Source organism: Pongo pygmaeus, chromosome 1, assembly GCF_028885625.2.
Source record: "Pongo pygmaeus isolate AG05252 chromosome 1, NHGRI_mPonPyg2-v2.0_pri, whole genome shotgun sequence".
Lineage (NCBI taxonomy): Eukaryota > Metazoa > Chordata > Mammalia > Primates > Hominidae > Pongo > Pongo pygmaeus.
The window spans coordinates 159,760,963-160,914,395 of NC_072373.2; the positions used below are offsets into that span (position 1 = coordinate 159,760,963).

General features: G+C 36.4%; 5 protein-coding genes and 2 pseudogenes across 21 annotated transcripts; 2 read left to right on the forward strand and 5 right to left on the reverse strand.

Moving 5' to 3' along the window:
- Positions 1 to 75,451: 75,451 nt before the first annotated feature.
- On the reverse strand, positions 75,452 to 104,594 carry CTH (cystathionine gamma-lyase). Its single transcript, XM_054482920.2, has 12 exons — positions 104,112 to 104,594; positions 99,646 to 99,727; positions 97,638 to 97,733; positions 94,012 to 94,121; positions 91,276 to 91,407; positions 85,763 to 85,820; positions 85,222 to 85,299; positions 83,396 to 83,548; positions 81,642 to 81,763; positions 80,420 to 80,472; positions 76,736 to 76,874; positions 75,452 to 76,462 (listed from the first exon to the last, which is right to left on the reverse strand). The coding sequence occupies exons 1-12, from the start codon at positions 104,277 to 104,279 to the stop codon at positions 76,436 to 76,438; spliced, it is 1,218 nt and encodes a 405-aa protein (XP_054338895.2). The 5' UTR covers positions 104,280 to 104,594; the 3' UTR covers positions 75,452 to 76,435.
- A 45,059-nt stretch (positions 104,595 to 149,653) lies between these two features.
- LOC134738528 (putative uncharacterized protein ANKRD13C-DT) lies at positions 149,654 to 162,563 on the reverse strand (annotated as a pseudogene).
- ANKRD13C (ankyrin repeat domain 13C) lies at positions 162,530 to 256,587 on the forward strand. Of its 2 annotated transcripts, XM_054482928.2 has the most exons (13): positions 162,532 to 163,419; positions 181,266 to 181,307; positions 192,422 to 192,526; positions 202,230 to 202,315; positions 204,014 to 204,059; positions 211,419 to 211,485; positions 216,518 to 216,662; positions 221,157 to 221,288; positions 224,845 to 225,006; positions 240,570 to 240,649; positions 242,590 to 242,688; positions 246,446 to 246,546; positions 254,338 to 256,587. In XM_054482928.2, the coding sequence occupies exons 1-13, from the start codon at positions 162,990 to 162,992 to the stop codon at positions 254,466 to 254,468; spliced, it is 1,626 nt and encodes a 541-aa protein (XP_054338903.1). In that variant the 5' UTR covers positions 162,532 to 162,989; the 3' UTR covers positions 254,469 to 256,587. The 2 variants fall into 2 exon arrangements, with proteins under 2 accessions (XP_054338911.1, XP_054338903.1); XM_054482936.2 differs by lacking the exon at positions 246,446 to 246,546 and having other exon boundaries at positions 162,530 to 163,419.
- Positions 256,588 to 265,141: 8,554 nt separating this feature from the next.
- Positions 265,142 to 311,534, reverse strand: SRSF11 (serine and arginine rich splicing factor 11). Of its 14 annotated transcripts, none has more exons than XM_054483081.2 (13): positions 311,403 to 311,534; positions 295,323 to 295,547; positions 288,604 to 288,737; positions 284,774 to 284,883; positions 282,380 to 282,472; positions 281,647 to 281,696; positions 279,672 to 279,799; positions 277,708 to 277,789; positions 272,386 to 272,517; positions 270,285 to 270,374; positions 267,142 to 267,237; positions 266,673 to 266,811; positions 265,142 to 266,565 (listed from the first exon to the last, which is right to left on the reverse strand). In XM_054483081.2, exons 2-13 carry the CDS (start codon positions 295,520 to 295,522, stop codon positions 266,371 to 266,373), a joined length of 1,449 nt encoding a protein of 482 aa, XP_054339056.1. In that variant the 5' UTR covers positions 295,523 to 295,547; positions 311,403 to 311,534; the 3' UTR covers positions 265,142 to 266,370. The 14 variants fall into 14 exon arrangements, with proteins under 14 accessions (XP_054339056.1, XP_054339027.1, XP_054338994.1 ...); XM_054483052.2 differs by having other exon boundaries at positions 265,142 to 266,568; XM_054483019.2 differs by having other exon boundaries at positions 265,142 to 266,568; positions 267,142 to 267,258.
- Positions 311,500 to 372,044, forward strand: LRRC40 (leucine rich repeat containing 40). Of its 2 annotated transcripts, XM_054482985.2 has the most exons (15): positions 311,500 to 311,793; positions 327,731 to 327,912; positions 329,637 to 329,710; positions 332,065 to 332,194; positions 335,780 to 335,903; positions 337,978 to 338,120; positions 340,979 to 341,151; positions 343,250 to 343,337; positions 343,449 to 343,494; positions 357,455 to 357,563; positions 361,037 to 361,144; positions 364,299 to 364,409; positions 365,634 to 365,711; positions 368,168 to 368,353; positions 370,953 to 372,044. In XM_054482985.2, exons 1-15 carry the CDS (start codon positions 311,643 to 311,645, stop codon positions 371,056 to 371,058), a joined length of 1,809 nt encoding a protein of 602 aa, XP_054338960.1. In that variant the 5' UTR covers positions 311,500 to 311,642; the 3' UTR covers positions 371,059 to 372,044. The 2 variants fall into 2 exon arrangements, with proteins under 2 accessions (XP_054338960.1, XP_054338969.1); XM_054482994.2 differs by lacking the exon at positions 364,299 to 364,409 and having other exon boundaries at positions 311,522 to 311,793.
- Positions 364,716 to 937,712, reverse strand: LRRC7 (leucine rich repeat containing 7). Of its 2 annotated transcripts, XM_054482958.2 has the most exons (28): positions 936,601 to 937,712; positions 827,211 to 827,308; positions 750,843 to 751,045; positions 721,682 to 721,799; positions 681,701 to 681,779; positions 669,366 to 669,455; positions 665,899 to 665,955; positions 584,076 to 584,139; positions 535,835 to 535,909; positions 529,894 to 530,038; positions 523,739 to 523,811; positions 508,808 to 508,937; positions 507,647 to 507,762; positions 504,197 to 504,266; positions 501,897 to 501,996; positions 499,495 to 499,619; positions 497,240 to 497,488; positions 492,241 to 492,441; positions 484,402 to 484,513; positions 484,010 to 484,190; positions 480,837 to 482,517; positions 476,535 to 476,675; positions 467,491 to 467,610; positions 440,258 to 440,479; positions 424,779 to 424,871; positions 408,679 to 408,753; positions 394,679 to 394,769; positions 364,716 to 365,093 (listed from the first exon to the last, which is right to left on the reverse strand). In XM_054482958.2, coding segments are annotated over exons 1-28 (4,803 nt in total). In that variant the 5' UTR covers positions 936,603 to 937,712; the 3' UTR covers positions 364,716 to 365,001. The 2 variants fall into 2 exon arrangements, with proteins under 2 accessions (XP_054338933.1, XP_054338951.1); XM_054482976.2 differs by lacking the exons at positions 364,716 to 365,093; positions 394,679 to 394,769; positions 408,679 to 408,753; ... (16 more) ...; positions 535,835 to 535,909; positions 584,076 to 584,139 and adding an exon at positions 628,497 to 630,422 and having other exon boundaries at positions 936,601 to 937,708.
- Positions 589,351 to 590,154, reverse strand: LOC129033906 (peptidyl-prolyl cis-trans isomerase NIMA-interacting 1-like; annotated as a pseudogene).
- Positions 937,713 to 1,153,433: the final 215,721 nt, after the last annotated feature.

A 1,153,433-nucleotide genomic window follows, 5' to 3' on the forward strand; every position in this document is an offset into this window, starting at 1 on the left:
CCTTACCGAGATTCTAGCTAGAGTATGGCTTACTGGCTTTTCTCTAAGTTTGGATTTTTATGCCTGACCCAAGAAAGGGTAATATGGATTAGCTCAGTCTGTAGTCTGTAGTCTGTACTCTGGGTTTTTAGAAATCTAAAGCTAATTAGATTTAATTTGAAAAGCAGTACAGGTCTTTAATTATTTCATCAGAATTCCTTAATGTTCTTTTTTTTTTTTTTTGAGACAGGGTCTTGCTCTGTCACCCAGGCTGGAGTATAGCAGCATGATCACAGCTCACTGCAGCCTCGACCTCCCAGGCTCAAACAATCATCCTCCAACCTCAGCTCCCAAGTAGGTAGGACCACAGCCACGTGCCACCATGCTCAGCTAATTTTTTGCATTTTTTTGTAGAGACAGAATTTCACCATGTTGCCCAGGCTGGTCTTGAACTCCTGGGCTCAAGCAATCTACCCACCTTGGCCTCCCAAAATACTGGGATCAGGCATGAGCCACCACATCCAGCCCATTCTTTTTCTTGAAAAGGCAGCAGTCCAGTTAATTTAAAAAGTATATTACAAAGCAATACTAGTTAATAGAGGGTGGAAGTGGGCAAGAACAGACAAGCTTACCAGAATGCTAGAGATGGCCAGAAACAGACTCGGATCTTGCATAAATGACAGGTTATTTGGTTGCCTTCTATCTCTAAAATGTGATGAGAGACTTTTTTTTAAGACAAATATAAGTCCCAGTCTCTTTGGACATTGTTCTTAAAATCCTCACTTTATGTCATTCATTTGTAACTTACTTAAATGACATAACATGAAGTATTGTAACACACTCATAAAATTGCCAAAGTTTTCTAAAAATTCAATGGCATTGAAAGGTCAGATATACAAATTATCATGCACTGGCTGCTTCATAAAGTAAAATGTAAATGCACTTCTTGTGAACTTCAGCTAGCTATCTATTATTGGATTGGAGGATCCTAGCTATTTTTAGGGAAATGTATACAGACATTCAAAGCAGAGATAGTGAGACCTGGTCTCAATATAAAAGAAAATTTTTACAATGAATTGTGTTTTAACATCTCAGAGGATTTACTGCTAAAAAAAAAAAAAAAAAAAAAACAACAACAAACCTGATCAAATGACTAAGTAAAAGGAGAAAATATTATTAATTACTCCATCTCTGTCTTGTCCAATGAAAAATGCTGAGCCTGTCTGAAGAGATGCTAAAGGAAGACGAGACAGTAACCAGTCTTCTTTTCTGGCCAGAAAAATTCCTGATTTCAGTTTACAAAAATGTGTGAAAGTGACCCAGAAAAGATCCTTGCACTGGAAGGTCGCCCAGCTTTCCACCTCTTATGCCTGCTTCCAGGCAGCCTGACAGCAACACTCGATGAGAACCAGAACTGAGCTGGGGAGAAGAAAGAATGAAGAATGTGAGTGATCAGAACTTTACTTCTGTTTATATAAAATGTCCCTTTCTCAAGTTCTTCTCAACAATATATCTAGTATGAACCTACACGGAGTAAAACTAAGTAAAAATAAATAAACTCCTTATCTGGTATCAATCACATATTCTCTAAGAGGCTTAAATAGACAGATTTAAATATCATTCAATTTCATTTCCCTGAATTGTGCCATTTGGAGGGGAGCCAAGGATCTGTATAATCCCCATTCTGCAATGGACTTTGATCTCCTGAGTGACAGCAAAAGCCATCTCTTTTAGTGATATGAGTCACCCAGCCCACATATCGTGGGTTGCAGTCCGGGTGTTGACATGACTTTAGACTTGAGCAAGTCATTCTGTAAGTTAAGATATCTCTAAAATGGGGATGATGAAAATAACCACTTCACAGAACTACTGTAGGTGTCAGAAAAAATAACAAAAACAGCCAAAATTTATAGTCTAAATAAATCTCTAAAGAGTCAGGTGGTCAAGGTAGCTCACGCCTGTAGCCCCAGCACTTTGAGAGGCCAATAGGGAGAGTTGCTTGAGGTCAGGAGTTCAAGGCCAGCCTGGGCAACATGGCAACACCCCGTCTCTCCAAAAAAAAAAAAAAAAAAAAAAGGCGTGGCACGGTGGCTTATGCCTGTAATCCCAGCACTTTGGGAGGCCGAGGCGGGCAGATCACCTGAAGTTAGAAGTTCAAGACCAGCCTGGCCAACATGGTGAAACCCCATCTCCTACTAAAAATACAAAAATTAGCTAGGTGTGGTGGCATGTGCCTGTAATCTCAGCTACTTGGGAGGCTGAGGCAGGAGAATCACTTGAACTCAGAAGTCAGAGGTTGCAGGGAGCTGAGATCGTGCCATTGCACTCCAGCCTGGGTGACAGAGTGAGACTTTGCCTCAAAAAAAGGAGAGGGGGTAATTATTCATTGAGATTTGGCATTATAGACTGCTCTAATTGATTTAGTCAAGAGTTCCCTTTGACAACAACTTTTCTTTTTTGTAGAACAGTGGAAAAGATGAAGGACGAAAAAAGGTTGATGGGATTTGTTTATACATATAACTAATGTACCCAAAACAGGGGTGGGCATAGCCTGGAAACAAAAGTCATAGAAAGTCAGTGTTTTAATAGGGAAGAATAAGATAAACTACAGATTTGGGCTTTCTATTCAAAATGTATGCCACTGGATGTGCATTGCTGAAACCTGATCTATAAATTTATTCAAAAAGTCTTAAGCCCCACCCTCTACTCACATTGACCGCTCAGAGAAATTAGTCCCTTGTGTCAAAGGACTAAGGAGTCAAAACTAGATCATCCAGCTCGCCAGAGGCTTTAACCATACAGAGATGACTAAGATTTCCAAAAGAAAACTGAGACCTTACTTAAGAGCACTGGTATCCTATGGTGTATGAATGTTTACCTGAAGAGATGGACAGCAGAAGATGCTGGTTTTTGAGATCCGTTACTTGAGTGGCTTATACCTGAGTGAACCTGGATGAACTAGCCTGTTCTATTTCACTTCTTAACTTATTCCTCCCATTTCCAACAATTTAAGCAGACAAGAAAAACTTGGAGCCTTCTTAATCCTTAATCCTTCTTGTTTTCCAAGGTAAAATAAACTGGAGTAAATATCAAACTTAACCAAGCATCCCCTACCAGCCCAACATACATTCTCTCTCTTTCTGGGTCATCTGTACTATTTCAGAGACAGGTTGAGCTGGAAATCAGAATCAGTCACAAGAGAGGACATTTTTTGTCTAAATAGTAAGTTCCATTTGGGAGCTCTTAAATGACAGCTGTTGCTAATCTCTTCATGTAAATTATCACATTTTAATTTTTACAACCCTGCACGGCAAATGCTATGATAATCCCGTATTATAGATTTTAAAGATCTGAAGCACAGATTTTTAAATGTTAGATGTTACTTGCCTAAAACCTCACAGCTCTTAAGTGGGAAGGCTAAGATTTGTGCTAGGTCTGTCTCTTTGCAAAACTTATACCTTCAAATAGCAACGTGCTAATAACTGTTTTGTAAGAATGTTGAAAGCCATTTTGTTATTTGTAATATTTTTATTTGCTAACTGTAATAATATTTTATTTTGGAAATATTTGTATATAGAATTTCTTATGTACTCTCATTTTGATGATAGCAAAAACCATCCCAGCTGTGCCCCCTCTGTTTTGGAACTGAGCCAACGAAGCAGAGAGATTGGCAAATTCATTTTCCCTCTCAAAACCATCTCATATTCTGATCTAAATGGCCAGATGACACTTCAACAGCCAGCTTTCATGCAACCAATACCATCAATTCAAACAATGTGTTTTATTGATTTGAAAATCTGAGAATTAAAGGGTTAAACTCTGAAAACTTCCTCCTGCCATTCAGTTTACTTAATCTCTTGCAATCAGTAGAAGTGATTCTAATCCTAGCATCACCTACATAAGGACTGGATTCAGAGTAGGGCAAAGGACCTCTGGGGCTTGGGCAGTTTCTCTCCTCGGTGTGACCTGAGGATGCAACACTGTCTATCTGAAATATATCAGTAATAACCCCGATCAATTTCAAATCTTCCAGGTTTGTACCTGCATCCAAAGAGAAATTTAAAAGTAAAATGACAGTCATCTCTTTGTAGAAGGCTTTCTGTAGACATAATTCAATTTATTCCTGATAGACTTGAAGGAAATAGAATTGTCACCAGGAGCCTCTTTTTTATCACTTAGTTTCATTATTGATGAAAGGTGAGGCATAAAGTGAACACTGTTGATTAAAAAACAGCCTGAGTCACACAGAACAGTACATCACATATTCAGTAAAAATATATTCTCTAATAGGCTGTATTGATGCAGCGGTTCAAGTTACCAACTGCAATCCTGACAAGGCTTCAGCATATAGAACTTACTACAATGGAGTGGTATCATAGAAAGCTATTTGGTCTCTGTCTCTGGTTCCTAGCACAGACTCTCTAAAACCCTTGGAGCTTCATAAGTAATAAGGGTAATAGGAGCATCTTTTGTGCTAATGAGGCAACTCTTGGTGAGCCCCTAGATGGCTTCAAAATGGTGGCTGATTACCAGGAAAACCAAGCCTTGTTTAGAAGCTTGGAAATTTCAGTCCCACCTCCCAGCCTTCAGGGTTGTCAATGGAAGAGGGACTGGAGATTTAGTTAATTACCAGAAGCCAATGATTTGATCAATCACTCCTACATAACAAAACCTCCATAAAAACTCCCAAATGGGGTTCAGAGAACTTCCAGATTGGTGAAAACATCAAGGTTCTGGGAGACTGGCACATCTGGAGAGAATATGGAAGCTAAGTTCTACACCCCTAATTTCCCTAGCCCCTCTTCCCCACATACCTTGCCCTCTGCATGTCTTCCATTTGGCTGTTCCTGAGTTATATCCTTTCTTTATTTTTTTTTTGAGACAGGGTCTTGCTATGTTGCCCAGGCTGGAGTGCAGTGGTGCTATCTCAGCTCACTACAACTTCCACCTTTTGGGCTCAAGCAATCCTCCCACCTCAGCCTCCTGAGTAGCTGGGACTGCACGCCACCATGCCTGGCTAATTTCTGTATTTTTTGGTAGAGATGATGCTTCGCCATGTTGTCCAGGCTGGTCTCAATCTCCTGAGCTCAAGTGAGCCACCTGCCTCAGACTCCTGAGCTCTAGCAATCCACCTAGCACTTTGGGACGCTGTAGGACTGAGGACTACAGCGTCCCAAAGTGCTAAGATTACAGGCATGAGCACTGGCACCCGGCCCTGAGTTATGTCCTTTCTAATAAACCAGTAATGGTAAGCAAAATGCCTTCTTGAATTCTGTGAGCCATTCTGGCAGATTATCAAACCTAAAGAGAGGGCTGTGGGAAGCCCCAGTTAATAGCTGGTCAGTCAGATGTACAGTGGCCTGGAACTTGTGATTGGCATCTGAAATAGAAGCAGTCTTGTGAGACTGACCCCTTAAACTTGTAGAGTCTGAGGCTAATTTCACATGGTGTCCGAACTGAATTGAGTTGTTCAACACCCAGTTGGTATCTGGAGAGTTGGAGAATGGTTAGAGTGAGGGAAAAAAACATACACATATTTGGTGTAGTAAGTGTTGTAAGTAAAAACAGCTAGCTTGGTCAGAAAATTTTTAAGGAAAATAACGTTTAATATTTTGGAGCTTAAAAATAAGGTTTGAGTGGAAACTTTATGTGCACATAGAAACCTGTACATGAATGTTCATAACAGCTTTATTTGTAAGAGCAAATACTGGAAATCCAAATGTCTTTCAATGGGTGAATAATTGAACAATGGAATATTACTCAACAATAAAAAAGAATAAACTGTTACATGTAACAACCCAGAAGGTTTTAGAGGGTAGTATGCTGAGTGAAAACAAAAAATGTCAATTTCAAAAGGTTGCATTCTGTACAACTCCATTTCTAAACATTCTCAAAATGACAATGGAGAACAAATTAGCGGTTGCCAGGGATCAGAGAGTGCAAATATAAAAAAATAGCATGATGGAGTTCTTAGGCTGATGGGACAGTTCTGTCTTTGATTGTGGTGATAATTACATGAATCTATACATGGGATTAAGTTGCACCAAACTAGATACACACACACACACGCACAAGCAAAGGCACACACACAGACAAGCACAGTCATATGTCATTTAACAACAGGGAAACATTCTGAGAAATGTGAACATCATAGAGTGCACTTATACAAACCTAGATAGTATAGTCTACTACACACCTAGGATACATGGGACAGCCTATTGCTCCTAGGCTACAAATCTCTGTAGCATCTTACCGTACTGAATCCTATAGGCAATTATAGCACAATGGTAAATATGTATCTAAACCTATCTAAACAGAAAGGTACAGTAAAAATATGGTGTAAAAAATTTAAATGGTATTCCTGTATAAGGCACTTACCATGAATGGAGCTAGCACGACTGGAAGTTACCCTGGGTGACTCAGTGAGTGAGTGGTGGGCGAATGTGAAAGCTTAGGGCATTGCCATACACTACTGCAAACTTTACAAACGTTGTACACTTAGGCTACACTGCATTTATTTAAATTTTTCTTTCTTCAATAATAAATTAACCTTGGCTTACTGCAACTTTTTAACTTTACAAACTTTTTAATTTTTTGAGTTTTCGACTCTTCTGTAATAACACTTAGTATAGTATAATAAATATAGTAAAAATATATTTAAATCCTTATTCTATACTCTTTTATTTTAAAAATTTTTTATTTTTTACTTTTTCAACTTTTTTATTAAAAACTAAGACACAAATGCACACATTAGCCTAGGCCTACAAGGATCAGAATCATCAATATCGCTTTCTTCCCCCGCCACAGTTTATCTCACTGGAGGGTTTTCAGGGGCAAAAATATGCATGAAGCTATCATTTCCTATGGTAAAAAGGCCTTATTCTGGAATAATTCCTGAAGATCTGCTTGAGTCTGTCTCACAGTTAACTTTGTTTTCATAAGTATGAGGAGTACACTCTAAAATAATGATAAAAAATAGAGTAAATTAAATACTAGGGAATAGGAATCTTTCTACTCCATTGTAGTCTTACAGGACCAACATCATATATGTAGTCTGTTGTTGACCAAAACATCGTTATACAGCACATGAGTATAAATGCAGGTTAAACACTGGTGATAGCTCAATAAGGTCATGGTCTAGTTAGCAGTAATGTATCAGTGCCAGTTTCCTGGTTTTGCTATTTTATTGCAGCAATACAGGATGTCACCATGTATCTTCCTCTGTTTGTGCTGCTATAACAAAATGCCACAAACTGGGTAATTTATAAATTATAGAAATTTATTTTTCACAGTTCTAGGCTGAGAGATCTAGGATCTAGGCTGAGAGATCACAGTAGTCTGAGAGATCTAGGATCAAGGCACCAGCAGGTTTGGTATCTGCCTAGGGCTGCTCTCTTTGTTTCCAAAATGGCATCTACTGCCACGTCCTATGTCCTCACATGGTGAAAAGCAGAAGGGCAAGAGAGCACTCTCTTCAACCTCAAGCCCTTTTATAAAGGCACCTAATCCCAATCATGAGGGTTCCAGCCTCATGACTCTATCACCTCCTAAAGGCCATAATTCTTAATACTATTGCATTGGGTATTAAGTTTCAACATGAATTTTGGAGAAGACAAAAATACTAAAACCATAGCACTACAGCAGCTGAGTGAAGTGTACAGGAGATGACTATTTTGCAACTTCTCATGAATCTATGATTATTTCCAAATACAAAATTAGTGTTTAAACAATAGTTAAAATAATATTTATATCAACAGAAATTTTCATTTTTATCTTTAGTTTGTTAACATTTGCTTTCAATTTAATTCCTAAGAAAATAAGGACTTTTTTATATGTTACACAAATATGGCTATCTTTCTATAAACTCTCTGATTTCACTCCATTCTGAGCTAAAAGTAGGATATAGCATTTCATTGACTTTCTCATTTTTTTTAAAACTTCGATTTCATGAAGCATTGGTGAATAATACAAATTTTACTAACATATTCATATGGGAAACATTGCATAGCAGGAGTTTTACTAATCTCACACACACAAACACACACACACACACACACACACACACACACACCGCTTCTCAAGTCAGCATTCCCTGTGGTCCTTACCTGCTCATAACCCAGCTTGTACTCAGACACCATGCATCAATGACTGTGGCCCATGTATGGCCCAGTATAAGTCAGCAGATTTAGTTTTTTTCCCCCACAAGTAGTCCAATCACACTTGTAAACTGTGTAATTTTTGTACTGTTTGAAAGTTTCTAATTTTATTAAAAATTGAGTTGTTAGATGGATAATTTTATATGCCATGTAGTCTTTAGCCAACTCACTAGTTCTGCCCCTCATACTTCACTTGCCTTTCCAAAGCCGAGTTTCCCACACACGTCTTTTCCTGTAGCCTGTAACAAACAGCCTGAGAAACGTCATCTCTCTTGAACTCGTTCTGATATTTTTCTCTTGGGAAACAGCTCTGCCATGTTATGTGCCACTCCAATCACTCCTGGAATTAAAAAAAAAACACACACACACACATTTTTCTCCATCTTTTTTCACATATAATTCAGGTCTCACGAGTTAATTTATCAATTTAATTCAACAGGAAATATGGAACTCCACAATTTTCACATGTGGCATTAAATCTCAAAGTAACTTTAGAGTTAACATGTCTATTCAGTAAGCTAAAACAAAATTGTGTCATATATTATGCTATTACCTTAAGTTTTAAAAATGAGTAAAAACACATGATATGAAGGGGAAATTATAGTATTTATTATACCATGTAGGCTGTGCTAGACACATTGATTTCTTTGCCCAAAGTATCCTGCTGTCATAAGAAATGATCTCTCATCCACACGGTTACTACGGGAGCAGCCATTATCAGAGCTGCCTCATATTATCTCACAAAAGTTGATTGTTAGCACCTCTTCCAACTCCACATTCAGTGATATCATACTGGTCTCTTGAAATCAGCCATCGTGAGAACATTTACACCTCAAATTAGCAAATTGGTGCACCTCTCCTCTCCTCACCCCAAGAGCCAACTGTTACACATTGTCACCACATCACTGCATTAACATGCTATGACTGTCCGTTAGGTTATAATTACTTACACAGAGATAGACACCGGACTCCTGCTGAACCAATCAGACCTTTTCATGTAATTTGTGAAACTGGAGCTGGGAATAAAAGCCAATTTCTCTCCAGTAGCAGACACAGTAATGAGTAAATTTTAGGAGATGTTGGAGAGGAAAAGGGGGATTTTCTTTTGTCTTTAGATCAGAGAACTAAAAACAAAAAGAGAACAAAATAAATGTACAGAGGTGAGCAGAGATGAGAGATGATGATCTAACTTTGGGATATTTAAGTCCCTTCTTCTATTTATTCCAGAGTAGCACCTGCATTTCTATCCATGGGTTCCACTAGACACTTCATTTTCATTAGGACAAATTCCTCTGTGCTAATCAAATTTAATTACAATTTCAGAACTGTTATCTGAAAGATTCCTAACTAATAGTTGAGTCCTCAAATATATACTACTTTAATCTGAATATCACTCAAAGCCTTTCATATAGAGGTAGCTGAAAAAGGTTTCTCTGTGCTTTGGCAGCAGTGGTGGCTATGGAATGGCAATTTGATTGCTCTGTTGTTTCTGTGAATCAGATGGAACTAATCCTACCTCTTTGCAATTTGATCTCTTATCATCTTTTTACAAAATAACACATTAATTTTCTTACTTAAAAATGTTATTAAAAGTATTTTTAATTTTCTAAAATGTAAATAATGTCTTTTCTATGCTTGATGTATTACTCTTTCATATCATAAACACACCATCTGGATTACTAAAAGGAGGAATAATTTTTATAACCCTTTTGCTCAGCTCAAAACTGCGTTTACATAAAGTCATACTTACCCAAAGCCAAGACTATAGGGTACAGTTGTGCAGGTTGTGCCCTGTACAAAGGCATCTAGCCCATGGAGTGAGTAAAGGCCAGCCATGGGGAAAAGTGCTCAAGCTCTCCAACTGTGGCATGGGCCTAGCCACCTGCCTGATACTACCCAACAGTGAAATTGCTCTCCTATGAATTCTTGTGACTCATTTACCATCCTTTATAGCACATTCATTTTGCTAACTTTCTTATCTCCTTTATTACACAAAAAAATATTTTGAGGTGGGAAACTGCATTATACTATCCTTTCAAGTGCCCCAAACGAAAACATTTGATTTGGCCAATGAACACCTGATAAATGACATAATGTGTTTATAAGTGAGACTTTACATGCCAAAGTAGCACAAATCTTAAAGTTTCTTATTTTATTTAATGTGTAAACTTCACTTTCACTACAACTGAAGAGCTCTATATTCCAGCAATATCTATGAGCCAAAACTCTGAGCTAAATAGGCCATAAAAAATGGTATAAGGAAATATCCAACTTACAAAAGAGTAACGCAGACACAAGTTAACCCCAAACTGAGACCAAAATATAATTAGTTACTTATTGAAACATAAAGTAATTTACCTCTTGCATATATAAGTGAGCCAGATAAGGGAAATGAGCATTCTAATCAAACAGCAATGCAAGATTAGAGCAAATCAAAAGAAAGAGCAATCATTTGTGAATGGAGGTAAATTAATTCCATTAAGTATGCCACAGAAATCTAGCATTAAAAAATTCAAAAATTCTAGCTTTGTGAACTTGAAAGATATTTAAAATCATTGTTCTAAGTATCATGAAGCAGAAGCGGGCTCCAATTCATGGCCTACATTAAAACCAGGATGTGTTGATTTAACTCCAAAGATTAGACTACTGGGAGCCATAAAATCAATAACCTCCAGGGATCATATTTCAATCTCTCTGCCAATTTAATTATCGTACTCAGGTGCCAGCTTTCTTGTTTTATATATATATATATATATATTTCTGTAACACAGCCCTCGGGAGATCCTGAGAACATGTGCTCCTATATTGCACAGTTTAGAGCCAAGAATTAGCTTGAATGCAGGTGCACAGAGTTAAATTACCTAGTTTGTATCATTAGAGTAGTTGAGAATCAAAGTCCCTAAAGTTATACCATATCAATTTCATTATACAGTTGACTCTTGAACAACACAGATTTAGACTGTGTATGTCCACTTATACTGAGATTTTTCAACCAAACTGAGATGGAAAATCCAGTATTAAAGAAATGCAAAAGCTACCTATATGGAGGGCCAACTTTTTGTGTATACTCAGGTTCTGCAGGACCCACTGTGGGGCTTGAGTATGCAAGGATTTTGGTATGGATGGGGGCCTGGAACCAATCCCCTCTATATCAAGGGACAACTGTACTTAAAAGCAAATAAACATATAAAACAAATAATTTTCTAAATACAAATAAAAATTTTCCTGCAGGGGTCACAGCTGGGCCCTCAACTCAATTCCTTGATATGTGCCAGTCTGACACAAGAAGTAATCAATGGCCCATGGAGTCCTGTCCTACTTATCAAAGAAGTGGGTGAAGTTTCTCTATTATTCCTTCCTTCTTTCTACAGTCTTCTGTCACTGCTCACCCCTTTTTAGAGATCCTTCTTTTTCTAAATGCCTGGATTTTGATGCCCAGGACATGGAGCAAATCAATACATAAACGAATTCACATTAAGAGGGTAATGACTAGCTCATTTTACCAAAGTTGCTAGTCTTGCGTCAGCTTGGCTCCTATAGAAGGAGCTCCCAGCCCTCTGAAGGCACCTGTACGTAGTCTGGAGTCTCTGGAGGTATCTTACAACTGACTCATCCATAAGTGGCTGGTTCTGCCCTGCTCCAGTGGAGTCTCAGCAGTGTGAGAACTGTCAGGTACAGAATTAGAGGCAAACTGAGTGAGAGGAGATTCCCAGGACCCAGAAACTCCCATCTCAGCATGAATAACACTCTGTAGTTTTTCTCTCTGTAACATTTGTCATCTTATAGGCTCAATTCCTGTGAACTAATTTTTTTTGAAACCCTACCCCTAACCTTCCTGCCCCTACCCCTACTCTCATAAAGGCAAAGTGTCTGTCCTTGCAATATACTAAGAATACTTTTTTTTTTTTTTTTTTTGAGACTTAGTCTCACACTGTCACCCAGGCTGGAGTGCAGTGGTGCAATCTCGGCTCACTGCAGCCTGTGCCTCCTGGGTTCAAGCAATTCTCCTGCCTCAGCCTCCCGAGTAGCTGGGACTACAAATGCATGCTGCCACACCTGGATAATTTTTGTATTTTTGTAGTAGAGACAGGGTTTCACCATGTTGGGCAGGATGGTCTTGATCTCCTGACCTCGTGATCCACCTGTCTTGGCCTCCCAAAGTGCTGGGATTACAGGCGTGAGCCACTGTGCCCAGCCTAAGAATACATAGTTTAGAAACCTCTTTCCTCCTAGGAAACTATGATCCTCAAGGAAAAGAACCAAGTCTTATTTTTTTCTTAATGCCCCATTTTCTGACATAGTACTTTTGATAATTATGTGCACAATAAATGTTTTCTGGCTGGGCACAGTGGCTCATGCCTATAATCTCAGCATTGGGAGAGGTCAAGGCAGGAGGACCACTTGAGCCCAGGAGTTTGGGACCAGTCTGGTCAACATAACAAGACTCTGTCTCTACTAAAAAATAATAATAATAATAATAATGTTTTCTGAAATTTTGAAATCTCAGAAGTATTTGCATGTTTAGAGGGCAATATTTAATGTCTTTTTAACCCTTAATGCTTAATTATTAATCAAGATTTAGTTCAAATAGTCTCCTTTCTATGAAACTTTCTCTGGCTCCCTACAATACTTTATTCACACCTTCATTATAGCAATGCAGTCTTTCTTACAAGTTGTTAGACATCTTTTTGCCTGACTAGGCAATGGGCTCCTTAGGAAAGAGAACTATGTGTACTTTATTAAAATACAAAGAGCTACCCAACTCTTATGTTGCTGGATTATAAAAGGCATTCAGTAAATATTTATAAAAGAAAAAGTGGAATACAGGGAAAGAGTTAGAGACAGCGGGAGGAAAAAGAAAGGGGAAGGAAGGAAGGAAGGGGAGGGGAAGTGAAGGAGGAAGGAATTAAGAGGTTGTAATACTGGTTCTTTCAGGTAGCATTTGACTTGGGAGGTGTTTAGGAAAAGGCAGCTTTTTCAAGGCTTTAGAAATCAAGTCATATTGCTAACTACTTATTATGTATAAAAATAACTTCAGTCTGAAAGTTGATTGCTCATTTAACTTAATAGAAAAATATACGTATTTCAAATGCAGAATTTTCATGATAAGCATTTTGAAATAAAATTTCTATCCAGTTAACTAAAACGAGATCACTTTTTAACACCACACAAACACAACTTGAGCAGAAGACAAATGGATTAAATGTTTGGCAGAATTAAGTTGGTGTGCCTGCTTTATACCAAGGTACCAAAAAATATTTGTTAATTTAATATGAGAAACTCTTTGATAAAGCTTATGTATAGTATTAACTGAAAATTGTGCTAGTGACATGCCATGGTAAAATGTAGCATTTCTGTTTCATTTATAGGTTAGAAAATAATTTTCTCCCTTTTTGCAGTTCTCACATCTCAAATTTTAAATTGACAATTTATCCTACTATTTGTTAAATGGTGTCACATGAACCAATCTCTTCATTTAGAAAACAAGAAATAAAAGAAAAAAGAAATAGGAATTTGGCTACCTGGTTTTGTCATTTTGCATACATTTGCATAAATATTATACTAACTCACCAAACATGTACCTTGATTAAAGAAACTCAGTAAATAAAAGAAAAATGCACATTTTGTCCAAGGGTCACCACTCTTATTTGGGTCCTGAAAATAAAGGGTAAGAGCCAGGGCTCTGAGAGACATTACATTCTGGTCCCAGCACTACCACTTACCAACTGTATTCAGCAATCGGGACAAATTGCCTAACCTTCCTAAGCTTCTATTTCTTCATCTATAAAGATAACAGGCCAGGCACCGTGGCTCACACCTGTAATTCCAGCACTTTGGCAGGCCGAGGCGGGTGGATCACCAGGTCAGGAGATCGAGACCATCCTGGCCAACTTAGTGAAACTCTGTCTCTACTTAAAATACAAAAATTAGCTGGGCATGGTGGTGCATGCCTGTAATCCCAGCTACTCGGAGGCTGAGGCAGGAGAATCGCTTGAACCAGGGAGTCAGAGATTGCAGTGAGCTGAGATTGCTCCAGTGCACTCCAGCCTGGGCGACACAGTGAGACTCCATCTCAAAAATAAAAATAAAAATAAAAATAAAAATTATATTTATTTCATAAAACAGCAAAGAGAAGTCAGTAAGACAATCCATGAAAAGTTCTCAGCACAAAGTGTAGGTAATCAACAAATGATAGCTATTACAATAATGGTATTATTATTTATTATCATGATTCTTGTAACAATCTCTTAATTAGGCTCCTTAGGGCTGGCCTCACCCACCTCCACTACTCAAATTATCTTAAATTCCACTTCCAGGTTAATATTCTTAAATTTATCCTTTAAACTTATCACTCTCCAACTCTAAAATCTTGAATGAGTCTAAGTGATTCATTGAATAAATTGTAACCCTTCAGCCTAACATTCAAAATCTTCACTATGTGGCCTGAAACTGCCCTTCCAGGATGGCTACTTATACTCTGCGTACTAGACACGGGTCCTCCCTCTTTGCCCTTAGTGTCTATCTGCCTCCATTTCTTTGTCTTGTTTTATTGATGCATAGTACTTCTACATATTTTAGGAGGAGCTGATATTTTGATACAATGTGTAATGATAAAGTCAGAGTAATTGGGATATCAACCACCTCAAATATTGATCTTTTCTTTGTGTGGGGAACGTTACGATTTTTTTCTAGCTACTTTAAAACATACAATAAATTATTTTAACTAAAATTTTTCTGTTGTCAAAAACTAGAACTTATTCTTTCTATCTAACTATATTTTGTACCCATTAACCAACTTCTCTTCATCCCTCCTTTCTCCCTTCTCTTCTCAGTCTCTGCTAACCATCATTCTACTATCTACCTCCATGAAATCCACTTTTTGACCTCCCACATATGAGTGAGAACATATGAAGTTTGTCTCTCTGTGCCTGACCTCCATTCTATCCAAGTTGCCACAAATGATAGAATTTCAGGGTTTTTGGATGGCTAAATAGTATTCCATTGTGTATATATACCACATTTTCTTTATCCATTTATCCACTGATGAACACTAGGTTGATTCTAATTCTTGGTAGTTGTGAATAGTGCTGCAATACACACAGAAGCACAGATATCTCTTTGGTATACTGATCCCTATCTTTTGGGTATATACGCAGCATCAGGATTGCTGGATTATATGGTAGTTCTATTTTTAGTTTTCTGAGAAACTTTCATACTGTTTTCCATAAGGGGTCTACTACTTTTTTTTGTTTTTTTTGTTTTTGAGATGGAGTTTCGCTCTTGTCTCCCAGGCTGGTGTGCAATGGCACAATCTTGGTTCACTGCAACCTCCGCCTCCCAGATTCAAATGATTCTCCTGCCTCTGCCTCCCAAGTAGCTGGGATTACAGGTGTGTGCCACCGTGCGTGGCTAAATTTTTTCTTTTCTTTTCTTTTCTTTTTTTGTATTTCTAGTAGAGACGAGGATTCACCATGTTGGTCAGGCTGGTCTCGAACTCCTGACCTCATGTGATCCACCTGCCTCGGCCTCCCAAAGTGCTGGGATTACCGACATGAGCAACTGCACCCGGCCAACTTTGTTTTTGTTTTGTTTGTTTTGTTTTGCATTTTAGCAGTCGTAGTATAATATATTCAATAATGTATTTCTGTTAATACATCATTCTCTTTCACATATGCACTGAGTTATCCTAAAGATGAAGCTGCTAGGGAAAAAGTTACCTTTCCCACATAACTGGGGAAAAATTCACATCTTTTCTGGTTTTTTGGTTAATTTAAAAATAGAAAACATTAACCTTTATTTTTGTTTTATAGTCTACTTCTCAAAATTGTTATTTGTTTGATTAGTGACAACACAGGAATCTACAATGCTCATATCACAGAAAAGACTACTGACTTACTAGGATCTTAATAGTCTTACAATCCCAAACAAAAAACATACTCATTTCACTGATGCAGTACCAGCACTTTTTGAGAAGGTTATGGTTCTCTTGTGAGGTAAATCACACAAATATAGTGACAATTTTTTTTTTTTAAACGGAGTCTCACTCTGTTGCCCAGGCTGGAGTGCAGTGGCACAATCTCACCTCACTGCAACCTCCACCTCCCAGGTTCAAGCAATTCTCCTGCCTCAGCCTCCCAAGTAGCTGGGATTACAGGCACCTGTCACCACACCCGGGTAATTTTTGTATTTTTAGTAGAGACAGGGTTTTACCATGTTGGCTAGGGCTGATTTCAAACTCTTGACCTCAAGTGATCTGCCCACCTCGGCCTGCCAAAGTGCTGAGATTACAGGCGTGAGCCACCACGCCTGGTCTCATAGTGACAAATTTTTTTAAAATGTTTTCTAGAAATAGAAACTTGACTTCATCCTTTTCAAAAGCAACTGGAGGAGATTGGGGAGGCTTTGTGCTGGTCTCTTTCCTAATTACGCTCACCCTGACAGGGGCAGCTCCTTGATGTGATGATTGAAAAATCTACTGTCTGCTCAGGTCCTAGGGGTGCCATATGAGAAGTTGTCGCCTTTATAAGCCACTAACTCTTGTTTTTCTGATAAACTAGCCCATTTCCCCTTACATTGATCAGGTAAATGTTTTTTAATAATTTGTTTCGACCATCCCCAAATGCATTTAGTGCTAATGTCAAAATGGAAAAAAAAAATAAAATAAAAAGCCTCTGAACTACAATAGAAGCATCACATCAGGGTGGTGCCCAATGCAGGACGGCATTGGAGAGCATCGTAAGGCAAATAAACACACAGGGACAAGACAAGGGCTGTACTACTTTGCATTCCCACCAACAGTGTGTGCGTGATCCCCTTTCTCTGCATCCTCTCCACCATTTGTTATTTTTTATCTTTCTGATAACAGCAATTATAACTAGGGTGAGATGATAGTTCACTGTGGTTTTGATTTGCATTTTCCTGATGATTAGAAATATTGAGTATTTTTTCATATACCTGTTGGCCATTTGTATGTCTTTTTTTGAGAAATATCTATTCGGGTCTTTTGTCCATTTTCTAATCAGATTATTTGTTGTTTTCCTATTGAGTTGTTGAATTCTTCAAATTTTCTGACTATTAGCCCCTGGTCAGATAGATAATTTGCAAATATTTTTTCCCATTCAGTAGGCTGTCTCTTCATTTTGTTGTTTCCTTTGCTGTGCAGAAAATTTTTAGCTTGATAGACTCTTAGTTGTCTATTTTGGTTTTGTTGCTTGTGCTTTTGAGGTCTATCCAAAAAAAATCTTTGCCAAGACTAATGTCCTGAATTGTTTCCCAATGTTTTGTTCTAGCAATTTCATAGTTTCAGGTCTTACATTTAAGTCTTTAATCTATTTTGAATTGATTTTTGTATACGATGAAAGATGGGAATTTAGCTTAGTTCTTCTATATATGGACATCTAGTTTCCCCAGCACCATTTATTAAAGCAACTGCCCATTTCCTGCTATATGTTCCCGAAACGTTGGTCAAAAATGAGTTGACTGTAAATGCATGGATATATTTCTGGCTTCTCTATTCTGTTCCATTGATCTGTGAGTCTATTTTTATGCCAGTCCCATGCTGTCCTGCTTACTATACCCTTGTAGTATAATTTGAAATCAGGTAGTATGATGCAACCAGCTTTGTTCTTTTTGTTCAGGATTGCTTTGGCTAGTTGGGGTTTCTCGTGGTTCCACAGAAATTTTAGGATTTTTTTTTCTATTTTTGTGAGAATGTCATTGGTACTTTGATAGGGATTGTCTTGAATCTGTAGATCGCTTTGGATAGTAAAGACATTCTAACAATATTAATTCTTCCAATCCATGAACATGGAGTATCTTTCCATTTTTTGGTATCCTCGATGTTTTTCATTACTGTTGTATGCTTTCTCTTTTACGGAGATCCTTCACTTCTTTGGTTAATTGATTCATAGGGATTTTTAATAGCTATTGTAAATAGGATTGCTTTCTTGATTTTTTAATATTGATTCCTGTTAGCCTATAAAAATGCTACTGATTTTTGTACATTTCTTTGTATTCTGCAACTTTACTTAATTCGTTTGTCAATTCTGAGGGTTTTTTGGTAGAGTATTTTGTTTTTTCTAAATATAAGATTATGTCATCTGCAAATAAGGATAATTTGGCTTCTTTCTTTCCAATCTGGATGCCCTTTATTTCTTTCTCTTGCCTGATTGCTCTGGCTAGGACTTTCAGTCCTATGTTGAAAAAAAGGGGTGAAAGTGGGCATCCTTGTCTTATTCCAGATCTTAGTGAAAAGGCTTTAAATTTTTCCCCATTCAGTATAGTAGACGTAGGTTTTTAATAGATGGCCTTTAACTTGTTGACGTATGTTCCTTCTATACCCAATTTGTTGAGAGTTTTTATCATGAAAGGATGTCAAACTTTATTCAATGCTTTTTCAGTATCTATTGAATGCTCACATAGCTTTTGTACTTACTCTGTTAATAGAATGTATCACATTTATTGATTTGCATATGTTGAGCCCTCCTTGCACCACTTGGATGAATCTCACTTGATCATGGTGAATGAGCTTTTTAATATATTGTTGAATTTGGTTTGCTAGTTTTTTTTGATGATTTTTGCATCTATTTTCATCAGGGGTATTGGCCTATAGTTTCCCTTTTTGTTGTGTTTTTGTCTGGTTTTGGTATTAATATTGGCCCTGTAGAATGAGTTTGGAAGTATTCCTTCTTCTTCTTCAATTTTTTGAAACAGTTTGAAAAGTATTGGTATTAGTTCTTTTTAAAATGTTTCGTAGAATTCTACAGTGAATTTGTCAGGTCCTTGGCTTTGCTTAGATGGGAGAGCTTTTGTTACTGCTTCCATCTCATTATTCATTTTGGTCTTTTCAAGTTTTCTGTTTCTTCATGGTTCAATCTGGATAGGTTGTATGTGTGCAGAAATTTATCAGTTTCTTCTAAGTGTTACAATTTCTTGGTGTATGTTCATAATACTCTCCAATTATCCTTTGTATTTGTATGTGTGCAGAAATTTATCAGTTTCTTCTAAGTGTTACAATTTCTTGGTGTATGTTCATAATACTCTCCAATTATCCTTTGTATTTCTACGCTATTAGTTGCAATGTTTTCTCTTTCATCTGATTTTATTAATTTTGGTCTTCTTTCTTTTTTCTTAGGTTTGTCAATTTCGTTTATCTTTTCCACAGGCAATTTTTTGTTTTTGTGATTTTATGTATTTTTTTAGTCTCAATTTCATTTATTTCTGCTCTAATTGTTATTATTTCTTTTCTTCTACTGATTTGGGGTTAGGTTTGTTCTTGCTTTCCTAGTTGTTTGAGGTGTGTGTTAGGTTGTTTATTTGAAGCCTTACTACTTTTTTGATGTTGAAGTTTATTGCTATAAACTTCCCTCTTTGTACCACTTTTTCTGTATCCCATAGCTTCCTGTATGTTGTGTTTGCATTTTTATTTGTCTCAATAAATTTTTAAATTTTCTTCTTAATTTCTTCATTAACTCGTTATTCTTCAGAAACATGTTTAATTTCCACATATTTGTCCAGTTTCCAACATTCCTCTTGTTATTGAGTTCTAGTCTTATTCCATTGTGTTCAGAAAAGTTACTTAACATGATTTTGACATTTTTGAATTTATTGAGTCTTGTTTCATGACCTAACATACCTTCAAGAATGTTCCATATGCTGATGAAAAAAATCTGTATTCTGCACCAGTTGGATGAAATGTTCTGTAAATATCTGTTAGGCCCTTTTGGTCTAAAGTATAGTTTAACTCCAATGTTTCTTTAATGATTGGTAATCTGTTTATTGCCAAAAGAGGGGTGCTGAAGTTTCCTACTGTTATTGTATTGCATCCTATATCTCCTTTTAGATTTTTTAATATTTGCTTTATATATTTGAGTGTTCTGATGTTGAATGCATACATGTTTACTATTTTTATATCATTTTGCTGAATTGACCCCTTTATCGTTATATAATAACCTTCTTTGTCTCTTACAGATTTTGATTTAAAGTCTATTTTATGTAATATAAGTAAAACTACTCCTGCTCTTTTATGATTTCTATTTGCATAGAGTATCTTTTATCATCTTTTCTCTTTCAGTCTATATGTGTTTAGAGGTGAAATGAGTTTCATGTAGGAAGCATATAGTTGGATCTAGCTTTTTAATATATTCAGCCATTCTATGTCTTTAATTGGAGAATTTAGTTCATTTACATTTAATGTTATATTGATAGATAAGAATTTACTACTGCCATTTTGTTACTTGTTTTCTAGTTGTTTTGTAACTCCTGTCTGTCTTCCTTTTCTTACTGTCTTCTTTTGTGGTTAATTGACTTTCTCTAGTACTACGTTTCAATTTGTTGCTTTTTATTTTTAGTGTACCTATTATAGATTTTTGCTTTGTTATTACCATGAGACTTGCAAAAAAAAAGTTATAACAATCCTATAGGCCAGGCACAATGGCTTACATGTGTAATTCCATCACTTTGGGAAGCTGAGGCAAGAGGATCACTTGAGCCCAAGAGTTCAAGACAAGCCTGGGTAACATAGTGAAACTTCATCTCTACAAAAAAAAAAAAAGCAAAAAATGAGGCAGGAGGACTGCTTGAGCCCAGAAGTCGAGGCTGCAGTGAGCCATGATCTCACTGCACTCCCGCCTGGGCTACAGGAGTCGGACCTTGTCTCAAAAAAACAAAACAAAACAAAACTTATCATTATAACAAGTTATTTAAAACTGATATCAACTTAATTTTCATTGCAAATAATAATAATAATAAAGACAAACAATCCTCCCCCAAGAAAAACCTGTATGCATTAACTCCCTTCTCCCACAACATTAAAAATCTTTGATGTTACAATTTACATTTTTTATATTGCATATCTCTTAACTGATTGTTTTAGTTTTTTTGTTTTTGTTTTTGTTTTTTGAGATGGGGTCTCGCTCTGTCACTCAGGATGGAGTGCAGTGGCGTGATCTCAGCTCACTACAACCTTTACCTCCTGGTTTCAAATGATTTTCATGCCTCAGCTTCCCAAATAGCTGGGATTACAGGCACACACCACCACGCCTGGCTAATTTTTGTATTTTTAGTAGAGATGGGTTTCACTATGTTGGCCAGGTTGGTCTCAAACTCCAGACCTCAAGTGATTTGGCCACCTCGGCCTCCCAAAGTGCTGGGATTACAGGTGTGGGCCACCGCACCTGGCTGTTATTATTTTTAATAGTTGTCTTATTCTTTTAGTCTTTTTACTAAAGATATCCATAGTTGAAACACTATGATTTCAACATTAGTACAACAATCACATTAGCATCCTTACCGCTCAGATTGAAGAACTCCCTTTAGTGGTTCTTTTGGGACAATTCTGATAGCAATAAATTCCCTCAGGTTTTGTTTCATTTGTTCCTCTTCATTTCTGAAGGATAGTTTTGCTAGGTACAGTGCGCTTGGTTGACAGGGTTTTTTTTTTTTCTTTTAGCACTCTGAATATATTTCGCTTCATCCCAGCCTATAAGATTTCTGCTGGGAAGCCTGAGGCCAAGTGTCTTGGATCTTCCTTATATGTTATTTGCTTCTTTTCTCTTACTGCTTTCAGAATCATCTTTTTGTCTTTGACCCTTGAGAGTTTGATTATAATATGTCTTAGGGTAATCTTATTTGAGTTCAATCTGATTGGTGACTTTTGACCTTCCTGTACCTGGATATTTATATCTTTCTCCAGATTTGAAAACTTTTAATTATTATTATTTCAAGCTTCCTATTAAATATCTCTGATAAATTTCTGAATTATCTCTATTTTCTTGAAATTTGTTGATCTTCCTATAAACAGCTTTTTTTAATTATTTGTCTGAGAGATCACACATCTCTATCACTCTAGAGTCAGTCTCTGGCACCTTATTGTCTGGGGAGGTCATATCTTCCTGAATGTTCCCAATACTTGTGGATCTGTGACAATGTCTGTGCATTCAGGGATTGGATGTTTATTTTAGTCATTGCAGTCTGGCTTTGTTTGTGCCTGTCCTCCTTCAAAAGGCCTTCCAGGGATTCTAAGTATACTGACTGTATTAGTTCATTCTCATACTGCTATGAAGAACTGCCCAAGACTGGGTAACTTATAAAGGAAAGAAGTTTAATTGACTCATAGTTCCACATGGCTGGAGAGGCCTCAGGAAACCTACAATCATGGCAGAAGGCACCTCTTTACAGGGCAGCCGGAAGGAGAAGAGCAAGCGGGGAAAATGCCAGGCACTTATAAAACCATCAGATCTCATGAGACTCACTAATTATCATGAGAACAGCATGGAGGAAACTGCCTCCGTGAACTAATTACCTCCACGTGGTCCCGCCCTTGACACGTGGGGATTATAGGGATAATGGGGATTGTGGGGATTACAATTCAAAATGAGATTTTGGGTGGGGGCACAGGGAAACCTTATCACTGACTGTTGTGTTTTTTGAGACTGCGGCCATTGCAACCATCTCAACACTAGAGGATGCTCTAAGCCCAGGTTTGCTATGAGTCTCATGAGAAGTTGGCATGGCTTTCTGGCCCAGATAGACCCAGGGAAGACCCAAGGAGGGTACTGGGGCTGTATGGGAATTCTGGCCAAGGTCTTGAGTCCAGAAGACTGCCCTGGTGGCCCAGACAGGTATGCCTCCCAGCATGCCTCTGCACAGTCAGTATGTGTCCTGACTGCAGCGTGAGGGACTGGTGTTGAAACTGGGCCTCTTTGAGATCTGCTGGCAGGCCCAGTTCATTGACTCTAATGTGCATGCATTACCCAGAAGTTCCCTACGTGACTGGGGTCATTCGTCAAATACAACAGTAGTGGCTGGAGATAAGACTGGGCCCCAACATGGAAGGGATAGCACACCTTCCACATTGACTCAGACAGGCATGCATCTCTCAGCATGTCCCTGCATAAACAAGATAGTTCCCGGCTGCAGCAGGAGGGGCTAGAGTTGAGACCGGGCCCCCTTGGGATTTGCTATAGGGCAGAGGCTACAGAGCTCCATCTTAACTCAGAGGGGTGGGTTTTGCCCAGCAAGTTACTTTGCAGATGCAGTATTTCCCTGACTGCAGCTGGAGGGGCCAGAGCTGAAACTTGGCCTCCTCAGGTTCTGCTGTGGGATAGAGGCTGGAAAGCCCTGACTCACTGGCTTAGAATGTGCACGTGTCTCAGAAAAACCCTGAACAGATGGAATAGTTCCCTGATTACAGCAGGAGGGGTCAGAGCTGAGACTGTTTTGGCAGGAGCTCCTGCCGGACAGAGGCGGGAGAGCTCATCTCACTGGGCCAGAAAGGTGCTTGTCTCCCAGCAGGTCTCAGTGCAGGCAGGATAGCTTCCAAACTCCAGCAGGAGAGGCTAGAACTAAAACTGGGCTCCCTCACGATCTGCTGTGATGCAGAAGCTGGACAGCCCAGTCTCAGTGACTCAGAGGCAGGTGTGTGTGTCTCCCAGGAATTCCCTGCACAGATGAGATAGTTCCCTGATCGCAGAAGGAGGGCCCTGAGCTGGGACTGGCTCAGGATCTGCTGTGGGATCAAGGTTGGCAAGCACATCAGGGAGGCTCAGACTACCAGCCTGCAAGAGAAGGGTGAGTATCCCTCTGGGCCCTTTTATAAGCAGCTCTGAGCTGGGACCTCAGCTGAAGAAGGCTGGGCCAGAGCCATACAGCAACTTTCAGGTTCCATGCCCAGACTGATATCAGCAGGCAGACTAACCATTCTGCCAAGGAACTAGTGTGCTCAATTCCTTCTGGACCCCTTGGCAGATGGTTTTGATTGCAGGCTCAAAGCCAAATGAAGCTAGAGCCAAGCCCCTTGGAGGACTAGGCCACTTCTGGGCTTGAACCCAGGTGCAAACTTGTGAATCAACCACTTGACAGTACTGTCAGTCTGGACTCTCAAAACGATCCTTCTAGGTCTTGGCCTCCATCAGGGTTTCACAAGCATCTACCTGAATACTAAGGTTCTTATAGAGTCACTTTTAACTGTGTCTTGGTGTAGATTTCTTGTTGTTGGGAGGATATGAGAGGGTTACCTTCTATTCCACTATCTTGGTGATGTAATCTGCCTCCATTTTTGCTCATTTTTGTTTGTTTGTTTGTTTGTTGACACATGGTCTCATTCTGTTGTCCAGACTGCAGTTCAGTGGAGTGATCTTAGCTCACTGCAACCTCTGCCACCTGGGCTCAAGCAATCCTCCCACCTCAGTCTCCCAAGTAGCTGGAACTACAGACATGTGTGACCACACCCAGCTAATTTTGATATTTTTTGTAGAAATGGGGCTTCACCATGTCACCCAGGCTGGTCTCAAATTCCTAGACTCAAGTGATTCGTTCGTCTTGGCCTCCCAAAGCGCTGGGATTACAGGTATCAGCCACCACACCCGGCCCATTTTTGCTCATACTTATCTTTTTGTCAGACATACCACCATCCCCACAAACACCTGCTGGTTGAAATGTTGTTCATATTAGTTTTTTGTTACTGCTGAAATAAATTACTGCAAGTTTAATGGCTTCAAAAACACAGATATATTATCATAAGGTTCTTTAAGTTCACAGTCTTACATGGTCTCACCGGGTTAAAATCAAGGTGCTGCACACCTGTCTGAAGCTCTGGAGAAGAATCCACTTTCTTGCCTCTTCTGGTTTCTAGAGCCTCCTGCATTCCTCAGCTTATGTCCACTTTTACTTTTACTCTCTTCTAAGCCAGCAATGTCATATCTCTGTGATCCTACTTCTGTCTTCTGCTGTCACATCACTCTCTGACCACAGCCTCTCCCCGTCTCAAGGTTCTTAACCTTAACCACAAAGTCAAAGTCCCTTTCACCATGTAAGATAACATATTCACAATTTCCAGGCATTAGGATATGGACATCTTTGGGGGTCCACTATTCTGCCTACCATACTGCCCATTCATTTGCAGCCATAACATTCTAACACATAGCTAGTGGAATTATAATTGGGAAATTGGATGGTAGTTCTGAACATACTGAAATTAAATGTATACATTCATTTTAACTCCATGTAACTTCCCACCTAGAAGTTATGCCACAGAAATACTTAGACATTTATTCATTTAACATACTTAAAATATGTTACACTCCAGGTATTTTTCCAGTTGCTAGGAAAAAAGAGAAAGCCCTTGACCTCAAACCACTAGTGAAAGAAGGCAAAGAATAAGCAAATAAATATGAATTATGTTACACGGTTATAATAGATACTTTTTTCAGTTGATGAGACCAAGATATTTAGTTTTGCTTGACTCCTCTTTTTTCTTCACACCCCATAACTAATTCATCAGCAAATTCTAATGGTTCTATTTTCAAAATACTTCAGAATCCTACCATCTTATGTGTGCCAATATACATTTACAAAAATGTTTTCCTAAGTAAATCAAGGCACTATTACCAGAGGAAGGAGGATGAATGATCAGAAGGAAAAAACAAACCAACAAACGAGGTCTCTACTATAACATCTTCTGTACCTAACATGTATCAAACACAAAGTCTAGCCAAATAGTTAGCAGTTATAACAATACACTGGCATATTGTAAATTCTTCACAGCTATCTAACAAATTTGTATTGTAGTGTAATTTTGTGTGTGTGTATGACAGAGTTTTTGCTCTGTTGCCCAGGCTGGAGTGCAATGGTGCAATTTTGGTTCACTGCAGCCTCCACCTCCTGTGTTCAGGCAATTCTCCTGTCTCAGCCTCCCAAGTAGCTAGGATTACAGGCGACTGCCACCACGCCCAGTTAATTTTTGTATTTTTAGTAGAGATGGGGTTTTACCACATTGGCCAGGCTGGTCTCCTGACCTCAGGTGATCCTCTCGCCTCAGCCTCCCAAAGTGCTAGGATTACAGGAGTGAGCCACTGCATCCGGCCTAAATGCTTTTATAATCTACCTGAAAATACATTCCAGTCTGATGTTATCTGTTGAGCAGGTCATTAAGCCGAGTAGAAGTTGGAGAGCAGTATCCATGTCTCCATCAATGGCAGTGTATAAATTGCTGTATGTAAAACTAGACTGAAAATGTGACTTTAGGCTTTCCAGGTATGGGTTATATGGAATCTGACAAAATGCCTCAGTCCTGCCATGATAGCATAAAAGTTTCTATGGACAATACATACACAACTGAGTAGGATATATTCTGATAAAATCCCAGATATCATATCATTTTATCTAGAAAAAATTTTACATTGCTTTCTAAAAGACTCACTTTTAAAAACATAGTTGCGTTTTTGGTAGATGGCAGGCCAGGCCTAGAGTGTGCTGATTGTTGTTTTATTCAAATGACATAATATTGAAAAGCATGAAAGTACATAGTCCAACATGGGTTAAATGCAATTTAATTACATCATGTGCCTTAAATCTTCCGGTATTTAAAAGTATGCTGTGAATGCAGTTCAGAACCACTCCAGCCCACATGTGGCCTCTGTTAATGTAACCTTCTTTTTTTTTTTCTTTCTTTTTTTTTTTTTTTTGCTGTTTATTTTTTTTTAATTAATTTATTTATTTATTTATTATTATTATACTTTAGATTTTAGGGTACATGTGCGCAATGTGCAGGTTAGTTACATATGTATAAATGTGCCATGCTGGTGCGCTGCACCCACTAACTCATCATCTAGCATTAGGTATATCTCCCAAAGCCATCCCTCCCCCCTCCCCCCACCCCACAACAGTCCCCAGAGTGTGATGTTCCCCTTCCTGTGTCCATGTGTTCTCATTGTTCAGTTCCCACCTATGAGTGAGAATATGCAGTGTTTGGTTTTTTGTTCTTGCAATAGTTTACTGAGAATGATGATTTCCAATTGCATCCATGTCCCTACAAAGGACATGAACTCATCATTTTTTATGGCTGCATAGTATTCCGTGGTGTATATGTGCCACATTTTCTTAATCCAGTCTATCATTGTTGGACATTTGGGTTGGTTCCAAGTCTTTGCTATTGTGAATAATGCTGCAATAAACATACATGTGCATGTGTCTTTATAGCAGCATGATCTATAGTCCTTTGGGTATATACCCAGTAATGGGATGGCTGGGTCAAATGGAATTTCTAGTTCTAGATCCCTGAGGAATCGCCACACTGACTTCCACAATGGTTGAACTAGTTTACAGTCCCACCAACAGTGTAAAAATGTTCCTATTTCTCCCCTCCTCTCCAGCACCTGTTGTTTCCTGACTTTTTAATGATCGCCATTCTAACTGGTGTGAGATGGTATCTCATTGTGGTTTTGATTTGCATTTCTCTGATGGCCAGTGATGGTGAGCATTTTTTCATGTGTTTTTTGGCTGCATAAATGTCTTCTTTTGAGAAGTGTCTGTTCCTGTCCTTCACCCACTTTTTGATGGGGTTGTTTGTTTTTTTCTTGTAAATTTGTTTGAGTTCATTGTAGATTCTGGATATTAGCCCTTTGTCAGATGAGTAGGTTGCGAAAATTTTCTCCCATTTTGTAAGTTGCCTGTTCACTCTGATGGTAGTTTCTTTTGCTGTGCAGAAGCTCTTTAGTTTAATGAGATCCCATTTGTCAATTTTGGCTTTTGTTGCCATTGCTTTTGGTGTTTTAGACATGAAGTCCTTGCCCATGCCTATGTCCTGAATGGTAATGCCTAGGTTTTCTTCTAGGGTTTTTATGGTTTTAGGTCTAACATTTAAGTCTTTAATCCATCTTGAATTGATTTTTGTATAAGGTGTAAGGAAGGGATCCAGTTTCAGCTTTCTACATACGGCTAGCCAGTTTTCCCAGCACCATTTATTAAATAGGGAATCCTTTCCCCATTTCTTGTTTTTCTCAGGTTTGTCAAAGATCAGATAGTTGTAGATATGCGGCATTATTTCTGACGGCTCTGTTCTGTTCCATTGATCTATATCTCTGTTTTGGTACCAGTACCATGCTGTTTTGGTTACTGTAGCCTTGTAGTATAGTTTGAAGTCAGGTAGTGTGATGCCTCCAGCTTTGTTCTTTTGGCTTAGGATTGACTTGGCAATGCGGGCTCTTTTTTGGTTCCATATGAACTTTAAAGTAGTTTTTTCCAATTCTGTGAGGAAAGTCATTGGTAGCTTGATGGGGATGGCACTGAATCTGAAAATTACCTTGGGCAGTATGGCCATTTTCACGATATTGATTCTTCCTACCCATGAGCATGGAATGTTCTTCCATTTGTTTGTATTGTCTTTTATTTCCTTGAGCAGTGGTTTGTAGTTCTCCTTGAAGAGGTCCTTCATGTCCCTTGTAAGTTGGATTCCTAGGTATTTTATTCTCTTTGAAGCAATTGTGAATGGGAGTTCACTCATGATTTGGCTCTCTGTTTGTCTGTTGTTGGTGTATAAGAATGCTTGTGATTTTTGTACATCGATTTTGTATCCTCAGACTTTGCTGAAGTTGCTTATCAGCTTAAGGAGATTTTGGGCTGAGACAATGGGGTTTTCTAGATATACAATCATGTCGTCTGCAAACAGGGACAATTTGACTTCCTCTTTTCCTAATTGAATACCCTTTATTTCCTTCTCCTGCCTAATTGCCCTGGCCAGAACTTCCAACACTATGTTGAATAGGAGTGGTGAGAGAGGGCATCCCTGTCTTGTGCCAGTTTTCAAAGGGAATGCTTCCAGTTTTTGCCCATTCAGTATGATATTGGCTGTGGGTTTGTCATAGATAGCTCTTATTATTTTGAGATACGTCCCATCAATACCTAATTTATTGAGAGTCTTTAGCATGAAGGATTGTTGAATTTTGTCAAAGGCCTTTTCTGCATCTATTGAGACAATCATGTGGTTTTTGTCTTTGGTTCTGTTTATATGCTGGATTACATTTATTGATTTGCGTATATTGAACCAGCCTTGCATCCCAGGGATGAAGCCCACTTGATCATGGTGGATAAGCTTTTCGATGTGCTGCTGGATTCAGTTTGCCAGTATTTTATTGAGGATTTTTGCATCAACGTTCATCAAGGATATTGGTCTAAAATTCTCTTTTTTGGTTGTGTCTCTGCCTGGCTTTGGTATCAGGATGATGCTGGCCTCATAAAATGAGTTAGGGAGGATTCCCTCTTTTTCTATTGATTGGAATAGTTTCAGAAGGAATGGTACCAGTTCCTCCTTGTACCTCTGGTAGAATTAGGCTGTGAATCCATCTGGTCCCGGACACTTTTTGGTTGGTAAGCTATTGATTATTGCCACAATTTCAGCTCCTGTTATTGGTCTATTCAGAGATTCAACTTCTTCCTGGTTTAGTCTTGGGAGAGTGTATGTGTCGAGGAATTTATCCATTTCTTCTAGATTTTCTAGTTTATTTGCATAGAGGTGTTTGTAGTATTCTCTGATGGTAGTTTGTATTTCTGTGGGATTGGTGGTGATATCCCCTTTATCATTTTTTATTGCATCTATTTGATTCTTCTCTCTTTTTCTTTATTAATCTTACTAGCGATCTATCAATTTTGTGGATCCTTTCAAAAAACCAGCTCCTGGATTTATTAATTTTTTGAAGGGTTTTTTTGTGTCTCTATTTCCTTCAGTTCTGCTCTGATTTTAGTTATTTCTTGCCTTCTGCTAGCTTTTGAATGTGTTTGCTCTTGCTTTTCTAGTTCTTTTAATTGTGATGTTAGGGTGTCAATTTTGGATCTTTCCTGCTTTCTCTTGTGGGCATTTAGTGCTATAAATTTCCCTCTACACACTGCTTTGAATGCATCCCAGAGATTCTGGTATGTTGTGTCTTGGTTATCATTGGTTTCAAAGAACATCTTTATTTCTGCCTTCATTTCGTTGTGTACCCAGTAGTCATTCAGGAGCAGGTTGTTCAGTTTCCATGTAGTTGAGCGGTTTTGAGTGAGATTCTTAATCCTGAGTTCTAGCTTGATTGCACTGTGATCTGAGAGATAGTTTGTTATAATTTCTGTTCTTTTACATTTACTGAGGAGAGCTTTACTTCCAAGTATGTGGTCAATTTTGGAATAGGTGTGGTGTGGTGCTGAAAAAAATGTATATTCTGTTGATTTGGGGTGGAGAGTTCTGTAGATGTCTATTAGGTCTGCTTGGTGCAGAGCTGAGTTCAATTCCTGGGTATCCTTGTTGACTTTCTGTCTTGTTGATCTGTCTAAGGTTGACAGTGGGGTGTTAAAGTCTCCCATTATTAATGTGTGGGAGTCTAAGTCTCTTTGTAGGTAACTCAGGACTTGCTTTATGAATCTGGGTGCTCCTGTATTGGGTGCATATATATTTAGGATAGTTAGCTCTTCTTGTTGAATTGATCCCTTTACCATTATGTAATGGCCTTCTTTGTCTCTTTTGATCTTTGTTGGTTTAAAGTCTGTTTTATCAGAGACTAGGATTGCAACCCCTGCCTTTTTTTGTTTTCCATTTTCTTGGTAGATCTTCCTCCATCCTTTTATTTTGAGCCTATGTGTGTCTCTGCACGTGAGATGGGTTTCCTGAATACAGCACACTGATGGGTCTTGAGTCTTTATCCAATTTGCCAGTCTGTGTCTTTTAATTGGAGCATTTAGTCCATTTACATTTAAAGTTAATATTGTTATGTGTGAATTTGATCCTGTCATTATGATGTTAGCTGGTTATTTTGCTCATTAGTTGATGCAGTCTCTTCCTAGTCTCGATGGTCTTTATATTTTGGCATGATTTTGCAGTGGCTGGTACCGATTGTGCCTTTCCATGTTTAGTGCTTCCTTCAGGAGCTCTTTTAGGGCAGGCCTGGTGGTGACAAAATCTCTCAGCATTTGCTTATCTGTAAAGTATTATATTTCTCCTTCACTTATGAAGCTTAGTTTGGCTGGATATGAAATTCTGGGTTGAAAATTCTTTTCTTGAAGAATGTTGAATATTGGCCCCCACTCTCTTCTGGCTTGTAGAGTTTCTGCTGAGAGATCCGCTGTTAGTCTGATGGACCTCCCTTTGTGGGTAACCCGACCTTTCTCTCTGGCTGCCCTTAACATTTTTTCCTTCATTTCAACTTTGGTGAATCTGACAATTATGTGTCTTGGAGTTGCTCTTCTCAAGGAGTATCTTTGTGGCATTCTCTGTATTTCCTGAATGTGAATGTTGGCCTGGCTTGCTAGATTGGGGAAGTTCTCCTGGAAAATATCCTGCAGAGTGTTTTCCAACTTGGTTCCATTCTCCCCGTCACTTTCAGGTACACCAATCAGATGTAGATTTGGTCTTTTCACATAGTCCCATATTTCTTGGAGGCTTTGCTCATTTCTTTTTATTCTTTTTTCTCTAAACTTCCCTTCTCACTTCATTTCATTCATTTCATCTTCCAGGGCTGATACCCTTTCTTCCATTTGATTGCATTGGCTCCTGAGGCTTCTGCATTCTTCACGTAGTTCTCGAGCCTTGGTTTTCAGCTCCATCAACTCCTTTAAGCACTTCTCTGTATTGGTTATTCTAGTTATACATTCTTCTAAATTTTTTTCAAAGTTTTCAACTTCTTTGCCTTTGGTTTGAATATCCTACCGTAGCTCAGAGTAATTTGATCGTCTGAAGCCTTCTTCTCTCAGCTCGTCAAAGTCATTCTCCGTCCAGCTTTGTTCCATTGCTGGTGAGGAACTGCGTTCCTTTGGAGGAGGAGAGGCGCTCTGCTTTTTAGAGTTTCCGGTTTTTCTGCTCTGTTTTTTCCCCATCTTTGTGGTTTTATCTACTTTTGGTCTTTGATGATGATGACGTACAGATGGGTTTTTGGTGTGGATGTCCTTTCTCTTTGTTAGTTTTCCTTCTAACAGACAGGACCCTCGGCTGCAGGTCTGTTGGAATACCCAGCCGTGTGAGGTGTCAGTCTGCCCCTGCTGCGGGGTGCCTCCCAGTTAGGCTGCTCCGGGGTCAGGGGTCAGGGACCCACTTGAGGAGGCAGTCTGCCCATTCTCAGATCTCCAGCTGCGTGCTGGGAGAACCACTGCTCTCTTCAAAGCTGTCAGACAGGGACATTTAAGTCTGCAGATGTTACTGCTGTCTTTTTGTTTGTCTGCGTCCTGCCCCCAGAGGTGGAGCCTACAGAGGCAGGCAGGCCTCCTTGACCTGTGGTGGGCTCCACCCAGTTCGAACTTCCCAGCTGCTTTGTTTACCTAAGCAAACCCGGGCAATGGCGGGCGCCCCTCCCCCAGCCTCGCTGCCGCTTTGCAGTTTGATCTCAGACTGTTGTGCTAGCAATCAGTGAGACTCTGTGGGCGTAGGACCCTCTGAGCCAGGTGCAGGATATAATCTCGTGGTGTGCCGTTTTTTAAGCCCATCGGAAAAACGCAGTATTCGGGTGGGAGTGACCCGATTTTCCAGGTGCCGTCTGTCACCCCTTTCTTTGACTAGGAAAGGGAACTCCCTGACCCCTTGTGCTTCCCGAGTGAGGCAATGCCTCGCCCTTCTTCTGCTCACACACGGTGCGCGCACCCACTGACCTGTGCCCACTGTCTGGCACTCCCTAGTGAGATGAACCCGGTTCCTCAGATGGAAATGCAGAAATCACCCGTCTTCTGTGTCGCTCATGCTGGGAGCTGTAGACCGGAGCTGTTCCTATTCGGCCATCTTGGCTCCTCCCTTTTCTTTTTTTTTTTTTTTTTTTTTTTGAGACGGAGTCTCTCTCTGTTGTCCAGGCTGGAGGGCAGGGGCGTGGTCTCAGCTCACTGCAACCTCCACCTCCCCGGTTCAAGTGATTCTCCTGCCTCAGCCTCACAAGTAGCTGGGATTACAGGGACCTGCCACCACGCCCAGCGAATTTTTGTATTTTTAGTAGAGATGGGGTTTCACCATGTTGACCAGGCTGGTCTCAAACTCCTGACCTCGTGATCCGCCCACCTCAGCCTCCCAAAGTGCTGGGATTACAGGTGTGAGCCACCGCGCCCAGCTAATGTGACCATCTTTCTAAGGACTTGCTGCTAGAAACCAGAACAGTAAGTGTCACCAAGTAAGAGCAGCCTCTAATCTTCCGTCTAAATGCAAAACAAAAATACATTGGCTCTCATCAAAAGAACGTCCTTTTTGAAGCTCAGTAATTATCTGCAAAGTACTTTATTTTAATGTAATTTCCCAGTTGATGAATAGCCTTAGTTGACAATAAGGAAATGTGTTTGAGGTTATGTGTACTAATTATTCTGGAATCTGGATTCTTAACTGACTTTTCAGAATAATAGGATTTAATTCCCGGATATGATGAGGATCATGTGGTAGCTATAGGGCACACAAGAGCCTATAAATAAAAATTGGATAAAAGCTGAATTTTCACTACTCAATAGCTCAGACTTATTTACTGTGATATACTAATTTAATTCAAACCATAATTTGCCTACCAAATATGGGGCAGTAAAATTATTTTTATTTAATGACAAGACTGCCAAGTGAAAGGATTAAGATATTTAATTGACTTCCACAATTTTGGCCTAACAGCTAGTTCAAACACAGATGCACCAAGATAAATTACACAATTTAAGTCATTAAAGTAATTAGATCAGGATCAAAGTATCTGGAAAGATTCCATATTAATTTTATTTTACTTAAAGCACATTTCAAAGCAAACAGGCATTGAAAGTAAATATCTCTACAGAATGGCAATTGAAATTTTCCACAGAAGTCATTGCTAAGGCCCTCAGAGTCAATTGTTTGTCTTCCTTTAGTATGGTATGAGATAAAATGAAGGCCAAGTGCCCAGGGAGTATCACATTTGAAAGAAGGTCTCTTTTTTTTTAATCACCCACCTTGAAGCCTTTTTTTTTATTTTTTTTATTTTTTGATACAGTCTTGCTCTGTTGCCCAGGCTGGAGTGCAGTGGCACAATCTCGGCTCACTGCAACCTCCACCTCCTGGGTTCAAGCGATTCTCCTGCCTCAGCCTCCTGAGTAGCTGGGATTACAGGTGTGCACCACCACGCCCAGCTAATTTTGTGTTTTTGGTAGAGACGGGGTTTCACCATGTTGGTCAGGCTGGTCTCCAACTCCTGATGTCGTGATCTGCCCGCCTCAGCCTCCCAGAGTGCTGGGATTACAGGACTGAGCCACAGCTCCTGGCCCACCTTCAAACATTTTCTATCCTCTCTTCAGAAGCACCTTTTTGGGGCTTCTCTTCCTCATGGCATCTCAGGCTTTGATGTTGCCCAGGACCCTGACTCCTTGCTTTACATAATACAGCAACTGATAACCCACTTCCAGCAAAATATTGGTGACTTAAATACATTAGCTTCATCCTCCTTGTTGACACAGGTAATTCCAATTTAACCTACATGTCAGCATCCCCAACCTGGATCCTTCCTTCTAGAACTTCTGTGCAGTCTTAAAGTTAACATTCTCATGGCACTAATGCATGGGAGTTCTTACTCCCAAGAGTCTCTCAACATCACCTCTCATGACTAACATGTTCCATCATGTGGAACTCAGGTTTATTTTCTTGTTTTCTGCAAAAGGAAAAAGAGAAAATGAAAAAAAATGACAAATTATATGTGTGGCAGCCTTTTGTGAAGGTCTAGGGGCAATGGATGAGGTTATATAACAACAACACAAACAGCTCCACGTTATGTCCACCAACTTGACAGAAGCATCGCATAATATCACTCAGCTCATTCTCACACCCTCTCCCCCGCTCCATCCTCTTTACAAATACCAACGTTTCAAAAATATGCCTCTGGTCTTCCCTTTATATATCCAAAGACTCATCCTTATGCTCTGATAAATGCAGTTCACCTTGTCTGAATCTCATTTTTCTCCCCACAAGTCTTTAAAGAGAAGGAAGCTTTGTAGAGATTTTTTACTCACTGATATGAATTATGTACACTCCCTACTTAGTAGAAGCAGTTAAGTTAGTTCTTTATTTTAAAGAACTATTATTTTATTCTGCAACATTATGTATCCTTTCATATTGGGTTTAATGTATTAAAACTATCTCTTAAGAGACCTCTCTTCTCAAGAGACTATGAGCTCTTCAAAGTTAGGAAGCGAGTCTTTTTTTTTATGTTAATTATGGAAAATATTCTATTCATAAGTGAAACCTCTTTTTTACAAAAAGGAAGTAAAGAAAATATTCTAATGAGCCCCTGGTACTTATCACCCAGCTTTGCCAATTATCCATATATGGCCAATCTAGCCATCTATACCTACCCCCATGTTCCCTCCGACGCATAGATAATTTTATTATTTTTTATCCTGTTTAGTGTAATAATTTTTACTATTACACCACTTAATCCACAAATGAACAAAAGAGGAGTCCAAAGTTTATTCTGTTTAGTGTAATAATTTTTACATTAAGTATATAGCAATTCGCTTCTCTCAAAGTGGCACTGGTAACTTTTAGAAGAAAGAAGTTTCCATTATGCATTGACTAAAAAATCTCAAAAACAACTAAGCAGCTATGCTATAGCTCAGTAAGTACCATTAAACTGTTCTGGGCTAGTGTACATTTCAGGTTAATAGAGAACTACATTTTGGGTTTTAGAAAGGCATCAATAATTATATTTTGGCTTTTAGTCTAGATGCTTAGCATAGTTAAGGCGACAGTTCAAGCATATTAAGTGAAGGTAGGTAAAATGTAAGAACAACCATCACAATCTCTTGCAACCTAAATACACTGTTTAATGCTTACATGGAACGAAACCAGTGTTTTTAACTGACATTTTACACACACACACACACACACACACACACAGAATTTTTTAAAAAATCAAAGGCAATCATTCTAAACGTACTATGGTAGCATGTTAAAAATGTAAATACCAATGCATAATTTTAAAGAACACCTCAAATGTTCTATAATTTTATCTTTAAAAATTTAAAGGTAGTATAGATCTCTAAATGATAAAGGCTCACTTAAGAAAACATAACCATAATACCACTATCACAAAAAAATATTAAAAACAATGTCTTTATTCAATCATGATTTTTTTTTAAGTCTCCACTCTCTTATACAGCCACTAGCTCATGGAAGTGCCCAATCACTGTGTCCCAAACTACTGGACTTTCAGAAGTTTTCATGTTGAGGAGGTAACTGTTAGTCTCTCCTCTTCTCTGACAAGTTCTCCAATCTGTTCAAACCTCGTTCAGTATTACCTGCTCTATAAAGACTTCCTTAATTCTCCCAAACACAGTTAGTCATCTCTTCTTGAGGGCCTTCATGATACATCATTCATATCTCTAGCATGTATCTAAATATTTGATATTATAATTATTCATTTTTATTGTCTGTGTCCCCAAATTTAGGCATGCCTTTAATAAACATTGTAATCAATGTTTATTACAGTAATCTCAATTCCCAGAGACCCTGCTGATAAGACAGATCATGTATATGTATTTGAATAAAAGAAGGAGGAAGGGAGGGAGAACACAGACAAGAAGCTAGCAATCAATTATGGTCTCTGTAGTAGGAAGTCTGTGGGAACATTCTCATGGTTCCCACATTCCCCTATTCCACTTCTAGGTTATGTTTATTTGAACTGGAAATTTTCTCTGTTTTACTTATTGTTTTATCTCCAGCACTTGAAACATTACTGGGCACATAGTAAAAGTTTAATACATATTTATGGAAGGAAAGAAGGAAGGGAGGAATGGAGGAAGGGAGGGAAGGGCGGGCCTTGGCCCCAGACAAAAGATTGATGACTTGAAGTGTTCATAAGTTAAAATGTTTACTATATTATCACTCATTTATGATTACCTGCTTTCAGAAACCTTTATGATAAATAAACATTTATATAAGCAGCCATCATTTGTGTCCAAACCAGGATATATTTCTCTCAGAATAAATATATGCTATTTACTGCCTTAAAGAACTGCCTGACAACCAGTGACCTACTAGGAGCTTTATTTCAGTGCCATCAATGTAATCAATGCTTTTGATTGCCAGATCCAAAAGCACAGGATATTTCTTGGAATACTGGTCTTTATGCAATTGTTGACTTGGCCAACAGAATTCTTGCTCCTTATTTCAGGGTAACTGGACTGGTTACCCAGACCTGGCTAGGAGAGCACGTAGCAGGTGGGCAAATCAGGATAATTCAGTTTACTGAAATGGAGACTACGCTCTGCTTATCCTTGGCTCAATAGCTCAGTCTGATTTACTCTGACCTGGAGATGTTATTTGTGTACTTTGGTTGTCAATGAGCTTTGGATAGTGTAGTCAGAAGCCTCTAATGAATTATATTGATCCCATTCTGAACTGTTAGTCATTTTCTCAAACAGGTACTCAGAGGCAAATCGCCTGATCTACCAGGTGACAAATATTCAGAACTTCCTATCCGAAACAAGAAAGATACAGAATAGTGAGGGAGAAAAAGGTAAGAATGAAGTATGTGAGGTTTCTGTCAAATCCCCCCACTTGTTTTTTTAACTCTTCCCAAACAGCCCATCCTCCTTCAGTAGCGCTTCTTTCCCAGAGTGCTTCAAGTTTTGATGTGGCTTAGATTCTGTTCTAATCTAATAAAACAATCTGATAAATACATTCACATCAAAATTTTAATGACAGCCTACTTTATTCTGTGCAGACATAAGCACATACAAACACATACTTTTTGTTTGACCATGCAACTTCTAATCCATTCTTCAATTCTCAGTTCAGTATTAATATCTCTGAGGTCTTCACTATGAATTGAATATTTCTGTCCCCCCAAAATCCATATGTTGAAGCCCTAATTGCCAGTGTAGTGGTATTTGAAAGTGAAACTTCTGGGAGGTAATTAGGTTTGGATAAGGTCATGAGTGTAGAGCCCTCCTGATGGAATTCGTCCCCTTGTAAGAAGAAGAGACCAGAGTTCTCTTTGCCATGTGAGGACACAGCAAGAAGGCAGCCATCTGCATATCAGAAAGAGCCCTCATCAAGAACCCAACCCTGCTGGTACCCTCATCTCAGACTTCTAGCCTCCCAAACTCTAATAAATGAATGTTTGCAGTTTAAGCCACCCTGTCTATGTTATTCTCTTAATAGCAGCCCAAACTGACTAATACATTCTCCATGACTTAGTCACTAGAATTAAAATTAGAAAGATAGCAAATTCGCACATGAAAAGATGTTCATCATGATTAGTTATTAGGAAATGCAAATTAATACCATAATGGGATACCACTATGTAACTATTTGATTGTCTAAAATTAAATCATGCTGCTATAAAGACACATGCACACGTATGTTTATTGTGGCACTATTCACAATAGCAAAGACTTGGAACCAACCTCAATGTCCAACAATGATAGACTGGATTAAGAAAATGTGGCACATATACACCATGGAATACTATGCAGCCATAAAAAAGGATGAGTTCATGTCCTTTGTAGGTACATGGATGAAGCTGGAAACCATCATTCTCAGCAAACTATCACAAGGACAAAAAACCAAACACCGCATGTTCTCACTCATAGGTGGGAATTGAACAATGAGAATACGTGGACACAGGAAGGGGAAAATCACACACCAGGGCCTGTTGTGGAGTGGAGGGGAGGGATAGCATTAGGAAATATACCTAATGTAAATGACGAGTTAATGGGTGCAGCACACCAACATGGTACATGTATATGTATGTAACAAACCTGCACGTTGTGCACATGTACCCTAGAACTTAAAGTATAATAAAAAATAAAAAATTTAAAAATTTTAAAAAAGACTGACCATGCCAAATGTTGACAAGGGAGTGGGACTCTCAGACATTGGTGGCAGAAAAATGAAATTTATTTGGAAAACAGTTTGGAAGCTTCTTTAAAAAGTTAAACATACACTTACTATAGGACTAAGCTACTCTGCACCTTGGAATTTACCCAAGGGAAATGAAAGCATATGTCCAATCAAAGATGTAAATGAGTGATCATAGCTGATTTATTTGTAATAGCCCAAAATGGGAAACCGCCCAAATGTTCAACAAATAGATGGATTTGCCGGGTGTGGTGGCTCACGCCTGTAATCCCAGCACATTGGGAGGCCAAGGCAGGAGGATCACGTGAGGTCAGGAGTTTGAGACCAGGCTAGTCAACATGGTGAAACCCCATCTCTACTAAAAATACAAAAATTAGCCAGGCATGGTGGCGCGCCCCTCTCGCCCCAGCTACTCAGGAGGCTGAGGCGGGAGAATCGCATGCAGGAGGCGGGGTTTGCAGCAAGCCGAGATCATGCCATTGCACTCCAGCCTGAGCAACAAAGTGAAACTACATCTCAAAAAAAATAAACTAAAATGGATTAATAAGTTAAGGTTTATTTATACTACTGGATTATTCTCAGCAAAAAAAAAAAAATGTAACAACTATTGATGCACACAAAAACATGAGTGAATCTCAAAATAATGACGCCAAATGAAAGAAGTCAGACAAAAAGTACATTACGGATGTCAATGTTAAGGTCTAAAAAATACAAAATAAATTACAGTGACAGAAAGCAGACCACTAGTTGTTTGAAGAAGGGAAAGAGAGAAGGAAAAAGAGACAGATTACAAAGAAGCACAAGGACACTTTTGGGAGTGATAGCTATGTTCATTATGTTGATTTCAGCAATGACTTCATGGATATGTATATATGTCAACACTTAGCAGATTGTACACTTTAAATTTATGCAATTTGTTGTAAGTCGATTATACCTCAATAGAGCGGTTAAATTAACATATCTCTTCAGAGATAGGGACCAAATATGAATTGTCTTTGTACACCTGAGTGCTGGATAGTATACAGTAAGCATAACGCATAGCAGTAGCTGGTAACTTGGAGAAGAAGATGGTGTTCGAGTCATATGGAGAAGCATTATAATACCGTGGTCATGTCGATTGACTTTGAACAAGTAAACTTATCTCAGTTTACCCACTTGCATGATGTTTATGCTGAAGCCTATGTCATGGGAATACTTTCAGTGCATAATAAATGTTTTTAAAGCACTTAATGTCATAAATACCACTGTAATTATTTGGGTGAAATCTCTATGTATTTTTCTTTTATCCAACTATTTTATCTAGTTAAACTAGATTGTGTGTGCCACTGCACGCCAACCCGATGACAGAAAAAAGAAAGAAAGAAAGTAAAATCACAAGATATTTAAACCTCACTAAAACATTTGGCTGTAGGTACAATACCAAACAATTCTGCTATTTTACAGCACAAAAATAACTGTGAGATACATGTTCATTTAACCTGGGTTGAAAATTTTATAATAAAAATTTAAATCATTCAAATGATGAAATTCACTCTTCGGCAATTTCACCTTTAAAAATTACCTAACCCAATAAATCTATATTTAGTGTTACTGTTGGATATGAACATAGAAGAAGAATAATGTCTTCGGTTGAATAGAAAAATCTTTGCCAAGGCACTTCTCACCCAATAGGAAAATGAAGAAGACAGAAGGTTTGTAGGAAAGGAAATATAAATGAATCTTTCATATTTTTTTGAGACAGAGTCTCACTCTGACACCCAGGCTGGAGTGCAGTGACGCACTCTTGGCTCACTGCAACCTCTACCTCCTGGGTTCAAGTGATTCTCCTGCCTCAGCCTCCCAAGTAGCTGAGATAACAGACATGCACCAACATGCCCGGCTGATTTTTGTATTTTTAGTAGAGATGTGGTTTCACCATGTTGGCCAGACTGATCTCAAACTCCTGACCTTATGTGATCCTCCCACCTCAGCCTCCCAAAAGTGCTAGGATTACAGGTGTTAGCCACCACACCTGGCCTAAATGACTCTTTTTTTTTTTTTTGAGACAAAGTCTCACTCTGTCACCCAGCCTGGAGTGCAGTGGTGTGATCTCAGCTCACTGCAACTTCCACCTCCTGGGTTAAAGCAATTCTCATACCTCAGCCTCCAAAGTAGCTGGGATAACAGATATGTACCACCATACCTGGCTAATTTTTGTATTTTTAGTACAGATAGGGTTCCGCCATGTTGCCCAGGCTGGTCTCCAACTCCTGACCTCATGTGATCCTCCCGCCTCAGCCTCCCAAAGTGCTAAGATTACACACGTGAGCCACCGCACTAGGCCCTGAATGACTCTTAAATATAGAAAAGATCTTCACAAAATGAAAATTAAGACTATAGTGAAATATTGTTTTTCATCCATCAGACTGGCAAAGATCAAAAATTTTGGTAACTCACTGTGTTGGCAAGGGTTGGGGAAAGAGGCACTTTTATTCCTTGCTACAGGGAATGCAGACTGACAATAACATTCATGAAAGACAATTGAGCAATAGCTCTTAAAATTAAAAGCACATGTCCTTGGCCTTGTAATTCTACTGCTAGAAATTTCTGCTACAAATATTCTCACACTTGTGAGAGACAAGTGTGAGAATCTATCTAATATAAAATTTAAACTAAGATATGGATTTTTGAGATTCAAACTTCTGCCATATATTTTCTCACTTGGTTTATAAATTTTCATCAAATGTGTCCATTCAAAAAAATTTTTTTAACTCTTCTTTTACGTTCAAGGGTACATGTGCAGGTTTGTTTTATTGGTAAACATGTGTCATGGGGATTTGTTGTACAGATTATCTTATCACCCAGGTATTCCACCTAGTACCCACTAGTTACTTTCCTGATTATCTCCCTCCTCCCAATCTCCACCTTCTGATAGGCCCCAGTGTGTGTTGTTTCCCCCATGTGTCCATTTGTTCTCATCATTTAGCTGCCACTTATAAGTGAGAACATGTGGTATTTGGTTTTATGTTCCTGCATTAGTTTGCTAAGGATAATAGCCTCCATCCAGCTCCATTCATGTCCCTGCAAAGGACATGCTCTCATTCTTTTTTTATGACTATATAGTATTCCATGGTGTATATGTATCACATTTTCTTTATTCAGTCTACCATTGATGGGCATTTAGGTTGATTTTATGTCTTTGTATTGTGACTAGTGCTACAATGAACATACATGTGCATGTGTCTTTATGATAGAATGATTTTTATTTCTTACATTCAAAGACAAAAAGAAATACTATTCAACCCATCAATCCCATTACTGAGTATATACCAGTGGAATTGATGGGTCAAATAGTATTTCTGTCTTTAGGTCTTTGAGGAATCACCACAGTGTTTTCCACAATGGTTGAACTAATTTACCCTCTCACCAACAGTGTATGAGCATTCTTTTTTCTCCACAACCTCACCAGCATCTGTTATCTTTTGACTTTTTAATAGTAGCCATTCTGACAGGTATGAGATGGTATCTCACTGTGGTTTTGGTTTGCATTTCTCTAATGATCAGTAATGTTGAGCTTTTTTTCATATGCTTTTTGGCCACATGTATGTCTTCTTTTGAAAATTGTCTATGTCGTTTGCCCACATTTTAATGTTTTTTTTCTTGTAAATTTGTTTAAGTTCATTATAGATGCTGGATATTAGACCTTTGACAGATGCATAGTTTGCAAATATTTTCTCCCATTCTGTAGTTTGTCTGTTTACTCTATTGATAGTTTCTTTTGCTGTGCAGAAGTACCTTAGTTTAATTAGATCCATTTTTCAATGTTCACTTTTGTTGCAATTGCTTTTGATGTCTTCATCATGGGATTGTTCCCCATTCCTATGTCCAGAATGGTATTGCCTAGGTTGTCTTCCTGCGTTTTTATACCTTTGAGTTTTACATTGAAGTCTTTAAGCCATGCTGAGTTAATTTTTGTATATGGTATAAGGAAGGGGTCCAGTTTCAATCTTCTGCATATAGCTAGCCAATTATCCAAGCACCATTTATTGAATAGGGAGTCCTTTTCCCATTGCTTATTTTTGTCAGCTTTGTTGATGATTACATAGTTGTAGGTGTGTGGCTTTCTTTTTTGGCCCTCTATTATGTTTCATTGGTCTATGTGTCTGTTTTTCTACCAATAGCATGCATTTTGATTACTGTAGTACTCTAGTATACTTTAAAGGCAGGTAGCATGATTCCTCCAGCTTTGTTCTTTTTGCATAGGATTGCCTTGGTTATTTAGGCTCTTTTTTGTTTCCATATGAATTTTAAATTAGTTTTTTCTCTTTCTGTGAAGAATGTCATTGGTAGTTTAATAGGAATAGCATTGAATCTATAAATTGCTTGGGCAGTATGGAAATTTTGATGATATTGTTTCTTCCTATCCATGGGCATGAAATGTTTTTCCATTTGTTTGTGTCATCTTTGATTTTTTTTTTTTTTTTTTTTTTTTTGAGCAGCGTTTTGTAGTTCTCCTTGTAGAGATCTTTCGCCTCCCTGATTAGCTGTGTCACTAGGTATTTTATCATCTTCATGGCAGTTGTAAGTAGGATTGTGTTTCTGATTTGGTTCTTGGCTTGATTGTTCTTGGTGTATATGAATGCTAGTGATTTTTGCACACTGATTTTATATCCTGACATTTTGCTGAAGTTGTTTATCAGATTGAAGAGCTCTTGGGCAGAGACTATGACACAGGATATTCTAGATACAGGATCGTGTCATCAGCAAACAGATAGTTTGAATTCCTTTCTTCCTCTTTGGATGTCCTTTATTTCTTTCTCTTGCCTGATTGCTCTGGCCAGGACTTCCAATACTATTTGAATTGTGCCAGTTTTCAAGGGGAATGTTTCCAACTTGTGTCCATTTAGTATGTTGTTGGCTGTGCGTTTGTCATAGATGGCTCTTCTTATTTTGAGGTATGTTCCTTCAATACCTAGTTTATTGAGAATTTTTAACCTGAAAAGATGTTGAATTTTATTGAAAGACTTTTATGCACCTATTGAGATAATCATGTGGTTTTTGTCTTTAGCTCTGTTTATGTGATGAAACACATGTATTGATTTGTGTATGGTGAACCAACGTTGCATCCCAGGGATAAAGCCGACTTGATCATGGTGGATTAGCTTTTTGATGTGCTGCAGGATTCCATTTGCCAATATTTTGGTAAGGATTTTTGCATTAATGTTCACCAAGTATATTGGCCTAAAGTTTTCTTTTTCTGTTCTGTCTCTGTCAAGTTATGGTATCAGGATAATGCTGGCCTCATAGAATGAGTTAGGGAAGAATCCTTCCTTTTCAATTTTTTGGAATACTTTCAGTAGGAATGGTACCGGCTCCTCTTTGTACATCTGGTAGAATTTAGCTGTGAACCCATCTCGTCCTGGGATTTTTTTTTTTTTTTGGTTGGTAGGCTATTTATTACTGCCTCGATTTCAGAGCTCAATATCGGTCTGTTCAGGGATTCAGCTTCTTCCTGGTTCAGTCTTGGGAGGGTGTATGTGTCCAGGAATTTAGTCATCTCTTCTAGATTTTCTAGTTTATGTGCATAGAGGTGTTTATAGTATTCTGTGGGGTCAGCGGTAATATCCCCTTTGTCTTTTCTAATTGGGTTTGTTTGGATCGTCTCTCTTTTTTCTTTATTAGTCTAGTCAACATTTTATGTATTTTGTTAATTTTTTTCAAAAAACCAGCTACTGGATTTACTGATCTTTTGAATATTTGGGGGGGGATCTCAATCTCCTTCAGTTCAGCTCTGTTTTTGGTTATTCCTTGTCTTCTGCTAACTTTCAGGTTGGTTTTCTCTTGGTTCTCTAGTTCTTTTAGTTGTGATGTTAGGTTGTTAAGTTGAGATATATCTAACTTTTTGATGTGGACATTTAGTGCTATAAACTTTCCTCGTAACACTGTCTGAGCTGTGTCCCAGAGATTCTGGTATGTTGTATCTTTGTTCTCATTAGTTTCAAAGAACTTCTTGATTTCTGCCTTAATTTCATTATTTATCTAAAAGTTATTCAGAGCAGGTTATTCAATTTCCATGTAATTGTATAGTTTTGAGTAAATTTCTTAGTCTACATTTCTAATTTGATTATACTATGATCCAAGAGATTGGTTGTTATCATTTCAGTTATTTTGCATTTGCTGAGAAGTGATTTATGTCCAATTATGTGATCAATTACAGAGTATGTGCCATGTGGCAATGAGAAGAATGTGTATTCTGTTGTTTTGGAGTGGAGAGTTATACAGATGTTGTATTAGTCCATTTTCACACTGCTATAAAGAAATACATGAAACTGGGTAATTTATTTTTTTTTAAAGAGGCTTAATTGGCTCCCAGTTCTGCAGGTTGTAAAGAAAGCATGACTTGGAAAACTTCAGGAAACTTACAATCATCACAGAAGATGAAGGAGAAGCAAGCATATCTTACATGGCAGGAGCAGAAGGAAGAGAGGGTAGGTGGAAGTGCCACACACATTTTAAAAAAAACAGTTTTTTGTGAGAACTCACTCGCTATCATGAAAACATCAGGCTGGAAATCTGACCCCATGATTCAGTCACCTCCCACCAGGCCCAACCTCCAACATTGGGGATTATAATTCGACATGAGATTTGGATGGGGACACAGACCCAAACTGTATCAGATGTCTATCAGGTCCATTTGATCCAGTGCTGAGTTCAGGTCCTGAATATCTTTGTTAATTTTTACTCAATGATCTAATACTGTCAGAGGGGATGTTAAAGTCTCCCACTATTATTGCAATGGAGTCTAAGTCTCTTTGAAGGTCTCTGAAAACCTGCTTTTTGAATATGGGTGCTCTTGTATAGGGTGCATATATATTTACGATAGTTAGGTCTTCTTGTTTAATTGAACACTTTACTTCTTTTTTTTTTTTTTCGAGTTGGAGTTTCACTCTTGTCACTCAGGATGGAGTACAGTGGCATGATCTCAGCTCAATGCAACCTCTGCCTCCTGGGTTCAAGCAATTCTCCTGCCTCAGCCTCCCAAGTAGCTAGGATTACAGGCACGTGCCACCACATCGGTTAATTTTTGTATTTTTTAGTAGAGATGGGGTTTCACCATGTTGGCCAGGCTGGTCTAGAACTCCTGACCTCAGGTGATCCACCTGCCTTGGCCTCTCAAAGTACTGGGATTACAGGTGTGAGCCACCACACCCAGCCGAACCCTTTACTATTATGTCATGCTCTTCTTTGTCTTTTCTTTAATCATTGTGGGTTTGAGGTCTCTTTTATCTGAAATTAGAACTGCAACCTTTGCTTTTCTCTGTTTTTCCATTTGTTTGGTAGATTTTTCTCCATCCCTTCATTTTGAGCCTATGGGTATCATTGCATGTGAGTTGGGTCTGTTGAAGACAGCATACGACTGGGTCCTGGTTGTTTATTCAGCTTAACATTCTGTGCCTTTTAAGTGGGTCATTTAGCCAATTTACATTTAAGGTTAATACTGATATGTATGGATTTGATTCTGTCATCATGATGTTGGGTGGTTGTTATGCAGACTTGTTAATGTGGTTGCTTTACAGTGTTACTGGTATGTGTACTTCAGTGTGATTTTGCAGTGGCTGGTAACGATCTTTCCTTTCCATATTTAGTGCTTACCTGAGGAGCTGTTGTAAGGCAGGTCAGGGGTAACAAATTCCCTCAGTATCTGCATGCCTGAAAAGGGTCTTATTTCTTTTTCACTTATGAAGCTTAGTTTGACTGGATACACAATTCTGGGTTGAAATTTTTTTCTTTTTTTTTTTTCTTCTTGACAGAGTCTTGCTCTGTTGCCCAGGCTGGAGTGCAGTGGCACAATCTTGGCTCACTATAACTTCCACCTCCCGGGTTCAAGCAATTCTCCTGCCTCAGCCTCCCGAGTAGCTGGGACTACAGGCACACACTGCCACTCCCGGCTAATTTTTGTATTTTAGTAGAGACGGGGTTTTACCGTGTTGCCCAGGCTGTTCTCAAACTCCTGAGCTCAAGCAATCCACCCACCTTGGCCTTCCAAAGTGCTAGGATTACAGGCATGAGCCACCATGCCTGGCCTGAAATTTCTTTCTTTAAGAATGTTAAATATTGGCCCTCAATCTCTTCTGACTTGTAGGATTTCTGTTGAAAGGTCCACTGTTAGTCTGATGGGCTTCCCTTTTTACCTGACCTTTCTCCCTAGCTGCCTTTATCATTTTTTCTTTCATTTTGACCTTGGAGAATCTGATGATTATGTGTCTTGGGGATGATCTTCCTGGGGAGTATTGTACTGGGGTTATCTGCATTTCCTTAATTTGAATGTTGGCCTCCCTAGCTAGGTTGCGGAAGTTCTTGTGGATGATATCCTGATACGTGTTTTCCAAGTTGCTTATACTCTCCTCATCTCTTTCAGGGATAACAATGAGTCATAGATTTCGTCAGTTTACATAATCTCACATTTTTCAGAGGTTTTGCTTGTTCCTTTACATTCTTTATTCTCTATTTTTGTCTGACTGTCTTATTTCAGAAAGCCAGTTTTCAAGCTCTGAGATTCTTTCCTCTGCTTGGTCTGTTCTGCTATTAATACTTGTGATTGCATTATGAAATTCTTGTAGTGTGTTTTTTCAGCTCCATCAGTTTGGTTATATTCTTTTAAATGCTGGCTATTTTGTCTGTCACCTCCTGCATCGTTTTATTGTGATTCCTAGCTTCCTTGTATTGGGTTTCAACATACTCCTGCATCTCAATGATCTTTGTTCCTATCCGTATTCTGAATTCGATTTCTGTCATTTTAGCCATCTTAGCCCAGTTCAGAACCCTTGCTGGAGAGATGGTGTGGTCATTTGGAGGAAAGAAGGCATTCTGGCTTTTTGTGTTGTCAGAGTCCTTGAGCTGGTTGTTTCTCATCTTTATGGGCTTATCTACCTTCAATCTTTGAGGTTGCTGACCATCAAGTTTCCATTTGATGACCTTTAGAGTTTGATTGTGGTATAAGGTGGATTCAGCCAACTGCCTTCATATCTGGAAGATTTTAGAGGACCAATGCTCAGCTCCCAACTCCTGTTCTACCTCTGGGGAACTTGTATTGGACCAGACTTTGTTCTCTGGCTCCTCCAGGTTAGAAATCCACTGTGTTGTGGGGGGACCCTAGGTGCTCCTGGGTCTCTGGTCACTACACACTGATGGGTGGTGTCAGCCAAAGCGTTTGTAGTATAATGACAGTGGGATCCCTCTTCATTTGCACTGCTCATTGGGAGAGGAAGGCCCTGCTGGCAACTGTGTGTGCAGTCACACTGCTGGTGGTGTTAGCACAGGGGCGGGGTGCTGGTGTATGCTTTTTCTGTGCATCGCATGCAGGGGCGGTTGTTCCGTGTTGGAGAGGGTCCGCTGTTCTCCATGCCTGGTTTTGCTCCCTTGGCAGTGTTGATGCGTGGGTGGGGTGCTGGTGGGGCTGGGGCTGGCAGTGTTGATGCATGGGCAGGGTGTTGGTGGTGTTGGGGTGGGCCCTCAGTGCCCACCAAGGCTCTGACTGCAATGACAGTCAATAGGGGGTTGGCGAGAGGACTGCACTTCTGCTGCAGCGGTGGCAGGGCAGGGTGCATGCACACAGGTGCACTGGCAGGGCAAGGAAAGCAAAACCCACCTATGCACATACTGCCAGCAAAGATGTGGGGCATTGCCATGGGCTGGGGGGAAGCTGCAATGCGGGGAGAGAGCAGGCAGGTTGGCTTGTGGCTGTGAGGGCCACCCCGCTGGAGCTCTCTGCCAGTCAGGCACAGTCCGCCAGCACAGAGGTTGAGATGCAGGCCCCCAGGGTGCTCTGGATCACCTGCAAGCAGGTGTAACCAGGTTGGAGCTGCAGGAGAGGCCAGCAGATCAAGGGCTGTTCAGGTCCGACCAACCCCATCTGATGGGCAAGACTGCTCTGCAGAGTTCAGGTCCAACAGTTCTCCTAGGGCTGAAGTCTCCTACGGGAGCAAGTCAAGCCTAGGGCGATGGGTGTCCCTGGCCATGCTCCACTACTGAAGCTCCCGCACCAAACCCTCTGGTCTTATTAGCTGGCCTGCTGCCCCATCAGTTCTCTAAGCAGCTCTCCCTGCCAACTCAAGTGTCCATGGTGGTCAAGGGGTCACCTCCTGCCAGGATTCCAGAGGCTCGAGGGGATAGCAGGTTGCTTCTTGCCAGTTCAACTCATCTGTTGCCCTAGAGTTGCTGGAGGCCAGGAACAAGTCCTGGTGTGTGGTAGCCTCATGCAAGATTCCTGGTTTCCTTCCCCTTCAATTCAGCTTCTGTGTTTTCCCTCCATCCACTCTCAGTGCCTTCCCTCTGAAGATTTGCTCTTTTTGTTCCCTAAATGATCTAATGACCCTATCTGAAAAACAGAGACAATATACACCCATAACTACACAGAATTGGGCCCAAAATGTCTTTATTTGTCTTTGTTTCTTCTACTCCTAGCCCAGGCACAGCACATCTGAAAATTTTATTACAAGTCTGTTATATTAATCTAGAGACTGAAGAGATTTAACCATAATACTAAGGAACTACAGCTAGCAAAGGATTTTTAATCTCATGACATCTGTGATTTTTACATGGAGACAGGATTGTCTATTTTCAATTCAGAATCCAAGCAGAATTTTCCAAAGAAAATTTAAAATAAGCCCCTCACTAACACAACATGTAGAACAGAACTGTTACATCAGGAAGTCGTTTCTATATGTTAATGCAAATAAAAAGGCAGACAGTGGTTTGCTGAATATATTAGGATAAAGAATATCTTTTTATAAAATACTTTTTTTTGATACTTTTCTTTACGATACGTCATTGCTATGACTGATCCTGTAGTCCAAGTACTCATCTTTAAATTCCATGAACTGCCTGGATCCCTACACACTTTTCTTTTTAGCTACCCAGGGAGTGTAGTATGGATTTGTTAATTAATATTTACAATATACTTCAATATTCCACCAGAAACTAAATTCTGGGTACAAACTACAGAAAATAAGGGTGTTTACATAAGAAATTTATAAGACTGTTTCATTTCAAGTGGTTTCCTTATTTTTTTCTTTGTGGTTTTTTTTTTTTTTCATTTGTTTGTTTTGTTTCTTGGATTTTTGTTTTTTTGGAGTTTTTTTTGGCTTTAGCTGTGGACAAGTTTCCTTTGTACAGGCATTTTAGAACTATCACTACCACTTTTATAATGTTACTCAACTAACATTTATTTTGTGTGGCTTGTAGTTGGACCTTACGCTGTTATGGAAATAAGTTCAACATTAATCTTCTGATTCTGCGTACATGCAGGTCAATTGAATGATGAGACACGTGGAAAGAGGAGCTTTTTATCTGGATCATGAAAACTTAAGAAAACAGATGCTGTTTTTAAAAAATGAAAAAAGATAAATAAAATAAATAATTGAGTGATGTCCTTCGTAGAAAAGTATTCTATCTTAAAATAAGATTTGTGATCTCAATGTATTAATTATCAAGGTCTGAAATAAATATGGGAATACTTGCATTTAAAAATAAATAAATAAAATAAAAGACTTTTTTCCTTTAAGCTCTGTTGGACTTGAAAAATAGACTGTTAATAAGAAGTTGATACTTAAAGACTGCACTTTGAGTAAGTGAGTAATCAAAGACTGGCTTTGTAATAAAAGCCCTAGAGGAGAAAACTGACAGATCATATTATGTGGGATGAGACTCACATGGGACATACAGTACAGAACAGAATAAAGATAACACTAGAGTGAAAATCGTTTCTCTGCTACAATAGGTACTGGGTTCTCAGCAAGAAGAATTAGGGATTATTTCTAAAATCACTGAAAATCCTTTAAAATCTGTTAGAGTAGTCTTTCCTTATCCATGAGGGGTACATTACAAAACCCTCCATAGATGCCTGAAACCACAGATAGCACCACACCCTAAAAATAATATGTTTCTTCCTATGCATACATACCTATGATAAAGTTTAATTTATAAATCAGGCACAGTAAGAGATTTACAACAATAACTGGTAATAAAATAGAGCAGTTTTAACAATGTGCCAGCATCACCACTCTTGTGCTTTGGGGATATTATTAAGTAGTATAAGGCTTACTTGAACGTAAGCACTGTGATACATTGACAGTCGATCTAAAAACTAAGAGGGATAACAGAGTGGGCTACTAAGTGACTAAGGGGAGGATTATAGACAGCATGAAGATGGTGGACAAGGAAAAATGCACATCCTAAGCAGGACAGAGTTGGGCAAAGTGGGATACTGTGAGATTTCATCACACTATTCAATACGATGTGCAATTTAAAATTTACAAATTATCTAATCCTGAAATTTTTTATTTAATATTTTTAGACAGTCGTTGGCCACTAGTAATTGAAACTGGAAAGCAAAACCACATAAGGAAGGACTATAGTATATGTAAGTACATGAGATAAGCATTTCTTGTTACTTAATCTGGGTTTATTTTTTTGCAACAAACCATTTTATTATCTTTATGTTCCCTATTGGAGTTAGCAAAATAATGAAAGTCATCTTGCTATGTGGTTGCAATCAGGAAACAGCCTATTTTGCAGAATGGTCTTGTAATATAGTTTATTTCCACCTTGAAACGAAACATGTAATGCTAATTTACATTTTTTCATAGTGTATTCTTTAGAAAATGTGTCATTTGGTTTCAGGATAAAGGAGACAGGGTCTATGGAGAAGATGGGAAGTTAGATCCATGGTCCAGTAAATGCTTATTATAGCCCTCTCATAGAAATTGATAATGCACAGTCACTTATTAAAGATGGAGAATTGCTGGAGTAAAGAAACGTCTTTAACTTTAGCCTAGCATTTCTCAAATGTAATTGCTCAAGGAAAGGTTTTTTCACATAATGTTATATAATACAACCAAAGACCTAATATGCATATTTCAAAAAATAAACTTTGAAAAGAGTGTGCTACATTGTGATAATTATATATGGAGTAAGATGCGTGGAGTAAGACCTCAATAAATGGGAACTATTTTCTCCCACCCCAAATTATAAACCTATTGAAGATGGAGACTGATGGTTTAATAACCAATATCTAGGATCAGGAGTATAATTTGAAATATCTTGATAGGATGACTTCTTGGGGGAGTCTATTTTCTTTTTCTTTCTTTCTTTCTTTCTTTCTTTCTTTCTTTCTTTCTGTTTTTTTTTTCAGAGTCTAACTCTGTCACCCAGGCTGGAATGCAATGGCATGATCTAGGATCACTGCAACCTCCACCTCCTGGGTTCAAGATATTCTCCTGACTCAGCCTCCCAAGTAGCTGGGATTACAGGCGCCCTCCACCACACCTGGCTAATTTTTGTATTTTTAGTAAAGATGGGGTTTCACCATGTTAGCCAGGCTGGCCTCAAATTCCTGACCTCAGGTGATCTACCCACCTCAGCCTCCCAAAGTGCTGGGATTACAGGTGTGAGCCACCGCACCTGGCCTGGACTTAGATTTTTGAGTTAATGTTGGAATAATTTAAAACTTTGGGGGACTGCTGGTTCTGAAATGTGAAAAGGACATGAGATTTGGGAGGGGCCAGGGGTGGAATGATGTGGTTTGGCTCTGTATCCCCACCCAAATCTCGTCTTAAATTGTAATCCCCACTTGTCAATGGAGGGACCTGGTAGGAAGTCAATGGATCATGGAGGTAGTTTCTCCCATGCTATTCTCATGATGGTGAGTGAGTTCTAATGAGAGCTGATAGTTTTAAAGTGTGGCACTTCCGGCCAGGTGCGGTGGCTCACACCTGTAATCCCAACACTTTGGGAGGCCAAGGTGGGTGGATCATGGGTCAGGAGTTCAAGACCAGCTTGGCCAACATGGTGAAACCCGGTCTGTACTAAAAATACAAAAATTAGCCAGGGGTGGTGGTGGACACCTGTAATCCCAGCTACTCGGGCAGCTGAGACAGGAGAATTGCTTGAACCCAGGAGGCAGAGGTTGCAGTGAGCTGAGATCATGCCACTGCACTCCAGCCTGGGTGACAGAGCAAGACTCTGTTTCAAAAAAAAAAAAAAAAAAGTGTGGCTCTTCTTCACTCTCTCTCTCTCCTGCTGCCATGTAAGATACACCTTGCTTCTCCTTCACCTTCTGCCATGATTGTACATTTCCTGAGGCCTCCTCAGCCATGTGGAACTGTGAGTCAATTAAACCTCTTTTCTTTATAAATTACCTAGTCTCAGGTAGTATCTTTACAGAGGCCCATAAAATCAAAAGCAAGTTAATTACTTCCAAGATACAATGGGGGTACAGGCGTTGGGTAAGTGTTCCCATTTCAAATGGGAGAAATTGGTCAAAACAAAGGGTCCACAGGCCTCATACAAGTTCAAAACCCAGCTGGGAAGTCATTAAGTCTTAAAGCTCCAAAATCTGCTTTGACTTCATGTCTCACATCCAGGGCACACTGATGCAAGTGTAGGGCTCCCATGGCCTTTGGCAGCTCCACCTCTGTGCCTCGGCAAGGTACAGGCCCTGCAGCTGCTTTCACAAACTGGCATTGAGTGCCTGCAGCTTTTCCAGGTCCATGGTACAAGCTATCAGTGGATCTACAGTGCTGGGGTCTGGAGGATGGTGGCCCTCTTCTCACAGCTCCAGCAGTGCCCCAGGGAGGACTGTCTGTGAGGGCTCAAACCACACATTTCCCTTCCACTGAGGTTCTTCATGAGGGCTCCACTCCTGCAACAGACTTCTGCCTGGCCATCCAGGCATTTTCACATATCTTCTGAAATCTAGGTAGAGGCTTCCAAAGATCAACTCTTGTCTTCTGCACACTGCAGGCCAAACACAACATTAAAGTTGCCAAGGGTTTGGACTTGCACCCTCTGAAGCAACAGCCTGAACTGTACCTTGGTCCCTTTTAGTCACAGCTAGAGCTGGAGCAGCTGGGATTCAGGGCACCAAGTCCCAAAGTTGCACAGAGCCATGTGGGCCCAGCCCACAAAGCTATTTTTTTTTTCCTCCTAGGCCTCCAAGCCTATGATGGGAGGGGCTGCCATGAAGATCTTTGACATGCCCTGAAGGCGTTTTCCTTATTGTCTTGGCTATTAACATTCAGCTCCTCAGTTACTTATGCCAATTTCTGCAGCCAGCTTAAATTCTTCCCCAGAAAATGGGTTTTCCTTTTCTACCGCATGGTCAGCCTGCAAATATTCCAAGGCTTTATGCTCTGTTTCTCTTTTAAACATAAGTTCCAATTTCATACCATCTCTTTGTAAATGCATATAATTGAATGCTTTCAGAATAAGCCAGGCCACTTCTTGAATGCTTTGCTGCTTAGAAATTTCTTCTGCCAGGCTGAGCGCAATGGCTCATACCTGTGATCCTAGTACTTTGGGATGCCAAGGTGGGTGGATTGCCTGTGCTCAGGAGTTCAAGACCAGCATGGGCAACATGGTGAAACCCCATCTCTACTAAAAATACAAAAAATTAGCCAGGCATGGTGGCTCACACCTGTAGTCCCAACTACTGGAGAGGCTGAGGCACAAGAATTGCTTGAACCTGGGAGGTGGAGGTTGCAGTGAGCCAAGATTACATCATTGCACGCCAGGCTGGGTGACAGAATAAGACCCTGTCTCCACAAAAAGAAAAGAAAAGCAAAGAAAAGAACAGAACAGAAAATTTCTTCTGTCACATACCCTAAATCATCTTTCTCAAGTTCAAAGTTCCACAGATCTCCACAGATCTCCAGGACAGGGGCAAAATGCTGCCACTCTCTTTGCTAAAGCATAGCAAGAGTGACCTTTGCTCCAGTTCCCAATAAGTTCCTCACATGTATCTGAGATCACCTCAGCCAGTACTTCATTGTGCATATTGCTATCAGCATTTTGGTCAAAATCATTCAACAAGTCTTTAGTAAGTTCCAAACTTTCCCACATCTTTCTATCTTCTTCTAAGCCCTCCAAACTCTTCCAACCTCTGCTCAATACCCAGTTCCAAAGTCACGTCCACATTTCCAGGTTATCTGTGTAGAAGTACTCCACTCCTGGTACCAATTTTCTGTATTAGTCTGTTTTCACACTGCTATAAAGATACTACCTGAGACTGGGTAATTTACAAAGAAAGGAGGAGGTTTAATTGACTCACAGTTCAAATGGCTGGGGAGGCCTCAGGAAACATACAATCATGGTAGAAGGCAAAGGGGGAGCTGGACTTTTATGTAAAAAAAATTATATAAAAAACATTTAATGACTGCCCTGCAGTCATTAAAAATTAAAGCTCCAAAATAATCTCCTCTGACTCCAATCTGGGACACAGTGATGCAGTGTGGGCTCCCAAGGCCTTGGCAGCTCCAGCCCTGTGGCTTTGCAGGGTTCAGCCCCAGCAGCTGCTCTCAAAGTCTAGCTTTGAGTGCCTGCAGCTTTTCCAGGCACGTGGTGCAAGCTGCCAGTGGTTCTACCATTCCGGGGTCTGGAGGATGGTGGCCCTCTGTGGGGAAAAGAAAGAGAGATCAGACTGTTACTGTGTCTATGTAGAAAGAAGTAGACATAAGAGACTCCATTTTGTTCTGCACTAAGAAAAATTCTTCTGCCTTGAGATACTATTAATCTGTAACCCTACCCCCAACCCTGTGCTCCCTGAAACATGTGCTGTGTTAACTCAGGGTTAAATGGATTAAGGGCTGTGCAGGATGTGCTTTGTTAAACAAATGCTTGAAGGCAGCATGCTTGTTAAGAGTCATCACCACTCCCTAATCTCAAGTACCCAGAGACACAATACACTGCGGAAGGCCGCAAGGACCCCTGCCTAGGAAAGCCAGGTATTGTCCAAGGTTTCTCCCCATGTGATAGTCTGAAATATGACCTCGTGGGAAGGGAAAGACCTGACTGCCACCAGCCCGACACCCGTAAAGGGTCTGTGCTGAGGAGGATTAGTAAAAGAGGAAGGAAGGCCTCTTTGCAATTGAGATAAGAGGAAGGCATCTGTCTCCTGCTCATCCCTGGGCAATGGAATGTCTCGGTGTAAAGCCCGATTGTATATTCCATCTACTGAGATAGGGGAAAACCGCCTTAGGGCTGGAGGTGGGACATGCTGGCAGCAATACTGCTCTTTAAGGCATTGAGGTGTTTGTGTATATGCACATCAAAAGCACAGCACTTTTTCTTTACCTTGTTTATGATGCAGAGACATTTGTTCACGTTTTCCTGCTGACCTTCTCTCCACTATTACCCTATTGTCCTGCCACATCCCCCTCTCCGAGAAACACCCGATAATGATCAATAAATACTAAGGGAACTCAGAGACTGGTGCTGGCGTGGGTCCTCCGTATGCTGAGCACTGGTTCCCCGGGCCCACTTTTCTTTCTCTATACTTTGTCTATGTGTCTCTTTCTTTTCTTAAGTCTCTCGTTCCACCCGACGAGAAACTCCCACAAGTGTGGAGGGGCAAGCCACCCCTTCAGCCCTCTTCTCACAGCTCCAATAGGCAGTGCCCCAGTGAGAACTCTGTGGGGCCACCAACCTCACATTTTCCCTCTGCACTTCCCTAGTAGAGGTTCTCCATGAGGGCTCCACCCCTGCAGCAGTCTTCTGCCTAAACATCCAGGCTTTTCCATACATTTCAGATACATCCTCTGAAATCTAGGCAGAGGCTCCCAAGCCTCAACTCTTGTACTCTGTGCATCAGCCAGCTTAATACCATGAGGAAACCAGCAAGGCTAATCACTTGCACTCTCTGAAGCAGCAGCCAAGCTGTATCTGGGCCTCTTGGAGCCATGGCTGAAGCTGGAGAGGCCAGGATGCAGGGAGCTGTGTCCCAGGGCTGCACAGAGGAGCAGGGCCCTGAATCTGGCTCATAAAACCATTCTTCTCTCCTAGGCCTCCAGGCCTGTGATAAGTCATGAGTCATCTAATGTGGTTTTAGAAAGTACAATCTTGGTCAGGCATGGTGGCTCACTCCTGTAATCCCAACACTTTGGGAGACCAAGGCAAAAGGATCACTTGAGCTCAGGAGTTCAAGACCAGCCTGGGCAACATAGCAAATCCTCATACCTACTAAAAAAAAAAAGAAAAATAATAGCCGAGCGTGATGGCACACACCAGTAGTCCCGGCTACTCAGGAGTCTGAGGTGCGAGGATCCCTTGAACCTGGAAGATCAAGGCTGCAATGAGCTATGATTACACCACTGTACATCAACCTGGTTACAGAGTGACAGCCTGTCTCGACAAAGAGTAAAAATCTCAGGAAAAAAAACAAAAACTCTCTAAAAAGGAAAGAAGTTATTCAAGCAGCCATAAGAAGATTCCTGAGATTAGAAAGGTAAAAGTTAATTATAATGGGCAGGATATCACCAAAGAAATAAATTATATTTCACAAATGTTTATTGATAAACTGAACTTATATTTCAATTTGCACCTGGTGTCTTAGTATAACTACTAACTGCATACCCTTTTGTTCCCAGAAGTGTCTTACTTTGGATAATGAATTATGTGGGGACACCCTACCATGTGCCAGGTGTACTAAGCAGTAAAAGAAAATGAATATAAAAATTATTTATATTAATGATTTAATATTGGGGTATTGAGCCAAAAAAAAAAGGCATGTGTCTTGCCATCAGAAAAGTGCTTCATTTCATTACAGAGGCAAGAAGAATATGTCTGAAAGAATCTGAAAGCAATAAAACGTTTTTTCTAGTTTAAAGTCAGTGTTAGGTAGAGCAAATAAACAGCAGAAAAAAAAAACAGGAAAGGAGAGAGGGCGGAATGAACTAGAGGAATTAGGAAAAGCAGATGGACACATTTGCAAATTGATACCCAGAATCTGAGCTTGAATCCCTTTGTCATTGAGTGGAAAATGGGTGCATACAAACATGACTGATTATAAGCTAGTGACTTTAGCCTGCCGCTTGGGCAGCAAGGTAACGAAGACTACATTCCTCAAAGGAGTCTTAATTTTTTAACCAGTTTCTTCAGAAGATATTTCTTAGAAGATCCGATATTGCCTTCATATAAAATATTCCCCAAGACTTTTTTCCCATCTCTTTCAGACCATCAATGTAACAAATTTGGAATTTTATTTATTTATTTCTCTAAGAACATTTTAACTTCCAGAGAAGGGCAAGTTTTGGTGTCTGCAAAACTAAACTGTAGGACCACTTTGCTCTCAAAACCCTTTCCATGTTGAGAGGAGCTTCTGGCCCTTGCTCTCTGCTTTATTTTTCAGCATTTTTCAGCAATCGCCTGCTGCACAACAGCATACTAAGTTCAGTTTGTCCCAAGTGCTCTAAGGGTTTTAAACTGTGCTAGTTTTCTAAAAAGTAATTCATTTTTAACAGGTCTTATTTCTGAGTAAACCCACAGAAGAGCAGTTATGGGCAAATAAAAGCAGATTTTATTTTAACATTCTGTGAAATCTGGCAGCCTGGGAAGAAGATGCATGCTGGGTCTGGCACAGAACTCCACAGTCAGTTTCCATAGGGAAAGAAGATGAATAACCCAATGCAGTCAACCCCTCTGTGAGCACAGAAGTAATGAACAAAAGACCCATTTCATGTGGGTGCTTCATAACACTTTACACTGACTTCATGCAGCAACTTCAAAGTACTTCTCTGTTCAGAGTAATTATCTGCAATTTGCAGAGTAGCACACACAGTCTTCTCACAGATTGTACACTCCCCTTCAGACCCCAAGCTGGCTGGATGTGAACATGACAACACTTCATTTCTAGACCAAAAACAGCTTCCTGATCCAGCCTACAAAAAAGGAAGGAAAATATTTTAAATTAAAGGCTTTCCAAAGAGGTACGTCCTTGGTGCTGGCATGCTACTCACCGTGATCCAAGAGCCCAGGTAAGTACAACTTGAAATTAAAAGAAAGCCCTAATGATCAGATCACTAAAATAGGATCCTTTTATAAGAGCAGCTCATATATTAACAAATCAATCCTAATGTTTTATAATATAGAATAAACTGAAAACTGGTGGTATGAATTGAGTTATTTTTGTCATACCCAAGTGAATCAGAATCGAGGAACCAGGGGAAAAAGCACTCAGGGTACATAGCACCTGCTTCAAGAATTCTCCTGCAAGCTCAGCTGCTGAAATGGCCTGTGCAATGTAAGACCGTTTTTACCTAGCAGCTACCTAAATGACCTGCCATGACTCATTTCAGCTGCTGAAATGGCCTGTGCAATGTAAGACCGTTTTTACCTAGCAGCTACCTAAATGACCTGCCATGACTCATTTCAGCTGCTGAAATGGCCTGTGCAATGTAAGACCATTTTTACCTAGCAGCTACCTAAATGACCTGCCATGACTCTAAGCTTAGTTTTTCCTACTGCCATCATTCACCAATCAGAGCTTGCCAGCTCCCAGAAACTTCACTACTGCCAGTGAGCTTCCTTACAAAACAATATGTAACATTTATCTTTCTAATAAAACACTCAACCTTCTCTTTGTTCTTCAGATATACTAAAAACCACACCAGTCTGTTTGTATACCACAAATTGCAATTCTATTTTCTCAAATTAAACCTTTTGTTTATAGATTTGTCTCTACATTTTTATTTGACTTTGACAAAACTAACTGATGAAATAGTAACTTTCTATCACATAAGTTTTTTTAAAACAGCAATATTTTTAACAAACCACTTGATTCTTCTTATAATCAATTTCTGTTTATAAAACAAAATATGATTCACATTTTTTTCAAGGCAATAGGATGTTTCTTCAATATAAAATGTCTTTTTTTTTTTTTTTTTTTACGCGATGATGTCTCACTGTGTTACTCAGGCTTGTCTCGAACTCCTGGGCTCAAGTGATCCTCCCGCCTCATCCTCCCAAAGTGCTGGGATTACAGGTATAAGCCACCAAGCCAAGCTGGAAAATGTCTCAAAAAAACAAATGATAAAATATATAAGGACTTCTAGGATCCTCTCTAGTTATAATATGCTATCTGTTATATAGGAATTTTGATCATTTTAGTATATCTTGTTGATATGGTTTGGTTGTATCCCCACCCAAATCTCATCTTGCATTGCAGCTCCCATAATTCTCATAGGTCATGGGAAGGGCCTGGTGGGAGATAAATGAATCACGGGGGCAGGTCTTTCCCAAGCTGTTCTTGTGATAGTGAATAAGTCTCATGAGATCTGATGGTTTATAAATGGGAGTTCCCCTACACAAGCTCTCTTGCCTGCCACCATGTAAGACGTGACTTTACTTCTCCTTTGCCATCTGCCATGATTTGTGAAGCCTCCCCAGCCATATGGAACTGTGAGTCCATTAAACCTCTTTCCTTTATAAATTACCCAGTCTTGAGTATGTCTTTATTAGTATAAGAACAGACTAATACACCTGTTAAATGGTATGAAAAGTGTATGGTGGCTCTTAACCACTGTGAATTGACTTTCCTAGGATTTTTAGTTTTTACTTTGAATTATCCAATGTATCTTTATATCTAAATTCTAAGGATAATTGTTAAATTTCTACCACCATCTATTTTACGTAGAACTGACTTGAAACTAAGCAAAACAAAAAATTACACACAGAACTTTTCCTCCATAGATTGTTTTAATTAACACCAATTTTTGTTTGTTTGTTTGAGATGCAGTCTCACTGTGTCGCCCAGGCTGGAGTGTGGTGGCGCGATCTCAGCTCACTGCTAGCATGATCTTGGCTCACTGCAACCTCCGCCTCCCAGGTTTAAGTGATTCTTCTGCTTCAGCCTCCCAAGTAGCTGGGACTACAGGCATGCACCACCATGCCTGGCTAATTTTTGAATTAATACCGATTTTTAATCAGAGTATTATGTTTACAAAATTTTTTTAGGTTTATGCAGAGCTGAAAGGCTTACCACAATAACAAAATAATAGCTCCAAGTTCTCCTTGCCTGCCAACCTTGTTGTCCTACTTGCAGTTTTAACATTTCTTTAATATTACTTTTAAAACTCTAAATAGTATGTATGTATCACTGTCTCTCAATTCATCACATTTTAGTTATTTACTAACTTTCCAATATGGTAAATTATTTCACTCACCGACTTCCCCTTCTTCTATTCCTCCCAATATAATTCTCTCTCTCCTTCTCTTTCTGTCTCATTTAAACCCAAACACAGAGGTTTCATTCTTATAATTATGTAAATATTCATCACTGTTGAGGCAAGTGGAGTGTCATGACTACATTTACTTTCTTGTACAAATTGTTTTTCATTTACTTTATTTCCCACACACTCCAACACTTCTATTAAATTCCTTGCATGGCCAGGTGCAGTGGCTCACACCTGTAATCCCAGCATTTTGGGAGACTGAGGCAGGAGGATTATGTGAGCCCAGGAGTTTGACATCAGCCTGGGCAATGAAGTGAGACCCTGTCTCATTTACATATATATAGAGAGAGAACTACAGTCTTGAGGAAACCAACTCAAGACCAATATGTTCTGTGATGTAGATTTCCTAGAGACGTAATTGTTGTTAACTACAGAAAGAACCCCATAAAGATAAATAGTGGTAGAGATATAAAAATTGGAAGGTAACCAGAATAAAGCCATCTGGTAGTGATATTGCCAAACATCATCTAGACAATAATTGGCCATTTGTTTAACGACCTTTGAGAGCTCCAGGGAATGTTTTTTTCTGCCACTAAAGAAGGATGTCACTAATCACATTGCAAGTAGCCCTGAGTATGTCCAGAGGAAGGATTTTCTAGTTAAGCAGAGAGTTTTTTGAGCTTTCACATTAAATTAGGCTTATATTAGAGGGGCTACAAGAATTAAAATCTTTGCAAATGTATAGAATACCTAATCCAATCCTGCAAAAACTGTTTTATGCATACAAGAGAGACAGAGAAAATAATAGAAACAGAGACAGAGAAAAAATAATAGAGATAGAGACAGAGAAAGAAACAGAGAGACAGAGAAAATAATAAAATCTAATTTAAACATCCCTCTCCAGAAATGGAGTTATCATAGTCCTCCATTCAAAAAAGAATTTTTTTAAGTTTCTAAGTGACATCTAACACATGAGAGAATAAGACAAGGCCCTTGTGCACATGCAGCCTACAGACTAGTATAAAGACTAGACCCAGCCTGATCAGGCCAGGTGTGGTGGTTCATACCTATAATCCCAGCACTTTTGGGAGGCTAAGGTGGGCAGATCACTTGAGCTCAGGAGTTCAAGACCAGCCTGGCCAACATGGCAAAACCCCATCTCTACAAAAAATACAAAAATTAGCTGGGTGTGGTGGCATGCACCTGTGGTCCCCGCTATTCCGGAGGCTGAGAGAGGAGGATCACTTGAGCCCAGGAGGCGGAGGTTGCAGTGAGCTGAGATTGCACCACTGCACTCCAGCCTGGATAATAGAGCAAGCCTTTGTCTCAAAAAAAAAATTATATATATATATATATAGATACACACACACACACATATCTTTTATTACCTTGTCTCAAAATCAAATCCATCCTTTATAAGCCATAAGAAGACTTTAAAAAAATACATATATATACATACATCTATATAGATAGATACATATATGTATCGATACATGTATATGTATCTGACCTTCTTACCTCTTTTCGCCTGCCCCAAGGCAGAATTCTTATCTGCACCCCCAACTTAAGACTGTCTGCAGAGAGGGTCCCACCCTATACACTGAGGGAAGGAATGCTTGTCTTGAAGATTCAGGGGACGGGGACGGGGTTCAGAAAGTTTCCAGAGAGCTGAACACATGGAGGCTCCTGAAGGCTGGTGTGCCCCTTCCCACATACCTTACCTTATGAAGGTATACATGTCCTCATTGTATCATTTGTAATATTCTTTACAATAAACCAGCAAACATAAGTGTTTTCCCTGAGTTCTGTGAGCCACTCTAGCAAATTAATCAAACTCAAAGAAATTGATTAATTCCAAAGAGGTGGGAGCCCCACCTTGAAGTTCCAAAGAGGTGGGAACCCCAACTTGAAGCCAGTCAGTCAGAAGTTCCAGAGGCCTGGAGTTGTGACTGGGTGTAAGCAGGAGGTGGTCTTGTGGGACTGAGCCCTCAACCTGTAGGCTCTGATGCTATCTCCAGGGAAATGATGTCAGAATGAAATTGGAGGACACCCAACTGGTATCTGCTGCTTAGGTGTGGGGAAAAAAACTCACTCCTACTTTGGGAGGCTGAGGCAGGCGGATCAGCTGAGGTCAGGAGTTTGAGACCAGCCTGGCCAACATGGGGAAACCCCAACTCTACTAAAAATACAAAAATAAGCCAGGCGTGGCGACACATGCCTGTAATCCCAGCTACTCGGGAGGCTGAGGAAGGAGAATTGCTCAAACCTGGAAGGCAGAGGTTGCAGTGATCCAAGATCGCACCACTGCACTCCAGCCTGGGTGACAGAGCAAGACTCAAAAAAAAAAACAAACTCCACTCTTTTGGTCATGGAAATCTTGTGTTGAGGATTGCTGTGGTGCTGTAAGAGCAGAGGGAAAACAGGGTTTGGCTGTGTTCCCACCCAAATCTCATCTTGAATTGTAGTTTCCATAATCCCCATGTGTCATGGAGGGACCCAGTGGGAGGTAATGGAATCATGGGGGTGGCTAACCCCGTGTTGTTGTCATGACAGTGACTGGGTTCTCACAAGATCTGATGTTTTTATAAGGGGCTTTTCCCCCTTTGCTCGGCCTTTCTTCCTGCCGCCCTGTGAAGAAGGTGCCTTTCTTCCCCTTCCGCCATGACTGTAAGTTTCCTGAGGCCTCCCCATTTGTGCATAACTGTGAGTCAATTAAACCTCTTTTCTTTGTAAATTACCCAGTCTCAGGTATTTCTTCAAAGCCTCGTGAAAACGAAGTAATACACACTGTGTGGGAGAATTTTTCTCTACATACAAACTGTTTTACAGATTTTCTCTCAAATCAAGTTTTATTCTTCAGCAAAAGTAAATAATATTAAAGCACAGCATGACTTTTCTGGGAATGTTAGCAGACCCTGATGTCCCAAACACCAGCTGGTCTCTTCACTAAAAGTCTGACCGCCAGAGAAGAAATTGTGCTCTGAAGGAAGAAAGTTCATCTTCAACAACAAAAATATTAAATAAAAGTTAACATAAGCCTGGGCAACATAGTGAGATCCCATCTTTACAAAAAATAAAAAAGAAATTATTCAGACATGGTGGCACATGCCTGTGGTCCCAGCTACTCAGGAGGCTGAGGTGGGAGGATTGCTTGAGCCAGGGAGGTCAAGGCTACAGTGAGCCAGCCATGACTGCACCACTGCACTCCAGCCTCAGCCTCAGCAACAGAGCAAGACACTGTCTCAAAAAAACAAAAAGAAAAAAAAGAAAAGAAGAAAAATTAGCATATATGCTGATTCACCAGCTCATAAAAATCACTATTTCATATCTTATAAATCCTTTCTGTTTTACCCACTGTATTTCACACAAAATTCACCCCCTCAGCTTTTTCTCTGTGAATGTAGTCTCAGAAATAATCATAGCATTTTAGATAATGTTGGTGAAAAAATCAAAGTTTATCAGTCAGAGAAATTAGCAAATCTGTATTTCTCTAGACGTTAGAAGGGGATGGGTTGAAAAACATTAAGCAAGAAATGTCAAGTAAACTGGAAGTGAGAGAGGGCCAGCAAAGTCACAGTAAAAAAGCTCTGAAATATATTACATGAAGGTTTTCCTACATATCAACAAATAAAAAATGAGAGCTGTGAATTCTATCTAAAAGCAATCAGAGCACCATCTGAAAGTGAAAGTGATGAAGATTCAAATAGTCTATATTTTTGTTTGCTTCAATATCTAAGTAATATCTTTTTATGTAATGCAGAATTAATTTGCCACTTCTTTGAAGGTTATAGAGAATGCATACTTAGTGGTCATTTTTTCATTATTTTTCTCCATTGCTGAAGTGAATGTAGAGAAACTCATATGTCAGACATGGTGCTAAGCACTTTACAAATATTATATCAGTTATTTGTCAAAGTAATCCAGAGAAGTAGGTATTATCCCTACTTTAGAGATGAGGGAAAAGAGGAGATTACATAGTCTAAAGTTATGTAACAAGTAAAACCAGGATTCAGGCTGGGCGCAGTGGCTCATGCCTATAATCCCAGCACTTTGGGAGGCTGAGGCAGGCAGGTCACCTGAAGTCAGGAGTTTGAGACCAGCCTGACCAACATAGAGAAACCCCGTCTCTACTAAAAATACAAAATTAGCCGGGCGTGGTGGCGCACGCCTGTAATCCCAGTTACTCGGGAGGCTGAGGCAAGAGAATCGCTTGAACCTGGGTTGTGGAAGTCGTGGTGAGCCGAGATCACGCCACTACACTCAAGCCTGATGGGCAACAAGAGCGAAACTCTGTCTCAAAAAAAAAAAAGAAGTAAAACCAGGATTCAAATTCAAGCAGCCTGGCTCCAGAATCCATACTTGTAAACTTAATTTGGTTTTTTTAAATGTGTATTTTAGAAATAAACATAGCATGTGAGGTATGCTACGAGGTATACTTCACAGTATTACAAAATATGTAGTTTTACAAGTTAAAATCAGTATATTTTACAATAATTATATTAAAATGGTATTTGGATCAATTTTTCCCTTCTATACAATATATTTTTCAGCAGCTTGGTGAATGAAGCAAGGAAAGGATTTCCAGATCTGAAAATTATAATATTCCCACCACAGTTATATGATTTTCTCCTTGAATTTAGGAAATCTGGCCTTTGGCATCCAGGTTAAAGAATTAAGCTGATGGTTTCAGGCTGGTTATCCCCCACCAAAATGGGGGTTATAGTCTGAACAGCATAGCTCTTCCCTATCCCCAGGTGCCTTACTTCAATATGGAGGGTAGGTCTTGGCTGTTGCAGATCTGATGTGTAAGAAGAATCCACCAAGTTCTCAGGCATATCTTTAGACTCAGTTGACCTTGGAGATGACCTGGGCATAGGAAGGAAGTAGTATTGCCGGCCATTACCCCAACTTTGGTGAGGGATAACCAATCGAAAACAGAACCAGCTTGATTCTATAACTTAGAGACCAGAGGCCAGACTAGAGAATACACGGCACTTTGTAAATCTTTCCAGAAGAACCTAAAGATTTAATACTGAGCCCACCTCTCATTAGCCAGAACCCCATCCCTACCTTCTCCCAGCTATTTATAGACTCCTAGAATACTCTTAGAAAAAGAAAGACCTTCAGGTTTGTAGAAGCATTGAGGGCTCCTTCAGATTATGACCTTCTGCTAGGGAAAGAAGTTTTACTTATAGGTGTAGACTACTTTAACAATTGTTTCTAAGCATTTGTAAGCAAGGTGCTGTCTCTCCAAATTACCACTGCCTTACTTTTGTTCAAATTAGTTCCCATAAAATAAGAAAATACTAAAATTGGAAAGTGTGGTAAAGCAAAATAATGACTGTCCCCACCCCCTGCAAAGATGTTCACACCCTAACCCTCAGAGCCCATTGCTATGTGACCTTAGGTGACAAAAGGAATTTTGCAGATGTGATTATGGTTAAGGATCTTGAGATGAAGATCATCTTGGATTATCTAAGCAGGCGCAACCTAACCACATGAATTTTTAAAAGTGGAGAATCTTTCCAGCTGGATCAGAGAGAAGGCTAAAGGAGGAAAGATTCAAAGCATGAGAGGAAGTCGACTCGTTGCTGGCTTTAAACATGGGGGAAGGAGCCAGAAGATAAGGAATGTGATGGCCTTTAGAAGCTGGGAGCAGCCCTCTGATAACAGCCATCAAGGTCTTGGAGATCTCAGTCCCACAATCACAAGGCACTCAATTCTCCTATCGATCTAAATAAGCAAGGCAACCGGGTGTGGTGGTTCATGCCTGTAATCCCAACACTTCGGGAGGCCAAGGCAGGAGGATCGCCTGAGGTCAGGAGTTCGAGACCAGCCTGGCCAACATGGTGAAACCCCATCTCTACTAAAAATACAAAAATTAGCCGGGCATGGTGGCAGGCGCCTGTAGTCTCAGCTACTCGGGAGGCTGAGACAGGAGAATCGCTTGAACCCGGGAGGCAGAGGTTACAGTGAGCCGAGATCGCGTCACTGCACTCCAGCATGGGGGACAAGAGTGAGACTTCATCTCAAAAACACAAAAATAAATAAATAAATAAATAAATAAATAAATAAGCAAGGAAATAGACTCTCCCTTAGAGACTCCAGAGAGAAACACAGCCTTGCTGAGTTTAGTGCAGTGGAACCTGTGTGAGACTTTCAATCTACAGAACTACAAGACAATAAATTTGTGTTATTCAAGATAAGTTTGTGGTAATTTGTTACAGTAACAACAGAAAACAAATACAGAAGAGATTTTCAAGACATTTTTTCAGTTCTAACACTCATTTTACCAGTGAGAAAATTGGGTCCTAGTTATGCTGTAAAAAGTTCTTCTAACCCTATTCATTTGGCTAGCATCTAGTCTGCCCTCAAAATTCAACTTGGGTGTCTTTTCCTCCTGTAAGTTTTCCCTGGCCCTCCAGGACTAGGTGTTCGTATTATGTGGTCGCAAAACATTTCATGCAAGCTTTAGCACACTGCCTATTTCTCTGAACTCCCTACTGGATTTTGAGGACAAGGACTTTGTCTCACTCAACATGATATTTTTTTAGCTTAACACATCCCAGTAGTTATTATAGCTTGATAAACATTGAATGAAAAAATAATTAGCAGTTATAGCTCGACAAACATTCATTCATTCAATTCAACAAACATTGAATGTTTGTTGAGCTGTAACTCAATAAAATGATATATTTTTTGAGCTATAACTTGCTATAACTAAAAATATAAAAACACTCTGTCTCCTGAGTACATTTCCTCTATGCTGTTAGAGTATTCTCTCAAAAGTGACCAAAGCATGGCAAACAGATTTGCAGCCCTGGAGTGGCAGTATAGCTTGTTTGCTAAGGACGTGGATTTTGGAATCATACAAACCAGATTCATGCCGTGCTTCTACCAATTATTAAGTATATGGCCTTAAACAAGTTTCTTTCTTTATGTCAGTGTTAGTTCCTCAGTTGTAATAATAGCACCTGCCCCAAAGGATTGCATGAGAATTCACTGAAATGATGCTTATAAAATGTTTATCTGAGGCCAGTTGTGGTGGCTCATCCCTGTAATCCCAGCACTTTGGGAGGCCGAGGTGGGTGGATCATCTGAGGTCAGGAGATCAAGACTAGCCTGGCCAAGATGGTGAAACCCCATCTCTACTAAAAATACAAAAATCAGCCGGGCATGGTGGTGGGCGCCTGTAATCCCAGCTACTCAGGAGGCTGAGGCAGGAGAATCGTTTGAACCTAGGAAACGGAGGTTACAGTGACCTAAGATTGTGCCACTGCACTCCAGCCTGGGCAACAGAGCAAGACTCCATCTCGGGGAAAAAATAAAAATAAAAATAAAAAATAAAATATTTATCCAGGTACTTACCAAATAGTAAGAGCTAAAACAGAAAAATTGGCCATTATTATTACTAGATATCTGCAATGCCTAATTTTATGTATCAATTTCTCTAAGCCATGATGCACAGATATTTGGTCAAACAATTATTCTAGATGTTTCTGTGAGCGTGTTTTTGGATGAGTTTAACATTTGGTGGACTTTGAGTGAAGTAGTTTGCCCTCCATAATCTAGTGGGCCTCATCCAATCAGCTGAAGGTCTAAATAGGACAAAAATCAGCTTCTCTGAGCAACAAGGAATTCTCCAGCAAATGGCCTTCTACTTGAACTATAACATTAGCAGTTATCTGGGTCTCTAGCCTGCTTGCAGATTTTGGACTTGCCAGCCTCCATAATTGTGTGAGCCAATTCTATACACACGTGTGCACACACATACATCCCAGTGATTCTGTTTCTCTGAAGAATCCTGACTAATACACAATACCTGTAAATATGATGATATTATTAGGTACAACTTGTAAAAATGAAAATTGGAAGATATGTAGATTCCTATTATCCATTATAAGTAAATGTTCCTTTAATTTCAATATCATATGAGACTCAGTTATTAAGAGCAGCAACAACAAAAACAACAAAAGAAAAACGGGCTTAATGTAAGAACTAAAAAAGGAGAAAGAAGAAGAAGAGAGAAGGAGAAGAAATGCATTGGCTCATGTGACTGACATGTGCTGGCATATATCTAGCTTCTCAAATTAGATGCACATCTCAAAAAATATCACCAGGCTCCAGTTTCTGTCCACCTCTCAGAGATGCCCTCTCCATGGGGTTTCATTCTCAGATAGAAGTTCTTCTCGTGGTGGTGAGATAGATGTAGCAGCTCCACATCACACATTTTCAGGTTCAAGTCACAAGTGAATAAGAATGTATCTTTTCTGATAATTCCCTTAAAAGTTATGAGACTCACTCTTCTTTTTTTTTTTTTTTTTTTTTTGAGACGGCGTCTCACTCTGCCGCCCAGGCTGGAGTGCAGTGGTGCCATCTCGGCTCACTGCAAGCTCTGCCTCCCGGGTTCACGCCATTCTTCTGCCTCAGCCTCCCAAGTAGCCGGGACTACAGGCACCCGCCACCACGCCCGGCTAATTTTTTGTATTTTTAGTGGAGATGGGGTTTCACCATGTTAGCTACGATGGTCTCGATCTCCTGATCTCCTGATCTGCCCGTCTTGGCCTCCCAAAGTGCTGGGATTACAGGCATGAGAGACTCACTCTTAATGGACTGACCTAGAACAAGTGTTCATTCAAAACCATCACTGTGAACAGACTAGATATGTGGACTGGACTTGGTTAATCTGTGCTCAATGCTGGGACTCCCCACTAAACTAGTGATTGAAAATGAGGGCAGAGTAGCTTTCCACTGGATATATGTTGCCTGAAGAAGGTTAAATGGATGCTAGTCAGACAAGAACAAGAGATAACCACTCTAATTGCTTAACAAAATCACTCTTTGCAATTTGTGTTATTTTGCCTTCTACAAAGGGTATTTGATTTTTGAGAACCAAAAGCACAAGAGGATACCTGGCATTAAATATTTTTAAGTGTTCCATGATAAAAACTCACACAATATGAAAAATGTATAACAGGAAATTTCCTTTCTTAGCCCTTTTATGACAGGAACAATTTCAAACCTTTCCATAATATTACAATTATCATTGTTGCTATTTGTTGATGATTAAGCTTTAAGCTTGCTTTATATTTTCAAAGTGATCTACTATCATTTGTATTAGCTACACATATGTATGTATATGTAATTTTATGTATCAATGTCTCTAGGTCATGGCATCTAGAAATGCCAGTCAGGTCTTCTGGCATTTCTTTCTCCACTATTCAATTTTTTACAAAAAGCCAAAAACTTATCACACCAGTTGGTTAAAACAGCTTGTAGCTAGGCTAAAATGAGAACCACCCTCCAACCCAGGATAACCAGTCTGTTACTTAGTAACAACAACAGAATATTCTAAATCTAAACCGCAACAAGATTTAGATGGACAGTTTTATTTGCCATGATTCCAATGTTCAAAATACTGTCTATATAATTGAGAGAAAACTTAAAGTCATATACACAAAAACTTTGACAATGGTTTTTACTAAGCCAAAGGAATAGATAACAATTATTGAGCACCTAATGCATCCATGCTTTAAATGCATTATGTCAGGATACATTATTAGCCCCATTTTTCCTATGAGGAAGAACATTAATGTTTAGATAGTTTAAGTTGCTGAAAATAAGGTCAGCTAGCTGGTAAGCACCAGAGCCAGGTTTTGAACTTAGAAAATCTGATGTCTACTCTTCTGTTATGAAAGCCTATTAAAGGCCAGGTGCCATGGCTTGTGCCTGTAATCCCAGCACTTTGGGAGGCCGAGGCGTGTGGATCACCTGAGATCAGGAGTTCGAGACCAGCCTGGCCAACATGGCAAAACCCCATCTTTACTAAAAATATAAAAGTTAGCCAGGCATGGTGGCAGGCGCCTGTAATCCTAGCTACTCGTGAGGCTAAGGCAGAATAGCTTGAACCTGGGAGGCAGAGGTTGCAGTGACTGGAGATCGCACCACTGCACTCCAACCTGGGTGACAGAGGAAGAATCTGCACCCCCCGCCCAAAAAAAAAAGAAAGCCTATTAAAGACCACATTTTCCTTCTAAATCTCTAAACTTTCTAGAAAAAAAAAATTACTTTTAGTTTGGGCAACATAGTAGGACTTCATCTCTACAAAAAATTAGCCAGGCATTGTGGCACATGCCTGTAGTAAGCTACTCAGGAGGCTGAGGCAGGATTGCTGGAACCCGGGAGGTTGAGGCTGCAGCAAACCATGATTGCACCACTGTGGTCCAGCCTGGGTGACAAAGCAAGACCATATCTCAAAAAAAAAAAAAAAATACTTCTGCAAAATAGAAAAACATTATTACAGAAGGAGGGAAAGAAGAAAAGAAGGAAAGAAGGGGTGAACAATTTTATTATAGACCAATAACCACAACATTATAGCCACGGTTACTTTTTTTAGGCTAGTTTATAAACTATAGAGGTTGTTAGATAAAATGGGTGAGACATAAGTTACTACCTATAGTGGATGCTATAACATACCATTAAGGTTCCCTTTACCAGGCCACAGCACCTGTCTACCCTCCACCAGAGAACTGCCATCCGCTGACTGGAGCCACTTCACCAGTAAGGTTTCTCATGCCTCCCCCTTCAACTTCCCTGTCCCTCCCCATCTCCAGCTCGTAACTAATGGTTGAATAATACAGGGCTATAAAAGGCCAGCCCCCATGTCCCCAACTCTGCAGCACATTTATTTCAGAGATCACCTCCTCAGGAACAGGCCAAGGCTAGAGTTTGCTTGGCTCTTTCCTTCAAAATAAAATAAGCTATGTGAATAAAATATATGTCCATCTTTTACTACAAAGTCTCCATCTTAATCTCTTTCCCAACTAGAAACTAGGGTTTGCATTAATTATGATGCCTTGATCACATGGTAACAATTCTTGCAATTTCAAGAGGGTGGTTTGCTAATCTGGTTGAGAATTGTCTGTGCTGGACTAAGAATGGTGCACTAGCACACAGAAGTAAGAGGTCTGAAGTCCAACATTCTAGCCCCGCCTCTGCCACTTATTTTTGCTAGCCAAATAATGTGGAATGGTCACATAATCATTCTGAACCTTCCTTTCCTTCTCCGTAAGAAGATGGATTATACTTGTCCCTTCTAATTCAGCAGGTAGGTGTGAGAGCAGCTGAGCTAATAAATGAAAGAAAAGAAAATCAGGCCCGATTTTTTTTTCTAATTGAAGAAACCAAGATATAAATTACTGTAAAAATAGTAATGAAGTCAGAAGACTCTAATCCCTAGAACTATGCTATATGTGTTCTATTAAAGGCACACTATTCAAAAGACAAGGTTTGCAATATCTGACAGTTCTCGCTGTAATAAATGTAAATTTATTTTGTGAGCAATAAGTCAAAATTAAATCAAATGTGTTTATTTAAACGAAGACATAGCAATCCTTTCTTCAATTTAAAAGCAATTTCATTTTTTATTGCACTCATTTTTTTCTAAGTAAATGTGTATTGTATTGTGAAGTAAATGAAATCAGTGTTTCTTTTGTTGTATAGAAGTGGAAATTCTTTTTTAAACAATTACTTGTCTTTGGGTAATTCCTAGGAGAAGTTTTATTTTGAGTAATACTTTTGTTACTCCTTGATGACATTTTGTTTAATCATGTTTACCATCTTTTGTTATTTCTTTCACTATTGGCCTCCTAAGAGATTTGTTATGAAGCATTTGTGTTCCCTTTTGTATTTTTCTAAAGTGCATTCCAAGCTTTATTTTTTTTCTCTGAAATTTTCTTCAGATCCACTTGAGTAATTAAGTGATCATATTGTTTCCACTTTATAAAAATACTATTAAGATTTGTATCTTAATAGAATTAACATTTCCATATTTCTACAAAATAAATTTGTAGTTTCATACAAATTTCCTGGCTCCTCTGTGGAATCAGGTCATATAAGGCTACTCTGCTGTTAAAAATGATGTCTTAATTTTTAAAAGATATTACAGATTTTACTGTTACTTTCTTATTTACTCCTCACATCTCAGAGCTGGTCATCTTCAGCAAAATAATCCAAAATAATGAACAATCTTATCCATTTTACTTACAACAGAATTCACTGAAAAACTAAAGGAAAATGCACTACCAGGACACTGAGAAGAATATGATGCATTTCTTTTACGATGTAAATTGAAAGCAGCTGGAAGTTAGCTATGTAATGAACTCCCAGGTACAAATATACGAGCAAATTGAGTCACAAACAACTGTCACACTTTACAGAGGCCACAATAAAGTTTTCTCTTACATGTCATCTAACTGGATCAAATACAAACATGATGATGTGTGCCTACTGAAGATAGTACCCACTGGCTTTGGTCTGAGACAGCAATCTCACTCTTAGAATTTCAACAGTGAATGTAGTGAACAGAAGAGCTGATGGAATTTTGCATAATGTGCCTTATAAAGCAACTCAGTGAAAATAGCGTCCTAAAGGCCTGACCTCACCTAACCTGACCAGAATGTCCAGTTACGTTCGCTCTACAAAACCAGATGGACTGTGAAGAAGGTGGGCCCAAGTGTTAAACACAGAATCCTCATCTCAGTGTGAACCGTGTTAATGGTGGGACACATGGTTGCAGATAACCAAAAGCTGTGGATAAACCTCAAAAACCCTAATAAACATAATGGTGTCTTCTCAGGCAGTGAGGAACAGTGTCTAGAACATGGTTGTGATGGTTAATTTTATGCGTCAACTATGATGCCCAGTTGTTTGGTCAAACGCCAGTCTAGATGTTGCTGTAAAGGTATGTTTTAGATGTGACTAATATTTAAATAGACTTCGAGCAAAGGAGATTAATCTCTATAATGTGGATGAGTTTCATGCAATCAGTTGAAGGCCTTAAGAGCAAAGACTAAGGTTTCCCTAAAGAAAGCAATTCTGCCTCAAAACTGCATCACAGAATCTCTGCCTGTATTTTCAGCTGAATGGTCCGCCCTGCAAATTTCAAACTCAAGACTACAATAGATTTTGGACTTGCCAGCCTCATAATCACATGAGCCATTTCTTAAAATAAATCTGTCTATCTCTCTATTTTTCTCTATACACACATACACACACGCACAGGCCCTACTGGCTCTGTTAGTCTGGAGAACCTTGACTAACACGATGGTAGTTACTTACTGCTCACCAGAAGCCCTAAGAGACTGAATATAGAAATGGACAGTGGCCATGCCATATGTAAAATTAGAAATTCGACCCACAACCTGCAGCAAGTTGCCCAAGAAACCAACACCCTCATCAACAATAAACAACCCAGGAGATCAGCCTGCTGTAAGTCAGAGTTGCAGGAAGCCAGATTGCTTTCTTTAGTGACAATCCAGCAAGCTAAACAATAACTTGTGTAACAATTGGCCCAGAATCATCGGGAAATGAAAGACTGTTTCTCTAATTTTGCCCCTGCTCCCAACTTAGGACCAGAGAAAGCCAAATATGCACCTTAGCAAATCACACAGGATGCCCCATCTAGAGGCCAAAGCAACTCCATCTTGGATGTTAATCTGCCCTGTTGGCTTCTGATTAACCCTCATTCCAATTTATCTATTGTACCTTGTTTAAGAGCAGGTACTTATTGTAAATCCTGCCCTTAGAGTAAGTCACCTTGATAAATTCATACATACAGTAAATCCTGCCCTTAGGTCAAACAGCTTTGATGTTGTCATAATTGTCTTACAAATTCCTTTTCAACCACTCCTCTCCCTATGGCATAAAGTCCCCAGTCTTGGGGGTAATTATGCTGGGATCCACCAACTTGCCTCATCACTGCCCAAGATATAGTCATGGCTTCTGTTCCTAAGTCCCTATTAAATGTTTCTAAGAAACTGGGTGCCTCTTTGGCCTCTCAACTTCCTTAGACTTTGATGTAGGATTACACAGACCTGCCCACTGTGAAACACTGACTCCAGTCAACCTGCTTCTGGCTTCCCCATGCCAACAGTCTTCAACCAGGGCATACCTGAAGGCTTCCCTTTCTTCTGCTATAAAACTTTTCCACCCATCTGCCCGCCTTTGACTTTCTGCCAAAACCCAGGTGATGGTGGCTAATTCCCTTGCTATAGTAAGCTAAGAATAGCCTTTCCTTTTCACATTTGGTTAATCATTTATTTCCACAGCCCTAAGGCCTTGAGATGGCAAGAAATCAGTTCTGGCAGAAACCACAGTGAGATAGGACCTGCCTCAAAATGCTACTGCCTCTAGAGACAGAATTTCCAGACTCAATAGATATAACTCAAGAGTGTGGACAATACAGAAGAATGTATATTTTTATGTATTCTCCTCCTAAACAGCACTGTTATTCATCAGGCTGTATGATATTATTTTAACCAAAACAAATGGCAATATCAAGATTTATTATAAGATGAAAAACCTTTAGTATAAAAACAATTTTTAAGATTTAATTTTTGACTTATGGCTTACTGATGATAACTTGCTAACTATACACTCAACTATAAAATAGTCTATTTTATTATTTTTTTTAGAGACAGGGTCTCATTCTGTCGCCCAGGCTGGAGTGCAGTGACGCCACTGCAGTCTGGAACTCCTAGGCTCAAGGAGATCCTCTGCCTCAGCTGCCCAAGTAGCTAGGACTACAAGCACGTACCACCAGGCCCAAAAGATTCTATTTTTAAACATATCTTCTTTTATTCTCAACAAATGCACTATTTCAGATAAAAATATAAAAAGGACTATTTCTCTGTAAAACGGTGGCCTTTAACCTGCCTTGTATAGGATTTATAACTAATCTGCAAACACTAAGATTTGGGAATAATAGTTATTTAATTGAACTTATAAAAATTAACATAAATGGCTAAGACCTCTAAGAGCAGTAGTTGGGAATTAAAAGGACCCAGGAATATAGGTTAATATCATATAATGTAGGAATATCACAATGGGATGCATTTGATAATTAGATTTTTTTTTTTTTTTTTGAGACAGAGTCTCGCTCTGTCGCCCAGGCTGGAGTGCGGTGGCACGATCTCGGCTCACTGCAAGCTCTGCCTCCCGGTTTCACGCCATTCTCCTGCCTCAGCCTCCCAAGTAGCTGGGAGTACAGGCGCCCGCCACCACAGCCGGCTTTTTTTTGCATTTTTAGTAGAGATGGGGTTTCACCGTGCTAGCCAGGATGGTCTCAATCTCCTGACCTCGTGATCCGCCCGCCTTATCCTCCCAAAGTGCTAGGATTACAGGCGTGAGCCACCGCGCCCAGCTGATTTATTTCTTTAAAAATATTAAGTATAGTCTTAAATCAGTAGAATTTCACAGTAAACTTTTCAAGTATTTGATTTTCGGCTTATGGTAACTAAGTGTAAACCATTGCTTTTAATGTTCTTTTCAATGATATGCAAAAAAATCATACGATTTAAGAACATTCATTTAAATTTAAATTCTTCACAAAACATCAAAAATGAATTACCATTATATTATAAACATGATCAAAATAAATCTTAGACATGAAAAAAGAACATAATCTCCCAAAGTAGCACAAAACTCACCTCCTTCAGAGGCAAACATAGAGCAAAATTAACAAAAAGATATTAACAGAATTGACCTGTAATTATAACATGACATACAGAAAACTTTTTAACAGAGATGATCCCTAAGAAGATTACAGTTATGAAAGATAATGAGGTGCCTTAAAATTTCCACTTGAAAATTTTGCAAAGGCTCATTGTTGATCCATTTAATTACTCAGGAAGGTTTGATCTTCACAGGAAGCAGCTTCTAATAGCAGCTCTGGAATACTAGCTGTGACTTCCACTTGGAGGGTGCTATAAAAACAGTGCACAAGAAAAATATGTTATTAAACATATAGGCCATAGCTTCAACTCCTCAAGAAGTCCTTTTTCTGAATACTACCATCCTTTAAATATGCACTTTGACTGAGCTCCCTATACATTTATTTATATACCTGGTCTATTACAGGAACAGAAAAGCTTTAGAGTTCACAGTGAGACCACTCTTTGTAAATATAGTGACCCCCATGCCCAAGATAAAGCAAACACACACACACACACACACACACACACAATAATAAGACTTACTGCTGCCTTCAAAGCTTGATCTAGATCTTCCAGTAGGTCTTCCTCATCCTCTAAGCCCACAGAGAGTCGAATCAGTGTGTCACTAATTCCAAGGACATCTCTGTCTTTCTTAAGAACTGATGCATGAGTCATGACTGCCCTGAAAGAAGACATGAGCAAATTTTTGATCACTATATTGTGTCAGTGAAGGCATGTTTCTGTCTCATAAACTGCAATTACCCTCAACATTTTTCTGCTCCAAATATCAAATTTTGCATACACCTATAATTCACAGGCAAAAAAAGAGAAAATTATGAAACTTATCTCTTCTAGCTATGATTTTAAATGAAAAGCAAGATTTTTTTTATCCTGTTTATACCATTGGTAAGATATGCCCAATCCAAATACTGAAAGTGTGTGTCAAGTACCCCCATGCAGTAGGGTAAGGCATAGCCTCCCCAATGTGTATATTTCAATACCCGCCTAAATGAGGCTTTGGCCAGAAATCATGTACTCCATGACCAACCTACTGGATTGCTACTTATAAGAGGTCTCTTGGACCAAAAGCCTGTCATAATTAGTTTCCTCTGGATCAATCCAGAGCTAGACTTTCTGAGGCACATCGGAGAAAGACCACCAAGAATCACTAGTAGCAACCAGTAAGCATTCAGAATTCCACAATATAACTCCTGGCATAGAGGCCTGGAAGGATTTTTCAAACGATCTAGCAGCCCATTACCATCATCAACACATGTAAAGGAAAACCACCCATAATATGTCAAGCATTGCAGTAAAAATTGGGAAACCAAGAAGAATGAGATATTTTCTTTACCCTAAATAACAAAGCACGAGCTAAAAGCAATGACAATTCACAAAACAAAATAGTCTATGTAAACAATGCCAAACAAGTATAGACAAAAAGACTGCCAAGTTCCAGGGAAGGAGAAATTTCTGTGAAGAATAATGGAGGAGAGGCTTAGAGTCTTAATTAGCCCCAGTATGTATATTACAACCAACACTCTTCCTTTCCCTGCACACCACCAGCAAAATCAATACCTAAGCTGCTTTCTCCTCTCTTACATGAGAGCCATGGGGAAAAAAAATCTCAGTTGTGGTCTGAGTGATGGATATCTTCCTTTATCACGCTACTAAAGTGTTTAGACACAAACATCCATCTTAAAATGTTCTGCCCTGGGAGACTCGTAATTCCTTAAAAGAGTGTATACATGTAGAAATAAGAACTCAGGTCTCAGAGACCAACAAACTTGGGTATGAATCTTAGCCCTTCCACATACTGGCTATGTGGCCTTATAAAAGTTACTCATCCTCAGTGCCTATTTCCTTACCTGAAATAATAATAGATGCATCTACTGTGTGCTTACCATGAGGCAGATACTCTACTAGGTGGTTTGTGTGCATTAATTCATTTTTTTAATGAATAAAAATTGGATATAACACCTGTCTTAAAGGTTTGTCACAGGCATTAATTTAAAGGAACATGTATAAAGCACTTCTAAGCACTTGGAATGTAGTAGAGATGCCTAATAAAAGATAATAGTTCATAGTAGGTGCTAACATTTATTGGGTACTTAGTATGAATAAAGGCATTAGCTTAGGGATTTTTTTTTCCCATGTTCTCACAACAAACCTAACAGCTATGTAGAGTGTTGTCCACATTTTAAAATTGAGGAAATTGAGATTTAGGGAGGATGAGTAACTTTTCTAAGGTCACAGAGTTGTATGTGTTGTGAGGCTGGGAGACTAAGCTAATACATATTAGCTTCACTTCCTTCCTCCCATATAGCAATGCTACACTAGTAGCAGCAGACACACAATGAAGGGTGTGTCTTCATTGTGTGTCTAGTAGCAGTTGGGAGACACACAATGAAGGGTGATAGAACAGACAAGGCCTGACCTAAATCCACTCATCCTCTGGCATCGGGGTTATAGCCTAAACCAGAGTGTCTGGGGGCCAAGCAACTTTAAACAAAAATCCCTAAATAAATCAGGAGAGATTTATTTTAAGACAATTTTTTAAACAAGAGAGTCTTAAGGTAATACACATTTCATTACCATGAAAAACAAACCCATTTCACATGCTGAGTGTGCCCTCTTGTGCATCCAAACTTACTAGCAGGCATCTTCCGGAAAGACTAACAAAAATCTGTGTTACATGAATTATTTCAAGTCATTATTTAGACATCTTTTTTTTTTTTTAACTTGGTTAAACTGCCTGACTTTTGGTCTAACTGTAAACTCCTATACAAAGACAGAAAATAGGCCTAAACTTCGGTGGGCCCTAACATTTCTCCACACAATGCTTGCAAAACAAGTTATTCCACAAATGTGTATAAAAATGAAGACACAGAAATACACCGTATATTTAGTACAGTTAAAAATAGTTAGGTTATGATGTTGACTTAACCCTGCAATAATTACAACATATGGTCATAGTAGCATACAATAAAGGTAATATATATATATATATATCAGGAATGCTTGGGGGGACAGGTAATCAATAAATGATAATCATTAATTTTTTTTGTTGTTTTGGTTCTTTTTTGAGACACAGTCTCGCTGCATCACCCAGGCTGGAGTACAGTGGTGCGATCTCGGCTTGCTGCAACCTCGGGTCACTGTAACCTCCATCACTTGGGTTCAAGCCTTAGCCACCCAAGTAACTGGGATTATAGGTGTGCACCACCACACCCAGGCAATTTTTTTTTTTTTTAGTAGAGACAGGGTTTCACAATGTTGGCCAGGCTGGTCTCGAACTCCTGACCTCAAGTGGCCCACCTTGGCCTCCCAAAGTACTGGAATTGCAGGCGTCAACCATTGCAGCACCAGGTCGAAAATCATTAATTATTAATCTCATTTTATGTGTTAAAAAATGGAAGTTTAAAGGTTAACTAATTGGTGGAAGCAGATCTCAAATCTAGATCCAAGCACCTTTTACCTCCCCTCACTGTTTCTGATGCAAATCCAAGAGTGAAGCTGCTAACATGTTCCTGTATGACACTTGAGTCAATCAGCTCAACCTTCTGGATCTTTGTTTCCTTGCCTGTAAAATAAGCTGTTGGACTGTATGATCTTAGGCTGCTTCTTGTACCAATATCCTCTGATGCTTTGATAAAATTAGATGTATTGATTGGGTTAGATACCGAAGGGCCTGGTACCAAGTTAGGGTTTGGATTTATCTTGTACACAACATGAAGATATTAAAGGTTTATCCTACAGAGAACAGAAAACAAAAGATTTGACAGTATCTAGTAGGGCTCTTCTCCAATAATCAAGGGCATGGAGGAGTTTCATCAGAGACACATTTTCTGTTTCCCAAAGAGCCTTGAAAACAGCTTTTCTAGTACAAAGTCTCCAATCCCCTCTAAGGCTGAATAGGGTAGAACATGTGGCCCTAGGTTAGAGATCAGATGTCAGAAATCCTAGAATACAGTTACTGCTGGAATCTCTTTTTGACAGAGCAGGGAAGGAAGCAACATTTGGGAGGACACCGCTCACTAACAAGAAGCCCTCCATGAGATTTTATCAAGGTCTCCATCTTGACAGGGTTAGAGTCCATTCTGAGTAATGTCATGCTATTCTTATTGTTAAATATCTTGAATTATCCCTGACCTTATCATATTTCTTTCCCAATCATTAAAGCTGACATCAAATTTAAAATACTGAGAAAAGCAGAACTATACTTACGGAAGCTCAACAAGGCTTTCGAATCCTCCCAAGCTCTCGGCCAGAGTAAATAGCTATAGCAAAGAAAACATGAATTCAGATTTTCTAGTAAAATAAAAATACTAAAATCTAAAATAAATGTTTTTAGACCAGGCACAGTGGCTCATGCCTGTAATCCCAGCACTTTGGGAGGCCAAGGCAGGCGGATCACCAAGGTCAGGAGTTCGAGACCAGCCTGGCCAACATAGTGAAACCCCGTCTCTACTAAAAATACAAAAATTAGCTGGGCATGGTGGCACGCACCTGTAATCCCAGCTACTTGGAAGCCTGAGGCAGGAGTATCACTTGAACCCAGGAGGTGGAGGTTGCAGTGAGCCGAGATCATGCCACTGAACTCCAGCCTGGGGAAAAGAGTGAAACTCTGCCTTTAAAAAAATAAAAAAAAAAATTGCATTTGAGACTTTGCTCTGTGGTTACCACTTAAATAAAAAAATCTCTAAATGCTTCCCAAGTTATACATACTTCCTTGTTAATATATATCACTTATGAAATACATCCTTTAACTCCCTACTGGAATAGGGGGAAAAAAAAAAAAACACTGTTTTTATGTTGAGTGTGATAGTGTCATAAAACTTTACAAATGTTTTAAAAGTTACTTTGGTAAATGTATTAAACTAAGGTGACACCAGGAACACTTTGACTAATCTGGCAGCTTTCTGTTAATCTATTCTGTAGTATTTAAACTGCATGAGCTCAAGGTTAAGCCCAGTGTATGGAGTTGGATAGGCCTCTTGCTCAAGGCCCCTGAGAGCCTCCTCCTGGCTTTTTGAAAATTAGACAAAGGCCTCACCCCAGTCAGATGCAGCTTAGGAGGCACAGGGTTTGGAAAGCCACTCATAGGATGGATTTTAGAACAGCCTTTGTGCAGTGCACTAACTGCACGTTACTTCAAGGTTTTACCTATTTCATCTGATAAAAGGGGTTCACTTTTAAATAAATGCATTAGAATACTCTGTGTCTCCAAATTGATTGTAGTATGTGGAGAGTTAAGTAAGTGAACATATTTAGATGTCTGCTACATTGTTGTTTAAGTCATTTTCAACCCAATGCATTTCATCATAAAGAGGTTTATGAGTGTAACCTGCAGATACAAAAATATTATCTGGCTTGAGTAGAAGTGAGAGATAGTGAACTGCTGTAAGGCCTTACCTCCTACAATTTTAAACCTATTTTGTATGTTTACCTTTAGGTTCTTGAGGAAAATCTCAGCATGCTGAAGAGTGCCCTTAATATAAAAGGTGACCATCCCTGTACAACCTGTACACTGACGCTTCACCAACTCATGCTGTGGATGAGAGGGCAGCCCTGTAATCATAAGGTATCATAAGTCTTATTTTAGAATTAAACACGTAATTTTTTTTGCGGGGGGGGCTGGTATTTTTCACTGTCTGCTTAAGTAAACTGCAAATAAGCCTAAGATGAGGATTATGCCATGCTCACATCTAACTACTCGCTCAGGCCCCTATCTCTCCAGCTTCGTGTTGCCTCATCTTTTTTACCCTCTTCAGCTTTCTTTATGCCAGCACCACTGCACTCCCTTTCATCTCAGGACATGCTGTCCCTTCAACCTGGATTTCCCTTGTTAATTATATCCTGTAATTTCTCGATTAGTATCTGTCTTAGCCACCAGAGTTGTTCCATGAGGGCAAATCCATTTGTTTTGTTACTAATTGGATCCCAGTTCCTAGTGCAAAGCCTGGCTCATAGCTGGCATTTAATAAACATTTCTTGAATAAACCTCCAATACCTTGTCTATGCCCTTTTAACCAATGCTGCCCATTCTTCATGGCATAGCTCAAAACTCTTCTCTCTCCCTCCATCCAAAATATGTATCAATCAACAGCTCTTTACCTAAAGTACATTTAGGGCATTTAGTTTCATATGTGTTTTGCTTTGGTTTCTCTAAATTCCTTGTGAATTTCCTAGTGAAATTCCAGTCTTAATTTTTCTATATATTCTAGATGCTAGAATCCTCAAAAGGATCTAAAAAGAAAAAAACTACTTAGGACCACCACAGCTTAAAAGACTGGTAAAAATAAATTCAAAAAGTAAGATGTAAGTCAGCTAACTCCACATAAGCCTTTCTAGATGCTGGAAGAGGTGAAGGAATAGAAATACAGAAGAGAACCTCAGGGGGCCGGGTGTAGTGGCTCACGCCTGTAATCCCAGCACTTTGAGAGGCCAAGGCAGGCAGATCACCTGAGGTCAGGAGTTCGAGACCAGACTGGCCAACATGGTGAAACCCCGTCTTTACTAAAAATACAAAAAATAGTCGGGCGTGGTGGCGGGCACCTGTAATCCCAGCTACTCGGGAGGCTGAGGCAAGAGAATCACTTGAACCTGGGAGGCAGAGGTTGCAGCGAGCTGAAATTGCATCATTGCATTCCAGCCTGGGCAAGAGTGAAACTCCGTCTCAAAAAAACGAAAAAAAAAAGAGAGAGAGAACCTCAGGGGAATTTTGGCACCTAATATCAAGTCTCAACTGGGACAAACCTCTATCAGATTAAAGTGACAGCTAATGCTGAATAGCAGACTGACAAGATTATAAGCAAATCAACTGAAAAGTCTAATGTTAAAATCTTTGAATAGGTATACACAAGCCTTCAAATCACAGACCACCACAGGAACATCTAATGCGTAAAACTGATTTTCTAATATCCAAGCATCCACTAGACACCACTACAGGAACATCTAATGTATCACACTAATTTTCTACTATGCAAGCATCCACTAAACTAGAGGCAATACAACGGTAGAGACCAGGTCTATCTTCTTTCCACCTGATCCACCACAGAGCCTGACACATGGCAGTGCTCAATAATAAATGAACAAAAACAATACGTGAAAGCACCTAACTTACAAATAAATGTTACATAAACACGATGCTCAGGATAACTGCTGAAATCCTAGATCTGCTTAGAAATCAAATTAACATACCAGGATAAATAACCTTTTCTACCCAAGGATTAGATTCCAGGAACTGAGCTACTGCCATTCCATTTTTGAAATGCTTTTCCATTCGGACTTGTAGAGTCTTCAGACCTCGATTGCAGAGGTAACAATCAATAGGAGATGGAACTGCTCCAAGAGCTGCAAAATGAACACATCCTGGATAAGTTTGAAGGCAGGGTATGGCCAAGAAATTATCTGGCTTCTCTTTTCCATTATAGTGACTCTCAGAAGCTAGGTATAAACCTCAATGTTTGAGTTCTAGGAGGAAAATAATATATCAAATCAGAAGCAGGAGAACAAAGCATAGAATATGCTTAGAGAAATTTACTTTAAAATGAGGGGAAGCAAATATGCTGAAAACTAAGTAAAAGCACAATGATATAAACTTCTCAAATATGAAGATAAATAGTCCTTTCTATGATTTTAATAAAATCATAAATTGTGCATAGCCTAACTTTGTATTTCTTTGAAAAATTATTTTAACATACAGAGAAAAACAGCAGTTCAAGTCCTATTATTACTGAATATTCTACTAATATTCTATTTAGCCTTTGTGCAAAGCAGCCAATGATTTCACATGTCTCCAGGATATATACTTCATTTCTACTTTTTATAAACCAAAGGACACTTATCAAGCAATAAGTTTCAGTTTCCCTCCTGGAGGACACTTTTATTCCTCATCATGTTTATATTTTACCTGTCAAGTTACAATGGCTTAATCCTTAACTATACTGGAGATAAACTAAGCAATGTAAATAGGAAATGGTGTTTAGACATCTATTGAAAAATGTACTGTAAGTGCTATTTAAAATTAACCATCATTCCTGATATAAAAGGTATAGTATATGAAAGCCCTCATTTCAAATGAAATTTTAAAAAAGAAAAAAAAACCATTAAGTCTTGAAACTAAAAATTCACTAGGGCTCTATCAAATTATGATTATAATTAAGATGGACATGAAAATAAAAAAATTCATTTCTTATATCATATCATAAAGCCTTGCTATGCTATAACCGTTTTTGTTTTTTGTTTTTTGCTTTTTGAGACAGGATCTCACTCTGTTGCTCAGGCTGGATCACAGTGGCACGATGTCAGCTCACTGCAACCTTCGCTTCCCAGGCTCAGCCTCCAAGTATCTGGGACCACAGGCACGTGCCACTGCACCTGGCTAATTGTTTTGTGTTTTTGGTAAAGACAGGGTTTCGCCATGTTGCTCAGGCTGGTCTCAAACTCCTAAGCTCAAGTGATCCGCCTGCCTCAGCCTCCCAACGGGCTGGGATTACAGGCATGAGCCACCGTGCCCAGCCTGCAAAAACTATTTTTATAACACTTTCCTCTAAAATCAGAAAAAAATTTTTTGGCTGGGCACGGTGGCTCACGCCTGTAATCCCAACACTTTGGGAGGCCAAGGCAGGTGGATCACCTGAGGTCAGGAGTTTGAGACCAGCCTGGCCAACACGGTGAAACCCCATCTCTACTAAAAATATAAAAAATTAGCTGGGCATGGTCGTGGGCACCTGTAATCCCAGCTACTCAGAAGGCTGAGGCAGGAGAATCACTTGAACCCAGGAGGTGGAGGTTGCAGTGAGCTGAGATCACGCCACTTCACTCCAGCCTGGGCAACAGAGTGAAACTCCATCTCAAAAAAAAAAAATTAATAAATAAAAAATAAAATCAGAATTTTTCTCCTCTATTTTTCATTTCTTCATAAATTATTAGAATGCCATCACTTCACAACACTTAGTGGAAATACAAATATTAAATGTAGTCACTGAGAGTGTCATAGGGAATCTGGACTTTTTAATACTTACAATTTTGCAAGAAACGAAGTCTATTATAAAGGCTTTCACAATTAACAGACACCAGGCCCATTACAACGTCACTGTGGCCTAAAAACAAAAAACAAACAAACAAACAAAAATTTCAGTTAGAAACAATTTATGTTTACTCTTTATTTTATAACTTCCAAAATGTGATTTTCACTTGAAAAAATTCTCAGGGAAAAAGCTCTATAAAATAAGTTTAAGTAAACTGTATTCAACTGGACAGTAGCAAAAGTTATGTCTAAAACAATAAAATAAAAATTATATAAAAACAAAATGTTTCTTTAAGGTGTCAGCAAGATAAAAGCATAACTTTTTATGGCCAACTTTAATCCTCTTCTCATAAATCATGAGCATAGTTTTGTGTACTATTAATGAAATCCTACATTTAATCAAAGGATTTTTTTTTACTTTCTACATGAGTCACAGAAAATAATCTACAAAATAATCAAAGAAAAGGGATCAAAAGCCAAGCCCTATGCTATTTTCACCTATCCATGAAAAAGAACATTCAAAGTATGCATCTTACCATTCATGTATTTTGTTGCAGAACACATACAAATATCAGCTCCCAGAGCCAAAGGGCGCTGAAAGAACAAGTTTTTTACTCTAAATGAGAAACCATTAGAAAATATGCTTCATTACCTGCCTATTTGCAATTGTAAATTCCATTCTTATTCTAATCAATACTAACTTTGCAAAAGTATGTGCATCTTAAAATTTTCCAGGATCTCTGATATTATTTCTCCTTTGCCTCCCTCCCACCAAAGAAAAATGTAAAGTATTGAATCCAGTATTGAATCTGAAAGCAAAAGTTTCTTGGAAAGAGCAGATAAGCCCAGGTCAACTGGTCTCTTGAACCTGTTTTTTTATAGCAATTGCTGACAGGACTCTAAATTTATTACCTACAGTAGAGACTCTAGTATTTTATGACTCATTGAACACATAAAATAGTTGACATGAATATTCAGCAATTTTTATGTAGAGTAAGTATAAACTCATCTGCTTAGATTTTTAATCATTAAAACCTCATGACATATGCTGTGATTATTTACATTTGGGGTTTGTCATGATCTTGATTCCTAATTACTCAGCCCTTCCTATGTGTGGGTTTCACACCCATGGATTCAACCAACCATGGATAAAAAAATACTTGGAAAAATAGATGAATGGTCGTGTCTGTATTGAACATGTACAGACTTTTTTCTTGTCATTAGTTCCTAAACAATATAGTGTAACAACTATTTACAAAAGATGTACATTGTATTAGGTATTATAAGAAATCTAGACAGCTGGGAGTTGGAGAATGGCTCACACCTGTAATCCCAGCAATTTAGGGGGCTGAGGCAGAAGGATCACTTAAGATCAGGAGTTTCAGGCTGCAGTGGACCATGATCAAGCCGTTGCACTTCAGCCTGAGTGACAGAGCAAGACTTTATCTTAAAAAACAACAACAAAGAAAGAAATTTGCTGGGTGCAGGGACTCACACCTGTAATCCCAATACTTTGGGAGGCTGAGGTGGGTGGATCACTTGAGGCCATGAGTTTGAGCCCAGCCTGGCCAACATGGTGAAACCCTGTCTCTACTAAAAATACAAAAAAAATTAGCCAAGCATGGTGGCACGCGCCTATAATCCCAGCTACTCAGGAGGCTGAGGCAGGAGAATCACTTGAACCCAGGAGGCAGAGGTTGCAGTGAGCTGAGATGACACCACTGCACTCCAGCCTGGGTGACAGAGCAAGATTCCGTCTCAAATAAATAAATAAATAAATAAATAAATAAATAAATAAATAAATTTGTCTGAAACTGGGAGAATTAAGAAAAATAAAAATGAAAAGGAATTTTTTAAAGTGTTTTCTTTCACCTAATTTTCCTGTAAATTAATCCTTTAAGTCATGGAGTATAATGTGATGTTCAATACATGTGTAATTGTGTAATGATCAAAAGCAGGGATTAGCATGCCCATCATCTCAAATATTTATCATTTATTTGTAGCAGAAACATTTAAAATCCTCTCTCCTATTTTGATATATACAGTATCTTATTGTAATTATGATCATCCTTTTGTGCAGTAGAACACCAAAACTTATTCCTTCATTCCTCCTTCTAATTGTAACTTTGTACCCATTGACCATCCTCTGTCCTCCCCACCTCCACCCTCCCCTCCCCAGACTCTAGTAACCACTGTTCTATTCATTACTTCTATGAGATCAACATTTTTTACATTCCACACATGAATGAGATCATGCCATATGTCTGTCTGTGCCTGGCTTATTTCACTTAACATAATGTCCTCTAGGTTAATCCTGTAGTCTTAAAATGTATTTGTTTACAACGAGAGTGAAAGGTGTAGACTTTCCACTTAAAAATACACTGTCAAGCCGGGAGTGGTGGTTCACGCCTGTAATCCCAGCACTTTGGGAGGCCTAGGCGGGTGGATCACCTGAGGTCAGGAGTTCGAGACCAGCCTGGCCAACATGGTGAAACCCCATCTCTACTAAAAATACAAAAATTAGCCAGGGGTGGTGGTGGAAACCTGTAATCCCAGCTACTCGGGAGGCTGAGACAGGAGAATTGCTTGAACCAGGGAGGCGGCAGTTGCAGTGGGCTGAGATCGCGCCACTGCACTCCAGCCTGGGTGACAGAGCAAGACTCCATTTCAAAACAAACAAACAAAAAAATACATTATCAACATCTTTCCCTTTACATTTTCCTAAACATAGAACTGTGTGTGTTTATCTCACCCTCACTAGAGCTGTTTAGTCTTTGGAAGATATTAGTATAGGTGGCTATGGGAACTTTTCATTTAGGGTATTTCAAAAATAGGATGCTTTAGGTAAAATATTGCCCAAAGCACTCTCTGCATATGTGTTTGCACATCTCTAAAGGGATGGGGTCAAAGTAGGTGAGGCCTAAGGTCTTTTCTAGTGCTAACATTCTGTAAACTCTACAGCCAAAAGAGAAGGAAAAATAAAAACCAAATCACTAACACCTCTGATCTCATTATCTTCTGAGAACCATGCTACGTACTTTATATAACCCAGGGAAGCGCTGTACAAAATACCTAACTCAATAAAATCAGTACCTTTATGGCTCTCATCATACAGGTGAGGAAAAGAGACTAAGAAAAATGAGATAGATCCCTCAGATTAAAAAGCTGGTAGAGCCAGGACTCACACCCAGACTGCCTGACTCCAGAGGTTCTACTCTGAAACCTCATGCTGGTAAGTCTATTTTGCCTTTCATGAGACTTACAGAAGATCCAGAGGACAAAAGACTGGGAAGAAAGAGAATATATTCCATTTTCATGAAGGTAAGACAATGAGAAGATTTTTTTCAGGAAGATTTGCTTCATGGAAACAACACATGTGGCTACTTAGGGATGATGTGATTCTGAGTATTTCAACTGGAATAAATCCAATTGAAATGAAGCAAATTCCAATCATTGGCATGAGGAATGTGATGTGGGCTTCAAAAAGGTAGAAAAACTAGACCTATGTTAGTGACGGTAGTAGGAGAAAGAGGGCCAGGTTTGATGAGCAACCCGGGCAGGTCCAGGCTACAAAACGTATGCAATCTTTCTGGGAATATACAGGACCCACTGTGTCTCAGCTAAAGCTATCCTATGCTGTATTAACTGGCCTAGTGTAAGTGGCATATGGGCTAAGGAGTTGCGATAAGGAATCTTACACTGAAAACCACCTGGGACAAATAGGCGATGCCAAATAGACAATGCCAGAAGATTTTTCACTTGGAAACAGACTGCTTTACCTGACAAAATCAGCAATCAAAGATACATTATGAGCCAAAGGCAGATGGCCCGTGAAGCTGTCTGAATGCAATGTAGCCAGGAAGTGTGCTTCAGGAAAGGAAAATAAACCATGACAATGCCTTCGAATAAAATGGAGGAAGGTGAAGAGCAGGTTTATACAAACTGCCCAGGGAGTCGGCCAGTCACATGGAGGCAGCAACCTGGATCAACTTCAGGGACTCAGAACAGAAGGGGGGAAATGTAAACAATAAAACCTGTAAACATCTGCCCAGTTGAAGAGCCAGAGAAAATGAGCTGGGTTTCAGGAACTCTGCAGAATAAAGATGAACTACAGGAAGTGTACTAAGTATGACAAGGTACAGGCAGGAAGAAAAGAGCAGAAAGAAGGTAACTCCTAACAAGGAAAGGAAAGAGTTGGGTTACTCAGAGGAAAGAGAGGGAGAACCTGTGTGGAAAAGGCAGGAAACAAGTTAATTATAAAGAGATCCCAAAGTGATCTACAAAAGAAAGTGAAACAGAAAAGAGGATGAAACTAGACACAAGATAGAGAAAAAAGGAAAGGATAGAGGATGTATGGGAGAGGTGGTCTGGGGAGGAAACAAATGCAGAGGGCTAGGTAGGGAAAGAAATCTTTAAAGAGAGCTGCTATGGTCTGAACATTTGTGTCCTCCAAAATTCATAGATTGAAACCTAATCACTAGTGTGATTAGGAGATGGGCATTTGGGAGGTGATTAGGGTGATTTTTGCCTGATATAGTTGGCATCTGTGTCCCCACAAAATCTCATGTTGAATTGTAATCCCCAAATGTTGGAGGTGGGGCCTAGAGGGAGGTGATTAGTTCATGAGGGTGGATATATCATGAATGGTTTAGCACCATCTCCCCTTGGGACTGTCCTCACAATTGTGAGTGAGTTGTTGTGAGATTTGGTTGTTTAAAAGTGGGTAGCACCTTCCCCCTCGTTCTCTCTCTTGCTCCTACTCTAGTCATGTGATGTGCCTGCTCCCCTTTGCCTTCTGCCATTATAGTAAGTTTTCTGAGGTCTCCCCAGAAGCCCAGCAGATGCCAGCATCATGCTTTCTGTACAGCCTGCAGAACTGTGAGCCAATTAAACCCCTTTCTTTATAAATTACGCAGTCTCGGATTATTTCTTTATAGCAGTGTGAGAATGGACTAATACAGTGCCCTGATAAAAGAAGCCCCAGAGATCTGCCTTGTCTCCTCTACCATGTGAGGACACAGCGAGAAGGCTCCATCTATGGACCAGAAAGTGGGCCCTCACCGGTACTGAATCTGCTGGCACTTTGACTGAGGACTTCCCAGCCTTCAGAACTGTGAGAAATAAATTGCTGTTTATAAGCCACCCAGTTTATGGTATTCTGTTATGGCCACCCAAAGAGACTAACATAAGAAAGAGCTCTATAAATACTTACACCTATAATGTAAAATAAATAAAGTAAAAGTTCAAAATAATAGTAAGTTAAAGAGATCTAGGCATAGTATATGGAGTGCTGAAGGAATAAAAACTAGAAGAAGAGAAATAATATGTATAATATATACTGAAATCATTGAGCATCACTTTTCTTTTATAATATATATGAAAATATTCAAGGTGACTGAAAATATGACTGATTTGTAATCAATGCATAAACATTCAAGTCCTTACTATGTATAAGGTATTAGCAGATACAATGACATAATAAGGCCATTTCTTCAGAGTTTACACATCCTAAGAGAACTCGTAAGCTTTTTTTTTTTGAGACAGAGTCTCACCCTGTCACCCAGGCTGGAGTGCACTGGCGCGATCTCAGCTCACTGCAAGCTCCGCCTCCCGGTTCATGCCATTCTTCTGCCTCAGCCTCCCGAGTAGCTGGGACTACAGGCACCCGCCACTGCGCCCAGCTAACTTTTTGTATTTTTAGTAGAGACGGGATTTCACCGTAGTCTTGATCTCCTGATCTCCTGATCCGCCCACCTCGGCCTCCCAAAGTGCTGGGATTACAGGCGTGAGCCACCGTGCCCAGCCTTGAGAACTGGTAAGATTTAATAAATGAAAAACACAAAGTAACATAGAGGATATTAACATAGGTTTGAAAAGATATTAACTAATGGTAGAAGAGGTCCAAATTTAATTCTCGGTCCAGTAAATAATTAATTATGATTAGATTCCTGAATTTGATCATGATTTTAATTTAAGCAAGTCCTTTCTTTCCTAATTACAGATATGTGTGATCTACTAATTGTGCCAAAAAAAAATTATTTTCATTTACCTGGAAATATGGCGACATGAAAGTGTTATCCACGACCAAAATAATGTCTCCATGCTTATGGACAATATGTGCACAGGCTTCAATGTCAGTCATCTTCTGGGTGGGGTTTGTGGGGGTTTCGATCCAAACAAGCTAAAATAATTCAGCAAATAACAGTAGTTTGTAAAAATATACTTTACAAACATACATCTCATATATTATAACAATCTGGGAAGCTACGTTATATAATGGAAACACATGGATGATGATGTTGGGAGGTTCAAATCTGAATCCTAGCCTTACCTGCAAATTTCTGAAGCAGTAGGTATGTAATGTATCCTATTGATCTGTATAATTGGGTTGGTAAAACCTATCATACAGAATTTTTTGTAAAGATCAAGTGAGATAACGTACATGTAAACAGAGAAGTACTAAAGTTAATTATTGTACTTTTCTTAAAAAAGAAAGTGTATTCCAAAGACACAGCTCAGTGTCTGGAAATTTTGTCTCAAAGATGAATAACATAGATTGTGTAAGAGTACATCCTAGAATTTTAATGAAAGATAATTGTCCCTATGATGCCAAAAATATACTTAATATGAACTTAATGCCAGAAACTCTAGAAACTATAGAATAAGTACCTAAGACTTGAAGAGCATGGGCTTTAGACTAAAGAAGAAAAGTGACACCCACAACAGAAAACCTGGTTACCGCCTACTTAAAAAGTAACAATGATCTTTATATCTCAAAACCTACCACAATTCAGACACATAGTAGATGCTTGATAGTTATCAAAAAGACCAAAGAAAAGAATTATATTTGTTGAACGAAATGCCATTGTACTGAATTACTTTCTTTTTTTTTTTTTTTAAGCGGCAGGGTCTCACTTTGTTGCCCAGGCTAGAGTGCAGTGGCATGATCACAGCTAACTGCAGCTTCAACCTCTGAGGCCCGGGTGATCCTCCTACCTCAGCCTCCCCAGTAGTTGGAACTACAGGCATGTGCCACCATGCTCAGCCAATTTTTTTTTTTTTTTTTGGCAGAGAAAGGGTCTCGCTATATATCTCGAACTCCTGGTTCAAGTGATCCTCCTGCCTCAGCCTCCCAAAGTGCTGGTATTACAGGCATGAGCCACCGTGCCCAGCTGATTCTTTTTTTATTACCTATTATTTAAATGGGCAAGAGATCTGGTTTAATACTCTTCTGACTTTAGAGTTTTACTCTGGAAAAGATAAGGTGGTTAAATAATACATATTCTACAAAAAACTTGAATTATTTAAAGAATCTATAAAAATTATTCCTGGTAAGAATTGATTATTCCTACTGATAATTAAAAAAAATAAAAATTACAAAATAAATAAAAAGTAGGTTTTACATGGACTTAAACATTCTACTTCAAGTGAAAAACCTGATATTTTAGGAAGGAAAATGTATTAATTCAAGTTGGTAGAGTCACTATACAAAATTCTGTTGACAAGACTTACTATACTCATAATTTGCTTTCCACCCCTTAGAAAGATTCAGACCAGGGCCGGGCACGGTGGCTTATGCCTATAATCACAGCACTTTGGGAGGCTGAGGCAGGCGGATCACAAAGTCGGGAGTTCAAGATCAGCCTGGCCAACATGGTGAAACCCCTTCTCTACTAAAAATACAAAAATTAGCTGAGCATGGTGGTGGGCGCCTGTAATCCCAGCTACTCAGTAGGCTGAGGCAGGAGAATCGTTTGAACCCAAGAGGCAGAGCTTGCAGTGAGCTGGGATCGTGCCATTGCACTCCAGCCTGGGTGACAGGGTGAGACTCCGTCTCAAAAAAAAAAAGAAAGACTCAGACCAGCTATTTTAATGTGTCTTTTCTCCCAAGCAAGATAAAAAACAAGTTCTTCTGGAAACAAACCTTAATTACCAAAAGCTCAACCATGTTAATGTGCAAAGTAATTATTTGTACATGAAAAGATATTTATTTTTTAGCATTCATTGCAACATAATCTTGAGTACAATTCTAACCTTTTAATCATTAGCAAAAAGTTGTAAACAGCTGACTTATAAAAGACACTGGTCCTTCTTTTATCCACACAGAATTTAAATGAGGTCCCAGGAAAGAATATCACATATGCCATTCACTCAGACACAAAACACCTTCCGGTGGCATACAAATTTCCCAGGATGGAAGCTAAAGATTACTTGTGGCCCATTCTCTACATCTAACTAGTATCTGGGCAGCATCCCTTACAGCCCGGCAAAGCCACTGTGCTTCAAGTTTGGGGGTTTGGCAGGCTTCTTTTTCTATAACCCAATCTCTGTGATGACTTCTGTTACCAATACTCTTTTGGCTACGTAGTTAAAAATTAGGTGCTCCTGCATAGAAATTTTTTTAACAATTACCATGTATCCAGGAACTATACTAAGCATTTCATATTCATTATCTCATTTGATTCTCACACTCCCCTTTCTATAAAACCGGTATAATTATCTCCATTTTGCAAATGAAGAAATTGAGACTTTGGTTAAATAATTTGCCCAAGATAGTACACTAACTAAGATGCAGAATTAAAATTTGAATTCTACTCCAAAAATCATGTACTACCATTATGCTATAATACCCCAGAGATGACAGTCTATCTTAATTTTGTTGATGTTTCCAATGGCATATAATAAAATTTGTTATTCACATTAAATTATGTCCTCTAGTAAACAGAAATGATGAAAACAAAACATCGAAGGAAAAACAGGCAAAACTGAAAACGAGCTGAGTTACCTTGGTTTCTGGTGTAATTGCTGCCTCTAGTAATTTGATTTTGGAACAATCAACAAAAGAAATCTTTAATCCAAATTCAGATGCCACTTGCCTGAAGTACCTGTTTGTACCTGAGACAGAAGGGAATCAGATAAAATGAAAAGAACACTGCATTAAGAGACATTCATTCCTTCTACATATAAACACTTACAAAATATATGGAACTCTCAGTCACCAAGAAAAATGCAACTAAAAGCAATTCTAGTTTGGTTAAATAGTTTGGCTATCTGATATAGTAAAGAATAATAAGGTTTGTTGTTTAAAGGCTCAAGAGTCAAATAAAACACACTTGAGATCCAAAAGTAGCATGAAGCAAATAATGTTTCTCAAAACATCCAATCTCCACTAAGTGACATGCTTCCTGAAACATTGTATCTTTTCAAACAATTTCTACCCAGTTCTCAACTCTAAACTAAAGGAATCAATGTCAATGAAAGGTTCAAAATAAATTTCAATATACTTTGTAATGGTAAAGAATTGGTTACTATTCTTTGTACTTTTTCGATCTTTCTGTTATGTCGTTCTGAAAGTTTTAATCGATAAAATGAGACAATATAAATCAAACTACCAGATTTTTACAGTGAAAGAAGGTAAATCATTTGACTTAAAATAATTTTTTATAAATACACCTGGATTTGATTTTTACACATAAAAACTTAAAGAAAAAATTGATATTGATACTCAATAACAACAACAACAAAAGAATATTCTGTCATTAACAAGAAACTAGACTTTTGATGGTATGTAGACTGACCCTAGGTAATATAAAATTGAAAAATAATGTAAAAAGTTCTTTAAAATCAACAATTTTCAGGATTTTGTACCTATGTTTGCCATGAGACTTTTATAATGCACTATAAAAGTATCTAAAGGTTTGAGATTTCTATAATTTCAACTCAACAAGCTAATATAAGAAACTAAGATAAAATACAAAACATTGTGCAAATTTCTGAGGGATAAAATGATTACTAAGAGTAAGTCCCTTCCTTTAAAGCAGGGGTCCCCAACCCACAGGCCACAGACAGGTACAGGTTTGTGGCCTGTTAGGAATCCAGCTACACAGCAGGAGGTGAGCAGCGGGTAAGCATTATAACTCCCTGAGCTCAGTCTCCTGTCAGATCAGCGGCAGCATCAGATTCTCACAGGAGGAAACCTACTGTGAATTGCTCATGGGAAGGATCTAGGTTGGGCACTCCTTATGAAAATCTAACTTGCGAGGGATCTAGATTGCATACTCCTTATGAGAATCTAAATAGCGCCTGATGATCTGAGGTGGAACAGTTTCATCCTGAAACCATCCCCCTGTCCCTGGAAAAATTGTATTCCACAAAACCGGTCTCTGAGGCTGGGCACGGGTGACTCACACCTGTAATCCTAGCACTTTGGGAGGCCGAGGCAGGTGGATTACCTAAGGTCGGAAGTTTGAGACCAGCCTGACCAACAAGGAGAAACCCTGGCTCTACTAAAAACACAAAGTTAGCCAGGCCTGGTGGCGCATGCTTGTAATCCCAGCTACTCGGGAGGCTGAGACAGGAGAATCATTTGAACCCGAGAAGCAGAGGTTGCAGTGAGCCGAGATCGTGCCATTGCACTCCAGCCTGGCAAGAGAGCAAGACTCCACCTAAAAAAAAAAAAAACAAAACCGGTCCCTGGTGCCAAAAAGGTTGGGAACTGCTGTTTTAAAGGACTTAGTGATTTAACTTTTTGTTCGGAAATAGATAAAATGATAATATTCTAGAAATCACATTTTAATTATTTGGAAGCATCCGGAATATATGTGTATGTATATTCATAAAATTCCTTGCTTTTGTTTTAAATACGAAAATCAGTGGGCTTAAAGGCAAGGGCAAGCCTGTCTTCTCCACATTCACCACTTTAAATAGCTAACATTTCATTTCTTTGGAATGGAAGTTAATTTTTTTTTATTATACTTTAAGTTTTAGGGTACATGTGCACAACGTGCAGGTTTGTTACATATGTATACATGTGCCATGTTGGTGTGCTGCACCCATTAACTTGTCATTTAGCATTAGGTATATGTTTACCATCACTGGCCATCAGAGAAATGCAAATCAAAACCACAGTGAGATACCATCTCACGCCAGTTAGAATGGTGATCATTAAAAAGTCAGGAAACAACAGGTGCTGGAAAGGATGTGGAGAAATAGGAACACTTTTACACTGTTGGTGGGAGTGTAAACTAGTTCAACCATTGTGGAAGACAGTGTGGTGATTCCTCGGGGATCTAGAACTAGAAATTCCATTTGACCGAGCCATCCCATTACTGGGTATATACCCAAAGGATTATAAATCATGCTGCCATAAAGACACACGCACACGTATGTTTATTGCAGCACTATCCACAATAGCAAAGACTTGGAACCAACCCAAATGTCCAACAATGATAGACTGGATTAAGAAAATGTGGCACATATACACCATGGAATACTATGCAGCCATAAAAAAGGATGAGTTCATGTCGTTTGTAGGGACAGGGATGAAGCTGGAAACTATCATTCTCAGCAAACTATCACAAGGAAAAAACCAAACACCACATGTTCTTACTCACAGGTGGGAATTGAACAATGAGAACACATGGACACAGGAAGGGGAACATCACACACTGGGGACTGCTGTGGGGTGGGTGGAGGGCGGAGGGGTAGCATTAGGAGATATACCTAATGCTAAATGACGAGTTAATGGGAAGTTCTTACATTTAGAGCCATAGATGGGCTTCAGGGGTTCAATCCATGAGACCCCTAAAATTAAAATGCTAATCACTGAGTGTAGTCTTAAGAACATTTTTTGGGAAAAAAGGCCCATATCTCTCAACAAATTTTTGAAAGTTTCCGTGGTGACAAACAAAAAATAAACAGGAAAAGGGGATGTGTGGGGTTGAGCTCTTGAGAGTAACCTGAGTTGTATTTCACCTTTATTACAGGTAAAAATTAAGTTACAGGAGAACACTGTCTCTCTAAACCTTATCTTCTCTAGAGCAGAATATGTCTGCAAGTTGATCAAGTGCTACGTATTCATTCTAGCACCTTAAATACTATTCTTATTAAATAATCTCTGGCCAGGTGAGGCGGCTCACTCCTGTAATTCCAAAACTTTGGGAGGCTGGAGAGGGAGGATCACTTGAGCTCAGGAGTTCCAGACCAGCCTGACCAACACGACGAAACCCCGTCTCTACAAAAAATACAAAAATTAGTCAGGTGTGGTGGCACGCGCCTGGGGTCCCAGCTATTCAGGAGGCTAGGGCACGAGAACCATTTGAATCCAGGAGGCGGAGACTGCAGTGAGCCGAGATCGTACCACTCCACTCCAGCCTGGGTGACAGAGCGAGATCCTATCTCAAAATAAACAAATAAATAAATAATCTCTCTTATAAGCAGTTCCAGAACATGGACCCTAAGTGTTTATGCTCCTCTTTTGCCAAGTCTGAGAGAGCATAGAGGTACCCGTCACACCTGTAAACTATAATAAATAATCAAAAATATTGGCAACATTGTTAATATTAATTCAGGGCTCACTTTATTATCTGTAAAATACAAGTTTACACAATATAAATGAGAGGGGTCACCTACCTGCATACACATCATCCATACAAATAATTTGGTCTCCTGCTTTTAAAAGATGGGTAATAGTTACAGTGGCTGCTAAACCTGAAGCAAAGGCCAAACCTAAAATAAAAATCAAGTTAGAGTAAGCTGAAAAGTCAGGCCTCTAGGTTACAACACACCTCCAAGTATTTACCTGACTTACTTCAATGAAGATAGGAAGCCATCACCGCTGAGTTGCTAGAGGCCCCTGATTAATACCATTACAAAATCTCCTTTTCTATTTCAAGAATAAGATATCTTTGAAATAAAAAATGTACAATGTGGACAGATACTTTTGTGTTAAGTCAGTTTTGCCTTGGTAATAATATTTCTCTGAAACACTTCAAGAAAATAATTCTTTACAAATATCTGAGATAAAAGGTCTATTGCCAGTTAAATTACAGTTTAAAAATAGCAAACTAAAGGAATTTCAGGCGGGCGTGGTGGCTCCTGCCTATAATCCCAGCACTTTGGGAGGCCAAGGCAGGTGGATCATTTGAGGTCAAGATTTCGTGACCAGCCTGGCCAACAGGGTGAAACTCTGTGTTTACTAAAAATACAAAAATTAGCCAGACATGGTGGCACATGCCTGTAATCCCGACCACGAGGGAGAATGAGGCAGGAGAATCGCTTGAACCCAGGAGGTGGAGGTTGCAGTGAGCTGAGATTGCACCACTGCACTCCAGCTTGGGTGACAGAGGGAGACTCCATATGAAAAAAAAAAAAAAAAGAAAGAAAGAAAAAAAATTTCAAACATAAAGAATACAGCAAAGATATGATTCATACATTCATTATATGAATATGCAATTCAGTAAATATTTTAACAAAACTTGCAATCAGACCTGAGATTTGTCTGATAAGTGTAATCACAATGAATACACAAGACTCTCTTCATGAAAAAAAAAAAGTTTAGGGAGTTAATCTCTAATCTCTGACAGCACATTATCAGGAGTTATTGACCACTGAAAATAACTTTAGTGCTATTCTTAGGCACAAATTATTAGGTGAAAAAACCAGAGGATAAGAAAGTTTAGGCCAAGTGCGGTGGCTCACATCTGTAATCGCAGCACTTTGGGAGGCCGAGGTGGGCAGATCACTTGAGCCCAAGAGTTCAAGACCAGCCTGGCCAAAATAGCCCCATCTCTACTAAAAAATACAAAAAAAAAGCCTGGGCACAGTGGCCCACTCCTGTAATCCCAGCACTTTGGGAGTCCAAGGCAGGAGATCACAAGGTCAGGAGATCGAGACTAGCCTGGCCAACATGGCGAAACCCCATCTCTATTAAAAATACAAAAAATTAGCTGGGCGTGGTGGCAGGCCCCTGTAATCCCAGCTACTTGGGAGGCTGAAGGAGAAGAATTCTTGAATCCAGGAGGCGGAGGTTGCAGTGAGCCAAGATCCTGCCATTGCACTCCAGCCTGGGCGACAAGAGCAAGACTCTGTCTCAAAAACAAAAACAAAAACAAAAATATTAGCTGGGTGTGGTGGTGCACACCTGCAATCGCAGCCACTCAGGAGGCTGAGGCAGGAGAATCGCTTGAACCCTGGAGGAGGAGGTTGCAGTGAGCAGAGATTGTGCTACTGCACTCCAGCCTGGGCAACAGAGTGAGAGACCCTGTCTCAAAAAAAGATTTTATATTCTAATAGGTGGTATTATTAAATTTAATTTCCATTTATTTATTTATACTGACAGTTTCAGATGAAGATTGTTTTCACATGAATACTACATGATAAATGTAGTATTAATAAATGTAGTATTCATGTGAATTTTTTCCTTTATTCATTTGTCCTCTATTCATATGTATTTTTACCTGATGATTACACATATGCATATTATACCAACTGAGGGACCTTGGGCAAATAATTCAAAGTCAGTAGAACAGGAATTTTGAACTAGCAAACCTGTTTCTTTTCAGTTCCACATTCTGTTCCTCTATGGTTTTCTCTATACATTTAAAAATAGATTCTAGACTGTGAAATGGAAATTACTTACAGTACTTAGCCCCATCCAGTGCTGCCACTGCTTTTTCAAGGCAATTCCTAGTGGGATTTCCAGAACGGCTATATACAAAACCCTGAAAAAAACAAGTTTGAGTTCATCCTAAGAGATTTAAGTTTATTATCAGAGTACTAACATAGACAACTATAGTTTCACCCTACCATAATGAGTTTCTATTCTTTAGTCATGATATGTCTTGCTTTAATACAGAAGCAGAACAGTGCTGTGGCTATAGTCAAGATACTCAAGTCAAACAAACTCTATGTGAATTCTGATCTGCCACTTATGAGCTGCATGATACTAGGTAAGTTACTTCACATTTCCAAGAGTCAATCTCAATATCTGTAAAATGGGAATAAAATACAGATATCTAGTTCATAAAATTGTTGTGAAGATAAAATGAGATAATGCACAAATTCACTACATGTTTCCTGGCACATGCTAATCACTAAATAAATGGCAGTTTTTATTATTAGTATATTTATTATGTTAGACTCACCTTTTTTCATTAATCTGGAAACATTAGGAAAAGGGACTTGCATGAGCCAACAGAATAAACCTAATTCTAACCTGTATTTCATTTCCTAAGAAATAAGTGATTAAGTGATACAAGTTTCTTTTTTTTTTTTTTTTTAAGGATAGGACCTCACTCTATTGCCCAGGCTAGAGTACAGTGGGGCAATCATAGCTCACTGCAGCCTCAAACTCCTGGGCTTAAGCAATCCTCCCATCTCAGCCTCCTGAGTAGCTAAGACTACAGGTGCACGTCACCATGCCTAACTAATATTTTAATTTTATTTTTTGCAGAGGCAGTCTAGCTATGTTGCCCAGGCTGGAGTTGAACTCCTGACCTCAAGCAATCTTCCCACATTGGTCTCCCAAAGTGCTGAGATTACAGGAGTGAGCCACCTCATCAGGCTGATTCAAGTTCTATTTAGCATACAACAGGAAGTTATGATCATATCCTACCAATGCTCAACGTTCATTCACATCTTAGCTCTACAAAAGTGGCTCAAAGCATAGGGAGCAATTCCTGGCAAAACAGCTCCACACAATACTTTTTAAAAATTTGCATTCCTGTAATCCCAGCTACTGGGGAAGCTGAGGAAGGAGAATTGCTTGAGCCCAGGAGGAGGAGGTTGCAGTGAGCCGAGATCATGCCACTGCACTCCAGCCTGGCCGACAGAGCGAAGACTCTGCCTCGAAAAAAAAAAATTGCATTATTCTCCTTTTACATATATGGCACCCTGCTAGCTATATTCATCCAGTCATTCTCCTAATCCTTATGACTGGCTTTGAGGAAAGTGAAGCCAAATGTAATAGTACCTAGGGAGTGTCAAAAACGGATTGCGAACCAAGGATTTGAACATTAATTAGAAGTCCTATAATTTTCTCCCTCTGCTTCACATAACACATAACAAAACACAACCACTCTTTCACCTTTGTTTCTGATTCAGAAGCTCCCAGTATTAACAATAATAACTTTTAAAAGTTTTGTTGCTATGTGCCCTTGTTTATGACAAGTTGAGCAGACTTTTTTTTTTGAAAGGGAGTCTCGCTCTGTTGCCAGGCTTGAGTGCAGTGGCGCAACCTCCACCTCCCGGGTTCAAGCGATTCTCCTGCCTCAGCCTCCAGAGTAGCTGGGACTATAGGCACGCCACCACACACAGCTAATTTTTGTACATTTTTAGTAGAGACGGGGTTTCACCACGTTGGCGAGGTTGGTCTTGATCTCCTGACCTCATGACCCACCCGCCTAAGCCTCCGAAAGTGCTGGGATTACAGGCACGAGACACCGCGCCCAGCCTGAGAGACATGTTTTATAGGGCTCCAGGATATCCTTACCACTCCCCACCATCACCTTCTTACCATGACCTGCTGCTGTACCCAGCAGTTTAAAAAAAAAAAGTTTGGATTCATGTGGCTTCTGCCACAGAAAGGTACCTCATGTTTCTCATTCAGCTCTTCGAATTCCCTTTAGTGGTCTTAACTAATTTTTAAAAAGGGCTGGGCGTGGTGGCTCATGCCTGTAATCCCAGCACTTTCGGAGGTGGATCACCTGAGGTCAGGATTTCAAGACCAGCCTGGCCAACATGGTGAAACCCTGTCTCTACTAAAAATAAATAAATTAGCTGGGCATGGTGGCTGGTAGCTGTAATCTCAGCTACTCGGGAAGTTGAGGTAGGAGAATTACTTGAACCCAGGAGGTGGAGGATGCAGTGAGCCAAGATTGCACCACTGCACTCCAGCCTGGGCGACAGAGGAAGAGTCTGTCTCAAAAAAAAAAAAAAAAAAAAAAATACATTCAGCAGAGTTTTTGTGGATTTAACCATCCCTGCTGGCTTCCTGGAAACATTTAATTATTTACATCACACCTGAGTGGTTAACTTTTGCACTAAGTTCCAAAGCTTGGGCAACTACACATTCATTAAACCCTACACAAGAAACAAACTTCATGTTTCAAAGAGAGGTTGTGAGCCGGGCGTGGTGGCTCACACCTGTAATCACAGCACTTTGGGAGGCCGAGGCGGATGGATCACGAGGTCAGGAGTTCAAGAGCAGCCTGGCCAACATGGTGAAACCCTGTCTCTACCAAAAAAAATACAAAAATGAGTTGGGCGCAGTGGCAGGTGCCTGTAATCCCAGCTACTTGGGAGGCTGAGGCAGGAGAATCGCTTGAACCCGGGAGGCAGAGGTTGCAGTGAGCCGAGATCGCACCACTGCACTCCAGCCTGGGTGACAGATTAAGACTCTCTCTGAAAAATAAAAAAAAGAAAGAAAGAAAGAGATGCTGTGTACATATTTTGATTCTAAAATACAGTAAAGAGTATTCTAAACCAGTTGTAGAAATGGCCTTAGAACTCTATCTCACAAAACAAAGGACTGTCTATAAGGATTTTCCTCAACTTATATAACACACCAAATTGGTTTCCAAAGCATAATCAAGACTTTGGACTTACAGACTTTAACTAATTCTTACAAATCTCAGCAACTTTTAAATTCTCCAAGATCCATCAAGTATGCTACCAAAAGGGGGAAAAAAGCTACGTGATTAACAAAGACGTCTCCTTCACAGGTTTTACAGATCATTCATGTATGAGTCTGTATCAGTTCCTTTTCTATAAAAAGTACACAATGCCTGTCCTGCCCTGTGACCTGGTTGTTGTGAGGATCAAATGGAAACTGTAAATGTGAACATCATGAAAAAACGAATTACCATCGAGTAATTATTATGTACCATACAGCCTTAAATACATCTCAACAACTTATGTGGTAAATACTATTATTATCCCCATTTATACAGGATCAATCAGAGGCTTTGACAGGTTAACTAACTTGCCCAAGGTCCCCCAGCTCAGAAGAAGTGGTGTCAGAATGCAAACCTAGCCTTTGACTATAAGACTTGTGTTCTCTTTTTCTGTTGTTTGAGTTGGAGTTTCGCTCTTGTTGCCCAGGCTGGAATACAATGGTGAGATCTTGGCTCACTGCAACCTCCGCCTCCTGGATTCAAGCAGTTCTCCTGCCTCAGCTTCCTGCCTTAGCTTCCCGAGTAGCTGAGATTACAGCTACCCGCCACCATGCCTGGCTAATTTATTTATTTTTAGTAGAGATGGGGTTTCACCATGTTGGCCGGGCTGGTCTCGAACTCCTGTCCTCAGGTGATCCACCCGCCTCAGCCTCCCAAAGTGCTGGGATTACAGGCGTAAGCCACTGCACCGGGTCATGACTTGTGTTCTTAATCACTAAGCCACAGTGCTTAAATGATGCAATAGGCTAAATTGTTACTAGCATTATTAGAGATAGCATAGTGTAGCTGAGTGCCTAGGAGTTGGTTCCTAAAGCAACCTCAAGTTTCTAAAGTTTGAATTCCAGCTCCAATACTTACTAGTCTAAGGCTAGTTACTTAACTCCGTAAATCTCAGCTGTTTTATTGGGAAAAAATGAGAATTTCATTCAGACTAGGGTTGTTAGAATTAGATGAGACAATATATGTAATACACATGATACATACAAGCATGTATTTGGCACATAGCAGATACTCAGTAACTATTAATACAGCTACTGGGAACAATCTTAATTCTAGTCAAGTTATCAGACCCTTAATATTCTTTAAGCTGACTCCGTACTACATCTTTAAAATTTATTCTGCTAAAGGTAACTCAAAAAAGTTATGACCTTCGATTTTTAATTGCGAATTTGTCAAAATCACGTGAATTTCAGGCCAAATCTATATGGCAAGTTGGACAAACGGCTCCTTTCAGTCCTGCTTACCAAAAGAAATACGATCACTGGACTATCTGATACAAAGCTGTACTGCAAGAATTACAGTGTAGAAACATCTTTCGGTTGCCTTCCTAATTTATAAGTCATATTATAAATTACTTACATGCCTTTCAAATTCATAAGCCATCTCTCTTTTCCCGCCCAACTGTGGACAGCCCCAGACAGACCCAGCTCACCGAGTGCTGGCCAGGCGCCCCTTGCTTGAACGTGACGGACGGTGAGATGGGGGGCACTACAGCCCTGGAGGTCCATTGCTCTGGTTCCTGGCCCACATGGATGGCCTGCGTGGCGAAATGTTGGAAGTGAGGCAGAAAACCTTGTGAGGAGGCCTCTTTTTCCTGCATGCTGAACTGCGAAAGAAGGAGAGAGGAAAAGAACACCGAAGATATAACCAGGAAGCCGGGTGTCCGGGGTTGGGAGAGACAGAAGGATCAGGTAAGAAGGAGCTAAAGCACGCAGCCAGAGACGACTGCGAGCGAACTAAAGCGGGACACGGCGATTGTGGGGTGGATTTTATCAGCGAGACGATCACAGGGGGGCGGGACCAGCGCGGCCCATTGAGCGAAGGCCCGACGCGTCTCCCACTCCTTATTGGCTGACAGCAGAGGCGTTGCCTGAAACGTCACCGCGACCGCCCCTCCAAGTGCACAAAGTGGAGTGAAGCTGGAGTCCCTGGGTCCAAGTGGTGTTAGTCCTTGCGGGCGAAATTCCTGAGTACCTGTCCTGAGAAGTCTGCCATGCTGGTTCCTGAGAGCCACCCGGGCGTCTGTGTGACCTCAGGCCGGAGGTTCGCCCGAGACCTGGCCGAAAGCTGGGTTAGTGTCGAAACCGGGTAACTGTAAACAGACCACATAAATAGCCTTCTCTTACTGTGGTGCTTACCTCTGACCACCACCCTTTGCCCTGAGTGCGGTGCTGAAAGACGTAAGCCACAACGTGGAGATTGGTTAAGCAAACAGTTGCCGAAGCCGCCCAGTTTGCAGCTTGAATTCTCATCAGTCACAGCTTGCGTTTTAGGTACACTGAACTTTGTAATGACACAGTGCTTACGATGATGAAACGATGACTAGAAGTGAAGGTTAAATTATTGGTAAGACATAACGAAGCTACTATAGTGAGGACGTCTATGCACAACTCTGGCAGCTTCCTAAAAGTTAGTCAATCGTGAGCTTTTTCAAGCATCATTTTCTTCTTTTAAAGTACAGAGAGAAACTCCCCCTAATGAGAAAGATAATGTGGCTTTGAAAAACTTACTGGAGCCTAACATCCTTATGCAAAATGCTTTTGCTTTTACACAACTAACAGCAACATCCCTGCAGGAAAAAGGATTGTTTACCACTCACCTGTGCCCAGAGCCCTACTCTCAGAAGAATCACTGCTTTAAAACAAACAAAAATCTCCCTGTTCCCTAAGCAATCAATACAGACTTGACCTGCTTACTATCGTGGCTGTTTTCTAGCACCAGGAAATTTGGGGATATTTCTGTTCTTGCAAAATATTCGCTAAAGATCTAAAACTTTATTAAACAAATTAAGAACAAGGAGAATAAGGAATAAGCAGCTCTTAAAATTTACAGTTCGAAAGAAAGATATGAAGAGAAAGAATGAGGCAATTTGCTTTTCAAATTAGCTTTAGGGACACTTAACCCATTAAGCACTAGAGGAGTGGTGCTTGAGGGCCTACAAGCTTTTAGAAGCCTACCAAACTTTGTATGGCTGGGGGAAAAAATGGATAGACTTCAAAACACTAATGTATATTAATACATATTTAATTAATATTTTTCTTTTAAAAATATAACATCAACTGCAACTCACCTCAATATTTATGTATAACTATAGGTGGGTATTTTTGTGTAACATGATATGGCATTTAGGGGCCAAAAGGGTCTAAAACAGTTCCAATTAGTTTTACCTCCTAATATTTGCTGACAAACCCTGAGTTGCATAAATACAGACATTTTATTTAGTGTACTGTAATAAAGAATCATTCAGAAGACAGCACCAGGCCGGGTGCATTGGCTAACGCCTATTAATCCTAGCATTTTGGGAGGCCGAGGTGGGCGAATCACCTGAAGTCAAGAGTTCGAGACCAGCCTGGCCAGCAGGGTGAAACCCCGTCTCTACAAAAAACACAAAAATTAGCTGGGCATAGTGGTGCACACCTGTAATCCCAGCTGCTTGGGAGCCTGAGACAGGAGAATCGCTTGAACCCAGGAGGCAGAGGTTGCAGTGAGCCGAGCACTGCACTCCAGCCTGGGCCACAGAGTGAGACTCCATCTCAAAAAAACAAAAAAAAAAGATAGCACCCAATAAAAATGCTATAAATCAGGCCTTTTTTACTCTCTTAAACTGAGAAAACTTTATTGGATGGCAGCTTAATATGTATCAAGGATTTAAAATATCCCCTTTCTATGACTCAGCAATTTCTTTTGTAGAAAATTTTATTTGCAAGAATTTATCCTTTAGATATATTCTTAATATGTGTACAGAGATGAGCAAGGATGCTTTTTAAACCTACCTTACTATTTTTAATAGCAAAAGAGTGAAAAATGGCTTAATTATTCATTCTTAAAAGACTGGTTAACTGATTATGATACTACTCAATGATGGCTACAGTATGGCCAAGAAGTAGGAAGAGATTGAGATGTGCTGGTATGTCAGAGTCTCGCTCTGTTACCCAGGCTGGAGTGCAGTGGTGCCATTTCGGATCACTGCAACCTCCGCCTCCAGGTTTCAAGAGATTCTTCTGCCTCAGCCTCCCGAGTAGCTGGGACTACAGACACGGCCACCACGCCTGGCTAATTTTTGTATTTTTAGTAGAGATGGGGTTTCACCATGTTGGCCAGGCTGGTCTCGAACTCCTTGCCTCAAATGATCCACCAGCCTTGGCTTCCCAAAATGCTGGTATTACAGGCATGAGCCACCACGCCTGGCCTATTGATCTCTAATATCTAAGACAGCAAAGCAAAGTAACGTATACATCATGCTTCCACTTTTTCAAAAGAATATATACTATGTTGCATTATTTTTAGACAGATATTTATGATTTAATATGTATACAAATCCTTCTGGTCATAGAGACTATGGATCTGCAGTGGAAAGGTGATTTTCTTTACATTTTATTCTCTTTTGTGTTCAAGTTTTATATCATGGGCACATATTACCTTTTCAACAATAATAATACTACCAAAAACCCTAATTTAAACATTTTAGAAAGACAACTTTATTTAGAAAAAAAGCTTTTTAAATGATTAAGTGATAGCCACTTTAAATCCAATAAATGGTATATAGTTTGAGGTGTGTGCTAATTTTTCATATAAATTAGGTTGCATACAACAAAATAACATTATCATAACACTTACTGAAGAATTATTAATTCTTCTTGGGAAGGAGATTCAGCAAAAGCAGGTATTTTAGAGGAAATGGGAGACTTCTCATTTTTTATATTTCTTTACTGTTTGATCCTTTTATAAAACACAGAGTGCATTATTTTATAATAAGTACTTCTTAAACACTGTGAAAATAGCACTGTACTTCTTGTGTATACGCACAAAGACCTCTACTATTCTCATTAAAGGCAGGCTATGAATAAAGATACCGTGACTGAATATCAAAACAGTGCAATCGGGACTTGGGAGGGATGTTCATAAAATATATTATTATTATTATCAAGCATAAACATATGCAATTCTTAGATCTGTTTTGTTTTACCTCAAAGGAAAACAATTTGTTCATCCTTGGGCTTTTGTCAATGAAATAATGAGAATTATGAAGGGAATTTGGGGATCAGGGGAAAGAAGATATTACAATATAAGATCTAAATTTGGTAGACTTGTAGATTACTACAATGGGCCAAAGCCTGTCAGATAGCACTTTTTTTTTTTTTTTTTGAAACAAGGTCTCAGTCTCCCCCAGGCTGGAGTGCAGTGGTGCCATCTTGGCTCTCACTGAAACCTTTGCCTGCCAGGTTCAAGTGATCCTCCCACCTCAGCCCCGCAAGTAGCTGAGACTACAGGCATGCGCCACCACGCCAGGCTAATTTCTGTGGGGTTTTTTTGTAGAGATGAAGTTTTGCCATGTTGCCCAGGCTGGTCTCGAACTCCTGAGCTCAAGTGATCTACCTGCCTTGACCTCCTAAAGTGCTAGGATTACAGGCATGAGCCACTGCACCAAGCCAGATAGCACTTATGACACCTACCTTCACTTCCTGGTGTAAACAATTTTTTAAAATAGTAACAAAAAGATATTATGCAATCATATCAATTATGTTTTGATATGGCATAATTGAAAATTTTATGTCTTGAGAATAAAAAGGTCTAGATATTGTTGGTGGAATTATTAAAGTTAATATCAAGAGACACTGGAGAGCAAATTTCTAGCACAATTGCTTTCTTTTAGCGATAGATACAAAGAAGATAAGCGACATACTTATACTAATATAGCAAGTGTCTAGGCTGAGAATTGAGTACAGTTTCAGACATTTAAGATGAAGAAGTAATCCAAAAATCATTTGGATGCATTCCACAATGATGTAAAAGGAGTCAAATATGACTGAAAAACATAATATAAATAACAACTCAGACACAGCAGTTAAGCACCTGAAGTTTGGAGTCAGAATGCTTGGGTTTGAAGCTCACTCTGGAACCTGCTGTCTCTGTGACCTTGAGGGAGCAATTGACTTAATCTCTGTAAGTCTCACTTTCTTCTGTAAAATGGGTAAAATAATACTTGGCAGTTCTCAAAAATAGGTTCTTAAAAGCTTCTGGCAGGCCAGGAAAAGGGTATAAGGCAGGTAGAATAAATGGGAAGCACTTAGGTCAGAGAGCTACTTTTGATATTTTTCTATCAAAACTGATATTTGCAGTACCTTTGAAGAGGAATACTATGCAGAGGTCATGTGGTCCAATACAGAAAGTAAGCAATATCTTTTGCAATGTTCATAACTGGCACAGAGATTTTAAAAAAAAAAAAAAGATAGGTAATTTGCACTATCCAGACATGCAGATGTCTTGTTCAACTAGTAATGCAGCAATTGAAATGCTCTTGACTTTTCTTGCTTATAACTTTATATCAGAGAGAAAACATTTTAGGGGGAGCAATTCTCTATGTTGTGGGACTGTTTGGCTAATTGCAGGGCATCTAACTTCCCTGGTGGCTAGTTGCACAACCCCACATATTTCCAATCACAAAACAACAACTCCAGTTAAGAACAATGATAAAGGAATTAACGGGGTGGCTCTGAATTTAAGCTTACCAACAAAAAGAATGGATTGACAATGAAGACATATAGAGAAATCTGGGAGAAAATGAACTTACACTGAAGATTGTGGTATCTAGGAAAAAAAGCCAGCCATATAAGACATATTTAATAGACCAAACCACCCCAAATTGTGTCCCTAGAAACGTTTGTAATGAACAAACGGCTCTGTGGCCAGAAATGTTAGTGAAACACTACATACAGGCATACCTTGGCGGTATTGCTATTCAGTTCTAGTAGAGATCTTTGTTACCAATGCCTGTTCGCTTTGAAATGTGCTTTAAGTAAAATGAAGTCAATATGGAATCCCTCCGGAAGTTTTGACACTTATCCAACTACTTTAATGATTTAGATTGTGTAATTTAGCTTAGTGCAGCTGTGTTTGAACAGGCTCTTACGACAAAATTGGGAAGGTTAATAAAATTTCTAAATTCATTCATTTGACAACCTCATCATTACAGAAAAATAATTTTGGCCAGGTGCGGTGGCTCACACCTGTAATCCCAACACTGGGAGGCCGAGGCTGGTCGATCACTTGAGGTCAGGAGTTTGAGACCAGCCTGGCCAGAATGGTAAAACCCGTCTCTACTAAAAATCCAAAAACTATCTGGACATGATGGCAGGCGCCTGTAATCCCAGCTACTCCAGAGGCTGAGGCAGGAGAATTGCTTGAACCAGGGAGGCAGAGGATGCAGTTAGCAGAGACTGCACCATTGTACTCCAGCCTGGGCAACAAGAGCAAAACTCTGTCCCCGCCATGCCCAGAAAACAGAAAAGAAAAGATTGTATTGTTATAACAAAGGTGGGAATAAAGTATTATAGCGACTCAGAGAAAATTTCATGAAAGACAGAAAATTAACCTAAATCTTGATGAATAATTAGGAGTTCCAAGGGTTAAAAAGACATTAAAGATTGCCCTCTCGACATGCAAATTTTTCTAAGGTATGAAAATTTTAAAACACATTTATTACGCACATAATTATCAAAGGGATGTTGTCAGGAAACGAGGCATTAAATAAATAAAATTTGGTTTCTTTATTTGAGAATTATGTAGTCTTCTAGGAGAGAAGAGGTTTCTAAAACATGTATTCTTAGTATCTTGCCAAAAGAGAGACACTTTACCTTGATGAGAATAGGGTGGAGATAGGAAGGTTAGGGGTAGTGGGTCAGGAAAATTAGTTCAGGGGAGCCAAATCTGTACTAAGTCTTAACAATGACCCAAGTTACAAAGGAAAAAAAATGTGACATGAAACTGAAATTAACTCCAGGAGAGGGGTGGCATACTTCATATCAGCAGAGAAATAATCTCCACATTGGTCCCTTTTCTTTGCAGAGGTGGGTGGAGGAGAGATCATGCCCATTGGGAAGCAGAGCATATGGAAGGATGAGCCTTGGGATGTGAAAAGCGAGATTTCAGGTAGGGTAGGGGCTACAGGGAGAGACTTGGAGGCCATGAGAGGGAGGAATTGCCAATGACAATCAAGCAGGAATGACAGAGGGAAAAGCACACCAGCTGAGCAACACAGCTAGAGACTGCACCCAAGTCAGCAGACACGTTGAGTGTACATTTTTAAAAACAAGTAAGCCTAGTAGCAATTTTAGATTATTCATGCAGCATTGACATAAACCTTATGCATTTCCCGAGAACCTCCACTAAAGTCTGCAATATAGAAATGTTTTTTAATAAAAATCAAGGAAAAGTAGCTGAATTCCATACTTGGGTTCCTGTGGAGCTAAGAGGAAAAACTGTAGGGAGTGATTTGAGATTTGCTTGGTACTAGAGATTGGAGAGTAAAGTGACCGTAAGAGGGTAAATCTTGGGAAACAGATATCCTGGGAAGGATGTGGCATTGGAGGGGGGAGCACAGTTAAATTATCATCTGTGTTGCCAGGCACAGTGGCTCACGCCTGTAATCCCAGCACTTTGGGAGGCTGAGGCGGGAGGTCACTTGAGGTCAGGAGTTTGAGATCAGCCTGGCCAACGTGGTGAAACCCTGTCCATACTAAAAATACAAAAATTAGCCAGGTGTGGTGGCATGTGCCTGTAATCCCAGCTACTTGGGAAGCTGAGGCAGGAGAATCTCTTGAACCCAGGAGGTGGAGTTGCAGTGAGCCGAGATCTCACCATTGTACTCCAACTTGGGCAACTGAGCCAGACTCCCTCTCAAAAAAAATAAAATAAAAAAAGAATTAGGGATGTGAGAGGGAGATAATACGTTTTAGTTATTGATGTCTTTTTTTCTTTAAAAATCACATCTTTATTTTGTTATTAGATATTCAAATTGAATTCGTAATTCAAATCAACTCCACAAAAATTTAGGAAAGATAGATAAACAAAGAGAAGAAAATACCCCTCCCTTCAAACAGTCCCCACTGTTTTCTAGGTTTCTTTGTGATGTTATGTGCATGTGTGAGTTTGTACCTGTGCCTGTGTGTTTGTGTGTATATTTTTCTTAAGTGTCAGGTTGAGTTTAAGAGGAAGCCAGATATGTTTGGCTGAGCTAGGGAGAGAGGGCTTGCCAGAGGTCTGTTTGTAGGGGGAACAAAAGAGGTGTAGGCTTGGAAAGTCATCCTGAGAGAGACAGACCCAGGTGTGCATTTGGCTCACTAAGGGAGTGTTATTCATGCTAAGGTGCGTGCTTCTAGGTCCTGGGGTCCCCCTCTCATTCACTTCAGAGGTCTTGGAGCTCCTTGCATAATAGTAAAGCGGACACAAGATCAGAAACTTTAATAAATATAATTAGTCATTACCATCTTAGTGAATTAGTTTGTTGATTTACTCCATGTTCTTCATAGTATCAAGTATCAAAATGCAGGCAATTGGGAAATGGAGGATCCCTAAAGAGGAATGGGCAGTGAGAGAAGATTATAGTCAGAAGGAAGGAATAATAGAGAAATTTCACCTATTTCTTTCCTAGGTAGGACAGGATTCCAAGGGCCATTGATTACTCCTTGTGTCAGACTGGCATGTACCAAGGAATTGAGCCTAGGGCCCAGCTGTGGTTCCTGCAGGAAATTTGACATTTTTGCTTAGAAACTGGTTTATTTGATGTGCTTATTTGCCTTTACATATAATGAAATTGATATTGTTCACCTTCAGAGACTTTGATTCTCAATGAATTACTTCAGTGACACAAACTAGGTAATTTAGCTCTGTGCACTTGGGTTCAAGCTAATTCTTGGGCCTAAACTGTGGAATTAAAATAAAATTATCTGAAAATTCAGAGCCCATTTTCTAGGCAATCTTCCCATCAGAAATAAAGTTCACTGGCACTCAAGTAAGATTCTAACCATCAATAGATTGCAATTAGTCAACATGAAAATTTTGGCCAAGGGAGAGCGGGAGAAGCAGCTTCTATCCAAATAATTTTTATCCCAGTGACTCTCTATTGCCCATGATATCCTGGTATTATCTCCCAGGAATCTAAAATCAAGATCAAGCATTCAGGTCTATCTAGAGTGATTGATGCTCCAATATGCACATATTGTACACAGAAGTCCGTGCCCAAGGACATTAATTAGGTTGGCAGAGATACTGAAATATGATCACTGGAGATTATTGATTATGTGGCTCCCAGTAGTCCAATCTTTGGAGTTAAATAAACAGATCCTGCTTTGAATGTAACCACAGATTGGAGTTGTTCCTGCTTCTTGATACTTACTGATCAGAATCTTAGCATAAGAACTCAGGGAGAATGGCCTGTCAGTAGAGCCCACGTAGAGAACTGAGTAAAATATGTCTATTTAGAACAATGGTTCTGGATATCTTTCAAGTTCACAGAGCTAAAATTTTTGAATTTTTCAATCCCAGAATTTTTGTGGCATACTTAATGGAATTAATTTCCTCTGTTTGCAAATGATTGGTCTTCCCTTTGACTTGCTCCAATCCTGCATTGCAATTTGATTAGAATGCTTATTTCCCTTACCTGGCATGTATATATTCAATGAGGCAAAGTACTTTATGTTTCAGTAAATAACTAGTTATATTTTGGTCTCAGCTTGAGATTAAGTTGTGCCTGCATTACTCTTTTGTAAGTTGGATATTTTCTTATACCATTTTTCATGGCCTATTTAGCTCAGAGTTTTGGCCCATAGATATTGCTGTAATATAGAGCTCTTCAGTTGTAGTGAAAGTGATGTTTACATAATAAACAAAATATAACACACCTAAAGGTTTGTGCTACTTTGATGTACAATGGCTCACTTATAAGCACATTATTTCATTTATCAGGTATTCATTGGCCAAATCAAATATCTCAGTTCAAGGCACCTGGAGGAATAATAAAATGCAGTTTCCCATCCTCAAGATATTTCACTATATAATAAAGGGGAAATGAAACTTAGCAAATAAATGTGCTATAAAGGATGGTAACTAATTTATAAGAATTTATAGAAGAGCAAATTCACTATTGGGTAGTGTCAGGTAGGTTGGTAGGCCCATGCCAAAGTTGGAGAGCTTGAGCCCCTAACCCCATGATGGGCCTCTACTCACTCACAGCCTGAACAACTGTACCAAGACTGCAGGGTAGTCCTGTACAGGACACAAAGTCTTCTCTTTGCACAGAACACAACCTGCACAACTGTACCCTGCAGTCTTGACTTGGGGTAAGTACAGCAGTTTTGAGGTGAGCAAAAAGGTTATAAATATTATCCCTTTTTTTCATAATCCAGATGGTATATTTATGATACAGAAGATTAAAACTTCAGGCATAGGAAGAAGCTTATTTTAAAATTAAAAATTACAGAAACATTAATTTGTTATTTTGTAAAAGGAATGATAAGAGACCAAATTGCAAAGAGGTAGGATTGGTTCCATCTGATTCATAGAAACAGCACAGAAATGAAATTCTCAGTTGATAGCCACCAGTCCTGCCACAGCAAAGAGGAACTTTTTCAGCACCTCTACATGAGGGACTTTGAGAGACTTTCAGATTAAAAGAGCAGATATTTGAGGACCCACATATGAATTAAGACTCTTTTAGTTTGTAAAGTTCAGAAATCTTATTTGAATTAAATTAGCACAAAGAAGAATTTGTTATAATGATAATGAAGTGTCTAGTGGAACCCATGGATAGAAATGGAGGTGCTTTCTAGGAATAGAAGAGGAGCTTAAATATTCCTAAATTATCTCACCATCTCTCATCCCTGCTTACCTTTTTTTTTTTTTTTTTTAATATGGAGTCTCGCTCTGTCACCCAGGCTGGAGTGCAGTGGTGCCATCTTGGCTCACTGCAACCTCCACCTCCTGGGTTCAAGCAATTCTCCTGCCTCACCCTCCCAGGTAGCTGAGATTACAGGCACCTGCCACCACACCCAGCTAATCTTTGTATTTTTAGTAGAAACAAGGTTTCACCATGTTGGTCAGGCTGGTCTTGAACTCCTGACCTCAGGTGATCCACCCACCTCAGCCTCTCAAAGTGCTGGAATTACAGGCGTGAGCCACCGCTCCCAGCCTACCTTTGTACTTCTATTTCATTTTTATTCTCTCTTTGTAGGTCTGTTGTTAACTCTCCGATTTAATTGACATATACATTCCCCCTTTTCTCTCCAACATCTCCTAAGATTTACTTATTACTGTGGCTGCCACTGGAGAGTATTTGGCTTTTATTCTCAGTTCTAGTTTCATGAATTGCAGGAAAAGGTCTGGTTGGTTCAGCCGGAGTCAGGTGCCCATCTCTGTGTAAGTGTTTATAGCCAAAGGGACAGTTATCGAATACTAAATGCAGTGATGTGCTGACAATGTGTAACAGTTGGCTGTTGGAGTGGGGAGGGAGGAGGTGTCAATTTGCCTCTTGCCCCTTGCCAATATGAAGTGTAAATATCCTCACTATGGTTAGTTTCAAGCTACCAATGTGATATCACTGAATGTGGATTTGAAAGAGATACTAACAATCAGCTTCATAAGATATAATAATATGAGGCAGCTCTAATAATGGTTGCTCCCATAGTAACCATGGGGATGAGAGAACATTTGTTGTGAAAATAGGAGACTCTAGGAAAAGAAATCAATGTGTCTAACACAGCCAAATTGTACAATAAATACTATTGTTTTCCCCACCATATCATGTCTTTTGACTCAATTTTTCTATGTAAAGGTATACATTTAATCAGCCATCTTTAGATTCATAATGCCTATCATTAGGATGATAAAAGGTCACAGAAGCCTTAGAATAAGAAACCAAGTATGTATAGGGTCTCAAAAATGATACCTGAAAATGAAGACCTCAGAAGTAGCTCTCTCTGGCCTTCTGCCCTTCTGTCTCTGGCCTTTCATTCTCCCCTGAGGATAGCCATAGAAACTAGAATCCCTCTTCCTTAATGCCAGTCATAGAAACCTGCTCCCCTTTTTCCCAAAGCCAGCCATAAAACCTGAAAATATTACTGTAACTTTCTTCCTGTCTTTCTGTGTAAAAACTAGCCATAACAAAATTATCTAACTTTTTTTTTTACTACAGGTCATAAGACCCCCATTCCAGAGGGGGTCCTGCCCCATACTCAGAAGGAAGAAATGCATGCTCAGAGAGGTTAAGAAGAATCTAGATAAACAGATCTTGCTGGGTTTTACAACTCAGTCCCTTAACATTAGATCATGGACTAGGCACAGTGGCTAATGCCTATAATCCCAGTACTCTGGGAAGCTGAGGTGGGTGGATCACTTGAGGTCAGAAGTTTGAGACTAGCCTGGCCAACATGATGAAATCCCGTCTCTACTAAAAATACAAAAATTAGCCAGGCATGGTGGTGCACGCCTGTAAACCCAGCTATTCAGGAGGCTGAGGCACAAGAATCACTTGAACTTGGGAGGTGGAGTTTGCAGTAAGCGAAGATTGCCCCACCGCACACTGCACTCCAGCCTGGACAGAGCAAGACTCTGTCTCAAAAAAAAAAAAAAAAAAATAGATCACAAACTTTTTGTCCAATCATATTTTAAAACAGCTGTCCATACTTTCTTGAACCTAAGCATACAATTGAACTGTTACCCCTGCATCTTTGGATCTTCATTCTGAAGGCTCCCATGTCACGACGTAAAACTATGATCAAATAAATTTGTTTGCCTTTTCTCCCATTAATCTGCCTCTTGTCAGTGATTTTCAGTAAACTTTCAGAGGGTGAAGAGGAAGTTTTCCTTTGTTCCCTATATGTGAAATAATTCAAAAGAGAAGACTCTTTTCTTCATACACCTATTGACTTCCTCCTGTCCTATCACCTGTCTCCCATTTCTATTGTAATAGATTTCTTGTAACAACAATGTATCTATTTATTTATTATTTTTATTTTTTTGAGACAGGGTGTCACTCTGTCACCCAAGTTAGAGTGTAGTGGCAAGGTCATAGCTCACTGCAGCTTCAAACTCTGGGGCTAAAGCTATCCTCCCGTCTCAGATTCCTGAGTATCTGGGACTACAGGTGTGGGCCACCACATCCAGTTAATTGTTATTATTTTATAAAAACAGGGTCTCTCTATGTTGCTCAGGCTGTTCTCAAACTCCTAGCCTCAAGCGATCCTCCCACCTGGGCCTTCCAAGGTGTTGGGATTACAGGTGTGAGCTTCCAAATCTGGCCAACAGCAATTTTAAAAGAACTTCTCTGGACAGGTTTTAAAATACGCCACCTGTAATCCCAGTTACTCTGGAAGCTGAGGCGCAAGAATCACTTGAACCCGGGAGGCAGAGGTTGCAGTGAGCCAAGATTGTGCCACTGCACTCTAGCCTGTGTGACAGACCAAGACTCTGTCTCAAAAAAAAAAAAAAAAAAAAAAGTATAAAATAATCCTGGTATAGGAAAAGATATCTTGAGAACATGATAAATAGTAATTCCAAACTCCTCCACTAGCTATTTTTTATGAGAAAGAAATGGGCAGTACTTTGATTCTCTCCTCTGATCTTTTAAAACCAATTAAAAATTTCTTTAGATGTCCACAGTTAGTCAGTTTATTCTCTGAATGACCACTACAGCTATTATATGCTTTTCCCAATCTCTCTCTTAAAAAAAAAAAAAAAAAAAAAAAATTAGAGACAGGGTCTCCCTATGTTGCCCAGGCTAGTCTTAAACTCCTGGACTCAAGCGATCTTCCTGCCTCGGCTCCCCAAAATGCTGGGATTACAGGCCTTAGCCACCATGCCTGGCCCATCACTCCCTTTTAAACCCCTTCTCTAGGACTCTCTTCTGTATTCTCTTCTTGACATATTTATAGAAAATAGGTGTGAACTCTGTTCATTTTCCTTTCTGCCCCCCTAAACTTCCTCCACCCACTTAGTGTCTTTTCGCCTACCTGAAATTTATGCCCTTACATTAATAGTAATAGCTAAGCAGCTACTTTTTGTTGAGTGCCTATTTATTCTAGTGTTCTACATCATTCCAGAAAACAGAAATTATCTCAGTTTTACAAGTGAACACATTGAAGTTCAAAGAATTGACGTTACTTGCTCCAGCCACACAACCAGTGAATGGAGAATCTAAACTCCAGATTCCATCCTCTCCCATACCTTCTCCAACATTTTTTTATCACGTCTTCTTCTCCAACTCCTTCCCCACGGTATGTAATCATGCTCAAGCCACTCCTTTAAAAAGAAAAATCTTCTTAATATTTCATCCCTCTCCAGCAAATGCTCCAATTCTCTCTTAATCTCTTCATGATCATTGTATCTTTTTTTTGTTTTTTTGAGACAGAGTTTTCACTCTTGTCACCCAGGCTGGAGTGCAGTGGCATGATCTCGGCTCACTGCAACCTCCGCCTCCTGGGTTCAAATGATTCTCCAGCCTCAGCCTCTAGAGTAGCTGGGATTACAGGCATGTGCCACCACACCCAGCTAATTTTTTGTATTTTTAGTAGAGATGGGGTTTTGCCATGTTGGCCAGGCTGGTCTCGAACTCCTGACCTCAAGTGATCCACCCGTCTCGGCCTCCCAAAGTGCTGGGATTACAGGCATGAGCCACCGCACCCACCCGATCACAGTATCTTTTAAGTGTGTTCTCTCTTCCTCATCCCCCTTGCAGCATTCTTCCTTTTTTTTTTTTTGGCGGTGGGGGTGCGGGTGGCAGGGTCTCACTCTGTCACCCAGGCTGGAGTACAGTGGCAAGATCATGGTTCACTGCAGCCTCAACCTCCCAGGCTTAAGCGATCATGCCTCAGCCTCCCAAGTAGCTGAGACTACAGGCACATACCACCACACCCTGATAATTTTTTGTATTTTTTTTTTAAGAGATGGTCTCTCATCATGTCGCCCAGGCTAGTCTCAAACGCCGAGGCTCAAGCAGTCTGCCCGCCTCAGCCTCCCAGAGTGCTGGGATTACAGGCATGAGCCACCACGCCCAGACTTCATTGCAGCTTCCTTGATCAGGTGCTACTGTGTGCTCCAGCCTGCACCCTTGTTAGTTCACCTTGCACATTACAGCCAGAATAGTTTGTTTAAAGTGCAGCTTTGATCATGTCAATACTCTCAAGTCCCTCCTCTCAAGAAAGGACTTCTATTTGTACTGTGTCTCTATAGCTGTATATATGTGTGTGATATGTCAAGAATACAAATATTGAACTCTATTCATTCTTCGTTCCTGTATTCATTCAACAGTTATTCAGTGCCAATTATGTGCAAGCATAATCGTTTGTCTTGGCTGAAGTCTTTTATTATGTGTCCTAGACTATCTATATTGCTTCCATTCTGCTATCAGAAAGAATTTTGAAAACAAAAATGCAAAACTGATCATAGTATGCCCTGGTTTACTGTGGCATACTATGTGATTTGCATAATACAAAGTTTGCACTCCTTCACCTACCATCCAAAACCCATCATGATCTTGCCTTCCCTACCCTTCTCCAACCATACCACGCTACATTCAGTTCCTTGAATATGCCAATATCCTTTCATGATTATGAGTCTTTATACATATTGTTATCCTCGAATTTTCCTTCCCCTTTCCAGATGAACTAACTAGCACTCATCTGATTCTCTACATCTCAGCTCAAGCTTTTCCTTTTCTAGTTAAAATGTATCTGAAGCTACTATCCCCAGCATTAGTTTCCCTACCACAGATGTGGGCTCTATAAGAATTCTTACTGTGTTTCATCATAATTGCCTGTTTAAATGTCTTTTGCTAAGTTATGCATTTCTGAAAGGAACGGAGCAATATTTTATCTTGGTGTCGCCAGCACCAAGTTCTCTATCTGTCATATAGAAAATGCCCCATAAATATTTGTTAAATGACTGAATAAATGCTAGGCAATCAAGGTGATGCCAAGACTTAATCTTTGCCCTTAAGAAGTCTAAAAAATAAATAATCAGAATACATCAGTATCACCAAGTTATTTACTGTGTTATTGGCTTTAAATGAAGCCAACTTTTTAATAAAGGAACTTTGTTCCAAAATGAATTATGAACTCGAGTATGTAGGAAATCTACAAATAGATAGGCTGCTGCTGCTTAAAGCCCACTGGAGTGATTTTTCTGAAGTATAAATCTGTCTGAAGAAAAAAATGAATATGAAAATATAAGAATAGTCGTTAAGATGGGAGGAAAAATGGAAGAGTAGAAAAAGTAAGCTAGGCCAGGTGCTGTGGCTCATGCCTGTAATCCCAGCACTTTAGGAGACCAAGGCAGGCAGATTACTTGAGGTAAGGAGTTCGAGACCAGCCTGGCCAACATGGTGAAACCCTTCTCTACTAAAAATACAAAAGTTAGCTGGCATGGTGGCAAGCACCTTTAATCCCAGCTACTCGGGAGGCTGAGGTGGGAGAATTGCTTGAACTCGGGAGGCAGAGGTTGCAGTGAGGTGGAGATCGTGCTACTGCACTCCAGTTTGGGTGACAGAAAGAGACCCCATCTCAAAAAAAAAAAAAAAAAAAAAGAGAGAGAGAGAGAAAGTAAGCTAGACTAATTTGGTCCTCCTCTAGTTGCAGTTCAAGAAAAAAATGGAGAAAAAATAAGCATATCTGCTACTGCTTCTAAGTCTTCTATCTTCAGATTGACACTCATAAACCAAAAAGAGTTTGCCTACTACACAACCACCTTATTTAAATAGCAACAAAACAAATTATCAGATTTGGACTCAATGGCTCACACCTATAATCTCAGCTACTTGAGAGACTGAGGCAGGAGGCTGGCTTGAGGCCAGGAGTTTGAGGCCAGCCTGAGCAACATGTTGAGACATCATCTCTAAAAGACCTTTTTTAAAAATTAGCTGCTCATGGTGGCATTGTCTGTAGTCCCAGCTACTTGGGAGGCTGAGGTGGGAAGATCCCTTGAGCCCAGGAGTTTGAGGATGCAGTAAGCTATGATTGAAGCACTGCACTCAAGCCTGGCTGGCAGAGAGAGACCTTGTCACTAAAAAAAATTTTTTTTTATTATTTAACCGTAAAGACTACTGGGTAATTTTATCCAATTATATTGGAGCATTGTTGAGTTTCTAGTAGAATAGTTTTTATTATAAATACTTCTGAAGTCATGTTCTCTCATTTATAACTTCATATTTACTTATTAAAAACATCTTTAATCTTTACAGGACATTTTTTTGTGACTAGATACAGCCCCTGAGGCATTTTTTCCATAAGCAGAAATTCTAAGTCCATTTCCCTGTTTCTTGCTAAATGTTCGCTTATTAAAACAGAGCCTTAATCAAAAGTTTTGGGTCACAAGCATTAGGGTGGATAATATCACCATCCAGTCATTTGCTCAAAAATTTTATTTTATTTATTGTATTCACTGCAACCTACCCCCACCCCCCACCTGGATCGCTTGAGCCTGGAAGGTGGAAGCTGCGTAAACTGAGTTTGAGCCACTGCACTCCAGCCTGGGTGACAGAGTAAGACCATATCACACATACACAAAGACAAACTTAGTTCCTAGTGTTGAAGAGTTTACAGGAGAGTGAGAGAGTTAGACCAAACAACTATAACACATAGAGTCTTTTTTTAATGGGGGGACGGAGTCTTGCTATGTCGCCCACGCTGGAGTGCAAAGCCACGATCTCAGCTGACTGCAACCCCCGCCTCCCAGGTTCAAGCGATTCTCTTGCCTCAGCCTCCCCAGTAGCTGGGACTACAAGCACTCACCACCATGCCCAGCTAATTTTTGTATTTGTAGTAGAGACGGGGTTTCACCATGTTGGCCAGGCTGGTTTTGAATTCCTGACCTCGTGATTCACCCACCTTGGCCTCCCAAAGTGCTGGGATTACAGGTGTGAGCCAAGGCGCCCGGCCTATAGAGTCATTTTTATAAAGTATCATTATGACATTACCCAACTGATACTATGCTTGATTCCTTCATTTAAACCCTCAGAGACACAAGCACCTCCACTGCCTTGACTTTCTCTTTCTTAGATTACTACCACAGCGGCCAAAGTGACCTCATTTCTTCCTTCTCACAGTCCACCCTCAACACAGCAACCCCAGTGATCCTTTTAATACATGTCCAGTTATGTCCCTCCTCCTTAAACCCTAATGTCTTTACATCTCACTCAGAGTAAAAGCCAAAGTTTTTATTTTTATTTTTATTTATTTTTTATTTTTGAGACGGAGTCTCACTCTGTCGCCCAGGCTGGAGTGCAGTGGCGCGATCTCTGCTCACTGCAAGCTCTGCCTCCCAGGTTCACGCCATTCTCCTGCCTCAGCTTCCCCAGTAGCTGGGACCACAGGCGCCCGCCACCACACCTGGCTATTTTTTTTTTTTTTTTGTATTTTTAGTAGAAACGGGGTTTCAGCGTGTTAGCCAGGATGGTCTGGATCTCTGGACCTTGTGATCTGCCCGCCTGGGCCTCCCAAAGTGCTGGGATTACAGGCGTGAGCCAACGCGCCCGGCCAAAGCCAAAGTTTTTAAATTGCCCTACAATATTCTCTCTGCTGTTATCTCCTACTCTTCTGTCCTCTGTTTAAAGTGGGTTCCTTGCCTATTCCCTGAACAAGTCAGGTATGCTCCTGCACAGGGCCTTTGCACAAACTACTCCCTCATTCCTGCTACTGTGGGAACACCTTTCCCCCAAATGGCCCACAGCTGATTCCCCCATCACCTCTAGGTCTTTGCTCAAATGACACCTCCTTCTCAGTGAGACTACCCTGACTATACTATTTCAAATTTCAACCCATTTTCTTGTAAATTTCCTTTCTTGAGACAGGATCTCACTCTGTTGCCCAGGCTACAGTGCACTAGTGTGACCTCGGCTCAGCTCACTGCAGCCTCAACTTCCTGGGCTCAAGTGATCCTCTACCTTAGCCACCTGAGTAGATGGGACTACACATACGCGCCACCATGCTTAGCTATTTTTTAAAAAAATGTTTATAGAGATCAGGTCTCACTGTGTTGCCCATGCTTATCTTAAACTCCTGGCCTCCAGCAATCCTCCCATCTTGGCCTCCCAAAGTGCTGGGATTATAGACATGAGTTACCACATCCAGCCTCCTCCCCAAATCTTGATGTCCCTTATTTTGCTCTAATTTCCTCATAGCACTTATTACTTCCTAGAAGACTATAGATTTATAAACTACTTATTTATTTTGTTTATTAGGTGTTATCTGTCTCCTCGCTAGAATTAATGTCTATAGGGAAAATACCTTTTTTGTTTTGTTTCCTTATATATATCAGCACCTAGAACAAGGTCTAGTACATAGTAGGTGTGTAATAAATATTTCTTAGTAAATAAATATTTTTTAAAAACGCTACCTCCTGCTTGGACAAAAGGAAGGCTAGTGTTTATTCATTTATTGACCCAGCCAAATTCATTGAACATAAGCTATGATTCAGATACTGTAAGTAGAAGATGAATAGAACCATGTCCTTGTCCTGGAGGTACTCATATACTAGTGGGGGAGACACATAAACACATAATTCCATTTTGTTGGATTAACTATCACAATAGAGGAATGTACAAGATACCATAGGAGCACAAAGTCAAAGTAGCTAAGCTTTGGAGATGCTCAGAAAATGCAGAGAGTTTTCTATCTCCTAATAATTATATTCACTGTGTGGCTGTTTGTGGTGAGGTGGTATGTGTGTTGCTCTAGGGAGGCTGAATAGAATAGTGATTGAGCACCTGTAATCCCAGCACTTTGGGAGGCCAAGGTGGGTGGATCATCTGAGGTCAGGAGTTCAAGACAAACCAGGCCAACATAATGAAACCCCATCTCTACTAAAAATACAAAAAAATTAGCCAGGTGTGGTGGTGTGGGCCTGTAATCCTAGCTACTCCAGAGGCTGAGGCAGGAGAATTGCTTGAACCCAGGAGGCAGAGGTTGCAGTGAGCCGAGATCACACCACTGCACTGTGACCTGGGCAACAAGAGTGAAACTCCATCTAAAAAAAAACAAAAACAAAAACAAAAACAAAAACAGAAAGTAGTGATTGAGCTACTGATGTCTGGAATTAACACACCTGGATTCAAATTTTAGTTCTACTCCTTACTAGTTCTGTGACGTTGGGCAAATTACTGATCCTTTCCAATTACAAAACACAAGAACAATTATTACTGATCTGTACACCACAGGTGTTACAACAGACTATCACACATCGATTTAAAATAATGACTCTGGCTGGGGAGGGTGGCTCATGCCTGTAATCCCAACAATTTGGGATGCCAAGACAGGAGAATTGCTTGACCCCAGGAGATTAAGATCAGCCTGGACAACACAGTGAGACCCTGTCTACACAAAAAATTGAAAATTAGCTGGGCATGGTAGCTTATACCTGTAGCTCTACCTCATTTACTTGGGAGGCTGAGGCAGGAGAATAGCTTGAACCTAGGAGTTTGACTTTGCAGTGAGCTATGATTGTGTCATTGCCCTCCAGCTTGGGTGACAGAGAGGGACCCTGTATCAAAAAAAGAATTTTTAATAGGTAAATAAAATAAAATGAAATGAGGAATCTATTAAACCATAAATTTACTTTTATACATAAAAAGAAAAGGATACATTCCAAGATTTTTCTGTCTAAAAAAGCAATCTTCCCAGGCTCAGTGGCTCACACCTGTAATCTTTGGGAGGCCACACCAGCATTTTGGGAGGCCGAGGCAGGTGGGTCACTTAAGGTCAGGAGTTTGAGGCCAGCCTGGCCAACGTGGCAAAACCCCGTCTCTACTAAAAATAGAAAAATTAGCCAGGCATGGTGGCGCACACCTGTAGTCCCAGCTACTCAGGAGGCTGAAACAGGAGGATCGCTTGAGCCTGGGAGCCAGAGGTTGCAGTGAGCTGAGATGGCACCACTGCACTCCAGCGTGGCTGACAGAGAGATTCCATCTCCACAAACAAACAAACAAAAAAGCAACCTGACTAGTATTTATTTCTTAAGAAATCACAGATGTTCATTTGATTATTATTACTCAAGATGACCAATTAACAAGTGGAACAGGAATTCAACAAGAAAAATGCTTCAGAGAATAAAGGATACAATTGCCTAATAAAGCCATAATCTTTGAAGCTCAAGCATCTTGAATAACTTATTTTTCTGTCAATACTAAAAGGATATTTTTAAAGTAAAAGAAAAGTGAACAGGATGGTTGAAGGTATAAATTTTCCTTCATGTCTCTATACTACAAAAGAGAAAACTGATATTTTTGAAAATGTTCTCAACTTACTGCCTTTTTAGAATCAGTAACTTAAGCTAGTTTTATCTTTCAGAGCTCTGTCTGCCCTCTGCAGCTTCAAAATAAAAATTACCTCTTCTTTATCTCTATAAATACCTTTCATTTACAGTTGTTCACCAGGATGTCTTACAATCTTAAAAGCCAAGTATAGGAATTCTTTTTTTTTTTTTTTTGACAGAGTCTTGCTCTATCGCCCAGGCTGGAGTACAGTGGTATGATCTTGACTCACTACAACCTCTGTCTCCTGGGTTAAAGCAATTCTCCTGTCTCAGCCTCCCAAGTAGCTGGGACTACAGGCACGCACCACCACATTCGGCTAATTTTTGTATTTTTGTAGAGACAGGGTTTCACCATGTTGACCAGGCTGGTCTTGAACTGCTGACCTCAGGTGACCTGCCGGCCTCGGCCTCCCAAAGTGCTGGGATTACAGGCATGAGCCACAGCTCCCAGCCTTGGAATTCCTTTTGTTAACATTGAATGGTAAGTATAGAATAAAATGAAAACCTTAAATAAACTTCAAAATGTATTCATTTGAATACATTTGAGATATGTCACATTTGATAAACAATTGATGAAAAATTGAGATATGTCACATTTAATCCTCTGATTCTACATTTGGTTGTTGTATTAAATGAATTAACACAAGTAAAGTTTTTAGAACAGTGCTTGGCACATAGTAAATGCAAAATAAATGTTACCTATTATAATAATGCAAATTTGTTTCCCCAAAAATACACTCTCAAAGAGGTAGAATATTGCTTACAAGCCCATTCAAAATGCTACCAAGAAGTCTCAATTGTTTGCTCATCCTGATTTTAAAAATCAAGTCAAGTCAAAAATATTTACTTAGTACATATTATATACAGGGCACTATGCTTGGCATTGTATATAATGTATCTAGTATATACATAGCACTATGCTTCACTTTGTATATAATGAAGTAGAGATATAATCTTATCTGCCTTCAGTCCAGACATGTCTTTTAAAGTCTGGAGCTATATAGCCAAGTGATTATTGAGTATGTCCAAAATAGGGTTCATTATCCTTTACCTCAAAACTGCAATTCTTTCTAATCTTGGTTGGAATGATCACCACCAATCTAATAATCAAAGTCATAAATCTAAGTCACTCAGGGCTTTTCCCACTTCTTCATCCCACACCCAATCAGCCAACTAAGCCCTGCCAATTTGACATCCTCTCATTAATCTTCTCTCCCATTTGTATCTCTTCCAGTAGTCTTGTCCTTTTCATTCATACTGCCACTATGTTGATTAGAACCCTTACTATTTGTTATCAAAGCTATTGCAACAGCTTTCTATCTAGCTTCCCTCTCACTCCTGTGATTAAAAGTCTTCAATATTCTCTTTCACTGACACAATATAGTCAAGGATCCTTGATAATATCAAAGAAGTAGTAAATCCTGCTTACTTCTTAAATTTCATAATCTAGCACTTTCCAAAAACTCCTCTCCATCCTCCTCATATTCAAACTTACTTTGCTCTCTAGTAATATTAAACTGCTAGTAGTCTAATAGAGATGTTTCATAATTCACACCTTCAACCTGGAATGTTCTACCTCATTTTTCCACCTGGCAACCTCCAATTTTTGTTTCAAACTTCAGAGTCAACATCAAATTATCCTACTGCAAGCCTTCTCCCTCCATGCCCAATTCCATCCTCCTTACAAGCACCCCCTGCAACAAACACGCACAGATGTTATTTGTTAATCTTTTATTTTTTTCTATTGTTGCACTTACTAAACTGTATTATAAACTTGTCTGTATATTTGCCTTTCTTATTGGACTCATATATCCTGGAGGTCATAGATGACATATTATTTATCTGTTCATCTTCATAGTCTGGCAGGGCCTGGCACAAAGTAAGTTCTCAACAACTGCTTGTTAATGGGGAGATGGAAATAAGAAAGGAAGGCCGGAAGAGAGGGAAGGAGAGAGGAATTAAAGCAGAGAGGGAGGAAGGAAAGAAGGAAGGAAGGGAGGAAGGGAGGGAGGGAGGGAGGAAGGAAGGAAGGAAGGAAAGGAAGGGAGGGAAGGAAGGAGGAGAGAAGAGAAAAAGAAGGAAAGAAGGAATTCACAAATCCTAATCTCAGGGATAGGTAGAATTTTAATAGATATGGAGGAGCAGGGACAGTATTCTAACTAAAGAGATTGGGGGAAAGTTCAGAACTAGAAAATTAGAAGGTGTATTCAGCTGCAGCTGGTAACAAAAGGGCCTTAGGGTGACAACTGGGTTCTAAAACACAGAAATAATTTTCTAGATCTGTGCTGTCCATACAGCAGCCACTAGCTATGTGCAGTTATTCAAATTTAAATTAATTGATATGAAAAAAAGTCAAAATTCAGTTCCTTCATTGCATTAACTACATTTCAAAGCTCAACAGCCACATGTGAGCAGTGGCTACTGTAGTGAACAGCCCAGAGAGAGAACATTCCCATCATCACAGAAAGTTCCATTGAACAGCCCTGGTCGAGAGAAAGGGTGACTCTGCTCTTAATGAGGAAACACACAGTGGAGACCCGGAAGATACCCTAAGGACTGACCTCATTTTTTCTAACAGCATGCTCCCACAAACTTTCAAAAAGGACTTGAAAATAGTTTATGGTATTCAAATGAAAATGCATTTCCGAAGAAGAGAATTGGCTTTTGCTTCAAACAATGACAGAGTAACTGGTATCTGACTTCCTGTCCTGCCGTAAACAACTAAAAAACTGGACAAAATAAGGTTTTTAAAAACTATTTTCAGACAACAGACCATGTGAAACTATGATATCTTAGCAAAGGGAAACAAACAGGATGAACCCTACTGTCATCCTAGCTTTCTGCCTGGAGAAACCTTCCAGACCACAGCGCAGGAAAGGGATCCCAAGCAGAGCACGATGGTCTCCTTTAGTTGAGGAGGCAGAGATCAGAATCCACGGGCCTGGCAGAGTACCCGAGGGGAAGAAATTATTCAGAGGAAGAGCTCTATAAATCTGTAGAAGGCATTTCCTTGTGTCTTTGGTTGAAAACTAAGCTGTACATGCATTGCCGATATTCCATAAGGCTAGGTAAAGAACAATTGCTAGGTAGCTGAAAGCTGAGCAATTCCCAGAGCTCATAATCCTGGGAGACATTTGAGTTCATACCAGGGTGTAAAGACCTCAAACATCTGGGGCATTCAGCAATGACCCTATATCTTAGTCTGCTTGCGCTCCATGTCTGCTCAGGCTACTGTAACAAAATACCATAGACTGAGTAGCTTATGAACCACAGAAATTTATTTCTCACAGTACAGGAAGCTGGGAGAGCCAAGATCAAGGTGCCTGCAGATTCTGTGTCTGCTGAGGACCTGTTTCCTGGTTCATATAAAATTTTAAATGTTCGGCCAGGCGCGATGGCTCATGCCTGTAATCCCAGCACTTTGGAAGGCAGAGGCGGGCGGATCACAAGGTCAGGAGTTCAAGACCAGCCTGGCCAGCCTGGTGAAACCCTGTCTCTACTAAAAATACAAAAAATTAGCCAGGCATGGTGGTGCATGCCTGTAATCCCAGCTACTCGGGAGGCTGAGTCAGGAGAATCACTTGAACCCAGGAGGCGGAGGTTGTAATGAGCCTAGATTGCGCCACTGCACTCCAGCCTGGGCAATAGAGCGAGACGCTGTCTCAAAAAAAAAAAAAAAAATTCAAATGTTTATCAATTTTCTAGTCTAAAGAAAAAGTTACCATAGAGTGAGCTGCAGTTAGAAGGCAAGTTCATTTAAAACCATTCACTTGTTCTACCTGGCTGTCTCAGGCCCATTCACCTCAAAAGAACACTAGTGTAGGCCAATGACAAAACAGATAAACTTATTTTTTTCTCTATACTTACCAATTGAGAATACAATAGTGCATCAGATATCAAGGGTGTAGACTTTTAAAAATTATTTTTTAAAAAAGAAAATACAGTAGTACATTTCATATTTTTCAAGGGAGGAATAATTTGGTTCATTGCGGAACTCAATTATTCTTGTCAAATGAAACAGTAGAGATGAGGTGTTAATTTAGTTGAAAAAAAATTGTGTCATCAACATGGAAAAACTGGTGCTGATATTTTAGATTGATATATATAGCTTTTTAAGTGCAGATGACAGCCATAATAATTTTTAAAACCTAGCCATTTGTGTACTACTTTTAATTTTCAAATAATTCTCATGCACATTATGTTATATAATATTTACACCAATCTTTTGAGATTAGTATTATCATGATCTCCTGATACAGATGGATACCTGAGGCTCAAAGCAGTTAAGTAGCTTGCTTGAATTTATACAACCAATAAGTAAATGAATGTGTCCAAACTCAAACCCAGGTCTTGTGATTCCAAATGTTAATGCTTATCCATAATACTTGATCTACCTATAAAAATTACAGAAAAATTAAAGAATTGAGTAAGAAAAACAGGTAGATAGAAATGTCTACTCCCCATCTGTATTTCAGGTTAGATACACAGGTGGGAAGTAGATATTTGTTTAGGAGTCAGTAAAGAGTTATACATACATATTGAATATCACATGTGAGTCAATTTTATTGGTTACAGAAAAATTAAAGAATTTAGTAAGAAAAACAAGTAGACAGAAATGTCTACTTCCCATCTGTATTTCAGGTTAGATACACAAGTGGGAAGTAGATATTTGTTTAGGAGTCAGTAAAGCGTTATACATACATATTGAATATCACATGTGAGTCAATTTTATTGGTCATCAGGATAGCTGTTCACCAGATTCCTTTCTGGTTACATGTTGAGTCCTTAAGAATTGACCTTAGGCTGAAAACAGAGCTACCAGACCATTCTCCCTATTTGCTCTGCTCAATCGCCTTCAGCACTTTAGCCATTGACCGGTGGCTGATATAAGATCTTTGCCTTGTTTCCATCCATTCTGTACATATCTATCCAAACCACGCTAGAAAGAAAAGAGCACATTTCAAAATGTGGCAGGTCCTTAGACTAAGCTGAGGAAATGGTGAGACATTCAGGGGTTTTTCCAGGTTATATAGAATTATTCATAAAGGGTTTGGGGGTAACATGGCTTGGCTCTGTGTCCTCACCCAAATTTCATCTCCAATTGTAATCCTCATGTGTCTAGGGAGAGGCTGGTAGGAGGTGATTGGCTCATGCGGGTGGTTTCCCCCAAACTGTCCTTGTGATAATAAGAGAGTTTTCTCATGAGATCTGATGGTTTAAAAGTGGCAGTTTTCTCTGTGCTCTCTCTCTTCTCCTGCCACCATGTAAGAAGTGCCTTGCTTCCCCCTCACCTTCCACCATGATTGTACGTTCGCTGAGTCCTCTCCAGCCATGCAGAACTGTGAGTCAATTAAACCTCTTTTGCTTGTAAATTACCCAGTTTCAGGTAGTTTTTTATAGATGTGTGAAATTGGACTAATACAGGGGGCAAATGGTGAGTGGTTGCTGATGCATACAGTATTTACTTTTGTGGTGATAAAAATGTTCTGGGACCAGGCGCAGTGGCTCACGCCTGTAATCCCAGCACTTTGGGAGGCTGAGGCAGGCAGATCATCTAAGATCAGGAGTTCGAGACCAGCCTGGCCAACATGGCGAAACCCCGTCTCTACTAAAAATACAAAAATTAACCGGATATGGTGGCAAGTACCTGCAATCCCAGCTACTCAGGAGGCTGAAACAGGAGGATCACTTGAACTCAGGAGGTGGAGGTTTCAGTGAGTCAAGATCACACCACTGCACTCCAGCCTGGGCAACAAGAGCAAAACTCCATCTCAAAAAAAAAAAAAAAAAGTTCTAAAGTTAATTGTGGTGATGATTCTCAATTATTTGAATATAAGAAAAAACATTGAATATATAGTTTAAATGAGTAAATTATATGGTATATAAACTATATCTCAATAAAGCTGTAATTAAAAACAAAGAACAAAAACCAAGAAGAATGGGACAGAGTCAGGAGGACACAACTTTGACTTCCCAGTGATCAAAAACCTGATTGACTTTGTAGTGACTTCATTGTTGAGCATTGAAGGCACAGATCTATAACATACTCTTAATTACTACAAAATAATGACCCAGCTGTATTTATGTACAGCCCTTAGAAACATACGCTGAGACACCTGAATGATGTTTGTGCACTGTTTGAGAGAAAGAAAGAAAATTAACATTTATTCAGTGCCTGCATTGAAAGTGTCAGGCACTTTGACATATATTTTTCATTTAATTCTTGCAAAATTCTGTAAAACAGGTATTATTATTCCTGTTTTTAACTTTTAATTATTATTTGTATTATTATTCCTGTTTTATTTATTTTTATTTTATTATTATTGTTATTATCTTGAAACAGTCTCACTCTGTCACCCAGGCTGGAGTGCAGTGGCATGATCTGGGTTTACTGCAACCTCCAGCTCCCGGGTTCAAGCAATTCCCATGCCTCAGCCTCTCAAGTAGCTGGGACCAAAGGCTTGCACCACCACACCTGGCTAATTTCATTTTGTATTTTTTCTAGAGATGGGGTTTCGCCATGTTGGTCAAACTGGTCTTGAACTCCTGGCCTCAAGCAATCTGCCTACCTCAGCCTCCCAAAATGCTGGGATTACAGGCGTGAGCCACCATGCCTAGACTTATTCCTGTTTTAAAGCTAAGAAAACTAGTGCCTATAAAGTTTACGTGTTTTTCCAGGGTCACAAGGCAAGTGATAGAGTCTAGATTCAAATCCAACTTGTCTGATTATAAGTTTAGTGTCTCTCCTACAATATCATAAAGGTACCATACATTTTGCTTAGCTGTCATGTTTGTCTATCACTAACAGCCTTACTATTTGTCTTTTTAATGTACATATTTTCTCTTCATTAGTAGATTTTAAGCATCTTACTGGCAGAAACCATTTTTTAAATAAATTTGTATCACTTTTGTAGGCAAACGGAGATGTATAACAATAATAGAATTATAACCTATTGCAGGAGTGATAAAATACCCTCATAATATTGTTCGTAATAAAACAAACAATAAGTCTAGTGCCTTGACCCTATAAAAATTTGTTTATTATGATGAAAATGCTAAGCTTGGGATGATAATTACAAGTTTAGAATGATGATTAATTGGGGATGTTTGAGTTGATGCTATAACTTATGTATGACGTATATACCACTGACGAGCCTCACAATCTGCTGTGCAATAAAAATAACAAAATGGGATTGGGGAAGACCACTCAAAACCTATGCAAATCTATGGCCAAACTACTATAAAAAAAACAAAAAACAATTGGTCCCCCCTCACCCTCGTCCCCTGAGAAACTCTGGACTGACAAGTAGGCAGCTTGTTGTATCTGCAAACTGCTTCAGGGGATACTAAAAATGCAAAACAGCAATAGAGTACAAATGCTGGCATGCTGGCATGCAGTTGTGAAGACAGTGTAGATGGAAGACCACTGAGCTATAGAGGGGCAGCTGTAAAGGTACACAGAGGAGAAAGTACAACCTCTACAAGCTGATAGCTCAGCAAGGCTAGAGGTGCACCTCTCTGGGGAGGAGCTATGAAACCAAGTACTCATTTTTCTATTTCTTAAAATAGAGCTGAAAGGATTCCTGCCTGTGCAGCATCCAAGCTGAGGGTATTTTATCACTCCTGCAGTAGGTTATAATTCTATTATTGTTATACAGCTCCCTTTGCCTACAAAAAATTGCTCTGAATTTATTCAACTTTCAAATTATACTGATATGATGTCCTATATGCCAATTGTGTATTAGCTAATTGTTGTTACATACATATGCTATAGCAGAATAGACTGTATCTTGCTGGGGTGAAGACAATAATAAGCACATCCCTCTGAACCCAGACTGCCCAACCCAAACCTGGTTCTACCATGTATACCTTTTTTTTTAATCTTGAAGCCTAATTTACTTAACTTTAAATGAGGGTAATCATGGTATCTAACTCATAGGAATAAATGAGTTAATATAGGCAAAGCCTATGTAGTAATACCTCAATAAATGTTGCCATAAACTTGGAATAACTAACAAGACCAGTGAAAGACACAGGAACTAGTGCAAAGCAGCCCTTAGTTGCAAGGTCCTGGGTGACAGCAGGCTGCAAAAATCAAGGAGGAAGTGAGAATTTGATCTAAAGTTAAAGATTCACCACAAAAAAACCTAGTAGAAAGAGAAAGTATTTAAGGAAACAGATCATGAATACATTCCCAGAGGCAACTGTAAGTGGAAGGCAGGGTTCATTGGCAGGCAGTGAACAATTACAGGAGATTGACTTAATTAAAACTTAAATGTATTTTTAGTACAGAATCCACAGTCCAGATCCAGTATGTAAAGATTGGTCAATAACTGAATGAGAGTAATACTTTTATTTCTACAAAGAACAATGAAGATTCCCAAGTTAAGGAAAAGTTACCTACTTTTAGGGTCCTGTGATAGTGTGCTAAGGGTTGCTATTGTCCAATCTTTTTACTTTATTTCTTTGGTTGTCATTGTCATTTTGTTTCCTTTAAGTCCCTGAAATTATGTTATTGTAAGATTTCAGGTAAGATCAACCAAACACATTTTGCCCAGTTAAAGAATTACTGTAAAAGATCAACTCAACCCACTACCTAAGTACTCTGAAGTTCCTGAGAGTGCCTTCTTTGGAAAGCAGAGAAGATGGAAGACAGATAGAGGGTTGGAGGGTGGGGGAGCTAAATCCTGAGAAAGTTATCCGAGATGGGGAAAGATCTCTGAAGGAGAAACCTATGAAGGGCATGCCAACAGCTGAAAAAATTACACTTATCCTCTCAGTTAGCCACTAGTATTGGAATTAGGGGTGGTGGTTTGTTATTCACTGTGTGAGTCCTGACACCAGTTCAATAAGGTGTTGCATTTGTTTGCCAAATAGTATTTTCACACTCTCTAAGGTTGCAATAAACTTACTGTATTCTTCTGACCTCCCTGCACTCCCAAAAGCTTCATCCTTCAACAATCTCATATCAGTTGCAGTTCACTGGTTCTTAGTCAGGATAGAGCCTTGTATAGTCCAAGGGAACTCATATCCAAGCCATGGTCATTAGACAGACATTAGACAGAAGCTTTTTTTTTTTTTTGAGAAGAGTCTTGCTCTGTCGCCCAGGCTGGAGTGCAGTGGCGCGATCTTGGCTCTTTGCAACCTCCGCCTCCCAGGCTCAAACAATTCTCCTACCTCAGCCTCCTGAGTAGCTGGGGATTACAGGTGCCTGCAACCACACCTGGCTAATTTTGTATTTTCAGTAGAGACGGGATTTCGCCATGTTGATCAGGCTGGTCTGGAACTCCTGACCTCAAGTGATCTGCCCACCTCAGCCTCCCAAAGTGCTGGGATTACAGGCTTGAGCCACCTGCACCCGGCCATTTGCTTAGTTTTTTTGAGCTGTGAGTAATTTAAATAGTGCACTTTTTAAAATAAAGCTTCAAGAGTCTTCTCAATGAAGCTGAAAATGCACACGGTTATACAGATTTCAGTGTTTTCAGTAAAACATCTGGGTCTTTCCCAGAAATCACAATAGTTAACACATACTATGTACAAAGCATTATTGTAAGTGCTTCATATGTATTCACTTGTTTAATCCTCATAATAACCATATGAAATGGAAACTACTATAATTCTTTTATAGATAAGGAAACTGAGATACAGAAAAGTCAAATAACTTGCCTAAAGAAGTTAGTCTGAGCACAACCCAACTGGTTGTGAAAGACAATTCCCTATTCATACAATCACTGACCCACTCTGCTCTGTAAGATGATGTCATTGTAATATACTGGATCTGGTTTGAAACAAATACTGGAAACTTTATAGGCCATATCAGAATCTCACTTATAAGTCAGTAAATAGGGCCATCTAAAGGTCTTTTAAAGGTTTTTATCTACCAGAAGATCGTTCAGTTAATTCTTATATTTGGGACAGCTGGTTATATAATATTTTGGAATATTATATGAATCCCCTTCAAAGTAGTTATTATGACCACTAGTACTAGTCACTTGCTAAATCTACTTTCTGCTTGGTTATCATATATTACCAATGGGGCTGATCAGTCTATTTGATTCCAACATAGTATCTACTTTTTCAGGAAGCATTTGGGTCAGTTAGAGTTCTCTGTGTAGTTATATCTTGTTTATACAGCTAGAAAAAAGTAAACACCTATATTTTATAAAAAGATGCATACTTAAAATACGTGTTTTCATCTTTTCCACATGTTCTAGAACACTTATAGATTAATGTTTCCTTTTTAAATTAATATCAGTAAAAATTGGCCCGGTGCGGTGGCTCATGCCTGTAATCCCAACACTTTGGGAGGCCGAGGTGGGCACATCACTAGGTCAGGAGTTCGAGACCAGCCTGACCAACATGGCAAAACCCCCGTCTCTACTAAAAATACAAAAATTAGCTGGGTGTGGTGGTGCATGCCTGTAATCCCAGCTACTCAGGAGGCTGAGGCAGGAGAATCACTTGAACCTGAAATCGTGCCACTGCACTCCAGCCTGGATGACAGAATAAGACTCCGTCTCAAAAAAGAATCAGTAAAAATTGAATATCTCCTATTATATTCACACTTTTATATTAAAACTAACTTTTGCACATATTATACTAATCTTTATTTTTCCAGTATAATTATTAATTTATGAGCTTTATATATGCAATTTGTTCCAATTAACAATAATAATAATAATTTTGATACTCAAATGTGGTGGGTGGGAACTGCTTTAAGATGTCTCCTTTGTCCTTTAAACATTGTCACTAAAATTTTGGAAATTATCCTTGCTTTTTAGTAATACTATTAATAGACAGATGAATAGATAGATAAATGAATTTCAAATTTTTTTTCTACCCTAAGACTTAGAATCAGTCACCCTCTATAGAATCTTTTTTTTTTTTTTTTTTTTGAGACAGTCTCGCTCTATCACCAGGCTGGAGTACAGAGGTGCAATCTTGGCTCACTGCAACATTCAACTCCCTGGTTCAAGCAATTCTCCTGCCTCAGCCTCCTGAGTAGCTGGGATTACAGGCACACGCCACCACATCTGGCTAATTTTTGTATTTTTACTAGAGACGGGGTTTCACCAGGTGGGCCAGGATGGTCTTAATCTCCTAACCTTGTGATCCACTTGCCTTGGCCTCCCAAAGTGCTGGGATTACAGGCATGAGCCAGCACGCCCAGCCAGGAATCTTATTTTTTTCCCTAAAATAACATGGGGGACAAAAGTCTGGGCTGTTAGGAGTGCACATGAGTTTTGATATTAGGCAAAAGTGCTACTACTGCTATAGCTGCTTTTAGTACAGAAATGGAAAATGGCACTTCTTTGTAAGGTTATGAATTCACACTGATTTTTCCCATTCAATAGTTTATGGTGTTGTACACTACTTTTCTTGTATTGAGGTAGAAATTTAAAAATAAATATGCACTCACTCACTCCAAGAAAAGTAAAAAGCAAGACAAGGGTTAAAAAGAAAAGAATATGTTTTCCTCTGCCTAGCAAGCTCACTTCAAGGACAGTTATAAGATAACGCTGTTTGAGAAGCCAAGGTCAAAGGAATGGGCTCCAGACACCCCGCCCCTCCAGAGCAAGGTTACAAGAAAAAAAAAGAGAAAGACAAATTCCTTTACTGTTACTCCTGTCCCTGGCTTCTTAAGCATGACTATGTTTTACAAATGTCTGTATTTAGCCAGTTCTTGTATTTCTTTCAATGCAGCTACAAGGCCACCAGCTATGCAAGGCCACAAGTTACACTATGCTACAGATTATGTGACCTATCATATAATTAACTGTCTCTGTTTTGCTTTTGTAAGCCTGCTCATTAAAAACCCCGCTCGGTCTTTGTTCAATGCTCAGCTCTTTAGATGTGAATCCACTGAGCCGATACGTACCTTAAATAAACAATCCTCCTGTTCTCCATATAGGTCTCTCAGGTCCTCAATTTCCCACAACAGTAGTATGAAGTTTCAGCAACAACCAAGGCTTTTAACTATGCCTTATAACATTCTGTAAGTCTCAGTTGCTTCATTTCCTTCATTTGTAAACTTGGGATTGTTTGGATCTTTGGATGAAATAACAAATGTAAAATTTAAAAATGTTTCGTAGGTAGGCCAGGTGCTGTGGCTCACATCCGTAATCCCAGCACTTTGGGAGGCCGAGACCAGTGGATCACTTGAGGTCAGGAGTTGGAGACCAACCTGACCAACATGGTGAAACCCCGTCTCTACTAAAAGTACAGAAATTAGCCAAGTGTGGTGCCTCACGCCTGTACTCCCAGCTACTGGGGAGGCTGAGGCATGAGAATCACTTGAACCCAGGAGGTGGAGGTTACAGTGAGCTGAGATTGTGCCACTGCACTCCAGTCTGGGCAACAGAGTGAGGCTATGTCTCAAAAAAAGAAAAAAAAAGTTTAGTAGGTAGTAAGTACACACTCATTGTGCTATAAGTACACGTACAAAGCTCATGACTAGTTCCTCTTCCTTGGTAACTACCCCTCCTTCATCTCATCCACAGAGTGTTACATGCCCCCATGTTATTACAATGCAGCCTCATCTTTTGACTATAGTTGTTTCACTTGAGACTGAGTATTCTTTGAGACCCTAGGTCCAATTTCCCTTTGTAGGCCTTTATTATTTTTTTTCCTCTTAAGACATAATTGGGGCCGGGTATAGTGACTCACACCTGTAATCCCAGCACTTCTGGAGGCTGAGGTGGGTGGAGCCCTTGAGGTCTGCAATTTGAGACCAGCCTGGCCAACACAGCAAGACCACGCCTCTACCAAAAATACAAAAAATTACCCAGGCATGATGATGTGCACCTGCAATCCCGGCTACTGGGGAGGCTGAGGCATGAGAATTGCTTGAATCCAGGAGACAGAGGTTGCAGTGAGCCAAGATCTGCCACTGCACTCCAGCCTGGGCGACAGAGTGAAACTGTGTCTCAAAAAACAAACAAAACAAAACAAAACAAACAAACAAAAGAAACCCAACATAATTGGGATTAGCTAATTAGCAAATTACTAAATTATTATTACTTTTTCACCAAAGTAAATTACTTAAAAATCTCTATACATTTTCTCCTAAAGATAAAAGACACATGTATCTGGCTTGGCTTTAGCTGGTTCAATCAGCCATGACTGATGAGATGGGTCAGAGAGTCATGGAAGATAAAATCTGCCTTGTTTTATTGTTTAGGGATGAAAGGGAAATTTCATGAAGAGGGAGGGAGTGTTGTTGTGTGCCAACCATGCAACCCAAAAGTACCTAATACAAACTTATAAGTTAAACAAATGATCTCTAAGATAAATTATTGATATTCTAGAGCAGGACAGTCCTATAGAACGTTCTGTGAGGATGCAAATGCTCTCTCTCTGTACTATCCAATATGGTAGCCACTAGACATCCATGCTTTTCAGTAATTGAAATGTCACTAGTGCAACTGAAGAAATAAAATTAGTTTTATATGATTTAAATCAATTTAAATTTACAAAGCCATGTGTGGCTAGCAGTTGCTGGGCAGCACAAATTTAGAATTCTTATCGAAACATTATAGAACAGAATTATTATATCATGCTTATTTAAAACTTCAGAACCTGGAATCAATCCTGGGTACAAATTTGGTCTTTGCCATTAATTATCTGAATAAATGCAAGTAAGCTGGGCTAGGTGCGGTGGCTCATGCCTGTAAACCCAGCACTTTGGGAGGCCGAAGTGGGTGGATCACCAGGTCAGGAGTTCGAGACCAACCTGGCCAATATATAGTGAAACACTATTTCTACTAAAAATACAAAAATTAGTTGGGCATGGTGGCACACGCCTGTAATCCCAGCTACTTGGGAGGCTGAGGCAAGAGAATCACTTGAACCGAGGAGGCAGAGGTTGCAGTGAGCCAATATCACGCCATTGCACTCCAACCTGTGCAACAAGAGCTAAACTCTGTCTCAAAAACAAACAAACAAACAAACAAAAAAGAAAAACAACAAATGCAAGTAAGCTACTTTACTTATCCAAGCCTCTGTTGTTGTTGTTGTTGTTTTTAACAAAAAATAGAAATCATAATTCCGATTTTACAGGATAGTGCTACTCAAAATGTAGTTTGGACATCAGTACCCGTCAAAGAACTATTTGTTACTGATCAGAAGTTAAGAATAAGTATTGAGAAACTTTTATAGAAATTTAACAGAGTAATTTTATGTCTTTTCAATCTAATACAGTTTTGTGGGCTGGGTGCAGTGGCTCATGCCTGTAATCTCAGCACTTTGGGAGGCCAAGGTGGGCGGATCACCTGAGGTCAAGGAGTTCAAGACCAACCTGGACAACATATAGTGAAACCCCGTCTCTACTAAAAATACAAAAATTAGCTGGGTGTGGTGGGGTACACCTGTAGTCCCAGCTACTTGGGAGGCTGAGGCAAGAGAATCACTTGAACCCAGGAGGTGGAGGTTGTAGGTAGCTGAGATTGTGCCACTGCACTCCAGCCTAGGCGACAGTGCAAGACTCCATCTCAAAAAAAAAAAAAAGCAAATCAATCTAATACAATGTTGTATGACATTTAAATTTTTCATTTTCCTAGCAAAAAAAAAAAAAAAAAAGGCTTCAGTGAAGATAAAAGTAAAGAGATGCTGAAGTAACATAAGCTGGATGTTAAAAAAAAAAAAATAGGTACAGGCCGGGCGTGGTGGCTCACGTCTGTAGTCCCAGCACTTTGGGAGGCCGAGGTGGGTGGATCACCTGAGATCAGAAGTTCAAGACCAGCCTGGCCAACATGGCGAAACTCCGTCTCTACTAAAAATACAAAAAAAATTTAGCTGGGCATGGTGGCGAGCACCTGTAATCCCAGCTACTCCTGAGGCTGAGGCTGGAGAATTGCTTGATCCCAGGAGGCAGAGGTTGCAGTGAGCCAAGATCAAGCTGTTGCACTCCAGCCTGGGTGACAACAGTGAAACTCTCTCTCTCAAAAAAAAAAAAAAAAAGGAGGTACAGCAAAGCAACACATATGATAAATAGCCATAGCATCAAACTGAAATTATGTTCAAAATGAAATAATCCTTGTACAGCATACAATGGAGCATCAAAAGAAACAACAGCACATATCTAGGACTTGTTGAAAATTCAGAAATAAAGAACAATAGAAAATGCTGGTTAGGCCAGGCCTGGTAGCTCACGCTTGTAATCCCAGCACTTTGGGAGGCCAAGGCAGGTGGATCATCTGAGGTCAGGAGTTCGAGACCAGCCTGGCCAACATGGTGAAAACCCATCTCTACTAAAAATACAAAAATTAGCCAGGCGTGGTGGTGGGCACCTGTAGTCCCAGCTACTCAGGAGGCTCAGGCACAAGAATTGCCTGAACCCAGGAGGCAAGGCTGCAGTGAGCCAAGATCATGCCACTGCACTCCAGCCTGGACGACAGAGCCAGACTTGTCTGGAAAAAAAAGAAAAGGCCAGGGCAGTGGCTCACGCCTGTAATCCCAGCACTTTGGGAAGCCAAGGCAGGTGGAACACCTGAGGTCATGAGTTTGAGACCAGCCTGGCCAACATGATGAAACCCTGTCTCTGCTAAAATTAGCCAGGCATGGTGGCGCGCACCCGTAGTCCCAGCTACTTGGGAGGCTGAGGCAGAAGAATCGCTTGAACATGGGAGGTGGGGGTTGCAGTGAGCCAAGATCGCACCATTGCACTCTAGACTGGGTGACAGAGTGAGACTCCGTCTCAAAAACAAACAAAAAAACAGCTGGATGGGGCTTAAATATTAGAGACTGATTTCGTCAAACTGAAGCTATACACACGTTGCAATATATTTTGTTTAATATAAATCTGGATGATTAAGTTCCTTCTTCTTTTCCTTCCCCTTTTCTTTCTGCTCTCCTTCCCCCTCCTCTTGTGTTATCTGTGGTTAAGAGCTAATTAGAAAAGCTTTAAGAACTAAGAATAATTGCCCTATATTGTGTGCATATATGTGTGTGTGTATGTATGCCCATGCAGAAGAATAGTTTAAAATGTCTAATAAATATTCGAATGAGTAGATCCCATCATTAGTAATATTCCTAATTCCTATTCCCTAAGATGAAACATTAAAAATATTCTGCTTTTAATTTTGTGTTTTCAGTGTACAGACACTGAAGTGAAATGCTTCCTCAAAATATAAGAATCATAGAAATAAGCAAAGTTATTTGAAAGTTAAAAATTTAAAATGATCACACAGTGAATTGGAATAGAGATCTGCAAAAATCATCTAAAGAGACATAATGGCTTGCTGGGACCAACTTAGCAATAACCACACTGAATGTTCTAATATAACAAAAAGAAAAAACTGACAAGCAGATGCATATGATTGGGGGATGGGATGTTATTCATCCAGGAATGCAAAGAAAAAGGGGTCACAGAGGCCCAAGTTGTCACTGGCCATCTGGCAAGGTATGGTTGGTGAAGAGGGGGATGGTGCTTCTCAGGTTTTGTGAGTCTTCATCTGAGTCACAGAAATTTCATTCCCATGGAACAGGACACATCAGGCTTTCAAAATGCAATGCCATTAAACATTGTAATGAAACAACTGACTCCCCTTATTCTGTATCCCATGTTCACCAAGCAGCCTTCTGCTTATTTGGCTTTGTATGCAGTTTATCTACAGGGATGTGCTGATGAGTGATTCTAGTCCACTCAACCATTAATTTTAGATTGGAATTTTGATGTATTAGTCTTTTATTCTTGCCTATCTCTAGCCCATCCCTGGAAAATAGACCCATTGTTAATGTGCTGACAAAATTAGATTTCTTTACTTGTTACACTAAGGACCAGCTTACGGAAAATCGTAAGTCCATTGTAGTAAGGGCCACCATATAAGTCTCTTGACTGTCAATCACTATTCTCCAAACAATAGCCCTTTGCATTCCCTGAGCCAAATGTTCATAACAAGTCAAGGATCCACATTAGGTTTTGATTTTAACAACAAGATGCCCTCATTAACTGTATGATCGCTTGACTTATTTTTCTACTCTTGATCATGCCTCAAAATGACCCAGATAATACCATTTTGGAAGCTGCAAAAGTAGAGTGTGATGAATTTCATGTGTGTCCGTGTGAAGAGACCACCAAACAGGCTTTGTGTGAGCAACATGGCTGTTTATTTCACCTGGGTGCAGGTGGGCTGAGTCCAAAAAGAGAGTCAGCCAAGGGAGATAGGGGTGGGGCCGTTTTATGGGATTTGGGAAGGAATGGAAAATTAAAGTCAAAGGGGGTTGTTCTCTGGTGGGCAGGGGCGGGGGTCACAAAGTGCTCAGTGGGGGAGCTTCTGAGCCAGGAGAAGGAAATTCACAGGGTTAATCACTCAGTTAAGGTGGGGCAGGAACAAATCACAATGGTGGAATGTCATCAGTTAAGGTGGGGCAGGGCCTTTTCACTTCTTTTGTGATTCTTCGGTTACTTCAGGCCATCTGGGAGTATACGTGCAAGTAACAGGGGATGTGATGGCTTGGCTTGGGCTCAGAGGCCTGACAATGAACACTTAAATGATGCGCTAATCCTAATAACTAAATCAAGATGTAGTTTAGGTGACAGATGATGTTGAAACCAAACTTTGCAATATGAATGAAAGGCAAGAACTTTATTCCAAGTAGTGATTTCAAATCTACACACTATGGGATGATAGGACTTTATGATTTCATCTAAATACTGATTATAAAATGGCTTCACATTAAAAGTAAAATTATAGCTGCCTCAAGAATGTGAAATAAACCATCCCATTATTAATTCCTAGAGCAAATATTTATTGAGGGTCCATTAGTCCAAGACGCTAAGCAGGGGCCAGGGATATTAGGGTGAATAAGACACAGTCTGCATGCTTTTGACACTTATATTATAATGGGAGATACAGAGAAGAAAGTCAGCAATTACAATTTATGAATAAGTGATAAGTGACGGTGAACGTAATGAATATTCTGGGCTGGGCGCAGTGGCTCACACCTGTAATCCCACCACTTTGGGAGGCTGAGGCGGATGGATCACCTGAGGTCAGGAGTTTGAGACCAGCCTGGCCAACATGGTGAAACCCCATCTCTACTAAAAATACAAAAAATTAGCCGGGCATGGAGGCGGGTGCCTATAATCCCAGCTACTCGGGAGGCTGAGGCAAGAGAATCACTTGAACCAGGAGGCGGAGGTTGCACTGAGCTGAGGTTGCACCACTGCACTCCAGCCTGGGCAACAAGAGCAAGACTCCGTCTCAAAAAAAAAAAAAAGAAAAAGAAAACAATGAATATGCTGGGAGTACATAGAAGTACTTAACCTAGACACAAACAAGGTGCCAGAGAAGATATTGACAGTTAAGGTGAGACTCAATGAGAAGAGGAAGGGAAACAGAGCAGAGTACAGGCACAGGCTTGGAGATCTTCTGAGGAATAAATATGAATGACCAAACTATAGTGTACAAACTGAAAGTGGCAAGATTAGAGACATAAACAAGGTCAGCAAAACTGTGAAGGCATTTGTAATCCATGTTAGATTCTTTAGAGTTTGTCTAGTGCTCTATTGAAGACTTAAAAAATTTATTATAAATATTTCACAGACACAAAATGCATAGTAATATTAAAAATCTGCATATACATTGTCATGCGCATCCAGTGAAGAGACCACTAAACAGGCTTTGTTTGAGCAATAAAGCTGTTTATTTCACCTGGCTGCAGGTGGGCTGAGTCCAAAAGGAGAGTCAGCAAAGGGAGATGGGGTGGGGCCGTTTTATAGGATTTGGGTAGGTAATGGAAAATTACAGTCAAAGGGGGTTGTTCTCTGGTGTGCAGGGGCGGGGGTCACAAGTTGCTCAGTGGGGGAACTTCTGAGCCAGGAGAAGGAAATTCACAAGGTTAATCACTCAGTTAAGGTGGGGCAGGAACAAACCACAATGGTGGAATGTCATCAGTTAAGCCAGGAATTGGCCATTTTCACTCCTTTTGTGATTTTCACTTGCTTCAGGCCATCTGGATGTATACATGCAGGTCACAGGGGATATGATGGCTTAGCTTGGGCTCAGAGGCCTGACATTCCTGTCTTCTTATATTATTAAGAAAAATAACATAAAATAGTATTGAAGTGTTGGGAAAGCAAAAATTTTTGGGGGGTGGTATGGAGAGATAATGGGCGATGTTTCTCAGGGCTGCTTCGAACAGGATTAGGGGTGGCGTGGGAACCTACAGTGGGAGAGATTAAGCTGAGGGAAGATTTTGTGGTAAGGGGTGATATTGTGGGGTTGTTAGAAGGAGCATTTGTTGTATAGAATGATTGGTGATGGCCTGGATATGGTTTTGGATGAGTTGAGAAACTAAACAGAAGACACAAGGCCTGAATAAGAATAGGAGAAAAACAGGTATTAAAGGACTAAGAATTGGGAGGACCCAGGACATCTAATTAGAGAGTACCCAAGGGGGTTCAGCATACTTACTTGCTTGGTTGGCAAGTTTTTTGGCTCTATTCTTGAGTTTTTTTATGCTGTCATATACCAGGCCAGATTGATTTAGGTAAAAACAACACTTTCGATTTAAAAATATACAAAGTCCCCTTTTTTTTTTTAGCAGTGAGTAAGTCAAGGCCTCAGTGATTTTGGAGGAAAGAGAAATGCAAAGCCAGCAATTGTTTGTTAAAGGAGGATTAGAAATGGCTAGGAGAGAGTGAGTGAGATTGATAACATTGTGGAGATAGTTGGGGAGAGGTAGAGGGTGGCATAAGAACTGAAACGAGAATAAGAGTGAGTATAAAAGTAAAGAACAGGACTTCATCAGGGTGAAAGTATTGGAGTGTACCTTGTGAGCAAAGATTATCTATCCACTTTAGAGAGACTTAAGGGTGGCGGTTTGAGTTAAAACCGGGAGATATCAGTTATGATGGTTTGAAGAAAAAGTGTAAACCGGCAGTGTAAACAAGGGCAGGGTATTTACAAGTAGTTGAGAATGGTGAATAGGAGTATGACTAGACAGAAGATAGTAGGGATGACAAGTTTTTGGGGCACAGTCCAAGTTGGGCTGGTATCTGGAATGAGACTGGGGCCTAATAAAAAGGAGCATCCATACAGGAGCTCAAATGAGCTGTACCCTGTAGCATCCTGAGGACAAGCCCAAATTCTGAGAAGGGCAAGTGGTAAAAGTATTGTCCAGTCCTTTTTAAGTTGGTGGCTGAGCTTGGTAAGGTATGTTTTTAAAAGACCATTAGTCTGTTCTACCTTTCCTGAAGATTGAGGATGGTAAGGGGTATGAAGTTTCCACGGAATACCAAGAGTCTGAGAAACTGTTTGGGTGATTTGACTAGTAAGGGCCAGTCCGTTATCAGACTGTATAGAGGTGGGAAGGCCAAACTGAGGAATTATGTCTGACAGAAGGAAAGAAATGACCATGGTGGCCTTCTCAGACCCTGTGGGAAAGGCCTCTACCCAATAAGTGAAAGTGTCTACCCAGACCAAGAGGTATTGTAGTTTCCTGACTTGAGGCATGTGAGTAAAGTCAATTTACCAGTCCTGGGTGGGGGCAAATCCCCGAGCTTGTTATGTAGGGAAGGGAGGGGACCTGAGAAAATCCTGAGGAGTAGTAGAATAGCAGATGGAACACGGAGAAGTGATTTTTTGAGGATAGGTTTTTACGATGGAAAGGAAATGAGAGGTTTTAAGAGACGGGCTAGAACCTTGTAACCTAAATGGAAGAGGTTATGAAATGACGACAGAATAGAATGGGCCTGTGAGGCTGGAGGGAGATATTTTCCTTGGTTCAAGAACCATTTGCCTTGTGTAGGAAGAGATTGATAGGTGGAAGTTTCAGTGGGAGAGTTGGTGGGAGTGACCACTGAGGAGAAAAACTGGCCATGAGGGACAGAAGTTGGAATGCTAGCTGCTTCTTTAGTTACCTTATCAGTACAAGTGTTGCCCTGAGTGATGGGATCTGACGTCTTTTGATAGCCCTTGCTATGAAAGACTCCAGCTTCCTTTGGAAGTAAAGCAGCCTTGAGAAGAGTTTTTATTAAAGAGGCATTAATGATGGAGGACCCTTGTGTAGTGAGGAAACCTCTTTTTGCCCGTATAACAGCATGGTGGTGCAGGATATGGAAGGCATATTTAGAGTCAGTATAAATATTGATGCGTAGTCTCTTTGCAAGAGTGAGGGCCCCAGTTAAGGCAATGAGTTCAGCTTGCTGAGAGGTAGTGGAGGGCGGCAGAGTAGTAGCCTCAATGATAGATGTGGAAGATACTATAGCATAGCCTGCCTTTGCTGATGAGTGGCTATTAGGCCTGGTGAAACCACCATCGATAAACCAAGTGTTATCAGGGTGAGGAACAGGAAAGAAGGAAATACGGAGAAATGGAGTGAATGTCAGGTGGATTAGAGAGAGACAGTCATGGGGGTCAGGTGCGGTATCCAGAATAATGTGGGGGCCAGCCTAAAGCAGTAAGGTCAAGTTGTTCGGATAGAAAGGCTACAGGGTGCGGTCCTGGCTCTTGTATAAGAATTCCGACAGCACAGCCCTGCACTTCAGCTGTGTGTAATGAAAAAAGGGTTGGGATGAGTTAGGGAGAGCTAGTGTGGGAGCAGCTTTTAGGGCTGTTTTTTAAGGAATGGAAAGGGGAGTGGGGAAAGGATTTACGATTTATGGAGTCATCTAGGTTTTTTGTGTGTGTGAGTTTATATAATGGCTTTGTTAGGATGGTAAAACCAGGTATCCAAAGGCAAAAGTATCCAACCATGCCCAGGAAGGAAAGGAGTTGTTGTTTTGTAGAAGGGGTTGGGGCTTGAGAGATCAGCTGGACACGATCGGCAGGGAGAGCATGTGTGTTTTCATGAAGAATTATGCCAAGATAGGTAATGGATGAGGAAGAAATTTGGACTCAACTGAAGTAATGAGGGCTGTCCGTGAAGCCCTGCGGCAGTACAGCCCAGGTAAGTTGCTGAGGCTGATGGGTGTCAGGGTCAGTCCAAGTGAAAGTGAAGAGAGGCTGGGATGAAGGGTGCAAAGGAATAGTAAAGAAAGCATGTTTGAGATCTAGAAGAGAATAATGGGTTGTGGAGGGAGGTATTGAGGATAGGAGAGTATATGGGTTTGGCACCACGGGGTGGATAGGCAAAACAATTTGGTTGGTAAGGCACAGATCCTGAACTAACTTGTAAGACTTGTCCAGTTTTTGGACAGGTAAAATGGGGGAATTGTAAGGAGAGTTTATAGGCTTTAAAAGGCCATGCTGTAACAGGCAAGTGATAACAGGCTTTAATCCTTTTAAAGTGTGCTGTGGGATGGGATACTGGTGTTGAGCAGGCTAAGGGTGATTAGGTTTTAATGGGATGGTAAGGGGTGCATGATCAGTCACCAAGGAGGGAGTAGAGTTTTCCCATACATGTGGATTAAGGTGGAGGGATACAAGGGAAGGATGTGAAGGCGGTTTTGAACTGGGAAAAAGGGTGCCAATGAGGTGTGGCTGTAGCCCAGGAATAGTCAGGGAAGCAGATAATTTAATCAAAATGTCTCGACCTAATAAGGGAGCTGGGCAGGTGGGGATAACTAAAAAGGAGTGCATGAAAGAATGTTGTCCAAGTTGGCATCAGAGTTGGGGAGTTTTAAGAGGTTTAGAAGCCTGGCCATCAATACCCACACTTATGGAGGCAAGGGAAACAGGCTCTTGAAGAGAAGGTGATGTGGAGTGGGTAGCCTCCGTACTGATTAAGAAGGGAATGGACTTACCCTCCACTGTAAGTTACCAAAAGCATCTGTGATGGTCCAGGAGGCTTCTGAGGTGATTGGACAGCATCAGTTTCAGCTGCTAAGCCAAAAAGATCTGGGAAGGAGTCAGTCAGAGAGCCTTGGGACAGGGTTCCAGGGGCTCTGGGAGTGGCTGCCAGGGGAGTTGGACAGTCCAATTTCCAGTGGGGTCCCACACAGATGGGACATGGCTTAGGAGGAAACCCGGGCTGCGGGCATTCCTTGGCCCAGTGGCCAGATTACTAGCACTTGAAGCAAGATTCTGATGGAGGAGAGCCTGTAGGAATGCTTGACCACTGCGGCTTAGGCATTTTGAAGTTCTTGTGTGCTGGAGATGTGGCTGGGGTTTCTCTCACAGTGGAGGCAAGGAATTGTTCAGAAATATGTTGCTACTTGGCTCCCTCTACTCTATTATTGTACACCATCTAGGTGAGGTTAATTAAGTCCTGTTGTGGGGTTTGAGGGCCAGAATCTAATTTTTGGAGCTTTATTTAATGTTGGGAGCAGATTGAGTAATAAAATGCATATTGAGAATAAGACGGCCTTCTGACCTTTCAGGGTCTGGAGTTGTAAAGCTTCTCAGGGTTGCTGCAAAATGAGCCATGGACCAGGCTGGGTTTTTATATTTGATGAAAAAGAGCCTAAATGCTAATTGATTTGGGAGAGGTCGGATAAAGAAAAAGGAGCATTAACCTTGACTATGCCTTTAGCTCCAGCCACCTCTTTAAGAGGAAATTATTGGGCAGGTGGCGGAGAGCTAGTCACAGAATGAAACTGTAAGCTGGACCTGGTGTGAGGAGGGGAGGTGATAGAAGGATTATAGGGTCGGGGAGCAGAGGCTGAGGAAGAATCAGAGCCTGATTCAGCCTGGCGGGGAGTGACCTGAGGAAGAGCAGTCTGGGGAGGAGGGGAGAGGTCAGATGGGTCGGTAGAAAAGGAAGATTGAAAAGACTCAGTGACACTTGGGGTTGAGACTGAGGGGACAGGCAGGAGGGAAAGAAGGAGGACTTCGGATGAGTCACATTGGGAAAAGAGACTAGGGAGGGACTGATGCGTAAAAGAATGCCTGGACATCAGACACCTCAGACCATTTGCCCATTTTACGACAAGAATTATCTAGATCTTGTAGATGGAAAAATCGGAAGTGCTGTTTTCTGGCTGTTTGGAACCATTGTCGAGTTTGTATTGGGGTCAAGTGGTATTGCAGAAGAAAATAAACATTTAGGTTTTAGATCAGGTGTGAGTTGAAGAAGTTTTAAGTTCTTGAGAACACAGGCTAAGGGAGAAGAAGGAAGACTGGAGGGTGGAAGGTTGCCCATAGTGAAGGAAGCAAGCCCAGAGAAAAGAGAGGGTAGAGACACGGAGAGAAGGGGTGGGGGGTGCTTGCCCCCCAAGAAAGTTGTGCTTGCCACTAAGGGTGAAGGATCAAGGCAGGCGTCCCCACGGTAATCAGACAACTCTGAAACGTGGGTGAATAATCAAGCAGGCATCCCCGCAGTAATTAAACACCAAGGGAAGACTGTCTTCCTGAGTCCGTGACCTGCACTGGAGTTTTGGGTTCATGGATAAAACGCGTCTCCTCTGTCTCTACCAGAAAAGGAAAGGAACTGAAATTAAGAGAAGGGAGAGATTGAAGGATGGTGCCAAGATTTAAAGGAGAAAGAGGTTGAGAGAGTGAGAGAGGGTGGAGAAGAAAGTAAAAAGAGGCCACTTACCCAATTTAAAATTAGTGAGATGTTCTTTGGGCTGGTTGGTCTGAGGACCAGAGGTCGTAGGTGGATCTTTCTCATAGAGCAAAGAGCAGGAGGACAGGGGATTGATCTCCCAAGGGAGGTCCCCCGATCTGAGTCACGGCACCAAATGTCATGCACGTTGGTCTGAAGAGACCACCAAACAGGCTTTGCATGAGCAATAAAGCTTTTTAATCACCTAGGAGCAGGTGGGCTGAGTCCGAAAAGAGCGTCAGTGAAGGGAGATAGGGGTGGGGCCATTTTATAGGATTTGGGTAGGTAAAGGAAAATTACAATCAAAGGGGGTTGTTCTCTGGCGTGCAGGGGCGGGGGTCACAAGGTGCTCAGTGGGGGAACTTCTGAGCCAGGAGAAGGAATTTCACAAGGTTAATCGCTCAGTTAAGGTGGGGCAGGAACAAATCACAGTGGTGGAATGTCATCAGTTAAGGCAGGAACCGGCCATTTTCACTTCTTTTGTGATTCTTCACTTGCTTCAGGCCATCTGGATGTATACATGCAGGTCACAGGGGATATGATGGCTTAGCTTGGGCTCAGAGGCCTGACACACATCACTAAGCTTAAGAAATAAAACATAAGTACTCGTGTTCCAGTGAACCAACAACACTCCAGCCTGGGTGACAGAGCAAGACTGTCAGAGGTGTTTGAAACAGGGTGACTCCATCTTGAATAGGGGCTGGGTAAACTAAGGCTGAGATCTACTAGGCTGCATTCCCAGGAAGTTAAGGAGGTCGGCACAATACAAGTCACAAAGACCTTGCTGATAAAACAGCATGCGGCAAAGAAGCCATCCAAAACCCACCAAAAGTAAGATGGTATTAGATATGAGTTCTAAATTTCTTTTCAAAGAATTAATATGTCAGTATGTTCAATTCTTTGCCTTCTACTTTTAAACTTCCTCATAGAGCAATCTTTTTCAATTACCTACTCCACCCTGACTCATTCTGATCACCTGCTCCACCCTACATTCCAATCACTGGCTCCACCCTAACTCATTCCAATTACCTGCTACCTGCTCTGCCCTGACTCCCACCAACGCACTCACCTCATCATTCTCTTTAAATTAGCCAATCGGAATTAGTTTAGGCTGTGCAGTCTAACCCTAGCCAATAGGGGAATGACACAGCAACAGGGGACATGTGCTTCAGGGATAAGAACCCCTTCCCTTCCCTTGTCCAAATGAGTGCTTACCATTGTTTCATCTGTAAGGGTGCGCCCTTCTATATAGAAGTAACTTGCCTTGCTGAGAATTAAAAAGAAAATTTTATATTCAAGTGCTACTTCTTTTGCGGCACCAAAACTTTATATATAACAAAAGTGACCTCTTGGTCATCTTCACTGCTCATTATATGCTAATTATAATACATTATAATACATGCTAATTATAATACATGCTAAGAGACACTCCCACCAGCCCCATGACAGTTTACAAATGCCATGGCAATGTCAGGAAGTTACCCTATATGGTCTAAAAAGGAGAAGAACCCTCAGTTTCAGGAATTGCCTACCCCTTTCCTGGAAAACTCATGAATAATCCACCCCCTGTTTAGGGTATACAGAAATAACTGAGTATTCTTAGTTGAGCAGCCTGTGCCGCTGCTCTGTCTACGGAGTAGCCATTCTTTATTCCTTTACTTTCTTAATAAACTTGCTTTTACCTTACTCTATGGATTCGCCTCGAATTCTTTCTTGCAAGAGATCCAAGAACGCTCTCTTGGGGTCTGGATAGGGACCCCTTTCCGTTGACAAGACCTATCACAGAAAAAAAAAGTCACATAAGTACTCTTTAAAAAGAGGAAAAACCTAAAAAGCAAAAATTAAAAATACATATACAATACAAACACACACAGTAGAATTTTCTTATATACCCCTGATGGTGTTTTTCTCCTTCGTGCTCCATTGAAACCACTATCTTGAATTTGGCATTATTATTCCCACACATTTGGCTTTGTACTTTAACCAAATCCATAACTCTAAACAACTCAAACAAATGGTTGAGGGGTGAGTAAGGTTGCCAGATGAAATACAAGGTGTCGGCGAAAAGAGTCAATCTGTAAAATATTAGAAGAGATTTATTCTCAGCCAAATATGAGTGATCATGTTCTGTGACACAGACCTCAGGAGGCCCTGAGAACATGTGCCCCAGGTGGTCCTGGAGCAGCTTGGTTTTACTCATTTTAGGGAGACATGGGACATTAATCAAATACATTTAAGCAATACATTGTTTGGTTCAGAAAAGCAGGACAACTCAAAGTGGTGGGTGGGGAGGGCTTCCAGTGTGATTTAAACATTTTCTGGTTGACAGTTGGTTGAGTTTATCTAAATACCTGGGATCAATAGAAAGGAAATGTCTGGCTTGCAGAGACCAAAGTTTTATCATACAGATGAAGTCTCCAGGTAGCAGGCTTCAGAGAGAATAGATTGTAAATGCTTCTTGTCAGATTTAAGGTCTGTGTTGATGTTAATGCCTGAGAGGTATCATGAAGCAGGTCCGACCCCCACTTCTCATCATGGCCTCAAGCAGTCTTAGGTTAATTTTTTTCTTCTTTTTTTGAGACGGAATTTCACTCTTGTTACCCAGGCTGGAGAGCAATGACACAATCTGAACTCACTGCAACCTCCACCTCCTGGGTTCAAGCGATTCTCCTGCCTCAGCCTTCTAAGTGGCTGGGGTTACAGGCGCCTGCCACCATGCTCAGCTAATTTTTGTGTTTTTAGTAGAGATGGGGTTTCACCATGTTGTCCAGGCTGGTCTCAAACTCCTGACCTCAGGTGATCCGCCTGCCTCGGCCTCCCAAAGCGCTGGGATTACAGACGTGAGCCACTGCACCCAGCCTCTCAGGTTAAATTTTAAGAGCTCCCTGGCCATGGAGGAAGTCCATTCAGATGACTGGGGGGCTTTACAATTTTATTTTTGGTTTACAGAAGTGCCCAGGTAAATGTGAATTTCAGATAAACAATAATTTTTTTTTTTTTTTTTTGAGATGCAGTCTTGCTCTGTCGCCCAGGCTGGAGTGCAGTGGCGCCATCTCAGCTCACTGCAAGCTCCGCCTCCCGGGTTCATGCCATTCTCTTGCCTCAGCCTCCCAAGTAGCTGGGACTACAGGCACCCGCCACTACGCCTGGCTAATTTTTTGTATTTTTTAGTAGAGACGAGGTTTCACTGTGTTAGCCAGGATGGTCTCAATCTCCCGAACTCATGATCCACCCACCTCGGCCTCCCAAAGTGCTGGTATTACAGGCATGAGCCACTGCGCCTGGCCAACAACAATTTTTTTTTTTTAGTGTAAGTACATCCCAAATACTGCACGGGACAATATCTCAAGTATTACAAATATCCCTGTCCTATTTGGGATACACTTATACTAAAAAGTTGTTGTATATTTGAACTTTAAATTTAACTGGGTGTCCTGTAATTTTATTTGATACATCTGGCAATCCAAGGGGTGAGTGATGTGAGGTTTTGTGTGTGCAAGCACAGGTGGGAAATGGGAGTCACAGATCAGTTAGGAGACAGTTTCAAGTGATAGTAGCCTGAACCCAAATATGGCTAGTGGTATAAATCAAAAATAAAATTCTAAGATCCCCCTTCCAACCATCTATCTGAATGGACTTCCTCCTCATTCACGGCTCTTAAAATTTAACCGCAGAGACTGTTTCAGGTGCTGATGGGAAGTGGTGGTCTAACATGCCTCATTATACCTCTTCATCATTAACATCAGCACAGACTTTAAGTCTGATAAGAAACATTTTACAATCTCTTCTCTCTGAAGCCTAGTACTTGAAGGCTTCCTCTGCAAATAAGAACTTGGGTCTCCACAATCCTTTATCTTAAGCCAGACAATCCTTTCTGTTAATTCTAGGTCTTTAGAGAAACTCAACCAATTGTCAACCAGAAAATGTTTAAATATACCTATAAGCCGGGCACAGTGACTCAGGCCTGTAATCCCAGCACTTTGGGAGGCCAAGGCAGGCAGATCACTCGAGGTCAGGAGTTCAAGAACAGCCTGGCCAATATGGTGAAACCCCGTCTCTACTGAAAATACAAAAATTAGCAAGGCATGGTGGCACACGCCTGTAGTCCCAGCTATTCACGAGGCTGAGGCAGGAGAATTGCTTAAACCCAAGAAGCTGAGGTTGCAGTGAGCTGAGATACCATTGTACTCCAGCCTGGGTGTCCCAAGGAGACTTGTCTCAAACAAAACAAAACAAAACAAAAACAAATAAATTTACCAATAGCCTGAAGTCTCCCTCACCACCTCAAGTTGTTCTGCCTTTCTGGACCAAACCAATGTATTTCTTAAAGGTGTTTGGTTAATGTCTCGTGCCTCCCTAAAATGTATAAAACTAAGCTGCACCCGACTACCTGGGGCACATGTTCTCAGGACCTCCTGAGGGCTGTGTCACAGGCCATGGTCACTCATATTTGATTCAGAATAAATCTCTTCAAATATTTCACAGAGTTTGACTCTTCATCAGCAGTGGAAAAATCAAGAGAAATAGTTCCATTTTACAGTTCTGCAGTAGGTAGAAAGGTCAAGATTTTGTGACTGGTTGAATGTGGGGTTTATAGCTGTTAACGGTGGAGGGGGTCCAGGTTCTTGGCATCTTGAACAAAGAATTGGACAAAACGCACAAACAAAGCAAGGAAGGAATGAAGGGTTTTATCGAAAATGAAAGTACACTCCACAGCGTGGGAGCAGCACAGGGGCTCAAAGGACCTGTTACAGATTTTTTTGGGAGCGTAAATACCCCCTAGAGGATTCCATTGGTTACTTGTGTTACACTCTATGTAAATGGACAGGATGAAGTAAAATTACAAAGTTATTTACAGCATACACCTGATGGAGAGGATATTTCCTGTCATAGCTGAAGTGTGAATTGGCCTTATGTTCCCTGCCTCCAGATCCTATTTTCCTGCCTCATGGCAAGGGAGGAGTCAAAGGTAATGAGAAGTGAAATATGGATTTGGTCAGTGAGATTGCTGATGGAGATGAGTTTCATTTTGGAAGTTTTGAGTTAGTTGTTCTTGAGGAATTTTTATTTTATTTTATTTTTGAGATGGAGTCTTGCTCTGTCACCCAGGCTGGAGTGCAGTGGCATGATCTCGGCTCACTGCAACCTCTGCCCCCAGGTAAAAGTGATTCTCTTGCCTCAGCCTTCTGAGTAGCTGGGGTTACAAGCGCCTGCCACCACGCCCAGCTAATTTTTGTATTTTTAGGAGAAACTAAAAATACAATATGCGGTTTGGCCATATTGGCCAGGCTGGTCTCAAACTCCTGACCTCAGGTGATCCACCCGCCTCAGCCTCCCCAACTGCTAGGATTGTAGAAGTGAGCCACTGTGCCCGGCCCGGAGTATTTAGACTACAGATACAGAATGTAGTTACATATATTCTGAGCAATAAAGTAATTTAAAATAAAACATATCTAGGAAGCTATGGACACATGTACTGACCCTTGTCTATCTATACCATTTAATCTCTTACACACTACCCATTGTGCCTTTTTTTTTTCTGAGACAGTCTTGCCCTGTCACCCAGGCTGGATCTTGGCTCACTGCAACCTCCGCTTCCCAGGTTCAAGCATTTCTCCTGCTCGGCCTCTATAGTAACTGGGATTATAGGCATGCACCACCACACCTGACTAATTTTTGTGTTTTTAGTAGAGATGGGTTTTCATCATGTTGGCCAGTCTGGTCTCGAACTCCTGGCCTTAAGTGATCCACCTGCCTCAGTCTTCCAAAGTGTTGGACCTACCCATTGTGTCTTAACCTCTTCTTTCACTAAAAAACCTATTCCTCTCTCTGTTCTAATTCTCTTGTTTCTAGCCTTTGTCGATCTAAAAATAATTTTAATTATGAATGTTTTACTTTATCTGATCCTTTTCATCTCATTGACTCAGCTTTCACTGTGCTCCTGGCATTTTTTCTCCCTCTTCCTCCAAATCAATCTGTAGGTTTTTTCTGTCTCAAAGGAATTTCTTCCTTCAGGAACTTCCAGCTGTTATTGGCTCTGGTTTCCTTGGCAACCCCTGCTTCTCAGATTTTTTTCTGATTACTTAAGAGAAATTTTACAAAATCACTGATAACCACTGATCAGAAACTGTAGAAGAAAGGGAAAGTGCTCTGCATTGCCTCTGAGAAAGGAAGGGGGCAGATTTAGAGGAAAGAGAAAAATGCTGAGTCCCAGGGAGATGGAAGTAAAATGTGTGAAGAAAGTATTGATTTACATGGTTTGTTATTTTCATCTGTCAGTGTACTGTTGTGTCATCAGATTTCAGAGACAATTACCTCATTAGTTAGATAGCTCTGTCATCTATCAAACAAAAGACTCCTAGATCTTGTTCAACCATTGTGGAGTGTAGGAAATCATATTCCAGATTATTGTGAGAATATAAAACACAAATCTTCAGAGAAGATGAAAGAAAAAAGATGTAGACTAAACTTGCACTAATGTTTACATTAGAAACATTATTAGTATGCAATGCAATGAGAATTGAGTAAGGTTAGTAACTACAGATCCTAATTGGAAGTCTGTTGATACATTTAAAAAATATAACGAGTGAGATTTTATTTTGTACAGTACTGTTGTTCTGTATTTCATGTTACCATACTACTGCTTTTGTTAAATGAAGACACGAGGACAGGGATTAGGTCCTTTGTGTAGGGCTAATACAGATACATAAATTTCTGGCAAAATTCAGAATGTTCTTTCTTAGAGCCAGATTCAACTGTCTAGTCAGTGTTTTGTGTTGGTGAGCAGATAAACTACTTAACAAAACTCTCATTAGAAAAAGTTGAAAAACATTCATTTTTCAGAAGCTTTCTGCTATTCAAGGCAAATTGAGCATTATTTGGGTTAACTACACCAGGAGAGAAATTAATTTGCTAATTTGTAGAACTACAGAGTATTACCTAGCAAATTCAGTAGTTTAGTTTCCAGTTTTTTTTTTTTTTTCCTTGTGGCATGGAGTCTAGCTCTGTCGCCCAGGCAGGAGTGCAACGGCACAATCTCGGCTCACTGCAACCTCCACCTCCCAGGTTCAAGCGATTCTCCTGCCTCAGCCTCCCGGATAGCTCGGATTATAGGGGTGCACCATCACATCCGGCTAATTTTTGTATTTTTAGTAGAGACAGGGTTTCGCCATGTTGGCCAGGCTGGTCGCGAACTCCTGGCCTCAGGTGATCTACCCGCCTCAGCCTCCCAAAGTGCTGGGATTACAGGCGTGAGCCACTGCGCCTGGCCAGTAGTTTAGTTCTATACTTGAATTGTTGGATTGCATTCTATCTTGGTAAAATTTGAATAAAAAGTAAATACAGTGTTTACCAGTGATTTACTCATTACATATCGATATAATTAATAATCACTACATATTTTATCATATTGAATTCAAGACACTGTGATAACAGATTTTTTTGAAGTAAAATCCTGTTTTAAGTCTTTGGATATAGTACTTTTGCTGACCACTCTTGCATTTGTCTCTCCAACATTATTCCCCACCTCATTCCCATTATGAAACAGTTAACTGTTTGGAGAGCTGGGCCCCACCTCCGGCTCTAAGATCAATCCTGATTGGGTGAAACTAATCTGAGTAACCCTCCTTCACAGGGATTTGTCAGATAACCAAGGCTTGAGCCAATCACCATTCTCTGGGACACAGATTGGACTGAGTTATCTTGTGACTGTCATACTCCAGATTTATGTGGGAGCAGTAACTCCTTTGGACCTTAAGAAGGAAGCACGTGGCTGCTTTTACCTGCTGGCAGCTATCTTGTGTTCTTGAAGGAAGCTGGCCTGGGGAGGCCTCCTCATACAGAGAGAAACACTGAGAGATTCACTGAAAAACTGACATGGGATCCTGAGGGGCCACTCTTGAAGACTTATCTCTGCACCTTTCTGGTATGTAAGTCAATACATTCCTTTAATTTAACCCTATTTCAATTGAATTTATTGTTACTTGTATATGAAAAACAAAAAGTCCTAAATGATGTATCTACTCTTTGGCTTCATGTAAGAATTCAAGAGTGTAGCAGCTAATTTCAGTGTAGTTATATTGGGATTATTTAAGAAGTTTATTTAGCATCTCATTACTGAGTCTGCAGTTGCCTTAGTACCTTGTAGATACTTGGGGTTTTGTGTTCTAATAGACTGATTAATTCAACAACTGCTTATTATTAATATTAAGCATTCACTCCCTATAGGGCACTGTGCATACAGCAATGATCAGCATGATTCCAGTGCTCAGAGAGCTCCAAGGATTAATTGAGACCAGACAAGAATATCAAGGAGGCATGCAGAAGTTACAATGGGAAATCAGAAAGAAGACAAAGGAGGGACACCTAATTCAGAACGATGGGTTTGTTGGATAGGAGAGAAAAGGAGACGAATGGGCAGGTATCATCAAAGATTCCTAAGAAGAAGTTCCTAACTTCTGTTTTTGTGCCATTGACTCTTTGGCAGTGTGGAGAAACCTAGGGACCCATTTTCAGAACAGTGTTTTTAAATGCATAAAATATTTTGGATTAAAAGGAAATTCTGAGTATTGAAATAGCTAACAAAATATTTTAAAAGCAAATTTGTAATACAGTAATGTATATGCTTCTTTACTAACTAATTAAAGAACAAGATATAGCAATGAGCATACCTATTAAGATAATTTTAGAGGTACTAATGACTATAAATGAAATTTTGAGTTGTCTACAGCAACTGTTACGTGAAATGAAAATACCTGTGGTTTTTTTGGTTGTGAAGTCACAGGTACTACTAATGCTAATACTATTGTGGTTTGTGGCATACGTTCATAATAGAATGACATGCTAAATTTAATTTGGAAGGTTAGTTCAACAAAATTTCCTGGCTCTGAATTCTATGCCAAGTTAAAAAAAAATACTTGTGCTAAGAAGAGATAAAATTTGATGTAATTCTTTTTTTTTTTTTTTTTTTTTTTAAGACAGAGTCTCGCTCTATCGCCCAGGCTGGTGTGCGCAGTGGTGCAATCTCACTGCAACCTTTGCCTCCTGGGTTCAAGCCATTCTCCTGCCTCAGCCTCCCGAGCAGCTGGGACTATAAGCAGATGTCACCATGCCTGGCTGATTCTTTTTGTATTTTTCTGTAGAAATGGGGTTTCACCATGTTGGTCAGGCTGATCTTGAACTCCTGACCTCAAGTGACCTGCCCACCTCGGCCTTCCAAAGTGCTGGGATTACAGGCATGAGCCACCATGCCCAGCCCCAGAAAGCTTTTCTGATCATCCAATTTCTATTTTTCCCAAATAGAATTAATGACTTCCTTTTCTATATTGTATTGGGAGCTTATATAATTTCAATCCTTGTATTTTTCATAATGTATTACAATCATATTTCTATCATTTTTTATAATATATTGTAATCTTACATTTCTGTCATTTTTACAAGCTCTTAAAAATAATGGATGGGACCAAGTGCAGTGGCTCACACCTGTAATCTCAGCACTTTGGGAGGCCGAGGTGGAAGGATCACCTGGGCCTAGGAGTTCAAGACTAGCCTGACCAACATAGTGAGACACAGTCTCTATAAAAAATAAAAATAATAATGAATGGGCTGGGGGCAGTAGCTCACACATGTAATCCCATCACTTCAGGAAGCCAAGGTGGGTTGATGGCTTGAGTCCAGGAGTTTGAGACTAGCCTGGGTGACATGGCCAAACCCAGTCCCTACAAAAAAATACAAAAATTAGCCCGGCCCTGTAGTCCCAGTACTTGGGAGGCTGAGGTGGGAGGATCCACTTGAGCATGGGAGGTAGAAGTTGCAGTGAGCTGAGATCACGCCACTGTGCTCCAGCCTAGCTGACAAAATGAGACTCCATCTCAAAAAAACAACAAAAAATAAGTCTTGGTGTGGTGGCTCATGCCTATAATCCCAGCACTTTGGGAGGCCGAGGTGGGCGGATCACCTGAGGTCAGAAGTTTGAGACTCAGCCTGGCCAACATGGTGAAACCCCATCTCTATTAAAAATACAAAAATTAGCTTGGCATGGTGGTGGAGACCTATAATCCCAACTACTTGGGAGGCTGAGGCAGGAGAATTGCTTGAACCCAGGAGGCGGAGGTTGCATTGAGCTGAGACCACAGCATTGCATTCCAGCATGGGCAACAGGAGCAAAACTCTGTCTCAAAGATAAAATAAAATAAATAAAATAAATAAATAAATAAAAGATGATATATATATATATTTATTTATGTATTTTTAAAGACAGGATACCTGTCACTCAGGCTGGTGTGCAGTGGTGCAATCCTAGTTCACTGCAGCCTTGGACTCCCAGGCTCAAGTGGGTCTCCCACCCTAGCCTCCTGAGTAGCTGGGACTACAGGTGTTTAGCACCACAGGTAGCTAATATTTTATATTTTTTGATAGAGATGGGGTTTCACTATGTTGCCCAGGCTGTTTTCAAACTCCTGACCTCAAGTGATCCTCCTGCTCTGGCCTTTCAAAGTGTTGGGATTACAGGTATGAGCTACCACACCTGGCCTGAATATTATTTTTGATATGTATGGTGTTTGATTTTACTGGAGGGATACTTATGAGTTTCCACATTCCATGGGTGACATCCATGGGTGACAGCCACTAATAAAAAAATTTCAAATTCAGACTCTAGTGATAGAATACTTCACAAGTATAATGGTATATTATTTGGTGTAGGTTTTTAGTAATAGGATGCTGGCCACTTTCCCTATACACACGCTTTGAATATTGGTGTTTTCAAGATTTTGTTCTATATGGACCTTCTTAATTTCTTATTCTATAAACTTTTCTTTGGGGAACTCACCCACTTCTGGAGCATTAATTACTGTGTAATGATAACTTCTGAATCCAGCCTAAGGATCACTTGCAAATATCTAAAATGTAGACCATCTAAGTCCCTACAGATAAGCAACTTTCAACTCAATATGCTAAGATTGAACTCATTTTTAAAAAACTCAAACCTTTTTCTGCCTTACTCTTACTAACTTGGTTCATGCTCTCATCATCTGATTTACTGCATACTTCTTAAAAGTTCTGTTCTTGATGCATACTTTTCTAAAGTATGAGTGACTGAATTTTCTTTTTTTTAATTTTTTTTTTTTTTTTTGAGACCGAGTTTTGCTCTTGTCACCCAGGCTGGAGTGCAATGGCACAATCTTGGCTCACTGCAACCTCCATCTCCCAGGTTCAACCGATTCTCCTGCCTCAGCCTCCCGAGTAGTTGGGACTACAGGCACCCGCCATCACGCCCGGCTAATTTTTGTATTTTTAGTAGAGACAGGGTTTCACCATGTTGGCCAGGCTGGTTTTGAACTCCTGACCTCAAGTGATCCACCCGCCTCGGCCTTCCAAAGTGCTGGGATTGCAGGCATGAGCCACTGCATCCAGCCTGAGTGACTGAATTTTCTAAAAAGGTAATTGCATTATGCTATTCCCTGTTTAAAGATCTCTAAAAAGACTGTTCTTTTTTTTTTTTTGGACGGAGTCTCACTCTGTCCCCAGGCTGGAGTGCAGGGGCACGATATCAGCTCACTGCAGCCCTGCCTCCTGGGTTCAAGCGATTCTTCTGCCTCAGCCTCTCGAGTAGCTGCGATACAGGCACAAGCCACCAAGCCCAGCTAATTTTTGTATTTTTAGTAAAGACAGGGTTTCACCATATTGGCCAGGGTGGTCTGGAACTCCTGACCTCGTGATCCGCCCTCCTCGGCCTCCCAAAGTGCTGGGATTACAGGCGTGAGCCACCGCGCCCGGCCAAGTGTAAACTTTTAAGATGACATACAAAGCCCGGCATGACCTGGCCCTTCCTCTCTCTCTAGCCTTACTGTCAGATTTGACTGTACCACATTCTAGCATTGAAGTATCGGGCAAGTTTTTTTAACTGTCAAGTGAGGCTATTAATGCTAATCAGGGTGAGATAACAGCATATAAAGTGCCAAGCATACTGCCTGGCTTAGCGTTAACAATAAATATTGGCTATTGTGGAAGAAGCAAATATTATTGCATGTATCTGTTCAGTCTCTACTGCTGTCTCAAGAGGATGCTTTGAACTGCTGATTGGGTAATGTTTTAACATAAACGGAACTCTCCACTCCACCGAAAAAGAAAGAAGAGGAAGAAAGAGATTTATCTGAACAGACTGGGAAGAAAATTGCAGGTGAAAAGTTGAGTGACCGGAGAGGATTAAGAGAGGCCCATAGAGTTGTTTGTTTGCGGAGATGAGTTAGCGGTAGTATAAACTTTAAGAAATAAGAGATCTGGCCGGGCGCAGTGGCTCACGCCTGTAATCCCACCACTTTGGGAGCCTGAGGCTGGCGGATCACTGAGGTCAGGGGTTCAAGACCAGCCTGGCCAACATGGTGAAACCCCGTCTCTACTAAAAATACAAAAATTAGCTTGGTGTAGTGGCGCGGGCCTATAATCCCAGCTACTCTGGAGGCTGAGGCAGGAGAATCGCTTGGACCTGGGAGGTGGAGGTCGCAGTGAGCCGAGATTGCATCACTGCACTCTAGCCTGGACTACAAAGACTCTGTCAAAAAAAAAAAAAAAAAAAAAAGAGAGATCTGAAGTATTTGCTCTCAGAATATAGGGGGACTTTGGAGAGTTAAATGGACGAAGATCTTTAGGATGTTTTGCTAATCCCCATCCTTAACGTCCTCAGTGGCCAGCTTTAGTTACTTTGTTAAAGTTTTATGGTTGGCAGATTTACATTTCTTCAGAGTTTGGCACTAGGTTGAAGTTGGCCATGAACTAATACAATTGTATTTCAGCTACACGATCCTTTGCCCTCCTTGAGTGTCCCCACCCTCATATATGTTAACTCTGACATCTGCCCGAAATTCATTCATCTAATAAATATTTGAGTGGCCTCCCCTCTTTCCGTTTGCTGGACAGCCCATCATTTTCCAAAGTCAGCACCTAAACTTTTCTATGACTTTCCTGACAACTCAACACTAAAATTCGTCCCTCCCTTTTTTGTGTGCAACCCACCTCCCCGCCTCCGCTTTTAATTGTTTGGCTGTCACTCTTCTTCTACAGTGCTCCTTGCAATCAGTACTGGTGCTGTACATATTTGCTAGCTTCGTACATATGGCACGAAGTAGATGCTCAGTAAATGTTGATTGAGTATCCTGTGCATCTCAGTGACATCACATCCTGCGTGCCGTGGCGTCATTCTGCATTCCTCTGCGGGAGGCTCAGATCCGGAGGGTTTAAGTGGTTGTTTACAACATGCACCGAACATATCCAACGCAGACTGTGGTTTCCGACCGCCCACAAAAAGAGCGGTTGGCGGGAGTGCGGGTTCGGGGTCGGCTGGCAGTTGGGAGACTCCAGCTCTGGGCGGAAACACGCTGCCTCGGAGGCGCCGGCGCCTAGTGATTCCGGGAATAGAAGGTGCGAGGGAGGGAGCGGGTGGCTCACTTATCGCGGTGTTTCCTCTGTCTTCACTCCCGGGGGAGCTCTCGCGAGAGGAGCAAGAGGAAGATGGCCGTGCCCTGTTTTTCGGTGTGAGGCAGCGACGGCGGCTGCGACGGCGAGACTGAGATCCTGGTGTCGTGGGCACCTGAGCTCTAGCTCCCCCCAGCGAGCGCGCGTCCCTTCGTGCCTAGGCGAGAGCCGGCTCTTCCCCGGGAGATGCGTTTGTCCCAGGCTCGGGGGCTCAGTGGGAGTTCATGCTGCGCTGGAGGCTCTTGGCCACCGCTCTAATCGCCTTGTGCCGCCGCAGCGCCAGCTCCGTCGCCAGCGGTGAGCCTCCCGATTCCCCCCCTTGCCCCTGGCGGCGGCGATGACTGGGGAGAAGATCCGCTCACTGCGGAGGGACCACAAGCCCAGCAAAGAAGAAGGAGACCTGCTGGAGCCCGGGGATGAGGAAGCGGCGGCTGCCCTCGGCGGCACCTTTACCAGAAGCAGGATTGGCAAAGGCGGCAAAGCTTGTCATAAGATCTTCAGTAACCATCACCACCGGCTACAGCTGAAGGCAGCTCCGGCCTCATCCAATCCCCCCGGCGCCCCGGCTCTGCCGCTGCACAATTCCTCCGTGACTGCCACCTCCCAGTCCCCGGCCCTTCTGGCCGGCACCAACCCCGTTGCTGTCGTCGCGGATGGAGGCAGTTGCCCCGCACACTACCCGGTGCACGAGTGCGTCTTCAAGGGGGATGTGAGGAGACTCTCCTCTCTCATCCGCACGCACAATATCGGGCAGAAAGATAATCACGGTGAGGAGTGCTAGCCCCTCTCCACCTCTCTCCTTCCCCGAGCCTAGGGTGTGCCTCCCCAAGCTTCTGGAATCCTAGGCCCCCTCCAGCAGACTCTTCTTTTTGCCCATCATCCGGGCCATTCGGTAAATCATGATCGACTCAGTACTAGCGTGCCAGTGGTCAGGGGGTTGGTTCTTGTGGGTGCAAAGGAATGTATCCTCCTTGCCCACTTCAGAGTTTGTGGTGAGAAGCTGTTTTGTTTGAGACAGGCCTTCGATTTGCTGATTCTGGACTGTCAGAAATTTTAGGTTGCCTCTCACCCAACCTGGTTTTCTCCCTTTGTTTATGGAGCTATATATGTTTATTTCTCTCCCTTCCCCCCACCTTGGCATTTTAAATTTTGAACACATAAATTGCCCTCCTCCCTTCATTGCTCACGTAGAGATCCCATCTTGACTGCAACTGGTTGTGATTCTGCCTGCCACCAGGTTTTCTTTTTTGTCTGCTTTCAGTAAACTTAGAATGTTTGATTTCTGAAAGCCACACAGTAGAAATTTGTTGGTATTTGATACCTAGAACAGTTAAAGTGACTTCTCAACAGCCGATTTTTGTTGGAGTAGATATTCGATTTTTTGCTTGTTTTAAGTAGATAATTGCTAATAGTAATGTCTCATCTTGATGACTGTGACTAAAAATAGTATTATGATTTTTATAGTAATTTTATCTTAGTCTATATTGACCATTTCTTTTTGCCTTGTCAGCTGAATTTTTTGTTTAATTCTAAAAAGTAATGTGACTGAGTTGACTTTTAAGCAACAGTAAATTTATTATTGAAGACTAATGTGAACACTGACATTTTAACATTTAATAGGCCGTTTTAAACTGGGTAGTTGGCAAATATTGTTGATCGCTCTGCTATTAATATGAAAATTGTATACATTCAGTTAGAACACACTCAACCAACTTTGTGCTCAAAATGATATACGTATCAATGAAATATTTGCCTGTGAAATAAGCTCCCTTAATTCCATTGGATCGTAGGCTTTTTAGGACAAAAATTCAGATTAAAAAAACGAGTAAGATTTCTCTTGGCTGTATAATTCTCCAACAACTGCATTTGTTTTCAGAATTTACAATGTTGTAATTGTAATAAAATCGCCACCTATCATTTATTGTAAATCCCCAAAAAAGGATGTTAAAGTTGCAGCCAGTTTTTCATTCCTACATTTAAATTACTTAATCATTTTACTATTATAGTAGAAGGATAATGTTGTTTGTTGATGATGGTAATTCTTTACTAACGCTTTAGAAAACAGTTGTTAGTGGGAGATGGGTTGTAGCTTCAGTTTATTAGTCAATTATTAGGAAGTTTTTCAAATTTCGTCTACATAGTAGCCATAGTTACATTACATTGAAATATCCCTGAAACAGATAAAAGGTTTGAGAGTTAACTCCCTTTGAAAGAAGAGATGGATGAATATCCCTGAAGGTATTGAATTACAGGATTGTTGGGCTTCCATGTCTTCTTCAACTCAACATTTAGGAGTACATTTGTTTAAGTTCAAATTCTGTTCAAAGTAATTAGAATCCTGTATACTCTTAAACGCTTGTCCTTAGCCTACTGAAATTCACTTTTTTTTTTTTTTTTTTTTTTTTGAGACGGAGTCTTGCTCTGTCGCCCAGGCTGGAGTGCAGTGGTGCAATCTCCGCTCACTGCAAGCTCCGCCTCCCGGGTTCACGCCATTCTCCTGCCTTAGCCTCCCGAGCAGCTGGGACTACAGGCGCCCGCCACCACGCCAGGCTATTTTTTTTTTGTAATTTTAGTAGAGACGGGGTTTCACTGTGTGAGCCGGGATGGTCTCCATCTCCTGACCTTGTGATCCGCCCGCCTCGGCCTCCCAGAGTGCTGGGATTACAGGCCTGAGCCACAGCACCCGGCCCTGAAATTCACTTTTTTAAAGGAAGGTTTTTATTATGTTTAGCTGACCTTATATCGTTGATGTTTCTGATTAATGTAACCAGTGGTTCACATACCTGGGGTAAATATAATTGCTTTCCCCCCTGCAATGTGTACATGCTCATCTCCTACAGTGAGGTGTCCTAGGAACTGTGGCTTCGATTTAGTGTGCTTCTTATTAAGTCTTTTTTTCTCCCATAGCCTAGTAGATTTTTCTGATACATTATTACTTTTAGTCTTGACATTTTACTAACCTGGATGCTTTTAGATTTTTAGGATATTTTTCCTTTAAAATTATAGAAGATAAATACTTATAAAATCACTTAAACAAAAGCAAGCTTGGCCAGGTGCGGTGGCTCACACCTGTAATCCCAGCAGTTTGGGAGGCCGAGGTGGGTGGATTACCTGAGGTCAGGAGTTCAAGACCAGCTTGACCAACATAGCGAAACACCGTCTCTACTGAAAATACGAAAATTAGCCTGGCATGGTGGTGCATGCCTGTAATCCCAGCTATTTGGGAAGCTGAGGCAGGAGGATCACTTGAACCTTGGAGGCTGAGGTTGCAGTGAGCCCAGATCGCTCCGTTGCACTCCAGCCTGGGTAACAGAGTGAGACTCCGTCTCAATAAATAAATAAAATAAAATAATAAATGCTGTATATTCTCTTTGGATTGTTTTAACATAAGTGCATAGCAGAATAAGACACTCATACAGGTACATAATAGAGCCAGACAATTATACCATGTATTACATAGTTTTATGTTCACCATAAGGATTCCTTTCACAACATGATGATGATGACAGTGATGATTATTGTCCTTATTATAGATACAATTTATCTAGTGGGTCAGCAGGGTGCTAAGTGTTTACATACATTGTAACATTTAATCCTCACAGCAGCCCTGCAAAGGAGTGCAGTGGAATGATCTGCTCTTGCTGTAGTCTCTGCCTCCTGGGTTCAAGCGATTCTTCTGCCTCAGCCTCCTGAGTAGCTAGGACCACAGGCATGTGCCACCATGCCTGGCTAATTTTTGTATTTTGAGTAGAGACTAGGTTTCACTGTGTTGTCCAGGCCTATCTCAAACTCCTGGCCTCAGGTAATCCACCCACCTCAGCCTTCCAAAGTGCTGGGATTACAGGCGTGAGCCACCGTGCCAAGCCCAAAGCAGATAGTTTTATACTCATTTTAAAAATAAGAAAAGTAAAGCCTAGAGAGGCAAGGAAACGTCACTAAAGTTATATAGTATAAATCTCAAAGCTATGAATCATAGCAAGGACTCCAAAGCATATCATGAACCTCTTTGTAAGTATTTCTATTGATTAGGACCCACTATATTGCACGGAAGTCAGTTCTCATAATGTGCGTTGGTGTTTTATAGCAAAGTTCTTTAATGTATTTTTTTTAATATATTTGTTTCTCATTTGTTCCTTACAAGAGCCTTGTAAAGAGATTCTACCATTGGACAGCTCCGGTTTTTCTGTGGAGCCCAGATCTCTTAGCCCTGTTTGTTATTTCTTTTTTATATAACGGCCCAAATAAATGGGCTACTTTGTCCACATGATAGCCCTTTAGATATTTGGCAAGATTACCTTCAGGTTAAATATTCCTAACTTTTGTATCCATTCCTCATCACATTGTTTGTGAAGTATTTAGAATAGTCCCTGAAACATAGTGAATACTATATGTGTGTTAAATAAGTAAATGAAAATCTTCATCATCATCGTTTAGTAGAACTTGTTTGTTAATTCTTCCCTTAGAAGATGGTGCCCAGAACTAACCTTGTTGCTGGAGATATATTAGCCTTGTGAGCAAAGACAACAGGGAGACTATATTGCTGTAAATCAGCACATACTTAGTTATGCAGTGCAAGAGTATGTTAATTTAGTTATTATTTTTTGTGATGGAATCTCACTCTGTCACCCAGGCTGGAGTGCAGTGGTGCAATCTTGGCTCACTGCAACCTCCATCTCCTGGGTTCAAGCAATTCTCCTGTCTCAGCCTCCTGAGTAGCTAGGACTACAGGCATGCACCACCACACCAGCTAATTTTTGTATTTTTGTATTTTTAGTAGAGACAGGGTTTCACCATGTTGGCCAGGCTGGTCTGGAACGCCTGACCTCAAGTGATCTGCCCACCTCAGCCTACCAAAGTGCTGGGATTACAGGCATGAGCCACCATGCCTGGCCAAGAGTATGTTAATTTTTTAATTATGTTTTTTTCTCAAGTGATCTGCTGTCTTTCCATTTTGTCCTTTCTTGTATTTATTTTTTTAACCTCAACGCAGGACTTTAGATCTATTACATTTTATTTTGTTAGTTTTGGTCCTTTATTGTACCTGGAGAACTTGTTGAATCCTAATTTGGTCACTATTTAGTTCAGTTCATAAGCTATTTCAGTTTAAACTATCTCTGATTTGGTAAAATTTTTTGGTGTGTGTGTGCATTTGCAAGTTACTGACTTGAATAAAAGAAAGGATAGAGCTTTTACTTTTGTGGTAAAATATTGGTTGAGTAGGAATTTTTTTTTTGAGTCATCAATTATTTTGTGAAGTATTGTATTCTGGGTCCAAACATATTTCTTGAGGTACGTTTAAGTACAGTAACAGCTATAAAATCATGTATACGTTGTATTCAAATATGCTAAATGATTGTGACTCATCACTTAATAACAGCTGTTTTTTGGGTGGGGAAGAAATATTAAAAGTACACAAAATTATGGAACTCTGTGTCTGGTTATATACCACTTTTTTCTTTAGTGTAGAATTGAAAGATTGAATCTAAGCCTTTTTCCACAGTCAGAGGGTAAGGATTTTTCTGAATCAATTTTTGCCATTGATAGTTTGGCAAAGGATCATGATGACAAGACATTTTTTATAATTGATAATAATTTTACTTATTGAGAACTGAGATTATGAAACATATAGAAGATTTTCTTGGTTTGACTGTACTTCCAATTGGTTAGACTTGTAATTTTGTTTTTTCCCTTGAGTTAAATGTCCTTAAGCTAAGCAGCTTCTCTTGGATGCTAGTCAGAAGCTTTTAGGTGCCAAAGTGATGAAAGTCCTGAACATATGAATTGCTCAAGCCAGCCTTTCCTAGATGTGAAAAATTTCTGATTTATTCTGAGAAATTTGGCAGTTTCTCCTGCCTTTAATTACATTGCCTGGCAGGTGACAAGCCATCTTCTCTATATATGGTTAATTTTCATTTTTCCTTGTTAATTTTCATATTTACTTGTAATATTTTCATTGTAATATGTTCTTGAAGCTATTTCACACAATGTTAGAGATTTCGAATTTAAGTTAAAATTCAGTTGAGAATATTCCTGCTGATGCAGGTACCTCAGGGAAGTGACAGTGAAATGATTAATGTGTAAAATCTCTGCCTCATGGCTGGCAGATTTCTTTAGCCAGCGATTGGAAAAAATCTCAATTTCAGAAAGATTAAGAAGGTGCAGGCTGGGCGTGGTGGCTCACCACGCCTGTAATCTCAGCACTTTGGGAGGCCAAGGCAGGTGGATCACCTGAGGTCGGGAGTTCAAGACCAGCCTGGCTAACATGGTGAAACCCCGTCTCTACTAAAAATACAAAACATTAGCCGGGCATGGTGGCGCGCACCTGTAATCCTAGCTACTCGGGAGGCTGAGGCAGGAGAATCGCTTGAACCCGGGAGGTGGAGGTTTGGATGAGCTGAGGTTGCACCATTGCATTCCAGCTTGGCCAACAAGAGCTAAACTCCGTCTCAAAAAAAAAAAAAAAATGTGCATTTGAGGATTGAGAAGATAGAATAATCTATTTGATGGCCATACAGTATGTTTATTTTGGTTTATTCTGTATAAATCTCATATCTTCCTTTTGATTTTTTTTCTCTACTTTTAGTCACTAAAACCTTCATGATGGGTGATACAAAAGAATAATACGTAATAGATCTCTTTTAGAAGAGGTGACTATAAAGCTAATCTCTGCATGGAAAAAAAAATTTTAGCTACTGGTGAACAATTTTAACCAGGAGAGGGTTAAAATGATGGCTTGTGTTTAAAAGAACATTAGTAGTTTTATGTTTGTTTGTTTGCTTTATGTTTTGTAGGACAGACCTCAGTTTCCCCTAGGAAGAAAGTGGTGTCTAGAGGCTCAAGTTTATAACACATTAAAGTGTGTTATACACCTTACCTGGGTGTGGGGGTGATTTGGTGGTGAAATGTTACTCCATTGATCAGGGTTGATTTAGTTGATCTTCATTATTAGATGAATGTCATCTTCCTTCTTTCTTGTCTTTCTTCCCCATGTGCATCTCCAACAGAGTAGGACTGTCCTTGGGTTAAGTGGCTGTGTTTCCTGATGGTGTCACCATTAGTACTATAGAACTTCACCCACTGCTTACAAATGTTGTGATAAGAACACATCTGCAGAGCTGTGTCTTAAAAGGGAGGGAGGATCCTCTTCTCCCCTTTTCTACACTGGGCTGCAATAGGAATAGAAATTCTTAGCTTTCGCAAAAAAGGTAGCAGAAATGGGTGATGATTTGTGATGTTGGGTCCTGGGCATCCTGAATTCTAGAGGACTCATTGGAAAATTGAGTTTTCGGTAGGATAGCTGCCCCAAGTTAATGCCATTCTTAAGTCATAGAAATCTACTTTAACTCAGAGTGCAATGTAATTATCAGAATGCTTGGGTTCCAGAAAATGAGTGCAGTTCCTAGAGATTTGGATGGGGGCCAGGCAGACAAACAATATGGTTCTGTTCCTATACCATTTATTTTCTTGAGGGAGAGCTGGGTGATCAGTTTTAGAGCAACACTGAAGTATGTAAAATAGGGATAGGAAAAAGGGAAAAAGTCTTTTGCCTTTTCTGTACTGATCAGATCAGAGTCAGATCTGAGTTTGAGACCGTGCTTCTCTATGAACTGCCTTTTTTTTTTTGAGACGGAGCCTCGCTCTGTTGCCAAGCCTGGAGTGCAGTGGCGCGATCTTGGCTTACTGCCAGCTCCAACTCCCGGTGTCACGCCATTCTCCTGCCTCAGCCTCCGGGGCAGCTGGGACTACAGGTGCCCGCCACCACGCCCAGCTAATTTTTTTGTATTTTTAGTACAGAAGGGGTTTCACCATGTTAGCCAGGATGGTCTCGATCTCTTGACCTCATGATCTGCCCGCCTCGGCCTCCCAAAGTGCTGGGATTACAGGCGTCAGCCACCGCGCCCGGCTGACACAATTTGATTTTAAAAGGCTTACTCGGGCTGTTGTGTGAGGCAAGGGTCAGTATAAAAAGCTACTATAGTTGGGGGGAAACTGTGAGGGTGATAAGAAGATAGAGCCGGTAGAAGTTGATGCTGGATTTGATGTCAGATGATACGGTGTGTATATTTTAGTAGTATATTAGCATTTTTGAAAGAAAATGCAGAAATTATCCCCTTTTACTGCTTGCTTGGATGAGACTTGAAGGAGTCTGTAGAATCTGGAGCTCTGTACTAGTACTTGTAATTTCCTGCTTTGTTCTATAGTTAGGGGGTGCACAAAGTCAAAACTATTTTTATAATATCTAGTCATTGCTTGCCTTTTTCACTGCAGACATTTTCATTGGTGGTTCAAAAGCATTGGTGAGTAAAATTGTTGACATCTTAGTGCAAGTCAAAGTACCAAACTGGGCTGGTAGTCATTGTATTGTTCACTGCCATGCAAATTAATTTTTAATTTTTAAAAATTAAAACAAGCCAATTTGACTTAATGTTTTTGATGAAACTGTAAAAATTATGAATTTTATTACATCCTAATCTTGAGTACATGCTTTTTTGGTATTTGTGACATAATTGGGATTGTGCCTTTTGCTCCTCTGCTGCATACTGACTGGGTAAATAAGGGAAAACATTGCAAAACTGAGTGGGGAAGCCAGGCACAGTGGCTCACACCTGTAATCCCAGCACTTTGGGAGGACGAGATGGGAGGATCACTTGAGGTCAGAAGTTCGAGACCAGCCTGGTCAACATAGTGAGATCCCCGTCTCTATTAAAAAGAAAGAAAAGAAAAATAGAAAAAAAAGTATTAGAAAAAAGTTTGAGGGGTATTTGAGTGTAAGCTGAGCTAGCCACCTTTTTCATGGAACACCATTTTTACTTTAAAGAACAGTTTACAGACAAACGACAGTTAATCACAGTTTGAATATATGGCAAATATTTTTTGGAAAATAATGAAGTAAACCTATGACTGCAGGGAAAACAAGTGACAGTTATTTGTTGTGAATGAAAATTTGAAGCTTTCAAATGAAAAGTAGAAATTTGAAGAACTTATCTCTACCATGGTAAGCTTGATGGATTCCCAGTACATAAAAGACTGTTCTAGTCAGATTGGAGGTGATATTGCCAAATACGGTTTTTTTGCTATTGTACAGTGAAATATGTCAACCTTTGAAGATTTCCATAACCTGGTCAACCGGTGTTTTTCAGATGATCAATGCATGGTGTTACAGAATCATGCATCGGTACAAGATCCATTCAAAGCACAAGACAGACCAATATATTTCAGTGTAACACAGTACAAAAAACTTACTTATATAATTTTAGATTTCACATTGCAATCTTTTTTTTTTGAGACAGAGTATCGCTCTTCTTGCTCAGGTTGGAGTGCAATGGCACGATTTCGGCTCACCGTAACCTCTGCCTCCTGGGTTCAAGCGATTCTCCTGCCTCAGCCTCCCGATTAGCTGGGATTTCAGGCATGCACCACCACGCCCGGCTAATTTCGTATTTTTAGTAGAGACAGAGTTTCTCCATATTGGTCAGGCTGGTCTCAAACTCCCTACCTCAGGTGATCCGCTTGCCTTGTCCTCCCAAAGTATTGGGATTACAGGCATGAGCCACCGCGCCCAGCTGTGCAACCAACTTTTAAGAAGTGAATTTTGGTGTAGTAGCAAAGAAAAATATCAGAAAAGGGTATTAAAATACTGCTACTCTTATCAACTGTGAATTTGTGTGAAGCATATATAAAAACCTAGCTGCTGTCTTCTGTTAAGCCAGACATTAAAGAAACGTAATTTATTTTTATTTTTAATTAAATAATTTAATTATAAATAGACTGCTCATGTCACTTATTTGTTTTGGAAAATGTAGTTAATTTTTTCATAAGAAATTTTATATTAACAGGTAATGAGTATTATAGTTCTAAAATTAATACATTTAAAATTTTAAAAATCTTAATTTCTAATATGGTAAATATCAATAGATATATCTATACAAAACGTTTTGGGATCCTTAATAATTTTTAGAAGTATAAAGGAGTCCTGAGATTCAAAAGCTTGAAAACTGTTAATACAGTAAAAAGAATATAAATTTTTGTGTCATGAACTGTCCCAGTTTCTAGGTATGTAATTTTGGAAAATAACTATTATTAGGTCTATTTTTCTTCTTGAGAAATAGGAATAATATTTGTTTCATAGGATTATTGAGCAAATTAAATGAATAAGGTATCAGAAGTATCCAGCATAGTGCCCAACACATTTAATAGATACCCATTAAATGCCAGCCATTCTATTGATTATTTGCATTTATTCATTTTTTTTTGAGATAAGGTCTCGCTTTGTCATCCTGGCTGGAGTGCAATAGTGTGACCACGACTCTGCAGCCTTGACCTCCCACACTCAGGCAATCCTCCCACCTCACCCTCTTGAGTAGGTGGGACCACAGGCATACCACACTACCATGCCCAGCTAATTTTTTTTTTTTTTTTTGAGATGGACTCTTGCTCTGTCACCCAGGCTGGAGTGCAGTGGCACGATCTCGGCTCACTGCAACCCCCGCCTCCTGGGTTCAAGCAATTCTTGTGTCTCAGCCTCCCAAGTAACTGGGACTACAGGCGCCTGCCACCACACCTAGCTAATTTTTGTATTTTTAGTAGAGACGGGGTTTCACCTTGTTTGTCAGGCTGGTCTTGAACTCCTGACCTCAGGTGATCTACCCGCCTCGGCCTCTGAAAGTGCTGGAATTACAGGCGTGAGCCACCATGCCCAGCCCCCAGCTAATTTTTAAAAATTATTGTTTGTAGAGACAAGATCTCCCTATGGTGCATGGACTGGTGTTGAATTCCTTGGGCTCAAGCAATCCTCCCGCCTCAGTGTTCCAAACTGTTGGGAATACAGGCTCCAGCCACTGTACCGGCCAGTGTTTTTTACATATTTTAAAACTAAAGTTAGCCTGGTGCGGTGGCTCATGCCTGTAATCCCAGCACTTTGGGAGGCTGAGGTGGGCGGATCACTTGAGGCTAGGAATTTTGAGACCTGCCTGGCCAACATAGTTTTGCTAAACTCCATCCTTACTAAAAATACAAAAATTAGTCGGGCATGGTGGTGCACGCCTATAATCCCAGCTATTCAGGAGGCTGAGGCACAGGAGGTGGAGGCTGCAGTTAGCCGAGATGGCATCACTGCACTCCACCCTGGGCAATAGAGAGACTTTGTCACAAACAAACAAACATACCTAAAAGCTAAAGTGGTCTTAATATTACTGGATGTTTTTCACTTGTTCGACAAAACAATTCGATTTAGTTTACCAAGTTAGAATGAAGGTGTTCAAGTTCAGATTTAAAAAGTACATTATGAAAAGTGGATAGCAAAATTTATTTTATGTTTTTATTATCCTTTGTGTAATAAATTAGCTTAAGCAGCAGGTTGAGGACATAGAAAACTGAGGAGATAGTAGATGGAAGTAACTAGAATGTTGGAGCACTTAGTTTTAGTTTTATGATATACTTGGTGAATCCAGTAAATTCACTGTTAGCCAGGTGATCATGATGATGATTTTGCCATTTAAAATATTGAATTAGCACAGCATAATATTTGGCATCATAGTAGAAGGTATTTCTGTTTATATTCTTATCTGTAAAAAGAGGGATTGAATTGTTGAACTGACTTCTAGTTCATAAATCTTGTGATAATATGATTAAAATTTGGACTTGTAATGGAAGGTTTCATTTGTAACTTCAGTAGGTACTGATGCTTTTACCCCCGCTTTTCTCTATGTTCTTGAGTGGTTAAGAAAACAAAGGATAATTATCCAGGAGCATGGACACCTTGACTTCTTCACCTAGGTTATCTGTCTAGACTCTGGTGGACTCTCCTTAACCTAAATTTAAAATTTTTTTGAATAGATATAACATTCACATGCTTTAGAATTCTTAAAAATAAAAGGATACATTGTTAAAAGTTTCCCTTTCACCCATGTCTACCTATCGAGTTCCCCTCCTGGGCAGCAGCAAGTGTTATCAGTTCCGTGTGTGTGTGTGTGTGTGTGTGTGTGTGTGTGTGTGTGTGTGTTTGTGTTTCTTTTTCTTTCTTTACCATTTGGAGCATGGTACTTCTTTTTCTCTCTGAAAGATAGAGAAGTGAAGAAAGGGAACTATTGCTACCTCTTCCACTATTGAGAGGCAAAAAGGGATATTCAGGAATTTATACATTTGATTATAAACGTCTCTTCTTTTTTTTATTCCCCCCTCCACCGAGTTGGAGTCTCGCTCTGTCACCTAGGCTGGAGTGCAATGGGTGATCTCGGCTCACTACAACCTCTGCCTCCCGGGTTCAAGTGATTCTCCTGCCTCATCCTCCTGAGTAGCTGGGATTACAGGCATGCGCCACCACGCCCAGCTAATTTTTGTATTTTTAGTAGAGATGGGGTTTCAACATGTTGGTCAGGCTGATCTCGAACTCCTGACCTCATGATCTGCCCACTTCTGCCTCCGAAAGTGCTGGGATTACATGCATGAGCCACTGCTCCAGGCCTGTCTCTTCTTTTTTACTGCCAAATGTGTTATCTCCAGCCTATACTTCTTCTTTGAGTTCTAGATTTTGTATTTGTCTTCACTTGGAATCTCAGAGTTATTTTAAAATTAACTTGTCCAAAATGGAGTTATCATTTTCTGCCTCCTCCCCTTTCACCTGGCCACCCATTCTTTTAAATTACATCGTTAACTATCTAGTTGCTGAAGCCAGTCACTGAGATCATTCTTTGTTTCACCACTTCTTACTCCCCATACACATATAATTAGCAAGTTATTTTGAACCAGTCTACTTCTGTCTCTGCCACCACATTGAAACTGACCAATTTTAATTATATTTTTTTCCTGGGAATATTGCACCAGACTCATAACTGGTCTCCCTATGTCCCCCTCCAATCCATTCTTTATATGAGAACAAGAATGATTTTAAAATGTAATTTGTATCATGCCACTTTCCTGCTATAGTAAAATAAAATATGTATACCTTCCAGATAGATTAAAAAACAAAATGGAATAATAAAAATAGTCAATCTAGAAGAAGGTAAGAAAGACAAGCAAAAGGGATATAGAACAGGCAGAACAAATAGAAAACACAAAAAGGGGCTGGGCTGGCGGTGGCTCACGCCTGTAATCCCAGCACTTTGGGAGGCTGAGGCAGGCAGATCACTTGAGGTCAGGAGTTCAAGACCAGCCTTGCCAACATGGTGAAACCCTGTCTCTACTAAAATACAAAAATTAGCTGGTGTGGTGGTGCACGCCTGTAATCGCAGCTACTCAGGAGGCTGAGGCAGGAGAATCGCTTGAACCTGGGAGGCGGAGGGTGCAGTGAGCCGAGATTGTACCACTCCACTCCAGCCTGGGTGACAGAATGAAAACTTCTCAAAAAAAAATAAAAAAGAGAAAACACAAAAGGATGGTAGATTTAGACCCTGATATATCAGTAAGTATATGTGAAACTGGATTAAATGCTTCAGTTAAAAAGACAAATATTGTATTACTGTAGGATAAAAACACCCAACTGCATGCAGTTGGAGGCATATCTAAAACATCAGGATGTTAGAAAGTTGTAAGTAAGAGGATTGAAAAATATATTCCATGCAAATACCAATTCAAAAAAGTTGGTTTAATGGTGTTAATATCCTGATAGTTGTTTTTTGAGATGGAGTCTCGCTCTGTCGCCCAGGCTGGAGTGAAGTGGCGTGATCTTGGCTGACTGCATCCTCCGCCTCCTGGGTTCAAGTGATTCTCCTGCCTCAGCCTCCTGAGTAGCTGGGACTACAGGCGTGCGCCACCACACCTGGCTAATTTTTGTATTTTTAGTAGAGACGGGGTTTCACCATATTGGCTAGGCTTGTCTTGAGCTCCTGACCTCGTGATCCACCTGCCTCGGCCTCCGAAAGTGCTGGGATTACAGGCATGAGCGACCGTGGCCGCCTCCAATAGGTTTTAAAACAGAAAACATTATCTGAGAAAAAGGTGCATGTCTCACAATGAAAAGTGGTTCAATTAACCAAAAATCTATGAAGATTTTAAGTTTGATTGCACTTGATAACATGGCTTCAAAATATATCGAGCAAAACTTGCTAGAATTACAAGAAGACATAGAAACCCCCAATTATAGTGGGAGATTTTTAACATTCCTCTCTTTGTAACCAAACAAGCCAACAACAACAACCACAAATCAATAAGGATATAAAAAATATGAACAACACCATTAAAATGGATCTTTATGAAATGCTGAACCCAACAACTGCAGATTAAAAAGTTTTTTTTTTTTCAGGATATAGACAGCATTTACAAAACTTGGTCAGACTCAACCATAAAGCAAATTTCAACATATTTCAGATGATTGAAATTACACTGCCCATTCTCTGATCGCAGTGCAGATAAGCTAGACATTTTTCAGAAGGTAGATATGTTAGGAAAAAGGCTGAAATATCAATCATCAAATCTGTTTTAAGAAATTAGAAGAACAATTTTAAGTTGCTTAGTTTCCCAATTTGAGTTTATTTTACCCAAATAAAATAGAAGTAATAAAAGAGCAGGAATGATTAAATTAGAAAAATAGAGCAACAAAGCCAACACTTTGTTCTTTGAAAAGATGAATAAAATTAATAGGCCAGGCACAGTGAGTGACTCATGCCTGTAATCCCAATATTTTGGAAGGGCAAGGTGGGAGGATTGCTTGAGTCCAGGAGTTTGAGACCAGCTTGGGCAGCATAGTGAGACATCTCTACTGAAAATTAAAAAAAAAATTAGTTGGGTGTGGTGGTGTGTGCCTGTAATCCCAGCTACTTGGGAGGCTGAGATGGGGGGATCACTTGAGCCTGGAAGGTTGAGGCTGCAGTGAGCCATGATTTTGCCACTGTACTCCACCCTGGGTGACAGAGCAAGACCCTGTTTCAAAATAATAATAATAATAATAATAGACTGATCAAGAGAAAAAGAAGGCACAAATAACAGATATTAGGAATCAGAAGTGTTACATCAGTATAAATTCAAATGTCATAGTATATCATTAATGGATATTTTGAACAAATTTTATGCCAATAAATGAAAAGTGATAAACAATGCTAGAAAAATTTGGTTTGTCAAAATGCACATAAAAAGGAATTAGAAGGCCTAGTGCGGTGGCTCACTCCTGTAATCCTAGCATTTTGGGAGGCCAAGGTGGGCGGATCACTTGAGGCCAGGAATTCGAGACCAGCCTGGGCAACATGGTGAAACCCCGTCCCTACTAAAAATCCAAAAATTAGCCAGGTATGTTGGTGGGCACCTGTAATCCCAGCTACTTGGGAGGCTGAGGCAGGAGAATTGCTTGAAACCCGGGAGGCGGAGGTTCCAGTGAGCCGAGATCGTGCCACTGCACTCTAGCCTGGGTGACAAGAGGGAGACTCCGTCTCAAAAAAAAAAAAAAAAAAAGAATGATAGCTCAAAGTAAAGCTTTGGTTTTGGCATAGTTGGTGTTGACCTTTTGTTTCTAGCACCAAATTGTCAACAAGTTTGTTTGCTTTTTTTTTTTTTTTTTGAGACAGGGTCTCATTTTGTTTCCTAGGCTGGAGTGCAATGCCGCCATCTCGGCTCACTGCAACCTCTGCCACCCGGACTCAAGCAATTCTTCTACTTCGGCTTCCCAAGCAGCTGGATTACAGGTGTGCGCTACCACGCCCGGCTATTTTTAGTAGAGACGGGGTTTTGCCATGTTGGCCAGGCTGTTCTGAACTCCTGGCCTCAAGTGAGATGTTCACTTCAGCTTTCCAAAGTACAGTGACTGTAGGCGTGAGCCACCGCGCCCGGGCAAGTTAGTTTGCTTTTTAGGACTACTTTTAGGTCTTGGTAAATTATCATCGAATGTAAATGCAAACTTAGGAAATTTAGTTCAATATTTTGAAAAGAAGGAAGAGGACCTTATTCTAGACTAATCAAATTGGAAATTGTTACTTGCTCATGTTGATTTTTTTAACCTTGTGTTACGCTGAAGACTGAAGGCACTGAATAGTTTATGAATCTGACCCACAGACGGCTCCTAATCTATCAGTGTATAACTGTGTTTAAAATTGTTCTTAAGGGCCGGGCGTGGTGGCTCATGCCTGTAATCCCAGCACTTTGGGAGGCCGAGGCGGGTGGGTCACCTGAGGTCAGGTGTTTGAGATCAGCCTGGCCAACATGATGAAACCTCATCTCTACTAAAAACATAAAAAGTAGCCGGGCGTAGTGGCACTCGCCTGTAATCCCAGCTACTTGGGAGGCTGAAGCAGGAGAACCACCTGAACCCGGGAGCAGAGGTTGCAGTGAGCCCAGATCGGCCTCTGCACTCCAGCCTGGACAACAGAAGGAGACTCTGTCTCACAAAAAAAAAAAAAATTGTTCTTAAACATTTTCATTTTATTTGAACTGAACATATTCGTTAGTAGTAGGAGGAAAACTGTGCTTTACTGGGAGTTCCTAATGCGGAAAATTCACTTGAGTGTCTCTAACTTTATACGTCCTGTGGATAAAATTGAAAACTTGCAGACATAGAGTTGTTTGTGAGGGGAGGGGTGGTTTCTTTAATGTCTTCATGAGATAGGTATGCAATTTCTTCGTGGGAGGAGAGAGAAATCAATTTTACTAAATTCATATATAAAACTGCCTATAATGAAAGATGCTTTTCTTTTTTTTGTGAGACGGAGTTTCGCTCTTCTTGCCCTGGCTGGAGTGCAATGGCGCAATCTCGGTTCACCGCAACCTTCGCCTCCCAGGTTCAAGCGATTCTCCTGCCTCAGCCTCCTGAGTAGCTGGGATTACAGGCATGCGCCACCACCCCTGGCTAATTTGTATTTTTAGTAGAGATGGGGTTTCTCCATGTTGGTCAGGCTGGTCTTGAACTCCCGAACTTGGGTGATCTGCCCCCTTTGGCCTCCCAAAGTGTTGGGATTACAGGCGTGAGCCACCGCGCCTGGCTGAAAGATGCTTTCTTCATTGCATATTTTCATATTAAAGTACCAAGTACCAACGGAAATTTGTACCTCCAGTTCTTGTTTCTGAAAAACATAATGTCACTTATATCTCCAAATCTGTCTTGTTTTTTTGTCCCTAGTTAAGATCAAGAGATTTTCTGTAATCCAGGGTTTTGTTTTGTTTTTGGTAAAATTACTTACAGAGATGACTTTATTTTATTTTATTTTATTTATTTATTTTGAGACAGAGTTTCACTCTTGTCGCCCAGGCTGCAGTGCAATGGAGTGACCTTGGCTCACGGCAACCTCTGTCTCCCATGGTTCAAGCAATTCTCCTGCCTCAGCCTCCCAAGTAGCTGGGATCACAGGCGGGTGCCACCACGCCTGGTTAATTTTTGCATTTTTAGTAGAGATGGGGTTTCACCATGTTGGCCAGGCTGGTCTTGAACTCCTGACCTCAGGTGATCTGCCTGCCACATCCCCAAAGTGCTGGGATTACAGGCGTGAGCCACTGTGCCCGGCCATGGAGATGACTTTAGTGTAGTGAATTTATTTGTGCTGTTTTCTAAATTTTGCTCAAAATAGTATTTTGCTGACTTTGCCAACAATTCCCATTCCATTCTGCCTTTATTGAGCAAAAGTAAGTGTGTGTGTGTGTGTGTGTGTGTGTTTGAATCATGGCTGATCTCTTGTCAAGCTGAGACTGAAATTTATCACATGCACATCTCTTATGTCCTGCATGTGATCCCTTGGTAATGTTTCACTTATCATTTTGGTCATAATTATTAATGTGATGACTTTTGTAAAATTGCTAATATGTGAAATTTAGCAAATTTTATTTACTGACTTTTTAATTTCAAATATTACTGTTGGTTTAATATTTAGATCATAAGTATGGCTTAGGGTATCATTTTGAAATTAAATTTGTCATTCTATAACATCAACTATAGGATGTAGTCCAAACTTCATAGCACAGCTTTCAAGTCTTTGTCTTTTGCTCATCATTCCAATATCATTCTTTACTGTTTTCTGTAACTTCTTCACCCCCACTAATAATAACTTTTTGTTTGTTTGTTTCCCAAATATAAATTGTTTCTGCACTTGAGTGGTGATTTGGATAACTTAAAAAAAAAAATCTGGAATGTTAGGCAGTGTTGCTTTTGTTTGCCTACAGATTTCTAACAAATTCTTTAAGGCTCATTTCAGTGTAGTCCCTTCTTCAATATTTAACTCTCTGCAAAGTTATGAGCTCTGCCCTGTGTTCCACGGTCAGGCTATACTCCTATTTAATAAATAATAATTATTATTTATTTTCATATTTGTCTCTAACAGAAGACTTTCTGAACAACTTGAAGACTGGGATTCTGTCTTACTGATTTTTGTCCCCAAGGATGACTAGATATTTAAATTGTTTGCTAAATGAACAAAGAATAATGTGAAAGAGAAATTAGCAACAAAAGGAATCTGTGAAATCTGTTTGAAAAATAAATCTCAAAATGGATATCCTTTTTTTGGAGGGGTTGGAGAGTACATTGTACTCAGAAATCATGGTATCTTCTGACTTTAAATTTGCTTTATAAGCAATATTATTTTGCAGTCACAGTATTTTTGCTTAAAATCTGCCAGTGAAATTTCTGAAGGAGCTGAAACCACTTTTAAGTAAATGTTGTTATGTTTTTACACCTTCTAATTTATTTATTTTATTTTTTTTTTAGGAAATACTCCTTTACACCTTGCTGTGATGTTAGGAAATAAAGGTTAGTAAATATTTTCTTTTTTATGTTTAACTTCATTTATATATAGTCAGTTTAAAATTTTTAAGATCAATTTTGTCTTTTGAGTTTTTAAAAACTCATTTTATTTGTTAATTGAACTTAGAATTTAGTATATTGAAATTAGTAAATATTTTCTTGTTTTCCATAGCCCTTTTTAAAAAGTATTGGTGGAAATCCTGTACTAACTTTTATGTCTTTTGAAACTATGTTATTTTCCCCTCACTTGGTTGTTTTATCAAGCAGGAATTTGTAATTTTAGAAGACTTATTTCTAAATATTAAGATTTATTATTATACTTTTCATATTAGAGTTTTATATGATTTTTAATATATAATATTTTATATATATAAAGTCATAAGTTGAGCCTTTTGTGTGGTAGATAATTGCAAAAACTTAATACTTGTTTATTATTTATTAAAGTATTCATTATTTAATTAAAAAACCTTATAGGCAGGTGATTTAAAAGATACCTACTTTTGTAGGTTATTCCTAAGTGCAGTAAAACTTTAGTTATTTAGATCCCCGGTTATTCTGGAAAGTGAGAATTTTAGATAGCTGAATAGCAATCCTTTGAGTACTAGATTTTTATATTTTAAATGTGTTAGGTAAAAAAAATTTTTTTTTTTTTTTTTTTTTTTGAGACGGAGTCTCGCTCTATTGCCCAGGCTGGAGTACAGTGGTGCAGTCTCAGCTCACTGCAACCTCTGCCTCCCAGGTTTAAGCAATTCTCCTGCCTCAGCCTCCTGAGTAGCTGGGACTACAGGCGCGTGCCACCACGCCTGGCTAATTTTTTGAGTTTTTAGTAGAGACAGGGCTTCACCATGTTGGCCAGGCTGGTCTCGATCTCCTGACCTCATGATCCGCCTGCCTCGGCCTCCCAAAGTGCTGGGATTACAGGTGTGAGCCACCGCGCCCAGCTGATACAATTTTTTAAAGAAATATAATTGTATATTTTTAGACAGGCTAATGAACTTCTGTTAAGATTTTTTTTTCAATGATCTAGAAGTATCATTATGAACATCTGTTGTTGTTATATGGTATAATGTATCTGTCAGTGTAAACATTTGATCTGAATGTATGGGCCTAGGGATATTGCTAGAACTTGTTTTGATTTTATTTTATTTATTTATTTATTTTGAGACAGAATTTCACTCTTATTGCCTAGGCTGGAGTGCAATGGTGCAATCTTGGCTCACCACAATCTCTGCCACCAGAGTTCAAGCGATTCTCCTGCCTCAGCCTCCGGAGTAGCTGGGATTATAGGGCTAATTTTGTATTTTTAGTAGAGATGGGATTTTTCCATGTTGGTCAGGCTAGTCTCGAACTCCCAACCTCAGGTGATCCGCCCGCCTTGACCTCACAAAGTGCTGGGATTACAGGCATGAGCCACCGTGCCTGGCCTTTATTTTATTTTTGAAACATGGTCTCGTTCTGTTCCCCAGGCTGGAGTGCAATGATGCAATCATGGGTCACTGCAGTCTTGAGAACTCCTGAGCTCAAGTGATCCTCCTGTCTCAGCCTTCAGGGTGGCTGGGACTGTAGGCACATGCCACCATGCCCGGCTAATTTTTTCATTTTATGTAAAGACAGGTTCTCACTGTGTTGCCCTGGCTTGAACTTGTTTTGTTGAAAAACAAAGTTCTTTTGCTAGTTTGACTTTTAAGTTCAAATGTTTAAATGAAGCATATGATCCACAGGATAATATAATTTTTATTTTAGAGACAGGGTCTTGCTCTGTTGCCCAGACTGGGATATAGTGGTGCGATCCTAGCTCACTGCGGCTTCAAACTCCTGGGCTCAAGTGATCCTCTCGTCTCCAGCCTCCCAAGTAGCAAGGACTAGAGGCACATGCCACCATACCTAACTAACTTTTAAATTTATTTTTAGAAATGAGGTCTCGCTATGTTGCCCAGGCTATTCTCAAACTCCTGGCCTCAAGCAATCCTCCCTCCTGGGCCTCCCAGAACACTGGGATTACAGATGTGAGTCACTGTACCTGACCTTAATTTTTATTTTAATTCTATATAATTGGTGATTCAAATCTGTATCTTCAATGTTATAGTTATGGCTTTTTTTTTTCTTCTTAACAAGGAAGATTAACTAGAGTAACTTCTAAGTAAAGAAGTATTCATTAAAAGGCTACACATTAGAGAAACTCAAGAAGTAGGGACCAGCCAGGTCTCAGGAAGAGTGGGAACCAAGATGTTTGGAGGAATCAGTCATTCTCCTGTCTATGTCCTTATCATCTTTCAATCTCTTATGGTGTGTCTGCTGTTCTTTATATCTGCGGTATTCTCCTTTTTCGTGATTGACTTTTTCTGTTTACTGAAATTGAACAGACCTAAAATAATTCTTTTAGGATCCTAAGTTTTAATGACTTTCTGGTGTTCACTGCTAACTAGATGGGTTTCTTAGGTTCCCAAATTTCTGAGCAAAAAGTTTGATTGGTCCAGTTTATCTCAAGCCAAGCCACAAGTGATGGGTGATGGCAGACTTATGAATTATCTGTCTTTAAGATAGGTATTTGCTTCTGTGAAATTAGCTTTAGCTAGACTGACTTGGGTGAGATTTGGGGGTAGGAGAGGGAATCAGGAATACAGAGGAAGTATGTTTACTTTAGCAGGAATGTGGATAGGGCAGGCCATGATTGACATCTCTGGCAACCTTGGTGAAAATATGTCAGATATAGTCAGCTGAATTTGATCAATAAAAACTTACGCTTTTTTTTTTCAAAGAACATTGGATTGGAACTTTAAAAAATAACTAGAATTTATTATTTTCAATATACCAGATGCTTTTCCTAGTACTTTACACGTATTTACTCATTTAACTCTTACAACAACCATGTGAGTGAAGTACTATTATTATCTCCATTTTATGGAAGAAAAACATTAGCCCCAAAACTTGCCCAGAGTAAAGTAGCCAAGTTTTAATTTCGATTTGGGAGTGCCTGGCTCTAAAATCTGTTTTAATGGTGTATTGTTTTGCCCTCTTTTTCACTAAGAACCATTCAGAAAGGTTATGGTCTCTATCAAAGTTGGCCAACATGCAACTTGCCAAATCTGATTGCTATTCTGGAATCCTTCCTAATTTAGCACTTTAGTAGTTAATATGGATTTACCAGGATTTGAATGTGAAATGAAGCCTATCTGCCATCTCTGTTTTAGGGTTCTAATTTTATTTTATTTTTCCACTCAAATATATTCTCACAGAGGGTATTCTAATTTTAGATAGATGTACTATTATGCTTCATCATAGGTTTATATCAGCCTGTTTTAAAGTGTATTTCAGCCAGGCGTGGTGGCTCACGTCTGTTAATCCTCGCACTTTGGGGGGCCGAGGCGGGCAGATCACTTAGGGCCAGGAGTTTGAGACCAGCCTGGGCACCATGGCAAGAACCCATCTCTACTAAAAATACAAAAATTAGCCAGGCATGGTGGCATATGCCTGTAATCCCAGATATTTGGGAGGCTGAGAAAGGAGAATCACTTGAACCTGGGAGGCAGAGGTTGCAGTGAGCCGAGATCATACCACAGCACTGCAGCCTGGATAACAGAGTGAAACTCTGTTTCAACAACAACAACAAATTAAAATATATTTTATAAAACATTAGTTTCTTTGCATCCATTGAAGTACAGGAGAAAAACCACATTAGTTTTATGGGATATCGAAAGGTATTTAGAAGAAAATAGAGTTTCCAGAGCAAATCAATTTGAAAAATATTAGGTAAATAAAAGTTAAAAAGTTTTCTTCGTTGTGGAACTTGTTAGAAATTTGATATGCTAATATGCATTGTAATGTTTCAAGTTGGGGCACGTGTTGGACATAGTGGTCAGAGTTCCCCACAGTTATTTGATGTTTGCTCTTTTTTACAAGTATCTTGACAGATTAGAGTTCTGTGGGATGTATTTTGGGAAACACTTGGTTAGATGATTCAGGATCTGCAAATAATGTTGGTATTTGTTGTTTCTGAATCCTTTTCAAATAGAGTAGACACAACTGATTACATACTGATCCATTAACATTTTTCCAGTTGTGCACCCTTTTTTTGCTTTTTTTCTTATGATCTTTATGTATGTGTTTGTATAATTCTCTTTTTAAAATAACTCAAACAAACTTGAAAGTCTGTTGATATTTTTTATATTTGGTTGCACAAGAGTGAGATTGGAATATGTAGTGGAAAATAAAACATCTACTTTATACTTTGTGTGTGTTTTTTTTTTTTTTTGAGTCAGAGTCTCGCTCCGTTGCCCAGGCTGGAGTGCAGTGGGATGATCTCGGCTGCAACCTCCGCCTCCTGAGTTCAAGCGATTCTCCCACCTCAGCCTCCCTAGTAGTAGCTGGGATTACAGGCTATTTTTTGTATTGTTAGTAGAGACAGGGTTTCACCATGTTGGCCAGGCTGGTCTCGAACTCCTGACCTCGGATGATTTACCCACCTCAGCCTCCCAAAGTGCTGAGATTACAGATCCACTGTGCTTGGCCTACTTAGTGTTCTATACATTGCTTTTATATTATATCATTGTTCAGCCTAGATAGTCTATTCCCTTTTATCTTCTTTTAAGATACACTGTACCTTTAGTGATTTCATTTAGTAGTAGCTGGGATTACAGGTGTGTGTTACCATGCCCGGCTAATTTTTGTATTGTTAGTAGAGATGGGGTTTCACCATATTGGCCAGGCTGGTCTCAAACTCCTGACCTCAGATGATTTACCCACCTCGGCCTCCCAAAGTGCTGAGATTACAGGTGTGAGTCACTGTGCCTGGCCTACTTAGTGTTCTATACATTGCTTTTACATTATATCATTGTTCAGCCTAGATAGTCTATTCCCTTTTATCTTCTTTTAAGATACACTGTACCTTTAGTGATTTCATTGTTGAAGGGCACATTCTGTTTCTGCACTTGTCTGTAAACACAACAAAATTTCCCAGGGCGTTCACATAATATTTTGACTGAGGTAAAGAGAATCTTTTATACTTCTACATGCTTTCCTTCTCTCACTCATCTTAACCTACTGAATAACGTTAGTTTTTCACCACAGAAGACTGATTTTTTTCTGAATTTCTGAGTCCATTGACTGATATTAGTGATGTCACGTGGGAGGTTATTGAACTGTGGATTTGGATGGAAATGAAGAATATTATACTTAATTAAGGAAGGTTTCAGGAAGTTTTATGAGATGATATAGAAAAACTAATCTTTAATTCTTATCCTTTTGGTTGAAAATATGAGAGAAAGGTTTTTCAAACCAGTTGCTGCAACTTTTAATTCATTTTCAGTCTTTTTTGGATCTGCATTTTTTTATTTTTTCTTAAAGTAACTTTAGAATTAATATGGTTTCTAACTTTAATAACTGTAGATATTCTGTTGTTTCCAACTGTCCTATTTTTCTCACTGGTTCTATCTATATTTGATCATCTTTATAGTTCTTACTTATTAATGTGTGATTTCTTTTTCTTTTTTTTTTTTTTTTTTTGGTTTGTTTGTTTTTTTGAGACGGAGGCTCACTCTGTCACCCAGCCTGGAGTGCAGTGGCATGATCTCCACTCACTGAACTCCGCCTCCCAGGTTCAAGCAATTCTCCTGCCTCAGCCTCCTGAGCAGTCGGGATTACAGGCGCATGCCACCATGTCCAGCTAAGTTTTTTATTTTTAGTAGAGACAGGGTTTTGCCATGTTGGCCAGACAGGTCTCAAACCCCGTACCTCAGGTGATCCGCCCACCTTGGCCTCCCAAAGTGCTGGGATTGTAGGCATGAGCCACTGTTCCCGGTCTAAATGTGTGATTTCTATTCCTCATAATTTGCATTTTTCATAGTCCTTGTCTTGAGTTCTTCCTGGCGGATTTATGCATTCTTTAAGCCTTAGTGCCTAGTTGTTAACTACCTTCTTTTCTTATTATGCATTGTTAACATTACTGAGAGAAGACATTCGATTGATCTGGTTGTTTTTTATTTTTTGAGACAGAATATCACCCTGCCACCCAGGCTGGAGTGCAGTGGTGCGATCTCAGCTGATTGCAACCTCTGCTCCCTGGTTTCAAGCGATTCTCCTGCCTCAGCCTCCTGAGTAGCTGGGATTGCAGGTGTGCACCACCACCCCTGGCTAATTTTTGTATGTTTAGTAGAGCTGGGGTTTCACCATGTTGGTTAGGCTGGTCTCAAACTCCTGACCTCCTGATCCGCCTGCCTCAGCCTCCCAAAGTGCTGGGATTACAGGTGTGAGCCACCGCGCCTGGCCACCAGTTCTTTTTTTTTAAATTATAAGACTGTGTCATAGGTTATTAGCATATCTATGATTATCTGATTTTTTGTTAGTTGCTAATCTCTACTTCAGTTGAGTTGTGACTAGTGAGTGAAGGGCATCTTTTCTGCTGGGTCTGTGGCATATCAGAAACAATGTTGATATGTGTCTAGCACAATGTATAAATCTTACATGAATTCTGAGGTATTCCTTTAGATATTGTTGTGCAACCTGCTTTTTAATATTTTTATATTATCTTTTTTTCTTTTTCTTTTTTTTTTTTTTTTTTTTGAGACAGAGTCTCCCTTTGTTGCCCAGGCTGGAGTGCAGTGATGCAATCTTGGCTCATCACAACCTCCGCCTCCTGGGTTCAAGCAATTCTCCTGCCTCAGCCTCATGAGTAGCTGGGACTACAGGCGTGGGCCACCATGCCCAGCTAATTTTTGTATTTTTAGTAAAGACAGGGTTTCACTATGTTGGCCAGGCTGGTCTCGAACTCGTGATCCACCTGCCTCAGCCTCCCAAAGTGCTGGGATTACAAGTGTGAGCCACTGCTCCTGGCCTATTTTTTTCTTTAATGATTTTTTTGGTTGCTGATACATGCATGTTGAAACAGTTGAAATCATACAATACATAGATACATAAAAGCATCATCTCTCTACTTTTTTTTTTCTTGAAGTAGTTAACATTTACAGCCTCATGGATATCCTTTCATATCGTACTCTTACAACACAGAGACTTTGTTTTCATGGAAGTAGAATCCCTACAGATAGTAATTTGCCATATTTTTCTTTTCTTTCAAAAGTCTACCATGAAATAGCTATAGAAATTTGTAGATATCTTACATGTTTACATTCCCCTATGCATGTATACATACAAACATATTTACAAAACCCAATGGTTTTTTGGGAGATGGGTCCATTCGTTTTTATTCTTTTAAAAAAAAATTTCTTTTTATCTTGGCTATCATCCCCTCTTCTTACTAATCCCCTTCCCAATAAATATGGTAACACATGTTAAAACCTGCTGGATATTCTTACATACATTTCTCTATGCTTATTATTATATAGAAATACTTGTGCATGTGTCTGAACATACACACTCATGTATGTAGTTTTTTACTCATTCCTTTTATTTATTTATTTATTTATTGAGTCAGAGTCTCTCTCTGTTGTGCAGGCCGGAGTATAATGGCGCTATCTCGGCTCACTGCAGCCTCTGCCTCCGGGGTTCAAACGATTCTCCTGACTCAGCCTCCAAGTAGCTGGGATTACAGGCGTGTGCCACCACACCTGGCTACTTTGTGTATTTTTAGTAGAGATGGGGTTTCACCATGTTGGCCAGGCTGATCTTGAACTCCCGACTTCAGGTGATCTGCCCACTTTGGCCTCCCAAAGTGCTGGGATTATAGGTGTGAGCCACTGCACCTAGGCTTACTCATTCCTTTTTAAACAATGCAATCATTGTATACTTCTGTGTTGAGCAGATGAATTGTATCACTTAGCAGTACACCGTGAAAATTCCTTTAAGCCTGTTGGGATGGCTCTAATTGATTCCTTTTCTTGATTTATTTAATTCCTTTATCCTTCTCAATATTTTATTATAAAAAATTTTAAATATAGCCCCCAAATTGAAAGATTATCACAACAAACACTCAAATGCTTTCCACATAGACTCAATAATTAACATTGTTTCATATTTTATCTTTGTATGTTTTATATATATAAATTTTTTTGTTGTTATTTGTTTGTTTTATTTGTTTGTGTTTTTGAGTTGGAGTCTTGCTCAGTGGCACAATCTCGGCTCACTGCAACCTCCGCCTTCTGGGTTCAAGCAGCTCCCCTGCCTCAGCCTCCGTAGTAGCTGGGATTACAGGCTAGTTCCAACATGCCTGGCTAATTTTTTTGTATTTTCGTAGAGACAGGTTTCACCATGTTGGCCACGTTGGTCTCAAACTCCTGACCTCAGATGATCCGCCCCCCTTGGCCTCCCAAAGTGTTGGGATTACAGTCATGAGCCACTGCACCTGGCCTTTATTTATATATATTGTTTTTGTTATACCATTTGAATACTAAATGTAGATATCATGACATTTTACCCGCAAATACTTCAGCATGCACCTCTAAGAATACAGATATTCTCCTTCATAACCACATTATCATGATCACACCAAGGAAAATTAATGATATTGTTAAAATATCATCTCATACCCAATGCATATTGAGATTTCTCCAATTGTTCCCAGAATGTCATTTATAGGTTTTTTATACTGAAACATGACCCAGTTGAGGGTCACTCACTGCATTTGGTTGTTATGTCTCATAATCTAGAGCAATTTGCTCACCTTTTCCCCACCTTCGTGTCCAACTTTTTGAAAAGTCTTGACCAGTTAACTTGTAGAATGTCCTTTCTCTCAGATTTGCCTAATCATTTTCTCTCCATGTTTCTTAACCTGTTCTTTATCTTTTGTTTTTTCTGTGAATTGAAAATCAGCTATAGAGGCTTTATTAGATTCAGGTTAAACATTTCTGGATAGAATATTTCATAGGTGATATTAGGAACTTTACATATAGCACATTGGAAACACACAGTATCAGATTATTTCATTATTAATTGCCACTAAGTTAGATCGTTTAAGTCATAATCTTCAAATATATCCATTGTAAAGGAACATTTTTCTGTTTGTTATTAGTAAATATTCTTGGGACAATACTTTGGTTCCATGTGAATATCCTATTCCCAGCATAAAGCTTTTTACCTAGTGGCTTTAGCATTCAATAAAGACCTTTGCCTAAACCAGTTATTACATGGGGTATTATGTTAAATTTTCTAATTTTATCATTTCTTCTACATTTATTAGGTAGTGTTGCATTATTCTGTAAGTAAGAACTTATTGCCCACCCTTTTATTTCTTGATGTTGTTATGGGCTTATCAGTTTTTTTTTTTCAATGTGTTATAACTAGTTAGCCATTATTCTTTTTGATGCTAAATTTCCCAAATTTGGCTAACCATTCAAGCTGGCTTCTCTGTACTTTTGATATGACTCTAGTCTTAAAAAATGACTGTATATTATTACTGTAATGTAGATACAACATGTCTATTATTACCCTACTGCGGACATTCACTTTGTTTCCAGTATAATTGCCATACAAACAACACTAAAATAAACATTCGCGTACATATATTCTTATATACTGTTACCGGATTGAAAACTGCTATGAAATTTCTGTATTTATTTTACATTATTGTAATAAAGTTCCCTGCTAGTATATTTATTTCTTCTATCACTAGTAATAGTGCTAAAGTAGTGCCATTTGTTCTCCACCTTAGCCAACCCACATTACACTGTCTTAACACTCATTTCTTTAAAGCACTTATCATGATCTTGCATTATTTTTCTTTTCTAGTTATTAATTTACATGTTATATTCCAACATAGGAATTATGCTCTTCGATAGCAATACCTTATCTAGTATCTGGTATTTAGAAATTGCATATAATGGACATTTGGTAAATATTTGCTGAATTATTGATTGAATGAATGGATGGATGGCTGTCTTTTTTTTTTTTTTTTTTTTGAGACAGAGTTTGGCTCTTGTTGCCCAGGCTGGAGTGCAATGGTGCAATCTCGGCTCACTGCAACCTCCACCTCCCGGGTTCAAGCAATTCTCCTGCCTCAGCTTACCAAGTAGCTGGGATTACAGTCATGTGCCACCATGCTCGGCTAATTTTGTATTTTTAGTAGAGATGGGGTTTCTCCATGTTGGTTAGGCTGGTCTGGAACTCCCGACCTCAGGTGATCGGCCCACTTCAGCCTCCCAAAGAGTTGGGATTACAGGCATGAGCCACTGTGCCCGGCGTGGGCCTCAGTTTTAACTTTTTTCCTGTTAAATAAACTTTTTATTTTTTAATTTTTATTTTATTTTATTTCAAGATGTAATCTCGCTGTGTCATCCAGGCTGGAATGCAGTGACTCAATCTTGGCTCACTGCAGCCTCTGCCTCCCGGGTTCAAGTGATTCTCCTGCCTCAGCCTTCCATTTAGCTGGGACTACAGGCACATACCACCATGCCTGGCTAATTTTTTGTATTTTTTAGTAGAGATGGGGTTTCACTGTGTTAGCCAGGAGGGTCTCGATCTCCTGACCTTGTGATCTGCCTGCCTCGGCCTCCCAAAGTGCTGGGATTACAGGCGTGAACCACCGCGCCTGGCCAACTTTTTTTTTTTAATTAAAGAAAAAGTTTTCTTAACCTATAGAAAGGTCTATACCTGAGACTTCTTTTGATTATTTGAAAAACTATCTAGATTTGTCGTTGTATCATAAGCCAAGTTCTGCCCTTTTTCTGAACATTTTTCCAAACCATAACAATTATAAAATTTGAAAAATAAATGTTTATTGGAAACATTACTGACTCTTTTTGAAAGCACTTTTGTTTCTGAAATAAAAAATGAACTTTCTATTTGACATTATGGACATACAAATCCTCTTTTGGGTCTTACTAGCTGATAGGTATTTGCATGTAAATCACTCGTGAAGTTCTTGGGTTATCTTTTAGAGTATGAAAACATTAAAAAAATACTCTTGGGAATAATTATTAGGGAACATGATACCTTCTTTGCAGAGAGATCCAATTTATTTTTAGGCAGTAGAATGGATACTTTTTAAATCTAGGGATCTGAAATTACCTGGTTTAGTTAGATACATAGAAATTTTTCAAATTACATAATTCTACATGGTACAGTGTTTATTTCATCTATTTATGTTAATTTGGTATATTAAACTTTTATGTATTTATATTTAGAGATTCTAAAAATTGCATGATGTTTGATATTATTACTGCTTTATATTGCAGAATGTGCCCATTTACTTTTGGCTCACAATGCTCCAGTCAAGGTGAAAAATGCTCAGGGATGGAGCCCTCTGGCGGAAGCCATCAGCTATGGAGATAGACAGATGAGTAAGCAATATGAATTATTGTTGTTGATATATCTTCTAAGAATATGAAGTGATGCATTTGAAATATTCTTCATTCATTGTAACTTTCCATAATATGAACTTTTGCAATTATGTGTAAGCTTACATGTGAATTATTCATGACTTAGGAACTTGAACATTGAGTGGAACACAGAAAGAATTGAAGAATCACATTTAAAATTAGGAATTTTTTTTCTTTTGCAGCATTCTACCTTACTGATGTTCTCTGTTTTTTTTAATTTATCCATAATACAGGACTTTAAAAAAAAATTGATACCTGACTGTCCTTTTTGGCAACTGCTTAATTATATAGGCCATTATTGGAACTAAAAGTAACCATAGTGTTACAATAGTTATCTGCTTTAGTTGGTAGGTATAGATTTTGCTGGAAGCAAGGAAGAAGACTGGCTCTATTTTGTTTTAGTCATTAAAAGAGTATTTCTAAAACATGTCATATTCTTTTTGATAATATGCTGAATTTTGAGTTATTCCACTCTCCCTCCTCCTACCCATAATTTTTTTCAACTTCACATACAGATCTTATTTTTGTCAAGTATATCTCAATAGTGGAAAATTTTACAAAACTTAATCTGGATGAATAGGAATATTATCTTGCTGATAATATTATCTTTATAGTTTTAGGCTGAAAATGATCAATTAAATCTAACTTTGTGGAAGGAAATAAAAAACGTTGGCAGTTTTATTAAAGAAATGCATAATGTGGAACTCTCTTAGGATGTTACATAGATTCAGTCTTAATTTGATGCTACGTTTTGGGCTCTTCTGGGCGCTTAAGATTTGGCAGGCTGGGCACGGTGGCTCACGCCTGTAATCCCAGCACTTTGGGAAGCCGAGGTGGGCAGATCACCTGAGGTCAGGAGTTCACCACCAGCCTGGCCAACGTGGTAAAACCCCGTCTCTACTAAAAATACAAAAATATTGCCAGGCATGGTGGTGGGCGCCTATAATCTCAGCTACTCGGGAGGCTGAGGCAGGAGAATCGCCTGAGCCTGGGAGGCGGAGGTTGCAGTGAGCCGAGATCGCACCCTTGCACTCCAGCCCGGGCAACAAGAGCAAGACTTTGTCTCAAAAAAAAAAAAAAAAAAAAATTATTTAGCTATATATTGTACCACACATACATTTTTGTGGACCTTCCTGAACTTTATAAACAAAAATTTTTTTTTTTTGAGACAGAGTCTCGCCCCGTCACCCAGGCTGGATGGAATGCAATGACACAATCTTGGCTCACTGCAACCTCCGCCTCCTGCGTTCAAGGGGTTCTCCTGCCTCAGTCTCTCAAGTAGCTGGGATCACAGGCGCCTGCCACCTTGCCTGGCTAATTTTTGTATTTTTAGCAGAGACGGGGTTTCACCATGTTGGTCAGGCTGGTCTTAAAACTCCTGACCTCGTGATCCACCCGCCTCGGCCTCCCAAAGTGCTAGGATTACAGGCATGAGCCACCGTGCTCAGCCTATAAACAACTTTTAATGGTGAAGTTATATTTGGGTCTAAGATTTACTGAGATAAAATTGTAATATTTTAACAACTAAAATGAGTGTTTTTTTTTTATTTGTTATACATTGACAGTTGTCCTTTCTGGACAAATATCAGGAGACCCTCATGAGAGCAAGAAACAATACCAATCCTAGAATTATTTCAAGGAAAAGATAAAAAATGTGCAAATCCAAAAGAAACTGATAATAGGACATGGGTGAAATTGGAAATCATCATTCTCAGTAAACTATCGCAAGAACAAAAAACCAAACACCGCATATTCTCATTCATAGGTGGGAATTGAACAATGAGAACACATGGACACAGGAAGGGGAACATCACACTTCGGGGACTGTTGTGGGGTGGGGGGAGGGGGGAGGGATAGCATTGGGAGATATACCTAATGCTAGATGACGAGTTGGTGGGTGCAGCGCACCAGCATGGCACATGTATACATATGTAACTTACCTGCACATTGCGCACATGTACCATAAAACCTAAAGTATAATAATAATAATAATAAAAGAAAAAAAAAAAAAGAATAAATAAATAAAAAAATAAAACCATTCAAAAAAAAAAAAAAAAGAAAGAAACTGATAATAAGAGTTGCAACAACTGGTCTGAAGAAACTTCCTCTGATTTTTCTAACTAATTAACAGAATGGAGAGGAAACGAGATTGGCTTCTAGGTTTCTGTCTAGTGTGACTTTTGTGACTTTCAATTATTCTTTTATTTATTTATTTTTTTGAGACGGAATTCCACCCTTGTTGCCCAGGCTGGAGTGCAATGGCACAATCTAGGCTCACCTGCAACCTCTGCCTCCCGGGTTGAGGCGATTCTCCTGCCCCAGCCTCCCAAGTAGCTGGGATTACAGGCACACATCACCACGCCCGGCTAATCTTGTAGTTTTAGTGTAGATGGGGTTTCTCCATGTTGGTCAGGCTGGTGGGGTTTCTCCACATTGGTCAGGCTGGTTTTGGACTCCTGACCTCAGGTGATCCACCAGCCTCCGCCTCCCAAAATGCTGGGGTTACAGGTGTGAGCCACTGCGCCCGGCCTCAAGGATTCTTTTACTCAGAATCAGTATTTACTGAGTCCTTACTATAAAGCATGTGCGTGTATTAAGATGTGGAAAATAAAAGACCTGGTCTCTTCTGTTTAAGAATTCATAATTATTGGGAAGGCCAATAAACAAAATTTTCATGGAAAATTAGTTAAAGGATATTTAACAGTCAATTTAAAGGTAAAAGATTGAGGCTTAGATAGTTGAGGTCTGTTCTTAAAGTGATTTTCTTATGTAGAGTGATATCTTAGCCATTCTAAATAATATCCTATTGTTCATTATTATGTAATTATATAACCATAATTGCTCAGTGCTTATATTTTCATTACTTTCCATCACATGAAACAAATACTTAACTGCTAACTTAAAGGATAATTAATTGAATATCTCTTACAGTTTATTAGAAATATTAATATAAATATATAATGGTGTTAAACATATGTCTGTACTTATTTTTATTTATTTATTTTTTTTGAGACTGAGTTCAAGTGATTCTCCTGAGTAGCTGGGACTACAGGCGCCTGCCACAGTGCCCAGCTAATTATTGTATTTTTAGTAGAGATGGGGTTTCACCATGTTGGCCAGGCTGGTCTCGAACTTCTGACCTCAGGTAATCTACTTGCCTCGGCCTCCCAAAGTGCTGGGATTACAGGCGCGAGCCACCATGCCCGGCTGTGTCTGTACTTTGAAATTATCTTAAGCACTGTGATTTAAGTTTTTGATTTTTTGGCTTGTGTTACATTAACATTTTATGTTTTTTGAAAAATCAGAGATAATCTAATATTATTAATTATTGGCAAAAACTTTGTGACCTATTCGTCCATTTTTTCTGATTTCTGATAATTTTGCTAACATTCTTGTACCACAAAACAGACAATGCAAACTACTTGTCAGAGACTGTTTAGAATCATTTCACTAATTAATAATAAAATTTCAAGATAATGTTGCTTTTCTGCCTTACAGTGGTTACCTGGTAAACAGTGATCAGCCCAGACCGGTATGAGATAGAGATATGGATACAACTAAAAAGCCTTTTTTTCCCACAATTTATCCCTCACCCATGGTTCCTAGCTTTCTCTGATCTAGACAGCTCTGTTTTCTTTATGCACTCTGGGATCTAGTTGTCTTTTGTCTCTCCAGAAGTTGCTCACAGTTTGTGCAGACTTATGTCATGGTATACTTACGTTATGGTAGTTTTGGGAATTCTATCGGCCTGTGTCTTGTTTTGTGGCACATCAAAGGTGTTAATGTGGAGGGAGAGACAGCAGTTCCTATTGGTTTGCCATCTTACATTGAACTAGAAGTCTTCATTTAGCCTTCAATTTTATATTTCTTTTTGAGAGAAGGCGTTCCTCAACTTCTAGAGTAGGTTAAGTTCTTGTACATTTTCAAAGTGGTTTGGTCTTTTCCTTTACAATATGTTGCATACTTCTAATTAATTTTTCAGTATGTGTTCCCTACTCTGTGTATCTTGATAATATAAGCTTTGTGAGACTTCAAGTCATGCATATGTTGTCTTATTCACCCCTTTATCTCTGGTACAATATTTGTTTAATGAATTAATGAAGAGATGAATAAAAACTGCAAAGAAAATTCGAGACTGTGTATCAAGAATCAAAATTTTTCTTAAAAGTATTATATTAGATGCCAGTAATCCCAGCACTTTGGGAGGCTGAAGCAGGCAGATTGCTTGAGCCTGGGAAACATAGGGGGACCCCAACACTACAAAAAATACAAAAATTAGCTGGTGTGGTAGTGTGTGCTTGTAGTCCCGGCTATGTGGGAGCCTGAGGTGGGAGGATTGCTTGACCCTGGGAGGTGGAGGTAGCAGTGAGCTGAGATCACGCCACTGCACTCCAACCTGGGTGACAGAGTGAAACCCTGTCTAAAAAAAAAAGGAAAAAGTAAAGTATTATAGTAGGACTTTTATTTATCACAACTCTGAGTTTTCAAAACTTTGTAATGTTTTTTCTTATAAGAAAATGATGACATTCATCGTAGAAAATTAGGAATTATAGGGGAAAAAAAGAAAATAATATCACTCAAAGATAACCATTGTTGGGTCAGGTGTGGTGGGGCATGCCTATAATCCCAGCACTTTGGGAGGCCGAGACAGGTGGGTTGCTTGAGCCCGGGAGTTCCAGACCAGCCTAAGCAGCATGGCAAAAACCTGTGTCTACAAAAAAATACAAAAATTAGCCAGGCATGGCGATGTGCGCGTGTGGCCCCAGCTACTTGGGAGCTGAGATGGGAGGATCCACTTGAGCCTGGGAGGCTGTGGTGAGCCGACATTGTGCCACTGCACTCCAGACTGGAGCCTGGGACAAAGCGAGACCCTGTCTCAAGAAAAAAAAAAAAAGACAACCACTGTTAATATTTTGTTATATTTTAGTTTCGTCTTCTGGTCATATTATTCTCTACGTAAAATTCTTTAAAACCTCCTGTTCCGAGGATAAAGACCAAAATTGCTAACTTTGTTTATAAGGTCCAGTATGATAGTATCACTTCCTTGTCTCCTTCCTCATCTTGTTCTTTCCATCTGGCTTTCTGTGTGTCAGCTCTGCCGGCTTTTTGGTTTCTCATACTCCTCATACTTATATATCCCCCTCTTTTTGTCACAGCTCCTTAAGATTGTTCAGATCTCAGCTCAAGTACAAGGAAGTTTTCTCTGCTCATATACTGTGTCAGAACTCTGCCCATTCCCTTTAGGCAGAGTGTATGAGGCCAGGAATTGTCTGTTTGTGTTCTGAATACCTACTACATGGGTCAGAAACATAGTCAGGAAGTGCCATTAACTTTGGTATTGAGGAAGTCATCCTACTTTAGGGAGAGAGACCAGTGAATATTCTGTGGCATTCTGAAGTATTTATTTACAAAGTCCTGGGGGAAACAGATGAGTGGAAAAGTTATTCAGGTTCTTAGCAAGGTGTTTGGTTATTAAAGCTGTCTCAAAGGATTTTAGAAGTTAAAAAGGTGGGTAAAGGCATTCTACTGTGCGAGAGTGGAATGTGTATAAAGCATGGAAATATAAAAAAACAAGGCATATGCTAGGGAACAATATGTATTTGCTTTCTTTTTTTTTTTTTGAGATGGAGTTTCGCTCTTGTTGCTCAGGCTGGAGTGCAATGGCGCGATCTTGGCTCTCTGCAGCCTCTGCCTCTCAGGTTCAAGCAATTCTCCTGCCCCAGTCTCCCGAGTAGCTGAGATTACAGGCACCCGCCACCACACCCAGCTAATTTTTTGTATTTTTAGTAGAGACGGGGTTTCACTATGTTCGCCAGGCTGGTCTCGAACTCCTGACCTCAGGCGATCCATCCGGCTCGGCCTCCCAAAGTGCTGAGATTACAGTTGTGAGCCACCGTGCCCCTGTATTTGGCTTCTTAATGATACATGGCAAAGATGGATGAAGGGGCAAAGACCAGTGTTGGGAAATGAAGTTGTAATGATAAAAGGACCACACTGATATCAGCTTTATGTGCTATTCAAGATTTTAATCCCAATTTCCAGTCTCTGCAAAACCCCAGAAGACTTCAAAGCAGGGATTGATATTATTAGATAAGTGAGAAGACTTTCTAATTAACACAGTGGAGTCAGGGAGGCAAGAGATATTTAGAAAAAAACATTTTTGGAACAAATGAGATAAGCTTGACTTAAAGACATAGTGTTTTTAGAGAAGGAAGGGATAGATCAGAAAGTAATTAAAAGAAAGATTTAGCTGGCGTGGTGGCTCATGCCTGTAATCCCAGAACTTTGGGAGGCTGAGGCAGGTGGATCATGGTTTCAAGAGATCGAGACCATCCTGGCCAACATGGTGAAACCCCGTTTCTACTAAAAATACAAAAATTAGCTGGGCATGGTGGCGCGCACCTGTGGTCCCAGCTACTCTGGAGACTGAGGCAGGAGAATAGCTTGAACCCAAGAGGCAGAGGTTGCAGTGAGCCGAGATTTGCACCATTGCATTCCAGCCTGGCGACACAGCGAGACTCCGTCTCAAAAAAAAAAAAAAAAAAGATTGATTTAACAGAATGGATTATCTCTTGGATATGGGTAATGATAGAATGATTCAGAGTAACTCTAAGGTCTCTATTATGGATTGATGGTGATTTCATTACTTAATTGATATATAGACTATAGGAGCAAGAGCAGTATGGTCTTTAATTTGTGTTAGATTTGTTGGGTTTGAATCAACTGTAGTACATCATGTAGAATTGTCCAAGTGGGAAGCAGGAAATAGATTGGAGCTTAGAAGGAAGAGAAGCGCAAAAGGTAACAGATTTAAGTAATACTTGGAGCAGTAGGGCATAGTTCCAAAAGCTTTAGGTCAAACCGTAAACTTCAGTCGGAGAAGGAGGAAGGAGAAAGTAAAATTAGTTGTGGTTTATGGACTTTTGCATTTGAGTCTTTGTATGAATTCTCTTATCACCTAAATCCCCTAAAGCTAATTTTAATCTTCATTATTAATCAGTATTAGTAAAATTCTTACAATATGGGAATACAAATACTGATCCCTAAAAAGGATACTGGTAATTTTGTGTAATTGCTTTCTGAATGTGCATCCATAAGAAGTTTGAGTTTATGGTATTTTTCAATATGAAGTCTTATATAGAAAAGGGAATCTCTTTGCGTATGTTATTATACTATGTATATACAGTGGTTGCCATTACCTTTTTAATGATGTTTGGTCATTATTTATTGAATGCCTTCAGCTTTTTTAATGATGTTTGGTCATTATTTACTGAATGCCTTCAGTCAGTTAGAATTATATTTAGTTAATAAAATCAGGCTGATAAAAAAATATGTAGCCTCTGCTTTTTATTGAAAGACCCTTTCTATCTAGGAATTGAATTCTTCTCATTCTCTGCATTCAACTGAGGTCCATTTCAATCTGAAGGCAAGGTAGATTGAATAAGATTTATTAAGGTACTTGAGCTTATAGTGGAAAACAATGACCATTAAAAAGAATTGTACTACATTTGGGTAATATAACTTTGACATTAAAGTTAAATTATAATGAACAGGAAAGTTTGTCAGATTCATACTTGAATCTTTAAATGATTATCTAAGTCATTGAGTCTCAGACTTTTTGGATCTCACAGACCAGAAAAAATTTTTTTACTGGTGATTGATATAGGGAATCTAACTTTTTCATTTTAGACTATCAGAACTTTATAAAATAGACGATAACTACTGTCTTTTGTGATCCACATTTTATTTTTTAAAAAAGATATTTGAAACCAAAAGTAGGAAGAATAGTCTTTAAAAAAATTTATTAAGAAAAAACTCATTCTAGTACACATTTTTTCTCATTTTCTGTATATCATTGGAAACTGAAACAATTGAGCACAGAAATGTAGGTTCATATTTGGGAATTATTGATTTAGGTCACCGAGCTAGTAAATGGTAGAACTGAAACTAGGTCCTGCGTTCCTGATTTCTGTGTCTTAGTTTTGATTATTTTGAGACACCTTCAGTAATATAAACATTGTTCTTTGATTTTTGGCTTTTTAAAATATATTGGAATTTAGTTAGACCTGTGGTTAAAAATAAGAATAGCTCCTACTATTTTTACATGCTTGCCTAGATTTTTCCTAATTTTGGGCCTATGTGGAAAAAAAAAATCTAGTCCAGGCTTTCACTACCTTCTTTTTTTATTCGCCTTCTGCTTCTGCATTCCACATGGGACTTGAAGTGGTTTATAAGAATGCACGCTGTGAAATAGTAAAAATAATTTACTGATTTTTAAAAAGCCCTCAACGCATATGTATATGTATGTATATGAAAAACATGTTAGAATCAGGAGGAAACTAGCATATATAGATGTATATATTTCCCCTGATGCACATTTTTCCATGTTCTTATTTTTTCCTGTGCTTATTTCATTCAAGTCTAATATTTTTTCTTATTTTGATAAATATTAAGGATTAATTGATTGATTTTGCCAGTGAATTTTAGACCTTCATTCTAATAGATAAAAATTGTATTTAGTTAATTATAGGCACAGGGTCTTGCTCTGTCACCCAGGCTGGAGTGCAGTGGTCATAGCTCACTGCAGCCTTAAACTCTTGGGCACAACCAGTCCTCCTGTCCTCAGCCTCCCAAGTAGCTAGGACCACAGGTACACACCATCAAGCCCTGGCTAATTTTTTTTTTTTTTTTTAAATAAAGATGGGGGGGTCTCACTATATTTCCCAGGCTGGTCTCGAACTCCTGAGCTCAAGTGATCCTCTCACCTTAACCTCCTGAGTAGCTGGGACTACAGGTGCAGACCACTGTGCCCTTACTTCTATTCTTACTTGACAAAGGAGAGGAAAAAAAAGGAAGTTTAGAGAAATTAAGTAGTAACTTGTCCAAGTTTACACACAACCACTAAGTGGTAAAGCTGGGGTTTGAACTTCAGCAATGTGCTTAAATCTCAGTAATTGAAAATACACTATGGAGTACTTTAGGTTTTCTTAGATTCAGAAGTTCTTTTTCCAGGTACAATAATATTCATTTTTGTATTTTTTATACTGTGCTGGTAGTATGTGAAGGTATATCCTCCAGTGATAAAAGAACAGATACACCTGGTAACAATTGCAGGTAATTATATGTTTTTAGAAAAGTGGCTTCCAGTGGGATTTTTGAGATCTGTTGTTTTTGAGATCTTCCTTGAGGTCAGTGTTCTATTAGGACATTGCATCATTTGAATGAGTTTGCTTATCTTGGCACAGTTAGGTAAATCGTTACTGATAATTAAAAAACTAGTAAAAGCTAGTGTGAATATGGTGTAGGTTGATGTTGAAATATCTCTTCTCATTCTTTGGGGATCATACCAGTTTTATTAAACTTGCTTACTAACTTATTCTATCTATATAGGTCCCATGTTCTCTGACTTCTATGTCTCAGCTTCTTTTACTGTTCCAAGAGGCCTTCAGTAATTTAAACATTGCTCTTTGATTTTTGGCCTTTCAAAATATATTGTAGATGTAGATACACACACACACACACACACACATGCACGCACATACACACACACATGCACGTGCACATATGTGTACATGTATTATCTGTCTATCTGTATAATAAGCCAGTGGTGTTTTTACTGCATGATGAAAATTTAAATTAGTTATTTTTAAAATTTAAACTTTAGTTACAGCTCTTTTGAGGAAGCTTAAGCAGCAATCCAGGGAAAGTGTTGAAGAAAAACGACCTCGATTATTAAAAGCCCTGAAAGAGGTAAGCTATATTTCTTTGTTAATTTTGCACCTTGGGAGTAATTATAAGTGTAGTTTTAAGCATTTTTTTCTTAATACAATTTAAATTCTCACTTATTAAGGGCCAAAAAATGGTAAAAATCATGCTTAAATTAAGCAATAATTACAGTGTATGAATGTGATCTTAGTAGAAACACCTCACTTTGAACTAGGAAGATAAAGATTTATTACTTTCAATAAATTAGATAAGAGCTCTAAAGAAAAAAAAAGGAGGGAAGTCAGTTAATGGCAATAATTTTCCTTTGCCTTTGAATTAGAAGATTCTCTACAGCTAAAGCCATTGCTACTAGAAGTGGCAGTTTTGTTTGTTTGTTTGTTTTGGAGACAGCGCCTCACTCTGTCGCCCAGCTAATTTTTTGTATTTTTAGTAGAGATGGGGTTTCACCATATTGCCCAGGCTGGTCTCAAACTCCTGAGGCTCAAGCAATCCGCCTGCCTCAGCCTCCTAGAGTGCTGGGATTATAGGCGTAAGCCACCGTGCCCGGCCTGTATATTCTTTATGTAACAAAAACTCTTTTTATCTGTCCTACCTCCTCGTGGTAAGGTTGGGTATGCTGGCACACAAAAGAGAGTGGTTTGTTTTCTATTGTTACTCTCGTCTCTGTATTTCTGCTGCCTGAAAGAACTGTGGGAAAAAGATAGACCTGTCATGATGATATGATGACAGCTTGTCTCTGTTAATGGTGCTTTTTTTTTTTTTTTAAGATCTGAAGAAATATAGAAAAAGCCAGAAAAATGTTTTACTCATATTGCAATGATATCTACTATTAACATTCACTTTTATCACTTTTTGAAAAAGAAAGACTAACTTGTTGATGTTGCTGTATTTGTAATGCTCTACTTATATTTAGAATATATACTCTTAACAGTTATAATCTTTGGTGTCTAGCTTCTAATTTGCAAAATAAAATTTTTTTTCGGCCAGGCATGGTGACTCACGCCTGTAATCCCAGCACTTTGGGAGGCCGAAGTGTGCGGATCACCTGAGGTCAGGAGTTCGAGACTAGCCTGACCAAAAAGGTGAAACTCCGTCTCTACTAAAAATTAAAAAGAAAAAATTAGCCAGGCATGGTGGCAGGTGCCTGTAGTCGCAGCTACTTGGGAGGCTGGGACAGGAGAATTGCTTGAACCTAGGAGGCAGAGGTTGCAGTGAGCTGAGATCATGCCACTGCATTCCAACTTGGGCGATGGAGTGAGACTGCATCTCAAAAAAAAAAAAAAAATTTTTTTTTCATACATATTGTATGATGACATGTTTCAGGTTTAATAAACTTGTATTATCCCTTTACAGAAAAATATTTTCTATTACAAAGGGCCATGTTTTAAATGCCATTATGAGGTTATACAAATAATCATTTTGGTAGTAATTTTTAATAACACTTCTAAAGTCAACTATTTAAAAAATAATATTTATTATTATTGTTATTTTGTTTATACTGGGAAGTGTAATATTTATTGATACAAATTTAAATGCTTACCAGTTTCAGATATGTTACTATGTAATTAAAATATTCTTATAAAATATACAGGTGCATATTTTCCTTTGTAATTAAGTATAGTAATGTATGTATTATAATGTTTTAAGGAATAGCCATATTTTTAAAGCATAAGAACTTTTAACTAAGGTGCATTTAGTAATTATTCATATTTCATTTTTCAGCTAGGTGACTTTTATCTAGAACTTCACTGGGATTTTCAAAGCTGGGGTAAGAGTATGCTATGTTTTACTATAAAATATGTACTCATGCAGAAATGCAAGCACAAAAATACCTATCATATAGAAATGTTAGGATAACAAATTTAATACTTGCTGTGAGGAAAAGTATTTTTCATGACATTGACTGTAATCGTTATAAAGCCCTATAATATTTAGTTATTCCAACTTGATTAGTAACTTTAATAAATCTTTTTTTTTTTTTGAGACAAGTTCTCACTGTTGCCTAGGCTGGAGTGCAGTGTTACGATCATAGCTTACTACAGCCTCGAACTCCTGGGCTCAGGCAATCCTCCCCGCTCAGCCTCCTGAGTAGCTAGGACCACAGGCACATGCCATCACACCTGGCTAATTATTTTTATGTTTTGTAGAGATGGAATCTCACTGTGTTTCCCAGGCTGGTCTAGAACACCTGGGCTCAAGCGATCCTCTTACCTCGGCCTCTCAAAGTGCTGGGATTACAGAAGTGAGCCACCACATCTGGCCAATAGTTTATATTTTTAAGGTTGAAAATGGTACTTTTAGTTTTAAGAATTTTGTTTTACAAACAGCATTTAAAATTTAATAATAGAATGCAAGGAGTTTTCAGAAAAGAAAATTAATTATGGGATTATGGGACTACTGAATTTAAGGACATTTGAAATCTAGTACTTAGATCTCTGAATGTAGAGAATTTAGTTAACATTTTTTGTTTATGTATATTTTGTTGTCTTTCCATTATTTTGCTTTTTGCATACTTTATAGGCACTTTCTTTACATACTATTTGGTTGAACGTTGATTCCAGTGACTTATGAAAGACGCTAATTTTGCCCTAGATTTTTTTGCAGTCATTTGTTGACTTACCTTAACAAGGTTTTTCTCCTCCTCATTTTAAACATGAGTCCACTGGAGAGAAAATTTTCATATCCAAATATGAAGTTTGAGTCTAGTGACCTTTATTTTACTAACTAAACAACTAAATTTTGTTGTTTTTAAAGATTTAAAAAAAATGTAATCTCTAAAGGTTTAGACATAATGAGCTTATGTGAGTTTTTGTTAAAGCATCTAAATTAATTTTTTTTTTTTTTGGAGACAGAGTCTCACTCTGTCGCTCAGGCACGTATGCATATTATACCAAATGAGGAACTTTGGGCAAAGAATTCAAAGTCAGTAGAATAGGAATTTTGAACTAGCAAATCTGTTTCTTTTTAGTTCTACATTCTGTGGCTCTATAGTTTTCTCTATACATTTAAAAACAAATTCTAGACTGTGAAATGAAAATTACTTACAGTACTTAGCCCCAGCCAGTGCTGCTACTGCTCTTCCCAGGCAATTTGTAGTGGGATTTCCAGAGCAAGGCTCTGTCTCAAAAAAAAAAAAAAAGTAATAGAAATTTCACAGTTTTAGGCCTGATCTATGGGAGGTCAATAAATGCAACTTAATTTAAAACATTACATTCTGACATTTGTTAACCTTGAGGAAGTTATGATATTCTCACAATACACTTGGGTTTGCAAATTCAGCTTCAACTCGTCAGTAAGAAAATAGGTTATACAATATACCATATAGCAGTAAAATGCCTAGGAAGTTACCAGATTTAAACTTTAATTAACAATTATACTTGTTATTTCTTCTAATTCCTTTACATCTTCTGATTTCTTCTGAAAAAGTAAAAACAGCCATAAATCTGAAGTCCATTAACGCTTATTTCTCTCTACTGTATGAAAAAATAGTAGTTTTTTACTGTCTTAAGAATCTGGCCTCTTTTCAACAAGTAATAATTTTCTACCAATTATATTTTTGATAAACTGCCTTCTTTATTTGGAGCTTTTAGATACAAATCAGACTTCCTCCCCAGCTTATGTAAATTACAGCTTATGTAAATTTTATACATTGATTTTATAACATCTGTATACATTTCTAAAAATTGTATTATGCTTTTTAGTTAGCTTTGACTAATACACATTATCATTTAATACTAAAATTATCCTGAGTTTACTAAGATTTTAATCTTTTTAATAGAATATTCACTGTAAAAGTTTTGAACATTATAGAAAATTAATCAGGTATTTTTAAGTTTCCCTGTTACCACTTCCCAGAGGTGACCATTGTTAACATTTCGTATGACTATTTTCAAATGCTTTTCAGTGCTTACTAAAGTGTTTGTGTATATATCTATGCACACACAACCCCTCAGAATTATGTTTTTTTTCTGCCGTGGAATCATATTGTTATATCATTATGCAAATTGACATATTTATTTATTTATTTATTTATTGAGAGGGAGTCTCACTCTGTCACCCAGGCTGGAGTGCAGTCACGCGATCTCAGCTCACTGCAACCTCCACCTCCTGGGTTCAAGTGATCCTAATACCTCAGCCTCCCGAGTAGCTGGGATTACATGCGTGCGCCTTATGTTTTTAGTAGAAACAGGGTTTCACCGTGTTGGCCGGGCTGGTGTCGAACTCCTGACCTCTGATGATCCACCCGCCTCGGCCTCCCAAAGTATAGGGATTACAGGCGTGAGCTACTACACCCAGCCATCATTTTTATTCAACCCATAGTAAGCATCTTACCATATTTCAGGTGGAAATACTTCACTAATTTTAACAGCTGCATAATACTTTATGGCATGGATGATTAAGGTTTTTCTAGTGTGTTTAATCCTTGTATAGAGAATTTTAAATTCTAAATTTAATCAGTTTTTTCTCACATTTTTATAACTCTAGCTCATCAGGCTAGTTTGTCTCTATTAAAGATTATGGAGTCTTGTTACTCTAATAGTCCTATCTTGCTTTTATGCCTTATATATCATTCAGGAGTCCTGGTGTCCTAGAACACATAGAAAAACAGGTTTATAGTAGACTTGTGTAGTAAAGGAGCTCCAAGTTAGATTGGTCTAAAACCTGAACACTATCTTTTTTACCCCATTTTTTTCCCATCTGGGGAGACCCCAATGCTGCTTTGTGTTCCTAAACTGGGTTGTCCCTTGAGTATTTTGGCTCTTTAACTGATTCTCTTAGTAATCATTAGTGGTTTGAATTCTAAAATAGTCAATGTATATTGCTGAACAAAATGTTATAAAATATTTTAAAAGTGATATTTTAATTATGCTAAAATATAAATACATGCAATCACTTCTAAAATTGTGTATATATCTACAGTTATAAACAATACATTATAAATGTTGCATAATTGAGTTCCTCAAGTAACCACTGAGACAGTTGTCCAAAGTATTTCTTCTTTGAGAACTTGACTTTGATGCAAAAAGTCAGCACATCTGTTTCATTGCTAATAAAGGATTATACTGATTTAAAGTCACAGCTATTAATACGTGATGATTAGATGTCACGTATAATTCTAAAACAAAACCCATTGGCTTATAGATAGCCTAGATCTTTTATTAGATTTTATGATCAAACTTTAATTAGAGTTTTGGCATATTTCTTTCCCTTGTCAAAACACAGAATATTTTTTAAAAAGGCAAGCGAAAAATAAGGGGAAGCCAAGAAATACTGAAATCAGGGTGAGTTTACTTTTGAGATAGTAGAGCACACTCTTTTTTATGCTGTTACTTATATTCAGACTTCGGAGAAAATAGCCACAGACTTAGTAACAAGTTTGAAGGTAACTGAAATATTCCAGCCTGGGTTTTTAGGTATAGAAAAGCTTTGAATTAGAATCAGAAATACCGGCCCCTAAGTATTTGACATTGCAAATCACATATTTTATATGTTTTCTGAGCTTGATTCTTCATTTTTAAAATGAGGATAATACTAACTACCCCACCTGTTGCAAACTTTCTTTTGGTGTATATGAAATAAAATCATTTTTTTGAAGAAAGGCCTTTGTATACTATAAAGTGTCAAATAATTTATAATATGATCACTACTTTAAATTTTGCATTATGCATATATCACATTTTAACTAAAAAACTAATTTTCTATTTTTATTTGTTGTCTACAGAATCAATCTATCCTGCATTTGAGACTATTTGTATATTATTATATTATTATTATTATTTTATTTTATTTTTTTTTAGACGGAGTCTGGCTCTGTCGCCCAGGCTGGAGTGCAGTGGCGGGATCTCCGCTCACTGCAAGCTCCACCTCCTGGGTTCACCCCATTCTCCTGCCTCAGCCTTCCGAGTAGCTGGGACTACAGGCGCCCGCCACCACGCCCGGCTAATTTTTTGTATTTTTTTTTTTTTTAGTAGAGATGGGGTTTCACCGTGTTAGCCAGGATGGTCTCGATCTCCTGACCTCGCGATCCGCCCGGCCTATTATTTGTATATTATAGATAGAAAACATTAAGCTTAGAAACTCTTATGAAAATTGTGGAGTAGTTTGGGCGCAGTGGCTCACGCCTGTAATCCCGGCACTTTGGGAGGCCGAGGAGGGTGGATCACCTTAGGTCAGGAGTTTGAGACCAACCTGGCCAACATGGTGAAACCCCGTCTCTGCTAAAAATACAAAAATTAGCTGGGCGTGGTGGCGGGCGCCTGTAATCCCAGCTACTCAGGAGGCTGAGGCATGAGAATCACTTGAACCTGGGAGGCGGAGTTTGCAGTAAGCTGAGATTGCGCCACTGCACTCCAGCCTGGGTGACAGAGCGAGACTCTGTCTCAAAAAAAAAAAAAAAAAAAATTGGGGAGTAAGTGGTAGCCAAATGAAAATTTAAATTTAAAAACTCTCTTTTTATTTTCTGTTTAGTGAATTATGCTACTCTTGGAATACTGTGCTTAAACTTATACTGAGGTAACTTAGGAAATAGGTTGGTTGTTTAACTTAACGTGGGGAAGAAAAAGAGTTGTTTCAGACTTGGGAAAATATAAATCGCTATGTTTTGGAATGCATTAAAATCTATCAGAAATCTTTTTTTTTTTCTCAATAATTTAACTTCTTTAATTTTTTTTTTTCTTTTTTTTGAGACGGAGTCTCGCTCTGTCGCCCATGCTGGAGCACAGTGGCGCAATCTCGGCTCACTGCAAGCTCCGCCTCCTGGGTTCACGCCATTCTCCTGCCTCAGCCTCCCGAGTAGCTGGGACTACAGGCGCCCGCCACCACGCCCGGCTAATTTTTTCTATTTTTAGTAGAGACGGGGTTTCACCGTGTTAGCCAGGACGGTCTTCATCTCCTGACCTCGTGATCTGCCCGCCTCGGCCTCCCAAAGTGCTGGGATTACAGGCCTCTGAGCCACCGCGCCTGGCCCTTTTCTTTTTTTTTCTTAGCTTTTGCTCTCAGTCCTCAACTTGTTTTCTCTCTGCCTTACCGTTTTCCTCCTTTCCTGATTTTTAATAAAAGTATTAGTGTATGATATTAAATTCTGTTTTTGTAGGGTGTTACAATTACTTCAAAAGATATAATAAAGTTGGCTGGGTATGGTGGCTTGTGCATGTAATCCTAGCACTTTGGGAGGCTGAGGTGGGATCGCTTGAGGCTAGGAGTTCAAGACCAACGTGGCCAATATAGGGAGACCCCGTCTTTAAAAAAAAAAATAAATAATGAGATCTAATGAAGTTAAATTAACTTAAGTTGGAGTGCTATCTACTTTTAATCATCTTTGGTTCATGCTACACCAAATACTTAATTCAGGATGGATCTCAATTAATGAGCATGAAAGAACTTTGATCATTTATAGAATTACACTATTATTGCTCTTCTCAATTTTTGTTTCAAAAAAGTTTTTTCTTTCTTTCTTTTTTTTTTCAAAGAGATAGGGTTTTGCTGTGTCACCTGGGCTGGAGTGCAGTGGCACGATCATAGCCCACTTCAGCCTTCAACTCCTGGCCTCAGGTGATCCTCCTGCTTCAGTCTCCCAGGTAGCTAGGACTACAGGTACCTGCCACCACACCTGGCTAATTTTTCTATTTTTATTTTTGTAGAGACAGGGTCTTGCTATGTTGCCCAGGCTAGCCTCAAGCTCCTGGGCTCAAGCAGTCCTCCTGCCTTGGCCTCCCATATGGCTGCAGTTATAGCCAAACCGTGCCCAGCTGAGAAAGGAAAATCTTTGTCAGAAGAAGATTTCTTATATTCTTTCACTAGGGCAACAACTCGTTGATATTCTCTCTGGACAATAAACTTTTCTTATTTTTGCACTAAAATTCAGAAAACAGTTTTCAGTGCTGGAAGTCATTTTGGATTAAATGGTTTCTAAGGATCTAAAGGAGTCATGAAGCATTAGGTACTTTTTTCTTTTACAGCATTTAAATTTTTTTTTTATTTAAAAATTTTATTTATTTATTTATTTTTTTGAGACTGGTTTATGAGACTGGCTAATTTTTGTATGTTTGATAGAGATGGGGTTTCGCCATGTTGCCCAGGCCGGTCTTGAACTCCTGGGCTCAAGCAATTTATCCGCTTTGGCCTCTGAAAGTGCTGGGATTACAGGTGTGAGCTACCATACCGGGCCTGCATTAGATATTTATCTTTAATGTTAATTAGAAAATGTTGATGCTTTTGAAAGAATTAACTAAGAAATTAGCCTTTAATTTTCTCTACAATCTTTGTTTCTAACTCAGGTTAATTTATCGCCCATTTTAAAAACACTAAATTTTGTAAGATATATCTGCTATATCTTACACACAGACAGATACACACACACTTATGTACACATGTACCTCTGATATGGTCTTAATTTCAAGAATTTTGAGCTTCACATTTTTTTAATTTCTTTGTACATGGTAGTTTATTATAGCCTGTTATGCAGCTTTATTTATCCATAGAATAACTCCTATCTCCCCAAAATAGCAGATAATAAATAATAAAAAACTATCAGAATATGGCTTGTGGCATGTATATGAGCTATAGATAGCAACGTAGGAATGTAGAAATCTATAGATAAATAGTATGATTCCCATTTTACAGATTTTGAAACTCAGGTACATTGAGTCTAAATAACCTAGGCACATATTTGGGATTCAAACTCAAATTTAACTGTCTCACTTCAAAGATGTCTCTTTCTATTATACACATTACTTTACTGCAATTTTTGCAAATTATATTTACAAAATTAGATAAGGTTCAGGTCTATCTGGTTACCCATTCAGGAGGGTTTAGTTACTATAGGGTATTGTTTACTCATCTATAATATGCAATCTGTACCTGAGTGGCACCATATTGACTCTGCTACCCTTGTTTGTGGGTGGGATGGGAGTATAGTAAACTATACAGAAATTACAAGTAAATAGTAGATATTTGAAGTTGCTCAAAATTGCCTTTTGTATTTTATTTATTTTTAAATGAAAAAATACTATTTGAAAGGAAATTATTATAATTTGATAACAATGTCACATTACTCTTTTAATTTAAAAGTTTGTAAATATCTCAAAATTTAGTAGTTATTTTTTACCTTTTGTTTTTAAAAATACAGTGCCTTTACTTTCCCGAATTCTGCCTTCTGATGCATGTAAAATATACAAACAAGGTATCAATATCAGGTAAGGTGATTTGATTTTTTTCTCAGTAAAAGAAAGTTGAGATTTAGAGGAAGATTTTTTCCCCTTTAATCATAATTTACATGTGTTTTATGACGTTAAAATGCTGTAACAGAGTCATAATATTTTATCTCGTTTGAGACATAATAGATAAAAAACCAAATACATAGAACCTTTTTTTATTTTTTTATTACTTAGAGAACAAACTCAAAGTGGAAAATACATAAAATCTTGAATAAAGCATAGATACTATTCTTATTTAACTACAGACTATCTAGAAGGCAAACAGTGAGGATCTTGATGTAATATTAAGAAGATTTACAGTGGTTACCTTCCTGATCCTGGATTTATTAAGGAATAAGGGACACATAAGGGAGACCCAATTCTTGCCTTTTTCTCCATCTCTTTCATATCTTTCCTTCCCCTGTTTACTCATCCGTGCATCCGTTCATCTGTTCATTCATTGATCTATCCATTCCAGTGAATACTTTGAGGCTAATTTTAATTTCCTTCTATTCTGTTCCTTTTATAACTAAGATTAATGTTTGAATCTGATGGAACATACATCTATTTAACTTACATGAGAATTTTACATTTATCATTCTTTATTTTGCTTTATAATAATATAGCCATATTTATAAATTATCTATTTGTAGAGTATATATAATGCTAGTTAATATGCCAACTTTTATATATATGTGCATATATTGGTATATTTATAAATAGTATACATGTATATATATATAATTTTGTGTATGTGTGTGTCTGTATATCTCCAGAATATTAATTTGAATGTTTAAGGGTCTAGAACTAGAAATAACTTGAAGGATTATCTCATATAAAGTCTTCATTTAGAGATGAGAAAGCTCAGAGAAGTTAAGTGATTTTTTTTTTGCAAGAGCATTTTACAAATTAATGGCTGAACCAGGACTTCTGACTTCTTGTTCGTTGTTCTTCTCACCATGACACAAAGCAGAAGTTTTAAAAAATCAGCTATTTCTGAGAAATTCATTGTTTAGTATTTTGAATTAGTGAAGCAATAACTTTTAGTTGGAAGTAAGTTCTAGGGTAATTATCCTTAAGCAATAGAATTTGGTTAAGGTAGATGTTTCGGTTTTTTTTTTTTTTTTTTTTTTTTTCTTTTTTTAGATAATAAAGATAGGGTCTCACTATATTGCCCAGGCTGGTCTTGAACATACAGGCTCAAGTGATTCTTCCACTTTGGCCTCACAAAGTGCTGAGATTACAGTGTGAGCCATCACACCCAGTGTGTTTTTTAAAAAAAACCTCCTCAGGTGTTTTAATTATAAAAGTGCTCATGTACCTTAAATGCATTGTCATTACAGAAAACTTGGAAAATACAGAAAAATAGAAGAAAAATTAAGTAGGAAAGGATTTTTGATGTGGATTTAATTCAGCAGCCTTTTGTTAGCAATTATTATGGTTTCATTAACTTAGACATTTTTAATATAGGTGCTTGCCAAAGATGGTAGGCAATTTTGGAGGATACTATTATCTTCCATGTGATAGTTTAAAAAGTTAGTTTTAGGCCGGGTGTGGTAACTCATGCCTGTAATCCCAGCACTTTGGGAGGTTGAGGCAGGTAGATCATTTGAGTCCTGGAGTTCGAGACCAGCCTGGGCAACATGGCAAAACCCCGTCTTTACAAAAAAATATTAAAAATTAGCTGGGCATGGTGACACGTGCCTATAGTCCCAGCTACCTGGGAGGCTGAGGTGGGAGAATCACCTGACCCCAGGAAGTTGAGGCTGCAGTGAGCCGTAATCACGACACTGCACTTTAGCCTGGGCAACAGAGTAAGATCTTGTCTCAGAAAAAATAAAGTTTTTATTCTGTTTGAGTCCTAGGTTAAGGCAAGAAGGAATCTCTTTGAAAAAAATTGTTTCACATTTATATATGACTTTTTAAAGTAAATGTTTTAGTACACATTATATAATAACTATAGGTAATAAAACCAAAAAGGTTAAAACACAACCTGGGCAATATGATGAAATCTTGTCGATACAAAAAATACAAAATATTAGCTGGGCATGGTGGCACGCACTTGTAGTCCCTGCTCCTCAGGAGGCTGAGGTGGGAGGATCACCTGAGCCCGGCAGGTTGAGGCTACAGTGAGCCGAGATTGTGCCACTGTATTCCAACCTGGGTGACAGAGTGAGTCCCTGTCACACACACACAAAAGTTAAAACAGGAACATGAGGGAAAAGCCTGGTTGAGAAAAATTGTGAGAAAGATTGTAGGTTAAGGAGAAGTTAGTAACTTAGCAAGATACTAGACATGGGGCTTACTAGTAACTAAGGATGAAGGACAAATGTGATAGGTTCTAAAGCTCTCGTCAAACAAGGCTTACCAGATTAATGGAGAGGATAGCTTTTAGGATGTATGACAAAAGGTTTTTTGCCTAGGTGATAAAAATCTAAAGGAAAAAATCTGTTAACATTAAATAAAAACTTGCTATTTTAAATGTCATAAGACAATTTTTTAACACCATTTTAATAAAGCTAAATTTTAAAATATATTCAAAGAGAAATCTTTAAGTTGACTTTTATTTCATGGCAGCCATGTAATCATTTGAAATGTCTTCTCTGGTATCAAAGAGAAACTAATACTTTAGTAGAAATAGGAAAGTGTGAGCAACATTATTCTTGAGAGTACTAACAAAGATTTTGACCATAAATACAAATAATTAAGAGGTAATCTGTAATCACCGATTGAAAGTATATTTGCACACTTTGTCTTACTTCAGGATTTTCTTGTTTGAAGTGAAGCCTTTAGTTCCTTTTTTCAGTGTTATTTGGCATTTTTTCAGGCTTTCTTCTTAAAAATAATACTTTCTATTCAAATCTTTGCATTTGTATGAAGAACTTATTGTTCTTCATGGCTAATTACATGGGAAAAATTAAAAATATTTAGGTTCATAGGCTTAAAGCCAAGGACTAGTGAGGACTTTAAAATGTCATTGTGATAATTAACATTATTTATTGAGGCATATGTGATGCAGCTTACCAGGTCATCTAATATATCAGGGATATACAGAAAATGTATTACCGTTTTTATTGCAAAATTGTAGAAACACAGATGAAATAAAAATAGGCTGTATCAATTTATATAACTGGGAAGTTTCTATAACTAATTTTACATATCGCTAGACCTAAAATCTCAAAGGTCACCATGTCAGTCTGTCTTTGTCTTTCTTTGTCTGTCTTTCTGTGCATCTCTTTACTCACCTTTTCATCCCCACTCTTGGCAACCCACTACCACTTTCACCTACGATGGGCAAGCAGGGAATGGAGGCAGAAGACTATTTTAGCCCATTTCTTCTTTTATGTAGAGCATAACATTCCCTGATAGCTGAAGCTTGGAGCCAAAATAGTGCACTTACATATAAAATGATCTGTTCCTTTTTGGTATTATCAGGAGCCCACATCTTATAGAGATAGGGGAAGAGTCCCTTTTAATACTGTTTTCTTTTAGGACACATGCTCAAGCAATGATAGGTGTTATTTAATAGTAAAGCTGAATTCTAGCTTCTGGGAGTGGACTAAAATCTAAAATTCAGCTATAAAGCAACAGGCAGGCCCCCCCCCGTGCCACCCCCATGTGAGTTGATGAGTTACTTTTTTAGGGCTTCTTGATACATAAGGCAACCATACTTCCCTCTTTGCTCTGGCTCACCCCTGTTTTCCTGGCAGAATTATCAATAGAGTCACTTTCATTCTTAGATTTATTTATTTTGATGATAAATTCTATGTAACCCTAGTTATTTTCATGCAGCATGTGAGGCATGTTTTATTTCTGTTTTTCCTGTCTAGGGAAACCAAGAGTACCAACTCACTTTGCCTTGTCTGTGATGAGAACTGAAAAACCTACAGAGTAATGAATTCTTACAGTTGCATTAGAAATTCAGTAGCCAGGGTGGATTTTTCACGGAGCCTTAAAGGATCTTCCTGGGGATGTGATCAGCATCTCTTGACTGCAGGGCCAACCAGTTTCTTGGCTTTAGGACTGTGTGTTTTGAGCAGCCATTAGCTGGGGTGATCCTGATCTGGTGATTTATAAAGCCATGTGCAAGATTGAAGCACGTCAGTGTATTGTAAACTTTTTATTTTCAGTATTTTTCCTAATTTCGGCAAGTAGTGCTTTGTGGAATACTGTTTGAGACCAGCGCATTAGGCTAGACCATGACAGGTCCAGGTTACTAAAGAGCACAGTAAACACACAAATGTGTGAATCCATGAGTATTAGATACAGAATGATCTGTAAGGTTTCCAGGGTGTGGAGATATTGGCTGGGAAAGAGAGTATTAGTCCAAATCTGAGAAGTCAAATACAGAGGCCAAGAATTTAAATGGTTTATCAAGTTGAAGGATAAAGCAAGGTTTGGTATCAGATGGTTAGGCATAACGTATGGGTGTATATCAAAAGAGGAGTTCTCAATTCCAAGAATGTGGTCCATCCATTGCTGTCTGGTCTTAAATACTCTGCTGAGCTAGCAACCTGGTCTTAAAGGGATCGAATAGTGTCAGACAGGTCTGCATTCCTTTTCTTCCTTCCCTGTTCACTTTTATTGAGTAGCTACAGTAAGGGAAATGGTAGGAAACAAGGGAGCAGAAAGGGAAATACCCCAAATATGGGGAAACATCTTTTTTTCTGGGTCAGTGAAATATGTGTGTGTATGTGTGTGTGTATATATATATATATAGATAGATAGATATATGTGTGTATATATATATAGATATATAGATATATGTGTGTATATATATATGTTCAGAAAATATATATATTCAGAAAAGTGAAATATAGCTAAAATGGATTATATCTTTAAGTAGTTTTGTTTTTTAATAGAATATTTTGTTTAGTTTTTATCTATAAATTTGTTTTTATCTATAAATTTGACTTTGCAATATGGTATTAGCATCTTGGTTTGAGTTTAAAAGGAACAGCTTATTTAATTATTAGTGAAGTTTTATCAAAATTATATTTGTCAGAGTTTCTCATCTACCCACGTTTCACAGGCTTGACACAACTCTCATAGACTTTACTGACATGAAGTGCCAACGAGGGGATCTAAGCTTCATTTTCAATGGGGATGCGGCGCCCTCTGAGTCTTTTGTAGTATTAGACAATGAACAAAAAGTTTATCAGCGAATACATCATGAGGTGAGCATGTTGTCTTATCAATATTCCTTTAAATCGTTAAAAAAAAAGTATAGGTTTTTAGCCAAACCTCAGTATAATTTGCTTAAAAGCTTAAGGTGTAATTGAGATGGTTTGTTCCTAAAGCTATAGTTTCCTGACCACTAGCTTTCTTTTCTTTCTTCTTTTTCTTTCTTTCTTTTTTTTTTTTTTTTTTTGAGACTGGAGTCTTGCTCTGTCACCCAGGCTGAAATGCAGTGGCGTGATCTAGGCTCACTGCAACCTCTGCCTCCCAGGTTCAAGCAATTCTTCAGCCTCAGCCTCCAGGATAGCTGAGACTACCAGCGCCCGCCACCAAGCCCGGCTAATTTTTGTATTTGTATTTTTAGTAGAGGCTTGGTTTCACCATGTTGGCTAGGTTGGTCTCAAACTCCTGACCTCAAACGATCCACCCACCTCGGTCTCCCAAAGAGCTGGGATTACAGGCGTGAGCCACTGTGCCTGGCCTGTTTTCATTTTTTATATTTCTATCCTCTGGTCTCCATCTTGACCAGTCCATTGAGGCTGCTGAGAATTCAACTGATTATCTCCTAGATCAATGAACTCCAGCTTCTTTTCATTTGTTGAACCTGTGCTGGACCTTTACCATGTATTATCTTTTTATCTTACCTTCTTTTAATGTTGTTGACCATCTTCATTTTATCTCCTTAATATGAATACTTCTTTTGGCTCTGTCTGCAGTCTTACTTTTCCTAACTCTTTGGCTGCCTTTCCTTTCTCTGTCCTTTCCCTCTTCGAGTATGACATGATTTTCCTTCTCTCATGCCATATCTTTGTGTTAAAAAAACCATTGATATGCCCTTGATGTGGTTCTCATTTTTACAAACTGCCAGAATAATCCCTTCCATTCCCACAGTCCTATAGGTTGATGATTTACAAATACATGTTTGTGTCCGTACAGTTCTGAGTAGAGGCTTATCTGTTTAAATGCCTAATGGATATCATGTGTGTCTCCCAGGTACCTCAAAATTCACCTTATTTAAAACTAACCTTACTACTTTTCCTCCAAACCTGCTCTTTTTCCTGTTTTTCCTCTTTTGAAGAATGATGTCATTCTCTATTCAGTCAGAAACCTAGGAGTTATTTTTGATATCTTTTCTTGTACTCTATGTTTTCTCATCAGAGCACATATCTGGTCATTTTTTTCTCCTTAATGTCTCATTATTATTCCTCTTTTATTCACACTGTCACTACTGTAATTTAAATATTCATTATTTCTCAACTGGACCATTGGAAAGTCTTATAAATGATCTTCCTGGCTCCCTTCTCATCTGCTTCTAAATTATCCTACATGTTGGAGATACATTAAACTTTAGAAACACATTTATGAAACCTTACTTACTTAGAGATACTTAAAAAGTTCCCCATTACCTAAAGAGTGAAATCTAATCTCCTTAGCATGGCATGGTTCCTTTTGTCACCTGAGTTTTGCTCACCTTTCTAGCCTTTTTCTTACCTTGCTATTTTAGATACCCTCATACTGCACTCTTGGCAGTTTGTCAGATGTGCCAGGCTATTTGGGGCTTTATTCCTTTGTTCATGTTCTTTCCACTTCCTGGAATGCTTTTCTTTTTGCACCCTCACACCTGTAGGGCATGCACTTGGTGTTACTTTCTCTCCCACCAAATGACTTTTGTTGTCCTTATGCTCCTATTAAATCTGGAACCGTAAAGCTTCTAATGTTACATTTACTGACATGGCTTTTTTCCCTTCTATTGGTCTAAGCTCCTCAAGGGCATGGGGTTCTTTTTGTTGTATTCCCTGGTATCTAATACAGCATCAGTACATTCTACGCTATAGGTTGCTAAACTCTTTCTGTGAAGGAAGAGATAATAAATATTTTTAGATATTAAAATATATTTGTGGGCCATATGGCCTCTGTCACAACTACTCAACTCTGCTGTTGTTAAAAGCAGCCACAGACAATATGTAAATAAATGAGTATATTCCATTATGATTTTATTCATAAAAATAGGCAGCTGATTATAGTTTGCTTACTCATATGTGAGACTCTCAAATATTTATTAAATAATTTGACCTCTTACTTATGAAATGACAACAGGTTAGCCAACTAGGCAATAAGTGAATTGGAAATAGGGTCTTGAAAGAGAAGCTAGAAGTTAAGGCTAGTAGTCCATAAGTATTTGTGAATGTCATAGTATTACCAAAGAACTGGTATTAAGGGTACCAGTTTTAAGGTATTAAGGTATGTATGTACTGGTATTAAGGTATGTATGTATACATACATATATGTATTATGTATTTTATAATGCCTACAATACAGGAAAGATAGATTTTGAGCAGTATTCCTTAGGGCAGAGAATACTTGTTGTTTATCCTAATATGTATGTATGTATAAGTAATAACTTCATTAAATGTTGAAGCAATGTAATTAATTAAAACAGCAGATCTTTTTCAGTGATGTGGTTAAGAGATAGTCTATGATTTATATAAGAATTCTGTTCCAAAAGTTTATTGAAAATAGGATGTTTGAAATGTAAGGCAAATTTGCTCATAGACAATGGGTTATACAGTGTTCAGTTTCCAAGCTAATATATAAAATTCTAGTTGATTCATAATATATTTGAAGTATAGTGTTTAACAGTTCTGTTTAACTACTGCAACCTAACTTTTTTTTAAAGAAAATTGTGTTCAGAATTAATTTGGGTTACCAGGAATACATTTTCACCTATTACGGCTTTAGCAGTAACACCAAGATTTTGCATTCTTTACTTGTAGGGGTAGAGGAAATGGTACTGTCCCAGGCCCAAGCCATTGCTATTTTTTTGTTTGTTTGTTTTTTGTTTTTTTGAGACGGAGTCTCTCTCTGTCTCCAGGCTAGAGTGCAGTGGCGTGATTGATCTCGGCTCACTGCAACCTCCACCTCCCGGGTTCAAGTGATTCTCCTGCCTCAGCCTCCCGAGTAGCTGGGACTACAGGCGTGTGCCACCATGCCCGGCTATTTTTTTGTATTTTTAGCAGAGACAGGGTTTCACCATGTTAGCCAGAATGGTTTCTATCTTCTGACCTCATGATCTGCCTGCCTCTGCCTCCCAAAGTGCTGGGATTACAGGCATGAGCCACTTAGCCCGGTCGCCAATGGTATTGTTTTTGGAAATTCAGAAAGGGCCGGGCGCGGTGGCTCATGCCTGTAATCCCAGCACTTTGGAAGGCCGAGGTGGGTGGATCATGAGGTCAGGAGATTGAGACCATCCTGGCTAACACGGTGAAACCCCGTCTCTGCTAAAAATAAAAAAATTAGCCGGGCATGGTGGTGGGCACCTGTAGTCCCAGCTACTCGGGAGGCTGAGGCAGGAGAATGGTGTGAACCCGGAAGGAGGAGCTTGCAGTGAGCCGAGATTGTGCCACTGCACTCCAGCCTGGGCGACAAAGCAGGACTCCGTCTCAAAAAACAACAACCACAACAAAAAAACAGAAAGGGACTCTATGTAGGTTAAAGTTAGATGGTGAAGAATAGAAAATGGGCCTCTTGGGAACCTAGAAATAAGGAGGTTTGGAGAATGGAGCCTCTAACTATTGTAAACCCTAGGGACAGTTATTATTCTCCAGACAACTCCCTAGGTTTTGCCTTTTTTCTTCCTTATAACGTCTTAAATATTAGTTAGGGTATCTCTCTTGGAGTATTATGGAATAGAATCTCATCTTATACCTGCTCACTTACTCTTCTATACTTGATCGTTTAGTCTTCTGTCCCTGAAGCAAGCACAAAACTTTCCTTTTTTCTCATATAAAAAATAATTATTGCTCAATTATTATATACCAGCACTAGGGAATGTGTACAGGATAAAACCTGAAGCATGACTACTCATTAAGTTTAGAAATCACGGTTGATATTTATGGATTCCTTTCCATTTTATAAGGAATACAGAAAAGATCCCTTCTTACTTCTTTTCCTTCCTTCTCTCTCTGCTGCTTCCCTTCTTCTATCCCTCCCTTCTGTTCTCTCCTTCCCTTCTTCCACTTACAATTTATTGGGAAAGAAAGGCTCAAATGACAGTGATGGATCTTTGCATTAAAAAGAACTAAAGTAAGATTAATCTATGTTGAAAGAAAAATATCCTTTATCTGGGCTTTTTTCTCAGATCTGTCAACTTAATTCTTAAAGTTGTTTTTAAAAATTGCTCTATGGACTATACAGTTTTATAATGGGTGATCTAGTACTGCTTCCGTTACATATCTGTAACAGGGTAATAGTACTGTATTTCATGTGTCCTGCTTTTATAGATTCATAATTAGTCATAATACTTAGAGAAGATATTAATATGTACAATTTAAACATTAATTCTTTTTAGAGTAAGTAACACTTCACATTATTTAGAAACTATCCTTTTTGTCTTTAAAAATTGGTAACATTATAATTGTTGATATTTTAATATGTAGCACTACGAACTTTTGAAAAACCTAGATTTTTATATTTAACTTTTGCTCCCATCCCAGGAATCAGAGATGGAAACAGAAGAAGAGGTGGATATTTTAATGAGCAGTGATATTTACTCTGCAACTTTATCAACAAAATCAATTTCTTTCACGCGTGCCCAGACAGGATGGCTTTTTCGGGAAGATAAAACAGTATGTGTAAATCTAGATTTTTAAACTTTAAGCATTGTTCGGTATTTAATATTTCCAAAATAATGTGATGGAAATGCAAGAAGTAGCTTAACAGAATTGTCTCCAAGTAGTTTTTTTCTCCCTTCCTTGAATCCCGATAAGGAATTATAATGGATGGTTAGAGTCAGAATGTGTCCTTGGAGAATTCAGGAAAGAAAGCTGAGCTCATTTGAATTCTGTGTCAGGAAGGACTCTTATTGCTAGCTGTCTTGTTACTATACAGGGAACAATGTTTTCACATGATTCCATTCTATTTCTAGTGCTTTATTCGATAAGAAGACTACAAAAAGGGATAAACTTGACTCTATTTCCCTGAACCTGTTTTTCTCCCTACTTTAGACTTCTCATTGACTTAATATTTGTTTCTTGTATTCTATACATATGACTAAGATTAAATAACCTTACATTTCTGCAACACTGTAGAAATGTTAAATCAAATCTCAGTGGAAGTTCCCCCATTAGTGTAAATTATTTCCATAATTCCCATTGTATCTGTCAGCAAGAGGTTATATAAGACTATTCAAATATATATTCGAAAAATTTTGAGGCTAGGCGTGGTGGCTCATGCATGTAATCCCGGCACTTTGGGAGGCCAAGGCCGGCAGATCACGAGGTCAGGAGTTCGAGACCAGCCTGGCCAACACGGTGAAAACCTGTCTCTACTAAAAATACAAAAATTACCCGGGCGTGGTGGTGCATACCTGTAATCCCAGCTACTCGGAAGGCTGAGGCAGGAGAATCGCTTGAACCCAGGAGATGGAGGTTGCAGTGAGCTGAGATGGCACCACTGCTCTCCAGCCTGAGACAGAGTGAGACTCCGTCTCAAAAAAAAAAATGAAAAAATTAAAAAAAATTGAATGAGCTGTATGAAGAAGCATGTTCATAAAATTTTAAATTTAGCAGTAAGTGACCACATCAAGTCAGGTTCAAGATTGACTTCTGTTAAAAATTATATTTATTTTTATTATACACAGTGAAATGAATATATTCTCGCTGGAGAAATAAGAAAAATAGCATTATTAGGGTTCTCTGAGAAACAAAACCAATAGATAGAGAGAAGGGGAGTGGAGAGAGGAAGAAAAAAAGAGTAAGGGGGAGAGGAGAAGGAGGGAGAAATTGATTTATTTTGAGGAGTGGTTCATGAAATTGTAGGAGTTGGCAAATCTGAAATGTAGAGCAATCTAGCAGGCTGGAAATTTAGTGAAGAGTGGATATTGTGCTCTTGAGTTAGAAATGTTCAGGCTTGGCCTCCTGGGCAACATAGCAAGACCCTGACTCTACAAAAAATTTAAAAAGTAGATGGCTGAGGTGGCACAAGGCTATAGTCGCAGGTACTTGGAAGGATGAGGTGAGACGATTACTTGAGCCCAGAAGGTTGAGGCCACAGTGAGTGATCACACTACTGCACTCTAGCCCGGGTGACAGAGTGAACCTCTGTCCAAAAAAAAAAAAAAGAGAGAAAAAGAAATCTGCAGGCTGGAAACTCAAGCAGGGTTTCTGTGTTGCAGTTTTGAGGGAGAATTGCTTTTTTTTTCCTGGAAACCTCAGTTTTTGTTCTTAAGGCCTTCAAACTGATTAGATTAGGCCCACCCACATTATGCAGAGTAATTAGCTCTACTTAAAGTCCATTGATTGTTAATCACATCTAAAACATACCTTCACAGCAACATCTAGACTGGTGTTTGACCAAACACCTGGCATCATAGCATAGCCACGCTGACACGTAAAATTATCATGTAACTTTATACATAAAGCTAAAAAGCCCTCCTTGACCACTGCCCACATCCCACATCCCCTTGCAGAATGTCACCAGTTATTATATCCTCCAGACCTTTTTTATGGTCTCCATACATAAATATGAGCTCATAATAATAGTCTTTTGTTGTTGATGCTTACTTGTTCATAAAGTGTCATGTCATATCGCATCTACTGTTTTGCAGCTAGCTTTTTTTCCTCATTCTTTAGTATGTTGTAGAAGTCTTCTCTTATCAGTACATGTAGTGCTAGTTCACTCTTTTTAGCAATTGCATAGTATTCTATATGATGGATATACTGTAACTTATTCAGTCTTGTTTTTGGACATTTAAATGAATAGACACATATTTGTGTCCAGTTTTCTGCTATTATAAATGACGTGTTTATCATCCTTTTACATGCCTTTGCCTATTATAAGTAGCAAGAAATTAAGTGGCTGGATAATGGGGAATACACACTTAACATTTTGTTGATATGATAATTTACATTTACTAAGTGGTTTTTCATTATAAGGTTTCAAAAACTGATAATTACCACCTGGTTATTTCCCAGCCACAGAAATCTGTTAGGAAATCTAAGCTCACTGATTTTCCTCTCTAAGCCTAATGGCATTATAGCATTCTCAGTTGTGAGGTCCTACATTGCAGTCCATTTGTTGGCTTTAAAGTCTTATTTGTTTGTACTTTGTTCTTCTGGGCAGCATTAGATGGATCACTTCAAGAGAAGATAAAAATTGAAACTGCTAATCATCTAGTACTACTGCTAAGCAGCTCAAAGCTCTTGAAGCATCTAGGTGATCTTCTTAAATCTTTGACAGGTAAGGAGGGAGTCAGTTAATACTTATGGTTCCCATTTTGTAGGTAGAAACAGGTGCAGAATGCTTTGCTTTTTTTGCAAGGTGGACTGGAACACAACTCTGAACATGTAGTTTTGGAATGTCAGTAAACAGCAGCAGGGTGGAGACATGTGATTTACATGCAGATAGAAATGGGAAGCTTGTTTTCAGTAAGTTATTTATCTTTTTTTTGTTTTTTTTAAGGAAGGTATGTCAAACTCTGAATACCTGTGGGTCTGAAAAAGGTAAAAGTTAATGTTGAAGGTTTAAGAGGACTTTATTGAAAGAAAGTAATGACTTTTCTTGATGTCCTTTATACCACTTGAGTTTCCCTAAAACACTTTAATTGTATTGGTGAGCAAGGGTACTCTTTTCTTTGTTGAAAACAAGCAGCTGTAACTTGAAGTTTGGTGCCTGTTAGAGAATAGAGAATTTGAATAGGTCATTAATTCTGGTTGTACTAGAGATTCTTATGTGACGTGGACTATTTATTTCTTTTTATTCCACTTTTTTTCTATCTATAAAATGGGAACAGTGTTATCCCTGACCCCTCCTTGTTACTCGTGATATTTGACTGCCAGCTCAATAGTTTTGAGATAGCTTTGTGCTACTTGGGAGTAGGATCTAAAGAAATGCTATATGGCAATTTTATTTAAAATCATTTGCAAATTAACTACCATACATTTTTGTGTATTTTAAATTTCTCTTTACTGATTTGAAGTGTATGCTTTTGTGTATTTTTTAACTTATTGAATAACTTAGATGTATATATTGTATAAACCTAGAAAATGTAAAATAATTTGATAATTTCAAGTACCAAAGGAATATTGATTTTCACCTACATGTTACATATTTATGGAAAATATATTACCTTGACACTTTTTTTAACCTAAAAATTTTACTTTTAAATATTTGCTTTTGTTTTAGGAAAGAGTAGGAAACTTTTTGGCAGACTTTTATCTGGTGAATGGACTTGTTTTAGAATCAAGGAAAAGAAGAGAACATCTCAGTGAAGAGGATATTCTTCGAAATAAGGCCATCATGGAGAGTTTGAGTAAAGGTGGAAACATAATGGAACAGAATTTTGAGGTATAATTTTTAATTCTCCTAATTTGTAGTTTTTCTAAGAAGAGAGGGGATAGATTTCATTCTTGGTGGCATTCACTCTTGGTGAGTATATAAATATACTCACAGCTTTTATTTACTATGTGTTTCCTTTTTCTGTGAATCTTCATTTCGTTGATGTCATTATTATGAAGACGACGAAAAAGAAAAAAATGTCTTTTGGGATTTTTTTGTGAATCTGTACTTTATCTTTGAGTCTTCATTAATAAATAGATTAAAAGCGTGAAACCTAATGTTATTATTATTGTTTTGAGACAGATTCTTGCTGTGTTGCCCAGGCTGGAGTGCAGTGGCTCGATCTCGGCTCACTGCAACCTCTGCCTCCTGGGTTCAAGTGATTCTCCTGCCTCATCCCCCCCAGGTAGCTGGGATTACAGGCGCTGCCACCAGGCCTGGCTAATTTTTGTATTTTTGGTAGAGACAGGGTTTTACCATGTTGGCCAGGCTGGTCTCAAACTCCTGACCTCAAGTGATCTTCCTGCCTCAGCCTCCCAAAGTGCTAGGATTACAGATGTGAGCCACTGTGCCTGGCCCCTAGTGTTATTTATTTATTTATTTATTTAGAGACGGAGTCTCCCTCTGTCGCCCTGGCTGGAGTGCAGTGGCAAGATCTTGGCTCACTGCAACTTCCGCCTCCTGGGTTCAAGCGATTCTCCTGCCTCAGACTCGCAAGTAGCTGGGATTACAGGTGCTTAATTCTTTCTGCTTTGCTAATCAAAATCCGCTGCTTTGAAGGCCCAGCTAAAGATCCACCTACTTCATGGTGTCATCTCTGACTTATACCTTCCCATATATTTGTTGTTTAGCATATGTTTACTGAAAGCATGCTATATGCAAAGAATTGTGTGACAGTAAGGAAAGGGGAGGAGAAATTAGGAAATAAAAGATGTATGAGACATGGTAATTGCTTCTTAAATCTTATTCCTCTGTGAAGTGAATTAGATGCATTCTTAAATTTATTTTTTATTTGTATAATTTTATAATTCCAAAAAAATACTAGAGTCATACAAAGAATTCTTGGACACCTTCATCAAGATTTCCCAGATGGGCCTGGGTGCGGTGGCTCACACCTGTAATCCCAGCACTTTGGGAGGCCAAGGTGGGCAGATCACCTGAGGTCAGGAGTTCAAGACCAGCTTGGCCAACATGGTGAAATCCCGCCTCTACAAAATTAGCTAGGCATGGTGACACATGCTTGTAATCCCAGCTACTCAGGAGGCTGAGGCAGGAGAATCACTTGAAACTGGGAGGTGGAGGTTGTGGAGCCGAGATTGCGCCATTGCGCTCCATCCTGGGCAACAAGAGCGAAACTCCATCTCAAAAAAAAGAAAAAATTTCCCAGATGTTAACATTTTACTGCCATTTGTATAGCACTGTTTTTCAAACTGCAATATAGGGATCCTTTAGTAGGTTATAAGAAATTAATTTAGTGGTCCATGACTACTTTTTTTTCCTTTTCTCCCCTCAGTTGTTGGCAATACTTAAAAAAATTAGTATCTAAATAAAAATGGTAGGCCAGGCACAGTGGCTCACACCTGGAATCCCAGCACTTTGGGAGGCCAAAGTGGGAGGATTGCTTGAGTCCAGGAGGTGGAAACCAGCCTGGGCAACAGAGCAAGACCCTGCCTCTACCAAAAAAATAAAAATTAAAAAAATTAAAAATCAGCTGTGCACAGTGGCATGAGTCTGTAGTTCCAACTACTTGGGAGGCTGAGGCAGGACGATCACTTGAGCCCAGAAGACTGAGGCTACAATGAGCTATAATCATGCCACTGCCACTGCATTCCAGCTTGGATGACACAGTGAGATCCTGTCACAAAAAAAAAAAAAAAGAAAGAAAAATCAGAGCACATTACACATAATGAGAGTCATTACTACTTCATGAAACAATAGTTTCAAGAGTGTGTGTGTTGTATAAACATGCACATGTGTGAGTGCCGGATTGTAATATAAATTGTGAGTCACAGTTATAAAAAGGTTAAAAGGCTACTACATACTACAAAGAGGCTTGAGTTGCTGGAATGTTTAGTCCTTTCCCTATAGTATTGTCCTGGATTCTATGTTTTAGTGGTGATCAGAGTTTCCAGAATAGTATGGCAGATTTCAACTAATTCATGGTAATACTATGTTTGTCAGTAAAACATTTTAATATTTAGAAAGATCATATATTGAGTGAATCAGCCATAGTTTAGTTGAGTACATTATGTAAAATGTTTAAAATTGTGATCATGCCACTTTAGTGTGATCTTATCCCCTTCCTGCCACATCTCATTTGTGCTCCTCATTTTTCTTCTGACTTTGGGATAAAGCTTCACCAGACTTCATTTTTCCAGGACCTGCTAGTATTTACTGATCTCTTGGTCAGTAGGAAATACTGGATAAAATGCAGTCGGGAAATAGAAGTGGAGATGAATTAATAGCGGGAATGCTGAGCTCAGTCTTTGACAGGGCTGCTATCTTCTCCCATTGTTGACCAGACAAAAGCCCATCTCTTTGGACTTATATTGTGATTTAAATTTTATTAAAGTTCTTTTGAAAAAAGTGATTTTGTTGTGTTGGTGGTTATTGCTACTTTTTTAAAAATTTGGGCAACACAGGCTGGGCGAGGTGGCTCAGGCCTATAATCCCAGCACTTTGGGAAGCTGAGGTGGGTGGATCATGAGGTCAGGAGATCGAGACCATCCTGGCTAACATGGTGAAACCCCATCTCTACTAAAAATACAAAAAAAAAAAAAGCTGGGCGTGGTGGCGGGCGCCTGTAGTCCCAGCTACTCAGGAGGCTGAGGCAGAAGAATGGCATGAACCCCCGGGAGGCAGAGCTTGCAGTGAGCCGAGATCGTGCCACTGCACTCCAGCCTGGGTGACAGAGTAAGACTGTCTCAAAAAAATAATAATAATAATTTGGGCAACAAACTAATCTGGGATAAGATATGGAAATAAGACTTTATAGAATGCTGTTTCATGGACTGTTTGCCAGTTGCCTCTTCTGGTCTGATTTATGTACATTTAAACTTACGATAGACAACTTGATTTTCTTAAGGGCAGAGGTTGTAACCGGATGTATTTGGATAGTTAAAGAGGTCTTTAAGTAACATTTTAAGCAGCTGTACTTTGGAAGTTGAAATTAAAACATAGTTTAATGCCAGATAGCTACATAATGGAAACAAATTAATATTAAATTAAATAATTAAGCTTTCAACTTCTAATCAGAAATTAAAGGAAACACTTCCCATATGAACCATAGGATTTTGAACTTTATAGTTGATGAATATTTAAATTCAATTTGTCAGTTTCTACAGAAGATAAAAAACGTGGTGGGATTTTGATTGGGATAATGTTGAATCTGTAGATAAATCAATTTCAACATAAAAGCCTGTTTGAATTTTTTTAAATTAAGCTTTTTATTTTGAAATATTGTAAATTCACATACAGTTGTATGAAATCATACAGGGATTCCATGTATGCCTCACCCAGTTTCCCCCAATGATAATGTCTTACCAAAGTGTAGAACAGTATCATGGCGAGGATATTGGCATTTGTATTCAAGACACAGAAGATGTCTGCCACCATACAGTCCCTCATGTTCCTCTTTTATAGGCACATTTGCTGCCCCTTAGCCTCTCTCTGTCCTTTATGCCTGGCAATCACTAATCTGTTCTTCCATTTCTTTAGTGTTGCTGTTTCAAGGATGTTCTATAAATGGAATCATATAGTACTTAGCCTTTTGAAATTGGCTTTTTTTTTTCACTTAGCATAATTCCCTGGTGATTTATCTAAGTTGTATGTATCAATAGTTTGTTCTTTTTTTTGTTGAGTAGTATTTCATGGTATTAGTCACAGTTTGTTTAACCATTCACATGTTGAAGAACATCTGGGTTGTTTTGGGCCATAATGAATTAAGCTGCAAAAAACATTCACATATAGGTTTTTGTATGAATGTAATATAAGTCTTCATTTCTCTAGGATAAATGCCCAAGAGTGTTGTTTCTATGTCATGTGGTAGTTAGTTGAATGTTTAGTTTTGTAAGAGACTGCCAAAGTGTTTTTCATTTTACATTCCTATCAGCAGTGTATGAATGATCCAGTTTTTCTACATCCTGGCCAGCTTTTGGTATTGTCATTATTTTCTATGTTACTCATTCTGTAGTGTTCAATGCAATCCCATTTTGATTTAATTGCATTTTCCTAATGGCTAATGATATTGAATGGCCATCTCTTCATGGCTTATTTGCTATCTGTATATCCTCTTCTGTAGCATGTCTCTTCATGCCTTTTGCTCTTTTCCTAATTGGATTTTCTTTTTTTCATTACTGTTGAGTTTTCAAAGTTGTTGTTTCCGAGACAGGGTCTCACTGTTTTGGTCAGACCGGGGGTGCAGTGGCACGATCTTGGTTCACTGCAGCCTTGACCGCCTCAACTCAAATAATCCTCCCACTCAGTCTCCTAAGTAGCTGAGATTACATGCATGCATCACCAAGCCCAGTTAACTTTTTATTTTTATTTTTTATTTTTTTGTAGAGACAAGGTCTCACCGTGTTGCCCAGACTGGTCTCAAACTCCTGGGCTCAAGGGATCCTCCTACCTCAGCTTCCCAAAGTGCTGGGATTATAGGCATGAGCCATTATGCCTGGCCCAAAGTTCTTTATATTTTCCAGATGTTAATTCTTCATCAGATAGGTGTTTTGCAAATATTTCCTCTCACTCCGTAGCTTGTCTTTTCATCTTCTCAAAGTGGGCTTTCATTGAAAAAAAGTTTATCATTTTGATGACATCCAATATATCATTTTTTATCTTATGTCACATGCCAAATCTGAGAACTTTTTGCCTAGCACCAGGTTCCTAGAATTTTCTCCTGTGTTTTTTTTCTAAAAGTTTTATATCTTTATATTTTACATTTAAGGAAATGACCATTTTGAATTAATTTTGTGGAAAGTATGAGGTTTAGGTCAAAGGTTTATTTATTTTTTTTGCCTTGGATGCCCAGTTGCTCCAGCATCATTTTTTGAGAAGTCTGTTCCTCCTCCATTGTATTGTCTGCTGAGATTTGTATAGGGATGGTGTTGAATCTATAGATCAATGTGGGGAGACTTGATATCTTAACAATATTGAATCTTCTGTTTGATGAACATGGTGTATCTCTTCATTTATTTAGATTCTCTGTAATTTCTCTCAGAAGTGTTCAGTGTATAAATCTTACATATATTTTATTAAATTTATCTGGTAAATTTTTAATATTTTTGAGGCTATCATAAAAGATTGTCTTTAAATTTCATTTCCCAGTTTGTTTTTATACATAGAAATAAATGTAATTTTTATATTTCTGCATTTATATATTCTATAGTCTTTATTTTATTTTTATTTTTTGTTTTCTTGGAGACAGAGTCTTGTTCTGTCCCCCAGGCTGGAGTGCAGTGGCACAATCTCAGCTCACTGCAACTCTGCCTGCCATGTTCAAGCGATTCTCCCGCCTCAGCCTCCGGAGTAGCTGAGATTACAGGTACCCACCAGCACGCTCGGCTAGTTTTTGTATTTTTAGTAGAGACGGGGTTTCGCCATGTTGGCCAGGCTGGTCTAGAACTCCTGACCTCAGGTGATCTGCCTGCCTCGACCTCCTAAAGTGCTGGGATTATAGGCATGAGCCACCGTGCCTGGCCTATTCTGTAGTCTTTTGTATATTACTTAAGATTTTCTACAAATGCTTATGTCATCAGATAATTAAGATAGTTTTACTTTTCCCTTGCCTGTTCGTATTTCTTTTATTTGTTTTTCTTACCTCACTGTACTGGGAAGTAAGACCAGTATAATAGTGAATAAAAATGGTATGAGCAGGTGCACATGGCTTTTTCTTGATCTTAGAAGGGACTTTTTATACTAACATTAATTTTTTTAAAAAAATTAATTTTAAAAATAATTTTAAAAAAATTAAAAAAATAATTTTAAAAAAATTACTCTTATTTTTCAACCTGACTTAAGTCATTTAATAATTACTAGGAACCAAGATTTTGTTGTTATTTGTCAGCATAGTAATCCTTTTAAGATTATATTTTAATTTTTTTTAGAATAAAGAAAATGTGCCTTGTTATATGTTATTTGGACTTTTGATAAGGAGGAATCGAAGAATTGCATTTGAGAATCTTCTCAGAGTTCAATTATAAATCTTTTTAGAAGAAATTTAAAGAAAATATTAATAGTAATTCTATCAGATATTCATCAATACATATAATTTGATTTGGTTTAATTAGGTAAGGTATAGGATGCAAGAACAACAAAATAGAATTGATAGGTCTAATTATAGAAAGATACCGGTAGCTGTGTGTTGTTTTTTCTCTTAGACAGAGACACAGAATTTAACACCTGGAAAGCAGCATGGAACTGTTAGCAGTTTATATATATGTAACAGTGGGCATTAAAGAAGAAAATAAATGTTTGTATGCATTTTGCTTATAATTTTAGGAGTACAGTTCTTTTAAGCCTACATAATAAGCTTTTTAAGAAAGGTATATATAAGTTTAACTTGGCCGGCACGGCCGTGGCAGGCAGATCACTTGAGGTCAGGAGTTCGAGACCAGCTTAGCCAACATGCTGAAACCCTGTCTCTACTGAAAATACAAAAATTACCTGGGCGTGGTGGCACGCTGTAATTCCAGCTACTCTGGAGGCTGAGGCAGAATTGCTTGAGCCTGGGAGGCGGAGGTTGCAGTGAGCTGAGATCACTCCACCCCACTCCAGCCTGGGCGACAGAGCGAGACTGTGTCTCAAAAAAAAAAAAGTGTTTAACTCTATTATTTAATGTGAGGTTAAACAATAGGGGGTGAAAGAGGAGAGACCTATCAAATAAATTCAAGAGACATTCCCATTTTAATGGTGAACTAGATTTAAAAATTTAAAGTTTTAAAAGACCTTATAGCTGGGTGCAGTGGCTTACACCTGTAATCCCAGCACTTTGTGAGGCTGAGGCGACCAGCTCATTTAAGGTCAGGAATTGGAGACCAGCCTGGCCAACATGGTGAAACCCCATGTCAATTAAATATACAAATAAAATTCGTGGGCATGGTGGTGCGTGCCTGTAATCCCAGCTACTCGGGAGGCTGAGGCAGGAGAATTGCTTGAACCCAGGGGCAGAGGTTGCAGTGAGCCGAGATCATGCTACTGCACTCCAGCCTGGGCAACAGAGTGAGACTCCATGTCAAAAGAAAAAAGACATTATAAATCAGTGTTGAAAATTGACACTTTCAAGGTCACAGCTGACAATATAAGAACAAATCAAGTGTAGAAATAGACATATGCTGTATTAATTGTCAAGTCATGGTGAATTGTATGTTAGTAACTCGGATGTATTTAATTAATGACAGTTGTGTGGAAAGCATTATATTTTATCAGAGAGTAATGAAGGATTCTCCAGTGGCCTATTCTGAGTTGAGTGCCATAAGCTCAATTTCAGCTTCTGCAGGTTAAAAATGACATTTATTGGATGTCTTTCATAGCTGGCTAAAAAAAGAAAACAACAGCAACAAAAACTGAATTCATATACACCTCAACAAAGTTTTCTTTCTTATTGATATTGGCTTAAAACATTGAAGTTGTTAGCATGGGCCTTGTACTAAGTACTTTCCATATATTATCTGGTTTAGTTATTGTAATGACCTAAAGAAGTGAGTGCCATTGCCCATTTTATAAAAAAGAAATTGAGGTTTAAGTAAGTTAATTTGTCTGAGTTACGAAGATAGAGAAGCAGAGATGGGCTTTTATGTTAGGAACCTGACTGCAAGCCTGTTCTTGCTGTAAGTTCTTCGCTTCTTAGTCTGTCTTTGTTATAGTTTCTTCTTTCTGTATATCCAGGTATTAACACGTCTTAGCAATTCTTTCAAAATACTGGGAAGTTGAAGTCGGGAAAGAGTGGGGAAAACCTTAAGAAATGATCCTGGGAATATGTTATTGGTAAATGTAGTAAAAACTAGTAGAGCACATAATAGTAAAAAATATATTTTTGATTTTGGAGAATTATTAAAAGTTTCAAAAATCTAGAAAATATATGATTTATTATTTTTTCAAAATACATTAAAATTATATATTTTAAAGCCATGTTTTAGTAGAATTTCCATTCTTAAAAATAAATGTCTACTCCTTTTTGGAATGAATTTATATGCTTTATTATAAATAAATAGCTTTTGGGTTTCTTCTTGTCCCCCATCCCCAGCCAAAATTTTATTTCGATTTCTGCAAGAAATGGCTTATAGGTAGTATTTAGAAGGAATTATTTGCCATTTGACTACTTTTACTGTGCCTCTTCTGCTTTTTTTTCTCTTCCTTCCCAGATGTGGTTCTAGTGTTTAGTATATATTTTTGACAAAATTTTTGATAGCAAAATTTAAGTGCTCAGAAATTCTTAAATCATGGGTACTTGCTCTCGTATTTTTAGCTCCTTGTTGTAACCAGTTATCATTGGAGTAGGGAACAATGCTCCGTTTATACCTTAGTCGGAGTCATTGATAAAAGCACTTATACTGTGCCAACTATATGTTCAGAATATTGAGTTAAGCCCTATTCATGATTATGGATTTTTTTTTTTCTTTTTTGAGACGGAGTCTCGCTCTTGTTCTGTTGCCCAGGCTGGAGTGCAATGGCGTGATCTCACCTCACTGCAACCTCCGTCTCCCGGCTCCAAGCAATTCTCCTGCCTCAGCCTCCTGAGTAGCTGGGATTACGGGCACCACACCCGGCTAATTTTTGTATTTTTAGTAGAGACGGGGTTTCATTATATTGGTCAGGCTGGTCTCAAACTCCTGACCTCAGTATCCACCCGCCTTGACCTCCTAAAGTGCTGGGATTACAGGCATGAGTCACCGCACCTGGCATGGATTTTTTTTCTTTATTTAAAAATCTAAATAGGAATACATAATAAAATACATGAATATCTTAAACTTTCAGAAAGCTTTGCCATATAAAATATTAGAATAATAACAAACCTAGAAATAAAGTATTTCCTATATGCTTCAAGGAAAATAGTCATCAGAAGTTTTACATTTAATTATGAGGGAAAGGCTTGAAGGCATTTCAATTACAGAGCCGATTGATTTGGCAAAATAACATTAAAGGGTTATCTGGTATCGCACCAACCTTTATGTCTTCCTGTTTCATTAGATAGCCATGGCATCAGTATAGAGGAGGCACTGAAGGATTCAGCTAGAAGTGTCAGTATATAATAAAGGACTTTGAATCTACTTGGGATTCCTTGAAAAAAAAATAAAGGACTAATTAGAATAAACTTAAACTAGAAAGACATTTTTAGAATATGATAATTGATATTTATAATGATGAGATAAAGTGCTCAATAAAAGGTTAAATTACATTGATTACAGTTTTTACTAAGATGGGGAATGTATAATGTACTGTTTAGAAAGAATTTATTTGGAAATGGTAGAAACTTATTTGGAAAAGTTATTACCTGAAAAAATATAATGATGTGACATGCCATGTTATCTAATCATGTGACAAATATGTCTTTACCATGAAAATGTTATATATATAATATTAAAAATATTAATATAGAGAGATTTCATTGGGTATGGGATTAGTCTTTGCTGTGGTTATAGGTTGGAGCAGCAATCTTAAACGTTTCCAACGGTTTCCCCTAAAATTAAAGGTTCTATTAACGCATGTCTCTCTGCTTTCTAGCATATCACTAGATACTATTTTACCTAATGTTTTGCCACAGCATTTGTGAGGGTCATTAACTAGCTTTTAAGCCTCTTCGTCATTCTACTGATAAGCCATTGCTACATGTCATAGTATTATGTATAATCTCCCCCTGTAAATTTGGAATTTAGTATTGGTTGTGATATAAATTTGGCGCTTATAAGAAATCTCAAAAGAACAGTGACTTAAACAAGATAAAAGATTATTTTTCTCTTATGTAAAAATCTGAGTTTGTGTGGTTTTTCTCTGCTCTGCTCAGACAGCTTTTTTTCTTTTGTTTTCTCTGCCATTCCTAGGATGTGGCCTTCCATCCACATGGTATAAGATGATTTATATTGCCGGGTACAGTGGCTCATGCCTGTAATCCCAGCACTTTGGGAGGCTGAGGCGGGCAAATCACGAGGTCAGGAGATTGAGACCAGCCTGGCTAACATGGTGAAACCCCGTCCCTACTAAAAAATAAAAAAAATTAGCTGGGCGTAGTGGCAGACACCTGTAGTCCCAGCTAGTCAGGAGGCTGAGGCAGGAGAATGGCATGAACCTGGGAGGCAGAGCTTGCAGTGAGCCGAGATTGCGCCACCGCACTCCAACCTGGGTGACAGAGCAAGACTCCATCTCAAAAAAAACGATACGTACCAGTTTCATATTCCAGCCAGCAGGAATAGTAATTCTTTTTTTTTTTTTTTTTTTTTTTTTTTGAGATGGAGTCTCCCTCTGTTGCCCAATACTGGAGTGCAGCAGCATGACCTCAGCTCACTGCAACCTCTGCCTCCTGGGTTCAAGCGATTCTCCTGCCTCAGCCTCTTGAGTAGTTAGTAGAGACAGGGTTTCACCATGTTGGCCAGGCTGGTGTCGAACTCCTGACCTCAGGTGATCTGCCCGCCTTGGCCTCCCAAAGTGCTAATTAGAAAGGAGAAGGCATTCCTATTCTGTTTGAGAACCCATTCTGAAGTTGTACACATCACTCTGCTCACATCCCACTGGTTAAAATTTAGCCCGGGCATGGTGACTCATGCCTGTAATCCCAGCACTTTGGGAGGCCAAGGTGGGAGGATTGCTTGAGCTCAGGAGTTCAAGACCAGCCTGGGCAACATAGTGAGACTCTGTCTCTACAAAAAAAAAGTAAAAACAAGCTGAACATGGTGGCATGCATCTGTAGTCCCAGCTCCTCAGGAGGCTGGGGTGGGAGGATCACTTGAGTCCAGGAGGTCATGGCTGCAGTTTGGTGTGACTGAGTTACTGCACTCCAGTGTAGGTGACAGAGCAAGACCCTGTCTCAAAAAAAAAGAAAAAGAATTTAGTCACATGATAACACCTAGCTGCAAGGATTTCTAGAAAAGAAGTCTATTCTAGGAAGTCATGTGCTCATCCAAAAATTTGGAAGACAGGTTCTTTTACAAAGACTAATGGGACAACAGATACTGGGGAGACAACTAGCAATCTCTGACATCTCATCAGTGAGTACATAAACACTCGTAACTGTCAACCAGATATATACCTTTAACTCTAGTCTTCCTTCATATCACCACATCTATAGTGCTTTTGCCTACCTCTACTTGGATAAACATAGATGTCTAAAATTTAGTGTGTCTAAATCAGATAATGCTTTCTTTCCTCCTTCCTCTTTTCTGTGTCTTAGGTAGTAACACCATTATCTCCTTATTTACCCCAGCCGGCAACCTGAAATTTCTTAGACTTCTTAGCTTTCCTGTTATTTCTATATCTGATCAATCACAAAATCCTAAGGATCTCTTGGGTCTATTTAGTCTATTTTCTGTCCTTCCATTTTTAAACAACATGCCCTTATCATTTCTCATTTGGATTACTGAAATAGCTTCCTAAATACACTGCTACCAGAGTAATCACCCTGAAAATAGATTGAATCATGTAATGGCTATGCTCAGTGACTAAAATGTATACAGTACTTGCTATGCGTGAGGCACTGTTTTAAGCACTTTGCATTTAACAGCCCATTTTTATCATCACAGTAAACCCTCTGAGGTTATATAGTTGACTGAACTGAGGCAAAAGAGGTTGAATAATTTGTTCGAAGTCAGCTAGTCATTGTCGAAGCCAGAATTGGATCACTCTGGCTCCACAATTGGTGTTTTAGCTACTATATTGTATTGCTCAAAATATTTGTCCATTGCTTCCTGAGTAAAATGTGATCTACTTCATACGTAAAACCCTTTCAGGCTACTTTTTCTCTTCTGTGTCTGGCCACTTCTGTCTCTTACTACTAATCTTCATGTATACTACTCGTACAACTAGACACACTACACTTGCAGTTTCCCAGTATGTCATGCTTTCTCACCATTCTGCTTTCCCCAGTTCCTTCAACCAGTTCTTTTGTTCTCTTTTAGACTCCTCAACTCAGGAGTCAACCAGTCCACGTCTTTTGGCTACCCTAGTCTGTCATAAACCTCTTCTGTGCATGTTTATATCATTCTGTGGCTCCTGTCACCCTCAGTTATATCATAGCCCCTGTCATCCTCAATTATATCATAGCCCCTGTCACCCTCAATTGTAAGTATTTACTTTTTGTGTCTCTTGATAAGCTTCTCAAGGAAAGAACATTGTCTTTCATCTTGTCTGATACTAAAAAACTCTGTTTCCTTTCTTTCCACATCCCTCGGCTGCTACTCAGAGATCATCAATGACTTCTAACCATCAAAATTTATGGCTTTTTCAGGCTTCTTTCTCCTCAAAGTCTCTGTAGTGTGATATTGAAGCAGTCTTTTCTTTTGGCCTCCATTATACTGTAAGGGAAACTAAACTTTACCTCTTCCAAACTTAGTTCTTAGCTGAGATGGACTCTCATACCAAAAGACAGATTTATAAGAGAAAAGCAAACAAGTTTATTAATGCGTGCTGTACACCACACAAGAAACCCAATGAAAAGTAACTCAAGGGCTGGGCACAGTGGCTCATGCCTGTAATCCCAGCACTTTGGAAGGCTGAGTTGGGTAGATCACTTGAGGCCAGGAGTTTGAGACCAGCCTGGCCAACATTATGAAACCTCATCTCTATTAAAAATACAAAAATTAGCTGGGCTTGATGATGCACACCTGTAATCCCAACGCAGGAGGCTGAGGCAGAAGTATTGCTTGAACCTGGGAGGTGGAGGTTGCAGTGAACCAAGATTGTGCCACTGCACTCCAGCCTGGGTAACAGAGCGAGACTATGTCTCAAAAAAAAAAAAAAAGTAGCTCAAAATAGTGGCTTAGAACTCTACTTATATAGCATCTTCAACAAAGAACAATAAATTTGTAGAGAAATGACAGGACAAATGAAAGTGATTTTAGGTTTCCAAGAACAGGAAAGGAGTAAGGTTTGTTTGCAAATTCCTCTGGTGCTGTCACTGGGCTAGTAAGAGTATAGAGTTATCTCCAGTGAAGCAAAATTTATACTCTGGAGTTAGGCAGAAAACGGAGGGTAGAGAAAAAGCTTTTCCTCCATTTACTGCTTCTCTCTCTCTCTTTTTTTATTTTTCTTGAGACAGAGTCATGTTCTGTCCTACAGGCTGGAGTGCAGTGGCATGATCTCAGCTCACTGCAGCCTCCATGTCCTGGGCTCAAGCAATCCTCCCACCTCGGCCCTTCAAGTAGCTGGGACCACAGGTGTGCGCCACCATGCCTGGCTACTTTTTTTTTTTGTATTTTTTGTAGAGATGGGGTTTTGCCATGCTGCCCAGGCTTGTCTTGAACTCCTGAACTCAAGGGATCAACCTGCCTTGGCCTCCCAAAGTGCCAGGATTATAGGCATGAGCAACCACACCTGACCTGCACTAAGATTTTTACATACGTTATCTCCATTAATTTTTAACTATGAGTTAGTGGCCCAATTCCCATTTTGCAAGTGAGTTAAGTTGACATAATAGAAAGTAACTTGCCCAAATTCACACAACTACCAGGTATTGGAGCTGGGATTCTAACTCAATTTTATGTTTTAACAATCCTTGATTTTAACAACTCTAATATACAGCTCATTAACATCTTACACTAATTATATGTAAAACCACGTTTCTTGAATGAGACCCTCTCAATGTTATTAACATCTCATTATTTGTATTAGTCTTTCACTTATTGTCTTTTTGCTCCATAGTCCTGTTAGGTTTTCATTAGCAATTGAAAAAAAAATTTTTTTTTTATTTACGAGGTTTATTTTTGTTTTGTTTTCTTGAGACAGAGAGTTGCTCTGTTTCCCAGGCTGGAGTGCAGTGGCGTGATCTCAGGTCACTGCAATCTCTGCCTCCTGGGTTCAAGTGATTCTCCTGCCTCAGCTTCCTGAGTGGCTAGGTTTACAGGTGCGAGCCACTACACCTGGCTAATTTTTGTATTTTTAGTAGAGATGGGGTTTCACCATATAGGCCAGGCTGGTCTTGAACCCCTCACCTCAAGTGATCCACCTGCCTTGACCTCCCGAAGTGCTAGGATTATAGGCATGAGCCACCATACCTGGCCAGTTCTTTTTTTTTTTTTTTTTTTCCTGTGAGGCAGGGTCTTACTCTGTTACCCAGGCTGGAGTGCAGTGGCATAATCATGGCTTACTGCAGCATCAACTTCCTGGGCTCAAGTGATCCTCCCGCCTCAGCTTTTCAAGTAGCTGAGACCACAGGCACGCACCACAACACTCAGCTAATTTTTTTTTTTTTTTTTTTTTTTTAAGAAACAGAGCCTCATTATGTTGCTTAGGCTGATCTCAAACTCGTGGGCTCAAGTGATTCTCCTGTCTTTGTCTCCCAAAGTGTTGGGATTACAGGCATGAGCCACTGCACCTGGCCCAGGAATTTCCAATTTCCTTTTCTGCTCCAGAGTTTAGTTCCTTATTGCCAGTTCATCTTACAGTGATTGAAATTCATATTTAGCAAAGATAGGGTGAAAGTTTTAAAATATGACCTTTGCAGTTTTTACCATCTACTGTTGATCTCCATTTTGAACTTCCCATCTGAGTTTAAATCAGTCTTCTTGTGTGTTTTACCTTTAATTTTCTCTGTTTCATCTTCATTTAAATCTGAAGTCCAATTGCATAGTCTTGATCATTACCCACAGAAGAGTGCTATCTTTTCTGATATATTTTCTATTTTCTATCATCTCATTTGGCCTTTAATAATATGCTCTTTTATATTTCTGGTTAACTGTTCATGTCTGTATTTTTTTTTTTCTTTCCAACTGAATTGTAAATTCCTTGAATCAGAGTTTTTGTTTTTTTTTTTTTTTTGAGGCAGAGCTCCCTCTGTCGCCCAGGCTGGAGTACAGTGGCACAATCTCGGCTCACTGCAACCTCCACCTCCTAATTTCAAGCAATTCTCTGCCTCAGCCTCCTGAGTAGCTGGGATACAGGCACTCACCATCACGCCCGGCTAATTCTTTTGCATTTTTAGTAAAGACAGGGTTTCACCATCTTGGCCAAGCTGATCTTGAACTCCTGACTTCCTGATCCACCCGCCTTGGCCTCCCAAAGTGCTGGGATTACCAGCATGAGCCACTATGCCTGGCCCAGAGTTAGTTTTTACACTTCTTTTTAGTTCCATGTTCAGCAGCTAGTATAATGCCAGGAACATTTTAGATGATTGAAACATTGAATGAATGGGTGTTATTATTTTGATATTTGTCTTTTTGGGATTTAAAAAAAATTGATAATAAATATTACCAATAGAGCTTAAATCACCATGGAATGATCTTGGAAGGAACCTTTTCAAGTATTATATTGAAGAGATTAAGTAGATTGTTAGTTTTAATAGTTTACGATGTATTTTAATCTTATATTTAAAAAATAACATTTTTCTTTCTCCCCCACCCCTCTTTCTTTCTTTTTTTTTTTTTTGGCAGCCGATTCGAAGACAGTCTCTTACACCTCCTCCTCAGAACACTATTACATGGGAAGAATATATATCTGCTGAAAATGGAAAGTAAGTTTTTTTCTTGTTTATGTATTATTTGGTTTTTAGAAAGAATAATTTGTAAAAACTGAGTATGTGAATATTTTGGTGTAAATTATTTTGGAGAGAATTATTGGTATATCTTTGACTGAAGCAATTCTTCTACCTTTTAAAAATATGGATTAAATATGATAAGGGCAAAGTGTCCCAAATTATGTACCCTCTTTGCAAATGATTGTAGATCTTTCTGTATCCCTCCTGTCAATTTATACACACCTAAAAAACTAAAGGACACTGTTCTAAGGAAATATGATGTAGGAAATTGCACAGGACAGTTGCTTACTTGAGATTTCCCATTGTATGATGAGCTTTTCTATTTTGTGATTATCCTGATTTTTTAGCATAGTGTGCAAGGCCATTCATTATTTATCTTCTTTTTGCCTTTCCAAGTTCCTCACCTGTCATTATCCTTTAGTTTCAACCTATGCTAGACTACTTCTCACTGTCCTTCCATAGGACTTTTGCTGATGTAATATTACTAACAGTAGAGTGCCTACCACATAGCTCATACTCAGTTTATATTTATTGACTAAAAGAATGATGAATGAATACAGAGTTTATTTTTAATAAATAGATAAGTAAAAAGCGTATCCTGGCCAACCATTATTTCCTTTTGGTGGAGAATAAAATATAAAATATTACTTTCCTGCTCCTGTTTAGGAAGAAGTTGTCATTTTTTTTTCTTATTGAAAGTTTTGTTGTATTTTTCTAAATTCTCCAAGATGTTTCCATCTTAATATTTTTATAGTTTTTTTTTTTTTTTTTTTTTGAGACGGAGTCTTGCTCTGTCGCCCAGGCTGGAGTGCAGTGGGCGTGATTTCAGCTCACGGCAACCTCCGCCTCCCAGGTTCAAGCCATTTTCTCACCTCAGCCTCCTGAGTGGCTGGGAATACAGGTGCGCTCCACCATGCCCAGCTAATTTTTGTATTTTTAGTAGAGACAGGGTTTCACCATATTGGCCAGGCTGGTCTCAAACTTATGGGCTCAAATGATCCACCTGCCTCGGCCTCCCAAATGCTGGGATTACAGCTATGAGCCACTGCGCCTGACCTTAACATTTTATGGTGTTAAACACAATTTATGAGGGTATTATTGTATTAGATTAGCCTCCTGCATGCACTAGGCACCAGCAGACCATACCAAACCAGAATGTAGTTACTTCTGCTAAGTACTACATAATTAAACTGAACTTTGAAATAGGCCAGTTTAAAATGAAAAGAAAAGAACGTTCCAGGCAACCTGAGTCAACATAGTAACTAAGTCTTCTGTTTTTTTAACTGTATAAGGAAAGCAACTTTGAAATAACCAGATCACCTTTTTTCCCCACTGTTTCCACTTCAGCCTTTTCAGTCTATAAAGCTAACCTCCTCTTTTCAGCTTATTGGAACGCGCATTCTATTTTACAGAATTAGGTATTGTCCTGTGCTAGAATTGCAAATAAAAGCCAATTAGATCTTTATGCTAAATTGATAATTTTCTTTTGATAATAGTTAATATAGAATTCCTTATTCTTCACAATATTTCTTATTGATCAATGCAGAGGCTGTAATAGACAGTAAGGAAGATTGAATTGAATAAGTGACTTTAAAGATATACAGTGATACCTTAAAAATTTTTTTACTAATGATTTTCTTTATTCCTAAAAATAGTGGTTATTAAAATTCTATGCAATGTGAAATTAGTTGAGATCTGATAATTTCTGAACTTTTACTCTTTGCTATTCTTTTTTATTGCCCTTGTCTTAATTTCTTATACATATCTTATTCCCTTTTAGCATAATTTTATTTCTGTAGACAGAGTAAGAAAAATTGAAATATTAATGAATGTCATTGAAAGATGACAGATGCTTCTTAGGAAGGTGATAGACTATGGAAAACGTTTCCTAACATTTTGTTTTCCTCCCATTTTAGAGCTCCTCATCTGGGTAGAGAATTGGTGTGCAAAGAGAGTAAGAAAACGTTTAAAGCTACGATAGCCATGAGCCAGGAATTTCCCTTAGGGATAGAGTTGTAAGTTTGTTACTAACTACAAATGTTTATGAATGAAACTATTAAACCCTAAAGGCTGTAATAATATTTGCACCCCAGTGGTGCATTTGAGACCTTTGAAATGAAAAGCAAATAGCCATTGCCTTGATAGTGTGTGTACTGTTCTAGAAATTTTCTGGTTCGCAAAGGTATTGATTTTTACTACTTTCACCAGATAAATTTTTGAGTAGAATTTTTTTTTTTTTTTTGAGATGGAGTCTTGCTCTGTCGCCCAGGCTGGAGTGCAGTGGCGCGATCTCGGCTCACCACAACCTCCACCTCCCAGGTTCAAGCGATTCTCCTGCCTCAGCCTCCCGAATAGCTGGGATTATAGGTGCTTGCCACCATGCCTGGCTAATTTTTGTATTTTTAGTAGAGATGAGGTTTTGCCATGTTGGCCAGGCTGGCCTCAAACTCCTGACCTCAGGTGATCCACCCACCTCAGCCTCCCAAAGTGCTGGGATTACAGGCGTGAGCCACCACGCCCAGCCGAGTAGGTTTTTAAATTATAAAAAGTAATACGTGAATACATGCTTGTTTTAAAAAAATCCAAAAGTATGGAAATGTACAGAATAAAATGTGATATTTTAACACATCAATAGTTAATGACTATTTGTTGTATTTTTGTCTAGAGTTATCCATGTTTTTGCATTTTTTAAAATAAAAATGGGGGAATGGTTCACGTTTTCTTCTGTGTGTTCCTTGTTTTCATTTAAAAGTGAGTGTATCTTGGCTGGGCGTGGTGGCTCATGCCTGTAATCCCAGTACTTTGGGAGGCCAAGGTGGGCGGATCACCTGAGGTCAGGAGTTTGAGATCTGCCTGCCCAACATGGTGAAACCCTATCTCTACTAAAAATACAAAAACTAGCTGGGCATATGGCGCATGCCTGAAATCCCAGCAACTAGGGAGGCTGAGGCAGGAGAATCGCTTGAACCAAGGAGGCAGAGGTTGCAGTGAGTCAAGATTGTGCCACTGCACTCCAGCCTGGGGATTCCATCTCAAAAAAAAAAAGAAAAGAAAAGAAAAAATGAGTGTGTCTTGAAGTTTTACAGTGATTATATTTTCGTCTATTCTTTTTCCTTGTTATTTTGTAGTGTTGATATACTGTTGTTTATTTTATCATTCATCTACTGATAAACATTTTGGTTATTTGTAGTTTGTCACCATTTTCAACAATATTATGGTAAACATATTGAATATATCCTCTCAAACATGTACTCATTGGATGCTCCTTTTTAAAAATACTCAATTTGGAGAGATGGCTGGAATGAGAGATGGGTAGCAAGAGCTGACTGATACAACTGTGGTTTTAGGCTCCTCACTAAAGTGGGAGGGAGGAGATGAAGCACTGGGCGATTTTCTCTTACTAGTTCCTTCCCTTTCAAATCTGGCCTAATGCATTAATTTTTTTTAACGGACTAATACATTTTTTAAAAATGATCAGAGAAGAGAGCAGGGTGCATATTTTTTAAAAAAGTACATACATACCTGAGCTTTACCCATATCTAGGCTTTAGATAAGTAGATAGATTGTTCTATACAGCCCTCAAGTTATGTCAGAGAGAGAGAAGTCTCAGAAAATGTGGAGAGTTAGCCACACATACACATCTGCCAAAATTTGTCATATCTAGGACCCAGTTGACTCAATGATGCACCAATTTTATTTTATTATTTTATTTATTTATTTATTTTTTGAGACAGAGTCTCACTCTGTTGCCAAGGCTGGAGTGCAGTGGCACAATCTCGGCTCACTGCAACCTCTGCCTCCCAGGTTCAAGTGATCCTCCCACCTCAGCCTCCCAACTAGCTGGGACTACAGGCATGTGCTACCACTCCTGGATAATTTCTGTATTTTTAGTAGAGATGGGGTTCACCATGTTGGCCAGGCTGGTCTCAAACTCCTGACCTCAGGTGATTTGTCCACCTGGGCCTCTTAAAGTGCTGGGATTACAGATGTGAGCCACCACACCTGGCCAAAGATTCACCAATTTTATATTCTACTTGCTAATAAAGAAGAAAACTGCAGCTAATATTAAGATGTCATCAATTTTAGGAGTTATCCTAATTTCATATATGTTACATGAAAAAAAAAGAATATCTTAGAATTTATAAAATGTGGCAGTTATAACCACTACTCTTGAAAGAGAAAATGAAATAAGGAGCCGGGCACGGTGGCACACGCCTGTAATCCCGGCACTTTGGGAGGCTGAGGTGGGTGGATCACCTGAGGTCGGGAGTTTGAGACCAGCCTGACCAACATGAAGAAACCCCGTCTCTATTAAAAATACAAAATTGGCCGGGTGTGGTGGTGCATACCTGTAATCCCAGCTGCTCAGGAGGCTGAGACAATCGCTTGAACCCAGGAGGCAGAGTTTGCGTTGAGCCAACATCACGCCATTGCACTCCAGCCTGGGCAATAAGAGCGAAACTCCATCTCAAAAAAAAAAAAAGAAATACAGAACACAGCATACAAATGCCAGACAAATAATTTGTTCTAAAAGGTCAAAAAAAAAAAAAAAAAGAAAAGAAAATTACCTATAAATGCCATAGAAAACAAGAAAGAACACGAAATCAGTAAAGTAGATCTTTCTGAGATGAGAATATAAGACAGTAAAATGAAATGAAAAGGAGATTGTAAAGCTGAGGAAATAAATTGAGCACTAAATGGCACTATTACAAAACAAATACAATAGAAACAATAATGAACAGAATAGATGTAACTGAAAATTAAATTTTGACAACTCTTGGTGAATTCAGTAGAAGAGATTAAAGAAATTACACAAGCAGTAGATATGGAGGACAAAAATGGTTCAATATGAGTCATTCATGTTTTACTTAAAAGGCCTCCAAGTATAACCAAAATAATATTCAAAATATGATAGAAGAAAATTTCTCTGTAATGAAGAACTAAATCTATAGGACGACATTAGGTTCCACGAAAAATTGATACAGAATGATTAGTAACAAAAATTATCCTGATCAAACTATTGGGCTTCAGTTGTTGATAAAGAAATCCAAAGGCATCCGGGCAGAAAAGGGGTAAAATCAGCCTGGCCTTACATTTTTTCATATATCTTTACTTTTCTGAAGTAACAAAAGTGTGATCTGTCAGTATTTCTAACTTTCATTTATGTATGGAGGCAACTGAAGATATTCTCAAGCACAAAAGAATTCAAGAAACATAGCAGTAGTAGGATTTTTTTCAAAGAAAAATACTACTACTTAAAAAAGAAATCCATCCAACCAAAAGATGAAAGAAATTATAGCATAATGACTAATATGATATAGAATGCTAAGAGATATTATGAAATTATAGTTCAGAGGGAAAGATAGTACAACCTGAAATTTTATGTGAGTCAAGTTTCCCTTTAAATATAAAGATAAGAAGCAATCATTTATCAAATATTCAGGAAATCAAGGAATATTAAGCACATAAGAGCCTTTTACACACACAATAAATTGGCAGTGGAAATCAGCCACCCAAACAGTGAATCTAGTTATTAGTTTTGAGTCTATCTAAATATGGACCTAAAATCAAACAATTGTGAAAATTATGGCTGCACAATCAAAAGTTATAAACCATTATAGAGTAAAAAGGAGGAATAAAGTCTGTAATTTACTCATCCTTAGTATCTGGAAGTCAATACTACTGTCCAAGTTTGAAGCATGTAGTTAAAAAGCGTAAGGACACAAGGCAATTTGAACAATGAAAACATTTTTTTCTTCTTCCATTTTTCAGATTATTGAATGTTTTAGAAGTAGTAGCTCCCTTCAAGCACTTTAACAAGCTTAGAGAATTTGTTCAGATGAAGCTTCCTCCAGGCTTTCCTGTAAAATTAGGTAAGAGAAAAAATTAGATGTAATTTTAGTGTCCATTAGGAATATGGAGCTGTTTATTAACATTTAATAAGCAATTTCTTTTAAAGCAGGGGTCCCCAACACCTCTGCTGGTTCGTGACCTTTTAGGAGTGGGATGCACAGCAGGAGATGAGCTGAGCGGCAGGCTAGTGAGCATTGCCACCTGAGCTCTGCCTCCTGTCAGATCAGTCGTGGCATTAGATTCTTGTAGGAACATGAACCCTATTGTGAACTGCACATGTGAGGGATCTAGGCTGCATGCTCCTTATGAAATCTAATGCCTGATCTGAGATGGAACAGTTTCATTCCAAAGCCTTCCCCGACCCCCACCAGTCTGTGGAAAAATTATCTTTCACGAAACAGATCCCTCGTGCCAAAAAGGTTGGGGGCTGCTGTTTTAAAGGAAAATAGATGTCCTAGTTGCTTACATTTTTGTAAAGTTTTTCAGTAATTATATGCATTTATTTATGTTTTGTCAAATATTTAAAGTGCCTGATGAGAATTCTTACTCTATTTGATTTAAATTAAATGTAAGGGATCTATTTCACACAAGATAAGTGTGGGTAAACTAATGATGTACTGTAATATTGTTTTTCATGTGAAATAGGGAGACTAGATATTAGCCCAGATTTTTAGCTATGCTTCGAGTTTCTGTGTAGTGGGAATGTTTCTGGAGTAAGCAGTTACTGTTGATGGATAAAGTAATACTCATACGTTTTATTTTTCAGCCCTAAATGTTTAATTTCATCTTAAGCAATGATCTTTAGAAATAGTACACTCATTTTTGCATATAGTTTTCTAACGTATGAGAAACCAAGGAAGAAGACACTATTAAAAGGTGTTTTGGGTGTTTAGATTTAGATTTAGCATTAATTCAAGCTTCAGGAGATCCTTTAACACTATCCATCAATTCAGCCACTCAGTATTTAATGAGTGCTATAATTCTTCAGATGTATCTTGTTTTATTCAATATTTTTAAAACCACATCTCAGAATACTTAGGCCAAAATGTTTTCATTGCTAAAAATTAAACCTGATCTTCACAATTTTGCACACCTGGAAATAAACATTTTCTAGATGAAAAATGACTTTTAAATAAATGATTTTCAAAATGTCACTCTAGTTGCCCTTTGCAATTCAAAAGCACTAGGAATCCAGTGTCTACTTGGAGAAATCAGTGATAAGATCTTAGGCAGAAATGGTTAGAAAACTAATGCAATTCAGAGCTGTGTGCCATAGCCATAAGGGATCTTTGTGTTAGCATTTCTGCAGAAGTTTAAAACTCCATTGCCATTTTCTATGGTGAGGTAAATATTTCAAGTTTTAGACTCCCTTCTAGGTACTGTTAAGAGACCCATGACAAACCAGAATAGAGAACAGGAGTTAAACAGATGAGAATTTCAAACTATCTCTGTATTCACATCTATTTTTAAGTTCTAAACCCAAATCAAACCCCACAATACATTTATTTTTATGCAAAGGAAATATTTTCATTATATGAGAAGAAAAAAATCTGCAATCCTTTTTTTGCAGGCATTTCTTTGATGTAGAACCACATTTTTAACAAGGAATAATCTTTTGCTTGTATACTTAAAGTTATGGCGTATTTGTTTAACTATTTCTCTTTTGTTTCTCTGTCCTTCTTTTGAACCAACCCTGTAAAACTTCCTCCTGTGTATGTTTAATCTTTCACCATTTCTTTTTCTACGTTTAGGATAAAAAACACAACTAGGATAAATTATAAAAATTTGGAAATTATTGTTAACACAATTACATGTTTTCAGAATCAGCCAGAGCTTTAAGTGCTGATTATGAATGGTCTTTTCTCTGATTGGCTTCTTCTGTCATTTTGCTCAAAGACTAAATTTGACCCTCTTTCATCATCAAATCTTCATCCTCCCCCACCACTTCCTTCTACAACCTAAGCGCAGATGATTTTTACTTCCTTGGATACAAAAAGAGAATATCAGAAATGGGACCTCCCTCACTACTTCCAACACCCCATAAAGATTTTTCTGCCCCGAGCCCAACCTTTTCTTTCATCTTCCTATCTCACTGGAAGTGGCGCCCCTCTTCTTAGCTTGAGTAATGTCTTCATTTGTATTATGGATCTATTCTCCTCCCAGCTCTTTTAAAAAGCTAGCTGTATCGCCAGGCACGGTGGCTGACGCCTGTAATCTCGCACTTTGGGAGGCCAAGGCAGGTGGATCACTTGAGGTCAGGAGTTCGAGACCAGCCTGGCCAACTTGGTGAAACTCTGTCTTTACTAAAAATTAGCCAGGTGTGGTGGCGGGTGCTTGTAATCCCAGCTATTCAGGAGGCTGAGGCAGGAGAATCACTTGAACCCAGGAGGCAGAGGTTACAGTGAGCCAAGATCATGCCATTGCACTCCAGCCTGGGCAACCAGAGCAAGACTCTGTCTCAAGGGGAAAAACAAAAAAAGCTAGCTGCATGAGTCACTTCATATTTCTCGTTTTCCTTCTACCTGTCTCTACTGCATTTTTCCTCTCAGTTGTTAGGGTTGCTCAGGTCTCTCCCCTTTTAAAATCAAACAAAAAAACTAAAAAACAAAAACAAACAAAAAAAACACCTGTAATTCCACCAGCACTTGCTTTAATCTTTGCTTTTCACAGCCAAGCTATTTGAAAGCCTACTTTTATCTCTCTATTCTTACTTTCTATTTACAATTATATTTTAAATGGGGGGAAGGTATAGGGACATAAAGGGAGATAAGTTTACTTCACTTGAGTTGGTAAAATTATGACACCGGGAAATTGTGATACAGACACACACACACATACACACAATAATGTATACCTAGAGCAGCCACTATAGAAGCTGTAAGAAGAGATAACTCAAAAACACCATAGATAAATTAAAATGAAATTCTAAAAAATAGGTAACCTAAGAATGGCAGGAAAAAGAAAACAGAGAAATGAAGAACAGAGAGAATGAACAGAAAACAAAAAATAAAATAGCAGACCTAAGCCCTAACATATTAATAATGCCATTAAATGTAAATGGTCTAAATATACCAATTAAAAGATAGTGATTGGTAAAGTGGATTAAAAAACATGATCCAGGCTGGATGCAGTGGCTCATCCCTGTAATCCCAGCTACTTGGGAGGCTGAGGTGGGAGAATTGCTTAAACCTAGGAGGCTGACGGAAGTTGCAGTGAGCCAAGATCACGCCACTGCACTCACTCCAGCCTGGGTGACAGAGCAGGATTGTTTCAATAAAAAAAAAAAAAAAAAAACAAAAACCATGATCCAATTGTCTGCTATTTTCAATAAACTCACTTGAAATATAATGATATAGGCAGATTAGAAGTGAAAGAGTGGAAAAAGATATATCATGCAAACACTAATCAAAGGAAAACAGGATTGGCCATATTAAAATCAAGGCAGATATCAGAGCAAAGAAAATTATTAGAGACAGAGAGGGATATTATTTAGCGATAAAAGGGTCAATCTATGAAGAAGATGTAACCATTCTAAATGTATATATACCAAGTAACAGTTGCAAGATAGATGAAACAAAAATTGAAAGAATGGAAAGGAAAAATAGATCCACAATTATAACTGGAGACTCAACACCCTTCTCTCCACAGTTGATATAACAACAGACAGAAAATTTGCAAGGATGTAGAACAATCAACAACATCATAAGCCAAAGGATTTAATTGGCATTTATAGAATACTCCACCCAATAACAGCAGAATACACATACATTTCAAGTGCCCATGGAACATATACCAAGGTAGACCATGTTGGCTATAAACAAACCTGAATATATATAAAAGAACCGAAAATCATACCAAGTATGTTCTCTGATTACAATGGAATTAAACTAGGAATTAATATTAGAAAAATAACAAGAGAATGTCCAAACACTTGGAAACTTAAAGAGCACTCTTCTAAATAATCTATATGTCAAAGGGAAGTCTCAAAGGAAATAAAACAATAAATTAAACTGAATGAAAATGAAATTGCAACATATCAAAATTTGTGGAACATAGATAAAGCAGTACTGAGAGACAAATCCCAACAAGATATTTTTATAGACATAGGCAAGATTATTTTAAAATTTGGATGGAAAGGCAAAAAAGCTAGAATAGCTGTGTTAGTTTGCTAGGCATTTAGATCAGACAAATGAAGAGTATGTTCACACACACAAAAAAAGTACACAAATGTTTATTCTATATCAGCTTTATTTGTAATAGCCCAAAACTACAATTTTCAACAGGTAAATGAACAATGATACACCTATACCATGGGATATACTATTCACCAATAAAAAGAATGAACTGTTAATACATGAAACAACCTAGATGAATTGCTTGAGAATTATACTGAGTAGAAAAAAGCCAATCCCAAAAATTATATACTGTATGATTCCATTTATGTAAAGTATTCGAAGTGAAAACAACTGTGGCAGTGAACAGTTGAGTGGATGCCGGGGACTACAGAAGGGGTGAGGCATAAGAGAAGCAATTGTGGCTATAAAAGGACAACACTGTGGGATCCAACATGAGGACAACATGTGGTTATGGAAATATTCATCATGTTTTACTATACTGTCAATATCCTGATTTTTATATTATATTATTTGTAAGATGTTACCATTGGGGGAAATTGGATAAAATTGAATAAAGGCTACAGGAAATCTCCCTTGCTTGCTCCTTCCTTCCTTCCTTCTTCCCTGCCTCCCTCTCTCCTTCCTTCCATCCTCTTTCCCCTCCCTCCCTTCCTTCCTTCCTTCCTTTCTTTTTCTTTTCTTTTCTTTTTTTTTTTTTTTTTTGAGGCAGGGTCTGACGCTGTTGCCCAGGCTAGAATGCAGTGGCATGATCTCGGCTCACTGCAACTTCCGCTTCCCAGTCTCAAGCCATCCTCCCACCTCAGCCTCCCAAGTAGCTGAGACCACAGATATGAGCCACCATACCCAGTTAATTTTTGTATTTGTTGTACAGATGGGGTCTCATCACTTTGTTGCCCAGGCTGGTCTCAAACTCCTGAGTTCAAGTGATTTGTCCACCTTGGCCTCCCAAAGTACTGGGATTACAGGTGTCAGCCACTGTGCCTGGCCTGTATTGTTTCTTAAAATTGCTTGTGAATCTGTAATTGTCTCAAAATAAGAAGCATACTCACTTCCTTAGTTCATTACAGATTCTCTCTTCCTGTTTATTTATTATTGATCCTTATTGTTAGATGTAGCAGAAACTTTTCTGTTTTTATATTAATCTCTTCAAGATTTGACTTTTCTTATTTTGAAGTCCTTGGCTCAGTGAGTAACTGAGACAAGTCATTGCATTTTCCTCTGACTTCTTTGATAGGCTCTCTCTTGGTTTTCTTCCTCCCTCTCTGGCTGCTCCTTCTGGAGCACATCTCCCTCTTCGCTCTTGTCACCTTGTATTATATTCTCATTACATCTGCCAAAACTCCAGTTATAGTACTACCCCGGTCACACCCTTCCATTGGCTTTCCACCTGATCCAGAGTAAAAGCTGAAGTCTTTTTTTTGGCCTAAACCCCACCTGATCTGGCAGCCTATTTCCCCTCTGACCTCATCGCCTGCTAATCTTCCTCTCATTCATTTGGCTGCAGCCACATTGGCCTCCTGGCTGTTCTGAGATTAAACCAGATACCTCCTTTTAGGGCTTTTGTACTTTGTGTTCTTCTATTTGGAATTTTCGTCCTCCAGGCAACTGCATGGTTTGTTCTTATCTCAGGTCTTTACTGAAAAGTCCCTTCATTGAGGTTTTCCTTTGGCCACCCTATTCAACAGCTCGTACCCCCAACACTGAGACTCCCTATTCTGCTGTCATGCTTTATTTTTTTCTAGATACTCATCATCATTTATTTGTTGTCTGCCCCTCCCAACCAGTGTAATCTCTATAATTGCATGAATTTTGTTTCTTATTTAGTGATGTGTATCCAAAACCTAGAATGGGGTCAGCAAACTTTGTCTGAAAGATAAAAAATCTTAGGCTTTGTGGGCTCCATAGTTTCTGTCACAACTACTCTTTTTGGAGAATGAGAGCAGCCATAGATAGTAAGTAAATGAGTGGGCGTGTTGTGTTCCAAAAAAGCTATTTACAGACACTGAAGTTTGACTTTCATGTAATTTTTTTTTTTTTTTTTTTTTTTTTTTTTTGAGATAGTCTTGCTCTGTTCCCTAGGCTCTAGTGTAGTGGCACAATCTTGGCTCACTGCAACCTCCGCCTTCTGGGTTCAAGCGATTCTCCTGCCTCAGCCTTCTGAGTAGCTGGGATTATAGGCACCCGCCACCACACCCAGCTAATTTTTGTATTTTTGTTAGAGATGGGGTTTCACCATGTTGGCCAGGCTGGTCTCGAACTCCTGACCTCAAGTGATCCACCTGTCTCAGCCTCCCAAAGTGCTGGGATTACAGGTGTGAGCCACCACGCCCAGCCTAATTTTCACTTCATGAAATACTATTCTTTTTTTTCCCTAAACATTTAAAAATGTAAAATACTTTCTTAGCTTATGGGCCCTACCAAAACAGGCCTGGCAATAGGACTTAGTGTACAGACCCCTGGATTAGGATAGCATCTGCATATAGTAGGTACAAAGGAATAATTTCTTCCCCCAGAAATAACTAGAAACTCTATAATTGTTATGTTGATTATTGTGTTTAAATCTAATTAAGGTATTTTGTTTTCCTTTTTACATAAGAACATAACTTTCTGCAATAGAATACTAGCTTATATCAGTTAGACTTAATTTACTTTGTGTCCTTACCCTAGGTAGACACTTGAATTAGCTTTCATATACTCATTTCAGAGTTTTTTTAAAAATGATTTATTATTATTATTTTAAATAGAGACAGGGTCTCCCTATGTTGCCCATGCTGGTTTTGAACTCCTGGACTCAAGTGATCCTCCTGCCTTGGCCTCCCAAAGTATTGGGATTATAGGTGTGAGCCACCACACCCAACCTCATTTCAGAGTTTTAAGGGAATTTCAGAGTTTCTTTATTTTACATATGAAATCCCTGAGGCTCATGAGTAAAATGATTTATAGGAATCTGAATCCAGGCTTTATGATTTGTACTCATGTCAGTAACTCATATGAGGAATAAAACTAAACATTTAATTTAATGTATTTGTTCATTTTATTTATTTTACTCTGATTTTTATGTAATCATTAACTTGCTCATTTTAATTGCTAGATTTTACTTACAATTTCAGCTAGAAATATATTTCATTTGGAAGATTAGGCTGTAGTGGTATGATATTTTTCCATTTCTGATGAGACTGTTTTTATTCCACATATTTAAGTGATGCGTTGTTTTTAATGTTTTAAAACAAAAAAGGATTAGAGTATTTTACTTGGGCTAGTAAGAATGAAAATAAATCAGCTCAAAGAGTGAGAATAGTAAATATACTATAATCTGAAGAGAAAAAAGTCAGAATGCAAAAAGTACAAAAGTAGCTGTCCCTCTGCCCCAAGAAAAAGAAAAAAAGACCGGTAGAATCTGGCATTATATTCTCAAGACTAGGAAGGCATGGGATCTTGAGTTTTCAATATAATGCTGGATGCCTGAATGTCTTTTTCTCCTCACTAATCAATACCCAGAACTCTCCCTGAAACACACACTCAGTACTACATATATTTGAATTCTTCTGGTTCTTGAGTATTTTTTTTTTTTTTTTTTTTACATTTTAAGGAATATGGACATCTCCAATAGTATTTTGTAGTCTATGAATATTAACATTTGATTTTACAATGTTATCATTGATGTTCTCTCTGTAGATATACCTGTGTTTCCCACAATCACAGCCACTGTGACTTTTCAGGAGTTTCGATACGATGAATTTGATGGCTCCATCTTTACTATACCTGATGACTACAAGGAAGACCCAAGCCGTTTTCCTGATCTTTAACTGATGTGGAAAAGGATGCCGTCTAACCAAGGAAAGAAAATACAGAGACTCTAGAAGTGGATCCAAATAGAAGGGACAAATGCTTTCAGTGAAGAAAAGGGAATTACACATTGAATCGACACATCAGTAATACGATACAGTAAAATGGGCCTCTAATAAGAATTTCAGCGAGTTTTCTGATGTGCCATTTTTGGTCTTTTTAAAAATATACATATTATAAATGTAATAGTTTGACACATTAATGACCCTAAGACCTTCGTATGTAAAGCAGCTATGAGTGCTGTGATTTGTTTTTAAAAATTTTTACACTTCTTGTTGAAATATATATGCATATAAATATATCTATATCTATATCTATATCTAAAACACTCCTGGACCATTAACGTAAATTAAATGTCTTAAGAGATATGGAGCCCTTTTAAACTTGTCATCTTTATGCAAGGTGACATTTATAAATATTCCTTCGAGCTTTGTTTTCATAAAATGTAAACTATGTAACATTATGTATAGTTCAGTAATTTGAATGTTTGTTCAATATAATGAACTAGAAGGAATGCAATTTTCTGTAGATGAATGAACCAAATGGTAACCATTAAACAATTGCATTTATACGTTGCAATACATTTCAGAAGGAGCGTTCACTCTGCAGGGAATAAGGTACCTCCTTTAGCACCTTAGTGCAATTCGTTGTGGTGCTATTTGTTTTTACCTGAATGTTTGTTACTAATCTTCCTTTCATAGAACCTCTATTTTTTTTTTCTAAACTTGAGTTTGAGTCCTTGTTATGTTCATCATAAGGTAATGGTTAGCATGTTTAAAGATATTCCTCTTCCAAATCTCAGCACTTTAAAAAAAATTCCAAATTTTTAAACTTGCTTCCTAATAAGTGCACATCAGTCTGATTATTTTGTTTTTAGTAGAATATGGATGCATTGGTGTCAGTTTTAAAAAACAATACACATATTTTGGACAACCCTACATATTTAATCTTTTCAAAATAAGATAAAAACATTTTATATGCTAACAGAATATATTTGTTACAAGTTAAAGTCCAGAAGTATACACAAGATTGATTACTCCTATTATTTTTTTTAAATCACAGGAAAATATTGATTTCATTGTCCCCAAAGTGATAAAATCATGTATTACTCATTTTTGCACTTAAAATTTTTCTTATTTATTCCAAGATAGTTTGAAGGTCCAAGTATGAAAATAAATTAGGGGGATTAATATATAACAGTTATAAAGTATCATGTTGTATTAAAGAGCTTACTTAGATTGATGTTTTTAAAATGTATCCTGATGAATGTCTCAAGAATGCATCTGTCAAGTTTTTTAGACTGACCAGTAGCTTAAACTTTTTCCAGGATTTTAGGTAATTTGAAAGGAGTTTAGAGACCCTTATTGAAAATAAGATTTAAAAATCCAAAGCATAAACCGTAAGAAAAATTTTAAATAAACATCTTTAAAGCTGCATCTTCCATACTGATACATGCATTGCATATGTTGACATTAAATACATTTTATAATGAAGAAAAATAATCATAGTTAAAAATTGAAAGACCTAATTACTACCTTACATGGACCTATTGAATTTTGGGGGAGCATGTTAGTAAACCCAGACTAGCTTTCTTGAATAGAAGTTGATCCCTGTTATTCAGGAAATGGGTAGATCAAATGACTTAGAGACTGAATTATCCTATCAGTGGTTACGTGGGGTTGGAGACACTGAAAGGCAGTGATCACTGTTGCTTCTAGGCTCCCTTTGTAGGAATATGGTATACTTTCAGGAATGTGCTATATATGTTTTCATAAGTATAGACACCTTAGGGAGGAAAAAAACGTGGGTAATCGAAGCTTGTGGTTGATTAATTTCCTAACAGCACAGCTATGAATATTTTGCTGGGGTACACTGGAGGTAGGAAGACTACTGGAAATTTTTGCACTTGAATTTTGTTTTTAAAGCTTTTTTCTTTAAAGAATGGTAGAAACAGATTATCCATTCCAAAATGTCTTTTCTCTGATCACAAAGAGCAAACAAATGTCAATATCTCTTATGATGGTGAAAAAAGGAATTAATCGATGCAAATAAACTTTTCACAGTATTACTTTTAATGAAGATTTTTCGAAATGTGCCTTTTAATCCAGTTAATGAATGAAGCTATATGCAGTGTTTCCAATGAATAAGTCAAAACACCATATGTTTTCAAAATACCACATGAAAAATCAAGATTTTGCAATATAGGTACACAAAATTCTTTATGTTCTTCTCCATTTGTGATTTTGAAACTGTTTAAATTGGGTAGGGGGACCATCATATAGTCAGCTTCAATGGCCGTTTAGAAATGGTTAATATTCTTGTCCACTGGTATGGTATCCAGAGAAGATATGGTTTCCATCTTTGAGAAAATAATTTCTCTGATGAGACAATTTGCCCTCTGTAGACATTCACATACAGAGAATTGCCAAACTTCATAAAAGGGTAGTACGAAGTAGATGCCCTGATTTTTGTGAGTATAAGTACATATGATGGTTTGGAAACTGTCACATCTGTCTGCTGATACATGTTAGTAGATGAAAAACTGTTTCCTTCTGCTCAGAACTGGAATTAAGCCCCACTCATGCTAATAAAAATGGGTTTTTATAGTAGTATTCACATACAGTTTATTATTCACACCCTGGGGGAGGGCGATGAATAATGATTATTTAATGAGCCCTCTTCCTAGTTTTCCCTAAGTCTGCAGAAGACAAAGATCTTGTTTCCAGGCCATGAAAGGACTGAAGTAAATATTGTAAATAAGTACAGTTGACCCTTGAACAACATGGAGGTTAGGGGTTCGGTTGAAAATCTGCATGTAAGTGGACCCGTGCAGTCCAAACCTGTGTTGTTTAACTGCTGAATTAAAGGTGCTTTCTTCTGCTCATTGATATTACCCATATTTACAAACATGCTAGAGAAAAACAACTGGTGTAAAACTTGCCCCCATTAGAGAAATGGACAGGAGGTATTAAGTCACTTGTAAAGATAGCAGAACTAAGCTTGGTAAAAGCCCATGATTGTTTGTATACTGTAAATTAGCCAAAACTACTCTTGCAAAGCATTTTATGTCAGAAATCTGAGGCAATAGTAACTCTGGTTGCCACCTAAAAATTTCATAACATGTTAAGTATCACATTTTTTACATCATACAAACCATCCTTACGGAGTGAACTTACCTTGTGATGAGCTTTTTAATTGTTATAGTTCATTTTAGAAGAGTAATACTTTCAGTCATAATGGTACCTATGGTACATAGAATTACAATTTTGCTTTTTCCACACACTGAAAAATATTGAAGCAAAATCTTAAGACCTTCTAAGAAAGGCGCTTGTTAATCATTCTTGGTTTTCATCATGTTTTGCAGTGAAAATGACTTTAATTAGGTTAGAGTAGAAACATTGTCTAACATAAAACCAAAAAGAAAACCCACCACTTATTTACCTGTACCTCCCATATATAGAGTTCTTGGTGACTAAAGAAGGATGACAGTAATTGGGATGTTCTAAATACAGTTGTGTGTCACTTAATGATAGGTACATGTTCTGTGGAATGCATCAGGTGATTTTGTCATTGTGAGAACCATGTTGGGTGTACTTACACAAACCTAGGTGTTAGAGCATACCACTCACCTAGACTATACGATAAAGCCTGTTGCTCCGAGGCCACAAGCCGGTTCAGCATATTACTGTTCAGCATATTATTGTACTGAGTACTGTGGGCAATTCTAACACAATTTGTGCATTACACAAATTATACTTATAATGTATTTGTGTATCTAGACATAGAAAAACTACAGTAAGAATATGATATAGAAAGATAAAAAATGGTATACTTGTATAGGGCACTTAGCATAAATGGAACTTGCAGGACTGGAAATTGCTCTAGGTGAGCCAATCAGAGAGTAGTGAGTGAATGTGAAGGCCTAGGACATTACTGTACACTCCTGTAGACTTCATAAACATACAGTTAAGCTACGCTAAATATATTTTTAAAATTTCTTTTAATAATAAATTAATCTTAGCTTACTATAACTTCTTAATTTATAAGTTTTTTAATTAATTTATTTATTTTATATACATTTTTTGAGACGGAGTCTTTCTTCATCACCCAGGCTGGAGTGCAGTGGCGCAATCTCGGCTCACTGCAACCTCCACCTCCCGGGTTTAAGCAATCCTCCTGTCTCAGCCTCCCAAGTAGCTGGGACTACAGGCACCTGTCACCACGCCTGGCTAATTTTTGTATTTTTAGGAGAGACGGGGGCTTCACCTTGTTGGTCAGGCTGGTCTTGAACTCCTGGACCTCAGGTGATCCACCTGCCTCAGCCTCCCAAAGTGCTTTAAATTTTTAAACTGACTCTTGTAATAACACTTCACTTAAAACACATTGTACAGCTATACACAAATATTCTTTCTTCATATCCTTATTCTGTGAGCTTTTTTCTATTTGATAAAATTTGTTTTTACTTTTTAACCTTTTTATTTGTTTGTTTTTTTGAGACAGTCTCTCGCTGTAGTGCAATGGTGTGATCTCGGCTCACTGCAACCTCTGCCTCCTGTGTTCAAGTGATTCTCCTGCCTCAGCCTCCCGAGTAGCTGGGACTATAGGTGCATGCCACCATGCCCAGCTAATTTTTGTATTTTTAGTAGAGACGGGGTTTCACCATGTTGGCCAGGATGGTGTCAATCATCTCTTGACCTCATGATCCGCTGGCCTCGGACTCCCAGTGCTCAGATTACAGGCATGAGCCACCGGGCCTGGCCTTACTTTTTAACCTTTTTTTAAAAAAAACTAAAACACACACACACATTATGCTAGACTTACACAGGGTAGGAATCATCAATGTCACTGTCTTCCACCTCCACATCTTGTCCCACCCGGAAGGTCTTAAGGGGCAATAACATGCATGGAGCTGTCATCTGCTGTGATGACAATACCTCCTGGAATGCCTCCTGCAGGACCTGCCTGGGGTTGTTTTTCAGATAACTTTTTTAATCAGCAGAACACACATACTGCAACAAATACTAAATACATAAACCAGTAATAATTTATTACCAAGTATTATGTATGGTACATAACTGTATGTACTATACTTTTTTTTTTTTTTGAGACGGAGTCTCGCTCTGTCGCCAAGGCTGGAGTGCAGTGGCGCGATCTTGGCTCACTGCAAGCTCTGCCTCCCGGGTTCATGCCATTCTCCTGCCTCAGCCTCCCAAGTAGCTGGGACTACAGGCACCGGCCACCACTCCTGGCTAATTTTTTCTATTTTTAGTAGAGACAGGGTTTCACCGTGCTAGCCAGGTTGGTCTCGATCTCCTGACCTCGTGATCTGCCCACCTCAGCCTCCCAAAGTGCTGGGACTACAGGCATGAGCCACCGCGCCCGACCGTATGTACTATACTTTTATACAACTGGCAGCAGAGTATGTTTGTATAACACCAGCATCACCACAAACACATAATGCACTGGGCTAGGATGTTACAATGGCTACGATGTCTCTAGGTAACAGGAATTTTTCAGCTCCATTATAATCTTATGAGACCGCAATCCAATATGCAGTCGATTGTCGACCAAAATGAGGCAACATTATGCAGTGCATGACTAATGAATATGGATAACGTAGGAGTTTTGGAGGGCTGAAGTGAAATAAATTTTGTAGCTCATACACATTGTGGCTTATCTGCTGCTCCTTTGGGATGAGGCTGCAGTTGGGCCTGCAGTTGTTCCACTGTCCCCAGATCCTCCTTCAGCTTCTCAGACTCATGGGCCAGCTATATTTTGCTCCATGATGAAGTGTCCTCGCTTTGGAAGGACATCCATGCCACCAAGGTCAGAAGCAGCGAGATCTGACCAGAGTGTCAGTCCGTGTTTGTGGTTCTAGCTTGTGCTTGTGGCTGGTTCCAGCTTATTCCTCCTAGTGCCACCATCCCTCCCTCAATCATTCACCTTTGCTTTCCAACTGCCTAAAATGAACTTCAACCTCCAGCATCAGATGCAAAGATGAAGCCTTACAAACTGCTTAACTAGGTCTCACTATTGTTGATGTCATATCTGTTAAAAAGTATATCTTCTAGTGGTTCTGCTTCTCTGAATCCTGACTGATATATTAATTTTGTGGAAAGATAAAAATGTTCTTAATCTACTTGATACTTGTCTTCCAAAATTTGGTATTTAAATGAACAATTTTTTTTTTTTGAGACGGAGTCTCGCTCTGTCCACCATGCTGGAGTGCAGTGGCGTGATCTCGGCTCACTGCAAGCTCCGCCTCCCGGGTTCACGCCATTCTCCTGCCTCAGCCTCCCTAGTAGCTGGGACTACAGGCGCCTGCCACCACCCTGGCTAATTTTTTTGTATTTTTAGTAGAGACCGGTTTCACCGTGTTAGTCAGGATGGTCTCGATCTCCTGACCTTGTGATCCACCCGCTTCAGCCTCCCAAAGTGCTGGGATTACAGGCGTGAGCCATCGTGCCCGGCCTAAATGAACACATTTTAACTTTGTCAACTTAGTAAATAAAAAAAGCAGTTTTTACATTTAATATAACGTCAAAATTACATTTAGTATATTTGCAGAAAGCTCAACCAATTTTTTTTTTTTTTTTTTTTTTTTTTTTTTTTTGAGACAGTCTGTCGCTTTGCCTGGAGTGCAGTGGTGCAATCTTGGGTCACTGCAACCTCCGCTTCCCGGGCTCAAGCAATCCTCCCACTGCAACCTCCCAGGTAGCTGGGAGTACAAGTCCGTAACACAATGCCTGGCTAATTTTCGTATTTTTTTAAGACACAGGGTTTTACTGTGTTGTCCAGGCTGGTCTTGAATTCCTGGGCTCAAGCAATCTGCCTGCCTGGGCCTTCCAAAATGCTGGGATTACAGGTGTGAGGTACCATGCCCATCATAAAATAATTTTTTTGAGATGGAGTTTCGCTCTGTCGTCCAGGCTGGAGTGCAGTGGCGCGATATTGGCTCACTGCAAGCTCTGCCTCCTGGGTTCACGCCATTCTCCTGCCTCAGCCTCCCAAGTGCTGGGACTACAGGCGCCCGAGACCATGCCTGGCTAATTTTTTGTCTTTTTAGTAGAGACGGGGTTTCACCGTGTTAGCCAGGATGGTCTCGATCTCCCAACCTCGTGATCTGCCGGCCTCGGCCTCCCAAAGTACTGGGATTACAGGCGTGAGCCACCGCGCCCTGCTAGAAAGTAATTTTTTAAATTACATTTTGGGATAACTGAATGTGAATGATATTAAACATCATTTGGAACATTCTATTCTTTGTGACCCTAGACCTTCAATTTCTCATGGGCAAACCATATTTTAGCAAACTAGCTTTTTATTTTTATTTACTTTTTGAGACAGAATCTCGCTCTGTCGCCCAGGCTGGAGTGCAGTGGAGTAGGGTGGCGTGATCTTGGCTCACTGCAACTTCCGCCTCCTGAGTGCAAGCGATTCTCCTGCCTCAGTCTCCCAAATAGCTGGGATTACAGGTATGCACCACCACACCCGGCTAATTTTGTATTTTTAGTAGAGATGGTTTCACCATGTTGGCCAGGATGGTCTTGAACTCCTTACCTCAAGAGATCCACCCACCTCAGCCTCCCAAAGTGCTGGGATTACAGGCGTGAGCCACCGCACACAGCCCTAACTAGCTCTTTTTAAAAGAAGACATCATGGTACTAATTTTAGTGACAGTGCATTGCAAAAATAACCTTTAATAAATTGAGAAATCTGAGAATGTGAATGTGTCACTTCCATTATTTTTTAAGAACATTTTATTGGTCACCTAAAAATATTAGTCATATCAGACTCTGTAAATTGTCTTAAGACTGCTAAACATCGGCCGGGCACGGTGGCTCATGCCTGTAATCCCAGCACTTTGGGAGGCGGATCACGAGGTCAGGAGACGGAGACCATCCTGGTCAACATAGTGAAACCCCGTCTCGAGTAAAATTACAAAAATTAGCTGGGCATGGTGGTGCATGCCTGTAGTCCCAGCTACTCGGGAGGCTGAGGCAGGAGAGTTGCTTGAACCCGGGAGGCGGAGGTTTCAGTGAGCCAAGATTGCACCACTGCACTCCAGCCTGGCAACGACCATGACGGAACGAAACTCCGTCTCACACACACACACACACACACACACACACACACACACAAAAGACTGCTAACCATCTTCTATGATAAACCTTAAGTATATTCTAAAGAATATTACCACTGATAAAAGAATTGTCATGGTACTCACCTAAGATATTTTGCTAAGAATGTCTAAATAAATTTCACATATACTTTGACATAAAATGAAAATGGGAATAGAAACTGAGTAAAACAGGTTGAAATTTGAAATATCTACCACTCCAAATATTGTCTCATTGAGAAATTTAGAAAGGTATAATTACTGCTTCTGCTAATAAAACCTTAATAGACATTCTGAATGCTTTTAAAAGTACGAGTAACAATTCCATTACACCCATATTTAATTAAAACACAACCACATGTACTTGATTAGAAAAAATAGTTTAAGCACAGGGATGAAATGCATTAGCTGGTTTTGAGACAGACTGAGGGAAAAGAAATCTCAATTCCATTTGAAAAGATGTGTATCAATCTACAAACAGCATGCATGGATCCAACCCTTCATCTAGTGCCCAATTGAAAGTGATCATTTTGCTAGAGATAAATTTGATGTATTAATACTGTAATCTGCATGACATAAGCTGTATAATGCACACTCCAGAACCTGACTCAGTTTTAAGATGTAGCTCCAAGGTTAACAATAATTTTTATCCTCTCCTTCCTTTTATTCCTTTTCCCAAGTGCCTATTTACATTTTTGTCTTCCATGTATAGAATTGCCACTAAGAAACTTACCTAAGATCCATCTTCATGAAAACAGTAAGGGCAACACGGCCTTTTCAATAAAAGGTATGCAATTTATTTCGTGCTTTTAACATTACCCCCTACACAAATTATTAGTTACATAACTTTTAAGGGCCCCATAATCAAATAGCAGCTATCATTTAATGTCCCAGGCACCAAAGGCTACATTTTAAAAATTACTGTTTTACAGATACAGATGGGGTCTTGCTGTTACCCAACCTGGAGTGCAGTGGCATGATCATAGTTCATTGCAGCCCCAACTCCTTGGGTTCAAAGTGATTCTCCTGCCTCAACCTCCACAGTAGCTAGAACTACAGGTGTGCACCACCACACCTGGCTATTTTTTTGTAAACAGGGTCTTGCTATGTTGCCTAGGCTGGTCCTGGGCTCAAGCACTCCTGCCTTGGCCTCCCAAAGTGTTGGGATTACTGGCATGAGCCATAGTGCCCAGCCAACAACTTTTATATGCACTGGGAAGCCAAAAAAATTCATGACCTGCTTTATTGCAGTAGTCTGGAACTAAACCCACAATACCTCCGAGGTATGTCTGTACTTTGCAAGGTAGCAATCACTTTCATTTTACCCGTAGGAAACTGAAGGTAAGCAACACAGTTATCTCCGGCTCTATGAAATAAAGACCAAATGCATGACTGGACTCTACCTTCCCATTTAAAAAAGCTCATTGTATAGCTACCACCTCTCGTTCACTCCTAAAGGATTTAAGCAAATAAATAAGGACAAACCATTTTTCTAACAAAAACCACTTTTATTTTTAAATCAATTTACTATCAAATACACAACAGAACTCAGTGTGGAGGCAGTGTTTGATTTCAACTGGTTATCTGTTAAAAGGCTGTGTCCCAGTGTAACACTACCTTTGTGCAGAAAATGTTCACTGAAAATAAATATCCTAAGAATGGATAATCTTCACTGCAGCATCTTGTCAGTGGCACTACTTTAAAAAAAATGATTCCCTTTAGAAAAGCTAGTATATTTGTATTCAGAGATTACAAGTGAGGGAACAGACTGTGAATGCTATTAGGTTTACCATATGTGAAATTTGTTTTTGACTTCCAAAAATGCCCATGTCACATGGTTCACCTTTTATCTACTAAAGTTTAAAACAAATGTCATTTGTGTTGAACTTTGTTTTTTAAAAATGCAGTGATTAGGACCATTATTAGAACTTTTTACTCACTATAGACAAAATTTTTTGATAAAATCTTTAAAAAGTTACTTACTACAAACTGTAAAAACAATGCTGTTTTTCTATATGGCATTTCAGTTTTTAGGTTAAAAAAACAAAACAAAACCCTATTTATACTCAAAACTTGGATAAAAGCTACAATTCCAAGTCTCATTTTCCCTTAACCCCAGCCACCCAAACACTACTCATTTCATAAATGAATACTATTTAGTACTGTACAGTAGATACATATCGACAGCTTCTCTACTACTCCAGAAAAGGCAAATATCTATATTTCACCGAAAATATAAATTTGCTAGATATAGATGGGATTTGTTTATACTAAAGTTCATTGCTTTATCCAACCCCATTCCCACAAAAAATAAGCAATAAAATGATACTAAGCTAAGAAAAGGACTATTTTGGATAGAAATTAAATCATTTTTGACAATTTTGATAGCAATTATCACTACAGTGATAGACTTCCTCTTTTAACTATACTGAAACATGTGGACAGAAAGGGAAATAATTTGTAAAATGAATGAGGTAAATGTCATACATTCAATAGCGTAAATAAATACAAATACGGTTTTACAGGAACATGAACATAAGTTTAAGGGTTTTATTATCAAAGTCTTGTAAAACAATTTCAGAAACTGTACATCAACATGGCACAGACTGTAGCCTACTTTTGTTTCTACTGCACAAAAGTGAAGCTTGAAACTTCTGTAACTAAAACAGTTGCCTAACTACTTTGCATATATAACATGAAATCACCGTGTGCATAAGATTACTACTGCAGTAACACAAATTTATTGGTTTTATACAACTTGAGATCAAATAAAGGTACATTATCAAGTAGATCTGTCTTATTTTAAAAGCGTATGAAGGTCAATTTAAAATGCACTACCCCTTTTTTCCAACACGGAGCTTAAAACAAATTAATGAAAGAGTGGAAAATTCAAAATAAGGGCAAGAGATAAGGTTTGTTTTTCTTTTTCTTTTTTTTTCCTTTAAGATAGACTCAGGATAGGTAGATAGCTTTCACTGATGTAGATGTGGAATAAATTATTACTTCAGGAAAAAAATTCCCAAACATCTTATGAGAAAGTATACAACTCTACTTCAAAATATGCTGCTATTTACTCACTGCCAAAGACAGTTTTATTTGAAATCTTGTTTCTGTATTTAAACCCTAATTAGCCACCAAAAAAGGTTAGTGCATAATAACCTTTCAAAGTTAAACAAAAGCCACAAAAATTTTGCCACAAGGCTTAAAGGATTATCTATTTCAAATGCTCATTTCCAGATGTAACTATAAGAATGTTAATTTGTCATGTCAACAAACAAGACCATAAGTAGATCCATCATGTTGGAGGATTTTAATGACATTTAGGATATTCTTGCCACAATAACATGCAATCAGTGCATTTCCTACATGGCTCTATTACGGCAATGAATCAAATTATAGAAATACTATAAGTGAACTTACTTAATAAAGGATATCATACGACATAAACAATCCATGCCTGCTGTAGATGCATGCAGCTTTTCATTTTTGTTATGAAGCAGCACCAGAATAGTATAACTGCTTGGTTACTCAATCAGATTTCACCATGACAAGAATTGGTTACCTCGTACCATTTTCTAAAAGCTTTTTGATGTAAATAACTAATATCAGTAACAGGAGCTTTATAACCATTTATAACTCAGAGCTGTATACATCTAGGTTTGAGATGAACAAATACAGCATTAAGAAATCACACAAAGGAATGACACTGATGCAGGTATACAGTTGGATTCCCTCAGAGGCAATATTCAGTCACTCATATCCATGTCTTCTTCATGATGATCATCCCCATTCACTTTGGATTCTCTTAGTGAATCACCAGTTCCCTTTTCCACAGAGCATTCCTTTGTTTTAGGGGAACCTGTTTCTACTGGTTTCTTCTCTTCTTTTTTCTCTTTCTCACTGTCATATCCCTGTTCCTCTTCATCATAATCCCGTGTAACCTGCTTTGCCAAGGAGAATAATAAAAGTAAACTTCTCCAAAGAAAAGTAACTTCTGAAAGTACCAACATCAACCCAAATATAAAAATAAATCAATTTGTAAACATACTTTTACATCTTTGTCACTCTCTGATTTTCTTTCCCGGTCCTTTTCCTTATCTTTACTCTTCTTCTTCTTGCTTGTTGATCGTTCTCTTTCATCCCTACTTCTTTCTTTGTCTTTATCTTTCTTCTTCTCCTTTTTATGTCTAGAATGACAGTAAAATGTACAGCAACAGGTTTAACTTGTTTAGATGATGAGCCTGACTCAACTTCACAGGATATAAGTAGTACAGCAAAGATCCAACTTCAAAACCTTGGACGATCAAAGTACACAAGTAACACAGGCTACAAAACTAACTTGTTTATAGGACTAAAATGTTCAATCCTTAATGGTGTTTAAGTCACAAGTCAGAAAGAGAATACATTAAAACATTCTTAAGAACTGTAACTGCTGAAAAGAAAAACTACAGGACAGTTCTAAAATGAAAAACCTCTGAAAAATATAAAAAATACATTTAAATGATTAACATTCTTACCTCCTAGGGGATGGTGAGCGAGACAATTTTCTTTTAGGAGACCGAGGCTTTTTAGGAGATCTTGTTCCACTCCTGCTTCTTCGTCGTCGTCTCTCTCTAGAATCACAAATGTGCAAACTAGGTTTTAAAATACAGTGTGATCTTAAAAATGCAGACACATCATAGATGATTCTAACAATGAAAGATGTGGCCGGATGTAGTGGCTCACGCCTGTAATCCCAGCACTTTGGCAGGCTGAAGTGAGGGGATTGCTTGAGCCCAGGAGTTCCAGACCAGCCTGGGCAACATAGTGAAACTCTGTCTCTACAAAAAATACAAAAAAATTAGCCAGGTGTGGTGATGCATGCCTGTAGTCCCAGCTACTCAGGAGGCAGAGGCAGGAAGATTACTTGAGCCTGGGGAGGCTGAAGCTGGAGTGAGTTGTGACAGGGCCACTGCACTCCAGCCTGGGCAACAGAGAGAGACCCTGTCTCAAAAAAACAGAAAAATCAAAGATTGTTTCACAATACTGGTATAAGCTAAACAATTAAGTGAGTAATATAATCATCTGCAAACCATGAATCTTTCCCTTTACTACCCTCAAGAAAACTCCTAATTTCTAGCAATTCTTTTAATTGCTGACAAAATGTTAGAAATATTAAGCTTGAGAAAAAACTGATTTAACAAAACTAATGCGAGAGGGGTGACGTGTGAAGTAAAACTATTACTGAAGTAGTTTGTTTTTGGTTCAAACATTCAGTGTTCACAGTAAGTACAGAATAATTCAGTAATGTGATATAGAAGGTAGTTACTAATAAAATATCCCCACATTCACCTTTAAATCATTAGATGAAATTCAGAGAACTAGTTAGTGGAAAGGTAGAAACCTTATACTCTAGCAAAATCACCGCCCACCCCCCGCAGTTCCCCAATAACCCTGCTTTCACCAATTACTTTGAAGATATACAGCTGATATACAGCCTTCCCCTCCTTTTTACTGTAACTTAAAAAAAAAAAATTCTGTTGCTGATTCTCAAAAGTTATCAGACTTAAAAAACCCTGTAATTAGTTGTCTAGTTTCCAAATGAAGCTTTTTTTCTACTTATATAGCCCTCTGTGACCCTTGTCCTGGAAACATTACACATAACTGAGCATTCACTTATCAAACATTGTCACGACTGTGCACCTTATACTTTTTGCTACTGTCTTATGTAACTGAAACTCCAAATTCTCTAGACGGCAGAAATATTTTATATTACATTTCCGTGTCCTTCAACAGACTGTAGCACAACTACAAACACAGTGGGTATTTAATAACTCACAGAAGATGCCTTAATTTAGAGTGATCCAACAATACAGCATGAGAAGGCACTTACAAGTGTATTATATAAAGCAACAGGTAAAAAAAAAAGCCTCAACAGTTTTTAAGGTAAGAAAATATATGTAGTACTTTCCATCTTTTCTATCTCTTTGCCACCTATCCCTCAGGCCTGATTCAGCATTTCCTTCTGTACTTATATTTGGTTTCATTTTCATCCTTAAAAATTTAGTTTTTAAGAAAATTTTCATCACCCCAAAAACTCCCTACCCTTTAGTTATCACTCCAATCCTCTCTATCTCCTCAGCAATCAGTAATCTACTTGGTATCTTTATGGATTTGCCTATTCTGGGCATTTCACATAAAAGGATTCACACAATACATGGCCTTTCATGGATGTTTGCAAGTTTCATCCATACTGTAGCATATGTCAACCTTATTTATTGCTGAAAAATATTCAATTGTATAGATATACCATTCTGTTTATCCATTTGTTAATGGATATTTGAGTTAACTTTTTGGCTATTAGGAAATAATGCCACAAACATTCACATAAAAGTTTCTCTGTGGACATGTTTTCATTTTTCCCCAGGAGTACAACTGGTGGGTCAAAAACCTCTATGTTTAACATTTTTAGGAAATGCCAGACTGTTTTCTAAAACACCTGTACCAGTTTATATCATACTAGCAATGCACAGGGTTCTAATTTCTCCACATCCTAATCAACACTTACTATCATTTGTCAGGCTCAGCTATCATCTGTCTTTTTTATTTATAACCATCCTAGTGACTGTGACATATCTCACTGTGGTCTGGTTTGTATTTCCTTGGTGACTAATGGTGTTGAACAGATTTTATGTACTTACTAGATATTTGCATATCTCCTTTGGAGTAATGGCTACAGATTCTTTGCCATTTTTAAATTGGGTTGCCTTTTTATTGCTGAGTTGTAAGAGTTCTTAATATAGAATATGTAAAGAATTTTCTATCTAGCACTCTAGGTTTTTACTTTCTTGATGGTATCCTTTGAAATACAAATGTTTTAAATTTTGGTGAATTCCAAAATTTTCTTTTCTTCTGTTGCTTATGCTTTTGAAGTCATATCTAGGAAACCACCAAGCTAATGGTCTTAAAGATTCACTTTTGTTTCCTTCTAAAGGTTTTATAGTTTTGGCTCTTACATTTAGGTCTTTTATACATTTCAGTTATTTTTTTTTTTTATATGGCATGAACCTCCTAGTGAATTTAAGTAATGTTGATGAATAAAACAAGCACTGCAGCAAAACATGTGAATGAGATCTGAAAAATGGAATGAAGTCCAGCCCTTACTAATATCATACAAATCCCAAATTAAGTATGAAAATGTGCTTTTTGTGCAGTAAAGTCTGCAACATTTCAATTTTCACTGACGGCTTAAAGATAGAATTAGTCTAAGAATGACACAAACCAGAACCTGCATTGCTTCCCGTTAATTCAACAATCATTAAAAGGGACAGAAAAATTCTCAAGTACTAACATGCAGATGATAAATATAGCTTACTATAATAAGCTTACTTAATGGAACAATTCAGTATGGTTTAGCCATTAAAACTTAAACTATAAAGAGAAAAACTCACCTCTCTTGAATTCCATGTTACTTCAAATATACTCTAGACCATAAAATATTAAGTAAAAAGAAAAATAAACTACATTATTCTTCACAAATTGCCTTTTAAAAACTTTCAATAACAGCAAAATGTAACTGAAATACTTATGTTCTGGAAAAGACTTCATACTGACAGCGTACTGATACTGTTAGAAGTAAAGTTAAAAAAATAATTGGCAAGAATTCACAATGCCAACTTACCTGCTTGCACTTCTAGAACGTCTGGCTGTGCTGTAACTTTTTGGTGGTGTTTTAGAACGTTTCTTTTCTTTGTCTTCTTTCTTTTTGTCTCTAATAAATGAACACAATTTATGAATGCATTAGAAGACTCAGCTGATGCCAATTTACATAGCACTACAAACACAAAAATATAATCAGATCTAATCCCATCCTTAAAAGCATAAATGTTATTCTGACAGAAACTGTTTTAAAAATAATACTTTATGTGGCATATTTGAAGTACAATAACTTCTTTTAAAATCCTATTTTCCTAGGTTTTCTCCTGAGTAGACTAAAGTAGACTATGGGTGAGAAAATAACTAGGATGTTGGCTTGAATATGCTTGGTAAACACCAATAAGTTAACTGTCTCTAGGCTCCTCAAGACTCCTTTTTCTCTCAGCTGATTACCACTTTCCCAACCCACCTCTCCTATCAGGCCAAAACCCATAGAGCACTACCAAAATCATCCATCAATATCATGAATATTCTTCCAAAACACACATCCCATGTCAACCTCTATCATGGATCAAGCAAGCTTCTATCTTTTTCTGCTGCTATACATTATGAACTATTCAGGGCTTATTAGAAAATATCAAGATTTTGACTACAGCCATAACTCATTTTTTTTTTTTACAGATTCCTATAAATTTTTACTCCTCACAGTATTTTTTCCCCAAGATCATCATTCTCCCCAAGACTCTAAGCAAAGAGTAGATAAACGATATATATTTGTTGAATGAGACGTCTCATAAACAACCCCCCTCTTTAACTATTCTCTAATTTTAGGAATCAAAGTATCCCTCTCTTACTGTTCTAAGCTAATCTTTCCATTCGTATTCTCTATTTCATTTTTTTCCCTTCTCTGGTCATCCTCGGTTCCCTCTTCATTCAATCTTTATCATCGGTTCCCTCTTCATTTGAATCTTTATCATCTAACTCCTAGATTACTAGAACAGTCCCCCAGTAGGTCCCATTCATACCTTCCATAAACTGATTCTGTACTCTGTCAGAAATCTTTTAAAGTACAAACCTGAAAATATTAATTTCCTGTTCACCATTTTCAACCCATTCCAGTTGCCTCCTGGATCAAGTGCATAGTGTGAACAACAAAGCCTTACACGAACTGTCTCATTCTATTTTTCTGACCTCATTTTCTAGTCCTACTACATCAAAATATTACTTCAAGAAACACCATTCTCCACCTGAAAGCATGCCCCCCATTGAGTCTAGTCAAATCTTTCAGAATTTAATACTCGAGTCATTCTCAAACCTCTTCCAATATCAGCAAGTAGCAATCATCATTTAACAGTTCCTCCCCTGTAATTAAATCTATCACTCCTCTCCTAGTAATCAGGAAGTCCTTAAAGAAATGCTTAATTCCTTTGTATAACTGTTCTATTAATCTACCTTGTTTGATTCACTCTGCAGCACGTAAGGACTAAAAGCCCCATTATTACAGGTTTAACAACGATAGTAAAGCTACCCCCACTCTTCTGTTCTCATCAGTTTAGTTTTATGCTTCCCAAGAAAGAGTAAGTTATGTTGTGTCCCCAGCTGTACTTACTTTAATGACATGATTTAACTAAATATATAAATGAACAAAATAATGCCAAATATACAGTTGCTTCTAGAAAATTAAGATAAATATTTTAGCAAGAGATAAAAAGCAGTTGCTAAAAAAATTAAGTGCTGTGAAATTGTATGCCTCACAACTATAAATGACTGGGGGCATACTAATTTAAAAGTGTTTGGCTTTACACGAAAAGACTGGTTTTTGAATGTATTTTTAGACGGAAATAAAACGTTAAGGTGTTTCTTATGAAAGAAGGTAGCAGGACAGCTAACAATTCCTACTACTAAGAAATTTTACTTAGGCCCTCAGCTGTAAGCTGAAGTTTCAGTTTACAAGGAAGCACCAGAAAACAAACGTCAGCCTCCTCAAACTCAAATATTGACAGTTTCTTCCCCTGTCTAGCCCTATTTCTCTGGCCCCCCCCTCCAACCACCTCTTTTGTTACTAAGTAGCACAGTACTAGGGGTATTGGGAACCCTAAAATTTGCTTTCTCACCCAATGCTATACCTTGTTTTTGATGTGCTCCTTGACCTTCTACCTCTTTCTCTGGAATGAGATCTTCTCCGTCTTGGGCTTTTGGATCGTCGCCGACTCCTAGACTTAGAATGTGACCGCCGTCTCGATCTGCTTCTTGACCGCCTAATAATGTAAAAGGAAGCCAATACATGTGTATAAATGTAAAAAGACTATAAATTTTGTGCTTATTATCAGACAAAAGATTCAGACATATAGACTAAACAATTAAATGGGGGATAATTCCCTTCCAGTTGCTATTATTTAGCCCATAGAACAAACACCTTCAACACCTTAGAAATTAGTAATACCTTTTAACACTTGGAATTCCTCATCTTTTAATGATTTGCTCAACCTGTCAGATAGGTCCTTCTATGCCCACTGTACTTACAACTCCAAGGTTAAAAATACTACTAGATCATGAAGGAGAATAAAAATATGACTTACTTGCATCATCTTATACAATTATACAGCATTTTAGCATATATTTCTTATTTGATTCCTCATTAGTGCAGCTTAAACCTTCCTCATCATAAATCAAATACTTATATCATGCTATATATAAACTACAAATTGGTCTCATAAGTCCATAAAGTAAACGCCACTATTATTCCTATTTTATAAAGAGAAACCACTTATTGTGTTGCCATCTCCGATTTCGAATTTTTCTCTGAAACAAATTCCACTCGTTTAATCCACAATTTAGGAAATTCCAGGCAATGCAGACCTTTTATAGATATATACAATTTGTATAAACTGCCTCTTTTACTCTCATTTTTCCCTGACATATCTGTTTCTCTACTCCCTGAACCGAGCCCCCATCCATTGTGTCCTGACCTGGCTCTTCCAGGACGTAAGAAGCACAATTAACCTTTAGATGCTGTCATCCTCCCTACTGCATTAAAACTCATTCTCCTTTACTTTTTAAGCGACGGGGTTTTGCCATGTTGCCCAGGATGGTCTTGAACTCCTGGGCTCATGCCACCAGCCCACCTTGACCTCCCAGAGTTGGGATTATAGGCATTAACCACCACACCCAGCCCATTCTCTTCTATTTTAAAAATTAAAAATAAGTTGCAATCCTTTGCTTAGTCTTGATCACTTAACTTTTAGTGACCATTCAACTTCTTTCTGTGCAACATTTCAAATCTAGTCTAAATTTTCTGCCTACTTTTCTTTTCAAGGTACAAGAGTATGGACATCTTAAAGACTTGTGTTAAACTCTCATTTATAAGCCAGGTAACTTAAGAGTATTATCTAACCTCTATGACCTTGTTACTTCAGCAGTCAAGGATAGTAACCCCTCCATCATCAACACCTCCATCACCAAATAATGACAAAGATTAAATGCAGTATATAGAGTCTAGCTCGGTGCCTTAGTGTAGGCACACTCAAGTGACCCTTGAATAACATGAGCTTTAACGGCATGGGTCCACTTACACACTGTTTTTTTTTTTTTTTTTTGCCACCAACCAAATGTGGATTAAAAACAGTATTTGAAGGATGAGGAACCCATGTATAGTCAGGACTGACTTTTCCTATATGTGGATTCCAGAGGACTTGAGCATGCATAGATTCTGGTATAGGTGGATCTGTAACCAATCCCCTGCATGTACGGAGGGACTGTACATTAAATATTGATGTCCTTCTTTCCTCTTACTGATGTACTAATATAGCTTCTGTTGCCATAACTCCCTAAAACTGCCTCAAAACCCATAGTAATGCCTTAATAAACTATTTGAGTTATTGAACTCAATTAACTTTAATTTTAATCTCTTATTTTCAGCCATATTTGAAAGTATTTACTAAACAATTCCTTGCAATAACATCTCCACATCCTAAGACGTTTTTATGTACTTAACTACCCTACCATAGACTCCACAAAGACACGGGAAGTAAGTCTTTTCATGACTGTATTCTTGAGCAATTACTACACTGCCTGATTTAAATAAAAGGCACCAATAATATACTTTGAATGAAATATAGGCATATAAAATATCAGAATCATAATTGTAAGAGATTAAACAGTTGTCTTTCAAAGGGAATGTACTACAGTCACTTTTCTATACTTACTAATTCATATGAGCTTTTAACAACCAGCAAAAGAGATTAGTGTAACATATTTTTAATAAAGTCAAAAAGCTTGTGAAAGTCATGGTCATTTAACACACTATGTGATGCTTGATACTACAACAGGGCTGGACTCAGTGGCTTGTATCTGTCACCCCAGCACTTTGGGAGGCCGAGGTGGGCGAACAGCTCGAGCTCGAGTTTGAGACCAGCCTGGGCAACATGGCAAAACCCTGTCTCTACATTAAAAAAGAGGTGCAAAAATTAGCCAGGTGTGGTGGTGCATGCCTGTAGTCCCAGCTACTCAGGAGGCTGAGGTGGGAGGATGGCTTGAGCCTGGGTGTGTGTGTGTGTGTGTGTGTGTGTGGTGTGTGTGTGTGTGTGGGGGTGTGTGTGTGTGTGTGGGGGGGTGTGTGTGTGTGTTACCACAACCCACAACAATGATCTCTGTTACAATGTATTACAAGTAACTGGATTCAGGGAAATATTTCACTTCTACTTTTCACTGGTCATAGTAAAGTAATTAATATTAAACTGAGAGAGTCCCACTAAGAGTTAATACAAAGAAAAAGACACAGGCTCTCCCTTTTTTTTTTTTTTTTTAAGACGGAGTCTCACTGTCACCAAGCTGGAGTGCAGTGGCGCGATCTTAGCTCACTGCAATCCCCGCCTCCCAGGTTCAAGCGATTCTCCTGCCTCAGCCTCCCAAGTAGCTGGGATTACAGGTGCGCGCGCCACCACACTCAGCTGATTTGTGTGTTTTTAGTAGAGACGGGGTTTCACTATGTTGGCCAGGCTGGTCTCAATCTCCTGACCTCGTGATCCACCCGCCTCGGCCTCCCCAAGTGCTGGGACTACAGGCATGAACCACCCCGCCAGGCCCAGGCTCTCCTTTTTAATAAGAGTTCGGTAAAGGGAAACACATATAAATTGTAGTAATCATATTATGAGGTATATCCTATTGCAGAGGTTAAACTATGAGAGCACTGTCATGGAAGATTAAGACTGCAAGCATTGTATCTTGAAGAAAGAAAAAGGAGCTCCTCAAGGCAGAAATGGAAGATGTGGGAAAGCATTAGGCAGAAAGGATCATGAGCAGAAACATGAAGACATAAAGAAAATGGTATGTTGAGGCAATTAGTCCTGTAACTTTTGGAGTGGCAAATGACATGTGTAAAAAGATAAACCAGACGAAATAGTAAAGAACCCTGAAAGCTATTCTAAGGTTTTATCTATCACCTTATCAAGGCAATAAGGAGCTTCTCAGTATCTGTGACATGATCTGTATTTGGGTTTCTGAAAGACAACTCTAAGAATGAGACAGAGTGGGATAAGGTGGGTGACAGGGAATAAACCGACATAGCATACAGGATAACCCCTGTAATACCCCAAGAAATGACTTAAAGTAAGAAAATGATATTAGAAGATAATAAAAAGAGTGAAAAGGTCATCTCTGAGACAGAAATGTGACTTTTTAGATATTTTATGATATAAATGCTTTTAATAGAGACGTGACAAAGTCTAGGATTCAAGTCACACTGCTCTTTCAAAAATCCTGACAATAGGAGAAATGGTTTTATCTAACCCTTGGTAAAAACTAAGGGGTAACAGACACTAAGAAAAGGCAGACAACTGACAGAACTGGGTTCCAGAAGAGATGAACCCAGGAGTGAAGGTTTAAGAGTCAAGGGGTGACTGGCCGCGCATGGTGGCTCACACCTGTAATCCCAGCACTTTGGGAGGCCAAGGTGGGTGGATTACCTGAGGTCGCGGGTTTGAGATGAGCCTGACCAACATGGAAAAACCCAGTCTCTACTAAAAATACAAAATTAGCCGGGCGTGGTGGCACACACCTGTAATCCCAGCTATTCAGGAGGCTGAAGCAGGAGAATCGCTTGAACTCAGGAGGCGGAAGTTGTGGTGAGCCAAGATCGTGCCATTGCACTCCAGGCTGGGCAACAAGAGTGAGACTCCGTCTCAAAAAAAAAAAAAAAAAAAAAAAAAAAAAGTCCAGTGATGGAGGGGTATATAAAGAGAAGCTGAAACTGGCTGAAGTAAATGACCACAACTGGAATATCCTACTTCTGAATGTCAACCCTAAAAGGTTCTGACTAGAACTAGGATGCAATCAGGCCAATTAGGATTGAGTTTGGAAATTAAGAAAATCGAAGAATGGCTAAAATAGTTGGTGAATAACCTAGAGCGATGGCTTTCATATTGTCGTTTGCACAACTGTGGATGCTCTAAGACCCTTTTATGGGGTCCATAAGGTCAAAATTTTTTTCAAAATAATAACAAATTATTGCCTTTTCCACTGTGTTGACGTTTGCACCAATGTCACAAAAGCCACAGTGGGTAAAAACACTGAACTCTTAAACACAAATCAAGGTAGGGGCTATTGAACTGCCCTAGGAGTCACTATCTTCTTCACTGGCATTTCTGTATGCACTTGCGGTAAAACAAAAAAAATAATGCCACTTTTATAAAGACGTCTTTTTTGAAGCAGTAAAGTTAATTTTATTAAATCCCCCTTCAGTACTATTAACATAGTAGCAGAATTAAATCTAGTCTCTTGAGTAATATTCTGTGTGATGAAATGGAAAGTATGCATAAATCACTTCTGATGCTTATGAATATAATGGCTATATTAAGGAAGACACCTGTCTGAGTTATGAGCTGAACTAACTGCTTTTTCATTATCACCTTTGAGAATCTACAAACTATGATTATCCAGACTTGGGTATTTGGCAGACAATTTTTTGAAAAATAAACGAAGTGTATTATATAAGGAAAACAGATGAATCTGTTGCCAATGATAAAAATCTGAGAAAATTAAATTTTGGAAAATGACTCCATTATTGTGAGCATGCCAGATTCCTACTACTTGCATTTTACTGATGAGATCTAAGGTGGTATTACCAGATGTCATTTTTTGACACTAGATAACAAATATAAGTCAGTATTTGGAAACTTGTATAATTCAATGAATCAATTATTTTTCATTTTGTTGCTCTAGTTCCAATGCTTTCCTACCACCTCTGAATTTTTGGGGGTTTTAAAGCATAAATCATCTATTTTGTCTGTACCTTTTCTTACTTTTTACATGTGTGAACAGTCATTCACACACTCTAACAGCAGAGGTTACTAAAACACTTTAACCAGAGGATAACAGATTAATAACAAATTAAAAAAGATGTGACATATATATCTTTGTCTAAGGTATAATTGACTAAAAAGCAATCTAACCTGTGTCTAGAAGATGAGGGAGTCCTCCTCCTCCTAGAACGTGATCTTGATCTTGAATGCCTTCTTTTTTCTTCTTTCTTATCTATATTTAAAAGAAAAGGAGCTCGCATTTAGAAGTCATTAAATAGGGGCCAGACGCAGTGGCTCATGCCTGTAATCACAGCACTCTGAGAGGCTGCAGTGGGAGGAACACTTCAGTCCAGGAGTTCAAGACCAGCCTGGGCAATATAGTGAGGCCTCATCTCTACAAAAAATACAAAAATTAGCTGGGCATGGCGGTGTGTGCCTGTGGTCCCAGGTACTTCGGGAGGCTGAGCTGGGAGGATTGCTTGAGCCTGGAGATGGAGGGTGCAGTGAGCTGTGATTGCACCACTGTACTCCAGCCTCGGCAACAGAGTGAGACCCCTCAAAAACAAAAACAAACATACAAAAAAACACATCAAATAGGAAGATTATTCCGTTTCAGAAGTTATTCTAATAATTTTTCACCTTAGTTTTCAGCTTTTACATACAACCCTTGAACGTCACAAGTAACCATTTTATAATCATGATTTTGAAGCTTACTGAAATACTATAAATTGCAAATCATCCAAGCTTTTGGTAGATCCAAATCAGACTTCTAATTCTCAGCTAGCTAAAGGTTCCTTTGACTATTTCACTTGCCAGACTTAAGAGGCTGTGAAGTGTTTTCTGTAAAGCAATCTACAAAGAGGGTAAATTTCTCATTCTTTGGCTCTGATTTACTCTTGACAAGGTTCTAAATGAGGGGTCCCCTTTCCTTTCCTTGGTTCTTCACAGACTCAATATTTGGCCCCCAAATGCAGAGTCATGATTCACTCACTGATTTTAGTCCACTTCTGTGACAGAATCAGATTTTAGTAAGCTAGCTCGCTTCCTGTTATCTGCTCATCACTCCTCTTCCCTACCAATTTTCAATTGTGTAAGTATAGAAAGGAGATCTAGAACTACACATAAGAAATTCCTTAACTGCGGACATAACAAGAGAAATAAAGTCATTGTATTCTACATTCATTAACTATCATCAAAGTGAGACTGAGTTTCTTTTACATTTAAGTCATTTCATTAATAGGGTTCAATTTATTGTGAATGTCATTATAATAAATTCGTAAAAATATTGGTAAAAACATCAGTTCATAAAAAAAACTACATTCAGTCATTTTAATCATGTATTTTCAATATAAACAGCAGTTAGAACATGGTGTGTCGTAAACTTTACATACACCTGGCTGTGCTATCTAAAAGTTCCTACTGCTTGCCATGTGACTGTGGCTAATTATTTGACATTTTCCTGGTTAAATAACATAACACATATAAAGCCTTTGTTATCAGTTTATCCACTATTATACTTTAAAATTATTTTCCTAATAATAGGCACATTAAAAAACATTCCCATTTATTAATGAATAAGATATTTATAAGAAAGAAAATCCAGGGCCATAGATCTAAATATATATGGGCAGATAATATATCTATTCATTTAATCTCAAACAGACAATCTGCAAAGAAGAAAACTAATTTTCTTTAAAGAAATATCATTTTAAACAGAAGCATTTTCACTAGGTTCTCTTGATCAATGAAAAAGTTTAAAATTAGGCTATCCCAACTTGGATAAACATAAATAATAAGAGAAACAAAATATTATATCAAGTATTAGATAATCCTACTGACATTTTGGACTAGATTAACCACTGCTGTGGAAGGCTGTGCTGTTTGTTGCAGGATATCTAGCAACATGTTGGTCCTTTGCCCTCTAGATGCAGTTGGTACTCCTGTGACCACCAGAATTGTCTCCAAATACATCTGAGTGGCACTCCACTATACAATCTTTTATCAGAATTTACAACATTTTAAACGACTAGGGTGTCACTCAACACAATTCCACATTTATGTCAAAATCATTTTTGCCAAGAATCACACAACAAAATTGCATAAACATTGTTTACCTGGTTCTATAGCAGCAGAAATTAGGGACTGTGCTTCTCGTACTCTTTTCATAGCTTCCTCTATTTCTTTACTAGAGGTGTCCGATTTCAGACTTGGTGAAACGAGACCAGCAGCTACATGATTCAACCTGAAACAGAACCAAGAAATGGGATCTGAAATATTTTAAAATGCACACCAGCATTTCAAATAAATACTGAAGTATATAACATCATTTTAGCAAAATATTCCTTCAAAAAAAGGGAGGGGAGGACTCCATGATAACTTTGGTAAACAATATATAGTACAGCACTGTTTTGAATATTTACAAGTATTTATTTTAATGACTAAGAGTCATCTGGAATTAAAAAAATACCTATTTTGCTGAACATCCATTAACTTTCCATAAACAAACACATTTTTAGAAATGCCAGTACAAGAAAATATGCTGATGCTAAGAACTTTTATTCATAAATTAAAAATTTTTGGCCAGGTGTGGTGGCTCACGCCTGTAATCCCAGCCTTTGGGAGGCCAAGGCGGGTGGATCACGAGGTCAGGAGATGAAGATCATACTGGCTAACATGGTGAAATCCCGTCTCTACTCAAAATACAAAAAACTAGCCAGGCATGGTGGCGGGCGCCTGTAGTCCCAGCTACTCAGGAGGCTGAGACAGCAGAATTGCTTGAACCCAGGAGGCAGAGATCGCGCCACTGCACTCCAGCCTGGGCGACAGAGCGAGATTCCGTCTCAAAAAAAAAAAAAAAAAAAAAATTATGACATAGTAACTTTTTGGGGAAAAGCATTACCTTTTACTTTGTAGGTGGGGAGGAACTGAGGCTAAGGCCAAAGGCCTACCAAAATTACACATGAAGTCTTGAGTGGAAAGGCTAAAGATACTCCTTACAGGTTTACACATGTAAAAAAAAATTGTAGGCCGGGTACGGTGGCTCATGCCTGTAAGCCCAGCACTTTGGGAGGCCTTGGCGGGTGTATCATGAGGTCAGGAGATCGAGGCCATCCTGGCTAACATGGTGAAACCCCGTCTCTACTAAAAGTACAAAAAATTAGCCGGACGTGGTGGCTTGTGCCTTTAGTCCCAGCTACTTGGGAGGCTGAGACAAAAGAATTGCTTGAATCTGGGAGGCAGAGGTTGCAGTGAGCTGAGTTTGCGCCACTGCACTCCAGCTTGGGCAACAGAGTGAGACTCGTCTCAAAAAAAAAAAAAGAAAGAAAGAAAAAAAATTATAGATACCAAATTTAGTAGTTATTTGTGGGCAGAATGGGAAATGTAATAAATAATGGGTATATAGGAAGCGTCAACTGTATTGGTATTATTTTATTTTATAAGCTGGGTGATGGGTACATGCTTGGTTTTATTTTTAGCTAATTTCTAAGAAAAAAGGCCACTAACTACTGAAGTCGAACGATTCTGTCCTTTTCATGCTCTCACTTACTGATAGTGACTTTCACCAAGTTAAGGGGAAAAGGTATAAAGTTCAAATTTATTATGCCAACAAGTAACCAGTGAAAAAAACTGATGAATTTGTCACATCATCAAGTCAGAAACAATTTCTGTGACAGCATGAAGAGCACTTATCAAAAGCACCTAAAATAAAATGTTGGCTAATAATTATATAATATGTAATACTACTTTGCTCTGGGATAGGGATTCCCTCAGCTTTGCCTCTAACTCCTACTATCCTCAGGACTCAGCCTCTGATCTTCAAACGAAGTTGTCCCCTTATTAGCTCTTTTGCTATCATCCAGGTATAAGTCATTTACAATTACTATTCAAGACTCAAATGACACTAAAACAAAATATTTTAGAGGACCTTACTTACTTCTGTATTTCTCTCCTTGTTTCTAGGTAACAATATATATTGCTTGTCTTGAGAAAAGATAACTTGATAACTTTCTTATAAGCTATCAAAAAAACTCTAATTCTGTAGACATTCAGATACCACATCACCAATGAACACAAAGAAAAAATGCTTACTTGGGATCAACAGTACTCATAAGCTTCAGCAACTGATCTGCAGCAAGAGACTGCAAAAAATAATACATAAGAACAATGAGAATACATAAAACAATAAATGACCAATATTTTCTAGGCAGAAAACTGAACAACAGAAATCCATGCAGGCTACATGCCATGAAACATAAATTTTTTAGTAGCCACATTAAAAACAAAAACAAAACAAAACAAAAACCGGTGACATCAGTAGCTACAGTATTGGATACAGCAGCTTCAGCAAGTTATCTAAAGATTATGAGGCTGAACAGTCTAGATATTATAGAATTATGTCTCCTTTAAGACTTTTTGACATAAAGAAACATGTAAAACTCAAAACAGCTTAGCCAATATAATACAAAAGATCTCTACGAAGAACTTCAGAAAAAAAGGTTAGCTAAATTAAAAGAAAAATTTCCATGATAGAAAAATTATAAACCACATTCCTATCTTTTCATGACTACTCTGACTCTATGACACACTGATAATGTACTGGCTTCCTGTGAACCTATTTTCTATTTTGAACTATATATAAGAAATCCATTAATGGATAAGGAGTTAGTCATTCAGTGACTGTTTAAAGCTCTGACAAGTTTAAACAAGAAAAAAAATTACTACAACATAGCCATTAGCTTCTGCTCTTGAAATGCAAACCAACAGTTAATGAAACAGATCTTCTGTAAAAATGGGTGAAAAACTTGAAGTTACTAAGTTATACCTGAGAGTTCAAGTTTGCTCCAGGAAGCCCAAGTGCAGCAAGGGCAGGGTCAAGAGTAGGAGCCCCCAAAGCAGCCAGTGGAACAGCGCCAATCTGTGAAATGTCAAATTTTATTTATTTAAAACTTCATTTCAGTTCCTTATACCAGGGGTTAATACTTTTTTAACGTAAAGGGTCAGATAACAACTTGAGTTTTCAGGCTACATGGTCTCCGTACAACTCCTCAGTTGTACACAAACCATAAGACTACTGCCATCATAGCTTGAAAGCAGCCAGAGACGATACCTAAACAAATGGCTGTGGTCCAATAACAATCTATTAACAGAAATAGGGGTCTTGCTCTATATGACACCCATGTTCTATCCATTACAACACATTTCCGCCCTAAATCCTAGATTAAGAAAAAAAGACAAAATATTTCAACATATTCTTGTGCTGATTTTAATTATTTATTGCTTCTCAGGATCCAAATCTACTATTCTTTGCCCTGCTGTTTTGTGATACTAGAGGCAGGACCTTTATAAAGCATTTCTCCTTTGACAGTTGCCATGATATAAGACTTCATTTGGAAAGAGTGCTGGAAGGACACTGACTAAGGAAGGGGCTCTTCCTGGTTCCTGTGTCCCCTTTCTGATTATTCCTGCAGCACCATGTCAAACACCCAGTAGCCCTCACCTCTCAGTGAGTTTCAGTACCAACTCCTTATGCAGCTCCCCAGGGCACCCGAGAGAACTTATTTACTAGTCACCCTTCCAAAACAAATCTAAGTTTCAGCATAGATGGGGAAAGAGGAGTCCCCTGAACTAAATGGGTGTTCCTTCTGCTTCAGCCTCAGAGGTAGTGGTTGTTTCTTATACTTGTGATTCCTGTATTCATTAGAGTTCCCCTAGTAATCTCTTATCACTAGTTAGTAATTCCTTAAATGTTCCCTGTTCAAATCACTGCAGGGTTCTGCCACCTGCTTGACACAATTCTGATTAATCCATAATGTAATAGACACAAACCATGAAAGTGAGGCTACTTTAAAACCATCTGTAGCTTTTGAAACAGCCTCACCTTCTCCACACTGTGCTACAAGTTCTCCTTGTTTCAATTTATTTAGTAAATACAAACTATCAAACTTCCTGTAATTTAACTGTTTATTCAGTACAGGCAAAATGCTGTGTTAATACTATTTTAACTTACTGTCCAACATAGCTATTGCATAGCTTTATACATTAAAGGAATTTAGAAAATTACCCAGATCTGGACTGGGCATGGTGGCTCACGCCTGTAATCCCAGCACTTTGGGAAGCCAAGGTGGGCAGATCACTTGAGGCCAAGAGTTCAAGACCAGCCTGGCCAACATGGTGAAATCCCATCCCTACTAAAAATACAAAAATTAGCCAGGCATGGTGGCGCGCCTGTAGTCCCTGCTATTCGGGAGGCTGGGACAGAATCACTTGAATCAGGGAGGTGGAGACTGCGGTGAGCCGAGATTGTGCCATTGCACTCTGGCTTGGGTGACAGGGCGAGACTCTGTCCATCTCAAAAAAACAAAAACAAACAAAACAAAAACAAAAACAAAACAAACAATGAAGAAAATTACTCAGACCCTCATTTTATAGGTTAAAAGAAAAAACCTAGGAGTTAAGTGATAAAAGTCACACTGAAAAAGCTTAGGAACTCCTAATCTTTCATTCTATAGTGCACTTCATAGTTAAGAGTCAATTAGTCAATTATTTACACAGGCAAAATGATACACTAGAAAGAATGCTTTTATAAATTTCCAGTTGAGGCTCATCATCCACTACAATCTTTGAAACTACTGACCAGTTACAATCTCAGTAATTAGAATACACAGTATTTAAAGTGCCTTTTAGTTCTAAAATGATAAGTTTCGTACAGCATTGTCAGTGTTAGAAACACTATTGCAACCAATTTTCTTTCACATTCCCATATCAAACATCTCCATCAAGAATTGCCTTTGTTTTCAAGCCACCTATGTAATTCAAAACCCCCCAAATAACAGGAAAAGATAAAAGGGAAGGAAAAAAAATGAAGGGCTCACTTGTGAAATTTTAACCTCAGTTTTCTTGCCTGGTCCAAATGAACATATTTTTAACAGTGTGTTCAGAGAAGTGTTCATGCCTCACGAGACTGTTCCAAAACTACTTATGGGTTATTTTGAGAGCCAATGGTAAAAGTGATATAGAACAGATATTTTATGATTTTTCAGAATGTTCTTAAAATACAAGTCTAAGAGATCTTCTACACTATTTGTGACTTTGATATAGACATGTGATAATGCTATCTGAACTAGAATCTTATGAGTACTTACAAAGCTCAAATATGTTTAGCTTTATCCACAATTGTTTTTTTCCCCACCCTTTAAGAATTCAATAGAACTAGTACCTGGGTAAGTGGGTTAGGAGTAGGCAGGAGTCCACCACCAGGCAGAAGACCTGCCACTGCATTAGCTGGTGCCAACAGAGACAAAGCCTTAGCTTCATCAGGAATAACTCCTGCAGAGAAACATCCTTGCATTAGAACACATTCTTTTCTAAGACAGAAAACACACAAAAACACCCAGAAAATGTCTCCCTGATACACCACCTGAGTTTGTTGAAAGTACTTATGTTCGCTAAAATACAAAGCTTGATTTCTATGATTATTTATCATTAATTTTATGTCAGAATGAACTTCAATGTGTGAAAATTTGTTTCCTTTTTCTCTACAAATGGTTAAGTTTCTAGAGTAAAAAAAAAATAGCACAATACACACTACTTTTTTGTTAACACTGCCAAGATTTCATCACCTGTACTCGATTTTTAAGTCATGAACCAAACGTAAGCAAGCACAGTCGGTTCTCCAGGGGTGTGCTCTCAACTTTCAAAAGCTGTTTTATGAACAACGACTCGTGTCGGCTGCTTCACTATAAAGCACACAGAAAAATCAAGATACACAAGACAAAAAAAGTTTGATTTAGGGGTTAATAATATGGTACAGTTACTATGATTTTCTTTTACACCTACCATACAAATTTTGTAAAAATTAAGAGAAGAAAGTATGTAAAGGAAATATTCTGTTGGAATCAAGCGTAGGGCTTTTGCTGACTCATGAAAATGAATATGAATGTTTCTGAAGGTCTCTGAATACACACAGGATGTGTGCATGGGAGTGAGAGAGAAAGAGAGATAGGTAAAACAACATGGCACATTCCTTACCTGTACAGTAAAATGCTTTATGTTTCACCATGTGCCATGCTAACCATACCAAAAAATGCTGCCATACAGTGCCAGTTGAAAAGCTAACTTAGCCAAACTCCTTAAGCCAAAAATGACATATATATCTGTTTTTAAAGCCTAATCTGTGTATTCAGATAAAATCTAAGGGTCCTAAAACAAATATTTATGTAGACAATTTAAATTCTATCCAACAGCAAAAGCCCTATACAGATGGATTAATCTGTTAATGTGCCCAAGCCCCCAAAATGAGAGTTCAATAATACAATTAAACTACATATTTGCAAATACCAGTAGTATTTCTGTAATACATATTAAGAAACTGCATCTCATCATAAAACATACAATATGTACAGGGCACTTAAGAGAAACTGGATAAGCTGCAGAAGAAAACTGTTGGGTGGTATTTTCAGCAGGGCCTGGTATATAGTTCAGGCTGAACCAGGGAAAAGAACTGTAAAACACAACAACAAAAAAGAAAAACCACTGTTAAATAAAGGTAATGGTTCCTTCCACCTATACTGAGAAGTGCCGATAATATAAACAAATGTATACTACACAGCACTGTTATCTTGCTTGTGTCAGAGCTGTCATCAATTTAGATACCAAGAGTTATGGAGGGGAAGGGGGAGAAGATCATTTAGATATAGGGCAGTAATGCATCAATATTAACAAACCTACAAAGATTATGGGATAATTTTGCATGCAAAATTATGTCTCAAGAGGATATATTCAGTATCAACATCTTACTCAAATTAGTGCATTTGCAACATTTCTGGCAAACTAAAATCCTCTTGAATTTATTGTGAGACACCTGATAGAAGATCTGCATCCATTAAAAAAAAAAAAAGTCATGCATCTGATCCTCTGATTAAAAAAAGACTATTTAAAAATAAAACTACAATTTAAAAATAGCAATGAGGCCCCTCACCAGTTAATTTTCATGCGTCAAGAGTATTTTTTTTACTGCTGCTTTGATAGAACCATGAAATACTGCATGAATGTGTAGAAATGAAAGAAAAAGAAACAGACAAAAGAAACAAACATTAACCAAGGAACCTAAAAAATCCCCAAATCCATTACTATTAAGAGTTCCTTCCAAATTCAGCTATCTTAGTTTTACCAATTAAGACTATTCCTTACCGTAGACTATGTCTACTGTTCTAAAACACTGACCAAGAGCTAACACCGAAGTGTAATAGCTAAATCTGGAGGGAATTGTATTTACTGGAGGTAACATTAATACAGCATATCATACCAGAATTAAATTCACCAACAATAGAATTCTGAATGAAATATTCCCCTAGTTCTATATACTGTATATTCCTAAATACTTCACTTCCAAAAATAGGTCTAGAAAAATTACTATGGCCTGAAAATATTTATGAAAGTCATTTATATGATATACTGTATTATGTTCAGGGATTGGGAACTATAATACTTAGCCAATAAAAAATTTAAATTTACAGGCTAACCAAAATGTTTTACATATTACTCACATGATTTGACCCTTGTTCCAAGACCTATACTCTATTTTATTCATCCTGAATTTGAATTCTGTAAATTTTCTGTTGATGGTCTTATCCTACAACAGGCACACTGACATAAAAGAAATTGCTTAACCAAAACACACTAACTCAAAAATTTATCTATCTATATATTACAAAACCTTATAACTGGGCTCATACACTTTAATATCACGGAGACAGAGGTACTATTACATAACATTCCTTAACCCATTTATAAATATAAGTTAATTTCTTTAGAAAACCAGAGGCAATTTCTCTAAGTGTTAAGGACTAGACATTTCACAACTTTTACAAGGTATGGTGTAAATGTTCACATTTGTATTCAAAGATTTCAGATAGCATCTAAAATCAACAATATTAAGATTCCACTTCCACTGACCAGTTTATTAAGGAAAGGGGAAAGCATTTAAATCCTGGTCAGCATATTAAATTCTTAACTTAAAATCCAGCAGTTTTATCATATTTCAGTGATTCGAGTAAAATTTATAGTTACCAAAAAGCAAATCAAGTAGCAGTACATTGGGAACAAACTAATTATAAAATACGCCTTAGAAAATTTTACAAAATGGTATTAAAATTTCTTGTCACAGTGGCTTTTTAGATCCAAAAAACCTGCTCATTTTTTTCTGTCAAATTACTTTAACAGCCTAAAATGTAAAAAGAGAGAAAATGTAGTTAACAAATGGTTACACCAGGAAAACACTTGGGGCACTTGAGTGCTTGCTGGCCTTTAGTTAATGTCTAGAATCCCCTGTAGCTGCAGAGGACCCACTGTTTTTCAGGCATCTGGAAGGGTTTTGCATTTGCCTTCTCCACTATAAAAATCACACACACAAATAACAGAGAGAAGAATTTATTATTTAGAGATATTCTAGAAATATAGCAAGAATGAACAAGAAAATTTGGCATAAAATAAAACACCCAGTGCCCATTTGGCACCTAAGCTACAGGAAATCTTGAACTTTCACGAAAACCAAAATCACTGCAACCCTTGGTATACTGAAATTCAATGTTTTTTTTTTTTTTTTTCCAGATTATCATGTGAGGAAGCTTTAAGAAAATAAAATCAACCTACTCATTTATTTAAAACAGAAATAACATCATGCATTTATTTGAAGGCTCTGTAAGCATACATGGAGTGAATCATTTACCTTCAGGGCTTTTTCACAAAACTTAACATTAAATTAACTAAGTAGATGTATCTCAGGGAGTTACAATAAGGGATATGGTTTTAAACAACTTAAAAATGTTTTAAAAGAAAACAAAAGGTAAATACCTTATAATAACAGACCTAATTTCTAATTTTTAGAATTAAAAAAAATCTGCAAGCAAAAATTACGGACTGCAGTATAACAAGGGTTTAAAAATGTTAATAGCTTAGATTTAACATGCTACTAATGCTCACTCTACATCTACTGAGGTAGATGGTCATCTTAGGATGCCCACATAGGTAGTTAAACAAAGCACAAACCTTCTGCATATGGTACGACTATCAAAGCTCTGTCAACGAATACAGTGTTTGTCAGATGCTGTGCCACAACTGCTGAGTCTGGATCATGGAACTTAACAAAGCAGACACGAGATGAGACTGGCAAAGGCGAATCACTAAAAAATAAACAAATAACATAAAAGAGAAACAGAATATCAGTTAAAACAAATGCTAATTCACAAACCAACATATTTCAAAAGTAAAACAGATAAAAAAAACCTAACTGTATACTAATGTAGTTAAATTCAAAATAAAACATTCTCAATAATATACTGTTCACTGAAATAGTGTAGTGAATTGCAGTTCAGATAAAAACTTATAATCACAACTTATATTTACAGTGTATCAGGTTAAAAACAGTTTGGTACTAAAGTCTCAGAGACTGAGGGGACCACAAAATTGTCAACAGTTTCTTTCATAATACTAATACCAGCTATTTTTAGATACAGGTAACAGTAGTTTGGGGCTTAGAAACTTCCTTATGGCTTTCTCAGAGTAAGAAAGATGAACAATTTTTACGTCAGGGACAAATGAATATCATGAGAAAGAACATGTACTCAATAATCAATGAGTTTTCTTGAACTGCATAAAATAAACAGGTTCCATGCCCTGCACTCTTTTACCCACAGCATATAAAGAACTCTTATGCACTGTAAATAATCAAGGATTTCTGGCTTGGAGCACTTTCAGATAAAAGAAAAAATGTAGGCACACATGGGAATAGTACTACGCTCCACTAGTGCTACCTTGCAAAGTTTCAATAAGCAAAAGGGCTAGTTCCTTCAACAAATTACTTCCTTAGGTAAAAGAAAGACAAGTGCTAAACTGCAAGCTATGGCAGTGTAGATAAGATAGATAACACAGGAAGCAGGGTTTTTTTCAACTGTTAAGTTATAGGGTAGTTCAAATTTCTGCCTTGAAACTCTGTGCATGAATAAAGGGATGGCTCAAGCCCATACCAAAAGTTATTTGGAAAGCTAGTGCCCTAAGGCAGAAATAAACACACCATCCCTAGTTAATACACTCTAATGTGTATTAGAGTCATGGGGTTGTAGGGTTGGGGGTAATCCACACTCTTCACATCAATTAAATCAAGATCTCTGATGAAGTTCGAGCTCTTTCGCCTTTAATTCTCTCTGACAATTTTATGCACCTAGGGTACAAAACTACTTCATTGTAACATCAATGTAACACTTACATCATAGGACTCATTAATGAAAAGGAAAATCCTAACACTATCTGAATGAGGCTTCACAGTTTCTAAAAAATGAAACACACTCATGTGTACATAAAATTGTAACTGCATCAGATTTGGTTATACTAAGAATTTCAGATTCATTGTTGAAAAGAAAAATAATTTCTTTTAATTTAGGTCTAACAAAAAACCCCACAATTTTTATCACAACTCAAACACTAACATGATGCTATATATGGCCTGAGAACTCAAACCCATTAGAACTTTTGATACAAGTTTCCCTACAAGGATCTCCCAGGCTAAACACAGACCCTAACCCAAGTTCAAAGCAAAATTAACAGGATATCCACAAGCAAGTTAAGCCACCTTGTTATACAGGCTCACTGTTGAATGTTTCTTAAAGAATACAGTGGTTTTTAGATGTGAAACACTGCTGGTATAAAATTTAGCAATGTTGCACCCGCAGTAGTAAAAAGAATGTTTAAGCAATTTCTCCTTAAAGAAATGGAAGGGGTCTTACTATGTTACCCAGCCTCCCACTCCAGCTTCCCCAATAGATGGGGCTGCAGGTGTGCCTCACTGTCAAGTACTTTAGCAGGTTTAGTAAGCTATGGCACTTCACATTTCTTTGCTGACATCCATGTTTCCATCACTAAATTACAAAGCTCTTTTAATGCTATCATCTTATATTCTTAACACCCAACACAATGCCCTGGGAAATAGCAGGCACTTAACACTTCTTAAAACTGACCTCTACCAATTCTTTAACACTTTTTATTGTTATCTTATTAAAAGAAATGACTCCCAAATATATTTTTAATAAATAGTTCTTTAGGAAAAAAACTACTGCCCCCGTGCTCTAATTGTATTCTTTATACTTGGTCAAGTATTCTTATACTTGAGTCACTTAAAGTGACTCATATTTTTTTTCCTACTCATTAATGGCATAGGAATGCTCCAATTATTTTGGCTATATCAAAACCTGTTAAGGTAGGGTACAGATTAAATATGAATTTGAATACTGTGAATAAGAAATATAATTTCATCTCTCTCCACTTCAAATGGCCTCCTTTAGATGGGTTTAAAACAAGTTTTTGTTGGTATCTGGGCCCACAATTACATTCTTACATTTCTTCGATTAAAATTTCTTTTTTTTTTTTTGAGATGGAGTTTCACTCGTTGCTCAGGCTGGAGCACAATGGCCCGATCTCAGCTCACCACAACCTCCACCTCCCAGGTTCAAGCGATTCTCCTGCCTCAGCCTCCCAAGTAGCTGGGATTACACGCACGCGCCACCACGTCCGGCTAATTTTTCTATTTTTAGCAGAGATGGGGTTTCACCATGTTAGTTAGGCTGGTCTTGAACTCCTGACCTCAGGTGATCCACCTGCCTCAGCCTCCTAATAAAATTTATCTTAATAAGATAATATGTTAATATAAGATAGAGGACTGATGCCTGAAATTAATTTTTGTGCTCTAAAATTCCATGGAAGTACTGCTTCCAAATATGACACGTATTTTACTCCGTATCTCTTTAGAATTAACATAAAGTAGGGAGAAATGAGGAACAAGATAGGGTAAAGTGAGTCCTGCATGCCACTTCTGTCCTCCAACTGCGGTGGTGTAGTTTTTAACAGTTCTTACGTGTCCTCTGAGGGATATTTCAGAATCTTCTAGGCTACACAGAGAAAACCTGAGATTTCCGTTGTTCACCTAAGGGTCTGTAGAGAATCTTTTTTATATGAAGGCCCAGATTCTTAACAAGGTATTCATGCCTACTAATGTACGAGAACTTCAGGTTTAGGCCACTGATATCAGCCTTCCAACTTCCACCTTCGTAGTGTGCTAAGTGGAGAATTTCGAGCTCATAAATAAAAGTATCTCCGAAACCCACAAAAGGAGGTGTGTGACAAAGACGACATTAACCTGAAAACTTGACTGCTGACCTCATGTGCCCCCTTCTCACTATGTAAAGAAATATACAATAAAATGGTGTATCGATTAAAACCAGTTTTTCTTTAAAGGTGCACTAAACTCTTTCCCTTACCTAATATACTAATTTATACTTATATAACCATTAAAGTATCCATTTTGGGTCACTGAAAAGTTACTAATGAACTTCAATGTATCTTCGTATTACAGCAGCCTTAAGTTACTGCATAACTGTGACATACTTCACTGGGATCATCACCTGATAAGCACTTTGCTGGGCAATTCCACTAAAAGAAAGCATGTGAAGATCTTACAAGTTACTTGGCTAAATCAGCAAACTCCTGATCAAGTGGTAAACGAGTCACAACTTGGGTTCAAGTTCTAGTTCTGACACCAGCAGTATGGCTTGGGCATACAAAAAATACCTATGTAAATTTCAGTTCACGAACTTGTAAAACAGGGTCAAAAACATTTTTTCCTCTGGGTTTGTAAGGATTGAGATACATTTAGAAAGCAACTTACACACAATAGATATTCAAACAATGCTGCATTTCCAACACGCATTTCAGAAACAACCAGAATCAAAATAACAGTTTAACAAACAGTATATGTGGGGTACACTGACAGATGCTTTCAAATAGCTGCAGAGCCATCATACTGTAGAGACGGTTAGAGTATCACCTATTGTAAAGATAGTATTTCTATTTCTCAGTGAAATTATAGGCCAGAAATTCTGGTTTAAAAGAAGGAATAAATAGATGGACTTAACAATGACAATGCAGGAAACCTCCTAGAGCAGGTTGTCATTGAAATGTCTGTCATAATCCCAGAAATGTTTCCCCAAAATAGGCATTCAGAACCGAAATGAAGAGTTTCAGTAGGTGTGGGTGAGGTTCAGTCATATATGTATTTTAAAGCACCTCATATTCTACAGGAGAGAAGTTGTTAAACTTAACCTGTCAACTGGTGACTGGTGCTATAGAAAAAAAGTAGCGTTAAGGAGAATAAAGCAGCAGCAGAGGTGCTTTATTTTACATAGGGTGGTCTGGGAAGGTTTCTCTGATTAAGGTGACATCGGAAAAACAAAAGTAGTTAAGCATGTCACAGATATGTCTAGGGGAAAAAGAGTTACAAGTGCATGTCACTGCCTTCTTGGGGGAAATCATATCGTTTTCCCTCAGTATCCATGGTTTCAGGACTCCCTGCAGATAACAAAATCCACAGATGCTCAAGTCTCTTATATAAAATGACGTAGCGAGGGGGAAGAGGTGGAGGAAAAATAAAATCATGGCATATTACCTGTGCACATCCTCTTGCATACTTCAAATCTCTTGATTACTTATAACACCTAATACAACGTAAATAGTTGCTATACTGTACTGTTTAGGGAATGACAACAAGAAAAAAGTCTGTACATGTTCAGTACAGACGCTCTCTCCTTATATTTTCAATTCACAGTGGGCTGAATCCATGGATGTGGAACCCAGAGATGAAGACGGCCAACTGTGTAGATAATAGTTACAATCACGTGACCTGTTCACAACAGATAGAATTTTATGTAATCTGAGCCATTCAATGTTATGAGTAAATGATTTTTGGAATGATGAACCCTGTGGATCACTGGGAAGTATATGCAACTTGTGCAAGTCAGATTAGTTTATTGAAACTTATAGTTAAAAAAACAAAATGCAACATCAAGTAAATAAAAGTAGCTATCTACATTACTGATCAAATGTAGAAGGCCACTAATAACATTTAACTTATTGTAACCTTGTACATTTTAGAAGACAAAATGATCTTGTATGTGGGAAGATAAACGAAGGAGTCAGAGTAAAAATGTGTCAATTTATCTCTCTTTCTCCCAATACGGGGAAAGGAGTCCTTTTAATGCAGAGTATCCCAGATCATATAGTTGAGGGAGACATTCTCAAGCACACACTAGCTGTCCTGGTTATGAAGGAACTGCTCATTTGATTACAAAACAAAAAGACTCTAGTCCATCACAACTTCCTCTAGTATACTGGTCATGCATTAGGTAAAAGATGAACCAGTATAATGCCTACATCTCTCTTACCTTTTTTCTAAATGCATTATAAAACTGCCTTCAGAGAACAGCACTTAAAAGTCAGCAACCATAACAACGTTTTTAACTTGTAGGATTGGAAAGAATTGCAGTAAATCGAATACCTCAAATATCCCACTAATAAAACTATTAAAATCACCCAATGTATCACTATTTTCTGCTATTTTACTGTTTATTAATTTTACAAGCTTAAAACAGTAAGTCTTGAGAAAACTGAACAACAGCAAAGCATCTATTTTTGTATGTTCATGTTATGAAAGCTGTTTGTCCTTCATTACTAAATCAAGTATCTGTCAAAATAACAGGAATAAAGATATACGTGTTTGTTCCCAGAACTCCTCATCATGCAAACTAAGTAAATCCTCTCTCCACACGTACATTTCCCTAAAAAATTAGAAACACACCAATTTGAAAACACCAATAATCTTGTGAAAGTATTTTAAGTGGAAAGTGATGAAATATGCTAATACTTAACAAATATCTCATTATGATAAACTTTTGTCAATTATTTTATTGAGCAGAAAGTTAATGGTTACATGTACCGTAACAGTAGATTCTTAGAGGATTCCAATTTCCTGTTTAGTATTTAAGTGACATCATAAAATTCTCAATATATGGTGTTTACTGATAATGACATTTGAATTGTCACTTCTCCACCAATAAGTCTTCCAAAAAGCACAAGACTATTATTATTCCAACTGTCTGTTTAAATAGTACACCTTATCTTACTTCATAGCTTCTTTTAACTATTTTTTACAATTAATCCACTTAATATTCTTGCGATAGAAATAATTTTCAAAATAAAAGTGAAACAAAAAGGATAAAGAGTCATACACTCTAATTCAAATTTCAACATTTATAAAAATCCTTCTCAAGAACAACTGTGAAATATCACAAATCTGTATATTATTCAAACAAAGGAAAATCTCTGGTTTATAACCCGTTTTTTGACATTATAAAAATTAAGTAATCAGGCTCACTAAACTAAGCGTCTGTCAAAAAGAATATGATCTTTGAATTATATTGCTGGGCCAGAACCACGTAACAGCAATAACAGTAAGTGAACAACCTACAAAGTTTAACACCAAATTAACACAGGCATGAATAATTTTGTTACCTTTCTTCCAAGAACGCAAAGAACAAATACTCAGTTTTTTAAAAAAGGGATTTAACCTATATACGACGTACAGAGTGCAGTTAGTCTTGCGTTAAGCCCCCAAAGCCAAACGACCACGTTGGCACAATTTAAGGCGGAAAAAAAAAAATTTCCCGAGAATAAGAGCCAGTGTTTCCTAATCCCAAAAAGCCCTGGCCCTGCCTCTCTGCATTTTTTTGTAGGCCTGGAACACAACCGTCTTAAGTAAATCCAACAGCCACCAGCCACTCAAGCAGCCTGGCCCGGGGAAGCAGCGACAGGGGCCTAAGGAAATTGTGCGTTAGGCCCAGGCTGAGGCGGCGTTAGCAGGAACAGTGATGGTGGACGATACTCACTCCGGCGGGAAGAGGCGCAGTTCGTCGATCTTGCCTAGGAAACCGAAGAGAGTCCGCATCTGCTCAGAGCTAGCGCTCGGGGAGACATTAGTCACCTGGATTACCTCGGTGCCGCCGCCTCCGCCGCCACCACCTCCGCCACCGGGCCCGCCGCTGGGGCCCGGACCTGCAGTGCTGGGGACGACGGTAGTGTTGCTCATGGCGCTGCTCGGGTTCTCGCTCCTGCTTTAACACATCAAACACACAACAAACAGTGAGAAGGAGGGGGAAGAGGAACCGGTTCGCGGGAGAGAGGAAGGTGTCCGATGCTACAGCCTCTGCTACTGCTGCCGCTGCCGCTGCCGCTGCCGCCGCCGCCGCCGCCGCTTCTCCGCCCCGCCGCACGCCGCGGGGGAGGGGATGAGAGCGCGCGAGCTCGAGACCACGAGAAAACAAACGGCCGCCCCACCTCGCCTCCAACCACGACACTAGCGGGCCCGAGCTCCCACAATGCCTTGCGGCGCAGGGCGCGTCAGCGTCGGCTCCACCCCGCGCAGGCCCAGCAGCCCTCGCGCGCAGGCCCAGCAGCCCTCGCCTGCAGCCCGAGAAATGCGAGGCACCGCGGTCTAGAGAAAGGTGTTATCCACCTTAGTCTCTCGTTTTTTTCTTCTTTTTCTTCTCTCGCTCTCTTTTTTTTTTTTGGAAGAGCGAAGAGGCACGTATAAACTTTTTTTTTAAAAAGCATTCATCCTCCTGCAAAAAGTCACTTCAGCAACTATTCTTACTAAATACTGCTCACGATATGTCTATATACTGATAATCATCTACAGAGCTATCCGATTACTAATGATATTTAAACCCAAGCTAAGATGCCACCCCACCACCACCAGTATAAAATGTCCCGAAATCTTCAATGTACATGAATTTTGGTAACATTAAATCTGTAACTAATTTGTTTTGTCACTTTCAGAAAAGATATATTTTAATATTACACTTATTAATAAGCGTTTTGTACATTCATTCACAATGGATGACTTTTTTTTTGAGACAGCGTCGCCCTCTCGCCCAGGCTGGAGTGCAGTGGCACCATCTTGGCTCACTGCAACCTCCGCTTCCCCTGTTCAAGCCATTCTCCTACCTAGGCCTCGCGAGTAGCTGGGATCACAGGCGCCTGCCACGACGCCAGGCTAAGTTTTGTATTTTTAGTAGACATGGGGTTTCACCATGTTGGCCAGGCTGGTCTGCAACTCCTGACCTCTGGTGATCCACCCGCCTTGGCCTCCCAAAGTTCTGGGATTACAGGCGCGTGAGCCACGGCACCCAGCCAATTTCACAATAGCTGACTTTGGAAACACAGTTTACAGTACTTAAATATATTCAAATATGTATTTCTAAAGAAAATACTGCAATTTCTCAAGAAAAACTTGTTTCACATACATATGCTTGCTTAAAATAATTTTGAAGCTTTTGACTATTAAAAAGATCCTTGCCTTAGTTTACAACCTCATCTGAACTATTCTCTCAACTGCATCCAGTGTGTAATCCAGTGACTTGTAGTGCCCCAAACATGACAAAAACCATAATATCTCTGTGCCTATATACAAGTTATTAATAACATCGCTCATCTTATCTGTCATCTTCTGTAGAGCATTCCTTCCCTCACTGCTATGACTTCTGCAAGCTGTTAGGGCTTCCTCTTTTCTGCTAAGGAACAGAAGATACATATATTTATTATTGACATGTATCACTCAAAGTTGTGAGCTTCCTGGGTCAGTCCAGAACCTGGCACAATGTCTGTCACACAGTCAGTCCCAATGAATGTGCTGGACACACGCACAAATATACCTTAATGACAATGTCATTTAAGACAGTTCACTAAATAACTTGACCTTGAATGTTTTTAGAGGTAAAAGTTTTAGATGTTTTGGAGGTAAAAACAAACAACTTGAAGCCTTACAGAATATCTACATTAGTGAATACCTCTTGGCACAATGCAGTCAAGATGCAATATGTGAGAGATTAGAGCACAAGGTTATTGAGATTTGGATGCAGAGCCAACTGGCTAAGTGACTTTCACTAGTGCTTATACAGAAAATGGATGGGTTGATTGAATGTGCGCCTCAGCAAAATTACAAATTATGGCCTTCATAGAAACCAACTAACATTAGCTAGAGCCTTTTCAGAATTTTAAAGAAAAGCATATAGCTGTCCCTCAGTATCTGTGGGGGATTGGTTCCAGGGCCCTCCCACAAATACCAGAACCACAGGATGCTCAGATCCCTTATATAAAATGGTGTTGTGTAATAGTGCATTTGATCTGTATCCATGGGTTCCATGTATGTGGATTCAACCAACCTGGGACTGAAAATATTTGGAAAAAAATTGATGGTCTAAACATGTACAGACTTTTTATTTCTTGTCTAACAACTATTTACACAGCATTTACATTGTATTATTATTAGTATAGAGATGATTTAAAATATTTGGGAGGATGTGCACAGATTATATACAAACACTATCCTATTTTACATAAAGAATTTGAGCATCTGTGTATTTTGATATCCTCTGGGGTCCTGGTATCAATTCCCCATGAATACTCACCTCAGGACTGGTACGACTGTATTTGCATATAATGTAAGCACATACCCTCATACTCTTGAATAACCCTTATCTAAAATGCTTGGGACCATAAGTGTTTTCGATTTTGAATTTTTAAAAAAGATTTTGGAATATCTGCATTATATTTACTGATTTAGCATCCCTAATCCTAACATTTAAAATCTGAAATGCTCCAATGAGCATTTACTTTGTGCCACGTCAGTGCTCAAAAAGTTTCAGATTTTGGAGGATTTTGGTTTTTTGGATTAGGGATACTCAACTTTAATACTGAATACAATGTAAATGCTACGTAAATAGCTGTTATACTGTATTTCTAAAACCTTTTATTTTTCATGTCATTATTTTTTATTTTTTGAATATTTTTGATAGGGGTTGGTTAAACCCAAGTATGTGGAACACATGGTTATGGAGGCTGATTGTACAACTAACTGCACGTCACTCATAAATGAGTATCTGTGAATACAAAGAATGGTAATTAATTTTCTCATTTTGAATCAGACATATGTAACTGCCAGTTACAGATACTTAATAGTTTAACATTTATTGTGAGTGCCTACTATATGCCACGCATGCTAAAATATTTGATAATAAAAGGACAAATAACAGAAGGTCAGGGTTCATGCCTTTTTCTTTTTTTCCTTAAATGTTAACACTTATTTATTCTCTGTGATGGGTACACATAAATCTTTCATATGACTCTACAAGTATGTTTGACATATTTCATAATTAAAACTACAAATTCAAACCAAAGAAAAAGGTAGTTGTAATAAAATCCTTTAAACCACCAGAAGCCAATTTATGTACAATAACTTACTGAACAAATAGATGATACTTTGCTATAGAGAAACTAAGTGGCAAAAAGTTTATTCAAATGAAGAGGATTTTAAAATATTTTATTTTCAAATCATTTAGCAGCTACCAAAAAAAAAAATTACTGAATTTAAAGTTAGAAGGCTGGCTTAAAATACCAGCCCTGTCGGCCAGGTGAGGTGGCTCACGCCTGTAATCCCAGCACTTTGGGAAGCCAAGGCGGGTGGATCACGAGGTCAGGAGATCAAGACCATCCTGGCTAACACGGTGAAACCCCATCTCTACTGAAAATACAAAAAGAGAATTAGTTGGGTGTGGTAGCAGATGCCTGTAGTCCCAGCTACTCTGGAGGCTGAGGCGGGAGAATGGCGTGGACTGAGATTGCGCCACTGCACTCCAGCCTGGGCGACAGAGCAAGACTCCGTCTCAAAAAACAAAAAACAAAAAACACACAAAAAAACAAAAAACAAACAAAAAAAACCCAGCCCTATCATTAAGCATGTGATTTGAGAAAATTTCACTTCATTTCTAAGAACCTGTGTCAGTTTGTCAGTCAAATGAAGAGCTGAATCATAATTTTGAAGATTCTTGTAGGTCTAATAGATTAAATAATTATGTTAATGTCTGTTTTGCATAGGAATAAGACATATACCTAAAGACAAATGACAGATATATTAAAGCAAATAAATATAACCAATCTATGACAGTTTTAAATCACTTCAGATTTATTTAGGCTCACAATTAAACAAGACTATAGAAAATATAGAATCTGGAGACAGGATTCATGCCTGCTGTTTCATTCACTGTATCTACAATATCATTAAGAGGCAGTCAAAAAACTCACAAATTTCTTCAAATATTATGTACCTAAATCTGTTCCAAGGATTTTCCTAGCTGCTGGAAATAGAGTAGGGAAAAGGAAGTGAATGTCCCTGATATCATAAAACTTCAAGTCTAGTATGCCAGACTTTCAATAAAAAAACAACACAGCCAGGCGCGGTGGCTCACGCCTGTAATCCAAATACTTCGGCAGGCCGAGGCAGGCGGATCACCTGAGGTCGGGAGTTGAGACCAACCTGACCAACATGGAGAAACCCTGTCTCTACTAAAAATACAAAATTAGCCGGGCATGGTGGCACATGCCTATAATCCCAGCTACTTGGGAGGCTGAGGCAGGAGAATTGCTTGAACCTGGGAGGCGGAGGTTGCAGTGAGCTGAGATTGCGCCACTGCACTCCAGCGTGGGCAACAAGAGCGAAACTTCATCTGAAAAAAAAAAAAAAAACAAAAAACCACAAAAAAACCCACAAAGATGAAAGGAGTAATGTGTTGTGATGAAATGAAATAAGACAGGGGATGGCGGAAAAAGTGTTATCTGCTGAGACCTTACTAAAAGGAAGAAGCAAGCCATTTGAATTTCTGGAGGAAGAGTATTCCAGACAGAGGAAATAACAAATTAGACCCTAAGGATAAGAACAAGTTTGAAGCTTTCAAGAAAAGAAGACCACTCTTTGTGAAGTGACTGCATTCCAGTTTATACTTCAGAGAGAGACTTAGAAATCTTGTCATGTGGAAAGCAAAGTGAAGGAAGTATGCACAGAGAAGGTTCAATTAGCTCATCTTTGGATGTAAGTAAGGGAAAGCTTCTAGTTATATATAAATGATCATTATTATCAATTTTATTATGAGTTAATGCAGCTGGGTATGGTGGCTCATCCCTGTAATCCCAGCAGTTTGGGAGGCAGAGGTGGGTGGATTGCTTGAGCCCAGTTGTTTGAGACCAGCCTGGCAACGCAGAGAAACCCCATCTCCACAAAAAATACAAAAAAGTTAGCTGGGTGTAGTGGTGTGCACCTGTGGTTCCAATTACTTGGGAGGCTGAAGCGGAAGATCACCTGAGCCTGGGAGGTCAAAGCTGCAGTGAGCTGAGATCATGACACTGTACTCTAGTCTGGGTGACAGAGTGAGACTTTATCTCGAAAAAAAAAAAAAAAAGTTAAATAACCTGTCATTTGGGCTATAAAGTCCCATTATGGAAAAGTGCATGATTTCTGATAGGCTTTTGAAACACAAGAAATAACTTACAGGTTCCCCATAATACTTTGAAGATTCACAGGTAGGACACGTAGGGAACCACTACTGTTACATTGAAGAAAAAAAAATTAACTGGTGTGTGATATTGGCAGGAAAGCATGTCAAATAATATTAGACAATGAGGCTTTATACACATCCGTAAAACAATACTAATCCTCTTAGTCCTAATGAACAAGCTTTAGTTCTTTTCCATCTCAAGCTTCTAAAAAGATCTTTGTATTTAGATGGAAGGTCTTTTAGATAAAAGAGAGCAGACAGGCCACACACGGTGGCTCACGCCTGTAATCCCATCACCTTGGGAGGCCGAGGTGGGTGGATCACCTGAGGTCGGGGGTTCGAGATGAGCCTGACCAACATGGAGGAACCCCGTCTCTACTAAAAATACAAAATCAGCCGGGCGTGGTGGCATGTGCCTGTAATCCCAGCTACTTGGGAGGCTCCTCGAGGAGGAAGAATTGCTTGAATCCGGGAGGTGGAGGTTGTGGTGACTCAAGATTGTTCCACTGCACTCCAGCCTGGGGTAACAAGAGCGAAATTCCGTCTCAAAAGAAAAAAAAAACAAAGAGCAGACACAGGTATGCATAATCGCACTACCCACTGGGAACCCTGTTTGCAGTTGGATAAATCAAGTCACTTTTTGTTAGCCACTTTTGTTCACAGTAATGGAAAAGACAGTGGAGTCCTCCCAATTAACACAATTTTGCAAATCGGCACAAGCAACAGGCCTTTTATGAAATTAGTTGTTAAACAGCTCTTCCCTCCACCCCCAAGCAAATACATTTTTCGAGGCTAGAAAAGGCAATTTATCAGTCTTTGGGTTTCTGATACCTAACAATATCATACTGGAACAAGTCCAGCATTAGACAAAAATCTACCATCACCTATGTGCTAGAAACTTTACAAATGCCTCATACAATCTGCTCAACTCTTGTAAGGCAGATGGCTTATCACTAAAGTATACTAAGGGAATGCATGCAGCAAAGGCTTTGTGAATGAAGATGGTATGTATTTGTTCCATTTAAGGGAAATTTGGTTGAGCAAACTCTCAAAGTATTTGGCTATAATTTCTTCCCCCTTTAGCTATAGAGAGCAATAAGAAGAACCTAGGAAATAAATTGCTGGTTACAAATCATTAAGTTTTAAAAAACTTATCTGCAGGCCAGGAGTGGTGGCTCATGCCTATAATCCCAGCACTTTGGGAGGCCAAGGTGAGTGGATCACTTCACACCAGGAGTTCAAGACTAGCGTGGCCAAAATGACGAAACCCCGCCTCTACTAAAAATACAAAAACTAGCTGGGCGTGGTGGCATGCAACTGTAGTCTCAGCTATTCGGAGGCTAAGGCAGGAGAATCACTTGAACCCAGGAGGCGGAGGCTGCAGTAAGCTGAGATTGTACCATTGCATTCCAGCCTAGGCGACAGGGCAAGACTCTGTCTCAAAAAAAAAAAAAAAAAAAAAAAACTTATCTGCAGATGTATTTTGATTTCTAGTTCTATAAATTAGATATTTCTACTGTATTTCTAATTCAATAAATTTACACAATTTTATAAATATTAATATCTATTTAAAAATCAAATTGTAAATCCCACGCTCCTATTGTTCATCTAAATGAAGGGGAGAGGAAAAAGATGAGTTAGCACTAGGGGACTGACTGACAGACAAAAGAACACATGGACACACATACCAGGACAGAAAAAAAGTCTACCTATGTTTATTTTCAAATACTTCTTTCATATCGTTTAATATATATTGTCTTCCAATAGCAAGGATTTTATACATATGTTTTTAAATTGACAGAGCAGGGTCTGTGAACACCCTAAAATTATAGGCAAAAATCTATCTGTGACCATTTTTTACAACTTTGTTTTATGACTAAATAGAGGAAAAAAGTAGTAGTCAGAGCATTAAGATTCTGGTTCTTGCATCGTATGCACAGTATTCTCAGCTACAGTGCAAATGTATTGCTTGGAAAATCAGAATCAATTTATTTGTACAGATTTGCTTGGCTTTTTTATTTAATCGGCTCAAAAGAAACATTTGGCTGGGGAAGCTCCAGACACTGATTTCTCAATACTATCTTCTATGTTATAAAAGATTCTTTTGGAGTCTTAACTGACAAAAAGCCATTGGAGGGAATGCTTCACAATCTTAAAAAATAAAAAAAAGTTCAATGCAAGAAAATATCCAGTAGAGTTATATGTATCTTTACCTCTAATAGTTTCATGCATTTTAATATGTTTTTCATAATCAAGGAATTAAACATATGCACCATTTGACCTTTTATGTTTTTTCCCCCATGCAGTAAAATTAACTTTCTCTTCATGAAGGAAAATTATTTTTAAAGACTTACTTAAAACTGGAAAAAAAGTGGAAGTGTACTCAAATCAGTACATTTCATTAATAAGACTGAATTACATTAATTGAATGCTTTTAAAACGACCTTCAATCCTCATAACACTTAAAAGGTGCTAGAGTGATTAATAATACAGGCCCTAGAGTCAAACTGCAGGGACTCTACCAATTAATTGTGTGAACTTCAGCTCATTACTTGGTGCTTCAATTTCCTTATTTAAACTAAGAGGGTAATAATAATGCCCACCTCACTGGGGTTGTTTTGAGGATAATAAGTGAGAATACTAATACAAATGCTTAGAATAAATTACTATTATAATGACTATTCTATAAATAAAGAAACTAAGGCTTAGAAAAGTTAAGCAGCTTGTCTAACATATAAAGCAGGTAATAGTAGAGCAGGGATTAAAAAAACCAAACCAGGTACTACATCACTCCAAAGCCTGTATTTCCACTATGCTGTACTGTCTCCTACTATGTCTTGTCATAATAAATCCAGAAAAATTTAAACTCACATGAAAGATATACCTCAGAAGAGTTAGTTTACACAGTGAGAACAGCTTCTTATTTAGATTTCACATTTTAACATAGGTTTGTTGTGGAATGTTAAAAATTATAAAGCAATAAGTTTAATGCTAAATATTCAAACTATATAAATGTAAAAAACATAAGCAGCTTCTATTCTATTCCCTGATTCTACTCCCCTATGTGTGTTCTCATCTACTGTAATAAATACTTCCTCTAATTAGCCACATGAGCTAATGTGTCCCTTATGTGAAAAATGGGGATAATGATGCCATTTGAAGTTTCTAAGATTAAAAATATGAATACAAAGCACTTAGCAGAGTGCCCAACACATAGGCACCCAACAAACGTTACGTGTCATTACAAGAAAGTCGGAAAAAACTCTCCAATTTCCTCATCTTTTCTTTTTAAATTTTTTTTTGAGGCGAGTCTTGTTCTGTCACCCAGGCTGAAGTGCAGAGTTCACAGCAACCTCAAACTCATGGGTTCAAGTGATCCTCCTGCCTCAGCCCCTTACCCCCACCCCTCCAGTAGCTGGGACTATAGGCTCACGCCACCACACCCAGCTAATATTTTAAACTTTTTGTACAGACAGCATCTCCCTATGTTGCCCAGGCTGGTCTTGAATTCCCACCAGGGCATCCCAAAGTGCTGGGATTACAGGCATCAGCCACCACACTTGGCTTTCCTCATCTTTTCAATTGATGACTAACAATAGTAATACTTGTCTTACTTTACAGCATTATTGTAAAAATTAAATTGATAAGAACCTACCCTATAAACAGTTAAGTTAAAGATATGAATTATACCATTATTAGATGCCCCTTCTCCTTTAAGAGGCTACTGCAATGCAAACATGACACCAACATGAAAAGACACAAACAACTGTACCTATCTTTGATTAATATTAAATTAAAATCAGGCATAATGGCTCACACCTGTAATCCCAGCACTTTGGGAGGCCAAGGTGGGTGGATCACCTGAGGTCAGGAATTCGAGATCAGCCTGGCCAACATGGCAAAACTCCATCTCTACTAAAAATACAAAAATTAGCCGGGTGTGGTGGTGCGTGCCTATAATCCCAGCTATTGGGGAGGCTGAGGGAGGAGAATCGCTTGAACCCAGGAGGTGGAGGTTGCAGCAAGCCAAGATCTCATCACTGCACTCCAGCCTGGGAGACAGAATGAGACTGCATCTCAAAAATAAAAAAATAAGTATTAATTAATTAATTAATTAAAAGTACCGTGACATGGGTCAGAACAAAAAAACTATCAAATAACCAAAGCATAAATTTTAAAAGTAAAATACTACTCACAACTTTACTAAAATTAAACAATTTTAGTTCCTAAAAATAAAGTACAGTAAGTAGTTTTTAAGGGCCATGTTTCTTTCCCCCAATTGCCACCCCAGTCACTTGAAACAATAAACTGTTGTTAGTTTCAAGCCACAATTAGCTCAGGCTGAAGTCTAAAGCACTTGGAGATATTGATCAAGTAATTATTTTAGGGGAATGATGAGATGGTAGAGATGTAGTATTTCTAGGAAATGAGTTAAAAAGAAAAGCAAAAATGTTAGCACCTCTAAGACGGCCATAAAGTTGTATTGATGGCTGATAAATTTAGTGTTGAGTGAAAAACATGTACCTCTAGAATGATGATGGCTGGGTTCACAGATTTGCATCATAGGTACCAAGTATTTAAATGTCCACTAGTATTTCAACACTCTGATGATGCATACCTTTAAAATATTTAAGTATATGTAACTGTGATATTGGAAAGGATGGAAAAAAACCAACCTCAAGTAGAAAAAAAAAACTGTGAGCAGTCTTGAAGGTATTCTGAAAGCTAAACTAGCACTTACCAAATTATGAGTATAAATATGTGGCCTAGAGATCTAAGTATCAAATTTTAAATTAACAATCTATTGATTGTGATTGTTAACAAACTACCAAATTATTCAGATTTTTCTCCTTAAGTTGACGTTAAGGATAAAGTCTCAGGGACCATGTCGTGTCTTATTAAAACTGTAGGCGAGCTTTGCTATACAAACAGTATTTGCCATTTATAAACATTTACTGTGTCTCCTTTTTTAAAGTAAATGAAATTGCAAGCAGAATCCAATTGAACAAAATTGTGGGTGGGAGGGGGTGGATATAAAGTCAAATTTTAAAATAGTGGATTTTGATTGAAATTGTTTTTAAAACAGACTTACTCAGTAGTGTATGTGTTAACATAAACATAGGGTTTGGTGCCCTAACTTTACTTCTGTATTACTTTACTAGTTTAAAGCCAAAAAAAAAAAAAAAATCATAAAATCCATACAATTAATACAAAATCTGAGACTTTAAGTCAGAGAACATATTAATCTTGGAAAAAAGAGCAAGAATACTGCACTAGCTTTTAAAGGTTAGGAGTAATAATCACTGTGAATAATAGGAAACACTTCCAGCTGATTTAAGAACCGATAAATAAATCTCAATATTATACTGCTTTTTTGAAAATGACATAAGCAGGATTGGTTTACCACCACCCTTGATTCAGTTTCTTTTTATAATATAATGAAATAAACCAGAAAACCCCCAAATTAAAAGCATTTTTGATAATTTTTTTTTTACTAGTTCTTCCACCTTCCAGCAAATAAAACTAACATTTAAAAAAAGCCCTCATATAAGAGGGAAAAAAATTTTTCCTAAATCTGGGGACTAAAATTTTTTTGTGTTGAAAGTGGAGAGAGCTGGGCATGGTGGCTCATCCCTGTAATTCCCTACAGGGTCTCGCTCTGTTGTCCAGGCTGGAGTACAGTGGCGCAATTTTAGCTCACTGCAACCTCTGCCTTCCGGAGTCAAGCCATCCTCCTACCTCAGCCTCCTGAGTCGCTGGGATCACAGGTGCATGCCACACCACACCCAGGTAATTTTTGTATTTTTGGTAGAGACAGAGTTTCAAGATATTGCCTAGGCTGGTCTCTTAACTCCTGAACTCATGGGATCTGCCTGCCTTGGCCTCCCAAACTGCTGGAATTACAGGCATGAGCCACCGTACCTGGCCAATCTCAACACTTTGGAAGGCTGACGTGGGAGGATTACTTGAGCCTGGGAGTTTGAGACCAGTCTGGGCAATATGGGGAGATCCTGTCTCTATAAAACATTAAAAAATTAGCTGGATGTGGTGGCATGAGCCTACAGTCGCAGCTACTGGGGGGCATGGGGCGGAAGTTGAGGCAGAAGGATCACTTGAACCCATGATTTTGAGGCTGCAGTGAGCTCTGCACTCCAGCCTGGGTGACAAAGCGAAACTCTGTCTTGGAAAAAAAAAAGTGGGGGGGGGGGGGCAGAAAATATTAGAATCAAATATTAAACCTCCTAGAGCAAGCTGTTTCACGATTCAAAAGTATATAAGAGAAGCAGAGAAAACAAAGAATATACAAATGCATTATTCCAAAGACAATGCACTCTCTCCATTAGAAAAAATTACCATATACAACTCCAGTAACAACATAATACAAATTTCAAAGCCACATTTGAAACTATCAGTAAAATGCAAAATATGTACTGCCTTCACTGAAAAGAAAAGAATGTCTTCTTGGCCAGGCATCGTGGCTCATGCCTGTAATTCCAACACTTTGGGAGGCCAAGGCAGGTGGGCTGCTTGAGCCCAGGAGTTTGAGAACAGCCTGGGCAATATGGCAAAACTTCATCTCTACCAAAAACAAAAAAAACAAAAAAAACAAAAAAAAAAGAAGCGAGGTGCCTTTAGTCCCAGCTAGTTGTGAGGCTGAGATGCGAGGATCTCTTGAGCAAGGAGGTCAAGGCTGCAGTGAGCCTGGGCAACTGAGTGAGACTCTGTCTCAGAAAAAAAGGAAAAACAAACAAACAAAAAAGAATGTCCTCTCCCAGCTACTCTTAAAGTTGGCAATGATAGCCCTGAAGGGAAAACAAATGTGAAATTGCACGTCTAAATTTTTAAAGAAAACTAAAATGTTCTCTCAATAAATAACTTTTACCATAAGATAGCAGCTCTCATACATAAGGCAATATTCTGAAAGATAAACACAATACAATTCAAAATAGACTAAATTTGTTACTTTACACAAAAAGAAACTTCCTGGAATGTCTGCAAAACAAATACACTTTGCTCTTACTTGACTCCATTTTATAAACAAATGTGCTTGCAAATCTGCACAAATTTACTCAATTTACCCTTACTACAATTTCAGACTTCGATAATCTATCCCATCAATTGTACCTTTCATCTATGTCTTAATAAATTTTAATGGTAGAGACAAGCTGCTCTATACTTTGATAACAGTCTTAATTTCTGTTATGGAACAAAACTGTACCCTTTGGCCAATGTGATTTTTAGGTTTAACATAAATTTGGTTTCTTCACTTTCTTTTCTCATTTAGCAAAGAAGCTTGAAGAGGGAAGCCTTTCATCACTTAAATAAAATGAATATAATAAATACTAGCTAGACAATTCCATTACAAAAGGTAGCTGTGCAGTAGTCTCCAGCCTTGACACAGGAGACATTCATTTCACATTATTTTAGTAATGTATAAAAAGTCAATTTTTCTAAAAAAGCAAATACTTTGACTTAAATGCCAGTGTTGAAAAAGAGTTAGAATCTTTGCTTTCAATGTATTCTCCTTAAAACAACTGAAATGGAGCTAATTCTCACATAAGTATATATAACTATTTTTTCATAAAGAAGCTCAATTGAAGTTGATTAGCTTTCAGTTTCCATCCATTTAAGACAAAACATGTTATTTTCTCTATTGCATTAGGTAATAATTTTTACTGTAACTTGCTCAATCTGCACTTACTACATAAATACAATACAGCAGGCTGGGTGCAGGGGCTCACACCTGTAATTCCAGCAATTTCGGGGGCCGAGGCAGGTGGATCACATGAGGCCAGTAGTTTGAGACCAATCTGGCCAACATGGCGAAACCCTGCCTCTACTAAAAAAATACAAAAAAATTAGCTGGGTGTGGTGGTGCGTACCTGTAATGCCAGCTTCTTGGGAGGCTGAGGCAGGAGAAATCACTTGAAGCTGGGAGGTGGAGTTTGCAGTGACCAAGGTTGAGCCATTGCACTCCAGTCTGGGTGACAGTGTGAGACTCCATCTCACACACACACACACACACCATACGCTGTATTACAGTAACTAGTACATTCTTACATGTGTCAGTTTATATCTATTGGAGTTTACCACAAGCATATGGCCACTGGGATTTTTTTTTCAGAATTACTCTTTGCCATTAAACAGAAGATACTTTCCTTATACAAGATGAAACAATGTTTTAATACAGTATCATTAAATGTCAACAATGAAATATTTAACTTCAAGAACAACAAATTTAAAAATTATACCTTGCTGTTATTTTTTAATAAATTGAACTAGGCAGGGTGTGGTGGCTCATGCCTATAATCCCAGTGCTTTGGAAGGCCCTAGATGGAAGGATTGCTTGAGGTGGCTCATGCCTGTAATCCCAGTGCTCGGGAAGGCCCTAGATGGAAGGATAGCTTGAGGCCAGGAGTTCAAGACCAGCCTTGGCAACACAGACTCGTTTCTACAAAAAATAAAAACAATTAGCTGGGCATGGTGGTGTGATGGCTACTCAGGAAGCTGAGGTGGGAGGACTGTTTGAGCCCAGAATTTGGATTTTGCAGTGAGCTGTGATCGCACCACTGTACTTCATCATGGGTGACAGAGTGAGACTTGGTCTCTCAAAAAAAAAAAAAAAAAAAGAACGAAAGAAGAATCTATTGTAGGGGGAGGGGTGGTTACTGTAAAATTTTGTACTCGAGCAATTCAGTTCTCCAAAGGTGGGTTGTTACTTCCCCAAAGGTAGGTTGTTACTACAAAAGAGAAAAAGGTGGTTCTTTAATAAAGAAATCTTCTTAAAAACAACTGAAGCGTCTCTTACAATGATTGCAGGATTAAAAAAAAAAAGCAAGTTGGGAATTATGAAAAGCCACTAGGGAAGTCATGGTGATTAAAAAGAAAGGTTTTGGAGACAGATCTAGGTTCAAATTCCCGGTCGTGCTATTCAGAGAAACTTGTGAAGTTGGGTACGTCTCTTTACCCCTTTTAGCCTCAATTTCCTCATCCGCAAAATTAGTCACTGTGTTAGAATAAGAAATAGCAAACAGAGGTATTATTAGCACTGAGCCTGGTATGCGCCCAATAAGGCAGCTATTACCATTCTGTGAAGAAAAGCTGACCAGGGACCTCATTAATAACCTTGCAAAAGCTGCTATGGTCGTTTTCCTTTAAAACTCGGGCTGGGCACGGTGGCTGACACCTGTAATCCCAGCACTTTGGGAGGCCGAACTGGGGCCTTCGCTTGAGGCCGGGAGTCGAGACCAGCCTGACCAACATGGCGAAACTCCGTCTCTACTAAAAAATAGAAAAATTAGCCAGGTGCGGTGGTGCGCGGCCATAATCCCAGCTACTGGAGAGGCTGAGGCAGGAGAATCACTTGAACCTGGGAGGCGGAGGTTGCAGTGAGCCGGGATCACGCCACTGCACTCCAGCCTAGGCGACAGACGAGACTTTGTCTCAAAAAAAAAAAAAAAAAAAAGACAAACAAAAATCCACTCTTTGCTTTTTTAGTAGGGTAACAACTATTGGTAACTTTCTCTTGTTCGATATTAGCGTAAACGGCTCCACAGAAATAAGAACAAAAAGGGTAGAGTTAAAAACCGAATTTTACAGGTAGCAATAACCTGGACTCAGGTAAAAGTGCGTGATGAAGAATCTGTCAAAGGGCCTTCATCCTAGCTTTCAACTATTCTACCAATCCTCAGTAGACCTGATGAGGGTTAGAATGGTATTCCCTGGCACATGCTTTTAAAACAAAATCATTTCAGGCCAAAGAAAAGTCTAGCACCCAGGATAGTACACACTAGGAAGGATTAATCTTAATAATTACTTGTTGAATGAATCAATAAGTTGTACATTTCAGATGAAAACTTTAATTTCCTAGGAAACACCGACTTATATTGAACAAAATTTTCATTTGCTATTATTCTGGACTCACCAAGAGCTCAAGATTCTAGTTTTTATCTTCAGTTATTTCAAAAACCTTATGCGGAAGGAATTATCCCCAAAGTAATGAAAAAAAGGAATGAGCTTTAAAAGCGGTTGAGTAAACTGCCTAAAGTTAACAGTTTCTAAAGTAAAGAAGCAGCTGAGATTTGAACTTGCTTTTTAGGGCTCAAAAACCAAAGCTGTCTGAGCTTCACTAAAGCTTGTACCACTACTTGTCTCCCTAAACTGTCTGATACGCAGAACATTTATTAAATTTTAAGGATTTTTGTTTTTGTCTTCTATGTTGCCAGTCCTTCCATCTCACATTACCTCCTTTGCTGGGTAAGCTATATACCCTCAATACAACGAGAATGGTGTCAGAATACAGGCCTTAAAAACAGAAAATTTGTTTTACTCCGTACGCCAGAGGTCTGGCGCCACCACCGCAAGCGACAAACACAGGCTGGGGTCCAGAAAGGCTGCCGACCGCGCCCAGATCTCAAGTTTCAGTCAAGGCCCAGGTTCAGACTAGGAGAGGGGAGAAGAGAGGGTTATCTTTCCCCACACCCTCGCCACGGTGGAAGCACAGAGGAGAAGGTTGGAGTCGCAGTAACAGTGCAAACAATAAACCCGAAAGCCCCTCTTAAGCCCGTTAAACGCACTTACTTGATTGAAGTAATTCCAGGACGCTAGGCCGGCACCGGCAACGGAAAAGGCTTCTCTGTCCTCCAGCCCAGGCGCTGGTAGTGACGACATCTGGACTGCGCCGCAGAGAGTGAAGGCCCAGCGCGAGGCCGCGAGCCCCGCGCCCAGAGCGCGCGCTCACAAAAGGAGCGGGCCATCCCAACGGCGCCACCTTTAAGCGTCACGGGTGGGGCTGCAGCTTCTGGACCTAGGACTTTCAACATGTCGCGCCTGAAGCGGATAGCGGGGCAGGATCCCCGCGCTGGTTTCAAAGAAGGTGGAAGAGACTGCGGTACCTCGGTACCCCAAGGGCTATTGAAGGCAGCGAGGAAGAGCGGCCAGTTAAACCTGTCGGGTAGAAACCTCAGCGAAGGTAAGACCCAGAGGTACGACCCTATTGTGTCTCCTGTCAGAAAGCCTTTGGCCCAGGCAACCTCACTTTTCTCTGGGCTGGCTTTGGGCCCCTTTCTCAGACTGCTAGCTAGAATTTCTGTGCTCTGATCTAATCCTTGTGCTCATTTCGACCGGTTTGGTTAGCCCAGTTCAGTTCCTTCCCAGGTTCCCGCAATCTCTGTTAAAGGGACCCTGCTAAAAATACGGTCTAAATTTAAACGGGGCGCTTTCTGGGATTCCCGCATTCTGTGGGATAAGCAACATAATATGTGACGAAACCAGCTATCAAATCACGGGCACATCTTTTGTTTCTTTGGCCCTTATTTTCCTCCTCTTATTGTAATCTTCAAGGGCAATTACCAAAGCTAAAATTATATGTTTTATCGGCCCCTTTGTGAACCTGCACTGTTCCCCGCCGAGACGCTCTTCTGTATGCAACTGTGCAGAGTCCTAATTACAAAGAATAATGAGTATATTTTCTAAGTTGAAGATCAGGATAGATGCCACACAGAGTGTTTGAATGTGGGGACATCCTGAGAAACCTGTTAAAGACCAAGAAGCACAAATCTGGCTACCATGAATGAATGGCCAGATGCTCTTCTGATTGTCGTGTGTGTGTGTATATGCGTGTGTGTGTGTAAGAGAGAGAGGGAGGGGAATGGAGAGATGGAGAAATAGAGCATTTTTCCTGTAATGTTTTTCTTCATTTATATTTAGGTTTTAAGACTGATTAAAACCTTCCATTTTCCTTCTAATGATTGCTTTCTTATTGTGACATGTATAAAGTAGATTTAGGCAAGCAAATGCTTGCTGAATGAATGAAAGGACATATGACATAAAATCCCTACTCCACCTAAAAGAATTTTTGATCAATGGGAACATACGCATTTTCAAACTACAGTTGTGCATATATACATACTTGGTTTCCCCAAAACCTGAAACATTTTTCTCTAAACTTGCATACCTAAGTATCATGCTAACATTCTGTTCTCTTAACTGTTTAATTTTTTAACAGCATTTATCACTATCAGAATTTATATCATTTATGTTTTTTGTTTTCTCTGCCCTCCAACCAAAAGGTTAATACCATGAAGTCAGTGAGCTTTGTTTTGTGCTTTGTTGTATTTCTATCACTGAAAATAGTGCTTGGTACATAGTAGAGTCTTATTAAATTTTGCGGAAGCAATAAGTAAGTGAATGAGTATTCTCAAATCATAAGTGGTGTGCTAGAATGTACTTATTGACTAGACTCAGGTGGTTTCGTCTGTTAAACTTTAAGAGACCACATGGATTCTGACTCTTAGGTCTGTGATGATATGGGTTAGAACTGCTTAGGTTATTGTTGTATAACCAGAACCTAACACTTTACCTGGTACATAAAATGATTTTAAATGGGTGAATAAACAGTATTTCATAGGAGGGAAAGATATAAATGGCAGAAACTGATGGTATTTGTAGCTTATATATAAAAAAGGAATCCCTGTTACTATAATATAGAAGGTCTTTGTCTGGCTGTATGTAGCCTTCAGTTTCATCACTTGTCAGTGAAACTTTGATAGGGAAACCACTATAATTCTGAACTATTTGTAGTTCATTACGGGGTCATGCTTCCTATCTTCCTATCTTTGCTCACATAACATTGAGATGGTTAATCACTCTGTGCCCTAATTTCTCATTTATTATGCAGGAGTCATAACAGGACCTATTAAGGTCTAAATGAGATAAAATGAAGTAAAGTGCCTGGTACATAAAAAGTACACAGTAAAAATTCACCATTGCTGTTACCATGGCAGCACCTTCTAGTTGGTTTCCTGGAGTTTTTACTTTACATCTCACTCTTGCTACTCCGGAGGCTGAGGCAGCAGGATCACTTGAGTCCAGGAGTTTAAGGCTGTAGTGCCTTATGATCGCACCTGTGAATAGCCACTGCACTCTAGCCTGGACCATATTGTGAGACCCTGTCCATAAACAACAACAACTACCCTCACACTCTAAATCCTAGTGTCATTACCAAGAGTCATTTTTCCAAAACCAATCTTATATCACTCAAAACGTTTAATGACTTCCCATAGCCCAGAAGATACAGTATAGGTAAAGTTTTTAGCACAGCATACAAAAGCCTTTCTAAACCTTTCCCTGAACTATTTACTTTGTGGCCTCTTTTCAGCATCCTATACTTTAATAATGATAGTAGCTCATGCCTGTAATCCCAGCACTCTGGCAAACTGAGAGGCAGGAGGATTGCTTTGAGGCCAGGAATTCAAGACCAGCCTGGGGCAACATAGTGAGACCCCATCTCTACAAAAAATACAAGAATTAGATGAGCATGGTGGTGTGTGCCTGTAGTCCTAGCTACTTGGAAGGCTGAGGTAGGAGGATTGCTTGAGCCTGAGTTGGAGGCTGCAGTGGGTGCTATAATTGTGCCATTGCACTCCAGCTTAGGCAAGAGAGTGAGATACTGTCTCTAAAATAATAATAATAATGACACTAACAAAAATTACCTTTCCCCCAAACAACCATACTTTAAAATTTTTTAAAGAACTGTTTTAATGAAAGTTGAGCAGATGGTACATTATATTCTCATATACCCTCTGTCTCCAGCTTACAGTTTCCTCTGTTATTAACATCTTGCATTAATGTAGTACATTTATTATAATTGATGAACCAATATTGATACATTATTATTAATGTATCAATTTGTTAGGGCTCATTCTTACTGTTGTACAGGTCTATGAAATTGACAAATGCATGTCATATATCCACCATTAGAGTATCATGCAGCATAATTTCACTTCCCTAAAAATCCCCTGTGCTTTACCCATTCATTCCTTACCCATCTTCCCCTGAACTATGGGCAACCAGTGATCTTTTTCCTGTTTCTATAGTTTTACCTTTTCCAGAATGTCTCTTAATTCGAATCATACCAGTACATAACGTTTTCAAACTGATTTTTTAACTAATCAGTATGCATTTAAGGTTCATCCATGTATTTTTGATGACTTAATCATTTATTTTTTTTTTATTGCTGAGTAATATTCCATTGTATGGATGTACCATTTTGTTCATTCACCTTTTGAAGGACATCTTGGATACTTCCAGTTTTTGGCAGTTATGAATAAAGCAGCTATAAACATTTATGTTTAGGTTTTTGTCTGGATATATGTTCAGCTCATTTGGATAAGAGCCTAGGAGCATGATCACTGGATCATATAAGAGACTATGTTGAGCCCTGTAAGAAACTGTCAGACTACTAATGTGTACCATTTCACATTTCCACAAGTAATAAATGAAAGTTCTCTGCTCCACATTCTCATCAGCATTTGGTATGATCAGGTTTTTGGATTTTAGCCATTTTAGCGGGTGTATTTTGTTATTTTATTTCATTTTTGAGACGGAGTTTTGCTCTTGTTGCCCAGGCTGGAGTGCAATGGCGCGATCTCGGCTCACCGCAACCTCTGCCTCCCACGTTCAAGCAATTCTCCCGTCTCAGCCTCCCAAGTAGCTGGGATTACAGGGATGCGCCATCACGCCTGGCTAATTTTTTTTTGTATTTTTAGTAGAGACGGGGTTTCTCCATGTTGGTCAGGCTGGTCTCGAACTGCTGACCTCAGGTGATCCACCCACCTCAGCCTCCCAAAGTGTTGGGATTACAGGCGTGAGCCACCACACCTGGCCTGTATTGTATCATCTTATTGTTTTCACTTAGTATTTCCTAGTGACATATGATGTTGAGTGTTTTTTCATATGCTCATTTGCCATCTGTATATCTCTTTGGTGAGGTATCTATTAAGAACTTTTGGCCGTTTTTTAATCGGGCTCGTTTCCTTGTTGTTGATCATAGTTGTCTTTTTATGCCACTTGTTTCTGCTCAGCAACTGATTGTTCAATGAATAAGTGACATATGTAAATAGGCTGGTGGCTTGTTGGTTACGATTCTTAAATTTTGTGTCATATGAAGTCCAGATAAATGCGGCAGAGGTGTTTTTTGACCCGGTCAAAAGTAATTGCAGAAAGTGATTATTATTTTCTTTTCTGATAAACTTACTAACTTGTCCCTTATACTGATAACTTGCATGTTGTATTTTTAATATATGTTAATCTAAAAAAAGTCTTATTATCTTTGTTTTTACCCCAAAATATTAGTACCTCAAATTATGAATTACATTCAAAATATATTTAGTTGTTTTTTTTTTTTTTAGAGACAGGGTTTTGCTGTGTCACCCAGGCTGGAGTGCAGTGGCTCAGTCGTGGCTCAATGCAGCCTCAAACTCCTGGGCTCAAGCCATCTTCCCTCCTCAGCCTGTCAAGTAGCTAGAACTACAGGTGTGTGCCACCAAACCCAGCTACTTCTTTTATTTTTTGTAGAGACTGGATCTCACTGTATTGTCTAAGCTGGTCTCGAACCCCTGGCCTCAAGCGATCCTCCCACCTCAGCCTCCCAAAGTGCTTGGATTACAGGCGTGAGCCACCATGCCCAGGCCAAAAGATACTTTAAAACATGGCTTCTTTCAGATTGCACTTTCTCCCTTGCTCTCTCTCTTGCATGCTCTCTCTTTTTCTCTCTCTCTATACACATATATATAAGATATTTTATGTGAAATGTATGAGATAAATATGAAACTGTTTTGTATGCTATAGGGAGTTACACAGATACTTATTCAAATAGCATTTATTATCTACTATGTTTCTTCCAGATATAGTTCTAGAGATTAATGACACCTTCAAACAATTCATAGTCTCGTAAGTGTTTTAACGTAAGCTTTATTATTAAGAATTGTACTTGTTAAACAAATAATAATTTAAAATTTCATGTTATACTTTAATTCTTTCTCTCTCTCTTCACATTTACATAGTCATATTTGTAAAGTAGAGTCATTTCTGTTCCTTCTTTTTTTTAGAGGTAGGGTCTCATTCTGTTGACCAGGCTAGAGTACAGTGGCATGATAGTTTATTAGACCTTGAACCCCTGGGCTCGAGTGATCTCCTGCCTCAGCCTCCTGAATAGCTAGGACCACAGGCATGCACCACTGTGCCTGGCTAATGTTTAAATTTTTCGCAGAGATGGGGTCTTGCTATATTGCCCAGCTTGGTCTCAAACTCCTGGTGTCCACAATCCTCCTGCCTTGGCCTCCCGAAGTACTGGGATTATGGGTGTGAACCACTGTACCTGACCCCATTCCTGATATTTCTACATTGGGAAAACAAAACTTAGTCTTTAATTTTTACATATATAATGAAAAACAGTTGAAATTTTGTTGATTCTTGCTCTTAGATGGTAGCCTCCTTAAATAGAAATTTTCTTAATGGAAGCCGTACAAGGGCAGTGAGAGATTTTATTAACCTGATAGGATTGTTAACCCAGTCCGGTACAGTGATAAAGAGGTTTACTCTACCTAAACTTATTTGGGTAGAGTAAGTCTTGAGGGTATTAACTTTTACCCATAACTGAAACCTGGTTACTCTTTGGGGTGTTTAGGTATACAGTTGACCCTTAAATAATTCAGGGGTTGTGGGGCTGACTCCCTTGTGCGGTCAAAAATCCATGTATAACTTTTGACTCCCCTGAAACTTAACTACTAATAGCTTACTGTTGACTAGAAGCCTTACTGATAACATAGTCAATTAACATATATATTATATGTATTATATACTATATTCTTACAATAGTAAGCTAGAGAAAAGAAAATGTTATTAAGAAAATCATAAGGAAGAGGAAATATATTTACTATTCATCAAGTGGAGTGGATCATCATAAAGGTCTTCATTCTCATCTTTACATTGAGTAGGCTGAGGAGGAGGAGGAAAAGGAGGGGATGGTCTTGCTTTCTCATGGGTGGCAGAGGCAGTGGAAAATCCATATATAAGTGAACCTGTGCAATTCAAACCCATATTGTGCAAGGATAAACTGTACTTTCTTTTGGTAGGCTCTAGTTCTTTTTTGAAAAATACCATTTATTATTTTCCTATTCATAAAAGCAGGTCTGCTGTAGAAAGATTAGAATCTATAGAGAAAAGCATAAAAAGTGAAGAAGCCAACCAGGGTTAGTCACTGTTAATGTTGTGGAGGTTTTTCTTCTAATACAGTGTGTGTGTGTGTGTGTGTGTGTGTGTGTATGTGTATGTGCGAGAGACTATGTATAATTTGACTGCTATTTTTTATTTTTTTAATCTAATTTAGTTTATTTATTGATTGAGACAGGATCTGACTCTGTTGCCCAGGCTGGAATGCAGTGGTGTGATCACGGCTCACTGTAGCCTTGACCTCCTCAGCTCAAAAGTGATTTTCCCATCTCAGCCCCCTGAGTGTCTGAGACTACAGGGATGTGCCACCATGCCTGGCCAATTTTTATATTTTTTGTAGAGATGAGGTCTTGCTATGTTACCCAGGCTGGTCTTGAACTCCTGAGCTCAAGTGGCCTGTCCAGCTCACCCTCCCAAAGTGCTGGGATTACAGGCATGAACTGTTGTACCTGGCCCTATTTTTTATTTTTAACAAATTTAGAATTGTACTGACTCCTGTTTTTCTGACTTCTATTTGTACATTTTCCTTGTCACTTGAAAAATCTTATTATTTTTAATGGCTGTATAATAGTCCATCTTATGACTATTATAATTAATATGTATTAATATTTAAACATTCAAATTTTGTTGGCAATTTTTAAGTAATCATTCTGAGTGTCAGTTCTATAACTTAGTTAGAAAGATATTCTCAAATAGGAATAATTGTTAATAACCAACTTCAAAGAAAAATACTGTACATGTAAGTGACAGCTCTTTTTATGAGCAGCAACATGAGAATATGTTGTCAGTTTGGTTCAATATCGTAGCTCTTTTTCGTTGGACTAGATAAAATGAAGATGGAGTTGGAGGTGTTGATTGTTGCTTTCCAGTTGCATGACCATGGTAGAACAGTAGTGCAAGAGTGTTATTGGATGATTATCTAAAACTGAGGAAAAATAAAAGGTGCCAGAGTTTGGAACAAAAGAATACTGTAAATTCTAATGGAAACTGCACTGTTGATCTGAAAAGCAAATTAAGAGGATAATTCATTAAATAAGCCAGTTAAATTAGCTTGGAAACCAATTATTTGAAAGGGAAATATGGGTGTAAGGCTATCCTGCCTTATCTTGAAGAGAGCAGTTTGGTTAGCTTTTATTTATGTAATTAAGTAATTGGGTCTAGGGCACCTAATCATCAAGGAAACCTACTATTTTAGGGTAATGAGAATTTGCCCTATTCAATATGTATAGTTTGTTGGGGCAGAATAAAAAGTGTGACACAGGGTCAGGTGCTGTGGCTCACACCTTTAATATCAACACTTTGGGAGGTCGAAGCAGGCGGATCACTTGAGCCTGGGAGTTCAAGACCAGTCTGGGCAACAAGACAAAACTTCGTCTCTATTAAAAATACAAAAATTTGTATTTTTAGTAGAGATGGGGTTTCACCGTGTTGGTAAGGCTGGTCTTGAACTCCTGACCTCAGGTGATCCACCCGCCCTGACCTCCCAAAGTTCTGGGATTACAGGCATCAGCCACTGCGCCCAGCCACATTCTTTTATCCTTCTGTGCAAACACCATTTTAAGCATGTTTTTTATTTCTTCTCTGTCTCTTTATCCACGCATATCATATAAATGTCCTCCCCAAACTAGATAGTTCTCTGTGATCAACCCATTTGTGAGTCCTCATTTCTATAGTTAGCTGTTACCAGTGGAAAAAAGAGTAAGACAGTTTGCTTAAAAAAAAAAAAAAAAAGCCGGGGGTTGGGGGGGCCAGGTGTGATTGCCCATGATTATAATCCCAGCATTTTGGGAGGCCAAGGTGGGAGGATCACTTGAGACCAGGAGTTTGAGACCAATCTGGGCAACATGATGAGACCCTGTCTCTACAAAAAATTTAAAAATAAGCTGGATGTGGTGGCACATGCCTGTAGTCCTCATAGTTCTAGCTACTTGGAAGATGGAGGCAGGAGGATCTCCTGAAGCCATGAGTTCGAGGCTGCAGTGAGTTATGATCACACCACTGCACTCCAGCCTGGGTGACAGGCTCTCACAAAAAAAAAAGAAAAAAAATACATCTATACATCTTCCCCGCCACCCCCCCAAGTATCTTTAAGGGCCATGTTGTCCATTGTGGAAGCCTGTACTCATGTTGGCTTTTTAACTTTTAAATAATCAAAATTAAATAAAATTAAAAATCAAGTTCATCAGTTACTTTAACTGCATTGCAAGTGCCCAGTAGCCATATGTGGCTAGTAGCTATCCTATTGAATAGTGCCAATGTAGGGCATTTACGTCATTGTAGAAAGTTCTGTTGAGCCATGCTGCTTAAGGATATTGTATCTACCCTGTGATATATATTATATGTGTATATTTTTCCCATAGAATTGCGTTGATGTGTTACCTCACCTATATTTTAAAATTATTCTTTTTTGGGGTTAACTTTACTGAAGTATCATTTACAAAGAGTATGTTGCATCCATTTTAAGTGTACAGTTCAATGACTTTTGACAAATATATACCATCATGTAACCAGTACTACAATCAAGATATAGAACATTTCCAACATCTTGAAAAGTTTACTTGTGCCCCTTTGCCGTCAGTCCTACTGTTGCCTCCACATAACTACGGATCTGCTTTTTGTCAATGTAGATTAATTTTACTTCTTTTAAAATTGCATGTAAATGAAATAATACATTTGCAATTTTTTTTTTCGCTTAGGGCTTCTTTTGTTTAGAATCATGTTTTTGAGGTTCATCCATGTTGTTTACATCAGTTGTTCTTTTTTTTTCTTTCTTGAGACAGGGTCTCCCTGTGTTGCCCAGGCTAGAGTGCAGTGGCACAGTCGTAGCTCACTGCAACTTCAAACTTCTGGTGTCAAGTGATCCTTCTGCTTCAGTCTCCCAAGTATCTGGGACTCATGGTGTATGCCAGCATGCCTGGCTAATTTTTTTGTTTTTAATAGAGACAAAGTCTTGCTCTTTTTCCCAGGTTGGTCTCAAACTTCTGGGCTCAAATGATCCTCCTGCTATGGTCTCCCAAAGTGCTGCAATTATGGGCATGAGCCACCACGCCCAGCCAGCAGTTTTTTAAGTTGCTGAATAATAGTCCATTTGTGTATACAATTCAATTTATTTATCCATTAGTCTGTTGATGGACATTTGAGTGGTTTCCAGTTTTTGGCTGTTATGAATAAAATTGCTATAAGCTTTCTTGTATAGTCTTTTTTTTTTTTCTTAGAAACATTTCATAGATCTTACAAACAGAAGGTATGTCTGTGTCTTGGACAGTGGTGAGATAAGATGGTGGATCTCTGTGCCTCATGTACAAGTCTTTGTGTAGACATACCATTTCTGTTGAATCCATACCTGACAATGGAATTGCTGTATTGTGTAGTAGTAAGTATAGGTCCTGGCGTGGTGGCTCACGCCTGTACTCCCAGCACTTTGGGAGACTGAGGCGGGTGGATCACTTGAGGCCAGGAGTTCGAGACCAGCCTGGCCAACATGGCGAAACCCCGCCTCTACTAAAAATACAAAAATTAGCCAGGTGTGGTGGTGCATGCCTGTAAGTCCAGCTGCTGCTCGGGAGGCTGAGGCAGAGAATCGCTTGAACCCGGGAGGCGGAGGTTGCAGTGAGCCAGGACTGCGCCACTGCACTCCAGCTTGGGTGAGAAAGTGAGACCCTGTCTCAGAAAAACCCAAAAAGTATTTATTTAACATTATAAGAATTCACCAAACTGTTTCCCACTAGCAACATATGAGAGATTCAGTTGTTCCACCTCATTACCAGCACTTTGTATTGTCAGTCTTTTAAATATTAACCATTCTTGTGGCTGTGTTGGCATATTTTTTTGTGGTTTTAATTTGCATTTCCTTTAAAACTAATGATGTTTAGCATCTTTTCTACTGCCTTTTAGCCATTTGTATATCTTCTGTTAAGTGTTTGTTCCAACTTTTGTCTTTTTTTTTTTTAAATGGGTTTTTATTCTTGGGTAACAAGACTTTGTATATATCTGAGATACAACTCCGTCTCAGATGTCTATATCAGTATCTGTCTAATATTTTCTCCCAGTGTAGCTTATTTTCTTAATGGTAGCTTTAGAAACATGTAAGTTATAAATTTTTATGAAATCTAGTTTATCAATTGTTTTTCTTTTATGATGAGCTTTTTCTGTCCCAAGACATTTTTTGCCCATCTGAAGTCTGTGAAAATTTTTTCCTCTGTTTCTTTTAGAATTTTTCTAGTTTCATCATTTACATATAAGTCTGTGGTCCATTTGGAGTTAATTTTTGAGTGTGTCACAAGATAAAGGTTGAGGTTTATTTTTATAGTTTATTTTATAGTTATTCCAGTACCATTTGTTGAAAACATGACTCCTTTTTTAATTAAATTATATTGGCACCTTTGTTGAAAATCAATTTTCAATATATGATTGTATGGAATTTTTTCTGAACTCTTTTTCCATTGACCTATATGTTTATCCTTATGCTAATACTACACTGTCTTGACAAATGTAGCTTTATGGTCAGACTTGGAATCAAATACTGTAAAGCCTCCTGTTTTGTTCTTTTATTTCAAAATTGTTTGACCTAATTTAGTTCTTTTGCATTTCAATACACATTTTAGAATTGGCTTGTTAATTTCTACAGAAAAGCTTTCTGGGATTTTTATTAGGATTGTGCTGAATCTATAAGTCACTTGGGGAGAAGCAACATCTTTACAATATGGAGTCTTCCAAGCTGTCTTATGTTACATTTCTTTACTTATCTAGACCTTCTTTAAGTTTTCACAGCAATGTTTTGTATTTTCATGTACAGATCTTGTACATATTTTGTAAATTTAATACTATTTCATGGTTTCGGATGTCTTGTATTGTAAATCTTTTAACATTTAAAAAATTTTTTATTTGATTGCTAATACATAGAAACATAGTTGATTTTTCTATATTGAGCTTGAATTTTGTGACCATTCTAAACTCATTGATTGCATATAATTTGTTTGTAGATTCCTTAGCACTTTGTACATGGATGATCATATTGTCTGTTAATTGGGACAGTTTTACTTCTTGTCCAATCTGAATGCCTTTTGTTTCTTTTATTTATTTCTTTTTTTTCTTTTTGTCTTACTGCATTGGTCAAGACCTCTAGTAAAATATTAAAGTAGTGAGAATGAGCATCCTTGCCTTGTATACTCTTTTAAAGAGAAAGCACTGCGTCTTCCACCATTAAGTATGATGTTAGTTTTAGCTTTTTCACAGATGCCCTTTGTAAGGTTGAAGGAGTTCCCTTTGATTCCTAGTTTTCTGAGTTTTTATTGTTGAATTTTGTCAGATGCTTTTTTTGTATCTCAACAATCACATAGTATTTCTCATTTTTCTGTTAATATGGTAGCTTGTATTGATTAATTTTCAAATATTAAACCAGCCTTGCAGTCCTAAGATAACTCGCACTTGATCATGATATGTTATCCTTTTTATATAGAGTTGCAAAATTTGTTCAGGAATTTGGGTCTATAATCATTAGATACATTGGCCTGTAGTTTTTGTTTTATTTTCTCTTTTAATGTATTTATCTGCTTTTGGCATCAGAGTAAGACTGGCCTTGTAAGATGAATTGGGAACTGTTCTTTTCTCTATGTTTTGAAAGAGTTTATGTAGAATTAGTATTATTTTTACTCTAAATGTCTGGTAGAATTCACCAGTGAAAATGTCTGCCTGGAATTTTCTTTGTGGGGAGTTTTAAGTAGCTAATTCAATTTCTTTAATAGATGCAAGGCTACTTTCTATTGTGGTTGTACTTTTTTTTCTATTCTAGGGATTTATCCATTTCATCCAAGTTGTTGGATTTGTTGGCATAAAGTTCATAATATACCCTTATCCTTTTAACATCTGTAGGATCTATGACATTCTCACTTTGATTCCTGATTTTGATAATTTGTTTCTTCTTTTTTTTCTTCATCTGTCTAGCTAAGAGTTTATCAATTTATTAGTCTTTTTAAATAAGTATTTTTTATTGCTTTTTCTCTGTTTGTTTCTATCTCATTGATTTCCACTTTTTATTTCCTTGCCTCAGCTTTCTTTGGATTTAATTAATTCTTTTTTCTGGGTTCCTAAGATTGTAGCTTAGATCATTGTGGGGCGGGGTTATAGATGAAGCAACACTAGACATGTGCTGATAATTGTTAAAACTGGACAATGGATACATGGAGTTTTATTCCATTATACTGTTTTTTTAAAAACATTTATTTTAGGTTCAAGGGTACATGTGTAGGTTTGTTATATAGATAAACTTGTGTCAGGGGGGTTCGTTATACAGATTACTTTATCACCCAGGTACTAAGCCTCATATCCATTAGTTATTTTTTTCTGATCCTCTCCCTTCTCCCACCTTCCACCCTCAAGAGGACCCCAGTGTCTGTTGTTCCTTTCTCTGTGTTCATGAGCTTCTCATCATTTAGCTCCCACTTACAGGTGAGAACATACAGTATTTGGTTTTCTTCTGTGTTAGTTTGCTAAGGATAATAGCCTCCAGCTCCATCCACGTTCCTGAAAAAGGCATGATCTTGTTCTTTTTCATGGCTGCATAGTATTCCATGATGTGTATGTACCACATTTTCTTTATCCAGTCTGTCAGTGATGGGCATTTAGGTTGATTCCATGTTTTTGCAGTTGTGAATAGTGCTACAGTGAATATTTGCATGCATGTGTCCTTATGGTAGAATGACTTATATTCTTTTGGGTATGTACCCAATAATAAGATTGCTGGGTCAAATGGTAGTTCTGTTTTTACCTCTTTGAAGAATCGCCATCCTGCTTTCTAAAATGGTTGAACTGATTTACACTCCTGCCAACAGTGTGTAACGGTTCCCTTTTCAGCAAAGTTTCAGGATACAAAATCAATGTACAAAAATCGCTAGCATTCCTATACACCAACAACAGCCAAGCAGAGAGCCAAATCAGGAAGACAATCTCATTCACAGGTGCCGCAAAAAGAATAAAATACCTAGAATACAGCTAACCAGGGAGGTGAAAGATCTCTACAATGAGAATTACAAAACACTGCTCAAAGAAATCAGAGATGACACAAACAAATGGAAAAACATCCCATGCTCATGGATAGGAAGAATCAATATCATTAAAACGGTCATACTGCCCAAAGCAACTTACAGATTCAGTGCTATTCCTACCAAATTACCAATGACATTCTTCACAGGACTAGAAAAAAACTATTTTAAAATTCATGTGGAACCAAAAAAGAGTCCAAAAAGCCAAGGCAATTCTAAGCAAAAAGAACAAAGCTGGAGGCATCACACTACCTGATTTCATTATGCTACTCTTTAAATTTATGTATATGTTTGACATTTTTTATAATATCCACCTCCATAGTAATTTTTTTGATATTTATATGCTATTGACATTCATTTTTATGTGGGTAGTTTCTATTTTAGATATTGGTAAACTACTTGTAGGATAGCTCCACAGAATTTCTTAATAATTAAGACTATATATGCTTTTTAGTGGTTCTTATGGGACGGTTGCAACAGTGACATGAATCTTGATGCTGTAAGCTCTGGAAGAAATTGGGATACCTCAAAAACGATTAGTGGGGAAAAGAATCAGTAGTAAGTAATTGTTTATGGAAAAGCAAATTGATACATGTTCAATAATAGTACAATATCAACATGTATCTGCCCCTTGGTAGTTCCCACAAAGACCAAGTTTGTTAATAAAAATATCCGAATAATAATAATAAAACATAAATAGTATAGTTGATGGGTAACAGGTATTTTTATTATGTTGGGTATAAATTTCTTGTTATCCCCACCTTTCTCCATCCAAAAAAAGACATTTGTTATTACATTGCTTTTTAGATATAATGGCCTTAATATACCTATGTATAGATGTTAGAAAAAAGTGCATGCACAAATGTTCTATGTCTCATCTTTAGGAGTAGAATGGTGCATCTCACATAGCTTTTTCTACATACTTCCTTAGTGTTTTGTATTGTTTTATCTTGCCTTTTTTAATCTGGAGCTTTTTGTTTGTGAGTCATACTATATAGCACATTAGTAGTTTTTTTTTTTCAATAGTCACATTTATTTTTAGTAAAATATATATGTGACCGCATTTCTGTTGGCTGCTTTTTTGTCAGTAAATTCACATGCCAGTTGCTTGGCTGATCTCCTTTTCTCTTTCCTACTTAACTAATTATCCATACCTACATACCAAAATAACAATGATGATGATAAATTGTATGGTGCTTTGGCTCTCAAATCAGTCAAGAATGGTAAAGTTATTTTATTTTGCTTCACTTTAAAAGTAAACCTCCATCCACAAACAGAAATACAGGTGGATTCATATTCTGTGTTGTTAATACCTAACGGAGAATCAGTGGTAGAAGACAATACCTAATCAGACATAAGGAGTAAGAGAGGGACCTTATAATTTATTTTAATATGAATGTAGATAGCTCAGTTTTTTTCTTTTTCTTTTTTTAAGTTTTTTTTTTTTTTTAAGAGACAGGGTCTCACTCTGTTTCCCAGGCTGGAGTGCCATGACGTGACCACAGTTACTTACTGAACTTCAAAGTGCTGGGCTCAGGCAGTCCTCCTGCCTCAGGCTCCCAAGTAGTAGGACTACAGGTATGTGCCATCACACCAGCTGATTTTTTTTTTTTAAGAGATATGGTTTTTCTTTGATGCCTAGGCTGGTCTCAAACTCATGGCCTCAAGTGATCCTCCCACCTTAGCCTCCCAAAGTGCAGGGATTATAGCCCTGAGCCACTACACCTGGCTAGCTCATTTTTTGAGTGAGTAAAAGTCTCATGCCTTTCAGGGGCTTGGCTTTGCTTCTGTAACACCATTTTATCTGATTAATCATCCAAAACTGCACTTAAGTGTCCTGAATCTGAAACTTTTACTATACCTTTTCATTTAGTCTCTGATGGTTTTGAAATGATAGTCTGTGGCAGCAAGGTATAACCAGTTTTTGCCTTGATTAATACCAGCTTGAAGTTCTACATCATCCCTAAATGTAGTTCTACTTTTAACGAGCAGTGAAGGACTCTATTTAAAATAGTTTTGCTACAACACTGCAGCATTCTACCTTCTGGAGCTTCAAGTTATCCCTGCTCAATTTGTACAGTCTTATTTTCTATACAGGTGTTGTCACTTGCTGCAATAGCATAACACAGTGTTGTATGGTGCCATAAGAAATAAAATTGTATGTCAGATAAAATAGAGAGTAGCTACCAAAGTCAGATGTTTCTCCCAAATGTTAATAGAAAGCAAGACAATATAGCACTGCCAGACATTGAATCACATCTGTGGTACTTGTCTAGCTTTGTAACCCTGGCCAAATCATACATTTTCTTTGTGCTCTATTTTTCTCATCCATCCGATGGGAATAATAACACCTGCTTTGCAGAATTGTTCCAAGGTTTAAATGAATTAGTATGTTAGAAATATTTATAAGTGTTAGCTATTATTACTAGTTCCTTCTGAGCCTTAGTATATACTTCTGTTATAAAAGTTATTACATATACATGTTGATTTCCATGCCTTCTCTGTTGATCTGTTAGCCTGATGGTAGAATGCATTATTTGTCTTACATATTTACCACAATGTGCTGTGCAGTGTATGTGCTATTCAGTATATGTAAACCTAGTAAATATAGTTGAATGAAGGTTAAAGTGAGAGCTAATGTGTAGAGGACGTATTATTGATATATAGCCTTTTTAAATAAAATCAACTTTCACTCTAGTTACATTTATTGCTATTTAACTTATTTTTTGTTTTAGAAAATGTTTTTCAATAGATAAATGGAATGGCTATTATAAAAGCATGTCACTTAGTATCTAGTTCTTGTTTTCATCTTTTTTTTTTTTTTTTTTCTTCCTGGTGTGGTGCTGATGGAACTAGTGCCGCAGTGTGTCTGGAGAATAAATGTGGATATCCCTGAGGAAGCTAATCAGAATCTTTCGTTTGGTGCTACTGAAAGATGGTGGGAGCAGACAGATTTGACCAAACTAATAATATCAAACAATAAACTTCAGTCACTTACAGATGACCTACGACTCTTGCCTGCACTGACTGTTCTTGATGTAAGTTGACTGACTATAAATATGGATTATTAGTTGAAGAGACTCTAAAGCTAAATTTAGGCTTTGGTAGCAGAAAACCTTTCATGTTGAGTTGGTAATGCAAGGACAGATGGTAAATTATCATGCTAGGCATAGCATAATGGTTAAAAGTGCAGGATCAGAACACCAAGTTTCTAATTCTGACTTCTGCTACTAAATGGCTGTGTGACGTGGGGAGAGTTACCTCTCTGTGCCTTAGTCTCCACATCTATAAACCAAGACTGATACTACTACCTATTTAAAAATTTTGTTTGTAGAATTAAATAAATTTTAATGAATACAAACAGAATCAATATTCAACAAGTGGTTATTTCTGCTCATCTTTTTTTTTCTTATTACTATTTTGCACAGGCAAAATAGTGGCGTGATCATGGCTCACTGCAGCCTTGAACTTATGGGCTCCAGCAATTCTCCTGCCTCAGTCTCCCAAGTAGCTGGGACTATAGGTGCATGCCACCACACCCGGCTATTTTTTTGTGTGTGTGTAGAGATGAGGGTCTCACTATGTTTCCCAGACTGCTCTTGAACTCCTGTCCTCAAACTCTCCTCCTGCCTCAGCCTCCCAAGTGCTGGGATTACAGGCATGAGCTACTGCGCCTGGCCTATTGTTACTATTTTTATCATTATTATTCTAGATATTAAAGCAAGTATATATATATATTGCCTTCAACCTCATTGAGTTAAATTATTGAACTTAATTTTTTTGTGTTTTTATTCAGAGATTCTTTTTAGTCCTTTGTTGCCATGTCCTGTGGTAAAGTGAAGCATAAGTAGTATATTTCAGAATCTGCAGGCTTCACCATCTGGTATACTTTACTTATCAACATAAAAAATCCTCCAATTCATGTGTTGAAAAGTAGAATCTAAGTAGATCAATTTTTTATTTTCTTCATTTGTAAAATGAATGGATTGGCTTACTCTAAGGTTCTTTCTACCTTAAAAACTGTGATTCTGTGAGAACATAAGAAAAGTCCCTTTCTCTTTTCTCATATAATTTTTGTATATATTGACATAAATCATATCATCAGAGAGCTGTTTTTAGTTTCTGACCCCCTCGTCTCTTCTTTGAAATTGAAACTCTACTAATGAGTTGAAATTTTTCTTAGTATAATATTTAAAGTGGATGACTTAACACGTCATGACTTCTCTTCTCTTCTCTTCTCTTTTCTTCTCTTCCATTTTTTGAGACAGGGTCTCACTCTGTAGCCCAGGCTGGAGTGCAGTGGCACAATCTGGGCTCACTGCAGCCTTGACCTCCTAGGCTCAAGCGATCTTCCCACCTCCGCTTGCTGAGTAGATGGGGCTACAGGTGTGCGCCACTACGCCTGACTAATTAGAATTTTTTTTTTTTTTTGTAGAGACAAGGTCTCACTAATTTGCCTAGGCTAGTCTCAAACTCCTGGGTACAAGCGATTTGCCTTCTTCGGCCTCCTAAAGTGCTGGGATTACAGGTGTGAGCCACTGCACCTGGCCTTACTTCATGATTTCTGAACAGCCGTTTGGTCATCTTCAAACTGTTCTACATACAGAACAAGTATGTTGAACAGTAGTTCAGTAGTTCAACTTGTTGCCGTTGAATTTGAGGAACAGGAGATTACTGACTAATAGTTTTGTACACTGGCAAAGCTTATATATTGTTAATGATAAGACTAAGAATATTGACTTTGTCTTTTAAAAACTTTTAGATACATGATAATCAGTTGACATCCCTTCCTTCTGCTATAAGAGAGCTACAAAATCTTCAGAAACTTAATGTCAGGTAAAAATTAAGCTTATTTACTTCTATTATTGCCCTTATAATGGTTTAAATCTAATATTCTTTAAATTTTCACAACATTAAAAAATATCTTTGAATTTTCTCAGAAAGTAGTTAAAGCAGAATAAGAATTTACAGTTTTTTAAAGCTTTAATTCTTAGTTTGTATGTTTTTTTCTTTGTTTTAGCATTACCCCCATCATTTCTGATTTTACAAATGCAAGGCTAGTTGATTTTTTTAAAATGCTTAAATTTTTTTTTTTATAAAACAATTCTTAGTGGTTTGTTATTGTAGTAAACCTCTTTGTTGATGTCTCAACTTTTAAGTTACCTTGATATTCTAAAAATATCTAAACAATAAGGAAGAAATGTAAAACAATTCTTTCATAAATGAAATACTTCGTAGTTTTTATTAGTAGTCGTTTTTAAACTTCTCCAAGGACTCCTGGGGTTCTATGGATATATTTTTGTAACTGTCATGGACATACTGGTACATGGGATGTTCAGTGGCAAAAATTGTAGCTAACTCTGTTTGCTTTCTGATACATACCCAGACTTTTAAGAAAGAATAACTTTGCCTTATGTTTGTTATATAGACATAGGCTATGGGAAAGGAGATTTAAAGAGGTCTTATTTTGGAGTAGAAATAAATGGTTTAGGAACTTAAAGCATAGTTTGAAAAACTGTGGCTTATAAAATAGATACGGTTACAGATCTATGTAACATAATATAGTCAAGTTTGTTTTCTGGAGATAAGCTAACTGGTATGAGGGAAAATAGTCCCTCCCAGTAACACTCCTCATTTGGTGGAAAACATAAAATTACCGTTGGCCAATGAAAATATATATACATAAAAAGGTGCTAATTATTTAGAACTCCATCAGAGTATCTTCCCCTTACAAGTCAAAGGCATAGACGTGGCCTGTAAAGACAAGAGTGGGGATTGTTGAGAGGAAGAGAGGAAGCAGTAAGTGTTGAGTGACATGGCTTAAGCTTTGGATTCTATACTTAAGAGTATGTAGGTGTGTTCTCAGTGAAGAAGTTTAAAAAAAAGTATGAATCTTAGGATGGAGTAATTAGCTAAGAAAAGGAGAAGATGGAGGAAATCTATAGCTAAAATTGTATCTCTGCCCAGTTAGATCCCTATCAAGTGTGCAAAGATTTCAGCTAGGTAACCAATAACAGTAACCAACTTAACAATATTATTGGTTCTTGTTTTAGAAGACATCTTTTGACTTTTTTTGTCCCAACTAGTTTTATTTTACTGTAATTTAGGGTTATTGTAAGAACCTTATATTTCCCATTTTCCCCCTGTTATTTGTAAAGTAACTGTATATGGCATGAAAATAGCATGGAATTCAAAAGTGAATATTTAAGTTGTGATAAACCTGGGAACTAGTTCAGTCATCTCTTAATTATCACGGAGTGTATCATCCTCCATGATTTGGGACTTCTAAACCATTACACTGAATATCTCTACAGAAGGGCTTAACTGAAAAGACCAAGTATGAAGAAGAGTGGAATTCCATATTACATTCAACTTGACATCCTAGGTCCTCAAACAGAAATAGCTATTTTTGCCTTAAAACCGAACATATAAGATGTAACTCCATTGTGGTATATGTGTGCATATAGCTTTATCAAAATTCTGAAAGTCAGTTATAGTATGTGTTAGTTCATTTTCATGCTGCTGATAAAGACATACCTGAGACTGGGAAGAAAAAGAGGTTTAATTGGACTTACAGTTCCACATGGCTGGGGATGCCTCAGAATCATGGTGGGAGGCAAAAGGCACTTTTTACATGGCAGCAGCAGGAGAAAAATGAGGAAGATGCAAAATTGGAAACCCCTGATAAAACCATCAGAACTCATGAGACTTATTCACTACCACGAGAACAGTATGGGGGAAACCACTCCCACGATTCATACTATCTCCCACCCGGTTCCTCCCACAACATCTGGGAGTTATGGGAGTACAATTCAAGATGAAATTTGTGTGGGGACACAACCAAAGCATATCACAGTATAACAAATTAAGAGTCTAGTATGTCCTATCACATTGCATGTCAAATCAAGAGTTGATTATAAGCATGTAATCAAAACATCACAAATTATTTATGTTTGGCTAAAAGCCTTTATTTCTTTGTTATTTTTCTTTGAAACCCCAATGTGGTTACTTTAGATTACTATTATTTTAATGAGTACATATTTTTGGATATGAATTTTGATAAGTACTTGAAGTTAGTAACTATATTTGATTTTTATGAGTCCAGTGTCATTGGTTAGCAAGAAATGTCTTTGATAAATATTTATTGTATTGCCACTAAATTATTCATCATTTATTTTATCAACCAATAGCCATAACAAACTGAAAATACTCCCTGAAGAAATTACAAACCTAAGAAACCTGAAGTGCCTGTATCTCCAGCATAATGAATTAACCTGTATATCAGAGGGATTTGAACAATTTTCCAATTTAGAAGATTTAGTAAGTTGTGATTTTCCAATTTTTGTATAATTTGGGGCTGGTGGGATTTTTCATCAGGCTGAGAAATTAGATACATAATTGAAACTGTGGGAACATGGACAGCTGATTTTCTGATTAGATTATCAGAAATGTGCATTTCAATAAGATAGCTAAATTTGTCACTGTAAATTTGGTTTTCCTATATTATGAAATCAACTTTAAGTTTTAATTTAGGAAGAGTTTGGGAAAGGTGCAATGAAGATTACTTTGTTATTCACAGGCTTTACAGTGTAGCAGAATAGAGGAAATATGTCTTTAGCATATATCAATTCTCTTGTCTATGCCCATTTCCATTTCCTTCTTTATATTACCTGTGGCCCTTCTGCCTTCCAAATGTCCAGGTAATTCATTGAAGGTCTGTCTTCTCTACTTTTCAAAATGGCCACACTTCCTGGCAAAATTTTAATTCTATTGTTTCACTTACCTTAAATACAGATAACTATAAAGCAATACAAATATTATTTTAGTCATATTATGATTATTATTTTATTTTTGGGAGGACATGGTCTTACCCTGTCACCGAGACTGGAGTGCAGTGATCTTGCTCACTGCAACCTCCACCTCCCAGGTTCAAGCGATTCTCCTGCCTCAGCCTCCCAAGTAGCTGGGATTACAGGCATGCACCACTGCTGCCCGGATAATTTTTGTATTTTTAGTAGAGACGGGGTTTCACCATGTTGGCCAGACTGGTCTTGAACTCCTGACCTCAAATGATCCACCCGCCTCAGCCTCCCAAAGTTCTGGCATTATGGGCATGAGCCACCACTGCTAGCCTAGTCATATTATTAAGAATAATAAAAACAATAGACATTTATCTTTGAGCATTACATATGGCAAGGTAGGCAGTTTTATCCCCTAATACAATAAGAAAGTAAAGCTGATAAAAAGGAAATTTGGAGCTGGGTGTGGTAGTTCGTGCCTGTAATTCCGTCACTTTGGGAAGCCAAGGTGGGTGGATTTTTTGAGCCCAGGAGTTCGAGACCAGCCTGGAAAACACGGCAAAAACCCTGTCTCTACAAAGAATACAAAAGTTATCCGGGTGTGGTGGTACGTGCCTATAAGTCTCGGCTACTCAGGAGGCTGAGGCAGGGAAGTTGCCTGAGTCAGGGAGGTTAAGGCTTTAGTGAGCCATGATTGAGCCACTGCACTCCAGCATGGGTGACAGAAGACCCTGTCTCAAAAAAAGAGAGAGGAAAAAAAAAGAAAGAGAGAGAAAGGAAGAAAGAAAGAGACAGAGAAAAGAAAATTTGTCAAAAGTAACACAACTAATAAGTAACAAAATTAGAATTTGAGTATAAGTCAATTTGACTCCAAAGTGTATCCATCTCTTTTTTTTTTTCCATTTTACCACCAAAGGAGTAAGATTCCACTGTAGGCTACACCATCTGAAAGACTTTAGCTGTATTAAATCAAAGGTACTAATATATAATATCTACTTCACGTAGTTAATTCATATTGCATTGTTACTCTTTTCCCTTTTACATGTTTTGGAAAACTCCTGTCATTTTAGCTTGCTTTTCATTAAAGGAAGAAATTACTCCTTTTCTATTTTTGCTGTGTGTACATCCTCCTTGATATTTCCCTCATTTGCTCTAGAGTTTAAAAGTCAAAATATATACTCTTCTCAACCCTTCCTTCAATGTCTTCTTGTCTTTCCATATGATCTAATGGGAAATAAGGTTTGGAAAGTAAAAGGCATAGGTAGATAAAATGAATGGCAAAGGAGGAAGCCATCTGATTTTCTTATAAAAATTGGTGGTAAAAGGTAGCAGTTGATTTAAAAGAGTCTATTTGGAGTTGAGAGCTGAAAGGAAAATTTAAAATAAATAAAATTTCTACTATCCACCCACATGTTCCCAGAGACTCATTTGCATAATGAAAGAATATTTCATTTCAGAATTGTGTTCTACAGACTCAGTATCAAATAAATCATAAATGTGAGCAACAATGTATTAAAACAGATTAAACACCTATAATTTAAACTAGTAATATTTCTTAAACTTATATAAAACTGCTTAGCACAATGCAACTAATTGTTAAAGGAATGACTTGGCATAAATATGGATTAATTTATATACAGTGTATTTATGTTTTATAGCTAACAGTTACTAACAGCAGTAATTATTTAACTTTATTAGTAATTTTATGTAGAACTTACAAGGGAGTTTATTAGAATTATTTGGGTTTTTAAAACTGCTTTGACAATTTCTGAATTAAGTTTTTTGTTAATAACTTTTTATTTTGGGCTTTTTATTTTAGAATAATTTTAGGTTTATAGAAAAGCAAATATAGTAAAAGAGTTCTCATATACCCTACATCTAACTTTCTTTAATGTTAATATTGATATAACCACAGGAACACTCAGATGTTCACATTGGTACAATACTAATTAAACTGCAGACATTATTTAGATTTTCCCAGTTTTTCCACTAATGTCCTCGTTTTTGTTTCAGAGTCCAGTGCAGGATACCACATTGCATTTAGTGTTAGTAACTTTTGATATTACAAAATATTTATTTATTATCAATCTTTTGATTCTTAGAGTTTTTAGTATTAGAGTTGTAGAATATGTTGTGTGTTGTAGATTATGATAATATATTGTTATAAAATAATTATAACAGTATGTTTTTAAAAAAAGATTTGACCCAGTATTTTTACCTTTTTCTATCTTCTTGGTTTCTTCAGAGTTACAAAATGTTACTGTTAGATTAAATGAATTGTTTAGTGTTAGGTTGCTTAATGTTATATTAAATGAAAATCTTATTCATTGTTGCCGTTGACACTACTTAACACTTTGCTGTTATGTAGTGGAGCAATTTACACCTAATTTGAGTGTTATAAAAATTACCTGATTCATAACAACGTCTTTTAAAGGGAGTTTCAAAAAAAAGTTCTCTTAAAACTATTTAAAGAAAAAGCAAACATAATCATTTAAAGAAACATTGAGGTATAGCGATTAATTAAGCAATCTTGAGTGAATGAAAAGTAGCGGGTAGACTTCTGGTACCAGTCAGATCTCACTTTCTGAGGTCAGCAGAACCAACAGAAAATATTTTTTTTTCCCCAAAAATTTGAATGGCCATTTTTTTCAGCTTCATTTTTCCTTTTCTCAGGAATGTTTGTTTCTTGCAAAGATGTTTTTCATTTTACATGACAGTTTATTAATAATATGCCTAATTCTTCTTAGGCACTTAATAAATATAGGATGAATACATGAATTTTTGCATTGAAAATATGATGCATAATATGGCATGACTTAGTTTTAACAGAATCCGTTATGTAAAATATTTTTGAAGTTAGAATTCATTTATATCGTGTCTACTACCATTGATGAACATATAGTGGGCCTGCAGATATTGAAAAACAATCTTGAAATGAATGATGATCTGTGAAATTTTCAGTGAATGAGGGTTACACAACTTATCACATCTTAAGTAGTCTCTTTTATGTTGTAATTCCTTCAAAAATTTGAAATCCTTTTTTAGGGCATTATTTATTTATTTTTTTACTTGTTTATTCATTTATTTTATCTTTCTCTTTTTAAAGGATCTTTCAAACAATCGTCTTACAGCTGTTCCTGCAAGTTTTTCTTCTCTGTCCAGTCTGGTGCGACTCAATCTTTCTAGTAATGAACTGAAGAGTTTGCCAGCAGAAATAAATAGAATGAAAAGTAAGTATTTTCTGTTTTACATAATACATAAATTTGAAGTTGGTGCAACTTACATTTAGAAAGTAATTTTTAATATAGTTATAGAGATCTAAAGTAGTAGATTTTTATAGTGGTAAATGCAAACAATAGCAACTAGTCAGATTTTCTCCATACCATTATTATGTATCAACTGTCTAAAGAAATACCATCATAAAGATACTTAGGCATATGAAAAAGAAGAAAATATGATTATTAGTTGTAGTAGGATTATATACCTAAGCTATACTGTCTTTTGTTCATTCATTCAACATTCATAAAGAGGTTAGTCCCCTCTTACTGGTGAATCTACCTGTGATATGTAGTTGTATTATAGCTGTAGCCTCCTCATGGTCCATAAGTAATAATGTCGAGAAATAAGTCTTGTTTTGTGTGAGGTCCCAGGTTGTCAATCTTTTTTAAAAAAACCAAAATGTCAAAATTTATTGGTTCTATTAAAGTTTGCCATCAAACCATAATATTTGAAGTATTGTAGAACTAACATTAAGGGATTAAAAAAGTCAAGGTACATTTTAGTACCTTTTAAATTAGTATACTTCATTATAAAATTCTTAAGAGTCTAAAATCATTAGTGATTTTTCTGTTTGTTTGTTTAAAGAAACTGTTATTACCAGGCACTGTGGCATGTGCCTGTAGTCCCAGTTACCCAGGTGGCTAAGGCAGGAGGATCGCTTGAGCCCAGGGAGTTCTGGGCTGTAGTGCGCTATGCCAATCGGGTATCCACATAAGTTCAGCATCATCATGGTGACCTCCCATAGTGGGGGACCACCAGGTTGCCGAAGGCGGGGTGAACCAACGCAGGTCAGAAACAGAGCAGGTCAAAACTCCCATCTGATCAATAGTGGGATTGCCCCTTTGAATATCCACTACACTCAAGCCTGGGCAACATAGTGAGACCTCTTCTCTCTCTCAAAAAAAATAAAATAAAATAAATTAATTAAAATGTTATTTTGTTACTATTTCTTGGTTGATGGTTAGCCTTTTTTTTTTTTTCTGATCATTTGTAAGCCTTCTTCAATTTTAAAAACCTCCCTTTTGTTTGACAAGTCATAGAAATGATTGCCTGCATTCAATTGCAGATAGTTTTGAGGTAAATTTCTAAAATTGTGTTGTTTTGCTTTAGATTAATAGTTATTTGTTGTTTAAAATTGGAGTTTTAAAATGAGTTAAATCTGCCCTAAATCAAATTGACATTTTAGAGGAGTCTTTACCTGGGATACCAATAGTTAAGATTTTGCTGTAATTGTCATTTTTTTCAATAAGGATATTATAAAGAGCAGCTAAATGTAAAATATATCTAGAACGAAGATATAAGCAACATGGACTTTTTGAGTGGAAATATCTTGAGAGATAGGAACATATAGATAAATCAACTGAAAAATACATTTGAGTTTATAGTAATTTTTCTAATATCCAGTGTTATTAATGACCAGATGCTTTCGTTTCTCAGCCATGACAATGATACTTTTAAGCTGTTACACAGAGTACATTTAGTTGTACTTTAACAGAGTACCAGAACTTTATTTTTAAATGTATTACAAAAATGACCGGGACTGTTGTTAAATTGCCCAGGCTGGGGTGCAATGACGTGATCATAGCTCAGTGCAGCCTCGATCTCCCAGGCTCAACCATTCTTCCTACCTCACCCTCCCAAGTAGCTGGAACTACAGGCATGCACCACCATGCGCAGCTAATTTTTTTTTTATTTTTAGTAGAGACGATGTTTCACTATATGTTGCCCAGGCTGGTCTTGAACTCCAGAACTCAAGTGATCCGTCCACCTTGGGCCTCCCAAAGTGCTGGCATTACAGCACAACTGGCCTAAATAATAATTTTTATGTTACTATTTCTCTTGAATTATAATTAAATGTAGAAAAATTTACATTTATTTAATTCAATGGTGTTTGAATATTCTTGATTATATGGCACAGGTTCATAAGTCCTCATAGCGATTTCTTACACATTCTTTAAAGTTGTATACGATCAGAAGCTAATTTTTTTTTCTCTATTTTTGTTTTTTACCGAATATATGTTACAGGGTTGAAGCATTTGGATTGTAATTCAAATCTCTTGGAAACTATACCTCCTGAATTGGCTGGCATGGAATCACTAGAATTGCTTTATTTGCAGAGGAATAAATTACGTTTTCTACCAGAATTTCCTTCTTGTAGTCTGTTGAAGGTACTATTTAGTTGATTATTAAATAACTATATTTTCCAAAAGTTAATTATTAAAATGCATTTTTAAAGGAGCTAATCTTGTTTTACATTGGGAGCGTGTATTAGTTATAAGTACTGTGTTTTTCCTATGTTAATACTTTTCAGAATTTCAATATGATTACTTACATTAGTAGTATTTTTAGTAATACATTTTTTAAAAGAAATAATTTAAAAAATAGAGATTTGTCCATTTCATCTGACAAGTAGTTCATAACTGGAGAAGTAGTAGATAAAGAGGCTAAAATTGTAAGTAGGAGACCTGGAATACCTACCAGGATTATGTACCTAATTCTATAAAGTGTCACCTCTCACCTTTACGTAATCATAATCAAGTATGTTTGAAATGAATTACATTCTTTTGGCTTTAAGTATGTAGAATTAATGCTGTCTTCTAAATTTGCCATGATTTGCCTTTTTTTATGTATACCTTTAAGCTCTAGTGTTTTAAAGAGTTTATTTTAAACAGAACGATAACATATAAAATGAACTGAAAAAGTTTTCCTTTAATAAGAATAATTTTCCATCTGATAATTATAATTTCTATTAATGGCAAATCAGTATATAAAATAATCACTAATGAAAATGTTAAGTAACAAACTGATTACAGTTGATCCTTGAACAATGCAAAGGTTATGGGCATTGACCCCCATGGAGTTGAAAATCTGTGTAGCTTTTGACTCCCCAAAAACTTAACTAGTAGTAGTCTCCTGTTGACCAGAAGCCTTACCAATAACATAAACAATTGATTAACATATAATTTGTATGCCATATGTATTATGTACTATGTTCTTAGAATAAAGTAAGCTAGAGAAAAGAATCTTATTAAGAAAATCATAAGGAAGAGAAAATGTGTTTACTATTAATTAAATGGAAGTCAGTCATCATAAAGGTCTTCATCTTCATTGTCCTCATGTTGAGTAGGCTGAGGAGGAGGAAGAGAAGGGGTTGGTCTTGCTGTCTCAGAGATGGCAGAGGTGGAAGGAAATCCACATATAAGTGGACCTGTGCAGTTCAAACCTAAAACCCATTGTCATTCAAGGATCAACTGTGTTTATAGTACCATGCTGTATTGATACCATAAGTTTATATCATCTGCTTACAAGATGAATCATCTGTCTGAAATGGTGAGCAACTTAAATCTGTGGTATATGTCAAGCAATTCGACTTTTCTTGTAATGTCATGACTTTTCTCTGCTTCTTGGGAGAACTTTCAGCATCGCTAGTGGCACTTCATATTAGTTCCATGATGTTATTTGAAATTTATGGTTTTGCACTAAACACTATGAGAAACACATGAGAACTGCAAGAGATCATTTTTTACTGTGACACGCAATTTACTGGAGAGGTGAACTGCTCACCTGGAAATGATTAGCTTCATACAGGTTTTAAGTGGATATTCACAACATAGGCTCACCACAGTACCAACAAGAAGTGGCAACAAAATTATTATACTAGTACAGTGTGTACTACAGTTAATTTTATGTAGTTATGATTTATCTTCTTTTGAGGCAGAGTCTTTGATTTATTTGTTTTTTTTGGGGCAGAGTCTCGCTCTGTCATCCAGGCTGGAGTGCAGTGTGGTGCAATCTCAGCTCACTGCAACCTCCGCCTCACGAGTTCAAGTGATTCTCCTGCCTCAGCCTCCCGAGTAGCTGGGATTACAGGTGCCCACCACCACACCCAGCTAATTTCTGTATTTTTAATAGAGATGGGGTTTTGCCATGTTGGCCAGGCTGGTCTCGAACTCCTGACCTCAGGTGATCCGCCTGTCTCAGCCTCCCAGAGTGCTGGGATTACAGGCGTGAGCCACCGTGCCTGGCCTAGTTTTATGTAGGTATGACTGCATCTTCACATTTGTTTACGTTTCTCTGTAAGTTGTATGTAAGTTTTGATAAATTTTAACTTTTTATAATAGATTTGTATATATTTTATGGTAGTCAGTGATAAACTAGTATCTACATATATTAAATGCATTCATGACATCTGTAACTTTTTTTTATTTTTAAAATGTTTTTAGGCTACACAGTTGGTTTGCAAGTGTTTTCAAATTGTCACAAATCTCCAAATAAAATTTCAATATATTTTCTGAAAAAAATTTATATAAAAGTGGACCCTCACAGTTTAAACCCTTGTTGTTCAAGGACCAACTGCATAATATAAATAACTTTTTAAAAAACTGATATTACTTTGTTTTGCAAGTAGTTTTTGGATTTATATTTTTATTATTTAAATGTAACTACTAAATTATTTCTCTACTTTGGTTTTTTTTTTTTTTTTTGAGATGGATTCTTGGTCTGTCATCCAGGCTAGAGTGCAATGGTGTGATCTCTGCTTACTGCAACCTCCGCCTCCTGGGTTCAAGCGATTCTCCTGCCGCATCCTCCTGAGTAGCTGGGACTACAGCCACCACACCTGGCTAATTTTTTGTATTTTTAGTAGAGACGGGGTTTCACCATCTTGGCCAGGCTGGTCTCAAACTCCTGAACTTGTGATCTGCCCGCCTCAGCCTCCCAAAGAGCTGGGATTACAGGCGTGAGCCACTGCACCCAGCCTACTTTGGTTTTATAAACTTGATGTTTCTGCCAGATTCAACCTTTAATTATTTTTAAATTGCCAAAAAATTTTCTCATTTGCCATTCTTCTTTAGCTGAAAGATAGCCTAACTATAATTGAAAATTTAAACATCTTGATATTTATAAAGTTGCATTTTTTCTATGTGTTTTTCAATCACTTGAAATTAAGAGTACCTACAAGTTTATTTTCATTATCTACTCTAAAATTGAATACAGAGATACACATAACTCATCTTTGATTTTGTAGGAATTGCACGTAGGTGAAAACCAGATTGAAATGTTAGAGGCAGAACATCTTAAACATCTGAATTCAATTCTTGTGCTAGACCTGAGGGATAACAAGTTAAAATCTGTTCCAGATGAAATTATACTACTACAGTCCTTGGAAAGGCTTGACCTAAGCAACAATGATATTAGTAGGTAAGTTTAAATATCAAATGAATATAAATTGTGTTTGTATTTGGTTATAATTCATAATTTGAAATATTTGTTAAAAAACCAAGAGGTTCCTTTTTTTCTAAATTGAATTCACTAAATATTGATTGAGCAGTAATTATGTACAGATAAAGATTAATTCGATTTTGTCTTTAACAGCAAGCTTGATATGATAATAGAAGCAGACATATTTATGACTTACTCTAACTAGATTATCAGTAGTATTAGTATTATTACTAGAGTAAATTTAGTTCTAGTTACCCCCTAGAACTAAATTCTAAGAACGCTGGAATGTATTTACTTTAAAAGCATTGCCATAGCACTGTTTCCCAAATATGGGTACGTTTTAGAATCATTTGAGAAACATTAAGGAAAAAAAAATACAGATTCTGGGACACTAAATGAATCAGAATCTCTGATGACAGGGCCCTAGAATTTTTGTTCTTTGTTTTCTTTAAAACAGTTCCTAGAATTTGATGGTCTTCTGGTCTTCCAACCAGCAATTAATTGGGAACCACCATATTGTAAGATAAACTCTAGACTTTTTAGCCTGACATTCAAGGGTGTCTTACAATCAGACTTAATGCATCATTTGTCGTCTTTCGCTCATACAGGTGTCTTGCTCTCTGACTACATTGAGCTACAAATATACCAACTCTTCTTTGTTTTATTCCTTTACCCTAGAGTGCTTTTTTTTTGCCTAATAGTATTTGATTTTTCACTTTAAGCCCAAATCTGGTTTTTGCTACTCCTTTCTCTCCCTTAAAGCCCCACCAGTGTCTATATTTCTACTCTCATAGCAACATGACTTGTTTAGCATTTGTCTTATTATATATGCTTTTTATATCATATTCATTTGTTAATATGTAACTTACATACAATGAAATTTACCAATCAAGCATACAACTTGATGATTTTTGGCAAAGGTATATATTTGTGTAACCATAATGACAGCCATGTAGAACATTTCTATTTCCCTAAAAAGTTTCCTCATACCTTTTGGAGTCAATTTCCTTTCCATACCCCAACCCCTGGCAACCACTGATGTGCTATGTTACTATAGTTTTGTCCTTTTTAGAATGTCACATAAATGGAATTACATAGGATGTAGTTTTTGTGTCTGGCTTCTTTCATGTAACATAAAGTTTTTGTGATTTATGTGGTTGTATGTATCAGTAGTTTTATTTTTATTGCTGAGTGTTATTCTATTGTACAGAGATAGATATACCACAGTTCATGTGTCTTTTCAGTAGTTAGTTGATGGACATTTGAGTTGTTTTTGATTTTTTGCTATTGTAAATATCTGTGCAAGTTTCTGTGTGGACATTATTTTCATTTCTCCTGAGTAAACGTGTAGCAGTGTGTTTGCTTAGTTGTTTGGTGACCGTATGTTTGAAAGACTCCACTTTCGAAAGTGACTTACTATTTTATGTTCCCACCAGCATTGTAAGATAATACTTATTATATTTTAGTTAGCTGTATGTGTTTTTTTCCTTTGTTTAACCAAGGACTTGAGAACAAGAATCTTGATATCGCTATACTAGTGCCCTATATTTTGTAAATGCTAAATAGATTTTATTGATATTGAATTTTTATGTATAAGTGGTTTTTAAAATGTGCCAGAGATGAAGATGACTTTCTTTATTGAATGGAAACATGAATTGGACATTCAAAAATTATCTTTTTCTATTTGTCATCTTTTTTCAATTAGAATTTTGTTTCCTTGCTCTAAGTGCAAAATCAAAACATTTAGTATCAGTGAGGTTGTCTATCTTGAATCACTGATTCATTCAAATTTATGTTTAACATTTACTTTTTTAGCAAATGTTATAATTTAACAAATGTTTTATAGCTCACATTTTTAAAAATTAATCTCAGCATGACAATTTTGAAAACAAACCTGATTTTTCTTTTATATGTTTAGCATTTATCTTGAAAGGAAATGTTTTAGGTCTGCATTACTTGGCCTTTCTTTGAGACTATTCTGTGATATGTTGTTTGCCATATGATGTTTTATAGTTAACTATGGTTGGAGTATACTTATATTTGATGCTTTTCCTGAGATCAATTTAATCTTTTATAGTCTTCCCTATTCATTGGGGAACCTTCATTTGAAATTTTTGGCATTAGAAGGAAATCCTTTGAGAACAATTCGAAGAGAAATTATAAATGTAAGTATATTTGGAATTCAGCTCTTTGTTAAATTGAAATTCAGACATATATGTTGATCCTTAAAACTGCAAGGAATGTCTTGGTGAATGTCTTTGTCTCCACCCTTCTAGAAAGGAACACAAGAAGTCCTAAAATATCTACGAAGCAAGATCAAAGGTACTTTAAAATGTTCTCTTATATTTTGAAGGATTCATAAAAAGTAGTGAAGAATTAATAGTACATAAATTTAAATGTCTTTTGGGTATACATATTTGGAAGTAATAGATCCTGGCATGTGTGGCTCTAATTCTAAATCCATATAGTCTGTAAGTATGCTGAGGTTATAAAAATATGTTTAAACTCACAATAATAATGTTCTGTCTGTAATCCCTTTGAATTGTGTTAAGTCTGCCAATTAGAAAATTTAACAAAAAAGATTCAGTAAGCACTTAGTACTTCACCTTTGAAAAAGGAGTAAAACTTGACTTTCAGGATATATGGGTTCTATTGACTAGAAAGTATATTGACAAGTATTTCATTATCTATTTTTCGTGCACAGCTTTGCTAAACTCTGACAAAAATTAAGACAAAACATACTTTTCAGGGTATGTTAATTTAGCAAGAACGTGTACCAAAAGTGAAAGTAATACAATAAACTTAATTTTTAATAATTCACTAAATATGTCATATACCCAGTTTTTGTTTCATGTCTATCATTATAGAATAAAACATTTTGAAAAAAAAATAGTTGTACGAGTGCTTTGCTAAGTAACAAACCACTCCAAAACATAATGGCTAAATGCAGTAGCTGTTAATTTAGCTTACAACTCTGTTGGTTATGCATAGCTTAGCTTAGCACTATGTTGCCAGTCAACATATATTAAATGAGTAAGATAATTGCATAGTTTAGCTATTTTTTCTACTTTATCCTTCAAGTGAATTATTAAAATAATTTTCTAAGACTCTTATTTTCTACGAAGGAAAGTGTTTCCTTCTCCAAATATGCTTTCTCATCCAGAACAAATTGATTATTCTGTTATGAATCAGTTAGAGGTCATGTCAGACTGATCAAAATTTTATGAATAGAAAGCCAAGATGAACTTAGTGGAAGTTACAGTTATGTACAAACATTTCTGCTAGACAGCTTCTATCCAAAGATGGGAGAGTGAATCTATGCATATAATTTTATTCTTTCCAGAAACCCCACAAAAAGAAAATTGGTAACAGAAATGTTTTAAAGGTACACTTCCATAAAGATAGGGAGAATGGGGGAAAATAAAATAATAAACGTGGACATTGGAAAGTGAGTTGTTTAGTCAGTTTGGGCTACTATAACAAAATATCTTAGACTGTAATTTATAAATAACATAAATTTATTGCTCATGGTTCTAGAGAACTGTGATCAAAGCACCAGCAGATTTGGTGTCTGCTAAGGACCTGTTTCTCATAGATGGCACATTCTCCATGCTTTCACATGGCAAAAGGAGGTTAACGAGCCCCCTAAGACTTCTTTTATAAGGGCACTATTCCCATTCATGAGGTTTCTGCCCTCAATATCTAGTTACTTTACAAACGCCCTACCTCTTAACGCCCTACCTGTTACCTTGGTGGTTAGATTTCAACATAGGAATTTTGGGGTAACACATACATTTAGGCCATAGCATAAGTGAACAAATGGTGACTGAGTTAGTAGATCAGGAAGACCTTTTGGCTATTACGGATAATGCTGTAATAAACATTCATGTACAGGTTTCAGTGTGAGTGTATGTTTTCATTTCTCTTGGGTATATATACCTAGGAGTAACATATTTCTCGGTCATATGATAACTCTATGTTTAATCATTTGAAGAACTGCCAAACTGTTTTCCAAAGCAACTGCACCAATTTACATTCTCTCCAGTAGTATATGAGGGTTCTGATTCCCCTCATCAACATTTGTCATCATCCTCATCAACATTTGTCATCTGACTCTGATTCTAGCCATCTTGTTGGGTCTGAAATGGCATCTCATTGTGGCTTTGATTTGCATTTTTCTGATGAGTATTAATATAGAGCGTCTTTTCCTGTGCTTTATTAGTCATTTGTGCATCTTTAGAGATATGGCTATTCAGATTCTTTGTCTATTTTTTAATTGTTTTTCTAATCATTGAGCTGTAAGAGTTCTTTACATATTTTAGATACAAATCGCTTGTTAAATATATGATTTGCAGATATTTTATAGTTCTCTGTGGGTTGTCTTTTCATTTTCTTGATGTTGTTCTTTGAAGTATAAAAGTTTTAATTTTGAGCAAGTCCAATTTTTCATTTTTTTTCTTTTTTTGTTCATTTTTTTTAAATCTAAGAAAGCTTTACAAAATGCTAGGTTATAAAGATTTGGCCTATACTTCTAAACATTTTATACTGCCATTGTTTTAAAATTTAGGTCTTTGATCAATTTTGAATTACTTTTATATGCAGTGTGAGGTAAGGGTCCAATTTCATTGTTTTGTACATGGCTATTCAGTTTCTCAGCACCATTTGTTGAAAAGAGCATTCTTTCTACTTTGAATGGTCTTGGCATTCTTGTAAAAAATCAACTGACTATGAATGTATTGGTTTATTTCCCTACCATCGGTTTTGTTCTATTGATCTATATGTCTGACCTGTGCCAGTTCCACACTGTCTTGATTACCATTGTTTTGTAGCAAGTTTTGAAATCAAATCAGGAAGACTGAGGGCTCCTACTTTAGGAGGGCTCCTCTTCTTTCTCAGGATTGCTTTGGCTATTATGGATTTCTTGCAATTCCATATGAATTTTAGAATTAACTTGTGAATTTCTACAAAGATAAAGTTTATGCATTTCTGTAGATCAGTTTGGGGAATATTATCCTAACAATATTAAGTCTTCCATTCATGAGCATGGAATGTTTTTCCATTTTAGATCTTTAATCTCTTAAACAATGTTTTATAGTTTTCAGACTATAAGTTTTATACTTCTCAAGTTTATTTCTAAGCATTTTATTCCTTTTGATGCTATTAGGCATATAATTGTTTTCTTAATTCCATTTTTGTGCTGTTCTTTGCAACTGTGTAGGAATACAATGATTTTTGAATGCTGATCTTGTATCCTGCAACCTTGATGAAACTATTGGTTCCAATAATTTTTTGGTGTATTCCTTTGGATTTTCTATATACAAGACTATGTTGTTTGCAAATAGAGATAGTTTTACTTCTTCCTTTCCAATCTGGATGCCTTTTATTCCTTTTCTTGCCTAATTCCTTTGGCTAGACCCTCCAGGACAGTACTAAATAGAAGGACTGAGACTGGACATCTTTGGGGGAAAGCTTCTAGTTTTTCATCGTTAAGTAACATTAGGTTAACTGTGGGTTTTTTGTAGATGCCCTTTATCATGTTAAGGAAGTTCCCTTCTACTTCTGGTTTTTGAGTGTGTTTATCCTAAAAGAGTTGTTGAGTTTTTGTCAATTTTTTTCTGCATCTGTTGAGATGGTCGTGTGATTTAAAAAATTCTGTTAATATGCTGTATTACCTTAATTGATTTTCAGATGGTAAATCAGCTTGCATCCATGGTTAAATCCCACTTGGTAATGGTGTATAATTCTTTGTAAATGTTGCTAGATATGTTTTTTAGTGTTTTGTTGAGAATTTGAGAGTTATTGATCTGTTGTTTTCTTGTGATTTTTTTTTTTCTGGTTTGGGTGATAGCCTAATAACGGCATCATAAAATGAGTTGGGAAATGTTCCCTCCTCTTTTGTTTTTTGGGTGAATTTATGAAGAATTGGTATTAATTTTTTGAATGTTTGGTAGAATTCAGCAGTGAAGCCATTTAGGCATGGGCTTTTCTTTGTGGCTAGGTTTTTTTACTACTCTTCACGTGTTATAGATATACTCATTGTCTGTTTCTTCTTGAGTCAGTTTTGGTAGTTTGTATCTTTCTAGGAATGTGTCCATTTTATCTGAGTTGTTTAATTTGTTGGCATATAGTTGCCATAGTTTATCCTTTTAATTTTTGTAAGGTTAGTAATAATGTCCTCTCTTTCATTTCTGATTCTGGTAATGTGAGTCTTCTCTCTTTTTTTCTAGGCCACACTAGCTGGATATTAGTCAGTTTTGTTGACTTTCCAAAGAATGAGCGTTTAGTTTCATTGATCTTCTCTATTGTTTTTCTGTTCTCTATTTCATTAATTAACACTCTAATTATTTATTTCCTTCTAATTGGTTTAGGTTTCTATTGCAGGTGTGACTGACTGGGGCCAGCATTGTGGGTGGTTAAAGAATTTACCAAGACAGTTGTAGTAAAGAAAGGCAGATTTATTAGAGAAAGTACAAAGATACGTTGCAAGGATGCAACAGGTAGTACAGCAGAGAAGGGGCTGTCTGCCAAGAGGCAGGTGCTGGAGGGGAGTTTTATATGTTCATGGTTGGAGTGGGCTATGTGGAACGAGGTCTTGCTGCTGGGGCTGTGTACAGAGCGAGGTATTTGGAAACAGGATGTTGTGCCAGCAAGTTGTCTGTGATTAGCTGTCTCTTGGAACAACTGTTCTCCCCCACCTGGGACCCCTTTTCATTGTTGCTTACTTATCTTATCAGGACTCCAGAGTTTAGTTTGTTCTTTTTTTCTAGTATCTTAAGGTGGAAAGTTAGGTTATTGATTTTGGGATCTTGTTTCTTGACATAGGCATTTATAGCTATAAATTTCCCTCTAAGCATGGCTTTATCTACAGCTCATACGTTTTGGTATGTTGTGTCATTTTCATTTATCTCAAAGTATTTTATGATTTCTCTTTTGATATCTTCTTTGGCCCATTGGTTGTTTAAGGATATGTTGTTAAATTTCCATTATAATGTGCCCCTGACATAAAAAAATGTTTTGAGTCTGTTTTGTCTGATACTATTACAGACACTCAGCTTTTCTGTAGTTGTCTTATTCCTTGGTTCTCTCCTGTGAGCTAGCTTGTGTACAGTCTGCTTGTATACAGTCTAGGCTGTACCTTCAGTAGATCCAGGAATTTCATCCCAACTGCCTTTTACCATAACCTTCATTGTTTTTGAGAGCTTTCATGCTTTGTTGTGAGTGAAGTCAATTCCCTTGGGAAGAGATTAGGAACCGTTTTTATGACCTGTTTCTCCCCCAGGCAAAATCTTTGAGCACAGGCTGTGAAGCTGGGAATATGGAAGATGGCAAGCTTCTCTAAGAGTAACACTCTCCTCTAGGAGCTGAACACTCAGTAGAAGGAGTCAGCAATAGACTTAGGTTCTCTTGGTTTGCCTCTCCTTTCTTTGAACCAGCAACTTATGAGCCAGGGGAAGAGCAGTCAGGGCCCCAGTATTCTCATCATGCCAAGCTCGAGGTAGAGCCTCCTTTCTGTGCATGGGACTAGAGTGGAAGAAGGGAGTCCTCACCCTACTCATCAGGGATTTAACATTAGCAACAGGAAGCTGGTAGAGAAATGCTGACACTCCTCTCAGGAAGAAAGCCCTCTGGCTGGGAGATAGGGTTTGGGGCTGGAGGGTTGGGGGAGAGGGAACCCTGTGTTCTCAGTTGTAGCCTTCTGGAGTGGAGTTTCTGCCTCTCTGACCTAGAAGAGGGGAGAGAGGGAGCAGTCTAGGTTCAAATACCACAGACTCACCTCTTACAAAATTTCCATAGATTTTCTTGAACAGCTATTTCTTCATTTGCTGTTTGCTATTAGAATCATTTCCAAGGCCAGGCATGGTGGCTCACGCCTATAATCCCAGCATTTTGGGAGGCTGAGGCAGGTGGATTACTTGAGGTCAGGAGTTCGAGACCAGCCTGGCCAACATAGTGAAACCCCATCTCTACTAAAAACACAAAAATTAGCCAGAAGTGGTGGCACACATCTGTAGTCCCAGCTACTCAGGAGGCTGAGACAGGAGAATCAGTTGAACCTGGGAGGTGGAGGCTACAGTGAGCCGAGATTGTGCCACTGCACTCCAGCCTGGGCAACTCAGAGCAAGACTCCATCTCAAAATAAATAGAAATAGAATCATTTCCAGAGGCTTTAAATTATTATTATTTTTGTTTTTGTTTTTGTTTTCGGACAGAATCTCATTCTGTCACCCAGGCTGGAGTGCAGTGGTGCAATCTCGGCTCACTGCATCCTCCGCCTCCCAGGTTCAAGGAATTCTGCCTCAGCCTCCTGAATAGCTGGGACTACAGGCACCTGCCACCACGCCCAGCTAATTTTTTTTGTATTTTTAGTATAGATGGGTTTTTGCCATGTTGGCCAGGCTGGTCTTGAACTCCTGACCTCAGATGATTTGCCTGCCTTAGCCTCTCAAAGTGCTGGGATTATAGGCATGAGCCACCGTGCTCAGCATCCCCCTCGACCTTTTTCTTTCTTTTTTTTTTTTTTTTACACTTTTTAACCAGCTTTTCTGTGGAGCAGATTAACAGAGCTCCTCTTGCTGTCATGATGGAAGTTGATCTCTGGGAAGTATATTTTCTATGTGAAGTCTACGCAAAAGGAGAACAAAAATTGGGTAAAACTAGCAGTCTGCTACAATAAGCAATAATTGAAAGCCCATTGGCCAAATGTCAGTAGAATCTTTTACTGAGAACTTCTCCATATATGTATCTTTGCCTTCTTCTCAGTTTTTCATAGCTCTTTTATCTTTCAACCTTTATGTTGTCTCTTTCCCTGTTTCTTTCTTTTCTTTTTTCTTTTTTTTCCTTTTTTCTCCTTTCTTTTGGGGATGGGGAAAATTTTTTTAGAACAGGATTGTAAAGCAAGGGAAAACCAAGCCAAAAACAAATGCATGTAAGGAATGGCCTTATTGTTTAAGAAGTTCAGAAGTAGAAAATATCCAGCTCAGCTACTTTAAAAAATAATAAAAAGAGGAATATCTCAATATAAATATTCAAAGCCTGAGAGAGTAATTTACTTAAAAATAATTTTTTAAATTTTTGATTTTTTTTTTATTTAGAAGCGAGGTCTTGCTCTGTTTCTTGGGCTAAAGTACGGTGGCACTATACTAGTTCTCTGCAACCTCGAACTTCTGGGCTCAAGCAATCCTTGTGCCTCAGCCTTCCAAGTAGCTCGGATTACAGGTGTGCACCACTACACCGGGCTATTTTTATTTTTTTTTTAGAGACAGAGTCTTGATATTTGCTCATTCTGGTCTTGAACTCCGAGACTCAAGTGATCCTCCTGCCTCACCTCCCAAAGTGTTGGGATTTACAGGCATGAGTCACCATGCCCGGGCCATATTTATTTATTATTTATTTGTTGCTCGCTTCTTGCCAATAATTGGTCATATTATTAACATCTTACCACTCTTCCTTCTCTCCCTGGTTGTTCAATCACATTTAAATAATCCCTTGGTATTTCCTGACATTTGTAGTTTCTGGGGTTTAATTATCTCTTCCATTTTTCTTGGTATTTGTACAGGTATACATACTTAGAAAATACATACTTAGAAAATCCCTTTGGACTTCAAAATAGGTTGAATTATTCAAAGCATATATTGGCAAGACTCTTAAAATTGTGATAATCATATGGAGAACAATTATGTGTGTGCATAATCTAAGGGGAATTTCAAATAGAACTGAAACATTTATTTTGAATTAATACTTAACTTTGCACATACATACAAAGGCCCAAGACTTTTTCCTTATCAAAGCATAACTTTATTATTTATAAGTAATAAGTATTTTCTCAGTGAAAAGATGCTCAGTGAAAGAGCAATCTACATACGTATAGAGGCACATAAGAATCACCTGTGGAGCTTTTTAAACACTGCATGCCCAGGCCAGACTTTAACCCAATTAAATCTGAATTTTGGGGTAATGGGGCCTAAGTATTTAAACAATAGTTAGAGTGGAATTGCATTTAATTATCTCTAAATTTTCTGGAGCTCTTTGAGGAAAAAGTTGGGACACTTCATTGCTTCATATTTTTTTTCCTTCAGCTTTTCTTCTCTGCTTTTTAACTACTCTTTTCTCAGTTTTAGAGGTAGAAATTGATTGGTGAAAATTGAAAACAGTGCTGATCATTTGATTCAAAGGATGCTGGTAAAATGAGATAAAAACTTTGTGCTGAAGTGAGTAGAGACTGCTAACTTTAAAGAAACTGAACAATCCAGAAGCATGAAGTTATGTACCAGTTTAAAATAAACTTAAACTTTCATTAAAAGGCACTTGTCTGTGATGCTTCAAATGTAGAAACGTGGTCCACAGATTCCTCAGACTCCACTGTGTCAAAGAAAAATCTTGTTCTCTTTTAAAGCTTATTAAGTTTTGGTTGTGATTAATTTATATTCTTCCCAGTGTCTAGCAGAAGTCTAGTGATTCATGTAGGATTTAGATAAACTTTCTGCAATGTACTGTTATTTATCTTTTGCTAGGAAGAGTAAATATACAAGTCCCAGATATCCTACAAATATAACTCTGAAATTGTTATTATTTTTGAAAAATTAATCTTTTTCTAGAGTACTTAAATCATTCTCCACAGATGATCATTATTATAATTTTTACATTTTAATTGATGTGTTGTTATGTTGAACCTACACATCTCTATCTGTAGAATGCAGATAATACCTTTTTGAAAGGTGTGTTTTGAGGATCACAATTTCATGAGGTAGCATTGTGTGGAATTACCCTACGATATCCTTGATTTGTCTAAATAGTATTAAACCTTCTTATTTTGTTATCACAGACTTTCAAATAATCCTGATAGTTATTTACTTGTTCTCTGTTCTACATCAGTAGGCTAGGTAAATATCAATGGACTATAATTTAAAAATTTGTTTTTATTGTTTATAAAATATCTTTTTAAGAACTGGGTTTGAGGTTTGCAAATTAGAAATCTGACATGAAAATCTTACAGTCATTACAGTTTGTGATAAGCTCAAAGGATCGATTTTAGATTTTAAAAAAAGACCCTTGTAAGAAGAGCATCTCAAGTTGGAGATGTTAAGTGAGTACAGATTCTAAAGCCTCCCCAGTTTATTGGCGGGAGATATCTTCCAGTGGTGGTGATACTGTGCCTGCCAAGGGTGAGGTCCTGCCAGATTGGTAAAATTCCCCAGTGGGTGCTGCTGTGGTTTCAGTGATGGTTTCCCCTCTACAATTTTGTTGAGACTTAATCCCCAGTGCAACAGCACTGAGAATTGTGGTCTTTGGGAGGAAATTTGAGTCTTAAGGGCTCCACTCTCATGAATAGGATTGGCACTCTTTTTTTTTTTCTTTTGATACAGAGTTTCGCTCTCGTTGCCCAGGTTGGAATGCAATGGCGCGATCTCGGCTCACTGCAACCTCTGCCTCCTGGGTTCAAGCGATTCTCCTGCCTCAGCCTCATGTGTAGCTGGGATTACAGGCATGTGCCACCACGCCCGGCTAATGTTGTATTTTTAGTAGAGATGGGGTTTCTCCATGTTGGTCAGGCTGGTCTCAAACTCCCGACCTCAGGTGATCTGCCTGCCTCGGCCTCCCAAAGTGCTGGGATTACGTGTGTGAGCCACTGCACCTGGCCAGATTGGCACTCTTATAAAAAAAGGGTTTGAGGTTGAAGGCAGTGTTCTCTTGCACTTCTGCCTTATGCCATAAGGACACAGCAAGAAAGCCCCCACCAGAGACCAAATGCTGGGCCTTGATCTTAGACTTCTCAGTCTTCACAGTTGTGAGAAATAAATGTCTATTGTTTATAAATTACCCAGTTTGTGGTATCTTGTTATAGTAGCACAAACGGACTAAGACAGGTGCCAACCCCAATTATGCCATCATGACATTAAGCTTAATTACTTTGATTGCAAACATTGCCTTTATTCAAGCTCTATCACCTGATTCTGATCTGCGTTCTGAGTTTAATTTCTTGCTCTGTCACCAGGATCATCTAGCTATGCTACCTTTGATAGACATAATAATGACCCTTCAGTGATGGCCACACCCTAATCCCTGAAACCTGTGAATGGGTTACCTTACATGGCAAAGGGCAATTAAGATTGCTAATTGACTGACTTTAAAATAAGGATATTATTATGAATTGTGTTGGCCCAGTATAATCACAAGGATTCTTAAAAGTAGAAGAGAGAAGCAGAAGAGGAGGTCAGCATAATAGGATGTGAGAAGAACCACTGTTGCTGGCTTAACGTGGAGGAGGAAGGCCATGAAGCAAGGAATATGAGGTGGCTACTAGAAGTTGGAAAGGGCAAGGAAACAGATTCTTTTTAGAAAAAGGAATGCAGGCTGGGGGCGGTGGCTCACGACTATAATCCCAGCACTTTGGGAGGCCGAGGCGGGTGGATCAGAAGGTCAGGAGATCGAGACCATACTGGCCAAGATGATGAAACCCCATATCTACTAAAAATACAACAATTAGCTGGGCATGATAAGGTTCCATGGTGGCGTGTGCCTGTAATCCCAGCTACTCGGGAGGCTGAGGCAGGAGAATTGCTTGAACCAGGGAGTCGGAGGTTGCAGTGAGCCAAGATGGTGCCACCGCACTCCAGCCTGGCAACAGAGTGAGACTCTGTCTCAAAAAAAAAGAAAAGAAAAGGAAAAAGAAATGCAGACTTGCCAAACCCCTGATTTTGCCCCAATGAGACCCATTGCAGACTTCTGAATTACAAAACTGTAAGATAATGTTTGTGTGTTTTAAGTCACTAAGTTTGTGGTAATTTGTTAAAGCAACCATAGAAAACTCATAAACTGGGCATAAAATAATTTATGCCAGTAAATTATATATTAATGAATTGGAATCATATTTTTAGTTTCTTTGCAATCTTGTACTAAGGAACAGTCTTTGGGCAATTATTGTCTCTGTTATCAGGCTTAGGATGGACTTTGCACAATAGGCCTGGCCATAGTTTATCACTCACAGTGTCTTACTCGTTTTTATATCCCCAGCACTTAGTACAGTGACTGCCGCAGGGTAGAAGCACGGTAACAGTTTGGGGGATAAATGAATACATTTGTAGTAATTAGATCTAGACCCAGGGATTGCTACTGGTTATATATTATCAATTTATGTTCGTCATCTTTCATGTGATGTAAGTGGGGTGCTTGACTAAAGAAATAGGTTTGGATATTTAGTGTCCATTGGCCTCACCTGGAGGGCTTGGTGAACCAAATTGCTGGGCTCCACTCTCAGAATTTATGATTCATAGGTTTGGGGTTGAGCCTGGAAATTTGCATTTCTAACAAGTTCCCAGGTTAGGGTGATGTTGCTGTTCTGGAGACCACACTTTGGGGCATTTTACACCTCTGTCCCTCTCAGATGTCTTCTCAGGGGACAAACTAGCTCTGCATGTTCTCCAAGAACTATCTGCTTTTTTTTTTTTGTAGCCACCCACTCCATCCTTAGCCTTATTCTACAGGCCTGGCTAACATATTTAGTAGTTTTCCTAAGGTTCGTTCTTCCAACCCTCAGCCTATTGCCTCAGAAAATGATGGTTCACTTAGTTCCTCTCGTTTTAAGAGTAATACAGGAGAATAAAATCAAACGTTAAAAAAATCTAAAAAATGAAATGGAGAAATTTAAAAGATGGCAAATTCTTTTCAATTCTTCTACTATTGACAAGAGCTTGTAATTTCTCACTCCGTTCTGAGGTGGTTACTTTCCTGAGAATTACCCTCAACACATACTGCTCCCATAAAAATACATTCAACATACATATGTTACTGTATTTACCATACTATTTTGTAATTTTTGTTTATCTTGTCCACTAGATCGAGTTCATCTTCTGTCTTCCTCTCTTACTTATGATAGTACCTGCCAGTTTATGTGTGATGGATAATGTTATAGAATGAAGGAACAAATAAATAACCAAATGGATTCCAGTTTTTTACTTTTATTTCTAAGAGACAGTCAGGATCATCAGCTTTTCCAACCCCTTCTAAACCTTCTGGAGAGGCAGAGTGATCAGTGCCTATTTGCTTCAAAGGGATAAATTGAAGCTCTGAAGACTTCGTTCTAGGTGACACTCGTTCAACTAATTCACCCATCATGCCCTACAAACTCACCAAATGAATACATGTGAAAATTTCTTTCTTTTTTTTTTTTTTTTTTTTTTTTTTGAGAGGGAGCCTCGCTCTGTCGCCCAGGCTGGAGTGCAGTGGCGCGATCTCACACTGCGAGCTCTGCCTCCCGGCTTCACACCATTCTCCTGCCTCAGCCTCCCAAGTAGCTGGGACTATAGGCGTCCGCCACTGGCCGAAAATTTCTAAAAAGGGATCTCCGTGGCCGGGCGCGGTGGCTCACACCTGTAATCCCAGCACTTTGGGAGGCCAAGGCAGGCGGATCACGAGATCAGGAGATCGAGACCATCCTGGCTAACACAGTGAAACCTCATCTCTACTAAAAATACAAAAAAATTAGCTGGGCGTGGTGGCGGGCGCCAGTAGCCCCAGCTACTCGGGAGGCTGAGGCAGGAGAATGACGTGAACTCGGGAGGTGGAGCTTGCAGTACGAGATCGCGCAACTGCTCTCCAGCCTGGGCGACAGAGCGAGACTCCGTCTCAGAAAAAAAAAAAAAAAATCTGCATTCTTGCTTATGTGATTGACCTCTTATTTGGCTGTGTTCTTCTCAGTCACTTGTACAATTACAGCTTTTTCTTCTCTCTCTCTGGAAACTTACATCTCTCTCTGGAAACTTACAGGATCTTCTGTTCGTTAACATTGTTTGAAATTTTATGGTAATTACCTTTGGCGTGGTTCCACTTTTATTTATTGTGTTTGGCACTTATATGGCCCTTTCAATTTGAAATTTTGATGTTTTTAAAAATTATGTAGTTTTTTTAATGAAAAAGACAGTAAATGCACATGGTAAAAAAAAAATAAACAATATGCAAAGATATATAATGAAAGGAAATCTCTCTTGCAACAGTCTTCTCCCCAGAGACCATAGACGCTCTCCTTATATTCTCCTTGATGCTAATTATTAAAAGGAGCTCTTTGGAAATTGTTGAGAATACCCTATCTCATTATACGATCATGGTAGTATACATAGATATTTTAAAAACAATGCTGGATTTTGTTGCTGGTTTAATACTGTCTCTCTGCTTATTTAATTTTGGCACTGTATTACATATTATTTAAAGTAACTTAACCAAACTGCTAGGGGAGTAGTACTACTACTAGAGCATTAACTTGATGTTAATACTTTCCTTGATGTCTTTCATTTCTGTTTGATATTCTGTCATTTATTCTGTGCTACTTCTGTGAATAAACTATTCATATGATACTTGCCTGGGAAGCAATAATAGCTTAATCATTATTGACTAACGAATAACTGATGAGCTCAATGCCAGAGAAATATACTTAATAATATTTAACAAATGTTTATTGCTTCAAGCCTACTGAAGCAATTTTTTTTTGTTTTCTTTTGGCGTGCCTTCTGCTCTTATGTGTTAATGCTGGGACTGTTTCATCGTTTTCACATTGTTCAAAAGTGATAGTCTTATTTTACTTCTCTATCGTTCAAGTCTTTTTTGCAAAAATAACACAAAGCCATTTCTTTTAAAATGTGTATTTTTAAAAATATGTATACCATATGATGACAGTGTTAAACAGTCTCTGGAGATTAGTAAGGTGGTTGATGGTGTGTGAATGTGTGAGTATGCAAGCATGTTAGGAAAATATCTATAAAAAATAAAGTCTTGCATTTGCTAAGAAAAAAATCTTAACATATAAAATGTACCAAAGACTTACCCAGTTATGCAGATTGTCAAATTTTAAGTGATTGAGGATAATCAATTTTGTTGTCTCCTAAACTAAGAAGCATATGCTTATTTGGTAGACATTTGAGGGAAATAATGGTTTTCTTTCATTAACAAATTTCTTCTAGTGGACCATATTATTTTACTTAAGAGGAAGGATTACTTGTTATTTGTTTCTTCTTATACATCATAGTTATTCTATGAAGGTTCTTTCTTACTGCTAAATTTCCTTTCAGTACGATTCATTAAACAGTTTTGAAGCCATGCTATGTAACTTTATTTTCTATTAAATATTAAATTCCAGATTGAGATTTGAGTCATTGGAAATAAAGCATATGACTAAAGGCATTCTCACCAATAATATCTAGATATCATGTACACTGTTTTAATATATTATCAAGAATTTTAACAATGACTTTGTAGTATAAATATTGGCTTCATATAACTTTTCTTTTGCCAGATGATGGACCTAGCCAAAGTGAGTCTGCTACTGAGACTGCCATGACACTACCAAGTGAATCCAGAGTCAATATACGTGCCATCATTACATTAAAAATATTAGACTATAGGTATGTAATTTATTATTTTTATTTTATAGAGATAGGGTCTTACTGTGTTGCCCAGCTGGTCTTGAGCTTCTTGGGCTCAAGCCATCCTCCTGCTTTGGCCTCCCAAAGTGCTAGGATTATAGGCTTGAGCTACTATGCTTGGCCTAATTTATTTTTTTTTAAACATTACCAAACACATAGGAAACTTTTCGGAAAGAAACCCTTCAGTAAAAAGGACAATTGATGAGGAAAAAGTCATCAGAGTACTTGACTTAGAATAATAGTAATTGCAAAAAACCATGATGAAATAGAAGGATATTAAAAGTATAATAAAAATAGAAGGATATTAAAAATATAAATGACCTTCAGTGTCCATTCCTTCTGCAGTTTGTGTTTTACTATGCTTGAGAGAGAGATGGTTTTGTTAATAGTGATATTTTTATAATGGGAACATTTTATTGTTATAAAAAAAAGAATGATGGTATTGATAATAAAGTTCTTTGACCTAATAATCAGCATCCAGAGAGAATTTCATATTGGTGGGTGTCTATGTTAGTAAATAAGAAACTAGTATCATTTAGTTAATGAAAACCTTGACCAGCAGGCAAAGCTTGAGAGGTTGTATCCTGCTAATTTATCTGAACATAAGTCAAATAATGTATGATAGTAATAACGTGCTGTGGTAGCAAATATTCCAAAACTGAAAAAATTACAATGTTAGTATATAAATTGAGACAAAGCCAAAAAATTTTAAATATTTTTTATGGAAGTATATTAAATTGGGAAAAGAAGATACCTATGCAGAGATTGAAGGTAGTTGTAAAGTATCCTTTCAGTACTGTCTAAGGCAACAACAGCAAAAACATAAGCAATACTGTCAAAATTTTTGTAGCAATTGGTTCATTTATGGGTATTGTAGTGAAAATACAAAAGAATATAGACTGAAGTCAGATAGGTGACTAGATTTATTCAATAATCTACACAGCCAACATCAGTGTATGGTCTTTTATCCTTAATGTATCAGTAGGAACTATCTTCTTAGCAGTCAGGATACACATTATTGTGTTTCATTCATATTGTTCTCACCTCTTGCCTGCCACTCTTAGAAATCACTACTCTAAGCTAAGTTTCTTTTGCCACACTAACACAGGTAGCACTCTTCTGTACTTATATTTGACTCCTTCTTACAGAGCATCGCAACTTAGCTTTTTTTTTTTTTTTTTTTTGAGGCAGGGTCTTGCTCTGTTGCCCAGGCTGGAGTACAGTGGCGTTATCTTGGCTCACTGTAACCTCAACCTCCTGGCTCAAGCGATCCCCCCACCTCAGCCTCCCAAGTAGCTAGAACTGCTGCACGATATCCTGCCCAGCTAATTTTTTTATTTTTTGTAGAGATGGGGCCTCTCTGTGTTACCCAGGCTGTTCTCGAACTCCTGAGCTCAAGTGATCCTCCTGCCTCAGCTTCTCAAAGTGCTGGGATTACAGGCATGAGCCACCATGCCTGGCCAACTTAGCATATCTTATCTTCCAAATAATATACCCATTTATTCAGTAGATATTTTTGGAGTCTACTAAGTATCACATTCTGTGCTAGGTATCATAAATAAACTGATTGATGAGACAGACTTCATTCCTGCCTTAGGCTTTTTTTAGCTTAGAATTTCTTTTATGCCTGACTTCTGGCTTCCATTCCCTTCTATACAGATACCATTTATTGAGTCTCTATTCTAAGGGGACCTAGGGCGTTGTACTAGGTACATATGCTGTTGCTTTTAATCATGCAGACAATCTATAAAGTAGTATTGGTCCAATTTTATTTGGGATAACCATTTCTACTTCTTAAAGGCACAGATATCACAAAAGCATAATCTTAGGTTGCTTTGATTCTAAATTTATTCAAATTTTTTTTTCTTAAAGACTTTAACTGGAAAGGAATGTCCTATTTAAAATATAAATTCTCAATCTCAAGGCATAAATGCTTTCAACTAAAATTTTTAAATAGTATGAATCTTTTAAGTCTGACTAGCATGAATCAGTTCCCCATGAACTTGAGCATTTGTGATTGAAGAGACGAAAATGCTGCATCTACACAGAAGAAAATGGGATGCTAAAGCAGAAGTAGAAGGCATAATAACTGTGAAATGTAGACTGTCTTTTTACATATTTGTATTACAATGTGTTTCTTATACAATTCTTCCATATTATACATTATATGTAATGTTTTTCTGTTCATAGTCATTCATTTGGCATTCTGTTGAAGTTTCTTGTAGGTGGATGACATTGTGTTAAGCACTAATAATTTTAAAAGAAGAATGTAAGGATAATGGCTAATTATTACATTAAAAAAACAGTTAAATCTGCAAATGTTAGAGTTCTATATAGTAGTCCCGCTTATCCACAGTTTCACTTTCTGCAGTTTGGGTTACTTGTGATCAGGTGCAGTCCGAAAATATTAAATGGAAAATTCCAGATGTAAACAATTTATAAGTTTTAAATTGTGCACATTCTGAGTAGCATCATGGAATTTTATGCCATCCCTCTCTGACCTGCCCAGGACATGAATCATCCCTTTGTCAGCATATCCATGCTGTATATGCTACCCATCCTTAGTCACTTATCTTGTTATCAGATTGAAAAAATATGGCATATACTATATAGGATTCGGTCCTCTCAGAAGATTCTGGCATCCCCGGGGGGTCTGGATAAAGGGGAACTACTGTATTTTCATTTAAGATTAAATTTATATTTTATTGAAAACCTTACTGAAAATTTTAATAAAGAGGAAATTTATTTATATTTACATTTGAAAACATGTGGCCTAAATAACAATAAATAGTCCTTCAGATTCTAATGTCACAGAACTGAGATTCAGGGGAGATAAGTTATAAAGCTCATTAATGGTAGAAATAGGAATAGTTTAATCTCAGTCCACTGCTCTGTCTACCTTGTCACATACTAAAGGAGAGAGAAATTGGTCTAGGTTACTAAACTAAAATTAAACTAATTTTAAACTAATTAAACTAATTTTAGTTAGTTTAGTATAATGTTGAACTTTTTTGAAAAGTTATCTTGCAGAAATTGTATAACCAAACAAATTTGATGGAAAACTCCTCTTATAGATTTTTAAGACAGGGCAACAACTAGCTTTTAAAATTATAGATTTAATTCTACTCAGAGGTAAAGGAATGGGCTCCATTTGCTATATGACTTGTAGATATCTTAGACTCTGAAGATAAATATCTATTTTTATTCACATTGAGTATATGAATGCCCAGAAAATGTAGCACAATATGTTATAACACAATATGTTATCTGAATTCTTAACAGTGAACCTTTTATGGCTTGGTAGATTATGTGGCGTTTGTTACAAAATTTTATAATCAATGGCTTTGAAAAATTTCATAAAATCTTTAAACACCTTTAAAAATGAAGAGTAATAATCATGTCTTTTTGGACTGCTAAGAATGGTTCTTTTTTTAAAACCATTTTTCATTTAGTGATAAACAAGCAACTTTGATTCCTGATGAGGTGTTTGATGCAGTAAAAAGCAACATCATCACTTCTATTAACTTCAGTAAGAATCAACTATGTGAAATTCCAAAAAGGTAAGAACTATGATGCCATGTCTATAGGTTGTGACTCATTCTGTTGTTTTTCCATCTTGCTTGCAATCAAAATTATTTTTATTGGTTTTTAAATTTAAAACTATATGTAAAAATGTTTACATTATTAATATTAGAGAGATTTAGCAAAATGTCATTAAGTATTTACTGACACAATTTTATCATTTGTTCTGAGAGGTATAGAGGTTTTAAAAAAATTTGTTTCTTTTTCTTTTATATTTAAACTTGGAAAATGGGTATAAGAATTATTAAAAACATTAAGTTATTTTTCCCCATATAATGAAATATAGGGAATTATACATATATATATATATTCTCATATAATGAAATATTAGGGAAAAGTGTTAAGAGACTGTCTAATATCAGGTCCATGTGGATTAATAGGAATTTCCATTTGGGGCTTTCTGTTAATGAATTGCCAAGCCACTAATTTTTCCACTGATAGGAAAAGCAAAATTAACTGAAGCCTGTTAATATTTTTCTCCTAGAAAAGGATTCTTCACATGCAGTCATTTGCTTTATACATTGTACTGTTAAATACATTTTTTGTTGTTAATTAGAGCAAAATCTTTAGATTACGAGAGTTAATTTAGTATATTGTTGAACTTTAAAAAACATTTGTTATCTAGCAGTAAACTATATACCCAAAGAAAGCTGACAGATAATCTAGCAATTAAAACAACCCAGTGTGAGACAGGATAGGGTACTGATAAGGAACTTGAGCAATAGAGTCAATTGCTTATACCATATCCCCGACCTGCTGTATAGTTTTTGGACAGGTTAACTAGCTGTTCTTAGTTTTCTCGCCTGTGAAATAGGGATAATAATAGTGCCTGTTTATAAGAATTAAACTAAATGACATAATCCACACAAAGCATTTAACTAGAGCCTAATGCTTTTATGCACATAAATACTTAAAAGGAAAAAAAAAGGTGATGTCGGGAAGGAGAGTGATGTGATGAATTGAGAAAGTTGAATGACTTTCATCTGACTATCAAAATTTTTTTAGATGTTTAAAACTTTTAAAAAGTGAGACAAACTATAATTTGCTTTCTATTTCACAGAGCATAGTTTAGGGAATGTAGATCTTAAAAGACGACAAATTTAAGATAGTCCATGGCAAAAGGGATCTCTAGTCCATCTTCTGGTTCTCTCTTATTTTAAAGGACTGAGAGGATATTTGATAGAATTGAGCACTTAGATTTGCTCTCAGATAGGACAGGTTTGCTTTGGGGGGGATCCTGGATCAAATAAGTTAATTGGGAATAAAGATATACTTAAGAGACATTACTTATTATTTACTGCCTCATTTTATCTCACTATCTGGCTCTTCTTTTGCAAAACAATGTCATTCTGTTGACACAGCTATTAGATCACATTTTGAGCAACTTAGAATGTCAAGAAAATAGTCAAGACATGCCTTATTACATGGACATGTTGCATTAAAAAAGCCATGCTTTTCTCTAGAAAGTTCCCAAACCACTTTCCCGTCTTAAAAAAATTTTAATTAACAATTCATACTTTTCACCAAAGATTATAAAAATAATACATATTCATAAAATTTTGGAATAAATAAAGGAATATATCAGTTGTAGTTTCATCACTGATTTACTCTTAACTTTGTGGCATACTGCATATTTTATTTCAAGCTATTCTCCATTTGGACTTATACATGCAATTTGTGTGTTTTTTTTTTTTTTTTTTTTTTGAGACAGGATCTCACTTGTTGCCCCTACTGGAGTTCACTGGCACAATCGTGGCTCAGTGCAGCCTTAACCTCTCAGGTTGAAGTGGTCCTCCCACCTTAGCCTCCCTAGTGGCTGGGACTACAGGCATATGCCACCACACCCCGCTAATTTTTGTAGAGACCAGGTTTTGCCATGTTGCCCAGGCTGGTCTCAAACTCTTGAGCTCAACTGATCCACTTGCCTTGGCCTCCCAAAGTGCTGGGATTATAGGTGTGAGCCATGTTCTTGGCCATAATTTGTATCTTGACTGGTTTATTTGTCATAAGTATTTTTCTGTTTATAAGCCATACTTTAAAAATGTAATTTAACTATATGCTATAAGGTTGATTATGACAATAAAGGAAACATATTGTTTCTCTAGGCCAGATTTCTAGAAAAATTATTAAGTCAGAGTTTGACTCTTGATATATCCAAAAAAGTTTTATCAAGTTTTATCAGTTACACATTGAAACTCATTTTCTTTCACTACATCTTTTTCAGCACAGCATTTTATATCCTTTCTTTTTTTTTTTCTTTGCTAATGAGATAGACTAAGTTGTAATTTAACTTTCATTTGGTTGTCTTTTTTTTTGAGACAGAGTTTTGCTTATTGCCCAGGCTGGAGTGCAGTGGCGTGATCTCAGTTCACTACAACCTCCACCTCCCAGGCTCAAGCAATTCTCTTGCCTCAGCCTCCCGAGTAGCTGGGATTACAGGTGCCTGCCACCATGCCTGGCTAGTTTTTTGTGTTTTTAGTAGAGGCGGAGTTTCACCATGTTGGCCAGGCTGGTCTTGAACTCCTGACCTCAAGTAGTCCACCTGCCTCAGCCTCCTAAAGTGCTGAGATTATAGGTGTGAGCCACCGTGCCCAGCCAACTTTCATTTGTTAGTAAATCATATTAATAACAGGAATAAAACTATATACCTTGATTAGGCTTACTTAGAAATGTTTAATTCTTCCTCTTTAAGTTTTAAACTAAAGCTCCTTAGTGGTAATACACCACTTATGTAGTAGAAAACTACTATGTTACAGGATGTCTGTTTAACAATTTGTTTTATGGATTCAAGTTATTAACAGAATAAAGTATAAAAATTTTCTAGATTTTATTTTTCTCCTTCGTGCCATAGTTGGTTTAAATATAAAATAAATAGTTTTTTAAGTGAAACTTTAATGTATATCTAAAGCCAAATAGAAACTTCTGGACAGATAAGAGTGAGTCTTTTTTAAAAAATTATTTTTATTAGTTACATATCCAAACTCATTAATGTTCCTATGAAAAAGTAAAAGGTACAAAAAGTCATAATTAGCAGAAGTTAAATATAGGAATTTCCTCCTTTGATCTGCTTACAGTTTTGAAGTTCTGGCAGTGAATTCAAGTGCTAACATTTTAAAATTATTTTTGTTTCAGGATGGTAGAACTGAAGGAAATGGTTTCTGATGTCAATCTCAGTTTTAATAAACTTTCCTTTATATCTTTGGAGTTATGTGTGCTTCAAAAATTGACTTTTTTAGATCTCAGGTATTTATTGATACTATTGCTTGACTTTTTAAAAAGTTATAACTTGTCTTTGAGTTTTGCCTAACTTATTCTTTTTACCTCATATTTTCCTAGGTATGTATGGAAACTGGCCTTTATTTATTAACAATAATTTAGGAGAATCCAAAAATAGTGTTTAGGAAACCCAAGAAAGAATTTAGGAAAAATACTGTAATCAGACGTTTATAATTTGTAAGCAATTTACAAGTTATGTGATAAGACAGAATTACTGAAAATATTAACCCATACTAAGCAAAATTACAAATAAGACATGGAAAGTATTTTCTTCACATTGTTTATTTTCTGAAAGTAAATAGTATAAAACCAGCTGAGTGGGTTATTCAACACAACTTAATGCAGACAATAACTGGAGAAAAGTACAGAGAATGTAGATATAGAAAAAGAATATAGATTGTACTGTAGAAAATATGACTTCACATATTAGGCTTGACTTCTGAACACAAAGAAATAGGTTAGAGAAAAGTATTTATTTGTAATAGGTAGTCATCTAGTTGGGAATGATTTTCTCACAGGTATTTTCATTATTAGTAGTTATATTGGCTCTAAAATCCTTTTACCTTTTTGTTAACTTTTCTTCTAACATTGCTCCCAGATCTTTCCAACAGTAAATGAGATTTTGTTTATTGCCATGTTTCATTGTAAGAGCTAAAAAAAAAAATAGTCATTGTGTAAATTTAAATTCTAAACTTAGAGTAGGAATAGATTTGCTTTATACCTATGGAGTAGAAAACTCCAAATCTCTTAATAGAATCTTTTTAACTTCCTGGTTCATTTTTAAAATAATTTTTAAATTCCTCTTAGAGTAGAATTTCATGTCTGTATCATATATATTAACACCAATGGAATATTTATGTGGTATTATAGACATGGGGGAAATATTAAAGACCCCACTTTGAAGGAGTTAATTAGTTTACAAAGTTTACCCTGTAATCACTATTAAACCTGTAAAGAATTCATTGCATTATCAATTGGTTGCATATTGGTATTATTAGGACTTGGCATACTAACCGAATAACTGCAGTAGGTGACTGATTCAGAATTCTCAGAACTCAGCCTTTATAAAGTCAGATCAAGGATTGACAAACTGATCTACGTATTTTTTTTCCTGCTCAACATTTTAATTATAAATTAAACTTGTAAAATTTTTCAAACTTTGTAAATCTTCTGTTTTGATTTCCAATTTAGGAACAATTTTTTAAATTCTTTGCCAGAAGAAATGGAATCACTGGTAAGACTGCAAACGATCAATCTTTCCTTTAATAGGTAAGAGAACAGACAATTCTAATTGTTATTCTGTGGAAATATGTAGATCTTTCTCATTGGAGAAAACAAAAGCCAAATAAACAAAAAGGCGCCTTCTACTTTATTTCAATATCCAGATTTTATTTTCACTTAGTTCTTCTTAGAGTTAAAAATATTATTTTCTTAGAGTTCTCATAGTTGATGTCTAACATATTTTTCATTCCTTTTTACCATTTTGAGAAACCTGTAGCCTAGAAAGACAAATAAAATAAATAATTACAATTGCTCTAATGGAAGCATAGTGCAGGGGAAAATGTCTTCTGAGATTACTTCAAGGTAGAGGAGATAGCATTGAAACTGAGGTTTGAAAAATAGACATTTGCCAGCCATTCAGGTAGAGAGCATTCTAGTTAGAGCTAATAGCATATGCCAAGGCACAAAGATGTGAAACATATGGGGTGCTTGGGAAACTTCAAGAAGTTCAATGTGCTTTGGACAATAAAGCAAGCAGGTAGAGGAGTAGAAGAAACAGATAAAGTTTGGCAAGTAAGCAGTAGCCAGACCTTGAGCTTTTTATGCTCAACGAAACTTAGATTTTGTTCTGCAAACACTATCAAGATACTGCATATAATTAAGAGCAACTAATATTTATTGGGAGCTTATTATTCTGCTGGTGCTGTACTAAGTACTTTACATGTAATAGCTCATGCTTACAAGAACCCTACATGGTAGGTTCTGTTACTGTGTTCATTTAAAAATCAAGGATTAGAAGCTGAATAACTCATCTAAGGTATGCATAAATAGTAAATTATACAGCTGAGATTTGAGTCCAGGTGGTTTGGCTCCAGAAGTTGGGCTCTTAACAACTATGTCACATTTTTTCTTATGATGAAAATGGATTCTAAAAACAATTTAATTAAAATATGAATAACTGGCCAGGTGCAGTGACTGACACCTGTAATCCCAGCGCTTTGGAAGGCCGAGGTGGGCGGATCACCTGAGGTCAGGAGTTTGAGACCAGCCTGGCCGATATGGTGAAACTCCGTCTCTACTAAAAATACAAAAATTAGCCAGGCATGATGGTGGCCTGTAAACACAGCTACTCGGGAGGCTGAGGCAGGAGAATCGCTTGAACCCCAGGAGGCAGAGGTTGCAGTGATCCAAGATTGCGTCACTGCACTCCAGCCTGGGCGACAGAGCAAGACTCTGTCTCAAAAAATAAATAAAATTTAAAAAATAAAATATTAGCAGCTAATATTTAACGTAACCTAGATAATGTCCTAAGGTCTTCAAATATATTCATTTAATCCTTATAACAAGTGTGTATGTTTAGTACTATTGTTATTCCTCATTTATAGATGAGGAAGCTAATGTATAGTGATGTTAAAATATTGCTCATTTTAATTTTTCTTCTGTCTGCTCCATTACTTGTGCTTTCTAGTATATAGATTGCACCATTAATTGTCATTATTTTAAAATATGTGCACTTCTCAGATCTCTCCTAATTTTTACTTGTGAATTGACCTATCAGTTTTATATTGTGTTGTCAGTTGAGCTAACAGTTGCCTTGCAAGTAATGTCTTTGGGGAAGTGCCAAAAGCTAGCCTAAACTTCCGTGTTATCAGGTAATTATCTTGTTCATGGGTTGCAGGGAGGGAAGAGAAGAACCTATAAAGGGGTCATTTGGTCGATCTGTACTCTTGGCTATTGCTTCTCTAGTCTCACTGGAACTTCAGCACTGCCTTGAGTTTACACTTCACTATTGCTTTTTTTCATCAAGGCAGCAAAGGAAGTGGGCGGTATGCGGAAGTGAAAAGGCCAAAGCTCTCCTTCCCACCCATTCTTGTATTTTCTAGTCAAGGCTGCAGTTTACCTCATGCTAAAACTGTGCTAGCCTTTGTGCCCTGCGGGGTCCTCAGCCATTTTATGTTAATTGCAAGTATTGCTTTGAGAGCTATTAGCCTTCCCATATCTTATGGCATCTTCAGGGTTGCTTGGACATGAAAGCCAGCAGTCTATGCTAATTTGTTGTCTTTTTAAGAACCCAAAGTGTACTCATTTTGGAAGCCTCAGTCAAAGCAAAATATAAATCTCGAATTTTACTTAATATATTGGGAGTGATTATGTTTCATAAGAAGTAAAAGTGAAAAGAAGAATACCTACATGGAAACATTTAGAGAAGATTTCCTCTTGAATGTGAACAGAAAAACATGGGAGAATTTACTCTGAACTTTTGCTGATTTTATGCAATAAATAGTAACTGTTATAAGTCTGTCTGTTTAACATGTATTTCAAGGTTTTCAAAATTAGCCCTTTCTCTTTATTTTTTGTAAAATTCAAATACAGGACTTAATGCCAATTACAGAATAACATACACTAAAGAAAAAACTGTCATGTCAAATTTAAGATAATATGTTTTAAGGAATGATTTTGGTCTGATTCCAGTATATTTAGGTGTTCTGTTCATGTATTAATAGGTTTAAAATGCTACCTGAAGTTCTCTATCGTATCTTCACACTTGAAACAATTCTGATTAGTAATAATCAGGTTGGATCTGTGGACCCTCAGAAAATGAAGATGATGGAAAATCTGACCACGTTGGACCTTCAAAATAATGACCTCTTACAAATTCCACCAGAGCTCGGTAATTGTGTGAACTTAAGGTAACTACACCATTCTACTGCATTGTTTCATTTATTTTATTGATTTGTTGAAGTGATTTGTTTTTCTTTTTGAGATAAATTTGCCAGAAGTTAAAGTAACAGATTTAATATCCTGTTAAAAATAACAAGTAACAAAACCCAGAGTCCCAATTCTGTTTTTCGAATTTTACCAAATGTATATTTTTAGTTTTGCTTATATGGTATATGTGTGAATATAATAACTAATTGTTTCTAGTGGCACTTTGCTATCACTGTGTATGTTTATAACCTGAATCTCTACTGCATAAAAATGTCAGGGAAATATTAACTCCTTAGCTTTGAATACAGGGTTTTTTTTGTTTGTTTTTTTTTTTTTTTTTTTTTGAAATTGATCGCAGATTACCACCATTCTATTTCGAGCCCAGTACAGTCTTTCTCACTCTTTACATCTGCTGTTCCCTCAGCATCAGGTACTTTTACCCTGTTTTCATCAATAATTGGCCTATTGAATGTCACCTTTGAAAGCCTTCCCTGTCCTCCAAGCAGAATTAGTCCCTGATTTCCCATCATGCTTCATTTGGACTTATTTATACGATTTTTGGGTCTTTCTTTGGAAAAGAGTTGTCCCAGTGCCTAAAACATAGTAAACACCCAGTAAGTGCTTATTAAGTGAATATAAAGGAGGTTTGAGGTATCAACAGAAAGCCAAGTGGTTAAGCAGAATGTGTCAGAAGTAATTTTATTGCTGAAAACTGCATATTAATGATTTGGTATATTTTACTTCACTGGAGCAACACTGGTATCTGCTCTAGTACCTCATATTAGTTAAGTTATAGGAGACAAATACAGTTTATTCTTATTGTTTGTGGCAGTTATGTTCTATAGACACTCTGAACACCCAGTTAGTGAATACTGACCTATTGCTTCTGGGGGGAAAGTACAGGGGTTAGGTTCTTGCAAGAGTCTTGTCACAACATTTTCAGCAACCAATCAATATATAACTTTGTTATATGTGTGTTTCTGTAGTAAGATACTTCATTTAATATTATTGTCCTGTCATTAACATTGAAATCATGGCCAACAGCACTATAATTCATGCCTGAACAAAGCTTACCTGACACATGTATTTTTTTCGTAATCCACATTTGTCCTTAGGAAGACTAGACAGTACTTTAGCATTACACTTGGTGACCATTTAACACAGTGAAATCACCAACAAAGGTATGAAAATTTGAAAAGCGTGGCACTAAATGAACCACCAAAATGACCCGTTTACAGTATAAGAGCTGAAACAAGAAGACAAAGCATCACCTTGTTCAACCTCACCTGGGAACATGCCCGTGGGGTGACTCCAATTTTTTGCTCCTCTGTGCATGTTTATGAATGACCTCGGAAGTGCCACACATTGATTTGGGGGTACAAACTTTAGTGAGTAGGCAAGTTTGCAAATATAGCACCCACAAATAATGAGGATCAACTGTAAACAACTTTTTTTCTAGAAATTAAGAAAATAAGTCTTTAAAAGAATTCCCAAGAAACACAGAAATATTTGAAGATATAATTTAGATCAACAATATGGTGTGAGTCCTTTGATTTTTGTTTACATAAACACTTAACTGTTAAAAAGTAATATAAAAGCCTCTCTTAATTGAAGATATTTTATTATATAATGAAACAAAACAAGCTCTTAAATCTTAAATTGAACTCTCAGAACATGTAAATAGATTTATATATGTATATCTGCTCAAAGGAGGGAGAGGGCAGAATGTGTTAATGTTTTGGGAGGCAGGGGGTGGAGCAGTGGTGGTGGTACATTGATTACATTACAGTCCTTGGCTTGGATGACTCATGCTGATATTTGTTTAAATCTTACTTGACCATTTAGTATACAGTCATTTAATAAGGTTGAGAAGGCGGGATAAAAGGGTGGTTCAAATCACAGCTCCACCATTTAGTAGCTGTTTGATCTTAGACATATTTCTTACCCCCCTAAATTTGTATTTCCTCATCTATAAAAACAGAACTATTAATGGTACTTACATCATAGGATTGTTGAGAGAATAGGATTGTTAAGAGTGACTGAATATAAATTACTTGGCTCAGTACCTTTCACAAAGTAAGTATTCAATTAATATGTTTTGGGTTATTAATTAGTTATAATTCTAATGTTTAAATGTTCAGATATGAAAAGGGGCAAATAGCGCAGGCATAGTAGTTCACTGCTGTAATCCCAGCACTTTGGGAGGCTGAGGCGGGCAGATTACTTGAGGCCAGGAGTTCGAGACCAGCCTGGCCAACATGGCAAAACCCCCTCACTACTAAAAATGCAAAAATTAGCTGGGTGTGGTGGCACACACCTGTAATCCCAGCTACCCGGGAGGCTGAGGCATGAGAATTACTTGAACCTGGGAGGCGGAGGTTGCAATGAGCTGAGATTGCACCTCTGCACTTCAGGCTGGGCAACAGAGTGAGACTCTGTCTCAAAAAAAGAAATAAAAATAAAAGGGGGCAAATAGAAAAAAAAATACAGAAATTTTATTTATAAAATTGCAAATGAAATTAGACGAAAAACCTTGTTAATGGAAAATGTTTACATTCTCAATTTCTCTCTTTTGTTTAGAACATTACTACTGGATGGAAATCCATTCCGAGTTCCTCGAGCAGCCATATTAATGAAAGGAACAGCTGGTATACTTGAATATTTGAGAGACCGAATTCCTACTTAACATGGAGTTGCTTTATAACCCTTGTCATGTATTATTAACCCTGGTTAATTCTAAGGACGATCTAACATTTGTTTTAGTATCATCTTAAAAGATGATTGCCATAATTGATCTTCTAGTTTCCCAGTATCACCTACCCATTGGTATAATTAGCCTGGGCCATATTCACTGCCAGTAAATATTTTTACATTTTTATTTAAGATTTTTGTAAGGTGTTATATACATTTGTAATGGTGATAACCACAATGTGTTGATACATTTGTTCTAAATGTTTTGCATACGATTTATCCTACTTTCATTTCTTATAGCAAGCAGTTTTTTCAAAAATGAATTTTTATTTAATGTGGTTTAGTATTATAATAACAAAGCATTTTTGTAGAACTGGTTTTTTTTTCTCATTTCTTTTTGTATTCCATACAATGTGACCAATTGACTTGAATATGACTAGCCAGTTTCTATGTTTTTGTTAGATATAAAATTAAATTGAATTTTGTTGAATACTGTTCTTTGGCATTTAAAAAATAAGACCTTCTTATCTTGGGCCACACGTCAAAAGAAAAAGGAAACAAAAATATACTAAAAATAAGACTTTTCATTACCCATGATAGGACTTTTGTGATATGGCTAATCTCAGTACACATTTCAACTTAAAACCTTTTTATTTACAGCACCATAATTTTAAAATTTACTTGCAATCTTGGTAAGACTAAACTTGCAGTGTTTTTCTAAAAGGGAATTTGATATAGGTAAACTTGATGTAATAAAAAATATCATTTTTGTTTACACCAAAATTATCAGAAGTAGAGTGATTAGTCATTATAACACTTACCATATGATTCTATTAAGAAGCCAATTCAGTAGCATGTATATCAGTTTATATAGATAGGTAGATAGATAGCTTTTGGATGATTGAGGCATGCTTATATTATGAAAAAATTGCTAATAAAGATAAATACTACATGTTCAGAATAAAAGCTACATTTTTCAAATATTGATTACAATGTTTATGTTTTCATTTTAAAAAAACATGCCTTTTTGGCTGGGTGCAGTGGCTCACACCTGTAATCCCAACACGTTGGGAGGCTGAGGCGGGCAGATCACTTGAGGTCAGGAGTTCAAGACCAGCCTGGCTAACATGGTGAATGAAACCCCCGTCTCTACTAAAAATACAAAAAACAAAACAAAACAAAACTATCCGGGCATGGTGCATGTGCCTGTAATCCCAGCATCTTGGGAGGCTGAGGCAGGAGAATCACTTGAACCCAGGAGGTTAGAGGGTGACAGAGTGCCGAGATCGTGCCACTCTGTACTCCAGCCTTGGGTAACAGTGAAACTCCGTCTCAAAAAAATAAAAACAAAAACATGCCTTTTTCTTATTACAACTCTGTTGCTGACTACGAGGTCTGCTTTGATAGTAAACAAAAGACACTTTACAATAAGGTGACATTTTATTATTTATACAATAAGGAGACTTTTATGTTATTCAAAACACTTTTTTAAATACTGAAAAAGTTGAGTACACCAAAGCCGAAAAATGGCTCTGCTATACACTGCACAGCATTATTTTAGTCCCTGTATTTTGTATCTGTACAGAAAGCATCTTCAAAATGCATTCTAATCACATTGTACACCTTTACCAATTAGTGTCAATACATAAAATAAAACTGGAGAATACAGCTTGCATTTGCAAATTAACTGACAATTAATTTCACTGGTTCGGTAAATTTAAAATATAGATTCATAGGACTTCTTTGCACATAAAATGAAGCAGCTTTCAAGGTTGTTATGGTCTCATACTGCAAAAAAACCAGTAAGTACATTCACAATCTATGTTAATAAAGTAGTAAATATGTCTTCATTCAGTTTTATTTACATCAATATGTAGAGTTCAACTAAAAAGTACTTTTAATTGTGATATAGTAGTCTTTTTAACACATACAAAAATGACAATTTTTTATATATAATTTAAGCTCAAAATCACAATTATCTCAAAATATTAATTACAATACAGCCATTTCAGTTAAACATGTTGTGATTTGATTTTTTTTATAAAATGGTAAAATTGTATTATTAAAGTAAGCAATTTGTTTTGAATTGGCTAGAGTACACCCAAGTAGAAAACCTTAAATGTGAAGAGGTGTTTCCTGCCCCCTCCCACCCGAATTTGTATACAGCCACCTAGGCTAGCAAAGAGACAGAAAAGGCCCCAATTTATAAAGATTAAGCCTCTTTTGCTATACTGCTGTGGCTTGTTGGTTCGTCCATAAAAGCTTTACAAGGGGAGTGTCGATAAACTATGCAGTGAAATGCATGCATTAATATACAATATGTCTATGTAAAATGTCAATGTTTACTATTGCACATTAAAAGGTTCACAAAGACTGCAAAAGAAGTCATAAAGAAGCACTTTCTCTACCAGTCGAATATTGTAAATTTGAAAACGACTTGATAATATAATGGGATTTCTTTGAAATCAGATCCCAATTCAAGTTCTTTCTCTGGCTAAAGGAGCTCTGGTTACTTGGCCTTAAGATGTCACTGTTGTGCTGCACATATGGTAGTGAAGTCAGATATCATTAAAAAAAAAAAAGGAGTCTAGAGACTGTCTTCATTTTACTAAAATAGCGACCCAAAGTTGTATCACTGCTTAGGAATTTTTCTTAAACTTACAGAAGAGTGAAATATTTCAGTAACTGAATTATATGAGCTGAAATGAGAAAAAGAAAATTTATGTGTGTGTGTTTGGCATATGGGAAAATACAAATTCATATAGATAGAATTAGAACTTTATAGAGTAGTAAAAGGATTATGCCCCAAAATAACTGAGGTCAAAAGTAATCAATTATCAAATCATTTAGGAAAAAATAATTTTCATAGATACTTAAAAAACATCCAAAACATAATATGTAGTATCCTTTTACATATAATTCTTAACAAACCATCTGAAAACCTACCACTGTCTTCCTTCAGAATTGCTTATGTTAGTTTAATATTTCTTTTTTGAATAGAAAGAGCCTAGTTCATATATGGTTTTCTTATATGTAGCTGGTTGGGGGAGCCCTTGGGCGGTTATAAAGTGGAAAAAATAAAACTGTATTACTTTCAATAACCGACAGTAATCTTGCAGTAGTTTCACTTTTTTCAAGGTCTTTTGTGGTGGTCTTTAAAATTTACAAACAGAATTTGGTAGATTTACTTCTAATTTTCCACTAGTAAATTTCTTCTTCATATGAAGACAATGTCATTATCCTTAAGCTTCCTTTAGTCCCTACTGAGTACAAAGAGAAACTTGATTGGCTCTTCAAACAAAAACTATCTATCTGTCTATTACCTTTCTCTTCATTTCAAACAGAAAATAGGCTTGTGTTTTCAAAGATGAAAGTGTATTTGAGGATGTTAAAGAGAAATGCCCAAACATTATAAAGCCGGAGTATTAAGCATTCATTGCATTCCACTGACACTAGGTGTCATCAAAGCTAAAACCAAATTTTCTAGAGTAACACTTAACATACAACAGTCCTTACTGACCTGAACCAGATGCCTTTTCCACATTCAAGACAAATAAGAATCCTCTGAGTGGAAAGACTATAAGTATTGAAAATAAAAATTACTTCAACAATGTATTCTGAAAATTAATGACCTTTCTAGCAGATATGGGAGCTGCTTTATGTTGTCTGCCTGAGAGTTTCATCTTGCTTTTCCTATGGACTTTCCAAAAATATTACATAAGATTTCCTAAGACATATTCTTTAGTAGAGGGTTGGGGAAGGGTAAGAGGAATGGAGAGATACAAAGAAATACAATGTGATTTCTTTAGACCATTTGTCAAATGCTTTCGTTAAGCTATTAAAAAGGTCAATTGACCTGCATACCTGGGCATTATTTAACCTCATTATTTTAGCTGTGCAAAACAAATGTGCAAAGAAAAACACCTCCTATTTATGTGTGCCTATACAGAGACACAAAACCTGAGTCACAATAAAAGTTTTTAATATAAGAAAACTTTTCTTCTTAATATAGGAAAATAACCTTTAAAGAGCCAAAAATATCTTTGTACAATATAAGCAGCTAACTTTAAAACTTCAGTGTACTTAAGTATCACATATTTTATAAGATCCAGCAAAAAAGGGATCATTTACATTTGATAATTTTCTTAACTATAGCTGAGATAACCACATTTTTATTTCTAACATGTATTTTCATTCCCCTGAATTCATTGATTTTTTTTAAAGCACATTCAAATAAGTCCTGTTTGTTTAATTTCTGACAAACAGTTCCTGCTTGTTTCTAGATATTGAGGCCATAGGAGATTTAGGATTGCTAGGCCTATAATTTAGTGCCAAGCCACAATGGAATTCCAAAGTTCAAAACAAAATATAGCATTTTATTAAAAGAAACATTATTTGCAAAAATACTTGTAGACAGAGTTGGGCCAAAGTCTACATGAAGCTATTCTCTCATTTGCAGGCTCCTTTTCTACTGACTGTTAACTCTTAAAAACCCTTTCTTTCTCCATGCTCCATTTCCTTATTTTTCAGTAGGCTTCATACCTTTTTCGTACCTGAACCCTGAATTGTCCCAACTGAATGAAGCTCCCTTGCTCATTTGCAGCCACCAGTTACAATGTCCTCGTATTTACATCTTTGTTATCTCTTCCTCTTTATGAGCTTAGAACTTTGGGATGACTCCTTGGCCTCTCCTCCTGTGCCACGTAACTACTCATTAGGGGAAAATCTGCTTGAGTGTTCTGTTGCCTTATTAGACACTGATTTAAGGCTCAATTCAGGACATACTTATTCCCTGGGCTACACCTCAGATGCGAACTGAGGAAAGTTTATAGAAAAATGACTGAAAGTTGCTTCTCGATGCTGCTCCCAGTGGTCCTTGTCATTAATTATGCATTTATGTCAGTTAAGTCGCTGACACTTAGGGAGAAGGGAAAGCCATCTGAACCAAAATATTCAGTCTTTGCAGCTGTGATTGGATAGGAGGGCCTTTGAATACTTGTATCAGGAAAGAGATACTGGGCAGGGCCCTTGAATGCTTTTTTTCTCAAGCCTGGTTTGGGAATAAGGTGGAAAATGCATGCGAGAGAGTAAAGGATTAGAGGCATTAGCCAAGGGCACTGTAGTCAGTTCCTGACTTTTTATATGATACTTGCTTGAGGATCACCAGAAGGATTTTGTCTTGTGCAGAAGGCTAAAAGCAGAGTCATACTTTCTCTGCCAACAGACTTGTTGCCATGGGAACCAGTGCAGAAAAATGAAAATATGACAAGAAGCCAATGATTAAATGAAGAAAATTGATAGGGAGTTGATTTCTACATGGCAATTTAAGCATTGAGGATTTAAAGAAACAGGATGTTCCTTATGTGGCCAGATCAATGAAAATGGACAAAATGACTTGCCAGTAGCTGGTCCCAGGGGGCTGAGGTGTGGAAAATGCAAGGAGAAAGTAGTAAGCATGCTGTAGTTTGGATAAGGGGAACGCTGTAAAATCTAATTCCACTCCTGATGAGGTTAAGCTTGCAGCCCGATGTTAAAATTAACCGTAGGATCAAATATACCCTTTGGAAAGGCATGCCCATGCTTAGCTTGATAAAAGCAGCCTAATGTCACAATTTTCTTTTCACCTTTCCAAAACCGGCACATACTACTCGACAAGATTATTGCACATCTAGTTTATTATTGCTTGATGTATCTTTTCAAATACTCCAAAATAAAAAAACGAAAAAACCCACCATTTGCAAATCTATCATCTATGCCTCCCGTCCACCAATAAGGCAGCTATTGTAAGTACCCTAGAATTAAGTTTCTCCTTAAGGAAATAATTATTTTACTTCATGTGATACAACTCCTCCCTGTGTGCCCTTCTGTGTCATTCAGTACTTAATAATAAACTGATCAAACCAGACTGTAGGATTCCAGGAAAACCTTTAACAAGGATTTGGAGTTTCAGCATAATCTGAGAAGGACCTACATGTTGTATTTTCAAAGGCTCTAGGGAGACTGTACCTGCCGTGTCTCCGAAGCTTTCCTGAAAACCTACAATTAATGTCTCATTCCTATGACTTCAGCTTTGGCCTATTTTGAAATACAGTTGCTCTAAGGAGATGTAGGAAGGTCACCCTGTAAAGGATTTGATTTAACTCTTCCTGCAGAGCTAGTTTTCAAATAGTAATGGCACACTTCACCTGATGTCCTCTTCTTCCCTCACCCACAAAGGAAAAACTAAAAACATAACGTCCACCTGGGCAATGGGTAGGGCTAGAGGCCAGGAAGTGGGAGACAAGCCATTATAGCGTAGTTGTCTTTAGGGTACATCTGAATCCAAATGGTCTGAATAAAATATGCTCTTTGTGCAGTGTTATGTACACTGGACAGATTTCACTAGACATGCTCGTTTTCTTTCTCACTTATGACTTCCGGATCTATTTGTTAGAGTTCCTTACTGAAGCCTTTGACAATCTCAATGAGTTCTTGAAATGTCAAAAGCTCGTTAATTTCCTTTATCCCAAGAGTACTTAATTCTGAATCTGAATTCTGAAATCCAATAAAACACCTGAATGCTCTATCACTTGCTCTTTGGAGGCCTATTTGACAGTACATGCAGGACCCTAAACAGAGGTTTGAATACTGAGATACTGCTGACACCTACAGAATTCCTTATATCAATATTCTAGTGACTTTTAGGATTGGAGACTTATGTGCTTGGTTTTTGCAGTAGGAAGCATTAGAATAACCTGATGCAGGACTAATTGAAGCTACGTAAAGCATTGCTTTTTCCTAAAGACAGGTAGGCAGATCTCTTTCTCAGATAGGCAAATAAAACATAATAGGGTCTTCACAAGCAGCTATGCCTTTGAATTTAACATATGATAGAGACTGCTGCTTTTCATTTCTAATATGGCCTCTTTAAAATCAGGTAGCTGATGCCTGGAGGAAGACTAGCTGGTCAGGGTTAAACTAAGAATGATTAGCTTTTTCTGTGACCTGGCACTGATCTTCTCACTGGTAGATCATACCTTGGACAAACAAGCTCCTCCACACAGAAAGGCCACCAGATACTACTGTATTTAATGGTTTTACTACATCTACGCATTCTTCAGATAAGAATCTAAAAGAGTTACAAAAAAATCTCATAGGCTATTGAGAATTTAAATTTGGCTCCTTAAAAATTTTGAAACAATTCGATTAATCCTCTCAACTTTCTATGAGGTTATATAAATGATTATTTGCTATATCATGTATCTTAAAGAGTTAATAGACACAACTTCTGTAGTTTTCCTTAGTTTATCATATAGCTCAGTCACAAAAGGACCAATATCCCTCATTTTAGAATATTTATTGCTTTCTACTACCACAAGTATTTGGAATTTTAAAAAAAGACTTTTAAGTAGAATAATGATGTCTGTGTAGTAGGCATTATGCTTTACAGAACTGATCTTTTTTAAAAGGTGGCTTCTCCATGTTGACAACTGAATATACAAAGATACAGACCTTTTTTTCAATACCTTTCAACCTGGATCTCCAGTAATATGCCCAAACTGGTACTTGAAGGTCAGGAGTCCTTTGATTAAGTATTTAAAGGCACAATCTCCATTTTCAAATGTAAGCATGCTGCACAATCCATCACATATTTTAAATAAATTCACATTTTCTAAGTGATGCGCAATGACACTAAGTTTCTACAAGGAAAAACCAAACACTTCATCACAAAATGGCAGCTAATTTTCCAGACCATAACTGAACTCATACACTTTTTGAACTCTATTATACAGTCGCTGTTCTACATCTAGGCTAATCCTGAGTGAAAAATCTTTGATTTTAACCTCAAAGAGCAAGCAAAAACTCTGGGATTTTGTTGGAAAAAAAGCCATATGGACTATTAATATTCTCTTGCTGGTGTAATGTAATCTCTAAAGACATTCTTCCCTTACAATAAGTTGTAAGGATTTAGTTAGATGGCTATACTTCTTAGTGCTTAGAGAGGCTGCTAGGGCAGCTGAAATTGTCAACATTGGAGAACTCTTAAGTGAAGGCTCTGGCTGGATAGGCCATGTCAGCATTTCAGCTGTCTGTCTAAATGACATGCATGAGACTTGATCTATATCTGCATAGTTCCAGGCATTCTTCAGTTTTTATACTTCCTAGAAAATTTTATCTTAGGGGCTGTTCAAGTTGCATTTCTTGCTGATCTCTAGTGGGTCCTATTAGGTACTTAAACACAAAGCAACTCCCAGTGGTGGAGTGTTTGCTAACAGTAAAGAGTATAATGTTTTCCTTGTATGTAGGTACATGATAAGTGTTAAAGATATGCAAGTCCACCAGATGTATGTACATTTTTCTTAGGTGTTTAAAACACAAAAGAATTATTTTAAAGCTTTCAAGGGGCACTAAAGGTTAACTTCTCTTCTTCCCTCAGATTGATCCCTTTAAGTGGAACAGTAAGCCTTTGTTATCAAGCCTTAAGATGAAGTTCCTTCCTCCAGAAAGGAGGAGCTGCCCTTGATTCCGGCAAGCCCCCTATGACTTTGACTCCAAAAGGCTACTCCTTGGAAAGACAGAGTCAAGAAAAGTGAAAAGCTAGAGCTTAGCTACCTGTGACTATCTCTCCGTGATATGATTTATTCAGGATGATATTGCAGTTATTTACGTCCCCACTGTCACCTGAGCCTTGTCCTTTTTGACAAGATATATATATATACAAGGGACAAGAACTTTTCTTCCTGAGATAACAGAAAAACTTTCCTTAGGTCATATGATAAAAGCAATAGAGCCGAGGATGGTGGCTCGTGCCTATCATCCCAGCACTTTGGGAGGCTGAGGTGGGAGGATCACTTGAGCTCAGGAGTTTGAGACCAGCCTGGGCAACATAGCAAGACTCTGTCTCTGCAAAAAATAAAAAATTAGCCAGGAGTGGTGGTGCATGTCTGTAGTCCCAGCTACTCAGGAGGCTGAGGCAGGAGGATCACTTGAGCCCAGGTGGTCAAGGCTGCAGTGGGCCATGATCATGCCACTGCACTCCAACCTGGGTGACAGAGCAAGACCCTGTCTCAGAAAAAAATAAAAATAAAAAAAGGCATTAAAAAAGCAATAAAGCAGAAAGAAGGCATTTGATATTTTATTAAACTGTGAGAGAAAGTGACAATAGTGTTCTTTCCTCATATTTTGTACCTACATGATAGCATTTATTAGACTTTGTGTGTCTCCCCACTAGACTGTGTTTCTTGAGGGGTTAGGACCATGGCTTATTTATATTTATATCTTCCACTGTTCTTATAATAGAATTTTGAACATAACCCTTTGTTCATTAACATTTGTTGAGTAAATTGAATGCACAGTGAGAAAAAGACAAATTGTTTTAACAGTTAAATACTTTTTTTAAGAAAGGATAAACATATAGATTGGCTAGAGGACAAACCTTAGAATGGTCCAGAGGCAGACTTACAAGAGAATTACTTAAACATCTCTCGATTCAAACCTACAGGTCTGGATGAATACTCAAAACATAAGTATATATTTTGGGGTATAGGTGAACCTGTGGGGCATATTTATGGCAAGACCAAGCAAAAGAAGAAAATATAGTTCCTTCACTTTGAGTAGTTTATGATGACCTAGGGCCCTAGGTGACAGGGATAGTAACTATCACTTTTTGGGAAATATGTGGAAATGCAAAAAAAAAAAAAGTGCCTGATAAGATATATAGACAAACACACACACACACACACACACACACACACACACACACACACACAGAGACAGACACAGAAAGAGAGAGATATTAATTCCCAAGTTTGAATTTCTCTGGGAAACGGCCACAAACAAATGCCTGACTGTTTGCTAGCAACATTCACGGTTTTATAAAGAATATAGCAGTGATGTCCTGCTAGAATATCTGTCTTGATCATAATGAGACTGTGAGAACCTATCAAGTGCAAGATACCTGTTGCTTAGTTGAACGATTCTACAAGTATGGCTGAAGATTTATGTCCCGAAACTGGCTATCAAAGATGGTTGGTTTAAAACAATCAAGACAGACAGTATAGACAAATATTACAGGGCGAGAATAGTTTGGATGATGATATCCTGGAGAAAAAATCACTTTTAGAGAATGGGACTTGTTCACTATCTAACAACTTTCTCTTTTACAGATTCTAGCTTAATGATCATCAATAAAAGCAAAGTCTTGAATATGACAGATATTCACTTATTTGTCAGAGTGGTGACACAGCTGGACAAGCAGCACCCTTGGAGTTGGGGTTGGGGAGGAGTGCATGAAATGTTTCAAAAGGATCTCAGTGCATTTTAAGTGACAGCTTCTCCTGCTCTCTTCTCTTCCCACAGCTGCTGGGGGTCCTGCACCCCAACCCAGCCTAGATGATATTTCCATTTGTTGTACCTAAAAGCAGAGCTTCTCAACCTCTTTACATCATGACAGAACTAAAAAAAATGACGTTTGTTTTACGGTATGGCACGGAGATGGGTAAAAAAGTGAAAAGAATAAGCCACAAGCCCCGGTGCTTTGAGGAGATCATCATAGCCTGCTCCTGGGGAACTATGCTAGTGGCTGGATAGAAAGCACTGACCTAGAGGTTGCTCCTAGGAAGAAAAAATTAAGATTATCCATAGAAGACAAAGAAAAAAATACTTCGATAATAATGGACACCAAAAATCTCAGGTAGTGCGAAAGAAAAGAAAGGAAAAAAGAAACAAAAAGCACAATTGCAATACATACATAGAAACTTTCAAGACGTTTTCTCTTATACTCTTCAGTAAAATTCTAATTTTCATTCTAGTATTTAAATAGTTCTGGATTTTACAACTAAACCTATCATTAAAAGGTTATGGAAAATAGAAGGAATAAAAAAGATAAAATAGAAAATCAGGCAAATCAAAAACTCAAAAGCTGTATCCAAAACAATGGTGGACACCTGCCGTATTTGCTTTAAAATGGGTGGCATTGTTGTGTACATTTTAAATTTGTTAAGGAGATATTTAACTTTTCTGAAAAGAGAGGAAGAACGCTTGGTAAACAAACCCAAAATGGTGCACTAAAATTGGCAGGCTTGAGGTCAGAAAGAATTTATAAAATATTAACCCCTAAAGAAGGTTAAATTGAATTTGCTAAGAAAGAGTATTCTGTATTAGTATCTGGTGATCATGTGGCTAGAAGGAAATTGTTTTTTTGGAGGAAAACACCAGAGGATATAAATGGCTTCACATAAACTTTGGGAAAGAACACCTTGTCTTCCCTCTACCTTTGCTCCGGGTTGGAAGAAAAAAAGATTAAATGGTTGGCAGGGGAACACCTGAAACCCATATAAGTAGGGCTTTGATGGAATTAGCAAAGGAGAAGCTCAGACCAGGAGGCTGGCTAAGCTGTGAGGGTGAGGATATAATTAGCTTAGAGGAAGTAAACAAAAACATTTGGCCTTTTTAGCAATGATCCAGCCACCAGAGGCCCTGGAATTTCAAATGACTAAGAAGAACCAAAATAGCTTGAGGACACATGTCACCAAGGCTGCCAGGGGTTCTCTGCCTTCAACACCCAGATATTCCCACTGAAAGGAGAGAGGCTGGGGAGATTGCAAACTACTTTGGGAATCCAATGATCACTTTGTGAGAGACATTTTGAAATACATTTCTTATTCACTTCATAATAAAATAAAATCTGATTGTCATATTATGCTGATTACTCATACACATAAATAAAATGAAAAATTAGGCGTTTATTGTAGATGCTTAGTTATTGCCAGATGGAAATAAAGCTATACCCAGATACACACATATTCAGATTGGACTAGTTTTAGAATTACATAAAGAAGGCTAGGCAAACTTAACCACAGTTCCTGATGTTTAAGTTTTGGAAAGTTAACTTTAAAAATAAATTTTGAGTAACTTGAGACAAATCTATTCCCACATACTTGGAATGGGCATACCTGAAGGAAGTGTGGCTAAAATAATGGGAGATAGGAGCAAAATATTTGGAAAAACACAAGTTAGAGAAGAACTATTAAACTGGTGGGCATAATAATTAAACTGAACAATTAAAGAACATCAAAACTTTAAACACTCAAGACTTACTGAGAAAGTGGTTTCTGTCTCATTAGGTTTTGGGTGATTGATACAACCTGAGAGGTTTAGTAAAAAAACACATAAACTGCTTAAAATAAGCTCAAAGCTCTTTTTTTTTTTTCTTAAATTGTGTAAATTTAGAGCATTGTTCCAAATTTTCTCAAAAGAGAAAGGAAAGGGGTGTTGTTAGCAATTGTATCCGCACAAGGGGCATAAAAACGGACTGTGTAAGGCCATCCCAGCACTTTGGGAGGCCGAGGCGGTCGGATCGATAGAGCCCAGGAGTTCAAGACCAGCCTGGGCAACATGGAGAAAACCTGTCTACTAAAAATACAAAAATTAGCCGGGCGTGGTGGTGCATGCCTGTAGTCCCAGCTACTCGGGAGGCTGAGGCAGGAAAATCGTTTGAACCCAGGAGGTGGAGGTTGCAGTGAGCCGAGATCGCGCCACTGCACTCCAGCCTGGGCGACAGAGCGACACTGTCTCAATACAAACAAACAAAAAACACCCACGACAATAACAAAAATCGGACTGTGTAGAGCCTGTGCTCCCCCAAGCTAGAGAATTGCCAAGGCTGGGATTTAAAATGTAGATATGAGGTCTCCATCTAGTGGTGGCTCTTCTGAACTGCAGGCACATGTTTCTTTAAAAGAGTATGTAGATGTGTACAACTAAATATGAGGATAGTATTTGTCAGAGTTGAACGCAGTAATTTAAACTAGAGGATTTTATTGAGATGAAACACAATTTGTTGCTTTATAAGGGTGGGTTACAGAGGGAAATGTTCACCCGTTCGCTCCAGGAATTTAAGAATAGCATGAATCCTTCCCTGAAGATAGACAGATGAACCAGATCCTCTCAAGGTCCCTTTCTGTCTTATGATAGGACAATAATTTTGCTTCTTTCTCCACAGAGCTTTTACCTATAGCCACACTGTCTGACATTAGTCTTTATTTAAGAAAAGTACAGCCGGGCGCGGTGGCTCACACCTGTAATGCCAGTACTTTGGGAGTCCGAGGTGGGTGAATCACGAGGTCAGGAGTTCAAGACCAGCCTGGCCAAGAAGGTGAAACTCCGTCTCTACTAAAAATACAAAAAATTAGCCGGGTGCAGTGGCAGGCGCCTGTAATCTCAGCTACTCGGGAGGCTGAGGCAGGAGAATCGCTTGAACTTGGAGGGCGGAGGTTGCAGTGAGTTGAGATTGTGCCACTGCACTCCAGCCTCCAGCCTGATGACAGAGTGAGACTCTGTCTCAAAAAAAAAAAAAAAAAAAAAAAAGAAAAGAAAAGTACTCTGGTAATTTTTAAAAATGAGATAACTTTTTTCCTTGTTCTGAGAAGTTGTATGACTAAAGCATTACCTATGACGTTAGAAAAAAATAGTTTCTAGAAATGAATAGCAATCAAATATATTTCTAATATGCACCTTATTTTTCACTGTAAATTCTTCTTTTGACACCTGGAAGAGCAGGAGGGAAGCCAGAAACCAAGAAGAGCTGAACGATTACTCCTCTGGCCGAGAGAGAGCAGAGAGAGAGAGGAAGGGAATTCAGGGCTGTCGGAAGAAGGGGCATGGTCACCAGAATGAAGAGACTGGAGGATATGCCTGAATCTGATTTCTTTTATCCAGTTCCTCTCTGATTCTCTGTATCAGTCCTCTATCGCCCTTCTTTTGTCTTTCTCATTCTTTCTTCCTTAATAACTTACTAAATCCCCTCTTTCCCAGCCCTAGTCTGTTCTTGTTCCTACTCACTCATTATTCTCATTATTCTAAAATGCTCTTACTTAAAAATATTTCATTAAAGTACTCTTACTATTCTAAAATATTCTTACTATCCTAAGATAATGTCACTCTCTCAATTAATATTTCACTTTTCCAGTTCATTTTTCATTCATTTTTGTTCAAAGAGACATTGGCATTCTTTTACCCACGTAAATGTATAGACACTGGACTATAAGATACCAAAGAGTAGGCCCCTGGAGAGTTTGAGGCATCATGCTATTAAAGACAGCAATGGTGGCTGTTTCCTTCAAGATATACTATGCCTTTATCTAAATCTTTCTAAATCAAGAATTTTATGAAAAGAAGACATAATTAACTTGATAGTTATTAAGTTCTCTTTATACAAAGAAATTAAAAAGCAGAGGTAGAATAGGGGTAATTAATATTAATAGTATAAGTAAAAGCGTCAATGACAAAACATTTAGTGTTTTGGAATATTTCACTCAATTCTGGAGTCACTTTGCTATGAAACCCAAATAGAAAGACATGGGAAATATTTTTGTGAGAAAGCTAGGACAGAAATGTTTTACTTGAAAGGACATTAAGGTCCCACAAGGTAATAAAGGGATTGTGGTTAGGAGCTTACCAACCTGGGGCTCTTAGATATCATTAGATTCCCAGGTAGATATCATTTTTCTTTTAAGGGGCTGGATTCCATTTTTTGTCCCTTCAGGGGAAGGATCTAATGAAGCCAAAGATCGTGGCAGTATAAATAGCATGCTCTCTTTCTACTTTGAGATCAACAGGCCAGATTCTATCTCTATAAAAGTTTGGGAGGGGTAATATGGTTTTGTCAAGGTACAAAATTTTTTTTCTGTGTTCTATCTAAATAGTTAATCATATCAATTATATAGCTTTTATAGTGGCTTGATAATTTTGGCTGAACTATATGACATCTTCACTTTAGGGATATAGGGGGTGGGATCTATTCATGAGATGACGCCAAAATGCAGTGTGTAAACATTGTCATGCTCAACTGTGGCCAAAGGCCTGTGGACAGACTATTCTTTCATCTACTTATAGGACGGGCAGCATTTGGCAGCAGTTTAATTAAAATTTAGAGCTAAATAGGGGGCTGGAGACCCCTTTCTCTCAACTACACTTCTGTAGCCTCGTCTCTCTCATGACATCTTTTATTCTTCCCTCCACCTCCAAATTGTAAAAATTGCTTAGGTAACGTAATCTACCAAGTGACAATGTGCATGACTTCTTCTCAAAGAGAAATGAAACCCAAGTGAATCAAAAGGATAGATATGATGTGCTCCAATGAAATAAAAGCCACTTCTAAAACATTTTGAATGGTGTTACTTTTTGGATAGTGATAAGGTCCTTAGAACACATAAAAGGAAAATTAAATGTAACTGCTGAGACACAGCAGAAAAGACCAAAAATGTCTTAGAAAAATGCTGAAGAGAGGAGGAAGACTGATTTAAAAAGGAGAAATTTTTTTAACGGGAATTGTGAGTCAACTGAGAAGATGAAAGGTTGGTAGTTTAAAGTTACACAAATTCAACATCAACTTGCTGTTTAATTCAATATTTATAAAGTACACTATGTGCCAGGCCTGTCATCCACTTAATAATTACACAAATATTTATTGAGAACCTATACTATGCTTCTGACACTATGACAGGCATTAAGAATATATGGTAAACAAAACATCTGGTCATTTTACCTCTCCTGAGGCTCTTCTGTCTAGAAGGCCTTTGTTAAGTATTGTCTGATCCTCTCTCTCTAAAAGCTTAAAGTTCATAGGAAAAACAAACACCAAATAGCTATGATCTCAGGCAGAATGGGAAAGATACTAAACAATATAAGAAAATTAATATGGTAGTGCTGAGTACAGAAATTTTTTTCCATGAAGATTAGGGAGGGTTTCTTGGTTCTAGTGCTGTTTGAGCTTGGCTCTGAAGGCTGCATATGATTTTAATAATTTAGAAAGGGAATAGGGAGAGGAAGGCATTCCAGTAGAGGGATAGTGTGGGCAAAAGCTGAAATATAAAACACAGTGAATACTTGGAAAAGTAAGGATTTATACGTGTCTAAAACACTGAGTATGCATAGGGTGAAGAACAGAAAACAATTTCCAGATTCAGAGGATCAGAATTCCTTAGAAGAATAGATGTTGATGATATAGGGTATGTGTGATCCAATCTCATGCAAACAGTATTTTCAGGGGATCACTTGAGCAGTGTGTAGTGAAAATGTTCTCCACCAAAAAAGTGAAGTAAATAAACATGAAATGCAGCCAGCTGAATGATTGTTCAACTCCTTGCATTTCTGAGTGGGTCATTCTAACATTGGACAGCATGGATTCCCACGCTCCCTGACAGTGGTCATAGGAGGGACTTTTTGGGGCTGCTGAACCTAGAAGACTCTTTTCAAGCAAACCTCCCATGCTTTTTAAAGTGTTGAATTCCATCTCCTTCTCCCATAATGTCAGGGGCATACAGACACAGTGCTGGACCAAGTTGAGGGACACCATTCTTCATTTCCTTTCCTCTTTAGAACAAACGAATTGGCAAAATTCTCGCTCCTCTTCCAGAGATTCAAGAGATTCTGGTTGCTATTTATCTTGTCTAGTAAGGCATTCACACTTGCCACGTTTAGCCTATCAAATTTTGCCCTAAATCCTGGCAAATATTCATCTAGCTCACACTTTTCGTGACACTTTTTTTTTTTTTTTTGAGATGGAGTCTCACTCTGTCACCCAGGCTGGAGAGCTGTGGTGCCATCTCAGCTCACTGCAACCTCCGCCTGCTGGGTTGAAGCAATTCTCCTGCCTCAGCCTCCCCAGTAACTAGGATTACAGGCGCGTGCCACCATGCCAGGCTAATTTTTCATATTTTTAGTAGAGATGAGGTTTCACCATGTTGGTCAGGCTGGTCTCCAATTCCTGACCTCATGTGATCCACCTGCCTCGGCCTCCCTAAGTGCTGGGATTACAGGCATAAGTCACCGCGCCCGGCTTCGTGACACTCTTTATGTGAGCTGTATGAAGGTCACAGGAGCCAGCAGAAGACCTATCTGTAGCTCCAAATGGAACAAACCATGCGCAAACTGAAACAGATTTGACTAGATAAAGACTCGATTTCCTTTTGCAATAGGATGGTTGAGGGCAGGAACAGAGGGACTCACCACATTGCCTTGTACTGTCTTTGATGTGGAACTTCTCTCATCTTTCCTCTGGACTGTGAGATTCTGTGCTGAGGGGACCACATTACATCTCTTGTAGTACCTGATACGTAGTTGATGCCCAACAAATATTTATTTTAATATTTATAATCATAATATTTAATGTTTTTGTTATATTCTTCAATGAAATGTCTCCAAATGTTTTGAGTTTATGAATAATATACTTTAGGCCTCAGAGATTCAGCTACAGTAAATGTTTTCCTGTGGAGGAAATACAAGGGTTTGCTATGGAAATAAAGGTCCCTGGACTAAGATACTTTACTCTGGATGTAAAGATACTTGGCTATTTGTTAGGCTGCTTATTCAACCTGTTATCTTAAAGAAGGAAAAAAATAAGCACAAACAATATACTTGTGCAACAGTGATAAAAAAATACACTTTCAAAACTAGAGAAAGATTGAGTGATTCATTTAACTTTCTTTCAACACCAATTTCTACACCCAGTGAAATCTATGCTAGCTTAAAGAATGAAAAAATGCTGGGCACAGTGGCTCACGCCTGTAATCCCAGCACTTTGGGAGGTCGACGCAGGTGGATCTTTTGAGGCCAGGTGTTCGAGACCAGCCTGGCCAACATGGTGAAACCCTGTCCCTACTAAAAATACAAAAATTAGCCCAGTGTGGTGGCACGCACCTGTAATCCCAGCTACTCAGGAGGCTGAGGCATGAGAATTGCCTGAACTCGGGAGGTGGAAGTTACAGTGAGCCAAGATAGCGCTACTGCACTCCAGTCTGGGTGACACAGCAAGACTCTGTCTCAAGAAAAAAAAAAAGAAAGAAAAGAAAAAGTCACATAACCGTCTTTTTTTCAAAAAAGGAGAAGAGAAAATTATGCTAGGTTTCAAAATCTCACCTGTGGAAATTTGACCCAGACCTTGTCTTTAGGTAGGAATACATAGCGGTTCCAACCGCAGACTAATAAGAGTCATGGAATGTTTACATAAATGCTGCGTGAATTTCACAACCTTCCACCTTTTGAGGTGCTGCCACAACAAAATTGGGCACAAAAGGGGTGTTTTGCAGACAATTTGTGGAAGTATTGACAGAGCTGCAGAGGTATCCTTCTCATTTCTGCATGCCTTAATCCAGGCCCATTTCTTACATTGCTTAGTGCTCAGTGTGTTGTAACAAAGAGCATGAGCTCAGAACCCAACTGGGAAGACTCTACCAGCTGAAGAAATGCCTCTGAAGCTAACCAGTGAATTTTTTCCTCTCTCAGGTCTTTTCTCCTTACTTCCCATAGAACTGTTCTTAGGGAAGGTTGACATAATCACATGGCTAAAATCCCAAGGGACTCAATATTCCTATACTTTAACTGTATGTTTTTTAAATAAAAACTTAGAGTAGACTTGCCCCCTCGGTTTTTCAAAAATCTCTGAATTCTCCAAAGTAGAAGCTGCGCAATATATATCCTTACCAGGGAGTGTTTCCAAACCATTCTCTTGCAGGCAGTGTTGAAAGTAAGGAAGATTGGAACCTGTCTCAGTAAGAAGCTGAGAGGCTTAGAGAAAGTTCCTCAATCCAGCAAAACCCAACATTTTAAAAACAGAAGTGGAAACAGTTTTATAAAGGCATTGCCACCCCCACCATTGCACACAGGCTTTGTTTGTTGTTGTCAGTAACATTATAAGCACTCCATCTTTGGGCGTTGGTTAATGCTACTACTCCAGCTTCCTGCATCACCCAAGAAAGTTCCTCCCCAATTGGGAGCTGTAACCATCTGTTGATACTCAAGGCTCTCCGAACAGCTATCACTCTAAGAGGGTCTCTTATCTTTGTTTCAGCAGGATAGAAGCAGACATCCACTGCCTTTGGAAAAACATGGGGAGTTGGAGGGAGGGATGGATCTATAGCAGCAACTGCAGCAATGAAGACAGGTCAGTTTTACATGCTAGAAACAGAAATGCCCCCAGAAGGTTCAGGATATGACTGGAAAACCTGATTGCATCTACCTTAGTTTGTACAAGTGGTGCATCTTGGAAAATAGATTTCCTGAATAGTTTAGATCAAAATGGAGCTGACACTCAGGATCTTCTGTAATAGTGACCCACATGCTGTCCATACATAGCGCACATCTATTTGTCCACAGCCCACATTCTGTTTTCTTGCTATAATGTATTCTTTGGGTATGGTGTTGGTGAGTGATGGGAAATATCCTGAGCCAAGGCAAGATGCTTTTCTTAACAGAAGGTGGTTGTATTGCTAAGGGAAAATGTTCATGCAAGTGATCACCAACCTGGAGATTCTCCCCAAGTCCCAGATGATCAGGTAGCTACAAGTGTGAAGAGAGGACACGTTACCAACCCAGAGTTTGAACATTTAATTAAGCTCAGTAAGATTTAGCATTTCTGTGAAAGGAACTACAGTGGAACTTCAACCCCGCTTTTCTTTATACTAGATAAAGGAACCATCTTAACCTATTGGATTTCATTATTTGCATAACTTTTTACTGATCCAGTGTGCCAATAAACTTGCTGTTTGGTCAGCATATCAAGAATTAGTCAAACGTGTTGTTTGGTCGAATTTATCAAAGACTTTGAGTGGCAGTCCTACATCAGTATGGCTTTTGACTTGGTTATGTTGTATTCTTGCCTCTTGATAAGAATGTATTCATCAGACATATTTGATCAGTGTGCTAACGAGGGGTAGAAATTAGTTAAGGACAGCGTTAAGACTGTCCTTAACAGTTAGTAAACATACTAAATGGCAAGACAAGGTGGCAAGCACACTACATTTTCCAAAGCTTTACATTGGAAAGCTTAAATATTAATAGATATTAAATATATATTAAATAGATTTTATGATTAAAAATAAAATTTTTTTTGGTTTCTTTCATCTAACCATTTTGGCAAATTCAGATACTTTTCACTTAATATTTGAATATATAAATCTAATTTCTTCCATGTTTTCTCCCCTCTGAATCTTCTCTCTCTTTAGCTCACGAGTTGAAAGATACGTCAGTCCTATTTTTAAACAAGCAATTACATTAGTGATATGTGTTCAATCATCTTTAAGATTAAGAGCAAATTAACATTGGCTTGGCAGTCTCTCCTTAAAGCTGTTTTCCATCTCAAAGGTCATGATCCAAGGTAAGGTCCAGAAACTGAGATTGTTTTACATCTATGTATTAGGTTGGAACAAAAGTAATTGTGCTTCTTGCCCTTACTTTTGATGGTAAAAACCGCAATTACTTTTTCAGCAACCTAATAATTACAATTCTAAGTAATGGAGATACATATCTTTTATAGGCTTCAATGAGCAATACATTAGTATAATGTTGTATTTCATACTGACTTTGAATATTCCTTGTCAAAAATGCACTTATACTTTGGAGTTATTATGTATGTTTAGGTTATTGTGTTGTCATCAGAAGGCTGGAGTTATCATAGCAGAGCTTTAATGACAAAATATTATGAGCCTTGTAAATAGTTTTAAAAATTGTCCACTAATGTCTATTTGTCTTGCAAAATTTGCAGTTTTACTAGTAATTTTCATCACTTGCTCTTTCTACCTCTAATGTTTCTCAGTCTCCTCCATTAGATCTTACTGACTCATCACATATAAACACCTTCCTCAGAAACAGTCCAATAAAAATTAAAGACTAAGAGGTAGAATCTATTGGAGCCATCATGAATTCCAGTCCTTTTTGTTGTTAATTGATTTTTCTTTTCCTTTTTTTTTTTAAAGGCACACCCTTGACTTTTTTTTAATTGTTAAAATAACCAGATTATAATTTCAGGCAGCAAAATCAGTTACTGCAAAAAGTCAATAATCAAAAATCAATGTATAATTGGTTTTCATCACTTATAGAATTAGTGAGGTTTATACCCCTCAAGTGTTTAGTGATTCTATTCAGTCAACCTAAAAAAAAAATGCCTCTTTTCTACTTAAATAAATAATTTATTTATTTATTTTGAGACAGAGTTTCACTCTGTTGTCCAGGCCGGAGTGCAGTGGCACAATCTCAGCTCATTGCAACCTCCGCCTTCCAGGTCAAGCGATTGATTCTCATGCCTCAGCCTCCCAAATAGCTGGGATTATAGGTGCCCGCCACCATGCTCAGCTAATTTTTGTATTTTTAGTAGAGATGGTGTTTCACCATGTTGGCCAGGCTGGTCTTGAACTGATCTCAAGTGATCCGCCCACCTTGGCCTCCCAAAGTGTGGGGATTACTAGCGTGAGCCACCATGCCTGGCCTGCCTGTTTTCATTATTACCTGCCTGTTCTCAGTATGCAACATGGTAGTAGTATTGACAATGAGGTGCTTTGGCATATCAGATAACTTTTCCAGTTGATCAAGGATCCCTTTTCTCTTTTCCTCATCTCTGAACTGCAGAACAGGAAGTACTAAAGAAGTGGCTCAGGACAATGTTGTCACATCAGGAGTGGCAGAGGTGTTTACTAGGATTATGATCCTTTCAGCTGTGTGTCTTAGAAGGATCTCCTGAAGCCCTGGGTTTGATATAGAAACCATAAGAAAAAGACTTGGGGCAGTTCTATATCTGGCTCTTCTCCCACTTCTCCCGTAAAAGATTAAGAAAAACTGATGGGATGATTTCAGATGTTCCATTGCCACCAAACTACAGCCATGAGTTTTTTTTCTTTAAGTGATCTTATGAGGTCAGTAAAGGCCTCTGTCTTGATTAATGATGATCATCCTATAATATCTGGATATGGTGGCTTGACATGAGTTTTCAACAAAGAAAATTAGTCTCTGAAAGACATTTCTCATCTGAAACTCTCAATATATTAAAATGCATTTAAAAGTTACTTCTGGGAAACATACTAAATAGGCCAATCATTTAATCATTAGCTAATTGTCAAACCCTATAAAATCATGGTATAATGTCACCCTGACATAAAGCAACATCAAAATTAGTGCATCATCTATAAAGTGAAGTATTATTTTCTTCCAAGTGACAAGTTCTATTGCCAAAAAATACCACTGTACTTCTAATAAGTGACACTCATTTTAATAGACCCTACAAAAATACAATATTTTCAATGTCCCCATAAAACAGTTAACTTACAAATATTATTCTCAGAGCTTTGGTGACATCATTCAGTGATACTATTGTGAAAATCCTCATACAATACTTGAAACACTAGCATGTAAAGTAAATTCATTATATAACAAAAGAACTATGTAAAATTATGAAAGAGAATGCATGTAACCAACTCCGGGAAATTATCCTGGAAATTCAAATTAATATTGTAATTAAATTAATGACTAATATGAAAGATAAATATTTTGAAGGATTATAAAATAAATTTTGATCATTTATGCAGGAAAATAGTTTCGATGGAAAAGTAAATAATTCTACATTAACCATGCTTGTCTTTCTCTCCAGTGAAAAAGCATTCAGGATTTTACATACCTTGAAACTGTTTTTGGAAAAAAAGTATTTTATCTATTTCTGCCCAGAAAAATAGCCATTGAAATTAATGATACAGGTAGACCACAGCTCTGAGAAATTATATTTGAAGTTTCATATTTAAATACCAAGGGTTTAAAATCACCTACCATAACTTTCTAACAGCAGTCTTTCGTAATGATAAATTTTATCAATTTCCAAAACTCATTTTAAATAATTTAAAAAGTAGCAAATTAGATTAAGCAACACACAAATAAATTCCACATTTACAAGGTAAAGAAATCACAGGGGCTACAGTTTATAATCAACATGAACTTGAAAGAAATAAAGCAATACCTTTCCTGCCACCCATCATCCACTGCTTAAATTTGTGGTGAAAAAGACTTAACTACAATGACTCTTAGTCTGTTTCTAAACTCTGCATGTATTGTAATCAGCTAAAGGCATTGAACAAATTAGTTCATCCTATTTTTATTCGGGTCCCAGAGATAAATGGCTAATTTATGAAATATTTCACTCTGTGTCATGACAATTTAGCAAATGAATATGGAACCAAATATAAACACTTTATACCATATGTACAGTTACTTTCATAAGGCATTATCATGTAATTTTTATTGAAAAAGATTCAATATAGTAAAGTCTTATTTTAAGATATACTTTTTCTCTATCTGAGATGTTTAGTTTATGAAAATATTGTTTTTCTCTATATTCTTTTTGTATATATGCCAACATATACCTTGTGCTAGAAATATTTTATGGGAATTACAATTCTTTATATTTGTATTTTCTATATAAAGGCATATACAACTTTGAGGCAGTGTTTCTGATGGAGAGCAGAATTCATAAAGAGCTTGTGTGTGCTTCCGTGCTCCGAAATTATATGAAATCCACTTCGAGAAGAAACTTATTTGATTAAAAACAAAAACAAAAACAGAAACAAAACTGCACCAATGCACAGCCAGAGGCTGACAATTAAAACTAATACATAACCACATGAACATCATATTTATAGAGTTAACATTTTTTAAGGATGGTCAGTGCTAACATATAGTATTATACATTTGGCACTAATGTTTGCCATTGGTCCAGCAATTGGCAAAATTTGTTTCTATGTATAAATTTATTTTTGAACATTAGGTCTGGCTAGACGTATCTTCACTATTTATAAAAAATATTTAGACAGTAAGCTCACGTTGAATAACTAGGTCTACTGTGTTCTGGAAACTCTTCAGTAGTAATACAGCTTTTTCATGTTCCATATGTACAAAACTGTGTCCATTTGCCTGTAAATACACAAATAAAACAGGGCAATCAATGCAAACTATTATCACTGTATCATTGTTTCTATTCAGAAAATTCACGGGAGCATTGAGCAACAAAAAGTTATCAGTTTTTATAATTCACAATGGAATCGCAATTATGGAAGTAACTAATTTTATCCAGGTTCAACCAAATTTATCAATTCAACAAATATTTATTAAGTACCCAGTATGTCTTTGGCACTGTGCTAATCATCAAGATAACCTGGTAAATAACAGATAGATGTACTGGTGACATAGTAGTTCAGTTCCATTGTTGTTGTCCTGATTTGTTTTTGCAGGGGCTGATTGGGGTGGTTTGGAAAGGGGCATATGGCCATTACCTTAGTGTTATATAAACACTAATATAAACTCATCATCATGACCAAATATTTCAGTCATGCCAAACATGACTGGACACTTATAGTACATTTAAATCTTATTTTGACTCACTGGGAAGTTCTTGGTTTATACACTTTTATATTAGAGAAATATTTTTTATTTCCCTTATTGCTAAATGCAAGTGTACTTATTATCTATAGTAGTGGTTCTCAATCAATCCAGTATACCTAAGGAATGCATCCCTTGGGGATAAAACACACTGACATTAGTAACAGAGGACATGTCTGCTGTCTTCTGTTTAAGAATCATTGATATAAGCAACTGATATTCAGTTTAAACATAGCCTAAGGTTACAGTTTCAGAGTTCCATCTGTCTATTATGTGATATTTATGTCACAAAATGTACATTGTTCTCTGTATTGAGTGCTATGGGTTTCTGATTTTCTCTACATTAAGTTGCAGATTGTCTTGATTGGAATGATTTTTATTATTAATACAGAAAGAAATGTATCCCATAAGCCTTCACTGCCATAAAGGCAAAACTAAATACAACCTTATTGAAACTTGATAGAAATAAATCTTGGCAACTGAATGACTGATGGTTATGTAATTGTTTTCTTTGCGGTTTGAGACTCAGTTGATTAAGAAAAGAGTCAGTCGACAGCTTGGCTGAATAGAGGTAATAGAGCCAGTTCACTGGTTGACTTCTTCAATTTTCAATGGACTGATACTTATTTTGGTTACACATTGCCTATTTTATTTTACTTACTGTTTTTATGCTTTCTTAAAATATGATTAATATTTCAGATAACCAATCACTTAATAATTAGACTCTTTCATTGACTTTAGCTTTTTCAAATTTAAAGCAGCATTATATCTCTAGAAATGCCATATAGCCTTTAAAACTTAGATGAAAATTATATGATACATTATATCTCATCACTAGTTCATTAAAATTGATTGACTAATGATGTAGTAAAGAAGATTCCAAAATATTACACTTGTGAACCATAGTAAATCTGCCAGTAAAAAAATACTAGATGACAGAATATAAATTCTTGGAAATTCATGTAATTAGAAGTAAAAATTTGCTTTGAATTAAAGAAATCTTAAATACATTCCTTAACAACATTTAATAAATGAAAATGCCCACAGAAGTTGGCATTGGCTGTTTCAGTGTCAGGAAACAGTAGTTGAGTAGAAGTTTGGGTGTATTATACAGCTCAAATTTCTTGCTCTGTGTTATACTAAAAATCAGACAATGAGGTTACATTTGATGTTATTTCTGATCAGTTGGTGATGAAGAGTAAAGAATACAGCACATGGTCCATGCTTTTTTCTACTCTTAACCTGTTTCAGACATCAGGAACATAGAAAACTTGCATGAAATAATTATTTATTCCACTGTAGCTTTGAGAGATGTACTGACTACCTTAATGCCTTCAATTTGACCAAAAGTTATAACTTAATTGTGAAATTAAAATTGAACTTTAACAATGGAGTTCTTGAATGTCATACCATAATAATGACTTTGTGAGTGCTCAGATTTCTCTATCTGCAGACTCAAACCTAGAATTGCAATGAATTAAAAATCCACTGAGAATTTTCAGGGAATTGTTCAAAATTTAAATATCTCACAGTTAAAGAAATAAAAAATTTTCTAGGATTTGGAGGCCATGAATGGTATGTTGTTCATCATCATACTTGACATTGTATCAATGTTAAAAATATCTGTGTTAAGGGCAAAATTGGTATAAAACTTAGCAAATTAGTCATAGCTGTTAATTTGGAGTGGTATTTTTATCATGAAAGATCTTCAAAGAAGGTTAGTCGGTTCTCAATGTGATTATTTTAGCATTTTTTTTTTTAAATCAAAGAATGTCTGTTTTGTACTCACTTCCGTAGGCATTGTGTTAGACACTGGGGATGGGTAGTAAGAAAGAGATGAAACAGGAAGGCTCCAATCAAAGAAGTAGCCATTCAGGAGGGGAAATAAGTCATGCAAGTAACTAAAAATAACATAAAATGCCACATGTAGAATGAGCCCTCAGTACATATATGCTGAATTGAATTAATATCTGAAGAGGGAAATAAAGTGCTAGAGTAGTTCAGAGGAGGGCAAAGAAGAGAGGGGTATCTTCTCTTTGCTGTTTCACTGAGGCATAGAACAAGTGTGATTCCCAAAGGACCACAGTCCTTGTCTTGCCTCATTCCTGGAGTCTCCTCGAGCCCTCAGTATGTTAACAGTTGTTTTTTTTTTTTTCAGGTAAATTCTGTAACAGTATGTGCAAAATAAGGTGTTCAAAAATGGTTCATGTGTGGAATCATTTTTCTAAGAAATAAAAAAAAAAAGCACCGAATCCAAAACATGTGACTTTAGACAATAGGCTTTAGCATGGGAAGCAACCATAAAAATAAACTTACGTAGAGGGGCTATTTTTTTTAAACAAGGTGTTAGTTCAAAAAATCTCTTCTTCAAAAGAAAGACAGATAGCCCAATATGTAGAACATTTAGACAGATCTTTTTAGAGAGAGACAGAGAAAGGGAGAGAGGTGGAAGAAAGATTGAATCCAGCAAACCAGCTTACTTGCCAATACCTTCCCACCCCCACATTGCTCATGAAAGCCCAGTGTGAAACCTGTTGGTTTAGACTAATCCTGTCATTTTATAAATGAAAGACCTTCATTTTAAGGAGACCAAACAACTTGTCTGAGGTCAAACAACCAGGGAAAGGGCTAAGGCTGAATCACCTGATACTGTAATATTCCTTCTTCTTGTTTCTTTCATTACTTCACTGAAATAATAAGACCACAATCATGTCAAGTAATTTGAGCTGACGTTTCACTGGACATGATAAAATAATGAACATTTTTCCCTTAAAAAATTTTTGCTATCTCACCTCCAAAGATAATTCTGTTCTTTACAGTGGTTGCCAAACTGTGATTCCCATTCAGATTTCTATCACGTTTAATTTAACTTATTCTAAAAATATTGGTAGAAATAACATTTAGTCCTAAATTAAAAATCTACAAAAATGCTGAATCTCCATTTTTTTTTTTTTGAGTGGAAGGAGATAATAGAATAAATCTCAGTTCCAGAGAAACTTACTCTTTCATTCTTAGGACAGAAGAGCAAAATGAATTGACATTGTATTTGTTAACATGAACGTGGTTATCAGGCTTACATCTTGGATAGTTCAGACAGGGAATCAAACAACTATGTTACTATATTCGTGTAGGGCTTCTCCAGTTAAAATAAAGACCAGAAGAATCACAATATTCTAACTAATGGAGTTTTGCATTTTTGTTCACGTGTGTGTGTGTGTGTGTGTGTGTGTGTATGTGCATAGAAGAAGAAGAGGCTGAGGAAATAAATGGTGGTACTATGCAATGTTCATTGCAGGGTATGAACCCAATGATGCTTTGAAAAAATAAATGCATATGATTTACATGTATGTATATTATATTAGTAAATATATGCATACTATGTAAAAGAAGATTTGAAGAACAAATGCTAAATTAATAAAAGATTTAAATTTTATTGCCGCATTTGGCTACCTATATGTTTTATATAAACACACTATCATAGATTTGAATAAAATGTGTACAATTTTGAGGAAATTGCAACCTAATGAAAAATGAGAAATAAATGGCTTATTAAGTTGAAATGAAGTTACCAAGAAAACAATCTAAAAAGGGAAAAGATATTCTGAAAATTTAATCCTTAAAAAATATGTAATTAATGGGTTTCTAGCTTTAGCTGATTTGAAAGTATGAAGGAACATTTTACTATAATCATTACATTATTTCCAGAAGCTCTCTCTCCTTTATTTAATTTTTTATTTGATATCTTCTGTGCCACAAAATGTTTTTTAATTGTCTCTTTTCATGATTTAGACATGAAAAGACTGAAGGTTAATGAAAATAGTATTTGCAATTCCAACAAAAAGTAGAGCTTTGCAATTACAGCTCATCAATCTATCGTAAAACACACTTGGTTTCTGAATTTCCTCTCCTGTTCTCTCCTGGATTTATGTTTGATTACCTTCTGGTAAATGTTTTGTTAAATGGATAAATTATTGATGTTTATATTGCAGAAACAGTCCAGATGATGTTGTAATTCTCCTAGAAATTCTGTTGCATTCTTATTATCCAAAGCTCTAAGCTTAAAAATAGCCTCAGAGAAGGCCTGGCCACAGGGTTGGTGGGATTATCCAATAGGGAGGACAGCACAGATCATTTTAAACTCCAAAAAAAGAAATCAGCTTAGAGATATGGGCATGTGATTTCTGGTTGATTTAAATTCACCACCCAAGGGATAATCCTTTTTAAAGGACCAGTACACATAAATTTGGTATGTTAGAGAAATATTAGTACATTGATATCTTGCACTTTGAATGCCTACAGCTCTTAGAATGAGGGAAAATGAAATAACGCAGCGACCAAATTAGTGCCTTAAGAGCAAGCCTTCGTGGTGTTCAATCCTGATTGCCAGGTATTATGAGAAAGAGTAGGAATCTCAGATAATCCTCATTGTGCTTCACATTAACTAACTAGAATTAATTCTCATTTCAAATTTTAATCTGATAAGAGTACTCTCATTAAGTATTGGGATATATTTAGGGCTGAGTATACTCCATAATCAATACTACATTGACTCTATGCCAAGCTATTTAAAAAACTTTCCTTTCTATCAAAAACCCGAATTATAGACATTCAGTTCTTAGAGAGTTCATATGAAAAATTTACATTGCTTTTGTAAATGTGAGAAAGTTTGAAGTTTTAATGAGTTTTATTCTAGTATTTAAAAAAACCTTTGCAGAACAAAACATAAATAAGAATTTCTGTTTTTTTTTTTTTTTTTGAGATGGAGTCTTGCTCTGTCGCCCAGGCTGGAGTGCAGTGGCGCGATCTTGGCTCACTGCAAGCTCTGCCTCCCGGGCTCACGCCATTCTCCCGCCTCAGCCTCCCGAGCAACTGGGACTACAGGCGCCTGCCACCACGCCCGGCTAATTTTTTGTATTTTTAGTAGAGACGGGGTTTCACCGTGTTAACCACGATGGTCTCGATCTCCTGACCTCGTGATGCGCCTACCTCCGCCTCCCAAAGCGCTGGGATTACAGGCGTGAGCCACCGCGCCTGGCAAGAATTTCTCTTCTGTGTTAAGTACACACATGTACTGCAGCTTGAATTTCTCATGAATTAAGGCTCATAAAAGATATGGCAAGATAGAATATACTCAACTGAAGACTCAATTATTTGAATAGAAACTCAGGTGTGGAACTGATAATAGTAAATCTGAATAAATTTATTTCTTTATCTACTCTGATTTTTGAATGCTTGTTTCCTTTTTATCAAACATATCAAATGATCATCTCCAACAAATAAATTTCCTACCTTGATTTGCAAGCCAATTTCCCAACAAGCCACATTCCTTTTACTTTTCACAAAAAGAATAACTGCAAAATCAACCCCTAATTTTCAGGGGGCTCTTTGTAGACAGGCTGGTCTCCATTTTGATGAAGAGCTTGCTCTTAAATGACAGGCTCATTTGATAAAAATGACAGGTTCACTTTATCAAATGTTTTATCAGGCTCTTAAATGACATTTTATCAGGCTCTTAAATGACAGGTTCATTTTATCAAATGTTTTATATTCAGCTCTTTTTATCTCTCTTCCTGCTTTGTTTCCTGCTCTGTATAATTTGGGTATGTCTATTTCCAGGACTAGGTTGTGGAAGGCAGGAATTTGGTTACATTCATATAACATTGTTTACATTGCTTGGCACAATACTTTGTACACAGTGGGCATTTGATGCACATTTTCCAGGTAAATAAATAAATTAGAAAATGTAATAAATATGACACTATCAGCAAAATTTGCTCCAGAGAATCAGTATTGCGTAATGGTGTGAAAGTTGTCAGAATCAAATAGAGTGACTAGTGTTAAACAAAACAAAACAAAACAAAACAAAAAACCTGGCAAATAGAGCGGGGAAGGCCGCGAAGAGAGAGTTCTCATACTTGTATATCCGATAACAAACACTATCACAAAAGACTGCAAAAACACAACCTTACACAAAAACCACTGCAACTTTACACAAAAAATACTTCTGCAGGGACATCTGCCCAGCAATTGGTTGTCCAGTCTTGGACTGGCATCATCTTTGCTATTGATCTTTGTAGCCAAGGTAAATTATTTAAAAGTAGTTACATAATCCTTATTTTTTCCTTTAAAAACCGTTGTCTTTCTTTACCTTCCTGAATACACACATAGCTTACTATGGCATATGTATTCCCATTTCAATGCTCTATTCCCAAATAAACATCATTTTCTTTTAAAGAGTCTCTCTCTGTTTGTTATTTTGTTGACAATGGAAGAACTCAAATAAGTTATCGAACATCTGTCAATAATAGATATCTTGCAGGGTTGTTGTATGATTTAAATGACACAATAAAGACACTTAATGGATGTTACTTTTCTATTAACTAAACTACGAAGGATAGAGTCATCTTAAAAAACTTAATTTGTTTTATTGGTTTTCATGTTTTACTAAATAAATCAAAATATTTTTTGATTTTCAAAAAGTATTTCCTCAACATTTTTATTGGTTTTCTGTGCAAGAACTTTGTATATCATGAACAAAACTAAATGTATAAAAATATGCAGTCAAAATCTGGCATATAAAACCACACTTTAAAAGACAGTTTAACGATGGGTTCTCATTCTGTAACCCAGGCTGGAGTGCAGTGGCTCTATCATAGCTCACTGCAGCCTCAACCTCCTGGGCTTGAAGGATCCTCCTACCTCAGCCTCTTGAGTAGCTGGAACTACACATGTGTGCCATCACGCCTGGCTAATTTTTAATTTTTTTCATAGAGACGGGGTCTGCTATGTTGCCTAGGCTGGTCTTGAACTCCTGGCCTCAAGCAATCCTCCTGCCTCTGCCTCCCAAAGCACTGGGATTGCAGGTGTGAGCCACTGTGCCTGACCAACATAGTTTTTAACCTACTTCTAGTTCCCTTCTAATCCAATTGTATTAAAATCTTACTCTTCAATGTATTACATCATTATAAGCAATTATTTACCTAAACATTAAAAATTATGTGATTATTCCTCCATAGTCCCCCACCCTCAGTGTCTCTGGTGCTTTTGATTTCTAACCACAAATAAGATAAACTATAGAAATGTGGAACTTACTTGGCCTTGTTGGGAAATGCTTTAGTACAATTTTCAAATACTTTAAGTTTATTTCTTTAAGGGTCCAACACTTCATTTTAACCATAAACAATTTCTCACTCTTCAGGTTTTTTTTTTTTTTGGAAGTTTTTTTTTTTTTCAGAAATTTTTTAAAATTCAGAAAATGAACATCAACCCTTTCTTAATGATTTACGGTAATAATTGTGAACATCAACACTCTCTTAGGCACAGCCATGGCCCAGTTAGTTTGTTTCTGTAACAAACATTTCCCAAAATGTGTTGTGTGGAAGTGGTTAATTGATGCTTTGGTAAAGAGGACTGTATGGTTAAATATGTTGAAAAATATATCTGTAAGATTTCTCAGAGTTCTTAGCCTGTTTAGTACAGTGTAAAGTCCTGAAACAAGGGATAGAGTATGAAGTGATTTCAAAACTTAGTTGACCATGAACTCTTTTTTTTTGAAGATATGTCAAAAAATGTCATTGAGAAAACTGTTCTGTACTGAAAGTACAAAACTTTCTTTTAAAAGCCAGAAACAAGATTTTAGAAGTACAGTCTGCTTTTACTTTAAAAGTACAATGTACTCTTAAAATCTTGTTTCTGGCTTTGAAAAGAAGTTGCTCTCTTCTGTTTCTTGCTTTTAAAAGAAGTTTCTCTCTACTGCAGAGTGAAGCTGTTGGCTATGACTTCTTGCTTCTGGCAATGAGCCTGGAGCCAAAGGCTTTCACCTTGGTGGTCTGGACAACTAGATAAAAGACTCCCAGGTATGATATAAATTCTCTCTTATGAGTAAAAGGAATGAGATTTAGTGCATGGGCTTTGTGACATTAATTATGGATCCTCAGAAGCACTTTGTTTGTTTTCTAGCTTATGTTTTTGTTTCTTCTAGCTGAGGCTGTTGAATAAGTGAGCTTTACCTAAGCAAGAAAACTCTCTCAGCAAGCTGATCACACCTACTGGTCATTAAGAGAGCCATCAAATTTCCATTCAGACAAGGAAGCGTTGATTCAGTGTTTGTATATATATCTGTGTACAACAGATCCAGCCATAAACAGACATTTCATTTAGACTTCTCTTTGTGGAGTCTGAACTTACCTCTCCCATTCTGAGCCTTGAATGCCATATCTTGCTCGCTGTCTCCCCCTATCGCCATCCTGAGCCTCACTCCAACTCATCTCCATGTTTGACATTCTCCCAGTCCACAAAAAACTTATTAAAATCCCAGGGTTTCCTTTCTTCATGACTCTAACACATGAGTCTGGGGTCTTTCTCTCCAATATTCTCTCCTTTACACTCCATACTCACCCTTTCTAGCATAAACCTCTTACCCGTGCTCCTGAAAACTCATGCCAGCCTAGCCCACAGGTATTCCTCCTCCTTCTCCTCCTTTTCTCTCTGTTAAGTCTGGAGGAACTTCTGCTCCACCAGGAATAAACTCCCTTCTTTCGCCTCCCTCCACAACCAGAGATCTCCATGATCCCCAGTGCACCCTGCCACACAGATCTCCTCTCCCTCTCCCTCAGTGATTCACTGGAGGAGGTAAGAAGAGGAGGGTCTTACATCTTGTATTTTTTTTGTGAGTGGCCATCCTCTCTGTATCCCAGGATACACACTTTTATATTAATCACTCCATTCCCTTAGCACAGCTACAACATTTATTAGATACATCACAAAATCAAGTACTTTATTAGTTTCCTAATGAGTGCATACATTCACCTTGTCTCCCTAGCTTTTAGCTCCCTTAGGACACATGACTTCCCTCCTACCTATTAAGGGGCTTCTAATGATATTCCCTTATAAGACACTAATCAGGATGTGGAGTGGAATTGTCAATGATTATAGAATAGAGCAATGATAATAGGTCTAATGGGCATCAAACCCCATGATTTTGGCCAAGATAAGATGCTCTGAGCTGAACAACTTACCAAAAACTAACTTTAAAAAAGTAAAAAAAGTGCAATAATAATGACTCTGTTAATAGTCCAAGTATTTGTTGATAGACTTATTTTTGACAGTAGTTTCTTGAACTGTCTATATGAATTGTTGGGCCAAGGTTCTTTCTAAGACAAGAAAAAAAGAAAAATATCTAGCTTGTTTGAATTATTATCTCATTGATTATTCTCTTTTAGCATCTTGAAATACAGCCATAGACAAAGAGTATGTTTGGATTGCAAATTCCAAAACCCTTAAAATGATGATAAGGTAAAAGAGACTATAAAATTATCTTCAATTAAGTACCTTATTTATATATCTCATATTAGAAAAATCTGTTTTGGTTATTGGCAAAATCTGGATGTCATCAACTAAATCTCTATATATTATATAATTTCTCTTTCTTGCCAAAATTAGGCTTATGTATGGAGATGGGGGTGGGTAAATGAAGAGGAGAGGGTTTGGCTTCCCTGATTGAACAGGACATACTTGCGAGTGAGTTTTAGGTTACAACTGTGAATCATGTTGTTAACTATCAGGTACAGTATATATTTTTTTCCAGTCTATTCATCTTTTCAACAGAGTAACTATAATTACTAGATTTTCTGTATTCATATATATCTTGAATTATAAAATGTATAATGAATTAGACTGCATTTTTTTTACCTGTAAAGAACATTAGAAAAAAGAAACTGTGATGATAAATTAACAAAACTGTCATTTCAAATATTGGCAAATTCACATGGCTCATCCTAGCATATTTTTATATTCCATATGCTTTCAGTTTTTTCTCTTACTGTTATATAATTGAACTTAACAGAAGGTGAGTCTATGAAGGGTCAGTTGCTCTTTCCATATGCCACGCTGTCTTAGAGTAATTATAATGTGTCTATTCCGGGAAAATGAATAGTACAACAGAAAAATGATGTGAATATGTTTTAATTAACATCATCCCTTATTGCGCACATCTTCATGTAATTCAAATAACATGCTCATAATATCATAGCTGAATAAGAAAAGAGTGGATGGTATAAAGAGTTATAGAGAAAGAAAGAGATCTAATAAATTCTGGGTTTGGGAAGAGGGATTGGGAAAGATATATCTCTTGTGCTCTCTCATATATCTTTTGCTATTTGCTATCGGGTTAGATTAAACCTCAAAAGTATTGTCACTTAGGGAGGGCCATTCTTTTCTTTTTTCTTTTCTTTTACTTCGATTCTCCAGGTTGAACATTAAGCTTTGTAAATAAATTCGCTCCATTGAAAACACATGATTCTGATCTTTTAAGTGATAGATAACTCAATGTTATTAACCCATTTTCTTCCCAGCATTCTTTAAACTAAGAGACAATAGTATTATAAATAAATATATAGCTTGCCTTCTTAGCATCTGATATTGCAAACAATTTCATTTTAGAATTAGCCATTCTCATTTCTTTCAGAAAGTATAATTGGCCATGTGTGCTTTTTAATTAGTATGAATGAAACTGTAAATACATAATTTATTTGATTAAAGTCCATGTACTTTTTTCTTTATTGAAAGTGGGCTTTGATTTTATTGGACTAGGTACAAGTGAGTTCTATGGCAAAAATAAAATGTCATATCCTTGATAGTCATTTGTGGAGAGAAGAGACATCTTGGGTGCAGCTTTTCTGCAGTATTCTTGGCTGAAAATTTCTTCCTACTTCTTGCATGAGGAATCCATTTCCTAGCACTTTGCTGTTGTTTTTACCTCTCCAGGATTAGAAATACTGAACCCTCATAACCCTCACGTCCCCATATATAATTCTAGAATTTCATAGTCAGAAAAGAGCATTCTAATACCTTGCAAGTAGACACTAATGTCTTTATTTTTATTTTTTATTTTTTTGAGACAGATTTCTCACTCTGTCACTAAGCCTGGAGTGCAGTGGCATAATCACAGCTCACTTCAGCCTCTAACTCCTGGGCTCAAGCACTTCTCCCACCTCAGCCTCCTTAATAGCTGGGATTACAGGTGCTTGCCACTGCACCTGGTTAATTTTTAAATTTTCTGTAGAGACAAAGTCTCACTGTGCTGCCAAGGCTGGCCTTAAACTTCTGGCTTCAAGCCATCCTCCTGCCTCTGCCTCTCAAAGTGGTGGGGTTACAGGTGTGAGCCATCATGTCTGGCCTGACATTAACCTATGTTTCCATCTGCAAGATATACTATGTATAATTTTGTTATAATACTTACGTATACATTTCTGAATTCTAGCAAAGGGGAAAAATCTTTATTTTGCTTCTGTCATGGAGGAAGGAACTCTGTAACATTGGCTCAAGCTATAGCATACTTCTCTACCCAGCTTCACATTCTAGTAGGTAAGAGATCTGAGATTAATTGGCTATATTTTTTTCCAGACTGTAGGATTTAAGATAATTTCTCTGAAATCAGTGGAGAAAAAAATTAGCCATTTCCTTTGCTAATAAGCAGCACTTACCAAATGTTATAGAGTTATGTTGTTAGTTTATTCTCAGCTGTTTTTCACTACAATTCATACAATTTTCAAAGAGTTGAATTTTTGAGCTAGGAGGGATTTCAGATATAATATAAACAGCAGTTCATTTTACACACAATGAATTTGAGGCCATAGACATGATGCAAAATATCTAAGATCAAAGGACTAGTTAGGCTATCCAAAAATATAGAACTTCCATAATAAAGTGGTAAAGGAAAATTTTAGATTATTATATGTGTGGTTTTTATTTTTCCTCAGCTCTAGCTCAAAAGACCAACTGCTATTTACATCTTCTGCCTGCATAGAATGAACTCAGGCCCGCTGGGTGGTGTTTCTATTGTGACATTGGCACAGGCTGAAGCAGCTTAAACACTTTTCAGAGAACTATCATTTTTGAAAACTTGAGTAGCTGATTGTGATCTTGCTAATTAGTTTAAAATATTTCTGAGAGGCCGGGCGCAGGGGCTCATGTCTGTAATCCCAGCACTTTAGGAGGCCAAGGCGGGCAGATCACCTGAGGTTGGGAGCTCGAGACCAGCCTGACCAACATGGAGAAACCCTGTCTCTACTAAAAATACAAAAATTAGCTGAGTGTGGTGGCGCATTCCTGTAATCCCAGCTACTTGGGAGGCTGAGGAAGGAGAATCGCTTGAACCCAGGAGGTGGAGGTTGCGGTGAGCTGAGATCGTGCCATTGCACTCCAGCCTGGGCAATAAGAGTGAAATGCTGTCTCAAAAACAAAACAAAACAAAACAACAACAACAACAAAAAAACAAAACACCACCAAACAACAACAACAACAACAAAAAACCAAAAAACATTTCTGAGAATAAAATGTTAAAGCAATCTTAGGATTTCTACTTTTCTAGGACTTTCTGAGAGAACGCAGTACATTGGAGATAGAAGATCTCCTTGGAGCTGACTTGAGGGGATCCTTGCATTTTTTAACTGTGTTTGTATAGTGGATCTAAGGTTCCTTTTTCACATGTCAACTGTGTTTGTATAGCTGATCTAAGGTTCCTTTTCACATGTCCTGTCTTCTCAGTGAATCTAAATCTTCAGTATATTATGTTGAGCCATTTCATAATTGTTGCAGATGGCCAAATATCAGCAGTATCAAGTAGTTCCACCTATTTATATAACGGGAAATTTCTGGGGTTCTAAGTCAAAATACTGAATCTTAAATACATTGATAATGCTTAAGAGCTTTTCCCTGGAATGTAGAAAATGATTATGCACCTCTTACATAGGAAGTGAATTAATGAGCTTCAAATCACTGATAAGAAACAAAGCAAAAAATTAAAGACAGTGAATTCAGAGAGAAGAACAAAAAAAGTCAAATAAATGAGTTTATGTAAAGTATTTGCTTAATTGTTTATTGGGGTGAACCTTTTCTGATATGCAGAGCTTTAAGTTAGTGAAAGTCATTTTCCATCACAAAATTCATTTTAAAAAGTCACCTTATATACAGCTAACTTTTGTTTAACTAAGCAGGGGGAGTAGAATGATGTATTATGTATTTCATAGCATTCAAACAGTAATAAGCCTGTGGCTGAGAAATTAAATATGGACCAGTTCCTTCTCCCTCATGAAAGTCACACACATACTGTGTTTGGGCACTTACTCTTACTTGATAACTATGCATAGATTCATATATACATATAATATATACATTTCTTATATTATCAAGTAATTCCATTCAATTCAACAAAAATATGCAAAACATCTGTCATGTGCCAAGTACTGTGTAAGGTGCTAGGGATATAGGATTTGTCAGACGGAATTATTTTTGACTTGACTTTCAGCCCCAAAACAATAAAGGCAAATAAGCAACGTGAGAAGGACTTATTTTCAATCATTTAATCCAAATCATTTAACTTGGTAACATGGTTACATATTTGTTTCAGTATGGCATTTGCATGCATTTCTTTTATCTGTCTTACCTGAAGGATCTTATCACCAGGCTGCAGTAGGTTTGATGCTGGCCCATCAGGCTGAACCCTAGTAACAAAGATACCCTATAAGTCAGAAGTAACAGAGGTTAGGATTCTATTACCAAGAACTGGGCCTACTTAAACAAATCTTCATTCACATAGAAAACAGTGAAAACAGGTCCAGAAACAGTTTATGCATGTAGGCTTCAAAGATTATTATAGTATTTTAAGCAAGGCAGCACTCTCCAAGCCAAGTTTAAGAGAAGCAACATTTTTGCTTGCAAAAGGAAGCTTATCTTGTTTTGAAAGTGCAATTATGATTTATAAGTTGATCTCATGGCATATTCTTAATGATTTTTTTCTTAAATCATTTGAAATGTGATGCTGAATCATTTTTTGTATAAATTCTGAATTTGCCTTAAGTTATTCTACTTAACTATGTCTCCATTAAAGGCAGTTGGAGGTATTTGAAAAAGTATCTTCTATTTGATAGGTTATAAGTTCATTGTATACTTTAAAAGCTTTACTAGAATTATATATACATCTGGTTTATTTTAATGCATATTGTTTCATATGTTACTGAGAATTTTAATATAAAATGTATATGAACAAATTAAACATAAGCAAACTGGAACATGCATTTTAAATAAAGTTTATGACTATATGGTTATAAAATCCCTAAATTGATTAATGCAGTTTATAAGAAAGTCAAATTAATTTCATTGACCATGTATAGAAAGAAAACATATATTGAATGTCTACCACATGCTAGGCCTGGAAGGCTCATGATATAGAGATAGGCAGAATATAGTTTCTGACTTTAATGAGCTCACAATCTAGTGGAGGAGAAGTCAAGAAAACCAATAATTATAAACATTGTGACAAGTGTTATGATAGAGGTATAACGGACTGTAAAAATATATTGCACCCAGCTTATATTTGTGTATTAGGTATTCCAAGAGGAGAAGATACCTGATAGCTGAATAACAAAGAACACGCAAAAGTCATCCACCCAGGTAAGGGGAAGAAGGGTATTGCAGAGAGAGGGGACAGCACATAAGTGAGTGTGCCTGTTATATCTGGGAAATTTCAAGTGGTTCTGCTATGGCTGGAGTGCTGATGGAAGGGTGGTAGTGGATGGGGTTGGGAGCGCAGCAGAGGATCAGGCCAAAAAGTAGGTTAGGGCAAGATTAACATGGTCTTTCATAAACCTTCTTACCAATTTCAGGTGCTACTGAAAGATTTTAAACATGATTGTGATAAGATTTTAATTGACATTCAAAGAATAAACTAATGAATGGATAAACAAGATGTGGTATATATCTATATAATGAAATATTATTTGGCAATAAAATGGAATAAAGTAAGGAAACATGCTGCAACATAGAAGAAAACATTATGAGAACATTATGCCCAGTGAAAGAAACAAGTCACAAAAGGCCAAATATTATATAATTCCATTTATGTGAAATATCAAGAATAGGCAAATGCATAGAAACAGAGAGCAGATTAGTATTTGCCAGTAGCTTGGGAGTAACTGTTAACATGTACAGAGTTTCTTTTTGTACATAGTAAAAATGTTCTGAAATTAGATAATCATGATGGTTGCACAACTCTGAACACATAAAAATCACTTAATTGTACACTTTAAATTGTAGTATATCAACTATATTTCAATGTAACTGTTAATAGTTTTTTATTCCTAAGCATTATTAATAAAATGGAAGACAATATTTTGATATTCTTGCTTGTTATTTAGAAAAGCATGTTATTTGCTGATCTGTAAACACAATGACTCACTTAAGCTCATAACTTTGTGTGTGTGTGTATATGTGTGTGTATGTGTAAATGATAACAGACCCAAACTAAAATACTTCTACTTGTGTTTTCACTTGGCTTTTCAGAAGTTTATGAAACCTATTAATTTAAGACTTTTGAATGATTTTTATCTTTCATATTTTAATCTGTTTTCCTTCTTATTTAGAGATGAAACTACAGATAGGCATCAAAATTTCTAGAAAACTGTATAACTTTTAACCAAGTAATTAGACTTCTAGGACTTAAGGATATAACTGGACGAATATGCAATATACATATGCTAATACGCTCATCATAGTATTATTTGTAATAACAAAAATTACAAACTATACTTAACAGTCTAATAACAGGGCATTGATTAAAGAAATTATAGTAAATCCATACAGTAGAATGATATGTGGTCATTAAAAGTGAAGTCCTAAATGGCTGATGTAGAAGTACACAAATGTTTAGTGAAACAAGCAGGTTATAAAACATTGTGTGTGGTAGGATGCTATTTTTGCTGAAATGTGTTTATATATATATTTGTGTGGACAAATATCTGCAAGGATATCTTCTAAACATTAACAGTGGTATAGCGCACATGTACCATAAAACCTAAAGTATAATAATAACAAAAAAAAAAACAGTGGTAATACTCGGTAATGGGACATCAAATCTTTTTTTTTCTTTTTTCTTATTTGTGTTTTCTTATTTTTCTACAATGATTATGCACTACTTATAAGATTAAGAAAATAAAACAAACTTAAAAAATTTGGGTTAATGGTGGCACTCAGGAGTGATGCTTTAACAGTGTTGGCCAATTCAGTTGTAAAAATGGTCAATTCAAAAGAAAAAAGAAAACTAGTTGTTTGAAAAAAGACAGTTAAACAAGGCTCAATGATTAATCCACCAGGCCAGTGAATGGCACTAGTTGTGACAACAAATATAATCCCCATGGTTCTTTCCACACTGGGCAAATAGCTCTCATATTCCATCATTTGAAGAGACTATATATACAATCAGTTCCCCTGGTAGCCCCTCCTTTGCTACTGGGGTCTCTGTACAATAGGCAGAATGACTGTTTTGCCCAAAATAAGCCACTACATCTCTGATTACTGGAAGTGAAGTTGTTTTGGCTATTATTTTATCTCAGCAGTCAAAATGTCTGCTACCCAGTTAATTTTGATTGCCTTTCTTTAGCTCATTGTACAGGAACAGTTTTAATAATGTTTGTATGAATCCAGATCATAGAAGCTGAATTAAGGCCATCATATCTGCAATGCTGGGAGGAACTAGCAACACTCTGCACCTGACTGCTGAAAGAATACAAATGTGGTGTCTGTGGCAGGTTTAATTTCACTTATCACATAGCTCTGCTGGATTCAACCTCTGTTCTGAAGACTTGCTTTCCTTACTCTTATGGTGGCCTGAGTCTTCCAAAGCATGTATTGCTTTTTTCTGAAAGCTTTATTATTTCACTTTATTATGTCTTTTCAATCAATAAACTTCATCAACTAAAAAAATGGTCCTGCCCATTGGTATAGTTTCCTTTTTTCCATATATATCCTATCAGCCAGCATACTGCCACATTAATCCAAGCAGAAAGCAATGACTGCTCCATTTGATCATGGTCTGTGGCATTCACTATTTGTGGAGGTGGAATGTTTCCCAAGACTGCCTGCAAAGGTCAGTGCCCTAATTTTTAATTGTATTTAGGCATATAAACATTGCTATATGAAAGAGACCAGATAAATCTAAATCCATTTTGTGGTCTCTTTTATGATGAATATTGATGAGAAATGTGAAAATGTTGACCCTGCTTTGAAAAAGCTCATTGTAGCAACGTGTCACCCTTTTAACAACTCATTTTATCCTGAGATTTTAAAGAATACTTTGGCACTGATGACAGAGTTTGGTGGGAAATAATCAGTCTGTTTGTATTCTAAAAATTAGAAACAATAACTTCCTACTGTTTGGTGAAAAGCTATCTCCTAACTTCCAAACAACAAGAAGCCAACTTGTGTGTATCAAATATCCAAATAATGGCATCTTACAAATCTTTCAACTCTGCTAGCAAGATCTTAAATGTGTTCAGTTTCTTATAACATTTGGCAGAATGCTAAATGAAGGACAAATTATGATGCAATACATTTAAAACTAGCTACGTAATGTACTAATGTAAGTCAAAATGAAAAATTATAATAGCTTATTATTGCATAGCTGTAATCAAAAAGCAACCAAAAATAAGCAATTTATTCCTGTTTCTCTGAGATTGCTTTTAGAATCAAACTGCTGTTATATAATAACCCATAAAACCAGGAGCTAAAAGTAGCAGCAACTTTAATTTCAAGTTTAATTTACATACCATGAAGCATTCTCTCTGCTTGTGTCAAGTCCCATAGGAAGCGAATCATTAACCCTCTTTTTCAATAAGGCAATATGTATTAGTTTTCTACTGTCGCTGTAACAAAGTTCCATAAACCTAGTGGCTTAAAACTTCACAAATTTATTATTTTACTGTTCTGTAGGTTAGAAGTCCAACATAGGTCTCACTGGGCTAAAATAAAAGTTTTGGTACGGCTGCATTCTTTTCTGGAATCTTCAGGGGGAGAATCCATTTCTCTGCCTTATGTAGCTTCTAGGAAATGTCCACATTCCTTGGCTCATGATCCCATCCTTCCATCTTCAAAGCTACCAATGGTGAACCTCTCTGACCATTTTTCTCCTGTCACATCTCCCTCTGACTGCAGCTAGGAAAGATTCTCCATTTTTAAGGCCCATGTGATTACACTGGGCCCATCTGAATAATCCAGGGTAATCTTCTCATCTTAAGGTCCTTAACTTCATCACATCTGCAAAGTCCTGTTTGCCATGTAATGTAACATATTCACAGTTCTGAATAATTAGGTTTTTTTTTTTTTTTTTGAGACAGGGTTTCACTCTGTCACCCAGGCTAGAGTGTAGTGGCATGATCATGGCTCAATGCAGCCTTTGCCTCCTCGGTTCAGGTGATCCTCCCACCTCAGCCTCCTGTGTAGCTGTGACTACAGGCATGTGCCACCACACCTGGCTAATTTTATATTTTTAGTAGAGACAGGGTTTTGCCATATTGCCCAGGCTGGTCTTGAACTCCTAAACTCAAGTGATTTGCCCACCTCGGCCTCCCAAAGTCCTGGGATTACCGGCATGAGCCACTGTGTCCAGCCTAGGATATTTTTGAGAAGCCATTTTTTCTGTCTACCACACTGTGCAAGTAGTGGTCAAGAGCATAGCTCTTGAGTTTACCTGTCTGTGTTCACCATTTACAATTGGTGACCTTGGGCAAGTTAACTTCTATGGACTTTTCCTCATCAGTACAATGGGTTAATAAATGGTACATACGTTATAGAATTGTTAGATGAAGTGACTGAGTACATATAAAATAGAATAATGGATGACACTCAGTATAGCATCAATAAATGTTACTTTAATTATCAAAAGTCTGAAACTCTGTCAGGCATGGTGGCTCACTCCCTTAGTCCCAGCACTTTGGAAGGCTGCAGTAGGCGGATTGCTTGAGCTTAGGAGTTTGAGACCACCCTGGGTAAAATGGTGAGGCCCCATCTCTATTTTTACTTCTTAAAAAAAGTCTGAAACTCAATCTAAAACTCAAGGTCTTTAATCCAGCAAAGCCCACATTGAGAGTTTCTGAGTCTCCAACTATACCAGATTTATTGGCAGAAAAAATTCTTTTCCTCTCTGTTTAGAGTATATTGAAAGGACAATATTTGCCATCTTTCCTTTGAATTTCTAACAAATAAGGGGACATTGGCACCTCTTATTTAGGGAAGGGGATAAGAAGGGGCTGGAAAGTTCCTCCTGCCTCATCTATGGTTTCCTGGTTGTGGCTCACAGTGATAATGGCTCCAGTTACTGTTCACTCTTAGTAGTGGACATGAGTCCCATCTGGAGGGCTTTCTAAATGATTTTTTATTAACTTTCAGGGACTACTTCCTTTAGTAGCTCCAAGTCAGGAGTATCAACCCTTTATAGTAATGGCTAATAGAATCCACTGTAGTTAGTGGCTTGTGGCATCTCTAAGTGGGTTTTTCTTTTGTCTCTCACCTCGGGTTCTTTAGTGACTTGAAAGCACAATGGCTTTCCCTCAGCACCACCTCTAGAGGGTATCTCACAACAGAGCAACATGGTAGGTACTGGAAGCTCCTTTCAAAAGAATGGAAATCTTTGCTCTTCTCAGACACCAGCATTCAGACATGTTGGAGACAGGCACAGATCCTGTGGATTCATGCATCACAGAGGGACTCCTCTAGGTTTGAACCAAAGCTAATCTAGAGAGGGCTAGCTGGATGAGCCACATAGTCATGATCTGTTACCATTTCCTATTTCCACCTCATTTAAAAACTATTAATAGTCTTTATACAAGTCATAAGTGATTATTCCAGAAGTACTCATAATGGGCTTATGAAAAGTTTTGCTTTTCACAGTAATTTTGGAAAAGGATAAGTTTGGGAGGATTTTTGCATTGTTAAGATCTGACCTTGCCTCACTGGTTACCAGCCTCTACATCCCTGGACATAAACCTTAAAGGACTTAGAAAGTTAGTTTACAAGGCCAACATTTAACATTCTAAGTTTAGAGGAGAAAGGAACTTTATATGGCTTTTTAATGATGAAGGTGAACGACTGTGACAGTCTCAGCCATTGTAAATGTGGACACCAAAATAGAACTTGTCTTAAGGGACCTACGACTTCAACATATGAAATATGCTTTTCCTTAAAATTCTGAAAAGTCTTGGCTCTAGCTGATGCTGAGAAACTGGTTTCTAGAAAGACTATATCTCAAGTAAAAATTATATACAATTACAATTCAGAACACATTAGTTAAAAATAGCATATAGCATTTCATGCTTTCATATAACTATGGAAGTTCAGAGTGTTTCTAGAGGCAAAACTGACTCATGAAAACAGCAAACAGAGCCATAGATTCAATTTTCAGGGGGAAACTTTTTTTTCTAAAAAAGTAGCAAATATTAATTTTCTTTCATAATGTGGGCAATGTCAATATTGAAGCTATATTGTGGCTTGTAGAAGCAACATTAGATATACATAAGAGCCTATATTTACTTAGTCCCTATGATTATTAGAACACTTGACATATCAAGGATAAAGGTATTATCAATAGTGCTCCTCTCCATGAATCAAAAGTGTGATGACAAAGTATTTTAAGGTTAATTGCTATGCATCAAGTTTTAGGCTTTGAATAATTTGCTACCTTAGCAACTGATAAATTTATATGCATCAAGAGAAGTGATTTATCCTATGGCAATTAGAAGTTAAGAGAGAGGAGAAGTGAGGGAAGAAGAGACAAAGAGGGAGAGAGAAAGAAAAGGACACTGACAGCTGAATATGATGCTTCCATGAATGGCTGTACTTAGCTCACAAAACAGTTAAGTGTAAAATCTGTAAAAGATGAACAGAAGGAGAATTGCTTTAGAAACAGAAAATTTAAGGCAGAGACACAAGAAAAAAATTCTGCAACTGACTAAAGTTTTCTAAAAGTTTAACAAAAATTTTACACATAGAAAGGAATTTCAGTTTCATTAATTTTTAAAAAAGTAAATATTACAACGGAAATCACTTGGTTGCATTTGTAAAAAAAATGATTAATAATGCATTGGAGCAACAAAGAGACTAGTGCAACCCAAAGAAATGGACTATGGGATCACAAATCTCTTAGTAGCAATATAATGAAATGTAATATTCTAGCAAAATAAATACACATTGTTTTGGTCTTTGGACTTGCATCATTCTTTTTGGTCATTCTAAAAGTTTGTTTAGTAGCATATATATATATATATATATATATATATATATATATATATATAGTTTTCAAGATGATGCTCTTCAGACCTGTTAAAAGCAACCAAAAATAAGCAATTTATTCCTGTTTCTGTGTGATTGCTTTTAGAAATTATATATAAGTACTAGAATATTTTTTATAGTTTGATACTGATAATTGTGGGCTGTTCTTTTTTAGATAATTTGAACGTAAGTGCTAAAATTTTGTTTGGTTTTGGTTACTTTATATGTTTTAACTTTTATTAATTGCTTAGTATTTCTACTACTGTTTAACAATTAAACATGTCTGGGATGTCTGTCTATTGTGACTGACAGTGCATTGCATCCTGTTTATTTCTTAGTGAAATTATTGAATTTTCTTTTACTTGCTTGTCATATGTTCTTTTAAAAGTCAATAATCATATTCATTCACTTACAATCCTTCTGGATTTTTGGACTCTTAGGAAAAAATAAAAGAAATATTTACCATTTATTTTATTTTATAAATCCTTTAAAGCCTGTATTTAATATGGGACCCCAACTCGTGGTGAATATTTGAATTGCTAAGCTTTGTACAGTTTACTGATCCAGTCAGAGTCCCTAATGGCTTTTTCTCTCAGCTTCACAAATAACATAAAATAGTAAAAATGATTCAAAACAGGAGTGGGAACTGTAGGAGGCTGTGGATTCCTCTTTTTAGCTATTCTTAAAATAGTATTGATAATCAGGTTTCTGATTATAATTCCTGAAGGCTCCCTCAAAGCCCCTCTGGTTGTATAATTTTTTGACACTATCTGCACTATTTTAAAATCACAGATTGAAAAGTGAAAAATTCAGTGAAACTTTCTTTAACCAATTCTGCTAAAATAAGGTTTTTGAAGTGAAAAATTGTTTGTTGTAAGCTATATTCAGTCAAACTGATTCTCATAGGTTTAATATGGTTTTATTCAATGGCTAACGCACCATTATATGGTCAGAATATGCTAGAACATTTCTTAGAGGTGGCTCAGGAAGTCAGAAAGGCTGGGGGCAAGTGCCAGAAGACACTACAGTTGTGAATTCTTGATATGTTGACTAATAAAGTGGCTCTTAGGCCAAGACTGTGCATAGGTGGTGTAGAGTAGAACGAAAGGGGTGGGGGAATCATATTTAGTCTCGATATTTCTATAATTATTTAAAAATTTACAGTGCTGATATTTTCATTCATTACCTATGTGTTTTTAAAAAGGCATAGGTTAAAGAAAAAGGACACTGTAGTTGTACACATCTGAGACTGACAGTGTATTTAAAGGAGGATAATTACGCCACATAGAGGCGTAATTATAAAAGCATTGAGACTGCCTGTGGCTGATGAATGAAGGGGTAGCAGTTCACATTCAGAAGAATCAGCAAAGATTTAGAAGTAAAAGTCATTCTCGATTCTCTCTTTGTCTCTTGGGCGATTCTCATTGTATGTCCCAGAGATGAACACCTTCAGGGAACTGAAGCCACCTCAGCTAATGCCACCACCCCAGCTGAAGCTACTCCAGCTAGTGCAAGTCATACAAAACTTGAACATATCATGGGTCTTTTTTTTTCAGTGTAGGAATAAGCAAAGATTGCCAAGTCTAGGTATTCCATTAAGTTAGTCATTGTGAGTCAAGGTAGAAACATTCGTTGACAGAGAGGACAAAGGGAACGTGTGATTTTTTTTTTTTCTCTTTCAACAGAGAACTCAGTATACCTCAATGAACAAAAAAAGACAAATAAATAAATATGACTTTTCTTTAATCATTTTAATGTTTAATTCCACACTAGAGAGGTTGCTTGTTTTCTATTAGTGAATGTCCTCAGGGTTTAAATGATAGTCCCTTTTAATGGAAATGTGGTTTGTGCATGGCGATGGGTTTATTCAATACGATTTTTAAATACAGGAAGCAGTTTTCTTTTCCACTGTACTTAGAATCGGATACTTAGACTATGTATAGCTATACTAGTTATATTGTAAAGCTAATGAATAATTAAATAAATGCATAGGCCAAGCACAGTGGCTCACGCCTGTAATCCCAGCACTTTGGGAGGCCGAGGCGGGTGGATCACCTGAGGTCAGGAGTTCGAGACCAGCCTGCCCAACATGGTGAAACCCCGTCTCTACTAAAATACAAAAATTAGCTGGGCGTGGTGGCGGGTGCCTGTAGTCCCAGCTACTCGGGAGGCTGAGGCAGGAGAATTGCTTGAACCCAGGAGGCAGAGGTTGCAGTGAGCCGAGATCACATCACTGCACTCCAGCCTGGGCGACAAGAGCCAGACTCCGTCTCAAAAAACAAAAAACAAAAAAAACCAAAACAACAACATGCATATATGTGTACTTTGGTACCTTATTCAGTAATCCTAAACTACTATTACTTACTCTTTAACTCTGGAATTATTGGTTATTCTTTTTAGTAATTATGTAAGATCTTACTGATAAGCTAATTTTAAGTGCTTTCATATTTTGATTAAAAAATGTTTAGGTTCCAAAGTACACATATATGCATTTATTTAATTGTTCATTAGCTTCACATTGATACTTTTTAGTGACCTTACTTTTTCACATTTATGCCCCAGTGAAAGTTTCCTGAAGAATTAATGATACTTATTTGCTTTCATAAGCTGAAATTCATGTCTCCTTTCTATTATAATGTCTAGATACTGACATTTTTCAATTGGCTAAAGCATGCTACCATACCTTTTAAAAAAAGCTTGGTATAAATCGTCACACCTGTAGGAATACTATTTGTAGGAGACTGTGAAGACTACATTTCATTTCTACCAATGTTTCTGAATAGATCTTGGACCTTTTACTCCAACGTTAAGACAATGAACTGAAAGGTGAAAATTTATTTTTTATTAAAGAAAGAACTCATCTCACTTTTAATGTCCTCAAACAACCTAGTGGCATTTTGAACCTCAAATTGCAATATGACTAAGATGCAGCTGAAGTAATCAGTTATGTTTATAAAAGAATTTATGCTTGAAATTTATTTTAAAAAATCATTTTATATATAAAATAAAATCTGTTTCAGCCTCTTCCTAAATTTAGTCTGAAGTACAAAAACAATTTGATCTCTATCCCTTGCTCCTGAATTTTATTTTCACATAATGCATAAATTTTTTCAAATTATTTTGCCTTACATAATCACTTGAAGTAGAATTAAGGATGTGACACATATATAAATTATATTACTTAAAAAATGAATTTAGAAACATATACAATAAATTGTATTTGTCTAGTAGCTGCACAAAGTTAAGGAAATGTGCTAAAAGTAGTTTAATATTTATGTAGTAAATATACATCTTGTGCTATATGGAGTTTTAAACAAATATGTTTGCTATTCTCATTTTTTATATCCATGGAGAAAACCTGACAGGAAATAGGCATATGGTATGGACCTTTTTTACAAGTTAAAAGCATATCTTTAGCAAACTTTTGTTTATGGATCACCCAATGTCATGAAGTTGAGCAAAACTGGAACATTATTCTTGTGCATTTTTGAACTTGCCATTGCCCCACATGCCTCTGAGTATTGTTATCCTTGGATAAAAGTATTAAATAAAAGCTTCAATTCTGCATGTCTAAGTGTCCTTCTTTTCTTAATATTAATCATGTAAAAACTTTTATTTGATGTAATATCCATATCCACACAAAAACAATGGAGTGAAAAAAGGAGGGGCTTAAGTCCTATTGCAGGCTGTTTGGGCATCTGGAGGCAATAATTTAAATGTAATGTAAATAATTTATGGTAATTTATTCTGAAATTCTAGGACATTTATTTAGAGTTTATTGGTGATAATAGTTTACATTTTCTATGCTCCTAATATTCTTTCGATGGCTTGGAATTTTACCTGTACCATAGGCAAATTAAGGCATTTTAAAAAAACCATGAATTTGTTTTTTTTCTATCATTTCTATGGCTACATTTAGATGGCCCAACTTAGTGGAAATATGGATGAGCTCTCTGGCATCTGTTGAGCTTAGGCACTTATGACTATTCTCCACATAAATGGTGGACAGTGGAGGATAACTGATTCTCTGGCCTCAATGCCCCAGTCTGTATTATTTGCTGCTGTTAGGTCCTTTGAGGATGGGTTGAATCCATAAAACAGCTTTCATTTTGATACTATGAGTAGATAATTGTTCATGCAATTGTTCAGTGCAACATCTTTATACCATATAGGGAAAGGGGCTATGAGTCTTCTTTAATCTCTTTAAGATCCAGGAGCTTAGTTCTTCTTCCCTTAGATGGAGCAAGGAAGAACATGAATCCCTGAATGATGAGTTTTGTGAATGCATCATTAAAAATTCTCTCGTTTGCAGAGTCCTGGGTTGCCTTATAAAATGTTACAACAGCATGGCATCAGTTATCTATTAATGCAGTTTCCTCTTTCTAACAACATCCTGTGGAAATTATACTGGTAAATTCCTTAAATTTTGCAATTGGAAATTATTATTTTATGAGTGCTTACATACAAGCAAAGAATATTGTGGCTTGCTCCATTGGCAGAATCACCACTGTAATGATACCTTAGTCCCCAAGTTATATAATTGCTTAGCAATCTTCTCTGTACAGTATGCTCCTAATTATCTAGGTTCAATAGAGAATACATGCTGACTCCCAAGGACTTGTTGAAAAAAATATCTAGACTATGACTAATTAGAGGGCTCTGTAATACTCTCAATATTAGAATATCATATTAGTCTCAACTCTACAGGGTATAAATTTGTCATGGCTCTTCTGCTAAGTGACATTTGCAGATAGAGGTATGTATTATAATGCTTATTAAGAAAAGCATTTGGAGTCAGCTCAGTTTTGTTTCAAATCTTGTCTGCCACAGATCAGCTAAATGACCTTGGGCAAGTTAATTAACCCCTCTGGGCCTCAATAAAATGGGGAATAATAATACTACTCAACTAACAGAAATTGTTATGAAGATCACATAAATTCATAAATTCATATATATAAAGAGCCTAATACAGTGGCCAGCATTTTCTATATACTCAATAAAAGGCTATTATTTTTATTGCTTTACTATCAGATTTGTTGGCTCAAAATCTTTCATCTCTCTGCAGTATCTTGACAATTTGACAGCAATGTTTCTTTATTGTAATAAAACAGATCATGGCTATTATACACTTCATTGAGAGGACAGAGGCAACTAATTTCCATCCAGTGTTCTACTGCTTTCTCTTTCCAAATATGTAAAAGCAGTTTCTGCTTGACAGTGAACACTGAAATAATGAGTTCTATGCTGAATGAACTGGTGTTTTTCACTACTAAACATTGTTTTGACAATATCAACTGCAGGGCTAATTGTGCTCTATCCCTTTAACTGGAGGAGACAGTATTTGATCAAGACTACCTTGGATCTTGAAGGGGAGTTAAGTTTGCTAGATGAGATGCTGTTCTAAATGCTCAAAGTCTGGTAAAAATATTCCCTCATATTTGGCTTAATCCTGATTCCTCCATAAAGCCTCAGTTAACTTTTGGGCTGCCCTAAGTGTTTTTCTGCAATAATCTCAACACTACTCCAGAACGTAGATCAGAACGTCTGCCAGACCGAACAATATAGTTCACTTTTGCCTCAGTTGTGGCTCTCAGCTTTTTGAGATGACTGTTTCAGTCTTTCCCTGTCTGGCTGTAATGGTTTTGGATGCTATCTCACATTGGTCCTTGTCATTTCCCTGAAACTAATTTCCATCAACAATAATGAAGAGAATGGAACAAATATATTAATTAACTTCAGTACAGAAGTTAGAGGTCCTCAGTACCTCTAAGACATTCAGATGTTCTTAGATACTTAGAATTTTGAGCAACAAAACATTCAAACATCCATGAGCAGTAAGGAAAATAATATAGTGTATTTCTGAGAATATTCCTAATCAATGACTTATTTATTTGAAGAGAGTATGTATCATATTAAAGTTTAAACTTTTGCATGACTAGACTCCTTATAAGTCTACCTCAGACTCAGGCAGTATTTGTTGATCTTAAACATCTGTTTAACTTGGTTCCTCTTACTTCCAGCTGTAAATCAGCCATTTCATGAAAAACCAATCTGTTTTTCAACATTTTCATTTTCTTACAGTTTAATATTTTTAGGTAGTTTCAGGCACTGAGTTCTACTCTAAATTTTATGCAACACTTTCAGAATAGGGCACTAGGGCTAAAAAACACAGCTGAATTTCCAATAGATTAATCCCTTTCCTTGTGAGTGGACTAAATTCTTATGTAAATTGTCAGTCAGTGTCTTTAGATCCTCTGAACAGTTAACCAAACTGTCCCCATATGTTTGGCATGCCACAAAAACTGGTCAATAAATGAAAGGCAGTATTGAGATTCTTCTGTAGATTTGGAACTCCTAGTTGCTCCCACCAATTTTATAATATTAGCGATTTACTTTTCAGATTATGAATGATTTTAGAGCATAATCAGCCAAAGAAAAGTGCTTTTGAGGGGAAATCTTTCAATGGACACATTATACAATTCAAGTGCTTTATCTGTTACATTTAACCAAAAGAGCAAATTATAAGATCATAGACATAGTTCAGTCTCACTAGAGTCATCAAAATGTTACAAATGAGAAATTAAATGAATAGCTATAAAGTGTTCATATTCATCACAGTGGAAGAATTGCAGGCAATGATTTGAAAGCCTGAGATCTAGTCTCTTTCAGTTGAAAAGAGCAGAAATGCAATAGTATTCTGACATCTTGACTATTTAACAATCTATTCATCCTTAATTTAAAAATATTTTTTACCCTGTACCTTCCAAAAATATAGTGAAAAGATTTATATGCTGGTGAGAAAGAACAGAAAAATATGTCTTGAATTTCAACTCTCTTAAGTATCATAAGGTTATTGACTTTTCATTGAAAGAATTTATGAAAGAGATGTAAAATGAAAGACAAAAAGAGGAGTCAAGATAAATACGACATGATTTGAGGTTTTAAAAAATGCCATCATGTTTCTGATAATTTTGAACTTTTATGCTTCTTTAAGATGTATTAATAATTTATTAAAATTAAGTAAACAGTTGGTCTAAGCCATGAATATTTTAATTGTAATAAATCAATGGTATCCTCAACATCACTTCAAAATGGAAATACGATAGTTACTTATGAACAGATGTTTCTAATTGGCATTCCTCTAATTAGAGGATTGCCTCATATACATTCCTTTTATATAAGTAGCTGCTCCAGCCTGTTGACCAAAGGAGCTCCCATCTTTGGTCACTGGAGATTTTCCTCTGGTCTCTTCATTCCTAATGTATATAATCATGTGAACAATTCTTCCTTTTGGACCAACCTCTTCTCCTGACCTTCTCCAAAACGGAAAGGAAGAAGGGTAGGAAGAGTAAAAGAAACAAGATCACTGGGAGGAAGACGAGGAAAATGTGGTGTTAAAGGCTCAGTTTCAGGCTACAGAAAGCTCCAGAGTAATGGCATCCCAGGTTTTTCAGAAGTAGGTCTCATAATCAGAAATTCACCTGTAGGTTTTTATAATTGTGATGAGTTGAGAGGGTGTGGACCAGGTTGTGACTCAAAGGTAAGTACAGAGCCTGTGGAGGTTTTATTCATATTTAATTTTTTTCTTTCTTCATCATCCTAAAGTTTTATGGGGTCACTTAATGCAATTTGATGAGGTCAAAAGTAGATAGCTTCAATTATCATTGAATAATTATTAATTGATTCAAAGCTGAGAGTATTAAACACTGATGGTAGCAGGGCAGGTTCTATAGCTCCAGGTAAACATTTAAAAAATAAAAAATCAGATGGTTCACATCAGCGTCAGGCAGGTTACATGTGAGCATGGGCAACATCTTGAATGTCCAGGAAATGGTTGAGGTTAGAGTTGGCGTGCCTTAATTCCATAGTTTGGAAAGCAGGGGTAAGTACGAGAGGAGGACCTAATTCTTCTGCTAACGCTAACTGATTTTCTCATAGAAAATTTGTTTTCTGTGGTTTCTCAATTCTACAGTTCTATTAGCAAAATTCTTTACATGCTTGATGAATTGAAGAGATGGCAGTCAGCTTGCCTTTGCATTGAATTACTATGTAATCATTCTGCTACTGTGAGAAAACAGTTTCCTAAATAAGTGACTTACAAGTTAACCTTTGGAAACAACTTGTTAGAAACTGTCTATATACCTTTCTTTACAAATATAGACAACTGTGGAGCAAAAACAAAAACAAAACACAAAGCCTCCCCACAAAAATATAAAAAAACTCTGCCTTTTAAATAGAATGTTTACAGACTTTTCCCTTTATTCTTAGTATGTGTCAAGCGCTGCAGTAAATTCTTTTATCCCTGTGCTGAAAAAGTTTCTAATTGGCTTCAGAGTTGGCTAGCTCATGAAAACACAGAAAAAACACTTGAATTTTTTTCTAACCTTTGTTACTGTAGGAGATAGTATTTTTCTAATTAATATTGTCAACAAGATGTTCATTTCTTACCTTGTCAGAAGGTTTGAATGGATTTCCTTGTCCACTAATTCCACCACTGATACTAAATCCAAGGCCAGGATTCTTTTCTATTCTCACACAAAACTATGTAAAAAAGATATAAAAAGGTAAGTAAATAGTTATCAAAGCTAAATATTTTCAAATAACTGTATTTCAGTAGAAAAGATTCACATTTCACTTGATTTCTTAGGGTTAGCCTATGTTGACTTGATACACAAAAGACAATATAAACTTTGACAAAATGTTTAATGTTTCTATATGCATCAGTTATGATGGAAACTAGCTTGAAATTATCTGGGCAAGAAGATATTAGCAAGTACTTATTTGTTACCATTTACAGGACTAAATTTTGATTAGCCATTTTTAAAAGTTAAAAGTCTTATAAACACTTAAAATACTATGCATTATCTTAGCTATCAACCATAAATGCACATGTATTCAGGTTGATTAGAAAGGACTGTCTGAATAAGTGAAACAAAACTTTAAAATGTAGAGTGAAAGAAAATATGGCTATTTAAATAAATTGTGCCTGCTTTGTAGTAGAGTAGAATAATTCATCTCCTTGTTAGATAATTCTTTGTTTAGGAATATTAGATCTTTTAGTTGAGGAAGTAGCCACAGCTTGTATGAGGGTAAAAAAAAAGGAAAAATGAAACGCTCAGTGAAGTTTCAAGTCTAGCAGCAGCTCCTGGAGTAGGAGTTAGGAACCTTAGAAGAAAGGAGAGAATAGTGTGATGAGGTGTAGTTAAAGAAAGAGGTCAACAATATGGAGACATTGCTAGGGAAAGAGAATGGCCAATACGCAACACAAGGGCAAACATTCTAATGTTCTGTTATATTACCACCCCAACATCCCAAATCATCAATGAAAGTCTATTAAACATGACTTTTGTTTTATAGTAGTATGGGGGAATGACAGCATTAGGAGTAGGGTTCGCCTTGGGATAAGGCTGTAGTAAAAATGATAGCAATAACAGAAGTTAATAAAAAGAGTGTAGATCAAGAACTCAGCAGAAATGACATCAGTGCCAGGGATGACCTAGAGAAACTCTAACAAACATAAGAATTCCTGGAGACCCTGAGCAGGAGATGTGTGTGTGGGCTATGGTAAAAATGTTAGTTCCCCAGGTAAAGTGGGACAGGGTGATCCCAGATAATTGAAAGATTTCGGACCAAGAGGCAGTATACATTGGTTACATAAAGAAAAAACACTTTGTAACTTTATTTTTTATTATTTATTTATTTATTTTAGTGACAAGGTCTTACTCTGTCACCCAGGCTGTAATGTAGCGTTGCAATCAGTTCACTTGAACTCCTGGGCTCAAAGTATCCTCCTGCCTCAGCCTCCCAACTAGCTGAGACTTACAGGTGTATGCCACCATGCCTGAATAATTTTAATTTGTTTCTTTTTCTAGAGATAGAGTCTTGCTGTGTTGCCTGGGCTAGTCTTGAACTCCTGTCCTCAAGTGATTCTCCCACCTTGGCCTCCCAAAGCACTGGGATCGCAGGTGTGAGCCACTGTGCCCAACTCTTTTACAACTTTTAAGTACAGAGTAAGTATTAGGTGAACCAAGTGTTACCAAAGTTTACCAGGCAAAAGATTAATAAAGAGTTAAGAAAAAAACATAAGATGACACACTTTGGCATATATTTTGTATTTACATAGCTACATACTGGAAGAGTTCTTAAACGTGATTGTAAACATTTGCTTTCTTAAGTAGCCCATTTTTACCCCCAGAATTCTTGCTTAGCCTATTAATTTGTTTATGGCAAATGTAAATGCCCAAAACACTCTTTACATTTTTATTGTGAGCTATCTTCAATCCCTACCTCTTAGTTCAAGGCAAACTGAGTCCTATTTCTGACTTAATTAGCACATATTGTCACTGGAACCTGGATAAATTAGGTTTGTCTGTTTAATAATCCTATACTTAATTCACTGTCATATTTCATAATAGTAAATATAATGTTTAAATATTAGATAGTTTATGGCTACACAAAGATGAAAACTATGCACTAATGTGATTTTTATGTAGTCATTACTGAATAGTTTCTAAATTATGAGTAAATGTACTATAAGTACTGTCCCTTATTTTATTTTAAAGATGTGTAATTATAACTTTTCCTTCCACTGAGCTAGATTTGTTAAAACTAGTTATCATAGGTGGTAGAATTTACAGTTTATAATACTTTGCATTTTTATATTGATCCTAGTTTATGAATATAAACTTATAATAGCCTGATGTAGCTGAAAGAAATATTTTAGCTTTATTCAGTATGCTAGTTGATCTCTTTGTTATTATTTATTACAAAATGAGAAGAAAGCAACTAATATGATGAAAATATTTTTCTTTTGTGTTTTTCAATGTTTCTATGCATTTCCAATTACATTATTTAAAATTGGCGTTATATCTTTCTAATGTGAACATTTCATATTGCCACAACATAATATGTAGAAGGTATATGCACTTCTGGCTTTCTCCAGGCCACTTTAAAACTCAAAGGAAACAAATGTAACAGGTTTAATTTACAAAGTAAATTGCTGAGAGTAGTTTCCAGTTGTTCTCTTTCAAGGTAGTGACTATATCTATTTTATATTATTGTAAATCTGGAAGGCACTAAAAATCTAAGAGAAATTTCACATGTGCCAAGTGTATGAAGAACTGCTTTAATATTTTTTAATAATAGAAATAATAATGACACTGTAGTTTTATAAATGTGACAAACAAACATAAATTCTGATCTGAGGCTAGACTGCTCTTGGGCATGCTAAGGTATGGCTAATAGGTTGTATTGTGACTACTGGGTCTCATAAAGCATGTCAGAGAGAGTATTCCTCTCACATATAAGTAGTTCCACCTGCCTGCTAAGGCCCAAAGAAGCCATAAAATGTAAGAGGACAGAATACCTTACATCCAGGAAGCAGTCTGAAACTAAAGAGGATCAGCAAAGAGGAAATGCAGTGTTCTAGTAAAAGATTAGGTCTAGGAAGCTAATAAATAGCTTATTTAATGAGAACCATTATTTTAATTTTCTTTAATTAATTTATTTTTTTTGAGATAAGGTGTTGTTGCTGTTTCTCAGGCTGGAGTGCAGTGGTGTAATTTTGGCTCACTGCAGCCTCTGCCTCCCATCTCAGTCTTTGGAGTAGCTGGGACTACAGGCATGTGTCACCATGCTTGGCTAATTTTTAAATTTTCTTTGTAGAGATGAGGTCTTGAACTCTTGGGGCCAAGTAATTCTCCCACCTCAGCCTTCCAAAGTGCTTGGATTATAGTCGTGAGCCACCACGCCAGCCTCAGTTTTCTTTTAAGAGACTGGTTTTAAAGAATGAATGGTTTGGCTGAAAACATATGCAGTAGTAGTGCAATCAATGGTCTTTCAGAGTCTGCTTCCATAATTCTACTTTACTTGATAACTTCTGGTCTGTGTTAATCTTACTCTAATTACAATACTGGGTCTTATTTTGGAAAGGCTCTTTTGATAAAATGGATTGTTACAAAAATTAGCTTGGCATGGTAGTGCACACCTATAGTCCTAGATACTCAGGAGGCTGAGGCAGGAGGATCACTTGAGACCAGGAGTTTGATGCTGCAGTGAGCTATGATTGTGCCACTGCATTCCAGCCAGGGCGAGCCCTCTCACTAAAATAAATAAATAAATAAGTAAATAAATGGATAAATAAATAAATAAATAAATAAATAAGAATAAAGGCTAAAATTCTCCCTGCCTTCCTTAATAAAAAGGATATGATGACTCCTTGTTAAAATACATGATGAGTTTTAGAAGGAATGTCAGTTATTCAAAGAGTACCTCAATTATCAGTGACTTTGAAATAAACTACTCTGGAAAACTGTCATAGCTTTGAAAATAAAAACTGTTGCCAAAATAATGATTTATGACTTTATTCCACAAATATTTATTGATTCCCTACTAAGTACCAGGCAGATAAAAATATCCTTGTCCTCAAAGAACTTACATTCTAATGAGGAAGATAGATAGCAAACATAAACAACAAATAAGTAATTTCAGATAGTGGGATGAGCTGTGGAAAACAGCAGGAAAGGTAGTAGAGAGTAATTGAAATGGAGTGAGGAGTTATTCTACTTATTTATTTATTTTAAGCTTATTCTTGCCTCAGGAAAGAGCTATTTTCTATAGAGTAGGTAAAAAAAAACCCTCTCTGAGTATGTCACATTTGAGCAGAAATGTGAATGATGCCAAAGATCAAACAATGAACAATAAGAAAAATGAAACACTATCCCAAGCAAAGGGAACAGCAATTATAAATGCCCTAAAGATGGATTGTTCTTTATAACGTCAAGAAACAACATAGATCAGTTTAATAGAATAGAGACTCCAGAAATAAATCCTAACATTTATAGTCAGATGATTTTGACAAAGGGTTCAAGGTAATTCACTTGGAGAAAGAAGAGTCTTTCAATAAATGGTGCTGGGACAAGATACCCACATGCCGAAGAATAAATCTGTACTCATATCTCACACCATACACAAAAGTTATGTAAAGTAGACCAGAGGCTGAAACATAAGACCTAGATTATAAAACTCTTTGATGAAAATAAAAAAGGAGTAAAGTTCATCACCTTAGATTAGGCAATGATTCTTAAATATGAAACCAAAGACGATATAAGAGATTGATACGTTGGACTTCATAAAAACTAAAAACTTTTGTGCTTCAAAGAAGACCATCAAAAAGTGAAAAGAAAACCCACAGAATGAGAGAACATATTTGCAAATGATATATCTGATTAGGGTTGTATATCCAGAATATACAGATAACTTTTACAATCCAATAATAAAAAGACATCCAAATTTAAAAATAGGCAAAATTTTTTAAAGACATTTCTCCAAAGAAGATATATAAACATTCAAAAAGTATATGAAAATATACTCAATATCATTAGTCATTAGAGAAATGTAAATCAAAATAACAATGAGATACTAATGAACAGGATGACTATAGTACAAAAGACAAACAATAATAAGTACTGGTAAGGATGTGGAAAAAGTGGAACCCACATTCATTGCTGTTCAGAATTAATATGTTGTAACGACTTTTAGAAAATAATTTGGCAGTTCCTCAAAACGCTAAACATGATTACCATATGACTCAGCAATTTCACCTCTATGTATCTACCCAAGAAAAATGAAAACATATATCTCCACACAAATTTGTACATTAATGTTCATAGCAGCATTATTCTTAATAGCCAAAAAGTAGAAACAACCCAAATGTCCATCAACCATCAACTGATAAATGCATAAGCAAAATGTGGTATATCCATACAATGGAATATCATTTAGCAATGACAAAGAATGAAATACTGATACATGCTACATTCAGTTCCTCATGCTAAGTGAAATAAGCAAATCACAAAAATACATGTATTGTATGATCCTATTCATATTAATTGTCCAGAATAGGCAAATATATAGAGACAGAAAGTAGATGAGTGGTTGTCTAGGGCTGGAGGGAGTATGGAAAGTGACTGCTCAAGGATGCAAAGTTTCTTTTTGAATGATGAAAACGTTGTAAAGTTAGATTATAGTGATAGTTACACAACTGTACAAATGTAATGAAAACAATAAATTATACACTTTAAGCAGGTGAACTTTATTGTATATAAATTATATCAATAAAGCCGTTAAAAAACAAGGTCATCATGACAGAGCTAAGGAAAGAATAGAAGGAGAGGAAGGTGGGGCCAGATCTGCAGGGACACTATGCCATAGTAAGGATTTAAAATTTATTCAGAAATTTTGAAAGCCACTAGAGCATTTTAAGAGGAAGAATGGTGTAATGTAATTTACGTTTATTAAAAAAGATCACTTTAGTAGTGGAGAATAGACAAAAGGAGGTAAACTGGAAGAAGAGAAAGCAATATGGAAGCTTTTGAAGTAGTCAGGGGTGACGTTACGGCCAACTAAGATGGTAGCTGTGTGGGTGGTGAGAAGTGGTGGGTTCAAGACACACCTTGATAAAATTGCTGTGGATTGAGTGTAGGCTGTGAGGAAGGGGAATCAAGGATGTTTGGTCATATCAAAAGGGTGATAGGCCATTAACTGAAATGGGGAAGTAGGTTTGGTAGAGTTAGCAGCAAGGAAGTGATTTTTTAAAACCATGCTAAAGAAACTGTTTGCAGATGACATGATGGTATATCTAGAAAACCCCATTGTCTCAGCCCAAAATCTCCTTAAGCTGATAAGCAACTTCAGCAAAGTCTCAGGATACAAAATCAATGTACAAAAATCACAAGCATTCTTATACAACAAGAACAGACAAACAGAGAGCCAAATCATGAGTGAACTCCCACTCACTATTGCTTCAAAGAGAATAAAATACCTAGGAATCCAACTTACAAGGGATGTGAAGGACCTCTTCAAGGAGAACTACAAACCACTGCTCAATGAAATAAAAGAGGATACAAACAAATGGAAGAACATTCCATGCTCATGAGTAGGAAGGATCAATATCGTGAAAATGGCCATACTGTCCAAGGTAATTTATAGATTCAATGCCATCCCCATCAAACTACCAATGACTTTCTTCACAGAATTGGAAAAAACTACTTTAAAGTTCATATGGAACCAAAAAAAGAGCCCACATCGCCAAGTCAATCCTAAGCCAAAAGAACAAAGCTGGAGGCATCATGCTACCTGACTTCAAACTATACTACAAGGCTACAGTAACCAAAACAGCATGGTACTGGTACCAAAACAGAGATATAGATCAATGGAACACAACAGAGACCTCAGAAATAATGCTGCCTATGTACAACTATCTGATCTTTGACAACCCTGAGAAAAACAAGAAATGGGGAAAGGATTCCCTATTTAATAAATGGTGCTGGGAAAACTGGCTAGCCATACGTAGAAAGCTGAAACTGGATCCCTTCCTTACACCTTATACAAAAATTAATTCAAGATGGATTAAAGACTTAAACGTTAGACCTAAAACCATAAAAATCCTAGAAGAAAACCTAGGCATTACCATTCAGGACATAGGCATGGGCAAGGACTTCATGTCTAAAACACCAAAAGCAATGGCAACAAAAGCCAAAATTGACAAATGGGATCTCATTAAACTAAAGAGCTTCTGCACAGCAAAAGAAACTACCATCAGAGTGAAGAGGCAACCTACAAAATGGGAGAAAATTTTCACAACCTACTCATCTGACAAAGGGCTAATATCCAGAATCTACAATGAACTCAAACTAATTTACAAGAAAAAAACAAACAACCCCATCAAAAAGTGGGCGAAGGACATGAACAGATACTTCTCAAAAGAAGACATTTATGCAGCCAAAAAACACATGAAAAAATGCTCACCATCACTGGCCATCAGAGAAATGCAAATCAAAACCACAATGAGATACCATCTCACACCAGTTAGAATGGCAATCATTAAAAAGTCAGGAAACAACAGGTGCTGGAGAGGATGTGGAGAAATAGGAACACTTTTACACTGTTGGTGGGACTGTAAACTAGTTCAACCATTGTGGAAGTCAGTGGGGCGATTCCTCAGGGATCTAGAACTAGAAATACCATTTGACCCAGCCATCCTATTACTGGGTATATACCCAAAGGATTATAAATCATGCTGCTATAAAGACACATGCACACGTATGTTTATTGCGGCACTATTCACAATAGCAAAGACTTGGAACCAAGCCAAACGTCCAACAATGATAGACTGGATTAAGAAAATGTGGCACATATACACCATGGAATACTATGCAGCCATAAAAAATGATGAGTTCATGTCCTTTGTAGGGACATGGATGAAATTGGAAATCATCATTCTCAGTAAACTATCGCAAGAACAAAAAACCAAACACTGCATGTTCTCTCTCATAGGTGGGAATTGAACAATGAGAACACATGGACACAGGAAGGGGAACGTCACACTCCGGGGACTGTTGTGGGGTGGGGGGAGGGGGGAGGGATAGCTTTAGGAGATATACCTAATGCTAAATGATGAGTTAATGGGTGCAGCACACCAGCATGGCACGTGTATACATATGTAACTAACCTGCACATTGTGCACATGTACCCTAAAACTTAAAGTATAATAATAATACAATAAAATAAAAAAAAAAAGAAACTCATCAGACATCCAGGTTGAGATGTCAACAAGTAGCTAATTGCATATAAACTTCTGGAGTGAAGGAGAGAGACGAAGGCTGGGGATACAAATTTTGGAGAAAAAGGTCAAACTACATGGCTGAGAGGTCAAATGAGATGAGGATGGAGATTTGACGACAGGACTTGACAAAAGCAGAAAGAATGCTTCATGGTATGTAAATTAAGCTTAAAATTAAAGTTACTGCTACTTTTAGCTCCTGGTTTTATGAGTTATTATATAACAGCAGTTTTATGATAAAGAGTGCTATGCAATAATAAGCTATTATAATTTTTCATTTTGACTTACATTATGTGCATTACTTAGCCATACAAAATACACATAAAACTTCTCTGCATTTTCCAAAATTTCTAGTAAGCCCATGAAATAGGCTCAAAAAGGAAACAGTGATTATAAAAATGTATACATGTTAATATTCAAGGATAATTAAAATATTTTTTGAAATACAAATTCTTCTATATTCAAATCTTTTCCTGTTGTGAATGAAAGATTCAAATCCAGCTAAAATTCCTAGTTAAATCTTTCAAAAAGATGTACTGGTCAGCTGGGTGCAATGGCTCACGCCTGTAATCCCAGAGCTTTCAGAGGCTGAGGTGGGTGGATCACTTGAGCCCAGGAGTTTGAGACCAGCCCAGCCAACATGGTGAAACTCCATCTCTACTAAAAATACCAAAATTAGCTGGGTGTGGTTGAGCATGCTGTAATCCCAGCTACTCGGGAGGCTGAGGCAGGAGAATCGCTTGAATCTAGGAGGTGGAGGCTGTGGTGAGATTGCTCCACTGCACACCAGCCTGGGTGACAGAGGCTTTGTCTCAAAAAAAAAAAAAAAAAAAAAAGAAGATGTACTGGTATCAAGATTGACTAATAAAATCCCCTGATGTAGCATTTTCTAGGTCTTTCAGAAAAAATTAGCTGATTCTGTATGTATCTAGGAAACAGAAACTCAAATGCATTTTTAGTCTGGAAATAAATTTTAAAGATTAGTCATTTCACTTCCTTCATTTTGGACTCAAGGAAACCAACAAGATAATATGTATTTAGTGCAACACTGAAATAAATCTTTTTATTCCCACTGCAATGTTTACTGCATTCTACCATATGACTGCACACAACTTATAAAGTCAATTGATAGAATTTCTGATGTTGAATTACACATTCTCTGTGTCAAACTATGAATTACGAATTCAGAACAGAAGCATTATTTTGATGACTGGAGAATAAAATTCTATGGGGGAAATATTCACAAATAGCAATTCTTTAAGTGGGACAGGATAAGGCACAGGATGTCCCTGAAATAACTTGAGTAAGTAACATAGATTAAAACTACATTAATACCTATTTTACAAATACCTTTATTGAACTATTCCCTTTTAATTAAAAATTTATAATTTAAATAAAACAAATATCTCCAAATGTTTCTTCTTACACCACTCAGCAGAATGTAGTTTTCTTCACCTGCACACAATAAAAGAAGTCCTCACCTGGAACTCTTGAGTGCTCTTTGGGCAGTTGACGAGAGAATCTAATCTAAAGAGATGTCTGAAATCCTGTCTCTGAGCTAACTGTTTTATGGATTCCACATAATATTAAGTATTAAAATGATTTCTTGCAGGATAGACTACCGCATCTCCTTGTGAGTATGTTTTGGAACTTTTTTTCCCTTAAATATGATGGATGCATATCATTTTTTATAACTCCCTGAGGCTGATTCTAATGTGAGCTTACAAGTTCTCTTTCAGGCACAAACTTCAGTTTGCATGTATACTTGCAGGCACTGGCAGGAGACAGCCATGGAGCTCCTGCTATTCTGATGTGTTAGGTTGGTTGGGCTCCTGCCATTTTGATATGTTAGGGAGGTCCTCTTGTCCAGGGCAGACATGGAGTGAAGGGTATATTTTTCCATCGTTTCACTCTTCCAATGTGAATTTACTCTTGACTCGTGTGCTTGGCTACTCTTGACTTTTCCACCGTTTCACTCTTCCAGTGTCAATTTACTCTTGACATGTGACGCAGGCTGCAGCATGTAATGTGGTAGACTCTTGAGACTGGATTTTAATCCCAGCCCAGCGTCTAAATTGTGTGACCACAGGCAAGACATTTAACTTATCTTAGTCTTAGTTTTGTAGTCTATAAAATGGAAACTGCTCTACCTATATCACAGCATTATCAATTAAATTAAATCAGTGAATACATAAAAGGGTTTTGAAAGGTTTGAAGCATCATGCTGATGTTTTTCCTTATTATTTCTGCTTTGGCATCTATATTATCTACTTATTTAAATATACTGTGTCTTGTATTATACATTTGCAAAAGGGAGATACAAAGCTGATGTTAGTTTCTTTTAAAAATATCCAACAGCTTATGGGCAACTTATGTATGCTTTTAAATAGTGATATTCTCAATATATTATTCAGCTGATAAATTGTTGAGCTATAGAATATCTAAAGCATTGCTCCTCAACCTTGGCTACATAATAGAATCACCTTGGGGAGTTTTCAAAAGTCTCACTGACCGGGTCACATGCAGACTACTAAAATCAGTTTATCTAGGGATGAGAGCAAGACATCACTGTTTTTTAAAGCCCCTCAACAGATTCTGCAGCTGCGGTTAAGAACAATTTATATAGAGCATTACCATATTGTGAAGGGGAGGATAAGGTGGATGGGATCTTTAAGCTTCTTCAGTTATACTGGGACACAAAGGAGAGATCTAATAGGATGAATATTCGGATGAAGGGTTTTCCATGTGGAATGGGAGTCAAACCTTCACTTTCTGGCTGTTTTATTCAGTTCACTACTTAATACAACTCTGACTCTTACCCTGTATTATGTTTGTAAGTAATCTAAACGGTTTATGCATTAAAATCTCCTTTTCAAGTAAAATCCCCTGATAATGAACTTCAGGTGACATGCACATGGTTTTTGCTACAGATATTATTTGAAGTCAGATTTATAGTCTACAGAAATTAATACATTGAATCTGGGTAACATTTTATAGTTGAAACATAACTTCCATATATTTAATTTAAACCTAGAGTTGAAAACAGACTTGATACTCATTATTTCTGAAAAATAAATGTGAAAATAAGTGCATTAAACCAGAAGTTTAGGTTTCTAGAATTCTTGAATATTTTGTCCTTTTTATTGTGATAGGTGAAGTTTAGATGGTTTTATCACTGAAGGGGAGCCTCAAAGCTTACTAAATGCTTCTTTATGGCTAAACAAAGTTCAATACTCCACTTACGTAACAAATGACACTCATTCTAATTCATTCAATGTCATCAGTTTTGGCATTTATTATATATGTTCATTTCCACATGGAACTTACTTTAATCAGGTTAAAAATACACTAGTTCTTTGGGTGACATTAAGGGATATAGAGGTATGTTTTCATTAATAATAAAAGTTTCCATTTGTTCAGTAGCTTTTTCTTTTCAAAGCAATTGGAAGTATTCATGTGAGTTCACTTAAACACTCCATAAGGCAGTTCTATAACTCTGAGTTATAGTTCAGGCAGGTTTAGTTAATGTCATTTGACAGAGAGGGCATTGAGATCATGTGGTGAATTTTACAGTAAGATTAGGACACAGGACTTGGATTGGGGTCAGAAAAAAACCTGACTTAAAATTCCAGCTTGGCCAATTACACTTTCCATAAATTATTTTCTCTCTGCCTTGGTTTCTTCACTTGTAAAAAGAAAATAAGATTATTATGAGGATTAAATAAAACAGTATATGTAAGCAGGACCAGTTATATAATTAGTTGGGCCTGATGCAAAATGAAAAAGTGGGCTCCTTGATCAACAATTATTAAGAATTACAAGATGGTGACAGCAGGGCATTAATCCAAATGTGGGGCCCTTTTAAGTGCAGGACCTTATGCAACTCTACAGGTCACATGCCTCCGAGGCCAGACCTGTGTGTGAGAAATAGAGTGTAAAACACATAGCAGGTGCTTAAGATATGGTAACTGCTGTCCCTTTCTTTGCTATTTTCATTCAGATTTCCTTTCCCTGAATCAAAAAATGTGTATTCACTGTAATCAGATTTTGTTTTACCTGTAGTATTTCAATAAGTGACTACTGTTTAAAGTTTCCAAGCTTTACTTTAACAGAAAGTATTGTGTTTTATTATACTGAGTAGACTTTCTTTGTACCACATTTATTGTGTCTCCTTGCTCTTAAAAATGCTGAATAATTTAGGTTTTTTCCATATTGTACCTGACCAAATTTACCATTGTTGTTAGGTAATTTAAGTTGAACTTTGCTTTTCTTTTTATGGCTCTTTTATAGCACCACTAGAAATGTCTTATTAAAATAGACTGTTTTGATTTATATGCCCCAAATCTACATTAGAAATTTTATGTTACCTCACTGCTCTTTGCACTTAAATCACTACTCCATAATTTTCATGTGAATCTCCATAAAGTCTTTACATGTTTTAAATGTTCTTCTCCATTTTTTTCCTGGTTAAATTTGGAATAAAAGTCTTCTTTTAAAACACACAGCCACATACACTTATTAAAAAGGTCTGAATTTTCAAAAGAAATATAACTTAGGAAAGTAAAACACACATGAAATAGTTTCATTATGAGAGTGAAATATATAACCTTTCAGCCTCTTTTAATGTTTCTTGGTTTGTTTTTCTATCTGTAGATGAAGGAGGCTGGGACTGATAATCATTTAAGTTTCTTCAAATATTTGAATTCTTAAAATATTCTATTTCTACTGTTTTCTGTTTCTATACCCTCAGTGCTAAGCTTACGGGGAGAGAGAGAGAGAGAGAGAGAGTGTGTGTGTGTGTGTGTGTGTGTGTGTATGTAGAACTGTATTATTTGACTCTCACAAATTCTTTTTGAATGTTGTTGGTGGGTAGCAATGTCCTCATTTGATCAGGAGAGAAACAGAGGCTCAGGAAGAGTTAACAACTTGGTCAAGGACAAGTGGCTAATAAACGTAAACATGAAACTAGAACTCCAAATTCTGAGACCTAGTCCTAGTATCTCTTTCTTGAACACTAAGCTAAATGAAGTGGAGAGGTTAGAAAAAGAAAAAGAGATGAAAGAAATCAGGGTAGTAGTCAGTGGTGTGCTGGAAAATATTTAATAAACAGCTGGTTGGGGTTGGGAGAGTGCCCTAATTCGGAGTGTTTGCTGATGTTCCTGGTATAATTTTTCCCACAACTTCAACCTATTAATATGATGTCATTGAAAGTGTCGTTGGGAAGAGGAGCACATGACAATGTGCCACTATGAGCTGGCCAATTGTGAAAACAGCTTTAAGAAACTGACTCAAGATTCATAACGGGATGAGAGGTAGCATAGTTTGGGGACCAGAACTGGTTGTTTAAATGCCTTTAGGCTTTCTTTCACTCCAAAGTCTTTTTTATTGATACATAATGATATTTGTATATATTCATGGGGTGCATGTGATATTTTGTTACATGCACAGAACGTGTAATCAAGTCAAGGCATTTAGGATACCTATCACCACAAGCATTTATCATTTCTCTATGTTGAGAGCATTCCAAGTCCTCACTTCTAGCTATTTTGAAATGTACAATACATCCAAAACCATTTCAGCCTGAAACCAAGGCAGAAAAAACTGGGACACCGAAAGGTGTTATATTTAAGTCCCTTCCTTAACATATAGGCAGTTCTACAATTCTAAGTTATAGTTCAGACAGGTTTAAGCATTCAAGTGAATGCTTAAATTTTATCTCTCAGTTTGAAATGTACTTGATGTTATCAAGCTGTGAATGAAAACATTTGAGAGCTACTATAAATACATTTTTCTGAAATAATCATAATGTTCTAAACTCAATACATGTGTAAACTTTAAAACTTAGTAATCCTCTTACTAGCCAAACTTTATATAATTTACATTTTTTTGGGGAAATAGTATTAAAATAGCCTTTAAATTTAGGGTGTTCAGAATAACTGCATGCTAACACTAAACCTACTTTTCAATGTAGGCGAAAACAGATAGCATTAATCTCAGTGCGTTTTCAAATGCATTGATTCTGGGAGGAAAAAACCATGTAGCTATTAATAAGAATAACTAAATCAGAGAACTGGTTTGAGTTATGATACTTGTGGGCAAGTAATATCTATGAACAATTTTTTAACCTCCTAAGATGCCTTTGGTAAAGCATAATTTAAAATTGTATTACCTTTTAGGAGTATCTGGAGAATTAAAAACCCCATATCATTATCTGATTAAAGGCACCTGTCTGGTTTATGATACCTTAAATTCAACACTTGACCTAGATTAAGGCAGGAGAGGGAGAAAATTATCTTTACAACGTACCTATGATTCTGAGAATGATTAGTATGTAATCTAGACTTCAAGAAGGATATTAAGAAATAGAGGAGATGTTTAAAGCCCTTGGAATCCAAATGATAAATGGCTCTTAACAATATAAAGGGAAAATCTGGAGAATGAAGTTAATTTTGATATGTTTAGAAAGTCAGGTGGGGTGATACGTAAAACTTTGATAAGTAATAATAAAATGAAGCTTTTATAGACCATATTAAAAGTTAGAAAAGTCAGTAGGAATGTTGCCTATCTATCTGAATAATGACATAAGAGAAATTAACTTTAAGAGTGTATTAAGATCTTAATGTTTTACTTTCTAAGATTAATATAGTTCAATAGATGCAATCCCATTCAGTTTTCCAGTCCTAAGGAACTAAAACAGATTCTACAATGGAAAAGCAAATCCTAATTTTAGATAGGTTTGAAGAGCGCAATTCTTTTTGCTACATGGCATTTATCAGTAACTTTTGAAGCATGTCAGAAACATTTCCCTTCTAACTGTTCTTTATAATTATCTTCATAGCAAAGCTTTATCTCTGCACCATTCAACAATCAGAAGATAGGACTTTTAAAAGATATTCCCACAGATGGGGGAAATAATATAGTTTACTTTCACACTGAAGGTTTCATCAGAGGACTTGGTAAATATACCTGATCCATTGAAGTCCTTTATAACGTTCAAAATCTGTACTGTAGAGCTAAATTGGAGTTAGGAGTGGGTAGGAGAGGGTGTAGGATAGTACTGGAAAAACTATTCTGCCCCATCAATTTTTCCTTTTGTAAAATGGGTATTTTACCAACCATAAATTCCTATATGTTGTAGTCCTTAACCACTGGAAAGAATGATAAAATCCCCACAAAGAGGGCCCTACCCCATTCAACATGGTGATGGCATTGTGTCCTGGACCACATTAATGAGGGAAGGCAAACCATGGATTCTTTGGACTTTTCTTTCCTGAAAATTTTTCAGTAATAAAGAAACACTTCTCACCTGCTCTGGATATCCATCTATACTCCTTTGCCCTTTAGTTTGAATTAAGCACCGTCCAGGCTGAGGTCCCCGGGTGGCCTGTGAAGAGGGGATCTGAATAGGCAATGGTGACTGAAATTGCTGGATGGTCACTTTGTTTATATTTCCTTCATATGGCTGCTGCTCCCGGCTGCGATGCTGAAGGCTTTGGGACCCCATCAATGTCTGGATGTGGCTGCCTGCCTGTGGAGAAGATAATCTGTCAGGCAAAGATTCATGGTGCTGAAAGGATGTGATTAAAGTAGAAAGCACGTACAGAATACCTCTCTGGTAAAGCGGCACCATTTGGGCTCTCAGCCATGGCCGGAAAGGATAATGAAGAAACAGTAAGGGTCTGCCTACTGTGGTTTGTGAAAATGTTAATATTGGAGCAAGGTCACATTAAATACATTCATAGTCATCTGCTGGCTTGCCAGAGATAATTTTAACCTCACTTTAAAGGAACAAAATTCAGTTTGAAAAATCTCAGGAAGAAAATTAAGTCTCAACTTAAAAATAAAGGGGAGCTGTATCTGGTATTTCATCTTGAAATATACCAGAGAGAGACAGAGAGATGTTAATATATGTAACACCATCGGGAAAATGATGGAAACAGTTTTCTGATCCTGAAGCAAGTAAGTTTGTTCAGATGAGTAAAACCAATATTTATCAATTATCACCATTATTCAAATACAGCCTTTGAAATCTCTAAGTTACATTAAAAATTAATAATGTGATAAATTCCTGTGGGGGCACTAGCTATGGAACCGTCTTCAAAATGAGCTCTCCCTGCAGAAGATCATCTAGTCATGAGCTTTCAGACAGATTAATCAGTACCCTTTATTTAAAATGATAATGATCATTTCTGAATTCTTAAAGGTGGAGGAGAGAGGGTATGCTTGCTGCGGTCTCTCATCTTTAAATGATATGATCATACCTGTACTTCTTTGTTGACTCCTGTTTTCTCACCTTCATTTTAGCACCAGCTCCTTGCGTCATTCTATCTGATGTCTTTTCTACCAACCAAGCAAGCAGTTTTGTGTGTGAGCTGGTAAGCCAGAATATGCCTTTCTAAACTGAAAATGGTTTAACATGGAGGTCTAACATAGAAAATGAATGCTGATCATGAATAATTTTAAACATATATTTTAGTGCTGTGCTTAGTACTTCACCCATTACTATTGAAAGATGTGGGGATTTATTTCCTGAATTCATTTTCTTTCCTCTTGATCTTTTAAGGATAGGTGACTTGAATTCAAAAGTGAATTTCATCTTTGAATTCATTAGCTAGGAAAGCTTGTGAAATGTCCTGACTAATCAAGATTTTTGATTACTATGAAAGCGTTAGATTGGAGTAATAAAAAGATAATTACTAAATAAGTATTCATGGAAGAGATTAAATTTAATTATTTTCAAGTTTTTAAAGAAGAGCAACATAAAAAACACTACAGTGATAAAGAAAAATCATTTGCAGAGGAAAAATATATTGCTGGATTTCAAATAAGAGACAATTTCAAAAGAAAATATTAAAAATTATTATTTGGCAATATGTAAGGCAAAATAAACAACCATTTGATTATATTTTAGATGTCCAATTGATGGTCTTGGTATAATTTACAATTGTTTACATTTGAAAACCGTAAAGATATCTCAGATATGAGAAATGGGAGGAAAAGATGCAAAAAAGGGCTTCAGCCTATACCAGCACAATGTGAAATCAATTATCAATCCAACTCTGTCCAACGCATATCCAGTGATTACAGATCTATAACCTTATAAATACAACTAAGATAATCTCATAAAGGGCAAATCTGCATTTCTCTGTTGTATCTATTCCTTTCTCAGAAATCTTAATGAAGATATTACAGACTTTTCAGCCATTCTAGAAGATTGAACACCCTTGTGGTCGAGTTTTTCCTTATTGCGAATTCAACTCTTGCTTGCTGCCATGGAATATCTTTTCTTTTTTTTCCAGAGGGTGTAAGTTGCATTGTGTTCTTTTGTTTGGAGGAGAGGGCATCCAAGATAAGCTCAGTATCACATTTTGATCTGCTGTAATTTTTTTTTTTTTTTTTTTGGCAACGGAGTCTTTTTTCTGTTGCCCAGGCTGGAGTGCAGTGGCACAATCTTGGTGCACTGCATCCTCCGTCTCCCAGGTCCAAGTGATTCTCCTGCCTCAGCCTCCCAAGTAGCTGGGATTACAGGCCTGCATCACCATGCCCAGCTAATTATTTGTATTTTTAGTAGAGACAGGGTTTCACCATGTTGGCCAGGTTGGTCTTGAACTCCTGACCTTAAGTGATCCACCGGCCTCAGCCTCTCAAAGTGCTGGGATTACAGGCTGGAGTCACAGTGACTGGCCTGTGCTGCTGTATTCTGAATGAACTCACTGGCATGCCCAGTTACATAGCTAGAGAAAATGATTTCAGGAGTCAGAGGAGCCGGGGGTGGAACTATCTGACTGAGGGTGACTGGCCTGGCTACTGATAAATCAATTGATTTTTAAGTTTATGTCTGCTTCCACTGGCAGAATATTCATGGGTCTTCAGTCAGTGCTTGAACCAGCAGAAGTGACAACTGGCAGTTTAACTGAAAGTGATCATATAGATAAGCAAAGCATTTTTCCACCCAGACAAACTTAGAAGGATCCAGAACATAGCTTGGTTCCATGAAATATAATCTACATGAGAAAACTAATAACTGCTTATGGATTACTTTGTTGATCAGAGTATTATACTACTAGTCTATTCAAGGGTGAAAAGCTAATGCTATATATTGGAGAACTATAGTAGCCTTTGTTATTGGAATTGAATTTTAATTTTTATTTTTAGAGACTCTGTCTCTAAAAGAGACTCTTACTCTGTCGCCCGGGCTGGAGTACAGTGGTGTGATCAGAGCTCACTGCAGCCTTGAACTCCCGGTGTAATAGCCTTCAGACTTACTTTTCGGGTGTATTTTTTCTTCTGATAGGACAGGATGTGAGCTCAAGATTATGCTGATTTTGAACTCTTTGAGAGCAAGCATCATATTCCACTTACAGTTTTTAATGACTGACATAGTAACTGGCATTTAATAAATAATAGCTACCACCCAAACACTCAGTGTAAATGTGCTAAAACACCATATACATATTACCTCTTTAAACTTCACAATAGCGTTAAGAGGTAATTTTTATTATCCAATTTTGCTGAGGACAAAACTAACAGTGGAAGAGGTTAAGTAAATTTCCCAAGTAATACAACTAGTAACCTGACAGGACCATCATTTGAACCAAGTCTGTCTATCAAAGATCATTCTTTTAAACACTACATTATACTGCCACCCTTTCCCCGCAAATTGACACCCACCCTCATTAGTTGAACCATGAATTGAAAAGGAACCATGAAAAGGAACAAAAGGATCAAGTTGTTGAGAGAGCATATATTATTCAATTTCTTTAGCAGCTCTTTAATTTGCCAAAAGGCAATTCCCTACTTAGTGAATTAGGTCTATCATCTGTTTTAGATGTTGTGCATGTGAGTTCGAGCTTTATAGTTAAGCAAATAGGATGATGCTTTTGTATTTAGTAATCTATTACTATGAAGTAATTAAGCTCATGCTCGTAGATGGCTTGGCAAAACAAACAATGGGCATGAAGAGAACATGCTATAAAGTCATTCTGTTTGCAGCAGCAGCAGCAGTTTTTTGTCTCTCTTGGGCTATAGGCTGTGATGAATGATGTTGGGGAATGACAGCTGTAGAAAGCAAAGAATTAACACACTTTTAAAAATAAAGTTAAACAAACGTAAATGACAAGACATCTAGAGGGACAATAATGGTTCAGAAGGACTGTAAAGAGGAAGTTGTTTTTGACTGGCACAAAGGCTTGAGAAAAGTAATAAGGATGTTCATGATGAAGTTCAAAGAACAGATGAAAATGTAGAAAATGTAAGAGACTAGACTTATTCATGCAGAGTTAGCTATGAGAACACTGACTCATACTGAAGGGGAATTTGAACATGAAGGTTTCTGTAAAGCCTGTGCTACACATTTTGAATAGTAAAAGGAAATAGAGAAGATTTGACATTTGTTTGGAACTTTCAAGGGGAGGTTGGTTGTAAAAAATAACATGTATTTGAGGAGAATAGTGATGGAATATGTTGTTTTGAAGTTGACCCCCTAAAAAACTGTCAAAGTTTACAGGGAAAACTCTAATATCTATAAGACTCAAGAAAATATTTATGTCAAAAGCCACAGAAAAGAATTGTTGATTTGATAGCAAATGGCACTGTTCATGCAAAATTCATCCCACAGCGAATCAGGCTTATTATGTGAAAGCTGGAAGTATTTGGGAGGTTTTGTACAATATAAAAGACATGGCTTTATCACTGTAAAAATGATTTGGTTTACACTGGTCTTTTAAAACAGAGTGTTAGACTAAGAAGTATATTATGTTACTCAATTTGGTCATCTGTTTTATTACCCATCTTGGCTCTTGAACCACCTGGGCTTGCTTCCAAAAATCAAACACCGCCTTAAAAGATTACAATTTACGCCACTGAGAATGCTCAAAAGAACACAATTCATTCTCTAAAATTAAATCCAAAAGAGTTCTTAAAATGTTTGGAAGCAGAATCGTCTCCAAAGGATAACTTACTTACTGATTTTGAGGAATTAGCACTTGTATAAACAAGTCAGTATCAGTAATTTTATAAAACAACAATAACAACAAAAACCCAGTCCTATTACTTTCTACTCACATCATGTTTTCTGTGGCACCCCCATTTTTTTTAAATGCAGGTTAGTTGTTAAAAATCAGGCCAGTAGGACACCTGCTTCCAGGTAGATGGGGTAGATATATTTTGCCCTATTTCTTCCATTAAGTACAACTAAAAAACCTTGGGCATTACACATAAATAAATGCAAGAAGACTATAATAATAAAGAGAAGGCAGACTAGCTAGGGACGTGGTGAACAAGTCACAGCATGGTAGTAAGTTCTTTGGGCTTATTTTTGTGTCATATATCACAGACTTGGAGCTGAAGAAGCAGACAATCTGAAAATGCCAATAGGTATAAACAATGCTTCAACAAAAGCCTATTCTCTAACCAATGGATAGGAAAGATGCAGTCTAACAAGACAGAATGCTTTTAGACAATAACTCCTCCACTACAGCTGAACACCATTAAAAAAAACTGTAGCCCCACCCCAAACAATGCCAGCAAAAGCCAAGTGTTGAGCCTAGACTTCTACCCTTGTGAGGATGTCACAAGGCATACAAACACTTCTGCTAGAGTGGTGTTAGAGAAGGCAAGTAGGTGCACAGCATTCATTCCCATCAACTAGTAATAAGCCCCTCTTCTCTGGTGGTGTCAGTGGTGACCACACAAGGAGCTTGGACTTCCACTCCTACTCAGCAGTAATGAAGCACCATTCACCTGACTAATGAGGTGGTGTCAGAGAAGGCCTAGTAGAGAGTCAAGACTTTCCCTATCATCCAGTGGTAATGATGCTACCCCCACCAAGTGGAGACCATGTGGGGAGATGAAACTTCCATCCTCACTTAGCAATGATGAGAAGCCTTTACCTCAACTGTCACTGGGAGCTGAATTGGAAAATTGGACTTCTACCTTTACCTGACCATAAGAAGGCAGCACCCCACCCTTCCCCCAACCGGAGTGGTGTCAGAGAAAGGCAGCTAAAACAGAAGCTTTAAGTAAGATACAGAGCTTTATAACATAATATAAAAGTGCCCAAGTTTTAATTAAAAAATCACTCATCATACCAAGAATCAGGAAGATCTCGAACCAAATAAAAAAAGACAATCCATAGATGCTCATACTGAGAGGACAAAGATGTTAGACTTATCATACTTTTAAGGCAGCCACTTAAAAATGCTTCCATGATCAATTACGCATACACACTTGAAACAAATGAAAAACTAGAAACCATCAGCAAAGAAATATAAAGTCTCAGCAAAGATCCTAGGCATTGTAGCTCAACCCTATAACCCCAGCACTTTGGGAAGCCGAGGCAGGTGGGTCAGTTGAGGCCAGGAGTTCAAGACCAGCCTGGGCAACATGGCAAAACCCTGTCTTTTTAAGAAATACAAATAATTAGCCAGGTGTGGTGATGTGTGCCTGTAGTCCCAGCTACTTGGGAGGCTGAGATGGGAGGATCACCTGAGCTCAGGAGGTCCAGGCTGCAATGAGCTCTGAGCACATCACTGCACTTTAGCCTGGAAGACAGAGTGAGACCATGTTAATAAAAAATATATAAAAATTTAAAAAAGTCTCAGCAAAGAAACAGAAGATATAAAGAAGAAACAAATGGAGATTTTAGAGCTGAAAAATACAATAACAAATCAAAAACTCAGTCAGTGAATAGGTTTAACAGCAGACAGTAGAAAACAGAGGAAAGAAACAGTGAACTGGTAGACAGGACAATATAAATTATTCAATCTGAATAACAGAGAGAAAACACATTGACAAAAATATGAGCAGAGTCTTAGGGACCTGTGGGACTATTCAAAAGTTCTAATAATCATGTTATCATGAGGAGAAGAGAAAGGGGTTGGGGCTGAAAAATTACATAATAAAATAATGGCTTAAAAATTCTGAAATTTGGTAAGGAGAAATAAACTTACAGATTCAAGAAGCAAGAATTCAAGAAGCAAGCAAGAAGCAGATTCAAGAAGCAAGAGTTCCACATAGAACAAACCCAAGGAAATCTATGAATAGACTCTGATATAGTTTGGCTGTGTCCCCACCCAAAATCTCATCTTGAATTGTAATCTTCATAACCCCTATAATCCCCACATATCAAGGGCAGGACCAGGTGGAGGTAACTGGATCATGGGGGCAGTTTCTCCTATGCTGTTCTCATGATAGTGAGTGGGTATCATTAGATCTGATGGGTTTATAAGCATCTGGCATTTCCCCTGCTTGCACTCACTCTGTCCTGCCACCCTTTGAAGAAGGTGCCTGCTTCTCCTTTGCCTTCCGCCATGATTGTAAGTTTCCTGAGGCCTCCCTAGCAATGTGGAACTGAGTCAATTAAATCTCCTTCCTTTATAAATTACCCAGTGTTGGGTATTTCTTCATAGCAGTGCGAGAATGCACTAATACAGACACACTATAATTAAACTTCTGAAAACTAAAGACAAGAAAAAATCTAAGAAGTAGCCAGAGAAAAAATGACACCTTACATATAGAGGAAGAAGACTTTGCATAACAGTGAGTATCTCATTAAGAACCATGGATGACAGAAGTAGTGGCATAATTTTTTTCAAGGGCTGAAAGAAAATAATTGTTAGCCTGAAATCCGATACCTGTGAAAATATTGTTTAGCTATGAAAGGGAAATCAAAAGACACTCTCAAGTGAAAGAAAACAAAGACAATTTGTTGATACCAGACCTATCTTAGAATAATGTCTAAAGGATGTTTCCTAAATCGAAAGGAAATATTAAAAGAAAAAACCTTGTAACATTAGGAAGAAAGAAAGAACATGGTAAGAAAATATACAGGTAAATGCAATGAGCTTTTTCTCCCTCTTGAATTTTTGAAATTATGTTTGATGACTGAAGTAAACATTATGTCACCATCTGATATGACTTTAAATGTATGTAGAGGAAATATTTAAGACAATTATTCACAGAGGAGGATGAACATAATGGGTTTCTATACTTCACTTGAACTGGTAAACAATGACACCAGTAGACTCTTGTAAGTTATGTATACATAATGTAATACCAGGAGCACCCACTAAAAAAAGCTATAGAAAGAGATATACTAAAAATGCTATAAATATAAAATACTCAAAACTAAATATATAACACTAAAAACACTATAAATAAAAATGGAATTCTGAAAAATGTTCAGGTGGCCCACAGGAAGGAAGAAAAAGAAAACAGAAAAGCTAAAAAAAACCAAGCACAAACAGAAAACAAAAGATTAAGTTGAGACTTAAATCTTAATGTATCAATTCTTACTTTAAACGTAAGAAGTCTAAATACACAAATTCAATGATAGATTTTGGCACAGTAGATTAAAGAACATTACTTAACTATATGCAGATTATAAGAAATCACTTCAAATATAATGATATGGGTAGGTAGAAAGTAAAAGAATCTAAAAAGATATATCATGCAAATATTAATGAAAGAAAAGGAAAATGGCTATATTAATACCAGATAAAGTAGACTTCAGTGCAAACAAACCTTTATGAGAGACAGAGAAGGATTTTATATAATGAAAAGCAATTCAATTCACCAAGAAAACGTAGCAATCCTAAATGTGTACACATTAAACAAGAGAGCTACAAATATTTGAAGCAAAATTTATAGAACTGAAAGAGAAATAGAAAAATCTAAACTTTAGTTGAATTTAACACCCTTCTCTCAATATCTGATGGAAAAAATAGGCTGAAAATTATAAAAAATGTAGAATTCAATAACACCATTAACTAATCATATCCAATTACCACTTATAGAATACAGATTCTCTTCAAGTTCCTATAGAATATTTATGAAGATAGATCATATCCCAAAACAGACAACAAAACCCAACAAATTTAAAATAATTGAAATAATATAGAATGTGTTCTTTAACCCTAATGGAATCAAACTAAAAATTGGTAACAGAAAAAACAAAAATCTTCAAACAGCTGAAAACTAAACACACACTTCTAAATAATCCACAGTTCAAAGAGGAAATCTCAAGGGAAATAAACTAATATTTTAAACTCTAAGTACGTGAAACTACAACATATCAAAATTCATGCAACAGCTGAAGCAGTGTTGAGGAAAATTAATAGCACTAAATTGCATGTATTAGAAAAAAAGATGTATCAAGTTAATCATTAAGCTCCCACCTCAAGAGCCTAGAAAAAAGAAAAGCGAAACTATTCCAATCAATAGAAAAAGAGGGAATCCTCCCTAACTCATTTTATGAGGCCAGCATCATCCTGATACCAAAGCCGGGCAGACACACAACCAAAAAAGAGAATTTTAGACCAATATCCTTGATGAACATTGATGCAAAAATCCTCAATAAAATACTGGCAAACCGAATCCAGCAGCACATCAAAAAGCTTATCCACCATGATCAAGTGGGCTTCACCCCTGGGATGCAAGGCTGGTTCAATATATGCAAATCAATAAATGTAATCCAGCATATAAACAGAACCAAAGACAAAAACCACATGATTATCTCAATAGATGCAGAAAAGGTCTTTGACAAAATTCAACAACCCTTCATGCTAAAAACTCTCAATAAATTAGGTATTGATGGGACGTATCTCAAAATAATAAGAGCTATCTATGACAAACCCACAGCCAATATCATACTGAATGGGCGAAAACTGGAAGCATTCCCTTTGAAAACTGGCACAAGACAGGGATGCCCTCTCTCACCACTCCTATTCAACATAGTGTTGGAAGTTCTGGCCAGGGCAATTAGGCAGGAGAAGGAAATCAAGGGTATTCAATTAGGAAAAGAGGAAGTCAAATTGTCCCTGTTTGCAGACGACATGATGGTATATCTAGAAAACCCCATTGTCTCAGCCCAAAATCTCCTTAAGCTGATAAGCAACTTCAGCAAAGTCTCAGGATACAAAATCAATGTACAAAAATCACAAGCATTCTTATAAAACAATAACAGACAAACAGAGAGCCAAATCATGAGTGAACTCCCATTCACAATTGCTTTAAAGAGAATAAAATACTTAGGAATCCAACTTACAAGGGACGTGAAGGACCTCTTCAAGGAGAACTATAAACCACTGCTCAATGAAATAAAAGAGGATACAAACAAATGGAAGAACGTCCCATGCTCATGGGTAGGAAGAATCAATATCATGAAAATGGCCATACTGCCCAAGGTAATTTATAGATTCAATGCCATCCCCATCAAACTACCAATGACTTTCTTCACAGAATTGGAAAAAACTACTTTAAAGTTCATATGGAACCAAAAAAGAGCCCACATCGCCAAGTCAATCCTAAGCCAAAAGAATAAAGCTGGAGGCATCACGCTACCTGACTTCAAATTATACTACAAGGCTACAGTAACCAAAACAGCATGGTACTGGTACCAAAACAGAGATGTAGATCAATGGAACACAACAGAGACCTCAGAAATAACACTGCATATGTACAACTATCTGATCTTTGACAACCCTGAGAAAAACAAGCAATGGGGAAAGGATTCCCTATTTAATAAATGGTGCTGGGAAAACTGGCTAGCCATATGTAGAAAGCTGAAACTGGATCCCTTCCTTACACCTTATACAAAAATCAATTCAAGATGGATTAAAGACTTAAACATCAGACCTAAAACCATAAAAATCCTAGAAGAAAACTTAGGCATTACCATTCAGGACATAGGCATGGGCAAGGACTTCATGTCTAAAACACCAAAAGCAATGGCAACAAAAGCCAAAATTGACAAATGGGATCTCATTAAACTAAAGAGCTTCTGGACAGCAAAAGAAACTACCATCAGCGTGAAGAGGCAACCTACAAAATGGGAGAAAATTTTCGCAACCTACTCATCTGACAAAGGGCTAATATCCAGAATCTACAATGAACTCAAACTAATTTACAAGAAAAAAACAAACAACCCCATCAAAAACTGGGCAAAGGATATGAACAGACACTTCTCAAAAGAAGACATTTATGCAGCCAAAAAACACATGAAAAAATGCTCATCATCATTGGCCATCAGAGAAATGCAAATCAAAACCACAATGAGATACCATCTCACACCAGTTAGAATGGCAATCATTAAAAAGTCAGGAAACAACAGGTGCTGGAGAGGATGTGGAGAAATAGGAACACTTTTACACTGTTGGTGGGACTGTAAACTAGTTCAACCCTTGTGGAAGTCAGTGGGGCGATTCCTCAGGGATCTAGAACTAGAAATACCATTTGACCCAGCTATCCCATTACTGGGTATATACCCAAAGGACTATAAATTATGCTGCTATAAAGACACATGCACATGTATGTTTATTGCGGCACTATTCACAATAGCAAAGACTTGGAACCAAGCCAAATGTCCAACAATGATAGACTGGATTAAGAAAATGTGGCACATATACACCATGGAATACTATGCAGCCATAAAAAATGATGAGTTCATGTCCTTTGTAGGGACATGGATGAAATTGGAAATCATCATTCTCAGTAAACTATCGCAAGGACAAAAAACCAAACACTGCATGTTCTCACTCATAGATGGGAATTGACCTTTGAGAACACATGGACACAGGAAGGGGAACATCACACTCCGGGGACTGTTGTGGGGTGGGGGAGGGGGGAGGGATAGCATTAGGAGATATACCTAATGCTAAATGACGAGTTAATGGGTGCAGCACACCAGCATGGCACATGTATACATATGTAACTAACCTGCACATTGTGCACATGTACCCTAAACTTAAAGTATAATAATAAAAAAAAAAAAGGAAAGAAAGAAAAAAAAAAAACAATGCTAGGGAGTAACCTGTCCTGACTCCACAGGAAGAGGACAATAAAAGCTCCACATTTGTTATTTCAGGACTGACTCTGCCCTGTGAACTTCTTTCCTTGGCTAGTTGTAATGTGTAACCTTTCCCTGTAATAACCTATAACCCTAAATACAATTAAAAAAAAAAGAAAAAAGAAAAGCAAAATAAACCCAAAGTTTATTTGGGTTATTTATTTGAGGTAGGAGGATCATTGAGCCCAGGAGTTCAAGAGTACAGTGAGGTATGATTGTACTACTGCAATCCAGCCTAGGCAACAGAATGAGACTGTTTCAAAAAAAGAAAAAAGAAAAATTCATACCAATTCTACACAATCGCTTTCAGAAAACAGAAGAGAGAATACTTCTTTATTTTATGAAACAAATATTACCCTGATACCAAAAAAATAAAAAGACAAAACAAACAAATAAAGGAAGAAAGAAACAAAGGAAGGAAGTAGGGAAGAAAAAAACCACTATAAACCAATATCCATCATGAATATGGATGCACAAATCCTTAATAAAATATTGGCAATGAAAATTTAGCAATATATAAAAAGAATTATATACCATGACCAAGAGATGTTTATTCTAGTGATACAAAGCTTGTTCAATATTTGAAAATCAATCAGTGTAATGCACCATATTAATGGGCTACAGAAGAAAAATCGTGATCATATCAATGGAAGCAGAAAAAGTATTTGACAAAATTCAACATCCATTCATGACGAAAGTGTTCAGAGAAATAGGAATAGAGGGGAACTTCCTCTACTCAATAAAGAACATCTACAAAAATGTATAGCTAATATACTTAATGGCAAAAAAACAAATGCTTTACCACTAAGATCAGGAGCAGACGTAAATGTACACTCTCACTACTCTTATTCAGCATAGTGCTGAAAGTTGTAGTCGGTGAAATAATGGAAGAAAAAGAAGTAAAATGCAGGAAGATTGAAAAGAAAAAAGAAGCTGTTCTTATTTACAGATGACATTGTCCAGATAGAAAATTCAAAAGAATCAACAACCAAAAAATCTAAAACTAATGAGTGAGTTTAGCAAGGTCATGGGATACGAGATAAACATACACAAATCAAGTGTATTTATGTATGCTAGCAATGAACACATGGACACCAAAATTTAAAATGCAATACCATGTATAATCATTCAAAAAATGCAATACTTAGGTATAAATTAAGCAAAGCTTGTATAAAACTTATAAGCTGAAAACTATACTTATATGCTGATGAAGATATCCAAGATTTAAATAAGTGGAGAGGCAGACTATACTTATGGAATGAAAGACTTAAAAAGTAAAGATTCTCTCCAAATTGATATACCAGTTTAATTCTTATCAAAATTCCAGCAAGATTTATATCTAAATACATATGATTATCCTAAAATTCAGAAAGACAATGAATCGAGAATAGCTAAAACAAGTTTGGAAAAGAAGTATAGAGTGAGAGGAATCAGTCTATCTGATTTGAAGTTTATTAGAGTTGTAATCAAGACAGACCACGTGTTACTGTATTTGCAGAGGGATAGACACATAGACTAATGAAATAGAGCAGAGAATTGATAAATAGATCGACAAAAATATGTCCAAATGATTTGAGACAAAGATGCAAAAGCAATTTAATGTAGGAAAGAATCTTTGCAACAGATGGATCTGGCCCAGTTTGACATCCACAAGCACAATAAATGAACTTTGACTTATGTCTCATATCTTATATCAAAATTAACTCAAAATAGATCACAGACTTAAATGTTAAATGCTAAGAAAATGAAAAAAATGTCAAGCTACAGAGTTGGAGAAAATATTTGTAAATCATGTATCTGATAAAGGATAGTACCTAGAATATATAAAGAACTCTCAAGCTCAATGGTAAAAAGCTAAACAATCCATTTAGAACGTGGGCAAAAGATACGAAGAGACATTTTACCAAAGAGGATATACAGATGGAGGCAAATAAGTACATAAAAAGATGTTTGACATTATTAGTCATTATGGAAATTGAAATTAAAACCACAATATTTGCATAATTCACCTAATAATCTGAGTTAATTTTCACTAAGTGTATATATTACTACACACCCAACAGAATGACTAAGACAAAACACAGTGCCAACACCAAATGCAGGAGATGATGAGGAAAAACTAAATTACTCACATATTGCTGCTGGCAATGTCAAATGGTAGAGCCACGCTGGAAAAATGTTTTGTAGTTTCTTTACAAATTGAACATGCAAGTACCGTTATGATCCAGCAGTTGTATTACTGGACATTCATCCCAGAGACTTATGAAGACTTAGGTTCACACAAAAAGGTGCACACAGATGTTTATAGCAACTTTCTTCATAGTAGCCAAAGATGGAAAATAACCCAGATATCCTTCCATAGGTAAATGATAAACAAACTGTGTTATATCCATACTATGGAATACTACTCGCAATAAAAAGGAAAGAACTATTGACACATACAACAACCTGAATGAATCTCCAGAGAAGTATGCTGGAAAAGGCAATCCCAAAAGGTTACATACATACAGACCCCATTTATATAGCATTCTTGAAATGGCAAAATTAAATAAATGAAGGGGGTTATAGAAATGCCAGGAGTTAATTAAAAAATAATTATACATGCAGTACAGATAACATAGTCTTTGGAGTCAAATGAACCTGAGTTTTATTCCTTGCTTTGTCACTTTTTAGTTATGCAATCTTATGCAAGGTACTTAAGATTTCTGCTTATCAGATGAAAGTGCAGATATAATAATTAGTGCTTAAGAGAAAATTGTGAAGATTAAAGAAGATAATGCAATACACTGAGTGTATTGCTTGGGATATAGCACTCTAATGGCAATGAGAACAAAAAGTTCTTATCTGCAGAGCAAAGAATGAAGGTCTAACTGTCTGGCCATAGCAATAAATAACCACTGGAAAAAACTGATTTTAAACCTGTTGTAATCAATCAATAACAACTTGCTTTAGAAACTGCACTTGAAGGTCAACCAGTCAGCAACAGTCTGAGTCAAGTAACCATGCTTCTCCCAGTGAAAGTTTTGCCAACTAACTCCTAAATATTCTAACTTCTGAAAATCCACCAATCACTGAACTCCTTGCTTCTTCAAATCCTGTTTAGCTCAGAGAGGTTGTACCTTGCAAGTTATTTGTATGCAAGCAGTAAATTATGCATTTTGTTTCAGATGTTGAGATGTGGCCTCTTTTATGCATGGAGACAGAATATACAATAACTAACTAAATACATTCTGCCATAAGTCAAGATGATACTACTTACTCTGCACTATTAACATGACTAATATTTTAGGTTGCTGTGATTCATCTTTGTTTTTTCATCCCTAGATATCTCCATCCCCATCATTGTATATGTTTTTAATACAGTCATCTAGGTAAAGAGAGGAGTCTGTATTCATGGATAACTAATTCAAAGAGATGCTAACTCATGACTTTGGTCTCATTAACAACTTCGGTCTCCTATTGTTAGGAGCAAAGCTAAATGAAAGTTAGCTTATCCATAATTCACATAGATTTTTATCCAAAATAATAAATATTATGATAGCTACCATTAATTAAACACTTATATAACAGGCACTGTGATAAGTATTTTACATCATCATCATGGTTAATTTTCAAAGCCACTCTATAAGATAAGCATCATTGTCCTTTCTTCTTAGATGGGAAAACTGAGAAGCAAAGTTTAATAGCTCAAGGGCGAATAAAGACAAAGTTAAGGTGAACATTTCTCCTGAACTTTTGCTTAAAAGAAAACAAAAGACAAGATCTTAGAAAGAACTAAGAAAAAAGCTGAGTTTTTTTCATATTACAGTTTACTACATAGTTTAGTGTATCACCTATGCAAGGTACCCTGTATTACTGTAATTATCATTTTGCTGGACGTGTCAATATTCAGTGCAGTTGTATCACTTTCACAGGTAGTTTTGGTGACAGGACTCAGGTTATTTTGTGGAAAACGGTGACAGTGTCAACCAAGAAGGGTTAACAGAAATCGCAGAGAATATACTCAAGAAGTTTGATGTACTATGTTATTGAGAAACAAAATTAACACAATGAACTAAATTCAATATGAAGAAAAGGCCTCTAGTGCTTAAGAGACCTTGTAAAGTTAAAGTTGTGCTTAGTGCTCCTGATTCTTTTTGTTCTGAGATTGACAAAGGTCACTAAAGAACTTGTAAATGTTTCAGATTAAAGAACATGAAGGTTTGGAAAACAGATGCATTTCAAAATCTCTAAAAATTTTGATTTGCGTAGACCAATAAAAACAAATTGAAGAGGACTCAAAAATTCTTAAAAAAAAATGTGACTCGTGCTTGAGTTTCTCTCTTTTGAAAATGTAACAACAACAACAACAACAACAACAAATACCAAGCAGTGCCAAAAAGTACTAGCTATATATATATCAAATATATTCCTGGTGTTGAGGTTATTTAACAGTGCAATGGGCTATGCTATAATGTTTTCTGATTTTTTTTGTTGGGTGGGGTGTGTGGGATAAAATATATGAGTGGAATAATTAGGGGGTAGAGTAGGCTGTATACCCAGACAACACTGGATTCCAATCTTGTATCTCTCAATTTCATACCTCTAACTCCTCGTCCCATAAAGTTGTGAAGATGATATGAGAGTGTTTTGCAAGGTAAGCATCTTAGTACAGTGCCTACTGTATGTACTGTAGATATTCTTTTTCTGATTATAACAACCTATTAAGCTGAACCTTTTCATCCTGTTTTATTTGTATTTAGTCCAGCTTGATGCCAAAATCTATGTTCTCCCATTTCAGTGTCAGAAGACAAACTTGCACAAATATATGGAAGGAAGCTCTGCAGCTTAAAATAAAGGGGGCAGGAAGATGTTCCTTCTCCTGTCCTGGGGTTTTGGTGACATTTCATTCTGGTGGCACACTGCAGTAATCTTAGAGGGCATTCAAAATATTTGCTGATCTTGAATTTTTTGGAGTCAGATACTGGTAATATACTTCAGTGTCTCCAATGACAGATAAAAAGTGAGGTGGTAGGACCTTTCACTTCAGTGTAAGTGTCTTAGCATAGCAGCTGGCTGATATACAAAGGCAGTCATCTCTGGCATATTGAATCTCTGTAAGTACATTCTCCTATGATTAATGTGAACCAACAAAACATAGCTATGGATTTAGGAAATTATTAGCCAAAATTAAAAAACAATGGAGTATCCTTAATGGCAGAATGATGAAACTGAGGATGCGTCTACACTTTTCAACCTGTGGTTTGTTTTGTGATGATGCTGACATATATTCCCAAAATGGAAGATGTTAAGAGTAACGATAAAAGTTTGACAACAATTTACTTCACGCTTAAGATTTCTAAGAACATACAGCCAGTAGAGTAAGTCACATAAAGATCAAGTGGCAAGAAATGGAATCTTATCATTTTGACATCTCTATCTGGCAACTATCCTTGATCTCTGCCAGCTGTCATGTTATACAGAACTTCAAGTTACATATTCATCCAGGAACATTTTTATGGCATTGGATTAATTCTGCAGTTTTGCTTTTATATTTCTCCCCAAACAAAGACAATATAAATGCTATTGAGTTCTTTCAATTTTCTGAAGAACAGTCATTTGTTTTAAGGAATATCTGTGTCAAATATTGATGGAGTAAGTACTTTAATCTGCCCGTTTTCCTATTGCTTTAATCTGTGGCAAGTTTATTTTCTACCTCTGACTTGATAGCTTTTTGACAGACATTTCTAGGTTTACACTTTTATTAAGGAAATAATTTAGAGTGAGAGTGGATGAGAACAATCCCTGATTTTGTGACAGTGATGTCCTTCAATACTGCAGACAGCTGTATTGTTGCACTGGTATTAGGAAATAAAGGTATGCTTTGTGAGTTAAAGAATAACGTTGTCTTAAGAAAAATCCAATACAAAAGTGACTGTAAATTAAACAATATTTTATTCAGCTGTCATTTTTGCTTTAAGTTAGAGATTTTTTTCCATTCACATTTTCACAACCTCCTATCCCCATTATTTCTGAGAACAAATCTAATAACAATAGAAATAGAGTAAGCTTTAAAAACACCTATGAATTAAATAATACTAAAATAAATCAATTAGAAATATACTATTCTAGCTTTTCAGATTAACAAAATACATATTTGAAATGAATCATTAAATAAATTATTTCATTGATTTTTTCAAACCCTTTTTCCTGATTCAGCTGCTATTACTAAGTCATGGAGCTGCCTCTGAAAGGTCTTATTTTCATGGAATTTTTGATTTCCTCCAGGTCATGTACTTTAGTTCATTTGGCATTGGCTAATAATTCTTAACAAGCAAGTCTACATATGTATATACCATCTCTATCTTATATCAATAATTTTCAGCTGGGGGGACAGTGACTCTAATTGGACGTATTTAGTCTTATTTTCCTAAGTATAGCAAAAGGCATGGCTCTATTGATTTTCTGGAAAAAATAACATGATAATATATAAATTAGGATATGTTTTAAAAGAGTATATGAAATTCATCTGAATAAGATTACTGGCAAAGTTACGTAAAAGGAGTGCAACATGATTTGAGCCTGCAGATATTCATATAATTGTTCTTTGGATTGTTCTGCACAATATAATTTTTACAACCTCAACAGTGCATTTTTATTCTGTTTCAGAGCAATAAATAATGTTACCGCCATAAAGACCATAGTGAAACAAGTTTAGTAGGGATACAGGCATAGATTTGATAGGCAGGGAAAGTAAAGGGGTGTCTTAATATATCACTAATATATCACTAAATATAAGCATCAGAAATCTCAAAAGCCTCCTATTGGTGTTTGGTGGGTGCCTGACAATGTTGTCAGTAAATGACCGCTAATCAAAAGTTCTATAAGGCATAATTTTCATCTACCTACCTCTCCTTCTCCTAACCTGTCCTAACTTGGAGGATGTTTGTGTGACAGTGGTTGACTGCCTCTCAGGTGACCGGTATGATTGTAACTACTACTTAAAAGTTCCTTTTCAACCAGAGGTGAAATTAAAGAGTAGATACTTATTAGTCACACAAATAATTCAGTTCTAGGTTGTTTCTAGTAGATACCAAAACTCCAAGGAAAGTAGGGTTGCATTTCTGTAGATCTAGAGAGTAATTTTTAAAGTCTCACTGGAGATGAAGGCTCTTTTTATTTGGACACATTTGATATCTTCCTACTTTTCCACTTTTTTATGTCCTGAAAAAAATGGCTTTTGGTCAAGAGAAAAACTGCATAATTTCTGTTTAAGAAATGTCTCTCCAGGGGCTACAGATTGTGCCAAACATTTTTTAAATTAAAAATTATAATTATATGATTTAATCAATCTGGCCTTTCACTGAACTCATTTCTTGTTTCTGGGCAGAGCTTACCGACAGTGAATGCATTTGGCTGCTGTCTCTTGAAGATACTTTTCCTCAGCAGCCTCAGCAGAATATGCTGTTACCACAGACACCAATGCAGTCTTTATACTGCTTGACACAAAGTTCTAAGTGACACCACCAAAAGGAGGGTAGGGGAACAAGATGAGGGAAACAGAGAATCTCCATCTATCTAATGACTCAAAAGATCCCTTTTCCTAGCATTTAAAAAGCTGTTTGGAATTGAGAATGACTCTCTGTAAGGAGCTCCAATTTGTTTCTGAGTTTTAGTGACTGCCTAGTCTACCAGAAACAACATTAACTCTGATCAGTGAAAACTTTGCTACTCTTGGAGGAGAAAAATGAGGCTTGGGAAAGAGAACCAGGAAAGAGAAGTGATGATTGAGACTGGTATTACTCCCAGTGATGGAGAAGATTGTTCTCATTTGCTTATGAGGCTTGGGAAAGAGAAGTGATGATTGAGACTGGTATTACTCCTAGTGATGGAGAAGATTGTTCTCATTTGCTTATGGACCAATGAAGTAAAGTCACAACTCCTGGGAATTCTTCACTGTTAACAACATGCATTTCTTTGGGAGGGAAAAAATACAAAGCCTAAGGCAAAAAACAATTCTACTTGATATATTTGCTTCTGTACAAAAGGAGAATTTAGTTACAGCATTGACAATCACTCAGGTTTTAGAATCATTTTTCAATTTCAATTTTACTGTAAACCAGAACAGATATTCTTGACTTTGAGGTTAACGGAAATAAGTAACAATTCTATTTCCGCATCTCTTATATGTAGTGTTTACCTGGTTGATTTTCATATCTGCTTCTTCCACATCTTGACTTGCTTGCTTACAGCCTCATGATCTACTCTACTTTCTGCCATCTATTTTTTTTCCAATATTTAAATCATCATCATCTCTCTCTCATCTATTTCAGACTTTCTTCTATTTCTATTTAAATAAGCTACATTTTCCCCAACCTTTTGATGTAAGGGACCTCAACAGCACAATGCCTATTCTCAGTTAAATTACAAAAACCAAAAATTATAGTTACTTTTATTCCAGTTCTACATACACAGAGTACTGATAGCAATATTTCTTTTCAGTGGAAAACAATTTCAATAAATTTACTTTTCAGTGACTGTAATTTAATGATTATTTTTTTTGGGGGGATGGGGTTGGAGTTTTGCTCTTGCCGCCTAGGCTGGAGTGCAGTGGCATGATCTCTGCTCACTGCAACCTCCACTTCCTGGGTTCAAGTGATTCTCATGCCTCATCCTCCCCAGTAGCTGGGACTACAGACGCACACCACCACACCTGGCTAATTTTTTGACATTTTAAAAGTAGAGACAGGGTTTTGCCTTGTTGGCCAGGCTGGTCTCAAACTCCTGGCCTCAAGTGATCCGCCTGCCTCGGCCTCCCAAAGTGCTAAGTGCTGGGAATACAGGAGTGAGCCACCACAACTGGACATGATTATCTATTTTGGATATTTATAAAATAATAAAATGTATTTATTTAAATTTCTAGATATATAGGTTAAGGTGATTTTTCTTAAGTTGTACTTTTAAATATCTTTTAAATAAGTTGTACTTATTTTAAATGACATTGGTTTACTCTGATCTTCTGAAAAGTTTTAATAATAGACTGACTTATATTACCAAGTAAAATCCCAGTAGAAATTTGATCCAGTTATTTTAAAGCACAAATGATGATTTGGCCATATGGTTGACAGAAAAACAATTTATGATTTTCAAAAGATATTTTAGATCTTACCTTTCTAAATTTTTACAGAAACATTGAAATGTATTACATTAAAAAACACGACAAATGTCATAATTAAAATAAGAAATGAATATTCCTCCTGAGAAACTTAATAAAAAAGTCTTTAAAAAAATATTTTAGAAAAAGCAAAAATTAAAATTTGGGGTTGGGGTGGGGTGGGGTAAAGGAAGAATAATAAGAACATGAAAATGACCACACACACACACACACACACACACACACACACACACACTTTCTTCTAGTTTCTTCTTCTTCTGATAAATTCCTAGGCATGTCTCAGAGATGACAATCCTGGCAATTCTGAAGTGCTTAATAGCTGAACTGACATTGTAGATGTGAGAAAATCACAGGCAAGTTCAGCATAAGAGGTAAGTTTGTGAGCCAAGACTAATCAGCAAATTTTTAAAGCCTTCCTCTTCCTCTGTGTCCATCCTGATATTGACCCTTGTTATCCATCTTTATTATTCCAACTGCCAAGTCATTATGCACTTAACCTAGAACACTCAGGGAGGGAACAGACACTCAGGGCGGAAAGAGTCACTGATGCTAAAGGAGACCTTTGAATGCCTAGTCTTTTGTTACTAAAGAATTTTCAGATTTTAAAATGCTAGGATTTTATAGTTTCTTGGTTATCCATTCCAGAAGTGAAGTGTTTGGTTTCATTGGTTTTAATACGTCACTGTAGCCTTTTGGCTGCAATGTTTTTCTGCTCCATCATTCTAACATACCCTTGCAGATATCATCCTTTAATTTTACATTTTACAGATATTCAATGTGTGTAAGACTCCTAATACTTTTAAAAGAGTATCATTTTAGAATTAGGGCAAAACTGCTTTGTCATCCCTATGGAGGATTTGACCAAATCAGAGTGCAATGTCTGAATTTAAAATAACATGTTTTTGCATTTATCTTTTATAATATCACCTTCATATTATTTTCTGTTACATATAGGAGGGAAATATAAAATGATAAGTTACCCAGGTGAGCTTGGCAAGTAACCTAACCTCTGATTATGAGTTTCTTCTTTAACAAAATAATAGTGCTTACTTCATATAGTTGCTGTGAAAGTTAGATAAAGAAATACATTAAAGCATTTAACACAATGCCTTATGTAAAGATTTAATACATGGAACCAAATATTCTGATTATAGTGACTGTGGCATAATCCGATAGACTGTAGGAGTAACAGAAGTGATGTAACAGGACTTAAAATACAAATTCTCCCTCTGAAACCATGGCTGTTTTCAGCAATTGCAAAAGTTTTAAACAGCCGTTCTTAAAGTATTCATATAATACTGCCTGGAATTTTGGGGTGGCAGATTTACATAGCTATAAGATGTTCTTCTAGCAGTGAATCCTAAACTTTTAATACTAATAGACATCAAAATTTGAGATTTTGGGCGGGGCACAGTGGCTCTCGCCTACAATCCCAGCACTTTGGGAAGCTGAGGTGGGCAGATCACTTGAGGTCAGGAGTTTCAGACTAGGCTGTCCAACATGGCAAAATCCTGTCTCTACTAAAAATACAAAAATTAGCCGGGCGTGGTGGTGAATGCCTGCAATCCCAGCTGCTTAGGAGGGTGAGGCGTGTGAATCACTTGAACCCAGGAGCGGGAGGCTGCAATGAGCCGAGATCACGCCACTGCACTCCAGCCTGGGTGACAGAGCAAGACTCTGCCAAAAAAAAAAAAAAAAAAAAAATTGTGAGTTTGGGACTGCATAGCAAGAGAGGAATAAAATCTACCACCTACTTTTACTCCATTAAAAAAAAAAAGACAGCATTTAACACTCTTGGCATTTTTCCATCACTTTGCCACTCTCAGGTGCACAGGACAGGGACAATAGATACAGGAGCAAAATTCTGAGAAATAAACACTTCTTGTCCAGTTACTTTATGTGTCTAAGGTTTTGGATCCACAGCTTGGAAGATACCCACATTTGTTCTCTATAGTGCTTGAAGTACTGGTTGGCATGGCCATGAGTAACCAAAAATCTATGATAGCCAGAACAGAGAGCCACAAGTTCAGTCAAAGACTTTCTATAATTTCCCTCCAAATCCCTACAGCATTACCGTGGTTTCTGATGGCTTAGAGAGACAAGATTTTTTAAAAAAAATCTACAGAGGCTTGGAGAAATAGACTCAAATCGGACACTGGCTAAGAATTCTTCACCACTTATTCTCCTTTGATTCCCCATTCAATTTATAGTTCACTTTCTATCTTTCCATTCCCATTATGTCTAGCCTAACTACTCACTCCGTGACAACTGCAAAAATAATATTAACTTTTAAAAATGTCATTGTAGAGTCAAATAGAAACCCAGTAACTAGTAGTATAATGATCACATCTATTTCAGTAAACTTTGCAGCCCAGGCTAATGCTCCCATGACCATTTTTCTTTCCTTAGGTCGAGTCTCACTGAATAGTAATTTGACTATTCAACTAATATACAATATATAATAAAAACTAAATTTGAATATTTAAAGTGGTCCTTATTCTCTCTACTCTGAGAGGTGATAGGTGGACATATCTATTTATAGGTTCAGAAATCTCAGATTTTAGGCAAAATTGCTATAATATGGGATAATCAGAACCTGCTTATCATAATAGTAGGAAGAAGACATGGTACATTTAGTACATTACTTCTTTCTTGAGTTTTATAGGTTCTTTACTTACCCCTTAATGTAGATTCCTATGGATTCCACCCCATCATTTAAGCAAATTGCTTTTGCTGAGATCACCAATGACCTCCTTGTTGCTAAATCCAAGGAGTCTTTAGTCATACTTATCTTGCTTGACGTTTTTGTGCATCATTTGACAGTTGACCATTCCCTCCTTAAAACATTTTTCCCTCACTATTTCCAAAGTGCTATGTTCCCTTGTTTTTCCTTTACATGTTTCTTGCATAATTGAAATTGAGAGCCCCATCTACTCTATGCCAACTGATCAGCCAAAGCCAATCATATAACTCCATTTCTTTTTCTAGGATGGGAAGTCCTTAGCTCTTTTGGGTCAATGAGATGTAAGATGAGGCTTGTTGAAAGACTCAGGGAAGAAAGGTTTTGCACATAAGAGAGAGCTACTGGAAGCTTGCTTCTCTCTCTTGCTGGATTTGAAAGAGGAAGCTCATATTACCAATCGTCATTGGTAGTAATCTTATAATTATGAGAGAAACCAGTTTTAGGATAGAGCCAACAGCGTGAGGGCAGAGTGGAATGGGAAAATAAAACCCTAAGTATTTAATAAGAGAGGACCAAGTACTAAAGTTGAGGCATAGTATAAATCTCAACTACTTCGTATGCTTAGTGAAGTATTTCCTTCAAGTTCAACAATGTTTCCCTTGAATTCTCTACAGCTTGCAGTAAAATCACTGTATTGATCCAATCTTTGATTATTTCTTTTCTGCCTATTCTTCCTATGTACTGCACATGTCTTAAATGTTGGTGTTCCATGGAGTTCTGTGTCATCCTTCTGCCTCACTCATGGCTTAATAATACATATTCTGATGATTTCTAAATTTGAATCTCAAGCTAAGTTTTCTCCACTGAACTTAGGATAAATATATCCAAACATCCACGGAACATTTCCACTCGGATGCCTTAAAGCTACCTCAAATCAACATGTAAAAACCTAAACTCTTCTCTCTTCCTCCACTTCCACCTATTACTCTTTCTGTATTTCCTATCTTAGTGAATGGAACATCATCACTCACTTGACCAAATTAGAAGCTTGGGTATCAACCTTGGAACTTTTATCTATCTCTATGCCCTATGTCCAATCACAAGATTGTTTTGGCTCTAACATTTATCATGATATTGGATCTATGAATTTGTTATGGTTTGGCTCTGTGTCCCTACCCAAATGTCATGTTGAATTGTAATCCCCATGTGTTGAAGGAGGGACCTGGTGGGAGGTGTTTGAATCACGGGAGTGGATTTTCCTCTTGCTGTTCTTGTGATGGAGTTCTTATGAGATCTGGTTGTTTAAAAGTATACAGCACTTCCCCCTTCTCACTTTCTGTCCTACCATCATGTGAAGACATGCTTGCTTCCCCTTTGCTTCCACAATGATTGTAAGTTTCCTGAGGCCTTCCTAGCGATGCCTCCTGTACAGCCTGAGGAACTGTGAGTCAATTAAACCTCTTTTCTGTATAAATTACCCAGTCTCAGGTAGTTCTTTATAGCAATGTGAGAATGGACTAATACAGCATTTCTTTCCACCACCCATTGTTTCCATTGACTTTCACCTGAATTACTATAGAATCTTCCTAACTAGTTCCATTGCCTCCAGTCTTTCTCCTCGCTAATTCATTCTCTGAAAAGCTGCCAGAGTGCTCTTTAAATAAAAATTTGATCATGTCCTTTCTCTGTTTAAAATACTTTATATTCCCCTTCTCATTTCCCACAGGATAAATCCCAGCATCATCTGGCTTCTGCTTATCCCTCTAGTCTTATTTGACATCACTGCTCTTAGTTTCCTCACTAAACAGGTGCCCTTTCCAGGTACTGTCATAGCCCTGTATCCCATCTTAGCATTAACCACATCATATTATATTTACCTGTGGTGCTGAATATTACCCAATAGTCAAATTAATAACATGCATAAAATAAATGCCTGTAAATCAGTGGCATTACCAAATATTTTGGATAAAATAAAATTTGATATTTAATGCATTTTTGAAAGCATTGAAGTGGTCATCAAGGGAAAAATCACTTAAGTTACAAAGAATGTAAGTATGTAATACATACGTAGGTTACAAAGCACAATTATAAAATGAACACTCATGAGCTTAAAAAGTAGAGTGTAGGCCGGGCGCGGTGGCTCACGCCTGTAACCCCAGCACTTTGGGAGGCTGAGGCGGGCGGATCAGGAGGTCAGGAGATCTAGACCATTGTGGCTTACACGGTGAAACGCTGTCTCTACTAAAAATTGGCCAGGCGTGGTGGCAGGCCCCTGTAGTCCCAGCTACTCGGGAGGCTGAGGCAGGAGAATGGCGTGAACCTGGGAAGTGGAGCTTGCAGTGAGCAGAGATTGCGCCACTGCGCTCCAGCCTGGGCGACAGAGCAAGACTCCGTCTCAAAAAAAAAAAAAAAAAAAAAAAAGAGAGAATGTAAAGAACCGTAATTCAATTTCAGAATTAGAATAGTTCCAGCAATAATATCCACTTTCTCCCTGATTCCATCCCCTACTTTACCTTTAGAGACAACCACAATTCTGAATACTACATTTACCATTTACTTATAACAATAGGTTTCTTATGTACTTATGCTTAAATAGTATATTTTGAGTTTTGCTTGTTTTGGGATTTGTAAACATGGTATTACATATGTATGCCATCTCCTGAAACTTTTTTTCCATTCAAATTATGTTTCTAAAGTTAATACACATTATTGTAATTATAGTTTACTGATTTTCATTGCTTTGAAATATTCCTTTGTGTAATTAACAGAATTTATTTACATACTCTCCTGGTGGTAAACATTTGGCTTTTTCCAGTTTTCTGGTATTGGAAACATTTCAAGTACCCTGAATGACATGTATGATAATTTTTCTAGTTTAATACCTTAAGAGGAGAATTGATGGAATGTCGGGTATGTGCATATTCAGCTTTGCAGGAAAATTTGTTACCAAAGTGATAATGTTTCATATTCCAATAAGAAGTCTAAAAGAGTTTCCATTGCTCTTATACCTACAAATGACTTGTATTTTTCAGATTTCTTAATTTTTGCCAGTCTAGTAAATGTAAATGGCATCTCTTTTGCATTTCCCTGATTGATAGAAAGGTTCAGTTTTGTTTTAGTATTTATTTACCCACCTGATTCCCCTTGTATTTTACCAGTTTAAAAAACTGTGTTGTATGTCTTCATTACTGATTTGTAAGGGCTTTAAAAAATATATTTTAGAATACAAATTCTCCCTTCTCTCACATATGTGGCAAGTATCTTATCCCAAGTTGTGGCTTTCTTTTTACTCCTGTTGTGGGGATCTGTTATGTAATATTATAATTACCTACTTATCACTCAGCATACCTTACTAGATAAAAAGGCTCTTGAAGTAAGAAACTGTCTTTTTCATTTTTATTTCCTCAATATCTAGCAAGTGCTCCACACATAGCAATGTACATATAGTTGTTCGCTAAATGTTTGCTGAATCAATTGTCATAACTTTAGAAATAGTGAATCAAATTTTCTTTTATGCAAACTGGTTACAACACACTGTTAAAGCCAAGAGAGTCGGAAGCTTGTCACATATCATTCTATATGTGCCCTTCAAAGGTGGGTGGTAAGAGGTAAGAGTATCTGTAGAGAGGTTGCAGGATGTTGTTTGTAAACATTCATTACCAACTTTAAACAGTTGGCAGTGTTTATTTTCCATTGATTTCAATGTACTTACAGTTAACCAAACTCGTGTAGTAGCATAATATTTACCTTAAAGTTACCACAAACTTAGAAATTATGATAAGACACAAAATATTTATTATATATTGCAGTAGATTGTGCAAGGTTCATGGTTTGTCTTGTTAATTAAAAATTGGTTACCTTTTTAGTAATGGTGTCCGGAGGTACATCCCGCCTCCCAAGTGGATAAGGATTCCATTGGCCACTAGGAGATACATCTTCTTGTCCATTGTCTAAAATGTTGCTTTGCTGGGACGGGGTCTATTGCAAAAATGGTATGGCATTCTTTAGTGATGTAGTAGAAGTTTACCATAGTTTTCTGAAAAGAGTCCCTAATGATCATGGTAAAATTAATTTTGTTTAATTGCAGAAAAACATACATCCTGAACTGGAAATATTATATACTATTTACTGGGTAAGAACTGTAAATTCAAAGCTTTTTGGAAGCAATGAAAAATGCAATTAAAATAACCATCTTAGAGTTGTTTACTGAATTTTAAGGAAAAATTTAGATTATTTACAGTACCTGAATAAAAATAATCAGAATAAAATTAACCAATTGTTACAATTGTTAAAAACCACAGCACTTAAAACTTGCTTAATTTTAGTATAATCTCACCACTTAGAATAGAAATTGAAACCATATAGTACATAGAATATAAGTTCTAATATTCTAAGCCATAACCTAAAATAAATTTTATAAGGTTGTATTGATTCTGGGAGAATATGCCTTGCACTAAACCCAAATAGTGCTAACACTGGCATAGTGCAAGATTTATGGTACTATGGCGTTATCAACAAATAGCTTTGGGGGGAGGCATCAAAAATATGCTATTAAAAATGTGCTATTAGAATCGTAGTGTAAGTAAATCATGGCTGTTTTGATTACCAAATTTATTTATTTATATAAATGATACATATTAAAATTTAAACACTTCATAAATATTTTATTTTGGCTGATTTCATGCTTATTATTTTTAACAAATACTAATACCTGCCTGTCTTTATTTTGGGTGATTTCATATTCTAACCTGAGTAATAGCAAGCAATCACATACCATCAGAAAGCCTCCAGTGGAGGGATGTACAATGGTATATTTACATATATTTTCACAAAGGCTCCTTTCTTCCCTAGTGTGTAAGATACACAAGTACTGCTTGGTTTCCTGAGGGAATTCTTCCGTGGTTGAGCTATTATACTCCAGTGTTTCCTGTGCCATTTTCTGCACATGTTCTAAAGGATCCCTACTGATAAAGCCCAGCTAGAGAGTGTGCAGCTATACTTTGTGTAAGGACTTGTCCTCCTACCCTAGAAAGGGAGAACTGGGCTATTCTCATCAAATCATGTTAAAAATGGGCTGTTTGCTAAGCATTATCTGGTTATATTGAGTGGTCTTAGTTTGTTCTCTTCTGAAAAACAATGATAGAACCTCCTTACCTGCATTCTGACCACAAGCATTTTTTTAAAAGCATTGCTTGGAAAAATTCTAAAATAGGATTTATTATGACACTAGATGAAGTCTTCCTAGGATCTAATGGATATAATGAAAATTAACTCAGTTTTCTTCTTGTTCTTCGGTTATGTGAATTCTTTTTTCATAAGCCTATCAAAAAGTATGAAAAAAAAAGAGAAAAAATGTACTGAATTTAAGCTCCTGAGTTAGGAATGAATTGATGTGTGTTTATTTGAAAAATTCAATCTAGACAACACGTTTAAAGTATGTGTTACTTCAAAATTAGCAGGTAGCTATTCAATGACTGTCTGTTTTCCAGCATCGCTTTTCTAGTGTTTACCTTTTCCAGATTAATATGTTTACATATGCCCATACACAATTTTTTCTAGATATTAAAATATGGTAAATAAAAATTAAAATTAAGAGTTAAAACATAATTATTCGGGTTAAGCATTACTGGTCAGTGTTTTCTTTTTGAATTTTTAGTATTTGTCTTTTCTGACTTAGTTTGTTTGCTAGTGAAGTGGGATAATTAGTATGTTCATTTGGCCAGGTCTGTGCAATGTAGATTTTTAAGAAGTGGCCAGAATTTAACTTAGGTTTTCTTTTTCTCCATATCCTCCCCATCTCTATCTGTATTTCCTCCACCCAGACATGGTTCCAGTTACAGAGAAACTGAGAATTACAAAATTCTTTTTGGTGTTAAAAAAAAAATGCGAAATCCTTTTAGTCAAAATCCTAATATAATGGTGTAGGTACTTCACTAGTTTATAAATTAATCTATTTCTTTATAAAATTAGAATTAACAATCACACCAAGTCTCTATTACAGGGGCCAAAAGGAACATAAACATGCAGACACATTAAAAAAGATACTTTCACTAGGTAGCAAAATTAGAGGAAATTCCTGAAAGCAATTTCCTTTTAAGAATACTCTGGCCTTTTTGTTTTTCTTACATGAGACACCTTAGGGATGGCTTAAGTCTGCAGAAATAGAAAGATCATTAAAAACAATTTATTGACATTTGGTGGTGGTGGTGGTGGTGGTGGTGAAGACCAAAAAGAGAATCATGTGCACATTCTTTCCCAAAGGGGTATAGCTATTGTCTATAAATTGAGTAGCTTAGCAGTTAAAATTCTATTAAAGGCTAAAAGGAGCTACTGAAAAATGTTAAAAAAAATGAAGCTATCACTGTTGAAATTTAATATTCCAGAGAAAATAATTGAACTGAGGTTCAGCTATTAATTCAATTATTTTTTTGTACCAATTCTTGATATTTTCTTTGGGTATTTTAAGGAGTAAGAATGAGTTTTATTTTCCTCATCATGTATAACTAAAGATAATAACATAGAAAATCATCACAATGCACTATTTCCTTAGCTTCTAAATTCTGCAGGTCTTTAAATATTTCAAAATAATACAGAAAATGGCTGGTGTGATTTAGTGAAAAATCAGAAATTGTATTTGATAAGACATGCAATAATGCTGAGTAGAAGTCTTGCTGAACAGATGCTATGCCCAAAGATGAGTGTGGGTATTTGTGGATTTAACATTCGTAATTTTGACTGCTATGAATGATCACAAGTGTCTATTTGATCAAGTAATTTCTAATTTTGCTGAGACATAAATGTGCATGCATATGTATGCCTCTTTATATCGATATATGTCTGCACATTTGTATGAGTAAGCGCATGCATGTGTATTCTTACGTATATATGTGTGTATAAACATATGGGTGTGCACAGTAGTCACCTAAGTGAGTTAAATAAGCTTAGATGGTACAGCAGCTTTGCTAATTGATGGGTGTACAGTATGCTTGTGAAATTACACTTATTGTTACAATTATATGAGAGTGGTATTAGAATTTGGCAATTTGCAAAGGTCTCAGGGCATATCCCTTAAGAATACAAGGATCTCTTTTGCTGAGTAATTGGCACATGGTTCATAAAGGACATTACCACAGATTCAAAAAATCTGCAGTAAAAATTGTTAAAAACAATTTTCCCCAAAGTTTTTCCAGTGAAATTATTGTTATATTATTCATTTCCATCATATCTTTTGGAAAAAATAGGTATTACAAAGGTAAAAATATGCCAAGCTTGGATCTAAATGATAGTGATTTCATGGGCTTCAATCTGAAGTTGGTAATATAATGCCCAAGTTATTTTTAAACCAGAATTCCATTATAACGAAATTCCACATGAGTACTAAATTATTATTTTGGTAAATTTAGTCACTGTCTATAAGAATTTATTTGGATTACAGGCTGAAAGATTTTTTCATAATTAGAAAGGTAAGTGAATCTTTCTTGAGGGACAGGTAGCCAATAATAAATGCAGCAGAATCAATAGAAATTATAGGCATGAGTTGCCCTGAGGTGCAGCATAAATCTTGCTTTGCTTTCAGCAGAAAAAACTGCATTAAATAAGCCAATAAGCCTTGGCACTAGGGTGAATAAATGCATACCAAATGTTGGTACTATCTGATACTGAGTCATTTGCATATATCCAGAAAGAAAGGACATTAGACATTTAAAAATAGTTTAGGTGCAAATATTGCTATCTAAATTTCTCTAACTCAAAATCTGGTAGGATGAATATCAACTAACTAATTTCAATCAACTTTAGTAAAACAGATAGTGAGGCCAATTTCTTCCACGCAAAATTATATGATAATTTATTACATATATTTCTATTATTTTAGCCTTCCCTCACCTGAAATTATAATTAATTTATATTAATGCCTAATTCAATAAGCCAATAAGCAGTGGATGCTATGGTATGCTGTTATGGTGGTAGAAATTAAAAAATGAACAAGAGAAAATTATCAATTTATCCATTATAGAAGAGACCACACTATTTATATTAGCAGCCGGCCACCTGCAGACATGGGGATAGGAAAGGCCAGTGATTTTCTCCCCAGCCCTGTGTGTGTCTAGGGCTGCAGTAGCCTGGATGATTAATGAGTTATTTTCTTGGGTCCATAACCTTAAGCCTTTCATTGCTACCAAAAATAATTCTTGGTGATACTGAGTGCTCAGGAAATGCAAATGGATCTGAAAAAGCACAAGATAATTACTAGCATTCGTTAAGCTCAGCTAACTAAGAAAGCACTAACCTGTAGCACACAGGGCATGATTGGGGTCATGATATGTTTTGGATTAGTTAATATATTCTACTTGTGTATTCTTTTCTCCATCCTATCATATCTACTTCTCTAGATTATTTTGAAGACGATGTGAGGTAATAATGCGTATGGAAGAGCTTTTTAACCTATGAGTCATGTTCTGTGAAAATGTTAGGTTTTACAAACATTTGAGAAAGCATCATCACAGAGTAGACAGAGTATGTATGTGGGCACCAGGCAGAAGCAGATTTAAATTCTACCTACTACTATGCTAAGTGCAGGAGTTACGACAGTGAAACAGTGACAATACAGGTGAGTTCCTTTGTGTGACACATGAGTCTCAGTTTCATCTATACAATGGAGATAAATATGTCCTTTGAGGGTTTTATGAGTTGCAAGACAAAATACAGTTAAAGTGCCTCATAGCACCAGGTACATTAGTAGATTCTCAATAAATCCTTGTCTTTATTTTTCTCCCAGTGGAAATATCTATCCATTCTACCATTAATTTTGATATTAAAAATGGTAGTTTGAACTGGCATTTTACAATTTGTATTTCTCTATGACAACATAAAATTTCAAGACGATAGCTAAGCTTAATTACAAATAAAACACATCCAAAGAAGCACATGGAACCATTAATAACATCATGGAAAGTTGCCTTATATGCTTTTTGGAAAGGCAGTAAATAAATGATAAATGAATAAATGAATGACTGAATGAATGAATAAAAAATCAATAGAAAATACTAATAATTCTATAATTTAATAAAAGATTTGTATGTTCTAAATGTTCTGGTTCCTAAGTATTACTAAATTTTCTGGGAAATTAGTGTAAGCATCTAAATAAATGAATATATTAAGGAAATTAAATTTATTAAACTAATTTTGTTATATTTGTTGGCATTTTCTTAATATCTTAAAGAGTTCTATAAAATTATAGAAGATGTAATTTGCTCTTTATAGTATAGAAAGCCTATATTTAGCTTGTAATAGATGAAAAATGTACCATACTTGATCTGACAAATAAATATGAAAAAATGAAAAATATTTAAAATACATTGCAAAATCTTGAAGAGTGTTACCTTTTTGTTCATATAAATATTCACTATGTAAATAGTTTATCAAGTGCAGAGTTCTTCAAGCTTCATTCACAAATAATTATATCCTTTAATTAGTTTATTACAAATTTGTTTAAAGACAGCCTTGGTGCGGGACAAGAAATATAAAAAAGTTTCTTCTTTGTCCTATTTGCAAGAGGCAAGCCTTGGCAAACAGAGAGGGTGGGGATACATGTTTCCTTCGGAGAGCAGCACCTGCACAAATGGATACTACAACTCCATTTCCAGTGCTTAAATTCTAACAGGTGAAAACATTAGATTCCTTAGGAAACTTCGTTCATTCTTTCTAGGACACCCCAGAGTCATTTGCCACAGCATCTAACTATAGATAGCCAGTATTATCATTCAATAATTTTATGAATAAAAGAGACAGCTCCAGAATTTCCACAGGAGAAGAAACATTTATGTGAATTTTATTTACTGAAAATGTTTGTTTATAAATTGGTCTTACCCTATATTTTAGTGCAGTTCTTATGGCTAATGAGTATTTAGGGGTTGCAAAGAAGTCTTAAGGACCTGAGACGGTAATTTTTACTATCTTAAGTAGAAAGATAAACATGTTATAACAGATTTTTATGCATTTCTAAATCAAAGTTAAGTAATTTTTGCCTATCTCCTCTCCTGGGGAGAAGGGTTCCGGGAAATTGAACCTCAATCGTGGGACCTGTTAGCAATGGTCAGTGGAGCCCAGGAGGAATAATTGGAGAGACTGCATTTTAAAGAGAGTTTGACTCTAGAGTGTGGCAGAAAAACCTAACAAATTTTCAAATGAAAGCTCTGTACAAGAGACGTATCAGGGTACAAAAGTGAAGGGATAGAGGCTTAGACTGGAATTCGTGGGAGGAAGCAGAACCCGAGGTATTTTTGCAGCTGATAAACTATCCAGTGCCCGATAAGGTTCCTGCATTGGTGATGGGGTGGGAAAGCTGTCCCAGATGCCTAAATGCTTAAAGTTTATAGCACTTAAAAGTGGTAAGTTTTAGATCATAAAATCTTTTGGAGTAATGCATTACTTGCCCTGCCTATGTATCTTTTTCCTCCCTTGCCTTCTCTATTTTTCTTCTTTTTTTGGTGCAGATAATAAAATAGTGACGATAATTTATTTTGAGGTGGAGTCTTTCCATACTTGAATGATTCTTGATTTGCAATTAATGTAGCTTCCAAAGAGAATTCATTTTGGTCATCTCTGTGCTCAATTGAGGATTATTGAAAGTCCCCAAATACAACTCTGTATTATTTCTTCTTAGAGCTCACAGTAATAGTGAGTCCATTCTCTAGGGTACCCCAAATGACATCAGGAAATTAATATGCTAATACAGTGATACCTAGTTTATATCTGGAGAGTAATTTAGATGTTAGGAAACACTGTTTCAAGTGTATTGGCATTTTCAGATACTGTATATATCTATATTGTCATACAGATTGATAAGTAAATATGGCCAAAAATTAAGCAAAATAGGGGCATCTTCATATGATATAACTTCAGGGGGGTTCAGGCAATAGCTTCCATCATGCCAAGATCTCTTTAATTTGTTTACTGAATTTTGAAATTCCATTTTTTTAGTTTAAAGGTTTGATATGGTTTGGCTGTATTCCCATCCAACTATCACCTTGAATTGTAATAATCTGTATGTGTCAAGGGTGGGGCCAGGTGGAGACAATTGAATCATGGGGGCAGTTTCCTCCATACTGTTCTCATGGTAGTGAATAAGTCTCACGAGATCTGATGGTTTTATAAATGGGAGTTCCCCTGCACAAGCAATCTTGCCTGTTGCCATGTAAGATGTGACTTTGCTCCTCCTTTGCCTTCCACCATGATAGTGAGGCCCCCCAGCCATGTGGAACTGTAAGTCAATGAAACCTGTTTCCTTTATAAATTACCCAGTCTTGGGTATGTCTTTATTAGCAGTGTGAGAGCAGACTAATACAAGGTTTGATTTATATTTAATTAGCAAGCCCTATAAGAAAGGTGCCTATTTAAAGTTGTGATATCTCATCTATTCCTTACTGCAGTTAAGTTTCAAGGTCTTTTTGAAAACTGGTTTTGTTAGGGAAGAGAATGAGAGTCTTGGGCATCTGAGAGGACATGAAGAACAGGTTCCATTAAAGTAGCAACTCAAGTAAAAATAGTCATGCTGATGGTATGTTGGAGCCAATTTGTACTGGCTCATGAGAGTCAACTGCATGTGAATCTTCCCAATTCTAAGTTCAGTGACATTAAGTTGGTACCTTGAAATTAGCCATAGGGAGAGTATTTATATTGCTGACATTGGCAGATACCACAAATCAAGGCCTTGTCTTTCTCCTTGGAGAGAAAGTTACCAGCACTCCACTGGTCCTGCAGTATAGACTGGGCACAGCAAAAACAACATTCAAAAGTTTTCAATTTAGTGTTTTTTTTTTTAAAGTTATGGTGAGTGATAAAAAAGCTGTGGCTATAAATGTCTTCTTGATTTTGTTATTCTACTCACAGTATGAACCAAACCGTCCACAGTTTGGGAATGTTATTAAAAAACTAGATTAACAATAAAACAGGAATTTGAGGTCTTATGACCCTGATTTTGATGGGGTGAATCATAATGTTCATTCATTTTATTAAGAGAGAAGAAGTGTTTAGAAGTTACTGTCATTCTATTATCCCTACTTTGCACTGCTTTTTCATAAAAACTTACTAGGCTAATGACTATATAAATATATAGGCATAATGACATACTGTGAAAATGACTCATTGGTTTCCACTAAAATGTAACTAAGACAGAAGGCATTAATCGATCTAAATGTAAAATGTGCATTCTCAGTTTTGGCTGAATTAAACAAACAGAAATTTTCCTTTAACAATGGAAATGTTTCCTCTTTCAGTATATTCCCTTTCAGTGTTCCTACATTTTCATCTAATACCATGCAAACTTGCTACTTTTCCACTAACCTAGTTTCCTAAGCCACAAACTTGTTTCTCATATTTTTCTTCTGTGTTATAGTTCCTGCAAAAAAATGGGCTGAAGAAGCACTTATAAGTACCAGCTACTTAATTCTCCTAATTTAGGAATCTATGTCTTTTTCAAAAGAATCAATGGAAATCCAATAATAATTTTGAGCTCTGTTCTCAGAATGCATCACCAGGATGATAGGACTATCTCCAAAAAAGTAAAAAACATATATATAAACACAAAATAAAGAAAAACAAAGGAGGAAAAAAGGAAATGAATACTAAGAAAAATGAACCTTGAAGCAACACAAAAAGCCATGTACCTGCTCAATCCAAAAAGCAAAGCTCAATCCAAAAAGCAGGAACCTGATAATCAGTCCAGCTACAAATATTCATTTAGCAGCTAAGAGTTCAGGCTCTACATTATTTGCCCTTGTGCTTTTTGGACTCATAGGAGCCTATAGTAAGCAGGGTTGTATGTACAGCCTAAACACATTAAGTGAACAAACAACATTAATTGGCTTTGGTATGCTGACACATGTAGGGCAGTCCATACTTACTTTCTGAAGAGGTAGTTCTTGATGATCAAATTTAGACTTAGTCTGCAAGTTTAAAGTCATGCTTCTGCCTGCATGCATTGCTGAAATACCTCCATAGGGCAGCATGCCAAGGTTAACTGTATTGTGTTTGTAAGCAGCATTCTGAGTAGAGGAAATAATCATGTGACAGGGTGTGAACACATGCTCAACAAACTGATAAATTACATGAACATGTTTAAATTTATAACATTTAACTTTAGGCAGGCAAACAGTAACTTTTTTAAAAAACATGCACTTGATCAGACAGAAGCATACAGTAAACAGTGTTAGTTATGCACATAATGAGTACCATCCAAAACTACAGAAAAGACAAAAAGCAAAGAAGATACATTCTGTTTTACATCTGCTGCTAACTCAACGTCATAAATTCTGTCTCTTATACATCGTGATAGTAGTGACTTTGGACAAGTATTATTCGTCTGTGGTAGTCTATTCATTTAGAAATTCGAACAGTGAGATCTTAAATTTTACCAGCTGCAGATCTTTGTTCTCTTTCACATTGTGAGATCATCACTTGTGAAAGACAAATATTAGTTTCTAATTCTGTCTTAAGCTAGTGCATTGCAATGTTAAAGCCAAAATCAGTCTCCTTCATTGCTCAGTCTGTAGGCATAATTACAGCAACTCAGAAAAACAGCTGGTCAAAATGTCATTTGAGCTTACCATAGGCTTGATTGAACTTGCTTATTAATTCAGCTAAACCAATCAAATACAGTTTATGTGGATCCAAATATTCTATTTTTTGTTTCTTAAAAATTATATTTTAAACTAAAGAAATTTCATAGTAATATTAAAGCAATTATAATTTATTGATTTATTAATGCTAATTATCTAATATATACAAATACCTATAGAACACTCTGGTGGTATTTGCATTTAAGTGACTGATAGATAATTTTTTTCCTATAAAACTTTATTTGAAAATTAAATGTAAAATTTTAGATACCCTGTTATCAAATTGTTTCCACCAGTACAATCTCCTCCTTCAATCTACAATGGAAATGTAATCATTGACAGCATTTGGCCCCTTTAAGTAATTCTCTCATTTTGGAAAAAAAAAATCACAGAAGTTAACTTAGCACACTTTTTATAAGCCAAATATTACTGAACATTAACAGCAGGCAGCTATTCTATTCTGAGGGCAATATTATCAAAGTAATGATTTTTAGCATCAAAGTTTCATTGAGTGAAGCTGAAAGATTATTATACTCCTGATGGTGTGCTTGTCTACCAATCATATTTGTTATGAATTCATTATTATTTCATATAGAGATTTTCCATTGTCACCATGCCAAAATTGAAAAAGACACTGAACATCTCAATCTAGCACTTGGAAAATTCCTTAAGGTTTAAAATTCCTCCAGTCTAGTACTCTCTCAGCTTCTGCAGAACAGAAGCAGTCTCAGACATATGGGTTCATGTTTTAAATTCCCTGTCATAGTGTGGCTCTGCAGTGAAAGCATGGGCCTTGTGGTTAAACTAAAAGAGGAAACAAGCATCTTTTATCTAGGGTAGTTCTTGGAGCTGCCTCTTCAAGGTCAACACTTAGATCTTTCACCAACATTATGTTGAACTGTTAAGCTTATCCAATGTCCAAGTCTCTAGGCAACTGTCTTTTATGTGGAATGGACAGAGATCTTGTAATTTCTTGTGTAACTATTTGATTTTCAGGGTTCAAATGACTCAATTAAATTTCACTGGGAAAGAAGCACATTATTTCTCTGGTGCAGCCTGCCTTTGGACAGAATGTTAAGTAGCACAGCTATGTCGAAACTGGTTTTACATAATAAGTCTGTGCTTTAGTACCCTGAATTCATCTTGTTCAGTAGCTGGGAAGTTTTATGAAAGATACAGCCTGAATAGCTCAGGAACTCAGCTGAAAGACAGAAAGAAATGTGACTTGGAGAAAACAAAAGAAAGAGCTTCTAGGATCTGATGACTCAAAGCAATACTCTAAGGTAAGTTAATTTTTTGGAATTAAATGAGAAGCTATTGAATGTTCATTGAAATTGCTTTGAAAAATGAAAGACACCTAGGAAACTGTACACAAACAGAGGTTATATGAAGATCAACTAAGAAGGGAAGTGTCATCATAGCAATGAAAAATACATGAGTTTGCTTTTTGTTATCTGGGATAGGCAGGGCCTCCAAACTTTTGCTCATTCAAATCTCTCTCCCCTAACCCTATATTCCTGCTTAAAATTCTTGCTTCATCTAGAGGAGTTGCCTACTTTTCAGTCGCTGGGGTCAAAGGAGAGGAACCATTGATCTGGGACACCAGTAACTAAGTGATGGAACCAAATGCTTAGAATTTTATCTTTTCCTTTTCGTTAGTTGTTTTCACTCATTCCTCTGTTGCCTCAAATTACTAGTCATTGTACATATGCTCCAAAAAGCTTCTTATAACCTTTCTTGACTAGTGCATCTTACCCTGTTATGTATGGTCGTGTCTACACGAGGCCAGAGTTCCCAAACTGTACTGTATTATTTGGCCCCAAATATTTTCGCCCTCCAAGTTATCTGTCTACATGGAGGGTATACTTGAGGTAAGGCATGGTGACAACCGACCAGGTGTCTCCCACTGACAGCCAGTCATGAGGCTTTGATGAGGCTCCCTTCAATGGGACTGAGCAAACCTATTTGAAACAGACATTCTGATGAAATATTTTGCAAGGCAGAACCAATTTCCACATTGAGAAACTAATACCCACACCCACATTTATTAGTTCACTCTTTCCCTAAAAAAAATTGTTTTCTTGTCATGTAGACACGACCTACAAGCAATATAATCATTTGAAAAGAGTAAACCTGTAAACATAAAATTCAGTATTAAAGAAATACATAATAAATGCAGTGACCTGTGCTTTTAGCAGGACACCAAATAAAATAATAAAACTATTGAGTGAGACAATGCGATAGTATATTATTACCCAGATCCCCAATTTACACTGAGCATTCAGCCCTAGAAAATGAGAACAAAAAGCCCCATTTTCACAAAAAGGATCTTTAAGATTCTAATGTCAATGCAGAGCACATTAAGCCCTCTACACTAAAAGCCACAAAGTACACTGAATGACGATGGTCAATTGAAGATAGTTCTAGCAAATGAGTACCAGGTTTCTCTTAGAGAGATTTGAACAGGCAACAAAATGTAATTCTAGGCATCATATGATTTTTTTTTTCTGTCCCTGATCTCTGTATATTACATGCTTTATTGTGGACTCAATTTTTTTTTTTTTTCCAAGATGGAGTCTCACTTTGTCACCCAGGCTGGAGGGCAGTGGTGTGATCTCAGCTCATTGCAACCTCCACCTCCTGGGTTCAAGCAATTCTCCTGCCTCAGCCTCCCGAGTAGCTGGGATTACAGGCGTGCGCCACCACGCCCAGCCAATTTTTTTTGTATTTTAAGTACAGATGGGGTTTCACCATGTTGGCCAGGCTGGTCTCGAACTCCTGACCGCCCGCCTCGGCCTCCCAAAGTGCTGGGATTACAGGCGTGAACCACCATGCCTCGCCTATTGTGACTCAATTTTTAACTGAACTAGAATTAATTTTCTTTTTTGCTGCAATATACATACTAATTTGTACATTTGATGTCTTCATAAAGACATCATCTATTTTTGTTGTCTGTAGTATAATTTGAATTTAAACATTTCTTTCTATATAAAAACCAACATTCTAAATGGCAGGATTTTTATTAAATAAAATAATGTGTAGGAGGGCATTTAATCCCTGCTTATTTTTCTGTTTCTTGCTGGGAAAATTATTGCTCATTAGAAATAATAACTAGTAGTCCTATAGCAGTAACTACGTGCAAATTTTATAAACAAATTAGGCCTGACTTTAATATAAGTGAGTCCATTCAGAAACAGGGGAAATATCCACTTTTTATAGGTTCAATAAAAATCATACTCTTTAGGTCACTAGAGAACAGTTTTGCGTCCTAGGAGAGGCATTTTGCCTTGATGTCCAGAAAGCAGTTGAAGCACCATCCCCTCTAATGGAGTCAAATTCTTTCTTACTAACAATATTTGGGTTAGACTTGATGAATAATTCACCTGCAGGTTATGAACTCTCAAAGAGCATTTAGCCACAGCCATGAAAAACTATTATGATCCATTTTCCCCACAATATAAAGATAAACAAAATACTGATCATCTAATTCATTCATGTAGTTCATGCTTCACTACATGTGCTTAGAAATGCCAATAAAGTAACACCAAAGGCAGGAGGGATATTCTTACAGAGAAACGCCAGACATACCCTGTCTAACCGTCTAGCTTCTATATGTCTAAGCAGCTGTTGTCTCCAGTCTGCAGGCATTTTACCACAGCTCTCCTCTCCCTTCACAGGAGTAGGCCTCGTCTTTAAATCACTGTTATCTGATGGCTTGTCACCATAGTTACCCAAGTTATAGTCAGATGGTATTTTTTCCAAAAGAGCTGCCATAGTAGGCCTAGCTGAAACTGGCCTGGTTTGGGAGGCACCGTAACTCTCTGTACTGTAGCTTCTCGCAGACAATGGCCTCCTTTGGGTAAGGTTTTTAACTGGAAAACTTCCCGCCTGAGCTTTCACTTCTTGATATGAAGGGTGTTCATCTTCATACCTGCCATTCCTTTTCAGGAACTGGGACTCAGTCACTGTAACGCTGCTTTGGCGATCCAGCCCTCCCCTATATGCGGGTCTGCCGTACCTATCAGTTGGGGGCAGCTCATGAGGCTCATTGACCCTTCTAAACATGGCCATTTCTGTGGCGCTCACCAGGGAGTCGGCCCTTCTCAGGAAGCCCGCCCTGGCCCCTTGGCTTGCGAACTGGGCATTTACCACAGCATCCTCATTCACAGATGGCTGAGAAAATGAAAACATTTGCTCCATGGGTGGGTATCCTCTGTAAGCTCTAGGACTAATCAAATCCTTGGCGATGTTTTTGCTGGCCTGTTGCACGTACTCGGGATTGTGTTGAAAAGGGGGTGGTATCCTCTTTTCGGCTTTCACTTCCACTGATCCTTGAGGATTGAAGCTTTGGTCAAACTGATAGACTTTTTTTGTCATAGAAGCTTTTTGTTGTTGTGGCCCTTTACTACTTCCGTAGGTGAGCATCTCGTCATCCAGCATCGGGACTGACTGGCTTCGAGACATACTGGACATACCATGCTCTGGTCCCAGCATCTTATCTGGTCGTTCGTGGCTTCCTAAGTGATCACTCCCAGAAGCATAGTTTTCTAATGGTATGTTATACACCTTATATGTACCAATGTCAATCTCATCGATACTCTGTGACTTTTTGAATTTATTAGACTTGATATCTTTCATTAGGGGGGAAAGCCTCTCTGTGCTTTTGCTAATTGAAATAACACCTTTAGAAGATTCCGGGCGGCAGTGGATTTGAGAGAAGACATTACTAAGACTCCTGTTGGGATTGGAATCATGATACTCCCATGGTACACCTGGAGAAAAAGGACTAGGTATTTCAGTAGATTCCTTTATATGTTCTTTCCTTTCAGGCAATGGGCTGGTAGTAGGGGTGGTCTCTAATTTGGAAGGAAAAGCAGTCCTGTCTTCAAACGGACTAGGGGTTCTGGTCCAATTCTGCCAAGGATTGGAAGGAGGCACTTCTGTTTCTGGTGTGTGTCTGTGTGTAGACTGCTCGAGTTCCAGGGGAACACCAACAATCCTGTCTTGCCTGATCAAGGGCCTGCGTCCATGCGAAGATGTGCTTCTAGATTTCGAACTCAAGAGAGGATTACTGTTGGCATTCTCAGCTGTGGTTTCCTCAGCAACAAACCCTGTGTTGTCATAATGCGAGCCATCAGTCCAGTTGTCAGTGAAAGTATCACTCATGGGCAGCCGGTCAGGACGCTGTGGTATATTGCCTGGGGGAACAGCCTCCCGCTGGCTGAGTAATGGCTTTGAATCAAGAGGCTGTGGGAAAGATGGTGCAATCCTGTGAACACAATGGGAAGAAGAAATTGAAAAGGATGAAGAGTTGGGTCTTTGGCAGAAAGAGAACAAGAAGCAAAGAAGGCCATCACCCTTTGTTTAACTGATCAATAATCCTCACCTGACTTATGATTAAGATAGTATTATTATTTCATATTTTAAAAATCCATCCCTTTACCCTGCTTTAACTTTTATTTTTTTCTAGTAATAATCACCTTCTAATATACTATATAGTTTATTTATCTATTATGTGTATTGTATCTTGTATGGTGTCCTCTGCTAGAATGTAAACTCACAATGGTAGAGATCTTTTTCTCTGCAGGCCTAGACTAATGCCTGGCACATAGTAGGTATTAAATACACATTTGTTGAAGGAATCAGTGAAGGAAATATGTAGTTCTTAAGTAATGGTCTTGAAACCTGACTGATAATTAGAATCATATGATTTGTGATACCCATTCCTGGAGATTCTGATTTGGTACATTTCAAACTATTGGCTGAGAGTACCTTTTTTACAAATGCTTGGTGTATCTAATGAATCTAAATTGTCTTCAGATAACTTTTATTTGAAGGTCAGGTTTTGAAGACACTAAACGCTATTGTATAGGGAGCATATTCAGGTATGTTTTGTAGAATGTAAATTATATTATGACTTTAGATCATTGACATGTTTGCACCATTGACCATGTTATTTCTAGCAGATGCTGAAATAATGCAAATAATGAATTTACAAACTGAAAGAGTTAAGATTTTTATTATGAGCATCAATGAATACGAAAAGTCACTCATGAATTACTAAAGAAGACATTGCCAACGGTGGCAATATTATCAGTAAAATATGAGTAAAAGTTATTGACTACCTATATAACAATTTTAATTTGCTATTTGTAGTGTAAAACATAGTAACAAGTTACAAAATGGAATTAGAACTGGGAAAACACTGCCTTATTGAGTCACTTTATTGTGCTCTGTGTGTGGTTTTTGTTTTTTCATCTGTAAAATTAGAGTAATATAGAGGAGGTGGCATTTTGAAAAGATTAAGTACTTTAAAATACATCCTGACTTTTCCAGGTGGTGATAAAATTATGATGACGATAGCAATGAAAATTTATTGAACACTTACTCTGGACCAGACACATAAGTGTTTTACTGGCATTTTATTTTAATTCATAATGCCATTTTGTATGGTAAAACATCCATGTCTCATCAATAAGTATCAGTGGGCAAACACATTTTTTCTTTATTTTTTAAATTTTTTGTTCTACCATCTCATCCTGTTAAGTCCTACCATGTCTTCCTTAACCAATGGCCTCTCCCTGTAAGGTGGATTCATCTGTTCTTGGCAGTCCCAGGCGAACAACATTTGCTTACCTGCCCCTTCTGTCTTCTATGCCACTTGTGTGCCGAATACAATCCCAAAATTAAGAAGATTCCATTTTTTAAAAAGTTGCTGAAAATAAACGTTTGGGAACAAAAGGAGGGAATTCTAAACACACCTGTTACCCCACAAAGAATTATGTACTGCATCTTTAGCTGTTGTCTGCAAGGACCCCACTTTAACCCGGGTATTAGAGGATCCTGAGGAAGCCTGGGAAGGCGAGTAGTCTGAGTAAGTGCCTGAGGAAACACTGTTATTCAGACAGTGAGTTTTGTCAACTTCAGACTCATCAGTTGATTCTGAAATTTAAAGGGGAAAATGTTATAATGCTATGACACTGACAATTACACGGAAAAGCAAGTATGAAAAATGGAAACCATACCGATTAAGGTTAGAAATGCATATTTGTAAAACATTTGTATAGAATATGGTGTATCATAATTTACAACTGGCGATTGATCATGCACATGCATTTGTAGCATATTTTCCACATTGGGTTCACAGTGTTACCTTTTTTGTCCTTCCCTAGCAGAACAAGTTTGGGTGGGTACAGAGGGGTCTCAGCTAATGAAGGGTGAAGTTCCCCAATCCTCATTTCATTAGCTGGATGAACAAAAGAATCCTGAGAGATATAATAATACAGGACAAGGAAAGTAAACATTTAAACAATGGTTAACCAAAGTGGCAGTATCTTTATTTGGCTCAGATTCAAAAATGTGACTCTAGAATTCAGTTCATTGTGAGGCACTGGGAGAAATAAACCATATGTATCTTTGAGTTAAGCATTAAATTTTTTTTCTAATGTAAGTGAGTCCATTTATTCATCAATTTTTCTTGCATGTTGTTTATATGCCTGGCACTGTGCAATGAACTGTGGAGGTTCCAAAGAAAGACAAAATGTGGCTGGTGCCCTCTGGGAGTTTATAATCTAGTTGGAGAGATGAGATATAACTCATTAGAACACCGGACTGAATTATGATAAGCCATATATGAGCAGTATGATTCACACAAATATGATATATACACATGTAATTGTTCTAAGTGGTTAACTCTAAGAGTTTTAAGAGGAAAGTATATCACTGACCAATTAAGATTTTTTTTTTTTTGTGCATCCCTAGCCACATTACTTCACTGTCGGGTCCTATAAATCCTACTCTTCCTACTGCTTTCCTCCTAACTTTCTACTGTATCCCAAGTGATCATCTCCTCAATTTCTCAAGTTCTGTCATGTGTTCTTCCAGAGGTTCCTGGTTTTCTCACACCTAATCTAGCATGCTAAATCTTCATTCTATATCCCTTCTTTGAGTGTAACAAGCAACATCGATACACGACTATAACTTCATAATGACAAATAAACATGTAGAAAACCCATGAATTTTAAACTTCCACAATTCAAATTACTGTTTTCAGTTAACCAGGCAGGGTGGAGAGCATTAGGGGAAGGTAAAATACCAAATTCTCACTTTCTTCTAGATATAAAAATGCCTTACCTATGCCTATAAGCAGTGATATATATTTATGCATAGCAGCTATTGTTATGTCTTCTTTTCCCTAAGATTAATTTTAATTCAAATGAGAATTTTTCAGCTTTTTAATTCATTAGTATCTTGTGAGTTTGGGGGACTAATGTAAAATATTTAGAAATATTTTGTTAAATCAGAGAAAAAAATATACTTGAGGACAAAAATATTGTAAATTTAAAAAGTCCTGTCTTAAAACTAATCGGTTGGTATAATGAACAGGCAGAAACTCTTACTATAAATTTTATATATTGCCAAGGACCCCCATAGTGACATGCTCAGGTCTTTGGTTATTGCACAGAAGCACATCTTGGTTTAAGTTCTATCTTTTGGGATTCTTTTGGGTTAGGTTTGTATGGAAATATTTGCCTGAAAAACCTGGGTATATCTGTTACTTAATTTTTTAAATAGAATATTTCAATAAAAGAAAAGGGAAAGATCATTTAGTCCAACACTTTTGTTTTCTAGAGGCGGGTTCTGAGACTCAGCTTAGGCCTAGGTTACACAGATGATTAGATGAAGATCCAGCACTGCAGCAGGATTCTCCTGGGCTCCATTCCAGTGATCTTTCCTTACCTTGTGCTACCTCATGGTGAAATCAGCTGTGAGCACACAAGGAACTTAAAATGAGGTATCGGATTGCAAAGAGGAATAGGAAAAGGAGTAGAATGGAAAATTCAGTAGTTGAAGAGGCTATATTTGCTACTCAAAGGTGTTTTATGTGATACTGTGTATGCCATATTGCCTATCCTAAGAAAAGCTCATTTTTCACATGGGCTTCACAGAGGAAAGATAACTACTCAACAAAAGAAATTAATTGCTGACTTTTTTTTTTTATAAATTGTTTTATAGAGGCCATATTTTCTTTATTTTGATTGATTTTGAAAATTATTTCAGAGGGTATATATTCTTCATTTTGATTGATTTTGAAAGTTAATTCAAAGATTTAGCATAAGAAATGTATGACAGTTTTAAGGTGACAGAATGGAGGATAAAAGACTATATACCTTTGGAGAAATTTATAAGAAGATATGAGTTTGAGAAACAGTACCATGAAAGGCATAAAATATGCTGACTTGCCAAAAAATTTGTTGCAAGGTGTCATATTTTCATCCTATTCCTATTTTTATATTTTATTAATCAGGTCACCTGGGGCAAGTCAGTGTACTTCTCTGGGCATTATCATCATTAAAATAAAGGTAATCAGTAATAGGAATTAGTGCCAATTCCTGTCTAGTACTAACGTTCTATGAATCTAAAGGTAAGTTATTTGTTGAAATAATAATTTAAAAAATATTCCTATGATACCTAATCACAAGAATGGGAATTTTGTTTTATTCAAAAGAAAAACAAACATAGAATAGAAACACAAAAAAGCAAACCAAATAGTTGTACAAGTACAGAATGTTAACATAATTATGGGTTTTGCTTTTTTTCCCTTATGTTCTACACATTCAGTACTCAGGTCATCTTGTTTGTACTGATTCGACTTTCAAACTTGTATACCAAAATTATGACCGGAACTCTGCATGGTAGCTCTGGTTTGACTCAGGTTCAAGTTTCTGATCCTGTTCAAGAATTTCTATTGTGAATCAAAAACAGCCTTAGTGACCAGGAAGAGAGGATGATTATCAGCTAATTATGAACTTGTATTTCTTCTTAGAAGGACATTATTGAAACAAGAATGATGAATTTGCACTGATCCGAGTAGATTCTCTTACCCTTATGAACAAAGTGATGATGATGATGATGATGATGATGATGATGATGATGATGATAATGATGACAATGATGATAATGGCCATAAATTACATGGCACTGATTACATCTGCTGTGGTGCTACTATGCTAAACACTCTATCTATATTATCCTTGTTAATTATTTAAAAGACAATCTTATTTTTTATCATTATGTGGTATTTATTTATTATCATCATTTTTTGTTCTGCAGATAAGGAAATGGAGGCTCAGTGAGGTAAAATCATACTTCTAAGTCACAAACCTAATAAGTAGTAAAGCCAAGATTTGAACTGGGATCTGTGCTACTCAAAGATCTATGTGATACTGTGTATGCTGTATTGTCTATCTTGAGAACAGCTCATTTCTCACATGCGTTTCACAAAGTAAAGTTAACTATCCAACAAAGGAAATAAATCACTAATTTTGTTTCTATAAATTCTTTTATAGAGGCTAGAGGAATTGAGTTCCTTTTGGAAAAGTGGGCAAAGTTTTGGGGACTACTGTTATGGGCAATGACAGAGGAAATTTTTGGTAGAAAACAGAATTCAGTGGGGATTCCATTGTAAGTACATTGAACCATATTTTCTTTCTGGTGAGGAGACAGAAGTGGGAGGGAAAGAAAAGGTAAAATGTCCTTTTTCGCACAATTGCCCTTCTACTGTTCAAACTGCATCTTGGCTGCTACTGCCATAAAGAAGCCTCAGGAAGAAGTCAAAGGAAAGAAAGCAAGCTTATTTCTGAGCTTTTGAGAGTCTAGGCCTAGCATGAATAAAAGTAATTTAAGGAAAATTTTGAGGGTAATTGACAATTCTCTGTTACTGGAAGAAAGATGTTCCTCTATAGAAAAAAATTGGGCTGAGTCTCCTAACAAAGGGAAAAATGCAGAACATTTTTGGATGGTGAACAGGTATCTTGGTAGTTACTTGCAGAATGATTAAAGGAGGATGGGGAAGGAATTGGCACATAATTCTCTTGAAAAAGGAGAGGGAATTATTTACTGTAGGCTTCCTCTGTGTCAATAACTGTGCTTGGAGCTGTATATAAATAGGTGTTATCATATTTTCTGTTTTGTGTTTTTTTTTTTTTTTTAAGATAAAGAAACCAAGGATCAGAAAGGTTTTAGAGACTTGACTTGTCAAGGTCACAAGGTGGAACCAAGATTTCAATTCATGTCTGCTAGATTTAAAAGCCCTACCCCTTGATTCTCAAACTGTACTTTGAGGCACCCATGGGTGTTGCTGCAATTAACAGGGACACTGTAAGTTATATTAAATGTTTGAGGGAAACAAAGCAATACTGGACATTAGACAGACACTGTGCAAATGGCTAGCTTGAGGCAGCTCTCAGTTACAACATTAGATTGCACATTCTTTTAGATGAAAATCCTTGGCTGGGCGCGGTGGCTCACGCCTGTAATCCCAGCACTTTGGGAGGCCAAGGTGGGTGGATTATGATGTCAGGAGATCGAGATCATCTTGGCCAACATGGTGAAACCCCGTCTCTACTAAAAATACAAAAATTAGCTGGCTGTGCTAGCACATGCCTGTAATACCAGCTACTCAGGAGGCTGAGGCAGGAGAATTGCTTGAACCAGGGAGTCGGAAGTTGCAGCGAGCTGAGATCGCACCACTGCACTCCAGCCTGGCAACAGAGCGAGACTCCGTCTCAAAAAAAAAAAAAAAAAAAAGGGAAAAAAAAAAAAAGAAAATCCTTGTGAAGCTGGGTTTTTGGTGGTTGCTGTGATAAAAAACCAAGAGGCATTTGAAAATCAATGATAAACAGAAATTAAAATTGTGGTGTCTACTATGATTCCTAGCTGTGAGAAGATAGGTAGTGTTTAACAGATGCATGTATGCCATTAATATTTTGGCTTTGATTTCTTAAGAATAAGGTAAAAATATTATTTTCTCTTTCAACTTACGTGCATTGATTTTTTCAAATGACCACAAAGTAGGGCATAAATATTTACTAAGCCGTTTGGATATAACAACTTAAATGAAACCCCTAGGTATTTATTTTGGTCTAGGATCACCATAACATCACTGAGACGCTGTGGGCATTTACATACCAAGAGTGTATTGAACACATAGGTGATGAAGTGTGGATAGGTATCAATTAATTATTAATTCAAAAAAACTCAGAAATTGTCCTTGATTTCAATGAATATCTAATTGAACGGAGAGACAGACATGTTACCAGAGTCATTATACTAGACTATATCAATCATTCATTTATTCAACAAATATTTATTTTGCTCCTACTCTATCCTAGGCACTGTGCTAGACTCAGGCAATACAAGGATGGACAAGAAAGCAAGCATCCCTGCCTTCATGAAACTCACAGTCTGAAGTCAATAAACAAAGTAATCATAACTGTTCATCATATTTAATGTGACAATGTGACATGATAGAGAAGGGAAGGCCTTCCTGCTGAGGTGACCTTTAAGCTGAAACTTGAAGGATGAGGAAGTGCTAGCCATACAAAGAGATCTGGGGAAAAGGCAAATGCAAACTGCACAAGGCATTATAAAGGAAAATCTCCCTGTCTTCCTTCTTCTTATGGCTCTGCCAGCCCTGTTCTTTGTCTGGCATAACGTATGTTAAAACTATTGGCATCTAGTTGGCAAAATGAAAGTGAGCAATAAATATTTACCTTTCCTTTTTCCCCTTAGTTGCATTTGTAACCTTTTTACCTTATTTATTTTTTCTGTTTTCCACTTCTGGTCCTGCCTACCTTTATTCTTTTTTTAGGGGTTTTCTGTATTTAATCACATGAATAAATATATCATGCAGTGTATAATACCCTCTTCCATATCCTTGGCAGTGTGAACTAATAACAATGATCCAAAAAATGGCATACAAGTGCAAAACATATTATAAATGTTTAGTATGCACTGATCAGCTAAATGCTTGGTTATCTGTATTTATTAAATCTGGACATTGAAAAATAGAGTGTGACCCTTACTTTGGCTGCAGTTAATTTGAGACAGGAGGATAATACAGAAAGCAACAGTTCCTCTTTGCTCTAGGATGGTTAAAAGTTAGAGAGAGAAGATTTAGAATCTCGATTTTAGATAAAGTATTGAAATTACCAGTGAAATTTCTGTTCAAGAGGAAAAGACTAGTAGAAGAAAGCTAGGAAAGGGGTGGTGCAAATCACACAGACAAATTTAAAGCTGAAAGTTGAGCTTTAATCTTAGCCTTAGCAATAAGAAGTCACTGTAGTGTTTTTAAGGAGGGCAAGGAAATGATTAGAATTCTGTTTTAGAAAGATCATTGACAATGAGGAGGCTGGGGACAAGGGAAGCCAAAAAATGGGTATTTTTTTTTATAGTAATGCAGGACAGAGTTGAGGGCTTGAGGAGGTAGAAATGATACACTTAGGTGAGAATGCACAGGCTTTGGTAATTATTTGGAAGAGACAGGAAGTGGAGAGAAAGAAGGACAAAGAAATCAGGACATCTCTCAAATTTCTAGCTTGAGTGAAATGGAAGATAATGGTGCCAGTGAGATCAAGATCAGGAACATGAAAGCAAAAGCAAGTTTGCAAAGGAAACATTAAATCTAATTTTGGATTTGTTATGCTTGACCTGATTTTGAGACAGTTTTAAGATTTATTATTAAATTCATGACCAAAGTCTCATCTATCCCATCCCTGCATGAAGACATTTTAGACTCTTATTTTATAGTAAAATTATCCAGTTTATAGATTTTCATGACCACCAGTTATTTTGATGTTAAACTGTGATTACAGGATATTTAAATATAAAACGTATATGTATGTATTTAGTGTATGTCTGCTAAATGTTGGTTTCCTTCCCCTTTACATTGCAGCGAGATCTTTGAGATAAAAGAAGAGTCTGTTGCTTTACTATAATATATGCATAATATTTTGGACAGGAAAAAGTATAATGATACTGATTTTATAAGCAAAAAACAATGAAAATGAATGCTATTTTTTTCCCTTAGAAATCTAGCTGTATTCCCCTCCTCTAGGGTAGGTTGGTACCTCTGCTGGCAGATGTGCACACTACGCTTATTTTTGCTCAAGATCTTCCCTTTGCTTGGAATGCCCTCCTCCCTCTTCCTCTAACCGAATCACCCTACCTTTAATATACAGTCTAAACTAAACTTGGAGCATTATATTCTCCATCACTCAACTAACCATGTGATCATATTTTAAATAACATGCTCTTTAATTGTTTCATGTGTCTTAAGTGTATCTGGGTCGGCTTTAAATTATTGGGGGATTATAGACACATTTTATATTTCTTTTCTCTCTCTCACAGTGTTTGGCACAGTGTTACATATGCAGTTGGTGTTTAATAAATGCAACAAAATGATGCTCTGAAATGCAGATTTGTAAAAGAGTTTTGCCACTCTAGATTTTGGAGAAGTAGTTATGTGAACTTACAGATGTACTCAGATCAATTATGTTTCTAATGAAGATAAAAATATGATAACCAAATTAGCTGAAGAGTTGATGAAATAGTAGAGGTGGCATAAGTGTAGTTGAATTCTTTTCAGACCACAAAATCAATAAGGATGGATTTCTAACTCATTCTAAAATATAGGAATTAAGCTTCACATGACTAGATTCCATAAATATAAATTTCAAAGTTATGTCTTCTTTTTATTGTTGATCGGTGTTTCCTAGAAAAGTTGTAACCCAAAGATAAAAACATTTTAAAAATTGTGCTCTAGATCTAATTAGGAATTTTATGAGATTTGCATAATAGAAAATCTTGGATTAGTCTTTCTTAATGATTAATACAATAAAAGTTTGGGGTAGCCAAAATAATGTCACTAATATGATATAATGCACTCACTGGCCAGGACTTGCTGGGTGACGAACTTATTCATTCTGTGTGTATTGGAACTTTTGGAGCTATGTTAATGATTTTAGGCCATGAGGGTATCATTTTTCGATGATTGATTAAATGCAACCCTCATAGTTTGAAAAAGTAGAGAGATCATTTATATTTTAGGAAAAAAATGCACTTATCAAGGAAGATCTATTCAGTTAAAAAACATATTTAAAATTCCAAAAAATCCAAACCACACTGGCAATTACCAATAACCTTCAAATACCTCCACTGTAATCTCCTTTGGGGCTACCGGCCACTTGTGTTCATATTTTTCTTTCACAGTTTGCTCCGTGTTAGCAGTTGGATTTGAATTCTCAACACGCACTCCATGGCTTGGCTTACCCACCAAATTTTGAACAGATTTTACCATATTCTTTAAATCCTCTGGGTAAGGAGTTGGATATCGTTTTAGGTTTATTTCAACCTAGAAGTTTACAAAAAGAAATTTAACATAAAAATAACTTCAGCAAGCATGTTCACAAAACTATCCCATTTTATATTCAGTAGTATAATCAAATGCAATACAGTGAGTGTTGAGCTGGCTGAGAAACTCTGTTATAGAGTAGGACGCATAGTGTTCTCATATTCAGCCTTGTGGGACTTCTCACCCCTTCCCACCCTTCTAGATTATAAACTAATTTTGAATCATATTCTGTCTTTAGACCTACCCTATAGATGGCTGAAATAGCAGTAGGTCAAAACACTTAAGTGATTGGTAATTTGAAAAATTTAATCAAGTTATAGCAGCTGCTTTCTTACTTTAGACACTGTTCTCTTCCCTATTTTAATATTTATAAGTAATAATGTTGGTATTAAGAGTATCTTTTGAGTATCAATGCAGGTGATGGGAGGAGACCTCAAAAGCTTTACAAGTAGAGTTGCATATTAAAAACTGGGGAGTTGACAATATCTGCTGCCCAAATAGGCATTAGCCTTCTGTTAGTTAGTGTGTTGTATCAAAAGGTAGGATAGCTAATTCTCGTTAATCCCTAAGGGAAAAAAATGCTTCAGGGTGGTTTTTATATTTACTTTTTACCCTAAGAAAGTAACATGCTTCTTGAGTAATATCTTATGATGAAGAGAAATTAAAAATTGGGACCACTTTCTAAGATATTTTAGGTACATGTGTAAATTTTGGCTTTTATCTATCCAGCTACTTATTTCCATTCTTGAATTCATGTTAGGGTATCAATCTAACTTTTGGGAACACATGTTAATGACTATTCTTAGCATTAAATTTAGAGGGAGAAAATATGAGACATTCCATATAGAATATTTCATCATCACAGTACTTGTTATAATATATTTAAAATAGAATAAGTACAAGTTGTGCATGCTAATTAAAAGGGACTGGGAAAAAAAGGATTTACTTGGCCTGGCTTGTTCCAACAATCCTGTTTTGCATCTGAGTAGAATCAACTTTACAAAATGAAATGATTTATGTGATTGTGGTAGGTATGTATCTGTGGAAAGTGTGTGTGGGGGTGGGAGGGTAGGAGGAGAGAAGGTGAAAGAGAAGCAGTGAAAGGAAGAGGAAGATTGGAAAAGGGAGAGAAAGAGTGAGGGGCACATCCGCACCCACCCCCACACACCCATGTAATTCATGGGATGTAAGAAACTATGATGGTGATATAGATCTGAAAATTATGAATGTGAACTCAAACACTTTTGCCCATCTGCAGTTTTAGCAAATCCACCAACTGTGTTATTCTTCTCAACATTTTGTCTTCCTTGTGGCTCATTTTTCTCATCAGATACTGGAATTGGACTTCACTAGATGACTTCTAACATTCCTTTTAATATTAAAGATATAAAATTATTATTCCAGTAAATATTTGGAAGACAAATGAAAAACCAGATAATTTTGTTAATATAAGTGCTGTTTAAATGTAGTTTAATCTCTTTAAACTCTCAAATAAATAAGGATGACATTGATAATATATAGAAATATAGCTACAAAAATATAACCCAAGACAAAGTTAGAATTGACAGAAAAAAAAGTGTAAGTTGTTAGATTGTAGCATACATAAATCCCAGGGTACTTAATTTGTAATGTATTCTTAAATAAACATAAAAGGAATGATATGACTACTAGACAAAGTCCATTGGGATGCATGCATTCTTAGATCTGTTGTTTAAGTTGGTATTAGAAATGTTAATCACAAATTAAGTATAATTTTAAAATTATATCATTGAACTTGTTTAAAAGTACTTGACATCAAAGTGCTAGAAGTAAAAAAAATTACATTAAAAATGTAAGTTGTAGAATGCTATGACTATCATGCCAATTAAGAACATTTTATTTTTTATAACCAGCTGTATGTGAATAAAAAATAAGCTAAAGTAGGGCATTAAATTAAAATTCTATGAAACTTAAAAAATCCCCAACACTAAAAATACACTTATAAATTGAATGGAAGGCAAAAGAAATGTGAAGTGTTCTTCCTTAATTGAATTAAATACTTCATTGAATAATGTAATGTATTTTTTGTTAGATGCTATGTCCCATCTGACACAATTAGATCACTATTTGGCATGGTACTAATATTTTCTGGTTATTTTATAAGCAAGTACATGTGATATTTTGGTCACATCACCAGAATATGTTTGAATATTTTATTCCTGTGACAACATTTAAATCTAGAAATAGATTTACTATGCATTAATGAAGCTTAAGCTACACACCTCTTCCAAAGTCTTGTGAGGGACCCTATTATTTACATAGTCATTTTATATTCTTTTCCTGAAAGAGGACCCCCCCTTAAATTGAGGAAGTTCCAGGACTTATAAAGCTTGGATTTGTTTCACCTAAAAAATAAGCTCCTTGCTTCTCACTTACTAGCCTACTAGCAGAATTTACTGGCCTTGGAGTCAGAAGATTTAAATTTAAGACATAGATTTATTACCAACTTGCTATCATCCACTAATCTTTCTGTTGTTTCTACTCATGTAAAATGGAAATGATAATATATTTCCTACAAACTTGAGTTAATCTGGAGCTAAAATGTGAAAAATGTGAAAGTTCTTGGAAAATCTGTAAGTTCTATGCAGAGATGAGATACTATTTCTAATGTCACATTTTACTTAATGTATTTTAAAAATCTGGATTCCTTTGGTGATCTTGACTCTACTCTGTATATGTCTAAACATAATATCTGTAACTGTCTGGATCTTTTTTTCAACTATACGTAGCAACAGTTATTTAATTCAGTATCTCCCATGTTCTAGTCACCATGATAAATGTTTTATAGGGATATTTAATTTCTTATTAATTATTTACATAAACATTATTATTAATTCTATAGGTTTAAATATAAATTAATATTTATACACTAAATAATAAATGGTTAATGATTAAATATTATATAATTAATCATTATAATAAAATCTCACTTCAGTTTCACAACCCATTGCAGCAGCTGTTGCCACTTTACAGAAAGAAAAGTGTGGCTCAGACCATGTAAGTAACTTGCCTAAGATTACATAGCTAGCAGATGCAATATTCAAACTTAGGTCTTTTGACTCCAATGCTTATGCTACACAAGTGTTACTTAGCTCAGAGTGTGAGTGCAGCACATATTTGTAAAATATTGCGGAAGAAATACTGTAAGTTTAAAATGTGAATTTCTCTGAGTTAAATGGCAAAATAATTTCTATTTTTTTAAATACAGCTAAGTAACAGAATATTTTATAATTTTTAAAGATGAAACTATATTTTATCATTGTATTATGTTTGGAAGTTCTATGCAAGCATATTTTATGCCCATTTATAGATTGCTTTGCTTTATTTTTCATTGAATATATGCAGTGCATCAGAAGTGAATAAACATGATCATAAACCCAGTTATACTAATAGTCAAGTAATACCCAAATATAAGAGCAATTTCTCTATATATCTAAATATATAGACTATAAATGTTCTCTTATCCCAGTATGAGATAAAATATATAAATTCATTTATTATACACATAGGTAGGAAAATCAATTATATTCTTGCAAAACTGTGTTGTGTTGATCACTCACTATAAAGTATTTGCTCAATTCACATATACATTTTATTAAAATGCAAGATTTTTACTAAAATATTACTTTCATTTTGAAAAACAGAAATGTTTCACAACATTCTTTGTATCTCAGATCTAAATAAAGTGCACTAAATGCAAATAGCAGCTGCAAGATGTTGGAGACCCCCCAAGATTTAGCAATAAAGAATCACTTAAGGTTAATAGCTAGGGCATTTAGAAATGATATCTTGAATTCACACAGAACTGTTTTTTTATATATTATAATATATTATGTAATATAATATATTATATTTCACATCATGATCAAATTCTAATTTGATTTGATTGTAAATTCCAGTAAGAGAAATATTAGTTAATAGTTTGATCATTGATTGTTAAATATCATATTACTTTGAGAATTAGTTGGAATGTTATACAAAGAAAAGAAACTTATAGCAGTTTTAGTTAGGAAAATGCATTCTCAGCTTGCCTTATATTGTAGCAAAAATATAAGACAATGTATAAGTATCTAGTCCATTACATGTGGATAGTAAAGTTTACAAGACATGCAGTGTTCTTTCATATTCCAGTAAGACATGTTTTTCCCCCCATTAACCTTTTAAAACACCCAACCACAGAGATAAGGAAGCCCTATTTGCCACAACTCCCAATTCAATCTTCTCTTACAGGAATTCATACGATTTGTGTCTTCAAATTAAAGGAAATTGATGCTTTTCAACAGATGTCTATCTTTCTGCTTGAAGGCCACTCTCAGCAAATCTCAATTTAAATCTGATGCTATTTTAAGAATTAAGTTTTAGCTATTTAATCTTCCCCAGAATTCACATTATAAAAAATGTGCATATATGTGGAGGGGACAATTTAGAATGTATCAATAGTGTCATCAACATTCTGCTCAACTATTGGTATTCCCACACTTTAAAGAAAAAAAAATAAAGCACCCAACTCAAAAAGCATGCCAGATATCCCACCAATAGGCACCTCACATTGATATTCCCTCCCCTCTGACTTAGTCCTCCCCACCCCATTGCCAATGTCAATAACCAAATGTTAAATTGAGATAAAACACTGGCAATTTGAAGGTTTCTATGTGATCAACATTTCTTATCCCAAATCATGCAGAACATACCCCATAAACCACTGTTCCAAGGTTGCCTCTACATGGGAGATTCTCCTACCCCAGACACCTAGGCCTACCTGTCTGCCACTTAGAGAGGGAAGAGTGGTGGATTGTGCTGCAACTGGCAATGGAGTACACATGCTCCTTTCCTGCTGGAGGCCACTTATACAACCCCATGCCAGCTGTGGGTCATTCTGGGGGACGGGCATATCTTGGATCTGCTGATCACACCTGGCCCATGGTGTGCAGCAATCGCCAGACAGTCTGGCAGGTTGGAGAGTAATCCCACGCTGGCCCCTTTCCCAGGGGGCTTGGCAGGAGAGATCCTGTGGGAGAAGGAATCTCCATTTTCTGGGAGAAAGAGGAGCACTGTAGCAATACTTTCACTTTATCATTTTTCTACTCTCTTTTTCTTTCACTCTGAGTTATGCATTTAAAATAATGATCATAAAGTTAGTTTTAAATCCACGTATAAAACAGTACTAATTTTATATGATGCTAAAGGGTCACAATTTCTTCACACAATGCAGCATTCATACTACACTATACAGACTGTAAGTAGGGCATTATACTCTAGTCCATTTGAAAGTTGAAAACATAGGTCAATGGTTCCTTTTTAAATTTCATGTAAATTAAAGGTAAAATGGTGCTGAATTTAATGTACATGTAATGAACCAGAAAAGTGTGATTAATTTAGTGTAAGATTACAATATATTCTATTCATCATACTTCCATGATGATTTATTTAGAAGTTTGTTTGTGCTCTAATTTGTCCAATAGCCAATGGCATTGGAAATATTCAAATTAGTCAAAACTGAGGAGTTTGAGATTTTGAAACACACATTGTTTCATTAATACATAAATAAACCAAATGTAAATAAACACAGAGAAAAAAACACTCTAAAGTATAATGAACCTACTCTGCTTATAAACAAACTTGAACACATAACACACAAACAGGGCTTCTAAATAACTGTAAGCATTTACTATATTTTACGCTTTCATTGACACATATACCAGAGTATATTAAATGCACTTTCTTCTTGCATTCTTTGAATATAGAATTTCAGGAAGAAGCATGCAATTTTTGGTAATTCAATGAAATATAAAGATGAATCAAAAGTCCGGTATAGAATGCATCATCCATTGGTTCTGGATTTAACATACTAAATCCATAAAAGAATTGAAATGTTCTGAAGGTTTGTTTTCAGTTTAGCATTATTTTTTCTAGGAATTCACAAGTTCAAAAAGATGTCTCTTTGGTTGTTAGACAGCACTAATCAACTATCTAGAGATTTTTTTTTTAAACCCAAATCTTTAACAAAATTGTTATTTTGGATTTGGGAATCCATTTTGGGTTCTCTGTAACGATATTGGTAGGCCTTGCCAGTAAGTGCTCATGTGCTGATTTAAGAAATAAAGTTTAGAAAATGTGGAAAGGAGAGGACAGAGACAAACATAACACACAATCTAGCTTTATTAATAGAACACATATGCAATTATAAAGGTAATTAGTCACTAAGAGTGTGAGCGGTTAGTAGCCATGATAGAAAAAGTACACATACAATGTTATAAAAAGTAAATGAGAGATTCAAGATGATGCCATGCCAACATGAAAATGGGATGTTGAGAAAATCTAAATCAATTCTGATGATAATTAAAAATTTAAGTAATGGAGAAATACACATTTTAAAATTCAATCTTGTTACTTGACTTAGTAGTCCCTATAAAAGATCTTTTAAAATATACTTTGAGGTGGAAAAAAATTGAAGTTATGTTCCCTAAGGAACATCACCTGCCATTAGGCACTAATCTTCCTTAAAGTTTGTCCTCATATTTAAGGAAACTCATAAATTCTTCTTGAATAGCCCAAGGACACAGAACTTTTCAGATATTTTAATGCCAATGTAACATATTAATCTGTTGGCCCTTCCAGAAATGTTTATTTTGGCCTCATTCAGTGTGCATGACGCTTTGCTCAGTGATTAAAAAAAAATCATCCTAGTGTGTAGCATGCCAACAATGAAATAAGGTTCTTAGATGAAGTCTATCACACAGATTTTTTTTTCTTCTTTCTCTCAGCTTGAATCTCTCTCATGCAGTTATTCTGTCGGATGAAGTGGCATTTCAAATTTGCTCACTCAGATTTGGGACATTAGTCTCATTCTGAAGCACACCAATGCTTCCAGAACTACCAGCATGCTGTAATGAAAGGTACCGCCATGAGACTTGAAGAGGTATCTGACTTTGTCCCAAAATCTATCTGAATAAGAACAACGGACAAACAGAAAGATAAGGAGAAGAAAGAGGAAACAAAAGCTAAAAGGTTCACCTTAACTTTCCCGGCATTTTCGTCATCTTCTTTTTTGTCTTCAAATTCAAAGGCAACAGTCATGCGTTGTTGTCTCTGCTCTTCCCACAGTGTAGGGTTAAAGCTGTCACTGTCTGACTGGAAATCTACAGTTAGATTCCAAAGTATTATCGCTTTTTTAAAAAACAATTTTACACAAAGTATTTAATACAGTATGCAAAAATGGTGATAGATACTACAAACAAATACAGAAATAAAGAAGAAAGAAAGAAAGAAAAAAAGAAAGAGAAAGAAGGAAAGAGAAATAAAAGAATAAAATTCCCTTGATATTTATTACATGGTCTTTTGTAATGTTAACTCGAATTCAGTATTCCTAAAATACTCAGGATTGGGAAATGTTCTAGTGTAGGAAATGGGGTCCCCATAGGACAATAATAATAATATAGAGAGTTAGACCAAGCATTTTAAAGCGTTATCTTTTCCCATCCTTACAACAACACAATGGTACTACTAATCTCATCCTTACTTTACTAATGAGTTTTAAGGGACTTGCTCAAAGTGTTAAGAGACTTCTCAGTGGCTAGTGCAGGATTCTGTTCCTGTCTAAATAGAATCCTTATTTGTAACTGCTAAACTCTATACAAATTCCTTTTATAAAAGTTACCACATAACATTGACTTTGTAATAAGGTATCTAAGATTGCAACCTTTTCCTTTTATTGTGGGGTCAATGAGGGGAGCTTGTTTTTATGGCAGAGAACGTGGAAAATTTACTCTGTTTCAGTTAGCTTAAATATGTCAAATTAACAGGGAAATGGCGTATAAATCATTTTTTTACATAAAATGTTGACTAATGATAATATCTTCTTTGCAACATTATGGCAAATATCACATGAAAATGCAATAAAAGTACTTAGTTAAGGCTAAATTCTTTTCCAAAGGAGGTCCTTTATCATATATGTCTTTCTTTGTTACAAGGGATTCTGAAAACTCATTTATTACACTCCTGCCTGGAAAACCAAAGGATGACTTAATTTAAGTTCAAGGAAACTTTTCAATTACCAACCTTTCTTTCCTCAAGGAAAAAAACAAAAACAAAAGCAAACTCAGCTAGGCTAATTCCTTAACACTACACCTTACCTAACTGAATGTACCTTCGGACAAATTAGGGATTCAATCTGTGAGATCATATCTCAGAAATGACCAGTGAATATGAGATACTTTTCATTTTTTCCCTATATTCTTTTGAAGTTAAATATTTTGATAATGTAGAGCTATTAAAATGAAAACATAAGTAAAGCAGCATGAATATAACATAATCCTTATGTAAGATGTCTCTTATAAAATATGTAAACATGGTGGCTTTTCTTTTATCAATTCAAAAGGTTAAGTTTATTGACTTATAAAAATGCATATTCAAACAATCTTTTCCTACTTCTGTAGGAAATTTAAAGAAATTCAATTTAAAGAAATTTAAAGAAAAATATCCTCATTTTTAAAATTTAAAGAAAAACAAAGACAAAATTTTAAAGACAAAATTTAAAGAAAAATATCCTAAAATATTCCAAAATGATTCACTTACATTTGGAGGTCAAAGACTAAAGTCATTTATTATAATTATCCCTGGAAATAAGAAATACATAAACAAATGGTTTCTTTCACAAGTTGACCTCATTCACATGGATTAGGTAGATTTAATCCATGGCTGGATTAAAATAAGTTTACTCTTCCAAGAATTATTGTTACTCTATAACTGTAGAAAATGTGCATATCAGCTCGTGTTGGCTTGGGCTAAGGAGCCTATGCTAAGTCTGAAATAGCAAAGGACAAAGCTCTTTTAACCTTTTTAAATGAATAATGTGATCATAGAAGAGAAGATTTAATTATTGAAAAAAGATTTAGGGATATTGGTTAGGGAAACTCAACTTGAAAAGAAAGAATGGTCTTATTTGCAAGTATCTATTTATGGTTGACTTAGACCATGAAATAATTTGAGTCCAGAGATCATTGGACTAGATGTTTAAATTGTGTTCATGCAACAAATGAACACAGCAACTAAACCAGTTCATTGAAACTTCCTTAGGATCTGACTGCTCTTAGCTCATTTCAATGAGCTGGTTACAAGATTTGCTTTACTAGTCATGTGTCTTGCAATCCATAAAGAGAAATAGTTGCTCCTAAAAATCAACATTATTTTTATGTAAGATATAAAGATTAAGAGTTTTGTTTTGGAAGCCTATCTAAAATAGAGTAGAAAATAGGACTTATGTTTAAAGTATATCCCCAAATGATATTTGTGTGTCATGTAATTATGTTTATAAGCTTGTCCATGTGCCAATACTCCTGGCCAGAGATCCGAATAAAATTAGTCATTTCTATCCATAATCATTATAAGTAGAGAAGAAATTTCTACTGACAATTTACCTTCATCACCACGAGGCTGCTGGGGAAACATGTAGTTAGTCAATACTCTTTGCTTTGTTTCTGGATGGGCTTCTGTTTGTAAAGGGATAAGGGCTTTGGACTAGAAGCAAAGAACATACAAATTAGATGAATACAATTGCAAATATATAACAGTCAATAGTCTGGTCTCACTCAGATAAATAAACATTGGGGGGAAAAAAGTGGAAAAAAAGGAAATAAAATAAGAAATTACAACATGAAATAATACTATTACTGAGGAATATTTTCATATTCTAAGATTTTCATAATAAAGTTTTCTTCTTTAGTATGTCCTTTTACAAAACGTATCAAAACTTATTCAACTGGGCAATGTCAGATTTAATCCTGAAGAGTTCAAAATGTGTTAAATTGTTTCAACTAAGTAAGCTTTTGGTACGGTTCTATATGCCTATTCATTTTCATGGATTATTGCCCTAGAAAGACAAATGGAATTTGCTATCAAATTTATGCTATGCAAGATCATCTATGAATTTAATTAGGTTAAAACAGCATTCATTTATTTATATGAGATATTTTTATAGCCAAAGACAGGGTCCACTTTATAGATAAGCAACTGTACTTGTACCTGATATATCATAATATATTGACCTCTGTGTATATTTCATTCTCTGTTATTAATTTGATTTCAGAAATATTCATTTTGAAGGGATATTCTAGAACTCTGATATTCCATGTCAGAAATATATTGGAAATGATATTATCTGATATACTAAAAATCTGCTTATTTAATGACATTAATAGGAGTGAAACACAAAGGGGATTTTTGATATCAGTTTGTCTCATGAAACTGAGTCATAACCACATTACATTACTGTTCTAAATAAAAGTTAAATGATGCAGTCACTGCTCTGTTCATTCTCCCACAAGAATAATAAATCATATTTTTTTTCCATAAAGCAATATTGTGGAATATACTATTACATTAGCATAGTTCACATTGATTCCAGAAATTATTTATGATGATATATTGATGCCTTGAAAAATCTATAGTTTATTGATAAGATTTGAATTTGAATTACTAATTTTTGACTCAGTAGATGGAAGCAAATGCTGTAATTACTGTAGGAACACAAACAATATTCTTATATTTAGATTTTATAATTTGTAAAGGTTATTTTAAATTTTCCACAAGTGCCCAATGACTGTAAGTATGAACAATTCACGTACCAGTAATGCTACTTTTATGCTCAGAAAATAATGATGAGCTAAATTCAAGATGAATTGTTTTCATTTAGCCATTCATATTTGAGGATAGGTGTTTCAAAATTTAAGGATCACAAGAAAAAAGAGGACTAATAAACTATATAAAAATTGTCTATCATTAGTTCTTCTGTAGGCAAATCAGATATCTTCAATGGTTTCTTGTTATTTTCCAGTTAATAAGATTATTTACTAATGCAATATTACTGATTCAATTAAAATCTGTTTTCAAGAGGATAAAAAATAATATCAAAACAATTTTACAGAAAATACTAATAGTTGCCAAAAAGATATTGCAAATTCCTTTTTTTTTTTTTTTTTTTTTTTGGAGACAGAGTCTCGCTATGTCACCCAGGCTGGAGTGATCTAGGCTCACTGCAACCTGTGCCCCCAGGTTCAAGCGATTCTCCTGCCTCAGCCTCCCGAGTAGCTGGGATTACAGGCGCGCACCACCGTGTTGGGCTAATTTGGTATTTTTAGTAGAGACAGGGTTTCACCACATTGGTCAGGCTGGTCTTGAACTGCTGACCTCAAGTGATCTGTGTGCCTTGGCCTCCCAAAGTGTTGGGATTACAGCATGAGCCACCGCGCCCAGCCTGATATTTCAAATTTCATTAATGAAGGTTTTGAATTAAGTTGATTATAATTAAAAGGATAAGAAGAAAAAGGAACATAGAGGATAATAATTCCCTGTTGTGGGGATTGTGGTAACAATTTCTTATTCTTTACCTTCAGAGATATAATTAAAGTACATCCTCTAAGGACATACGTGTACCACCTAGAGGTTAAAAAGCTATAAAAATGATTATTTTGTGTATTAGATCTCAGAGAATGAAGTAGATGTTAAATAGAAGTATTTAAGGAGGGTGGCGCTTACAGCACTGTTTTTTGACTTCAGCAATGTTTGAATTGCTATCTTTACAAAAATCTCTCTTTCTGGGGATAAAAACAATCTACATTTTGTAGTTGCTGTCAAAGGTATCTATTGGGAATAAATTAGTAATTCAAACTTTCAATTATAGTTCATCTTAATAAACAAATCAGGCAATAAAACCTTTTACCTGATTGTCAGAAAGCCACAAAGCTGCAAGCTCTTTAAGTTTGGTAAATGAGAATGGTAAATTCTTCAATCTGCAAAAACACAAAAAGTCTAATAGCATGGGTAAAGATGGATAAAAGTTCATTTCTAAGAATTATTTAAAATACTCTAACTTGTTGGTTTCATTATTTTCTCGAATCACTTTTCCATTGAGCAGCCTGAACAATATTTAAAAAAATGAAAATATCCTATTTACCACCCTTCAAATACTTCCCATTATATCTGAATAAAAATAAAAAATGTTTAACATGTATGGTTAGAGCTTAAAAGGTCTGGCCCCTAAAAATCCCTCCAGAAGTTTATCTGCAACTCTTTTCCTGACTCAGTCCCGTCAGGACAACTGGCTCTATCAGCCTGCTCTTTTCTCTGGAGTACTCTCTCCCTTACTTCACTTTACTGAATCCCACATATCTATTCATTCTTAGCTTAAATGCCATCTTCTCAAAGAGGCTTTTCTTGACTCCTCATTTAAATTACTTCCCTCAATCTGGTTTCAAAGCACCTTGTATTTTCCTTCATGGAACATATTGCAGTTTTAAATTATACATTTATTTTTGTGATAATTTGCTTACTCTTTGCTCTCCCTTGAAAACTAAACTGTAGGCTCCATGAGGGCAAAGGGTCATGCTTGTTTTACTACTTAAAGGCAGGTATAGCTCCCAATATTATGTTGACCTTCAGCAAGTATGTTCTTTTGACCTTCATGCAATGTGTAGTAGATATTCAAAGGGGTAATCTTTAAAAAATTAGCATTTCTAAGATGTATAACTTGATATTAGCCTTGGTATTCAATCAAAATTATATATTTAGCTTTGGCTTCAGCCTCTGGAGGGCCAAAGTACTTCACACTATCTGATATCCTTCAAATTATGCATGATCAACACATTGTGATCACGTGGGTTACCATCAAAGCTAGTTAGCAAAGTGAGTAGTACAAACAAGGCATGCCAATGAGACTTATTACTAACTTCTGGACATTCACTTTTGAATACAGATAAACATTTTAGATATAATATAGAATGAAAATTTCCTTGTCTTTAATGTATTAGAATTCTGTCAGCCAATAGACAAATAAATTTATTTTGCTAATGGAAGTGGGCAATCTTATAGTAATTAAAAATTAATTTTATAGTTAATTTTATGAGCAAAAGCAGTTAAACACTTCTTAAAATCTAATAAATATGAAAAGAGATTGAAAGGCAACATAAATATTAAAACTGTATTATATAGATAACTTTAGAAAAAATATAATAACCTTTCTGAGCTAATAAATATTTATAAAATATAAACAAGAATATAAAGAATAACTGATATTAAATTATATCCCAATTCTTTTTTATATAATTGTTACAGTAACATTTATAACTTTAAGCCAAATTACCCCTAAAAGTTATTCCTAACTAAAAGTTATTTCAATTCACTTAAGCCAGAAATTGTGAAGTAAGATCTTATTGGGAGAGTTTTTCACAACATATGGGGTATATTAAAAGCACAATGTCAATTCTGCTGCATTGAAATTACATGAGTGCAAAACTATCCAGAATCATGTAAACAACATCCATGATATCATCATCAATCCAGTCATAAATGTAGAATATGAAGAAACTGCTATAAAAGGGCAAGGTACCCTTGATTTTCTTTCCTTTTCCAGTGACCTCTATTGCAAGTGAGCTCCTATTTGGTAACATGAATGTGCAATACATTGACCACAGGAGCAATCTTGCAGCTGACAAGGCAGAAGAATCATTGTTCCTAACTATAATGTCAAACTTTAAAAATCTAGTACATTTTAAATATGAAATTATAATAATCATTACTTTCGGATGACATTTATTTAATCTTTTCTCCAAACAGTTCCTTCTCCGGTGGTAATATTTAACTTTGGCCTAACCTTAGCTGAATATTGATTTTTACCTCTGCTTGATTTACTGATTGATTCATTAATTTAAAAATATTAATTTGGCTCCATAGTATGTTCCAGCAACTGTACTAGGACATAACTTAAGCTTATATTTCTGTCCTGATGAAGTTATTTTAAACTTCCGATATTGTGAGCTCCTCTATGTATTATTCATAAATTTCGCCCTAGCACCTGGCAGTGTGTCTGGCTCATTGTAGGTGAACTCAAGTCTGCTACAGTTGTCGAGTAAGTATCTTCAAAGTATTAATAGAACTTCTAATTATGGATCATTGATAATATTTGCTAAGTATACTTTGCATATTTTGAATGAATTATTTTCACTCATAATACCAAGAATTTCCTAATCTTATTTAGAACAATATAATTAGAGATTTTAAAAAATGTCTTGCCAAAAGTCAGAAACAACTTTCAATGTATTTTCCTCATTTTCCAGGCTAGTAACACAGTAAGAAGAGGAAGCAAGGTTGGTTTGACATGACTTGCTCTTGATGCATAAAGCTTTTGTGCTTCCTTGCCACCTGATACTATAAATAACATTCCAAACTTTTTAATAAAATGTTTTATTCCCTTATGTGGGAATATTATTAACTAGTAAATGAAGTTTTGAAGTTCACATTTTTCCTTAAACTAAGAAACAAAGGAGAATTCCAATGCTTATCCTGCAACTTCCAAAATCTGATTATTCTTATGATTCCATAAAAGCTAATCTTTGATCATTTCATTGCAAGTTCTCTCAGTTCCTTGTATTATCAACTGCCTAGTGGAAACTTATTGACAACATAGAGCTCATGCATTATATTCTGTGATTATTTTATTTTCTTAGCAGTTATCTCTAGTCAATATTTGTTTCTATCTTTTTCTATTTGAGGATAATTATCTTTTATAGAGTAGGTGGAAACAAAGATGAATTGAGGTTTGCACTTTTTCTTTTTACCCATCTATCAATATAATGCCATTATTAGAAGTAAAGGACCTATCCTTTCCTCGTTCATCCTGCTCTAAACATGACTAAATAGCCATTTCATTGTCAGTATTCTTACAAGCACTTTGATGGAATTGAAAATATACACATTGCCCAGTTAATTTGTTGGAGACCAAAATATAGACATGAAAACACATATGTGTGCATACATACATACATGGATATGCACATTTTTATTAATATATTTTATATATTTTTATTATAGTTATTTTCCATGTCTTCATATTATTATGCTTTCTGCATATGGGAAGTCTTTTGTATATAAATTTGTGTGATTCATATTTATATAATTTTAGTACATTACATATGCTTTTGATATAATCAAATAACAAAATTTAGAAATACTTGGTTTAAAAAATAATTTACCTTCTGCTATTTTAAAGAAAGTATCAGTATTTGCATTCCATATACGTCGAAACGCAAAAATGTTATCAAAACTATAGGCAAAAAAAGTATAATTTGCTTTCAGCAAATAACTAATATGTGATTGTGAAATGTTGCAAAAATACCTGTTGTCACTCAAATTTAGGACTCTTAGTTTCTGCATCTGTCCAATCTCCTCAGGAAGAAATTCTAATTTATTGGAGCGTAGAGACATGACTGTTACATTCTTACAACTTCCAATCTGTAGGTAACAAAAGAAAATAGGTAAAAAAATCAGAGCACAGTACTATTTTTATATTAATTTTTCTAATTTTTAAAACAATTTAATAGATTTTCCTATTTTTAACTTTCTTTTAACATGTGCATTGTTTTGTTTTTATAATGTAGCTCTTTAAAATATATGTATATTATATATATTATTTTAGATATTAAGGGAATTTATACCAAATTTTCTTTTACATATTAAAAATGAAGAATTTTCTTTATAATTTTATGCTTAAAATACTTGCTAACATTATTGTTTTCATATATCATATAATTTTGTCTGTCAAAGTGAGTACTAATATATCTTTGTAACAGAAGATCGCACACAATCAAAAATACAATATTGTTGACATTTCCTAGGCGAAGTTAGTTTTGCTTCACATTAAAGTGTTTTTTGTCATTTTTAATAATATATTTTGGCTCTAAAATAATTATATATTGTTTATTGTTGCATCATTATAAGAGTGTTTAGTAGAAAATGCTCAATTGAAAATGTACTTCACATATAGCAAACTTGAGCACAAAGTAAATTAAAAAAATACTTTATACTTTTTTGATATTAGTAACTAAAACCCCACTTAGATGTAAAAATTAACAGAATCTCTTGGTGGATCCAGAAGTTAAAATAATATTATAATGTAACATGATACCTTAAAAAGCACATGTACATTTAAAAAGTTTGCTACAGAAATAAGAATGTAATTACTCCAAAATATTATTTATAACTATTCTGAAAACCAAAAGATATAAATTAAGTGACTTTAAATGATATTTCCTAGCATTAATTAACTTATATTTTCTTACTTTTATTTGCATGCGAGATTTAAGTCAAATGCATTTTCTGGGTCAAATAAAAGAACTTGTCATTTAAAATAGAATAATTAGCAAATATATATGTAGATAATTCCTATATGTATTCACAGCTCAACTCATGAATCTACATTGCTATTCTCCCTGTTAAGATTTTATTCCAAAACAGATTAGTTAAAAGTTAATAAATAGAAAACAAGTTTATTTCTCACTTCTCTGGGTAATTCTGGAAGGAAATTCTCATCAACTGCTAATGTCCGAAGACTATGAAGGTAGCCAATAGTAGAAGGTAGTGACTCCAGTTCATTACAGCTACAGTCAAATTCTTCTAATAAAGATAAACTGAAAAGTTAAATACATTAGTTAGACATTTTAAAAGTTTAGATAGCAAAACGTTTTGAAAAAGCCACATATCCAAAATTCACCAAAATAAAAGTTATTCATGTGGTGACAACATAATATATAAATTAATTTACCAGTTCAAATGATTTAATACTATCAAATAAATGGTTTAACTTGGTAAAATAAGTATAGTTTACTTTTTCCCTTTCTAAATTTACCTGTTATTTAACAGCCATTGAAAACGACAAAATAATTTTTCATTTGTTTACAACTTAGGTGTTCTTTGTAGCCAGATGTTCAGAATGTGTATCCTTGGAATGAGTGAATATAACTGTCATGGGATAAGGAGAAGGGTGGAGAGGGCAGGTCCAGGGGATGATTGAGTTGGGAGAAACAATAAAAACAAAACATTGATAAAATGTTAGGTATTTTACTAAGTATTTTAGAGATTAAAGAAAAAAAAAACACCAATTCTCTTCCTCATAAAAACTATTTAAGATATGTAATATTTTAAAGCCCATTTTACAGATAAGAAAATTGAGGCTTAAAGGGGCTAACTTCTTCAAGGCCACACAAAATAACAACTCTGGGAATTAAATGCAGACAGTAGAGAGTCACTGTATTATCCTGCCTCTTAGCAGGTGCTACGGACAGGGCTCATTTCAGCCTGCAGATGTGTTTTGTTTGATTTATATAGTGATATTTTAGAAAGTGTTAAATTATTTAAGTATTTAAAATTTTACATAATGATCCAGATTTTTGATGCCTCTTGAAACAGAGAAAGCTCTGTCAATACGGGGTCTGTATTCTTCCATGACAAGTAATGGAAATGGATTAATAGCTGCTGGCTTCAAGTGGGCATAATTCTTCAGTTTGCCTCCAGTTTGTCACAATCCCTACCAGTCCATACTTAGCTGGCTTTACTCCAGATCTACAGAAAGGAATTGTATAGATGTACACTGAAGTTATGACAAGGCAACAAGACACTTCAATGCCTGGTTTGAAATAGCTGGGAAAAAAGGGCCTGGCACAGAGTAAGCACCAGATACATTGCAGTTGGTGTTGGTATTGTTGAAATTATTATTAAACTGTTCTTACTATTCCTATTATATTGCTATTATTATAATAGGAAGGAACCCCCAGTGGTGAAGATTCTACCAATGTAAAGGGAAAAATGAATTTGAGTTAGGCGGAGTAAGGTTGTAGAATTAGCATTCTTTTCTTTTGTTGAGACGTAGTCTTGCTCTGTCATCCAGGCTGGAGTGCAGTGGCACACACTCAGCTCATTGCAACCTCCACTTCCTGGGTTCAAGCGATGCTCCTGTCTCAGCCACCCAAGTAGCTGGGATATAGGCTCCTGCCACCACGCCCGGCTAATTTTTGTATTTTTAGTCGAGACGGGGTTTTGCCATGTTGGCCAGGCTGGTCTCAAACTCCTGACCTCAAGTAATCCACCCTCCTCCGCCTCCCAAAGTGCTGGGATTACAGGCGTGAACCACTGTGCCTGGTCAGCATCCTTTTTTATGTTAAAACTAGTTAGCTTGAATGCAATTTGCTTCCATTATTTATTTAACAATTGAACACAGAAATTAAGCATATGGGTTGAAGTCAGTTAGAATGGATTTGTGTCCCAGCTTTGTAACTTACTAACTGTATTATCTTGGGTATCAATAAATTAAATACAGACCAACACAACTCAAAAAACAAGGCAGATTTTATTTATCTGATAGGCAAGGGAATATATCAGGGAAGAAATTCACTGAGTAGCACTCTGAGGGGAAAAATCAGTGACAAAAGGGGGTCTGGTGATAGTGGGTCATGATGATTATACTCACTAAGGGTTGAAAATTTGCATTATAGAGAGGGTGGGATGAGTGCACAAGTCTGTGTGCAGCTATGCAAATCAAGTACCACTGCCCATGGGTCACGAAAAAATCTAATGCAATTAGGATCAGTCTGACTCTGACCAGGGTCATTCAAACTTCATCACCTTAACAGATTCAGCTGGTTAGAATGAGTTGTGGTGAAACACAGCATTCAATTTTGAGTAACAGCTCTCAGGAAAGTACTGCTTAAGTAAAAATTTTTCCTTTTATATTGACAAATCATAGAAATTCTCTCTAAGCCGGAGATTCTTTATATTTACAATGAGGATACTAATAACGCCTGCCTCATGCAGTTGCTTTAAAATGAAATGTTATTAAGAACTTAGCACAGTACCTGTCATAAAATACATGTTCAGTACATTTTTCCTCTTATTATCAGTAAACCAGTTAAATTTGTTTCAACATCCTTTGAGGCCCCTCGTTTGCAGGGATGGTTATATTGCTGAGATGCCAAGTGTACACAACTGTGTTACTCTGTGTATGTGTGTTTGCGGGGGCAGGAATCCATATATGTGAGGGATCTAGTAACAGAGTTTGTTTCTCAAAAAAGAAAAAAAAAAAAGAAGAAAAAAGAAAGTCTAGCCCTGGGTCTTACATATATAATGCACTCAATAAATTTTTTAGAATTGCATAAAAGAGGTCTCTATCAATAGCTTGGGGTCGTGTACTCAGCAAGAAGTCATAAATACTAGGAATTTTTTAAAATAAAAATTACAGATTTATGTTCAGAGGCAGAAGTTAAAGAAGGTATTTAATGAAAATAATATAATTAAGGTTTCTCTCTTTTTTCTTTTTTTTAATAAAAACATGTATGTGTTAGTGTTGGTCTTGGTAAGGTGGTTGTCACCTTGCACAATTCCAATGTGTGAACATTTCAGTTGTCATGTTTCATTCAACAACACCAGTCTCCAAACAAACTGGCTCAAATTTCAGTTACCTTGGTATTTTAACTGAGTAACTGCATCTCAGTTTCTTCAGTCCACATATCACAATGTGAATAACAGATGTACATTGTGATCAGTGACCGGTCATATCACTTCTTCAAAGTCTGTCAATGATCGGTCATTGCCCATCTGTTATTTGGCTCACATACAGACAGCAAAACATGTGTTGCCTTTCTGTCTCTCAGCAGTAGACAGATACTACAGATCAAATAATTTAACCATTAAAGCACTGCAACTATTGGATAATGCTCTTGGTCACCCTAATTGGAGATTGAAATTAAAATGTGAAAATTTGCTTTATGTCACCAAGGAAAACGTCATTAATCCAGCCTATAGACCAAGGAGTTATTTCAACTTTTAAAGTGTATTATCTTAAACAGACTTTTGAGTAGGCTATTCATGCTACAACTGGTGATCATGCAGTTTCTTTACCTGTGTTCTAGATGAAATATGACGTGAAACATACAATTTAAAACATTCAAGCATCATAGCAGAAAGTAACAATAAGTAATATGCATACAGCATAGAATAAACTTTTAGCACTGTCATGGTTAATACTGAATGTGACTTGATTGGATTGAGGGTTACAAAGCATTAATCCTGGGTGTGTCTGTGTAGGTGTTGCCAAAAGAGATTAACATTTGAGTCAGTGGGCTGGAGAAGGCAGATCCACCCTTAATCTGGTGGGAACAATCTAATCAGCTTCCAGTGAATGTAAAGCAGGCAGAAAAATGTGAAAAGGCTAGATGGGCCTAGTCCCCCAGCCTACATCTTTCTCCTGTGCTGGATGCTTCCTGTCCTCAAACATTGGACTCCAGGTTCTTCAGTTTTGGGACTAGGAGTGGCTTCCTTGCCCCTCAGCTTGCTGACAGCCTATTGTGGGACCTTGTGATCATGTAAGTTAATACTTAATAAGCTCATATATATATATATATATCTCCTATTAGTTCTATTCCCCTAAGAGAACCCTGACTAATACAAGCACATTGTACAAATAAATTTGAATCTAACATAAATGAAATCATAGAAGAAATAGTTGCCCATGGGAATGCTGACACTGCTACTACTAGGAAGACTCTAGATAAGCTTCCAGAGGACTTAGTGAAGGCAAACTTATACACATAAATGAGGAAAGTGTGATGAAAAGAATGAAGATGTCCCAGAGGAAGTTGCTGGCAATAAACCTCACATTAAAGGAACTTTTAAAGATATCTCATGACACTGAAAGAACAAAAGATAAAATGTTGGAAGTGGATCTAAACTTAAAAGGAACATGACAATTCACTAATGCAAAGAAAAGATGTTCACACTGTTTAACAACATATCATGAAAAGAAGGCAAGCATTGTTCAAACTAACCTTGATATGTTTTTTAAATTAAAATAAGCCTTAATTCTCAGTGTTTCTAATGTTTAATATTACAGTATAAAAAAAACTATTAGTTTTACTATTTTTTTCATTTTTCCTATACATTTGTAACCTACACTAACAGTATTTAATGCTTGGACAAAAGGTTTTAAAGACCTTTTGTAAGAACAATCATGTTTCCCATTGATTATTAAGACTGTTTTGCACAGTTTCAGATTGCATGGTCATTTTTACGATCCCTGTGAAATATTGTGATTTATAATAAGAAATACACATTTGACCTTCATCCAGTTCTTGGCACAGAACTCCTAAAACCCTTGGAATTGCCAAAGTGATAAGTGTCTTTCTGAATGCTAATGAAATGACTTACGACTAAGGGCTCTGGGATAGCCTCAGAATGGGGGCTGGTTGCCAAGGGAACCGATTAGAGGGCTGGAACTTTCAGTCTCACCCCCTGACCTCTGGGGAGGGGAGAGAGGCTGAAGGTTGAGTTGATCAGCAATGGACAATGATGTGATCCATCAGGCCAATATAATGAAGACTCCACAAAAACCCAAAAGGTCAAGGCTTGGAGAGCTTCCATGTTGCCAAACACACAGAAATGCTGGGTAGGTGGCACACCCAGCAAGGACATGGAAGCTCCTCATCCCTTCTCACACACCTTTCCTTTTGTACCTGTTCATGTGGCTGCTCATTTGTATCCTTTGTAATATTCTTTATAATAAACTGGTTAATGTGTTTTCCTGATTTTTGTGAGCCATTCTAGCAAGTGATTAAGCCTTAAGAGGGAGTGATAGGAAGCCCCAATTTATAGATGGTCAGCCAGAAGTACAGGAGGCCTGGACTTGTGATTGGCATCTGAAGAGGGGGGATAGTTTTGCGGGACTGAGCCCTGAACCTGTGGGATCTGATTCTAACTTCAGGTAGATGTGTTGAAATTGAGTTAAATTGTAGGGCACCCAGCTGGTATCCACAGAGAACTGGAGAATTGCTTGCTGTGGGAAATCCCATACACATCAGCGATCAAAACTAGTCTGTGTTGAGTGTTGATAATTCAGTAGGAAAAACACATGTTGGTGATTTCTTTTTTTTTTTTGAGACTGAGTCTTGCTCTGTCACCCAGGCTGGAGTGCAGTGTTGCGATCTCGGCTCACTGTAGCCTCTGCCTCCCGGGTTCAAGTGATTCTCCTTCCTCAGCCTCCCAAGTAGCTGGGAATACAGGCGCCCACAATTGCTTGGTGATTTCTATACAGTCCCGCATTACTCTGCAGAGCAAGGACTTCCTGTATTAAAAAGACATTTTGACTGCACCATGGGCAATAAGGAATTAATAATTTAGAGCCTGAAAGTATTTTACATCTTTGGGTTGCAACAAAGATCTTCCAGATGCAAAACACATATTCCTCAATGATCTCTAAAATTCCAAAGATTCAAACTCATAACCTACAATTCCAGCTGACCTTATTGGTGGCTATTTTGTTAAAAATCATTTAAGATGTTTTAATACAAAATCCTGTATTAAAACAGTTATCACATTTAATCAGATTGCCACTGACATTTGTAATGAAGTAAAAAAATAGACCAAAGATTACCTTTATTTCTTCAGATGCTTTATTTTTATAATTGTGGAAAGTAAAAATAAGTTGCAAAGAATGTGTGAAGTACTTTAAAGCAGCGTTTCCCAAACTTCAGTGTGCATGCCAGTCACAAGGAGAACTTAATAAAATGCAGATTATGATTCAGTGGTTTGGGGAGAGGCCCAGGTCCTGCATTCATAACCAGCTCCTAGATGATGAGATGCTGCCAGTGCAGGGGCCACACAATAAGTTGCAAGGATTTAAATAAAACCTTTCCAAATCTATCAAGAGTATCATTTAAACACATATAACAGACATATCAATAAATGCTAAACTACATATAAATATTACAATAGTTGTGTTTAGGTCATGTATGCTTCAGAATGAATGATGCTACTGGGAGTAATAATGTTTGAAATCCGCAGTATTGACTTCAGTTTCTAAAAATATTCTGTACAGTTTTCTCTACTTTAGTTTCATGTTCATGAGTTGCTCTTGGATAGGAAAATGTTACTGTATCATTAACCCTCAATTACCTAGCTAATAGGGAAGAAAGATTGTGACTATACTACATAGATAATTTATAATTCACTTTAACATCATTGGTTAATTAGAAATAATTAATCTATGATCAATGTAGATGATAATAAATATAAAAATAATTGGCTTTGGGCTTCACCTTCTTAATTCACTTTTAATTCTTAACAGAAGTAATGTAATTCAGTGGAAAATATTCAGACAGGCGTGGGCTCCAATTCTAGTGTAGATACTTAATAGCTGAGTGACCTTTATCTACTATTAACCCCTGTTTTCTCACCTATAAAACTGGTTGATAACATCTAACATATAGAGTTTCAATGAAGATTAAATATATGCAAAACCCCTGAATGCTAAATGGAATAGATATCACATCCCATTAAAGTGGCCTGTTAGGAGGTAGAGTACCCTGAAAAAAAACCAAATTTTGAACAATCTATTTCTGAAACATGTAAAAGTTGTCCTGCGATATTCCCTTGTTAAGATCAGTTGTTTTATAAAATAAAACTGCCTTCTATTCCACAAAATGTAAAATTGTTTAGTAATATGTGGGGGAGGTAAATTTCAGACGACTCTGAAGAACTGTTATTGTATTAACAAAGATTTAGTAGAGAAGTAGAGAGGAATATAGGAGAGAGAGAGAGGGAGGGTGGTAGAGGCAGGGAGGAAGGGAAGGAGGAAGAGGGAGAGAGACAGAGAGAGAGAGCGGGGCGGGGAGAGAGAGAGAGAGAGATTTGTTTGGCAAAGGTGAGATGCTTAAATATTCACTGTCTAAAAATGCCAGTATAACCCAAAGTAGACACCCAACTGCAGCCAGGCAGCTGGGATTGGAGTCTAGACCCTAATAATTACTAGTTACTTAATTACTGTGTACCTCAGTTTCATCACTGAGCAAAAGTGGGTGACAGCAGTACTTAACCACGTGTCATAAGGCCTAAACACACATAAAGAAATTAATACATGTAAAACACTTAGAACAGGCACATAGTAAATGTTAAGTAACTTTTGCTATTATACTCATTTTCAGAGATTCTACAATCAATTTCATTTAATTTAGGTTAGGAATCAAGTTTTAGGTTCCATTCTTAATTTTCTTTTTAACATTAGATAAGTTGCTTGGGCTGCATCTAAATAATGGTAGGAAATTTGCAAACTTTAGTCAGACTAATTCTTTTCTATACTGTTTTCCAAATAAAACACACCCCATTTTAGTACCAAATCTCACAGCCTATGCTGAATTCAGTGAAAGCATGATGAAAACGCATTCATTAGAAATATAATCATCTAGATTTTACCTCTGAAATGTTGAGTGATTTTAAGCAGCTATCATTATCATACAGATAATAAACTTTTCATTTGAACACAATTTTCCCATCTATCTAAAACAACTAGAAACCTTTGCTTTCCTTTTCACTATTTAGAAAGTTGATTAGACTGCTTGAAAATAAAATTTGTGAAAAAATTACAGTAGATTATTGGAGAAAAATATCACTTAAATGTGAAATATTGTTTAAAGTATTTTTTAGTGAACAGATCTGCAACCGATGAGTAGAGAATAGCTTCATTCATTAGCAAAGACTATTTTTTTTTAAAAGATACTATATGTTCCAAGTTGGGAGACTGAAAGATTTCTTAACTAATGAAAAATATGGAAACATTTCATGCATGCAGGAGTAAGTACTGCAATTAATATTTGCCCATAGGACATAAACAGTCACAATTCTGAAATGCTGGGGAAGGAAGTGGAGGAGGAAGTAGGCAGTGAAGGAGAATGAGTCTTAAATGGATATCATTAGTGGTTTTGTGCTTTAACTGAAATCTTATACAATCATCAGTGAAATTCCATTTGATCATTTCTTTGTACTTTTCTCAATAACTTTGTGTGTGCAGATGTGAAGATGCCTTTATTACTCTGGCAAATGCATTATTTTTTTTCTTTTCTTTTTTAAATTGCTCTAAGTTCTTTGACTTGAAAACCAACTGCTATGATTCAAAACAGTTTATTCTTCAGGACTCTGTCCCAAAGCATGGAAACAATTTCAAACACCTCATCTCCTAAGAGTAGATGTTGTAAGTTTAAAAGATATATGTTATGGACGGAATGTTTCCCTCCAAAATTCATATGTTGAAGTGTTAATCCCCAATGTGATGGTATTTGGAGATGGGGCCTTAGGGAGGTAATTCAGAGTTGGATAAAGTCATAAGGGTGGGGCCCTCATGATGGGATTAATGCCTTTACAAGAAGGGAAACCAGGGTTTGTTCTTCCCTCTGACAACCAATCTATGCAAAGAGGAGGTCATGTAAACTCACAGCAACATGGTGGTCGCCTACGAGCCAAGAGAAGAGGGCTCAGAATAAAACCTACCTTGCTGGTGCCTTGGACTTGGACTCCCCAGCTTCCACAACTGTGAGAAGTAAACATCTATTGTTTATGCCACCTCATCCATGATATTTTGTTATGTTAGCCCGAGCAGACTAAGACATTGTATTATTACTACATTTGCAAATACTTATATTTTTCTTTTTTAGAACCAGATATTTCATTCATGTTATATCACCAAACCTCATATAGATGAACATAAGCAATGATCAGTAAATAAATGTCTTTTTGGATTTTACTATTAATAAAATAATGACTGTAATAATTTATTGAAGGCTATCTAGTTCTAAGTGCCACAACAATTTCTGACAATTATTATTATTTCCATTTTACAGATGAGAAAAATGTGGCTCTGAGACATGAAATGACTTGCCCATGGTCAGTTAGTGAATGGGTGGAGGAGCCAGGATCAAAACCAAAGTCTAGTTCCAAGGCTTGCAAACAATCCTCTGGGCCATACTGTCTTGGCACAATGAAGGAAATGAGAAATGTTCAAGACATGATCCAGCCCTCAAGGAGCCTATATTCTAGTTGAGAAGACATGGCAAAATAAGCAAAAAGTTAAATGATGATACAAAAGATAAACATGAGACTGATATTACATCTGGAAAAAGAAATGATAAGTTAGCAGTGTTTCTTTAACTTGTATACAGAGTCCTCCAAAATTATTTGTCCATGAAGCTTGCTTTTATGTCATAGCTATTAACGACCTTTGGCAAGTCACTTCACATCTCAAAGCCACATGTATTACCCTTCAGGATTCTGATGCCCATAGAGAAGAAGGGATTTATCCAGCTTTGCATAGACACTTAGATTTTTTGATTCCTAGTCCAGCAGTCTTTCTGTTTGACCACACTCTATGAAGGAATAGCTTTTAAAAACAACCATTCAGATTTCTAAGTTTTCATTGCTTTTACCCAAGACTACAAAACTAAGGAGATAAGGCTCAGTCTGTGGTATCTCCTTTGCAGCTAGACTTATGGGACCCACTGAATGACCAAATATGAAGTTATTTACAAAATGGGTGACTCAACTATCACATATATAAAGACGCATCACATATAGTTCAGTTAACAGCTTGACATTGAAGTCTGGTGACTTCTCTCTGCCTCTGTTTCTGTATCTGTTGATAAGGACATAATACATATCAAATAATGCTAATGAGGCCTTTAAGTAAATAAGATAATACCTGCTAAAGAAAGCACCAAACATGAGCTCTGGAACACTGTGAGTACAAAAAAAGGCGCTCATTATTATTTGATATTCAACTCTTAGAGCTGCTGAAACTCCCAGGCACATAGTAAGGTTCAGCAACAATAAAATAACTAATTTTACAAGTCATTTGGCACAAATGTCATGGAATCCATTTTAACTGTGAAAAATGAATTCTTCCAGGAGTTTTTAAGATAAGTTTGAAATATTGAAATATTCCGTGTGCAGAATAAGAATATTTTTGGTCACTGCGTCTGGTCTTCACATTTCTAGGCTTTCATTGCCCCAAGTTACAGATAGAATGTTTCATTAAAAACATAAATCATTTGGCCATTTATGAAACTTTCATTTTTGATAAAACTTTCTAATACTTTTAAGATAAATTATCCATTAAAACTAAAATGAGAATAAAACGAAGTATGTGAATAACCTAGCATCCATATTCACTTGCATAATTTCTCTATTTCTTATTTTGTATTTTAACTCTGAATCAAGGCATTCAGTAGGAAAGTAGGTGCATGACAGTTCTAAATATGAAGCCATACTCATTACAAACATCACTAATATTTGATATTCTCATCCTCTTACTAAAGAACACTGATTTTGATTTCTATATAGTTGTTCTGATTACTATACAACAACTATAATGGAATCAAAAACAAAAGTAGGTTAGGATCTAGTGTTGATAATTTTCAGAAAGTATACAGTTCTGGAGCTGGGAAACAAAAATGATGTTAATTGATGTGAGGTATAAACATTATGAGACAGAATAAAATAAAGAGATGACATAAAATAAAAATTATAAGTTGTGAAAAGTATCATGAAAGAAACAGCCAGAACAGGGACAGGAAATTTGCTGGTGATTATATTGGTGGAAGGTCATTTAGGGAAGGCCTCACTGTGGAAGATATATTTAAATCTAAATCTATAGCCTTGTTATTAACAATGTTTCCCATGAATCTGCAGCATTTTTAACATCACCTAGGAGCTTATGAAAAGGGCAGAACCCAGGCCCTTCAGGTTCCAGACCTACTGGATCAGAACTGGCCTTTTAAACAAAATTCCCAGATAATCTGAATGCTCACTGATGTTTAAGAGTATGGACCTGGAGGATGTGAATTAGTCAGCCTTATGAAGAGTGGGGAAAGAATATTTCAGATAGAGGTAACAGCAAATAAGAAAGCCCTGAGACAGGGAAAAGCCCAGCTTATTGGAGGAACAGGAGAAGGGCCAGTGTGGCTGAAGCCTAGTGAACAAGAAGAGTGGTACGATTACTGAATGGCAGATGTGATTACAGTCATGCGTCACTTAATGACTGGGATGAATTCTGATAAACATATCATTAGGTAATTTCATCACTGTGTGACCATTATAGATGTATGTACACAAACCTAGATGGTATAATCTATTACACACCTACGTTATATGATATAGCCTATTGTTTTTAGGCTACAAAACTATACAGCATGTGATTTACTGAATACTGTAAGCAATTGTAACACAATGGCATCTATTTGTGTATCTAAACATAGAAAAGGTACAGTAAAAATACAGTATTATAATCTTATGGGAGCACAGTCGTATATGTGGTCAACTATTGGCATGACCGTATTATCACTATCATCAGGCCTGTATAGGCTGTTTATACATTTTATAATAAAATTTCTGAACTTTGTAGCATGAATTTTTTTTGTTATATTCTGGCAATGTTTCCCCAGTAATTAGTAGGAAAGCCCTATAGCAAAGATCCCTAGACATTTGTGTCCTCAAAGGCAAGTAGGGTGGGAATTGAAAGTACTCCCCTACTCTGAAGCCATTATTGAAGAAAGAGTCCAGAACTAGAGTGGGTGGCAGCAGCAGCTTTCTGGGCTCCCCGGGCCTACAGTAAGGAAGAGCACAGTGTACCAATAAGTCTGGAAGTGGAACAGGAGCTTTACAGAAGAAGACCTGGGCCTATGGTCCCACACTTTTAGATACTCTATTTCTCAAGTAGTTACATCCCTACTTCAGATGATTTCAAAAAAAAATTTCTGGAAGATGTACATCCCAAATTTCTTCTGCTTTTTCTCCTATAAATCACAGTTCCACATCTCTCATGCTGGTTGCCCTCTTGTCAATTCATATAGATGATGTCCAGAACTGACAGAATCAGAAGTGTCAGAGAACACCTGAACTATTAGTACCTATTAATTTTGAGTGGATACTTCCGTCTACCCAGCTAATGCTTCAGTGGTTTTCTGGACAGTTCCATTATTATATTGGCTATATTGATGATGGCCAATTGAAGCACTGATTTCTCCCTACTCCCCTAAGAATCTCTATTAAGTTCTATCGGGTCTTTCAACAAAGCACCCACTCTGTCCAGCTCTTTTGAAATACTGCTTCTGTCACCGAATATAAGTATTTTTTTCTGGCTTTGTGGCATCTGAAAATTTAATGAGAATGAGCAGCTTCAATAAGAAGCTTCCCTATTCTGCCTTCTCAGTGTTCATAGATGCTCTAATTCTCAGTCACTCACCCTGCTTTTCTGGAATAAGCCTTTTGTCCAAGCAAGTGAAAGCTGCTGACAGCCAACTGATGTTTCCAAATCTGTTCCTTTTGAATACAGTAGTATAAAAGCTTATACCAAGTCACTATTAAAACAGCTCAGTTTTCTCAACATTTACAATTCAACTACTAGGAAGATTTCAAAAGACATGACTAAATTCTGATGGTAACATAAAAACTAAGACTGACTGTAGTTTAGGCTGTGTGTACAGAGCCAGGCTGCAAGCCCCACTTGGCTGCTGGGGAGGAGACAGAGTTAGAGCTTCAAGTTGCCTGTTCCTGAGGCAAAGTCTGGCATGAGGTACTGCTGGTGAAGGTCAGAGGCAGGAACTCACTCTGGGATGTGACGGGAGCTCAAGGCACACATGTATCCAGTGTTGGTCATGGGCTGATACCAGACTCCAGAAAAAGCTGGGAGGTCCTCACCTGGGAGGTCAAGAGGCCAAAATTCTGGCCAAAAATTACCACCAAAGCTAGTTCTCCAGATGAGCAAAGTCAGGGTTCTACTTCCTACTGAAAAAGCTACCTTTCTTTGTCTATTTTTAGGCTACTGATGCTTTTTAACTTGTCTTCAAAGAGCCAGGGTAGTTTTATAAGAAATATGAACATAAGAGGCAAATACCAATCATGACGTTAAGTACTATGCAGCCATAAAAAAGGATGAGTTCATGTCCTTTGTAGGGACATGGATGAAATTGGAAATCATCATTCTCAGTAAACTATCGCAAGAACAAAAAACCAAACACCGCATATTCTCACTCATAGGTGGGAATTGAACAATGAGAACACATGGATACAGGAAGGGGAACATCATACTCTGGGGACTGTTGTGGGGTGGGGGGAGGGGGGAGGGATAGCATTGGGAGATATACCTAATGCTAGATGACGAGTTGGTGGGTGCAGCGCACCAGCATGGCACATGTATACATATGTAACTTACCTGCACATTGCGCACATGTACCATAAAACCTAAAGTATAATAATAATAATAATAATAATAATAATAATAAAAGAAAAAAAAAAAAAAAAAAAGAAGTTGAATTCAGTTTCCCCTGAGTATTGACCCAAAGAAGAAAGACTAGTGCCTATCTTAGTGCCTGCTTTTAAAAAGCATCGGGCTGATAAAGATAATTACTTTTGTGTACCCCTAAAGTTAAGTTCTCTCTGCTCTATACTGGAGAAAATACAAGTAACTGTACAGAGAAACACACTGTATAGTGAGGGCATTAAAATAAAAAAAAATGGCTGAGACTTTTACTACTCTTCAAAGTCTGAACATCTGAGTTTGAATTTTAGCAAGTTGTTCCACTCTATAAAAGTGAAGCTTTCTAGATGAGGGGCTATATGCTGACTTGGCGGGTGATGAGGGAGTGATGGGGAGAAGGATCGGGGTAGAGGTAACAGACATTTTCGCTGTCTTCATTGCAGTGGTGATAGTTTCAAGGCTTCTTAGCTATGTCAAAGCTTATCAAATTGTAGACTTTAAATATGTGCAGTTTTTCGTATGTCAATTATACTTAATAAAGCTATTTAAAAAAATAAGGCTTTCCCCTCTTGAGAATACCAAATTTGTTACATTAAGAAATTGTATGATTCTTCACACTAAGATGTAGGGCAAGATCTCAATAAAATGCCCTTACAGAATTTCAGAATGAAGACAGCCTCTATTGATTTCTCACTTTACACAGATTGTAAACAAAAGCACTTCAATGGAACATTGATAATATATATAGTTCTTAAAGAATTGTAAACCAAATGTTAATGACAATATAAAATTAGAAATAAATTGTTATCAAATAAATGGAGTATATTTTATCTTTAAAAGGCAATGTTAGACTTTCATCTTGAAGTTTTAAAAAATGCTAGCTAAAGCAGATGCTTTTCTCCTTAGCTTCTATAAATACATTAAGATTCTATAAATATTAAATGTTACTAATAGTGTAATGGTAACATATACATATTGCAGAGCCTTATAAAAATTGGTTTAATTTTGCAAGAAATAGTCAAGTGAATTCAGAGCTGCTACTCAGTCAAAAACATCAAACTAATAATATCTGAAAAATATCAGCAAGAGTATAATTGAAGGTCTGGGTAATCATTTTGCTTGTGAAAGATTCATGGGTAAACATTTCTCATGATATCATAAAGTTGGATGTCAAATGCAATGTTTAGATATAAAATTAAATTAAGATATACACAAATATATAAATAAAATATGGCTTAAAATAAGCTGACAGATGAACAGGATTATTAGTATCTTTAGTAGAAAATGTTTTGAAGTAGAAAACTCAATATATCCTTTAGTTTTTGGCTTTTGAGAGGCTGACTGGTATGAAAAGTTGGCACTTACTTTCCAATTGTATTGGGTAGCATTGTAAGTTGATTGTCATCTACTTTTAGAGTTGTTAGTTTTTTCAAAAGTCCTAAAACAGAAAAGAAGGTTGATTAATACATAAGAGCAGATTATGACAGGAAATGTGATATAAAAGAAATTACATGAATCACCTGTGTTGAATGCTTGGCATGCTAATTGGCCACACTCTGCTAATACACACTCATAAAACTGACGTTTGTGTGTAGTCTAATTTTGACCTTCTAGTTGCAAAAAAATTGTGTACATCAATGACAGTTCAGGAATATAAATGCAGAGAAATAAACAAAACATACAGCTCCACATACACCCCAGTTGACACTAATACTACTGCATTTCCCTTTTGTATTCTTCAGCAAATGGACCAGTTGAAATTTTTCAAGCCAGCTGTGATTTAATATTTAATTAACTCCTAAGCAGTAATAACTAACATCCCTGTTGGGATACAAATTGAAAACAAATCTGAATTAAGTCCAATAATCAACGAAAATGAATACTGAAGTATTGCAATGCAGCGGTTATAATTATGTTCTTGGAAATTTACAACGTATGACCTCATATTCTTTTTGGCACCATAAATCCTGCCTTGGATCAGCAATAAGCACAAAAACTTAGAACTGGCCAAGAATTTAAGTTACAACTATTTATCTTTCATTATCTGATTTATGGCCTCCATACCCTTAACGGCTTGCTCTCTTCCCAGGGTTTTAATGAGCAATAGCCACACAGTAATTGAAGAACAGCTGCATTTGGCATAATCAACTTCCTTATCCAACCATAAAATAACCTACAATATTGATATGGCTTAAATAGTCCAAATCCAAGGGCAAAGCATTAACACTTAACAAATTTTGTTTTACATTGGAACTACACATGTACACTACAGATTGCTGCATTCTGCAAAAAAAAAATTTTCTAATTGACATAGTAAGTTTCATGATCACATATGTTTTGAGAGATGCCAAATTAAACAAAATTAAATAGCTTTCTTTAATAGTTTGTCTAGGAGCTTTTAATATACTAATGTGACTCTCCAGATTTATTATGGAATTCATGTGTGTGTCTGTGTGTGTGTGTGTGTGTGTGGTGCGTAGTATGTTGTTGAACTAGTGTTTTGTGAACATGTTTTGAGAAACTGGCTATAGATCATGCCCATATTTCTCAAATATTTTGAGGGTTCCTTAAAGGCATAGAGTAAGTCACAAAAAGTCTGAAATAAAGCTGTGGCTGCACTTCACATTTCAGTATGCTCTGTTACGCATTCTTCAGAAGCACTCAGAATCTCTACTGCAGTAGAGAGAAATGTTATCACTATCAGACTATTATGAGCAAGTACCTGGGAGCTGAATACCTCAGCTTGAAAACAACATCACCTGGGAAAGGGACAGTTCACACTGTGGCAATTTATCATTGAAGTTTGAACATCCACTGCCATATCCATCTATGTTCAAAAGGTGATTGAATCATTTTAGCTTTTCCAGAGCATATGTTAAAATATCAGCCTTGGAAATATAAAAGAGCACCTGAGCTTGTTTTTGAGTTGTGGAAAGAAAACAGGAAAGTATGAATTATAGCTAAGTTTTTTGTGACTTGGTAGCCTGGATCAGACGAGTGCCCTGCCTGCCAGTGGAGCTGGAGGTGGGTTGATGGTCTCAACATCACTCAATCGGGTCACAAGAAGCTTGAGAGTGGGTTACAGATGACTGAGAAAACATCACAAAGTCAGGGTGCAAAGTACTTTCAGAGGATCATAGTCTCCAGCTCTGAAGTAATGGAGAGAAAACCTTGAGGCAGGTTGGGGCCTAAGGCTAAATGCTGATGTGACGGATTCTCCTGAAGATTGGAGTAGTGTCTCTTACAAGAAACTTTTGTTAAGTGCATCTTTTTCAATATTTTTAAAGGTTGAAGCAATTTAGTTCCTGCCCAGCTCCAAGTCTGTGGGTTTAAAGGAACCTCACTCATTTGTGATGTGGCTATTTTGCCAACACTCATATTCTATCCAAGAGGATACTCTTCGGACAGAGTCTGGAGCTTCTGTAGAATTATGATTGCCCCTGGGATGAAATTAGGCTGCAAGCCTCACCCTTGTTGCTCATGTCTTCCTCTGGCAGATAACATCTTTATTGCATTTCTATATCATATGTGCTTAGACTCTTTTCTCTAGAGTAATCAAAGGTATTTTATCCTATTCCTTCTCTCTACCTGTGCCCTTCTCCAAGTCTCCATCTCTTCATCCTATACTCCCAACTAAGAAATACTGGAGAGATTTCTTTCTTAATTTCTACCAAATTAAGTTGGTAAATTAAATTACTTAATTTACCAAATTAAGTTGGTAAATTTGGTAAAGCTTGCCATTGCTTTATGCATTCACTTCCTTCCTTCTGAGTTTGTTTTTGTTTTCTGAGTAAAGTACATCTTTTAAGAGCAGATTCTCTTATTCTTGGTATATGTTCAAATATATTTGTTGTGTGCTCACTCTTGAATGAATGTTTACTTGGGTATAGAAATCCAATCTGCCTGTAATTAACCTTCAGTACTTTGAAGATATTACTCCGCTATCCAGAAGATAGTGTCACTGATGACAATGATGACGTCTCTAATTATTATTATGTAGATAAGCTCTTTTTGTTCTATGGCAGCTTTAAACAATATTTTTCTTTGTCCTTGCAGTTTCAGAACAGTAAGCCAGTGCAAATTTATTACATTTACATCTTTTAGCACTATGTGTATGCATTTAGTATGATAAATTACTTGTGTATTCAATGCTGAAAAATAATATCAACTATTTTCTCTTTGAATAGTTCCTCTTTTCCATTTATTCTATTATGTATTTCTGGAATTCTGTATTTATTCCTGGAGAAGGTAATTTTTTTGCTTTTTCATTTTTAGAATGCAATTTCTATTCTATTCTCTGTGTCTCTTAACTCATTTTTAATATTTCTTATTAACAAATTTCTATGTGCCTGTTCTCTTCCTCAGCACTGTCTTCCAACTTATAAATTTTATACCTGACTATATCATACTTTCTTCATTATAGCTGTTGTATTTTAAAATTTCCCTATGTGGTATTTCATACCTAATGTGGTATTTTAATTTCCAGGATTTCGTTTTCAAAATTTATTTTTGAAAACTTTTTGGCAAATTAAAATTTTATATAATATTATCAGGTACATAGTGATGCAGTGGTATCACTTTAGAATGACTGAATCAAGCTAATTAACATATCTGTCAATTTAAATACTTGTCATTTATTCCTCCTGTCTAACTGCAACTTGGTATCCTTTGACCAATATCTTCCTTTTCATTTTCAGGATTTTTAATTGATTCTTTTTCTTAACCATCTATTTTTAGTCATAGCTCATGTTTTTGTTTGATGTCTTATTATTTATATTTCAGCATTTTAAATATAAAAGATTCCTCTTTCACTGGCCCTAATTATTTGGCTATAACACCTAATTGTTATTCTTTTATCTATTTGAGATTCTATACATACTTAAAATAATTTTTATATTGGTTGATAACTTTTGTTTCCCTTAGGGTAAATTCTCCTATTTGGTTGAATTTTTGGTTGTCAAAGCAACATTAGTTTCCTTCAACATTTTTGTTTGCAAGCTCATTTGTGAGGGTGAATGTTTCCCCCTTCACTATGCTCATTTCTCCCTGTCTGGCAGTTTTCTGGTTACCTCCATCTGACCCCCAGGTTTCTGGAGTTCAGAACCAGTCTTACATCAGCAATGTTGGTGGTCTTATCCTTTGTGGATACTGCAGATTCAGTCCAAGCCAGCTTGTGACTTGCCATAGTTTTCTACAGTGAATTTTCTGTTGTTTCCCTTTTCTCTAGTTCCACATACTAGTTGTAAATTTTTCAGTCCCTTTTCACAGAAAAGAGGTCCCGCCTTAATCTTTTGTAAGTTCTGATTCCTCTGTTGTGCTTAAGGTCCTTCTATTTCTTATTTCACTGTAAGAACTGAACTTACAGCTGCTGTTTGTGGTTTGTAACCCATCAGGCCTGGGGATATTGCTGGATTTCCATTCTAACACAGGTTCAGGTTGATGTTCATTCTTCTTAAGCAAAGATAATTTTTCTTTTTTAAAAATCAGATTTTTTTTTTTCAGAGATGGAGTCTTGCTATGTTGCCTAGGGTGGACTCGAATTCCTGGGCTCAAGCAATCCTCTTGTCTCAACCTTTTGAGTAACTGGGACTGTTGGCACATGCCACCATGCCTGGGTGAGTGTGGCTAAATTATTTTATTTACTAAGTGTTCAAACAGCACATAGAATATGCCAGGCACAGTACTTGGCACTGAGGAGTCAGTAATGAAGAAAAATATGTTCTTTGAATATATAGAGTTTTCATATTTTCAAGATATATTTAAAACGGTATGGGATGGTGGTGAGTAGGAGTGTAAGGTTATGTATTAAGTTGTTCTGTCATCTTGACCAGTGGATGTTCTCTATAATCATACTTCCTTACCTGTTACAACGTAAACCAGTATTTCCTAAAGTTGTCTGATCACAAGTTTCATCTAAGATGTTTAATAAAAATACAGATCAGGGGGCTTGTCACATTTACTGAATCAGAATCTGAAGAGACAAAGCCTAGAAATGTGGAAGTGTTTAATAAAACTCTCAGTTAAGACCCATGATTGAGCAAGTTAGAGAAATATCATTATACAATATGGGATTTTGTAAATAAAAAGTCAACAATTCTAGGAAGAAAGAAAAGATGGAACACAATTTTGCTAAAACTAATGTTCTTTATCAGCCTCAAAGAATGGCTAAGTAGAAGTAATAACGTATTGAACAAAAATTTGGAAAATTGCCTCATCTTCAACTGGATTACCTAGGATATGGCTTAGTTTTTAAAAGTTATACATTCTGGAAGTTAATAACGATTAAAAATTTACAACTCATATGTGGAGCTAGTGAAAAGGGAAACAGAAAATTCACTGTGGAAAACTATGGCAGGTCACAAGTTGGCTTGGATTGGATCTGCAGCATCCACAAAGGATAAGAGCACCACATTGCTAATATAAGACTGATTCTGAACTTCAGTCAATCATAATAATGATTAAGTTCCGGAACATACAACACATCTGTTTCAAAGAGGTTAAAATCTATGTTACAAAGTTAAGTAATTTAATGATTACCCTTTTCGTAGAGTTCTCTTACAAATACTAACAGCAAGATACCTATACAAAAAAGCTTACACATTATTTAAATGAGTCTTTCACTACTTTACTCATATAAACTTTGTTTGTTTGTTTGTTTTTGAGATGGAGTCTCCCTCTATTGCCCAGGCTGTAGTGCAGTGGCATAATCTCGGCTCGCTGCAACCACCGCCTCCTGGGTTCAAGCGATTCTCCTGCCTCAGCCTCCCTCCTGAGTAGCTGGGACTACAGGCATGCACCACCATGCCCGGTACTTTTTGTATTTTTAGTGGAGATGGGGTTTCACCATATTGGCTAGGCTGGTTTCAAACTCCTGACCTCGTGACCCACCCGCCTCGGCCTCCCATAGTGCTGGGATAACAGGTGTGAGCCACTGCGCCTGGCCCATATAAACATTCTTAAACAAAAATGTATGAGTACTTTTTATATACTAACAGGCAAATTATTTGATCTAATGAATCTTAACATGTTAAGGACATGTGACTTTTTTAAAATAATAGAACTAAGAAGACATTTTATGTTTATACTTTTTATATGTTATTCCTACATTATACCAATGTTACAACGATATTACAAATAGAATATAGCAACATCCTATGGATGGAAGCTACTGTAATTCTATCATAATATAAGGATACATACATGATTATTAAATTACTCTAAAGGAAACATACATACTCCTTATAATAACATTTTGCAACTTTGGAGATATAGCAATTTTTAAACAATATCAATTTGGTAGGATCATTTTAACAGAAGAGCCTTCTTGAATTTGGAAACTAGAGTTAATATTTCACTTAAGATATTTGTTAGATACTATTTTATGATTTCCATAGCACATTTTAAAATTTATTAACATCAGGCTAACAGTATATTACCTACATCTATAGACAAACTATACTTCCAAAAAAGAAAATGGTATATTTGACATAAATATTTGTGACAAAATATTATATTCTCACCTATAGAATCAGGCAATTGTTGCAACATATTGGATGACAATAAGAGGTCCTCAAGGGCTTCACATCCAGAAATGTCCATGTCAACTGTTTCTATTCTGTTTTTTGACATATCCAGGTATACCAACATCTTTAACTTCCCTATAGACTTGATGACATTGCATAAACTCAGGGTTAGTTGAGAAACTTTCACAAGATATTTTAAAGTTGTAAGAACCACTACACTGTAAAGTTTATTTTAAAAGCAACCACAACAATAACAAGTGTTGGCAAGAATGTGGAGGAATTGTAAACTTCAAACATTGCTAGTAGGAATGTAAAATGGTATAGCCACTTTGCAGAACTGTTTGGCAGTTTCCCAAAATGACTCAACAATAAATAGGTTTATACCACTATAGGTATATACCACTGAGAATAAAAACATATGTACATACAAAAACTTCCACAAATGGTCACAGATGCATTATTCACAATGCCAAAAATTGGTGACAACCCAAATGTCCATCAACTGATGAACACATAAATCAAATGTGGCATATACATATAATGAAATATTACTTGGTAATACAAAGGAATAAAGTATTGATACATGTTATACAACATATGAACCTTGAAAATACATGCAAAGTAACAGATGCCAGTCACAAAAGACCACATATTGTATGATTCCATTTATATGATATGTCCAGAATATGCAAATCCATAGAGATAGAAAGTTGAGTAGGGTTTCTAGGAGCTGGGTGGATGGGGAGTATGGGAGTTATGGCTAATAGGTTCACGGTTTCTTTTAGGGCTCATGAAAATGTTCTAAAATTAGATTGTGGTGATGGCTGTACAACTATGTGAGTAGTCCAAAAACCATGGAACTGCATATGGTATGTGAATTATATCTCAATGCAGCAGTTAGAAAACACTCAATAATCTTGAAGTTGGCACTGAATAAAATAAATAACTCCCAACTAAATAAGCTGCCACTGAAACAATGACATTGACATGTTGATCCTTAAAATTTCAAATGCATAAGAAAGGTTTTAAATTATAATTTTGGAGATTACCCTATTAATTAGAGTCAATGTTTTGCTCATTCAATGGCCCTTTTTGAAGGATCTACTATGCACCAGTATCTGTGTTATGTATTCAAGAACAATCAAGAATAAGACAGCTAAGTATGGGGACAGACTTGCCATGATGAAGACAAAGTTTTTATCAATAAGGAGTTCTCAGTAATGAAGGAAACTTTCAAGTAAGAAATAATTATAATACTCTGTGACAAGTGCAATAAAAAAGCATGTAGTTGAATGCCATAGAACAGGGAAGGGCTGCAAATGGCCTGGAAGATGCTGCTCGTCAAAAGAAGAGAATCTGTACCTGGAAGGGAGAACAGCACGTGCATTTATAAAGTGTGATAAAGCATGCTATGTTTGAGGAAGAGTGGGAAATTCAAAGTGGCTGAGTATAGTGATGAAGTTGAGATTACAGGGAGAAGCCAGCTGCTGAAAGGGTTTCTATGTCATGTGAAGAAATGCGAACTCTATTTTATAGGCAAGGAAAGCAAAAGGATTGTAAGATTGGGAATGACATGAACAGATTTATGCTTAGAAGAAATAACTTCAGGGAACTTTCAAAAGCTGGAGTCAAGGAGATCTGTTAGAGGGATATAGAAGTATTTTAGCTGTTAAGGCAGCAGAAGTGAGGATGAAGAGGGGATAAACTCCAGAGAAAGTTAGAAGTGGAATGATTGGATTAGTAACTGATTTCTGAGGAGAGGGAAGGATCAACCCATATCTTGGGCAAGGAATGAACATGTGGGTGGAACACAGACTAGAGGAGTTAGGGCAGGGCAAAGGTCTTCATTTTCCTTTTCCTTTAGGGCATGTTTTGTAAATAAATGTTCCACACATTTCAGTTACTCAATGAATGGTTCATCTGTTTATCTGGTCTACCTGTGCATACTTTACCATCTCTAATTACTTGACAGAGTATAAATAAACAAATACATAATAAATAACATAAATTTATTACATACACACAAGCTCGCACTTGGCACTATGCTAAGTACTTTATATATATTATTTGATTAAATATTTTATATTTTTGCTACCCAAAATGTGTTTGGTAGACCAGCAGCATTGACACCACTTGGGAGCTTGTTAGAAATGTATAATCTCTGCTGGGTGCGGTGGCTTACTCCTGTAATCCCAGCACTTTGGGAGGCCAAGGTGGGTGGATCACGAGATCAGGAGTTTGAGACCAGCCTGACCAATGTGGTGAAACCCCGTCTCTACTAAAAACACAAAAATTAGCTGAGTATGGTGGTGGGCGCCTGTAATCCCAGCTACTCAGGAGGCTGAGGCAGGAGAATCAGTTGAACCCTGGAGGCGGAGGTTGCAGTGAGCTGAGATCATGCCACTGAACTCCAGCCTGGGCAACAGAGAGAGACTCCATCCAAAAAAAAAAAAAAAGTATAATGTCAGACCCACCCCAGATCTGCTGAATCAGAATCTGCATTTTAACACATATTAAAGATTGGAGATTAAGTCATGTCACATATTGGATTCCTGGGGAAGCAGAGACAAAGACAGAAGTCTTTGAGAGTGTTTAGGATCAACACCAGTAGAAAGGAAGAGACAGGAAAGAAAGGGAGCAGGATTAGGTAGACAAAGAAGTTGGGCTGTGATGCAGTCTTAAGAAAGTCCTTGGCTGGCACTTCAAAGATCACTGAAGTTGGGATTGCCCTGAAGTTGTTCTGAGCAGAGGATGAAGGGCTGAGCCTTTATATACCTGCATTGACTGATCATTGGATGGAAGTCTCTGGGAATGGGGTTATGACCGTGGATGAAGATGTTCTCTTTACGTGAGGCAATTTCTGAAGAAGGCTGGAGAGCTGCAAGCAGCATTTCCAGAAGCTGGGGGAATACAGTAAATTATTAAGTCCTGGAGAAGGATGCATGAGAGCATCTACTACAAGTAACACTCCAAAGTTATCCCATTAATATGGGGTGGAGCTGATTTCAAACTCAATTTTATCAGACTACAGGCTACAAAGCCCATTTGGAGGGCACATATCCTTAATTAACCCAGCACAAATCTCCAGCCCTGCTCCCTCAGCTTCCCATATGGGTGCAGAGTGTGAGCACAGGCTTGGAATGACTGAATATTTGCTAGCTAGAATTAGAGTACTTTGGATGAATCAGAGTTTCTCCTCATGCTTGGAAATGTGTCACTTGAAAAAAATATTGTCACTTTACTCATAGCTTTCCATCCCAAGGAACTATCATGTTACCTAAGTTCACTCTTCTTTTCCATTGAGCAATGAAAGAATGATGTGCGTGTGTGTTTCTTTTTTGTTCCTTTATCATGAGATATCATGAGAAAATTTATTTTCTCCTTGAAGCTTCCAGCTTCCTTCATTGCTATCTTCAGCATAAGTTAGTATTTTGGTGTGCAGTTCCTAAACATTCTTTCTGGAATAACACTTTGATGTTGAAAACACTGTATCAAAGCAATCATAGCCTGAGGACTGTAAAGGCATAAATTCTTACAGTACTTGAGGATACTGAAGGTTGATCCCACATCCTCTGGGCATAGAGGGGTCTATAGGTGAGCAGTGCAGCAAATGGAAAGAGTAGAAACCACAAGTAAAAGAGGATACTGGAGTTTGTTTAAAATAAATGTGAATTCAATACATGATTTAGTCATATTTTGGTTGATTAACCTTAGATTGATGGTCACAAGATAGAACTATGTAAAAGACTAAATATTTGATCATTATCTATTTGCTTCTCTGATTTGTGAAAACACAGTGGAAAATAATAGCCCAGACTATTCAAAAGTATTCACAAAGTATATTAACTTTATTATGATACATGAACTAAGAAAAAAATGAATGTGCTTCTTTTCCCCATGGCTAATGATATTAAATGTTTTAATCATTCTGTGAAACCGACAGACATAGGCTGGAGACTGCAGTCGAGATGAACCATTCAAAGCCAAGTATTTTGGGGTAACTGAAAAGCAGTTCTTTGCCAGCACCAACATCCAGAAAGCCATTGCTATTTCTGGCAGGGAGGTGTAGGATATTCCCACACAGTGTATAACAAAATACCAACTGCAAGTATACAAAATAAAGTAGGGAATCTATATAAAGCTAGCAGTACATATGAAAAATCTACTCTCGAGACAGACAAATTAGGCAGCATTATATGTTTTATGGAAGATTTCATCCCTGCCTTTCCACTTAAATAACAAACTTATCGAGAAATTTGGCATGTGAGTTGATTTGCACAGCGGATTTTGGGAATGTAACCATTGTGAAAAGTAACATTCTCATTTGTACCTTCTATTGGTTCCATAGAGAGCCTTTGGGAGCTTTACAGTCAACAGCAGCCTCTGGCGCTGGTTTGAATTACAGCTCCCTGGGGTACTGGCTGTGTTATCTTGGGCCAGTTACTTTTTTTGTGTTTTAGTTTCCTCATCTATAAAACGGGGATGGTAGTGGAACTTACTTCATAGGGTTATTGTAGGGATTCAATGAATCAACATTTGTAAAACATAGAGAGAATGCCTAGCCCGTGGTAAATGCTATGTAATTTTTAATAAATAAATATATTGAAGAAGAGGTATAAACTTTTAGCTGGCATACATTCTGATTCTTCAGTCTTTGCACAGGGATTGGTAAGTGTCTTACCTGTGTTGCCTCAGGATTTGTACATACCTTGACTATAGCACAAATCAGGCTCTACTATGAGTAGTGAAATCCAGATCTGTTTATCCTGCTATGTGTGAGCTTCTCAAACAAATATATTCAAGGTCATTGAATATATTATCTTTGTAACCCTGACATTAGCTTAGTTTCTGATTCATAGAGCTTTATTGGTACATGATTTTTAAATAAATCAGTGAACAATAGATGTGCATATTTTTCTGTTTTGTGTCTTTGATGGTATAAATGCATCTTTTGATAAAAGCATTAATTATTTTTCCATAATCTTTGTTTCAGATTTTCTCCTTTATGTGATCTTATGCTTATTCAAAGACAGAATAAATGTCTTGTTCTTGTTGGTTTTGCTGTCATTTTAAGTAATTTTTAATGTCAATTCAAAAAAGAAATAAAACTCGTTTTGAGAATACACATCTAAACCTCTGTGTTGGCTGAAGATTTATTACATATTCACCTGCTGTGGCTACTTAGACCAATGCCAGGAGTTTGGAGTTGTACAAAACAATAGGGAGACTTGTGTTTGCTCGCTCTCTCTCTCTCTCTCTCAGTGTGTGTGTGTATGCAAGTGGCAAGGAGCAGTGTTTTATGGGAACATTCCTTTGTTAGATGGAAAAAGTAGGAATAATCACACTCAATGAGTTGACTGGTAAACCTATACTCAGGAGATAGTACTGGGCTGGCCTTTAGTTGAGGAAAAAATTTGACTCTGGTTTAACTTTCTGTTTTTAATACTGTGTGATCCTTGCCATTTTCAAAAATTCACATGGGTTCTACTGAAAATCACCTGAACTGAGAGAGATTTTTATTTTGCAGAAGAGCTCTAACAAAATGAATAAAAACCATTGTCTAGTTACCTGTAAGAATAAGGTTGATTTTGTAAAAATAAAACTTAGTATTATATATGGTATTTTGCTTTTTAAAAATATAACTATAAATTCTTTCAGCTTTTAAAGAACAGTAAATGTGGGAAGAGATGACAAATATACTCCAAAGGGAATAAGAAAAATCTTTCTTACATTTTGTATACATATAACACTCACAAAAAGATACATAAAATACTAAAAAAAAAAAAATGGTGAAAACACTTGGTGACTGAACACTCCTAATGAGTATTATTTTACTTTGAAACACAAATACTGAAATTTAAGAGTTGAGATTATGATCAAATACAACAAATGTATAACATGAATACTAGACAACATGGTAGAATAAAAACTTACATACCCCAGGTAACACTTGTAATGCATTATTATCCATCCATAACTCCCTCAAATTTTGTATTTGATCCAGAACTTCAGGCTGGGAGAGAGGTAGGGAGGAAGGAGAGAGGAAAAGAAAATTAAATTAGTTTTTACTTATCACAAATATAAGATGTAATTTCTTGGATCTTGAGCTTTTATTTGGGAATCTAGTACTAAGCATCTAAGAAATTCCACCTTTAACAGACCTCTAGGAAAACTGGTATTCCCTGACAGTCAATTTGGAATTGATCTGGAATCAGTTAGAACAATAATAATAAAATTGAAGATCTATTACTCACATACATTCTCCCTGAATACCTTACAATTGTTCTTTGGAGCACTGATATTACACTCTATTTGATAAGCATCTGTCTTTGTCACTAGAGTATAAACTTTTGAAGACCTGGGGAATGTTTGTTTTGTAATCACTATATCCTCATATCCCTGTTGCTTACCATAGGCACATAGTAGCTTCTTACTGTGTGTGTATTAGCACCTTGCACACAAACATCCATGCGCACACAGGGGTTACAGAACTGTGATGAGATAACACTGGGTTGGTGCAAATGTAATTGTGGTTTTGCCATTACTTGCAATGGCAAAAATGGCAATTATGTTTGCACCAACCTAATACTATGCGTAAGATGAATAAGACCCATTGACTTTTAAAAAATCAGTCCCCAAGCTACCACCTGAAGACCCATGGACTTTTGATCCTTTCATTTTCTCAATGAATAATTATTTGTTGAATAGTCGGGGATGCCTACTACATGTAATGCACAATGCAGAATGCACAGTCATCTAACCACCAGTACTTGCCTTAAAATAGCTGATGATCTAGATCTAGATCTAGGGGAGAGAAATATTTATAAATAACTAAAACCAAGGCAGCATATAGGATAATACTTTAGAATATGTTTTAAAAGTTCAGAGAAGGGACAGAGAGAATATGATCAAAGTGTAACATGTAGTATATAAAGAAACACTTTCTTTCTCTAACTAGATGCTGTCTCTAAATTCTAACTCCAGGCAGCAGACTGTATAGAGAGAACAGAGGTTGCTATTGCTGCCAACATCATAACCTTCCTAGTGGTAGCCTAATTTTTCTCCCGAAATTATCCCCTTCCCTATTCTCAGGACTTGTGCTTCCTTTGAAGCCCATTCCTTTTCTATTTGTTTGTTTTTTACCACTTTGGGAGATGATTAAGGCCTCAGCTAACTAGTGCATTGTATCCACCTGGCCACAGAGATTGGTCCAGGATGGGAACATGGCCCATTCAGAACACATACAAAGCAGTGAATCTTTGTGACTTCTGGGGAAAACACTTTTGCTTTTCTCTGCAGCCCTGGGAACTTCACGCATGACAAAAAGAGGAGAGCCTGTCTAAGGATGGAGCATTTCTACAGAAAGTAGAGCTAAAGGATAGATCCTGGTAAGATTATATAAGCCTGGAAGGCAGATTTTCTGTTTTTTTTTTTTTTAACTGAAAGAATTATTACTTGCTGAAACAACAAAATACAAAACAGTTCAATAAAATTTGGAACCTAATTAGTTTCCAAAATACAAAAGCAGTGCACTTAGGTTCCAAAATACAAAAGCAGTGCACTTTGTAGAATACTTGTAGAAAAGAATGGAATTATATCAAAGTTACCATAAGAATATTAGTAATTGTAGGTCAGTGGAGGTTATCTACACATCCTTAACAAATTAGGAGAGCTTAAGACTTCCAGATCTACTTTGGAGATAGTCTCTGATTCCTTTAGCCTGTGCTTGCAATAGAACATGGTACGATTCTTGGGAGAAGTTTCCTTTATAACAAGGATTGAAATTTAAAATTAGAGACATGGAATTCTGCTGTGAAATCAAAGGCACACATGAGGTAGTATGGAGGATGTGTGTGTGTGCATGTAGAAAAATACTTCTACTGTCACTTAGATCATAGGGAACAGGCAATGAACTGCTCTGCCTAAATGTCAGGCTGGGCAAGGATGGAAAACATAAAAAAATGTGTAGGGAGCACACTCTGATATGCAGAGGTTTTGAGACAGAGGGCTGGCTAGCAACAGGCAGGTGAGTTGGAAAACATCAGTCATGTGTGGCTCCCCTCCCCTCCTTTCCCCTCCCCTCCCCTCCTCTCCTCTCCAATGACGGAGTCTCACTCTGTCACCCAGGCTGGAGTGCAGTGGTGCGATCTCAGCTCACTGCAACCTCCGCCTCCTGGGTTCAAGCCATTCTCCTGCCTCGGCCTCCCGAGTAGCTGGGACCACAGGCACAGGCCACCACACCTGGCTAATTTTTGTATTTTTGTTAAGGTGGGATTTCACCACGTTGGCCAGGCTGGTCTCAAACTCTTGACTTCAGGTGATCCACCTGCCTTAGCCTCCCAATGTTTTTTTGTTTTTTTGTTTTTTTCCTATGCATTATGCACATGTAAGGAGAAGCAAATGGACTGCCCACTGGGCAAGGTTCAACAAAAGCTCATATGAATACAATAAGACGGAGACTGATGTATAAACTTGTAACAGTAAACATTATTATTATTCAGGGTGAATTAGATTATGTTGTTTTAACAAATTAACCCTGAAATCTCAGTGATTTAACACAAAAGGCTTACTTTCCACTATTCCTACTACTGTATGTCCAGCATGCGTTTCTGCCCCATTATCTTGTGATACCATCTCAAGATTGTCAGGAGAGCCAAAGCAAGGGAAGAGAGAGTGTGCAAAATTCACCACTGCTCTTAAAGATATTGGGCTGCAAGTGCCATGCGGCATTTCTGCTTATAGCTCAATGTCTAGAACTATTTATATGGCCTCACCCTTAGCACAAGGAAGGTTGGGAAATACAAAGGGAGGATGTGGATTATTTGGTAAATAGTATTGTCTCTGCCACACAGTGACAGTGTATGAAAAAAAGAATGAGAAGAATAGATACACAACACTTCTATAATTTATTCATCCCTTCATTAAGTAAGATCTAATTAAACATTTTCTAAGTGCTAGGCATTATACTAGTCATAGTGCATGGTATGGTCTCTGCCCTCAAGAAACTCAAAGCTTGTATTTTTTTTTTTTTAAAGGAGATAGACTTTGTTGCATAAGTGAAGAAGCATAATTAAAATATTTTTAATGGGAAGTGATTTTGGCAGATTGGTGTTCTGTATATATACTCTATCCTATTCGAAAAAAGAAAAACAAAAACAGGAAACTTAACAGGGCTTGTAATGAAAGAGGTAATGAGGAATAACAAGCAGCTGCTTCAGGAAACATTTAAAAGATAAAAATGGTAGGACTTGGTGACAGGATATGGGGGCGAGGGAGTGAGTCATGCACAAACATGTCTTCCAGTTTCCCAGCATGTGGTGATGTCACCAATGGAGATGCAGAGTATTGGGGTGGAAGCAGATAAATGGGAGAGACTGAAATCAGTTTTGATCATAATTAACTTCAGGTTCCTGGAGGACATAGGTGGAGATTACCAGGAATCAGTTGGCATCAAAATCTGAAGCTTAGAGAATAGGTTTTAGCTAGAGATACAACTTAGAAGCATCAGGGAGGTAGAAACTCACGTGAATGAGCTCTCCAAGGGGAATGTGAGGGGAACTAGAGTGAGTTGACTGAGGACAGTACCTTAAGGGACACTAATACTTGAGGGCTGAAAACAGGAAGAGCAACAAGAAGGAATGGCATCCAGAAGTGTAAGGGTGACTAGAGTACAATGAATAGAGTTGTGTTAGGAAAAAGGAAGTGAACAAGAGCGTCCTATACAGGAAAGGTGTCCAATGAAATAAGAGATCGAGGATACCCACTCCATTTTAAAAACAGTAGGTCACTAGTAACCTTGTTGATAGACATTGTGATGGTTAATAGTGAGTGTGAACTTGATTGGATTAAAAAATGCAAAGTGTTGATCTTGGAGGTGTCTGTGAGGGTGTTGCCAAAGGAGATTAATTTTTGAGTCAGTGGGCTGGGGAGGGCAGACCCACCCTTAATCTGGGTGGGCACAATCTAATCAGCTGCCAGCGAATGTGAAGCAGGCAGAAAAACATGAAAAGGGTAGACTGGCTTAGCCTCCCAGCCTACATCTTTCTCCCATGCTGGATGCTTCCTGCCCTCAAACATCGGACTCCAAGTTCTTCAGCTTTGAGACTTGAACTGGCTTCCTTGCGCCTCAGCTTGTGGAGGGCCTATTTTGGGGCCTTATGATCATGTGAGTTAATACTACTTAATAAACTCCCCTTTATACATCTATCTGTCCTATTAGTTCTGTCCCTCTAGAGAACCCTGACTAATACAGACATTTCAGGTGATAACTATCTTACAGTGGGCTGAAGATAAATAAGAAGAAAATAAATAGACACAATACAGGTAAAATATTATTTGTAAAGCCTGAATGAGAGGAGAGAAGTTAAGGGGCTATAAAAAAACTGAGGGGTCAAGGGAAAGGAAAGCTGACATGAAGACACTGGCAAAAAGGAACAGGTTAAAGATAGATAAGATGGTACAAAAAAAAAAAAACAACAACTGAGTAAATTCCAAGAGGGGACAATGAAGAGGAGATTGACAGCACAAGGGGAGGGCTGACACTGAATAGAAGTGAGGCACCTCATTTGTTCAGACTGGAGGGAAGACGGCAGGGATGGTATGGGTGTAAGTTGGCATGGTGGAAGGAGGGCTGGTAGTTGAGGGAGGCATTTCTGAAGATCTCAAATTTTCTTGATGAAGTAGGAAATGAGGTAATCTGTTAACATAAGGGAACAAGAATTTTGTATACAACAGCAGTTGGGGAGAATGGTCCATATTGAAGTAGTTTGAGAGGAATCACTGAGAGCAATCAAAAGAGTTGTATCAATGATAACAATTATACCTTTTTTTCTGGGCCAGGAAGGGAATTGAGTCTAGGAGAAAATAGAAGAAACAAAAGACTTCAGGTTTCCATAGGTCAGAGAGGAGTGTAGCAGGAGCGAGGGGACAGACAGAAGTGGAAGAAGGAAAAATTAGAATTTATGGTAGAATTTAGGGATTCAAGATTTCTGAAGTTGTTCTGGATAATGGCAAAACTCAAACTGTAACTCTGGGGAGATTTGGCTAAGGTACAAAGTATAAAATCTTGGTGTGTAGGTGGGGGAGGATGCTGTGGGAACATAAGGCCTTTCATGATTTCCAAGGATTTGGGCAACCTGTGATGCACTGCATAAATTGCTCTCTTGGCTGTGTCAGGCAAAGTGGCAGAGAAAGATGATCAATCATACCTCTGAAATTTCTCTAATGCTGGGTTCTACTGGGGACTTTAGGTATCTATGGCTACTTGGAAAGAAATCAGTGATTCTAATCTATATTTCTACTTTATTTTAAAGGATCTAATTTAATCTATTTAAGAACATAATAAGGTGATAATAATCCCACTTTATGGATAAATAATCTGATAACAATTTCCTGGGGAAAATGAGAATAATTTGATGAAGTTTGCATAACTGCAGATGATATTGCTGCTCAGGTCTTCTGGCTACAAAGATGACATCATTTTAGAGCTTAAAATTGAAATTCCAAAATAACGAAGAAAGTTGGTGATCACAAATACCCAATAAAGAAAGTAAAGCATATGCTTGATTTCTAAAAAAAGATATTTTTATTACTGGATGTTATAATAAAACATACTACAGAGGAAGCTTCAAAAACTTCCTAAGAATAGCACAGATAAAGCATAGCAGATCCATGGCCTTTCTGAAAAGAAGACAAAACCACAACATAAAATGATACAATAGCATTTCATAATCAATAGATGATTTTAAAGTGGATCTTGGAACTTAACTAAATGGCTTACATCCAACCAACACATTGATCACATTTTTCTATGCTACTTAATTTAATCACAAAGTCAGTTGTTTCCATTAAAAATGAGTGAATTAACTCCAGAATAACTTGGAATATTCAATGCTAGTGAAAGTGCTGTAAGATGAGCACTCTCATAAATGGGTTTTGAGATTATAAACTGTAATTTTTTTGGAAAACATTTTCAAATATGAATCTCACACCTCAAAAACTTTAATATCTACTTCTAAGCAACTATCCAACTTAAATAATCTAAAATACAGAAAAATCAACATAAAAATGTTAATTACAGAATAATATTAAAAAGTTGGTCATAACCTAAATAAACAACAGTATAAGGTAAATTATGAAAAAGTAATATGTTGTTAAAATGAACAGCAATGAAAATGAATTATCTATATGTTTATGCATGAAATAAGATGAATAGATCTTGCAAACAATATTGTGTGAGCAAGCAAGGACAGAAAATTTATATAGCACAAGTCAATTTACACAAGTCAAAAAAACTATGCTATATACCGATGAATACATATACATACATTTCAAAATAGAAATATGGAATAGATGTATGCCAAATTCAAAGAAGTAATTTCCTTGGTGAAGGAGGGATTGGAATACGACTCGGAGGGGGAACATAGAAGATGTCTACTTTACAGCTGCAGTGTTTTTTCTCTTTAAAACAGAGATCAAAATCAAACACAAAATGGCTGGGCATGGAGGTTCATGCCTGTAATCCAAACACTTTGGGAGGCTGAGGCAGGCAGATCACCTGAGGTCAGGAGTTTGAGACCAGCCTGGCCAACATGGTGAAATCCCATCTCTACTAAAATACAAAAATTAGCCAGGTGTGGTGTTACATGCCTGTAATCCCAGCTACTGGGGAGGCTGAGGCAGGAGGATTGCTTGAACCCACAAGGCATTGAGCCAAGACTGTGCCACTGCACTCCAGCCTGGGTGACAGAGTGAATCCTTTTCAAGGTGATTTTACCATGATCAATCAAAATGAGCTACGAAAATGGTTAATGTGTGAATATTAACACAAAGAAAATACATATTTTGTATGACTGCAACAAATTCCAATAACTCCTGCCATGTATATGCAATTTTAGGCTGTTCTATTACTTTGTTTTTCATTTTTTTTATTAAAATTTTTTATTTCCATAGGTTATTGGGGAATAGGTACTGTTTGGTTACATGAGTAAGTTCTTTAGTGGTGATTTGTGAGATTTTGGTGCACCCATCACCCAAGCAGTATACACTGCACCCAATTTGTGGTCTTTTATCTCTCACCCCTTTCCTACTGTTTCCTGAGTCCCCAAAGTCCACTGTGTTATTCTTATGTCTTTGCATCATCATAGCTTAGCTCCCACATATGAGTGACAACATATGATGTTTGGTTTTTCCATTCCCGAGTTACTTTGCTTAGAATAATAGTCTCCAATCTCATCCAGGTTGCTGTGAATGCCATTAATTCATTCCTTTTTATGGCTGAGTAGTATTTATTTATATATATATATAGTATTGTATATATATATAGTATTATATATATACTATATATCGTAGTATTTATATATAGTATATATAGTATCTAGTAGTATTCATAGATAGTATTTATATATAAAATATATATATAAAAAATAGTTGTGTGTATGTGTATATATATATATATATATATATAGTTATAGTTATATACAAACAGTTTCCCTATCCACTCATTGATGGGCACTCGGGTTGGTTCCACGTTTTTGCAATTGCAAACTGTGCTGCTATAAACATGCGTGTGCAAGTATCTTTTTCACATAATGACTTCTTTTCTTCTGGGTAGATACCCAGTAGTGGGATTGCTGGATCAAACGGTAGCTCTACTTTTAGCTCTTTAAGGAATCACCACACTGTTTTCCATAGTGGTTGTACTGGTTTACAGGTTTACATTCCCACCAGCAGTGTAAAAGTGTTTCCCTTTCACTGTATCCAGGCCAACATCTATTATATTTTGATTTTTTGATTATGGCCATTCTTGCAGGAGTAAGTTGGTATCACATTCTGGTTTTGATTTGCATTTCCCTGATCATTAGTGATGTTGAGCATTTTTTTCATATGTTTGTTTGCCATTTGTATATCCTCTTTTTAGAATTGTCTATTCATGTCCTTAGCCCACTTTTTTGATGGGATTGTTTGTTTTCTTGCTAATTAGTTCGAGTTCGTTGTAGATTCTGCACATTAGTCCTTTTTCAGATGTATAGATTGTGAAGATTTTCTCCCACTCCGTGGGTTGTCTGTTTACTCTGCTGTTTCTTTTGCTATGCAAAAGCTCTTTAGTTTAATTAAGTCCCAGCTATTTATCTTTGTTTTTATTGCATTTGCTTTTGGGTTCTTGGTTATGAAATCATTGCTTAAGCCAAGATCTAGAAGGGTTTTTCCAACACTGTCTTCTAGAATTTTTATAGTTTCAGGTCTTAGATTTACGTCCTTGATCCATCTCGAGTCGATTTTTGTATAAGGTGAGAGATGAGGATCCAGTTTCATTCTCCTACATGTGGCTTGCCAATTATCCCAGCACTATTTGTTGAATAAGGTGTCCTTTCTTCACTTTATCTTTTTGTTTGCTTTGTCAAAGATCAGTTGGCTGTAAGTATCAGGGTTTATTTCTGAGTTCGCTATTCTGTTCCATTGGTCTATGTGTCTATTTTTATGCCAGTACCATTCTGTTTTGGTGACTATGGCCTTATAGTATAGTTTGAAATCAGGTAATGTGATGACTCCAGATTTATTCTTTTTGCTTAGTCTTGCTTTGGCTATGTGGGCTCTTTCTTGGTTCCATATGAATTTTAGGATTGTTTTTTCTAATTCTGTGAAGAATGATGGTGGTATTTTGATGGGAGTTGCATTGAATTTGTAGATTGCTTTATGTTGAAGAGGAATGGTGAGAGTGGGCATTCTTGTCTTGTTTCAGTTGTCAGAGGGAATACTTTCAACTTTTCCCCATTCAGTATTATGCTGGCTATGGATTTGTCATAGACGGTTTTTATTACATTGAGGTATGTCCTTGTATGCTGATTTTGCTGAGAGTTTTAATCATAAAGGGATGCTGGATTTTGTCAAATGCTTTTTCTACATCTGTTAAGATGATATGTGATTTTTGTTTTTTATTCTATTTATGTGGTGTATCACATTTGTTGACTTGTGTATGTTAAACCATCCCTGCATCCCTGGTATAAAACCCACTTGATGATGGTGGATTATCTTTTTGATATGTTGTTGGATTCAATTAGCTAGTATTATGTTAAGGATTTTAGCATCTATGTTCATCAGGGATATTGATTTGTAGTTTTCTTTTTTGATTATGTCCTTTCCTGGTTTTGGTATTAGGGTGATACTGGCTTCTTACAATGATTTAGGGAGGGTTCCTTCTTTCTCTATCCGGTGGAATAGTGTCAAAAGGATTGACATCAATTCTTCTTTGAATGTCTGGTAGAATTCTGCTGTGAGTCTGTCTGGTCTTGGACTTCTTTTTGTTGGTAATTCTTTCATTAACATTTCAATCTTACTGCTTGTTATTGGCCTGTTCAGAGTATGTAATTCTTTCTGATTTAAGCTAGGAAGGTTGTATCTTCCCAGGATTTTATCCATCTCCTCTAGGTGTTCTAGTTTGTGTACATAAAGGCGTTCATATTAGCCTTGAATGATCTTTTGTATTTCTGTGATGTCAGTTGTAATATCTCTCGTTTCATTTCTAATTGAGCTTATTTGGATTTTCTGCTTTTCTTGGTTAATCTTGCCAATGGTCTATCAATTTTATTTATCTTTTCAAAGAACCAGTTTTTTGTTATATTTGTATTTTGTATTTTTTGGTTTCAATTTTATTTAGTTCTGCTCTGATCTTGGTTATTTCCTTTCTTCTGCTGGGTTTGGGTTTGGTTTGTTCTTGTTTCTCTAGTTCCTTGAGATGTTACCTTAGGTTGTCTGTTTGTGCTCTTTCAGACTTTTTGATGAAGGTGTTTAGGGGTATGAACTTTCCTCTTAGCATTGCCTTTGCTGTATGCCAGAGGTTTTGATAGGTTGTGTCGCTACTGTTGTTCAGTTCGAAGAATTTTTAAATTTCCATCTTGATTTTGTTTTTGACCCAATGATTATTCAGGAGCAAGTTATTTAATTTCCACGTATTTGCATGGTTTTGAAGGTTCCTTTTGCAGTTGATTTCCAGTTTAATTCCACTGTGGTCTGAGAGAGTGCTTGATATAATTTCAATTTTCTTGAATTTATTGAGGTTTATTTTGTGGCCTATCATGTGGTCTATCCTGGAGAAAGTTCTATGTGCTGTTGAATAGAATGTATATTCTGTGGTTGTTGGGTAGAATGTCATGTAAATATATGTTAAGTCTATTTGTTCTGGGGTATGGTTTAAATCCATTGTTTCTTTGTTGACTTTCTGTCTTGATGACCTATCTATTGCTGTGAGTGGAATATCAAAGTCCCCCACTATTATTGTGTTGTTGTCTATCTCATTTCTTAGGTCTAGTAGTAGTTGTTTTATAAGTTTGGGAGCTCCAGTGTTAGGTGCATATATATTTAAGATTGTGATATTTTCATGTTGGACAAGGCCTTTTACCATTATATAATGACCCTCTTTCTCTTTTTTAACACTGTTGCTTTAAAGTTTTTGTCTGATGTAAGAATAGCTACTGCTGCTCGCATTTGGTATCCATTTGCATGGGGTGTCTTGCCATCCCTTTACCTTAAGTTTATGTGAGTCCTTATGTGTTCGGTGTATCTCTTGAAGGCAGCACATAGTTGGTTGATGAATTCTTATCCATTCTACAATTATGTATCTTTTAAGTGGAGCATTTAGACCATTTGCATTTAATGTCAGTATTGAGATGTGAGGTACCACTCCATTAATCATGCTATTTATTGCCCGTATACCTTGTTTTTTTGTTTTAAATTGTATTTTTGTTTTATAGGTTCTGTGTGATTTATGCTTTAAAGAGGGTCTGTTTTGATGTGTTTCCAGGATTTGTTTCAAGATTTAGAGCTCCTTGGCCAGGCATGGTGGCTCACGCCTGTAATCCCAGCACTTTGGGAGGTCAAGGTGGGTGGATCATGAGGTCAGGAGATTGAGACCATCCTGGCTAACACAGTGAAACCCTGTCTCTACTAAAAATACAAAAAAACTAGCCAGGCGTGGTGGCGGGCGCCTGTAGTCCCAGCTACTCGGGAGGCTGAGGCAGAAGAATGGCGTGAACCTGGGAGGCAGAGCTTGCAGTGAGCCAAGATTGCGCCACTGCACTCCGGCCTGGGAGACAGAGCAAGACTACGTCTCAAAAAAAAAAAAAGATATAGAGCTCCATTTAGCACTTGTTTTATTTCTGGCTTGATAGTGGCAAATTCTCTCAGCATTTGCTTGTCTGGAAAAGACTGTGTAGTTTTGCTGGGTACAAAACTCTTGGCTGATAATTGCATTGTTTGAGGAGGCTGAAGATAGGGCCCCAAACCCTTCTAGCTTGTAGGATTTCTGCTGAGAAATCTGCTGTTAATCTGATGAGTTTTCCTTTATAGGTTACCTGGTGCTTTTGCCTTACAGCTCTTAAGATTCTTTCCTTTGTCTTAACTTTAGATAATCTGATGACAGTGTGCCTGGGTGATGATCTTTTTGTGATGAATTTCTCAGATGTTCTTTGTGCTTCTTGTATTCAGATGTCTAGTTCTTTAGCAAGGCTGGGGAAGTTTTCCTCAATTATTCCTCAAAATATATTTTCCAAACTTAGATTTCTGTTCTTCCTCAGGAACACATTATTCTTAGGTTTGGTCGTTTAACATAATCCCAGACTTCTTGGAGTCTTTGTTCATATTTCCTTATTCTTTTTTCTTTGTCTTTGTTGGATTGTGTTAACTTGAAAACCTTGTCTTTGAGCTCTGAAGTTCTTTCTTCTGCTTGTACAATTCTATTGCTGAGACTTTCCAGAGCATTTTGCATTTCTATAAGTGCATCCATTGTTTCTCAAAGTTTTGATTATTTTTTATTTATGCTATCTATTTCATTGAATATTTCTCCCCTCACTTCTTGTATCATTTTTTTGATTTCCTTACATTGGCCTTCACCTTTCTCTGGTGACTGCCTGATTAGCTTAATAACTAACCTTCTGAATTATTTTTCAGGTAAATCAGGGATTTCATCTTGGTTTGGATCCATTGCTGGTGAGCTACTGTGATTTTTTGCGGGTGTTAAAAAACCTTGTTTTGTCATATTACCAGAGTTGGTTTCCTGGTTGCTTTTCATTTGGGTAGGCTCTGTTGAAGGGAAAAGTCTAAGGCTCAAGGCTGTTGTTCAGTTCCTTTTGACCCATGGGTGTTTCCTTGATGTAGTACTCTCCTCCTTTCCTTAGGGATGTGGCTTCCTGAGAGCTGAGCTGTAGGATTGTTATCTCTCTTCTGGATCTAGCCACCCAGCAAGTCTACCAGGCTCTGGTCTGGGACTGGGGGTTGTCTGTACAGAGTCCTATAATGTGAACCATCTGTGAGTCTCTCAGCTGTGGATACTGGCATCTGCTCTGGTGGAGGTGGCAGGGGGTGTGAAATGGACTCTGTGAGGTTCCTTAGCTTTGGTGGTTGACTCGTGCACTATTTTTGTGCTATCTGGCATCCTGCTTAGAGGTGGCATTTTCAAGAAAGTATCAGCTGTGGCAGTATGGGGAGAAACAGGTGATGGGTGGGGCCCTAGAACTCCCAAGAGTATACTGCCCTTTGTCCTCAGTTACCAGAGGGTGTAGGGGAGGAGCATTAGGTGGGAGCAGGGCTAGGCATGTCTGACCTCAGACTTTACTTGGGAAGGTCTTGCTGTGGCTGCTGTGGGGGACGTGGGTGAGGGTCCCAGGTCCCATGGAGTTATGTTCCCAGGAGGATTATGGCTGTCTCTGCTGTGTCATGCTCATTGTCAGGGAAGTAGGGAAAAGTGGCAGTCAGAGGTCTCACCCACCTCCCACGCAATTCAAAGGGCTGGTCTCACTCCCACTGTGACCCTTCCAACAGCACAGAGTCTGTTTCCAGGCAGTGGGCGAGCAGGGCTGAGAACTTGCCCCAGGCTACCTGCCTCCCAGCTGCGAAAGTAGGGCTTTCTTTCTTCCCCAACTTGTGGAGTCTGCACACCAGATTCACACCCTCCCCTGAGTTCTGGCCAGGAGACTCCTTGATCAGTTCAAATTGTTACAAAGTTCAACTGGAGGTTTCCTTCTCCCTGTGGACTTTGTCCAGTGCCTCTGGCAGCCCTGCTCAAGGACCCCTGTGAGGCCAGGCAGAAATGGCTTAGGGATTTTCCCGCTGCTTCCTTTACTCCTGTATTTTGCTTGGCTCTCTAAATGGACTCAGCTCCAGGTAAGGTCAGAATCTTCTTCTGTAATCTAGACCTTCAGGATCCCTGGTGGGTGTATGTGCTCGGGGTGGACAATCTCCCTTTCCCATTTCATGATTTGGGCACTCACAGTATTTGGGGTGTCTCCCAGGTCCTGCAGGAGCAATCCACTTCCTTCAGAGGGTCTGTGGGTTCTCCTGGCTTTCCTAATGTATTCCTACCCATTTATTTGACTATATGAATTACTATTATTCTACCAATTTGGATGATATAATTTGATTTTATTTATTTTTATACCTGTGAGGTTAAGATGAAATGAGGTTAAGAGAAATGTTACTAATGAAAAACATAATCTGCCATTTATCTAATTTTGTCAAAGTAAAACTAGTAAAATACAAGAGACCTTTAAATTTTAAAATTGTATGAGATAACATGGTAGATACTGTAATTAAAAAAACTTTTTATTCCCAGAAGCAATATACAACTGGAAGGCAACAGAATGAAACCTGTTTTAAAATTAAAATTTTAATCTGAATTAATGAAGGTGAAGGTGTTTTCTCAAAATTAATAAATGCAAATTGGCCAATAAAATTTTTAAAGCTATATTCTCTAACCAAAGTGACATAATTATGATATTTTATTGAGATATTCCAGTTATTACTTTTTTTCTAAATTTTAAGATCATCAATATTTCAGGGTATAACTTTTTATTTCTTTTTAATTTTACTATCTTTGTTTAATAACATTTAGATTTTGCAATCCACCAAGGAAGTATGGCTTCATTTTAAGAAACTTTCTTCCATTTTTATTTAAACCTTTTATTTAACAATACACTTGGTTTATTACTAGCCCTTTAGTTCTCACAAGTGGGAAATCTTTTATTCATGAATTTCATAGTCCTGGTTGAAATTCTTTTTGATACACGAAATTAGATGACTAAAATTGTTCACCTTTTGATGACAACCCTACTTGTACATTCTCCCAATAGTAATGTATTACATGCCTTGAGACTGTTTAGGTTTTTCAGTTAATTTCTTTGATGATGAAAAGGTTAGCACCATAAGGTCTGACCCTACTTTCAGTTTACATTAATTTCATGTTTTTCAAATTCATTTCAGAAGCCCATCATATTAAAATGTTCATAAATTTTAAAAATGTTTAAAAAAATTTAATTACTCAAATTTGGGTGACATTTTGGAAAAAATATTTTTATATTTTAATAATTATTGAATGAATAAATAAGTAGATATTCTTAATGGCAATTCATGATAAAATGTACTGCTAAGATGTGATTGATTTATAATTAATTAAAACACTTTAAGCCATAAGCCCTTATGAATATTTTAATAGAATATGAGCATAATATATTCCATTTAAATACTCGGAGGATTGTATTAATGGCCCAGAGGAGAAATCTACAGATGACATGATGTTTGGAGGGAATGACAATACACGAAATAACAAAATTAGTATCCAAGATGATCTGAAATGTTGGAAGACCGGATAGCTCAAACAAAATGAAGTTTAATAGGGACTAATATGATGTCCTACTATATGTTTCCCAAACCAATCACAGAAGTATAGCACCAGAAGCAGAAGTACATGTGAACAAGAATGGGGATTTAAGTCAAGAGTAAGCTCAGGGTTCATTAACACATTTGTTTATAAGTGAATTCATTCAGTCAATAATTACTACCTACTCCATGCAAGGAAGGCACCATAACTGTCTCTGAGAATATAATTCAGACTGACAGGACTATCCTCAAATCTTGTCTCTCAATGTCCTGTTTTATATGCAGCTATTACTCCACATATGAGCTATAATATTTTGTTTTCATCTAGATGGCCAAGTATAAGGGTGTCTGCATCAAACCAGAATATCTGGAAACCATGCCATAAGAGAAACAGCAAGTGATTCAAACTGCTTAGACTGAAGAATGGACTATGTAGGTGTCAAAAACACTCTCCTTTGAATATCTGAGGGTTGTTTTAAGAAAATGGAGCTAGGCTTGTCTCTCTTTATCCCCAGTTCAGAACTAGAAACAATGAAGAAAGTCGCAGGAAGTTAAGTGTAAGCGAGCATCAAACAAACAATGACTTTTTCCCAATTAGATCTGTCTAAAATGAAATAATCCGATTTCCTTTGAGAAAGTGACTCATCTATCAACGAACATATAAGATCCTAGAAGCTATAAATAGAGTAAAACAATAACAACAAAAAAATCTAACTTCTACTGGGTACTTACTATAGTAAGGCACTTTTCTAAGTGTTTTTATGTAGATTGTTCTCATTGAATCCTCACGACTGTCCAATGAGCGGGGTAGCATCCCTGGACAGGCAGTATGCATAATGGTTAAGAGCATGGTCTCAGGAGGTGGACTGAGTTCAGATCCAGGCTTTGTTGCTTACTTGTTGTGTGACTTATCTTGGCTCAGCTTCCTCATATGTAATAGGTGAATGACAGTAGTATAGCCCATATAGGAGGATACTGAGGATTAATTGTGTTAAGGCATTTAAAGTTTTTAGGACAGTGACTGGTTCTAAGTGTAAGTGCTCAATGCTCAATGGGCATTAGCTACTATCTCTATCTTACAGAGATTTAGGCGTAAAAAATCAAATGAATGTGCCCAAAGTCATACAGCTAATATATGGGGAGGGCAAGAGCCTGATCTTCATTTTGTAAAATATGATGAGTAAGGTTCAAAAGTAAAGGAGTGTTCTGGGGAAAAATTACAAGTGGTTCACACCTAGCATGATGTTACTTAAGCAGGAGGCCTTAGAATGATGGTAGCATAGGAGGAGATCAGATACTAAAGACAGACCTTATTTCCTTCAATGATTTTATTCAGTTTATCTTTATTAAGGGCCTATCACGTACTGAGTAGTGGAGAAAAAGCAAACAAAATAGACAAACCCTCATGGATGTTACATTCCAGTATTTTATGTTTCCTGGGCTGGGTTCTACAAAATGTTAACAACTGGACAAAAGAAGCAATTCAGGTTTCAATATCTGCACTTTAATGCATTACCCTCCACCTATACCGCAAACTTTGGTGACTTCGTCTCAATCTAAATTTAAGAGTAAAGACCGTGTAACACATGCACTCTCATTTTATAATTCAAACTTGTCTTATTTTCTTTCTCAAAAAAAACACAAGAAACTGTGGCTACTACCTTCCTCCATCTTCTATCTACACTGTAGCCTGTGGGCCATTTCAGTATAATTACTCCTGCTTGAAACAGTCGTCCCATTATCCAAAGAATACAAAGCCCCCACTAGGCCTTTGCCATATCATACAAAAAGTCTCTTATTTGACCCTTGCTTACTTCTTGGGCTCTCCTTTCACTGTATCCTCCAGCCTGAAGGAAAACTCAACTGTCTGCAGTTCATAAAGGCATCATGCTTGATCTTGCAATCTAGTCTTTGCAAATGTTTTCTTTTTCTTTCTTTCTTTTTTTGAGACAGAGTCTTGCTCTGTCACCCAGGCTGGAGTACAGTGGCCCAGATCTCAGCTCACTGCAACCTCCGCCTCCTGGGTTCAAGCAATTCTCCTGACTCAGCCTCCTCAGTAGCTGGGATTACAGGCATGTACCACCATGCCCAGCTAATTTTTTGTATTTTTAGTAGAGACAGGCTTTCACCAGGCTGGCCAGGCTGGTCTCAAACACCTGACCTGGTGATCCGCCCGCCTTCAGCCTCCCAAAGTGCTGGGATTACAGGCAAGAGCCACCGCGCCCGGCCCTTCTTCTTCTTCTTCTTCTTCTTCTTCTTTTTTAAAAAAACTTTTAAGTTCAGGGGTACATGTGCAGGATGTGCAGGATTGTTACACAGGTAAATGTGTGTCATGAGCACTTGTTGTACAGATTATTTCATTACCTAGGTATTAAGCTTACTATCCATTAGTCGTTTTTCCTGATTCTCTCCTGCCTCCCACCCTCTGTCCTCCAGTAGGCCCCAGTGTGTGTTGTTCCCCTCTATCTGTCCACGTGTTCTCATCTTTTAGCTCCCACTTATAAGTGAGAATATGTGGTATTTGGTTTTCTGTTCCTGTGTTAGTTTGTTAAGGTTAATGGCCTCCAGCTCCATCCATGTTCCTGCAAAGAGATGATCTTGCTCTTTTTTATGGCTGCATAGTATTCCTCGGTGTATATGTACTACATTTTTTTAATCTAATCTGTCATTGATGGGCATATAGGTTGATACCATGTCTTTGATATTGTGAACAGTGCTGCAATGAACATACGTGTGTATCCATCTTTATAACAGAACAATTTATATTCCTTTGGGTATATACCTAGTAATGGGATTGCTGGGTCAAATCTTAGTTCTTTCTTTAGGTCTTTGAGGAATTCTCACACTATCTTCCACAATGGTTGAACTAATGTACACTTCCACCCACAGTGTGTAAGTGATCCTTTTTCTCCACAATCTCACCAGCATCTGTTGTTTTTTGACTTTTAAATAATAGCCATTCTGACTGGTGTGAAGTGGTATTGCATTGTGGTTTTGATTTGCATTTCTTTAATGATCAGTGATGTTGAGCTTTTTATTCACGTAATTGTTGGGTGCACGTATGTCTTCTTTTGAGAGTGTCTGTTCGTGTCCTTTGCCCACTTTAAAATTTTTTTTTTTTTGGTAAATTTTAATTCCTTATAGATGCTGGATATTAGACTTTTGTCAGATGCATAGTTTGCAAAATTTTTCTCCCATTCTGTAGATTGTTTACTCTGTTGATAGTTTCTTTTGCTGTGCAGAAGCTCTTTAGTTTAATTAGATCCCATTTGTTAATTTTTGCTTTTTTGCAATTGGTTTTGGCATCTTAGTCATGAAATCTTTGCCCATGCCTATGTCCTGAATGGTACTGTAGCCTAGGTTTTCTTCTAGGGTTTTAATGGTTTTGGGTTTTACATTTAAGTCTTTAATCCATCTTGAGTTGATTTTTGTATATGGTATAAGGAAGGGTTCCAGCTTCAACTTTCTGCATATGGCAAGCCAGTTATCCCAGCACCATTTATTAAACAGGGAATCCTTTTCCCATTGCTTGTTTTTGTCAGGTTTGTTGAAGATCAGATAATTGTAGGTGTGCAGTCTTATTTCTGGGTTTTCTGTTCTGTTCCATTGGTCTGTGTGTCTGCTCTTGTACTAGCACCATGCTGTTTTGGTTACTGTAGCAGCCCTGTAATATGGTTTAAGGTCAGGTAGCGTGATGCCTCCAGCTTTGTTCTTTCTGCTTAGGGTGGCCTTGGCTATTTGGGCTCTTTTTTGGTTCCATATGAATTTAAAATAGTTTTTTCTAGTTCTGCAAAGAATGTCAATGGTAGTTTAATAGGAAGAGCATTGAATCTATAAATTGCTTTGGGCAGTGTGGCCATTTTAGTGATATTGATTCTTCTTATCCATGAGCATGGAATGTTTTTCCATTTGTTTGTTTCATGTCTGATTTCTTGGAGCAGTGGTTTGTAGTTCTTCTTGTAGAGATCATTCACTTCCCTTGTTAGCTGTATTCCTAGGTGTTTTATTCTTTTTATTTCAATTGTGAATGGGAGCTCATTTGTAATTTGACTCTCAGCTTGACTATTGCTAGCGTATAGAAGAGCTAGTGATTTTTGCACATTGACTTTATATCCTGAGACTTTGCTGAAGTTACTTATCAGCTTAAGAAGTTTTTGGGCTGAGACAATGGAGTTTTCTAGATATAGGATCATGTCATCTGCGAACAGGGATAGTTTGACTTCCTCACCTCCTATTTGAATGCCCTTTATTTCTTTCTCTTGCCTGATTGCCCCAGCCAGAAATTCCAACACTATGTTGAATAGGAGTGGTGAGAGAGGGTATTTTTGTCTTTTGCCAGTTTTCAAGGGGAATGCTTCCAGCTTTTGCCCATTCAGTATGATATTGGCTGTGGTTTTGTCATATATGGCTCTTATTATTTTGAGGTATGTTCCTTGAATACCTAGTTTATTGAGAGTTTTTTTTTAAACATAAAGAGATGTTGAATTTTATTGAAGGCCTTTTCTGCATTGATTGAGATAATCATATGGTTTTTGTCTTTAGTTCTGTTTATGTGATGAATCACATTTATTGATTTGCATACCAGAAACTCTGGGACACAGCTAAAGCAGTGGTAAAAGGGTAATTTATAGCACTGAATGCTCACATAGAAAAAAAAAAAACTAGAAAGATTTCAATTTAACAACCCAACATCAGAACTAGAAGAACTAGATAACCAAGAGCAAACCAACCCCAAAGCTAGCAGAAGAAATAACGAAATTCAGAGTCAAACTGAAGGAGATAGAGAAAGGACAAACCATTTGAAACATCAATGAATCCAGGAGCTGGCTTTTAGAAAAACTTAATAAAACAGATAGCTCTCTAGCTACAATAATAAAGAAGAAAAGAGAGAAGAATAAAATAGACACAATAAAAAATTATAAGGGGGGTATTACCAACTGGCCCCACAGAAATACAAACAACCATCAGAAATTATAAACATCTCTAAGCACATAAACTAAAAATCTACAAGAAATGGTTAACTTCCTGGACTCATACACCATCCCCAAAGACTGAACCAGGAAGAAATCGAATTCCTGAACAGACCAATAATGAGTTCTGAAATTGAGACAGTAATAAATAGCCTCCAACCCCCAAAACCCAGGACCAGACGGATTCACAGCTGAATTCTACCAGATGTACAAAGAAGAGCTGGCATCATTTCTACCAAAACTATTCCAAAAAATCAAAAAGGAAGGACTCCTTGTTAACTCATTCTTTGAGGCCAGCATTATCCTGATACCAAAACCTGGCAGAGAACAACAACAACAAAAACTTCAGGCCAATATCCTTGACAAATATCAATGCAAAAATCCTCAACAAAATACTGACAAACTGAATCCAGCAGCACATCAAAAAGCTTGTCCACCACAATCAAGTAGCCTTCATCCCCAGGATACAAGGTTGGTTCAACATACACAAATGTTGTTTTCTAAGCCTGTTCACCTGATCCCTGATTGGGTTAGGTATCCTTCCTTCTGTGTTAGTATCCCTACTGTAGCACTTTGCATATATATACTGAGCTCCTTGAAGCAGGGGACTGAATCTTGTTCATCTCTGTGTCTCCAATTCCTTCCAAGGTAACTTGTGCATGCTACCGCTCCAAGAATTCCATCTAAATTGAACAAAATAAACGATCTATGTTCATAACCAATCTGTTCTTCTTCTCCACCTCAGTAACTTATTCCAAAGATAACACTTAGATTTGTCATCACAATGATCTATATTACCTTTGAAATCTCAATTGCAAATATACCACTGGCTGATCGTCACCTCCTATACTTTCAGTTCACTTATTACAGTATCCTAGAATTCCTCTGCCATAGTTATTGATATATCACTGATATGCTAAATTTACCTTGTCTCTATTTACCTATCTTTCCTTCCTTCCTAAGCTGAGATTCATTAACAGTCCATCGTTATGAACAATTTCTTGCAAACATCACTTAGCAAACTGTTTCTTTTGTTACATTTCCCTAGTTGAACCCAACACTGGTTGAACCCAACATTCTGCCTTTTCTGCAAATGCCCGAAGATTTGTTGGAGAAAATCACAGTTTGGCTGACTGCTTTAACTTTAAATTCCAGACAAATACCTGAAATGGGGATTGAATAATGCTTGCAACTTTGCTACTTTTCCTCAACTTGCTTTTCAACTCTCTGAGACTCTTTCATAATTCTTCAATCTTGTCAAAACGATCCTCTTTTTACCACAGCTTATCACTTACCCTATTATTTACTGAAACAAACACAAACAATAATAGGTAGATTTACTCCAAAGGTAATACAGCTTGGGCTTCAGCCACCTCACATGCATAGTTAGAGAATTTGCAAAGGAATATATTTTAAGACAATTGGTTAAGACTGCCGTGTTTTGCTACGTTCACTTTCTCTTCATCATACTTCCTCTGACAAAATGTGACATATTTAAGATCTGGCTTAGTTGAAGTTGAATTGGGGATACAATTAGTCTGAATTTAGTGCAATACATTTATGTGTTTTGCGGTCACTTCAGCAGTATTCTCTTACTAACTACCTCTGGCTCTCCCAAATTTGTGTTTCCTTCCTGTCCGTCTGAGATCTAAATCTCTTCTTGTCTTTACAGGAACTCTAGATCTGGACTTATTTCCTACACACTTTCAACCTCTGTCTCTACTAGGTCACCTTCAGCAGCACACAAACATGCCTTGGTTTCTTCTATGATTAAAAAGATACCATTTTTATAGATGCTACAGATCTTTCCATCTACTTCCTAATTTGTTTGCTCTGTTTTTCACAGGATCACAGTAGAAATAATGTGCCCAACTCTTTGCCTTTGCTTCCTTATCTCCCATTCACACTTCAACCCACTCTGATAGGGCACTGAAAATTGCTCTTGTGGAAGTCTTTATGACCTCCATTTTGGAGCTAGGATCCCTGAAATACAGCTACATAAGTCAGACTAAGTACTTAGCTAGTAAAGTCAGCCAACAAAGGGCAGATAGCAAATTAGAGAAGAAAAAACAATTTTAAATGTCTAAATGCAAAACTTACATTAAAGTCCAATTGATTAAAGGAAATTTTATGGCTATAAATATTTTTAAGATATAGAGAAAACTTGAAGTTGCCAATGCAATATTTCATTTTAGAATCATTAGATGATATATAGGTGTTCATTAACATAAATTATAACTATAGTAAATTATATAGTTTCTACAGTATATCTATTTTCTCTCTTATTAATATTTGAAATGTTGAAAATACATTTTTTTACATGCATCACATTCTATTATTATGCATTCCTATGAGCTAACCTCTGAAAATATCCAAAAATGTTTCATGTCTTCTGGAGTAGATAAATATTTTTTCCAATTTAGATAGTTCACTGAATGGAAAACAAATAAGGTCATTATTTTTTATTGGCAAACCAGTAACCTGAAATTTCTTTTTACTGATAATTCTATAACTATTGTGAGCTTTTAAAGTAGAACTTGCATCTCTGAATCTCTGGTACTCAGCAGTGTGACTGTTGCAAAAAATGTTGGCAATAACATTCGGGTCATAAAGATGCACTGCAAAACTGAAATACCTTCTGAATCAGAAAAGACTACTTCTGTTCAGCATGATTTCAATGTAATTCAAAATTTGAATTCTTTGAAAGTTGGTAATCAATATCTAGTATAGGAGCATTCACTCTCTACTAAACTACATAATACCCAATTGCCTGAACAGAAAATAACAAAAATATATCACCAATCTGTTAAACAGTGAACATTTCATCAAATGAGAAGTTAAGCTGTCAAGTGTATATGCATTATCTTTTCTGCCTGAAAGTGAGTAAATGTTAAGGTAGATAGTTTGCTTTTTATGTAAGTACCTTACGTTTGTTCAATGGAAGTGAGAATCTATATTAAAAAAATTGTAAGTCTTTCCAGGTAAAGACCATTTGGTTGTGTGTTTGGTAGAAAAATAACTCATTAGAGGCAGGCAAGAACCGAGTCATAACAAAAACTCATTCATATAACAGTTCCAAAGTTATCTTGTTTTCAATTTGTGGTAGATAGCAAATGCTAAACTGAGTCATCACCTGGCCTCTACCTAGTGGATACCCAGTGAATGTTTAATAAATATATGTTAAATGAAAAAACAAGATTAGTGTCATCAGTAGAAACTTTTAATTTTGCTGTGCTTTAATTTACCCATTAGAGAAGTAGGAATGCTTATACTTATCCTACTTGACTTCACTGCATAGTAATGTCATACAGAGCAATAAAATCTCTCGTGTGTTATATATTGTGGGCTTTTAAACTGCATTTTGAAAAAATGCAAAATTTTTAAACACTATTAGAGTTCGATGGATTATTTTAAGTGGAAAATGAGTTATTCATTTTTCATATTTGTTTTATTATTCCTAAATATATTACAGTTAGTTTTATTACCCTGAATATGTTATATCCTATTTTTATAATAAATTCTCATTTTTATTCTTCAGTTTTATACTTATTTTCAATTAGGTATCAGGTTAGAATAGAAATGATGTAACTATTGCTTGATATTTATTATATTTATTTCCCATATCCTACATAAATAATATAAACTGGTAAGGGACAATTAATTTATAACATTCATCAACATCAATCCCCAACCTGACTACTCAAATAATAATAACATTAATAAACTAAACTTACTCAGAACTTAAAATACTTCTCATTATTACTGTTAAAACTTGTAATATTTATTCACAAGTATTCTAACTGTCCACTCCTGAAAATTTAACAAGTACTGACCAAGCACCAATCCCATATGCAGCTCTGTGTTATGGGATATATGAGTGTGGGCGTGGAGAAGAGGGAAACTCAATATTACTATAATATTATCTCAGACAAAATGTTGATATAGGTTAATGGACAGAGATATGTATCCAGAGTTAAATACTGTGGTAAAAATTATACTAGGATACAGGCAAGAGGAAAAACTAAAGAAATTGTGTAAAATAATATTAGTCTACCTGACCAAATACTTTATAATAACTACTGAAAGAGTAAAGTCAGCTACTTCTTTTGTCATATTTTAATGTCATTGTTTCCACATTCCACAACTGCTCTTTAAGAGTCTCAGCTTTACTTTTCTCTGCATAAATTCTATCATGTGAACTACATCAATAAATTAGGTATTTTTTATTAGTCTTACACAAAAGTTGAATGAACTGTTTGTCAGGGTATATTAATTTGTCAATATAGTTCTACATCGGTAAACCCAAATTATTTTTATGATACTGTGTTGATTTTGTTATTAACCCTCATTTGAGGGCTAATTGCTGCTGTGTAATTTAGTAAAATTATAATATTTATTGGCTCAACGTACAAGGGCCAAGGTTATGTAATTTGGAATTACATGCTCAATTGTTTTGCTTGTCACTGAAAAAAAATTGCTTAGTTTCATCACACAAATTTTTCATTTATATTACAGATGAGCAATGAGTTTTGAGGTTTTAATTTTAACCAAATGTCTATAGCAAACATATCAATTTTATGAAACTGATTTGGATTTTATCAACTTTAAACAATATATTTCCTTATCCATATAATCTTGCCCAATATTTATAAACTTGAAGTCCCGAAGTGTTGTCTTTACACACTTTCACCCTAGCCACCAGCCTTTCCATTCCCATTTTTGTGACTCCCTCTCAATCTGCATGGCAGCCACAGTGGACTCATCATGCTCTTTCCTGCTCCCTCTTCTGCCTAAAGCACTCCTCCTTCTTCTCTTAGCCTGGTTAATTTCCACTTGTTCTTTAGATTTTATTGCAATATCATTTCTTCAGGAAGTCTTTGTATGTTAGGCCAAATCTGATAGAGGCTCCTCAACACTTGGCATAGCTGAAATTTTACATTCCTGAGTGCACATGGTTAATATTTGTCTTCCTCACTAGACTATGAACTCACTGAGGGCAAGGACATCTCTGTTTTTACTCTACTTTTGTATATTGAGAACCTGAACAACTGATCAATACAAGTATTCATCCAACAAATATTTATTGAGCACTTATATATCAAGTGCTATGCTCAGTGTGTGGCATGTAACAGAGAACAAAGCAAAGTCATGGGCTGTATTCATTCATCTAACAGTTGTTGAATGAACAAAGAAATGAATAATAATTTGATCCTAATTATTCTAATCAATCTTTCTTCTTTCTTGCATGTAAGAATGATCTTCAATTTGTATCATGCACATAGTGCTTTGCCATTAACATCTTGTGTACAGCTTTGCAAGCAGTAGATTGCTAATAACTATTTATCAGATCAGTGAATGAGTAAATGCCCAAGTGAATTAATTATAAATGTATAGGTTGGTGCTGGCAATGTCATAAGACAGAAGGAATATATTTTAACTACAAATTTATTGTCCTTTTTGTAACAAGTTAATATTTTCTTCATGTGTGAACAGAATGCTTTTCTTAAAAAAACAGTTTTTCTTTATAATTATTGTGGTTATCTTATATTTGAATTCACATTACCCAGTCAGTAAGAGATTTTGCTAAAAATGTGAATTCCTATCAACATGATATGAAAAAGAAGTTATTGAGACTTTAGCTTATAACATATGCTTTGGTCTATTTTTTCTTTTTCATATGGATTTGTGAACAGATGCTTGGGCAAGTTAATTCTATACTAAATCTTGTGTTTCTACATGTGCCATGAAGGTGGATGCTCGCCAAGTCAGCACTGTGGACCCCTTATCGGTCATTAATCACATCAAAATCACTTATTTTTGCTTTTATTAAATTAAAACAAAAACGAGAGCTCTGCTAACAAGTGTTTATTTTATACAGTGGGGAGGCAGCCTCATCTTTCATTCCTCTGCCACAAGAAATCTCTTGCTCTTGTTAAACTAATTTAAGCATCAACCCGCAGCACGCTTGTGTTTCCTCCACCCCTTTCCTTTGATTATGTCAATCTCCTGACCAGGATGCTCTCCCCCCTCCCCACCTATCCAAATCCAACTCATTTTTCAAGGCTCAGAAGATTCTGCGCCTTACAGAAAGCTTTTCTTAATTACCCCAGTCATAAGTCACCCCATTAACATAGACCAATTCCATAGTGTTTGAGAAACTACTATGTTCAAATGGCTGGGCCAGGTACTTAGTAGAAACACATGTCCTTCCCTTAAGGTGCTTATAGTTTAAGAGAGAGAGAAAAAAGTAAGCATTTATTCAACAAATTCTATACTTATTAACTGGTGACTATTTTCAAATTTATCAGATAAGAATCATCTAGAGAATTTGATAAAATGCAGGTTCCTGAGCTCTGCACAAAACTCACTGACACAGAATTTCTACAAGTGTGGCCTAGAAATAAAAATCTGTAACAAGTGTTGATAGTAATCTGCGGATGCTTCTTTAACATACACTGCTTGGACACAGGAGTCACTAAGACGAGTGCTCTTCAAGGAACTCCTCAAGGAGCTCCCATCCTAGTTAGTGCAGTTGGTTAATCCCAATACAGATATATTATGTAATTATTACGTGTAAAAAAATGAAAAGGTGTGTGAGATGGTTTCAGGGAAAACAGGAAAGGGAAAGCGTCAACAACACTTAATGCACTGAAACCACAGTGGGTTCCCAAAGGTTAGAATCTGTTATGGGCACTATTCACCAAACAGTAGAGGAGGGAGAAGGGAAAGATGTGTGCCATGATTATGCACCTCCATAAATAGGGACAACTAAGACATAAGGCAAAAATAATGGGTGCAGTACAGATCTCTTTGTAGAGGAGTTTAGAGGAGGGGAAGATTATTTATAGCTAGTAAAGTCAAGGAATTTTGGAGAAGGTGCTGTATTTGAGCTGTTCCTCGAGGAAAAGATAAGATTTACAAACTATAGCATAGAGTTGCTGATAAGAAAAGCAGGAGTATTCCAGAAGGAAGAATTAGTAAAAGCAAGAACACAGAGGTAGGAAGCATGCTGCACATACGAAGGACAGCAAGCAGTTCAATTTAGGTTAGTAAAGACTACGAGAAGAACAATTGTCCTTGTAGCGGTGGATTTAAGGAAACACTCCAGAAAGGTAAACTGGGCCAGATCTTAGGAGACCTTGAATACTACACCACAGAATAGCATTTATTCCTTTGACAACTCATTTGACAATATATACTTTTTTTTTTTTTTTTTTTTTTTGCCTTGTCTCTCCTACAAACATACTTTTCCTGAAGGCATGGGCAGGCTTCACATTTCTTTATAAGCCCTTCAGAATGTAGTGCAATGCCTGGCAAACAGTAGGAGTTCAAAAAATTTCTGTTGACTGATTAATGGAGGTTGTTTTGTTCTCCAAAGGAGGGCTCCCACAGCATGTAGGAGGACCACACACCACCAGGGTTTTCTCTACTTTGTTGGCACTAAACTAGAAGATTGTCACTGTTAACAATCTTCTAGTCATGCTGTGAAGACACTGGAGGTGCCTGACCATGAAGAATGCAGTTCTAGTTCATTGGGAATCTTACTATAGATGTATGCTTGTTTTTCATTTTCTCCACATTAACTGTAAATATTTTCTTAAATTTGTACTTGTCTTATTAACATAAGACAAAAATGTGTGCTTGGAATGGAAAAAATAATAATTACCCTGCAAAGCCAACTATTTGAACATTTAAGTAATGACCAATTTCTGTAGTATTAATTGGGCTATAAATTTAAGGAAGACTTTTTTTTCAGAGTTTATGATCTGGCTTTACAAATTCAACAATGTGGCTGTGGAACAGAATTGTTAGAGCTCTCATGGGGAAATGTCATGACTCCTAATCCACCCATATAATAAATACGTATGTCTAAGGCATTCAATAAATGCATTTGGACAAGGAATAAATATTTACTAAAAACATATCACATGTTTGACAATATTCTATAAGTTCTGGAATATACTGGTGAACCAGGGTGACAAATTCCTTGATTTTGTGGAAGTTAAATTAGATCTAGTAGTTTGGTTCACTTGTTCAGAAACAGCGATAATAATTAGTTATAGTACATAACATCTTAAACTTTGTAAAACTTTTATGTATTTGTTATGTTATTTTCCACAACCCCTTTTTCTTCTGATTCTGCACATTTTATTTTCTGTTTTTATCCATTTTCATAGGGTCAATTTCATCAGTGATTCTCAAATATTTATCTAGCTCAGTCATATTTACTAAGTTTCAAATCTATATTTCTAACTATCTTTTATTTATTATTATTAATTTATGTTTACAACTTTTATTTTAGGTTGGGGGGTACACTTGAAGGTAAATTCATGTCATGAGGGTTTGTTGTACAGATTATTTCTTCACCCAGGTATTAAGCCTAGTACCCAATAGTTATCTTTTCTGTTCTCCCTTCTCCCACCCTCCATCCTCAAGTAGACCCCAGTGTTTGTTGTTTCCTTCTTGGTGTTCACAAGTTCTCATCATTTAGCTCCCACTTTTAAGTGAGACCATGCAGTATTTGGTTTTCTGTTCCTGCAATAGTTTGCTAAGGATAATAGCCTCTCGCTCCATCCATGTTCCTGTAAAAGACATGATCTTGTTCTTTTTTATGGATGCGTAGTTTTCCATGGTCTATATGTACTACATTTTATTTATCCAGTCTGTCATGGATGGGCATTGAGGTTGTTTCCATGCCTTTGCTATTGTGAACAGCGCTGCAATGAACATTTGCATGCATGTGGCTTCATGGAAGAATGATTTATATTCCTCTGGGTATATATACGCAGTAGTGGGATCGTTGGACTGAATGGTAGTTCTGCTTTTAGCTCTTTGAGGACTTGTGATACTGCTTTCCACAGTGGTTGAACTAATTTGCACTTTCACCAACAGTGTATAAGTGTTCCCTTTTTTCTGCAACTTCGCCGGTATCTTGTTATTTTTTGACTTTTTAATAACAGCCATACTGACTGATGTGAGATGGTATCTCAGTGTGGTTTTGATTTGATTTCTCTAGTGATCAGTGATATTGCAGGTTTTTTTTCATATGTTTTTTGGCTGCATGTATATCTTCTTTTGAAAAGTATGTTCATGTCCTTTGTTCTCTTTTTAATGGGTTTTTTTTTCGTAAATTTGTTTAAGTTCCTTATAGATGCTGAATATTAGACCTTTGTCAGATGCATAGTTTGAAAATATTTCTCCCATTCTCTGTGTTGTTTGTTTACTCTCTATTATTTAGCTATTTCCACCTGTGTGTTCCAAAGGCAATTCAAACTCAGTGTGTTCAGAACGGTTTCATCTTTTCCTACTCAATTTCTTTGTCCTCCTACATTCTTATTTCAATTCTAACATTATGCCCAAAGCATCCAGATTACAACTAAAAGCAACATAGCAGATTATTTCTCTCTTTTATCCATCTCCCTTGTGTTCTTTCAGTTCTTTATTTTTTGATTCTATTCTTTTCCTCCTCTGTTTCCACCTTAGTTCTGGCTGTATCATATTTCCGAAACTATTATAGTAATTTTCAATTATTGTTGGTTTCAGTCTGTTTCTATTAAAATTTTAGCACTTACCACAATTTCTGACACTTAGTTTACAATAAAACGTTGATTGATTAACTCATCTTTCATGTCAGAGCAAATTTTAAAATGTAGGCCCTAATATATTATTTACCTGCTTATAATTTTTGAGACTATTTGTCATTCATAGGATAAATACCAAATTCTTAGCATGGCATTCAAAGACTCTGGTAGTCTTACTTCAGTTTAATTTTCTAAACTTGCCTCCCTTTATTCTACAAAATGATCTGTAACTCCAGCCTATATAATTTCTTCAAGCTTTCCAAGCCTTGTCTTCTGTTATCACTCCTCATGTCTATGAGTTGTTATCTCTTCCTTATTTACCTTTCAATTATTTCTTTACCCTGGACCTCTCTGCCTTTCCCTCCAAAAGTCACTCTTCAGTTCTCCTATATTATCATCTATCCATCCATCCATCCATATGTCTATCAGTCTATTAACTGTGGTATTTTCATTGTCATTACTATTATTAGGCTTGGATTTCTGAATGGCAAAATTTGTGTTTTATTAAGTTTTGTATTCTCAATTCTTGAGAATAGCTACATAAACACAGAGTAAACATGTGGTGAATGGAAAAAGAGTAAGCTGATTCAGATTTTCTTTCACTGAAAACAAGTGAAAGAAAAAAAATGCTGCTGCTAGTGGACAGAAAAGGAAAAAAAATAAAGAGGCCATAAACGCATAGAATTTTGTAGAAGAAACGAAGTAGATTCAATTCGATTAAAAAAATCAGTGTCAATCGCCTGTGATAACATAAACCAAAATGAGTCCCTCTGGGATGTCAGAATTGCTTGGCTTTTTTAATGAGTTCCAAAAGTTTATATAAATTAGTAATGCTTTTGGAAGGAAAAATTTACTATTAAAGTAAAATATGCACACCCAATGATCCAGTAGTTCTACCTATAAGAATCTTTGCAAGTATATGCATGTATACATAAAAAGTTGTTTATGTCATTGTTAAAATACCAAAATATTGGAAACAACAAAGATGCCCATCAATAGGTTACAGATTAAATAAAAGAATAAAACTAATAAAAGATGTACAATATTTACATTCTCTCTCTCTCTATTTTTCTTTGGGACTGGGTCTTGCTCTATCACCCAGACTGCAGTGGAGCCACACAATCTCTGCTCACTGCAACCTCTGCCTCCCAGGGCCAAGTGATCCTCCCACCTCAGCCCCTGGAGTAGCTGGGACCGCAGCCGGCTAATTTTTTGTATTTTTAGTCGAGACAGGATTTCGCCATGTTGGTCAGACTGGTCTCAAACTCCTGGGCTCAGGTGATCTGCCTGTCTAGGCCTCCCAAAGTGTTGGGATTACCCGTGTGAGCTACTGTGCCCAGCCTAATATATTTTTAAGTGAAAAAGATGCACATACATGTAAATGTAAATGCATAGAGAAAGAAGTGACGTGGTAGACATTAAACTGTGCCTACCTCTGGGGAGTGGGACTGGGAGATTGGTGAGGGGACCATTCTTTTTCCTTTTTTTTTTCTGTATTACAACTACTTTTGTAACTAAAGAGCAATATAATCAGCTTAACAATTTAAACAAAATCTCCAGACTTGAAACAGCAGGGGCTGAGAGCAAAACAGGCCATAGTTAGTCCATAAGGAGAGACTGAAAGATTTCTAGATGGTTACGGCTTAGTACTTAGAGTTATCTCACTAGCTGAGAATTCTCATTAAATGTCTGCTCCCACTGACTTCTAATATGAGTAATAGAGTCAGATATAGAAGGAGGCAGTGTTCTACCTAATTTCAGGTTGGCACAATCGAAACAACACTGAAAGTCTATAATGTGCTTGTCTTCATCAGTAATTCTTCATCCATGTCTTGCTGTCAAGAAAAGCTTTAGGCCTTAAGAATCCTATATCAATGGCTGGAGGAGATGGTGGGTTGGGGAGCTCTCTTCATTTGGAACTCAGCTAGAGCGCCTCGTAAAAGTAGCTAGCACATCAATCACAACATTGATTATTCAGTCGTGCAGAGAAGGCTATGAATTGGGAATTGGTCATATAAAGAAGGGCCCTCTACTCCACATTTCTTGAAGGACCCAAATGATATGTGCTTGTTTGTAAATCTGCTTGCTCACTCACCATAGACAATATGTAGCACTCTGCTTGAGTGCCTAGGAAGACTGGGGTAGGGGAAAATCCACTGGAGGAAATAGAACTGTGTAAAATATAATTACTTTACAGTTGGAGTGGTTCAGCTGAGGGAGTTTACCACTACACTTGCCTTACAAGAAATGCTATAGAGAGTCCTTCAAGTTGAAACAAAAGGACACTAAACAGTGACACAAAAGCATATGAAAGTATAAAGCTTACTGTTAAAGGTGAACATATCAACAAATACATAGTATGTCATTCTGTAATAATCTCCTGCTTATCCACAGTTTCATTTTCCATAGTTTTAGTTACCAGTGTTCAACCATAATCTGAAAATATTAAATGAAAAATTCCAGAAACAAACTATTTATAAGTTTTAAATTGTGCACTGTTCTGAGTAGCAGGATGAAATCTCACACTGTCCTGCTCTGTCTCTCCTGGGATGTGAGTCACCCCTTTGTCCAATGTATTCATGCTGTACCTACTATCCACCTGATTAGTCACCTAGTAACCTTCTCAGTTATCAGGTTGACAGACCACAAGAAGAGTTAGTATACCACAATAAGATATTTTGAGAGAGAGAAAGAGAAAGAGGGGGAGAGAGAGAGAAAAAGATCACATTTGCATAACTTTTTTTTACACTATATTGTTATAATTGTTCTATTTTATTATTAGTTATTGCTGTTAGTCTTTTACTGTGCCTACTTTATAAATTAAACTTTATCATAGGTATGTATATGTAAAAAAATAGCATATATAGGTTTGGTACTATCCACAGTTTCAGGCATCTGTTGTGGGTTTTGAAGCATATCCTCTGCAGATAAAGGGGGAATATTGTAGTAGTGCATAAACCATTGTTAAGTCTGGTACAGAAATGAAAAGGCAACAGTATATAAATATAACTATAAAAATAAATTGATGGATATACAATATAAAAATATATAAGCTGTGACATCAAAAGCATGAAGTGGACTTGGGGAAATGTAAAAGTGTAGAGTTTTTGTATATGATTTAAGTTAAGTTGTTATCAGCTTAAAATAAATTGTTATAACTATAATATATTTTATGAGTGCCTTATGGTAAGCCCAAAATGTACCTATTGATGATACACAAAAGAAAATGAAATAGGAGTCAAAACCAATAACTATAAAGAATGAATGAAACACAAAGGAAAACAGAAAGAGAAGAAAAATAAGACAAAAAAGTTATAAGACAGGGATAAAATAATTAACAAAATGGCAATACTAAAGTCCTTCTCCATCAATAATTACTCTAAATGTAAATGAATTGAACTCTCCAATGAGACAACACAGAGTTACTGAATAGATATATAACAAGTCCCAACTATAAGCTGTCTACAAGAGATTCACTTTAGATTTATTTATTTATTTATTTATTTATTTATTTATTTATTTATTTTGAGACACAGTCTCACTCTGTTGCTCAGGCTGAAGTGCAGTGGCATGATCTTGCCTCAGCTGGAGTGCAGTGGTACGATCTCGGCTCACTGCGACCTCTGCTTCCCTGGTTCAAGCAATTCTCATGCCTCAGCCTCCAGATTAGCTGGAATTACAGGTGTGCGCCACCACGCCTGGCTAAGTTTTGTAGTTTTAGTAGAGATGGGGTTTCACTATGTTGGCCAGGCTGGTCTCGAGCTCCTAACCTCAGGTGATCCACCCATCTCAGCCTCCCAAACTGCTGAGATTACAGGCATAAGCCACTGCGCCTGGCCTATTCACTTTAGATTTAAAGGCATACATAGGATGAAAGTGAATGGATGAAAAAAGATATTCCATGCAAATGGTAATGAGAAGACAGCAAGACTGGTAATATTTATATAAGACAAATTAGACTTTAAAAACTGTCAAAATAGATAAAGAACATTATATAATGATAAAGGGGTCCATTCACCAAGAAGCTATCACAATTATAAATATATGCAAACCCAATATCAGAATATCTAAATATATGATGCAAATGTTGACAGAATTGATGGAGGAAATAGAAAGCAACACAATATGAGTAAGGGACTTCAATATTCTACTTTTAACAAGGGCTAGAACATTCCAGATCAATAAAAAAAAATACCCAAAAAACAGGACTTGAAAAACCCTGTATACCAATGGACTTAACAGACATGTACAGAATATTCCACCCACCGACAGCTTAGTAAACATTTTTCTCAAGTGCACACAGAACATTTGTAAGTGGGATTTATCTCTGGAATAAAGGGATGGTTCAACATGTGCAAATCAATATTTGAAATGCACCACATTAACAGAATGAAGGATAAAAATAATATGATCATCTTATTAGATGCAGAAAAAGTATTTGACAAAATTCAACATCTTTTCATGATAAAAACTCTTAACAAATTAAGTACAGAAAAAACGTACCTCGACATGCTGAAGGTCATGTATGACAAACCCACAGCTAACATCATGCTCAACATTGAAAAACTATAACCTTTTCTTCTAACATCAGGAACAAGACAAGAATGCACACTATTACTAGTTTTGTTCAACAGAGTACTGGAAATCCTAGCCAGAGAAATTAGGCAAGAAAAACAAATAGGCATGCAAATAGAAAAGAGATGTAAAATGTCTCTGCTTACTGATAACATGCTCTTGTATATGGAAAGCCCCAAAGGTTCCACCAAAATCAGAACTAATAAACAAATTCAGTAAACTTGCAGGATACAAAATCAACATAAAATCAATAGAGTTTTTATACAGAAAAATGAGCTGTCCAAAAATAAATCAGGAAAATCCCATTTATCATAGCATAAAAAAATACTTAGGGATAAATTTAACCAAAGAGGTGAAAGATGTGTACACTGAAAACTATAAAATGTTGATGAAATAAATTGAAGAAGATAGAAATATGTGGAAAGATATCCTATATTCATGGATTGGAAGAATTAATATTGTTATAATGCCCACACTACCCAAAGTGATCTACATATTTAATGCAATCCCCATACAAATTCTGACATTTTCCACAGAATTAGAAAAAATGATTCTAAAACAAGCATGAAATCACAAAAGTTCACAAATAGACAAAGCAATCTTGAGCAAAAAGAACAAAGCTAGAAGCATCATACTATCTGATCTCAAAATCTACTAAAAAGTTATGGTAATTGAAACAGCATGGTACAGGCACAGAGAACAGACACATAGACCAATGAAATAAAACAGAGAGCCCAGAAATAAAACCACATTTATACTAATGAACTGATTTTCAATAAAGGCATCAACAACACCACAATGGGATAGTCTCTGATAAATAATTTTGGGAAAGTTGGATATGCTGAAGTATGAAATTGGACCATTATTCCACCCCATATGCAAAAATCAACTCAAAATGGGTTGAAGACTTAAGTAATGTACGTCCCGAAACTGTAAAACTTCTAGAAGAAAATACAGAAAAAAGTTTCTTGGCGTTGTTCTTGGCAAAGACTCTTTGGATATAACCCAAAAGCAGAGACAAAAGAAGTAAAAATAGGCAAGTGGGATTACAGCAAACTAAATCTTCTGCAAGTCAAAGGAAACAATCAACAGAGTGAAGAGACAACATATGAAATGGGAGAAAGTATTTGCAAACTACATGTCTGATAAGGGATCAATATCTAAAATATACGAGGAATTAAAAAGACTCAATAATAGTAAAGCAACCTGGTTAAAAAACAGAAAAGAAACTTAAGAGTCATTTCTTAAAAAAAGACATACAAATAACCCACGGGTATAAGAAAAAATGCTCAACATCAGTAATAATCAGGAAAATGCAAATCAAAACCACAATGAGAAATCACCTCACACTTGTTATAACGAACATTATCAAGAAAAAAAAACCAAAATAATAAGTGTTGGCAAGGATGCGGGGGAAATTGGAACTCTTATGTACTGTTGGTGGGAACGTAAAATGGTGCTGTCATTATGGAAAATAATATGAAGTTTCCTCAAAAAATTAAAAATAAAACTACTATATGATCCAGCAATCATGCTTTTGGATACTTATCCAAAAGAACTGAAATAGGGACTTCAAAAAAGTTTGTCCTTATGTATTCATTGCAGCATTATTAACAATAGCTGGGATGTATAAGTGACCCAAATGTGCACTGATGGATGAATAAATAAATGTCCTACATGTCCACTGATGAATGAGTAGATCAAATGATGAGTAGCATATATATGTAATGAAATATGATTTGGCCTCAAGAAAGAAGAAATTCCTATCACGTAGAAACAGGGATGAACCTTGGAGATATTTTGGTAAGTGAAATAAGCCAGTCACAGAAAGGTAAATACTGCATGATTCTGCTGAAACGACATATCTGAAAAAGTCAAACCCATAGAAGCAGAAAGCAGAATGGTGGTTCCAGGGGCTGGGGAGAGGAAAACGGGGAGTTGCAGTTCAATGGGCAAAAGTTTCAGTTATAGAAGATAGAAAAGTTCTAGAGATCTGCTGCACAACATTATGCTTATTAGTTCACAATAATGAAATGGCTATTGAAAAATTTGAGAAGAGGGTAAATCTCATGTTGTGTGTGTATGTGTGTCTGTGTGTGTGTGTGTGTGTTTACCATGATAAAAAATAAGAAATGAAAAAAAAACTTTCATTTTTTATTTTTTCCTACTTGGAATTAGAAATTTCATTTTTTACGTTGCTTAGGTCTCAAATCTTGAAGTTACACTTAACTACTCTCCCTCTTATTCCTGATATCTGATCTGTCAACAAATCCTGTTGCTTCTACCTAGAGGCAGGTTTACCTTGAAGTTATTGAAGCTTAAGCTTTGAAGCCCTATTTGCATGAATTCCTTTCTAGATCCTGGGAGGCAGCCTGGAAAAGTGTTCACTTGGCCATATGTTTTTGGAATATTTGCAAAAGTAAGATTGTTTTGCTTTTTAAGATTTAAAACATTGAAATATAACTCATATATCATAAAATTCATCCTTTTAGAGTAGAAAATTAAGTGGTTTTTAGTATATTCACAGAGTTGTCAACCATCACCACTATCTAATTCCAGTATATTTTCATCATTTCCCAAAAAACCCATACCCATTCTTTCCATTCTCCTCTCCCTCTGGACCATGGAAAGCACCAATCTACTGTTTGTCATTGTGAATTTGTCTATTTTGGACATTTCATATAAGTAAAATCATATAACACATGGCCTTTTGTTTCTGGCTTATTTTAGTTGGCATAATGTTTTCAAGGTTTAACCACGTTGTAGCACATATCGGAACTTTAATCATTATTTTTTGTTGCTGAATACTATTCCATTGTATGGATATACCACATCATGCACATCCATTCAACAGGTGATGGACATTTCTATTGTTTCCACTTCTTGCCTATTATCAATAATGTTGGTTTGCATATTCATGTATGCGTTTTGTGTGAACATAGCATTTTCAATTTTCTTGGGTATTGTAGTAGACTAGGGCTGTCCAATCTTCCGGCTTGCCTGGGCCACATTGGAAGAAAAACAATTGTCTTGGGCCACATATAAAAATATACTAACAGCAATGACAGCTGATAAGCTAAAAAAAAATTGCAAAAAAATCTCATAATGCTTTAAGATAGTTTACAAATTTGTGTTGGTCTGCATTCAAAGCCGTCCTGGGCCACATGGTGGCTCACAGGCCAAGGGCTGGAGGCTGGACAAACTTGTAGTAGACTGAATAATGACACCCCAAAGATGTTCACATCCTAATTCCAAGAACCTATAAATATGTTACCTTACATAGTAAAAGAAATTACAGATGTGATTAATTTAGGGCTCTTGAGATGGAGAGATTATCCTGGATTATCTGAGGGGGCCCAGTGTAATTACAAATGTCCTTATAAGAGAGAGGCAAGGGGGTCAGAGACGGTGGAGAAAATGTGATGATAGAGGCAGAGATCAAGGCGATGTGAGGAAGGGGCCACGTAAGGAATGCAAGTGGCCTCTAGAAGCTGGGAAAAGAGAAGAAATGGATTCTCCTCTAGTGCCTTTAGAAGGAGTGCAGCCCTGATGAGACCCGGATTTTAGGACTTCTGACCTCCAGAACTGTAAGATAATAATTTTGTATTGCCTTTATACACTGAATTTGTGGTAATTTGTTACCATTCAGAAATAGAAAAGTAACACAGGTATATATGTAGGCCTGGAATTCTGGATAAAAGTAAGATATTTTAACTAGAATTTCTATTTTGCTTCCCCTCTGTTGCAATTTCTCTCATGTCCTATGATGATTGAATGGCCCCAGGCATTTTGCAGAGCTTGCTAAAAGGAAGTTGTATGGGGATACCCTTCATACACGTTTTGTGGAATATGCTTATATGATTTGCAATAATTTCTGTGTGTACTTAACTTGTGCTAGCTAGCCATTTTATTTAGAAATGGCTTCTGGAAATCCTCCTACTGCCCACTGTGCCCACTCACCTGATCATCAGAACATGAAGGTGCAGGGCCAGAGCATGTATTGAGACATAAACCTGTTCTTTGGTTCCTGGCACCATAAGTACATAGGTGGTGGAGGAAAAAGAAGGTTTAGAATACATGGAGGCAAATGTTTTCCCAAATTTGACAACAATCCTAAAATTCTGCAAGGCATATCAATGAAAATTGTAAGCATTTCCAAACTATCAATATTAAAAATCATGTTAGAGGAAAGACTGGATTGTTTTTCTATAATCTCCAAAGAAAATACTACACGATGTTTGTCACATGGAAAGGCTGTCAAAGAGCATGAAACCAAAATGTAAGGGGGGAGGAAGCATTATAGATGTGTGCTATTATGTTATTTTCCTGGATTTTATGATGTTTGTGGCATTTTGTCAGCTTTCAAAATTATATTTTATGATTTTTATTTGTAATTTAAAATTTGTAGTTTCTTTTTTTCATTCTGAATAACATTCCCTTTTGTATCTAATTATGTATTTCTAATTTTGTATTAATTTTTGATAGGTGTTCCCAATTTACAAAATTCAGATCCTACCATATCTTCTTCTAGCTATACTTTAAAAATTCACCCAGAAATTGGTTTCTTACCACCTCCATTGCTACTACCCTAATCCAGCATGCTAATATTTCCTGCCTAGATTACTGCAATAACTTCCTAACTGGTTTCCCTGACTCTACCTTGACACTGCCTGACCCGTCTATTCTCAACATAGTAAAGTGGTCCTGATAATGTAATTAATTAATATGACCTAATGTAATATAAAGTAACATAATTTGATGTGAGTTAGATCGAGGTTCTACTTGCTCAAACCCTTCCAAAGAGCTTCCCATTTTACTCAGAATAAAATCCTAAATCCTTAAAATGTCTTACAGGGTTCTCTCCCACTCCACAAATTAACTTATCTCCCTCTACTGCGTCCTTCTGGGCTTCTTGCTGTCCACAGGTCAGGCTTGGTCTCATATCAGGTGTTGGTACTTGCTGTTCCCTCTGCATAGAACAATCTTGCAGCCAGACATTTGCATGGCTCACTCCCTGACCTCCTTTCGGTTTTTACAAAAATGCTACCTTCTGAGAATGAAGCTTACCCAGCCAGACTAACCAATGACATCTCCCCACCCCATGTCATCTTTTCCTTTCTTTATATTTCTCCTCAGTGTTTTTACTTTTAGTTTTGGTTTGTTGCGAAACCTGAAATCAAATAATGTTTGTTTTCTATTAATTTGATTTTAGGCAATACATCCAGATATTTCCATTTCAGCATATAAATGAAGATTTTAGTTTGAATTACTTTAAATATAATTTTTCTTGGTTTTTTGGGGTGATTTACAACTCCTATTCACAACTCAAGTATGTTTTCGAGTTGTGAATAGGAGTCGTATATAGGGTTTACTCCTTGGTTGCAGAATACTTTTATTTTCTTTGTAAAGTCTGATTTTTTTTATTTTTGCAGGGGGAGATTCTTTGTAAAGTCTTGATTACACATTTGAACTCCTATTTAATATGCTTTACGCTGGTTCCATCAGGGAGCTTTTAATTAATTTACATATTATTCCCCCTTCAATTTCTCTGGTAGAAACTGTTGACAGAATCACCAGGGTATTTGACTGCATGGAGATACATGCCGTTCTCAGAAAAATCCATTTATGGAAACGCAAACCGAGCTAATTAATTTCATTCATAGTGCCCAGTCATGATATTTTGTTAATGAGAAATGGCAATGAGAGAAAGCTGCTTCCTTGGAAAACAGAAGCAAAGATGATTTATTTTACTGCCAGCAAAGGGAAAATTCAAGAGCAAGAAAATGAGTTTCTTTACTTCTATGTATGATAGTGGAGTCTGCTTATTAAAGCCATAGGTCAAGAGATGTTGCATTGATAAAAGTGGAGACCCCAATTTGATCCTCCTCTGAAAGAAGTATCTCTGTAATTAGTTTCAGCCAGAAAGTTCATTTTAATTGAATGATTCTTCAAGAATTCCTTTCAAATTTCAGAGTTAGTGGGACTGCAGATTTATTTATTTATGTACATATGCATATTTGCATGTGCGTATGTATTTATTGGTCACAATTTCAAATTTTGTACTTTAAAGTTTCATCAAGAAACTCATTTGGAAGTATGTCTCAAAGTAAATTGGGATTGATGCTTCAAAACACAGCTAACTATGGAATGATTGCTTTTCAGACAAATGAAAGTATTTTCTCTACCTCTACTATTGTTTAGAGTTAAAAATTTGTATTTATATAGGTGTGATTCTGATGATGAGAATTGACCGATCTGTTTGCTTTTAAAATCAAATGATTTGTTCTACAAACGTCAAGTACCAGTTGGGAGCTGGGTACTCTGCTAGGTGCAAGGAAAACTTTCTGGAGAAAATGATGTCAAAATTGAGTCACAAAAATCAACACTTCCCTTGTCTATTGTTTTCAGGACACAGTACCGACTTGCTGGTTATTAAACAGTGGCTTTTCAGCTGTGAGCTAACTCTTCTAATTTCTACTTTGTAATTCTGGGGTTAGCCACACTGCCATTTTGACAAGTGGCTCCATGTTAGGCTCTAACAATTGAGTGTCCTGGGGAGAGGCTGGAGGAGGAAGAGGGACTTGTTCTTTTTATTTATGTTCGGCTTCTCTTTGTACTTCCTCAGCAACACTTCACTGTGGTGACACTAGAATTCAGTAACAGCAAGTGTTTCCAGTGTGTAGTTTTTCCACATAACTAGAATCAGCCTCTTCATGTCAGAGACACCAGCACTAGCCTGTGGGTGCCCCTCCTTAGAAGTCAAAGACCCACTTCACCTTCTCATACTTCCTTTTTCAGTGTCCCCCCCTTGGCTCCTTCAGTTCTCTCATACACGATAAACCATCTTTCTATTAAACTTTCTTTGTTAAATAGTCAGTATAGTTTTCACCTGCTGACTGGACTCTCATTGATACAGAAATTGACATACCCCCAATAACTTCAAAAATAAGTTTCATTTTCAAGTTTCTTTTGATGTATTAATAACTTCTGGGAATGTCTGTGATATATATATATAATCTACAGCCTTAGTGGCTTTACAAATGTAGAAAAATGGAGGAGTAAATTAGCATGTTTCAAGTGTTTTCCTTAAAATTGGGTGGCCAGTTATGTGATGACAAATTGTACTTAATTATTTTGCTCTTTTTAAAAAGTGAGTACAACTTGAAGAATAAATTATACAATTTGATTACTAGGTGTGGCAAACCTATGCTGTAATTGCTTATAAGGAAATTACTGGCTATGTAAATATAGTGCTTGCCTCAGGTATACATGCATTTTAGGTAATTAAAAATGAGCACACCTTCGGTGAACCAGGGAGGTGAGACTATTGGCTACCATGCTTTTAGTAAAATGAGTTTAACTTAATTCTAGTCAATTTTAGTTATAATGAAAACATTAGCATAAGTACTCAACTGTCTCAAATTTCTATGAAAACACATTCATATCATTTATTTAGCCCAAAGCATCTATTTCTTGTCAAATGTATCGCTCAGAATATCTCTATTCTAGGAATTTTTGTTCAATTCATTTCCTTGAAATTTTTGTTTGACTCTATGAAATAAAGTGAGTAAAGCCAACAGAAACAAATTCCATTTGAATATTGAGATGAACAATTCTCACTTATTATAATCTGTAGCCTTACTAAGCATTTAAAATGGTGATTTGTAGAGTGCAGAATTTTTTTTAAAGCTTTTCTATAAAGAAGTTTTATAGAGTACAAGTCTTCTAATATAGTTCGTGGATGGCTGAATTTATGAAATGTTTTTATAAAGACTGCCTGATTTACTGTTTCAAATGTTAGTTAAAATGACACTACTTATTTCCTGCTGAATTTTTGAACTTTTAAATTCAATCTAACTTTACACTGTGTTTACAAAATTAAACATTGTTTTCTTTTTCACATAGAATAACTTTTCTTGCTCTTTAAATATTTTTGCTGCTATCATTTTGATGTTTTGTTTTTAAAATCATATTTTGTTCTTTAATCCAGAAATTGAGTAGCCTATAATTTAGAAATATCTTTGTGAGTAATGAGTACATTAAGTAGTTAAAAAAAGTTGAAAACACTCTCAAAATGACCTCATCATCAAGTCTCCAAGTTCTGGGGAAATTAATACTGTATAATTTTATGTAAAAAGGTAAGAAAGCCTCTCTTTAAGGATATGAAAGAAATATTTTAAAATTCCTCTTCTCTGATTGATTGCTTTTTCAGGAAAAAAATATATAAAATAATTAATAAAATTAGCTAGTGATTCCTAAGCACTTATGATTTTATATTCATATTTCTATTTAATCCAAATTCCAGCAGGAGAGACAGAGCAAATAGGTAAAAGGAAACATTTAAAGAGACAGGGCTGATAATTTTCCAAAACTGATGAGTAATATGAACCTACAGATAAAGTATGCAAGAATAATGTATACAAATCTCACTAATGAGTACAGATTTTTACAAATTCCAAGCAGGAATGAACCAAATAGTTTATATAGAAGATCATGATCATGATTAGATCATGATCACGTACGTATTTCAGAAATGCAAAGTGGTTTTACATTAGAAATTTTGTATTAACAGAATAAAAGAGAAAAAATGGAATATCAATAAATGCAGACAAAACATCCCATAGAGTTTAGTACTTGTTCATGCTAAATTCTCTTAGTAATCTAGAAGCAGGAAGGGATGTTATGAACCTGATAAAGAATATCTATACAAAGCTAATGGTAAAGCAATTATTAATGACAAAACATTATAGGTGTTCCCATTAAAATCAGGAATCACACAATGATAGTTGCTTCACTTCAACATAGTACTAGTCACACATAAAGCAAGAGAAAGAAATAGTGTTTAAAAATTGAGGTGCAAGAAAACAAACTGATTATTCACAGGCTATTTGATTAGTTACATAGAAATCCCTAAATAATTTATAAACAAATTATTCGTTTTATTAAGAGGGTTTAGCAGATAGCTAGATATAAGTAAAAAAACCTGCAAAACTTTTCATGATAGCCAAGACACAGAATCAATCTAGATGCCTATCAATGGTGGACTGGAAAAAGAAAACGTGGTACATATTCACCATGGTATACTATGCAGTGTTAAAAAAGAATTAAATCATTTCCTTTGCAACAACATGGATGCAGCTGGAGACCATTAACTTAAGCAAATTAATGCAGGAACAGAAAACCAAATACCACATGTTCTCACTTATAAGTGGGAGCTAAACATTGAGCAACAAGGACACAAAGAGGGAAATAATAGATACTGGGGTCCTACCTGAAGGTGGAGGATAGGAGGAGGGTGAAGATTGAAAAACTACCTGTCAGGTACTACGCTCACTACCTGGGTGATGAAATCGTTTGTACACCAAACCCCAGTGACATGCAATTTATCCATGTAACAAACCTGCACATGCACCACCTGACCTTAAATAAATTTGGAAGAAAAAATAAAAACCTGCAACAAGCAACTGGAAACTATAATTTTTAAAGAAGTACATTTATAACTACAATTTAAAAATAATGTACTTAGGAATAAATTAATTAAAAATGTGTGAAATCTTTTTCTGAAGAAAATTATAAAACTTAGATATTAAAATAGAAAATAAATGAAGATGTATGTCATGTTGATGCCTAAAAAGATCTGATATGACAGAAATGTCAACTCTTTATTATCATTCCAATAAAAAATTGAGTTATAGGGTCAATGCCATTGTAATCAAGTCCTAACATTTTTTCTTTTTGAGAAACTTGATCAACTAATTCTAATGTATACAAAAAGTAAATGTCCAGATGCCTAAGTTTGAGACACTTGCCCTATCCACTGTCAAAATTTATTGTTTGTGCTAATTACAATCATGTAGTTTTTGTACCTAGAAAATGAGGAAAGTAACTCATGAATGTACAGAAATCATATTTTGTTAAGAGGTGATACTCATATCCATGTGGAAAGGAAATGCTACTTAATAAATGGTGCTTGGAAAGCTGAGTCTCTGGAAAAAAATACACAGTACACAGTATAAATAATTAAGCCCCCCATATAAACGAATTTGATTATGAAAAATTAAACTTCAAACGTTTAGAAGAAAACATATGAAAAACATATTTTGGCTTTGAGGAGGGAAGGACTTCTTAAGCAAAACAGAAAATGTGCTACCCACAAAAAAGTATACATTTTCTTATTTTACAATTAAGACCTTCTATCCATCAAAATATACCAGGTAGAAAATAAAAAGACTCTCCAGAGACTGAAAAGAAATAACTGTAGTACCTACAGACAACAAAGGATTAGTATGTGAAACATATTAAAGATCTTCATAAATCAAAAAGAAAATGACTACCAATAGAAAAATGAGCAAAAATACATAAACTGGCATTTCACAAAAGAGGAAACACAAATTGCCATAAACATATGAAAAAATCATCAATCTCATTAGAAATCAGGGATAGACAACTTAATTTAGTGTTTATTTTGTATCCATTATTTGGCAGTCTTTCTAGTTTAGCAACAAAGAAAGGTTATATATTACAATGCCTGTAAGGAATCTAGATTTCGAATTTGATAACCATGCTTTAAAATAAAATAGAATGCATATTATAATTCTAATTTGGTAGGCAGAAATATCTGTGCAGACACATATAACCAGTATGTATTATGCCATACTTATAGTAAAATTTTAAATCTATTCAAGCACTCCCTGCTTGAATAGCACAGGACAAGGAAATCAGGTCCTTCTTGAAATAGTCCTCCCCAGTTATTCTTTTTAGGAGTCCTTTGTAGGGGTTTGGTGGGGGCAAAGACAAGGGAATTTCACATAAGGGGAGATGCTGCTCCAATAACCATTGTACTCCCTGCCTTCCTTCCCTGCTACCCATTGCCACTCTGGGTCAGTGGGTCCCTACCCATGCTGCTTTCTTTGAATTCCTGAACTCTAAACCACATATAGACTACTTCTCACTTAGTTTGTTAGTCTCCTCTGGGCTGGGCTCTTCTTTCTTTCTGGCTTACAAAAAAGCACGTTTTGCTTCTTATAGTTGACTCTTCTGATGAAGGCTCTCATGGCAGAGTTGCTGGGGCCTTAAGTGACACTCTCCTTTACAGAACAGCCCTCTTCTTTCCAGCACAGGGAGGGGAGGAGGGAGGCAGTGAAGGAGGCTTGCAGCTGGAAGCTCGGTCTAGATTAGGGGGAGGGTTGGCCATGGTCAGCAAAGAGGATGATCCTAAGGGTTGTTATCTGGTTCCATACATCAGACTAACAGTGTTCCATCTCTGACCTGACCCCAAATAATACTTCTTTGACTTCATTAAAGAAAATGAGAGTAAAGGGAAGAATATACCAAAAAATATTAATAATGGTTATATATAGGATGAGATCATGAATGATCCTTACTCTCATTTTTTCACTTTTTAACTTTCTATTTTTTTAAAAATGAACATTTATTCATCTTATGTTGAGCAAAGCAATTCATGAAAGAAACAGCAAAAAAACCCCCCAAAATATCTATTATGTTCTCAGAACTTTGTCCAATATATTCTGGGGATAATTGCTATTAAAAATATAAAATAATTCCCTTTGTTTAGATTTTTCATTATTACAAATGCTTCTATAAGTAGATATTTCTACTCTGAATCTTATTTGGGACACTTACATTGCTTCTCAAGCAAGCCAACTTCTGTTCTCATTAGGGCTTCACATTTTATTTTTAAAATTATAGTCAGCAACTCTCCACATTGTCTCTTTACCATGTCATCAAAAATAAATCATCTAATGATAATCTCCTACGGTGTCAATATCTAGCTACAGAATAGAATTTGATCTCCTCTCCTCCACATGACATTGTTTCTAGAGGTCTCTTATCAGAGCAAAATCTCTTATTTTCTCATTCAAAGTTGTTACCGTTACAACAACAGCCAGTTCCATGCATATGACTAGTAATAGTCAAACTATGATTAAAAGTGAGTAACATCAGAAATGTAAAGTTCCACAGTTATACTCTTCAAATACTTAAGCACTACCAAATAAAACCTCCTAGAACAAATGCAAAAGTAAGAAAATAGAAAGAGACTTCTTTTGTGCCTGGCATGAAATACTGGCATAACACAAAATAAAAGTTATTTCTGCTCGTAGGATTTCTTAGATACCATAAATCATACATTAGTAAAATAATTTAAAATTTACTTTTAGTACATCTAGTTTTGAAAAATAAACCCACTCTTTTCATCATTGTTGACCCAAATCTTTACAGTAAAATACTGATTCACACATATTCATATGAAACACTTGCAGAATAATATACCTGACAGAATTGAAATTCATTTAACATACTGAATGTCTGTTGTAGATTATCTTGCATGAAATTCTCTCAAAAAGCCTATAAGATAGAGGAGATTGATGCCCTTACTGTACTGATAAGGAAGTTGAAGTTAGAGAGTGAGCTATAGACCCAAAGGTACCCTCCATGTTTTTCAATTATTAGGCTGACCTACATGTCTTAATAAAAATGTGGGCAGATCTTAGGTCTTTAACAACTTATTTTTAAAACAATAAGTATAAAACTACTAGTTTTGCCACTATCTGTTATTTACCACCCTCACCAATCTCTCTACCTACATTAATAAATATCTCCTTTAAAAATTCCTGAGGTGCATTAAGCTATGTATTTACGAGGTACTCTTGCCTTAGTATCTGTGTTGAGGCCACCCTGCAAACTGCTTTGTAACAACACTAGGTATATCCAAAGCAGAGTCAACTTGACAGTGTAATATGACAGGCAAAGAAGTCTCTGGAGTTCAGCTTTACTTGGTGTCTCTCAGTTTGTATGTTATGTGGACTCTAAGAGCCAGCAGACAGGCCATGGGGCCACTACTGAGGTCATGGCTGGTGAGGGCCCTTCACAACACAAACTGGGGATGGACTGCTCATCCTGTGCTGGAGGCAGGACAGGGCACAGTCTCATTCATTTACAGCCAGTGAGAGCTGAGTATAGCAATGCCCAAAGAGGAAGATGGCCAATGCTCCTAGAGAGTTTTATCTGAGCCCAAAGACCCGACTGCGGATTCAGAACTGACAATTTAACACAGGAGGCAGCATCAGCTGCAGACAGCAGCCCAGAGACCAGCATGTGCTGCCAATCTACTTCAGAAAACTAGCTTGAGGCCAGACAGTCCTTATTGCCCAGGTCACAAAGAAATTTAGCCTCCTCTGCACATACCCAAATTCCATCTTAGGGAGGAAAGCAGGGGATGGAGAGAGGAACATGAGAGACTAGGAATTTTTATGCAAGAAAGATGAAAACAACCTAAAGGGACTATCTAACTTCTTAAATCAGATTAAACTTAATCACAGAAGAATAAAACTCAGTTTTTATCCTTAATAAACAACTGACGGAGGCTGGGGTAATGATCAGATTAGCTACGGTTGAAGTAAAACAAATTAATTTTCTTTGTGTATTCAAAATACAGTGTGAGTTAAACCCTTTCACCCTTGCACACTGGCATTTATTAGAATAAATTTTGCCAGGTCCTGTACATACATTTTCTCATTTAATTCTCACACAAGCCATGTGTGAGGGAGAACATTATAATCCGCATTTTATACATGAGGAAAATAAGGTGAAAAGAGGTTATGCAACTTGCGCAAAGTCACATAGCTAGTAACAGACCTGGGACAGGGAATGGATTGCTTACTTAAATGTTTTAATTTTAAAATAGTTAAAATACACTTTAGATGAACTGAATTTTTTGAAATTTGAGATATTCAAGTGGAAGACTTCAGGATAGAGAAAGCTGGGTCGTCTTGTAAAGAAGTATATGCTTTCTGATTTGCATTTGAGATTTTGGTCTTCAGGCAAATTTTAAACAAAATGGATGCTTAAAAGGAGCAGGCAGAATTCTGCCAGTCTTGCCTGCAGTGAAGTAGTAATATGGGTTCACTAGAAAGACGCTTTCAATATAGTAAGAACCAGAATGCCATTGGTGACTTACTTCTCTCATGCAATGGCACCAAGAAGCCTCCAAAGCAGGTTTTCAAGGTACGGTCTTTGCATTTAATCAAGTCTGGGTTTAATCCCTGGTCAGTCACTTAATAGCTATGTATGACAGTGACCATTTTAAGTTCATTTCCATTAGGTTAAAATGGCAACATGTCCAATCAGGATTAAAAGAGATAACATATGTAACATACTAAGCATGGTACCTGTCACATAGTTGGTCCTCAAAACTATCAATTTGTATCTGGCTCGATTCCATCTTTTTTTCCAAAAAGTGAAAGCTAATATTAACTTCCAGGTTTTTACTTTTACATTTAGCAAATGCAAATGTGCAATCGAGTTAATACCTTGGTTTACAAAGACAGAGCAAAAGAAAGAATCTCTTGAAGGGTATTTATCAAGTTTAGAAAATGCATTTGCTTACCAGCTCACCGAATTCATTATTGCCTAGGTCAAGTCTTTCCAACTGGGCCAGTTTGTGCATTGACCTATAACAGATGGAGAAAAATACTATTGTGAGGCAGCGCATGATACATTGTTCTAAAAGACATTCCAACCACCTTCCTGTCAGATTTACCTGATTGTATAGTGCACAAAACTGGGGGTACTCTTCAGCAACAAGTAAATCTCAAATACACAAAATCTATGCAAACTGCCATCTGAAAAGCTACAGCATCTGTTCACAAATGCCAATGTGGTTGGCATGCAGGACTGGCTGCTTAACAAAAATCCAAGAAGCTTATTAAATATCTATACCAGTGGGAGGTGTAGGGTGGGGCCCCACTTTAATATTTTTAAGAGTCACCACAGGTTTGGGAATCAATGGCTGAAACCAATTCTCAGCAAACCATTCTAAAACCTCATAATATGGCACCATTTCATCATCAGTCTTATTATTTTCTACTCCCTTAAATGAACTTCTGTTATAGACAAATTGTAGTCATTGTCTCCCAAACATATTGACTTGAAAGCTGCTATAGCTATGAATAGTTGTCAAACTGATACAGTTTTGGTCTGTGTCCTGACCCAAATCTCATCTTGAATTGTAATCCCCATAATCCTATATTGAGGAAGGGACCTGGTGGGAGGTGATTGGATCATGGGGGTGGTTTCTCCTACGCTGTTTTCATGAAAGTGAGAGTTCTCATGAGATCTGAAGGTTTTATAAGTGTTTGACAGTTCCTCCTTCACATGCTGTCTCTCGCCTGCTGCCATGTAAGATGTGCCTGCTTCCCCTTCGGCCATGATTTTAAGTTTCCCGAAGCCTGTCCAGCCATGTGGAACTGTGAGTCAATTAAACCTCTTTCCTATATAAATTACCCAGTCTGGAGCAGTTCTTTATAGCAGTGTGAAAACAGACTAATACACAAACCTTGGGCAAGAGCTGATGTCAAAGGTTCAGGGAACCCAAGTGCATTCCATATGCAGTCAGCATTTCTCAAAGCACTCTCAAGTAAACATACACTATGAGAAAATACAGTGCGTTTCTGAAAGATTTTTTTTATCTCTCCACTAATCAGAATTCTGTCCTTAAGTCCTGCCTATACAGGAATTCTTGAGACACCGTTGATTGAAATCTTAGAAATTTTAGTTTTATCACATTTAAAATGGATGTAGAAATTACCTTACAGGGCTTTTATGAACCTTAAATGAAATATTACTGCAATCCAGACACTATCAGATACTCAGAAATGCAAAAAATGTGTGTACTCTTTCTTCACTCAGCAACTATTATTGAGAGAGCTGTATTATGTGCTGATCTGGGGTATGGCAGAGAACAAAACAGATAAAAATTCCTACCTCAAAGGACTTTACATTCAGTAGGCAAGAATGAGAGTAAACAAAATAATTAAATAAAATAAAATAATGTATTAAAAGTGCTACGGAGAAAAGTTAAGCAGAGGAGGTAGATAGGAAGAATTAATATAAGGATTTAATTTTTAGTAGGGTGATCAGGTAAGGCCTCAATGAGAATATGAAATTGGAGCCAAGGCTGAAAGGAAATGAAAAAGCATGCTAATATGGAGATTCTAAAGCAGGGACATTTTACTTGCTTGAAGACATCCTAGGAGACCAGTATGGCTAAAGAAGAGAGAGAGAGGGAGGAGTAAAGAGATGATGTAATGGGGAGTTGCATAATATGCGATCTTACAGCACAATGTAGAGACTTTGGCTTTGATTCTGAGTAGGATGGGGGTCACTGAAAGGTTTTCATGAATGATGTTTCTGAAATGATTTGTTTTAGAAGAATATCTGTGATTGCAGGCTTATAAACAGACTGAGGGGGACAACAGTAGAAGAAGGAAGATCAGAGAGGAGGCTAATGTAATAAGTCAAATAAGAGGTGATGGTGGCTTGGACCAAATCCATTTTTCTTATTTCTTATTATAAGAAATTTATGGCCACAGTGGTGGCCATAAATAAGGCAATGGCAAAGGTGTTGAGATGTGGTTGAGTTCTGGATATAGTTAAAATAAGAACTAAATGTATTGATGAATCAGCTGTGGGGAATGAGAGATGAATGTGACTAAAGGTGTGTTTTGGTCTGAACAACTAGAAGGATGGAGTTGCAAGTGACTGATGAGGAAGACCAGGTGGAGCAGGGCTTTGGGTAGACTGGAAGTTCAGTTTTAGGTGTTCAGTTGGAAATTTCTACTCTAGAGTCAACTAGAGATGTTTATCATTCAGTTGCATAAACAAGCCTAGACATCAAGAAAAAAGTCTAGGAAAGACATAATTTGAGCATGGCAGCATAGAGAAGGCTTACCAGCTCACTGAATTCATTATTGCCTAGGTCAAGTCTTTCCAACTGGGCCAGTTTGTGCATTTACCTATAACAGATGAAGAAAAAATACTATTGTGAGGTCTTGAGAATATAGATCATCAAGGGCGTAAATGTAGATAAAAAGAGAATAGGTCTAAATGGATATGAAGAATAAATAAATAAAACTGAAAAGTGACTAGGGACATAGAAGAAAACATAAGAAGAGCATAAAGTCCTGGAAGCCAAGCAAGAATAGTATTTCGAGGTGGATGCTATGACCAATTGTGACAAGAGCCACTGACAGATCTGAGAACTGACCACTCAATTTGAAAACATGGAGATTAGTGGTAATTTTGAGATGATTAGTTTTAGAAGTTTTAAATTTTTGCCAATGCTCTTTCTTCTATTCAATATGCTTTTTACCCATTTATCACTCAAAATTATTTATTCAATAACAAAAATATATTGATTTTCTATTTTTTCCCAAGTTTTAGGGTTTTAAAGATGAAAGGTGTTGTCCCCAGTATTAAATAGTTCATAATCGAGAGAAATTACAAGTGGAATGAACAATTTCTACCCAATATGGCATTTGCCATAAAAATCATACATGTAGGTTGCTAGAGAACAAAAAGGAGAGGTGCTTTTTCAGCCTTGGGGGAGGTAGGAATAGAAAATAGAAGCCTTTACTGAAGCTTTACTTTGGAGGAGCTGATGAGGTTAGAGAGTCAGGGGAGATGGTCATTTCAGGAGAAAATGTCAAAGAGGTAGGATGGAAGAGATCACGGTCCATTCAAGGAACTGCAGGTTAGCAGGAATAGTAAGAAAAATATGCCGGGCATGGTGGCTCACGCCTGTAATCCCAGCACTTTGGGGGGCCAAGGCAGGTGGATCACCTGAGGTCAGGAGTTCGAGACCAACCTGGCCAACATGGTGAAACCCTCATCTCTACTAAAAATACAAAAATTAGCCAGGCATGATGGCAGGTGCCTGTAATCCCAGCTACTCAGGAGGTTGAGGCAGGAGAATTGTTTGAGTCCGGGAGGCAGAGGTTGCAGTGAGCCGAGATAGTGCCATCACATTCCAGCCTGGGGGACAAGAGTGAGACTTCGTCTCAAACAAACAAACAAAAAAAAAAAAAAAGAAAGAAAGAATGTAAGAATTGATAAGAAATAAGAAAAATGGTAGGAAGTAGTAAGAAATAATATGTAGGTAAGCACTAGATCATGAGGTTATCTCCTGTGTCAAGTCAAGGAATTTGAGTTTTAGCTTGAAGGCAATGGAAGGCTTTAAGGTTCAGGTAGGAAAAAGATACCAGGTTTTTATTTTAGAAATCTCACATTAGCAACTTGGAATGATGTGTGCAATGGGGCAGAGGATATGCTAGCCACAAGGCCAGATAACAGACTGTTTTGAAATTCATGTGGGATATAATTGGGGCCAGAAATAAGGCAATGGCAATATGAATAATGTGGTGGCAGATAGGAGAGATGCTTTGGAAAAAGACATGACTTGATTAATGATGATGACTGATTGGATGTCAGGTGTAAAGGAGAGGAAAAAATTAAAGATAGTCTCTTAGTTGAATAGGATTGAGAGAATATTAGAATGGAATAAATCTAAGGTGGAGATAGGTTGAATGTAATGGATTGTATTTTAAATAGTGTATTGGCTTTGAGGTGAATGCAAGACACTTATATTAGGAAAAAGTGTTTGTGTGTGTGTATGTGTGTGTCTGGAGCTCAGGCAAAAAGTCTTCACTGGAAATAAAGACTCGAGGAATAAAATCTTATCTACTCTACCTGAAAATGAACTCTCCTTTTTAACCCACATTCCATTTTCATCCTTTTGCATGACTTACTTGGAGTTTACCACTTTCTTGCATTGTTACTTTTTCCAAATCTATCAGTCTCCTTTCTCCCCCCAGATCTCAAAATATGTTTCAAGATACCCAGAACGTCCTGTGTGGGACCACCAGCAGCCCAAAGATGGTTGTGAAACCTTGGCCAATGTTGTAAGGAGAACATCTGCTACACCCCTCACTAAATCTATACCACTGAATAGGTGCTTCTAGGGAAAGGGGGTTGGGGAATAGTTGGGGCCCATGAGGAGAGAATTAAATTGTCTTCTGAGCCTGGGAATATCGAGTGGCAGATTCTCTCAAACCTTACTCTGAGACCACATACCCAACAAACAAACAATAAGCACCAAAGTATTGGGGGCCCAGATGAAGGACCAAGTAACCAAGTGTGGCAAGTGAATAAGAAATGCTCATAGGAATAGTAGGTCACCTGCTTTTGACTTGACTGTTTAGTTCTAGGCAACATGTATTCTAGTGAGAACCATAATGAGCTAAAGACCAGAGGTCTTTCTGCAATTTCTGGGATTCTATGAATTCCGTAGTTCTCACTGATGTACCAGGAGAGTATGATATAAAGCTGAGAGTGGATTTTTGCCAGTCCAGTGGTTGAGGCCCAAGACAAAACTAATTTTATTAAAAGAAGAAATGAGTGATATCTTATGCTTCAGTGTCTTAAGGAATATTTTATTAGTAATAAGACTTATCTTTGTATAGGATAAATATTAATGATCTCTTAAATCCCTTGTATAATAGTGTTTCCAGACTCTTAAACACATTGATTATTCAATTTAGTACTAAAATTTGCCAATGTTTATTTTCCAAAACAGAGCATGCTCAAGTCTATCTGGCATTCTTGGTGTGTGTGTGTGTGTTTTTTTTTTTTTTTTTTTTTTTTTTTTTTTTTTTTTTAGTGGTTCCGGATTTAATTGGGGGTGAAAGGGTGCTGCACAATTGCTCAGAGGGCCCACAGCTGGGCCCACGAGTGTTTGCTTTTGCTACTGAACAGAGAAGCGTGGCCTAACTAGAAACAACTCTGGGCCCTCGCATCTGCCTCCAGGACCTGGTGGGACATGGGGCGGCTCTGCTGACCAGATCTTCTCTTCGGAACACCCCTCCCACCACATTGCCCTGGGTCTGTGAGCCTCCCACCCATGCTGAAGTCAGTTCCTTAATGGAGAGTCTGGAGGTCGCAGCCCCAGCTGGGGACGGACAGGAAGTGGGGAACCCCAGGGCCCCCAGTCTGGAAGGGCCCCCTCCCAGCCATTTTGGTAACAATAAATACTGTGTGACGGTGGCAGGGAGTGGGGGGTTCGGCCACTGGCCAGCAGGCAGCGGGGGAACCCCGAGGCCAGGCCTGGGCCCCCAATCCTCACTCCGTGCGGACAATGACGTGGATGCCGGAATCCGTGAACACTGTCCCGCTCATCTCCCGCGTCCACCGCGCAAAGCAGGGGTCTTCAAATGGCTTCTGCATCTGACCTTTGCTGAAGGCACCCAGGTCTCCCCTGGCCTTGGCCGAGCTGCAGTCATTGAATTGTGAGGCCAGAGACTCCAAGTCCTTTTCTCCTGCCTTGATCTTCTGGATGTAGCCGCTGATCAGCTCCAGGGCCTCCTCCTTGGTTCCGGTGATTTCCTGAAGCCAGGTCGAGAGCCGCCTTGACTGGCTTCACCAGCAGGTGCGAGCGGCGGACCCTGGCGGGCTCCCCCTGCCAGATTTTGCCGCCACTGCTGCTCTTCCCGCTGGGCCGCTCCCACTGGCTGGCGTTAGTGATGTGGTTGAAGTAGTACACTCGGCCTGAGGGGCGGCTCATGCACTTTTCCCAGCCGGGCGGCAGTTTCTCCTCGTCCGCCATCTTTCCTCCTCACGCTCTTGTTTTTGTAAATAAAGTTTTATTGGAACATGGTCATATTTATTTGCTAATGTATCTAGCAAATACATTTGGCTGCTTGTGTACTACAACCACAGAACTGAATAGTTGAGAATGACACCCTATGGACTGTAGAGCCTGAAACATTTCCTATCTCTGAGGGCCTGGTGGCACTTAGAATTAAACTCTACCCTCTAGATGCTTTCTGACCAAGGCAATGTATTAAAAAAATTATTTCTTACCTTTTTATTAGTGTAGTTTAAATTTGATCGATTCCTTTTGTGGGAAGAAAGGTACACTCTATGCCACCTCTAAGTCTTTTTCTATTGCTTTTGAAACCTTTGGTTCATAACTTCATGCCCGGGAAACTATATTTTAAAATTTATAATATAGCTTCCTACTATTCCTTTGACATTCTTTTGAATGGGCAACAATTATTTTCTTTTGCTTGTTCTGGGGGAAAGAAAAGCTGTCCCATAGGGTTTTATGACCCATTTCCTGAAGCTTATTTATTTTATTTAAAATACCACTTCTTCTATTTTAATTTTATCTCATTTTATTTATATGACCCTAGTTTCCATCAGTTTTTAATTATTATCACTATAGTTTTATTCTGTCATTACATTTTCCACTTTTGAAGTTGTCTTTCTGCTGTTTCCCTACGTTTTGTACCTTTAAAATATTACATTCTTATTTATGTTTTCAGAGATGGCATTCAGTATTATTTGCTATATTTCACTCTTCTAAGTTTGACTGTCTTCACTTACCCACAAGATTTTAGACAGTCCATAACACAGTCTATTACTTTTCTTGTTCGTGTGCCAGTTGCTAAACTATAATCATTCTGTCAAATTGTCCAAAAAAAGTTCCTTTTAGATGAACATATGTAACAGGGTTTTTAATTTCATGAGCATACAAACAAGTAAGATTTTCTCAGAAAAATAAAATAGAACTCATGGTATTTTTATGTTAGTATTGTTCTTTGTGAGCAATCAATCATTCATTCATTCCTATAACGTGCTTCTTTGTGGCAGGCGCCCTGTGGGCACTGGAGTTACAAAGATTCCAGAGATACAGGGTTTCTCCACCTCAGCACTACTGACACTTTGAACTGGTTAATTCTTTGACATAGGGGGCTATCGTGTGCATTGTAGGATGTTTAGCACATCCTACACAGCCTCTACTCTGAAGGGCTTATTTTCTAAATGGGAATGACCTTTAAATGAATAATTACTTCACAGAGTGATAAGTGCCACGATAAAAGTATGGATAGATTGCTATAGGAACACAGAAGAAGGAACAACAAACAGTTCAGTAATTAGGAATAATTTTAAGAAGTGACATTTGAGCTAGGTTTTAGAGAAACTTGTTATAAAAATCACATGTACTTGCAAATGTAAAGAGAAATAATGAAAATACGGAAAGAGTAATTCTAAAGTTGAGATATAATCAACAGATTTTTTTGAGATTGTAGCTCGAGATAGTGTTATGCACATGATCTTATATATGCAATACATCCTCAAAGGATTTAAAAGATTTTGGTCCAAAGTGAAGAAGCTCTAAAAATTCCCATTAGAGTATGTTGCAGGAAAGTCTATTGTCCTACTCTCATGAATGGAAAAGGAAACTTGTGGGATGTAGTGTTTGTCAACTTTGGCACGACTGACATTTTGTATGAGATAACTGTTTGTTGTGGGGGACTATCTTGTGCATCTAAGATGTTTAGCAGCATCCAAAGTACCCACTAGATATCAGCAGCACTCTTTACAGTTGTTACCATCAGCATGTCTTCAGACATTGTCAAATGTCTCCTCTCTTTACTGATTGTCAGAAAAGTAAGCATCTTACCTCCATTTGTTACCTCCTTATGCTACTAGGTGGGTTCCCATGTGGCTTGCCCTTAGCTATTCAAACTAGCCTACCTGAGGAATGCACTCATTGGCTCTACTCCTTCTTCATGAAAGTAAGCACGGGTGGCTCTGGGGCTATCTCCCTTCCCCCACGTGGAAGTCCATCGGTGTGATTTCCCTATACAAATAGCTGAACCTGAAGATATGATCACTACTGTAGGTCAGGGAGCAAATATTAGGACTTGATCACAAGTTTGGCACACATTCTCCATCAGTAATGCTAACTATTTGAACTTCATCCCTCTGAACCAAATATCTTGCTGATTATTTAGACTCATTTGCATATTAACTCAGTTATCTTAAGGAGAAAGTTCTAATAAAAATGGTGGCATTAAATATTTACTAATCTATAGTCACATTATACATGTAAAATTGTTGAAATGTGTAAAATTTCTACATTGTTACTTTTATTATTGCTGTTGCTCCTGCCTGTAATGTTATTCCTGTAAATCTTCTCATAGCCAGTCCCTTTTCCTCATCTCAGCTCATATGTTAGTCCATTTTCCACCAACCAAAATAAAATATCCTTCTTGCCTTCATTTTATATATTATGCTATTTTATTTTCTTATTAACACCACTGAAAAGATCTTAGTTTTTATTTGTTTATTTGTTGTTTTTCTCCCTCTGCTAGATTTAAAGTCCATGAGAGCAAGTAACTTGCCAATGTTATTCACAACATAAATAGCTTCTCAACCAGTGACGGTTAAATGAAGACATTTACACAGGCATGAATGAATGATTCTTTACCAGTAAGAAGCTGGAATTCTAGAATATTTACAAAGAGAAACCACTCAATTTCTATCAGGCATCTATAATTAATTGATAGTTGCCAAGGAGGCAGCTACAATTAATTAACAGTGGTCAATGAGAAATCCTGACAGGCCTGTTTTAATGAATACTATAATGAGGATACTTAGTTCACTTATTGTGGAATATGCATGGAGCTAAAGGCAGATAAGGCAAAGTGCACCAGTCTCTGTATGTTCAAATCTTGTGTTAATTTCCTGACTTTCCAATAATAGGTTTTTTAAAAATTCAAATAATAAAAGAAATATTAGGTGAGAAGTTTAGGTAGTTTTTACTTCTCTGAATATCTGAAGTGCAACAACAAAACTATATATAAATATATATTTTATAATATATAATATATATACTTATAATATATAATATATACTTATAATATATAATATATATATTTATAATATATAATATATATATTTATAATATATAATATATACTTATAATATATAATATATATATTTATAATATATAATATATATATTTATAATATATAATATATTATATATATTTATAATATATAATATATTATATATATTTATAATATATTATATATATTTATAATATATATATAATATATATAATATTATATATATATATATATATATATATAAAAAATAGCTAAGACCACGGACCCTGGACTCAAACTACCTGGGTCTGAATCCTGGTTCCACCACTCACTAGCTGTTTGACTTTGAACAAGCTAAATAACATCTTTGAACCTCAGTTTTGTCATCTATAAGAATGATAATAAGAATCCCTATGTTATAGGGTTACTGTTATGATTAAAATAGTTAATATAGGTAAACCATGTAAATAGTGCCTGACACATGATAAATACTCTCTGTTAGTTATTATAATACTTAGAGAAAGCTTTCAGAGTTTGAAAAAGCTTTAGAGATTGTCTAAGAAAGTGTTTTCTAAAGTTTTTCCAAGGATTTATAAGTGTTGCATGATTTTTTAAAAATTTCAGATGGCCAGTACATTTTGGCAAAGCTCGTTGAAAAAAATGTTACGCTTCTTATTGGCAGGACTTCTCAGACAAAATATACAAATGTTCGTTGTGAATCTCTAACAGATGGAAATAGTTTAGACTATTTCCTGTTTATGTAACCAAGGAACTTTTTCTTTTTTTCTTTCCTGCAGGACATTTCTTAGACTAGAAGCACACTTTGCCAGAAGTTTTTCTATCAAAACTTCATTTTACAGAAGATGAAACAGTTCTTGTGTATCTCAGTCTGTGAAATCAGAGACATACTTAATTTATGAAAACACAGGCCTAGGTATATTTAAGTAGGTTATTGTGAGTATTTAAATTAGATTAGATTATCCTCATTTGTTTGCTTGAAACTCTGACCTGTTAGGCTCTGCACCTCCGCTCCCAATATTCACTTCAGGCTCTCCTTGCATTTATGATTATTTTGGACATAGTTCTTTGGCTTAGTGTCACATTCCCCTTAAAGATGATGTGGTTTTGCCATTTGGCCTTATGCACTGTAACCTCAGCAAAGGGAGACACTCCCTTCTTACTAGAGGAGAATTGGTGACTTGCTCCATATCACACAGAAAATTAGTGACAGTGCTGACACAGGATCTTTATCTCTTTTTCCAGCACTGGCCAGTCATCTGAATCTGGCCTGTTTTGTCTGGCTTGACCATTGTTTAAATATGAATGTTTTTACGAAAACTATGTGCTCTACAGTTCACTATATTCTATGCCAGGGGTCAGCAAACATTCTCTGTAAAGGGCCACATTGCAAATGTTTCAGGCTCTCCAGTCCATATGGTCTCTGTCTCTACTCAATTCTACCATTGTTATATTACATGATATGTTAACAAATAGACATGGTTTTGTTCCAACAAATCTTTATTTACAAAAACAGACTTGCCAGATTTGGACAAGACATAGTCTATCAACCCTATTCTATACCTATTCTTAAAGTCTAAGAATATTTAAGTTTCCAGACCATGAATAAAGATATAACAGATAAATTAAGGATTGAGAATATTTATTATTATAAAATTGTCACTAGGTAACTATTTATATGTGTGTATTATTTGAAATCCTTAACTATTTATATGTATGTATTATTTCAAATAATGAGGAACACTGCTGGAATCCAGAGACATTTGCTCTTAATGCTGTCATTTTGGTTGCATTTATTAAAATTAAGTCCTTCCTATCATGCTATCACTTTACAGCATTTATCCAATTGCAAAGCTGGAAAATATTCCAGTTGAAACAGTGATGGAATTTATGCAATATTTTGGTACATCTGTCACTTTGACAAAATTGTACAATCTATGATTTGCTATCAGCTTCAGAGGTTTTATCCATTTAAATGTACAATTACCTCTGAAGCCACATAAATTTGGATGGAATGTTGTTTTCCCATAAATTTCCAGTGCAGCAACTTGGATTTGCTGACTCAGGATTCTGCAAATTTTTGGCATGGACTTATGCATTCCAGTTTTTAACTTGTTTTTCAAATGTGCTCACTTTTTCCATTTACTGGCTATTCATGGCACAAGGACAGGAAAACATCTCCCAGTTATTGCTGTCTGATGTCTCTCTCTTAATGACACTTAAAAAAATATTTTTTTCACTTTGCTTAGTCTGTGTCCTGTGTTTAATGGACATTTGGATTTTATGATTTAGACCTGTCAATTTTATCACATAATCATGTTCTTCTCTTGTTATTAATTCATCTCTTTGAATAAACTGCATATTATAAAATTTTAGAAATAAATTGCTCTTTACAGCACAGTTACTGAAGACTGCAAGGCCCAGGATTTTATATTCTTTAAAAATGTAAACTCAGGCTGGGCACAGTGGCTCACATCAGTAATCCCAGCACTTTGGGAGGCTGAGGTGGGTGGATCATCTGAGGTCAAGAGTTTGAGACCAGCCTGGCCAACATGGTAAAGTCCCGTTTCTACTAAAAATACAAAAAATTAGCCAGGCATGGTCATGGGTGCCTATAATCCCAGCTACTTGGGTGGCTAAGGCAGGAGAATCACTTGAACCCAGGAGGTGGAGGTTGCAGTGAGCCAAGATCGCACCATTGCACTCCAGCCTGGGCAACAAGAGTGAAACTCCCATCTCACAAAAAAAAAAAAAAAAAAGGAAACTTCTGGAACACCTCATTATGAGAAAATGTAACTTATTGTTGTTATAAACCAGGAAACATTAAATACCTAGTGTCTGATGGCAGATAAAACATAATTTCTATGATCAAATGTTTTCTTTAGTGAATACTATATCTTAAACCAAAGTCACAGCTGTGATTGTTTGTACTTTTCAGCATTTCAACTCAACTTCCCTCAAGAACAACAAAAAGTCAAACTGGCTTATGGCATCTTCCAAAAGGATATGTGACCAAATTAAACATCTATTATTTTGTAAAAGAATATTGGGAAGACCTAATTTTTTAAACCACTTTGTTAATGTTTATCAGTTAAGGTATTCCTCCTTGCAGTATTTAAGTTATTAGGATAAACATTGAAAATATATAATTTGCATTAAGCTGTCACATATTTTGAGGATTTCCTTAGGAAATACTTTTTCCTTTTAGATATTCAACATTGAACAGTTTAGGTTAATTTTTTGATGTCTTATTGAAAAAGTTTTCTTTCCTATGATTATCTCTAGTTTAATGCACAATATGAAAAAAAGATTCTGTACAAAGAAGTAACTTTGGTAACCTTTTAAGAATACATCTTGTTTATACAGTAAGGTATATTTGTTAAATAAAACAGAAAGATTAAGTTGTAAAATTGTATCTTAATAACAGCAACTGGCTATAGGACAAATACTGCACTACTGCTTTTAATGAAGGGTTTAATTAGACTGAATTTCATTACTTTCTATATAGTCTTCTTGAATTTATAACCAGAACCAATTATTCATTCATGCTGTACATGAATTTTCCACTAACTGAAAATTATTGTGCAATCCTAACTTACGATTACACAGCAAAGATATAATCATGCTTGATAGAACTTTTGAGCTCTTTGTGGGGGAAAAGGTGCCCTATAAGCAAGAATAATGACGTTATTTCTGAGGGCGGGGGGCTACTCTGTCAGAGCTGAAGGTCCTAGAATGCATGCAGCAGCAGTCCAGTCAAAAGGTTATGAGAAACATAATCAGTTACTAATATGACCATTTTCATTAGAACATATTGCAACCTACATTATATGCTCATGAAGAGATGTTGAATGTTACTGAAAAAATAGTTAAGCCAAGTTAAGCTGTTTTAAAACTCTTATAGATAACTGGGCAAGGATCACCACCACCACCACAAAGTTTCTTTTCTAAAAGACCCCTTTAACACATACATATGCATGTGTGTATACACAAGGACACACAATGTGTCAGGCTCATTGTTTTCTGGCTATATTTCCTTGAAAAAGTTATTACTTGTTATATTGGGCTTTCTGAGTATTAATATTTATGTACAATCATTGCTCAGTATCCTTGGGGGAATTGGTTCCATGACCTTCATGGATATAAAAAATCCACTGATACTCTAGTTTCTGCAAAATGGCATAGTGGTTACACCTAACCTACACACATCCTCCTGTATGCTTTAAATACCTAATACAATGTAAATACATAATACAATGTAAATGCTTTGTAAAGATTTGTTATACTGTATTGTTTTCTTACTTGTATTTTTAAAATTGTTGTAGTTATTTTTTTTTTTTCAAGTATTTTCCATCTGCAGAGGTCTAACTGTGCTGTTACATAGTTTGGCCTTAGATTGTTGATACCCTGACGGGTGTATCATATAGGCATAACTCCATGACTAAGCTGTCAGAGAATTTAAACTTTAGAGGTTAAGGACCTTTAAAAGTAATCTGCCAAAGTAGCCATGGCTATTTCCCATGCAACTACCTTTCTTACTTGCCAGCAGAACCTGCCCTGCATCAGAGATGAGAAATGTCATATAGTCACCATCCAAATTTCTTTTGCAACTAGGACATGAACTTATGACCTAGTTCTGGCCACTGGAACAGGAAGAGGACTCTGCTGGAGGAGATTCTGAGAAAGATTTCCCTCCATGATTTAAGAGGGAGAAAGCATGCAAATCAAAACAATAATAAGATACCATCTCACACCAGTAAGAATGGCTATTACTAAAAGTCAGAAAATCACAGATGATGGTGAGGTTGTGGAGAAAAGGGAACACTTAAACACTGTTGATGGGGAGGTAACTTAGATTAGTCATTGTGGAAAGCAGTTTGGCAATTTCTCAAAGAACTTACAACAGGGTGGAGCAAGATGGCCGAATAGGAACAGCTCCAGTCTACAGCTCCCAGCGTGAGCGACGCAGAAGACAGGTGATTTCTGCATTTCCATCTGAGGTACTGGGTTCATCTCACTAGGGAGTGCCAGACAGTGGGTGCAGGACAGTGGGTGCAGCGCACTGTGTGCAAGCTGAAGCAGGGCGAGGCATTGCCTCACTTGGGAAGCACAAAGGGTCAGGGAGTTCCCTTTCCTAGTCAAAGAAAGGGGTGACAGACAGCACCTGGAAAATCAGGTCACTCCCACCCTAATACTGTGCTTTTCCAACGGGCTTAAAAAACGGCACACCAGGAGATTATATCCCGCACCTGGCTCGGAGGGTCCTACGCCCACGGAGACTCCCTGTTTGCTAGCATAGCAGTCTGAGACCAAACTGCAAGGCGGCAGTGAGGCTGGGGGAGGGGCGCCTGCCATTGTCCAGGCTTGATTAGGCAAACAAAGCGGCTGGGAAGCTCAAACTGGGTGGAGCCCACCACAGCTCAAGGAGGCCCACCTACCTCTGTAGGCTCCACCTCTGGGGGCAGGACACAGACAAACAAAAAGACAGCAGTAACCTCTGCAGACTTAAATGTCCCTGTCTGACAGCTTTGAAGAGAGTAGTGGTTCTCCCAGCATGCAGCTGGAGATCTGAGAACAGGCAGACTGCCTCCTCAAGTGTGCCCTTGACCCCCGAGCAGCCTAACTGGGAGGCACCTCCCAGTAGGGGAAGACTGACACCTCACATGGCCAGGTACTCCTCTGAGACAAAACTTCCAGAGGAACGATCAGGCAGCAGCATTTGCGGTTCACCAAGATCTGCTATTCTACAGCCACTGCTGTTCTGCAGCCACTGCTGCTGATACCCAGGCAAACAGGGTCTGGAGTGGACCTCTAGCAAACTCCAACAGACCTGCAGCTGAGGGTCCTGTCTGTTAGACGGAAAACTAACAAACAGAAAGGACATCCACACCAAAAACCCTTCTGCACGTCACCATCATCAAAGACCAAAAGTAGATAAAGCCACAAAGACAGGGAAAAAACAGAGCAGAAAAACTGGAAACTCTAAAAAGCAGAGCGCCTCTCCTCCTCCAAAGGAACGCAGCTCCTCACCAGCAACGGAACAAAGCTGGACAGAGAATGACTTTGATGAGCTGAGAGAAGAAGGCTTCAGACGATCAAACTACTCTGAGCTACAGGAGGAAATTCAAACCAATGTCAAAGAAGTTAAAAACTTTGAAAAAAAATTAGATGAATGGATAACTAGAATAACCAATGCAGAGAAGTCCTTAAAGGAGCTGATGGAGCTGAAAGCCAAGGCTCGAGAACTACGTGAAGAATGAAGAAGCCTCAGGAGCTGATGCGATCAACTGGAAGAAAGGGTATCAGTGATGGAAGATGAAATGAATGAAATGAAGCGAGAAGGGAAGTTTAGAGAAAAAAGAATAAAAAGAAACAAACAAAGCCTCCAAGAAATATGGGACTATGTGAAAAGACCATATCTACGTCTGATTGGTGTACCTGAAAGTGATGGGGAGAATGGAACCAAATTGGAAAACACTCTGCAGGATATTACCCAGGAGAACTTCCCCAATCTAGCAAGGCAGGCCAACATTCAGATTCAGGAAATACAGAGAATGCCACAGAGATACTCCTCGAGAAGAGCAACTCCAAGACACATCATTGTCAGATTCACCAAAGTTGAAATGAAGGAAAAAATGTTAAGGGCAGCCAGAGAGAAAGGTCGGGTTACCCACAAAGGGAAGCCCATCAGACTAACAGCGGATCTCTCGGCAGAAACTCTACAAGCCAGAAGAGAGTGGGGGCCAATATTCAACATTCTTAAAGAAAAGAATTTTCAACCTAGAATTTCATATCCAGCCAAACTAAGCTTCATAAGTGAAGGAGAAATAAAATCCTTTACAGACAAGCAAATGCTGAGAGATTGTGTCACCACCAGATCTGCCCTAAAAGAGCTCCTGAAAGAAGCACTAAACATGGAAAGGAACAACTGGTACCAGCCACTGCAAAAACATGCTAAAATGTAAAGACCGTCAAGGCTAGGAAGAAAACTGCACCAACTAACGAGCAAAATAACCAGCTAACATCATAATGACAGGACCAAATACACACATGACAATATTAATTTTAAATGTAAATGGGCTAAATGCTCCAATTAAAAGACACAGACTGGCAAATTGGATAAAGAGTCACGACCCATCAGTGTGCTGTATTCGGGAAACCCATCTCACATGCAGAGACACACATAGGCTCAAAATAAAGGGATGGAGGAAGACCTACCAAGCAAATGGAAAACAAAAAAAGGCAGGGGTTGCAATCCTAATCTCGGATAAAACAGACTTGAAACCAACAAAGATCAAAAGAGACAAAGAAGGCCATTACATAATGGTAAAGGGATCAATTCAACAAGAAGAGGTAACTATCGTAAATATATATGCACCCAATACAGGAGCACCAAGATTCATAAAGCAAGTCCTTAGTGACCTACAAAGAGACTTAGACTCCCACACAATAATAATGGGAGACTTTAACACCCCACTGTCAACATTAGACAGATCAACGAGACAGAAAGTTAATAAGGATATCCAGGAATTGAACTCAGCTCTGCAGCAAGCAGACCTAATAGACATCTACAGAACTCTTCACCCCAAATCAACAGAATATACATTTTTTTCAGCACCACACCACACCTATTCCAAAATTGACCACATAGTTGGAAGTAAAGCACTCCTCAGCAAATGTAAAAGAACAGAAATTATAACAAACTGTCTCTCAGACCACAGTGCAATCAAACTAACTAGAACTCAGGACTAAGAAACCCACTCAAAACTGCTCAACTACATGGAAACTGAACAATCTGCTCCTGAATGACTACTGGGTACATAACGAAATGAAGGCAGAAATAAAGATATTCTTTGAAACCAATGAGAACAAACACACAACATACCAGAATCTCTGGGACACATTCACAGCAGTGTGCAGGGGGAAATTTATAGCACTAAATGCCCACAAGAGAAAGCAGGAAAAATCCAAAATTGACACCCTAACGTCACAATTAAAAGAACTAGAGAAGCAAACACATTCAAAAGCTAGCAGAAGGCAAGAAATAACTAAAATCAGAGCAGAACTGAAGGAAATAGAGACCAAAAAAACCCTTCAAAAATTAATGAATCCAGGAGCTGGTTTTTTGAAAAGATCAGCAAAATCGATAGACCGCTAGCAAGACTAATAAAGAAGAAAAGAGAGAAGAATCAAATAGACACAATAAAAAATGATAAAGGCGATATCACCACGGATCCCACAGAAATACAAACTACCATCAGAGAATACTATAAACACCTCTACGCAAATAAACTAGAAAATCTAGAAGAAATGGATAAATTCCTGGATACATACACCCTCCCAAGATTAAACCAGGAAGAAGATGAATCTCTGAATAGACCAATAACAGGCTCTGAAATTGTGGCAATAATCAATAGCTTACCAACCAAAAAAATCCAGGACCAGATCGATTCACAGCCGAATTCAACCAGAGGTATAAGGAGGAGCTGGTACCATTCCTTCTGAAACTATTCCAATCAATAGAAAAAGAGGGAATCCTCCCTAACTCATTTTATGAGGCCAGCATCATCCTGATACCAAAGCCTGGCAGAGACACAACCAAAAAAGAGAACTTTAGACCAATATCCTTGATGAACATTGATGCAAAAATCCTCAATAAAATACTGGCAAACTGAATCCAACAGCACATCAAAAAGCTTATCCACCATGATCAAGTGGGCTTCATCCCTGGGATGTAAGGCTGGTTCAACATACACAAATCAATAAATGTAATCCAGCATATAAACAGAACCAAGGATAAAAACCACATGATTATCTCAATAGATGCAGAAAAGGCCTTTGACAAAATTCAACAACCCTTCATGCTAAAAACTCTCAATAAATTAGGTATTGATGGGACGTATCTCAAAATAATAAGAGCTATCTATGACAAACCCGCAGCCAATATCATACTGAATGGGCAAAAACTGGAAGCATTCCCTTTGAAAACTGGCACAAGACAGGGATGCCCTCTCTCATCACTCCTATTCAACATAGTGTTGGAAGTTCTGGCCAGGGCAATTAGGCAGGAGAAGGAAATAAAAGGTATTCAATTAGGAAAAGAGGAAGTCAAATTGTCCCTGTTTGCAGATGACATAATTGTGTATCTAGAAAACCCCATTGTCTCAGCCCAAAATCTCCTTAAGCTGATAAGCAACTTCAGCAAAGTCTCAGGATACAAAATCAATGTGCAAAAATCACAAGCATTCTTATACACCAATAACAGACAAACAGAGAGCCAAATCATGAGTGAACTCCCATTCACAATTGCTTCAAAGAGAATAAAATACCTAGGAATCCAACTTACAAGGGATGTGAAGGACCTCTTCAAGGAGAGCTACAAACCACTGCTCAATGAAGTAAAAGAGGATACAAACAAATGGAAGAACATTCCATGCTCATAGGTAGGAAGAATCAATATCATGAAAATGGTCATACTGCCCAAGGTAATTTATAGATTCAACACCATCCCCATCAAGCTACCAATGACTTTCTTCACAGAATTGGAAAAAACTACTTTAAAGTTCATATGGAACCAAAAAAGAGCCCACATCACCAAGTCAATCCTAAGCCAAAAGAACAAAGCTGGAGGCATCACGCTACCTGACTTCAAACTATACTACAAGGTTACAGTAACCAAAACAGCATGGTACTGGTACCAAAACAGAGATATAGATCAGTGGAACAGAACAGAGCCCTTAGAAATAATGACACATATCTACAACCATCTGATCTTTGACAAACCTGACAAAAACAAGCAATGGAGAAAGGATTCCCTATTTAATAAATGGTGCTGGGAAAACTGGCTGGCCATATGTAGAAAGCTGAAACTGGATCCCTTCCTTACACCTCATACAAAAATTAATTCAAGATGGATTGAGGACTTACATATTAGACCTAAAACCATAAAAACCCTAGAAGAAAATCTAGGCAATACCATTCAGGACATAGGCATGGGCAAGGACTTCACGTCTAAAACACCAAAAGCAATGGCAACAAAAGCCAAAATTGACAAATGGGATCTAATTAAACTCAGGAGCTTCTGCACAGCAAAGGAAACTACCATCAGAGTGAACAGGCAACTACAAAATAGGAGAAAAATTTTTGCAACCTACTCACCTGACAAAGGGCTAATATCCAGAATCTACAATGAACTCACACAAATTTACAAGACAAAACCAAACAACCCCATCAAAAAGTGGGTGAAAGATATGAACAGACAATTCTCAAAAGAAGGCATTTATGCAGCCAAAAGACACATGAAAAAATGCTCATCATCACTGGCCATCAGAGAAATGCAAATCAAAACCACAATGAGATACCATCTCACACCAGTTAGAATGGTGATCATTAAAAAGTCAGGACACAACAGGTGCTGGAGAGGATGTGGAGAAATAGGAACACTTACACTGTTGGTGGGACTGTAAACTAGTTCAACCATTGTGGAAGTCAGTGTGGCGATTCCTCAGGGATCTAGAACTAGAAATACCATTTGACCCAGCCATCCCATTACTGGGTATATACCCAAAGGATTATAAAACATGCTGCTATAAAGACACATGCACACACACGTATGTTTATTGTGGCATTATACACAATAGCAAAGACTTGGAACCAACCGAAATGTCCAACGATGATAGACTGGATTAAGAAAATGTGGCACATATACACCATGGAATACTATGCAGCCATAAAAAATGATGAGTTCATGTCCTTTGTAGGGACATGGATGAAACTGGAAACCATCATTCTCAGCAAACTATCGCAAGGACAAAAAACCAAACACCGCATGTTCTCACTCATAGGTGGGAACTGAACAATGAGAACACATGGACAGAGGAATGGGAACATCACACTCTGGGGACTGTTGTTGGGTGGGGGGAGGGGGGAGGGATAGCATTAGGAGATATACCTAATGCTAAATGACGAGTTAATGGGTACAGCACACCAACATGGCACATGTATACATATGTAACAAACCTGCCCATTGTGCACATGTACCCTAAAACTTAAAGTATAATAATAATAACAATAAAAGAACTTACAACAGAATTACCACTTGATCTAGCAATCCCATTATTGTATATATACCCAAAGGAATATAAATTACTCTATCATAAAGGCATATGCATGTGTATTTTCATCACAGCACTATTCACAAAACAAAGACATGGAATTAGACATGGAATCAACCTAAATGCCCATCAATGGTAGATAGAGTAAAGTCTACCACTGAGGACATAACTGAGTTCTTTTTCATAACTGTGTAATATTCTATGATGTAAATGGAGAATGTTACATATGTAATTATATATAATGGAGGGCGTTATCTTCAGTGAATTAATGCAGGCACAGAAAACCAAATACCGCATATTCTCACTTATAAGTGGGAGCTAAATATTGAGTATATATGGACAAGAAAAGGGAAAGAGACGCCAGGGCCTACTCAAGGGTTGTGTGTGGGAGGAGGGTGAGAATAGAAAAACTGCTTATCAGGTATGATGCTCATTACCTGGGTGACAAAATAATCTGTACATCAAACCCCTGTGACATGCAATTTACTTATATAACAAACATGCACATGTACCCCTGAACCTAAAATAAAATTTTAAAAATGTAAAAAAACAAAAAGATCAGGAGAAAGTGCATTTAAATAAGTTAAAAAGAAATAGAAAATATATAGCAATATATTTGCATAATTTTTTATGTTAAAATACTAAAAAAGAAATTTTTATAAATCATTTAGGATTGAGAATATCCTTTATGTTTTTTCCTTCCCACATTTAACTTTCCAATATTCTAGGTTTCCATTTGCATGGTTTTTTCATCAATTATTCTGTGGATATCAGAGTGATTTCCAATGTTTATAATTTCTTCTTTTCAGAAACCATGTCTGTGATTCTACATGCATTGTGTCTTTTACTTTTAATTACTTCAGAATTAAATATGTTAACATTTTTCAAAGTAGTATTCTTCTTTTAAAATATTTATTATAACTTCCAAAAAATTACTCAAAAATTCTTTTTCTGTAAGTTGTTTCTTCTTAAAATAATATAGCATCAGACTCAACTTGTTTCTGACTCAACACAGTTATTCCTTCTATGTAAGATATTCCTAGAGATTATTCTCTTACCATTTGAATGCTAAAACCTATATTGCTGGTATATTTGTGAATAGTGTCTATAAATACAGAAGGAATGGTACCAGTTCCTCTGGTAGAATTCGGCTGTGAATCTATCTAGTCCTGGACTTTTTTTGGTTGGTAGGCTATTAATTATTGCCTCAATTTCAGAGCTTGTTATTGGTTTATTGAGGGATTTGACTTCTTCCTGGTTTAGTCTTGGGAGGGTGTATGTATCCAGGAATTTATCCATTTCTTCTAAATTTTCTAGTTTATTGGCATAGAGGTGTTTATAGTATTCTCTGATGGTAGTTTGTATTTCTGTGGGAACAGTGGTGATCTCTCCTTTATCATTTTTTACTGTTTCTATTTGATTCTTCTCTCTTTTCTTCTTTATTAGTCTGGCTAGCGATCTATTTTGTTAATCTTTTCAAAAAACCAGCTCCTGGATTCACTGATTTTTTGAAGGGTTTTCTGTGTCTCTATCTCCTTCCGTTCTGCCCTCATCCTAATTATTTCTTGTCTTCTGCTAGCTTTTAAATTTGTTTGCTCTTGCTTCTCTAGTTCTTTTAATTGTGATGTTAGGGTGTTGATTTTAAATCTTTCCCACTTTGTCTTGTGGCCATTTAGTGCTATAAGGGCCCATGTGGTATAGGCACCTGATGGAATCTACTGGTCTGTGGGTTGTGAAGACTGTGGGAAAAGTGTAGTATCTGGGCCAGAGTACACCGTCCCTCACGGCACAGTCCCTCATGGCTTCCCTTGGCTAGGGGAGGGAGTTCCCTGACCCCTTGCACTTCCCAGGTGAGGCGATGCCCCACCCTGCTTCCACTCGCCCTCTGTGGGCTGCAACCACTGTCTAACCAGTCCCAGTGAGATGAACCGAGTACCTCAGTTGGAAATGCAGAAATCACCTGCCTTCTGTGTTGGTGTCTTCTGGGAGCTGCAGACTGGAGCTGTTCCTATTCAACCATCTTGCCCAGCTCTCTGGTGCAATGGCAACTTAAGAACAAATTTCACTTAGGATAACTTTCTGATTGGCCCTGACCAGGAATAACTTTTTCCCATGGTTATAATTTGTCATAAAGATTATCATGCTAAAAAAATGACTATTATCAATCAGCACTTGGAAGTTGTGAAATAAAATATAATATGACAACTATCAGAAATAATGGACTGTACAATAAAAATAACAATGGGTTAGAAATCTACTCTAAACGAGACCATTGTGAAATGTGCCTCATAATGAAAACTCACATCAATCAAAAACTGTAAAAGACATGAAGTCTAATTACATTGTTTCTCATGGGTAATTATAGTTACATAAAGCAAATCTTGCATCAACCATTGCTTTTCAACATACTCTCATAAAAAAGTATGTTTCTGAACTTGAATTTTATTGAATAAAGATTAATTTTTTGTCAATGTGATAACACTTGGCTAATTGCTCAAAGAGCAAGAAAAGTCTGATTCTTCAAATTATTTTTATCATGTGGACCAAACAAGTTGATTATCTAGTCTCTTTACTTTTGTACTATACTGATACTTCACTTTATAACATCTCTGAAAATTGAAGCTTTTTTTTTTGTTTGTTTTGTTTTGAAACAGGGTCTGGCTCTGTCACCCAGGCTGGAGTGCAATGGCGATCTCAGCTCACTGCAACCTCCGCAATTCTTGTGCCTCAGTCTCTTGAGTAGCCGGGACTACAGATGCCTGCCACCAGGCCTGGCTAATTTTTGTACTGTTTTGTAGAGACGAGGTTTTACCACGTTGCCCAGGCTGGTCTCAAACTCCAGGAGTCAAGTGATCTGCCCACCTCAGCCTCCCAAAGTGCTGGGATTACAGGTGTGAGCCACCACACCTGGTCCCAATTAAAGCTTTTTAATTTCATCAACCAGATAACTAATTTTTAAAATCAATTTAACAAACATCATTTGAGTATGTATTAGATTCTAGGCACTGGGCTAAGGATGGGGATTAACATGTGGCTGTTGCCTTCAGGTCCTCACAACCTAATGGAGTAGTTATAAAAGCTTCCAATTAGTAATAATAATGGCTATAATGAAGTCTTATTATGTATGTCATAGTAATTCAAGGATTAACAAAGCAGACACAGTTCTTGCCCTGATGGAGCATACATTCTATCATATAATTTAGATATTAAATTATTATGAAATTAATATATTAATTTATTATAGTTGGGAATCATGATACCCAGAAGTCAGAGTACTATGAGAGCTTGTAATCAGGCCTTGATCTACAGATGGCTTTATATAAGATAACACTGGAATTAGGGCTTAAGAGATAATGAGTTCACCAGATGGAGAAGGTAGAATGGGAATCCCAAGCAAAGAAAATGACACTAGCAACAGCATTCAGTTAGGTGTAAAAAGTATTTTGCATGTTTTAGAAATAGCAATGTAGTTTTTTCAATAAAGTTCTCTGCAATATGAAGGAGATCAAAGATGATTTTTGTTTTCTTAACATTAACGGCCAAGGAAGAGATAGTTATTTCTCAAGAGCAATTCACTCTTGGAGAAGGCTGGTTCAGACAATTATTTCCCTATCAGGCTACAGTAGGTCATGTTCCCAGGGTAAAACTGTGCTGAAACTTTACACTGTGAGCAGGGTTTCATTCTTAGGAATGGAGAACAACTGTTAGCACCAAAACTAGATGAGGAAGCCCGCTTCTCCCATAAGAAAAGGGAGGAGTTCAAACGAAACAAGGAGAAATAACTTGCCTCTTCTCTATTTGCTGTTTTAATGAGTATTACTACTATGCTCCCAGTAGCCTTTAATAGAAACATGGAAGCTATTCTAAACTTTTTTCTCCATCATTCTCCAATTAGTTACAAACACCTATGTATTCTATTTCCATTATTATCTCTTGAATGTGTACTGTCTTTTCATCCCCTCTGCCACTGTCTTAGTTTTGCCCTTCTTACTTCTTGGATGATGGCAACCCAGGCATTTGTAACTGCCTCTTCACTAGTCTGCCTGCCTCCACTTTCAGCTGCTTCCAATCCATACATCATCACCAGAGTAAACCCCAAAATAATTTGATCATATCATTTCTGGGCTCAGAAATACAATTATTTAAAGAAAAAGTCTAAATTCCTCAATATTGCATTCAAAGAAACTTATAATTTGACACCAGCTTACCTTTCTGGTTTTATTGCCTGCAAAACCACTGTATACGTTGTAATTTACAGGCATATTGAACTATTTATAGTGGCTAAATGAATTCAGTTCTCTCATGGGAGTCATTCTATGGTAGATTTAGTTTTGGAGGTCATGAGACTAAAGCTAGCCATTTTAAATACATCTCAGAGGACTCCTCAGATTAAAAACATGCAATTGAGAATACAGGTTGAATATCCCTAGTGTGAAAATCCAAAACCTACAATGCTTTAAAATCTGAAATATTTTGAGTGCCAACATGATGCTCAAAGGAAATGCTCATTGGAGCATTTCAGAATTTGGATTTTGAATTTTCATATTAGTGATGCTCAGCCAGTAATTGCTTTTTAAGGTAGAATTGTTGGGGAGAATATTTATTATGATTTGGCACCTTAGAAGAATATTGTATGCTACAGTAAAACTCATAATTTTTATAGATCAAAAATAAGAAAACAATATCAACACTCTTGATTTTTATGCAACCAACTGAGAGCTCTCCTCTGAAGCTGACCAATAAATAATAATTTTTAAAAATGTATGGGAAGAAGTTTATCCTAGAATACAAAGAAGAAAAATGAAGTGTTAGTTTATCACTATTTCTTAATTTAAAAGCTATTAAAACCGATGTAGATTCTGGGTTTTATCATAAGGACCAAAACTAAATGGAACCTCTATTATGGTGACTTCTCTTCCAAATCCACATGATGTGTACTTGTGATCCCATAAAAACTATTGACTCTCTTTCCATACCTGTCTCACAGGCAACAGACTCCTATCAGTAATATTGTTTATTAGTTGGAGCAAGGGTTTGCAGCTGCTAGCCTGCAGGCCAAATCTGGTCCGCTGTTCTTTTTATACAGCCTACAAATTTGGAATGGTTTTTACATTTTTAAATAGTTGGAAAAAAACAAAATAATAATATTTTATTATATATGAATAGGATATACATTTCAAATTTCAGTGTTCATAAAATAAATTTTATTACAGCAAAGCTATTTAGTCTGTTTTTGCTGCTATAACAGAATACCATGAACTGGGTCATTTATAAAGAACAGAAGTTTGTTTTCTCACAGTTCTGGAGGTTGGGAAGTCCAAGATCAAGGCACTGCCATCCGGTGAGGGACTTCTTGTTGTACACTCCAAGAAGGGAGGAAGGCTAAGTCCTCATACGGCCGAAGAGCTGCACAAAGCCGCTTTTAAAACAGCCTAATCCTATTAAGGAGGGAGCAGTCTTTACAGCCTAATCACCTCTTAAAGGCCCCACCTGTTGAAACTACCACATTGGCAACACCTGAATTTTGAAGGGGCCACATTGAAACCATAGCAATAGTTTTATTGGAACACAGCCCTGATCATTTGTTTACATATTATCTATGGCTGCATTTGTGCTTACAATGGCAGAACCGAGTAGTTACAGTGGAGACCTGATGGCTCACAAAGGGGAAAATATTTACTATCTGACCCAATTTACTGAATCCTGAGTTACAGTGATACGGAATAGTTGGAAATTGTAGGCTTTAGTAATTTTTTCTTTTTATTGGCTCCCTGGCATCTCACATTTTGGCAATTCTCTACTTCAGGAGTCTTGTTAGGAGGCAAAGTTTCCTCTCCAGAAAGGTAAAAGCATCCCTGACAGTGAACAGCTGGTAGCTGGTCTGGTTACCACCACCTATGCTATGGTATTTCCCTGCTGATCATAAACAATTCCATGAAACATCATCAATGATTGACGATTCTTTGTGACCACAGTGATACAAAATAAAAACAAGACAACTTCATAATTATGCCTGAATAGAGATAAAAACAAAGACTTTGTGCTTCTGCTAATATGAGAGACTACTGCTGCTTCTCCAACAATAACTCTAACTCCTTTCCATTCCTTCTGCTCACAGATAAAAAAATACTAAAATCTCCAATAGCCAAATGTCCCATTTTCAGAGAATGCCCAGTCCCAAAGTGATAATCCCCATTTTTTGAACACTTTCAACATAATCTATAGGCCCCTTCTAACTCCCTCTTACTGAGATGCTGCATGGTTCTCCATGGTATACGATCTCTGTTGCAGCAGAAATGAATAAACCTAATGTTGTTAACTAAGTATATTTGGTGGTATCTTCTTGATGGGTCTCAACTTTTAACCCTCTTAGAAACCAGATATTTGGCTTTTAAGCCTTTCTGGTGTCAGTGAATTGGGCACTCAGGTGATACAAGTCAGACACATGCTTCTTATCCTCCACAGATACTATCTACAGAAGTTCCTGACCACTTAGAATTGATTATCATTTGAGCAGCAGCAGCAGCAGCAGTGATGATAGCAACAGAAACTGCAAGGTGATGATGCAGTAGCAGTGGCCAGTGCCCAGCGCTGGCAGAGTACCAGTGCAAACTGTGGCATTCAGTGTTCAGTGCTGTTGCAACGGTATTACACTGTAGTGTTCTTTTAAAATTGCTTTTGCTTAGTTTCTAAGTTTAACTTGTCTTGCTATCAATTATTTCATTTATTCAAGGTCCTCCCATTAAAGTCTTTTTCAGCTAAAATCACAGAGTTAGTTATTGTGTGATACATATGAATCCGATCGAACAATATTCTTCATAATCTCCCTATGTAACTTCAGGCATTTGATGACTTTGAAATATAGCTCTCCAACCACAGGTGCGAAGTTCTAGGTCTAAATTTCTTATTGTCTACTGACTGGCTCCACTTGAATATACCATGTGCATTTCCAATTTATTATGTTGAAAACAAAATTCATCATCTCCCCAGACCTTCCTTATTTTCTGTCTATGTAGTTGATATTCCCTAAAACAGAAACCTGGGAGGTATTCCTTACCCCATGATGAATTATTCACCAAGCCCTATGAATTCTACTCTCTCTGAAATACATCCTTTCTCATCTACATAGCTACTTTATAGCTCTAGTTCAAGGCTTCAGTTAATTCTCTCATGGATTAACACCACAACTTTGTTAACTGGTTACCATGTCTTCCATTGTGCCCGCTGTAATCCACTCTGTACAGAGCAGCCATTGAAATGTTTCCAAAATGCAAGTGACAAAATGCAAGTAATATAGAAACTCTCTTTCAACTCCCATTTGCCAGAAGAAAGTTTCCCCAGAATAAAAACTCACATGACACTGTATCTTCAAAGAATCTTAAAAAATGGCCTTGCATTAAGATTGACACGGCATGTTCAATCATGCTACATGGAATATGTACTGGTATCCATGTTTCTGTCTAATAAAGATCCATTTTGGTTTATAAGCAGAAAATGATTCTGCTAGAACATATTTTTTTATAAACCTTTGCTGTCCCTTTGTACTTAGCACCACAATGCCATAGCATAAATTGATTCTATGAAGCGTTCATGCATTCGTTCAACAAATATTTATTAAACACCTATTATGTCCCAGGCCTTATTCTATGAGACAGGAGTAAAGTCAAAAGCAAAACAGATAAAGTCTCTGCCCTCATGGAAATACCATTATTGTGGGGAGAAATGTACAAGAAGGAAGTAGAAATAAATATACAACATACAGAGTGGTGGTAAGTGCTGTGAAAAAAATAAAGCAGGGTAACAATTATAGACAGTATTGTAAGGGATGCTACTTCAAGTAACGTGCCCAAAGAAAGCCACTCTGAAAAGCTAATATTTTATTGAAGTTCTAAAGGAATTGAGGAAACATAATGATATGATATAGCATATATACACATAAAAGACTAATCTGAGTTCTGAAGTCAGATTGTCTGGAATCAAATTTGAGTTCTGTCACTTACTAGCAATGTGATATGACATTCTACTTCTCTGTACCTCAGTTTCCCTGTTTATAAAATGGGAATATTGTTGGGTTGTGCATCTTCAAAGAGTTAGCAGATGTAAAGTGCTTAAACAGAGTACATACTAAGTACTCAATAACGCAAATTATTATCATCAGAAAAATGATGCTAAAACAAAGCATTACATTTGGAAGAAAATCTCTCAATATCACAAAACCTAGTCAATAATTTGTAGACAATAGGAGAACTGAAGGCTCTAGTAGAAGTCAAATAATGAAGACTCAGAGGCTAACCTTTGAGCAGAAGCATAAGCAACCAACAAAGAAGGCTTTATAGTATTCATCTAAGGGTCCATGGAATATCTATTCTGTACGAAGCACCATGCCATAGAATAAAAACAAAGCTGAAAAGTTATACATTCTCTTTTTTGTTGTTGTTGCAGAAAATTTATAGTGTAACAAGAAAGACCTAAACTAAAATAAATAATTACAGTACAGGCTATAAAGGCAATGGTATAGGAAGGACAGAGAGGATACTGGGAGTTTATGAGTGGAATAGTAATAAGGCTATGAAATAAGAAACAGGCATACTAGTCAGGCAATGTATAGAGAATCATCTAGATCTAGCCACAACCATTTCAGCAGCCTCACTTTTAATCCATGTATAAGATACCCATAAAATAATAAATATCTAAAATATGCTCACTGAATTTTCATATACTGACTATCTGTGTAATCAATACCAAGATGAAGAAACAGATTGATTAATGGGTACAAATATATAGTTTGATAGAAGAAATAAGATGTAGTGTTTGATAGATCAGGAGGGTGAGTATAATTTATAATCATCTATTGTGTATTTCAAATGGCTAGAAAAGAATAATTTGAATGTTTCCAGCATAGACAAAAGAAAAATATTTAAGGTTATAAATATCTCAATTATACTGATTTGATCTTTACAAATTATATGAATATATGAAATTATCACATGTACCCTGAAAATATGTACATCTATTATGCATTGATATAAAATACAATTTAAAAAAAGCAGCACACTATTACCAGAGTCCAAAAGCAGCCCCCCTTCAGGCACCCTTTTAGTCACTATCATACTTCCCAAAAGATAACCACTATTGTAATTTCTAATACAATAATATCATACTTCCCAAAAGATAACCAGTATTGTAATTTCTAATACCATAGAGTAATTTTGCCTCATGTTGTATTCTATATAAATGAAGACATTTATTTCCTTTGTAGCTTCTTTTCCTCAACATTCATACAAAGACTTGTACATAAATATTCATAGCAGCCTATTTGCAATAGCCCAAATCTGAAAGGAAGCAACACAAATATTCATCACTAGGTGAAAGAATAAACAGCCATGGAATATTTCTATAATGGAATATTATTCATCAATAAAAACTGATAAACATTACAACATGGATCAATCCCAAAATAATTATGCTCAGTGAAAGAATCCAGGCAGAAAAAGAGAATATACTGTATAGTTACATTTACATAAAACTCCAGAAAAGTCAGACTCGTCTATAGTGATAGAAAGCAGAACAATATTTGTCTGGGGGGGGAGTGGGGTGAACAGTGCCTTGGGGACGCCGTTGGGGCTGATGAATTTTGTTCATTATCTCAATTACAGTGATGCTTTCACTGGTATGTATATATTTCAAAACTTGTAAAATTCTACACATTTTTCTGTTTTATTTAGAGTTTATTAGTATACAAAAATATCATATTATTAATATACACAGTTTGGTGAGTTTGTATATGTTATAAATTCAAGTTTCTATTGCCACCATCCAGATAGGTTTACATCACCTCCAAAAGTTTCCTTGTGTACTTTTGCTTTTTTGTTTTCTGGGTTTGTGTGTGTGTGTTCATTTATTTTTGTAGTAAGAACACTCAATATGAGATCTATCTTCTTAATAATTGTTTTTTTTGAGATGGAGTTTCACTCTTGTTGCCCAGGCTGGAGTGCAATGGCGCAATCTTGGCTCACTGCAACCTCTGCCACCTGGGTTCAAGTGATTCTCCTGCCTCAGCCTCCCGAGTAGCTGGGATTACAGGCAAGCACCACCACGCCTGGCTAATTTTGTGTTTTTAGTAGAGATGTTGTATTTTAGCAGAGGTGTTGGTCAGGCTGGTCTTGAACTCCCGACCTCGGTTGATCCGCCTGCCTCGGCCTCCCAAAGTGCTGGGATTACAGGTGTGAGCCACCACCCCCGGCCTAAATTTTTATGTACACAATACCTTATTGTTGATTACGGCCACTGTTTGTTGTACGGAAGATCTCTGGAACTTACTCATATTGTATTACTGTAACTTTATACCCCTGACATCTTCTGGTAACCATCATTATACTATTTACTTCTATAACTTTGATTATTTTAGGTGCCTCATATAAGAGATATTACACAGCATTTGTCCTACAACTAACTTATTTTAATTAACATAATGTCTTCCAGGTCCATCCATGTTTTTAAAAATGGTAGCATTTTTGTCTTTTTAAAGCCTGATTAATATTTCATTGCGTGTAATGTGTACAAATGCCACATTTTTTATTCATCTGTCCATAGACATTTAAGTTGCTTTTCTTTCTTGAATATTGTGAATTTGTACATGTTAAGTATGTCAGTTTATTAGATGGCAATTGTACTTCAATAAAACTGTTTTCAAAAACAAAAAGGAGGCTAGGATTATTTTACTAACAAATGTGAGGAAATGAATTCAATATGTATTCAAACCTCTAACAAAATCATCACATATCCTCATATCTTCAATTCAGTTTGGGTGGTTTCTATTCAGCTGTGCATGGTAATTAAAAACAAGGCAAGAGTCACGCTGCCAGGGTTCAAATACTTCCCCCACACCTTACCAGCTTCCTGACCTTGGGCAAGTTACTTCTTTGTGTTTTAGTTTCTTTATTTGTAAAATGGGAAAAATAATAATACCTACTTCAAGATACTATGAGGGCTATGTGAATTAATACATGTAAAGAATTTAGAACTCAATAAATATTAGTAACTATATTACCTATTAGATTCTGGTCCCTAGATTAGGTAAAATAAAATGATCAGTGTTTCTTGAAAAATTAATGCAATGAGGTTTATTTCTCTTTGTTGATCTAACCATTATACTGGAATATAAAACCACTCTTGAATAGGCTCTGTTCTATTGCTCAAACCTCACGTCTTGACATTCAGTAGCCAATGCCTCCCACACCAATGAATCTCCTTGTATCCTGCACAGTTCATCAGTTTCTCATTCATCTCCCTGCTTTTGCACATGACTTTCTTTGGCCTAGAATATCTCTTCCTCAAAACCAAGAGCTCATTGAGAGGACTAAAAAAAAAAGTTTGGTTTTCAAGTATGAGAAATTTTATATTAAAAATTAAATTTAAAAATCTCTTAAAATAGTATATGCCTTGATATTATTAGAAGCTACATGGTTCCCATAACTTATATCAAGGAATACTGAAAGTACATTACTCAGTGGTTACATATAGAAACATTTTTAGCTATTTACCCATATTTATGGTAATTACTATAGGAAATAATTTACATTTCAAAGTTTTACCAGTGTGTATAAAATTCTTCTACGAAGCTTCTACTTATTATAAGCTTCTACTTATAATAAAAATTACAATTCCAAACATTTTTTCAAGAAAAAATAATATAGAATGTATTTCAATGCATAGCATAAGCTGAAACAAAAATTAGTGTATTATCCATACCAAATGACATTAAAGTTCTTATTAGTTGAATGGGAAATATTTTTTATGCTCCTCTTACGAGGTTAATGTGTAGTTCAAAAAACATATTTTTGAAAGCATTGTTTCATGTGCTTTGAAAAGTTTAATACATGTTAGCTGTCTGAGATTTTGTTACATTTTCAATCTTGAATCTTAGGAAACGCAAAAGAAATCACCCTGATTTTAAAAGGTTGGAAAAATAAAATTGATAGCTAAAGACATTGAGTTGTAAATTAAGGACAGTATTAAATTATTGCAAAGAAACTGATACTCTTTTAACTGTATGAAACCCATTGATTATTTCTTCAATCTCCCATTGTGAGGACTGAATGGTTAATCTGCGATTCAAGAACCCAAAATGTACCTGGATGTATTTTTAAAAATGAAAAACACCTCAAGAGAATAAGCACTTCTTGTAACATGTGATGAATATCTATCATTCACAAGAAACATTAATATAATTTGATTCTTAATCAAGTGCCTTGGAGGTAAATCAAATAAGCAACACTAGCATAAGTAATTTGATTTCTTAAACAGAATTTAAGCAAAACTATACTCTAGGCAAAACAATCAAGTTGATACAAGATGGAGTACTGCAGAGAAGGGGTTTGAATCCGGTTTCTGCCACTTTCTATCAAAGTGATCTTGAGTACATTGTTTAATTTCTCTGAGACTCAATTTTCTCATGTGTAACAGAGTGACAACACATACCTCACTCAGTTGTTACAAGGGTCAGTGAAATAATGCATGTAGGTAAAGAGCTTGGCATGTCCAGTAAATAAATATTATCTACCCCTCATTATTATGGAATAAGCGACAACTTATAGGCTAAATCAGTTTTGTCTGGCTTACTGTTTTGTTAGAGAGATGACAGTTTGAGTCGTAATTCATACGACTTCATGTATCTTCAGGTCAGTTACAGTACCAGAAGGAATTTTAAAGATGTGTATTGTATTGTATCGTATTTAAATACATCATTGGATTTATCTGCGTGGTGTTGCTCCAACATTTTTTTCTCATTTGAGTTTTTAACTCATGCCTTGAGTACCAACTGTGTCCTTGCTACTCACATAGGTAATATTTAAGAGTTACCACTTAGTGAGGTCCAAACTCCTCACCCTACCTTTCCACTTTTATTTCTACCACTGTTTTTAACTTACTTCCCTGATCAGAAAACCAGGCCACTCCTCATTCAATAAATATATGTCAGACTTTCCTACATCCACTATTTTCTCTGCCTGATATGCCACTGCCGTCTTTCCAATAGTTGAAATATAACTGCTCCCCTTTTTTTCGTTTATTATTATTATTATACTTTAAGTTTTAGGGTACATGTGCACAATGTGCAGGTTAGTTACATATGTATACATGTGCCATGCTGGTGTGCTGCACCCATTAACTCGTCATTTAGCATTAGGTATATCTCCTAATGCTATCCCTCCCCCCTCCCCCCTCCCCCCACCCCACAACAGTCCCCAGAGTGTGATGTTCCCCTTCCTGTGTCCATGTGTTCTCATTGTTCAATTCCCATCTATGAGTGAGAACATGCGGTGTTTGGTTTTTTGTCCTTGCAATAGTTTACTGAGAATGATGAAACTGCTCCCCTTTTACGATACTTCGGAGTTTTCAATTTATTCAGTTTTATTGAGTTATAATTGACATAAACAAATAGTATATATTCAATATACAGAGTGATGTTTCAATATATGTATACATTGTGAAATTATTACCACAATCAAGTGAATTAAGATACCCATCACTTCACTTTTTTTTTTCTTTTTTTGTGATGAGAATACAGGAATGTGTCATTTTGTTGCACTTTACTTTACTTTATTGTGCTTCACAGGTATTTCGTTTTTTACATATTGAAGGTTTGTGGCAACCCTGTGTTGAGCAAGTCTATTGGCACCATTTTTCCAACAGCATGTGCTCACTCATGTCTTTGTGTCACTTTTGGTAATATTAAACTTTTCCTTTATTGTTGTATCTATTATGTTTATTTATAATCAGTGATTTTTTTTTTCTTTTTTGAGACAGAGTCTTACTCTGTTGCCCAGGCTGGAATTCAGTGGTATGATCTTGGCTCACTGCAACCTCCACCTCCTGGGTTCAAACAATTCTCCTGCCTCAGCCTCCTGAGTAGCTGGCACTACAGATGTACACCACCACACCTGGCTTAAGTTTTGTATTTTTAGTAGAGGTGGGGTTTCACCATGTTGGCCAGGCTGGTCTTGAACTCCTGGCCTCAAGTGATCCACCCACCCTGGCCTCCCAAAGTGCTTGGATTACAGGTGTGAGCCACCATGCCCAGCAAATGATCAGTGATATTTGATATTACTACTATTGTAATTGTTTTGGGGAGCCATGAACCATGCCCAAATAAGATGGAAAAGTTAATTTGATAAATGCTGTGTATATTCTGCCTGTTCCACCAAAAGACCATTATTCTCTCCCTCTCCTTGGGGTCTCTATTCCCTGAGACACAACAATATTGAAATTAGGCCAATTAATAACTCTATAATGGTCTCTAAGTGTTCAAGCGAAAGGAAGATTTGTGGGTTTTCCACTTTAAATCAAAAGCTAGAAATGGTTAAGCTTAGTGAGGAAGGCATGTCAGAAGCTGGAGTCAACCAAAAGCTATGCCTCTTGTGCCAAACAGTTAGCCAAGTTGTAAATTCAAAGGAACATTTCTTGAAGGAAATCAAAAGTGCCACTTCAGTGAATACATGAATGATAAGAAAGTGAAACAGCCTTATTGCTAATATGGAGAAAGTGGTAGTGGTCTGGACAGAAGATCAAACCAGCCACAACATTCTCTTACGCCAAAGACTAATCCAGAGCAAGACCCTAACTCTTTTCAATCCTATGAAGACTGAGAAAAGTAAAGAATCTGCAGAAGAAAAGTTTGAAGCTAGCAGAGGTTGGCTTATGAAGTTTAAGGAAATAAGTCATCTTCATGACATAAAAGTGCAAGGTGAAGCGACAAGTGCTGAGGTAGAAGCTGCAGTGAATTATCCAGAAGATCTAGCTAAGATAATTAATGAAGGTGGCCACATTAAAAAACAGGTTTTCAATATAGATAAAACAGCCTTCTATTGGAAGAAAATGCCATCTGGGACATTCAAAGCTAAAGAGGAAATGTCAATGCCTGCCATCAAAGCCTCAAAGGACAGTCTGACTCTCTTATTAGAGGCTAGTGCCATCGGTAAATTAAAGTTAAAGCCAATGCTCATTTACCATTCTGGAAATCTTAGGGGCCTTAAGAATTATGCTAAATCTATTCTGCATGTGCTTTAGAAATGGAACAACAAAGTCTGGATGACAACACCTCTGTTTACATGGTTTACTGAATATTTTAAGACTACTGTTGAGACCTACTGCTCAGAAACAAAGATTCCTTTCAAAATATACTGTTCATTGACAATGCACCTAGTCACCCAAAAGCTCCCAAGGAGATGTACAAGATTAGTGTTGTTTTTATGCCTGTGAATACAACATCCATTCTGCTGTTAATGGGTCAAGGAGTAATTTTGACTTTCAAGCCTTATTATTTAAGAGACACATTTTGTATAGCCAGATAGTGATTCCTCACATGGACCTGGGGAAAGTAAATAGAAAACATTCTGGAGAGGATTCACCATTCTAGATGCCATTAACAGCAATCATAATTTATGAGAGGAGATCAAACTATCAACATTAACAGAAGTTTGGAAGAAATTGATTCCAACCCTCATGGATGACTTTGAGGGGTTTAAGACTTCAGTGTAGAAAGTCATTTCAATGTGGTAGAAAGAGATCTAAAATTAGAAGTGGAGCCTGAAGATGTGACGATGTGACTGAATTGCTGCAATCTCATAAAACTTTAACAGACAAGAAATTGCTTCTTATGGATGATCTAAGAAAGTGATTTCTTTCCTCCTCCTCCTCCTCCTCCTCCTCTCCTTCTTCTTCTCTATCTCCTTACTCTTCTTTTAGACAGGGTCTCATTCTGTCATCCAGGCTGGAGTGAGTGGCACAGTCTTGACTCACTGAAGCCTTAACTACCCAGGCTCAAGTGATCCTCCCACCTCAGCCTCCTGAGTAGCTGGGACTACAGGTGCATGACACCACACCTAGCTAATTTTGTATATTTTTGTAGAGACAGAGCTTTGGCGTGTTGCCCAGGTTGATAGCGAACTTCTGGGCTGAAGTAATCCACCTGCTTTAGCCTCCCAAAGTGCTGGGATTACAGGAGTGATTCACTGCACCCAGCGAAAGTGGTTTCTTGAGATGGAATCTACTCTTGGTAAAGATGCTGTGAACATTGTTGAAATGACAAGAAAGTATTCAGAATATTACATAAACTTATTAATAAAGTAGCCACAAATGCTTGAGAGGATTGACTCAAATTTTGAAAGAAGTTCCACTGTAGGTAAAATGCTGTCAAATAACATCACGTGCCACAGTGAAATCTTAGCATCTTAAAGAGAAAGATGTTCTAGAGAAATCTTTCATGAAAGGAAGAGTCAATCAATGCAGCAAACTTCATTGTTGTCTTATTTTAAGAAATTGCCAGAGCCACCACAACCTTAATCAACCACCACCCTGATCAGTCAGCAGTCACTAACATCAAGGAAAGACCCTCTATCAACAAAAATATTACTACTTGCTGGAGCATCAGAAGATTGTTAGAATTTTTAGCAATAAAGTATTTTTTCATTAGGATATCTATGTTGTTTTTAAAGACAATGCTATTGTACACTTAATAGACTACAGTATATTGTAAACATAACGTTTATATGCAGTGGAAAACAATAGTTTCATTGCAATATTTGCTTTATTGTGGTGGTGTGAAACTGAGCCTGCAATATCTCTGAGGTATGACTGTACTTAAGATCCACTCTCTTAGCAGCAATTTCAAGTACTCAATATATTCTTATGCTGTACATTAGGTCTCCAGCATGTATCCATTTTACAACTGCAAGTTTGTTTCCTTTGGGCTACATCTCTCCATCTTCCCTACCCCCAAACAGCTGGTAACCGCTGTTCTACTCTCGGCTTCTGTGTTTTTTTAGATTCCACCTATAAATGAGATCACATAGTATTTTTCTTTCTGTGTTTGGCTTATTTCACTTAGAAAAATGTTCTCTAGTTTCATCCATGTTGTTACAAATGGCAGAATCTCTGTTTTTAAGGCTAAATGATATTTATATAGTGTTTATATCTGTGTGTGTGTAGGTATGTACATATATGATGCAATTTCTTTATCCATTCATCAGTCAATGGGCATTTACGTTGTTTCCATATTTTGGCTATTGTGAATAATCCTGCAATGAACATGGGACTGCAAATCTTTCTTTGAAGTACTTGTTTTATTTTCTTTGGTTATAATATATACAGAAGAGGAATTGCTGGATCATATGGTAGTTTTAACTTTTTAAGGAATCTTCATACTGTTTTCCGTAATGGTTGTACCAATTTACATTCTCAGCAATTTACCTTTTCTCTGCTCTCTTTCCAATATCTAGTTATCGCTAGTCTTCTTGATAATACCCATCCTAACTGGTATACCGTGATAACTCATGGCTTTGTTTTGCATTTTCCTGATGATTAGTGATGTTGAACGTCTTTTCATATACTTGTTGTCATTCATAAGTCTTCTTTGGAAAAATGTTTATTTACATCCTTTGTTGATTCCATTTTGTAAACTGGGTTATTTTTTGTTTGCCTTTTTTTTCTATTCAGTCGTATGAGCTTTTAAAATATATTTTAGATATTAAGTTCTTATTAGATACATAGTTTGCAAATATTTTCTCCCCATCTATAGGGTGCCTTGTATTTGTTCTTTTTTTTTTTTTTTAAATCTGGAGACAGGGTCTCACTCTGTCACCCAGGCTGGAGTGCAGTGGTGCGATCATGGCTCACTGCAGTCTTGACCTCCTTGGTTTCAGTAATTCTCCCACCTCAGCCTCCCAAGTAGCTGGGACCACAAGCATGCACTACCACTCCTGGTTAATTTAATTTTATTTTTTTTTGTAGAGATGGGGGTCTTACTATGTTGCCCAGACTAGTCTTGAACTCTGGCCTCAGTGATCCTCCTGTCTTGGCCTCCTAAAGTTCTGAGATTATAGGTGTGAGTCACCATACACAGCCTGCCTTTTTATTTTGTTGACTGTTTCCTTTTCTGGGTAAAAACCTTTTCGTTTGAGTCAGTCTCATTTGTTTTTCTTTTGTTGCCTGAGCTTTTGGTGTCATAATAATTCAAAAGGAAGTGACAGCTATACACATATAGTTGAATGTTGAACTATACACATAGTTGAATGATGCTAACAATTTCAAACTCAACAATGTTTTAGTAGCATGATTAGAACTAATAGCACATACGAGTACTTGTTTCATTGGAAATTTTGATAGGAATAATATTGGAAATAGTTTCATATTTTTATAGATACAGGGACTGATTTTAGACATTTTAATTTTGTTGTTATTGCATATAATAGTACTTGTGACACTCAGCAGAAGATTGCATTTCCTCTGATTGCCATATCTCCTCTATTCATTTAAGAAATCTAACTTTGGACAAAGCACTTTTCTATCCAGTGGAGATATAATGATGAGTAAGATATGATCCCGCTTTCAAAGAGCTCAAGAAAGCAGACCTTCAAACAACTAATTAAAATATGATGTGATAACATTTTAGAAATTTTATATCCAAAGTCCCATGTGCACATGTTTGGGGATCCAGGGAAATCTTCAAAGAGGCATTGACATTTGGACTGGATCTTAGTTAAACTAATAAAGGGAAGCAGATTTATAAGTCAATCAAAAACAGTTATAAATGCAAGATGCATTATTCTGGCTTTGCAATTTGTTGCTAGTTGCTTTGAACATGGCTGTCTTTTTTTTCTGGAAAATCCTTTTCAAATTAAATCATAAAGCCACAGAGTAAAGCCCTGATTTAAGGAACAATCTAGAAGCAGTTTTTGTAAAACTTCTTCTTTTTTTCCTTATATATGACAAGAATAAGCTACACTCTGATGAAAGTCCTTTGAATTTCACTTCCAAAAATGTCTCCCAATTCTGTTTACTTTTTCTTCCCTATTGTCATACTCTCCTTCTTTTGTCATGATTACAGCAACTGGTCTCCCTGTCCTTCGTATTCACTCCCATGATACTTTCATAAAGGCTACTTAGAGAAACACAGATCCCAAATGGCAGTTTCTGTCCTGAGGTTGTTGTCAACATTTAAGGGGATCTAAGAACTTGGCTCACAGCACTTCTTACTGATATTTTCTATCCTACTGCATAGCACACCAAAACTCCTAGGAAAACCTTACTCTCCTGCCCAAAGAACTCTCTTTCCTGACATCATGTCTACCCCATCTTCTGCCCTGATCATCCCCTTGCTCAGTGCTGAAGTCCTACAGTGCGAGCTCCTGATGTCCCCTCACCTCCAGCTCCCACACGGAGCCCACGAGGGAGAATAATTCTCCCCCTTTGACTTTTATTTGAGAGCATCTTGCAGTGACTATTGTCTTTTCTCTCAAGACGTGGACAGAGAGAACAAAGCTAAGTGGGCAAGGAGGAAGGAAAAATACAAAAATCTCCATTTTATCCCATCCCATCTTAATTTGCCCCTTTTTCTCCCCTACCCAGAGTATGCAAACATTTCTCCAGTGTCTCGGAGCATTTCCCGGAGAAATACCAACTTCTTGTAATTAAAACACATTCGTATTAGTAGTTAACCTCCTCTCTTCTAAGGAATAAAGTCTTAGTTTTATGGGTGGTAAAATAGCTCGTTGTTACTTTAACAGCAGCAAACAAGACCAACCTTCAGGGTTCCGGGTTTGTCCCATTCACCCTGACCAAGGCAGGGGACCCTGACTCCATGGCTTAGGGAATGAATCTGCAGTCCTTAACCTGGGATTCTTCCTGAGAATTTCTGTTCAGCATGGAAATTTTGACCTGCTCCATTTCCGACCTGAGTTGGTTCACCCCTCCTTAGAAAACCGAGTGGTCCCCGCTCCAGGAAGGTCACCATATTGATGCCAAACTTAGTGTTGCCACCCGATCACCATAATACACTACAGCCTAGAACTCCTGGGCTCAATAAATCCTCCTGCCTCAGTCTCCTGAGTAGCTGGGACTACAGGCATGTGCCACCCCGCCTGGCTGTTCTGCAGTATTTCCAACCAGCGCTGAGAAATCTCTCATTCCTACCGAGGCCACAGCAGACCACTGGGCCCCTCTAGGAACCGTGCTTGGCAGGACCACTTCCCACTCCTAGGGGTTTGGAGATGTGGTTTCTCGCGAGAGGGTCCTTTCAGTAGCCTCTCAGAAACCGTCTTTGGTGCTGTCTTCTGAGACTCCAATTTCATTCATCAGAGAGTTCTTGGCCTGAGGCCAGTCATGACATTAGGCCTGGAAATTTTTGTCAAATTTCCTACTTAGTGGGTTCTTTGTTTTTCAGTTTGTCCCTTCCTCGTAACAACTAAGTGGCAGGCATATTCTGGCCAGTGTGCAGTCTTTTTTTTTAAAGCAGTTTTAGGTTTACAGCAAAATTGAGAGGAAAGCACAGAGATTTCTCATATACTCCCCACCCCAACACATGCATAGCTTTCCCTAATATTCACATTCCCGGCCTGAGTGGCACATTGTTTCAACTGATAAACTACATCTACACATCATAGTCACCCAAAGTCCACAGTTTACATTAGGGTTCACTCTCAGTGTACATTTGATGGGTTTGTACAAATGTATAATGACATGTATCCATCATGGATGGATTATAATATATATTTGATGGATTTGGACAAATGTATAATGACATATATCCATCATGGATGGATTATACATGTCATTATACATTTGTACAAACCCATCAAATGCACACCATATATATAAATATACGTATATATACATTTTATAATATATATTTATATATAAATATTATACATAGAGTAAATGTATATCACACACAGCTTGTTTTTATATATATACATTTATTTATATATATAGTATCATTATCCATCATGCAGAGTGTCTTCACTGCCCTAAAATCAAAGTCTGTTTATCCCATTAGCTGCGCTATAAACCTGTGATTTTTCTAGTAACTAATAGATCACACAAACAACTCCAAAATTTGCTTTATCTTCAGTTCTACAGTAACAGTCAAATCAGCAAGGCAGCCATTCTCAGTTAGTGGGATGGATCTTGAATATAGACTCAGAAAATCTGCCAGAAGCCTTGTCTTCTCCTGCAGAAAGAATTTTTAAATTTTTATGACTTGAGTGACCTCATCATGCCACCTAAGTCTGTTTCTTCATCTGAACAAGCATTCTTAAATCAGTCGTGCATTCTCTAAAAACACTATAACTCCAATCTCAGTGTGGCTGTCAAAATGTCCCGTTGGCTCCACAGTGGTTTTTCAAAGATAACACAGCTTGTTCTAGATGCACTTTTGCCCCTTTATGTTTTATCTGCAGATGTCAGTCTGTCACTATTTAAGAGCATTCTTGTTTTTTTTTCTAAGATAAGCATTCTTTGGAGAAGTGACTTTACTTCTCCAAGAAACTAATGAAGCTTGTGATACCTCTAGTATCTAGAATCTAGTAGTAATGACAAACAGGAAGTCTAGTCTTTACAAATACCTGTTTTAAATTTTTAAGGTAGGGAGGCAATACAGTTCAAATCTTTAGTCTTCAGCAAATTTTATTAAAATATCTTGACATGTTTTCTTCTACTTTCACATAACTGTGCACTTCTGATTCTTCTACTCCAGCTGACTCTTTTTCCCTGCCATCCTGTCCTATCTTGGTCCCTCACTTTCTTGTCTCCTCTACAACTTTGATAGTCTCACACCACATTCTTATCACACGTGTTGTTTTCCCAGTGTTCATAGTCTCTTTAGGAGTAAAATATGTCTATTCTGTTTGTCTAATAATAATCTGGCAGAAACCTCACTACAGGTTATGCCAGATTATTATGCGTTATGCTAAGTGTTATGCTAAGTGAAAGGAACCAGACATAAAAGATGTCTACATGAATAATTCTACTTATATGAAATGTTCAGAAAATGAAAATTTATAAAGACGGAAAGCAGTTTAGTAGTTACCTGGGGCTAGGGTAGGAAAGGAGATTACAATGGGGATTAACTGTGAATAAGCAGGAAGGACTTGGGCATTGGGTAATAGAAATGGCCAAAATTAAATTGTGGTGATAATTGCACTTCTCTATAAATTTACTAAAAATATTGAATTGTACACTTAAAATGAGTTCATGCTACGGTATGTATTTCACACACCTCAATATAACTGCTTTAAAAAAAAAGAATTGTCTAAGTAGCTTTAGAGACAGGGTCTTGTTCTGTTGCCCAGGCTGGAGTGCAGTGATGTGATCATAGCTCATTGTAGCCTCAAACTCTTGGCCTCAAGTGATCCTCCTGCCTTGGCCTCTCAAAGCAATGGGATTATAGGTGTACACCACTACACTTGGCCCAGAGTGGCTTTTGTTATTTGCTTGCTTAGCAAGGAGTTTGAATTATTACTTAGCCAATGTTATCCCATCACTTACAAATCTAACTTGTCATTCTGCTGCTTAAAACCATTTCATCAAAACCTCTCTATTGCCCAGAAAATAAAGTCCAACCATGTCATGAGAGCCCCTTCACAGTTTCTTCTCTGTCTACCTCATGGTTACTCCTTCCTCATGCTTTCTATTTTACGTATTCAACCCCTTGTGACATGGGGTTTTCTCTATGAGCAACACTCATTCTCCTTTTGCCCGTTTTAAAATTCCAGTTTATGGTTTGAAAGACTCCTCAGGCTTCACCTGGACTTTACAGATAGGACTAAGAAATAGAACTTCTCTGTACTCTTTCTGGGACTTCATCACATCTCCATAATCCAATATACTATGCTGTACTGAATATAATGCTTCACTTGTCTCTGTTCCCTATCAGACCTTAAGCTTCTGAACAGCAGGGGCTCCTTGTACATGGTGTTTCTAGGTTAATAATCCTTGTGCTTGACACACAGTCAGTCCTCAACAAATGTTTATTGAATTGGATTGAATTAAAGGTTTGCATTTCTCTAAAATTTGCCCAAGCACAAGAGGCGATGGAGAGCTTGGATTTCAGATGTTCTATCTATATGTAAAATATAGCTGAAATCAAAGCAAGTTGTACGTGTGTGAGGGTTGGAAGAATTACTGGTTTGATAAAAGATTTTTACCTCATTGAGATTTGAGCAAGATGTAGTTTCCACATTCTCATGCTGTTCTAAACCCATCTGTTCTGGAATTATTATTTTTACTCGACTAGACCTCCAGATGCTATATTTTTGCCCTGGTAATAGTATTTTTTGTGCCAATGAATAAATATAGACTATCAGTCTTTATTAACTTATATTGATTGCTAGTGGCAGAAACAAGTGACACAAATAAAACTGACTATGCCTAACATGCCTTCCCTTTAAAAACTGATAAAATAGTCATAATTTTTGGTGACAAAATTTAGATCTGCCAGTTTGGCTCAAGAAAAGTTGATTTGATTAAAAAGATAAGACAAAATAGCAGGAACCTTAATTGGCAAAGTTTGATATGGTAAAAAAATATGGGTGGTAGAATACATTTAAGAAATTCTTAATGAAGTTCCAGAAACCTGTAACTTCTGAGAAACATACGGGAATACGTATTCTATTCTCTGAGGCTCTCCTAAAAGGCATAACAGCTGGCTTCTCTTCATGAGATGCCAATAAAATGATGAAAGGCAATACAGTGTGTTGTTTACATCATGCCCCAGGTTCCTGAGAGTAGTCTAATATTATGAAGAAGGAAAGGGCTATATGGTATTTGTATCGTGGAGAATGGGTAACCACATACTGTACTGCCTTCTTCTTAAGGGGTCATTTTTGTTGTTGTTTTTCTTTATTGAATATGTTTAGGCAAATTTTGGCTTAATATGCATGTCCTACTACTCATGAATGTAAAATCAATAGAATATATTTATAAAAGACAGTTCAATACAATTATTTCAATAAGAATAAATGCATATAAAAATATTTAATCTTATTATCATTTTACCTGTTTTTTAAAAAAAGTATATATTGAGGCTGAAAATATATGAAACGTCACAGATAAACACAGGCAGTATTTTGTTAAACTGGTATGCATAATTCCTCTTAAAATAAAAGATTAGAGTCACACAAATATTGTGAATGAATTTACAATCACTTATGATTGTTGAAGCACTAACCAGGACATATAACATGGACAGTGGGCAAAATAAATTATATATTATATTCAATTGTATTTATTTTAACCTTTTACTTTTATAATCACTTCTGCTGATTAAGTTTTAAAGAACTTTAGCTTTGATAACAGTTATTCCACTTACTTGTTAATTTCTTTTCATTAAGAAAAGTTTCCTTTATGCTACACATACAAGTTTTCAATTGTTATATATTATCAAGACCAGAAAGGCAACATGGTTTACTGCAGTAAGGTTAATTATTCAACAGTCTGCACACTGATGCAGACTTTTATTGCTGCTGTATAAGATTTTTAAGCTTTAATAATGAAAGGTCCAATTTCTTACTTAGAACATCATAAAGTCAAAACAGCAATGTTTCTTTAATCTTTAAAGCTACTTTCACATAGAATGTTTTAAGTAATCTCTTTTTAAGTAATCTCTAAAATAAATTTAGGAAAGCTAAATAAATTGGTGGCATTTGAAGGGCGCTGAGAATTCATAAGAACACATTATAAAACTACACTAAGATAGTGCAACTTATTCTAAAGCAATATCAGGAATCTACATTTTTTATTTTTAGAATAGCAATATACCTTTTAATTTTTGAGAGATATATGCAATATATGTGACAATGACAGAAGTCAATTAGCATATAGTATACACAGCTAAAAACAAGGTGGTACAAACACAATAAGCAGACTTAAAATTTTTACATATAGATCTTCATAAGTACTCATGGAAAAATCAGCATTTACACAATTTTAACAAAAAATCAACATCTACTTTCAGATATATGTTTTATACAAAGAGTTATGCATTCTAAGACAATTTTATATTTATATATTTCACATAATTGATATTCATAAAACAGAATAGAAATATTCAAGAAAGTACATTTCAGCTCCATAGCATAGGTTTTACAAAAAAATGTGTTTCTTTCCTAGGCAGTAAAATGAAATAGACACAAAACAATAGGAAAAGCCCATAAGCTCAATGTGTCCTGCTCATACCTGTTTTATAAAAAGAACCTTTGAATTGTACTTAATCAAGCAATAGCTCCAACACAATCATTGTAAATTATTTGTATTTTGCCTTGTTCCAAAAAGGAGTTAATATGGGATGAAGAATGAATTTGCTGTACTGCATTAGGCATCAGCAAGATGGTGACCTTTGTATGTTGGATTTCAAGCTTTTCAAAATTTCAATATGAAATATATCCTACTTCTAAATTACATGTATAAAATGTTAAAAGCAAATGAACCCATTATGTCGATTGTTATTTATTTAGCAAAAGTATCATTACAGAGACTCATTTTCTTTGCAAATTGAAATGCTATAAGCCATTGAACTGCATGAAAAGCCAATATGGTTAATTAACAAATGTATTTTAGAGCTACAAAATAACTGTTTCACATTAAATTACATAAGATGAAAGGATACATAAAATCAATCAATCATCAGCATTTCATATTTTGACTTGTGCCATCTGGGAACTTTGCAAAATAAGTCCACAATGGAACATCATCAGGGAGTATGACAGAAAAACGAACAATTATATTCAGTCTCTGAAGAATTTAACAAACTAGAGAAATTATCTTATTTACTGCATTAGGATGACTTTTAAATTATGGCTTAGTTTGATCCATTTAAAAATATATACAAAAATTATACACAATAGCACCTTAACATAACAAATAGTGAAATCAATTAGATAAAAATATGGGTATTAATGTTTTTCCGAGACTGATAAAATTTCATATTCATTGAAAGTTATGGCAACTGAACACACTTGGAAAAAAATCAGGTCTCTCTATATTAGTCAGAAATGTCATTGTTAAACTTTAACAAAGACCAAACATTTTGTAGATACTAAGCAGTAAGAAGGCAGCCCCCATCAGCAGGTAGCGCACCAAAAATGTTTGGTTTCATAATATAGTTTGGGAGAACTACCTCTACAAAGTCTATTCGTGCTGATGCTCCTGATGCTGCCATTTCTGGTGCCCGAAAAGCTGCTCCCTCCACATCCTCTGTTGTAGGTGTCACTGTATAGTCTCAGGCGATTGGGCAAGGGGCACACTCTGGATCTTCAGATGCTAAGATGAAAAAAATCAATTTCAATGCCCAAAAGATGGAACTCCTAAGGCAGAAGGTGACTAAAATAATTACCGATTGGTTTACAGTACAGAGAGGTAGAAAGTTTACTTGTTTTAATGTAATTCTGTAGAAACAGGTTTTAAGTAATATTTTTGTAAAGAGGCATAGTTCTAGGATTAGGAAAAATGTTAGATAAAATAAAAACAGAAAATTAAACTCAGAGTGGAACTGGGCCAGATGACGAAAAACATGCACACCCCCTGAAAGGAGCAAGCAAAACTTTCATATGATGATCATCATGTGATAAGCCATTGTCATGAAAATAACTTGCTTACACTGTCACTTCCAAGCTTCTACTCATTTCCAATAACTCTCTGAGATAACAAGCATGATTAACGCATACTGTTTAAGGCATAATAGAAATGGACACATTGATATTTTACTATGAATTTTAATGTCCCCTACACTCTCTGAAAATGACAAATTTATGAATTTCCCTTCTATGAAATTTTCTTCTCCAGTATAGCAGCTCAAATCATATTAAGATAATTCAGTTTAATCTCCATAGTGTTTGAAAAAGATCTCATATGAGAAAACATCATTGAAGGACACCAATGAGAGAGGTGTATGTAAATGAACATACTGTAGAAGAACACATTTTATTACATTAAAAGAATTTTGATTGAAATAATGTTTTGGGTTGTAAACAAATAATTATTCTTTCCATTTATTTTTCTGTTAAATATTTAAATAGCAACTTTTGCCAGGCATCTCCATGTTTTAATGAAAATATGTGTAATTTGGATCTTGAGAGCAAATTTTAAAAACCATTGACTTGAATGCAGAATGATAAATGTATATATAAGAACAAAATCATTTATAAAAATATCTATCATCTCTAGATACAGCAATAGCTCAAATTAATAAAGTATGGCTATTTGGAATTAAATCATTTAAGTAACCACCTTTTTAATTTAAGAAATTGGCATTTTTATAACAGTTGCTTTTACAGCTTGTGCACCTGACTCCATTATATTTGATATACTGTAGAGTAACAAATGGTCATAAGTCGTGACAGATTCTTATTGAACATAATTTTTCAGCAGAAACCATCCTGAATCAATTAATCATGCTATTACTCTACTTTAAGTTTCTCCCCATTTCTTCCAGAAAAGCCACCAATCACATTTCAATTAATAACTTACACATTTTATTTACAATTTTTTATGTACTACATTTTATTCAAACTAATTAAATGCTACAATTTCACCAACTTGTACTAATTTAAACGTTGGATATGCTCAGACAAATGCAATTATGGCTACACAGAATATTAAATGATGATTGAACACATTAGCTGCATTAGAAATTTCTTTTTGATCCATCTAAAGAGACTTTTATATTTTCCATTAAAAATGAAAATATAATGTTTCATTACAGTATTTTTGCATACAGCTGAAATTAGTGCACATGAATCTTAAAATATTTTCACAATAGAATGTAAGAAGTGTAGTTCTAAAATCCATATAATTATTACTTACATTAGAAAAATTTGGCAAATACTCTAAAGGTTGAACAATTTCATGTATATAATAGGTACACTGGGAATATACATAGATTATTTGAACAAAAATTACTTAGCTTCATGTTTAATTGATAGGCAATACATAAACAGATTCCTTGTGAGAATACTTCGTCTCATGGATTTTGCTATAAGTTGGGTTTTATGTATTTATTTTTGGATGGAATATTAAATAGTCATTTAAAAGAGGTGTTTACAGATTGATATAGCCATTTCACATGATTATCTTAACTCTCTCAATGTATGTTTGTAAAGTTCACATTCTTATTTTGCTGATATAAGGAAAATAACAGCATGTGTAAAATATGACAAAGAATATTATATTTTTATATTTTAAATACTCGACTATATTTTATAAATTACACATGGATCATGCTACATAGCTCAAATTCAAACTCAAATTGAATATAATTATGCATTCGGTGCATTTTTGAATGATTCTGAAATGTGCAACTTGATCCTGCTGAACTTAAAACAATTGAATCTTAGTGTTTTGTCTCAGATCTCTCTGCCGTATCATTTGATCTTCTCATAGGGCATATAGATTATTCAAAAATAAAATTGTCTAACATGACAGTAATATAGCAATCAATATTCTTAGCCCACTATTGAACCAGCCAAAATTTAACACCAGCTGAAAGCTTAAGGTATTACAGCATACAATTTGGCTTTGAAGATAGGGCATAAGTATACATCATTTTCTTTAAACATCAAGGTGATCAATACATAAATCTTTATAATGGCAAGCAACATTTTATTCTTCAAATACATTGTATAAATTTTCCCAATTTATGCATCATTTGTGGTATAACATTATTAAAAGTCAATGAATTAAGAGTACATTTTTATTACAAAATGCAGTCATCTGCTAGAGCAGTCTTTAGCTAACCATTAAGAAAATTTACATCATATAATTGTTGGCATATAAAAGTTTGAGCTAAATACATGCAATTGTGTTCAAGCTAAGTCATGCTTGCTCTAAGATATACCTCATAACATTTTCAAATATTTTGTTAATATGCTAAAGTGTTCCAAAAGGCTTAATAAAAAATGGAAGCATAATTATCTATGGCTTCCAAGCCTCTACAGAAGAGGGAGAGAGTGCTGTAAGAGGTGGAAAACGGAGGGAGTGATAGAATGTTGGGAGAATTCAAGAAATAATTTTAAGAGCTAACTTATAATTTGGGTCTTTATTTCTCCATAAGCGTGTACTATACAAAAAAAAGAGAAGGAATTCTAGGCTTCGGGAATTGCATGTATACATTTATTAAAACTTTAAAGGAAATAACTTATTAGGAATGGTGAGATATTTTTTTCATAAGGGAGCTTAATATGGAGGGGATTGTTGGGAGATGAAACAATTTGCCTTTTGTCCCTATACACCTATTTCTATACCTCACTCTTTTTTTATTCAATCTCAAAGAAAGAGTCCATCTACTCAGGTAAAATTCTTGCTTCTATACTTGATACCAGGCTCAATCAACCTCTTCTATGAAGGACCTGGTTTGCTAAATTTTCCCCTTTCTTCTTTGGCATTATTCCCTCTACTGGCTCCTTAACCTTGGGCTGTGTGTACTCGACACCTCTGCTACCTCCTCTTCCACACCTAACGTGTAAACCTGATAGCTAGCACACTTTGACATTTATTTCTTGTTCACTGAACTAAAATTTATTGAGCATCTACTGTGTGTAGGCAATGTACTAAACCTTCTCCCCTGCCAAAAAGGGCAGTCTATCTTACTTCCTCACCAACCATTCATTCATTGCCCCACTGCTGTCTGAATTTTGAGCCCCTCCACTTATCACACCTGCTTTGGTAACGTTAAGATGAAAGCTAGAACTGACTCCCACATCTGCTGTTCTCAGGCTGAACTTAGGCAAGGTATTTGACTGTCTTGAGCTGTAATCTTTGCAATCTGTAAAATGGACATAGTGACACTTTCCTCAATCTATTATAATGAATCTCAAAATGAAATATCATACACATGCCATGCTTTATCCATTGTCTAGCATATGAAAGCCTAAGGAATTGTTATTAGGTATAAATGTCCAAAAATCCTTCCGATTTCAAATCCAGCTAACATTTATCAATCTTTACCTTTGGGATCTCTATTGATTATTCCCTATATCAAAGCTCTCTACTCTCTTGACTCTATGACAAGTGCCTTTCCTGCTTCACCTCATAATTTACTGTCTCTTTCAGGGGCTTGTTCTCTGCCTGTCCCATAAATGTTGGTTTTCTTTTCTTTTAGGTATATTGTTCTTATCATTCAGTATGTGAGGATGTGCTCCCATAGTTTCACATAACATATGAGAATAGTAAAGACAAAATCTAGACTTCCAGCCCAATTATCTGTCTTTGTGCTTCAGAGTCCTCTATCTAACTGTATTTCAGGTAACTGTAATTGGATTCCTCAAACTGAATTCATCATTTCCTCTCTGAACAAGCTTCTTACTTTGGATTTTTTTTTAACCTTCATTGATGATGTCACCATCTACTGGGTCATTCACATCAGAAATCCAGAGACCTAGATTAGGCTTCTCCCTCTCATTTCTAACATCCAAGTAACCTTAATCCTGTGCCAATTTTATTTCCTAAATATTTCAGTAATTTGTCCCTTTCTCTCCATCTCTGTTAACAAAGTTCTATAGAATAATCCAAGTTTTGCCATGATTATTACAATAACCTGTTGATTTATCTCTTCTTCCTCAAAACTCCACATGATTACCAAATGAAATTTAACCACATCACTCCCCGTTGTGGGCTGAGTTGTGTTCCCTCAAAATTCACAGGTTGAAATTTCAATTCGCGGTGCCTCAGAATAAGACTATATTGAAGATAAGGTATTTAAAGCAGTATTTAAGTTAAAATGAGGTCACTAAGGTGGACCGTAATCCAATATGAGTGATATCTTTATATGAACAGGAGATTAAGATATATATATGTACATATGTACATATATACATATATATAGATAGATAGAGAGAGAGAGAGAGAAACCATGTAAAGACATGGGGAGAAGATGGCCATTCACAAGCCAAGTAGAGCGCCTTCAGAAGAAACCAACCTTGCTGACACCTTGATATTGGACTTCTGGCTTCCAGAACTATAAGAAGATAAATTTCTATTGTTTAGTCCAATAAGTCTGTGGCACTTTGTTATGGCAGTCCTAGCAAATGAATACATGCCTTATGTATATTTCTTCAAGAGTTTCCCAGAGCACACAGGATATAATTTTAATGTAGCAAACCCCACAGTGTGTCCATCTCTCCCTATTCAGCTTCCTCTCTGATGACTCTGCCATCATGCTATACTTCACCAACTCTTAACTGCTTACAGTTTCAAGTACACACTATATTCTTCACCTTTGTACCTCTGCTAACACCGCTCTCTTCATCTGACTCACCTCTAGCAGTTCTTTAGACTCAGTTTAATCAATATCTTTCCAAGAGCCTATCCTTACCCTAAAATGACTTTTAAGAAATGCATATAGAAAACTTGTAAAATATTGATTCATAGAAAAAAAAGAAAAATTACCATAAACTCTTAACCCTAATGTGAGCATTATAACTGTTTAATTATTTTCCTTCCATCTTTTTCAGGCCTATTTTATTTAAACAATAGAGATTTTATTGTACAAAATTTTGCATTCTGTTTTTTTATTTAATATTATCTTTTGAGCATTGTCCCATCATTAAAAAACAATTTTAATGGCTTCATAATATATTCCACCATGTCGGCTTACTTCAATAAATCTAATTATTCTTCTATAACCAGAAATTCAGAAGATGTTTTTGATTGTTCTGGGTGTAAAATAATAAATGGTATGGTATGATTCTCATACCTCTAACTCTAGACCTCTCTCTTGTCTCTGGATCTGTGTATCTCTTGGACCTCTTAATTTTACTTTTATGGAAATAAAATTTGACTTAATTTAATTTTATGGAATTTTACTAAAACTTCATATATTCAAAATGAAACTCATTATTTTAATCTAGTACCTGTCCCATCCTCTAATTTTCTTCAAACTTTTTGTATCTGTTTATAGCATAATAATTCACCCAAGCATCAAGCACCAAGTCTTCCAAGTTAACAACCAGTGTGTTATCCTTGACTTCTCTTTTCCTACAACCTTTCTCGATTCAGACTCAGTCATTTACTAAATGTTTCGACTCTATCTCCTAAGCATACCTTGTATCTTTCCCCTGTATTCCACATTCCACTGCCATTGATTTAAATTGGTTCTCATAATTTCTAGGCTATTGAAATGGTCTCTAAACCTATCCTTTTGTCTTTAAACTCCTCAATTCCACCTTCCTCAGATTTGCTTCATAACTGTTCATTACCCTTGAAAAATGCAAACCTGATGATGTAACTCCTAGCTTAATGTTCTTCAGTGGATCATCGTATCCTTCAAAACCAAGTTCCAATCCTTTGGGATGGCTCTGTACTAGGTACCTTATATATAATGTTATTCAGTCTTTCTCACAAACACCTGAGGGAATCAGCCTGAGTTTTCCATTTTACATCAGTGCTTGTCAGAAAACTATATTGTGATTATTACTTATGAGTCTGTGTACCTGATTCCATCCCAAGATTGGAAATTTGATAGAAGAATCTATAAAAACTAAAAATAAAACATGTCTAAATATCTATGTTGGCAATATCTTCACTATAGGTTCAATGTAGGAAGAATATTAAAAGAGAGAGGAGACTAAAGAATAAAGAACTTGTAATAAAATCATAATCAGAACGAAAATAAAAACTATTTTTTCACATTTCTAAATTCCTTTGACATTGAGGTGTATGATAATTTTATAAAGTTCTCTGTAATAGAGACTTTGCTAGTTTATTTATTCCAGTGTCTCAAAGAGTCTGAAAAATATATGACATTTTACTCCTACTGTGAGCTTAATATATATAAACTTTTCAAGGCTTAGTTGATTAAGAAATGTTGGAAAAACAATAGATACATTGCTAAAAATATTATTCTTCTAAAAATAACTCATAAAATCACAAGCAGTGATAAATAGAGGTACACATTCATCATTTCTAACTGGAAATTTAATGGAGCCTTGGCAGTGAGTAATCATTACCAAAGGAACACTAATGCAGAACTGACATTCAGTGCTAATGAATTAATTTTGAGTCTAATTGAGGGGAAACTTTGCTTTGAATGAAACCACTATGAGGCATGCTTATTGCTATGATTTTTATTATTATGATGTTTAAGAATGTTCTGATGCTTTCATTTTATAAGATGTAAATATTCTCTTATTTAGGGCACAATTTTAGCAAGATTTAGGAATAGAAAATGATAAATAACCCTTGGAATCAGAAGGTCCATGCTTGCAAAGTCTGAATGCCATCAGATTCTAACTTTCAAATATTCTTTAAGTTCACTTTCGGAGGGTAAAACGATATATATACCCTTTCATCACCAAGCCTGCTGCTGAGTTCACACTTTGCTGGTTCTCCACTTTCCCTCCAGTTTGATGCTCCACTTGCAGACCCTAGCTCTCTTCCACCTTTGACACAACAACTCTGTCTCCTTTCAAAACCACAGCTCCCATAAAGAGCTCTTAGCCTTAGTGGAGATAAAGTAAGGAGAAGATTCCACTTTCTCTCACTTTCACCATCTACTATTGTTTTCTTTTCAGGTGTAGTGATTTTAAAATAGACAAACACAACAAACCTTTATCATTAGAAGACTCACCCTCCGGGTCTTTTCCTTTCCAACATTTTGAGTGTTAGAAATAATAATATACTAAAGCAAGAGCATTGTGTTGAATTTATCTTGTGCTTCATTCTTTTGCCATTTGAGAATGTTTCATCTTGCCAAATGGTAACTGATCCACTATTGAAAGTTACAGGTACCTTTAGACATAGTTAACTATTTCTTTCCAAACTTTCTATCTGCCACAAAATGTTATTTTCCATTTGGCAGAGACACCTAGGGAGCTTTGTTTTCACTCATTACTGTTGGTGAATCTGAGGTTATCCTGGCCACAGGCTGGTTGCCAGGTCACTCCTGAGGTGACTGGTATTTGTTCAATAGCGCTGTTTATCTTTATCACTTACATAAAAGGAACGGTCGGGCCGGGCGCGGTGGCTCACGCCTGTAATCCCAGCACTTTGGGAGGCTGAGGCGGCCAGATCACGAGGTCAGGAGATCAAGACCATCCTGGCTAACGCGGTGAAACCCCGTCTCTACTAAAAATACAAAAAATTATTCGGGCATGGTGGCGGGCGCCTGTAGTCCCAGCCACTCGGGAGGCTGAGGCAGGAGAATGGCGCGAACTCGGGAGGCGGAGCTTACAGTGAGCAGAGATCAGGCCACTGCATTCCATCCAGCCTGGGCGACTGAGCGGGACTCCGTCTCAAAAAAAAAAAAGGAACTGTCTTCAGCAGCTTGCTTATTTGGATGCTCTCAAGGGCCTTAGTTCCTTAGCTGTAGGAATCTGGTGCCTGTTAGTGTTGGCACTTCAGAAGTTCACTTTAGCTATATTCTTATAGCTACCCTTAGCTCTTTTTTTCTGATAGGCATCATGCAACCGAGTGCCTGAAACAGAGTACATTTTAAACGAATACTGGCTGCATGTTGTGCAGATGTCGTATTGACCATCTTGTCAACTGAAGCCTCTACTGGAACCATCGCTGATATATAAGCACCTGCCCTGGTGCTTAAGTCACCCTTTTCAAGCAAGGAAAGTTGTTTTCTCTAGGTTCATTGCGGGTAGGATGGAAGTAGTTCCCCTCCACTGGGATGTTCTCAGGTGAAATAACCAGAGTCACCTTATTTTTACGTTTTGTTCTTTACTCATTCTGTCCCTAAAGGCTAATGGCAACAAACAACTTTCTGATGGCAAACAGATGCTGAGACTTTTTCAAGGACCAGCAATCTTTGTGCTGTTATGCTCCTCTTCCCTAGAAATAATTGTCACTGTTTTCCTAGGGCAGCAATAGTTGTCATATATTCCCAGTTGCCACAGTAAGACCCAGCCAGCATTATACTTTATTTACTGGCTTAAATATTCAGTGTTCCTTAACACATGATAGGGTATTGACTCTACTTGTTAGAAATTCCTTATATCCAGTGACAAATAAACTGTAACCATGTATTTTCTTCTTCAGTTACAAAGTTCCTCACTGAAGACTACAGAATGTGGATACTCTTTGTTTTAATCAGTGTGTCATCACTAGTAGAAATATTGCAAATTGTCTTTTAGTCTGCTGATTTAATTGCCATGTTACCCTATCTTCTGACACTTCAAACACAGGGCTATGGATAGTTAATGTTCTCTTCTTAACATTAACAAACATGAAATAAATTTAGTGACCAAATTACTGAGTGCTGACTGTCACAGTATTTGAAACATCCAAATGGGCTTCACTAGCCTTCTGTTCTGGCCAATATGCTTTTTCACACACATTTTAATAGTTCATGTTTGAAGCTGTGTTGTTGAATATCATTATAGACTTTTGTTTTTAGTTTTATCAAGCAAATTCCTCCATCCAACTATTCATCCAACTATTCTTCCAACTATTTTATTCTACATACTTGCTACTGCTCTAGGCAATGGAGATAGAAATATAAAAGACATTCATATTTCTATCTATGAGTCCCCATAAGGGAACTCATAGACCTGCAAGGAAAACAAGCAAATAAATAAACAATTCTAGCACAATGAAATTATTATTATTTTCTTCTTTTTTTGCTAAGAGAGCACATAAGAGGGATGGCAGAGCCAGTTTGAGTGGGTCCAGAAAACGCTTTCTGAAAGAGCTTTTCTTCACTGAGCCATAAAGGATAAGTAAGTAAGTTAATCAAAGAGTAGAAAAAGATGTATCAGGCAGAAGGAATGATATATACAAAGGCCCCAAGATAAGAGTGCAATTTAGGGTGATTGAAACATGCAGCATGAGGAGAGAAAGTAGAGACAGATGATAGGCAGGTCATGAAGGGCCATTATCTTAAGGAGTGTAGAAACATTTTCTTGAATGTCATTGAAGTTATTATGGTTTTTAAGGTGGAAAGTGACATTGAATTTGCATTTTAGCTTTGGAAAAACAGAGTGGAGTGTAGCAGAGTGGAGGCAGAAAAATAGTTGATTTTAATAGTTGAGGCACGAGATAGTGATAACCTGAACTAATGCAATGGTAATAGAGATTAAGAAAAAGAGTAATTACTCATAGTTGTAACTTTACATTTATTTATGTAGTTATTCTGTTAATGTCTGCCTCTCTGATTATATGTAAGCTACATGAGGACAAAGATAGAGTTTACTTTTGTCCATTACCATATTTCCTATGCCTAACACAATGCGGGGCATAGAAATGTCTAATAAGTGTATTTGTTGAATGAACGCTCTAATGAATGAATTTAAAAAGTACAACCTATTAATGCATACCATGCACTGGGCAGAATGCTAGGCAATGAGGATACAGAGATAAACAAGCTAGGCAAGATTCCTGTTCTCAAGGACAAGTTTTTAAAACGAGAGGGACAAGTAAAAATAAGAGAATTTGTAATATTAATCGGTGTTATACAGAAATTAAAATAGTTTTTGGAAAGTGCCTGGGGTCAGAATGGCTACTTTAGATTGGAGGGTCATCAAAGACCTTTTGCAGCAAGTGACATTTGATTTGAGATTTAAATGATAAAAAAGGAGTCAGCCTCTGGGGGCAGAGAGTTCCAGACAGAAGGAAATGAATAAGCGAAATAGACAGATTTGACAGAACTTGTTGACTGATCAGATGTGGGAGTAAGAAATAGGCCTAAGATGATTCATAGGATCTAAAAAATGTTATTTCTATTAACTGAGCTTGGGGATACTGGAAAAAGTACAGATAGTGATGTAAATGATGAATTCAATACTGAAACTGTTGACTTTAAGGTACCTGTGATGCATTGAAATACATGGATGATAATTCACCTCTAAAATATAATTTCTTTCATTCTCATGCATAAGTGGGAGTTGAACAATGAGAACACATGGACACAGGGAGGGGAACATCACACACAGGGGCCTGTTTGGGGGTGGGGGCTAAGGGAGGGATAGTAGGTGACGGGTTGATGGGTGCAGCAAACCACTATGGCATGCGTATAACTATGTAATAAAACTGCACATTCTGCACATGTATCCCAGAACTTAAAATATAATAAAAAAAAGATATGAACCATGGCTCTAAAAATTATTACAATAATGTTCTCTAGGTGAAACTCCTTAAATGGCAATATCTTTAGTTAACTATATTTGCTGAAAATTTTCCAAATATTTGCAGCTATTCAGGCAAAGAGACTCTGTTCTGATGATTCAGAATTTTCTGTTAAAGTGGACATTCAAAGGTAACATGACTATTAGTTCTTGGTAGGCTTTGTCCAGGACTAATTATTCCCAGGCAGAAATCTGAATATCTGGGGTCTTTTACTGTACTCCTCCCTATAATAATTGGTGAAAATACTCAGTTTTAATTTTTGATTTTATTATAAAAAGTTTCATTTCCACTGAAAGAAGCCTGATTCTTTTAAGATCCTACTCTCTATTTTTGCCCATCATAATAATCTATATGCCATCTATAAGAACACACTATCAGTTTTCCATGTTCAATCTAGACTTAAGGGTCTGGTTGGGAGTTGTGTAGTTTACTGCAAATATTTTTCAATATTCTCTTGGGCCATAGATGGTTTCCTTTATGTTATAAATGAGAAGGGTGATGATTAGACTTCTTTACCAAGGATACTTTTGTGGTTAATTTTGAAAGGTGGTGTGCTAATGACCATCCAAGCTAGACAGTGCTCTGTGTGTACAGACAAGCCAGAGACTGCCCTGCTACCCTGACACACAGCTACCGTGGATCTGAAGAATTATCTCAACAGAGAAGGCACAACTATAAGTAATTTGACCTGATAAACTTACCCTGTCTTTCAGATAACTTTTAAAAAGTACCAGAAAGCTACACTGTAGCAACTGATTTTATGAAGTGTGGGTAGGGCCTGACAGGCACTTGTCTCTGTTTGAATTGCAAGAACACCTGTGATTTCCAGCTCTGCCACACACAGACACTGCGGGGTATAAGGCATAAAGCAAAGAGCCTCTGGTTTAGAATTAAGATTCTCCATTAGCCTTTTCTGTCATGGCTATTCTAGTTGGATACCTCTATGGACAGCTGAATCCTGCTGTTTCACTTCTACGGCCCAGCTTAACACTTTATTCCCTAGCATATATCCTTGAACTTGATTTTCTACCTCCTTGGATGAACTCAACTTTTATCAGATCTGTTTGCGAGGTTACTCCTTTTTGGTCTGATTTCTGCTCCTATGTGTCTGTAGGCTGGACTTGTTAAATGCTTGTCATGTTCAGCAGGACTCAAAATGTAGATTGAATCCGTTACTCTTCAGGAGTCAAAGTCCATTAAAAAGTATTTAAGATTCTTTTGTCACCACTGCAAGATTTTTCACTAGCATTCTCATTTTTCTAAATCAATATGTTGATACAAGGTCATATTAAGTTGTGTCTGCTGAATTGTTTAAGAATACCATTTGCTGAATTTATCTAAAGAACATTATCTGTGAACATTATCTAGAAAAATATGAGCATTATTAATGATGTGGCAGATAAGAATGCAAAAATTTATAAATTGCCCATAGCAATTGAAGTAATTAAATGGCAGTCCTTTTCAACTTTTCTATTTAAAAATGCTTTGTATATACATAAAATTAAAATATAACTTTCATAAATTTATAACTGTAATTATTTCATATATGCTTTTTCACTGTAATTTTAATTTTTGCAATTGCACTTATAAAATGAGTGTTTTCCTCCTCTTTCTCACACTCTTTCACTTACTTCTCTCTTTGACCTGAGCCTCAAGTGACCCAAATATATAACCTATAATGTATTTTGTCTCCTATAAACTCTAAGATTATTTCATTTAATTAAAAGCCTTTGGAATTCTAAGGAAAGTTGGTTAGACAAATATTTAATTTCATTAATGAATAATTTGGGAAGAGATAACACTCTTACGATATTAAATCTTTCCATATAAGAAGTTATATATGTCTTTTCATTTATTCAAATTTTCTTTTATGTCCTTCAATAAGAATTTATAGTTTTATTTTAGAAGCATATGCATTTCTTGTAAAACTTATTCCTAAATATTACACAGGTTTTGTTGCTCTAGTGAATGGAATATTTATTTCCGTTTCTTTCATCAATGCTTTTTTTCTAGAATGAAAAAAACCTATTGATATTAATCTACTCATTTTATTTCCAATCATCTTATAAAATATTCTTATTCATTCTAGTACATATTAGGCCTCAGATTTGCTAAGTGTACATAGTATGGCCATATGGTTAGCAAAGAATATAACTGTCACTCATCATTATTTCTACTCAGATTTATAAGTAAGACAGATCTGTCTTTGAATCCCTAATCCACCTTTAAGGTTTGTGCAATGTTGGTCACATTGCTCAGTCTCCTTAAGTTTTTTTTCCTCATCTATAAAATGGGAACTGATAATGGTACCTATATTATAATGATACTTTGTGAATTTAAAGTATTAATACATATAAAGTACTTTAGTATCTGGGAGGTATAAAGCACTGAGAAATGATGAGGTGAAGAGATTCTCCAAGCAACATGGAAAAAAATGATCCAAACAAAAAACACAATGCCAGCTGACTCTTTAGGAAAATAGAGTTCAACAAAGAATGTATTTCAGCTATTTTAAACTTTTAAAAGTTTAAAAAACAACAAATAAAAACAAAAACCCTGATGAGAGTATTGATGTGTGCATAAACAAAGAAAAATATAATAGGAATAGAATGGTGAATTAAATTTTGTGAATTTTGGAAACCACTGGAAAAAAAAGATAATTGAGATCATAAGTTGGCTGTAGTAGAAATAGAGATATTCAGTGTAAATCACATCACTTGGTTCAATTTAACTTACTAATACTAAAAGATTGATATAATTTCTACAAATATTAACACATATTATTAAAACCTAAATTAATTAATTTGAGTAAGTTCTCTAGGAAAGTTTTCTTGTTGGTTTTAAAATGGGTCAAAATGAACATATCATACTGTCATTTTAAGAAACTTTTTTTCACTATTTTGAATTTCTTATTTCTTTCTCAACTTTGTTAGCTCTTAACAAAAGCATTACCTTTACAGAAAGGTTAACGTTTAAATTTATACAATTTAGCTAAGAAAAGCTTCCCCAAAAGTGATTAATTTACACTTGTCAAAAGAAATGGACTTAAATATATATCAGAATCCATTAATGCTAATTGCCATCAGAGCAAAATAAAAGGGAATAAAATCTCTTGGATCAACTAATAATAAAAACCTTCACTACCTGACAAAGGAAGAAAGAATATTCAAATTAGCTCTCTGTCAATGGCGTATTGGATTTTGGGATCACAAATTAATGTAATAAAGCTTTGATACCACCTATATAGCAGTCTTACTATATAGGTGTGTGATGCCAAAATAATGTGTTAGAAAAGTTGTTGAATAAACTTCAGGAATCATGATGCATGTACTTACTCTCTTCAAAATGAGACGTATTAAAATTAGTCTTCATTCTACTTGCTGAAAAAATCAAGACTCTCAATTCTAATGCATTTCTTAATATGATTCTCATATACACAGATGACACACAGCTTGTCACACTCAGCAAAAACATGCAATATTATAAGTTATATATGAAGAAGTAGATTTGGGTTCTAGATCCATGCAAACTTTTTTGGGCAGAGGCGGTAGGGGAACTTATTTCTGTTTATGAATAGTGACATTCATTTCCTGATCAGTTACCTGGGGTTAAGAGTGAAATTCATTGTATTGCTGTCAATTGCTCCTTTCAGATCTGTCAATATTTGCTTTATGCACTTAGGTGCTCTGCTGTTGAGTTCATATATATTTGCAATTGTTACATCTTCCTGTTGAATTGACCCTTTTATCTTTATGTAATGACTTCTTTGTCTCTAGAGACAAGATTCTAGGCATTGAGGAGGTTACCAAGATAAATAAAAAGACTCAAAAGACCATTCCTTGAGAACTGGAGGTCAGATAACTCAGGAAATGCAAAATGAGCACAAGCACCATGGGCATTTTAGAGCAAATATCTTATGACTCATAATTTAGTGGACAGGAAGAGCTGATTCTGATATAAATATTCTGACTTCCTGAGCAGTTGTCATCTGGATCCTGCTGTGTAATTGCCACTGCGAAGCAAAGCAGGCAAAGCAAGGTCAGAAATGGTAAACCTTGAATCCAGAGGTCCTGCCACAATTCCCAACTCAAAGGATGAAAGGAAAAAGAGAAACAAGAAAGCAAAAAGAGAAAGAGACCTTCTAGTATGCTAATATTGGTGTAGCCTGGATGGCCCTTGTCTCTGTGGATTTTTTTTTTATTATTATACTTTAAGTTCTAGGGTACATGTGCACAACGTGCAGGTTGTAAATTTGTTTCAGTCCTTTGTAGATTCTGGATATTAGTCCGTTGTCAGATGAGTAGATTGCAAAAATTTTCTCCCATTCTGTAGGTTGCCTGTTCACTCTGACGATAGTTTCTTTTGCTGTGCAGAAGCTCTTTAGTTTAATTAGATCCCATTTGTCAATTTTGGCTTTTGTTGCCATTGCTTTTGGTGTTTTAGACATGAAGTCCTTGCCCATGCCTATGTCCTGAATAATATTACCCAGGTTTTCTTCTAGGGTTTTTATGGTTTTAGGTCTAACATTTAAGTCTTTAATGTATCTTGAATTAATTTTTATATAAGGTGTAAGGAAGGGATCCAGTTTCAGCTTTCTACATATGGCTAGCCAGTTTTCCCAGCACCATTTATTAAATAGGGAATCCTTTCCCCATTTCTTGTTTTTGTCAGGCTTGTCAAAGATCAGATGGTTGTAGATCTGTGGTATTATTTCTGAGGGCTCTGTTCTGTTCCATTGATCTATATCTCTGTTTTGATAGCAGTACCATGCTGTTTTGGTTACCATAGCCTTGTAGTATAGTTTGAAGCCAGGTAGCGTGATGCCTCCAGGTTTGTTCTTTTGGCTTAGGATTGTCTTGGTGATGAGGGCTCTTTTTTGGTTCCATATGAACTTTAAAGTAGTTTTTTCCAATTCTGTGAAGAAAGTCATTGGTAGCTTGATGGGGATGGCATTGAATCTATAAATTACCTTGGAAAGTATGGCCATTTTCACAATATTTATTCTTCCTATCCATGAGCATGGAATGTTCTTCCATTTGTTTGTTTCCTCTTTTATTTTGTTGAGCAGTAGTTTGTAGTTCTCCTTGAAGAGGTCCTTCACATCCCTTGTAAGTTGGATTCCTAGGTATTTTATTCTCTTTGAAGCAATTGTGAATGGGAGTTCACTCATGATTTGGCTCTCTGTTTGTCTGTTATTAGTGTATAAGAATGCTTGTGATTTTTGCACATTGATTTTGTATCCTGAGACTTTGCTGAAGTTGCTTATCAGCTTAAGGAGATTTTGGGCTGAGACGATGGGGTTTTCTAAATATGCAATCATGTCATCTGCAAACAGGGACAATTTGACTTCCTCTTTTCCTAATTGAATACCCTTGATTTCTTTCCCCTGCCTGATTGCCCCAGCCAGAACTTCCAACACTATGTTGAATAGGAGTGGTGAGAGAGGGGATCCCTGTCTTGTGCCAGTTTTCAAAGGGAATGCTTCCAGTTTTTGCCCATTCAGTATGATATTGGCTGTGGGTTTGTCATAAATAGCTCTTATTATTTTGAGATACGTACCATCAATACCGAATTTATTGAGAGTTTTTAGCATGAAGGACTGTTGAATTTTGTCAAAGGCCTTTTCTGCATCTATTGAGATAACCACATGGTTTTTGTCTTTGGTTCTGTTTATTTGCTGGATTACGTTTATTGATTTGCGTATGTTGAACCAGCCTTGCATCCCAGGGATGAAACCCACTTGATCGTGCTGGATAAGCTTTTTGATGTGCTGTTGGATTCAGTTTGCCAGTATTTTATTGAGGAGTTTTGCATTGATGTTCATCAGGGATATTGGTCTAAAATTCTCTTTTTTCGTTGTGTCTCTGCCCGGCTTTGGTATCAGGATGATGCTGGCCTCATAAAATGAGTTAGGGAGGATTCCCTCTTTCTATTGATTGGAATAGTTTCAGAAGGAATGGAAACAGCTCATCCTTGTACCTTTGCTAGAATTTGGCTGTGAATCCGTCTGGTCCTGGACTTTTTTTGGTTAGTAGGCTATTAATTATTGCCTCAATTTCACAGCCTGTTATTGGTCTATTCAGGGATTCAATTTCTTCCTGGTTTAGACATGGGAGGGTATATGTGTCCAGGAATTCATCCATTTCTTCTAGATTTTCCAGTTTATTTGTGCAGAAGTGTTTATAGTATTCTCTGATGGTAGTTTGTATTTCTGTGGGATCGGTGGTGATACCCCCTTTATCATTTTTTATTGTATTTATTTGATTCTTCTCTCTTTTCTTCTTTATTAGTCTTGCTAGCGGTCTATCAATTTTGTTGATCTTTTCAAAAAACCAGCTCCTGGATTCATTGATATTTTGAAGGGTTTTTTGTGTCTCTATCTCCTTCAGTTCTGCTCTGATCTTAGTTATTTCTTGCCTTCTGCTAGCTTTTGAATGTGTTTGCTCTTAAGAAACTGCATCAACTAATGAGCAAAATAACCAGCTAACATCATAATGACAGGATCAATTCACACATAATGGTATTAATCTTAAATGTAAATGGGCTAAATGCTCCAATTAAAAGACACAGACTGGCAAATTGGATAAAGAGTCAAGACCCATCAGTGTGGTATATTCAGGAGACCCAACTGACGTGCAGAGACACACATAGGCTCAAAATAAAGGGATGGAGGAAGATCTACCAAGCAAATGGAAAACGAAAAAAGGCAAGGGTTGCAATCCTAGTCTCAGATAAAACAGACTTTAAACAAAGATCAAAAGAGACAAAGAAGGCCATTACATAATGGTAAAGGGATCAATTCAACAAGAAGAGCTGACTGTCCTAAATATGTATGCACCCAATACAGGAGCACTCAGATTCATAAAGCAAGTCCTTAGAGACCTACAAAGAGACTTAGACTCCCACACAATAATAAGGGGAGACTTTAACGCCGCACTGTCAACATTAGACAGATCAACGAGACAGAAAGTTAAAAAGGATATCCAGGAATTGAACTCAGCTCTGCAGCAAGCAGACCTAATAGACATCTACAGAACTCTCCACCACAAATCAACAGAATATACATTCTTCTCAGCACCACACCGCACTTATTCCAAAATTGACCACATAGTTGGAAGTAAAGCACTCCTCAGCAAATGTAAAAGAACAGAAATTATAACGAACTGTCTCTCAGACCACAGTGCAATCCAATTAGAACTCAGGATTAAGAAACTCACTCAAAACTGCTCAACTACATGGAAACTGAACAACCTGCTCCTGAATGACTACTGGGTACATAACGAAATGAAGGCAGAAATAAAGATGTTCTTTGAAACCAATGAGAACAAAGACATAACGTACCAGAATCTCTGGGACACATTTAAAGCAGTGTGTAGAGGGAAATTTATAGCACTAAATGCCCACAAGACAAAGCAGGAAAGATCTAAAATGGACACCCTAACATCACAATTAAAAGAACTAGATTTATTTTTATCTTAAGCAAGGACTACTACACTAGTGAGAACCTCTGAGAAGCTTCTCTTGGCTTCATTTTTGCTCCTTCCCTCTGCAAACTTAACAACCACTTTCATTTATCTTGCATCAACCATGTAAAGACAATATTGGGTATAATACATATATCATATTACATATAATGCCTAAATACATAATACATATCAGAAAGGCTAAATGCCCTGCTCTAAGGTATGAAAGTACTAAGAGTTGAAAAAGATTTGGAATCATGTTTGCTGCACTCTAAATTTCAGGTCCCCTCCACTTGGCCATGATGTTTCTGCTAAAGTCAGGGAACCGAAGGCTAAGTTAAGGAAAATGAATCCAGATTTTATTTTGTAAACTTAAAAAAATCACCAATAGAACTGTTGATTTTTTAAAATGCTGGCATATTTTTAAAATTTGTATTAGATTTTAATACTTTTAATTTTGCTATTAAACTGTTGGAACAGCTCATCTAACAGCTGTTTTTCCCCCAAAGGAATACTCATTTTTACTATATAATTTTCAAGTAATAACTTCATTCTATATGAGAGTGTAAAGATATCTGGATATCTGGATTCCCCTTGGATCAAGTTACCCTCAGTAAGTTGGTTTAAAAATAGGTAGTTTATCATTACCAAAAAATTCATATTCTTGCTTCTCTCTCTCTCTTTAAAATTAGAGACAGGGTCTTGCTCTGTTGCCCAGGCTGGAGTGCAATGGTACAATTTTAGCTTATTGCAGCCTAGATCTCCTGGGCTGAAGAAATCCTCCTGCCTCTGCCTCCAAAGCAGCTAGGACCACAGGCACACATCACAAGGCTTGGCTAATTTTTAAATTTATTTTTTTGTAGAGATGGGATCTTACTACATTGTCCAGCCTAGTCTCAAACTCCTGACCCCAAGTGATCTTCCCACCTCAGCCTCCCAAAGTGCTGGGATTACAGACCAGCCACTGTGCCTGGTTCCATGTTCCTGTTTCATCTTATTTGTTTAGTAATACAAGGGTGAAGAATCAGTGTGCATTTCTATTTAAAACTACAGACGGAAAAATATGATGGAAAACAATAAAAGAAATTTTAGAGAAGTTAATTATCCTTGTTTCAAATATATCCAAGGATCTCAATTAAAAAACAGGCCGCAGTTGGAACTATGCTGATTTACTTATTTAATGCTTATTCTGTGGATAAACTGGGACTAACAAACATAATCATAATTTAATGAGAGTCTGTATCATCTATTCAAAACTTTATCAGTGAAATATCTGCCAGGCTTTACAAGGTAGTAAATTTTACTTATGAACCAATATTGAATGCTAATCATGATACTTAATATAAACACTAGAAAATATTTATATAAGTGACTGAATTACAACCGAAGCAAGGATTTCAGATTTCTCCTTGTTATTATAAAAGGAAAAAGCTGTCTGCTTCCCTAAATCAGCTGAGTTCATATTTCTCATCCATTTTCTCCTACCATTTGCTGAGTTTAGCTCTGCCTTCATCTTGGATTAGACTCTTTCACATGTTTCTTTCCGCAACAGTCTAAAATTTATTTCAAATGCAACATTTTCTATCAGAAATTATTTAAAATTATTTAAGAGGAACAAACGGATGGGGCGCGGTGGCTCACATCTGTAATCCCAGCACTTTGGGAGGCCGAGGAGGGCGGATCACAAGGTCAGGAGTTTGAGACCAGCCTGGCCAACATGGTGAAACCCCATCTCTACTAAAAATACAAAAATTAGCCGGGTGTGGTGGCACATGCCTGTAGCCCCAGCTACTCGGGAGGCTGAAGCAGGAGAATCGCTTGAACCCGGGAAGGTAGAGGTTGTAGTAAGCCGAGACCACACTATTGCACTCCAGCCTGGGTGACAGAGTGAGACTCTGTCTCAAAGAAAAAAAAAAAAAAAAAAGAAAGAAAGAAAGAAAAAAGAGAAACAAATGGAAGGTGCTAATTGCTTATTAAGAACTCAAGTAGAACAAAATTCCAGTAAAATATGGCTTATTTTATAATTTTAGATAGATCATAAATCAAATAATCATTCGAACACAGTATTTATAATTTCTTATTTTTTTTCTCACAATATCAGCTTTATAAGGAGGATCTACAGTAGCTGCATTTGGGCATCAGGGATGACATAAAGATTTTGTAAAATTTTCAGGCATGATACATTTAGCAAGCTACAGAAACTTTGGTAAAAGCTACCTACAGCAATTATAATTGCATTATGGACATTCTGATACAAAGTGTTTTACACAGTTTGCTCACCAGGCAACAACATTTGGCAATCTAGAAAAGGCCATATTGCCTTACAATACACTGTAACTTCTTCATCATTTCTTTCTTTAGAACACATTTTCATTTTACATAATGTTATGGAAATTCATGCCATCTAAAATGTACTGTAACAAATTTTCCTGTAAGGAAACATCACCTAAGAATATACCCAAAGTTGATATTTATTTTTTCAATTAAAATTGACAATATGTTCAATTAACTAACTTAAGAAAGCAAATAAAGTCCACATATAACTGAAAAGTGTCAGTTTAAGCCATGTTATTACATTGCCAACATTTTTAAAAAAGCAAAAGATACTAAAACAATTTGACATCTGTAGTGAACTCTCGCCAAGGATAGTGATGGATGTAATGGCTATAGGTATGCAATGAAATGAGAAGAAAGATAAACAATGAACATTGTACTTGAGTTACTAAGTTTCCAATAATCAAGAGTCAGCTGTTGTATAAGAAAACAGCACAGAGCTTAACTTCCTATTCATTCCTGCTCTTGCCAATCAGTCAAGTACTCACAGGATTCCATCAATGCTTGGCATGAGTCTAGGCACTAAAGCACTTCCTTCCATACTACATTGTAAACGTTCTTTGCAAGCCTTCTTTATGCCCCACACTGTTGCCAAAATAAAGACGAATGAATAAGATATATGTAGTTTTTCCCTTTACAAGTTACAGTCTTCTTGGGGATATACTCGTAGACAACAAATTCAACATAATGTGATAAATGCTCCCATCGAGAAATGTACAAAAGGCAATGTAACAAAGAAAAAAGAATAATTGTTTGCCTGAGGTGTCATGAGACACTTTGTAGAGAGAGTAGCATTTGGATTGCACTTTAAAGACTTAAGGTATATCAAAAAGGAGAGAAAGACAAATAAAACGTTTCTTCCTGACCTTTTCATATCTTCACATTTACCTCCCATCTTAAATTTTGTAGTTCTAGATCTCAGTCACTATCCCATAAACAACCTATGTTTCCTTGTCCCCTCCTCCTCCATCTGGCTAATTTGGCAAACTCCAGCTGTCTGGCTGTCTCCTTCTATGCCTGCAAAGTATCTGACTTTCTGAAGAAGATTGCCTAACTTTTCTGACTGGATTTTCTTCAAATGTATAACCTTAAATCACAAATAGGTGGTCAACACTGCCAGAAGATTCTAGGACACCACTCTTGTCCATTAACTTTCACAGTCTCTCAGAGTTCTTTCATGCTTTCTCTTGTCTCCTTAAATCTGTAATATTTTCTACTTGTGCTCAGGTGATGACTCTTCATGCTTTATAGAGAACATCAAAGAAATTAGTTGAGAACATTTTTATCTTTCTACTCCCGGGCCACCAGTGTTTCCATGTTAGAAGAGTCCATGCTTCTATGGACACCTCCTCCATTTGTGCTCTACATCCCATTCCCTCACCTCTTCAAGCATTTCTTCTGGTAATTATTTCCCTTCTCTTCTGCATCATTAATTCCTTTCTTTCTACTGGGTCATTTTCATCAGCTTGCAAGTATGCTCCACTAAAATCTATCTTTAAAAAGTCCTTTTCATGATGCGATGTGCCTGTCCAGTTACTGACATCTTTGCACTGCTGCATCTTACAGTTCAAATGGAAGAAATTGTGCTTGTTATCTCTTTTTGCTAATCCCTATTTGCTCCTCAACTACTCTAATAACGCTGCACATAATGTGCTACTAAAATAGCTCTTATCAAACTCCTCTCAGTGACCTGTATCTTGCTAATGCCAATGCTTAGTTTTCTTTTTCCTTCTTAATTGACTTCTCAGTAACATTTGGTACAATTGACTCTTCCCTCTCACATTTTTTTCTAGACTTCAGTGGCACTACCTGCAGTTGGTTTTCTTCTTAACTCTCTGGCTGCTCACTCTCATAATCTTTTATAGGCTCCTTTTCCATGCTCAAACTATAAACGTTCCAAGCTCAATTCTGGATCCTCATCTCTTCTCTATTTGTGTTCTCTCCCTCGATAACTTCAAAGAGTTTCATAATTTTAAATATAATCTATACACTGATGACTCTTAAATTTATCTATTTCCCTGAGCAGATGATTTATGTATCTAGCTACCAACAGTTGATTGTTTAATAGACATCTCAAACTTTCCATTGCCAATATCGAATTCCCAATTCCCCTCATTTACTACTCTTCAAAGTTTCTCTATATAGGAAATTGTGTCACCATATCCAATTAGTTAAACCCAAAATTTGGAAATGTGCCTTGATTCCTACTTTTTCTTTTCACCACGTATTCTGTCCATCAGCAAGGACTTACCTCCAAAATGGATCACAAATCTTCCCACTCATTGTCTCCATAACTATAATCTCAGACAAAGTCACCAACGTTACTCATCTTCACTATTGCAATCATCTCCTGATTGGTGTCCGTTTTTCAGTGTTCCCTCCCTAAAATCCCTTCTCTCTAGAGAAGTCAGACTGTTCATTGTAAAGCTAAGATCAAATCACATGTTTCCTTTGCTCGAAGTCTCCATGGCTTCCCATTATGATCAGAATACAATCCTAATTTCCCAACATGGCTCACAAGGCAGTTCATAAATTTACCCCACTGTCCTTTCATATTCCTTCACCTTGCACTGGGCATGTTCAACTACTCTGGCCTTGTGCTTCTTAGACATCTCAAGCTTGCTGCCATCACAAGTTTTGTACACCTGATTTTCTTCTTTTTTTCTTTGGTTGTTATTTTTGCTCTTTCTCTTTCTTTACAACTTCATCATTCCTACCATTCAAATCTAGATGCAAATTGGACCTGTTCATAAAGGTCTTTCTGGACCAGCCTAGAAAAAAAAAAAACAACAAAAAAACGAACCCCCACCCCAAATCATCCAACATCCCCATGAACCCTCAAAAACCCACCTCTCTCTATAACATCATCCTGTGTTCTTCATAGCAGTTACCAATCTTACTCATTTATTTGTTTATATTTTATTATCTGTCTCCTTCCACCACACTTGAAAGTCATTGAACAGTGGAAAATTGTTATATTCCTTGGCACTGAGAATAGTATCTGACACATATTAGGTACATGATCAATTAAAGTTATTTTTAACTGACTTGTTCATTATATAAAGCGAGAACTTATCAGTATGTCTTCAGAGGCACAAACTTGGGAGTCATATTTAGGGAATTAAGTAGGCAGTAGTAGGAGGAAAAGTTGGGGTCAGATTACGAAGAGCCTGGAATGTCATGTTTTGGGGTTTAGATGTTATTGTATGAACAATAGGAAGCCAAAGATTTTTCATTTTATATTCTCTCTAAAGTAAAGCTTTTAGGTATTAGGTCTTCCTTTTATAAAACTAAAGTATATATTTAAAAATGCATATATTTTAAAATGTGTTTTATATTTTACAATGTATATCCATTTAGATGGAAGTAATAATTTAAAAGATGCTCTTTAAGATTATATTTAGTATAAGAAATGCTGTTCCATTTCCTTCTGAAAATTCAGTGAAACATTTAAGCAAAATGAAGTTTTTGCTTTTTTTAGATGTATTTCAGTATAATCCAGAGCCAATAGATAGCCTTAATGACATTTTACTATAATTAAAATACAAAATAATTCATTTATCTACAGTGCCACTGAACATTTCCTAAATAATGCTCCTACTTTTTAACCAATTCAGATAGTGTAGGATATTCTATCCCATCATTTTAGAATGAACATAAATGTAAACAGCTAATGCTTGATAAGATTCATAGCTTTGTAATCTAATTAATTTTATTTCTAATCTTGCTCATAAAATTATAGTGCATTTATTTTATAACTAGAAAAGATTGCTGTTAAGTAGTAAATGTGAACAGGAGTCCTATTAAAGTTACAGGAAAAGGTTAAATTTAAAGCAAAAGGAATAGAAATGCAAAGTAGTTAGGTAAAGGTTTGGGGTATATGCAATATAAATAATATAAAACTAAACACAATGGAAAAATTAGTTTGGTAAGAAAATGATTTTTTTAAAAATCCATGAAAGGACAAATTATAACCTCATACTACCAAAAGAAAATATAAAATATGCATCTAAAGAAATTAATATCATGAAGTTAATTTCTTATGTGAATTTTTATTTTTAATATTGCTCAGCCACTTATCTTAAATGTCACAGAAACTGTGGCAAACTATAGCAATTTAGAAATATTCCCCCTTGCATCTGTTCGACAGAAAAGCAAGCTTTTTAAAGATGTATTTTGCATATTGAAAGACCTGAAATAACCCTGACTTGAGTAGAGACGAGAGAGGAGACCTGAAGAAGGCAGAAAATCTATGGAGAGTTAGATACATTTCAGCGGTTTTAGTGTGTCTTATTGAACCAACTATAAATAACGGGGTAGTTTGTTGTTTACGCATGAAGGGTCCTTTATAAAAGTAAAAATCAAAGCATAGGTGGTAGGGAAATCTTTCAATATGCTATAATAAAATATATCTGATGAAATTCAGGGTTGTTTTTAATTTTTTTTTTTTTGCACCTACCAAAATATCATAGAAGAGAGCCTGGTGAAAATCAGTCCCTCAATACCTGTTATGTGTCCACTGTTGCGGAGACTGTGCCATTCCAAAACCTGCAGTTGGGTAGGGAAAGCACACTGCTCAGCAGTTGCTTCCTTGACAGTTGAACCATGGAGTTAAAGCTTCGGATAATATATTCAAGATAACAAAAAAAAACTCACAGAATTAAGCTTATTATATTTCTGAGTAAAACTATAATTAGATCCAAATTCCCATGGAAACTTTGCCTTGCAAAAACTCAAGAAGAATTTCTAAGCTACCACTCAGAATGCAAAATCTATGGCTAATTTCATGGTGAAAGTGGTGGGAAAGTTAAGGGATAATTTGAAGTTTTTCAGACAGAAAAGGGAATGTCTCAAGAAAGATGCTTAGAGATACAAAGGTGCATTGTATATTGGATGTAGCAGAAACCTCATGAGATTGTGAAAGTGTTGGGAGGCAATGAAGCCAGAAATGTTGACTTCAAGCTATGACAATTCTTGACATTTTGTCTTCTGAAAGCTGTGAGCAGTCATTCCGCGCCTTCAAATTGACATGGGCCTTGGTATGTTTTAATAAGAAAGCTCTGACAGCAATAAGGAAGATGTATTCCAATGGTAGAGATGAGAAGGGGGAGGAATTGTTGAAGGCACAGGCAAGCGTTATTAAGAAACTCAAGTAGGGCAACAACATGGGAAGGGAAGAATGCTCAGATGTGACATAAGTTGATGGCTAGTGATTTGGGGCTAGTAGGAGAGGAAAATGAGATGGATAGTTCTACTTTCTGTGATTCTGTGGGTAGTGCTGTCATTAGGCAGTGTATAATAAGAAACAGGATTTATGTTTGATTTAGTTTAACCAAGTTTGGTTTTGTTATGGGGTGGTGGGTGGAAAAGAGCAATGAGGATGATTTCCATGTTAACACGTGGTGAATAGTCCATTTGAGATTGGCTATTGGAATATGGAATTGGAATTCAGGTAAAGAGTTCAGGTTGGAAATAAATGTTTGCTGTTATCAGCACAGAGGTAATACCTGAGACCACAGGAATATATCTGTTAACTAGGTTGTTTGTGTATTTTCTGGCCTGAGACACTGAGACAAAAGTCAGTATTAATATAATGTTTCAGAACATTCAGTTAGGAAAGATACTACATTTATTTAGAGACCATAAAGGATATAACAAAAATCCACAATAATGAATTTATAAGATACATGAAGATACAAACAATGGATGTATGCCTTTCCTAAACCTTGTTGAGTGTTAATTTCTATCACGTGTTTTAATTGCTAAGTTCAATATTTGCCTAAAGAAGCTACCAATTTTAAAAGCAAAAAGTCATTAAAAATTAATAATTAGATCATTTAGTTAAACATTTTCTATATTTTTTATTGAGAATGACAGAAAATCAGTTGTGTAAGTTTTCATTAGAGTACTGCTGGTGAAGTAAGAAAGGCACGTTAGCATCACACATTATTTTTAAGAATTTATTATAAAAAACTAAAAATAACATTATTCCATTTACGATAAAGATATTTTTATGAGATAAAATGAAAAATATCTAGAACTCATGTCAGTCTTTTCTTGCACACACCTAGATTTTCTAAGTCCCAGTGTATACTAAATTTATTTAAAATTTTTCCTGGGTCTAACTGATAATAAGCCTTATTTTCATCAACTCTTACCAAAATGTATTTCCCAGCTTAAAAGAGGTAATGGTATCCAGCACTCTTTACAAATAAGGACATTGAGATTCAAAGAAGGTAAATAACTCATAAACAAGCAACGAGGGCCTTTTGACTGCAAAGTGCATTCCCACTCAAGTACTTTACAGCTCTACTCAGCGAAACAGAAGTAAGAGTGTGGGCTAATTGTTCCACTAGAGACTAAGCCCCTGAGATCTTATAAAACTGAAGCCGAGTGCTTTCAGCCTCACTGTTACTGCAGGCAGTTTTTATCTTTTGGTAAACTAATCATCAGGGATCAGAGTAGCTATTGTTTGAAGTAGTCTGAAAAGAGCAATTTGAATACCATGGTGTTACTTGACTTTTGTGACCTCTTCCAAGCTCCTCCGATTGTCGACACATCCTAAGCTAACCATAATATTATCATTCTTAATTTTGAGTTGAGAGTATAAGTTTAAAAAGAAATACAATTAGTTCACAAGGCAGAACTCAGTGTTCCTTTGTGAGTCTATGGAAAGCATATGTTTGATATTTTAGAAGTGACTCTAATAATCACTTTGTTATAATGCATTATAATTTATAGAATACTTTCAAATATAGAATGTCATAATTATCCACTTATTTCATTTGAATTGAAAATATAGCACCAAGTGAGAAGAAGTAAAGAAAATATCTGTTTCTATGTACAATTCTCTAAAAGCAGAGGCCATTAATGTGGTTTCCCTTGGTTAGTTAGCTTGTCAGACTGGGGGTTTTGATAAAGATAATCCTGAAGAGGATGGTACCATGGATTCAGCAAAAACACTGTACCTTGTAAATTGATATAAATTGGTAAAAGCGTAAGGTAATATGATTACACAATCACACAGTATCCAGTTATGTATTACAGTTACAAAACAGAATTACAAATACAGAGTTAATAGAAACATCAAAAAGCCATTCTGTAAGCTGTCCCTGACAATGGAATTTTCATTACAATGGCACTAAGGAACCTATTGATGTATTTCATTAAAATAGCTAGTAGGGTAGCATAATGCCAAGTGAGATAAATTCATTAACAGGACACTGAAATGAGAATGGAAACATGACTTAGTCACACCTGTCCAGTTAAGAATACATATTAATCTATGAGCTTTCTTCATTATTTTGATAATAACTGGTAGTAAACTAGATAACAAAGGAAGGAAGAATTTTAAAAAAAGAAAACATAGCAAATCTATTATATTTTAGATAAGCCTGTCTATGGAGTAATCTTTTTTTTTTTTTTTAAGACGGAGTCTCACTGTCTTCCAGGCTGGAGGGCAGTGGCGCGATCTCTGCTCACTGCAAGCTCCGCCTCCCGCGTTCACACCATTCTCCTGCCTCAGCCTCCAGCGTAGCTGGGACTACAGGCGCCCTCCAACACGCCCGGCTAATTTTTTGTATTTTTTGCAGAGACGGGGTTTCACCGTGTTAGCCAGGATGGTCTCGATCTCCTGACCTCGTGATCCACCCGCCTCGGCCTCCTAAAGTGCTGGGATTACAGGTGTGAGCCACCGCGCCCGGCCTGGAGTAATCTTATTAAAAAAGAATAAATGAACTTATATGAAAAATAAAAACATCGTATTTGGAAATGAATAGTTTAGAAATTTGAGTGATAATTATAAATATGTAGCACTTACTGCCACTCAGGTTGGGAAAAAAAAACACAGCGCATATATTACTCACATACATAGAACCTTTACTTCTAAAATGCTGATGTTTACACATATTTAAACATTTTATTTATTTATTTGAGAGAGGGTCTCACTTTGTTGCCCAGGCTGGAGTGCAATGGCGTGATCAGAGATCACTGCAATCTCTACCTCCTTTGCTCAAGTGATCCTCCCACTTCAGCCTCCCTTGTAGCTGGGAATACAGGCACACACCACCAATCCCAGCTAATTTTTTAAAATTTTTGTAGAGACAGGGCCTCACTCTGTTGCCTAGGCTGGTCTCAAACTCCTGGGCTCAAGCGATTCTCCCACCTTGGCCTCCCAAAGTGCAAGAACTATAGGCCTCATGGCCTTAGCATTTTAGTATGGAAGTGCAAATTCTTCTCTTAACCTATATATTGACAAATATTTCATACAGTTAATAATTTTATCTGTGTTGAAAGTGCTTTTATCTTTATTTTTAAGGAATTTATCTTTAAAAATATATTTCTAAAACACATTTTTATGTTCCCTTTGTTATATTGGAAAATGGTACAGCTCCTATGGAAAACAGTATGGTAAAATATAGTGAATAGTTTCCTAAAAAAATTTAAAATCCAACTACCATATGATCCAGCAATCCCACTTCTTAATGTATATCCAAAGGAACTGACCCCAGGATCTTGAAGGGATGTCTGCACTCCCGTGTTCATTGCACCATTATTCACAGTAGCCAAGATATGGAATCAACTTAAATGTCCAACAACAGATGAACGAATAAAGACAATGTGGTATGTATGTATATAGCGGAATATTATTCCACCTTAAAAAAGAAGGAAATCTTCCATATGTGACAACATGGGTGAATCTGCTAAGTGGCATAGGCTAGTCACAGAAGGACAAATACTGCATGTTCCACTTACACAAGGTATCAAATGGTCAGACTCACAGAAACAGCATCAAATGATGGCTGCCAGGGGCTGAGGAGAGGAGGGAATGGGGAGTTGTTCAAATGGTATAAAGTTTCAGTTATACAAGATGAACAAGTTGCAGACATCTGCTGTTCAACATTGTGCCTATGGCTAACAATACTGTATTGTATGCTTAAAAGTTTGTTAAGAGGGTAGATTTCATGTTAAGTAGTCTTACCAGGATAAAAAAATTAAAAAGGAAATTGAAGAACACAATAAAAAATAAAGTGACTTTTTTGTTGAAACAGTTATAAGATTACAAAAATGTTTAAAAACTAAAAATCATGTTTTTCTGAATTACTTGAGAGTAAACCGCTAATCTGGTGTCCCATCCTCCCAAATACTTCGGTGTTTCCTACACACAAACATTCTACACAATCAAAATACAACCAACCAAATCAGGAAATTAATAGAGATACATTACTACCACCTAATCTTCAAACTCAAATTTTGTCAGTTGTCTCAAAAATGTCCTCTATAGCAAAAGAACCAGTTCAGAATGACATTTCTTTTAGTTTCTTTAGTCTTCTTGAATCTGTAATAGTCCCTTAGTCTTTTTCGACTTTCATGATCTAATATCTTTCCTTAACAGTGTGCAGCTGTCGGTGTAGCGCTGGTTTTAATTTACATATGTAATTTAAAGTGAATCTTTTTGGAAGAGTATGTACAGTTAAGTTTTAATGTATTGGCATCTTCTGTGAGTATATTTGTGTTGTGTACACGTCCTTGGGTATTCACAAACGTGGTACTACAGAGTTCCTGAACCTTTATTTTCAGAGGCAAAATCACTTAATAAAAGCAATGATGCCTAAGGGATAAAATCATATAAATAACAGATACACCATTTACGAGATATCTAGCATACATAGTTTAGTAGTTTAAAAGTGTCATTTATGCTTGTACTTGGGAAAATTTTTCTCTTAAATAATTCCTTAATAATTTCTACTGTGGGAAATTAAAAAACTTCACAGATGATAATGAAATCTAATCTTATTAACAACCCCAAATAAAATTTACTCAATAAAATATTCTCTTCTTAAAAATATCTTCTTCAATGAACATACTAGAAACGGTTATATGATTAAAATTATCCATTTGACAAATTTGATCCCTAAAATCAGGAGGGCCCTCTTTTTGGTGCTCTATACTAGATTTTTTTGTTTGTTTGTTTTGTTTTGAGATGGAGTCTCACTCTTTTGCCCAGGCTGGAGTTCAGTGGCATGATCTCTGCAACCTCCACCTCCCAGGTTCAAGCAATTCAGTTGCCTCAGCCTCCCGAGTAGCTGGGGTTACAGGTGTACGCCACCATGCCTGGCTACTCTTTGTATTTTCAGTAGAGACGGGATTTCACCATGTTTGCCAGGCTGGTCTCAAACTCCTGACCTCGCCTGCCTTGGTCTCCCAAAGTGCTGGGATTACAGATGTGAGCCACTGCTCCTGGCCAATACTAGGTATTTTGATGTGGCTTATTTTACATAAAAGGCAAAACAGTCTACTTCTAGGTGAAAATAAGAACATGTATATTCACAATAGGTTATTCATATACTGAAATAGATACAACTTGCGTTTTAGAATTAATACTTTTCTATATTCCATAGCTCTTTTCAGATTCTCAGAAGGGTCACTGACCCAAGAGATACTGTCATTACTTCAGATTTATCTTTCCACTTATAACTTCTTCCAACAATTCTTAGCATTCTTCATCTACCAAATCCATCCACTTTCCCAATTTTGAATATGTTCATCAGGTTTTACTATATTTACTGATATTGCCCCGGTAATTCTGTTGGAATATATTTGAAACATTCCTCTCTTAGTCAGTGTATATGACAGCAAAGTGAGGTATCATGTTTCATGCCTTGTGCATCAGGAGACATAAATATTCATGTTACCTTAATTTATGTTTTTTTTCTTCATATTACTTCATAGTTTCATAATTAACACATGCATTTACATAATATATTTTAACTCTAGTTGAAACAAAGTTAGTTATGGCCTTGATAAATTATTAATGAATGAGGCCTTATTTTAACTTTAGGGTATTAGAAAAATTCTTCTCACACACATGGAACAGTTTTATTTAAAGCTAAAACCCACCATTATTACCAACAATTTATATGATGTTATGTTACTTGTGTGGAAAAAATTTCTAAATTTCATTAAAAAAATTGTTTTTATCCCTTCCTTTTTATCTTGACATATATTTTGTTTCTTGATGAAATGCAACACATTTTAATAAAAAGCAAAGAAGTTATACTATTTTTATATTTTATTTAGTTGTTATAAATATTAATTATATGAAGTTATTTTTCTCCCTGTCATGTCTTAACTATTAAGCCTAACTTGAAACCATCTAGAGAGAGAGAAAATATGTGTAGGTTTATAAAATCCAAGTCTGGGCTATCAGCTATTGAGAAAGCCCAGTCATTTGTCCTTGTCTGACTTCATGCTGCTCTCCAAGACTAATCTGATTATAATGTGTGGCTTCCCATATAATTTTCTGTGGAGAAAAATAATCAAGTGATGCAAAGTGTCAAGGTCACATGACAGATACTTGTCATTGTGAATCCATAGCTCAGCATTCTGGTTTGGAATGTCTACCATGTTTAAGGCACTGGAGAGTCCGCAGTGACTGACTGGAAATAACTTTTCATTAATGGCGCTTATACTGTCTTGAGGAGATAATCTCCAAGTAAACAAAGAGTCAAAATCATATAGAGAGCGGTAAGTGCTATGATGAAAATCAAACACAATAATGAAATGGTATAAAGAAGAAGGGAGACTATTTTACATTGTGTGCGTCGGCCATCTGCATCTGATGCATCTAGTATATGTCAGCATTGAATTTCTAGACCAGCAATGCTGAGAACCAGACCTGTGACAGGAACCTCTACAATGGACTCCATTAATTCCTGTCTCCTGGTATTTATAGTCTTAACGTTGTTTTCTTCCATACTTTGGAAGACATGGTCCAGATTTGGTCTCTGTGATCAATAGCATATGGTAGACATCATAGTATATCACTTCTGAGATTAGATTATAAAAAGACCAAGGCTTCTGTCTTAGATGCACACTCTCTCTCTCAGATCACTTGCTCAGAAGGGAGCAAGCAGCCACATTGAGAGTAGCCCTATAGAGAAGCACACTTCAGCTTCTATAGGAAAAGAATGGAAAGCTTCCAGTCTATCATCAGTGAGAAACTCATTTGCCAACCACTACTTGAGTGAGATTTGAGGCAAACTCTAGCCCATTCAAGCCTCATGAGACACCCTGAGACAGCATCACCGAGAATCTAGCTTCTCTTTAATTCCTAACCCTGAGATACTCTTACACAAACAAATGAAGTAAGGAATAAATAAGCAAACAAATAAGCAAACAAAGGCTTGGTTTTCCCTTGACATCTAACATTCATTTGAATTCTCTCTACCATCTACACATTTTCTGACTATCCCTCAAAAAACACAATTAGGAAGATAATTCTTGTGTAAGAAAAAACTGTATCACATAATCTAAAAATTTTTCCTTTTGGCAATCTAGTTATTTTCAGAAGTTCACTGTCTTCTATTATTACAAATAATCAAGACTTGACTGTTTCAATGAGTTTTAGGCAAATGCATATCCAAAGGACTTAATTTTATTATTCCTTGATGTATCTAGAGGAATGATCATAAACATTATAAGGAAACTTATAATACTAATTTGTTTTTGTAACTGAAAAAATTATCCTAGAATTTGCATACATCTAAGTGCCTCCATCAGTTTGCTTAAAGGATGTACATTTTAATGTATGTTATATTATAATTCTTGCACACATTCACATTTTGCACAGATTGTTAAGCATATAAACTTAAAAGATGAAAAGAAGAGAAAATAACTAACTATCCAACATCTTGTTTGTATCCCTAAGGAAATCATGAGTTATCTCTTTTCAGAATAGTTATTGTTAAACTAAAACTGTTTTTCCTAAAACTATGTTTTTACCTTTATTTTTATTGGGAGTGCAAAATAAAGGATACTATAATGCTCTCATGTAGCTTTAAGTTACATGAGGTATAGACTGGTGATCAAAAGCTATAATACATACTGAAAACAAAGTTTATTTTTATTCAAAGAATTTCTTCCTGCAATTCTCATTCTATAGACCCAAAACTAAAGTTATCTATATTTTATGCCTGAATTTGGTTCTTTAGATTTTGGCCTGTGAGTTATAAAATGAACACACTAGATTGCAAGTAACTTTGAAAATGTTTCTTAGAATGTAAAAGCTGTAACAGCTATGTAAGTTATATGCGTATGAGTCTATCAAAGAGATCCAACATCAGTTCTAATATGTCTTTACAACATTTTTCTATGTCCAAATTGGTTTATGCATATTATTCTACTTAATTTAATTCTGTTTAATACTAGGCCACAATCTCAAAGCCTGCACAATAACCCAGCACCAATTATTGTTGTTATTATTGTTCCTCATTACTCTGATTTATTCACACAGCTATTTCATATAAAGTCCATATTATCAATCTGTATCAGGTTTTAATTTATATTTAAGATTCATATTTAAAGATATATATTTAAAAACCTAACAACCTATGTCAGGTTTATTTTGTACTTCAGATGAAAGCCATTATTTGAGAACAGAGGGAAAAGGATTCTCCTCTGCATACTCAATATTTTTTCCTTGACCTAAATGTATATATTTAGGTGAAGGGGACAACTGCTTTTCTATCTTGGTTTAGCTTCCAGTTAGCTATGTTTCCACTTACTTTAAATGTGGCAGACAAAAGCATGAGGGATGGACTCAGTGGCACTAGCTGCTTTTGCAGGAAATTTCCACTTGAACGATTAACACCCTCAACCATATTTCCACCTGTTTATGCCTGGAACCTGGGAGGGGTTCCTTGGGTTAGGTCCCATACCCAACGCTTCAGCTTAGAGAAAGGCATAATTCAAAAGTGCAGGATGGTGAAATATGCAGACATTTCCTCATTTCTATGCTCTCTCCTTGTCTTCTCTTATGGAGGATTAAGTAGGTGTTTTATCTTTATGTATATATTCAAATTAAATACATATCATTATTGAAAGTTATTTTCATAATTGTGGCATTATATTGCAATGACAATTTTAATACACAATATCCATAAAATGCACTTGAAGGTATGTTGTTGAAATATTAGTCAATCCGGTTTGCTTAGGAAAAGGATTTAATAGGTAAAAAATAAGGTTACATTTTGGTTCAGCAGATGAATCTAAGTCCTACTGAAATGTTTAAAAAATTAGTCACTGTACTCAATATTTTTCTATAATACTGCAGAAGGGTGATAATAGCAACATAGTACTTTAAATATTTTCATCATAACATATACAAGTCATATTGATTTAATTGAGTAAAAAACCTATTTTGACTTTCAAAAATAATTAACTCTTTAAAACACAAAATTCTATTGTTACACATGAATAAGGCAAAGCTGGGTGAAACAAAGCATTTTATTATGGTAAACATTGCATAAAATTTTAGGGATTAGTTTTTACTTTAAAATATATCCTATATTTTTATGTAAGCCAAATTTTAGATAGACTAGCAAAAATGAACAATTTGCAAGAATATATAACTTCTACCTAAACCACTTTATGATCTCTTGAAAAATTTTAATCTTTTTTCCTAAAAATTTATGGCATATTCTTGATGTAAAAACTGAAAGATACACTACAATCCATAAATTAACTTGAAGAATTAAGCATCCTATTAGGTTGAACCTTGTGACACTATTGTTTTTAGCTATAAGAATGACAATTTCATATGTTTTAGTGCAATACTTTTCTGGCATGTATCTTCAGCCATGAGAAGAAACTTAAGTGAACTCTTTCCACCTTTACTGTAATTACAGTTTTATAAAACAGAATACATTCTCATGTAATATGAATCTTTTACAGTATACCATACTTTTTGGCCTTTAGGAAAAATGTGTAGATAAATTAACTCAAAGTGCCAAAACACAGACAAAATAAAAGTAGTTATTTTTCTTACTAGTGAAAAAAATCACAGTTCAAAATTCAGAAAATACACAGTCACTTACTTTGGTAGAGTTTTCAAGTGATTTTCTCTTAACTCCAAGATCCGCAATTTGACAAGTCTACAAAAATGAATTTTAAAAATTTCCTCTTAGTATTTCTGTCCAAAAAATTATTGAATAAGATTTAGTATTTGGTAGCAGTATAGGGTTACTATGGTTAACAATAATGTATATTTAAAAATAACTAAAAAAGTAGAATTGGAATATTTCTAACACAAAGAAATGATAAAAGCTTGAAGTGATGGATACCCCAATTACCCTGATTTGATCATTACACATTGTATGTCTGTACTAAAATATCACACATACCTTATAAATATATACAACTATATGTACCCATAATAATTAAATATTAAAATAAAAATAAATTTTACTATGGTAAACTATCATTATCACTATTCAAAGGGCTATGTCCAAAATTTTTTTTTACTGTGGTTATAGATTTTAAAGAAATATACATATTGATTATGAGTAGGGTTACATCACTACTGGGCAATGACAAATATCGTTTTCCTAAAATTAACTGAGATATTTTAAAGATATCTTTGGATTCCAGCCTTCTAAATTTCATATGTTTTATAAAAATATATTTGTTGTTTAATTTTATGCATTCAATAGATAATTGAATGTATACTAAATACCAGATGCTGTGTTCACTGGAATATGGCAATAATTTCTCTCAAGAGATTATAAATAAACTAAAAAGCAAATACTATAGCATAGAGTTAAAAAAGTGGGACTTTGTAGGAAGACAAACCTGGGTGAAATCTAAACTCTTTCATATTCTGCCTCTCTGACACTGGGCAAATTAATTAACCTCTCTTAATTCAATTTCCTCATCCATAAGTGTGTGACAGCAGTATCAAATTTATATGGTTTGGAACATTAAATAATGTAATACATGTAAAGCGTAATTTCTGGTATATCACAAGTTTTCATAAGAATTGGCCATTATTATTTTCATCATTTACACAATGGGAGAAGTGCTGCAATATACCATATTTCATTGACTCTAAGGTGCATATTTTAACATTTATGAAAAGGTTACGCATTTAAAAATCTGTCGCATCATCTGTCCCGTGACAATGCTGGGGTTGGGGAAATTACATGAAAAGAATGAGAGGTATTCATAGTTTTGGGGTTGGGGAAATCACGTGAAAAGAATGAGAGGTATTCATAGTTTCTGTTGCTTGAGTAACATTTGTGATTAGGAATGCATTTCACACTTAATTACTTGTTAAGTTTTGCAGTCTAGGACACACTATTGTTATTCATGTCCATATTGAACGTTAAAATGTACCCAGATGAAGCTACTTTAGAACAGATATTAACTGGATTCTCTGAATTCTTAATGTTTTGAGAAATATTTTACTATTTGAAGTTTTTCATCTACATCTGCCATATTTACTGTACTTTTAGGTTTTCATGTAGGTCTCTTTCCCTTTCTTTTTTTTTCCTCCTATCAAGCTTTTTATTTAATCTTATAATGATTAATCTGTATATGAAATAAAGTGATTCAGTTCTTCATGGCATGGGTATATTGCTAGTAAAGGAGATTCCTTAAACATTTGCACGTCTCAAATCTTGTCAACAATTGTACTAGTATGATATTTTATACTGATTTTGGCTTTTAGGAGCACAGAATCTCAGGTTTTAAAAGGAATTTTAAGTGTCCTCTTGTTAAACTATCCACTTGAAGGTTAAAGACCTTTTTATATTATAATAATAAAATAGAGCATATTTTTTGTAGGCAATTTATGCAAAATTAAATTCTATTTTCAAATGGTTTTGGTATTGGTATTATGTTTTTCACTTGCCCAAATCTTTTTCTCACATTAGGACTACTTAAAGAGAACTGATAAAAGTTCAAGAAAAAAATGTATCTTAAGATAATAATTAAATATTTTCTGATTTGATAAATCCAAAGTATATTGTAAGGCTGTGGTCAGTTCCAGAAAGGCGAGGCTAGTTTCTATGGATGAATGATGAAATGCCAATTCATTTAGAAGCCAAGCAATGCTCTTTGGACGCTCTGTGAATTTTAAAACTCCTCAAGTATATGCTGTTCATAAGTGTTGTGATGGCGTGATCTGCAAAAGTAAGGGAATCTGGGAAATGTTGATGTGCTCTCAGTATGTAAATGGAGGCTGTCACATGTTAAGTGACTTCATTATTCAACTGAGTTCTTAATGTCCTGTGCGAGCTTCAGTCAACAGATTGGTGTCAAGCTATACTTAGTCTATTATTTGAACAATTTCAAAGACGATCATTTACATAAATGCAGTTGACAGTAAACTTAAAAATGTCCTAGCTATTCAGATATATCTTTTGCACAAAAAAGTTCATTGTAGAATACCTGAAAAATATTGAAAAACATGTCAAGATGACAAGAAAAATTATTCATAATTTTACTTCTAAGATACAGTCTTTTATTTCATACAGAGTCATATTCATATTGGAAACATCTTAAGAATTTTAAAAAATACTTCCCTAAGATAATATTATTATTATATAATATTATTATTATATAGTATTATCATATAGATGAACCATAATATATTTAACCAATATCCTAGACAGATGTGTGATTCCACTTTTTTCACATTGTAAATAACAATAAACTTGTCCATAAATCCTAGTGGGATATCTGACAATGGCAATAGACATTTCTAGAAATGATTCACAAAGGCAACGGTTGTAAATATTTTCAAAGGTTTTAAAAGCGTACTGCCATGCATGAAGGTCATAACATTCTGCAGTCCTATCAGAGAGCATGAGATCATCTCTGTTCTTATACGCTAAAAAAAATTTTGGCAATATGTTGGAACATAAAGGTCTTCTATTGTTTTAACTTGTATTATGTTTATTATTTGTGAAGACAGACTTTTTTTTATGTGTTCCCCAGCCATTTATATGTGTTATTATGAATTGCTTTTTCCTTGTAATTTGACCATTTTTCTCTAAAATCTTTGTTTTCATATTTATATGTAAGAATTCTATGTTAAATATATAAATAATTTGTTTTTCATATATAATGAAACTATTTTTTCAGTTGATTGTTTTACCTTAAACCTTTGATTTTCTGATACTTTATGTTAAAAGTATTTAGGTCATCATATCTATCCATTTATGATATTTTTCTTTGCTTCTATGCCTATAAAGGTATTTCTCAACAAAAGAGCCATAAATATTCATCTCCTTTTTTTCCCCCCGATAATTTCTGGCTTTTTTTTTTTATATCCAACTCTTTAATTCATCTAGAATTTATTTGACTATTAATGTCATGTAAAGGCCTAATTTTACTTTATTTTTTTGCAAAAGTTTCATTAATTAACAGAGTTTCATTATTGAATAATAATGAGGCCTATCTTTAATCACAACTGTCACTTTTGAAGTCTCATCAACCGGCACTGGTAAAGCACTTACCTAAGGTGAAATATAATTGCATAATTTAAATTTCTTATTCTTACCTTCCAAAATTGGCTGGAAGAAATTCAAGAAAGGCGTCATTCAGGTAGAGCTGGGTCAGATTTAGGAGCTGTGTGAAGCCATCAGGGAGTCTAAAAAGGAGTTAAAGTTTTAGTCACTGCATTGATGTTGCTATAGAAACAGAACAAAAATATGTATCTCTGAGGAGAAAAAATAGAAATGTAATACATTTTTCAACTCTCCTTTGGTATTACAGTAATGAAAGAATTTATTGAGCATGTTGTTACAGTTCGAAAATTTTGCCTGTTATTAAAGTAAATAGCATTTATCCACTTCCATGCTACTCTCCTATACTAAGATTTATGTCACTGCTAAAATCAGCAACATCATCTCTTATTGCTGGCCTAACCTCATGCATGCTAGCCAGGACATTTTTCATGGAAATCTCAAGTTGTTTGGCTTGTTTGTAATTTTAAAACTAATGTTCCTTTTTCAACAGAATATTCACATATATAGTCAGGCAAGAGTATCCAGTTACCATTTCACTTAATCATCAAAATTTGTCTACAATTTGTTACAGCGATAACTAAAGTTGCCCAGTATGAAAAGTGAAGGAGTATGTTGTCCCCTTAACGAATAATTTCTTTAATGCCTGCTCAACATGTGTGTAAATCATGATTCAAATTGGTCTAATTCATATTTATTAAAAATGACAAACAACATTGAAAAGATAATTAGACAATCATAAAGGCTATAAACTGCATCAAAAAATTAAGAAAATAACCTTTGGAGAGTTTTAGAAATTAGATGAAATAAATTATTTTAAATGTAAAAAGATTTAATTCAAGGATTTCTCAGGAGACTTGTTTTTAGAGGAATATTAATTTCTTTATTAGTAAATTTCTATTTAAACATTTCTAATGCTTTTATGTATAGTCTAGTCCAGATTATGTTATTTTATAAAATACTCTTAAATAGTCTTCAAATTTGCCTTCTCCTCAAATTACAGCCTATCTTCCTCCTTGCATTTACTTATTTAAAATTCTGCCTATACTCATTGCTTTTTATTACTACTCAAGTCATTGTTTTCTGGCATCTACCTCAACTCTATTACTGAAAATGCACTCACCAAGGCCTCCACTGACCTCCTAAGTTCCAATCCCATTAGCCTCATTTTATTTCGGATCCTACGCTGCCTAGCAACAGTTGCCATCACTGCTTGCTCTCTCCTTCTTTGCTTCTACTACAATTTTCCTGCTTCTCTTCCTTCTCCTGGGACATTATATCTGCGTTTTATTCCATGGTTTCTCTTCCTATGTCCAATAATTTCTTATATGTATATATAAAACACTTATATATATACACATTATGTTTGTATTTGTATGTATGTATGTGTGTGTACATACATATACGTATAAAAAAATATGTGTACCCACAATAGAATGAAGAAATAGAATCAGTATCTTTGAAACCTTCTGGGTGTCCCTCCCTGTCTACATCTTCCTATTTGTCCCACAAATTCCTGAATCATGTTTACTATTCTGTTTTGAAACAGCTTTACTACAAATATTTAATTCCCTAAAACAAAACATGTTGTATGGTTTTTAATGGTTTTGAACATTATATAAATCAAATCACACTGTGTACATTTTCCCAAGGCTTTAAAAAATTAATATTAGATTTAAAAAATCCATCCATTTTGATGTGACTGATGGGCCATCATAGCATAGTATTCCACTGTATGAATAAACAATTTAACATTTTCCTTCTAATGAACATTACAGTTGTTTCTTCTTTTTTTTTTGAAATAGAGTTTCACTCTTGTCTCCCAGGCTAGAGTGCAATGGTGCAATCTCGGCTCACTGCAACCTCCGCCTCCCAGGTTCAAGTGATTCTCCTGCCCCAGCCTCCTGAGTAGATGGGATTACAGGCACCTGCCACCACGCCCTGCTAATTTTTGTATTTTTACTTGAGACAGGGTTTCGCCATGTTGGCCAGGCTGGTCTCAAACTCCTGACCTCAGGTGATCCACCCACCTCGGCCTCCCAAAGTGCTGGGATTACAGGCATGAGCCACCGCGCTTGGCCTACAGTTGTTTCTAGTTTTTCATTTTGCTGTTATAAATATTGGCTTCTGTGAATAATTTTGAACATACAGTATACATTTACAAAATATTACTTAAGTTATATCCTTAGAAGTGACATCGTTGGTCATAGGGAATGCAAGTCTATGTTTACTAGATGTAGCCAAATTTCATTCAAAATAGTTCCACCTTTTTTCCATGTCCTTCCTAACCCTTGGTTTTGTTAGCTTTTTTCATTTTTGCCAATTTGGTAAATATAAAATAGTAATAATCATCATTTTGTTGATTAGTTAGGAATAAAAGTTTATTAGCAAGATTTGTTTCCTTTTCTGTGAAATACATGTTTACTTATTTTACCTATTTTTCTATTGGTGCCCCAACCAGAGAACTCTCTGCCTTTATAATTTTGTTGTATACTGGAACAAATCATGATTGTCTGCCCCTTTCCTTCCTGTTTGAAGACTTTCTTCAGCTGCTCAAGCCTGGTCTGTTCATGCACCTGGTAGCCCAAGTTCCATGGAATTAATGTCCCTCTCAGAGACAGTACTCAATTAATGACAGGTAGGAATATAAATACCTCTGCTCCCTCTCCCATTGTGTTTGATAACCCTGGTATGTGTTTTACACTGTTACCCAGAGTTCCCCCAGAAAGTTAAAGTCCAGTGGCCAAATACTGTAAACAGCTTGAAAAAACACTCTCAACAAGTATTTCCTGGGCTTATCTCCTAAATACACTGCTTGTATTCTTTTCTAAACATCTGCTTCTGGGGAATCTAAAACAAACACATTTATATTTTCATACTAATTTATGGCAATTCTTTACATATTCTTAGTAATAAGTCCTCAATGTCATTGATAGGTTCTTTGAAACTGCAACTTTAAGTGAAACTATGTATAACAAAACAATTTTTTATCTTCTCTACAACATTACAATGAAATAATGTTGAAGGAAACAACATTATTTGAAGACCTGCTGTATGTCCTTTCACTTAAAGTTGCAGTTTCCAACAACCTATCAATGGCATTAAGTGAAGATTTACTGTATATTAATCTGATATTGGTTATTTTCACTGTAAATATATTGTTCTAGTTTGTATTTTGGAGTTGAATTGTGTGGCTATGATTTCATAGAGGATGTTGCCATAAATTTGCTTTTAAGAGATATAGGATTTATGAAAGTAGAAAAGAAAGAGAAGGGAGGCAAGTGAAAAATAAGGGTTTTTATAATGTAGAGGTAAGAAGACACTTGAGATGTGTAACAAAGAGAAGATGAGTTCTAGAGCAAATACTTTATGTATGAGAGTATCCAGAGTTAATATTTAAGAGTATCAGGAGAGGGCAGGGTTTACAGTCCTTGAATACTCAACTCAAAGGTTTGAACTTGATCTTATAGAAACAAAAGTCTATGGTAGGTCATTAATTTTCTCTGTGTTTTACTTTGTTGTAATGCATTAGAGCTCACGTCCTGATAGTATGACGGTTGTTATGAGAATGGCACAGATGTTAAATACATTTCAATTGGAGTTTAACTATTATCTTTGATGTCTTGTAATTCAAAACAACTAGTTACATATGACTTTTCAAAAAGATGATCAATATGATACATGTAAAATTAGACAAATGTTAAAACCATTGATCTAATAATTTACCTTAACAGTGTCACTACTCAGTAAAAAACAGCTTTTAAAATACTAATTTTCTATTGGCAGGACAGATATTTTTCCTATATATCAAAACTATGCAGCTTCTCTCAGTCTACTATTCTCCATATGTATGTAATAAATGATATTGTACTACTTCTTTGATCAAAAATATACTTTTTTGCTTCTTCTTTGGTAATGCTTATGCCCTAGAAGAATCTGGCTTATTACATAGAACATTTTCTTTCAGAGTTTAAGAATTGACCACATTTTTTCAGATTCCAATGACAAAACTGGACCAGCAAAAATAGGTTATATGAAAAACCAGCATGCAAAGTAAGTCAGTTTTTATCAGCCTGGTTATAAAAAAAGATGTATTGACATTTTCTATTGAACTTTTCTTCTTAAAAATGTGGAGTTAAGAATATGATTACATAGTATGTCTTATTTAATGACATCTATGTTTTATTTCAACTCACTTCAACGTGAATTTATTGAATGGTTACTCTGCACTTAAATTCAAAATTAATGTCTCCTTTATTTTCCTCATAGGATTTTGTTCATAGATTTAGTTGAATGTTTATACAATAATACTTTGTATTAGTATTGGAAATGTTCTATTCCTGGGAAAAATTATAAATTATTTGGGGATAAGGAATTTTTAAAATCTCTTAAACTGTCCATTATTGTACTTTGAAAATAACATAGAATGAAAAATGGATTCAATGTTATTTGAAAAATCATATATATACAGTCAGTAAGCCTGCCAGAAAAGACATTCAAAGATATTCAAAGAATTTATAATTCAAACTAGGACATTTGTGAGACTTAAAAGGCGGCTATTAATAAATATGCCAAATCAAGAATAGTAAACGGAGATGATTTGGGCAAACAGAGACACTTGCTCACTCTACTTATAACTTTCATACCCATCCCATAGATGTACTGTAATTTACTAGTAATTTCTTCATTGTTGAGCATTAAAAGTGTTTTAAATTTTTGAGAATGTATCCTATAGCAACTAAAAATACTTTATCAGATATGGTGAAATACAGTGAAGGAAACTTAGGAATTTAAATACTGGCTTCATGCATTTCTCTCTATAAAAAGGTAATAATATTTATCTACATAATGAGGTTTCTGTAAAAATTAAAATGAAATAATGTATCTAAAAGTTTAAGACATAGGTTCTCAATAAATGTTAGTTCTTGCTTTTCCCATTGAGGAGTTATTTATCATTAATTTTTTGGTACATTTTGTAGCTTCTAATAGAGACAAGGGCCTGAATTGTCAATATAATCACTTCCAGAAAAATGTATGAGGAACTGTGAGGAAGAAAATATTCCATAGCAAGCTGGATACACTTGATGAAGATGACAATCATAAGTTGCCTTTACTTTCCTGCAAAGTATTCAATGAAATCCAATATTTGACATTAAGTAAGGAACTCTCAATAATGAAATGATTTTACTATCCTAAAATAACTTGGTGGCTTTTCACATGTGACTGATTTATTTAAAAATTCAAGGAATATATATGTTTTACAAATTAGCAAATAATTCATTCTGCTAAGTAAATACTTTCCTTTTATTAATTGCTTAAATTAAAAGTGGTATGTACAAATACACAGTTACATAGAACAAATGAGATATGGTGTTTGATAGATCAGTAGGGTTACTCTAGTTAACATTAATTAATTTTACATTTCAAAATAGCCAGAAGAGAATTAGAATGTTCCTAGTGAAAAGAAAAGATAAATATTTAAAGTGATGGATATCCCAATTATCCTGATTTGATTATATGAATGTATCAAATTATCACATGTGCCCACCCAAAATGTACATCTATATATATCAGTTAAAAAACTACAACAAAGATAGAATAACAATAGACCCAGACACTCATATAGTTTAGCAGTTGAGCACATGTATTGATATCAGAAGACCTTTCTTATAATCACAGGTCTTCAAATTATTTTCATGTGACCTTTGCAATTACTTAAATTTGCAATAGTTGATTTCTTTATTTGTAAAATGATAATACTAATATCTGCTGCTTAGATTTGCTCCAATGATTGAATGACTACCTATCCCATAGTAAGAAGAATCAGCAAATCAAAGAAATTTTAATACTTTTATTTAGTACGAATTTTATTTTGATGTTTCAATAAACATTAAATAGAATACTATTTTAAATACTTTCATAATTGCTAACTTTTACTATTGGAATAGGCAAATTAAGATTAGTTTCAGTCACCCTTATTTCAACATTTTTTTCTTTTCTAATTGCATTTACTCTAGAAGTTTAATGAAAACATATTACAAGCATCTGACCTCTAATAGAACAGTTAAACCATATAAAATTCTAAGTTTTATATGTTGTGAATAAGAACACAATGTAGAAGTTTCTACTCTAGCTGGAAAGGCATTTTACATCAAAACATCTTCATTTATGCAGCTTAAAATTATAAAATGAACATCATAGTGTTAGAGAACATTTGGAAAATAAAGATAAAAGTGTAACTCATAATTTTACCTCCTTAGAGCAACCATGATTATCATTTCATTTATTTCTTTCTAATCTAGTAATTGTTTTAACAACACTGCAAACTTGTATCATTATTTCTCCCTTTAATGTATAATTGTCTTTTAATTTTGCTGTATAAATCGAGTGAATACATAATTTATAATTCAAACTAGGACATTTGTGAGAGTTAAAAGGTGGCTATTAATAAATATGCCAAATCAAGAATAGTAAACGGAGATGATCTGGGCAAACAGAGACACTTGGTCACTCTGTTTATAACTTTCATATCCACCCCATAGATGTACTGTAATTTACTAGTAATTTCTTCATTGTTGAGCATTAAGAATGTTTTAAATTTTTGAGAATGTATCCTATAGCAACTAAAAATACTTTATCAGATATGGTGAAATACAGTGAAAGAAACTTAGGAATTTAAATACTGGCTTCATGCGTTTCTCTCTATAAAAAGGTAATAATATTTATCTACATAATGAGGTTTCTGTAAAAATTAAAATGAAATAATGTATCTAAAAGTTTAAGACATAGGTTCTCAATAAATGTTAGCTCTTGATTTTCCCATTGAGGAGTTATTTTCAATTTTTATTGTAATAATTTTCACCAATAACTTGGTTAAGGCCTCTAGCTTATAGTATAAAGTTCACATGTAAAAGTAAAACTAAAATGGTAACACTGAAAACTATAACTTTCATATTAAAGCACTTACATTACTTAATACTTTATGGATTTCTTAGAAAATAACAGAAAAGCAATACAAAAAAGTCAATGAAACAAAAATCTGGGGTTTTTTTTGTAAAGATCAACAAAATTGATAAATCTCTAGTCAGATTGATTAAGCAAAAAAAGAAAGAAGACACAAATTCCCAATACCAGATATGAAAGAGAGGGCATCACTAGAGAAACTACAGATATTAAAGGACCAATAGATAAAGAAATTCTATGAAGAACAATATGCCAATATTTGAAAACATATGAAATGTACAAATTTCTGAAAAACACAACTACCAAAGGTAACTCAAGAAGAAATAGGTAGTTTGAATAGTCCAATTGTTATTAAGGAAATTAAATCTGTAATTTAAAACTTTTTCATAATGAAATCTCCAGGCTTACATGGTTGCACTTCCGTATTCTACCAATATTAAAAATAAACACCAATTCTAGCTAGACTGTTATATAAAATAGAAAATAACATTTTCAACTCATTTTATGAAGTCAGTGTTACTCTGATAGCAAAACCAGACAAAGAAATTACAAGATAAGAAACTTCAGACTAATATGCTCCTTGAGTACAAATGGGAAAATCCCTCACAAATATTAGCAAATCAGAGCCATCAATATAGAAAAAAATAAGTAATACTTCCTAATCAGGTAGGCATGATCCCTGGAATGCAAAATTGGCTGATAATAAAAAATCAATCAGTGTGAGTCACCATAGGTTCAAACTAAAAAAGACAGACAATACGATCAGGTATTATAAAAAAACAACTTTGACAAAATTCAACATCCATTCATAATAAACTCAGCAAACCAAATATCAGACATGTGGAAGACACATTCTAAATGCCCTGCCGTCAGGCTCCTGATGTTCATGCCCTTGTATAATCTTCTTCTTTTGAGTGTTGGTAGGACTTGTGACTTGCTACTGATCAATAGAATGTGGCAAATATGACGGAATGTTGCTCCCACAACTAAATTACATTATATTACTCCATCAGGCTAAGAGACTCAAAACTGCCTTGGGAGAGAATTACATGGTAGGGACCGGCATACAGTCTCCAGGTCCCACGAGTTGTTTCCAGCTGACAGCCAGCAAAAAGTGCAGCCTGGTGAAACTCTGAAGCAGGGGACCCAGATAAGCCATGCCCAAATTCCTGACCCACAGACATTGAGAAATAAATAATATGTGTTGTTTTAAGCTGATACATTTGTGGCGATTTGTTTCAGAGCATTAGAAAATTAATAAAGATTTTTGATGCTTGGAATTGGGGTTCTGCTATAACTAATTTCTAAAAATGTGCAGTGGCTTTGAAAGCACTTAGTGGTCACAGACTGGAGAATGTTTAAAAAACATGATAAAGCATACATTTTCTTGAAAAGACTTTTAGAAGAAATATAAACTTTGATGGCCCTGCTAGTGGGGGCTCAAAAGGAAGTGAATGTCAGGTTACTGGAAATTTTCTCAATCTGATAAACAGCATATATTTAAAAAACAAGTAACAATCACACATAATGGTGAAACTCTAAATGCTTTGTCTCTAAGATTGGGAACAAGGCAATGATGCCTGCTTTCACCTCTGATGTTCAACATGTAAAGGAGGTCTTAGCCAAGATCAAAAGGTAAGAAAAACAAACAAATAAATGACACATAGATAAAAAATGATAAAATAAGACTGTCTTATTCACAGGTAACATGACATTGTACATAGAAAATTCCCCAAAAATCTACACATGCAATTTAATGGAATTAGTAAGTGAGTTTAGTAAGATTGCAGAAGATCAGATAAATATTAAAAATCAATTGTATTTGTACATGGTGGCAGTAAACAATTGGAATAATAAAAAATCATTCGCAATAGCACAAAAACAATAAAACACTTAGAATAAAATGAACAAAATTTGTATGCTGAAATCTATAAAACATTGATAAAATTTAAAATACCTAAATAAGTATGGAGCTAAACTATACTCAGGGATGAGGATATTCAATATTTTTGAGATGTTAAGTTCTACCCAAATTGATCTACAGATTTAATGCAATCTCTATCAAAATTCCAACAGGATTACATATTTTTGTATAAATTAGCAAGCTAATTATAAAATTTACATAGAATAGCAAAAAGCATACCAGCCCAAACGATTTTGATGAAGAACAAAGTTGAAGGACTTATATTTTCTGATTTCATGACTTACTATTATATAAAGCTACAGTAATTAATACAGTAGGGAATTGGTGTAAGGACAAACATATAGATTAACAAAAATAAAAAATCCAGAAATAAACTCAAATATATGTGATCAATTGTTCTACAACAAGGTATACAAAATCAACTTTAAATGGATCATAGACCTAACTGTAAAACCTAAACTATAAGAGTTTCAGAGGAAGGCACAGGGGAAAATCACTATGGCTATAAATTTAGCAAAGATCTCCTAGATAAGAAAGGACAGCAGAAACCATAAAAAATTATTAAATAGAAATTCATCAAATTTAAAACCTTCTCTTTGAAAGGTACTACTTAGAAAATAAAGAGATCAGCCATAGAATAAGAGCAAATCTTCACTTCCAAATATCTTCTAAAGGTCCAGAATATATACATAATTCTTATAATTCAATAATAAAAGGGCAAGCAAATAAAAATGAACAAAAAATTTGAATCTTTACCAAAGAAGCAATACAGATTATAAATAAATACATGGAAAGGTGCTAATTAGACACTAGAAATATAAATTAAAGCCATAATGAAAGATCATTTCTACTACACTGGCTAAAATGGAAAAAAATAAAAAACTGATAGAACCAAATTCTGGCAAAGATGAGGAACAACTGAACTCCGAACACCTGAACTAGTGTTACGCACAATTGAATAGCTTTGGGAAAGTGGTTTGGAAGTTTCTTATCAGGTTAAACATACACATACCATACTACTCAGAAAACTACTCCTAGGGGTTCACTCAACAGAAATGAAAATATATGCTCACACAAACACTTGTGCATAGTTTGTACCAGCTTTATTCATAATAGCCAAAAACTGGAAACAACCCAAATGCCTATCAACTGAAATATAGATACACAAATAATGTTATATTCATACAATGGAATACTACCCGGCAATAAAGGGGAATGAAATACTGATTATTGAAAAATTACAAATAAATTTCAAAATCATTATGTTAAGTAAAAGAAGTCAGACACAAAAGTAGGATATCATTTATTTGTCATTTTGAAAAAGACAAAGCAATGGGGATAGTAATCGTCAGTGGATGACTGGGCTAAGAGAATTCTTTGAGATGATGCAATAGTCTATATCTTGACTATGGAGATGGTCACATGACTGTATACATTTGTTAAAATTCATTGAACCATACACCTAAATAGAATTAATCTTATTTTTTTGAGACAGGGTCTCACTCTGTTGCCCAGGATGGAGTGCAGGGGCATGATCATGGTTCACTGCAGCATTGTCCTCCCAGGCTAAAGTGATTCTCCCACCTTAGTCTCTCAAGTAGCTAGGACTACAGGCATACATCACCACACCAGGCCAATTTTTTGCATACTTTATAGAGATAGGGTTTCACCATGTTGCCAGGGCCAATCTTAAACTCATGCAATCCTCCTGCCTTGGCCTCCCAAAGTGTTGGGATCACAGGTGTGAGCAACCACGCCTGGCCAGAGTAAATTTTATTGTATAGAAATAACATATTTAAAAACCTGACTTTAAAATTTGATAAAACAGTTTATATTGACTTTTCATAATTTTTATGAATTTCAAAACCATTTAATGTTTATAGTGTTATGCATTTTTGCTGAAATAGGTCATATTTATTCATCTTTAAAAAAGTTAAACATATGAAGGGAATTAGACATATCCAATAAAACCATAGACTTGAAATTTCTCAAAGATGTAATTTCTAATCTGGCTTCCACTCCCAAAGACCTACCACGATTCCTAAATAAGATGAGCTACTAAAAAGCAATTTGTCATCAGCACTGGATTGTTTTGACTCAAGTCAAGGACATGACTGTAGTCCTGGTGGGAGAAATTAGTAACATCTATTTCATTGAGATGTTGAAAAATTGCATTTTGGTCTAAGAGTTTTGGGAAAAGCTTTTTAGAGTTTTGTTTTCTCTTTTTTTTCCCTCCCTATTTACTTTTCAGGAAGAAAAACTGTAATTTTTAAACACATATTGTTGCTTGATCTTTTACATTTCCTACAAAAGGCCTCAGATTATTTCACAAACCATTCAGTATAAAGATCTCCATCTAAACTTCGATCTCATTCTTTTACATTCTATTATACTCCTCACCTTGTCTAGAGTCTTTCCCATCATCCATAGAGAACCATTTTCACTACTCTCTCTCCTCAACTCTACTGGTATAAAATTTCCCATCAACTTCCCTTTGACAAATTTATTTATGTCTTCTTCTAAAAACACTCCATCCATTAAATGTCTTTCCAATGGGCTTCCGTTTCCCCCAGCCTCCTACACTTCATCAGACAAAAGATCGAGGAATTTTTCTCAAATCCTACTGTCAGCTTTGTGTAATTAAAATGCCAGTCTTACTCTGAAGCTCATTTTTTGCAGCCCAATACAACTGACTTGTTTCAACCTCTTCTAAATATTACAACTGTCAGGAGCCTCTCTAGATTTTATTTCTACTTCCATTATTAAGTGACTTTAACATTCAGGTTCATGACTCCTCCAATCAATTTATTTTATTGCTTCCTGACCTACTTGATTCCACAGACTTCCGTCACTACCCCATATGCTCAATTTACCAACATGGTCACTTGCCAGGTATCATTTTTCTATGGCATTTCTTAATGAACAGATCTTGTACTACAAATACCCATTTTCTGATCACAGCATCTCTATCATCCATGTCTTCCATTCTCCTATTCTCCTAGGGTTATCTCTTTGCTCTTGCTGCAATCTCTGGTATACAAGTACTTTCTATTTCTGGTCATACTTAATTTCCTTGAACTACATGATAGGTTATTTTTATGCACTTGTCAATACCTTAAACTCTTGCAGTATCTTGAACTTCTGGCAGTCCTTGATGCTAGTTTTCCACCATGACCATAACTAATAACTGTTTTATTAGTTTCAACTCTTATCTATGGAATGTTACCTGAGAGCTGTGGAAAATGGTGACAAAGTTTGTTTCAAAGTAATACCATCTTTTGCCAATTGGGTCTTCCTTGCTACTCAGCAATGTTTTTAATCATCTTTTGTCAAACTATTCTTATTAATTTTTCCCATCATTCTATCAAATGCTATGTCAATGCTACATTTAAATTTAAATTATGATGTGCATTTCCTCTATTTAGGTATATTATTATACAATGGAAATATAAATACAAATAAAATTTAATCACTCATACTTACTTAGAAATGGGATTGACACTGGCTTCAATAATTGTTAAACACTTACAGCACTTTATGTTTTCTGGAAATTCTTGTACACCTAAAATGTGAAAAAAACAAAGTACATGAAAATGTTTCAACAAATATTCTTTAAACTATAGTTCTAATATTTAGATAATTATTAAAACTATGAGTCAGTATATGGTGTAAACACCATTTAGGATAAGCATTTAAGTAGAAATAAAAACTTAATAACATATCAATATTATTAATCATATATACATAATTTTTAATAAAGGTTGAACGTTAAATAATATTTTATAACAAAAGTTTAAAATTGGATGTAAAATTGAGGACAATTGTGTATTTGGCCTAAGATAAATCTTTGATCTTTGGTAACCTAAAGAAATAAAAATAGCTTAAGTTATTAAGTTACAGTGCCACTACTGAGAGAAGGGAGAACAAGTAGATGTAAAGAAAACAGAAGATAAAACTTTTACTTCCAATAATCATTTTATAAGGTTAGGAAGGTTGAACTTATACATGTGAAAAATACTTAAGAATACACCCCAAACTGATAGATATTCCCAAACTAATATGGGGCTCTGCTAAATTTTATACAATTCTTTTTTGTTGGCTGTACAGAGTGTAGCTCTACATCTGCCTGAAAGTGTGAAGAGACAAGCAGCTTTCCTTGGGTCCTCCCTGGAGTCTCTGAGGTAGCCAGCCTGGCTGATTGACCTTGGAGAATTGCTCATCTGCTGTCACAGCTGTGCTACTGGCTATGTGACAGAAAAACACAGATTTTTCTATGAAACTGAAAATGCAAAAGCTGCAAACCTAATCCATAAATGTGAGGGTCAGAGGAATAAAAGATGTGGAGGACATTTCAATCAATTGACAGAAATGGATCAACGTAGTAGGCCCTGCAAAAGTTAGAAGGGAAGAAGCTATATGAAGCTGTTATTATACAATATGCCTGCAGTACCACTTTCTTTCAATTTTTGAAACTACTATCAAGGATGCAAAAATTTTCAAAAAGAACTGGCCTTTCCCAGTACTTCATATCTGACAGAAGGATAAGGAACACTTTGTGGCAGGATATAATTGAACTTTTTGATGATGGATACTCAAGAAACAAAATATTCCACCTTTTTAGATTCCATTCAACTAGACTACCATGTCCACAGGACTTCAAAGCCCTTGAAGCAGCAGGGTAGTCAAATCCAGGACAGGTCACTTATCCACTGCCAAATAGGAGTACAAAGGGGTACAAAGGGGTACAAAGGGGGGTTTGCGATATTTCTCACACCATTTCTCTCCATTTAAAATTTCACCAGAAATCATGCGGTCCTAAAATTATTACTGAACTATTCTGACTTCTAAATAAGAGCCTCCAAAAGTTTGGGAGCTCCATTATGTATGAATTTAATGAAAAAGCCTGTTTCTCTTGTTTTTGGAAGGCCATAACACCTAGAACTTCTTCCATTAAATAGTCACTAAAAAAATGGCAGCCAGGTCAATAATCTAAGTTGTGAATTATTCTTAACATTTTCCCATAAAATTCTTTAAATATCTTCAACGGACAGGAGTATAAATTTCTCTTTTTCTCTGTTTAGCTTTTTCTGTTCACTCTCCAATCTGGGCTCATTGCATGCTGTTATGCATGATGCCTTATTACCACAGGTCCCTGCCTTAAAATGGTATATCCTTGAATTACGTGTAAACCAGGACATGGAAGCAGAAGTAAATTAAAATATGATTTTAAGAAAAAGATGACGTCTCTTTATCTTCTACTGAAAATGGAATTGCCTACTGTGGTGAAAATGGTGCTATATTATTTGTTTAAAAATTTGTATTATATTGTTTGCAGTTTAAATTTAAAATAATTCAGAGCACAGTCTGTTGGCTTAAGATGGAATCCTAGCTATATACCTTCTGGCTGGTAGCCCTAGGCAAGTCTTTTAAACTCCCAATGCCTTAGTTTCCTACTCTGAAAAATAGTGATTATATGAAGGGTTTTATCATAGAGTTGTAGTGAGGATTAAAAGAGATTATACAGAAAAGCAATTGGCACAAAGTGCTGTAATAATGTTATTTATAATTATTAGAAATAAAAAAGAATCAGAGGATGTAAGTCAAAAAAAGAACCAAAAACATATCAAAATTATCTGGCTTCAGGTATAAACCTATAAAATTTATCTACCTTAGAGAACACAGGAAAAAGAATAAGTGTGCTGAAAGAATATTATATAATATATATACTGTGAATATATACATTATTAATGTGTGTGTACACACATACACACACTTTTTTTTTCACACACACACTTTTAAAGCTGCTGTTCTTTGAAGACTCAAAAGTGCCAGACATTGTGCCAAGGTTACAGATGTAAAAAATGGGATGAAAAAGACTTCATGACATTTTTCTTAAATTGATGTTCTAACTCAGAAGAATGATTGAAAGAAAAACTATAGAAGAATCAAAGATAAATGTGAAGAAGTCTTCTAGAAAATGTGGTAATATTAGGCAAAAAGACAGTAAAGATGAATTTATAATAGTTGAGACATTTTAGTATCTGAGTAATAGAAGTTCTAAGAAGAGTAAACTGAGAACACAAAAGATGGAAAATACTAAAGGAACAATTCAAGAATATTTCAGTAATTTCAAACAATGAATAAGATTATTTCAGATTAGAAAAGCTCACTCATTCAAGGAGTATCGAGGATTAAGAGGGGAGAGAAAAATCAGGTTTCACACAAAGGATCAAGATCTAGATGACATTTGACTTCTCAAAAATATTTGGAATGAGAAAATTATACAGAAATATATCCAACTTCTGAAGGAAAATGATTTTCAACTAAAATCCTACACACCACCAAACTAATATTCCCAAACTATGAAAATGAGTGTGGAATAAAGATATTTTCAGAGTGACATAAGCAAGATGGCAGAATAGGAGTTTTCTAACATGTCACAGTTTACTGATTTTGGCAATCACCTGCAGATGAGAGTATTTTTGTGGGAGTTTGGGAGTCCAGCGGAGAAATTCCAGCATATCATTGGAGCAAAGCTTATGAGAGTAGACTCATTGAAGATAATAAGGAGAATAGTTTCGTTTTCCCCATTTCACCCCATGCTCAAGGTAGCACAGCTCAATGCCAGGAGAAACTCCTTCAACTCACAATTGTCCCCACAGGGGAAAGTAAAAATTAGTGAGTGAGGCTTGCCCAACTGTGTGGGACATTGTCCTAGAGGCCTACCTCTTTCTTGCCCCACTTAGAATACTGAGGGCATCAACAAGGCTGAGTGGCTGGGAAAGGCTAGGAGCTGGGAGGAGAGGTAGGGACTGTCAGCAACCAAGGTTCAAAACTAAACAAAGAGCTGTATATTCTACTATTCTCCAACTGAAAGTTTGCCTATGACCTGTTCGGTATGCCTCACCTGTGGACCACCGTAACTGATCCATAGGTCCTCCCAACACATTGTGTTTTTCAGCCTCCCCTCTATAACTGTAGCTAACTCCTTTCATGTGCCTGACAGATAGTGTGAGCACTTGCAGCTGTCTGGCCAGCATACACAGCCAGCCACCTTGACTTTGTGGGATTGGGAGAAGGAACACAAACTTAAGCATTTCAGAGCATTGCCTAAAAAAACAAGTAAGAGACTCCCAGCACACAGCCTGGCTTTGTGGGACTGAGAAAGGGCAAACAATCTTAAGAAATTCTGCCCAAGAGGAAACAAAATAAATGGAGCAGGCACATCCATAACAAAAGTCTGAGAGAGACTCAGAATCCGTCATCTGGCTGACTGGTGAAGGTGTTTCTCTCCTGAAGCAAGTCTGTAAAGACTGAAGGAGGTGACAGCTTCTTCAAATGCAAAGACAACAATACAAGACTTCCAGGAATACAAACAAAACAAAACAAGGGAATATGACACCACCAAAACAACACAATTCTTTTTTTTGACAGAGTCTCGCTCTGTTGCCCAGGCTGGAGTGCATCGGCACAATCTCAGATCACTGCAACCTCCACTTCCCAGGTTCAAGCAATTCTCCTGGCTCAGCCTCCTGAGTAGCTGGGATTACAGATGCCCGCCACCACACCAGGCTAATTTTTTGTATTTTTAGTAGAGATGGGGTTTCATCAGGTTGGCCAGGCTGATCCTGAACTCCTGACCTCAGGTGATCCACCCGCCTCAACCTCCGAAAGTGCTGGGATTACAGGCAAGTGCCACCATGTGAACACAATTTTCTAGTAACCAAACTGAAAGAAATGAAGCTCCATTAATTGCCTGACAAAAACATCAAAATTAATATTTTAAGGAAGCTAAGTAAGCTACAAGAGGGCACAGACGGACAAATCAATAAAATCAGGAAAACAATGAACAAAACAAGAAGTTAAATGAAGAGATAGAAATCATTAAAAAAAATCCCAGAAATTCTGGAGCTGAAGAATACAATAAATGAAATGGAAAATGCAATATAGAACTCCCACAGCAGACTTGATCAAGCAGGAAAAACAAATGCTAAATCAGAAACAGCCCACTTAAGATTATCCAGAGTAGAAAAATGAAGACAGAATGAAAAGGAATGAAGAAAGCTTATGGGATTTATGGGACACCCTCAAGAGGAATAAAATAAGGATTATAGAAAACCCAGAATAAGAAGAGAAAGTACATAACACTTATTTAAAGAAATACATTTATGTAGCCAACAAACTTATGAAAAAATGCTTATCATCACTGGTCACTAGAGAAATGCAAATCAAAACCACAGTGAGATACTGTCTCACACCAGTTAGAATGGTGATCACTAAAAAGTCAGGAAACAACAGATGCTGGAGAGGATGTGGAGAAATAGGAATGCTTTTACACTGTTGGTGGGAGCGTAAATTAGTTCACCCATTGTGGAAGACAGTGTGGAGATTCCTTAAGGATCTAGAACTAGAAATACCATTTGACCCAGCAATCCCATTACTGGGTATATACCCAAAGGATTATAAATCATTCTACTATAAAAACACATGTACATGTATGTCTATTGCAGCACTGTTTGCAATAGCAAAGTCTTGGAACCAACTCAAATGTCCATCAATGATAGACTGGATAAAAAAAATGTGCCACATATACACCATGGAATACTATGCATCCATAAAAAAGGATGAGTTCATGTCCTTTGCAGGGACATGGATGAAGCTGGAAACCATCATTCTCAGCAAACTAACACAAGAACAGAAAACCAAACACCGCATGTTCTCACTCATAAGTGGGAGTTGAACAATGAGAACGCACGGACACATGGAGGGGAACATCACACACTGGGGCCTGTTGGGGGGCTAGGGAAGGGATAGCATTAGGAGAAATACCTAATGTTGATGACAGGTTGATGGGTGCAGCAAACCACCATGGCACGTGTATACCTATGTAACAAACCTGCATGTTCTGCATATATACCCCAGAACTTAAAGTATAATAATGATAATAATAATAAACTATAATACCAAATACTTAAAATGTGTGTGTATGCATGGGAGTGTGTGGATTTCTTGTAAGTGATCAAAGTTAAGTTATTATCAGCTTAAAATAGTGTTATAACTATAAGATGTTATAACATAGCCTATGTTATAATGTAGCCCCATGGTAACCACAAAGCAAAGACCTATAGTAGACATAGAAGATAAAAATAAATAATTTAAAAAATACCACTATATAAAATTAAATCACAAAGGAAGAGAGCAAAAAGAAAGAACAAAGAAATTATAAAACAATCAGAAAAAAAATCAACAAAATGGTAATAGTAAGTCCTTACCTATCAATAATTATTTTAAATGTAAATAGGCTGAATTATCTAATGAAAAGACATAGAGTCACTGAATGGGTGAAAAAAACATGACCAAACTATACATGCTTGAAACAAACTTTAGGGACCTATGTAGGCTGAAGGATAGAAATAATATTTCATGCAAATATAAACCAAAAGAGAGCAGGAGTAGCTGTACTTATTTCAGACAAAATAGGCTTTAAGTCAAAACCTGTCACAAGTGACAAAGAGGGTAATTATATAATGATAAAAGTGTCAATTCAGCAAGAGGATATAATTTAAATATATATGCACCCAATATCAGATAACCTAAATATATGAAGCAAGCATTGACAGACTGAAAGGAGAAATATAATAAAATATAATAGTAGGGACTTCGATACCCTGCTTGCAACAGGGCAGATTATACAGACAAAAAAAATCAACAAAGAAACATTGGACTTCATAGACTTAATACACACCCACACCCACACACACACACACACACACACACACACAGAGACTGCTTGCAACAGGGTAGATTATGCAGACAAAAAAATCAACAAAGAAACATTGGACTTCATAGACTTAATACACCCACACACACACACACACACACAGAGACAGAGAGAGAGAGAGAGAGAGAGAGAGAGAGTATTCCATTCAACAGCAGCAGAATACACATTAATCTCAAGCACACATAAAATATTCTGCAGGAAGATTATATGCAAGGCCACAAAATAAGTCTTAAAAAATTTACAAAGACTGAAATAATATCAAGTATCTTTTCCAACAGCAATGATATATATAAAACCAGAAATCACTAAAAAGAGGAAAACTGGAAAATTCACAAATATGTGGAAACCAAATAGTACCATCCTGAGCAACCATTAGGTCAAAGAAGAAATCAAAAGGAAAATTAAAAGAAAATCTTAATACAAAAAAAAAATAGAAATACAACATACCAAAACTTATGGGATTCAGCAAAAGCAGTTTTAAGAGGGAAGTTTATAGCAATAAATGCCAAATTAAGAACAAAGAAAGATCTCAAATAAACAAGCTAGCTTTACACTTCAAGTAATTGGAAAAATAAGAACAAACCCAACAAATATCAGAGCAGAAGTAAATGAAGCAGTGACAAAAAAAAAATCAGAAAAGATCAATGAAACTAGAATTTGTTTTTTTTGAAAAGATAAAATTGACAAGCCTTTAGCTACAGTAAGAATAAAAGGGAACCTACTTAAATAAGTAGAATCAGAAACGAATGAGAAGACACTACAACTGTTACTACAGATATACAAATCATGATAAGATACCACTACAAGAAATTATATTCCAACAAACAACTGAATAATCTAGAAGAAATAAATTCTTAATGATATAGAGCCTGCTTAGACTGAATCATGAATAAAAAATTTGAACAGACATAACTAATAAGGAGATTGAATCAGTAAACAGAAATCTCCCAACAATGAAAAGCCCAGTACCCTATGACTTCACTGTGAATTCTACCAAATATTGAAAGGAGAATTAATATCAATCCTTCTTAAACAATTGAAGAGAAGGGAACACTTTCAAATCCAATTTCCAAGACCAGCATTACCTTGACACCAAACCCAGACAAGAAACAACAAAAAGAGTGAGGAGCCAAGATGGCTGAATAGGAACAGCTCCGGTCTACAGCTCCCAGCGTGAGCGACGCAGAAGACGGGTGATTTCTGCATTTCCATCTGAGGTACCGTGTTCATCTCACTGGGGAGTGCCAGACAGTGGGCGCAGGTCAGTGGGTGAGTGCACCGTGCGCCAGCCGAAGCAGGGGCGAGGCATTGCCTCACTCGGGAAGCGCAAGGGGTCAGGGAGTTCCCTTTCCAGGGGTGACAGACGGCACCTGGAAAATCGGGCCACTCCCACCCGAATACTGTGCTTTTCGGACGGGCTTAGGAAACGGTGCCCCAGGAGAGTATAGCCCGCACCTGGCTCAGAGGGTCCTAAGCCCACGGAGTCTCGCTGATTGCTAGCACAGCAGTCTGAAATCAAACAGCAAGTCAGCAGCGAGGCTGGGGGAGGGGCGCCCGCCATTGCCCAGGCTCGCTTAGGTAAACAAAGCAGCCTGGAAGCTCGAACTGGGTGGAGCCCACCACAGCTCAAGGAGGCCTGCCTGCCTCTGTAGGCTCCACCTCTGGGGGCAGGGCACAGACAAACAAAAAGACAGCAGTAACCTCTGCAGACTTAAATGTCCCTGTCTGACAGCTTTGAGGAGAGCAGTGGTTCTCCCAGCACGCAGCTGGAGATCTGAGAACAGGCAGACTGCCTCCTCAAGTAGGTCCCTGACCCCTGACCCCCGAGCAGCCTAACTGGGAGGCACCCCCCAGCAGGGGCAGACTGACACCTCACACGGCCGGCCAGGTACTCCAACAGACCTGCAGCTGCGGGTCCTGTCTGTTAGAAGGAAAACTAACAGAAAGGACATCCACACCAAAAACCCATCTGTACATCACCATCATCAAAGACCAAAAGTAGATAAAACCACAAAGATGGGGAAAAAACAGAGCAGAAAAACTGGAAACTCTAAAAAGCAGAGTACCTCTCCTCCTCCAAAGGAACGCAGTTCCTCACCAGCAACGGAACAAAGCTGGACGGAGAATGACTTTGACGAGCTGAGAGAAGAAGGCTTCAGACGATCAAATTACTCTGAGCTATGGGAGGATATTCAAACCAAAGGCAAAGAAGTTGAAAACTTTGAAAAAAATTTAGAAGAATGTATAACTAGAATAACCAATACAGAGAAGTGCTTCAAGGAGCTGATGGAGCTGAAAACAAAGGCTCGAGAACTACATGAGGAATGCAGAAGCCTCAGGAGCCGATGCGATCACATGGAAGAAAGGGTGTCAGCCCTGGAAGATGAAATGAATGAAATGAAGCGAGAAGGGAAGTTTAGAGAAAAAAGAATAAAAAGAAACGAGCAAAGCCTCCAAGAAATGTGGGACTATGTGAAAAGACCAAATCTACGTCTGATTGGTGTACCTGAAAGTGATGGGGAGAATGGAAACAAGTTGGAAAACACTCTGCAGGATATTATCCAGGAGAACTTCCCCAATCTAGCAAGGCAGGCCAACATTCAGATTCAGGAAATACAGAGAACGCCACAAAGATACACCTCGAGAAGAGCAACTCCAAGACACATAATTGTCAGATTCACCAAAGTTGAAATGAAGGAAAAAATGTTAAGGGCAGCCAGAGAGAAAGGTCGGGTTACCATCAAAGGGAAGCCCATCAGACTAACAGCGGATCTCTCGGCAGAAACCCTACAAGCCAGAAGAGAGTGGGGGCCAATATTCAACATTCTTAAAGAAAAGAATTTTCAACCCAGAATTTCATATCCAGCCAAACTAAGCTTCATAAGTGAAGGAGAAATAAAATCCTTTACAGACAAGCAAATGCTGAGAGATTTTGTCACCACCAGGCCTGCCCTAAAAGAGCTCCTGAAGGAAGCGCTAAACATGGAAAGGCACAACCGGTACAAGCCACTGAAAAATCATGCCAAAATGTAAAGACCATCGAGACTAGGAAGAGACTGCATCAACTAACGAGCAAAATAACCAGCTAACATCATAATGACAGGATCAAATTCACACATAACAATATTAACTTTAAATGCAAATGGACTAAATGCTCCAATTAAAAGACACAGACTGGCAAATTGGATAAAGACTCAAGACCCATCAGTGTGCTGTATTCAGGAAACCCATCTCACTTGCAGAGACACACATAGGCTCAAAATAAAAGGATGGAGGAAGATCTACCAAGCAAATGGAAAACAAAAAAAGGCAGGGGTTGCAATCCTAGTCTCTGATAAAACAGACTTTAAACCAACAAATATCAAAAGAGACAAAGAAGGCCATTACATAATGGTAAAGGGATTAATTCAACAAGAAGAGCTAACTATCCTAAATATATATGCACCCAATACAGGAGCACCCAGATTCATAAAGCAAGTCCTGAGTGACCTACAAAGAGACTTAGACTCCCACACATTAATAATGGGAGACTTTAACACCCCACTGTCAACATTAGACAGATCAACAAGACAGAAAGTCAACAAGGATACCCAGGAATTGAACTCAGCTCTGCACCAAGCAGACCTAATAGACATCTACAGAACTCTCCACCCCATATCAACAGAATATACATTTTTTTCAGCACCACACCACACCTATTCCAAAATTGACCACATACTTGGAAGTAAAGCTCTCCTCAATAAATGTAAAAGAACAGAAATTATAACAAACTATCTCTCAGATCACAGTGCAATCAAGCTAGAACTCAGGATTAAGACTCTCCTCAAAACCACTCAACTACATGGAAACTGAACAACCTGCTCCTGAATGACGACTGGGTACATAACGAAATGAAGGCAGAAATAAAGATGTTCTTTGAAACCAACGAGAACCAAGACACAACATACCAGAATCTCTGGGATGCATTCAAAGCAGTGTGTAGAGGGAAATTTATAGCACTAAATGCCCACAAGAGAAAGCAGGAAAGATCCAAAATTGACACCCTAACATCACAATTAAAAGAACTAGAAAAGCAAGAGCAAACACATTCAAAAGCTAGCAGAAGGCAAGAAATAACTAAAATCAGAGCAGAACTGAAGGAAATAGAGACACAAAAAACCCTTCAAAAAATAAATGAATCCAGGAGCTGGTTTTTTGAAAGGATCAACAAAATTGATAGACTGCTAGCAAGATTAATAAAGAAAAAAAGAGAGAAGAATCAAATAGATGCAATAAAAAATGATAAAGGGGATATCACCACCGATCCCACAGAAATACAAACTACCATCAGAGAATATTACAAACACCTCTACGCAAATAAACTGGAAAATCTAGAAGAAATGGATAAATTCCTCAACACATACACCCTCCCAAGACTAAACCAGGAAGAAGTTGAATCTCTGAATAGACCAATAACAGGAGCTGAAATTGTGGCAATAATCAATAGCTTACCAACCAAAAAAAGTCGAGGACCAGATGGGTTCACAGCCGAATTCTACTAGAGGTACAAGGAGGAGCTGGTACCATTCCTTCTGAAACTATTCCAATCAATAGAAAAAGAGGGAATCCTCCCTAACTCATTTTATGAGGCCAGCATCATCCTGATACCAAAGCCTGGCAGAGACACAACAAAAAAAAGAGAATTTTAGACCAATATCCTTGATGAACATTGATGCAAAAATCCTCAATAAAATACTGGCAAACAGAATCCAGCAGCACATCAAAAAGCTTATCCACCATGATCAAGTGGGCTTCATCCCTGGGATGCAAGGCTGGTTCAATATACGCAAATCAATAAATGTAATCCAGCATATAAACAGAACCAAAGACGAAAACCACATGATTATCTCAACAGATGCAGAAAAAGCCTTTGACAAAATTCAACAACCCTTCATGCTAAAAACTCTCAATAAATTCGGTAATGATGGCACGTATCTCAAAATAATAAGAGCTATCTATGACAAACCCACAGCCAATATCATACTGAATGGGAAAAAACTGGAAGCATTCCCTTTGAAAACTGGCACAAGACAGGGATGCCCTCTCTCACCACTTCTATTCAACATAGTGTTGGAAGTTCTGGCCAGGGCAATTAGGCAGGAGAAGGAAATCAAGGGTATTCAATTAGGAAAAGAGGAAGTCAAATTGTCCCTGTTTGCAGATGACATGATTGTATATCTAGAAAACCCCATTGTCTCAGCCCAAAATCTCCTTAAGCTGATAAGCAACTTCAGCAAAGTCTCAGGATACAAAATCAATGTACAAAAATCACAAGCATTCTTATACATCAATAACAGACAAACAGAGAGCCAAATCATGAGTGAACTCCCATTCACGATTGCTTCAAAGAGAATAAAATACCTAGGAATCCAACTTACAAGGGATGTGAAGGACCTCTTCAAGGAGAACTACAAACCACTGCTCAAGGAAATAAAAGAGGATACAAACAAATGGAAGAACATTCCATGCTCATGGGTAGGAAGAATCAATATCGTGAAAATGGCCATCCTTCCCAAGGTAATTTACAGATTCAATGCCATCCCCATCAAGCTACCAATGACTTTCTTCACAGAATTGGAAAAAACTACTTTAAAGTTCATATGGAACCAAAAAAGAGCCCGCATCGCCAAGTCAATCCTAAGCCAAAAGAACAAAGCTGGAGGCATCACACTACCTGACTTCAAACTATACTACAAGGCTATAGTAACCAAAACAGCATGGTACTGGTACCAAAACAGAGATATAGATCAATGGAACAGAACAGAGCCGTCAGAAATAATGCCACATATCTACAACTATCCGATCTTTGACAAACCTGAGAAAAACAAGAAATGGGGAAAGGATTCCCTATTTAATAAATGGTGCTGGGAAAGCTGGCTAGCCATATGTAGAAAGCTGAAACTGGATCCCTTCCTTACACCTTATACAAAAATCAATTCAAGATGGATTAAAGACTTAAATGTTAGACCTAAAACCATAAAAACCCTAGAAGAAAACCTAGGCATTATCATTCAGGACATAGGCATGGGCAAGGACTTCATGTCTAAAACACCAAAAGCAATGGCAACAAAAGCCAAAATTGACAAATGGGATCTAATTAAACTAAAGAGCTTCTGCACAGCAAAGGAAACTACCATCACAGTGAACAGGCAACCTACAGAATGGGAGAAAATTTTCGCAACCTACTCATCTGACAAAGGGCTAATATCCAGAATCTACAATGAACTCAAACTAATTTACAAGAAAAAAACAAACAACCCCATCAAAAAGTGGGCGAAGGACATGAACAGACACTTCTCAAAAGAAGACATTTATGCAGCCAAAAAACACATGAAAAAATGCTCACCATCACTAGCCGTCAGAGAAATGCAAATCAAAACCACAATGAGATACCATCTCACACCAGTTAGAATGGCAATCATTAAAAAGTCAGGAAACAACAGGTGCTGGAGAGGATGTGGAGAAATAGGAACACTTTTACACTCTTGGTGGGACTGTAAACTAGTTCAACCATTGTGGAAGTCAGTGTGGCGATTCCTCAGGGATCTAGAACTAGAAATTCCATTCGACCCAGCCATCCCATTACTGGGTATATACCCAAAGGACTATAAATCATGCTGCTATAAAGACACATGCACACGTATGTTTATTGTGGCATTATTCACAATAGCAAAGACTTGGAACCAACCCAAATGTCCAACAATGATTGACTGGATTAAGAAAATGTGGCACATATACACCATGGAATACTATGCAGCCATAAAAAATGATGAGTTCATGTCCTTTGTAGGGACATGGATGAAATTGGAAATCATCATTCTCAGTAAACTATCGCAAGAACAAAAAACCAAGCACCACATATTCTCACTCATAGGTGGGAATTGAACAATGAGAACACATGGGCACAGGAAGGGGAACATCACACTCTGGGGAGTGTTGTGGGGTGGGGGGAGGGGGGAGGGATAGCATTGGGAGATATACCTAATGCTAGATGACGAGTTAGTGGGTGCAGCGCACCAGCATGGCACATGTATAGATAGGTAACTTACCTGCACATTGCGCACATGTACCATAAAACCTAAAGTATAATAATAATAATAAAAAAAAATTAAAAAAAAAAAAAAAGAAACAACCAAAAAAGAAAATTACAGGCCAACATCCCTGATGAACATATGTGCAAAAATCCTCAAGGAAGTACTAGAAACCCCAATACAATAGCACACTAAAAGGATCATATACCATAGTCAAATGGGATTTACCCTGGGGAGGCAAAGATGGTTTATCATCCACAAATCAATAAATGTGATACACCACATCAAGAGAATGAAGGATAAGAATCATATGATCATTTTACTAGATGAAGAAAAAAGCATTGAACAAAATCCAACATCCTTTCATAATGAAACTCTCCACAAATTAGGTATAGAAGAAATGTACTTCAACACAATAAAAGCCACATATGACAACCCTACAGCTAACATCATACTCAACAGTGAAAAGTTGAAAGCTTTTCATCTAAGAACGGAAACATGACAAGGATGATCACTCTTGTCACTTCTATTTAATATAGCACTGAAAGTCTTAACCAGAGGGTTAGGCAAGAGAAAGAAATAAAAAGCAACTAAGTCAGAAAGGAAAGTTGAATGGTCCCTGTTTGTGGATGCCAGCATCTTATATATAGAAAACCCTAAACAATCCACCAAAAAGTTTAGAACTATTAAGCAAATTTAGTAGAGCACAAGCTACAAAATCAACATTTAAAAGTCAATTTTGTTTCCATACACTCACAACAAACTATGTGAAAAAGAAATAAAACAATGCTTACAATAGTGTGGGAAAGAATACCACACTTAGAAATAAATGTAACTGAGGTGAAAAATCTGTATGACTGAAAACTTCAAAATATTGATGAAAAAAATTGAAGACAAAAATAAACGAGAAGATATCATGTATTCACGGAGTGAAATAATTAATGTTGTTTAAAATTCCACACTACCCAAAGTAATTCACAGATTAAATGCAATTCCTATCAAAATCCCACTGACCTTTTTTACAGAAATAGAAAAAATAATCCTAAAATTTATATGAAATCACAAAAGATTCTGAGTAGCTAAAGTAATTTTGAGCAAGAAAAAAAGCTGGAAGCCTCACCTTTCTTCATTTCAAATTACATTACTAAGCTATTATAATCAAAACAGGCTGATATTGGCACAAACACAGACTTAGAGATCATTGGAATAAATTAGAGATCCCAGAAAAAAAGCCACATATATATCAATCAACTGATTGTTAACAAATGTACCAAAAAGACAATGGGGATAGTCTCTTCAACAAATGGTGCTGAGAAAAGTAGAAACCCACAGGTAGAAGAATGAAATTGGACCCTTATCTTAGATAATACACAAAAATCAACCCAAAATGGATTAAAGACTTATATATAAGACCTGAAACTTTAAAAACTTATATATATAAAAGACCTGAAACTTGAAAACTTCTGGAATAAAAAGTAGGGTTAAAGCTCCTTGACACTGGACTTGGAAATGGTTTTTTTGAATGTGACACAAAAAGCACAAACAACAAAAGCAAATGTAAGCAAGTAGGACTATATAAAATAAAAAAGTTTTTGCACAGCAAAACCTACATACATATAATACATGTATATCTTATCTATACATATAATATATGCACACAGTGTATATGTGCACAATGAAATATTATTTGGCCTTAAAGCATAAGCAAATCCTCCTATTTGGAACATCATGGATGGGCCTGGAAGACATGCTAAGTGAAATAAGCTAGACATTGAAAGACAAATATGGCATCATATCACTTATACGGGGAATCTAAAAAAGTCTAATTCTTAGAAACAGAGTAGAATAGTTGTTACCAGGTGCTGGGGAGTGCAGGAAATGAGGAGATGTTGGCCAAAGGGTATGAGCTTTCAGTTATGAGATGAACAAGTTCTGGAGATCTAATATATACTATGGGGACTATAGTTAGTAATTATACTGTGTTGTATACTTGAAAAAATAGTTATTTTTTAAATTAAATAGAAAATGGAAGTTAAATATTTACATTCTACCTTTCAGTTAAACATAGTCAAATGCCAACTGTGAAACAAGGATACTGTCAAAAATGTTTCAACACCTTTTTCACTGGGACACTTCAGGCCTTCCACTAAAATATAAAGATAAGAAATGCCCATAAAACCGTGAAATTGCTAAAACAACTTTTGGAGAAGAAATACTGGCTGCAGATTTGTCAGAATGTGCCTGCTACAGTTTGAATATCTGTATCCTCCCAAGTTCATGTGTTGAAATCCTAACACCCAAGGTGATACGTTTTTAAGAGGTGAGGCATTTTGGAGATAATTAGGTCATGATAGCACAGCCTTCATGAATAGGATAAGTGCCCTTATTAAAATGGCCCCCGAGGCTGGGCACAGTGGCTTGCGCCTATAATCCCCTATAATCCCAGCACTTTAGGAGGCTGAGGCGGGCGGATTGCTTGAGGTCAGGAGTTCGAGACTAGCCTGGCCAACATGGTGAAACCCTGTCTGTACTAAAAGTACAAAAATTAGCTGGGTTTGGGGGCGGGAGCCTGTAATCCCAGCTACTCAGGAGGCTGAGGCAGAATTGCTTCAACCCAGGAGGCAGGGATTGCAGTGAGCTGAGATCATGCCACTGCACCCCAGCCTGGGCGACACAGCAAGACTAGGTCTCAAATAATAAATAAATAAATAAATAAATAAATAAATAAAGTTTCTAGAGAGCTGTCTTGCTCCTTCCACCAGCTGAAGACATAGTGAGAAGGGGCAAGGCTGCTCCCAGTGGCCTTTTTAATAAGGACACTATGGGCCATATGCCAATTGAGGTACTGTCTATGAGGAACAGGCCCTCATGAGATAGATTTGCCAGTGCCTTGGATTTCCCAGCCTCCAGAACTGTGAGAAATAAATGTTTGTTGTTTGTAAGTCACCCAGTTTGTAGTATTTGTTATAGCACCCTGAACAGACTGAGAAAGAGCTTCTTGGAGTACATTTTTTTTTTTTTAAAGCCATATTCTCTAAGTTCAGAATACTTTGATAAATGAATGGCTGTCATTGAAAGAGCTTTCTGGTGTCAAGCCTAGCTGTTTTGGGGACCGTGAAGGGGGATCAAGCTGTGCTGCACATTGGGATCCCTGCCAAACAAATGACATTTCCTAAGAACACAGACATTTTTAAAGTTGCCTTGTCCTTACTAAACAGGTGGAAGGGTATTCCAAAAAAAAGACACAGCCTACCTTCTGAGGATACTAAAGAGAAAAGCTAACACAATTTTAAACTTAACTGAGCTGAAAATAAGCTGTCTGATTAGAAGTAATAACCTCCTAGATTTTTTTAAAAGATATTTTCAGATGTTCAAATTCCACAAATTTTTATTTTGCACACACCGGTTTCCAAAGATCTTCTGTAGGATGTTTGTCACCAAAATGCTGTATTAAGGAAGAAATGTAACCAGGAACCAGATGATGCAACATTAGAGGGCAAAGGGAATCCCCAGAATGATGGTGGAGGTTTCACAAGGCAAAGGCTCACAGCAGGCCTGGAGAGCATACAGTCTAGATTGCATCACTTCAAAAAGCTCCTAGAGAATTTTTGCCCAGTGAGATATAAGTGAAAGAACAACTAATGTGTTTGAACATATTGACAGGAAATTTGCACAGCTTAGGGAGAGTTCTGGATTGGACTGATAAAAAACTCACAAAAAGCTAAGCAATAAAATCAACAAAACAAACATTAAATTCAGGAAAAACAAAATGTGGCAAGAAAGTAAGAGTATGCTTTTGTTTCAGCTATTGAGTCGATGGAGTTTATGCTCAGCAACATTTTTGCTGAGGCCTTCATGGTTATCTTAATTTGCTTAATTTCTTGGAACACATTTAGAAAAGTAGGTTACCAGTGGCTCTTCACCGTGTATATTAATATATGAGTTCTAGAGTTTAGGGAATGTTCTTTGAGCACATCTTCACCTAGGAGTTCAACCCAAACACAGAGAAATAGTAGTAGTTAAAAGTATAGTGGTTAAAAGCACAGGTTGGAAAGGTGACCAAGTACCAGTTTTGTCACTTAACTGAGCATTTAATCTTAGATGGCATTATAATATTTGAAAGAATTAGTCACTTCTTGTTTAATTCAAAGATTTATTCTGAGTATTTGATGATATGAATGTAAAACACTGAGTATCATGTCTAGCCCTTAATAAGTACTTGAAAAATTCTAGATAAAATTATTGTATGAATAAGAATTTTAATTAATAAGTATAAGGTAACTTACACTTCACTTTGTCACTGTGAAAAAATCATTTAATTCTTTCAATAATTTTGAAGCTGTATTAAGCAATATGATTTTCATTTTTCAAATGAAGAACCACACATTTACAAAGAGTAGAAGGTTTATTTAAATATCTAATGGTGTTTACAGATGAGAATAGATATATATGGGATTTAATAAGATTTTCAAAACACCATATCTTTTTTTAATCCATTAGGCAACCACCTGTTAAAATTGTTAGATTTGTCATTAGACAAATAAAGCCCATACTTTTATTAATCAACTTTTGTAATCTTCTGTCTGGTCCTCGGAAACAACTGTTTTCAATTTATAAAGAAATTTGTATGTACATATATTTAATTATATATGTTATATATATTTGTTGTATATATACATATGCATGTTTTCTAAGATATAACTTTGTTTTGATTTTTACATTTATTCATTCAGACATGGAAATAAATAGCCTTACTTTATCAATATATCTTATTCCAAATATTCTGACTTGTGATTAAACAGGGTCAAAAATTTGTAGGCCACGTAATCCAAGCTCTGATCTCTATTTTTCAGCTGAGATATCACTAAAAATTTCTATCACAGGCCCACAATGAACTCTCTTCTAAGGGAACGCACAAGTTCACTTCTTTTGATTTCCCTGGAGACCCAAGCTTATTATATTTAGGTTATATTCAAACCTAGGCTGAACAGCCATTTACAGTAAGGACTGTATTCTAAGGTAATTATATGGGAAGCATTATGTTTTATAGGCAAAATGGTATATTTAATTTAAAAAATGGAAAATTGCCATATTCACAAATAACAAATGAGACATGTTTCTTCTCTGATGTGAGCTTTAGTTTTTTCAGAGGAGTCGGATTAGTAGTCATGAAGATGGGAGAGGAGGTATGGATGGTTTAAAGCCAGAGAAGATATGATATTGTCCCCAGAACAGAGGGAGAGTCAATGGACTAGGAAAGTATGAAATGATCACTGGTAAGCCTCAAGACTGCACTTCAGATTTGCAACCATGAATTCAATCAGTTGCTATGGTTGAGTCTTTTTGCTAGTTCCTTTCAGCACTACATAGAGAGTTGAATTCAGCCAGGGTTGTAATTTTGCTGAGCAAGCTTGCTGAGCAAGCACAGTGACATGAGAGAGAAGAAAGGGTGTCAAGGGGGGTCCACAAGGGAGTAATCTGATAATTGACTATAGAATTTGAACCATATAAAGAGGGCAGAGAAAACATCGATGTTGTGGAGAAGTGCATGAGAAGATGCCAATATAATGGATTGGTGGTTCTGATGGGGTAAAAGATGGTTGAAGATAGGGAGGGTTCTGGAAATGGGAGAATGGGGTCAGATATTTGGGGCTATGGATTTGTCAATTGACACTCAATTTCTTGATATTCCTGACAGTTCCTAAGTTAACGCTAGGAAAACAATGGAAACTCAGCCATTGCTGGTTAAATTGCATCCAGTTACAGTTTCACATCAATAGCTTGAGGTGATGATCTAAAACACTACCATACAGACATAACATACTTCTTTACAACTACCAAATTTTGAATGATTTAGTGTTCTCTCAAGTGCATAAAAATTGTTTCTTATAAATTTTTGTATAAATCAATACACATATAATAGGAATAATGCATATTGAATGCTTATGTTTTCCGAATTTTACAGATATCATCAGCCCAAATGGTTTACTCTGTGATATAAATGTTATATGCTAATAAAGACAAAAGTCCTAATGATACATCTCATATGAAATAAAGACAGGAAACATGCTTATAAGATTTCAGTATCTACATCTGATATTTTAATTGCTATAAAATTTTTGTAATTTTATTTTTCAATTTTGAGAAGGCAAGTCAGATATTAGTATATCTATTAAATTGGATTAAACTTAAAGAATAGAAAGAACAGAGGGTATTGAGAAAATGTAATAAGCACTTTTTTCCATCTGCACAATAATTTTGTAAAGTGATTCATTATTCCCATTTAACTAATGAAGAAACTGAGGCTCAGAGGCTACCCAGGGTTTGAAACTAGGCCTAGCTTATTTCAAACACTATCATATTAACCTGTGTTAAACTGCTTCCATCAAATCCAGGATTTAAACTACGCTGGGATATAAGTTTTATCTACACAAGACTGGCGATGCAGCATTTATAACATTTGTTCCATACGTACTCTTCAGGTCAAATACAAACAACCTTAACTTCCTGGAACTCTGTGTTTAAAGCACAACCAAGGTTGACTATGTAGCATCCTTAAAGCATCATTGTAAGCTCCATTTGTTCTATATTTTTCTTAGGCCAAATTTCAGATAGTATAAACTTTCTGGCTTTTTTGAGTGTTATGCTCAGGTAACAAAAGTCCTTTATTTCTGAATCATTTACTGATGCGAAGCACTGGAAACTTAGTTCATAGTCTTTGTACTCTTTTTTAAAAAATTTTTTATTACACTTGAAGTTCTGGGACATATGCACAGAATGTGCAGGTTTGTTACATAGGTATACATGTGCCATGGTGGTTTGCTGCACCTATCAACCTGTCGTCTACATTAGGTATTTCTCCTAATGCTATCCCTCCCCTAGCCTCCCAACCCCCAACAGGCCCCCATGTGTGATGTTCCCCTCCCTGTGTCCATGTGTTCTCACTGTTCAACTCCCACTTACGAGTGAGAATATGCGGTGTTTGATTTTCTGTTCCAGTGTTAGTTTGCTGAGAATGATGGTTTCCAGCTTCATCCATGTCCTGGCAAAGGACATGAACTTATCCTTTTTTATGGATGGGTAGTATTCCATGGTGTATATGGTCCACATTTTCTTTATCCAGTCTATCACTGATGGACATTTGGGTTGGTTCCAAGTCTTTGCTATTGTGAATAGTGCCATAATAAACATATGTGTCCATGTGTCTTTATAGTAGAATGATTTATAATCCTTTGGGTATATACCCAGTAATAAGATTACTAGGTCAAATGGTATTTCTGGTTTTAGATGCTTGAGGAATCACCACACTGTCTTCTACAATGGTTGAACTAATTTACACTCCCACCAACAGTGTAAGAGCATTTCTATTTCTCCACATCTTTTCCAGCATCTGTTGTTTCCTGACTTTTTAATGATTGCCATTCTAACTGGTGTGACATGGTATCTCATTGTGGTTTTGATTTGTGTTTCTCTAATGACCAGTGATGATGAGCTTTTTTACATATGTTTGTTGGCTGCATAAATGTCCTCTTTTGAGAAGTGGCTGTTCATATCCTTCACCCACGTTTTGATGGGATTGTTTTTTTCTTGTAAACTTGTTTAAATTCCTTATAGATTCTGGATATTAGCCCTTTGTCAGATGGACAGATTGCAAAAATGTTCTCCCATTCTCTATGTTGCCTCTTCACTCTGATGATAGTTTCTTTTGCTGTGCAGATGCTCTTCGGTTTAATTAGATCCCAGTTGTCAATTTTGGCTTTTGTTGCCATTGCTTTTGGTGTTTTAGTCATGAGGTCTTTGCCCATGCCTATATCCTGAATGGTATTGCCTAGGTTTTCTTCTAGGGTTTTTATGGTTTTAGGTTTTATGTTTAAGTCTTTAATCCGACTTGAGTTAATTTTTGTGTAAGGTGCAAGGAAGGGATCCAATTTCAGTTTTCTGCATATGGCTAGCCAGTTTTCCCAGCAACATTTATTAAATAGGGAATTCTTTCCCCATTGCTTGTTTTCATCAGGTTTGTCAAAGATCAGATGTTTGTAGATGTGTAGTGTTATTTCTAAGGCCTGTATTCTGTTCTATTGGTCTATATATCTGTTTTGGTACCAGCATCATGCTGTTTTAGTTGCTGTGGCCTTGTAGTATAGTTTGAAGTCAAGTAGTGTGATGCCTCCAGGTTTGTTCTTTTTGCTTAGGATTGTCTTGGCTATGTGGGCTCTTTTTTGTTTCCATATGAAATTTAAAGTATTTTTTCTAATTCTGTGAAGAAAGTCAATGGTAACTTGATGGGGATAGAATTGAATCTATAAATTACTTTGAGCAGTATGGTCATTTTCACAATATTGATTCTTCCTATCCATGAGCATGGAATGTTTTTCCATTTGTTTTTGTCCTCTCTTATTTCCTTGAGCAGTGGTTTGTAGTTCTCCTTGAAGAGGTCCTTCACATTCCTTGTAAGTTGTATTCCTAGGTATTTTATTCTCTTTGTAGCAATTGTGAATGGGGGTTCACTTATGATTTGGCTCTCTGTTTCTCTGTTATTGGTGTATAGGAATGCTTGTGATTTTTTGCACATTGATTTTGTATCCTGAGACTTTGCTGAAGTTGCTTGTAAGCTTAAGGAGATTTTGGGCTGAGACGATGGGATTTTTAAAATATACAATCATGTCATCTGCAAAAAGAGATAATTTGACTTCCTTTTTTCCTATTTGTATGCCGTTTATTTCTTTCTCTTGCCTGATTGCCCTGGCCAGAACATCCAATACTATGTTGAATAGGAGTGGTGAGAGAGGGCATTCTTGTCTTGTGCTGGTTTAAAAAGGGAATGCTTCCAGTTTTTGCCCATTCAGTATAATATTGGCTGTGGGTTTCTCATAAATAGCTCTTATTATATTGAGATACATTCCATCAATAGCTAGTTTATTGAGAGTTTTTAGCATGAAAGACTGTTGATTTTGTCAAAGGCCTTTTCTGTATCTATTGAGATAATCATGTGGTTTTTGTCATTGGTTCTGTTTATGCGATGGATTACATTTACTGATTTGCGTATGTTGAACCAGCCTTGCATCTCAGGTATGAAGCCAACTTGATGGTGTGGATAAGCTTTTTAATGTGCTGCTGGATTTGGCTTGCCAGTATTTTATTGACGATTTTTGCATTGATGTTCACCAGGGATATTGGCCTGAAATTTTCTGTTTTCTGTTGTGTCTCTGCCAGGTTTTGGTATCAGGATGATGCTGGCTTCATAAAATGAGTTAGGGAGGAATCCCCCATTTTCTATTATTTGGAATAGTTTCAGAAGGAATGGTACCAGCTACTCTTTGTACCTCTGGTAGAATTTGGCTGTGAATCCTTTTAGTCCTGGACTTTTTTTGGTTGATAGGCTATTAATTACTGCCTCAATTTCAGAACTTGTTATTGGTCTATTCAGGGATTCAACTTATTACTGGTTTAGCCTTGGGAGGGTATACATGTCCAGGAATTTATCTATTTCTTCTAGATTTTCTAGTTTATTTGCAAAGAGGTGTTTATAGTATTCTCTGATGGTAGTTTGTATTTTTGTGGGATCAGTGGTGATACCCCCTTTATCAGTTTTTATTGTGTCTATTTGATTCTTCTCTCTTTCTTCTTTATTAATCTGGCTAGCAGTCTATTTTGTTGATCTTTTCAAAAAATCAGCTCCTGGATTCATTGATTTTTTTTGAAGGGTTTTTCATGTTTCTGTCTCCTTCAGTTCTGCTCTTATCTTAGTTATTTCTTGTATTCTGCTAGCTTTTCAATTTGTTTGCTCTTGCTTCTCTAGTTCTCGTAATTGTGATGTTAGGGTGTCGATTTTAGATATTTCCTGCTTTCTCCTGTGGGCATTTAGTGCTATAAATTTCCCTCTAAACAGTGCCTTAGCTGTGTCCCAGAGATTATGGTACATTGTGTCTTTGTTCTTATTGGTTTCAAAGAACTTATTTATTTCTGCGTTAATTTCATTATTTACCCAGTAGTCATTCAGGAGCAGGTTGTTCAGTTTCCATGTAGTTGTGCAGTTTTGAGTGAGTTTCTTAATTCTAAGTTCTAATTTGATTGCACTGTAGTCTGAGAGACTGTTTGTTATGATTTCCACTCTTTTGCTTTTGCTGAGAAGTGTTTTAATTCCAATTATGTGGTCAATTTTAGAATAAGTGCAATGTGGTGCTGAGAAGAATGTATATTCTGTTGATTTGGGGTGGAGAGTTCTGTAGATGTCTGTTAGGTCTGCTTGGTCCAGAGCAGAGTTCAAGTCCTGAATATCCTTGTTAATTTTTTGTCTTGTTGATCTGTCTAATATTGACAGTGGGGTATTAAAGTCTCTCACTATTATTGTGTAGGTGTCTGTGTCTCTGCGTAGGTCTCTAAGAACTTGCTTTTTGAATCTGGGTTTTAACCCAATGCAAGGAAGCTAAGAACCTTGAAAAAAGGTTAGATGTATTGCTAACTAGAATAACTAGTTTAGAGAAGAACATAAATGACCTGATGGAGCTGAAAAACACAGCATGAGAACTTCGTGAAGCATACACAACTATCAATAGCTGAATTGATCAAGCAGAAGAAAGGACATCAGAGATTGAAGATCGACTTAATGAAGTAAATCATGAAGACAAGTTTAGAGAAAAAAGAATGAAAAGAAATGAACAAAGCCTCCAAGAATTATGGGACTATGTGAAAAGACCAAACCTTCATTTGATTGGTGTACCTGAAAGTTACAGGGAGAGTGGAACCAAGTTGGAAAGCATGCTTCAGGATATTATCCAGGAGAACTTCCCCAGCCTAGCAAGACAGGCCAACATTCAAATTCAGGAAATACAGAGAACACAAGGATACTCCTCGAGAAGAGCAACCCCAAGACACATAATTGTCCTGATCACCAAGGTTGAAATGAAGGAAAACATGTTAAGGGCAGCCAGAGATAAAGTCCAGGTTACCCAAAAAGGGAAGCCCATCAGACTAACAGTGGATCCCTCGGCAGAAACCATACAAGCCAGAAGAGAGTGGGGGGCAATATTCAACATTCTTAAAGAGAATAATTTTCAACCCAGAATTTCATGTCCAGCCGAACTAGCTTCATAAGCGAAGGCGAAATAAAACCCTTTACAGACAAGCAAATGCTGAGGGATTTTTGTCACCATGAGGCCTGCCTTACAAGAGCTCCTGAAGGAAGCACTAAACATGGAAAGGAGCAACCGGTACCAGCAACTGCAAAAACATACCAAATTGTAAAGACCATCGACACTATGAAGAAACAGCATCAACTAACGGGCAAATAACCAGCTAGCATCATAATGACGGGATCAAAATCACACATATCAATATTAACCTTGAATGTAAATGGGCTAAATGCCCTATTTACAAGGCACAGACTGGCAAATTGAAAGAGTCAAGACCCATCGGTATGCTGTATTCAGGAGACCCATCTCATGTGCAAAGACACACATAGGCTCAAAATAAAGAGATGGAGGAATATTTAACAAGCAAATGGAGAGCAAAAAAAGCAGCGGTTGCAATCCTAGTCTCTGATAAAACATACTTTAAACCGACAAAGATCAAAAGAGACAAAGAAGGACATTACATAATGGTAAAGGGATCAATGCAACAAGAAGAGCTAACTATCCTAAATATATATGCACCCAATACAGGTGTACTTTTTATATGCAATTCGACCAATAGCTATTGGAGCAAGTAAGAAGAGATGCCTCCTTAAAATTGTCTGAGTATCAGCCTGAAGCAATTATAGCTGATGGTATCATTTATAGAGAAGATGATGGAAAAAATGACAAAGCTGACACCAGAAATCTACATGTCTACCATTCTTATTTTGGTGTAGAGGCAAACAGCCACACGCACTAAAAAGAAGGTTCAATACCAAACTCATGATGAACTCAAGTCAACACAGATACGTTAAAGTTCATTGATTACACTCATTTAACCATGGTAATGCAATAAGAAACATTGTTAGGATAATTTATGACCACAGTGATTAAAACAAAATTAAAAATTTGATATATAAAATGATAAACTTTAATTTTATTTTGAAAATTACTTTGTGTGTATACCTGTACAACTCATAGATATTTGGCAAATGGGGCAACACTCTATTGAGTAGGAAGTGCAGATTATAGGGAGATTTCAAAAGGGAAACATATTGTATACTAGGAGAAAAATGCATACAGCTATCAGGTTAGTAAATTTGGGAGAAATTGTGTAGGCCAGTCAGATCTTATGGACAGAGAGAGAGAGAGAAAAAAAAAAAAACAATAGCAAAAGAGCAAACAGACTAAAATGGTTTGCTTTACCTCTAACCACTCCAGTAAAGGAAGCCAGGAGCTCACTGGGAATCTCAGCAAGAAGAGTTAAAAGACCTACTGCAAGACTCTGCCTATTTTAGTAGCATTGTAAAGGGAAAAGCCAAATGCTGGTAATCAATAGAGAGAGTCATACAACTGATTCTGCCTTACAAACACATCTGAGGAAAATTTTGAGGAGTGCTTATGACCTTGGCTAACAGTAAGTTCACATGGGAATGAATTTGACTTAGTCTAAATGAGTTAATTTAAGTGACACTTCAATTCCTCTTGTTCTCGCTCTCTTTCTCTCTCTCTGCTTCAACAACAAACACATTGAGTCTTTTATGTGAAATGAACTGTTTAATAATCTTGCCTCATACTTGACAAATGAATTTTTCCTTCCTTATCAATTTACCACTTCATTGAGCACTCACTATGCCTGGACATCGATAGGGGCTATTGTGGATCTAGAAACAAGGTAACGTTCATTCTTGTTTTCAAGGAGTTTACACTGAAGCTGCAAGGTAGCATGGCATTGTAAAGGAAGGACTCACAATGCTTCATTGCCCATTTAAGTTTGCTCTTTTAATTTTTTTTAAGGATCTACTGAGACATGGAAGACAAGTTCATCACTTAGCTCTGCTGCAACTCTAGGAAAATTGATCAGTTTATGTAAAAGAGCCCAAGACAGACTTCAAAAGGGTGAGGAAGTGTTCTTCCTTGTATTTAGTACATAATCAGGTTGTAAGTTTTATCTCCCATGGAATAAGTGCTAGTGAAACACATAAGGCATTATTTGTTTATTTTATGTTCTAATGAAAATATTAGAAAGAGTTAAAAGTTTCAGCATCAAGCTGAAAAGGTGGCAGGAGGAAATAATAACAATAAAAAAACCTAGGTTTTGTTACCATGATGTTCTTTAATGGAAACAGAAGGAGTCAATCCTTAGTTTACTTTAACACCATAACCCAGGGGAGAAGTAGATTCTGTAGAAAGGGAAGGTAGTCTTAAAGTGAAAGAAGTGCTAGTGATCACATTTCAGGTAAATAACTCATTAACAGTGTTGAAAGTGAGGTATTTAATAGAATAAAATAATGAGCTTTACTCTAAATAAATGGTGTAATGGTTTGCCAAACACCAGAGAACACATTTATTGCCTCTTGAGAACAATTGCATGATACCATTTTCTCCCTGACACAAGGCGTCACAGAGTAGACCCCTTTATGAATTTATAATATATACACTACTAGAGTCTCAAGAGTAATGTGCTCAAATGTTTAAAGATTTCTATCATTTAACTGATTACCCATATATGCTTTTTCTAGCCTATTTGAGAGAAAAAAAGTTCACCTCCTATCCTTCAAGTAGAGGATATGATTTGTCTTCAGTGTTTTGCATGTATCTGAGGGAAGGGGTGGAATAGTTGGCAAGTTGGTAAAACACATAATAATGCCTTCAATTCTGATTCCCTTTCTTGATAACTAACAATAATGATTTTTTTCCCACTATGATGCTGTGCAAATCCATTCTTGTATAGAAATAAGTTTTAGTGGATGAGAGAAAAATCACTTAATTGCTGCAGAATTAGAAGCACTTTCAAATTAATTCATTTTCATTAAAGTCCTTAAATTATAGTGTCATAGTCTCTATAAAGCAATGACAAATCAACAATCAGACTTGAAATAGAATCACTGCCTAATTAAATCTTATAATTGATTATCTTGCTTTATCATACAAAACAAAACAATTTACTTCATTATGACCAGGTATCGTCTCCACAAACATGCATGGACTACTTATTTAGAAATCATAATATCATGAAATGTATTCATCTCTGATGCACATAGGAGTTTTATTTTACTGTTGAATTAAGATGAGAGGAATCATGGACAAAAATTCATTGGCATAGAAAGCTGATGCATTTACTTATAAATTGCTGCATATAATTAGGGAACAAAAAGAATTTAGAAAGGAAGAATAATTTACATGCAATGTAGATATTTATATATTTCCTCTAGATAGCTGGCTAGCTAACCAGGTTTTAGTAAAACTAACCAAAATTTCTTTAGAAAGGTCAGTGTTAATATACTTATTTTTTCAAAGAAAGAATATGTTTTACTGAACATAAGAGATCAAAACCTCATTTTCCAGTTCATTTATTTCCAGCTCATTGGGTGTTTTTAACGTTCCAAGTAGGTAAATATTTCAAGTATTGGGTACTCTCAATGTTCCAAGTATGTAAAAATCATGAAATGCGGTATTTATCTTAGAGAAGTTTATAATATAATGGAGAATAAAGTGTACTATTAGTAGATCTCTAGCCTATACCTAATAATAAAAGAATATATATTTTTATTACAAGCAAGAAGAAACATTTAAAAAATTAACAATATACTTGGCCACAATGTGAAAGGCAATAACTAATAAGAACTCAGGATCATCAAAACCACGTAGTCTGCAATATATTTCAATAAAAACGACGGTGAATAAAAAGGTCCCAAATGTATTAGAGCACCAGAAAACAATTTAGTAAACCATAAGAAAGTAAAAGAAGGGACATAATAATGATAGCTGCAGTAGAAAGTAGAAATTAACAAGTTGGAAAACAAACAAATAAACAAACCAAATAATAGAAAAGACCAACAAGCAAAAATAGTATTATTTGAGAGATTAATAAAGTAGCAAACCTCTGGAAAAGTTGCTAAAAAGACTAAAAGATAAATAGTGTGAAACAATGTTAGGAATGTAATGGAGAAAACTCACAGATGCAGTAGAGATTTATGAAAGAGAAAACTGTGGATAATACGTGAAAGTAAATTAAAAAACAGTACGATGAAGTAGATCATTTCCTAATTAGATTGTAATTTATGAAAAAGTGACTCAAGAAGAATAAAGGTATAGGATTAGAAAGAAAGGATATTGTCACAGGTAGACAAAATGATTTTATAATAAAGATGCAAAAGAATCTGCTGGTTACACATTAGAACTTACATTCAGCTCTGTAGCTCAATGTACAATCAAAACATCAAAATTAGTAATGTTTTTACGTAGAATCAACCAAAATTAGAAAATGCATTTCTTAAAAAGTGATACAATTTGTAAAGCTAACAACTTAAAGTACTTAAACATAACTCTAACAAAATGTGTACATATTCTTGATGGCAGTCACAAAGTTTTATTGAACAACACATAGTAAGACCTAAATGAAGGGAAATACCATGTTCATGAATTACAACTTTTACTATGCCAAAGATATCAACTCTTCCCAAATTAATCTTTCAATTAAAGCCAATTTTTAAAATTCCAATAGATTATGTACCTCAACAAGTTGAACCTAATATTCTTGTGGAAGAATTCAGTATCAAGAATGGCAAAACAGTTTTGAAAATGAAAACCAAAAAAAAGGTGGACTTGTATTTTCAGATATTAGGACTGAATATTAGATTATAGTGATTAGAACAATGTTGTAATAGCACAGGAATAGGCAAATAAGGCAATGGAGCAGGATGAATAGTTTGAGAAAAAGCTTTTTGGATATAAAAGAGGTAGAATTACAAATCAGTGGGGGAAATAAAGGACCACACAATGTTGTTGGAACAATCAAACATCTATTCACATGGAAAAAGATAAATTTTGATCATATAGAGCATAGAAATAAATTGCAAATGAATTAAATATCCAAATGTGAAAAGAAAAACAGTTTTAGAAGAAAATATAGAAAAATATCTTTGTGATATTAGAGTAGGGAAGATTTTCTTAAATAATTTGTAAAATTACGCAATAAAGAGTAATACATTTTACTACATTGAGAGAAACAAAGAACCACAAAACAACCAGATAAAAACATTACAACAGGAAAAAAAACCTCACAAATCAATATTAACCTTGGATATAAATGAATCAAATGTTCCTTTAAAAGACATGGATTAGTAGAATGGATTAAGCAACATGAATTAACTATATGCTGCTTATGAGAAATTCACCTTACTGGTAAGCAAAGACACTTACAAACTGAAGGTAAAGGGATGAGAAAAGATATTCTACACAAATGGAAACTAAAAGAGAGTAGGAGTAGCTATACTTATGTCAGATAAAACAGACTTTAATCAAAAACAGTGAAAACAAAAGAGAAACATGTCATTATATAATAAAGGAATCAATTATAGAAGAATATGTAATAATTCTAAAAATATATGCACTCACCACTGGAGCTCCCAGATTTATAAAACAAACATTACTAGACCTAAAAAAGATATAGATGCAATACAATAATAGTGGGGGACTTCAACACCTCACTCGCAACACTTAGATTATTGAAAATAGAAAATCAACAAAGAAACAGTGGACTTAAATTGGACTTTAGACCAAATGGGCCTAATAGACATACAGAACATTTGATTTAACAACTGCGGAATAGATATTCCTCTCATCAGCACATGGAGCATTCTCCAATATAGACAGACCATATGACAGGCCATAAAACAAGTCTCAATAAATTTTAAAAAAGTGAAATCATATTAAGTATATTCTCAGACTACAGTGGAATAAAACTAGAAATCAATACCAAGGAAAACTCTCAAAACCACAAATAAATGGAAATTAAACAATGTACCCCTGAACAATATTTGGTCAATAATGAAATTAAGACAAAAATTAGAAAAAAAAAACTTTTGAAATGAATGAAAATGGAGACACAACCTACCAAAACTTATGGAATACAGTAAAAGTAGTACTAAGAGAGAAATTTATAGTATTAAATGCTTACATTAAAAAAAAATAGAAAGGTCACAGACTAACTTCCAGGCTCATCCCAAGGAACTAGAAAACAAAGGCAAACCAAATACACAGCACAAGAAAAGAAATAAAAAAATCAGAGCAGAACTAAAAGATACTGAGAACAACAACAAAAACAATACAAACAATCAATAAAATTAAAAGTTGGTACTTTAAAAGATAAACAAAATTGATAGACCATGAGCTAGACTAATCAAGAAAAGGAGAGAGAAGATCCAAATAAACACAATCAGAAATAAAAAAGGAGACATGATAACTGATGCCACAGAAATACAAAAGATAATCAGAGACTACCATGAATAAGTCTTTGCTCACAGGCTAAGAATTTCAGAGGAAATGAATAAATTCCTAGAAACATACAACCTCCAAATATTGAACCAGGAATACATAGAAATCCTGAACAGATCAATGATGAGTGGTGAGATAGAATCAGTAATAAGACATCTCCCCAAAAATAAAATCCCAGGACCAGATGGATTCAGAGCCAAATTCTTCCAAACCTACAAAGAAGAACTGGTACCAATCCTCATGAAACAGTTCCAAAAACTTGAGGAGGAGGGAATTCTCCATAATTCATTCTAGAAAGCAAGTAATATCCTGATACCAAAGCCAGACAAGGACACAACAATAAAAGGAAACTATAGACCAATATCCTTATGAACATAGATGCACAAATTCTCAACAAAATACTAGTAAACCAAATCCAATAGCACATCAAAAAGATCAAGTTGGTTTTATTCAAAGTGTGCAAACATAGTTCAAAATAGGCATATCAATAAATGCAATTTATTACATAAACAAAAGTAAAAACAAAAACCATATGATCATCTCAATAGATAGAGAAAAAGCATTTGACAAAATGCAGTATCCCTTCATGATAGAAACCTTCAACAAACTAGGCATAGAAAGAACATACCTGAAAAAAATAAAGATCATATACGACAAACCCACAGCCAACACCACAAGGAATTGGGAGCAGCTGAAAGCAATCCCTGTAAAAACTGAAAGACAAGAATGCCCACTTTCACTACTCTCTTCAATACAGTATTAGAAGTCCTAGCCAGAGTATTTAACCAAGAGAAAGAAATAAAAGGCATTCAAGCCGGAAAAGGGAAAGTGAAATGATCTCTGTTTACTATGGATATGATCTTATACCTAGAAAACCCTAAAGACTCCTCAAAAAATGCTTAGATTTGAAAAAGGAATTCAGCAAAATTTCAGGATACAAAATTAATGTGCAAAAAATCAATAGCATTTCTGTACACCAATAACGAGCTGAGAAACAAATCAAGAAAGCAATCCCATTTACAATAGCTGCAAATGAATAAAATGCCTTGGAATCTATTTAACCATGGAGGTGGAATATCTGTACAAAGAAAACTACAATACACTGGTGAAACAAATTGTAGATGATCCAAAGAAATGGGAAAACATTCCACTCCCTTGGATTGGAAGAATTAATATTGTTGAAATGATCATACTGACCAAAGCAATCTATAGACTCAATGCAATCCATATGAAAATATGCATGCCGTTTTTCACAGAATTGGGAAAACCAATCCTAAAATTCATGTGGAACTAAAAGAGAGTCTATATAGTCAAAACATTTCTGAGCAAAAAGAACAAAGCTGGAAACATCAAATTACCTGACCCCCAAATTATACTACAAGGCTATAGTTACAAAAACAACATGGTACTTGTATAAAAATCAATGCAGATATCAATGGAATAGAATCGAAAAGTCAGAGATAATGTGACATATCTTTGCCAATGCATCTTTGACAAAGTTGACAAAAACATACACTGGGGAAAGGACACCCTCTTCAATAAATTCTGCTGGGAAAACTGGATCGCCATATGCAGAAGAATGAAACTCACCCTATCTCTCACCATATATGGAAATCAACTCAAAATGTATTAAAGACTTAAATGTAAACATGAAGCTATAAAAATACTAGAAGAAAATCCAGAGAAAACACGTCTGGACATTGAACTGGGAAAATAATTAATGACTTAAGACCTTTTGAGCTTTTGTACTCTAAAGCACAATTAACAAAACCAAAAAGAGACATTGAGACAATTAAACTAAAAAGCCTCTGCACAGTCAAATAAATAATCAACAAAATGAACAGAAAGTCTGCAGAATGTGAGAAAATATTTGCAAACTATAGCAAAGATTTGAAATCAACCTAGGTGTCAATCAATAAATAAATGGATAAAGAAAATGTAGCACATAAATACAATGGAATATTAGTCTGCAATTCAAAAAACAATGCAATCATGTCTTTTGCTGCAACATGGATGTAAGTGGAGGCCATTATCTTAAGTAAAACAACTCAGAGAGAGAAAGTCAAATATTGCATGTTCTCGCTTATAAGCAGAAGCTAAACAGTGGGTACACATGGACAAAAAGTGTGGACTAATAGACATAGAAGACTAAGAAGGGTGGTAAGGTGGGGTGTGGGGAAAAGGATGAGAAATTATTTAATGAGTACAATGTACATTATTTGGATGATGGTTATACTAAAAGCCCAGAATTTACCACTATGCATTGTATGCACCTAACAAAACTGTTGTATCCCTTAAAGATATACAAATAAAATTTAAAAATAAATTGGCAACTTCTTTATGACAAATGGCATCCCAAAGTGAAGACAAGTCACAAATTGAGAGACAATATTTGTAGCCCACAAAACCAAAAAAATAAAAAAAAAAAACCACAAACTAGCATTCAGAGTATATACATCTTTCAAATCACCAAAAACCTGAAAGACAAACATTCAAAATTAAAATGAACCCAAAGAGACGACTGTAAAGAAAGAGACTCTAAACTGGCCAATAAAAACAAAAAAAGAAAGAAACTGCCAACTTCACTAGTGATTAGGGAAATATAAAGTATCAAGCTACTCTTATATAGCCATCTGATTGGCCAACAATTAATATATTTAATAACCCTATGTGTGACACAGATATGGGGCAATGGGGACATTGGTAATTTTCTGGTATAACTAACACCAAAGACAAATCTTAGAAAATACAGAATGAAAAACTTGAAGAATAATAAATATGATGTGGTAGCACTTCACTGAAATTTTAAAGACATTAAATCTGAGAGGCAGGAAGTGGGAAGGGATTGAGATGAGCATTTACAAGTTTCTCTAACCTTTTATTTACTAATAAAACCCCTAAAGTATGAAATCTATAATAAACATTAACACTTTAATTTCCATGATGGGTACATTGGTGTCTCATGTTATTTTCTTCATGCTTAAAACGTTAAAATAGTTTAAAAATTAAAGATGCATAAATATTTTAATGTAACTATCAAGCATTTTTAATACAATATTAAGTGTTAGGATAGACAATACACAGGGTGTATTAGTACAGAGGGGAGACCCTTGACTTAATTTAGTCAGGTCAGAGGCCACGTGGAAACAATAACAACTGAATTGAGTTTTGAGTAATAAGTATGATTGAACCAGGTAAAAAGAGGTGTAAAAAATGATTTAGTCAGAGGAAAGAGGAAATAATGTAAATAGAGTCACCAAGATTCACTATTTGAGGAAGCTCTTCAGTATCTAGGCTATAAAGTTAAAAAATGCAAATCAGCAGGGCTCAGTGGCTCATGCCTGTAATCCCAGCACTTTGGGAGGCCGAAGGGGGCAGATCACAAGGTCAGGAGTTCGAGACCAGCCTGACCAACATGGTGAAACCACATCTCTACTAAAAATACAAGAATTAGCTGGGCGTGTTGACAGGCGCCTGTAATCCCAGCTACTAAGGAGGCTGAGGCAGGAGAATCGCTTGAACCTGAGAGGCGGAGGTTGCAGTGTGCCAAGATCATGCCATTGTACTCCAGCCTGAATGACAGAGCAAGACTCCGTCTCAAAAAAAAAAAAAAAAAAAAAAGAAAGTGCAAATCATGCGTGGTGGGATTGGCAGATGGAATGTAGGAGTTAATGGAGGTCAATTGCGGGTATTTTTAATTCTGTGTTAGGAACTCTACATTCTACCCTAGTTCAAATGACATATCTTATATTGGAGAGTAATGCAGTCATATTAGCAATCATGAAAGAGTGCTAAAGCTATTTTGTGGAGATTGGGTTTGGTAATTGCAGTGGCAATAATGGAGATGAGACCAGTTAGGAGGCTATAAAGTAATCTAGGAAAGAGATATGGGACTAGTTTATGAATGTAACAATGGGAACAGTAAGAAGGAAGAAGACCTGCCATATATTTAGGAGGTAAATTTGGCAGGAGTTGAAGACTGAATGGATATGGAAGTTGAAGAAGAGAATGAATTTTTGCCTTGGAAACCTGAGTAGATCGTAGTAACATTAACAGAGAACTGGACAATGGAGGAAAAGCAGGTTGGAGAGAATGATGAATTTGGTTTTCAATACTTTATATTGGGAGTGTTTGTGGAATAAATATAGTGATGCCCAGCATGAAGTTGGTTATTCTAGTCTGAAGCTCAGGGGAATGGCCAAAGCTTGATATGAGGTAGTCATTATTCTAAGGAACAAAAACATTAAATATATTATTATATGGCAGGTTACAGCTGACTTTAGTGGCTACTCATTACTTATTGGAGCGTCATTTCTATCTTTTCCAGCACTCGGTTAAAACATTTGGATGGGGACCTTATCCTATGTTGGGTCCCTAATGTAATTAAATACACATTATATATTTTTAAAAGAATGTCTCTGTATAATTCTTATTTACCTGCCAAACATTTGATGAATGCCTACCATGTATACTGGGTATGGTGCTAGTAGTTCCAAACAGAGAAATAAATGAGATAGCCCCTAATCTCAAGGGTCTCACAATCCAGTCAAATATATAGAAATTAAATTAAAAAGTGAAATAAGCTCAAAACGAAAACATATACAATGTAAAAATGTATCACAGAGGAAGAGGGAATTAATTCTCCCTATGGACACAGTGTCAGGGAAGTTTCCTAGAGTAAATGACATCTGAAATGTCTGTTTTTTTGTTTTTTGTTTTTTGTTTTTTTTTTTGAGATGGAGTTTCGCTCTTGTTGCCCAGGCTGGAGTGCAATGGCATGATCTCGGCTCACCGCAACCTCCGCCTCCTGGGTTCAAACAATTCTCCTGCCTCAGCCTCCCGAGTAGATGGGAATATAGGCGTGTGCCACCACGCCTGGCTAATTTTTCTTCTTTTTGTATTTTTAGCAGAGACAGGACTTCTCCATATTGGCTAGGCTGGTCTTGAACTCCCGACCTTAGGTGATCCGCCCACCTCATCCTCCCAAAGTGCTGGGATTACAGGTGTGAGCCACTGCGCCTGGCTGAAATAAATGTCTTTTTAAAGGTGAAGAGGACTCTGTCTGGTTGATGGGGTACAGCAGTAGGGAGGAAGGGGTATTTTGGGTAGAGAAGATAAGAAGATAATATGATTCCTTGTGTCACAAGCAACCAGCTTGATGCATTTGGAAATTACAATCTGGTACTACCTGAGCATGAAATGGAAGAGAGATGACCCGTTGGAGTTGTGGAGTCATGTCCTTTGTAGGGACATGGATGAAGCTGGAAACCATCATTCTCAGCAAACTGTCGCAAGGACAAAAAACCAAACACCGCATGTTCTCACTCATAGGTGGGAATTGAACAATGAGAACACATGGACACAGGAAGGGGAACATCACACACCGGGGACTGTTGTGGGGTGGGGGGAGCGGGGAGGGGTAGCATTAGGAGATATACCTAATGCTAAATGATGAGTTAATGGGTGCAGCACACCAACATGGCACATGTATACATATGTAACAAAACCTGCACGTTGTGCACATGTACCGTAAAACTTAAAGTATAATAATAATAAAATAAAATTAAAAAAAGGAAAAGAGAAAGAATACATTTAGGAAAAACAAAATAAAAAAAACAAAAAAAAACAAAAAAATCTGTTTATTCAAATTGTGCAGATATCTTTCTGTACACAATAGTTCACTTATCTAAAGGTTTTAATATAAAATAGTATTTTTGAATTATAGAGAGGAAAAATGGTGGATCAGGATGTCAGACAGTAGAATTGGACATGAAAAATAAAGGCAGGAGGCCACATCAACAATCAAGATCAGATTGAATCTTGACCTTAGAGTGAATTAATTTCATTAAGGGGTCACTCATCTAATTTAAGCACATTTTAGGTAATTTTAACCTAGATTGAATATTTGAATGAGTCTCTGTCTCGAGATAGTCTATTATGTCCTGTCCCTAAATACCAATACTACTTGTATTCTCTCAGGTCTTGCCTCTTTTTCAGCAGGGCTATTCCAACCTTGTCAACTGTGATTCTGACACTGCAGTTATTTTTTGCTATCTACTCTTTCTTCACTTGACAGCTTCCCAAAGGATGTATTATGTTCCTTAAGTAACTGTCTAGTTTTCTGTCACAGAATCAGTGATAGCCTTTTTTTTTTCGAGACGGTGTCTTGCTCTGTCGTCCAGGCTAGAGTGCAGTGGTGTGATCTCACTGCAACCTCCGCCTCCAGGGTTCAAACAATTCTCCTGCCTCAACCTCCTGAGTAGCTGGGATTACAGGCATGTGCCACCACATCCGGCTAATTTTTATATTTTTAGTCAAGACGGGGTTTCACCATGTTGGCCTGGCTGGTCTCAAACTCCTGACCTCATGATTCCCCGGCCTGGGCCTCGCAAAGTGCTGGGATTACAGGCATGAGCCACTGCGCCAGGCAGTGACAGCTTTCTTAGGTATGGCTGTCTGAAATGGCTGATGTGATGAAATCTTTTACTGTTTGTGTAAGTTCTAGCAATGGCTGCTATCATTATACTCATCAAGCCTATAGTACTATACTAGTATTGCAGAGTGGTTCACCATCTTTTGCATGACTTTTTGCATGCATATTTCCAGAATATACAGAATCATAAGCATAGCTAAAAGCCCCGAAGTAATAGTTGCAAAAACTTCTAAGGATGCTTACAGATACTTCTGAGTTGAAAAAATATAACCTGTGGTTCACCTTCTAAGAGCAAACAATTCTTGATGTAAGAGAGCCACCAGAAACTTTTACATGCTCACAAAAATGTCACATTATTTAGGAGTTTCATGTTTATATTGGGTGATAAATTATTTTCAGATCTTCTTTAAAAATAAGGTAGATTTTTCTTTACTTGGAATATCCAGCTAATCCTGCCTGAAAATCAAGGAATGTGATAATTGTCCATATACTATTTCTCAGAAAGTATAACAAAAATGCAATTTGAAGTGTGAATGTATATAAATAAAGAGGTAGTAGTAATTGTTTTATTGTACAGAAATACAAATCTATACAAATAGGTAAATCTCTTCTCAAAGCATGGTAGCCCTAAGGTCATCTTTCCATGGGTCAAAACCTAGTTGTTCTTCTCTACACATCTGTATATGGTACTTTTAGAATTGTCTTCCTGAAAACCCTCTAAGTGGCAAGTCAAGTTGGTGTAGAAAGAGGTCTGTGTCCCCTGTTTATGTTCTGATTGTCTCCTTCACATGAAATACTCTCTTTATTCAGATGCTACAGTGTTTCATGAAAATCTTCAGGGAACATCTTTTACTTGAACTCTTCCCTAATAATACAGCAGTCTTAATTAATCTACCATTGTCTAAGAATTTATCATTGTAACATGTGCTTTATAATCAGGTACTTCATTGTATAGTATTTTATAATTTTCACTGATTATTTGAGAGTGTCAGTCTTATCCACAGTGATTCCATTAACTTCTCAATTACTCTCAAAGACTTGAATTAAGAAAATCACTAGGACTTCACAATGGTAAATTTCAACAAGTTTTCCATGTTTTGGAACAATCATTCATTCATGAATTCATTGAACAGATATTTACTGGGCTCCTAAAATGTGACACACACTGTTTTAGGCAATGGAAATATAGCAGTAAACAAAAGAACAACAAAAAATTTAGGGCATCACTGAATTTTAATCCTAGTAAGGAGATTCCAGACAATAGATAAATAATTTAAATACACAGTGGGTCAGTTTTTCATATAAGAAAAAAAAAAGAAAGAGTAGAATGTGCTTCTATTGAATAATAATATCAGTATCTTATTTCTAAATAGGGTGGCCTGGGAAGGCTTTGTTGACAGTACATTTAAGAAAAGGCCTGAAGGTGATAAGGAAATGAGCATTGCAGATATTTGTGGAGGAGAGTTCTGGTCAAATGAACAGAGACAAGGCTACTGAGATATTGTCATGGAGCTCTAAAGGCACCAAATTTCTTAGGAAAGTTATATTTACATGTGAGCAAAATATTTTTCTGGTGGCCTTTCACAAAACAGATCCTTATTTCCCAGGATGTCAAGCCAATCTTACCTAGCTTCTTTTGGCCCTATCTGGTTATCACTTCTTAGGAAAACCTTTCCTAACTACAAAGATTGGATTGCATCCTTCTCTAGGCATGCCCTTCATGTTGAATGCATCTTCACACAAAATTGCTTATTTAATTATCTACAATTACTTGTTTAATGGGCAACCCACTTGAATGTAAACTTCAGAAGGGCAGGATCTGTTTTGTTCACGCCTGCATTCCTGTCTCCTCGGCACTAAATATAACCAAATAAATAACCAAAGCACTACTTGTGCAGATATGGTGCACACACAGGAAGTTTAACTGTCTACCTTAATGATGAAGGGGTCCTATTTTATATCCTCATTGTACCGAGACATAACCTTTTTTGACTGATCCTTGCCAATAAAAGGGAGAGCTGAGTTCATTTGGAAAGAAATGAAGATTTAATGAATGAACAAGGATGCAAGAGACTTTCTGAAGCTCTAAGTCACTCCATAAATACTCAGGAGAAAATATAATCAACCTGAATATCAACATCAGCATCATCATCAACAAAAACACCAGATATACAAGTCTGTCCAGAAATATAACAAAAACTACTAAATTCCTATTATTTATTAGGCATTGCTCTAGATGTTTGGGACACATTAGTGACCAAAACAAAGAAAAATTCTTCCTGTTATGAAATGGAGTTTACATTCTCAGTTAGGAGAAAATATACCATAACGATAGGAAATAAGTAAAGTATACAATATTGTGAGGATGGTTAGTGCTAGGGGAAAAACTGAAGCCCAGTAAGAGAAATTAAGAGTATATTTTCAAATAGGGTGAACAGGTAGGTCTTGTTATGCAGGTGATATTTGACACATGTTCAGAAAAAATTTTACTCTGAGAATGAGAGAAGTCAGCTTTGTGAGGGCAGTAAAATATTCTAGAAAAGATTAGATCACATATCTGAATGCAGAGGGAAACAAGGCTTGAATGAGTCAAGCACATTAGTAAGAGGAGGAGAGAGAGGACGTCTGTCTTGGACTTAAAATTTAGGATTTAACTTTACAAGAGCATTAAACTACAGTTGCAACAAAATCAAAGAAAAAGTTGGTTTAGATTATTTGCTAAGAGAAGATATTAAAGCACATTTTCAGTTAAAAAATTCTGGATATTTTATGATGAGAGAAAAATCTTACCATTTTTACTGATGTCGAGTTCTTTAAGATTAACTAAACTAGCAATAGTGGTTGGCAGATTTGAAAGGTCATTATCAGGAATACTTAGTTTTCGTAGAGCTTGACAGTTGAACAATTGCTGTAATAGAAAATAATCATTAATTAGATCTCAATTTGGTTAAATTCATTCATAAACTCAGTAACAAAATTACGTAGTAGCAAAAGAGCCAGTTATAAAAGCCTCACTTTCCTCCATACTCATCTTCTCAATTGTTTCTGAATGGCTTCACATTCTATTCCCATGTTAGTGCCTCTATTTTTGGCTACCCAGACTCAAACCCAAGATATTCTATTTTGTCCCTTCTTTTACCACTCACATTCAATTTACCACTGAATCCCCACTGACTGCTTTTTCTTTTAAGTAACTTCTGGAGTTGCTCCTTCTTTTCTATTCTGACAACTACCAGGATTACCTCAGTTCTCTTTTTCTGTGAGCACATTAGATTTCATGAGGTACTATTTTAATGTAATCACATTGAACAGTTGTTTATCTAATATGCAAACACTGCAATACACTGGAATACTTGAGTTCACACTTCTTTTGTGCGCCTTCCCCCAACTGTTTCATAAATATTTGGTGCATGAGACATTTAACCTCTGATATTTGGTGAAAAAAATCACTCGTAATTGCTTCATTTCTGCCATCAGTCCAAAGTATTAGGTGGGAAAGAGCCAAGTGTTAAAGTAATAGCTGTGAAATCCAGCATGCTTATATTCACTGGTGGAGGTAGACGCTTCTTTAAAATGTGAATTATTGAGCTTTACCCAAATAGGTCCTGTAAGGGGGTCAACAATCTGCATTTTTAACAAGCACACCAGTGATCTGGAAACTTTGATATAGGTGTTTGCAGTATCATATTTTGAGAAACAATAAATTAGATGGTTTAGCTCTGTCCAATTCATCTTGACTCCTGCCAGATATGAACATCTGGGACAGAATTTTTGATTCATTTCTGGAAGAATTATCTTAATGAGATCTTTTCTGTTTGACATTTCTAATTCTGTTTTGCTGAATTTCCACAGATGAAGTCTGGTATCCATGACTATGAAACTGGCCTACAGCACATTTAACTACCATTTGTTCTCCCATGTAATTCGTTATTTATAGGCAAAAACAATGTAGCACACGGTCATTATGTCTTAACTCATTAGCCTTTAAAAAATAAACTGGGCTGGTTGTTACTTAATATGAAATATGCAGTTTCTTACTTTGGGTCATGTTTGGTACCTTACAAAGACTATTCGTAACACTTCATGTAGTGTAGAATTAATTGTCAATATCTTAGATATAAATGTTGCTATTTCTTTGTATGAAACCTCAAAAAGAGAACTCGGATGCATACTTTGATGGATAGTTTCCACTATTAATTTTCCTTCTAAATAAATAGGAAAACAGATGCCTACACTCCTGGTATAAGTTAATTTATACTTATTCCAGTCTCTATCATTCTGTTACAACTATTACATCTATATCTGCATACAGTGTGGTCAGTTACAGATTCATAGATTTAAAAAAAGCAGTTGTCTTATGACTGATTTCGGTAAGATTTACTAACAACTCTCTAGTCTGATCACTATTATGTAACCATTTCAAGCCATGTTCAGGCTAATGATTTTCAAAACACAATTTGTTTGTTTTATAAATTTTTCTCATCATCCCAGCTAAATTCTGAAGTGAGCTCAAGAATTAATAGTGCCAGTATTCTTTTTCAACTTTAAATGACGTCACATAAGAAAGAAAACACACAGAAACTTCTGAACAGCCTGTAACAAAAGAATCCAAGATCTCCTTGGTGTAGAAGCTAAGAATATGGTATGTGGAATCAGATTGACATGTGTTCAACCTCCACCCATCTATTTACTAGCTGTGCAATCTTGGGCAAGTTACATAATATCTTTGAACTTATCAGTTTCCTTGCCTATAAAATGAGAACAATACATTACCTAACTTGAAGAGTGGTTGAGAGAATTATTTGAGTTAATAGATTCATCAGTTCTAAGTCACACATATTTTCACATATTAACATCTTTGATATTTGGAATGCATCCTGCAATCAGGAGTAAGTTATGATTTTTAAGGAGTCTTTTTTTCTTCCTTAATGGTACTACAATATTGATGTGTCTTATAGTCAATGGCCTTGAATATTTGATGAAATAAGGTACTTGTGAAAATGTAAGACTGTGTTTGTCACATAGTAAAGCATGATAACTGTAAGCCATTATTAATATTTATGTACCAGATACAGAGGCACACCTATATAATAATTTATTTTTTACTTTTCTAGATGATGGAGGCAGGAATCATGCCTGATCCATCTTGGTATCAACCTGTTTCTTCTTTCTATACACCAAAGTGACTGGTATAGTGTCCTGTACATAGTATATACTGAAGAAATATTTTTGAAATTCTGCATAGATAATTAAAAGGGAAATAGAGAGTGCTATATTCCAGCTAATAGTGGTAGTTCACTGGATTGGGAACTTCAATAGGTAAACAGTCTCAGTGGAATCTAAGTTTCAAATATAAAACAGTGAACTTCTTAATATAACTATGAAGAATACAAATTGGCAAAGAAATTAAAAAGGCATTTTAACAGCTCTTTCAAGATTCAAAAGCTTTGAATTAAAATGAGGAATGATTATAAAATACCTGTAATTCTTCAGTATAGTAGAATATGGCAAATATAATTGATAGCTATTATAATTAGAGTAAAACTGTTAGTGGTCATGGTAAACTTCTCAATGATTCTGAAAGACTTGAATTGAATTAAAGGCATGGTTATCCTGTCTTCATTTGCTAATGGTATTTTACATTTCAAAAACAATAAAATTGTTTTCAGTCTTAAAATATTTGGGTACTAAAGTGTTCTTTTTTCTTAGGCTAAAGGAAGCAATTTAACTCTGAAGAAATTGGTTTGAGAAGAGTATACAATATAAATTACTGACACCAAAGTAAACATTAAGAACTGAAACACAGCAGTTAGATGTCTTCTCTGAGAGCTGACAAAAAGAAAAAAGCCTCAAAAGTTGAAAATAAAAATACATTTGGAGCTAAAAATGTATATTCCAAAATATTTCATTCATTCATTCATTCATTCATGAAAAACCATTTATTGATACTTGCTACAAGCTAGACACTATGCTAAGTGCAGGGGAAACAACTATACTTGAGCCCAGATTCTTTATACTTTAATATTCAGACATTAATATATTTTCATATTCAGGCATTAATGTACTTTATTATTCAGATGTTTAAGTTTTAATTAATTTAATTGAAATTTATGTTGGGGTAAATATCAGTTTTAATGAAAATGCACAGGTAGGATATCTGTACCAGACTGTATTGTTGATGGTGCTGCAGTTGATTTATGGAAGTATCTCTAGGAAAGGTGTGAAAAAATGGACATGAGAGAGCAATCAGAAGATAGCCAGATGGAGGCTAAAGAGGCAATAATGTCACACCTTTGTTGAAACATCTAAAGATAATCTCAACTCAAAGAATATGTAGCTCAAACTAGTTTCAGATATTTGTTTGATAACATGAGGAGACTTGAATCTTGGAGTGAATGGTATGAGCCTACAACATCTATATGCATCTAAAATATATTTATTGAATATCTATTATGTGCTATGATTTGTCTTCAGCACTAAAGATAAAGGTATGAAAAGAAATCAACTTCTGTTTCAGAAGTGTGGTGAACTAAATATTTAAAGAGTAATCTTTTGGTACAGCAAATCTAAACACGCTCACACTCACCCACTGCTTTATTGTATAAAATGAGCTCTGATTGTAATTTGAGGCAATTATTTGAATTCCAGAATAACAAGAAAAATAACACATAGACTTACATGAGTCTGGATTTAGCTTTTGTTCTGGGGGACTCTGTTGGTCCTTGATGGGTTAAGCCTGAGTTAAAGATATTGCAAGTGGAAGGATAGAAGACTGCTTGGAGTCTGAACAGAGTGGGAGATTGGCTTAGAGACCACCCCCGGTGAGTGAACTAGAAAAAAACTGGATCTGCAAAGGGATTTAGCAGGGGATACATGTATTTCTTAGCCTTGGCTTTGAGTGAAGAGTGAAAAAGGAAGAAAAGAAGGAAGGGAGGAAGGAAGGAGGAAAGAAGGAAGGAAGGCAGGCAGGAGGGATGGAGGGGGGGGAGAAGGAATAAAGAAAAGAAAAAGAATGAAGAAACGGCATGATATAGTTTGGCTGTGTCTCCACCCAAATCTCATCCTGTGGCTCCCACAATTCTCACATATTGTGGGAGGGACCTGGTGGGAGGTAATTGAATCATGGGGGCAAGTCTTTTAAGCTGGCTGAAGAAATTTGAATAAATAATGAGGAGCTGAAAGTTAGTCACCAAAGCAATGGGGAAAGTGTCTTCAGGGCATGTCGGAGACCTTTGCGGCAGCCTCTCCCACCACAGGCCCAGGGCCCCGTGCTGTGTGCAGAAAGGGGCCAACATAGAGCTCAGGCCATGGCTTCAGAGGGTGCAAGCCCCAAGTCTTGGCAGCTTCCACTTGGTGTTGAGCCTGCAAGTACACAGAAGTCCAAAATTGGAGTTTGTGAACCTCTGAGTAGATTTCAGAAGACGTATGGAAATGCCTGGATACCCAGGCAGAAGTTTGCTGCAGGGGCGGGGCCCTCATGGAGAATCTCTGCGAGGGCAGTGCAGAGGGGAAATGTGGGGTCAGAGCTCCCATACAGAGTCCCTCCTTGGGCACCCCCTAGTGGAGCTGTGAGAAGAGGGCCACCATCCCCCAGACCCCAGAATGGTAGATCCACTGACAGCTTGCACCGTGTGCCTGGAAAAGCTGCAGACATTCAATGACAGCCCATGAAAGCAGCTGGGAGGGGGGCTGTACCCTGTGAGGCCACAAGTGCAGAGCTGCCCAAGGCTGTGGGAGCCCACCTCTTGCATCAGCGTGACCTGGATGTGAGACATGGAGTCAAAGGAGATCATTTTGGAGCTTTAAGATTTTGGACTTGCATGGGGCCTGTGGCCCCTTTGTTTTGGCCAATTTCTACTATTTGGAATGGCTGTATTTACCCAATGCCTGTACTCCCATTGTATCTAGGAAGTAACTAACTTACTTTTGATTTTACAGGCCCATAGGTGGAAGGGACTTGTCTTGTCTCAGATGAGACTTTGTACTGTGGACTTTTGAGTTAATGCTGAAATGAGTTAAGACTTTGAGGGACTGTTGGGGAGGCATGATTGGTTTTGAAATGTGAGTACATAAGATCTGGGAGAGTACAGGGGCAGAATGATATGGTTTGGCTGTGTTCCCACCCAAATCTCATCTTGTAGCTCCCATAATTCCCACGTGTTGTTAGAGGGACCCAGTGGGAGGTAATTAAATCATAGTCTTTCCTGTGTTGTTTTTGTGATTGAATAAATCTCACAAGATCTGATGGTTTTAAAAAGGGGAGTTTCCCTGCACAAGCTCTTCTCTTGTCTGCCAGCATGTAAGATGTGACTTTTACCTTCCACCATGATTGTGAGGACTCCCCAGCCACGTGGAACCGTAAGTCCAACAAACCTCTTTCTTTTGTAAATTGCCCAGTCATGGGTATGTCTTTATCAGCAGTATGAAAATAGACTAATACAGGGAGGAAGGGAAAGAAGAAAAAATAAGAGGGATGAAAAAGAAGAAAAAAAGGAAAGGAAGGGAAAGAATGGAGGACAGAAAGGAATAGCAAAGGAATGAAGGGAGAGAGGGAAGGAAAGGAAGAAGGAAGAAAAAAATAATAAAAAGACAGAGAGAGAGAGAAAAAAGTCTTCTAGGAATTGCCAACCACAAGACTGACCTCTCTTGTGTTAGAGACTGGAATTCACAGTATTTATGGGGCTTCTTTAAACCCACTTGAGAGTTATAAGTGGTCCTGTGTTAGTATTGCCACAAGTGCCAGGTAGAAGCATACACAAGTCTCCTCTAAAGAACTCAACTTTGAATTTAGGCCTTTGTCTCACAGATAACATTGCAAAAAACATAACATCATTTAAAAAAAAATCACTAAATATATAATAAAATAATTGACTCGAGTGAGATGTTACAGAAAAACAAAGAATCAAGCCTGCAAATGGTGGATATAATGGAATTATGAAACATAAAATGCAAAATAAATGCATTTAATATGTTTAAAGAAATAAAAGTAGGATTTAAAAGACTGCTTAAATGACATGGAGGACATGGTAAGAAGGTCTTTTTGGAATTTTGGGAAACTGTAGAAAATAAAATGAGTGAGGTAGTGGAGGAATTTCAGAATTATTGGAAGACACTCATATTCAGATTATTATTATATTATATTACAAACATTTTCAGATTTTTTCATTGTTTGGGAGGAAGGCAAAGATACTGATTAACTTTAGATCAAAGTTAAATATTGAAGTTAAGTTAAAGTGGTATGTTTACATTTCTAGAGTAACAAATTAAAAAATAGAAATAAAGTGTATGATTTCTAGTTGATAGAGACAAAATAAATGGAATGAGATAAAGAAGTGGAAAAGACTTTGATCAATATAATGAAAAAAAAGACTCAGAAGTAGCAACACAGATAAAAATAAAGAATAGAGTGAAATACATTAATACAAATGCATCAATGATTGCCTTCAGTAAATATGGATTAATTTCTCCAATTAAGAAACAGACTATCAGAGTGGATTAAAATTAAAAACAAGCAATCTCTATGTTGTTTAACAGTGGTGCACCCAAAACTTGATGCAAAGTTGTAAAACTGTCAAAATTAACTAAAAGAAAGTTTACACAGCAATACTGATTTAAGGCAAAATACATTACTAGAGAGAGAGTGACCATATAATGATAATCGCTTCAGTTCACCAGGAATGTATAACAATTATAAATTGTACCTAATATAGTAGCATTAATATATTTAAAGGAACATCTGATGGATCTTCAAGGAGATATTATAAAACTGTTATCATAGCAGGATATTTAACACATTTTTCAATAATTGACTAAAAGACAAAAATACAAAAAGCTATAGAAGAACTAATGGCTACAATTAATGAGCTTGTTCTACAGGACACATATAGAACCCTGAGCTCAACTACTACACAGTATTTTTAAAAAATGCATATAAAAATTTACAGTTGATCATGTGCTAGACATAAAGGAAGTCTCAACAAACACCAGAGAATTCATAACAAAAAGACCACTTTCGTGGTCAATAATGCAATTAAGTTAAAAATTTGTAACTAAAAAATAACTTTAAAAACATTTATATTGTGTTCTATATTTACAAACTAAAATTTAATAACTCATGCACCAAACAATAAATGATAATGGAGATTACAAAACAATTAAATAATAAAATGTTACATAATAGAAACGCCACAATACAGCTAGAATAATAGGTAGTAAATATGTAGCCTTAAATGCTTACATTAGAGAAGACAAAAGGCTGAAAATAAATGAGTTAAGCATGCGACTTAAGAAAATTAACAACAAAAGGCAACAGAATAAACCCAAAGGATGTAGAAGGGAGACAACAGTTAAGAAAGGAGCCCTTCACAACAATCTATGGAACAAGGAGGACACAGGAACTGAAGCAAGCATCAAACTGTGAGCTCCTCAAGGAGAGGAACCATGTCTTTTCTGAGTCATTGTATTTATTTTATTATTGTTTGTGTCTTTTAAAATGTCTTATTGTGAAATACACAGACCCAAGAGCGTATGTAATATGTATTTTTTAACTATAATAAAACTAAGACCAATATTTCTCAATCCAGTTGAAGAAAGTTCACCTATGCTCCACTCTATCATATCCCTTTGATATGATACCCACTATCACTGAGAGGCAACCAATTTCTTGAATTTTATTTTACTATTTCCCTCTCTTCTGTTCATGTTTTTACAACTTTAATAATCTTAAAATTATATATTGTTTGGATTTGTGTGTTTATATGGATGGAGTAATACTGTATATTTCCACCTGCAACTTTCCTTTTTCATTTGATATTATGTTATTAATAGTATTCAATGTTGATGTATAAAATGTATTCATTCACTTTCACTGCTTTATGTTTCATATAACACAACTTTCTTATACGTTCTATTGTTCATGGCTTTTGGGCTCTTTCTCATTTTTTTCTAACATGAGCAATGCTGCTAAGAATATTCTAATATACGTCTGCTAGTGCACATACACAAAAGTTGAAGAATAAAATTATTTATTTTTCTTCTAAATGTTTTAATGCTTTGATTTGACCTATCTGAAATTTATTTTTGAGAATGACGTGAAGTAAGGATTTATTCTTTTCCCCTTATAGATGACCAGTTATTCCAGCATCTTTTTTTTTTTTTTTTTAGATGGGGAGTCTAGCTCTGTCGTCCAGGCTGGAGTGCAGTGGCATGACCTCGGCTCACTGCAACCTCCTCCTCCCAGGTTCAAGCAATTCTCCAGCCTCAGCCTCCCGGGTAGCTGGGATTACAGACGCTCGCCACCACACCTGGCTAATTTTTTGTATTTTTAGTAGAGACAGGGTTTCGCCATGCTGCTGCTCTTGAACTCCTGACCTCAGGTGATCTGCCTGCCTCGGCCTCCCAAAGTGCTGAGATTACAGTTGTGAGCCACTGCGCCCAGCCTCCAGCATCATTTTTTAAAACTTCATTATTTCTCCACTGGTTTGCAAGATAACCTTTTTGTATATCCGATTTCCACTTAAGTGTGGGTTAGTTTCTGGACTTTCTATTTCTAGGCTACTGGTCTATTTGTCTATCCCTCTCTCACTCTAGCTGGGTCACCAGAATTCTATGACTTCGATTTGTGCTTTTCTTAAAAAATGGGAAAGAAATATGAGAGAATGCCAGGAGAAGGAAGAAACACTTCAACCATGTTTAGCGAGAGGGGTTGTTTTCTGAGTAGAAGGTGGGGATGGGGAGGTAGGGAAGATTGGAAAGTGCAGAAAAGCCCAAGAAGCTGTACATGAAAGAAAGGCTCAGAAGCATATTCAGAATGGCAACAACAACGAAAAGCAAGTGGCTGTATTCTAAGCTGTGTGGAGAGGAATGAAAAATGTGGGTTTTAGTCAGAATGTAAAAGGCTGTAAGGGTCTGAGCTTTATCCTGTAGGAAGTGTTTGGACAGTCATTTTTCACAATTTTGAGTTAACCTTTTAGTTGCTATCTCCAGAAAAATGTTTATGAGAACACACATATGCACATGTGCATGCATCCACCCACACAAATACACACATTTGCAACCAATTTCAGGGAACTTGCAAACCACCTGAAGCCCAGGCATGGATCTGTGGGCTAGGTTAATGGCCACTGAGAAAGGAAATGATGGCATGTGCCTTCTAAAAAAGCAAATGTGATTAGGTCCATCTCCTCCTCATAATTTTTCAGTAGTTGTCCGCTCTCTTCAGGACAGTCCAAATTCCTTAATGTGGCTTTCAAGGCTCTTCACCTCTCCAATTTCTAATCTTGCCATTTCCCTTTTCCCTGTCCCTTCTCCATCCATACCTCTCCTCTGCTGTCCTGCATTACCACATCTCCAGCCACACTCGGCAGCTTTGTTTCTGCACCTGCTGTACTCTGCCTTGACTTTACAAATGCCAGTCTCCAACTGGAGCTCTTTTCCACTCCACCCTATCCCACCTCCCCTTTACTCTGTTGTTCAAGTTCCAGGTCACAGATTAAGACCTGTTTACATGCTCCACCTGCATACTTTTGTAGTGTTCTGTACGGTTATACCTATTGAAACATGGATGTCTGAGTTTTGTGATTACAAGATTGTAGTGTAGTTTCTCCAGTTCCTGCAGTATGGAAAGTGTGGAACACAATGCTTGGCACATTGTACCTTCACAGTAAGTGGTTATTCTTTCATGAATATTCTATGTAGGAGAGTGGCATAATAGCAAGATAGTCACCATTTTTGTGTGTGCCTATTACATAGGTGCAAGTGACTAAACTACACTTTGATGTATACTGTCTCTACTTACAACAATGCTGTAAATAAGGTATTATTATCCTTATTTTGTAGACGACAGAACTCAGGAGGTAACTTTTACAAGGTCATATTGCTAGCAAGTGCCAGAGCTAAGATTCAAAATCAGTTCTGTGTGGGTACAAAGCCATTTCTTTCTTTCTTCCTTTTTTTTTTTTGAGACAGAGTCTCACTCTGTCTCCCAGGCTGGAGTGCAGTGGCATGATCTCAGCTCACTGCAACCTCCACCTCCCAGGTTCAAGCGATTCTCCTGCCTCAGCCTGCCGAGTAGCTGGGATTACAGTTGTGCACCCCACACCTGGCTAATTTTTTATATTTTCGGTACAGATGGGACTTCACCATGTTGGTCAGCCTAGTCTCGACCTCCTGACGTCAAGTGATCTGCCTGCCTCAATCTCCCAAAGTGCTGGGATTACAAGCATGAGACACATGCCCGGCCACAAAGCCATTTCTATACTAGCACACTATCGCTTCTGAATGATCAGATCTGAGCTTTGGAAAGATAATAGTGAGAACTGACAGCAATCCTCACAGGCTTTCTGGGAGGGGAGAGTGGATAAGACAAGGATCCAGTGAGCCCTCACAAAGGCCGCAGGCCCTAGAAGAATTACAGAAGACTCAGACTCAACAACTATCTACTGACAGAGAGGAGCTTAGAGTAAATATGAGTATATGTTATAGCACTTTGGGGTTAGCAAAGTGCCATATAAATGCAAAAATCATAATTTGGATTAGCATTTTATTAACATCTTTATACTCATGCTTGGAAAATTAAGAACATTATAAAATGGCATAAATGTAGATGACTATATCTCAAACCTAGTTTAGTTTCTTAGAAAAAATAAAATAAGCTGTATAGTTTTTCACCACAAATACAAAAGTATTAGTTGTGTGCGAATTTTCAAAAGATAAATCCTTTTCCTGAAAAGCTTTATATTAAATAATAAATATTCAGTGAGAGGCTTATTGATGCCATATGTAGGCACATGCAGATTTCACCAGGGAAAAGAAGTGGTTGTCTAATGAGTTGGCCTCACTGAATGGCTGGTTTCTTAGAAGTTCTTCCTTTGAATTCCTTTAAAGATGTTCAGCTCATTTGAAAGTTGTTTCAAAGAAATAATTATACTGTGCACATTATAATAAAATATTTTAAAATTTCCTTTGTTTAAAACAAGTGTTAATAATTATTTTTTTGTTAGAAAAGAGCCAACTCTAAGTAATAAGAGAGTAAAAATGGTTTTATAAACATACTTGGTGAAATTGTAAGCTTCCAATTGTGACATCATTTACCCTTCCTTTCCCTCCTTCTTTTCTCCCTCCCTTTATCTCTCCCTTTCCCTTTCTTCCTCCCTTCTATCCTTTCCCTTCCCCCTAGACTGCTTGTGTTCAGTGAGCACCTCTTGAACATCTACTCAGTGACAGGCACAGTGCCAGGATTCAAAGATGAATAACAAAGAATCCCCTTCCTCACGTATACAGCTAACTAATGGTTATAAATAAAATCCAATGTAATAAATACTATAGCAGAGAGATGGCTTTGCAAAGAACATTTTATTCCCAAAGAAATATCCCTAGACATTTTTCCTTGATGTAGAGAATTTAAATACGTGGAATTGTGTGCTTTTAAAAACTATTCTATGCTACTCTCCCACACTAACATCAACCCCTTAAATATTCATATGCAAGGAAGTGACTTACTCAGATTTTTTTTTTGAGAAACATTTGGCACCTATGAACAGACAGGCAGGTGGGAGATTAGAAAACATCCAGATGAAAAATAATGAGTCTTCATGAAAGCACTGTTAGTAGAAGTGAGCAGAATGACACAGCTAAGAGGAGAAATCATTAAGAGGTGTTGTCAGCAGTGCATGGGCAAAGAAGAGAAGATTTTGTAGTCAAACAAGACTTTAGTGTGTCTAGTAGTAGTGATGGTGTAGGGTTGGTGGGACAGGTATAGTAGTGGACAGGTGCTGTAGTATCAAGTAACATTGGAGCTATAGGAAAAGGCAACAATTATACTTCTTTCTAGTACATTTTAGCAATGCTGAATGTGCTGCAGAGAAGAGCTCTTTTATTTCCTGCAGAAAGATGGTGACTACAATAGATACCTAGGGATTTTATCCTAGAAAACAATAAATATCACTGCTGTTGTTTTTAAAATACAGATCTTTTAAACAACAATTTGTACAAAGATGTTGTTGAATCATTTTTCCCTTTGGAAGAGGAAGGTTATTTTAATGTTTGTCATTGTCTTAGAAGGAAGGGAATATATCTATTTTATTGGAATAACAGCTGTTGCTTTGAATATACAAGGCATAGCACATTGCCATATCTACTGTATTCAATAATAATTTGCATTAAAAATATTTAAATGAAAATGTTACTTAACTTACATATCCTTGATTACTTTATGTGATGGTAGCAAGCTAATAATACCCACAATGAAATAGAAAAATGTGAAAGCTGAATTTAAAAGCATAGCTTTAAATGTTCTTAATTTCAACCCAGCTTCATTGTTTCTGGGTATTTGGGCTAAATTCCTGATGTCTCTATTAAGCTAAATTATAAAGGATATGTGTGTATGAGCATGCTTGTTCATAGGTGTGCCTTTGAAGGGGGTTCCTTCTGTTGCTTTTTTAGTAATTATTGGTTGGTAAAATTTTTGTTAGTTGACATGTAAAAAACTACTGGCTTTGTCTATAGAGGGTAATCAATGTGGTATGTGAACAATTAGCCTGAATGGCATTAATCTAAAGTTCCATACTAGTGTAAGCTGGTTTGTGTATGCATCTGTGTGTGTGTGTGTGTATATATATGTTTGTGTGTGTGTATATATATGTATATATGTGTATATATATGTGTGTGTATATATGTGTGTGTATATATATATGTGTGTGTGTGTGTGTGTGTGTGTGTATATATATTTGTTTATTTGTTTTTGCCCTTCTATGCCCTGATCAGTTGTGAGTGACAAAAGGCCTAACTTTGCTGACTAGCTCTGCCCAGGTCAGTGAACCAGAGAGAAGATGGCTCATGGTATAACTGGAGATTTTCTCCACTGGTAGTGTTAATAAGTGGATTATAAACTTTGGAATCAGATAGACCAGGATTTGAATTCTGACTCCATTCATACTTAGCCACATTATTGAGCTAGTTCCATGTTCTCTAAAGTTCTATTTCTAATCTAAAAACCCAATTAGATTGTGCTCTAGTCTTGTCTTCAGCAATGCACTTATGCCAGGTGGACCTCCCTGACCCCCAAGCAAAGCAGGATTGGTTGTCTCTCTACTGTGTTTTCATATACTCTTGCATATATATTTCTATAACCCACTGTTGCAAAATTATAAGTATTTATGCAATAAATATTTAGTGAAAAGCTAGCTTTGGACTGAACACTGCACTAGTTCCCATGGAAACAAAGATTAAATAGACATAGTTCAGTATTCTGGTAGGGGACGCAGACACACATTAGTGTCTTTCTTCTCCACCTTTGTTTCCCTGGAACAGAGTAAGCATTCAGTAAACGTATAGAGAATGAATAATTGCCATAAGTTTGGCAAGTACAACTATGGAATTGTATACATGGTATACATGGTAATACGGAGGCACAGAGGAGAGTGGAACAAATGTGCCAGGGAGTGAATAATGAAGGCTGTGGGAGGAAGTGACAGTTGAGATGAATCAAAGTAGCATGCCAGGCAGAGGAAACAGCATGAATCTACAGGCAAGAAAAACTTTGTGTTTCAGGAACACTTCCTAAGAGAGCAGAAGAAGGAAGAGATTGCAGAAATAGGCTGTAGGCAGACTATAGAGGCCTCATGTCAGCATTCCATGCTAAGCTGCATGGTTTTTTCCCCTGAAGTTAGAGAAGAGACAGGTGTCTTCCTTAACTTAGGTTACAGTCTGGTCATATTTATATTTGGAATGGGTCACTGTTGGCTGTGTGAGGAATAGAATGGGGGAAAAGGCTGGTTGAAGGTAACAGCAAGGAGACTCTTCCATTAGTCAGCTGCGAGATGAAGGTCTGACACAGGCTTCAGTCATAGGGTGGAGAGGTGAGATAGATTTAAGACATATTTAGGTAACAAAATCTTGGCTGTTGATTTGATGTGGAAGCTGAACAAATAGAAAGAGTAAATGATGACTGTCTTGGTAACCAAACTGAATGGATAGTCACCAACTGAAACAGGGAATACAGGACAGGAGATAGGTTTCAAGGGGGAAATTACACTTGTTGAGTGTGAATATTCAAGTAAGTCCAGCAAGCATGTACAAGTTTGAAGATTGAGAGACTGGGCTGAGCTGGCATCGTAGATTTGTGAGTCTTCACTGTGGCACTGAGAATATGAGAATAGATTAAGGTGATAACCCAGAGAGAACAGCAAGATCAAGGAGCTTTCCCCTTTGCTCCCCTGAAGTAGGCATTGTAAAAGATACAAATGACACTTTATTGCCTTGTCGAATGGATTATACAGTTCTTGCCTTTCTTGGCCTCCCTATTCCATTTAACAATGTCACCCCTCCCTTCTGAGAACACTCCACTCTGACATCCCTGATTTCATTCTTCTAAAAAGAGTTCCTCCTGCTGTTGGCATCCCACATACCCTGCCTCTGTGGGCCCGGGCTCTGCCCCATTCCTCCCAAGTGTTAGGGTTCCTCTGTAGGCTGGTGTCAGTGCTCCATTGGTGATGACAGAAGCAAATATCATTAATGTTAATGAATAAACATATACTACAAGCTTTTATCAGTCAGCTCTTAATTATTTAGGGCTCTTGGTAGAAAGCTAAAATTCAATCCTATTTAAGGTCACTCATACGCAGGGAAGACTCTGTGGAGGGCCATGGGAAATTCACCATAAAGAGTCTCAAAAAATAGGAAACAAAGCTTTAATTCATCCACTTAAAATTTAAAGAGAACAGAAACTTAACTGTCTGAGCAATAAATATCAAACCCACACACCCACACGGACCCACACACCCACACAGATCCACACCAAAATGAAAAATCAATAGCAAGGTAGTGAGGTTGCATTGTTACCAGGAAAGCAAGAAGCAGTAAATATCACACACAGACACACCCACCCACACACACCCCCACACACACCCCAAAATGAAAAGTCAATAGCAAGTTAGTGAGGTTGCATTATTACCAGGGAACCGAGAAGCAGTAAAATGGTTCTAAAGAAAGAGGTAGAATATTGGTGTTTCCTCTAATCTCTGACTGGTCTTAACTCTGTAAGTGCTGTTTCAGGTTCGTTATAGAAACAACAAATTGCCTCTATGCATAGAAGGGATACATATCTCAAGAATTTTATTAAAAATTAATTTCCACATACATTTTGGAAGAAAAAGCATCTGCAAAATATTTGTTTCATTTCATATCACTGTTAATTTGGAATAGAAGATAACTTCCTTTCTGGAAAGTGCAACTATCATTTCTCGTTTTATAGGGAGAGTCCAGCTTTTTTGTATTCTTTACTGCATTGTAGCTCATAGCAATTACTGTCATTTGTTGAAAGGTTATGTTTTGCAGACACCATACTCACATTTCACATATATTATGTTATATAATATATAACATGAAGAAGAATTACCACAGGGTCAGTAGATGATAAAAATAAGATAGGAGTAAGATAATCTTTCAAGGTACATGCTATTTTCTCCAGTTTACATAGGAGAGAAACTGAGGCTGAGAACCTTCCCCAAGCTGGGATTCAAACTTAAGTCTGCCCAACTGTAAGACTTTAGTGGTTTTCCCTACCCCAGACATTTCACTTCAGGCTGCTCTTTGTCTCTGTAATTAGAGGCTCTATTGGGATTTTGGAGCTGACCTTTGAAATTAAATAATGCTAGCTAGGAGGCAATAAGGGTGAGCTTACATTATTCATATCCTTTGCTTCTTTTCTTTCCCATCATTTCTCATGATCTGGGGAACTGCTCATTATCTCTGAAGTCTAGTCCAGGGTCTCTTAAACTTTTCTGCCACAGTATCTCTAACAACAGAATACAGTAAATATGATTTTTCATCTTCACAATTCAGATGAATTTTGCATTTGATTCTGTAACATATTTATGGTTCTCTCTTAGAAATCATTTAATTAATTGTCATTATAGAAAGATGCAGTACATATTTGCTATAGTAGATCCTGACTCCTGGCCTTATATAGCTCTCCTAATTTTTGAAAGCAAATGTCCATATATGAATTTTACATGTGACTAGAAGTCAGTTCTATGCAAGCTCAGCTTCATAATCTCTATGAAGTAATCCTACATTTGTGTAAGAAGTTAAGAGTGGCCTGGCTTTCTAAGAGTGCCTGGTCAAGAATTGGATCTCAAAGTGGTTCTAAATCAGAGAGGGCATTCTACTAATGTGGCAATTTGGACTCACTTCTAGAATGAAATCAGCCTTTTGGAGTTGATAGGGGATTAATTCTCTAGAGTATAATAAACTGTCAAGTCACATACTAAGGATTAAGCTGGAAATGAATAATACTAAAACATGCAATAACCAAGTAACAACTATTAAAAGTAGTGAAGAGAACAGATAGCAGAAATTGAAACACCTTAATGAAATTACATTTTTACTTTTTACCTTATTTAATTTGCTCAAATCATGTTTTATAATATACTTGAGCCCTGGACATATATTTTTATTAGTGTGGCTTTTATAAGACACACTGATGAATCATTTTCAAAAGGAAGTGCTATTATATTGTCAGATTTGATCAGCTCTACCAAAGGACTAATCCCTGTGTTTGTCTCTTCTAGCTCGATTCTCTTTTTCTCTTTAAATTTTTTTACATAAAAATATCTCAGTTCTTTTTCCTCTTCTTCACATCCCCCAATCTCTCTTCCAGAGATAGTAGTTTCAACTCTTTTAGCTATTACTTCTTGTATTTTCTTCTAAATTTCTAAAGATGTGCATGTATTTCTTTGTCTTTTTCTACCAATTGTAGAGATCGTGTATTTATTTCATATTATGGCACTTGAAAAATCATATCATCTCTCACCACCAAAGCCACCATCAGTTTTTTTCCTAATCTTTCCAGCATACTTACATCCAAATCTTTGGTTAAATCAGTAGTAAATGCTGAAATTAATAATGTGGGTTTGTTCCCTGTGTTTGCTTTACTCATAAAAGTTTTTTTAAACATAAATGTAATATGTATATTTAAAGTATGTAACATGATGTTACAGCATACACATAGATAGCAAAAAGGCTACTGTAGTGAAGCAAATTAACATATAAATCACCTCACTTTGTTTCTGTGGCAAGAGTAGCTAAAATCTACTTATTAAGCATCAATTTCATATACAGTACAGTTTTATTACCTATAGTCCTCATGCTGTACGTTAGATTTCTAGATTTGTTAATCCTATGTATATGCTACTCATACAAGTTTTTTTGTTCCTGAAGTTGCTTCATTTTTTTAGCTTGTTTTTTCTATACATTTATCCTCAATTTTCTCCAAATGCTCAAAAAGCTCTGTCAAATGTCAAGCAATTATATTTCTAAACGTAGAGCACATCGGATAAATTGCTAGGTCTACATTTTATTCTAGACCAGTTCACTCCTGTGCCCTGTATAGCCGGCTTAAGCATGGGAAGATTGCTCTGTCAAGGTGATGCACATCTGGCTTTGTAAGATATTCTTTTACTGCTCTTCCGAACTGGGCCCTGGTCCCTGGATTCTATGCCTCCCTTCATTTTGCTTACACAGATATCCTGCAGCAGAAACCTAGGAGTCACCTGTGACCCATTTTGCTGCTTCCCCCAGTATCAAGATGGCCAATCCAGTAAAATCAGGTGTCACTCTGTCTCTCAGGCTGTAGAGGTGTGATCATAGCTTGCTGCCCCATTTTAAAATTTCATGTTAACACTAATTCCCTTAAGGGTTTGTCTTTCATAAGCAAGGAATGTTCTGTAGCCTTGGCATAAGTAGCCCAGGATCTAGAAGAGCCCTCCATAGATATATGTGGGGCTACTTATGCCAAGGCTACATATTAAACAAGTGGCAATTTTTTTGTTCTACATTTGCAAGTCTAGGCTGTGTTAAATCTCGAGCAACACATTTCATATTCTCAATCATGACAATTGTTTAAGCAGCAATTATAGTGATACAAGTAGTTTTTTCATTTCAAAAGATTCCTTTTTAAGTAGGAGGAAAAATAAAATAATCAATGATCATTCAAGTTTTGATAAACTACAATCACAACCATGAAATAGCATTTCAAAATTTGTCACTCTAAGATCTTTCTCGCATGGCTTCTTCGATCTCAGTAGACCTCACACAAAATAAATAAGTGTCCTTGTTTTCAAATAATTTTACTTAAAGTTTTAAGAAAAACATGGCCTTGAACTAATACATCTTAAGTTACAAATATCAGTGAATGAAAAGAAGCATCAATTGAAAGCATATAATATGTAGAATATTAGAGGATGCTTTATTTTTGTTTATTTTGCTTGTCAGACATCCATTTCCCCTTATTCCATTAGAACCTTGATCTTCCTTTTAATGACATCCCTCATTGTACATTGTGGAGGCAGCAGGAATTTGAATCTGGAACAACTGTTATGGTTACATGGGGGTCTTTGTAAATTGCCATCCTCAGAAGATCAGCATTGTGTGGCCCAGACCATCACTGTTCTGTGAATTCTGAGCAGCAGTCTAGAACTCTCTTGGTTCCTGTCCTTTTTTCATGTAAAGTTCTTTAGGCTCCCATTAATTCTATGAGCCTGGATATATTTCCAGTAAGTGTTCATCTTTACCTAAAATGGCCAGTTGGTTTTTCTGGCCTACAATAAAAAAAAACTAACTGACACAACTGTAAATCCATATTAAATAGTAATCTATAGCCATTGGTTAAGCAACTAAAAGAGCTTTCTGTTATTTTAGTGTTATATTTGTCTTTATTTTAAATATGCAAAACAACTTCATTAAACAACTCTTGTTTCTTATTAAAATAAGCCATTTCTCTTAACTCAACAGTTATACATGTTAAATATCCCTTATACTTGGAACCAGAGTGTTTTGGATTTCAATTTTTTTTTCAGATTTTGGAATACTTGCATATACATAATGAGATATCTTGGGGATGGGACTAGAATCTAAACACAAAATTCATTTATGCTTCATATACACTTTATACACATAACCTGAAGGTAATTTTATACAATATTTTAAAATAATTTTTGTGCATGAAACTAAGTTTTGACTATGTTTTGACTGTGACCTGTCATATGAGATCAGGTGTGAAATTTTCTAATTGTAATATAATGTCTGTGCTCAAAAAGTTTCATATTTTGGAGCATTTCAGATTTCAGATTTTCAGATTAGGGAGGCTCAACCTGTAGATTACTTTGCTTTTTTAAAATTATTTTCAACATACTTCATATTATTTGATCATCACCACAATTGTCGGAGATGGGCAAGAACAAATCTAGATGAGCAACTACTGCAAATGAAGATGCTAAGGCTCAAAGGAGTTAAACAATATGCCTGAAGTCACATGACTAATTAGTGGCAGAACTTGTGTTAAACCTAGGTCCTCTCTTACCAGAATTCTTTACATTGTACTGTAATACATCTGTGATAATAACTGGTAACTATAGTTACTACGCTGTTTGTCAGAATGCTTCCTTCTATTGTTGGTTATTTTTGTCTATTTAAAAAGAAGCTTATACTAGTGAATCACAAAATATTGTTTCAAAAGAATTTTAGAAAACCTATTCCACCCCACGTCTCCAAACATAAAAGCACGTTCCATGACATCTGACCTTTGACTGCTCTTAGACTCAAACAGCACGTTCCTTTATTTGAGAAAACATTATGTGGCAGTTCTAATTTATATGGATAAAAGTACTAAGAGTTTGGGAGGAAGGAAAAATGCAAACAGTGTGTTGTATTAGGTCCTGGCTTATGGAGGAATCACATAAACTATCCCATGTCACCCCAACTCCCAGGATCAGCATCAAAAATGTAAAAACTGCTACAAGAGAGTTATATTTTCTGTGTTTTATGCATATGCAGATATGCTCCAACTTTCCCCTTCCTCACCTATGGCCACTGTCAAAGCTCTCATTCCTTGTAAAATAATAGACAGCATATCAGAGGGAGATACTCACGGTGATGTTTTATAGCAATGATAAAGTAGTTAGGCAGTATCTTAATACTGGTTAACACAATCAAGTTGTATGAGATATCTCTTAGAGCCACAATGAAGCTTAAAATTTTGTCCAGGCTGAATAAGTGGTGGTGATAGTGGGTGTTGTTATTTTGTATGAGATAATGGGGAAAAGCTTCTCCAGTGATGTTTGAGCAGAGATCTGAAGGAAACAAAGGAGCAAGCCATGGGGCAGAGCAAGCCTGGCAGTGGAAAAACCAAGGGTAAACTCTCCGAGGAGAAAGCCTGCTTGGCATTTATGTGGCCAAACTGCTCCAGCACAATTGTCAGAGCCCATTTGCCAGTCATGAACATGGAGCTCTAGCTGGCATGACTCAGATGCATTTTTGTTGTTCATTTATTTTCTAAAGAGTTGTGGAGGATTTCTGCTATTTCATGGGCCAGTGACTGAAGCCAGCCCATGACAAAATTTTCACCAGCCTAAAACACCTTTGTGATAAATCCCTGACTGCTTTATATTGAATGATCAGTGTTTCAGCTACAAAGCCCAGCATGAGTGGCCCGCATGGAGTAGTGAGCACCCTACAGCTGTCTTCCTGCAGCCCTTACCTGGACCTGGCTTCTTAATGTCTGTTTTTTTTTTTTCCTTCACCTAGGGCAAGCAACTATAGATATATGGAGGCTGTTTTTTTTCTGGCACCTCACAGCTTACTGACAATATTCTATATTGACTGTAATATTGTTAAAAATTTACCTTCATTTTCACTGCGTACTTTTATGAAATTGAATCTCAATCAGTGCCTAATTAAAACAAAATACTGGATTGGCCAGGCACGGTGGCTCACGTCTGTAAATCCAGCACTTTGGGAGGTCGACGCAGAAGGATCACTTGAGGCTAGGAGTTTGAGACCAGCTTGGGCAATGTACATAACAAAGAACATAATACCACTTCTCTATAAAAAATTATCTGGGCATGGTGGCACACACCTGTAGTCCAAGATACTCAGGAGGCTGAGGAGGGATGATCACTTGAGCCCAGGAGTTCGAGGGTGCAGTAAGCTATGACTGTGCCACTGCATGCCAGACTGTGCGACAGAGTGAGACCCTTTTCTCTTAAAAAATAAATAAATAAAAATAAAAAACAAAACCCTAAATACTGGAGGAAGTTGGGTATTGGAGTTCAATTTTATATATACTAAAGACTATAAAGCTCCAAACTGATGGATTTGTATTAAGAAAATAGTTACACATATGTGTTATAGAAAAATAACATTTTATAACAAATTTTCTGTATTTATAAAAGTGTCATATTCTATTTTTTTAAAAAATGACATATGGTATATTCATACAAAGGAACATTATTGTCAATAAAAAGGAATGAAGTACTGACACATGCTACGGCATGGATGAACTCTGAAAACATGATGCTCAGTGAAAAGACAGTCACAAAAGGACCCATGCTATGTAATTCCGTTTATATGAAATTTCTGAAATTGACAAATTGATGGAGAAATAAGTTGCCAGGGGCGAGGAGAAGCAGGGAACATGGAGTGACTGCTAATAGATATGGGCGGTTTCTCAAAGGGTGATGAAAATGTTCTAGAATTAGACAGTGATGATGGCTGTGCGATTCTGTGAAAATAACAACTGAATTTGTAAAAATGAATTTGATGGAATGTAAATTACATCTTGACAAAACTTTTAAGAAAAAAAGTGTAAGTTTACTGCCTATTTTTTCTTGTAGAAGGATGCCATTTGTTTTGTGCTTATGATTGTTTTCTACATTTGGGTGTGAAAGCATTTACAATTAAATAATAAAAGTCATATATGAGTGTTTTAAAAATGTTTACTTAGCAAAAGAAAGACAATGTCAGTTCCCACAGTTTGCTGGATTTTTCAATCCAGAAGCCTGGGATCAACTGATCTGCGTCATGCTGAGGTAAAAGCAGCATCAAATGAAGACACCATCAATGTGCCTCCAGGAAATGAGTAAGTTTTAAGAATACATAGCTTGGTTTTCCTGCTAATTACTTTAAAATATCTGTATAACTTTTCTACATCTCGTTAATGTTGTATCCACTCTGAGTGTTTTATGGTACTCTGATAGGAAGCAAGAACTTCACCCTTCAGACACAAAACAGTAATTTGTGATCTCTGTAAGTGAAATGAGTAAGACTTTAAATCTCAAATGTCTTAGAGGATTGAAAATATCTAGAATTAGCTTTGAAAGTGCTACACAGTAAATTGTTCTCTTTGTCTTCTGTTCATTAGAGAAAATAGGTCTTATAAGTTATAGAAACATAGATCAAAATCAGTTGGGATATTGCATTCCTTTCACCCATGGAGAGATTTTTTGGCTTCATGAGCATAATGAAATTTCCCAATTTTGCCTCTGTATGCAAAGTTGTCATGACTGCTGGGGGAAACACAAATAATTTCTGGGCAAGTTCCAGCAGTGAGTTTATACTATCATTTCACTTTTTAAAGTTTAATATTTTTTTCTCTGTAATTGTCTTTTTCCTTTCTAAGGACTTTTTTTTTTTTGTCTGTTGATTTTAACTCACTTTTTGAAAACAAACAACCCCATCAAAAAGTGGGCGAAGGACATGAACAGACACTTCTCAAAAGAAGACATTTATGCAGCCAAAAAACACATGAAAAAATGCTCACCATCGCTGGCCATCAGAGAAATGCAAATCAAAACCACAATGAGATATCATCTCACACCAGTTAGAATGGCAATCATTAAAAAGTCAGGAAACAACAGGTGCTGGAGAGGATGTGGAGAAATAGGAACACTTTTACACTCTTGGTGGGACTGTAAACTAGTTCAACCATTGTGGAAGTCAGTGTGGTGATTCCTCAGGGATCTAGAACTAGAAATACCATTTGACCCAGCCATCCCATTACTGGGTATACACCCAAAGGACTATAAATCATGCTGCTATAAAGACACATGCACACGTATGTTTATTGCGGCACTATTCACAATAGCAAAGACTTGGAACCAACCCAAATGTCCAACAATGATAGACTGAATTAAGAAAATGTGGCACATATACACCATGGAATACTATGCAGCCATAAAAAATGATGAGATCATGTCCTTTGTAGGGACATGGATGAAATTGGAAATCATCATTCTCAGTAAACTATTGCAAGAACAAAAAACCAAACATCGCATATTCTCACTCATAGGTGGGAATTGAACAATGAGAACACATGGACACAGGAAGGGGAACATCACACTCTGGGGACTGTTGTGAGGTGGGGGCAGGGGCAAGGGATAGCTTTAGGAGATATACCTAATGCTAAATGACGAGTTAATGGGTGCAGCACACTAGCATGGCACATGTATACACATGTAACTAACCTGCACATTGTGCACATGTACCCTAAAACTTAAAGTATAATAATAATAAAAGAAAAAAAAAAAGAAAGGATGACTCTTAAATATCTGCCTCCAACTATGACTCCTCTCCTGAGTTTGATTACATTTTGTTTATTGCTTTTTGGGGTACTTTCACTTGGATAAATATTTTTATTTGATAATGCAATATCTAAAACCAAGCTAACAACTGCAATCTGTGCAGAAGAAAGTAACTATGATGGTTAGGAGTCTAGATAGCATGTCTGAAAAATAGTCAAGAGAAGTTGGAAACTTGTCTTAGAAAAGAGAACCCTTAAACAAAGTACATGAGTTTTAAAAAATATTTGAAGGATCAAGACAGTGACGATGGATGCATAGTTTCTTGTTCAGTGAAGGCATACCTTAATAATCTGTATCACCCTGAGCTCCTAGCCAAGTGTTGAATGGATAGATAGATGGATGGAAATAGGGAAACATCATTAGCATATTACAGAGTTTTCTAAAAATTGGAACTTTCCAGTAATATAATGGTCTGTCCTTTAAATTAGTGATTTTTTCCATTGCTAAAAATGTTCACAAAGATCTTGGGTGACCATTGCAAGAGAAATAATAAGCATATGATTCTGCATTGGGTGGAAAGTTGAACTACTTGTTAGGATGGGCTCGTGAAGAGCAGTGGTCCCTGCCAGCACTAATGGACAAAAAGCAAAATTTCTGTTCAGTTATCCACTGAGATTCTGATTTGTTTTTACTGAAGCATAACCTCTCCTTTCCTAATACGTAGTTTTTGGTAATAATTTTGGATAGGACTCTAACATGCCATGTGGCCTAAAGAAAGTCAATTAACTTTTCCCTTTGGATTTACTTATCAGTAAAAATTGAGGACTAAATTAAATAATCTCCAGGGTTGCTTCTAATAAAAATAATGTAATATTGTTATTGTGTGAGTCAAGAAAATTCTCTGGGGAAGTAGCGGTATTATCACAAGTGTGTCGATGTAATTGTGTAGGGTCAGAACCCTATCACGTTTTATGGACCAGGGAATGTTTTCCTAGAAGACGTCTTTGAAGATTTCAGATAAAGAGAATGTCATGCCACAGTATTTTTTGTCAAATAGTCAATACCTAGAACTATCCTGAGATGTTACATAATCTTACTTTTGTTTGATTCAGGGTAAATTAACATGGAAATCTTATTTCAGCTGTGATAGAATAATAAATACCAGTTATTTAATATTTTTCCTATTCCAGGTATTCCAATGATATCATCTTGCCCAGTTTATCTATCTATCTATCTATCTCTCTATCTATCTATCTATCTATCTATCTATCTATCTATCTATCTATCTATCTATCCATCCATCCATCTACCCACCCACAGGAGACAGTGTTACTTCCCCAGTTTTACTAATGAAGAAACAGGTTTCCAGGAAAAATACTTTTCTAACCAAATACCAATGCTAGGATATAATTCCAGATTTGTCTGGGTCAAAAGCTCTGATTCTTGATCTCTAAAATATTTTTGGAGTGGGTTGTAAACTTTTAAGCTGAGAAAATGTTGAAAGTATGGTGCTTAAAATTTAGTCTCATTTCTTTTACATGTGGTTAAATTAATTTCATCTACCAAATTCACTCTCCAGGTCTTTCAATTTTAGTCATATGTTGGCTTTTCCAAAATTAATTATAATCTCTTTTTTAAAGTTATTCAGTTTCAAGAAGTTTTTTTGGCAGTTTTTCTCTTTATTGCTTTTTTTCAAATTTGCCATCCCACACTACTTCATATGTAATATGCACCTGTTATGGTCTATTACTCTGTCTATAATTTTAAGTTCCTAATTCAAAATAACAAGCAAAACAGTGCTAAATTATAAGCTGCGTGGATTTCTATCACTGTGTGAAAGGCATGTCATTTTGTATTTTTACCTTTGACTACAGAAAATTAAGACACACAGATTGAACTATTCCTAATCAAAATACTTCCTGTTCTTTCATATCTATTATTGTATCTTTTCTGACACACTCTTGATATATCTTCCCTAATGCATTTTACCTTGACTTTTTGTTCTCTGCCCGTTGTATTATATAACATCTTATAGTAGAGATTCATGACCAGTTATAATATTCTCTGTGTACAATATCAGAATGCAAAGAATACATATATAAAAGATAATTCTTACTTGATGTAATATCAAGAATAAAAATGGCTATCTTATTACTCAACAAATCTGAATAACAACTCAAAGAAAACCATAAAATAAAATGGCAGACAAAAATAATTTTTATTTAATCTAACTTTAAAGATTTAAATCCTTAAAGAGCTCAACGCTCTGCCTATAGGCCATTAAAAACTTTGTACATAGTTTTTGATTTTGAGCCATTTTTCCTCCTGAAATAATTATTTTATAGCAGTTTCTTTATAGTGCACATTATAGTTATCTCTGCAACAGCTGTTTTACCCTTTCCACCCCTTCCCCTTGTACTGCTACTAGCAGCCACAACTCTACAGAGGTGACCCGTTATTATTTAGCCCAATTACAGTAATCCCACTTTTCTTATAGTAGCTTATTCTGTACTCAGATAGCAAAGGAATTACATCAGCAGTAAACATGTGACACAATTAACGCCAATGAGATCTGCAGATAAATTAGTTGAAGAATTTTAGGGGAGACATTTTTTGTCCTTCTCAGAAAGAGTTTTAAGGAGTCAGATATTTCTGTTTTTGGATGCTGTGGAGGTGAACTCTAGAACTCCTGCAGCCATTCTGCTACCATGAGAAAAGTCAGCTTCAGAATAAATTTGTTCCTGCCAAGGTGAATAGAAACACATCAATTCTGATTACTGTCCTGAGATGGAACTTCCACTTACGAGAGCCAATCAAACCTATTTCTTTGTAAAGTCAGTTTGTATTGGGTTTTCTGTTACTTGAAACACATATAATGAACTCTGATACATTATTCCTTTCATTTTTGTATTTCCTGTTTTTTTTTCCAATAATGCACAAATACATCTATGTACTGTTTGGATCATACGTCAATATCAGATCATTAGATCATATTTCAATATATCAGGTACTTTAAGGGAAACTAGCTTATATGACTGTTTCATGAAAGTAAAAAAATTCAACCTTGAAACTCACAGAAACCTTAAAAGATTATGTAAAACTTCTTTGAAATATATAAGGCAGGTCAATGATAAAGGATAATAAATTCTCCTTAACTATAATACACTGGTAAAATATATTAAGTCTTTGGTGTACTCATATTATTTTTAATTATTGTTAGTCAATTATTTTAACTAACCAAACAGACAAAATATCTTAAAATTTCTCTTCCAAGCCTACTTAGGATCCTAGTGAGTTCCTTGATGTATAAGACTTTTCAATGGAATTATCTTATCAATGTGTTAAGCCAAACAATACTATGTGACTTTCAAGAACTTTCATAACCTGAGTCCTCCCCCAGTCTGCCTACATATTGCCCACATCCACATCCATGCCCCTGCAGTTCCAGACTCTTCACAACTCTGCTCCCTTCAACTCTTGATGTATCTTAAATTTTCCATCTGTGCTTTTTGGTCAAGTTCTTCCCTTACTTCTCCAAAAATGGAGCTCTTCTCTATACATGCGCTCTACAATGGTACTTGGCTCTTTGGCTCCGATTATACATCACTGAGCACTTGCCTCTAATGCTTCAGTTTTTCTCTATAATTAGGTTGTCAGATCCGGAAGGGCAGAGATCGAGATTTATTTCTCTTGCAACCTCCCTAAAGCTTCAAGTACTGTGTAGTAGAGTGGATATTAAATAAATACTTGCTTGATAAATTAACCATGTTTTTACTACCTATCTTACAAAATTTGTTGCATAGAAATGGAAAAAGATTTAAAATGACCAGATTGGCCTAGGGTTGCTAGATTTAGCAAATAAAAGTACAGGATGATAAGTTAAATTTGAACAACATGTAAATAAAAAAAAATTTTAGTGTTAATGTATCCCATACAAAATTTGGGACATAATTTTACAAAAATGTTGTCTGTTTCTGAATTTAAAAGTAAAATATAACTGGGTGTCCTCTATTTTTTTCTGGCAATCCTAGATTGGCCTGACCTAGAAACCCGCCACCTCCCATGCCTATTTTCCTAAATTAGAATGGGTTACCACATTTATGACTTATTCAACCTTATATACTTTTGCTAATCAAGTCCTGTGGCATATGAAGTTCTCTGCATTGTTCTATCAGTCAGGGACAACAGAGACTCGGTATCTATTATGCGAAATTCATCATGCCTGCCCATGTACTGGGAAACAGAGATGAATACGGTGCCATTTTTGCCCTTAAGTAGTTGCTCATCTGGTACAACAGACAGTCCATTTCAGTCCAGGCTTTAGTTGATGTGCAATCCTAGTGTGAATCCATGTGGTCAATAATATTTTTTATAGGCCTGACCTACCTCTAAAAAACACACTATACCTGTGTATAGTGTCATCTAAGGAAATATCCCAGACGACACAATACAGATTGTCAAAAATGAAGTATATTGTTTTTGAAGTCCATGTTAAAAAGTTCTTAACTTTGAAGTGTTATGTAAACAGCATAATTTATAATTCTACATTTGATCTTAGCCAAAAGGCCGGCAAGTGATAATTTATAACTCTAAATAAAAATAATTATTCATAATTTATTTTGATCAGCATATTGAAATATCAGATTCTGATAATTAATTTCAAGTTTTTATTGTGGAAGATTCTTTTTCTGATTACTGGATATTTAATATACTTTTTTACTTTTTAGCATAAGCAACACAAATTGAGTGTATGACATTTTTTTCCCTTCTCAGCAGTATAAATCCTTCACAGGTAAATGCCATGCTAACTACTTAATCTGGGTTACTTACTTAGGTGACTGTTAGGATCCCTTGATTTAGATTTTGAACTTCTCTGCTGTGTGGTCTTGGTCTGCTTTAGCTAATCTCTTATCATCCAGTCTTTTTTGCAATAAGGAATAAGGTCACAGGAGACCTGGTTTTCTTTGCATGGCACAATGCCATAATTGCAGTGTGTGTGCAGGCGTGCACGTGTGTGTCTGTGTGTGTGCATGTGCACAAAGTTCGACAGTTTCAAATTCCTAGTAAACTTTTTACTAGTTATATGCCACATACATACAGTGCCACTTGTAATAATCAAATATTTTACATACAGGTACAAAAACTTGTTTTTCATAATAGTATTAATGTGTGTAAAAGCATTTCTTAGACTTAGAGCATACAATTCAAGGTTGTAATATAATGTTACCTTAATGTACAACATACAAATTTTCAGTTCTGGAGTAGTGTCATATTTTTCCTTTCTTTCTAAACATAAACTATTGATCTAAACCCTCTACTCTATATTTTTATAGAGGTCATTTTAAATGAAGATAACCAGGCATAATCCATCAAATGGTGGTTTCCATAGAGCTCAATTTGTTATTAACAGAGGCCTGTGAAATCATAAATGGAGCAATATTCAAAGGTGATGAGAATATTGGGGGAAGTTATATCAATTTCAATGACTTGCCAGTTACCTAGATAGGAGCCCATAGTTCACATTATCATTATAATAAAGTCTTTGAAAGTTATGAAATACTCATTTACATTGTATATTTTAGGTTGTCAAAAGTTACCTTGGGTAGTTCTTCAATTTGATTGGCATCTAGATAAAGCTCCTCTAATGTTCGTTCGAAGTTAAAGACCTCCTTTGGCACCTGCTGAAGACTGCAGTGGGAGTAATCTAAAACTGAGATGATTTCTTCTTCACCTCGGAAACATCGGCATGGCACCAGACGGCCGATGATTTTCCGTTTGGTGGTCATCTCCAGGCACTGCACTAGAAAAACACAGAAACAAAACAAAACAAAACAGCTTATCCAGTGCCCTTGGAAGGCATTCTTGTAATAATTAAAGCTTAGAAATTTAATTTTGGTATATAGTCTAGAATACTTTAAAGTAGGACACACACATGCATTGTATCATTAAATCCTTAAACAGCCCTGTGAGGTATGTGAAATAGGTTTTATTCCCATCTAGCAAATTCGAAAATGTGCTCAAAAAGTGTAAGAGATTTCCCATCGCTTTGGAATGGCAGAATCGAATTAGGATACAATCCTGTCTCAGTTCAATGCTACTATCATGCTTACCTCCTCACTTGAAACATGGAGCTATAATATGTTTTCTATTTTTACACAAATTACAGTGTAGAACAGAAACTTCCAGAATTTGTGGGAAAAAACATTTCTCCCATTTCTGTAAAAATATTCATGTTTCAATCCCAAAGTTTATGATTGTACTCTTTTTAGCCCACAAATTTCATCAGTGAATAGATATTTACTGAATAACAGCTGTTTTAGGCACTGCTCTAGTGGAGACAGTGATGCATTGAACAAAGACCTTGTTTTCATGGAGTTTTTATTCTGTTGAAACTACAGATTATAATTGGATTGGTTATTCACTTCCAAATGGGGATCTATCTTTATGAACCTTGTAATATGGGATAAAACAACTTGTAATTATGGTAGAAATTCCTGTGACACTCCTGGCACATCTTTCTCCTATTCCTCTAGGTTAAACTGACCAAATGCCATGAAATTTTGCAAAGACTTTTATCATGGCACCGTCAACATTTTATTCAATCTACTGTTTTTCATGTGTTTTTTCCTCCTAAACAGTAAGGCCTCTTCAGGGCAGTGATTATTTTGTTCATTCTTGTATTTATCTTGGTACTTGATTTATAGTATGTATTTAACAACAATTGTAGAATAAACAAATGAAAGCATGAATGAATAACGAATATATTTGGGACTCTCCTCCTAATCACCATCAGCTACTGATAAGTGCTTGAAAAACTTATTTTAATGAAAAGGTCACTATCTCTGTGAATGTCTTCCCAGGAAAGATGAGTAGCATCTTCCTCTGAGTTCCCACACCACTAATCATATTGTTTTCCTAATTGTTTGTGTTATTTCCCCATGTATCAGGCAAGTTCTCTGAGGAGATCTTGTTTCACTTATACTTAAATTTACAGTACACAGTACAGTTTGCCAACTACAGAATTAAAACTTAATAAACATGAATTTGAAACTTGCATTTAACTTGCTAATGTATTTTTACTTAGTAACACAAATTTACTGCTTACACAGAAATTAGTAACATTTATAAAAACAATGTAGCATTTTGTTTTTAAAATTGCTCATGTTAAGTCAAATTTGGAGACAATCATTATCTAGCAAATTAATGCAGGAAAAGAAAACCAAATACTGCATGTTCTCATTTATAAGTGGGAGCTAAACACTGTGCAAACATGGCCACTAAGAAGGAAACAATAGACACTGAGGCCTACTTGAGGGTGGAGGGCGGAAGGAGGGTGATGATTCAAAAAACTACCTGTTTGGTACTACGCTCATTATCTGGGTGATGAAATAATCTGTATATCAAAATTCTGCAACATACAATTTACCCGTGTAATCAATGCTGCACATGTGCCCCATGAACATAAATAAAAGTTAGAAAAAAAAATATTTGGAGGCAATCAAGTAGAACATGCTTTAAGAGGTGTTAGATGTTCAGCCTAAAGTGATCCTTTCTCACTGTTCAACTTCTGAAATTAATAAAAGGATATTCTAGGGACAGGTTCATGAATAAATACTTATAGATGATTGTTTGCACATGGTAATCTGTAGAAGGCTGAATAAAAACCTTTAAAAAGATGACCTTTCTTCTCCATTACTTTTTCTCTCTCCAACTCCTGTTCTTTTCATTTCTGGGAACCAGAATTGCAAGATTTTGTAACTATTGTTTTACATAACCTTACTTGAAATTATTGATTTAGGATTGATGCCTTTCATGTCACCTGGCATCTAGCACATAGCAGGCACCCAGTAAATGCACCCTCATAAGTATCTAACATATTATATATAATAAGCACTTAGTAAATGTTTGTTGTGATTATTGCGGTTGTAAAGGGAAGTGGTGATAGCATACACTATGGTAGTGGCAGCGAGGATAAAAAGAAGTGATGGATTGGGAAGATATTTAAGAAGCCACATCTAAAAGTTGATGATAGATTAAATGAGAGGTGGAAAGAGAGGCTGTGGGAGAGAGGGGAAGGTCTTGAAAGATTTCCAGGTTTTTAATTTGAGTATCTAGTAGTCATATTAACCCACCCCGCAGTGATGCAATAGAGCTGACCCAAGGCACACACCCATTTGCTTCTGTATCCACAGAGGAATAATAAATCAATTGTTCAGGCTTCTTGTTGCCCAACGTCTCTCACTCACCGTGGCTATTTCTTGATGTCTGTGTTGCTGTCATTGCACATTTTAAATTATGAACCAAGAGGAAAAACAGAATATTCAGGCCTGAACCTAAACCATTTGGCCAGTGTCCACTGTCTACCAAAACTTTTGAAATTTTATTCACTTAGGGCACTTTCCAATTCATTAACTCAAACTCTTCTAGTCATCTTTTTTATTTCTTTGCTCATCCCACAACAGGCTGAACTACTTCCCTGGCCCAGCTTCTTTTCTCCCCTCTGCTCCATGGGAATTCTTCAGTTGTGTCTATACCATGATAAACATCTTTATTGAGGCTCAGTCTCTCTTCATTGAATGCTCCTCACTCCCATCCTCATAGACCCAGCTAAAACTTGGTTCTCCCATAAGGTAATTAGATACCTTATAGCCTTTAAAAGTAGAGCATACTTATTTTCTCACATCACATGCTCATTAGCCAATTTCTGGTTGGAAGTTGGGATTGCTGTCCCCCTTGCACTCTAAAAACTATGACTCTTCTCTCATCTTGTAAAATCCCTGTTCATTTGATGGTCTTATGCTCTATTAATTAGAAAGTATTAAGTAGAAAGTATTAATATCTTTCTACTTGTCCTCACACCTTTCATTTACCAATCTCTTGTACATTCCCATTCTTTCACTGATGAATCTGGTATCCAGTTTACGGACTTTCAGTCACAATTTCTTCTATTCCTGATTTATGCTCCCCACACATAATAACTTTCAACTTTGTAGGGGTTTTTCCCCCTGAATTTCTAAACAGCTTGATTGTAGTGCTATTCCATGACTCCTCTTAACCTCCACTCTGGAGTAACCTTTTAGGAATAACATATGTTTTTGATTTGGTCTGGAGTGGTTGCTTTTCCAGCTATCATCCTAGAATTTCTCTTCACTATCATCCTGTGAATTTTTCATTTCTTTCCTGTGTTATATTTCCTATTTTCTTGACCCCATGTCATTTTCTTTCTAGATTTATTCCTTCATTTGTGGAACGTAATGTCTGTTCACTTGCTGAAAAAGGATTTATGGTAGGTATATTTTTTGAGGATTTGCATGTCAGAAATACCTTTTCTTTATAAATAAAAAAGTTTTTATTTATCATATTTTCTAGTTTCCAGGGAAACTCAGTTCCATTCTTATTCAAAATCCTATTTCACACCCACATTCTTCTCCACCAGAAAATTTTAGAATTTTATTTTTCCTCACTCTTGAAAATTCATGACAATATGCTTTGATGTGTTTTTTTAGTCTATCATACTAGGTACATGATGAGTCCTTTCACTCTGGAAGCATTTATCCTGCATTCTGTTAAATTTTTGTTATTATTTAATTGATAAGTTCTTCATTTTTTTAAAAAAATCATTTTTCTGTGATTTCTATTAACTGGATGAAGGACCTATCTCTTGGACTTATCCTACAATTCAAGTATTTTTTTCTTTTGAAATTTCCATGTTTTTGTCTTTTTAGTCTATCTTCTGTGAGATTTTCACAACTTTATCTCCTAAATCCATGTCTTGACTTACCCTTTATCTAATAGCATATTTTTACTTACAAGAGTTGTATGTTGTTTCCCGAATGATCTTTTTTCATAGTATCCTATTTGTGTCTCAAGGTGCCATATCATTTTCATTTTCTCAGAAGATATTAACTACAGACTTTCTGTCTTTTTTCCCTTGCTCCCCATGGTAAAGGTTGTCCACAAATATCTGGTGATCCCTGACTGTCTTCCTATACTGAAGAATGAAACCCTCAAAAGCTAACTGGAAGTTTTGCAGGCTTGATAGGTTTTAGTGCAGGGTAATCTGGCAGCAAGCCAAAAGATATTCCGGAAAAATAATTCTGGAGAAAAATATTCTGGTCTTCTGCCTGGGGTATAGCCATGTTACTATGTATATAGAGACTTTCAGTCAGTTTTCCTATTTTCAATACTAAGTCTTTCCAATTTCTTGCGTGGTACCCAATATTTCCAAGATTCTAAGAAGGTCTGTGGTATATAATCTATTTTCATATCCCTTTGTGGGTACTTTGTTATAATGTTGCTAATAATGTGCTTTGCAACTTGTACTATATATATATATTTACATATATGTATATATGTACACACATATATATGCAATGTAGATATACATTGCATTTATATAAATATATATACATCTTTCTTGTATTCTAAAAATTTCTGAAGTTTCTTATCTGCTGATGTCTCCTTTCATATTTTCTCTATCCTTGCAAAATATATATATACTTTTGCATATATATATAAACATATATATACTTTTGCATATATATATAAATATATAAATTTTGTAAGGATAGAGAATATATATCTATGTGTGTGTATATATATGTATTCCTTTGAGTTTAGTGGAGTCTTCATTATAAGAATAGATACATTAGGAAAGTGAGAGATTTATTTCAATGTTAGTGGAGTCTTTGTTGTAAGAATAGATACATTAGGAAAGCAGGAGGTTAATTTCAATGTTTAAAGGAAGTTTGATTTTAGTTCCTTTTATCCTTTTAATCCTTCCTTTGTTGACATATTAGCAAGTAGTTCTGGGCACAGAACCATATTGTCCTTTTAAAAACTCTCTTCCTTTGGCTTCCCTGACATCAACTCTTCTGATACTTATCCTTCCACTTTGGTTCTTCCCTTTCAATTTTTTGAGGTGTCACTTTCTCTACCTAGACACTGAGAGTTACAGTGTTAGAATTTGTCCCCTAGACTGTTACCCTTCTAATTGTACCCTTTTTTTTCTTTACAATATCGTTCAACTTTCCCTACTCTCACTTCATTTATCATAAGTTAAATGGTAAGTGGATGACCGTACATTTTTTTAAATGTCTAAAGCAGATTTACTTCCCTCGTCATTTCTACTTTATGTTTTATGGGCATCTCACAATTTGCAAAGATGCGCATTTCTCAGAAGTTGTATGTCACATGCACATAATTGGCATGATGCTCTTGAGTGGTCCATAGTACATTATCATTGTCAGGAGCTTGGACGCTGGAGCAAACTGCCTGGCTATGTGACCCAGGGCACATTATTTTACCTCTATCAGTTTCCTCATCTGTAAAATACTAGAATACATACAAAACACTTAAAATTGTATCTTCAAGTTGTAAGCATTTACTTAGTGTTAGCAATTACTGTTCTACCCAAACCTTCTCCTCCCGTGTTACCAATCTCAGCAAACAGCAGTACCACTGACCTAGTTTCTCAAGACAGAAACCTTGGCATCAATTTTGATTCCTTCAATTCTCTCACTTTCCACATTTAACAATCACCATCTCCTAAACATTAAAGGAGATGAACCAGCCTGTTTTTCTTCACCTCAACTGCCTATTGACCTAGTGCAAACCATTATCATCTCTTGCATTTATTCCTGTGTTTCTCTTTCTATTGTTCTCACTCCACAGTGTAGCTAGATGACCTATTGAAAACACAAATATGATTATGTCACTCTTTTGCTGAAAATACTTCAATGACTCCTCTCTGTTCTCAAAGCAAAGTCAAAAATTTTTCCTATGACCTACCAAGTACGATATGGTCTCATTGTCTGACTCTTGTCTTCCAGATTCACACCCAGCCCCGCTGCACAACCTGGCCAGGTACCACTCTTCTCATTGCTTTCTGTGCTCTTTGCACTTATGGCTTTCTTTGTATTTTTAATATTATATGACCTCTCCTATACTAGAGCCTTCAGATCTATGGCTGCCTCTGCATAAGGCACAAAGGTACATTTCCTTTGCTTTAAAAAATTTAAATGAAAAAGGGAGAATGGCTTCTTTCTGTTCATCAAGGGAGGTTATGATTCTTGGGACTATATTACCATATGCTGTAATTCACTTTGATCATATTTTAATTACTCAATATCAATCTTCTTTACTAGATTGAAAGTGTTATGAGGATAGAGAGCATGCCTAGACTGTTCAAAAATATGTATTTCTGGTAACTTGCCAAGTCTATGATTTAAAGTAGATATGTTAAAATATTAACTGTATAAGCAGATGAATATGGGTGTAAAATATGACTAATTACTTTTATTTGTACAACACTTGCAAAAATTCAAACCAATTTACAATCTATCACCTTGTTTTTTTCATGAGAAATAGATCATATGTTATTTTCCACATTTCAATGATAAACTAATTTAGGTTTAGTGAGTCTATGATGTGCATAGGGTCATACACAGAATAATTAGTAGACCTAGGCTTGGATCTCATTATCTTTGCCCTAAAGCCATTGATTTTCCTGTTAGCCAACTCTGCATTACCTTGATAGCAATATTTATATATCAGCATATAAGAATTTACAGACATGAATTTACCAGAAGTAGTTCTAACACACACACACACACACACATACACACACACAGACACACGACAATGATTTATGTAAAGGATACTTTATAGGTACAAAACAGAATAAGGAAGCAGCAGGAATGGAAACAATTTGCTTATCCAGTGATCTTTTAATGTCAAAAAGATGAGCATACAATACGGTGGAATGGAGAAAGTGTTTCAGAAACTGAGTTGAGCATAATACACAAGAAATCACAAATATGTTACACATATAATATATGGAAGTACATATCCACATTTTTCTGAAACATGGCCACTGTCCAGTATACATTAGAGAACACACTGCTTTGTACCCAGTATTTGGACTTGAGTCAGTAACAATCCAGTTTCCTGTGTTATCACATGTCTGCACACAGCCAAAAGAGGAATTCTTAGATTCGCAGTTTTTCAAAGGGATTAAAAAAGGCAAGAAGAAAACAGGTATTCATCTCTTTCTGTTAAGGCCCTTCTAGTACGTTTCTTAAAATCAAAGATAAGGACATCCTTTTCTGGTTTCTCCACAATGCTGCATGGATTCCCTTCTCTCTTAAATTATATTGTTTTCAATTTAAATTGAATATCTAGTGGGGATTTTTCTTTTTCTACAACTGCAGTGTGCAGTCAGTAACTTCCTTTTCAATACTCTCCAACAGAGTCAAATGCATTTGAACAGCAGTGCTTGCTAGCGATGGTCTAACCTAGGTGAATAACAGAGAGACTCATGTTGCTACCTTCTTCAAATCCTTCCCTACTGACAATTTAAACCAAAGATAATTTCAACCACTTGAGAATTATGCCTGTAGCAGATAGAAACAATGACAAAGCAGATAGAAACAACGACAATTATGTATTAAGAACATTCAACTTTCAATACTTATGCATTCTCTAGAATTTTAGACCAATGCTCATTTATGTTATCCTTGCCTAATATTCCATACCTGGAAAGAGAAAGAGACAAAGGATAGTTCAGTCTTTCCAAGATTTCTTGTGACAAATATCCTGGCTGTCCTTATTAGTTGGCACAGTCTTGCATTTTTCAAATGACAAATGTATCTGATTTATTCATTGAGAAACCTTTTTCCTTGTTAAGTGTGCCACAGGGATATGGAAATCTGCCAGCCTCGCTCCATGTCTTACTTCAAGAACATCTTTAAAATCATTACCTACCCTCAAGTACATCGCTGAAACCCCTTTAACAAGAGAATCTACACGGTGATTCTGGTACTCCAAAAGGGGCATCTGAGGCTTATTTGATATTTTGACTCTTGAAATGATCACATTTGAAAACTACCCAGATTTCTTGGGTTCGTTTTCATCTTATTACAATATCGGAAAGTCTGTAATCCTTGTACATGGTTTGATTTGCTATCAATACAGGGAAACCAGTTTTTCTTCACCAAGATCAACGAACTGATCTTGGGACAAATCTCCTTATGGTCTTTAATGCTGATGTATCATATCAGCAAATAAACATGAAATGAAGAAGAAAAGCAGAGTGCCTGTTATCAAGAAGGAGCTTATTACATATTTTAAGTTCTACTTAAGGCAAATTAGTTCCTTTAAGAACAGCCGTGCTTCTGTTCTTTCTCTACATGGTCTTCACAGGAATTTTCATCTCCTGACTTCAAAGAGCTTCTTTCTATGAATGATTCTTACTATAGACCATCATCCCTGATTTTGCCTCTAACGGCTTAATGAGATGCAAAATTTAAATAAAACTCCACTTGTCAAAAGCAGAACTTGGATATATTTACTAAGCTCCTACTCCTCCTTACTAGATATTGTGCTTTCCTTCATAATTTGTTGTTTTGATTAGTTATACTTTAATTATCTTAATTCTGTACTTTGCAGTCCTCTTTTGCTTTTCCTTCTTTCCTTTTTTCCTTCTATATTAAATATTTTATGTCTTTCTTTTCCTTTCGTTACCATTCAGTCAATCTAATTCAGACCCTTGCCATCTTCTAGTAGTAATGCCAATGAAAATACTGTACGAAAGTACACTATTTCTAGACACGTAATAAATACTTATTAATTGTCTGCTATATGTTAGGTACTGGTTTATATGTTGAATAACACAAATGAGTTGAAAAGCTATGGTGCCTGCTCTATTGAATTTATTGGATAGTAAGAGAGAGGAACATCAAATAAAAAGTTATTTAAATAAATCCATAATTGCATATTATAATTGCTATAAAAGCAAATATTAGAGTTTTATCCCTTTTACGTATTGACACATACATTTAAGATATTAATTAATCTCTTAAAATGCACATCCATTCCCCAGTTTAAAAGCTTCACTGAGTCAACATTTTCAACAACAGTATTTCCCAGACCATGCTCCTGGGTTACATCTTCCTCTTAGACATAAGCTGAGAGGAGATCATAATCCCATATGTATTAGCATATTAAGGACTCATGGAAATTGCTATGGTTTGACTGTGTCCCCTTCAAAATTCATGTTAAAACTTAATCCCCATGTGGTGATATCAAGAGGTGGGGCCTTCTGAGAAATGACTAAGTCATGAAGACCCCTCCCTCATGAATGGATTAATGCCTTACAAAAGGGCTAAAGGAAACCAGTTTAGGCTCTGTTCTTCTGTTCCTTTGCTATGTGAAGACACAGCAACAATTCCATCCAGTGGATGCAGCAATAAGACATCACCTTGGAAGGGGAGACTGGGCCCTCAACAGACTCTGAACTTGCTGGCACCTTGATCTTGGACTCCTAGCCTCCAGAACTGTGAGAAATAAATTTCCACTGCTTATAAATTACTCAATATTTCGTTATAGCAGCACAAATGAACTAAGGCAGAGATCTTGTGATAAATTAAAAAACTTCACTTATCTTTGTTCAAACCAATGTTTTCTAGATTAAAAATTTAATTATACATACAGTTGTACATATTTATGGGGTACAGGCAATATTCTAATACAAGTGTACAATGTGTGACAATCAAATCAGAGTAATTGGGATATGTATAACCTCAAACATTTATCATTTCTTTGTGTTAGTAACATTCTAAATCTTCTAAATATTTCAAAATATACAATACATTATTGCTAAATAAGAGTTTCCCTGCTGTGCTACTGAACACTAGAACTTGCTCCTTCGCTCTTAACTGTATTTTTTTACCCATTAACCGATCTTTCCTCATGAGTATTCTGAATTACCCATTTTATGAAAGGGTGCTCTACAAGATTCTTTAGCTTGACATTCAAGTTCTCTTTAATCTAACTTTTCAGTTATTATTTATTATTTATTTATTTACTTATTTATTTTTGAGACATAGTCTTGTTCTGTCACCAGGCTGGAGTGCAGTGGTGTGATCTCAGCTCACTGCAACCTCTGCCTCCCGGGTTCAAGCGATTCCCCTGCCTCAGCCTCCTGAGTAGCTGGGACTACAGGCACATGCCACCATGCCTGGCTAATTTTTGTATTTTAGTAGAGAAGGGGTTTCACCATGTTGGCCAAGATGGTCTCGATCTCCTGACTTTGTGATCTGCCCACCTCGGCCTCCCAAAGTGCTGGGATTACAGGCATGAACTTTTCAGTTTTTCTACCTTCTACTTCCATGAAGACACTTTCCCTATTCTATGCTCTAGCTTACACCACTCCCAAAACTGAGTATCTTTCATCCATTTTCTTCATCTATGTCAACCCTACCAATCTATGGTAAAACTTATATTTTTAAAAATAATGTTGAATGATTTTTATTTGTTTGTAATTATAATTTGTAAACCTTAAAACATCACAGTAGCTGATGTTACAGAAACCTGTGAATTGGAACTTTTTGGTTGATGGAATATTCTGTTTCACTCTTTAATTTATTTAGGTCATTGTCTTCTAGTCATAGTATGCATTGTTAAACAAAATCTGCAGAATTTGAGTTTGGAGCACCTATTGAAGCTTAAATTTGTCTTCTTTTTAAAATCTTCTGTTCCATACTTATAAATAAGGCTGCTTTCCTGGTGTGTCTTCTACTCTTCACCATCTTTATAATCATTGTAACACTAAAGAACATCAACTTATGGATTATAGGATCAAGCTAGAAGCAATTCCTTGAGAGAAAGTTTGTACTAAGTAGTGGCATATAGAAACTCACTCAAAATCTGTCCTCATCATATCACCTGGGTGAAAAACTACACTATAATACTTTTGTTTTTCTCTTTCCACATATTCTCTCTTGAAATTTTTGTCTACTAACTTATTTAAATATGCAAATATACATGTACGGACAGTAGAAAGAAAATTACAACATCAGGTTAAAATTAGCCAAAGTTCAGAGACAAGTTCTAATTCAGTAATAAACTATTCCACCTATGTTTCTTGAAGAGTTTGGCTTCCAGGCAAGTTGTAAACCTGACCCAAGAGCAGCATGAAGAAACACATTTCTAAGCATTAGGCTACTGTCAAAGATCTAACTTTCATAAGGTAATAACCTAAAGTAATTAGTTTCTGGAATAATATCTGAAGGCTTGACCCAGAATAAAAGAATAAAAACACACAGAATAAAAGAGTGGAGCAGAAGTAGTCAGATAGAGGCTATTTTATTGACAAGACTCTCAAGTTTGGAAGGACCCTCAGTCTAATCCTTGAATATATTACTTGATCCTTGAATATATTACTCAGATGATGTTCTTACACCTTAAGATCTCCTGAGAAATTTTCATACTGTAGTACAAGATTTATGTTCTTAATGATGAGTCAGTTATCAAGACAAAGATCAATGATTCGGCATGGTCTATTGAGAAGCCAGAGGTGTGTATAGTACATTTAAATGTGTTTTAATCAAATACTTTATTTAATAAAACTTCGAGTATACTGATGGTCAAAATTTATTTTGTTTAAATTTCCACTTTATATGAGGCATTTTACTCCACACTTTCTTCCAGAGATTTGAGTAGGAGCTTTAGTAAGCACTAGTAGGAAATCATTTTCTATGTAGTTGTCTCATCCCAGAGATTCCTTGCCTTTTGTGATGAGACACAATGTTAATTTGGTGCCCTTCACAGCCCATGATAAAAGACCCATGTTTTCTGTCTGATATAAACAATGTAGAGAAAGCATTTTAAAATGATATTTCATGCTGTTTTATACTTATTCTTCAATCATAACTATAGATAACTTCTGATATCTTCTAAGTTTATTAGTATTTTAATTAATGCTGACAATGGCTGTACTTGTGCCTTCAGGATACTTAGAACAAATGCTACAATTTTGAGACTCAACTAAATAACCAGGGTTTTGTTGTGATAATCTTTTAATAAACTAAGTTGCTTTGAGTATAAATTTAGGCAGTTACTTTATAATTAGAAAGATTTTTAAGAGATTCATGAAACATACAAGCCTGCTTAATGTCACCCGCAGGGTGAAAGAAGAGTTAAAATAAAAGAATTAATTTAAGAATCCTTCTGCAAGGAAGTTAAAGGCATGTGTGAATGCATTCACAGATTTAACAATTGTTAAATGGAAGGTTCAAGAATGCTTGAAATGGAAGAATCAGAAGCTCATTTAAAAACGGAATGATTTTGTTACCATTTTGAATTTTTTTTTTACTGTTAGTCTATGATATGGGATCAAAGTACAATTTCAAAAAACAATTTACAATATCCTGAATATTTAAATACTTATCCTGATTCATGTTGTAATAAGTGCCATAAATGAAATTTATTCATTTCTTCCTGAAATGAAATGTAATTGTTACTGAATTAAATTATTTAGAAGATGATGAAAGGCAACAAGATTTGAATGAAATAAGAGAATAGAATGAAAAAAGCATGCTCAGATAATGGGGTCCTGCTCGTGGACAGAATTTAATCAAAAGAAACCACAGTGCTACCAGCATAGTTGTTTCTAAAATTCCACTCTGAATATGTATACAATTCTTCACTGGCTCTCTGCTACCTTCACTATAATCACATACTGCTGAGCTGGACATACAAGCCTCTGGCACGACATCAGTCTCCTCTGGGACCACACCCATACAGGCACCTTATGTCCCATGCCTTTGCACATTTATATTTTCCTATTTCTTCTCCTGAACTGTCTGCATGTTCATCTTTCCTGAATTACTTTCCTTATCATTTTCAACTAAACTCAAGGGTTAACTTCATAGAAAAATTTCCCTCCAATCCCTGTTATAGGTTGAATGGTGTTCCTCCCAACATTCATTTGTTGAGTCCTAACCGTCAGTACCTCAGAGTGTGACCTTATTTGGAAAGGGGTTGTTGCAGATATAATTAGTCAAGATGAAGTCATACTGGAGTATGCTCCAATGTGATTGATGTCCTTCTAAAAAGGTGGCCTTGTGAAAAGACAGAGGTCCACAGAAGGAAGATGATGGGAATAGGCAGAAGGAGAAGATGGCTATCTACCAGCCAAGGAAAGAGTCCCAGAACCACACATCATTTTCTCACAGCCCTCAAAAGGAGCCAACAGTGGTTCGCTCCTTTTGATTTGGGGCTTCCAGGCTCCAGAACTGTGAGATAATGAATTTCTGTTGTTTAAGCCATCCAGTTTGTGGTATTTGTTATGGCAGCTCTAGAAAATTAATACGACACCTGTCTTCAGCTTCTTCTCTGACATCTATAGAACCTAGGGCCCAACTCTGGCATAGACTTATTACCATTGTTTTCTTGTCAGTCTCTAGAGGTAGCATGAGCTGTTTATTAGACCACAGACTGTCTTTTATTTGTACTCCTAATAGATGGCAGACATTGCATGGCAGACATACAATACGTTCTCAGTAAAATTCTGTTTTGTACAGATAAATGAATAAATAAATAAAGCAAATGGATAAATGAATAAATAAATAAAGCAAATGTATAAATTTTGTTTGGAATTAGATTCACCAATCTGTTGAAGAGAATTTAAAACTATATTTTCAGATACAGGTAAAAAAATGTTCAACAAGATTACAAAATTAGATACTCTAAAAAACATGTATGATTCCACAGAGAGAACAAAACCAATAAGGTGCCCACTCATTTACTCATTTTCAGAAATAAACATCCAGAAGAAGAAATAACTCCCAGTGTTTTTGAGCCATGCACATAGTGATTACAATAAACTACTGGAGCCTAAAAACTTGACCCAAAGGATCAAGTAAAGATTTCAAAAATGTCTTGAAAAATGGATATGATGGAGATCCTGTGAAAATGAATGGGTGTATCTCATTCAGATGAAGGAGAATGAGATATAGTGGAAAAGAGAGAGCACTTTGTGTTAATATGGATATCCTAAATTCATCATGGATGTAAATGGAAGAGCTTTTGAGAGAGGATAAAAATAGATGTTATATTACCCTAGAAAATACACTATTAGCCACTAGATCATGTGAAATATATTTGGGTGATACTTTACTAATGAGTATTAGTACACTGGCACAGAGACAAAAAATAAGAGTACTGAAAGAACTATTTAGATATTTTGGGCACATAATTCTACTCCATCAGAATTTTGTTATTTAAGTTACTATTTATTTTCTTCAGAATATAAAAATTATACATGTTTATTATTAGGAATTTTGAAATTATAGAAAAGTATAAATAAGAAAATAAAATTCATAATATTACTATGATCTGGAAATAAAGCACTATTAATGTAGTAGATTATTTCCTGTCATTCATTTAAGGTTGCACCACTAATAAATACATATACAAACACACACATCCCAACACACAAATATATTATTAAGAATTAATACCTTGTTTTGTGTCATGCTTTTTAATTTAGCATTATACTGTGAATATTTTTCTCATATCATTAAATATTCCTTGAAACATATTTTTTGAAGACTGAAATATTTTGTTGTGATATGTCTACTAATTTATTTGGCCAATCTTTTTCCTATACTAGGAAATTATATTATCATTTTTTCCAAATTATAATTAATGCCTTAGTAAACAACCTAAAATATAAACTTGTGTACATTTACTAGGTTGAAAGGATTTGAACACCTTTCCTGATTAAGTATTGCAAAATTGCTCAATTATTTTTACCAATGTATACTCCCCAGAGTATTACATATGAATGTCAATTTTCTTGCACCAGTGCCAACAGATGATAGGTTTATTTTCAATCTTTGTCAGTTTAGTGAAGCAAAGTGTAAAGTGTTTTAAGTCTATATCTTTATTTGTTATGCCTTTGATTTATGCTTATAATATTAGTTTGTTGATTTAACTCAATGGACTACAAATAGGAAACTACTTTTTCACCATTCACTGCCTTTAAACATCATTTCTGGGAATTCCCTTCTCATCTCTTGAACAAGATCGTCTGCCAATGCCATAGCTTTGCAATTTTAGTTATAGTAACTGTCTCATTTTGATAATTAGGCTAATTCTCAGGTAGAGTTCCAGCACAGCATATAAACAATCCAGATATTTTTGGAAGTTTACTACTGGCCATGGTTTTTGAGCAGTTGGATCCATTATAAGAGAACCATATAAATGATTAAATAAAGGGTACATCTTTACATGTTGAAGACTAATGGAATTTACAGCATTTTACTATGTTATCTTTTATTTGGTTGTGTATTTTTAGGGAAGTGTATTTATAATAGCATGATAAATGGGAAAAAATATTTATTTTTGTTTTCCGTTAGTGACAGTGGAAAACAAAATCTTTTCGAATGGAAATGTCTCTTGGTAATGGTAGCACTTCTGTTGAGTGGGCTTGAAATTTTGCACTAAGCCTTAGATCAAGAATATTTATATATCTTACTGACATAGAATGCCACACACCAAATAATTCCTTAGCAATTTAAATTCAGTGTTCCACATTCTTTCTTGAACCCATTTGGAACTCAATCCACCTCCGGCAATTATAGTGAGATTAACATATGAATGCATTCAGGACAAAGCCTTTTTTTATTTCACATTTTCTATATATATGGAGAACAAAACAAGGTACAGAAATGAACATCGATGGAGACAAAATGCACCTGATTTCTCATTAAGTAGTGACAACTATTTTCCCAGACTGTCTCTGAACCAAGAGCCAAATCTAACCTGAAGCAGAAAAGTAACATAATTTCATCATTCACCTGAACCACCTACTCAGTCTCTAAGAATAGTAGAAAAGCAATCATTAAATGAGTTTATACATATTGTACATGTGTATGTATATACGTGTGTATTGCAGTTGAGAGCATATGGTTTTGAAGCAGGGGAAAAGATTGGCACTTGGAAATAAGTAAATATATTAGATAATGTATAGTAGTCATTTAACCTTCTTAGGTTAAGCATTTTATTTATATTTTAAAAATATATTTTCCCCAATCATAGTAAAGGAAACATATTTAGTATAATAAATATTTTTTTCTGCTTGCCTCTGAGTTATCATGAGTATTGATGGGCTGTTTGGTAAAAAATTACAATAGACAGAATTGGGTAGAGGATAGTAAGTAGTTAAAGGACATCTTAGCATTTTAGAGAAATTTTCCACTTTAAAAAGAAGTATAGTGAATACATACAATCATACAATCTCAATATCAGAGTATCAGACAAAAGGCTTTTTTTTTTCTTGTTACAAGTTTGCATTTCAAGTAAGTCTCATAAAACTGTTTTCCTCAGTAAGTTTTTCCCTTTGTACAGACTCTTAGCCACTGTTGTTTTCACTGTACTTTAAACTTATAACAATGTTTAACATATATTGTCATTATTTTCTTCCCCAAAACTGACCTTAAGGTACTTCCACCTTCTAGCTAATGAATCAACACTTTTCCATCTCCTACACTAAACCTTTGGAAGCATCATCTGCTCTATATTTTCTATCATTTCCCACTTTCAATGTCACAAATAAGTCCGATTTTTAAATGTGGCTCCTCCTTTTTTAACAGTGCTGGAATGTTGGACGTTGTCTTCTTCTCTTGCTTTGACATGTTAAATTGCTTTCTAATTGGTTTCCTCGTGGCCTACCCTACATATATGGTCAACTTCTTCCTGCCCAACACACACCCGTGATGCCTTTGCATTCTTCCATGCTTTTGCAAGTGTTTTTCTCTGCTAGGAATAATCTTCACTCTTGGAGGAATCAATCATCATCTTTAAGACAGTTCAAATGTCACTCCTTCTGCAGATCTTTCCCAACTTCCTCAGGATGTAAGTTACTCTCTTCTTTTGCTCTTAGAGCACTTTCTAACATTTATTGTGGTAAGCTGTCAAGCTGTATCCGAGGATTTATCTTGAGCCTAACCTGCTCATTCCTGACTAACACAGACAATTCTAGAATTCTTTGTTTTGAAAATAGCCATTCCTAGCCAACTGATAATTCAAATTTATTTTTAAAGTTTTATCAGAAAGAAAAGTCCAAGCATATTCATACTTTACTAGACATTACATATGGGTGACTTCTGAATGACAACACATCTTTCTAACAAAATATCTTCTATGGTGACACTTATGTTCTAAATAATACAGTGGTAGGTTATAATAAACATGACCAGACACCAACTCTGCTTCCTTTAACAACAGAATATCTTGTTATTCTCAGTAAATCTATGGCTCAGAAATGCTTTTCTGTTCTGAGTACAAAAGGAATATATAACATTAAAAATTATTTGTCATTTATACATTACAATTATGCTCTATAAACAATAAGGTCAGGTTTAATAGAGCTAAAGGCACTAATATAATTATATTTTCAGTCACAAAGATTTAAAACAACCAAGGTCTATGGTATATCTCTGTGAAATAATAGTTACCCTATTTTTCTGCTTTAATCTCAGAATGGTTGATCATGCTACTGCAAAATTTAGTAAACATTATTAAATAAATGTCTCATATCCCAAAGTATTCAAAGCTGGTTGCTGAGATATCTCACAGTATTTACATACATGACTGTGTGCATGCACACACAAAAAGACACACACATACACACACATAAATATCTCTAATGAACATCTAATCTAAAGATGCTAAACACACCCAACATAAAATATATGATTATATAAAATTATTTTACTCATAAAATGTTTGTCACTAAGATTATTGGTTTGCAAATCTTTTCACTGAATATTCTATGTTACTTAGTTACATATAACTTGTATAAAGTGGGATGATTATAACTATATTAAGATGTTAAGAAATCCTCATTCTAACCCTAATTCTGATGTAAACCAATAAGTGTCGTAAACTATTTGATATTTAGTTTTTCATATGTAAAATAATAATTTTTGACTGGGATTGTTCATATCTTCTCCAGAAGTAATACTTACAATTCCAATTATTTCATGTACTCACTGTACTTTATTCAATTTATAACCTTAAGGATTTTAGGCTGCTTTTCTTTTGAGTTTTTATGTCACATAACTCACATAAAAACACACACCTACACACATATAGTTTTTAGATTTCTGTTCTTGCTTTTTTAAAATTATGTTGCAGTCTCCATTCACTGTGTAGATCTCAGTGCCACTTTCTGAATAATTTATATGGGCTTACACACACGATGGAAGTTCATTTTGAAATGTGGTGAGGCTTCTAAGTGGGAGAAAGGTCTGATCAGATTTGCATTTGTATCTTGCTGCTCTGTGAAGAATAGCTTGAAGAAGGTTGGGAAACTAATTTGGAGGCTCCTGAAGAAGCTGTGGCCAGAAAGGAGGTACAGAATAAAGGAGTGAACACAGTAAAAAAAATCCAGTGAATAAATGACTAAATTAGAGTCACAATCAGCAAGACTTGGTGACTGGCTAGTCATGGTTGGTAAGTCTTCTTTAGCTTGCCCCTATTCTGAATACTTTTGGAGGCTAGTAGGATTTGGTTATTAATTCTTCCCTCTCTTCCTCATGCCTGTCTCTGTGCTCTCTTTCTACGCTAATCACTGTCAAACTTCTGCTTCTCATCACTAGTTTTCATGTACACTGCATTTGGTGGTCTGGCCTCTAGCTCCACTTCTAGTCTGTAGTATCTCTCTTTTGTCCATGATTCTTTTCTTTTCTTTTCGTTTCCTCTTCTTTTCCTGCTCTTGCTCTTTCACGTCTTAGATTACATGTCACCTCCTGGATTATGGAGGTGCCAGATTTAGCGAACAAACAAAAACAATCAAACAAACAACAAAAACCCCAGGATACCCAGTTATATGTAAATTTCAGATAAACAATGGATAGTATAGGAATGCTCCATGACATATTTTGAACATATCTATATTAAAAAAAACTGTTTTCTTTTTTTTAATTTAAGCATAACTTGGCATTGTATATTTTACCTGCCAGTACTAGATTAGGAGCCCCTGCTAAATGCTCCTGCATAGCTCAGTGAGCTCAGCACTTTCCACGTCATGTAGTAAAATTGTTGACATGATTTCCTTACCCACTAGCCTGTAGAACGACATGCAAGTTTGCCTTTGGGCAGTTCCTCTAGTACCTATTACATATAATGGATACTTAATAAATATTCATTATTTATCCAATAAATATTGTATATATTTATGAATGAATACTTCCACTAGTCTGCTCTGTTTAGGGCATTGGCTGTTGTTACGGACTGAGTTATGTTTTCCCCGAATTCATATGTGGAAGCCTAACTCCCACTGTGACTGTATTTGGAGACAGGGCTGTTAAATCAGTTTAGTCTAAAACTGCCTGCTTACATATTTAAGTGCGGCCTAAAGGTTTTCTGTACACCATGAGCTGTAACAAGTGGAGGTGTAAACCGAATGCAGCCCACACCTGTGCCAATCGCTGAGTTTTGGCCACATGTAGCCAACTGCCAGAACCCTGTTCGAATAAGGCAAATGCAGAGCTGTAATCAACCCAGTTGTTTCTGTACCTCACCTCTGTTTTCTGTAACTCACTTTCCTTTTGATGTCTGTAAATCTTCTACCATGTGGCTGTGCTGGAGTCCCCCTGAATATGCTGTGATTCTGGGGGCTGCCCAATTTGCTAATCATTCATTGCTCAATTAAACTCCTTTAAATTTAATTTGGCTGAAGTTTTTATTTTAACAGAGCCTTTAGAGAGGTCACAAAGTTGGGGCCCCAAAATGAAAGGGTGGGTGTCCTTATAAGTAGAGGATGAAGGAACACTAGGGATGTGTACACACAGAGAAAAGTCCCCATGAGGACACAGCAAGAAAGGAGCCATCTGCAAACCATAGAGAGAGGCTTCAGAGTAAATTAACCCTGCTAGCACATTGTTCTTGGACATTCAGCCTCTAGAACTAGGAGGAAATTAATTTCTGTTGTTTAAGCCACCCAGTTTGTGTTTTGTTACAGCAGCCATGGAAGACTTATCCAGCCATCCATGGTCTGTAGAGCCATCATAAATCATTGTACTTCTTTCCTTCTATTTAGAAAACTGACCAATCATATAGCAGAACCTCTAACCTCTCATTGCCTATTTCCTCCATTTGGTTGCTCTCTTCAGTAGCGTTCTGTTGCGATGCTGCTCATATCCGTAAATGCTGGATAGTTATAAAACCAGGTTCTAACTAACAGAAGACCTTTTTTACTGTAAACTTAAGTGCATTCAGTTTGCTTAATGATAATTCTTTGTTTAATAGCATAAATCAGCAGCCAGTTTCTTCTCTGGTGATTGATGTCTTGAAAATTCAGATTTGTAGCTACCATCGTACACAAATTAAACTTGTTTTTGGCAAAATATGACTTTGTATCTTCAGTAACTAGCTACTCATTAAATTAAATGAGATGTAAATTACCTAGCACAATTAACAAGTAAATTGTCCAGTTGACCAGTAAACAGCTCACTTTTCCTTTGATAATAAAAATGTAAATCCTTTTCGGAACAATTGAAAAAAATGAACACAAAGGCCTACAGTCAAATCAATTAACTTTGTAAAAGTGTGCTCCCAATCTTATTACAATCTTTTGCTCTTTGATGTTATATTCATTCTGAGGCTGCACAGTTTAAATCATTCTACAGCTGCTAAGCAGGGTTGGCAGTACTAGAAAGATGGCCTCAAGCTGTTCTGATCCTTGGTGGGTAGAAAGCATTTCTTCTTCTACATTCCTGGGCTTACAGGGGACCAGCTGAAAGCCCTATGGCTGCCCCCTCTGTGACTAATATATTTAATTATTGTGCTCACCCTTAGCTTGGCCTGCCTTCTGCTAGCCCCCAGAAAGTCCAGGAAAAACTATATGGTTTATATTATGATATTTGCTAGCTAGTACCTATTCCCCCTCTATCTCTCCTTTTCTAAGTCAGAGAAGAATATATGGAAAAAGCAACTTGATTTTCTTTCTCTATGTCCTTTACGCATAAGTTCAACCTAATCTTAACAGTGTTCTTTCCCATCAGCATCGTTTTACCTCTGGTTACCATAGTGACCAGCTACTGCTATCTTGCTTTTAGTCAAGCCTCTCAAATCCTTTTTATTGTTCAATACAGGAATTTTGTATTATACCCAGTAACCTAAAAGCTGCTATTTTTGGCAAAATGATAGTCCGATTTTCCTCTTTAAGGGGTTTCTCACTTGGCCATCTTTTTCTAGGTTCTGTTTGTTTCCAAGCTGTAAATAGTCTTCAAGAACTTGCTCCTGCCTATCTACTTTTTTCTGTCTCCAGGGTCCACTTAAGTTTTTTTCTTCTCCATCTGCCAAGATTCAAATGTGTAATTCCTGATAGTTTATTAAATAAAGCAGTTTAGCTCTTTTTGTGTCTTATTTCTCTCACATAAACTCTCCCTGGGGGGCCTTGCCTTTACAAGGAAAAGAACCCCCAGTATGTTGTTTTTGAATAAAAATAGTCTTTCTTTTTCTCTCTCTCAAAGGGGTACTATTCAGTCTCCCTAAGCAATGGGCTCATACAGTAGCCTACTGATAAAGTAACATTTTGTGTGATAAGAAAAACACACAAAGGCAATTTTTCTAAAAGTAGGATTTTTATTTTAAAGAGTTTCAAGTTTCAATTTTATAAGATACTTAATGAATTGACATTAGAAAAACAAGGAAAGGAGTAAAAAGATGAAGAAACAATATTTAAGAAACAGATTTGTATCATTTTCAAAGGTCCTGTGAAATACTTAGTTGTAGATCAGTACTTGCTCTGGCGCAGGTAAGCAGGATGATAAGAGGGCAAGACCATGGCTTATGAGATGACAGGGTCGGGGTGCAAATCCCAGCGCTGCCAATTACCAGCTCTATCATTCTAGTTACCTTCCTAATAAAAGAAAAATGTTCCTTCTAAATAAAGCTGAGTGAAGTAATCAATGCAATATTACTTATTAGAACTCGGTACATGGCCCTTTTTGGTGGTCTCAGTGAGACACAGATGGTCCTCCTTAAGCAATTCAGCCTTCATTTGACACTAAAACCGATCGCAGTAAGCCCAGACAAGATATGGCATCCTCTGGAATAAGATTAAGCCATTTCTGCCAAATAGTCAGATTCCCTATTTGACAAGTGCAATAGAGTCCACAATCAAATTCCCTAGGATAAGGTTGTGAAATAAACGTAGACCGAAGCCCATCCTTCCCTTTGCCTCCTGTCTTACAAAGCAAAAGAGTAAAGTCCAGCCCTAATATTTATTAAAAGACTCTCAGCTTCTTAGTCTTTGATCCAAAACTCTGGTATGAGACTGTGGTGAGTTCAAGGATTTGGGGGCTAATCAAGGAAAAGACACAACCACAAGATGGCAGTATTGCACAACAGTCTTTATTAGGCGGCACTTGGACAGGTTTGCAAGAGTTCTGGGAAGTGTCTAACACTGGAAGACCTTCCTGATACAATAGCATGGGACCACTACATAGAAATAAACTAGGGCAAGGAAATTCTGGGAAAGCAGGGAATTGGACAGGGGGTTTATATGTCTAGCTGATGTCACTCAGCAGCCATGTGGGGGAGTCTCTGGGTCAAAGCTACAAAGGGTAGCATCAAATAGTTACAGGGTGTATTAGTCAATTTTTCATATTGCTATGAAGAAATACCTGAGACTGGGTAATTTATAAAGAAAAAGAGATTTAATGGACTCGCACGTCTACGTGGCTAGGAGGCCTCACAATCATGGTGGAAGGTGAGGGATCTTTAGAGCAAAGGCACGTCTTCCATGGTGGCAGGCAAGAGAGCCTGTGCAGGCGAACGGCCCTTAAAAAAACCATCAGATCTCGTGAGACTTACTATCACGAGAACAGCATGGGAAAAACCCATTGGCATGATTCAATTACCTCCCACCGGGTTCCTCTCACAACACGTGGGGTTTATGGGAGCTACAATTCAAGATGAGATTTGGGTGGGGACACAGCTGAATCATATCACAGAGTTTGTCTAATCTCTGGCTAGTGGAGGTTAAGTGAAGTTTTGTAAAGAATGCAAAGCAGGCAGGCTCTAAGTAGCTTACAATATAATAATTTGGGCTATATGTAAACCAATCGGAGGTGTAAGAATTTGAGTTTGGCACTGGCAGGCTTGGAACTAGCTATGAAGAAGTAAACAGTATAAAGACCAATACAAAAAGGTCACCTTTAACTCCTTTCTATAAAAAAGACTCATCCTTTCAGAACCTTGGTTTACAACTTATTGTCTCAAATTAATCCAAAGGCTGATAATATCAAAGTCAGTGTAAAGATAATGATGGTGATGATAATAATTACAACGGCTACATTAAATAGGCAAGGGCCCACTGTGAGCCTCAACACGGAGAAAGAAGAGAAAGAACTCGCAGCCTGGTCCCCTTTCTACAGATAAGGCAACAAAGTCCCAAAGCCATGACTGAGTGAATTCATATTCAAATAGGTGATGGCCTTACTATAAAAACTGTGTTTATTCACCACACACACACACATTTACATTAAAATTAACCCAAATTTTTTTGATAGTTTAAAGAAGAGCAATGTTGGGCACGACATATAGCACCAAAATTCAGCAGAAATTTGAAGTTACAACAGGAGAGGCCCCAATTTACAACAATTTTATTTTAGCATTCTTCAGAACTAAAATAAAAAATAAATTGACAGTCACTTGTAACTAACAAAGATGAATCAGGTACTCAGTTAATGCAAACAAGGAAACATGAGTTGAAAATAACAAATAATCAAATCATGTCATTTTTCCTCCTTTCCTGGAGGACTAAAATAAAATTACTTCACTGACTTAATTTTACACTCTCTTCTCTGTCCCTGGGTGAATAATGTGCCATTTCATATAATCTGAAGAAAGTCATGTTCACAGAGAAGTGGAACAAGGACCAATTATAAGCTTAATTGCATGTCTAACAGGGAACATCAAGTATCATCAGGAATCTTGCCAGAATTCCATTAAAGAGCTTTGAATTAAAAGTCAAGAGAAGTGAATTCTAGTCTCAATTCTGCCATTAAGTAGCCACACCATCTGAGTCAAAGCATCTTTTTTCACATGTCCTCATTTATAAATAGAGTACATTGATCCTCATTTTTGTGATTCTCTAACTCTAAATGTCTTAAATAGATAAGAAAATACATGTTCTATGTATTTTTTTTTAAATTGTCTTTTCTGCAGAAACACACCTAGATTTCTTCTTACACTGAATCTCTTCTAGAAATTAGATATCCCTATCACATTTGCCTGGCACAGAGCCTCTGGATCAATTCCTGGGCCATTGATTAATTCCCACTTTCTCAGGAATGTATGGAATCCCTATTAACCATAAATATGCTTTATATCTAAGGTGTTAAAGTGGTTTACTCTATTGAAGTAGCTTCAGAAAAGTGTGTCAGTTGCAGCTCCATCCTCATTCACATTTAATTTTTAGTTCAAGTAAACTAAAATATTTTTGTATATAAAAAGGAGACAGATGAGCTCTTCATTTTGTCAAAATTTAGAATCAAAATATTGCAAGTATATATTAAGCCCAATTGATTGAAGAATTCTGTTTTCTTCAATATGGGACTTTATTATTATATTTACTTTAATCTTTCTAGATTATTGTCCCTGCTTGTCAATATGAAACTTAAAAAAAATTCCCTTGCAACAGAATGTTAACATACTGGCCTTTAAATAATTGCTTTTTTAAAGTTCTGTGAATTTGGGAAAACTATTGGATCCTTTTTTTTTAAAACCTGACCAGAGCTTTTGGAATTTCTCACTGACTGCATATTTTAGTCATAACAGTGTTCATTTTTCTTTGAGCAATTAGCTGTACGTATTTTTTTCTTATTTTTCATTAGATTGTATAAATCTATTGAACTTTAAAAAATTCTAAACAATCTTTAAAAAATATTTTTTTGCCCTAGTATTAAATATTTCCTTTATTTAAAAAAACTTAGCTTTTTCTTGAAGTTATCTTCCAGACATTTTTAAATAAACTCAGTATTTAAAAAACTAGCTAATTATTATAACTACTAAATTGGAATTACTTTTGTAACATATAATACTTTTTTAAATTGAGAGACTGTTTTCCTTTTTTGTTTCATTTTCTAGGCACTGAATGGCTCAAATAATCGTTCCATTAGTATAAAAGAAATCAAGCAAAACACTTTGTCTAGTGTTTTCAATATATTAACTAGTTAGCAATAAACATGTTATTTTTGTTCTATAAGGAGAAAATTTAGGGACAGTAGAGAGGACATTTTCACATTTTACTTGGAAGTACCCAAATAACTTCTCACTAATAATAAGCAAGATCTTGTAATAGTGTAGCTCCTATTTCATAAGTGCTTATAAACTGCCCAGAACATCTAATGATATTCTCCCTCTTTCAAAATTCATCAATAGAGAATCCTTGTATAGATTTGCTAACATTCATATATGGAGACCCCTTTTAATATGTTGGACATTGAACATTTTGTCCCAGATAATGTTTTTCAAATTGGTTCTGTAATAGCAAAGTGAACACCTTTCAAATATACAATGCAAACAAAAAGCTACCTTTGAAGAGGATGTCTAAATACATTTATCATTCTCTTTTTCAGAGGGCTAAGTTAGGAACAGTTTATTTCCTGTTAGCATCCTCCAAATAAGCACATTTTCTTGTGTTTCTTCCACATTTTGGTAAAACAATAGTAAGTTTATACTTGATATGGTTGGGCTATATCTCCACCCAAATCTTATCTTGAATTGTAGTTCCCATAATCCCCACATATTGTGGGAGGAACCTGGTGGGAGGTAATTGAATCATGGGGGCAGTTACCCACATGCTGCTGTTCTTGTAATAGTGAGTGAGTTCTCATGAGGTCTCATGGTTTTTTTGGGGGGGTGGGGGGAACGGAGTCTTGCTGGAGTGCAGTGGCACAATCTTGGCTCACTGCAAGCTCAGCCTCCCAGGTTCACACCATTCTCCAGCCTCAGCCTCCCAAGTAGCTGGGACTACAGGCACCCGCCACCACATCTGGCTATTTTTTTTGTATTTTTAGTAGAGACGGGGTTTCACTGTATTAGCATAAGATGGTCTCGATCTCCTGACTTCATGATCTGCTCGCCTTAGCCTCCCAAAGTGCTGAGATTACAGGTGTGAGCCACTGCACCCGGCCGAGATCTCATGGTTTTATAAGGAGCTTTTTCCCCTTTTTCTCGGCACTTCTTGCTGCCGCCATGTGAAGATAGATATGCTTGATTCCCCTTCTGCTATGATTGCAAGTTTTCTGAGGCCTCCTGAGGCCTGAATTGTGAGTCAATTAAAGCTCTTTCCTTTATAAATTACCCAGTCTCAGGTATATCTTTATTAGTAGTATAAGAACAGACTAATACAGTAAATTGGCACCAGGTAGTGGGGCACTGCTCTAAAGACAGCTGAAAATGTGGAAGCTACTTTGGAACTGGTAATAGGCAGAGGCTGGGACAGTTTGAAGGGTTCAGAAGAAGATAGGAAAATGTGGAAAAGTTTGGAACTTCCTAGAGACTTGGAGGACTCAGAAGACAGGAAGATGTGGGAAAGTTTGGAGTTTCCTAGAAAGTTGAATGGCTTGGACCAAAATGTTAATAGTGATATGGACAATAAAGTGCAGGATGAGGTGGTCTCAGATGGAGATGAGGAACTTGGGAACTGGAGTAAAAGTTACTCTTGCTAAGCAAAGAGACTGGTGGCATTTCGCCCCTGCACTTTAGATCTGTGGAACTTTGAACTTGAGAGGGATGATTCAGGGCATCTGACAGAAGAAATTTCTATGCAGCAAAGCACTCAAGATGAAGCAGCGAATAAAAGTTTAAAAAATTTGCAGCCTGACAATGCTGTAAAAAAGAAAAACCCATTTTCTGGAAAGACATTCAAGCCCACTGCAGAAATTTACGTAAGTAACCAGATGCCAAATACTAATCACCAAGACAATGGGGAAAATGTCTCCAGGGATGTCAGAGACCCTCATGGCAGCCGCTCTTGTCACAGGCCTGGAGGCCTAGGAGGGAAAAATGGTTTCTTGGGCCAGGTTAAGGGCCCCCTGCTGTGTGCAGCCTCAGGACTTGGTGCCCTGCGCCCCAGCTGCTCTAGCCTTGGCTAAAAGGGGCCAAGGTACAGCTTGGGCCATTGTTTCAGAGAATGCAAGCTCCAAGCCTTGGTAGATAACATGTGGTATTGAGCCTGCAAGTGCCTAGAAGTCAAGAATTGAGGTTTGGGAACCTCCGCCTAGATTTCAGAGGATGTCTGAAAAGGCCTAGATGTCCAGGCAGAATTGTGCTGCAGGGGCAGAGCCCTCATGGAGAACTTCTGCTAGGGCAGTACAGAAGGGAAATGAGGGCTTGGAACCCCCACACAGAGTCCCTGCTGGGGCACTTCCTAGAGGAGCTGTGAGAAGTGGGCCACTGTCCTCCAGACCCTGGAATGGTAGATCCACTGATAGCTTGTACCGTGTGCCTGGAAAAGCCACAGGCACCGAATGCCAGCCCATAAAAGCAGCCTGGAGGGGGGCTGTACCTGCAAAGCCACAGGGGCAGGGCTGCCAAAGACTATGGGAGCCTATCTCTTGCATCATCAGCCTGACCTAGATGTGAGACATAGAGTCAAAGAAGATAATTTTGGAACTTTAAGATTTGACATCCCTGCTTGATTTTGGACTTGCATGGGGCCTGTGGCTCCTTTGTTTTGGCCAACTTCTCCCATTTGGAATGGGTATATTTACATAATACCTGTATCCCCATTGTATCTAGGAGGTAACTAAGTTGCTTTTGATTTTACAGGCTCACAGATATAAGGGACTTGCCTTGTCTCAGATTAGACTTTGGACTTGGACTTCTGAGTTAATGCTGGAATGAGTGAAGACACTGGGGGACTGCTGGAAAGACATGATTGTGTTTTGAATTGTGAGGACATGAGATTTGGAAGAGGCCAGGGGTGGAATGATATGGTTTGGCTGTGTCCCCACCCAAATCTCACATTGCATTTTAGTTCCCATAATCCCCACGTTTTGGAAGGGACCTAGTGGGAGGTAATGGAATCATGGGGGCGGTTACCCCCTTGTGCTGCTCTTGTGACAGTGAGTGAGTTTTCATGAGATCTGATGGTTTTATAAGGGGCTTTCCCTGCCTTTCACTCAGCACTTCCCCTTGCTGCTGCCATGTGAAGAAGGACACGTTTACTTCCCCTTCTGCCATGACTGTAAGTTTTCTGAGGCCTCCCCAGACATGCTGAACTGTGAGTTATTTAAAGCTCTTTCCTTTATAAATTACCCAGTCTCAGGTATGTCTTCATTAGCAGTGTGAGAATGGATTAATACAATACTATTGCCATTATCCAGCTTATGTGCACACTCTTCAGCAATTTATTCCTTTTCCTTTAGGCTCAGCTGCAAAACTTTAAGTTCACTTCTTTCAATTGCCAAATGGGTAACAGTATGAATGAAGTTGAAGCTTACTTTATTGCAAATAAGTTCTATTCTCTATTAGGAAAAGTTGATCCAATTTCATAAAATGAAAGAAAATGTAATTAATTTTCACATTTCCTCGGCTCATGATCATGGAAAGAGCTGGCATTTGGAGTCCCTTTTTCTTTTTCCAATTCTCTTACTCTCCACAATGGCAGATATTTTGATGTAGCAATAACTATCTAATCTGTCTTGTTCACAAGGAGTACACTGCACAGTAGGTGAAGCCAATGAACTGCAGGATAGCTTTATCCTTCCTTCCCTTGCTGCATATTTTATGGCCTTTAATGTAGCTTCATTCCTTGTTAAATGCATTCTCCAGGCAATTTGACAGATGGGACTGACTTTTCTTGTTGTTTATATGGTATTTTCAAAGCAAGAACAAATCTGCCCATTTCAAACAGTTTCTAGTTAGATCTAAGTAAAGATGTTACATGATTCCCATTTTTTTTAATGGGGAGGGTGTGAGTAGGGGTTGTTTTTGGTTAAATCGAGTTTAGTAGACTAGAAGTTTATACTTTCCGAAAAACCTGTCACTAGTACGTCTTAAATATTAAACTATTCTTCTATCAACACATTAAAAAGAGAAATAAATCTATGGTACTATATATTCCGAAAAAAGTAATAAAACTGCCAGTAAATACACATCTCAGGTGACTGCCAGAGACAGCTGGATATTGTATTAAGCACCTGCAGGGAATGGAAAGACACAGGGTGATAAAAATGGTTGACATGAGGATATAAGTTCATGTTGATTCAAATCCCTCCTGGGAACTATTTTTACACCATCCTCACACTCAGAGCTTCCATAAATTAATAATTGCCAAAATGATTAACAGTTTTGATTTAATCTTTTTCTATATTTATGAACATAAGATTATGGTAAGATTTCATAGTTATAATTGTAGCCTATTTATTTAGTGTCTCCTTCTAAGGAAATGTAAAGTCCCACAGAAAATATGTAAAACCAGACTCTTCAATACAGTCAGAGCCTTCAAATAATACATCAAGTTTTGGTTTATAGTTTCTAAATTCCTCAACTTACAGCTCACATAGAAAGTCTCCTTTCTAATGAAAATTGATCTAGAAAAAGCAATTCTGTAAAGTATGGTAATTTTGCACATAATTATTAATGGGCGTGGCTATAGGAATCCACTTAGACTTGTATTGTCCCCTATGGTACTAGTGACAACTCAGTGAAACAGTGAAAGAAAAGACAGCTACTTAATTGCAGGACATATAAGTAAAAGAAGTAGCTATCTAAGAAGAAAATCTGTCAGTAAAGGAGTCAGATCGGCAAAAAGATGATGGCGGGGAAAATTTGGAAGAGAGAATTAGTGGCTATAATTATAAAAACACCTTACAGCAAAGCATTCTTCACATTCATTTTCTTCATTCTCTCCTCGGAAGCTGTGAGGTGCTGACCATCCCAGATCCCTTGCAGGATGGAATCATTCATTCTCCCAGCTGCCAGAAGGTTGGCCACTAATGGCTCACCAGTGCATCCCTCTCTGGGCCCTGCCCTTGACTGAAGGGAATTACCTCATCCAGGATACATCCCTCCAATGACTGAGGCTGGTTTGAAAGTCCAGCTGCCTTGCCTCATTTTGGCACAATACTGAAGGGCTTTCCCAGCTCCAGTGCTACCCTTAGGTTCCATTGAGGCATGCGTTGCAACCCTCAGTGTAGGTCAAATTCTCTCTCTACCCAGAACTACCCAATAATTCTCCTGCACACAAATTTTTACCTTGGAGTCTGTTTCCAAGGAATCTGACTTAAGATACACTCAGTAGCTTAACCTACATGGTTATAAAGTTCTCCTGCAGGTCCCCAAATATCTTAACCACCAGATTCTATGAACTCAGACTTTCTTTTCTTTGCAGGTTTTTATTTAATTCTGTTATTTTTTCCTTGGTATTCTTTTCTTTCTTCTGTGGACATAATTGACTCTGGCCCTCTTACATCTTCAAATTTTAAAGAAATTTAAAGGCAAGTTTTGTTTTCTATTGTCTTCTTACCTTGCTTCTTGCTTTTCTTGGTCAACCTCATTTATACCCTCGGCTTTAGTTCTGATCTTCATGGTAAAATCTCCTGAATCCACATCTTTAGCCCAGATCTCTGTTCTTCATTTCAGAAACCCACTTACCCACTTAGTATTGCTACCTGGATATGCAATGACTGTTCCTGGTAGCCATTCTCTCTACCTTCTGCCATAATCTCCCTCAATCTACCCTTTACACTATGACCAGAGGTGCCATATTTAATGACATCAATACAACTATTGTCATTGTTCCATTGTTGTTGTTTTAAGGAATCTACATTTCTATCTAATAAGGCTATAACTCTATAGAGGTTTATTATGGTGATAAAATTTTATGATAACTTCTTCATCCAATTTCTCTCAAGGAAACTCTTTCCTCCTGGCAATACAGTAGAAATAGAATGGCCCTTCAAGTCATATAGAAATAGACTGCAATGATTTTCCCTTTAGTAACCAGGGTAACTGTCAAAAAGCCACTTATGTAACTTCTCTACATCTCAGTTTCTCATATTACTTACAGAGATAATATGAAGGCTAAGTAAGAAAATGTGTGTATGAATGTATTTTGACTACATTGAAATGACTCAATAAATGTGAATTTTACTCTCTTCTGCTGTTCCATATTTCTCTAGGTTAATGGTCACAGCTTTAGTTTAAACAACTAAACTCAGTTAGTCAATTTCAGCTAGAGAGTGCTGTCTAGGCTACAGGTAGGGTCCAGGCCCTTTGTTCAGCACAGATGATTTAGAAATATAGTCAAACAGACATGGCAGCATCAAAACTTGATTTCCTGGTATCAGAACGCTCAGGGCACAGAAACCAAGCTGCTGGGTCATGCAGGGCTCCCCAGAGCAGCACAGGTCTGGACAGGAGCCTGGAGTGTGAAGCTGGTTGTAGTCTCTCTCTCTGGCCATCATGGCCTTTAGAGACAAGCACAGTTTGACAAGTTCCCTTCTTGCCTCCAATCACTCTTTTCTGTGTTGACTATTTCTGGCTCACCCCAGAGTTCCAATAACTTCCTCTAATCATATTAAAAACGTTTAGGCACCTTGAGTGTATGTTGACATTTCATACCTATACAGAATCTGAAGAATCTTGTCGTCAATTTCATTCTTTAGATTTTCAATTTCTGCCCATATAAATGCCACCTCTAACCTGTAACAATTGGTTTTCAATTTTAGGTTATTCTTCATGGACAATATTATATTATTTAAAATTTCTCTTTGGCTTCCTAACAGAATGACTGATATACTTTCGGTAGGATATGCATTTGAAGTTGTTTGGAGTTAATACAGTTGACCCTTGAACAACACAGGTTTGAATTGTATGGGCCCACTTAAACATGGATTTTCTTCCACCTTTGCCACCTCTGAGATGGAAAGAGCAACCTCTTCTCTTCCTCCTCCTCCCCCTACTCAATGTGAAGACAAGGATGAAGACCTTTATGATGATCCACTTTGACTTAATGAACAGTATATATATTTTTCTCTTCTTCATGATTTTTTAAATAACATTGTCTTTTTTCTGGTCATATAAGAATACAGTGTCTAATATACTCTCTAATATACATATATATAAAACATATATATATATATTAATTGTCCAGTAAACAGCGGGTATTAGTAGTTAAGCGTTTGTGGAGTCAAAAGTTATATTTGGTTTTGTGATTGCTTGGGAGGATTGGTGCCCCAAACCCTTACATTGTTCAAGGGTAACTGTATTTGTAATAGTATAAGCTTATCACACTTTAAGAAAACTAAATATATGAACCAAATAAATGTCTAATTATTTATAGTAAAAGTTGAAAAGGATTTATCCTAAAATAGCAAGTTCCTATAGTACAGTGAAATGATTTATTTAAAAAAATTCAATAACCACACAATTGTATAATTTTCTGGAGTTTCTCTACCATCCACAAGTATAAGTCTCTGTGACTTCTCATCTCATTTACTGCTAGATTTCCAGCACCTAGAATAGTACTCAGCAGGTAACAGATGCCCAATAAACGTCAGTTGCATAAATAAATCCTAGTGTTAAAAAAGCATAAATTTGTCAGTTTTTTGTATAATTTATCATATTTTATTCTTCTTTACAATTTGTGAGCAAGAAATTCTTTTCAAAAATAAATTTGTCTAATTTGATTTATATTTCTTGATTCTCAAATAATTATCATAAGCAATGTTTATTGAATGTTATGTGCTATGTGTCCTGTTGCTTGCTATTCTAATCCATCTCTCAAACTGCTCTCACATTTATATTCCATTTGAATAGCCCCAAATAACTCACTCACAAAGGCATAGGTTTTCATGTGTTTTTTGAGATGGAGTCTCGTTCTGTCACCCAGTCTGGAGTGCAGTGGCGTGATCTTGGCTCACTGCAACCTCCACCTGCTGGGTTCAAGCGATTCTCCTGAAAGGCACAAGTTTTATCAGTTTTGTTTGCTGCTTTATTCCCAACACTTAGACAGTATTAAGAGATGAGTATAATTATATCCATTTTTTTCACAGATGAGGAAAAAGAAGCAATGAAAAATGAAGGAATGTGCTCAATTTTAAACAGTCATAGAAGATAGTGCTAGATTTTAAACTAGACAATTCAACTCTAGAACATGTGGTTTTAACCACTGCTTCCTTGACTTCTGTGTCTTTGCTAGCCTTGAGTCCTACTTGCAATGAATGGAATGTTTTCATCCCCAAAATTTATATGTTGAAATTTTATCCTCTAAAGTAAAGTATTAGGAGAAGGGGCCTTTGGGAGGTATTGAATTCACGACAGCAGAACTCTCATAAATGGGATTAATGTCTGTATAAAAACGAACCCAGAGACTCCCTTGCTTCTTCTACCATGTGAGGTTACAGTGAGAGCACAGCTGCTGATGAAGAAGGGGACCTCATTAGACACTGAATCTGCTGGCACTTTGATCTTGAACTTCTCAGTCTCCAGAACTGTAAGAAATAAATGTTGATTGTTTATAAGTCACTCAGTCTATGACATTTTGTTATAACAACCCAAAAGGACTAAGATACTTTTTCTACCACTGTAACTTGTAAAAAATAGAAGGGTCTCTAAATATCATATGAAATGAATAGTCATGAGAATGAAAGTTTTAATTTCCAAATTCTCTTATTAATAATTTCTGACAACTGTCCAGTAAAACACAAAGGAAAACAAGAAAGAACTCAGAAGGACTTCTGGCAACTTATTTACTGTCCGAATGATAAAAAAATCAGCTGTATGCCTTTCCCATTTTTGGTATTTTGAGACAATTTTTTCTCTTAATATGTTAAGTCTCAAGTGAAGTTGTGCTGCTTTCCGTTTATTGACATCTCTTATCTAGGAAATGACTTTCTCAGGATAGCCGTAAAAAAACGTACGAAGTCATCTATGCATTTCCTAGTAGATGTTAAATGTTCCCTAATTGTAAAAGTGAACTTTTTCACAATCATAGGTGGGTCAAAATAAAAATAATTAAATAATTTAGGAAGACAGACATCCTGTCATTAATATCTATAAGAATTACCTAACTGCTTCGAGAGAATTAAATACCAATATAAATTATATATAGAAGAACCACATATAATAGAATTAAATAGTTAATTCCATTACAAAAACAAAAGATGTCTTTTACCACATATACCTTTAAAAATGATGGTAAAAACTAACATAAAAATGGCAAAAAACTAACATAAAAATCAAATTTTAAGCTGTGGAAAATATTTGCAATGCATTTGAAAGAAAATGCATATATATTACATACAAAGAGTGTATGTATGTGTATATATCACACACAAACAGTATGGTGTATACCATATATGGTATATATTGCATACAAAGGGTAGTTACAAAGTGATAAGAAAAAAGCAACAATAAAAAATAGTCAAAGAATATCAATATACAGTTTATACAAGAGTATATGACTAATACACATATGAAACAATGCTGAATCTCTCTAATAGAAAAATGCAACTTGAAGTAATTCAGATATTACTTTATGCCTGGCAGAATGAGAAAAATGAGAAAAGTGATCACACCCAACTTCTGGGTAGCAATGTGGGCAAAGGATATTAAATATATAATCCTGTGGAAATGTAAACCATCATAGCTTTTGAGTGCATTATCCATCTATTAAATTTAGAAAGTCTTATTCACTACATGATGGATAATGGCAAAAATTTGGAAGAAGCTCTATGCAAGGCAACATTATAAAATCTAGCAAAATTACAAAAAGGCATACCATTGTATATAGCAATTTTATTTCTTCTAGATATGCTTACATAGATGCAAAACAGTCTTGCATATGCTCATTTAGAGCAGCTATGTTCATGATAGCAAAAGACTGGTTACAAAATAAATCAATACAATGTACGACAGTAAGGAGCTGTCAAAAAATAAAATTAGAAAGTTTTTCTGTGAGCATATATGAAATTATCTCTAGTATTTTCTATTAAGTAAAAAAGTCATTGAACAGTGTCTAAATATGCTACAATTTCTATGGAAAAGGAGAAAAAATATATATATGTGTACATAGGCTTACATATGTGAAAACTATTTCTGGAAATTTATGTAAGAAGCTGATAATGCCAGTTAATTCTCTCTAGAGACAGAAATTGGCTAGGGATAGAGTTGGGAGAGACTATTTTCAGTTTTTCATTTAGAAGCTTCTGATTTTTGAATCACATGAGCTGTTACCCATTGATATTAAAGATGATTTTTTTGCATGACAGTGTGAATGTACTTAATGCCACTGAAGTATACACTTAAAAAAAGGTTAAATGGTAAATTGTATTTTGTGTATATTTTTACATAATAAAATACTTTAAAAAATAATAATTTTCTTAAAGTACCTGTTTCTCAATAAGTCTGTACCTAAGGATGTATATATCCTTTGAGAAATGTAAGTAAATAATGATAGATTCAATTTGGCTCACATACCATTATTTTACATGGCAAAAAATTGAAAACAGAATAGTAAATTATCCCTAATTAAGAGATTTTTAATAAAAATTATCGAGATATAAAATAGAATGCAGCCATTAAAGAGAATACTTTATGAATGAATTGTGATATATTATACAATGGCATATTATTCAGTGCTAAAGAGAAATGAGCTATCAGTCAATGAAAGGACATGAAGAAAACCTAAATGCATATTATTAAGTGAAAAAGGCCAATCTGAAAAAACTACACACTGTTTGATTCCAATTAAATGACATTCTGGAGATGACAAAATTATGGAGACAGAAAAAAAATCAGTGGTTGGCAGAGATTAGGGAGGATGGAGCACAGAGGAGTTTTAGGGCAGTGAAACTATTCCATATTATACTATAATTGTGGATATAATAGATTATATGTTTGTCCAAACCCATAGAATATACAACACCAGGAGAAAAGCCTAATGTAAACTACAGAGTTTGAGTAATAACTATATGGTAATGCAGGTTCATCGATTATAACAAATATAACACTCTTGTGTGGGATGTCGATAGTGAGGGAGGCTGTAAATGTGTGGGGATAGATGGCGAATGGGAATGCTCTGTACTTTCTGCTCAAGTTTTGTAATTAATCTAATACTGCTGTAAAAATAAAGTCTATGTTTTTTCAAATAAAAAGAATTCTGAGTGAAAGAAAAGAAAGGATACATTAGTCTGTACTAGTTGACGTATAAAGATTTCCATGATTATTCTGAAGAGTTCTGGAGATGGATGGTGGTGATGGTTGCAAAACAATCTGAATGTAGTTAATGTCACTGAACTGTATGCTTAAAGTGGTTACATGGTAACTTTTATGAGTATTTTATCATAAGTAAAAAAATTAAAAAATATTTAAACATTATTTAAACAATAAAACCAATAAGCGTCAAAGGAGCAACAATAAGATTAATGACTGTTCCTAACAGAAAGGATGAAAGCTAGAAGACAATAGAATGTAATCTTTGGTGCTGAAAGAAATTCTATAATCAGCAAATATAAGGTTTAGAAACATAGATACAATAAAGAATTTCCAGAGAAATAAAAACAGAAAATGTATTTCCAGGATGCCAGCACTAAAAGAAATCCTAAAATGACTCCTTCAGACACAAGGAGAGTATGTTCAGATGGAAACACAGATATGCAAGAGAAATGAATGACAATGGAAAAGTAAACGTGCAGGTAAATATAAATGGATATTAACTTTGTAAACACGAATAGAAATGTTCTAAGTAATCCTTAAACTGTGAAAAATGTCTTCATAATGGCACAAGATGGAGTTAAAATTTTCTAAGATTCTAGCAATATCAGGGAATTGCTAGTAGTAATTATTCATGTTAGACTGTAAAAGTTGAAGATGAATGTGAAATCTCTACAGTAACCACTATAAGAACAGTATAAGAATGTGTATCTAATAAATTAATAAATTAAAAATGGAATAACAAAAAGTATCTGTTTATTTCCAAAATCCAAAAGAAATTAATAAAGGAGAGAAAAAAATATAAGTAGGTAAGTTAAAGAGAAAATAAATAGTAACATGATAGATATAAACCCAAGTTTATTTTAATAAATATAAATGTAAATGGACTACATAACCCAAGTAAATATCAATACTATCAGATTAGGATTTTTAAATAAAGGCTACTATAAGATGCTTACAAGAGATCATAAATATAAGAACCAGAAGGTTGAAAGAAGGGTGCACAAAGAAAAGCCATGCAAATATTAACCAAATGTAAGTTGGCAGTGTTTGTACTAAAAACAGAAAGAATAGATTTTAAAGCAAAAGGCATTATTAGACAGAAAAAGTAACATTTTATAATGATAAAGTGATCAATCCATAAATAATGTAAATGTTAATTGTGGTTATCTTTTGAGTGATTTTTAAAGCGATTTTTACGTTCTTCATCATACTTTTTTGTATTGTTTGAGGTTTTTACAATAAGCATGAATTATTTATATCACCTGAAATAAAACAATAAAGCCATTTTTTACTGTAGACAGAAAAAGAAATAATGCAATACAAAGATTTAAGAGTAATCTTTCTAAATATAAACAGTTTAAAAAGATTTAGTGGTTATTATGCTCTGATTACAATTATGAAAATTAAGTCTATAATGCTAGGTCAAGAAAAATAAAAATAGAGCTAATGAGAATCAGGTGGAAAATCTCACATGAAAGTGTTATGTAATCTCATTTTCTTCTTAGTCCTATTTGTTTATTTAAGGATTAGAAAACAGATAATTCTGAGTGTATTTTCTGCAAGTAGATGATATAGGAGTACTTAAAAAGAATGTGGGAATGATCCAAAGAGAGGAAAGAACTGATTCATTCATTCATTTATCCATTCATTCATTCATTCATTGAATAATTACTTATGAGTACCTAGTCTGTGCCAAGTACTGACTGAAATTATCATTTCTGAGGCAAATAGAATATTTGTCAGTCTAATGTGGGAAATTGCTTTTGAGATTATTAGATGGAATAAGTCATGCATATTTGATGGGATTACCCAAGAATAACACTTCCTTAACTAACATACTTTAAATTGAATTTGCTATTCAAATTATGGGGAGACTTAAAGTGTTTATAACAACCATATCCTGAATGATATTCTGAGAATAAGTAAATCTGACTTACAAAAATAAAACTACCCATAGATAAGTCTGAAAAACATAAATGAATCATTGGGGTTGGTATAGGAAAGAGATAAAGATGCTGTTGAAGAGGATTCGAAAACCATCTGGCATGGAAAGTTGGATTAGCACTGTTGGGGTTCCCAATTACTGACTAATTGCAATATTCAAAAGCTTTTTCTCCCTCAATCATTCTCCTAGAATTTTCAGGAGCATTTAACACTGTTGCCATCTTTGAATCTCTTGGCTTCTTTGGTTTCTTTTAACAAAACAAAGACACTAGAAGTCAGTTTTTCTCTTATTTCTATCAGTTTCTATGGCTAATTCATCTTTCTTCGAACAGAATTTTGATGACTGAACATTGATGATCCTAAAATTTCTACCTGTGGCAATGTTTCCTTTTCACTCAGTACATGTTTTTTGCCCGATAAAATTCTGGCAGCTTCTATCAGCATCTCTATTCAAATAGATCAACCCATGCTTTATCCAATCCCAGAGCTCCAGTTCTATGTTTTCACTATCCCTGTGATCATCCCCCATTTTGCTATGCAGGAGACATACGAATGTTACGTTCCAAGCTAAAATTACCGTTTTAATATCCTCTATTGAAGTTAACTGTTATTCTTTTAGTGTTCCAGGTCTCAAATAATGAGATCACAAACGAAGTTCCTGTGGAATCTGGCAAAGAAGACATTCCTTTCAAATCAAGTTCTTCTTCTTTTCTCTATCTCGACCACATTCCTGAGCCTGGCTTACAACAAGCCATTGATTTCCCTGTTTCCCAGCACCAAACTCCCTGCAGTCTAGTCTCATACTGCTACCAAATGTTTCTTTCTTTTCTCTCTCTCTTTTTCTCTCTTTCCTTTCTTTCTTTCTTTCTTTCTTTTTCTTTTCTTTCTTTCTTCTCTTTCTTTTTCTCTCCTCTTTCTTTCTCTTCTTATTTCATTTCTCTCCTTTCTTCTTTTTCTTTCTCTTTCTACTCTCTGTTTCTCTCTTTTTCTTTCTCTCCCTCCTCTTTCTTTCTTTTTCTTTCTTTCTTTCTCTTTCTTCTTTCTTTCTCTCTCTCTCTTTCTTTCTTTCTCTTTCTCTCCCTCCTTCCCTCCCTCCTCTTTCTTTCTCTTTCTTTTCTTTCTTTCTTTCATTCTTTCATGTTCCACTATCTTTTAAATTATGGCCTTCTAGAGTTCCTTCTCAGCTAAAGCTAATATTGACTATTACCAAGGTATCTATAAACACAGTTTTACAATTTTCCCTCCTTCAGTACGAAGTTGGCCCAACTGAACTTTGAATTTTGAAGGTGCTTGCCTTTCCACCCCCTCATAGGATAAGCGTGTGCCACTTTATGGCAATCTAAGATGAAGAGTCTAATTTTATAAATCAAATACACTAAGGACTAATAATTTTCATTATAAAAATGTTTTTCATCTCTATTGAGTCATTGATTAGCATTCTTCTTATCAAAATGTGTGGTTCCAATTGTATAAATATATGATAGAGTTATCTGTGAAGTATTTATCATTCATGACCTGTCATTCATAAAGCCATCAAAGAAGACTGAAAAGGAAGAAACTTCTGTTGGTTTATATAATTTTTTTGGAATCTGTACTGCTAAGCAATTGAAACACAATTTTACACATTTTCTGTGGTTATAGAAATATCTACTACTATAAAATGTTAAATATAAAACATTTATGCACAAAATTTTGATTATGGATACTGCCATCATTTTGTATACATTTTTGTTTGCATGTATATTTTAATAATTACTATTGAATAAGTCCTATTAAATTAAGAACTAGCTGTATTAAGTTCTATCTTGAAAAAAGTATGTATATATGTATATATGTAGATATACATGTAAAATCAGTTTTTAATTGCAAACTTAGTTCCCTTCTCCGTACCAATGAAATATTTATGTAAATACTTTCTAAAATCCTTTTAGTTTTAGTATTTTCTGATTCTATTACAATTTTCAAGATACATTTGTGGATAAAGAATCAACTCTGACCACTTTAATATGGAGCAATGAGATTTTCAAAGATTCTTCTTGCTATTCAAATAATCTTATTTACTCTTCCCACATTCTTAAGTTCATTTTTTATCCATTTATCTAAACATTGCATGCTTTTATCATTGAACCGCCTATTTCATTTCTTGAAAATGTCAGGAAATACTGTTAAATGCAAAGCTCCCGCTTTGTGCCTGGATTTCATTTGATATCACCTTGAATTTTTGAAATGTAACCTTCAAAAAGGAATATAATTTCACTTTATTTCTTAGAAGCATTATTATAAAATAATATTTATGAATGGCTTATGAGAGGAATCAATGCATTTACATAGTGGATAAATATGTCACAAGACATAGGCAGATTCATTTACTCTTTTTATGAAGGAATAAGTATTGAATTAGGGGCTCTAAAAATAAGACCTGAGAGAGGATACAGTATTTAAATTCATGTTTCTTATAAAAGTAATTTCATTATTACTGACAGAAAATGAGTTTCCTGAGATTCATAGTTACCGTGTTTCTTCCTAATTATTTTTGTGATGTGATATAGGTTAACATGAAAACTGCTAAGTATAAATTAAAAATTACAAGACTATTTGGTAATTATAGAGTAAAATTCCCATAACACTACTGAATTCTATATACTTAAGCATAGTAAAATAATATAGTATCTACTTGCTAGTTATTCCTGTCTCTGCAGACTTCTAGGTTGTGACCACTTTGACTTGCATTTTTTTTCATGTAGCGGGCTCCTTTAAAAAAAAAGAAAATTTAAAAAATTTCAATTAACTGCAATTATAAATTGACAAATGCATCTAAATGAACATAATAAGCAAGAATGGAATGTGAAGAGCTTAATTAGATGCTTCCCTAATTGTCAGGTTACATATCCTATAAGAATAATTCCACAAACACTGCAACTAAATATTAGAGCTGTGGGTATATAAATCCAGGGTGGAATAAAAGGATGATACTGTTGTCCAACATTCTTCCTTAATGCAACACTTCGATACCTATAAGCAAAAATGCTTTGTATAGTGCTTTTCCTTCTTGCCTATTTTATTTCTAGTAACTAAATAATAAATGTAAAATGTATTTTTTCTTATCTTGAATTTATAAAAAATTTAAAAAATATTTTATAATTTAGATTCCTACAGGTTAGAGTTGCCTTCTCCTGTAATTATTCTTAATCAATAAAATTTTATATCTTGCTGTTATACCTTAAACACTGATTTGGTGATTCCCAGTGATCATGAAAACAAAACTAAATGCTTTGACATTGTTAGTTATTATATGTGCATACAGTCATAGCTTAATGTATTCAGTATATTATAACTAAAATAATTGAGCCCAAAATCTCCAAATGCATTTGTAATTAAGTGTATTTTAGAAAAGTGACTTGCATAAGACTGATGGAGATATACACATTAACTTGGTGTTGCAATTTGCTTTCTATACATTTATTATCCCATGGTTGATATGGGAAACAAAAAAGAAAATGTACTTTAAATTTATTAATTTGAATATTCAATATAGAGCCTTTATATCTATATCTATAAAACCCAAGACTCTCTATATAATCATGAAATGTATAAGTCAGGACTATAGGGAATTTCCATTTATCAGTGGGACAGAGAAGTATCTAGTTCATGTCCAGAGTCAGGCAGGGACTGGTATGTCTTAAGAGTCATAAAGGGAGGATTCATTATCATTATTACTTAGTGCAATGGTTCTATTAAAAAGTTAAAAAAGGAAATCAAAGGCCAAAAACTTCAAGATCTACTTAAACAAGGTAATTCTACACAGTATGACTTAGATACTAAAATCTTTTCTTGAATTTGGAACTCTAAAGGATATTTTAGAAAATAAAGGCTACAGTGACAATATATAAATAGCAGATAAAATGCTGAAGATTATGTTTAATTGATACAATTCTTTATTTGCACAAAATGCATAGTCTTAGAATAAATAAAGCTTAGCAAATGGTGTGTTTAGGCAGAAGTAATTTCCTGATAATAAATGCATTATTAAAGTGAGATAGAAATTATGGTTTTAACGTGATAAAAATGCTCCTTCTGGTCTTGCCACTGTTCACAGAATTAAAAAAAAAAACATCAGATTCCTAACCTTGGTATTCAAGTTAAAAAGTGATTCTCTGCCCCTGACTTTACCCACAGCAGTTTTTCAATACATACTTTATGAACCAGGAAGCCTGAAATACCTGGTGGAATCTCCCCCACCCTGGCCCCCACTACATCTTTGTTCATGTGGTTCCTCCCGCTAGGACTGCCCTTCTACTGATTTCTGCCTGTGGTTTCATCACTCTCATCAAAGTCCAAATAACGAGCTTCCTCTTCCAGGAAGCCTTTCCTGATTCCTTTCAATTGTATGTAACCTTTCACTGTCCTCTAAATTGCCATTTCTCATTTCCTCTCATAACACTCTTTAATAGATTCTAATTATTTATGTTTCATCACATCAAATGACTAAACTGTAACTTTTTCATAAGCTGTTTTCTTCCATGATTTATCTTTGCATTTCAACAAATTTCAGGGATGGTATATTGTAGAGCATAAGCACTTCATACTTTTAAAAATTTTGATAAATATTGCTTATGTATTAAACTGGACAAATTTTTGTTGGTAAGAAATTTCCTCCTAGAGGGAGGCTAGATATTGTTGGAAAAATTCCTCAGTATGTCCTCTTGGTGTAGAAGAAGTAACTCAGGGGAGTTGAGTGTGTCTGGGAGTGGCAGAAGGAGAATCTCATTCTGGGAAGAGGGAAGGCCTGGAGAGCAAGGTGAATTGGTGTAAGGCTGTGGCCAGTCCATATAACATACCTCTCTGCATATGATTCTTTTTGCAAATTGTACAAAATATTTGTTATGAGGGTGCTGGATGAGTTTAGCTTTGGGATTAATAAGAGACAGAATAAGAAGAGAGAGAAGAAGAGAGTCCCAGGAATTAGCAAGATTACTGGGTAGATTTTCTAAGCAAAGCTTTTAGGTGTCTGATACACAACAAGCATTCAGCTATTGTGATTAACATTTTGTGACTGGAAATTCTTATTTGGGGCAAAAGTCTGTATTAATGTTAAACAACTATCTCTATTCCCCAGATTTCAAACCCTTTGATTAGTTTTATACCAGATGCCATGCAGATTCCAACTCTGTGTAATTCAAGTAACTAAGGTTTAGCTGAAATGATCATAAACGTAGCTGGAAATTAAGGAAACAGTCATTCAACAGTCTGATTAAATACCATTTGATATAGCGTAGGCCTACAACTTAGAAAACAGGAATCAGATAATTTAATTTCTTTTTCTGTAAAATGGCAGTAATCATCAAAGTTAACATCTCATAGTTTTAAAACAAAAAAAAAAGTAAAATAAGCTCTTTTTGTTTGTTTTTGAGACAGGGTCTCACTTTGCCATCCAGGCTGGAGTGCAGTGGCACAATCATGGCTCACTGGTGGCCTTGACCTCCCAGGCTCAAGTGATCCTCCAACCTCAGCCTCCAGAGTAGATGAGGTTACAGGTGAAGGCCACCACACCAGTCTAATTTTATATATATATATATATGTATGTGTGTATATAAATTTTTTTTTGAGAGACCAAGTCTTACTATGCTTCCCAGGCTGGTCTGGAACTCCTAGGCTCAAGTGAGCCTCCTGCTTTGGCTCCCCAAAGTACTGGGATTACAGGCGTGAACCACCATGCCTAGCCTTAAAATAAGTTCTTCTTAAGAGCAAAAACTCTCCTTAGAAGAAGGGTATTTGTTATTATTATTTTTTATTACAATAGGTAAAATTATATGCCTAAAATGTATTATTACAGTATCCATGAAAGTGATATCTTAAAAATAAACTATTACATTCTTGTTGTCTGTAATCTTGTCATTTTGTTGAAAATAAAATGTGCCCCTCCACTTTCAGGGAGATTCTCCATTCAATACACTGGAGGGAATATGTGTCTAAATTTAGAACAACAGATCTTTGTGTTACATAGGCAGCAGTTATTATTTTAAGTATGCATAGACTTGCTTTTTTCCCTTGCAGATAGCTGAAATTGGGCCTTTCCATGGCTAATGCAATATGGATATCATCACCCCACTCCTTCATACAAGAGAAATAAAGCCAGCAAGGCATGCATACTTTTAAACACAGTATTTTATTATTCTTTTATAAGAGACCAAATGCGCTTAGTCACTAGTGATATTACATTTTTAATGCTGAAAGAAAAAATAAAAAGAACTTTTGGTTATAATAGAGACCAGAATACTAGCCCTAATGGTTTTTTTGTTGTTGTTGGTTTGTTTGTTTTGTGAGATGAAGTCTCGCTCTGTCACCCAGGCTGGAGTGCAGTGGTGCAATCTCGGCTCACTGCAACCTCTGCCTCCTGGGTTCAAGCAATTCTCCCTGCCTCAGCCTCCTGAATAGCTTGAATTACAGGCACCCACCACCAAGCCTGGCTAATTTTTATATTTTTAGTAGAGATAGCGTTTCTCCATGTTGGCCAGGCTGGTCTCAAACTCCTGACCTCAGGTGATCTGCCCGACTCGGCCTCCCAAAGTGCTGGGATTACAGGCGTGAGCCACTGCACCTTGCCCTTTCTTTTTTTTTTCTAAATAAAATACTTAAAAAATTTAAATTTTAAAGCACTTGCGCACGCGCACGTGTGTGTGTGTGTGTGTGTGTGTGTGTGTGTGTGTTCTTTTTCTCAGTGCTACCACTGTCTTCATTGGTTGAGGGTACACTTGGCTAAGTGACTGAGCCTCCAGGTTAAAGTCTATTTTAAACGACTTTATGAGATAACTTATATATGAAAGTATTGTTTGAAAGCCTTTTGAAAGTCTCCTTGCTTTGGGCCATAACTCTTTATAATGGCATTTCTGGTTTCTAGATTTTTGGTCAAAATTTTTGAAATACAATCTCCTCATGCAGTGCTTTGATTATATGTAAATGATGACACAAGACCCCCACTCATTGTGCATATTAGGTATATGCTAATTCTCACCAGCATATACTTCCTGAACTTTCTACATCTTTCTGTGGCCCAAGCTGCATTTGACTTCAGTTTGACCTGCCTCCGACATGCTACTCAAAAGTGGAAAGTACGGTTAAAAGTCCTTAGGGTACAAGCTCCTGCTTAAAACATGGTTTCCCAGGGGCAAAGACCTTGTTCATTTATGCTTATAATCAGTGTTTATGACTCTAGACACTGTAATATTTATCAAGTGTTGCTACAGCACTTGAGCCATGACGCCAGGGTAAATAGGCCAGAATTGAATGCCAAGCGCTACAACTACCCAGCTTCACATTTCAATGATATTTAAATGAAATTGCCTAATGCAAGTGTTTAAAAGTTCATTAAAATTAACCTTTTGAATCCAGAGGGTGCAGTGGGCACTTGTGATAATACCACAGTTTTAGATTTAGGTTTTCAGTTACTGAATAATTGAAAAATTCAGGGGATTTGAAATGTCAAGGATGCTTTGAAACAGATATTGAATTGGCTAAGAACTTTAACTCAGTCTCATGGTCAATGTTCTCTAGTGTTTTGTGACATGATCACTAACAGTCATTGATTATTTAGTGCCAACAATGTGCTAGGAGCTGTTGAAGTACAGGCACTGCATATCAAACAAATGTGATAAGCATTACTCCAAGCAAGAATTATGATAGAGAGCATATTTAGATTGAATTACAGGTTTGACAGAAATTTTAAACAGCCACACTCAGTTCATCATTTTAGGAAAAATTACACCACAGCTATCCTCAGCAAGGGAGAATTTACTATATTTTGAAGGTCACAAATATCTTCAGAGATTCATTAGGATTTGTTGTTACATCTTACAGGTGCTCAACCTATAAGAATCAGAGTTGGAGGGCTTTCCAGAAAGCATGAGGCCATACACTCAACACTGGACTTGTGAGATCTGGGTGGAGCAAAGAATGTTTTTGCAGCAAGCCCTAGGAGTCACTTGAATTTAAAAGCAGGTCTTTAAAGTCTATATATAAATGTCTTCAGAAACTAAAAGGGAAAAGAGAATTCCAAATTGAGACTAAGTTCTGGTTATCTAGTCAGTGTGGGCTCTGGGATGCAATATGAATACGCCCTGCAGAAGAGCTTATCTTTGAGGGGCAGGGATCTAAAACAGATTTAAATATAATCTGAGAAGCGCTATTTTGGATGTGTACACATTGTATCATAGGAATCCGGAAGAGGGCCACTCAGTACAATCTAGGGGTTCATAAAGGGCTTCTGATGGGTCACTGCCTTAGATATTCCAAGCATTTTATCCACTTTACTACATTTTAATTAAACTTCAGGAAACAAAACCAAGATTCTTCAAGTTTCTTTCATGCACATGGTTTTGCCTTAAGCCCAGTAAGAAAAAGACAGAAAATGAAAACAACAGAGACCGTAGATATCTATAAAGCTTTCATTGTTACCTTTAAACATGCACCCATCTCCAAATCTGTAAACCCCACAGGGAGGAATAGACAGTACAAAACTGCTTTGCTGGTTGTTCCTGGCAAGAGAAGGAAGCCCTGAAGCTGTAGTGAAGACTCTGAGCTAAACTGGGCCACTGTTTCTGCCTTTCTCTGCTCTGGTCTCCTGTCTTGACACTTTTTCTTTCTTTCTTTCTTTCTTTTTTTTTGAGACGGAGTCTTGCTGTGTCGCCCAGACTGGAGAGCAGTGGCGTGATCTTGGCTCACTGCAACCTCCGCCTCTGGGGTTCAAGTGATTCTCCTGCCTCAGCCTCCCAAGTAGCTTGGGACTACAGGCGCCCACCACCACACCTGGCTAATTTTTTTGTATTTTTAGTAAAGACGGGATTTCACTGTGTTAGCCAGGGTGGGCTTGATCTCCTGACCTCATGATCTACCTGCCTTGGCCTCCCAAAGTGCTAAGATTACAGGCGTAAGACACCACACCTGGTTGACTTTTCTTCTAGATCATCCCTACCATTATCTTAAGAAATGGAACTTAAAAAGTCTTGCTTCATATATCCACACACATAGTTGCATAATCAATAATTTTCCCTCTCCCTACCATTATCATAAGAAATAAACTTAAAAAGTCTTTCTTCATATATCCACACACATAGTTGCATAAATCAATAATTTTTCATTATTATTACAAACTATAACTCATACTCAATATTTCTTATGCATTTTTGAAACAGAAGTGAAGTCATAAACTAAAAGAGGCCCCAGAGAGTCCGTCTTTCCTATAACACAACTCTCTATCATACAGAGTATTTCTTAAATCTTAGTAATGATTCTGTTAGGCATGTATCTTTATTCTCTTTTCATAGATGTAAAACCTGACTTTCGAGTCAGATAGCATTCATTCATTCATTGAACAAATTAAGAGCTTCATTTGCTAGGCACTATGGAGCTAGAGAAGACTCTTGTCATCAAAGACCCCATAGTCCTGACAAAAACAAAGCTGTGTTCACCACACCAATTTTTCTCCACTAGTACATAAGAAGATTGATTCTTCCTGCCCCCACCTCCTACTACAGCTAGACTGTGGCCATGTGACTGAAAGTCTGGTCAATGATGGGTGAACATAATAAAAAATATTTCTAGGCCTGACCCTGGAAAAATATAATCTTGTGATCTTTTTATCCTCTCTTTCCCTGGTAAGCTGCGAATACCCAGTTGGCATAGCTACAAATGAGAGCTTCTCAATCTGCATTGAACTGTGACATGAAGGAGAAATAAACTTTACTATGTTATTTTGGAGTTTAATTTTGGAGTTTAATTTCTTACCACCGCATAGTCTATTCTTCCCTGTCTAATACAAAATTTCATGAGCAAGACAGACACTAACCAAATAGTTACAGAAAATACAATTGCTTCGAAGGGAACAATCTGAGTGCTCTGAACTGAAGTAACGGGAGACTTTTTGTAGTAGATTGGATAATATTTCAGAAATATTTAATCCCCCCCTTATTTTCATAGAAGGAATATACCAGTGATGTTGGTTGGGTTTGGCTTTGTGACTTGCTTTAGTCAATAAAATAAGTGGAAGTAATGGTGGACCAGTTCTCAATTTATCCCTTAAAAGGTCTTGTGTGTTTCTGCTCACATTGCTCCATTTCTGCCACACATAAAGGCTATAAAAGAAACCTGTCCAGGTTAGCCCACTGGTCCTAGAAGGAATATGAGCGACATATGGAGCAGAGTTGTACCAACAGAGACTCCTTAGATCAGCTGACCTCCAGACATGAACATGCCCATATGAGATCAGCACAACCATTGAGTGAAGTCTATCCTGACCATCAGGCCCCCAACCAATGCTCACACATTTGGCCTAAATGGATGTTCAGAATTGCATACCACAGAAATTTTGTTATTGATATACACACTATTACAGTAATAACTAACTGACATATCTTCTCAGATAAAGACCTCAATGAGGTGGTAACATTTTAATGAACACCTAAAGGAAGAAAATTCTAGAAGAAACAACATTCAAAAAGGCACTAAGGTATGTGGCATATTTTGAGGAACTTAATGATGGTCAGTATGCCTAAGCCTTATAAGCATGAAGGAGGGGGTTTCAGTAATAGACAGGGGAGATCAGTCCTTGTAGACTCTGGAAGGAAATTAATTTTTAAATTTTACAACAGCCAATAGGGACTGTTGAAGGATAGCTTAGAGGTGGGAAATGAATTGGAAGAGAAGACAGAAACACTTGACTTGAAAATTCACTTATATATATAGCAAACACATTGTTTTTACTTAGGTTTTATGTGTCATATGTATATATTGTGGCTTTAAGGGTGCTGATGGACATCAGAGGCCCTTCTACATTCCCACTTGGTACTTCTAAGAATGCCAGATAAGGCAGAAGGACTGGTGAAGCTCTGACCAATTTTACTGAACATGACTGATCTCTCAGCCTACCTTTGTTAGCCTAATAGTGTATATAAAGGATACCCAAGGGTTTCTTTGCAAAACGAGTACTCTCTTATACCACCCCTTAGAACCATGTGGTCCAGCAGAGTATATAATGTGCAGTGAAGGATACAGAGGAGTCATAAACTGACCATTATAACAAAATGAAATCTGCATCTCACCTTGGTCTGTCTGGGTCTTTATTGCACTTCATTAGTTCTAAAGCAAGAGTCTGCTTCCTCATGAGTCTCTATGACTTTAACTTTACCTACCTCCAAGACTATAATCTAGTCTAGAGATGACTTTCTAAAACATTTTTATTATGCATGTTTGACTTGGGGGCAAGGAAACAAGAGTGAGGGAAAGGAAAATTAGCATTTACTGAATGCATATTTTATTCTAGATATTATCCTATATAATTATCTTTCTCAGGTTGGTTTCCCCTGCCTCAGACTCTGCCTGAGACAGAGTTGAGAATAAATAATTTGTTTGGGAGGGAATACCAGGAAACCCCAATAAAAGAGCAAAGAAATAAAACGGGGAAGGAAAGGAAGCCAGAAATTGGTGCATAATAAAGCAGATTACCAATCTGGGTAACTGAGGCTCTATTCTGCGGGCAAATGCTGACAGACTCTGTGGAATATGCCTCAGGGTGACTCAGCAGAGGGATGAAGAGGGTTGGCTATTTATTCTTCTACTCCCATCTGTCAATAATGGAAGGCTGCATCTAGGGGCATTCTCTCCTCTGTACTTAAAGGGTGCATTGAACACAAGCTGAAAGACTATTCTCAGGCAGATATGACAGTGCCTGCACTTACATGCTATGACATGACTGGAATAACAAGAATCAAATGGACATGGGAGGATTCTCAACAGCTACAGAAACTTTTATTTATTCCTCATTAATCATCATCATTTTAGACCCTTAATTCCCTAATTGCTCAACTTAAAGACACATCCTACCACATTCTATAACTTGTTTCTTTCCTTCTGATTTCTTATCACAATTGTTTACTGTTAATTTTATCCTTTTTTGTATATTTTCTGTATTTGTCATTAGACTGTGAGCATAAGTCCCAGAACCGAGTTTATTTTATTCATCAACATCGAATACAAAGCAGGAACCACTTGAGATTTGTTGAATCAATGAATAAAAACATCTCTATGACATAGGTAGTGTTTTCTTCGTTAATGGGTGGGAAGCTGTGGCCATATTGGTGGTGACAGAATTCCAATACAGGAAAGTCTGACATAAATCCCATACTCTACCACACTGTGATAATGACACCATGCTGTGTTCCTGCTTCCTGCCTCAGAAACTCAATTATTGTCTATTTCCTACATCATTAAACCTTAACTCCTCTGCCTGACTTTCAAATCCTTCTATAATCAGGCTAGTTAGATTAGTCTTGCAGCATTAAAAAAACAGTACACAAATACATTATAGGATGAATGAAATATTTCTTAAGGCCATGTGTGAAAATGACTCGCAGGTCGCTGACTGTCAACAATTAGTATACTATGAGAAAACAGTGTGATCTAGTCTCTAAAAAGTCCAATGTGAAAAGGCTGCATGAATGGGAATATAATTTCTAGAGCTGTCAGAAGGTTGGGTGTAAGTGACGAATGCTAGACTCTGTTTCTGAGGTCAAAATGACTGGAACACTCAAGAGTAACTGAGGACAGGACAGCAAAATTCCTCTTATCCACGCACAGGTGAGTGATTTTGCTCAAGATAGTTGGACCTGAACAAGAACTACAGAACTATGTAAGCAAAATGGAATCAGTAAGGTTGAAGCTGGAAACAAAAGAAAAAGAAATAATACACACCTACTTATATTTGCTAAGGGTGTGTAGATGCTTTCATTTACATTATTTAATTTAAGCCTCAAGACAAGGCCATTAACTTGAATATAGAGCCAGACAAATGAATGAAAATAATTCAGCATTCAGTCAGGCAGCAAAGAAATTACCAAAAGAAGAGAGTTGCATCCTGTGTGCTAGGTTACAAATTCATATAAGAAATAATCAGGTAATGATATGACCATTTATTTTTTGGAGGGAAGATGTGGTAGAATGCATTGATTGATCAAAAATATTTGAAGCATTTCTTTGTACTATCAAGCTCATCTGTACGGATGTTCCTACCTCTGGGAGTGTTAAAAATTAACCATACAAATTAGGTCATTCTGGTCATGTCCAAAATCAGAGTCTAGGGGCCTGGGAGATAAAACACTTGGGGCATATAGCACCATCTTCAATAACTGAGTTTTTCTCAAGCCCAGCTGCTGAAATGGCCTCCCATAACCCAAATACCAGTTTTATGTAGTAGCTGCTGAAACAACCTGCCATGACTCTAGAGCTAGTTTTACCTACCATCCTCACTTACCAGTCTTCTCTAATGTCAGGATTTCTTCCAAAATGCTTCTCTTTCTAATAAAACTCTAAATCTTTTCTTTGTTCTTCAGACATACTGAAGATAACCCTTGTCTGTGTGTATGCCCTGGATTGCAAGTCTGTGACTCTCAAAGAAAATGTTTAATTTAGAGGCCTATCTCTATGTTTTATTTTGACTTCAACAGAAGGATTACACTTCCTGTCCCAAAGATGTTAGCTAGGCAATGCAACTCACTTTGGCTAATGGAATACAAGCCAAGGAGAAGCTTTAAGAGCTCTCCTGTGCTTCTACCAGTGTTCTCTTCTCTCTGTGGCAAATAACAGCTATGGGCTTCATTTTCTTTCTAAATTCTGGAACAAAGAGAAGGTAGAGAACAGAGCACTAGCCAACATGGAACCAAGTAATTGTAGTGAAAAATAAACCTTTGTTGTTGTAAACACTGAGGTTTGGGGGTTACTTATTATTACAATGGTAAAGGTTGTGTAAGAAGTGGGTAATAGTGTCTTTGTAATTTTGGGAAAGTTTACAAATTAGAAATTGAGATAATAAAGAAAATATTTTACAGAAATAATTTTGGGTTTAATGTAGGAACAAAAGTATAAATTGTGTTTTAAAGTGTTCATAATATTTAGAGGAATTTGGTTTTAGGGTATGAGGACGTGATTACAAATGAAATGAGAAATAAATTATTGAATTTTGATTTGTAGTTGAAATATGCAGGAGAATTTTATTTCATTGGCTAACAATAGTATTGTAATGCTTAAGATAATTTGAAATTTACTACATTTATACATATAATTGATTAGATTTACAAGAGTGGTTTTAGTCCTTGGGGATATTTTGCTTGTTATATCTGGGCTTGAAGTGCTTAATAAATAGATACAGTGTATTAGATTTATGAGGAAAATAAAAAAAATTTTTACCAAGTCTGGAAATAATAAAGTTATAAAGTGATTATTAAAACTGATCATATTTATAAACAGAATAATAATTTAGTATGTTCCCCGTAAACACACTAAAATACTAGATTTCAGTTAAAAATGTTAACTTTCATGTAATAAAAATTAAAAATTGTGAATAGCCATAAATAGTCTATGCACAAAAGCCATTCTAGAACGTTAAAAACTTACAACAGAAGTCACTAGGAAGTAGTAATATATTTCCCATTTTATTGATGAGGAAATGGAAGCTGGATGGATTATTCCTTAATATCAGAAGAGATTCAGTCTACCTAAAGCACCTAATTAAAAACTGTGCACATATCATGGGGTCGGTAACCGCCTACTGAACTAATGAATAAAGTGTACACACAGACATTTTATTTTGTCTTAATTGTATTTCCCTTTCTTTATCTCCTTCAAAAAATTGAAGAGACATAATAAAAGATAGACAAAAACTAGTTTTAAGTGAAAAAAAGGTCTTTTATAAACTAGTTTTAAGTTAAAAAAGAAAAGAAAAAGATAACTTATCACAAAACTTATATATCTATTGTGACTTAGCACCGAGTGTATATTTGTGGTTCCTGGAAGACAGGCAATGAACGAAAAGTATAGGTTATAAATTTTCTTTATCTGTTACAAAGAAGCACATGAATTTTGTTACAAAAATCTTAAAGGTATTTAATCTGTTGATGTATGTATCTTGGAACCTAGAACACCTATAAATAAGAACGCTGATCAAATCCTTTTTCAAGTTTCTGAAAGAAATGGTAAACCTTTGGATAAAATAAAGAACAGTGATAAAGTTGACTACATTATTATCTGCACTATCTATGCATACTTTTTTGTTGATATTCTTTAACTAGGAAGGATTGTTAATTAAACCTCAAAATGAAGCAAATATATATTAATATAAACATCATATACATGTTATATGTCCACACACCGGCAAGCATACTTAAATAACTTATGAGTTTGAAGCAACAATTATGTAATCTGTTGAAGTTTTCCTAATTTCTGATTTATAGATCAGAAATGTAAATTTGTTCTTAGAATAGATATATAGATATATAACTAATACAAATTATAAATAGCTCTAAAGTAATATTTCCTTTGATAAACTAGCCAGCAAGTACAGTATAAGTGTAATACAATCTTCTTCCTCAATTCTCATGGTCCCATTACTCTGAATAAAAATATGAAATGAAACAAAATTTTGCTATGTCTTAGAGTAAATTAGTTTTAGGAAATCTAAAAATTTATCTAAAATACTTAGATTTGTCATAGAAATGTAAAACTACAGTATTACTTTTATGAAATGAAGTAAAACTCGATTTATTTATTTTTATCTTGAAATATTGAACAATCATTGAAAGTAAATAATCTGTTTAATTTTACTACTTATAATTTAAGAAAATGATCCCAGGAGAGACTCAGTCCTGTGAGATTTTTCAAGATAAAATAAGTCAGGACAAGGTAAAAGTGAAATGTGTTTTCATTGTTTGATATAAAATTAAAATATATTTTGAGGTAAAATTCATATAAAATTTTACTGTTTTCTCTTCAGACTGTTCTAGGATCTCATAAGAACTAAAAACATTAAGTAATTAAAGGCTGGTCTCCGCAGACAGATCAGTGAACCAGAGAACAAGTCACCTCCTGAACTTTGCTTAATTACGTCCATATAATAAACAGTGCAATTGATCCTAGGAGAGGAAAACACATCTGAATAATGGTTTGTCATAAAACTGCTCACCCTTTCCTGACTGCTATTGATTAAAGAAAAAAACACATAAAAGTCCTTATGGCTACTAAGTAATATTATTTTGTGCCTAGGATACTATCTATATTTCACATCTCATCAAAAATACTCATCTTAATAATAAACTCCCCAAGTGCTAGAATTGTATATTCAATCAAAAATCATGTTTCCATCATTTATATTTGTCTTTTAGGTCCACCTCTCTACCACACTTATTCTTGATTGGATACTTCCATACACATTGCGGCTCTTAAAAGTTGATGAATAGCCTCCATGTCGAGAATTAAAAAGTTAGTCTCAGTGGTCTCTTTCCCATTTTTTCCCCTTCCCAATTAATTTTATCACAAAGTTAGTTAAGAGTTCGGCCAAAGAGAGAAAAAAAAATCTGAAAAGAAACAGCCTCAGAAAAGGCTTAAAAATCATTTTGTGGTCAATGATGCAGGAACGATTGTTCTACCATGTACTATCCCTGGAAATACTGTCTAGCCAAAGTGTTATCAATAACGAGATGCCAGCAAAAATGTTGCTGATCACAAAAGCTGTCGTGTTTACTGTCATCTGCAGTGCTGTACTCCAAAAGAGAGCGGTAAGAACTCATGCACTTGATGATGTGTTCTATCTTGCTTGACAGTAAACTGATAGGCATGTGACATGTCAAATACTATAGGTGAAAATATGTTCTTGATTAAATACGGTGTGTGATGACCCACGAGCAGATAGGTAACATTATTCATTCTCTGGGCATGTGGCCAAGTGGCACAAATGTCACATATACTTTTGCTTTTAAAATTAAAAAGGAAGTATTTGGTTTTGCTTTTGACTAGAAGGTGTTCAAACTTGCAGAAAATAAAACACAATGCCTTGTTTTTGGATATTGTTATAAAATGTAAATAACATAAAAACAGAATTTAAAAATTATTAATGCAAAGACTTTCTGAACTTTATACCGCATGGACACATTATCAACTCCAGCATTTTAAATACATAAAATGGAATCTTTCCTTTAGCTTGTATAACACTAGTGATATGATTTTTAAATTGTTAATTATGAATATCCTCTGTGCACTAATTTGAAAGTAAATTAAGTCAACTGTTTCTAAAATAGCATGCTCTGATTAAATAGTTAAGTTTTCTTTAATTTAATAAAACCAGAGAATCTTCCAAAGAGGCTAGAATGCATTCCTTGTTTTCAGGACTTTTATTTCGTAGGAACACTTACATATTCCACGTATAAAAACAGCCTCATGTGAAACAGAGTTTTAGTCATTAATGGGTTCATCAGTAAATGTCAAGGAACATGAATTCATAAATACATCTGACTTTAAAATGCTATCATTATAATGACTTTCATTTTCATTTAATATGGGAGATGAGAACAAAAATGGAAGGGTATTTTTTTTAAAATGAAAATGTCTTCTGCCCTATTCACTAATTCAGTCATTCAATGAGCAAGTATGTATCAAGCATCTCCATGTGCCAGGCACTGGGCTCAGTGTGTGTGATACAGATGGATGCAACAGATCACAGTCCGTGTTTCCACTGACCTAAGGGCCTAGTGAAGAAAAATGAACAGCACAACATTCTATGAATAGTATTTCTGCTTGGGGTGGGTGGGAATTTTTATACTCATTTACTTCAATGAGACTGAAACATCTGAAATGTGTTGGTATTGTAACTGATATGTTCTTCTAGGGTACTTTTTAGTACCTTATATGTAACATCTGATTTCACAATTTAGAGAGGAGTTTATTGAGGTTTGGTCTGTACCTTTCATCCATAATTTTAAGGCCACAAGTAGTTTTATTTAGTAGAATTTAAAAAATATCTTGAACCTAATGCAATCACTTGTAGTTTCACAGCTAGGGCCGCTGCAGGTTTGAAATTAAGGATGCGTAAGGTTAACAACAGTGAGGAAGTCACAAGGGGGCGCAGGACAGTCATGGGCTCGGAGCTACAGTGGACTACTGAAGGGTTGTCTGACATGCAAGGATTTCTTCTTTCTGGAATGGCCTTGATATACAGCACAACATGACCCTGGTCTTGGGCTGATCAAATTATTTCTCTGCTGAGAAATAAACTTGAAATGGGGACATAGTAATTTCAAACTTTGAAACTGAGTCATGTTAATGGTGGCAACTGAGAGAGAATAAACACAAACTCCTATAACCAAGTTCCCTGTAATTTTCTGGATCCCTGTTCCTTTCTTCCTCTCTTGGTCCTCTCTTCCCTCTTGGCTTGAGTGAGGTAGCTGGGTGTGTTTCTAAGCTCCTACGTCATTTTCTTTTGGGGTTAGCATTGCTATTCTATAAAATAGCAAAGCCAGCCTCACAGTAGATGGAAATCTTTCACATTCCTGTCCTATGCTGTGAGGAAGGAAACATGAAGGTTAATGTGGGCTTCTGCTAGGCCAGTAGAAGAACAGGATACTCATAAGTATTACAGGGTGTTAAAATACAGATTTCAGTAAAGGGAGCAAGAAAGCCAGATTAACATATGAAAAATTTACAAAGGAATACTAATAGCACATAGTTACATAGTGTTTACTATATGCCAGGAATTGTTCTAAATGCTTTACATACATTAACTCAATCCTTACTGTTGCTTCCAAAGAGGAAACCAAGGCAAGGAAGATTAAGTGACTTGCCTGAGTTACACAGCTAGGAAGTAATAAAACTATCATCCAAACACAGACAGTTTGGCTTCAGGATCTACAACCTAAAGCACTCCTGACTGTTTTGTGCTAGCTAAGTTCAGGTCCGCACCTTTTGGATCCCTAGATCTGCACCTTTTGGACCCCCAGATCAGTGTTAAAAGGGATCAGAATGTAGAAAAAGAAGGTGAATTTGTGAAGGAACATCTCCCCAAAAGCTATTACCATAACATGAGTACCGTTTCCACCCAGGGATGAAGTCAATGATGCTACCTTCTACTACTTCAGTTTAGTGAGAAAGGCTTCCATAGGACCCCTCAGCCAGCTGGAAATAAATTTCCTGCAGTTGAAAACATAAAAGACTGGTGCTTGGCTCACACTTAGAGAAGTAATTCAGGATGTCAGCGGGTTATGGGAGGCTACCTGGCTGCATCAGGATTTATCTCCATGCTGAAAGCAAAAAATGTGCGAGTTTTCCTGTCCATCAGAAGTAGGCCACACAGAGGAGATAACTTGTGTGGGGCCATCTTTGGCTCTGTTCAATAAAGCTGCCTGGAGGGACAGATGAACCCCACAGGCAAAAACTTGGAGACACATATTGAATTTCTAGATGCTACTGAAGGAGTTGCAAGGACATTCAAAACAGAGATGTATCTGCAGAGGTCAGGAAAGAAGTTCTGCCACTGAAGGGATTCTCTCTTTTTTTTTTTTAGATGGAGTCTTGCTCTGTCGCCAGGTGGAGTACAGTGGCACGATCTCCACTCACTGCAACCTCTGCCTCCCGGGTTCAAGTGATTCTCCTGCCTCAGCCTCCCGAGTAGCTGGGATTACAAGTGTGCACCACCACGCCCAGCTAATTTTTGTACTTTTAGTAGAGATGGGGTTTCACCATGTTGGCCAGGATGGTCTTGATCAATTCACCTCGTGATCCACCCGCCTCGGCCTCCCAAAGTGCTAGGATTACAGGCGTGAGCCACCACACTTGGCTGGGATTATCTTAAGAAAAGCCATGATAATAGCTCACAGTAGTTTAAACTTTCTCTCAGAGATTGGCAAGTCCTCTAGCCAGGTAAGTTCTTCCCTTTCTCCACAAAGTGTCTCCAGCTCTTTTTCAAATCTCAAGGGGCATTGCCACACTGTCTTCCACAATGGTTGAACTAGTTTACAGTCCCACCAACACTACACATTGTGCACATGTACCCTAGAACTTAAAGTGTATATATATATAAAATATATAATATAATATAATATATAATGTATAATATATAATATAATATATAATATGTAATATTCTATATAATATAATATATAATATTCTATATAATATAATATATAATATTCTATATAATATATAATATATAATATTCTATATAATATGATATATAATATATAATATTCTATATAATATAATATATAATATATAATATAATATAAATATTTATATTTACATATTTTATATTTATATATAATATATTATATAATATATAATATATTATATAAGATATAATATATATTATATATTATATATTATATATTATATATAAAATATATATTATATATTATATATAAAAATATATATTATATATTATATATAAAAATATATTATATATTATATATAAAAATATATATGATATATTATATATAAAAATATATATGATATATGATATATAAAAATATATATGATATATGATATATATCATATATCATATATCATATATATTTTATATAATATATATTAAATATATATAAATATATATTATATTTATATATAATATATATTATATATAAATATGTTATATTTATATATTATATTTAATATATTATATATTTATATATAAGATATATTTATATATTCATATATATTTATATATATTTATATATATTCATATATATATAAATCTCAAGGGGCTCTGAAATGGTAGCAAAGAAGTCAGAGAGAAGGCAAAAGGGATAGGAGTAAGTTTGACTATACTTTATAGCCTAAAGTCAGACAGACAGAGAGTTACAAATGGGACGGTGAGTGAGGTAGGAAAAGTCCAAAATTTGAATGAAGACTAAAGCATTGACCAATAATTTGGACTGAGATAGTCTAATAACAACATTGAGACCATGTTTTGTGAATTAAAGCAATCACAAGGCTGTTTATTACCTAACGATGGGTTAATGATATCAAGGCAGGGTAAGACTATCCCCCTTTCAATGCATAGAAGGTAATGAAAATACAGTTACATCTTAATTGTGTCATGAAATATGCTTGTTCAAACTCTCAGTTATACATACTGGGATGTCTAGAATAGAAGGAGAATGCCACGAGTCTGGTTGCAGGGGTGAGGAAGGGTACTAGAAATTTTGCTCGGTTTTCTGGATATTCCTAGGAAGCAGAAATAATAAAATGAGATCTAGATGGGTTTCTCTATAAGATTACGGGAAGCTTCTTGTTCATTTAGTTAATTGTAGCTTTGGCAAGAGCCATTGCTTTCTGGGGCATGATTTGGAAGACATTCTGGATTACATGTTTTGGCAACGCATCATTTTTGTCAAATATCAGATAGACTGTCATCAGTATAAGAAAGTGTTGGGGGTTGAAAACTAAATTAAGCTAAAATAGGGCAATCTTCATGAAATTATGTGCCTTGAATATATGCAAGTCTTATCAAGAGAGGCTCTCTCGATTGGACTTTAATTCAGAACGGGTGTTCTAGATATTGATGTGCTGTCATATCATGGCAAACTGAGTCCACAAAAACTTCTGTCAGAACTTGTGGATAGTTATAAACGCCACTGGAGTGTTGTTGGAGAGGACGGACTTGTTGCTCACTTCTCAGGCTTCAAGAGGAGGCATTTTCCCTAAATTTTCTGAACTCTTGCCCCATTTTTTCTTTCTCACAAATGTTTAAGGAATTGTCTGATTGGCAGAGTCTGAAGATGTGAGCACAGATGCAAAGCTCAGACACTTCCCCTATCTTTCTTCTGGAGTCTACCTGAGGATATTTGGTTTTGCCTCCAAGGCCTCAGTTGCACAGCAGTAAGCCCCATGGGATGAGGCTAGATGCACTAAGTCTTAGGAAGATCCTTGTAGCCATGCACTTAAACCACCTCCTCCAATATCAGTTTTATCACTAATGAACATAAATAGACACAAAGTAGATTTTGGTGACTCAAATAACACCTGGAGACATTTTTAATGAAACTAGGGCATGGGGCTACGGGCTGTCAGCTTTAGCTATGCAAGATTTTGACTTTGGGGTTTATTGTAGGGCATAGCAGTTTTATTCCTAAGCAAATAGTTGTTTTGGGGCAGATGGGACAATTTTATCATTAGTGTATAGGCCCTGCTGGCCTGAGTAGTTACTGGCTGAGCTACTGCAGTTTGATCTCGATCTTTGAACTGTGTTATCACACAAGCACTGTCCATGGTCTTGTAACTCAGAGAACACTTATTATGGTTTTGCCCACAGTGGGGTAGTGAATCTGATTAAAAAACATGAAAAGTAGTTGCAAGTGCTTACTATACAGAGAATCTACTCTATCTTCAGTGGAATTGAAAAAGTTAACAAACAAGTTATTAAAATTATTGCACACTTAAAGGCTATGAAGAGAAAGAATAAAGGCTGTGTTTGGAGCACCTGGATTTTAAGAATTGAGTTTGTGTAAAATATCCAGGAGGAATTGCAGTTGTGTGAAAGAGGCATGTTTTAGTTTTCTTATTAGAACAGAAGAAATGGGAAAAAATTAAAAAAAAAATAGAAAACTGGTTGATTACTTTGGAGGAAAAGAGAGATTTCCTTATGAGAAACATGGAGATTTTATGAGACAAATTAGATAGCCATGAATTAGAGAATGGAATCTTGATGCTTGAAAGAAACAGATATTAAAAGCAAAAGGATAGACCCAGATCTGATTGATCTTAAAAAGGAAGGTAGAAAAGCAGATGTTTCAGCTATTGTCAGATGTGTTAGTCCATTTGCATTCTTGTAAAGGAATACCGGAAGCTAGGTAATTTATAAAGAAAAGGGGATTATTTTGGCTCATGGTTCTGTGGGCTGTACAAGAAGTGTGGTGCCAGCATCTACTTCTGGTGAGGTCTTAAGGAAGCTTATAATTATGGCAGAAGGCAACATGAGAGCTAGCATATCACATGATGAGTGGAAGCAAGAGAGAGTGATTTTAAACAATCACGTCTCACATGAACTCAGAGCAGGAACTCATGCATTATCACGAGGACAGCACCAAGCCTCATGAGGAATCTGCCCCATGACCTAAACACCTCTACTAGGCCCATGTTAAACACTGGAGGTCACATTTCAACATGAGATTTGGAGGGGAGAAAACATCTAAACATATCATTCCACTCCTGTCCCTCCACATCATCTCTTGTTCTTCTCACGTTGCAAAATACAATCATCACTTCCTGATCGTCCTCAAAAGTCTTAACTAATTCCAGCATCATTCAAAAGTCCCAAGTCCAAAGTTCAAAGTCCCATCTGAGACTCCTATGAGCCTGTAAATTAAAAAAACAAGTTATTTACTTCCAAGATACAATGGTGGTATAGGCATTGGGTAAACTTTCCCATTCCAAAAGGCAGAAATCAGCCAAAAGAAAGGAGCAGTAGGTTCCACACAAGTCTGAAACCCAGCAGGGCAGACTTAAAACTTTAAAGCTCCAAAACAATTTTTGACTCCATGTCCCACAACCTGGGAACACTGTTGTGCCTGGCAGGCTCCCAAGACAACTCCTTGGGCAACTCTACCTCTGTGGCTTTGCATGATGCAGCTCCTGTGGGTGCCCTGACAGGCTGGAGTTGAGTGTCTGTAGCTTGTCCAGGCCAAGGATACAAGCTGCCAGTTGCTCTAACATTCAGGGGTCTGGAGGACAGTGGCCCAATTCCCACAGCTCCACTAGGCAGTGCTCCAGTGCGGACTCTGACTCCACAGTTTTCCTTGGGATTGCCCTAGTAGGGACTCTGTCTCTGCAGGGCCTCTGTCTCTGCAGCAGGTTTCTGCTTGGGCACCCAGGATTTCCCATACATCCTCCGAAATCTAGGTGGAAGCTGCCAAGCTTCCTTCATTCTTGGATTCTGTGCAGCTGCAGACTTTATACCACATGGAAGCCACCAAAGCTTATGGTTGGTGACTTCTGAAGTGACAGTCCTAGCTGTACTTGGGACCGTTTAAGCTAAGGCTGGAGCCAGAGCGGCTGGCATGTGGGGAGCTGTGTCCTGCTCCCCAGGCAGCAAGGGCCTGGGCCTGGTCCCTGAAGCCATTCTTTTCCACTAGGCCTCTGGGTCTATGATGGGAGGGTCTGCCTCAAAGATTTCTGATAGCCTTTCAGGCCTTTTTCCCATTTCTTGGCTATTAGTGCTTGGCTCCATTTTAGTCATGCAAAGATCTCTAGCAGGTGGTGGCTTTGAATCTCATTTCAATTCCTCTCCTAAAAATAGCCTTTCCTTCTCTATCACATGGCCAGGCTGTGAATTTTCTAAACTTTTATGCTGTGCTTCACTTTCAATTATAAGTTCCACATTTAAGTTATTTATTTGCTCCTTTATCTGATGATAGGCTGTTAGAAGAAGCCATGCCACATTTTGAATGTTTTTCTGCTTATAGATTTCTTCTGCCAGATACTCTAAGTCATCACTCATAAGTTCAAACTTCCACAGATTCCTAGGGCATGGACACAATGCAGTCAAGTTCTTTGCTATGACATAACATAGGTGACCTTTATACCAGTTCCCAATAATTTCCTCATTTCCATCTGAGACTTCATCAGCTTGGATGTCACTATCCATATTTCTATCAGCATTTTGGTCACAAATACTTAACAAGCCACTCAAAAGTTTCAAATTTTCCCTTATCTTCCTGTCTTCTTTCAAGGTCTCCAAACTCTTCCAACGTCTGCCTATTATCCAGTTCTGAACGTATATTTATAGCAATGCTCTACTCCTCAGTAACAGTTGTCTGTTTTAGCCCATTTGTGTTGCTATAAAGGAATACCTGAGGCTGAGTAATTTATAAAGAAAAGAAGTTTATTTTGGCTCATGGTTCTGTAGGCTGTACAAGAAGCATGGTGCCAGCATCTGCTTCTAGTGAGGGCCTCAAGAAGCTTATGATCATGGTGGAAGTCAAAGGGTGAACTGGCATATCACATGATGAGAAGGAGGAAGAGGAAGTGGGGGAGGGGGTACCACACTCTTTTAAACAACCAGATCTCATGTGAACTCAGGGCAAGAACTCACTTTTTATCATGAGAACAACACCAAGCCACTCATGAGGGAGCTACCCTCATGAATCAAACACCACCCACTAGGCCTACTTCTAACTTTGGAGGTCAGATTTCAACATGAAATTTGGAGGGAAGAAAATATCCAAACCATATCACCAGGTCAAAAAATTGTGACTGAAGCCTAAAGATATCTAACGGAAGCTGAGAAACAGAAATTCAGAGAGCAGTGCGGAATGTCTGGAGCAAAAAATCAGGGAAAATCAGCCTTTTAAAGCTATGGATAACAAGTCCAGAGTGAGAGCAATTAGAGAATTACAGCATGAAGAATGATGACACTATACCAAATGTCCAGGAAACTTGAGCAGATATAAGAAGGCAAAAGATAAAAAAAATTTAAAGCATTCTGAGATGAGTTTCAAAGTGATAAAATTATTATAGGTGAGGATACACGTAATTGCCTTGCCCTAAAGGAACACTCTAGAAATCTCAGGAATTAGGGGAAATGCAGCAAGATGAAGCAAGTTACAAGAGGCCTTGGAAAAGGCAGGCAGAACAATAAGAGATCAAGTCCAGGCTTGGGTTTGATGGTGACTTCATGAGAAATTTTTTCCTGGATGGGATTATTTAACCCAGGAAGGAGAGAATGGACATGATTTGCTTGAACAATGAAGGCCTTTGGAAGACTCAGAACTTATTGATTTCATATCCCTCATATGTGAAACCTCATGAGATATTTAAGAAAATATGTTTAAAAAATATATGCTTGCTTCTGAAAGCAATAGAAAACTAAAACACAAAGTACTGTTAAATAGTGCCAGTTTCACATTGTTAAAGAAAGGAAGAGATTGACTATGGGAGCAATTTAAACCCATAGCAACTCAGTTCAGACCAACTGAAATAGAGTTGTCAGATTTAGGAAATAAAAATAAAAGACACTTGTGATGCTAATTTTATGTGTCAACTTGGCTGGGCTATGGTGCCCATATAGTTGGTCAAATCTTATTTTGGATGTTTCTGTGAGGGTGTTTTTGGATGAGATTAACATTTAAATTGGTGGATTTAGAGTAAAATAGATTGCCCTGCATAATGTGAGTGGGTCTCATCTACTCAGTTGAAGGCATTAACAGAAAAAGACCAACCTTTCTATAGAAAGTATTTCTGCTAGCGCATAGCTTTTAGACTTGAATGGCAATGTCAACTCCTCCCTAGGTCTCCAGCCTATCAGCCTATCCTGCAGATTTTGGACTTGCCTGTCTCCAAAATCATGGGAGCCAATTTCTTAAAATAAATCTCTCTATATACATACACCCACACATTCTATAGGTTCTGTTTCTCCTGAGAACACTGACTAACACAGACACTTGGTCAAATTTGAGTTTCAGATAAGCAATGAATTTTTTTTTAGTAGAAATGAGCCTAAATATTGTATGGGATATATAGATGTCTATGTATATATCATCTATATCTATATCTAACCTATCAATTTATATAGAAAGGGGTCAATGAGATTTATTGTAAGGAATTGGATCATGCAATTATGGAGGTTGAGTAGTTCCATAATCTGCTATTCATAAGCTGGAGACCCAGGAAAGCCAGTGATGTAGTTTGAAGGCATGTGAGACACGGAACCAACAGTGTAGACTCCTGTCCGTGTCTGCGAGCCTGAAAACCAGGAGCACCAAAGGCAGGAGAAGATGGATGTCCCAGCTCCAGCAGTGAGCAGAGCCACACTTTTGTTCTATTCACGTCCTCATGGATTGGATGGTCCCCACCCACATTAGGGAGGGCTGCCTGCTTTAGGGAAGGCCCATATTAGGGAGGGCCACCAACTTAAATACTATTTTTTTTTTTTCTGAAAACATTCACATAGACACACCTGGAAATAATGTTTAGCCAGATCTGTGCATACTGTGGCCCAGTCAAGTTTACATATAAAATTATCCAACATGCTGTGTATTACAAGCACACAAGAGGGAGAGCCATACAGCTGACATTAAGTCAATATTTGTTGAATAAATGAGTGTAATTTGATCATCATATTTGGAAGCTTCAAGAATAATGTAAGACACAATTTGAGATGACAGTAGAATATGAAGTGTCAAGGCCTTGGTTTAGAATGGTCTTGGAGTTAAATCCACATTGATCCTCCTCTCTGCTCCCAGTAATCTCAGAAGGACCCATGAAAAAGTAGGGATTGATATCTGGGTAAAGGCTGCCCTAATAAATGCCCCTCTAGCTGTCTAAAGGCTTAATATTTAAGCCTAATGGCTTAAGAGATAAAGATTTTAAGGAACATTAGAAGTGAGGTGCTTATCATGCACTCATCTATTTTCTGTGTGGAGGGATTTTCCCAATACTCTTGACTTATATCATTTCTAACTCCGTTAGGAAGTGAGGTGATTTACCCAGTTAATAAATATTGGAGGAGAACTGGGCATAAGTAGCCCAGTACCTTCCTCCATCTTTCTTTGAGATGGAACTGCTTCAGGTAAGATACACTACATTAATCTGCTCCTCACTGCTGTAAGTTTTGTAGGAGGAGTTCCCCAAAAAAGAAGCCCTGTGGTTTTTTGTACTGCTGTGTTTAGGTGGATAGGTATGCCCATTTCTAGAGTATATTATGAAAAACCCCATGGTTGTCAAAAATCCCAACTGTGTTCTCCAATCTAGCCTTTATAAATAATAAAGATCAAGCATCATAAGGATCTTTATTACTTAAAAATAGTGTCTGATATCTTGTCAATATTTTAATTGTTTTCAAAATTGTTTTGCAATATGAAAGTTATCTATTGGATGCCTTTAAACTCCAACTGTACTTTCAACTACAACTACTGTGGCTTAAATCAAGTTGTTTCTTTTCTTTTCTTTTCTTTTTTTTTTTTGAGACAGGGTCTCCCTCTGTTGCCCAGGCTGGAGTGCAGCAGTGTAATCACAACTCACTGCAGCCTCGACCTCCCAGGCTCAAGCAATACTCCCACCTCAGCCTCCTGAGTATCTGGGACTACAGGCATGTGCCACTACTCCTGGCTAATTTTTGTTCTTTTTGTAGAGACAGAGTTTTGCCATGTTGCTCAGGCTGATCTCAAGCTCCTGAGCTTAAGCGATCCACCTGGCTTAGCCTCCCAAAGCATTGGGATTACAGGGGTCAGCCACTGTACCTGGCCAAGTTGTATCCTTTATAATTCATTTTTTTATTTTTTCAAACTTTATTAGAGTGATGACTGTATACCAAATGCTGTGCTTAATGTTAGTGACAGACAGATAAATAGGATGTGTCTGTTTGCCCTTAAGCAATTTACAACTCACTGGGGAAGAAATAGACATGCAAACAACGAGATAAAATACAATTAGATGAGTGCTACAATAATAATCTTTTTGTAATGTTTCAGGAACAGACAGAACGGAGGTCCTGAAACCATCCCTATAAACTTCATAAAATTATTCAGGTAAGAAGGGAGGGGGAGAAACAAGAAACAAAAGTAAACCAAACTTTCAGCCCATTCAATGTTAAACAGTAGGCCAGCTTGCCCTCTGACCTGCTTCCTCATGGTTGTTTGGGGCCTATTACCTCAGAATCACCCAGACCCTGTTACAAGATTATTTCCCCTTAGCTGCTCTATAGATAACTTGCTGAACATTATGAAACATTGTTTTCCCTTTGAGATATTCTTTCAGGTGCTGCATACTAGTAAAACTGCTGATAACAGCTGCTCTGTAGGACCCTACTGACACAAGCTGGTCTGAAAGACCCCACAAGAAGCTGAGTCACCAAAGAATGGGTTTCCATGTATTGATGATTTCATTCTCCTTACCTCAACCAACAGCTCCAATTTTCCAGCCCCTTACCCCCTATGATTCCTTTAAAAAGCCCAGCCCAGAACTTCAGGATGGGGAAATGGATTTGAGGGTCTCCTTCATCTCTGCACTTGGTGCTCTGCTCTGTGATCATTTAGCTTTTTCTCTGGGGCAAATTCAGCTGTCTCAGTGTATCTGGTGTGTTATTGCATAGTGGGCATATGAACCTGTTGGTCCTTTAACAGTCCTGACGTCTGCCAAGAAGAGGAGGAGAGGCATCAGGGAAGCTTTCATAAGGAAGGAATGAATTACAATATAGTTACTGCTAATACGAAAGGAAGGGTGTAAAAAGGGCTGAAATTTTATTCAAAAAAATCCTTCATCAGATAACAAAACTAACCTTTGTCAAAAATATGTAGTAGTTGAAATTTGCTTTTCAAATCCCTCACTTAAATATTTTTCTGACTTTTTCCTACTTCTTCCCAGACATCCAAAGATCTCTTGCTACCTGATTCCTTCTAGTTATTGAGGCCATTGATCTGAAAACACTTTCATGTTGAATGAAGAGTTTTATGACTTGACTACAGTCACTCCTCAGAGACATTTGCATTTTTTAAAAAGCCCAGTGGGAGCTCAAGTCCTACACAAACGACTGATTTGCTAAGCCAGAGGTGCTAGGAAAATAAGTGGCAATGGATCTTTAAAAAAATTATATCCTATGTAGCAACTCAGGAAGGGTTTGGCTGCAAAAATAACTATGGAGGCTGGAGCAAAGCTATAGATCTTCCATAGAAGAGCTTACGATGTAATTTTGGTAAGTTATTTGCCTGAAGTTTGAACGAAAAAACCGTCTAAATATACCTAAAATACTTCAACTTGGTACCAAATTTGCATTAACTTGATTTCAATTTTCTGAAGGTCTAAGAATATTCAGGCTGTGAATCTAATTTGATGTAATCCTTTAATCTTATTTTTATATTATGCTAAAATAATCAACTGTATTAATTTTGGATGTGCAGATAAAATTCAGCTGAGTACAACTTCACTTTTTAAATTTATTGTTATGGCACTGTTTAACTGGAACCCAAGATATTAATAGAAGCATAATATGTAATAGGATTTTCTAGCTTACTATTAGAGATAATGAGAAATCACTGACCACTTGTTTCTCTTGAGCCCCCTTGTACTAAAATCATATACGGTATTCTTTCAGCTTTGTTGTAAAACTTAGTAATAGTCACCTTAATGATGAACCTAAGCAATGAGGAGTGGGGAAGACTGGAATGAATGCACCTGACTAGAGATAAGCAAGGCTGGGTAGGAATGTTTAGTTCGGTGTCTCTGATATTGCAGCATGAATATTAATTTATAATGTGTGAAACTATACATACATGTTATATGCATTTCTTTGTAGGTATGATATTTTATATTTTAAAAATTTAAGGGTTAAGCAGAAGATGAATTCCAGAGAGGGAAAATGAGGACATAGCATGGTATAGGCAGATAGCATAAAACAGTAGGACTAAGATAGCTTTTAGAGTTAAACTTAGGTTTATATCTCAGCTTCAGCACTTACTAGCTATGTGACATTGCATAAATTACTGAACCTTTCTGAGCTCCTGCAGCCCTTTCTGTAAAATCTGACTAACTGTTGTTTAAGGTTGAAAGGAAGAAGGGCTGACCATAGTGTGTGAGAGACGTAGGGGAAGTGAGTCTGGTTTTAAAATGGAAAGAAACTAGATTAAGGAATTTAAAGGAGAAACTGAAGATGATGACAATGTAAACTGCTCATAAATTACAGGGCTCAAATAGAAAAAAAGGGAACTGAATGATTTATAGGTGCCTGGAAGTCACTGTGACATTAGTGCCCTGATTCCTGATATCCCAAGTACCACCTCCTCTATCCTTTGCTCCAATTCACAACCATAAAATATTTTGGGATAGTTGAGTATGTATAGACAAATATGTAGTACATGCAAAATATGAGATACAGTGTTGAGTAATCTTACCTGCTCCATTACTTATGCTAAGCCAAACAGCAAATACAAAATCTGAGATTACTTCTAATATTAAACCAGCTCTTGAAAGTGATTGGTCCAGTACAATAGGGTGAGGCCAATGAGTACATAGCATTCTCCTGGTGTACAGTCATGATCATGAATAGGGATGTAACATCATTTAGGCCCATAAAATGATAAAATAGGGAGTATTTTCCTAAGGCTTCTAAGAGGTTTTTTTAAAAAAAAAAAAAACATAAAAAGAATCCAAGAAACAGATAGCATTTCTTCCTCTGCAAATTTTCATGCACATGTGTGAGGTTCATAACTGTAGAACATCACTGCCAGCCCAAGAATAAAGCTGACACCCAGAGAATGGTGAAGTTCTGATGCCTGTCTTATTTCTAAACTTCCAGTTATGCAAACCATCAAATTTCTTTAGTAGATATGAAATTTTCCCCCACCCCCTGTTGCATAAGCTCCTGACCACAGTAGCACCAGGTCATCAACATCACAGTTGGGTCACTGGGACATGGCTTACAAAAAAGGAACTGATAAAGAACACAAGTATCTGAGGACTCAGTACAGACTTGAGGTGAAGTCAACTGGAAAAGGGGTGGCTCCAGGATCTACTAAACAAATGAACCCTACTCCTTACATTTCACTAATGTTCCTTACTTCTTTTAGCTGATTTACCATAAAGCATCTGAAGCGTGATTAATTTTCAATCCCCAATTCATTGACACGTTTAATATACAATTCTTAACAAGAATGGTTTGTCAGACTTCTCAGTTCTTGAAGGAGAAAACTAAAATGGAAAACAGAATGTCAGAAGAAGAGGTAGTTAAAAAGCAAGAACAGTCACAGCAAAAGTAACAGCTGACAACTTGATATGGAGGGAAGCAAACAGACAGAATTCCATTATCACACTTTATAATAATGGCAGATTATAAAACCATCCTTTTTGATGGGGTTGTTTTTTTCTTGTAAATTTGTTTTTGTCTTGTAAATTTGTTTGAGTTCCTTGTAGATTCTGGATATTAGCCCTTTGTCAGATGAGTAGGTTGCAAAAATTTTCTCCCATTTTGTAGGTTGCCTGTTCACTCTGATGGTAGTTTCTTTTGCTGTGCAGAAGCTCTTTAGTTTAATTAGATCCCATTTGTCAATTTTGGCTTTTGTTGCCATTGCTTTTGGTGTTTTAGACATGAAGTCCTTGCCCATGCCTATGTCCTGAATGGTAATGCCTAGGTTTTCTTCTAGGGTTTTTATGGTTTTAGGTCTAACGTTTAAGTCTTTAATCCTCCAACTCTCTTTTTCTCCCTTTCTCTTTTTCTTTCCTTATGCCTTTCTTTCCTTCCTTTTACTCCTTCTCTTCTTTTTATCTCCCCTACCCATCTCTTTATTTCCAGCAGATTCCTGTGATGCCTTTTCATTTTTGAAGTTAAGTAATTAATTCATTCACTCATTCTCATTCATTCTAAAATATCTGTTGAACACCTACTAACTGCCAGGCAATATGTCACGTGTTATTAATATAGTGAATAAGAGGGAGTTCTTGCTGCTCAGAGAGTTGATAGTATAATTCTAAAATATCTGTCTGTATGTATCTGGGTATGGATCTTATATAACTGATTTTTATACAGTACATCAGAAAACATTTTAATATACAATCAGATATTTTAATATCTTCAAAAAGTACATTACATCAAATCTTTTATCATTTTTGTTTGAATTGTTCTGATTCCTTTAAGACAATTTATAATTCTTAGGTTGGATTTTCATTCTCCATTTTTCCACATGTAATTGTTTCCCATCATTATTTATTATTTCATCATCTTTCCTTTGTATTCATGGAGTGCTTCCAGTTCCAATTGTTCCAATTTCTGATATTTTTACATGTAAATTATTCTATTGACTCCAGTAAAGATTTTAATTCTGATCTTCATGTTTAGTTTTTATAATTCCCTGATCAATAATGTTCATTTTTCTTTTTCTTTTCTCTAAAAAAGTTTTTCCACATTGTTTATTTTGCAGGTATTTCTTAGAGTATTTCTTGTGACTATCAAAAATTTATTCTTTTTAATTTTTCTTCTAGTTTCTTCATTTATTATTTTTGAAGGCAAACTCTTCCTTTCCAGGTTAACTTCTTCCCTCTAGTTCTATATTATTTCAAAATACATATTTTTTCTCTTATCACTGAATATGATCAATAATTATAAGAAAGCCAGTTTGGCTGAAGCACAGAGAGCACAGGAATAGAGTATGAGATGAGGCTGATTGGGTGGGTGGAGGCTAGACTCTGCAAAATCTTATAATCCACAGTATGGTTATTGTCTTTCTTGAATGAGCAATGGAAAACCATAGGGTTATTTTAAGATAAGGAGGGTTTTCTAACTACATGTAGGAAAGCCACTTTGGGGAGCGTTTGGTAGAATCTTACACAGAATATTTGCAAAGGTGGTTTGTGAACAGATTCAAAACATATGTAGGAGGTCAAGTTGAGAGGCCTTGAAATTAGAGTGAACACAGGAGAGAAAAGGGGAAGAAATATATGAAAGAGGACTCCCGGGTTTATGAATTTTGAACCTAGATGATTAACAGCATCACACATTCAGACAGAAAACACTGGAGGAAGCTCAGGCTTTGAAAGATCATAGTTTTGGTTTTGGATTTGTTGGGTTTGTTGCATTGTTGAAACATTCAAGAATGTGTCAAGTGCACATTGGGATGAACAGAGAGACATTTGGTCTAGAGACATCAATTTGTGAGTCATCCAATTATAGGAATAACTAATACTGCATGTAATGACATTGTTTGTGGAGGAAGTATATTTGGGACAAAAAATAAGACTTCAAACTGTCTTCCAAAATTCTAATATATAATGGCTGGAAAGAGAAAGTTGAGCATGCAAAAGAGTAACCAGAGAGACTATAGAAAAATCAGGAAAGTATTCTATTATGGAAGCCAAAACATTAGATGATCTCTTTCTTAGCCTATTCATGCTGCCATAACGAAATTCCATGAACTAGGTAGCTTATAAACAACAAAAATTTATTTCTCACAGTTCTGGAAGCTGGGAAATCCAAGATCAAGATGTTGGCAGATTTGGTAGATGGTTAAGTCCCACTTTCTGGTTCATAGATGGTTCCTTGTCATAGATTACCTCCAAAATGCCTATTTCATGATGTAACACCAATTGGGTTTTAGCATATACAGTTTGGAGGGATAGTAATATTAACAGCATTGTAGTTTTCAAAAGGACAAAATGGTCAACAGTATTGATCCCTGCTAAAAAAGTCAAGTAAGATGAGCATTGAAAACAATGCTTGATGGATTAGCAAATGATAGGTTGACTTCTAAGATGGCCCCATGATCATCAACATACTCCTTGATGCTTGAACCCTGTATAATCCCCTCTCCTTGGATATAAGCTGGACTTGTCACTTTCTTCTGGACAATAAAATATGGCAAAGGCAATGGTGTAATTATGATCCCACATTTTGAGTTAATCAAAATTGAAATTATCTTGGGTGTGCCTGACTTAATCAGGTAAAAGTACTTAAAAGAGAGGTAATTCTCCCTGAGAAGAGGGAGTAAATTGGCTAATTTAGAAAGGCCATACAGCAAGGAGCTTCTGGAGTCCTCTAGAAGAACCTAAAAGTGACTTCAGCTGGCAGCCAACAAAAAGCTGGGACTGTTTGTCATACCACCACAAGGAAACAAATTCTGCCAATAGCCTAAATGAGTTTGGAAGTGAATTATTTCCCCAGTTGAGCTTTTGATAAGACTTCAACCTGGTGAGACCTGAAGCAGCGAACTCTGGACTCCTGACCTTCAGAAAATGTGAGATGATAAATGAATGTTGTTTTAAGACACAAGTCTGTGCTAATTTGTTACATAGCAATAGAAAACTATTATAGCAACATAAAAAATTATTGGTGCTCTGAACAAAAGCTGTTTCAGTAGAGTAACTGGACAGGAACCAGACTGGACTGGTTTGGAGGAGTGAGTGGGAGGCAAGTAAATGGAGCGAGTATAGATAACTCTTAGGTAAATCAAAATATTTTCCTGGACAGAGAACAAGAGTGTAGGGCTGTAGTTGAAAGAGGCTGTGGCTTTGAGGACAAAGTTTTTATTTTATTTTGTATTTTAATGGGGAATACCTTAAACATGTTTAAAAATCTGTCTTCCACAATAATCCATTTTTACTGAAAGTGTATTTGACTATGCCAGATGCAGCATAGGTAGATATAATTCACGTTAAATAACTTAGATCTACGTCTGGTAACCTTATGTTGATTTTAACATTGCAAATATTGTAAAGTGGTATAGAGAATTATAAAAGAAAACAATACAAAGTAGACTATTTAGCAAAACCTTCCCGTACACAGTATCTTCAAATGAAAGAGTGATTTCCTTACTCTGGAGGATCCTATGGTCTGAACCAAGTTTCCTTATTCCTTTCAATTCTTACTGCAGAAAAGTTGCTATGATTTGACTTTCTATGATAGTTTTCGAAGGTGGCACCTTTGTGGGAGTTGACCAGCAAGTCTTGGTGTAGATCTATACTGAATCTGTAGAATCACAGAAAAACAACTAGGCCATTGTGTTAAACTAATATCAAACATGAATTACCATCTAACATTGATGCAAGAATTTCAGCTTTATGATATTTACTTAGAACCTCTTCTTTAGAACCATGCATTATTGTTTCTAAAATTAGTGGTGGTGATATGTGTGCATTTGCATTCCTGATCTCAAAAAATGCCTTATTATCCTCAAACAAATGTTTAGTTTGAAATAAGAGAACAATAATAACAATTAAAGAAAGAGACAGAAAAAGAGAAGAGAGAAAAGAAAACTCGCTACATCCTAGGTTCTGTACCAACTACTTAATATAAATATCTCCCTTAACTCTTAAAATAATTCTATTAAGTAGGCTCTAGCATATCCTCGTTTTCTTCAGATAAATAAACTGAATTTTATATTTAAAATAACTATTCATGGTCCTGCATCTGGTCAAATTAGAGAATAAATCCTTTTGTGTGTCTCTAAAGTTGGTAGTTTTAACTACCATGATATGTTGCTTCCACTACCAAAAAAAAAAAAAATTATGGCTTTTTTTTCCTCATGGAATTCACACTAGTCTGTCACAGAGCAAGTAGAATTGCTCGTTGTACTAACAGGGGAAAATAAAGACCTCTATGGAAGAGAAAACAATTTTATAGATTTTGCATTTTTCAATACATCTTTCCATGTTCAATAACATATCTCCAGCTGAATTTCTGTGGTGACACTTCAAAGACTTCCCTGATTGTCACAATCCAATTGATGAGAATTTATAACACAAGTGACGGTTATATCATGTACCTTGTTAAGCACATATTAGGTAGCTTAACATACGTACTTTACATTAGAGAACAATAAAACTTGATTATGAACTATACCAATGATTATTCCTCTTTTGTATAGATAACGATTTAGTATCGTCTGATGTCAATCATTTTACCTAGGTTAGTAGTTTTCAAGCTTGAGCTTACATCAGAATCTCCTGCAGAGCTTCTTAAAATACATGTCACCAGGCCCTGCTCTAAGAGTTTCTGATTCAGTAGGTGTGGCTTGCAGCACTAGAATTTGCATTTTTAACAAGTTCCCAGATGCTGCGGCTGCTGCTGCTCTTAGCCTGGAGGTCACAATTTGAGAACCACTGGCCTGGACCAGGTTTCAAAAAGAATTTTTATGAAGACCTAGGTAAATATTTTAGGTTTTGTGGGCCATATGGTCTCTGCCACAACTACTCAATTCTTCCTTTGTAGTGCAAAATCAGTTGTGCATAATATACAATAAATAAATGATGGCTGTGTTTCAATACAATTGTACTTACAAAAAAGGTGTCAGGCTGAGTTTCATCAACAAACCATAATTGGCCAACCCCTGGCTTAGACCAACTCAGTACAAGAGCCCTGAAAAATCACTTTGTTTATGTTAAATGGCAACTCTGTGATAACCATTTGCAAACATATCTGCAAATATCCCTTCTAAGTTTTATTTAAATATTTACAGAACTGAACCAGAGACTAAACTGATGGTCTCCTTGAAGCATAGAGAAGAAACCCCGAAGTGTTTCTATAAACCCAACAGAAATACGCAATACTTTTATGTAAGAGTCTGCATCTTATAAATGCCCATGAGCTCTATCTTTAGTTTCGAGTTTTAGTTTTAGTTAAATATTGTTTATGGTGTTATAAGCCATAAATCTACCAGGTTAAAGAAGGCCAAAACACTATTGAATGACATATATGTCAGCTCAGTAAGGTTATCTATTAACTTTATAATAAATAAAACAAGAACAATTCATGTGCCATGAGTGTGCCCTGCTTTAATATAGTTGGTCTTTACCCAGAGCAGTATACCTTAAACTAATTTAAAAATGCCAATATAATCTTAAAATTCTACTTAACTGTATACTTCAGTGAACCCACTACATTAGCTTTATCCTTGTAAAATGTAAGTTCCTGTAAAAGGACAAAATTCTGACAAATTTTTATCATAATGAAATGTGATTTAGTTCCCTGAAAATAATTATATGCAAATACCAAGAGGAAACTTAGTATTATGGATCATTTTATAAACTTAAAATGTGAATATTATGTCAAGAGTCTCCGACAATCTACTACATGCTACAGATAATAAATAAATATAATCCCCACAGCCAATGGCATATTCTAATATTTAATAATTTGAGGATGAACTAAAATGACTTTATACTGAGATTCATGGTATCTATCTTTCAGAACATTTTCCTAAATTCAATTAAATCAAATGTTTCCATTTGGCAAACAGGTTTACATTTACCGGCAGATATCTATTATTTTGTCTAATACAGTGGTTTTAGAAAGTTCTCACTTAAAAAAAATGTTAAAAGAGCCCTGTGGCTAAGTGGAAACTGGAAAGTGTTGATTTTAGATACATTTCAAAAGTTTCTTTACTTCAGGACGTCTCGGAACCATTACCATGCATGGTATAAATATATAAGAAAGATTTGTCAGACTGTACAGCCTTTTCCCATCTCATTTGAACATGGAACTTGATTATCAGTAGAACATCTTGAAGTACCAGAGAAATATTCTTAAGAAAGCAATGTTCTAAGTAAGCACTTACATTCAGGTAACATATGGTAAGTTATTTTAAAAGACCAACTCGACTCAACAAATATTCTATTACTTGACTAACCATTTAAAGGTCACTCATTTCATTTTACTATGCTACTCACCAAAATCTATCTAGAACACAGTTAATCCTATTAAACATACTTACACTCCTCTTCAGGCCTCTTCCGAAGTGCTGCACGAACCTCTTTACAAGGACTTCTCTGGTATTGCGGGGGATTCCTTCCCCTTATTAGGTTCTCCATCCTATAAGAGAGAATCGAAAGAGTATTTTAATACTCTTTTTTTGATAAATGTTTACAAGTTAAATGGTCTAAAATTCAAATACGCACAGAACTTTGCTAGACAACACCATGAAGATGATCTGGCAAGGAGCAAGCTGGCAGGGAGCATCGGGGACCATAGTAAATTGAAGAGTGCTTGACTTTTCCGGCATCCCAATTTAAAAAAATTAAAAGCACCATGTGTATGAAACTTACGCACATTCTCTAATTAGAGACTGCCATGGACTGAATATGTCCCCACAAAATTCAAATATTGAAACACCAGCCCCCAGTGTGATTTGAAGGCAGGGCCTTTGGGAGGTAATTAGGTTTAGAGGAGGTTATGAATGGAACGTCCATGATGGGATTAGTGTCTTTATAGGAAGAGACAGAGGTAAAAAGGGAAAAAGGTAGACTTCTCTCTCTCTCTCCACCATGTGGGGACACACAGAGGAAGCTGTCTTCAAGCCACGGTGAAGGCCTCTACAAGGAACCAAATTTATCAGCACCTTGAACTTGGACTTCCTAGCCTCCAGAACTAAGAGCAATAGTCTGTTGTTTAAGCCACAGAGTCTACGGTATTTTGTTATAGCAGCCCCAGCTGAATAAAATAAAGACCTATCGACTAAAGAGTAATTACTCGCAAAGTAAATAAATTAAAAAAAATAAGGTCATCATTCAGAAAGAAAAAGCATATCTTTCACCAACATTTCAAATATCAGTTTTTCACAATGAGATACCACCTTACCCCAGCCAGAACGGTCATTATTAAAAAGTCAAAAAACAATAGATGTTGGCATTGATGTGAAAAAGGAACACTTATACACTGCTGCTGGGAATGTAAACTAGTACAGTCTCTATGAAAAACAGTATGGAGATTTCTCAAAGAACTAAAAGTAAATCTACCATTTGATCCAGTAATCCCACTACTGATTACCCAAAGGAAAAGAAGACACTATTTCATAAAAACACCTGCACTCATATATTTATTACACCAGAATTCACAATTGCAAAGATATGAAATCAACCTAACTGCCCATCACCCTATGAGTGGATAAAGTAAATGTGGGATATATAGGATATATTGATATATACTATATCATAATATTATATATGTCATATATAATATATATGTTATATATTATATATAAATGTGGGGTATATATATGTAGAATATATACACACACACATATATATCTACACACACCATGTATATGTGTTTTTATATATATCTATATATCTATATCTGTATCTATATCTATATCTATATACACACATACACACACACCATGGAATATACCACTCAGCCACAAAAGGATGAAATAATGTTCAGTAACTTGGATGGAAGTGGAGACCATTACTCTAAATGAAGTAACTCAGGAACAAAAACCAAATACCATATGTTCTTACTTTTAAGTGTAAGAACTAAGGTATGAGTATACAAAGGCACACAGAGTGGTATAATGGACACTGGAGACTCAGCAGGGAAAGGGAAAGGGTGGGAGAAGGGTGATTAATGAAAAACTACCTATTGAGTACAATGTTCACTATCCAGGTGACATGTGCACTGAAATCTTAGACTTCACTAATATACAATTCATCTGTGTAACCAAAACCCACTTGTACCCCTAAAGCTATTGAAATAAGAAAAATTTTTTAAAAGTACCAGTTTTCAAGAATGGAATTGCTGATTTCATTCCATACTAATGACTGAATCAGAATGTTTTTAAATTCTAATAATTGTGATTTCTTGAAAAAAGTGGTTAATATAAATTGTATCTTTCAGTTACTAGTTACACGGCGATGCTGACAACCAGAAAATAATAAATTAATCAAACACAACTTGGGTGAACATCTTTAACAGCATATACTTTGTGGTCAGTATTTTCTGTTTTCAGCAAAGTTTACAGTTTTGCACATCAATGTACACTCTACTAACTTCTATAACACTAAATAAATTGAATGCTCGGGATTTGAAAATTTAGAACTAAATCAAAGTATTTATCATTTTGAAAATATAAACATGATTTCTTAACATCTATATGATTATCCTCAACCAGGGATATCACTGGTTTTGATAACTGTCCTGGTTGATAGCATGCATACCATTGAAAACAGTGTGATTATTACGGGTATACTGGCAGAGGGTCTCCTAGGATTAGTAGCATAGAGAGAGGATTATGTTCCTTGTGTCTGGAGGGGAAATTGACAAAGGATCATCCCAAAAAAGCAGTATGTTAAGTGGTGGAAAATATGAGATAAAAAGGCTTTTTTGTGGTGGAATAGTAACATAATACTACTCCTATGGGAACTTATCATTGGGGCTTAAAAAAAGTCTTCCAAATATACTTTCTGAAATCAATCTATTCATATGTAGAGGCTGCTTTATGTGCTTGTGTGTGTGTGTGTGTGTGTGCATGCACTCATATGCCTATCCCTATGTTTGTAAAGTATAAGAAATTGTTTTTTAATGTGCAGTGATAACTTGAATTTTAGTTTCACTCAAAATTCATGTCAAGTGAGAAAAAGTTATTTCTCTCAAGATAATGGTAATACAGTGACAGGAAACCAAGTGGAAACTTGAAGAATTGAAGACATAAATTCCTTCAACATTATATGTGTGCGTGTGGGGGGCGGGGTGAAGATTAAGCTTCTAGGTCTGTCCCTGCAGTTTCATCATGAAGATTAGCTATGCGAACTAAATTATATCAAATTTTCTAGTTTCTGACTCTTGAATTAATTCATCGCACAATTCTGATTATGTGTTTCAGCAAATGCAGAAATCTCCATGATGATCTAATAACAATTTAAGTGAGCTTATAATTATTCACTAGTATTTACAAGCTTAAGATAGTAAATTATAGCAAACAGAACCTGCACATGCAAATGTCTACATAAAATTGTAGTGTAATTTTTAAAAACACTTTTACTCATTGTGATTACACTCTGATGGGGAATGACAAGTTACGTTGGTTGGGGAATACATGAAAACTACTCTCTTGAATAGGCTATTATTTTTCCTTTTTATCTCTATCGAATATGTGAAAACAAAAGTGGTCTACTTGATTTCCATGTAATTATGGTTCAGGGTATGTCAGAAAAACTCAAAAACAGATTAGAAAGTACTTTCAAAGGCTTTGGGAGGATTTAAATGGTTACTATTGGTATCCAAGACCCTCAGGTTAGCTTCCCAGGAATCATGGTGTTCAGAGGCTGCATTTTGGGAATACTCATGAGCAGATATGCAAGAGATTATACAATGCTGGCAATTTTGGGAATACTCATGAGCAGATATGCAAGAGATTATACAATGCTGGCAATGTAGCATGGCTTAAATGTAATGTTTCTCAGCTCTGGAATCAGAATGGCCGGGCTTAACCTCTCTTTTTGTTTCTTAAAGGATGATTTTAGGTAATGTTACTCACATACTTTGTGCCTTACTTACGTACTTACATACACAACAGGATTGTTGTGAGGATTAAATATGGTAACACATGTAAAATGCTTTGCGTTGTGTCTGTCACAATGGAGAGCTCAGTAAATGAAGCTATTATTAATAGTGATTATCACAAATAAAAATGTGATCATATACTAATATTTTAAATGTTCCATATATTTGGAAAAATATTACAACTGGTCTTTAATAAAGAAAATGAAAACAGATAGTACTGTTGAGGAAAAAAAAATTTGGCTTAGAAATTTTCTGATTATGAGGGAAACACAAAATATCCAGGTATATAAATGGCCAATTTTCATAGATGAAGAACTTAATTAAATATACTTCATTTTTTATCAATAAGATTTAAGGGATTACTAATGACAATTTTCTGAGGACACTAACAGGGATAAAAGAGGGTTGTCGTCATCATGAATTAACTAAAGTTCTACAAAATTACAGGTTTTGTAGAGAATTTAGAAAACATTTCAAAATTTTATAGTTACCTTGGACCTTAGAAACAATTAAAATATTTTGTAATATATTTACCATTTACTTTATCACTTCATGAAGTAAATTACTTCATTTACTTTACCATTTACCATTTACTTCATTAATTCTTTGAACAACCTTATGAAAGAATATTTTAAAGATGAAGAAATTAAGCTCAGATATGCTCAGTGACTTGCTTATGGCCACATCAAAAGTAGAAGGCGGCTCAACTAAGATTTAACCAATCTTTTCTGGACTTTTCTAGTTGCTTCTTAGTCCATTATTTCCACGAGTTCATGATTATAATTCCACCAGGGGACTGAATACCTGAGATTCAAATATATAATGTATTTTTAATTCTGGTAAAATTATCATTAACATAATATTAATACTTATATTTTCATATCTATACTCAGCAGGCTGAGGTGGGAGAATCACTTGAGGATGGGAAGGTGGAGGCTGCAGTGAGCCGTGATCATGCCACTACACTCTAGCCTGGGCAATAGAGCGAGACCTTGCCTCCATATTTATATGTTATAGATGTAAAATACATATAAATATGATATTTATATTCAAATATGTTTTTAGTGTTATCTGTTGATTACATGTTGATTTCTTATCATTTTGCTATTGTCACTGAAATTTTTGCTTCCATCAGTGACATTTTAAGTTTTTGAGAACTGCCAAAAAGATAACTGGGGCCAAAACAATTCACTACAAATTACATGAACCATACACTAATAGGTGAAAAAATAAAAAAATACTAAAAGTCGTTTTGTTCCTTGGAATGCTAAATGTGGTGCCCACTGGAAACATACTTAAAACGAAGTTAATAATTTTGCAGAGCTATGTTTGTGTCTAAATTATTACATAACTGAAACTTGCATCTTCTCAAGATTACACTTCTGGTTACTTGAACTCTTTCACCACCATTATATATCATCTACAGTTTGCATTAAATAGTCAGACAAAATGACCAAAAATGAAATCTTGGAGCACAGCCAGGTCACTGCAAAGGAGCTGTTCTAGCTACTCTCAAGCTTGGCAAGCCACCAGTGGGAGAGTGTTAACAATTCTAGCAAGGAGAGATTAAATGTAATGACCACAGGTGAGACAGATGCTCTAACAACTCATTGAAGAGCTCTGAAAAAGTGCAGCCTACGTGTTCAACTACTAGGAGGAAATAAGGGCAGCCAGGTTAATATCAAACAGCATGAAATAGCAATCAGCAGTTATAAGCAAAAAGTGTCCATGACATTCTTGATGGTGTCTCCCAAATTTGGCTAAGTCTCAAAATCATCCAAGGAGTGATTTTCCCAGTACTAAAGATTATCATGCAGTAGGTTGAGGTCAAGTCCTAGTTGATATTTTTTTTGTTTGTTTTGTTTTGTTTTTTAGATTAATCAGGTGCTTCTAAAGTAGCCAGCCAGCTATATACTTGTTTAGATCCTGGCATTTGGGAACCTCTGTAAATAAAAAATATATACTTGGAATTGTAGGGAAGACAAGTCCATTGAATTCATTCAGGTGATAAAGTTGTCTATTAACACAGAGGTGTAGGGCCTGAGGAAGAGACTGCAGTTAGAATAGAAATTATCAAAAATTAAAAGAGTAGCCAGAAAAGCACAATCAAAGGCTTGCCAAGTTGCCTGGAGGTCACTCACAGGAACCGACAGGCTGCTCATTTACATTATCAACTCACTATTGATAATCTCAATAGCGAAATGATATCCCTTAACAAGGTTTGGCTGACTCAGTTGGATCAGGGAATATGTTTGGACTAATCTAGAATCATGGACTGGGATGGCAGTGTGGCTAGCGAATGAAGGATGTGAAGTCTGGATGAAAATCCAGTTGAAATAGATTTACACTTGATGGAGGAGGAAGTAGGAGAATGATTGGCTCACTGGAGGAAAAGGGAGTTGGGATAAGAGAATAAAGGTTTCAAATATAAATATTCTCAAATGCCTATTATATGCCAGATGCTTTGTTAGGTTCTTTATATGTACATTATCTATGTCATCTGTATTTTATCCATGGTTAACCTGAGTCTAAGAAATATAAGTGACTTGCTTCAGATCACACATAGAATAAGTGCAAAAAGTCAAGATTTAAATCCAGATCTGTCTGACCTCAGATCTATTAACTATGAAGTGGGCTGTGCAATAGAACTTTCGGCAATGATGGAACTGTTCAATATCTATGCTGTCCAATAAAGTGGCTGCTAGCCATATACAGCTATTGAGCACTTCAAATGTGGCTAGTGTGACTGAGGAACTGAACTTTACTTAGCACAATTTTTTTTTTTTTTAAATATATTAAGTAGAAGGGCAGAGGAAGATGGCCAAACAGGCTCCTCCGATCGTCACCACCCCCACCCTGCTAAGACGCCAATTTAACAACTATCTACATACACAACAAAAAGTGCCTTCATCTAATGTAAATGATGAGTTAATGGGTGCAGCACACCAACATGGCTCATGTATACATACGTAACAAACCTGCACATTGCGCACATGTACCCTAGAACTTAAAGTATAATACAAAAAATTTAAAAAAAGAGTGCCTTCATAAGAACCAAAAATCGGGTGAACACTCACAGTGCTTGGTTTTAATTTCATATCACTGAAAGAGGCATTGAAGAGGGCAGGAAAGAGTCCTGAATTGCAAACATCACTCTGCCCCTATACCCCGGCAGCGGCCACATGGCATGGAGAATCTCAGCACTTGAGACGGGATGAATGCAGCAGTTGCATGACATCGCACTGAACTGACATCGCACTGAACTCAATGCTGCCCCTGTCATAGCAGAAAGCATAACTAGGCTGAACTCAGCTGATGCCCAACCACAGAGGGAGTTTTTAAACAACCCCTAGCCACAGGCGTATTGCCCATCCCAGCAGTAGGAAATTGAGCTCCAGCAAGCCTCACCACCATGGGCTAAAATGCTCTGAGGCCATAAGTAAACTTGAAAAGCAGTCTAGGACACTAGAACTGCAACTCTAAGTAAGTCCTAGGACTGAACTGGGCTCAGCGCCAGTGGACTTGGGAGCATATGTGACCTACTGAGATACCAACTGGTTGGCTAAGGGAATGTGTCTGCCACTTCTCCTCTAACCCTAGGCTGCACAGCTCATGGTTCCAAAAGAGACTGACTCCTTCCTCCTGCTTGAGGAGAGGAAAGAAAAGAGTAAGAAGACTTTGTCTTGGATCATTGATACCAGCTTAGCCACAGTAGGATAGGGCACCAGTCAAAGTCATGAGGCACCCTTTCCAGGCCCTACCTCCTAGATGATATTACTAAACACATCCTAGGCAAGAAGGGAACATGCTTCCTTGAGGGGAAGGACCCATCACCTGCTGACTAAAGTGCCCTTGGGCCCTGAATAACCAACAGTGATACCCAGATACTATGCTGTGGCCTCAGGTGAGACAGACTTGCTGGCTTCAGGTGAGACTCAGCACATTCCCAGTTGTGGTGGCTATGGGAAAAGACTCCTCTTGCTTGAGAAAAGTGAAGGGAAAAGTAAAGGGGACATTGTCTTGCACCTTAGGTATCAGCTTTGCCACAGAGGGAAAGAGCACAAAGCAGGCTCCTGGGGTCCCCAGTTCCAGCCCTCGACTCCTGCATGACATTTCTTGACCTATGCTGGGCCAAAGGGAAGCCCACTGCCCTGAATAGTGAGTCCCATGCCAGGCAACATTCACCACAAACTGAATAAAGAGCCCTTGAGCCTTAAGGGAATATTGGTGGTAGCCTAGCACTAATCCCCATGGGTCTGTGGAGATGGTGGCCACGGGCTAAGACTCTTCTCCCAATGGAAAGAGGAGGGAAGAGTGGAAAGGACTGTGTCTCATGGTTTGACTACCAGCTCAGCTACAGTAAATTAAAATACTAGGTATACTCTTAAGGTTTTTGATTCTAGTCCCTGGCTCCCAGATGGGATCTCTGGACCTCCCTGGGGCCAGGGGGAACTTGCCACCATGAAGGGAGAGACACATGCCTGACTGGCTTCACTACCTGCTGATTTCAGAACTTCAGGGCCTTGACTGAACATAGGTGGTAGCCAGAGAGTTACAGTGAGGTCCAGTGCTGTGCTGGCTTTAGGTCTGATCCAGTGCAGTCCCAGTAGAGGTGCCCACAGAGGTGATTGTATCATCCCACCTGCAGCTCCAAGTAGCTCAGAAAAGAGAAAGAGACTCTGTTTGGGAGAAAGTAAGGGAAAAGATCTGAATCTTATGCAAGACAACTAAGGTAGTACCTCTATGTCTGCAAGAACCACAGCATTAATGAACTTGGGGTTCTCCCTAATGCAGATACAGCTTAAATTACAGCACCCATGTCCTTTTGAATACCTTGAAAGCCTTCCCAGGAAGGATGGGCACAAACAAGCCCAGACTTTGACAGCTACAATAAATATCTAACTCTTCAATGGCCAGACACAGATGAATATCTATAAGCATCAAGACCATCCTGGAAAACATGACCTCATGAAATGAACTAAAAAAGGCACTAGAGACAAATTTTGGAGACACAGAGATATGTGACCTTTAGACAGATAATTCAAAATAGTTGTTTTGAGGAAACTCAAGGAAATTCAAGATAACACAGTGAAGGAATTCAGAATTTTATCAGATAAATTTCACTAAGAGATGGAAATAATTAAAAAGAATCAAGCAGAAATTCTGGAGTTGAAAAACCAATGGGCATACTGAGGAATGCATCAGAGTCTTTTCATAGCAGAGTTGATCAAGCAGAAGAAACAATTAGTCAGCATGAAAACAGCCTTTTGAAAATATGCAGTCAGAGTAGACAAAAGAAAGAAGAATAAAAAAAAAACACAGCATGACTACAAGATCTAGAAAATAGGCTCAAATGGGCAAATCTAAAACTTACTGGCCTTAAAGGGGTGGTAGAGGTAAGGGTAGACATTTTATTTTAAAGGATAATAACAGATAACTCCTCACCTAAGAAAGATATCAATATCCAAGGATGAGAAGGTTAGAAAACATAAAGCAGATTCAATCCAAATAAGACTACCTCAGTTCATTTAATAATCAAACTCCCAAAGGTCAAGGATAAAGAAAAGGTCCTAAAAGCATCAAGAGCATAAAAAACAAGTAACACACAATGGAGCTTCAAGACGTCTTGCAGCAGACTTTTCAGTAGAGAGTTTATAGGCCACGAGAGAATGGCATGACATATCTGAAGTGCTGAAGGAAAAATATTTTACCCTAGAATACTATATTCAGTGAAAACACCCTTTGAACTTGCAGATAAAGACTTTCTCAGACAAACAAAGGCTGAAGGATTTCATCAACACCAGATCTGTTCTGCAAGAAATGCTAAAGGAAGTATTTCAATCAGAAAGAAAAAGACATTAGTGAGCAATAAGACATCATCTAAAACTACAAAACTCACTGGTAATAGTAAGGACACAGAAAAACACAGAGTATTATAACACTGTAACTGTGGTGTATAAACTATTCTTATCTTAAGTAGAGAGACTAAAGGATGGACCAATGAAAAAAACCATAAGAACTTTTCAAGACATAGACAGCATATAAGATATAAATAAAAATTACAACAAACAACACTATCAAAAAGTGGGTGAAGGATATGAACAGACACTTCTCAAAAGAAGACATTTATGTGGCCAAAAAACATATGAAAAAAAGCTCATCATCACTTGTCATCAGAGAAATGCAAATCAAAACTGCAATGAGATACCATCTCATGCCAATTAGAATGGCAATCATTAAAATGTCAGGAAGCAACAGATGCTAGAGAGGATGTAGAGAAATAGGAATTCTTTTACACTGTTGGTGGGCATGTAAATTATTTCAACCATTGTGGAAGACAGTGTGGTAATTCCTCAAGGATCTAGAACCAGAAATACCATTTGACCCAGCAATCCCATTACTGGGTTTATACCCAAAAGATAATAAATCATTCTACTATAAAGACATATGCACACATATGTTTATTGCAGCACTATTCACAATAGCAAAGACTTGGAACCAACCCAAATGCCAATCAATGATAGACTGAATAAAGAAAATGTGGCCTATACACACCATGGAATACTATGCCTCCATAAAAAGGGATGAGTTCATGTCCTTTGCAGGGACATGGATGAAACTGGAATCATCATTCTCAGCAAACTAACACAGGAACAGAAAACCAAACACCACATGTTCTCACTCATAAGTGGGAGTTGAACAATGAGAACACATGGACACAGGGAGAGGAACATCACACACTGGGGCCTGTCGGGGGATGGGGAGCTAGGGGAGGGATAGCATTAGGAGAAATACCTAATGTAGATGACGGGTTGATGGGTGCAGCAAACCACCATGGCACATGTATACCTATGTAACAAACCTACACGTTCTGCACATGTATCCCAGAACTTAAAGTATAATAAAAAGAGAAAAGAAACACAAAATGTTAAAAAGTGGGAAGGCAAAGTTAAGGTGCTGAGTTTTTATTAGTTTTCTTTGTGCTCATTTGTTTTTGCAGATAGTGTTGTTGTTATCAGCTTAAAATAATGGGTTATAAGATAGTATTTGCAGGCCTCATGGTGACCTCAAATAAAAAAAACATACAATGGGTACACAAAAAATAAAAAGCAATGAATTAAATAATATCACCAGAGAAAATTACCTTCACTAAAAGGAAGACGAGAAGGAAGAAAAGAATGAGGAGAAGATGACAAAACAACCAGAAAACAAATGATAAAAAGGCAGGAGTAAGTCCTTACTCATCAATAATAACATTGAATATAAATGGACTAAACTCTTCAATCAAAAGATGTGGAGTGACTGAACAGATTAAAAACCAAGACCCAATGATCTGTTGCTTTCAAGAAACACACTTTGCCTATAAAGGCATACATAACTGAAAATAAAGGGACAGAAAAAAGATACTCCATGCCAATGGAAACCAAAAAGGAGCAGGAGTACCTATACTTAAATCAGACAAAATATATTTCAGGATGAATACTATAAGAATAGACAAAAGTCACTATATAATGATAAAGGGGTGAATTCAGCAAGAGAATATAACAATTTTAAATAAATATGCATCCAGTACAGGAACACATAGGTATATAAAACACATACTATTAGTGCTAAAGAGAGAGATAGACCCCAACACAATAAAAGCTGGAGACTTCAACACCCCACTGTCAGCATTAGACAGATCTTCCAGACAGAAAATCAACAAGGAAACATCAGACTTAATCTGCAGTGCAGAGCAATTGACCTAATACATATTTACAGAACATTTCATCCAAGAGCTACAAAATACATATTCTTTTCCTCAGCACATGGATCATTCTCAAGGATAGACCATATGTTAAATCACAAAACAAGTCTTAAAACATTCAAAAAATGTGAAATAATATTAAGCATCTTCTCTGACCATAAGGGAATAAAACTAGAAATCAATAAAAAGGGAAATTTTGGAAAATACACAAACACATGAAAATTAAATGATATGCTACTGTATAACCAGTGGGACAATGAAGAAGTTAAGGAGGAAAATGAAAAAATGTCTTCAAACAAATTATAATGGAAATATATACCAAAACCTATGGGATAAAGCAAAAGCAGTACCAAGAAGGAAGTTTATGGCTATTAGTGCCCACATCATAAAAGAAAAACTTCAAATAAACAACCTAATGATGCATCTTGAAGAAATAGAAAAGCAGGAGCAAACCAAACTCAAAATTAGTAGAAGAAAAGCCATAATAAAAATCAGAGCAAAAATAAATGAATTTGAAATTAAGAAAACAATATGAAATATCAATGAAAAAAAATCGTTTTTTTTGAAAAAGCAAACAAAATTGACAAACCTTTAGCCAGAGTAAAAAGTGGGAGAAGACTCAAATAAATAAAATCAGAGATAAAAAAGGAGACATTACAACTGATACTACAGAAATTCAAAAGATCTTTAGTGGCTACTATGAGCAAGTATACGACGATAAATTGAAAAATCTAGAAGAAATTGATAAATTCCTACATACATACAACCTTCCAAGATCGAACCATGAAGAAATCCAAAATTTAAACAGACCAATAACTAGTAATGAGATTGAAGCCATAATAATAAGTCTCCCAGCAAAGAAAGGCCTAGGACCTAATGGTATTGCTGCTGAATTCTAACAAACACTTAAAGAAATAATACCAATTCTACTCAAACTATTCTGAAAAATAGAGGAGGAAGGAATACTTTCAGACTCATTCATAAGGCCAGTATTATCTTGATACCAAACCCAAAGATACATGAAAAGAGAAAACTATCAGCCAGTATCACTGATGAATATTAATGCAAACATTTGCAACAAAATACTAGCAAACCAAATTCAACTATACGTTAAAAAGATCAGTCATCATGAACAAATGGGATTTATCCCAGGGATGTACAGATGGTTCAACATATGCAAATCAATTAATGTAATACATTCTATCAACGGAATAAAGGACAAAAACCATATGATCGTTTCAATTGATGCTAAAGAAGCATTTGATAACATTCAACATCCCTTCATGATTAAAAGCCTTCAAAAACCTGAGGATAGAAGAAACATACCTCAACATAACAAAAGCCACCTATGACAGATCCACAGCTAGTATCATACTTAATGGGGAAAACCTGAAAGCCTTTTTCTAAGATCAGGAACACAACAAAGATGTCCACTTTTCCCACTGTTTTTCAACATAGTCCTGGAATTTCTAGATAGGGCAATGAGCCAAGAGAAATAAATAAAGGGCCTACAAATTAGAAAGGAAGAAGTCGAATTATCCTTGTTTCCAGATGACATGATCTTATATTTGGAAAAATCTAACGTCTCCACCAAGAAAACTATTAGAACTTATAAACAAATTCAGTAAAGTTGTAGGATATAAATCAATATACAAAATCAGTAGTATCCTCTGTATGCCAACAGAGAACAATCTGAGAAAGAATTAAAGAAAGTAATCCCATTCACAATGGCTACCAATAAAATAAAATACCTAGAAATTCACTTAACTCAAGAATTGAAAGATCTCTACAATGAAAACTATAAAACATTAATGCAAAGATTTGAATAGGACACACAAAAATGAAAGATATTCCATGTTCATGAATTGGAAGAATCAACAATGAACAATTAACAAAGAATCAATCAATGTAAAAATGTCCATACTACTCATAGCAATCTACAGATTTAAGGCAATCCTTATCAAAATACTAATGACATTCTTCACAGAAATAGAAAAAACAATTTTAAAATTTATATGAAACCACAAGAGACTCAGAATAGCGAAAGCCATCCTGAGCAAAAGAAGGAAACTGAAGGAATCACATTTCCTGACTTTAAATTACACTACAGAGCTATAGTAAACAAAATGGCATTGTACTGGCATAAAAACGGACATATAGATCAGTGTAACAGAATGGAGAACCCAGAGATAAATCCATGTATCTACAGTGAACTCATTTTTGATGAAGGTGCCATGAACACACATTGGGGAAAGGACAGTTTCTTCAATTAATAGTGGTAGAAAAACTGGATGTCCACTGGCAAAAAAAATGAAACTAGACACCTATCTCTCACCATATACAAAAATCAAATCAAAATGGATTAAAGACTTAAATCTAAGACCTCAGACTATGAAACTGCTAAAAGTAAACATTGGAGAAACTCTCCAGGACACTGATCAGGGCAAAAATTTTTTGAAGAGTATCCCAAAAGCACAGGCAACTAAGCCCAAACAGACAAATAGGATCACATCAAGTTAAAAAGTTTCTGCACAGCAAAGGATACAATCAACAAAGTGAAACGACAACCCACAGAATTGGAGAATATATGTGCAAACTACCCATCTGACAAGGGATTAATAACAAGATTATATAATGAACTCAAGCAATATGATAGGAAAAAATCTAATAATCTGATTAAAAATGGGCAAAATATCTGAATAGACATTTCTCAAAAGAAGAGATACAAAAGGCAAATAGTTATATGAAATGTGGTCAACATCACTGAAAATCTGAGAAATGTAAATCAAAACTGCAATGAGATATCATCTGACCCCAGCTAAAATGGCTTTTATCCAAAAGTCAGGCAATAACAAATGCTGGCGAGATGTGGAGAAATGGGAATCCTCATACACAGCTGATAGGAATGTAAATTAGTACCACCATTATGGAGAACAGTTTGGAAGTTCCTCAAAAAACTAAAAATACAGCTACTTTATTATCCAGCATTAACACTACTGGGTATATATATCCAAAAGAAAGGAAATCAGTATATCAAAAAGATATTTATAGCCCATGTTTATTGCAGACCTATTCATAACAGCCAAGATTTGGAAACAACCTAAGTGTTCATCAACAGATATATGCCTAAAGTAAATGTGGTACATATACACGATGAAATACTAGTCAGCCATGAAAAAGGATGAGATCCTGTCATTTACAACAACATGGAGGGAACTGGTAGTCATTATGTTGAGTGAAATAAGCCAGGCACAGAAAGACAAACTTTACGTGCTCTCACTTATTTGTTTGAGCTAAAAATTAAAACCATTGAACTAATGGAGACAGAGAGTAGGACGATGGTTACCAGAGACTGGGCTGGGTAGTGAGGGTATAGGGGAAGAGGTAGGGAGGGCTAATGGGTATCAAAAATTAGAAAGAATAAATAAGACCTAGTATTAAATATTTACTAGTACAATAGAGTGACTATAGTTGAAATAATTTAATTGTACAATTAAAAAGTAACTAAAAGCGTAATTGGATTGCTCGTAACACAAAGGGTAAATGCTTGAGGTGATGAATACCCTATTTATCCTAATATGATTTGTATGCATTGCATGCCAGTATCAAAATATCTCATGTAATCCATAAATATATACACCTACTATGTGTCCTTAAAAATTAAAAATTAAAATTAAAAAATGTATTGAATTTTCACTTATTGAATCTAAATAACCATGCGACAACTGTATTACATACTACAGCACATCTAAAAGTCTCTACTTAGCATGACTGTTGAACATACATATGACTCACACTTCTGTAGGTCTAAAAATTCAACAGAAATAATTCACGGGAAGCAAAAATAAATAAAAAAAGGAATTAAAAATGAAAGTAGGACTAACCATTCTTATGGAAAAAGAAGAAATAAGATTTCTATCTTATTGTTGGAAATAATAATAAATAGTCTTCTCTGTCCTGCCCAGGGAAAAAGAAGAACAGGGCAGCACCCTGACCATCCAACCTCATGAAACCCTAAAACCAAGAAACCTCTTCAGAATTCTAGATTTCCTTATTTGGTTCTGAATTCAAGAGAAATGAGAAAATTGTTGAAGAAGCAGTGACACATGCCTTGCTTTATCAGTGAGGTACTAAGTTTTTTTTCCAAGGAAAGTAGAGTTTGAAGCACAGTAAACCAAACCCCAGACCAGGACTATGCTGAAAGCATGCATATCAAGCTTTCAATAGCCATTGTAAATAGTCTCAAGTGTTTATAAAGATCCAATTTGAACTGCAAATGACAGTGCAAAAATAATTGATACCCAATTATCTCAGCCAACTATGCTGAGTTGATAGTTAATAAGGACAATCTAAAGTTTAACGGCAAGATTAGTGTGAAAAGAAACCACATGTTAACCACACCTGAACTGCTTAAAAGAGAGTGAAATGCTTAACAAAACAAAAAGATATGTGAAGTGCTGTCAAGATGGAAACTAAACAGAATTCCTCACTTGTAAGGGCAGCAATGATTTACCAAAAGAACAAAGATCAGCAACGTTTCAGCAGCAAGAAACTTGTTTGTACATTGTCATGTCACACATTTAGGAAAATAGCAAACACAATAGTACATTATTCTCATTTTATTTTCAAAGAAATAGAATTCAGAATAGATTGGTATCGTTATGAATGTCTTGAAAAATCTAGATTTTACCTTTTGTAAACAACACTGACCACAGCAAACATTAAATATTTATTTTTAAATGATTGAATGAATGGTTTTAGCAATAAATGTATGCTCTACACAGTACTAATGAGCTTATGGTTATAGAGCATCTTCACATATATTATTTATCCTCATAAAGATGAGGATAAGACCTGTGGGTTTAGTCATTTAGAGATGAAGAAATTAAGACCCACTTGTCCAAGGTCACTGCAAAGCCAGATTCAAGCTCAGGTTTTCTGATTCCTACAATCTTCCCACCTGAGCAAAGTTGCCTAAATGAAAAAAACTGTTCTGCTCATGTTCCGATTATTGCACCTTCCCCTGGAGCCTTCTTATGTCTCAGGGAAGGAACTACTACCATATATGGTAGCTGTTAGATGCAGAATAAAAAATGTGTGTGGAGGGAATGTAATGCTTTTGTAAGAAAAGCATGCTTTCCTTCCTCAAAGTGAAATGAGGAGAGCTGGCAAATATGAAAAAAATGTCATTCTTTTCAAAATGTTCATAAATGTCTAAATATATATCGTACATAGAATATAAATGACATTCATTTTATAATCCGGGGAAGTAAAGACCAAGTGGTTCCCTGGACTTCTGCCTTCAGCCTGCTCTCCTTCTGGGTCCTACCCATGGTGATTATCTTTGAGCTGTAGTGATGATCATAAGGCAATGGTTTCTAGTCACTAGATCAGGGGCTTTTTGAGTATTGACACAATGTTCTCCTGGTAAATTCTCTAGGATTGTTGCAGATGGTGCTGACCACTCAGAGTAAAAGATATTCAGCATTTTTAAAAATAAATGAACTGTTACGATTAATCAAGTGGGTACAGTTTGATGGCTATGACTCATTGATGAGAAAAATAAAACATTATGATCACACTCATGGTTATAATTTCTGGGATGTTGTAAGGCATAAAATACTTTTAATCTCTTAGTATTTTATACTGAGATAAGAAAATGGAATATGCTGTATCTTTTACTAGGGAAAGAAGAATCAAGATGACTCATTTATTTAGGAAGATAGGTTCTTGGGAAAACTTAAATTTTTATTTGCGATTGAGTGAATATACTAGCAGCTTGAAGTGGTCAGTGGACATCACATAGTTCTGTGTCAGTTCCAGGAGCATTAAAAAATCTTTGTTCTTTTTTTTCTAAAACTTTGTGGAGTCATGAGGAAGTATCACATCTCTGGGACATAACACTTCCCCTTTAAACTCTGAACTTGGCATTTCATTTTCAGTTCCTTACCCCAACATGGGCAAGGACTTTTCTTTTTTCTTTTTGGCTATCTTCTACTGGCTTCTTTTGTGCATATCTAAATAAGTTATTTATATTAATGTAAATATATTAAATACATAACACATGAAAGGAATGTTAGAGCATACGTGTACAGCCTCTATGCTACAATCCATCTCCCTCATTATCTATTCTCAATTCAACAGCCAGAGGGACCTTTTAAATCATGAGTCAAATTGTGTCACTGTACTGCCTCCAACACTCCAAGGACTTCCTGTTTCACACAGAGCAAAAGACATCTTTATTTACAAAGGCACTTTATGTTTGGCTGCCTGTAACCTTCCCTCAAATCTTTTATTTCCCCTTCTAATCAACTTGAGCATATACAATATTCTCCTGCCTTAGGCCTTTACACTAGCAATGTCTTCTCTTTGGAATCCCTTCATTAAGTCCTTATTCAAATGTTACTTTTTCAGGGGCCTTTCCTGAGAACCACAGTTAATCCTACACTTGGCATACCACTCCTATATCAACATTCTTGATCCTCCTTACCAGGCTGTACTTTTTCTTTTACCTTATTGCATATCAACATCTAACATCGGCTTTTATCTACCTTTTTGCCGAATTCATTGTTGAAGTGTGCTTTGGAAAGAATGTGTATTAATTCGAATGTTGCTGATTTTGTTTCTGTTTGTCTATTAACTAGTGAGAAAAGCATAAACACTGCTCCCAATATGATAGTTAATTTGTCTATTTTTCCTACAGTTCTGTCATTACTTTTTGCTTTATGTAATTTGAGACTATATTATTGAGTATACAGAAATTATAATATTCTGATGGATTGAACCTTTTATCATTATGTAGTGATTGTAAGAGCTAAAAATAATATTTGCCTTAAAATCTGCTTATCTGATAACATAGTTGCAGAACCCTTCATGAGTATTAATTGCCTGGAATATCATTTTCCATACTTTGGCAATAAGTTGTTTTGGGGTTCTTATATTTAAGATATGCCTGTTGAAAAAAAAATGGTTGTGAATTTTAAAAGATTTTTAAAATTCAGTTTTAAATCAGAATATTATATTTGCATTTGTCTGATTTGCTGATAACTTGAATTTAAGTCTACTATCTTATTTTGTGCTATTTATACAGATTTTCCATTTTGCTTTTCTTCTCTTCTTTTGAATTGGGACCCTTTTTTCTTGTTTCATTTTATTTTTTATGTTTTCTAGTTTGGAAATCATGATTTTTCTATGTTTAGATATATCTACATATGTAATATTTGTTTATTATTCTTTATTGTATCTAGTGCCTTTTATCTTTGATTATTTTCCTTCTTTCGGAAATTCATCCTTTAGAATTTTCTTTAAAGTGTGTCAAGACATTTTTTAAACCCTCTCTGTTGTTCTTCTGAAAATGTCCATATTTTGTCCCTCTTGTTGAAAAATGTCTTTTCTAGATGAGGAATTAAATGTATATGGTTGTATTCTATGGAGTCATTGCAGCTGTTGAGATATCAGTTATTAATTCAACTGTCCTTCCTTGAAAGGTAATCTTTTTTTTTTTTTTGGCTGATTGTTTAAGGTCTTCTTTGTTTTTGGTGTTCCTCAGTTTCACTATGACATTGTCTATTTATACATTTTTTTTACTGGTTTTATTTTTTGGATTAGAGATGTATTGTCTCTCAGCAATTCTGAAATGCTGTCATCTATTTTATCTTTGAATATTTTTTTTCCTTTTATAACTCTGTTTGTAGCTTAAGCCTTTTCGCTCTATCCTCACTGTTCTCTTGTGTTGGGAATTCTCTTTTTATCCCTCTAGATTCTCTCTTCTCCATTCTGCTCTATTTTCTGGCTCAGCAACCTCTCTATTATGCATCATCTAAGTTTTCTTGCCTCTGCTGTCCAGGTATGCTTGGCCAATGAAAAGTACCATCAGGACATTTGAGTGTGGGGAGAGAAAGGAGTATTTATTTTCCAACCTGCCTCCTTAGTAGGCTGTGGGTGAGCAGAAGCTGCATTCTTCTGCCAAAGTTTGCAGTTCCTCTTGGACAACCCTATCCTATAGCTCCAATTACAGCTACCTCCAATTTCTTGTAACCTCTCCTTTTCTATGCTCCTTTAGACGTGGAGGAGAAAATGACTTTTTGCTGTTGCTAACCTCAGGATGTGTCATCATACCTTGCTGGTTTATTTAATTATACCTTTCTTATTTTCAGAAATCCACCCAGTTATTGTTATAGACTCTTGTTCTTTTCTCACATTTCCATTGTGTATTTCCTGAAACACATACACTTTAGAAGGTTCTAGTATTTAAAAACTTTACGATGTGATTCTTTTGATTCTTGTTACGGCTGACTTTGATACAGGATGTGGTTCCTTTTATGGTTTCTTGTTTCTTTGTATGTTTTATATAATGAACTTACTTTTCTGGACATTTGTCTTTAAGAATAATTTTTAGGTCCTCATTAGTGTATTTTACTCCAAAGAATATCTAAGCTTTATTTCCCGACTCTGAGACCATTTCCAGCCACTAAAACAGGAGCTCAAGGTCTACAGTTAAATCTACCTTCAATTCTTACCTACCTTCTAGGAGGTTCTCCTTGATTTAGCTTCTAGCTACTTCCTAATTTTTTAGCCAGTGTGGCAACTCACTTAAAAATATATCACTTGTATTTTATCCAGATTTTTTAGTTGTTTTTATGGAAAGGTACTTGCAGGGTGTTTAGTGCTTCATGCTGACGATAAAGGAGATCCCATTTTAAAAAACAAATAAATTCAGTTGTCATGATGATATATTTTAGAAGAGATAAAACAAGCTAATATGAATTATTTAAAATATGTTATACTAAAAATATGATGTAATGGAGCCTTAGAAATGCCGTCTCTAAGCTGCCAGAAATGACACAGACAGGAAGTAGCAAAGATAGGATTCACATTTCACTCATTCCAAAATCTCTAACACTTCTGTTAACCCTAGTTTTTTTGTATTACATCAGAATAATATTACTAAGAATACATATTGTTACTTTAGGCTCAAGTAAGAGCCATTAAATGCTGATTCTATGGGTATAAAAAATTTAAAAAACAGCTGCCATGAGATACATTGGAAAGAATCAATAAAATAGTATATGGATTTGAACCAAAAGGCTCCCATCATTTTTGATGGTATTAAATCAAAGGAATTTATTTCACTGGTAAATGTTCTATGAAAAAGCACAGAGGATAAATAAGTCTGTGACTGTGGTGAAGAACCTGAAATAAGGAACAGCTTGAAACATAACATGACAAAAACTGGTTATTTTAGCAGGACTATTCCTAGACAAAATTTTAAAATAGGAAGAAAATTCATCTGCATGAGCCCTCAAGTCTCCTTTTGTTAATTTTCCTTTCTTCCTATACTTTCTCTGCCTTTATCCCTTCTACATTCTCTGCAGACCTGGGTAAGTCAATAACATCATAGGGTAAATTAATTCAATATTCTAACTTTTAATATTTTACATACAGAAGACACATCGGGGAAAAATACAATGTATACATTTTACTTGTGGCAGTTCAGATCCATAGCACCTGGGTGAAGAGGATCCTTGGGAATCTTATACTTTTCAAATTGGATGATACAGATAAACTTATAATCTGCTTCCGTATATGATTTTATATATCATTCTGAAATAATTCTACCTATAATAAATATCTTGAAGCACTGCTAATCCTTTGCATGAAATCATCTATGCAAAAGATAGTGCTATTAAAATTCCAATAAATTGTTGTTTTAAATAATTATAATGCTCCTAGCTAGTCACTATACTTTTAAAATATTATTCTTTTAGTCTTTCAGATTAATCATATAATAATGATATGTTAGGAATGTTTATCACTTTAGTAACATAGAAATGCTGGTGAGAAATTAGGTCAGTGTGAATTTAGGTCAGTAACCAGTAACACACACACACACATACACAGACACACAATATAAGTATCTAATTTGGGGTTTATAACAGACTGTGGAGGTTTACAATAAAATGAAACATTATAATGTTTTGCTTCTCATTAAATATTTATGTCTTGTCCTTTCCTTTAGTTTTCCTTTTCCTCTCCTTTCCTGCTTTTTTTTCTATTCCCTTTCTTTTCCTTTTAAATAATTATAATGTAATAAAGGATTATGGTAGTTATTTCTTGATACTTCCCATTACATTGTTGCTAAAATTGTTTATTTCTACTGTTGTTATTGTTATACCCAAGTGGTTAACCCAGAGCCCTCTCATTACAATAACATGGAGGAAGCATCTTTCAAGTTTGAATTACCACTGGCATTCACTGAATCAGACTATTAACTCCTTGAGGGAAGAAATCAAGTCATGTTCACCACTGTAGCCTCAATGTCAATTAAAGTGGTTTGAACAAATCAGTACTCCATTTGACGAATGTTAAATAAACATATGCTGCAACAGAGTTTGATAATATAACACCTGCAGTTTTAACTATGAAGTCTTAAGTTTATGTGTATTTTGGAGAAGGTTCCCCAAAATATGTGAGTTAGTGAAAAAGAAACAGTTACCATTCCACATGCTGGAATTGAACCAAGTACTACATTGTTTCAAAACAGCATTAGTCCACCTTAGTGCTACAAACTCATATGACAAATGTGATATAATATAGTCTATTTGCAGGATCACTCATCAGGCCTTGCTAGCAATTATTACACAGTTGCAGTTTTGTTCATGTTATTACACAGCTTATTATTATTACAGAAGCCAGTATGTCAAACTGACAATACACCATCTCATAAATTTAAGAACTCAAATTTTCAGGAATTTCCTTAGAGTAATGTTTGTGGGTAAAATTTTAAAAGCTGACAAAAAAGTAAGCATGTTTCCATCTTGGTGACTATGGTACTGGGAATGCTTCAAATTCTTACTATTTTTTTCTACTTGAAAAAATATACTAACTGGCTCTTTTCCATCCCATTTCTGTGTATATCAAATCTAAATTAAATAACCACTTATTGTTTATTTGACAAAAGGCATTCTTATCAACATATGAAACAGCCATAACTGTAAGTGAGAATGTAGGCAGTTCAAATGACTTCTTATCTGGAAAACAATGTAAATATGAAACATTAATTTCAATATGTAGTCTAATATTCAAATTAACATACAGCCTTTTCAAATAGCTAATATTAAGTCAGGATATTCTTATTTACAATATTGGGCCACACTGAAGATTTGATGGTTTGACTTGCAGGAAGCATTATTAACATTAGGTACAAACTATGTTTTAAATCATTTACATGTAATGTGATACAATTCCAGTATCTATAGCTCAAGAAACAAACCATAAAATTTCTTGCATTTAACAATTAATGTACAAGTAAAAGTCAAAGATTTTTATTCAGGCATGTTTTGGAAGATGTTGCTAGCTGCCTTTTATCCTTTTTCCTTTTCTTTACCAATGGAGCCCCAATTTTGTACATAAATGTTAAAATCTTGCATTTCCCAACTTTCAATGACTGTAAGAGTGGCAATGTGACCCAATACAAGCTAAAATGATATAAGCCACAGTTACTAGGAGTCTTAGGGAAAGCTCTTTAAAAGGAAAAAGAAGACAGGTTCTGTTGGCTTCTCAGTGTCTTCTTCACTTTGCCTTTCCCATCTTTCTGCTTGTAATATGGACATGATGGTATCGGTGGCGAATACAACATGCACACAACAGCAGGAAGACAAGAGCCAAATGGCTAGGCAGAAAACTACAAGAAGCTGTACTCTCCAGGGGTGTCTCTGAGCTACCTCATCAGCCTCCTACGTGGTAGTAGAGATAATTACAGAAAAAATAAAACATAGGTTGGTTTGGGACAGTTTTGGGTGGTTTATATCACTAGCGCTTGAATGTAACCCATAACTTATCAACTGTCTTAGTAGTAAATATATTCAACCATACCTGTAAGGTTTGTGAACTCTTTTATTTAACTTCATTAAATATTTATGGAGTAGTAATTTATCACAGAACCTGAGCAAATTCATAGCTTTCTTGAAGTGCCTAACTTGCTCCAGGGATTAATTTGCCTACTGGTTGGATAAGACCAATTAGCTTCGAGATATAGAATATTGCACCAGCTTAGGGGAAAACCTCAATTATGATGAATGACAACAGGGCATCCAAGTTGAAGCCAAACTATTTGAAATACTGGCCAACATATTTGGAACGGGTAATTTTGATAATTTATCAAAATGCATATTTTAAAAATTAATTTCATTTCTGAGAAGCACAGCCAGTTTGTTATTAAAACAATTTATCATTTATTAATGGTGAATAAGTAGCAGGCAAGTTGCCATATTCATTATTAACTTGTCCGAACTTTTCTCTCGCTTGTTTGCAGAAAGATAATATGTGTAACTTCCCTTGAAACCTAATAGCAGTTATCATCTTTGTAAAAATGAACTTATAGAAAAAAGATTCAAAAATGGGTTTTTAAAATTGAGAAGCTGGATTTCCTATATTTAGAGTAATAACATTGCTTCTTCACCTAGCATAACTACATAAGTGCACTGATACAGAGGCATCTTAAAGTCTATTTGGAACATGATCTGTGCGATAAGACTGGCAGCTTCAATAAGGGTTATCGTGACTTGTTATCACAACTCTAATTTTGGAAGCAAGGATCTATCAGGAATTAAAATGGAGAAAAAGCAATTATGATATATTTTTGCTCACTTGAATTGGTTGAAATAAAAGGTAAACTATCAGCAGTTTACATTATTATAATTCACCCAAAATTTCATTTGCATTTTATACATATAGTTTCCATTGGTAAGATGAAAGTATAACAACATAATTAAACCGATGACGTAAGTTTTAAGTTTCCCCTTTTTTGATATTTTTATCTAAAGTTTCTTGTACTTTCACACTTTAATATTTTCATTTTGTTCCTAACATAAATGTAAGGTGCTTAGTATCATGTCTATTCTAGTCCTATAGTGCTTTGGTTTGTTGTGGTAAAAAAAAATAACATGAGATCTAACTTCTTAACAAATTTTTAAGTGTGCATTACAGGATTATTAATTATGTACACATTGTTGTACAGCAAATCTTTAGAACTATTTCATCTTGCATGACTGAAACTCTATAGTTATTGAACAGCAATTCCCCATTTTCTCCTCCTCTCAACCCCTGGAAACCACCATTCTACTTTCTGTTTCTATGTGTTTGACTATTTAGATATCTCACATAAGTATAAATATTTAGTGTTTGTCCTTCTGTGATTAGCTTATGTCACTTAGCATAACATCCTCAAAGTTCATCCATGTTTTTGCACGTGACAGGCTTTCCTTTTTTTATGGCAAGTAATATTCTACTGTGGACACTCAAGATGTTGTCACCTCCTGGCTATTGTGAAAAATGCTGAAATAATCATAAGGGCATAAATATATTTTTGAGATCCTGATTTCAATTGTTTTGGATAAATACCTAGAAGTGGGATAGCTGGATTATATGGTAGTTCTTTTTATAAATTTTTGAGGAAGCTCCACACTGTTTTCTAAAGTGGCTGCACATTTTACATTCCTACCAACACTGCAAAAACGTTCTAATTTGTCCACCTCCCTGCTAACAGTTTTCTTTTTTTTTATTTGCACGCATACTTGCTAACACTTAAAAAAATTGATTATGACCATCTTGACAGATAAGAGGTGATACCTCATTGTGGTTTTGAGTTACATTTCCCTGATTATTAGTGATGCTGAGCATCTTTTCACAGATCTGTTGGTCATTTGTTTTTCTTCTTTGGAAAAAAAAAATTTTAAATTATTTGCCCACTTTTAAATTGGGTTGTTTTGTTTTTGAATTTTAACAGTTTCTTGTATATTTTGAATATTAACCCCTTATCAGATATGTCATGTGTAAATATTTTCTCCCATTCTGTAGTTGCCTTTTTATTCTGCTGATTGTTTTGTTATGCAGAAGTTTTTAGTTTGATGTTATCCCACATGTCTATTCTTACTTTTGTTGACCCTGTTTTTGGTGTCAAATCCAATCAATCATTGCCAAGACCAATTGGCAAGAAGCTTTTTCTGTGTTTTCTTTTAGGAATTTTATGGTTTCCCATCTTTTGTTTAAATTTTTAATCCATTTTGAGTTGATTTTTGTGTGTGGGTGTTCAGTTTTCCCCACACTATTTCTTGAAGAAACTATCCTTTCCCCATTGTATAGTCTTGATGCCATTGACAAAGATCATTTGAACATATATGAGTGAGTTTATTTCTAAGCTCTCTTCTGTTCCATTGGTCTATATTCTTTATGGCAGTAATATAATGTTTTAATACTGTAATTTTGAAATCAAGGGATGTGAAGCCTCTATTTTGGTTATTATTATTTTTTTTGAAGACTGTTATGGCTATTCAGAGTCCTTTGAGGTTCCATGAGAGATAGAGGAGTTTTTCCAAATTATAGAATTGAAAAAACAATTACACAATTCACTCTAAAAATGCCATTGGGATTTTGGTAGAGATTGCATTGAATTTGTAGATTGCTTTGGGTAGCATGGGCATTTTAACAATATTAAGTCTTCAAATCCATGCACACAAGTGCCTCTTCATTTATTTAGGTCCTCTTTAATTCATTTTATCAATATTTAATAATTTTCAGTTTACAGGTCTTTTGCTTCCCTAATTAATTATTTTTGTTGGTGTTACTGTAGATGAGATTAGTTTCTTAATTTCCTTTTTGAATTATTCATTGTTAATGTACAGAATGTAATTGATTTTTTGTGTGTTGATTTTGTATCCTGCAACTTTGCTGAACTGATATATTAGTTCTAACAGTTTGTGAAATCTTTAGGGTTTTCTACGTATAACATCATGTCATCTGTGAACACAGACATGCCCTTATTTGTATGCCCTTTATTTCTTTTTCTTGCCTAATTGTTCTGGACAGTTCCTTAAGATGTAAGGAGAGTTGAACTCCAAATCCAAAGTATTCTGGCTTCTAATCAGGGCCCTAAGTAAGGCAAGACAATTACCAGTTGCTTGGGTAGCCATCCCAGGAGTTGAAATGCAGGATACACTCTCCACTCCTCTTCTTTCCTCCTGAAGGAGAAGCTTCAAGTTGTGTACCTTTTCTATTCACACCAAGTCATGCTGATTGGACCAAGCCATGCCCTCCTCTTCTTGTTCTCAGTGGGCCTCCAGGAATGCAAACTCTGCCAGTTCTGTCAGTACTCTGAATGAGGTACTGACAGAAACCAGTCCCCCAGACAGCCCTCCAAAAAGCTAGAACTTTACATGCATGTTCCACTCTTCTCTTTTTTACCTTGACAGAGAAGCAGGGAGCCAGGACATTCTCTCTTGGTGTTGGGAATGGGCTGATGCAGGTAAAGGAAAATTGCTCTTCTTACCTGTTTTAATGCAAGTGTTCCCAGCTTTGTGCTCACCTGGGATACTGCAACTTTTTAATTGGATTCTGGAATTCTCATAAACGTATTTTGCTCCATGTATTATTGCTTAATCAATATTTCTGTGGAGGGGCTAGGACTTCTTATTATGTCATTTTACTGGATGTCAGTACTCCCACAGTGCTTTTCTTTTAACTTTTAAATAAATTATGTTAATTTTATCTGTCAGTGCTTTTAAAAATAACTTTGGTAGATACAGCAAGACAAAATGAAAACTCTTTGAATTGGCAGGTATAATTGGATTTTCAAAGTTCCGTTATGTCCCAAAGGATGCATAAGTTTGCTCTCAACTATAGAGAAAGTTACAGTTGCTCTTGCTTCAAATGTAGTGCACTTTTGTTTTCTAATCAGTACCGTAGGATGATTTGTAAACCGGGTTAAACTTGCCTCAGAAAACAATGTTTTTAAAGATATATTTCTTTAAATAAATATGCAGATTTGAAATTATTTATACAGTATATGAATAAAATATGGAAAAGTTAACATATTTATGCCTCTAAGTTCATGCCAAAACTTAGCTGTATTCATATGGTACCTCCAGCATGTCACCTAATTAGAAAGAGTTGACATTCGTCACTTATTTTCATGAATCTAGACATGCCAAAGTGTCTCAGGGAATAATTTAGCTCGATGCTTCAGTCCATAATTTTGAAATTGACATCTATACTTGTCGCTACTGCTGTAACTTTCATGTGAGGATAGCATTTATATTAGTGGCAGCTATAATCAAATGAAAATGTGCTAAAATATACCCAGTAAATTAGGTAAGCTATCGACAGTGCCAAACCAATGATGCTTGCAATATGCTCCCAAATTCTGCCAAGGAGTATCTGAAAATTTGAAGCACTCAGAGTATATTTTAAAAGAAATGATTAAAATTTTCTGATTATAAGAAATTGCACAACATTATATTTTGTTTAGGAAGCTATGGCTAAAAACACTAATTTTATACAAAGCTTAAAGATATGTGTGTATCAAACACAGACAAAGACTTCACAGATAGCCTACAATGCATGCTTAATGAATATTTGCTACATGTATGAAGCAATGTATTCTTCAGTAACAAATGCCAAAGATGCTTGGCTTTTTTTTTTTTTTTTTTTTTTTTTTTTTTGAGACAGAGTCTCGCTCTTTGGCCCAGGCTGGAGTGCAGTGGTGCGATCTTGGCTCACTGCAAGCTCTGCCTCCCAGGTTCATGCCGTTCTCCAGCCTCAGCCTCCCGAGTAGCTGGGACTACAGGCGCCCGCCACCACGTCCACCTAATTTTTTGTATTTTTAGTAGAGACAGGTTTTCACCGTGTTAGCCAGGATGGTCTCGATCTCCTGACTTCGTGATCCACCCATCTCGGCCTCCCAAAGTGCTGGGATTACAGGCGTGAGCCACCGCGCCTGGCTGATGCTTGGCTTTTTATGAAAATGTTTTTCAGTAATATTCCAAAGAATATTAAAAAACAAATTTGCCCTTCTTTTATAAGGAATAAATAAAATTAATATGTGCCAGGGAAAGAATTTTCCTTGAAGAAAAAAACCACAAAATTAATAATAGAGTAAGATTATTACTGTTGTGCTATGTCCTTGAGTTTCATTAGCAGAAAGAGTCACACTGACTTGAAATTAATATTTGTTTTGGAAAACATTGATGGATTCTCTAACCGTATCTTACCGTCTCTTATCGCATGCTTGCCTGTCATCATCCATAAAGTATTCATATCTGTTAAATCTCCTTGAGGAGTGAGCTAATCCTTATGTGACTGTCACTGAAGGCCAAGAATTATCCTGTGAGGGTGATTTTTTTTTTTGCAATCACTTTGATTCTTTAAGCCATCTTTACCACCCTTAAGCCCTTTTGTAATGTCTAAAGCTGCTTGCACAATAAGCTGGAGGCAGTTTGTGAACTGCATAAAAGAACCAGGCTTAGGAGCCCGTCGACCAAACCATATACTTTTGCATGGAATTGCATGTGCGTGGAGGAAGGGGAGTCATTTTTCAATTAGCAAAGGTGCCATATGGGCTAGTGGTGTCTTTGTTGGCATCTTTCCTGGAGGGTTACCAGAACTTTCCAAATTACTTCTAATCTCTATTATCACTTCCTTCCAATTTCATTATCTAAAGCAGTCCCAGAATATTTTTGAATGCTCTAGATATTTAATTACCTTTTATATGTCATACACAAATCTTCAAAATCTGAAGCCTAGTAACATTTCCAGATTTCACTTCCTTTCTTCCATAGTACTGTAGGTCTGCTTAAAATCTTGGTTAGGCAAAGCACATATATCATCCTCACTTCCCATAGCTTTCTCTCCCTTCAAAATTGAGGAAAAAAAATAAGACTAAAACAAGAACTAACAATTTGAGAATACTCACTGTAACTGGGCACCATTGTAGGTACTTTATGAAGTAAATAAGTTACTATTATAATTTCCACTTTGTGTATGAATAAACTGAGGCAACAAAAAGTAAAGTAACTTGTACGTCACGTAACTAGTGAGTGGTGAAGCCAAGTACTGAAGTGTACAGTGAGTGAGACAGAATCTAATAATATCTGTATGTTCACATTCCAATAGTAATAACATTTTAGAGAATGGGAAATCTTGAAAAACTGCATCATAATGTTTAATAAATCTTTAAAAAATCTGCACCCTAAAACCTAAAGTATAATAATAATAAATAAATAAATAAATAAATTAATTAAAAAAATCTTTAATTCTGTTTCAGCACACGATTACTTTCTCAAAAGAATATTTTCTCAACATTTTCTGGTGGCTTTCTAGAATCCATAAAAGTACAATCCCATTTGCCTTTTCTCATAGCGAGACCTTTAAATATACTCTTTGTGCTGTCTACAACATATCTCATCACCTGTTTTTACCTACTGTCTCACACTGTTACTAAAAGTCAAAAACCACTTCAAATATTTGTCACAGAGAGAACTGAGTGCAAGGAAATTGGTTACACAGGAGGTGGAGGAGCTGAGAAGCCCAAGAGAGGGCAGAGAGTAGCAAGAGCTGGAAGCCAGTGTGTATGTAAACAGGAAGAGGCATGTTTCTGAAGCCCAGGGCCTTGAATGATATAGCAGAGGTTGAAACCATAGTAGCCTTATTGGGCAGGAGCCAAAAACATGATGGAGGAGATGTAGCTGCTGCTAGTGAAGGCCCCTGTGGTGGGAGAGAAATACTCTGGCTTTTCCCATTCCTCTTTCTTCTCCAACCAGTGTCTCCCACTGGTTAGTTGCAGCCAGAAACCAGCTAATAGGTCTTCTCCCTGGACATGGAGCAAGGCAGAAGGGCAATAATTGTTTTTCAGGATTAATAGGCTCCACCCTTGCTCATCTAGTGAGTATGTCGTTCTCAGGCCTTTCTCAGGAGATCTCCCTGTTCCTCTTATAGACTCCCACAGAACCATACAATTCACTTTTCCTAACACCTCGAGTATTATTTTCATACAAGTTAATAATAGTTAATTTATGAACAATTACCAAGAGACAGACACTAAATGTTACACACATTCTCATTTAAACCTCCAAACAATCATAAAATCAAGTCTGTATTTTTTCTTAAAGGTTCAGTTCCATGAAGACAGGGTCCATGTCTATTTACCTTGTTTGCTATTATTAACCTAGCATTCCGGAAATCCATACTTTCTTATCGAATCATTAAAATTTCTAGAAATAAATCTGAAAAAAAGGATTACTAGATAAACTTTTGAAAACATTTTATATTAGCTAAAGGCATTTTCATTTGTATTTAGAGAAATCTATTCAAAGAATCACTGAATTTTACATGTGTTGATCTGGAATATATCTAGCTAGCTAGCTGTCTCAGGTAAATTTGGAAAAGAAGCAAATAGCAAGTATACACTCAATAAAATAATATATCAATTGAAAAAATCATCCCATATGTAGCATGTAGTCTAAAGTAGATAGAAAATATGAGAGAAATATTAAGAAACATGTATGATTGCTTGTGCATACTTAATATACATATAATGGGATTTTGAAAAGGAGAGAATGAGTTAGAAATAGTATTTGAAGAACTGACAGATATTTTTCCAGAAGCAAATAAAAATATAAGCTTCAAATTGAAGGGGTCTATAGGCTTTAGAAAAAAAATAAGTAAAAATAAATCTACACTAAATAAATTGTAGAAGGAATGGAAAACATTAGATACAAAGATAAATTCTTGAAAGTTACTAGGGAGCCTACGGAGCATCAAAATCAGAATCATGGCCAGCTTATCCACAAAGATAGTTGCCAGAACTGAAAATATCTTCTGTGTTGAGGAAAGTAAGCAAAAAATTAGCATTTTACATCCACTTGAGTTCTAGCACTCAAGATTGAAAGCAAAATAAAGGCACTTTAATTTGAAAATTAGATATTCTTTTGTTTCACAGAATCTTTAAAGGGTGCATTATAAAAAGAAAGTTAAATCTGGTAGGAAAGTAGAATTCAAATGCCCACCCCATGCGCCTTACACACATCTAGTGCTGGCTGGCTAGCAAAGTGTATAGATGACTTTTGGCTAATTTTCTGCCCATTTAAGTACAAACTCATTTCTCACTGAAGACCAAAAGACCTGAAAATGTGTTATATATTTTTTGGCATTAATAGCAGGAATCTTTTGGTTTGTGCCTATAATACATTTCTAGTGGGGACATATATTCTAGGATTCTGTTTCCTACGATGACATTTTTTTTTCTTTCCAAGATTTTCCTCTAGATGTTGTAATCTTTAGAATGATGTAGGCCAGCTCTGATATGTGGTTGCTGAACCCAACTTCTGGCTGCCTCTAAAAGCAGCTCCCATGATGCAGGGTACTCAGTCTGAATAGCTAGTGAAATTTCTTAAGATAGAGATCCTTAAACCCTGTTTCAGATTTATTAAAAAAGACTGTGTTGGTGTCAAATCATTTAACAGATGTATTAGTGCAGCCAGGATTGATAAGCACTACTATAGAGGTTCGGCTGCACTGGTTTTAAATTGATACAGATTTTTCAGAACCAAGGTCTAGATATCATAGGAAGCAGGGAATGTGTACTGAAGCCATGTGAAGATTGCGTAGGAATGCTCAAAGACCAACATTCCTGTCTTTAATGGTAGCAGCTTCCCTCTTTGTGACAGCACAGCACATGCAGCCAAGGAGTTTCATCAACGACTCCAGCTAGATTAGGAAGTATTGAATTTCAAATTAGAAGTCAACATGTAACTTTGATTATGCATGAAACTACAAAGCCAAATATTGGTAAGTCCCTAATATCCCTTTTTATATTAGTGCTATTCTAAATGTTTTATATGTACCACATACTATTATAACTGTTTGAAATACGAATTTACTTATTACTATTTTATTGCCTTATTCCAAAAAGATGAAGAAAAATGTAAACAATGGCTTCAGTAGAAATCTATGCAAAGATACTCATCAGACTCTCATATCTATTTAAAATATCCCTTAGCAGATGGAAAAAATAATAAAGTAAAATAAATATATAAGGCTCTAGCACTTTAATAGCAATTTTAAGTTATAGTTACAAAAATGAGTTTAAAAACATATGGCATGTATTATCCATACTTTCGGTTTCAAAAAAAGGAAGTAAGCTCTGAGCCTAATTATAAGTATGCTGTCCAATTAGCCATTATGTACATCTTTTTAATCATTCATATAAATAACTTGACTTCCAAAATTTTAGAATATCAGTGATAAGTCATCTATAACAAGCTATTATTCCATTCTGAGGTATAAAACTTAATATAATATGGCCTTTGACCTTGAGGAATTTAAAATCTGGAACAAGAAAAAATTCCAGTTCTATTTCATTGTAAATGTTTACTAGAAAAATCAATTCAATACCAAGATTTATCATAGTTCCAAACCAAAACAGTTGGAAACTTTTATGGTATCACTTTTATAAAACCTCATCTTTATATTTTCTCATAGTATTATGAATGCATTGTAATACCTTTTTGTGGCTTCTCTGCCCTATAGGATACACTTATTAATTAAACATCAGGTTATTCATTGCAAAAGCATTTTCTAAAAGAAGCAGTATTGTGTAGTCGCTAAAGTCATGTGCTCTGTTTCCAAAGAGCAGTTCAAACAAAGACTGAGTGATCCTGAAGAATTACCCAGGTTCTCTGTGCCTCATTCTAAAAGTGAAGAATGATGAAAAATATAAAGAAAATGTTGAGAGTTGAACAAAAAGGGAAAAGAAAATTCATGTTATTAATTTAGGAGCTCAAGTATCTTAACTAATTGCAATTCCATAAAGAACACACAAAATGAAGGAAACATTACAGAAAGACAAGGTAGTTTTCCAGAACTGAAGGCCTGAGCCTCTATGTGGTGAAGGCCCACCATAATGAGTAAGTATTTTATAGTTATTGATGCTACAGTTAATGCAGTTTTAAATTTTTCAGAAATACAATTGATTATTTTATATTGAACTTGCATATTTAGAATTTGTCAGTCTTAATTAGTTCAGGTAGTTGTTTTATAGATTCCTTTGGGTTTTGTATAAAATTAATTATGTCATCTGTGAATAAAAAAAAGATTTTACTTTTTTTCCAAACTTTGTGCCTTTTCTTACTGTACTACCATGGCTGGACCTTCTGATACAATGTAGAGTACAAGTTACAACAATGAATATTCTTGCTTTGTTCTTTATCTTGAAGAATGCACTCGATTAATTAAGTCTAACATTAGCTATAGATTTTTGTAGGCACTCTTATTAAATGGAGGAAATTTTTTTCTATTCTAATCTTGGTAAGGGTTTTTATGACTAAAGATTATTTAATTTTGTCAAATGCTTTTTTCTGCATTTATTGTGATGGTCACAAGATTTTTCTCCTTTATCCTGTTAATATGGTGAATAAAATTGTTTGATATTTCAGTGTTAATACTCAGATAAGCCTAACTTGTTAAAATGATGCATTTTTTTTTATATATTGGTAGATTAAATTTGCTAACATTTTGTTAAAGATTTTTGTGTCTATTCCTTAGCAAAAAACTTGATACCAGGTTTTGGTATCAAGGTTAATTGGGAAGTGTTTACTCTTCCAGTATTTTTTGAAAGTGTGTGCTTAATATTGGTAATATTTCTTCCTTTAATAGTTGATAGAAGTCACCAGTGAAACCATACGGTTAAAAAAGCAAGACCCAATTTTATCTGTTTACAAGAAGTACACTGAAAATAAAAGGATGGAAAATAATCTATCATGCAAACTGGAAGCATATGAAAGTTAGGCTACAGCTTTATCAGAAAAATGTAAAATATAAGACAAAGACTTTAAAAAGAGAGACAGAGATTTTTGATAATGATAAACAGGATAATTCATCATGAAGATGCAGCAACCCTAAATGTGTTTGCACCAAGAGATTCTAAATGTATGAAGCAAAAACTTACAGAAAAAAAGAGAGAAATACAAAAATACACAACCATACTTAAAAAACACAATACCTCTCTCTTGGAAATTGAAAAAAGTTAGAGGAAATTAATAAGAATACAGAAGATATGAATATCACTCTCAATCACCTTGTTCTTATTGATATTTATAGAACGCTATATCCAACAATTGCAGAACAGACAATCTTTTCACATGCACATAGAATATATTCCAAGACAGACCATATATAGGACATTGAAACAATGAAATCCTTTAAAACTAAAAATTTTGCCAAGCATTGCATTAACTGCATCCCACAAATTTTGCTACATTTTTATTTTTATTCAGCTTGAAATATTTTTGTTTGTGATTCCTTCTTCAATGCATGGGTTATTTTTAAATACGTTGTTTAATTTAGAACATTTAGGGATCTTCTAGTTTTTTTGAAATTCCTAATTATGCTGTTACCAGAAAATACACTTCACAGGCCAGCAGAGGGGTTACTTGGCCTTCTTTTCAAATCAAATAAGGGAGTGGAGGATGCCTCAAAACAATCATACAATTTTGGGATTTCTGTCAACTTCCTATAGTAATCTGACATTAATCCCTCAGCCTGATGAGTAAAGAGAGCAAAGAAGTTGAGAGTAATTTTAAACAGAGAGAGGGATTAGGGTAGTTTACATGCATCCATCATATGACCTAGCAAGGAGCAAAACTTTCCTATGGTTAATAAGACACATTGCTCATCATTGGGAAAAAGGACTTGAACTGCAAAAGAATGTGGGACACACCATTAGGAAAACAGCTGAAGGAGGGTGGAGGAGAATGTGCTGCAGAGGAATTTCTGTTTTTGGAGAAAAGAGTTGTTTTGTTGGGCCCTCATGTGATATTGGCTGGCAGTTGGCCAGGTTCTGTAGATACACATTTGTACAAGCACACTTTTTTTGCTGACTGTGAGAGTTAATTTTATATGTTAACTTAACTGGGCTAACGGATGCCCAGATAGCTGGTAAAACATTATTTCTCTGTGTGTTTGTGTGGGTATTTCCTGAAGAGATTAGTATTTGAATCAGTAGACTAAGTAAAGAAGATCCAAGCTCAATAATGTGAGCAGGTATCATCTCATCCATTTAGAACCAAGAACAAAAGACAGATGAAGATCGAATTCTTCCCCTATCTTCCTGAGCTGAGGCCCATTGTCTCCCGCCCTTGGACACAGGAGCCCCTGCTTCTTGGGCCTTCAGATTTCAGGACTTAGACCACTGGCTGCCGCCATTATTCCCATGCCTTCAGCCTTGGACTGAGAGTTATACCATCAGCTCCCCTGGTTCTAATTCAGACTGGATTACACCTCTGGCTTTCCTGGCTCTCCAGTCTGCAGATGGCATATCATGGGACTTCTCAGCCTCCATAATCACATTAGCCATTTTCCACAATAAATCCCTTCCAAACTATCATATAATCTATCTATCTATCTATCTATCTATCTATCTATCTATCTATCTATCTATCTATCTATTATCTGTCATTAGATCTGTTTCTCTAGAGAATACCAACTGATACAATGACTTTTGCAATTTTCATAAAGTTTTCAGTCTATTTAAAACCTCTACTTAAACACATGATGTTTTCATGTTGTCAGCCATATGCATATCTTTTTAACTGGCATGATTTTATCAGGGAAAATCTGAAGTTGCACTGGCTATTTTGAGAAAACTTTGACTCTATTGAGTGTGTTTGAGAGGCAATTTAGAGCAAACAAGAAGAAAAAGAAAAGACGAGAAAGAGAAACTCCTCATGAACAGATTCTGTCTTGTCTGCCTAAAAAGTAAGTTATTATATTTACTATAATAGATCTCCTTACTTTTGCTTGAAGGTAATTTCTTCTCATATTTCCCTTTTTACCTTCCTATTCTTATCTTTTCCTTTTCTCTTGGGAAATATTACACATTAACTGATCATAACTTTTTGATATTTGAATATAATGGTTTATTTGCATTAGAAAAATTTCAAGCAAGATTTGTTATATTTTGAATAAGTTAGAGTGATTTAACTTAAAATGTAAAATGACTACATTTTTCTCTCTGATATGGTACCTATGTAAAAATAACATTAGCATAATATTTTTATTAAAAGAAAATTTAGTTATAACATTTCATGATTTAAACTTTATAAAATTATCATAATAGCAATAGGCCTTGTAAACTATTTTTGCTTCCTCAAAGGTTTTCAAATTACAAAAACATAAAATTGTATTCAACCACATGAAATAATATTAAGCATCAGTTAAATGGTTTAGTGTTATGAATTATTTTAATGCTACCATGCTACCGACCATGAAACTCTAATGGTTAGCTTAAATTATAACTTCCAGATCTTTATTCAACTTAAAACTTTTTACTATTATTAAAACGAGTTAACTAATAAATGATATTTGACTACTTGAATAATTGTATGAAAAAGATACAGGCATATGTCACCATACAGTTTTAAATTAACTTTTAAAATTTTTATATGTAGAATGGCTATCAAGCAATGCTATGTGCAAATGTCGTGATGATTATATATTTTAAAATTTGTTAAAGTTCTAAAAGAAAGTATGCTTATAGAAAACGTAGCTACAAAATTATTAATTTTTCATCTTCTAGTTCTCTTTTGCCCAAAAAGCGAGTTGATTATTTTCGTTAAAGGTGGTAATTAATATAAAAAATTGAGATAATGCTAGCTATAATGCTTCCATAGGAATAAAAATATGCATACAAATTATAAGTAGTTTGTAATTCTAATAAGATGTAAAGTTTATTAATATGATAAATTTAGTAATATATACATGAATGCTGATTAATTTATTTCTTAAAGCTAATGTTTAGAGTTTTCATTTTACCCTTTATTTCCCTCTACTCATATGTATTTGTATATGTCTAAATAAATCAACATAAGAATATTAAGGATTAATTGAAAGATGTATAATAAAAAGAAAATAGAAGACAAACTTAAAGTACTGTCCATGTAAAAGGTCTGAGATAGGTAATTTCAGTTTGTCTAGGTTTCTAGTGCTGATGGAGAATGAATAAATATATGAACTGTATGAGAAATATATGAGTGGAATAAATATATGAATTGTCTTCAAAATTGTTTTGAGTACTGTTGTTCCAGAGTGAGTGAATTTATTCCTAATGTAAAAAGCTTATAAAATATTACTATAACTTGTTACATGGACAAAATAAAGGAATAAATCCAGAATCTGGGATGTCTTGTCATAAAATGTCCAAGTTCTCTACCCAGGTAAAAGAATTTCCTTGTATCACCAAAAATATTTTATTGACCCTCTGAACTTTTTTGTTTCCTGAATCATTTTGACAGAAAATTTCATTATTTTTGAAAGAAAGGTAATTTCCTAATAAACATCTTAATTGTGTTTATGAAATATTGCCAATAACGACTTTGTAGATATTATGACTTATGTTAGTATTTTACTGTATTAACAAACTTTATTGATTTTTTCTTTTCCAAATTCAAGTAGCAACTCAAAATAATAAAACTTTTAAGATTTCATTTAAACCTGAATTATCTTTGCTCCTCCATATTACAAGTGAAAAGACAATGGAACTATTTGTGATTCATTTCTCAAATTTTAATTAATTCAAAATTACAGGTACCTTATTTATCAAACTTAGAATTAAAAAAATGACAAAAGAGAAATTCAGTCCTTCTATATTAATTAAATAAAATAAATATAACAAAATAAATATTTATTTATATTAACATAATAAATTAAAATATCTATGTTTAATGATTGTGTATTTTTCAGAAACACCCTTGTGTTCTCTACAAAGAACAATGCATAATGAGTCTAAGAAGTGACTTTGTTTCTGAGTTATTAATTCATTATTCTTATTAATCAGGAACAATCATAATGCTCACTATTATACAAGTCAAAAAGTATCTATTATACAAATCAAAAAGTTTACACTGTTTATAACATGTTCTTCCTTCCAGGACAATCATGGATTACATCCTCAAGAATTAATTGTGTGTTACATGTAAATAGAGGATTTCAGTTTCTGCCATTATAACGTTCTGAGAGATTTCATCTTGTGGAAAAGACATCAGAAAAAAAATCTCCCTTAAGACAGTGAAAGGGATGTTATCTGGTACTGTTAAAAACTAACAACAGTAAAATGCTAGAATGTTTTTCCTCAGACCTGTATCCTTCTGGAGACTTCAAGCTGAAGACATTCAGGAATCCTCCAGAAGTGGACAAACTTTGAGAGTATGATAAAATTTTTGCCAAAGACCCTCAGATCAAGTAGACAATTGCAAGAAGTAAATATCTTGCACCTAATGCCAGCAGAACAAGAACCAGATATCTACAGTCACAGACAGTTATGGTTCAAACTGCACGTTTTTATTTTCCTAGCTATTTTCTTTTCTCTTTTCTGTTTTACAGTGTGGATTATTAACCGATTTTTTTTTAGCTGGTAACTATGATTCTTGGAAGTTTCCATCCTTAATATTGCTTTCTGCATTTGTAGGTATTGATATAATTCAAATACTGGCAGCAATTTAATTTCTTATGATTTAGCTAAAACATATAAGCAATCTAGCCATTGAGTTTGTTTCTACTCAGCTTCCTTTGATACCAGTTTATAAAAGTAAGTGACTTGGTTTCCTGGATATTTGATCTAACTACTAAAGCATTAATTGAGGGCAAACAACACCACGGGCCGGAGAGCCAGAAATCTAAAACCCCTTTAAAGATGTCCTTATACAGGAAGGCTCCTGTCTTCACAGAATCAACACTCAGAGTCCTTTCATGGAGCTTGTTCGGGTAGTAAAATTTTCACAGAAATAGAGTTTGCAGAAAAGCTAAAGAAGTACTGGTGTATAATTGTGAGGCTGATGTTTCACTTTTACAGAAGTGATTAGAAAACCATACCACTTAGGCTCATCTCTAAATTTTTGCTTTAGGGGTACCTGATGATCTATACACTAAAAGTTTCATTATCTAATGCATGATAATTCTTGATGAGTCATGACAGAACATTAAAATACTATTCAAAAACACCATTTGGTTATTGTGGCTGAAACAGATCATTGGGTATCCTTTAATAACTCTTACTAAATTTGGGACACAAAAGCCCATTGGTTACTACCTATAATTTAGACAAGATCTGTTACTCAATAAACAGATACCTGTCATTAGTTAGTCTTTGATATTATCCAGAATCCTGTTTGGACCATCAATTTTCCTCCTTTGACAAAAAAATAGAAAAATTAATTTTAGAAAGAGAAAGCAGGGTTTCAGTTTGAGTTAAAAAAAACTTAGATACTGAAAGGAATTTTGGATTAGATTAAATTTTTCAGCCCAAGCCTCTTTGTTCACACTTTGTTTCACTCTTTATACTGGAGGTCTGAAAACTGGGCAGATGGCTACCTGCTATAACAAAGTACAGTGCAAAGACTAGGAGGATAACAAGACAATACACCATAGAACTCACCCAAGAGGTTCATAAAATTGGACAAGTGGTGATTCAAAACAGAGTTGCTTTAAATATAATAATAATCTTGAAGTGGAATATGTGTTGTCTTAGGTGAAGAACATTGTACTTTCATTTGAACAGATCTCTGTTTCCAAAAAACAAAAATAATTTCATAAAACAAAGAAATAGTAAAATTAGATAATTTATTTAATGTACCCATATCTGGTTCTACAGATTCTTCAGATTAGGGGAGAGTGCTCTTGGCTTAATTGATATACTCTCGGTTCTTAACTTGCAAGCAGACTACAAACTCCAAGGATAATAATCTTCTATTGCATCCATTATAGGAATCAAATTGTGATCTCCAGTTTTAAGTGCTGCTCCACAGTCACTGTTCTGTCTCATTAAAAATGCAACAAATGATTTTCCAATGAAAAGAACAAGAATATACGCCACTTTCAGAAACTGGAATGACTACCATCAGAAATTCTACACTAGATCATGACGTATCAAACAGAAGTACAGATCTGAATTAATTATTCCCAGACAATAATAGTCTGTATTCAGGCACAGGGTTAGAAATGACCAAATGCATGATTAATATTTAGAACTAAAATGAATATAATTTTTGACATAGTGTTAAACGCTACTGAGAACTGGATTACTTTCCTGTATTTAAATTAAGCAAAATTGAGACAGTGCATACTTTCCCATCTTTATATTAAAATTGAGAACAAACAAAATAAACTTCGCTATTCTCTAGGAAATATTTGCTTCTGAAAGATAATTCTGTAAACTAACCCCAAATTTCTTTTCTTGACACTAACATATTGCTCATCAAGACTCACTTCATTGTGCCCTCCAATCCCACTCTTTCTCTCTCTTTGCAAAACCAGCCTTAAAATCTCAGGCAAGGCTCTTAAACCCTAAAAATGTGTCACCTTTCTATTCTGGACTAATACTAAGATTATCTCAAGGTGGCATTTTCTTTTACTTCACTAGGCTTAAGAAATTCAGCTTTGCTTCATCAAGTCTCTGCTTATCTTTAAAAAAATTCTTTGTCCTTTAGAAAATCAACAGTTGACATATTAAAATGATTCTGTGTAATTAAGTAAAATATGTTAGTTACAGGGAGATGGATTACATAAGGTAAAGCTATTTAACAGAATAGATATTTACAAATAGTCATGAAAGAAAAGAAAGGGAAAGAGAATTAACGTGTATTTCATAACCCTGAGGAATACTATTTGACTTTTAAATAAATTACCTCATTTAATTCCCAAAAAATCCAGTCAATTTTCCAAAATTTTAGGTAGAAATAGAACTGGTAAGATTAAATATCTTGCCTAAGCCTCCATGTTTAGTTGTGATAAGTGGGTTGTGGGATGTGATAAGAGATCAGGTCTTCTAACTAGCAGTCTTGTGTTGCTACTCTTTTGTCCAACTCTGCAATGCTCAAATATTTATTTAGAATTAACCCCAAGACTTAGAACAAAATTATTTTTAATATGAAGATAAAAAGACAATAATACTTTTTATGGAAAATATAAAAACAGTGTTAGACATTGATGTGAAACAAACTCAAAGAAGAATTAGAAAACCACCTAAATTTATTTAGAGCTATTAAAAACATTTATTCAGTAGTTTAAAACCTACCTCCTCAAAATGAAACAGATGCCACCCTAAATCCCCCCACTGAATCTAGGTGTTTAGTTAACCCACCTTATATAAACTCTGTGTGTGTGAGGGTGGGGGAGGGGGAGAGAAAGAGAAAGAGAGAGAGAGAGAAAGAGAGAGAGAAGGGCGAGGGCGAAGGCGAAGGAAGGGAAGAGAGAGTTTTCCAACTAATACGAAGTCACTGTAACTTTTATACCAAAGAACACGACAAGGGCAATATGAGAGAAGACAATTAGAGTCTAATTTCATTCATAAACAAAGTTGAAACATCATGAATAAAATATTAGCAAACTAAATCCAGTCAGATATAAATATTTATATCTTTTATGATCAATATCACTTTCCAAGTATTCCAGACTGCATGGTTGGTTTAACATTAGACTGTCCATTGTAATTCCTCCAATGAATATATTAAAGGATAAAAATAATACAACCATTTCAATATGTGCAGAAATATTTTAGGTGAATTTAAACTCTGAGGTCTTTATTTGTCAACAAATGAGGAATACCAAAATTTCTTTGACCTGAGAAAGGTTAAAGAAGCAAATATCATGGTTAATGGTGAACATGAGAAACATTCTCTTTATAGCCAAAAACAAAATAAATGAATCCATTATCAACATTTGTATTTAACATTTTGCTGGAACTTCTGAACAGCCATAATAAGAAAAAAAATGATTACAAGATTACAGAAGGTGTTTAGATAACCATAGCCTTTAATCCTCCTACTTGCTAACTACAAAATTTATCTGTTTCTCTCTCTTTCTCTCTGTGTGTGTGTGTGTCTGTGTCTGGATGTAAGATCTTCTGGATTTGTAGTGATAGTAGAACTCATTTTTTGAATTTATTGGTGAGGAGAATATATTCTAAAATGTAGCTGGACTTTGAATTCTCATTTTGCCTAAGAAAAATGCCTAACAGATGAAACTGTCATATACAAGTAACATAAAAATTTCTCAATAGATTTAGAATTGAACAGAACTGAATAGAATCACATATGTGGTTGCATGATCTGAAAACACAAATCTGGCCATTCTTTTTTCAAGAAATATATAACTCTACACTTATCCTAGGTAGTATTGAATTGATGCATAGTAGATTCTTTGAAACCAGGAAGTAGGTTTGGTATTCACTCATTTATTCAATCATTGAGTGAATATGTCCTGAACAAACTTATTCAATTTAATATTTTACCTACCAACTTAAAAAGATGAACAAATCCCATTTATTAAGGGAAATTGTTTAATTTATTTACTAATATCTGCATGATTTAGGTAAAAATTGTTATGTGTTTTGCTCATTTTCACTAATTTAATATCCGCTATTAGATGATTTTATATGATTCATGTAATTAATATTGACATACTATTTTTTTAAAAAAACATCAGTAATGTGATGTGTATCTTATTTTGATATATCTTTAATTGCATTAGTTTCATAGGTACTGGAGTATATTGCTAGGTTGTGCAAGCACACTATCAACTTTTGGTTGTTTTCTGTGAGCAAACATTATCCTTTTTTCTAAATTGTTATTATTTTTAAAACCCAGACATCATAAAAAGATTATATTGAAAATGTAGTCTGTAAAATAAATTTCAACAGGAAAATTCCAATTATTTTTATTACGAAAGCATTTTAGATGGATAAACAATTAAAAAATCATTTTTTTGTCAAAAATACAAAGTTTGCATTGTTTGGTTATCTATACCATTTATTACCTCTAAGTTTTGCTTTTTGATCTTATCTATTATCTATTTTAGATTCTCAAAATAATTGCATTATCCTTTTAAATTCAATGCACCAAAATTATTACTGCCATAATAAACATTGTTAAAAAGCAGTTTTAATAGAATTCTTTTTAGTCTTTTGGTAGTTATGGATTAATCACATTCACTAAGCTTAAAGCAAACACTAAATACACCATGGAATACTATGCAGCCATAAATAAGAATGAGATCATGTCCTTTGCAGGGACATGGATGGAGCTGGAGGACATTATCCTTAGCAAATGAACACAGGAACAGAAAACCAAACACTGCATGTTCTCATTTATAAGCGGGAGCTAAATGATGAGAACACAAGGACACATAGAGGGGAACACACGCTGGTGCCTTTTGGAGGGTGGAGGGTGGAGGAGGGAAGAGATCAGGAAAACAAGTTATGGGTATTAGCCTGATGAAATAATCCGTACAACAAACCCCCGTAACACAAGTTTGTCTATGTAACAAACCTGCACATGTATCCTTGAACTTAAAAGTTGAAACAAGCAATTTTAAATACTTGAATGTCAGACATTTTCTGCTTCTCACTTCTCAATTTTCTGCTCAGTCAAATTTTCTTTTATGTGTGCTTCAGTCTGAGGCCCAGTCTGACTCTGTCATTAGGATCAATGGCTTTCTGTAATCATCTTAAAGTTTAAAAACCATCCCAGAAGCTGAGATGCCAGTGGCTGCATTGTGCCATGTCCAAAGTACCCTAAGAAAGATAGTCACAGGAATTGTGTACATACAACCAGAGCTCAAAGCTAAGAGAGAAAGGGTAATTTGGATTTCATAGACATAAAGGAACAGAAATCTAATGGAATTCATAGTTATGTTGACAGTGAGCATCTATTTACCCGGAAAACATAAAAGTTTTCAATAGAACCAAATCAGATATGAACAGCATTATTCTTCCAGAACCAAGAAGTATTTTTAGGACTCAAAGCATAGATGAAAACTGTTACAGAAGAGCTGGGCCACATGGGAAAACAGATTTTTAAGAAATCTCTCCGGAACATTTTAAAATGATTATCTCAAAGATCTTGCAGAGCACATGAATATATAATGTATTATCTAAAGTTTTCAAAATTAACGTAAAATTAGATGACAATATAGCTTGTAGCTATAGCAAGCTCTAGAGCCAGATTACTTAGGAACACTTCATGGCTCTTTCACTTTTTACCCCTGTGACCTTAACAAATCACTTATAATCTTTTTATGTCTCAGTTTCCATATCTGTAGAATGAGTATTTTCATACTCTTTATCTACTTGGACTATTATAAAAATTAAATGTATTAATAGATAAAATTAGAGTAGCACATGACAGATTGTTAAGTACTTTCAAAATGTTATTTTTTAATTAAATATTAGCTTTAATGTCACTAAGTATAAGTGAGTTAAATTCTTCTAACATGTTGAAAAGACTCAGACTGGATCAGAAAACAAAGTACAACTATAAGCTATTTATAAGGGTTACACTCAAAACAAAATGACAGGAAAGATTAAATGTAAAGTTTAGACAAAAATATATCAGCAAACAAGAACAAAAAAAGAAATAAAACATTAAGATAATATTATTTAAGAATTATTTCCCCTTGCCAGGGTGAGGGGTCTGCCAGCCCCATGGCGGGCCCTAGATTAAAAAATAAATAAGTAAAACAATAAAAAGAGTTTTTATGAAATACAACATTTTAAAAGCATGTTTGGCCGGGCACGGTGGCTCACACCTGTAATCCCAGCACTTTGGGAGGCAGAGGCGGGCAAATCACTTGAGGTCAGGAATTCATGATCAGCCTGGCTAACATGGTGAAATACTATCTCTACCAAAAATAGAAAAATTAGCTGGATATGGTGGCACATGCCTGTTATACCACCTACTTGGGAGGTTGAGGCAGGAGAATTGATTGAACCTGGAAGGCAGAGGTTGCAGTGAGTTGAGATCGCACCACTGCACTCCAGCCTGGGCGACAGAGGGGGATTTTGTCTCAAAAATTAAATAAATAAATAAATAAATAACAAAAAAAAATAAAAGCACCTTTTAAAGCAAATTACCTTAAATTGGACAGATACAGTAATATAATTTTGATAAAAAGATAAAGTTATTCCATAATCATTAATCTTTAACAATAACAGGACATTAACATATAATCTGCATAAGTGTTAGAATCAAGAAAATTAAAATAAAAAGGACAGTAATTGTAGATTTAACTCATTTTTTAAGAAAGCATTTTACAGAACTTGTAAACAAAAAATATATAAGGAATGACACCTGGATACTATATTATTGTTGATTTAATAGGTCCAAGTCAAACTTGGTATCTTATGGAAACTTTATGGAGTAATCATGGAAGATTTAAAAATATTACTCAGATATTATCCCACAAAGAAAGACTTAACAAGTTTTCAATAGTACAATTGTAAATACTCTATTTCTGTGATCTCGTTGCATTAAAATTACAAAGTGTTAATACAAAGCAAAAAGGAAAGAAAAAACTTTCAATTATTTGGAAATTATAGAAATGCTCTACTTAACTCTTGGGCCAAAGAGAAAATTAAAACTATTTAATTTTTAATTAATTTTAATTCTAAAATTAGAAACTACTTAGCAAAATGGTAGTCATAAAATTACATATTTATTCATTAATCCCATATATAGTCATTATTCTAGTCACTGAGACTCCAATAATGAACAAGATAAATTCGGTACTTGCTTGGATGGCACTTAGTGTCTGCTTGGGGAAAAGTGAGAGGCATTTACTCATTAACTCAATCACTCATTCACTCAATAAACCCAAGTCATCAAATAACCACAGTGGGGCAAAACACTATGAGAAGAGAACAAAATATGACGATAATAGAACAGTGATTTGGAGTACTAAAAGACGTTAAAGGGAAAAATTAATGTAAAATGGCTTCTTGAAAAATAAAATCAGTAAAGTGGGCTTTATCTCTCTAATTACATAAAATGATTAATCAAAATTATATACAATTTAGAAGGAATGATAGAGAAAATTTAAAATGCTATAAGGGAGTACTTGGCACTCAGCTAACTGTAAATGTAATAAATATTTATAAGCCATATATCACAGTGCAGGTGTTGTGCTAGGTGCTGAGGACAAAACTGTGTCCTATCCTCACATAGCTCAGAGTCTAGTGTGGAAGCTACAATGTGAAGTATCTGGGGAAGTACAATATAATGTGATCATTGCTGGAGGGATGGAGGGAAACAATGGGTGCTGTGGGCACACGGGAGTGGTCACTTGCCACAGGAAGAAATGCATGGGGTCCTAGCCAGAGGGAACAGCTTGTACAAAGTCACTAAAGTTATAGAGAAGATATTTTGTTAGATAACCTAAAGATTCAGACTGGCTGATGCAGAGAGAAGAAAAATATTTAAAAATTTAAAAAGAGGCTGTATTGGAAAAGGAGGAAAGACTTTAAATCAGAAAGTCTTGTAAGACATGATAAAGGTTTTGTATTTAAACCTTAAGTCAACAAAGGAGGCTTTGGAGTGATATGAGTAGGAAACAGACATGATCAGATTTAAGATTAAGATGTATACTCTGGCAAGAGAGTTGAAAACAGACTCTGAACACACTGAGCAGGATGATTATGAGTTTGAGTTTATCAAGCAGCCAGCTAGAATGTAGTAAGATCCAAAGGTAGAGATTGGGCTTTTAGGAGAAGTGGTAGAAGAAGCCTAAACACTTCACTATTATCTAATTGAACAGAGCTCTGCATTGAGGGTTATCTCACACCAGCCCAACTTTGATAACAAAATGGCATTTTCTCTTTACTTTTTGGCAACTCTTGCCAAAAAAGCTCTCACGGGGCTTTATGGAGAGGGGAAAGAAGAGACTGTCCGGGGAGGACCCTGGCCTCCCTGGGGCCCTGGCCATAATGATGTCAAACAAAACTAGAACATCACCCTCATCCACAATCATCAAGATGACATCAAACCTTGAGATAAACCTTGTAGCTCTAAGTCAGAGTTTTGAAAAATTAGGAGAGATGTGGTCCTATGGCAAAACTCTGAAGAATATCAACAATGAGATGATTTGAGTTCAAGGCGTGTAAAGACTGAGGGGTAGTCAGAAAGCAAGGACCAAAATGAGTAGGATATGATATCATGTAAAACAGCAGAAAAAAAAATTTCATAGAAAATGCTTAGTGTGGTCACTTGCAGACTTGGTAAGGCAAGTTAAGTTGACCAATGAAGACAGAAATCCATATTGCAGTGAATTAAGGTATAATAGGGTTTCAAAAAGTGCAGACATAGAGAAAAGATATTTAAGGTGATAGATATTCCAATTACCCTGATTTGATCTGTACACATTATATGGATGTATAAAATTATCAGAGGTACTCTGAAAATATGTACTTCTATTAAGGTTCAATAAAAAAAAAGTGAAAAAAAGAAGTGCAGGCAGTCAATGTACACAATTTCCTCAAAAGGAGTGATTTTTAAAGCATGTAACCCAAAAGCCAAAAAGAAAGTTACACATCTGGCTATATAAGCAATTTTTACAAAATTTTTACAAAATTGCTTATACATCATGTATTTTGCCAATATTTTCTCTTAGTTTGTTGCTTGTCTAATTCTTTTGACAGTTTCTTTCACACAGCAGGAATTTCAAATTTATTTGGTATATCAAGCAATTAAAAAAGAAAAAATTATAATATTTATTCACAAATGGCTCCAAGAAATATAAAAATAAAAGGGTAAAAGATACAAAATAGGCAACTAATAGAAAAAGAAATAGCCAATGAATATTTGGAAAGGTGCCCAATATTATTAATCAATAAAAATTGAAACTATGAAGTAAAATGATCAACAGTTTGTAAAATTAAAAATGATTGACAGAAAATTTCAGATTTTAGATTAAAATATTTAGATTTTAGATTAAATAATATTCGTTACTAATAACAAAATAAAGGTAGCAAGTATAGGCAAACTGAACTGTAGATGGGTTGGCAATCGTTACAGACATTTTATAAGGCAATTTGGCAGTAAGTATCATGCCTTTAAACACTTAACTCTCAACCTATTAATAGCAATTCTGTAAATCTACCCTATAGAAATATGTACTAATTTTACTGTTGTTTGAAATAGCACAATATCGAAAACTGTCCACCAATAGGGAAGTGGGCAACTCTTTTAAGAATGTTTGCAGTGGATAGGAGAGAAATAGATTATATATACGGAAGACATCCAAAGTTGTTTGCTATTAATAGAAAATTCTTGTAGAAGTTAAAATGAGGAAGGAAGGAACAAGTAAATAGAGAGATGCTGGAGATACAGAAAATATAGATAAATGCATGGATGGAGGCAGAATACAATGTAATCTAATGCACAGGCAGAGAAAGCACCATTATAGGAAGCAGGATACTGGAGGGAAAAAAAGAGGATAGGTGCACATGCCAAGATGATTACATATTTGGTGACAAGAAATTGATAAATTTCACATCTGATGATGTCTATGTTCTCTGTGATTTAAGAAGAAAACGAGCTCAGCTGTTGAGAGTTGAAAGGGTGATACTGAAGTTAGATTTTGGGGAGGTGACAAAGATAAGAAATAGTTACTGAATAAAATGGGAACAAGAGATTAATAGTAAAATATAGAAATATTAAATTTAATAGCATCAATCTATGCATTATTTACTTTCCTCTACAGTTAACATAGGCAGAGAGAGAGGGAAAGAACATGACAGTAATTAAGAATAACAAAGAGAAAGTAATTGAGAATATATTGGAGATACATTGGATAAAGTGACATACTAAAGAGTCAAAACTATGTCAAAATAGAGATGAAATAAAGAGAATCTAGAGAGAGAAAGTGTAGTCATCCTGGGACTAGAATCTCTGTGTGTTTGAATAATAGGTTATAGACCAAGTGACTGAGCTTGTAGACGTGCAGGTTGCAGAGTGGGATGCTTAAGTGTAAGGTTACAAAGAGTTGATAACATGGTTATCAGTGCAGCTGATAACATGGTTCAGTGCAGGCATAATATACTCCTTGATGGAAATACTGTCTAAATACTATAAATATTTTAATACTTCTTAATTTATGTATTCTTATTTGTAGTTTCAAACAAAATCTCTATTCAACTAAAAAAGTTGCCAAAGTGGTATCTGTTCACATCTTTTGCTTATTTTTTAATCAGATAATTCATTTTCTTATTGTTGAATTTTAAGAGTTGTATATTTTGGAAAACAGCCTCTTATCAGTTACGTTTTTTGCCAATATTTTCCCCCAGTTTGTTGCCTAATTCTCTTGACAGTTTCTCTCAGGGAACAGAAATTTCAAATTTTAATGAAATCTTGCTTATCAATGATTTCTCTCATTGATCATGCCTTTGGTGTTATAGATAAAAAATGCATTTCTAAACCCAAGGTCATCTAGATTTTCTCCTATGTAATCTTCTGGAAGTCTTATGATTTTAAGTTTTACCTTTAGGTCTATAATTCATTTTGAGCTATTTTTTGTGAAGGGTGTAAGGTCTGTGTCTAGATTCATTTTCTTGCCCATATGTATCCAGTTGTTCTAGCACCATTTGTTGAAGAGACTCTTTTCTCCATTGTACTGTTTGTGATTCGTTGTCAAAGATCAATTGACTATATTCTATGAGTTAATTTCTGAGCTCTCTATTCTGTTCCACTGATATATTTGTCTATTCTTTGCCAATATCACATTGTCTTGATTACTATAGCTTTATAGTAGTTAGAGTTGAGTACTTTCATCATCTGGACTTGGTTCTTTTCCTTCAATATTGTGTTAGGTTTTTGTGTGTTTGCCTGTTCACATAAACTTCAAAAACAGTTCGGTGATATCCACAAAAGAACGTGATGATATTTTGATTGGGGTTACATAGAATCTATAGATCATGCTGGGAAAAACTGAGATGTTGACAATGTTGAATCTTCCTATCTATAAATGTTAAATATCTCTGAGTTTACTTAGTTATTTGATTTCTTTTATCACAGTTTTGTAGTTTTACTAATATTGATCTTGTACATATTTTGTTAGACTTACACCTAAGTATTCCATTGGGGGAATGCTAATATAGATGGTATTGTGCTTTAATTTCATATTTCACTTGTTCATTGCTGTATATAAAAAAGCAACTGACTTTTGTGTGTTGACGTTCTATCCTATGACTTTGGTATAAGCACTTATTCCAAAAGTATTTTTTTTACTCATTCTGATTTTTCATATAGATGACTGTTATCTGCAAAAAAAGACAATTTTCTTTCTTTCTTTCCAATACATATACCTTTTATTTCCTTCTTTTGTCTTATAGTATTAGCTAGGACTTGCAGTACAATGCTGAAAATGAGTAGTGAGAGAGACATTTTTGCCTCGTTCTGGGAAAGCTTCAGTTCTTCCCCATTAAATATGGTATTAAGGAAACAATTTTGAGAAGACAATGCCTAGTGAAAAGAGGTATATACCAAATATATTAAGTATAATATAAAGCTAACAAAAGTAAACTGTGGTATTTGTAAAAAAAAAAAAAAGAATATGAGCCAAAATATAAAGCCAGAAATATAACACAATCTGAAAATAAGTAAGCATATATAAAATCAAAATTTAAAATCACTAAAGGAAAAAATCAAATTATGTTGGAATAATTGGTTAAGCTTTTAGAGCAAAAGGAGTTATATCTTTATCTTACATTATATACCAAATTATATTCCAATTCAATTGAAGACTTAAATAAAAAACAAATTGAAACCAAAGCATATACAACAAAAAATAAGAGAATAATATACTCACGATATTCTCCGAGTGGGAAGACTTTTCTAATGATAAAATTTTAATGTTAGACCTAAAACCATAAAAACCCTAGAAGAAAACCTAGGCAATACCATTCAGGACATAGGCATGGGCAAGGACTTCCTGTCTAAAACACCAAAAGCAACGGCAACAAAAGCCAAAATTGACAAATGGGATCTAATTAAACTAAAGAGCTTCTGCACAGCAAAAGAAACTACCATCAGAGTGAACAGGCAACCTACAGAATGGGAGAAAATATTTGCAATCTACCCATCTGACAAAGGGCTAATATCCAGGATCTACAAAGAACTTAAACAAATTTAAAATAAAAAATCAAACAACCCCATCACAAAGTGGGCGAAGGATATGAACAGACATTTCTCAAAAGAAGACATGTATGCAGCCAACAGATACATGAAAAAAATGCTCATCATCACTGGCCATCAGAGAAATGCAAATCATCTCACACCAGTTAGAACAGCGATCATTAAAAAGTCAGGAAACAACAGGTGTTGGAGAGGATGTGGAGAATTAGGAACACTTTTACACTGTTTGTGGGACCGTAAACTAGTTCAACCATTGTGGAAGTCAGTGTGGTGATTCCTCAAGGATCTAGAACTAGAAATACCATTTGACCCAGCCATCCCATTACTGGGTATATGCCCAAAGGATTATAAATCACGCTGCTATAAAGACACATGCACACGTATGTTTATTGCGGCACTATCCACAATAGCAAAGATTTGGAACCAACACAAATGTCCATCAATGATAGACTGGATTAAGAAAATGTGGCACATATACACCATGGAATACTATGCCACAATAAAAAAGGATGAGTTCATGTCCTTTGTAGGGACATGGATAAACCTGGAAACCATCATTCTCAGTAAACTATCGCAAGGACAAAAAACCAAACATTGCATGTTCTCACTCATAGGTGGGAATTGAACAATGAGAACACTTGGACACAGGAAGGGGAACATCACACACTGGGGCCTGTCATGGGGTGGGGAGAGGGGAGAGCGGGGAGGGATAGCATTAGGAGATATACCTAATGTAAATGATGAGTTAATGGGTGCAGCACACCAGCATGGCAGATGTATATGTATGTAACAAACTTGCACGCTGTGCACATGTACCCTAGAACTTATAGTATAATAATCATAATAAAATTTTAAAATAAAGTACTGTAAGAAATGTCTACACTAATGTGAAACTTCTAGAGGATAAAAATCATAAGCAATATTTAAAAACCTGCTGTCATTAATGGTGATGAAAGTAATTCAGACCAACCCTTCTAACTGAAAATAGATTAAAAAATCTGGACAGTTTTTTTTTTTTTAGATTCTAAGTAATTGCATCAGAGAGCTAACAAGGCAGTAAACAAATATGGGGTCAAGATCCAGGACAATAAATACCCAGAAAGCTGAGTCTAGCCTTTTCCTCAGGGGCATCTGCCAATTCTCAAAACAAACCATAGATTCTGACAGTCTTTTGGGGCCAAAATAAGATCAAGGTCCTCAAGCAAGATGTTCCTGAGGCTTACACCCTAGAAATAAGAATGAATCAGATATTAACAGGTCCCAAGATGGACTGAAATCCATCTCAGAATAATCTCAGATGTTACATAACTAATAATGGAGCCTCATATAAGTTAAGTAAAAGTTGATAGAATTAAAAGCAAAAATAGATCATTTACAACCATAGTGAGAAATTTTCATTGAACAAGCAATAACAAAATTAGTAAGAATATAGGACATTTGAACAATATGATTTTAAAAAATTATCTTATTTACATCTATAGAACACCAGACCAATGGCAAAATGCACATTGTATTCAAATACACATGGAACATACGAGTTTCTTCAAATTTCAAATATTTGGAATTTAGCAAGAAATAATTGGCATAAAGTTAACTAGAAAATTCCAGATGTTTAGAAATTCAGAAAAAAGTATTCTAAACAGCCCCCGCATCAAAGAAGAACTCAAAATACAAATTAAAACATATTTTTGAAACAACAATAATGGAAATGCTACATGCCACATTTGTGGGAATTTTGTAGCTATATTTGTTTATAGCTAAAATCTGTTTAGAGCCAAACTTGTGAGGTGTTTATAGCTATAAATGAATATATTAATCAAAAATAAAGTCTGGATATAAATAATCAAGCATTCATTTACAATTCTTAAGTTAAGAAAACAGTAAATTAAACATCTAAAAATATAGGAAGGTGGGAAACAGTAAAGTTAATAGAATTAATAAAATATCGAGAAAACATAGAGTGCAGATAATTAATAATGCCCAAAGTTGGTTCTTTGGAAAGACTGACAAAATTGATAAAGCTCCTAAGACTGATTCAGAAAAAAAAATAGTGGAGGTATAAATATCAGGAATTAAAATGAGGCCATCACTATAGTTTCCACAATATAAAAAATTATTAAAGAATATTATAACCAAGTTTATGCTCACATATTTGAAATCAAGTTAAAAGACAAATTCCCATAAAATACAGCTTAATAAAATTGACATGAGGAGAAAAACCAAAATACTTTTAACTATTAAAGATATTTAATTTGTAATTAAAATCTCCCCACAAAGAAAACTCCTTGCTCAGATGGCTTTAGAAATGAATTTTGCTAATCATTTAAAGAAAAAATAATGCCAGCCTTACACAAACTTTCTCAATAAAAATCACAATTTTTTGAGGTCTTTGACGAATGTTTCTAAAATGTATATGAAAATGGGGATGGTATAGCTTAGTTTTATGACAGTATTGAAGAATAAGGAAAGAGAATATTCTCACAAATCGTATAAATTAATATAAGATTACAGTAATAAAGATATATGGTAATGGCTTAAGGATTGAGAAACAGATCAATGAAAAAGAAGAGTCCAGAAGGTGACTAGGCATATATGAACCTTTGATTAGTAACAAAGATGACACTGCTAAACATTCGGAAAAGGATGAGCTTTTCAGTAAATGCAGCTAGGTTAATTGGGTGGTCATATTGGACAAAATGAAATAAAACTTGACATCCACATCATAACATATACAAAAGTAAAATTTAGATGAGTGTAGATTAAAATGTAAAAATCAAAGAACTTCTAGAATTTTATGCAGGAAAATATTTTCATGACTTTGGATATCTAAATATTTCTTTAGCAGGATACAAAAAGCCTACCCCACCGAAAATGATTAATAAATTTGATATTAAAAAAATTTAACCCTTCTGCTTGTTGAATGATACGTGGAAAAAACAAACTATGGAGTGGGAGAAGATATTTGCAAATAATCAATATAGAATATTTATATGGAATAAAGGATTTCTATTAATAAGACCAAAATGAATTGTGATGTGTGTATATATATATATATATGTGCATCTTTAACAGGTACTTCTTAAGTAAACATATACAAATAGCTAATAAACATATAAAAAGGTGCTCAATATCATTAGTTATCAGGAAGATGTTAATTGAAACAATGAGATTCTATTACATGTCCACCAGAATGTCTACAATTAAAAATTACTAATAGTACTATGCATTAGGGCTGATATCTAATAGCAGAAATTATCTTCTGGAGGGACTGTAAACAGTACAATAAATTTGGGAAACAATTTGGCATCATCTCCTGGAGTTGGGTAAATGTTTCTTATTATTCAGCCATTCTACACCTAGGTATATATAGCCAAGAGAAATGTGTGCACATGTACATGAAATGAGTGTTCACTGAACCATTATTTATAGTAGCCCCAAATGAGAAATATACAATGTTCATGAATCATTACAAAAACAAAGAAACAAGCAAATAGAGGTGAATATGGCCAAACAATAGAAGCTATACAAAAATGAACATGGATAAACTGAATTTCATAAATATAATGTCATGCCTCGCCTGTAATCCCAGCACTTTGGGAGGCCGAGGTGGGTGGATCACCTGAGGTCAGGAGTTCAAGACTAGCCTGACCAACCTGGAGTGGCCCTGTCTCTACTAAAAATACAAAATTAGCTGGGTGTGCTGGTGCATGCCTGTAATCCCAGCTACGTGGGAGGCTGAGGCAGGAAAATTGCTTGAACCCAGGAGGCAGAGGTTGTGTTGAGCCGAGATCGCACCATTGCACTCCAGCCTAGGCAATAAGAGTGAAACTCTGCCTCAAAAAAAAAAAAAAAAAAAAGTATGTCTTTTTCTAAGTTGCCTTAAGGTAGGCAAAATCAACTATTTGTTATTAGAAGTTGTTAGAATGGCGATCATTAAAAAGTCAGGAAACAACAGGTGCTGGAGAGGATGTGGAGAAATAGGAACACTTTTACACTGTTGGTGGGACTGTAAACTAGTTCAACCATTGTGGAAGTCAGTGGGGCGATTCCTCAGGGATCTAGAACTAGAAATACCATTTGACCCAGCCATCCCATTACTGGGTATATACCCAAAGGATTATAAATCATGCTGCTATAAAGACACATGCACATGTATGTTTATTGCGGCACTATTCACAATAGCAAAGACTTGGAACCAAGCCAAATGTCCAACAATGATAGACTGGATTAAGAAAATCTGGCACATATACACCATGGAATACTATGCAGCCATAAAAAAGGATGAGTTCATGTCCTTTGTAGGGATATGGATGAAGCTGGAAACCATCATTCCCAGCAAACTATCGCAAGGACAAAAAACCAAACAGCATGTTCTCACTCATAGGTGGGAATTGAACAATGAGAACACATGGACACAGGAAGGGGAACATCACACTCTGGGGCCTGTTGTGGGGTTGGGGGAGGTGGGAGGGATAGCATTAGGAGATACACCTAATGCTAAATGATGAGTTGATGGGTGCAGCACACCAACATGGCACATGTATACATATGTAACTAACCTGCACATTGTGCACATGTACCCTAAAACTTAAAGTATAATAAAAAAATAAAGAAGTTAAATTGGTAATTTCCTTAGGTTTATGTTAGGTTTATGTGACCTGTTTTTTTTTTTTTCTCGTAGCAGAGCTATGTATCTTTGGAATTCAGATTAAAATGTTAATTTTCTCTCAGTTGATTGAGATTTCTCTGTGCCAATAGATAATTACTCCATTTCCAAGTCATGGAGGACTACAGAAAATTTATCTTGTGTCTTAAAGCACCATTTAAAACTCCATAACCCCAAAGATATTGATTTAAGTCAATTCAATTTTAATTAATTGTCCTTTACACGGTTTCCTAAGTTCATGTTCCTGTGGTTGGAGTTGGAGTTTCCCTGAAGGAATGTCAATTTTCACTGTCAGTTATACAGGGAAGAATTTTATTTTCAGATAGGATCAGAACTTAGGATATAGGTAAAAAGCTTTTTCTCTCCCTTCTCAAAGATCCAAGTGGCAGAAAACCTGAACTCTGATTTACAGGGATACTCTGAACATCCCCAGCAGTAGACAACTTGGTTCTTGTCCAGAGGAAGCAGACAAGGAAGTAGGAGCTACTCAGACACAGTCTTAAGAAGGACCTGAGCCCACCATCTCTTTTTATTTTATTTATTTATTTTATTATTATTATACTTTAAGTTTTAGGGTACATGTGCACAATGCGCAGGTTAGTTACATATGTATACATGTGCCTTGCTGGTGTGCTGCACCCACTAACTTGTCATTTAGCATTAGGTATATCTCCTAATGCTATCCCTCTCCCCTCCCCCCACCCCACAACAGTCCCCAGAGTGTGATGTTCCCATTCCTGTGTCCATGTGTTCTCACTGTTCATTTCCCACCTATGAGTGAGAACATGCAGTGTTTGGTTTTTTGTTCTTGCGATAGTTTACTGAGAATGATGATTTCCAATTTCATCCATGTCCCTACAAAGGACATGAACACCATCTCTTAAGAGTAGCTGCCTCAAATAGACAGGTAAGCTTCTTATCCTGGCCTATATTTAGCAACTTGAGTTTTCACTTGCCAAGTAACCTGAGTTTTTACTTGCCAAATTGAATAATAGCATGGTTTCTGATACATTATAGAGAATTATTCAGAAGATCTCTCCTCTCCTTGGAAAAGCAACACATATGATTAGAGCACTGTTATTTCTCCTGACACCTTGAGCCCCGTAAAAATTCCTTATTGTTCTTCTAACCACCACTACCTTCAAGGAGAGTTTCTATATAGTTCTCCAGAATCTCTTAACTCTCAACATTACCTCAGGTCTTGTGTTTTCGCAAGAGCCAGTACTTCCTAAGAGTTCTACATCTTTGTATGTCAATATATAAAGTCTATGATGTCTTCTTCAAGTTTTAGAATAATCTTGGGTTGTCCCGAAGTCCATATCAGAGATGGTAGGGCCAAAATAATAAACTATCTTCAGGCTCTTAGAAAAGAGACAATTTTCATCTTTTCATGACCTTTCTGAATAGATTAGCATGTAGGAAATGGTCTGAACTAATTTAAAAGCCATAAGAAGACAAAGTTATTTGTAGAATAATTAAAATGAAAGTGTAAGCCACATATGAACAAGAAAGTTTCTGTCCCAAAACTAGTGTCAAGAGAATTATAATTTGGAAAGCCATTTACTTTCTTTATGATGTTAAAACTCAGAATTTTTCGCCTATTAGTGGATAATTAGTAAACTGAGAAGGGGAGAAATAATATTCACCTACAGTCACACAGAATTAACAGCTGTTATGTATAAGGCATTGATAAGACAGAAGATGAGTAGCTAGCATTTCTTTGTTCGAGGAAGTTACTAGTCTAATTTCAGGATAAGCCAAATATGCAAATAGAGATAAGGTAAAATATAACATATAAGAGTCTCTAAAAAAGATACAAAACTTCAAGTTCAGAGAAGGAAAACATCATAGATAATAATCTGGTAAAGCTTTGGGAAAGGTCATGGTTCAGAGGGACATTGAAGTATCAAAAGCATTGAATAGAATGAAGAAGACATTACTGATGAAAGGAAATGGCTGACAGAATGCAATACAAGTCAGAAAGAGTGGTCCAGTCCAGTAAGGGTTTAGGGAAACTACATGGCAGTAAGGAAAGAAAGGCCAAGGCATAGAAACAAGCTTCGAATACAATTCCAGTTGCTACTAGACCAGCTAGAAAGTCTGGTATGGGCGTACTTTCACAAATAAACATAATATAACCTGACAAGGCAATTTGCAAGCTAACACTCTGAGAGTAGAAAAACTTATTCTAGTAAAGAGATTGCATGTGATTATTAAACAACTATGATACTTCAACTAGGAAATTTTCTAGGGAGAGAAAATCTCCTGTATGCATCTGAGTCAAGAACATGATGTAAATTCAGTTCTAAAGATTCACTAATGTTTTAAGATCCAACCTGAATTAGAGAATATATAAGAACTAATAGAATCTGACAGAAGATCAAATGGTGGATTCTGATGTGGAACAGTCATTTTTCTCTATAAAGAAATACAAGAGGCTGGGCGCGGTGGCTCACGCCTGTTACCCCAGCACTTTGAGAGGTCAAGGCGGGTGGATCACCTGAGGTTGGGAGTTCGAGACCAGCCTGACCAACATGAAGAAACCCTGTCTCTACTAAAAACATAAAAAATTAGCTGGGTGTGGTGGCACATGCCTGTAATCCCAGCTACTCGGGAACCTGAGACAGGAGAATCACTTGAACCCAGGAGGCAGAGGTTGCGGTGAGATGAGATCGTGCCATTGCACTCCAGCCTGGGCAACAAGAGTGAAAATCCGTCTCAAAAGAAAAGAAAAAAAGAAAAAAAAAAAGAGGAAAGAAATATAAGAAAGTAGAAAGAACAGAGAAAAGGCAGTGAGATAAACTTAGATTTGAATTCTAATTCCAGGGGATGTTGGGTAAGCTATCTCAGTCTTTTACCTAGACTTCTGTGAAACAGGGATAACAAAACTACCTCATAAGATATTTGTGAGTATTACTTTAAATAATACAAGTAAAGCATCTTGTCAAGGCCAACTCATGGTTAGGGTTCAACAAAGTGCATTTACATAAAAGGAGGACACATATTTACAAGACAGGCAAATATCCAGTAGAAATGAATAGGAGAAGATGAGAACAACATCCTATGAAAGGAGGAATATCGTTAAGAACTTTCCAATTACAGTCACATGAAAAGCATAGTCATTACAAACTTGCAGTGCCATGTCAGAGACGGTCAGTGCTCACTAGTATTCTTCTCTTATTTCTGGACATACACCTAGACACTGTCCAGCTCCCTTGCAGCACGATGTAGCTGTCTGACTGAAGTCTAGTTAATGCAAATAAATGAGAGTGATATGTATCAATTTGGGGCCAAACTATTAAAACCTGCACTTGTAATACTTAGTCTTCTTCCCCATTACCAGTTGAAAGAGCACGATTCTAGAGCAGCGGTTCTTAAACTTTTTAGTCTTAGAATTTTTACATACGTTTAAAAATTAATTATTGATCATCCGAGGAGCCCAAGGAGCTTTCTTTTAAAAAATGCGGATTATATCTAATATATTTACTGTATTAGAGTGTAAAAGTAAAAAAAAGTAAATAGTTATTTATCAATCCATTTAAAGTCATTAAATGTTAATTTAAAAAACAGTTTAATCAAATTGGCTACGGTTTCTAAAAGAAAAAAATAGTGAGAAGAATGTTGCAAATTTCTTTGATATTGGCTTCATATAAGATAGCTGGATTATCATATCTACTTCTGCATATGAAGAATCCAAGTTCACACAGATAAATCATTGGGAAAGGAAGGAGTTACTTCAGAATATTTTGGATATTCTTCTTTGATATGACACAAAAGTTCATTGTTTCTTGAAGTCTCTTTGCAAGATAGAATCTGCAATCAAAGCAATGAACTTTTTATATTGTTATATTAAAATCCATGACTCTATCTTTCATTTTTAACAGACTGTTTACCAATACATAGGTTTGCAATTTCATGCATTGGTCATTTGGAAACTACTGGTTCACTGAGTTATACATATTCTCTAAATGTTGACACATTTCATTATATAATATCAATCTCACCACCAATCTTATCAGAGAAGTTTTTAAATACTGAGAAGTTTTCAAGCTTCTGATGGCCGATAAAAGTTTCCCAAAATTCCAATTTTCACTTGAACCCATTTGCCACAAATACCTTCTGTTTGTTGTCCTTTAAACGATTAGCTCACTCTTAATTTTTGGGGGAAATTAATGCCAAATATCCAAGTCCAAGCTGTCTGTTCTTTCAAGCAAAAATAGTATTTCTGAGGGGAAAAAAGACAAATTCAGCTTGAAATTCAGACTTTTCAAGAGCTTTTCCTTGAGACAACCATTGTACTTTTGTGTGCAGCAGTTCTTCATATGTAGTTCCCATTTCTTCATGCAGAATGAATGATAATGATAAGGACATTCTTAGTAGAAACCGGTGATGTTTTGACAGTAAGCGAGCTGCAGTGAAGAACAGAAGTACTAATATTACAGTTTGATGCCACTACTTTAAGATAACAGTAGTTTTACTCACCATTGCTTTTTTATTATCAGTGCCAATGTCAACATACTGAAAAAGACATACAATGTTCAAATATTATTAAGAAAATAGTTTTGATCTTGCAGAGCACTCCATTTCAGGTCCATGGACCAGTGTTTGAGAACTGCTGATCAGGAGAAAGTGAAATCACAGATGAATGGGACATACATTTTGATGGGTTGGAGCAAAGCCCTCACACATGTTGACCCTTCCACCAAACATAGATCTACACTGGACTGAGACATGATTCAGAAATAAGCATTTATTGTCTAAGCCACTCACTGTCAAGGTTGTTTATTGCAGCAGTAAGCCCTTCTAAATTTGAGAGTTTGAAGTTGGGTGCAACTATGACACAAAATTAAAATACTGGGCATTAAGCTAATACTAAGTGTTTGGAACACAGGTGGCAAGGAGACAGAAGCTATGAAGCTAGAAAGCCTTATTCTGCCTTTTCAAATATTTGGTAAAACTATTACTAGTGATAACTTGGAAAGCAGGCACCAGCTTACAAGATCCTATAGCTTTAGGAGAAGTGATGAGAAAATATCACCATGATCATGTGTGTTAGATGGTGTTGCTGTTTTAAGTAGAATATTACCAGAAAGAGTTGAGCTCAAACAAGAATTGGCAGATTTCATTAGCAGAAATGATAGGGAAGAAGAAGTTCATAAATCTGAAGCCTTGAAGGAATGTTAAAACCAACTACTTGTAGGCTTCTTGCAATAAAAAATAAGACCAAAAACAATTGTCTCTGAGAGTCTAAGTCGACTAAGACAGCCTTCATAGCAAAGATGGAACAAAGGATATAGCCTCTCCAACTATGTCTGATGGCCTCATGTAGCAGTGATTAAGCAGAGAGACACTGGAATGAAGATGAAAGAACTTTGGGTATAGTTGCTGAAACAGAATTGACTGAAATAAAATAGATCAAAAGCTTACTAAGTTCTCAAGGAAACTGTATGGCCAAAGAAACTAGGAACCTGAAACTTTGGTATTTATATAACTCTCTGGCCTCAATACTGGCATGAGCCAGAAGCGGGCTGTGAATATTAGGTAGCCCTCAAGAAAGGCACAGCCCCAGTGCTTTGATCAGATCTGGTAATGGAGAGTAATGGAAAAAGAAGAAATTCCCAGAGCTTGGAGCCAGAGTTCCTGAGGGGGAAAAAAAATGAGATAAGTGTGTTCTTACATAGCAGAATTGAACTCTAATTAAGGGACACTACTCCCTTAAACTTACATAGCAGAATTGAACTCTAATTAAGGGACACTACTCCCTTAAACCACCACCACTGTAGTAGGGATCTTCCCATTTTGTCTAGTCAGATTTCACAATTGTTATGGGCCAGTGTCTTCCATTATTTCTGTATCTTAGAGAGAGTTCCTATTATGTCCCTCTGATCATGCCCCAACTCTGTTTATTGTCATCATGTAGGGGGCTTTGGATTACTTCTCTTTTTAGTTTGTGGGCTGCAGGCCCACGTTCTGCCAGTTCTCCATAAGATGAACTGCTTGTTATCCAAGTAGCTATATGTTGACCTGGATCCAGTGGCTAAATGCAATCTTGGATTAATTTCCTTGAGGAGGAGTGAGTACACCCTATGTGTGGGAAGAAGAGTAAAACAGATACATGAAGTTAGGAAGAGCAGACTGCAACAGGTACTGTTAGTGCTTATACTAACTGACTACTGTAAGGGCCCAGATGCTGAGTCCTGCAGACAAAATCATTTCCTCCACTTGTAGACTCCAGCTCCCACAAGGTCTCAGAGTAGTTCTGATTTTTTTTTTTTTTTTTTTTTTACTGTGAGTATATAACAACCTTCAACTCACAAAGATTTTTGCACCACAATCTATCCTTGTTACTAATATATTCTTCTTATAAATGACTTCCCAAATGATTCTAAACTTTTTTAAAATTGGAGATTCAAAAACTGTTGATTGTGAAACTACTAGTGCCAGGCATTGTAGCAAGTGCTGGTGATACAATGGTAAGCAAATCAGATGTGGTCCCTCCTCTCATATAAATAATATGATTGCTTTTGCTGACATATTTGCATTTGACTCGATTTGCATTATATGCCATACTAGTCCTGCTTAATACTGAACCCCAAATTCTAGCTGCTGCTGCTCATATTCCAATATAATTTGCCCATCCATTCAATTATCACAGCTGTGAGTCAAATGTTTGAAAAAGAGAGGCATTAACAATGAAACTGACCACTACAATTCTCAGCCATTTTACGGATTAGAAATTGAATTTCTTTGACATGCAGCTTGGGATATATAGATGTAGGATTACAAATGCAAATATGTTATGGAAATTAAATTCTTCTCAAAGGACAGTGAATAACCTTGACTTCTAACATTTGAATTTTATCTAGTGACAGAAAGTTAGGCACAAGTTCTGACAGAGTTTCTTTATGAACATATGTTCCTCTCACTTTCCAGCAGTATATTCAAAACATCAAAGTTTGACTGGTTGTAAATAAGTGATTTATTATAGGACAATTCCTAAGTTACTCGCATTGTCCTTACTGCAGCCTATCCCTTGCCATTTTGAATATGCCCTTCTCCTGTGAAATATACCACTTCATTTCTTTAGAGGCCTAGCAAGGTTGACATTTTTGACAGCATATCTTTAAGGCAGAGCCTAAACTAAGCTGGTCACTCATGAGCAATGTGGAATATTTTAAGTGAAACTTATTTTCTAATAGTAGTCTGTCTGAGCTTTACATTATTATCTTTCCTCATCATAAAGTCCATAAATGTATCAAGTCATCAAGCCATTGGAAAGAAACATTTTACATTAAGCTTTCCATAATATAATAATAACTTTAAATAAAAGGTTGCTGAAACTTTGATTGCTTAATTGAGGAAGCAAACTCACAAAAAGCTTGAAGGCTTCACTATGCTATCTTATAGAATACTTTTATTTTACTAAAAATTTTTATTATGAGGGTACTATTATGGATTTATGTACAGTATAGTACTAGCAATTTTAATTTTAACAGAGAATAATCGATCCATTAATCATTTTCAAATGTAAGTGCAAAAGTAAGGCATATTTGTTTAAAGTAACCCTAAAGACCTAGGTTTTACCAATGAAAAATTAACTTCCCAGACATTTAAAATTGACATTAAATTTTATTTATTGCATTATGATTACAACATTGAAGACTATTTTAAGTAAATGTGATATTTACTTAAAGACAGGTATTAAGAATTGTGCTTTCTTGTATACTTCACAATGCTAACATGACATTGGATTCATAAATGGTAGTAGAGAAACAGTTGTTGAATTTCTTTGATAAACACATTTAAAATTTGCCTTGTCTTTTTCATTACAGTAAATTAATAGAAATCTGGGTAATACATAATTCATGATTAAGTTCCATCCTCTGACCAGCCCCGAAGGAGCAAAAATTCATGTCTTTCCTTTGGTGGAGCGTAAGTGGGGAGTTTAGCCATAGGAAGGGATTGCTTCCTGATCATTTGAGATTTTCCAATTCAGTATGTGATTCGTTATGAACTGTATAAATTTTTTAATCTTTAATTATACTAATTATGCTAAAGTAGTGATTTTCATTAACCCCACAGTAACCCAAATCTGAATTTTGTACAATTGAATCTTTTGAACCCTTTCTTCTCAAATTTCTTCCTTTATTAACAATTATATGTATATGCATGTATATAAAATTGCATGTATACGTAGACTCTTTCATCTTGTTTCAAGACTGTGTTTAGCTTAAATCCACTTATGGTGGCTTAAATTTTAAAAAGTCTTATTTTTCTCACATGATTAGAATTCTGAAAGTAGAAAGCTGTTGGCATTGATTGAGTAGCTCAACAATGTCAACTCCATGTTGTCTGTTATTATGCTTTTTTTTCCCTCAAGATGGCTAATGCAACTTTCTTTCAACATGAGAAGGGAGAAGACACCTTATCACCAGTCCCTGCTTCTATTACAAGGAAAGCAAAAACATTCTAAGAAACTCCCAGTAGTCTTCTGCTAAATTTTCAATGATCAGAACTATTGTTGCAAACCCGACCCTAGCTCCAAGGGAAGCTGAGGAAATGAGGAATTAATCTTTATACGAGGAAAGGGAGATGGAAATAAAAAATTCTTAAAAAGAAATTAATTTTCAGTCCCTAAATGGAAGTGGCAAGGGAGAGGGAGGCTAAGAGTGTTTGCTACAAAAGTGTTTATAAATTCTTCATAAAAGGGATTATTGGTGACAAAATTTGACAATAATTTTAAAGCAGAGATAATTGCATGGATTTATAGTTCAGCATATTTATATTTAGTCTGACTGTTTTATGCCAAATATTTGGCTCAAAGATGGAAAAAGTAGAAGAAAATTATCCCAGGCTCTTGCAAAACCACAAATAAAAATATACTTCAGCTAGTTTTATCCTGTTAGGTGGGATAGGTTGTAAAGGTACCTATATGTCACACTGGGAGACTTTCTAGAACCCATGCCTAGTCTGTAAATTTGGGGCAAATTATTTCTAGTCAGTCAAGAAATTAGAGTTGCCTGCTGTCGTTAGGAATTTCACACATTGCCACAGTAAGTAGATTCATTGCATTTTACAAATAAGAGAGATCACATATGTTGTTAAATTTCTGTATCCCTCAAGTCACACAGAAGTTAACAGGAGAGCCAAGATAAGTAAATCAGTGCCAAGAAAGGAAACATGAATGAAGACAATGAAAGTTGCCTAAGGGTGATTTTAAATTGCTCCTGTTCTTGCTCAAAAGAGCACAATCCAAATTGGTGTTTGGTCAACGATATCAACGTGCCTCAGAGGCCAGGGCAAATGAGAGTTTTATCTGCCTACGGTACTAATAGGTAAAAATGAACACATTCCCCAGCTGATTTGCACTGAGTTTTAGTGGCAAAGAAAATAGCGATACACAGTTATCATGTACTCCAGGGGTATACTCTAATTGTATTTGATATTGCTTGAAATAAATGGGACTGCATCTGGAAATTGTTTTTCATAATGAACAGTTTATTATGCTCCTGGTGTTTGTCTTTACAACAAAATCCGAGGAGAGGACCTGGGTCTGTCACATTCATTTTCCATTATTATCACATGTGCCACTTCAAGCACAAAGGTGATTAACAAATGCTCCTGGCAATGTAAATAAACCAATAAAATACAAACCAATAAAACATATATGTTTGTATATGATGTATCCATGTGTATTTCTTAATGAACATGAAATGAAAAGTGGGCAGATTCGTCAAGAACATAGCTATTAGATGTATGGTTAGATGAATATTTTCAAATTTCTGAAACTTTTGAATGATAATTATCACAATTGTAGGATAGAGAAATATTATTATATTTTCTTATTACTCCTTATTGTTTTCCAGGCTTTTAATAAAATCCGTAACTGTCTTTCATTATTCTCTCTTATTTGATATGTACTTTTTCTGCCATTTATTCTGCAAGTGTAACCTAATGTCACAAAGACATATTTCCAGAATAATTCTTTTCTGGAAATAATTCCTCCCATAAGCCAGTTATAATGGTTTGAGGCAATCCACCAGTAGTTATCAAAATGCTTCTGCTTGCCAAATCTAGAAACATGTTGCTTTGCCCAACATTTGAAATATACATCCACTTAATGAGCAAATATTTCAAATCAAATGTTCCCACTGTATGCCAGTCATTGTGCTATGGGCTGAGAATGTAACAGTGAACGACGCATGCTCTCTCTGACCTCACCAATTGGAAATGCAGGCAAAGAAGGCTGCTTCATTTAATACACTGTGGTAAATAACAACAGAGATGAACTGAGCATTCAGCGGTATCATTTGAGAGGCACCTCATACAGACTGGAAGATGATACTTGCGGTGAAAGGATAAGTGCTATGGACTTAATGTGTCTGCCGTAAATTCATATGTTGAAATCCTCATCCCCAATGTAATGATACTAATATCTAGAGGTGAGGCCTTTGGGAAGTAGGTAATTAGGTCATGGGATGGAGCCCTCATGAGTGGAATTAATGTCCTTATAAGAAGAGACCTGAGACAGCGTGCTGGTTCTTTCTCTGATCTCTACCAGATTAAATAAGATAAAATGAGAAGATGACCATCTTGCAAACCAGGAAGGAAGGCCCTCACTAGACACAGGATCTGCTGGCACCTTGACTTTGGACTTCCCAGTGACCTGGAACTGTGAGAAATGTTTGCTGTCTACGCCATCTAGTCTATGCTATACTTGTTATAGCAGGCCAAACTGGCTAAGACAGTGACTGAAAGTTCATTAAGTGAAGATGGGTGAGGTAGGCAAGATTATTTCAGGAAGATGAAGTAACATGTAAAAAAGTCAAGGAGTGAGAAAAAATATGGCACATAGAGAACCTGAATTTGTTTAGTGTGTCTAGAGCTTGTAATAAGGGGAGTAGAAGAATGAGCCTTGGCTTTAGCACTATTTGCTATGTGATCTTGGGCAAGCTACCTGACCCCGTTAAGTTATTTGAATCCCTAAGCCTCAGTCTCTTCATTTGTATAGCAGAGATAATAATATATTGAATATAGAATTGTAAAAATGACTATATAGGTGTATACATATGTTTCAGTTACAGTTACAAAATTAAGTCAAAACATTAGAACTTATTTAGGTAAGTTACAGTATATGGTATAAAATACACAAATTAATTCAAAAAAGACACTTCTTCACACCAATATCCAGAAATTCCTTACATGTTCCTTCACCATTATGGGTATTCCCTTAAGTCAAAAGAAAGCTTCTATGACGGTCACAAGAGTTTTAGAATAAACCTAATCTTCCACCTTCCTTATATTGAATATAAGAATATTATGTTGTTCTTACATTCATGCTAGGCTGTAGCTACTTTCTAGTAATAAAACCCAGTATATTAAAGCATACAGCAGAATGTCCAATAACCTAATTGTCTTTAATTCATCAGTATTCAAGTATTTTCAAGTTATTGGGATACTAAGTCTAGCAAAATGAAATAGAACGTTACATAAAATATAATTATTATTGATTGCAAGAAAGTATGAGTGATGATTTTTAAATTTCATATCAGATCAAGTTTTGATATAGTAGCATTAATTCTTTAAGTCTGAAAAATATACAGTATACTATTTTATTGCAGAAAACACTGGTTTGGTATATTATTTTAATTTCAGTTTGCTTAAATACATTTATTCACTTTTAATGCAATATAAGTCAATGATATTAGGGTAGCATATGAATTATTCTAAGACATCATTAAATGTGGGTGACATAGAAAAGCAAAGGGAAAAATCACAAAGGAAATTACAGTCTATGTTCAATATGCATAGCTTACAAATTTATGTAGCTTCCTACTGGCAAGAATTAATTTGTACCTCAAAATCAATGAATGCTTGTGACACTTTCATGGTCATTTGTGGACATGTGCATGCAAAAAACAGTAAAATATTTGAGACATTCGATGTGTACATTTCCAGCTGAGGTTGGCTAAGGTGATGCTTTGCTTTCTTGTGTCATCATGTTATAAACAAATGTCCTTTTTGAGATCTTTAGTGCCACATGTTGCTTCCCGTGCTTTTTTTGTTGGAGATTCCATTGTTGAAAACAGCTATCAAACATAGTGCTGAAGTACTGTCTAGTGTTGCTAAGAGCAAAAAGGGTTCCATGTGCCTTATGGAGACAATGTGTGTGTTAGGTAAGTTTGATTCAGGCATGAGTTATAGCATTGTTGGCCATGAGTTCAACATTAATTAATCAGCAAAATGTATGAAGTGAAGTGTCTTTAAACAGAAACACATAAAACAAGATTAGGTTTTGATCAGTTAATGAACACATTGTGGCTAAAGGCTTGCAGGAAACTAAACTTGTATTCCCTCTAAGAGCAATGACTCAGTACTCATAAATTCAGTATTTCCTGTAGCAACATTTCAGAATACAACTATCACTTCATGAAACACAACTTGATAGAACACGAATTAGAATTAATTGTACTGACCTATACTGTCTCACATATTAAAAAAATTAATATAAATCCAAAATAAGGTAAATAAGGTAAAAGGCAAATAACAACCTAGGAAAAATATTTATAACACTTAGGAAAACAAACGTTTAATATCGACAATATTTGAAAAAAGATAAAGGTGGGAAAATAAAGTATATTAAAGTGCGGTGACTTTAACTTAGCTTTTGATAAATTATAGTTAAAATCATTGGTCAAAAGTTTCAAAAGTATTAGTGGGAAACTTAAAGTTTAAAAAAGCTGTTGACAAAAGTGTTTTGAGAATGAAAATACAATGTTTTTACTTGCCTTTTGTTGAATTCAATTTAGCAAATATCTATGTATGTTTATAAAAATACTTTAATTAAATTTATATCTAGTTTGTATCTTGTCATCATAAAGTGCATTTTGCCTAAGTGTGTTTAATAAGAAAAGCAATGGTCTTTCCTACAATACATTTAATTAAGAAATCAAGGACTGTTGGTATGTAATCCCCAGTCTGCAGATGTTTATTATTGAAAACTATATTTGTTAAAATATTTGGTGTAGAAAAGTATTTTTTTCTTACGTTTGTGAAATATTTTTGCCCTGGAGATGAATATACTTACCAATCTTGTAACAGTTGACCACTACATGTTATAATCAATTAGCCTAGTATATAAGGAATGTGTTTACTTCTTACATTAAGCATATTTTTAAAAGTGCTCTCTCTTAAAAATGTCCTATGTAAAAAATTAAATATATCACTAATTTAATTATATTAAAATACAACAAAAATATTTATTCTTCTGCAACAGCAAATATTATAATGAACAAAAGACAAAGGAGCTATTTACAAAGGCACTTTAAAGGCCAATAAGCATGTTTAAAAAATCAAATTACTAGTAATCATAGACATAGAAAACAACAAGAAGTCATCAATTTCAGGCTAAGGGGAGAAAAAGGAAGTGGGAGACACAGACTAAAGGACATGTGCCTGAACCCAATGACCAATCTTGTCTCACTGAAAATGGTTATGCAATTATGATACTTCCTGACATGGTACACAGCACCATAGATAAAATATTCTTGCCAAAGAAAAACTGATTTTGAATCTCATTGAGCTTTTAGATCTAACCATCAGTTCACAGGAGAAAAGGAGGGAAAAAGGAACAGGTTGAACACTACCATGAAGGATTAGTCAAATCTAGGGTATTGAATATTTTTTAGAAAAAAAAGATCCTGTTTCTTCAACAAATAAATTGCAAGAAAGAAAGAGACAAGAACCCATTATAGAGTTCGGTTCTGATCTGTCAGAGATACTCACTGAAACACTTGTTGGTGAAATGATATGGTATTATATCAGGATTTTTCTTTAAAATATTATAGTAAGCAAAATAAATATCAATATAGTTGAAACAAGAGTAATAAAATGGTGATCACTATTGAAGATAGCTGATTGGACATAGCGGGTCCATTTTAACATTCTTTCTACTTTTTGGTTATAAATGTAAAAATTGTGAAAAACTTTCTGGAATACAGCTTATAAAATGCCAGTTGTATGAGTCATCTCATTTCTAGGCATTATTCTATATAAACGATGGCAAGGAATGTTCAATGTTTTATTGTTGCATCGTATAATTAAAAGAAACAATCTAAATATCAGAAAACACAGATAAAATAGATATATATTACTCATTAAAAATTATAACTTAGAAGAGCAGTTCTCACATTGGCTAAAACAGGGCTTTAAACGTAAGCAGACAGGTTCAAATAGCATCTATTCCATGTACCAGCTGAGCACCATCACATATATTAAACTCATTTAAGCATTAACTTCTTAATCCATAAGATGGTAATTATAATAGTACACATATTAACAAGATATCTTTAGAGTTCAGTGTCATCAGTATTCATTTCTGATAAACAGTGGTCATTTTTATTTTTTCTTTCTTCCTTGCACTTTTACTTTATTTCCTCTATGTATATATATGAAAAAAATTAAGATAAACTAATAAATTTATTTCATCTCAATTTCATACAATAAAACTTTTCATCAGCTGAGATTAGAATAATATATAGATTAACATATTAAATCATTTTCTACCACTGTTCTGTCTAATTAATCACTTTTATGAATACATAGACGTGAGTCAGATTTAAATAACTGGAGTATATCATAGTTTCTGATGAAAGATCAAAAGCAATATTCTAAGAACTGTAATAAACAAATCAGCCCAAGGTCAAATTGTGGAGCCCATTGTCTCCCTCCATTCTTTCTCTTTGCTTTTACAGACTAGTTTTTCTCCCATCCAAACTACAAAGCTGGGTGCTTTCAAGCTGCCTCTGCTCATCTTTCAAATATCCCATTATCTGGACATTTTTTCCATGGAGAAATGCCAATTTTGTAAAATCATATCATGTTAGGTAATATGAACATATTTTCTGTTAAATATATCTTTTTCTGTATAAAATTATATATATTTAATTATATATATATGTGTGTGTGTGTATATATATATATATATATAGAGAGAGAGAGAGAGAGAGAGACAGAGCAACTTATAGGAGATGCCAGTTCTTACTTTAAAGTTACTTAGGTAAAATATTTGGTAAAATACAGGATTTTTAAGGTCAGAGTTCTTACATCTCTTGTCCACTTCTGTATGTCAATCACTCAGCAAAATGTACAGCCTGTTTAAGCACTTAACAAATATAACTGAATTTGGTAAAGAAGCTGTAAAGAAATTATATTAGGAACTGAATAAGGCAAGGTGACTGGTCTGTGGTACTTTTTTATTAAGTGATTTTAAGGTGTTATGGGACACTGACTGGCTGAGTTAGGCTCTGCCTGCACTGGCTGGCAGCATGATCTTCTCATGTGACTACCTCTCAGCCAGCCAGTGGGCAAATGCAGCAGACAATTCTAAATACCCTTGCGGAAGTCATAGGTGACTGGAGATGATGCCATAGTCTTGGGGCCCAGGGCCATGCTAATAGGCTTGCAGAGCCTTGGAATATAAAGGAGGGCTGTGGCAGAGGTGGTGGCCAAAAGAGAAAATGGCCAAGAAAAGGTGCTTTAAAAAGCCCTTTCAGATTAGCCTTGAAGACTAAAAGAAATGAAGAAAAACTTGGCAGAAATTGGTAAATGACAAATTTTTTTGTAGATACGCTATGCTAAATAATCACCAACACTTGTATATTATTGAAAATTAGCTGGACAACAATAGAATGTTAGTTTGAGATTTGGGAAATGAAAAACCCAAAGTGAGGTAAGTCCAAGATATCATCCAACATGAGAAAAGAATGTTACTACCTCCCACGTCAGCTATTTGCTTTAAAAGATAAACGTATTTCAGAAGAAATAGAAGATCGTGCTCAAAACCAGGAAATGTGTCCCTTTGAAATGGACTCCAACAGTAATGACAACCCCAAGGTTCATTTGGGTAGGGTTTACACAAGTTCCTCTTCAGGAAACTGACCTTCTAGGATAAGGAATATCATTCCAAATAGAAGAGTCAATACCTGCTATTCCTCAGGACAAACTAAAAATTGATATTGACTATTCTAGTTGAACATAATCTACCGACAATGTCTTTGATAGAACTGTACCTAATCTAATCTTTTGGCAGGAAAATATTTTCAATGGGGAAAAAATTAGATTTGCTGGGCTTCTAGTAAACACACGCACACTAGAAAATGTAGAACAAAATGTTTTTCAATGAAATAAGGAAAAAATTAACCCATCATCAAGGCTGATTCACCTAGGAAGACTTATAAATCAAAAGTAGTCATTTTTGATCCTAAATATGAACAAGCTAAAGCTAAGCTTAGAGATGCATAAGGCAGAAAAAGTAACAGTAGGAACAAATCAAAATGTATATCAAGGTATAAAGGGAAGAAAAATGAAAATTAAAAAAAGCCTTTCTAAAAACATTGGGAGGGGCCTGTCATTTTTAGCAATGCTTACAATTTTAATTTTATGTTATATCACTCCTCTATAATAAAATAAAATGAGAAATTATTCTAAAAGAGAAGAAAGTAGCAATGAGTCTGAGATGGGCCCTAGTGAACCAAGTCCAGGAGATTATTATGATGACTTTTACTTGCCTTCCAAAAACATAAACAAGTACACTCAAAATCTTGCCAAAGAATCAGACAGGAGCCCAATTACCATGCCTCCATCCAGAAGAGCACTAAACCATACTTCATTTGGGTTTTAAAATATAGAAAACTAGACTGAATATTCCAAACCAACAAAAATTCGCATCGCTGGACCACCTGAAACTCTTCAGTCACTTTTATTTCATTCTGAAGAGTATCACCAATGTCTATTTATCACCTACAGTCAAATCATAAAACCAAATGTTTCTCCAAAAAATAAAGAAGCCCAGCATTGACAACCTAAGTGTAGGTGCACAGCCAGCATGAACTATAAGGAACTCAAACCTCACTTTGAAACTGACAAGATGGCACCTGTTAAAATTTGTTTCTTGAAATCTTCTATTTCCCAATAATAAAAAGAAAACTCTAAAAAAGAAAGTATTAACCAAATGCAATGACGCTTTTGTTGGCTGTTGTTGCAATTCATTCTACACCTACCCCCTCCCCCATATTGCTCAAGGAAAGAATCTATAAGATAGTACACAAGTGGGTCAAACTGCCATGGACTCTACAGCTCATGAACACTTCATCAAAACTATACTTTACCTTAAGGCTTTAATAAATCTAGGTTTATTTTTCCTTTGGAATATAAATAGCTGGACTTGTGCACTAGAATAGAGATTTCATATACTAATTTAAAACTCTGTTTTAGCATAAATGCATATTACAGTGACATCATTGGAAATTAATAAGATATTTTAATTATCAGCTTTTGGTATCTTATTTTTTTCTTTTGGTAGGATATAGGAGAGTGAATGATTTTTGAAGATAGAAGATTTTTAAAAACTCTTTATTATGATATTTGAGCAAAGTAAATCCTTGACATTTAGAGGAGGGTTCATCCTAAGTTGTTTATGAATCCCTTATACCATTGTTATATCTCTCAGACAAAATGTATGACATCATAATTAGAGAACTGATGGTTTTCTAGGCTCAGGGTGTTCTGAATAGCTTTGAACCAGCTCTACAGATATACTTTTCAGTGTGATGCCTCAGCAAAACTAGATTATTGTGCTATGGAATTTCTGAAGGGCTCCTTATTTAGTAAAAAATCTCAAATGCTGAAAGTGTGAATGCTAAGGGAATTTTGTACTTGCATGAAAGGGAACTAGTTCAGTCCAGAAAGTTTGAGACATGTATAAACATATATGCATTTAAAGCAACTGTAGTTTATCCATTTAAAAAGAACAATACAATTATTTGAAAGATAAAATGTGACTTCTAGTTTGACCTAAGTTTTTTAGATAATATTACTCTAATTTTCTGGCATAGCATTAGAATCATTCCTTACATCTGGCACACTTTATTTTCCAGTCATAACTCTCATTGAGTCCTAAAATAACCCTACAATCTAGTCAAAGTAGATTTTCATTCTAAATAAATAAATAAATAAAAACTCATGTGCTCTTACTTGAGTGTATGTATGTGTGTTTTCTGTAGCATATGTTTATTTCTTCTTGGTCTATTAAAATACTTTCTATATTTTAAGACCCAAATGAAATGTCTCCTTTTCTAGGAACTGTGCTCCAGTACCTGAGCCAGTTGTGGATTTTCTACATCAAATCAAAACTATCATCACATAGCACTTACCCAGTAGCATCAATCATGATTATCCATATATACATTGCATGTCCCTTAACAGAACTACTTCTAAAGAAGAGATTATGCCTTACTAATTTTTGCATCCTCTATGACATGCAGTAAGTGCCCTGCACAAAGCAAGTTCTCAATAGCTTTGTTGAATGCATTTTATGTATTTAATAGAATCATCCAGGTCAATCAGGGCAATCATCCTGTATTAGTCTGTTCTCATGCTGCTAATAAAGACATACCCCAGACTAGGTAATTTATAAAGAAAAAGAGGTTTTATGGACCCACAGTTTCACGTGGCTGGAGAGGCCTCACAATCATGGCAGAAGGCAAAGGAGGAACAAAGGCACTTCTTATGTAGCAGCAGGCAAGAGAGCTTGTGTAGGGGGACTCCCCTTTATAAAACCATCAGATCTCCTGAGACTTATTCACTATCACGAGAAAAGCATGGAAAAGACCCACCCCCATGATTCAACTACCTCCCACAAGATTTCTCCCATGACATGTGGGAATTATGGGAGCTTCAAGATGAGATTTGGGTGGGGACACAGCCACACCATATCACACCCTCACTAAGGTGAGAAGACACCTGCCTAGCCAGCCAGCCTAGCCAATCACTCTGATGTTCAATGGGGTATCACATGTTAAAACTAGATTGTTCTCACACATTTGCTGAAAGACTAGTTTTAACATTTTGTTATATGTGCATGAAGTGTCTTTTCTAGTTTATTTGTGTAATGTCATTAGTAGTAAATAGCTTAACTTTCTTTTACAGAGTGGACACTTTTTAATTTTTATTTTCTTATCTTACAAATCTTAACGTGGCAAGAAATTCCTTAGAGCCACCCTAATATATGCTACCAGCTAAAACCTAATGTAAGCAAACCCAGGGGAATGTGAAAAAAAAATGGTAGATTTAGAACTACTTAAAAATAATTACAGCAAAACTCATAAAACAATAAAAAGTGATGCCAAAAACATCACATTCCTTCATCAAAACTCAATCTATCATGTGTGTTACTCTCTTGGGGTTCTGTTCTCTGCTGGAGCTAATCCAATAAACCAAATCACTAAATCAAGTTAAGGTATTGGTGAATTAACGTTTTTCTAGTTTCATGTTTTGAATATTAACAGCAGACTTCTATAATTCATCTGCCTCTCACCAATCAAGAGAACTATTTGGGGATTTTACAAGCTGTAAATTCTTTTAAAGGGCCAATACGTAACTTCACATTATTTTTTATTGACACATTTAAAATGAAGAATCATTTTGTTTTGAAGACCAAAAATAAAATGGTAGCATTTAACTTTGTGGGCTAGGATAGAATATGAAATGACTTGGCCAAATCATGTAAAATTAGCAGATCATACAATTTGGAGTTTTAGATTTTGAATTTGAAAAATTCATCAAGGTAAATTCCCAGAGAAAACAACATAGAAGCCATAGCTTGACTTTTAAAAAGTCCCAAGCATACAGTTCATTTCCCCAGGTCCAAGGAAAAGGAAACAAAATCTTAAAATATTCAAGAGTTTGATAAGGTCAAAAAAAGCAATTTATAAATCTGATACTTGAATTTTTCACACTTTCATATATTTGAAGAATTATTCACTTATTTTTATTAAATTTTTAGGAATGAAAAACAGAACTATCTTTTAATATCACAAATGTATCAAACTACTAAGGATAAAGGAAGAAAAAGGCACAAGCAAAGCAACCACAAACGGGAGTGGTTATTGTGCTTCCTAACTTGTCATCTACATTCTGGTGTTTCAAATAATACAAAATAAATTTAAAAGAAAATAAGAAATTGGAAGGTTATCAAAGAGTTATTACAAAAGAATACAATTATTTTTCAGCTACCGCGTACAAAATATCTAGCCTCTAGGACCTAAAAAGCAATAATTAAAGTAAGAATTTCTACTTATTTTTTTCTTATAAACTTACATTTCTATTAGTTTTCTGGATTAAGATATTAGACAAATAGATATCCTATTTGTAAAAAATAGGATATCTCTTTGTATAACATCTGTAAAAAAGATCTAGCAGAATGCTACTTCAGTAATAAAAGTTAATATGAATTACAGTATATGTAGAAATTATCACATTATGTAACAAAAGCATTATAAAATATAACAACTGTAACATCCTAAATTATTTGCAAAATACTTCATACTTAAACTCTTTTCCTAAGATGCAAGGGAGCACTTCTGTTTATCACAACCATCATTAGCATTACCAAATGTCACCAGGATAACATAATTAACAAAATGTATTCGTGAATTCTATCTAAGCTATATATCTGTAGTGGATTGAATAATTGCCTCAAAAAATATGACCAAGTCCTAACTTCTGGTATCTGTGTATATAACTTTATTTGGGAATAGGGTTCTTAAATCTTGGGATGAGATCGTGCTGGATTTATGGTGAGTGCTGAATCCAATCATAAGTATCCACGTAAGAGAGAAAAAGAGAAATGACATAAAGGGGAAAAGCCGTGTGAAGACAGAGTTAGAAGTTGGAATAATGCATGTATAGTCATGCTTCACTTAACACTGGGAATACAGTTGAAGAAATGTGTTGTTAGGCAATTTTGTTATTGTGTGAACCTCACAGAGTAAAGTGTACTCGCACAAACCTAGATCGCATAGGCTACTACACACCTAGGCTATAAATCTGTATAGCAGGTTACTACACTGAGTACTGCAGGCAATTGTAACATAATGGTATTTGTGTATCTAAATTTATCTTAACATAAAAAGATACAGTAAGAATAAGGTATTATAATCTTACGGGATCACTGCTCCGTATGCCATAAGTTGCTAACCTGAACATCATTATATGGTGCATGACTGTGTAAGCCAATGATTCTCGATCCACCAACAGCTAGGAGAGAGGCATGGAACAGATTGATTCTCTCTCGGCGGAGCTTCAACCTGCTAACACCATAATTTCAAACTTCTGGTCACCAGAATTATGAAAGAATACATTTTTGTTGGTTTTAGCTACCCAGTTTGTGATAACTTGCTATGATAGCCCTAGAAAACTAAATACTATGATAGCATAGAACAAAGATTTGACGTTAGTAATAAACACCAATACTTTTAAAATCAACCTTATTTTTTACCAAATTTTATTTTATTTAAAATGTTCCATTTTAAGGTTTTGTAAAATAATAAAATATGTATCATAGCATTAGCTGTCTGCCACTTGAAAGAGTCATTAGTTTATTCCAAAGGACATTTACCGTCTTGTACTTTGTGTACAATATTCTAATGCAAAGCTACAGTCAACCATGCACTGCTGTTTAGGAATGTTACTTTTGTCATCAATACCGTCGGTTGACTATGAAAGTGTAAAAAAAATGAAATTTATGTATTAGATTGAATCCATTTGGAGAAAACAGAAAGATTCTGGAAAATTTATAATTGAATGACAGAAGACAGAGCATCTGGGTTCTGTTCTTGTTCTGACATTTTAAAGTCACGTGAACATAAAAGTAACTGAGTCTCAATTTATTTATTTGTAAAGTAAAACTGATAGAATTTGCCCTTCCAACTTCTTAAGATTCTCTTTGAACTAAATGACAGGTATATAAGAATGTTTTATACATTGTTGGAGTTACATACTTCAAAGTTTTCTTATTTAAATAATGTTTTTATCATAAAAACTACAAAGAAAATACACGTGTGAACCAGTGGAGGTACCCTTACAAAACTGAATTCAGCTGTCCCAAAGCAGCAGGGTGCAAAAAATAATACTTTAGACTAACAAATTTTAAATTTGAAAATGCTCTGGGCCTCAAAAGAGCATGTATATTCACTTTATCCTTGTTAATAAGCAAAAAAGGGGATAGTATAAAAGAGGTCAGTAGCCTAAACCAATATTTTTATTTTCCCATGTTGACCTGGAAAAAGTTTTATATATTAATATTTGTTTTAAACATATTTATCATTAACGAATCAAAGATTAAATTGTTAAATTAAAAATGGCATTATTAACTGGGGAAAAATACGATCTAAGTAAGTTTGTAAATGTAAAGAGCCTATAATATTAAAGGCACAAGTAACCACACAGAAGCATTATCCTCTAGTTGAGAAAATAGGTTCCCACAAGGATATGATTGAATAGTTCTGGAACCATTATACATGTGTATTCGGATTTAAATATTAAAAGATGGATGGTAGATGTTGGAAACCAGTTTTCCTACTGTTGGACAGGGAGGTTACAGAGAAGCAAAAGGGGGAGGCTAGAATGATCCATGCAGTAATGGATTAGAGTTGGAAAGAGTATGAACTCATGTTTGGCTGATACAGACAGATGGTTACAAACAGAAATATTTCTGAATATGTGTATCTATACATTTTAGTGTACACACATATATTTCCTTGCTTTGTCAGCGGAGAGGGCCTGGAAGCAATGACACTCTTACAGCAATAGTACACCTAGTGTCCTGATCTTGGTTTTTAATACAATTCTTTAATAAAAAGAACCAGAGGCCAGGCATGGTGGCTCATGCCTGTAATCCCAGCACTTTGGGAGGCCGAGGCAGGCGGATCACCTGAGGTCAGAAGTTCAAGACCAGCCTGGCCAAAATGGCGAAACCCCGTCTCTACTAAAAGTACAAAAATTAGCCGGGCATAGTGGCAGGCGCCTGTAATTCCAGCTACTCAGGAGGTTGAGGCAGGAGAATAGCTTGAACCCGGGAGGCAGAGGTTGGAGTGAGCCGAGAGCGTGTGATTGCACTCCAGTCTGAGTGACAAAAATGAAACGCCGTCTCAAAAAAAAAAAAAAAGAACCAGAGATCCTTGGAGAAATGGCTAATTCTAAGACTGGAGCAGAAAATAAATACAAGATAAGCTTGGAGTATCTTGTACTGTCCATGAAGTAAGAAAGTGATTACAAGAAAAAAGCATGGGGAAAGTCAAAGGGGCATAGGAGCCAAATGAAGAGCAGTGAATAGTGAAAGCTAGAACAAGGTGTGCTATACAATAAACAAAGTAGTATTGGATTATAACTCAAAATATAAAGTCAACATCAATGAGTCCATAATGATATAGAAGGTACTTTATCTCTCTTGTCTTCCTCTTAAAACCCTAGTCTAATTATGAGAACAAAAATAACACAATCCCAGTTAAGGACTATTCTAAAAAAATACCTGTGCAGTACATATCACAACTGTCAAGGTCATTACAAATAAGCAACATTGAAAACCTGTCAGAGCCAAGAGGAGCCTATGGCAACAAGATGACTAAGGGCAATGTGGTATCCTGGATGATTCTCTGGGACAGAAAAAAGGATGCTAGGTAAAAACTAAGGAAGCCTGAATAAAATATGGACTTTAGTTAATAATATCTCAATAATAGTTCATTAATTGTGACAAATGTATTATACTAATACATGATAATAAAGGGGAAATTGGGTGTAGGGTTATATGGGAACACCTTGTAATATCTTTGCAATTTTTCTTTAAATATAAATGTATTTTAAAATAAAATTTAATAAATTTTTTACAGAATTGTTTTGCCTGACCTATAAGGTAAAGCCTAGAGGTGGAGTGGCTCTAGACTTAGTCTAATCTGTGTCTCAAAATATCACAAGGAACTAGGTAGCTTCTATCTGCCTATTCTGCTCAAAGTGGCAGTTTATTTTCTATGTGTCTTCTTAGGAGTGAGTAAACGTTTTTTGCAGACCTCCTTTCAAGTCTCAGAACTGGGTTTAAACCAATCTTTGGCAAAGAGACTGGAATGGCAATGTTTGAGCTAGAACAACCATGATTTATCCTGGAGGTGAAAATAGATTTATCCTTCCCCAGGACTTGTGGGGAAGGAAAGATATCCAAATAAAATCGGAGCTCTGCCAGCAAGGAAGAAAAAGGGACTGGATGGCAAGCAGATAACCAGCTACGTCTGCTGCCATCCCAGAACCAAGGAATTGGGAGCCAAGGCTATACAACACAAGCTTCCACTTCTATTGGTTTTCACTTATAGTATGTTGCTTCTAATTTGTCACATGTGACTCCTTGATGAATATTATTTTCTAAAGCATATATAATCAGAGATCTTATTATAGATTTTATTTATAATGAGTTTTAAAGATACTGGCCAATAGCTTACAAAATGGCTTAGGACATAAAGACTAGAGTTCATTTTATGTTCTATCTAGTCCCCTGTTATAAATTACATAAATTATCTCATGAGAATAGAAGGTTTCCAGTGAAAAGTTAGCCTGCACATATGCTCACAGACTAAAAGAAAATTGCAACAAGATAAGTGGCAAGAAAGTTGCCAGTCTGCATCTTCAGGTATACACAATTATTTTTGGCACATGGAACAAAAGGAAAAGAATATGTACCACAAAGAAATGGGCGTAAACCCCAACTATATTCCATCCTACTTGTGTGATCCTAGAGCTATTACTTATCCTATCTGGCCCTTTTTTAAATTGTAAAACTGAGATAATGTCTACCTCATTCCTGTGTGGCATACATCAGCTAGTGGTAAACATACATGCTGTTTTTCTTTTTTCTACTTTATAGGGATTCTTCCTAGAGCTTCAGTCACATTTGAGCCAATTGTTATGCTTCATTTGTCATGCTAGGTCAGGTAGGAAATGTATGAACAAAATATATGAATTCCTTGATGACCTGAAATAGTCTGAAACAAGTGGATATTTAAAACAAGTAAGAGCCTCAAATGGGACCAAAGTGAACAATGTTCAGCAGAAATATTTGGAACATGAAATATGTAGAATGTTGGATTATTGACTTTGCTGATGGGATCTTTGATTTAACTAATTGCATCCAATATCCTTTTGTACTGAGAAACATTTTTGGCTGGAAACATGTTGGAATGTGTGATGGTTAAATTTATGGGTCAACTGGCTAGATCATGGTGCCTATATATTTGGTCAAACATTATTCTGTGAAGTTGTTTTTTGGACGAGATGAACATTTAAATCAATGGACTTTGAATAAAGCAGATTACATTTCATAATGTGGGTGGGCCTCATCTGATTAGGTGAAGGGCTTCATAGAAAATGATTGACTTCCCCAGTAAGAAGGAATTCTGCCAGTAGACTACTTTTGGACCCACACACTCTTCCCTGAGTCTCCACAACCTATCCTATCCTGTGAGCAAAACCTCTACAATCATGTGAGCCAATTTCTTAAAATAAATCTCTCTCTAGATAGATAGATATATTGAAATATATATATTCATATATCAGGCCATAATTATACTACTGATTTTGCCCAAGATCCTGCCATCACTACTTATTTTAGTTTATTTAAATCAGATCAAAACATACTTTCTGGTATGGAATATAGTCTGGTAGACTATATTCCTGAAAGTTTAGTCTCAGGATCATAGGTAAATGAAGCTTCATTACCTGACTCTATAGCAGCAGAGTAGGAAAAGCCCACACCTCATTAGAAAGCTGGAATTTAGTTACCTGTGACTAAACCCATCTTACCAGATATGCATTAGCAGACAGGGCAACACATTCGGTTTTAAATCGATTCAAGTATATATTAGCAGGATTTTGCTCAACAAATCATTTTATGTCACTTTAAAAATTCTGTTTGGTAGATGAAAGGAGTCTCTTAGAATATTCTCTAGTGATTATTTTGAGAGGTAGTTGAGTCTTTCTTGCTTCCACTCTCCCTATTTTCTATTGCTATGATTTAAATGAGATCACAAATACTTGGAAAAGTGCAAACTGCAAAGAAAATGATCATATTGCTGCATGGTATTGCATGATGCTAATTCTTTGAATTAATATCCTAGTACTCCATTTTGAAGTCACACGTAAATGGCCATCATGTGAAATAGATGTCCGTCTAGAAGAATGTCACTCGGATAGCTCTACTTTGTATCTTCACATCCATTCTGAAATCTGACACTTTGGGGTTTCAAATCAATAAATTTTTTGAGTCAACAGCAATTTATTGAGATTTGTTATGGATCAGGCATTTTCTTAGGTGCCAGAGACATTATGCTTGATGCCAGGATTCAAATTCAATCTGGGAGATGTATTGCTCAAATTATAGCTAGTGTGACCTGTCTCATTTAATGGAAATTTTTTATTTATAGCATATGGTAGAAACCTAGAAGAGTGGGAAAACCGTATGTAATAGTAGATACTATTTATTGGTATTTTATTTTGTTTTAGGCAACATATTAAGGTCTTTACATATATTATCTCTAACTCATGTAATGATTCTTCGGACAGGTATCCTTGTTCTATAGATAAAGAACCTGAGATTCAGCAAAATTGAATAACCCATCCAAGGTTAGCTAGAATGTGGTGGAATAAGATTAATTCCCAGGCCTATCTAACCCCTGTCTTTTACTCCTTCTCCTATTCCTCCCCTCCATTAATATAGACACTGAAACTATGTTTAAAATTGAAAGATAAACCTAAAAGTAAATGTCATAAGACACTTACCATCACATATAGACTTATTTATTTGATCATTCATTTGATTACTGCTCCAATAAGAGGGGAAAATATTAGAAAATGGAAACTTGGAAAGTGAATATTTATTGGCTTTGATTTTTCAGTTATATAAAATAATCAGTAAAAATTTGAATTAATATCTGAAGTTAATCATTCTCTGGATGCCTCACCAACACAGTAAGTGACTGACACCAGATTGTTCTCACTCAATACACTGAAATTAGCTCTATGTATACCAAATGCAACCAACTGACACCAGATTGTTCTCATTCAATACACTGAAATTAGCTCTATGTATACCAAATGCAACCAACTGACGCCAGTGAAAGATGAGAAAGAGGAACACGGCTCACTTTATAACCACACACCACACAATGAATCTGAAGTCCATTTGTGGGTGAACTTGTGGGAATTCATTTGATATCATCTGCCATCCATTTTGCTCTCAAAATAGGTACAAGGAAATGTTTAAAAGTAAGTTTTAATTCTAAAAGAGAAGTGGTTTAGCTTTTAGCTAAATCTTGTGACAGATTTTTCCAATATTCAGATGATTGACTTCCAGTTCACTTAAGATGAAGGAAAATAGTTTGTCCCACTTAAAGCTTAACATGTATTTATAACCACAATTTAGTTACAAAACAGGTTCTCTTTCTGCAACACTTCCATGGATACTATTGTTTACATCAGGTGGTTTATCATCAGAATTTAGAGCATGATATTATGTACCAGTTTGCTTATGCCTCAACTGACCTCTGTGAAGAAATAAGTATTATCAGATTTACATGCAGGAATCTAGGCATAGGGACATCACATTATGGTGAGACAGCTGTTGCGCAGTCGTTAACAATAAAGGCTCTGGAGCCAAATTTCCAGGGTTTTGTTCCGGTTTAATCACTTAGTGTGCTGCGTGACCTTGATCAAGTTATCTAACCTCTCCAGATTTTTAACTTTTTATCCAAAAAGGGTAGTGACACTAGTATTGCTGCAAAGAGCAAAGGAGGTAATCTTCTTAAACTAGTTAGAATAATGCTGGTGCTCTTCTTATAGTGGACTTGCCTGCGAACGGAAAACAAGAAGTCTTATGCTTTAAAGCACCTGGGCAGTCCTTCTTCTGCAGATGTAGACTCACAAGTATCATCGTCCTGTGAGTGATTAAGGATAATTATATAAAAGATTCACATAAAAATTAATTAAATTCTCACATCAAATCACACAAGCTACTTTATATGAGACAGTTTAACAGTCTACGAGTAGGCAATCACTCACATTTAAAAAAATTAAATGTTTTTTAATAAAAATATGTGCTTTATTGTAAAATAATGTGCTTTATTGTAAAAGCTAAGGAAGTTAAGGAAAAGTGACTGGAGACTTCAGTGGTCTAATGGTAGTTAAGTATTTTTAAGAGGTAAATGCTGGGATACCTGTACAGTCTTCGTAACACACCGTAATATATGATTGAAGTGCCACTGGCAGACTGAATTGTTGTCGAAATGAGGAATGCCATGCATCATTTCACCACATCTGACATGCTGTGAAGTCAGTACAAGTTAAACTTTACTGAGTGTGGTTGTGTCCATTAGCACAGTTAGGAAAGCCAAGGCAGGGAAAATAAGGTTATAAAGTTAGTACTTGCAGCAGAGTAACCACTATTGAAAAACATATGAGTTACTAGGATGCTGTTGTTTCAGTAGTGGCTGAAGGCCAGACTTCCTGGGTTTGAAACTCAGCCCCATCAGTTATCAACTGCAGATCTTCAGCAAGTTGCTTAACATTATTTGTTTGTTTGTTTGTTTTTTGAGACGGAGTCTCTCTCCGTCGCCAGGCTAGAATGCAATGGCATGATCTCGGCTCTCTGCAAATTCTGCCTCCTGGGTTCAAGCGATTCTCCTGCCTCAGCCTCCTGAGTAGCTGGGATTACAGATGCCCGCCACCATGCCCGGCTAATTTTTGTATTTTTACTAGAGACGGGGTTTCACCATGTTGGCCAGGATGGTCTCGATATCTTGACCTCATGATCCACCTGCTTTAGTCTCTCAAAGTGCTGGGATTGCTTAACATGCTTGTGTCTTAGTTTCTTCATTTGAAAAGTGGAGACATTGATAGTGCCTGTCTCATAACACAGCTGTGAGGTTTAAATGAGTTGGTCTATATTCAATGTTTAAAGAAGTTGCCTGATATACAGTAAACAGTAAAAAAAAAAAAAAAAGATCATTTTTACAAAACACTAGGTATAGTAATATCATCTTCTATGTATGTTAATAATAAAAGGGACTGATGAAAAACTCTTCATTTTTTCATATAGTTTAGGTAGCATGTCTTCCAGGTTGAGTAAAAGTCAGCCAAACAAACAGGTAACAAAGTCACTGAGGAGAGAAACAGCATGAGTGGATTCAATGCAAGGTGATGATTTGACCACATCTAGGTTTTAGAAAGATACCCTTTAGCACCAGAGACTATGACTTGGAGGGGAAAAATATGAGTGACAGAGAGATCAGTTAAGATGCAACTGGAATATTTCAGCCTAGAGATTATGAGGATCTGGACTAGTATATCAATAACAAGATAATAGCATGAGTGTGAAAGTCTGTATGGATGCAGTATGGACAAGACTTAGTATAGAATATAGGAATGGAAGGAGAGGGAAAATTCAATATGAAGCCCCAAGAGGCAGGTAATGAAAGTAATTCCAAAGCCATTTCAGAATGGTTAGGAGCTGTAACAGAATTGTTAGCATCAAAGCAGAGCCATCCTAGGGGCTACTTTGAGGAAGAAAACATGAGAATACTTATGTGATTGTTTGTATCTGGAATGCTTGCCAAATAAAACTGGTCCCAATAAACACTAAAAATTACTATAATCCTTTTGGAAAATAAATTAATGGTACATATAAAAAGTCATAAAATTGTTCATAATCTAACATGCTAGAGTTTTTCTTCTAATAAATTATCTCAATGAGTTTACAGTAAGGGGATAAAGAGCAGCGTACACAAAGATGTAATTTGGTAATTACTAATAATAGGGAAAATGTCTGTGTATATCTGTTTAGACTAGATGGGTACGTAGTATGTCAACTTCATTGAATGTTATACGGACAGTAAAAATTAATATTTTAATAACTCCTACCAATTATTGAGTTCAATATATTAGACACTTTATTTTATCCATCCATCTCAATATACCACAGTATGAATTGTCATCTCCATTTCAAAAGGAAAAAGAATAGCTGCAGAAAATTAAGAAAATTTCCCAAGGTCTCTCAGCTTATGAGTTGCAAAGACTCAGGAGATATTGCCTAGGGATAGATTGTGTTAAGGGAGTTAGGGTCAATTGTGTGTATTCATGGTTGTAAGAAGTTCCCAGCCTCTGCTTCCACAGATGGGAAATAACAGAAAATAGATTCAGACTCAGATCGGGTTTACTTGACTACAAAACCTGTGTTCTGAACATCTAGCTCACAAATTATTGTTTAAATGACAAAAGATGAAAATCATGCCCAGTCTCTGATTTCAACTGTAAATATGTACACCTAAAAGGCAAATAAAAGAAGACTACATGAGAAATGAAAACTGCTGTGTTTTGTAAGTTTTAAACATTTCCTTATTGTTGCAATTTGGTGTTACAAAAACAGAGCATTTAAAAACAGGAGGATATTAAGGTTAAGAAAAAAATTAGAATCATATGAGAATACTTATGTATTTTATAGTACATCTCACACACCCAAATCTTTTGCTGTCAGTATATTTTTGAAAATCAATATCCCCTATTTGCTAAGGAATAAATTTGAAGTATCCCTTCAACCATTTGTGAATTGGTTCTAAAAGCAAAACTATAAAAACAATAAAAAACAATACAAAGCATGTGTTACATGTCCAAATATTGTTTTGTTATTACTAAATACATTTGGATTCTACTGTAGGTTTTTCATGACCTTACTTTATTTTTCACGAATTTGCTTATAATAGAATATGACTTTTTAATTTCTTAATTAAATTCTAATAATGAGATTTCTTAATAATTCAAATTTTAAAATGTTCTTTTTTATGTTTCATTACTCAGCCTGTCTTCCATGCTATACACTACAAATTCAAACAAATTTAATTCTCTGGAACTGATTCTCTGAAAAACCTATATACAGAAATAAACAAATATTAATTAGAAACATTTGTTTAGAAGTGAGACGCATGGCCAGGATCAGCTATATTTGAACTTTTACAATATATGAGAATTAAACTTGCATTGTGTGGGTGTATTTAAAATATTTATGTAAAAAGAAAAAATGCTAAAAACTTTGAGATATTAGAAGGTAGCATTCAAGTGTCAGGATTCCCAGGTTTGGATCCGAGCTTTGCCTTTTAAGACCTGAGGAAAATTACTCATCTTCCCCAAGCACTCATCCACACGTTCCTTATTTGTAAAATTGGGAATATAAATTTTTCTTTTTCCCAGATATGTTGTGAAGCTTAAGTACTTGTATGTGTCAGGCATATACTGAATTATATCTGGTAAATGAAAATATTAGCTGTTATTGCTAAATATAAAAGTGAGAGGCTTAGCATTTCTACTTCTATGATACGTTCTTAAATTTCCACAATTTCCCCTAAATGCTCAGCTATGCTTCAGCCAAATCTTAACGGAAAGAAAACAGCCATAAATTCAGTCCTGCACTCAAATCAGGCAATCTTCGCCAGCTAGACGGAACATTTACAATAGTGTTTGGCTAGCATTAGGTACTTTTAATGTAACGACTTAAAGCTTAAAAGTTATGAAAATATTCAAGTGTTTCTAAAAAGTCAGCTTTTTTCGAGTAAAAAAAAATATGCACTCACTCTTTCTTTTCTGATTATTTTGTTTGTCTGAATTACAATACAATCTGCCTGAATTTGAGAGGCAGATCCATTTTAGGCAATGTTCTTATGTTCTTTTGAATCAGCAGACTTTACGTAAAAATTTAATTTCATTTAAAATTTTTATTTAAATGGAATGTCTGCACCTTTTTACAGACGAAAGAGATACAGTACATGTGTTGTGGGTGGTATGTGTATACGTGTGTGAGGGAGGGGAAAGAGGAAAGATAAAACGAGAGAGTTAGGACTAAATTTATGGCAGAGTTCTGTTTACTTATGCTACCCTATAGCAAGCAGCACAAAGTAATGTAATTGCCTTTATTCTCCTGTAGACTATAAGGTGAATGCGACTAGAGATCAACTCCTTCCTCAACACTGGACATAGTGCCTTGCACACAGGGAATATAATTAGATTAACATATTTTTGAATAAATGTATACAAGGCAAAAAGAATTTAAAAAGAGGAAATTGAAGAAGAAATGATATGGGGGAGGGAGTTTTTGTATTACTGAGGTAAAACAGTAGACCAACCTTGAAGAGAGCGTCTGCAGATGGATCTGATAAGCTTGCTAATGACTTATTAATAAAAATAAAAAAATGGCCGCTCCTTGCTTCATCTGATTCTTGTTTATTCTGATTGGATGAAGAAATGGACAGGTAAGTACTCACCTGATCATCAATCCTGAATCACATATTAGATCTCTGGTGAATTTCCAGATAATATAGAAAAATAAAAATATTTATCTTGGTGATATTGGATTACGTAAAACTGTGGAACCATAGAGTTCTGAAAACACTAAGGACCAGATTTATAAATGCCCTTAGAGTAAATCCATCATGGAAGCTATTGGTTTTACTACAATTTTCTATAGGGAGATTATTTGAGGATCATATGGCCTTCCTTCGAAGTATGTGTGATTTATGTTTGCAGGGCAGAGAGATTTTTCCTCTTGATATCTATGAGGAAACCACTGTTCTGTCAAATAGCTTCTTATTCCCACCCTTTTTATGAAGTGGCAACCCAAAAAAATTCTCAGAAACTTTAGATACTGATATGAACAAATTGAACTAAAATGTATATTCTGTGGAAGCTCTTCCACAGTAACTGAACATCTCCTGTTTGTTTGGCATTGATTGTCACGTTTTTGTTTCTGCCTGCTTATTGTCAGGAAATCTTTGAAAAGTTTCAAGAGATACAGCAAGCAAACTCCTATAATTGGCTTGGCACAGGGTATTTCTCTGGTGTGTAACCCAAAATCAATGATCAATGTTTTAATAGGATTTTTTAGAATTAATTTTTCCAATTTCAATTCATCATCATCATCTTTATCGAAAATTAAACTTTATGTGTAGCTAAAGTAGTCTATATTTAAAAAACAGTTATAGTTTCCAACAATTGCTTCTCAATATAATAATAGTAATAATAATACTTGTCTCTGACATTTTATAGCATGTTTTATATTTTTTAAACTTTTTTCAACATTAATTATTCTCAATCCTTACCTCTCTGTGAGATTAAAGAACTCAGAGAGGCTAAATTTCTACAAAGATTACTTCCTGTATGAATTTTTTATATCTAAAGCTCATATTTGATATCAAGCCTGGACTAAAGAACTGGCTGGAACCACAGACTATCTAAAAGAGCCTAACAATGCAATATAGGCAGATGCAATTAGCCTATGGCTGGCACTGTGATTAGTTGGACACACCAGTTAGAAACCTACTACTTTCTAAATGCCCCAAAGACATGAAAAGCTATTTTTATGTGATACTACAGTCTCTTTTATATGTGTTTCACTTGTCACGGTAGTGATTTGCGGAAGAGGCTTTCCAATCCCCATTGTTGCTGACCATTTTTGGAGTACAGCAGGGCTTACTTAACACAGGATATAATTGTGAGCTGTTGCATTTATTGTTAATATTATTAGATTTTGCTGATCCTGGTTGCCAACTAATTCTTTTAAGTACTTTGGAGGAATATAACATAATACCATGAAAGTAAGATTAAGATGTTAACTTGTTTGAGCACCTACCACATGCTATATCATATTTAATACTGAATAACTTGATGATATAGACATTATTAGCCCCAGTTTATAGATCAGGAAACTTAAGCATGCCTCCTGACTTTAGCTTATAATCTAGTTGGAGATACACCACACAGAACAATGAAATTTGTTACCTATATTTTGGGAAAATTTTAGGATATTATCAGTAGCTTAAAGAAACAGTGGAATCTTCAAATTGCAGATGATTATACTAATAATATTATGAACAGAAAATATTCGTAGATATTTCATGGATAATATTTTTTCCTACATTTTCTTCCTTACAACTGTGGAGGCAGTGGCTTTCATTGCAGAAGGAGAGGATAAATATAGCCGAGGACAAAGAAGTTATTGCTCAGGCTTGAATTTCAAAATAGAGTGTTTAATGTCATCCTCTGACATAATAGTCAGAAAGCCAAACACTTGCTGGGAGATTTTTCTTGAAATTTCAAAAGCTGGACATTATGTGTCAAGCTAGGATAAATAGGCAGAGATTGTGATTATTAGCCACAGACTACAAAAGAGTGGTTGACGTAGTATCTGATTTCCCACCCCAAGGGAAACAAGTGTTTCACCATCTAGAAAGAGAGAATGATTCAAAGTAAGCCAAACTATAGTATGAATCCTAGTGGGTGCCTCATAAGGGGCCCACAACTAGGATTAAAAGTTCAGGGTGGGTATGGCAGAAACAGCCAAATATTAATAGCTTTAATAGCATCTCTTATTCAAGTTTGTGCTTCTCTTCCCAAAATACAACCCTGGAAGTCTACAAACCTCTAAGTACATCTCAGATTTACAATTGGTCTGAGCAACAAAGTGTCCATTTAGATACTAAGGGAGATCTCTACAGACATGGTCCAGAGGACTCACTCCCCATTGGATTCTTCATACCCTAGTGAGACATGAACACGTCTGAGCTAAATGTTTCTGACTTGAGCATGAAGTGCTAAAAGGGTGGAAGGATTTGAAAGGATGGAGAGTTCAGATAAGAACATAAAATATAGATACCTGAGTGATTAGTAGTCCTGGCGGATGTACAGAAATTTTAAGGACAGTTTCAGTGAGGACAGTTGATCCAGTGGTTGGACACCTCAGCAGAGGCCAGAGACAGCAGAGGAAGAGGATGGCACAGGGAATAAGTACCCCTCCCACAGCACGTCTCTCTCTCTCTCCTCACACACAGACACACACACACACACACCCTTTTTATGAAGTGGTAACACAAAAAATTCTCAGAAACCTTAGATATTGATATGAACAAATTGAACTAAAAATGTATATTACATGTATATTACATCACATGCACGCACACACACACACACACGCACACACACACGGACCCCAGCAGGAGTAGCAGCACCAATTGCATAGGGAAGAAGGGAAGAAGAACATACTGTCTCAGACATGAAGCAACTTGATAAGTTTGTCAAGGAAACAGAAATTTAACAAGTACAGAAACTGGGCCTTGTGAAATACCTTGATATCATTTACAGATTTTTTAAAGTTATATTTTGTCAAATGAGAGTTTGTGACACTGACTATAAATTTAAACCTACTAAACTATAAATTAAAAACCTCTAGACTTTAATAGTTTAGAAAATATTTCCATTTATTTATCTCATTTGATTCTTATGACCAAATGGTGAGATAGATATTAGTATTTTTTCTCCATACAGATGAAAGAAACAAGGCTTACAAAAATTATACAGCATGTTTCAAATTTCCTCACTATTACTTGGCATGGTTAGAATCCATATTTGGGTTTTAGAATGTCAAAGCTCGTACTTTATCCACTATATTGCATTTGTTTTATTTTATATTTATCTATTCAATTTACAAAACTACATGCTTAATATATTATTTCATATAATTTAGAATATAGGCCTGATCACATTATGCCTGATAAAGTATGATGTGTCTATAGGTTAGTCATTAATTTCACATCTGGTTTATTCATTTTTTTTGCTATTCATTTATTCTTCAAATAAATATTTACTGAATAGATAATGTAAGTTAAGAGCTATGTATGCAAAAAAATAAGATGCCATTTCTGATAAAATAATGGTCATCTTACTGAAAAAGAGACACATCAACAATTGAAACATAACATGGTCAGTCTTACAGTAGAAATGTATGTAAATCACTTTCAAGACACAGAGGAAAAAAACCACTAACTTTCCCTGGGATAGAAGGAGGCAGAAGGTATAGAAAGCCTTCATGGAGAAAATGACATTCGGAACTACAACCTAAGGAATGAATAGAAGGAATTTTTCAGTATTTCTGGCAAATAATAAGGCTTGGGCAAGACAGGGTATATTTTTAGAGCTCCTTATAGCTCAGTGTGGCCAGAATATCGAATGCACATAGAATGTATTAGTCCATTCTAACACTGCTATAAAGATACCTGAGACTGGGTAATTTATAAAGAAAGGGGTTTAATTGACTCACAGTTCCACATGGCTGGGAGGCCTCAGGAAACTTACAATCATGGAGACAGGTGAAGGGGAAGCAAGGCATGTCTTACATGGCAGCAGGAGAGAGAGATAATAATAGGGAAACTTCCAAACACTTTTAAAACCATCAGCTTTTGCAAGAACTATCACAAGAAATATCATGGCTCTCCCTCACTATCACAAGAACAGCATGGGGGAAACCACCCCCACGATCCAATTACCTTCCATCAGATCCCTCCCTCAACACCTGGAGATTACAATTTGAGATGAGATGTGGTTGGGGACACAGAGCCAAACCTTATCAGAGGGTGAGAGCAGAACCACTGTGTGAATATGTTATCCACATCAAAGAGCTGGGGCACAAGGAGTCAGTGATGGTTTAATCAGGAGAAGTGTCCTATATAGGCCTGTATTTCACAAAATCTCAAGGTGGGAGGACCCCACAGAGGTGAGATTGAAGGAAGAAAAGTCCAAAGGAAGTGAGGGATCAGTGAGGTCCACTCAGGGCCCACTGGAATCAGGCACAGGAGACATTAAAGAGTCCTGAACTGGGGAACTGTTGTGGGAACAATGAGAGAAGAGGAAAATGAAAACTATTTAGGAATTGGAGATCATAAAATTAGAAGAAAAAGCATATGCTCATAAGGGAAGAAAGAAGTAGAATATTTTAAGTTTGGATGAGTAAGTAATATGAAGACAAAGAGAAGGGATTTAAGAAGGAAGCCATTTCCTATCAATCAGAAAAACACTCTGTTATAGTATACCACATTTTACTACTTGCATACTTACAAATATTCCAAGGGCACAACAGATATCTAGATATGCAAACATGTACAACATATTTCTTCAGGTAAGTATACTGAATGTAAGAAAAAACCTACAAATGTCATTATTTAGATATAGATGTGAAACAGCAAGAACATTTTGGGAGTTAATAGAGTCACTTGAATTCTGTATTGTTCCTCAGAATTCGGAAAATAGAAAATCCAAAGTTTAACAATAAATGGAATTTCTTAGAATCTCAGCTTTTGATGCTAAATAATCAACAAAGGGTAGTATTTTAAAGAATTAAGGCACAAATATTACAGCCTTAAACAACACTCAAAACGCCTAGAATAAACTTTGGTAAAATGCCTTTTTTACATCAACAGTTCAGTTTTCAAAATCGACACTGATGTCTATTTAGCTGAAAGATTTATTTCATTCTTCAATTATGATAATAATAAATGACAGTTATCAAGAGTTACTGGAATAATTTTAAGTAAATGGTATGCAGTACCTCACTGAATTCTCCCCCTAGGATCCCAGAAAAAGAGAGAGGCCCTCAGCTGCTGGCGAGTCCCTGCTGCATCCAGTCCCCCACCACATTGAAAATCTCCCCAACTCACAGTTTTCATGCCAGACACCCTGAAGACTGGAAGAGGCTTAGGGAGCCCCATTTTGCCATGTACCATCAATGAATTCATCTGTCCCTGCGCCACCCCCCACCAAAATGAGAATTTTTTTAAGTCGAGGGGAAACCATTGGGGAGCTTCTAAAAGGAAAATTAATTCTACAAAGAAGGCATTTACAAAGATTAGTCTGACAGATGGTGACAGAGACTAAAGTCAGAGAGACCAATTACAATAATATTTAAGTTCTTACACATAGGGAAGGAAGGACAAAGAAAGAAGTCTTGTAAGTAGGTCAGTATTTTAAATTGACAAAACTTTAATTTTATTTCAGTATTTTGACTTATCCTCTAACATCTGGAGGTAGTAAAGCTGGCTGAGTATCAGACTAGCTCTTGGTACTTTCACTATTTAAGTCTACAGTAAATCTCAATTCTTTACAGATTTACAAAAATTTATAGTCTCTTCATTTTAAGAATCATTTTTGTAAGCCAGATTTTTAGTAGCTGATTTCGTCTGTGACATAAAAGAAGCAAAAGCAGTATCTTGTGCAATGTTTAAGATAAACAACAGAACAGTTTGCTAATTAAAAGTCTTACAATGATATATTTCTTGGTAATAGTTTATGTAGTTCTTTCTGAACTCACTGGTGGCTGGCTGTGTCATTCTGACAGGGTCCGTGGCCCTCATTTAACAGGCTGCAAATGTTTTATCACATGTTGTACTTCCAAGAAATGTTTACTGTGATAGCTCACAACTTATTCTTGACATCTGCAGACTCTTTCAAAGTATCTCTTTTTGTATTTATGTTGCAAATTAGTATTGGTATCATAGATATTTATACACATGATGGGAATTATTTTCATAATGACACAATTTATAAATATATTACACTATGTGCAAGTTATATACTATTTATCAACTTTTTAGAAGCTTTGAATTTCATCTAGCCTGATCTATGCAAATGGTAAAGGCATCTTCGGAAAGATTAGAATATTCTACAACACAGAATTTCTCTGATGTAATAAAACTTTCCTGGATTCCTCTATCTCTTCAACAAAAGAGAAAAGTACTTTTTTAGTCTATAAATCGTATATGCTTCCCTTTTGCTCCTTGAATTGGCACAAAGATCTTTAATGATTATATATTTTCATTTTGTTAAATATCATATTTGCTCACAGAGTAAATATGGTGAGGATTACATAAAGTATATATATTATGCCTAGATGAGTTCCACAAATAATAGTAGGCCCCCAATAAATATTAACTCATTTCTTCTCCTTTTATTCCATTTGAATACAAATTCATTTTGAAGCAGTTTTGTAAATGTTTGAGATAAAGCATTTCAAAATATCAGGAAGATATAACTGTGTATCAGTCTAGCAGTTTACAATCAACGAACATGGATGGAACATTTTGTATAACATTTTGGTATATGTACAGTGCCAAAAGAGAAGATGATAGTAGAGGCTTCCTCTAGGAAGTGATCATTGAGCTGAAATTGGAAGATAAAATAGGAGTTAACTAGGTAAAAAGAGAAGTTAATGAGAACAACACAGGCAAAGGGCCTGAGGTGGTAGGAAACAAGGCCTTTTCTAGTCTGAAAGAACACTCACATTTGTGGACACTGAGGAAATGAAGCTGGAGTGTAGATAATAGCTAGACTTACAGGAATCCATATGTTTTCCTATGCCTCATAAGAAAACATATTAATTTTTGTCTTTATCTCAAAAGAAATTGCAAAGCTATAAATTGTTTTAACTGGGGAAGGGGTAAGATGATTCAATTTGTATATCTAAAGTATTATTTCTAAAGAATTATTACAGTAATAGTGTGTCAGATTGCTTTTCCTAATTAAAATTACTTGATCTTCACAATATTTATGTGAGATGGGTATTATGTTCACTTTTAGGATAAGTTATGATGTAGAGAGTTAAAGTAACTTTTCTGAGGTCACCTAGCTAAAAAGTAACAGAAAACAAATTTAAATCCATATCTTTGGTATTACTGAAATTCAACTATGCATGCTACTAAACCACAGCTGTTGGCAAAACACAATTTTGAGAGACATTTGATAAAATAAAATTTTGAAGGCCAGGGCAGCAGATGGCAAGGGAGTAACGGAGGTTAGGCAACAAAGAGTAGTAAAACTTCTAAGTCTTCTAGAATAGAAGACCCCCAAAATAACCTCAAATATTTTTGTCTAATGGGAAAAGAGAAATAAATTTTAAGGAAATAATAATTCTTTCCACCTTTGCCTCTGAAACTATTTTTTGCTGATCAGCCTGGAGTTCACTTTCACAAAACTATAGCCGATGTCAACTGGATATTTAGGATGAGAGAAGTAAGCGATTCCAAGCATTGACAAGTACAAAACCAGCCATCCTAATGAGCCATATTCATCAAAATGAGTAAGTCTTTTCATCTGCTGCAGATTACCCTAGAGTTGTGTTTTTCTCTGCCGTTTTGCTTATTTAGCTGGGCACAGAAGATATTCATTAAGAGGCAGAACTGGCAGTCCCAAATACCTTTCTGTCTTGGAGAGGCCTTGCATACATACTGATAATTGGTGTGATGAAATGAACCCCTCAGAAAGTCTTTGTGTGGATAATATCACCCTTTGTCAATCAAAGAAAAAAATTGAGAGATAGTGTAATGCAGCCCTATTTGTACCCATAAAACAATTCAAATGACTTTGCTCAACCCCAAGTTTGTTGACAAATCTGTAGCTGAAAATAACAAATAATGCCTATATTTTTATATCATTTCCCCAATAGGGGGTAAGTTGTTTTTCTGTTAAAAGAGGAAGTGAGAAATTATAAAATAATTATACATTGGCATAATAATTCTTGAACATAAAACATAGTCATTTTAAACACAGCAGTCTTACTTGTCTCTGTTTTATGTACTGGAGTTCTTTGTAATATTTTACTGGATAAAAGCAGTCCCCAATTTTAAAAATGTTTGAAAACCACTGACCTAGTGGTGACTGTGTTACCCTTGAAAGTAGGAGTCCAACTAGTTTCCCAAGAACACCTAAGGAAGTAGCAACATAAATAATCTAATCTATTTACTTTTGAAGAATTTAATTAATTAGATATATTTCATATTTTAGTGATTCCATTTATTAACAAAACAAAAAATTTATTTGTAAAAGTATAGTTAATTTAATAAATAATAGTTATAATCCAAAGTTTTAGATACAGTAGGATCTGAACAAAAATAAAATATATAAGGTTTTGAATATCAAAGGGAATTTCAGGCTTTATGAATTGATAGTTATCTCAAAAATTCTTAAGTATGTCCATTCCTAAAATATAAAATGCTCCTTAAATCCTCCAGATATTATCAAAAAAATAAAATTTTATTTTATAACTAAACTTCAGTGCTTGAAAGAAACTGTTTAACCAAACTAAAACTGATTTGTTTAGATATTAGGTATTTAGACTAATATCTAAATTTTAATATGAATGTTATTTTTCCCCAAATGTCTTATAACTTAGGAAAATAGGGCAAAAGTAATTTACTTGAGAAATTTGTAAAATGCATTTCAAGCTAATCAAACCAGAAAAAAATCAAAACATACTCATAAGTACAACTGCATTAAACAGACTTGCATGCTGGCCAGGATACAAGAGCCAAGGAAGAGACCCAGGGAACTCAACAGTTGGCGGATATCCATTACTGTCATTCCTTGGTGCCAGTCCACTCAGAGGCAGTTATGTTAAGAAGGAAAAAACTGTCTTTCAAAGTATAAATGCTGAACTACTACCAAAGAAACAGATAAAGATTTGGAATGAGTTGGAGTTCCTGATGGCATCACTGAGCCACTTATACCAGATGGATGCTTAACCATTTGTTCTCTTGCCATGCCAGGCTTGGTTATGTGACTTGTTTTGGCCAAAGAAATGCAAATGGACCTAAAATATGCTATGTGTGAGCAGAAGCTTTCATTGAACTTCAGTCGGCCAGTTTGGCCTCTTGCTCCTGTCCTCTACCATGAAAACAGCACATCTGAGATAAAGGCTGCTCCTTCAGCTTGGATCCTGGAGTGAGAAGATTGGGTAAAGAGAGCTGAGTGGAGCTGCTGTTGTCCCACAGGTGTGTAGGGGAGAAATGAAAGTTTGTGGTGTAAGCCACTGAGATATTTTGAGATTATAATTACCACTGCAAAAGCTAACTGGAAGAAAGGGTAAAATAAGTATCTTAGTTAAGCTACTAATCATTAATACTTCTTTTATTTTCAGCTACATACATTCCTAGATTATGTATCCATGAGCAAAGGATTCTCATTCTACTTATTTGTACACCCTCTGGGCAACAATTTACAGCATGTCTTAAATGACAGAACTCAGCAGTGAAAAAAATTTTGAAGATGAAGGGCTCTAGGAAAAGGTAACACGTATGGGACAAATTGCAAATGGGTGTAACCTTGCCCAGAGAATCCCACCACATGGATCCCTTGGTAGCAACAGTGCTGCAAAAGGCTAAGGAAGTGCTTGAGATGGGTGGCTTAAAGTAAACACTATCAATGGTTTACACTCTTCTACTCATCTTAGGAATCCAAGTATAAAAGGACCAGGAGTAAATTGCCCTTCCAAACTGTAAAGCATAGTGAGTAAAGATGGAAGAAATTAGTATTTTCTTTTCATGCCAAAAAAATAATTAAAACAAAGCCAAGATAGCAATATAAGGTGAGTCACTCTAATGCATACCCAATTTTCATGTATTTAAAAACTTTTTTCTTAAAAAGAGGCTTTAATTACTTTTCCCTATAGAAGTATTCATTTCCAGTAATTTTATATAGGAATAAGTGTTTACATTTACAAGTTGATGCTTCTTCAATATGTCAGCATTATTCAGTTTCCTTCATTCTGTCAATGTTCTAGTTATACATGAATAAATTAGTTCCCTCTCCAGATTCTCCAGTCAACAAATTGTACCTATATGTATCCAGTTTCTCATGCCAGAAATCTTGGAATAATCTTTGATAACACACTTTCGTTAGCCCTCACTACTATCAGTTCAGCAGTGAATCCAATACCTTCTACAAAGCTTATTTCACTTTCATCTATCTCTTCCCATTTCCACTACCAAAATTCTAGCCCAAGATAATTTATTGTCCAACTCACTATAAACATCTCCTAATTCACGAATCCCTATTTCCACTCTCACCTTCATCTAAGTAGAAGCTATGTAAACATAGCAGCCCAGGTAATCATTTAAAAATGTCAATCAGTTCACACCACTTTTGTGTTCATAAATGCTTAATGACTTTGCACAGAATGTAGGATAAACAACTTAAATTCTTAACCTGGTCAGTAAGTCCTTGGATGTCTGGCTCATGTCTGCCTCATAACGTGCCAGTCTCCCCGTGCTCCCCATATCCAGTCACATTGACCTCCTGCCAATCACATTGCCCTCCAATGTACCATCCTCTTCCGATTTAAAGTTTTTGCATTTGCCACTTGCCCTGACTAGAATACTCCTGTCTTCTTTCTTTGTCTGGCTAACTTCTATCATCTTAGAGGTTTTATTTAAATAGCAGTTAATCAAAGATGCTACTTCTTCTCAGAACTTCAAAATATTCACTCTAAGTACCTTGGTCTTTTTCTTCTTAGCTTTTATCATAATTTGTAATCATATATCCCTAGAATTATTATTTATTTAAGGTCTGTCTATACCATTAGACTGTAAACTCCATGAAATCAGAGACCAGGTTTGTACTCAGCTGTTTCTAGCACAAAGCCTGGCACACAGTAAATATTTAGAATGAATGAATGCAGGCAGGCAAGAACTTAGTAAAATTTATTAAACTGAAAAAGTTGCAGATTCCAGTAGATATGGTAGATTTTTATCATAAAAGTTCTCCTAACAATATACAGAATGAAAAAATATATTGCACCCTAGTTTCTTTGATTTGTTTACAAATCTGAGGAGCTATACCTGAGTTGTACAAGAACAGTAGCTTAGTTCTTAGACTTCTGGTGTATTAAAATATGCTTGTGCACAAAATTACCAACTGAGAAAGTCAAAGTGCTTAAGACTTATAAAATTTTCTCAAATAGGTTGATTTTTTATCTTTTAAATAATATCTTTATGTATTAAATAATAGCTTTGTTAAAAATTATATCTTTAACCAGTCATAAAATGTAATATATTTTAATATTACGATCCAAATTAGTAGCATACTTATTTCTGTAGTTGTGACACTGTAAACTGGAAATTAGGATTCTACTTTTAATAGAATAGGATTTCACTTACCCTTTGTCTTTCAAACTCAATAAATTTGAGAAGGAGGGAAGAGTAGGTTATTCTCTATTAACAAACAACTCCCCAAATCCCAACATATCAATGCTTTATTTCTTTCTCACACCACATGTCAAATACCTATGTGCCAGGAGGACTGCATTTAGTGTAATTATTCATGGACCAGGACGATGGAGGCTCTATCATGACATGTGCTTCCACAATTACTATATTAGGGAAAGAGCAAGCAGTGCACTGGGTCATAAACACTTCTATTCAGGCCAGGTGCAGTGGCTCACACCTGTAAGCCCAACACTTTGGGAGGTGAAGGCAGGAGGACTGCTTCAGCCCAGGAGTTTGAGACCAGCATGGGCAACATGGGAAGATGCTGGCTCTACCAAAAAAAAAAAAAAAAAAAAAAAAAAGCTTCTATTCAAAAGAGACACTCCTTACCTTTTGTTCTGATTGCCTCAACCAAAGCAAGTCATATGGCTATGGCTGGGAAGCACAATCCTATGATGCTCTCAGAAAGGAGGAGAAGAAGGAATTGAGGGAAACTGTGCTGATGGCTACAAGAGTCATTTAGAGGCATTCAGAAGAATAAGTGGAACGATTCATTCATTGAAACATTCATTCACACAACATGCATCTTTTTCTGCACCAGGCTGTGAGCTAGTTTGCTTGAGATAAAATATCCAGTGAGTCTCTACATATGTGCTGGTTTGGGAAACAGTCATTTAAATAATTATTTAAGCAATGATGCTGGGAATGAATGAATGGTCCATATATTGAAGTATCCTAAAAATACCAATATAAAGTGACCTTTGTGTGATCACACAAACCACACAGTTTAAAGGTTTAACCTTTTTTATTTTTTAAAAAAAGATATGTGGAGAATGTAACCAAGGGATTCTGAAGTTTCATTAAACTATATTCATATTCAAATTAATGGTGATCTTTACTCAGTGTGAGGGTAAATTTCTCACTTGACTCATATCCAGAAAAAGAGAATACAAAACCCAAGTAACATTTTAGGGTTTTTTTGTTACCCTCCTTTTTTAATATAAATACTAGAAGCTATCACATTACATTTTATTATGTTGATTCATTAAATTATAACTCTTGACACCCAATAAAGTTTCTATCTTCTACACTAAAATACGCTATTTTTTCCATTGTTAAGCAATAATATTAAAACCATTAAGTGGCATTTAAAACAAGGAAGTATTCATCCATATTACCAGGACTAAAATACAACTTTTTTTTCCATGCATTTATATCTATTTTTCGCACATGATTATACAAAGAAATTCTACTAGGGAAGAGGGGGAAGGAGATTAACAACATATTCCTTTATATAAATTATGGGTAAGTTTACCCATGATTTTTATATGGAACTTAAACATGCATAACAGTTCTAGTAGTTTCTTCTTGTACCAAAGTACAAAAGCACATCATCTTTGTATCCAGCCCCCTGTGTTCATGTCCCACATTGATGTCTACTGTGTTTGAGTTTCAGTGGCTTGCTTTTTGTCTGCAGGAAGCAAACCTTAGATATGATGAGGCAGAAAAAGCAAGTAAACAAACAAAAAACGTCCATCCTCCTTATATTACATGTGTAAATAACTGCTCATTAAATAAAATTAGATAGTGCAAAAGATAAAACAGGTATTATTAAGGAGTAATTCGAATCCTGGACTGGGAGAGGTTGACGTCTTGTATTACTGTTAACACCTAGACTTAGGACATTCAGATTTTGTCATGTAAAATGGTGTGTGGGATTACATTCACAGATGCAGAAATATGTTCCGTTCCATCACACCCACGAGCCTCTGAACAGTACACTGAAAGTTGGCATGAATAAGAACCATTTTACAAATGAAAAGCATAGCTAATGTGCTGATATGTGATGCATTAATTTAGTCATCATGGTGTTTCTTCAATTTAAAACATTATTTCCTTAATAAGGAGTTATGTCTTTTAAAAAGGGTTATTAGGTGGGACTGTGTCGGTATGTAGGTATCTTATTTAATCAAAACTTTTCTTTGTAAATATTTCTACATTTCATTGTTTACAACTCAAATACATATTTTAAGAGATTTATACCATAATTTCAAAAATGCTTTATAATCATTGCTGATATGGTTTGCTGATGGGTTATAAAACATCTTGCCTTAAATTTACCTGTAATCAAAGCTTCTAGATATGGTGGACTAAGAATTTTAGCATTAGAAAAAATATAAATGAAACGTTTATTTCAAATTTGTCTTGTAACAGAAGAACTAAGTCATAACAGATGTGTAACCAGATATTTAGAAGAAGGAAGGATCTTGCTATTTTAAAGGACCTTCCAAAGTAACTTTTTTTTTTTTTTCAGAGTGTCACTCTGTCACCCAGCCTGGAGTACAGTAGTGTGATCTCAACTCACTGCAACCTCTGCCTCCTAAGCTAAAGCAGTCTTCCCACCTCAGCCTCCTGAGTAGGTGGGACTACAGGTGAGCACCACCACTCCTGGCTACTTAAAAAAAAAAAAAGTAGATATGACGTCTCACTATATTGCCCAGGTTGGTTTCACACTCCTGGACTCAAGCAATCATCCCACCTCAACCTCCCAAAGTGCTGGATTACAGTCACCCAGCCCAAAATTTAATAATGTGAAAAACTTCTCAGAAATGAGTCTGTTTTACAAATTCCAACTGTATTGTATTTTATTTTCCTGATTAGAATGGTTTCCTAATTCATATTTGAAGTAGTAGTTTATAGAAAGCTCTAACAGCACTTAAAGTCCTCCTTGTTTTTTGGTGAGAAAACTCATTGGTTGACCCCTAATAAAATTAGCAAATTTAGAAGATAATTTATTTATTTAAAATGAATTGAACATTTCTTCATCATCCAACATTCATTTAGCTGGCATTATCCTAAAAAGATCAATGATTTAAAAAGAACATTTTAATTTTAATGTTTTAAGAAAGGATATAGTATCCAAATTTAGAGTGCTTCAATATTAGTGAAAATTAATTCTACATTTCTTAAATAAAGATATTTTAAAAATAGAATACTTAACAGATGTTAAATTTATAGCATGGGAATCTGCCTAGACAGTCAAGTCAAAGTGGAGGATAAGGCAATTGTCCAAAATGCTCAAGCCAAATAAAAACTCAGGGCATAATTAAGACCAAAAATTAAACTCAGATTGAAATTCAGGCCAAAAATTCAATGAAAAAGAAATGCTTTTTGGATAGTGTCATCAAATTGGCTGGATATATTAATTGGATCTATTGAATTAAGGTTCCTTTCTCTCTTCTACTTTGCTCGGGTATAAGAGACACCAGTAGTTCCAAGGGTGTGGTTTTACTGGCAGACAGTGGGAGCTACAAGAACTGATTTTGTTGCTATTTCTCCCATTAACAGCTGGATGACCCTCAGCAAGAAAGTATACTTAGTGGGGCCTCAGTTTCCTTTTTTTATAAAATGAGACCCTCTAAATTCCTTTCCAGCTCTGAAATGTTATAAACTCCTGAAATAGTAAGATTACAGCTATGTTTGTGTGTGCATATGTGTTGTGAAATAGAACAATTACAGCTATATGTGTATGTGTGTGGTGTGCCCAGTGTTCAACAATACGATATTACCCTAAGGACTTCACTAATATTTAACACTCACTCTAAGTTTAACTAGGTATTTGATTTAATTACAATAGCTTTTATAATTGTCTTAAGAAATTAATCACACTTGATATAGGGAAGAAATTTTTTTCATGTCTTGAATTACACTGATCAGAATAACGCTGGATAGTAACTATTTAATTTTATGAGTGCTCAAAATATGTGGCCCAAGGTATATCTCCATCCAACATGGTTCTGTAAGGTAGCCTACTGGTGGTAAGAACTACAATGATGAATACTTTTGATGCAGAACACTTAAGTAGTTAGTATCTAGAAGTCTATTATTTGCAATTTTTAATTGTTTTAGTTACACCATCTGTGACACATTAATTCTTTAAGTTCAGCTGGCATATTTTAGCTTTGTGTCCATTACTTACCTTTTTAGTGCAACAAATGTCTTCATAATACTTAGGCACTATCTTAATAAAGTTCATTTCTTACCTTTCCTTCCATTATTGAATAAATTGACAATACAGCCAAGCATCTATAAAGTATTTTGCCACTACACCAGAGTATTCTTGTCTTTTTCAATATAATAACATAAAATCCTGTAGTTTCTCCGTGACTTGTCTAACAGCTCTTTTCCAGTTGTTTGTCCCATATTTTCCTCTGTTAGCTCTGTTTTTCTGCTTTTCACAGTACCATTTCTTTTTACCTATGAAAATTTCATGATGATAATGATAGTATTTATGCTATTGTTTTGTTTTAAGGTCAGCTACCTCTTTTCTATAATTGAAATCAATAGCTTCTCACTTGTTCTCATACTACTTTACCTCTTCAGTACCACAACATTTAAATATCTCCCTCATCTGACCCACCCCGCCACACACACAAGTATCCTACAGTTCCATTGTTTTTAACTTAAGCCATTTGTTATGATACTACCTTGGGCATACCTATGCCCTCATGTTAAGTATGCTTTCAACCTTACTGAACTTCATGTACAGCAAAAATATCCTGGCACAACTGAAGAAACTGCATCTTTAAGAAGCCTATAAATAAATTCTTTAAACAATGTATACAACTGCTCCATTGTTAAAATATTTAAACACATCATGTCAATGTTAATAGACATTTCAATGCTTCATCCCTGACAACTACTATTCCTTTCATGTGTATTGCAGTAAAATAATATTTTGTATAGATTTTAAGTAGTTTATTAAGCAATGAACAATAAAATGAGAATGAGTGTACACAGGAAATCCTTTGGGTTATTAATGTATTTAATATTTTTCCCATGTCTTTGAATGACAAATGATAATGTTTGTATTATGATTAATAATTTAATTAGCATATATGATGCCTCTCCAGGGGCTTAATTATCAAGTGCATCATCATAGTTTCAAAATAGACATGACAGCTATTGACTCAAAATTTGCTTTATTGAAAACTTCCATAATGTAGTTTTATATGACAGATTCTACTAGGTTATTAAATTTCTGTCGTGAATGAATTATTCCAAGATAATAAGCAACAGTATTTTCTATACATACATTAAATAATAGTCCAAAAATAATAGGATGTATTATCACCAAATATACAGCTTTCAAAAGCTGGTTCAACATCTTAATTTTTCTTTGTATACCAGGAAAAACTTCCGTAATCTACAGATTTCAGTTATTTACCGAACTTCAATTTATGCCATGAAGAAGAGAGCACAGAATGGGGAAAAATGAACAGGGGCCAAATCTGGGCTTAAATCTTGGCCCATCACTTTCCATGTGGCATGGATTTGCCACTTGCTATCTTTGAGTTTCAGTTTTCTAATCTTTAAAACAGTGAGACTCATGCTTCCTATAGGATTATTTTGAAGTAAAGCTCATGACTCATGGTAGGAGTTCAGCAAGCAGTAACTTATTATAATTATGATTACAGTTCAGGTACTATGGTAGGGGAGGCAATATGACAAATGATGTTCGTGGATTTCTGAGCATATTCACTTTTTTTGAGATAGGAAATAGACATATTTGATTATTTAAATGGCATGCTTTTAATTACACCATTATATAATATACATAATTATACTATGCTATCACTAAACACAACCACACACACACATACCCCACACACACATTACTACAGAAAAACTAATCTGTATAAAAAAGTTTATACTTCACTCTTCTAAAATTTCCAAACCACATTTCAGGTACCCCTTTGTCTTATTTGGTATGTCCTACAGTTATAAAATAGTAATTATTGCCACCTCTATTTTATCTTGTTAAAAGAGATGTATTACCTAAGATTGCACATTACTTCTAGACATACCTAAGTTTTTCTTACTCCTCTTTCACTATCTCAGGGTAATACTCTACAGTTGTTTCTATAAAAATATAATTATTTCTAATGATTCAAACCTGAGTCACATAAGTAACATGGTTAAAAGCCACATAAAGAAAAAATACTATTGATTTGTAGCAACCATCATTCAAACATTGTTGATTTATAGTGCCACTTTTCATTTTGAGTTTTTATCGACAATTCACAAGTAAGTTTTTTAAAACATAAGTGCAGCCTGTCTATGAATCTCCTTTTTTTGATTTAGGTATTTGATTTAATTACAATAGCTTATATAATTTGCTTTTTTGTTCCATCAGAATATAATATAATTTGCTTCATTATAGGTTTAAATTGCTAACTTTATATTAAAATTTTATTTCTTAATGTTGAAACGTTGAAAACTCTCTATTGAAGACTGATGTTGACTGCTAAATTAAAGAACTTCAGAGTGAAAACTTCAAGGTTCTCCAAAGAGCCTAGAGTCATCTCCAATGATATTTTCTGTGGCAATAAAAATTAGTTAATGGTAACTCGGCTTGTCATAAACTAAAAGTCTGTTATATGTCACAGATTTGAATTAACATTCCCCTAAAGTCATCTTGCAAATTTACATGGCTCCAAAAATGAATGTGGATGATAGTCTGCAAAGCAGTCAGTTATTAGAGACAACAAAATACACCAAATAATGTCTTTCAATGATAGTGTGGCTATTATAACTATTGTGTTCAACAGCATATATGTTTGAAATAATTTTTTCAAAAAACTATGAAATAATTTATGTGAAGAAAGAAAATGTAATAAGAATCTATAAATAATTCAGATGATAATTCATCAATAATTGGTTACTCTTCGTTTAGTCTGTTAATCTGAGTAAGAAATGAAGTCATAGTCTCGTGGAATGTGTGATTCCTTTTTATATTGGGGCCACAGTCATTCAGAAAATAAAATTTTAGTATCTATAAGTGTAATTTTGAAACACCAATTAAAACCTAACATCAATATTTTACCTGTTCTAAAAAGTGAATGTTTTAAAGTTGTGATTAACAAGACCAAGTTTTTGTATCAAATATTTAATCATGTACTATGTGCTGAAATAAGAGAGATCTACAAGTACCATTGGAATGAACATCATATAGATAATATAGTTTACTTTCATAAGCAATAACATTCATAATATTAATTTATATCTTCGTGATTTTTTGAAATCCAAAGCAAAGAAAAATGCAGACACACAAAAACACTTTAAGCTTATGTTCTGTATTTTATAAAGGAATTAGAAAAATTAAAAGCTTATAAAAGAAAGTGGAATAAGAATTTAATTGGGAAAATGTTAATGACAGCCTAAAGCTGCACTAAAATTCTGAATAAAACATGGCTACTGCAACTGGACCAGGTTTCTTTATGAAGTTGTTTCTAATTCTAAGCTGCATATGTGCAGACACAAGTGATGTAGAATGTAAGTGTTGCCATGGTAAGTACACATTTTTTCTTGGATAGTCAATTTTTTCTTAAAAATGTATAAAGAACTCTCACCTCATAATAAGTCGTGAAAATTGACTGTTTTTCCTATCATTACATATTAGTATGATGCAATGCAGCATAACACATAAATAAACCACCTTTTAAAAACTTTAGCCTACTAAGATGGATTATAAAACATTAAGTGAAAATGAAATAAGAAATCTCCAAGTCAGGTAACTCTAAATGTTGGGTCGTAAACAAGTTATATCTCCACTAAATTAATAAATATTCTGACCTCAGGACATTTTTCACAGGCCTGAGACACCTCAGAAGTCCAAACGCAATCACTAAACACACCCTCAATATACTTTAGCCCTATGACTCTTAAGGAAACATAAAATCATTCCTACATCCCTACTTTCTCATTTTTCCCCCTGTGCAATCAATGATTTCTAAAAAGTAAAGACTTCATTGCTTTACTGTCTTTTGTAAAAACAAACAAACAAACAAAAACTACAAACAAACAAACAAAAAGACCTCGTGGTAGTTCCCTTAGAGTCCTTCCTGGAAGCCAACTCGAGGAAGCCTGGACGGAGGCGTGACACTTGGACTGGGAAGGTGGTGTAATCTGTTGCGAATCACAGCAGGTTCTGAAGTGCTGGAGAACCCACGTGTGCAGAGGGGCTGGAGAACTTTTCCACAGTCTCCCAGAGGAAATGCCTCATTTTAAAATAGGGGGCTGGCTGGAGCAAGGGGTGGGGGTGAAGGGTGGGCGGTAAAAAAAAGGCAGAGGCGAAGCTTTCAAACCGTTCACGCATATCTACCTGTGCTTATTTTCCCTCTATTTCGCCTCCGATCAACTTTATTATTATTATTATTATTTTCCTTCTATAGGAGGACTTAAGCAACCAGGATGCCGAACATCTCATAGGCTCAGGCTGGAACAAAGAAAATCGAGTTCCTAATACTGTATCTCTCCCGTTGGAGAGATCACGTGTCCTGCTTTCGCTGGAATGCACTCTTCTCGCCCACGCTATAAAAATCTCTATTGTGCTTAGAAATTTCGCCTAGGTTAGAATATGCTCACAAAAAAATTGCTTTTCATCCATCAGGAGAGACACATTTCGACATATACAGATACAAATCTATTTACCTGCTGACCCAGTTACCACTGCAGGTAAATTCGATGTGTTGAAAGAGTATTGGGAAAGTAATCCAAAAGAGCAGTGGGAGGACCCCTGTGTCTTACCGATCCCCACCCCCATCGCTTTTTTTTTTTTTTTTTTTTTTTTGTAATTCCTTTTGAAGGAGAACTTCGAAAGGAACGTGGGAGTCGCAGATGGTGCCTTTCTGAAGCCGATTCCTGGGAGTTGTGAAAGTGACCCCGTCTCTTCTCTGCCTCGAGCTGTGCCCTCTCACCCAACCCGCTCGCTTTGTGACTTGATGGGGAAGAGACCACCAGAGAAGAGCGGGAGTAGAGGGCGGAGGCGGGTCCTTTATTCAGCCCTGATGGCCGAGAAGTAGTGTAAGGAAGCAATCTTGCAGCCATCTCCGTTATTATGAAGTCACACTATTTTAAAAGGCAATCTATACAGTCCCCCAACCCCCGCCCCCATTCTTGACTCTGCAAACAGTAAGATTAGAGACCACTGGTAGCCAATCTAATAGTCCACGAGCCAGGGTGCCATGATTACCTTAATGCTAATATGCTTCCCTCCCTCTTTCCACGTCGAATCCGAAACGCGTCCTGCATCCTTAATAACTCGGAGAGGAGGACGCAAGATCCTCAAGGGGACCCAGCGCTGGATTGGGAATAGGCAGGTTCGCCAGCTTCTCGTGCCACACAAAAGAGATGTGTGGGCAGGAGTTGTCTAGCTGACAGGGAGGGAGGCAAGGTTCTCCCTGACTCCCAGGGAACACGCTCCCCCACTTCTTTCCGTCCTCCAGTCTTTCATGTTCCTTCGTCCCCTCCATCCCCCCAAACCCCACCCTTTCCCTTCAATCCCAATCACATAAAAATCTTCTAATTGTATTTTTTCAAACAGACATCGAGACATTGATACAACACCTCCCAAGATAAGGAGACAAGTGCGTCCTGCCACAAGTGTGTGTTAGTGTGAGTGTGAGTGTGTGTGTCACGATCAAACACGCGCTTCATCCCTCAGACACCTCTGGGAAAAAAGCTGACTGGAGATACCCAAGATAATAACGAGGAGCTAAACCTAATTTCAGCGGAACCAATGGTCCCAGCACCAGCGCCCAACATTTACCTTTCCTTTTCGCAGTATGTAACCCTTTAAGGTCTCTTGCCAGCTCAAGCTACTCGGTGCTCCCATGCACCCGCCCAGTTAGCACCCCATTTCCAAACGCTCTGCAACATACCACATCATCGCCGCCTCCGTCGGCCACCGCACAAGCAGCTCCCCGCGAGCGCCGAAGCCTCCCACCCTGCCACCCCCGCCCCCGGCCGGCTTCTGGGGTCCCACACCTCTCGCGCCTACGGTTGCCGCGGCCGCACGCGGCTGGGCCCCCGCAGCACCCTCCGCCACGCAGCGAGCGTGCCTTACTCACATCGCCGGCGGGAGAAACTGCCCATGAGGTTTCGGAGAGCGTAGTCGTGCAGCTGCCAAGGGTTATTCCTTAAGTGTTCAGGGGTCCGTAGTGGAGTGGGCGCCAGGGTCCTCGGAGGAGGAGAAGAGGAGGGAAGGAGTAGAAGGTAGGAAGAACAGGAGATAGAGGGGAATCCAGGAAGGTGCCACGTTAGACCATGATGCCAGTGCCCTTCAGGTGGACGGCTGGAGAGGTTCCCGCGGGAAGCGGCCGAGGGGAAGCCCGAAGCGCCGGCGGGGGAGGCAGGAGCGCGTCCACTGCCCAGCCTCAGCCTGCCCAGCGCGCCGCGCTAGCGACCGCAGCAGCAGCGGCGGCGGCGGTGGCGGAGGCGCAGCTCCCTCCCCGCCCCCAGAAGGCTCCACAGACAATAAATCCTGGGCGGAGAAGAGACGAGCAGGAAAGGCGAATCCTGCACCCAACTCCGTAACAACCCCTGCCCGTTGCCGCGCCTGTGGAGGGCGAGGATCCCCAGGGGCCAGGGCACAGCGGGCGTCTCGGAGGGGCTGAGCGCTCCGCAACTGCAGGAGGCGGTGGCGGTGGCCCGAGTGGGCGGCTGCAGGTCCCGCCGGCGAGAACCCGCTGCACAGGGGCTGGGTGTCCGTGGCTTCAAGCCCGGTGTTCACCCGGAGTAGGGTCCTCCTCGGTGCAGTGGCTCGGCGCACAGGTGCCAGGATTGGCAGGCGAGGAGGCGCCGCTCATGGCTCTTGGCTGTCTCACCGCTCTCCCCGCCCCCTCTCTTTTTTCCCACCCCCTTTTCCGACGACACCAGCTGCAGCTGCTTCAAAGTGTGAAAAATGTCAAGGAGATTTTCCAATGATAGGAGGGGGTAACCATGTTCACAACCCTCGGTCCCTTTTTGAGATCCTTGCCTGTCCCTCTGACCTCTACTCCGGCTCCCCCAAATTTTGAGAAGAAGAATCCCAGTCCTGCACAGAATTGAAACGCTAGCCTTCTCCCGGCTCCGTCACGATAGGCTGGCTGCTTTTCGAGAACGGGACGAGAGGCCGAGCTCTCTGGGTTCCTCTCGCCTCCGTGGTGTTCGAGGCAGGTGGCACGAATCTCAGCGCCGGGCGGAGCGCGGCCGCCAGCTCCTCCCGCTCGCGGGCCAGCCCCAGGCGCTCCGGCAGCGCGGCGCGGCGTCCTGCAGCGCGGCCGCCTGAGCTGCAGAAGCGGCTCCCGGCCTGTGCGCCTGCCTGCGAGCCCTTGCACCCGCACTAGCTCAGTGACGCTGAGCTCGTGGCTCCTCAGGCTGCTGCTCCTGCTATCTCAGCAAAGAGGCGGCCGGGAGCGCCTCCTCGGGGTTTCCTCCCCCGCCCGCCTTGCCTGCTGCAGGTTGTTGGCTGCCAAGGAGAAAAGTCTCTGCTTGTGCGTCAGGTCGCTTCACATCAGTCATGGTAGCGAACCTTCTGCCTGCTCTGAAGTCCTCTCCTCATTCTGGGGTTGCGGCTGCTGCCCTGGCAGTGCACAAAAAGGGAAGGGGTTTCCCAACTTCCCTTCATATATTCACCGCCCCTCCTCCTGCCATGAACATTTTCTCTTTCTGAGACACACACACACACACACACACACACACACACTCACACACTCTCTCTCTCATATGCTCCCTTACGTAAAGGCACACACTTTCTTCTTTTCTTCTCATACGCTTCTCTAAAGTCCCATAAGCAGCAGGATATATTGATGAAGCTAGTACTATATTTACACTTTTTTTTTTTTTTTGAAATGGAGTTTCGCTCTTGTTGCCCAGGCTGGAGTGCAATGGCGCGATCTCGGCTCACTGCAACCTCTTCCTCCCCGGTTCAAGCGATCTTCCTGCCTCAGCCTCCCGAGTAGCTGGGATTACAGGCGAGTGCCACCAAGCCGGGATGATTTTTTTGTATTTTTAGTAGAGACGGGGTTTCATCATGTTGCCCAGGCTGGTCTCGAACTCCTGACCTCAGGTGATCCACCTGTCTCGGCCTCCCAAAATGCTGGGATTACAGACGTGAGCCACCGTTCCCGGACTATATTTACACTTTTATTCTCTACACACATCTAATGAATTACATCTTTAAAAAAAGATATATTATGCTGGTATTCTTTTGTGGAATATAGGCTATGTGGTTTTTGTTTTCATTACAAGAGAGAAAGAATCTTGTCTTTAGTTCTCTAACCTCAAACACAGTCAAGACTGTGCACAGCATTCAAATGCCACTCTGGGGGTGTGTGTAAGTTCACAGTTTGCCAAAAGAAAACACACCTGATTGTATTCTTAGATTTGGAATGCTAAAGTCTTCAAGGTCAAAAATTATGTTTCCTGGCTGCTAGAAATTGTCTAGGAAGAGACTTGAGAGACTGGCACCTAATGTGCGGAGGACCTAGAGAGGAATTATTGCCCACTTTATCTGGGCCATGAAAGTGGGCTGACTTTTAAGGACAACTTGCCAGTGTTTCATATCATTTGCATATAGAAAGGAAAAGGAGTATATTTTGAAAAGCCACATCGTTTTTTATATTGTTACAAAACACCAAAAGAAAGGGTTCTGAAAATGGCAAGGAAATGGAATAAAGTTGTTAAAAGAATTTTTTTTGAATTGACTACTGTTGTGCTCTGTTTTTTTCACCTATAGTGTTGTCCTTTTAAACATTTTGCCACATCTCAATGTCTCAGCTGGATGGAGTGACATGAAATATTTTAGGTTCTGATTAAAAATGTATTGACAAAATAACCTGGTGCAACAATTACACAATTATAGCGGTCCTTTATGGGTTTCCAGTTCTTTTCAATACAATCAACACAGTACTTTCACATATATTCTTTCATTTAATCCTTTCTTAAATCTAGGTGGTGGATAATCTAATCCACACTTACAGGAAGCGCACAAAGGCTCATCTCATAAGGGTATCCAGTTGCCCTGCACTTGAGCCCAGAATTTCTTATTTTAACTTCAGGCTTCATTCTTTTGTATCAAAAGATTTGACAAAAATTATTCTGTTTAAAAATACAGCCAGTTATGAGTAACTGCAGATCCTTGCATACAGGCAGCATACCTACCAATGAAGTTACCTTCTGTGTGTTAAGTGGAAGTAGTTTCCTATGTGAAAACAAACGTATTCCTTTCCAATGGAGAAAAAAGATAATTTTGGAACCCCAAATTAAAAATTGATGGTGCTGATATAACGCATTTCAAACTACATGTCCTCCTTTCCCAGTTATCTTGTCCTAGAATCTTGATTTTGGACCATGAAAATCCAATGGATAAAATATTTTAAATATGTTCAGATGTCCACCTAATGGTTATGGGTTTTAACAAACAGGATTATAAGGTGTAAAGAGAAGGTATTCTCTTTAGAATAAGCTTTGAATACAACGGCTCCATATTTTTGTAAGATTATGAATCTTGAACAAAATCTGGCCACCTTTACTATTTAAACAATGAGACATTGAAGAGATTTCAGTGGTTTCATAGAATTACAGAACTATTGAAATGCAAATGCAGGTGTTGTCTTTAAACTTAAAGCTGTCCTGTCATCAACCCTCTGGAAATGCAGATGACTGTCTAAAAATTGGAGAAAGATGAGTGCTAAATATACTTTGGATGTTGTTCAAGCAGAGGCCCAACACTGAAAACTATCACCATTTTAAAAATTAGATCAAGGCAGTTTTAACAGATTTGATGTTCATATTACATCTATAAATGGTTAGACATTAAGGCTATAAAATTTTGCAAGTTGTTAATCAATTTATTTGACCCACACTACTAAAATCTTTGAAATGATAATGCTTTTTAGGATAAGCAAGACTAACATTATCTGAAAATAAAACTCGTGGTGATATTAAACAATAAGATGTCAAATATCTTTGAATATTTCTCTTTGGATGCTGGAAATGCTACCCTTGTCATCAAAGATATTCCCTTTGGCAATTACTCATTAAAATAAAACTACATATAGACAGGATATCACTTTTAGTTTTTGAGTTGTTAGTATCTTAACAGGATTGGCTTAATTAGATACTGGTAACTGGGGAAATAGAAAACATTACTGAATTTTGATGCATGAAGATGAAGGTCTGAAAACCTCAGAGACAGTAGACCTTAGTAAGACAGGATCAGTATGAGTGGGGTACTGTAAGGGTGGAGAGTGATGCTTTGTTGTGGTTAGTTTTTGAAAAACCAGGCTGAGGTTCTGAATAGAAAATGGAGGTAGGTCATTAAGATTTTTCTTGAAATGAATTTGTTAGAGGGCTTTTACTATGAAATTGGCCTCTCAAATTAACAATCTGTTCTAGCTAAAGAAAATGCTCCTTTATTGTGGATTTTAATTCATTTGAATAATTATTTTGTAAACATTAACTTGCCTGTTTAAGACGAAAAAATACAATGACCACTGATATACCCATTATGCCCATTAAGAAAGCATTAGGGATATGACTGAAGCCTCCTCTCCCATTCCTCTCTCTGTCCACCCCATTCCCCCACACACAAAAGATAACCTCATTTCTAACTTTTGTATTTATTTGTACATTTATACATTCATATATTTTGTGCACTTTGATTACTAACAATATTTTCGTATTGCTTAGCATAGGTAACCCTTATATAAATGATATAATACAGTATGCATTCTTTTGCAAATTGCTTTTGATTTTAAAAATATCAACATTATGTAAATGAGAATAATTCATCTCATATGTGTCACTCTGGTTGACTGATTTTTAATGCTGCATAATAGTTAATTCTATAAACTCATCACATTCACATTCTGATGACAGTTTTTACTATTATAAGTAATACTGTTGGGAACATGTTTGTTTATATCTCTTTATGAATGTGCATAAAAATTTTTCTAGTTGATGTATCACCTAGGAGTGGATTTCTGTTTCAGGGTATAATACAGTCAATATTAAATTGTTTTTCACATGGTTTACAGTTTTATTAGTATTTGTAAGAGTTTTCTTGGTCCACACTCTGGCAATACTTGGTATTATCAGACATTTTCATTTTGTCCAGTCTAAGGGGTGTAAAAAGGTACTTTATTAAGGTTTACATTCACATTTCCTTGCTTACTTATGAGGTAGAGCACCTTTTAATAGGTTTATTTACCATTCCCATTTTCAATATGAATTGCTTATTTATATATTTCACTAATTTTCATTGGGTTTTCTTGATTTGTATATCTATGTCTGTGTGTGTAGCCTAGATTTTAATCCTCTGTCAGTTGTATCACTTCTTTGGCTTTCAATCTTCATATGGTGGTGTACTTTTATAAAAATAAGCTTTAATTGATAACTTTATCAATACTTTCCTTTATGGAATATGCTTTGTATCTAGCTTAAGAAAACCTTTATTACCACCCCCCCAGGTTATGAATGTATTTTTCTATGTTGTATTCTAAAAGCCTTACAATTTTAATGTTTTACCTTTCAGACCTTAAATCGTCTGAAATTGATTCTTTGTATGGCGTGAGGTAGGGATTCATTTTACTTTTCTACTTTCCTCCCCATGGAATGAATGCTTGCATTACTGCATAGAATATCATGTATCAGTTCATTGGTTTATTTTTGGGGGTGTGCAATTTGTTCTTTCTATTCTACGCAAGTTGAAAACTGAAAAAACTGTCCTGATTACTCAAGCTTTATAATCAGCACTGATATCTAGGGAGAACAAGGAGCCTCATCTTGTTCTTCAAAATTTTTGACTATTCTTCATCCTTTCTTTTTGTACTATTAATTTTTAAGCATGGTGCAAATTCATAATAGTTTTTAAAATTTTTCTCACACCACAAGTCTTTTAAAAACAGATTGTTATTTCACAAGACCTTGTTCTGTGTAGTGTTATAACAAATTAGCAATTCTGTCTCACAAGAAATTCAGACTAAATTTATCATGCCAGTATTCCAACAGAAAGTTTATCTTAGATAAAAACTGAGTAAAAAGACTAGTCAAGAATGAAATATATCTTTAAAAACAATGTAGATAACTTCACCAACACATTACTGTATACAAATATTCTGAAAAAGTCTCTGCCATCTCTAGGTGGTTTTATAGGTATACAAAAATTTTAAATGCTTTTTTCATTCTAAAATGGATATTATGTAGTTAAAACAAGCAAAAGTTTTCCTAATTCTAAAATTGTGTTATTATATTAAGAAATTGCATGCTCTTAATTTTTTTTTAATTTTAACTTCCAGGACACATGTACAGGATGTACATAGGTAAATGGTTGCCACAGTGGTTTGCTGCACCTATCAACCCACCACCCAAATATTAAGCCCAGCATGCACCAGCCATTTTTCCTGATACTCTCCCCGCTGCCCCTGACAGGCCCCTGTGGGTGTGTTCACCTTCCTGTGTCCATGTGTTCTCATCGTTTAGCTCCCACTGAAAAGTGAGAACATGTGGTGTTTAATTTTCTGTTCCTGTGTTAGTTTGCTGAATAATGGCTTCCAGCTCCATCCATGTCCCTGCAAAGAACATGATCTTGTTCCTTTTTATGGCTGCATAGTTTTCCATGTGTATATGTACCACATTTTCTTTATCTAGTCTATTATTGATGGGCATTTGGGTTGATTTCATGCCTTCACTATTATGAATAGTACTGCAATGAACATAAGTGTGTGTGTGTTTTTTTTTTTTTTTTTTTTGAGATGGAAACTCCCTCTGTTGCCCAGGCTAGGGTGCAGTGGTGCGATCTTGGCTCACTGCAACCTCTGCCTCCTGGGTTCAAGTGATTCTCCTGCCTCAGCCTCCCAAGTAGCTGGGACTACAGGCATGCATCACCACACCCAGCTGATTTTTGTATTTTTAGTAGAGACGGGGTTTCACCATATTGGTCAGGGTGGCCTTGAATTCCTGACCTCATGATCTGCCCACCTTGGCCTCCCAAAGTGCTGGGGTAACATGCGTGAGCCACCACACCTGGCCTGCATGTATCTTTATAATAGAATGGTTTATATTCCCTTGGGTATATACCCGGTAATGGGATGGATGTGTCAAATGGTATTTCTGGTTCTCAATCTTTGAGGAATCACTACACTGTCTTCCATAATGGTTGAACGAATTTACATTCTCACCAACAGTGTAAAAGCATTCCTATTTCTCTGCAACCTCAATAGCATCTGTTGTTTCTTGACTTTGATAATCGCCATTCTGACTGAGATGTTATCTTACTGTGGTTTTGATTTGCGTTTCTCTAATGATAAGTGATGTAGAACTTTTTTTCATATGTTTGTTGGCCGCATGAATGTCTTCTTTTGAGATGTATCTGTTCATGTTCTTTGCCCACTTTTTAATGGGGTTGTATGCTTTTTTCTTGTAAATTTAAGTTCCTTGAAGATTCTGGATATTAGCCCTTTGTCAGATAGATAGATTGCAAAAAAAATCTCTCATTCTGCAGGTTGTCTGTTCACTCTGATAATAGTTTCTTTTGCTGTGCAGAAGCTCTTTAGTTTAATTAGATCCTATTTATCAATTTTTGCTTTTATTGCTATTTCTTTTGGTGTTTTCATCATGAAATCTTTGCCCATGCCTATATCCTGAATGGCATTGCCAAGATTTTCCTCTAGGATTGTTATAGTTGTGGGTTTTACATTTAAGTTTTTAATACATCTTGAGTTAATTTTTTATAAGGTATAAGGAAGGGGTCCCGTTTCAATTTTCTGCATATGGCTAGCCAGTTCTCCCAGCACCATTTATTAAACAGGGAATCCTTTGCCCATTTCTTGTTTTTGTCAGGTTGGTCAAAGATCAGATGGTTGTAGACGTGCAGTCTTACTTCTGATTTCTCTCTTCTGTTACATTGGTCTATGTGTCTGTTTTTGTACCAGTACCATGCTCTTTTGGTCACTGTAGCCTTGTAGTATAGTTTGAAGTCAGGTAGTGTGATTTCTCCAGCTGTATTATTTTTACTTATGATTGTCCTGGCTATTTGGGCTCTTTTTTGGTTTCATGTGAATTTTAAAATAGTTTTATTTTAAATTATATGAAGAATGTCAATGGTAGTTTAATGGGAATAGCATTGACTCTATAAATTGCTCTGGGCAGCGTGGCCATTTTTACAATATTGATTTTTCCTATCCATGAACATGGAATGTTTTTCCATTTGTTTGTGTCCACTCTGATTTCTTGGAGCAGTGGTTTGTAGTTCTCCTTCAAGAGGTCCTTCACTTCCCTTGTTAGCTGTATTTCTAGGTATTTAATTCTCCTTTTAGGAATTGTGAATGGGAGTTCATTTGTAATTTGTTTCTCTGCTTTCCTGCTTTTGGTGTATAGTAGTGCTTGTGATTTTTGCACATTGATTTTGCATCCTGAGACTTTGCTTAAGTTGCTTATCAACTTAAGAAGCTTTTGGGCTGAGACGATGAGGTTTTCTAAATATAGAATCATATCATCTGCAAACAAAGACAATTTGACTTTGTATCTTCCTATTAAATAAGTTTTTAATTTCTTTCTCTTGCCTGACTGTGCTGGCCAGAACTTCCACTATGTTGAAAGGAGTGGTAAGAGAGGGCATCCCCAAGATACATCATCATCAAATTCTCCAAGTTCGAAATGAAGGAAAAAATGTTAACGGCAGCCAGAGAAATAGGGCAGGTCACCTACAAAAGGAAGCCCATCAGACTAACAGCAGACCTCTAAGCACAAACCCTATAAGCCATAAGAGAGTGGAAGCCAATATTCAAAATTCCTAAAGAAAAGAATTTTCCACCCAGAATTTCATATCCAGCCAAACTAAGCTTCATAAGCGAAGGAGTAATAAAATCCTTTTCAGACAAGCAAATGCTGAGGGAATTCATTACTACCATGCCTGCCTTGCAAGAGCAGCTGAGGGAAACACATAATATGAAAATAAAAAGCCATTACTAGCCTCTACAAATCACACTGAAGTTCACAGACCAGTGACACTATGAAGCAACTACATAAGTCTGCAAAATAACCAGCTAGCATTATGATGACAGGATCAAATTCACACATAATATTAACCTTAAATATTAATGGACTAAATGACCCAATGAAAAGATACAGAATGGCAGGCTGCATAAAGAGTCAAGACCCATCAGTGTGCAGTATTTAAGAGACCCATCTCATGTGCAAAAGCACACATAGGCTCACAATAAAGGGATGGAGGAATATTTACCAAGCAAATGTAAAACAGAAAAAAACAGGGGTTGCAATGCTAGTAACTGGCAAACAGACTTTAAGCCAACGAAGATCAAAAAAGACAAAGAAGGGCATTACATAATGGTAAAGGCTCAATTCAACAAGAAGAGCTAACTACCCTAAATATACATGCAGCCAATACAGGAGCACCCAGATATATAAAACAAGTTCTTAGAGACCTACAAAGAGACTTAGACTTCCACACAATAATAGTGGAAGGCTTTAACATCCCACTGTCAATATTAGACAGATCTTGAGACAGAAAATTAACAAAGATATTCAGGACCTAAACTCAGCTCTGGATCACGTGGACCTGATAGATATCTACAGAACTCTGTACCCCAAAACAAGAGAATATACATTCTTCTCAGCGCCATATGGCACTTACTCTAAAATTGATCACATACTTAGAAGTAAAACATTCCTCAGCAAATGAAAAAAACTAAAATAATAACAAACTGTCTCTCAGATCACAGCACAATCAAATTAATACTCAAGATTAAGACACGAACACCACAGAACTACATAGTAATGGAACAACCTGCTCCTGAATGACTCCTGGGTAAGTAATGAAATTAAGGTAGAAATCAAGAAGTTCTTTGAAACTAATGAGAACAAAGAGAAAACCTACTTGAATATCTGGGACGCAGCTGAAGCAGTGTTAAGAGGGAAATTTATAACACTAAATGCACGTATCAAAAAGCTAGAAGATCTCAAATTGATATCCTAACATCACAATTAAAAGAACTAGACAATCAAGAGCAAACAAACCCCAAGCTACCAGAATACAAGAAATAACCAAGATCAGAGCAAAACGGAAGGAGATAGAGACACACACACACAAACCCCTCAAGACATCAAGGAATCCAGGAGGGAGCTGTTTTTTTTTAAAAAAAAGAAAAGTAAAATAGACCGCTAGCTAGACTAATAAAGAAGAAAGGAGAGAAAAATCAAATAGACACAATCAGAAATGATAAAAGGGATATTACCACTGACTCCATAGAGTTACAAACAACCATGAAATAATAGTATAAACATCTCTATGCAAACAAACTAGAAAATCTATAAGTAATTGATAACTTCTTGTACACCCTCCCAAAATCCAAACCAGGAAGAAGTTGAATCCCTAAATAGACCAATAAGGAGTTCTAAAATTAAGGCAGTAATAAATAGCCTACCAACCAGAAAAAGCTCAGGACCAGACAGATTTACACTGAATTCTACCAGAGGTACAAAGAGGAGCTGGTACCATTTCTTCTGAAACTATTCCAAACAATTGAAAAGGAGGTACTCTTCCCTAACTCATTTTATGAGGCCAGCATCATCCTGATATCAAAACCTGGCAAAGATACAACACAAAAAAAGAAAAGTTCAGGTCAATATCCCTGGTGAACAGTGATGCAAAAGTCCTCAAAAATTTTTTTGATTTTTTTCAAGAAGTTACATGCCAATGTTTTCTAATCTTTTCTGAAAGCATCATGTTCCTTCCCCATATTTTTGATTCACTCCTTCAGATACAGGGGTGAATTGTATATATTCATGTGAATATAGCATATTTCATGCTGTATCTGATAATTTTATTATCTGAATTCCATGGGATCTAATTTGAGGTACTAATTTATTTTCTCCTTAGTTTTGCTTATGCTGGTATGTTTTCTTGGATTTTGGGTTAGATTTTATCTGGGGAAATTACGTAAACCCTTGGTTGTTTCTTTCCAATGAGGATTTTTATTTGTTTCTTCTAGGTGCTTCAGGGAGCTAACTACCTAAACTGTTTCAACTTAAGCTGTGGACTTCCCAGATGACTCAGATAAACCCCAAGTGCTGAAAAGGACACACCTGTGATTATTAATCCTTAGAATGACTTTCTTCCCCACCTAGAATCAAGATTGAAGCAGACAAGTGTCTTATAATCTGTATTTTCAAGAGGGTAGATATTTTCTAAATAAACCATTTAGTGAAGATGTAACCCTTCAAGGATCTCACATGTAAGTAGAGATCTCACTTATCTCCCACCTTTCTTAGGTTAGAGGTCTAGGATCTTGTTCAGCTACCACTTTGTAGACAAGTTCTAGATTACGAAAATGGACAAATTCCTTTAGAAGAATTGTAAACTTAATGTTTCTTACCATTGTGGCTTCCGGTTTTCTCTTAATTTTGGTCTCCAACATTTCCCTTCTTTTTCGGAAGTTCACTGTTCACAAAACAATAAAAAATGTAGTTTGTTATTTTTTCCCCAGCATTTCCAGGTGTTTTGTTCTAGAGGTATTTTCACGGTATTTAGCCTGCCATATTTTGGAAGTAGGCTAACATCTGTTTACATTACAATTTTTGAGGTGATTTTTTTTTTTGGTGTAGAAATGTTGAAATTAGCTAGGTTAAGTAGCATTTTGTATATTGCCTTTCTGTCAAGTATGGCATTTTAAGAGACGGCAGTGGAAATAAGTCTTGCCACCGTGATGCTGTTACACAGGACATAATGGTAACTTTACTTACCAATAGCTTTTAAGTGAAACAAACAAAAACATATTTTTGGTTGTTTTCTTAATGACCCTAATATGTTTTCAGGGTCAATGTAAGCAAAAATCTCTTTTAAATAGTAGTTATTTCCATCAGCTAGATGCAAAATTTGTTACTTTTTTATTGTAGGGCACACTCATGGTTAGCATTAATGGTAATTACTTGACTGAAATCTCTTCATATTGTAAACACAAAATGCATAAACAAGTTGAATCATGAAAGGTGTTCTGAATGTTCAGTTAACAATTAACACTGAGACCTAAAAAACTGAAAGCCAAGCAAATTCAGCTCTTTTTAAACTTTCTGATAAACACATACAAGATAATTCAATAAACTAGAAATTATGTAATAAAAAAACTAGTAGCATTATAGCATTATTCAAGAAAAGAACAAAAATTACCTAATTATTTCTCTGACAGTTTTTATATTTTTTATATTTTCTGAATGTAGAAGTAATATATTCTAATTGTTAAGATCCAAAGCAATATAGACATTTTATGTTGTGAAATATAAAAGCTCTGTATAATTCATATCCCTGAAATAACTGCAGTTATTGATATCGTATACTTCTCTAAATTTATTCAGTGTATAGAAACATAGTTATATTAGTGGTTTTATCTCCCAGAAATGTATTCTTATTATATATACTTCCTTATAACTTGTTTTTTATTCAATATATTGTGAAATATCCTTCTATTTTAGTACCAATGTACTAATATCCCTTCTTTCTATAGGCTTCATAGAATCTTATTGCATGATGTACTATCATGCATGTTACCTCTTTCCTATTAATGATTATTAGATGGATCCCAAATTTTTCACTATTGCAACAATTTTTTGCAATGAATATTTTTGTACATATGTCTTTGCATTCTTGTGTAACACTTTTATAGCATATGTTTTTTAGAAATATTATTGACAATACAAAAACTATACATTTACGAAAATTTGATAGTACTTTTCCTTCCCAAAATGTTAAACTAGTTCATGTTCTTAATAACTGTGTATCAGAATTCCTGTTTTCATACTACCAAACTGTGTACCAATCATCATCTAACTATTCCTTGTCTGATAGACAAACACATTTCATTTATTTAATCTCTATATCTACAACAATGAAAATTTGAAATACAGAATTATATAAGCTTGAAATGCAGAGGACTTACCTTATTATTTATAAATGGTCAAAATTTTATTGTCACCATATTTTCTATCTGTGGCAAAAAATACATGAATATTAGGTATCAACATAGACACAAATTTTTTTCCCATAGAAAATCAGTTTTTAGTTAAGTTTCATGATATCTTATAGTAGTGAAAGGAAAACGTGTTGAAGTTTTGTCAACTCATTATATATCCCCACTATCCCATCGTCCATCTCCTTCTCATTTCTTTCAAGAAAAGTTCACAGAGCTGAGAATCCCCGATATTCTCCAAGATTTAAACCATATCAATAAACTAACCTTACCCCAGTTGAGTTAAAGAAATGTTTTAAGATTCATACAGGAATTTGGCATTACATAGGTACAGCCAAAAGGTTTTTGATAACCTTATTCTTGTCATCACACACTGATAGTTCGCATTGTGAAATTTTCAACTCAATAACATTGTTTTAGTTTTTTTTTTAGTTTCACGGCTTGAAAATGCCATAGACCAGTATATCTGAGCTTGACTTATTTAGTATATTTTTTCCTGCATAAGAAAATAAATACAGTTCAGTCAGTCATTTTGTTTTAAGCTTGATATTTGATTTCAAATAAAAATGAAGTATCTTTTTCTCTACAGTAGTTTCTCTATATAATACAAAGTGCTTAAAAATAAGTAAGAATCTGAAAAGTTTTGCGAATGAATAGATAATATGAAAATCATTATGAATGCAATTTATTTGCATTATTAACCTGCAGAAGTGATTTACTTTTATTACATAAGTAGATACTGGATCAGAATGCTGATACTATCTTCTAAAATCTAACAGGTTATTTTATGATGTTAAGCGCATATCTAAGAGAACCAGGAAGCTCTCACCATGGTATTTAACCTTTAGGGATTGTGTATATCTAAATATGTCTAGATGTATTCCTGTTTCTCTAAAGTACACATCTGGTTAATTTAAGATCTTCAAGCTATGTTAACATTAAATTTAAATAGATTAGGTTACTTTCCTAGAAATAAATGGAAACTTTATAAAGGTAGAAGAGCTATTACATTAAAAGTTTCTTAATTTAAGATAGAATTGCCTGCTTATATTAGCCACAATGTATGTTCAAATATCTTTGTAACTGTAATCTACATCAAAATGATTTAAGTAAAAATTCCTTTTTATTTATGCTTTCACTATTATGTTGTTTCTGTGTTCAATAATATGCCTATTTTCTTTATAGGACATTAGCTGATTTCTATAAAATTATAAAACTTAAGCCTTTTAAAGTTCTGTTTTCACATTTTACTTCTACTGAATACGTGATTAATTGTACAAAATGTTGTTTGACCCATTTAATGAGCACATACTATGAGCAAAACACTTTAAGTGCAATAAAAAATTTAAATTATAATAGCAAGACTACCTAACTTGGCAGTGACTGGCTTAGATATTTGGGTGTCTTAGAGAGTAGAAAGAAGGTAAAAATATCCTAGCCACATAATACAACTTATTCAATAATCCATACAGTTGATGCAAATATATGGTACCTTGCTCTCACGTGATGCTGAGAATTTCTTTGCATCCAGAAGGTAGACTCCATTTTAAATTTTCTTTTACTTTTTCCAAGGAGTGTATTATTTCCACCACTAGCCAGTTTCTCTCTTATGTACTGCACCACCTCCAGAGAGCTGTTCCCTGATGACCTTACCACAAGAGCACAAAGCCTTTTTGCCTCAAACTTGCAAACTTATCTTCCAGCAAGATAACTCAAAATGCAACATAAATAGGCTCTTAAACATAGGCAGAACATGTACATATACCCTTGCAACTCTTGTTTTCCTATCTTTGTTCTAGTTTCCTCACAATATAGCAGAGCGGCTGTGCACAGCTGCTTACCTTCATCTTATTTTTTATAAATCTCATCCATTATAGTCTAGTAATTCCTGATTCTCAGTCTCCAGGACCTTTCACAATGCAGATGAAATAGACCAAATCTCTAGCCCATAGGAGCTTGAAGTCCAGTGGGTTCACAGATATTGTTTGAAACACTCCCGACAAAGTGGACTACTGGATTGTCTCTTTCCAGTAACATAAAATCCACTGACACACCCCTTCCCAGAAATGTTGGAGATAAGAAAATCTTTCTTTTACTCATTTATTTTCACAGCTGATATATTCTGGGGAAATAAACCAAACAACATATATTAGAGTACCTAGTGCAAAAACTTTTAATGACATAGACAATTACAAAGCAATCCCTTGAAGGATGTTCAAACCAGTAAGGGGGGTAAAATATGCAAAAATCTTTTAGAATTGTTTGTAACTCTCATTGTTTCCTAGGATGTGATCATTCATTGTAGCGGAAATTGCTTATTATTATTGTCAAATTTTCAGAGGACTAAAATGGGCATGAGTGTAATAATTGAGGGTAGAAGGTGATACTGGGTACATTATTCTGCAAAATCAAGTGGGCAGTGGTAGTGCTGACAATTGCCATGAAGAGAAAATCAAAGAAAAGGGTAGAGGCTAGGATACTGGACACTATTTGGTGTAGAACTAGAGAAGAAATCACAAGGAATGAGAAAGTTTGGAAAATCACGTAGTGAGATTAAGGGAATCAAATGCCAAAATGTGATTCTGCCCTGTAACTTATCAAATCTTTGCAAAAAAGACTAAAGTAAGAAAATGCTAATTGTGTTTAGAATATTATTGCAACAACGAGGCCTCCAAAGACTACCTACCAGCTTCTGAATGGGTGAGAAAAATCTGCCTATGAGAATGATCAACTTACATGTGGCTTATACATATAAAAATGTAGTAAGAATTTATGGCAGAGCATGACTAGTTCTGAATGAATACGTCAGCTGGAAATATTTTATGAGTTCAACAGCGGGATAATCAATAATTTTTTCATAAAGGAGAGGAGATGTCTAAGTCCTTGCTAGTTTGTGTTGAAAATCACCCCTGTCTAGTCATCCAAGCAACAGTTTTCCATATAACTCACAAAGCTCAGGGTATCTTAAAGCTCTTAAGAAGAGCATGCAAATGTGCACTTGTGGATAATGCTCATATCAGAAAACGACTATATGTTTCAGAGATTATGACAATAGGTTCCAGTCCTGTTCTTAGCCTGGGCAGTAAAGTCTAGATTATGATTGTTTTACAGTACATGGGACAAATTATCTATCAGAGAAATTGTTATTAACTCTCTCGTAAAGCTCTGACATAAAAGCAATTCCTTTAAAGCTTTTGTCAGTTCTCTGCCTACTTTATGGGACAGAGGAGCACACTGCATCTTTTGGAGTTCTCAAAAAAGATATGTTGTCAAATTATTGATATAGGAGTTAAAAAGAAATTATTTAGGCAGATAGTGAGGGTAAGGAATCCTCGGTAAGGCTTTCCTTTTAATGAAAAGCAGCCCCCAAATCATTTTCTTTTCTAACAGAGAGCAGCCTGTAAAATTGAGCTGCAGAAATAGACGAGCAAGTTGGAAGTTTGCACAGGTGAATGTTGGCAGTTGTGCCAATAGGAAAAGGTTACCTGGGACTAGGCATGATCAAAATGGCCACTCCATCTTCTCTTTTCTTGGCCAGCCACGTGTACAGTAAGGATCAGACAAGATGGCGCTGGCCAAGTGGAAAGACTGTTTGCATAATAAGATTAGGGTGGGGCAACCAGCCTTCCCCACATGCTATGTAAATGTCACATCTGTCAAACCAATCCGTGGGCCCTATGTAAATCAGACACCATCTCCTCAAGCCTGCCTACAAAATCTGCTACAGTCCGCTGCAGGCCAGCTTTTCCCTTTGGATTCCTCTCTCTCACAAGAGAGAGAGCAAGGTGCTCTCCTTTCTCTTTCATTTGCCTATGAAACCTGTGCTCCTAAATTCACTCCTCATGTGTGTTTGTGTTCTTAATCTTCTTGGCGCAGGGCAATGAACCTTGGGTATTTACCCCAGACAACGATGCTGCTTCTTTATGACATGGTATCTTAAATTGTGTTCTTAAAATTAGCTCAAGCAACCATGAAGTGTTTGTGAAGAAATATACAAAAAATCCTCAAAATAACAACTAATTAGAATAATTAAGTATTACCTTCACTAAGAATTAATATGCTTGGGCTATCTTTGAGTAGTCCTGAATCCTACTTATACTCTTACTGCTCTCTTTATGGTCACTCACACACTAATTTTCAATATCACATGAAGTAACATCTGATAACTTGGATATTGTAAGGACATTTACAGTGCTCAGACATTATGAGAAAACTGTTACCGGAAGCCCAAAATTAACCCCTACTTCTCCGTGACATTTTGCCATACAAAAGTAATTAATATATACAAAACTTCATATAATACACTAAAGCGGTAACTGGTTAGAAACACAGTCTATGAGGTTAAGAATAAGACATTGAAGTTAGGCAGATTTAGGTTGAAATCTCAGTTCTGCAAAACACTGTCTGTATTTTGAAAACAAAATTTTAAAACTATCAGTGCCTCAGTGTTTTCATTTAGAAAATAGGAATGATATCTACTTCTCTAGATTGTATGAATATTAAATAGAGCAATACGTATAAAGTATTTCACACATGCTTGGCGCACATAAAAGCTCTATAAATGGTAGTTGTTATTTACCATTAACCTTCACAGTTAAATGTTAATTTAGTCTAGAAGCAAAAACATTCACTTTCATATCAGAAGCATTACAACTACAAAATTGAATGTTTTCCCCACTGAAGTGTAAGTTTTAGAGAACAGAGATAATGTCTATCATATTGACCACTGTATCCTTATAACGCTTGGCATGTGGTAGTCATTGAATTGCATTTGCTGACTTATTGAATGAATATGTACCATCTAGGCAACTTGTAGAGAACATTAATAGTCTCAAACAAAATTTGGAAAAGTACATATCCACATAGGGTCAATCATCAGGTGTTTGGACTGTGACTAAATAAAACTTGTAAAATTTCAGTGAATCCTTCTTTGGCTGATGTGAGGGTGAGCCATGTTTATGGCCATTTTTCTATGACAAACACACCGGTAAAGGTCAATTAAGTGATTTGGGTTTTAGTCTCATAACTTTATGGGCAGCAATTTGTTCAGTGTAATGTTGAAAGGTACAAAATGATAAGTAAGATTTAATCTTATGATCTGACAGAGAAGAATAGCCATGAATGCAAGAAAGAGAATGATAAGGACCATTAAAGAGGTACCATTAAAGTGCACTTTGAGTGCTCAAGTAGGGAAATATTTATTGTTAATTATAAAAACCAATTGCTAATAACTGATTGGCGTATTTGATAACTGAGTCCTTATATAATCTATGTATCTGATCTCTTGACCTCGTTCTCTATTTGTTACCCCTCACTCATTTACTCTAGCCACACACCTACTCACTGTTCCTGCAATATTCCAAACACCAGTCCTCTTTAGAGAATTTTGTATTTTCTTTTTCCTTTGCCTGGAATTCTTCTTTGCCAGATCCCCATAGAGCTCACCTTCTTACTTACTGATTGTTAATCAAAAATCACTTTCTCAATGAGACCTTTCCCAATCATCCTATGTAAATTTTAACCACATATACTTATCTCATATCACTCTTTTCTGTTTAATTTCTTCTCCTAAGCGTTTAGCTCTACACATAATACATTTTACTTACATTTTTAATTATTGGTTTCTTTCACTATAATGTAAACTTCATGAGAGATTTTTTGTCTTTTTCTTAATTAGTGTATGTCCAGTGTCTGGAAAAATGAATGCTGATACATAGTGGAAAATCAAAATTTGTTGAAATAAAGAATGAATAAACTAATGGTTGTTTAATATTTACAGTTCAGAAAGTGCGCTCACATAAATTTGTTCTTTACTCTTCCTAACAATTCTATGCAGTAGGTAGGATTACGTTTAGCTAGAGGAATCACTGAAGACTTGTTATAAGAGATGGCATTTGAAGCATGGCACAGACAGCTGGAGAATAATATGAAAAAATACTACATTTCCAAAATAAAAATATTATTTAACAATTCTTATGAATCCCACTATTTGAGTGGAAAGAAATCCATGTAACTGTGATCATTATTTTTGTAGTTCAGATTATATAGCTTGGATTTAAAGCAATTTCCTTATGTTCAAGTTTGTTTAAAACACTGAAAGAAAAATAATGTCTGGAGAGTGATACGGATGAATGGCTAGGCACCATTTTTACTGGTCTTTATAAATCAGATTCAACTTTTCAAATGTAGTCAAGTAAGTTTCACGGTACCGTAAGCTCCTTGAGAGCCTAAGCGTTAACTCTCCATTACCTGACACATAGCATGTGTTCATTCAACCTTTATACCTGACATGTAGCATGTGCTCATTCAACCTTTGCTCAATGGATATTTCTTGCTTTGGTATAAACCAACCGCTGACAGTGAAAAATGAAGATAACGCTGAATTGGGTTATGAATTCATTCATTTATTCCCTCAGAAAACCCGACTGGGTTCTAACAATGTTTAAGAAACTGGTCTTTGTACTGGGGATATGATGGTGCACTGGCTGGTTCTGACTATGCCTTAATACAGATTGTAGGCTAGCAGGAAAAATAGACATCAAGCCATAATTCGCCTATTCTCGTGGTAAAGTCTATGGGAGAAAGCACTAGGAAAGCAAATAACAAGAGGATATGCCTGATTGTAAAGCTAATCCTATAAGTTAAAAAAAAAAATTAAAGGCAACTTCTTCTAAATGTGGCAAAGAAGATAGTCATTGTTATAACAGAGAGAAATGCACAGAGTAAGTAACACAAAGAACTTAAAAAGGAAAAACAAGACGAGAATATTCTTATTTTATTTGATAAGTTTTAAGCAAGACATTTTAATACCTTGGGAACCTGATGAACAGAACTGGGGAATGGGGAGAGTATTGACAGAATGGACCTGGTTCTATACATCAGTGGTCCCCAACATTTTTGGCACCAGAGACCAGTTTCATGGAAGACAATTTTTCCACAGACTGGTGGAGGGCAGTGGGGGAGATGGTTTCAGGATGATTCAAGCACATTACATTTATCGTGAACTTTATTTCTATTATTATTACTACATTGCATTATATGATGAAATAATTATACAACTCACCATAATGTAGAATCAGTAGGATCCCTGAGCTTCTTTTCCTGCAACTAGATGGTCCCATGTGGGGGGAAAGGAGACAGTGACAGATCATCACACATTAAATTCTCATAAGGAGTATGCAACCTAGATCCCTCACATGCGCAGTTCACAATAGGATTTGTGTTCCTATGAGAATCTAATGGAGGAGGAGCTTAGGTGGTAATGAGAGTGATGAGGAACAGCTGTAAATACAGATGAAGTTTCACTCACTTGCCTGCTGCTCATCTCCTACTGTGCATCCTGGTTCTGCCAACAGTCCGTGGCCCAGAAGTTGAGGAACCCTGCATTACTTCACTATGTTCCCAAAGCATCTATCACTGTGGTTACATGCAATACATGCTCAATTTGTGCCAATAGACTAAATAAATGAATAAATTAAAGATACTTAGAAAGATGGGACTAGCAAAGTTGGATTATTTTAATTTGGGACTGATGATGAAATTTAGAGAAAAAATGATGGGAAATTGACTGCACAAAGGGATTTGTATTTTTTCTAAAAATTGCTATCCAATGCCTCAATTTGTTTAGATATTACTTCTAATGTGTACTTAGCTCACTTACACTGTTAATCTGAGTACCAGTCTTGGTCCAGAGGGAAATTCAAACGTAGCAAAAAAAATTGATCTACCTATCTACGTCTGTCTATGCATTATCAGTGTAGGTTTACAGCTGTACTCTTTATGAGAACTACCTTTTATTTTGAGATTATGTCATTTGTGATTTTTATGCTGAAATGTCATTAGTTTAGGGAATGTGCTATCTGTTAAGTCACGAGGTGTTGAATACACCAGATTGGGTCACCTTTTCTATTATGCATAGGTGAACGACACTGATTTGCAGACTAGTCCTTCCCATCCTTCTTGGTTTGCACTGTCAACCTACTTGTCTTCTAAGTAGGTGAAAACAACTTTAATTTTCCAAAGTGATAAGTGGTCGATTCAATTTTGGAGGGAGTAGAGTTGTTTAGGAGGAACAGGATGAAATTACATCTCATATAGGGATGGTAAGGGGCAGATATTTTTGGTTGCTTATGTTCAGGCTGTACCCTCTTCTTACTTATTAATGAAGTCCCAATTTTGTTCTGATATTGAGTATCAATATGGCAAAGAAAAGAGGGCTAGCCAGTCGTAATAATCCCATAACATTTTGTCAGTGCTTGGTTTGCATTTGCCATAAGATGGGAGGGGTTGTATGCCCTGATTTTCTAGGGGAATAAGTTCCTTTCTGATAAAAAAGAAAGAGGTCCAGAAGGAAGCCACAGTCAAAAAAAAAAAAAAAAAAAAAAAGAAAGAGGAATACAAAAAAGACTTGTGCTCTCTGTTGCTTCTGACTTTGAATTGTGTAAGTTGAGAAAGTCATATGGAACTGTGGCAGTCATGTTCAGACTATGAGGAAAAGCCCAGAGAATCACTGACAACTTGACTCAGCATACTGACATTTTTCACCTGTTGAATCAATCCTGGGCTACCTCCTGCCAGATATTTTGTTATTACTGAAAAAAAACCCAACAATTTTAAGTTACACTTAATTACGCACTTTCTTACATTTTACAGCTTCATGGGGTAGTTTTCATGGGCCTAGTTTAAAAGACATGAACTATGTGTTTAGTTTATATTTTAATCTATTAATATCTTATCTGATCACACACCAAATATGATGGACAAAACATCAACAGTGCATTTTGGAGTAAAATTACAGCATCCTTGGATAGTCATCAATGCATTACTTGATTAGTATAATTTTATTCTCAAATTCAGTTCTCAAAAGTGTGAAAAGATAAGGATGCATTTATGAAGCCACTAGCAGTTGTAGTGAAACAGCAAATCTGTTAGTGCAGTATCATAAATTCTCATTGCTATGAAAAATGTAAACCCAAAGTTTTAAAGACCTTACCTGGGGCCTAAATAAATCAGCCAAATGGGTGGGGAGGGTGATTTAGACTAGTGGAATAACATTAACATGAATTTCCCTGCAAATTATTACCTATGGCAAAAAGCAACATATGAGGGTCAAAAATCTATAAAATTCTACTTTATGAGAAATTTGATAATAAAAAATAGATGTCTTATGGCACTAAGGATGCTTTTGGCTATAGAGATCACAAAATATGACTCAAATTAGTTTAACAGTAACAAAAGTCAATGGTTCAAATAATATGAAGTCCAAATGGAGAATAGGTCTCAGGGTTGGTTGATCTAATATCTCAACAGTATTGTTAAAAACCCAGGTTCTTTCTATATCCCTACTTACAGACACCTAGATGATTGGATTATAGCTAGTAGCAGTTGAATCCATATTCTCTCTGTTCACATACAAATATATGGAGTGAAAAGAAAGAAAAATTTTCTAGAATCTTCCCCCAAACCTTTTTCTGAGTTTTGTTTCAGGGAGCTGGAATTGGGTCACTTGCTGCAATGGACTGAATGTTTTTGTCCCACCCTGCCCCCCACCAAAATAAAAATTCATAAGTTAAAATTTTAACTCCCAATGTGACAATATTAGGAGGGCCTTTGGGGGATAATTAGATCATGAGGGTAGAACCCTCATGAATGGGATTAGTGCCATTATAAAGGAAACTCTAGAGAATTCCCTCACCCTCTTTTTATCATGTGAAGATATACTGAGGAGACTGCAGTATGCAACCTGGAAGATAGCTATCTTAGTCTGTTTTCTGCTACTGTAACCTAATACCACAGCTGGGGTAATGCATAAAGAAAAGAGATTTATTTGGTTCATGGTTCTGGAGGTTGGAAAGTCCAAAAGCATGCAGCTGGCACCTGGCCAGGGTCATCCCTTGGAGGAAAGTAGAAGGGTAAATGAGTGTGCAAGACACAGAGAAAATGGAGTTCAAACTCATCCTTTTATGAGGAGCCCCCTCCCTTGATAACTAATTCCTATAATAACAGCATTAATTCATGCAGGAAAGGCAGAGCCCTCTATGACTTAACCATCTTTTGAAGCTTTCACCTTGCAACACTGCTACAATGGCAATTAAATTTCAACATGAGTTTTGGAGGTGACATTCAAACCTTAGCAAGGGATCTCATCAGAATTTGACCACACTGGCACCCTGATCTTGGATGTCTAGCCTCCTGAACTGTGGGAAATAAATTTCTGTTGTTTATAAGCTACTCAGTCTGCTATACATTTTATATTCAATAGCAGCCTGAAGTGACTAACACATTTGCATGTTCTTTGACCAATTTCTGACAAGGAGGAATAGGACTCTTAGAATAATGAGGGCTATCTCAGAGCTAAGAAATGGGGACATTTGTCCTGAATCATGAGCCTTTCCCTGCATAGAAAAGGCTACTATATGAAAGTAAAATGAGGTTCTCATGGGAAGAAAGAAGTGAATGAGTGAGGATAAGTTTTTAAAAAAAGTCAATTGCATTTCTTATTCACCAAGAGTCTACTATATTAAGACATTATAATAGGATTATTATTCATAAAATATGTAATTATCATATTATCTATATAAACAGTGACTATGGTAATAGACACTATTAGTGACCTAGTACATCTATCAAATTTTGCTAGGTTATGCTGTCTTACAAAAATGATGCTTTATTTCTTGTTCACATTACATTGTCCATACAGTTTTTCTCCATGTCTTCTTCCTTCTGGGACCCAGGTTGAAGTAGTAGCCCTGTATGAGACTTGGGGGCCTTTGTTGGGGAGGGAAAAAGAAAACGTCAGAACCTCATGATGAATTGGCATATATCACTTCAACTCACATTTCATTGGGTAAAGCAAATTTCATGGCCATTCCTGATGTCACGACTGCAGGAAAGTCAAATTATCCCATAAGCAAAATCAAATCCTCTCACAATAATTGGGAACACTGATACACTCTCAATCACCTCTAACAGACATCCATTTTTTCTCTCCTTCCTTGCTCCTAATGCAGCTAAGTCATGGAGCCAGGATTTGAAGATTGGTCTGCATAACTCCATGCACCTCTCTAACCAGTGATCTAATTGACTATCAAAACATACAGAATTAATTACTTCAAATATATTTTTAAATAAATATTTAAGTAACGTAGCCAATTTAGGAATCAGTGGTATTGTTAAAAATACATGTATGTCAGTTGTTCACAGCTTAAGGTAAATACTACTATAGCAGTGGTTGTAAACATTTTGATCTCAGGATTACCTTTATTTATTTATTTTTGTTTTTTGAGACAGGGTTTCACCTTGTCACCCAGACTGGAGTGCAGTGGCATGATCACAGCTCATTGCAGCCTCAATCTCCTGGGCTTAAGTGATCCTCCTGCCTCAGCCTCCTGAGTAGCTGGCACTACAGGCATGAGTCACTACGCTCAGCTAATTTTTCTATTTTATTTTTTTTGTAGACGTAGTGACTCTATATGTTGCTGAGGCTCATCTTGAACTTCTGGGCTCAAGCAGTCCTTTCTTCTTGGCCTCCCTAAGTGCTGGGATTATAGGAGTGAGTCACTGCTCCCAGCCTCAAGGCCCCTTTACACTCTTAAAACCATTCAGGATCATAAAGAGATTTAAAAATATGTGTTATACCTGTCTTTATTTACCATATTAGAAATTAAAACTGGAAACAAATTTAAATTATTACTTCATTTCAAATAACATTAATAATCCCATTACATGTTAACATAAATAGTATATTTTTGTTAAAAATAATGATATATTTCAAATTTTAAAATTCATTAAAAAGAGGGGCACTGCTTTATATTATTGTTAATCTCTTTAATGTCTAACTTAATAGAAGACAGCTAGGTTATTTTATCTGTTATATCCATGCTATATATTTTTTGGTTGAAGTGTATAAACAAAGTCATTACATACACATGTGAATAGAAAAAGAATGAGTTTTTTTTTTTTGAGACAGAGTTTCGCTCTTGTCGCCCAGGCTGGAGTGCAATGGCGCGATCTCGGCTCACTGCAATCTCCTTCTCCCGGGTTCAAGCAATTCTCCTGCCTCAGCCTCCTGAGTAACTGGGAGTACAGGCATGCACCACCACGCCCTGCTAATTTTTGTATATTTAGTAGAAAAGGGGTTTCACCATGTTGGTCAGGCTGGTATCAATCTCCTGACCTCAAGTGATCTGCCCACCTCGGCCTCCCAAAGTGCTGGGAATACAAGCATGAGCCACCACGCTTGGCAAAGAATGAGTATTTTAAGATAATTTTGTATGTTCTTCCTTGATACTACTCTAAAACTTGACATGTGATGCTTTATAAAAGGAGTTGCAATATATAATCAAACCATATTGTTGAATTTTCTGTATTCTGTTACAACAAAATCCATTGGCTTTTCTTGAATTTTGAATGAATCTTTTATTCATGTATAATTTTGTACTGTCATGCATGTTCATTTGAAAATATTAGTTTACTTATTTATACAGATCTTCCAATGTTGACATATTTCATTATGCAATAAACATCATATTTATTAATATTGCCACTGATCTCATCAGGAAAGTCTGTCTTGGGAAGCTGTCAAGCTCACAGAAGCAGATGTAAGTTTTCCAAAACTCTTTCACTTGAAAGTTCAAATTTTATTATTGGCAACAATATTGTCAGTTGTCCTTGAGATGTCAGGCTCTCTTTGTTCATTTTTGAGAAAATGTGTGCCAAATATCCAAGTATGAATAGCTATAGTTTGCCTATTTGTCATTCTTTCAAATTAAAATGGTGTTCTATGAAAAGAGATTATTTCAGCTTGCAATTTACACAATCACACTAGTGCTTTTCTTGATACAAATATGTTTGGTTATGTAGTGAAGTGTTTTGGTATGTTTCTCATTTTTTCTCCCACAGGATGCATTGAAAAGAAGTATGTTCAAAGGTTGACATTTAATAAAATTAATAATTTTTATTTCTTCATCAAAACCATTCTTAAGTGAAATTGACATTCTATTATTATTAGTATGACTATTATGTAATTTTATTTTTAAAATGGAAGTGTGTGGTAAAATGCAATGGCTAACAGTACAGCTCGGGGCCACCACCTTGATTCTTGCCTTAAAGCCAGCAATTTTTCTGACCATTGCTCTTGCACCATCAATGTCTTGATATTATTATGAAAACAGTTTTGGCTTTTCACATTACTTGTGAGGATCTTAAGGACATTCAAGGGTCTTAAAGTCTATGAACTACTGCTCTTCAGAAACCTTGTAAAGTCAGCCAATTTAACCTGTACATTCAATGCAAAGGTTAAAAAAAAAAATCTTTGTAACCACCTTCTCTCCTTGGCATTGTGATAGGTGCTAAGGCTATCTTCTGCTCTCAAGGAGCAGGAACATGCTAGATCATTCTAGCCTTGAGAGTAGAATTTTGAGGCTTATAATGTCAGTGCTCTGATAGACAAGCAGAGGGAAATGAGTAGAACACAGGAAGACATGGGGACACCTAGATCTGTCTGCAGATTCAGGCAACGACATCCAGAGTTGAAAAGAGGTTGCCCAGGTGAATAAACAGGAGACGGGATAGTGCTCTAGGCCAAAGAGTAACCCTGAAATAAGGTATGGAGACAAAACATGTATATATACTTCAATATTTCAAAAAATGAAGTTAGAAAAAAATGGGTTTCAGGTCACTCAGAGCTTTGTGTGCCAAGCTAAGTTGTTACAACTTTAAAATGCTGAGATTATGTCAGCAGGACTAGGGGATGAATTAGGCATAGAAGGAATGTTAGCAGGTAGCAATAACGAGTGGAGTGGAAAAAGGGAAATTTGGAGAGTTTAATTTGGAAGCTGTTGAATCTGTGTTTATGACATGCCAAGTGAATTGGTACGGCTAGAATATAAATACATGCACCTGAAGCTTAAAGGTGACATCATAGGTAGATGGATTTACATTGTTAGTGTCTAAATGGCAATTAAAATTGTGAGACTAGATGAAATAGTGAAAAGACTGTGGAGAGAAAGGAGCAGGGGACCAAGAGTAGATGTCTCAGGAAACGAGAGTTAGCAGGGGAAAAGGAACCTATGGACAACGTTGCAAATGAAAAGGCAGAAAGATGAGTGCAAAACTGTTACTGGATGATATTAACACTTAAACCAGTAAATTTAGGGAAGCCAGATTGCTCTCTGTAAGGTGGGTGGGTCTCATCCAATCAACTGAAAGCCTGAATAGGACAAAAAAAACAGCCTTCCCAAGGAAGAGAAAGTTCTTGAGCAAACTGCTTTCAGATTCCACCTGCACCATCAGGTTTCCTGGGTCTCAAGCCTACTGGCCCACATTGCGGATCAGATGTGAACTTGCCAGGCATATATCTATTCTCCACACACCCCTTGGCTCTCTCTGTCCTATTGGTTCTATTTCTCTGGAGAAACCTGAGTAATTCAGAAACTGTGAAAGCAAATTATCATGAAAATAAATTTGTAGAGCAGAGAGTAATCAAATAAGTTCCTCAGAATATCTCTTCTATTGCATGCTAATGGATGCTAAAAACAAAGAAAGAAAGAAAGAGTTTTGCTGTAATTATATCTGGGGAATTTCTTGGTGCCATTTTAAATGCACTCAGCACAATCATGTAAAGTGTAAAATGTGAACTTTTAAAATATTTTCAAATCTAATATTTCTAATTCACCCTCTCTTTTCTGGGTAGTTAGGGAGTTGCTTTTTATTTTTAAAGATCATTTTAAATTTACAAACTACCTAGTGGTAATAATTTTTAGTTTAAATTAGTTTAAATTCTTAGAGGTACATGCTCAGTTTTTCGTAGTTCTGCAAACTTCTGCTTTTCCTGCAAATGGCATTTGGATTTCTGTAGGAGATTACTGTGTTCTTGTGCTAGAAAGAGAGCCCTGTATCTATGCGTGTTCTTTTTGGACTCTGTAGCGATTACTCTCTTGTCTACTTGGTCACTGCTCTTTCAGCTAAAATTTAGTACCCAAGTTGGCAGCTGGTGAGCATATGATGTTTTTTCTGAGTTTGGCCAGGGCCTCTTTTCCTCTCTGATAACTCGACCCTATCTTAGTCCTCACCAGCACTTGAGGTCTGAATGTACCTTAACTGAACCCTAATCTACAACTGCAGAGTTACTTTTCCCAGTCACAGCAACTTGTAGGGTAAACTTGCTAGCCAGCAGCTTTGCGTGCCTCTCAAAGGCCACTTGGAACTTATGGACACCTGCTGAACCCACAGGGCGAGGTGGAATTGACACTGGATGGGTAACTCTTGTTAGCCTCTGTTCAAACACATGATGCCACTGACTTGACTTTGTTTAAACACATTAATATAGTTGCCACTGGTTATGCAGAATAATTTTGCAGAAGGGTCTCCCTACTAAAACCAATGACAGAATGGCCTTTCTGCCCCTGAATTTCCCCTCACCTACATAGCAAACAGCCCTACTTTAGGCTGGAAATGAAAGAACAGGCCACACATATCCCATCGCTTAATTCCTCCTTTTCAGGATCTCTTCTCCTTCCAAGTATCTATCTGAAATCAAAGAGGCAAAATTTCCACTTCCCTAGGATTTGACCAGATTTCCTTTCATTCATGGTATACTCCTTCCAGAGAAAATATTCACTGCTTTTTCCATTCCCTGAAGCTAGACTAATGGAAATATTGTAGTAAGCATGATTTTTATGACAGAGGAGTAAAAAGGTATGCATTTACACTTAAATATAATCATGTATGTAAAGATCTGCAAAAAAGCGATCTATTGCTTTTTTCTCTTAAACTTGATCACAGAGAGCTTTTAACAAAAAGAATATTTCAAGATACAAATTTTCTTGAAATGCTAAGAATGACTGTAGAGTTTTAAAAAGGAACAAATGAACCACAAGTAAAATACAAATGAAAAGTTTAGAAAGATGAGTACTTGGGATGCACTGCTAAATGATCCATGAACTTCCTGGGGATGTTAAGACATTTTTGTTTGTTGTTTGCTTGTTTTAGGAGATTGAAGAGTGGGAGGTAAGAAAATGGGAGCAATGAGTGTCACTATTTTTTTCCAAGGAGCTTGGTTGAGGAAGCAGTAAAATGGGGCAGTGGCTAGAGGGGAGACCCTCGATGGGAAATATTTGCTTTTGATGGGTGAGACATGAAGATGTTTACATGGAGGGAAATGAGTTACTCAGAGTAAGCTATTGAAGATATAGAGAAAAGAGAATACAGCAAGGTCCCAAAGGCCATGAAGTTAAGTCAGATCAAGATTACAAAAGGAAGGCTACATCAAGAATAGGATGAGAGCCACCTCTGCTCCTGAGGCAGGTAGGAAGAAAGAAGTGTGCATGCACATAAATGTCAAATGTTTCTAAGTGGACAGCAGAGGAGATGAGGTATTTCAGGCCAAACAGCCTTACATTTTTGTTAAAGTAGGAAGGAAAGATATTTGCTGAGAGTAATTAGAACAGGAGATTTGAAGAAAACTGAAAAAATAGTGAAGGTCCAAAAAGTCCTACAGAGGAGATAACCAAAGTTCTGCTTAAATATAAAAAGTGATCGAGTGCTGAGACTGAAATCCATGAATTTGAATCTATGTGGCACCAATGTGCATGACTGTGTAATTTTTACCATGCAGTCAGTGTTCTGGATCAGAAAAGGCCAACTGTGAAATTGATCCGAGGTTGGGATTTTTCCACATGGAAGATAAAAAAACAAAAACAAAAACAAAAAACAAACAAAAAACCCCATGAATTTGAAGAATCTAAGGGTGCTGATGAGAGAGTGGTTCATGTAATCAACCAAGAAATCTAGGGAAGAGTTTGAGATCAGAAAGAAACAAATCAAATGGAAAGATCAAGAGCCTGGTATATTGGCAGGCAAAAAAACCCAAAAAAACAAAAAAACAAAAAAACAAAAAACAACCGAAAAACAAAAACAAACAAACAAACAAAACTTCAAGTTAAAGGAATACTAGATGACAAAAACACTGAAGTTTGTTTGGGTGAGTTTTCCTGGAAATGAGAAGAAAATAGCAATAATTCATTGTTATGTCATATGATAGCTGATTTTCCCAATGCCATATATTAACTATTTGATCTTTCTTCTACTAGTTTCCAAAATTTGTTATAAATCAATTTCCCCTGTACTTGTGGAACCATTTCTGTTTCACTCTTACAAGTGACACTATATCAAATGACTCTATAATAAAATAAATATAGTAAGTTCTAATATCTGATAGGAGAAGTTTCCCTTCATTATACTTCAAAATATTCCTGGCTATTCTGGTTCATCCATTTACCAAAACACAAATTTTTGATTAAGCTTTTCAAAAATTACTGAAAAACCCTGATGAAATTTTGATTGGAATAGCATTGAATGTACAGATTCAATTTAGGGAAAATTTATGTTTTAGCAAGCATGGGTTTACAACTGATGAACATATTAGATTGCTAGATATAATAAAATATTCTTTCATGCTCTTCATGATCTTTCTGATCAAGATTTATGTTTAGTTACAAATTATTTTCATATTGTAAATATAACCATTTCTTTAAAACTTGCATTTTCTAACTGATACTGATATTAGATGGGAATCATTATTGATTTTTAGATATTGAACTTATATCCAGAAACTTCTGATTAGTAATTAGCTATTAGTTCAATTAGTTATTAATTCTAAGGGTTTGTAGATTTGACTGGTTTTATATGCTGTCATATCACTCAGTAATAATATGTTATTGTTTTTTCCATCCAACTATCTATACCAATTAGTTGGGAGGCATATTTGAATACAGACTAAATGTAGGCAAAGAAAAAGCAATGTAGGTATTTGGGGAAGGAACTTTCTAGAAAGGAGGCTTTTTGCTGTTATTTGTTTTTACAGTATTAATATTTTATACTGTGTATCAGATTTGTATTTCTGGATTCATTTCATTTTAAATATTAATAATTGTCTCTCACTTTTCCCTCTTTCCCCAACCCTAGCTTTTAAATAAACTTCCACATTTCATTGGTATTTCTAGATTTAGCTTTTACTTTTTTTTTTTTTTTACTGACAAAAGCCATAAGGCTGGTTCATATTTGACTTTTGCCCCACACTGTCTTTTTTTTTTTTTAATTATTATACTTTAAGTTCTAGGATACATGTGCACAACATGCAGGTTTGTTACATATGTATACATGTGCCATGTTGGTGTGTTGCACCCATTAACTCATCATTTATATTAGGTATATCTCCTAATGCTATCCCTCCCCCCTCCCCCCACCCCACAACAGGCCTCGGTGTGTGATGATACCCTTCCTGTGTCCTAGTGTTCTCATTGTTCAATTCCCACCTATGAGTGAGAACATGCGATGTTTGTTTTTTTTGTCCTTGTGATAGTTTGCTGAGAATGATGGTTTCCAGCTTCATCCACGTCCCTACAAAGGACATTAACTCATCATTTTTTATGGCTGTATAGTATTCCATGGTGTATATGTGCCACATTTCCTTAATCCAGTCTATCATTGTTGGACATTTGTGTTGGTTCCAAGTCTTTGCTATTGTGAATAGTGCCATAATAAACATACGTGTGCATGTGTCTTTATAGCAGCATGATTTATAATCCTTTGGGTACATACCTGAAACTGAACAATCTGCTCCTGAATGACTACTGGGTACATAATGAAATGAAGGCAGAAATAAAGATGTTCTTTGAAACCAACAAGAACAAAGACACAACATGCCAGAATCTCTGGGACATATTTAAAGCAGTGTGTAGAGGGAAATTTATAGCACTAAATGCCCACAAGAGAAGGCAGGAAAAATCTAAAATTGACACCCTAACATCACAATTAAAAGCTTTTACTTTTATTGATTCTGTCATTTTGTGTTATATTTCAATACTTTTTATGTATATCTTCATTATTACCTTCCTCTCACTATTTCTTTTTTTTATTTTATTATTTATTAATTTATTTTTTGAGACAGGGTTTCACTCTATCACCCAGGCTGGAGTGCAGTGGTACAATCATGGCTCACCTCAGCCTCAACCTCCTGGGCTCAGGTGATCCTCCCACCTCAGCCTCTTGAGTAGTTAGGAATACAGGCGGCCACCAGCATGTCTGGCAAATTTTTGTATTTTTTTTAGAGATGGGGCTTCACCATGTTGCCCAGGCTGGTCTCCAACTCCTGGGCTCAAGTGATCCACCTGCCTCAGCCTCTGAAAGTGCTAGGATTACAGGCATGATCTACAGTGCCCAGTCTCTCTCACTATTTCGATTTTTCGATTTACTTTGCTCTTACATAATTTTTAACATTACTTTTTAATCTTTTTACATTTTAATGCCATTGATTTCTCTGTGACATCTCAAAAGCTTTTATTTTTAGTGTCTTTATTGTCATATTCTTAACATTGTGCAGTTTGCATTCATATTTCCTCGTTGAGATGTTCCAATATGATATTTGGAATTATAGCTTTTTTTTAAATCATATAGTGATTAGGGAGTGTTATTGAGTGTAAGAATGTTTTATGGACAGAGATTATTGAATTTGTAATTTGTATTTTACTTTGTTGAGATTTTCTTTGTAGTTTAGTAGGTAATTGCTGCAGTGTGGATGTTTATTTCCTCCAAATCACCTACTGAAATTCGACCCTTAACGCTGGAGATGGAGCCTAATTGGAGGTATTTGGGTCATGGAGGTGGATCCCTCATGAAAGGATTAATGGCCTGGGGGGTAGGGGGTTGGGATGAGGGATTTGAGAGGGGTGAGTTCTGGTTCTATACATTCCTGAGAGAGCTGGCTGTTGAAAAGAATGTGGCACCTTATGCTCTCTTGCTTACTCTCTTGCCATGTGGTCTCTGCACAAGCCAGCTCCCCTTTGCCCTTTGCCATGAGCTGAATCAGAAGCAGATGCTGGTGGCATGCTTCTTGTATACAGCCTGCAGAACTTTGAGCCAAACAAACCTCTTTTCTTTATAAGTTATCCAGAGGCTCAGGTATTCCTTTATAGCTAAGCAAAATGAACTACGACAGTGATCAAATTTTGAGCATGTTTTATACATGCCATGTGCTTGAGAAGAAAATGGATTCTCTAATTGATGAGTCCAATGTTTTATTTAATAATTATGTAGTTTAAATATTCCATTTTCTCACTAATGTTTGTTTGCACAATCCATCAATTAAAAATTTACAATAATCGTGGTTACTTGTGATTATTTTTGTAATCTTGTCAATTTTGCTTTATGTATTTTAGGGATTTGTTACTCAGTGTGTGTGTATTTAGAATTATAGTATCTTCATGATGAGTGCTATACTTGTTTGTCCTATTATGTGAAATTAAAGGAGGTTCTTGCTTTGGACAGAGGCCCTGGCCTAGCCCCAACAGACCAGACCAAACAATGGAGTCACTCATGTTAACGCCACAGAATCAATTGAAGTTTTAAGGAAGCAGATTACCAAACAGACCATTTTTTTTTTTTTTTTTCCTGAAAATAGGAGATTCTAGTCTACTTGAGTCAGGGTAATAAGAAAGTCTCCTCTGCCTTAACTTTTACAGAAAAGTAACCTGAAGCACCCTGATGTTAACCAATCTGTTTTCTACCTATTGTTCTGCTTCCTTGCTCCCACTTTACAAAACTCATTGTTCTGACATTGTTCAGTGGAGCACTCATTCTGTGTTATAGAATGGAGGCTGCCCCTGATTCATGAATCACAAATAAAAGCCAATTAGATCTATAACTAAATTTGTTGTAATTTTGCCTTTGCCATCCCAAATAATATTTTTGCTATTTGATCAGTTTGAGCTGATATTGATGGAACCACAGCATCTTTTAGTTAGTATTTGGGTGGCATACAATATTCTATCCCTTTTTTAAAAATTGTCTATCTTTATATGTTCAATGTGTGTCTGAAATAGTGGTGAATGTCTTACTAAATAGCTGGATTTTAATATTTAGATACGATCTGAAACTTTCTTAAAAATTATGTATATAAATTTATAGGCTACAAGCACAATTTTTTACATGCATAGATTGTGTAGTGGTCTGTTTTTCAATGACTAAATTAGTTATGTTTATTTTTATTGTCATTCCTGATTATTTTGACTTATATTTAACATCTTATTTGTGTTTTCTTTTTAAAATACTTTTAGTTTTTTTACTTCCTTCTTACTTTCTAATGTGTTCATAACCATTTTCTTTTCCTCTCCTCTACTGATTGGAGGTTTATGCATTTTCATGTTTACTCCTTTGTTAAATACTTGACTTAATAAAATTTATCCTTAATCCATTAAACTTCCTCCAGAAAACTATAAAGATTTTAGAACATTTACATTCCTCTCTCATCTTACATGCTGATGTCCAGTATTTTAGTCCCAACTTGACTTTATGTCCGCAAATTAGTCATCATCATCATTATGATTTTATATTCAATGCTTATTAGATTTGCCAATACCAATTACTAGGCTTATCATTATTCCTTACATAACATTCTTTTCTTCTGGATTTGAATTTCTCCTTATTAAAATGTAGACCTTAGTGGCTATTGGAAACAGGGTTTATGTATGGCAAAGTCTTTTAGGCTTTGTCTAAAATACACTTGTTTCTTCACTCTTAGTTTATAATTTATTTGATTATAGAATTTTAGATTGATAAGTTATTTTTCTGTAGCATTTTAAAGAAGATATTCCAATTTCTTCAGTCTGTAAGACTTTTACTATTGTTGCTATTCATTTAAATATTGTCTTTATAGATGACCTGTCTTTTAAGTTGCCTTCGTGTTGTACATGTAATTGTAAAAATAAAATAACAATGCATATAAAGCAGGTAGAACAGTGCATGACTCATAGTAAGCACAAGATTAATGTTAGCTACTGTTGTTTTGTTGTTAAACAGGAATATTTTGTTTATTGCAGACTTAATGTCAATTTCTTGAGTTGCTAATTCTTTTGTTTCTATTTTCTTCTAACTTTTCCTCTTGATGAATTATTTCTTTACTTAGTAGTGGCTTATCAGTTTTTTTCCCCCCGTGGTCGTTTTCTATGGAGGTTTTTATTTGCTTGTTTGTTTTGTTTGTTTGTTTGTATTTTCCATCCCTGGGGGCATCCCATGTGTCCTGGGTTGTAAAACTTTCCTTAATGCAAAGTTTTGCTTTTTCTTGGAATTCCATAGTTAGAATACCAGAATTTTACTGGTCTTGGGCCAACTTTTATACTTCAAAGTTTGAAATTTCTATTCCATATAAATAGCGTCAGTATGAACTCCCAAACCATGTCAAACCCAGGGTGAGATAGGAGCTTTAATTTTTTTCATTTTAGTGCGGGATTGAGCTCTTGCAGGGTGTCACCTTAGCACAAATATCTAACTTTTAGATCCTTACCTTGTTGTGAGCCAAGGCCTCATCTCTTGCTTCCTGCTGTTTGTTAGAATCACAAACCCTAATATTTAGGGGTTATATGTGGTGTAATGCTTCCCCAAATTCTCACGCAATTAACCCATGCTCTTATTGAAATGGCATTTCATTACTTCTCTTCTGTTATCTGAGGCTTTTCATCTTTTCTATTTTAAGTTATGCATCTTTACATTTCCATATTTCATCAAGTAGTCTATATATTTAAGCAGAAGACTTTTCCGTGACAACTTATTCTACCAATAATGTAGATAGTCTTTTCATTTTTAAAAATCTTGATACATCATAAGTGCTCAACTAACAGTATTTTTGGTTTCATTGTTGGAGAGCTGACGTACAGATTTAGTGCTTAGGAGAGAAATCTGAATTCATTTACTGTACTCATTTACTAAGAAAACCATATATTTTTAGCTTAGTAGAGAATTTATAGTAACAACTCTGTTTGTTTGGTAAGTATCATCTTCATCCTCTCTTTATAGATAAAGAAGCCAAACATTAGATAAAATACCCACAGGTCACAGATACAACCAGGATGATTATGCAAGACATTAATTCCAAATACATAGTTCTCTATTTCATAAGGCTGTTTCCAAGTTTTAGTGTGACTTACTAGACAACCTGAGTACTATTCTATGTACTGAAAGTTTAACTCATTACCCTCAATGCATATTATAAAATATCAAATCCATATCAGAGAAAAGCTAGAATTTCTGACATTATTTTGTCTGCTGTGTCTGTTTTAGCTTTGCTGAGAGCTGTTTTGTGTGCTGAGAGCTGATGTGTGGCCAAAGCCCTTGGGTCAAAGTGAATACATGATAAGTAACTGCTTTTACTAGAACTATGTAGGAGAAAAATAAAAATTAATGTTGGTGTTTTTGTGCTCTATGCCAAGTAGTTAAACTTACTTTCTATTTCACATTGATTTGACTCAAAGAGAGAAACTATAATTGACACTTAAAACCATACCAATGTCTTATATTAGTTTTTAGAATGCCAATGAAACAATGTACTTAACAGACGTACTCCAAATTTGCCTGTGAAAATTTAGCCTGTAGTTATTTGTCTGAGAGAGAAAAGGCTATTTGCTTAAGTAATATTTTAATACATGTTCTAAAATGGTATGTGTGTATGTGTTTATGTGTGTATGTGTGTATGTATTTATGTGTGTGTGTTTGTATACACACATATATAATATATATGAAAATGTTTTAGTGTATAAATTCAGATGCTTTGGGGCTTTTTAATATAACCATGTTTAAGTACATATAGATTTAAACTATAAGAAATATGTTTTTGAGAAATTTTATCAGTTTTCTATTTATGAATGTAAGAGCTAGAAGCACAATTAGAAACAATCTAGTTCTTCCTTGTTTGAAAGATGAAAAAAGTTCAAAGCATAAAACCAAAACTAAAATGCCAGCTTTAGCACCTTTTCAAATATGCTATGATTCTTTTCAACACATTGAAATATAACATGACTTTAGCCTAGTCATGAAATTTAGCAAAATAAAATGTTTATTTTAAATTGAAGTGTTTAAAATATCCATTACCACTGAGATTTAATTATGCTGTATTTGACTAGATCAAGTTGTATCTATTTGGACAATAATGATTTGTTTGAAAATTCCATTTTTGTAACGTGGCTGCTTTACACGGTGAAATCAATTGAGTCAATGATACAAAGCTCACATTAAAATATTAAAAATTGTTAGATTTAGTAGTCTTGCTTAGATCTTGCTTCCTTAGATCTTTTACACCAGATTTGGAATCAGAGACAGGACAAATACTGACTTCTAACAGTAATTCTCCTGAAATTAAAAGAAAACAAATAATAAATAAATAAAGTTTTCCACTGGCATAGCAGTTAGAATTACGGGCTCTGGCATGAGACACTCTGGCTTCAGTTCTGGTCCAGTTACTTAATCTTTCTGTGCTTCAGTTCCATCTGTAAAATGGGAACCATATTATTATTGTGAGAATGAAATAAGTTGAATATATAAAGAGCTTACAAGGGTGTTGGATGCACAGTTAATAGTGAATGAGTCAGGTATTGCTGTTTTTGTTGTTGACATGATTGCCTTCGGCTCTCTCTCATCTCTCTCTTTTTGAAAATGCTATCTTTTTGCTTGTCTGGGATGACAGTGCTCTCCTTCAAAATTTGCATCAGCTCTTGTAACTGTTTTCTCTGATTTTAACTCTGATGTTATATTAAAGGCCTAGAAAAGCAGAGTTTTCTTCCAGTATAATTGGATTCTGTACTCTTGACTTTTCTTGATATGCCTGAATTGTTCTATGTAACCAGGTATTTCATACACTTTTACTTTCTCTAAGAGCCATGTATTCCCCTGATCAATGTACTGGTTTTCTTGTTTGCCTTCCTGTAGGATATGGTGTACACTCAGAACCTTGTAAACACTCTTCCTGTGTCTGATTAAATTCATCAAGTTCGACTTCCAGGATACCTAAGTATGCTTCCAATAAGGAGAAGCAATCAGGCAGCATGAAGTTTTTATCTTTTTGGTAAGTGGCCTGAAAAATCAGAGTTTATGTTTTGTCAAGATAATTTCTGCATTGTCTTTATTAGGTTTTAGTTTACTTGAGAATACTCTGTTTTAAGATGGTTAAGGTTTTCATACCCATGTAACTTTCTGTATTGCGTTTGACTTCTTTGAATATCACTCTGGTTAAATGAATAACTGATATTTAACAATGACCTGTGATTTTGTTTTGATCAAGTATTTTGAATGTGAAGGTTTTTACATCTTTGGCAGATTTCCCTAGGATCAAAATCCTAAATTAAGTTTTTGGTCTAAAATTAACTTTGGGGTCTTCCAATTGGACCTCTGTAGAGTCTCAAAGAATGTGGTTTTCATCTTGCAGAGACATTAAATGATTATACTTTTTTGGTAAATTGTATGGGAGGCATTGTCAAATGATGAGTGATACAAGATCTATCAGTTACATTTATGGGTATGTGATTGATATGAATGTTCTAAAATTGTGTAAACTTTTCAAAATCTAATATGTCATCAGTCATAATTCTGTTTATTATGTTGTATGCCACTAAAGTAACTACAATTTCTGGTTATGATAAACTTTCTTCATAATTTTAACCACGGTTATTCAAAGTCTCTGTCATCTATCATTACTGTGTTGATTTTCCTTTAAAAGCATTTGTAATCAGATTCATGGAAAAAACTCTAATAAACACTTTAAATGCAGGTTTCTAATAACTTTAAGGTCAATAAATAAAATGAAAAATTTCCAGGATTAAAAAAATTCCTCACTATAACTGATAGGTTTATAAAACTTAATAAAGACAAAGTAAAAATTAATCACATGAGCTTAAGTAACTGACAAAGATCATGTTTCAATAACTTTTATTTGAAACAATATTCTTTACAGACATGTTTTCAGAATTAAGAAAATATTCCCTCTTATGCTAACTACAGTTTACAGCAATTTGGTAAAGTGTATTTTTGTGAACAAAGGTGGAAGTATTTGCCTTTTTACCCTGCTTGGTCCCTTCAAAATTTGAACATTATTCTTGAGTAGTCTTATTTTTTATGACAATATAATTGTTTACATATTTTCAATGAAAATCTTCTCTCTCTTTATAACAGGATACAACTAGAAACTTCGGTTATATTACCTAGGTTTTGACTGGAATGTCATATTTGAGAATGTACAAAGAATGCCTGGCTTAAAGGGTTCCCAGCCTTACAGCAAATGAATAGAAATTGTCACTTCCTGGCAGGCCCAGGAAACTTAAGACTGCCTTGGTTTGGCTTTCTAGCCTCAACAGACTTTTAGATCTAAGATTTCTGTGTGGTCAATGTAGAGAGAAAATGGTATGTTTCTAAAGAATAGCTATGATACACCTGCTATTAGATTGTAGCTTTTTGCATTGTTTCAAGTTCTTGTTATCTACCTACACACTAGGCTAGATCTTGGATTTTTCTAGATCCCTCCAGTCCAACTTTCTTCTATAGAATTACTAAAAATGGGAGTTGTTCTTTTCCTGAAGCCCTATAAGCTAAAACTAGATGAATTTTAAGAAACCAGTCTCACTGCCTGAGGTATGAGTCACAAGGAAAGTTCACTAAGCTGCCCAGTGCCCAAATCAGACACATTCAAACTACAAACCAGGACAGGAAGTTGACAGTTTTACTCTGTAGGTAGCATTTCCCAAGATGTTGGAACAAACCTCCATAACATGAGACTCTTACTCCTCTTAATGCTATCTTTTTCACTTGGCAGAATAGTAGTATAATTAAAACTTGTGAATCAGTAGTTTCTGCTAACAACTTGACAGAACCTGACCAAAGAGATCCTTTAGTATCTAATGGTTAAATAAGGAAATGTCTGTGCTATCGCCAGTACTACCTGCTGTGTCTAGATAAATTCCTCTGAGGAAGTTGAGACACTTGTACACACAAAATAACAAAACAACTCACATGATTACAACAGGTCTCACCTAATTCCCCATGGTCATTTTATTTATTCAGTTGGTTGCTATTAAGTTTAGATTCATAACTCAAAACCATTACACAAACTGGGGTTACCATAGTAATATTAATTTTGCTTTGCATTTTCCCTTTTTCAAATTTGCATCTATTACTTGTTAAAGTTCTGCACAAATACAACTCCTAACAGAATAATGCTGGTCTTGCACTTTGAGATGATAGCAAAAGCCTATGGAACAGACACAACTGAACTTAACAATGGACTTCAGGTAGACTTAGCCTGAGAGCCACTCCCTTCAACGCTCCCTTGTTGCTCAAATGTGGCTAAAAGTGTTTTGCTACGATTCCTAATCACCAGCCACTCCCTCCAACACAGAAACAGATCAGCAACCCAGGACAGGTCCACCCTGGCATTGAGGGACATCAAAACCCAACTACAGGATGATTGATCAGCGATGCTTTTGGAAAAAGATCTTGATCAAAAGCGAGAAATTTGAAACTGGTCAAAATCAAAATGAAATCACTTGTATTTAAAACAAACAAACAACAACAACAAAACACTGACAAATAGATCCAGAGCAAGGGGGGGTTCTCCTGCACATTTGCTTGATAACAAGAACTATCACAAAAGAATCTGCAAAACCCACAATCTCACACAAAGCCTATCATAACCTTACTGTATTAATCAATTTTCACACTGCTATAAAGATATTACCTGAGACTGGGTAATTTATAAAGGAAAGAGGTTTAACTGACTCACTGTTCCTCTCCAGGAAACTTACAATCACGGCAGAAGGCAAAGGGGAAGCAAGGACCTTCTTCACATGGCAGCAGGACAGAGAAGTGCCAGCAAGGGAAATGCCAAATGCTCATAAAACCATTAGATCTCGTGAGAACTCATTCACTATCACAAAAACATCATGGGGGAAACCGCCCCCGTGATCCAATTACCTCCTTCCTTCAACACATGGAGATTACAGGTCCTTCCCTTAACATGTGGGATTATGATTTGAGATGAGATTTGGGTGGGGACACAGAGCCAAACCATATTATTTACACACAAAAAAAATACTTTCATGGAGACATCTGCCCAGCAGCTGTCAGTCCAACATTGAACTGATGCCATCCTTTTACTGATTCTTGTAGCCAAGCATCATTATTTCAAAACAAGTAATCCTCCTAATTTTTCCTTTGAAAACCTTTGTCTTCCCTATTTCTCTGAATATGCACATACCTTATTATGGCATGTGTATTCCCACTGCAATGCTCTATTCTTAAATAAACATTTTCTATTAGAGACCAAGTCTGTTTGTTATTAAGGTTGACAGGGGCAAAGGTGCAGGAGCTTCTGAACTCCTGTACACATCTGTCGTTGGTTAAGGGCAGCCTACTGAGATTGGGGAGTGGGGAACAGGGGTGTACTTCTGGCCTTCCTTGTGTGCAGATAAAGTAGCCAGCAGCCACAGCAAAGATATATAGGTGATAACTTCCAGCTCTTGGGAGGAATAGCACACCAGCAGGTGATATATGGAAAATAGGTAAAGGTGTCTGAATATTTGGGCAGAGCACTGAGAGCATCTGACACAATGGGTTAGGCACTAATTAAGGGAACTTGAATAGCTGGAGAAAAGGAGAATGTAAACCAGATATATAAGCCACAACTTTGCTGTTTACCGGGGTTCTAATGGTTATATTTATTTACACTACTGAGATAATAAACTCAAAAAAGACTCCATTATAAATTGAAGATGTGTGTTGAATATCTACAAATAACTTCCTAATGTTTATACTATATAAATATATATATATATATATATATTTTTTTTTTTGGACAGAGTCTTGCTCTGTTGCCTGGACTGGAGGGCGGTGGCACGATCTTGGCTCACTGCAAGCTCCGCTTCTCGGGTTCACTCCATTCTCTTGCCTCAGCCTCCCAAGTAGCTGGGACTACAGGCGCCTGCCACCACTCCCAGCTAATTTTTTTTGTATTTTTTAGTAGAGACGGGGTTTCACCGTGTTAGCCAGGATGGCTTTGATCTCCTGACCTCGTGATCTGCCCGCCTCGGCCTCCCAAAGTGCTGGGATTACAGGCGTGAGCCACCGCACCAGCCTATATTAGTTATATTTTTTAAAATGGTTACAAATGAAAAAGTAAAATATTGAAAGATACAACAATAAAAAATATGAAGGATATAACTGTCTTTTAAATGTCTGTGTGTATGTGAATTGAAGGGGTTCATATTTACTTTTTCTTCATAGCCCTAGAAACACAGGAAAAGCAAAGGACTTAAAATTGGTACTCTGATTTGATCAAGTAAACATATTGTTGGTTCCCAGCTACAGAGGCAGTTTCATTTCAAGATATTGTCTTGCCTCTTGCAATGGAGGGTCTGAGATGGATAGGTTTCTAAAAGGTATACAAGAAATTCTTGATGCCACTGCTTACTAAAAGAGAAGTTGTCGCTGTGTGTACCCAGTTCCAATAGCATTAAATAATTGTAATAAAAGATATTGTCACCAACAGCACGGTTAATCTTTTCTGTGTGAGAATCTACTGTCTTTTTATACTATACTTAGGTTAAGCTTATACTTTAATTTTCATCAGTTATTTCTCCTTAAGGGATTTTTCATTTCTTGAAAGTCTTTATTTTTGATACACTTGATCTATGACACATTAACTACTTGATTGAAGATTCTGACCCTAATGTTTCCACAAAGGAAGGTTTTATAGTTGTAGACCTTTGCATTGTCTTATTTCTTTGTATTGTATGGTACTTTAAACATAATAAGTGCTCAATAAGTATTTGTTAAATGATTGAATGGACTGAGTTATTGACCTTGGTTTTGTTGGTTCTGTAATCTAGAACTAATAGTCTCAGAGAAAGTTGCACATTATTGGGGGAAATAATTTACCTATTTAACAGCATTGATACACTGCAGACATTGTGCAAAGAAATCCACCGTCCAGAGGTTGCCCACATGCTAGATCTGGCTGACAGACAAGTTTATTTTAAGAATATTTTTGATTTTTTTCAAGCAGCTGTTATTTTTATTTTTAAGAGTTCCTCTTTGAAACTGGAATATTTAAAATCATTGCATAGTTAGCTGAAACTGAGTGGTAGCTGCCTGCTTTAGATTATGTGGACTCTTAAAATCCCCACTACTCGCTCCCATCTTTCTGACACTGTTTGCTTCCTGTCAGTATACTTGCACTGTAGTTTTTGTTAAGGTTACTCTGGGGTGTTTTCTGACACCAATTATCTTACTCCAGCTAGGTGTCCAATCATTCAATTCAATTTTGACACCAACCACCTGGAATTAGCATTAGATTCCATACATTTGAAGGTTCAGTTCCACAAGGCTGCCCTCATTTCAGATGCCAGTCACAAGATTCAGGCCACCTGTAGTTCTCAACCACTGGCTATAAATTGGAGGTTTCCATGACCCTTTCCTGAGATTTGGCAATTTGCTAGAATGGCTCATGGAACTCAGGGAAACCCTTTATTTACATTTATTGTTACAGTAGGTAGTTAGTCAGACGTAAACAGGGCAGGAGAGCCCCTAGCTCTCAGGAATGCCAGGCAACCATCAGGTGATGGGCAGGCAGTTGTTAAACTGCCTCTCTAAAATAATAATTGGTTGGAGCTGGTACAAGGGAAAGGGGGTCTCCCAATAGATAGAGACACCTAAAATTGGTGATTGGCAGCTTCTTGATAAAATCTCAAGGGTTGGGTAAGTGGGCTCAAGCAGCCCTCAAAAATAGCAGGGCTTAACTGGTATATGACCTTCCCCTAAGAAAATTCAACCAGTAAGGAAAGAACGCCTCAAGTGAGCATATGCATGATTTTGGTAAACACATTGCACATGCTCACCTCCCAAGTGCTGGCAGACAACTGTGCATCCAGACAGCCCCCACCCCAAGGGAAGAATCAGGTGAGAAGTAATGCAACCTCAGAAGCATGCTAAACCCAAGTCAAAGGTCAAACCACGCATTTGATCTCTCAAGTCGCCTGCTAGGACCTCTTCCAAGTGTACTTTACTTCTTTTTGTTCCTGCTCTAAAGCATTTTAATACACTTTCATTCCTGCTCTAAAGCTTGCCTTGGTCTCTCACTCTGCCATGTGCTCCTCAGTCAAACTCTTTCTTCTGAGGAGGCAAGCATTGAGGTTGCTGCAGACCCATACAGATTCACTGCCACTGACATACTTTAGTGCTACGTGACTCAGATACATTCCCTAGTGCTAACATTACCAGTTTATTATAAAGCATCCAACTCAAGAATAGCCAGAAAATATAGATGCATAGTTCAAGGAATGGGGCATGGTGTGTAGGGCTTCCATGACCTCTCTGAGCTCACCATCCTCATGGTGTCTATGTATTCCCCAGCCTAGAAGCTGTCCAAATCTCCTTGTTTAAAAGTTTTTATAAGTCTCAATCTCTAGACCCTCTCACCTGCCCAGAGCTCATGTGGTACAATAAGTTTCAACCTTCTAATCACCTGGTTTTCTGGTGACCAGCCCCAACCTGAGGTTATCTTGGGGCTACACCTTAAGTCACCTTCTTGGCATAAAATCATGTGTGATCTGAACTCAGTACCTTGTTATGAATAAGAGAAGACACTCCTATCACTTAAGAAATTCTAAGGGGTTTTAGTAGCTCTGTGCCAGGAACTGGGGACAAAGACCAAATACATTTCTAATTACAGCACAGTTACACTACTTCATGCATGTACATTATATGTCTGGTTGTTGCGGGTATTTGAGTTTGTGACTTTTGAGTGTCAGACCCATGATTCTTACCTGAAACTTGCTGCTTTATGATGACACATATTTCCAAATTTTCCTTTACCAAGAAACCCGACAAAAAAAAAGTCAGTTAAAAATTATTTAGTTTACATTGTGGCATCTTATTATGCTTTCATTTAAAAAAAAACACTTCTTTTTTTATCCAAATAAAGAAAGTACATAGTTCAAAAAATACTAAAAATCTAATGCAATAGGATAATAAATAGAGACTTCTTTTTTAGTTTTAGCTGATGCCTAAAGGCCAGGAGCAAAAAAATAGCTGCCAAATACCCCTGCATTCTGAAGCTGGTCTGTTGTAGACCTATGTTATATAGACTCAGCAATTGTGAAACATTCTTCCAGCCTTCATAATCACCCACATTCAGCAGTAAGATGGGAGGCAGTGAAAGAGAAGATTCCTGGAAAGTATTGTCACGTGCTATGTGGTTTTCACTACTATAAAGTGGAGGGAAAGGAATGACTCCCTCACATCTCGAAATACATGAGAGGGGTCATAGAGGATCACTATGATAACTTGTACACATCTCTTAGATTTTAAAGGAACATGAGAACTAATAAGCAAGTCACATCTGGAAAGGCTAAAGGTGAAAATTAACGGGTGGAGTTGCCTGCCTGGAGCAGAGCAAAAGTGGGAGGCTGCCTTGTAAGGAAGCTACTTTGCCTGGCAGGGATATGAGACTTTCTCCCATGAGCCCCATTGACCCATAAGATGTTCATGGTCTGGAGACAACTTAAAATAGTATATCTTATAGGCTGAAAGTGTTATCATAGAATTCAGAGCCTGAGGTTACCATCCTAGGAGGACAGGTAATCAATGGCGAGCCATTATTGTCCACAGCAAACAAACTTCAGTGATGAGAACCTTAGAAAAAGTATCCTGGGCCAGGTGCAGTGGCTCACGCCTGTAATTCCAGCACTTTGAGAGGTCCAGAGGGGGCGGATTACCTGAGGTCAGCAGTTCGAGACCAGCCTGGTCAACATGGAGAAACCCCGTCTCTACCAAAAATACAAAATTAGCCGGGCGTGGTGGCTCATGCCTGTAATCCCAGCTACTCGGAGGCTGAGGCAGGAGAATCACTTGAACTCAGGAGGCGGAGGTTGCGGTGAGCTGAGATCGCGCCATTGCACTCCAACCTGGGCAACAAGAGTGAAACTCCCTCTCAAAAAAAAAAAAATAAATAAATAAAATAAATTAGCCAGGCGTGGTGGCAGGTGCCTGTAATCTCAGCTACTCAGGTGGCTGAAGAAGAATGGCTGAAACTCCGGAGGCGGAGGTTGCGGTAGGCTGAGATTTTGCCACTGCACTCCAGCCCTGGCCAACAACAGCAAGACTCCGTCTCGGGGGGGAAAAAAAAGACAAAGTGTCCTGGAGAAACTCACAAAAGTGCTCTCACCACAGAAAAGAAATCAGGAGGTTAGGGAAAAGAAAACACACTAAATAGAGAAGAAGGCTTTCATTCTCTCCCATCAGCACACCCAGCCTACAACAATACTGAGGCAGGTTCCAGGAAAAGCTTTAAATTGGGAAAGAATATGGATTTCGACTATTATGACCTGAGTGTGGACAATGTAGTTACTATGCTGGGTCTAAAAATGAGCAGAGGATACTTTATTGTCTGAGGATAACCTAAAATAGTTATTGCACCTATTAGAAATGTTATGCAAAAAAAACAAAGAACAACAACAACAAAAGACTGCAGCTAATATTTGAAACAGCAGAGGAAGCATCAATTTGTTTTCTACTTGCACATTATTAAATTTTGTCCATATAATAAAATATTACCCTTATGTTAAAAAAGAAGCTGTGTCCAGCACTTACTCTCTATCTTTTAGTCATGCTTTCCAGAGGAAGCCACTTTCCAATTTTTAGCTGCTGCTTGTGGTGTTTTCTGGTGTTTGCATCCATAAATCTAAATATGACACATTTTCTGCTTTTTATTGATTTTTTTTGAGATGAGTAATTGCTATGTTGCCCAGTCTGGTCTTAAACTCTTGGGTTCAAGGATCCTCAGGCTTCTGAGTAGCTGGGATTACAGGCACAGGCCACTATGCCTGGTTTTGATTGATTAATTTTGACAGAATCTATTTAATTTTATGTTATAGTAGTTAAGACTTTGGATGAACTAACATCCCTCCTTCACCTCTCCATATCATTATATTATATTTTTTGGTGAAATCAATAGTCAGTTTTTACATTACTAGGACTACGCAAATTACAGAGCCAACTGGTGTACCATGACTATATAGGTGACTCTTGAACAACATGGGTTTGAACTGCATGGGCTCACTTATACATGGATTTTCTTCCCTTTATTCCACCTCTGAGACAGCAAGACCAACCCCTCCTCTTCTTCCTCCTCCTCAGCATCCTCAATGTGAAGATGGTGAAGACTGACTTTTATGATGGTCTACTTCCATTTAATAAATAATAAATATATTTTCTCTTCCTTATGATTTTCTTAGTAACGTTTTATTTTCTCTAACTTATGTTAAAGAATATGGTATATATAATATATATAACATACAGAATGGATTAATCAACTATGTATGTTATCTATAAGGATTCCAGCCAACAGTTGGCTATTAGTAGTTATGTTTTGGGGGATTTGAAAGCTATACACAGATTTTTGACTGTGCCAGAGTGGGGAATGGCACCTCTAACCTCCGTGTTGTTCAGGACTCTGCTTCCTTTTTAAAAGAACAGTTAATTTTACCTGGAGCTAATTATTGTCTCATTTTATCCATTTGTTTAGTGTTACATATAGCAGTTGCTATTTTTTTTCCTAAGTACTACCAAGTCTGCCACATACCTTGCAGTAATATTTTCAAAGACTGCCAAACATCAGTTGATCTATCATTTCCATGCTTTTGTTTTCTCCACACCCCAGTCTTCCTTCATATAACTTTTTGTGTTTTTTGCTCTAATTTGGACAGATTTCTTTCTCACCCTGGCAAATAGCAGCCACCCAGAGACTTCTTTTGCCCACATTTTGGAAATTCCCTTTGCCTGTCTTTTTTGTTGATGAGATCTTTCTTTCTTTATTCTCTTATCTTGCTGAAGCATACCATTCATTGGTCACGTAGTAAGGTGCATGACAGGCAGTAATTTTTTACTCTTTATATGATAAAAATTTCACCCTCACCATTGGTTAAGAGTTTGGCCGCATGTAATATTTTAAGATGAAACTCCTTTTTTTCTCAACATACTGAAGGCTTTGCTAATTGATTTTTAGCATCCAGAGTTGCTCTTGAGAAGTCTAGTGACGTTTTGTCCTCTTATTCCTTTGCATCTTAACTTTTTCCTGTCTGAGTTTTTAGAATTTTCTCAGCATCCACATTTTGGACTTCTTAATATTCTGTAATTTTATAATGCTGCCTTGGTATGAATCCTTTTTATTTAATGTGGTGGAAGCTTGCTGGGTCTTATCAATGCAGGGACTCATGTCTTTGGTTTTAGGAAATATTCCTTTTTTACTTCTTTTATAATATAGCCCTTCTTTTTCTCTGTTCTTTCAAAAACTTTTATTATTCAGATATATGATCTCTTATATTGGCCATTTAATTTTTTAGCCTTCCTTTCTATTTTTGATATCTTTTTCTTCTCCAAAGTGATGTTATTTTCCAACATTTTCAATTATTTTTCTGAATATTTTTATTTTGGTTATAACTTTAAAATTTTCAAAATCTCATTCTTCTCTGATTGTCCCATTTTTATGACATTATCTTTTACCAACTCAATGTCTTATCATTCTGATGATTTTAATTTTTAATTTTTCCAAAATAAACTGGTCATGGGGCTCTGTAAATTAGGGTTGATTTCCATGGTGATATTTTCTTCACTATATTTTAATTGTTTCTTTCCTCCAAAAAATAAATAAAATGTACCTGGTTATTAAAATGTCTACTTTCTTCATTCTTTTTTATTAAACTATGGGGCTATTTGTCATTATGTAGGCAATGAAAGTAATAGAAAATAGCTATTTTTTACATCATTTAATACATTAGAAATTATTTCTTCTGTTGATATTTATAGTGTTTGTAGATGAATTCTGGTCACAAAAATACCAGTGTAACAAATCAAGATTGAAAATTAACGTTCATTCAGAATCTTAATTTTGAAGTCATTGATGATATAGAATAATAAACTTCTTTTGCAGATTAGCATATGTGTAGAATTAAACTTATATTTATAGAAAATCACAACTGTTGAAATTATATATGGTTTTTGTGTTTTGTTGCAGTTGATGGGGGATTATACTTTCACAAAAAATATGCAGAATTTTCTTCTTGGAGCAAAGAGCAGCATATATTTGCCTTTGCTGCAGTCTAATGAAAGCCTGCAGCAGTCTGTGCGACATGCACTGCAGATGCTGCAACAGCAATAATGTATTAATGATGTGTGCAACTGCATTTTTACAGGAGCAGTTTCGAGATGTGTTTACTCAACTTCCGGCCTTTCCAGGGAATATAAATATAGATTACTTCATATAATATGCATATCCATCAAATTTGAAGTAGAAAAGACCCGTACAAATGGTAATACAAAAATCCATGAAAGTGATGGGGAATAAAGTAATAAAAATTCCATTCAATACAACTTGGACTCTGATAGGTAACCTATGAAGTATTTGTCCTTTGGATGGAGAATGTCTACTTAATTCAAAGAATTTATGCTATAATCTGCTAGCCCAGTATTTCAACAAGTCAAATAATATTCCATATAATATCTATAGCTAAATATGAGGAAAGGTGGATTTAGCCCCACCCTAAGGTGAATGTGATTCTTTAAATAGTGTATTAGCCAGGGTTCTCTTAGAGGTACAGAACTAACAGGATATATATATATATATATATATATATATGTATACACACACACAGACACACACATACATATATATACATACACATATATCAAGGGGAGTTTATTATTAACTTACATGATCACAAGGTCCCACAATACACTGTCTGCAAGCTGAGGGGCAAGGAGAGCCAGTCCAAGTCCCAAAACTGAAGAACTTGGAGTCCAATGTTCGAGGGCAGGAAGCATCCATCATGGCAGAAAGATGTAGGCTGGGAGGCTAGGCCAGTCTCTCCTTTTCACATTTTACTGCCTGCTTTATATTCACTGGTAGCTAAATAGATTGTGCTCACCAGATTAAGGGTGAGTCTGCCTTCCCCAGCCCACTGACTCAAATGTTAATTTCTTTTGGCAACACCCTCACAGACACACGCAGGATCAATACTTTGTATACTTCAATCCAATCAAGTTGATACACAATATTAACTATCAGAAATAGTGAATAAAACTGAAGTTTATATATCAGTAGAGCTTTAAGTAGTTTATAATTGACATATTTTGGTTATTGGAATTATAAACTTTTTTTAAAGAAAGTTTAATATAGACACTCAATTTTCCCTCGTATTTCTTCATTCCTCTTCCAATGTAAGAGCGATTAGCTAGGTAGTGTGCAACTTGTTATAAAGGTTACACTTTTAAACCTGCATTTGCAGCAAAGTTGGCCATGTGATTAAACTTTTGACCAATGGAATGTAAGTAGAAGTGATGAGTGTGATTTTCAAGTCTCCCCTTATTAGGAAGGGGTAATGATCACAACTTTCTCTGGCCTCTCTCTTCTCTTTGCAATGCCTGCGCAGGGATGAGACTTCTTAGACTACTCAGACAAAAGCAACCCTTTACAAATTATGAAGGCTTTCATTAAATCATGTTGCAAGATCAACAAATAAACTCACACTTTTACATAAACACAAAATTAACCCCGTTTTTTAAAGATCAGCTCATTTCCCAAATCTTTCACAAAATCTTGCTTGCTCTACCTTGTCTGAATTAGTCTCTCCCATTCCTATGCTCGCTTGGCATACAATTATTCTCATATTTTGATCTTATTGCCTTTTGGATTGTTTTATATGTGTGTGTTTCTGTCACCCTCATTATATTGTGACACAGTCATGGTCTAACCCTTCTCATTTCTACCAAGAAGCAATGATCACACTGTACTCCAGTACTACGGGATTTCTTGAATGAGCCAAGCATATTCTTTACTTAGGGATTTTATATTTGCTATGCTCACTATGTGGAATACTAGTCTTCTAGATATATAATAATACAATAGTAAATTATATTATATTAAAGATATTATGGCTCATTTCATTCAGGTTTGTGTTCAAACACCATCTCCCCAAAGGTCTTCTCTTACTTTATCTCTTTTTTTTTGAGACGGAGTCTCGCTCTGTCGCCCAGGCTGGAGTGCGGTGGCGTGATCTGGGCTCACTGCAAGCTCCGCCTCCCGGGTTCACACCATTCTCCTGCCTCAGCCTCTCGAGTAGCTGGGACTACAGGCGCCGCCACCAGGGCCGGCTAATTTTTTGTATTTTTAGTAGAGACGGGGTTTCACCATGTTAGCCAGGATGGTCTCGATCTCCTGACCTCGTGATCCGCCTGCCTCGGCCTCCCAAAGTGCTGGGATTAGAGGCATGAGCCACCGTGCCAGGCCCTATTTTAACACTTTGCTCTGCTTAAATGAAGTCAGTAAGGACACTAGATCAGAAATTTCAAGGAATTGCTGAGATTAAAAAGTAGAGAATATCAGCAAAACTTTCCTGAGGTGATGGGGGTGATTTGTGGAAACTGAGTTCAGAGAGCATGGATAGAAGTGAAGGGACAGAAAATGATAGGGTGATCGCTTGGTGATCTGCTTTTGGAGCAGCTGGATGGTTGTCCCTTTCTTTCCTCATAGTTGACTGAATAGTGAGTAGTTGGTATATTTGCTTGCAGCTTTAAAAGAGTAAAAGTCTACATTGAAACCTGGGAAATCAGATAGTGCTCACATTAGCTAATAACTCTAGCAGGGATAGGTGGCACCCGAACTCCAAAGACAACTTCCTAGCCCACTTCTCCTCATAATCCTTCACAAGAACCAGAGGCAGGAGGGCAAAGAGAGAATCTCAGTACAAATATGGGAAGATAGCCAGTAATCTTTGACAATTTTTAAAAAGGTACCATGAAAGAGAGACACCTAACTAAACATCAATATTGGTAAAATAAACAGGGCAGGGTGCGGTGGCTCACACCTGTAATCTCAGCACTTTGGGAGGCTGAGGCGGTCAGATCATCTGAGGTCAGGAGTTTGAGGCCAGCCTGGACAATATGGTGAAACCTTATCTCTACTAGAAATACAAAAATTAGCCGGGTGTAGTGTGTGTGCCTGTAATCCCAACTACTCGGGAGGCTGAGGCAGGAGAATCCCTTGAACCCAGGAAGTGGTGTTGCAGTGAGCCAAGATTGTACCACTGCACTCCAGCCTGGGTGACAGAATGAGACTCTGTCTCCAAAAAAAAAAAAGAAAAATAAATAGTATTTATGAAGATATAATAGACTATTTCTGAGGATGCTGTGTGTAATTTAAAAACTAGAAATACTGGAAAAAAAATGTTGACTATCTGGGAAAAATATCAATAGATAGGTTAGTAGAAGAATGAGATAAACTAAAGAACTATAAGCGGAAAGCTTGAGCTAAAATATTTCCTCCTAAATGCAGTTGAGGTGAGGTATTTTGAGGTTATGAACCAAATTTTCTTTTCTTCTTACTGTCTCTTTTCTTATTGTTCTGTGGCCATTTACCCATGAAACCATTCACTGTATCAGAGAGAAGACAGATAATGACTGAACAAAAAAGTCATTGCTCAGCTTTGAGTTTCAAAATAGAGATTGTAAGTTCCGAGATCAGGACAATGGCTTTACTATTTATACATTCTTTATTTTTATTCATTTCTCCCAAAATATTTTAAGCATTTTTTTTTTTATTTTTGAAGGAGGATACAGAGGTGATGCTTTAAGAGTCCTGGTGTATTTGAGAATGTCTCTATTACCAGTACAAGTAAATGACAATCTTGATGGGTTTAGGTTCTTGATTTGTACCCTTATTGTTCAGCTTTGGACACTGCTCCATTGCTCACATCTATAGTTGCCAGAGAAATCTGAGGTCAGCCTACTTTTTATTCCTTTATAGGAGACCTAGTACTTCTAACTAAATGTTTCTTGGAGAAAGTAAATATTTTAAATGTAATTATGTATTATACATATATAATTATAAATACAATGTAAATAAAAATTTAAAATATAAAATTTATGACAAAAATTTGTAATTGTCAGGCTTTGTTATTTATTTTTTACTGCCAAGTAAATTCAGTGAGTCACTTTGTAGATGCAGATTTATGTCATCTTTCATATCAGGAAAGTTTTCTTTCATTTACATTTTGAATTTGATTTTCTTTGTGTGTGTTTACTAGCTCAGTTCTCTTCTCCAGGCACACCAATAATGTTTTTGCTGGATATCTGTTGTCTTTCTCATTTATTACCTTTTCATTGATTGTTTTTCAGTGTATTATTTGTGATTTTCTGAAGTCTCCACCACATGTCATTGCTTTGGTCTTCTGAAAAGTTGACTGCCTTCTTTCTTTTACTAGGTTTATACATAAGTTCTGCACTATCATTGTTGTTCTCTATAGTTTATTGCCTTGTTCTGTTTCAGTCTCTTTCATTTAATTGATTATCATAACTTCTGCTTCCTAAAACCCACGATTTCTTTGCTGTCCTTGATTGCAAGATATATTTTTGGTCACATTTTTGGTAAGGTCCTTTTTTTTTTCTGTTTACTTATGTTTAAGTAGGATAAATGCTATTTAAGTTCATTTGTCATGAAATACTACAGATGAAGTCTCCTTGACTCTCTCTTATGTTTATCTGTGTAATCAATGAACACATATTAATTGAATTTACAACTGAGCTGTATATTGGTTATTAGCATCCTTCCTTAACTTGGTCCAGACTGTTTTGTATCAGATGAGTTTTCACTAGAATTTGTGGCAAAATATTGAGTTCTATTCTGGAATCAGAGTAGACAATATTTTTTTCTCTATTTGGGCTTTTTTTGTTATTATTAAAATCTTTGGTTTTTAAAGATGGTTATTTGGAAATATATTTATTCCAAAATTTTCACAATATTTGTTGGAAGACCTCCTTAGTGTTTTCCATAATGCATTTGGAATATTTGTTATTGATTATTTTGTACTTAATATACAAAGTATTCTTTCTAACATTTACTCACCAAAGTATACCTATAGGTCACATAAGAAGAAATACGACACAAAAAGTTTGTCCTGTCTATACAAAAGCTGTTTCCATAAGCTCCAGGAAAAAAATTAAAAAAACAGAGAACATAAACATTTTATGGTAATGTATCTAGTACAGTAAGTCCTCATCAGCTTTTAGCAGAATGGAATATAAAAGTATACACACATGTATGCATACTGGAAAAGCTATAGTTTTCAATTAACATGTATTTTGCATGGATCTATAATGAATAAAGTATAAGGGAAGACTGGTTAGAAGAAAAATACAGTCTTTTAAATACAGTACTTTTAAAAGTACATTTTTATTTTCTGCACCCTTAGCACTACAAACTTATCACTCATATTTTAAATATAATGAGCAAACTCAAGCTACTTCACATTTCTCATGCCTTCAGAAGGTGGTTAATTTCCCACTATGAATAATACAGAAAATATTCTATAGAGAATTGTGACATGCTCTAATACTGTGAGAATATCACCTATATTATTTAGTCTTTTGTAATATGTCAGGGCAGTGGTTTCAGGAAAATAAATAGAATAAAATGTTATTCTAAAACAACAACCAAAAAAAGAATACTAAGTTTTATTTGTTTATAATGGCCATCACCAAATGGAGGTGATTACATCCCAAAAGTATACAAGATGATCTATTGGATTAAATAAATAAACTATTAGAACCCCTAGTTATATTTTTATACTTAAAAATGTCGTAGCTTGTTTATGGTCTCCATATCTTGGGATTCAAACATTTTTGTTAATCGCATACATAATAAAGGCTGGGTGTGGTGGCTCATGCTTGTAATCACAGCATTTGGGAGGCCAAGGTGGATGGATCACCCGAAGTCAGAAGTTCGAGACCAGCCTGGCCAACATGGTAAAACACCCTCTCTACTAAAAATACAAAAAAAATCAGCCAGGCATGGTGGCATACACTTGTAGTCCCAACTATTCGGGAGGTTGAAGCAGGAGAATGGCTTGAACCTGGGAGGCACAGGTTGCAGTGAGCTGAGATTGTGCCACTGCAGTCCAGCCTGGGTGACAGAGCAAGACTCTGTCAAAAAAAAAAAAAAAAAAAATCAGAAAACAAACCACCAAAAAAAAAGTAAAGAAAAGGAATGCATAATAAAGAAAAAATGGATATCACTGGATGCAGTTCATACTCCCCCTCCATCCTCCATTGAATTGCTTTTGAACCTTTTTCAAGAATCATTTTGCTGTATGGACTAGTGTTGGCCTATTTCTGTATTTTCTGTCATATTTGTTGTGTACTTATGCACTGATATCACACTTTCTTGATCGATGAAGCTATATAATAGCCTTAGTATTAGACAGAGTGATTCCTTTTCTTCTACTTTATTATTTGTCATGATTATTTTAGGTATTCTAGAGAGTGTGGCTTTCCATATATATTTTAGAATAATCTTGTCTATGTCTACAAAAGACTTGCTGGTAGTTTGAAAGGAATTTTATTAAATTTAAATTTATAGATAAACTTGGGGAGAGTTGATATTTTGACTAAGTTGAGCCTTCCATTCCGACCCATGAACACAGTATTAATCTTCAAATATGTAGGTAGGCTATTCCTCGATTTTTTCGTCTGTCTTTTGTACTTTTCAGAATACAGATTTTGTACATGATTAGTTAAGTTTATAACCAAATACTTAGTGTTTCGCTTTCTTTGGAGTTGTGGTAAATGGCATTGTACTCTAATTTTGGATTGCATACGTTCATTGTCAGTATATAGAAATGTTATTGATTTGTGAGTGTTAATATTGTATTAACTTTTAGCCTTGCTAAACTCACTTATTAGTTCTAAGAATTTATTTTTGTTTTAGTATATACTTTGGACTTTCCTACATAAACAATCATGTCATGGTGATATAGATATAGTTTTATTTTTTCCTCTCCAATTTGTACAATTTTTACTTCTTTTCCTTGCCTTATTGTAAGGGCTAGAACTTTCAGCACTATATTGAATAAAAGTGGTGAGAGTGAACATCCTTACCTTGTTCCTGATCATGAAGGGAAAGCACTGAGTTTTTCATCATTAAATATAGTGTTTGCTATAGGATTTTTGCAGATTTTTTCAAGTGAGGAAATTTCCCTCTATTCTTAATTTGTTGAGAGTGTTTTCTATTATGCATGAGTGTAAGATTTTGTCAAGTGCTTTTTCTGTATCAATTGATGCTGTAATGTGGTGTTTCTTTTTTAGTCTATTGAGATGGTCAGCTACATTGGCTGATGGATTTTCAAATATTAAAGCAAGCCTTGCATACCTGGAATAAAGCCACTTGGTCACGGTACATAATTCTTCTTACACAGTGTTGGATTCCTTTTGCTAACGTTGTGAGAATTTTTGCATCTATTTGCATGAGAGATATTGGTCTGTAGTTTTCCTAGTTGCAGTGTCTTTGTCTGGTTTGGGTTTCAGAATGATATCAATTTCAGAAAATGAGTTGGAACGTTTTTCCACCTCTTCTACTTGCCGGAAGAGATTTTATAATATTGGTGTTGATTCTTTCCCAAAAGCCTGATAGAATTCTCCAGTAAAGCCATCTAGGCCTGGATATATCTTCTTCAGGAGTTTTTAAAATAAAATTTAATGTATTTAATGGTTGTAGGACTATCAAGGTCACCTGTTTTAACTTGGTTGATATTTTCTGATTTGTGGTTTTTAAGGAATTGGTCCATTTCTTCCGTTGTCAAGTTTATGAGCATGTAGTTGTTTACAGTATTTCATTATTCTTTTAATGCTTGCCATATGTGTAGGGATATCTCCAGTTTCATTGTGCTTTGTCTCTTCTCTCTTTTTATTTTTGTTAACCTTGCTATATGTTTATTGATATTATTGACCTTTTGAAAGAACCAGCTCTTGTTTTCATTGATTTTTTATATTGTTTTCTTGTCTTCAATTTCACTGATTTCTGTTTGTATCTTTACTATTTGCCTTGGTTTGATTTTGCTCTTCTTCTTCTAATTACTTGAAGTAAGAATTTAGATTATTTATGTTATGACTTTGAGACTCACACTGCCTTATTGCAGATGAGCATGGTGGAAGTTCACCTTCTCCATTGACCCTGATGATATTTCTCTGTCAAAGTGGGCACTGCCTGATTATATCCAAGTGGGATAGTAAGAGCAATTCCCTCTCCCTGCTAGAGAGGAAGGAAGCAGGGGGCTGATTCAGGTCACTTTACTGCTCCCCCACAGAGCTGAGCTCTCAATCTACTAGTCTAGCTCTCCCTCACACCACTGGAATCTTGTTAGGTGGTAGTAGTGGTTCAGCTGGCCACTGGAACCTGCTGACACCATGTGGTTCTGCTTCTCACTGTCTTGTAGACACTACTCGTTAGGGGAATGAGAGCATCACTTTATTCTAGGGGCAGAGAGTTCACTCAAACCACAGGGAGCGACGGCTGGGACAGGGGAAGGTATGATTTTCCCAGGTGATATTTGGCTGAAGTAGGACGAGTGTTGCCATAAACGTTCTCTGTTGTTTAGTCACCCCTTTCCTGGTCCTTTATCAGGAGTAAGGGCTTTTTAAAAACCCTATTTTTTTTTTCTGTGCTTATTGGTGGTGTGGATTGGAAGTGTCTGTAGCACTATTCTTGAGATGTATGAGAGGCAATAAGAAAAACCAGGGAACTCATCACTGAATCATTCCTCAAATCCTGAGTTCCCTAGGTTTTCCACATTTTCCCACCTTTTAGAGATTTCCTATGCTTGGTTAGGTTCAAGCTTTTTTAATTGTAAGGAACAGAACCGGAAAAATAGAGCTACTCCATCTTCATGGAATCTGAAGTCTCAACATTCCCTTTTTTTTTACATTTATTGTTTATTTTTTTAAATATAGAGACACTGTCTTGCTATTTTGACCAGGCTGGTTTTGAACTCCTGGCCTCAAGCCATCCTCCTGCCTCAGCCTCCCAAAGTGCTGGGATTACCCGGCAGGAGCCATCATACCTGGCTTCGACATTTCCTTTTAAGCTTCTCTACTTTTGGACATCCTATCCTTAAGGTAAGACTGCCGTGCTCACCTTGTTAACCTAATGAACAACTCCTACTCACCCTTCAGGAATTCCCATAAGTGACTCTGTTGGCAGATGTAGATATGTACTTCTCTACATATTCTCAAAGCCCTGTGCACCCTTACTGTGTTTACTGTCATATCGTATTAAACAGATTGTGTTTGTTTATGGTACCATGTCTCCAACTAGACTGGGATTTTCTTACAAGAAGGGCTTTTGCCTTGTTTATCTTCACATCCCTAAGAGCTGGCACACAGTTTGTGTCCAGCTAATATTTTTTAATGTTTAATGTTTGTTGAATGCACAAGTTACTTTTTGCAATTAATAGGGTTTTCTATTTACATTTAGCAGGTTTACAAAATGCCTTGTATTTACTATCTCAATATCTTACTATCTTACTCTCACTTGATATCTCAATTATTATCTCAATCCTGCACTAACTCTGAGAATTGGGTTGTTTATCTAATTTTATAGACAAGGGGGCCTGGCACAGTGGCTGCCGCCTGTAATCTCAGCACTTTGGGAGGCCAAGGCAGGTGGATCACTTGAGGCCAGGAATTGAGACCATCCTGGCCAACATGGAGAAAACCCACCTCTACTAAAAGTATAAAAATTAGGGTTGGTAGGTGCAGCAAACCTCCATGGCACATGTATACCTATATGACAAGTCTGCACGTTCTGTACATGTATCCCAGAACTTAAAGTACAATAAAAATAAATAAATAAATTAATTTTAAAAAGTAGGGCCGGGCGCCGTGGCTCACACCTGTTATCCCAGCACTTTGGGAGGCTGAGGCGGGCGGATCACGAGGTCAGGAGATCGAGACCATCCTGGCTAACACGGTGAAACCCCATCTCTACTAAAAATACAAAAAAATTAGCCGGGCGTGGTGGCGGCACCTGTAGTCCCAGCTACTCGGGAGGCTGAGGCAGGAGAATGGCGTGAACCCGGGAGGCGGAGCTTGCAGTGAGCCGAGATCGCGCCACTGCACTCCAGCCTGGGCGACAGAGTGAGACTCCATCTCAAAAAAAAAAAAAAAAAAAAAAAAAGGTAGCCAGGCATGGTGGTGCACACCTGTAATCCCAGCTATTCAATAGGCCGAGACAGGAGAATTGCTTGAGCCCAGGCAGCAGAGGTTGCAGTGAGCTTAGATTGTGCCACTGCACTTCAGCCCGGGTGATGGAGGAAGACTCTGTCTCAAAAAAATTAAATAAATACATAAATACATAAATAAAGTTTTTCAATAAGAAGAAACAAATAAAAAGAGTCACATCTATTAGAAAATTTACGTCATTAGAATGCTATTTTGACACTGTAGTTAAGGGCTTCTATATGGAAAGTGGGAACAATAGTAAAAAAAGCTGTAATCACTGCTGCAAAACTGTTTTCTATTTCCAATAAAGTAGAATTAAAACCGAAAATGTCCTTGTGACAGATAGAAAGAAACGAAGTGTTGATTAATGTTGTGCTGCCTTGTCTAAGGCTATGTCAATAGAATCCCACCAGTAAAAGTAAAATATATATTTTATTTTATTCTATTCATAATTAAAATCTCCATTCTGAATTTTGGTAAACAGCCGGGTGAACTAGAGTATCTGAACAGTTGGTATCCCAATGTATGAGAAATCTGGATAAAATTCACTTTCTTTAATAAAAAAAATGTGCTAAAATGGAATTCTTGATTTGTGGTAGTATTTGCAACGTCCTTGGCTCATTCAAATTAAATGAGTGTTTCACCTTAATCTGGATGTCTGACATGGCCTCTGGATGGAATGAATGCTGCCTGGTTATGATGATATCAAAGCAATGAGCTAAGGTTTTTTTTTTTTTTAAATCCTTTTTAGGACATCATTTTAACTGAAACAAATATAACCCACTATATAATATGTAAAACTTTTGTCTGTAAATGTTCCAGCAATAACCAGAGTAAACTACATTTATATTGGGTCAGGGAATCTTACATTAAGCCAAAACAAACCTTGAACAAAGAGAAAGTTTCAGAGAGATTCAAAATACTGCTTTTAACATTTTAAATGAATGTCTTCAAAATACTACATTTAGCTTTGGGTTACATCTTAAAATAAGAATGGTATCTCTAAATGATGCTTAGAAGCACATAGTGGTTGATGTAGATTTTTAAATGATTAAATAAGGTTTTAGATAAAAATTTTTAAAACTTTTTGTTACTGTATATAGTTGAATTTCATCTGCATGACCTTTGTGATTTTATAATCCTTAAAACTCAACTTGTTCCTACTTTTACCTTTCCTTTATAAACCTTTTAACCTGTCATCAAAACCCAGATCTGAGCTTCATCCCAAGTCTCTTCCTTTTTTCCTCTTAAATTCCAAGCATTAATCTAGCCTGATGCTTGCAGATATTTTAACATATCTTTTTTCTGTCACCACGTCTCCACTTAATTCAGTTTCTCATCACCTCTCACACACACAATGCAATTATCAACTATTTCCCTGCCACCCATCCTGCCCCCACTAAAGCAACTTCCATAACATCGCTCCTAAAAGTGGGTCCATACACTGGGATTAAAAATTAATAATAATAAAATGATGGTAAAAAAGTAGGCCCATACACTAGTAGCATGCAGAGCATTTTACCACCTGTCTTCACAAAATGATATATGTAGAAGTGGAACATGCTTGCCAATACACTGGCATATATTGAGATAAAAGAAAAAAATTTCCTATGAATTAAAATCAGCACTAAACCTTAGGAGTACTCAATTTCAGTTATATACATATATATGAATATTATGACTATGGCTGAATTGCAAATTGCTCCCCAAAACAGGATGGACAATACAGTGACAATTCGGTGACTCAGAATGTTGACACTTAAACTTGATATTTATATATTCACTCTTCAATATCTGAACTTGGATTTATCTTAAACTCTGCTTGGCACAAAACTTACATCTTAAAAGTCCTTACACTGCTTCTAAGAAGATAATAAATGTTGTTTCTCTCAAGGAGAAGTAGCATCATGTAACATAGTAAAAATGTTAGCTCTGGAGTCTGTAATCCTGTAATCCAGACTTTTCAGACCCAATGCAGAGCTCCTTCACTGTCCACTCACTGTCTACACATTTTGCTTTTGGTCAGATCCCTTTTAGTTCCTTCTCCCTCCTCTCCCTTCCCTTAAAGAGAAGACAGAGAAGGAAGGCAGATGGATTTGCAGAACAAAAGCTACTTAATAGTAAAAACATTTACCTATCTAACAACATCATGTGAAAAGCAAAGGAGCCAAAGTGTATGAAAAAGCAATTATTATCTTTCTATTTCAAGCCACCCAAGATACAGAGTAATCAATCAGCCTTCTTCCTCCAAATGGGCTGCTGTTCCTAGTGGTCATTCTGAAAACAACAGTATTTGCTTAGGTGTTGGTGGAGAGGAAGATACAAAAAACAAAACAAAACAAAAGTGATAAGAAAGCACAACACATTAGAATTTAGACGAAGTTTTGAATTCTAAATCTTCCATTCTATATGTGTTTTCAAGTTACCTGCAATCTTTAAATTTGGTTTTGCCACCTATACAATAGAGTTATCATAACTATTGCTGCAGAAGAAATTGGTAATAGCAACAATGCTAACTAATACTTATTTACAGTTTATTCCATATTAGGATAATCTAAGAGCTTTACACATATTACTTCATTTCATCATTCAGCAACATTGTTGGGTAGGTTCTATAATTATCAAAATGAAGAAATTTAGGCTGATTTTTGCCTGAGGTTATTTAAGCAAAAATTGGCAAGTCAGCAATAAAACCTGGTACTGTCTGATTCTGGAACTTGAGTTTCAACCACTATACAATACTGCATTGAAATAAATAAAAATATTTATGTGAATAACACATGCATATCCTGTGCTAAATATATGCTGGTTTCTTTCTCTCCCTCCCTGTTTTTATTTATAATGTTAGTAGCAAAACAATAAAATCATAATAATATTGTTTCTGTTTCACAGACCCAGATATCAACAAGTATAGAAAGGTTTCAAACATTTTTAAAGAATTAAAAACAGAACATAGGAGTATAATAATCAAGAAAAACCTTCTGGAGAAGTAGAACTATAAAATAACCTTAAAGGAGATGATGCATATTGACTCAAAGGAGGGAAGTGAGGAGGCATTTTACAAAGGTACATATATTAAAAAGTTATTGTTTTAAATAAAAATCACTTGTATAATTTTTTTCATTGATTTTACAGACCCCATCTTACAAAGTTCTTCACTTGTCAATAGAAGTTAAATACCTTATTTTCCCAATAAAATTTACTTTGAGTAGTAGTGACCTGTTTTAGTTCTGTGGGCCATGTCCCTGGAAACTCTTTAAATCTGAGAGCATTCAGTTCTTCATTAACATCCTGATTTACATGTCCCTGATGCCTCTACAGCTGCTTTATTTAGCATAGGCCCATTATTGGAAATGTTTTGGTGGAATCAGAGGCAAATGTTCTCTTGCTTGCCCGGACATATGATGAACAATCAGAGGCATTCAAAAGCAAAAAGATGCTTAATAAGTAAAATAGAGGTAAGTAAACTAAATAGTCACAGTTTTTTTTTTTTTTTTTAGCAGAGATAATGTATTACTGTGAAGCCACCTACCAAATTAAGTGAATAAGATGTGATTTATGATTGTTGCATTAACTTGCTACTTAGGAGTAGTTTTCTTTGGGCTGGAAATCTGTTGCACTTAGTTAAATAATAGAGTCATGTGCATCCATCTCCAGACATAACAAGTGTCTGAGTGTATGCTCCATTTTAAAGTTCTCTGTCTACCTAAACTATGCACTGTACTACCATTTTATTATGTGAATAGGCTCAGCCAAAGACAAGGTTAAATGCTTGTACTTGTAAAGTGTTTTTGAACTGTTGATAGGTTAGGTCTATAATCATTAACAAATTCAGTTTTACCTATATTTATAAATAAAAATCCATTGTGCTTGCACTTAAATGTCTGTAAAATTGATAAAGGCTGAATAAAGAAATAAAAAATATCTGGAAACTGTAGTTAATGGAACTATTAATTAGAAAAAATATGGGTCAAGTTTTATGATAGGTACCATGATAGGGGCTGAAATTCTCCCCCAGAATTCATTTTCCTTTTACTAATTTTGGTAATAGATTCCAAAGCCCCCAAATTAAGGCTGAGAATGAGACTAGCCTGCTAAAGACCACACTAGTCATGTGACTAAGTTTGGGCCAGTGGGATGCAAGTTGAAATAACAGGTACAGCATGTATCAACTTCCTGAAGATAAGCTGTCTGCCCTGGACTTCCACTCTTTCTTGCCTCCTCCCTAACAGACATGCAGACATGAAGTTCAGCTAGTTTCAGCCATGAGAAAGGAAAACCACACCGTAGGATATGACAGGGTGGAAAGAACTGAAGTCCTGGGCTGGCCTTGCAAAGGAGAGTTCACCTACCTACTCTGGTCTGTTAGTGGCAAACAAACAAACAAACAAAACACACATAAAAACAACAACTATTTCTTTTTTAAGTAACTACAATTTTGGATCTCTTTGTTACAATATCTTAGCCTGTACCACAACTAATAAATGAACTTCAGATGTATTTCCTCATTTAAGTTTTAAAACCACCAGATATCTTGAGTATTATCTCCATTTTACTCTTCTGCTCAAAACACTAGGCTATATAACAATTAAGGTTTTCAGCTCATATATAGTGGAGAAAAGATTTGAATAGATAACCCATTTTTTAACATTATATTACTATTTTTTCCTAAATTAATTTCCCCTTTCCAATCCCATGTAGTTTGCTCCTGGATTTTTCTCTCTTCTGCTCCTAGGTGTATTGCTCCTCTGTGAGTTCCCTGGTTTTGTCTTGCATCCTCAACAGCTCTCCCTAGTCATTTCTAGATTCAACATTTCCCAGAACTGCAGTAGCAAAGTGTTCTGATTTGTGATACATAAATTTTCAGAATATATAACTGAAAAACTTGAACTGGAAAAAGTTCCATTTTTCATGAGTTTATGTGAACTGAAAAGAAATAAATCTGATTGCATTAAAAAGATCAATTCAATAAAATAAATATGCTCTGTTCCTCGTAGGGGTAGCAATCACAATCTTGTTTACTGCACATTGAAGACTTCCGTTCTCGGCTCACAGTCTTTCTCCCCACGCATCGTTAGTAGGTTATATATCAATGATCTCTGTGGAAACTTGAATCTGAGTTCTTTCCCTCTCCACCTCCAATGACTATTACTTCCACCCTAGTCATTTGCTCCTCTGGATACACACTGGATGTGGCAATCATCAGAAACTGAGGTTTCTCTTAGATTTAGATTTCAAATATCCCAATATCTAACCATAACTTTCTATACTTCTAAGACATTTTCTCTAGAACCACAACTTCTTTAATTATTCAACTTCCCTGAGTCCTAAACAGGCTCTCTACCATCACTATTTCTTTGCTTCTTTCCCTCCCTCTTTACTGCATTCCTTGTCCAGGTTAAATTCCCTTGTCTATAACTATACTCATATCTTAGCAAATATCCCTAGCTCACTTGCCCCTCTCTCCCTCTGTTATCACCTGATATATCCCCAATCATAGAGTAACAACATTATTTACTCCTCTGTGCCTGGACCCAAGGAAATGAATATTGCCAGAGATAATCACACAGCACTGGTTTCACTTTAAATTCATAAGTTCAAACCTCAAACAGGTCCCTGATTCTGCACATTAGTTTTGCTGTGTTTTCCTATAACATTTATTTCTCACTCTGTGAAATAATTATTTCACACCTTGCCCCATCTGTCCCTGATTTCTCCAGTTGTAGAAGAGGAAGTACCCCTCATCTTTTCTTTCTTTTTCTACATTCCACTCTTCTAGTCTTCTGGAGAAAATGACTCTTTTAAAACCTCAATCCTCTTTTGCTCTGGCTGAAGTGCAGTGGCAGGATCATTACTCACTGCAGCCTTACCTTCTGGGCTTAAGTGATCTTCCCACCTTAGGCTCCTGAGTAGCTAGGGACTACAGCCACCAGGCTAATTTTTATTTTATGTAGAGACAGTCTCACTATGCTTCCTCTTTTTTTTTTTAAACCTCTGCATCAGCCAGGCAAGAGGACACTCTGACAACAACCCTTTTCTGCGCCATCATTTTCTCCTTTTCTACTATGCATGATTTCTAGACATATATAAACGTGCTAGAGTATTTCCCATTTTAAAAATATCTGCCCTCGATCTCACATATGCCCCTAGTTTCTACACAATTCTTTGCTTTTTTCCCATAGTAAAATATTTTGCAAAAGTCATCTACTGTCTGCATTTCTTCACATCCCATTCATTTTGTTAACTGTTCTAATCAGTCTTCTGTCCCCACTAGGCCACTGCAGTTGATGTTCTCTAATTTACAAAACACATCCATATTGTTAAATCTTGATGGGGGATTTTCTATGCTTATCTTATTACACCTCAAAGTATCTTTCAACTTAATTGGCCACTGTCTTTTTGAACAAATCCTTTCTCAATTTTTAATAATACTATGCTTCACTGGTTTTCTTCCAAAGAATTTAGCTTCTCTTTCTATACTAAACTATTACAATTCTGTGTTGAGCACAGTCATTGGTCTTTGTCTTTACATCTTCTTGCTGGGTGAACTCATCAATTCTTATGACTTTGAAAATCATCTTTATGCTGTGAACTCCCATATTTATACCTACAGTATGGACATTTTCCCCTGATATTCTGACTTCTTATAACCAAAGCAAGAACTGTTACCCACTTACATAGTTCATAACCATCTCAGAGTTAACATATCTCCAAATTATAATATACAAGTTTTCTTCTAAATATTTTCCTCAGTCTACCCTCATCTCACTAAATGGCACCAAAATAGATTCAGTTGCTAAATTCAGGAACCTGGTAATTGTTCCTAATATTTTCATCTCTTATAGATCCCACATCTGATCCATTCCTAGTACCATTGGTTCTATATAATGCATTTCAAATATGCCTGTCTGGCTACATCATCACTGCTTCCACTCTAGTGTCAGTAACCACCATCTGCAGCCTTGTTGGAATCAGGTACTAATTTGCCTCCATATTTCCCTTTGCACCTTTACAATGTATTTGCTAAATTTTTATCTCATCATAACACTTTCTTATTTAAAACCCTTCCATCACTTTCATTGTCTTTGGAAAGAAGTCTGAATTCTTTATCATGGCACTTACTGTCTGCCTAAGCTGTTGCTTGCCCACGTGTCCAAACTCATACTGTATCACCCTCCTCCTTGCTTCATCTCTACCCTTCAGCCACTTGCTTCTGAAATTCCCTTGTATACGCTAAGTTCATTTCTTTCCTCTGCTCTGCATTTTTCTTTCATTGCAACTAAAATCATGTTCCTGGGGATCCTTGAAATCTGCCGTGTTCTCATATTTCAGATTTAAGTTTAAATATCACCTCTGAAAAGAATTTTTTTCTATTTATTGACTTATGGTAATAAAGCAGGGGATCTTTTCTCCTGTGAACGCATATCAGTCTGTCCAAGTTACCTTCATTGTGTATAGTATTTAATATAGAAAAGTAATTATAGACTTTGCCTTGTTTTCAAAATAATTTACTAGGAGAAATGTTAATAAAGAGAAAACTTTATGGACAATTTATTTGCTAAATAAAACTTCAATATAGCTATTCAAGGTGAAAATTAATGCACATTTTTTTCCTGATTATTCAGGTCATGGTCAAGTTGCTGCAGCTTGTGCTTAGCTGTGAAATAGCAACAAAATCCAGTCCATGCTATGGTTGCATACAAGACTAGATACCATACTGTTTATCTATTCACTACAAATTCTTACTCCAGATTGAATGCCACAAAGAACCTTAGGGGACAGGGTTAAAGCCAATATGGATTAAGGTCCTTAGAAAACTATTCGTGACACAAAGTACATAATCGAGTGTATATTCTGCACAAAGCAGTCTTGAAAATTCCATTGATTGATAATATGGGTTGTTACTGACTTATATTGGAATGGTACTGCTCTTGGGATAGTAATTAAATGCCTGCCTTGCTTTTATAAAACCTTTATAATTTGGTCTAAAAGAACTGTCTAAAGGTGAAACTGGATCCAACAGAACTGCAATTTTATTTTACTACCTCTCAAAAAATACACTTAGCTCTTTGTTAAAAAGTATAAACAATGTAGACATTTATGCTTTAAGTGCTATTTTTAAACTAGGTGAGTATTGCCTGAACCAATTTGGGTATATCTTTTTATAACATGCAAAAAAAAAATAAATGTTCGGAATTATACTTCCTTAGTATAGTTCATTATGAGTAAGCCATATGTTATAAGACATTTTATGAAACTTTATCTAAGCTGTCTTCTGAGTTTTCTACCTTATAAAGGTCTTCATCCCTTCAAATAAATTCTATGAAGTTTCCTTAATGGCTGTACTATATATTGTCTACTAACTCAACCTTAAATAGTAACAGTTTTTTTTCTTTCTTTTTTTTTTTTTTTTTTTTTTAAAGATGGAGTCTCGCTCTGTCACCCAGGCTGGAGTGCAGTGGCACAATCTCAGCTCACTGCAACCTCCACCACCTGGGTTCAAGCCATTCTCCTGCCTCAGCCTCCTGAGTAGCTGGGATTACAGGTGCCCACTAGCATGCCCGGCTAATTTTTGCATTTCTTTTTAGAGACGGGATTTCACCACATTGGCCAGGCTGGTCTCAAACTCCTGACCTCAAGCGATCCACCCACCTCAGCCTCCCGAAGTGCTGGGATTATGGATGTGAGCCATGTGCCTGATCTAATAATAACAGTATTATGTCATCATAGCCTTTAATAGTCTCAGGTTTCACTCAAAACTCATTTTTACAGAAAAAAAATGTTTTGAGAAAGCAGCTTCCATGGAAGAAATGATAATGGCTAATATTAAATAACATAATATGCATTTTAACTGGAACATAAAGGCATCTTTTATTTATTCTATTTGTGAATGTATTAGTGTATGTAAAAATTTCAATTCTAAAATGTTTATTGCATATACCTATACCAATCAATACTTTAAAAATTAAACTCAAAGTACATTCATGTTTTGAACCCATATTTAATGATTGCCTATGGAATTCAGAACATTGTGCTTAGTTTATATGTCATACACGTGATTGTAAAGATGATCACAAATGGCTGGGCACAGTGGCTCACATCTGCAATCCCAGCACTTTGGGAGGCTGAGGTGGGCAGATCGTGAGGTCAAGAGAGGGACACCATCCTGGCCAACATAGTGAAACCCTGTCTCTACCAAAAATACAAAAATCAGCTGGGCGTGCTGGTGCGAGCCTATAGTCCCAGCTACTTGGGAGACTGAGGAAGAAGAATCACCTGAATCCGAGATAGTGCCACTGCACTCCAGCCTGGTGACAGAATGAGACTCCATCTCAAAAAAAAAAAAAAAATCACAAATTCTTTGTCATTTCTTCTATAGATTATTCTGTGTGGGATAAATAACTGCTTTCATTGGTAGAATAAAGTGGAAATCATGTATCTATCTTTGGGTATAGGCTTTAAAAACTGGTCTAGCCACTGTGTTACTTTCTGCATCTTAATTTCTTTGCTGCTTCTTTTTCTTGAGACGCAGTCACCATGCTGTGAGGAAGTCCGAGGAGCCTTATGGGAAAGCATAGGTAATAAATAGCTAATGCCAATATAGCAGCTGTGGTAGGTAGCCAGACTTTAAAGTGGCCGTAATAATTCTTACCTTCTTGTATTCATGGCTTTGTATAGGGTCCTCCCACATTGAATAGGACTGAACTGTGTGACCAACAAGATATTACAGAAATAAGAGCATGTGACCTCATAGGGTAAGCATTAAAAGCCATTGCAGCTTTTGTTTTGCTGTCTTTTAGACCACTCTGAGGAAAGCCAACTGCTGTGTCATGCAGTCTGATGATCGGTCCATGTGGTAAGGAACTCAGGTTTTCTACAAATAGCCAACACCAGCTCCCTATCTGTGTGAGTGAGCCATTTATAAATAAGATTCTCTAGCCTCAGTCATACTTTCAGGTGACTGCAACCCTAGACTACAGTATCATGACAGGTTTTGAGCAGAACCACTAGCTAATTCTTCCTCACATACTCAATCCACAGAAACTGTGTTAAAAAAAAACCCCAAATGCTGATTGTATTTTTAAGCTGCTACATTTGAAGTAAATTGTCACACAGTAATAGATAATGAATACACAAACCATTCAAAGAAGCCATCTTGGAAGCGGATTTTCCAGCCCCAGTTCATCCACTGTGTGGAACAAAGGCAAGACTGTCTCACTGAGTCCTGTCCAAATGGCAGGACTCTACACACTATTTTGTTTACAGAATTTTACAGAATTTGTTTACAACAGAATTTGTACATAATTTGTTACATGTGTTTACAAAATTGTGAACAGAATGATTGTTCCCTTAAGCCACAAATTGTTGGAGTTACTTGTTATCCAGAAATTGATAACTGGAACATACGGTGATCAAGTAATATATGTTCCTACTATCAGAGAGTTTACTGTATAGAGGCAGAAAAATAAATTTACAAAAGTGTTATAATGGAGTGATAAGTTGTGCTATTGAAGCTCAGAAAAGAAACACCTAACCTAGACACACAGGTAGGAATTCTGGGAAGGCCTCCCTGAGCAAAAACTAAGTCTTTCAAGGGAAGAAACTACTATTCTGATATTTAGAATATAACATGTCCATATAAATTAGTATTATTTACTTCTTTATTTCTCTCTGTCCTTGGAAATCCAAGTTCAAAGCTTTCTATAATTATTGTTAAGTACTAAAAACTATGTTTACACAAATTCAATTCTGTAACATTAATCATTATTGTTGTCATACAAGAAATAAAGTCAATATTTAATAGGAATAAATGCATTTAACATATCTAATTAAGATTTGCTTTCTATCTTAGATTAACCATCATCATAGCTGTGGAGAGGAGAGTCCATCCCGCTGTCATCAAAACAGAAACGTTTCATGTTGATTACAGATCTAGATTCAGCATATTTGCTTTTGGAACCTTTATTAAACTCTTAAGGTTTCTACAGATTCTTGTCTCCCTCCCTTTCTCTCACAGCCCTCGCTGGGCCATTCCATTCTCCCTGGTTGATAATGCTAAGCACAAGGAAAACAATCTAACAGCAAGCTTCTACAATTACTCTAATCCCAAAGCAGCTCACACAGGTCACCAAGAAAAAGAACTTAAACCATTTCTCAGATAAAGAGTTCTTCAAGATAGTAAGTCCAATAAGCAGAATTGGTGAGACTGTAGATATGGACTACATTACTTATTATCTACATTACTTTTAGCAAAGTCCCAGGGAAAAACAAGCATGCTGTTCACAGAAGATTTTTCAAGCACAAGTTCAAATTCATCTTTTTCTATATAACTAAAGTTCTCTAACCATGACCTTAGTTATTGTTGATGGCAGAAATACCTGGATCTACCCTGGATGAGGCGCTAATTAGATAATATGTAGCAGGTTATATCTTTTTTTCTATATCTGCATGTAGATTACATTAAACATAGAGAAGTATACTTTTTTTTAGGGCAATCAGGAGGGTGCATATGAAGTTCATCCTTAACCACTACCTCAACTATATTTGGGGAAACATCTGCTGTGTTCTTTACTCACTTTATTTTTGTGGTTAAGAACACATTAACTTTGTGCAGTTTTCCTCTTTTTTTTTGCCTATTTCTTTTAACATCTTGGTGAAGTATGCACTTCCTTCTAAATTCCAAAACTAAATCATCTTACTTCATCTAATTACCTTTGATGCTTTTCCTTCCTCCTATTAACAGAATCTCCTTCTCATCCATGTTGTTTGTTAGTATATCTCTTTGGCTGCTGTAGCAAAGACAAAGTAACATTGAGTTAAATAACATGGAGATTTCATGCAAGAATACAAGGGTAAATAATCCAGATCTTAAATGAAAGGTCCGTAATATTAGAGACTGCTGTCACCATGGTCTGGCTACCATATTGTAGTCTAAGATGATTGTTACTGTAATGGCTATATCCTACTCAATAGGAAAGGTATAAGGGAGGGTAGAAAACATGCTCCCTATCTTTAAAGACCTCACTTAGAAGTTGCACAGAGCACTTCCAATTCACAGCTAGAAGCTGCTCATGTGACCTCACCTAGCTGCATGGGAAACTAAGAGAAACATGCTTTTGCTGGAATATGTGACCTACTAAAACTCATCCAATTCTGTGAAGATAAAATACAGGATTACTATATCCTATTTCTTTGCTACATCCTACACTATTTCTGTGATTTCTGGGGAGGCTTTTGTATACAGTAGATGCTGAACAAATATAGCTATGTAGAATATATGTTGAAGGTTATGATAACATAAAAAATTATAATTGTTTTTCCTTCTGAGACAGAGACTCCTGAAAATTGTTTATGACTCTTCTGATATCAAGAAACAGAAAACCACCTGGGGATCTCATGAATCTTAGAAAGAAGTAGAACTAGAAATTTCAAGTGTAAAATTAGGCTCCTCTGCATCTCACAGGTGCTGTGCTATACAATCTCTCTGTACTCTTATTTTCCTGAATTGGCTGTATTTATCTACACCATTAACTCCATCCACCCTCTGGCTTGATTGATTTATACATATATTTGGGCAATGGTCACCAATGTAAACTTTTATTGTGACCTCCCAGCTGTAGCACATTTTACTAACAGAGTCTTTTATATATCAAAGTCCCGGAGTTGGAATTATAATAAACCAGCTTCTCTTTTCTAACAATTCCACAAATCACTGGCCAACCTATATGAGTTTTCTCCAGAGTCAGGCATTTGCCCTTGGCTTAATCAGCATTTGCCAGGTGCAATTTTGTTTGTTTGTCTCACTTAGAAAAAAATTAAAAAGCAAAGTTTAAAAGGCATGTTTGTCAAAGGGCAGTTACTCTATCAAAATGAGAGATAAGCCAGGTGGTAAAAAATGTCGGTAGTCCACTCTGCAAGTCATTTGCCAACAACAGCGTCATCATCACCATCATCTTCATCAGTCGTGATTCATCCTTATAATATCTGTCATTAACTTTACACTTTGTGGAAAGAACTTTATGAGATAAACTGAAGCACGTTAATGCAAATAACAAATGATTGAATTTAAGACCATTGAAAAACTGAATGACTATAGTTTCAAGTGCCTGTAAAAGGACTAAATAATATCACAGGAGGCAGGAGAGGGCTCTTTTAAGCCTAAAACACTGCAAAGAAGAAAAGAGAAACAAAAAATGTTAAAAGAGAAAAATAAGGAGAGAAAAGAAAGGGATGGATTAGAAAGAAGAAAGGAATACATAATAAAAGGAGCACACACTTGTGTTGAGAGCTGCATGCAGGCATAAATAAAAATGAATTTCAAACACTTTCAAAAATTAGCTTGAGCACCACTTAGTGATATCAAAGACACAAATTCTAGACTGAAAGACTTTCATGAAACTGTTTATGCAAGGAATTTTTATAATAAATAATATCAAAGTTTCAATAGTTGTGGTTTATACTATCTCAAGAAGCAAGGACAAATTCAGGTTATTCATAGACTACTTCTGTTCATATATTCCATACATATTTATTGAATGTCTAGTATGTGTCAAACACTATTGGCCTTGAAGTTGGGCTGAGTCTCAGTCAGCAGTTTTTTCAGCAAACTGGCCTTACAGGTGTGCCAAATATTAGTAAATGATCTAGGTGCTTTGAATGTAAAGTTATCCAGAGGTAAAGGACTCTCTTCTGGGAATAGTGGTCTCTCATACTCTCTTTCTGTAATTGTTGAGCAGAGACATAATTCTTTGGCAAATTTTGAGCTTATTTATTGACCCACTGAGAAAAATGTCAGAGATTTTGGTGCCTGAAGTATTGGTATTAACAGGAGCTATGAAAAGTTCATTTATTTCATAATTGTAGGCAACCAATATAAGATTCTACATTTAGGGGGTCTTCTCTGAAAAGATGTTTATGATTTTTGGACAAAAGACTAAAATTTTTAAAAAATAAAGTGGGTTATATAGATACTGTGGTGGTTAATTTTATGTGTCAACATGGCTGGGCCATGATGCCAGATATGTGATCAAACATTGTTCTGGAGGTTTCTGTGAGGGAGTTTTGGGATGAAAGTAACATTTAAATTGGTGATTTTTGAATAAAGCAGATTGCCCTCCACAAATGTGAATGGGCCTCAACCAAGCAGTGGAAGACCTGAAAAGAACAAAAGATTGACTTCTGTCAAGAAAGAGAGAATCATGCCACACACCCTTCAGACTTGAGGTGCAACGCTGGGTCCTGGTTTCTTAGCCTGACAGCTTTTGGACATAAACTGAGTAGCAGTGCTTCTCTGGTGCCAATCCGCCAGCCTGCCAGTCTGCCCTGCAGGTCTTCCAGTCTGCTGGTCTGCCTTGCAGATTTCAGACTTCCCGGCCTCTATAACTGTGTGAGCCAATTCTTTAAAATAAATATTTTTGGATATATATACATATCCCATTAGTTATGTTTCTCTGGGGAACCTTGACTCATACAGATACAAATACACTTCCTACAAATAGTCTTACCTTATTCACAGACATTTTAAGTTTGAAACACACATTTCAAGGCATTGTTTCTGAGGCATTGTTTTCAGTCTGTCTAAGAAATTTTATTTCTTCATTTCTGAGGCATTGTTTACAGTTTGTCTAAGAAATTTGTTTCTAACACCATCTCTAAAAGCAGGTATTTTGTTTTTCCCCTTGAATATCATACAAAAACTTGTATAAAGCAAATGATGACTCATATTTCTCCTAAGGGAAAATTCTGAAGTGCTTTTATGTACCCTTTTCAAAGAAGACAGTCTTGGCAAAATTCCTTTGAAACTGAACTGATATGGGGTAGAGACAGATCAACATGTTGGATCTAGTACTTAAACCTCAGTTTGGCTGATCTTTATCTTTTACTGTGAGAGTTAAGTAAAACGAGGTTATATTTATAGATTCATGACTCCTCTGCAGAGATCTATATATTTTCATTTTTTCTTTGCTTTTAGCCTGTTGTTAATTTCTTTAAGAAATACTTTCCTCCTATATCCACCATTAATTTTTAGATTTATTTATTTGTGTCACTCTTGTATCCTTGGTCCATACTGTTTATGGAGTGCTTGGTTAATAGAATGGTTTGAAAAAGCACATTTAGCTCTCAGTTCAACTGAGTGAGAAGAATGACACTGAAGTCCTTTCATCATTTTGCGGTGTCCCTGGTAAATATTCTCACTATTTGCTGTTTCTGCCAGTTATCATTCATACTGTTGTTCACTCCATCACATGAGCTGGAAGTATCACTGCTGTTCCTTGAGCTTTGAATGATGACCTGAGGTAACCAAAGTCTCCTGTGAATCTGGTTCTTCTCCAAATTCTAACTTGGGTGCGGCTCCTTTATGTTTACTGTCTTGTAAAGATGATTTTGCTACTTTGATCTTGTAAAGTTATCCAGAGTCCTTTACCTCTGGATAACTTTACATTCAAAGCACCTAGATCATTTACTAATATTTGACACACCTGTAAGGCCAGTTTGCTGAAAAAGCTGCTGAGACTCAGCCCTACTTCGAGGCCAATAGTGTTTGACACATACTAGACATTCAATAAATATGTATGGAATATATGAACAGAAGTAGTCTATGAATAACCTGAATTTGTCCTTGCTTCTTGAGATAGTATAAACCACAGCTATTGAAACTTTGATATTACTTATTATAAAAATTCCTTGCATAAACCATTTCATGAAAATTTGATATGTTGAAGTATATCATCATATCTTCCAACTTACTCTCTGATTTTAGGTCCCCAGATACCTCTAGCATTACTTACCCTAGATACCTGGGGGAAAGTCCAATTAAGCTGAAACAAGTAAATTTCTGTGACACTGCTCAGCTTCCCATCAATAAATGTCCTTTGACACCAAGCCAACAAACTCTCAAGATGCGCTCATGTGTGCTCAATCTCTCTGAACTTTGGATAAATGTCTACTTACCCACTTTGAGAATGACCTTTTATTTCCCACTTTGATAGGGGGTTTTAAGCCTGCTATTCCATAGCCCACATCTTTACATTTGCAATGTACCTTTGGGCTGCTAGATTCCTGTAGAGATGGAAAATTCCTTTTAAGCAGATGTATCCTACACTCCCTTAACCCAGCTACAGGTGTTGGTTGCATAAGTTCTTTGTTAAGTTCAAACCACCAAGGTCTCTCAGGACCTCTCAAACTCTCAAAACATTCCCTCCATTAAGGGAAATTTTGTTAACCCTCAATTCCTTGCTTCCTATCACTCCACATTAATATTACGGTTTGGTAAGATTTTGCTTATATAGCAGCATCTCTATACTTGCATGTTAGTTCATATTTTCTTCTCCTTTGGTATGGTTAGTTGTCATAAGTAATGTTTAACAAACAGTAAACTGAGGCACAAAAAAGCTAGTAACTAGCCCATGCACAATATTGAGTACATGGAGTACATGGGAGGTTGTTTCCCCCAACTTTATCATGCTGGCTATGTGCATGGTCCCATAGGTCCTATGTATATGTGGAGCAGAAAGGTAGGAGTTGACAGTTCACACAATGGCAAAAAGCATTATGGCTGTGTATAGTAGTTTTGTGGTTTATATCGTTATGTGTGTGTGCATGCAGATTATCTCTAATCAGACAATAAAGTGGTTGTTTATAACCAAGGAATCTAAAGAATATTCTTCAATATTGTCAATTTTGGTGAACATGGTAGGTCATTCACTAAGAATGTAGCCTGCTATTTTAATGAGAAAATATAGAGTGTTGATTAATGGTTTAAAAAAGCACATTCTTGTTGCTTGTCCCTTTTTGGGAGTCAAATTATAATAGGCACTTATCGTTAAGTGAAATAAGTAAACCATGGAATGAGTTGAATCCTAATCCATTAACAAATTATTCACTTTCTCCAGGTAAAGACCGAGATCTAAACAAATTCAGTATCATGAGATCAATGTGTCCCAAATTTTTTTAAAAAATGGGTATTACTGACTGCATATTATTTTCACTCCTAAGGAATATCTTTGGGACTATGACATAATATTAAATAGTTTGTGATTTTTTAAAATTAATAAACTTTAATTTTAAAGTTTTGGGTTCTCAGCAAAATTTAGCATAAAGTACGGAGACTTTCCAGGTACTCCCTGGCCCCTGACATAATCTCTCTCACTATTGACAACCCACACTACAGTGATGTATTAGCTACAATCAATATACCTATATTGACACATCATTATCACCCAAAGTCCATTATTGACATTGTTTCACTTTTGGAGTTTCATATTCAATAGGTGTTGACAAATGCATAGTGATATGTATCTGCCATTCACAGAATAGTTTCATTGCCCTAAAAATCTTCTGTGCTCTACTTATTTATCTTTCTCCCCCTCCTAACCCTCTTGGTATAACTCATTTTTTACTGTCTCCATAGTTTGGCTTTTTCCAGAATGTCATATAATTGAAAGAGAAAGTATGTCATTTTTTTCAGATTGGCTTCTTTAACTTAGTAATACAATTAAGTTTCCTCCCTTTCTTTTCATGGCTTGCTAGTTCATTTACTTTGGGTGCTAAATAATATTGCATCATCTGGATATACCACCGCTTATCCATTAACCTACTGGAGGAAATCTCGTTTGCTTCCAAATTTTGGCAATTATAAATAAAGCTGCTATAAGCATCCATGTACAGGTGTTTGTGTGGACATAACCTTTCAATTCATTTAGGTAAGTATCAAGGAGCATGATTGCTGGACCATATGAGAAAAGCATGCTTAGCTTTTTAAGATATGGTCAAACTGTCTTCCAAAGTGGCTGTACCATTTTGCATTCCCACCAGAAATAAATGTGAGTTCCTATTGTTCCTTGCCAAATTCCTTGGCAGCATTTGATATTACCTGTGTTTTGTATTTAGGTCATTTTATTTTATTTTATTTTTATGTATTTTTTATTTTTTGAGATGGAGTCTCGCTCTGTCACCAGGCTAGAGTACAGTGGCACAATCTCAGCTCACTGCAACCTCCACCTCCTGGGTTCAGGCGATTCTCCTGCCTCAGCCTCCAAAGTAGCTGGGACTACAGGCACGCCACCACCCCCAGCTAATTTTTGTATTTTTAGTAGAGATGGGGTTTCACCATGTTGGCCAGGATGGTCTTGATCTCTTGACCTCATGATCCACCCACCTCGGCCTCCCAAATTTAGGTCATTTTAATAGGCAAGTAGTGGTATCTCATTGTTATTTTTAATTTGCAACTTGTAAATGATATATGACGTTGAACATTTTTTCATATGCATACTTTCCATCTGTATATTTACTTTCGTGAGGTGTCTGTTCAAGTCTTTTATTCATTTTTTTAAAAACAAGTTGTTGGTTTGCCTGTTGAGTTCTTAAGCACTTTTTGTGTATTTTGGATAACAGTCTTCTATCAGATATGTCTTTGGAAATATTTTCTCCCATTCTGTGGCTTGTCTTCTAATCTTTTGATGTTGTCCTTCACAGTGTAGAAGTTTTAGTTTTAAGAAAATCCATTTTATCAATTGCTTCTTTCATGGAATGTGCCTTTTATGTTATACCTAAAATATCATCACCATACCTAAGGTCATCTAGATTTATTCTTGCATTACCCTTCTAAAAGTTTTATAGTTTTATAATTTACCTTTAGGTCTATGATCTATTGTTAAGTTAATGTTTACAAAGGATGAAAGATCTGTGTTGAGGCCCTTTTTGTGTGTGCCTCTGGATATCTCTTTGTTCTAATACCGTATGTTGAAATGGTCCCTTTGTTGAGTAAGTATCTTTGCTCCATTGTATTGCCATTGTCTTTGCTCCTTTGCCAAAGATCTGTTGACTACATTTATGTGAGTCTATTCCTGGGCTCTCTATTCTGTCCCATAGATCTATTTGTCTGTTCTTTCACCAATACCATACAGTCTTGACTAGTATTGTTTTATAGTAAAGTCTTGAAGTTAGGTAGTGTCAATCCTGTGACTTCTTCTCTTTTGGTATTATTTGATTATTCTGGGTATTTGGCCTTTCTAAATAAAATTTTAGAATCAATTTGCTGATATCCTCAAAATAATTTGCTCAGATTTTGCTTGAAATTGCCACTCCTGCCTTTTCTTTGATTAGCGTTAACATGGTATATCTTTCTCCGTCAATTTTATTCGTATATTTTTATACACTACATGAAGTAAGTTTTTTGTAAACAATATGTATTTGGATCTTGCCTTGATCTACTTTGACCATCTCTGTCTTTTAATTGGTGTATTTAGACCTTTGACCCTTAAAGTGGTTGTTAATACAGGTGAATTGATATCTACCATATTTGTTACTGTTTTCTACTTGTTGCCCTTATTTTCAGTTCCTATTTTGTCTTCCATTCTTTTTCTGCCTCTGGGGTTTTCATTGATTCCATTTTCTTTCTTTTCTTAGCGTATCAATTATATATTTCTTTTTTAACTTTTTAGTGGTTGCTCTAGAGTTTACAATATACATTTACAACTAATCCAACTCCACTGTAAAACAACACTGTATCACTTCATGAGCAGTGCAAGTACCTTATCAAAACAAAGTATTACTAATTCCTTCTTCTATCTCTCATATTATTGCTGTCATTCATTTCACTTATATGTAAGTGTATACATAAGTGTTTATATGTATATGCATATATGTAAGACATATACAAATATTTAAATATGTATATATTACATATACATATATAAAATATATAATCAAATACATTGCTACTATTATTATTTTAAACACTGTCATGTGTTAGGTCAATTAAGAATAAAAAATAGAAAATATTTTACTTTCATTTATTCCTTCTTTGATGCTCTTCCTTTTTTAATGTAAATCTGAGTTTCTGACCTCTACTATTTTCCTTCTTTCTGAAGAATTTTTTTTTAACATTTCTTGCAATGCAGGCAACAATGTCCTTGGCTTTTGTTTGTCTGAGAAAGTTTTATGTTTCCTTCACTTTTGAAAGGTAATTTTGCAGGGTAACAGAGTTCTACACTTTTTGTTTTGTATTCTCTCAACACTTCAAATATTTCACTCTATTAATTTCTTGCTTGTATTTAATTCTTGTATTTGCTCCTCTATAGGTAAGGTGTGGTTTTCCTCTGGCTCTTTTCAAGTTTGTCTTTGTCTTTGATTCTCTGAAGTTTAAATATAATATATATTTTTTGGTGCAGTTTTTTTAAAACATATCTTCTGCTTGGTCTTCTCAGAGCTTCCTGAATTTGTGGTTTGGTGTTTGACCTCAATTTGGGGGAAAGTCTCAGGCATTCTTGCTTCAAATAGTGCTGCTGTTCCTTTCTGTCTCTCTTCTCCTTTGGCATTCACATTACACATTAGCATTACCTTTTGTAGTTGTCCCACAGTTCTTGAATATTCTGTTCTTCTTTTTTCTAGTTTTTTTTTTTCTTTTCACTTTTCAGTTTCAGCAGTTTCTATTGTAATACACTCAAGCTCAAAGATTCTTTCCTCAGATGTGTCCGGTCTACTAGTAAGTCCAGCAAAGGCATTTTTCATTTCTGTTAGTGTTTTTGATCTCTAGCATTTTTTTAGATTCTTATAATTTTTGCCTCTGTTTATACTGCCAATTTGTTCTTGCATGTTTTCTACTTTTTTCCATTAAATTCCTTAACATAGTCACCACTGATTTTTAAAAATTTCTGATCTGACAATTCTAACATTCTTGCTGTATCTGACTCTGGTTCTGATGCATGTTCCATCTCTTCCCTTTTTTAGTATGCCTGTAATTTTTTGTTGGAAGATGTGCATGATGTTCTGGTAAAAGGAATTGTGATGAATGAGACTTTGATAATAGTGTTAAGGTGTGAAGGAAAGGGATGCATACTGTGGTCCTATGATTAGGTTTCAGTCTTTTGGTGAGCCTGTGCTCATGAACTATGAACTTCTCAAGTGCTTCTCAGTGTTTCTCCCCTCTTAGGTAGGACAGGATGGCTAGAGGGCCTAGAATAGGCTATTTTCTTCTCCCACCTGGAAGGCTAGCGGGAACTTCAGTTGGGCATTTTCTTTTCCCTAGGGAGGTCAAACTCTGATAAAAACCCCAGAAGATTAGGTTCTGGTAAAATAGCTTCTCCTGAGAGCAGGCCTTGTGAAGAATAGACTGTTCTGGTGTATTTTGAAATGGCTCCTTTTTGTGAAGGACCTCTTCAAGGAGAACTACAAACCACTGCTCAACGAAATAAAAGAGGATACAAACAAATGGAAGAACATTCCATGCTAATGGATAGGAAGAATCAATATTGTGAAAATGGCCATAGTGCCCAAGGTAATTTATAGATTCAATGCCATCCCCATCAAACTACCAATGATTTTCTTCACAGAATTGGAAAAAACTACTTTAAAGTTCATATGGAACCAAAAAAGAGCTCGTATTGCCAAGTCAATCCTAAGCCAAAAGAACAAAGCTGGAGGCATCACGCTACCTGACTTCAAACTATATTACAAGGCTACAGTAACCAAAACAGCATGGTACTGGTACCAAAACAGAGATACAGACCAATGGAACAGAACAGAGCCCTCAGAAATAATACCACACATCTACAACTATCTGATCTTTGACAAACCTGACAAAAACAAGAAATGGGGAAATGATTACCTGTTTAATCAATGGTGCTGGGAAAACTGGCTAGCCATATGTAGAAAGTTGAAACTGGATCCCTTCCTTATACTAAAATTAATTCAAGATGGATTAAAGACTTAAATGTTAGACCTAAAACCATAAAAACCCTAGAAGAAAACCTAGGCAATACCATTCAGGACATAGGCATGGGCAAGGACTTCATGTCTAAAACACCAAAAGCAATGGCAACAAAAGCCAAAATTGACAAATGGGATCTAATTAAACTCAAGAGCTTCTGCACAGCAAAAGAAACTACCATCAGAGTGAACAGGCAACCTACAGAATGGGAGAAAATTTTTGCAATCTACTCATCTGACAAAGGGCTAATATCCAGAATCTACAAAGAACTTAAACAAATTTAAAAGAAAAACTCAAACAATCCCATCAAAAAGTGGGCAAAGGATATGAACAGACACTTCTCAAAAGAAGACATGTATGCAGCCAAAAGACACAGGAAAAAATGCTCATCATCACTGGCCATCAGAGAAATGCAAATCAAAACCACAATGAGATACCATCTCACATCAGTTAGAATTGCCATCATTAAAAAGTCAGGAAACAACAGGTGCCGGAGAGGATGCGGAGAAATAGGAACACTTTTATACTGTTGGTGGGACTGTAAACTAGTTCAACCCTTGTGGAAGTCAGTGTGGCGATTCCTCAGGGATCTAGAACTAGAAATACCATTTGAACCAGCCATCCCATTACTGGGTATATACCCAAAGGATTATAAATCATGTTGCTATAAAGACACATGCACACGTATGTTTATTGCGGCACTATTCACAATAGCAAAGACTTGGAACCAACCCAAAAGTCCAGCAATGATAGACTGGATTAAGAAAATGTGGCACATATACATCATGGAATACTATGCAGCCATAAAAAATGATGAGTTCATGTCCTTTGTAGGGACATGGATGAAGCTGGAAACCATCATTCTCAGCAAACTATCGCAAGGACAAAAAACCAAACACTGCATGTTCTCATTCATAGGTGGGAATTGAACAATGAGAACACTTGGACACAGGAAGGGGAATATCACACACCAGGGCCTGTTGTGGGGTGGTGGGAGGGGGGAGGGATTGCATTAGGAGATATACCTAATGTAAATGACCAGTTAATGGGTGCAGCACACCAACATGGCACATGTATACATATGTAACAAACCACCTTGTGCACATGTACCTTAGAGCTTAAAGTATAATAAATATATATATATATATAAAACAAACAACAACAAAAAAGAACCAAGAAATCAATAAAATGGCTCCTTTTCTCCTCTCCCTGACAGAAGCAGGAGGGGATTTTTTTTCCCGACATTCATTGTGAGGACCTGGTAGGTCTCCTGGAGGGAAAACTCACTAAAGCATGAAGGCTGTCCTATGATTATGTCTACCTGAAATTTTTAACTCTCATGGTTGTCCATATCAAGCCTCCAGCGAGCTGTCAATTATAGTTTAGGTTTCCTACTTCTGCAGTAGTTCATGTGGAGGTTCCTACCAGTGAGTTTCTGCTACAGTGAAGTGTGATTCGCTGTATCTGCCTGTCTGTCTCTCTAATTTTCAGAGTAGCAGTGTCTGAATTGAGTTACCTGAAATCCCTGACAGATGTAAGAAGAGTTGTTGATTTCTCAGTTTGTTTAACTTTTCACTTGTTAGGGTAGAGTGGTGACTTCTAAGCTCTTTATATGCCTGACTGGAAACCAGGAATCTGTGGTTTGTGATTTTTCCTAAATAGTAAATTATTTTTCCCCATCTAGAGAAAATTTATTTTCTTTCTAGTTTGAAGAAAATAAGGCCATTATTGATAATGTAATGGGACCATTGGCATAATATTTCAAACTTCATCGATTCTTTTTCAAGTACCAAAATCATGCTGTTTGTTGATTTGATTCAAGAAAAGGCCATAGGATTGTATATCACTCTCGCCAATAAAAAATAGAGACCAAGGTTAGATTGTTTCCTGATGAGCATAAGCAAAGCAATGTACCTATTTTTACCTGTATGTGATAGACATCTGTATAGGCTGATGAATTCTTTTTATATTTAAAGCACCCTTGGGACAATCTTTGGTCAATCAAAGTCACGTTCCAGGCCCTGGGAAAATGTCAGGAAAATAATAACATGTATTTCTTGGTATTTACTAGATGCCTTAGTAGGTTTTCAATAAGTAATTATGGATTTAAAAGAATAGAAAAGTTCGGAAAATAGTTTAGCACACACATTAGAATCATCCATAAAGCTTTTAAAACTACAGATACTGGGCTCTACCCATTAAGTTTTCTGATTATGTAGACCTGAAGTAATACTTAGATTTATGGATTTTAAGAAATTTGAGCAAATAATACTGAAGCATATGAACTGGGACAACTTGATGGGGTAAAATATATACGTCACCTATTTGGCAGCTCCTCATGAACTATTTCCTGTCTTACTCAGTATTGATGTAGACTAGATGAAGATGGAACCACAAAAGAGATATCTCATTGATATTGTGACACCATAGCTTGAGTAGGGGCTATGAAGTCATTTTTACATTGATTTGAATTCTGGGTTGCCTATATAATTGAGCCAGCTTCCTCCTTCATAAAGAGGAGATACAACTACCCATAAAGTTCACATAATGATTAAATAATCATGTAATAAAACTGACCCAATAGTTGGTGAAGAGTTGGTATTGAGTAAATAGTTCTCTCATATTACACCCCATCTCTGCCTATGCCACACTTGCAATACAACATGTGATTGAATATGCTGAGAATGGTGGAGTCCACCACACAGATATGCCAATTCTATTGATCAAATCAATAGCAACAGACTTGCTGAGGTTTCCAAAGAGAAATTTGTTAGATTTTTTTAAATTAAAATGGCTGGTTACTCGATTATTATTGATAGATTATTACTAAGAAAAAAAGGTGCTTTGTTTTTAGAATTTTCGTTTGGCAGCATTTATTATTTTACTGCACACACAAAAAATGCATGTGTGTGTAGGTGTGTGTATAAAGGTGGAATGATCTTACGCAGAGAAATGTCTTCTGACTTTTCTTTTTAATCTAAGTAGTGTATGTCCTGATACACCCTGTATTTGCTTTCATCCATGTTCTTTTATTTTCCGAACTTTATTCTATCTCGAACCAGGCTGTGATGCTTTGCTAAATTTTTCCTGTGAGAAAATGATTTTGAGGTTGTCAATCCATCAGCCATGATGACTGGGAAATATTTGAAAGAAGATACAAAGTGTACTTATCCAGAAGCTGAAAATATAAAGCAGTGTTTTCTACTTGTCACTGTAAGAATGCATGACAAATTCATTGTTATCCCAACTACACAGTTGTCAGCTATTCTACATACAGTGGTCACACAGACACTGTGGTTGTCACTAACAGTAGAATCTATGTATTGTTACAAAACCACCAAATATCACAGCACTACCAAAAAGGGAAATGACAATTCTACCTAGTAAGACAAAATATATCAAGAGGTTCATGATGTATTCACCACGTAGATGGACAACTTTGGCAAAGAGGCTAAATATGCTCTTTTGATATGCATTGGGGTATGGAGGGGTATGTTTCTTTCTATTTTCATTCTATCTTATAGCCATCTTTCCTATATATGTGTACAGCTGGCTGCAAAAAAGATAATATGAAAGAGCATTTATCAATTATCAAATTGGAGAACAAGAAAAATAAATTATCCAAGGAGACTAGCTTGTGCCAAGCACTATGCAAACTGCTGAGGATACAGAGATAGATATTTTAGAGTGTTTATTTTTAAGATGCTCACAATCTACAGAAATACAAAATAAATGTTCTAATGTAAGTGTGGCTTGTACAGAATGGAGCTGCATGTGGCATGCTGTGGTAATATTGAGACATGCAGGAGTTAGGGGATGCTTATCTGACAAGATGAGAACTGTTGGTATATAATCCAGAAGAAGATTGGCGGCACAAGGCATTTTAGGAAGAGGAAGTAACCAGCTCAAAGCCACTGAGGCAAGAATGAGCGTGGAGCTTCAAGGAACTTGTGGTTGAATGTCAGAGCTTTGAGTCAGTGTAGTTACAGCAAAAGATGATGCAGATAGGGCAGGCAGGGTCAGGTCAGAAAGATTTTCTAAGCCACATAGAAGACCCTAAGTTTTATCCTGAAAATAACATGATACCAGTATAAAAGCAACGAACATATTTACAGAAAAGTGTTGTAGCAGCTTGGAAAATAGGATGAGAATAATATTAGAATTATATCCCTTTGGTTAAATGCTGTAATACTGTTACTCAGCTTTTACTCCCTTAGATGATTCCTATGAATGTTGCAAGAGGAGGATGTTAAATTACACAGGACCAGATCACCACTATTTCTGTAACCATGGACAAATAATACATCTCTCAAAAGCAAGTGAGATTCATGTCTGCCTCCAGGGACACTTCTCATTAGATAAGGGCGGTGCTGTAATGGCACTCATGCGATAGAAAACCATGCTGCGCGTGAAGACTTGTGGTGGAAAGGCATTTTCGACAGTTAGAAAACAGAATGCACCTTCCACTGTTTGATCCAGGAATGCCATCGCAGGTGCTGCCAAAGAAGAAAAGCCTTCTGGCACTCTGTGGGTAAGGTCTCTGATTATTGCTTCTTGCTTACTTCAAAGATGGCCATCATTATCTGAAGCTCACATATCATGATTGAACTCAGACCAAATCAATAAATAAACTAGCCCATTAAATTGTAGAAGGTTGTATTGAATATGTTCAAAGTTTTGGGTTTCAGAAGTCCCTGAAAATGCTGAAATGTGGCATGAAGACATTTGGAAACTACTAATACGATCCCAACCCTTTTACTTCACTAATTGTCTTAATTCTTACAGAAAAGGAGAATGGACTTGTTCTAAATAGTTCCAAAAGACTGACCTGGAGAACGTGAAAGGAAATTATAGGGAAGTAACTTTTGTTTTAAAATAATAAAAATATTTTTAAAACTTAAAGCTTTCCAATTTTATACAGCAGTAAATTTTCTGTGGTCGGCAGTGTTTAGATTAGATGTATGTTTGTCTGAGTATTGGCTCCAGGCAGTGGGGAAAGTTTTTTATATTTTTCCAATTTTTAAACAATTTTTGTTCTATTGAAGCAAAGTGAATATACCCATGTAATTGACATATAGTTCTAGAAATAAATATTGCACATGAAGATGTAAAAGTGAGAAAAAGAAACTATAAAACCAATAACAACTTTTCTAAAAGGTTAATGGATTTGATGAAAAGTCTGTCTTTACCCTGAGACTATTTTTTGCCTCTATTTAGGTGTTCAAATCCCCTTTTTATTGGAAAATAATATTTGCAGATTTTAGGTTTTATTGGTTGCTGTTTCTATTGTCATTAACTTAACAAAATGGATGAGTTATCGAAACAACATTTGTTTCTCTGGACATTTCCTGAAATGCATGTCTTTCTTCAACCATGAAATCCCAAAATGTAGAAAACTATTTATGAGAGATAACGGAAAGGGTATTGATTCATTGGATAGTAAGGAATGGACAAATTTAAAGTTTGTTTCCAACTTGGAAATAAAACCAAATAAATAAAATTTTATTCCAAGCTTTAAAATTTTTCTCTTTATTGTCTCTATTTAAAAGAAAATATTTTTCTACCTGTTTATCTTTCTAGGAGAGAGTAGATCTAAAGTATGTATTTATATTTCTTTTTATTTAGCAAATGCATTTTCTCCTTTTTACAAATTTTAGCCTGTGTAACTGAAGAGATGCTATCTTTAATGTTGAAGCCAGCTTCAAGTCAGTTCAGGCATGATTAGATCTAGGTGATTTGTTCTTTAACGTGAAGTAGTTTATGACTTCATATTTAAAAAAAGAGCTGCAAACAAATCAAATTAGGACATTTGCAGCTATTGCTTGAACAAACTATACATCTGAATTTAACACAGCAAATATAATAGTTTGTGAGAAAATAAAGATGCATGTATTTTGTTTCTAAGTGAAAAACCTATAAAAATTTATAAAGGATATTATGTATTTTAAAGTGACTATTATCTAAAAAATTAATTATCTAAAAATTAATTATCTAAAAAATAACTGTTATCTAAAAAATTAATATTTTCTGCTTTGCCATAATTGTAATTTGTCAGGAAATTTTACAATACAAGATAAAATCCTGGAAAAGCAACTCAAAACCACATTACTGATGATAAATTAGCTGCATTGTTTTTGCTTACAGAAAGATGGGCATTTACAGAATGACGGTTGAGCAGAACTCACTGTTTGCCCAATCAAAAACTCTGTCTGTCATGCTTTATCTTGCAGCCTTGAGTAATGTCCTCATTTTTCAAAACTTTGTTATTACGTGCCTGCTCAAGTCCAGAAATACAATTGTGTCCTCTTTGCCAGTTTGCTGCAGATAAAAAGGAAAATCTACCAATCTAAGTCTAGATAACAGATACATAACTTATGAATCTATTATTTCTCATGATGGTAAAATAGATCAGAAAGAGGCATCCAGGAAAGGAGGATATTAGACATACGGTAAGTGCTTTAAACAGATAAGCCACAATTTTGCATCAAGTGCAACTAAAGCCTCAGAAATATTTTTCAAAGACTCTGTCTAAAGTCATTGAAAAATAAAAGAAAAATGAAAGAAGAATGGTAGTAATTAATAAATGTTTATTGAACATAGCCTATGCAAAATTCTGAGAATACAAGGAAGAATACACCAGAAACAACTGGGAAACGAACTCATGTGCTGTTATAATTATGAAAACATTCCCCGTAGCTCTACTGACATGCAGTCTTTGAAATTATTCCTGGCCTGCCCATATAACACACTTCTTAACTTTGTAAGTGATCAAAGAGAATTTAAATTGAAATGACATATATTATTTATAATCATTAAATCATCCAAAATTAAATATAAAATTGTTCGCCGCTGGAGAGCTTGTAATAAAAATGCAGCAATTATACATTTTATGTGGCGTTATAGATTGGTACAATCCTTTTGAAAGGTTATCCAAAAAAAGCCTTTAATGAGCAATACATTGTTCATATTTTTTAAACACTAAAGGATTTCTTGCTCCTGGGAATTCATTTGGAAAAAAATAAATTCCTCAGGAAAAAAAAAAACACATAAATTACTATGCCCACTGCAAAAAATTTTAAAAATAAGACTACTATAAATGCAATAAATAGGAAGACATTAAGAAAGTTATAGAACACCAGTTCAGTGGAATATAACATAATCATAAATATTTTGTTATAAAATAATGCGGCAGATTTCTGGAGATATTTATTGTAGGGACCTCCTCTGGCAATGGCGGAACAATTTGTAGCAGACTAACACTTTTACTATGACTTATGAAAGTCAAGAAAAAAAACCCCACAAAAATCTGTAAGATATTAGAGAATTTCTAAGCTACCAGGATATGAGGGGCCAGATCAAACAAAGAAGGAAAATTCATTGAAGTGTTTCCAACTTTCTGCATTTTTTTCCTGTTAATGCATTTGCCCATTTTCAGTATGGGTCAAGAGGTCAAGAGGCCAAGAGGCCAAAGAACTGGCCAGAGTAGATGCTGGCAGAGAAGCCACTCGAGTTTCAAGACAACCTCTTCAGTATGGAAAGATAAAAATTTGGTTTGCAGTTACCAAAGCAACCTGGGGTTGAAAGAATAAGATCTTGGAGAGTAGAAAGGTGCAAGTAAGTCATCTTGACACTGAACACATGTTTAACCACCAAAACATTTACCACTGCAGTTGTAAATGGCAAGAAGCTAATAATTATGTAGAAAGTGACTATAAAAAAGAGGAGAGTTTTTAGCAGTCTTCTGATGCTGAGAAAAGAAATGGAGTTTAGGAGCCACCAAGAAGGAGAGCTCTAAAACACAACCCAGGCTGTCAATTGATAATTCTGGAGGGCTTTCCTCTAGGAAGATGGAGAAAAGAGTTTCAGCCAGACTGCAAGCCAGCTTCAAGTCAGTTCAGGCATGATTAGATCTAGGTGATTTGTTCTTTGTTACTCATGAGAGTAGAGGGTAAATCAACTCTAGAGAGGGATAACTTTATCCCAAGCCTATAGAAAATATATTTTGACACATCAAGAATTAGGATCAAGAGAAAGGATGTATGGTAAAAACAAATCCAAACTCTTCAGAGGATTATAATAGGATTCAGACTTGCAAACATTTACAGTGTCCACAGTGTAAGCAACAACAATGAAAACAAAAACTCAAAGCAGAAAAATGCAATCAATTTTCAAGAGAAAAGACAAAATGGAGGATACCAAGAAGACCCACATGTTGAAATTAGCCTTCAAGGACTTTTAGTAGCTATTATAACTATGCTCACTGATGAAAAATAAATTACTGATTTCTTATTAGAAACTATAGAACCAAAAAGATAACAAAATAACATTTTCAGAGTGTTAAAAGAAAAATAATTCAACCTAGAATTCTACACACAATGAAAATTTTATTTAATACAGAGGGCAAATGAAGATATTGTTAAAAAAATAACTAAGATAATTTATTGCTGGCAGATGTACGCTACAAGAAATGCTAAAGAAGTACTTCAGATTGACAGGAAATGATTAGATGGAAATTTGACTCTTTAGGAGGAAATGGCAAATGGCATCAAAATTTGTTAAGTATCTGGGTGATTATAAATGTCTTCTTCAATTTCCTTTAAAATACATGTATTACTTAAAGCAAAATTATGACATTTTCTTTTGTAGTTTATAATATATGTTAATATATTCGATAATTATAGCATAAACAAGGAAGGGTGATCTACATGATTACAGAATTTCTGCATGTGTTTTATGAAATACTACAATATTAACCCTAACTAGACTGTAAAACATTATTAATGTTTATTGAAATACCTTGAAAAATCACCAAAAAAACAATACTAAAAGGCACAACTAAGGTACCAATAGAAAAATTAAACCAGAATTCTAAAAAACGTATTTAAGCAATGCAAAAGGCAGGTCAGGAGAAACAGAGACCAAAAGCACAGAGTGAAGTTAACGTTAATCAGTAAACAAACAATCATCATGTTTAAATTTGATCATGTAATTAATTGTTTAAACTTTAATGTAGTAAACACTCTAAAATTCTAAGATTGTTAGAATGGATTAAAAAAAGCAAGATCCAACTATTTGTTGTCACAAGTGATGCATTTTAAATATAGACAGAGGGCGGCTGAAAATAGATGAAACAAATACACAATGCAAACAGCAAGCAAAAGAAGTCTAGAATCATTATATTAATATGAGATAAAATAGACTTCAAAATAAGCAGTGTTACAAGAGAGAAAAAAAGGACATTTTACAATGATAAAAACGTCAATACATTAGGATGAACTAAAAGTCCTGTATCTATATATGTATACATATACATACATACAAATTGCATTTTTGGGTCTTCATTTCCTTATGAAGATCTGGTGACACATAAAACTTAAGTAAATTTGTATACTTTTTCCTGTTAATCTGTCCTATGTCAGTTTCTTTTTATTAGGCTCGGCTGAAAAACTCAGAGAGGGTAGAGGTAAAATTTTGCTTCTCCTACGATATGGGTGAATCTATAGATAATATATCATGTCCATGGATTGGAAGTTTCAATATTATAAAAATGTCAATTGTTTCCAAATTACTCTATATATTTACTGTAATCCCAGTCAAAATTGCAGTAAGATTTTATTTTTTATGAAAATGACAAGTAATTCTAAAGTATATACATATGGAAATGCAAACAGCAAACAATAGCCAAGACTATCTTCAGGATGACAACCTTGATGCTTAACATTGTCACTAATCAAAGTTTAATGTATTTAATGTAAGAGCTACAGTCATAAATAGACTGCTGTGTTGGTGGAAGGACTAACAAACAAATGAAATAGAGTCCAAAAAAACTGACTGACACATATGCATAAGATGACACTAGTACAATGGAGAAATAATGTTTTTTAAATTAAAGGGTCCTGGGTCATTTGCATAAAAAATAGCACAGCTTGAACTCTACCTCAAATCATACACAAAAATTAACTCCCAATGTACTATTTATATGAATGCAAAGAATAAACTTGAAGTTTCTAGGTGATAGCAGAGGAAAATATCTTTATGACTTTGAGATAAGCAAAGACTTTTTAAACAGAATGCAAAAAGAATGTAACAACATATTGGAGGTCCTTTATATGTTATTTGCTTCTTGTCCCTTGCTGTGTTTAGGATTCTTTCTTTACCCTTGACCTTTGGGAATTTGATAATTAAATGTGTTGAAGTAGTCTTATTTGGGTTAAACCTGCTTGGTGTTCTACCACCTTCTTGTAAATGAGTGTTGATACCTTTCTCTAGATTTCAGAAGCTCTCTGATATTATCTCTTTGAATAGACTTTCTACCCTTATCTCTCTAGCTCTTCTTTAAGGCCACTCTTAGATTTGCCCCTTTCATGCTATTTCCTGTATCTTGTAGACATGCTTCTTTCTTTTTTATTCTTTTTTCTTTTGTCTCTTCTGCCTGTGTATTTTCTAATATCCTGTCTTCAGGTACTCATTATTTCTTCTTGATCCATTCTGCTGTTGAGAGACTGATTCATTCTTCAGTTTGTCAACTGAATTTTTTGGCTACAGAATTTCTGCTTGGTTCTTTTAAATTATTTCTTTTTCTTTGTCAAATTTACTTGATAGAATTATGAATTCCTTCTCTTGTGTTATCTTGGATTTTCTTGAGCTTCCTCAAAACAGCTATTTTGAATTATCTGTCTGAAAGGTTACATATCTCTTACTGTGGAATTGGTTTCTGGTATCTTATTTAGTTCGTTTGGTTAGGTCATGTTTTCCTGAATGGCCCTGATGCTTGTGGATGTTTGTCAATATTGAGGCAATTAAGAGTTAGGTATTTAGCTGGGCGCGGTGGCTCACGCCTGTAATCCCAACACTTTGGGAGGCCGAGGGGGGCGGATCACGAGGTCAGGAGATCGAGAGCATCCTGGCTAACACAGTGAAACCCCGTCTCTACTAAAAATACAAAAAATTAGCCGGGCGCCGTGGCGGGCACCTGTAGTCTCAGCTACTCGGGATGCTGAGGCAGGAGAATGGCGCGAACTCGGGAGGTGGAGCTTGCAGTGGGCCGAGATCACACCACTGCACCTCAGCCTGGGCGACAGAGCGAGACTCCGTCTCAAAAAAAAAAAAAAAAAAAAAGAGCTAGGTATTTATTCTAATATTTGCAGTCTGGGCTTATTTCACCTGTCCTTCTTTTTTTTTTTTAATATTTTTTTTTCCTTTTTTTTTATTATTATACTTTAGGTTTTATGGTACATGTGCGCAATGTGCAGGTAAGTTACATATGTATACATGTGCCATGCTGGTGCGCTGCACCCACTAACTCGTCATCTAGCATTAGGTATATCTCCCAATGCTATCCCTCCCCCATCCCCCCACCCCACAACAGTCCCCAAAGTGTGATGTTCCCCTTCCTGTGTCCATGTGTTCTCATTGTTCAATTCCCACCTATGAGTGAGAATATGCAGTGTTTGGTTTTTTGTTCTTGCGATAGTTTACTGAGAATGATGATTTCCAATTTCATCCATGTCCCTACAAAGGACATGAACTCATCATTTTTGAAGCTTTCCAAATATTTGAAGGGAATTGAATGTTGTGATCTAACTCTTGGGTCACTGCAACTATATCTGCATTAGCGGGCATCCCAAGCCCACTAAAGTTGTGACTCTTGCAGAGTCACAGAAGTTCTTCCTTGGTGGCCTTAGGTAAGAGCCAGCAGAATTCCCTGGATTACCAGGCAGTGTTTCTTGTTCTCTCCTTACATTCCCCCAAACAACTGGAGTCTTTTTCTGCATGCTGAGCTGCTTGGAGTTGAGAGAAGGGTAATGCAAGCACTCCCACTGGCACCACTGCTGGGACTGTGCTGGGTCACATCTGAAGCCAGCTCAATACTGGGTCTCATCAAAGGCCTGTGACAATTACTGCCTGGCTATTGTTGATGTTCATTTAAGGCCTAAGGGCTCTTTAGCCAACAGGTGGTGAATCCTGCAAGGATTGTGTCTTCCCCTTAGGGCAGCAGGTTCCTTTCTGGCTCAGGGTGGATCTAGAAATGTACTGTGGGAGCTATGGCCTAGAATTGGAGACTTTAGGAGTCTGCTTGATGCTTTATTTTACTTTGGCTTAGCTGGTACCCATGTCGTAAAACAAAGTCCTTTTGACTCTTTCTTCTCCTTTCCTCAAGCAAGTGTCTCTACCCATGGCAACCATAGCTAGGAATGTGCTAGGTCACACCTGAAACCAGCACAGTACTGAGTCTCACCCAAGGCCTGTCTGGACTATTTCCTAGCTACTGCTGAAGTTTATTTAAGGTCCAGTGGTTCTTCAGTGAGCAGGTGATGAATCCTGCCAGAACAGGGTCCTTCTCTTCAGGGCCGGAGTCTCCCTCTGACCCAGGATGGATCTCCAATGTCCTCTGGGAGCTAGGGCCTGGAATGGGTGCTTTAGGAGTCCATTTGGTGCTTTATTTTACCGTGGCTGTGTTGCTATCCAAGTTGCAAGACAAAGTCTTCTTTACTTTTCCCTTTCCTTTGCCCAAGCAAAAGGAGTCTCTGTAAGAGCTATGCGCTGCATTGTCTGGATTTGGGGAAGGAGTGACATAAGCATTCCCTTGGCTACCCCAGCTATTGTATCACTAGGTCATGTGCACATCAAGTCCACAACACCAGGACTTACCCCGGAATTGTACTCCTTGTGGCCTGGACTGCCTTTCAAATTTATTTAGTACCCCAGAACACTTTAGTCTGTGATGGTGGGGATAGCTGGAACTCAAGCTCCAACTGCTGGAATGAACAATTCCTCTCTGTCTGGGGCAGGTCTAAATGTTCTGTCCATGGCTGAATTCTGCCCTGAGTTGCTTTCCACTGTGACAGGGCAGCACTGGATTCCAATGCAAAGTTCTACCATTACTTCGTTCTCCCTCTGCCAAGGGTATGGGGGAAAGAGTTGATGTAGGCAATTCAAGATTGTCTTTCCTACCCTCTTCAGTGCCTCTTTCCTTGATATGATGTTAAAGCCAAGTACTGTGATTGCTCACTTGATTTTTGGCTCTTATTAGGGTGTTTTCTTGTGAGGATAGCTGTTCAATTTTGTGTTCCTGCAGGGAGATGGTTGCTCGAGGATTTTATTGGTATCTTGCTCTACCTCTTGCTCTCCATTTTAATTTACTTGACACTAACAACAAAGGAAAAGACTGATAAAATAGATGACCTTAAAATTAAGGCCTTTATTTCTTCAGAAGACACTCTTTAGAGAGTGAGGAAGCAAACCACACAGAAGGAAAAAAATGTTTGTGATGCATATAAATGAAAAAGATTTGAAGCCAAAATTCAAAATAAGAATAAAATCAAAAATTAAAAATACTTCTACAAATATTTAAGAAAAAAGACAATAAATCCAACAGCAAAATGAAAAGGATTACACATGCACCCAAACAGCTAAAATTAACATGATCCGTGACACCAAGTGTTGGTGAAGATGTGGAACACCTGGAACTCACATACACTGCTGGTGGAAATGTAAATTGGTATAACCATTTGTGAAACTGTTTCATAATATGAACTATAGCTGAAAGTATGCATATCTTAACCCTGAAATTTCTTCCCTAAGTATATTCCTAACAGAAATGTATTCATATTTGCAGCTAAGCCATGCACAAAAATATCCAATAAAAGCATTACTTTTAATAGCCCCAAGCTTGAAATAATCCAAATTTCCAAATAATTCAAATGAGAAAATGACTTTTATGTTAATATCATGTAATATTATTTGGTAATGTTAATAAACAAACTGCTCCTACATGCAAAACATGTTTGAATCTAATATGCATAATGTTGAGCAAAACAAGCCAGACACAAGGGTATCTACTCTGTGATTTCATTTATATACATTTCAAAAATAGACAAAACTAGTTAATGGTGATAGAGGTCACACTATATAATGGTTAACATCAGAGTTAAGGATTGGGCATAAGGGGAATTTGATGATGTTAATTGAATTTTTTTGGGTGGGGGTTGGGGTGGGGAGAGACAGTCTTGCTCTGTCGCCCAGGCTGGAGTGCAGTAGTGCAATCTCGGCTCACTACAAACTCCACCTCCCCCATTTAAGCAATTCTCTTGTCTCAGCCTTCCAAGTAGCTGGGATTACAAGTGTGCTCCATCACACCTGGCTAATTTTTGTATTTTTAGTAGAGACGGGGTTTCGCCATGTTGGCCAGGCTGGTCTCAAGCTCCTGGCCTCAAGTGATTTGCCTGCCTCAGCTTCCCAAAATGATGGGATTACAGGTGTGAACCACGGTGCCTGATCTGCTAATTAAATATATGGAATAAAAAGATGTGTGTTTTCTACAATATGAACAGTTTATAGGTTAACAGGTATCAAATGCTTTTCTTTACTCTGGTTCTCAAAAATAATCATGAGTATATTTAGTGAACTAAAAGTTTTCATTTATTTTTTGACAATATAGTTTTGTATTATTTGTTCATCTGGCTTCAACCCCTTGAGAATTCTCTCCAGGCCAGTGAGGGCATGCTATGAAACTTCTATGCATGGAATTCTAAGGATTCTAAGAGAAATCTCCCACTTTTTTTTTTTTCACCAGTTACTCTTCTTTTGGATCTTTCTGATTTCTATCTCACTGCCTAAGAGTTTCAGTTTGGAGTCTCTTCTATAATTTCTTTTATATTCTTGATTCTGGCTACATACTTGTAAGACAATCTCTTACAACAACTATCTATCTCTATATTTATGCCTGTATCCACACGTATCTCCATATCTATTTTATCAGTCTATCTATATCCTGTAGGCAAAAACTCAGTTAAAAAATCAAGATATAGAAATAGAAAAATCTTTAGAAAGCTAGGCAATACTCTGTACCAATTTCTTGGTTTTGTTTCTCTCTGTAATTTAGTTTTATTTATCACCATATATATAGCTTTAAATATTTCACATATAGGTATTTTAAAGCCTCTGAATTTAATCATTAAAGTTTTGGGAAGGAAGAAATGAACTGAATCTGTTTTTATCCCAATGCCAAATTCCCTCAGAGACAATATGATTGGTGCAGTAGAGTCGTGTTCGCTTTGCACTAATCAGCTCTGAAAGAAGTAAGTAGTAAGTACCTAGAATAAGGAGTAGGTAATAGAATAAATTTCCTGGAGGCAAAAAGCTGCCTGTATTGGGGGATGCTGTTAAGGAGGTATTTGTCAGGAAAGGGAGAGTAACTGTTGAATTAGACAGACACCCAATTATATCCTGTAGCTCTGAACCCTACAGCTCGTGAGTTGTTCCTTGACATTGCTAGACTTGGCTCCATATCCAAGAACTCTTAGCTAAGTGTAGTGCCTCTCTGCAGAAAGTTTAAAAAAGGACAAATCAGTGAGGTGCTATATTTATGTAATGCTTATATCATCAGGCATCTGAGGTACTAAGCATTATTAAAAATGAAATGATACAGCTGATAGGATTTTGCCACTAAAAACTGTGGTCTCTAGCTTCAATTGAGCCTAGCAATTTTTTAAAAATTATTATTGATTATCTTCTTCTTTTGTTTTTCTTCTACATGCTCCCTTATTTAAAAAAATCTACCATTCTGCACACCATACCCCTTCCCCCACCATCTACACTACTACTTCTTTTTCAGTGCAGATGATTTGCCTCTGATATCATAGAGACAACTTAGAATATTGAGAATGATCTTCTTTAACTTCCTGTGTCCACATCTATAAGCATCTATTTATGTACAAATGTCAGTTTCCCTATTTAAAACTATCACATTTCGTATGCTGTCTACGTGATATCCCTTGTATCCACCAGGATATAGAATTTACTCCAATGATTCTTTCCTCTTTCTAACATGCATTTTCATGTTACATCTTCTAGGGTTCACGTTGACCTTATTTTAATAACAAAATTTAAAAAATTCCTAAACATTCTTGACTCTATGCTCATCTGGTTATTAGTTTCTTTTCATCCTGCAGTTCTTCAGTGCTAAGGCCTTTCAATGGATAATTTATATTTATGGTTTCTTCTCCTTTGCTTCTGTACTAGTGCGGCTATGTAAAATATGACTCCAAACTTAGTGGCCTATGACATCTAGAATATTTAATCTGCAACTTGAGAAGGGCTCCACTGGGACAGCTTATGTCTATTTTCAATGTATCAGCTAGAGCAGCTGAAAGGTTAGGTATGAAAATCATTCAAAGGCTTGCTCACTTAAGCAGTTGGTGCTGGGATTACAACTGAAATGATAGCTAAGTCTGTTGGCCAGAATATCTATACATGTACTCTCCATGTGGTCTGAACTTTCTCAAAACGTGGATAGTGGGTTTGAAGAATGAGAAAGGGGTGTCAGGGAATATGGGGGGAGATGCAAAAACATTTATTTCCTTTTATGATCTAGACTTGGAAGTCACCCAGCATCATTTCTGCTGCATTCTGTCCATTAAGGCAGTCACAAAGCCCCACCTAGGTTCAAGGAAATAGGAAACAGCCTCCACCTATGATGGTGTGTAGCAAGGTTCTGAAAGATTTGGGATCAGCAATATTGCTGTGTCCACTTTTGGAAAAAGACAATCTACCAGAACTTTTCATTTTACTTCAACCTTTGGCTATCTGATTACAGTCTTTCCACTGCAATGAAACTCGTCTATAAACATCCCAAATGACTCAATTGCCAAATCATATGATATTTATTTTGTCCTAAGGTTATTTTACTTATACCTGCAACGTTTGTCATGGTTTACCACTTGCTTTTCTTGATACATTTCCACTTTGGTTTCATTGGCATTAGTATCTCCTTATTTCCCTTGTATTACCTATCTATGCCTTCCCAGTCTCCATTTTAAGTACTATTTCTTCTACCTATATTTTATATTTTGATGTTTCTTTATGTTCAATTCTATATCTCGTCTCATTAATCTATCTAGTGTGTATAAGCAATCACATACAGTCTCACAACTTAATCTACCTGTTATATGTAGGTGACTCATGAATGTTCTGAACTCCAAATTAAAACAATGTAACAAATTGCATAATAAATACCTGTGATTTTATGTTCCAGAGATAACTCAAACTCTACATCTTCAAAATTAACCTTATTCCATTCACTTAGCCCTCCTTACATGCTCCCCACACTCCCAACATTCCCTTACCGGGGTCTACTATTGTATTTGTAAAAATACTATTGTATTTGATAAAAGTCATCCCTTGGGAAGTTGGGTGTCAGTCTTGATTCTCTCTTTTCCCACATTGCAGCATATATTAGTAACTACGTTCCATTACTTCTAGCTTCTCATAATCTCATACATTTTGCTCTCTGTTTTTTCTGTTGTTGACTCGGTTCAAGCAATTATCATTTCTCTCATGGACAATTTGAATCGTCTTGTTACTGTTTTCCTTATGGTGCCCCACGGTGCATCCCCCATATAGCAAGCAGAATGATCATTTAGAATGCAAAATGCAACATAGTACTCTTCCGGGTAAAATTCTTTAGTGATTGTTCATTGTCTACCACAGTATGAAATCTGAAATGCTTAACATGGAATAACAGATCTTCAAGCTGTGGGTATGACCCCTCCAGTTCAAATACGATTTTTCATCTAGCCAAAGAAGTAATACTGGCTACCATTTACAATGCATGATGTGTAGACTACATTCATTATCTCATCAAAGCTTTATATAATAACATTCTTTTATATTGGAAATTAATACATAAATAATTTTAATATATATTTTATAATTAGTTTATTGTTATAATTACTACAATTTTACATAAGAAAAAATTGAGATTAAGAAAAGTAAAGTTGATGGCTCATAGTCATGAAACCAGTTAGTGGCATAGCTGGGTGGGATTCAAAAACAAGCTAGCCTACTGCTAGAGCCCAGGATTCTAACCTACACATTATGGCCACCATGAATTACTTGAAGTTCTCTGAATGTGCTAAGAATTTTAATCCAGGCATTATTTCTATCTAGGTTACAAGAGAGAACTGAATCACATTTTTTTTTTTTTTTTAGTTTCCACAACTTGTATTCAAAGGAAATTTGTCACCCAATATTTTATCATATTTTAGACAGTAGATCTAAATCCTACAAGTGAGAAGTGAAAGTAGAAGGGCTTCTTTGCATTTTCACAATATTTAATGTTTGAAACTTTGAATATAAATTGAATTTTTCCCTGACAATTAGTTGATGTTTTTCCAACCTTTACAATGACATAAACACTACTTGATGCATTGTAAAGATTTTTTCTTAAATAACTAAATGAAGGCAAGAAAGTTTTTAAGATGACAATTACAAAGTCATGAAATTTATTTATTTTTCTCCTGGGGGAGACAGACTCACAGCAAGCTTTTTGTACAGGGAAAAATAAACAATGCATTCTTTGTTGAAACTGAAGGTTTTTCAGTGAATTGAAAATATGCACATAACTAGGGTATGCATATTTATGCTGTTTGGAGGGTGCTCCATGTCATTGTATTAGGGAAACCAGATATAAATGGATACTGCTATGGTTTGGATATGATTTGTTTGTTTCCCCTGAAACTCATGTTGAAATTTCATCCCCAAGTGTGGTTGTATTGGGAAGTGGAGCCTAGTCGGAGTTTTTTAGGTCGTGGAGGGATCCCTCATGAGTGCATTAATACCCTCCTGCTGGGGTGAGTGAGTTCTTGTTCACTCATGGGAATGGATTAGTTCTTGAGAAAGTAGGTTATTAAAAAGTGTCTGGCTTCTTTGGTTTCACTCTCTTGCATCCTGTCTTGCCATGTGATGTCTTCACACCTGTCTGCTTCCTCTTTGAGATTCTCACCATGTGGTAATGCAGCACAAAAGCTCTTGCCAGAAGTCATGCCTATGCCCTTGAACTTCCCAGTCTGCAAAATTGTGAGTGAAATAAACCTCTTTTCTTTATAAATTACCTATCTCATGTATTATTTTGTAATAACACAAAACAGGCTAAGATCAGTGATAATAAGAAATCTTCGTGAGTTTTCTCTTGACCATTCCTATAATTGCAACAGTGGTTCAAATACCTATGCTCAATTCAGAGGTGGACATGTACCTGTATTGGAAATACTGAAATATTTAAATGTTCATCTTCTGTTTGTCCTATTTAACACATACTAAAGTAACTTCCTTATTCTTTGTTCTTGATAAGATATATAAACCCATAATCAGCCTTTGCAGTAAAAATGAGTAGTAATAAAAAATCCCACTAAAGCTTGAACTGAGTTATGTCTTACTTTTCTAGCTCAGCACTGGAGCACCTTCCTTTGTTCAATAATCTCTTACATACCTATTCTGCTGCTAATAGTTCTTTCTCTAGCTTTGGTGATAAAAGTATCTGTAGTTTATGTTCAAAATTTTTAGCCTATTTTAAAGGAGATAAATCATTTTTATTGTGAACATAGACAAAGTCAGTTAGCCTCACTGAACTTCAGTTTGTTTTACAGTAACATGGAGTAATAATAGCAATCTCATAAGTTTGGGTGAGTATCCATGCTCTTCTTGGTGTATAACAGAAAAATTGTGAATATCCACCTGTAAGCTATGATTATTGTCCCAACAATTCTATATTTTAAAAAGGTTCTTATTTAATAGCTATTTTCTATGTTAAAAACGGAAAACATTTGGAATATTTTTTTAAGTTATGAAACTTTAAATTTACTAGTAAGAAGACATCTCTCATTATTTTCCCACCTATAAAATGGGGATAACAATATCCCATGCACAGGATTGTTGTAGGGATTTATTGAAAAATGACATACGAACCCCTAAGAAGAGCACACAGCACATGGTAAGCACTGAGTAAACGTACTATTATTATCAACATTGTGTAACCAAGGTCTACAAGCAAGCATTTGGAGGCAACAGGGACCAATACAGGAAATAATTTTTTGTTCTTATTGCAGGAGGTTGGTGGATTTTCTCCAGTGAGTATGCCCCAAGGTATTGGGTATGAACATGCACTAAAGATTTGGCTAGCATATATAAAGAAGTATTTCCTTTTTTCCATTCACTCTATTCACTCCAGAAATACATTTTTAAACATTTCCCAAATATGGTATCAATGGGTGTTAGTCCAGTGAACTTGACTTTGTAAGAAAAATGGAATTTCCCAATTAGAAGAAAACAATTCATCAAGTAGGAGACTTGAAAAGAAAAAAACTTCAAGGATTATTTATTTATAAACTTAAACGCTGTTTCTTAGGTGCCATACACTGTGCCTGAATCATATTAAATAATTTAGTGATCATAATACATGACGGTGCTAATCTCTGTTTCTATTTTACATACAGGAAAATTAAGGCATGCAAGGATTGAGTGAAAATTTCAGTGTCCCACTGCTCATATGCCTGAAGTTGATTCAAATACAAGCAATCTGGATCCAGAGCCCTTGCTGTTAAGCATGACATAGACTTTTTCCAGAAACTTTTGATGTTTTCTCCTACATAGCTCCTTTCTGCATTCTGGTCATTGTTTCACTTTTTAGTCAGTTGCCTTACAAGACTCATGCCATGGACACAATCTCCACGTGAGGACATTAACTTTACTCTTTTATCATCACTTGGCCAGGCAAGTGTACTTAGGAAAAAGCATCTAGGCTTAAGAATAAAAATTTTGATATTGTTCTTTTTGCATTGTCACAATTCATTTTTTTGTGTGTGTATTTCACAAAGGAGGATCTGTGGTTAAATAAATTTGGGAAAATCTAGGCTAAACAAACTGATATAGAATTTTTAAATCAGATGATTTTGCAAAAATTTTAATGTGCTATATATAGGGATTCTTCAGACGGGAATTTCACAAAATTATTTTAATTATTTTTGAGACAGGGTCTCACCATGTCACCTAGGCTGGAATGCAGTGGTATAATAATAACTCATTGTAGCCTCAAACTTCTGGACTCAAGCAATTCTCTTACCTTAGCTTCCCGAGTAGTTGAGACTACAGCCATGCACTACCAAGCCCAGAAAATTTTCAAAACAATTTTTTTCTTTTTTTTTTTGGAGAGACAGGGTCTCACTATGTTCCCCAGGCTGGTCTCAAACTCCTGGCCTCAACTGATCCTCCTGCCTTGGCCTCCCAAAGTGCTGGGCTACAGGCATGAGCCACTGTGCCCAGCCCCACAAAATTGTTTTTATAATAACTCTTCTTATTAAAAAAATCTTACACAACTAATGCTTTGACAAAAAAAGATTTTGGAAATGCTTTGTAACTTGCTTTATCTCAGGGCCATATTTTCTTATTTTTATAAAGAAGAGGTTATTTCATTTCACTTATATAAAAATTTTGTAAGTATGATAAATAAAAAATAAAATAGCTTGTATTGACATTCATTTTAATTCATTACTATGTTTTGACCCATACTATGATCAAATATCTAATTTTTTTTTCCCTTAGGAAGCTGAAAGATCAGTTAGAAAACCAGGCTGAAATCCATATTTAAACTAGCATAGCACATCCTCCTGCAAATTTGTGTCTTATCTCTTAATGGCAGGAAATCTCTATTACTTATCTTTGTACTCCCTGTGGCTACCAGAGTTCCTTGAACAAAATAGGTCTGGATGAAATGAAACTAACATTGCAAGCTTTTTCAGAGAATTTTCAAGTGGAAATGTTCACTGAGAGTGTCATCAATATTCTTTTCCAGAAACATTGCAATGCTTCTGTAATATAAGCTATACATTTCTTAAAACTAATGAAAGCTTGATTGGTGACCAAATATGGAAAAAAAAATTTATTGGTAAGCAGAAAACGACTTCTGAAGATCTAAACTGAAGTATTTAAAATAAAGTGTTTTGGCCGGGCGCGGTGGCTGACGCCTGTAATCCCAGCACTTTGGGAGGCCGAGGTGGGTGGATCACCTGAGGTCAGGAATTCGAGACCAGCCTGACCAACATGGTGAAATCCCATCTCTACTAAAAATACAAAAATTAACTGGGTGTGGTGGTGCATGCCTGTAATCCCAGCTACTCAGGAGGCTGAAGCAGGAGAATTGCTTGAACCTGGGAGGCAGAGGTTGCAGTGAACTGAGATCGTGACATTGACAGAGTGAGACTCCATCTCAATAAATAAATAAATAAATAAATAAATAAATAAATAAATAAAATGTTTTGCCAGCACAAGACAAAGATGACTTCTCTTACCACTTCTAATCAACATAGTATTGAGACTTCTGGCCAGGGAAATCAGGCAAGAGAAAGAAATAAAGCACATTCAAATAGGAAAAGAGGAAGTCAAATTGTCTTTTTTTGTAGATGACATGATTCTATATTTAGAAAACCACATCCTCTCTTCCCAAATGCTTTTTAAGCTGATAAGCAACTTCAGCAAAGTCTCGGGATACAAAATCATTGTGGATAAGTCACAAGCATTCTTGTACACCAACAACAGGCAAGCAGAGAGTCAAATCATGAATCAACTCCCATTCACAATTGCTACAAAGAGAATAAAATACCCAGGAATACAGCTAACAAGGGAAGTGAAGGACCTCTTCAAGAAGAACTACAAGCCACTGCTCAAAGAAATCAGAGAGGACACAAACAAATGGAAAAATATTTCATGCTAATGGATAGGAAGAATCAATATGAAAATGGCCATACCGCCCAAAGTAATTTATAGATTCAATGCTACAGCCATTAAACTACCATAGACATTCTTCACAGAATTAGAAAAAAATTATTTTAAAATTCATATGGAACCCAAAAAGAGCTCATATAGCCAAAACAATCCTATGCAAAAAGAACAAAGCTGGAGGCATCATGCTAGCAGACTTCAAGCTATACTACAAGGCTACAATAACCAAAACAGTATGGTACTGGTATAAAGACAGACACATAGGCCAATGGATATAGAAAACTCAGAAATAAGACCACACATCTACAACCATTTGATCTTTGACAAACCTGACAAACACAAGCAATGGGGAAAGGATTCCCTATTTAATAAATGGTGCTGAGAGAACTGGATAGCCATATGCAGAACATTGAAACTGGCCCCCTTCCTTATACTTTATAAAAAAAATTAAATCAAGATGAATTAAAGACTTAAATGGAAAACTCAAAACTATAAAACCCCTAGAATAAAATCTAGGCAATACCATTCAGGACATAGGCACGGGCAAAGACTTCATGACTAAATCGCCAAAAACAATTGCAACAAAATCCAAAATTGACAAATGGGATAGAATTTAACTTCTGCACAGCAAAAAAAAACTATCATCAGAACAAACAGGCAACCTACAGAATGGGAGAAAATTTTTGCACTCTATCCATCTGATGAAGATTTAATACACAAAATCTATAAGGAACTTAAACAAATTTACCAGAAACAAACAATCCCATTAAAAAGTAGGCAAAGGACATGAACAGACTCTTGTTAAAAGAAGACATTTATGCAGCTAAAAAATATGAAAAAAAGCTCAACATCACTGATTATTAGAGAAATGCAAATCAAAACAGCAACTAGATACCATCTTATGTCAGTCAGAATGGCAATTATTAAAAGTCAAGAAACAACAGATGCTGGTGAGGTTGTGGAGAAATAGGAATGCTTTTACATTGAGGTTGTGGAGAAATAGGAATGCTTTTACACTGTTGGTGGAAATGCAAATGTAAATTCCAACCATTGTGGAAGACGGTGTGGCCATTCCTCAAAGATTTAAAAACCAGAACTACCATTTGACGCAGTAATCCTAGTACTGGGCATATACTCAAAGGAATATAAATCATTGTATGTTCATTGCAGCGTATGTTCATTGCAGCACTATTCACAGTAGCAAAGACATAGAATCAACCCAAATGCACATCAATGATGACTGGGTAAAGAAAATGTGATACATATTTACCATGCAATACTATGCATCCATAAAAAGGAATGAGATCATGTCCTTTGCAGGGACATGGATGAAGCTAGAAGCCATTATCCTCAGCAAACTAACACCGGAACAGACAACCAAACACTGTATGTTCTCACTTAGAAGTGACAACTGAACAATGAGAACACATGGACACAGCAGGGGAACAACACACATTGGGAACTGTTGGTGGGTAGGGTTGGGGGAGAGAGAGCATTAGGAAAAATAGATAATACATGCTGGACTTAATACCTAAGTGATGGGTTGATAGGTGCAGCCACCCACCATGGCACATGTTTACCTATATAACAAACCTTCACATGTACCCCAGAATTTAAAATAAAAATTAAATATAAAATGAAGTGTTTGGGGTTTGTCATTTTCCTGTGTTTTCCTAAACTTACAAAATAATTTCTATTAAATGTGATTTTTAATAAAAATCAAACAATTCTCTAATTGTATTGTGATAATTTTTTCAACTGAAATCTCTCTTGAAATCCAGGAACTTCAGTCTATAGTGTTCAATGTTTTGTATTGAATTTTGACAAAAAACATCAAAGATTTGTTTAACAAGCCATGTTGAGTTCCTACTGCATAATTATCTACTCTTCCTTTCATCAAAGTTCAACATTTCATAGGTCCTAAAGTTAGCAGTCAATATTCTGACACCCAATCTTGTTAATGCAGACCATCATACACATAATGGTCTTTAGTCGAACATAGAAAAACAAGAAGATTGATTTTATTTATATTTATCTCATTGCATAATTAACAGTATTGTTACTAAAAATATGGAGATCCTTTGAGATCCGAGTTCATTATCCCTGAAGCCATATGGATCAATGTCCAATGTTTGAAAACTGAGATATTTGGAGTAGCTCCACCTCTATAAGTTATTATGTAAACATGACTGTTAAAGTATTGGGCCATAGGAGGGAGTAGGTATCAAAATTATTATATAGCAGTGGTCCCAGGGTGAATTAACCTAGGCAGACAGTATTGCTTATGAAAAATGTTGCTTATTTATACCCTCAGGAGGTGCAGATAGAGGAGTAAAATATAGGAAGAAAATACCTTCCTCCAGACTGAAATTTGGAGTCTGCCTCTGTTGCCTGTTAACACTCAGGTCCAGGCAATTCTATTTTAATACCCTTTCTCACCATACTGACTTGTTATGTTATATTTAGATATGACTTATACAAATGCAATTTTTCCACAATGGTGGAATATAAAATTCCTTGGAAATATTACCTTTTGTTATATGTAATTTTCTCCTCTGTATATGTAATTTTTTTCCCTGTCTTTGCCCATAGTCATGTACCTACACCACTGCTTAAAGATTTTTTTTCTCCACAAATATTTTTTCAATATGAAATTCTCTGGCTTTAAATCATTGAGTGATGATGACATATATCCAGAAATTAAATGTCTAGCTGTGACCTATGTGTGACTTTACAAGGTCTATAAATATTTTAAATGCTTGGTATATTCTTCTTTGTTTTAATAGCAATTGTTACATCTCAAAACAATATTTGTTCTAGGTTTATATTATGAATGCCTAAGGACAAAAGTAAATCTCTTCCAAATGTGACCCACTCCCTTAATAAAGATGACATTTATTTCATATTACTTTTGTATAATCTTTCCAAAAATATATTACATATATTTTTCCATATAAAGATATTAGAAGATATCCGAATGAAGTGAAAAGACCAGTAATAAACATGTAGTGGTTTATAATAATGACTTTAATTAGAAACTGTAATTCTAGAATTAGTCCCTATAAAAAGATAGACACGCAGAAAAACTCCTGTCAGAGTGAACTTTACTTTTCTTTAGATATAGAATATATATATGTGTGTGTGTATATATATGTGTGTGTATATATATATATATAATTTTTTTTTTGAGATGGAGTCTCACTCTCGCCAGGGATGGAGTGCAGTGGCGCAATCTCAGCTCACTGCAACCTCCGTCTCCCAGGTTCAAGCGATTCTCCTGCCTCAGCCTCCCGAGTAGCTGAGATTACAGGCACCCACCACTACACTCAGCTAATTTTTTGCATTTTTAGTAGAGATGGGGTTTCACCATGTTGGCCAGGCTGGTCTCAAACTCTTGACCTCATGATTCACCCACCTCGACCTCCCAAAGTGCTGGGATTACAGGCATGAGCCACCATGCCTGGCCTAGAATCTATATTTTATTTAGAAAATACTTCAAAAATTATAAAAATAAAACAACAAAAATTGAAACAGGGTATGCACTATAAATATATATTTGTAAATTTTATAAAACTTCTGTTGCTTAATCAAGAATTAACAGGAAGCAAGAGCAAATGATGAAGAAAGTTTGCAATAGAAATAAATCTATGTGTGATCCAGATATTGAAGTTGTGAAACAGGACATTACAGCATGTTACTGTGTTCATAGAAATGGAGGAAAATGTGGAGACAACTGGCCTACGTAAAAAAAATATGAAAATACTGTATATGAGAAATTAATAATGGAAAATAAAAAACTTTGTATATTTATTTGAGCAACTAATTAGACCTTACAGGAGAGAATAATAGTAAATTAGAAGACAGGTCAATAAAAAGTCTACAAGCTGATGCACAGACAAAAATAAAATTACATGAGTGAAAAGAGAATGAAAAGATTGAATATAAATATAATTGGAGTCACAGTAGGAAGATGAAAAGGAATGGGGGAAAAGGCAATAGTTGAAAAAATAGTGGCTGAGAATTTGCCAAAACTAATGAACCATGTCAAGTCAGTGTGATTCAAGAATTTCTGTGAATTCTAAGAAAAAGTGTGAAGAAAACCATTTCTAGGCACGTAATGGTAAAATCTGCTTAAAAACATAAAGGAAATCTACAACTTTTTCTGCAAGAACAAACGAAAAGATGTGTTATTTTCAAAGGAACATCAGTGGGAATGACAGTTGACTCATGAATAGAAATGATAAAACCAAAAACAAATGGCACCATTAAAGTGCTGAAGAGAAGTAACTGCCAACCTCAGATTCTACATAAAGCAAAATTATTAATCATTAAGTAATGTAAAATTAAGTCATTTTAGACAAAGATTTAAATAATTTATTGTCAGCAGACATGCACTATAAAAACACTGAAGAGAACTCTTTAGACAAAAAGAAAATGCTCTCAGATGGAATCCCAGAAATGCAGAAAGGAAAAAAGCACTGGAAATGCTAAATTATGGAAACACAAATTTTGAGTATATTAGTCAGGAGACAGAAACCAAACCAGTCATTAGAACAAAGAAAATGTGATGTGAAGAATTGTACATTTCAAAGATAACTAACTACTAAAAAGGACAGTAAAGACTTAAAGGGGTCCATTAGTAGTATGTGCATACAAAACAAACATAAAACAGCTGATATTTCTAGGTTGAGAGAATATAGAAAATAAAAAAAACTGAGAACTCAAGAGACAGCTTCCCCACCCCGAAGCTGAGATGCAGACTTCTTTAAAGAGAGCACGGGTACCACAGCAAATGCTGCCTAACAGCTGTGAAGCAAGATGCCAGAGGTTAACAGGGCAGGAATGATCTTTAGAAATGTCCTGCCAGTGCTGGGACGTGTGGGCAGGCTACAGTTGACATATGGAAAAAAAACCCTCAAAGCGAGAAGGTGGTTGCCTGAGGGTGTGGCCAGAGCTGCCAGGCAAGCAGTGCAGTGACCTTCTCAGAACCTGCCATAAGGTGGGGAGAAATGGGTTCAGCCATGGCTGCCAAAACAGAGAAAATGGTGCACTTGGAAATGGCCATTGGGTGAGGAGAGCAAGTCCTAAATGTTTGGTTGAAACTGGTCTGTGAGGTTTGCAGGGTATGCTAACTAAAAACATGGAATACCCCAGCCAGAAAGAGTGTCTCCTTGCTGTTATTGTCATCTATTGTCATCACAGTGTCCTCTATTGACAAAGTCTAGCATTACTCCAGAAGGCAAGGGGAACATTCAGAGAAATTTGAGTTTGAGAAAAGCAGGCAAACAGCGTTGGGTTTGGGGCTGAGAAACAATCAGTTCATAATTGGTTTACTATTTATCTGTCTTGAGTAGTTTCATAGTATATGTGACTGCAATGCATGGTAAAAATACGGTAGAAGTTGGATGTGAAGTAAAAAGAGTTTTGTTCTAAAAATGTTACAAAATGGAAAATTAAGGTACATTCTACCTTAAATTAGTACATTTATTGTACTAATTTAATATTTATTGTTACCTCTAAGGAAACAATTAGGACAGTAAAAGAGAGTGTAACTAACAAGCTTAATAGGGAAACAAACACTGAAACATGCTTGATCCAACAAATAGAAGATAAGACAGTAATAGGAAAAAAAAAGAAGAGATGGAACAAAGAACAAAAAATAATATGATAAATTAAAATCAAAATAAATCAGTATTTTTATTATGCATATAAACTAAACATCCAGTTAAAAAGAAAGATTTTAATATTAGAGTGAAAAACATAAAGACAGATAAAGATTCAAAGTAAAATGATGAAAAAAGATACACTATAAAATCCACGATTAAGAGAAAGCCAGAGAACTATACTAATAGAAGACAGCTTAGACTTCAATGTAAGAAGATATTACCAGGGACAAAAGATACTTTTCACAATAATAAAAGTGTTAATTCAATAGAAACATACTATTCATAATCTGTATGCAATTAATTACATGGGTCCAAAATATCCATAGCAAAAACTGGCAGAATTATAGGAGAAACAGGAAAACCTATAATTACAGCCAGAGATTTTATCATACCTCTGTCAGTAACTGAGAGGAAAAAAACAGACCAAAAAATTAGTAAGAGGTAGACACCATAATTTGCAAAATGTTCTAATTCACATGTTTAAAACACAGCATCAATGAATGAAGACAATACATTGTATTCAAATACACATCGTATTAGTCCATTCTCACACTACTATAAAGATACTACCTGAGACTGGATAGTTTATAAACAAAAGAGGTTTTAATTGACTCACAGTTCTGCATGGCTGGGGAGGCCTCAGGAAACTTACAAACATGGTGGAAGGCAAAAGGAAGGAAGCACCTTCTTCACAGGTGGCAGGAGAGAGAAAGAGCACAGAGGAAATGCCAAGTACTTATCAAACAAATCTCGTGAAAGCTCACTCACTATCAGGAGAACAGCTGAGGAAAACTGCCCCCCTAATCCAATCACCCCCAACCAGGTCCTTCCCTCGACACCTGTGGATTACAATTCTAGATGAGATTTGGGTGGGGACACAGAGCCAAACCATATTACGCATGGAACATTTACCAAAAGTGATAGATTACAATGCCATAAAGCAAATTTCACGATAATTCTGAGAATTTGCTGACTACAGAGAACTTAAGCTAGCATGGAATAATAAAAAAGATAGATAGAAAATCCCCAAATGATTTGAAGTTAAGCTACACACTTGTAAGTAACTTATGGGTTATTTAAAAATAAAAATTTAAATATATTCAGAATAAATTATTTGAATGTGACTTATCAAAACATGAAGAACAGCTAGAGATATACGTTTAGTTATAAACCCATAAATTAGAAAATAAGAAAGCTGAAAATCAATGATTATAATCACCTGTCTCAAAAAGCAACAAAAAGAACAGACAATATCACAAAATGTGTCATAAAGCAAATAATGCAATATAGTAGGCCTCAATGAAATAAAAACATACATACAACAAAGGAGGCCCCAAAAGTTGATTGTTTGTAAAAACAAATAAAATGCTGACTTCTTAGCAAAACTGACCAAGACAAAAGAGAGAATGAACAAATCTTTCTTTGAATCAAAGACCTAAATAAATGATGGAATATTGAATATCCATAGATTAGTAAATTCAGTATTGTAAAGATATTATTTCCTCCCAAGAAGAAATAGGTTTATTTATAAAAAATATTTATATTTGTAAAATATTTGCCTATATCAAATGTTTTAAGGCTACAAAAATTTAGATTCAATACAATCCCAATTAAAAGCCCAAGACATTTTTTGAGGTGGGGTGTTAAAAACTGACAAACCGATTTCAAAATGTTTATGGAAACCTAAAAGCCGAAGAATAGTAAAGACAATATTTTAAAAGAACAAAGTTGAGCTAGGATTTATACTATCAGGTATACAAACTTAGTGCAGAGTTAGTACATTTAACACAGTATAGTACTGTGCAAGGAGTGATAAATAGACTGATGAAACAGAAAGCTCAGAAACAAACCCACTTACATATGGTCACTTTACAACAAGTTGACACTGAAATGCAGTGAAGAAAATATGATGGTGTTTTAAATATCTGATGCTAGATGGATTGGTATAATTAAAGGAGAGGAAAGAACCTTAACTTCTAATTCACATATATAAAGACACGATTTTTACACCCAACTGTGAAATTTAACACAGTAAATCTTCTAGAAGATACCACTAAAAAAAATGTTGTGGCCTTGAGATAAGCAAATATTTTAAAAACACACAAAAAAATTCATCACAAAGGAAAAGATAGAAAATTGGACTTCATTAACATTTTTAAAAATCTGTTCATCAAAATCTCCATTAGCAGAATGAATACTCCAGCCACATAATAAATAGGAATATTTGAAATACAGATATGTTATAAAGAACTAAAGCCCATGGTATGTACAAAATTTGTATTGTCATAAAAAAGACAGACAGTAGATACTATAGAAATATTAGTGAAAGATTTAAACAAAATGAATATATTCTATTGACTATAAGCATATTGAAAGGTGTTCAACTTCACTAATCATAAGGAAAATATAAATTATATCCTCAATCAGATGCCATTTCATACTCACCTGCAAAATTTTAAAAATTGACAATACCAACTGTTGATGAAGACATGGAGCAACTGCAACTCTCTCATACATTGTTAGTACAAGTGTAAATTAGATCAACTACTTTAGAAAAGTGTTTTGTAGTATCTACTAAAGCCAAAGATATGCATTTCATAGTCCTGCAATTCTAAACAAAGTATAAACCTCAAAAAGTACAAACCTCTCATTTTGTTCTCAAAAATGAGAACAAAAGATGTATAAGAATGTTCATAGCAGCATTAGCACATTAGTTTGAAACTAGAAATAAATGTTATCAACATTTAATGGTAGAATAAATATCAACAAAAGAATGAATGAAAATATTTTATATTGATGCAGTCCAGAAACAAAAATGAAAAAATTGCTGCTGCAGGCAACAACATGAAGGAATCACAATAAAATATTGAGAGAAGGAAGTCAGACACAGAAGAGTACATATAATTTCATTGTATGCATGTAAATTACAAACACAGACAAAAATTAATTTATCATGTGTCTTAGTCTGTTTGTTGCTGCTATAACAGAATACCACAGACTAGGTAATTTATAAACAACAGAAGTTTATTTGGCTCATGGTTTTGGAGACTGGGAATTCCAAGAGCATGGTGCCAACATCTGGCAATGTATTTTGTGCTATGTCATCCCATGGAGGAAGGCAGTAGGGGAAGTGAGCACGAGACAGGAAGAGGATGAAGTGCAAACATCATTCTTTTTATCAAGAACTTACTCTCATGATAACTAACCCATTCCCACAATAACAGAATTAACCCATTCATGAGGGCAAAGCTTATGACCTAATCATCTCTTAAAGGTCTGACATCTGTTTCACTGTTTCAATGGCACTTAAATTTCAACATTAATTTTGGAAGTGACATTCAAATGATAGCATTCCCTCCATGGCCCCCCAAAACCCATGTCCTTCTCACACACAAAATACTCTCATTCTATACCAGTAGCCCCAGGGTCAACTAGTTCCAGCATCAACTCAAAAGTTCAAAATCAAGAGTCTCATCTGAATCAGACATGAGTGAGACTTATGGATCAATTAATCCTGAGGCAAACTACTGTCCAGCTGTGAGACTGTAAAATTAACAATTTAAGTGCTTCCAAATCCAGTGGTGAAACAGGTGCAGGATAGACAACTCCATTCCAAACGGGAGAAATAGGCAAGGAAAAATGATAATTGATCCCAAGAAAGTCCAAAACTCCACAGGGAACACCACTATCTTAACACTCCAGAATAATTTCCTTTGACCTCATATCCTACATCCTGGGCACACCGTTACTGCCGTTGGGCCTCCAAGGCCTCAGGCAGCCATGTCCCTATGACTTTTCTGGGCTCAGCCATGTTTCAGCTCTCTCCATTGGAGTCTAGTGCCTGCAGCTCTCTCAGGTTGGCATTGCACACTCGTTGCTCTACAGTTCTGAGGTCTTAGTTATGGCCCCACTCCCACAGCTCTATTAGGAATTGCCTCAGTGGAAACTCTCTGTGGTGACTCCTACCTCACATTTCCACTTGGCATTGCCCTAGTAGGGTAGGAGCTCTCTGCAGTGGCTCCATCTCTGCAAGAAGACTCTCTGGGCCCCTAGGCTGTCCACAGCATCCTTTGAAATATAGGGTGAAAGTAGCCATGCCTGCACAGGTCTTGCATTCCGCATTACTGCAGAATTAGCACCACGTGGACACCACCAACATTTATAGCTTGTAACCTCCAGAGTAGTGGGTTGAAGTATACCTGGGCCCGCTTGAGCCATGGCTGGGGGTGCCTAAGGAGCATGGTGCTGGAATGCAGGAAGAAGAATCCTGAGGCAGCCTTGGGTAGTGAGTCCACAGAGGGTGCCCCAAGCCCATTCTCCCAAAACATTCTGCCCTCCTAGAGCTCTGGACCTGTGATGGGAGGGACGGCCTCTAAGATCTAAATGTCTTTGGAGTCTTTCTCCCATGGTTCTGATGAACAGCGCCTAGCTCCCTTCTAGCCATATGATTCTCTTTAGCAAACAATTACTTGGCCATATTCTTAGTATTTTCTCTCAAACATGCCTTTTTACTTTTCACATGTCCAGAATGCAGATTTTCCAAATCTTTTTATTCTGCTTCTCTTTCAATTATAAATTTCATCACTAAGTCATTTATTTTCTCTCACATTTCATTGTATGTTTTCACAAGTAGCCACACTGTGGCCAGAGTGCTTTGCTCCTTAGATATTTCTTCCACCAGATATCCTAGTTCATTACTCTTAAGTTTTGCATTTCATAGAGTCCAAAGACAGGGACACAATTCTGCCAAGTTCTTTGCAACTGTATGACAAGAATATCTTTACTCCAATTTCCAGTACCTTCTTCCTCATTCCCAACTGAGACCACATCGGAATGGTTTCTCTGTCAATATTTCTACCAACATTCTCGTCATGACCACTTAAGTAACCTCTAAGAAGTTTCAGACTCTTCCTACAGTTCTTCTCTTCTTCTAAGCCCTCACCAGAATTGCCCTTAAAGCTCTATTCACCAGAAATCTAGCCTATTTCTAGCTTGCTCCTCCCAATTCTCCCAGCCTCTATCCACTTTCCAGTTCCAAAGCCACTTCCACATTTTCATGTTTACATTTTGTTTTGTTTTCTTAATGGCAACAATCTTATTCTCAGTACCGATTTTCTGTTTTTAGTTTATTTTCAGCTGCTGTAACAGAATATCAAAGACTGACTAATGTATGAACGATAGAAGTTTATTTGGCTCACAGTTATGGAGGCTGAGGAGTTCAAGAGCATGGCACCTAATTCTGGCAAAGGCCTTCATGCTGCATCATTCCATGGTGGAAAGCAGAAGGGCAAGCAAGTACATGAGTCAGAGAGGATGAAGGCCAGACTTCTTCCTTTTATCATGAAATTACTCTCAAAAAAGCTAATCTACCCCTGCAATAACAGCATAAATCAATTCAGGAAGTCAGAGCCTTTAAGATCTAATCGTCTCTTAAAGGTCCCACCTCTCAACACTGTTACAATGGCAATTAAATTTCAGCATGAATTTTGGAGGGGACATTCAAGCCATAGCATGATGATAGAAGTAAAAATATCATTTCCTTAAGACAGTTAATGACTGAATGGAGGCATGAGCAAGGTTTTAAGTGTGCTGATATCTTGACCTAAGTAGCTACTTTTGTGAAGGCTAAAGCAACTCCATCTTGGATACTAATCCATCATGTTGACTTCTGATTAACCCTGGTTTGGAGAAGGCCTCTAAGATTTCTGTTATATCTACTCTTCCTTGTGTAAGAGCATGTACTTACTGTGAATCCTGCCCTTAGGTAAAGATAACTTTGATGTTATCATACTTACAATTAATCCTACCTTTAAGCAACTGTCCTATACACCCCTTCTGAAGCACATATATTCTTTCCTTGGGTCTGGACCACAATGGCATGCAGACTCACCATCTTGTCTTGCTGCTCCCTAAGACACAGACATGGCTTCTGATTGTAAATGCCCATTATATGTTTATATGTTTCTTTCTGAGGAACTATATATGTCAGCCACGTTATTTGTCCTCTCAGCTTCCTCAGACTTTTGCAAGTAGGTTGGTATAGGTCTGCCCACAATGGGACAACTTTGTAAAACTTTATTGAGTTGTAAAAATAAGGTTTTTGAAGTTTTAATATTACACTTAAACATTAAAAACAATAATATCAACAATAATAAATATGACTATCATTTTTTGATCATGTTCTACGTTAAGAACAGAGTGCTTTTTAAGTGATTGTTTTATTTAATTCTCACATCAGTTTCGTGAGGATATTGTATTCATTATACTACTAAGAAACTGATTCTAGAAAAGTTAAACAATTTGCTTGTCAGTGGTAGAGCTGGGAATAAAACCCAGACATCAGAGGGCATGCGTTAAATCATTCCATAATACCATTCCCAAATGCTATGTGCTATTGCACCCATTGAAGGAAAGAGCTGTCAGTTGAAGATCTGTCTTAGAAGAGAAGTTGCAAATGAGAAATATGATAAAACATTTAGGCTAGAATGATGAAGTACCACATAAGATATAATTATGAGATCAAGTTATGAAGAAACTAGGGAATGTTGGCAGAATTACTGCTAATTATAGATTCTTATGAACTGAAGTTTGAAAAAGTGAGCCATTGGTTATCTAAAATATCAACTGATCACTTATGCCATCCAAAACAGTTTACTGAGTCACAACAAACAGCTAATCCAAGAGGTTAAAAAAAAGACAATAAATGGTCAATGAGTGCTAATGCAACATTCACGGAAAGCACAAAGGTAGAGTATGGTGGGTTCTTTCATGTTCTTAGAACACCCACTTACTTCCCGTATGCTCCAGGAATTACCCAGAGTTTTGAGTGGTTTTAAAGTGGGTGGTGGGAAAGGCAAGAATTATAGATATATCTTGCAAATCTTAGAATGCCTAGCCTAAAACCATAAAAATCATTCTGACCCACTTAGTAAAATTATAAAAGGACTTTTCCAATTTATAAACTTCAAATGAACTATGTATCAATGCATTCCAAACTTTCTTCATAAGTACCTCCAATGGGAAAAGAGAGTGAAAGCAACGCCCCTAAGGTTCTGAATGAATAATTCAAGTTAACTGAAACAATTTATAGGTAAAACTTAGACATGTTTCTTTGAAGTTGTAGTTTTATCTTGAAATTTTATGCTTATTTTTCAGTCTACTTCATAATATACCTATGTTTGACTTAATATGAAATGATGTTTTACATTACTTAAAACAGAATAGAATTGATATTCTAAGAAGCTATGCCAACCTCTGGAGTACCTACGTATCTCCAAGGTATATGCCCATGGAACTTGAGAAGCACATCTACAAGGAAAAACCTTTACAACTATTAACTGTGAAAGGCATCACTGTTCCTATTATTTTTTTCATAAGCCTACTACTTTGGTAAGGAAATTAGCTAGGATGCCAATATGCAGCTGCCTTTTCTCTGGGGTATCTGCTCTAATGGGTAGATGCAGTGTGGTGAGGCCTGGCTGCTTGCTTCAGGGCCAGGCCAGGCTGGGGATTCAGTTCTCCTTCCCTTCGTGGGGATTAGCACCAGCCCCCATGTTTACCTTACCGGTTGTTGCCTGAGAGTATGGGCTTCTCCCTTTTAGAAACCTTAGTGTGTCTCAACAAATCACTGAACATAGGGTTTCTATCAAAGGCAAAATGTCAGACATTGATTGAGAATTTAAGTGCATGTATACCTGCCATGAGTTATTTACCTGCCTGCTGAACAATTTAAATATAAGTTTTATTGTAAGAAAGAGATAAACTAATTAAAAATCAGCTCACACTTGAATCAATAATCCTTCCAAAAATGTTTCATGGAATAAGAACTAGGTGCCCAACGAATCAATTAGATGTAGATTTAGGGTCTCTCTTCTACTCCAAGGCCAGGGAAAACAAGAAATTGTTTAGCAGTATAAAATGGATAATGGCTTGTAAATTAGGGGCATTCAAAGTCCTTTATCTACCAGAAGAAAACATCTTAAAACCTGGTGAGTCTGTTATGGCTTCCTCTCCACACTCCAAATAGTCCACAGCCAAAAAGGAAAAAAAGTGCTAGAGCAGACAAATCCATGCAGAAGACAGTTTAGAATTTAGTATTAAGATTGACATGAGTGGGTCCTGGTTCAAATTTCAACTCTGTCATGTATTGGCTGTATGAATTCTAGGAAATAAACTAATTTTCCAGAATCTCAGTTTTCTCATTTGTAAAATGAAGAATATAACACCTACCTTACGAGATTATTGTAGGTTATTGTAAGGATCAAATATGATAGTATATGTAAAATGCTCAGGGTAATGTATTTGTGTATGAAAAGTGGGAAATATAGTTAGGGTTGTGTTATGAGCACAGGTGCAGGAGACTGACCAGGATTTAACTCAAAGCTCTTCAGCTTACTATATGTGTGATCTTAGGCGTGTTTCTTAAACTTTCTGAGCCTTGGTTTTCTTATCTCAAAAATACATATGCCAAAACTTACACTATTAGATCGATGGGTAACATAGTGCTGACATACCGTAAGCACTTAGTAAATGGTAGCCACTTGTATTACTTTCTGATTTTATTTTTTCAAGTTTTATGAATCTATGTACTTATTAATGAAATGTGACTGGTGAGCCATATTTATTCTGTTATTAGCATAGCTTAATTATTACTGGATCATAAAATACATGTGTTTATGCTTAGCAATGAGTAACAATGTGGGCAGGAGTATCACTCTACTATGTCAGTGCAATAGCAAATACTGGGAAATTGTATGGGGGCAAGATTCAATGCAAAGTGCTTTGAAGAGATGGTAACGAAAATGCAAAGTTAAATACCTGCCGGTGCCCGCCTCCACGGAGCTAACGATGCACTGCATGAAATAAAGCATGGCTGTTTATAAATTAGAGAGCTAAGTATAGTGAGTGGTCGAACAGAAGATAAAACGGTAAATTTTATCTGATTTAGAGAATAAAAGACAGTCTAATGTGGAATGGCATTTAAGTGGAGCACTGAAAGCTCAGCAGAATTCAGAGAAGAGTGGAAACTGGAGAATGCATTCTAGATGGAGAAGACAATGTGAGAAAAAGCACAAAGCAAGAAACCACAAGATATGTTTGTAAAATGGTGAATTTTGCTCCCCCTAAAAATTGTGTTCTGAAACCTTCATGGGATCCCAGTTTTGTTTTGCTAGAGCCCAAAGTGGTGTGTGTTTTTACCTGTATTTATGTGAGAGTTGAAGTTGGAAAAGTAAATTGTGGGCAAACAAAGGAGGGTTTACCAATGTGCTAAGGGATTTTAGGTTTTTAAAAATACAGTCAATAGAGACTTTTTGAAGATTGTTTTAAGCAAATGAATGGAAAAATGGCTTTCAGTTAAACATGACAAAATATTTACAGAATATATACTATGTACGAGGAAATATGCTAGGCGCTGGGGCTATAAAGATAAATGAGACCTGAATTTTTTTTTTCCACTGGGCATGTAGTGTAATAACAGAGGCAGACATATAAATAACAACTGCAGTAGTAGAAGTTTGTACAAACTTCACTGATTAAGAAAAGCTACAAACTGTATTTGGAGTATGCGCATAGTGGGGGAGGAGAATTTCACACATAAAGAAGTGCTCTTTAGGCTAATAAGGTAAGGGAGGGCATACTAGGAAGAAGGAGGAAAATGCAAAATAATTTAAGTAGGAAGCAACAGATTGTGCTGTGAGAACAACAAGTTGTTCAATATTTCTGAAGCCTGAAGTATGTACGCATGTATATGTATGTGTGTGCATGTACATACGTACACAGATGTGATGTGTACTCACATGTGCATTGTGGAGGTTTAGCAAAGGCGAGATAGAGACAACATCAAGAGAAAATTCATACTATAAAACTAAATTATGATACATAAAATGGACTATAAAATTATAAAATTTTAACTTCATAAGCAGCATAGCATCTTGGTTAAGAGCATGGCGTCTGGAGTCAGACTGCCCGGGCTGATATTCCCAGCTGTACCATTTATTAATTATATGCCCTTAAACAAGTCATTCAAGCTTTATTTACCTCAATTCTCAGCTGTAAGATGGAGGTAATAATACTACATGCATGCTCATTTCATGACATAAATATATTTTGAAAAATGCATCATTAGGTGACTTTGTCATGTGAACATCATAGAGTGTACATACACAAACCTAGGTGGTATAGTTTATTCCATCATATAGCTCCATTACAATCTCATGGGACCACTATCATATATGTGGCCCATCATTCATTAAAATGTTATTATGTGGAGCATGACTACACTTGTTTCATAAAGTTCATATTAAGATTAAGGTGTTAGTATTTTTATTTATTTATTTATTTTATTTTATTTATATTTTTATATATATTTATTATATAAATATGTATAAGTATATTTTATATTTATTGTATAAATATATAAATATGTTCTATATTTATTGTATAAATATAAATAAATATATTTATATATTTATTGTATAAATATATAAAAATATATTCTACATTTATGTATAAATATGTAAAAATATATTCTATATTTATGTATAAATATATATAAATATATTCTATATTTATGTATGAATATATATAAATATATTCTATATTTATGTATCAATTTATATAAATATATTCTATATTTATGTACAAATATATATAAATATAGTATATATTTATGTACAAATATATATAAATATAGTATATATTTATGTACAAATATATATAAATATAGTATATATTTATGTACAAATATATATAAATATAGTATATATTTATGTACAAATATATATAAATATAGTATATATTTATGTACAAATATATATAAATATAGTATATATTTATGTACAAATATATATAAATATAGTATATATTTATGTACAAATATATATAAATATAGTATATATTTATGTATAAATATAGTATATATTTATGTATAAATATATATAAATATAGTGTATATTTCTGTATAAATATATAAAAATATAGTGTATATTTCTGTATAAATATATATAAATATAGTGTATATTTCTGTATAAATATATATAAATATAGTGTATATTTCTGTATAAATATATATAAATATAGTATATATTTATGTATAAATATATATAAATATAGAATATATTCATACATAAATGTATTCTATATTTATGTATAAATATATATGAATATAGTATATATTTATATATGAATATATTCTATATTTATGTATAAATATATATAAATATATTCTATATTTATGTATAAATATATATAAATATATTCTATATTTATGTATAAATATATATAAATATATTCTATATTTATGTATAAATATATATAAATATATTCTATATTTATGTATATATTATAAATATATTCTATATTTATGTATAAATAATAAATATATTCTATATTTATGTATAAATATATTCTATATTTATGTATAAATATATTCTATATTTATGTATAAATATATTCTATATTTATGTATAAATATATATAAATATATTCTATATTTATGTATAAATATATATAAATATATTCTATATTTATGTATAAATATATATAAATATATTCTATATTTATGTATAAATATATATAAATATGTTCTATATTTATGTTTAAATATATATAAATATGTTCTATATTTATGTATAAATATATATAAATATATTCTATATTTATGTATAAATATATATAAATATATTCTATATTTATGTATAAATAATAAATATATTCTACATTTATGTATAAATATATTCTACATTTATGTATAAATATATTCTACATTTATGTATAAATATATTCTACATTTATGTATAAATATATTCTATATTTATGTATAAATATATTCTATATTTATGTATAAATATGTTCTATATTTATGTATAAATATGTTCTATATTTATGTATAAATATGTTCTATATTTATGTATAAATATGTTCTATATTTATGTATAAATATGTTCTATATTTATGTATAAATATATATAAATATGTTCTATATTTATGTATAAATATATATAAATATGTTCTATATTTATGTATAAATATATATAAATATGTTCTATATTTATGTATAAATATATATAAATATGTTCTATATTTATGTATAAAGATATATAAATATATTCTATATTTATGTATAAAGATATATAAATATATTCTATATTTATGTATAAATATATAAATATATTCTATATTTATGTATAAAGATATAAATATATTCTATATTTATGTATAAATATATAAATATATTCTATATTTATGTATAAATATATAAATATATTCTATATTTATGTATAAATATATAAATATATTCTATATTTATGTATAATGTAAATTATACATAAATTATGTGTAAATATAGTATATATTTATGTATAAATGTAGCATATACTTATGTATAAATATAGTATATACTTATGTATAAATATAGTATATATTTATGTATAAATGTAGTATATATTTATGTACAAATATAGTATATATTTATGTATAAATATGTATAAATATAGTATATATTTATGTATAAATATATATGAATATAGTATATATTTATGTATAAATATATATGAATGTAGTATATATTTATGTATAAATATATATGAATGTAGTACATATTTATGTATAAATATATATGAATGTAGTATATATTTATGTATAAATATATATATGTATATTTATGTATATTTACATTATGTATATATACATTTGTATATACATGTATATGTATATATACATTTATGTATATTTACATTATATACAAAATATATGTATATTTATGTATATAAATATATAGTGTATATTTGTATAAATATATATCAATATACTATATATTTATGTATAAATATATACAAATATAGTATATCTTTATTATATAAATATAGTATATCTTTATTATATAAATATAGTATATCTTTATTATATATTTGTTATATAAATATATAATGTAGTATATATTTATATATAAAGATATAATATAGTATATATTTATTATTTAAATATATATCAACATATTATATATTTATTATATCATATATTATTATCATATATTATATATTATATATTATTATTATATATGAAATACTATATTATATTATATACAATATATATAACAATGACATATAGATATATTATATATAATATAATATAATATATACACAATGATATTATATAATATAATATGTATAATATATATTATAAATATATTATATATATTATATAACATATACATTATATATTATATATTATATATGTTATATATAATATAATTATATATATTATAATGTATAATATATAATATATACATTATATATAAGTATATTATATATATAATGTATGTTATATATATGATATATATTATATATTAGATATTATATGTAATATATAATATACATTATATATTATATGTAGTATATAATATACATTATATATTGTATGTAGTATATAATATATATTATATATTATATGTTATATAATATATAATACATTATATATTAGAAATATTATTACATAAAGATATAATATGTTATATATTCATATATATTTATATATCAATACATTATATATTTATATATCATTATATATTTATATATTGAAATATAAATACATTATACATTTATATATCAATACATTATATATTTATATCAATACATTATGTATTTATATATAAATATATTATGTATTTATATATAAATACATAATATATTTATATAAATATATAATCTATATAAATATATGAGTATATAATATATTTATATAATAAATATATTAAATATATAATATATTTATAAATACATTATATATTTATTATATAAACATATTATATATTTATTATATAAACATATTGTATATTTATTATATGAACATATTACATATTTATTACATAAATATATTAAATACATTATATATTTATAAATATAAAATATAATTATTACATAAATAGATAATATAATTATTATAGAAATATATATTTCTATAATAAATATATATTTCTATAATTATTATATAAATATATATTTATTATAGAAGTATATATTTATTGTATAAATATATAATATATTTATTATATGAATATATTATATATTTATCATATGAATAGATTATATATTTATCATATGAATATATTATATATTTATCATATGAATAGATTATATATTCATATAAATATATAATCTATTTATATGATAAATATATCATCTATTTATATGATAAATAGATGATATATTTGTAAGATAAATAGATTATACATTTATATGATAAATATATCATATATTTATATGATAAATATATTATATTTATCATATAAATATATTTTATATTATTATATAAATATATTTTATATTATTATATAAATATATTTTATATTAATTATATTATTTTATATTTATTATATAAATTTATATTTATTATATAAATATATTATATATTGATCAATATATAATATATTCATTATATAAATATATTATATATTGATCAATATATAATATATTTTTTATATAAATATATTATATATTGATCAATATATTATATATTAATTATATAAATATATTATATATTATTATATAAATATATTATATATTCATTATAGAAATATATTATATATTATTATATAAATATATATTCATTATGTAAATATATTATATATTCATAAATATTTTTATATATGTATAAATATATTATATATTTATAAATATTTTTATTTTTTTAATACTTTAAGTTTTAGGGTACATGTGCACAACGTGCATGTTTGTTACATATGTATACATGTGCCATGTTGGTGTGCTGCACCCATTAACTCGTCATTTAACATTAGGTATATCTCCTAATGCTATCCCTCCCACCTCCCCCCACCACAACAGGCCCCGGTGTGTGATGTTCCCCTTCCTGTGTCCATGTGTTCTCATTGTTCAATTCCCACCTATGAGTGAGAACATGGGGTGTTTAGTTTTTGTCCTTGCAATAGTTTGCTGAGAATGATGGTTTCCAGCTTCATCCATGTCCCTGCAAAGAACATAAACTCATCAGTTTTTTATGACCACATAGTATGCCATGGTGTATATGTGCCACATTTTCTTAATCCAGTCTATCATTGTTGGACATTTGGGTTGGTTCCAAGTCTTTGCTATTGTGAATAGTGCTGCAATAAACATACGTGTGCATGTGTCTTTATAGCAGCATGATTTATAATCCTTTGGGTATATTCCCAGTAATGGAATGGCTGGGTCAAATGGTATTTCTAGTTCTAGATCCCTGAGGAATCGCCACACTGCCTTCCACAATGGTTGAACTAGTTTACAGTCCTACCAACAGTGTAAAAGTGTTCCCATTTCTCCACATCCTCTCCAGCACCTGTTGTTTCCTGACTTTTTAATGATTGCCATTCTAACTGGTGTGAGATGGTATCTTATTGTGGTTTTGATTTGCATTTCTCTGATGGCCAGTGATGATGAGCATTTTTTCATGTGTCTTTTGGCTGCATAAATGTCTTCTTTTGAGAAGTGTCTGTTCATATCCTTTGCCTACTTTTTGATGGGGTTGTTTGCTTTTTCTTGTAAATTTGTTGGAGTTCATCGTAGATTCTGGATATTAGCCCTTTTTCAGATTAGTAGATTGTGAAAATTTTCTCCCATTCTGTAGGTTGCCTGTTCACTCTGATGGTAGTTTCTTTTGCTGTGCAGAATCTCTTTAGTTTAATTAGATCCCATTTGTCAATTTTGGCTTTTGTTGCCATTGCTTTTGGTGTTTTAGACATGAAGTCCTTGCCCATGCCTGTGTCCTGAATGGTATCGCCTAGGTTTTCTTCTAGGGTTTTTACGGTTTTAGGTCTAACATTTAAGTCTTTAATCCTTCTTGAATTAATTTTAGCATTAGGTGTAAGTAAGGGATCCAGTTTCAGTTTTCTACATATGGCTAGCCAGTTTTCCCAACACCATTGATTAAATAGGTAATCCTTTCCCCATTTCTTGTTTTTGTCGGGTTTGTCAAAGATCAGATAGTTGTAGATACGTGGCATTATTTCTGAGGGCTCTGTTCTGTTCCATTGGTCTATATCTCTGTTTTCGTACCAGTACCATGCTGTTTTGGTTACTGTAGCCTTGTAGTATAGTTTGAAGTCAGGTAGCATGATGCCTCCAGCTTTGTTCTTTTGGCTTGGGATTGACTTGGCAATGTGCGCTCTTTTTTTGTTCCATGTGAACTTTAAAGTTGTTTCTTCCAATTCTGTGAAGAAAGTCATTGGTAGCTTGATGGGGATGGCATTGAAACTGTAAATTACCTTGGGCAGTATGGCCATTTTCACAATATTGATTCTTCCTATCCATGAGCATGGAGTGTTCTTCCATTTGTTAGTACCCTCTTTTATTTCCTTGAGCAGTGGTTTGTAGTTCTCCTTGAAGAGGTCCTTCATATCCCTTGTAAGTTGGATTCTTGGGCATTTTATTGTCTTTGAAGCAATTGTGAATGGGAGTTCACTCATGATTTGGCTCTCTGTTTGTCTGTTATTGGTGTAAAGGATGCTTGTGAATTTTGCACATTGATTTTGTATCCTGAGACTTTGCTGAAGTTGCTTAGCAGCTTAAGGAGATTTTGGGCTGAGACAATGGGGTTTTCTAAATATACTATCATGTCATCTGCAAATAGGGACAATTTGACTTCCTCTTTTCCTAACTGAATACCCTTTATTTCTTTCTCCTGCCTGATTGCCCTGGACAGAACTTCCAACACTACGTTGAATAGGAGTGGTGAGAGAGGGCATCCCTGTCTTGTGCCAGTTTTCAATGGGAATGCTTCCAGTTTTTGCCCATTCAGTATGATATTGGCTGTGGGTTTGTCATAAATAGCTCTTATTATTTTGAGATACGTCCCATCAATACCTAATTTATTGAGAGTTTTTAGCATGAAGGGCTGTTGAATTTTGTCAAAGGCCTTTTCTGCATCTATTGAGATAATCATGTGGTTTTTGTCTTTGGTTCTGTTTAAATGCTGGATTACATTTATTGATTTGTGTATGTTTAACCAGCCTTGCATCCCAGGGATGAAGCCCACTTGATCATGTTGGATAAGCTTTTTGATGTGCTGCTGGATTCGGTTTGCCAGTATTCTATTGAGGATTTCATCAGGGAAATTGGTCTAAAATTCTCTTTTTTTGTTGTGTCTCTGCCAGGCTTTGGTATCAGGATGATGCTGGCCTCATGAAATGAGTTAGGGAGGATTCCCTCCTTTTCTATTGATGGGAATAGTTTCAGAAGGAATGGTACCAGCTTCTCCTTGTACCTCTGGTAGAACTTGGCTGTGAATCCGTCTGGTCCTGGACTTTTTTTGGTTGGTAAGCTATTAATTATTACCTCAATTTCAGAGCCTGTTATTGGTCTATTGAGAGATTCAACTTCTTCCTGGTTTAGTCTTGGGACAGTGTGCGTGTCGAGGAATTTATCCATTTTTTCCAGATTTTCTAGTTTATTTGCATAGAGGTATTTATAGTATTCTCTGATGGTAGTTTGTATTTCTGTGGGATCAGTGGTGATATCCCCTTTATCATTTTTTATTGCATCTATTTGATTCTTCTCTCTTTTCTTTTTTATTAGTCTTGCTAGCAGTCTATCACTTTTCAAAAAGGCGTTAGTATTTTTAAAGCACTGTTTGTTAGATAAAAAAGCTAGATAACTCATATTTGAATACAGAAGGTCTACTAGGTTGTTAAGATCAGTGATTTGACTGTAGTTTAATCAGTAACATTGACCTATCTACCAAAAAAATTATGGACAGAAGAGGGATGGTCACTTAAATCAAGAGAAGCAGTGAGGAAGGGCCTTCATTGGTTGTTGAAGCTGGCAGATTCCCAGTAAAGGGAGGAGCCACGAAGCCACAGACCACAGATGTCTGTGTTCAGATGTATTAGAAACTTCTCTTCACTTGTACTTCCTTAAATGTATCTCTAGGTTAGAAAAACCCAGTTGGGAAAACAAATCAACAAAAATAAATGCTGTGGAGGAGTATTTCTGGAGACTGTGAGAGTCACTCAATTGAGATTACCAGGCAGAGGGAAGGTAGAAGCCAGTCTGCCTTAGGAAGCAGAAGCAATAGCTCCAGCAAGACCAGTTGCTGATAATGGCTCCAGAAGTGACAATGCTGAGTGAGAGCCACTCAGCTCCTGTGAAAGAGTAGAGTTGGCAGTTTAAGGAATATCAGCTCTGAGGGAACCTTTGGACTCCTATGGAGTGATGATTATAACTTCTCATGTTTCTTAAATCCAAGGATAATAGCACAAACTCTTGTTCCTTTAGCCCTCCTAACATTTTTTTTTAAATCTAAAATTCTCTCTCTCATTTCAGAAACAGAAAAATAACCTAAAAATCAAGCTTGGATTAAATATCTGCCTCCTTTAGTGAGCCGAGATTGCGCCACCGCACTTGAGTCTGGGCGACAGAGCGAGACTCCGTCTCAAAAAAAAAAAAAAAATTCTGCCTCCTTTAAAAACCTTGAGTGGTTTCTGTGTAATGTGATACTCTCTCTAGGACCAAGATATCTAGACTTTGAGTAGCCAGACTTTTGGTGTTTTTTATTCCACTGTCTTCAGCAGGGTCCATGATGAAAGATTTCTTGAGATGCTGAATAGCTACTACACTGGGGATACAAAGACTTTCGTGTAGGTTATAGAATTACAACATAAGTTGAATTCAGCTTTTCCATGTCTCTGATATTAAATCAATGACTGTAAAGGAGTGAGACTGTGAGAATGAGAATTATATTCAGGTGGATTTGATGGATTAGAGAACTTTGAACTCCCATAGAATCAGAGACTCCCTTGACTGTAAGAGCAACCCTTTCTTTTCTATTTGAGGAAATTAGACATCTCTTGCTTGAAGAACATCAATGACCTTATCTAACGATGCCCATTTTCCTCAATTGTCATCCCACTAGTCTTCATTTCCATTTAACTAGCATCAGATACCTCAGATAGTCCCAGCACAACAAATATAAAGTCTAAGCATTGAGGAGATAATCTAGCCACTAAAAATTTTGCAAGATTTTGACAATTTGTATCAGTAGAGACTAAGAAACTTATATAGGATTGTGCCAGAACAAGGAGGATGAAATCACCTTACACTGAGATGAATTTATTGATATGGCTGCACTTACCTGACACTTATTGTCTGAATTCTGTCCTTCCTGCCCAAATTTACATATTGAAGCCCCAAACCCAGAACCTTAGAATGTATCTATATTTGGATAATAGGATCCTGGAATAGAGGAGGCCTGTTGATAGTACTTAAAACACATATACAAAGCGGGGTATAGTTAACAAAATGGCAGCAAAACCAAAGAGCAATTACAATGTTTCACCTGCAATGAGTTTTGGTAGTGGCTAAGTAACCATGGTGTTCCTAGGAAGGAAAGGGCTCAAGAGCCTACTGAAATATTACTCGATCTAAATAACATCAAAATAAAACTTTAGCTCTGGTGCTCAGAACTCTGATGAGTTATCACAGTGGTTTTTATCTAGTCTCAATACCTAAAATAACACAGATCCAGAGCCACTTTATTGAAGGGAAAATCAAATTGCTTTGAAATACGTCACAAGTAATACTGTAAATCTTCATCTTTGCTAAAGAAATTGAAGAAATGGAGGGAAACATCTAGACCTTTGGAGGATTACTAAACAATGGCTCTGATGTGACATTAATCCCCGGAGACCTAAAATAACACAGTGGTTCAATAGTTCAAACAGGGGCTTTTGGAGGTCAGGTGTTAAATTGAATTTGGGCCTAAGACCTTCTCAAAGACAGCCCCAGTGATTATGCAGACAATCAGTTCCTGAAAGTATAGTTGAAATAGACATTTTTGGCAACTTGTAAAATCCCCACATTGGCTTCCTGACCTGTTTAGTGAGGTTTATTATTATGAAAGACCAAGCAGAAGCTACTGAAATGTCAATACCTACCAAAATAGAAAATCAAATGTAATACTGCATCTCTGGGGTCATTTCAGGAAGTAGTGCCACTATCAGAGATTTGAAAGATGCGAGGTAGTGATTCCTGTAACATCTTCAGTTAATTTACTTTTTGACTTATTAAAAAGTTCTATGGGTCCTGGAGAATTACTGTGTATTATCATAAACCTAACCAGGTGGTTACTCCAATTGCAGCTTCTGTTCCAGATTGAGCTCTTAATTGGAGAAAATCAACACAGCCACTGGCATTTGGTACAGAGTTATTGGGCGGAAAAATGCTCTTCTAATACTGTTTAGTGATGACTAGAAGAAAGAATTTGATTTCATCTGACAGCGACAACTGTATGCCTTAGAGTGTTGTCTCAGACATATGTCAGCTCTTTGACTCTTTGTCGTGATCTATATCATGCGCATGTTGACCATTTTGCCTTTACAAAAACACCCGCTGGTCCCCTGCATTGACAACATTCTCCTAATTAGACATCATTGCAAGAAATGTCTTAAATGACTTGGCAAAACACAAAAATCCCAGTGTGGAAGACATATTTGTGAAAATTCTGGGAATTTAGTAAAGTTTGTTTTAATATAGTAGTCTGAGACATGAACAAATTGGAAGAAGAATTTCATTCTTAGTGGTACGATCTATCACTAACAAAAAGGCATAATGTTTTACAAACAACATATACTCTATTGATGGGAGCTTCTCTTATCCAATTACGAAATAACCCATAAGCTTAATAGTTTTAAGAGGTGCCTAAGCAAGATAAAATTTGCAACGGATCTGTTATGCAATGCAAGCTTCTCTCCACTTGGTCCAAATGATCAAGATGGGACTCATCTGACCCATCAGTTCAGTGAGTATACCAGTATATCATCACTAAGTGGAAGTAGATATACAAGATTGGCCATGAATAGGTTTTGAAGGCATGATGAAATGTGATCTTGGACTACTATGAAAATTATATTGTTTACTTTCTTTCAACTGACTTCTAAGACTTCACAGAACAAGTTTGCAAACTTTTTCTGTAAAGGGCTAGATAAATAAATATTTTAGGTTTGTGGACTTATGGCCTTGATCATACCTATTCAATTTTGCCACTATAGTGTGTAAGCAGTCACAGACAATATGTAAACAAATGAATATGACTGTGGTTTCCTAAAACTTTATTTATAAAAACAGGCAGAGGGTTAGATTTGGCCCATGGACCATAGTGTACCAACCCCTATCACAGAAAGTTTCTTACATCTAGTTGACTGAAAGAGAAAAATATTGGTCTGGGCTTACTAATCATTCTCCACAATATGCTGGCACTAGCCAGAAGAGAACTATTGCAACATTAAAGTTCTACTTAAGGAAATTCCTGAAAGATAAAGAGTAAGGAATTCTCTCAAAGGGATTAAAGAAAGTACATCAGAAATTAAAGCAGTACATCTTACTGACACTTTAATTGAGAGATGATAAATCTACAATGAATGGATCTACGCTGAATGTATTTACATTGATTCATGGAGCATGGCTAATGGTTTGGCCAAGTGGTCAGAACTTGGAGAGAAAAAGGTTGGTGAATTGTTATTAAAAAGATGTACAGACGAGGTATATGGGTGGTCATCTCAAGACAGGCACAGATTATGATGATATTTGTGCCTCATGTGAATAACAAAGGGTGTTCAGAGCAGAAAAATATCTCAATATTCAGGGAGAAAAGAAAAACCTTTTGGTTGTAGTCAGTCAAGTTCAGTCAATTACTTTTCTTCAACTGCTGCATAGAATAGAATTATGTCTTACAAAAAGTTATTACTGAATCCTAGGACCTGGTACCTGTAAATATAATTTTAATTGGAAATAGAGTCTTTGTATTTGCAATTAATTTAAGAAGCTCTAGATAATATCATCCTACATTTAGTGGTGGTCTCTAATTTCAATTATTTGTATACTTTAAACAGAAAGAAGAGGGAGATTTGTGATATGAATTCACACAGGGAAGAAGGTCATTTAAGATGGAGGCAGAGATTGAAGTTATGCCAAGGAGTGCCAAGGGTTTCTGGCAGTCTCCAAAATCCAGGGATGAGGGGTGGAACAGATTTTTCCTTAAGGCCCTCCAGTAGGAACCAACCGTACCAACACCATGATTTCAGACTTCTGGCCTCCATAACTATAAAAGGAAAACTTTATGTTGATTTAAGCTACTCAGTTTGGGATAATTTGTTATGGCAGCCCTAGGAAACCTAACGCATGGTACTTGCTCAATGGCCAGGTGGATGTGGCATCAGGGGTTGAAGACTATGTATGTGCTCCACCACCAAGGCACTGGCAGCAGAATAATTACATCAGAGCCTCTCTCTCATGAAGTGAGTAGTGGTTAATCCTAACTGGTCAGACACTTTTTCTTGATATGAATATGGCTTCCATACTTGCAATGCTTCCATATGTGGACTCATAAAATGTCTGATTTACAGTATAATACGCTAAAAAACATTGCTCCTGACAAAATAACTAATTTAAAAAAAAAAAAGAAGCATAGCAATGACTTAAGACTATAGGATTCATTGTTTCTCAATTACCATGTTGCAGCTGGCCTTATCAGATGTAGAAATGGCCCATTAACTAATTGACTATAGTGTGACGTCGGAGGCAACACCTTGTGAGGTTGGGGTGGTGTTCTATAAGATCAGGAATATGTTTTGAAACATGGTGTTGTTTCTTCCGTGGCCATATTTTATAAATAGAATTTTAAAAAGAGAGTTGAGGAAGTGGGTAGAAGAACTGAAGTTGACTAAGATTCTGTGAGGAGGAGTAGTCTATACTGGAAATAGTCAAATTTGATTTCAGTGCATTGGGTCCAGAAAATTTCATAGAAACTCTTGTCTTAAAAGAAAAATAATCTTCCTAGTTTTTAAATAGGTGGATAGCCAATGTAATTAAGAGAAAACACTTTCCAAATAAAAATAGCATAATGCAGAATAGGAGTACTATTCTACCCAGGAGTTGTGAATCCCTCTTAATATGAATTTGGAGCTATTCTAATATTAATAGTTGTGTAAAAGTAACTGTTCTGTTTTTGATTAAGTGATGAGTAATCACTTGGTAAAATGCTGCATGATTAATCATACGTGCCAAATGATGGCTTTTCAGTATTTCTACCCCTACCCTAGTACTACTAGTCTTTTTATAATTAAATTTTAATTGCTAACAGTTTTCTATTACCTTCTCTTGATATTCTTATTTTTTATAAGTCATCCACTGTTGTAATGGTGGAATTTGGGAAATGTTATTTTCTTGTTTTATTGTTAATTTTTATTGAATATTCTATCCTGATTACTATAAGGATAGCTATCTCCATTCTTTAAGACAATGATAGCTCAGATAGAGAATAATGAAGCATATGTATTATCAGACATAAATATCACTTTTCAAAGTCATTGTGTTACATTGAATATCAAAGTGTTTCTAATCACATCTATGTTTCTTAGCAATGTGATTAGACTATGCAGGCAAAAGATAATGATTTCTATAACATGCTTAGAATTGGGACATAATAAAACATTCAATTTGTAGACTTACAAAACCTAAACATTCTGGTATTATGTAGTAGAATTTCAAGCCAAAGAACAATGCCATTTTTAAAATAAATATATTGCACGCCGTGCTGCCTTGTACAGTGATATCTCAATTAACAAATACCCTGGATAAAGAACTCTAATTGAGAATCATGCAATTGAGAAAAAAAAACAATCAATCATGCTAAGTAGAGCTGCCTAAGATTTTACCCTTCACACAAAAATCTTTCAGTGCCTCCAGCTGTATGCCAGGGCCCAGCTGAAGGTAAGTAAATCAATTTTTTAAAAGCCAGAGTGACATTTGTATTAGACAATTCTCCTCTATAATTTTCTGCATTTTTCTCTCTGCAATTCCTAGGGTAATATGCCCAGAAATTGAAGTGCCTAATGCCTTGTGCTTCTACCTATTAAAATTAAGAAAAGTCTGATAATCGGTAATCTACTTTTGTGTGTTTACTGGTTCCCATAACTAAATCTCAAACTTGATCCATGGTTACCTTACTTAAGAAATACATTATTAGTTACCTTTTAATTCTGGTTTCCTCCAATTCCATTGAGAAGTAAAATCCTAGCACATTCTTTAGCCCCTAGGAGCAACCCTACTCAGTGTATGATCAGCGCTTTTTTACTCTTCTCATCCCTCTGCACTTAATAAATTGTCATAAAGACTATTCTATGATGATTCTAAAGTAGAAATTATTGCAGACCAGTGCCTTTTGACAAGAAGAAAATCATGACTTACCTCTTTATCTGCCCTGATGCCTTGGTGCATGAGTATGGGAAGCTGGATAAGCAGGTGTGGGCATGAATGGATAGCTGAGCAGACATGTCATTCTAACAACCAGCCGAATCTTGAGAAGGGGTTTTAAATGGAGTTTTTCCATGTTCTAATGCATAAATAAGCTCTCAATGCTTGCTTATTAAGCTCCAGGGTGGGCCCAATTCAGGAGCCTAAGGAAGCAGAGAAGCCTGTAGACAGTTATGGCAAGTCAAATTAGCAGGCATTTTTTCCAGATTGGTGAGTGGGGGTAAACACTTTAGCTAATCATTTAGAAGACAAATAATGAGCATTTGGAGGATCTGCATCTGGCTTTGTCATAGAAAAACAAGGAGGTCATCTGGGAGTCTTACATAAATCACACGAGAAAGGATGGTTCTTTGTAATAAGCAATTTCCTAAAATACAGAAGGGTAGAAGGATTTCCTAATCATTGCTGTTTTCTAGGAGCACAAAACTCAGGTAAAGTTCAACACTCTCAGTCTTTAATATCTCCTTTCAGTGAAAATGTAAAAAGTTGGAAAGAATGCTAGGCCTTGTTTAAATGGTCACTCTATTGTGCAGAGAGAGCTTGGCTACCAGTGTCAGGTAAACCTATAGATCATCCACTCCCACAGGCAACTGAATTACACCAGCTGCAGATGGTTAGAGAATTCCACTTTCAGGCAAAGTCATCAACATTTCAGGTGACACCTGGGTTATTCCAGCCATCATATTTAAAAGGGAATAAAGGAAAAGTAAAACACCTTTCCACTTTCTAGCTCATCAGAGTCTTGTAATTTCTTATTCAGTTAAACCAACTAATCAAATAAATAGAAAACAGCCTTCAATTTTGTCAGATGTTTTAAGTATAAAGTTAATAACATTTAGCTCTTAGTCTTGTAAAGATTTGAGATGGTATCCAGTGATGGTTGTTCGAATAAGAGCAGAAAGCTTGTGGAAGAAATATCTTGTCATGTGGAGGTGACCTCAATTTTTAAATAATCCCAAGTAAGTGACTTTCTAATATTTATTAGTTTATTCATTCAGCTAACAAATATTTATTTGCTGGGCACCTAGCATGTGCCAGGTACTGAATAATGGCAACACAAAAATAAGTAGGAAGTTTTCCCTGCATGCCATAATTTCATAGTCTAGTAGGGAGGAATAACATTTAAAATTCGCCTGTAACCCAATGCAACAAGCACAAGTAGAGGTTAGTACTAGAGCTTACTGAAATGCAAGAGAAGATAGACAGCCCCATGAGAGGACTAGGGATATCCTCATATAGAAGTGACCTTGAATGAAATGCTGAAAGATGAATGAGAATTAGCTAGACAGAATGGGTGGGGGGACTTTCCAAGAAGTAGAAATAGTAGTAGAGGCATGAAGACATTGAAACTATATTGTATTTGAAGACCCAATGGTTGTATAGGGCAGACAGAGAGTGGGTGTAGTGAAGAAATGGGTGGCGATGTGGCTATAGAGTGAAGCCACAGGTCTCATGGGATGACCACAGGAATCTTGCTTCAGACTTTCCTGGATTAACTGATAAAATTCAGACTGACGGTCTTAATTGAGACTTAGCATATGAGGCTGTTCATGGAGTAAGGATCTAAAATTTGAATTTTTTGCAATATCCCTGCAAAATCTGATACATTCTGGAGTTTGATACTCACTGTTGTAGATGTTGGCAAATTTGGATGATAAGGTTCATATTTACTAAAATATATAGACTAAAGTTTACACTGTAGGTATTTCAGAAACAGTGAAGGCACTTAAATTAGAGTTAGACATCACGTTTTCTGTACAGTAAGAACACTGGCTGTGGTGTAAGTAATCAATGGGAATGTTGGGTGGGTGCAGGTATGACACAACCATAATAATAAAAATGAGTTAAGATGTGATTGCCACAGTATAGGCAGGAGATGTTTTTGAGGGTTTAAACTAAAGTAGAGAGGAAGAAGATTTGGAAGATATTTAAAAGGTATAATTGGCTAAATGCTGTGAACAATTGGATATGGAGGCTGTGTGGAGAAAGGAGCCTGGAATGACAATGAGGTTTTTGGTTTTGGTAACTTGTGTTTTATAAAAGCATGTGTGCATTAATGCACATATCTGTGTGTGTGTTGTTGAATGCTTTACACATATCACCTCATTTAATCTTTTCAATGGCTATGAGGGAGGGAATATTTTTGTCTGTGTTTCATCTCTTTTCCATGAGACAGAGTCTTAGAAATGTTAGTGAAGTTGTCCTACATCCAGATTTTCTAGATTGCGTGACAATTAAGTACCAGTGAAAAGATTCAAATTCAGGCAGGCTGAGTCCAGGCTCTGCACCCTTATCCACTTTACCTACCATTTCTCCATAGAAATAATTCAAACATGGCTCAGGAAGGGAGGATTGCAATTCCTCTACTCATTCAAACATCACTGAAGCCTTCCCTAAGGAAGCCTGTGTTGCTCTGGGTTCTATGCCAGATTGTCAAGCTAGTAATAACAATAGTCTGTTTCTCTGTGCATTCTGGTTTTCAGCTTGCTTCTGTACTAATTATACAGCTCACCTTTTTATGAGGTTAAGAACTGAGAATGAAAGCACTGGTCTTTCTTTGAATAGCATAGTACAAAATAAATTGCTCCATTTAGAATAACAATATTGGCCACTACTTCTGTCCCTATGAAAATGACATAACTGCTCTTCAGAGTAGATGATTTTTCATTTAATAAAATACTTCTTCATAGGTCTCCTTGGGAAGGGAAAGTGAGATGCTCCTTATCTCCCTGCACCTAGTGTAGTGTAAAAGGAGATCATGAAACTTAAGTTCTGCATAAGAAACAAAGAGTGATTAGGAGTTGGGAAGAAAGGAAGGTGAAAACAGGGGAAGAGAAGGACAAGAGAAAGAAGTTCTTAGTGGTATGGGTGGCCAAATAAAAAGAAGTGTTGAATATCTACTCTTACCTTTGCCATATGATGCTGTTACGTATCCCTTACCCAGTCAGGCCAAACGTTTTGCACTGATAGTGACTTTCAAGAGTGCTGTTGTGAGTAAACAAAAGAAAGGAACTAGGTCCTATATTTAAAAAAAGTCAGTTTTGATTAGATATACACAGTGACCAGGATCTCATAAACACCTAAGAACTTAAAAGACAAACACATTGAGTGAGCTTAGGAAATTTACATACAATTGCTTAAAAGCCTGAATCTTACATCCAGTGGGAAATCCAAAGCTTGCTCAATGTTTTTATTGTTGGTGTTGTTCATTTGTTTGCTTTTCATTTTTAAGTTGAGTAGCATAAAGGAATGAAGGGAAGGGAATAGGACAAAGAGAAAAAAAAGTGGACGAGAGTGAAGGTGTTTGGGAGCAGGGCAACTGAAAAGTGAGGGAGAAGCACAGGTATGAATGATTTGAGATGGTCCAAGGAAATCTGAGAAACATTGCAGGTATCATGAATTAATCTCTTCAAAGTCTTTATTAAGAGAACAGAAATAAGTGTGCAGGTTTAATTTCATTGTGCAAGCAGCAAAACCCTAAGGTTTCTTCTGTTTTGAAGGAGCTGGGAATTTAGAAATCACATTCTCTAGATTCTCTTGACCCTATGGAATAGAATACAATTTATGTTCTAACAACAAGGTGCACTGGAGCATGATTTTGAAGGTGGAAGGGAGACCAGAAGACATTATTTTTTCCTTTGGCAGTGCTAGGCAAATGCCATGGGCTTCAGCAGATGTGAAATTTCTGTAGAGGTTTTGCTGTGATTATCAATAACAGTTTTCTGGATTTCCTTGTCCTGGTTGGCAGACCCTGGTTACCACCTGGTTTTCCACACCATTCCTGTAGTGGTGAACCTAAAAGCTAGCAGAAGTTACCCCTGACCTTTGCATCTTTAGTTCTCTCAAAGATTTTGTAAGCAATTAATCCCCTATGTGAAATCTCTCTTTGTTAAAAAATACTTAGAGTGATTTCTGTGTCCTGACTGAAACTTGGATATGGGATTGATGATGATAAACTTTATCTTGAGCCCTGTATGCCTAGAAGATAACAATAGTTATGAAAACTTTCACTCTTTCACCTCAACTACTCTTGCCCTTGCATGTTCCAAGATAAGACCTCACTCTATCCTTCCTCGTGGCTCCCATAAGACTGTGATGGCTCCCTTGTTTACTGGCCTCTCCATACTTTACCATTGTCATAAATGGTCCTTCTTAGACACATAAAGAAGTTTCCTAACACCTCAAAAGTCATAGTGAGCTAAATTAACATCATAATTAAGTATTTTGAATTCTTAATTCATCATAATTAAAGATGCTCTAGGCTAGAATTCCTACTGTAATTTCCTATAGAAAAAGCTTATTACGCTAAAATTGCTTCTTGGGCATCAGATGGTTAAAATAGTTACTCCAAGACTAAGTGGGCAGACCATATTATTTTTTAAACTTTTATTGCTTGCAATTGTGTCCTGTGGCAAGTAACTTATCTCTAAAATTTAGATCTTGTATAGAAGAAAAATAATTCGTTAAAATTTGGGGTAACATATGACAAATGTAACACTCTTCTTTAAAAGGTATAATAATATAGTTGTATATTAATATAAATTTTCTCTATGAACATGCTCATCTAATAAAAATTCAGATTTTTACCATAGAAAAAGTTATCTTTATAATCATAGCCTAAAACCCACACATTTTATCAGTTGCATTCATCATCTTGTCTTTCTTTTATAGATAATTCTCAAAATAAACAACAAAAGTCCATAGGAATTTGAGAGTAGTATAATATTAATGACATTCTACTTTTAAAGTTTAATCCTTTACTTCTTTTCTAAAAGAATTTATTCTATTATTCTCCTATATCTTTATTGGATAAATCATTCTCCATATCCAATTCATAACAGCTAATTTTTCCTTTTGCACGTGCATAAATTATGGTTGATGTTCTAAACAGTTGGTGATAGGAAATGTGAAGCAAAGAATAGTGAGAAATTAAAAATCATAAGCATACTATATTATTAAACATCTCCAGCCTTCCTGGATGGTAAAGAAAATAAACGTATCATCAGTTAAAATAAGTAGGCTTACACTATTGTAACAAATAACTTTGATTCTCAGTCACTTACAATCCATGGTTTTATTTCTCATTCATGCTAAATGTCCATTTTAGGTTAGCAAAAAGCTCTCTTCCTCAAAGTGTGTCAGGGGCCCAGAATGTGGGGTGGCATCATCTCACATGCAGTAAGTCACCATGCCCAAGTGCAAGAAGGTCTCTTAAAATCTCATTAGGCTATTAAATTCTATGGCTTTGGATTGGCAGATGTCACTCTCACTCACACTCATTGAACAAGTCACATAACTCCACACAATCCCAAATTGTGCCTGTGCCTGGAAGATAGATGGAATAAATGCGATAATATTTGGCACACAGTACCATTAATGAATACTACAGAAACTGAGGGAGGTGATTAATACTACAAGGTTTTTATGCATAGTATTATTTGGATTACACAATTCTTTTAGGTTATACTCACATGTGGTTTTGTGTTACATCTCACATGAAGCAATTTAGAGAACTCAGCATCTTTTGTTTGGAAGATGATTAATATCCACAGGTAGTCTTTAATGGGATTGCTCTTATATTCATTCCATCCTATATTCTCCTCACTGTAAGATCAGTCAGGTATTTACAGCATGCCTGGTATATATAAAGTAATCAGAGAATATAAAGATGAATCAGTCATACATTATACTCAAGGAACTTATATTGTTCTAAAAGAGATAAGACACACATAATTATTACAGAAGTTATAATAAGTGTGAGAGTTTGAAGTAGGAAAATGTCACTTTGGGCTTGGCAGGGAAATGGTAGAAAGCACTCTATTTTTGTTGGATGAGTAGCATTTCAATATTTGTAGAAGGAGGAAGTGAGCATTGGAATGAAAGGAAAGATATAAACAAAGCTATGCTGAGAGAACATGGTGATCTAGTAGATCAGCGAAGAATATGTGAAGGGAAGAAAAAAAGAATATTGAAAGTGTAGTGAATATATGGCAATAAAACAGATAAACTTGGTTGCAAACATCCAGTAAGAATTTCATCTGCTATTGTATAAATATCATAAAGTTTTGGAACATGGTATCAGGAATCTAGGTAGACCAAAAGATGAAGTAATACTTCTGCTTTCTGACACTGAATTGAGGAAATGTGAATTCCTAGCACGAATGAATTTTGCAACCAGTATTTTCAGAATAAAAATTCAAAATAATGACAGCAAAGGTTAACTCTACACTTTTGACAAATAGAGCTATCCAATGTTAGACCCAATTGATTACTAGGTGGGACTGGGACTGTAGAGAACATAGTAATAAAATTTCACTTAAACCTTTATTATTTTAGCACTTAAACTCTATTTATCTAACAGCACTGATTTAGAGGTTAATGAAGGCTGTGGAGAAAGGAGACTTGGAGTTTACTTGGGAAGACTTTATTTGAAAAATAATGACAGTCAAGTGTAATAACTGTTACGAAGGGGAAATGCTATAGAAACATATAGCTAGAATACTTAACCTAATTGAGGAGTCAGGGAGGCTCTTCTAGAGAGAAACAAGATTATGTTTACATCCAAGTTTAATGATTGTAGTCTCTATTGTTTATAGTAAGGAAAGGCAGGAAAGGTATAGGTAGGCAGACTGGAATCCTAGAAAGCAATCTTTAGTTTACTAAGTGTATCAGTGAGGGTTCTTGATTACACACAATAGAAATCAAGTGTAGTTTCATTAAAGCATAAAATGAATGTATTAGAAAGTTTTCAGGTAGCTCACAAAATCACTGGGAAGGTTAAGAAACCGATGAATAAAATGAGTAGAAGCAAGAGAGGTTTTGTAGCCAAAACCATAGCCAAAATCATGCTTTAGAACTAGTTTGATGACAGCAGCTCCTCCCCATGAACTCGTCTCAGTAGCACCCCCTACTAGTACTGGTATTTTGCCAGTAAAATGCAGGTATTGGACCCTGGAGACTGCTGTCCTGGGAGCAGAATACTGCTGCCACCATCGCTAGTGACTCCAGAATGGATTCCTCACTCTTCCTAATTCTCTATGTCACCATTTCCCCACTTAAAGTACAGATGGGTCCAACTTACTGTGTGGGCAGACTCTAAGGTGGCTCCTACAATACCTACCTCCTAGGGCCTTTGTGTAATCTCCTCTCCTTGGGTGTGGGCAGAGCCTGAGACTTGCTTGTAAGTAATAGAAAACAGTGATTGGAAGGTATGTGATTATGTTACATAAGATTGTAATACTCCTTTTCTAAAGAGACACTTTTCCTTACTGACTTTGAGGAAACAGGCAGCCATGCTGAAAAGGGCCACCTGGCAAGAAACTGAGGGTAGCATCAGATGACAGCCAGCAACAACTGAAGCCCCCAGTCCAGAATCCTTAGGGAATTGAATAACCACAAAAACATGGAAACAGAACCTACCTCAGTTGAACATCAGATGAGATTACAACCCTGGATGACAATTTGAGGTGTTACGAGACCCCAAGACAGAGCATCCACCCGGTTAAGTGCTGCTCAGACTGCTGACCCTCAGAAATTATGAAATTAAAAGTGTGTGTTTTTTAAGCCACCAAGAGTGTGGCTACTGGTATTTAGCAATAGATAACTAAATCTGTGACAGAACCTAGACGTTTGGCCTGAGCCCTGTCTGTGAGGAATGTTGGAAAAATGAGTATCTGAACTTTGTAGCTTTCAAAGCATAAGAAGTCTCAGAGGATGGAACATACTTATATTTACTTCCTAGAGCTGCTGCAACAATCGACCACAAACTTGATGACTTAAAACAACAGAAATTTATTCTTTAATAGTTCTGAAGGTCAGAAGTCCAAAATCAAGATGTTAGCAGGGTGATACTCTTTCCAAAAGCTCTAGTAGGTGGTTTTTTGCCTCTTTCTGCTTCCAGTGGCTCCTGGCATTTCTCGGCTTGTTGCCAGCATAATTTCAGTCTCTGCAACTGTCTTCACGTGACCTCCATTTTTTGTCTCTGTGTAACTTTTTCTGTCACTTCTATGGCTTCTCTTATTGAATTGAGGGCCCACCTCTAATTCAGAATGATATAATCTCAATCCTTACCTTAATTACCTTTATGTTAAGTTTCCATAAACACAAATGTGCTTTTTTCTTTTTTTTCATCCCTTTCTTAGTGTTAGTAAAGTTCTCCTTGACTGTGAAGACATACACCAAAGGTATTGTCATTGTGATTAGATTATTCTATCTTAATTTATTTTTTATTTTTTGTTTTTATTTTTTATTTATTTTTATTTTCTTTTTGAGATGGAGTTTTGCTCTTGTTGCCCAGGCTGGAGTGCAATGGCACAATCTCAGCTCACCACAACCTCTGCTTCCTGGGTTCAAATGATTCTCCTGCCTTAGCCTCCTGAGTAGCTAGGATTACAGGCCTGTCCACCACTCCTGGCTAATTTTTGTATTTGTAGTAGAGACGGAGTTTCACCATTTAGTCAGGCAGGTCTCAAACTCCTGACCTCTAGTGATCCACCCATCTCGGCCTCCCAAACTGTTTAGATTACAGGAGTGAGACACTGTGCCCGGCTCTATCTTAATTTATCTGGCAAAATTTGACATGAAAAGCCACTATCTTCAGTATGGTTTGAAATACTTGTTTATCGTTTAATAAAAAGATATTTTTGGGAAATTTAGGAAAAATTTTACTTTCACTGGAGAAAAATTTTTTAAAATCTAAAACCACATCCATTATTTCTGTTTAAAAGTTCCCACCCTTGCTCTCTCCTATGTTGATGTGTGAAGAAAGTGTCCACATTACAATCCATTGAAATAATAAAGGAAGTAAACAATACACTCACATCATTGATATGAAGACCTTGAAAAATGCTCTGAATGGAAAATTTTTCTTTGAATATGAAATTGTTTAAATGCTGAGCATATTTCTACTTGTCCTTTATTCAACTTTGAAAGCAAAAAGTTTTACTGGAGCTTTTTGAAGTCCATGACTCTTTCACTTGTGACATTGTGACCAATGAGGTCATGTTTATTGTTTTAAAGGTTCAGCCTAGATTCTGGGAGTGAGCCCCAATAAAGAGCCCTCTGTAAAATTTCTTCTGACTTTCTACATGTTCAGCAGGAGTTCTGGGTAGGAATCATTTATGAAGGAAAATATTTTGATGTAATTAAATACAAGACCTTGTAGCCAACTTTTGTGATTCAAAACAAAATCAGTTTCAAAAATTCTAAATAACATTTTGTAAGAATCTGTATACAAATCCAATTGTCATAGATTAATCTTACAAGAAGCTACTGACGATTGATATGATCAGTCCCCAAACTGCCAGCTTCAACCTACATACTCTTCAACCTCTTTTGATCTGACTTTGTTTGCTATGCCCCCTCTTCATCTAGGAGCTAGATATTATCTTCTGCTCATGTTATCAAATTCTTGAGGGTGATACTGATTTGACAGTGACTAAATGTGAGTACTCCTCTTCATACAGTGGCTGCTTCTTTGCTGTTTAAGCACTAAATTAATAAACATGTTTTAGTATCAGTCAGCATCATGCTAAAGGTCAATGGTTTTGAGTGGAATCATAATATAGCAAGAGTCCTTGACAAACAGCATTCTGTAGTTCCTATACAATGTTGAGAGCTTTTAGTATATCCAACTATCTGTATAGTAAGTGTTTAAGCCATTCACAACTAAAGAAGGAATATAATCTTGGGTCACAGAAGTCAAAAGATTTCATTAGCAAGCTTCCAAACATTGTGAAATCATATCAGCATTAAATTTGAATATGATATTTGTCACCTATTGATCACCAAGATTGATTTAGTATCAAGTTCTACTTCAAGGTAGAGACACCAAACCCAAAATGCTGTCTCAATCATTTACGTTAACTATAGACATAATACTGACCTCCGAATCTATATTTGGACTGGTTGCAAATATTCTTTGATGTTTAACTTTTTTCTAATAGCAAGAAAAGATCACCAAAAAGATTGTTCAAAGATACATCTAAGCAATCAACCCAATAAAAATTTAATACCATTCAAATGACCTTCTCAGAGGTATAAATATCTTATTCATTCATCTATTCATTTATTTTAATGTATTTATTTGTTGACTGCTCTGGGCCAGGCCTTGTGGTAGATGTCTTTTTAAATCCTGTATTAGATGTTTTATTGCCCTTAGTTCTGATAATTCTTCTTAGTATGTGATATTTTCCTCATTTTATAAATGAAAAAAGTGAGACTCAGCATATGTGGACTTCAGCAAATAAGTTATTTGACTTAAACACACTCTATAGATTTATGTAAAGTCAAGATTTATGTAAAGTAAATAAACATCGTATAATAGGAACATTGTTTTGGCAGCAAGTATACTAACAGTGGATTAAGCAACTTGAGGTTTACTTTTCTCATATAATCAGATATATGTAGATAGTCTGTTAGTATTAGTTCAATAGCTCAAATATATCAAAACCAACATTTCTGAAATCCCCTTGGTCTCCCCACTATCCTCAGTTACAAGCATCATGTTCACATTTCAGGAAGAAGACAGAGGAAGGAAGTGGTGCTAAAGATACTAATTCAACCCTTGTGCCTGGGCAAGAGCTTTCCCAGGAGCCACCAGAAAAGATTTGTGTTCCTGCACCAAGATATCTATCACAGGACAGCTCTCCATTGCAAGAAAATCTGACAGAGTGAGTATTTATTTTTTTCTTTTTTTAGCCTCTGTGATATAAACAGCAAAAGAAAAAAATGTAGTGAATGGAAGTTGGGCCTCTCAAAAAACTGACCAGAAATCATCATAATTTTAATCTAAAACTACTGCGTATATTTTCATGGTAGAAAAAAATACACATAGGCAATAATAAAACAACAAGCAGTAAGTCAGCTTGGAAAGGAGTCTGCCAGGGTGTGTGGACACATGATCATTCGTACGTGTGTCTGTGTGTTTATGTGGCAGAGGTAAGTGAAATACAAGGATTAATATTGGGAACCTAGATTTGAAAATAGACATAGAAAAAAGGATCAAGAAAAAAGAGTAAGAGTTAGTTTTTATATGTGACAGCTTATTCTTAATCCAGAAAAATTGCAGAAAACACAGTCAACATAGTTTGATTACCTCAGTAGTTTCTTATTGCCTAACAACTTTGGTAGATCCTCTTAACTTGATATGTTGGGTCTTTCAGTATCTGGCTTCGGACCCAATTTTTTTTTTTTTTGCAGGGGTCGTGGTTAGTTTTTTTTTTTAAATTTAACTTTACGTTCTGGGATACATGTGCAGAACATGCAGGTTTGTTACACAGGTATATATGTGCCATAGTGTTTGCTGCACCTACCAATTCCAGACCCATTTTTAGTTTACCTTCTGCTCTTAATTACCCTATGCTGCAGTCACATAGATCAAACCTACTTGTTGGATGTCCCCCATATTTTTCTTATTTAGTCATGTTATTCTCCATCTTACTCACGTTAATATTTTCTTACTTTTATGCATGATGTCTGCTATTTAAAGTCTTAGTCATCTTCTAAAACTTGTCTTAGGTGACAACTTCTCCATGAAGACTTTCGGATCTCTCCAACTGAATGTGAACATTTAACTTACCTTTCATAACACGTTAAAAAATTATTTCTCATATGATGCTTGTCCTGCTTTTTAAAATTTAATTATATACTCGTTAATTTTATTTTAACTTTTTTTTTCTAATCAGACAACATATTTCAGTTAAGGTTCAGGAAGGATCTGTTGTAGAAAACAATAATTCTTCTGTTTAATTAATTACTAGCAGTCATAAGGTTTATGTATTACGGACATAGAGTCTATAGTGTTCATGTTATATGTTGGCCTCGCAGCAAATTCAGCTATTGTCTTTTAAGCCAAGATTGAGGTTGTGTCATTTACTTATTAAATATGTTACTCTACTGCAATGTAGTGTTAACATCTGCACTGTACTCAACAGAAGAGTCAATTACTGTAATATTCTTGATATTGAACCACTAAACATGACCCTTCCTCAATGACAGCAGCTCAAATTGGATCTCATCCTGCTAAACTAGCTGATTCTTTGATCTGTACTGATTGCTTGGCATTACGTATATCAATAGCACTTAAGAGTTTATTATATGCTTCTGAAGCTCATAAAATATTGAGTATAATTTTATTACATGATTATACTGCTGGGCCACCAAAGCCAGCAGGATGGAGGTGTGGCAGAGTGGAAAATGTTTAATGACATAACTCAGTGTGTGTCATGGCATCCATATTTCTTCTCAATAGGGGAACCACTAATGTCATAAACAGAAAATTAAAAATCAGCTCTTTTGTAGGGAAAGTAACGTTCCCTCCTGTTGTTGCAGTTTGTGTAAAAGACAGAGGCAACTGGAGGAGAAATTCACATAGTGCTGGAAGGCACAGCAGGATGTGTGCAAACCATTTTAGAGGAAAGCAAATACCAAGGCTGGTATTTGAAATATTTACCAAAGAGTTTTCCTCAGATTTTCTTGTACCCTTTGTACTTCTCCCTTTGGAGGAACAATACAGCATTTTAAAAAGTAAAATTCTGTAGGATTACCAAAATCCAGTCCTCAGTTATTCAAAAGCCTAAACTCTCAAGAACTCAGATATCACATGACACAAGTGATAACTCTGAAAGAAAGGATGAGAAAATAGACTACCCAGCTTATCTCTCTCCCCAGATTAGGTGGAGTTTCTCTGGGAGAAAATGAGAGAAGGATGAGAGAGAATGTAAACAGGTTAGTATGTGGCATTTCCTCAAGAAGTAGATTTGCGCCCTGCCCCTGCCACACCACGTGAAGATTTCTTGAGGAAGGAGATAGGAAATTATTCAGGATACACTTGGTGTGACCACACATTAAGAATGCTCATAGAGCTAAAGTGGTGTCTTCCAAAGTATTAGTGTGAAAGGTACCCAGACCCTGATGTGTTTCAAATTTATAAAACATATCCTTTATGCATGGAGAGCAGTGCAGCCATGGCATAGGGATTAGTGCCCTAAATTTGGAATAAACAGCAGCCTGGATGAATCTATGACTATAGGTCAGATGGGAATATGTATGTGTCAATAGGTGTTATAATAGACAAATAATAATACAGACTTTATTGTGTTATCTCACTCCTAACATGGGAAGACCACAGTGTTAAATAAACCCACTCTTCCTCTGGAATTTGTACAGCCAATTTCTGAAATTATATTTAAAATAAATTAAGGCCACTAAAATAAAACACTTCAGTTTTTACACACTCCAATTTGTGGCTTTCCCAATACATACAACATACCATTGATAAGGATCTAGTGCTCAACCTAACTTTGAAGAAACGTAACATACTTTCCAGATTTAGAAATGTTAGCCAAATACAAGATATCAACATTCACTGTAAGTATAAACAAGAGCATCCCATGATTCAGTACGTAGGCCATGTAGGCAGAAGAATGAGGAACAGAAGAGGAACAGAAAAGAGACTTAGACTTAAAGACACAGAATCTCATTTCTGTCAGTCTTTAAAAAGGATAAATTTCAAATATTTATTGCAACCTAAATATAATTTAGCATAAGTAGTATATAATTACATATAGTAACATAAGTTGACATCTATTTTCTCATCGTGAGTTTGGTCATTTTTAACAAGGCATTTTGTCTTCATATGTCCCGAGATTAAGAACACCTTCAGGCCTTGTTACAGATAGATATTTGACCAAAGTAGCTCCTCTCTGACTTTTATGTCAGGAGAGCCCTGGATGGATAAAATAAGTTAGCAATATACCTTACCAAATGTGTTTTATCAAGGCTTCTTTATTTTCTGGGTTTACTGACTACTGTATATCCATGCTGGAGTCCTTGGACTTGTTTGACATAGATGTTATAATACCCCAACCTTCCAACTGTATATGGATGGATATAATTTCCTCTAAATTTTTATCAAGTACATTTTTGAAAACAAGCAGTTAATTGATCATCAAAAAATGACATCAAAATTTCATCTCCCTATCAATCCTACTCTAGCCTCACTGTGTAAAAAATATATTTTGATACTTAACGTAGATTCCCATGTGGAAGCCTAATGTTTTCTCGAAAGTATTCAGTGTGCAGAGAAGAGTGGGAGAAAAAAAATCAATGGTTACTTAATGCACTTTCCTATTTAGAATATGAAATGTATAATAGCGGAAGGGAAATAAAATTTCAAAGTGAAAACAGAAGAATAGATTGAACTACCCTACACATTGAAATGCCTCAGATAAAAGGATCTGAGAATAAACAGACTAATATCCTACATAGTACTTGATACACATATTTAAACCAAAAAATACATTGACAGAGGCCTGGGGGTTCTTGGTGGGGTTAGCCGAAGTATGCATTGCCAGCTAAAAACAAGTTTTCTTTTCATTCTGAATCCTAAGATCAAATTTTGAGATAAGCAATTTGAACTAGTTTTCTACTAAATGTTTAAGCTATCATCAGAAAAATCTATAAGAAATCTTTGAAATCCACTAAATAAAAGAGAACAGCATCTTAATATTTGTGTTGTTGTCCCTAGTGTAAGTAAACAATTCCAGAAAGGGCTGGAAACCTGTAGGAGATGTGTTTTTCTACCTAAGTTTGGTGTCAGAGTTTGTTGACAGTGTCTATATTCTAGGGCAAGCATGTGGGTCTCTTATGTAATGAGTAGGATCAGAGCTTCAGAAGGTCAAGGAAGGGAAAGGGAGTTTGTCACCAAAATTTCGTGCTTTGTCTGTGTCTAGAAATCTTTTAGTCCTAGGTTTCCTACAGAATCACCTCTTTATATTTCTTCTTCCCTTTTATTTTCGTTGTCATGACTTTTGGCTTCTGATCAGGGTTTCTGATCTGCTCTGACAATAACAAGTAATAGTTTTTCCCCTCTTAGTATTGCTACCTTGTCCCTAAGACCTCAAGTCCACGTTACTTGAGATCAGGCAGCTGTCTGCCCATTGTTATTTCACTGAAGTAGCTAGGTCTTTGAGTGTTTAGTGTGAGGTTGGAGTGGATGTGGAAGGATAGAGAATAGAAGAAGAAATCAATATTTTCAATTAACTGTGTGAGATGATAGAGGGAAATTGAGGAAGGATACACTAATATTTAAGGGTACTCAGTAAGGAATAAATAACCAACAGAGCTGGCTGTAACACAGCCCAGGCCAGTGCTGAGAGCTACAACCTAAGTACCAGGAATCTGGAGTTGACTTGTTTACCTTTTAGGAGTGTGACCTTAGTGTGATCGTAGACAGGTCACATCAACTCCCTGGGTCTCAGTTTCCTCATCAGAAAAATTAGGAGTTTGAACCAGATGAATTCCAAAGTTGCTGTCGGATCTTTTTGGAATAGTATGCTTTTACTTTTGCTTTGAATTCTGTTAGGCAAAGTTTCTATTTCAAAAATAATATAGGTCACCTTTAGTCATGTATTTTTTTCTTTTTTCTTTTTGTACCAGCTGAGTTGGCCTTCTTTACATCAGAAATCCTGCAAGATAGAATCCTAGAGAGTGCTGAAAGGAATTTTAATCAATTTCACCCGATGCTGCTACACAAACAGTAAAGTTTGTGATGCCCAATGAATACTTGATAGGCTATCAATTAGCTGTCCTAGAAAATGTTCACAGATCATTTAGGAGAAACTATTTTGCTGAAAAAAGTATCAAGGTTTTAGGTATGACTTCCAAATAGTGATTTGTATTTAATATTCTCCCCTTACTACCAGCCCCTTTAGTGAACGCCAAGTATGCATCATTTCCACCTGATTAAATGTCCCTAATTTCTCTAGTCATTCCTCATATGACACAGTTTCTAGATCGCTCAGGCCTATGCCAAAATTTCTGTGAAAATGCTCTATTATTGCAGCTGATTTCTCATTAATTGGTGGGACTATGGTTCAATGCTTCTGCTAAAATTCAGAAAACTCCACAGTCAACAGAGAGTCTAGAAGATTTATTCACATTATAAATCCAGGATATACTGTCATCAGTTACAGTGCAGGAGGTCATAATCTGCTTTAGAAACTGTGACACGGTTTTTTGGAGCATAAAGCATACAACTCTGGAATTTGTTAAACAAAACAAAAAGTGGCCTCATTATAGTTGAATGCATGATACAATAATACTCTGGGAGAAATGGCATCCTTTACAGTTAAAATAAAGGTAATTGGGGGAAATTAAGGTTTTTATAATTTATACTTTAAAATACTATCACATATGCAATACTGATGAGGGACTTGCCTTAAATCTGTAAGGAATAAATAAATACAAACATGAGGGTATTTACACAACCATTCTTGACATAAAGGGAAGAAAGCTTATAATTTCTGAAACATCAAAGAGCTCAATGAATATTTCCAACCAAAATGCAAATTCTAAAATGATTAATGATGAAAAATCTTTACATCCTACTTTATAGAACCTTTAAATCTGTAGGGTCATCCCTGACAAGAAGCTAAATCTCTTTGAGATCAAGCTTATTTTACAGTAATTTTTTTCATTTTCTGAATGATGCCTCATTTCACACACTAATTTTTTAAAAAAAATCTTACATTACAGAGGCACAGGCTTTTACTTTAGGCATTTCTTGAACTTTATCACTTTTTAAAATTAATGAGTTATTTCTGATTTCCTATTACCTAAGGAATATACCACTTGTTCTATTCTTAAGGTGCTGCACACTTTTAGTCCAGTCTATATCTTCCCCTTCCACTTCCCAAGGTGACCAAAGATCTCATCTCATTACAGCCTCAGTTCATAGTCCCAAATTTCCTCATCTAAATCGTTTAAATCAAGTGGCAATGAGTAACCCATTCAATGAAGGTTATGGGCGCAATTCCTCTACATCTTTGAACTTTTGAAACTAAAGAAGCATGTTATGTGCCTCAAACACTCCCAACAAACAATCATCATGGGGCAGGCATAGGATAACAATTACAGGCATTCCTGCTCAAAATAGAACCAAAAGTAAACACAAATATTAAGATTAAAATAAAGTAAGAAGTCTTAAAGTTATTTTGTAATCCTGCTGGACAATCCAGCCAGACTTCCTTGATTAGGTTTCTAGGCCTAGGAACAATCCTCCATGGCTCTTGATTTTGCCTCCTGGGACTTGGTTATACCTTTGGGTTTTGGTTTCTGTCCTCTGAGTCATCTCTGTTTATCCACAGTGGGGCTGAGTACTTTTATCAACCTTCCTATAAAATTCTGAGCATTCAAAAGCCTCTTTTTATTTCACACTCTCTGCTTCTTGTCCTCCAAGCGGGAAATGTTTCTGCTGACATAATATTCTCAAGAATTTTGTGGAATTTGTGTGGTTTCATAGGGCATTTATTCTATTAGATAAAGGCAACATCCACAGATTTTTGAAATAATGGCTTTTCTGTTCTGGCCTTCTGTTGAGGTGGTTTAGGAATAATACTCTCAAGCTTCCTCGAGGCCTTCTGGTTTGATTGAGATGCTCTGTAGGGCAAGCCCTTAATGTCTTGTGAATGAATACTCTGACTTTTTGATCTTTAGAAGTTTCAGCAAAAGGCTTTTTAAAGTTTCAGCATAAGAGTCAGCCTTTTCTCTAGAATATGCTTCCAGACAGTGAATTTCTTAGTTTAATAGTTCTTCCCTCAGTCTCTCATCTTTCCTCTCTCATTTTACTATAAGCCACAAATCAAGCAGAATCTTCAATCACTTGCTTGTAGATCTTCTTAGCTCTGTATCCAGGTTCATCACATATAAATTCAGCTTTCTACATAACTGTAGGACACAGTTTCCACCACTATAGAACAAGGATCCAACCTGCTTGCTCCCATGTTCAATAATATATTCTTCTCCTCCTGAACCCTCATCAGGAGCATTTTCAACACTCATATTTCTACTAGCAGTGTGTTCAAGGCAATTGAGGCTTTCTCTGGCATGCTTCTCAACACTGTTCTCAAACATCCAGCTTCTTCTCACTGCTTAGTTCCAAACCACTTCCATATTTTCAGGTATTTGTTACAGTAACACCTGGTTTTGGGTACCAAAATCTGTATTAGTTTTCTATTGCAATGTAATAAATTGCCATAATTTAACAGCTTAAGACAACACCCATTTGTCAACTCACAGTTATTTAGGTCATAAGTATGGTCATGGTACAACTGGGTTCTTTGCTCAAAGTAGCCAAAAGCTGACATCAAGATGTCTTCTGGGGCTGCAGTTCTCATTTGAGGTTTGGAGTCCCCTTCCAAGCTCACTGTATGTTGAAAGAAGTCAGTTTCTAGTGATAGTAGGTCTGAGATACTTCTCTCCTTGGTGGCTATCAGCTGGGGGCCTCAACTCCTCATGGTCATCCCTCTCTATTGGCAATTTACAAGATGATGCTTGCTTTCTTACTGCCAACCAGAATGCATCTTTCTTACAACTTCTTCTGCTACTAGTTGGAGAGAACTCTAAAGGGTTCATGTGATCATGTCAAGCCCACCTGGATGATCTCCCTTTCTTAAAGTCAACTGTAACACAACCTAATCACAGGAGTAAAATCTAGTGTCTTCATGATCCCTAGGATTATACAGGGCATGTACTTCAGAGGCATGGAAAATCTTGGGGAGACGTCTTAGAATTCTACCTACCATTATAATAATATGTTAAATTATCTGGAAGGATATCATCTAGCTCAATGTCTGCCTCTAAAGGCCTATATAAATCAGGTTTAATTCTTTTTTTCCCATTCAGATATAATAACAAGGAGGCAATAATAGTTGCAAAGTTCCCATAATTTTTGTATTTTGAGCTTTACTATTTTAAGTAATGCTTGATGAATCCCAGTGAAATCTATATTGAGATAAAATTCAATACACTAAATATAACAGAAACCTAAGTTTTATATAAATCATTCATGAAGAAAAAGTCTTTTAAATACAAATAATTCAGTTTCACCTGAAGATCAAATATCTTTTATTGCAAAAATTGGGCTTATAGAAATAATTATGGAAAGATAATAAAATGTTTGTTTTACCTTATACACATTTGCATACTAATAAATGTAACTATTGGGTACAAAAGGGGAAAAATAGTTTTGCATATATAAGTGCAACCGAGAAACACTTAGAGGCCTTAGTGCTGTTGTCCTTAATCTTGGCTGCTAAAAAGCATTTAGGCATATATATAAAAATACAGTAAAACAAAACACAAACAAAGAAATTCCTGGGTCCCATTCTGAAAGATTCTAATTCAATTGCAGGTCGTGGCCATAATCTTGGAAATGGCAATAGCCAAGGTCCTTCGGAAGCTCACAATCTAAAGTAAAAAAACAGATACTTGAAAAAATCAGCTTGCACCAAGGATCCTTGCACAAAGGACTTAATCTTAACTTTAAACATTGAGGTTCCTCTGCATCTATTGAGATAATCAATAGATATCCATTGAGATAATCAATAGATATCCATTGAGATAATCAATAGATATCCATTGAGATAATCAATAGATATCCATTGAGATAATCAATAGATATCCATTGAGATAATCAATAGATATCTATTGAGATAATAGATATCTATTGAGATAATCATGTGGTTTTCGTCATTGGTTCTGTTTATGTGATGGATTACATTTATTGATTTGCATATGTTGAACCAGCCTTGCATCCCAGGGATGAAGCCAGCTTGATTGTGGTGGCTAAGCTTTTTGATGTGCTGCTGGATTTGGTTTGCCAGTATTTTAAAGAGGATTTTCGCATAGATGTTCATCAGGGATATTGGCCTGAAATTTTCTCTTTTTGTTGTGTCCCTACCAGGTTTTGGTATCAGGATGATGCTGGCCTCATAAAATGAGTTAGGGAGGAGTCTCTCTTTTTCCATTGTTTGGAATCATTTCAGGAGGAATGGTATCAGCTCCTCTTTGTACCTCTGGTAGAATTCGGCTGTGAATCCGTCTGGTCCTAGGCTTTTTCTGGTTGGTAGGCTATTGATTTCTGCTTCAATTTCAGAACTTGTTCTATCCTTGGTCTATTCAAGGATTCAATTTCTTCTTGGTTTAATATTGGGAGGGTGTATGTGTCCAAGAACTTGTCCATTTCTTCTAGTTCTAGTCTATTTGCATAAAGATGTTTATAGTATTCTCTGATGGTAGTTTCTATATCTGTGGGATCAGTGGTGATATTCCCTTTATCATTTTTTATTGTGTTTATTTGATGCTTCTCTCTTTTCTTCTTTATTAGTCTGGCTAGCAGTCTATCTATTTTGTTAATCTTTTCAAAAAACAAGCTCCTGGATTCATTGATATTTTGAAGGGTTTTTCGTGTCTCTATCTCTTTCAGTTCTGCTCTGATCTTAGTTATTTCTTGTCTTCTGCTAGCTTTTGAATTTGTTTGCTTTTGCATCTCTAGTTCTTTTAATTGTGATGTTAGAATGTCAATTTTAGATCTTCCCACTTTCTCCTATGAGTCTTCAGTGCTATAAATTTCCCTCTAAACATTGCTTTAGCTGTGTCCCAGAGATTCTGGTATGTTGTGTCCTTGTTCTCATTGGTTTCAAAGAACTTATTTATCTCTGCCTTAATTTCATTATTTACCCAGTGGTCGTTCAGGAGCAGGTTGTTCAGTTTCCATGTAGTTGTGTGGTTTGAGTAAGTTTCTTAATCCTGAGTTCTAATTTGATTGCACTGTGGTCTGAGAGTGTTTGTTATGATTTCCATTTTTTTTGCATTTGCTGAGGAGTGTTTACTACCAATTATGTGGTCAATTTTAGAACAAGTGTGATGTGGTGCTGAGAAGAATGTATATTCAGTTGCTTTGGGGTGGAGAGTTCTGTAGATGTCTATTAGGTCCACCTGGTCCAAAGCTGAGTTCAAGTCCTGAATATCCTTGTTAATTTTCTGTCTTGTTGATCTGTCTAATATTGACAGTGAGGTGTTAAAGTCTCCCACTATTATATGTGGGAGTCTAAATCTCTTTCTAGGCCTCTAAGAACTTGCTTTATGAATCTGGGTGCTCCTGTATTGGGTACATATATATTTAGGATAGTTAGCTCTTCTTGTGGCATTGATCACTTTACCATTATGTAATGGCCTTCTTTGTCTCTTTTGATCTTTGTTGGTTTAAAGTCTGTTTTATCAGAGACTAGGATTGCAAATCCTGCTTTTTTTGCTTTCCATTTGCTTAATAAATATTCTTCCATCCCTTTATTTTTAGTGTGTCTTTGCACATGAGATGGGCCTCCTAAATACAGTGCACCGATGGGTCTTGACTCTATCAAATTTGCCAGGATGTGGCTTTTAATTGGGGCATTTAGTCCATTTACATTTAAGTTTAATATTGTTATGTGTGAATTTGATCCTGTCATTATGATGATAGCTGTTTATTTTGCCCATTAGTTGATGCAGTTTCTTCATAGTGTTGATGACCTTTACAATTCAATAAAATTCAACACCCCTTCATGCTAAAAACTCTCAACAAACTAGGTATTGATGGAACAAATGTCAAAATAATAAGAGCTATTCATGACAAACACACAGTCAATATCATACTGAATGGGCAGAGCTGGAAGCATTCCCTTTGAAAACTGGCACAAGACAGGGATGCCCTCTCTCACCATTCCTATTCAACATAGTGTTGGAAGTTCTGGCCAGGGCAATCAGGCAAGAGAAAGAAATAAAGGGCATTCAGATAGGAAGAGAGGAAGTCAAATTGTCTCTATTTGCAGATGACATGATTGTATATTTAGAAAACCCCATCGTCTCAGCCCCAAATCTCCTTAAGCTGATAAGCAAGTTCAGCAAAATCTCAGGATACATAATCAATGTGCAAAAATCACAAACATTCCTATACACCAATAATAGACAAAACAGAGAGCCAAATCATGAGTGAACTCCCATTCACAACTGCTACAAAGAGAATAAAATACCTAGGAATCCAATTTACAAGGGATGTGAAGGACCTTTTCAAAGAGAACTACAAACCACTGCTCAAGGAAATAAGAAAGGGCACAAACAAATGGAAAAATATTCAATGCTCATGGATAGGAGGAATTAATATCATGAAAATGGCCACACTGCCCAAAGTAATTTATAGATTCAATGCTGTCCCCATCAAGCTACCATTGACTTTCTTCACAGAATAAGAAAAAACTACTTTAAATTTCATATAGAACCAAAAAAGAGCCCGTATAGCCAAGACAATCCTAAGCAAAAAGAACAAACCTGGAGGCATCACGCTACCTGACTTCAACCTATATTACAAGGCTGCAGTAACCAAAACAGCAAGGTACTGGTACCAAAACCGATATATAGACCAAGGGAACAGAACAGAGGCCTCAGAAATAACACCACACATCTACAACCATCTGATCTTTGACAAACCTGACAAAAACAGCAATGGGGAAAGGATTCCCTATTTAATAAATGGTGTTGGGAAAACTGGCTAGCCATATGCAGAAAACTGAAACTGGACCCCTTCCTTACACCTTATACAAAAATTTACTCAAGATGGATTAAAGACTTAAATGTAAGAACTAAAACCATAAAAACCCTAGAAGAAAACCTAGGCAATACCATTCAGGACATAGGCATGGGCAAAGCCTTCATGACTAAAACACCAAAAGCAATGGCAACAAAAGCCATAATTGACAAATGGGATCAAATTAAAGAGCTTCTGCACAGCAAAAGAAATGATCATCAGGTTAAACAGGCAACCTACAGAATGGGAGAAAATTTTTGCAATCTATCTATCTGACAAAGGGCTAATATCCAGAATCTACAAGGAACTTCAACAAATTTACAAGAAAAAACAAACAATCCCATCAAAAAGTGGGTGAAGGATATGAACAGACACTTCTCAAAAGAAGACTCTAATGCGTCCAACAAACATATGAAAAAAATCTCATCATCACTGGTCATTAGAGAAATGCAAATCAAAACCACAATGAGATACTATCTTATGCCGGTTAGAATGGTGATCATTAAAAAGTCAGGAAACAACAGATGCTGGAGAGCATGTGGAGAAATAGGAACTTTTTTACACTGTTGGTGGCAGTGTAAATTAGTTCAACCATTGTGGAAGACAGTGTGGTGATTCCTCAAGGATCTAAAACCAGAAATACCATATGACCCAGCAATCCTATTACTGGGTATATGCTCAAAGGATTATAAATCATTCTACCATAAAGACACATGCACATCTATGTTTATTGCAACACTATTCACAATAGCAAAGACTTGGAACCAACCCAGATTCCTATCAATGATAGACTGGATTAAGAAAATGTGGCACATATACACCACAAAATACTATGCAGCCATAAAAAAGGATGAATTCATGTTCTTGGCAGGGACATGGATGAAGCTGGAAACTATTATTCTCAGCAAACTAAAACAGGAAAGAGGAACAGAAAACCAAACACCGCATGTTCTCACTCATAAGTGGGAGTTGAACAATGAGAACACATGGACACAGGAAGGGGAACATCACACACTGGGGCCTGTCGGGGGGTGGGGGCTAGGGGAGGAATAGCATTAGGAGAAATCCCTAATGTAGATGACGGGTTGATTGGTGCAGCAAACCACCATGGCACATGTACACCTATGTAACAAACCTGCATGTTCTGCACATGTATCCCAGAACTTAAAGTATAAAAAAAATTAAGGTTTAATATAGGTAAAGTACAAAGTCACAAGTGATGAATAATCAGAAAGGAGCATACCCATGTAATACACACTTATGTCAAGAAATAGAATAACAAAAATCAGAGCTCCCCTCCCCCAACCATACTCCTTTCAAAGCATTAAACACTGCCTTTTCAAGGGCAACCATTTCCTTGAATTTTAACACCAAAGATAGTTTTACCTATTTTGAATTTCTTACTGATGAAGTAATAAAGTTTTAAAAATCTAAATTGTTTCACTCAATATTGTATTTGCCAGATTAATTCATGCCGTTGTATATAGCAAAGGTTTGTTTCTTGTTATTCTCTATATTTTCTCAACTGTTTAAATACATTACAATTATTTATCTGTTGATGCACATTTGGGTTATTTCCCAGTTTGGAGCGATTATAAATGATGCTGCTGTAAATGTTTCCGAATTGTGACTGTCTTTTGGTGCACATGTGTACCCATTTCTAGAATGGTGATTGCTGAGTCATAAAGCATGTATATGTTCGTTTATACTTACTTTCATGTAGCTTTCTGAGTGTGATTATACTAAGTTTTACTTCTGCAAGCAGTATATGATAGCTCTTATTGCTCTATGTCTTTATCAACACTATGGTTAATCTTCTACAATTTTTTAGCTATTATGGTGGTTATGTGATGATGGCTCATTGCTGTTTTATTTTTCATTTCATTCAATTTCCCTAATGATGACAATTTGGGTATCCTCTCAGCTGAAGTGCCTGTTCAAGCCTTTTGCTCATTTTTCTACTGGGGTCTGACAATTTCCTATTGATTTACAGAAATTCTTTGTATAATCTGGCCTCACATCCTACTGGATACAACATATTTTGCAAATGTCATGTGTTAATCTATAGGTTGTTTTGCTCACGTTTTGTTTTGCTCACATTTAAAGATTTCTTTTGTTTAAGAAAGGCTTTAATTTTAATGTAGTTAAAAATGTTCTTCTAGATAGTTATTACCTCTTGGAATTGTCTATAAGCTTTATTGTTTTGCCTTTCGCTTTTAGTTTTATTACATAACTGGAATTTTCTGTGTACAGTACAAAGTAAAAATGAAGCCATTGTTTTTCTGTGCAGATAATCCAATTAAACCAGTAGCACTGGTTGAAAAGATTAGGTAAACATTTCTAGAGATAATTTGAAGTTTTGGATAATGATATATTACATTAGTGGGGTCATGAATTTGCTTCTGTCAGATACCTAGGGGAAGAGCATGCTACCTTCATAAAAACAGGGATTGAGAAAATTTTAATCTTGAAAGGGTTGGTATATTTGAGGTTGACTCTTATTCCTAGGGTGTAAACTTTTGACATCCCAGTTTGGGACCCCTCACTCTTGATAGTCTTTGATCTCCAATTTTTATTCCCCTAGGCTCTGAACCTACCAAAAGTTATTGTTTCACTTTCTTAGCCTCTCGACTTCCACTTTCAAATCAGCAAATTAAGGGAATGAGTCGTCCAAAGTATCAGGTTCACATTTCTGTGTTTCTTTCATTTTTTGGATCTTGGTCTGATGAACCTTATTTCCTCGATAGCTTACAAACAATGCTTACACACAGACCTTACTTTATTATTTTGTCTGCAATTTTCCAGTCATTCTAAGCAGGAGAGTTCTTTAAAAATAAACTAGTTTACATTGTCCGAAACAAAACTGACAAAATGTAATTTAAGACCTCTAATGACTACTTAACTTCCTAAAAGAGATAGGAATCCAGGATATTCCTGTGTTTCTGACTCTTCCTACCGTATAATAAAACATCTATTTAATTTAACTCATCAAAAGTACTTAGTTGATTCCTAAAAGCTCTTTTAAGAGAGGTTATATGAAATCAGCTGGGACAGGTCAGTGGAAGAAATACATTTTTGGCCAGAGAAGGGAAGTCCGTTATGTACCTTTCAAATAATAACCCAGAAGGAAATTCTGACTCTGTCTCTGTAAATAGCTTTCCTGGTAATAGGGGTGGTAGAGGTCATCTGTGCTTGTAATAGTGATGTCTGGAAACTAATCATAACACCTGTTTCTAGAGTATAAATTGCACGAAGACAATAGTGGCTCAGAGCCTGGTTTTGATAGGACAGAAATACTGTGATATTCCTTCAGGTATTGATTTTTCCCCATTTATTACTTTGTCCCAGGACTTTGGTATTGATTAGAAAGACACTGCTGTTTAATTTTGAGGCCATAGCTATGTGGCTAAGGAGAAGCCACAGGTTAGTGGTATTGCCTATCTTACTCAAGCCAAAACAAAGATACATTTAGTTTATGTCACCCTCTGTTCTCTATCTCAGTCTTTCTATTTATATTCAAGCCTTAAGTTTGTTTAGACACATGATACAATAAGGCCTTATAATCTGTCTTTACTTATTGGTACACTAATGTTTTCATCACTTGCTTCACTCTTGATAAGAATACTTACGCTGAAAATAGTGGGGAAGACAGGAATATTCTGAATCCACATATTTCTCTCAGGGAGTTTTCTGTTTAATATTTTCAAACAGAGAAAATAGTTTAGTACATTTGCTTCTTTTATAGCCATTAGTAGTACTAAATAACTCATATGTACACAATATACAAAAATTCCAAAGTTTCTGAAGGTATGGTCAGCAGATAACCTGCATGATCATCTACAGAATGCATGATCAATATTTAAATTTGTCGGTCTCACCCCAGATCTAAGTCCACATCTCTGGTGGAGGGCCCAGGAATTGACATTTAAATGTTTCCTGTGCAAACATGATTCATATACACACTATTTAATATGCACAGTGGAAAGTTCTGTCACATATATTACCTCACAGAGCCTTCTGGAGTAGGTATAATTATCTCCAATTTCCCAGTGAGAAAACTGAGACACAGAGATGTAAACCATCGGAACAAATCCATATGTAAACTGATCTGGGATGCCAGTTCTCCTGATGCCAGGTTAAATGCTTATCTCATTACATCATCCTTACTCTCTGCAAAGAATCTCTGTCTCAGAAAAGAGATTTTGTCCACATAGAGCTTTCTAAGCAGCATAGCCCAAATGCCTATCCTTTGCTCTGTGGAACCAATTATTGAGATCGTGTATTATGATAACTTTCAGCACACACACTGGGCTTTTCATTTTCAGAGTGCCCAATTTTGATAAAGCACTTTGGAGCTTGCTTGGAGGTTCTGTATATAAAAGCCATGTCATGGATAAAGCAGGTTTAACACCTGTGAGTGATAGCACAATATGAGGGTCACCAGGAGCAGAGACACTGCCACTGTTAGAGCAGGTAGAGAAGACTTATAGCAGACTTTGATGAATGACTCAGCCTCAAGTCCACAGATGTAAAGCTCATTAAATGCAATCCAGAATTATCTTCTATAACAAATGAGAAAAAGTGACATTTTTCCTATCTGAGATCTTTAGCATTTTGTGGGCCAGCAAATAAATTACTGATAAAGACTGGTCTTCTAATTTACTTAGCTGGGAAGAATTTCAAGTATTCCCTCCAGCAAACACATGAAAATAACAACCATGGCCACTAGTAACAGCTACTGATATTGAATGCTCACTATATTCCACAAACTCAGCCTATAGCTTATTACAACTATCTTACTTCACAGATTTGGATCATGATCCCCAAACACACAATCTCCATTGACAATCCTGAATGCTGAAATCCCAAAAGATCAAAACCTTTATTTATACAATGTATTGTGTGTTTCAAAATAGCTGGAAGATAGGACATGTTTCCATATCCTGGATGATATATACTGGAGGTGGTGGATACCCTAAATACACTGACTCTATCATTATACTTTCTATGCATGTAACAAAATATCACATGTACTCCATAAATATGCAGACATATTATGTGTCAATAAAAATAAAGATAAAAATGCATCATTTGCCTGCAGTGGAATTCCTTCCAGCTGATAACATTCAAGGAGCTTTCAATAAATTAAAGTTTCATTTGCCTTAAGAAGCCAGTGATAGGGAAGGCACTAAGATGGTTGACTAGAAGCAGCTAGTGTGTGCTGCTTTCACAGAAGAAAAAGTGTCAAGTAAATACTAGCTCTTCAACTGCAACATCCAGGTGGACACATTGGGATTCATCAAGGAAACAACTCGACCCATGGAGAATGGAGAGGAGTGAGACAGGATGACCACCCACCCAGGCATGGCATGGAGCCAGGAGAGACCTCACACTGCAGGGAAATGGTGAGTGAGTGAGAATCCCCAGGAGCCCACACTTCTGCCATGGACCTTTGCGACTCTGGGCTCAGGAGATCTGCTATTACCTCACCCCCAACAAATGAGGCCTCCAGACTGACATGGAGAGCTTTGTGGAGTCTGGGCCTCCGCTCATGTACACCCAGAGTCCTGGGAGCCTTGAATCCCTGGGCATCCTGGCATTCACAGCTGCAGATCCAGCAACAGGGAGGTCAGCCTCCCTTGTATGCTCCCAGGAAGGGGGCAGAAACTATGGGTCTGAGCAGGGACAGACTACAAGCCTTGCCTCCAATGCACCTTGCAGGAAAATTTCCCACTGGCCTGGGGCTCTAGCACGGCCACACCAAACCTGCCTAGGTTCTCAGGCCAGTAGCATCTCTGTACTTCCCTGGGATGGAGCTTCTAGAGATAGAGGCTGGTCACCAGCTTTGCTGCCCCACAGCCCTCACCCCTGTTGCCCTCAGGCTCTGGATGGTGCATGGTGATTAGGGACTGGAACGGAACCCCAGCACAGGGAAGCCACCTCATGGAAAAGTGGCCAGATTGTTTTCCACATAGGTCCCTTCCCTGTTTCTCCTCACTTAGCGGGGCCTCCTGACCTAGACTCCAGCACAACTACGCTGCCTCTGTCTGAAAACTTCAGTGGGTGGCAGCTCTGCTTTTCTCTGTGGAGGAAATCCCAGAGACAATCCACAGCCCCTCCACCACTTTAGCTGAAGTGGTACTGCCCTAACTGCCCTCGGGCTGGGGAAGGAACAAAGGGCCTGGTGGCTGTGCTGGCAACTCCAGCACACTGCAGCCACCATATGGAGGGGAGCCAAGTTTCTCCTCCCAGGCCCTACCCCACACTCTTCACCAAGCAGAGCCCCTGGCTCAGGACCACAGAACAGCCACCCCACCCATGGCTGAGCATACCAACTGGTAGTGTCATAGGATCTGTAGTGTGTAACTTTTCCAGCCAGAAATCTGTGAAAGGTAGCACTTTGCCCAAGTTTTGCTTGAGCCCACTGGTCTCATTCTGTCTGCTTGGCCTGGCAGGCTGCCCTTGGGAGCACTACTGGCCTGGATCCCATGCCTGCCAAGGGTGGGCCAGGTGCAGAGCAGTGAGGGGTGGGTGAGCGAGCGTGGGGTCCAGACACTGCACACAGCCAGGTGTGCTGGCTGCAGAGGGGTGAGCAGCTGCAGGCTCCAGCACAGATGCTGGCTCCATGCAAAGCTGTGGCTGGATCAAGTGTACTGCAAGTGCCTTCCCCTGCAGGCACCGGGGAATGCTTTGGCACCTAGAAGCTTGGAGATGCCAGGAACCATAGAACCCCAAAGAGGGTGTCATAGCCCTGGTTCAGGGAGCCCCTAGGTTTGGGATCCCCAAAGGGCCACAGTTCTTTCCTTCTTATTGCCTGAAACATGGCAAGTGGGGGCATGCTTCAGCTCCGTTTGTGCTACAGCTCTTTCAGTCCCACCATTCAGCAGATCTCGAGATCTTGTCCTGCATCTAGGAACAGTGAGGAATGCAGACAACTGGAGGGTGAGCAAGGAAGAGAGGAGATTCATTGAGTGACAGAGAAGCTCTCAAGAGACCCAGAGTGGTTAGCTCCTTTCCACAGGCAGGTAATCCCAATATCTGCCTGAGTCTGGCTGAGTTCAGGGTTTGTATGGGCTTCAGAGGGGAGGAAGTGTGTGCTGATTGGTCCATAGGTGACCATGGGCAGGGCCAGAAAAAGCACCATAAGTGCTCACTCCAGTCCACAGAACTGGCAGCCCAGCCCCCAAGCTTCAGGCCATACCTGGCTTCAAGGTGGAGTTTCACTGGAGACCTTCCCCTTTCTGTCCAGGCTCCTGCCACTGTTCATGGCACCCAGGCTGTTGACTCCTACCACTGTTCATGGCACCCAGGCTGTTCATGCTGAGAGGTACCTGCAGGCCTGTGCTGAGCCACCCTCAGCCCCCTCTTGGCCTCCCTCCTGGGTTCAGGTGATTCCCTTTCCTCAGCCTCCTGAGTAGCTTGGATTATGGGCACGCACCACCACGCCCGGCTAATTTTTGTATTTTTAGTAGAAATGGGGTTTCACCATGTTGCTCAGGCTGGTCTCGAACTCCTGACGTCATGATCCACCCGCCTCAGCCTCCCAAAGTGCTGGGATTACAGGCGTGAGCCACCACAGCCGGCCAAAAATCAGTAACATTCTTATACATCAACAACATCCAAGCTGAGAGCCAAATCAAGAATGGAATCTCATTCACAATTGCCACACAGACAAAAATAAAACACGTAGGCATATAGCTAACCAGGGAAGAGAAAGATCTCTACAAGACTTATGAAACACTGATCAAATAAATCAGAGATGACACAAACAATTGAAAAACATTTCATGCCCATGGATAGGAAGAATCAATATTGTTAAAATGGCCATGCTGCCCAAAACAACCTATAAATTCAATGTTATTGCTGTCAAACTACCAATGACATTCTTCACAGAACTAGAAAAACTATATGGAACTACAAAAGAGCCTGAATAGCCAAGTAATCCTAAGCAAGAAGAACAAAGCTGGGGGCATCATGTTACCCGACTTCAAATTATACTACGCAACTACAGTAACCAAAACAGCATAGTACTGGTACAAAAACAGACACATAAACCAATGGAACACAATAGAGAGCCCGGAAATAATGCCTCACACTGACAACTATCTGACATTCAACAAAGTCAACAACAACAAGCAATGGGGAATGGATTGCCTATACAATAAATGTTGCTGAGATAACTGGATAGCCATATTTGGAAGATTGAAACTGAACTCCTTCCTTACACTATATACACAAGTCAACTCAAGATGGATTAAAGATGTTAATGTAAAACCTAAAACTATAAAAAGCAAGATAACCTAGGAAACATCATTCTGGACATAGAACCTGGCAAAGATTTCATGACAAAGATGGCAAAAGCAATAGCAGCAAAACAAAAATTGACAAATGGGACCTAATTAAACTGAAGAGCTGGTGCACAGCAAAAGAAACAATCAACACAGTAAACAGAATCTACAGAATGGGACAAGATATTTGCAAGCTATGCATCCAAGAAAGTTCTAATGTCCAGAAACTATAAGTAACTTAAACAAATTTACATGCAAAAAAACAAAAGCAAACAATCCCATTAAAAAGTGGGCAAAGAATATGAACAGACACTTTTCAAGAAAAGACATACACATAGCCAACAAACATCTTAAAAGATGCCCATCATCCCTAGTCACTAGATAAATGCAATCAAAACCACAAGATACTATCTTACATCAGTCAGAATGGCTATTATTAAAAACTCGAAAAATAACAGATGCTGGTGAAGTTGTGGAGAAAAGAGAATGCTTATACACTGCTAGTGGGAATGTAAATTAGTTCAGTCATTGTGGACAGCAGTGTGGTGATTCCTTAAAGAATTTAAGACAGAATTACCATTTGACCTAGCAATCCCATTGTTAGGTATATACCCAAAGGAATATAAATCGTATACCATAAAGACACATGCACACATATCTTTATTGCAGCACTATTCATAATAGCAAAGACATGAAATCTACCGAAATGCCTATCAATGGTAGACTGGATACAGAAAATGTGGTACATATACACCACGAAATACTATGCAGCCATAAGAAAGAAATAGATCATGTCCTTTGCAGGAACATGGGTGGAATTGGAGGCCATAATACTAAGAAAACTAATGCAGAAACAGAAAACCAAACACTGTATGTTCTCACTTATAAATGTGAGCTAAACAATGAGAACACATGAACACGAGGAGGGTAACAGCAGATATGGGAACTGACTTGAGGGTGGAGTGTGGGGAGAGGGAGAGAATGAAAAAACTACCTATTGAGCACTACGCTTATTAACTGGGTGATGAAATGATCTCCACAGCAAACCTCCATGACACACAGTTTACTTATATAACAAACCTGCACATATACCCTTGAACCTAAAATAGAAATTTTTTTAAAAAGCCAGTGAAATTACTGACTGCTTTGAAAATAATTATATGCACTCTAGGATAAGAAGACTTGCAATGATGTTGCAGTTCACTCACCACTCCACCAAATTTGTGGTCCATATATGAGGGCATGTGAAATTGACTTATGCATGCTGAAAACTACATAGAAGCATGGCACATAAGATGGAAAAATTTGATAGTCCATGCTCATGTCCATGTATATTGAATCACAAAATAATTTCAAAAAGAGCAACGCAACTTAGAAAATGAATGTGAGGCCAGGCGCCGTCACTTATGCCTGTAATTCCAGCACTTTGGGAGGGTGAAGTGTGAGGACTGCTTGAGCCCAGGATTTTGAGATCAGCCTGAGCAACAGAGTGAGACCTTGCCTCTATTAAAAAAAATTAATATGAATGTATTCTCCAAGGAAAGCCATGCAAAAAATTCTCCAAGGAAAAAACAGCTATTCATTGCAATGCAAGATTTTGAAATATAGTTAATGGAAAGTTGGCCAGCTCTTATGGACTACGTCTGTGCAATTGCCCCTAATCTATCCCTGTAAGATGCTTTCTCATACATCAAATTTCTTTTTTAGGTTTTCTTTGTTGTTTTTTTGGCTTTTGCTCTCAGTATTTTGAGTTGTCAGCATTATTTTGGTACAATTTGCTAAGCTATGTATTTCGTCTTTGCATTTTTACAATACCAGAGGTATAAATTGTGTAGACGTTTATGAAGTTGTAATTTGTTTTATGTATTTTTTGCAAACTTGACTCCACAAAGGTGCATTATCGCAATATTGACTTTGTATTTAAGCATTGTGTTTGTACATAAAAACACTGAAACTTCCTCAATAAATGTAGAGCTGTCCTTTTTGTACATCTGCATTTGTGAAGGATAAAATTTCCTCAGATCTTGGATTTTTGGATGACTGTACATGGTGACTGTCACATTGGTGACCTATCATGGTTTTTGATTGATCTTGTCCAAACACATAGGTTGTCAACCATGGTATTTCCAATGACCATAGTTATATCAGCTATTTATTCATGAATCCAGTTTGCCTGCTCATAACTAAAATACTCGTGTGACTCTTGTTAGTATACCCGAGTGCTTATGCTTTCAAAAATGTGTATGCTATTATTGCCTATTATGTAAAGTGGTCTATGAAGTTTTCTGTTGTATTTTTATATTTCTCAAATAAATCCCCTTTTAAACATGTAAGTAAATTTCTTTTAAATAATTTTATCATTTTTCCAGAATTATATTTCAGAATTTTGACCTTTCTGGATTTCAACATTCAAAATTACGGTGTTCAGGATTATGGCATTTGGGATTGTGATTGGCTCCCATGCTAAGGACTGACTACTATCCAAACAGGAAAGATAACCCAAAGTCCCATGGCTGAGGCAAAAGTTATTTCATTCACCATGATTCCACCTTCTTATTGCTGTGTGCACTCCATTCCCATAGTTCTTCACCTGAAGGTAAAAGATTTATTGCAAGACTCATGTTTTTTGTGGGGGCTGGCTCAGCAAATCCAAAATCACTAAGGCAAGCCATCAGGAAGGGCAGACTAGAGCTCTGGGACATGAAGTAGAGGTGATGTCCATGGATGAAATTTCTTCAGGGAAACTTCAGCTCTATTTGTAAGACCTTTTAATTGATTGAATCACAGCTACCCAGATTATCTGGGATAATCTCCCTTACTTCAGATTAACTGATAATGTGATTATGAACTTTAATCATATCTACAAAACACTGTCAAAGCAGCACCTAAATTGATGTTCCATTGAAGAATTGGGAACTATGGTCTAGCTAAGTTGATGCATCCAAAGAGTAGCACAGCACTTTTCAATACTTGCTTTACCATAGCAAATTTGAAATGTCTTAGGTCTTATCCACCTGACGTCTCACGACTGTTTTTTTTTTTCCTGAAAACATTGTGTTGTTTTCTACAAGTTCTAGCCTGGCTACCTGACTCTGGCTCATGATATCTACCTAATCTTACATTTCTATAACATTTTATTTTCCCAGATCTAGGGGAAAGCTGACAACAAATGTGATTACAGTTGTGTAACTGATTCTCTACGTAAAATAGACTCTGTTTAAATATTTGACATACTTGTTGTTTTCCTAACAGGACTCTGATTAAGGGAGTAAGTAAAGCATGGTATAACACCTAATTCCTTATAGGAACTCAATAAATACTAGTTATTTAAAATATATATGAATAGCTGGGTTTAGGTCCAGCATTGGTGACATTTGTGTGTTTTCATTTTTCTTCCATCTATAGCTATCTTTCTATCCACTCATCTGCTCATGTTCTCATTGCTGTATTCTTCCCACAGAGTAGACCCTGATCCACCAAAGCCATCACCATCTCTGTTAATGGCTACTCCAGTTTTCTAGTTACATAAGTCAAAACACTGAAATTAATCTTGACTCCTCTGACATACCGTATCCAATATGTCAGCAAATTCCATTGGCTTTCCCTTCAAAATATTTGTGCTTCTCAACAACATCTGCTCTATTACTATCTTGGTCTAAGCCACCTTCATTTTAATTCTTGACTGGATATTGCAAATAATGTGCATGATAATCTTTCATACATGTGAACAAAATAATACAAAGTTTACTTGAAAATATTGATTTTGTCTGTGTCTCTGGCATATTCTTTTCCCTCTGCCTAGAATATTCTCTCCTGGAATCCATATGTTTTGTTCTTACAATTCCTTAAGCTCATTACTCAATAGTCAACTTCTCTGTTCAGCCTTTCTTGGCACCACTTCTTATATTTCAACCTCTATCCACTCCTTGCTTTATTTTTTCTCCTTTATCCTTTATCTTGTTTATTATCTCTATTCCCCTTATTTAGTAGGTCAGCTTTATGAGGATATTATTCTTGTCCATTTGTTAAACAGGTTTTCTTGGGAAAATATTGACCTTTCTTAGTCTGTTTCCTTACTTATAATTGGAGATATTTTGGCTATTTATTACTGCATAACAAATTACTGTAAAACTCAGTGTCTTAAAACAATAACCATTAACTATTTTATTATAGCTCATGATTTCATGAGTCATTACTTTGGGCAGGGCTTAGCTGGACAATTTCTTTGCTCCATGGGGTATTGACTAAGAACATTCAATGGTATTCATGTGGGAGATAGTCTAGTTTAGAGCATCCTATATGACTTCACTCCCTCCCTGAACTGGCACCTGTGTGGGGAGAATTTTTGGGCTCTACTAGCACTAGTCAGCTTTATACATGGCCTCTCTAGCATGGTGCTCTCAGAGTAATTGGACTTCATTGTCTTCCAGACCCCTGGAGAGAGTTTTCCAAGAGAAAGGAAATGGAAGCTGTCAGTCTCTTTAGGCATCAGCCTGGAACCTGGTACAGTATCACTTCTGCTATATTCTTTTTATGATAGCAATCACAGAGATGACCTATATTAAAGGTGAGGACACGGACTCCAGCTCTTGATGGGAAGAATGACAAAGAGTTTATAGCCATCCTTTATTTGCCTCAGAGAATATTATTTCCTACCTCATTAGAGTTATGAGAATTAAATAAATTTAATATATAGTCATGCATTGCTTAATGACTGGGATATATTCTGAGAAGTAGATCAACTGGTAATTTTGTTGTCATATAAACAATATAGTGTACTTATGCAAACCTAAAGGGTATAGCCTGCTAAAAACCTAAGCTATAAGGTATAGCTTATTGCTCCCAGGCTACAAACCTGTACAATATATTACTGTACTGTAGGCATGTAACACAATTTTAGCTATTTGTGTACCTAAACAAATCTAAACATAGAAAAAGTACAGCAAAAATACAGTATTATAATCTTATGGGACCACTGTCATATATATGATCTGTTGTTGACCAAAATCTCATTATGCAGTGCATGGCTGTATATAAGTCAACTTTATTGAAATACTTGAAAAAGTTAGGAAGCAAGAATTTTTTATTATCTCCTACCAACTGATCCTGCCAATTGCCATCTTTTTAGGGTTCGTTTATCTGTAATCCTGTATAAAATCTCTGGCAGATATTACAGAACATTTAGTCATTCTCAGGTACTCCAAGAATACTTTCTTTTCCCAGGTTTTAATAACAACAGATCAGTCCATAGACATTGAAACACAGGATTCTCATTCAATTAAAAACTTTTCTTTTCCCTTATCCTCTAGTGTCAATGGGATTCTACTATGATTTCAGATGACACTTCCATTACCAGATAGTTGTTTCATAACACAATGGGAGATAGAAAAGTTATTAGACAAAGGAGATCTTACTTGTAATCTTGCAGTGATGCTTTCTAGGTGTGGTGGACATCTGAAACGATTTACATATTCCCTGCATCACTTCTATGAATCTTTGACTTTAGTTCCTTGGTGCAAGTGATAATTTCAAGCTGGTAACATCCAATCCCCTTTAGCTCTTCCTTCTAATCCTAGCTTCTTTATGCCAAGGTCTTCTTAATCTTTGAAGAAAAGAGATTGGCGTAGAGTAATTTCTCTTCTCTCTTTCTATTTTTTTTTTTTTTTGAGACAGGGTCTCATTCTGTCACCCAGGGTGGAGTGCAGTGGCCTGATCATGGCTTACTTACAGCTTAGACATCCTGGGCTCAAGCAGTCCTTCCATCTCAGCCTCCTGAGTAGCTGGGACTACAAGCACGCACCACCACGCCCAGCTGATTTTTATATTTTTGGAGAGATGGGGCATCATGTTGCCCAGGCTGATCTCGAATGCCTAAGCTCAAGCAATCCACTCACCTCAGCTTCCCAAAGTGCTGGGATTACAGGCGTGAGCCACCGTGCCCAGCTGAGTCATTTTCAAGACAGTTCACAGTGATCTCTTTTCTGACACGTGGAAATCACACAGGTGTCCTTAGCCAGCCAAACTCTGAAAAGGTGGCTTGCTTCAGTGAAGACTATTTTATTCTGCTGCTGTAGACTATTTCAGCTAGTCAAAACTGCTAATGTTAGACATTTTAGGCATGAGTCAGATACCAGTCACTGCATCCCCAAATTTCAGGAGATGCATATCATATCAGGCTCTCCAAACTCTGAAAGCATCTCTTCCTCTCAGGCAAGAGCAAAGTTATCTCCTCTCATTCTGTTTTTCATAGTGGTTGACATGGAACAGTGGAATACAGGAAATACTGACAATTTCTCCAAAGCAGTTCTCATGTCTGCTTTCTCTAATCCTTCACATCTTTTTTTAATCCTTGAGGTAGATGGTGAGTTAAGAATTTCAGTACCATTTTTACAATATTTTTTCTAGACAGGGTCTCTCTTTGTTGCCTGGGCTGGAGTAGAGTGGCATAGTCATAGTTCACTACAGTGATCCTTCTACCTCAGCCTCCCAATTAGTTGGGATTATAGGTGTGAGCCACTGTTACTGGCTGCAATACCATTTTTATAATTTTTAAACCATGATAAGTGTTATGATCTACATTTTTGTACCCTTCCCTACAAAAGTGATATGGTGAAATCCTTACCTCCAATGTGATGGTATTAGGAGACAGGGCCTTTGGGAAATAATTAGATTGGGAGGTAATTTGATTGGGAGGTAATACCAATCTCATAAGTGGGATTAGTGTTCACATAAAAGAGACCCCATAGAGCTCTTTCTACTTTCTACCACGTAAAGATACAAAAAGAACTTGGCATTCTATAACTTGGAAGTGTCCTCACTAGACACTGAATCTATGGGCATCTTGATCTTGAACTTCTCAGGATCTCGAACTATGAGAAATAAATGTTGTTTGTTTCAGTTACCCAGTCTATGGTATTCTCTTATAGCATCCTAAATTGACAATGCCACTTTGCCTTTGTGGTCTGATACTTTGGCTTTTTGAAAACATGGCACCAAAATTTTGGTGTCCATTAATAGGAAGATCTATGTTATTTTGAATATGGGTGGGGTTTGATCAATACAATATATTACAAGTAACACTGTGTGACTTTTGATACTTGGTCATGAAAAGTGATGAGGCTTCTGCCTTGTTTGCTGAAACACTTGCACTGGATTCTCTGAGCTTCGTGTAAGTGGCCAGGTACTCTGACGTGGCCGTACTATGAGGAAGCCAAGACACCTGGAGAAGACACAGGGAGGAACTCCAGCTGTCAATTCCAGTCCTTGAATCGTCCAGCCCAAGTGCCAGGAGTGTGCATGAATGAGCCTTCAGGTGATTTTGGTCTCTGGGTTTTGAATTACCCCCTGCCTTGGAATCGGCTGAGGCCTCGGATACTGTATTCAAATTCCCAACCCACAGAATTCGTCAGCACAATCAAAGGGCTGTTTTCAGCTCCTAAATGTTGGTTTCATTTGTCACCTGGTAATAACCAGAAGAGGTACCTGTTGTGCTCCCTGCCATCCCAAATTTAAATCTCAACCAAAGCCAAGTAAGAAAGATTCCCATATGCATGTACTATTATTACTCAAAGTACCTGGAACATGCCATGTACCTAATAAAATATAGTTGTTATTCTTCTTACTTGTGACAGCACAAGAAACAAAAATGTCCTTTTCTTCTCAATATGACAGGATCCAGGGCTTTTTAAAACTGTTTTTCAAAACAGTGTCAGTAGGAATAAAAAAGGGCCACTCAGCCTGTTTGTACTATTCCATGCTTTTCCAAGGGATTTGCTTATTGGTGTGTAGCATACTGCACCATTCATATGTCATATAATCTGCCCCATGATCAAGGATCAGCACTTCTGCTGTACACAGTCTGTCAAGTGCAGATAATAGTGCCTGGGAGAAAATTGCAGGACTACATCCAAAATAAATATAGGAAAATGTTATCAGATCAGAAACCAAAATGCCAAAAGTGATGGAAATGCTCGGATAGCATCTGCTCCCACCCACCACTTCTAGCTCACATGGAGTCTGAAGGATCAAATAATCATGGAGAGCTCTGTGGAGGCCAGTGTGGTATTTGATGAGAATGGCTCACATCTTCAGACCTGGTGTCAGAAATTCACACACACCAAGGGACTCAACCACGCAAGAAATTCACTTTGTTTTTGCAGTGAATTTGCTCCTAATAAGTTGTAAGCAAATGAAAATTTAGCAAATGTTAAATATACAAGAAAAGCACACTAGTTCCAACAATTTTTATTTTAATAAAGCAGAAAAGGCCAGGTGCAGTGGCTCACACATGTAATCCCAGCACTTTGGGAGGCCAAGGCAGGCGGATCACAAGGTCAGGAGTTCAAGACCAGCCTGGCCAACATGGTGAAACCCCGTCTCTAGTAAAAAAATACAAACATTAGCCAGGTATGGTGGCAGGCACCGGTAATCCCAGCTACTTGGGAGGCTGAGGCAGAAGAATTGCTTGAACCTGGGAGGCGGAGGTTGCAGTGAGCCGAGATCGTGCCACTGCACTCCAGCCTGGGCGACAGAGCAAGACTCCATCTAAAAAAAAAAAAAAAAAAAAAAGCAAAAAATTTCAGCAGTTTGATGAACCCATTTTTAATATATTGTAGTCCAAATTTCTCAATCCTATTTATTACATTGTAGTGAATACCTGCAGAGGCGTTTGCTTAGCCGCTTACCTAATTCTAAATAACTCCTCATATGAGCCTCATGGTGATATGTTGGTCCTATATAAACCAAACTTAAAATGTCTCCATTAAAGAGGCTAGCCAGGGGAAATATTCTTATTGTATCATCTTGGGCCTAATGCCCATTTTTGTATCTATCAATTAGGTACAAAATTGCTACTGGAATCCACAAGGATGGCTGTATAAGGAGGTCTTTCAGTATAAGACAAGGCACTAAACAAATAATTTCCTGGGTATCCACTATAAGAAGTAAGGAGGATGAAATTATCTCTCTACTGAGTAGAGACAGCCTGTCAGCAATGAGCATGGAGAATGGGGCCAACCCAGGCAGTGGAGCAGAGAGGAATGATGCAGAGGCAATCATGATACCATTTAAGTTCTCAATTCCTTTCTTTATTGAAGCCAAAGAGATTCCTGAGAGTTGGATTTATGAGATATCTATCATATTAGGTTTGTAATATATTCTTACTTTACTTAAGCTGGGAACTATCTGTTTTTGTGTCTTGCTCCAAAAGAATTCTAATACACTGGAAAGTGTATTAGATCCTGCTGTATCTTTCGACATTCCCCCTTTATCTTCTAAACTTTAGAGGAGCAAATGTTTCCTAGATCCCTGAATTGGGTATTCTCTTTCCTCTTGCTAGATATTTGCACATGCTGCCCTCTCTGCCTTCTCACTTCTTACCTCTCCTGGCTCACCTGGCATGTTTTTGCCCATACTGCATATCTTATCTCAGAAATCCCTGGTTTTTGGAAGCCATCCTTAACCTTTCACATCAGACATAAGTTCCTCTCAATGCTCCCATATTACCAGTATGTCTCCTATCATAGAACATATTTCACTAAATGTGCCCATGTCTTCCACTATACTGTAAGCTCTTTAAGATGTAGAAATCTGGGTTCTTACTTACTATTACATCTCCAATTCCCACAATATTCTGGCACATGTAGGTGTTCAATAGCAATCCCTTATATAAACGTGTAGGTTACTTAAAATAGGACACACACGCACACATATGTACACACACTGTACTAAAGATATATAAATCACATTGGTTACAAGGATAACATACAATATAAAGTGTGAAGCAGCATGTTTTGTTGTTATTGTTGTTGTTGAGATGGAGTTTCACTCTTTTTGCCCAGGCTGGAGTGCAATGGTGTGATCTCAGCTCACCGCAACCTCTGCCTCCTGGGTTCAAGCGATTCTCCTGTCTCAGCCTCCCGAGTAGCTGGGATTACAAGCATGTGCCACCACACCCAGCTAATTTTCTATTTTTAGTAGAGATGGGGTTTCTCCATGTTAGAATGGTTTGTGCTTCTCTGTATTTTCTGAGCTTCATTTCCTTCTTTTCATCCAACTGTAGTTGTGGTTGTTGTTTTCTGGATCTGTCTTTTTAAAAAGTCTTCTCATCCTCAAGATGCTTTTAGTTTTCCTCTGTTCCTGCAAGACTTAACAATTTTGTATCCTATCTCCTCATATTGTTCTTAGGACAGGACACTAATTGATACATGAGCACATTAGCCATTGCCAGCCTTCCAATGAGCCTTCCTTTTCCAGTAAATTCATATGCACAATATAAGTGACTTTCTAAAGGAAATAGCTTAAACAAAAAATATGGGTTGCATCAAAAGAAATGTATTCAAACACAGCCCAGTGGGAAGGTAATATTCTTAACCCATTTATGTGTTAAATATACTGTAGTATAGCCTGGGTGACAGAGGAAGACCTTGTCCTTTTCTAAAAAAAAAAATTTTTTTTAATTAAAAGGAAAAAGATAAAATGCAAATTTGAAAATAAATAAATGCACTTTGGTGTTAAAAACTTTTAGGAGTGTTTTCAGTCACAAGAAACGAATTCACTGCCAAATCAAAATTTAACATGTTTAACCCCTTTTGCAGGTAAGACCCTGTATTTCTCAAATCAGATAAAGAGCTGCCAATCCTCATCTTTCATAAGGTCACTCCTACCTGTGCATAATTATTAAACATATCTCATATATGTATGGAGGTAATTCATTAATTATCCTTGGTTTTTAAGCTCATAAGAATTAGCACCTTGTAGATGATCAAGCACAAGAATATGCAACATAAATATTTATGATGGTAACAAACAATAGGGCCCAAATCGTTCTCCCATTCTGATTCTATTCTATTTAGTGAATTGCCCTTTCTCCCCAGAACACTTTAGTAAATATGACACTCAATGAAATATGAGGAAGCAGGGAAGAGACAGCAAATAAAATTTGCTACACTTAGCTAAATAGATGTGAATAGTTGTTAAAACTCTCACTTTCAGAATAGATCATATCCTTAAATCTCTTTACTAAGATCTTTGAGAATTTTGTTTGGTGAATTTTAAGGTTACCTCTGCTGTGCTTTATTCATACCCTTTTACAGCACTTTATCATTTTGTCTTATAATTTCGTTTTCTGTTGACGTTGCCTATAGTATTGTAATGCATTCTAGGATATGGTCTTTGTTGTACTGATTTTGTATAACAAATGACTGGTACTCCTTATGCACTCAATCAAACTCTGTGGTAAATAAAGAAAATGCATTCTCCATATCATTATTTATATGAATGCTTTAATGACATTTAAAGAAAGTCTAGAGGTCAAATGATCTTTATTATTTCACCTTAAATTGAAGATGACATGAGATGTTAATCAGGTTCTATTATATATTATCCATGGAAGAATGAATACACAAGCCTCATTTATTTATGTTAAAAAGCAAAGGCCAATACTGTGACTTTCACTCTTATCTGCTCATCTGTGAAAATGCTTACTTCTGCAATTTTGGTTCATGCTTTTTGGGGTTCCTGGAGATCACTATTAGCAATTGTATATATAGTTGGTCTCTATTGGCCCTCTGTATCTGTGAGTTACACATATGTGGATTCAGCCAACTCTGATAGAAAATATTCAGGGAAAAAAATTCTACAAAGTTTCAAAAGGCAAAATATGAATTTGCTGTGCCCTGAGTGCTACATTAATTCCACATGAATGAAGTGATGTGTAGGCATTGTGTTAGGTATTACATACAATCTAGAGATAATTTAGGTAATAGGAAAGATGTGTTTAGGTTATGTGCAAATACTGCATCATTTTATTAATATATGAGGGACTTGAACATCAATCAAATGTTGGTATCCACGGAAGAGTCCTAGAACCAATTCTCCATGGATACCAAGGAAAGACAGTATTAAAAAAAGTTTATTAAAGAAGGTACCCTACAAGACTCAAAATTATCAGATCCTATGGCAGTCTGAAATTTCAAGTTACTTAATCTTGTTCTCTGATTTAATCCTTCTCTATCCACTTGGGTTTATGCCTTTATTCTATCATATTCATTATGTTAAATTCCATCCGTTTTTCTGTATATTTTATGTATAGTTGCCTTTAATTTTAATTACTAAATAAATTCGCTGCTCTAAGTTCTGAATGATTATGTTCTACAGGCATATTTTGTTCACTCACCCATTTGTACATTCACTCCTTGAGTATGTATTAAATATCCATTTTGTAGAAGGCATTGGGCTAGGTGTTAGAGATATAAAGACCAAGAAGGCAGTCAAGATAAAATGCAAATCTAGGGCCAGGTGTGCTGTCTCATGCCTGTAATCTCGACATTTTAGGAGGTTGAGGTGAGAGGATTGTTTGAGGCCAGGAGTTTCAAGACCAGTCTGGACAATGTAGTACAACCCCATCTCTACAAAAATTGTTTAAAAATAAGCCATGCATGGTGGAATATGCCTGTAGTCCCATCCACTTTGGAGACTGAGGCAAGAGGATCACTTGAGCCTAGACATTTGAGACTACATATGATCACACCATTGCATTGTAGCCTGGGTGACAGAGGAAGGCCCTGTCTTTTGTAAAAAAAAAAATTATAATTAAAAAGAGAAAGATAGGAGATCATTCCAAGATAGCCGAATAGGAACAGCTCCAGTCTACAGCTTCCAGTGTGAGCAACGCAGAAGATGGGTGATTTCTGCATTTCCAACTGAGGTACCAGGTTCATCTTCCTGGGACTCGTTGGACAGTGGGTGCAGCCCACAGAGTGTGAGCTGAAGCAGGGCAGGGTATTGCCTCACCCGGGAAGTGCAAGTGGTCAGGGAATTCCCTTTCCTAGCCAAGGGAAGCCATGACAGATGGTACCTGGAAAATCGGGACACTCCCGCCCTAATACTGTGCTTTTCCAGTGGTCTTAGCAAGCGGCACACCAGGAGATTACATCCCGTGCCTGGCTCAGTGGGTCTCACGCCCATGGAGCCTTGCTCACTGCTAGCACAGCAGTCTGAGATCGAACTGCGAGGTGGCAGCGAGGCTGGGGGAGGGGCGTCTGCTATTGCTGAGGCTTGACTAAATAAACAAAGCCGTCAGGAAACTCAGACTGGGTGGAGCCCACCGCAGCTCAAGGAGGCCTGCCTGCTTCTGTAGACTCCACCTTTGGGGGCAGGGCATAGCTGAACAAAAGGCACCAGAAACTTCTGCAGACTTAAACTGCCCTGTCTGACAGCTTTGAAGAGAGCAATTATTCTCCCAGCATGGAGTTGGAGATCTGAGAACGGACAGACTGCCTCCTCAAGTTGGTCCCTGACCCCCAAGTAGCCTAACCAGGAGACGCCTCCCAGTAGGGGCCGACTGACACCTCATACAGTCAAGTGCCCCTCTGAGACGAAGCTTCCAGAGGAAGGATTGGGGAGCAACATTTGCTGTTCTGCAATATTTTCTGTTCTGCAGCCTCCGCTGGTGATACCTAGGCAAACAGGGTCTGGAGTGGACTCCAGCATACTCCAACAGACCTGCAGCTGAGGGTCCTGACTATTAGAAAGAAAACTAACAAACAGAAAGGAATAGCATCAACAGCAACAAAAAGGACATCCACACCAAAACCCCATCTGTAGGTCACCATCATCAAAGACCGAAGGTAGATAAAACCACAAAGATGAGGCGAAACCAAAGCAGGAAAGCTGAAAATTCTAAAAATCAGAGTGCCTCTTCTCCTCCAAAGGATCGCAGCTCCTCGCCAGCAATGGAACAAAGCTGGACAGAGAATGACTTTGATGAGTTGACAGAAGTAGGCTTCAGAAGATCGGTAATAACAAACTTCTCTGAGCTAAAGGAGGATGTTCAAACCCATCACAAAGAAGCTAAACACCGTGAAAAAAGATTAGATGAATGGCTAACTAGAATAAATGTGTAGAGAAGACCTTAAATGACCTGATGGAGCTGAAAACCGTGGCACAAGAACTATGTGATGCGTGCACAAGCTTCAGTAGATGATTAGATCAAGTGGAAGAAAGGGTATCAGTGATTGATGATCAAATGAATTGAATAAAGTGAGAAGAGAAGTTCAGACGAAAAAGAGAAAAAAGAAACAAACAAAGCCTTCAAGAAATGTGGGACTATGTGAAAACATAAAATCTATATTTGATTGGTGTACCTGAAAGTGACGGGGAGAATGGAACCAAGTTGGAAAACACTCTGCAGGATATTATCCAGGAGAACTTCCCAACCTAGCAAGACAGGCCAACATTCAAATTCAGGAAATACAGAGAACACCACAAAGATACTCCTCGAGAAGAACAACTCCAAGACACATAATTGTCAGATTCACCAAGGTTGAAATGAAGGAAAAAATGTTAAGGGCAGCCAGAGAGAAAGGTCAGGTTACCCACAAAGGGAAGCCCATCAGACTAACAGCAGATCTCTCAGCAGAAACTCTACAAGCCAGAAGAGAGTGGGAGCCAATATTCAACATTCTTAAAGAAAAGAATTTTCAACCCAGAATTTCATATCTGGCCAAACTAAGCTTCATAAGTGAAGGAGAAATAAAATCTTTCATAGACAAGCAAATGCTGAGAGATTTTGTCATCACCAGGCCTGCCTTACAAGAGCTCCTGAAGGAAGCACTAAACATGGAAAGGAAAAACTGGTACCAGCCACTGCAAAAGCATGCCAAATTGTAAAGACCATGGATGCTAGGAAGAAACTGCATCAACTACCGAGCAAAATAACCAGCTAACATCACAATGACAGGATCAAATTCACACATAACAATGTTAACCTTAAATGTAAATGGGTTAAATGCCCCAATTAAAAGACACAGACTGGGAAATTGGATAAAGAGTCAAGACCCATCAGTGTGCTGTATTCAGCAGACCCATCTCACGTGCAGAGACACACATAGGCTCAGAATAAAGGGATGGAGGAAGATAAACAAAAGCAAATGGAAAACAAAAAAAAGCAGGGGTTGCAATCCTCATCTCTGATAAAACAGACTTTAAACCAACAAAGATCAAAAGAGACATAGAAGGCCATTACATAATAGTAAAGGGATCAATTCAATGAGAAGAGCTAACTATCCTAAATATATATGCACTCAATACAGGAGTGCCCAGATTCATAAAGCAAGTCCTTAGAGACCTACAAGGAGACTTAGACTCCCACACAATAATAATGGGATACTTTAACACCCCACTGTCAACATTAGACAGATCAAGGAGACAAAGATAACAAGGATATCCAGGACTTGAACTCAGCTCTGAACCAAGTGGACCTAATAGACATCTACAGAACTCTCCACCACAAATCAACAGAATATACATTCTTCTCAGCACCACATCACACTAATTCCAAAATTGACCACATAGTTGGAAGTAAAGCACTCCTCAGCAAATGTAAAAGAACAGAAATTATAACCAACTGTCTCTCAGACCATAGTGCAATCAAATTAGAACTCAGGATTAATAAACTCACTCAAAACCGCTCAACTACATGGAAACTGAACAACCTGCTCCTGAATGACTACTGGGTACATAACGAAATGAAGGCAGAAATAAAGATGTTCTTTGAAACCAGCGAGAACAAAGACACAACATACCAGAATCTCTGGGACACATTTAAAGCAGTGTGTAGAGGGAAATTTATAGCACCAAATGTCCACAAGAGAAAGCAGGAAAGATCTAAAATCGCCACCCTAACATCAAAATTAAAAGAACTAGAGAAGCAAGAGCAAACACATTCAAAAGCTAGGAGAAGGCAAGAAATAACCTAGATCAGAGCAGAACTGAAGGAGATAAGAGACCCAAAAATCCTTCAAAAAATCAATGAATCCTGGAGCTAGTCTTTTGAAAAGACCAACAAAATTGATAGACCACTAGCAAGACTAATAAGAAGAAAAGAGAGAAGAATCAAATGGATGCAATAAAAAATGATAAAGGGGATATTACCGCCAATCCCACAGAAATACAAACTACCATCAGAGAATACTATAAACACCTCTATGCAAATAAACTAGAAAATCTAGAAGAAATGGATAAATTCCTGGACACATACATCCTCCCAAGACTAAACCAGGAAGAAGTTGAATCCCTGAATAGACCAATAACAGGCTCTGAAATTGAGGCAATAATTAATAGCTTATCAACCAAAAACAGTCCAGGACCAGATGAATTCACAGCCGAATTCTACCAGAGGTAAAAAGAGGAGCTGGTACCATTCCTTCTGAAACTATTCCAATCAATAGAAAAAGAGAGAATCCTCCCTAACTCATTTTATGAGGCCAGCATCATCCTGATACCAAAGCCTGGCAAAGAAACAACAAAAAAAGAGAATTTTAGACCAACATCCCTGAAGAACATCAATGCAAAAATCTTCAATAAAATACTGGCAAACCGAACCCAGCAGCACATCAAAGAGCTTATCCACCATGATCAAGTGGGCTTCATCCCTGGGATGCAAGGCTGGTTCAACATATGCAAATCAATAAACATAATCCATCATATAAACAGAACCAAAGACAAAAACCACATGATTATCTCAATAGATGCAGAAAAGGCCTTTGACAAAATTCAACAGTACTTCATGCTAAAAACTCTCAATAAACAATTGATGGGACGTATCTCAAAATAATAAGAGCTATTTATAACAAACCCACCGCCAATATCATACTGAATGGGCAAAAACTGGAAGCATTCCCTTTGAAAACTGGCACAAGACAGGGATGCCCTCTCTCACCATTCCTATTCAACGTAGTGTTGGAAATTCTGGCCAGGGCAATCAGACAAGAGAAAGAAATAAATGGCATTCAGTTAGGAAAAGAGGAAGTCAAATTGTCCCTGTTTGAAGATGACATGATTGTATATTTAGAACACCCTATCATCTCAGCCCAAAATCTCCTTAAGCTGATAAGCAAGTTCAGCAAAATATCAGGATACAAAATTAATGTGCAAAAATCACAAACATTCCTATACACCAATAATAGAGAAACAGAGAGCCAAATCATGAGTGAACTCCCATTCACAACTGCTTCAAAGAGAATAAAATACCTAGGAATCCAACTTACAAGGGATGTGAAGGACCTCTTCAAGGAGAACTACAAACCACTGCTCAGTGAAATAAAAGAGGACACAAACAAATGGAAGAACATTCCATGCTCACGGATAGGAAGAATCAATATAGTGAAAATGGCCATACTCCCCAAGGTAATTTATAGATTTAATGCCATCCCCATCAAGCTACCAATGACTTTCTTCATGGAATTGGAAAAAGCTACCTTAAAGTTCATATGGAACCAAAAAAAGCCTGCATTGCCAAGAGAATCCTGAGCAAAAAGAACAAAGCTGGAGGCATCACGCTACCTGACTTCAAACTATACTACAGGGCTACAGTAACCAAAACAGCATGGTACGGTACCAAAAAAGAGATATAGACCAATGGAACATAGCAGAGCTCTCAGAAATTATACCACACATCTGCAACCATCTGATCCTTGACAAACCTGACCAAAACAAGAAATGGGGAAAGGATCCCCTATTTAATAAATGGTGCTGGGAAAACTGGCTAGCCACATATAGAAAGCTGAAACTGGATCCCTTTCTTACACCTTATACTAAAATTAAGTCAAGATGGATTAAAGACTTAAATGTTAGACCTAAAACCATAAAAACTCTAGAAGAAAACCTAGGCAATACCGTTCAGGACATAGGCATGGGCAAGAACTTCATGACTAAACACCAAAAGCAATGGCAACAAAAGCCAGAATAGACAAATGGGATCTAGTTAAACTAAAGAGCTTCTGCACAGCAAAAGAAACTATCATCAGAGTGAACAGGCAACCTACAGAATGGGAGAAAATTTTTGCAATCTACCCATCTGACAAAGGGCTAATATCCAGAATCTGCAAAGAACTCCAACAAATTTACAAGAAAAAAGGAAACGACCTCATCAAAAAGTGGGCAAAGGATATGAACAAACACTTCTCAAAAGAAGACATTTCTGCAGCCAACAGACACATGAAAGAAAGCTCATCATCACGGGTCATTAGAGATATGCAAATCAAAACCACAATGAGATACCATTTCACCCAGTTAGAATGGCAAACAGTAAAAAGTTAGGAAACAACAGGTGCTGGAGAGGATGTGAAGAAATAGGAACACTTTTACACTTTTGGTGGGAGTGTAAACTAGTTCAGCCATTGTGGAAGTCAGTGTGGCGATTACTCAAGGATCTAGAACTAGAAATACCATTTGACCCAGAGATCTCATTACCTGGTATATACTCAAAGGATTATAAATCATGCTTTTATAAAGACACATGCACATGTATGTTTATTGCAGCACTATTCACAATAGCAAAGACTTAGAACCAACCCAAATGTCCGTCAATGATAGACTGGATTAAGAAAATGTGGCACATATTCACCATGGAATACTATGCAGCTATAAAAAAGGATGAGTTAATGTCCTTTGTAGGGACATGGATGAAGCTGGAAATCATCATTCTCAGCAAACTATCACAAGGACAGAAAATCAAACACCGCATGTTCTCACTCATAGGTGGGAACTGAACAATGAGAACACTTGGACACAAGGTGGGGAACATCACACACTGGGGCCTGCTGTGGGGTGGGGGGAGGGGTGAGGGATAACATTAGGAGGAATACCTAATGTAAATGATGAGTTAATGGGTGCAGCACACCAACATGGAGCATGTATACAATGTAACAAACCTGCACATTGTGCACATGTACCCTAGAACTTAAAGTATAATAATAAAAAAAGATAAAATGCAAATTAGAAAAAACAAATAAATGCACTTTGGTGTTAAAAACTTTTAGGAGTGTTTTCAGTCACAAGTAACAAAAGTTTAACTGGAGCTAGCCTAAGCAAAAAATGAAAACTTATGACCTCTGAGTGACCTATTCTGTATCACATGCCTATCCTGCACCAATGGATGTGTCTAGGTGGCATCAAGTGGGGAGAGTCTCTCACTGGCCTGAGTTGAGTCATGAATTACTCCATATAAATTAACTGTGGCCATTCGTTAGTGTCAGTGTTGTGTACAGTGGTTACTTTCAAGATAATCATATAAATGTATATAATTACTAAAAAATGGGCATGGATATAAAAAGGTATTTCCCCAGTCCAGTGTTAATATGTTTAGGAAACTGTGGTTATAAGTAAGAAGCTGTTATTTCTACATATTAGGGGATGAAGTATGGGAAACTTCATAAATAAGATGTACCTATAGCTTAAAGTCTTAAGCCGTGAGTATGTGTTTGCTAGATAAGTAAAGATGGGGGGTAGAAAACTACTCCAGGAAAATGGAGCAGTTGGAGCAAAGGACTTGCCAGTGAAAAAGCCTGGTGATTTAAGGGTGTGGTGCATGGCTATTTGGGATTTATATCTGTGATGGTAGAAAAATGACTGAAGAGGGGGTTCAGTATGAAACACAAATTCGAGGGGCAGTCAGTCGCCAGAGAATAGATTGTTCCATAGATTAGCTACCTTCAAATGTTTAAAGGAAATAAATTTTTCTACAATTAAAAATTTTCATGGAAGTCTGATATATAACTGGATAAGACATTGGTTTGCTCCAATTGAAGGCAGAAAGGTGGATCCAGAAGCAGAGCTTACCCATCTTGCTCTTGCCACCTCATTACATTCTGTGGAGCACTTGGAGAACTACTGCTTTAGGAGAAGTGATGTTAGGCAATGGGCTGACAAAGCTATATACTTGAAACAGCACTCTTTAACAGTACGATAGATAGGATTGAGACTCAAAATGAGCATATTAGTTAAGAGACTTTTAATAGTCCAATGGAATGAAAATATAGGGCTATTTAAACCTGGAATGGAAAGAAAGGAGCATTAGAACACTGTCCCTTAGAAATAACCATTTGTAGGATTCAAAGGTCTTTGTCCATAATGACACACACAGCAACCTGAGTGAATCTCAAATACATGTTTAGAAAAATAAGCCAGACACAAAAATGCATATACTGCACTATTTCATTTATATGACATTTTAGAAGAAGTAAAACCAATCCCTATGGAGCGAAACCTGTCAATGATTGCCTAGGGCCATGTGTGGTGGTGGTGAGGGATTTGTTGCAAAATGGCACAAGAGAATTGGTTTAGCTGATGTAGGTGCTGTAAATCCTTATTGTGATAGTGGTTTCATGGACATACAAAATTTTCAAACACCAAATTTATATTTTAAATGAGTGAATTGCATTGTTTGTAAATTATACCTTAATACAGTTGATTTAAGGAAGGAAAAAAACACTTCAATTCAGACTTGGATCTACTACTAAGTAACCAGGTGAGCAGGAACCCAGTACAACACCCTCTAAGCCCCATTTTCTACAACTACATGATAGGAATAGTAAATTACACTTGTCCAGCTTATATAACAAGTTTGCTTACAAGCTAAAGTTAATAGATGATAGCTGCAAAAGCACTTTTAAAAATGAAAAGCACTAGAAATGAGTTATGAGATATTATTTTTGTATCAAAAATTTGGGGATAATATTTTGTGGCTTATAAATAGTCTGGGATTAGATATATTTTGGAGGGCTGGTAAAGGGTCCACAAATCCCAAGTCACAATCCCCGTCTCTTGGTACAAAATTGAATCTAAATTATCCTGACTATTTTTTAAAAGAGATAAAGAGATTAAGTGGCAAATATATTACTCATTTTTTCAAATTTGGCTATAGAAGAAAATTATAAAAGGTACAATTCATTTATTAGCGTAGTCTGGTTAAAATAAACTTGTTTCATCATTATCAAGAAACATTTGTAAATCATTTACTATTCGTTGAAGCCTACATGATGAAAAAGAAGTATAAGCATTTTGAAGTTTAGATTAAATTTTATTTTTAAGCTTTCATAATTTAACATTAAAGCCACCATACTGGAAGCACTCAGGAACCTAAAGAGATGGTGAACATGTTAGATACTCTAGATTTGTAGAGTTGAAAATTATTTTAGAGATCATCTAGAATAATAAATCATATAGAAAACATTTGCCGCCATTTAAAATTATATGACATGGTTATTCTATTTTAGTATATATGCATTCTTTGGATTAGATTTCAATATACCTGTACCGGAAAAGAAAATTTGGGCATAGCTTTAGAAACTTTAGAAGTTCAGATGAAATGGGTCAGTAAGTAGGATAGGACCTATAAGAGTCATTCTCTTATGCTTCTAGGAAAGTACATTTTACTTGCTATCTTGCAGTGTCTGGTTTGTGCCTGTTTCCTGTGGAAGGATGCATTCGTTTTCTGAGAAGAGGCATCATGGGTTAGTACTGGTAAATTTTCCAGAGTCCAGGCCTTCAGTTTTTAGTCTTCAAACTTGATTTTATGAAGATATCAAGAAGGCATATATTTTCTAGCCACAGATACCCATAAAGTGATTCAAAGAGTGATGAATGAAAAAAGAATAGCAATATCACAGTTTATGAGACGTATAACTACTGCAACAAAACAGAAAGTGGATGAACATGATCAGTATACTTCCTCCAAAACATAATTAAACTATCAGTTGGGGCAAAAAAAATAGAATAAAGAGCGTTGGAGAAACTGGAAGTGTAGTGGTATAAAGCTATAATAATTTGTCATGTTTGTATAATGGGAATGCTCTTTCCAATGCGGTAGAAACTGGAGCTACTCAAGACCCGTGACTACGGCTCCTCTATCCTGGCCGGTACTTCAGTGGAGACAACAATCTTGCCTCTGTGACTCTTCTTTTATCATTATTCTGTGGCAGACCAGTCCCTCACCCCTTTCATTGATAGACTCTTTCTTTGTAATCACTCATATATTCAGTTAGATAGCTTTGAATATGAATGTCCTGAATCATTATATATTGGCTCTTACAGAAACTTCTTGCCTTCTTGGAGAGCAATCTTATTTTCATAATTTCAAGTTCTTTATTTTCATTAAAATGATAAATGATTATAGTTACATGTTTTTCTTTTCTTTTTTTTTGAGACGGAGTCTCACTCTGTCACCTAGGCTGGAGCACAGTGGTGTGATCTCAGCTCACTGCAAGCTCCTCCTCCCGGGTTCATGCCATTCTCCTGCCTCAGCCTCCTGAGTAGCTGGGACTACAGGTGCCTGCCACCACGCCCGGCTAATTTTGTTTTGTATTTTTAGTAGAGACGGGGTTTCACCATGTTAGCCAGGATGGTCTTGATCTCCTGACCTTGTGATCTGCCCGCCTCGGCCTCCCAAAGTGTTGGGATTACAGGTGTGAGCCACCGTGCCTGGCCAGTTGTATGTTTTTTAAAGAAGAACTTATATCATATATTTTTTGTGTTTCTCATCTCCCAGACTCTAGAGCAGAGTCTAATCACAATCACAGAATTATTGATTGATTTATTTGCATGGCACAAAGTGAATTTTCTCTTTATCAGTCTAAACTAGCATCCATATGTTTAATATGGTGAATATTAAAAATAATATATGTATATAAACATATGTATATATGTAAAAAGAAATATGTACTAAACACATATTTTCTGGGGATTCATTTGTTTCTAGTCAATCCTGGTGATATACCAGAAAACTCCTTATTTCAGTCTTTAGAGAAATAGAGAAAACCATTCATTCTCTGTTTGTATCAATCAAGGCTCATGTTGCAGGTATCAGAAAGACAAAAAGGAAATAATGTGCTAAGAAAACTGTTGGCACATCAAAAGGGCAGCTGGAGGTTAAGCATCTAAGATTACTTCCTGAACACCAACATAGAAAGGCCACTAAGGGAGTTGCTGCCTGTCTGATCAGGAAGCTTCTGGAGTCCGGAGCTGCTTCTCTAGTTCCTGGTTCCCGGATCATCCCAGCTCTGCTGAAGTCTGAAGATCAAGATGTTGCCATCAAACTCTTAGCTCTAAGACCCCACTACTCAGCACATCTTTGTTTCTTGCCAGCAAATGAATGTCCTTCCTTGAATTCTCCTTTCAAAGCCTACATATGTGGGGACCAATTACTGAAACCTCTGATGACGCTAATAAAACCCAAACACCAAATTTCTCATCCTTGCTTTCCAGTAGTAACAAAAAAATTCCCAGGAGCAGGGATCCTGCATCACTTCTTACTTCTAAATGTCCAAGGGTGCACTGTCTTAGCAGAAGCTGGGTCACATATGGAGATAAGCTTACAGGGAACCCGAGAAGCAAGATTGGGACTAGTGCAAGGCAAGAAAGATATCCAGGGCACAAAGTTTAAGGAGGCACTTATTCTCACATGCCAGTCCCATACGTGCATAAGCTTGAAGTTGAATGCCTCCTTAAATTTTGGGGCCTAGACACCTCACTTGTCTCATCCTAGTCCCCCCACCCCACAGTGAGAAGCTTTAAGTATTTCAGCTTCCCCAGTAGAGTGGATTGGAAGGGACTTGAAAAGCTAATCTGCAGTATTGGCCACAGTCTGCCTGATATGGTTTATCTGTGTCCCTACCCATATCTCATCTTGAATGGTAACTCTCAGAATTGCCATGAGTCACAGGAGGAACCTTGTGGGAGGTAATTGAATCATGGAGGTAGGTCTTTCCCATGCTGTTCTTGTGATAGTGAATGAGTCTCACAAGATCTGATAGTTTTAAAAATGGGAGTTTCCCTGCACAACCTCTCTTCTCTTGACTTCCACCATGTGAGGCATATCTTTCACCTTCCACCACAATTGTGAGGCCTTCCCAGCCATGTGAAACTTTACGTCTATTGAACCTTTTCCTTTTGTGAATTGCCAAGTCTTGGGTATGTCTTTATCAGTAGCATGAGAACAAACTAATACAGTAAATTGGTACCAGTAGAGTGGGGCACTGCTGAAAAGGTACCTGAAAATGTGGAAGCAACTTTGGAACTGGGTAACAGGCAGAGGTTGGAACAGTTTGGTGATCTCAGAATAAGACAGAGAAATGTGGGAAAGTTTGGAACTTCCTAGAGACTTGTTGAATGGCTTTGACCAAAATGCTGATAGCAATATAGACAATGAAATCCAGGCTGAAATGGTCTCAGATGGAGATGAGGAACTTGTTGGGAACTGGAGTAAAGGTGACTTACTATTTTTTTTTTTTTTTTTTTTTTTTTGAGACAGAGTCTCACTCTGTCGTCTAGGCTGGAGTGCAGAGGCACAATCTCGGCTCACTGTAACCTCTGCCTCCCGGGTTCAAGCTATTCTCCTGCGTCAGCCTCCCAAGTAGCTGGGATTACAGATGTGTGTCCCCATGCCCAGCTAATTTTTGAATTTTTAGTAGAGATGGGGTTTCACCATGTTGGCCACGCTGGTCTCAAACTCCTGACCTCAGGTGATCCACCCGCCTCGGCCTCCCAAAGTGCTGGGATTACAGCTGTGAGCCACCACTCCTGGCCGACTCTTGCTATATTATAGCAAAGAGACTGGTGGCATTTGCCCCATCCTAGAGATCTGTGGAACTTTGAACTTGGGAGAGATGATTAAGGGTATTTCTAAGCAGTGAAGCATTCAAGAGGTGACTTGGGTGCTGTTAAAGCCATTCAGTTTTAAAAGGGAAACAGAGCAAGCAAGTTTGGAAAATTTGCAGCCTGACAATGCAATAGAAAAGAAAATCTCATTTTCTGAGGAAAAATTCAAGCTGGCTGCAGATACTTGCAGGAGTAATTAGGAGCCAAATGTTAATCCCCAAGACAATGGGGAAAAATGTCCTCAGGGCTTGTCAGAGGTCTTCACAGTAGTCCCACACATCACAGGCCACGAGGAAAAAGTGGTTTTCTGGGCTGGGCCCAGGGTCCCCGTGCTGTGTGCAGCCAAGTGACTTTGTGCCCTGTGTCCCAGCCACTCCAGCCGTGGCTGAAAGGGGCGAACATAGAGCTTGGGCTCTGGCTTCAGAGGGGGCAAGCCTCAGACCTTGGCAGCTTCCATGTGGTGTTGAGCCTGAGAGTGCACAGAAGTCAAGAATTGGGTTTTGGGAACCTCTGCCTAGATATCAGAGGGTGTATGGAAATGCCTGGGTGCCCAGGTAGAAGTTTACTGTAGGAGTGGGGTCCTCATGGAGAACCTCTGCTAGGGTAGTACAGAAGGGAAATGTGGGGTGGGAGTCCCCACACAGAGTCCCTACTAGGGCACCACCTAGTAGAGCGGTAAGAAGAGGGCCACCATCCTCCAGACCCCAGAATGGCAGATCCACTGACAGTTTACACTGTGTGCCTGAAAAAGCCACAGACACTCTACATTAGCCTGTGAAAGCAGCCAGGAGAGAGTCAGTACCCTGAAGAGCCACAAGGACAGAGCTGCCCAAAACCATAGCAACCCATCTTTTGCATCAGTGTGACCTGGATGCAAGACATGGAGTCAAAGGAGATCATTTCTGAGTTTTAAGATTTGACTGCCCTACTGGATTTCGGACTTGCTTGGGGCCTGCAGCCCCTTTGTTGTGGCCAATTTCTCCCATTTGGAATGGCTGTATTTACCCAATGCCTGTACCCCCACTGTATCTAGGAAGTAACTAACTTTCTTTTGATCTTACTGGCTCATAGGCAGAAGGGACTTTCCTTGTCTCAAATGAGACTTTGAACTGAAATGAGTCATGACTTTGGGGGACTGTGGGGAAGGCAATATTGATTTTGAAGTATGAGGACATAAGATTTGGGAGGGGCCAGGGGCAGAATGATATGGTTTGGCTGTGTCTCTACCCAAATCTCATTTTTAATTGTAACTCCCAGAATTCCCACGTGTTGTGGGAGGAACCTGGTGGGAAGTAATTGAATCATGGGGGTGATCTTTCCCATGCTGTTATCATGACAGTGAATAAGTCTCACAAGGTCCGATGGTTTTAAAAATGGGAGTTTCCCTGCACAAGTGCTCTTCTCTTGTCTGCCACTGTGTGAGACGTGTTTCTCACCTTCCACCATGATTTTGGGGCCTTTCCAGCCACGTGGAACTGTAAGTCCATTAAACCTTTTCCTTTTGTGAATTGCCAAGTCTTCGGTATGTCTTCATCAGTAGCATGAAAACAAACTAATACAATGCCCTTTTTCCATTTATAATCTACCTGATCCTTCCTCCTCTTGTAAAACTACCAGCAACAGCTCAATGTCCGACAAAGTCAACAAGCTTACTTTTGTCTGTTTATAGAATCACAATGCAGTGATTCTATAAATAAGTGAAAATTTACTTACTTTTTCTCTAGTTTAAATAAAAGACAATTGTTATTACTTATAAAATGCCCACAAGAAAACAAAATATACTGACACCATAATATTCAGTAATCTGCCTGTTATTTTATCTCTTGTTGTTGGATAATTTTAGTAGCCATAGAAACATAGTTCTAGTCAATCTGCTTCATGTTAAAAAATAACTTTTTGTTACTCTATATGTCACTTTTTTTTAACTAGGAAAGGAACAGTATTCTTCTGTAATTGAGACAATCATTATCTCATAGATAAAATATAAAAAACAAATGAACAACAACTATAACCATAACTTAGCCCTTGTGCCTAGTCAGAGACGACATGATCAATGGAATAAATTGCAGCAAATATATTTATATATTACTGAAAGCTTCTCAAACTATTTTTCCCTTTTGACAAAGAACACTCAGCTTACCTAGAATGATAGTAAGCATTTAATGGAGGAGACAGAATCAAGTCTATTTGTCTCTAACACAGTTTCTCAGTTGATTTATTTGTGAAAGCAGGGATTCATACTTAAAGAGAAATTTTTCCTTAATAAAACACTAACAAGATAAAAAAAATGCATATAGCATACTACAAATAAGTTCCAATGTCAAGATAAAGTGAGGAAGGAAAACAGGAAGTATCACAGTGAGAGTAAGAATTGCAATTTTAAGTGGGGCATCCCTGGAATGCATTTTTAAGAAGGAGACTTTCTAGTAATAACCCAAAGACTGTGAAGGAGGAAGAGGGAACACATGCACATATTTTGGGGATAGAGTAGAGGATACATCAAACAAAAACATGAGGTAGAAGCATGACTGGAGTGTTAGAGGAGTAAAAAGGGGTCCAGTGTGACTGGGATTGTGGTAGAGTAGAAGTGGGATGGAAAAGGAGATGGAGAAGATCACTGGGAGCCAGAAAGTGTAAGACTTTTTGTTTTGATCATTTGTAAGGGCTAGGCATTCTAAAAACGTCCATTCAAGAAGTAAAAACAAACAGAGATCAAAAGAGGATAGGAACTTCCTTAAGCTGATATAGGACATATAAAAAAAATATCTAGAGCGCATGCTATATATAAAGGTGAAATGTTGAAATTATTCTCTTTAATATCAGAGACAAGGCAAGGATGCCCACTTTCACAGTCTTGCCCCTTTTCCTTAATATTGCACTGAAGGTCCTGGCAGCACAGTTACAACAGCAACAGCAACAGCAAATAAGCTATAGTGAGTAAAATGCAAAAAAAAAAAAAAAACCTGTCATGATGGCAGATGATAAAATTGAAGTTAAAAATCCACAGATAGCATAGTAGAATTAATAAAAGACCTTAACAAGGATAATGGATACCAAACCCAATATGTAAATTGAAAGTAATGATTGACTAAACAATGTAATTCAAGATAAACCATTTATTATTTATAGGAAGGGGAAAAAGCAAATGCTGTCTATAAATAAAGCTAAGAAAATAGTTCAAGAGCTTGGTGAAAAATATTTTGACATTGATTTGATGTTATACAAGACCTGAATATGAAGAGATGTCTACATCTTTAGTTAGGAACGTTCACTATAATAAAAATGCCACTTTTCTAAGGATCAGTTCTAATCAATATTCTCTCAGGATCTTTGTAAATTTTACAAACTAGTTTTTAAAATTATTTGAGAGAATAAAGGGTCAAAACTAGTCCTGAAGAAGAATATTTTCTTAACTATAATAAAAATTACTGTGAAGCTATAGTAATTTTAATAATACCACATTGGTTCAAGAATAGAATTCTAGACAAATGCAACAGAGTAGACAGTTCAGAAATGATCACATGCATATATGAAAATTTAATTTTTGACAGTTGGCAATGTATATCAATGGAGAGTAGTATGGTTTTTCATAAATGGTTCTGGGATCATTGTTTACCACTTGACAAAAAATGTCAGATTAACTCTACATCATTCAAAGAATCAACTGTAGATGAATAAAAATGTAAGTGGGAATGGAGACTTTTATAATTATTACAGGACAATTTATGATCTCAGGGAAGGGGACAGTTTATTAAGCAAGAAACCGAAAATGCACATGATAGAGTGTAATAAATTTTACATAAAATATATTATTGATTAAAATTATGAACTTTTAGTCATCAAAAGACATCATAGAGACTACTATATACAAACTAAGAACTGAGAAAAAATTTCACAACATATATAACCAACAAAGGATTAGTATCCTACCAATCAAGCAACAAGAAAAAAAGGAAACAACCAATTAAAATTGAACAACAACAACAAAAAGCAAACAGGCATTTCATAGAGGAGGTAGATGAATGACCTTTGAATACATGAATAGACGCTTAAATTTATTACCAACCCCAGAAGTGTATATTGATGTTTCAATAACATATCATTTTAAAACACAATGTGTAGACAACCATGCAGCGCAATGGCAACATTCATCCCTGCTCATGAGGTGAAAATTGCTGCAAACACTTTGGAAGATAACTTGCCAGTGTGTAGTAAAGTCGAATGGGCAAAATTTTATTCCTAGGTGTACACATTGTGGAAAATTTTGCACATGTGCAGAAGGCAATTTACAAGGCAATAGCATTTGCAATAGAAAAAAGTTTACATTTTAAATGCTGATCAGTTGTAGAATTAACAATTGTGCTCAGCAGTCAGAATAAATTTACTACAATTATGAATTAGATTAATTTAATTCCCAAAACATAATATTGGGAGGAATACATCATGTAACCAAACAAAATATAACCTTGTATTTTTAAAATGTGAAAATAGAAAACCCTAATTATATATTCCTTAGAGTCACCAGTATACATAGCAAAAACTGTACAGAAATGTAATGGGCTCATTAGCACACAAATCAGAATGGTAGTTTCCTTTTGAAGGTGAATAAGGCTGGTATAATTGAGGAAGGACACCCAGGGAACATGACAAAACTTTGAAAATGCTTGCCATGTCACTTCTTAACTTTAGTTACGGATTTCTAGTTATTTCTTTAGTTAATATTATTTATATTTGAATATATGTTTTCAAATTCTCTAAACCTAAGGTAAATATATTAGTCAGGTACATGTATTAGTCTGTTTCTTCACAGAAACAGAACTAATAATTAATATATATATTCCTTATTTATTTACAAGATATATATTCTTTAGTTCTTATTTATATATATTCCATATATTATGATATATATTCCATATATATGGAATATATATGTTTGTTGATACATATATGTTTTAATAATAATGTTTAACCAGCTATTTGGGCATCCTTTAGCCCAGTCAAGTTAACATATAAAATTAACCATCATGAATATTATTCCATATATAGATAATGTATATAAATAAAAACAAGGAATATATATGATATATATATAAATTCCTTATAGGTTCTGTTTCTCTGAAGAAATACACTAATACATGTACCTTATTTCCCAAAAATAAGGAATATATATGTGTATATTCTTTATTTATAGGTTTTATATATATATATATATTCCTAATTTTTGGGAAATGGCTCATAAGATTATGGTAGCTGAGCAGTTGACAATCCGCAGTCTACAAGCTAGAGGACTAAGAAAGCCAGTGGTACAATTTAGTTTGAGTCTGAAGACCTGAGAACCAGGGCGCTAATAATATGAGTCCCAGGGTCTAAAGGCAGAGAACTAGAAGATCCAAAACTAAGGGCATGAGAAGATGGATGTCCCAGCTCAAGAAGAGAGAAAATTCGCCCTTCTTCCCTCCACTTTTTGTTCTATTGGGGCCCTCAATAGATTAGATGATGCCTACTCACACTGGTGAAGGCAGACTTTTTTTTTTTCACTTGTTTAACTGATTCAGATGCTAATCTCTTATGGGAGCATCTTCAATAGTAGACTCAGAAATAATGTTTAACCCACTATCTGGGCATCCCTTAGTCCAGTCAAGTTGACATATAAAATTAACCATCATCAATAACTAATAATTAGGTATTTTGAAACTAAAATAAATGTCATTATTATTTATTTATCATTATAAAATATTTTATCATTCTTAAGTGATTTCAGCACATATTTTTACATAAAGTTATTTTTTCATTATGAAAGAGATTTTATTAGCATGTAAATATCTTCAGTTTTACCTACTTTAGCACAAAAATCCAAAGAACTACTGAATTCTAAATCAGATGCTCTGCCACTTGATTTATAGACAATATCTCAATTAATGCTCATGAACTCATGACACATCTGTTGTACTTCTATTTTGCAGATAAGAAACAATCTCAGGATAATGCAGTGCTACCCCACTAACGAGGGATGGATTAGAAAATTAATCCCTGGTCTACATATACCAAAGTCAAAACTCTTCTCATAACACATGACCACCCCCATGAGGAGATGGATTGCTACATACCAGGCAAACAAACACAGTGCCCTCAATGTAATAACAGCTTAATAAATATTTGCTGAATAAAAGAATAAAGAAGTTTCCTAAAAATATAATCCCTACATGAACATTGTTTTATATTTTGTTTCTTGTTGGTGATCTTTTTTCCACCTTTAGTTATATCTCTATATGGCCGTGGAACATAGAAATGTATTCAATAATTGGAAATCACACTTTCTCATACATGGAAAATTTTAGACAATATGCTAAATAAACAATTTTAACATAATCAAATTCTTCTAACTCTGTTTCTCTCTTTTTTCTTTTTTTTCCCATGATAGTATAATATATTTTCCCTAAGAGCAGGGCTTTAGCAATACACTTTACAAATAGTGCTACTGAGTAATGATAAGCTCTGCTATGAAAATTTCATAGGATAAAAGTTTTAAGTTATTAAAAATGAAGTAGTACTCTGTGCTATCAATTGTATAATTTCAAAAGGCTACAAAGTAATTGTTTGTATAAAAGTCATATTATGCTGCATAGTAAAAACTTTTACTTATTAACATCAGGTTTCCTCAAATTCAAACTATACTCAATTTAGAGTCCAGAAACCATCTCTCCCTTTCTATTGAAGTAGCTATGCATGTTAAACAATTGCTGTTTGAATCGCTTCTTAATTTATAAGCACGATTAATTTGATAAGCAAGCATTTATACTATTTTCCAAGGCCTCTATCTGCCAGCTCAGGAATGTTTGGCTAATAGAATCAAAAGGCTTTTATTGTAGAATTAGTGAACTGAAAAAGAACATTTATTTGTATGTCATACAGGTAGTATATTTTAAACCTATAAATAATGAAATAAAGTACTTAGATTTCATCTGAAAATAATAAATAATATCTAGGTGATATAAGAGAATTGGTGCTGAGAGAGCCTGCTTGTTAACAAGCTTATCGTTTTGTGGAAATTATAAAACAGCTACACATTAGGTGCCTTCTGTCTTAAGTAGTGAAGAAAAGATAGATTTATCATCTTCTGGATTATTTATATTTAATATAGCTAAAACAATTAATCTGAATAATTTCACAATATCTTTCCTTCCTTTCTTCCCACCTTTGCTTTCCCTTCCTTGCCTCCCTCCCTCCATCCCTCCCTCTCTCCCTCTCCCCTTCCTTCCTTCCTTCCTCTCCTCCTCCTTCTTCTTCTTCCTTTTTTTCTTCTGTCTTCACTCAGTCTTATTTTTATCTTCCCTTCCATTCTCTTTTCTTCCAATTATCAGAAGAGAAAGGCAACAAAAGCAGAACTTCTAAACTTTATTATTGCAATAAGAGAAATAGCCTCTTGGGAAGTAGCTTTAATAAAGTTTAGTCCTTACAATAAATGATTGCATTAATTTGCCACAAAATTTATAATTTGCAAATAACATATTCTGGAAATACTAGAGGAAGTTTGTGCCAGGGACTTCTAGAGACTAGAAAGTAGACCAGACATCTAATGTTAGCCGTAGGCCCACCTCATCCTACTTGTGTAATTTTAGGTAGCTGATCCAGTTTCCTTATTTACAAAATGGAGTATTTATTAAAGGAAACAAAAATGGGATGTTTGTGTTAAAGCAAGTTAAAAATAACAAAGCATCATATTCATGTAAGGCATTATTCTTTGAGAGCAAGAGACTGTTTCTTGTCTACCCTCTAATGTTTGGAATTACATTGGCTGTAATTTTTTTATTCATTGTAATTCTATTTGACTAGATGAGGGAGTAATTGAAAATGGAAGTCTTCCAAACTGGCCTTTTGATAACAGGTCAATATATTTGATGTTAGGGGCATGCATATGAGAATATCGTTTCACCTAAGGAAAACCAGGAGAACACTCTTACAGCAGTAATCCTATTCAGTATTCAGCTTGTTAGCTATGTTGCAATTGGGAATATTTTAAACTGATTTTATATTAAATTCAAATGCATGATGTAGTACATAAATATTTATCCACGCTATCAAATAAACAAAATTCTCAAAGTGACAGTAAATATATATGTATATATTTTAAAAGATTAAACCTACTCTGGTTTCATTTTTACGTGTGTTCATAATCCTTCTTGTTTAACTTGGTTTGTCAGTCTGCATTTGGAGATAAATTCAGTCTTTGGTCCAGTCACTCTTTCTAGCCTGAGTGTGATCAACACACACACACACACACACACACACACACACACATCTGCCTTGATTCTGTTTATTTTTCCACCTTGGAAAGAAAGTGAAGATCTTGGGCTTGGAGTGGAGGGCTCTTGGGTATCAGCATCTTCACTTTGCAAACTGTACTTGCTAAATGAAGCATATTGGGAAACAAAAAGGTCAGAGAAGAGTCTCATAAAGGATTATGGAGACTCTGAAGACTTTATTGAGTGTGTCAAAATTCACTAAGCATTTGTAGAACATCACCTAGAATTTCTTTCCTTATTGCACTTGTCATGATTAATGTATTGAGATCTCATTTTCTCTCCTAGCTGCTCATGAACATTTCTGGGGAGTCTTGTGTTAAACTTTAGTTGTGTTTCTTATTCCCATAAGATTAGGTGAATCTATATACTCTCTGGACTTCATCTATAAAATTATAATAACACTAAGCATGGGAATGCTGAGAAGATTTTTATTATTGTCTGTGAAAACATACATTGAAATTTAAATGGATGAATAATTCGTACCTTCTATATGTTTACTTTCTTCATATGAACAAATTTTATTCCCTGGAAACCACCAGAAACAGTATGCTGTATTTACATGTGTGGCTATGGGACTTTTTGTGCTCTTTGTCACTTGAACAGCATACGTAGTTACAATTTTACTTTCCTGAGAAACAAAATAGGATGGCAAAGCAATAATCTTGCTAGCACTCAAGGGAAATACAGGTCAAGATTACTACATTCCTGGGTTATTTTAAAGAGAATATCCAGGAGCTGCTCCAAGATGGCCAACTAGACAAAGTCAAGAGGAACATCTTCCACCAAGGGAATGGGACATTGGAAAGACTGGTGCACTTCTAGCACATCTTCAGAGGAAAGGCATTGAGATTGAATGGAGGGAAGACACAGATACTGGGCTGAAGTGGGAGGAAGCTGGGAATGTTTCATGGGGATTCTGCACACCAGGACTCATTCCTGGGCCCCAGTGACTCCAGGAGAAGGGGTGAGTTGAACAAATAAGGAGCAACCTGCTCTCACGACAGGTCTCTGGAATCTTGCCAGGAGGATGGGGTCCCACGACCACCACAGACACTTGAGCTGACGGGAAGAGCTACTTAGAGAAGAGGTAGGGGCAGAATTCCAGCCCCTGCAAAGCCCAGAGGGCTTGGAACAGGAGCTTCTGTAGGGAAACATGGCCAGGGACACTCAACCCCCAGGCTCAGCTTCCTCCAATATGAGACTTTAGCCCTAGGGGAAAAGTTGAACCTGAATTCGGCAGGACAATCTTGCCCATGAGATGGTGCCAGTCTAACTTGAGCACTACTTGGTCTGCTGGCCTTTCCTGGGGCCCAGCATGGCTGTGCATGCTTGCACTGCAGCCCCCGGATACCTCCTGGGGGCCCACATCATAGCTCCTGTGCTAGTGGACTGTGCCTGACTGACAGAATGCTCCAGCAGAGCAGCCCCAATGGAAACAAACCAGCTCACCCCTACTATCACCTCCACTGCAGCCTCACCCATGCTGCTTTGCTTGCATGCCACCACCCATGACAACCCCTCAGTAAGCTTTGGGATGTTCCTGCCTTCCCTTCCCCACCAGCGTGCATGTTGCCACTGTTGCCAACAGGAGTGCACCCCTTCTCCACTACATCACCATTGTTGTTGGAACATTGGAGGGCGCCCTGTCTGCCACTCCCACACCCGCCAGCATCCTGCCCCTGTGCTGACACTGCCACTGGTGTGAAACTAGATATGGAATACAAAGGACCTGCCCCTCGCCTGAGTGGCCACCACTACCGGTATGAATGTGCACAGAGAGCACAAACCATCCTGCAGCCACCAGTGCCCTGCCCCCATGCTAACACCACCACGACACCAGCTAGAATGCATACAGTTGCTGATGGCACCCCCCAACCCCCTGAGCTGCACCGCCACTGCTGCTGCTGCAAATGTCTGCATGGAGGCCTACACCCAGCACCCACTAGCACCCTGTCTCAGCTAACAAGGGGTACCCCTGCTGTGCTGGTGCTGCTGCTGCTGCAGACAGATGTGAAGAAGGACAGATCCTGCTGCCACCTATGTGGAAGAACTATGAAGTTCTTTGGCTGACACCACCCATCAGAATGTTGTGACCTGCGGTTGGGGAGCAACTCAGTTTCTTCAGCGCAGCAGGTCCTAACCTTGAGGGGCCAGATAACAAAGGCAAGGCCTGATACCAGTCTCCCAGAGTTAGAGCACACAGTCCAGGAGTTATGAGCTGAGCCATGGCCCCCTAAAATTTTCCAGAAATGAAGCCAGTCAACTAAAGCCCCCTTATACCACAATCAAACCTCCAACGTCATCAAATGGTACGAAAGAAAAAATAAGACAGCAACCTCAAAGATTGAACATCAAGCCACAGAGATGGGAAAGAAACAGTGCAAAAACTGACTGTTCAAAAAGTCAAGTGTCTTCTTTCCTGCAAACAATTGCACTAGCTCTCCAGCAAGGGTCCTTGACTGGGCTTAGATGGCTAAAATGTCACAAATATAATTCAGAATATGGATATGAATGAAGATCATTGAGATTCAGGAGAACAACAAAACCCAATCTAAGGAAGCTAAGAATCACAATGAAATGATACAAGAGCTGACAGGCAAAATAGCCAATATAGAAAATAATGTAGCCATCCTGACAGCTGGAAAACACACTACAAGAACTTCATAATGCAATTGCAAGTATTAATAGCAGAATAGACCCAGTGGAGGAAAAGAATCTCAGAGCTTGAATTGAGACTAACTTTCTGAAATAAGAGAGTCAGATAAGAATAAAGAAAAAAAGAATAAAAAGGTGTGAACAAAACCTCCGAGAAGTATGTGATTATGTAAAGAGACCAAATCTATGACTCATTGGCATCCTTGAAAGAGATGGAGAGAATGGAAGCAACATGGAAAACATATTTAAGGATATCATACATGAGAACTTCCCCAAACTAACTACAGAGGCCAAGATTCACATTTGGGAAATGCACAGAGTACTTACAAAGTACTTCACAAGATCATCTCCCAGACACATAATCATTAGATTCTTTAAGATTGAAATGAAAGAAAATATGTTAAAGGCATCTAGAGAGAAAGGGCAGGTCACCTATGGAGGGAAGCCCTTTACACTAACAGCAGACTCTCAGAAGAAATCCTACAAGCACGAGATATCAGAGGCCTATATTTAACATCCTTAAAGAAAATAAATTCTAACCAGGAATTTCATATGCAGCCAAGCTAAGCTTCATAAGCAAAGGAGAAATAAGACCCTTTTCAGACAAAGAAATGCTGAGGGAATTTGTTACCACCAGATCTGCCTTAAAACAGGTCCTGAGAAAAGTACTAACTATGAAAGAGAAAGACCATTACCAGCCACTACAAAAAACACTTAAGTACACAGAACACTAACACTATAAAGCAACCACAAAAACAAGGTGGCATAATAAACCAGTAGCAACATGATGAAAGTATCAAATCTATACATATCCATACTATCCTTGAATTTAAACGGGCTGCACACCCCAATGAAGAGTCACAGAGTGACAAGCTGAATAAAGATGCAAGACCCAGTGGTATGCTGTCTTCAGAGACCCATCTCACATGCAATGACAAATACAGGCTCAAAAAAAAGGATAGAGAAAAATCTACCAAGCAAGTGAAAAATAGAAAAAAGGAGTGGTTACAATCCTAATTTCAGACAAAACAGAATTTAAACCAACAAAGATTTAAAAAGACAAAGAATGGCATTACATAATGGTAAGGGTTTCAATTTCATAGGAATACCTAATTATCCTAAACATATATGTACCCAACGCAGGAGCACCCAGATTCATACAGCAAGTTCTTAAAGACCTTCCAAGAGACTTAGATTCCCACACAATAATAGCGGTAGACTTCAACATCCCACTGACAGTATTAGATAGATAATTGAGGCAGAAAATTAACAAAGAACTCAACACTGTACCAAATGGACACGACACGTATCTGCAGAACCCTCCACCCCCAAACTAAAGAATATACATTCTTCTCATTGCCACATGGTACATACTCTAAAATCAACCACACAATTAGACATAAAATAATCCTCAGCAAATGCAAAAAAAAACCCAAAAAACAAAAAATTGAAATCATACCAACCACTCTCTAAGATCACAGTGCAAAAAATTAAAAAATAAATAAAACTCAAGACTAAGAAAATCATTCAAAACCATACAGTTACATGAAAAGTAAACAAGCTTATCCTAAATAACTTTTGGGTAAATATGAAATTGAGCCAGAAATCAAGAAGTTCTTTGAAATTAATGAGAAAAAAGATAAACATTACCAGAGTCTCTGAGACATACATAAAGCAGTGATAAGAGGGAAGTTTACAGTGCTAAATGCCCACATTCAAAAGTTAGAAAGATTGCACATTAACAACCTGACCACAACTAAAAAAAAAAACGAGAGAAGCAAGAGCAAACCAACCCCAAAACTAGCAGAAGACAAGAAATAACCAAGATTAGAGCTGAGCTGAAGGAGCTTGAGACACAAAAAAACCTTCAAATAATCAATGAATCCAGGAGCTGGTGTTTCGGGAAAAAAAATTAACAAAATAGATAGACTGCTAGCTAGACTGATAAAGATGAAAAGAAAGAATTCCAAATAAACACAATTAGAAACAACAAAATGAATGTTACCACTGACCCCAGGGAAATACAAAAAACCATCAGAGACAACTTGAACATCTCTATGCACACAGAAATGGATAAATTCCTGGACACATACACCCTCCCAAGACTGAACCAGAAAGAAATTGATTCTCTGAATAGACCAATAATTAGCTCCAATATTGAATCAGTAATGAATAGCCTACCAATCGATAAAAGCCCAGGACCAGATGAATTCACAGCTGAATTCTCCCAGATGCACAAAGAAGAACTGGTTTCATTCCTACTGAAACTATTCCAAAAAATTGAGCAAGAAGGACTCCTCCTCAACTCATTCTATGAAGCCAGCATCATTCTGATACCAAAACCTGGTAGAGACACAACAAAAACAGAAAACTTCAGGCCAATATCCTTGATGCAAATTGAAGCAAAAATCCTCACCTAAATACTGGCAAAGTGAATCCAGCAGCACATCAGAAAGCTAACCCAGCATGATCAAGTAGGCTTTATCCCTGGGATGCAAGGTGAGTTCAACATATGCAAATCAATAAATGTGATTCATCACATAAACAGAGCTAAGGACAAGAACCACATGATCATCTCAATAATGCAGAAAGGCTTTCAGTAAAATTCAACATCCCTATATGTCAAAAATTCTCAATAAACTATGAATTGAAGAAACATACCTCAAAATAGTAAAGGCCATCTATGACAACCTGAAAGCCAAAAACATACTGAATAGAAAAAAAGCCTGAAGCATTATCCTTGAAAACCGGCACAAGACAAGAATGCCCTCTCTCACCCCTCCCATTCAACATAGTGTTGAAAGTCCTGGTTAAAGTATCAGGCAAGAGAAAGAAATAATGGGCATCCAAATAAGAAACGAGGAAGTCAAACTATCCCTGTTTGCAGAAGACATGATTCTATACCAAGAACACTCCATAGTCTCAGTGCAAAATATCCTTAAACTGATAACTTCAGTAAAGTTTCAGAATAAACAAATTAATGTGCAAAAATCATTAGCATTCTTATACACTAACAACACACAAGCTGATAGTGAAATCAAGAATGCAATCTCATTCACAATAGCCACATAAAGAATAAAATATCTAAGAATACAGGTAACCAGGGAGGTTAAACATCCCTACAACTAGAATTACAAAACATTGCTCAAAGAAATCAGAGATGACACGAAGAAATGAAAAAGCATTCCATGCTCATGGATAAAAAGAATCAATATTGTTAAAATGGCACTACTACTCAAAATAATTTATAGATTCAATACTATTCCTATCAAACTACCAAAGAAATTCTTCATAGAACCAGAAAAATCTATTTTGAAATTCATATGGAACTAAAAAGAGCCCAGATAGCCAAGGCAATCCTAAGCAAAAAGAACAAAGCTGGAGGCATCACACTGCCTAACTTCAAACTATACTATAGGGCTACAGTAACCAAAACAGCATGGTACTGGTACAAAATGGGCACATAGACCAATGGAACAGAATAGAGAGCCCAGAAATAAGGCCACACACCTACAACCATCTGATCTTCGACACAGTTTACGAAAACAAGCAATGGGGAAAGGCATCTCTATTCAACAAATGGTGCTGGGATAACTGGCTAGCACTATGTGGAACATTGAAACTGGACTACTTCCTTACATCATATACAAAAATCAACTCAAGATGGATTAAAGACTTAAATGTAAAACCCAAAACTATAAAAACCCTGGAAGACAACCTAGGCAATACTATTCTGGACAAAGGAACTGGCAAAGATTTTGTAACAAAGATGCCAAAAGCGATTGCACAAAAGCAAAAATTGACAAATGGAAGCTAATTAAACTAAAGAGCTTCTGCACAGCCAAAGAAACTATCAAGAGTAAACAGATAATCTACAGAATGGGAAAAATATTTGCAAACTACACATCTGATGGAGGTCTCATATCCAGCATCTATAAGTAACTTAAATTTACAAGAAAAAAACAACCCCATTAAAAAGTGGGCAAAGGACATGAACAGACACTTTTCAAAAGAAGACATACAAGCAGCTAACAAGCATATGATGAAAACCTCAATATTACTGATCATTAGAGAAATGCAAATCAAACCACGATGAGATAACATCTCACATCAATCAGAGTGGCTATTATTAAAAAGTAAAATATAGCAGATGCTGGTGAGGTTGCAGACAAAAAGGAATGCTTATACACTGCTGGTGAGAGTGTAAATTAGTTCAACCATTGTGGAAAACATTGTGGTGATTCCTCAAAGGTTAAAAACAGAACTACCATTCAATCCAGCAATCTCATTACTGGTGTATACCCAAAGGATTATAAATTGTTCTATTATAAAGACACATGCACATGTATGTTCATTGGAGCCCTATTCACAATAGCAAAGTCACGGAGTCAAGTTAAATGCCCATCATTGGTAGACTGGATAAAGAAGATGTGGTACATATACACCACAGAATACTATGCAGCCATAAGAAAGAATGAGGTTATGTTCTTTGCAGGAACATGGACGGAGCTGGAGGCCATTATCCTTTGCAAACTAACACAGGACCAAAATACCAAATACTGCATGTTCTCATTTATAAGTGGGAGCTAAATGATGAGAACACATGAAGACAAATAGGGGAACAACAGACACTACGGCCTATCCGAGGGTAGAAGGTGGGAAGAAGAAAAGGACTGAAAAGTACCTATTGGATACTATGTTCATTACCTGGGTGATGAAATAATATGTACAATGAACTCCATGAAGCGAGTTTATTACACAACAAACCTGCACATGTACCCTTGAACCTAAAATAAAAATTAAAAATAAAGTGAATATCTATTGTTACGACTGCACTTTCTGGCTTTGTGTGATAATAACAAGAACACACATTGTCTTCACCCCTCCCCTGGAAGAGTTTTCAGTCATGGTGTGAACCATGACCCATTCACAAGTTAGTCAATAAGAAATACTACATTTGCTTCAGTCTAATTGGTTAGTTGGGGCTTGTAAGTAGGACATAAGCTAGATAAAACAGATCTCCTTAAGACAGGCAATTAAAATATTAGATTAGAATGCATTCTTTTACCCCATATTCACATTTTCAGAAATTGTTCGTTAGCCTCCATATCGTAAAAAATATAGGAGAAGATTTAGAAAGAGAGAAATGCCTGACAATATTGGCATCAACAATGAAAAACAGTGGTGACAGAAGGATACTCTGCTAGTAATTTTAATACTCCATTTGTCACATTTCAAAGTTTTATTTACATATCAGATATGGTTCATTGTGCTAATTTATTTTAATTAACAAAATTAAATTCATTAAACAGATATAGTCTAAGCTGTTTGCATCAAGGTTGCCCAGGTTAGAGAAATAGTCCTTGGCTTCACAGTCACATGGGAAAAAGAAAGGTCATCTACCAAAAAGAAGAGACAGAAGGGTCATTCTTGTCCTGAAAGAATAGGTTCTTCTATAACATAGGTGGAAGAGGAAGAAGAGCAGTCCATGTTAAAGTTAGCTAGCATTTTATCTGCTTTGCAATCTCTATCCACAAATGAGTATCCTCAAACTTAAGTAATGCCTTCATTTTTTGCAGAGAGACTTTTTTGTTTATGCTCCAGGTACACTCTTGGATTGCACTTGGTAATGGAAGGGAAGGAATGAGGTTTGATTTTCTTTAATAGCAGTTATTTTCTTCAAATAATAATCTCTTCCTTATATATTCTCAGCCAAAGTACTGAATGATATCTCTACATACACTTTTTCTCTAGGTGAACTTATTAGTACCTTTGTTCCAAGTCTTACCTTTATGCTGATGTTGCTAAAATTTATAATTTCAGCCTATAAATCTTCCCTGCATTACATACTTGTGTATCCAAATTTCTATATTTCTACTTGGATAGTTAATATTATGTGTAATGGAGAACCCTTGTTCTCCCAAATTTCCCTTTTCAAAGTAACTACTTTTCTGTTAATACATACAACTTGAGAAAAATTTTTATTTATCCTTTTTAATCCATTACCCATATTGATTCTATATCCAAAATTTTCTATTTCATTATATCGCTCCCTCACTTGGTGATCAACCCAATACAAGAGACACTATCCTCATTTAGATTTCTGCAAGCTTTCTACATGCTTTCATTCAAGCCAATTTTCCTCACATAGCCATCAGATAGATCTTTCTCACATCCATATGCATAATCTAGCCATAACAAAGAGTATCCATTACCTGTAAAGTGATATGCCTTTTCCATATTTTAAAATTTGTTCCTGGAGTTACCATATCCCCACCCATTTTTTTACTTGGAGGATTTACATCCATCTTTTTTGATTCAACTCAAGCCTCACCTCCTCTCTGAACTGGTCCTGAAAAGGACCTGCCATTAGAGTTGTATTCTCTTGAACTTCAACAATATAAAACTGTTTCTCTCTTCTCTGCCCCAATAGACTATGAAGTCTTTGAAGCCAAGGATTTTCTTTTTCTTTTTATCTTGCTTATCTTTAAATCCACCAGAGCCTAGCAGAAAACCTGGCAAAAGTTGTTGCTCAATCAATATTTTATGGAAGAATAAATGTTACCACATAAAAGGAATGATTTTACCCATTCAAGATACATCATTTGAGAATTATTGAACATTATTGTGTTAACTAATCTATCAGGTATTTTATAGTTATATTTCATTGCCAAATTTTGTAGTTACATTTTATTACCAACATCATCTTCACCATTAAGTAACTGACAAACATGTTTGCAACCTAAAATACTTTCTTATCTTTTATTACACTGTGAATACATAAAATAATTTGTATGAAAACTGCCTTTAAAGAGAGAATGATCAAATCTCTGATACAGTTTCAATGCCTGATACTTTTATCTGTGAGTTGACATTTAAGGCATTTTCATCAGAGGAGATTTGAAGTCTGCATTTACAATGATGTTACAAGGGGCATCCCTACAAGTGGTGAGATGTTTTAATCATCTATAGATAGGTAAGGAAGAAAGCTGCAGGGCTTAAAGAAAATAAGCAGCTCTGGCTCCAGATATATAGAGGTTACAATCCATGTGCAAAATTAATGCTGATAAATATAAATCTGGAAGAGGTCTACATGTTTAAAAAAATTTAAATGTTAGTGAGAGAAAGGAAAAAGCATTTTTTAAAGAAGAACATAAGGCTGGAAGTCAGTAGGCCTTGGCTCTGCATTTTGCTTATTGGGGGACCTTATGCAAATCCCCTGTTGCTTAACAGAATAGATACAATGAGATATGTCTGCCTTTACTTTCTACCTCATAATTAGCAAAGGATAAGATGGGAAAATAAATGATGAAACAGTTTTAAGAAATGAAGATTCTCTATTAATTTAAGCAACCATTATTATTGTTATTAATACTGCTATTGATAATAATAAAGAGATTAAAAACACAAGCAATATGAATTAAACAAGATGACTAGTGATGGTTGCTCATGTTTAGGAAGAGTCTGACAACAGATAGCTTTGAAGGGTCAAGTTGTTCCCCAGATAACTCAAACTATCTTTCTCATCTTCTTCACCAATTTACATTGTCATTCCTTCAAAACTCAAATCAAATAAGATAATTTTAGAGATACTGGGCATTTCAGAAGTCATTAAGCTAATTCTTTCTCTATTTCCTACCAGAGGAAGCATATGAGGCCCAGATAGTTTGCATAATTTGCCTCAAGTCACACTACCAGAGCATTTATTTGTTAATTACCAATTTGATATCCTTTCTGCCCTATCTCCTCTCCACCTCCAGCAGGAAGCCTTACCACCTGAGTTCACATAGCAGAAGACTGCAAATAATAATTAAATCCCATCTCTGCCTTTAACTATTTGATATGGGCATTAAAATGTTGTTTTTATTTGCTGTTGTTTTTTTAAAAAATCTGTGATCTTGGTTCTGAAGATAGAGATTTGATTGAAGCACAGGCCATACACCTAAAGACCTCAAAACCTTTCAGTGTAAACACTTTCTAAGCTGTGTTCTGTGGAATTCTGGACCCATGGAAGGTCAATAAGGCTTGAAGGGAAATGAATGAGAAATGATTAATTTTATAACATCTCTTAGAGATTTGTAAAGCACATTAGCATAATGAAGGCTTTTTAGAAATTCTGTTGAGCTACTAAATTCGTTTAGTATTAAATAAAAGGTCTGAGATAATATTTAGGAAAGTGCCTTAAATGTAAAATAGAAGGCAGATGTCACATTCATCAAGCACTTTTCCAAATTTTTATTAATTAGACTTTGTACTACTTGTCTTTGTACTTTACTATTTTTTTCTAGGCTTAGCTCATGTCTCCTAAGAAGTTTGTCTAGTTTTGAGACATTCATATGTCTAGAGATAAATTCAGATTCGACTAACATCAGTGGTCAGCCACTGAGGTAAGCATATTCTCTATGCTTTCTGGACCAGCACATACTAATCAGTTTAAAAATATTGGCTGTTGCTGTGATGATTGTGTCATACTGCAGATTTCTCTGGTTACCTGTGAGCTGTAGGCCAGTATCTGTGATATGCTAGATGAATTAGAGCAGTGTTGTCAACACCTCTCAGAAGTACACTACCTCTCGCTCATTTCATCAACTCCTATGAGGATTGGTCCTTGATTTAATCTCTATGATTTTGTTTTGAAAGTCATATTAAAATAAGAAAAATAAGAACTTGGCTTCAAAATAGTAACATTAGTAAATATTATTAGTAACTGCTAACACTAAACTAGCACCTCCATGTGCCCTGTTGTGTATTACATGCTTGATGTATGTATTATGACATTTGCTCCTTTCCACAATCCTATCAAGCAAGTTTTTGTTGTTTTGCCCATTCTACAGATGAAAGAATTGGATCTTAGGTCAGCTGTGTAACTGGTTCAAGAAAATATATGAAATAAACATCGTAGTTAGTAATCAGTTTCAATCCTATCGAATTCCATGCTGACTTTCTTAAACTCTGGAAATATTATTCTGTTAGTTGTGGCTCCATTCCAGTGAAAATAATAATAATAACAATAAATAAACAAGCAAAAATAAAGAAATAAGAATAGTTGTAAGCCAGGAGAATAGAGCCTGGGGGAAGGGAAACTAATGACTTCCTAGAACTAAATCAAATGGAAACACTTCAGCTATGACAGATAATATCCTCTTCATTTACATAAGGTGTACACCAAATAACCAATGGAAACGTCTAGAAGATATTTAAACCCCAGAAAATTCTGTAATTGGTCTCTTGAGCCCCTATGCTTGGGCCCACTCCCACACTGTGGAGTATACTTTTGTTTCTAATAAATCTCTGCTTTTGTTGCTTCATCCTTTCCTTGCTTTGTTTGTGTGTTTTGTCCAATTCTTTTTTCCAAGACATCAAGAACCTGGACATCCTCCACCAGTAACATATTTTGGCAAGCTAGCCAGGAGGTAAGCCCAAAGTGTGAGATTTATTTTCCTCCTATTTCTTTCTGCTTCATACAGAGGAATCTCTCCCTCTCTCTTTTCCTTTCCAACTTGGGGTCCTTGGTGGGTAGCACCTAAATATGGCGGCAACTGCAGATTTCTAGCCAGGGGCCGTTCTGAAGGACTCTTTCTATCTTTTCCAGTTGTGATCCCTGATCCGTAGTGTGGTGCAGCTCAGAGCAAACTCCCATGTGTTTCAGGAGACTTAAACCTTCTTTTTTATGCTAAATTCTTCCCTTCCCCTACTCAACTGGCTAAGGACAAAAGAAGACTACTCAGCCTCCAATTCCTATCCCTGTAGTTCATGGCTATCACTCTAGTGGAATGGGAAGCATAGGAAAGTGTAGCCTTACCAAATTATAAGGATGCTAAAAGTCGGGGATTATACCCAGGAACCTAAGGAAGCTCATAGTAGGCCATCACCCCTAGAGGAAAGCATGCAAAGCAGCACTGGTGCCCACCTAAGGTCAGAGGTGTCTGGCACTCTAAGATTGGACCTTACAAGGGGACGCCCCAGGGAATCCTGTGGCTCAACCTCTCCAAAAGGCACATCCTTGGCAAAGGTTCTGAGGTTTAGCACTAAACCCTCCTTAGAGGGTTTAGTTTCAACACCGTTTCAATACTGTTTGGCCCCAATGTTGTTTGGAATCTGGAGTTTACTGTCGAATGGGAAAGTGGGAGGGCATTGGATATATCCAGGCTTTTGTGCTGCTGTTCTAAGCAGTGGGGCTCGTTAACGTGTGATGCTCTTCTTTGGTGCTGTTTGGCCTCCGTGTTCTCTGGAGTCTGGGGAGTTTTGGTCTTTAAAAATCAAACTGCCATGGAAACTGCTTTCCCCAAAATTTTGGTTCCTGGCCTTCATTGGATTATCTATTAAGGCAAACAAAGTAAAGCTGGTGAGTTTGTATTGCTATCTTATGGCTAGGGTTCAAAGCTATCAGGTCTTTGTGTGTGTGTGTGTACATGTCTAGATGTGTTTATTTGTATGTACACTTATTGTTATATGTTGTGGCTACCGAATTGGCTTATAAGCAAAGGAGTGCCCATAAATTAAGCAAATAAGTCTAAGCAATTTTCAAGTTCATGCTACCTAAGTATAACTTTACTAAACAAGCCGGCTTTAAAATTATTGGTAAAATAAAAGTAGAAATGCCTTCAGAATTGTCAGCATACTTTTTTTTTTCTAGATTTTAAGTTTGTCTTTGCTAATTATTTTGAGATGTCAGCATTTGGCATAGAAGGTTATAAAATTATAAACCCAGCCAAAACAAAATGATCTTGGTTTGCATGCCTTTTTTTGACAAATGAGAATAATTTAACGTTAGCTAAGTCTTCTGAGTTATTGGTAAAATACCTATGTATTTAACTTTGAGGCTCTTACTTAGGTTTAGGTGAGCACCTGATGTTTACTGACTGTTAAAAATGTGATTAACAGAAGAAGTAATTAACTTTAAATGATAGTGTCTAATATCTCAGTTTACAGAAGTAATCTAGATAAACTGTTAAAAGTGAAAGAATTGAGTACAATGAATGGGATAAATGTTTTAGGTAAACTTTTGTGTAAATTAAATCTTAAAATTATTTTTGATGCTCATTGAATATCTGTGTCATTTCCGGTTAAGAAAGGGTTATGATTTGGGGAAATATGTTTCTAAAAATTGTGGAATTCTTACCTAAATGGCCAATACTGACAGTTCAGGATTTTTTGCTTTTTAGGGTTTCACTAAAGTTTTAGGTTACTGAGGATAAGAATTCTAGTTAACACATAATTCTGTATACAAAATGTGCCAGAAAGGGTTGTGTTATTAATGAGTAAAATAACAATTTTGTCTAATTCAGATGTTATCTAAAAGTTAGTTCAAATTACAGATTTGAAAAGCTTATTTATGAAACAATGTAGTAAGGAACCAGTAAGTAGCGGAGAAACATGTAAAAAATAAGTTTAGATAATAAAATCTTCTTTAAAACCTGATATAGAATTGGAGACATTTGGCTAATTAACATTTTCATAATTAAAGCTCTTAGTCTTGATTAAAGTAAAATAAGAAGTATTGTAAAGAAATTCATTGGCAGTTTGGCAATTCTTTTTTTTGTTTGTTTTACTACAGTTAAGCATGAAGCTGGATTTAGTGTGGAACCAAATTTCACATACACGCTTGCATTGCTTCACACTATGTTTACTGTTTTTCATGAATAGTGCTGGCACTGGAGTACTTATTGGTCATGTGCCTAGAGTGAATTTCTTGATTCCACAGAATGTTTGATGATATTGGTGGACTTAAGGTCACTGAATGTGTATCAGGAATAAAATATTCATTATGTGGGTTTTTTGTGGGCTCTGGGTAACACTGTAATCTCCAGAGTAGATTGAGATTGAGTAAAAAAAGTTAGTGTGTGTTTGTTTTTTATTTGTTTTTGCTTCTAATTTTAATTAATTTACTATTTATTCTCTGTGCTTTGCTTATGTATGCATATATGGAAAACCATAATTTTTTTTTTTTTTTTAGTTTCTAGTGAAAGGCTTTTATTTGGTTCTGTGAATAGTTACTTCATTTCCTATACATTTCTAGCAAATTAGCATGTGTTCTATTTATCTGGAATTCCTAGGCTACCTCTGTTGGGCTGGCAGGAATTGATGGAGCACACCAGCTTTTTAACCTTACACTAACTTTTTGGAGTTTAGGTTTCCTGATACTTTAAGAGTGTTGAGTATACTTTCATAAATAGAATTTCAGTCATATTTCTCTCTCTGCCTAATTTGTCCAAAATTTGTAAACTATTTGTGACTATTCTTAATTCATGGCAACGTATGTGTTTGCATACAGACAGAACAGGGTTGCAAGGGTTGCTCAGGAAAAGGGAACCCAGAAGCCTGGCATGCCAGCAAAGGGTAAGAATTATTTCTCACCATTCAGACTCTGACACCTCTCTCTGTACAAAATGGTTAAATGTATGGTAAAAGTCACTATTTATCTCCTCTGTAAAGTTCTGATTAATGCAAAAAAGAATTCTGAGGCTGGTCTTAAGCTGTAGTGGATCTGGTGTGCTTTGTGTGTCTTTCTGTATTACTGTGTCATAAAGAGGGGTATCTTAGGATAAAATGCATATCTAGGACCCCAGAGTCCCACTGTTTAAGATGGCCCAGCAAACTGGTCAGCCATGTCCTTGAGATCTTGACCTTGTAACCATGTGGCTGTGTTTTCTCTTTTCACAGTGGCAGCCTGGGTTTAGGGTTCAATTCCTGGCTTAGGGAATGAGTTCTTTATCATCTGTCTGTCTATGTATTTATATGTGTTGTGTAAAAAAGCTTTAATTAATTGGTTTAATAAGAAGAAGAACTTCAATCAAATATTTTGTCAGAAAAGTAAAAAGTATAATAGCTTTTATTTAGTTCATGTCACTTAACTAATCTTTGGGAAATAAAGACAGTTTTAAAGATTATTGGTAAAATAAGAATATCATCAAAAATGTAAACATTTGGTCTAAATTATGCGGGTCAGATACTAGGTTTGCTAAATAAGGTCATAAACTGCTTTTTTGATTTTTAAAAATTGTTTTAAGTTATTTTACACCAGAGAAAGAACCAAATGTCATGTATAAAACTACTAACCCAAGTAGGGCAAAAAAATTAATTGAATACCAATAAAATACTTTGCCAGATTTTCGTGTTAAGCCAACTGATACTGAAATTGTTTACACCATTTGAATGAACTCCACAGTCTAAGTCAAATTATCTATGATAACCCATCAGTTATCAGTGCTATTCACCTAATTTGGAGAAACAACTGGTATTCAAGAGGATATAAGTTGAATGTTAATTAAGCATGCATTCATGGAGAACAAGGATGGCCACCTTGTCATTCCTGAGTCCTTAAAGCTTTTGTAATTAAAAGTTCTGCATTCCATGACTCACCATGGAAAAGATAAAATGATACAAATTGAATATATTGGTGTGGTGGCTAATAAATTGCTTAAACAGTTTGTAACCAGTGTTTGGTCCCATATTCCTGGGAAAACAATCAAAGCGTCAGGTACATTGAGTCACCTGATGGGTGATTTGTACATTTTATAAACAGATTTGTTATTTGTCAATTGTTATTTTCAATGCATGGTTTCTGGTTATATAAAAGCTCTCCTGTTCAAGAAGGCTGATGTTATAACATGAATATGCCATGAATTAAGAATAGTTGAAAATAGTTTACAAATTTTGGACAAATTAGGCAGAGAGAGAAATATGACTCAAATTCTATTTATGAAAGTACACTCAACACACTTAAATAACATATAACTAAGTTATTATGATGCAGTGTATTTTCACCAGGTAAAGAAAGCTTTTTATGGTTCACTGAGGACAATCAACCTATTCACAATCTAGAACCCTAAGATTAGATCTTCTGAGAACATCGGAGAAAGATTGTCCTTGCCATCCACACTGAAGCCAAACTTTGGAACCTTGAACTTTGGGTTCATAGTGTCACAACTGAGAGGAGTCCCTCCATACTGTTGGAATTGTACACCCATTGGAACCCTTAAGGTAAAGCTAACCAGGGAAGTTTCTCCCCAGAAGCGTGATGTGAGTAGTTTTTCCCAAGATTATGGATCAAGACTTCTCTAATATCATAGGACCCTTATCTTTAAATATTTTTTCCTTGCTTATTCCTCTATGAGCAATAGAAGTGAAAAAGGGGTCTGTTGTGTACACTTATGGGTATACTTTCATTTATGAAGGATTTTGCAGTCGGCCTTATGTCCTTTTTCCATGATTTGGAATAAAAGAGGCAATGATTAGAAATGTATCCCTCATAATAGGCTCTATACCAGATTCTCCTATAAAAGCTATGGTTCCACAACAGACTTTAAATTCTCTTGTGAAAGTTATGATAGAATTGGCTGAACAGAGAAGTATCTGTGCAGTTGCTGGCACTTGTGGCCTATGGAGAAACACATCAAATGAAGATTATAGAGATTCAGTGGTAGGGGATTAATAAAGAGATTGCATAAATAAGTGAGTAGACTCTTTATCTAGCTCATTCTTTGATGTCTTTGATTTTAGGAGGCTTAGTTTGTGGGGACCCTGGGTAAGGAGTGTGCTCCAAACTCTTGGTATTATCCTTCTGATAGTCATAATAATAGTCTCCCTGGAGTGCTGTATTCTCTCAAGTGTTTGATTGTTTACATGCAGCCATCTCTAGAATCTCAAATGATATCTCTTCAGCTGACAAGAGCAGAAAGAAATGTGTGACTATGAGGACACTGTAACCTAGGAGTGACATGCTGAGACCAGAAACCCAAAATGATGTTAACTGAGAGTGGCACTAAGGCCCTAAGTTTTGGTCATACTCTCACCTAAGTGAGACCCTTACCAAAAATGGGGAATTTTTTTAAACAAAATTATGGTAGTTCACTGCTGTGGACTGAGCTCATGCACTAGGTTTCAACAGACCAAACCAAACCAAACCGAAATGAAGTCGCTTATGCTAACACTTTAAGGAAACACATAGATCCTAGAACAGACCAGGTTTTGTTTTTCTCCTGCAAATCTCTATAACAAATATTCCTGACAGCATAGCTATCCACCCACTTGAAGTTCCCATTAAATCTTTTAACCAAATTCATTTCCCCTCTCCTAGACACTATCAGGCTTCAGTTGATCATGCCACAAGGGTTCCAGCCTATTCCACACCTGGCCATCAAGGAGCTACCCTGCCTCCACTAGACAAAGCAGGGCAAGAGTTCCATGATCCCCAAGAAGTAGGGGCTATGCCCCAAGCCAGCATGAAGCAGTTACAGAAGAAAGACCAGTGGTCCCTCTGCCTTCCATAAAGATTTATGGGGATCACATCTTTCAGGGCATAAATCAGGAGAATAGGGCATGGAAACAAAGAACCTAAGGAATTCCTAGAACTAAATCAAATGGAAACACTTCAGCTATGACTGGAAATATCCTCTTTATTTATATAAGGTATACACCAAATAACCAATGGAAACCTCTAGAAGATATTTAAACTCCAGAAAATTCTGTAACTGGGCACTTGAACCCCTATGCTCAGGCCTGCTCCCACACTGATTTTGTTGCTTCATTCTTTCCTTGCTTTGTTCATGCATTTTGTTCAATTCTTTGTTCAAGATGCCAAGAACTTGGCTACCCTTCCACTGGCAACAGTTGGAAAAAGGTAAAGGCTAATTTTCTGCCACAGTTAGAAGTAGTGTGGTCAGTCTTAGGTTAATATGGCATATGCCACAATTTAGGAGCCTGACCTATCTTGTTGCTTTATTAAAAGTGGATTCCATTCCCAAGATCATCCCATGGTTCAAGATGGCTACAGAACTGCAGTAATTATGGCCATGTTCCAGAGAGGAGTAGAAAGACAATTCATTTGTTTCTCACTAGGCAGCATTTACTTGCTTCTATACTTAGTTACAAGGGAGGCAATACAAAGTAGTATTTATTCCAGTTAGTCTGTGTCCAGTTTCATAGTAAAAAGTAACTGTAGATGAAGGAAAGAACAGATACTGAAGAAGAGCTAGCACTTTCCCACAATTCTTCCTAAAAAACAACTCCAAGAGTGTCAAGAAATCCTAATCATTTATTGTATTTTTACTTTGTTTAATAACAATATTATGTAAAAATATTCAAAATTAAGATAAAATACTAAGTATTAATTTTGGAAACCAACAAATCTTATAAAAATTTAATACAAAACAAATTATTTCACTGTAACATGAGCTAGACTTCTGTAACACCATTATGATTATTTTGTACATTAAAATGAAATTAATATGTAATTTGAGTCCTTGTTATTCAAAGTCAACAAAATTCAGAAAGGGCTTAGTGAAATGTACCTAAGTACTGGAAACCATGTAAAGATAAATTAAAACTAATTTTCACCTTCAAAGACTTACACAGTCATGAACTACATACTGACATTTCAGTCAACAATGGACCGTATATATGACAGTGGTCCCATAAAATTATAATGGAGGGGAAAAATTCCTATTGTCTAATGACATTGTAGGTGTAATGCCATAGCATTGCTCACATTTGTGGTGATTCTGGTGTAAACAAACCTGCTGTTCTTTCAGTCCTATAGAAGTTCAGCATATAGATTATGCACGTAATATTGAGGTAGAAGGTGGGACTTGACTCTAGATGTGGGGCTTGGACACTGGACCAAATTGAGGACTAGCTAAACAGTGCAGGGATGGAAGCAGCTTTCCATAAGACATGCCCACCAGTGTGCCATGTCCATTTACCATTGCCATGGCAACACCCAGAAGCTAACACCCCTTTCCGTGGCAATGCTGTGACAACCCAAAAGTTACTACCTTTATCCTAGAAATTTTTGCATAAATTGCCTCTTAATTTGCATATAATTAAAAGTAGGTATAAATATGACTGAAAAATGGCTTTTGAGCTGCTACCCTAGGTGCACTACCTATGGGGTAGCCCTGCTTCACAAGGAGCAGTATGTCTACTGCTGCTGTATACTGCTGCTTAAATAAAAGTTGCTGTTGAGCACTACCAGCTCTCCCTTGAATTCTTTCCTGGGTGAAGCCAAGAACCCTCTTGGGGTAAGCCCCAATTTGGGGGCTCACCTGCCTGCATCAACACTTCATAATGATAATAAATATGTTACTGGTTTATGCCTTTGCTATACTATACTTGCATCACTTTAGAGTGTACTCCTTCTACTTGTAAAAACAAAACAAAAGAAGGTAGTCATAGCCTCAGGTAGGTCCTTCGTGAGGTATTCCACAAAAAGGTATTGCTATTAGGAGATGACAGCTCCATGTGTGTTATTGCCGCTGAACATCTTCCAGTGGGACAAGATGTGGAGGTGAAAGACAGTGTTATTGGTGGCCTAGGCTAATGTGTGTGTGTTTTAGTTTTTAACAGTTTTAAAAAGTAAAAAAAAGAAATTAAAAAATAGAAAAAGTTTATAGAAGAACGATATACATGTTTTTATACAGCTATACAATATGTTTGTGTTTTAAGCTGTGTTCATACAAGAGTCAAAACTATTTTAACAACTAAAAGTTTATAAAGCAAAAAGTTACAGTAAGCTGAGGTTAATTTATTGCTGAAGTAAGAGAATTTTTAAAAAATAAATTTACTGTACTGTAAGTGAAAAGTGTTTATGAAGTCTATAGTAGTGAACAGAAAAGCCCTAGATTTTCACATTCACTCAACACTCACTCACCAACTCATCCAGAGTAATTTTCAGTCCTGCTAGCTCCATTCATGGTCAGTGCCCTATACAAGTATGTAT

What these genes read in the sequence shown, in the direction of transcription:
- CTH (XM_054482920.2), bottom strand. Translation starts at nt 104,279, where the DNA reads ATGCAGGAAAAAGAGGCCTCCTCACAAGGTTTTCTGCCTCACTTCCAA. An exon ending in GGGCGCCTGGCCAGCACTCG is followed by an intron (nt 99,728 to 104,111) that starts GTGAGCTGGGTC and finishes TGTTTTTTTCAG; the next exon opens with GGTTTTGTATATAGCCGTTC. An exon ending in GAAAGCCTTGTTGAGCTTCC is followed by an intron (nt 76,875 to 80,419) that starts GTAAGTATAGTT and finishes GTCTTCTTTCAG; the next exon opens with GGCAGTCATGACTCATGCAT.
- LRRC7 (XM_054482958.2), bottom strand. An exon ending in ACTCGACATCAGTAAAAATG is followed by an intron (nt 681,780 to 721,681) that starts GTAAGATTTTTC and finishes TTCACATTTTAG; the next exon opens with GTGTACAAGAATTTCCAGAA. An exon ending in AAAATGCCGGGAAAGTTAAG is followed by an intron (nt 497,489 to 499,494) that starts GTGAACCTTTTA and finishes CTTCTCCCACAG; the next exon opens with GATCTCTCCTGCCAAGCCCC.
- ANKRD13C (XM_054482928.2), top strand. Translation starts at nt 162,990, where the DNA reads ATGACTGGGGAGAAGATCCGCTCACTGCGGAGGGACCACAAGCCCAGC. An exon ending in CTATGGAGATAGACAGATGA is followed by an intron (nt 192,527 to 202,229) that starts GTAAGCAATATG and finishes TTTAAACTTTAG; the next exon opens with TTACAGCTCTTTTGAGGAAG. An exon ending in AGGCTTTCCTGTAAAATTAG is followed by an intron (nt 246,547 to 254,337) that starts GTAAGAGAAAAA and finishes TTCTCTCTGTAG; the next exon opens with ATATACCTGTGTTTCCCACA.
- SRSF11 (XM_054483019.2), bottom strand. Translation starts at nt 295,522, where the DNA reads ATGAGCAACACTACCGTCGTCCCCAGCACTGCAGGTCCGGGCCCCAGC. An exon ending in CTCCTAACCCACTTACCCAG is followed by an intron (nt 282,473 to 284,773) that starts GTACTAGTTCTA and finishes GACATTTCACAG; the next exon opens with ATTGGCGCTGTTCCACTGGC. An exon ending in CCCTCATCTTCTAGACACAG is followed by an intron (nt 272,518 to 277,707) that starts GTTAGATTGCTT and finishes TTACATTATTAG; the next exon opens with GCGGTCAAGAAGCAGATCGA.
- LRRC40 (XM_054482985.2), top strand. Translation starts at nt 311,643, where the DNA reads ATGTCGCGCCTGAAGCGGATAGCGGGGCAGGATCCCCGCGCTGGTTTC. An exon ending in TTAAAAATATTAGACTATAG is followed by an intron (nt 357,564 to 361,036) that starts GTATGTAATTTA and finishes TTTTTCATTTAG; the next exon opens with TGATAAACAAGCAACTTTGA. An exon ending in GGTAATTGTGTGAACTTAAG is followed by an intron (nt 368,354 to 370,952) that starts GTAACTACACCA and finishes TCTTTTGTTTAG; the next exon opens with AACATTACTACTGGATGGAA.